The 936,097-nt window shown below is 34.6% G+C and overlaps 10 protein-coding genes and 7 long non-coding RNA genes across 57 annotated transcripts; 7 read left to right on the plus strand and 10 right to left on the minus strand.

Annotated features, from left to right (window-relative positions):
• Positions 1-39,117: 39,117 nt before the first annotated feature.
• LOC141446852 (uncharacterized) lies at positions 39,118-42,883 on the minus strand. The gene is made up of 3 exons (XR_012453939.1): positions 42,301-42,883; positions 41,604-41,730; positions 39,118-39,376 (listed from the first exon to the last, which is right to left on the minus strand). It is a non-coding gene; the product is annotated as an uncharacterized lncRNA (long non-coding RNA).
• A 2,937-nt stretch (positions 42,884-45,820) lies between these two features.
• LOC141446851 (rho guanine nucleotide exchange factor 10-like) lies at positions 45,821-564,123 on the minus strand. Of its 10 annotated transcripts, XM_074113736.1 has the most exons (20): positions 563,904-564,123; positions 352,493-352,514; positions 224,299-224,352; positions 97,340-97,807; positions 87,987-88,254; positions 60,927-61,032; positions 59,685-59,871; positions 57,350-57,508; positions 56,708-57,004; positions 56,391-56,483; positions 56,037-56,273; positions 54,880-55,038; positions 54,356-54,538; positions 52,176-52,368; positions 51,485-51,624; positions 51,252-51,281; positions 49,277-49,491; positions 48,891-49,173; positions 46,738-46,875; positions 45,821-46,633 (listed from the first exon to the last, which is right to left on the minus strand). In XM_074113736.1, the coding sequence occupies exons 4-20, from the start codon at positions 97,802-97,804 to the stop codon at positions 46,112-46,114; spliced, it is 3,675 nt and encodes a 1,224-aa protein (XP_073969837.1). In that variant the 5' UTR covers positions 97,805-97,807; positions 224,299-224,352; positions 352,493-352,514; positions 563,904-564,123; the 3' UTR covers positions 45,821-46,111. The 10 variants fall into 10 exon arrangements, with proteins under 10 accessions (XP_073969837.1, XP_073969840.1, XP_073969836.1 ...); XM_074113739.1 differs by lacking the exon at positions 352,493-352,514 and having other exon boundaries at positions 52,176-52,353; XM_074113735.1 differs by lacking the exon at positions 352,493-352,514.
• LOC141446581 (uncharacterized) lies at positions 417,085-417,777 on the plus strand. Its single transcript, XM_074113122.1, has one exon. The coding sequence runs from the start codon at positions 417,085-417,087 to the stop codon at positions 417,775-417,777; it is 693 nt and encodes a 230-aa protein (XP_073969223.1).
• Positions 564,124-567,961: 3,838 nt separating the features above from the next.
• On the minus strand, positions 567,962-579,502 carry LOC141446858 (protein RER1). 2 transcript variants are annotated; one of them, XM_074113763.1, is made up of 7 exons: positions 579,242-579,502; positions 578,695-578,810; positions 578,432-578,536; positions 576,198-576,297; positions 575,890-576,110; positions 573,987-574,061; positions 567,962-569,462 (listed from the first exon to the last, which is right to left on the minus strand). In XM_074113763.1, exons 2-7 carry the CDS (start codon positions 578,761-578,763, stop codon positions 569,394-569,396), a joined length of 639 nt encoding a protein of 212 aa, XP_073969864.1. In that variant the 5' UTR covers positions 578,764-578,810; positions 579,242-579,502; the 3' UTR covers positions 567,962-569,393. The 2 variants fall into 2 exon arrangements, with proteins under 2 accessions (XP_073969864.1, XP_073969865.1); XM_074113764.1 differs by lacking the exon at positions 579,242-579,502 and adding an exon at positions 578,995-579,136.
• A 1,165-nt stretch (positions 579,503-580,667) lies between these two features.
• Positions 580,668-587,363, minus strand: LOC141446856 (uncharacterized). Its single transcript, XM_074113759.1, has 6 exons — positions 586,953-587,363; positions 586,594-586,753; positions 585,219-585,419; positions 584,953-585,093; positions 584,429-584,581; positions 580,668-584,353 (listed from the first exon to the last, which is right to left on the minus strand). Exons 1-6 carry the CDS (start codon positions 587,324-587,326, stop codon positions 584,180-584,182), a joined length of 1,203 nt encoding a protein of 400 aa, XP_073969860.1. The 5' UTR covers positions 587,327-587,363; the 3' UTR covers positions 580,668-584,179.
• An 87-nt stretch (positions 587,364-587,450) lies between these two features.
• Positions 587,451-596,671, plus strand: LOC141446857 (NECAP-like protein CG9132). Of its 2 annotated transcripts, XM_074113761.1 has the most exons (6): positions 587,451-587,592; positions 587,671-587,787; positions 587,875-588,080; positions 588,296-588,486; positions 590,512-590,702; positions 591,877-596,671. In XM_074113761.1, exons 2-6 carry the CDS (start codon positions 587,702-587,704, stop codon positions 591,917-591,919), a joined length of 717 nt encoding a protein of 238 aa, XP_073969862.1. In that variant the 5' UTR covers positions 587,451-587,592; positions 587,671-587,701; the 3' UTR covers positions 591,920-596,671. The 2 variants fall into 2 exon arrangements, with proteins under 2 accessions (XP_073969862.1, XP_073969861.1); XM_074113760.1 differs by having other exon boundaries at positions 587,558-587,787.
• A 1,986-nt stretch (positions 596,672-598,657) lies between these two features.
• Positions 598,658-599,605, minus strand: mRpS18C (mitochondrial ribosomal protein S18C). The gene is made up of 4 exons (XM_074113765.1): positions 599,469-599,605; positions 599,312-599,397; positions 599,030-599,237; positions 598,658-598,960 (listed from the first exon to the last, which is right to left on the minus strand). The coding sequence occupies exons 1-4, from the start codon at positions 599,485-599,487 to the stop codon at positions 598,869-598,871; spliced, it is 405 nt and encodes a 134-aa protein (XP_073969866.1). The 5' UTR covers positions 599,488-599,605; the 3' UTR covers positions 598,658-598,868.
• Positions 599,606-599,729: 124 nt separating this feature from the next.
• LOC141446853 (RRP12-like protein) lies at positions 599,730-610,114 on the plus strand. The gene is made up of 22 exons (XM_074113748.1): positions 599,730-599,862; positions 599,935-600,103; positions 600,212-600,338; positions 600,420-600,605; positions 600,689-600,805; positions 600,897-601,091; positions 601,165-601,400; positions 601,599-601,866; positions 602,138-602,302; positions 602,394-602,515; positions 603,239-603,371; positions 603,878-604,114; positions 604,233-604,459; positions 604,543-604,666; positions 605,978-606,242; positions 607,112-607,269; positions 607,354-607,613; positions 607,915-608,081; positions 608,541-608,747; positions 609,406-609,528; positions 609,652-609,847; positions 609,940-610,114. The coding sequence occupies exons 1-22, from the start codon at positions 599,733-599,735 to the stop codon at positions 610,034-610,036; spliced, it is 3,909 nt and encodes a 1,302-aa protein (XP_073969849.1). The 5' UTR covers positions 599,730-599,732; the 3' UTR covers positions 610,037-610,114.
• A 2,416-nt stretch (positions 610,115-612,530) lies between these two features.
• On the plus strand, positions 612,531-702,323 carry RhoBTB (Rho-related BTB domain containing). Of its 8 annotated transcripts, XM_074113751.1 has the most exons (17): positions 612,531-612,797; positions 645,577-645,669; positions 676,559-676,765; positions 680,995-681,098; positions 684,394-684,591; positions 685,013-685,220; positions 686,948-687,093; positions 687,176-687,272; positions 687,674-687,753; positions 689,647-689,785; positions 690,114-690,260; positions 690,595-690,618; positions 691,603-691,716; positions 694,914-695,084; positions 696,105-696,362; positions 696,969-697,117; positions 697,695-702,323. In XM_074113751.1, exons 3-17 carry the CDS (start codon positions 676,589-676,591, stop codon positions 697,873-697,875), a joined length of 2,193 nt encoding a protein of 730 aa, XP_073969852.1. In that variant the 5' UTR covers positions 612,531-612,797; positions 645,577-645,669; positions 676,559-676,588; the 3' UTR covers positions 697,876-702,323. The 8 variants fall into 8 exon arrangements, with proteins under 8 accessions (XP_073969852.1, XP_073969857.1, XP_073969850.1 ...); XM_074113756.1 differs by lacking the exon at positions 690,595-690,618; XM_074113749.1 differs by lacking the exons at positions 612,531-612,797; positions 645,577-645,669 and adding an exon at positions 651,432-651,866 and having other exon boundaries at positions 676,610-676,765.
• A 1,645-nt stretch (positions 702,324-703,968) lies between these two features.
• LOC141446865 (uncharacterized) lies at positions 703,969-708,590 on the minus strand. The gene is made up of 2 exons (XR_012453949.1): positions 706,909-708,590; positions 703,969-706,696 (listed from the first exon to the last, which is right to left on the minus strand). It is a non-coding gene; the product is annotated as an uncharacterized lncRNA (long non-coding RNA).
• Positions 708,591-713,224: 4,634 nt separating this feature from the next.
• LOC141446863 (uncharacterized) lies at positions 713,225-722,146 on the plus strand. 3 transcript variants are annotated; one of them, XR_012453943.1, is made up of 5 exons: positions 713,225-714,086; positions 719,201-719,347; positions 719,868-720,989; positions 721,322-721,493; positions 721,846-722,146. It is a non-coding gene; the product is annotated as an uncharacterized lncRNA (long non-coding RNA). The 3 variants fall into 3 exon arrangements; XR_012453944.1 differs by having other exon boundaries at positions 719,209-719,347; XR_012453942.1 differs by lacking the exon at positions 713,225-714,086 and having other exon boundaries at positions 717,769-719,347.
• Positions 721,629-739,164, minus strand: LOC141446862 (uncharacterized). 2 transcript variants are annotated; one of them, XR_012453941.1, is made up of 11 exons: positions 739,023-739,164; positions 738,614-738,729; positions 738,004-738,176; positions 737,439-737,606; positions 731,706-731,882; positions 731,171-731,309; positions 729,486-729,692; positions 726,485-726,669; positions 726,310-726,371; positions 724,812-724,934; positions 721,629-721,874 (listed from the first exon to the last, which is right to left on the minus strand). It is a non-coding gene; the product is annotated as an uncharacterized lncRNA (long non-coding RNA). The 2 variants fall into 2 exon arrangements; XR_012453940.1 differs by having other exon boundaries at positions 721,631-721,874; positions 737,439-737,609; positions 739,023-739,163.
• LOC141446855 (probable cytochrome P450 6d5) lies at positions 725,550-731,842 on the plus strand. Its single transcript, XM_074113758.1, has 7 exons — positions 725,550-725,655; positions 728,272-728,636; positions 728,945-729,182; positions 729,254-729,486; positions 729,585-729,803; positions 730,162-730,404; positions 730,711-731,842. Exons 2-7 carry the CDS (start codon positions 728,273-728,275, stop codon positions 730,875-730,877), a joined length of 1,464 nt encoding a protein of 487 aa, XP_073969859.1. The 5' UTR covers positions 725,550-725,655; position 728,272; the 3' UTR covers positions 730,878-731,842.
• Positions 739,165-758,730: 19,566 nt separating the features above from the next.
• LOC141446864 (uncharacterized) lies at positions 758,731-771,736 on the minus strand. Of its 4 annotated transcripts, none has more exons than XR_012453945.1 (6): positions 771,682-771,736; positions 768,967-769,144; positions 765,229-765,325; positions 763,118-763,166; positions 761,525-761,648; positions 758,731-761,119 (listed from the first exon to the last, which is right to left on the minus strand). It is a non-coding gene; the product is annotated as an uncharacterized lncRNA (long non-coding RNA). The 4 variants fall into 4 exon arrangements; XR_012453946.1 differs by having other exon boundaries at positions 763,118-763,295; XR_012453947.1 differs by lacking the exon at positions 771,682-771,736 and adding an exon at positions 770,596-771,660.
• Positions 771,737-887,039: 115,303 nt separating this feature from the next.
• On the plus strand, positions 887,040-904,052 carry LOC141446867 (uncharacterized). 14 transcript variants are annotated; one of them, XR_012453953.1, is made up of 11 exons: positions 887,040-887,464; positions 892,894-893,015; positions 893,189-893,392; positions 893,570-893,834; positions 894,340-894,585; positions 895,029-895,222; positions 896,098-896,300; positions 901,159-901,263; positions 901,665-901,746; positions 901,854-902,251; positions 902,324-904,052. XR_012453953.1 is itself a non-coding variant. In XM_074113776.1 (11 exons), exons 9-11 carry the CDS (start codon positions 901,215-901,217, stop codon positions 902,523-902,525), a joined length of 357 nt encoding a protein of 118 aa, XP_073969877.1. In that variant the 5' UTR covers positions 887,040-887,257; positions 887,351-887,464; positions 892,894-893,015; positions 893,189-893,392; positions 893,570-893,834; positions 894,340-894,585; positions 895,029-895,222; positions 896,098-896,300; positions 901,159-901,214; the 3' UTR covers positions 902,526-904,052. The 14 variants fall into 14 exon arrangements, 10 of the variants coding, with proteins under 10 accessions (XP_073969877.1, XP_073969871.1, XP_073969869.1 ...); XM_074113776.1 differs by lacking the exon at positions 901,665-901,746 and having other exon boundaries at positions 887,040-887,257; positions 887,351-887,464; positions 902,146-902,251; XR_012453951.1 differs by having other exon boundaries at positions 901,665-902,251.
• On the minus strand, positions 888,679-891,823 carry LOC141446866 (uncharacterized). Its single transcript, XR_012453950.1, has 5 exons — positions 891,669-891,823; positions 890,625-890,683; positions 890,380-890,483; positions 889,882-889,961; positions 888,679-889,732 (listed from the first exon to the last, which is right to left on the minus strand). It is a non-coding gene; the product is annotated as an uncharacterized lncRNA (long non-coding RNA).
• Positions 904,053-907,895: 3,843 nt separating the features above from the next.
• LOC141446868 (uncharacterized) lies at positions 907,896-932,088 on the minus strand. 4 transcript variants are annotated; one of them, XR_012453957.1, is made up of 4 exons: positions 931,829-932,088; positions 931,552-931,691; positions 928,400-928,532; positions 907,896-908,140 (listed from the first exon to the last, which is right to left on the minus strand). It is a non-coding gene; the product is annotated as an uncharacterized lncRNA (long non-coding RNA). The 4 variants fall into 4 exon arrangements; XR_012453958.1 differs by lacking the exon at positions 907,896-908,140 and adding an exon at positions 928,043-928,302; XR_012453956.1 differs by lacking the exon at positions 907,896-908,140 and adding an exon at positions 928,043-928,307.
• Between the last annotated feature and the right edge of the window lie 4,009 nt (positions 932,089-936,097).

Genomic DNA, 936,097 nt, shown 5'->3' on the forward strand with positions numbered 1-936,097 from the left:
CCTCCAGACACTCGAAGGGGGGGACATTCCGGGTCCAGAGACCTGTAAGGTCTTCATCCCTAACGAGGGGGGCAAGCAGGTTGAGGCTGAAAGGGTGCTCGCTCGTTTAGAAGTGAGCAACCAGGGGCTGAACACCAAAATGTGGAGGGTCTGGGGATGCTTACCCGTTGAGGGTGGGCGTCTCTGGACTTTCTCAATAGACAGAGGGTCATTGGCGGAGCTTCAAAGGCTGAACATGTCCCCCTATTTTGGTTGGGGGCGGGTTACCTTTCGCCATAAGCTCCTGAAAAGTAAAGGCTCGGAGGAGGCCAAGGCGATGGAAGTGGAAGGAGATCAGCCACAGGCCGGGAGCTCAACGAAGGCGGACTCGCCAAAGGGGGGTCAGGGGGGCCTGGAAGGAGAGATGGCGGCGTTGCAGGCTGCCCTGGCCGTATTACCCGTAGGGGAGGGGCGGATAGAGGAGGGGGCGGACGGTAAGGCGGGGGTTCCGATGGGTGCGTCTCCTGGCGGAAGCGATGCCGGCTTGCTCCACAGGCCTCAAGGCCAGGAGCGGTTGCCGGCGGCTGCGGAAGCCGGGGGGCGACCCTTGGGACCCGGGGCTGACGTTCCGCCCCCCTCGGAGAACTAACATGGCGATCAGGATGGTGCAGGCGAACCTCCACCACGCAAAGGCCGCTTCGGCCGTGCTTAGTAGGAGGTTCGACAGGGAGGGGCTACATGTAGCCCTACTGCAGGAGCCGTGGTGCCATGGGAGGATCGTCCGAGGATTGAACCCGAAATTCGGGAAGGTGCTGTACAACAAGTCTGTAAGTAGACCTCGAGCATGTATAGTACATAGTAACAAGGTGAGCTGTAGATTAATACCGGAGCTGTGCTCCGCCGATTTCGTTACAGCTCTCCTAACTATTAACACCGAAGAGGGAGAAGAAAGGCTGGTCATTAGCTCTGCGTACTTCCCCGGTGATGAGGATCTCCCCCTCTGCCTACTGGAAAGAGTAATGGACTACTGCAGAGGTGGGAACTTGCAGCTGGTGCTGGGATGCGACGCCAATGCGCACAACATTGCCTGGGGGAGCACCGATATCAACCAAAGAGGTAAGTACCTTTATGAATTCATTACTGGTGAAGGGTTGCATGTAGCCAATGTAGGCTTGGAACCAACTTTCGTGACTGCAGCTAGGAGGGAGGTGTTGGATGTGACGCTAGCCTCGCGCTGTATGTTGAGCAAAATTGCTCATTGGCATGTATCAAGTGAGCCATCGTGCTCGGATCATAGGCACATAAGGTTCGATATATGCACTCCACCATTGGTCATTAGCAGGCTTCGAAGCCCGAGGGAGACCCACTGGGAGGGATTTGTTGGGAGTCTCAATGAGTCTCTCGGTGACTTTAAAGCGGATGTACGGACAATAGGAGGTCTGGGACGGGCAGTGGCACAGGTAACTGAGGCGATTTTGGACGCCTACCGGGAAAACTGTCCGGAGAGGGAAAGACCTAATAGGTCGAAGACGGTCTGGTGGAATGATCACCTCGAGAGAAGAAGGCGAGAGGTGAGGAGGCTGTTTAATAAAGCCAAAATCAACCAAGACTGGGCATCGTATAGAAGGGTACTGACGCAGTATAATGTCGAAATAAGGAAGGCCAAGCGCAAAGCCTGGCGGAGATTCTGTGAGGACGTAGCAGACACTTCGGAGTGCGCGAGAATCCACAGAATCCTAGCAAGAGAAGGTACTGCGGACAGGGTAGGGTTCCTGAAGAAAGATGACGGAACCTACACTAACTCGATAGAGGAGTCGCTGGAGTTGCTTATGAGCATACATTTTCCAGGGTCCTCTTATGGAGAGGCCCCTTTAGAGGTTGAGGGGCTGAGAAGGCCTGGTCGGGCGGATTGGAAAATCGCGAATCACGTCATACAGCCGAATAGGCTAAGATGGGCGATTGGAAGATTCAAACCCTATAAAGCACCAGGCGTGGATGGAATTTACCCCGTCTTCCTGCAGAAGGCGGTGGAGGTGCTGACACCACACCTATGTAGGATCTTTAGAGGCTGTTTGGCCTGGAGATTCATACCAAGAGAATGGCAACAGGTGAAGGTCGTATTCCTCCCGAAAGTAGGGAGAACGGTAGACCAAACGCCAAAGACGTTTAGGCCAATAAGCCTGTCCTCCTTTCTGTTGAAGTCGATGGAGAGGATGATCGACAGGTTTATAAGGGACGAGATTTTGAGTATTAATCTTCTTAATAATCGCCAATATGCCTATCAGGCAGGGAAGTCCGTAGACTTGGCTCTGGACGACCTAAATAGGCTACTCCAGAAGTCGCTTGACGACAAGGAAATCGCGGTAGCCACCTTTTTGGATATAGAGGGCGCCTTTAACAATGTGTCCTCAGAGTCTCTTGTTGGTGCACTGACAAGAAGGGGCACGCCCCCTACGATTAGTCAGTGGATAAGGACTAGTCTTTTGGGAAGGACTAATATAGCCACCATCGACAATTCATCTCTTGTGGCCAGGGTAAGTAGAGGCTGTCCGCAGGGAGGCGTTCTGTCGCCATTGCTGTGGACGTTATTAGCCGATGAAATCCTGACCAAATTAACCGCGGAAGGTTTTCATTGCCTTGGGTTCGCGGACGATCTGGCGATCGTGGCGAGGGGGCGGTTCGCGGCAACCGTCTCGGAGCGCACTCAGGGGGCGCTCAATATTGTGAACAAATGGTGTAGAACGGAGGGTCTCTCCATCAATCCCCACAAAACTCAAGTGGTTCCTTTTACAAGGAAGAGAAATTTACAAGGCTTACAACAGCCAATGCTCGGAGGGGTTGTGATCCCCTTTGCCATGGAAGCCAAATATTTGGGAGTTATTTTTGACCGAAGGCTGACATGGAATTCTCATATTAATGCTACCGCACACAAAGCCAGAATCGCCATGGGTAGGTGCAGGAGGCTATGCGGTAAAAGTTGGGGATTAAGCCCGAAGATGACCCTGTGGATTTATACCTGTGTCGTGAGACCAATGGTAACCCACGGGGTGGTGGCGTGGTGGACGAAGACCTTGCAGATGGGGGGGCCGGGAGCGCTCGGAAGTATTCAAAGGCTGGCCTGCTTGAGTACGACGGGTGCCATGATGACTACCCCCACTGCGGCCTTGGAGGTCCTGTTAAACCTTCCACCACTCCACATTCACGTCCAAGGCGTGGCAAGAGCAGTTGTGGCACGACTGCAACAGGGACAAGCGCCCATTTATCCCAGGCATACGGGGAAATATCAAGACCTATGGGAGGAGCTGGAGGCGGACCCGATTTTGGGCCTGCCTACGGACATAATGACTCCTAGGCATGACTTCCAAAAACCCTTCAAAGTCCTGATTTTAGACAGAGGGGCATGGAAGAATGGGCCGCCAATTACAGGCGAATCTATGTGGTACACGGACGGGTCTAAGATGGATGACGGAGTGGGAGCCGGCGTGTACGGGGCTCATCCGAGATGTAATATCTCGGTGAGTCTGGGAAGGCTAGCTACGGTCTTTCAGGCGGAGCTAGTCGCGATTACTATCTGCGCTACCGAAATAAGAAGGCGGGGAGTGTATAACTCCAGAGTTGTCATTTATTCGGACAGCCAGGCTGCTCTGCGGGCAATTGACTCGTGGGAGATCAGCTCAAGGCTGGTGTGGGACTGCCTAGGTGCACTGAAGGAAATCAGTAGCCATAATAAGGTCTTCCTGGTTTGGGTACCTGGGCACTCGGGTCACAGAGGCAATGAGGCGGCGGACCGCCTGGCCCGGGAGGGTTCAATGAGAGCGCTTATCGGGCCGGAGCCGTTCTGCGGTGTCTCAAGATGCCTCAGGAGCACATCCATTAAGCTATGGATGCGGGACCGATCAAGGGAATGGTGGGTCAAAACTCCAGGCCAGAGACAGGCGAAAAAGTTTATCCATAGCTACTCGCCCAAGCTAACTGCAGAACTACTCCAACTAGGCCGGGCGGCCATAAGGATAGCAGTTGGCATTCTCACTGGCCATTGTAGACTAAATAAGCACATGCATCGCATGGGCCTGGCAACGGATAGCCTGTGTAGGTTTTGTCAGGAAGAAGAGGAGACGGCACTGCATGTGGTATGTCAGTGCGAGGGGCTGGTCTGGCTAAGGTACCGCCTCTTTGGCAAAGAGAAGCTGGTGCCAACAAGCCTCAGCCAGGGCCCCCTCTCGGACCTATTAAGGCTTTTAAGGCAAGCAGAACTCGAGAGGGTGCTCTGATGGCAGGTGCTCTGATCGACCACCTGGGAGCCCCCCCCCCAATTCCACAGTTTGGTTAAGGACAGGATAGGGAGGGGGTCTTCAACTAGGGGGATGCCACAATAGATCCTTGGGGTGTCGCGGTGGCGTAGGCTGAATAGCCAATTCCCCCGATGGAATCTAATCTAATCTAATCTAAGGGTGCAATTCTTGATTTTTCCACTAATTTTTCCTTCTTCTTTTTCAAAATAGATCAACACCACATGTACTATCTACTCTTGACCTAATTATGAACTATCAAACACAAAAACAGCAGCATTGCTGAGAAATAAGGGGACAATTATGGATTTTTCCACTACCTTTTACTTCTTCTTTTCCAAAATAGATCGACCCATCATGTACTATCTACTCTTGACCTAATTATCAAGTACCAAATACAAAAACCGCAGCATTGCTGGGAAATAAAGGTACAATTCTGGATTTTTCCACTAGCTTTTACTTCTTCTTTTCCAAAATAGATCGACCCATCATGTACTATCTACTCTTGACGTAATTATGAAGTACCAAATACAAAAACAGCAGCATTGCTGGGAAATAAGGGTACAATTCTTGATTTTTCCACTAGCTTGTACTTCTTCTTTTCCAAAATAGATCGACCCAACATGTACTATCTACTCTTGGCCTAATTAAGAACTATCAAATACAAAAACAGCAGCATTGCTGGGAAATAAGGGTACAATTCTTGATTTTTCCACTAGCTTGTACTTCTTCTTTTCCAAAATAGATCGACCCAACATGTACTAACTACTCTTGACCTAATTATGAACTATCAAATACAAAAACAGCAGCATTGCTGGGAAATAAGGGTACAATTATGGATTTTTCCACTAGCTTTTACTTCTTCTTTTCCAAAATAGATCGACCCAACATGTACTAACTACCCTTGACCTAATTATAAACTATCAAATACAAAAACAGCAGCATAGCTGGGAAATAAGTGTACAATTATGGATTTTTCCATTAGCTTGTACTTCTTCTTTTCCAAAATAGATCAACACCACATGTACTATCTACTCTTGACCTAATTATGAAGTACCAAATACAAAAACAGCAGCATTGCTGGGAAATAAGGGTACAATTCTTGATTTTTCCACTAGCTTGTACTTCTTCTTTTCCAAAATAGATCGACCCAACATGTACTATCTACTGTTGGCCTAATTATGAACTATCAAATACAAAAACAGCAGCATTGCTGGGAAATAAGGGTACAATTCTTGATTTTTCCACTAGCTTGCACTTCTTCTTTTCCAAAATAGATCGACCCAACATGTACTAACTACTCTTGACCTAATTATGAACTATCAAATACAAAAACAGCAGCATTGCTGGGAAATAAGGGTACAATTATGGATTTTTCCACTAGCTTTTACTTCTTCTTTTCCAAAATAGATCGACACATCATGTACTATCTACTCTTGACCTAATTATGAAGTATCAAATACAAAAACAGCAGCATTGCTGGGAAATAAGGGTGCAATTCTGGATTTTTCCACTAGCTTTTACTTCTTCTTTTCCAAAATAGATCGACCCATCATGTACTATCTACTCTTGACCTAATTATGAACTATCAAATACAAAAACAGCAGCTTTGCTGGGAAATAAGGGTACAATTATGGATTTTTCCACTAGCTTTTACTTCTTCTTTTCCAAAATAGATCGACCCAACATGTACTATCTACTCTTGACTTAATTATGGACTATCAAATACAAAAACAGTAGTATAGCTGGGAAATAAGGGTACAATTCTCGATTTTTCCGCTAGCTTTTACTTGTTCTTTTCCAAAATAGATCGAACCAACATATTGTAAAGTTTTCCCAAAAAAAACTTTACTTACACAACTAGTGCCTGCCACTAGTTATTTTAATAATATGTGGATTTGTTTAAATAATAAAACTCGCTAAAGTTGTAAGTAATAACCTGATTTATTAACACGTTAACATTACTCACATTAACATTTACAAGCAACTAACGCTACTCATTACAGTCACCATTTACAACAGTCACAACAGTTTACTGTTACTTACTCACTTCGTAACGCCACAAAACTGTTCCCCGACTGAACACTGGTCCGCACTGCACCGAATTGCACTAGTCTCAGCTACACTAACACAGCTCTACTCATCAACTGACTAATTGCCCAACTAGATCGACCCAACATGTACCATCTACTATTGGCCTAATTATGAACTACCAAATACAAAAACAGAAGCATTGCTGGGAAATAAGGGTACAATTCTTGATTTTTCCACTTGTTTTTACTTGTTCTTTTCCAAAATAGATGAAACCAACATGTACTATCTACTATTGGCCTAATTATGAACTATCAAATACAAAAACAGCAGCATTGCTGGGAAATAAGGGTTCAATTCTTGATTTTTCCGCTAGCTTTTACTTGTTCTTTTCCAAAATAGATGAAACCAACATGTACTAGCTACTATTGGCCTAATTATGAACTACCAAATACAAAAACAGAAGCATTGCTGGGAAATAAGGGTACAATTATGGATTTTTCCACTTGTTTTTACTTGTTCTTTTCCAAAATAGATGAAACCAACATGTACTATCTACTATTGGCCTAATTATGAACTACCAAATACAAAAACAGAAGCATTGCTGGGAAATAAGGGTACAATTCTTGATTTTTCCACTTGTTTTTACTTGTTCTTTTCCAAAATAGATGAAACCAACATGTACTATCTACTATTGGCCTAATTATGAACTATCAAATACAAAAACAGCAGCATTGCTGGGAAATAAGGGTACAATTCTTGATTTTTCCGCTAGCTTTTACTTGTTCTTTTCCAATATAGATCGAACCAACATGTACTATCTACTATTGGCCTAATTATGAACTATCAAATACAAAAACAGTAGTATAGCTGGGAAATAAGGGTACAATTCTCGATTTTTCCGCTAGCTTTTACTTGTTCTTTTCCAATATAGATCGAACCAACATGTACTATCTACTATTGGCCTAATTATGAACTATCAAATACAAAAACAGTAGTATAGCTGGGAAATAAGGGTACAATTCTCGATTTTTCTACTAGCTTTTACTTGTTCTTTTACAAAATAGATCGACCCAACATGTACCATCTACTATTGGCCTAATTATGAACTACCAAATACAAAAACAGAAGCATTACTGGGAAATAAGGGTACAATTCTTGATTTTTCCACTTGTTTTTACTTGTTCTTTTCCAAAATAGATGAAACCAACATGTACTATCTACTATTGGCCTAATTATAAAGTATCAAATACATAAACAGCAGCATTGCTGGGAAATAAGGGTACAATTCTTGATTTGTCCACTAGTTTTTACTTCTTCTTTTCCAAAATAGATCGACCCAACATGTGCCATCTACTCTTGGCCATGATAGGAACTGTCACACACAAAAACAGCAGCATTGCTGGGAAATAAAGGTACCATTCTTGATTTTTCTACTAGCTTTTACTTGTTCTTTTCCAAAATAGATCGACCCAACATGTACCATCTACTCTTGGCCTTGATAGGAACTGTCACACACAAAAACAGCAGCATTGCTGGGAAATAAAGGAGCAATTCTTGATTTTTCCGCTAGCTTTTACTTGTTCTTTTCCAAAATAGATCGAACCAACATGTAATATTTACTATTGGCCTAATTATGAACTATCAAATACAAAAACAGCCGCATTGCTGGAAATAAGGGTACAATTCTTGATTTTTCCACTAGCTTTTACTTGTTCTTTTCGAAAATGGATCGACCTAAAATGTCAATCTAGTATTGGCCTTAATATTAACTATCAAATACAAAAACCATAGCATTATTGTTAAATTAGGAAATAATTCCGGCTTTTTCCAGTAGATTTTACTTCTACTTTTCCAAAATAGACAGACACAACGTGTAGTATCTACCCTTCGCATTATTATGAAGTATCAAATTCAAACTAGCAGCATTCCTGTGAAATTAGCGGACTATTTACTCTTTTTCTACTGGTTTTTACTTCTTGTTTTTGAAAATAGCCGCATTCCAGTGAAATTAGAGTACAATTCCGGCATTTTCCAGTAGTTTTTATTTCTCATTTTTCAAAATAGGGCGACCCAACTTGTACTATCTACACTTGGCTTTATTATGAAGTATTATACAGCAGAATTGCTGGAAAATAATGGTACAATTCTTGATTTTTCCACTAGCTTTTACTTGTTCTTTTCCAAAACAGATGGACCCAACATGTAACATCTACTCTTGGCCTTCACAGGAACTATCTCACACAAAAACAGCAGCATTGCTGGGAAATAAAGGTGCAATTCTTGATTTTTCCGCTAGCTTTTACTTGTTCTTTTCCAAAATAGATCGACCCAACATGTACCATCTACTCTTGGCCTTGATAGGAACTGTCACACACAAAAACAGCAGCATTGCTGGGAAATAATGGTACCATTCTTGATTTTTCTACTAGCTTTTATTTGTTCTTTTCCAAAATAGATTGACCCAACATGTACTATCTACACTTGGCCTTGATAGGAACTATCACACACGAAAACAGCAGCCTTGCTGGGAAATATAATAAGGGTACAATTCTTGATTTTTCCGCTAGCTTTTACTTGTTCTTTTCCAAAATAGATCGTTCCAACATGTACTATCTACTATTGGCGTTATTATGAACTATCAAATACAAAAACAGCAGCATTGCTGGGAAATAAGGATACAATTCTTGATTTTTCCACTAGCTTTTACTTGTTCTTTTCCAAAATAGATTGACCCAACATGTACCATCTACTCTTGGCCTAATTATGAACTATCAAATACAAAAACAACGGGATTGCTGGGATATATAATAAGGGTACAATTCTTGATTTTTCCACTAGCCTTTACTTGTTCTTTTCCAAAATAGATCGGCCCAACATGTACTATCTAGTATTGGCCTAATTATGAACTATCAAATACAAAAACAGCAGCATTGCTGGGAAATAAGAGTAAAATTCTTGATTTTTCCGCTAGCTTTTACTTGTTCTTTTCCAAAATTGATCGAACCAACATGTACTATCTACTATTGGCTTAATTATGAACTATCAAATACAAAAACAGCAGCATTGCTGGGAAATAAGGATACAATTCTTGATTTTTCCACTAGCTATTACTTGTTCTTTTCCAAAATAGATCGTTCCAACATGTACTACCTACTCTTGACCTAATTATGAACTATCAAATACAAAAACAGCAGCATTGCTGGGAAATAAGGGTACAATTCTTGATTTTTCCACTAGCTTTTACTTCTTCTTTTCCAAAATAGATCAACCCAACATGTACTATCTACTCTTGGCCTTGATAGGAACTGTCACACACAAAAACAGCAGCATTGCTGGGAAATAAAGGTACCATTCTTGATTTTTCTACTAGCTTTTATTTATTCTTTTCCAAAATAGATTGACCCAACATGTACCATCTACTCTTGGCCTAATTATGAACTATCAAATACAAAAACAACGGGATTGCTGGGATATATAATAAGGGTACAATTCTTGATTTTTCCGCTAGCTTTTACTTGTTCTTTTCCAAAATAGATCGTTCCAACATGTACTATCTACTATTGGCGTTATTATGAACTATCAAATACAAAAACAGCAGCATTGCTGGGAAATAAGGATACAATTCTTGATTTTTCCACTAGCTATTACTTGTTCTTTTCCAAAATAGATCGTTCCAACATGTACTATCTACTCTTGGCCTTGATAGGAACTGTCACACACAAAAACAGCAGCATTGCTGGGAAATAAGGATACAATTCTTGATTTTTCCACTAGCTATTACTTGTTCTTTTCCAAAATAGATCGTTCCAACATGTACTATCTACTCTTGGCCTTCATAGGAACTGTCACACACAAAAACAGCAGCATTGCTGGGAAATAAAGTTACCATTCTTGATTTTTCTACTAGCTTTTATTTATTCTTTTCCAAAATAGAATGACCCAACATGTACCATCTACTTTTGGCCTAATTATGAACTATCAAATACAAAAACAACGGGATTGCTGGGATATATAATAAGGGTACAATTCTTGATTTTTCCGCTAGCTTTTACTTGTTTTTTTCCAAAATAGATCGTTCCAAAATGTACTATCTATTATTGGCGTTATTATGAACTATCAAATACAAAAACATCAGCATTGCTGGGAAATAAGGGTACAATTCTTGATTTTTCCACTAGCCTTTACTTGTTCTTTTCCAAAATAGATCGGCCCAACATGTACTATCTAGTATTGGCCTAATTATGAACTATCAAATACAAAAACAGCAGCATTGCTGGGAAATAAGAGTACAATTCTTGATTTTTCCGCTAGCTTTTACTTGTTCTTTTCCAAAATTGATCGAACCAACATGTACTATCTACTATTGGCTTAATTATGAACTATCAAATACAAAAACAGCAGCATTGCTGGAAAATAAGGGTACAATTCTTGATTTTTCCACTAGCTTTTACTTCTTCTTTTCCAAAATAGATCGACCCAACATGTACCATCTACTCTTGGCCTAATTATGAACTATCAAATACAAAAACAGCAGCATTGCTGGGAAATAAGGGTGCAATTCTTGATTTTTCCACTAGCTTTTACTTGTTCTTTTCCAAAATAGATCGACCCAACATGTACTATCTACTATTGGCTTAATTATGAACTATCAAATACAAAAACAGCAGCATTGCTGGAAAATAAGGGTACAATTCTTGATTTTTCCACTAGCTTTTACTTCTTCTTTTCCAAAATAGATCAACCCAACATGTACCATCTACTCTTGGCCTAATTATGAACTATCAAATACAAAAACAGCAGCATTGCTGGGAAATAAGGGTACAATTCTTGATTTTTCCACTAGCCTTTACTTGTTCTTTTCCAAAATAGATCGGCCCAACATGTACTATCTAGTATTGGCCTAATTATGAACTATCAAATACAAAAACAGCAGCATTGCTGGGAAATAAGAGTACAATTCTTGATTTTTCCGCTAGCTTTTACTTGTTCTTTTCCAAAATTGATCGAACCAACATGTACTATCTACTATTGGCTTAATTATGAACTATCAAATACAAAAACAGCAGCATTGCTGGAAAATAAGGGTACAATTCTTGATTTTTCCACTAGCTTTTACTTCTTCTTTTCCAAAATAGATCAACCCAACATGTACCATCTACTCTTGGCCTAATTATGAACTATCAAATACAAAAACAGCAGCATTGCTCGGAAATAAGGGTGCAATTCTTGATTTTTCCACTAGCTTTTACTTGTTCTTTTCCAAAATAGATCGACCCAACATGTACTATCTACTATTGGCTTAATTATGAACTATCAAATACAAAAACAGCAGCATTGCTGGGAAATAAAGGTACCATTCTTGATTTTTCTACTAGCTTTTATTTATTCTTTTCCAAAATAGATTGACCCAACATGTACCATCTACTCTTGGCCTAATTATGAACTATCAAATACAAAAACAACGGGATTGCTGGGATATATAATAAGGGTACAATTCTTGATTTTTCCGCTAGCTTTTACTTGTTCTTTTCCAAAATAGATCGTTCCAACATGTACTATCTACTATTGGCGTTATTATGAACTATCAAATACAAAAACAGCAGCATTGCTGGGAAATAAGGATACAATTCTTGATTTTTCCACTAGCTATTACTTGTTCCTTTCCAAAATAGATCGTTCCAACATGTACTATCTACTCTTGGCCTTGATAGGAACTGTCACACACAAAAACAGCAGCATTGCTGGGAAATAAGGATACAATTCTTGATTTTTCCACTAGCTATTACTTGTTCTTTTCCAAAATAGATCGTTCCAACATGTACTATCTACTCTTGGCCTTGATAGGAACTGTCACACACAAAAACAGCAGCATTGCTGGGAAATAAAGTTACCATTCTTGATTTTTCTACTAGCTTTTATTTATTCTTTTCCAAAATAGATTGACCCAACATGTACCATCTACTTTTGGCCTAATTATGAACTATCAAATACAAAAACAACGGGATTGCTGGGATATATAATAAGGGTACAATTCTTGATTTTTCCGCTAGCTTTTACTTGTTTTTTTCCAAAATAGATCGTTCCAACATGTACTATCTACTATTGGCGTTATTATGAACTATCAAATACAAAAACATCAGCATTGCTGGGAAATAAGGGTACAATTCTTGATTTTTCCACTAGCCTTTACTTGTTCTTTTCCAAAATAGATCGGCCCAACATGTACTATCTAGTATTGGCCTAATTATGAACTATCAAATACAAAAACAGCAGCATTGCTGGGAAATAAGAGTACAATTCTTGATTTTTCCGCTAGCTTTTACTTGTTCTTTTCCAAAATTGATCGAACCAACATGTACTATCTACTATTGGCTTAATTATGAACTATCAAATACAAAAACAGCAGCATTGCTGGAAAATAAGGGTACAATTCTTGATTTTTCCACTAGCTTTTACTTCTTCTTTTCCAAAATAGATCGACCCAACATGTACCATCTACTCTTGGCCTAATTATGAACTATCAAATACAAAAACAGCAGCATTGCTGGGAAATAAGGGTGCAATTCTTGATTTTTCCACTAGCTTTTACTTGTTCTTTTCCAAAATAGATCGACCCAACATGTACTATCTACTATTGCCTTAATTATGAACTATCAAATACAAAAACAGCAGCATTGCTGGAAAATAAGGGTACAATTCTTGATTTTTCCACTAGCTTTTACTTCTTCTTTTCCAAAATAGATCAACCCAACATGTACCATCTACTCTTGGCCTAATTATGAACTATCAAATACAAAAACAGCAGCATTGCTGGGAAATAAGGGTACAATTCTTGATTTTTCCACTAGCCTTTACTTGTTCTTTTCCAAAATAGATCGGCCCAACATGTACTATCTAGTATTGGCCTAATTATGAACTATCAAATACAAAAACAGCAGCATTGCTGGGAAATAAGAGTACAATTCTTGATTTTTCCGCTAGCTTTTACTTGTTCTTTTCCAAAATTGATCGAACCAACATGTACTATCTACTATTGGCTTAATTATGAACTATCAAATACAAAAACAGCAGCATTGCTGGAAAATAAGGGTACAATTCTTGATTTTTCCACTAGCTTTTACTTCTTCTTTTCCAAAATAGATCAACCCAACATGTACCATCTACTCTTGGCCTAATTATGAACTATCAAATACAAAAACAGCAGCATTGCTGGGAAATAAGGGTGCAATTCTTGATTTTTCCACTAGCTTTTACTTGTTCTTTTCCAAAATAGATCGACCCAACATGTACTATCTACTATTGGCTTAATTATGAACTATCAAATACAAAAACAGCAGCATTGCTGGAAAATAAGGGTACAATTCTTGATTTTTCCACTAGCTTTTACTTGTTCTTTTCCAAAATTGATCGAACCAACATGTACTATCTACTATTGGCTTAATTATGAACTATCAAATACAAAAACAGCAGCATTGCTGGAAAATAAGGGTACAATTCTTGATTTTTCCACTAGCTTTTACTTCTTCTTTTCCAAAATAGATCGACCCAACATGTACCATCTACTCTTGGCCTAATTATGAACTATCAAATACAAAAACAGCAGCATTGCTGGGAAATAAGGGTGCAATTCTTGATTTTTCCACTAGCTTTTACTTGTTCTTTTCCAAAATAGATCGACCCAACATGTACTATCTACTATTGGCTTAATTATGAACTATCAAATACAAAAACAGCAGCATTGCTGGAAAATAAGGGTACAATTCTTGATTTTTCCACTAGCTTTTACTTCTTCTTTTCCAAAATAGATCAACCCAACATGTACCATCTACTCTTGGCCTAATTATGAACTATCAAATACAAAAACAGCAGCATTGCTGGGAAATAAGGGTACAATTCTTGATTTTTCCACTAGCCTTTACTTGTTCTTTTCCAAAATAGATCGGCCCAACATGTACTATCTAGTATTGGCCTAATTATGAACTATCAAATACAAAAACAGCAGCATTGCTGGGAAATAAGGGTACAATTCTTGATTTTTCCGCTAGCTTTTACTTGTTCTTTTCCAAAATTGATCGAACCAACATGTACTATCTACTATTGGCTTAATTATGAACTATCAAATACAAAAACAGCAGCATTGCTGGAAAATAAGGGTACAATTCTTGATTTTTCCACTAGCTTTTACTTCTTCTTTTCCAAAATAGATCAACCCAACATGTACCATCTACTCTTGGCCTAATTATGAACTATCAAATACAAAAACAGCAGCATTGCTGGGAAATAAGGGTACAATTCTTGATTTTTCCACTATCCTTTACTTGTTCTTTTCCAAAATAGATCGGCCCAACATGTACTATCTAGTATTGGCCTAATTATGAACTATCAAATACAAAAACAGCAGCATTGCTGGGAAATAAGGGTGCAATTCTTGATTTTTCCACTAGCTTTTACTTGTTCTTTTCCAAAATTGATCGAACCAACATGTACTATCTACTATTGGCTTAATTATGAACTATCAAATACAAAAACAGCAGCATTGCTGGGAAATAAGGGTGCAATTCTTGATTTTTCCACTAGCTTTTACTTGTTCTTTTCCAAAATTGATCGAACCAACATGTACTATCTACTATTGGCTTAATTATGAACTATCAAATACAAAAACAGCAGCATTGCTGGGAAATAAGGGTACAATTCTTGATTTTTCCACTAGCTTTTACTTGTTCTTTTCAAAAATTGATCGAACCAACATGTACTATCTACTATTGGCTTAATTATGAACTATCAAATACAAAAACAGCAGCATTGCTGGGAAATAAGGGTGCAATTCTTGATTTTTCCACTAGCTTTTACTTGTTCTTTTCCAAAATAGATCGACCCAACATGTACTACCTACTATTGGCTTAATTATGAACTATCAAATACAAAAACAGCAGCATTGCTGGGAAATAAGGGTGCAATTCTTGATTTTTCCACTAGATTTTACTTGTTCTTTTCCAAAATTGATCGAACCAACATGTACTATCTACTATTGGCTTAATTATGAACTATCAAATACAAAAACAGCAGCATTGCTGGGAAATAAGGGTGCAATTCTTGATTTTTCCACTAGCTTTTACTTGTTCTTTTCCAAAATAGATCGACCCAACATGTACTATCTACTATTGGCTTAATTATGAACTATCAAATACAAAAACAGCAGCATTGCTGGGAAATAAGGGTGCAATTCTTGATTTTTCCACTAGCTTTTACTTGTTCTTTTCCAAAATTGATCGAACCAACATGTACTATCTACTATTGGCTTAATTATGAACTATCAAATACAAAAACAGCAGCATTGCTGGGAAATAAGGGTACAATTCTTGATTTTTCCACTATCTTTTACTTGTTCTTTTCCAAAATAGATCGACCCAACATGTACTATCTACTATTGGCTTAATTATGAACTATCAAATACAAAAACAGCAGCATTGCTGGGAAATAAGGGTGCAATTCTTGATTTTTCCACTAGCTTTTACTTGTTCATTTCCAAAATAGATTGGCCCAACATGTACTATCTAGTATTGGCCTAATTATGAACTATCAAATACAAAAACAGCAGCATTGCTGGGAAATAAGAGTACAATTCTTGATTTTTCCGCTAGCTTTTACTTGTTCTTTTCCAAAATTGATCGAACCAACATGTACTATCTACTATTGGCTTAATTATGAACTATCAAATACAAAAACAGCAGCATTGCTGGAAAATAAGGGTACAATTCTTGATTTTTCCACTAGCTTTTACTTCTTCTTTTCCAAAATAGATCGACCCAACATGTACCATCTACTCTTGGCCTAATTATGAACTATCAAATACAAAAACAGCAGCATTGCTGGGAAATAAGGGTGCAATTCTTGATTTTTCCACTAGCTTTTACTTGTTCTTTTCCAAAATAGATCGACCCAACATGTACTATCTACTATTGGCCTAATTATGAACTATCAAATACAAAAACAGCAGCATTGCTGGAAAATAAGGGTACAATTCTTGATTTTTCCACTAGCTTTTACTTCTTCTTTTCCAAAATAGATCAACCCAACATGTACCATCTACTCTTGGCCTAATTATGAACTATCAAATACAAAAACAGCAGCATTGCTGGGAAATAAGGGTACAATTCTTGATTTTTCCACTAGCCTTTACTTGTTCTTTTCCAAAATAGATCGGCCCAACATGTACTATCTAGTATTGGCCTAATTATGAACTATCAAATACAAAAACAGCAGCATTGCTGGGAAATAAGAGTACAATTCTTGATTTTTCCGCTAGCTTTTACTTGTTCTTTTCCAAAATTGATCGAACCAACATGTACTATCTACTATTGGCTTAATTATGAACTATCAAATACAAAAACAGCAGCATTGCTGGAAAATAAGGGTACAATTCTTGATTTTTCCACTAGCTTTTACTTCTTCTTTTCCAAAATAGATCAACCCAACATGTACCATCTACTCTTGGCCTAATTATGAACTATCAAATACAAAAACAGCAGCATTGCTGGGAAATAAGGGTGCAATTCTTGATTTTTCCACTAGCTTTTACTTGTTCTTTTCCAAAATAGATCGACCCAACATGTACTATCTACTATTGGCTTAATTATGAACTATCAAATACAAAAACAGCAGCATTGCTGGAAAATAAGGGTACAATTCTTGATTTTTCCACTAGCTTTTACTTGTTCTTTTCCAAAATAGATCGACCCAACATGTACTATCTACTATTGGCTTAATTATGAACTATCAAATACAAAAACAGCAGCATTGCTGGGAAATAAGGGTGCAATTCTTGATTTTTCCACTAGCTTTTACTTGTTCTTTTCCAAAATTGATCGAACCAACATGTACTATCTACTATTGGCTTAATTATGAACTATCAAATACAAAAACAGCAGCATTGCTGGGAAATAAGGGTGCAATTCTTGATTTTTCCACTAGCTTTTACTTGTTCTTTTCCAAAATTGATCGAACCAACATGTACTATCTACTATTGGCTTAATTATGAACTATCAAATACAAAAACAGCAGCATTGCTGGGAAATAAGGGTGCAATTCTTGATTTTTCCACTAGCTTTTACTTGTTCTTTTCCAAAATTGATCGAACCAACATGTACTATCTACTATTGGCTTAATTATGAACTATCAAATACAAAAACAGCAGCATTGCTGGGAAATAAGGGTACAATTCTTGATTTTTCCACTAGCTTTTACTTGTTCTTTTCAAAAATTGATCGAACCAACATGTACTATCTACTATTGGCTTAATTATGAACTATCAAATACAAAAACAGCAGCATTGCTGGGAAATAAGGGTGCAATTCTTGATTTTTCCACTAGCTTTTACTTGTTCATTTCCAAAATAGATCGACCCAACATGTACTATCTACTATTGGCTTAATTATGAACTATCAAATACAAAAACAGCAGCATTGCTGGGAAATAAGGGTGCAATTCTTGATTTTTCCACTAGCTTTTACTTGTTCATTTCCAAAATAGATCGACCCAACATGTACTATCTACTATTGGCCTAATTATGAACTATCAAATACAAAACCAGCAGCATTGCTGGGAAATAAAGGTACAATTCTTGATTTTTCCACTAGCTTTTACTTCTTCTTTTCCAAAATAGATCGACCCTTCATGTACTATCTACTCTTGAACTAATTATAAAGTATCAAATACAAAAACAGCAGCATTGCTGGAAAATAAGGGTACAATTCTTGATTTTTCCGCTAACTTTTACTTGTTCTTTTCCAAAATAGATCGAACCAACATGTACGATCTACTATTGGCCTAATTATGAACTATCAAATACAAAAACAGCAGCATTGCTGGGAAATAAAGGTACAATTCTTGATTTTTCCGCTAACTTTTACTTGTTCTTTTCCAAAATAGATCGAACCAACATGTACTATCTACTATTGGCTTAATTATGAACTATCAAATACAAAAACAGCAGCATTGCTGGGAAATAAAGGTACAATTCTTGATTTTTCCACTAGCTTTTACTTCTTCTTTTCCAAAATAGATCGACCCAACATGTACCATCTACTCTTGGCCTAATTATGAACTATCAAATACAAAAACAGCAGCATTGCTGGAAAATAAGGGTACAATTCTTGATTTTTCCACTAGCTTTTACTTCTTCTTTTCCAAAATAGATCGACCCATCATGTACTATCTACTATTGGCTTAATTATGAACTATCAAATACAAAAACAGCAGCATTGCTGGAAAATAAGGGTACAATTCTTGATTTTTCCGCTAACTTTTACTTGTTCTTTTCCAAAATAGATCGAACCAACATGTACGATCTACTATTGGCCTAATTATGAACTATCAAATACAAAAACAGCAGCATTGCTGGGAAATAAAGGTACAATTCTTGATTTTTCCACTAGCTTTTACTTCTTCTTTTCCAAAATAGATCGACCCAACATGTACCATCTACTCTTGGCCTAATTATGAACTATCAAATACAAAAACAGCAGCATTGCTGGGAAATAAGGGTGCAATTCTTGATTTTTCCACTAGCTTTTACTTGTTCTTTTCCAAAATAGATCGAACCAACATGTACGATCTACTATTGGCCTAATTATGAACTATCAAATACAAAAACAGCAGCATTGCTGGGAAATAAAGGTACAATTCTTGATTTTTCCACTAGCTTTAACTTCTTCTTTTCCAAAATAGTTCGACCCATCATGTACTATCTACTCTTGAACTAATTATAAAGTATCAAATACAAAAACAGCAGCATTGCTGGGAAATAAGGGTGCAATTCTTGATTTTTCCACTAGCTTTTACTTGTTCTTTTCCAAAATTGATCGAACCAACATGTACTATCTACTATTGGCTTAATTAAGAACTATCAAATACAAAAACAGCAGCATTGCTGGGAAATAAAGGTACAATTCTTGATTTTTCCACTATCTTTTACTTCTTCTTTTCCAAAATAGATCGACCCAACATGTACCATCTACTCTTGGCCTAATTATGAACTATCAAATACAAAAACAGCAGCATTGCTGGAAAATAAGGGTACAATTCTTGATTTTTCCACTAGCTTTTACTTCTTCTTTTCCAAAATAGATCGACCCATCATGTACTATCTACTCTTGAACTAATTATAAAGTATCAAATACAAAAACAGCAGCATTGCTGGAAAATAAGGGTACAATTCTTGATTTTTCCACTAACTTTTACTTGTTCTTTTCCAAAATAGATCGAACCAACATGTACGATCTACTATTGGCCTAATTATGAACTATCAAATACAAAAACAGCAGCATTGCTGGGAAATAAAGGTACAATTCTTGATTTTTCCGCTAACTTTTACTTGTTCTTTTCCAAAATAGATCGAACCAACATGTACTATCTACTATTGGCTTAATTATGAACTATCAAATACAAAAACAGCAGCATTGCTGGGAAATAAAGGTACAATTCTTGATTTTTCCACTAGCTTTTACTTCTTCTTTTCCAAAATAGATCGACCCAACATGTACCATCTACTCTTGGCCTAATTATGAACTATCAAATACAAAAACAGCAGCATTGCTGGAAAATAAGGGTACAATTCTTGATTTTTCCACTAGCTTTTACTTCTTCTTTTCCAAAATAGATCGACCCATCATGTACTATCTACTCTTGAACTAATTATAAAGTATCAAATACAAAAACAGCAGCATTGCTGGAAAATAAGGGTACAATTCTTGATTTTTCCGCTAACTTTTACTTGTTCTTTTCCAAAATAGATCGAACCAACATGTACGATCTACTATTGGCCTAATTATGAACTATCAAATACAAAAACAGCAGCATTGCTGGGAAATAAAGGTACAATTCTTGATTTTTCCACTAGCTTTTACTTCTTCTTTTCCAAAATAGATCGACCCAACATGTACCATCTACTCTTGGCCTAATTATGAACTATCAAATACAAAAACAGCAGCATTGCTGGAAAATAAGGGTACAATTCTTGATTTTTCCACTAGCTTTTACTTCTTCTTTTCCAAAATAGATCGACCCATCATGTACTATCTACTCTTGAACTAATTATATAGTATCAAATACAAAAACAGCAGCATTGCTGGAAAATAAGGGTACAATTCTTGATTTTTCCGCTAACTTTTACTTGTTCTTTTCCAAAATAGATCGAACCAACATGTACGATCTACTATTGGCCTAATTATGAACTATCAAATACAAAAACAGCAGCATTGCTGGGAAATAAAGGTACAATTCTTGATTTTTCCACTAGCTTTTACTTCTTCTTTTCCAAAATAGATCGACCCAACATGTACCATCTACTCTTGGCCTAATTATGAACTATCAAATACAAAAACAGCAGCATTGCTGGGAAATAAGGGTGCAATTCTTGATTTTTCCACTAGCTTTTACTTGTTCTTTTCCAAAATAGATCGAACCAACATGTACGATCTACTATTGGCCTAATTATGAACTATCAAATACAAAAACAGCAGCATTGCTGCGAAATAAGGGTGCAATTCTTGATTTTTCCACTAGCTTTTACTTGTTCTTTTCCAAAATAGATCGACCCAACATGTACTATCTACTCTTGAACTAATTATAAAGTATCAAATACATAAACAGCATCATTGCTGGGAAATAAAGGTACAATTCTTGATTTTTCCCCTAGCTTTTACTTGTTCTTTTACAAAACAGATCGACCCAACATGTACTGTCTACACTTGGCCTCATTATGAACTATCAAATACAAAAACCACAAAATTTCGGTTAAATTACGAGACAATTCCGTCTTTTTCCAACAGATTTTTCTTGTTGTTTTTAATAATAGATCCCTCAATATGTACCTTTTAAAATTACCCTTATTATAAACTAACAAATAAAGAAACAACAGCATTCCTGTGAAATTAGGAGTATACATTGGCTTTTGCTAGTAGTTTTTACTTCTTCTGTTCCAAAATAGGCCGATGGTAAGTTTACTGTCTAGCATAGGCCGTTTTATTGAATTTCTAATAGTGGAACAGCAGCATTGCAGTGAAATTAGGAGACAATTTCCGACTTTTTCAGTAAGTTTTACTAGTTCTTTTTCGAAATAAATTGACTTAAGATCCATTATCCTGTATTGGCCTTACGTCATAGTTTTCGGTTTTGGTTTTTAATTTAAATTTTTTATTAAATATCCAATTTGCGTAAGGTCTGAAACTGGATAAGAAATATCTGAAAAGAGATTTTTCATGCATTCTTTTGGTGTTCTTTGTTACTAATAATGTTCCGTTCTTTTTTTTTATTCCGCTAGAATGCACGCATAATCGCCGTTTTATTGGTTTTATACTGTAATTTGGTAGGGAAATTACTGTTATCTTTGAATTTCTTAAAATTGAATTTTCTTTATTAATTTTTTTTTTTTTTTTTGAGTCTACTGTGTGATAGAAAATTAGTTCATAAAAGTAGCCAGTGTGTCTATGTACTATTTTTTTTACAAAATATCTTTTGAAAGCCTTGAGTGGGAGAGTTAAAACTGCTATTTTTCTTCTTCTATATAGCTGGTGTAAAACTTGTTTTTAAAAAACTGGGATTATGAATGTTTTTGGGAGAAAGTTGCTTGTAAGTTTCTTCAGAAAGTACCACATTAACATTATACCCGGTGTTAATTTTATGATAGATGCTTAAATGAGTTGCTGATTCAGAATTAAAGGTAAATACCAGTACTGAAAATACCAGTTTATTGAATGGATTTTTATTTCTCTTTGTCTTTTTTCGGCAATGTATCTTAAAATTTACGTCTTAAAATCACGTACACTTTATATTCAAAGTGGACTACCTTTATTTGTAGCATTTCCCTAGTAAATTGGTGGATAGGCAGGCAGTTTTTGGAGAAAGAGAGGTAGGCTAACTAGTTTTAAGTACTATTTCCAGTTTATGTTCTTTACGTTTTCTTATAATTAATAAAGGAAGGAATAAGTTCATTGCAAAATCAAATGTACATACATCCTTTAATATTTCTTTATATCGACAGGTTATACACTATTCGTTCCCTAAAATTAAGTCTATCCCAGTCAAAAGTGGATGAACTCAAAGATTTCAAAGTCACAAGATGGATTTATTGTTTTCTCTATGAATATGGACCTATAAACACAAAGGTAATTAAAACACGAATACTATTTTTTATTCTTATAGGAATATTATGCAAAATAAATAAAAAGTAGTCTGTACTTAATGTGATTAATAGTTAAACACTTAACTAATTAAAAAGCTAATCTATTTCTGGGACACTTTTAAAGTTACGAATAAATATTTGTTGCCAGTTGTAAATAAATCTTCAAATTTAAATCTTTAGTCAAGAGCTACGATATATTTTAAGGTAGATGATTCGATATAGGTGATGGAGACAGTTTCCCAATTTGAGGTTTAACCTTTGTCATACTATATCGGATGAATATGGGCGGATAGTCAGATTGCACTGAAGGTACTATTCTTATCATCTTCATCTTGCAAAAATGGTAAGGAATAGTTTTTTTAATAATATTTTCTATGAATTGGATTGCTCTAGAATGGGTTCAAGAACATTCTCGGATTATGGAAGTTCAGTTGGCTAAACAAAGGCAATTCTTTTTCTTTGTGATTGAATTGCTTATTGTAGTAATGTACTTTAATGGTGAAAACATGAAGTGGTAAGCCCATTACGTTGGATTAGACATTTGAATGGGATTAGACATAGTGGTTTTCAGAAGGCTGTTCATTACGTAATGGTAATTAAGTTGTTTATGCAGCAATGTCGGAGATGATCTTAAATTTTCTGCGAAGTGTTGGATTGAGTAGAGTTCTGAACAGGGTGTTGTGGAAGTTAAGACTAATTCCGCAAGGTTGACATCCAATTATTGTATTTTAACTTAGTTAAACCATACATCACTGCTTATTCTTCGTGTATACTCAAAAGTGCCGAATTAGTTTTAAGTTTTTTGTAAATCAATTGAGGTAATTTTCAACCACTTGAAAATAAACGTTTGTAAACGATAAACTGCAAGTTCCAGAACTTCGGTTTTTACCATTTGTCTTTCTACAGCGATAGCGTTGAATGATCTTCGTTCTGCCCTTAATTTACATCACAATGTCAAGTAACTTCGTTAATTAGTACCTCCTTTCGGCAACGCTACAGCCAGAATGCAATCTTTTTAGATAACCATACTGTTTGGAATTTGACTGAGGCATAATATCTCCCTCCAACGATAGAATTAAAGAGATTTACATTCTGCACAGCTAGTTTAAATAGTTCCTCTTCGTAGTTAAGTAGTGTTCGTATGCAATGGCAAGCAGATATTTTCCTATGGTTACTGTGAACCCCCAATTTAAAAATTTAGAGACCTGTGTGACTTCAATGTTTCCTTGTAAATGAATTAATTCTATCTTTAATTATGAAATTATGCCTCAGTCATTTTCCAAATAGTATGGTTATAAAAAAAAAAATGTATTCTGGTTATAGCTTTATCGCAAGAAAGAACTAGTGGCCTGGGTATGATAGTTTTCCTGTAATTACCCTAAACCCTTCTCAATTTTTCCGTAAATAATGCTTACAACTTAGTAATATTTCTTAATTTCAGTAGGTTAGTAATCAGCAATTTCGTAAAAGTCTTCTATCTTATGAGCATAATCGGGGAAAAATATATGGTTTATTGCCAGAGTTTTTTAAAACATTTACTGATAAGTGTGATAATTGCAGTATTTAGATTAGGTTTACCTTTTTTATTGTACGAAATATTAAGATTTTTATTTAAAAAAGATCAAAATTAGAATATATTGAAATTTGCTTTTATTTCATAAAATATTCAATTGGGTGATGATCTCCAACCACAAACGTTCAAAAAGTATATTCTCATGCTATCTAGCGGCAATCGAGAGAACTACTTGTATTAAGTAGTTCAAGTATACGCCGCTAGAAAGCATGCACAATCAGATGTTTTCTTTTCTTCGGTAACTAGGTAGGGAAATGACTGTTATAATTGAACTTTTCAAAACATGAATTTGCTCTAAGTATATTGGTTTTGGAATCTCCTGGGTGATAAAAATTATTTTAGAAAAGTTGTTAATATGTGTTTGTTTTCAAAATATCATTTAAAAGCGAAAAATTAAAGACTGCTAAAATTTCGATATATTTTTCGTATTCTATTCGTTTTTTAAATAAGCTAAGGTTATGGATACTTTTGGGGTAAAAAAAGAAAGTGGCTTGTAAGTTTCATCTAACAGTACCATTTTAACGTTATAAACAAACGGTGGTATGAGTTACGTTTTATGATAAACGCTTAAATGAGTTCCGATTGTAAAAGGAAATGCTACCACTGAAAATTGATTCTTACTCTCTTTCGCTTAGACTTTTTTCGACTACGTATCTTAAGATTTTCTTTTTAACCTGAGAAAAAGGTTATTCACATAATGGTCTACGTTTGTTTTCCTAGAAAATTGGATGATTGGCAGACAGTTTTGGGAGAAATTGGTAGGTTAGCTCGTCTTAACTACTGTTTCCAGTTTATGTTCACTTTTTCTTATCATTAATAAAGGAAGGAATATGCTCATCGCAAAATCAAATATTTATCCAATTAAATTTCTTAATTTGGACAGGTTTTCATTAACTGGAATTATTCACAGCCAAAAGAGGATGACCTCAAGGATTTCAAAATCACAAGATGGATTTATTGTATACTCTATGATTATGGATCTATAAATACGAAGGTAATAAAACAAGAATACTACTTTTCATTCTTATAGGAATATTACGCAAAATAAAAAAAAATAGTTTAGTTAAAAATTTAATTAATTTCTAGTCCACTTTTAGAGTTACGAATAAATATCTGTGGCTAATTATAAATAAATCTTCAAATTTAAAGCTTTAGTCAAGAGTTACAATGCATTTTAAGTTAGATGATTTGATATGATTGATGGAGACAGTTTCCCAATTTGAGGTTTAGACTTTGTCATACTATATCGGATGAACATGGACAGAATTCGAGTTTAAAAGCAATTTTATGAGTTCGAATAGCCTTATTGCACTTAAGGTACTATTCTTATCATCTTCATCTGTCAAAAATGGTAAGGTATTGTTTTTAAAGAATTATTTTCTGTTAATTGGATTGCTTTAGAATGGGTTAAGGATTATGGAACTTCAGTTGGCTAAACAGAGGCTATTCTTTTTCTTTGTGATTGAATTGCTTATTGTAGTAATGTACTTTAATGGTGAAAACATGAAGTGGTAAGCCCATTACGTTGGATTAGACATCTGAATGGGATTTGACATAGTGGTTTTCAGAAGGCTGTTCTTTACGTAATGGTAATTAAGTGGTTTATGCGGCAATGTCGGAGATGATCTTAAATTTTCTGCGAAGTGTGGATTGAGTAGAGTTCTGAACAGGGTATTGTGGAAGTTTAAGGCTGATTCCGCTATGTTGACATCCAATTATCTTAGCTCAATTAAACCATACATCACTGCTAATTCTTCGTGTATACTCTAGAAGTGCCGAATTTGTTTTGAGTTTGTTATAAATTAATTGACATAAGTTCGTAATGATTAGCAAGTACCATAATGTGATGAACCTATAATACAATACACAATGACCATAGCACAAGGCCGCTCATTGCCACCAATTGACGTAATTTTAAACCACTTGACAATAAACGATTTCTATTTAATTTAACTTTTAAAATTACCTAAATGTGTATACACAGACTTCCCATTTGTTTCTAATTCTTTCCTTGAAAACATTATTTATAAGAGGAATCCTAGGACTTGAACCTAAAAAGCATCTTTCAATCTAAGTGAACCTGCAAAGAAGGTAAACATGCTTTATAGCTTCTAATTAATTTGAAAACTCAAGCCATTTTTTCAGTCTTCGTTGTACAGTGCATTAGTTACTCATCTGAACTCCATCCTACTCGCCAAACAGTTCTTACTTCAATTTAACCTGTATTACTCTGTAAATAATTTGTTCTTCACCCTCAGCAAGTTCCAGAACTTCAGTTTTTACCATTTGTCTTTCTACAGCGACAGCGTTGCATGATCTTCGTTCTGCCCTTAATTTACGTCACAAGTCAAGTATCTTCTTTAATTAGTTCCTCCTTTCGGCAATGCTTCAGCCAGAATGCAATCTTTTTAGATATCCATACTGTTTGGAAATTGACTGAGGTACAATATCTCCATCAAATCAATAGAATCAAAGAGATTTACATTCTGCACAGCTAGTTTAAATAGTTCCTCTTCGTAGTTAAGCAATGGCAAGCAGATATTTTCCTATGGTCACTGTGAACCCCCAATTTAGAAATTTAGAGACCTGTGTGACTTCAATGTTTCCTTGTAATTGAATTATTACTACTTTTATTTTTAAGAAGAGGAGGAAACGGCCTCACACTTGTTATTTGCAATCGAGCGGCTGCTTCAAACTGAAAGTTAACTTCTTCAGTAAGTACACGCTTAAATAGATTAATTACACAATACGATGGCATTCGAAATGTTAAATTATGCATCCAATTTAAAGAGGTATTTTAGCTAAACGATAAGATGTGAATGCTAAAAAAAATCAAGAAAATTAAAATGATATTTTTGTAATTAAGTAAACAAGTAGTAATTAGTCCAAAAATTAAGTCGCTTAACATACACTTAAAAATTAATTTTGTATTGTATTTACTTTTTCGTTTAGATTAGAAGAAAAATATTGAATTCATTCTGAACAATTGAAGGAACTGTCTTACAGAAATTAAAGTAAGTATATTTATTACTTTTTTCTGGGTTGATGTGCGTTATATTAAAACATTGGTAAGACAATTGTATATGGGTTGATCGCCAGAAAGTGTACGAAAAAGCGTAAAGTTTAATTAAAACTTTGACCATTTTTATTCTGTAATAGATAAAATTTTGTACAACTACATACATAGGTTTCGAGAAAAAAAGTTGCAAAAACGGCCAGCGTGAGTCTGTGATATATAATAAATTCTAAACAATATTAATGAAAATTTATAGCAGTAAAATTGTTTAAGTGTAATATCGCAGAATTTTCTTATAATCAAAATGCAATTTAAGATATTTTTTGTTTTAAGAAAACATACCGATGAGACAATACATACATCCTACAGAAGACTGGTAACTCACAAGCCTGCGCATATATTACTTCTAGCGGTGAGAGAACTTTAAGCCTATTTAAAGGATAGACACCCGAAAGGCGAAAGTAAAGATCGCCCGAATGGTGACTGTAAAACATCAGACACCTCGGGCTCCACGTCCTACTTCCTGTGTGAGAAGTATTTTTGTATTTTTAATTCCACATATCCAAGTGGCCTTTCCAAATTAGTAATCTATCCAAAGTGACACTTAACAATCCGTCATTAGCTACGTAAAATTTATTGTTAAATCTGAAGTAGTTTTGTTTGACAGGTAGTCTCACTTAAAGCTATTACTTGGTCAGTGTACTGTTGTGTAATTAAATCGTTTACTTTCTGTCGTATAATACTTGAAGTGTTTCTGCATAGAAATGTAAGTATTACAAATATGCCATTCACAAAGCTTGAATATACCAGCATAGTGTATGTTCTGTGCAGATTAAAAGTTTTCCTTTAAAGATTTTACTAATTTACGCATTTTTTAAATGATTAGAAAGGTATATTCATTTATATTTTACTTATCAATAATTATTTCGCAGTGAAAATGTAACAATGTCCGTGTTTTAAACTTAAATTCTCGCGCCTCCCTCCTATAGAATACATTCCCAACTTTTCAGTTCTCAAAACATGCACAGAATTAAAAACGAAAAATTGAACAGAAGTTTTAAACAAATACTAGTTTTCAATAATTTTATTTCATAATTTTAACAAATGTTTGACAATTCATTAATATTTTGGATAACATCATGCAACCTCCCTTACTCAGTCTGCTCAATCAATAAGTGTAGCTGAAGTCTCTACATTAAGCTGGTAATCCCACCTCTGATAAAGATGAAAGTCCGACAACTTAAGTCTGTCTAAAATTAGAATAAAGTAATGGCAGAAGTTTGAATGCTTGCTGTTGATTAATGATTACAATGGATTAGCATGGCTGAGGAACAACGTTAGATTTGTAGACAACCTTTTACTCCACATTTTCAACTTCTACTTATAAAAATCGTAAGTTTTTATTGATTTACTTATGGAAATTTTAGTTACGTTACTTGTAAATCGTGAAATATCATTACATCTTATGGAGATTTATTTATTTATGTAGACGAAGATCTATATAAAAAGTAAAAAAAAAATTGTTAGAAATAATACTTACGTAGTAGGACACAGAATAAAATTAGAGGAACCTTCAATATAATAATTATGAAGTCTTACTGTAAACGTACTCCCTGAATCAGGTTTCAATGAATTTCTGCTTAAATTTGTTTACTTAAATCAAATTTATACTACCTAAATTTGGACTTGATAAAGTTCATAGCAAAGTAATTTAATTACACTAAGTAACATACATATTTGTTCAATTAAATAAAAAAAGAGAAGAATAGTGGGAAAATATGCGATCAACCTGTGAAAACTAGTATTAAAAATCAGAAAAACCACAGATGATCGATGAATCATTACGTACGACACAGCTTCTGAAAAGTGAGACAACCAACCTGAACGTGTACAAAGAATGTAATAACGAAGAGAAGTACGAGAATAGTTAGTTCTGCATTAAAGTGAACTAAAGAACGCGCCTTGCTGCGTGGACCATAATTTCGTTAAGCTTAACTCGCATCTACAACAAGTTTGGCGATGAAATTGACATTAGCAGTATAACTATTGTTGGGTCATTACATCAAAAGAAATAGATTGAACCTAATCTACCTACATTAAGTGACCTATGTAAGTATTACATTAATTATAATTACAATTATCATTTCTTTATATTTTTGTTATTGTTTATAATATTGCCAATGTAAGAAAAATAACAAGGTGACAATATGTATATATTATAAATTTTAGGGCTTGAAAAAGAAAAAAGAGTTGATATAAGGAAACTTTGGCATTTATACATGATGGTGATTGCGAGACTTCAGTTCAAGTATTGGATGGGTTCGTAGATAGATCTGATATGAAGTTACTAGTTCTGTATTTCGCTGCTAATAGTTTTTGTCTATATTACAAGAGGAATGAATAGGGTAGAAGTGCCAATGAGCAGGAGTAGAATGAGAATTACTTGCTGGAGCAAGTGTTATGTGAACAAGACCTTTCCCTTTTCGTCGGCTTCATAAGGTATTTTGCTTATCTGTGTCACTTGTCCCTTTTCTCATATTTACTTTAATATCCACCAAGCACTCGTTACAGTTCAATTAATTTTTCTTACACATAAGTAAATTTAGTTATCCAGTTTTCAAGGGACATATTTGTTTTCGATGAATGTTTTTACGAATCGGCAAGTGTGGTGTGCGATGAAAATCAATAATGAAAATTCATAGAAAGTTCAAATTTCTTTATTTAATGACGTACTTTCATCTAGAGGTTGTATTGAAATGTTTTTCTGTCGCATTCTGTTCGCTTCCTTGCTGAACTTTGTGATTGCCCTGGATATTACAAAGATGTCCGGCCGTGGAAAGATTAAGAAATCAGAGTTTGGGAAGTAAGGATCAAGGACAACTTTATCAAACATAGATTTGCCTAATCTTATACATTCCCTGTGCGAGCTGGCGTTCCTCATGGCTCAGTTCTCGGATCCCTTCTATTATTTTTATTCCACAATGCCCTAATGTAGGACTGTGGATCTTTGCAAACGTAAGAGCCATAATTTTGTTTTCCCTAATCAAAAATCTTTAGGATAATAGTAAATGCCTTTTATCCATTATCTAGCGAAATCCTGTTTTCTCGATTTTATGGTTTCCTACCATTTTATAATACTTAACATTTATAATAATATTGAAAAATTATTTCATATTTATACTAGTGAAAATAGTATATTTAAAGAAAATTTAATAAATACGTAAGTTGTGAAGAGAGAAATTTTTGAATGCTCTCACCAGAATTCGTTGGAGTATACTTATTAGTGCATCCACTAAACTAAATTTATTTCTGGTTATTGTATGGTAATCTCGAGCATATTTATTATTTCGCTGTAAATGCTGTTTTGTTTCAGTAATCCGATTGCAGTTATACTAGTCTTCAATAAGAGCAATGCTTCAAGAGCAGAAAAAAACAAAATTTAGTTCGGGAATTCTACTTTGCTTACTTTAATTACTACAGCTGGTTTTGATTGAATATTGGACACATTTAAAAAATAAATAAATGTAAAACGCTACGTTGAATAATCCAAAAGATAGGTTGAGACACTTTGTTCTAGAAAGGATTGCGAAGTCTTTCTGTGGTAATGGTAAGTCAAAATTAATGGTAAAACTTAAATTTTCGATATGGAGCTGAGTGAAGTTTTCAATAAGTAGTGATATTTTCATCCGATGAAAGTTTGACAGCAGGGCATTCAAGTACGAAGTCACCTTTGCGCCAATCTATTAATAATAATAAATGTCTTTATTAATTATAATTACATCTATAAACATCACAAAATTAATAAATCACCTACAAAAGAAAATAACTAAATATACTGCAATCATTTTATATTTTAACTAAAGACACACCTCTTGGTCTTTAGACCGTCAGAGTGGAGTCCTGTTACGATAACTAAATAAATGCTCTAATAAAAACAAAAGTAAAGTAGTAAAATACAAAACTGAAATTAAAGAAAAACAAAACAAGTTCCGACTTAAACATATAAAGAAAACCAATCTATAGAAATTATTTTAAATTATACTAAGTCCTAAGTTGATAGGCATGCTTACAATATTTCACTAAACATCTCCAATCTTTCCCGTTAATGAACTCAAGTATTTCGCTGGCGGCTAGAAAATATTTATTAAAACAGTCCTTCCTTATTTCGCACATTGCCGGACAAACAGCTAAAAAGTGAAATAAGTCCTCGTTTTCAGTGTAGCCACACATCTCACACTTGGTACCATCAATTTTAAAGTGTTTGTAGTTCAGATTCAATAAATCTCCTCTACATTTAAAGAGCCAACTAACACTATCTAATGACAATGAGCAATCATATAGGTAGTGGTTATTTAGTTTAAACTTTAGTTCTCTGTGCAGCGGAAAACTATTACAATTCATAATTTGTTGATAATATTGTTCTTTAAAGTCTTCTAAAATACGCTTACGGATATGATTGAGACTATCGCGCCATAATTCAACATTGTTACAATTAGCCAAACTTAATGAAATGTTTAAATTAAATTTTTCAATATAATGTTTAATCTCTCTGAACCAAGAAATATCTTTTTTAATTACTATTAAGGCTAGAATTTTTGGCAGTCTATTATCAGATAGAGACAAAACTTTAATTAAATAATCAAAATGAAGTTTGATGGTATAAACAAAAATGGGGTATAAATTTGTTTCTAAATAGAGAAAAGCGGAAGGAGTGTATTGAGGCAGTCTGAATAGTTTTTTAATGAAAAATCGCAACACTTTCTCAACTAATTATTATTACCAATCTATTATTACCTTCAATGTATTTTGATATTAGAATAAAGTAATGGCAGAAGATTGAATGCTTACTGTTGATTAATGGTTACATTGGATTAGCATGGCTGAGGGGAACAACGTTAGATTTGTAGACAATCTTTTACTTCACATCTTCAACTTCTACTTATAAAAATAGTTAGTTTTTATTGATTTACTTATGGAAATTTTAGTTACGTTACTTGTAAATCGTGAAATATCATTACATCTTATGGAGATTTATTAAAATTTGCCTCGTTTGTTTTTTTTTTTTGCCTTTTTTTTTGGCATTGGCTTCCGCCATACATCCAGCATCGTCTTTGTATACAGCCAGCATCGCCTAGGTGCTTATCACTAGAATATCACTCACTCTCCATTCTTGCTTAATACATTCATATTTCATTGCTAGCTATGTTTCGTTTGTCATAGCAATATTATTGTCCCATAATTATTAAAATACATTCATAAGATTGGTTGGTTCTGTTATATATAGCTTGTGAAAAGAGTGGAATTTATAAATATATTATTTTGGTATTTGCTCTATTTAAATCAAAGAATAAATCAGGAATTGAAGTCCTTATAATTAAAATATAGAAATTGGGCAACCTTATTAGAGATTCTATACATTCTGTTCTTAATTATAAAATTAGGAATGAAAAGAATAAGAGGTATTAAGAACATGTTAATGCTATCTAGCGGCAATAGCTTGAACTAGAAAGTTGTAAGTACATAGGAACTGGTTCCAGTGATCACCGCTAGGTAGCATTAACACGTACTTTGACGCGATTAAAATAAACATTAAATAGCCTCCTAACAAAACAATAGTGATGGGCAGAACGAGTCCGTCTTTGGACTCGTTGGATTTGAATCAGTTCCAGGGTTGGAATCGATTCCAACAACTCGTTCACCGATTCCGGTCTCTGTACTTACCCTATGCATTAGTAACATTGTCACGCAATTTATTAAAAAATATCATTAAATGTTAGCTTTCCCAGTTAATAACAAAACTATATTTCTTTAACACACATTGAGTACTATCCCTAATTTCCAATTGCACTGATAAATATAAAATTAACAACGTAACACAAAAATTAACATAAAAATAGACTAGTCAATTATAAAAATTAAAGCAATGCTGTTTAGTCATTATCTAGCTTGACCACTGGAAGACTGGAGTTAATGTGCTTCAAGAGGATCCAAGATAGAGAAACGGAAATGGGTAGGAAATTATTCCCATAAAAAAAAATCTAACCCTTCAAGCAAAATGATAATTACTCATAAATAAAGAAATATTTATTTACTAGGACTTGTATATCAAGCTTTAAAAATATTATCTCATTATCTTACGAAAAGAAAAAGCTGTGTGCTTAATCTTTAACATAGCGCTGGACACTCTTATTCTTATCTTCATTGGGTAAGTTTAACCGTGTACATGACCGTGAGACAGTCAAAGTAACACTGAGCCAAAATTTAGTATTACCTAATTGGTTTACTTACTGCAGTATCCCTCCCACTCTATCACCAATTTCACAAACATTCATCGATTGGAAATAATTTTTAGTTAAATATTCGTTTTATTTGAATACAAAAAACATTATAACGCTTTCTTAAGATGATTTTAATTTTTAAAATTTGTTTTTGTCCATTACTCTTATAAAATACGAAGAATTTCAAATAAAATATAATATACAAACACAATGATCTAGTGTGCAGGTGGAGTCAGTCCTCGTTACCATAGCAATGGAACCGTTAAACAACTCCGGTTCCAGCTCCAGCAATTTCTATTGGCTAGATTCAGTGAACGAAAAAATGGAACGAGTCCGGTTTCAAAAGGATTTAAATCACTCCGGATTCGACTCCACCAACTCCAGTGGATTTAACCAATGAAAATGCTAGAGCTGGGCCGGAGTCGTTTAACGGTTCCGTTGTCATGGTAACTACGACTGACTCCACCTGCACACTAGATCATTCTGTGTTTGTATATTATATTTTATTTGAAATTCTTCGTATTTTATAAGAGTAATGGACAAAAACAAATTTTAAAAATTCAAATCATCTTAAGAAAGCGTTATAATGTTTTTTGTATTCCAATGAAACGAATATTTAACTAAAAAATATTTTTAATCGATGAATGTTTGTGAAATAGGTGATAGAGTGGGAGGGATACTACACTAAGTAAACCAGTTAGGTAATACTAAATTTTGGCCCAGTTTTACTTTGACCGTCTAGCTGACATGTACACGTTCAAACTTACGCCAATGAAGATGAGAGTAAGTGTCCAGCGCTAAGTTTAAGATTAAGCACACAGCTTTTTCTTTTTGTAAAACAATAAGATAATATTTTAAAAGCTTGATATTCAATTCTTAGTAAATAAATATTATGAGTAATTATAATTTTGAAGAGTTAGAATTTTTATGGAATAATTTCCTACCCATTTCCGTTTCTCTACCTTGAATACTCTTGAAGTAAGTTAACTCCAGTCTTCTAGTGGTCAAGCTAGATAATGACAAAACTGCATTGCTTTAATTTATATTTGACTAGCCTATTTTTGTGTTAATATTTGTATTACGTTGTTAATTTTATATTTATCAGAGCAATTGGAAATTAGGGATAGTACTCAATGTGTGTTAAAGAAATATAGTTTTGTTATTAACTGGGAAAGCTAACATTTAATGATATAATAATATAATAAATTGCGTGACATTTGTTCTTATGTTTAATCGTTCCAAACCTTCTGCTGCCTCATTTTCATTTTTATTTGCCTAAATTTTTTGGGGCGGGGCGGAATCACTTTTTTTAAAAATAGGGATTTGAATCAACTCGTTCCACCATCGGACTCGTTCCAATGGAACGAGTCCGCTCAAATAGCCCATCACTACAAAACAACTGTCCGGTAAGACAGTGGGGTAAAAGCCAAATATTCTCTTTATCCTGTAGGAACAGTAACAATTTGCTTTATTTATTAAATATTCTTCATCCACGTTTAAAAAGAAGTTTTCCTCTAAAAAGACGTTCATGTTTAAAATTCACTGTTCACCACATAATTTGATGTTTTTTTGTATTTATGATTGATAGTTTTAAGTTGATGCTGCTGTAACAAAGTCTGTCCTCACTTTACATACCTTAGAAAACTGATTGTATTATCTATTAGCATTAAGCGATAACTTCCTAGGAAATTAAAAAACTTGTTTTTGCATCATTACTGCGTTAAGGACTTCTTGCAGGTAAGCAACATTTTTTGTGTATACCTTTATTTTTAATTAGGAGTTGATGTGATTAGAAGTGTTTATGAAATTGACATGTTTCCAAGACAGTTGATAGTAGATGCATTTTAAGTGTACGCATGTAATTTTAAAGTGTTGATTTTAGTCTTCATTATTTTGTTTCATAAAAATGTCTCAACGGTCATAAGTAGGTAGATTTAGTTCGTAACATGTTAATAATTTTTGGTCGTTCTTATTACTGTAAAAGTAAATTGCTAATTACGATTATGTATTTGGGAATAACAAACTTCCACGTAAATATTCACTATTCTCTGACTCGAAGAGGAGAGTAATCCATGAAATTTAAATTAATAATGTAAAGTTTAATTACGTCCTAGAATTATGGACCTTGGATATTGCAAGGTTGGCACCAGTAGTTTTAAATTCTAACTTATTGAAAATTGATGTTTTTCTAAATATTTGTAAATGACAATGAAAACAATTGTATAAATAATAGTTTATATAATTTTTATTTTTGTTCTCAGCGTTCTTTCGACATTCTAATGGTAATTTTGAACTAGTTCTATTCAGACAAATGGCTGAGTTGATGACATTCAAGACATTTTATCCAGTGTAACACATTTTAACTCCTAAAGTAACAGTAAGTACATGTTTTCTGCTTACAGCATGTTGTTTCTCAGTTAAGATATTAGTTTCTTAGTTAGATATTAGTTATATTAGTCTAAAGATAAATAATAAAGTATACAGTAATAGATTGGATACCTAGAAAGTGCAATGATTTTGATGCTTTTTGCAACAATTAATTCAAGTATTTCAAATAGGAAGATGGGTCGTTTTGTCTTCCGATAATTCATTATTTCACCCATTTCATTATTTTGAAGGATACTTCTAGGAAGTACGGCCGTATTTATGTGGTAATTCGCATCCATTCTATTTTGATGATAAGCTAAACTAGATACTCTAATTGTGGAACTGTTCTTGCTAGTATTCTTATCTATTATTTACCACGTTCAGAGTAGTACTACATAAACTAAAACTTTTTTCATATAAATTTTTATCTTTGTAGTTAATAAAGCTTTTAATTTTTGTAATTCTGTTATATTTTAAAATCACAACTGTTTCTATTCTGTATAAAAAAAATTAATTAAAAAATTAGAATATTAGTAGCAAGTTTGTTGTTGTATTGTTCAATCAGAGTAATCTTTTTCATGAAAAATAAGCATGTTTTTCGAAAATATATTTCATTTCCTTTGAAAGAAAGGGTTAGGTTGTTTAAAAAATGATTTAAACTTCCATATCAATGCTTAAGTTTTATTGCAGTCACATTTATTTAATTTTTATTAATACATAATCAATTATTATAAATGTTTTTTTATTCCTAGATCCTTAATTCAAGCTAAACTCAGTAAAAACTAATTATTTTAAGTACATAAATATTGTTGATTGTACATAATGTTGATTTTCAGATTAAATACCTCTGATACTGGAGTATTGCCTGCAAAACTGTTCATCAATAGAAGCGCAAGTGAAATGGACGTAAATCATCTATCCTAGGAATCTTTTTTGAAGAATCAATTAATAAAACTAGTGTTATGTTGTTACTATAGTAGGGTTTATAAATTTAATACTGATTCCCCTCGCCTGCTATGTGGGAACAATAAAGATGACCTAATTCATTTCCTAATTATCTGCCCGATGTTAGATGTCTTAAGATCCAAGTATTTACATAGCTTTTCTTCCTGTATACAACCTGAAATTTTGTTGGAGAAGCTGTTATGTTTCGACTCGGTAAGTAAAGTAAAATATATGTATTTTTTTGTAATTAATTCTATAATAATTAGAAATTTGTTTTCAATAATTTAAAAGGTTTTTTGTTTTATTTGTAAAAGTGAATAGTTGGGGATCGATCTTAGTAGTGTGTCATTTCCAGCGGAATCTATTGGATTTAAGTATATCTATTTAGTATATCTATTTAGTATATGATTATAATTTATCATAATTTGTGTGGAAAGGAATTGTTTTTAGAAGGCTGTATTGCTAGAAGGTCAACTATGCTGAGCTACCCGTTTTGGTATCTGTAGTGTTAAGACTATTAGTCAATAGTTTAGGTGGATTATTATTTTCTCCATTCTAATTTTTAACAAGACCTAAGGGTCGCCATTATTGTGTTGAAATGAAGGCCTTCACTTCAACTCTTCAGCTCTTTCTGTCTGTTTTTCATCTCTAGATTATCTATTTATTTCGGACTTCTCATTTTGTTTTTCTTGTATAAATAAGTAATTATCTGTAAGGTGAGATCTCTGATTTAGATTTATGAAAATCAATGATGAACGGTTTGCTGTTGACTTTCGTATCTTCTCCTTCACGCTGACACCTTTATTCACATTGAAGTTTCGTTATTTCGTAACTTTCCTTACAAGAACCCACCTGTTTCCTTTAGTATACGTACAAACTTTATAGAAATGGTGTTTATATTTCATTGATAATTGAAGTAATATTAAAATACTGTCCGCTATACACATCATTGGTCTAATTTGGTGGTAAAGCCTGAACTTCATTCATAATTTCGATATCAAAATTACATTAGAAAAGATTTCAATGAAATTCTTTTGTTCTTTAGCTGGAACCTTCGCCCAAGAACTGCCCTTTGTCGACTTGCTTGTTGCAGAGATGGCCTTTCATCACATCCAGCATGTAATTTGATATAATTCAAATCTATTTCTACGTTCCGTTAAATAAATCGATGACGAAATCTCCAAACTTACCATGTTATCTTATGGAGCTGTTCTTCATGTAATCGTATCCATTGTTTATTACATCTAAAGCATTTTAACATCAATTAAACTTTTATTCCAATAAATAAAATATTTTGCTTTGAATCTGAATAAAATTTGTAATTTCGTGCCAAAGAAGCTTTAAATTAGATCGAAAAAATAAGACGTCAAACATTCATATTTAATCTAACTATTTTTCTGCGGAACTAAACATTTTTAACTAATGAAACTTCTTTTCAAGAACTATCTATATTTTTCAACTCCTTAAGTTTAAATCCTCCATCCATTCTCGTAACACTAGATCTCGCTCATCTGATCTCTATAGTCCCTCTCACCATACCTCATCCTTTGACAAGTCCTTCCTAATACGTGCTACCTCTCTCTCTGGAACTCCTTGCCATCATCTGCCCGCCATGCTCCTATACCCTTTCTATCTTTAAATCCTATCTATTCAGTTATCTCCTTTCTATTCAGCTTCCTCCGAAATTCTAATTGTTTTAATTTATTTCCTTAATTTCTGCTGTTATTTTTATTTTCACCTTTTGTCAATACTTATTTATTTATTTATTTTCTTTTAAACACAGGCCAAACTGTTAAGCCCTCTATTATTCTTAGGGGACAATTGTCCCAGAATAATAAACTTCTTTTCTATTTCTATTTCTATCTGTAATTAATCCCATTGACAATGATGACATGTTAATTCATTGAAATTAAAATGATTTTAATTGATAAGTTCTTTAACAAATAGTTTAGATGTGTAGGTTTTTTCAACAGAAATTAAACCTTCTAACGAGTTACTTGCAGAAAGGTTTGATTTGTTACAGACTTAACTAAGATTTTATATGTAAAATGCTATCTTATTACAATAAGTGTGAATGAATTTCTATCATTTACTAAGGTTTTAATACATGAAAACTTTCAGCCCTTGGCCGACTCGCAGCCCAGTAAAACTGAGACATAATCGAAAATGATTACTTTTGAGGGCATTTCTTTGAATGCTGCAGCACTTCCGTAAATAAGAGGTGATTCCCATCCATCTCTATTCCTACAATATCCAAATAAGGAAATCTACCTACCACTCTGCGGTGTTATCTTCCAGGTAATACATTATTTATTAAAACTTGAGCTTTTTAACGTGATTAAACTTTTTTGTACATATCCTGTTGAATCGAAATGAGTAAAGATTCTGTGTTAAAGAAAGTTTAATTTGATTGGAAAATTGAAAGGTACAAGAACAAAAAATGACGAGTATTTATTTAAAAAATGTTTATTTCACTTAAAAGCTTACAGTAAACTACTATTTTGATAATGAATTAAGTTCATATAATTACTAACACAATGTTTTACTTTCTTGCGCTTTCTTCCTAAAGGTTGATCTAGTTTTATTTAAACCTATACAAATTAACATTGATTTCCAAGGAGGTTGAGTTTTATTTGTAGAACCATTCAGTAAACAATCTGTCTCATTGTACAATGTTATTTTTCAGAGTTGAAACAGGCGAAACTGGAGTGCTTCCTGCAAAGAATGTTCATCGAATTAAGCCAAAGTGAAAAAGACGTTGGAAAACATCTATCCAACTGCAGCTCTTCCAATTCTTTTATTATTTAGTCTATTATTTGTAAAAAAATATATTTGAAGTTTGAAAATGTAATGTAAATTTTAATTTTATAATGTAGATAATTTTAAGAATCATTACCTAAAAGATGTAATTGAATTTAAAATGTGTTTGTATTACGAAAGAAAAAAAATGTATAATTGGTAGCAAAATAAAGAATTATCTATAAATTATTAAAAATGTCATTATTTATTTTCTCTTTTCCCATAGTCTTGTTATTTTTATTATATTTGCAAAGTTAAAAAAGACTAAAAATGATAAGAGGTCAATAAAGTAATATAAAACTTAAAAATTCCGTTTACATTAAACAAAATAAATAAAATAAAGTAATAGTAGTACGAAAAAATAGCGTCAGAGAGCGTTAAAAAGCAGAAAAAGTAAAAAAAGTTGAAAAAATAGCATGAGAAAGACGTGAAAAAAAAAAAAGGAAAATTAGTTCACATATTTGCCACCAGGTAGCAGCACCTACTGGACTTGTTTACTATGTAAACAAAATTTAGTTCACATGTTTGCCACAAGGTAGCACTAACACTGTTTATATACTACGGTCAAACAAGATGTCTCCTCAGTACGACTACAGAGTCGTACTCGTGAGGAGGGGTCCATGTCGCTCGTCGCTCCAAAAATATCTAATCTAGTCAAAACACCTCTCTCCACATAAACAATCTTGATAATATGTCATTGGTAATGGTTAGGGAGATGCGTTCACCTCGACGGTCGGAAGGCAACTATTCGCCCCACCCGGCCCGGCCCGCGCCGCGAACTTTCTTATATACCCTCCAGATGGCGTCATATCACCATGACAACGGGCTCCCCCCCTACTTTTAGTTCCACCAGCTGTCACTAGATCGCTCGTGCTGTCTGTTTTACCTCTCGTATCCTTCCTTGCACACTCTCCAGACTTTGGCAGCCATTGTAACCTTGCTATCTTCTTACACACTCTCTAGACTACGGCGGCCATTGTTGTAACCTTGTTTAATGCTTCTTACACACTCTCACGACTCTGGCAGCCATTTTTAACCTTTTTTTTATATTTTATTTTAATTTCCACGCAATTTTTTCATTTTTTTTTATTAATTTTTCATATTATTCATAGATTAAAAGGGAAAATAAATACAATATTGTTATAATTAAATCGTTTATTATTTATTAATAATTATTTATACATTTTTTTTACAATAAATTTGTATTAAATCTTTACAACCTTAAACTCATATTTAACCACGTTGGAGACTCTCTAGACTTTTATAGGACTTCCTTTCACCCATGTTTAACCATGTTGGCGACTCGCAAGACTTATATAGGACTACCTTACACTCACATTTACTATGTTGATGACTCTGCAGACTTATATAGGACTACCTTACACTCTCATTTAACCATGTTGGTGACTCTCAAGACTTATACAGGACCTTTTTTCACTCACATTTACCATGTTGGTGACTCTCAGGACTTATAAAGGACCACCTTACAATCATATTTACCTTATTTTTAACCATGTAACCTGTATCTTATTTGTTAATTTTATGTCAATATATATTTAAAAAAATTAGAAATCATATTTTATCATTCAAAGCAAATACCTTGAAAAATGAATGTTAACAAAGGTTCCACTTTTTGTTTTTTATGTATTTTTAAATTCTAAAGGAACAGGTGACTGCTTCGAATGTAGAATACTTCCCATTTTTTTTTAATATATAGACTAACAAAAGTGAACAAATTAATAAATAGGTTACATGTGAAGCAGTAAAGAAATAAGCTAATAGGGAGTGTAAGATAGTCCCGTATAAGTCCAGTAAGTATGAGTGTAAGTTGAACTTTTATAAGTCTAGTGAGTTTCTAACATGGTTAAATGTGGGTGTAAGATAAACCTATATATGTAAACTTGGTTAAATGTGAGTGTAGGATAGTCCTGTGTAAGTCCAGTGTGTCGTAAGCATGGTTAAATGTGAGTGTTAGATAGTCCTGTATAAGTCTAGTGAATCTTCGTTATATGTGTGTGTAAGATAGACCTGTGTAAGTCCAGTGTGTCGTAAACTTGGTTAAATGTCAGTGTAAGATAGTCCTGTATAAGTCTAGTGAGTACTCAATGTATGCAGTCACAGTATTGTATTACAAAAAACTTACTTATCTCAGTTACGTTCAGAAATCCGATTTTCTCATATATGTAACAGCTTGCAAGAAAGTATGTGTGACGTTGCCAAGGGGTAAGATTCCAATTCAGGAAAATAGCTAGTAGCTTACGTTGTGTTTCCTGTAAAATAAAAAAATAACTCAATATGTGGTCTATACTTATTTATAAGGATCTACAATTGAATAATGATGCTTATATTATCAGATAGATTTCTCTTTTTGTTGCTTATTTACTCTTCCTTTAGTCCGAATCTTATAGAGATTAATAAACTTCTAGACTAAAGGGGATTTCGTTTCCTTTTGGCAATTAATTAATATTGATTAATTCAAGAAAATAAAGCAATTAAGACATTTAAATAAAAATTACTCTTCCTCATCGTTTAATAATCAATTTAATTCCTTTACTATAAAGTTGGCAAGTTCACAAACTATTAATTTTTTGTTTAAAGATTACACTATTTTGAACTCAATCAGGTAAATTAATGTTATGCTTTCTTCAAGTATATATGTATATGTAGTAAAAAACTGTTAGTACTATTTTATTACATTTGAAAAATGCTTTTTATCACAGGATTAAAATCTACTTAAAATATTAGTTGGAATCCCAGAAAAAAAAAAATCAACTTCAACTAAAGTGAACTAAGACGTTCACAGGATTTAAGTTTACAGTACGGTGATTAAAATAACTTACCTGGGAGCTTACTGCTTCTCAGCTGGGAATTGGCAACTTCAAAATTACTCTTTTTATAGGTATTGCTGAACAAACCGCAACATTTCTTAAATACGGACAGAACATTCAGGTTCTTCGATATTCATGATTGGTCAGGCTTTTAGATAATATCGTGTGGTTATTGGATACGGTAAAACATCTACTTGATGAAAAAAGAGAGCATGATGTGTTAAAAATCAAAGAAATAATACAAAATATATCCTTTGTCGTGAGGATGAGTTTTTGTGGCTTCTCTCCAGATATTATTTACTCCTTTTCTTAAACTACAGACTGCTGTCATCAAATCGTTTATTAGTACTTTTATTATTACTGATTATTTGTTATATAATTATTAGAGTTTTCATAAATTACTACATGCTGGTGTCCTCAAATCTTTTATTAGTACAATAAACCATTACCCATTGTTTACTATACAATTAATACAGTTTTCATAATGTATATAGTACGTACTTCTCGCAAAGAAAGATGTGTGAATGGAGATTAGGAAACATATCGAAAGATTAAATGTATTCGGATGCATTGTTTTAAACTTTTTATATACTAAACTTACATATTGAAGTCTGCCAAATGAGTTTGCATCATTGTCCTCCAAAAATAATTTAAATGTCGAATGACAAGGTTCACCATTTTTATAAGGAATAATATATAAAAATGAATAATTAGCTGCAGGTAAGGTGTGCAAATGGCTTGTTTACTTCAAAATTATGGACACAAATGACACTAGCCCAAAACCTATTGTTTCATAAAACGATAAGTGAAATCCGACAAATCTAAGGAAACAACTTTGTATCAAGTCTTGATTTTCTTATCCTGGAATAAGTTCTTCTTTCATTCTTAACTATGATATTCTTGTTTCTTCAACCTAAAGTCTGATCATTCAGGATTGAAGACTTCGCCTCTATTAATAACTGGAATAGTTATAATATGCTCATTTTCGCAAATAATTACTATAAGGAAATTATTTTCTTTTTTGTTTTTCATCAAACACGATACAATGTTAAAACACTGTGGTCAAAAATAATTTAGCTATTTTTTTAAGTAATACTAGACAAAAACACTAAAAATTTTCACGATTTTTAAAACCTATCATCTATTACTTAAGCATTCAGGAGGAAACTTCATATTACCAAAATTACTGTAATTCTAAAAAAAAAGTAATCAAAAAAATTGAGCTCTTAACCTTACTCTCCATAAGCAACGAATCCACAAAGAACGACCATTGTAACGTAACGAAGGTTATAATCAGGTTACATATAATACCGACACTATTTGAAAACAGATGTTATGAGTAAACAGCTGGTATTAAATACTAATTAAAACTAACAATTGATTTTCATTCCAAGAGAAACTGAGAAGCCTATATTCTGACGAGGGCATTCAAAATTACTTTATTGGCATGTAGATGGTGGATCTATATTGGGACAGTTTCTTGATTCCATCACTATGCTTACAGGGCACATCTTCTCTATTTTTAAGATTACAGAGCAAAATGTAGAATGTCATCTTAATCTCAACAATATTTAAAATCACTGTTGCGATCTTTTGAGCAACTATTTTTAAACAATATCGCAAATACGATCCTTTAGGTGAACATAACTTAATAACGTTGTCATCTGTAAAGCTGTAATGTTGCAACAATTCTGGAAAAAAGAGTTTGTTTATAGTTTCATAAAATCCAAGCACTTGCATCAATTAAGTATACTTAACTGAGGTATACTCTGGAACCTGGGGATGATGTTGGGGTAGCTAAGGTCTTGATCTTATTGTATTTCTAGAAAACTGCTGATTCCATAAAGACTCTTCCTAAGAAATGGGGAAAATATAATGGATATTAGGGTGTTATTACAGAAAAACGAGTACCACAGGCATTTTTAGAGGTGAGAAAGATGAGAATGCCAAATAACGTAAGCACTCCAAAGAAGAAATGGGTTGATCTACTATAGAAAGAGTTGAGAATGTTGTTTCCTGCCTAACCAGTAGATTGTATGATTTATTTTTGAAATTAAATAATATACTTTTTTTTCAACGAATGTTAAGATTAGTGTTAATAGCTATGCATATTAGATTACAACAAATATCAACATTGGACTAGAAAAGGTATGCCACAGACGCATCATAACCATTTTTTACATTGGTCGCCCCAAATGGTGTTTATGATAAGATCTATCAAACCACAAAAAAGAAGAGTCAGCTATTTAATAACATTTATGAATTTTGGCGTTCATGATAGTCTTTTTAATATGGCAGTTATTTTAAATTTAGTTAATCTGTAAATATATTCAATTATTAAAATAATATCTTGCATTTATCAAGTATCTTTGGAGAAAGCGGATGGTAATGAAGGCTGCCTTAGGTCGTATGTTGGAAAATCATGAGATCATTTTAAGTGTAAAAACTAAAAAACCTATTATCAATCCAAGACCATTTTTGGGAAGGCCAAAGAAAGAAGTTATTGTGAAATTAAAGAGAGTGTTGTTCCCACTGCAAGCTCTTTAATCCTCAAGAAGTTCAAAATCACTTTTTTATGACCGAATTGTAAAGGAACAATAAAAGTTTATGAAATAAATAAAACTATTGGCCATTGTCGAAAAAACAACCTTATGGCATTTTAGTTTTGATTACGCATCTGATAAGACCTGTTTTTCAAATTTAATAGTTTTTAATCGTGTAGGTAGATATCCTTTACTGTGGATTTATATTTGCACGGATTCGTCCCGTGACTGAATCCTGAGCGAATATAAATTCACAATATTTTATATTTAACAGTCACGAAGAAAAATACTGTTTCTAAAAATGTTTACCTTTACTTAAACTGTAACCAATGAAATGATTTTTTATTTTATTTTTTGGTTCATCCAAGAATATGAATATTATGTCCAAACTTCATGTTATGCCTCGATAAGCAGCAATAAGACAAAGACGTAGTACGCTGATGCTGTAAAATAATCCTTATCTGTATGAATTTTGCATAATAGTTATCATAGATCACATTACTACATAAAGACTAATACGCATTGAAATTCACAGATGATTTTTTTTTTTTGCTGGAAGCTGCATCCGAACTGGAGCTACTTTCTTAGCAACATTGTCATGCTGTGGATTGAGTAGGTGAAATGAGAAGTCCATATACATAATTTCGAAAAACTACTATAATAACGATAGGCTTCAAATACTTCTAGGCAATATTATGAGGCAGTCGCCTATGCAGGCCAAGCCTGACAGGAACTCCGCATCAAAGAATCGCTGCAATGAGAATCACAATGTGCATAGCCTTGAAGTAACTCATTTCTTATACAAAATCACGCTGAAGCAATTAAAAACAAAGTCTTTAATAAATACAAGCACCTCCTTAAACTTCGTACTTAAATTTTTTACATTTAAGTATTACTATTTCAAACTATAAATTATTTTTTTTGGGGATGAACGATGAATTTTTAAAATTAAATTTGGAAAATAGGTTGCATTTATTTTTTTAAAAATGTGACAGTTTTAAATTTTTTATTTGGAATCAGGTACAGTACAATTAGAGTAGACGAAATAGTACATTAATTTAGTGCCGTAAATATATTATTTACATTTACAACAATTTCTCCTTTTTCTTTTCTTTTTTTTTAATGGTAAATTATAAATATAAAATGACTATATTTACACACAAAACAAAAAATAAAAAACTCAAAATAATATGTACATCTCATGTACAGAAAACGGAAATAGCACCTAATAACTTTTTTTAGCAAATGAAAAAAATATCTTTAAAAAAATTAAATAAAAATTAAAGTTTCATTTCCCAAATGATAACATGTGGTAAGGAGGATGCGTTATTATAAGATGAATGTTGGTAATTGACATAAGAGTTACCGGCAGTAATGGTGACCAACGTATGATGGTATCTTGGATCACCGCTTGATGTCGGCGGACCGGAAGGTTCGCTAGTCGACGAAGGACATGACCAATCAGAATCAGATCTATCATCTTCATAATCTTTCACGTACATCAGTTGACCGTACAGACCGTAAACGTCCGAGGCAAGTGCTCTGGATGCTGGGCGCTTCAAAGTCGGTGGTGGATCGGTCAATGGTACCATCAAGGTCAGCGGGCCAGTATGACCATGCAGTGACACGTTCACTCTGCCGGAGATTATCGGTACACCTTCCAGCCGGGGTAGTGGTACTGTAAGGGCTACTCCAGCATCCGTGCCTACCCAAAGAAGACCTTTCACGGCCATTAAACTGGTCACTGTCACCGTTTTGTGGATACCAGTTACTCGTACCACATTACCAGCAACGTTGATGTCCTGTTTATATACATATTTTTTTTAAAAAATACGTTTTGAAACAGAGAAAAAATGAACTAACTAACTACTGAATATAAATTTTAAAAAGTACATCAAATAAATACCTGTAAATGAGTGAACGTTTCGGTATGGTACAGGCTGATTGTACAAGAATTGGCCAACGATAACCACAAACCAACACCTGAGTGTGCCATGTAACTAATATGTCCGCCAGAAACATCATTCTGTATTGTAAAAGACTTCTGTAAAGAAGATTTAAAATAATGTTAAAGACGAAGAAGTTCAATCGGGGAAAAAATTACCAAAACAATCAATAATTTAGGATTCAATTACACCAGTTGCTCTCATCGTCTTTTATTAGCGAGTAATTAAAACTATTGATATTTATTTCTTAAAAGTAGTAAGAATAAAATAGTTACAAATGAAATAGTGCATATAAGACTAAAATAATACACTTTAGCACTTTTATAAGTTACCTAAACATCCTTTGCATTGCATGTATTTTGTATTTTTATAAAAAGCAAATTTGAAGAATAAAAAAAAAAAGATTATAAAAAAGACACAAAACAATAAAGATGAATCTCTTGAAGAGAAAGTAAATAATACGACATCTAACAACCTGGAACAAAAAAAAGTTGACAACGCGCCAGGCAAGATGGAGGAAAAAAAATCGAGGTTATTCATTGCTATGATCATTCAAATTCATTACAATTACAAGAAAGTAACGGAAGATTCAATATAATAAAAAATTACATGATAAAGTACCGGAGGAGAATTAAAGCTAATAAAAGTTTATCTATTTTGAACATTCTGGGACTTTACGCGTCAAACCCTCGAATTATGGGCTAAAATTATTATTTTTGCATTAATTGAAACTCAAAACATGAATTTAATCAGGATTTTTCCAGTTGTACTAGTATTACTAGCCCGTACACTCCAAGTAATATATGAGCCGTTTGTTTTGAAAGTGGGGCAAGCCAATTTTTGAAAAAAATGAAGATAATGGTAATTATAGATAAAACTTAGTGTGAACTTTTTATCTGTAAACAATTTAGATTAAAAAAAAATTCAGAATCCTAATATTTGGGAGATGGAAGTTCAGCTCTTAACAATATTGTAAATATGTTTAATTTGAAAATGGTGCAAGTCCATCTTAGGTTGAAATTATTTAACCTTACAGCAAAATTTAACTCCGGTTGCTGTATGGTGAAGCAAATGTGATGGTTTAACATCATGTCTTATCTATCTATCTTTGATATTGGTAATCGGTGATTGTACAATATTTCATAAAATTTATTATTATTTAATAATAATAAGTACATCTTAATTTTGTGTTTCCATAATAACACCAACAACGGGAAATTTTAGTGCTATTGGCTCTGAAAAACTGTAAATTGTATAACATTCGACTTATATTATCGGCTGAAAAGTAAGTTGTGTTGTTTTGTGCTTGGGTACGAAAAAAGTTTCATTAATTGAAAATTAATAACGGATTGTGGTTTATTTTATAAAAAGAAAAAATGGCTGAAACCGATTACAACGGTAATTATAACTCTGATGCATCTAAAAGTGAATTTGGTAGGTAACAAAAATAAAATAAAAATACTTTTCTGGGTAATAACGCCATTTCAATAAAATTCTCATTTTTGCAAGTAATTTTATTAAGTTTGTAGAAATAAGACCCATGACAATCGGTGATAAAAGAAGAATCTTGGAATCAGAATCTGAATAAGAAGGCAATTCGGACCAAAATGATTCAAAAAGAAGAATAGTTGAACTATTGATTAGTATTTTGTTTTTATTGTTAAAAAAAGACTTGCTACGACTGAAATATCCATTTAAATCAACGATTACAACAATTCATTAATTTTGAAAGTGAGGCAAGTCCATTTAGTTATAATAAATCTTTATTTTTCTTAGCCAGCACTATAAACATTAATGGATTATAAACTTACATTATCTAACACCACAAAATACAAAAAATATGTCTATTAATATTTACCAATATTTTTAAGTTTATTGAAACGCAAAACCTTAAATATCTCGAAATAACAAAAAATGGACTTGCCCCACTTTCAAAATAAACGGCACATGTAATAGTAACTAAGTATTCAAATAAAGAAATATTCATTATGATTTCGGTAATGCAGTTTTTTTTTTTTCTTTGAATATATTTATCACTTAAGCTTGACGATTTTTTTTTGTCAAGTATCGAAAATTTGACAACATAGTTTTAAAACATTAAAATAATAATTACCTGTAGTTCACCGGTAATAGCACTCAAGACTGTAACAGTTTTCCCAGTGGCTGCAAAGAGTGAAAGATTAATTGGTAGAACAGCAGACACGGGTTCTGGTCCCAATACAAGTTCTTCGGGTTCTGTTAAACTGCAATGTCTTCTATACATTAACAGTCTACCAGTGGTTAAACTAACGAACACATTATCACAGTGCATCTTAATGTTGACTACTTCGCCAGTAACCGCTAAACTGTGCACTAGCTCAGGTCGTTCAACATCGCAAACTGAGTACACTAACAATCTGTAATAGTACCTTAGTTGTAGTAACAAATAAAATTGTACAGCTCAAAACAACCTGAATTTATTTTATTTTTTAACCTCTAAAAACCAATAATGAAACTAACCTATTATTAGTTGTACCAAGCCAAACAGTATCGGTTCCTCTTATATATTCAATAGCGGTAACCCTAAATCCAACAACCAACACTTGTGTGAGTGGTTTCAATGACGTCTGCCATGTTTGCGCAATAGACAACTGACTGTCAACTCCATCGAAAGTACATACCCACAAATACGCTGTTTTACCGCAGGTCGTACTGTAGTAACATCCACATGTTACCTAAAATGAAAAAATTGTTCAAATATTTATTCATAAAATACTTGTTAATATTTTTTGGATCTATGGATAATTCTAGAAAACATTGGGCTACTTCCAATAATGAATTGCTTCGAGGTATTCAAGTATTTATATTGTAATGCTTGAATCAAGCTAAAAGTTCAATGTTAATAAAAATTCAAATGAAAGGGAACTTTGAAATAAAATCTAACTTACAATAACTATCGAATCTTGCAAACGTAACTAAGATTACAACTAATCATGCAAATATTTCTTCAACATTCCGGAATTTCATTAATAATTTAATTTTTACTTCCACTCGAATTCTTAGCCAAATACTACTACTAATATTTTCTGATAGACGACACATTTAGTCTAATTTTCAAACTGATTGATTTCAACAATTCTTAATCTAAATTCACTTGACGATTTGATATTTTATAATACTAACTTCCCTAGATATCAACCACGAGCTTACCAGGGCGAGTAGACATTTTACAGTAACCTCAAGTTAACCTTTACTCCATGTTTCCATTCGCTGCCTCCTATATGTATAGAAGGCAGTGTTCCACTAACATGGAAAATTAGCCGCGAGAATTCAAAATGAGTACGATATTGTTTCAACGTAAAGTGCACAGATATTATTAAACAAGAAAATTTAAATCAAATCACAACTAAGCAACGTAATTTTATAAGTGCTGTTGAAATTAATTAAAGGAACTTTATAATTTAACAACTAAATTAAATAAATAATTTAAAAAACGTGGAATTTTATTATTCAAGAAAATTTGGCTCCTAAATTATAATCATTATTATTTATATGTTAAACTCTTAATTAGAATATTTTCGTTGGGAACACAAATTTCTGAAATTCGGCAAGACAACAAAAGAAAAATCGCAATACTTTTCTTACCTAGTAAAAGAAAATAAAAATGAAGTATTTATTTCAGTGTGTAAAGACATGCGAATTTCTTAGAAAGCGCCTTTTGTTACCCTTACCTCCTTTGCTTATTTTACAACCTATTGAGGCATCTACCAAATATTATTAATATTTTAGCATGTTTGTCTATAAAAAAAAAAGAAGGTATTTCTGAACAAAGATGCACCTATTTTGCGATTGCCCTACAATTTGGGAACCACTGCGTGCGCTACTGGATGAAGTTAGAAGTTACGACACCAATAATAGCGTATTGGTAAAATGTAGCTTATCCATCCAGTAGCATTGCGCAAGAAAACAGGAGAAGTAGAAGCAACGAGTTTCAAGGAGTTTAAAAGACTGATGAAGGCTTGCTTTAAGTTCAGTACAAGTTCCCAGAGGTTTACGGTGCTCATTTAAGCAAAAGCATTTTATGAAGAAGGTTGGTTTGAGAGTACTCTGATGTATTCAATTCAGCAAAGAATAGCTTTACTTTAATTAGCAACAACGGGTTCTCGTACTCTAGGCTAGTATTTTTGACAATTTTTTTTCACGATTATTTTTACCTAATTAAACAAATCGGGAAGGGGTAAAGGGTAAACAATATTTCTGAAACCATTTTAAAAATTTAATCAAAGAAACTGGAATAAAACATCTCAAATGATGTTGCTTGAAGGGTCACACTCAAAGGATAGTAATTATTCTTTTGTAGGTAACCAATTGAAAAAGTAAAAATAAACTAAAAGATGGCTCTCAATCATAAATTTGAATCCATGCAAATCTAATTATAGAAAAGGAAAAATTTTTGAAAATTAGGTTTCAAACGAAATATGGAAAACTTATTTACGGTATTTTCTTTCCTATAGGGTGTCCAGACCTAAATTAAGTAATTACAAAGTATATTATGTCATTTTTAAAGTTTTACAGTAAAAATACAGATAGTTGTTACTTTTTTTTTTGCAAACAGCGAATTTATCTTTAAGCAAATTGTTCGTAAAGATTTTTAACCTAATAAAAATTCAGTTACCTTAAACTTGACTGGTTAAATTCAAAAGCTAGAAAATATTTTAAACTATTTACCTCAGCATTTGGATCCGGTGTATAAACAGGATGTGCGGCAACAAATAAAGGCATTTTATTCGAAGGCCTAAGCTCTTGTTCTGGTACTTCCCATGCTGGTGAATTACTGGGATCTAATGCCAATCGAGCTAATCTCAGCTCTGTGGATAAAACATAATTAAATCATTATTATTATTATTGACATATTATTATTATTGTTGACGACTGTGGTCATTAGCGCCAATTAAATCCTTATTAAGAAATAAAACAAAATAAAATGAAATCTGGGGCGCAACAAACACATCTTTCTCTTACTGCCATTTCTGAACTTATTTCTCTCCAAGAACTTCTTAATCAAGGTTTTTTTTTTTCAATGAGAAATCGGCACATATATTGTCATGTTTTAAGGGAATTTGATTGTGTGTTTTCTGAGAAAATCGAAAGGGAAAATTCAGAAAATCGATACTTTAGGACTAGGGCTTTTTTTCAAGGACGGAATTTTATCAAATAATTATACGAGTGAAAACTAACACTCACCGTGACTTTTGTCTCACTGCAGTTTGCTATAATTAAACTTTCTTGAAAATTTGTACTAATGGTACGTTGATTTCAACATTATACATACCAGATATATCTTCATGTGATTAAAACAATTAATGAGCATTGGAAGTAAGAGAGAATAAATAAATATTTGAACCCTTTTAAAGATTACCTGTTATCCATTCTTTTCTGGCTTCTTGACTGTTCATTTGGAAAGTAAATGATTCCTCTTTTCCACGGATGGCTAATTGTAAACAGCATGAATCCAACCATGCCATTTGTTCATCTTTACGTTGTATTTCCCGTTGGATATTATCCAGAAGGCCCCTGGTAACGTCACCATTCACCTCCTGCTCTTGGCAATACTTCATTATAAACAATTGCGAAATAAGTATTATAATAACATCAATAGTATATCCATTTAAAATTACAATCCATGCACGAGTGCAAAAGCAAAGCTTATTTTTGTACATTATAAAATCTACTCAACTGTGAGAATTGTTTTGTAAACTTAATAAAATTAGTGGTCACGCACGAGTCTATTAATCGCACGTCATAGGCTCAGAAAAGGAGGCTCTCGCATGAATGTTACCATCTGAACTGATATTATGGTTTGATTACTCAGAATTATCTTAATTAGTGAACGAAACTTTAAACGATGATCACGAAACTGGTGAAAATTAAACAGGAATCCACTCCGATACGAAGTTGTAAAATACAAGCTCCACAAGTATGGTGGAAGAATAAATCCAGTTTATGTGTAAAAATAGGAAATGGAAACGCAAATAAGTATTTAACATCATAGTCAAGTTTAATATCATTTATTAGCGACAATTTTAATTGAAACATATATCAAAATATATATGTATGATTTTTACATTTACCCTTTGGCGAACCATAAATTCTACAACGCGATAACGGGTCCTTCTCAAAAGCAAATTCAATACTTAAAATAAATAAGAAATTTTCAATGTGAATTCTATAAAAATAATCCTTTTCCTCATTTATAAAAGAAATGAAATGGAATGATGAAATTTTAACTAAAAAATACAAATGTACGAAAACATTTAAACAATTGTAAGATGATGATAAATGTTTACAAAAATTACAAACATGCAATAAATGAAAAACACCGACAAAGCACACTAAAAAAATAAAATAACTATAAAAAATAAATAACTAAAATAAAATAATCGTGGAGGCGTGTAATTTTTATTTTTTTCTTCTTAAAACTAAATTAAAAAATTTTTCAGCAAAAATAAAATTATAATAAAATCATAATTATATAAATAAAGATGAAATAAAAACAAAACAAGCAGAATGTGTTGGCTATTGAAATTGTCGTTAGAATTTTTAGGCAATTATAACCAATGGAAAATTTACTGCAACATTTTATGTATAAAAAGATGTTCAGTGTGAATTAGGTAAGACAGAGTAAGTATACATTCTTTTAATCCTCGTAGCCATCCAGGTTTTCTTGCGAAATTTCAGGTATAACCAATGGGATTTCGCAAAACTGAGAATAAAACATATGAACATATCTGTTGTGTTTTCATAGACGACATTAATCTTCTACTATTCTGTATGTTAAAACTCACAAAAAAATAATCTTCAAGTTTCAAAGTTTTGGGTATTATTTCATCATTTTTCATCTTAGAAGGAATTTTACCCATCTTCTATCACACTCCCCTTCCTTAATCGAATTAACAGGAATATTTTTTCCAGTAGAAGTATCTTTAAACGGATATATCCGATGACACTCAAAATCGAACATCTTACTATAGTAAGAGTAAGTAACCAGTAAGCAGTACACAATTAAAGGGCCAATTCAAATCTAATCGCTTAGAACGTTAGGCTGGAAACATAGTGGAGCGGCGAGCAAAGCGGCGATGATAGCGAAGAGCGAAGCGGCGAAAACAAAAACTAGAAATAGATAGAGTTGCTCTATCTTCGCTTTGCTCGCCACTATGCGCGGTCCCATATGTTAACTTCTGTTTGATTTCGCCGCTTCGCTCTTCGCTATCATCGCCGCTTTGCTCGCCGCTCCACTATGTTTCCAGCCTTAAGCAATTCCTTAATCTGAGGATTCAGAAATAGCGGAACCCAATTGGTCTGCTTAGCATAGCCTTGTAGACTTATTTTTTAAATTCACTTTTGTTTTTTCCAAGCAGTACATATTACATTGGTTATAAAATTATCAAATAATCTTCAACATTTAGAATAGCAGATTTTTCGTAATATTTACAAAATTTAATAATAAATGATTTCTTCGGACTAACCAGGTTTTAATGTGTTGTGTTTTTGAAAAATAAACATAACCGAACCAAAAATAAAACAAAACTAATAGATCACCTGATACTGTCCCTTGAGTGTATGTGTAAGGTTGTGAATCCTGCTGATCACCTGATAATCGTGCATCAGTTGGCTCATTTCCATGCAAAGACTGTCCGTCGTGCCGGAGGAATTTGTAGACGCTAGACTTCCATTTGGTGTCAGTAATCGGCTTAAGGTTGGCGATCCACTGTTTTCTATCACCTAATCACAGATTCATTTATTATTCATACGGCTTTCTTACAATATGATCCTCAAGGTCCTCTTTATAAATTAATATTTTTTTTCTTTCGACTTTGTAATAACACGACTTTCTAGTAAAGCAGTACAGTCGTTGAAGGATTTTGAACAACAGGTTAAGAGACAACTCATATTGTGAGGCCAAAACGTAACATTTCTGGAATTTTTCGTTTTTGACATTAACACTTTTCTAAAAAAAATAGTTTGGGGGGTAATCAGGGGAGCTCGAAATGAGTATTTCGGGGGATAAATTCTATAGAAAATCAGACAGAAGTTATATTTATTTTTAATAAATAAAATTTTACCTGCACGTCTGTGATAGGACAGCTCCACTTGTATGTAAGTCTAGGTTGAGAATTAACATTTTCTTCTTTACTATTAAGAGCGACACATATCAATTGATCATTAAGCAATAAAAGCCGGCGATTCTTACACTTGCTAATAAGGCCACAAGAGTTCACCTCCTGCAAATGAGATTTAATATTTTATTAATACATTCATTAAAAAGTAATTGTTTAATTTGAATATGTCAGAGAGCTAGATCTATTAACAAATCTGAGTAATCACAAAAAAGCAACAACTTCTGCACGCTCTATCGTATTCTGCGAAGTGTTTGGAAACATACTAAATTTTAATAATAATTATTGCATTACGTCTTCGTTGGTGTTTCAAGCTGTCTTACAGAAGCTCTCTGTATACGCTGAAGATCTGAAGCGTGTCTTCAACCTTTTCACAACCGAAATACCAATAGAAAAATATATACACATATCTGTACAAAAGCTGCTGTTCTAACAGGAATTCGCAACAGCAGCCATTAAAGATGTTAACTGATTTACTTTGCTTACAATACATTTCTGTTTTTAACAGTTTTCAATTACTTTAAACAGTAAGAATACCTTCTTATAAAGCAAACAGTTTTCTCCAATTCCAATAAATGTTATCAAACAACATTTAAGTCACAAAGAACAAAGGGACTTTACCTACAGTCAAGAAATTTAAGAAAGTAACATTTTGTCTTCCAATTGCCAGATTTCCAGCTGGCTTTAACTTTCCTCAGTGTTCTTGTTCGGCTATTACTTCTAAAATCTAGCAGGCTACAACAGGTTGTTACAACAGGTTGTAACTAGGACTTCAAGCTGCGTTTCGTTTAATTTTTTGATGTAATACAATTAGAGTGACCACTTGTTTTTGTCATAGTTCAACAGGACAAATTTTTGTTTATTGATAACAAACTAATACACTTAATGCAAATAATCTACTCTCCCTAAAATTATTGAGTTAGATACTAATTCGCAGTTACAGAAAGATTTCAGATTAATTTCTAAAACCACTTTTTGCATCAAAAGTTTTTAAGAATGTTTTAATTTGATCTCTAATATTCAAATATTGTATAAACTACGATAAAAGACAACAACAAAAAAGTTTGCCTTGGTAATAAAAGATAAACATTAAAACTACTAACAAGTTGTGTGACATCATCATGTCTTATAAGGTATTTATCTTCTGGAGGACATCCAGCTGCAGTTGCCGCAGAAGCCATCTTCGAGGAAATTGATCTCATTACTTGTCTAAACGCTTGAGTCTGTTCTGATTCTCGTTTTCTTTCATTCAATAATTCAGCTAAAGATTCTAGCTGGGTAAGTGCCAACTGTAGGGCCATTCTTTCCGGATGTCCATGGCCTGTATTCTGCAGAAGATCCTGGGAGGAGGAAAAAAAAAAGAACTTGAAATAACTTCTTGCAGGGTACTATTTAAGTGAAGTATGGGTGAGAAATGAAGAACTATATTTCTAACCTTACTTCAGACAATCACTAACCTGCAGAAACAGTATGAACTGTGGAAACCTTTGAACTGGTTTCACCATAAGACCAAAGAAGGATAGTCTATCTGGGGACGTAGCTTGGCGAGCCTAGAATAATTACGCATATTTATTATTATAATATATAAACTTGACATTAACTGTTCGAATTCACTATCTTAAGAATAACTAATCAATATTTTTCAGTTACAATTCTATAGCTTACCTTCAAACAATCCAATACTTATTTTAACATAATTTTTTGTAAATAAAGTCATTAATACAAACTTTTACTTAATATAAGTCTAAATTAGAAGTAAAAAAATAAATTTTACCTTTAAAAATTCAGCCAAAGCTGGTTTCTTTTTAGATTCCGACCTTGCCAAGTCCATTGCAACCGAAAAATTGTTAATAAAATCACTGTATATATCTAAAACAACGGCTTTACTAAACGAAGCGACGAAAACATCACCAATACGATGTTCTTGGTCCCAATTGGCTACAGCTTGTGCTAATACAATACGAAACAGCCCATGGCACTGCCTGATTTCTGGTAGACGATGGAATAATGTTTGTATCTTTTTACTGGTTAATATCGGGGGATTGGCTTCCTCTAATGGTTTTTTATAATCCTAAAAAAAAAAGAAAGAAAAGAAAAGATTATTATGAAAATTCAATTCCTTGGTAGGTCCCACAAGATCTGCTTCTGGGGACATGTTTTACCAAGTTCAGAATAGGCTTCTCCACGACATTCTCTCTATTACTGATGATCTCAAGAGGTAATCTAAAATACTGATTAGATACGCTGCTTTGAGGAAATTAAGTTTTGGTCCGAATACAGATAGTTTAACCTTGGCTTGGATTTTTGTTCTCGAGCTTGTAATGTTGTTTTTTTGTGGAGAATTGAATTGGATGTTTATAACTACTTAAAAATTGAAAACTTGGCCAATAATGTTTGAAAAAAGCTAGTTACTCACGTAAATAAGTCTATGTAAAGTTGAAAGGTAAGAATTTTCCGATTGCACAATCGCTTCGATTATATGTCTCAGTTTCAATTCTTGGGAAGTGAGATTAGGCGGAGGTGGAGGAAGTGTCAATGCCATCATATGTCGTTGCGTCATTATACATTCTTCTTCCTAGAAGAAATTGAACAAATAAAATTCAAATATAAGAATTTACAGTTTCTTGTCAGAAAATTTCAAGTAAATAGAACTTCAAGACAAAGAAAAAAACAATAAGCAATTAAATATGCGTTCGAAAATTCTGATAGTCGCTACGAAGAAAACAAATTCCCAGGTATAGGTTTTAATCACTGCTGTTCTTTAAGGCTGGAAACATAGTGGAGCGGCGATGATAGCTGCTTCAAATCAAAGAGAGCGACGAGCAGCGAGCAAAGATTCGCATGCACATAGTGACGAGTTTAGTCGCGTTCTCCTTTTGACAAAACAAGATGGAGGAACTATTTTTATATGAAAATTCTTCGTTGAAACTTTGGTATTTGCAGCAGCTTAGTAGTAGGAACTGCAGTGTACATGACATAAATAAGTCTAGAAATGAACTTGGTGAATTCCATCACTTGTACCAACAACTTCGGGAGCATCCTGGCAAGTTTCATGCGTATTTTCGAATGTCTTATCAACATTTGATTACATACTAGCCCAGTGTAACCCCATTAATCAAAATCAAATTTTATTGTTTTTGAATAATACAACTCACAACAAAAGTTAGGCACAATATAGAAAAATTAACTAAATACAAATCTGTGTAACCCCATTAATCCTAGCAGTTACTTTAAGGTTAGAAAAGAATAAATAAAAACAAAATAGAAATATATGCAGATAAAAAGAAATTAGTCAATTAAAGAAAAACAATAATTTTATTAAATCACTTTATTATTACTAATAATTATTAAATCAGTCGTAAATTAATGTTATTCATCTGAAAAACTGGAGTAGTACGACGCTACAGAAGAAGGATTGGAGAATTCGTTCTGATCAGAAGTAGTAGGACGTGAAAATGTAATTTAATTTTGCCTAGTATTTAGATGAAAGTTAGCATTAGGGGATTGAGAACCAAATTAAATGTAAATTACCTGAATTCTCCCATTAACTACTAATTGTTAATTAATTTTAACGATTAATTATTAATTGTTAAAAACTGTTGTAGCTTCGCAAATATTATGGTCCCACAGAGGTTTCTTTAAACAAACTAAACCAATAAATGTATCAATATCCGTAACCTTTGTAAAATAACCTTTACAAATTGAGCGCGATGAGAGCGAAGAAATCAAACATGTCATAACGCTTTGCTCTACTCTCTATAGATAGCGTTGCTCTATCTTCGCTTTGCTCTCCACTATAAGAATTTACAGTTTCTTGTCAGAAAATATTCTTATAGTGGTATGTTTACTTGTGTTTGATTTCGCCGCTTCGCTCTTCGCTATCATCGCCGCTCCACTATGTTTCCAGCCTAAGGCGGAAGATGCAACTGTTTTCCAACTGGCTTCACAGTGCCGAGGAGTTATTAATAAAAATCTTAAGAAGAGATCTATCTTACTGAATCCGGATACTTTTAACTAAATCCAATTTATAAATATCCATAAGCTTGTCAACGTTTTGGAGTTCCTCAACTAGAAGCTTAATCCTCTAACTAGATTTATATCTTCTGCATCCAAGGAGTCCAACTCAGGTCACCACTTATCCTCTCATCCTTGAGAGAGTCTCCATTATTCTGCTTTCCATTTTTATTAATGGCAATGACCATCCGAGTTTTCCTTAATCTTCTCTTCAGCAGATTTCTTGAAACGCCATTTTTTTTTTTTTTTAAATCGATTCTTACTGTTAGCTTTGGACATTCAAGAGCAGTTTTTCTTTGCAAATCCATCTGAAAGATCCAAGTTTCTTAAGCGAAGAGTTAAATGACGTTTGTACCTAGATGTTTATCAATTACCTTTTTTGATTCTTTAACTTGTCGCATTCCTTATATGACAAATACCAAATATTTGACAGTTTAACTCTTTGGATTTTGTTGTCATCTATTATTAACTGTGTTCTGCTTTTTGTCGACATATATTAGATGCATTATGCATTTATTTATACACCAAATTTTTGTAAGACTATTACGTCGCGCATTCGTATGTTAACAAGTTCTCTTGATCGTAGACAGTTATTGAAGACTTGCAGATGTAGTTGAGTTATTATTGCACTAATCTGGTGGGTTCCAATTTTTTAAGGAATAATTGAAGGAACTGTGCATTCAGTGTTGATATTAATCGCATAAATTACATACTTTAGAGTAAATAAATAAACTAACCTCTCTTAATAGCGGCATCTTTCCTCGAGGTTCTTGTTGTTCCATGGAAGTCTGTTTCTTCATGGAGAACCACCTCAAGATTCTTCCTTGAGGAGAATCACCACCACCACCACCTCCTCCTGGTTCTGGCGAAGTTTTTCGCCATACAGAACGTTTAGAACCCATTCTTCCTTTACCGTCGATACATCTAAACATTAAAAATAAACTATAGATTCCTGCCCACCGATGTACGGACTTGATAAGAGAATTCAAAAAATTAATACATATAAATTATTACATGTATTGGCAAAAAATTATTTAATAAATAGCCCAAATCAATTAGACTAATGCCAAATTTGACATTTCGGGACACAAATAATTTTTGGCTTAAATAAAGGGCGTACAAATAGAAATAAAAAATTGAAACAATTTATTTACTGTTTAAGCTGCCAAAATAGTGGAAGAAGTCAATAACACGTTTACAATGTATTGATTGTAATTCAATGGTCCATTTAATACATCTTTAAACATCTTTCAATAGGATTCGTTGATACATTAATGGAGAAGATCATTGTTGAGAAGTAAAAGTAGGATTTTGAAGAATGTCTCCAAACTTATTAACAATTATTTGCGATTTTATTATAACCTGGTGGATTCAACGACTCGACGGTATTTTCTTAATTATTTATCGATTAACTCAGCCACAATTCAAAGATGAATAGCGGATTAGGTGGAGCATCACGGATTTTCAAGTCCCGACCAACATAAAAGTATGGTAGGTGCAACTCAAATCAAGTCTAAGTCTAAGAATCCAGACTCGGGCTTAATCCACCTAAAAGTTTTAACAGTCCAAACGATTCGGTCAGCATGAGCTCTTTCACAAAAATCACTTTGTTCCGACCAAAGAAATAGAACCAAATTTCTTCGCTCGCCAAACTTTCTATCAAAAGAAGAAAGCGCGTTTCTTATCACAAACCTGGTACGAGATCCATTACAAAAAAAACACATGCCTCCTTTAACCACGACACTTGACCTATAAGATAAAACTAGCAAGTCTATGGTAATGCTGATTGATTGACTTGATTCGACTTTTTAAGGATCGTTTCTAGTAGGATTTGTTCTAAAGCTTAAAAAATCCGGATGAAACAATATTGTAACCAGAGAAAAAAAAAAACAATTTTCTTTCCTGGTATCCCTCCACCCACACAGGACATGCATTGATAATCACTTCTAAAACTGGAAAATTACTTAGAACTCACTCACTTGTTTCCTTCATCTCCTGAAGAGAGATCCACATCTGAACAAGAGCTTCTTCTTGACTGTTCATGGGAACTTTCATCCCAGGAAGCTGAAGTACTTCGCTGTTCATCTGCAATCAAAATAATTATAAATAAAATAAACACCTAAATAAAGAAACCAAAAAAACAGAATGGATAAATAAAGGTTAAAAACATAAATAAGGTTAAAATAAGGTTACCTTGCCAAAACAAGAGAAAACTCAACCAATGCATAATTGTATTTTGCACAATCATATTAAGCAAATTTTGAATAGCAATATTTGTGCGTTGAGTTTCTCTAATTCGATTAACAATAACAAAAATTTAGAATCGGCGCGTTTTTTTTCGTTTTGTTTTTTAAAATTTAATTCGTAAACATCGTATTTAGTCGAAATGTTTTTACTGAATGATTCTGTGGCAAGCCGGGACTTCTTCTTATTCGCCGTTTGGCATTATGACAAATTTTTAAGGAATTCGGCCATGATGTGGATAATTCCCATTTTATGTATATAACGTTGAATCTTAAAATAAATATTCGTATGTAAGTTTTTGGGTGCAAGAGTGGGGGGCACCTTAGATTAATTTTTTTTTAAATTTAACATGTCAGTGAGGAGGGGAAAATAACATTAACAGGTTGTATTTTTGTGGGAATATAGATGCGAGTGCAGTCCTGTTAATATACTTGTTTCGAACTTGGAATTTTTACAATTTACTGTATTAATCTAATTGATAGTAAAGTAGCAACGAGTTATCTGTAACTCTCGATTCTTTGATCAATCAAAACACAAACGATTCCAATAACCACAATTGGAAACACTAAAAAGTAGGACCAACAGATGATAAAATAATTCACTTTGCCCAGGGTTGGTGATGCTGAGGAGGTAACATAACTGCATGGAAATGTTTGACGGCAACGAGGATTATTTAACCTTTTCATTGTGTAACATACTATTCGAAATGTAAACTCCTTAATAAACAACGTTTTATCAAATTAGTATGTATGCATTTATTTATTTTGTGTATTGGGCATGAACCTTGAAATAAATATCAGGCAATCTGAACGATGAAGAGGCGTGCATGTACACTGGGCCAAAAAAGTCTGTGAACACTAACCTAAATTTTATTACTTTTATTATTATCTTATTAGAAACTTCTTTTATTTTCAAATGAGATATACTATTCGATAGAGAGAAACCAGAGTTTTCATTTTATATTCAATCTTTTATTTTTGTTCAGCAGGAATATCACAATTAAATGTTTAACAAAACAACACCCCAAACGAATGCAAAAAAAGTCTGTGAACAGCTGTATAAATATGTAAAAACATTAAGATAACAAACAGAAAAACGATTGAATAAAGTTTCAAAGTTCTCTATTGTATTGTAGAAACCACTACAGTCAGTTTTGTGAATAAATAATCTAATTAGTTCATATTTAACCACTAATATGGAAGTTCCCAGACCAATTCGAGAACTTATTGTGACGTTGCGAAATGAAAGAAAAAGTATTCGAGAAATAGGGAAGATAGTTCAAAAAAACCCTTCAACGGTGCATAATATAATTAAAAAGTACGGAAATGTGATTAGTAGGCCACGCAGTGGACGGCCACCAAAACTTAATTCCTTTCATAAACGGCAAATTCTGAAGTCTGTTCGAGAAGAACCCAGGACAAGCGCTCAAAAAATCAGTCAAGAATTATCAAGTGGTTATGTGTAAGCGTAACACCACATACAATTAGAAATAAATTACATGAATACGATTATTGCGGTCGAGTCCCGAGGAAAAAACCTTTAATCAATAAAATAAATAGTAACCGCCGATTGGATTTCGCGAAAGAATATGTTTCTAAGCCTTCTAGTTTCTGGGAAACCGTAATCTTTTCAGATGAGTCGAAATTCAATGTATGTGGGTCTGATTGACGACAAAAAGTGTGGCAAAAAAGAAATGAAGCTATGAAAATGAAAAATATGAAGCCTACTTTTAAGCATGGGGGAGGCAACATTCTGGTGTGGGGTGCATGAGTGCTAAAGGAGTGGGCAAGTTAGATCTAATTAATGGTATGATGGACCAATATGTGTATGTGGATATATTAAGACGCAATTTAAAAGAAAATTCAAAAAAATTAGGGTTGGAGGGAACGTTTGTCTTCCAACAAGACAATGACCCGAAACATACCGCACCAAAAACTCGGGAATGGCTTTTAAATAATACACTCTGGCGCCTAAACACCCCTCCACAAATGCCAGACCTTAACCCAATAGAACATTTGTGGGATGAAATCAGCCGCGAAATAAATAAACGAGGAATAAGAAACCGTGAACAACTAAAAAACGCTATTTTAGAAGAGTGGGATAAAATTCCAACATTGACGACCACAAAATTATTAGGATCGATGAAAGCTCGTTTGTTGGAAGTGATTAGGAACATAGGAGGTCCTACAAGTTTTTAAAATTTATAATTCACGTACAATGTGTAACAATGATTTATTTCTGCAAAGTGTTCACAGACTTTTTTTGCATTCGTTTGGGGTGTTGTTTTGTTAAACATTTAATTGTGATATTCCTGCTGAACAAAAATAAAAGATTGAATATAAAATGAAAAACTCTGGTTTCTCTCTATCGAATAGTATATTTCATTTGAAAATAAAAGAAGTTTCTAATAAGATAATAATAAAAGTAATAAAATTTAGGTTAGTGTTCACAGACTTTTTTGGCCCAGTGTATGTGCAGTAATGTAACCTAGACAACGTGCTGTGATTAATCTTAGCCAAGATTTAAAAAAAAAAAAAAAAAATTAATGCAGAGTGCAAGGTGATGCACTATTCACGAAAACACACAAATCAACATTAGATTCACTACCAAATATGTTCTAATCTTACTTAAATAAATGCAATTCATTATTTTACCATGTGTAGCCATCGCTAGCTCTTTTTAAGGCGAAATAAAATTTCTTATCTGCTTGCTGTTCTAATAAACTTGGCATTATTACTTTAGGCGCGCTTAAAAGAGGATGTAGTCTGGAAAATTTCATCGAATTGACTCCAACATACGATTTCATGCGATTTGATTTCTTAAAATTGAAAGACTCTACACGCTAAGAATATTTTCTCACTAATAAAGAGAAAATTTATTGCATACAGCAAGAATGTTTTGAAATAAAGTGGAAATAAACTGACATTTTAGTAGAATAACACCAGCAGCGTGCAGCCTGCTCATCTTGAGAAGAGTATATTTCCATGGACTAAAGTCTGCGCAGCGGTTATACGCAGTTTAACATTTCATTTACTATTCAAACAAGCCACAGCTCTCCACTATATACTATTTATTTTGTGCAGAGAGCAATCTGATGGAGATATTGTACTACATTAAAATAAATTACAGTGGAACCACAATAGAAGAACAGAATAAACACAAAACTAAAAACACACACACACACAAAAATTAAATATACAACGCTGTGTTTTATGGAAGAGTAGATGATTACATCACATATGACTAATACTGGCTTCCTCTCTAAATACAGACACAAAAATGCAGGAGAAGCGCCGTCAGTGTGCATGAAGAGAACAGTGCAATGCTAAATGTTTGAAAAACTTTTATAATTCACGACATAAACCGCTCTGTAATACGTGACAGGTTTGTTATAATGTTAAGGATAAATTACGAGTTTAATCATGGCAAGAATTACTAATCGAATCTGATCCTAGAATGTATGAGGGTCTAAGGAAGAAAATGCTTTTTAGAATATTATTTACATCCTAGAATACTAACTCATATTATAATATTGTAGCATTCAGAAAAAATAGCATAAAGGGATTGAAAGAATTCTTAATAAACCAAACAGTGCTAAATTAGGTTTAAAGGAAAAAAAAAATTAGGCACTTCTTCTCGATAAAGGGTAACCCAGTTCAGGAAACACCTTTACAAGGACAAAACCTAGGGTTTTCTAGAAACTAGGGTTTCTGTCAGGTACAAAAACAAAAATCCTTCTTCTTTTTATGGCCTGTGTCTCTACCTGTGAATTTTGCGTCTTAAGAAGAACTTTAGCTATGGTCTTGTGGAAGACTCGTAGCTCAGCCTATTTCTCCAATCTATTCTACTCTGACTTTGGGATAAGGTTCAAATTGAGAGCAATACTCCGCAAAAGTGAAAAATTCCTTGGAAACAATACAATGATTTGCGAAAATCAACTTCCGTTCTGCTAAGTACTGCAAAACATCTTCCGTCATCAAATTAAGGTACACTTTTTCTCATACCTAATTCTAAAAAGAAAAAAAGGTTCTCTATTCAGTAAAAATTACAAGTCTGAAAGAAGAATGAAATAAGAATCTAGTTGTAAGCAAAAGATAACTGAGTTAGCGTTCACAATAGTTTATTTTTCTTCTAAGTAAAAGAAATATTACCTGATTTCCGCATTTCCTTTTATTTACAACTTGCAGAAAATAAATTTGGAATGTGCAACGGAAGACAAATGGCAGGCAACAAAACAGGATGTGCTTCTAATCAAAGAAATGGAAGGAAAATAAATGAACACAAACATTAAGCACAAACAAAACTCCTAAAGCCAGTGTTTGTGTTAGTTAATGATGAGTGTTATCAACAACAAATTGTCTGCCATCATATCTAGAACTCTCGAGAACACAGGAGGGCGCTTCGCCTTTGTGCGGCGGCGGAGAAGTTCTAGAGAGTCCTTGTAGACTGACCACCTTTCTACTAATCTACACATCACTCACTTACAACTACAAATTAACTACAGTGAAGCTAAAGTATACTAAAACTACATCGGTCTCATTACAAAGCTCTTTACAACAAGCAAGGGCATTAGCGTAGTTCTCTCTCTCAAGCTGCGCGCGGCCGCCAATCTTTTGTCAAAAACAACAGCAACAGCAACAAATCTTCCCAACTTCAACTTAACAACTCATATCAAACTGCTTCCCCTCTTAATTCTTCTTACAATGCTCTACATCTCCCACCTAAACGTTCATTCATTTTGATTAATTGTACAACTAAAGAAACACACATGCGTACTTCAATGAAAACTACACTTGCTTGTTTAATGAAAAACCGAAGCAATTAAAACAAGCAATTTCTGAAGTTTTTTAAAAAGAACTTGATTGAAAGTAATACTAGTAATGAAAGTAAGTGTTAAGTCCGAATATTGTACTAAATGGAAACCCCAACATAAATGTCCTTAATAGAATATTTTTATTTGAAATACGTTTTATAATTTCCTGTATCCTGAATACAAACATTAAAAACATAAAGAGCTTTTCTTCTGAGACATTTTGATGTAGGGGAGAGGGGCCACCTTTGAACAGTTTTTAATTTCTCGCCAAATATTTAAAACATTTATGATTGGTAATTTTCTCCATAGTTGTGGTGGTAGACCTGATGTATAATTGACAGAGTTTCCCCTTCGTTTTCATTGTTTGTAGAAGTCAGAATTGAGGAATGTTATATTTTGTAAGGTGGAAGTAAAATTTTTGTTGCAGAATTTGGAAGTGTATTGTGAAGATTGTAGTGGACAAGGTGTAAGTATTGTTAGTCCATATTAACATTTGGAATTCGTATTTTTAAATCTAATATTTACAAAAGTCTATTTGCTTGCAAAAAGTGTTGGATATTATATTTTCTTTTATGGAAGGAGAGGGAGGCACATCTCAACATCACCAGTTAAAATGTGCCACCCTACCAACCTGCAAGTTTGTGACTTTTTTTTTGGGGGGGGGGGTTTATTCGCAGAGAAGGGGAAAGTGGTTCAAACCTACATTAAGAAGCGCAACAAACCGAATATTTTGGTTCAAACTTCCTAAACCCATCACACTTCGGGAACTACGGTCCCTGAACTGAGTCATTCTTGATTTTTGAACTAGATTTCAGTGGTTTAAAAGAGAAAGTTATGTAGTGGTGAGAGAAATAACTGATAGAAGGTAGATTCAGAGTAAAGTAATATCATTTCTTTCTATTTTATATTGGGTTCAAAGCTACCCCACCAGTGGGGCAGATATTAACATTTGACACATTTTTAAATTTAAAAAATATAGACATGTATGTAAAATACCAACTGTTTATTGATATAGATCAGTTAAGACTTGAAAGTTGTAGAAAACAAAATAAAATGGTTCAATAATACGATTCTGTGCACTCTGTAACAGAAAATGTAAATTCTGTTCAAATGTGCCCCTTCTCCCCTAACATGCAATTGTTGATTAATGTTAGTTAAGAATTTAGTTAGAAGCTTGGGAATTTAGTTAGAGTGAGATCAAATTTTATATTTAAGATAAGAACCTTAGCGTAACAGTCTTTAATAGTTGCGTCATCACGCTTTTATTAACCAAGTTACTGGGAAAATCGATTTGTCTTCTACGTTCTCGATTTATCTCACTTTTATACACACAATTTGTCCCCCCTCCTGATGCTGTCCAACACAAAACTACCCCCACCCACTCAACAGAGAAAAGAAAAAGGAAAAACAAGTTCCCGAGTATTTCTTCATCATATCGCTCCCACTTAGTCTTTAAATGTCTCCGTGTAAAGAGGTTGTCGTTAAATGAGCGTGAAATTGAACCGAATTCTCCTCCCCCCCGTGGGCTCTGCTCTGTCCAGTGGACCGTGTCCCCCTAGCGATATGTCAAATCTAATCCGCTTGTATTAATGTCGCTGGTAGTATACACAGATCGATCGCTTATCCGTTTGGAAAAAAATAGAAATAAAAACTTCATCCAATGAACTCCCAGGGTGTACCTTTTCTTTTTCTACTTCATCTATCTGTATAATATCATTTCCTGCCCCGTACTTCTTCGTTTAGTACTTCAGCTGTGTACCATCAACTTGGCCAAATGGTTGTAGTTAGGTTTTCTAAACAACTTTATAGAAGTTTTCTACACTGTTACTATTATTAAAAGCTAAATGACTCAAAATAAAATAAAAACTACTATGACGTCAAACTGACGTAAATACTAGGCGCGCAATATCCCATAACCTATCCTTATTTCCTCCTCAAACTTTTAAAATAAAACTATCGATATAGAAAATTTCACCTAAAAAATATCCGCTTTAGTGGACACCTCTCTGAATTCGAAAAAAAGTTGCTTTTAGAAAATGAGTCAGAATGAATTGTAATATTTAAACGGAAGTACTATATCTACACGGATTTTCTTTAAAATTAGGTTCTCAATTGCATAAATTCGATTAAAGACGTTTCTGAAGTATCATTTAAAGCCTATGTACGATCTAAAATGAGATTGATACACGGAAATAGGAAAACCGGACGAAATCAGAAAAAGGGATGCGCACTACGACGGATATAATCATCGATGTTGCGCATGATCCTTTCAGTTTATGTGTATATATATATATATATAAACCGGAAACTATTTTTTTTTAAATGACACTTCTGATTGACAGTACATTAGAAGACACACTTTCGTCTTAAATGCCATTTAAGTGAACTGTGCGACCATACAATACTAACAGGAATTAAGTAAATAAACAAAATACCTATTGTGAAGAAAATCCGTGAAGTGAATCAAATAATTTTTTATGTAAACTGCAATAAAAGTTGGCAATAATTGAATATTAAGTTAGAACTTTAGAGGACTGAGATAAAAGCAGGTCGTGTGAGTGTTAGTGAACAGATCTTCCCCTTTCTTTCGAAGCCTTCAGCTGTTTTATTAAACTACAATAGCATTTATTATTATTATTATTATTTCAATAATGTAAAGAGTATGGGGGGGCTTAACTAAAAATAAGCTGCAGCAAAGAGTAATGCTTCTTGAAAAAAAAAAAAAATTATAAAGCAGACAAGGAGCTTTTTTTAAAAAAAAAGATCAGTTATTTTCCTAAGCCGGGGCCTCAGGGCATTATTTTGAAAAACTGCACATTGTTCAATCCTTCTTCTCTGAAAACTAGATCCTACTTTTACCTGTTAGCCTCTCCCACAGCTTGAGAAGTACTCAAAAAACTTTACTTTCTACTATTACCACAATAGGAACAGCTGTATACGCGCAGGTATAAGGTTAAACATATTAAATTTGAGACCATATTCACCGACACACTATACAAACTTGTATTGTTAAAGCTGTCATAACATAAAAAAGAACTCGAAGTTCTCTTTGAAATAAACAACAAAAAAGAATTGAAAATAATAATGGTTGTTATTGTTAGTATGAAATAATATTAACAAGAAAATTATTGAACAAATGGATTGGTTTATGAAACTTTAGTAAACATAATACGAGTGGAGAAACAAAATTATTATTTATTCATTTTACTTTCTCTAATTTGTCTAAAATTATTGCAAACGTGGGAAATTTTTACAAAAAAAAAAAAATCTAGAGTAAACAACCAAATGATTTGTCTTTCAATCTGCGGTCCATTGACCCAAACTAGGCCAAGTGCACATGTCCATGACTAAATCTGGCCTTATGTTTAATGTTAAAATGAACAGAGTGTTTCGAAGTAGATAGTTGATTGAGCCCATCCCTAGGGAGACTGTGATAGAAGAGACTTTAAACCCTGTATTGCAAAACCATAAACCAGAAGAAAAAAAAACAAAACCCAAAACCTTCTTCTTCTTCCATGGCGCTACAACCCAATGTGGGTCTCGGCCTCCTTCAACATTGTGCGCCAGTCCTCTCTATTTTGCGCTGCCAATTTCCAATTTCTTACTCCCAGCAGGGACCTCGCATCATTAGCCACACCATCTTATCCAACTCATTTTAGGCCTGCCTACTCTTCTCTTATCAAACATCTGTGCCTCAAGCACTTTTTTAGGGGTTTCGTCTCCGCCCATTCGGACGACATGACCAGCCCATCTAAGCCTGCCAATCTTAATAAATACTGAGCGAGGAGTCCGACAAGGCGACGGTCTGGGCATGTCTCTTATTCAATCTTGCACTGGACGGAGCAGTGCGCAGAGCAAATATCCAGCTTGAAGGCACTGTTTTCAATAAAAGCGTACAACTACTTGCGTACGCAGATGATATAGATTTGATAGGTAGATCCTTCAGTGCAGTCAAAGAAGCATTCATAAGTTTGGAGAAAGCTGCTCGTGATATAGGGACTGAGAGTTAATGAAGAAAAAACAAAATATATGTGTACCGAGACTGAGCTAGTTAATCAAATTACAGTAGCAGGACACACTTTTGAAGGAGTGGATAGTTTTGTGTATCTTGGAAGCCAGGTAGATCGCAACAATAACATCCAGTCCGAAATAAAAAGAAGAATTGTTGCGGCTAATAGGTGCTTTTTTTGGTTTACATAAATATATGAGTAGTAGGCTAATATCACGCACTTCCAAGATAAGGATATACAAGACACTTATCCGTCCTGTGTTGACCTATGCTTCGGAATGCTGGACTCTTACCAAAAGTGATGAGCAAAGTTTGCTAAGGTTCGAGAGAAAGATTCTCAGAAGGATCTTCGGGTTTGTTAAAGAGGGAGAGTCGTGGAGACTGCGATCAAATCAGGAGCTAAGCCTACTGTATAATGAGATGGACGTAGCACGATTTATTAAGATATTAAGATTAAGATTAAAACCCAAAACCGTTTTGGGCGAATTTAGGTCCAAAAAAAAAACAAACCTTTGCCCCTGAAACGTACAACAGTACCAAAAAAAACCTAAAGTTTACATTATCTTCGACTATTAATTCTTTAGATCACAATACTTCCACGTAAAGGAGTAAGAGAAAATTATTAATTTCACTTTTAATTATAGAGTTTCTTGAAAGTCAATGTTCTACACTAAATTATTTGGACTAAAAACAATGATATTTTAGACATCAAAAAAATTATTAAAAATAGAAAAAAATTCCTATCATAAAGTTAAGACACCGCCTGTCCACTAATTGCAGTCTAATTTAGATTAATTATTGCCTATTTCAGTTGCAGTAGTTTCTGTTTCAATAACAATACAGCTTATTCCCAACATTAATTCTAACTCTCACAATACAATGAACTGCTTAACAACTTAATATTCTTCTTCTTTACTAACATTTTTGAAAGAACATTTTTCATATACAGTTTTTTAGTAGCATAAAAAAAAAAATCATGCACATGGTTTTATTTTAACTTATGTTTAAGAAATACTTTTAAATATTTTGTTAAAAAGTAATTATGTGCGGTAAAAGTATGTGATTCTTCTCATTCAATAGATTTGGAATCTCTAATCCCAGAAGTATCTTATTAAGAAAAAGTACTTTAAAGCTCCACTGGGTCTAATAAAATAAATAATAACAGCACACAAATAAATACGTTTTCAAATAAATAATGAAAGCCAGTTTCAAATTTATGTATAAGCACATACAGAGTAAGCTATTGTACTGTTATGTTTATTTCAGTAACAGTACGTGCTTTTAAGAATCTTGTTCATTTAATATTCAGTGCTTATTACAGTAAGAACAATAACAATGGCCGATTAGTTTGTTGCTATTATTATGTATGAGAGTGTATATATAAAGTTACGGAGCTCTAGTATTTAAATTTATATATTATAAACTTATCTAAAATCTAAAAAAGTCCACTTTGTTTCCTTTCTGTCACACAGACAGATTTTCAGAATTTGTTCTGAAATACTATGTTTATTACCATCTTATTCCATTAAAGACATTGTAAAATGAAACTGAAGAAAAGTAAAGGTAATTTCTTTAAAAACAATAAATTTCAAAGATCAAAACTATTGGTAAATAGTTACTAAGAAAAAGTTGCAACTCAAAAAACATAGTTTTTCAAGAAATTCTTGTTACAAAAATAAATTTCACGTTTAACCTTTAATGATTTCAAGTAAATAATTTGACGAAATAAAGAATATAAACACAAAAGTGCATAAAGAACAAAGTTAAAATGAAAATAACACTATTTTTCCATAATAAAATTATTTAATAAGAATTGTTAATAAGAGTTGAGACTAAAAAAATCAAATAGTTACACGTTTACTCAACAGATGGCAGGCGTGTTCACTTTCTACAGTGTATAATTACAAGTTTAGACACCACATAATTTGCAATAACCTGGAATTTTAAAAGAAAATTAGGCCTTTTTTTTTGGTCATTAATTTTAACAAAAAGCTGTTGTCCTTATACTTGAAAGTATTTCTAAAATAAAGTGGAATAAAAGAAAATATTATTAATAATTTGTGACGAATAGACACTAGATGGGGCAAGAATTTAATAATTTAAATGCAAAAACGTATTTCATAATGACCTCATGCATGCACGTCATACTATAGATAAAAATAAACAAGGTAAACTGTTTCACATGCAACACAAACATTATTTAATCATAAATAAAAGCCTAACATATATAAAGAAATAAGCTTACTGTGAAAATTGGTAAAAGTAAGTTATTTTCAATCCTCAATTTCTAGAATTTCTATTCCTTGCAATGACATCAATTAGATTTTGCACATTTAAACATTTTCAATACTAAATACATTAGAATTTTTGTGAAAGAAAATGAATTTCAACCTTACAAAACGAATAAGCACGAACCGACCTAAAGTTCTCAACTAAGTGGAGAAGGTTACTACCAGCTGTTTTGATAACCATCGATACATGTACATCACTGCCAAAACAATCGATACAGATTTGATCAAAATTATGTTTTATTTTTTTTTTTACTGATAAGTTTTAACATTTTTACAATATACAAAATCTGTTGTGATCACTTAAAATAATTTTTTTTTACTTTTTTTTTTAAATAATTAAATTTTCTTGAGATTTTGAAATGTTTACTTAAAAAAAACCTGTTGATTTCAAAATTACGATAGTAAAATGATACTAATGAAGGAAGTATGGCGTCCTAGGTACCCAAAAACCACAATGAAAGTAATATTTCTTTAGAAAAAGTTAAGAACTTGAGGAATTAGCCCTACCTGCACATATCTTTTGATTTTATCCATTGTAGGATGCACATTTATTGTATCCTTGACCGGTTTCGGTATTTCAGCCATTCTCAGAGGCATCTTACTTAGAGATTTTGACTTCTCTAATGTTTCCGTCTCGCATGGATGGTGGATGTAAGTCCCCTAAACCGGTCAGCGATAAGCAAACGTATTGCAACGGATAAAATCAATGATATTAATCCAACATTGCTGAACAAACTATATTTCCAATAGAAACGTTCCAAAGATAACCTTGCAGGGGCTGTAAACTATTGCGATTACTGTTAGGATCACCGCAAGCGCATATTTTTCAGCAAAACTCCTTTGAATAAGAATTAGTTCATTAAGTGTGATGTAAGTAACAGATACTCGGTAAGTAGAACAAGGACAACTCTAGAGAGGGCGAATCCCATACTCTAATTGTAAATAATTAAATTAATATACCTTTAGAATGATTTAAATAATTTATTTCTTTTGACCAGGTAAGTTCAAAAGGGCAAGATAAAAAAAATAAATAGTTACAGTGGAAAAGAAAAGAAAAAGTAACTTCAGCTTTTTCAAGGTAAAAGCTGTTTGCTTTAAAAATTAAAAAAATAAATAAATTAAATTACAGCAAGTGGGAGGGAGGAGAGAGGCAGATGGAAGTTAAAGGAGAGAGGGAAATAAGAAAGTGGAATCAATCGTTTATTATAGTCCCGCCTAGTGAGGCGATTTGAGCCGTCTGAAAATTGATTTGTGATTGATTTTAGATTATAGACAAACGCGAGATGTTAAGGTTTTTAAAAGGCTGAACAGAGAGAGATAGATAAAAGAAGAGGATAGAAAAGATGGAAAGAGAGCGGTGGTCTTTAGATCGCCTAAGGGACTCTTCACCCGAGCCCAACAACGCCGCGTGTCTATTCACTAAAGGCGGGCAATATAATAATACGTTTGGTCACCCCGAACGGGCTGGAGTATGACCTTTGAAGGAGATATTACTTAGTGCACACCGACCGCTGGAGCCTCTGCAGATCGTTCCAGCAGGTCTTTGGTGTGTAAGTAACTAAAGCACACATTCTGTGTTAGCTGGTGCTTGGCTTATTCCATCATCCTGTCTGTACTAAATCATTTCGCTGGTTCTGCCATTTCACAGCAGATTTGTTCACTCCCCCTTTCATGATTTAAAACTCCCTTTTGGGTGTCCAAGAGGGGGTGTTCCGGTTTCTTTTTTTCGCAAATCTAAACCGGTTCATCGGAAGAGCCTGGTCTAGGGCTTTCAATTAAACATCTCCAGGTCATTGCCTCCTGAAGCTTTTGGGCAGTGTTCTCTCGTTACAGACAACTCTACCAAACACTGGACATTAAGGCTCCTGGAAAGAAGAAGAGCTCCCTGGAGTTCAAAACCAGCTAGTAGTCCTTAGATTAGATAGGAGCTTTTTACATCTCATGGACAATGTTATCTGTAACATGGGAACAATTTCCAGATGTTCAAGCGCCTAAATAAATAAACATACTTTGCTATCCCAGATTCTGAGGTTTTGCCAGATACTTTAAGGCTGGAAACATAGTGGAGTGGCAAGCAAAGCGAAGATAGAGCAACGCTATCTATAGAGAGAGTAGAGCAACGTGTTGTGACATGTTTGATTTCTTCGCTCGCATCGCGCTCAATTTTTAAAGGTTAAAATGGATATTGCTGCATTTATTGGTGTAGTTTTTTTAAAGAAACCTCCTGTGGGACCAATAGGATCCTCTACATCACAACCGATTTGTGTTGGATAAGGAATGGGACAGGATTAATGGGGTTAACATTGAAATTCGTCCTTTTCTTGATTAAAATGCCTTCATCACTGGTTAGTATGTAATCAAATGTTGGAATAGACATTCGAAAATATGTATGAAACTTGCCAGGATGCTCCCGAAGTTGTTTGGTACAAGTGATGGAATTCACCAAGTTCATGTCTAGTCCTGTTTATATCAAGGAACACTGCAGCCTCCTGCTACTAAGCTGCTGTAAATACCAAATTTTCAAGGAAGAATTTTCATATAGAAACAATTCCTCCATCTTGTTTCGTCGTAAGGAGAAACGTGACTAAACTCTTCACTATGTGCACGCGATTCTTTGCTCGTTGCTTGTCGGTCTCTTTGATTTGAAGCCAATATCATCTCGCCGCTTTGCTGGCCGTTCCACTAAGTTTCCAGCCTAATTTTGCAAGGATGCTGTTGAGTAAATGATCTCAAACAGCGTCATTGGAAGGGGAAGGGGGAATTGACCAGCGCTTTAACCTCCCCCAAAACAAGATGACGCAATCACAGATTAATATTAAAGTTTTGAAACTATTTCCACTAGTACGGGTGTTGTCCCGTCTCCTCTAGCCCTTTAGTTAAAAGGAAGGGATCTAACAATGACGGAATAGGGCCTCCTATAAATCATGAATATATTTCTACCAATTATGTAACAGTTTATTTATTTAAATTGCTTATTTCTTGTTACACGGATTCACCGCTTGTCCGGAAAGAAAAGGGACACTCCTAGATCATCTATGTAAATTTAAAATATAATCGACTAGTTCATTATGTTTCCTGTAAGTGGGGGAGGAGGTAAAAGATCGTCAATTTTTTTTTTAAAGTTTCTACCGGAAATAACAAAGAGGAAAATTTCAAAAGTACTTTTACTTAAATTTTCCAAACAGAAAGAAAAGTAGATCAGCGCCAAGTTTGCCAAGCAGTGAACTGTCTAATTAAACTCACTTTCCAGCTATTATTATTAGTTTATTAAACAGTTTGTTTTCCAAACAAGAATTGTTATTTCAACATGTTTACATTTACATTGCGCGTGGGAAAATATGTTATGCAGGTTTTGATTAGAGGAAAATCTTGGGTAATTAAAATGGGAAACCGGATATAGACGAAAAGGTTTCAAATTTGGAACTCATAAGGCTTCAAGAAAGTTAATATTCTAGTAGTATCCCTTTACTTTTCATAATTAACAATAATAAGACTTCCAATTACTTACACGAGTTTTGTAGTTTAATTAGCATTTTTTTTATTTCCCAAACGCCTGCAGGCACACTACACAGTCTAAAATCCTACAGGAAAATCCTGAATGCTCCATACTACATTTCTAACCTTACCATACACACTGACCTTCACATCCCTTTTGTAACCGATCTAATAAAGTCTCGCTACCGCAACTTTCACAGCCTCCTAGCTCTCTCCATCTTAATCCTCTTGTGCAACAACTCTCCTCTCCTAACCTTCCAAACAATCCTCCTCTTCGCTTGAAGCGGAAGTGGGCTAGGTACCTATTGATATGAGTGTAATATCCACCGAGAAAGAGTTCCATCAATGGGTTGTTGCTCTTATCACGACTTTCATGAGAACTTAATCCCAGTTTCATCAAATTTACTTGATGCAACATTTGTTGCAGTTGTTAATGTACTAATAAAGTGAAAAAAAAATAAAGAATTCGCATTTCTGTTTGATCGAATTCTTGTAATTTTTTTCAATCAAATTTATTATTATTTAAAATTGTGAGAAAAATGGCACAACTGTTCAACTCATTTTCTGGATATATTGCAAAGGTGAAAGGTGAAGGACTAGAATGAAACTACTCATTCTACTTGAAATCACATTTTAAAGGAAAACTACACCTATTCTTCCCTCAGAATCGACTAGAGAAGCTTTTCCAGATTATTATTTTATATACAATATATGTAACAGATCTACATCCGTACATTGAGCGAAAATTTAAAAAAACTGAGAATAATTAGGTAAACTGGAAAAGGTGAAAATTATCCAAAGAGTAAAATCTGAACAAAAAGCTTTTCTTATTTTCATAGTTAAAAAAAAAGAAAAAGTTATTTTGTCACAGTGGAGCCCAAAATGGATGAATTACTGCTGTAAAATCTTTAAAAAAATTTTTTTGGCTACAATCAGCGCGTTGGCGCTATAAGTAACAGTGATAACAGTAAGAACAAATAACAGAAGAATACGAGTGGAGAAGTTACCCAGCGGTAACACTCCAAAATAGGCTATTTAGTCGCTCTCTTCACTTGAGAGGAGATCACGAGGCCACACTGTCTCTTAAGGCGTCTTGTCCCCGGGTTATCAGAAAGAGTTCTAGAAGAAAGATTTTTGTGCTAGAGAATTTATATGAGATTGCAGGTTGAAGTGGAGTTTTCTGTATCGTGTTTTCAGCGACTTCGGCGATAAAAGGAATGGTTAAGGTCAGTGTGTATAGTCCTAGGTTGGGCGACATAAAATGGAGCGTTTACAATAGTTCCAAGTATTTTAGATTGTAGAGATTGAATCCTTTGGAGATTGGAGCGTTTGGTTGAACCCCACAGCTCTATTCCATACGCCCAGATGGGTTTTCAAAATAGAAGTATAAATCAGTCTTTTTGTTGTCCAGAGAGAGTTTTGATCTATCGTCTAAGAGTCTTTTAAATAGTCGATAGCGTCTGTTTAGTTCTGTTCTTTCAAGTCTAGTGTGGGGGTTCCAAGAAAGTCTTCGGGTCTAAGTAAAGCCCAAGGTTTTGAAAATTAAAAAAAAAAAAACGCAAAAAAAATTAGCGAAGCTATAAATCTAATCGTTGCAATCTTAAAATGATACTTCAATAAAATAAACCTGTGGAAGGTAATTTAATCTGAACTTCAATAAAACCTATTTTTAAGGAAGGTGGATTACAATAAAAAAAAAATAATAATAAAACATCAACGAAGCTGCCGCGATATCCGGTGAGTAGAAAACAAGATATTCTAATGTAATACGAGATGCTGCTATAAAAGAAAAGAGAGATTTCAGTGTTTATCTGGGCAGAAAATATTTGAGACAGCGAGAAACAAAAAGTTTCTACTAGAGCTGGTTATCTTAGTTTTTTTTGGGGGGAGGGGAGGGGTAAAGATATTATTTATAGCTTGAGACAATCCATAACTGCTCAGAGCTTTCATTTTGAATATTAATCTAATGCAGTCTTGTAGCCTAATCAGGCGGCTATAACACATTCACGGCGAAACACAAGCTCGCCGGCTTGTGACAACAGGTTGGCAAGTCTGCTTGTCTATAAAGCTATTTTCCGGTTCATTGCAGTAATGTCGGCCTTATGGTAAACGATGTAAATCTAAACTGGTTGCAATTTTTTGATAGCAGGCTTTCCTAATAATCAACTATGACAATCATAAATGCCAAATAATTTTTTGTAAAGGAAAAAATAATATGTTAAATCAATAACACAAATACTTCCACCGCATTGTTTAAAAGTAGTAAAGCTTAAGCTTCCAGAGGGCTAATCAATCTCCTAGGAATAATAGCCGCCTGGCTGAGAGTTGGCCATCAGGATTCATCATCAGAACATCTGGGAAGGATGATTAGGGGGAGGAAAGCTAGCATATGGTTCACCAAGATATCTCTTACAGTGGACATGTTGTACATATAAACAAGAAAGATGCTGCGTCAGACGGTTGTCTGAACTAAAAATGTTATCTCCGGAATTCTTACGCGTAACATGGCCAGAGCAACTTCTATTTAGAAAGAATGAGAGCAAAGTCGGGCTGTTCTTGTCTCAGGCCTGTTCTTGTTACAAAATATACTCCGGATATAATAAGATTAAGAGTTGAAACGATTCAAAGAGGAAGTCATATTCACAATAACCACTTAAATCGATCTCTGAACTTACGATGAAATCAGCCAAGAAGATCCGAGTCTGCCCAGTTAACTTATAAATCATTCTTGATTAGAGATTATAGAGCCGGAAGAGATAGCCATGAGACATTCGTCAACTTTACATTAAAGATCCATTAAAACGGAAGTACAAGACACTAACTAAACGTGCGTGTCCAATATTCAAAAGAAGCCCGTTAAATAGAATTGTACTTCACTAAGTGAACATCAACCACGCATGTCGTAATACAGTCAACTGTGACAATTGATCTAAAGAAATCGAAATCAACAAGATGATGTGTGTTTCTCAATACAATACTCAAAAAAAGGTTGAGCTCATAGATCATTATAAATTAAAATACAAAAACAAAATACAAAATAGATAAGTTATAATAAGGTAACGTCAGTATTTTATAATTTAAATTAGTTAAGTCAAACGCCAGACAACAGTATGTCCGAATCAGAGATGGAAGTTCCACCCACACAGTTCTAAAATAACAATAATAATAGTTAGTTATACAAAACTTAAGCTCTGCAGCTTGAAAAGCTTAGCTAATATCTTGAAACCTACTCAGGTAACATTGGTGTTGAGTGAGAAGTGGTTTTCATTAAAAACAACACTACAAAACTCTATTGTAGCAAAGAGAGTGGAGATTACATCATCTCAGAAACTATTTTGTATAACTTTTAAACTAGTGTCCAAACAAGATATTCTGTTATAATAAAAGAACTTTTAGGATTCATTTTAGATTTTGTAAACATTAAACCGTAAACTATGATATTAAAATTGTTTGATTTGGTGGTTATCGCCCACACGTAGAGTAGACTAATGTTCCAAAATAGTTGTGTTGACAGGTGATAGTTTAGAGAAAAAAAAGCAAAAACAAAAAAAAAAGACGTATCAAAGTTCTTGGCATTATAAAAACCGGATCTGAACTTTACAACATTCTACGCAATTATCAAAGGAAATTAGAATTTGCCCTAAAACAAAATAATGATACTATTGAAGGAAGTAGATTCTTCTCCCTACCCGCAGAACCCCACTATTCAAGTACAAATAACTTGGTGATTTCCGTATTGCATAATCATATTCTGGTTGACTGGATATCCCTTCCTTCCGCCAAAAAAAATTTGGTTAAACCGTTTAATATTTATAAAAATTTATGGTATTAAGAACTGTACTGTATCCTGAACAGGCACATTAGAGTAGAGCTAAATTTCAGCTCTCTCACTCTAAGAATCCCGAAAAGACAAAACTTTCCCTGAATGAACACTTCAAATAAGGGTAATTAGATATAAAGGTGTTTTTATGATAAACGCTATCAAAACAATCTATAAAAAGCTAAAGAATTTATTGAGTAAAGTGAGGCATTTCCGGTCTATCGACTTTAAATTAAGAATCTTACTTATTATGTATATCCTGTTTGTAATGTGCCCAGGTGATTATACTTAAAATTCATTTAGAAGGGAAGTTTTAACCCCCAGTCCACCCATAAAACTGCCATGGGACCTCTCAGAGCTGTTATTTCCGACCAAAAACTCTCAGAATTAACATCCGGTCCAACCTTTTTCTTGCGAGAATAAGAGAATGGAGCACAATATAACAGCTATTATTTTTATCATTAATTCAGTCCTAAAATAATTAGCTTGTATCCTGTTTTAATAACCTGGAAGTCTACTTATTTATAAAGGATTAAGGAAATTTTAAAGAAATTAGAAAACCTAATTAAGGAAAAACGAATATTGATCAGAATTTCCACTGAAAGCTTTCACAATAACATACCTAAGTTTTAAAAGCCTGGGGGTGAATATTGATAAAAGAGGGATGCAGTTCTGGAAGCGTCCGGAAGGGTGGGTCCCAATCCCAATTATCCTAAATAAGTGTTAAGTAGGATTATTTTAAATTTTCCAGGAATTTAAGAAAGAGGGTTCCTCTAATGGAATTGAGGCAATCACCTCTTCAGTCTAGACGCAGCACAAGAAGCAACATCCGCTTTTATGTCTTGATTCTTTATCTCAGGGGGCCATATTCAAATTTACGCAAATTGCGGGCCACCTGGAATGGTATTAATTCTTGAAACAAATTTAAGTATCCTAAATCTAGTCCCAAGAAGTGGCTAGTTGGAACTTACAAGCTTTTTCTTGCTTACCACTCATCAAGTAAAGTCTCCAAGAAAAGCTGACTCAAAAACAGGACGCCAGATTTTCCTGAATACCAAAGGAGGAGGAAAAACTATCAGAAAATTCAAGCATGACATTCCGGCTTACGCTGCATCTCCGCGATGATGAAAAGCTGCATTCGGATCAGCATTAGCCAATCGGAAGTGTTGCTCATTTGCACCGTTTTTCCTCCCACAAATGCCTTATAAATTACAGGTTGTTCTTTTTTCTAAACTTCATATAAATATCACCACTTTTCGGAGTGGGACTTCCACTTCTTCCGGTGCTCTTCTAAAATCCACTGATCTGACACCTAATTACCGTAATTGGACGTAAAGTCCCGCCTGAAAATATTCTATATTTTTTTACTTCCGTTTTTACACAGCCGGTAAGATTCGTTTTGAATACAAAGTTCCCTTCCGCGCAACCTTCCCAGGGAACCAGTAATCGAGACGGTATTCTCCAAATCACTCTGAAGACGACTACTATAAAGTGGATCTAGAGGCTTCCAATAAAGGGATGTTTCCCAAGGAAGTAGTCGGATCTGGGCAGGGCCAGCTCTACTTGCATTTCCGGTAGCATAAACTGGTGTAATGTTTAAAAGATTTCCTTCTCTAGAATCGAAATAACCTTTAACTGATTTTATCTAATAAAGATGTAACTTGAAGGCTTAGGCAACAAACAACAAATCTCAGACATCTTGTATGCTGGAGACAACTATTATCGCAACGTTCTCAAAAACCCAAAAATTAACAACGGAACAGCGAAGGACAGAGTAATACAATTTTAAAAATAAAAATTAATCGTATATTTTATAAAAACTAGGCAAAAATACCAATCGATTTATTGTTTTAGTTATTTATTGTGCACGAAAACGATGGTGATAAAACCAATCGCCCGCATGGTTTAATCATTTCGTTTCCGTTATGTAATGTTCACAGGATATCCTTTCCAGCAACCTCTCTGTGCGAGGTAAACCCATCTTTCACCCGCCAAATTGATAATGTTATCATTGTTATGGAAACTCAATTCTCTGGCAGCAATCACAGTAAATCTGGACGCCATTGTTTTGTATTATTGTATTTTGTAATGTCACTGGGATGACTGAGCGGGAATGAGGTAGGAAATAGTCTTTAGTATAAAATGACTATAATAAGACAAATGACTAATAGCTAGAACTGACATAGCAATTCCTTTTACTACAATAATTATTCACGATTCTTGTAAGATCATTTTCATCAAATTCCAAATATGAAACAAAAGTAACTTGCTAACATGCAGTATGATACTCTTCAACTTATGAAAAGAAAGCGTCCTCCATCCTACCCACAGAATTGATATCTGTATACTCCAGTTCTACCTAGCACTTCCTCAGAAGAATGCCAAGTATTCCTGATACAGTAGCCTAAATAATGGTACATCGTTTTCTCAACTTTCAAAGCATAATTGCTACAACCACTTTCTTATCTATTTTAAGTAGATAACAGACCCACCCTTTTATCAGCCAACCAACATTCCAAAATTCTTATTTGAATCCTACTATGCAAAAGAAAGGAGTTCTAGAGTTAGCTCTAAAATTGTAGCAATATTTCTGAGTTTGGTAGAATTGAGTTATGATGATGTGCAACATAATCAAGATACATTTCGTCATCAAGTGGTCTTTAAAAGAACAGGTGTTCTACGGGAGGATCAGGTGGAAAAGAGGAGTGGCTAAAAGTGAGGCGAAAATAAGAAGGAAAAAAGCCCCACTCATTGGCCAGTTGGATTAACTTGGACAAATAAAAAAGTGACCGTGGAATTTCCAGCCAATCAGAGAGAGCGAGACAGAGAACTAATCTAAGCACATATTCATGTATAAGAAGACGAAGAAGAAGAACAACTGGAAGGTTATTTAAAGGTTCATTATATAGGATAACCTTCAAAAACCCCTATTGAGCGAATCAAGTAAGCCCTTGGTTATCAAACATTTTTATCCTTTTAAAAGGAGAGGGTAAGATGGACGTGACATTGTCTCATCACTTTGACATAATTCCATGTAAAGATTGTGTGTCTGTCCGTCTATCGAACTGTCCATCTATCTATCTATCTATCGTTCATTCTCCTGTAAAACAAACTCTTCCAGACTTAGTCTATCGTTCAACCTTGATAAGAAATCTCTTCTCTATTATCTCAAGTTAAGTAACTGGTACAGCCGGGAGCTTGATGGATGTGTGACTATAATCAACAATGGAGAAAACTGTCCGTCTATCTGTACGCAGAACTTTACAATCAATAGTCTAAGAGAACAAGTTTTAACTCTGCATTTGATGTTTGGTATCCATTATAATGAACAGTTTTCAAAACTTGTTCTACCTATAACTAAGTATTATATTATGCCATCGCAATTTAAAGCAAAAATGGTTCTTTCAAAACCAGGTGGACACCCTTTGAATAGAAACAAGTGCTGCGCTCCCTATTCTATCACTCTACCAGAAATTGTTAATAAGGTAGAAGCCTGAGAAATAGATAAAAGAAAACGTCACCTCCCTGTGAAGGTTTTATAACCAGTATTATAACCTTCCTTAATTATGCCTACTAGATCCTCCGTTCAGCGAGAAAATTCTTACAAATTCTAGCACGCTACACTCAATACTGTTGCAGTAAATAATTACTTCAGCGACTTCATTTTCTGTGAAAAACTAAATTTTCCAATTAACGTAATAGACCAATGTTAATTTAGTGAACTAGTTTATGTATTTTGAGAGCTATAAGGTACTTGATTAATATATACTCGTATATATAATATCCTAATAACATATAAAAGCTAATAATGTGTAGCGGTTGCACAGTTTACGCTGGTGTAAGCGTTTTGCTCATGTGGCGTAGTGGCATAGTTTAAAGTTTCATAATTTAACAGGTAAACATCCGGTTACTGCCGGAATATACACAAATAATTATCTATTGTGTCCAAACTTGGTAACATCCATCACTTCACTTCAGTCCATTATTTTACGATATGTTGAAGCATCATTGTATTCAAGTTTTAGAACTTAAATTTTCAATGTAACAGTGAAACTTCGTGAAACTTTGAAGAAAACAAAATGTTTTGTGAGGAAACTGTGAAAGCTTTAATTATTTTCTCAAAAACCTATTTAGAAAACCTAAAGATAAGTTTATTCTTCTTCACGAGGCTTAACGTTCAATTTCCGATTAGGTGACGTGAACGGAAGTTCATAATTTACTATAGACAATTTTTTGTAACAAATAAAAAGTAGTCTTACGCGTAAAGGTTAGTTTCCACCCTTTACGGATTCCATTTATGGGGTATTGGACATTCAGGTCTCATATTCAGCTTTCGGGTATTGCTCGACAGATACTATAAAAAATGACCCAACATAATAGGTGGCCAAAAACCCACCGAGACTATGAATAAATCCATGAAGACGAATGCTGGGCAAAGCCGTCCATTACTAGAAGATGCCACACCCAGACTTGTGTCCTAAAGGAGAACAGCACGTAGAACGGAGCCTAACTAAATGGTACTAAATATCTCTAACCTAGGAGAACTAGGCTAAAAGTATCCTAGATGAAAGAGGGTTTCCTTTCTCCAAGTCTTCTGCAACAATCCAGCACCAACTTGGAACACACAGGAATTTAGCGCAAAAAGCACTGGTTTTCGGGAAAATAGAATGGCATTTAACTAGGGAGCATAATCATGCTCAATGAACTTCAATGGAGCCTTCTTCTTTTCACTAAAAGTAACTTTTAAAAATAAAAGATGTGGAAAACGTTTTTCTTCTTTGCTGTACAACCAAACTACCATCAAAACTGGGAGAAAACAACGCAGCCAAACAACACGGCCCACTAAATCCATAAACTTTCTCCTAACTAAATGTTATGGATACACTTTCTCTGCGTTATTCTGTTATTTCCTCTTAACTACGACCATCAAGTGATTTTCAAAAGGGGGGAAAAAGGAAAATCTTAAAAAGTTTTTCCAGATTTTTAGAATTGTTTTTCTATTTCCACAGACTTTTCTCCACTACTTCCCAACAAAGAACTGTACAAATGATGTAAATAATAAAAACTTTCCCAATACATATCCTGTTTGAGTGTAACTAGGCTAGACGAGATGGCGGCGAGAGAGAGCTACCTATTTCCTAGTAAGTCACAGAGGAGAAGCACGAAATCTATTACGTAAACGGCTAAATCTATTTCCAGTGCCACTCTAATAGAACACTCTAAACCGTCACTTTTCTACTTTCCTCGACTTCCGCTGATAAAAACCTACTTTAAATACACTTATACACAAACAGGGGTCTAAAGTAAAGATGGGAGTTCCTTATATAACATTTAGCAACACTCCAAATTGACTTTTACTTACTTCTATTATTATTATTCCATCTGTGGAGCTGGCGCCAATAAATATTGCGGTACAGTGTTTGATTTCCGGTCTAGGACTTGGATTTTATTTAATGGTTAATACAGGGGATACATTTAAGTATGTTTGCTAGTCGCCTCCAGTCCGCGACACCTAACTTGATAGTTGGACTTAAAGCTCGCCTGAAAAAATAGGCATTACTTGACGTACTCATCTGTGGGTAGGGAGTACCTTCCTCTGTGGCCATTGAGTTGCTACAAAGAGAAGTAACTGCAACACAGTGTTTACTACAAAACATTCTGATTTGTATTTGAGCCATTTAACAATGCATTAAGTCTTTGTATGCTGCCAAGATCTTCCGACTATAATGGGAGACCTACAAGTAACTGGGAACTTTAGTGACCAAAGTCCAAAATATCAGAGCCGAGAAGAGGCTAGCAGTTGTTGTTAAACCTAGAATAACTGTTAAGGGTTTATGTCCCCTTTTTGGATCTATAGACGAAACCTCCCCTACTAAAGAGGTTGAGGATTTTCCCAACTAGTTCTTTTTGCTCTACTATCTCCTTTGGTCTCAAAGATCCAAAGGTTTCGTAGCGCAACCACTCGATTGCCAACACAATCGAACAAGCGGAGAGACCGTTTCCTCCTCTTCCTGACACAATCTGCACACAATGGTTCCGAGTTCTAATAAGCCCCCCCCACCTTGTACCTGATAGCGTAAAGCTAAGTCAGTCAGGCACGTTTCAAGAAACTTGTTCTCCGTATTGTGATTTCCGCAACTAGTGGGAAATCTGAGAAAAATCCACATGGTCTACGAACTGATGTGGAAGAACAGTAGCGTGAAGTGGAGGACCTGACGGCTAGAATGAAGCTGGCAATCTTGAGATGGGGGATGTGGTCACCTGATAAGCCTAATTTAAACCTAAGCGAGTAACAACAGAGTTTCAGCAAACGACTTAACAGAGAGTACGAGATTGGCTCTAAAAACTTTAAGATTCCAAACATTCGAAGCAATTCTAATACTAATTCCTTTTGCTCTTCATTTTCCTGTCTCATAAACATCCTTTGAGTTTGCGATTAACTAAAAGTGGTATCAATAAACAATCCACAGGAGGGGGGAAGGAAGTCCATCAAGCCGAACATCCTGTTATCCTTTATTTTCATTCAAAGGTAAACTTGTTTTTCTGTTGCAGTTATTAGAGATAGAAAACTAGATAAGAGATGTGGTTCCCTCATATAAGGGCAACTTGAACTAAGGCATTTAAAAAAAAAGGGGCAATTGGAAGGGGAAACCACTTTAAAAGGGGTTTAATAAAGCTTATGAAAGTTCTTTTGAAAGCCACTTCAATCAACAACAATCTTCGTCTTTAAAATCAAGTTTTATTAATATAGATTAAACGATTTAGGCAAGCAAGTTGGAAAATCTAATAATAAGAATAAGGTTATTAATAAGCGGAATTTTGAAGGAAATGCATGAGTTAGTAGGGTCAGATTTTGAACTTAAGGGGATCTTTAAAAACGGATAGTACTTCCGATAAAGACTTTATTTCAAAGTAGACACGTTCACAGCATTTAAATGATTAAAAAAAAAAAATCCTCACGATATAACGAGATATATTCCCATATTTGGCAGCAATTTATTAGATTCATTCTTAAATATTGTCACAGACCAATTTCAGGTTTCAGGTTCTTGATAAACAGTGTGGATATTGCTGAAAGTGTATTTAAGCACAGTCCCAAATACACAATCAACGTGAATGTGTATATCTAATGGGAGTACACCCTGTAAACACAAACATGGCTGGTGGTCTAAACGTACGTAGAATGAAAATGCAAACTCACGGTTGAATAGATTTTGAACAAACAGTAAAATTGCTGAAGACTAAAAAAGTCATGTTCAATAACTTGAACATTTAAAACAATTACAATTAAAAGAGAAATTAAATTTTACAAAAAGTAACCTTTTTTTCCCCTTTTTTGGGGGGGCTGTTTGCTTCTCCCACTTTGCTAATTTTAATCAGGCCAACCAAAGTTAATTTAAAGTCCAACAAAGGGTACAGCTGGGAAACCACATGGTTAACTGGTGGGTAGAAGGGATTGGCAAGAGGAAACCCACAATGACACAGAGTTAGGAATAGACAGTGTTAACTCAGGTGGTGCGCGAATAACCGCAGTTATTCACCCATCAGTTCTGTAAAGAACTGAACTGAATATTCTCTACATTTTAGAATTTATTATTGAACTTAGAATTATGATTATTTACTGGTTTATGAATGACCTTCAACAAAAAAAACTAATTCAAAATATGAAAACAACCCATAAGTTTTCGAAAACGAACAAGAAATACGATCAAGTATGCACATCATTATATTGGACCCACAGACCCAGGCGCCACGGTAGCCGAGCGGTTAGAGGCGAGACCTGTAAAGTTAATATGGATTGTGGTACCTGGGTTCGATTCCCTGTCACTAGGCCTTGGATTTTATATAAAGTTTAATACAAGAAATTTACAGTAAAGTATGTTTGCTAGTTGCCTCCGTCAGCGACACCCTAATTGGTAGTTGGACGTAAAGCCCGCCTGAAAAAATAGACAATTACATACTTTACTTTTTGGTGTACCACAGACCAAGATCTAATCCGCAAGCTTCAGTGAATAATGTCTATCTCTTGAGCTTTGCTCTCCACCGACAAAAAACTCCCAGGAGCAAAAGGTCATCCTGAAAGTTAGCTACGTCACGAATGCAATCACGATTTTCTCCTTTCTTGAAAAGTCACCGGAATTTTCCAGTAAAGGAGAGTTTCCCAGCCGATCGCTCTTCGTCCAATTTATTCCTGTTAAGCGGAGACGAGCTTTCCTTAAAAACGGTGACGAAGTCATAATTCTAGTGCCGGTGCACAGCTCTTTCTTAGTCGCCCAATGTCCACAAAACTGATCTCGGAACGACTTCCTTGATTAAAAGACTACCATTTTAAGAAAAGAAAAAAAAGCAAGAAGAAAAAAAATCTACCTGAACCAGTTCTGACTAGGGTGGTTGATGAAGAGGAAGTGGCTCCAAGACCGGGCAACTTCTTCCAAAATGAATGCGGTGTTTTCTTTTTGGCAGATGAATGCGGCCGCCCCAGGCTGTTTGTGCCCGTTGAACTACTGGAGAATCCAGAATCCACTGAACAGGCGGCCGGTGACATTAACGCTTCAGTGGTGAGCTCAGACTGTTGGCCAGGTACTGGAGGTGGCATTAGCATCGCTTCCATTGAGAGATTCAGTTCACCAAGTACCTGCAAAAAAAAAAAAAAAAATACAAAGAAAATTAAAGGAAAAAACAAAACTAGGTTACAATTAAAGAATATCAAGATCTTTTTGACTTAATAAAGTAGAGGAGGTTACAGTAACAAGTTGGCCAACATCACTAAGTCATAAATAAATATAATGTACGTTTGATTTTTAAAAATACCGAATAGAATTTCCTATAAATGTGTTTGTAGTGAAAAATTAAAAATTAGGTAAGAATTAATTTCCAGCAAGTAAAAACCAGTAGGAAAAATGAGCGTATACAACTGACATTTCATTTACTAACTCTTAGATCGTGATGGTTACTAAATGGCTAGCTTAAAGCTACCATAGGTCAGGGCGTGGTCTATAATTCCCATATAAGTTAGTAGAAGGAAAGTTTTAAATATCACTAATTATCATTTAGGGCAGCGTTTCCCAACCAGTGGTACGCGAGTTGCTGGTTGGTATTATCGAAAAATAATCAATAAGGGCAGACTTAAAAAATTAAATCATAAAAGTACTACGAGGGTCGTTTGAAAAGTCCGTGCAAAGTCAGAGAGATAGCACCACTGGCGCGTATCGAGGTTATGTTTAGTTAGTAGCATCTCTTGGAAGAACACACACCAAGTTTCAGCCAGATCGGTCTATTTCTTTGTGTTTGGCATTCGTTTGAATCGAGGAAGTCGAGTGATTTTCAAAAATGGACGAAAAAGAATTTCGTGAGTTGATTAAACACTACTTTATGAAAGGCAAAACGCCTTCAGGAGACTAAAGAGAAGCTTGATAAACATTATGGTGACTCTGCACCTTCGATTAGAACAGTTTATAAGTGGTTTCAAAATTTTCGGAGTGGCCATATGGGCACAAGTGACGCTGAACGTTCTGGACGCCCTGTTGAGGTTACTACTCCAGAAATCATTGATAAAATCCATGATATGGTGATGGATGACAGAAGAGTGAAGGTGCGTGAGATTGCTAGGTGCTGTGTGCATCTCGAATGAACGGGTACATAATATTTTGCATCAACATTTGGACATGACAAAGCTATCCGCAAGATGGGTGCCGCGATTGCTCACGCTTGACCCAAAAACGAAATCGTGTGAAGTGTTGCAAGGACGGTTTGCAGCTGTTCCAGAAGAATCCGCAGGACTTTAAGCGTCGTTTCGTCATTGTGGATGAAACATGGATACATCACTACACTCCTGAGACCAAAGAACAATCTAAACAATGGGTTACCAAGGGGGAATCTGCGCCAAAAAAGGTGAAGACCGTTCCTTCGGCCGGAAAGATTATGGCGACTATCTTTTGGGATTCGCAAGGAATAATCCTCATCGACTATCTGGAAAAGGGTAAAACTATTACAGGTGCATATTATTCATCGTTATTGGACCGTTTGAAAACCGAGCTGCAAGAAAAACGCCCACGATTGGCCCACAAAAAAGTCCTTTTCCATCACGACAACGCACCAGCTCACACCTCAGCAGTTGTGGTCGCAAAATTAATGGAAATAGGGTTCCAACTCGTTTCACATCCCCCCTATTCTCCAGACTTGGCTCCCTCGGACTACTATTTGTTCCCCAATATGAAGAAATGGCTGGCGGGAAAAAGATTTTATTCAAACGAGGAGGTGATTGCAGAAACGAATGGCTATTTTTCAGACTTGGACAAATCCTATTATTCGGAAGGGATCAACAAACTAGAGCAGCGTTGGACGAAGTGTATAAGCCTAAAAGGAGACTATGTTGAAAAATAAAAAAGGTTTACCCCAAAAAATTAAATAGTTTTTATTTTTGCACGGAGTTTTCAAACGACCCTCGTATTACTTATATTACTTATTCTCTAACCTAGGTTAGTTTTGGAGCAAATCTACTGCAGATAACTTTCTTTTGCTCCAAACAGAAAAGATGACGCAATCAATCAAACATGATTTAACTCAGTTGTGAGGCGTGCGCTGCAGACAACAGAAGGTGTACGTATGTGCTTTTTCCCCCCTTTTCAAGACACAAAATGCCACTTAAAAGCTCAAAAACAAAAAATCTGTTCGACTAATGTACTTAATATGTACTCAAGTTTTACTGAAAATTATGATTTTGGTGCAAAAAAGAGTTAGCTGCAAAATAACCTTTTGCTTATAGCAAGCTTAAAAAAAATGCCCTATAAAGTTCAAATTGAGCCCCAAATGGCCCCATCACAATATATTAACTAATCCTTACAGCAGACACAACATAAGGAATACATCATAAAGCATATTTAGTTTTTTGTCCCTACTTAAAATTTAAAAAAAAACTGTAGATAACTCCTTTTTTGCACCAAGCTCTTCAATTAAAATTAGGAAAAGTTACAGGAGACCAGAACACGATACAAGGCAAGGAATCTCCAAAATTTCTACAAAAAAACAGGAAATACAACCTTACTGTAAGGATTTCAGGGGTTATTGAATGCATGTTAATGAATCCCTAACTTTTTTAAAGCACTTCTAGGGATTAAAATCAGGGATTGGGCTTCCCTTTTTAAGAGTCACTTAAGAGAAATCTGGAAGCTGTGACCAGTTCAGTTGATTTTCGATAAATCTCTACTTTATAATAATTAAATCTCAATAATTGTTATTAATAGTAACCGACTTATCCAATTATTACAACAGAAATTATAACTAAATATTAACTAAGAATTATTAAACACTAATTAAAGCAAATAAACTAATCCCGAATCCAGAATTGCAGGTTATGTAACCAACAATAAGGAGGTGGGAAATTAATTATATCGTATGATTTTATTAGTAAATTAATGTAAATAAACTGTTATTATTAATTAATAATATCATTTCAAATAGTTTTATCTAGCGTTAAGTTATGGTAGTAAAAGAAATGGTTTGAATTGGACTAAATTTTCTTTTACCCGCAGTTTACGTAATTAATTTACTTGAAACTAAAAAAAAAAAAAAAATTGTACACCATGACGTTAATGTTCCTGTTAAAGGAAACGAAACGTCGCAGTTTTCCGAGTTAAAAAAAAAAAACACTTAAGTTCCGGTACTCAGGAAAAATAAAAGAAGCTTTAAACCAAAACGATGAAACATAATACGTCTTTTACTTCTGCCGAGCTCGATATTTTTGAAATTCGGAATTAAGAAAATTTATAAAAAGTATTAATCTAAGTGGTAGAATTGTAAGAAAAATACTGAAATGGTATCGTAGAGGAGTAGCTGCTTAAGTAGTGCACCCCCAACTCTTTTAGAAAACCGCAACTACTTCATTTTTCATTACCAACATATCGGGGGCTTGATTGATTGCCTTCGTCTGGGCAAGTAAACCAAAAAATGGACTTACACACCAATAGACACGAGAACTTAACATGCTTGAAATGATAAACATTAAAGAAAATCCAAATCTATTAATTTCTTGAGTTGAGTGTAGCAACTTAAAAAAAATTCTCTAAATTTATAAAAAAAAATGGCAAAGATAAGAATCTTAAATGTACTTACATCTTACAACAATAAGAAATCACTAAATATTTGTACGCACTTCAAATTATTTTCTAAAAAAAAATCACCTATAAACGTTTTAGATGCACACATGAACTGGATCGACTGATAGATTTCAACTAAGTTTATTGGAGCTTGGAAGTTTTCGTTGTTTTGTTTAAAGTTCAAAGTCCTTATTTTGAAAACTTTACAGAACTGTATTTGTAATACATAAAATTACACAAGTGATGTATATTTTGATGTCATTGGGTAAACTAAAATTTGGTTATTTAATTTTATTACATCATTTATTTATCTATTTGATAGTTCTTCTTTTTTTTTATTTCACTTAAGGAAACTGCGTTCAATTCTATTTTTCAAGATTAGGCCAACATCCGTTAAAATATCCGTTTTGAGGTGCCTACGATTCCGAAAAACGGTTTTTGAGTGGTCCTTATGTTAGTGTGAAGAAAATTATTTGTTTAAAAGCAAAAAAAAAAAAACTAGCCGGAAGCTGAAACCGTATATTTTGATTGGATCTTACCAGAAATTAAGTTATCAAATCCCAAAACCGGAAATACCCCATTTTTTAAAATAGATTTTTGTTTACTTTTTCTCAAAAATGACTCCCAAAAATTTTCTTGTACATTTGGTAATACAGATTTAACTTATGATTGTTTATTTAAAAAGGTTCCCCTTTCAGGAAAATTCCATTTTGAGTTTAAAGGAAATTCCAACAAATTTCGGTACCCTCAAAGTATGATTTTCTTTTTTTTTGTGGATTCAAAATATTTATATGTAACTTAGCGTCACGATGAACACGAGTTTTGTTCGCTAATTCTTAATTAGTTGCATACATGAAACGAATGTTTGGAGTTGTGTTTATTATTTTTTTCTTTTGGTGTTGTTAGGCTGGCGGACAAACAAAAAGGTTGTGCATGTGGGAAAGAAAACTATTAAGAAGGATTTTCGTACCTGTAAGGACGCAGGATGGCTATAGAATCAGGACGAGTCGAGAAGTCTTTGGTACTGTTCGGTGAGCCTGATATAGTAGCCACTATAAAGTCTGGTAGACAACGATGGCTGGGATATTAGCACCGAATGGAGGAGACGAGAGAGGTCCCAGGAAAGCACTGAATGGACACCCTGATGGGAAAAGGACGAGAGGTAGGCCTCGACTTGGATGGTTGACCGACTTGCAGGAAGATTTGGAGACCATTGGTCAGCAGTGTTGGAGAACGTCGGCAAGAGATAGAGATAGGTGGCTGAGGCTCGGGTCCTTCATGGACCGTTATAGCCCTCGAGTAAGTAAGTAAGTTGTTAGGCTGGGGTACCCGCAGGAACGCCAAGATCCCCTCTCTTCATATTTCTGGAAGAGATGTTTTGATAACTATCAGATCTCATGGTATTACTCTCTGAACATAGTTTACAATTTTAAACAATCCTAACTAACTTACTATAATCGTTCTTGAAGACATACTTTTATATTTCTATAGATTTACTCAATCAAAATTGATAAAATAAAATTTAATTCCATTAATAATCCAAATGGGTTATAAATAAAATTGACTGTGTTAAATTTTATGAAGTCGGTAACTTGTAAACAGAAAGGTAATCAAAGGGATACGGAAGTACAGTTCGCCCCAAGGAAATAAAACAAGTTGGATGTTATTGAGTTTCTCTGTTTATACCCATTTCCTTTTTCCTGCGCAAATAATGCGAAAGGAAATTTAATTACACTCTCTATTTTATTACAGCGGATGTTTTCTGGTTATTTATTTTCATTCTAGTCATTTGAGAAAATTTTTGGAAAACTTATTTTATCCTTTTCTAACTGTAAGTTATTAGAATCGCTCTAATTTTCGAATTTCCGTTTTAACCCTCAAACCACAAGATGAATTTTCTTGATACGAACACTAAGGTAGGGGTCGGATCCGACCCGATACTATATTTTCTTGCTTACAGTGAAAAACTCAAATATAACTCAAAATAACACATTTATTTCTATATAAAATGTATAAATTTTTTAATAAATTGGGTAATTTTATGGCATTAGTCTATTTAGAATGGACTAATAAGTGAAGAAATGAACTTGAAAAAGGTACTTTGTCTCAATAAAAAGTAAAACAGTTTACAAAAAGGTTGAATGAAAATTAAAGTAAAATAGTGGTGTGGTAACAAAATTATCGCATTGTTAAGGAAAAAAATCATTTGATTGTTCGCCATTATCAGTGGGAACAAGTAGGACATATTTTCCAATCGTAAGGAGTAATTCCTTTGGAAAACGCTCGTTTTTCAGTCTTCTTTCTTCTAGAGGAAGCGTCAAGGCAAACGCAAGATTCTTGAGAAACGTCGAACGTGCATATCTCCAGAGTAACTTTCATCATTTTTGTCCCACTTGTGCAGGACAAAACGTATAACGTTAATACCAAGGTCGGGTCGGATCCGACCCAGAATCTGACTTACTGAAAGAAATACAAACCTAGAGAACGGAGAGAAGACCCTTACCGAATCGGCGGAAACAGTGTGGCCTCTTCCTAAGGACTCACAGAAAGGGTATACCAAATCTAATCGCTAAGAGTTAATTGTGGGGGGGAACAATGGAAATTTGTTTTCGCCTCGGGTCGGATCCGACCCGTATCTTGTGGTTTGAGGGTTAATCATAAAATTTTTAGTCATAATGATGAATGAGGGAGGATTTACTCATTTTTGCAATAAGAGGATCTACGTCACTAAAGTAATTATTTGATTTTTCCAGACAAATTTTTTGTTTTTACTTTAAGTAGATTTTTAGTGTGGATCACAAACCATGATGTATTCAGTTTTTCCAAACCAAATAACTTTTTTTAAAATGAATTCTGAGCATTAATTCTAATGAATGTCTAACTTACTATTAATACAACTTCTGCTTCCCTTTTTTAAGAGTTTCGAACTGTGTTGTTAGCTGCAGGTCCACGAACAAACTTGTTGTCTTTTTTTTTTTTTAATTTTTAATTACCAAATGTTTGGAAGGTCAGCTGTTAATGGTTGGAAAACGTACTTTGAGTGGAGGTTTCACTGTGTTAAGGTTAACATCACTGTGCAACAGCGATCTGCCATCTAGATCATGTTTCGAGTTTTTTTGATTATGTATTTCTTTTATGTTCTTTTATCTAAATTCCATTTAATGGATATTATTATTCAAAGATTTAAAAAACAGGAAATGAAGTTGAAAGAAACCATAACCTGAATCTATTACCTAAACTAGAACACCGAACTAAAGTGAGAAATATCCTTTTATGATTGGCTACTAAAATATTTCTTCCATTTTTTTTTTGTAAATACTTTTGTGTGTGTGTGTGTGTGTGTAAAGTGAAAAAAAAAGATAAAACGGAATTTTTGCCAAATAATTGGTAACTGGAGGTAGAGCTAGGGTATTTTTTTGTATAAGTAATGAGAGAGTTGACCTGCAGTTCAAAGGTTGTGAAGAGAGGTTCACTGCGCGGGCTGCAGACAAAGCCAGAGATTGGAAAGAGAGGGACTGACTGTCTCTCACTCTCACAACCGTGTTCTCTTGCCAATAAAAAAGAGACGGCGGAAAACAAATATAAGCACCAGGGAGCGTTTTAAAGCTTAAAGCACCAAAGAGAAAAACATTTTTTTTCTCTCTCTTAAAACTTGGAAAATTGGGCAAATAATTTTGAGTTAAGAGTTTTAGCCCCCCCCAAAAAATGTCACTTTCATCGACTAGTTAGATACAACTAGAGTAAACAAATCAACGGAACAGTAGACTGTGAAAACGAACACACTTTGATAATACAGTCGAACCTCGCTTAACGAGCATAATTCGTTCCAGAACCTTACTCGTTAAGCGAAATACTCGTTAAGCGAAACAATTTTTTCCATATAAATTAAAATAAAAGGGGATAATTGCTAGATCAGCCACACTTACACCATTTTCTCGTTTCTCAATGATTTTACGTTTCAATTCTAACGTTATTTTAATTCTTTTCGAAACCATTTTGTTAGAGGGATAACAAAATAAACACAATAATATTTAAACACAAATGTCACTATAAGAACTTCCCCTATACACCACTCATTCGGTGAAGTTCGGTTTCGACTGTATCAATGCATTAGATACGTGGAGAATATGAAACGCATATGCGTAAACAGGAATGACTAATCGAAGAATGCGCAGTTTTCGATGAGTCAGCGAAAACTGCGCAGTCAGCGAAATTTCATTAGAAAACTATCGTTATGCGAAACATCGCTCGCTATAAGAATCAATTTGTTTTACTCGTTATGCGAATTACTCGTTAAGAGAGGTGCTCGTTATGCGAGGTTCCACTGTAATTCCTTAACGTTCCAAGCTAATTTGTGGAGGACATAGCAATTTTAAGAAGGCGGCATCCTAAAGTTAAAGAATAGGTCATTTTTGGTATTTTTGAAAAAATATTAGGCTGGCTCCAAGGATGGAGCCAGCCTAAAGGGCGGTTACACCACTGAGGCAATAAGGGCAAGCCAAAATACCAAATTTAGAATAGAAAAAAAAAAAAAAAATTAGGTATTTCCTTTAAATAAAATATATATGTATATAAAAAGGAAATACAAATAGTTGATCACCAAGAGAGTCAAGACAGAGCCGGAAATACCCATCTACATTGATTTGCAGGAGAGATTCATCAACAAGAGCCCCCGCGATACAGCCAGCCAGTACTGTTTGCTGGTCTGGATTTTGTCCGGAAGGTGGTTCGGGCCCGAAACACGACGGTAGTATTGGGTATTGAACTAAATTAGATTTTGACCCTACCATATTGGAAATCTCCAAGGGAAATAGGAAAAGGACCCCCCCCCCGCCGCCAAACCCCTTTTCCCCCCGTATAGTTGTATACACATCGTTCTGTATGCATGTATGTACGTGCAATGTGGTCTCGACCTAAAACCCAATTCTATTCCGCCGCTGTGAGCCCTGTACGCACTCGTAGACACATGCTTGATGTTTCTCTCACCCTAATATGATGTCGTATTGACAAACATTATAATCAACGATCATTGTAATCGATTAAAAGTAATTTAATTAAATTATAACTTCCTATTATAATAAAGGGAATGGCAGGGAGTAAAAATAAAAAACCAAAAAAACTGTTTCAGGAACTCTGCTGACAATAGAAGAAATAAATTGTTGGTGACACTTAAATTTTTACCATTTCAAAATTCGGTACACACCGGAAGTACTCTGAAATTCTCGTGAGTCAAAAACATCCGCTATAAACCCTCAAAAAGTTGTTTTCTTACTTCAATTAGTGAACTACCAAAAAATAATGGTTTTGTTCCCCTAATTCAACGCGCAATTGGCTGTTTTCTTTAGAGGAACCGTTGTCTATTTATAGAAAGCTTATTGCCTGGAACGCAGTACTGAAATAAGCAGAATTAAGAGTCTGTTTTCTCGGGCAGAAGCCTGAACTATTTGATACCAAACGCGTTGTATGTTCGTGTAGAGAATTCGTTTCAAATTGAGAAACTTGCAAGAACAATGCAAGATCTTCGCACAAAATTCGTCAACATATACGCAAAGGGATAGAAGAGTGAGGGCTTTGTCCAGGTAGAACGAGCTGGTGAACCTTAATAGATGAAAACAGAGAACTTACCTGTAGATGCTTCGAGTGAACGTATCGAACTTCATCCTCCAATCGCATCTGACTTTGTATCTCCTCGTAGAGATTCTCCTGTGTACCATATCTTGTCATATAGGTATGCCTGGAAGAGCCTTTACACATACCAGACGGTCCTGGCACCGGTGATGCTCCGCCCGGCCGGCCGGAAGGTCCCGGCTGTGGAGAACCACTACTTCCTGCACCGGCCACCGCACTTCCTCCTGTACTTGCGCCGCTGCCGCTACCACCAGCAGCACCGCTTCCTCCAATCATTACCGTCCTTCCTAGAGTACTGTTACAGCCACCGCCTCCTCCTCCGCCGCCGGGTACGCCTCCGGCTACTTTACCCTCGTAGTAGGCGTAAGAGTATTCGTCCGGAGGAAATGGTGGCGGTGAGGGAAACCTGAGGAAGGCTTGACGTCTTGTTGTCCCTCCCACCAGGCAGCCCTCATTCTCCATTACCTGTAAACATACACACACACATACATCAGTTTAAGGGCCATTAGAAAGCATTACAATAAGGGTCCAATTAATAGCAGTAACAAGAAAGCTCAAGAACCTAAATTCCTCCAATATAAACCCAATAATTTAACAACTGCTAATTGAGTTGGCCTCCAAGCTTCCAACGCTTCAGCCAAAGTCTAGGATTTCCTGGGATGTGAGGAAATATCAAGCTGTACGATAAGAGGATTTCTGCGGAACTGAATTTGACGTTTTTTTTACATTTTTTTATTCATTTATTTTGCAACTGTATGTAGTACAATAAGCAAAAGAGATGAATGATAAGGGATGGCACAAATGCACATGCACGCATATATATATATATATATCCATCATGCATGTGCGCTAAGAGGCGTGATTGGAGTGAACGACGACCATCCAGTGATGGAAGCCGTTAGTTCGCCAGATTGGCAAGCTTACACAGCATCCATACTAGGAGGTCGGCGTTGTGTTGAGATGGTCGCGTGGCCACCGCCGCTTTAGTCTGCGTTGAGGATTAGAAGGAAGTGTTGTGGTAGACATGTTGTGGATCAGAGGGTTGTAGTGAATGTGTAGATTTGAATGGAGTTTTGTGTAGCGAGATTGTGCTATTTCAGAAACGAGAGGAATATTGAGTGTATAGTACGTATGATTGGAGACGTAGAAGAGAGCGTTAACTAATGTTCTGAGAATTTTAGACTGTAAGGTTTTGAAGTCGGTTGAGGTTCGATTTTTTGGCGCTTCCGTAGAGCTGTATTCCTTACGTCCATATTAGTAGAGCGGTATATAGTGTTCGTTTGTATGTCAGGGTCAGTTTTGATCGTTTGTCGAGTAGCCTTTTCAACATTTGATACCTCAGATTGAGTCTTGTGTGAGGGTTCCACGTCAGTCGTCTTCAGCTAAACTCTAGAATTTCCTGGGATGTGAGGAAATGTCAAGCTGTACGATAATTGAATTTGACGGAAGTAAAAAAATAATAATTGAAAAAGTATTTTTCAACTTATAAACAACAGGTTTTTTTTTGACTAATCATAGGTTTCGCTTAGGATTTTTGCTATCAAAATCTCTGCGCAGGATATGAGTGCAGAGGATAGCAGATCTACAGTTTTTTTTTGGGGGGGGGGATAATTCGTCTCAGGACAGTTATGAGCTGAAACAAGGATGGTGTTCAACGTCCCTTTTCTATGAAATGTCTGATTCAAGAAACAGAATAATGGGTAGACTAACAAGATTTTTTTTTTTTTTTTTTGGAATTCCAAGAGTAAATAAAACCAAAAATCGAGATTTAGAGGAAGAGAAAGTCGAGCGAGTGTACATCCGTTTATTTGTTTCTCCTTTCCGCTAATAAAATGTTCATGTTAAAGGGGGCGGGCCCCGGCCTACATAAATATCCAATTAGAGGTCGAGTAGAGAGACCAAGTTCCAGAGGTTTAGCAAGAGGTTATAATGAACCTTCTAAAAGATTTATGTACAAATATAATTTGTGAGGAACATAATAATAATAATAATAATAAAGGTTCATCTTATTTCATTATATATTAATACACTATATAACGAACTCCAAAATGAAGATTGTGGTCGGGGCCCTGCGGTTCTCAGCACTAGGGAGAGGGGAGCTGACAGATTAAAAAACAAAAAACAAACATGCATAGACATGCATTATTATATTATCCGTTCTGAAAATATTAAACCCTATTAACTTTTCTTTATTATGGCAGTTTGCTGGGTAGGTTTTTTTTTGGCATACCCATATCTTGTGGTTGATTGATTCCTTGAATCAAGTTCCTATCCAAAATATCGCTTCTTGATGGGTTTTGCATTATATAGGATAATGTATCAAAGTACTTATTTATTTTTTTTTTAGCTGACTCATGAACAATGTTCTTAATGTATACCAATCAGTTTCGTGGCGTCGAAACCTTCAGAAAAACAGTTTATTGTATCGCACCGCCTAACATACTTTACTACAAATTTCTCATATTAACCATTAAATAAAATCCAAGGCCTAGACCAGGGGAATCGAACCCACTAAAACAACAATACATCTTAGCTTTGCGGGTCTAGCCTATTACCGCCTAACATACTTTACTACAAATTTCTCATATTAACCATTAATTAAAATCAAGGCCTAGACCAGAGAATCGAACCCACTAAACCAACAATACATCTTAGCTTTGCGGGTCTATCCTATAACCGCTCGGCTACCTGAGCGGCGCCTGAGACGGCTTGTACTGAGTGTGAACCTACTTTAACTGGATTGATCAACGAATGGAGTTTAATAAAAAGTCGAATTCAGTGCGACCAAAAAGAATTATTGGTAATCGATAAAATGCTAGTGTTTGAGCCATAGAATATACGGTTTAATGGGGTAAGTGCGGGTGAGTTCGTGAGTTGATGATGAACTCTCGAGCCTTGCTAAGCTATACCCAATCGGGATTCCAGTCGCAGCATCCTCCCCCCCTGATGGATGAGCTCTTTCGAGCTGTGGTCAGGTCCAAAATGTTGATTCAGCGCTCGTTCTGGGTTTCTAAGTGAGATGGCAGTTTCTCGCGAACTGATCTCAGATTAGATCGCTTAGCCTCTTAAAATGAGTCTCAATTGTCTAATCATTATCGTAGTGTACAAGAAAACGGTAGATGAAATGCCCGTGTGTGGAGATTATTTTAGGTTCTTAAGAGAGTTTTAGGCTGCCTGGGTCGTTTGGATTTCAACTCGATATTAATCATTAAGATATAAGTAAAAACAATTCGATCTAAATAGAGCTAAAAAAAATCGAAAAAGTACGAGAAAATTTTATGACCACAGTAAGTAAGCGAAAAGATATTACCTAAAATTGTCCATAAATAAGAGAATGACGTATCTAAACATTTTACTCGTACAAACATATACCTCTATCTCAAGTTGTGTTACAAATCGATTTGAAACTAAATCACAATGAGAAAATAGGCGCTACATAGACCACAATAAATTCACCTAGTTGCTCCAATGCTGGTTTGATAATACTCTTAGCTTGGAGTGCTCAGAAGAATAAAACTAACAATACTCAACGATAAACACATCGGACCAACTATACCACACCACTGGCCAACAACACAACAGTCCATTTACGAAATTGGACTGGTGCAAATGGGATGCTGAACTAGCTAAAGAACACTCTATCAGTGAAAACCCTAAATACAGAACCTCACCAATCTTATGAGATCATATACCCTCACCCAAACTACCCGTTCCCCCACTCTAAGCAGTGAGCATGTGTAAACTATGGAGTTTAGTTCGATTAATCGAATTAAATGTTTAGTAAAAAAGGGATTCTTATTTAAAAGAGGAATAAAATGGGGAAGCGAGAAAAAGGAAGATTGATGAACGGGATGAACATGTGTGAGATCCTGGAATTAATGGGTATAAGCACCTCCTGGGTGGGTGCGATGGGTTCTCGCTTCTTCATCCATCAACCTACCACCCGTGGGTTCGGAAATTACTTACAATCTCTTCCCTAGCTGGATATCCCCCACACCACAATTTGGTGAATACTTGTAATGATATTTGCGTCTAGTTCTTCCCAAAAGCGGGGCTATAAAACATTCAACGCGGTTTTCCGGTTCTAAATTAGGCGACAGGTATGGGGGGGTCGGAGGAAATCCTTTCCGTTGGGGGTATTTTATAAACAAAAGAACTCTTCCTTGTAAAGAGGCTAATGAGCTCCTAAGTCCATAGGCAATCTGGGCCCCAATAGGACAATAAGAAGAAATCTTCTACGCTTTTTGGAATCATCCACCAACAATTGGTAAATACCCAGATTACCAAATACGAGTATTCTTTGAATGATGTCTTGGGGCAGACCTTTTTTTGAAAATATATTGATCCCTACCCAACCACAAATGCCTCAGAGAATCTGCAGGCACAGCTTTTTCGGGTTCCCCTTTCTCAGTCGACAACGCTCCATGAGAAAAATCTCAGACCAAAAGAAATGTACCACACGAGTTTTCCAGTAGTAAGCCTAGCAAAAAATGTTCACCTATCTACAGAACTGAGCTGGCTACTCCAAAGCTCAATTGTACTTCTCCTACAGGAGACCTGTCGTTTATAGAGTCTCCCGAAAAGGGAGTCATGTACTAACATTGCTTGTGAGGTAAAGCACAACTTATTTCTTTCCACGCTAACTCTTTCACGAAAGCTTTCAACTCTTACGAAACTTTACGAAAATTAGCACCTTCACGAAGACTTGAACAGGACCCACAACAAGTGATCTAGAGATCCCAAATATTTCCAGTCAAAGTTAAACAGGACAAAATCTTTCCTTAAGAAGCTAATTCCAAGCAAGCTTAAAGAAATGGGAATTTATTATTAAAGTCAATTTGTTATAATTTCATTAATTACGGCTTTCGAAAGAAGTCCTCCTTTTCACCAGACATTTTAAAATTTAAATATTATTATTACACCATATTTTTTTGATTATTATTAAAATGAGAAACAATTAAGAAAGAATTAACCTGCAGCAGCAGGTTAATTATAATCTTGAAAAGAAAAAAACAGTCTAGTGACGTATCACGCCCTTTTCTTAATTCTTTGTATTTTTTTTCTATTCCCTCCTTAGCTTCAAGTTAAGTTGAAAATCTCATTAATAGACATAATTAAAAAGTTTGCTAGCCTCAGGAGAGTTGTGAAGTTCAGGTGTTGTACTACGGCTGCTGTTGCTGTAGCTGAGGGGCTTTATCCCTCTACGCAAAAGTACAAGAGTAAACCTAAAGTACAAAAACCCTTTTGTAGCTGCCAGCCACCTACTAGTAAGCATAAAGTCCAAACTTATTAGTGTCAGGCTTCATTTGTGCTGTTGAAAGTTGTTAATGTTGATTCTTTTGTATACTTTATTCTCCATAACACTGTGTTTCCGTTTTCTTTCTTTTTTTTTTAAAAAAAAGGCTTTTTCATAAAAACATTTTATTTTAATCACACATAATTACTTTTACCAAAAAAAGTCCCGAATTCTGAAACTTATGGGATAATAGAACTATCCAACTTAGATGATTATCTGGCCAGGAATGGAGCTAACACTCCTTTCATCGGTCCAGAGCCTGTCCTGGGGATCACCAGGGGTTCGGTTCGTGCGGCTCTCAGAGATTGGATCTGGAGGGAGCATGAAAAGGACTGGGTGATGTGTCCTGGGGTTAAACACAGCAAGACCTTGATTCCTTGGCTGTGTAAGCAAAGATCCAAAAAGACCCTGTGTTTGGGCAGAAATCAGATTACTCTGATTACAGGCCTATTCACGGGGCACGGTAGGTTTAAAAAGCATCTGTGCAGGATGGGGCTTATCAGCTCGGAGCCGCTGTGCAGATTATGTCAGGAAGAGGAGGAAACGGCCTCTCACCTGTTGTTCGATTGCGTTGCAATCGAACGTTTGCGCTATGAAACCTTTGGAACGTTGAGGCCGAAGGAGATAGTAGCGCAAAAAGAACTAGTAGGGAAGGTCCTAAACCTCTTTAGGAGGGGAGGGTTCGCTTACTAGAACTAAGAAGGGGCTGGCACAATAAGTCTTTTGTGGCTGCAGTGCCATGGGGCATAGGTCCCGTCCCGTCTACCATCTTATCTTATCTTATCTTAGATGGTTACCTTTTTTTAAAAAAAAACTGGATCCATTAATGGAGCCATTATTTACAAAACCTGGACCCACAAAAGACAGTGAGAAACCTTAGGATAGAGAGAGCCACTTGCGTCAGTTTATTCCAAATAAAATTTCCCTCGAAAATCCCAAACTTAGGAGACCATACTCAATGATTACCAAAATATACTGTAAATAAAACTGTACATTACACTGAAATGAAAAAAAAAAAAAAAAAAAAAACTTACAGGAAAGCCTGATCACAGTCTCTCCACAAGGTACTAAGCACTTCTAAGGAGCTACTTTCAGGGAATACTCAAAAAGAAGGAAGTAAAGGGCGAATTTTCCGGAAGGGAAATTTTGCTCCGAACTTGAGGAATTTCAGCAATAATTTTAAATCCACCTTAATAATACTTGAAGAAGACACATAGGACCGTACATTACACTAAATTGGCCATTTTGTAGAAAACCATTTCCACTCTTTCAGGGGTGCCTTAAAATCGAATTTTGAAACTTTTTGATCTATTAATTCAAATATAAGGAAAATCGTAGAAGACGTTTTCGAGAAAATGTTTTTAAAAAACTAATTACAGTGGTACTTCCGGTTTTGACCCCATACTTTACTGTCGGTCGAAATAATTGCAAATTGCCGGTTTCAATGGATTTTCTAGCTCAAGAGACCTCACGGATATTTACGGTGTAATCTCAAAATCCAAAATCAGCACGTTAACAGAGAGACAAAGTAAAAGAAAAGGAGAGAGAAAATAAAGGAAATTGAAACGACTTTTAATTTCTTCCTTTCAAAAAGATGAGCGGAAGGAAATTGATTAAAAACTTGGGCACTTCCTGGTTGACGTGAAAAAAAAAACTTGTAAAAAAACCGGATGAAAACATTAATAAAAACAGCCACGAATTAGATGCTGAGCTCAAACACTAAACCAAAAATCTTTTCCGGTATTTCTCATTGCTTTCAAGACAGCTTCTTTTTTTTTTCCTTTTCGTTTTGTATAAATCCCCAAGATAAATGATAATGTTCATGTCACTGAATAGATCGCGGATGGTAGTGGAAGGCTAATTCATCATGGACGAGCCACTCTTACCGCGTCGACCCTCTTCTTCTTCTTCTTCTTTTGCTGTAGCAGAAGATGAGGAAGAAGGAAAACAGTGTCATCACCATCTAAGAAGAAGAAGAAGACATTCAACCCTGGCTCAGAAAAGAAACCTAGCATAAAAGAAGAAGGAAGTGATATCCTTCTTATTGACAGATGGGCCACACTTACCCCACCACTACACCTGCCTCTTCTCTCCACAAAAACTTAAAAAAGATCCCCTTTACACGTCAGCTCATCAAGAGGGTGTACTTTTCACCGTTTTCCTTGTGGACCACCGAACAAGAATGAACCTATATACTGCAATCTTTTCTCTCTCTTTTCAATGGTAAAGCTCTCGGGCGGTTATTAAGAGGCCGAGGAGGTTTCTTCTAAGAAGAGAAGAAGTTGCAATGAAATAAGACTTATCGCCACAGTGTTTCTACTAACTTGCCGCCTCCAACCACCATCATCAGGTCATCAAAGTACTTTCTAGCCCCAGTCATCTTGTCATTTACTTAATCATTCCATTTATCTTGTAGAACTCCACTTCTGCATTCATCCTGATACTCATTTATTCATAACTATCATGTTCATTTATTCATCCTACTTAAATGAATAAAACATCGAAACTTTATTTAAATAAATTACCTGTTAACTTCCTCTTTAAAGTGAAGAGGAAGTCTGGCAATATTGTCCAATTTACAAGAACTTCCGATTCCAAAAAAAGTTTTCAAGAAAAGAGCATGCGTGTAGCGCATAAACTAAGTCAGAATACCAAGCGCAGGAGGCCAAAACTTTATACTTAAGTACCCTCATAGGACCCGACAGGTAAATTAGCAATTTCAACAAGATCCCGGTCTTACGAACGACTTACATTCAGTATGGCCGTACGAATTGAACCACCAAAACGTTCCAATGTCCAGAGAACACAATCCCTTCAATCTGAGCAGTGGAAGCATTCCTCTCGCTGTTTCTTTTTGCCTGCTTCTTGGGACAGCTCTCCCTTCGAATGAGATTACTCCCAATTCATTATAATCACCCAAATTTGACAATTATTACAACAAGTCAGACCCACAGTTAAGATTTGTCTCCAATATAGTTTGAACAATTTACAAAACTTGCTATCATAAAAGGAAATAACCTAACTAAAACCCAGTAATATAGCTTACAGGAAACTACCTACCTGCCCCCACCCGCCCAAGGTGGTGTTCGTAAAATACCGGAAATTAAATTTTACACTTTCAACATTAAACACAATCAAAATACAAAGTTTATCAAAATGGCGACCAAGTAATAATTACAAAGTGGGGCAAAACTTTAACTGTAGAATTGATTATAACCAAAAGATAAACTGTGGTTGCCATTGTTTTCTCAGCTTCTGGACCATTGCCAAATTTATCGTAAACCTGGTTAGTAGGCAAGATTTTCTTTCAAGTAATAATTCCGTTTTCACTTTTTCCGTTTTCCCACAATGTAGTGGGGGCGTGGCAAAAAAAGTCTGGTCTTCAATATATCTTAAAAATAAATTCCATCTAATAATTTACGTAAAATATCATACTTAAGATAACCAAATTGTACGCTCGATCTCGAAACTTCACCGGAAGTATCCATTTTGGGTTCTTCTGAGCTCGAAAACATGGATTTTAGAAAAAAAAAGCCTTTTGAGTGAGTGTTTGAACAAAATATGTCAACACCAAAAAACCGCAAGAAGTTTGAAACTTAGACTGAGCCTTACCAGAGGACCTCACAGCAACCTGGAGATCAAAAGCCCTCCACCGGAAGTAACATTACCCCCTTCGATTTTCCCTTATTTGAATAAACTTTTGCTGGGAAAATTTTGTCGGCGCATTTTGAGATATAACTTAAAATGTTCCAAAAATAAATAAAAAATTATTTCTGGTTATCCAATTGGAAGCAGCTTCATGTCCAGGATTGGAGGATACGCACGCCTCCAATATTACAAGAGATCCATCCTGGCGGAAGTAAAGGAAGTGACAGAAAAAAAAGAAAAGACAGTTTGGTCACGGTATTCAATAATAAAAACTCGGATATCTAAGGTGGATAATAACAAGATGGACCCCATCCTGGGTGGCCCTAGAACTAGATTCAGGAGCCTCTATTGCTCGTCCTGGTTTACAGCCAATCCGCACCTAATCTACCAACACCAATAAAATTAGTCTCACTCTATTCATCCTGAGCGCCCTCCACTTCTATACAGTAACACTTTTTTCTCTTCTTAAAGACGCTCTCTTTACAATGTTCACGTCCGGACAGAATCACGTACAGCTTGTCATTTCTGTGTATGTACAAAACATTTGGTGAACAGTTCACGGTTATATTGTTTGATATAATTAAATTATTATTATTTATTTTTTTTAAATAAAATGACGCGAACAGAAAATAAAATTAGGCGTGAACGATTCTCACCCGGTTCTTAATTCAGCCAATGCAATCTTTTTAAGCGAAATAAAAATCCACAATCAAATAAAATTCGAATAGCGAATAATCAATACAAAGCAAACTGTATCTGTAGGTGCTTATCACTCACTCTCCATTCTTACTTATAAATACATTCGCTTCTCACATTCATCCCACTACTACGATATATACAACTATTTACATACTAACTTACAGCTAATGGATGGATCAGTACTCTATATTCCTGCTAACCTTATAGCTTAACCGAAATTAAAATCACGTAATCCTTCTCTAATCATTTTCTTACATTCAGTCTAATCGGCTATAACTTTTAAATACATTCATACGAGTATTTCATTGCTAGCTCTGCTATCGACTTAAGCACATAAATGTTGGTGGAGAATATAATGTCTTCGTAGCGAAATGGTGCATCTAAATACCTGTATAAGTCGTCAAACATTCGTTTCCTTTCTACTACGTAACATGGACATATCATTATTATATGTTTGAAATCCTCCTCCTCATTGCAATCTACGCAAAGAGGAGAGAGGACCTTTTGTTGATCCTGTGTAGATACGATCCGCACACCGCGTGGTTCGCGCTCTCAGCCTGCTTTTTGTCGTAACAACACATTTATTAGCTGAAGGGTTGATTAGAATAAAAGGTAAAATTACTGGCGAATAAAGCGCCCCGGTAGCCGAGTGGTTATAGATTAGACCAGCAATGCTGAGATGTATTGTTGGTTTAGTAGGTTCGATTCCCAGTCTCTGGGCCTTGGATTTTATTTAATGGTTAATATGAGAAATTTATAGTAAAGTATGTTAGACGGTTATAGGCTAGACCCGCAAAGCTAAGACGTATTGTTGGTTTAGTGGGTTCGATTCCCGGTGTCTAGGCCTCGGAATCTATTTAATGGTTAATATGAGAAATTTACATTAAAGTATGTTTGCTAGTCGCCTCCGTCCACGACACCTAATTTGGACGTAAAGGTGGCCTGAAAAAGTAGGCAATTACTTTACTTTTAAATGACGAATAGTTAAATGAATAACATGAACGCTAACTTAAGTCTAAGAGATAACTGCCATAACCATCTAGGGTACACTAAAATGCAAACTATTTCCCAAAGAGTTGGCTAAACGGAATGGTGAGTAGAGTAACATCGTGAACGCTGCCAGTAAAGTGAATGAGACGCTCAGAGATCTTTGGACAATTCTTCTAGTTCTCAGTCAACCTAGCTTTAACCCTTCAAACCTTTCACAGCCACTTTTTCTTCCATCTTTCTAAATTTACTAATTCTGTTGCACTAAACTCTATCTGAATTTAAAGATTTTTTTTATTTACTTAGAAGTATCTATATAGTTAGTTTGTCTAGCAAACCCTATGTATCTACACTTCTCTAGGTATAACACAGCTCTAGGATCTAAGAGTATACTGATTATAGCAAAGTTTAATGTTCATTTTAAGATCATGATAGCACAATTCAAGCGGAATCATCTGAAATTACCATTTTCAGCTGGTAATGATGAGGAATTATATCGAATATTACAGAATACATTATAAAAATTAAGGAAAAAAGAAATTTCTTTTACATTACCGTAAAAAAGAACAATTTTAAGCTAAAATTTTATTACGAAAACGTTTTTAAATAACAAAAGGATTTATTTTTTAAAAAAAGTGGATAAATAACTAATTTTAATAAATTAATTATTTTTGCCCTAGGTTATTAAAAGATTTTTTAATTTAATTTCGTTACGCGGGTCGAACAAAAATACTGCAATGGCGGCGGGTTGGCTCTCTCTAAAATAGTCGATTTTTATTTTATTTTATTTATTTTTTTATAAAATATTTTCTCTAATAAAAATTGCCTAAAAATTTAGGGCGAAGTCTATGCGGTTTTTTTCGTCGTTTAATTACGAAGAGTTTGTACACTTTTTGTCTTTTCCGACTCAGGAGGTTTGTTTCCGGTCAAATATCGATATGGAAAATTTGTCAAGTAATGCAATACTTCAATGTAGTATAATATCGAAGTAAACCAAGTTTTTGGATTTATGCAGTTTTTTATTTTAAATATTTAGTCCACAGGGAAGTGTCTTAGCTCCTCTTCTTTACAAAATCTACACTGCCGACTTACCTTCTAACCTTAATACCTCTATTTACACCTTCGCTGACGACACTGCCATTCTCTCCACACACTCTGACCCTATCCTCGCAGTACGCTCACTACAGTTCCACCTTCACTCAATAGAACCTTGGTTAGAAAACTGGCGAATAAAAATTAACCCAACTAAGTCTAAATAAATACTCGTAGTCTTCACACTCAAACGACAAACTCCACCACCTGTCTTCTTACATCATACACCTAACCCACCAGCCGACAATGTGCGGTACCTTGGAATGTACCTAGACTAAGAGACTTACCTGGAACCCCCATACGAGACTTAAACGTACCGAACTAAACAAACGATACAAACTTCTAGCCGGACTACTCGACAAACGCTCAAAACTCTCACTACAGAACAAACGACGACTCTATACAGCTCTTCTCACACCAATATGGACTTACGGACTCGAACTTTACGGAACAGCTAAAAAATCCAACATCAATAGACTGCAAACACTCCAATCCAAAATACTCCGCCGCATAGTAGACGCTCCATTCTACGAGGGTCGTTTGAAAAGTCCGTGCAAAAATAAAAACTACTTAATTTTTTGGGGTAAACCTTTTTTATTTTTCAACATAGTCTCCTTTTAGGCTTATACACTTCGTCCAACGCTGCTCTAGTTTGTTGATCCCTTCCGAATAATAGGATTTGTCCAAGTCTGAAAAATAGCCATTCTTTTCTGCAATCACCTCCTCGTTTGAATAAAATCTTTTTCCCGCCAGCCATTTCTTCATATTGGGGAACAAATAGTAGTCCGAGGGAGCCAAGTCTGGAGAATAGGGGGGATGTGAAACGAGTTGAAACCCTATTTCCATTAATTTTGCGACCACAACTGCTGAGGTGTGAGCTGGTGCGTTGTCGTGATGGACTTTTTTGTGGGCCAATCGTGGGCGATTTTCTTGCAGCTCGGTTTTCAAATGGTCCAATAACGATGAATAATATGCACCTGTAATAGTTTTACCCTTTTCCAGATAGTCGATGAGGATTATTCCTTGCGAATCCCAAAAGACAGTCGCCATAATCTTTCCGGCCGAAGGAACGGTCTTCGCCTTTTTTGGCGCAGATTCCCCCTTGGTAACCCATTGTTTAGATTGTTCTTTGGTCTCAGGAGTGTAGTGATGTATCCATGTTTCATCCACAGTGACGAAACGACGCTTAAAGTCCTGCGGATTCTTCTGGAACAGCTGCAAACCATCCTTGCGACACTTCACACGATTTCGTATGATCGTATGTTAGCAACCACACAATACATACAGATCTCCAAATTCCACTTATCTCCGAGAACTTGCCAAAATTCGATAAAAAAAATTTCATCAAAAACTCTAACTTCATCGCAACCCTTTAGCTGCAAACTTATCTTCAATTACGCTACCCACCAATCCTCGAAGACGGCTGAGGCGCCGTTGGCCCGGTGACCAACTGGGTGACTAATGGCGGACATCACTGGATGACCGTCATTCACGTCTGACACGCTATTTATTTATACCTATCACATTTACCTATTGTACCCTGTAGGTACAGGTGGAAATTGCAATAAAAGGATAAATAAATAAAAAAATTTAGTAAAAATTCGAGAACACACAAAAAAAAGTTAATTAAAACTTATTTTCTCGAACTCTCTCTCTCAAATTCAGTGCCCCTCATCAGAAAGGGTCATTTCCTGTTAAAACTTAATTCTTAACAGTTTGACAATAAAAGCAATACTTCCGCTTTATGGAACAGAGAAGTAAAAAAAAAGGCGGGGGTAAAATAAAAACTAACGCACCTTCTCTTTCCCGCGCACTGCAGGGATGCTGTGCTCTTTAAACGAGTTCACTTCATGCATACAAATCAGGGTATTTAAATCATTCGGCTAGCCATTGTTTTATTTAAATCTCTCCAACCCACTCTTAAGAAGGCCGTCTTCGTGTTTAATTTCAGCACAATAATCAGTAATTTTAACGGTAGTGCAAAAAGTCAACAACTTGTATGATTGTGTTGACGTGGGGATTTGATCTGTTGATATTTTGGGTTATATTATTTATAGATCAGCTGTAACTGTTAGGGCGGAATTTATAGTTTAAAATACCTAAATTTGAACTCACGGATTCAATAATTAAAACCTATTCCGGACACCCAGGCATTCAACTACTACCTAACGTTTCTACCTTCGGGCGACAAAATAATCCTTTCAATCCAAAATCCACCATATACAATCCGTTCATGCTTCCTTGCACTGATCCAATTTAAACCATCCTCAAAGAACTACTCTTTTTGGCATCTGTGTCGGCCGATTTCGTTAAAAGATATTTCATAAATCGCCGCGTATCCCTCTCTTAGTTCTTTAGTCCACCAACTCTCCTCTCCCTCTCATCCCAGATTTACCTTCCAGGCGATTAAAATGACATTGACCCGTTACTATATAATTGAATAAACAAATATGGAATTATGTAAACATTTTAATAAGGACACTATTATTATTACCATGATTACTATAATTATTATTACTATTATATTATTACTATTATATTATGACAATAGTCTCGCGTTTTCCCCTCTCGATTGATTAGGTCAATTACATAGCTCAGTGTATAGCAAATTTAATCACTGAGTGACTTCTCAATTCAAGTACGTGCATGAATCATGATTGATCATTACGAGTAAATAAAAATTCAACAATCAAGATTGACAAATTATTAAAGCATTAACATGGAAAGCATAAATAATAACCAGCTTTTTGTTAAATTTAAACGAAAAATATACTCGTACATACTATAATAAGTGTTTAAGGTAATTTGTTTAAATTCAATCAAGTAACTGACCTGAAAATGGTTAACTTGTACAATGTGCCGGTAACAAATAGTAATCAGCTATTCTTTTTTCTTCGAGGTGAGGCTTAACGTCCAACTACCAATCAGGTGTCGTGAACGGGGCGGAAGCTCATACTTTACTATAAACCCAATTTTTACTAACAAAGTAAAAAGTAGACATACGCGGGATTCGAACCGGGGATCTCCCACTTACACTTACAAAGCAATGCTCTTGAACCTCTAGACCAGTGATTCTCAACCTTTTTTTTGTCGCGGCGGCACACTTTTAACAATTTCAAAATTTGGGGCGGTACACTAACAATATAATAAGTTTAAAAGTATTTTACTTATCCCCATAATACTCTGCGTAAAATAGTTTATTTTATTTTCAATATAAAATAAAATAATATTGTACTACAAAAACAACAGTATATGTTTATCAAGGGATTAATTACAAGTTAATATTAAGAATACTTTTAAGGAGAAATTTGAGCTTGATGGTTTTTTTTGGATAATTACAGTTTATATTTGGTCGGTATATCGTCATAACGTCTTCTACATTTATTATATAATAATTTTTATTGTATGCATTTCTAACATTTGGCGGCACACTTCAAAGACTTTCGCGACATGCAAAAAGTGCCGCGGCTCAGTGGTTGAGAATCACTGGTCTAGACCAGCGGTTCTCAATCTTTTTTCATTAGTGTACCCCTTTACCTGATTGTTTCATTAGTGTGTACCCCTAATATATTATTAAAAAAATTAATAATCGTACTCTTGATTTTACGTATTGTAACTTTAAATTAACAGCAAAACTATCTGAATATAATGTGTCTTGTAAAGAACATATTACATATGATATGTTCCTATTAAAAAAATCATCTATGAATAGTAAACATTTCAAACCAATACCTATTGCAGGGGTCGTAAATTGAAACAGCAAAGCGTCAATAAAGGAGAAGTAAATTATATGCGCGCCATGTGTAATATTAGTCAAAGCTAAAGCAACGTTTTTTCGACATTTTCACATTTACTGCAGTATCGAATGAGTACTTAATTCTTGTCAATTTATATGTTATTCAGTTTTTTGACGTGAATACGTCTTTAAGTTTGAATCAAATGATGACAATGCAAAAAACCTAATGATAACAAAATCGGGGGATACAGTTTGGCATTATAGTTTCGAAACTATCGTGTACATCCAAAATCAAATTAGACCACTGGATAGCTAAAGGATCAAAGAATTCATTACGATAAGCGAGGACTGTGACGCATCGCGCGCGGTGGAGGGGGAAGCGCCGCCATTTTGAGATCATTTTGCTGCTTTTTCGAGATTTGCAATGAGTATAACTTTTGACTCGGAGAAGCTACGATGTTCGTTTAAGTTTTAATCGTCGGCTGTCGTCACAATCTATCAATTGCATATAAAACATTAGTGTAAAATAGTGACAGTGAATATAATGTGTTAGAATAAAAAAATATTATCAAAAATATATAATGTCGGCCTATACGCTTCGAAAAGCCAAAATGAAATACAGAGATCATATACGGTTGGAAAGGGCTTCTCAAGAACAATCGAATGGTAATAATAAAACACCATATGACCGAGTCAAGCTGTGCCGGGAACGTAAAAGAATGAATGCGGCCGAGCGGATCAACGATGGTGTCAGTACATCTGCAGCTGGGGCGGTTTGAAATTATGCAAGTGGATGATGAAATCGCTTCTACATCGACAACGGACTGTATAGGCATAGATTGTGTTCGATCGTCGACTATGAAGACACATTGTTTCATCCTAAATACATAAATAAAAATATTTTATATAAAAAATATAACCCGTTACGTAAACGTATTCACGTACAACACACGGCCGTCTCCATAACACAGCCACACGTTATTTTTATTATAATAATTTTGTAATTAAGTTGTAGGAATCATTTATAATATAATTTTTTTCTCATTACATATCTGTATAATTTTTATATCTTCCGCCATAATTATTTTATTTTATTTTTTTACCTGCCCCTAAACAATCTTTCGCGTACCCCAGGTTGGGAACCGCTGCTCTAGACCAACATCCGTTTCCGGTGACATTGTATATAGAACTGCGGTTCTTAACCGGTGTTCCGCGAATATGGTCCAAGTGTTCCGCGAAATTTCAATTTTAAATGTATTGAAATTTAGAAACTTAAGAAAGATGAGAAAACAAAAAATCGTTCCTTTTTTTTAAATTTGAATTTTCCACTACCAAAGCCGGCCTATCTTTTTAAGTCATAGTCTTTTACAGCATTTTCCCAGTGGAAGTGAAGTAGTGATAGGCAAAATCGTTCATTTCAATGAATGAGTCCTTCATTTTCAATGAACTAAGTAAAATGACTCGTTCGTTCGTTCATTTAAACATTTTCAATGCAACGTACTTTTATGTTCATTATTTGATTAATTTAATTTTCAGAATTTATTTTTTAAAACTATTTAATAATTTATCCTTTTTTTTTTTTTTTTTTTTTTTTTTTTTTTATCTTTTGTTTGAAATTTACACCTGCACTCGTACAGTACAATAAGTAAATATGCTGGGCGAACAATAAAAATGGCGTGGCAATCATGAATGATGATCATCCAGTGATGACCATCATTAGTCTACCAGTTGGTCACGGGGCCAACGGCGCCTCAGCCGTCTTTGGGGGTTGGAGGGAAGTGTGGTTGAGAATAGGTTTGCAGCTAAAGGATTAGGGTGAAATGATAGTTTTTGGTGGAATGTGTTGTAGCGGGTTTTGGCAAGTTCCGGTATAAATGGAATGTAGAGGTCTGTGTGTATGGAGTGGTTACTGACATAAAAGGGAGCGTTTACAATGCGGCGGAGTATTTTAGATTGGAGTGTTTGTAATCTGTTGATGTTAGATCGTTTAGCTGTCCCGTAAAGTTCAAGTCCGTAAGTCCATATTGGAGCAAGAAGGGAAGTGTACAGTCGACGCTTGTTCTGTAGTGTTAGTTTTGAGCGTTTGTCCAGTAGTCTAGCAAGGAGTTTGTATCGTTTGTGTAATTCAGCCCGTTTAAGTCTCGTATGAGGGTTCCAAGTTAGTCTTTTGTCTAGGTACAGTCCAAGGTACCGCACATGGTCGGCTGGTGGGATAGGAGTGTTATATAAGAAGACAGGTCCAAGAGTTGTTCGTTTGAGTGTGAAGACTATGTGTTTGGATTTGTTTGGGTTGATTTTTATTCGCCATTTTTGTAGCCAGGGTTCTAGTGAGTGAAGGTGAGATTGTAGAGAGCGGATAGCGAAGGCAGGATCAGTATGTGTGGAGAGAATGGCAGTGTCGTCAGCGAAGGTGTATATGGAGGTGTTGGGATTTGAAGGTAAGTCGGCTGTAAAGATTGTGTAGAGAAGAGGAGCTAAGACGCTACCTTTTGGTACACCAGCAAGGACAGGAAAAATAGATGATCGAGAAGAGCCTTGAGTTACTAGGAAGAATCGGTCAGAGAGATAGGATTTGAGTATAAGATAGTATGTGCTTGGTAGAATACCCTTAAGCTTCCATAGCAAACCCTTGTGCCATACTCGGTCAAAGGCCTGTGAGACATCCAAAAATATCCTTTTTAATTTTAATTAATACATATATCTTTTTAGAAAATTATATTCCATTTTTTATTATCCATTAATTTTATGTTCTTGCTAAATACCGAATTTCAAATTTAAGAGACAATCTTTCAAAGATTTTTAGCCAAATATCAGAAAAGCGTGAAAAAAAACTGGTTATTAAAGTGGTTAACATCCGGACTACGGATTATTACCAAAAACCCTTTGTACCCAAATTAATACCAAAACGGTATAACCAAGTTTTAGAATTCATTCGTCTTATACTTTGTCCAGATTTACTGCTTAAATTAATCTAAACCAACCAACATGTGGTAAAGAACTTCAGTTTTATTTATTTATTTTTATTTTTTGTTTATTTGTTGTCAACGAGACCTAAAAATTTGTATTTCCGGTCAAAAAATCAAAATTAGAAAATTTAGTACGATTGTAATACTTCCGCTTTATGCATCAGAGGAAGGAAAAAAAAAATAGAGTAATTTCCCCCCCATTTTACCTTTTTTTGGTTAAAATAATAATTTTAGTACAGATTAAGAAAGGAAATAAATAAAACAGGTGGAAAATAAAACCGGAAGAAGACTTTTTTGTCAAATCAAGATGTTGTCTTTATTATAAATTCTTCTCTTCTGTCGCAGTCATACTTTTCTAACCACAATAAGATATGGCAGCCACTTTGTAAAATAAAAGGAGTTGCAAAATCTTTTCTTTTTTTTTACTAAAAATAAAAGATAAACCAAATAAAGTTATACGTATGTAAATTTCGTCTAAATTAGCATAATTTGTTTTTTTGTTTTAGTCCCAAGTAGTTGTAAGCACGGACGGGGAGAGGGGCAATCTGGGAATCTTTTTTTACTGCTTTTGTTTTTTTAGTTCGTTCGTGGGATAAAGAGTTCTCTTCTCCAGCTCTTTACGTTTTTAATTTCTCTTGTCAAATTTATTATTTCACTTACCATTTTACCATTTAAAAGTGATATATAACGGCTACTTAATTAGAATAAAAATTTGGGGGGAGGGCTCATATTACGGCTAAAATTACATATGGAAATTGGCAAATTAGTTGTAATGGTAGTGAATAGGTACAGTCGACTCTCGATAAATCGAAATCCAAGGAACTTCAACAAAAATTCGAATTATCGAGACTTCGAATTATCAAGAAGAAGGGGGAAAAAAATTCGAATTAATAAGAGTTATTATTATTTATATATGTAGTATGTAGATACGTATATTGAAAATACGTATGAGCTTACCTAAGTTTTAGACATACGAGTATATAGCCTAAAGTAAAAAAGTAAGAATAATGAAAACGACAAAAAAGAATAAAAAAAATTACATATGTATTAACCTTTCAATAAATAATAATATACATACATATGTATCTAATTAAAAAAATGAAGAACAGTTTTTTGTTTCAATGTGGCTTGACTTAGTCAAGTGGCTTAGAATTGTAGAAAGCGTTGATGGTGGAATATTGAAAGTTTTGGCGATATCTTTTCTTTTCGAACCACTTTTCGCGGCCGCGATAATTTTTCGTCGGACACAGTAAGGGAGACGTACTTCCCCATCGTGACAAACTAAGAAAGAGAATTGGAAAGTTAAACTGGGCTGAAAGGTGGGAAACATTACGCAGGAAAGGGACAATAAGCGGAAAATGAGAAGTAAACATTACTAGGGAAAATTCTAATGATAAAGAGCGGAAAACGGCCTCGTTCGAAGTATAGAGCCTTCTCTCGCCCTGTTGTTAAGAAAAGAAGTTCGAGTTATCGAGCGTATCTAAAAATACACTGCATTTTTTCGATTTACCGAAGTTAACAGCTGTAGAGTTTGAATTATCGAAAAATTCGAATTATCGAGAGTCGACTGTAGTAGGAAATGAGAATATACAGAGTCTAGGAAATATACAATATACACATGCAGGGTGAACCAGTAAGTATTGTCCATAGGCCTACTGTGTGCAGTACATCTAAAGTGGAGTTCAATGACGTATTGGCCAACTTCATATTTTCCACCGTTCTTGAGTGACGTCACTTTATTTTATTTTTTTTTAAAATCATTACTTTTTTTTTCCAATAAAAAGGTTATTACGCAGAAAGTTTTAGTCCGAATTCGATTCTGATGACACGGTTAGAAAGACAGATAAATTTTCTAAAAAACTGACACCATTTCGAAGTATAAGTTATTCTCCAAACAGCCTCAATCTTCCTCCTGGATCCTGGAAAAATAAAAGTAATCGAAATTTTTGTAATCGAAAACTGGCACTTCCGGAATATTGAATTCGAATTAATATTTACCATTAGTTGAAATTTACTGTACACTAAAATGGAACGTTAGTGGCAAGTCTAAGCAAATTTTCCTGAAGTGACCTTAGTAGATTAAACCAAGTTTTCGAGAAAACCTTAGAAAACGTCAAAATAATTCCCGAATCATGAAAATTTTGGCACGATTTTGGGGGCACTTTCTCTTATGGGAGGAAGTGGAAGAGGAATTAAAAAGAGGAAACGGCAGATATAATTTAGATCTTTCAAAATTGTTCTCTCTATATGATGAACGCCAACCAGAGAGATGTTTAAATAAGACGAGACTAACATCCGGTGAAAATTAGACGAGCGTAAAACAAAACAAAAGCGAAAGGTCGGCAAACTTTCAAAACAAAGTATCATCCCCCTTATCTGTCTAGTTTGTCTTAGAAGTTGAAGGGCTCCCAAGTTTTCAAGGAGTCTTAAAAAGGGTGAGAAACATTTTTAAGGGGAGCTAAGCCATCCCCACTTCCGGCTTGTTCAGCCGGGTCCCATATGGTTTAAACTAGGAACCCCTTTTTTCAGCATCCACCTAAAACAAGAAGGTCCTGCCAATTTTCCGTTCAACCTGACAGTCAAATTCAATACCAGGGGATCTCACAACAGCATCACACTGAATTAATGCATCTTCACAAATGGGGGGGCACTTATGACGCATAAATTAATTTTCCATTCTTAGGGGAGCTTATTATTATTGTCCTGGGCACCCCAAATTCTGTATTTCTGAAGCAAGATTTCACAAAAAAACCGAAAATTATTTCTTCTTTCTTTCACAAAAATATATTTTTTTTTTTTGCCTTTTTTGGCTTTCTTTTGGCATTGGCTTTCTTTTGGCATTGGCTTTCGCCATACAGCCAGCCTGGTCTAGGTGCTTATCACTCACTCTCCATAAATACATGCGCTTCTCACATTCATCCCATTACTATATACAACTATTTACATATACCATACAACTAATGGATGGATCAGTACTCTATATTCCTGCCATCCTTACAGCTTAACAGAAATTAAAATCACCGTAATCCTTCTCTAATCATTTTCTTGCATTCATTCTAATCGGCTATAACTTTTAAATACATTCATATTTCTTTGCTAGCTCTGCTACAGATTTAAGCACATAGAGTTGGTGGAGAATATAATGTCTTCGTAGCGAAATGGTGCATCTAAATACCTGTATATGTCGTCAAACATTCGTTTCCTTTCTACCGCATAACGTGGTCATATCATGTTTGAAATCTACGCAAAGAGGAGAGGACCTTTTGTTGATACTGTGAAGATACGTTCCGCATACCGCGTGGTTCGCTCTCAGCCTGCTTATGGTCGTAACAACCCATTTATTAGTGACAGTTCCCTTAAACCATGGTTGTCTAGGTAACTGATCTACACATAGTTTTATAGAATCTCCCTTTATCACCATTATTGTAATCTGTCTGCCATTTTTGTAGTGCTGCTTTTGCAATTATACCCTTAATATCGGTGTGTGGTAATTTATAATTAGCCATTTCCCCCACTGTTGGTGGCTTCCTTTGCAAGTTTATCAACAATTTCCATTTTCTTTTATACCACACAATGACCCCCCTTAGCCACAAAAAAATTAATGCAGACCCCCTTCTCTTTAAAAATGGCTATAATTTCTACAATCTCTGAGATAATATGATTCATTCCTGCAGACTGGGTGTTTATATTCTGCATTTTAATTGTTATCTTTTTTTTTTTTGTTTTAATTTATCATTTCTTTCATAAACGTTGCGGGAAGTGATATCGATGAACAACCCCCCGCCCCAAACTCACTGTGTTTGTAACCTGGTGGTGGAAAATGTAAACTTGTTACTCCGGGGAAATCAACGAATTACTACAGAATCCACACACACACACACACACACAGTATACCAGCGGTAAGTACTGTGTGAGGTCACAGTGGTGACGAACTCTAGCCAATGTTTTCCACCTCAGCTGGGTAAACATAGCTCCGCAGTAACATTTTAATACAGCCCAGAAGGGAGGAGGGTCGACTTACAGATAGGGTGATGTACAGGAAGGGTGTGTGTGTGTGTGTCAGTACTCAGATAAACTAGAGGAACTCCCGCGTGGTTGTTCGCCAAAACCGAATTTAGTTTAACACGAAAAAGTACTTCCGTTTTTAAAAAAAAAAAAAAAAAAAAAAAAAAAAAAAAAAAAAAAAAAAAAAAAAAAAAAAAAAAAGAATCTGATTTGAACCCACACTTCATTTTCAGGTTACAATTCTAGAGCTCCTAAGGATACATTTCTTTCTAACTTCGAATTTTAGAACTTAATTCTCTCCCTCCATTAGGATGCCCACCAATCATTCAGAAGAAAGTAATGGATACAAATGAAATTAAAGGAAATCGTGGGAGCCATTTTCGAAAACGTCCCTGAAATATGATATCATTAAACTCAAAAATAAATCCATCCAAAGTAAGATTTACAGGACTTTGCTAGCTAAGTTGCGGTCGAATCGTTTAGAATCGAATCAAAATATAAAAATCTCGCAGCCTCCTGCAATTTGTTTTTGTTTAGTTTCCTAATACGAGTATTTTGTTCAAACACAAAAGATCATTTTTCAAAAATCTGCTTTTTCAGACTCACTTTCAGAGAATTTCTGACCACTTGCAAGTTACCCTGCTGCTGTGGCCAGCGTAGTTTCCAAGATATTGGTGTGAGAGAGAGATACTGTTTCTCCGAAGAGTTATGCTTCAGAGAGTATTATCCTCCAACATGCTTGAAGATTTATTTCCCTGAACGCACAGCCTGAATCCCTGGACGAATTTATAGCCCTTCAGAATATTAGAACGTGACGGTTAAGTGTGTCAGACACCAAGGGGTGCAGCATTAGCCCTGACTGCCCTGACTAGTCTCCCTTTCTGGGAGAGATCCTAGATCTTTCTAGGTTAAGTTAATTTAAACTCTAAAAGAACCATCTTCAGAGGCTGTAGATTAGATTAGATTAAATTAACTCCTGGGGTAAAGCTCACAGGCTGTAACGAGAGAATAAGGTAGTTGCACTGAAAATAGCATCTTAATATATTAATAATTTTTCTAAAAATTTATTTTGTTATTTACAATCTGTATAATACACTATACAATAAGTAAATAGGGAGATTGAAGTATAGAGGCGTGAAAGGCAGGAGGAAAGAAACTGCCCAGCGGCAGCACTTTCTACAGGATATGATTTTTAAGCCTTCAGACTGCGAGGAAGTCGCGGGACCACTGGCGATTCAGTTGGGCGAGGAGTATTAGGGATGACAGAGGAAGCGAGAGACTGTACTAGAGGATTAGAGCTAGTCGAGAGAGCAGTATGGAATTTTTGATATTTAGTCTTGGCGATTTGTTGTACGAAGGGGATGTTGAGGTCGGTGTGAAGAGTGAGGTTAGTCACCGTAGAAAGGAGCGTCACCTATCTGTCGACAGGAGTTTTGACTGAAATGTCTTGTACAGCCCGTATGTTTGTAGGTTTGGCTGAACCTCACAGCTCTAGTCCTGTATGTCCACATAGGTTTAAGAAAAGTGTTGTATATTAAGCGTTTGAGTTCAATGGGTAATTTGGAGCGTCGTCCAAGAAGTCTGTAAAGAAGTTTCGCACGTTTTGCCATTGCTTGTCTTTTAAGTCTAGTGTGTGGGTTCCACGTGAGATATTAATTATTAATATATTAATTAATTAATTATATTAAACCTTGAATCTAATATATGCAAGCGATCCTTTTTCAGGGTACAATGAAACAGAATTGTTTTGATTAATCTTGGCTGAAACTTATCAAAGAATATATAATCTTTTAACTAATCAATAATTCCTAATCAATCTAAAACATCTTAATTCATTTTTCTTTAGCGGAAACACCAAACAATAAATTCCAAAGTCAACTTAAACTTCCTGCACTAATTTTTGTGGATAAAAGAAAAAAATAAATGAATTTTTATAAAATACACCTCAAGTACACACGGAAGTCAAGCGCTGCCGGATATCGGACCAAAAAGAAAGCCTCCCTCTTATGAAAAGAAGTGTGGCCAGGACAAGATCCTCACGCAACTATATGTGATTATTATTTCAGTCCCTTATTAATCTTTATTCCATTTCCGGCTATGTTTTTTTTTCTCTTTCTTTCTTTTTAATATATTAACATTAGTAGAAAAAAGGGCTACTGTTTATCTCAGTGGTGAGATCACGAAGGCACGTGAATCACATCTGACGTCATCCTGTTCTTTTTTTTTTTTTTTGTTCCATTAGCACACCTTTAAGAACAAACACAAAAAATCCAGGGAGCGGTTTGTTTCCTTTTTTCTTTTTTAAATTAATTTTATTTTCATCCCTAGTTTTGATTCAAAAGCTGATATCATGACTACTACAACCATCTGGAAAGGAAAGACACAGTGACGGAAGAGGGACAGCAAAAAACAATAAATAAAAGAACAAAGAGGAAGTTGAATCTAAGATAAAAGAGGTCGTGCCGATCTTAAAGGAACTACTTAAGGAAGGAAAGGACACAGCTGGCCCTATAAATAAAAGAAAAGGTGGATCCTGGAACACCTCTGAGAATAGAAGTCATCGATAAAGAGACCTAAAAAGGAATTTTGCTGCGTGAAGCTCTTCGAGAAAAAAAAGAAAAAAGAAAACTGTTTCTCTTTAAACCGCTACGAACAGACAAATTTAGTACAACTATCGCTAATTAGTTATCTTTTATCATTATTATTTGGTAATTCTTAGTTCTGAAATCAATTTAATGAAATAAGCGAAATAGAACAGCAATAACGACGGAGGCGATGAAATTATGGACAGCATTGTAGCAGGTTATGGAAACATCTCCGTCATAATGAAAATATATTTATATATTTGGCCCCCTTTTTCCGAATAAACCATCAATTTTCAAGACTTATTATACTAATTATACTATTAATTCTTCCATTTTGGATATAATTCAATCAATTTCAGCCATAAAATTAGCATTAATAATTGTCATTAATAATGATTAAGTGAACTGCAAGATGCTGCTAGACTAGAGAGAGAAATCTGGGGCCAGCAGCTGATATTAGTTTTCTGAAATAATTTAATGAATAAAGCGAAAGAGAAACGCTAGGTCGGAGGTCGCCAAAGTGGTCTATATAGACCCCGAGGGGTCTATTTAACGAAAGTAGGGTGTCGATCTGAATAATTTCAAACCCACTATAGCGAACCTTGCAACACCAGGCACACCCCATCTCATTAATTAAGAAGCAATTCCTGTAGTTACTTTACTTATTTGTAATTACTTATTTAATAAATATTAAGGTATATTTATTAAGGTGGATCAGCAGACTCTGATATCCATCTAGCTCGAGCTGGTGTTCCTCAGGGCAGTGTCCTAGGTCCTCTTCTTTATTCCTTATATACAGCAGACATACCTCAACATCCAAATACCATCCTCTCTACCTTTGCTGACGATACTGCAAATCTTATCTCCTCATTCCGATCCTCTTATCGCTACACGAACCCTACAAACACACATCAACCACTTACAGAACTGGCTTACACAAATCGAGAATCAAAACTAACGTTACGAAATCCAAGTTTATAGTATTTACTCTCAGACGGAAAATCCTACCTTCCATCTTCATCAGCCAAACTCCTATACCAACTGTGGACAAAGTACATACGTTACCTTGGACTGCACCTAGACAAACGGTTAGACATGGAATCCCCTAGACTAGACTGAAAAGACAAGAAACTAACCAACGCTACTAAGCTTCTCGCCAGACTACTTGACGAACGTTCGAAACTTAACCTACATAACAAAAGACTCTTATATCTACTGTTACTGCGACCTATTTGGTCATACGGCCCATCGAAGTATGGGGATCGACTAAACCGTTCCAACTCACTACGCCTCCAGACATTACAGTCAAAAATACTTCGAAAACTTCTTAACGCTCCATTCTATGTATCTAACCTCACTATCCATAATGACCTCAAAATCCCTTTCATTACAGATCTTGCTAACACTCGTTTTCTCAAATTTCATTCCACTCTACAGCTGCTCATCCTAACCCTCTCATAGAACACCTATCTTCCTCCACATTACCAGGTAATCCTCTAAGGAGATTGAAGAAAAGATGATGGCCTCGTGATCTTCTCTTATCGTGAGAGCAAAGCAGGTTACTGGAGTGCCTTCTCCACTCATGATTTCCTTTTATTTCTTTTTTCTTTTACCATCTTTGCTTGTTGCTACAAATGTTGCAGTGGTAAATTACAATAAAAGATTAAAAAAAAGAAGATATTTTTCATAAAACTATTGTAGATTGTAGATTGTACAAGACGGGCGGTTCCACCAAAAAAAAAGGGGAAGGAACGCAGGCAATCCTGATGCCCATTGTTCCCCGCCCACCCCTCATCTCATGAGAGATACCGGGGTTTAAAAACAAATCCGGCTAAAAATTACCAGATGCTAATATAATAACCTAACAAAGTAGCAACAGGACACTAGGAAGCTTGACGACTCAATCGCCCAGTGCACTGAATAAACCTAGAAAGTTCATTAAGATTACCAGATGCTACAATCTCCGGTAGGGAGACATTTGACCTTCCGAAGACGAGGAATCTTGTTTTAGAATAAACTGGGCACACCTCAACAAAGTGCCTCCCAGTTTCATCGGACTCACCACAGCCAGCACAATTTGGCGACTATTGTTTCACAATGAAAAATTACTTTAATAAATGTTTAAAATCATAAAATAAATGTACACAGTACCTAATTTATAATAGTTTTATTTTAATTAACTGAAAATTGCTTTGATGGGGGAGGTCAATGGAGATTTCGAAAATTTATACAGGGGTCCATAATCAAAAAAGTTTGGCGACCCCTGCTCTAGGTAGCTCTTGTTTAAATTGGAGAGAGGAAGAAAAAGGAACTAACCACTGAGAGCTAATTCCTTCCCTTTATTATAATTACATTTATTGCAGCATTCTATTGGTAAATATATTTCCGGAAGAGAGAAATTGGAAAAAATAAATCAATAAATTAGTACTCCCTGTTGGAGGATTTTGAACGCTAATTTTCTGTCAAGTTCATTGAAGTACTGAAACGAAATATAAGGTATTAAGGGGCCACGTTATAAATAATAAACCTTAGGATGAATATCCGGTGGAAGCAGAATTTCCAAAACTTGACACGAATGCATTACTTCCTCTTTTCTAGCTGTACAGGAAAGAGATAGAGAGAATAACAAAATACTAAACAATGGACTGCTGTATTGAAGAGAGTGACCCACATTCTGGCAGTATCCTGCTGGGTCATAAAGATAGATTTATGGCAGGACCCCACAGTACTTGTACTAACAATTAAGCTAAAAAGAAATATTCCACGTGAGTTACACCATAGAAATTTTTTCCTAACACAATAATATACTCCAAAAAAAACTTACTGAAGTAAGGGAAAATGAAGTAGAAAGAAAAGAAAAATCCAAAAAGCAATAAAAAGCTCAGAAAGCTCAGAAAAGCAATAAATTTCCGCTAACTTTATACAATAGTAAAAAAAAAAGAAAACCCCAAGATTTAATGTTTATTTAATTCAAATGGCATGCGCAATTCTATAGAGTCAGCAATGGGTTTGAACAGCTGGTGAACAGCAGTACGCCATAATACACTCACTGGGGGTGAGGGGGGGGAGTCTGTTTACTTGATGAAAACCCAACTGAAAAAGGAAATGCGTCTCGAAGGTTTGTGGTGGCCTGTCTGTATGTACAAAGTGTACTACTACTGGAAGGCACTGGAATTATACTTACATACAAACATATATTATAAGTAACTGGTACAAGAAAAACCAAATAGAAAAGAATTTTCCTCAGTAATAGATTTTCCCCTTTACTGATGTCTGTGTGTTGTAAGAAACTAAAGTGTAAGTGTATTATCGACTGAATACAGTTAGATTATATATCACAAGGCTGTATATAAAGATTTATGCGATTCCAGTTTGATTCAATAATATTTAATGTAAAAAGAATCTATCAAATAACTGTCCAATAAATAAAAAAAAACCATATACTGTCCAAAAAAAAAATATTCGTTACATGCATTTACTATAGCTTTATAATGCATGCTTTTTTTGGTGGCGCCAAATTAGTTGGAAACACTTTAAGACTTGTTCAACACGTAAAATATATAATTTATTGAAAATATATAATGTAATCATTCTATCAAGCTGTTCGGAAATAGAAGGTTATCAGTAGTGATTAACATTGTAAAATAAAGCAACAATCGCATTATTGCAAACTTCTTACTATTAAGTTCAGAGAAACGGTAGCCCCTCTCCAAAAAAACATTTACAAGGAATTGTGGGATAATTTTTTTCTTTAAATACAAGAAAAAAAATAAAAAGTAACCTCCCAAATCAGAAACCCTTATAATTATTTAAGATTGCAATACAGGATTTCCTGGGAAGGCTCTGCGGGACACTTCGTTGGCCCAGAGCCCTGTTTTGGGATTTCAAAGTGTGTTAAGACTGTGGCCATTAATTTGTGGGTGCAGAGTAGGTCTTAGGAGTGGTGGCTTGCCACCACTGGGTAGAGACAGGCGAAGGAGTTCATCAGAGGCTATTTGCCGAGGCTGACCGCAGAATTAATCCGTCAAGGCCGCGTGGGGCTATTAGGATAATTGTAGGCCTATTAACTGGGCCACTGCAGGCTCAGAAAACACATGCATCGCATGGGGCCTGGCAGATGGATAGCCTTTTATAGGTTCTGTCAGGAAGAGGAGGAAGAAACGGCACTGCACGAGTTGTGTCAGTGTGAGAGGCTTGTCTGGGCTAAGGATGTTTTATTTCTCGGGGAGGAAAAACCAAGGCCTGAGAGCTTTACCCAGGAGTCGCTCTCCACAGAATTAAGAGTCTGATTAAAAGGACAGGTCTAGAGGGTGAGCTTTAGAGTGAGGGGAGCCACAATAGATCCAAAGGGGTTGCAGTGGCGTTGGCCTTGAGGGCCGCCCTAGTCTAATCTAATCTAATACAGGATTTCCGCTTTAAAAGGATCATTGCATTTTTTCGAGTTTAATGTCTTTCTTTGAACTTGAAAACAGTTCAAAGAAAGGTACCAAAGAATCAGGGCTAAATCACTAAAATACTGAAAAAAAAATTCAGTAAGAAGTGGGAACCAATCTGAGAATTCGTGACGCTATCACGAAATTATCTCATTATCGACGAGATCTGTCAGTGATTTTAAATGTTTATTACTAATAGCATGCAAGGAATATGTATGAATCATCTGAAGATTATATCTTTGTAGTTCAATGAATATAATGAATATTTAAAATTACTTATTTTTTTGGTCTACTTCTTAATGTTTGGAATTCTATTTCAGTGGAGGAGGGTAAGATGGTTCAGAAAATTCAGTTTCCATTCAGTAACGTTTTGGTGTCTGCATCAACGTCTGGAACGTTATGTCTTGAGCACCATGTGTGTGTGGAGGGGAGTATTACAATGTGGAGGTTATATTCTGTTGTGGTTACACTCAGGTGTTTTGCATCACATGCCCTCTTAATTGAGTTTTGTGTGGTTGTAAATTGGTTAAAAGTTATCTGAGAACTGGGGACTTTGTATTTAAGAGTTATAAAATTAATATTTTATTTTATAAAGTATAACTACTTAATTTTGAACCACCCTCAAAAAATTTAAAATAGTTATTGTGTTAAAAGTTTCAAGATAAACAAATTATAAAAATAAAATAAATCTTGAACTCACAGACTAACAGAAAAATTGTAGAATAGTAATAGAAACTAGCTGATAGACGTTAATGGAAACGAAAATTTTGAATGATTAAAAAGAAACTAGAGTTAATTCTACTCTCAATTTTGAAATATCACTTTAATTAGAAGTTAAACAGCTGATTACAAAAAATCGGTACATTATGTTGTGAAAAAGTATCATTTTATTCGGAAAATTATTACTTACGCGAGCCGAAACGGAAACTTACAGTAAAAAAAAAACTTAGAAACGAATTTCTTCACAATAAGGATCTTGAAAACAAGTATTTCCGGTGTTAATTTAGCCTCTACTACGATCGCAATACTTCCTTTTATGAAGAAATAAAAAGGGGAAATCCTAATATCTGAAGCTCAAAGCGGTTAAATACCAGGAGAGTCTACAGACGTAATGGTCCCAACAATAAGAAATGAACAGAGGATGGGCTATTTCTCTCGTTTATTATACGCGAGAACGTCTTTCACATACACTGGACAACATCCGGCCCACAAAGGCAAGGAGATATTCTCCTCCAGCACTTCCGCTCGCCCCCACCCCTATCGAATTTCCACAGTCACTGTATGTAAGACTTACGTTATAAGATCTGCCGAAGAAGAAGAAGAAGAAGAAGAAGAGATCAATACCATCACCCTTAGGGGGACTTTAATGTCTCAAGTACACACACTTCCAGCCGCATGTGTGTAAGTGTGTTTGAAGTAGGGTTTTAGGTGTGAGTCTTCATTTCGGATGATGGCACTTGAATGTGCCACGAAACTTCTGCTTGGCTTGCTATTGAAGTCAACTTATTAATCCCTAAAGTAAAGCCGAAAAGGTGGAGCCGGAAGTGCGGTTAGGGGTCTAGTTGGTGAATCCTCAATTAATCCTTCATATACTTGGTAACGCCTTCCATCTTTTTGGTATAATAACTTTATGTTTACAAATGATGTTTACGCTTACCCAAGAGGAGGAGGAGAACGATAAGTTTTTTACAAACAATACGAATTATTCTCGCATTGCGAGTCTCATTATTCTATAATAAAACTAACTTAGAATTTTTTAACGAAATATTGGCTTTATTATAAGGCCTCTTTATTAATAATAAATGCATTTTTGAGAGAAGAGTGACGAGTCAGCTTTAACATTTTTCTAAAAATAAAAAAATATTTCCGATTAACGAAGTAGGATAATCAAAACTGTTTAACAGATTCAGACTTCCGGTGAAGCGTCTTCCTTTTAGCTCCGAATGATTATAATACGTTTAATCCTAAATAATATTATGCATTGGTGTTGCATAATTGATTGAAATGGAACATAGAGAGAAACTTAATTGAACCGAACCCCCACTATTCAAAAACGACTTTAAAATTGAAGTTCTGTAAGAAATTGTTCCAAATAAAAGTGGATATACGAGGTGTGTTCAAAAAGTAACGGGAATTTTCGTTTTTTGAAAAAAATATTTATTTATTCATCTACATTAATATTGTCGCCTTCAAAGTAGTCCCCTTCGCATACAATACACTTGTGCCAGCGCTTTTTCCAATCCTCGAAACACTTCTGAAACTCGATCTTTGTGATAGCTTTCAGCTCTTTCAGCGATTCGCTTTTAATGTCATCTATGCTTGTAAAACGACGGCCTTTTAATGTTCTCTTTATGTTTGGAAATAGAAAAAAGTCACATGGAGCCATGTCTGGCGAATATGGAGGCTGGGGCATCGTTAAAGATTTGTTTTTGGCCAAAAATTCACGAACAAGCAATGAAGTGTGAGCAGGTGCATTATCGTGGTGCAAAATCCATGAATTGTTTTGCCACAAATCCGGGCGTTATTTTCGGATTGCTTCACGCAAACGTTGAACTTGTAGGTTTGATTGTTTGGCCTTGTGGCAAGAATTCATGATGCACTATGCCATTAAAATCGAAGAACACAGCATAACCTTGACATTCGACCGCACTTGTCGAGCCTTTTTCGGTCTTGGCGATCCAGAATGCCTCCACTGGGACGATTGAGCCTTAGTTTCGACATCATATCCGTAAACCCATGTTTCGTCACCTGTTATAACACGTTTCAGTAGATCCGCATCGTTGTCGACTTCATTGAGTGACTCTTGAGCAACTTCCATTCTCCGCTGTTTTTGTTCGAAATTCAACAATTTTGGAACAAATTTTGCTGCCACACGTTTCGTACCCAAAACATCCGAAAAAATTTCATGGAATGAGCCAATTGATATGGCAACATCATCAGCGACTTCTCTGATTGTGATTCGGCGATCGTTCATAACCATTTCTTTCACTTTTTTCACGTTTTCATCGGTTGTTGATGTGCTTGGACGTCCAGGTCGTTCGTCATCTTCAACGTTTTCGCGGCCATCTTGGAAACGCTTATACCACTCGTAAATCCTTGTTTTACTCATAGCAGACTCACCATATGCCTTTATTAACATTTCACACACTTTATTTCATTTTTTACGCAAAATTTAATACAAATTCTTTGATCCATTTTTTTTAACAAACAAAAATCGCCAAGCTCGAAAAACACGTCTAACCTTAACGGCTGCCACTTAAGAAGTAAACAATGAATATTACTGAAAATTTTATCGTACTTCAGGGGCATGTGTACCAACATAATAAAAAAAAAAATTTTACAATCAGACTCTCCAAACCCGCGAAATATAAAAATTCCCGTTACTTCTTGAACACACCTCGTATATCATACATAAGATGGCGTAATTTGCATACCTACCAAGAAAAGAAGGAAAAGTTTGCATTTTTCCTTAAGAACAATCTATGTGAAAATTAATGCGAATTTTTCTTACGATTTGTAGAAAGAAATTTTCTCTTTTCCTAAAATGGGAACTGTTGTTCATTCTTTTTGGTGACTGATTCATAGTTTCAATAGGATAAAAAAATAATTGCCATTTCAGTCGAGTAAAATTTATTCTGCCGAGCTTTCGACCTAGGGACTAGGTCATCTTCAGGGCTAGTTTACAAAGTAATATTTTTTACGTTACAGGGTTGGTGTGTCTTCTGTCTTGTTCTTGCCCTCTTCTTGAGATTCCATGAACAGACAAGACAGAAGACACACCAACCCTGTAATGTAAAAATATTACTTTGTAAACTAGCCCTGAAGATGACCTAGTCCCTAGGTCGAAAGCTCGACAGAATAAATTTATCACGACTGAAATGGCAATTATTTTTTCATCCTACTAAAATGGGAAGTTTTATTAATATTTAAGGAGCGTCCAACAAGCTGAGGTCATTGGCGCTAGGAGCTTCTTTTTTTTTTTTAGTGTACTGGACATGTTCTTGCGGTGAATGAGAAGGTGGCGCAACTATTCCCGAAGGCTAAACGACCATCCTCCTCCCACACAGTAGACCAAGGGGACTGACTCTACCATCGTCCCTGCTTTACCGCCACCACCACGACACCTTTCCTCAACTCGTGAACCTGGAGACAGGAACTCCAGCGGGCTGATTCACGATCCCGTGGGTACCATTTCATAGAGATTCTGTCTCCTATTTTAAGACCTAGAATGGTCACACTGGCCCAGCCATGCCCAGCTCATGACTTACGGTGTTTCTCTACACCCTCCTGGTGTAGCTTGGGCTTATTACTACACCATTCCAGGTGAGACGGTCTTCCGTACACGCCCCTTTTTAGTCGCTTCTTACGACAGGCAGGGGATACCGTGGGGACTATTCTCATCCGGTCCCACACGGAGTGCCGGCCTCTGGAGAGTGTTCTTTCGTTACAGAAAACACTAACCCATTCTAACCGAACTGTTAGCTATAAGAAGCTCCCTAGAAAGAGAAAAATCTAAGGACTAGCAGCTGGATTCGAACCCGAGATTATCCGTGTTGGAATCCCCAGTATACGCTAACCATTGTGCTTCCTTAAGTAGCCGGAAATTGGAGAAGATGAGAAATTTAATCATTGTAAATATTGTGAAAGTGTACAAAAATCCTATTGAAATCCTTTTTTAGAATGAAACAGAAAAAAAAGGTGACCCCCTGCAAATTCCATGGAACAAAAACAATCCCAACTTCTTCCCAGGAATAAATCAAACGTTTTGGAACATATCCTTCATAATCCAGATTAATGATTTAAATGTGAAAATCCGAGAAAGGAGTGTACACCAGTTGGGGAGTGAATATTTGAAAAGTTTGTGGAAACAAGCTACAACTGCTGCGGATTGAATCCGAAATGGGTTAATGTGCATACTAGATTCGAATTAGGTCATATATATATGCCGTAACCATGAAATTTTCATTTGAATGTATAACGAATATGGTTATTAGAAGCATTTAAATATTTAAAACTGTTTTGATGATTGTAACATGCAACTAGATAAAAAATATTTAAAAAAAAAATGCAGCAGTAAATTCATTTCTATGATAAAAACCAGGCTATTATTTTTTAAAATAAAATACAGGAAGTGGGAGATAAAGGTTAAGATTTATGGATGGGGGGTCACACGTTGGTAGATATATTGCCCCGTTCTTTGAATTTAAATAGCCAATCAAATGAGAACCAAACTCTCAAATTCCTTTAAAATTGGTTAAACCAAACATTCTGTAAAATTGCATTTCTGGTTTGTGCATTTTAACCAGAACCTCAAAATACTAGATATGTTTTTAATGTTCGCAAGATAGATGGGTTACAAAATAGTAGACCAATATCAATATACAGTAATACCTAAACTCTCTACCTTAGCCTTCCTAAGGTAAGTAGTATTCAAAATTTAAGGAGAACCGATTAAGTCAAATTGCATTTATATATATACACGCGCACATGCATGTGCGCCAAGAGACGTGAGTGGAGTGAAGGACGACCATCCAGTGATGGAAGCCGTTAGTTCGCCAGATTGGCAAGCTTACACAGCAAACATCCTAGGAGATCCGGCGTTAAGTGTTAAGATGGTCGCACAGGCCCACCGCCGCTTTAGTCTGCGATGTGTGGATTTGCAGGAAGTGCTTGTAGTAGACATGTTGTGGGATCAGAGGATTGTAATGACTGTGTCTAGATTTGAGTGGAGTTCTGTGTACCGAGATTGGGGCTATTTCAGAGACGAGAGGAATATTTAGATCAGAGTGTATATTAGTATGATTGGAGACGTTAACTATTGTCCTTAGAATTTTTGATCGTAAGGTTCGAAATCTGTTTATGTTCGATTTTTTGGCACTTCCGTTCAGCTGTATTCCGTACGTGCATATTGGGTCAAGTAGGGCAGTGTATAGTTTTCTTTTGTTCGTCTGGGTCAGTTTTGAACGTTTGTCCAGTAGTCTTTACAACATTTTATACCTCAGATTGAGGTCAGTTCGTTTGAGTCTCGTGTGGGGATTCCATGTTAGTCGTTTGTCAAGATCTAGTCCGAGATATCGTACTTGGTTTTCTATCTAATGGTAATATTTAGGAACTGAATACAAAAATAAAATAAGATTTAAAATGAATATAATAAGTCTTGTGAGTATTCAGATAATATATTTTTTGTGAATGCCCAATTTTGAAACTTTGATTCGAACATATGACCCCCCTCTTTAAAAAAGTAGAATGTAAAATAAAGGCTATTAATATTGTAGAATTATCAAAACATTTCAGATATAAATAAATTGGTTATGCTATTTGTGCAATACAGAGAAACATTGCTGACAAGTAGATGAGGAATGGCAATGATATTAAGGGGCCTGGCTGTCTAATCTACACAAGCAAGACAAGGTGATATTAAATCTAAAGTGTGTTTCTATGCAAGAATATTATTATGCAATGATTAATATGTATGAGAAATGCAAGGGAGTCAAAGGGTGGGAGAGAGAGAGGGGAACTGTTCGCTCAATAATGACCCTTTTTGGTAAAAGGGCATGCACAATCTAACCCTCAAGGCCCTTAGCTTCCCGAGCACCTGGTATTGCTTCTTTAACTTAAATGCCTTATACTTAAAATGATTAATGTAAACAAAAAAAATGTACTAGGTAAAAATATAAAGCATTTTGAGATTTAAAATTACTCTTAATTTATTTACCTGGGTGCCATTAAATAAACTGTGGGGGGAGGGGAAACCAACTGCTAAGAATACTCTCACGACTTCCTGTTATTACAGTTGGCACTACACGGATCCAATCCCGTGTAATATCAAGTTTAAACGAAGATGTTTTGTCAAAAAATCGCCAAAATGCTGTGGAATTTCGTTTGATTTTGACCAAACTTACTAAAATCTCTGATTAAAATTCGCAGTTGCAATTTCCTGTATATACTCGTACGTATGAGTACATCCGTTACAATAACCATTAAAGATGGAGTAATAAAAGGGAACAATTAAAAAAAACAACAAATGCAAGAACTGTAATTAAAAGTACATAAAATTAAGTAAAAGCAAAAAAGACAGAAAGGTTGGAATTTGCAACCTTTATTTTTGTATTTGTAAATTCCAATGAGTAGGAGGAACAGGTATTCTACAGGCTGGAATCGTGTAGTTTAGGATCCAGGGATTCTATAGCCGGCCGGACCCCAATAAGATCGGCACGCTAGGTATTCTAACACAGTTTAAAGTTAACTAATATCACCAGTTGGAAATTAGTTCCCCAAGTGGTAACTAGATTCCCCCTGCGTTTCCGGGGAGATAATGTTTTGCTGGGCAACATCAGAAGGCTGTGGATGTTACACTTTACTTACATTTATTTACTTCACTGGTTTTACGAACTGTTACTAAAAAAAAAAAGATTTTGATAACAAATGTTGCCTTGAAAAGGTGAGCTAGAGTCAGAAAATATCTCACTGATATTCCTTGGGCTACTGTACCGCCTAGCCTAGGACAAGAACCCAACTTCCTGCCTTGAAGCAGTTCTCTTCTTTACACCGTACACCAGGGAAACTATCCCTTAATCCTTCCTCTCCAGTTATTCTAGTCCTTTCTCAAGGACTTTGTCCATGCCTAGCCTCGTACCAGTTTTTTGCTTGACGAATGTTTTCTATTCGCATTTGGTGGCCGAACTAGCTAAGTGCTAAGTTTTCCCCATGTTTCTAGTAGCTCAATATTTGATGAATTAATAAAACTAAATGAGAGACAAAATTCTAAGTCGTAGACAATACTGTTTTTACTACATCTCAATTAAGTGGTGTTCGGGCTATTACTTATTTAGTCATAAGAATTAAGTACTTAGTCATAAGTAATTAAGTTGTTAGATATAAATAGTGTGAATCAGATTAATGAAATTTACAGTTTTATGTAACAAGCTCTGATGCTCAGAAGTTCTTTCCTCTTGGAGTGATAACTGTGGAGTAAATTATGTCTAACTAATTAAGTTATTTTTCACTTATGTAATTCAATGAGTTATGTTTTAGTTTTCCAATTTTATACTGATCATAAAGAATAACTTCATTTCCTTGATTTTAATACTGTATTAATTTTACTGTTTGTGCATTGTTGTTACAACTCGCAGCTAAAGGTATTTACCAATAAGCTTGTAAATAAAAAAAATAAATAAAAATAAGAATTAAGTACTTAGTCAAGTATCAATTAAGTCCAACTCAAAAAATATACTCATTATTCGCAAAAGTTAGAGCGATATCCCCCAGTTAGAACATTTCCTAAACCGGAACTTCCTTAAAATTAAAAATATATTCGAACGTACATAAAAAATTATTTACCTTAAAACTTTAATGATCATGGTAGGTTTAAAATCAATTCACTTACCTGAAACAGAAAACAAAAATTATAATTAATTTAAGAAGCTGAATAAATAACATAATAATACAGTCGAATAAAATTTTAAGGTTTTATTTTCACTAAAGTTAGAATTTGTGATAAAAATAAATGAATAAATAAATAACCCAAATCTAGTCACTTAAAATAAAAATGGGTATAGTTTAAAGGATTCTTGACGTCACAGCTTCCCAAAAATCTCATTAAAATCAATATTCCTGCTCTGAAACTAAAGTGATAGGCCTAAACTACAAGTGCAAAAGAAAACTCTTGTTACAAATGCAACTAGAACCAAAAACGTCTGCTTGTAAGTGGCGTAATTTAAAAAAAAAATCGTACACACACACACAATGAAGTTTTCCGGAAAAATTGATTCAATTGATTGATTGACAGTAATTATTACTGAAAGTCGGGAAGAAATGGGCGAAAAAAAAATTAGTAAAAACTAAAGAAATCAAATCAATTAAGCGCTACATCCGGTCGATCGCGTTTAATTGTTTTTTTGCCCCTCTACACTTAAATAGCCCTTCAGAGGTATGTCTAACCAATCCCTCTTCACCCAGACAGAAGGTACTCGCAACAGAATTTACCGGAAACCATGTTTCTAATGAAAGATGCTGTGGGGTTGTAATCAGAGTACTTAAATTTAAAGAAAAATCGAAGGAATCGTTTTCGAGAAAATTTAAAAAAAACGATAAAAATCATTACTTTGAAGTGGTACTTCTGGTTGATTGATTTTCGATAAAACATTTTTTTAGAATCACGTAAAGAATCAATTGATCAAAAATCGTTTTCTCGCACTCAGGGGTTCAAAAAGCCGTTCTTTCCGATAAAAACTCGTACAAATAATAATAAAAAATTGGAAATTATATCCATAAAAATTCATAAAAAATATAAGAGTACCTGTTCTGAACATTTTAAAACAAATCCCCCCACTCCTTATCACACAAATACGCACAAAATAATCCATTAAAAAATATTCTTAATTTGTAATTCAAATTAGCGTTAATTGGATGAAAAGGATTAATATTTAATAATCCGAACTACTAAATATTTCTTGCGCTTTTACTAGAAGACCAAAAATTAAAAAAAAAAAAAAATTTAAAGCATTTTTAAAGTGATGGGGGGGGAACCTCTCTTAATGACTAGTATTAAGTAATTATTAGGTAAGAACATCTAGAAATGACAGGTGAAAAGTAATAGTGATTGGGCTAGAAAAAAGGCATATCAAGGTCACAGATCATTAGTATAGTTTGGGTAGAGTTCAGTGGCCAGATGTCGTTAAACAGTTTTTTGTGTTTGATGGATGTTTTGGAGGCGGTGGAGGTGGTGGTAGTGTGTGAGTGAGAAAGAGAGAGATTTCCGGGAGCATGTAATTTGACCCGATATTTAATTTGATGAGAAGTATTCGGCTAATATTAAAGGTTGATTATTAACATGTTTGTTATGCTTCTAATGATCTAGTAAGCATATTAAAACGCATTCAATTTCATCGTCTCTTATTTGTTCATTGTCAGGGGGGGGGAACTTCCTGTTCTTTGTTTTGTACTAGTTCCTTCCTCAAACGGTGCGTCGTCATTTTTCCACCAGAGGAAGTTAAAACAGAAGTCTTTTAAACAAAGTTATAAACAAATTAGGATGAAAAAATAACTGCCAGTTTCAAGTCATGATATACGTGGTATTTGTATTATGCCGCGAGCTTTCGACCTAGGGACTTCCATCTTCAGGGCTATGGAACATACGATATTCACAGTGTATTAAGAAAATTATATTAAAATGAATATGTATAATGTAACGAAATTTACGAAATTATTTAACAAATTTGCAATGTAATATTTTTACATCATTAAAGGATTGGTGTGTGTGTGTGTTCTGTCTTGTCTGTTCATGGACTGAGTGTGATCGGTCGGTGTGTGATATGTGTTTGGTTGTGAGGAAGTCAGTGTTGCCCTAGGTCGAAAGCTCGGCATTAATAAAGTTTATCATGAATGAAACTGGCAGTTATTTTTGTTTCTTATTTTATTTTCTTTATTTTTGCGTTTATTGTGCTACAATCAGCACGTTAGCGCTATAAGTAACAATGATAACAGTGAACAGTAGAAGTAAATGAGTGGAGAAGTTACCCAGTCCAAAACATTATATGGTTAGTCACACTCTCTTCACTGGAGAGGAGATCACGAGACCACTGACTTTTAAGACGTCTTGTCGGGTTGTCAGGAAGAGTTCTAGAAGAAAGATTTTGAGCTAGAGGATTGTTGATATGACATTGCAGGTGGAAGTAGAGTTTTCTGTATCGTGTTTTCAGCGACTTGGGTGACAAAAGGAATGTTAAGGTCAGTGTGTATAGGTCCAGGTTGAGAGACATAAAATGGAGCGTTTACAATAGTTCGAAGTATTTTAGATACGTTTGGTTGAACTCCACAGCTCTATTCCATTTCATCTTATTGAAACTATGAATCAGTCACCAAAAATAATGAACAGTACAAAAAATTTGTAGTAACAAATATTTTTTCAAAAAACTGTTGGAAATATTGTCAAATCCGAAGTGCTAGATAATGCCGGGTGATTTTGGTATCCCTGATCGTTTCCGGTCAAACAACCATCATCGCAAGTTTGGTATAGAGAATACAAAATCAATTACAATTCCTAACTCACACTACACTCTTGGAGTAAGCAACTTTAGTATGGAGACGGAAACATAGTTAAAAATCAAATTCTCTACAACAAACAAATTGATCGTGGTCCAATGATGGATGAAGATCCGAAACCAGTTAGAAATACCCAAAACATGAAGGCTGTGATGGCTAAATTTAACGATAATTAAAAAAAAAAAAGAAAAAGAATGTTTACACGTACTCAAAGGATGATATGGGCACCCAGAACGCTAAGACACTGTTGTGGAAATGGTGACTTTTGATTCTAAACTGATGTACCGGGATGACAATGAAAGGATTCGAGTAGGGGAAGGAAGTATTTAAGGAGAGGTTTTTTTTTTAAGGATTTAGGCAAAAAAAAAGAAACCTTCGGTTTCGAACTTTATACAAACTGACAACAATTTCTTTTCCGGTGACTTAAGGAAGCAATTTCGCAAAATTTGGTACCATCACAAAACATTCAGAAGAAGGAAGAGAGAGAGAGAGAGAAACCTATTTTAGAAATGAAATTTGACGTCGTCAGTACTTTATCCCAAGTAATATTTTTTCCTTGTGAATATAACAACAAATATCTAGGAATGATATTTTCTGTCTGGGGATAAATGTATTTCTATTTGAAAGGAGATACAAAAAAAAAAAATATGGCCGTCCATCTGTGGGAAATGGTCAATATATTGGTCCAATGGCGCTTGCATTCCCCTGCCCTGTCCCCTTGTCCTTGCCATGTCGGGTTACTTTATGATAGAAATATATATTCCATCCTAAGACAAACGTTCTGAAGAATGAACATCATTTTCTCTTATTGTGCCTTTTCTCTTTATGTTTAGGCCAGCCAATGAGATGAGAGAGGATGTATTGTTTGCTTAGGTTAACATTTTTCTGTGTCGAAAAATGGTAGGTTTTTAGTTGAAGAGAAGAGTTCTAAACGCTACACTGATCAATCGAAAGATAAATTGATGGAGACAAACTTATTACTGAACTTAACGAAATGAACTCTATTAATTGCTTGAGATTAAGTTGCTCATAGTTAAAAGAGGAATTCTGTAAACGGGTTAAATTTTAGAAGATGAGTTCCTATCCCGTTTTTAAGGAAGGTCCTTTAATTTCTAGGATGATTGCAGGTTTTTCGCGTCGTACATCCTCTAGGAACGTACAACTAGCTGGGTAATTGTACATCTGTCTCTGAAACGGAGTAGATTGTAGATTGCATTAAAAGGGCGGTTCCACCAAAAAAGGGGAAGGAACGCAGCCAATCCAAAATGCCCATTGTTCCCCGCCCACCCCTCATGACATGAGAGCTACCGGGGCTTCAAGACCAATAAATCCGTCTTAAGAGTTTCCGGATAGCAGTACAATAAATTAATAAAATAGCCACAGGACACTAGGGAGCTTGGCGACTTAATCGCCCAGTGCACTGAATTAACCTCTAGTAAGTTCTGGTAAAGATTACCAGATGCTACAAATCTCCGGTAGGGAAACATTTAACCACCCGAAGGCGAGAAATCTAGTTTTAGAATAAACTGTACACACCTCTACAAAATGCCGCACAGTCTCATTGGTCTCCTCACCACAGCCGGTACAATTTTGACGACTGTGTAAGGCCACAATTCGAAAAGATGGTACGCTAAATTCGCATGTCCCCTCAACACCTGAACCCAACTGGCGGATCCGGGACCTTCTAAAGCCATACACAGCCGTTTACGACAGGCTAAGAATTTTGCTTAGCCTGACGGCAGTAGGGCTGTCTTTGGAATGGAAGCTGGTTTACTCCGATGGTAAAAGGTTTTACTCCACGGACAGCCATGCTGCCACCCAAAGCTCTGAGAGGTTTTCTAGTAAGAACCAATTTTCCGTTAATCTGATTTATGATGCAAGATTTTTAAAAGGCAGTCAACACAATTTTGATAATTTCCATTAGAGCCGTACGGATTTGTATGAGAGTACGCTGATTAGGAGGGCTTTACTGGTCACGCAAAGATCCCTAAAATCTGTTATTCCTGTAGCCTAATGGCGTTTTTAAAAGAAAAAAAAAAAAAAAAAATCAAGTACGAGTAGTGACTCTTAAAAAGAAGAGCGGAAGACGTGGAGCTAGACTGTCCGCTCCTTGGTCTGACTTAGAACGGACTCAGCTTAATTTTAGCAGGTCTTGGGTCAAATTTTTTTTTGGGGATCTTTTTTTGAGTATGCTGAATATTGATCTTAAAATTACCTGAAAAAATTTTCTTTAATTTTTAATCTCACAGCTGGCTACAAACAAATATTCTATCCTATAGGAAGCTTGACATATCCAAATCACCTCTTTCAGATCCGATAATGTTTCGATGATACACCCACGCATTACCTCAGGGTACCTCCTACAAGATGAAGAACTCCCCACTCAAACCATTTAAATTTCAACTTAAAGCTAACAATACTTTGCGTAAAAGTAGTAATAATCGATTTTGCCTAAAATCGACAGCAACAATCGAAACTTCTTTCATCTGATTGCCAGCAATTCTAAATGAAAGTTAAAACCAAATATCTCAAGGTAAATTAAATGGTATGCAAGCAGCGAGCATTGAGAGTATATACAAGACCACCCAGCTAGTTGTCAAACTTAAGTTTTATTATATATGATAGGTTCCCCCACTTAGACTTCCAATACGCTACCCCCCACCAGCTTCTTCTATTGTATACACTATATACAATATCTATGTATCGGTAAATTTCTAGGTAAATGGGTACTAGTGGGATAGTCACTCTCTACTTTTTAAGGAGAATGAAAGTGATGACGTAATACTTCACACACAAAAAAATAGGTTAACGTCATCATCTTTCGTCATCAACTTATTCATACCAACCACACGATTTCTTAAAAGAAGGGGGAAGACAAAGTTCCCCCGGCTTGGTCAGTGCTTTGTTATACGAAAAATGCACACATAAATCACAAAATACCCTTCTACGTAATAATAAATCAATGTGTCACAATCTTATTGTGTGTGGGGGGGGGACCCAATTTATGACGTCATCGAGCAATTTTTCAATCATTATAAAAGTGGTTTTCTTTGATCATTTTGTTGGTTATATTTATTTGATTATTTAAACTTTATAAATACTGAAGTACTACTATTTGGAAGTTATGAAGCTGCCTGGAAATGGTTTTTTTGGTTTTTGTTTTGATAGGCTGGGATTACCGAAGGGACGCCAAGATCTCTGCGCTTAAGAAAGGGAAAACAAGAATAAGATAACTTAAAATGCAATTATGAATATATAGGTTTCGTGACCGTAAATTGGTAATCTATGGATTCAAGATTGGCGAGGAATCGATCAAATAAAGAAACAAACTCGTCTTTTTGCCAACGTTTCGACAAATATATTGTCTTAATTAAGGGCCTGGTTATTTACACATACAAAACAATTTACAGAGTCAGTAACATAGAAAAGACAGTAAAAATCAGTAATACAAAAATAAAGAAATTATTGTATTTTACTGTTTATTTTTATATTACTGATTTTTACTGTTTTTTTCTATGTTACTTACTCTGTAAATTGTTTTGTATGTTTAAATAACCAGGCCCTTAATTAAGACAATATATTTGTCGAAACGTTGGCAAAAAGACGAGTTTGTTTATTCATTTGATCCATTCCTCGCCAATCTTGAATCCTAAGTTTAAAATGCAATTCTAATTTTTGTTTAAATTCTTCTGTAATCAAGACTCCTGGAATCATTTCCGGATGTACCAAATATTTCCGAATAATTAAGTATGAAATTGTGTTAAGCTGTTTCCGTATGAAAAATGATATAAAAAACCTTAGGAAAAATCCAAGAGTTTCAATAAGAACTATAACCTACAATTACATCACAACTATCACGTCAAGCCTCCCTCAACCGAATCATTTCGTTATCTTAAACAGGTATAATATTGGAATCAACCATATTTTTAGTAATAATTCCAAGTTTTTGAAAAATATTAATTACATAAATAGTCGTGTGAGTGTTCCGTACAATTTCTTTTTTCAATTTATTTAAATTACATTTCCTTTGACGTCTTTTAATTATTCTATTTAGAGAACTTTGAATATCAAAGGGTCTTGGTGATTAGTACTGAATAAAAAATAAAACCTTCAAAGGGATGGAAAAAACAGAACTCCCTTCAATTTTATCCTTATTTAATTTAAATTCTGTAAGAAAAAGGCAGTTGAAGTGATTTTAATTCAATTTTTTAAAGGATTTCGAAGGGAATAGTTAATTTAAACTCTCGAGACTAGAAAAGTAGATCTATTAAAAAATGTGGTAAATTATGTGCATAAATGACTATTGCAAGACTATATTGCAAAGACTATTTGTAGAAACTAAAAGAATCATGACAAAATCGATAAAAAGAACTTCTCGATTGTTCAATTTATCGATTTAACAAAATATATTCGCAGGTATAACAATAAATTAGTTTTATGCTCAATAAAAAGTTCTCAAGCAGGGCCGTTACCTGCACGAGGTTCTGGCGCCAGTTTCCATTTTGAGAAAACAAATGCCTCAAAAAAAAAATAAAAATGAACCTCAAGAAAGAGGTTCTCCGCCCCTCCGTTCACAACAGCATAGAATACAAAAAACATGCCCCAAACACGGCTAATTGATCTTGGAATTTGGTCATACTTCCGGTAACCATAACGGATTGTGGATTCAGAGCTATTGATTGCACAAAACTTGCTTACAATAATCAGTCGCCTGGCGTACAATTCCATCAATTGGACTTCCGATAGTTTAGTACTGCTTGTGATGATAGGTTGCACTAATTGATGTGGATACATCTCCCAAAAAGTATATTTTGCGTGTTTTTTTTTTGTAAGGAATTTATGAAAACATTGTTCCCAGGGGATGTTCAGGTACTCAGAAAGCCCCAATAGTAGGAAGAGAAATCAGTCCAGAAAAATGGGAGGAAAATTAGAAACAAATTTAAATAAAACACAATAGTCTTAACGATTCTAACTGGCTGAAATTATCAGCTGAAGTACGAATGAAATGTTGGGTACTTGCTGATTTGTCTAGCTTTTATCGTTTAGTGCAGTGGTCGGCAAACTTATTAGCCAAAAATGAACATTACAACAATTTTTTTAAAAAAAATGGGAGCCAAATCTGTTTGTTTAGTAAACTTTTATTACACTAAATAAGTAGTACACTAAATAATACTAAATTTCATACTTAATAAATATTTATTAATGCGAACAATGTGCTTGCATCTCCTTGGAAAGTTTGAGTAAGTCAGGTTTGTATGTTGTTGTTTTTAATTTAAGGCATGATTCCAAGTTCTCATCAATAAGACGACTTCTCAGTTTACTATTGATAATGCTCATGCTTGAAAAAGATTGTTCGCATATACATATATGTAGAACCGAAAAGGGAAAGAACAGCAAACGCGAGCTTTTTCAGCTGATCGTAAGAGTCAGGAATACTATTCCAAACGTTGAAAATGATCATGTCTTCCTTCACCAGGTCATTCAAAGCAGACCACTTGTGTTGTGAACTAAGATCACATTTTTTCTTCTCCAATATTTCCAATTCAACACAAAGACGTTCGAATTTAGAGCGCCATATCTCCTTGTTTTTTAAATCCAGCAATTGTATTTCAAAGCTACCAATGTCAATTTCAAAAGGAGAAAATTTCAATTCGGTTATCGTAGCATTAACAGGGTTTTTGACAAATGCTAAAGTTGCTCTGCTGTTTTTAAATTCCTGAAATCTGCTACAACATACGAACAATTTCAGCCGGTAGCTTGTACATGGTTTGTGTTTACGTTTACGAAAACTAATAAAATTAAACTCGATGTTCGTTACGTATTTTTACAACAATATAAAATTTTAATTACCTATCTATCTTTTAACTTAAACAAAAAATTATACATGTTCTCGATTTATAGAAGAATTTTAATTTATCAAAATAAGATGTAATTTTTTTTCTTACCAAGTTTTTTTTTAAATGAAAATATTATTGCGCCTTCCGTGGATATTTGTGCCAGAGCCGCACTTAAGGAGCCAAAGAGCCACATGCGGCTCTGGAGCCGCACTTTGCCGACCACTGGTTTAGTCAAACCTTATATTTATAGTGTGTTGGTTTTTTGATAAGGAATTAATCATCTAGATTAAAAATCTAGATCCCAGAAGTTGCTCAGGATTCATAATTACGCGAATCCTAATAATTCTCATTTCCGTTTCCGATAAAATGAAAAGATACTAACCAAAATATTTATTTTTACTGAATTCTTAATAAATAAATTATAAAAAAAAAATGTATTAAAATCTAGCTTCTCCTCGCCGACTGTGAATCGGCAGTGGCCCCGCAACTTCCTTACAGTCTGAAGAACTAAATCTCTCCTCTCTCCTACTCATATTCTCCTCCTCACATTCCCCTATCTCATCTGGAGAGTGCTACCGCTGGGTAGCTTCTCTCCTCCTGCTCTTCCCGCACCAGTTCATCTCATTCACCTCCTATTTACGGGGTGCTTATTGTAAATATTCGCTGGTATAACACTCGTACTTATTGTATATTTTTATACAGATAGTAAATTACAAAATTAACAAAAAAAAATCTAGCTTAAAAGCTCATCACTAACTTTAAAGCCCCAAAATTGAACCAGTTCTGGAAATATGTTACAAATAAAGTTGCTGTGTTCAATAAAAGAGACTAAAGTAAAAAGAAAACCGTCGGAACTAGTTCCTGCGGAACCGCTAAGAAATGAAAAACAAAAACTTTAGAACTTCCGATTGAGGAATTTACGGTCTCTAAATTAGTGTCTAGTTCGTTGTTGGCACCAAAATCGAAATATAAAGTCCAGTTTCTTGAGATTGTATTGTTTTAAAAGATATTTTTCAGCACGCGCCGACCATTTTCGATCTCAGAAAGATATCGAAAAGTTGATATGATCTTATTTAAATTTTTACATACATCGATTTTGCAATTAATTAAATTTCTCTACCTAGATGATCAGAGTTAATATGCAAATGAATTTCTGTTAAATAAAGAAAAAAGAAAAACCTATATAGTACATATATGTTACTTGAAAAAATTGTATTTCCTCTATTATATTCTCCCCAAGCGCTTTTAGACTGCCAATCATTGGAAAAACTGGTCGGAGGAGGGGTACTGGTAGGAAAATTTATGATACACTGGGGAAATTTACAATTTATTGTTTTATGTATATGCATGTAGGTGTGCATGTTTGATGTAAATTATGAACAACTGAAAATAACACTGAATAATGTTAACTTTATTAGTACTATAGAATTTTCTTTTTTGTATTTAAATACGACAATAAAAGAGCAATAAATTATTTGGAAAAAAGAAATTAAGAGTTTATAATAAGAGATTGGCAGCATTGTTTATTTGCGTACCTGAGCATTTCCGCTAAAACTACAAGTAATAGCCTTCAATGGTAGCGTTCTCTACATTAAGGCCATTCAATACAAGAACATGTTTACACGATTTTCTCGAATTACTACTATTCTCAAGTTTCTAACCATGTTCCAAGTTCTCTATGCATCGCCAAACATTTGGATGCAGTTTTATAAACCATAAAACAAAAAGAAAATGTCAGAAAAATGGCGAAAGATTGATGTCGATTACAGAAATAATTTCTGTTGTACATTTTATTGCCAAGTTTTTCGACCAAAGGACTAGGTCATCTTCAGGGATTATTCTTACAAGAATTATTATGAAAAGATCGATTTTAAAATGTTCTGGTTTAAAATCGACCACTCAGTACCTAAACTCTCAGACTCATGTCGTTCCATCCATATCCAAAAGCAGTTTAATAGTTCCCGTCACCTTTTTCCTCCAATTAAGACCCGGCAACTCCTAGTTTCCTCTCTTATATTCCCCCATTTCGACTGTGGTTGCTTAGTGTATAGCGCGGTCTTTCTGGTGATATTGAAGCTAAGCTCAAGCGCCTCATGAACTGCTTTATAAGATTTATTTTCAGCATTTCTAGAGACTCCCGCATTTCGCACTGCTACGATGAGTTGAAGTGGCTTTTTCCTGTATATCGCCGCCCAATATCTTTTGGCTTCTTTCCTTTTTCAAGTCATCCAGTCTCAAAGGCCTTCCTATATTTTTCAACTCCTTAATCTTCCATCCATTCCCGTAATACCAGATCTCGCTCATCTGATCTCTATATTCCCTTTCACCGTACCTCATCCTTTGCCAAATCCTTCCTAATACGTGCTACCTCTCTCTGGAACTCCTTGCTATCATTTGTCCGCCATGCACCTACCCTTTCTATCTTTAAATCCCGTCTATTCAGTTATCTCCTTTCTATTCAGCTTCCTCCAAAGTTTTAATTGTTTTAATTTATATCCTTAATTTTTATTGTTATTTTGATTTTCACTTTTCGTAAATACTTATTTATTTATTTTCTTTCAATCACAGGCCAAACTATTTAGGCCTCTATTTGTACCTGTGTTTATTCTTAGGGGACAATTGTCCCAGAATAATAAATTTCTTTTCTATTCTATTCTAAGCAGGCAACACAGAAGACATAACTGAAACTAGCAACAATCTTTCTTACCCTTAGATGAATGAGTCAGTCACCAAAATAAAATGAACAGTACTCAATAACGGAAAAGAAGACATTATAAGACTAGGTGTGATCAAAGAGATCAGCTGTAAAAGATTTCTGCGTTAAAAAGAAGGAGGTCAAGTGACAAACCCCGTAGTGATGATAATAGTAGTTGGGAATTGTGTATAGAATAGGTCCCGAAGTGTGACTCTCTCATACAGGAAACTAGAGAGAGAGTAGCAATGGAAAAGAACTCTTATCTCTTGAGATCATAGTTAACACCCGACAGGAATTTAATAAAGTGCTTCTACAAAGCGGAGGAAGATGACGACATCCTGGGTTGGTGATGGCAACTAGAGAACTTTTCCCTACATTCACAAGGATGTATGCTAGCTACACAGGACACACAGGAGCCATGTATGAGTGAACTGAAAGCTTTAGATTTATATGTTTGTGTTAGGATGCGGAAACACAAGGAATGGCTATGGTTCGTACGATCAAGAAATGTGTAGATGAAGGTGGACAAGAGGAAAAGATAAAAGCTAGCTCTAGGTCATCGATTACCCACACACCCACACACTCTTAAAACATCCAGAGATGGTTGATATTTGCTGAAGTAGAAGAAGCACCACCCAGGGCGGTCCAGTAGTAAGGGAGAAAGGAATAGTGTCTAAAGCCATTACCGCCTCTGACCAGTGTCTTGAATAAAGGCAGCAGAAAAGCAAGAAAGAAAGCAAAAGCAAAGAAAAGGAAGACAGAGGACAAGGGTCTAAATTATTTATCAGGGATTGCCTCAGTCAGTGGAGCTTTAGTAAGCTCAGGGGAGAGAAAAGCTTGTTCTTTATGCTATGTCATACAGCAAGGTACAAACTTAAATACCCCATAGCTTTACTATAAATTGCTCTACAGTTAAGCACAGCTTTACCGGGAAAATATGAATAAATTCTAAATTGAAACGTCATTTCTTTTTCAGCTTTAATTAACCCTGCACAACTTAATTAAGTTCCAATTGTATTGAACTAAAATTTAATTTTAATAATGGATCTTTAAACATTTACACACACAAAACAAAGAAAGCGTAAAAACAAACAAACTCACTTAAAAAAATACATAAATATATATTAATAAGTAAACAGGATGTCCAGCATAAGACTACCGTTACTTTGAGAGGTGATTCTGGGCATCATTTGCAAAAAAAAAATCTACATAAACTATGGCCGCCTTCAGGCTATGGAAATGAGATTCCTGAGAAAGATTAAGAGAAAAACAAGGAGAGACAGGTTTCCAAATACAACCATACGAACAGTGCTTAAAAGAAGAACCCCTCGTACTCAAGTAATTGGGAGAGGTCAGCTAAAGATGGTACCGGTCATGTGAACAGAATGTGGCTGACACCCGGATACCTAAAAGAATTATGGAAACAAGAGTGACGGGAAGAAGACCTCAAGCAGGAAGAAAAAGAGTTACCTGGATGGACGACATGGAAAGTGCCCTGAGAAATAGGGGATTGGAGATGTCTGTGGCCAAAAGAATAACTAAGGACCAGGAAAGCTGGCGCTCCTTGTGTAAAGCCTCTAGAGGTAAGATGGTAGATGAGGCAGCAAGTAAGTAAGTATAAATTATCGCTCGATTCTCCTCCGTTTTATAGATATTTTTAATTTCATGTTTTTTAAAAGTATTACAACTTTTTAGCCAACAGTTGTCTATATTTCTCAAACTACTAAAGCTAAAGCAATTTCAATAACCTCATTAGAAAGAAGGTTAAATTTCATTTTAAATAAGCTAATTTATATTTCAAAATAATAATATTAAGTATTTCACTTTGAGGCCCAAACATAGAAATAGCAAGTTTCTAATTTTTTTCCAAAAACATTGACTTCATTTTTCTCAAAAATATTATATAAGTTTAAAACGTACACTCCTCATGAAAAACATCTACATACAAACACCTTTCGAAAGGTATACCAAGAATAGTGGTTATTTTAGAAATTGATGCAGAAATTGCTTATTAATTGAAAAAAAGTAGGCTTCAAAACAGCGTGGGCATTATTGAAAAAAATTCACCTACCATAAGAATATAATTTATCAGAAACATCAAATCAAATACTATTTTTTCAAACGTAATATACATTATTATAACATTGAACATAATTCAAACATAATAAATAGAAAGATGTGTAGTTAATAGGTTGACAAAAAGTAGACTAATACATAAATAGGTTATTTAAGACGCGGAAAAAATAAGTTAAATTGGAGTGTAAATAGGTCTAGTAAATCAGTAACATGGTTAAATCTGAATATAAGATAGACCTATATAAGTCTAGTGAGTCGCCTACACAATTTAATGTGAATGTAAGATAGTCCTATATAGTAAGTCTTGTGAGCCGTCCACATGGATAAATGTGAGTGTAAGATAGTTATACATAGGTCTAGTGAGGCGTCCAAATGGTTAAATGTGAGTGTAAGATAGTTCTAATTGAGTCTAGTGAGTCGTCCACATGAGTTAAATGTGAGTGTAAGATATGTCTAATTGAGTCTAGTGAGTCGTCAACATAGTTAAGTGTGTGCGTAAGATAGTTGTAATTGAGTCATTCACATGGTTAATTGTGAGTGTAAGATAGATATACTTAGGTCTAGTGAGTCGTCCACATGGTTAAACGTGTGTATAAGATAGTTCTAATTGAGTCGTTCATATGGTTAATTGTGAGTGTAAGAGTTATACATAGGTCTAGTGAGTTGTCAACATGGTTAAATGTGTGCGTAAGATAGTTCTAATTGAGTCTAGTGAGTCGTCAACATGGATAAATGTGAGTGTAAGATAGTTCTAATTGAGTCTAGTGAGTCGTCCACATGAGTTAAATGTGTGCGTAAGATAGTTCTAATTGAGTCATTCACATGGTTAATTGTGAGTGTAAGATAGATATACTTAGGTCTAGTGAGTCGTCCACATGGTTAAACGTGTGTATAAGATAGTTCTAATTGAGTCGTTCATATGGTTAATTGTGAGTGTAAGAGTAATACATAGGTCCAGTGAGTTGTCAACATGGTTAAATGTAAAGTGTAGAAATTCCATTTATGTTTACAGAAATTGCCACAAGAGTTCTCCACCGGATGGAGTGTTAAGTAAGCTTACAGCCTATTTAATGGCGGCTCATAAGCCCATTTCTCTTACACCTATTTCACGATAAAACAATACAATTTCTCAACTTTTTTGTCTCTGTTAACGATAATTGTGTAAAACAGGAAGTATTATCCCAAAAAAAATATTATTTATCGTATTTTTAATGAGAATTTTTTTTTATTGTTTTAATCGATAGTTTATCAAATACCTATGGGAGAAATGTTGGAAAAACATTTTTAAATTAATTATTTCTATGCAATTATCACGTTTGAAGTAGTGGCCAATCACAGTGCAGTACGGTTGCAGGCTGTGGGCGGGTCACTCCCACCACTAGTGTAGTCACGCCCCGTCCAATGATAGCGAGTCTGGGCTGATCAAAGCGTACTTAACAATGGCGCTACAATACCTTTCACTTATTTTTCTAAATCTGTTATTATTTTCTCATATTTTATTAACTTTTTTTGATTATTTTAGTTATAATCTTAATGTTACGTAGATATTGAGAAAAAAAATGCGAAAAAATACATTCTCAATTTTCAAGGAATTTTTTATTAAGTTAAGATCGTTTTCGAATAGTTTTCGCCAATATTCGACAGTTTCACTTCACTATCTCAATTAATGAAATTCAAGAAAAGAATCTCGTAAGAACACTCACATAACTTTTTCTTACCATAAGATTCGAATATAATTGAAATTTCTTGTAACTTAGAATTGCATAATAAACATAAAAAAGAGATCAGTTAATTAATAATGCTGATAGAATGCGACACATTCCCTCTGAACCAAACTATTAATTAAGAAATAATTAGAAGTCAAACTGACATTTAAGCTTAAGTACGCCATTAAATCAGTTCTAAATGAATCCGTTTGGCAAATTCATAGTAAATTACAGAAAAAGCTCGTAACTATTATCCCGCAAGTAAACCTCTTCGTAACTGTTAACCCGCAAGTAAATCTCTTCGTAATTGTTATCCCGCAATAAGTTTCTTAACCTATAAGTTGCTTAAAGATAAGATTCACGTACAAATTATTCGGCTACAGATAAAAATTAAACTATAATAAATTTCACCATTCTTTAAACGCCTGATAAGTCTTTTTATTAAATTAGAACCAAATTGCAGCTGAACTGATGTTTGATTGGTTTTAAAGATGTTAAATTAAAAGAGCCAATGGTGGATTTTGAAAAGAACTTATTGCGCCATTTGTGGAAAGCTTTTAAAGAGAAAGGAAGATAAAAAAAAGAGAGAGCTCCATTAGTTAAGCAAATCAAATGAGGCGGCTTGAGTAATTGGAACTAATTTACAAACATTCGAGTGTGCCTAAACTCTTGTCAGAGCTTCGGCAACTGCTCTTGGTGATACACCAACGACAATTATAACTTGAGTACCTACCTAGACAGTACTAGTTGTACACACATACACTGCAAGGATGTGGCACAAGTCGGAAGAGTTTTATAGTGACGCGGGGAGGTTGCGCTGAAGTCGGAGGTGATTTGAAAGCGTCACCCCTCACACCCTCGACTCTTACTTCTGCCTCCACCGGCCGCAGAGTCCGTGTGTTAGTAGAGAGAGTGCTGTGTGCAAGTTCCATTAGAAACCTCCCCAGTTGGTTACTCTAACCGAATACCATCCAGGTCTGTCCTGGTGTGTACTAAACCGCATTGATTTACAAGTCCATTCTATGTAAAATAGACTAGCAAACCGAACAGACAAACCAGCTCTAGGGACCTCTCTAACTTGACTGGACTTGGCCAATTGTTGTACAGTAAACCCACAACAGTGTATAACAACCTGGCCAATGGGAACAGCTAAGCTCTGCGCAAAACTAAATAAATTAAGAAAAACCTTTCTTTATACAATAAAATAAGCCAATAGGAAAAGCTAGCTAAAAATGGCATTCATTAAAAAGGAAACTGCTGTTCACAGAAAGCAATTGCCTTCTCATTAATTAATTTTCTAATAAAAAATTCTTATCAAAACACGCAATCATTAATACTGGAGATAAACGGAGGCTGAGTCTGTGGGAGGCGTAATCTAACAAAAACTCTTTACAGACTCTGTAGTGCACATATTTATTAATACGCCATCGTTTCGCACCTATACTTTAACTACTAATTTAAAAAAAATGACATATCTAAGAGTTTACAATTAATAATGTCTTAGTCTTCATTGTAAATATCCAGATTTCTTGATTTTGTTTTGTAGATAGATAGATAGATTCTAGCAGGGTGGCCTTAAAGGCCTACGCCCCCATGGATCTATTGTGGCTCCCACTACTTTAGAGCTAACTCTCCGGACCCCCTGGTCCGTTTAACCAGTTAAGAGTGTATACACGTCAAACCAAATCTCTATTACGGTGCATTCGAAGTGTATACTCGTTGTGAAAAAATATAAAATTGCCATTAACTATAAAAACTCGAAATTTTAATAAAATACAATAAGAATATTATTTGGTTCCTCAGCCTCTCTCAATCTGCATCCACCCCCGCTACACACATTGTGTTTGCCATGTTAAATCCTCCGTTACAACAACAATAACAACACAATCTTCCCAATGTCTCCCTTTCAAGCAGCAGTAACTCCACCGCCAATCTAGAGAGAGACTGTTGTTCATTGCATTCTCTTTAATTATTATTTCATTATGTAGCAACACCAATGAAAGAATACTTTAATATACTTTCTAAAGGCATCATCATCAACACCATATTCCGTGCAATGTCCTCATCAGTTATCATCATGCTATCTGATTATAGAAATCAATATTATTCAATTAGCGATCTCCTTGTTAATTGATTTCTTTGTTTTCTTTTCATTATTATCGTTTATTCATTATTTTTAATTCATTTCCTAATCTATTAGGAAACGTGTATTATACTAGTATATGGTATATAGAGCAGGGGTCGGCAACCCGCGGCTCACAAGGCGCATGCGGCTCTTTTATCCAAATTTTGTGGCTCTTCAGTCTGTCCAAAATACGTATATTGTATATTTCAATTTTATTGAAACAAATGAAAATTTCATTTATTAAAGATATTTTTCAAAAAATAATTTTAAATGTTATAGGTTCGAAATTGAATAGAATTATACAATATTAAAATAAAGTACGTAATTATAATAAGACTGCCGCCTTTTCATTCAAACTCAGGTTTAGTTATTATTTATTTTATTTATTTACTTCGCAATATGTGAAAATAAGTATATACTCTTAAAACATTTAAATGTTACTGAATATCATAAAAATAAATTGCCAATACAGATGATCTACACTATCATCCTTTCGGCTCTTGGTAAGATTTATTAAAATTACTTAACCTGTTAAGAGTGTTTGACGTGTATACTTTCTCTAAATCTCTATTACGGTGCATTCGACGTGTATACTCGTTGTGAAAAAATATAAAATTGCCATTAACTATAAAAACTCGAAATTTTAATAAAATACAGTAAGAATATTATTTGGTGGGATGTTTCCCTTTATCTTACCAATAGAACTGCCAAGTATTTTATACGGAGAGGGTGTGGAGGGAGTCAGCCAAATGATAAGTGGTTGGTACATGTTTGGTCTCTGCATTAGAGATTGGGGAATTACGCACACAAATAGAAGCTCTCAACTCTTGTGCAATGCCGTTTTTACCTCAGACCTCAGTGTGAGCATGGTTTCATTTTGCACAGAATTCAAAAAGCTCTTTTTCTTCCTTGTAAAAGCTCTTGCGTCCCTAGTTAACTAGGAGCAATGCAAAGTAAAGCGGTGCAAGATTTTGAATGAGCACACAGAATGCTCTGTAATCTGTAAGCCCCCGAGAGAGATTGTATAAAAAGTCGCTTGCAGTGACTATTATGACTGTTGTAAACTTTTGGTTGTTTTTTGCCCTGCGTTCGGACGTGTATACCACCGTCATTGTCGTGATTTTAATTCCTCACACTGTGAGGTTTTTTTTTTTTAAACTAAATTCCACGCTTAACTGGTTAAAATATTCAATACATCAGAATTTTAATGACCACGTTCGAACACAAAATCGAAAATCTGTACGATTACAGCATATTATCGAATCTTCTGTGAACGAAGTATTTTCAGGACAGAACTCTAAGCAAGGCTAAGTAACGCTGATTCAGGACTGAAAAAAAAAAGAAGATATTCTAATAACAGGAACAACCACAAAGAGATATCCTGAAAAAGTGGACAGCCTCTTTAAAGGCATGATATATACGTGTAAATAACTTAAGATCCTTGGGGAGTCATCAGAGTGTAATCCTTCGGGAAAATGATTTGAGTAGGTCGAATTAAAGAGAAGAAAGATCAACCAGTTGAAATTAATTCGATTCCAACAAAAACAATCATCATTTAAATTTACACAACAGATACACCCACAGACAAAAGTAAAATAAAACATTTCCGGTTCAAAAAAGTTACTTATAAATGAAGTATTTAGTAAAGCATTAAATTTCTATGAAAATCTAAAAGAAAAGTTAATTCCAATTATGGAAAACGTTAATTAAAACAACTTTATTGGTAAGACTTTTGTGGTTATTTCATTACAAATGGAGCCTTCTTGACTGTCTTTTCCTCTTTTAGTATTTCCTTTTTCTTCTTCATTTTCCAGAAATGACTTTTAGGAATGGGGAAAAACAATTTTCTTCAAAAAAAAAAATAAAATAAAATAAAAGAGGAAACTTCCTTTCGATTTATTGCCAAAAAAGGAAACATAATTTCAAATTAAGACAATGGGAAAACTTTGCTACGAATTTTCATTTCCGCTTTAAATGTTTCCTTTTTTTTTAGGATATCAATTTTGCTTGTGTCTGCAGCCAATTAAAGTAACCAAATTTTGTTTAATTTAAAATTAGTAAAACAAAAGTAAATCTAAAATAATTGGAATCAGACCAGAGAAAGCCTTAAGCCTTTAAAGCCTCTTTAACTTTTCAGCCTTATAATAGGCTTTATTTTGATCCTTTTTTTTTTTTAATATTCATTGCAGCGTAAATTTCTTAACTTAGTATTTTCTATTAAAATATGCTCACAAGCCTATAATTTAAAATATTGTTACCGTATCTTCCAATCTAACATCGCAGAAAACTTCGTTTAAAGGGAACTCAAAATAAAGAAGATCATTCAATTTGAATGTAACTCAGTTTTCGTGTTTTCACTTAACACATTGCCGACCACTCGGGGAAATCTCTCCGTTTTGTAAAAATGTCAGTGCACGTCCGATCGGGGAAATCTCCCCGCGTTTGACAATGCAATGCACTGGAGTACCTGAATACATGGTTTTAAGTATATTAAGGTACTTATATATTTTGATGCTCGCTTCTCTTCGTTGATCGTTGTATATATTATCGCTATATTTTTTAAATAATAGAGAGTAAGAGAATTAGGAGATGAGAAAGAAAGAGATATTGCTAAAAATGATTCTGATAAACGGTTCATGAAATTTTCACAAAAAATACACGCCATATTGGATTACAGTTGATAGCATAGTCACATCTACAATTCCAGTCTTACAATTTTTATATTGAGCATAACAACTCCATATCTATTTTGTAATTTATCTTTATAATATAATAAAAGACCTTAATAAAATTTCCCCAGGAAACTGAAGATGCTTTCAATAAATTTCATCTTGATACTGGCATCAGAATGTTCAGAAGATAATTTTGATATCCATGATGGGGGACATTATCAAACCAGGAAATAGATCTACTCGTAGTAATTTGGATAGTGCTGCACGAGAAACGAGACAAATCTCGGTCTCGGTACCGAGACCGAGATCGAGACATGATATATATCTCGTCGAGAAATCTCGGTCTCGTCTCGGTTTTTCAAATATTAATTTTTAGCTACAAAATTATAAAATTGTGTTCTTTATTAATAAATAATCATTACGGGTATTGAATTAATTATTAAAAGATACGATTTTATTATATATGTTCAACATTACTACATCTATTTGACTTCGAATTACATAAGTAAACAAGGTTAAGTAATCGCCTATTTTTTCAGGTGGGGCTTCACGTCCAACTACCAATTAGGTGTCGCGGACGGAGGCGACTAGCAAACATACTTTACTGTAAATTTCTCATATTAACCATTAAATAAAATCCAAGGCCTAAGACCGGAAATCGAACCCAATAACACAATATACATTAGCTTCGCAGATCTCGCACCGCTCGGCTACCGTGGCGGCCCCCTTCGAATTACATAATTTTTACATAAATTCATTAAATTTCACTATTCATATCATTCATTCATTCAAATTCATAAATTTCACTATTAATAATCTAATACTTTGAACTTTGATATTATTTGAATTATATTTTAGAATTTAGGAATTAGTGAATTTGAAAAAAAAGACTATCTATGCACCTAAAAAATATTGCGACAAATTTTCGTTTTTAAGATACACTTTGCCCAAGCATTGATACATAAAAGAGCTTTTACTGAGTCAGAAGTTAAAGAAGATCTTCTATTGGTCATTATCATTGTAGCTTGCGAAAATAATCTTTCCGATGGCACTGAAGTTGCACAGATACTAAAAATATCTTTCGCCATTCTAGACAAATTTTTGAAGGAATTCTCAAGTGTTTTCCACCATTCTAAAATGTCAACGTCTACTGGTGCTTGGTCTAATTTGGTGTAATTAATTATTTCTGTCTTCCATGCTTCGGTGATATTTGCTGATTTTTGAGCAAATGGTGAAAAAATATTGATGCAGTCGTCGTCGTCGTCGTCGTCAAAAGGTGAATCATCAGATTCTTTATCTTCACCAACAGCCATAACTAATGGAGCGGGAAGTTTGTTGGGAGGTGTATTTTTTATTTCACGAATCGACTTGTTATAGCAGGCAGATATGTTATTTGGGTCTTTCATTTGGCGCGTTTTTAACATCTTTTTGAAATTATATAAAGATATATAACAGTAATAGTAATATATGATGCATTGAAGTGTAAGTAGTTGTCTTCTTTTACACACATTTTCATTACCAATATATAAATTAAAATAATTGTTAGAAAATAATAACATTTTTTGAAAAGATTATTAATAGCAAACCGCTTTTAATACTTAAACAAAAATTCAAAAAACCGAGACCGAGACCGAGATATCTCGACGAGACCGAGACTTGAGCGACCGAGACCGAGATCGAGACTGCATAAAGTCTCGCCTCGTCCCGGTCTCGTGCAGCACTAAATTTGGAAGATTCAGAAAGTGATTCAACTATATTCAGTTGCAACTCGTGCGCGGTCGGCAATGTGTTAATTAAAGTGGTTTATTTTATTTAAGTTAATTTTTGCTACACAAAGAAAAAAAAAATGTATCGATTTTCAGTGTCCAATAGCAAGTTGGTAATTCAATATCAAAAAGCTTGAAGACTATAGCCGACCACCGGAAACAAACCCATAGTAAAAATTGCATTTTAATGGTTGCACGCGTATTTTAAAGTAATGGTAATGTTAGTAATTTGATAGTAGCTTACGGTCATTTTTGAGCAAGCATTTGTTTTTCTATTTTTTTTTTTACTTTAAATTAATTTGGTTAATGATTGAGGGGTAATTTATTTAATTTCGAATTTTCTTTTTCTTTTCTTTGTGCCAAACAGAAAGAAACCTTAGAAAAACTATTTATGTTTAGGGAAATTAAAAGAGAAGGCCGATGACGTAACAGGAGTGATGGAGTACCGTACATGTGACTCACCCGGCTCGGCAATAATACTAATTCTCCTTAACATATACAGCGGCTCCCCCAGCGGGAGTCTTCTGTACCCAAATAAAAGAAAAGTAAAGAATTGTTTGCAACGTCACCTTGGAAATTTCCTGCTGTGCGTAGACCTGTTTTATTCTCTCTCTCTCTCTCGCTTCCTCACACGCACGTTCTCTACTTCGTTCTTTCTCCTTTTCTTTATTCGTCGTTATACCCTCTTCTTTTCAAAGTAATGAACAATATTGGTCATAGTAAATTTACTACGTCAGCTAATTTGGTGAGGTAGTAGGGGTAATGTGTTTTAGAGTGGGGTTATTTTTTTATTTTTTTTAAGGATATTGCTTTTTCTTTCATTTATTTTATTTATTTTTTGTACGTAACTTTATTATTGTTCTTTTTTTGTTATCGCTGGCCAAGAGTAATTCATTTTTCATTATCATTACTTCTAGCTCCTACAAGAGGCTTAAATAGAATTCCTCCCTCGGTAGAAGTTGAATTTTCATAGAACTATTTATGTGCTTGAACAAACAATCTCGAAAACTACAGAATCTAAGGCTCTCATATAATTTCAGCCTTACCTTAAAAAAGATGATGTTTAGGCGCTTAAATAAGGGTTCAATATGAACAAAGGTCGCCGTATTTATACCGGAAAAACGTTTGTAAACAAATTCAAAACTCGAAGCATTCAATGCTAATAGGTGTCCATAGTAGCCGAGCGGTTTTTAGATGCTAGACACGCAATGCTAAGATGTATTGCGGTACTAGTCTACATTCCCAATGGTTAATGTGACAAATTTATAGTAAACTATGTTAGGCGGTTATAGGCTAAACCCGCAATGCTAAGATGTACTGCGGTAATAGTCTAAGGCCCTTAGATTTTATTCAATAGTTAATAAAATATGAGTACTTCATAGTAAAAAGTATGTTTGGTAGTCGCCTAATTTGGTAGTTGGACGTAAAACCTGCCTTAAATAATAGGCATAAATATTATATATTATTAATTTCTATTAATTATTAATCCTCGAAAATCCCGTTTAGAAAGAGTTAGAAATTCGGTGATAAGAAAGACTCTGGAAGTAGAGAAGGACATCCTCCAAAGAATTACGGAGAAAAGGTTGGAGTGTGGCTCGGACATGTTTCAAGGGATGGAAGAGCAAAGGGACCCAGAGAGATGGAAGAAGGAGAAGAGGCAGGCCAGGCCGAAGCTGTCATGGCTGATGATGGCTAAGGAGGAGGATATGGCTGGATATGGCGTTTCAATTGAAGACGCAGAAAATAGAGAGATTTGGAGGAGAAAAATAAAAAATTAAATTAGTTTGGGCGAGGGAACCCTATTAGCTTTATTGCGATCGTAAAAATTGTATATTAAAGATTTAATTAGCGAGGGAATTGGTCCAGAACAAAAAACCACTTTTGCCAACGTTTCAGGCAAATTTATTGCCTTCCTCAGGGCAATAATAACAATTAAAACAATTTGAAACGTTGGCAAAAGACGGAGTGTTTTTGTTTTTTGTTCCGGACCAATTCCTGGCTAATTGAATCCTTAATATTATACATTATTATTCGGTTAAGCCGAAGAAACGCGCTATGAAACTTATTCTCACAATAAGTGCACCAAACAGTGTTAAACCCAAGTGCTACTCACTTCTTCTCTAAAATACCCAAATGCACAATATTCGCTTCTTCCTGTAACATAACAGGTCATGGGATCAAGAAGTCCTGGTAGGAAGTTTTGAAAACAAATGTTTACTATCATTTTCCAGCTGAACCCCTCAAGGCTGTTATTGTTGTGAATACAATCATTAATTTTCGACAAATTTAATTAACCGTTTGGCTCATGCTCTAGACCAGGAACCCCCTTGCGAAGAACCTGGGTATTTCCTCTAGCCCATTTCCAGGGTGTGGTGCGCGCTGCAACCCTCTCTTTCACTTTCCCTACATTAATGTTTACTATAGTGTTATATAAACAGTAGAACACAGGAGGCAGCAACCATAGGAGCGAGCAGCAAAGTGCAAGAGGCGGTGGAAATAGGAAGTCATGCAAGAAGGGGGCCGGCCCCGGGGGCGGCTAATACAGAGCTGTGGGTGTTTTCATAGCGCGTATGTAGGTGTAACAACAACATGGAATAGTTGGGCGCCTATCTTGGAGAAGCTTTAAGGTGGTATATATATATATTGTAGTCTTGGTACCACTCTCTTTAGTACCCACAAGATAAGAAGAGGGATTTGAAGGTTAACACTATGAGATGGGTGGTGTTCAGGTTATGCTACTGTCTGAAGAAGGAGGAACAACTGTCAGATGTTTATAATCTCCCTCTCTGTCTTTCTCCTTTGCACACACTCACCCGGCTCTATTTAGCTTTGGCTTTGGAGAAGTTTGTGTTGTTCCTCAAGAGGGTGCTTCTTAAAGTCAGACTAAACCATTCCCGGCCAACCAATCAACTAAACCTTCTTCACCAAGGATAATTTAATGCAAGTTCCCCCCTTCGGCGGACATAACCAGCTAGATACAGTTACTAAAACTGGACTCTCTGGATCTGGATTAAGCCCACAGGCTGGTTACAGAGAAATCCCAGTAACACCCACCGTTACCAAAAACTTCTCACCCATAATCAGGAAGTTTTTTTAAATTAAAAGAAATTTACTAAAAATTTGCTCCTACTCAAGAAATCTTTGAGAACACCCGCACGACTTCCTCTAACAACTCTAAATTCTCAACATTCTAACTCATTCTAATTTTATCCAACTGCGAAGTTAAAAGACCCTAAAACGAATTTATAAGTGCATCTTGCTTCCTTTCTAAGGTTATATCTTTTCCAAGAAAACATAGGTAAAGTAGTTGAACATTAAGCTGATAATGGATATCTTAAAATTTAGGAGTAGCCCTATACCTACTTCCGGAAGTGAATAAAATTTATTAATCAAAATTGGGCCAATTCTAATTGAATGGGAAAAATTATTTTTAGAACGTAGAGGTTGTTTTTTTTTAGTGATGATTTTAATGATGATCTCTGAACGGTTTTGGACTTAAATCCATCATCAGAGGGTCAGTTTCTCTTCAATTAAGTTGCCCTCTCACTCTACACTTACTGACTTGAGTGAGAGAAGTTAACATGGTATGTAACATATGAGTGTTCGTTAAAATCTTAATGAAACGGAAACGTAGTTCTCAAATCCTCAATAGAAACTGATTGATGGCCTTTATGATGTGGTCAGGGATATACAGAGGTGCTAGCTAGGACGGATGAAATCAGCGATATTATCCCAAAGGCTGAAGGGCCTAACCACATGTTCAACTAATGGAACAATCTAGAGTCTATAGATTAATGATACAATACAAATGTTTGTAAAATAAAAATTGTTGATATGCTACCTTGGACTGCACCTAGAATCAAACGGTTCACATGGAATCCCCCTAGACTAGACTGAAAAGACAAGAAACTAACCAACCCTACTTCTCGCCAGACTACTCGATAAACGATCGAAACTTAACCTACATAACAAAAGACTCTTATAACTGCTGTTACTGCGACCTATTTGGTCATCGAAGTATGGGGGATCGACTAAACCGTTCCAGCCTCCAGTCTTTACAGTCCAAAAATACTTCGAAAACTTCTTATCGCTCCATCGTTCTATGTACGTATCTAACCTCACCAACTATAATGACCTCAAAATCTCTTTCGTTAAAGATCTTGCTAAATCTAGTTTTCTTAAAATTTTTAATTCCTCTACAGCAGCTCATCCTAACCCTCTCAAAGGGGCACCTAACTTCCTCCACATTACCAGGTAATCCTCCAAGGAGATTGAAGAGAAGATGGCCCCGCGATCTACTCTCATCATAAGAGCAGTATAGCAAGTGCACGTTAATGGAGTGACACTACTGGGTGCCTTGTCCTATCCATATTCATGATCATAGTTATCTTATATCGCATTTTCTTTTTGCAACAGTTGTTGCAGTTGTGGATTTCAATAAAAGATTTATAAAAAAAATTCATTATTAATAAGAACGGATTTATTTTTCCTTTTTGGTGGACTCAAATATTAAATTTAAACGATAAAATTCTTTAAATTCTTTTCGAAAAATCTTCAGACCAACTGAATGCTAGAGTCTATAGATTCTTAAGAATATTACTTAAATAAACCCATTTCCAAATACTACCGCGGTGGCTATGTAGCCGTCTCATCCAGTGATAGCTAAAACAGATCCTAAATCCTAAGATATTTGTAGGAGCCTAGCATTGACAGGCGTACAGTACATCTCCTGTAGGAAATCACTACCTGGCTACGTTCCAATCCCCAAGGAGAATCCTATATTTTACAACCGCACACACAGTGTAATGAAAATGGAGCTACAATAAATACCTTGCAAACGAGATCGTTTAGTGTAAATTACGATGAGCCCTTTCATTTACAGCATTATACACTAAGTGTGAACACTAAGAAAAAACGAACGTTTGAATCGCTAAAAATAATGTTTTAATAATTTGAAGAAAAACTATTATAATAAGCTGTTAATAACACCATTAAATTATTTCCTAAGAAACTTTATAATTAATCAAGACATAATTAAGAAGTCTGCTTTTGCCCGAAGTGAAGCATGTCAATAATGACCTAAATGCCAGAGCCAGGTAGGTCAATTACTTAGTAAAAAAAAATGGCCGTTAAAGTTTATAATATCGTTAAACTAAACTTTAACTAAAGTTTACTTTTCATTAATATAATCTTGAAATTTGAAGAACCAGTTTCTGTTCATCGCAAATTCTTGAGATAAACAAATTTAGACAGACAAGGGTACTGCAATAAGAATTTCTAAGAATATCTAATATAAAAAGTTATTCATTAACTAACTCTAAGCACAATACGAATTCACTGAAGTATAAAAAAAATATATATATAGGTATATATAAAATATAAGTAAAGTATCGGGAAAAAATGCAATAAAATAATAATGTCGGTAAAAAAAATTGCCGAAATTTAAATAAGATCCGGTGCGTGATCATGATCACTATAAAGAGGACGACATCCCGTTGACAAATGGTTGGCAAGCTTAAGGAATGCTAACACCAAACATGATGCCGGCACAGTCCTGCATCCTGTTGTAAAAAAAAAAAAAAAAAAAAAAACTTGCAACACAAGAAGATGAAGATGAAGACGAAGAAGGAAGTAATAGAGAGAGAGAGAGAGTGATGGAGCGTACGAAAAGACAAGGACGTCCCAAACTGAAGGAAGAAGGGGCAGGTGCAAAAAGTAGAGTTCCTTTTAGTTGAGGACCAAACTCAGAATTTTGACAAGATATTTTGAACTCTACTTCGAAGATCTCTAAAAATAGGATAGTATATTACTCAAAAATAATATTTTAGAGGATGTACCCATTTCCTTCATCTGGGGGTAACCTTACTTGAATTTTCAGAGAATACAGTTTCGAATAAAAGCTGTTTGTGAAATCACTATACGATATTGAAATAAAATTGTATGAACTATAAACTGTAAACGCACTGCAATAAACGTAAAGAAAACTTTCGTGCAGTTAGATCAAAGGCGCCACGGTAGCCGAGCGGATATACGTAGGCTAGACCCGCAAAGCTAAGATGTATTGTTGGTTTAGTGCGTTCGATTCCCCTGGTCTAGGCCTTGGATTTTATTTAATGGTTAATATGAGAAATTTACAGTAAAGTATGTTAGGCGGTTATAGGCTAGACCCGCAAAGCTAAGATGTATTGTTGGTTTAGTGGGTTCGATTCCCCTGGTCTAGGCCTTGGATTTTATTTAATGGTTAATATGAGAAATTTACAGTAAAGTATGTTAGGCGGTTATAGGCTAGACCCGCAAAGCTAAGATGTATTGTTGGTTTAGTGCGTTCGATTCCCCTGGTCTAGGCCTTGGATTTTATTTAATGGTTAATATGAGAAATTTACAGTAAAGTATGTTAGGCGGTTATAGGCTAGACCCGCAAAGCTAAGATGTATTGTTGGTTTAGTGCGTTCGATTCCCCTGGTCTAGGCCTTGGATTTTATTTAATGGTTAATATGAGAAATTTACAGTAAAGTATGTTAGGCGGTTATAGGCTAGACCCGCAAAGCTAAGATGTATTGTTGGTTTAGTGGGTTCGATTCCCCTGGTCTAGGCCTTGGATTTTATTTAATGGTTAATATGAGAAATTTACAGTAAAGTATGTTAGGCGGTTATAGGCTAGACCCGCAAAGCTAAGATGTATTGTTGGTTTAGTGGGTTCGATTCCCCTGGTCTAGGCCTTGGATTTTATTTAATGGTTAATATGAGAAATTTACAGTAAAGTATGTTAGGCGGTTATAGGCTAGACCCGCAAAGCTAAGATGTATTGTTGGTTTAGTGGGTTCGATTCCCCTGGTCTAGGCCTTGGATTTTATTTAATGGTTAATATGAGAAATTTACAGTAAAGTATGTTAGGCGGTTATAGGCTAGACCCGCAAAGCTAAGATGTATTGTTGGTTTAGTGGGTTCGATTCCCCTGGTCTAGGCCTTGGATTTTATTTAATGGTTAATATGAGAAATTTACAGTAAAGTATGTTAGGCGGTTATAGGCTAGACCCGCAAAGCTAAGATGTATTGTTGGTTTAGTGGGTTCGATTCCCCTGGTCTAGGCCTTGGATTTTATTTAATGGTTAATATGAGAAATTTACAGTAAAGTATGTTAGGCGGTTATAGGCTAGACCCGCAAAGCTAAGATGTATTGTTGGTTTAGTGGGTTCGATTCCCCTGGTCTAGGCCTTGGATTTTATTTAATGGTTAATATGAGAAATTTACAGTAAAGTATGTTAGGCGGTTATAGGCTAGACCCGCAAAGCTAAGATGTATTGTTGGTTTAGTGGGTTCGATTCCCCTGGTCTAGGCCTTGGATTTTATTTAATGGTTAATATGAGAAATTTACAGTAAAGTATGTTAGGCGGTTATAGGCTAGACCCGCAAAGCTAAGATGTATTGTTGGTTTAGTGGGTTCGATTCCCCTGGTCTAGGCCTTGGATTTTATTTAATGGTTAATATGAGAAATTTACAGTAAAGTATGTTAGGCGGTTATAGGCTAGACCCGCAAAGCTAAGATGTATTGTTGGTTTAGTGGGTTCGATTCCCCTGGTCTAGGCCTTGGATTTTATTTAATGGTTAATATGAGAAATTTACAGTAAAGTATGTTAGGCGGTTATAGGCTAGACCCGCAAAGCTAAGATGTATTGTTGGTTTAGTGGGTTCGATTCCCCTGGTCTAGGCCTTGGATTTTATTTAATGGTTAATATGAGAAATTTACAGTAAAGTATGTTAGGCGGTTATAGGCTAGACCCGCAAAGCTAAGATGTATTGTTGGTTTAGTGGGTTCGATTCCTCTGGTCTAGGCCTTGGATTTTATTTAATGGTTAATATGAGAAATTTACAGTAAAGTATGTTAGGCGGTTATAGGCTAGACCCGCAAAGCTAAGATGTATTGTTGGTTTAGTGGGTTCGATTCCCCTGGTCTAGGCCTTGGATTTTATTTAATGGTTAATATGAGAAATTTACAGTAAAGTATGTTAGGCGGTTATAGGCTAGACCCGCAAAGCTAAGATGTATTGTTGGTTTAGTGGGTTCGATTCCCCTGGTCTAGGCCTTGGATTTTATTTAATGGTTAATATGAGAAATTTACAGTAAAGTATGTTAGGCGGTTATAGGCTAGACCCGCAAAGCTAAGATGTATTGTTGGTTTAGCGGGTTCGATTCCCCTGGTCTAGGCCTTGGATTTTATTTAATGGTTAATATGAGAAATTTACAGTAAAGTATGTTAGGCGGTTATAGGCTAGACCCGCAAAGCTAAGATGTATTGTTGGTTTAGTGGGTTCGATTCCCCTGGTCTAGGCCTTGGATTTTATTTAATGGTTAATATGAGAAATTTACAGTAAAGTATGTTAGGCGGTTATAGGCTAGACCCGCAAAGCTAAGATGTATTGTTGGTTTAGTGGGTTCGATTCCCCTGGTCTAGGCCTTGGATTTTATTTAATGGTTAATATGAGAAATTTACTGTAAAGTATGTTAGGCGGTTATAGGCTAGACCCGCAAAGCTAAGATGTATTGTTGGTTTAGTGGGTTCGATTCCCCTGGTCTAGGCCTTGGATTTTATTTAATGGTTAATATGAGAAATTTACAGTAAAGTATGTTAGGCGGTTATAGGCTAGACCCGCAAAGCTAAGATGTATTGTTGGTTTAGTGGGTTCGATTCCCCTGGTCTAGGCCTTGGATTTTATTTAATGGTTAATATGAGAAATTTACAGTAAAGTATGTTAGGCGGTTATAGGCTAGACCCGCAAAGCTAAGATGTATTGTTGGTTTAGTGGGTTCGATTCCCCTGGTCTAGGCCTTGGATTTTATTTAATGGTTAATATGAGAAATTTACAGTAAAGTATGTTAGGCGGTTATAGGCTAGACCCGCAAAGCTAAGATGTATTGTTGGTTTAGCGGGTTCGATTCCCCTGGTCTAGGCCTTGGATTTTATTTAATGGTTAATATGAGAAATTTACAGTAAAGTATGTTAGGCGGTTATAGGCTAGACCCGCAAAGCTAAGATGTATTGTTGGTTTAGTGGGTTCGATTCCCCTGGTCTAGGCCTTGGATTTTATTTAATGGTTAATATGAGAAATTTACAGTAAAGTATGTTAGGCGGTTATAGGCTAGACCCGCAAAGCTAAGATGTATTGTTGGTTTAGTGGGTTCGATTCCCCTGGTCTAGGCCTTGGATTTTATTTAATGGTTAATATGAGAAATTTACAGTAAAGTATGTTAGGCGGTTATAGGCTAGACCCGCAAAGCTAAGATGTATTGTTGGTTTAGTGGGTTCGATTCCCCTGGTCTAGGCCTTGGATTTTATTTAATGGTTAATATGAGAAATTTACAGTAAAGTATGTTAGGCGGTTATAGGCTAGACCCGCAAAGCTAAGATGTATTGTTGGTTTAGTGGGTTCGATTCCCCTGGTCTAGGCCTTGGATTTTATTTAATGGTTAATATGAGAAATTTACAGTAAAGTATGTTAGGCGGTTATAGGCTAGACCCGCAAAGCTAAGATGTATTGTTGGTTTAGTGGGTTCGATTCCCCTGGTCTAGGCCTTGGATTTTATTTAATGGTTAATATGAGAAATTTACAGTAATGTATGTTAGGCGGTTATAGGCTAGACCCGCAAAGCTAAGATGTATTGTTGGTTTAGTGGGTTCGATTCCCCTGGTCTAGGCCTTGGATTTTATTTAATGGTTAATATGAGAAATTTACAGTAAAGTATGTTAGGCGGTTATAGGCTAGACCCGCAAAGCTAAGATGTATTGTTGGTTTAGTGGGTTCGATTCCCCTGGTCTAGGCCTTGGATTTTATTTAATGGTTAATATGAGAAATTTACAGTAAAGTATGTTAGGCGGTTATAGGCTAGACCCGCAAAGCTAAGATGTATTGTTGGTTTAGTGGGTTCGATTCCCCTGGTCTAGGGCTTGGATTTTATTTAATGGTTAATATGAGAAATTTTCAGTAAAGTATGTTAGGAGGTTATAGGCTAGACCCGCAAAGCTAAGATGTATTGTTGGTTTAGTGGGTTCGATTCCCGGTCTTAGGCCTTGGATTTTATTTAATGGTTAATCAGAGAAATTTATAGTAAAGCATGTTATAGGCTAGACCTGCAATGCTAAGGTGTTTTGTTGGTTTAGTGGGTTCAATTCCCTATCTCTAGGTTTTGGATTTTAATTAATGGTTAATATGAGAAATTTATAGTAAAGTATGTTAGGCGGTTAAGAGGCTAGACCCGTAATGCTAAGATGTATTGTTGGTTAGTGGGTTCAATTCCCTGTCTCTAGGTCTTGGATTTGATTTAATGGTTAATATGAGAAATTTATAGTAAAGTATGTTAGGCGATTATATGCTAGACCAGCAAAGCTAAGAGGTATTGTTGGTTTAGCGGGTTCGATTCCCTATCTCTAAGTCTTGGATTTTATGTAATGGTTAATATGAGAATTAAATGTTTAAGGTTATACAAAACCCTCATACGACCAGTCCTGACGTACGGCGCCGAAACTTGGATCCATAATACTGCGTTGAGCAACAGTCTTAAGATATACGAACGGAAGATATTAAGGAAAATATTCGGTCCGGTTTATGATAATGAAACTGATAGTTGGTGAATACGAAGGAACTCCGAGCTCTATCAGTTTGTACAAAGACGTCCTGCGTAACGCACTTTATAAGAGCTAGGTCACGTGGAAAGAATGACTGCAAACAGAATGCCGCGCAGATTACTACTGTTTGGTATACTGTTTGGCAAGAAAAGAATTGGTAAGACCACGCAGGCATTGGCTCTAGGAGGTCGAGGAAGACTTGAAGATTGTTGGAGTGCATGACTGGAGGAAGGAATGCAAAAAATAGGGATATCTGGATTGAGGTTATTCGAGAGGCCAAGGCCCAACCCCCGGGCTGTAGAGCTACGAGAAGAAAAAGATGATGAGAATTAAATAGTAAAATATGTGTTTGTTAATCGCCTCCATTCATGACACCTAATTTGTAACTTGGATGTATAAATTCATCCTTAAAATATAAATAAATAAATGTAAACGTTTTCTTTTTTTTGAAAAATATTTTGAGATGAGTCGGCCTATTAGGTTTTATTAGGCGTTATATAATGATTTTTTGGCGCTCCAAAATTCTGTAAATTAGAAGCTCAAAGTTGAACGTCAAGATACTGGCAAAAACCACTTTTCCCAAAATAAATTAGAGGCGTTTAAAATTTATACTTCCGGTCAAATCTCGAAATTTGGTGATTCCGCGTGATTGCAAAACGTTCATTTTTGTTTGATACTGAAAGGGAGTAAATATATTATATAAACTGACCGCAACATATGAACTAGATAAATTACTGTAGTCAGACACTAACCTGTCATAACTTCCATAAAACACTTGGTTAGACCAGATAATCCCCTCAAGTAACTGAATAGCTCTCGTGTAGAAATCGACTGCGGAGCAAATTATTCCAAAAAAACAACAATTAATAACAAAAAAAGAAAAATTAGAACACGAGAAAGGAGTAAATTGTCTCCTCCTTTAAATATTTAAACCATTTTGATCGTTAATTTTACAACTGTGTTTATAAGCACAAGTCTATAACTATTGATCTATGTTCTAAGCTAGAAACCAAGCTAAAAACAAGAGCTCTTGTTCTACATGTATAGCTCGACCACCAACCCCTCTTTCCTAGCCAACATCGCGCAATACATCGCTTTTAGACCATAATTTTCTGATGTCAACCATTAATTATAGCACATAGGAAAGTTTGGAATTATTTACTGCACCTTTTGACGTCACAACTTTTCCAACTCTAGTTTGCTATTACTTTGTTGTTTTTTTTATAGAAAGGTAAATTATCGTGTTTTTACCTGGGAAATAATAAATTATATAATATAATGGATTAGGCTAGGGAATAAACTAAAAAGGAAACTGTAGTTATATTAAGAAAATTAGAAAATTATTGTTTACTTCCTTTATTCCAAATAGATGAAATTAAGTTCGTGAAAAATTTACAATATGACGTTTTTCACCAGAAATACATGTTTTAGCACCGCTAAATAGGAAGCAGTGGCGAGATTTTATCATTTTTTTAAAAGGAAAATAAGTAATTAGTACTTTTAGGGACGTACTAAGGAAGAGATTGGGCTCCAACGCGGAAATCCCGGGTTCGAATCCAGCTGCTGGCCCTTAGATTTTCCCTACCTAGGAGCTTCTTACAGATCACTGTATTAGTTCCTACCAGGTCAATTCAAGGCTGGTCTGTGACTGTCTGGCTGCCCTGAAGGAAATCAGTGACCACAATAAGGTCTTTCTAGTGTGGGTACCTGGTCATTCAGGATATAAGGGAAACGAAGTGGCAGACACTTCGTTGGCCCGCTGTCCTGTTTTGAGGTTTCGAAGTGTGTTAAGTCTGTGGCCATTAACGTATGGGTGTAGAGAGTAGGTCTCAAGAGTGGTGGCTTCAGGCGAAGAGTTCATTAGAGGCTATACGTCAAGGCCGCGGGGGCTATCCAGGATAATTGTATGCCTATTAACTAGGCCACTGCAGGCTCAGAAAACACATGCATCGCATGGGCCTGGCGGATGGCTAGCCTTCGTAGGTTCTGTCAGGTGGAGGAGGAATAAACGGGCCCTGCATGTGTTGTGTCAGTGTGAGGGGCTCGTGTGGCTGGCTAAGGATGTTATTTCTCGGGGAGGGAAAAACCCCAAGGCCTGTCCAGCTTTACCCAACAAGAGTCGCTCACCAGAATTAAGAGTCAGATCAAAAGGACGGGCCTGGAGGGTGAGCTTTAGAGTGAGGGGAGCCACAATAGATCTAAATGGGTCGCAGTGGCGTAAGCCTTGAGGCCGCCATAGCTGAATCTATGTCTACAGCTCACTGTCCGGTGATGGACAGTGCTGCTTGAAAGTCTGGCTCTGAAAAAAGCTCCTGGTGGCAATGATCTCAGATGTTCACGCGCCATAAATTTAAATAAATAAAAATAAGAGACAGTCATGAGAGTTAGTTTTTCCAAAAATAGTTTTTCGGTAGCTTTACGAAGTCCCTAGAAGCATTTCTTTTATTTGAAAAAAAAATGAAAATAAAATGGAGAAAACTTTATTTAAACAGAATTCTAATCTCAGGGGGGGCTCTCCTTAAAAAAAGGGCCAAAACTTTTTTGGACGAATTTTCTGAAATATAATCACACGCGCATTCAATGACTTAAATTTATAATTTAAATAATTGCGATATGATATAACATAGAACATATTAATAAAAATAATTATTTAAATCTAAAGTGAGTTTCACATGATTCAAATTAAAATTTAAAAATAATTATTTATGAGTCTCTCTCCCAGCATTTGTGGGGGCCTAATGTAGAGATCGCGTGTTCACCATCAATCGACAAAAGTTAAAAATAAAGGCAAAGGGTTTAGATCAAACTTAAGAAAAATAAACAAATTAGAAGAAAACAAATATATATATACGAGGGTCGTATGAAAAGTCCGTGCAAAGTCAGAGAGATAGCACTACTGGCGCGTATCGAGGTTATCTTTAGTTAGTAGCATCTCTTGGAAGAACACACACCAAGTTTCAGCCAGATCGGTCTATTTCTTTGTGTTTGGCATTCGTTTGAATCGAGGAAGTCGAGTGATTTTCAAAAAATGGACGAAAAAGAATTTCGTGTGTTGATTAAACACTACTTTATGAAAGGCAAAACGCCTCAGGAGACTAAAGAGAAGCTTGATAAACATTATGGTGACTCTGCACCTTCGATTAGAACAGTTTATAAGTGGTTTCAAAATTTTCGGAGTGGCCATATGGGCACAAGTGACGCTGAACGTTCTGGACGCCCTGTTGAGGTTACTACTCCAGAAATCATTGATAAAATCCAAGATATGGTGATGGATGACAGACGAGTGAAGGTGCGTGAGATTGCTAGTGCTGTGGGCATCTCGAATGAACGGGTACATAATATTTTGCATCAACATTGTGGACATGACAAAGCCATCCGCAAGATGGGTGCCGCGATTGCTCATGCTAGACCAAAAACGAAATCGTGTGAAGTGTTGCAAGGACGGTTTGCAGCTGTTCCAGAAGAATCCGCAGGACTTTAAGCGTCGTTTCGTCACTGTGGATGAAACATGGATACATCACTACACTCCTGAGACCAAAGAACAATCTAAACAATGGGTTACCAAGGGGGAATCTGCGCCAAAAAAGGCGAAGACCGTTTCTTCGGCCGGAAAGATTATGGCGACTGTCTTTTGGGATTCGCAAGGAATAATCCTCATCGACTATCTGGAAAAGGGTAAAACTATTACAGGTGCATATTATTCATCGTTATTGGACCGTTTGAAAACCGAGCTGCAAGAAAAACGCCCACGATTGGCCCTCAAAAAAGTCCTTTTCCATCACGACAACGCACAAGCTCACACCTCAGCAGTTGTGGTCGCAAAATTAATGGAAATAAGGTTCCAACTCGTTTCACATCCCCCCTATTCTCCAGACTTGGCTCCCTCGGACTACTATTTGTTCCCCAATATGAAGAAATGGCTGGCGGGAAAAAGATTTTATTCAAACGAGGAGGTGATTGCAGAAACGAATGGCTATTTTTGAGACTTGGACCAATCCTATTATTCGGAAGGGATCAACAAACTAGAGCAGCGTTGGACGAAGTGTATAAGCCTAAAAGGAGACTATGTTGAAAAATAAAAAAGGTTTACCCCACAAAATTAAGTAGTTTTTATTTTTGCACGGACTTTTCAAACGACCCTCGTATCTAATCCAAGCTGGACACAGTTTTGTAACATCGTTTATTCAAATTTTATGGCACCTACGCCGTTAACGAGCCTTCCTCTTTTAACTGATTGAGGCCCTCAAAAAAAACAAAAACAAATGTTCCCTAACTTTTTATTTAAGCTCACAGAAAGTAAGATTAGAACAAGTTAGAGTTGTCTAAAATTTTCACCTGAACACCCTGCTTTGAGAACCACTCAAAAAACAAAAACAAAACAAAAAACTGGTATTTAGAAAAAGATCTTTGAATTTGAGGTGCTAAACTGAAGCTCAAATTGGGTATCTTTTTTTTTTTTTAATTTATTTTGTAATTTACAATCTGTGTAGATGTATACCGATCAGTAAATATGATGAATATGATGAACTGGTGTGGGAAGAGCAGGAGGAGAGAAGCTACCCAGCGGTAGCACTCTCTATAGGAGAAGGATGACGTTTATGGTCTTCTGACTGCAAGGAAGTCGCGGGGACATTGGTGATTCAGTCGGCGAAGAGGAGTATTAGGATGTTAGAGGAGCCGAGAGACAGTACGAGAGGATTAGAGCTAGTCGAGAGAGTAGTATAGTACTGGCGATTCAGTCGGCGAGAAGAATTGTTAGGGATGTCAGAGGAGGCGAGAGACAGCAGTACTAGAGGATTAGAGCTAGTAGAGAGAGCTGTACGGAACTTTGGCGAGTTGGTCTACGAAGGGAATGTTGAGGTCGTTGTGAAGAGTGAGGTTAGTCACCGTAGAAAGGAGCGTCAGCTATCTGTTGGAGTAGTTTTGACTGAAATGTTTTGTACTGTCCGTATGTTTGTAGGTTTAGCTGAACCCCCATATAGCTCTAGTCCTGTATGTCCACAAAGGTTTGAGAAAATCGGCATCTGAAAATTTAAAAATGATCAACCAAATAAGCACACCGATCTTGCTTTTTTATAAACTCGTTAAGAGATTTTAGAAAAAAGATTTTGAATTTTTGGGAACTTGGCATAAACTGCCTAAATTAGGAGATTTTATGGGCATTAAATAAAAAAATTGCCACAGTTGTGAGTTCAGTTGGTGACGTTACTTTTTTTCTTTTTTTTTTGTAATATTTTCCCGATGAGATTCCTGGGATTCAAGCATGCATTCCAACTCCTCCAGTGTAGGATACTTCCGCTTGACAATACTCAGAAAAAGTTACAATTTATCCCCCTCCCACCACAAAAAAAAAAGGCTACAAAAAAGAAATGTCCATAACCCTACATCTTCAGGGACTCCTCTCCTCACTTACAATTCTCCCAAACAATCCTCCCAGGGAATACTAAAATGCCGCTGGTCTTGCGACCCATCTTCTTTATAAAAAGGGAAAACTTCAACCAACAATCTGAAGTTTTAATGGAGTTCCTCCACAGGGAGAGAAGGAAGTATCTTCCCCCACCCATAAGTTTTCGAAGACATGCATATTTCAACGTTTCACAGATTCACTTAAAATATACTTTTTCTTTTGTACAGTTGTGAACGTCTACATAAAAATGGGAGGGAGAAATCAAGAAAATGAGATTAAGAAAAAAAAAACCTTCTCTATCACCCACACATCGACTGGAGTGACGTAATAAGATGGGAAGAGTTTGGATAATTGTGATAATACAGGTAGTCCTCGACTTATGACGTCGATCCGTTCCTACGCGGCGTGATAACCGTTTTTTCGACGTAAGTCGGAACAGGAACATACGTAAACTGTACTATACGAGTATACAGTACAGTACAGTATTGTATTACCATAATAACAGTACAGTACTGTAAGCACTTAGCCTATCCTAACACAGTACCCTACATAATTATCAAAAAACGCATATAAAGTACTGTAAGTTTAATGATGAAATGAACCAGTAATAAAAAAAACAGTAGTGTACTTTACGATATCTAATTTCACTTCCACGGTGATGGCCTTCCCTTTTCTTCGATGCACTGCCATCAGAAGAGTCTGCCCTACGTTTGGGAGCCATAATGAAGGGCAAAAAGTGATCGTGACAACCATGTTAATGGCGTTCTGGGGATGCTGGTGACGCCGTCTTCCTCGGTCCCGAGCCGCTGCACAGCAAATCACGTACAGTAGTTCACGGGCTTTTCATAGTACTGTACAGTACTGCACACCAAAACACGTACAGTAGTTCGCGGGCTTTTCATAGTACATACTATACAGTACTGTACTGTAAATGGGAGTCATAACCACGAAACGTCGTAACTCGAGAGACCGTCGTAACCCGAGGACTACCAGTAATCTACTAGGGCTCCTCCAGCCTTTGCAAAGAGGCAAGCTATTGGGTGCCACACAGGACATTGGTGCCATCCCGGATTGAGTGGCCTCAGATTACAAGGAGAAAATGTTTTGGTGGCCAAGAAGTCCAGGTTCTGGGTGGGAGATGGGATGGTTCACTTCCGGCCGTCTTTAGTACCATTTTAAGGATAAAATTATCACTTATTTAAAATTTAAAAGGATTAAATGGTTCCCTTAAAATTCCTAGTTTTTAAAGAAAAGTTTTCATTCAAAAGTAGTACATCCTTTAAAAAAATCGATTTTTAATTCGAGTTTATAATTCGACTTTTCTTTTAGGAAAAATCTTTTTTTGTGGGGCTTTTCTGGGAAATGGAAGGGTTAAAAATGCTTCACCCTAAATTGTCATTTCCAGGAAGCATGGGAAAAGATTTCCCTTTAGTTGGGTGGCCCTATCCCTTGTCGTCCATACGTACTTCAAGAGTTATTCAATAATGTTCCCACTTCTGATTAAAAATTTCTATTAATATTGATTTCTTCTCTTGGCCACTTTTTTCTATCCCTATCCCTATAAGGACTGAATATAGGGTAACTGTAAAATCATAAACTGTAAATAACAGGTACAGTAAATTGTTAGGAAAGAAAAAATGAAAAGAAATTGCAAGACTTCGTGCGGCGAATATTCCACATTTCAAAATTGATTTTAATGTCAAAACTGTCTAAAACAAAAAAGATTGCTATTCGGGCTCACAAAAAAATTCCTAATTTAAATAAAAGTTCAATACAGAGTACAAACTGCATGCTGACGTTGTTTTAATGTCACGAATTTAAATAGTTAATTTTTTCTTTTCGTTATTTATGGCCAACTACAACAGTTTAAAATATCAAAACAGAGTTGCAACATTCTATCATGAAATTAAAAGTCTACAGAATCATATTAGCCAACTAAATTTAATTTAACTCCATAATTATAAAAGATAAGGTTAAGTTCCTATTTCTTTAATGGTGATTATAATTGTACATGATGGGAAGCTTTTTTTTTCATCCTGGCTTTCAAGATTCTTTTTAGAGCGGCTAGAAAGGTATCCAGAGTTGGAGGAGTAAATATTCTCTCCCAACTTCTCCATTTGTGATGCAACCTTCAGAATATCTGGGGAAAGGAACTACCAAGAAGTTTGTTTCCTCTAACTGCTCACTTTGCCTCTCTGATACTACTGTGAGGGTTTTTTCTTCTGAACAGCTCCATTTCCTTTAATTTGAAGAAGTCATGCACAGATTCTGGTTAACTTAATTTGGGATAGTTTTCTCCAGCATTACCAAAGAAGGGATTGATTAAGGATATAAGGAGTGCAAGGACACAAAGGAGCGTTTAACAATTAAACTGGAATTCTTAAAAATTACACAGACGGGACGATTAGATTGAAGTAACGAATGCTTCCAGAAAGATAAAGAGTGTATCTTAATTTGTATCCAGAACTTTTTGTTAACAACGCTGGATAAAATTATTTGAATAAATTAATTGAAATGTATCGAACAAATGATTTAAATAAATTGGCTTTAATTAAAACAAATGACTTAATAAAAATTGAGAATATCAAGATGGGGGGAATTAATTTAAAGATAGTGAAGGAATGATTCTTTTTTTTTTAAGTCTTTAATGAATACCATCGTTATCTATGGCATTTATTAAGGAAGTGAAGTGAGTAGATTGAAAGATGGAAACGTTCTAATTAAAAATGATTAAGAGTTAGCACAACGGAAATGAATGACAGGGTGACCAACTGAAACTTGAAAAAAAATTACTCTTATTATATTTTTAGGCAGAGAAAATTCCTATTTCTAACAGAGCAAATGCTACCTATATCATCGTTGTGGATTTCTTCAATCATTGATTAGTAAAGACTGTCAAGTAGGTAATTCGAAAAGTAATCAGGAATGTAAAAAAAAAAAAACAGGTTATGTATCCAGAAAGTTGCCCACTTAATTACAATCTTTACTAAAAAGAGCCCTCTTTCTTGAATAAGGTAAGTTCATACACAACTGTCGAAAATAAAACTTAAAAAATAAAAAAAAACTATTCAGTAAAAATAAGAACTTAAGAGGATCGATTTTGCTTCAAAATTTTGAACTTTACGATACGTACTTAGTAAAGTTAAGTCCAGCCTTTTAAGTGAAGGGCCCTTAAATGAAATTTAAGTTGTTAAAAAAAACAAAACAAAAAACTATATTTTGTGAACGAAAAATGATGGAACAAAATTTGAAAAATAGTTTTCGTAAAGTAGCACTTCCATTTCGCTGATTTTTCCACCACCCTCCCGGTTCTACGAGCTATTAGTTCCTACCAGATTAACTCAGAACTGGTTTGGGACTGTCTGGGTGCCCTGAAGGTAATTAGTGACCATAATAAGGTCTTTCTGGTTTGGATACCCGGGCACTCAGGTTATAAGGGAAACGTAAGCGGCAGATCTATTGGCCCGGGAAGGCTCTGCGGGACACTTCGTTGGCTCGGAGCCCTGTTTTGGGGTTCTGAAGTGTGTGAAGACTGCGGCCATTAACTGATAGGTGCAGAGTAGGTCTCAAGAGGCAGGCGATGGAGTTCATAACAGGCTATTCGCCAAGGCTGACTGCAGAATTAATCCGTCAAGGCCGCGTAGGGCTTATAAGGATGATTGTAGGCCTATTAACTGGGACACTGTAGGATCAGAAAACACATGCATCGCATGGTCCTGGTAGATGATAGCCTTTGCAGGTTCTGTCAGGTACAGGAGGAAACGGCACTGCACGTGTTGTATCAGTGCGAGGGGCTTGTATGGCTAAGGGTACGTTCACAACGGAGCTGTGAGCATAGATGATAGCGGAGATGATAGCAGTGATGCATCAGCGCTTATAGAATAACCTAGTACATTCTTATGTGAGCGTGCACAACGAAGCTTCGACTAGTGACTCATACTAGCTGCTATAAACGAGCATAGATGATAGAATTGAATTTTTCATTTTTCTGCTAGCTGAACTCCAGTATCGGAGCTTCAAAATGGACGTAGAAAAATTATTTAGTGCTGTCTTTACTCATTATTTTTGGTTATTATTTTATTATTTACTTTTAAACAATATTTTGTTTTTTAAATCGTGCTTACATTTATTTTCATGTGTATTTATTTGTTTTTTTTTTCAATAAAATCATTACTAACCTAAGAGTAATCACTAGTTTTCCTTCTATGGTTATAGGATTTCCATGACAATTTTTCCAATGTTTTCTTAATTTTGACCTTATTTTTTCTAAAATATAGTCGAATGTGGGTGGACCCATCCTCACATATTCAAAAAAAACGATCCGGATAATTTCTAAGTTCCTTATATAAATGGTGAAATTCACCCAAAGTGCTTCGTTTTTTATTTATGGGCTGTACATGATATTTTCTAAAGCGTTTTTTCTTTAAAATATACCATTTTGTTGCTGCTGAACATAAAAACTCTTCTTCACTACTCGGACATGTTGCATGTATCACAGCTCTGTTGTGCACACTAATCAGCGATTATATTTTACTCTATCAGCTATCATCTATACTCATAGCTCCGTTGTTAACGTACCCTAAGGATGTTACTTCTCGGGGGAGGAAAAACCAAGGCCTGAGAGCTTTACCCAGGAGCCACTCTCCAGAATTAAGAGTCTGATTAAGCGGACAGGTCTGGAGGGTGAGCTTTAGAGTGAGAGGAGCCACAATAGATCCAAAGGAGTCGCAGTGGCGTGGGCCTTGAGGCCGCCCTAGTTTAATCTAATCTAATCTAAAGTTAAGCCCAGCCTTCCTAAGTAAAGGGCCCTTAAATGAAATTTAAGTTGTTTCGTGAATAACATACAAAAAATTAAAAAAAAACTATATTTTGTGAAAAAAATGAAAAAAAAATTGAATAATAGTTTTCGTAAAGTAACACCCCTCCAAAGTCTCTTATCGGGGGTGGCCCCCCCATGGTGGCCATCTTAATTCAAAAATCAAATTTGAAATCTCTGCAATATTGGCATACTTTAATTAAACTAACATACAAACAGACAAAAAAACAGTCGACCAGAGAGAGCAGTTTTTTTATTTCTAGTGAAAACTTGAAAAGATGTGTAAGATCGCAATACATCCGGTTACAAGGAGCAGGGAAAAGTAAAAAAGAAAAAGAAAAAAAAAAGAGAAACACAACTAACAGTAGAAGACAAAATAACAACAGAAGATCCCCCAAAATAATGACGTTGCCTAGGTGAGAAGGACAGAGAGAGAAAAAAGAGATAACCAAACAGGAACACCTGTATTTATATAATTAACCGTACTGAATGGATATATTTATTTTTCAAAACATTTGGATAACCGTGTTACTCTCTAACGAACCGTTTTAAAGGAAACGGAAGGTACTGGGATGTAAAAGGGGATACTACATAACGAGAGAAGAGATGTGGTACATTTCAAGGATAAAGAAGTACAACACCACATTATACGTACACACAAAGATACACAGATATTCTTCTCACGTTCTTGTTAAAATAGTACGAGTATAGAACTTACTAGAAGAGATAATGTCTCCCAACTATTTACGTATGAACATAAATTATAAAAACAAGCACCATTAATTATTACGCGAGGCAAGCCTAAACCGTAAAATAACAAGGGAAGTATTCACTTTTGGGGATTTAGTTTACAACGGAAGTTCATAAATAGGTGTACTACTACTGTCTTCCTCAGGAAGTGCGAAAAAATATTTCGGTTTTGAACCAGGGTAAATACTGAGAATCTAATTAAAGATTTTAAATAAAAGTTCAAATTTTTATCATTACAATTATTATAGAGCCGAGGTGTAGGGGCAAATTTTTGTCTTAGAGCATAGTTTTCGAATTTCCTTAAGTAAGGCAGTGAACAGACTCAAAGGGGCCAATTTAAAGCTCAGATTCAATCTGTGGGTATTCTTCAAAAATCAAGCACAGGGCGAGAAAAGCACAGAAATGCACGTTAAAAAAAAAAATCAAAATTGAAAATCAAAGAGAACTCCTTAACAGAACTTTGTAGGAAAACAAGATCGAAAATATTTTAATTAAATGATAAGAAGCTTTTCAAATGACTGTCATAAAAAAATTTCATGTTTCAATCGATTTTTGAATTCTTATCGATTCTTGGATTGACTTTTTAGAAAACAAAGACAACGCTTTAGGAGCATTTGATTTGATTAACTCTAAAAAATAACAGCTTATTTACAGACTCATCAATGTCAACTTAGATTTTATTAAATAACAATAAAATTTGAAATTGAAAATCAATTTTATAAAAAAAAAAAGTAACAACGTACTATTAGGTCTCCTTAAATTCAGAAATATTTTTAGAAAAAGGTTCTAAGGCGCCACGGTAGCCGAGCGGTTAAATGCGAGACCCGCAAAGCTAAGATGTATTGTTGGTTTAGTGGGTTCGATTCCCGGTCTCTAAGTCTTGGATTTTATTTAATGGTTAATATGAGAAATTTATAGTAAAGTATGTTAGGCGGTTATAGGCTAGACCCGCAAAGCTAAGATGTATTGTTGGTTTAGTGGGTTCGATTCCCTATCTCTAGGTCTTGGATTTTGTTTAATGGTTAATATGAGAAATTTATAGTAAAGTATGTTTGTTAGTCACCTCCGTCCACGACACCTAATTTGGTATTTGGACGTAAAGCCCGCCTGTAAAAATAGCAATAGTAACAAGTAGAAATAACGGATCAAATCCAAAGGTGGGTGAAATTCGCAGAAGCCTAAAGGAGGAAAATAATGCGAACGACAGGGGGAAGAGCATCATGCAGATGAAGAATACAAAAGATTACCCGGGGACATCCTAGGATATTAAGCATTCTAATAAATAAACTCTCCAAATCTTGAATCTTTTGTTTTGGCTTAATGGCTACACAAATAATAATATAAACCACCAGAGCGTATCGTTTAATCTTAAGTTCAAGGGACCAAATTACCCGATCACTATCTCTTCGTGAAGATCCCTAGGAGAACGGCTCTTGGGACGGAACAGGGAGAAATGATCCATTCTTTAGGTGAGCTATTTCATCAGAGAATCTGCGAGCTCACATCTGGCACTAGCGAGAGATTCAATTAGATCTAAATAAATGATGTACCGCTCAATACCCTTTCATAATAAAATAGAAATCTTAAGTTTGATTGAAAGTTGTAATTATACACGAATATTGTCAAGGGTTTTATTAATAATCAAAGCGCCACGGTAGCCGAGCGGTTAAGAAGCGAGACCTGCAAGGCTAATATGTATTGTGGTACTGGGTTCGATTCCCCTGATCTAGGCCTTGGATTTTATTTAATGGTTAATAAAAGAGATTTACAGTAAAGTTTGTTTGTTAGTCGCCTTCGTCCACCGACACCTAATTTGGTAGTTGGACGTAAAGTCCGCCTGAAAAAAATAGGCAATTACTTTAGAAAAAGGTTCTGGATAATGCAGTGAAAAACTTGACAATTTCTGGATCAAAAATTATGGTGGGAAAGTACATTTTTCTTTTAATGAAGAAAATAAAAATAAAAATAAACAAATCGAATTTTGATGTCGAATAATGGTACAAATTTAGAAGCAATTCGATGAACAGTTACTGGTAAATTGTAGTCACAATTTTGAGGATTCAAGTACCTTCCAAATTAAGTTCCTCACATTTAAATTTTTTTCCCTGACTTTACCTTGCCAAAAACAATAAAATTTTTTATTCTAAATTATATTTTTGGTCCTGAACATATTAATAATCAATTCCTTAATTAGGTCAATAAATTTACGTTAATACTTTAATGACTCAACCTAATTTAACAGTTTTATGTTATGGACCGCATTAAAATAGGGAAACTTGATACAGCCTACAGAATCCGAACAGTAACATCACCAATTAAAAAAAAAAAAAAATGAACATTAAATAGTAAAAAAATCATCGGTTATTGTGTAAGCAAACAGTGAACTGCAATATTTTTCAAAGCGCTGACGGTCTTCGGACAATGTTCTCTCGTTTATTAACAATACTTGTCCGTTAAAAGAAGACTTACTTAAACTGTGATTCCTAATTTTGCAAGTGATTGTTCGTTAAAATTTGTTTACAATTTATATGGATAAACTTTTGCATAAACTTTTGGAAACTGTAAAAAAAAAAGAAGTCTTTAAATATGTGTTTTCTTCTTCAAAGATAAAATTGAATTAATGTATTTAGTAGAAATTATGTTTGGATGAGAGTAACCTGTAAGGCCACCCAGAAATAAGTATAAAAAAAACACGGATCGACAGATTCTTTTTCCAGATCTTATCATCTGGAACCTGCTGGAGATAACAGTGAACAAAAAAGAGGGACCTCCCCAATATAATTTGGACATTTTTTAAAAGTAATTAATTAGTATTAAGCAAAAAAAATATCAGCCATAAAAGAACTTTTTAAGCTCATCAATTTGACAGAAGTGTCCCTTCTCCCACCTCCAAAAAAAAGACCCTAGCCATTGACCCCACCCCGTTCTCACCCTTAAAAATCGTTAACCAAAAAAACCTGGAGTGTTCACACTTTTCTCTTCTCACCCTTTTTTTTCTGCCTTTCCATATTAAATAAACCCCCAAATGGTTTTGTGTGAAGTAGGATCACGAGGTACTTGAAAACAGATGTTCAATTGGGGGAACTTCAAAAATGTTGAATTAAAGTGGGGAGAGAACGCGTGCCAGAGCTTTTGAGTGAACTTTTTCTTTTTTCTTTTTTTGAAGTGATATTGATGTGGGTGACTTTAATAGTTGAAAAATGCTAAACTTTAATAAATAAGTCACTTTATTTGACAAGAGAAATGAAGCAAAGTGGAAGTATTATTGAAAATATGGTTTGGTCCACAGAGTTGGATAATACGAGGGTCGTTTGAAAAGTCCGTGCAAAGTCAGAGAGATAGCACCACTGGCGCGTATCGAGGTTATGTTTAGTTAGTAGCATCTCTTGGAAGAACACATACCAAGTTTCAGCCAGATCGGTCTATTTCTTTGTGTTTGGCATTCGTTTGAATCGAGGAAGTCGACTGATTTTCAAAAAATGGACGAAAAAGAATTTCGTGTGTTGATTAAACACTACTTTATGAAAGGCAAAACGCCTCAGGAGACTAAAGAGAAGCTTGATAAACATTATGGTGACTCTGCACCTTCGATTAGAACAGTTTATAAGTGGTTTCAAAATTTTCGGAGTGGCCATATGGGCACAAGTGACGCTGAACGTTCTGGACGCCCTGTTGAGGTTACTACTCCAGAAATTGATAAAATCCATGATATGGTGATGGATGACAGAAGAGTGAAGGTGCGTGAGATTGCTAGTGCTGAGGGCATCTCGAATGAACGGGTACATAATATTTTGCATCAACATTTGGACATGACAAAGCTATCCGCAAGATGGGTGCCGCGATTGCTCACGCTTGACCAAAAACGAAATCGTGTGAAGTGTTGCAAGGACGGTTTGCAGCTGTTCCAGAAGAATCCGCAGGACTTTAAGCGTCGTTTCGTCACTGTGGATGAAACATGGATACATCACTACACTCCTGAGACCAAAGAACAATCTAAACAATGGGTTACCAAGGGGGAATCTGCGCCAAAAAAGGCCAAGACCGTTTCTTCGGCCGGAAAGATTATGGCGACTGTCTTTTGGGATTCGCAAGGAATAATCCTCATCGACTATCTGGAAAAGGGTAAAACTATTACAGGTGCATATTATTCATCGTTATTGGACCGTTTGAAAACAGAGCTGCAAGAAAAACGCCCACGATTGGCCCACAAAAAAGTCCTTTTCCATCACGACAACGCACCAGCTCACACCTCAGCAGTTGTGGTCGCAAAATTAATGGAAATAGGGTTCCAACTCGTTTCACATCCCCCCTATTCTCCAGACTTGGCTCCCTCGGACTACTATTTGTTCCCCAATATGAAGAAATGGCTGACGGGAAAAAGATTTTATTCAAACGAGGAGGTGATTGCAGAAACGAATGGCTATTTTTCAGACTTGGACAAATTCGGAAGGGATGAACAAACTAGAGCAGCGTTGGACGAAGTGTATAAGCCTAAAAGGAGACTATGTTGAAAAATAAAACAGGTTTACCCCAAAAAATTAAGTAGTTTTTATTTTTTCACGGACTTTTCAAACGACCCTCGTATCTTGCGATTTTATTTGACGCAGCAGCAAGCACGTCTATGCCCAGATTGCGTTGGCATGACTGAGTGCCCATTCTGGAATCCTCGAACTGTGTAACTGGATGCTAGAAACAGGGATATTCTAGTGGAAACCTATTGAGGAGGCCAGGATCTACAGCACTGTGTTGTAGAGCCAGAAAAGAAGAAGAAGAAGAAGAAGAAGCTGTAAAGAAATTACGAAAGAAATGTTGGCTGATTCATTTACCATTGATTCAAATTAATAAAGATTGATTTCTACATTTTTTTTAAAATTTATTTTGTTATTTACAATCTGTATAATACACTATACAATAAGTAAATAGGGAGATTGAAGTATAGAGGCGTGAAAGGCAGGAGGAAAGAAACTGCTCAGCGGTAGCACTCTCTATAGGATATGATTTTTATGCCTTCAGACAGCGAGGAAGTCGTGGGGCCACTGGCGATTCAGTCGGCGAGGAGGATTATTAGGGATGTCAGAGGAAGCGAGAGTCAGTACAAGAGGATTAGAGCTAGTAGAGAGAGTAGTGTGGAATTTTTGGTATTTAGTCTTGGCGAGTTGGTCTATGAAGGGAATTTTGAGGTCGGTGTGAAGAGTGAGGTTAGTCACTGTAGAAAGGACCGTCAGCTATCTGTCGGCAGTAGTTTTGACTGAAATGTTTGTACAGTCCGTATGTTTGTAGGTTTGGCTGAACCCCACAGCTCTACTCCGTAAGTCCACATAGGTTTGAGAATAGTACTGTATATTAAGCGTTTGAGTTCAATGGGTAATTTGGAGCGTCGTCCAAGAAGTCTGTAGTGCTTGTCTTTTAAGTCTAGTGTGTGGGTTCCACGTGAGTCGCTTGTCTATGTAGAGCCCAAGGTAGCGCACCAGATCTGTACAAGGAAGAGGATTGCTCTTGAAGAGGACAGGTGGAGAGTAAACGTGGCATGCTGGCATTTCTGTGGGTTCAATTTAATCCGCCAATTCTTTGCCCAGGATTCTATCTTATGTAAGTGTGTCCTGTAACTTGTATGAAGCTGATGAAGGATATGTACTTGTGGCTAGTATGGCTGTGTCGTCTGCATATGTACAGAGTAGTGTAGAGGGTTGTATAGGTATGTCAGATGTGTATACTGTGTAGAGAACGGAGCCAAGTATACTTTTGTATTTTTACATAAATTCTGTGCATTGACTTAAGACCAGCGTCCAGACAATGGACTTACGGACTCATGAACGGTGGCCACATTGAACGATAACCCACCGTGTTACGGACGTTATGGACAGCTACTGTCTATTTAGACACCCATTGTCAAGGTTTCTAGATATTCGCCCTTATTCTTAACTTTTTTTTTTTAAATTAGATATTACTTAGATTTTGGAACTTAACAAGCATGTGAAAACACAAAACAACACATTTAAACAGATAGAAAATCCACTTTTCTTCTGAACACAGGACATTAAATGTAGTTTTCTAAACCCCATTTCGAAAGATAAAAGAAATCAAATATTTTCTCTTATGTAAAGAGGGAAAACAAAATAACCTAATATATGTATTTGCCCTGACTCACAACTTCAAAGCAAAGACTAAAGGTGAATTTAATAATTCACAGTGAACAGGAAATAAAATCTGTATCAGTACACGACTGTGTTTTACTTCCATACTTCCACAAAAAATTTCTTTTGTTGTAACTAAATAAATAAAAACCCAAATCCATGTACTGGGCTTCTTGAATTATTTAGCAAATAAACTATCCCAGCATTGCGGGTCCATTCGTCTATTCACATTTAATATTATAGTCGCATGAGGTATCTCAAGTAGCCATTACTCAACTCTCCAGTGACAAATAATCTTATAACTTTGGAATAACTAGTATATACTTAATCGTCCTTAATATTATGCGGATATGAGAACCCATTTATTATACTGAGAAATGCCATATTAAAAGAGAACAGCTCACAACAATTCAGCGCGTTTTTTTTTTTTTTAGCTGAAATGCAATTTCAGTGACAGTTTTACTCGTATTTCTGCAATATCAAGGATGCATTGCAAAAATTTTAAATTTTGTGACGTAAATTTTAACCCTTCTTTACTCCTTTAAAACACACTTCTGGTCATTGTACTGAAATGGTACACTACAGGAAAGCCTATCAGGCTACATTCATTTCCGCCGGAAATGCTATACACCGACTTTTATTGGAAAAGTGTTTCAAAAATAAAGTCATAAACTAATATGGATAAATTTAGTACACAAAATACGAAGAAAAATGGACTCATTTCCGTGGAAAATAAACAATAATTAAATTCGATAAAATGGTATTTCCGTTTGAGAAATTTTGAATGCTGGGGTTCATTGAGGGTCCAAAATAGAAAACTAAAGGTTCAGCTTTCTGTAATTTACGAGTGAAGTCAAGTAATTGCCTATTTCAGGCGGGCATTACGTCCAACTATCAATTAGGTGTCGCAGGCGGAGGCGACTAACAAACATACTTTACTGTTAAATTTCTCATATGAACCATTAAATAAAATGAAAGTCGCCTAGACCGGGAATCGAACCTAGTACCACAATAAATATTAGCTTTTTGGGTCTCGCCTCTAACCGCTCGGCTACCGTGGCACCTTGTTATTTAAGAGTATATAGAAGAAAAAGAACGTTGTCGAAATCCTAGGAGCCCTCAAATGGTAATTTCCGGTGGTATCTCGAAATCAAAACTTGAACACGATCCAATGCTTTCTCTCATCTAATAAGAAAAAGTATTTAAAAAAAAAAAAAAAAATCTAAGAAAATGAACTTATAATAATAATAATAATAATAATAATAATAATAATAATACTTTATTAAACACATAGGAAATACAAGCACATAGGAAAAAGTACCATACGGCACGGAAATTTATACTCATTAAGCAATTTAAAAGTATTATGCCCAATTATTTTTTTCTTAAAAAAAACTATAATTCCAAACTTTATGAAATAGCAGTTAGAGCTTAAAATTTGCTTAAACTCAAGTTCATTTGGCAGTCACAAATTTCAAGTGCACTTTGAACTTAATGAAGCAAAGTTCTTGGTGACTTCAAATTGAAGAGCTTCAAATATATGTACGATACTTCAAAACTATTAAGTTAATTTCATTAATTATACGTTTTAATCGATAATGAACTCTAGTTTTAAGTGTTTCCGTTTGGATAAGGTACTTTAATTATCTTAATTATTAAAACCCCACCTAGGAGAGCCCAAAGAGATGTTCCTTAAACCCTGAACTTGGAATAGTACTTACGGTTTGTATGAACCCATCTAAGGATAGACTTCTTCGTAATAAGCAAACCAATTTAAAATGGAAGGAAAACAATAAGTTGAAAGAACCGTGAAGCTTTTTTGAGGGCGCAAAAAAGAAGTCTAGATAAGCTGGACGATATCGGCCTACAGGAAATGCTTTTTAATGACTCAATTTTTCCCTGTATTTCCTATTTTTCTTAAAACTTTTTAAACTAAGTGCTCTAACTTCATTCCCATTTTACATTTTTCAAACAGGTCTTAATGTCGCAATTTATTTTTAATAGCAAATAAAAAGTAGCTATCTTTACCGTAGTAGTACCTTTTCACCGGAAGGAAACACTATATTTTCCACTATTTTTTGTGATTTTCTTGAAAATAGCTTTCACGATTGTTCGATTATATTTCATGAACGTAGATTTAGAACTTTTCAAGTTTTGGGGCTGCCCTGGGAAAGGCAATGGACATAGACTTCCCTCGCTCCTTGGTGTCATCTCATTGGATTGTACGAACTTACAAAACTAGTCACAAGTTGTGTAAATGTTTTTTTTAAGCTTCAAAATTTTGAATAAAAATATATTTTAGAACTTCTTGAATTTCCAGTAAAAGAAAGAAGCCGTGTGATTGTTTTAAAGAAAAAAAATTATACGCCATAAAACTGCAGGAAACATTAATCAGTATAGCCAACCGTTTACAAAAAAAAGAAAAGTCACACTTGGCGCCACAGACAAATAGTTTACACATTCTCTTGAATGTAATCACTGCCATATAGATGATTGTTTGTAATCAGTGCTAGGAGCGCGCCACGTGGCCAGAAGCGATAAAAAAAGAAGAAGGGTTTCTCCCTTGCGCATAAAAAGGAGAGGGTTTACATATTACCCTCATTTATTTAAGTAAATCATCTGGCAGATGTTGTTTACTGTCAGCTGTTATTTTGTTCTTTCTTTTATTATTGAACGCGTCTTCCTAAACTAAATATATATACCACTTGAAGGACTTCTGAAGGAAGATTTAATGCTTAGAGTGGGACACTTTAGCTTTACCAAGCTAAACTTAAAATATAAAACTTTCTCCATCAAAAATCCTCTGGATATATTGATCCGTTTTTGAAGATTATCTGATCGCTTAATTTTGGAGGCGATAAAGCAGTGCTTCAATTTCCATGAACCACTTTAACTATCTTGGTGGACCAAAAAACGGGTAAATGTCAGGAAAAACTCAAAATGACGTGGTAACTCCTTAACAATTGCAGATATAAACAGATTCATTGAAAGATTACTCAATTCACGTAACAGAAATAGAACACTAAAGAGTGAACTTAGATACTTAGGACAAAGAGGGGCTGAGAAGCAAAAGAGAGAGGAAATAAAACTCAGCGCATGCAAATTTATGCTCCATTAAAAGAATATATGTAGCGTATTAAAAGGAATCATGTTAAGAGTATGCAACGGAGTGCAGCTGCATAATAATACTGCTGACAGAATATAATTCTGACAACTGAAAATGGTACTGGCACTTTATTGTTGGCAATTATTGCACTTTCAATTGCTTATATAAGTTATAATTTCTCTGTCATTTCCCCTCCTTTACTATTGAATTTCATGGTTGCAACTTCTTGGAAGTCTCAACACAACGGGGTGGGGGTAAATTAAGTGCCCCTACTAAAAATTAATGTCCTGCTATAATTTATTTAAATTTGTTAAAGCAATAGTAGCTACTAAAATCGCTGCCTTGTATATAAAAATTAATAATAATTTATAAATATGAGGTGATAATGAATTGGGTGTGAAGAGGTGGAAAGCTATTAATGTTCCGGATATCCGAGACGGATGCCCCAAAGAGAATAGAGCAGAGAGAGAGACTATCATGGAACTTGTAGTATGAATCATCAGGCGTTTCCGTGATTAATCAGCTGGTAATATGTGAATGAATTCCAGCTGAGGATGACCTGTTAAAGAGTCCGAAACGTTTAAAAACAAAACAGAAAATTTGGAAATAACGAGACCAAGAATAGTTTATAAAATATGAAACCAAATTAATAAATTTGGAGATATCTAACAAATAGATGTGACTTAAAAAAAATTAAACTTACAAAAAATGAGACTAAGCACCAGATTAGACCAATTATGTACTTACCTGAAACAAAACAATGCAAAAAATTAATTAAAGCTTCAAATTCATCACATTAAATGTTAAATTGTAGAATTGCATTGTCCCCATTAGACAACACCAAGATTAGCAAGATGAGCTTTACAAGAAGGCAAAGCTAGTAGAAATAACGGATGAAACCCAAAGGTGGGTGAAATACGCAGTAGTCAAAGGGTGGAAATTAATGCGAACGACGGGGTGAAGAGCATCAAACAGACGAAGAATGCAAAAGATTATCCGGGGACATCCTAGGATATTAAGCATTCTAATAAATAAACTCTCAAAATCTTAAATCTTTTGTTTTGGGCTTAATGGCAGCACCAAAATTATAATAAACCTCCGGAGCGTATCATTTTTAATCTTTAAGTTCAAGGGACCAAATTACCCGATCACTATCTCTTCGTGAAGATCCCTGAGAGAACGGCTCTTGGGACGGAACAGGGAGAAATGATCCGTTCTTTAGGTGAGCTATTTCATCAGAGAATTTGCGAGCTCACTAGCGAGAGATCCAATTAGATCTAAATAAATGATGTACCGCTCAATACCCTTTCATAATAAAATAGAAATCTTAAGTTTGATTGAAAGTTGTAATTATACACGAATATTGTCAAGGGTTTTATTAAAAATCTAGGCGCCACGGTAGCCGAGCGGTTAAGAAGCGAGACCTGCAAGGCTAATATGCATTGTGGTACTGGGTTCGATTCCCCGATCTTAGGCCTTAGGTTAATAATAGTAAAGTATGTTTGCTAGTCGTCTCCGTCTACAACACCTAATTGGTAGCTAGACATTAAAGAATACTACCTTAAAAAAATATATTAATAAATCTCCTCGCATAATCTAAATCTTCACTTTTATCAAATACCATAAATATAAAAATACCACAAAATTGTTCTCCTGTTTCTTCATAATCAGTGAATACCACGTAAAAGCCACTGATGAGGAGGCATATCATTGTCAAAAACGTTTGGGAAAAAAAACGAGTTTTTAAAACGTGTACTCAACTAAAAACAACGTAGTTTCACTTTTAATTTAATGAAATACTTTAATGTACGTAATCAAAACAGATTGCTGTTATTAAGACTACAAAAAAGACAATTGAAAGTAGTCTTTAACTATTTTTTGTGAAACCCATTGTCTGGACAAAGAAGAAGTTGACCTTCCGTAAAGAATGATGGCTAGAAAGTAAGGCAACAGTAAATCTAAGGTCATTGGCGCCCGTAGCACTGCCAGCATTTGGACAGTATTCTCTCGTTACACTGTCCATCACCGGATAGGGAGGTGTAAGAAGGCTCCTAGGAAGAGAAAATCTAGGGGCCAGCAGCTGGATTCGAATGCCCGGGGATCTCGGTGTTGAAATCCAGTATACGCTAACCACTGATCTAATCTCTTCCCTTCATACTATATTAATATTATCATTATTAATATATAATATATAAAAAAGAAGACCAAAGACAGTTTGAATTGTTCTCCAACTTTTCATAATCCATTAGTGAGATCGGTCGACAGGGGTCTGATCTGATCTATTCAGCACCACCAAGATCTCCTCCAGTTTAAACTATTAACTAAGATGAGAGGTGAAGAAATAAAAAAAACCGTTTGATGCCATCAATTGTCGGTCTGTGAGATTTATACACAACAAAACTAGACAAGGATATCTACCTGGATGATGGTGGAGCCCTCTACTTCCTAAGCCGAAAGAAACCAGTGATAAATTGTTTTACTCCCAACAGCAGCTTCTATTGTGACAGCAAAGAGACAGTGTACTCCACGAGGGTCGGACGGCCGGGCGGGGCAGGGTCGTCGTCTATTTCTACCGAAAGAAATGCAGTATAGAAGAACCACTGTCTATTTCTCTCGTTGCTGGGTGAGAAAAGAAAAACTGGTCTATAAATCACCACCATGTCTGGTGAGGCGGTGTTGTGCGTCAGCATGAGTGTCGGTGGAGGCGGGGGAGGGGGAGGTTTTTAGTTACGTTTTGGTTAACAGAGAAGCGAACGGAGAGGGATGCCATCAGATAAAGACGGCCATTAGTGTGATTTATTGATACGATCATGCTGGAAAAACAAAAACTTCCACAGGAAGATGCTTTATTCTTCGATTAGGTTGCTTTTTTCCAACCTCTTCCGGTTTCATTTATATATATATATATATATATAAAACTTTTGTTTGCTATAATTCCGAACTTGAGATATTTCACACAAAGATGCGACTTCATTATCCCCGTTAGACCTGAATGGTATTTCACTTCCGATTACTTTAGAATTCGCGAACCCTATTTAGAAAACGACAAACAACACTTGGAACCCTATCAAGCAGGAATGAAGTAAAAAAAATCGATCCTAAAAAAAACGATTTAAATAAGATAAGATAAAAATTTATTTGATATGCGAGAATACATACTACATATATATTCATTGGAGTTATAAGTACTATAACCTCCAGAGCAAACATAAGTTTCAAAAATTGTACAAACAAATGAAAGTATATAATAAGGAGAAAAAGAAATGAAAACCCCCCAGCTAATAAGAAAGATTTCAATTCAGGGAGCCCTTAACTCTCCTGTGCCTGTGTACCGTTTGGTCCCCTATTTGTCTGCAGAGGTGGTTGTGACTTGATTCACACTTACTGAAGAAACCAGTAGCGAGGTACATACTTGATGTAGTGTTGTTCTACATAGTCCATGTTGGTGTTAGAGTGTAAGTCTATAATACGCGTGTAGCGGGCGGAAATTTGTTACAAGTCTGAGGAATTTATTTTGCATGATCTGCAGCGAGGCGATATTGGATCGACATGTCAAAACTCCAGGAGGGAAAGCATAAAGTAACATAGGCCTAACCAAACGATTTAAAACACTATCACTGTTAATTGGAAGATAAACAATCAGAACTACCTCTTATTTCACAATCGACTGGTGAACTTAAAATGGTCCTAGGCATTTGAACCAATACATTAATAGGATGAAAAAAATTAATGCCAGTTTCAGTCATTATAAACTTGATTATGCCAAGCTTTCGCGACCTAGGGACTAGGTCATCTTCATCGGTCACAGACCGATCACAGGCAAGTCAGAAGACACACCAACCCTCTAATGATGTAAAACAGTATATTGTAAATTAGCCCTGAAGATGACCTAGTCCCTAGGTCGAAAGAGCTCCGGCATAATAAAGTTTGTCATGACTGAAAATGGCATTAATTGTTTCATTCTATTCAGTCACCAAAAATAATGAACAGTTACTAATATGTTACATTAAACCAGTCCTTTTAATTCCAGTCGAATTCAGTCAGTCTCCTCACAATCCAAAACTCAATTTCGCTGGTTCATTCCTTAGACTATTTTTTTTTTTGGTGCTATTATTATTTATTTATTTATTAATTTCTTTGTGGCAATGAGCAACAAGAAAGTGAAAAGGAAAAACATTATTTTTCATCATTAAGTCATTTTTTTTAAAAAAAAAAGAACAAGAAAACCCCAAAAAATTAAAAAAAGATTTAATAATGGCGGAGGCAACAACCTAACGAATTAAGTGCTGCAAAGAAACAGTGGAGGGGGAGGTAGAGCAACGCGAGTTAGGATTAGGGTGGTAGGTAGAAAGACGAAGATGAAGATAGGTGAAGGAAAAGCGGACGGAAGTAAAAAATTAGCTGTAATTACAAGAGCGGCATTTGTGGAACAGAGCGAACATATGTAATTACTACTAATGTGTAAGTATGTGTGTGTGTTGGGGGTGGGAGAGCATGGGTAAGCACTCGGGGGAGAAGTCTACCACAGAGGGGAGAAAAGGTAGTGAAAAGAAAAGGATAAAGGTGGAAAAGCTAAAACCGCGGAGGCAAGATAATGGAAATTAAAGTTAGATAAAGGATTATAGCCAGTCCATTTTCTTTTTTTGTGGAGGGGAAAACCCCACACGAAATAATTGAAGCTTTTAAAAATGTACCTCTTTTTGTACCTAGAGAGGGAACCAGGCTCCCAAGTACCAGAACAAGGGAGAGTAACGCTGGTTGCGAAAGAAGGGCCTCTTCATTGCGAGCAAAGGTAGAAAAAAAACTACCTTTATGTAATACCTAAAGTGGATTTAGGATGAACTCTAGGGCTGTGGATGGCGGTGCTGGTGGAGAAAGGGAGTGTTAGCCGCGTTTTCATTTTTAGCCACTTCATATACCAAGATAATAATGGTGTTATAAAAATTATGAACCACTAGTGAGTTGGCTTAAAGCCCCAGTTTTATCGTGGAGGTTGTTGGAGATAGTAGGAGGAGCTTAAATTTACATCAAGTGTACTTTAATTGCATTTTCTAAAAAAAAAAAAAAAACTACAAATCTAGCGAGTGAAGTTTGTTCACAAGTTGGTTTCCCATTTTCCCCACATGAAAATTCACTGAAAATAACTGAAAATTTCAGGAAAAAGATGTTTCTTTTTGAGGTCATGTGATTACTGTGAAAAGTGGTTTTTATTAAACAACCTTAGTGATGAGGATGAATAAAATGTCTTAAAAGAAAATGAACAATCGAAGGGCAGCTCCCTTTATTATTAAATGCCCTAGAACAGGGGACGGTAACCTATTTTAAGTAGAGAGCCATTTCGCGGAATTTAGTTTAAAAGAAAACTCCCCCCCCCACTGTGTGCGGAATTAAAATCACGACAATGACATGGCTAAACGTCCGAACGCAGCAGGGAAAAACAACCAAAAAAGTTAACAACGTCGTTTAATAGCCACTGCAAGCGACTTTTTCTGCAATCTCTCTCTCGGGGGCTTACAGATAACCAGAGCATTCTGTGCTCATTCAAAAATCTTGCACCGCTTCACGTATGCATTGCTCTAGTTAAGTAGAGAGAGAGACGCAAGAGCCTTTTACAAGGAAGAAAAGAGCTTTGAATTCTGTGCAAAATGAAATCATGCTCGTACTGAGGTCTGAACCTCCTATTTTGGCATTGCACAAAGGTTGAGAGCTTCTATTTGTGTACGTAATTCCCTATCTCTTATGCGGAGACCAAACATGTACCATCCACTTATCATTTGGCTGGCTACCCACCGCAGTTCTATTGGTGGTAAAATAAAGGAAACATCCTACTATATAATATTCTTATTGTATTCTATAAGACCTGCGAAGCTAATATGTATTGTGGTACTGGGTTCGATTCCCGGTCTTTAGGCCTTGGATTTTATTTAATGGTTAATAAAAGAAATTTACAGTAAAGTATGTTTGCTAGTCGCCTCCGTCCACGACACCTAATTGGTAGATGGACGTTAAGCCCCGCCTGAAAAAATTGGCGATTACTTTACTTACTTTACTTACTATTGTATTCTATTAAAATTTCGAGTTTTTATAGTTAATGGCAATTTTATATTTTTCACAACGAGTATACACGTCGAATGCACCGTAATAGAGATTTAGAGAAAGTATATACGTCAAACACTCTTAACAGGTTAAGTAATTTTAATAAATCTTACCAAGAGCCGAAAGGATGATAGTGTAGATCATCTGTATTGGCAATTTATTTTTATGATATTCAGTAACATTTAAATGTTTTACGAGTATATACTTATTTTCACATATTGCGAAGTAAATAAATAAAATAAATAATAACTAAACCTGAGTTTGAATGAAAAGGCGGCAGTCTTATTATAATTACGTACTTTATTTTAATATTGTATAATTCTATTCAATTTCGAACCTATAACATTTAAAATTATTTTTTGAAAAATATCTTTAATAAATGAAATTTTCATTTGTTTCAATAAAATTGAAATATACAATATACGTATTTTGGACAGACTGAAGAGCCACAAAATTTGGATAAAAGAGCCGCATGCGCCTTGTGAGCCGCGGGTTGCCGACCCCTGCTCTATATACCATATACTAGTATAATACACGTTTCCTAATAGATTAGGAAATGAATTAAAAATAATGAATAAACGATAATAATGAAAAGAAAACAAAGAAATCAATTAACAAGGAGATCGCTAATTGAATAATATTGATTTCTATAATCAGATAGCATGATGATAACTGATGAGGACATTGCACGGAATATGGTGTTGATGATGATGATGCCTTTAGAAAGTATATTAAAGTATTCTTTCATTGGTGTTGCTACATAATGAAATAATAATTAAAGAGAATGCAATGAACAACAGTCTCTCTCTAGATTGGCGGTGGAGTTACTGCTGCTTGAAAGGGAGACATTGGGAAGATTGTGTTGTTATTGTTGTTGTAACGGAGGATTTAACATGGCAAACACAATGTGTGTAGCGGGGGTGGATGCAGATTGAGAGAGGCTGAGGAATGGGGACAATGGGGGACTGGTTAGACGCATTAAGATTTGGACGGGGAACGGCGGCTATGGCATTTTGCTAGAAGACTTACAAGCAGCTAGTGAGAAAGGACTTAGACCAAACTTAGGGCCGCAACAGGGACAAATCCCTTATTCCTTAAGCTCTGCCAGGACCTGCTTATGTAACAGATATCGTCAACAGTATTGTTGTCTCTATCAAAAACATGCCTTACACCCCTACTTATTCACGTTTATCTGCATTGTCATTCTTTTGTTGAGAAACAAAGAAGATAGGATTCTTTCATTTATTTTGGGACTCAGATTCAACCAGCTAGGAAGACTGTGGAAGGAGGAATAACAAGAATAATGTAATACATAAAAAATATAAACTGAATTAAACAGAGCGGTCCAATCATGAATTCAACAGCTATCGAATTTGTACCACAAATAGCAAAGCAATAAACTTGGCTAAAAGAGAAGGTAATAGATAAAACACTGTCTTAATCGAATGAATCACCATAGAAAGTACATTTTTGAGCATATCCGGTTCGAATCTAAGAGAATGGAAACTTGAACTTCCTAGAAAATTGGTTAAACCAACTCCAAGCCCTTCATTCTGCAGGCTCTGAATTCACATGCATTGTATGGGCCTGGCAGATTGCCTGGCCTTTGCAAGTTCTGTCTGGAGAGGCTTGTCTGGGGCTAAGGATGTTCACTTCTCGGGGAAGGAAAAACCACAAGGCCTTTAGAGCTTTACCCAGGAGTCGCTCTCCAGAATTAAAGGGTCGGGTCTGGAGGGCGAACTTTAGAGTGGGTGGGAGCCACGATAGATCCAAAGGGGTCGCAGTGGCGTAGGCCTTAAGGGCCGCCCTATTAGAATCTATCTATCTATATAGCCCTTCATTATGAGAACTTTCATCTAAAAAGATGCTTTAGAGAAACAATGCAGTTTTGAATGTTACTTATTACTTAATTTACAGCATGAATCAACTCTCCTTTAAACCAGGAGGCAGAGGCTAGAGCTAAGTGGGAAGACTGCTTTCTATGTTTGGAAAACGAAGGAGATTTAGACCAATTATTCAGCACCTATTACTGGGCTGATTCCAACTCTAGTCCTAGTAGCAGTTCTGACAAATAAGACACCCGTCTAAGGGACACTGTAGCTGAAGAAGACACTGAGCTGAAGAAGTAGCTAATCGAGTAAAGTCAGAATGAGATGTATGTACAATGTCCATCTAATTCGTCTCTGCTAGTCAAGAGAAATGGTACAACCCTTCGGGTTCTCGCAGGTAAATGAAACCTGGGCCAATATATTTATTCTGATTAGACTACCTACTTATTTTGTAAAAATCACAGTTCGGATATCCTGTTTTCAATAAACGTCACCGGCCAAAAACTTAGAATCGGAAACGACTGTAGTAGGACTAAAACAGAATATCAAGTTGCAAGATTTCTACAATTATTCGTTTTAGAAACAGTGAGAGAGCGAGAGAGAGGGAGAACGGCCAAAATACAACTTCCTGGAAGCGCACTGCCTCAACTTACAGGAAGAATGGTACACAATGGCCGGATATCGGCGACCACAGTGCCGCCACAATAGTATTTTTACATGGTGAACATGTTGTGGTACTTCTAATCTGGCCACTTTAACACAATGAATAAGTGCTGAAAGTAACCAGGAATTCAGAAACAGGTGGTTATACCTACACTGAGGAAAGAAATGGAAGAAATGGTATGGAAGTGTTGATAGTTACATCCACGCCCGTAGTAGTCGCGTGCTCTTAAGCGCAAGATTCCCGCACAGGTTCGATTCTAGCTGTCAGCCTTGAGCCTTACTTAGTCTTTTTTGTTGTCTTAGGAGCTTCTTACAGTTCATTGTCTCACTTCTGTGTGGGCAGTGAAGAGGCATGAAGCGCTGGATTACAACACGGAGATCATGGGTTCGATTCTAGCTGACAGCCTTGAGCCTTACTTAGTCTTTTTTGTTGTCTTAGGAGCTTCTTACAGTTCACTGTTTCACTTTTTGATAAAGAAAATTTACCATAATTGTAATAATTTGCTATTTATAAAGAACAAACAACTTCTTTACAATTAAGACATTTAATGAGTCACAAGTTGCGACTTTAACAGTTACTGAATGAAAAACTTCTCATTTACTCAAAGGAAAAGTAGGGAGGAGAATGACAGAAAAATAATTCTCAATCAAAGATAATTCATCCCAAACGGATAATAAAGAATGAAGTGGAGATACGGCAAGTTTGTAAAATAGATTAGAAAGGCATTGGAAGAGAATTGCAAAAGTAACGATTGTTCAGAAAGTGTTAAAGGATGGTCGGAAGTAAATAACTTAAGACTTCATGAACAACAATTTATAATGACGATTTTCTGAGAAGAGAGAATTCTCCCAAACAAGGCTATGGCTCTAAACGAACTAAACATAATCGGAGAAATGTCACCAGGGCCACAATTGAGGGTCATTAGCGTTTAGTATTCATTTAATTAGTATCACTGGAGTTGGCTGGAGTCAACTTGGACTTTAAGCAAACAGGATTGGAGTAGCGAACAAGGGTGATTAATCTAGAAATGATCTTTCTACTGGACATTGAAGGACCAACTCCTTCGGGAACAGCACAGTCAGTTATTGATCCATCATGAATCTTAGGCAAATCCTATATTTGGATCATTCTTTGTTAATAAATTTCGAAGAAAACTCATTTCCTGTAGGAAATAACGATTTTTCTTTTAAAAAATATCGAAAAAATGAAAGTAGTATTTTAGATTTAGAGAAATTGAAGCCTTACTGTTGATCTTTGTGCGCACACAATCAGGGCCTCATTCGATTTCATTTCATTGGCCGCAAATCAGATTAAGAAATTTTCTTAAAAATTAATTTGAGCGGAAAAATCGTTAAAAACTCCATTCACTTCCAAATCAATCGATTTTCAAAAAAAAAATTATGAATTTCACTTTCATATTAAATTTTGTTAATATTGTAATATTAATAAAGTAAATTAAATATTAATAACACTTTAGAGATAAGCTTAACTCCTCCTCTCCTCTGAAGTGCGTTAAGAAGCACTGTCCCAGGAAAATGCTTCAAAGAGAAGTGTTAGATCTACATGAGTTCAAAGAAGATTCAAAGTACGAAGCCATTTTTGATTAAACTCCAAAAAAAGCTGAACAACAATTCAGTAACGTGTTTAACAAGTGATCTTTGATGAAAGATCGAAAACTTCAAGCATTTACTTGGATAGCAAAGCCTCTAGACTCACTAGAGCATCCGAAGAAATCATCAACCATATTAGATCTGCAAGAGTTTTGACGAACTACTTAGTGTTAAAGGATGGTATATCCATTTTTTTTCAAAGGTAAGTAAACCAATGCTGGAATCGAGCTAGTAGAACGTTTGACCGAAGAGATTGCGGCCAGCCTTATTAAAATTACTTCCTGTAATAGGAAATCTCGTCACAAGAGTTGAAGGAATTGGAATCCCTTCCAATTACGAAGATGGGAAAACGGGATGGATAGCAATAGAACAATGGCCAAAATGACTGTAAGATGTTTTCCTGGACAGTAAGCAAAAAGGAGTGAATTAGGAAAGCTAGCCAGCTCCTATAAGTTTGAAACAAATTGAACTATCATGCAAGCATAAAGTCAAACTTGCATCCCTTCAAAAAGCCCAGCTTCTGCAAGAGGCACCAGGAGCAAAAAGAGCACAAAAACTGGTTGTTATCCACATTGATTCAATTCAAAAAGCTTAAACGCATGTCTAATAAAATCAATCTAATTCGTTATGCAAATCAGGCTGATTTCATTAAAAAAACCTAATATTATTTCTTTCATAACTAACGATGACAAGAAGCAGTTAATAGAATCACGAGGTCACATAAGCGAAAGCAATTTTATTTTTTTTAATCTGAATTAAATGAAAAATGATCAGTAAATGTATGACCACCCGTTGTGCTGATAGCAATGTAACAGCTGTACACCTTCCATGAAGGTAATTACTTAACTTCAATGGTTATCTTTTAAAATAACCTTTTTTTTTATCAAAGTATTCATTGAATTTTTAATTATACAGATATCTTAATAGCACATTGTTTAAATCAATAATCTATACCTGCAAGGGAGCCCTATTATGCAGCTAAGTATTATTTCATAAAATCGATGGTATGAATAATTTATTGATTGAATTGTTACATATATCGATAGATTATGTAAATACACTGTTATTCTGTACTATTATTATTATTATTATTTTTTTTTATGATTTAAGGCGCGTCAACATCTATGGTTATTGGCGCCCGGAGCTTTTTTCAGTGCACAACCGGCCTCCGGACAGTGTTCTCTCGTTACAGACAACACTGTCCATCACCGGACAGTGAGCTGTAAGAAGCTCCTAGGAAGAGAAAATCTAAGGGTCAGCAGCTGGATTCGAACCCGGGACCTCCGCGTGGGAATCGAGTACGCTAACCACATAGCAAATCCCTCCCCTTTTTTTTTTTGAAACAATATTAATTTTTTTTTTTTTTTTTATCTTTTATTTGAAATTTACACCTGCACTCGTACAGTACAATAAGTAAATATGCTGTGCGTACAATAAAAATGGCGTGGCAATCATGAATGATGATCATCCAGTGATGACCATCATTAGTCTACCAGTTGGTCACGGGGCCAACGGCGCCTCAGCCGTCTTCGGGGGTTGGAGGGAAGTGTGGTTGAGAATAGGTTTGCAGCTAAAGGATTAGGGTGAAATGATAGTTTTTGGTGGAATGTGTTGTAGCGGGTTTTGGCAAGTTCTGGTATAAATGGAATGTTGAGGTCTGTGTGTATGGAGTGGTTACTGACATAAAAGGGAGCGTTTACAATGCGGCGGAGTATTTTAGATTGGAGTGTTTGTAATCTGTTGATGTTAGATCGTTTAGCTGTCCCGTAGAGTTCAAGTCCGTAAGTCCATATTGGAGCAAGAAGGGAAGTGTACAGTCGACGCTTGTTCTGTAGTGTTAGTTTTGAGCGTTTGTCCAGTAGTCTAGCAAGGAGTTTGTATCGTTTGTGTAATTCAGCCTGTTTAAGTCTCGTATGAGGGTTCCAAGTTAGTCTTTTGTCTCGGTACAGTCCAAGGTACCGCACATGGTCGGCTGGTGGGATAGGAGTGTTATATAAGAAGACAGGTCCAAGAGTTGTTCGTTTGAGTGTGAAGACTATGTGTTTGGATTTGTTTGGGTTGATTTTTATTCGCCATTTTTGTAGCCAGGGTTCTAGTGAGTGAAGGTGAGATTGTAGAGAGCGGATAGCGAAGACAGGATCAGTATGTGTGGAGAGAATGGCAGTGTCGTCAGCGAAGGTGTATATGGAGGTGTTGGGATTTGAAGGTAAGTCGGCTGTAAAGATTGTGTAGAGAAGAGGAGCTAAGACGCTACCTTGTGGTACACCAGCAAGGACAGGAAAAATAGATGATCGAGAAGAGCCTTGAGTTACTAGGAAGAATCGGTCGGAGAGATAGGATTTGAGTATAAGATAGTATGTGCTTGGTAGAATACCCTTAAGCTTCCATAGCAAACCCTTGTGCCATACTCGGTCAAAGGCCTGTGAGACATCCAAGAATACTCCAGCGCAGAAATGTTTAAGCTCCAGTGATGTAGCGATGGTGTCCACAACGCGATGGGCCTGCTGGATTGTGGAGTGGCACTGCGAAAACCAAATTGATGATTTGGGATAATTTCAAGGCCATCAAAACTTTCTTGAAGGCGTGGTAGGAGGAGTCTCTCAAAAATTTTGCCTAGAATCGAAAGGAGGCTGATAGGGCGCGGTAAGAGGAAGGTAGATGCGTGAATTTAAATATTTTTTTTAGATCTTTCTTAATATTTGTCTGTTCAAAATGTAACTCTTTAGAAAATAAATTTATACAAAGATTTTTGTCTAATTCGGGAAATTTGAGACAGTGGCCCCTCCCCTCAAAAAATCCAAAAAGTGCCACCCAATTTTACATGCTTCAAGCGATAAATGAGGATGACAAACAATTAACTTGAATTTTATTGAATCATTTTGAAAATCATAATTAGTTCATGAGTACATCCTGTTCATAAACTGGGAACAAAAGGTAGGACTCCAAAATAATGCACTCATATTTCAGCCAATCAGTAATCACATTCCGTTAAGCAAAGAATCTGGAGTTCATAAGAATTTTGTATATATATTTTTTTAGATAGCTCTAGATAGAAATGATCATTTATTGATTCTGGGATTCACAGAAAAAAAACATTACGCTCTTTTCAAAAACAAAGAGTAGATATTCAAATATTATTTTGGTCGCGCACAACCACTATTCGATTGTAATTAGTATGTTGCGACATATGTTAACACGAAATCAATAGTCGATGTTCGTTAGGGACTCGAGAACTTTTATAGTTCAAAGTTCTCATTTATAGTTCGTTTGGTTTGGAATATTTCTCCATGGATGCTTCCTAATTGCCAAGCATTGAATTCAAATTAATAATAATAAAAATAAAGAACCATAACTCATCTAAGTTGTATTTAAGCGTCTTGAACTTCAGAACAGATAAAACGTTGAATTATACCAGCTTGATAAGAAAGAAATCTTTGTGGTAGCCCATCTGGAAAAGCTGCGAAGAGTTCCCCTGCGAAGAAAGAGTGCTTTGGAAAGAGGTCCATCGAGGACATCCCCCGGCGACAGAAGACATTTGGAGCGAGCAATCAAGGTTGCGGTGGCTGCTAGATGTTTGAGGCAGATTTGTTGAAGATACGGAGTTAGGCAGACTGAAAGGAAAGCCACGCTAAGAGAACATCTAAACGGGGCTAAGTCCCTCCTACATGCAAAGACTAATCGACTTCTTCTTGCCAAGGGTAATATACATTCACGTATAAAGGTATATTAATGACAATGTACAAATATGTAATAGTAAAAACAACAACTTGTTGAAATACGATGGCATTATTAACTGTTAATAAAGTTGTACAAAACAGGTATCAAATTAGTTGGATAATAGTAGTAAATTAGTGTTGCAGGAGAAAAACCGCAAGGAAATGAGGAAGTGACAGACAAAAAGAGGAAGTTAGCAGCGATAACAGGAAACCATACGTAAGAAGAGAACAATTGAAACATCTCCAATATAAGTACGAGACAATTGTGGCTAGGACAATTTTTCTTGCTTCAATAATAAGTAATATTTTAGAAGAAGGATATAATAAAATGATATGTTAATAATGACAATAATAAAGATATGTGCGTGTGAGAGAGACAGTGCGAGGAGGAGGAGAAGAGACAGGTGTACAGAAAATTAACTTTATCCAAAACTCGCAGTTAAGTTAACCCATGTGTTTAAAATACCCACAAAACTGAACATAAATATGAATGTAAATGACACGAGCGGAGGTAGTGGATATGACTTTAATAACTTGTTATATAACTTCCATAACATGTTATACATACTAACTTTATGGCTTGTTATTTAGTTATAATAACATTAATGCGTTTAGATTTTAGTTTTTTATGGCAAGTTATTTAATTGTGTAATTAATTTAAACTGTTTAAAGAGGAAGGAAATTCAAAATTTTGTAATAAAAATAAATGAATCCAGAAGGCTGTGCTTTAGATTTTCTTTTCCTAGGAGCTTCTTACTGCTTACTATTGCCCGGGGGATGGGCGGTGTTGTTTTAAACGAGAGAACATTGTAACGGAAGCAGGCAGTGCTCTGTAAAAAGCTACGGGTTCCAATAACCTCAAGCGTTACCGCGCTTAGAAAAATAAAATAAAATAAAAGGATCTATTTAATTTAAGTAAACTGTTTTTCCCGTTTTACACAATAAAATCATTGGTGCCCGTCTCCTAAAAATTAAAATATCTAAAAGCCTAGGAGCTGGATTTGAACCCGGCATCTCCGAGTGGGAATCCAACATGCTAAATTCACTGAGTTAATCCATTTCCTTTTAATCCTTATTGACAGTATACTCGTATAAAGAGAAGAGAGTAAACAATGGCCTGAACACCATTTTATAGACAGACACTTCTTTATTACCATCTCACAAATGTGCCCTAAATAATATCGAAAAAAATGATCTCAAAAGAAAAATGTAAATCTACACGAGAGCAATCAGAACTGGAAATGAAAAGAAAATCGTATGAAACATAGCATTTTCTACGTAGAGCTATATTTGTAGCAGTGGGTTCGATTCCCTATCTCTAAGTCTTGGATTTCATTTAAGGGTTAATATGAGAATTTTACAATAAAGTATGTTAGGCGATTACAGGCTAGACCCGCAAAGCTAAGATGTATTATTGGTTTAGTGGGATCGATTCCCCTGGTCTAGGTCTTGGATTTTATTTAATGGTTAATATGAGAAATTTACTATAGTAAAGTATGTTAGGAGGTTATAGGCTAGACCCGCAAAGCTAAGACGTATTGTTGGTTTAGTGGGTCCGATTCCAGGTCTAGGTCTTCGATTTTATTTAATGGTTAATATGAGAAAGGTACAGTAAAGTATGTTAGGCGGTTATAGGCTAGACCCGCAAAACTAAGATGTATTGTTGGTTTAGTGGGTTCGATTCCCCTGGTCTAGGTCTTGGATTTTATTTAATGGTTAATATGAGAAATTTACAGTAAAGTATGTTAGGAGATTATAGGCTAGACCCGCAAAGCTAAGATGTATTGTTGGTTTAGTGGGTTCGATTCCCCAGTCTTTAGGCCTTAGATTTTATTTAATGGTTAATATGAAAATTTTGTTGTAAAATAAGTTTGCTAGTCGTCTCCGTCCGCGACATCTAATTGGTAGTTGGACCAATTATAATGCCCGGCTGAAAAAATAGGCAATTACTCTACTTTTACTAAATAGATATTTCAAGAAAAGCTTAAAAAAAAAGGAAATAGGTTCTAACCCTCCAGTTTGTGACCAACAAATTTGACTTCCTGTTATTGAAACCCTGTACCAGTTCCGTAATAAACCATAATTTCAATCGCAACAAATTCCTCTTCCGGCAATATTTGCGGTTAAAAACAATCACTATATTATCTCAAATCACCATTATAAAAATTTTCCTATAGCTCATTTTTCCAGTTTAAAGACGACTAAAGTGAAATAAACTTCTGAAAATTCGATGAGAGAGAGATAGAGAAAAACGGAGTTATTCTAAGATAAATTCCCATTTAATCCTGTTTTTAGAAAATATAGTCCCACCCCCCCCCCCCCCCCAATTAGGGCAGGAATAAAGCCTTGGCTAAGTAGACGCAGGTGTTCCATTAAAACATGGCCGCCGCCGCTTCGATTTACATAAGAAGTTCACGAATTTAGAAAATAAAAATTAAAATAGTAGCGAGGAAGGGGGAAAGACTAGCTCGGTGTGTGTGTGGGGGGGGGAGATTATTAGCTGAGATAAATTAGCGTAATTGGCTAGAATTACACATCTTGGTAGTCGCGTAATGGTAATTACAGTGCCCATTACAGTGTCGTTATTTTCCTCTTAATCTAGTTAGAGGAATTCCTGTATCGTATAGATTTTCTAGTTTTTCATCGGATAATTTGAGCTCCCCGAGAATACCAATATATAAATGTATGTAGTAAAAGATAATTTAAAGATAATACATTTTTTTCTAAATAAATTGAATACTTTAGTAACATTATACATTTTATGGAAAGTACTTATACCGAAATAGGCATTAGCGAGAAGCATGCTCCAATAACATCTAAGAACTACCCTAGAGATGCTTTTCAAATCTTGCGCATGCTTAATAAATATAATAAGTTGATTGGAAAGACTAGAGTGCCTCCGAGGGTACCTGTATTTACTTAACAATTGCACCATTCAACTAATACTTATTCAACTGAATCGAAATAAGCAGACCAGTAAGATCTGCAAATCTTTACCATCAAGGATCTATCGATCTATCTATAAATAAAACGAAGGAAAAAGAAAGGAATCGCTCACCATAAAAGATAAACAGTACTCCACAAACTGGATAATGTTGTAAAGAATTGAATTTTTCTAAAAATTCCTAGACTGAACCACCAAATCCTTAGTAAGAAGAAATCTTGGAAAAGAATAGAAAGACAGCTTTTTTTGTGAGCATTATCTTCATAATGTGGTCTAACCTTATTTAGTTTAGATAATTATCTAGTAATTATAGACGAGAGAAGAAAAATCTAATAATCAATGCACTTGCATTAAAAGCAATTACATGATTCCTAAAATAATTCAGAGAATCATACAGGTATCTTATTTCAATTTCATCTTATCGTACTCAGTTCACATTAAATCCTGCTCTTTCCACCGTCATCGCCTTGGGCACAGATTAAAAAGCAATAGGCGCTTGTTAAAGTTCTTCTACTTCTTCTAAACAAGGGAAAAAATGCTTTGGCATTCTTCACGTAAAGAAGAAAATTGGAGCAACATCTCCCAGGGGTATGGTCTGTTCAGCTGACAGAGTGGAACAAGCTGAGGACCAGGAGAGATAGTGCTTTATAGCTCCCTGGAGGACTATAAAAGGAAAAAGAGGTCTCATATGTTGGGGAAAAGAAAAAGGATGAGGATGTTTGCCTACAAGAAGGAGGATTGCAAGATGATCCTGGTTGGAAGGAAATCTAAAAAAAATTGTACATTTTTTTTTTTTTGTTAACTTCAGGATTTTGAAAACCTTTGTCAAGTATTAAAATTTAATATTAAAAAGAATTGGACATATTGCGTAAGTCGCCTAGATTTTCTCTTCCTAGGAGCTTCTTACAGCTCACTGTCCGGTGATGGACAGTGTTGTCTGTAACGAGAGAACACTGTCCGGAGGCCGGCAGTGCACTGACAAAAGCTCCGGGCGCCAATAACCTTAGCGTCTCAAATAAAATACAAGTACGACCCTAAGGGACTAGACTGTCTTCCCTATTTTTCCCCATTCCGTCCTGTCGCGGGCTTTCCTACCCCAATTTTTGAAAACCCAATTCTATTATTATGCCCTCAATCCTTATCTATGCAACTTTTGTCTTCGGTGCTCTCTTCAATGTCTCTCTCTTCCGGTTTGCCTTCAAATTTCTTTTCTTTTTTTTCTGGGAATACGCTCATCAGGAATTTTGCCCTACCCAACACCTTATCTGGTTTTTTGAGACCAGAGTTACAGAGTCCTCGCGGAGTTCTTTGTTTTCCCTTATTTCTCTATACTCCTTCTTCACAGATTCCAATGATTAATAGCCGAAGAGAACTTATCCCTGAAATTATCTCATGAAATGCATACTAATAGATGGGAGGAAAAAAATATATGAATAAAAAGACACTTTAAGTCATTTAATGTGTTCGGGATTGTCTCGCGACGGTCACGCGAAGTTTCAATTTAAGACCGAGGGAATAACACCACCTTGATATGTCATCACATCAATATGTAAATTATTGTTTTAGTTAATATAATAAAACCTTCTTTTTGTTTTTATAATTACAGGTCTCTATTTTTATAAATGTCGGAGGCTTTCCGTCCCATTGATGGATATTGTGTTAAACATTCATCACTCTCCCTAATTAGGGTGAATTTAAGGGGCACTTGAAACAAATTGGTTTACTGGTTTCCAAAAATAGTTACTTGGTTTCAAAAAATCGGGAAGAGACTTTCCTTAAGGGAACAATTAAATGTACAATAAGGTTAAAAATACGCACAAAAGAAAAATTAAAAGTTATGCAATCAATCAACAAAATTACGGCAATCACCACTTTATTTTTTTTACCATCAATCATTAAGGAGTATGATGACGTGTGTTTGGGAAAATTTAGTGTTACCACTCACACGACTTCCTGTAACTACTGCAAATTTCCTTGCAAATCAGCTGCATGTACAGTTCGTAGGTTGTTGTGCAAAAAAATGCCAATTTCCTCAAAACTAGAAAAATAGAATTGCAGTTAGGGAAATTCCTGTATAGATTTTTCTCGTTTATTTTCTACTCTATTAGAAACTGGAAAGAAAATCGGGTCAATGGAAACTTTTCTTTCTTTTTTCCGCCCCTCCACAAGCACGGTGTGACATCAAAAGAATATAACAGGTTTGAGAGGTTTTCTTTTTAAAAAATAGATATTTGCTCCTTGATCGTAAGGATTTTTCATTGTTATCTGTAAAGAAGAATATCCACAAACGAGGGACAATGGACAATATCTTTTTGACACAGGGGAAAAAAAGGCCATGCCTCATTTTTCCAAATACATTATCTTGTTCTATACGTAGGCGATAGGTTTATTGATAGCGCAGGAAACAAAAAGGACAAAGGAATGTTTAAGTGTGTGAGGAGGGGTAGTAGAATCATGCTTTGGAGTGGGGATAAGGAGAAACTGGAGGAGAGGTATGCTGTGTAGTGGCCGTGTAAAGAGTTATCTATGGACATGTTTTTTTTTTTTTTTTTTTGGGTCGGTGTACACACATCGACACGTCATAGAGAAGACTTTGCAAGGCCTTCAAAGAAAGCAGAATATTGGCTAGCTGAAGATTCATAAGATTTCATTATAAGTTTTAAGTTGCCCCGAAATCCATTAGAATAGAATTCAGCTTCAGTACGGAAAAATACACATCATTTCGACTTTCTATATTCAAAAGCAAAAAATTTGGAATAATTTGTCTTCAACAAAACTGTATGGCCTTTTAAGCGAGTTCTCTAATTTTAAGGAATCTCTAATGGAGAAGTTTTGGCAAGAAAAAATGCCCTCAGATCTATTCAGAATAAAGCAGAGATGAGGCAGAAGTGGAGATGGGCTGACAGGGTAGTCGTAAGGCATCCAACACCAAGTTCTGGGCAATAATAGGGACGAGAGACAGCCCGCCATCTGAGATACCTTGGAGCTTTTAGGCTGTAGGTATCGTTACTTAGGATTAGCATCCAATTAGCCTCAAATGGTCTAGCCGACAAGCCGATAACTGGCCAAACTGTTCGTGACACTGTCACACCATTTCTTGACTGGCACGCCACCTTAATCTGACCTAATGCCGTTTTTTTTTTTTATACATAAGTCCAACTGGGTTGAAAATAAGAGCCTCAATAGTCCTTCAAACTGTAGGTAGGGCTGGTCCGTGTGCAGAATGTGGCATGAGGCGAAATAACGATTATGATAGCCTGTCAGCGATAACAGACAGATGTACTTGGAGACCAAATAAGCCTAAAAGATAACCATTGGGAAGGTTTCTCCACTCAGCACTACAAAGGAAAGCTTTAAAATATGCTTGTAGCTTTAAGTGAGTAAGGCCAATAAGGTTCCAATGTGGACTTAGAGACTAGAACTGTGAGGTTCAGTCAAACGTACAAGCATACGGAGTGTACAAGACATTTCAGTCAGAACTCCTCCGATAGATAGCTGACGCTCCTTTCTACAGGGACTAAACTCACCCTTCACTACGATCTCAACATTCCATTCGTACACCAACTCGCCAAGACTAAATACCAAAAATTCCACACTACTCTCTCGACTAGCTCTAATCCTCTTGTACTGTCTCTCGCCTCCTCTGACATCTCTAATACTGCTAGCCGACTGAATCGCCAGTGGCTCCGCGACTTCCTTGCAGTGTGTAGACCCAAAGATCATTATATCCTGTAAAGAGTGCTACCACTGGGTAGTTTCTCTCCTTCTGCCTTTCACGCATCCATTTATCTTTCATTTTTCCCATTTACTTATTGTATATATGTACGATATATACAGTTTGTAGATAACGAAATAAATTTGGAAAAAATATTTTTTTTTTAGGATAAAATTTTGAAATTGATGGCCGCCCAATTTGGATTGGAACACTATTTCTCAAGAAGATCATCAGAGTACTAAGAAGTTAGGAACATCTTAATCCACCATGAAACTCTTCTACATCAAAAGACTAGCTGCAAAAGCAAAAGAAGACCAAATTCAGCCAGTTGAGGAATGTTCCTTTGTTTTTTTTTTCTCCTTTTCTTCCGTTTTATGGTGAGTCGTGAGCCGAAACGAGAGAGAGAGAGAGACAGAAAGAGACAGAGACTTCCTATTGAGTATTCAAATGAGCCAACTACAAAACGCGTTCTATAACATGTACACTCATATCCAAGGTTATTTTGCGTATGTAAACGCACGAAACATGCCTGTGTATATATGTCCCCTTACCTGAGTAATTTATACACAAAGTTATGTTTGTTCCCGCCCAAGAGTGGTCCCGCCATAGTGGCTGCTAGAATTCCCTCCCTTTCCACATACATACATACATACATGCATACACAAGACGGAGCTTTTGTTCTTCTGCCATGTATGCACATATACACGAGTGGTATGCATTTTGCTTAGTTCCACCAACCAGTCTCGCTGATGAAACATTAACCTCTCTCTCACTCCTACGTCGCCGCTGAACACCTCCCACCCTAAACAAGCCTTATTAACACTAACTTAGTTACCAAGAGCACCCTGCCCCAGTGTCCTAAGTTGAAATATTAACATACTTAAGAACTTATAACTGCCCTTTATCACCCCCAAATTACGGCTTACCCCCACCATTATTTAAAATTTCTTAAATTTCATTTAATGAAAAATCTCAAAAAACAAATTAACTAATGTATTTCCGGTTGCTGGTTACAAAGTTTCAAGATGGAAACTAATTCTCGACCATTTCTTGAAAAGTTAAAGTTTACTGAGAAATCTTGAATTTGGGGTCAGTATTCGTAGGCTTACCATAATTACGAAGAGCGAAACCGGGACGCAGAGGAGGAAGAGGCTCATTTTCGTTTTGCTTTTCGCTTAATTTGTGTTTTTCATATTTGAAATGCAATCGGGGGAACGATCGGCCGGGGTGTCGGTGTTGTTCAAGTTTGACCGAGACGCCGGGTTAGGGATCTCAAACCGGGACCATCCCGGTCAAACCGAGACGTATGGTAAGCCTAAGTATACGCCAGCGTTTCGAACTATATTTTAGTACTTCTTCAAGAGCTACAAAACAAAAGCACTGCATGTATTGTTGTGTAAATGCGAAGGGCTTTTCTTGCTAAGGATTTTACTTCTCGGGGCCTGTCCGCGGCCCAAGAGTGGCTCTCTAGTTAAGCGTGGAATTTAGTTTTTTAAAAAGCCCCCCCACAGTGTGCGGAATTAAAATCAAACAATGACGTAGTATACACGTCGAACGCAGGGTAAAACAACCGAAAAAGTTTACAATAGTCGTAATAGTCACTTCAAGCGACTTTTTCTGCAATCTCTCTGGGGGGGGGGGCTTGAGATTACCAGAGCATTCTGTGTTCATTCAAAAATCTTGCACCGCCTTCTTCAACGTATGCATTGCTCCTAGTTAACTAGAGACGCAAGAGCTTTTTACAAGGAAGAAGAAAAGAGCTTTGAATTCTGTGCAAAATGAAATCATGCTCGTACTGAGATCTCAATTCTGAGGACTCGTAATTCCCGAATCTCTAATACGGAGACCAAACATGTAGCAACCACTTATCATTTGGCTGACTCCCACCAACCACTCCTTATAAAATACTTGGCAGTTCTGTTGGTTAAGATGAAGGAAACATCCCCACCAAATAATATTCTTATTGTATTTTATTAAAATTTCTAGTTTTTATGGTTAATGGCAATTTTATATTTTTCACAACGAGTATACACGTCGAACGCACCGTAATAGAGATTTGGTTTGACGTGTATACACTCTTAACTGGTTAAACGGACCAGGGGGTCCGGAGAGTGAGCTCTAAAGTAGTGGGAGCTACAATAGATCCATGGGGGCGTAGGCCTTTAAGGCCACCCTGCTAGAATCTATCTATCTATCTACAAAACAAAATCAAGAAATTTGGATATTTACAATGAAGACTAAGACATTATTAATTGTAAACTCTTAGATGTCATTTTTTTAAAATTAGTAGTTAAAGTATAGGTGCGAAACGATGGTGTATTTAAAAAAAATAAATAAAAAAAACTTTAACTGTCCAAAACTCTAAGATTCTTTCGGAAAAAATAAAGTAACAACTTTTGAGGGATTTTTGGTTTTGGGGTTTTTCAACAGTTTTTCGAGGAAAACAGACCTTAAAAAAAATTTGATTTTTCTTTCATCGGAGTGAAAATAAGTATTTATTTCTTAAATAAAACTTTTTCATTCATTTTTTCTTGCTAAAACATTTAAGAGAAAAGAATAATCTTTAATTTAATAATAATATTATTTGTATTAATAAATAAACCGGACGCCATTTGTGATGCTTTATTAATAATACATCATGTTACGTCATGGTGGAAATGTTAATGGCCAACACTGAAGGGTGCTGTCCCGGACGACACTTGGCACCACCAACTTGTCCTTAGGGTTTGGAACAAGTGCCCTGGACTAAGTGTTAGTTTAGTCACATCTGTTACTGCACAGTTACCACGTATACTTACTTCCAAGCAATTTATAATATTATATCAAAATTCAACCCCAATACCATTAATATTATTTGTTGTCCAAAGTTTATTGATTTATTGTACTAAGAGTCTTTGTTTTTTCTTCTTTCTAAAGTTATAATTTTGTTGTCAGCAAAATTGTGGGAGCTAGAATCCCCATAGTGGGGGGGGGATTACAGGAGTAATTTATTTTCTTAAAATTATTGGATCTTTCGTACAATTCTTAATTTTTGTCTTAATAAATTTTCAAAAATTTATTATCTGTCTTCAGGGCCTTTATTTGTCATTAAAATATTTATTTATTTTTTTAATGGAATATAACTTAAATTAAAACTGTCCGGTAGGACAGTTGTATAAGGGTTGATCGTCAAGAACTGCACGAAAAAGTGTAACGTTGAAAAACACCCAACTTTGACAATTTTTTTCTATTTTTCTATAAAAGATAAAATTCCCAAATTTTCTTTAAAATATGGGGCAAACCCTCCTTTATAGCTGTAATTTTTTTGCAACAACCCACATCTAATAGGTATCGAGAAAAAAGTTGCCAAAAATGAGCAAAAACGGCATTTTCAGAAAATGTTCTTGTTCTTGTTCTTCTTGTTGTTGTTGTTCTTGTTCTTCTTGTTACCTTTTTTGTAAACAACGTAGCGCCTAAACGCTGGAACCGATTTTCATGAATGAGGTGTCATTCGATTAGGAATTTCATGTAGATGTGCCTTTTGGTGGTCTCGACGCTGTACATTGAATTGGAGAGGAGTTAGTCCTCTTTATGTAAGGCCCCCTCCAAAATTATTATTACTAATAACTCTGTAAATCTTAACCCGATATTGATAAAATTTGGCTGGTTGAAATTAATACAGTGTTTCTTCGTGTGAATAAACACCGGCAATCGTCACCGGATATTAAAACTGTCTGGTAGGACAGTTGTATAATGGTTGATCGTCAAAAACTTCACGAAAAAGCGTAACGTTGAAAAACACCCAACTTTGACAATTTTTTTCTCGTTTTCTATAAAAGATAAAATTCCCAAATTTTCTTTAAAATAAAGGGCAAATCCTCCTTTATAGCTGTAATTTTTTTGCAACAACCCAGATCTAATAGGTTTCGAGAAAAAAGTTGTCGAAAATGAGCAAAAACGGCTTTTACAAAAAATGTTCTTGTTCTTGTTCTTCTTGTTGTTGTTGTTCTTGTTGTTACCTTTTTTGTAAACAACGTAGCGCCTAAACGCGTGAACCGATTTTCATGAATGAGGTGTCATTCGATTCAATATTTTATGTAGATGTGCCTTTTGGTGGTCTCGACGCTGTTAAAGTTTAAAGTTTATGGAATGAAGGTGCGAATTCGATGTTGAGTTACTTTTACTTCTATTCACCGGAAACAAAAGTTAGAGCAAGTCGTGTAAGGGTACTACGTTTACAACGGAGCTGTGAGTATAGATGACAGCAGAGATGATAGTTGATAGAGTAAAATATAATCGCTGATTAGTGTGCACAACGGAGCTGTGATACATGCAACATGTCCGAGTAGTGAAGAAGAGTTTTTATGTTCACCAGCAACCAAATGGTATATTTTAAAGAAAAAAAGATGTAGAAAATATCATGTACATACCATAAATAAAAAAACGAAGTACTTTGGGCGAATTTCACTATTTATATGAGGAACTTAGAAATTATCCGGATCGTTTTTTTGAATATGTGAGGATGGGTCCACCCACATTCGACTATATTTTAGAAAAAATAAGGTCAAAATTAAGAAAACTTTGGAAAAATTGTCATGGAAATCCTGTAGCCACAGAAGAAAAACTAGTGATTACTCTGGTAAGTAATGATTTTATTGAAAAAAAACAAACAAATAAATACGCATGAAAATAAATGTAAGCACGATTTAAAAAACAAAATATTGTTTAAAAGTAAATAATAAAATAATAACCAAAAATAATGAGTAAAGACAGCATTAAATAATTTTTAGACGTCCATTTTGAAGCTCCGATACTGGAGTTCAGCTAGCAGAAAAATGAAAAATTCAATTCTATCATCTATGCTCGTTTATAGCAGCGCGTATGAGTCACTAGTCGAAGCTTCGTTGTGCACGCTCACGTAAGAATGTACTAGGTTATTCTATAAGGCTGATGCATCACTGCTATCATCTCCGCTATCATCTATGCTCACAGCTCCGTTGAAAACGTACCCTAAGTGAGTCGTGTTACTAACACAGTATTCAGTTATAGCTGCTCACTACTTCCTCTTGAAATTAGGGGAAAAAAAGGTAATCTGATTCTGATATTGATTACGTAAAAAAAATGAAGATTATGTAACGAAACAAAATCCAGATATTATATAATTTAATTGCTATATAAAAACTTGGTTGGATTCAATAAAGAAACGGGAATAAAGCTCTATAGAATGTGATAACTGAGAAGAAAACAACATGGGAAATCGAAGAAAAGCTTATTTATAAAGAGAAACTACTAGGCCCACACACATAATTGGCTCCTGTTCATATACACAAAGAAAACCTAACAAGGAAGAAGCAGAGTGAAGTCTATGAGGTCTCCTATGAGAAGAGTGAGAGACAGACAGAATTCCCTCCTTTTTTTTTATGATAGGAAGTTAGTGAAGGAAGAAGAGGTTAGCAATGTGTGTATCTGTACCCGGACGGAGGGGGCCAGGAATAGTCCATTTCCAAGGGAACATCAGTAAGCAACCCCCCGCGCACAGGCTACCGACACACTGGGGGGGGGGGACACTCAGGATTATGGGACTTGTTATCCCTGTGGAAAAATCCATGGGACTTGCATTCTCTCGCACTGCACACGGATAAAGTCGCCAAGTATTGTTCAACAAGAATGGGAGGTTGAAGCCTACAAGTGGAGGTAGAGGTCCCTATTGGAAGGTACATATAAAAACCCTACTTTTATATATATATATCTGTACCTCGGAGGGAAAAGGCACCATGTCACAAAAAGTAAATTTTACAGGGGAGCCAAATGAAGATATTTTTCCAAATTCATTTTTTGTTCCACTTTTCCGGTTATACTCTTTCCTGTACTTCTCACCGTAATTATTACATTAGGTACGGCCACTTTAACTCCCATATTTTAAAATATTTTACTTTCATCTCCATTGTGAAAAAATTTATGCCCATGTAGTGCCTTTTACCCTTGAGTAATGAAGTATCATAGCGCTTTTTAAAAATACATAAATCGCTTAATAGTAAACATAGGTCATAGTGCTTTACACCTGTAGAAAGAGCAACAAAAAATTTGTTAAATGATGCCAAAATCTGAAAATCGAAAAAAATGGACATGGTGCCTTTTCCCTCCGAGGTACAGATATATATATGAGAATGGGAGCGAATAGTTGAACACAATCGTCACCTAACGAGGTCCCATCAAACCGAGGATCCATCCCGAAGAGAAAAGATTTTCTTCCTGTTTTTCCTCTCCCCACCACTTGCCCACTGCCCACTTCTTGCTATTTTTTTCAGAGGTTTTTCCTTCAGCGCCTTCGTCCATTTCTTCCACTCTTCCCCCTTACCAAATGGGATTCCTGCCTTATAAAAACAGGAACACACAACTAGTTGTGTTAAAAAAAGGAGAAAATTATTACATTTCCACAGACTTTTTCCAATTTTCTTTTCTTTTCTTTTTATAATTGACCATTCTTTTGTCGCTTTTCCATCAATTTTCTTTTTATTATTATTACAGATGAACTGTTAATCAATTGTAATCAATAATAACAGTAAAATTTCAAAGTAAGGCCACAAATATTCGCATTACTTATATACAGGATGAACCAGTAAGTATTGTCCATAGGCCTACTGTGTGTAGTACATCTAAAGTGGAGTTTAATGACGTATTGGCCAACTTCATATTTTCCATTGTTCTTGAGTGACGCCACTTTAATTTTTTTTTTCTAAAATCCTTACTTTTTCCCAATAAAAATGTTATTACTCAGAAAGTTTTAGTCCGAATTCGATTCTGATGACACGGTTAGTAAGACAGATAAAAAGACGAATGAATTTAAAGAAAATACAAACTACGAGTATATGAGTATTTGTTTAAAATATTTCCTAACATTTTCTCAAATATTTCAGAGAGTTTAGAAGTAATTTTTAGTGCAATTTCTAACTTTTGACTTCCTTATTTTAAGACAATCTACTTTAAAATTTTGACTACTGGTCCATCTAAAAGAGTTTTCAATGAATTAAACCACTTGATGAACTAACACTAGTGTGCTCGTGAACACGTTTTCTTGCAAAACAAAACGTAATTTCTCGTACGAAGATAAAAGGAATCCTGGAAAATGATATACCATTTTGAAAGCCGATTAAACAAGGAAACTTTTACTAAAAAGTGCCAGCACCTAACGTCGGATAAAAAAAAGTAAAGTAAAGTAATCGCCTATTTTTTCAGGCGGGGCTTAACGTCCAACTACCCAGGTGTCGTGGACGGAGGCGAATAGCAAACGTACTTTACTATTTCTCATTTAACCATTAAATAAAATCCAAGGCCAAGACCAGGAATCGAACCCAGTACCACAATGCATATTAGCTTTGCAGTCATATTATTGCTAGTTGAAAACTTTTACCTACGTCGGATAATGATCACATAAGGTCCTATTAAGTTTTCTTAAAAATTTCGATTACTTTTATTTTTCCAGTATCCAAGAGGTGAGGCAGTTTGGAGAATAACTTATGCTTTGAAATGGTGTGCATTTTTAGAAAATTTATCTATCTTTCTAACCGTGTTATCAGAATCGAATTCGGACTAAAACTTTCTGAGTAATAACATTTTTATTGGACAAAAGTAATGATTTTAGAAAAAAAAAATTAAAGTGGCGTCACTCAAGAACAGAGGAAAATATGAAGTTGGCCAATACGTCATTGAACTCCACTTTAGATGTACTACACACAGTAGGCCTATGGACAATAACTTCTGGTTTACCCTGTATAGAACAAAAACAGTTCAAATATAATTTTGAAATTAATACTGTGCGTTAGAATCAGACTTAATCTAGCAAAAAAAAATACGCCATTTCTTCGCTCAAGGATCTACTTTATGGTAAGCACGTCCCGTAACTTAGGTGAAGCTGATTCAGGGAGTTGTACCTAGAATGGCTTGGAAAGGGGGCCCAACATAAAAATGCAGAACAGGCTAGAGGAATTGCGCGGTTATGTCTGATATGCAACAAAGTGCAGAGGTCAGTGGACAACTATATTAACCTGAAAAGGATGCTCCCTTCCTTTTCGAAAAGTTTGAAGAAAAAAAAAAAGGATCTTTCTGGAAGATACTATTGCAGGATGAGGAAGTATGGAGATGCAAAATACTTCTTTTTTTTTAAGGACAAAATAAATATAAAAAAATCTTCATGTTTTGGAATGTGCGAGCTTTGAAACAAGAGCTTGATTTAAAATAAATAAATAAATCTAGATTTTGAAAAAAATAAATTTAAATTTAATGACAATAAATTGTCGACTGCAAAGACGACGATTGGTCGCAAGTTGATTTATTATTCCTTAATTTGAAAAAGATGGAAAAATGCGAAGAAAAAAAGAAGGAATTCTCTGGCGGTAAAGTTCATTTCTTTCTCTCTCCACTCCCAATCTATCTTCAAGACCACGAAAAAATTAATGAGATCAGATAGCACAAAGATAATTTTGCGGCCAACCGCAGATAGCCAGCCCCCTTAGGCTGCGTAATCAATTCTAAGGAAACTAACAAGATTCCAGAAATTCTTCTTATTATTTTTTTTTTTTTTTTAAATTCTTCCCTTTTTTTGGCGGGGTTCAAGTGGTTGTAGAAATAACAAAAAAGGGAAACAGCTGATAAACTCTCAAGACTTCCAATTACTGGAATATTTACGATGTTAATCGACTATTAGAAACTAATAATGAATTTTAAAGGATGCATTTAGTGGAATTCTGTTAATTAGCTTGGATATGCTTGCAATAAATTACATCCTACAGGCTTCCGGTAAGTGAATGTGTTTAGTTACACTACCCACTAACTACCTAGTCCTCCCACCTTCAAATTCGGAAGTAATGCTTTCAACTGTAACCCACCGTTTCGAAATTACCCACAAAATAAGTTTTTGTTTTTCTACCGAAAAATGTTTCAAAAATCAAAGCTATTTTTAACAATTGCTAATAAAACCGAAATCATGCCAAGTTGTATAAAAATTTTTGGGCATCTTTTAGAAAAAGTCTAAGTAGAGCTCAAAAAAAACGGATAGTCTGGCGAAAACTCAAAATAGTACAGGCTGCAGCAAGATTACTGTACCTTCTTTTATTTAGTAGAAGAAAAGGAAGTAATTGCTTATTTCTTCAGGCGGGGCTTAACGTCCAACTACCGAATTAGGTGACGTGGACGGAGGCGACTAGCAGACATACTTTATTGTAAATTTCTTCTATTAACCATAAAATCCAAGGCCTAAAGACCGGGGAATCGAACCCAGTTCAACAATACAAATTAGCTTTACAGGTCTCGCCTCTAACCACCGCTCGGCTACTGTGGCGCCTACTTTGTAGAAGAAAAGGAATTAAAGATCAATATTCTACTCAATAAAATCTTACTTCCGGTAAAACGATTTCCCGCCCCCCACAAATTTTGGAATTCTAGCAATTTTTTTTTTAAGTTCGTTGAAATTAATATTGATTTCGAAAATAGTACTTTGTTCTGAAATAAGAACGAGTTAAAATATCGAAGTTCTGCCTCTTCGAAATACTCCACAGGATCACAAGGGATAATATCCTCTTTGCAAGGATAACTTTCTTACTTACAAGGATAAAAGAAACTATAGAGAGAAATGTAAGGATTTTTTTCTCCTTCCTAATAACACCCCAAATCAATTTCAGTATTTCAGAATTTCAGTAGATCGTATCACTTCCGTTTTACAAAGAAACGGTTAAACTTGCATTTAAAAATGTTGTAGCTCTATAAAATTAGAATTATGCTGGCGATTTTTCTTGTATTTTATTTATTTTTTTTTTTTTTTTGCATAATTTGAGCTATGAATTTAAAAATTCTAGTTTTAAAAATTGTCTAGTTTCAAAAAAGATGATTTCCCTCTTTTACAGTAAACTTAGCGAAATAAGTACCCGATATACCCCTACTATTAGATTACAGTTAAAGCCGTAGGGTACTAATTAGTTTTGAAGACAGTAAACCAGGGTTTACTATGGAGTGGAACGTGCAGAAGCTAAGTAAGTGAGATAGAGGCTGGGTCGAGCAACGACGGAGGGGAACACCATTCTGGATCGTTTCACTGCACAGCATCCTCCTCTGCTGGACCGACCATCTTCTCCCCTCCCTCCTTCCTTCCTGAACGTCTCTCTCTCTCTCTCCTTTAAAACCAAATTCAACTCAAACCAATTAACCGCTTAGACAGGAGGAGATCTGTACGAGGAGTTATTGGCCTGCTCTGAAGGTTTCGAAATTTCATTAGTCACTTCCGGCTGTTTCGGTTCACTTCCTGTACACTCTTCTCATAAAAAAACCTTCTCATTTATTCAATCTTATACCATATCGATTTAAAAAAAAAAAAACTTGTAAAGAATAGAATATTATCTGGGCAGTTGTTGAAGAATAAGTTTGAGTACCCCCAAATACCTACCAAGAGCCAAAATCCATTGGAGGAAAGACATTTTTTGAAAAGCAGGGAAACCATAATGAAAACCACAGTGGCTATTATCGAGACATGCCGCCGAAAATTATGTCAACAATAGCCAGCACTGGTTATCGGATAAGAAATCTCTTACTGTTGCAAGAAAACTCTTCCCCATCCGTTTCCCCGAATTGTACCCTCACCCAAGTTGTGAAAATTCCCAAGCAGGTTCACCCTTAATGACCCCCCCAAAAAAACACTGAAAGACTGTGAAAGAAATGAAAATGACTGATCAAGTCATCACAGAAAATAGCAGAATGTTATGGGTTGAAAAGAAAATAATAAGCAGGTTGGTCACCCTGATGGAGGAGATAAAACAAAACAAAAAAATAATAATAATTAAAAAGGGAAAAAATTAATAACCAAAAATAATTAACAATGATTTTTAGATTTTTCTTTGAGGGGGGGGGTCAGTCATTTTTTTAGGCACCTCCTAATAAAGTGAATGTTATTTTGTTTATTTAAAAAAAAATTAGGCTTAGCAGTAGTGGGAAAAATGAAAGAATTAGAAGAGAAAACAAAAATAACTAAACAAAAGAAGAGAGAACATCAAGGATTGCAGCAGGCAGCGGAAGCTGGATAAATAAAATATAAAAAAAAAAAAAGCGTTAATATAGAAGAGTTGGTTCTGACGCTTGGAACGACACATGTATTGAAGGAAAAAAAATAATTTGGATTCTGGAATAGCTTGCGTTAACCACGCAGAATTAAGCAAGCTACAGCCAAGCAGAGACGCACAGAGCGAGAACCTGGTGTCTGACAAATTCGAAGTTCGCTGAAGGAGAGCGGTACGTGTGGCAGTGACCCCAGCGCTGGTGGAAAGCTAGGTAAAAGGAAATTGGACCGAGTGAGAAGTGAGCCAGTTTGGTTTTTGAACATTAGTTTTTTTTATTATTAATATTATTTATAATTGTTAGGAAACATGTTACATATTTTTGGCCAGCTGGATTTCAATGTAATTATCAGGTTTTTTGTGGTTAATATATTATTTCATAATCTATCTAAAATTTTCTTTTACTCTTCCGTTTTGGCTATCAATTGTATGAGGTCTTTTGCTGGTGCAACATAATTTGACTGATTGCCCCGTTAATTTAAACTAGATAAAATAAAATAATTATACTGCTTCTCCTTATTCCTTTCCTCCTTAGTGACTGTCTGCCTATAATTGAGGCATAGATCTTCCCTTTTCAGCACGACTTACTGTTTCAGGTATTGGGGGTTTTCGCTGTTGTTCCCCCAAGGACCCATTACTTCACCCATAAGCATCCTCTCTTCCTACTCCTTTGTTTATTCCTTTATTTACTTATTAATTTATTTATTTTATTTCCTTTTTTTTTTCCTGCATCCGATTCTTTGAACAACAGCGTGGCGCTCAAGGTAAGTATAAACCACCCTTCCCCACACCCTTCTTCACTGAGCTGGTGGCACTCCTTTACCTCCCCCATCTGAGGAGGGTAACAACCCTTCCGACTAATCCTACATATTTTTCTTGGATTCAACAATGGTGGCAAACAAAGAAATGGTGGAGAGGGGCTGAAAGCCAAATATTTGTGATCACGCACTCCAAAGTCTATTAAGTCCGGACCCTAGGAAGGGCTTACTGCAAAAAAAAAATCAACAACACACCAAAACACTAACTTGACAAAAACTTCACAGCCCTGTGACTGAGACCACTTTTGCCCACGATCAAAATCAGCTCATGTCTCAAAAAGAGCACAAACAAAAGGTGGTCAGTGAAATATTAACAAATACCAAGAAGTTAGGATGCCATGTTTCTTGTATACTTATAAAGAACAAGAACTAGAAGCATGTTTATTCAAATTACAAACAAGATACTCTCTGTCTTTTGCCTTGCCCTCTTATTTAAAGGAGAAATATTAATCTTTAAATTTATTATTAACATGTAATAAAACACACAGACTAGCCAGTTATGCACCTATTGTCCAAAATATAAACCTAATTCAATAGATCTCCCATATTGCCTACTGCTATATTATACAGTTAGATGTAGTAAACAATGGATTTTTATTTTTTTGTATTATATAGCACAACATATAAATTCCAGTCTTTGTTTTCATAAATATTTATTATACATGGAGAGTTGTCTTGTTGGACGAACAAAAAATATATTTTTAAATTTCAAATACTTTAAGAATTTATTCAAAACTAGAAACAGGAAGTCTAAAATTTACAATCTAGAATCAAAGGGGGGGGAAGGAACTCCCACGAAGTCCATTTACTTCCATCTTGATTCAACCAGGAAGTAGTGTAATCGCGTCAAATCTTATGATAATAAATTGACGTAAGAAATACAAGTTTTTAAGGATCCCTGAAAACGACAATTTTTTTTTTTTTTTTTGGCAATGAGCCATGAATTCACGAAAAACGGAAGACCCTTTATTATTATTAGGTCCGGAAAAGGGTCTGAGAATCAACAACTCCGGGGATCAAAAACTTCCTGATTAGCTTGGACAATCTTTAAGGTAATATTTTAGAATATCAGTGGATCTTTTATCTGACCGAATTCTTTCTTAATTATTATTGTCCTTCGTAAGGGATAGTACCCCATAAGGAAAACACAGTATCTTGTAATCCTCACTCGCACCATATCCAACAAAACTCTTAAATGCTTCTTTGCCAGATCCCAAAAAAAAAAAATTATCCACCAAATCCTTCTATACATCTTTCACTGTCACTTCCGCCCAGAGTCTCTCCAAATCCCTCATCTTCCAAATGGACAGAGCAGAAGCTGCGATGTAGCCAACAGAACAAAATTTCCTTTCTTCTACTTTTTTTTTTTATCGCGTGCTATTCCAAATTTACTGAACGGGTTAGAAAAAGTCCCTTATAAATGATTACAGAGGCTATTTTTCTGGAGGCAAACTTGAACCCATTCCCTTTCTACAGATTATAGACAACATAGCTTCCGCCATCAATTGAGGCCAACAAAACTTACTTCAGTTTGTGGTGATCCAATCCCAGGCAAGTACCATTTCATACCTATCACCCAGATCACACATATTTATGTAGCCTGTATAATATTTATAAGTTATTAAAGTCTAACTAATTGGTAAAGGTGTTATTTTGCGGGAAAACTGTGACGACAAACATTAAAGGAAGCCAATTTAATTACAATAATTACGACAACAGAGTGACGTAACTAATCATATTTTGTTTTTCTCGCAAATAATTTAATTTTCTCTAATAAATTTAATTTAATTTAGATACAAATAATATTAAAACAATATATTTTTATGAAAGAGTAAATCTTAAGAGTGAGATAGAAAGAGAGAAAAGCAGGATAAATATTTGCACGGAATTTCCATTATGAAAATTAATTATTATTATATTTGAACAGTTAAGTCAAATAAAACAACAGAAATACCGGATGTTTAAATATCCCTTTACGCACATTGTAATAAACCAAAAACAGCTGTGGAAATTTATAAATATAATGAACCAAAGTGTTGACTAATGACGCAAAAAAATATTATTCAATGGAATTGAATAAATTTTTCTTTTAATGAAAATGTTAATTAACTGGAAAATTCTAATAAAAATTAAAGAATTTATAAAAACATAATAACTGGATTAAAAATAGATTTCATTAGAATTTAAAACAAAAAATTTGTTAAAATTTAATTCAACTTTGTTTACATTTGTACAATATAGTGACGCACTGTTTGCACAGTTCTAATTGTTTGTACAAAACAAGTTGTGGTATTTATTTATGAGCAATCGATCATGGTGAAAAAAACATCAGCACAAATGATCTCGTTTTGAGCGCACGGGAAAAACAGAAAATCCTCCAAAAGTTCACCCACGCACAAAATACGTATTATCTACATACATAAATCCACAATCTGGATTGCAGGATATTTCTTCTTTAAATACAGATATTGTAACATAAATTCCATTGTATTTTGTTGCTGTTGTTATTTATCTGCGTTTCATCCAATAATAAGCAACGCACTCTGGTGTAAACGAACGGTACAATTCTCTTATTAAATACGTAATTCCTGTTTTTTACAGGAGGTATAGCAAAGACCAACCAAAAAACTGCCATTTCCTGGACCAATAAAAGTTAACTAAGCAAAAAGTATTCTTCCTTAGGAAAGTGCATCTAGTGCATCTCTATCTAGAACCATTTTACTTCTTAATCTGGGTAGATATCTTTGAAGTATTGGTGGTGGACGAAGAGGATTTGACATCAAGGAATTCTGTATTCCTAACCATTCCTGTCCACCCAGAGATTCCTGGGAAAGCCTGTTACCTTTAACTTGGAAAAGCGAACCTAAAAAAAAATGTATGGGGGGAAAGTGTTAGAGAAAGTTTGATGTGAGTTGTGTGGGGACATCCTTATTACCTGTCGACTCTTCTGTTCTATCTGGGATAGCCCTCATAAAGGGACAGGCTAGTACCTGGTGAATCGTCTGTCCCTAGTGGTACGATTTAATGGTTTCTTCTTAGGGGTAAACTAGGAAAGGGTTTGGAAGTTGTGTCACCCGGGGGGCTGTGACTATTCCTAAATGCAGGTTCCTTCTACTTGCTTTAGAGCAGTGATGGCAAACCTATCCGTTTGTGCAAGCTTTTTCACTGACCCATAATTGCTAGGCAACCATTTGTTTGTTTACGCGGGTTGATTTAGATTTTCTAATTGTGTGGATAATTTATATTTTACACTGTATTTTTTTCAATCACGCATTGGACACAAAAGCAATTAAAATGCTATATCTATTACCTTTAGTTTGATCATTACAGTTCTAAAACGCAAATGACGACAAATGCTTTTGTAGTATTTGATATAAAGCAAAAGTGTTTACAAAATATCAAATAAAATGTATAATTTTATACATATTTTGTTTGTTAAAAAAATCGACAACCCAAAGCAAATAACCATATTTAGATTTTCCTTCAGATAAAACACACTTTTGTAAGGTTTTGTTCAATTTATGTTTGTAAAAAGAGACTTCCATAGCCATTTGTTTCGTCCCGTTTTACCCTGTTAAGCCAACTGAATTTTAAAGATGTTTAGTTTTGAAAATATTCAGTTTAAAATTTTTAAAACTTAACTCTTGTGCAAATGAGCATTCGTGACCCATTAAGAGAGCTAGTACTGAAAAAAAATGAACAAAATTTGACCCACGTCTCAAAAAGGTTCGCCATTCCTGGTTTAGAGGATAGGTGGAATTATTGTTCCAGCACCTGGAAATATTATTTTTGTTCAAGATTAATTTTACATATCTTAATATAAATATCGACAACCAGCCAACCGGAAATGCATCTTGAGGAACTACTCAATAAGAGCTGCCAAGATTCAGCAACAAATAGAACTTAAAAGCTTTGTAGTTAAGATAAAAAGTAATGAGAGGAGTGGTTTACGTATAAAATCAAGTAACCTAACATCCAAGTACAACTTAGGTGTCGTGCACAGAGCCAGATAGCTAACATACTTTACCATAAATTCCTTTTATTAACCATAATATAAACTTAAAGGCAAGGCCGGGGAATCAAACCCAGACCACTAATACATCTTAAGCTTTGCGATTTGCGTGTCTAAGGCTCGATTATCGTGGGCGTTATGCTCCTCTATACAAATACCAACATATAAGAACCCATCATTTGCAACACACCTGTTCATTGGTTATAAAAAACGATTACCATATCCAATCATCACCATAAAAAGATAAAAAACCATAAATCTGTCTTAACTCACCACGAGCTGATACACGACTGCTCTGTTTTCTCAACAGTGCTCGATGAAGTCCGCCTGCAAACAAAGCAATGAAATTATTGTTATTAATAACTTATTAAGGCGCATCAATGTTTATTAATTAGCTATAATTAGCCCCTAAAGACTTTTTCAGTGAACTGCAAGAGGCATGCATCCGTACAGTGTTTGGTGCTTGTGTCAGATAAATATCGTGAGCAGTAAGAGGTTCCTATGGGGAGGAAATCTAAGGGCAGCCATTTAAACTCGAACCCGACCTTTCTGTGAGTGAACTCACCCATTTTGGCAATCGGTTTTTTTTAAAGAGATATTTTGATTGAGAAGGCAGGTTTTTCCACTTTCCTTTCATTCCCAGGGATCAGTATGTTATAATGATGAGCGAGCCAGCGTGAATCTTAATAATAGAAGATTAGGGAAGTTCATTTCAGAACCTATTATCGACAAGATGTTAAGTAGAAACGATTGCCTGCAGCCATGCAGCTGGCTGTGCGCAGCGAAATGATTCAAGTGGAAATAGGGGCCGTGGAAAAGTGATTCAGGGTGATTCATATGAGTGAGGATCGAGCCCGAAGATCATGACAATAGGGAGGATATTTTTGGGGGTATTTTCAATAAGGATGCAAGCTTGAAGGTGACTTTCCTGGAGGAGGCAAGTTAAGTGGAGGAATCGTTGAAATGACTGTGCCAAGGCTCTAGTGCATTCTTTTGCTGGACCAAAATAATTATCAGTTCATCCCCAAAAAGGTCTGTAAAGTGTGTTCTTCGAAGCAAGTGGCCAGGTGTTCGCCAGTAATACTGGATGCCCAATGACCACGCAAGGAAGTCCCTTCAACCATTTCATTCACTAAATTCAGGAATCAGACCTCCCAGACGAGATCCAGGTATTCTGGCTCCATTTCTTTGTGGTGTCTCACAAGGCAGATAGAGTGAGACTATCTACTTCTATCTACCTATGTTGAGATGATGGCATCATCAGAGTAATTTCAGCTACGATATCCTTGCTTTAATCCAGTACACATATCACAATCCAAATTCAACAGTATGACTTCTTGATCTCCCTTATAAGCAGGATTTCAATAATTCCAACATTAGCATTTATAATCCTGTTTAACATAACCCATCTAATACAATAAATACCAGAGTGAGATATGGATTTAATGGAATGTAAATCCTGTAAACATTGGGGAGACTCTTATCAGTTCAGGTTTTTAGTGATTAATTAAACGAAAGAATGTGACCAATGAGCGGCCAGAAGAGATGGAGATGGACTGTTAAGTTAGAGAACACAATCCTACAACACTGTGAGAACCAATAGACTAATTAGTAGATACCATTTGTAGAAGGTACAAGTTTCAGAGTTAGGCTTCTGATATCGAGAAACTAGATATTGCGTAGTTCGGCCTTATTATTGTATCGATACACAAAACGTACATACTGACAAACCAAACATAACACAACAACATTAGTTTGTCGGTGAGGGTTTGAATTACACAGTGATATGTTGCTTTTGGGGCTGTAGGTAAACTGATAAGGGCTATTGTGCGTCTAGTAATGTTGGCCAATAGTAAATAGAAACCTCACGTCAGCCTAGATATTTCGCATCCATTAATTCATTTAAACACACGCCCCACACAGGGATGGTTTCAAAAATGAACCCACCCATATTTAGTGGCATCACCGGAGTTTTAAAGAAAAAGTCCGCTACTGGCTTTTCAGGGAAAGTATTATTAAGCAGCGGTAAGAGTTTTGTTAGCTTCAATGAGCGCAGAAACCATAGACGATCACACACATCACACACTTATGTCCGAATGGATTGTTGACAAAAGTCGTAGTGAAACGTAAACTAGCTGCTGCCCAATGTGTCTTCATAATCGACGATCGGACACCATACTATGCCTATACAGTCCGTTGTCGATGTAGAAGCGATTTCATCATCCACTTGTATAATTTCAACCGCCCCAGCTGCAGATGTACTGACACCGTCGTTGATCCTCTCGGCCGCATTCATTCTTTTACGTTCCCGGCACAGCTTGACTCGGTTATATGGTGATTTATTATTACCATTCGATTGTTCTTGAGAAGCCCTTTCCAACCGTATACGACCTCTGTATTTGGTTTTGGCTATTCGAGGCTTATAGGCCGACATTATATATTTTTGATAATATTTTTTAATTCTAACACCTTATTATATTCACTGACACTATTTTACACTAATGTTTTATATACAAACGGTAGATTGTGACGACAGCTGACGATTAAAACTTGATCGAACATCGTAGCTTCGCCGAGTCAAAAGTTATACTTAATTGCAAATCTACGATACGCAGCAAAATGATCTCACAATTGCGGTGCTTCCCCCTCCACCGCGCGCGATGCGCCACAGTCCTCGCTTATAATGAATTCTTTGATCCTTTAGCTATCCAATGGTCTAATTTAATTTTGGATGTAGACGATAGATTCGAAACTATAATGCTAAACTGTATCCCCCGATTTTGTTATCATTAGGTTTTTTTGGTTTGATGATAGTAAATTAAAAGACGTATTCACGTCAAAAAGTCTGGTACCGATATCTCCACACAGTTCGAATTGTATCTGCCAATCTGACAAAAGTTTCAAACTAGAATATTAATCAGCTGGACTAGTCATAAATTACAAAGTAAACTATCAGCTACGCCACAGTCTAAGTTTTCAGTCTGAAATTGCATCCCAATAAAAAAGTCCAAATAAATCTGTTGCAAAAAAATGTTTTATAAGCAAAATTAATTGTTTATTACAAATTTTAGTATCGATGGAGTAATTGTCGATAAACATTTTCATGCGAAAAGTTTATTTGTTAAGTAGCATTTCCAATTAAAGAATTTTCTTTACATTTTATGCTTTTAATTTTACTAGATATTCTATCGGCGGCGAAACTCAATTTGTTCCTAAGCAACGTGCTTAATTAAAGTTGTGGTTCAGTAAGTAAACTAAGTTTACAGTAAATCTTGGGAGCTGTTTCCAAGGAGTCCAAAAAAAAAATAAGAATACAATTTTATAGTAAAGAGGAAGCGATTTCGGTTGGCCGATTCGGAACTAGAAGCTTATTTATTATTATCGGGCACTCTAATCTAAATGAAAAAATAATTTAGTTTGGAAAGAGGACAGGATTAAACAGGATGGAGAGATTATAGTTTAGTCTTAAGTGCTTTGTAGTTTAATATAAAGGGGGGGGAGTTACAGGATTGTGAGGGGAGGAGAGAGAGTGAAGTAAGTGAAAGAGAATAAATCCAAGGTATATGTGATGCTGCTAAGCTTCTTTCTCTTAAATTCAACACTCAGTTCCTGCACTAAGTTAATGAAAAGTTAATAATACGGAGCACACAATTCCAAGTCTGTCAGTCGGTCGGACAGACGCACAAAAGCGGGAAGTATAAGAAAATGAAGAGACTAGAATACTGTCAACTAGTTTTTACAATAATTTATCAAACGAACAATTACAGGAAGTAGTGAGGGAATAAGGAGAAGAAGTTGAAAATGAAGGACGAGTCCAGTTTCACAATTATCATCAAGCAGTGGGAGAGAGTGATGAGAGGAGATACTGGAAAAGAGTTGCACGGAAGAGAGAGAGAAATGGAGAAGCAGCAAGAGAGAACTGACAGGCGGACAGACAGACCAGTGGTAATGCGTTCTTGTTATTTAAGAAACAAGAACGACGAGAGAGTGCTGAAGAATAACGCCACTAACATAAGGCGGCCCTGGCGCACAAAACATAGTTTGGCCAGTTTATTAAAACTTCTTAATACGGCCCGTGTTCCTCCCTAAACTCACTTAGTACAGGCAAGAAGATGTTGACGCAACTTCAAACCGGGTCAGTCACTAACAGAGTGAGTTCTGTGACATCCATTTTCTTGGTTTAGTCTTCTTCTTCAGCTTTAAATACTCTCTTAGTTTATTTATTTTTGTTTTCTAACTCCTCATTAGAGTACTGCGAACGTCTTCAGTTGTTTCCGAAGAGGAATGAATGTTCACCGGGGAATACCATAAAGTAGGAGGTTTTTAGAATTGTGCTTAAAAAAAAAAAAGCTCAGCCACAGAAAGTTTAAACTTAAAGTTTCATTTGGAAACGGTCAAAGGACCCAGCAGCAGTTATGCGAATAAAATTCTTCGACCAACTGGTCCCTAATGAAAAGAAGTTGACCGAACAGAACTACAGTATCATCCATTGGTATCAGAAGAGAACACTCTCTGCAGGTGACAAAGCCAATTACCCAGTTTCTCCAGGTAATTCTCTGAGGAAGAGAGGTAGGAGCCGGCAATTAGGGATAACACTCATTGGGTGGAAAACAGTTCTTCCCCTTCAATATACTCTGAAGAAGACAAACACAAACGAAAAAAAAAAAGAAGAAGATTTTAGGCAGTATATATACCCATAATCAACTCCTGGACAATTGCCCAGGCTGTCCAGTAAAATCCTAGAAAGAGAAACAATAACGGTTACCGGGTGCAACTAGGACAGAACAGAACAGAATAGAAACTTCATTAATGCGAATAATTTGCATGTTATTAATAAGGGAGAAGAACCCACCTTCCACAACTCTGTTCGTAGGGAAGTGATCGACCTAATTTTGGGAATTAATTTTGTATCGACCCTTGTTAGGAACTGGCATGTGTCCGAGATCCCCTCACTTTCGGATCACATGTATGTACATTAGGTTCGACATAAGGTTTGACTGTAAGAAGGTGGTTACTTACAGAAATCCTAGGAGAACAGACGGGACTCGTTTAGACGGCCTACTGAGAGAATTGTGCGGAGACAGTGATGACATCTTATAGGAAAGTAGGTTGGTGGAATAACCAGCTGAAGGAGCTCCGTAGGAAAGTTAGGAAACTGTTCAATGTAGCCAATAAAAGGGGAACATGGAAGGAGTACCGTGAGTCCCTAACTTCTTGCAACATAGCCATAAGGAATGTTCCCTAGATGGTTCCCTAAAAAAATTAAGAGAACTAGTTCTCCAGAAAGATTCTAGGCAAGAGAAGAGCCAGTTGACAGGAATAACAAACTTCCTGATCCTCTTTAAAGGCTCCCCCCCATACCTCACAAGCACTCCGGAAATCCTCAGAACTTCCAATATCCTTTATTTTCATGGAAGAAAAAATAGGACTTGCTTACATTTCCCTCTAAAGTATCATTGATTCAAGTATCGACGAGCTTTAAATGCACCACTTCTATGATTCCCAATTCGGAGGAATTAATTTGTACAGTTAATTCAAAAAAGAGTTTTGGTTCTCAAGAGAGGTGAAAGGAAATTTGATTTATGGTTAACTTCCTGTAAAATACAAAAAAAAAGGGCATCTGTTAACTGCCAGAAGATAACTCCATTCAGGTCATCTTTCCATTGAAGGTAAAGGGAATCGTTCCCCATTCAACTGTCTATTCTAAGTAATATAAAATGAAACGTTTATTAAATAAACAGCAAGTCCATTCAGTGTTCCCAAAGGATTTTTTTTTTTTAAAGCAGCAGTTCACTTTTCCGTTTACACAAAATGTAAGAAAGAAAATTATCTAATTAAATCATTTAATGAAAAAGGAAAACGTAATATAAACAGTGGAAAGGAAGGAAGTAAGGAAATGAAGTCTCGTAAACATATTTTTTGAATCTGATACTGTGCGTTGTTTTTAGCGTGGTAACAAGCCAAAAGGGAAACAAAGTGGGGGTAATAAAGAAACAGCAGCAGAAGCAGCCACAGAACACAGAGAAGAGATAATATTATGGGTTCGGCCACCCAACGAGCCAACAAACAACAAGCGGTAATCTTTTAACTATCTAACTGCCGCAAGATCACACGACCACCACCACCAGTGGTGGAGAGAGAGGTAAGGTAGCCTAAGTAGTGAACCAGCTAGAGAGGGGAGACGATCTTTTATCTCTCTCTCACTCACTCTTTGGCAGCCTCACGCCATTCTACCAACACTGGCTGGGCTCCTCTTTCTTCTTCTTCTTCTTACTTACCTTCAGCAAGAAGAACAGCCGTTACGTTTAGCCACCGCTAGAGTGCACGATCTGCGCGGCGTCCCCCAACAGTCTAAGATTTGATTCTTAAGACACTGAGGAATAACAAGTATCTACTTCCTCCTCAACTAAACTCTGGACGCACGCACGCATACACCGATATCAGCTACAAGCAACAACAACAACACCAAAAAAAAAACTGTAGCCACTATCCACCACGACAGATAACAGACAGACACCTGTTATGTCTTTTCCGGAACAATAAATAATTCAAAGGAGTCTCTATTTTTGGGGAGCGTTCCTTTTTTGGGAGGGGGGCTGGAAAATTTAAATTCTTACCAATACTGTTCAGAATATAGATCTGAAAATTACACCGAAATTTTTACACTTTTAAATCTTTCAATTTTAAAATTATTGTTGGACATGTATACAGTGGTACCTCCGGTATCACTTCCGGAACGAATTGTGTTCGAGAACCAAAACAATTTATCCCATAAGAAATAATGTAAACTATGTCAGTTTATTTCGTTTCTAAGCCCCAGAAATATTAGGCCGTTTTACTAGAGCCTAATTTTTATATTTTATGTAAAAAAACAAGGCATCTAAACAAGAAATAAGATCTATCTAAGTGTAAATATAAAAACAATTCGGCTCATCTCGGTGGTGTTCCGAGTTCCAAATGTTTGTTCGGATTTCAGGACAATATTTTCTCGAATTTCTTGGTCGAATACTGATTGGTTCGAAAGTCAAGTCGTTCGAAAACCGAGGTACCACTGTATTTAGGTTTCGTCACCTTAAATTTTATTAAACTAAGGATTCAAAATTGGCGAGGTATTTGTCAAATAAAAACAATAACTCGTCTTTTTCCCAACGTTTCGACAAAAATATATTGTCTTCTTCAGGGCCTGGATATTACAAATACAAACAATTTAGAGAATCAGTAACATGGAAAATCAGTGAAAAATCAGAAATATAAATTTTTTTATCTTATTTATCCTTTTATTGAGATTTCCACCTGTACCTACAGGATACAATAAGTAAATGAGATAAGTGAATAAATAAATAACGTGGCAGGGCCGCCATTAGTCTCCCAGTTGGTCACGGGGCCAACGGCGCCTCAGCCGTCTTCGAGGATTGAAGGGTAGCGTAGTTGAAGACAAGTTTACAGCTAAAGGGTTGCGATGAAGTGAGAGTTTTTGATGAAAATTTTTATATCGAATTTTGGCAAAAGTTCGGAGATGAGTGGAATTTGGAGATCTGTATGGATATTGTGTGGTTGCTAACATAGAATGGAGCGTCTACTATTTTGGATTGGAGTGTTTGCAGTCTATTGATGTTGGATTTTTTAGCTGTTCCCTTAAAGTTCGAGTCCGTAAGTCCATATTGGTGGGAGAAGAGCTGTATAGAGTCGTCGTTTTATATATTTCATTTTTATATTACTGTTTTTTTTACTGATTTTCTATGTTACTGATTCTCTAAATTGTTTGTATTTTTGTATTTGTAATATCCAGGCCCTGAAGAAGACAATATATTTTTGTCGAAACGTTGGCAAAAAAGAAGAGTTGTTGTTTTTATTTGACCGATTCCTCGCCAATCTTGAATCCTTAGTTTAATTGTTGGATATTCCAGGACCTACTTCCCACTCATTTATTTTCAAGATATTGTCAGCCATGACAGTGGGGGGTGGGGGGGGGAAAATGATGACATTTCCGGTCCCAAGGGCAGTGGAGACTTGAATGTTAGGACTAAGAACAACTTCAAAATGGCAGTTGTACTGAACGACTGAAGAGAAGTGGGAAACCATAGAACACATCACAGCTGCCTAGGGGCTCTGAAATTTCTAAGCCATCTCTAACCATTCTTATTGTAAGTGCAAACACTGAGCCAATCCCCACTCATCAGTTCAAAAAAAGAAACGCGCCAAAAAAGACTGCCACAAGCGACTATATAAAACAAAATGATTAGGGCCAAAAGCAAAATTAATCAACCAAAAAAAATTAATCGTGTTTTCATTTAATTATACCAAATTTCCCAATTAATTTACATCCCCATTTTCCTCCTACGCAATATTTATAATCTCCTGTGGGCGTAAGTAAATAAAATAATATTTTCTTCCGTTTCTAGTTTTTTCTCTCTTTAATTATACATGTTTATTAGTGCGGCCCCCTCGAGGCAACATTAAGACAATATTTTTCTTTAGTCGGGGGGAGAGAAAAAAGTTAAGAACTTTGTTAATGAAATTTGAGAGATAACATATGAAGCTTTGTTGCTTTTATGCTAATCAGGATGAAGCTTCAAGCTGCGAGTGTGACAGAGAAAGAAAATTTATGGAGCTAATGTTAGTAGTATGTATCACTATATATAGAGTTATGTTTTTAGAATATGTTTATGTTAGAATTATGCTAATCAATGTGAACTAGTTATTACAAAGACTTGTTGATTTTGGTACCAATCAAATTATAATCTAGTTAAAAAAATTAAATAAAATGATCAATTTTAAAAAAAGAAACAGGGTGATCCATTTAAAACGCACCAATCGCTAATAACTTTTTAGGAAAGCGGAATTTCGAAAAAAAACCCCACGAAGTAAACTATATGTTTTTTTTTCGTCTAGTTTTCAAATTTTCCTCCCCCGATGCTGTACCTGTATTTTTTTGCGGAGTTACGGCTGAAAACCCGATTAAGGTTTCATAAGGACCACTAGTTTTGACAATGATTATGAAAACTGCATAAAAAACTGTGAATAAGGCCGTTGATCCCTGTTTCGATATCCCTAATATTTTTCGAGATATTTAATATCAAAGTTACAATTTTATCTATTCGTGATCGGTTTTCAATATTAATTTTCCACCAGAAATACAAGTTTTGGAAAGTCCTCTCATAGATATTCTGACCCTAATCATTAAAACTGTCCGGTAGGACAGTTGTATAAGGGTTGACCATCAAAAACTGCACGAAAAAGTGTAACGTTGAAAAACACCCAACTTTGACAATTTTTTTCTATTTTTCTATAAAAGATAAAATTCCCAAATTTTCTTTAAATCTTACTCCAAACCATCCTTTATAACTGTAATTTTTTTGCAACCACCCAGATCTAATAGGTTTCGAGAAAAAAGTTGCTAAAAATGAGCAAAAACGACTTTTTCAAAAAATGTTCTTGTTCTTGTTCTTCTTGTTCTTGTTACCTTTTTTGTAAACAACGTAGCGCCTAAAAGCGTGAACCGATTTTCATGAATGAGGTGTCATTCGATTCGGAATTTTATGTAGATGTGCCTTTTGGGGGTCTCGGCCCTGTACATCGAATGGGAGAGGAGTTAGCCCCCTTTATGTAAGGCCCCCTCCAAAATTATTATTACTAATTACTCTGTAAATCTTGGCCCGATTTTGATAAAATTTGGTAGGATGATAGGGTTAGGGCTCCCCTACCTAACAATAAAGCGACGATCTGCTCTTACACTTGTTAAGGGGAAGTATAGCAATCGTTTCAAATTATCGACACGTGAACCGATTTTTATGAATGAAGTGTCATTCGAATCGAAATTTTGTACAGATTTGTACTTTAAAAGTCTCGACGCTATGCCTCATAAGGAGGAAAGTTTGCCCCACCCAAATAAGGCCCTTTCTAAAACTATTATTACCAATATTTCTACAAAGCTTAGTCCGATTTTGATAAAATTTAGCACGAAGAAGTGATTAAAGCTCCTCTACGTGGCTGTGAAGTGCCATCATGCTCTTACACCTACTAAGAGGAAGTACTGCAATCGTTAAAATTATCAATGAGTGAACCGATTTACATCAATGAATTGTCGTTCGATTCAAAATCTTTGCCTTTTAGGGAGAAGTACTGTAATCGCAGTTTATTTTTCTTGCTCCTCTTAAAAGGAAGTACTGAAATCGCAGTTTAATTTTGCTATTTACGTACAAATACCTTCCTATTTTATTCAAAACGCTTTCTCAAAAAAATGGTTATTGAGGATGGTTTGGGGACCGCAACTATAACCATTCTTTAAAAAGATCTCTCCAGTGGTAGTTACGGTTCCGATTTAACACCTTATCAGGTTATAATGATAGAATAGCTTATTCCAAATTTTAAAAAAATCTGTAAAGCAGACGTAACTTTGCTAATAGACAAAAAGGAAAATCTATCCAAAAGGTACAAAAATCTCCTTAACAAAAACTTACAGTTTAAAAAGTTAAGTATAAGGGTTGATTAAACGCCAAAAGGTACACAAATCAGCAAGTACCCAACATTTCATTAATACTTCATTGATATTATTTAAGTAATTTTACCGCATTAATTTTCATTAATATTTTTTAAGAATTTATTAGATGTCACAGACCCTTATGCTGGCCAGTTCATTCATAATAGTTATAATTGTGATAAAATGTATATTATATCTTCGTATAAATAGGTACTTTATTTTAACTCTATTCCAAATTATTCTTCTGATTTCTCTTTAATGTGCCCTTTATTCTGAAGTTGTCACATATACATGCATGTTAAATTAGAAAAAGACAAATTTAGAGTCGGCTACTGTTTAAATTTGAATCACGGAGGATTTAAAACAATATTTCAGTCTTGAATTCGTCTTACCGAAATATTCGTGAGGACAAATAACACACAGTTAATAACAAGTAGATTATTCAACATTATTTATTCATTTCTCAATTGTAATTTAATTTAGTTCCCCTAATTTTACTTATAGTAAAATACTGGAATAATTAGCTGTCCTAAAAATATGCATATCTTATTTATTTTATATTACATATACACAACATTGTGGGAAGAACATCTAGATGGAGAATGTAATTGAAGAAAACTATATTATTTACGATAAAGCCAGATTGACTACTACATAAAATAACAATTGCTTTAATCGAAGAATGAACTTAAACCGACGATTTTTATTTAAAAATAAAAATAAATAAACAAAATCATTGATGTATGTTGGTGTAAGCAATTTTTAAAAAAGTTTATGAATTTTTTAGCCTCATATTTTTTTATTTTTTATAACGTTTTCTTTTTCACCTGTAATTAATAGTTTGATTATTATAGATAAATAGATATTACAGTCAATCTAAGTTAAATGGTGTGCTACTTGAACAAATATTTTGTAGATGAAAATGGCCAGCATAAGGGTATGTGACATCTAATAAATTCTTAAAAAATATTAATGAAAATTAATGCGGTAAAATTACTTAAATAATATCAATGAAGTATTAATGAAATGTTGGGTACTTGCTGATTTGTGTACCTTTTGGCGTTTAATCAACCCTTATACTTAACTTTTTAAACTGTAAGTTTTTGTTAAGGAGTAGGTCAAGAAGTCTTGCATACGGGGTACATTAAAATGATGTGTTGCTTGCTTTTATTTGATCTCCTTAACAAAAACTTACAGTTTAAAATGTTAAGTATAAGGGTTGATTAGACGCCAAAAGGTCCTACCAAATTTTATCAAAATCGGGCCAAGATTTACAGAGTAATTAGTAATAATAATTTTGGAGGGGGCCTTACATAAAGGGGGCTAACTCCTCTCCCATTCGATGTGCAGCGTCGAGACCCCCAAAAGGCACATCTACATAAATTCCTGAATCGAATGACACCTCATTCATGAAAATCGGTTCGCGCGTTTATGGGCTACGCAGTTTACAAAAAAGGTAACAACAAGAACAAGAACAAGACCAATTTTTGAAAAGGCCGTTTTTGCTCATTTTCAGCAACTTTTTTCTCAAAAACTATTAGATCTGGGTTGTTGCAAAAAAATTACATCTATAAAGGAGGGTTTGCCCTTTATTTTAAAGAAAATTTGGGAATTTTATCTTTTGTAGAAAAAGAGAAAAAAAATTGTCAAAGTTAGGTGTTTTTCAACGTTACGCTTTTTCGTGCACTTTTTGTCGATCAACCCTTATACAACTGTCCTACCGGACAGTTTTAATGATAAAACAAATTTATCCTGATTCTCCCATAACCATTACATTCTCTACATTCTTTAAAATCTTCTATTATTATTATTGTTCTTTGCGTCACAAGTAACATTTTTTGCATTCAGCGGACCTCCCAAAACGCGTATTTCTGGTGGGAAATTAATATTGAAAACCGTTCATCATTATCATTGTCAAAACCAGTGGTCCTTATGAAACCCCAATCAGGGTTTTGGCCGTAATTCCGTCAAAAATGAAGATACAGCATCGGAGGTGAAAAATTTGAAAACTAGACCAAAAAAAACATATAGTTTACTTTGTACGTTTTTTCGAAATTCCGCTTTACGTGCGATTTAAATGGATCACCCTGTATATAATTTTTTTAAAAACATTTACAGTTTTTAGGGGGGGCTCAGTGAGGGACATGACACCAATGTCCAGTTTTGAAACATACATGCAATTTATTCATAATGAAATTCAATTGGTTATCAAAAAAAAGGGCCCAAAATTTTATGTAAGGGCAAAAATAAATATCTGTGATTAATATCCGAAGTACATTCTCTTACCTTTAAGCGACTAAGTTCCCTTAAAGTACCAATTTGTAATAAAAAGTATATATTTCACGTTCAATATAAAGGAAATGTTAAAGGCAACTGTATGTTGTACGATCTATTGGTCCAATCGGAATTACTAGTTCCCTACTCCCAGTCCTGAGGAATTGGAATAATTTTTTATAAAGCTTGCCTTGTCAAGTTCCATCAAGCATATTTTAAGTGACATAAGTTTAGTTTTCCTATGAATAAAAAAAAAGTACATATATATGAAGTGTACTTATTTCAGTGACAACAATCGTATTAGATCAGTATATACAGTGTAAGGGTCCCCAAACTACGGCCCGCGGGCCACATGCGGCCCCCTGAGAACATTTATCCGGCCCTCGCCGCACTTCCGGAAGTACTCTTTCATTGGTGGTCAGTGAGAGGAGCACTCACTATATGTGGCGGTGCCGTAAAGCGCTGCGTCGGCTCATGTACAGTACTACTTCCGATGACGCGCGGGATGCACGCGTCACCGGCTCCGAAAACAGTGTAAAATACCAGCCAGAAGTAGGAAGAAAGGCAAAGCACTATAACTAAACCGGACATTGGACCATCTCATTAGCCAAAAGCAGGTCCATAATTCCCACCAGAAATACTGGGCAGTTTGTTGATTTAAATTTACTTGTTCTTTATTTGAAATATTCTATTTGTTCCCGTTTTGTTTTTTTTTTTACTTTAAAATAGTTTGTTTTATAGTCCGGCCCTCCAACGGTCTGAGGGACAGTGTAAAAAGTTTGAGGATCCCTGCTTTAAACAATACTGTAAAGTAAAAAGTAAAGTATTTTATCAGGCGAGCTTTACGTCCAACTACCAAATTAGGTGTGGTAGGACTTAGGCGACTAGCAAACATACTTTACTACAAATTTCTCATATTATCCAATAAATAAAATCCAAGGACTAGACACCGGGAATTGAAATAATCATTTACATCATAAAAAAAAAAAAAAAATTACATAGAAAGCCGACAATGTTCAATTATATACCACCTCTAATATAGAAAGATTTCGTAATCAAACCCCATACTTTTAAGGAGATTGCAACAAACAGGAGGGGAAATTTAGGTCACTTTGCTATAGAAGGTACACGAGCCAAGACGTCATTAACATTACCTAATATTTCTTTAAAGGCTACATCTACAACATCCATCAAAAGCAAGAACATTTCTAGCTGCTCTAAAATAATTGTTGTGAAGTAAAAATTTAAAACGAAAAAAACGTTTAAGACGATTTTCACTTACGTCTTGTTATTGAATAACTTTAATTAATTAATTGTTTATAGATTGAGGAGAGATAGGGAGAGAGCCTAGATCCAGTGGGATCTTCAAGTTCTAATTTAGATACCAGAAGTGGCAATGTTGTTCATAAGATGTACTAGGCGTCTGTGTGTCAATGAATGTGTGATGAGAGTGAGAGATGATGTTGATGATGAGCTAGAATCGGCCAAAAGGGCTTAACCTCCAAGATAGTTTGGCTCGCACTATCCTATTTGTTCTAGGATATACTGTGAGAGAATTGTAGAATGTTTGTGTGTTCTTCATCTAGGGTATCCTCTAGGACGCTAAGTTTTCTGAAGAAGTGGCTAATCCACTTCCGTTTAAAGGTTAATTTACGACTACGAATATAAAGGCACTAAACTAATCAAATATTAAAACAGGATAAAGGAAATACTGGATTCGGGCAAATTTTATTTTAATTATTTTTAGTTTTATCGGACGTACAGGTTTTTTGATGTTCCTTGAACACGAACCAAATGTTTTATTACGAACTATTGTTTGTCTGTCAGTCTCTAGTCAATTAAAAAAAAATTGCATATAGTTCAAATATAGATATTAAAGTTTAGATGCAACCAGATAGAAGTCAAAGAGGTATAATTTAGTTTTAAGTAAAAATATATAAACCGGAAATGCTCCTAACTATTTTACGTAGACTTTTCGTTAAATTTAATATAATGATTGCCTAAAAGTAAGTTATACAATTTTTATTTGAAAAATTTCACATACATAATACTGAGTAGCTAAAATTTTCGTGTTACAAGAAAATTGCAAATTAAAATATCTTCCGTTATCTCTAAAAAGGGATGTGAACACGTCAGGAGAGTGTTCAGAAGATTGATATTTAAGTGATTATAAATATTTGTTCAAATACCAATCATATTACGCATTAAATGAGAATATGGGACTATTTGAACTCCAGTTTTTCCCTCTCTCTCTGCTTCGAAGCCTTATTTTAAGTCTGATAAGCCTAGACTAGATTGTATCTATTTACACAGACGCAGCAAGTAAGTTTCAGAGTGAGGGTGGGAGGGGAGAAATGCCTTCAGGCAACCTATGAGAACGTTTTTCTCAAGATTGTGGTTGAAACAGTTTCCCCTTATTCTCTCTACTCTTATAGGAAGGGAAAAACTTTTCATTATATTTTCCTTCTATCCTACAATTTTCTCTCACACACTAAAAGTCCTCTCCACCAAAAAGAAAAAAGAAAAACTCTCACGGAAATATTAGGATATGCACTTTTCCCAAATATGGCCACAATTTCCATTTCTAACTCAATTTTCTTCTTTTAGAAAGTTTCTGTCTTCTGTCGTTTCCGCCATGTGTTTTGTGGCAGCTGTTTGAATTGGTAAAAACTATGTTATGTAAAATTACTAGGAAAAAATATTGGCCTCACAAATCGAATATACATATAATTCTGCTAATTTTCATTCATAATAATTAATAATTATTATTTGACGTAATTAATACGATTACGCTTTAGGAGGGGCGGTTGAATTCAAGTCAATTTCTGCCCCGCCAAGGATGCGGCTAAAGACTTGCCACACCCTTTGTGCCATCATTAACCTACTGAGATCATTTTACAGAAACTTATTCGTTCTTTCCATCTAGAACGAAGTAGTTTAGTTGCGCGAATATCAAGATTATGTAACGAACAGATTTACCATCCAACCAGGTGAGCCGATTCTAACATGTTCTACTCATGCTCCGTTGACAGGTATCTTGAGCCTGTCTTGTGCTAGCAACATCAAAAAAAAACTCCAGGAAACTACACAGAACAGATTTCTCAGACTCTCCATGACGCACTAAAAGTGATTCACTCCACGAGACTGCGTCCGTTATCCCTCCGTACACTCCTTTATCCAAAATCGTTTGCTGTCATCCTAATCCACTCTGACGCTGTCATAGCCTCCTACAGATCCTTCTATTCCCTACAGAAACACATCCTTCTTTAACTCTCTACACTAGCTACAGGTTTTTCCTTCCCTTTTCCCTGCATTCTTTTATTACACCTTAACCTTTCTTGTTATCCCCACTTGCTATGAAGGTTACAATGTTTTGTACATTGATAGTTCGTATATTAATTTTTTTTGTTCATATTTATTGTAATAAAGATTTATTCTATTCTAACATATTGTGATCGGCTAACCAACTTTTACGCCAACCGAGCATCAGACTCTCCACTAGGATGTAGCCCATAGTGGGGCTACCAGTATACTGCTAAGAAAATTGTGGCTGTGGAGCGCATAGTCCTCTACTACAAGTGATCGGTTGGAGCCGATACCTGATAAAGGCAGGATGTTAAAGACAGTGCGTACACGAATCGTAGAGGCTAACAAGCCAGATGTGCGGAAGGTGATGCTGAGGTCACCTGGGCCTCTAAAAGAATCGTCGCTTCCGTGCCAAAAAGGAAGACATATTCTTACTGTGCAGTGTGCTAAAAGTAGCCCGCATAATGAAATGGTTACTTATAAAGTAAGATACAAAGTTCAGCAAAGCGGATCATTTTGTTTTGGTTTTCTTTTTCATCCAGAAGGCTGCGCTGTCACTCCTAGCAATGTGAGGGAAAATCGGAGGTGCAATAATTAAACCCAAGAGTTCATCCCATTTCTCCTATTTCACGTACAATTACCCAGATCTTACCATCCCATTTATTAAATAAAATAAATCATTACTAGAACCAAGAATTATCAGTCACGCTTCCCAAACTACCCAAGTTTTAGTCAACTTGTAAATAATGACGCTGGAACATAGTGATTTCCACGAATGACTTAAAGTGGATAAGAGTATGTCACCGAAACACATCTTCATCTCCCCTGGGGGGGAGGACCTAATTAGGGAGTAGAGGCTAGCAAGAAGGACAAAATCTCTATTATTAACACACCCTTCCTTAATCCTTTTCCTGCTCCTGGCCCACGTCCAGATGGGCTTACCCCAGTGATCCTGGCCGAGACATTAATCTTCTCCCTTAAAGTGTCACCTTTAATGCATTACTCTTCTTGCCACCCAGGAGAGTATTAAGTAAAATTAAATGTGTTTTAGGGGAAAAGAAAAAGAAGAAAAACTGATTATATTTGGTGGAAATTCTTTTTCTACCTATTTTTAGAAATTGGGAAATTAAGTGAGAAAAATGGAGTGATTGTGTTCTTCTTTTGATATTTAATTTTCTCTCACAGCAGTAATTAAATCTGCCAGCGAATACTTAACACAACTTATAACACATACAAGTTTCTTCGTTTGAATCACGGTGTTTCATGGATCATCAATATTTTGTAAGAATATTTAATGAGATTCACTGAACGGAGTAATTTTAATATCTGGAGAAAAATTAAAGTGAAAAATTTTCAGTTCAACTTGATGAAGAACTTGTAAAGAAGTTGAAGAAAGATGTCACCACTAACATTTCTAAGTACGGAAGTGCTTAGATTAAAGTAAAGTAATTGCCTATTTTTTCAGGCGAGGTTTACGTCCAACTATAACAATTAGGTGTCCTAGACGGAGGCGACTAGCAAACACATTTTACTGTAAATTTCTCATATTAACCATTAAATAAAATCCAAGGCCTAGACCAGGGAATCGAACCCACTAAACCAACAATACAACTTAGCTTTGCGGGTCTAGCCTATAACAGCCTAATATACTTTACTATAAATTTCCCATATTAACCATTAAATAAAATCCAACTCCTAGACCAGGGGATTTGAACCCACCAAACCAACAATACATCTTAGTTTTGCGGGGCTAGCCTATAACCGCCTAACATACTTTACTATAAATTTCCCATATTAACCATTAAATAAAATCCAAGACTTAGAGATAGGGAATCGAACACACTAAACCAACAATACACCTTAGCTTTGAGGGTCTAGCCTATAACCGCCTAACATACTTTACTGTAAATTTCTCGTATTAACCATTAAATAAAATCCAAAACTTAGAGATAGGGAATCGAACTCACTAACCAACAATACATCTTAGCCGGGTTCAGTCTCTAGCCGCAGGAAGTGCTTAGATAAAAAACGGAATAACCCGTATAATTTATGGGTTTTACACTTTTTCTTTTTTCAAAAATCACGTCTAAATATTTGCATAACTTTTCGGGATATTTTCAGGTTTGTTAAAATGTTCGTAAAAGACAACTATTCGTGTGTTGTAATAAAAGTACAGTGGTGTTAGTAGTCACTTTAAAGCTTTAGTTAAGTACTTTTTCATTCACAAAGTTGTGTTCGTTACAAGATTTTTCTTTTTTCCGCGGACTTTTCTTTACAATCTGACCCAGTATAAAGGCCAAGAGAGAGAAAGTTTCCGTCATTTTTTCTCTCTCTCGTGAACTTTTTCATTTAATGGAATGAAGCATTTTACTTCTTCTTTTATCACAAACTTGAAGGGAGGAAACAACTAACTCAGCAAGTAAAAGAAATTTGATAATGGTATAAACTTCCTGCTTTCTTTTTATATTTCCCCTTCCCCCCCTCCCATTGGTTAAGTGTAAATACAGCAAGCAGAAATTGGTGGGGAATTCATGATTACGCACGGACATACATACAGACATAACTTTGTGATGAAAATGAAATGTGTTTGTCTCTTAATATAAGAAAAAGAAGTATCTTCGCCCAAAAGGAGTTCTTCTACGAGTATTTTTATGGATCGGGCAGATACAAGTAACTCTTCTGAGCCAGAAGGAATGTCCACTTTAAAGTCCTTAGTAACAGAACCTATGTTCGGATGGTAGCCATCAAAAAACTCTTTCTATTCTTCAGGTCTTCCAAAGCATCTCTTTGTTGCCAAGAGTAACCATCATCATCTTCAGCATTCCCTGGTAATTAATTTTTTTGTTTTCTTTTGAAAACATGGTTTGCTCCACCAGTGCTGTATAATATCCGTCATAGTGCGCAGATTACCTTCTGTTACAGGCGAATTTCTTTGGCCTATCTTCAGAAGTTGATTCATAAGTTTGGGCGTTAACGATTTTGACTTCTACTGATGGAAAAAAACTAATTAATGAGAATTGTACGCATTATTGTTGTCTCTTTTGCCCACCTTCCTGAAGTAAGTAAAAGTAAAGTAATCGCCTATTTTTTAAGGCGGGGCTTAACATCCAACTACCAATTAGGTGTCGTGGACAGAGGCTACTAGCAAACATATTTTACTGTTAAATTCCTCATATTAATAATTAAATAAAATCCAAGACTTAGAGATAGGGAATCGAACTCAGTACCACAATGCGTATTAGCTTTGCAGGTCTCGCCTCTTAACCCGCTCGGCTACCGTAGCGCCTCTATCAACTAACTATCTATGATCTGAAGCAATGATCTTCTAAGAGTCCTCTGAGAACAAGCTAATTCTTCCTGCCCGTGTTACTTAAGCTACCAAACATAGATAGCTCGAAATTACCTCAATTTCTAGCTTGAAAGATTGATAGAAAAACTATGACGTTGAAGCCGATACACTATTCAACGGTCAAGCGTCATCAATTCCCACGATTATCCTCGCATGGGTTAACATTAATTAGAAAAACGAGTGAAGATCTAATTTTAGGCGTTAATACGAATTAGGAAATGAGTATATTAGTTTAGTCACGAGACATTTTTTAAAAGAAACAAAATGAACAACATTTCCTGTAAAATGGCCAACTTCCTTGTATTCACTTTAACAAGCTCTAAACTGTATCATTAACAACGAGAAATTGCATAATATAAAAAAAATAAAAAAGTTCGTAGAAATAATATAAACCTAAAGAGGCCAAACTCAAATTGAATACTGCATCAAATAATTAGCAAATTAAATAATAATTCAACAGTTATGGACAACTTGTTTGGTTAGAACCGAAAATAATAACTGTACAAAAAGTAGAAGAGCCAATAAAAATTAATTAACCCATTTCAACGAACGCAAAGTAACTAAATATTAGTTTTAGGTTAATTAAATAAAGTATTATAAAATGAAAGAATACATATAACTGCATATAATTCAATTAAAAATATGATAAAATGTCAGAATGTCATGTGTGAATAATACAAAAGTAGAGAATAAAAAAAAAGTTTAAAATAAAATTTGCATATAAATTGTATTTTGGTTGGTTTGAGGAAGGAAAGGAGGAGAGAGGGCTTACGATGAGAACTGTGAGGGGGGCTTAAGATGAGAACTGTAAGCCGGGGCTTAAGATGAGAATTGTACGCGTTGAAGGGTATTATAACCTGTTACGCAATATGCAAATAATAATTATATTGACCTTTTCATTCTATATAATAAATGTTTTATAATTTCTTTTTGTAAGCTATTAAAAAGTAACTGTGTTATGTATCTACTAGTAAAGATACCTAGTATTAAAAAAGTAAGTATACTGAGAGCTCTGCTTTGGAAAGGTGAATTTGAAATTATCCTGGGAGATACGGCGTCTTGTACCCATGGATTGGTAGTACAATCGAGACATTGTGGCACCTCCTTCGGAGTAAGTGAACAAAATAGGGGACGTTTCCCCCAAAAAGCCTGAATAGTTACCTGGGGGAGAATGTTTGGGATAGAGGTGGTTTAGGCTTTAGGGAGGGATTCTATCCTTACTAGGACTTCAAGGAGGTTACCAGGATATACGAGGTTAAATAACGAGACTGATGCTGCTACAGAAGAACTATGCATGCGCCAAATCTTAACGACCGACAGCTGTGCAGGAGTAAAGCCTTCTCTTTCGATTGCAGCGTCTCACCTGTTTGTAGAGAAATCTGTCTGACCGGAACTGTCCGTTTGTGTAAGAGGTGTTAGTTTCGTTTTGCCGAAAACATGATACTACACATGTAGTAGAGCAACGAATTGTGAAATTTCACATGATACTTGGTAAAACCGATACTGAAACTTATCTTTTATTAAAAGAAGTTTATGGAGATGAATGTTAATCACGTGCGCGAGTTTTTGAGTGGTTCAAGCGTTTCCAAGATGGCCGAGAAGACGTCGGAGATGATGACCGCCCAGGTCGGAAATACCAATAAGAACTATACTTGTTTTATTTCAAACATGAAATACAAAAAAAAATGTTTTATAATAAAGGAATGCTATTCCAAGAAAGTCAAAAAAACTTAAATCTGGTGCCACGGTAGCCGAGCGGTTATAGGCTAGATCCGCAAAGCTAAGATGTATTGTTGGTTTAGTGGGTTCGATTCCCCTTTCTCTAAGTCTTGGATTTTATTTAATGGTTAATATGAGAAATTTATAGTAAAGTATGTTAAGGCGGTTGTAGGCTAGCCCCGCAAAGCTGAGATGTATTGTTGGTTTAGTGGGTTCGATTCTCGGGTCTCTAGGCCTTGGTTTTTATTTAATATGAGAATGTATTAAGTTAAAAGTATGTTCCTTTGGAGCCTCCGTAAATTTTAAATCAATTTACTGGTTTAGTTACACGTTTCTAAATTAGCCGAATGTTAACAAGCCGAAAATATTGCTTTGCACACAAAAAAAAAAAAAAAACTTCCACCATGTGCTACATGTTTAAGCATGTATAAAATGGTTTAAACTGGAGCCTAGCCCCATTATAGACATTCCAGACTATATGAGCCTGGGAGCCCTTAGCCCCGAGTAGACGTTCGAAAAATAGTAAAAATAAAATTTAGCACCACTCAAACCCTTAAAAGGTTTTAGTGCATTACGGGTAAGTTATACACAAGACTAGATTGAAGGGAGAGCCTACCAGCAATAAGGGGGAGAGCAGGGTTGCTTGCTCCCTTTTTTCAAGTGCCTAAGGACCTCCCAAGTGACTGGAACTGATTGTAGTTGGCAACCAGCTAACAGGCTGTCAGTCAGAGTGATTCGTTATGGGAATGCACCACCTTCTCTTCGCCAATAACAACTCTCCACCACCACCCACCCCCGGTCCCTTCGCATTCAACCTCTCTGTATCCATCCTTAGCTATTCTGTGCGCGCATGTTATATGTGTCTTGTATCCATGCATGTTGTGCAGACTGTTGTTGTTATTGTTGATGTTATGGGTTTTTTTATTTCATATTCTCCTAAGATGTTTTGTCTATGTATGAAAGTTTCTTGCACGAGTACTCATTGAAGTTTCTTTTAAGAAATCAAACATATGTTTTAGTAACTAAGGCGGGATTGTTAGTGTTGTTAGTGATTTTTTAAACCTTCTAGTAAGAGGAGATACTATATAATCGAGCCGATTTGAAATGATGATTTCGAAAGTAAAAAAAAAAAATGCTTTCCGGATCCCTGAGTTCGAAACCTTTGTTTTTTACAAACTGGCCTCTTTGTGTACTTATTAAAGATTTTGTACTTATTGCATAAAGGTCCAGGGGGGTTTAGATTAATCAATTTTGGTGTAGAGAATTGGACTTTACTTATATTTCCATTATACTTGTTGACTTAGTTTGATTTTTTTTTCTTTTTAATCTTTTATTATAATTTACCACTGCAACAGTTGTTGCAACAAGGAAATATGGTGAAAGAAAAAAGAAATAAAAGAAGATCATGAGTGGAGAAGGCACCCAGTGGTGTCACTCCAGTAACGTGCTTTGCTCTCACGATAAGAGAAGATCACGAGGCCATCTTATCTTCAATTTCCTTAGAGGATCACTCTGGTAATGGGGAGGAAGAAGATAGGTGTTCTATGAGAGGGTTAGGATGAGCTGCTGTAGAGAGGAATGAAATTTGAAGAAACGAGTGTTAGCAAGATCTGTAATGAAAGGGATTTTGAGGTCATTATGGACAGTGAGATTATGGATAATTTGTAGCGTTGGTTAGTTTGAAAATAAAATACGAGTATAAAAATGTAGTTTCAAGTCTCTACAACAAACTAATTGATCTACCCCGCTGATGATGTATCTAAGTCCGAAACTGGTCCAGGATACAATATGTGTAACGGATAAAATCAACGAAATAGACAGTCATTTGTTAGTCTTTTTTTTCGTTTTGGACAGATCTAAAATTTCAAGATTCGTGATTAACAGATGTAAAAATATCGTCTACAGGTGTTTTAAAAAAAAAGCACTGCTACAGTTATCGCAACAAAAATACCATAATTGCGCAACAATTTAAAGTTTTTATTTAACTGAATGTAGAGATAGAACAGTCGAAAGCATTTCCGGCGGGCGATAAGCAGCTGATCTTTGACCCAGCATCCTTGGCCTATGTAGTTCGGCTGGTGTCACAAAATAATCTCGATTTTTTTTTTTTTTTTTAGTAATAACTCGTAGATTATCAATTTCTTAAAAATTAAAGACGGAAATTTCTAACGTCTATTTTAAGGTGCTCTCGATTTCGAGAGAAAAAAAGAAATGGCACTTCCTTTTCTTTCATTTCTTCGAAAATGTCTTTCGCGGTTTTATTACCACTTTCCGGTGAGTTAGGGATTGATCGTCAAAAAAATTACACTAAAAACAAAATTTGTATTTCCTGCATTTCCTTCCCCCCCCCCACACACACACAGACAGACTGGTAAACAAACTAATCTGTAAAAAACCACTTTTCCGGACTCACTGGACCTCATAAAAGGGATATTTTCCGGTTGAAAACCCAAAATCGATAATCTGCAGCATTACAAATACCCTACTCATACTTAAGGAAAGAAAAAATAGAGATACAGAGGAAGGAAGTGACTCATTATTTCTAAATAATGTATTAAGTACAAGTGGAAGGGAAAAACGGAAATGATGTATTCACAGGTAAACAGCATTACCTTAAAAAAAAAACAAAAAAAACGGAAAGATTATTTGAATTATGTAAACAATTCTACTGATGCTGGACTAAATCATATCAACATCCCTTTTACTCCTGGAACTTTATTTATTTACGGCACAGTTTACAAGGGAAGAATATTTGTTGAAGCTAAACCCCGTAAAGCACCCTTCTTCCCGTAAATCTGCATTTTTTATACAGAGATGAATGCAACGCATTAAAAATAAATCATAATAACCCTAAATCACATCCGCTTTTCAAAACAGACACTAGCCATGTGATTAACTTTATACCTAAAGGATTTATCTACGGAAAATAGAGTGAACTGCAAAAATGTAAAAAAAAAAAAAAAATATTTTCCCTCTGAACCGGAAGTATGTACATATTTAGACGTTAAAAGACTCGTTGGGCAAGTAGAACTCCTAACAATAAGGCTTTTAATTTTTTTTTAAATTTTTTTTTTAAAGAAAGTTTTCATCAATATTGTGGTTAAATTTAGGGACAATGATGGGACGAGATGGTAAATAGAAACAGGAAGTAGTTATCCATGGACTCCTGGCTACCTAAAAAAAAAAACTCCCTGGAGAGACTGGGTAGTTTCACAGGAATTGGAAGAGGATATAGGTCTAACTATGGAGCTTTTTACGAGAGATTTGTTTTAACAGCAGGAAAATGGTTTTTCCCTTTTTCTATCGTTTGGATTTATAATTGTGCTATTTTTCTTCCTCCTAGAAAATTCAAGTTCTTGAAAAATGCTTTATTAAGGATTCTTAATACCCATTATGGGCTACGACAGGGAGATCCTCTATCACCTACTTTATTTAATCTCGTAATGGAGATGATAGTTAGAAGCGTAACAATCAACCCCGGAGGTAATATCTACAACCGGCTATGTCAGAACCTCGCCTATGCAGACGACGTCGTGCTGACGGCTCGTAACATTAACTCCTTAAAGGATTGCATGAAAGAGTTCGTGGATGCGGCTAAAGAAATGGGGCTCCATGTAAACGAACAGAAAACACAGTTTCTAGAGACAGCCAGGGAACATGGAGAGAGACAGGGCAGCCTGCAAGTAGAGGGCAAGGTCTATGATCGTGTGGAGGCCTTTAAGTATCTGGGTGCGGTACTGACTGCGGACAATAACGTCGGAGCCGACGTGAGGGCTAGAATAGCTGCGGCAAACCGATGTTATTTTGCCTTGCAAAAAATTTTCAAATCCCGCGATATTTCCAGAGAGGCCAAATTAATAATATATAAAACGGTCATTAGGCCTGTAGTGATGTACGCCTCCGAGACATGGTCTCTAACGAGTGCCGACCAACATTTGTTGGGGGTCTGGGAGAGGAGACTTCTACGCAGGATCTACGGACCAGTGTGTGAGAACGGCCAGTGGCGTATTCGCACCAATGCGGAGATTCAAATCCTTTTTGGCGAAGCGGACCTGGTAACAAGAGTGAAGCAAGCAAGATTAAGATGGGCTGGCCATCTAATGAGGATGGATCGCAGCCGCGGGCCAAGAATGGCGCTGGAGGGCAAGCCTGGGGGAAGGAGGCCCAGGGGCCGCCCACCAAATAGATGGATCGACCAGGTGGAGGAGGATCTGCGGGCGATGGGCGTAAGAAGGCGGAGGACGAGAGCCCAAGAAAGAGAGGAATGGCAGAGAATAGTGGTGGAGGCCTTGGTCCTTTTAAGGACTGTTGAGCCTTAGAGAAGAAGAAGAAGAATACCCATTTATATCGTAAAGTTTTGAAACCAAAATACTGATAATTTGAAATTAAAATAATTAATTAATAAAGGCTACTTGAATTTGAAGATCGGATGAGAACCGGTGTATTCAACATGGTTTGACCGTGGGGTTCAACTAAACGTACAAATCTCCAAAGGATTCAATCTCTTCAATCTAAAATACTTCGAACTATTGTACACTCTCCCACTTTATGTCTCCCAACCTGAACTATACACACTGCCCTTAAACATTCCTTTTATCGCCCAAGTCGCTGAAAACACGGCACAGAAAACACCACTTCAGCCTGCAATCACACACAAATCCTCTAGCTCAAAATTTTTCTTCTAGAACTCTTCTTGATAACCCGGGGACAGGACGCCTTAAGAGACAGTGTGGCCTCGAGATCTCCTCCTCAAGTGAAGAGAGTGGTACTAACAGCCAAAAGTTTTGGGCTGTTACTGCGGTAACTTCTCCACTCGTTTTCCTTATTTGTTACTCTGTTATCACTGTTACTTATAGCGCCAACGCGCTGATTGTAGCATAAATAAACGCCAAAAAAAAAAAAATTAAAGATTTATTCTAATAAAGGGCTTACAACAATTAGCCTCTTTGCTTTTAAGGTGGTTTGCTTAACTTAAATATATACCTTAGATTAGATTCTAGCAGGGTGGCCTTAAAAGCCTACGCCACCGTAACCCCAAGGATCTATTGTGGCTTCCACTACTCTAGAGAGCTCGCCCTCCAAACCCTTCCGGTTTAATCAGACTCCTAATTCTGGAGAGCGTCTCCTGGGTAAAACTCCTCAGGCCTTGCGAGTTTTTCCACCCCGAAGAGTGAGATACTCAGCCAGACAAACCCTGACACGACACGTGAAATAACGTTTCCTCCTCCACCTCCTGACAGAACCTACAAAGGCTATCATCTGTCTTAGATACCTTAGCGCACCCGTTCGGATTTTCTTGGTGATAAAAGAGAATGCTGAGAAAGAGATTTTTAAATGATTTTCCTTTCTCAAAAGTTCTGAATATATCTAATATTTAATTATTAGGGTCTTTCGAACATCATTTCTTGACAATTGATTCCTAGAGCGCTTCTAGGCATTCGTTGTCACTAACAAACATGTATCCGTCTTAGATTAAAGTTTTAATAAATTAGCTGGAGAGGAAATCGTGCCAGTGCCTGTTTTATATCATGGATTTTTATTCCTCCCTTTTAATTCCTTATCCAGTTGCGTCCATAATTCACCCTTTATCAACAGACAAAAATCCTTTTGGTCCCTCCACCCACACAGGGAACAACAACCAACCCCTAAATACTACCTCTACCTGCTATTAGCCGAGTAACGACATAACATTATTTATAAAAGCTACAGGAAGTTGTAGTTAATGTTTAATGATACATCAAGCCGGTGACGTCACTTTTCTCTCCCCCCGGTTCACTAAAGTTCCCCCTACCGCACCCCTCCTCACCGTTACTTACTGAGACTATCTTCCCACAAATTACTTCAAATTAATTTTCACTTGGGGGGCTAAAACCAAGCAGCAGCCAACCGCTCCGCGGCCCCCCAAACGAACGGCTTATTTACTTTGTAAATTCGCTGTGTCAACATCCCAGAGAAGCAGGCGCGTATCCTCCTAGCCAGCAACTTGAACCACAGTATGTCAAGAAGGACTACTACTTCTAATGAAGAAACTTGGGAAGGTAGTATATCATGTTGATGAGTCTGCTCCCATTAACGATTCTCTACTAATTATATACCCCAATGTTTATGATGATAACAATGGGTTTAAAAGAAAATATGGAAAAGCGATAAGATCAGTCAAAGTGGACCATTTCAGTTAGGAATAAATCACTTCTTCTCACCACCATTCTTTTAAAGAGCCACTTCTACAAATAATTAACATTCCTTCCAAGATGAAATGGCCACAAATACACTTTCAGAATTGCCTGTTACAGAAACTGATTCTGATTCAAAACAACTCCCACTCATTACTCTTTATAACTATTTTATTACAACAGATTTATAATTTCTCTCACTTTGCCAGTCAAAAGAAGGTCAACTTAGACCCTTTTTTATTGGGTAATCCGATTTTGAGTTAAACCGGAAACATCCGCTTCAAGATTAAATCCTACTGGCTCCAGTAAAACGTAGAAAATCAGCAGTTAGTTCGTATTTGATATTTCCAAATCGGTGCACCAATTAGAGATTTTAGACAAAAATCTAGCTTTAAACGGAGTTCCGCAAGGCAGCATACTAGGCCCCATTCTGTACAAGGATCCAGGTCCTTGCAGTCTAAAATTCTTCGCACTACAGTTAAACGCTCCTTTCTACGTCACCAATCAAACCATTCACACAGACTTGAACATTCCTTTCGTCACACAAGTGGCTGAAACACGATACAGAATACTCCATCTTAACATACAAACACATCACAATCCTCTTGTACAACATCTATCTTCAAGAACATTTCCAGACAACACTTCCTAGACGTCTTAAAAGACAGTGTGGCCTCGCGATCTCCTCTCTGATGAAGAAAGTCAGTAGGATTTAGAAGTTTTTTGGAGTGTTACCGCTGGGTAACTTCTCCACTCTGATTTGTGTGATATGTTATTTATTGTTATCATTGTTGCTTACATACAACGCAAAATGCGTTGATTGTAACTAAATAAATTTAAAAAAAAAAAAAAAACGGGCGTCAATTTTTATTAAACCAATTGTATAAAGTCTTTGGAGCTTTTTTACTCGACAACAGATTCAAAAATGTTCTTTGAACTTGAAAATACTTGCCGTGCCTAAGTTCAACCAACTTTTACTTGAAACGTCTTCTTCTTTTTTTTTAATGGTTGAATTCGATTAAGGGGTACTTCGGAGGGAGTGGGATGGCTGGGATTTATTTCAAAATCCCATTTTAGAGTGACTTACGGACATCAAGTATTCAATATTAATTAGAAATTAGAATCGCCACAGGAATAAATTATAATTATTTAGGAATAATTATTGTAGATTTTAGAGTTTTTTTCTTTTACCGAAATTAGTCCTTTAATATTATTTATAATATTGCAGCTGTATTATGTATAATAATACAGTTTAACGTAACTATTCAACTAGAGAAGAACAAACACAAACCACACAAAAATACTGTTTATTTTTGGTTGATAAAGAAAAGAAAAATGAAAAACAATAATAAAAATGTTTCCTCTGTATCAAACAGACATGGTGTGTGCAGAGTTTTCAAATGTTTTCTCTAAGAAAATGTGAGAAGAGGAAAAACAGAAAAGAAAAACAATAAAATGTGTTTATGTTTGCGCAGGTTAATGGCTAGAAAGTAATTATTATTTTAAGCCGGGAAATTACTTTGATGGGTATAAATGGAAAATAAACCATCTTTCTCTCTCTCTATTGATCTATCTATCTCACTCTCTCATATTACCAACAGTAACAAGGAAAAGGAAACCTAACTAGTCCAAGCAATGATGCGAGAAAACTGACGTGTTAAAAGAAAAAAAGGGAAAATATATTTCCCACTTATTTTTTTCCATAATTTTAAAAAGATGCTAACTGATGTTTTGGGCGATTTTCTTAATGCGGAAGAGCCGTACGCTAGCCGCTACCCACCATAATCGAGACAGTGGACGGAAGCCGGTTGGCTAAGCCACAATATTGGGCTGGAAGGTCATGTGGCCAATATTTCGAAGGATGCAAGAGAGATTTCCCGAAAAAAAAACTCTACCTGACAAATGCTACGAATGCTACAACTAGATGAACGAATATGAGACATCGTTACCAAAAAAAAGGTACTTTGGCAACGTGGTAACGTGGAACTTTGGTGTTCGAAGTTTTAAAGAGTTTATTATTTTAGTTAAGAATTCTACTGCGTCGGATGGAGTGAGGGAAGCGCTCCCTCGTTCATAGGATGTATAGAGTTGACTACAGGCTATGGTGTATTTTGTAACTGGTTGATTCTTTTTTTACTAAATATTATTAAATATAGGAATATTTCATCTCGTTGTTTAAACATTTGCGTCTTTTTTTCTTAATATACCATTTTTCTTAAAGCTGAACCGGCACAGCGGCAATACAGCCAAAAAGGACCGGCGGCGAGAAATACTTCAAGCCTCCTAGCTCCATTTAACTTCCACTTATTCCCGAAACAGAGAATTCATGATGAATAGAAGACTAGATTTCATGGCGTTCCAAGGATATTACAGTCATGAAGTTCGAGTATCCTGTTTTTCTTCTAATTTGCACGAAGATGGGGAGTTGGTGCGCCTTCCGGGTCACAGTTCCGCTAACTTCACACCGCTCACAACAACAACAACAACAACAACAATATCTCACGAAGAGAAGATACTTTTTTTTAGAGTTTGTATTCTAGCCTGGGATTGCAACTACCTCAAAAATTTGGGACTATCTATGGAGGTGGAGCGGCTCGAGAAAGCGAACACAACAATGTGGATTATCAGATCCAATCACTGGGTCCCACAAACTCGAAAACCTGGCAGCCATCGAGAATGGTACACACTTCTTCCTTGGCAGTTTCTGGGCTAGAAAAGAAAGTTACTAGATGGACCAGTATGAGACATACAAGGAGGAAACCTGGACAAGACAACTGACACACTTCTTTGCGGTTCTGCCATATAACAAGTCTTGGCTTGGATTCTATAATCACTTCCTCTGGAAACAAAATACCATGATCTTTCTGCGAGTTTCCGTTTTCAAGTTACGACTACTAACGCATTCAAATTTCTTAATTGAATTCGCCAAATAAGCAGAACAATGAAGTAAGAAACCATCATCTATTAATTCTTTTGTATCAATTAGACTTAAAATTGAGCCACAAAGAATTCATACTGACACAAAAGAAAAGCCAAGGGCTTGAGGAACAATTACTGATAAAAATAAAAGTAGAAGAAGACTTAAAAAAAATAGAAATAAAAAGCGAGAATTAGAATTATGAGAAACGTTTCAGACCATGCAGCCGCCAGCCTCTTAAAAGCTACAAAGTTAAGTAAAAAAAGAAAAAGGGGGTTAAAATAAGACGAGCTCTGTTGCCAGCATCCAACAGTTGGGACCTCAGCAGTGAAAAATATAATAATTTGTCTTATGACTGTTTTTTTTTTAGTCAGAGTTATAAAAGACGTCACAGAAGTATTTTTAAAGTTATTTCCGTATATGAATGCGTGTTACGTTTCCTTTTTCTTTGGTTATTGTGTGTATGTGTCCGTCCTGAAGTGCTTGTGTATTTGAATAACTGAGGATTGGTGTTGGTGTAGTCATTCTTTTTATTGTTAAATTAGAAGAGATGAAAGAAAAAAACTAATTTTTAATTTCTCACGTCAAGTTTCTTTCTTTACACCTCCCACAAACCGAAATTGAATGTGTCACGGTAGCTGAGCGGTTATATGCTAGGCCCGCAAAGTTAAGATGTATTGTTGGTTTAGTGGGTTCGATTCCCAAACCGTAGGCGTTACATTTTATTTAATTGGTTAATAAAAGAAATTTATAGTAGAGTATGTTAGGCGATAATAGGCTATACCCGCAAAGCTAAGATGTATTGTTAGTTTAGTGGTTCGATTCCCTATCTCTAAGTCTTGGATTTTATTTAATGTTTAAAATGAGAAATTAACAGTAAAGTATATTAGGCGATAATAGGCTAGACCCGCAAAGCTAAGATGTATTGTTGGTTTAGTAGGTTCGATTCCCTATCTCTAATTCTTGGATTTTGTTAATATGAGAAATTAACAGTAAAGTATGTTGGGCGGTTATAGACTAGACCCGCAAAGCTAAGATGTATTGTTGGTTTAGTGTGTTCGATTCCCAAACCGTAGGCGTTACATTTTATTTAATTGGTTAATAAAAGAAATTTATAGTAAAGTATGTTAGGCGATAATAGGCTAGCCCCTCAAAGCTAAGATGTATTGTTGGTTTAGTAGGTTCGATTCCCTATCTCTAATTCTTGGATTTTGTTAATATGAGAAATTAACAGTAAAGTATGTTGGGCGGTTATAGACTAGACCCGCAAAGCTAAGATGTATTGTTAGTTTAGTGGTTCGATTCCCTATCTCTAAGTCTTGGATTTTGTTAATAAGAGAAATTAACAGTAAAGTATGTTAGGCGGTTATAGACTAGACCCGCAAAGCTAAGATGTATTGTTAGTTTAGTGGTTCGATTCCCTATCTCTAAGTCTTGGATTTTGTTAATATGAGAAATTAACAGTAAAGTATGTTAGGCGATAATAGGCTAGACCCGCAAAGCTAAGATGTACTGTTGGTTTAGTAGGGTTCGATTCCCCCGGTCTGGGCGTTAGATTTTATTTAATGGTTAATATGCGGAATTTGTAGTAAAGTATGTTAGCCGCCTCTTTCCACGACACCTAATTTGGCAATTCGTCGTAAAGCCTGCCTTAAAAAAAATAGGCATTACTCCAACTTTTTTACTTTAAAAAAAGGATTTACAGCTTTTTTTGCATGCCTAAAAAATGAAATGATTTTTACATTCCTCAGTTTTCAAGTAATAAAGTGTGTACAAAACATGGTTTTAACTTGTCGCATTTACATCTTGACATTTACATAAACAGTAGGCATTTATTAGTGCATCCCCGTAGCCATGATGACATTTAGAAGATTTCTGTAGCTTAAAATAGGATTCTAGATTCACCTTTAGTCCCTACAGGCTGGATATATAGACAAAATATAAAATTTTAGCTGTTTTTTATTTACTTTATTGTTTAAATTGTGCTCACACTTTGTTTACAGATATACTTTACACAAACAAAAGATGGCGAAGTAAATGTGCAATTAATAAATAATAAATTCAGGCTATTCCAAATCATGCACTTCCTGTGTAAAAGAACAAAAAGATCGAAAAACTGCTAAACACGACTGGCATCACTTCCTCCAACTTGTTGAATAGCAGAGAAATGAAAAATTCTTGGAAAAAAAAAAAAATGAATATAAATCTTATACAAAGAATAAGTACAAAAAAAATTAACCAGATGTGTTAGTTTGGTTCAGAATAGAGAAACAAAAAGAAAGAGTCTGAAAGAGAAAGACCGTGAGAGAGGAGAGACAACAAAATGCTTACCAAGGAGTTCTTGACAAATGTGTTCAACGAGAAGTTTACACTTAAAAGAGAACTAGAGAGCGATATTGACGAAGTGAGTGAGAGTGAGATGAAAGCTATACAGAGCCCGAACACCGAACCAAAAAAAATAAAAATAAATAAATAAAGCTAATAAATTATAGAGAAAAATGGTGGAATAGTGCTCTCTGTCCGCAATCTAAAGAAACATTACTTCTCTCTTCTTTTTTGAGCATTCTAGTAATAAATTTTGAAATTCTTATGTGAACTAATAAATGTACAACAGACATGCGCAGTTCTCTTAGTGTTTCATTTTTTTCTTTTCTTTTGTTTTTTTAATTTAAGGCGCGTCAACAGCTGAGGTCATTGGCGCCACTGGACTTGTTTCAGTTACAGGACAGTAAAATTACCGGACAGTGAACTGTAAGAAGCTGCAAGAAATAGGCGATCTTAGGGACAGCAGCTGGATTTGAACCTAGGATCTTCGCGTTGGTATCCTCCATTAGATTTAGAAAGAGAAAGCCAGAAATAATGGTACATTCCATAACTTTTTTTCCCCCTCCACCTAGATTCCTTAAAAATTACGCGACAACCGGAAGTGAAATCAATTTGCTTAAAATTTTTTTAAAAATCTACAAACACAAACTGCCACTGAAGAAAGCAAACATTTATGCCACATGCACATATCTCTATGGCTAATTATTCAACCATTAAAATCTCATTCCGATCCTCGAATCATCTACACGGGCTCTTCAAACACACATCAACCACTTACAGGATTGGCTTAACAAATGGCGAATCAAAACTAACTTTACGAAATCAAAATATGTAGTATTTACTCTTAGACGGAAAATCCTACCTCCCATCATCTTGAACCAAACTTCTGTACCAACTGTGGATAAAAGTACGCTACCTTGGACTGTACGTTTCCATCTCACTCTACACTTGTTGACTTGAGTGAGAAGAGGTTACATGGTGTGTATGAGTGTGCCTTAAAATCTTAATGAAAAAGGAAACATAGTTCTCAAATTCTCAACAGAAACTGATTGATGGCCTTTATGATGCAGTTAAGGGTAAACCGTCTTTTTCCGAAAATAAGCCCTGGCGTGATTTTCGGGACTTTTTGGAAAATAAGCCCTCCCCCGTAAATATGTCCTAGTTAAAATAATGTGAAAAATATAATTCGTTAAAAAATGTTATTGTAAACTGTTGATTTTAGTAGGTATCTCTAGCTGCCCTAATATTCCCGGCAGGAATAACTGGCTACCTCCAGACACTTGACGTTTCGTTGCAATATACAAGCCATTCAAGGATCATTTGCGGATGGAAATCAATGAATATATTGAAAACATAATGGTGAGAAATCAACGAGGTGATTTTGTAAAGCCAGGCTTACAAGAAGTTGTGAATTGGGTAAAAAAATTCATGGGACAAAATAACGTGACAGTTGTGTATCCAATGCACTGCGAACAGGCTGCTTAGACAAGTACTCATTTAACGATAGCTATATTACAAGACATGAGAGATTCGAACCAATGACGAACACAGGAAATGGATTTGGAGGAAAATCAGAACGGAATTCAGAATTTGATAATTTATGACGATGTTCTAGAAGAAGATGACATGACTGTAATTGAATAAATTTAAATTTCTGTATATAAATAAATATTAAACAAAAAATATAAATCTACTTATTGTACTTGAAGCCCTCCGCCGAAAATAAGCCCTAGCACGTATTTCGCACCTAAAAAGAAAGTAAGACAGTGTCTTATTTTCGGAAAAAGACTGTACAGAGGTGCTTACTTGGGCGGTTAAAAATCAGCGATATTATCCCAAAGGCTGAATGGGCCTAACCACATGTTCAACTAATGGAACAATCTAGACAGTCTATAGATTAATGATACAAATTGTTTGTAAAATAAAAATTGTTTATACACTACCTTGAATTGTACCTAGAAGCAAACAGTTCACATAGAATCCCCTGATACTAGTCTCGAAAAGACTAGAAACTAACCAACGCTACAAAAACTTCTCGCCAGACTACTTGAGACAAACGATCTGGACTTAACCAACAGAACAAAAGACTCTTATACCTGCTGTTACTACGACCTATTTGGCCATACGGCCCATCGAAGTATGGGGGATCGACTAAACCGTTTCAACTCTCTACGCATCCAGACATTACAGTCCAAAAATACTTCGAAAACTATTTAACGCTCCATTCTAGATTTCTAACCTCAACCTTCCACAATGACTTCAAAATCCCTTTCATTAAAGATCTTACTAAAACTCGTTTTCTCAAATTCATCGTTCCTCTACAGCAGCTCATCCTAACCCCCTCGTAGAACACCTATCTTCCTCCACACTACCAGGTAATCCTCCAAGGAGATTGAAGAGAAGATATCCACGCGATCTACACTCATCATAAGAGCAGTATAGTAATATACACGTTAATGGAGTGACACTACTGGGTGTGTTCTCCGATCATATTCACGTTATTTTTATCTTAAATCGCATTTGCTTGTTGCAACAGTTGTTGCAGTTGTGAATTTCAATAAAAGATTTAAACAAATATAATTATCGATTTCTCAAAACTACAAAAAAACTATTTTTAAAATAAAGTTCATTAGGGCGGTACTTGACATTTGCGCGCGCTCAAAATTGAACTGTTGGAAATCCAAACTGAGGCTTAGCGACGCCATTATACGTAGTACCCTGTTGTATGGGGCCCAAGTGTGGGGACTGCGCTATGGCAATGAAATAGAGAAAGCGCATCTATGTTTTTTTAAGCGTCACCTACAGTTAGCGAAAAATACGCCCAACTATTTAATAAGATTAGAAACAGGATTGCCCCACATCAGCTGGTATATATTAAAGGTAACCTTGAATTATTTAGTAAAACTTGTCAAAATGAGCTCCACAAGATATCCCGAAATTTGTTTCACAAAATTGTTAGAGCGATCGCGAGCTAATACGGTCTCAAAATATAACTGGGTCTCTCAGCTGGTAGGTCTTTTGAGGTTGATTGGTTACGCGGATTTGCCAGAATCAGCAGATCATAAATATGTAAAGCAAAAAATTCCAATAATATTGAAAGAATATAAAGAATATTTAAAAAATAATGATGTGTGCAGCCTGCAAACTTCTAAATTTAATGCACATTATTACAAAGAAATTTACAACTGCTTGGAGGATACACAAAATTACCTCACGCAGAATATATCAATAACATTTATTAAACTGATTGCTCAACTTAGAACTGCAAGTAAATATCACATTAAAATAACAATAAACGCCATTTCTTATAAAATAGATCCGCAACAAGATTGTGCTCTATGTAAATCTAATTTAAAAGAGAATCTGCACCACATTATGTTTGTCTGTCCGGCTTTCACGCCATTTAGAGAACGCTACCTCGCTCATATAAACCCTGATTCCTCCTGGCCTGGTCTGGTTTTGAACCCCTCGTTGAAGAAAGATTATAAAAATATTTATTTTTTTTTTCATCAGCACTAAGTTTGAGATCCTTTATAGAATAAAGAAAAAAATAAAATTTAATAAATAAATAAAAAATGAAATAAAAAAATAAATAATAATAATAAATTTAGATAACATTTAAATAATTAAAAAAAAAAAAAATTGTATCTTTGCATTGTTTGTACTACATTTGTGATATTGTTCAGTATTTCTTTGTATATTTACTTGTATTGTCGCGCCAAACTTTTTTCTCCTTTTGTATGGAGCTAGACCCCAGATGCAAAGTATAATATATAAATGTAAAATGTATAATTTTAAATGTTCCAATAAAAATACTAATAATACTAATAAAGTTCATTAAATAATAGGATTTCTAATTAAATTCAAAATTTTAAACTCACAAATTTATGGAATGATTTCTACGTAAAATATTCAGTTAATCTAGAAAGAGAGAATATGAGGAAAAATAGATTTTTAAAAAAAGGAACAAAAAATAGAGAAACTGAAGTGATCAATCAACTTTGCAATCAATTTTTTTATCCCCCAACCCTCTTTTCCCATTTAACTAGAGAACAAAAACAAAACTGCATCCACAGTTTCAATTAATCAAATTAAGACAATCAAAATGGATTAAATAAAAGTCAAACAAATGGCACTTGGGAAAGCAATAATAAAAAAAATTGGGAACAGATTCATGTTCTAATATTTCTGGAATTGTTTTTTTTTATTCAGAGGAAATCAATCTTTTAAAAAATATTTCTCTGAGGCTTTCATCCTGTTTTATATATACTTGATATAATTCGGGACACAGGACGTTTGTACTATAAATAGAAGTCCTGGAAATTCGCAATACGAGCAGTATGTTAAATCTCCATAAGCTCCTTTACAAGATATTTGCATATTCCATTTGATTCAAAACTAATAGATTTTCCTAGAATGTTTGTTATCAGAAGAATTGACTTGCAATATATAACGCAGAGGATGTGGACTACTGTTGTCGTTATGTGTGTATTTGAATTATGAGGGATAGAGATTGAGGCAGATAGTGGAAGATGGAATGAAGAACAACTATCTGCCCAGTTTGTAACATATAAACCGCCCTCCCCAAGTCCTTGACACAACCAAAAAAGGGGTAGAATATAAGTCCTTGTGTACTGGAGAGTTAAATCCTTTTTGGGGACAGGCGGCCGCTCTGGGGGGCAAAGTGTAGGTAGAAGAGGGAAACAGTAGTAGCCCCCCCCCCAGCGGGTAGCCTCATACAGAAAATTCGTCGTCCACAAAACTTGCAAAAGATAATCCTATCATAAACAATTTGCCTTGTACAATCACAAAAACAGCCGGGTAGCGAACAGCCTGTCTGTCGTCTATCTTACAAATAAATAAATATATAGAGGACTAACGCATATACAAACAGATACCAATTGGGAGCACACCACCCAATCAAAACAAACAACTCACTTTTCCTGTCCTGCCCTACCCTCCACCAAGTGACTTTCATTCATTCCATATCCTGTCAATCCCCCCCACAAATTCATATCCGGATTCAATAAACAACAAACCAAAATCAAGTTTACAACTTGACTTACTCTTGGTTCCGGATATAACAAAATTCAAGTTAAACTCGAAGAATCATTTCCTGTCAATTATTTCATGTATTACCAGTGAAAAATTAGAATTATTCCTCCAGGTTTTTTGTTGGGGGGGTTTTAACCATTTCTTGGGATAAGTTGATTAATAATTCATTCATTTTTACACGAGATAACTGAGCGAGAACGAGAAAACACGATTTCTAGATTCTCAATTTTGAGAATAGAATGAATTTAGAGATTAATGCTGAAGCTAACCGGAAACCTTGGTAACATAAGTTCAATCGGGGATCTTACAAGCATGTGTGAAGTTATAAATAATGTTGCTAAGGCCGCGATCTGTGCCTCTAGAAAGAAAAGTTCCCTTTTTTGGGGGAAAATGGGAAAAAAAGAGACGCTAGTAGAATTCATTTGAAATCTTCCTGCAAGAAATAGGGATGAGGATAATAGAATCTGGTTGTAATACAGAAAAAAACGTAGTGAGGAAGTGAGGCGGCGGGGCTCCGTCCTTGAAAAGAAGAAGGAAAACTTCTTAAGATTTTTACAAGAAGTAACAGCTGGTAACGAAGATATGTAATACCAACAGATTTCTATTCCACAATAATTGGGGCTAATAAACTGGGCAGGCCAGATAAATAGATAATGGTTTGGGTGGGTATACCGAGAGTAATGACCTTCTTGTTCTGGAAGAGCACATCATTTATGAATGTACAAGCTATGTGGGAGGATCTTAGCATGAATCAACAATTAGCCCTTAGGGTAAACTTCTCCTTGAAGTGAACCCATACATTTTCCTAATAACTGGAAAATTTGAACCATGGGTGAAATACTTTTTTAAACCCTGTTTTTTGGGGGGGCTTTTCAAGTGAGTTTAAGGGTATTTTTCGCATAATATCTATGTTCGTGGTGCTACAACTCTTGGTGCAAGAAATCCAATGGGTTAACTCTTCTCAATTGGTTAACCTTTCCTGGTAGGGCCCAGCTCTTCTTCCCAAGTACTCCTCATCTTCTCCCTTCCATCCACAGGGATTTCCCAACTTAATCTGCTCAACCTAATCTTCTTCACTATATCAGCATCTCCGCACAGTTCATCTCCCTCTTCTCAATTTACATCAATGACCTTCCTCTTTCCATCTCTCATTCCCAGTATCACCTCTATGCTGATGATTTTCAGATTTACATATCCTTTTCCCCGTCGGATTTGTTTGAAGCTGTATTTAAACTTCAAGAAGACCTCAATAACATCTCAGCATGGGCCACGAACAATAAGCTTACCCTGAATGTAGAAAAGACCAAAGCTATAGTTATTGGCTCCAACCCACTCCTTAAATCATTGGCTCCTCTTCCTAATCTTTTCCTTTACAATACCCCAATAAAATATTGTTCCTCTGTGAAAAACCTTGGTATCACTTTCGATCAAAACCTATCCTGGAAAAACCATGTTTCCCAAATCTCTCGTCATTCCATCCATATCCTTAAGCATTTTAATAGTTCCCGTCACCTTTTTCCAATTAAGACCCGGCAACTCCTAGTTTCCTCTCTTATATTCCCCCATTTCGACTATGGTTGTTTAGTGTATGGCGGTCTATCTAGTGATATTGAAGCTAAGCTTAAGCGCCTCATGAACTGCTTCATAAGATTTATTTTCAGCATTTCCAGAGACTCTCGCATTTCGCACTGCTACGATGAGTTGAAGTGGCTTTTTCCTGTCTATCGCCGCCAATATTTTTTGGCTTCTTTCCTTTTTCAAGTCATCCAGTCTCAAAGGCCTTCCTATATTTTTCAACTCCTTAAGTTTAAATCCTCCATCCATTCCCGTAACACTAGATCTCGCTCATCTGATCTTTATATTCCCTCTCACCGTACCTCATCCTTTGACAAGTCCTTCCTCATACGTGCTACCTCTCTATGGAACTCCTTGCCTTCATCTGTCCGCCATGCTCCTACCCTATCCATCTTTAAATCCCGTCTATTCAGTTATCTCCTTTCTATTCAGCTTCCTCCGAAATTCTAATTGTTTTAATTTATTTCCTTAATTTCTGCTGTTTTATTATTTTATTTTTACTTTCATTTTCACTTATTATATTTTCACTTTTGTAAATATTTATTTATTTATTTAATTTCTGTATAATCACAGGCCAAACTATTAAGGCCTCTATTTGTACCTGTGTTTATTCTTAGGGGACAATTGTCCCAGAATAATAAATTTCTTTTCTATTTCTATTTCTATTTCTATTTCATATACGTACCTCCTTCTTTCACTTGACCAAATACATAATAAAGGTTTTTTTTTGTACCATCTTTAAAATGGTCCACTTCCGATAAGTGATGTAATTAAGACTGGTCTTAAAAACGTCTTGTAGACTCTAAAATCATACTTTCTAGAGATTAAGTTGCTTTTCATAATCAGCCTAAAGTAGCATCACCTTATCTAGCTGGGAAACCTGCAGGGACGACTAGAAAAGTGAACATTTTCAGTAGCTACACCTTTTAATGTTCGCAATACAGCCTCAAGAATATAATTTTAAGATTCTCTATTAAAGAAACATTAAGATCAACCACGAACGAATGAAATCTATTAGACAATAACTGCAAATGATCAAATTCTATTGTACGAAGCATAAATTACATACACAAAAAAACGTCCACATTGTAATATTTTTCTCGAATGATGGAAAATTTGGTGAAAATTTATTAAGACAGAATTCAAAAGAGTCCCAAACCAATAATCTAGAGAGAAAACCTTCAAATAAGAATTAAAATAAAGTAAAAACAATACCCCGGAAACGTGTATCATAACACAGCTGGTGGGTGTCCTTAACAGCCATTATATAGTACAGATGTCGCCAACAGGAAATTAACCTTCCAAAAACATTTGGTCCACTAAAATTTTGACAGCTGTATTCCTTCCGCAATCTTACAAGGGTAGTAAGGTTTAGGAAGAGGAAGAGGAAGAAGAAGAAGAAGATGAAGGATACATTGCTCAGGGCATATGTTTTAGTGTTATTCAAGAAACGAGTAAGAACTCAGGGGAATGGGCTCCCACAAATAATATTTCGTCTATCTAGGTGGAACTTAAAAAAAACGAGATCAAGAAGAAGGAACTTGATAATGTTCTCAAAAACTGGCAATCAAATCACAAAAAAAAAAATAATAATAATAGAAAAAATATTTGTAAAAAAAATTTAGGATAAACTCCTAAATGAAATTCTGCGCTACAATTATCCCCCCTCCCAGACTTGTAAAGCTAATATGCATTATGGTACTGGGTTCTATTCCCGGTCTTAGGCCTTGGATTTTATTTAGTGGTTAATATGAGAAATTTATAGTAAAGTGTGTTAGGCGGTAATAGGCTAAGATGTATGGTTGGTTTAGTGGGTTCTATTCCCAATCTCAAGGTCTTGGATTTTATTTAATGGTTAATTAAAGGAATTTATAGTAAAGTACGTTAGGCGATTATAGAGTAAACCCGCAAAGCTAAGATGTATTGTTGGTTTAGTGGGTTCAATTCCCTATCTCTAAGTCTTGGATTTTATTTAATGGTTAATATGAGAAATTTATAGTAAAGAATGTTAGGTGGTTATAGGCTAGACCCGCAAAACTAAGGTGTATTGTTGGTTTAGTGGGTTCAATTCCTCTGGTATAGGCCTTGGGCTTTATTTAATGGTTAATATGAGAAATTTATAGTAAAGAATGTTAGGCGGTTATAGAGTAAACCCGCAAAGCTAAGATGTATTGTTGGTTTAGTGGGTTCAATTCCCTATCTCTAAGTCTTGGATTTTATTTAATGGTTAATATGAGAAACTTATAGTAAAGAATGTTAGGCGGTTATAGGCTAGACCCGCAAAGCTAAGATGTACGAGGTGTGTTCAAAAAGTAACGGGAATTTTTAAATTTCGCGGGTTTGGAGAGTCTGATTGTAAATTTTTTTTTTTATTATGTTGGTACACATGCCCCTGAAGTACGATAAAATTTTCAGTAATATTCATTGTTTACTTTTTAAGTGGCAGCCGTTAAGATTAGACGTGTTTTTCGAGCTTGGCGATTTTAGTTTGTTAAAAAAAATGGATCAAAGAATTTGTATTAAATTTTGCGTAAAAAATGAAATAAAGTGTAATAAAGTGTGTGAAATGTTAATAAAGGCATATGGTGAGTCTGCTATGAGTAAAACAAGGATTTACGAGTGGTATAAGCGTTTCCAAGATGGCCGCGAAAACGTTGAAGATGACGAACGACCTGGACGTCCAAGCACATCAATAACCGATGAAAACGTGAAAAAAGTGAAAGAAATGGTTATGAACGATCGCCGAATCACAATCAGAGAAGTCGCTGATGATGTTGCCATATCAATTGGCTCATGCCATGAAATTTTTTCGGATGTTTTGGGTATGAAACGTGTGGCAGCAAAATTTGTTCCAAAATTGTTGAATTTCGAACAAAAACAGCGGAGAATGGAAGTTGCTCAAGAGTCACTCAATGAAGTCGACAACGATGCGGATCTACTGAAACGTGTTATAACAGGTGACGAAACATGGGTTTACGGATATGATGTCGAAACTAAGGCTCAATCGTCCCAGTGGAGGCATACTGGATCGCCAAGACCGAAAAAGGCTCGACAAGTGCGGTCGAATGTGAAGGTTATGCTCACTGTGTTCTTCGATTTTAATGGCATAGTGAATCATGAATTCTTGCCACAAGGTCAAACAATCAATAAGGAGTACTACCTACAAGTTCAACGCCGTTTGCGTGAAGCAATCCGAAAAAAACGCCCGGATTTGTGGCAAAACAATTCATGGATTTTGCACCACGATAATGCACCTGCTCACACTTCATTGCTTGTTCGTGAATTTTTGGCCAAAAACAAAACTTTAACGATGCCCCAGCCTCCATATTCGCCAGACATGGCTCCATGTGACTTTTTTCTATTTCCAAACATAAAGAGAACATTAAAAGGCCGTCGTTTTACAAGCATAGATGACATTAAAAGCGAATCGCTGAAAGAGCTGAAAGCTATCACAAAGATCGAGTTTCAGAAGTGTTTCGAGGATTGGAAAAAGCGCTGGCACAAGTGTATTGTATGCGAAGGGGACTACTTTGAAGGCGACAATATTAATGTAGATGAATAAATAAATATTTTTTTCAAAAAACGAAAATTCCCGTTACTTTTTGAACACACTTCGTATTGTTGATTTAGTGGGTGCCATTCCCCTGGTCTAGGCCTTGGATTTTATTTAATGGTTAATATGAGAAATTTACAGTAATGTAAGTTCGCTAGTCGCCTCCGTCCACGACACCTAAATTTTGGTGGTTGGACGTAAAGCACGCCTGAGAAAATAGGGGCATTATTATATCCCCCTCTTTCTGTAACGAGCTAAAACGAAGTTTTCTGGGAACAAGTACCAAAAAAAGTGCAGATCTCCACGTGTAAATTCATTTACTATTGGTTAAAAAAAACATTACTTTCCTCATCGCAGATTCCCTTGGTGGGTCCCAAAGGCATAAAAAATCGAATTGGAATTAGTTGTAATGTTCTAAAACATTTTTAAATGAAATGTACTATACAGAAAATTATTTATTTTTTTTGTATGTGCGAACGTGATTTAAAATTCGAGATTTTCAATGGGAAAATTGAAAATTTGAACAATTGCAATACTTCCCTTATTTCCACAGGTAACAGGAAGTAAAATAAATTCAAAGGAAACCATTAAGAAAAATTTAATATTTAATTTTAGATAGTTTTTTTCACAATTCAAAGAACTTTACAAGAAAATTGCAATTTTATTTAAACTTTTTAGACGAAATCTTTTTAATATTTTTTTAAAGAGATTACAAAAAAGCCTTGCCTTTGTCTAGCCATACAATAGAGGCTAGTAAAAGATGAATGAAAAACTTTCATTACAAAATGAAAAACCCGGGAAACTGGACCACCCAAAACGATCTCTAGGAATAACCATTCATCTTCTCTAGAAAATATAATATATATGTAATATAAATGTGAAAAGTTAATACACGAAAAAAGTAATAAAAGACTGAAAAGTTTTTTAATTAAATCCTATGAAAATTTTCTATTACCTGTCTTTTATTAATTTAATTTATTCAATTTTCATTAAATTTAGAAAATTTTTATTTTCATGAAAATATTTAAAGAAATTTAAAGTTATACCCCCACCCCCATCAAGATAAGTTTTTACCCCGCGGGGGGGAACAAAGTTATATACTTTTAATTTAAAAACTCTTTATCAAAAAAAAAAAGAAAACGAAGTAGAATAAAAAGAAGACTTAATAAAGTACAATTCAAAACCTAGGAGCTTTCTCTTCACAATTACCGGACCCTTTTAATAACAAAAGTCCACGTGTTTAACCCTTTTTTTTTTGAGTATTTCATTTTAAATTTTAATTTTTTTTTTTTTAATTCTAACGAATTGAAATTCTTGGGAAATGGGAAAAATCTGGAGGAAAACACTAATGTGATTTTTCTCTTATCGCCCCAACTTTAAGGTCTTACCTTATCAACCCTAAATAAATTAGTGGAGACTGATGAGGGTTGCTCATGTAGGGAAGCTGTAGCAGTAAGCCTGGCCTTGGTAACGTATGAAGATAAAAGTTACAGGTAATTTTTATATCATTTCCCTCCGCCGAATCCTATTTAATCCTCAATCGGAAGAACAATAAGTAGTTACCTGGTCTGCTGCACTACTTCCCATAATAGGGCTACCCCGCATGCGCAATCAATCAATATTATTATTCAGCTACCAATTTTCCAGAGAACGGTTTTCAAAGCAACGAAAACAGAGGCGGCACGGTAGCCGAGAGGTTATAGGCTAGACCCGCAAAGCTAAGATGTATTCAATAGGATGAAAAAATAATTGCTATTTCTGTCGCGATACATTTATTCTGCCGCGAGCTTTCGACCTTAGGGACTAGGTTATCTTCAGGGCTGTGGAACATATTTACAGTTTGTTAGCAATGATTCTATTGAAATGAATTTGTATAATGTAAGGAAATTTACAAAAATTATTTACCTAGTTTACAAAGTAATATTTTTACATTACAGGGTTGGTGTGTCTTCTGTCTTGTCTGTTCATGGAGTGAGCGTGATCGGTCTGTGTGTGATATGTGTTTGGTTGTGTGGAAGTCAGTGTTGCCAATTGACAAGTATTTTATAGTAAGTTTGCGTATATGTTGTTTAAATTGTTTTCTGTAACTCAACCAACCCGCATAGCCACGCCCTGAAGAGGACAATATATTTGTCGAAACGTTGGCAAAGAGAGGAGTTGTTTTATTTGAATGATTCCTCGCAAATCTTCCATCCTAAGTTTAACAATTTACGGTCACGAAACCAATATATTCATAGTTGTTTAAATTGTTGGTGACAGTTTTGAAATTTAGACTGTTTTCTGTCTTAGATATGTATATCATTTCTAGCACTTTCCTTTTTTTGTGTGTTGGTTTCTGATTTAAGTATCTTTGTGTTTGGGGAAATCGAAAGTGTGATGATTTTCTGTGCTGTGTACTGTCACAGCCCTGAAGATGACCTAGTCCCTAGGTCGAAAAGTTCGGCAGAATAAATGTATCACTACTGAAATGGCAATTATTTGTTCATCCTATTGAAACTATGAATCAGTCACCAGAAAGAATGAATAACAACTAAGATGTATTGTTGGTTTAGTGGGTTCGATCCTCTATCTCTATGTCTTAGATTTTATTTAAAGGTTAATATGAGAAAACAGTAAAGTATATTTGCTAGTCGCCTCTGTCCAAATTGGTAGTTGAACCTTCAAGCCTGCCTGAAAAAATAGGCAATTACTTTACTATACCCCCATAGTCGAACAGATTTTTTTGTGTTAGTTTCTATTTTTCACATTTTTCAGACCCCAATTTCAACCATAAGCACACCCAAAAAAAAATGACGTTGTTCATCGCACAGAGAGCAGAATAACTTAGAAATTGAAATAAGGAAAAAACTGTTCATCTTAAAAGTAACGAATAACCGGCAAACGGACAAAAACTTAAGAACCTCGCATCAATGAATATGGTAAACTAAAATAGAATATAATAAACATAAAATAAATTTAAAAAAAATAGTATTTTAAACTCAAAAAATAGAAAATGTATTCAGGTAACTGAAAATAATTTATTATTACAATAACAAAATAGACTGACAGCTGTTACTCCTTTTTTAAAACACTTTAACGAGCGGTGGGGAGGACAAAAAAAAAAATCGATTTAATTTAATACGATGGTTGGTTCTAGTTCGCATAATGTACGACACTTCACAGCAGCAGGTTTTAAATATTTATAACCATCTTTAGTGAACAACGAATGAAAAATGTATTGGGGGGGAATTTTGAATAATTTATTGAAGTGAAAACGCGACGACACTGGAACAATGATGGATCGCAGGAGGCTGTAAGGGTGGATATTCAGTTTTCTGGATAATGTAGCAACTTCACCGACACCTGAAGTGGTGGGTGTGGCTGTGTTATGGCAGTCTCATTTTTTTTTTCTATTATTCCCAGTTGGGAAAAAATTTCAAATTTTCTAGATTGATTTCCCACCGGAAGTATCTAAATTTTGAAGGGCTACCTCCAATATAAGCACGACACAATATCCTTATCCACAATATTCAAACAAAATTATGAAAGTTAATGTCCTTGATATTTATGAAAAGCAGTTTAACTTTTTTGCAGTCTAGCAAAGCTAATTTGTATTGCTGGTTTAGTGGGTTCGAGTCCCTATCTCTAAGTCTTGGATTTTACTTAATGGTAAATATGAGAATATTATAGTAAAGTATGTTAGGCGGTTATAGGCTAGACTCGCAAAGCTAAGATGTATTGTTGGTTTGGTGGGTTCGATTTCCGGTCTAGGTGTTGTATTTTATTTAATGGTAAATATGAGAATATTATAGTAAAGTATATTAGGCGGTTATAGGCTAGACCCGCAAAGCTAAGATGTATTGTTGGTTTAGTGGGTTCGATTCCCTATCTCTAAGTTTTGGATTTTATTTAATGGTAAATATGAGAATATTATAGTAAAGTATGTTAGGCGGTTATAGGCTAGACTCGCAAAGCTAAGATGTATTGTTGGTTTGGTGGGTTCGATTTCCGGTCTAGGTGTTGTATTTTATTTAATGGTAAATATGAGAATATTATAGTAAAGTATATTAGGTAGTTATAGGCTAGACCCGCAAAGCTAAGATGTATTGTTGGTTTAGTGGGTTCGATTCCCTATCTCTAAGTTTTGGATTTTATTTAATGGTTAATATGAGAAATTTACAGTAAAGTATGTTAGGCGGTTGTAGGCTAGACCCGCAATGCTAAGATGTATTGTTGGTTTGGTGGGTTCGATTTCCGGTCTAGGTGTTGTATTTTATTTAATGGTAAATATGAGAATATTATAGTAAAGTATATTAGGTAGTTATAGGCTAGACCCGCAAAGCTAAGATGTATTGTTGGTTTAGTGGGTTCGATACCCCCGGTCTAGTATTTTGTATTTTATTTAATGGTTAATATGAGAAATTTACAGTAAAGTATGTTGGCGATTATGGATAGGCTAGACCCGCAATGCTGAGATGAATTGTTGGTTAGTGGATTCGATTCCCCTAGTCTAGTTAATATGTGTTTATAGTAAAGTACGTTTGTTAGTCGCCTCACACTTTAAATTAATTGGTTGTTAATTGGTTTTTGGCCGCATAGTCCGCCTATAAGATACGTGCATTCCAAATAACGTACTAAAAAAAGAAAGTATTTTGATCGAAACTTTTGTTCAACTAATTGGGACATTTGCTCAACTTCCTGTTAGTGTAGCAGAAAATGAAATGATCTACAATGATAAATGTTGGCGACCCCAACATAAATTAACATTTATAAAAAAAGTAAAACATTGTACAAAACGACAACAGGACAAAATGAAGGCAATTTTTGCCGAAAAAGAAATAAGGACCTAAATTTGTTGCCTTGAAGAATTACTATTTTATTGTTTTTGTTTTGTAAGCCACATAAAAAGGGTTTAGTTTAATTTAATGCTACAGCATATTCTTCTTGTAGGTTTAATTTGTATGTGGGTGAACGGTGTGAGTGTCAGAGGGTTAGGAGGAAAAACTTTGTATTTTATTCTGTCTTCTATCTTGGAAAAACTTCGGCGTAAAAAGAAAAAAAAAACCCTGCAGAGAAAATAGTGAAAACAGATGTAAAGAAGATAGTAGCAAACAGGTCTAAACATGCGCTTAGAAACTGTCTCTGTGTACGTGGGTATGACGCGTTCAAATGATGGGCGTATGTAGAGAGGGGGCATGTTTCAAGAAATATGAAGCCTTGCTATACACCCCCTAGGGGTAGCTAGGCCAATATAAAAGGCAAGAGGACCTTTGCCGTCTGCAACAGGCAGAATATACTTTTTCCAGGATAGCTTTGGACATTTCCAAGATGTGGAATGGAATTTTATTTAGCTGGGTCTAGTTTTGAATTATAATAATAAAAAAAAAGCACTGTACAATTCAGATAAGACGTAATTCATATATTTAGCCTATTAAAGAACTTTTTATTTACTGAGTCCAATTTTAAACACAGAAAATGCCAAAAACTGCGAACAATCATTTAACATAATGAGGTGTTTGATCGCTTGGACTAATGGCGCTCATATCCAAACATCATTACTACTCTACTGGCAAATAAATCTTTCCAGGATGTGTCCTTTATGGGGGCGCCACTCAAACTCAAATCATCCCAAGAGTTGATAGAATTCAAGTTCATTCCACTGGACAGAGACAGGCGAAGGAATTCATCAGAGGCTATTTGCCGAGGCTGACTGCAGAATTAATCCGTCAAGGCCGCGTAGGGCTATAAGGATAATTGTAGGCTTATTAACTGGGCACTGCAGGCTCAGAAAACACATGCATCGCATGGGCCTGGCAGAGGACAGCCTTTGTAGGTTCTGCCAGGAAGAAGAGGAAACTGCACTGCTCGTATTGTGTCAGAGTGAGGGGCTTGTATGGCTAAGGATGTTACTTTTCGGGGAGGAAAAACCAAAGCCTGGAGAGCTTTACCCAGGAGTCACTCTCCAGAATTAAGTGTCTGATTAAACGGACGGGTCTGGAGGGTGAGCTCTAAAGTCGGGGAGCCACAATAGTTCCAAAGGGGTCGCAGTGGCGTAGGCCTTGAGGCCGCCCTAATTTCATCTAATCTAAAAGTTCATTCAAAGCATTGAGGTCCTGTCTGGGAGCTTTCAACTCCACTTCCACGAACTCACACTTCCGGTAGAGGCCCGTGATTTCGCTTTGGAAGTTAGGAGAAAAGCTTTTAGTTTCTCCTTTTTATTGTGGACAGGCTGGGTGGTCAAAATCCACCCAACTATTCGGAAAATTACAGAAAGAAAACTCCAATTTTAGTTGAGGTTTTCCACGACCTGTCGCACTTTTCTTCACCACTACATTCCTCCTTCCAAGATACTGCTGTTATTACTAACTTCAAACTATGGCACCCCATATCTACACCGATCTTTACCAATACGAACCAAACCTTCCTAATTCTGTAAATAATCACAATTTTCCTATCTACGCGATATTCAATAACTTCTATACGCGAGGTTCTAAAAATCAGGATGGTGTTGGGTGTTCAATACTATGATTCCCAAACTGACACCTGTCCTCAATTCAAAGTTCACATAGATTGGTAGGGATCAGCTGTGCAAGGCAATATTAAAGACCAACTGCCCACTTCCGGCCAACTTAAACACTATACTGACTTACCCAAACACTTACTCAGACATATCACCTACATAAGGTCAAATAAAACTAAAATATAATTCTCAAGCAACCACACGGACAGTGACTTTAAAACTATACATACATAAAAACAACCGCACACACTTTCTCTCTCCTCAGGGACCCTCCATTCACTATTGGAATGCATTTAAAGAGCCATCCTCAGCTAGCAAACAGGGATCGCAACACAATACCTACATCACAGAAGCCTCGTATTTTCCTCCCATGAACCCTCCGAAGCGCAAAAAAAGAGAAAAAACACCCAACTTATATGGGGCTTCACCTGTATCACAAATACACCCTTTGGATCGCGTAGCGCCATAGGGTCTTTCTGGCCAACCCTCATTCATTCTATCTAGGGCTTCATTTAGTCAATTAGGAAAGTACGAAGGGCTAGAATTGTTGGCGACTTGCTAACCAACAACAAAATATCGATGACGTTTTAATTTATAAAAAAAATGTGGTCGAAATGAGCTATTTTTATAATAACCCTTTTAAAAACACCTGTTGCCCGATTATTTGGGAAATGTTACTGGAATCTATTACATATATATGTGCATATTATTATTAATGAATAAAATTATCCTCTTATCTGTTCAGCGTACATTACTCTAACTTTTAGTCAAAATTTTAATATTCATGCACTACACAGGTTCAAGCATGTTTTACGTAAAATATTTAGTAGATTTTATTATTTTTGTTATTCAAAAAAGCATTGAACAATTCTCCACCCATTGAGGGATCCTTCCATCCAATGGTTGTTACTCTCCAGTTGAATATGTATTCAAAGTAACTTGTTACTTTCAAGTTGAGCTCAATATTTTTGTCTGCTCTTTTTTTGGGGTCTTCAAATTATGTTCAATTCATTCATCTGGCCAGCAGAGTGATCTCACTTTACCATTTAGCCATTACTTCAGTGAACTTATTATGAAATTCGTCACAATCACATTAGTTAACCCAGCTGTTCTAGGTGGCCATCTTTTATCACAATATTTCCACGACTCTTTTTTGTGGTCAGACCGGAACTCATGATGTGTACTTCACTCGAGTGTCTCAGATCAAATTTGAGACTCGGCTTGCTAGGTTGAATTTATTTGTTTATCCACAGCCTTATTGTATTGTACATTTTTATAATTTTTCCTCAAAAATTTAGTTGAAAACAAAGTTCTGGGTGAGCATATGCACAGCTTTCATCATCTGGCCAAGCAGCATCTTTGAGCTAAGTCAAGTGAAATGAAGAGTAGTGAGTTGAATCTGCCCTTTAACTGGACTTAGAATGGATTTTTTACTCCCTTATCTACTGCAGTAAAGGTACATCATCTTGTACTCCTTTAGAGAGCTTCAATCTTTAATTAATCACTTTTGACTTCTCTTTTTCGGTCTGGTTCTCTACATTTATTTATCTTCTTCTTCACAAGTTGCTTTCTGGAGTCCTTCACGGATTTATCCAATGAAGGCAGCAGCCACTCAGCACATTGGTTTTTCTTCGATAAATTTTTAAGGAACTGGTTTATCTTTTTTTTTTATTTCTACAACCGTCTTCGTTAAACATCTGCGAGAAATGTTAACGATAGTGAGAAAGGCGGCATTCTGTTATAATAATTTAAATTAATACAAGGAGAGTACTGGACAAAGAGATTCAAAGTAATACCAATAAAATCCAGTTTCAACTTTAACCTTAAAGAAACCTTCCCAACTGCAAAAGGTAAAACTACAGTATTTAGTCTTCCCAGCACGCTCGGTAACAACTATTAGAGTGAAAGAGATAGTGGTAGGAAGGGGGGAGAGATAGAGTGAGACAGAGACTATAATCCATGTGAAGACAAGTTTCTTGTTCCCGTTGCTAAACCCGACTTAAATCCAGTTTCCATTCTGGATAGTAACTGCGAGTTTGTAGTTCACAGTTGGAAGTTACTGTAACTTGAAAAAAAAAAACTCACACTTAACTTCTCTGACTACAAAATCTCAAAGTTCCTAACTTATCCATTTTCCTCAAAGTCTGAACTTCAAAAATAAAAATTAATCCTTTAACCCCCCAAAAAAAGCCAATGGTGTTACAGACAATTAAATGTTTCCCCTCATTTAGCCTCAAAACATTTCCCCATCATCATCATCATCAAGATCATCAACAACATTACCCTATACTATTTTTATTGCTGTTATAAAGTAACCCCCATTTTCTTCAATAGGCATACACACAAACGCATAATTATAGTAGGATTTATGTTTAATGAAGCGTACAAGATAATGACGTAATAAATGGAGTGAGGTAACAACGTGGAAACAATAACAAAGCCTACCTAGATTGTTTATTTGACATTATAGAGAGTTAACCGTGCATGGTTGGAAATTTCAACTAACTTCCTGTACGTTTGTTATATACTATTGTCCTGTCCTAAGATGCTTTACAAATTTCCGTTGACATTAAAAAAAAATGTATGTATATTATATAGATCGCGTTTTTTTTTTGTCTTTTAACTTTGAGCGTGGCTTGTCTTGTAACCGGAAGTGTAAGCACATCTCTAAATAAGCGGTAGAAAGGAATCGGGACTATTAAGGAGCTTAGGTAAACAATTGTGTAGAGATGTGTGTGTGTAATGTGTAGTTGAGCTCCTAGAAGCGTAAGAAATATTTGGGTTTAGGCCCAAAAGAGGCGTATCAGAATTGGATATCGGGTTAAGGGGAAGAGTGAAGGGTAATAATGCACCAAGTGCACTAGATGCGGATGAAGCGAAGTGCAAGCTATCAGCGGAAGTGAATCGCAGTAGGCTGAGATGCGGTAAGAAGTACACCAACTGGCAGACTCGAGTGACGGAAGTAGACAACGAAGAAGCTTGTACTTGAAGCGTACAGCTGGCCGGGGCGTAGGCTCACGAACTGGTAGAGCTGCGTTGACTCTCAGATGCGTTATAGGCACGGGGTACACCATAAGGTTTCCTTGGCAGCGCGTGATGAAGCGGTGCGCTATGATGCGGGGATGCAGCGTTCGCGAAGTATAACCAGAGCCGGACGTCCGACTACTATGAAGCGGTATATGCAGCGGGACACGTATTAGATATGAAACAGAGCACGGCCGGACGTCGATTGACTGACAAACGGATATAAGAACTCCGTTTAGAGAGAGAATAGTGGAGCGGAAGGGTTGGTGGATAGCGAGGGAACCTTAAAGAAATAAGCCTACCTACAAAAGAGTAGAAAAATTATATATTTAGCGGCGACGAGAAAGAAAAGGATTTAACGCGAAATAACGCATAGTGCGAGAAAGGGAAAAAATGAGAAAGAGACAGAAACAGAAAAAGGTGAGAGGGAAAAAAACGTCAAACGGTGCCCCGCCAAGCAAGGGCGGCACACGCCTTAACAGGAAGTACGAGGGTCGTTTGAAAAGTCCGTGCAAAAATAAAAACTACTTAATTTTTTGGGGTAAACCTTTTTTATTTATCAACATAGTCTCCTTTTAGGCTTATACACTTCGTCCAACGCTGCTCTAGTTTGTTGATCCCTTCCGAATAATAGGATTTGTCCAGGTCTGAAAAATAGCCATTCGTTTCTGCAATCACCTCCTCGTTTGAATAAAATCTTTTTCCAGCCAGCCATTTCTTCATATTGGGGAACAAATAGTAGTCCGAGGGAGCCAAGTCTGGAGAATAGAGGGGATGTGAAACGAGTTGGAACCCTATTTCCATTAATTTTGCGACCACAACTGCTGAGGTGTGAGCTGGTGCGTTGTCGTGATGGAAAAGGACTTTTTTGTGGGCCAATCGTGGGCGTTTTTCTTGCAGCTCGGTTTTCAAACGGTCCAATAACGATGAATAATATGCATCTGTAATAGTTTTACCCTTTTCCAGATAGTCGATGAGGATTATTCCTTGCGAATCCCAAAAGACAGTCGCCATAATCTTTCCGGCCGAAGGAACGGTCTTCGCCTTTTTTGGCGCAGATTCCCCCTTGGTAACCCATTGTTTAGATTGTTCTTTGGTCTCAGGAGTGTAGTGATGTAACCATGTTTCATCCACAGTGACGAAACGACGCTTAAAGTCCTGCGGATTCTTCTGGAACAGCTGCAAACAGTCCTTGCAACACTTCACACGATTTCGTTTTTGGTCAAACGTGAGCAATCGCGGCACCCATCTTGCGGATAGCTTTGTCATGTCCAAATGTTGATGCAAAATATTATGTACCCGTTCATTCGAGATGCCCACAGCACTAGCAATCTCACGCACCTTCACTCTTCTGTCATCCATCACCATATCATGGATTTTATCAATGATTTCTGGAGTAGTAACCTCAACAGGGCGTCCAGAACGTTCAGTGTCACTTGTGCCCATATGGCCACTCCGAAAATTTTGAAGCCACTTATAAACTGTTCTAATCGAAGGTGCAGAGTCACCATAATGTTTATCAAGCTTCTCTTTAGTCTCCTGAGGCGTTTTGCCTTTCATAAAGTAGTGTTTAATCAACACACGAAATTCTTTTTCGTCCATTTTTTGAAAATCACTCGACTTCCTCGATTCAAACGAATGCCAAACACAAAGAAATAGACCGATCTGGCTGAAACTTGGTGTGTGTTCTTCCAAGAGATGCTACTAACTAAACATAACCTCGATACGCGCCAGTGGTGCTATCTCTCTGACTTTGCACGGACTTTTCAAACGACCCTCGTATGTCCTGAATTTTCCTTAATCGGAAATATTGCCCACATATTGTCTTAACACTAAATATTACCCCCCCCAAAAAAAGTGACATCATTGCTGAAGTAGTTGGAAAAAAAAACAGGCTTAAAAAAATAAAATAGCATTTTTACTAAATAGTAAATCGTATTTCTTTCTTTCAACTACACCCACAATATCTAAATAGCCCTGAAAGCAAAAAAAAAAAAAAAAAAAAAAAGGATGCCTCCTAGAGCGTGAAGAGGGGAAAGGAAGCTTTTTAAAAAAGCCTAACGTGCTTTAATTTACATATTCTCGGTTTACCCAAAACTTGAATCGACAATAAGTACAAAAAAATAAAGAGGAAACCGTTTGGATAAAGGTCGCCGCCTCCTTCTTTTGAGTTGCTTTTTTTTCCTTTTTTGCAGCATCCCTAAAGTTTAAACAAGGATTTCAAATCAAAAAACCCCCACCAACACTTCACCCTTTCTGGATGGACCCGTGCCTTCCACAATTTCCCACCCAATGATAGTACAGGTCTTTCCAAACAGTCCCACAAATATTATTCTATTTTATCAGTAGAGGTTTTTTATTTTTTGTTTCCCCATTTTAAAAAATATATTTTACTAGTATGTTACAAAACAAAAAGTAGGATAAGGTAAAATTTACCTCTTTATTTTTTTGAAAATGGATGATCAATACGAATGTTATCTTATTTTTCTGCACTTTTTTTTTTTATCATGGACACGTGATACATAAAAAATAGATAAATAAATACATAAATTTAAATCCTCACGCTCTTTAAATACTTGTTATTTTTATTTCTAACTTCAACATCATATTCCTCTTCATTCCCTTTTTATAAAGGGAGGTTTAAAAGGCAAATTTTTAATCAGAAAAGGGCTCGGTTTGTTTAGGGAAAACCAATAACGATGATGATAGCAATCATATTCAATTTTCTTCTGATCGATAAAGAATAAAATAAAATAAAGTATCTGTTTAGATAAACAAATCTTCTAGAGAAAACTAGAAAATTTACTGTTATCACAGCAATAAGAAAAAAAAATATATAAATTAAAAATAAAGCTAGACTTGAACAAGTAAAATCATGAAATCATAAACTTAACTTGGTTAAGCTTTTCATATCACGTGATAATAAAGACTACGGCTTAGTCCATTACCACCCTGTATTTCCTGTAAGATTAGTTAACGTTCATCCTTTTTGTGCATGTAAGATGGAAATACTCAGGATTAGACAAGACTTAAGTTAAGCGATAGTTACATGCAAAGCTAATACTTAGGCGAAGCCCCTCCCAATACTAGAAACTTATTAGAATAAAATAAACATAAAACTAAAAAGATAATCCTAAACCAATAAAGGTACGCGGGAGGGGCTTTACAACAAAACATTTTCATAAATAAATTTTTGAACCAATATTTCTATACTCCTGAGTACGTGATCGTGACAATTTGGGATTTTCAACGGCAATACAAAATTTTAGAGTTCGATTATAGCTACTTCTAAAGTGAGAGATGTGGTTTGTGTAATAATTTTGGAGGGGGCCTCACATACATGGAGCTAACTCTTCTCCCATTCAATATACAGCGTCGAGACCCCCAAAAGCCAGATCTACATAAAATTCCAAATCGAATGACACCTTATTCATGAAAATCGGTTAACGCGTTTACAAAAAAAGGTAACAACAAGAAGAAGAACAAGAACAATTTCTAAAAATGCCTTTTTTGCCCATTTTCAGCAACGTATTACTCGAAATCTATTTAATCTATGTTGTTGCAATAAATTAACAGTTATAAAGGAGGATTTGATTTATATTTTAAAGAAAATTTGGGAATTTTATCTTTTATAGAAAAGAAAAGGCCTTATTGTCAGGAAAAACAAAGGAAAACTTGTACAAAACATTAATAAGAACTAGTCGTGACTTATACCTCCGAAACATGGACCCTATGTACGGTAACCATGAAAATGTTGAAAATCTTCCAAAGAAAAATGCTGAGGAAAATATATGGATCTGTATGTGAGGGAGGTGAATGGAGAATAAGAAAAAATATTGAGCTATATGAGCTGTGATACTGTTAAGTTTATTAAAGCTAGAAGAATAGAATGGTTAGGCCATATAATAAGAATGCCGGACGATAGAATATGCCGAAGAAAATCTTTTTATCCGCCATGCAAGGCAAAAGAGGAAGAGGACGTCCAAGAAGACGTTGGGCTGAGGATGTCGAAAACGACCTGGATATATTGGGCTTCACAAACTGGAAAAGGACAGCCGAATGCAGAGAGGAATGGCTTGATGTTGTTAAAGGAAGCCAAGGCCTAACCCGGGCTGTAGCGCTGTGTAGTAAGTATGAAAAAGATAAAAAAATTGTCAAAGTTGAGTTTTTGTCAACATTACGCTTTTTGCCGTTTTATGCCGTTCTATGCAGTTTTTGACGTTTTAACCCTTATACAACTGTCCAGTTTTTATATGTCCTGAAGATATTTCAAAGCTGATGCTGTGTGAATTATGGTTACCAGATAACCTAGAGTAGGTTGTTTTTGTTTCAATGTGAGGTTTTGGGGTTATTTTTTAGTACGAGATAGATGATTAGTACCAATCATTCCCCACGGTCAGATCAGCAGAGGTTCTCCAGTGTTATGGTCGTTCAAACACGCAAGTCTAAACTGGGTAGCGTTTATTGTGGTCTTTAATGTGACGATTCCCTCCTGAAAAGGTGGAGAAGGATTTGAACGTCAACATAACAAATAAGAGATACTCAGTTCTGATTGAGTCTCTTCCATTTCCTTAAATTCTCCCCATCCCTTCTCGGCAGCTCGATCTCGGGGGAAATTGTTTGAAAACAAGGAGGCGTAGTTCCAGCACCCCCCCATACAATACCCGTAACTACAGCCCCGGAGATATCCCATCCCCAGCTGTAAGTGTATTAAACGCTTCTAAAGAAGGCAACATTATCTCTTTCACACATACTATGTAAACAACACTACCACAACTCTCACACACATGCCTGGGAAACCCTTTTAAGCAAATCCACTTCAGGAACACTACTCCTCCATGAGCATCTATTTCCCAGATAGATCCCAGACAGATCTCCCCCTCCCCCTTCAATGTACATCCCTACTTAGTTTTTGTCGTCTTAGCTTGGGGACATTGTAGATTAAATGCCAGATACACCCGCATCCCTATTTCCTCTCATGGAATCACTGATTTATACTCAGGGAAAACCGTTTTACACGTCCAAAAATCCCACTTGAAAGATGTTTGACAAAGCACGAACGGAGAACAAAACCTTTTTCAGAGGAGGGAAAATAGAGAGAGAGAGATTTTCATTATCAGAGACAGCTATCAATCCTGCAAAGAACTCATTGCAGCCCAGCTCATCTTCTACTTCTACTAACAAACTGGAGAAGATAAACGATCTTGGTTAATGTTGGTTTAGTGTACAACTATAAGACCAACGAATTGCTCACAATTAAAATGGTTTAAAAACATGCACTTATCCAGTGTGAAAGGGCATTATTTTGCAGAGTAACGGGGGAGGAATCATGTCTAAATTAAATTCCTCTTTTAACATAAGACACGTATGTCTGTTCTATAGTCTATGGACATCAAAATAAGACTATCTTGTAAATGAACTGGTTCCAATTAAAATTCTTTAAACCATACCCCTATAAAAGTTTAAATAGGACCCTTCCCTATTTATCTTAATGAAAATATAGCTAGGCTTCTAATCCTAAATTTCTCGTTAAGGGACCATATGCCCTTTTCTGTTTTAGTCTTATCTAAACTATTTGATGTTAAGTGACAGCCTTTACAATTCTGGAGATAAAGTCAAAAGTTTAAGCTTATCGTATCTGTACTAAATATGTCATAACTTTACCAACAGTTATGGCAAGTTTAAACTTTTGATTTAGCTTTGCTCTTACTAAATTTTATATACAGATTAGTAAGCGTACTGTAAATGAATTTAGTAACGGGTAATAGCTACTTTAAATAATATAGATATCTTTGGGTTTTTTGCAGATTTTTTAGAAGGGCTGCTCTAATGGTTTCCTTTAAAAAATTGGGATATTATGTAGATACCTGTTAGGGGAAATGGTTCCATCCACTTCTCCAACTATTCTAGCAGCCCTAGGGATCCTCCAACTAGCCAAACAACGCAAACCACAAATATACAGTATGTTCCTGTGCGGAGGTAATTAGTGTGGGCATCTGTTTGGGTTTAACGAACCCATAGACTCGGCTGACCACTCAGGTTAAACCCAATATCAAGATGTCTGACTTGCAAGCCGTAAGATGGTTGGCAACAAGAGTGAGTCTCGAGCAAGGGACTCTCCGAGATTACTGAAGCCCCCTCGAACTAATAAGTTGCCTATCCAAATGGATTCTGCGTAGTATCTAAGCATGTAGGGTATGTAGTATTAGGGCACTAGGTATGATTATCATCTAATTGTCGGCTCTCTTACTGAAGCTAACCTAGACGCCTGAGTAGTTTATTACGGCTAGAGAGGGTGTTATAGAACATTCCCGAATTTCTTAATTTGGGTAATCATCTTTAATAAAATCTGCATTGGACATCAGAAGTGTGCTGTACCTGATCCTGTCTTTCTAGAACTTTCCTGAAAGCATGGATCCCTAAAAACTGAGAGAGGGAGCCCTTCTCAGGACATCTGGGGGAAGATGTGGTGCATTGCGTGGGTAGCACTGAATAGGGATTAAACCCAATTTCCCGCTGTACCAAAAAAAAAAAAAAAGCTACCCAGTTAGGTAACGAAAGTTACTAGGTTTAGAAGGGAAATAAATAGTACATTCTTGAATTTTTCCTAGAGATCTTGAGTGAGTTTATAGCTTAGTAGATATGCTGTGAAAGAGAGTAATCCCACCTAGCGACAGTAGGTCCAATAGATCTTAACTTCTAATGAAATTTCTTTAGCCTCATAGTTGCCCCATTTCAGAGGAAACTATCGGAGCTCCGTCTACTGGACAACATTAACAAAACGGAATACCCTCGCTTTGTAATGTAGCACCTTCCGGCCACTAATTTTCTTACAATTTTGAGTTCCAAGAACTTCCTGAACAACTAACAGTGATAGATTTAGTTACTTTAAGATATCTATCTCTATATAAACTATAGTAGGGACATTTTAAAAATATGTGAACGAGAGATTCCTCGCTTGCTCTGCATAATTTACAGGTTTCGGATAGTTCTACGCTATAACTTATCTTTTTTGCATAAATGGTACATTTTTTTGCGGATAAATCCTGAGTTGGCTATACACTCTGACAGCTTCCAAACCAATATTATAGAGCAAGTAATAATTATCGTATTTTGCATGTAGGATATCCTTATACAATGTGCTATACGAGGAAGAATGTGCTCTCTCTAGGTCATCTGAAATAGATTTCTGCCTCCAATCACCTAACAGTTTGTTTTTAAATTTTTTCATTAAGTCTGCCCGCTGGCTCTCCCACAGCCAGTCGTAGCCTAACGTTATAAAATAGCTTTTTATCTGTGAGACCCAGTTATATTTAATGAGATTACTACAAGAGCTATCCATAATTAATAATTTGTTGTAACAAATTTTAGGCAATCTATTGTTGGGCATATCTAACAATTTTATCAGCCAGTTCAAAGCTCTTTTTAAGACAATGTATTCTAATTTAACCTGACCAACTTCTAGTCTGACCATGTAACTGGCTGTGCAAGCAGGCCAGCAGAATAAAGATTTAAAAAATGGTACTTGTACAGTTTCTATATGTTCAACGTACCTCAAGGCCCAAAGTTCACCACCATAAAGTAGTGTGGAACAGACTATACTTTCAAATAACTTTAGTTTGCTCTCCCAAGAAGTCAGTTTGGATTTGACCATAATGGATCTCACCGCATTAGTAGCTGTTTGTGCCTGATTTATTCTTGATTTACTGGCCACATGAAAGAGTCCCGAGTTAGATAATAAAAGACCGAGGTAGTTAAAGGAAGTGACAGTTTCCAGGGGTTCTCGGCGGAAGTAGAACGCGTCTTTTGCAGCCTTTCCATGACTTCTTTTAAAAATTACTACTTTGGACTTTTGTATGTTTACGTCCAATCGGTTCATTTCGCAATAATAATCGAGGGCACGCAATTTCTTTTTAGCATCAATGGGAGTATTCGAGAGTAAGACTATATCATCAGCATATAAAAGAGATGAAATCCCATGGCTGTGATCAATCTGCACTAAATCACAATTGTTCTCTTTCAAACACTAAGTTTATAGCTTAGTAGATATGCTGTGAAAGAGAGTAATCCCACCTAGCGACAGTAGGTCCAATAGATCTTAACTTCTAATGAAATTTCTTTAGCCTCATAGTTGCCCCATTTCAGAGGAAACTATCGGAGCTCCGTCTACTGGACAACATTAACAAAACGGAATACCCTCGCTTTGTAATGTAACACCTTCCGGCCACTAATTTTCTTACAATTTTGAGTTCCAAGAACTTCCTGAACAACTAACAGTGATAGATTTAGTTACTTTGCTTTGACCGGAAGATTGGCTAAGCTTACGAAAAGCGGTGGGAAAATTAATTGAGGTGAAAATGTTTCATATTAAAGTAATATACGCTTCTACAAATGCCGCACATCGAATGAGAATATTTTTTAAAAAAGAAAAACAAACGTTGGGTGAAATTAGTCACAATACTAAAAATAAATATAAAAGAATTGTGTCACACGAAGTACAAATTGGGACCAAACTTTGCGTAATATTTGGTCAAAGGAAGTGAACACAGCGGGCGGTAACATTTACAAACCTACCACCCTCTCTGGTCAAAAATTGTTCAAACACCATCAATCCATCATTCTGTTGTCAAACATGTTTTCACTCAATAAAACTAAAAAAATATACACAGTATCGAATAAAGATAAATATATCTGAATAAACAATCGTGTATAGAAACGTTCCTACGTCATAGTTACGACATCATAATTCGTGTGTTTTATTTTATTTTATTTTTTTTTTACGTACCATTAAGTAGGTCTTGGCATGTGGTGTATATTTATTTGCAACATTGATGCATTTAACGTGATAGGCCTATTTCGTAATGACTAAGTATTACGTTGACATGGCCGCACATAAATTACGTATACTTACAGACAGAGAAGTAACTAGAACTAAAAACTGAATGCTGGACTCACCTGTAACAAAAAAAAAATTATTATCTTTTAAACAGCTGATCATTTTTTATTTATTTAGTAATTTACAATCTGTATAAATGTATACAATAAGTAAATGGGAAGAATGAAAGATAAATGGATGCGTGAAAGGCAGGAAGCGAGAAACCACCCAGTGGTACGCAGCACTCTCTACAGGATATAACGATCTTTAGGTGTTCAGATTGTAAGGAAGTCGCTGGGCCACTGGCGATTCAGTCGGCGAGGAGTATTAGGGATGTCAGAGGAAGCGAGAGACAGTACTACAGGATTAGAGCAAGTAGAGAGAGTAGTATGGAACTTTTGGTATTTAGTCTTGGGCGAGTTGGTCTACGAAGGGAATGTTGAGGTCGGTGTGAAGAGTGAGGTTAGTCACCGTAGAAAGGAGCGTCAGCTATCTGTCGACAGGAGTTTTTAATTGAAATGTTTGTACTGTCTATAGGAGAAGGATGACGTTTAGGTCTTCAGACTGCAAGGAAAAGGCCATTGGCGATTCAGTCGTCGAAGAGTATTGTTAGAAATGTCAGAGGAGGCGAGAGACAGTACTACAGGATTAGAGCAAGTAGAGAGAGCAGTATGGAACTTTTGATGTTTAGTCTTGGGCGAGTTGGTCTATGAAGGGAGTGTTGAGGTCGTTCTGAAAAGTGAGGTCAGTCGCCGTAGAAAGGAGCGTCAGCTATCTGTCGACAGGAGTTTTTAATTGAAATGTTTGTACTGTCTATAGGAGAAGGATGACGTTTAGGTCTTCAGACTGCAAGGAAAAGGCCATTGGCAATTCAGTAGTCGAAGAGTATTGTTAGGAATGTCAATGGAGGCGAGAGACAGTACTAGAGGATTAGAGCTAGTTGAGAGAGCAGTATGGAACTTTGGCGAGTTGGTCTATGAAGGGAGTGTTGAGATCGTTGTGAAGAGTGAGGTCAGTCACCGTAGAAAGGAGCGACAGCTATCTGTCGACAGGAGTTTTTAATTGAAATGTTTGTACTGTCTATAGGAGAAGGATGACGTTTAGGTCTTCAGACTGCAAGGAAAAGGCCATTGGCAATTCAGTAGTCGAAGAGTATTGTTAGGAATGTCAATGGAGGCGAGAGACAGTACTAGAGGATTAGAGCTAGTTGAGAGAGTAGTATGGAACTTTGGCGAGTTGGTCTAGTCCTTGTGAAGAGTGAGGTCAGTCACCGTAGAAAGGAGCGTCAGCTATCTGTCGACAGGAGTTTTTAATTGAAATGTTTGTACTGTCTATAGGAGAAGGATGACGTTTAGGTCTTCAGACTGCAAGGAAGAGGCCATTGGCGATTCAGTCGTCGAGGAGTATTGTTAGGAATGTCAGTGGAGGCGAGAGACAGTACTAGAGGATTAGAGCTAGTTGAGAGAGCAGTATGGAACTTTGGCGAGTTGGTCTATGAAGGGAATGTTGAGATCGTTGTGAAGAGTGAGGTCAGTCACCGTAGAAAGGAGCGTCAGCTATCTGTCGACAGGAGTTTTGACTGAAATGTCCTGTACAGTCCGTATATTTGTAGGTTTGGCTGAACCCCACAGCTCTGGTCCGTAAGTCCACATAGGTTTTGAGGATAGTGTTGCATATCAAACACAGTTGACAATAAACTTTTCTTTTTATTCTGGTGCCCAAAATAAAGTAGATGTCAGAACAGTTAACACTTTTACCACTTATTACGGCAATTATTAAAGATGTAAGAAGAAATTGAGGACACACTCCAACCTCTCCGCAAACTACTCGAGGGTACAGGCAAACTTAAACCTTGTCCTACAGCAAGGATTGGAAATAGTCCTTATACATACACCTTACAGCTAAAAGTGTAGACAAAGGGATCATTTGTGGAAGCTATTTGGAGAGATCAGGGGAGCATTCGACGCCAGAATTTCTCCCAGAGTACCTGGAAAGGCGGATTTCCCCATCTGGGGGGGGGGCGCCTAAAAAATGAGTAGTTTCACCTTGCGCCAGATTAGAGGGGAAGCACAATAGGTATATTTTTCTGTATTTTTAAATCGTAATGTGATACGATTCCATTAACTGGAGAAAACAAAACATTTCTAGTGTAAGTGTCTGTCCGTACGTTCCGATCACAGAAGGAATATGGTGGCTTGGTCCAGAGGGAGTCCTAAGAAACCTTTGTGGCCATACGGAATCCCTTAAGAAACCACCAAAGAATTGGTGCGCAACAAGTAACATTAAAATTAAATTTTAATGGCGTGATGATGACCACACCAGATTTTTTAGTTTTATTTTTTGGAGCTAAAATGGAGCAATAAAAATTTAAAAATGAATGAGGGTCTATTTTTAGAATTTAGCACAAGCAAATTTACTCCAAAATTTTGATTCTTCATTATTTCTCATCGTCATTTAATATATATATTGAGCATGAAGGCGCCACGGTAGCCAAGGGTTTGAGGCGAGACCTGCGAAGCTAAAATATGTATTGTAGTACTGGGTTCGATTCCCGGACTTAGGCCTTGCATTTTATTCAATGGTTAATGTGAGAACTTTACAGTAGAGTATGTTTGCTAGTCGCCTCCGTCCACGACACCTAATTTGATGGTTGGACGTAAAGTCCCGCCTGCAAAAAATAGGCGATTACTTTACTTTATATTATTTTGAGTGTGAATGTTGGATGTACTGTGTTTCGTTCCTGTAAAGCCCTAAAGTACAAACAAGAGAACGATCTTCCTGTTTAAAAACAAAACCCAAAAAAAAAATGAAACTATATGGGAACAAACTTTTCCCATATCTCGAACACAAACACACTTCAGATAAGTTGAAAGAGGTTTATGTTATTATTATTTATGGTGGTGCCACTTTTTTGGGAGGGGGGCCGGAAGAAGGTACTTCACAGAAAATGAAAAAGTTGTCCCTAATAAAATAGAGAAAACATACAGCATCCTATGTATACACGCCCTTCAAGTACTATAATAAATTTTGTAAACAATAATAATAATTGTTCAACAACAAACTTTTTAGGCATGGGTAGGCCTTTTTTTCAGTGCACAGCCGGCCTCCGGACAATGTTCTCATGTTAAGGGCAACACTGGTCTTATCGCTGGCGAGTGAGCTGTAAGAAGCTTCTTAGAAGAGAAAATCTAAGGGCCCAGCAGCTGGATTTGGACCCAGGAGCTCCAGAATTCAAGAAAGAAAATCTCGAGAGAAAACTTACACAATATTACGATAATTGGGTATGAATTTTGATAAAACATGGAGTTTTTAGAGCACTGGTTTAACTAGAAGAAGCTCCTCCTCTCTAACCAGTTTTCCTTTGATCATCACCATGATGTCACGAAGAGATAGCTCGGTCTAGTATTTAGTGAAGGTTTCTGGAATGCCTGGTACAAGGGCGCGATACTTTTTGAGGTTATTGTCAACGGTCTCTGGGCAGTGCTCTATCGTTACAGACAATGCTGCCCATCGCCGGAGATTGAGCAGCAAGCAGCTCCTACGAATAGAAGGACAGTGTTGGCTGTAACAAGACTACCGGAGGCCGGAAGTGCACTCAAAGAATAAAAATAAAGCTCCGGGCAACAATGAACTTAGATGCCTGACGCGTCTAAAAATTAATTCATTAATGAAATTTAATCAAATATATCAAACTAGCAACACATATCTTTTTAGTTTTCTTCTTTTTTTGCTAACTGATTTTTACAAAAATCTGAAAGGGATAAGGACAGGGAACAAGTCTACAAACAGGAATGACTTGCCTGAAGGGTGAAAACTAGTCCCTCTGTTATGTTAGCCTGATAGAAAGGGACCATAGGGTAAAGGGGACATCACCGCCAGGAGCTGATACTTCAAGGTCCTAGAGATAAGGTAATGCAATGCAGTTTCCCCCTTTTGCCCTGGCTATATCCTCGCCAAGTCTCTTCCCCCCCAAACTAGATGTATCTAACGTCCCTTCACACATACACAGACACAAAGCACACTCGCTATCAAATCGTTAAGCAAACTGGGCTCTGTATATAGCCTGAGATGCGCATTATTTAGTTCCCTTGGGATATTTTTTCTATAATTTTTGATCAGCTCATGGTTAATATTATTGCTAAGACAAAAAAGATAATCGGGTGCGTCACATGCGCCATCTTTTTCTCCTAGTTTTGAGCGATGAATTTCCTCCGGATTTTCCGCAAACCCGAAACAATAATATTATGTTAGTGACAATAATTTCCCTTTAGATGGTAATCCTCAACTATCTCCTACTGCAGTAAATATGCTTAATGCTGGACAAAATCTATGATATTATTTTTATTTATTTATTTATTAATGTTTATTAACAGGAATATTTTTACATAGGTGTATATATACAATAATTTAACATTATTATTGCTTTGGATATTATCCGTCAGCAGAGTTGCAAATGCGAAGTTAAAGAATCAATATAAATATAATAAATAAAAATAATAATAAAAAACAAGAAAAAACACTTATTAAAGGAAAAAAAACTCTGTTTTTTGATGAATATTAATTATAATTAAATTCTCTAACTAATAGAGATCTATAATATAATGCCTCTTTCAAAAATCCGACTAAGGCAGTCCAGTTTTGGCCGTTCAGAAGGTTTAGCAGCTCATTTTCTGATAAGGAATATTTATTAAAATATCTATATCTATATGGCTTCAATATGGGACAAATAGCGATCAAGTGCTTTACATTTTCTATTTCCCTGCAGTTACAGAGAGAACAAAGCTGACATTCTTCTGGCCTAAATGGTCTATAATTTAAATTTAACAGCTCACACCGAGCCTTCAATATTAGCTTAACCTCATTTAATGGCCAACAATCTATATAACTAGAACGATTATAATCTAACAAGGGGTATAATCCATGCGAAACACCTTGCCTTGCATTTACCTCCGCATTAGCTCTTTCTTCCCGGTTTATGTTACCAATTAGTTCACCTATACTGGATTCCCAAACTGTCACTATAGTGTCACCATCTGCCTCTGTATTAATATTATATTGATTACACAAATTTTTCCAAATTTGACACCAGTATAAATTTCTTTTAATTACTTCTGTCGCAACAATTCGTGGCAGTCTGCAATTAGGCAATTTTAAGACCTTTGCTACATAATTTAAATGAAGTTTCAAAGTATACAAGTACATACTGGAAATCTTCAATTCCAAATTTAAAATGTAATTTGGCGCATTGCTTGGAAGCGCAAATAATTTTTTAAAAAAGAATCTTTGTAGTTTTTCCACTTGTTCGTACCTATTATACCCCCAAACTTGAGCAGCATAACACATGACAGTCCTGGATACTGCATTGAATACCTTCACCTTGGAGGAAAGAGGTACCTTACTGTTACAAAACACATTCTGCCAAGTACAATTAATCCCGAGTTTCGCCGAAGAGAGCTTTTCTTTCAAGTGATAGTTAAGGGATAAAGTAGGAGTAAGATGAACCCCCAAGTACTTGTAATTGTTTACAAAAATCTATGATAACCTCGTCTAATCTTGTTCGTAGAGTCGCAAAGTACCCTTACTTCTATTCTGAAAGAAGTTACTGATAAAAGGCCATCAAATGGTAATAGAAACTTAAAGGAAAAATAAAGAAATTAGGCTTTAAAAAAAAAAAATTATTACTGCTGATAAAAGCCTGCTCATTATAATTTAAGACCAACTATTTTCCAACCACCTTTTGGTTCTATTTTGTAAGAAACCCTTTTCCAAAGGGTTTCCATTTAAAAAAATATAAGATATAGTCATATTTAATTGAAAAGAAAATACTTTTGAACTTAAAATAAAACAAAAAACCAAAGAACAAAGAATAATATGAAAGAAAAGAAGTCTTTATATAAACTTCAAAATTAAGTAACAAAATGAACAGGAAATGAAAGATAAAGTCTTCGGGGAAAAAAAGGTTTTTCCAGGAAAATTCAATGTTTAATTTCTCTTACTTCAATTTTTCCTCCTTTCAATGCGGATTAAAAAGGAAAAACTGGATGAACGGAAATAAAACAAAGATGAAGTAACTATTCACATTCAGAAAATAATATACGTACATAAGGATTTACGGACCGGATCTACGTCATCAATACTGTAGTTATTTGCGTAAAAGGAAAAAAAAAAATTCCATTACTTTTTTTTTTGTTCATGACAAAAACTCGCACTTGCTTTCCATTGTATTGATGGAAAATTTAAAATGAATTTTCTTCAATGCTATATGGATAGCGATGATTTTTATAGAGCTCAAACTCCGTAAGGTATGATTTATCAGGAACTGAGGATATCGATAAAGGTTCTTAACAACAAGTATAAAATAAATTCTAATGAAATGAATAATATATAACATATAAGAGTTATTTTTTTCTTTTGTTTAACAACCAAGATTGACTTTCTATCAGAGAAAAGATGGAACTTTGCTGGAAGAGAAGGAATCTATCTTTCAGGAGTTGGTGTGTCCATTTTGAAAATCATCTAAAGAGGGCTAACTTCAGGATGACGGAGGCGCCATCTACCCGATCCATAAGAATACTCGTAGAAGAACTCCTTTTGGGCGAAGTTAAAAAGAGGTACAATCCTGACTTCTAAGCATTTATACAGTTTTTAGCCTTGGTATAAATAAGGGTCCTATTCAAAGCTGTCAGTTTAGACTAAGGATGACTAATTGGGTCGTCATGGTAAAAAAACTATTTGTAAAAGACTAATATAAGAGTAAGGTAAGTCTCGTTTAATTTCGAGTTGGGAGAAAGTAGTCACGAGAATCTGGGAATATTGGTCACTGGACCAGGCCTATCTACTGCTCTCCAATGGGATAACATAGAAATAGAGCTTTAGAAGAAGCATGCCTCGATCTTGAAGCAGGGCGAATTGGGGTTGAAGAATTAACTTTGGTAAAACTAAGTACACTTTGTCAGGGCTTAATAACCCTCCAGTTTGTGCCTGTAACGACTGGAGCTTACATCTTCGATTAGATTCATCTACTCAGACTAGCCATGTGAACTCAAGCGATTACTTATCAGCTGAAGTCAGCAGTGCTTGTTTTGTAGCGGACTAAGCACAGCTCTTCATGATGAAACACTGAAACGTTCCAGCTGTTAAGTTATGGTTTCTAGACCTAGCCTAACTTAAAAGCCTATATAACAAACATAAAATGATGAAGTAAAATATCAAAATATCTATTTCCTAGTTCAGGTTGGACAAGAGTGGAGAAAAAAAGGTTTAAATATCTACGTTAAGTTGTCGAACCTGATCACTATTGTAAAATTCGAATACATAATTTTGACCAGACTGTAGTAACTTCCTCTTCAGAAAATGTGGCAAATGAAAATTATTAGCACATACTTTGAGGCTTTAAACAGCTTTAAAGTTATTTATGCATGCCCAAATTTGTAACCTCTATAAACGGTTTTATCATCTAAAAACCTACTTAAACAAAGTTTTCATCCAAAGCACTATCCCTAAAGCTAGACTGTCGCTTTCTACAACCACCGCCAGCAAGCACCCGGTAAAAAGCAAAAAAAAGGGGAATACTCCCACAGAGGGGATAGTTTTCATAAATAATAAGGGTCCAGAGTTCCTGTAGGTGAATAGTTTTGTTAGTTGGGAGGGTTGGACAGGAATAACTTGCGACTGTACTATAGTCGTTTTCTGTTGATTTCCCAGGTGGATTTTTGCTCTAACTTTTAGCATTTTAGAGAATGGTGTCACAATTTTTTAATGCCTCCAACAATGCAAAGAGGCTATTTACATAAAAGTTTATGGTTAATTAAATTCTCCCTCTCACTCACTCTCGCACAGCTTTAGGGAAGGGGTTGGACATTGACTCGGTGGCGTTAAGGCCAAATTTCAATCTGGCGAGGGAAAAAAAAAAATTAGAACGACTTCCTTCCTCATTAAGCATTTCTTCCTGTCATTAAATTATCTTTTTGATTAATTAAATTAATAAAGTAATAATTCTAAAGATAGGCTGAAAAAAAAACTTGTCAGTTTCAGTCACGATATTTTTTTTATTATGCAGAGCTTTCGACCTAGGGACTGGGTCCATGAGCAGACAAGACAGAAGACACAACCAACCCTTTAATGATGTAAATCCGTATATTGTAAATTAGCCCTAAAGATGGACCTAGTCTCTAGATCGAAAGCTCGGCATAATAGAAATATATCACGGCTGAAACTGGCAAGTTATTTTTTCATCCTATTGAAACTATGATTCAGTCACCAAAATAAATGAACAGTAATTCTAAAGATTCCTACAAAGACTCACGTGGAACCCACACACTAGACTTAAAAGACAAGCAATGACGAAACGTGCGAAACTGCTTTATAGGAGTACTTGGACGACGCTCCAAATTACCCATTGAACTCAAAAGCTTAATATACAACACTATCCTCAAACCTATGTGGACTTACGGACTAGAGCTGTGGGGTTCAGCCAAACCTACAAACATACGGACTGTATAAACATTTCAGTCAAAACTCCTGTCGACAGATAGCTGATGCTCCTTTCTACGGTGGCTAACCTCACTCTTTACACCGACCTCAACATTCCCTTCATAGACCAATTCGCCAAGACTAAATATCAAAAATTCCATACTACTCTCTCGACTAGCTCTAATCCTCTTGTACTGCCTCTCGCTTCCTCTGACATCCCTAATACTTCTCGCCGACTGAATCGCCAGTGGCCCCGCGACTTTCTTGCAGTCTGAAGACCTAAACGTCATTATTCTCTTATCTCTCCTCTCTCCTCACATTCCCCTCTCTCCTACAGAGGAGTGCTACCGCTGTGTAGCTTCTCTCCTACTGCTCTTCCCGCACCAGTTCATCTTATTCACCTCCTATTTACTTATTGTATATATTTATACAGATTGTAAATTACAAAATAAATTTTAAAAAAAACTCCTACAATTTGGAAAAATAAAAAAATCCGCTGGTTTTCTTTGGAGATGGATAAGAGATACTTGAAAGAAATAAACCAAAAATAAAGCCATTCCCCCACTAAATTAAAAAAAAAATAAGCAACCCCCCCACCAGAGCTTTAAACAATTTTGTAAAGAGCTTTTAAAAATAATCACCAAGTCTAAGAAGAATGAGCAAAGCGAAATAATACAACAACCAAAATAAAGAGTATAAATTTCCTTTGTGACCACCCCCTCAAATGAAGAGAAGCTTTCCGGCTCCTGTAGCTGCTGTCCCCCACACCACACCCCCCGCAGTTGCAGGGGGAATTACAAGTAGTTGTGCGAAGAAGTGATTGATCAGGGTCTCTTAAGTTTTTCACGCACAGTCATCACTCACCGAGTGAGATTGGAGAGGCTCCTGGCCAGTTTGGCCAGTCTAGACTCAGGAAGGGGCCCCCACAATGCTGACTTAATGGCCAGAGAATTAACAGTAGAACGTGTTGTATATATGTATATATATCTTCAACCTACACGCGTTCAAAGCTTTCTTGGAGGAGGGGGGAGGCCCCTGTCAGTTCCTTGAAAGAGAGGAAAAATGATGCTGCGAATACACATAATAATGTGTGCATGCGGGGCACACACACTCTCCCGCAATTTGGCGGCTACTCTCCCCGCACAAACCCAATGGGTTGGCTAGGAAGCACATCCAAAGCAGGAAAGCCTTAATGATCTTCAATATATGAAGAAGGCATGTCCTAACACGTGTCTAAAACTCGCCTGCTACATATTGCTGCTATCCATTAAAATAATTTCTCTTGACCAATAGAAATTATATTTAATATTAGAGAGTGAATGTTCCAGCCAATGGCGCCATTAGTAAACCATTTATCTTTTTTTTTCTCCAATTAAACTATTCGTTTTTTTAGTACAAGAAAAATGTGAGGTAATTTGGGCATCTCTTTTTACACCAATCTCATGTAAGTACACCAAATAAAAAATATAAATAAATAAGGAATTATAAGATATAAGAAAATTAACGCGATCTCTCACTCGACTTTCTCAGTAAAGAATCTTAGAAAATTTTCTTCCAGACTGAAAGGAAGTAATAATAATATAATAATAATAATAATATAATCGCCTATTTTTTCAGGCGGGCTTAACGTCCACCTACCAAATTAGGTGTCGTGGACGGAGGCGACCAGCAAACATACTTTACTATATTAACCATTAAATAAAATCCAAGGCCTAAGACCGGGAATCGAACCCAGTACCACAATGCATATTAGCTTTGCAGGTCTCGCCTCTAACCGCTCGGCTATCGTGGCGCCTCTGCAGACGTTGTGACTCTGCAGACTAGACTTGAAGAGAGTATCGTTGATTTTATTCAGCATGGTGGATCTAAGCATATTTTCAGCAGTATGAGGAGGTAGTTCAGGTTTACCATCTAAAGAGAAATGGGGCTAATGGATGCAGTCTCGTGGAGTGATTCAATTTTAGTGTGTCGAAGAGAGTTTGTCGTTAGTCTCAGTAATTTGTACTGTGTTGTGCTGGAGTTTCTTGATGTTGTTACTACAGGTCCAGGCGTAGAGCAACATCGGCCTAATGACCAAAAGGAGGAGTTTGTTAGTCACAGTCATTTTGGAGTCTTGTGAAAGTAGAGGAAATAATAGTGGTGTAGTCAGTTTGAGATTGAAAGGAAGTGTGCGTTGTGACTTTGCAGATTAGAAGAGGGTATCGAAAGATTTTTATCCAGCATTGCGGATCTAAGCATATTTACAGCAGTAGGAGGAGATAGTTCAGGTTTACCATCTAAAGGGAAATTATTGTCACTAACATAATATTATTGTTTCGGGTTTGCGGAAAATCCGGAGGAAATTCATCGCTCAAAACTAGGAGAAAAAGATGGCGCATGTGACGCACCCGATTATCTTTTTTGTCTTAGCAATAATAATAGCCATGAGCTGATCAAAAATTATAGAAAAAATATCCCAAGGGAACTAAATAATGCGCATCTCAGGCTAGATTCAGAGCCCAGTTTGCTTTGCGATTTGATAGCAAGTGTGCGTTTTCTGTGTGTGTATGAAGGGACGTTAGATATATCTAGTTTGGGGGGAGAGACTTGGCGAGGATATAGCCAGGGCAAAAGAGGAAAAAAGGGAAAAATGAACTTGATTCCAGAGAAAATAATGTTTAAAAACATTAGCGGCATTTCCTTCTATTTCCTTCAAATTTTACTTCCTCCTTGAATTTCAATTAGAAAATAAAGTAATTGCCTATTTTTCAGGCCGGGCTTAACATCCAACTTAGTGATATTATGAAGGTAATGGAAACGGTGCTTTACCCTTAAATGAAAACTTAAGAGGAAAGCTTAACCCTACTTTGCTTAAAAATGAAATTTTTCTGGAAAAAAAAATGCATAATTTTAGTTTACAGATTTACACGTTGTGCAATCAGCCTACAAAGATTAAAGGAACTCGTCTTTCTTCGAGAAAATCCCAATAAAACTCAATAATCGATTCTAGCCAATTGATCTAACGTTATTTTTGGTCTTAAAACTTATTACCAAGCCGCGGGCCACCACTGGATAGAGACAGGCGAAGGAGTTCATCAGAGGCTATTCGCCGAGGCTGACCGCAGAATTAATCCGTCAAGGCCTTGTGGGGCTATAAGGATAATTGTAGGTCTATTAACTGGGCCACTGCAGGCTCAGAAAACACATGCATCGCATGGGACTGGCAGATGATAGCCTTTATAGGTTCTTCTGTCAGGAAGAAGAGGAAACGGCACTGCACGTGTTGTGTCAGTGTGAGGGGCTTGTCTGGGCTAAGGATGTTTTACTTCTCGGGGAGGAAAAACCAAGGCCTTGAGAGCTTTACTCAAAAGCCACTCTTCAGAATTTAGAGTCTGATTAAACGGACGGGGTCTGGAGGGTGAGCTCTAAAGTCGGGGAGCCACAATAGATCCAATAGGGGTCGCGGTGGCGTTGACCTTGAGGCCGCCTTAATTTAATCTATTCTACCAAGCCGCGGGTTGACATCGATTAAGAATATTAAATCTTAATTTTGTTCTTCGAGTTATGCTTGACCCTTAATCACCTACCAATGGTCAAAAACTCCCATTTTCCCACTCAGGAGACCTGAAAAACAGGATCTTTTCAGTAAAAACTGAAATTCTAAGAAAAAGGGGCACGGTTTGGGTAGGGGATTAGCTATGTGGTTAGCGAAATGGATTCCCACAAAGAGATTTTCTTTTCCTAGGCGCTTCTAACAGCTCATTGTCTGGTGATGGACGAGAGAACACTATCTGGAGGCCAGCAGTGCACTGAAATAGCTCCGAGGGTCAATAACGTCAGATGTTGACTCAATTAAAAATAAAAAAATATTGTTGTAAACGATATGTAACAAACGAAGTCATATCAATTTGTACAGAATTTATACAATTTATTTATTTAGGCCGAAATTAAATTCATTAAAAAAAGACAAATTTATAAAATCTGGAATTTTTTTTTTAATAAAAGGGCATATGTTATTTAATTACAACAGACGGTTAAATCTTACAAATTAGAAATTTAAATTTTTAATAGTAGAGCTTTTGCGATCATATTTCAGGAGTGATTTAATTCAAATCAACCGGTTTTTAATTGAAATTGAACAATCAATTAAAATTTTGTGGTGAGATTGAATAAAATAATAAAGCAAACCAACAAAGAGAATAGAATAGAGAGAGAGAAGTTGATTGCAACAAACACCAGGGAGAGTTAGCGTTGATTACATTCAATGCACCACACACTTGCATCATATCAATCAGAATATCAGCATCAGCGAGCCAAATACCCATTGATATCCCCGGCTGTGTAGCCCCAATGTTTGATGTGTTCAATAATCAAAGAAGCACCAATGGTTATTCTCTGACCATCAGATCTCTTTTAAAAACCGTACGATGTAACGAACATCATTGACAGACACAACAAACTAACTTACAGCCAACTCACAAACATACATCCCCATAATATCCTCTTTTAGACATCAAACAGGAATTAACTCGGGAAAAACAAAACAAAAAAAAACGACATTTCCATCATACTTGCACAAAAACTCGTCGTCAATTTCTATCTCTATTTTCCAGTTAAAAATAGATAGATGCTGAGTTTGCTACTCTGATCGTAGGAAAAGCGCATGAGCCCTATTGTTCGCCAATGAAGTCCAATTGCTCAATTACAATTTCAATTTTATAAAATTACAATGTTGCAATTACAATTTTTAATGTTTTTTTTTTTGTATTGTGTGATTTTCTTCGATAAGTTACAATTTTTAATCGATAAGGTACAATTTCGATCGATAAGTTACAATCAAATCTAATGTGGTGAATAAATAAATTAGGTGACCCCCCACCCCCACCCAATACTACAAAAAAAAAGTCAAATTCTACAGCACCAATTAGTGTGACATCAATTGATGTATATAAAGTGACAATTCAATGATATAACAATACATATAACAACAGGAACACGTAATAATAAGACTGGATAATGTGATTTGGGTGCTTGTGACAAACATACCTGTATCTAGAGGTAATAGAAACGTTCAGTGTATATTATTGTACTTGATTTACCTAATATGACGTGTACATACCTTAAAACAGATGTACATACCAACCGACATACACAGACCCGTATATTAGACAAAAGGAGCTTCTTGATGAATGTGCGCGTGCGTCGTTGGCTTAAAGAGCCCATATATTCATTTTATATGCTCTTGAACCACCACAAGTACACAACATCTATATGCCATTATGTTATTACGTCCAGGATACTGTATACGAAATTATTGATTGATAAATAATTTTAAAGGGATATTAATTGTTACAAATTACAATTATAAATATGAAAATGTAGTCCAAACTCCTTAACGCGCATATAAAAAAAATCATTTGCGGAAATGGGCCATGGCCATTTTTTACTTTCACAGGAAATACTTGTCCTGAGAAAAACATGTAATGCGAACTCTTAAGACTCTTCGTGGAGTGCTCCAGTACAGCTGCTACTAGGAGCAGGCCATCAGAAACGGAAGTAGAACTTGTGGACAAATTGAGTCATCTTACAAGAATACTTATGGACGATTTTTTTTTTTTTTTTTATGATTTAAAGAGCTTTTTTCAGTGCACTACCGGCCTCCGGACAGTGTTCTCTCGATACAGACAACACTGTCCATCACCGGACAGTGAGCTGTAAGAAGCTCCTAGGAAGAGAAAATCTAAGGGTAAGCAGCTAGATTCGAACCCGGGGCCTCCGCGTGGGAGTCTAGTATGCTAACCTCATAGCTAATCCCTTCCCTATATGAACGATTTTTGAAGGGTAAAAGCTGGATGTTAGTTATTCCTGAATGTTGCTCCCATCTCTTTCAAGAACTTCTATAGCTCAATCCAATGACATCATGTGGACTCGTTGCGATGCTCAAATAAAGGAGTGACTGGTGTCGGAAAACTGAGTTTCCAAGAATAACAGGAGCTTTTCTTCTTGATTAACGAGATCCCAAAATGCTAGCAAATTCACCGGACGTAGAAAAAAAGATATAACCACTCTAGGTGGTTCTTAGATGACTGGAAAGGATACAACTTTCCTTAGGAGAGTTGCAAGATCCTGTGGCCTAGATCCCACACCTTAGGATATCCGCCTTGATAATAAATAATAATTGAACAACCGATAGATTTTTTAAGCCACTGAACAGTTGGCTTTATTCACACTTGTTGAAAAACTGAGCACTCTCTGGTACCACAAAATTAGCTCAAATCTGCGAAGAATGCCTTACTCGGGAAAACAATGGATGACCTCATAAAAAAAAAAAGAAGGGAAATCTTACAAATCACGACTACTTAAAATTGGATACATTAGGTAACTTGCAAAGTTAGTGGGGTCAAGTGAAAATTTATCTGTGTCCTGTAAAAGGCTGGATAAATTATGAAGTATTTGTGCCTGAAAGTTAGCTAACAAATGGATGGTAGTAAATACTACGTAGTATTTTCCCCTACGACACCAGTATCCTGTATAGGGTACAATATAACCAGTTCTTTACACAATCCTGGTAATTCCTATGGGATATCGCGTAGAAAATAGTAAAGGTGGAAAACCTTATAACCCTTCTGTGTTGTAGTACCACATTACCTATATAGGGTTTATCGCATTTTCAGCCATCAACAAAAGCGTAAGTTCTTTTAGTTTTAAAACCCTATTCAAATCAGAACAGTTTATCTTTAAATAAATTTCTCTTACATTATGCGTAGATAAAGTCAAAAAGAAAATTATTTAATTAAAAAAGTCATAAAAAGAAAACTGTTTCAAAGTGATGTCGCACTTTTCATATTTATTTTTTCACAAGCTTTCCTTACAGCTTAGATTTAAATTTTCTTTTTTTTTTAATAAAATGTTTAATCCAGTCTGCTGAATAAATTAAATGTTAAATTTTTAATATACACGAAGAAGGTTAAATATATAAGATAAGTATATACAAGAAAATGTGGATAAAATAAATAAATACATAAAAGATATAAGTTACAAAAAAAAAAGTGTAAAGCTACTTCATATAAAATGTAAATTATTTTAAGAAAAAGGATGAAGTATTTTTAGACTATACTCTAACGTGCCATTTCAGAGAATTGTCCTGTTTTACTAGCGAAATACTCATAATTGAGAAAAAAATAATATTTGGGGGGGGGGGAAGGGAGACGGACTTTAAAGAACTTCTCTTGACTGGAAGTACGTCATTCACTTTAATTGATGATCTTCTGGAAGATCTACAGCTTCAGTTTGAAATTCATTTGATGAAAATTAAATTTAGAAGACATCTTGTTTTGGAAGAAGTCATCAAATTGCAACAAATCTATCGATTTATTTTAATAAATCGAATATTTAGTAAAAAAATTCTATACTTAAAAAAAAAAAAAAAGAACTTCTTTGATAATTTGTCAGTTCATTTCCACCATGTTTTTGAAGAGAAAGTTTGCAGGTTTCAACAGGATAAATTCGACTAATAACTATTAGCTTTACACTTTTTCTTTTGTAACTTGTATCTTTTATGTAGTTGTTGTTCATTCTTTTTGGTGACTGATTTTTATAGTTTCAATAGGATGAAAAAATAAATGCCATTTCAGTCGAGTAAAATTTATTTTGCCGAGCTTTCGACTTTAGGGACTAGGTCATCTTCAGGGCTGTGGAACATATTTACAGTGTGGTAACAATGATTCTATTAAAATGTATATATGTATAATAAAACGAAATTTACAAAAATTATTTACCTAGTTTAAAAAGTAATACTTTTACATTTCAGGATTGGTGTGTCTGTTCATGGACTCAGTGTGATCACTAGGGAACGGATTCGTATGTATTTACATATTTTTTTCTAGGCAATTTACAGACGTTTTTCAACTAGAAGTATTCATACTGACACTTTTTAAGCCGTTTGAGTCTACTTTTATTTCACATATTTCCACATATTTGTATGTTATCGCATATTTTTACATATTTGATTAAAATAAATAAATATTTCTACATATTTAATCAAAATATGTACATATTTTTTCATATTTTTCATTTTGGGCATATTTTCATAATTGGGAGGTGTTTGACAGGAACTGTGAACCACAGACTGTAGGGCTGTGAATCACAGTGGGTACAATGGTTATTGTAATTTACACAGAATGCTGCTACTAAACAGTGACGGGCACTTGTTAGTTCTTTGAAGTTGTCTGTTCTTTCAGCTCGTTCGTTGAAGTGTCCAATTCATTTCGTTCGGTCACTTAGTGTATTCTTTTTTGGGTGAAATACCACGAACATCGGCCTCAAACAAACAACTGGTTGCTAAATATCTTCGCGAGTTTCCAGCAGTACTTTTTCGAAGTGATGGAGACCTTTTGTACTGCACAGCTTGTGACAAGCGCGTTTCTTGCTCTCAACGTTCCCAAGTCACCCAACATATTGCCACCGGATCGCACATAGAGAATAAAAACAGAAAGAAAGAGAGGACGTCCTATCAAGCCTTCCTTACATCTCTATCATCAAGTCTATTCTGAGTACAGATCTGTGTCGGGCTTTGGTTAGAGCAGATATCCCTTTCCACAAACTTAAAAATCCTCATTTCAAAGGATTCTTAGAGACCTATATTGGGAAAAAAATGCCTGACGAGAGCACTCTGCGGAAAAACTACCTGGAAGATATCTATAAAGATACACTAACCTAAATTCGAGAACATATCAAAGATGGACCGATTTGGGTGTCAATTGATTAAACCACTGACGTTGAGAGCAGGTATATTGCCAATGCAGTTATTGGAAAACTTGACAGTGATGCTGATGTGGATTCAAAGCCATTCCTTTTGAACTGTGAGGTTCTCGAAAAATGCAATCATTCCACCATTTCACGATTTTTCGATGCCTCAATGCATATCCTATGGCCCAGTGGAGTTTTGAACGAAAAAGTTCTTTTGTTTCTCTCTGATGCTGCCCCCAACATGGTCAAGGCTGGGCAATCTATTCAGGAATTTTATCCTAAGATAATTCATGTGACGTGTATTGCTCATGCCTTGCATCGAGTAGCAGAAAGTGTCCGATCTTTGTTCAGTGACGTAGATTCCTTAATCTCCTCGGTTAAAAAAGTGTTCTTAAAAGCACCAAGTCGCATTAAAATGCTCTTTGTAAAAATGTTCTTTTCTTGCATAAATAATTATAACTTGCCCCCCCCCCCCAAAAAAAAATCCATTTTACTTAAATATTCCAGAAAATATTTTAAGAAAATCACATATTTTCCACATAATTGACGAAAATAAATGCATATTTTAATTAAATATTTGGCATTTTTAAATACATAAAAATCCGTTCCCTAGTGATCACGGTCTATGTGAGATATGTGTTAGGTTGTGTGGAAGTCAGTGTTGCCAATTTTTGTAGTAAGTAGTATATATGTTGTTTAAATTGTTGGTGTCAGTTTTGAAATTTATACTGTTTTCTGCCTTAGATATGTACGTCATTTCCTAGCACTTTCCTTTTTTTGTGTGTTAGTATTTATTTATTTTATCCACAATTTTCTTGTATATATTTAACCTTCTTCGAGTAACCGACATAAGGCACCATTAAAATCAGTACATTTTTGTGAACAAGTCAATATATCCCGTAGGCATGTCCTCCAGGATTCAAGGAACTTCTGGTTCTCAGTGATAGGAGGGTAAGAAATTTGTAAAAGGGGAAATTGCAAAGAGATCTGGGGGAATACGGAGGTCGAAGGGGAACTCTGCACTTTTTCAAATTATTAAAATTTTTTTTTTTGGACTAAATCAAAAAATTGGGATAAAAATCAATTCTTAAAGCAATTTGGGGAGAAAACTTACTTAACTCTTTTAACTTAAATTTTCTTGAAACTTAAAGTTTGCACTTAAAAAAAAAAGGGTGAATTTTCTCAAGACAAATTTGTAATTTAAAAAAAAAACACTTTTTTGGACTCAGAAGACCGAAAAAGCTGGAAATAGAAATGTTGATGCGAGTAGTAAGAGAAAAACCCTCCTAAGTTGTGTTAACAAGGTGAAAAACATGATCATGTTTGCATTTCCGCCACTAACAGGAAGTAAATTTTGAAATATAAAGGACAATACGGAAAAGACGGGATATTGTTTGTTTTTCTCTGTACAATATTTTACTTCAAATGTCAAGATGGAAAAAAAAAAATTAATGAAAAATAAAAATGAAGCAACAATAAATGAAAAATTATAAATATAACGGAAAAAGAAAACAAAAGCCTAGAGAGAAATAGGAAGTTACAGGATAGAAAGGAGGCAGGGGCAGTGCTGCCACTGTCACTGTCATATCATGTGTTTCTAAATTGTTTATAAATGTGGGTTGGTAGTACTGGTATTTGTGACAGGGAAAGGAGAGCGCGATCTACTTATCTCTCTCTCTCACTCACGGAGAAAATGTTAGTTGACAGTTTTCCATGTAAAATCCCCCTTAACAGAGCTTTCACTGGTTTTCTTGTGGCTGACCTTTGTGTATAGTATAGAGAAACATTTACATACAATTTACAAATAAGTAGATATAAGAAAATTTTCAATTTACCAAATTGTATTCGCAAAAATTATATTTTTTTTGTTTGAGAAAGAAAATTTTTTGGAAAACAGATTTTTCAAAATGAAAATCGCTATTAAGGTGTGAGACATGTACCCTACAAATAGATCTCTCTCTTCCTAGATATTATCGTTTAAGATAACCGGAAATCTACGCCTTAAAATGCATTATGGGCCATCCCAAGAGTCCTTAAATCTTATTCCGCTCCTAATTTTCCACGATTCAGCACAATGCTTTAGAGCCGGGACAAAAGATGCGCTTTAGAAAAGAAAATTTCATGGTTTTTTTTTGTGAAAATTATTCAACTTTAATCGGAAAAATTGATTTCCTGTCAAATTCGGCACCTAAACCAATGTTTTTTTTTTTTTTAAGTACGCCATAATTTTGTACATTCCAAATTAAAAACCCTCTTTGATACCCCACATATATATAGAATCTGCAAGTTAATTCCTTAACCGTAATTTGTCATAGGATTAACTGCTAAAAACGTTAACATTTAAATCATCCAGATTTATTATATTATCTTTACAGAGTAACCACGTGCAGGCACGAGCTTGCATATAAGCTTTATTCATATCAGAATTACTTTTTTAAATTTCTCTCTCAAAAAAAAAAAGTTCTGACGCGATTACTAACGTCATTTCCTCTTGCATTTCACGTAATTATTATTTTTGTTTAATTTACAATTTCCTCTAAAGAATAAGTAAAAGTAAAGTAATCGCCTATTTTTTTCAGGCGTCGCTTAACGCCCAACTACCAATTAGGTGACAGTGTACGGAGGCGACTAGCAAACATACTTTACAGTAAATTTCTTTTATTAACCATTAAATAAAATCCAAGGCCTAAGACCGGGGGAATCGAACCCAGTACCACAATACACATTAGCTTCGCAGGTCCAAGCCTCTAACCGCTCGGCTACCGTGGCGCCTACTAAAGAATAGTTGGGTTCAATAACAATTTTCAATAAAATGGAAAAACAAAATTTATACATCCCTTTTTTTAAGAATTCTATTCCTGGAAGACAATCAGTTTATCAAGGATCTCATTTTTCCTTGTTATAAAATATATATATATATATATATATATGAATACAGATTAATTAAAATCATTCTACGTAGTTGTTGATTTTCAGGGTATCCCTTCCATATTATTATCATCAGTCATCATTCTAATCAGATTATCAACGCTTTTATCATCTCTCATCCTTTAAGAGATCATCTCCATTTTAGGTTCACAAAGAGCCGACCTTTTGTCTATATTCTATCCATTAATAATATTCCATTTCAATAATATTATAGCAGTGCGTTTCCAATTTTAGGTATAGAATTTTATTAAAACAATAATTCAGTAAGAGATAGCAATTATTAATAATTATTTTTCTGACTTTTTAGTTTCCCTAAAATGTGCCACTCGAGTCCAAAGTACAAAGAACTATCATTTGCACAATATTAAGCAAACTTTAAAAGTAATTTCTAGATTCCAAGTATGGTAAAGCTTAAACTGAATAACGGAAATACTTTTACAAAAATCCATTTTTTTCACCAAATTAATTTATTAATTGAGTCCATGAACAGACAAGACAGAAGACAAATTAACTCTCTAATGATGTAAAAAAACAGTATATTATAAATTAGCTCTGAAGATGACCTAGCCCCTAGGTCGAAAGCTCGGCAGAATAAAGTTTATAATGAGTGAGACTGGCATTAATTTTTTTCATCCTATTCAAACTATGATTCAGTCACCAAAAAATAATGAACAGTAATTAATTTATTACGTATATAACAAGCGTCAACAATATTTTCTGAATACAGCGATCATTGCAATCTAGATTAAGTTACAATAATGAGAAAGAAGGCAGAATAATTAGGAAAAAGAATATTGAGATTAATCAGACGGAAGTAGTAAGTATTGTGAGGCTTACAAGGCTCGCCTTTGTTTTTCGACATCCTAACCCTAAGCTAAAACTAAAAAAATGCGTAATACTTGAAAAAAAATAATAATGGATTCGTTATGTTACTTTATAATAAAGAAAAAAAGAAGCTAAGGTAAAAAGTAATTAAAGCAGCTCCCTACAAATAATTTAGTGAAACCACAAAGACAATGACGGACAACTGAAAAAAAACGGAACTCAGCAAATAACTGCAGTAATAACAATTATTAGGTGCAACTAAAAATCAAGTACAGACCCACCAAGAGACGCCACACGAAAGACACCGAAGTTAGGGATAAAGCAACCCCTTATTTCAAGTAACAGTACTATGTAGTTTTCATACCAATTATACGTACAATACTAAGTTTACAATAAAGGCATTGATAGAATTCCTAGATGGTGGAAGATCAGTTGACCGAAAATTAACACAATAGATTCCTTAACAATCACAATTCTGTAAATGTTTACTTCCGGCTCACTGATTTCCTACTGGAAACATTCAAACTATGCTTTAAATGTGAAATAGTTAGTACATTTCAACTTAATGGCGTGCCATTGGTGAAGGTATGTATGTAAGATGGTTTCCTAGCTGGTCAAAGGAATCTGACGGAGAATCTATATAACGGAAATGATGATCTGGTGTAGAGGTTCTCAAATCTATTTCGTCTAACCGCCCCATTCTGAGAATCAATTATTTTCTAGCGTCCCCGCCAAAAATTTTTAACTTTACCACATCTTAAAAATTATGATTGCTAGCATTAATTTATTTATGGCGTGCCTTATATGAGTCTTAATCCTGTTTCTGAGTTCAAATTTACATTTTAAATCAGACTGTTCTAATGAGAGCAATAAATAACGCAACTTTGTAGATAATATTTATAAAAACTTTTATTCAAATTAAAACAAACATTTCAATTTGAATTTTAAAACTAATCTAATGTGAAGGATGATTGAATTAAGATGATTTTTAACAAGTTTGGTTAATATCAGGCTCGAATTTACCCCCCAAAAAACAGGCGTAAGTCACCGCTTAGTTCGGGAACATGCAAACGATTTCTTTTTCTAGCGTAGCAGCGTTGCCACAGCACTAAATCCATGTTCACGACAAATACGATGATGGGAAGGCTATCAAAAAATCGTTGAATTCGACCACAATACAGGGTACAAATTGCGGGATTGGCTTTTGTAGCCCAAAATTAACGGAACAACGAATTAATCGATGTAGTGTTGTACGTAGGTTTTGATTTTAGTTTAAAACATTAGAAAAACACAAATCAGCCATCGCCTCCTCCCTAAACCGCTTCAACACCCCCCACCAATTTTCTCTAGCCCCTTTACCGCCTCCACACTGCAGGACCTCCAGCACCCACAGTGGGGCCGTTATCGCCCCCAGTTTGAGAAAGACTGACCTAGTAGTATTCAAAAGAAATCTGGAAGTTCTATGCGAATTTCCATTGTTATATTGAATAAATTCATTTTACGTTAAGTCAATAAGAAAAGGAAAAGAAAACATGGATACAAATGAATTTCAATTTTCATAGGGAAAACACAAATTAAGATTCTACGATTATGAAAAAGCATAAAAGAAAATTTATCCCTGTAATGAGCATTCTATCCATTTTCACCAAAACTGAAATAAGTCGTTAAAGTTCCAATTCAATATTTCACCAGATTGTGACATAGGAAAGCGATAAGATTTTTGGTCAATATTGATTGCAGATTTTTCCGGAAAAATGGCTCCAAGGATTTTCTTCAAAACTTCTGTTGCAAACATGTAGTAGAAGAGATCTTTCAATTTTAATTACAAAATTTTTCCGGAATTTTTCTTTTCTTTTCAGGACACTTCTAGGGGGATAATGAGTGACGTTAGGACTGAAGACCCCGTTTACGTTGGCTGGCTTTGCTGTGGAAGAAGAGGTTATTGGTTGCGAAGGCAGCTCTACAAGGACTACAGTGCCAACCAAGAAGAAGAAGAACAGTTGGAACTAATTATTATATTTGTTCATTTAAATAATGGGACTTCGTAAATGAAAGCACTTAGTCCAAGAACGGCTTCTTTAATATCAATTTTCATGTGGAAAGGAATCAAAAGTAAGTATCTAAAAAGAATATTTCCAAAGATGTACTCCTGGTCGTAATTTTGGCAATATATTATTTAATTCTCCATCTCTCTATTCTTTTCTTAGGTCATGGACGCCCGAGGCTATTTTTTTTTTTTTTTTTTAGTGTACACCAGACCCTTTAGAATTCTTTTGTTACAGACAACACTGTCCATCACCGGGTAAGTTGCCCATGGGTGTAGGAAAATCTAAGGGTAGACAGCTGTAACTTAAATTACCAGGACCTCCGTGTAGAGAAATCCAATGGCCTAAACTCATCCCAGTTTTTTTACTAAGTATAAATTAGTTAATTGACAAATAACATAGTGTAAAAAGTGCTTTATACAAGAACCTAATTACCAGGGCCGGATTTTCCTTTAGGGTAACTAGGCTTCAGCCTAGGGCCTCAAGATCAAGAGGGGGGCCTACATTAAAATTGTTAGCTAAATTAAAACTAGCACTATTCTAAAAACAGTACCAATAACAACATGTTTAACATATTGATATACGAGGTGTGTTCAAAAAGTAACGGGAATTTTCGTTTTTTGAAAAAAATATTTATTTATTCATCTACATTAATATTGTCGCCTTCAAAGTAGTCCCCTTCGCATACAATACACTTGTGCCAGCGCTTTTTCCAATCCTCGAAACACTTCTGAAACTCGATCTTTGTGATAGCTTTCAGCGATTCGCTTTTAATGTCATCTATGCTTGTAAAACGACGGCCTTTTAATGTTCTCTTTATGTTTGGAAATAGAAAAAAGTCTCATGGAGCCATGTCTGGCGAATATGGAGGCTGGGGCATCGTTAAAGTTTTGTTTTTGGCCAAAAATTCACGAACAAGCAATGAAGTGTGAGCAGGTGCATTATCGTGGTGCAAAATCCATGAATTGTTTTGCCACAAATCCGGGCGTTTTTTTCGGATTGCTTCACGCAAACGGCGTTGAACTTGTAGGTAGTACTCCTTATTGATTGTTTGACCTTGTGGCAAGAATTCATGATGCACTATGCCATTAAAATCGAAGAACACAGTGAGCATAACCTTCACATTCGACCGCACTTGTCGAGCCTTTTTCGGTCTTGGCGATCCAGAATGCCTCCACTGGGACGATTGAGCCTTAGTTTCGACATCATATCCGTAAACCCATGTTTCGTCACCTGTTATAACACGTTTCAGTAGATCCGCATCGTTGTCGACTTCATTGAGTGACTCTTGAGCAACTTCCATTCTCCGCTGTTTTTGTTCGAAATTCAACAATTTTGGAACAAATTTTGCTGCCACATGTTTCATACCCAAAACATCCGAAAAAATTTCATGGCATGAGCCAATTGATATGGCAACATCATCAGCGACTTCTCTGATTGTGATTCGGCGATCGTTCATAACCATTTCTTTCACTTTTTTCACGTTTTCATCGGTTGTTGATGTGCTTGGACGTCCAGGTCGTTCGTCATCTTCAACGTTTTCGCGGCCATCTTGGAAACGCTTATACCACTCGTAAATCCTTGTTTTACTCATAGCAGACTCACCATATGCCTTTATTAACATTTCACACACTTTATTTCATTTTTTACGCAAAATTTAATACAAATTCTTTGATCCATTTTTTTTTAACAAACAAAAATCGCCAAGCTCGAAAAACACGTCTAACCTTAACGGCTGCCACTTAAGAAGTAAACAATGAATATTACTGAAAATTTTATCGTACTTCAGGGGCATGTGTACCAACATAATAAAAAAAATAATTTTACAATCAGACTCTCCAAACCCGCGAAATTTAAAAATTCCCGTTACTTTTTGAACACACCTCGTACGTATATCGCAGTAGTGATGTATTTTATTATCTCTCATGTAAATTACAAACTTAAAAATGGGAGGTGAAAGGGCCTCCGTAAATTGAATAGCCTAGGGCCTCTTTTCATCTAAATCCGGCCCTGTTAATTACTATCCAACCCAGAAATAAAAGAATACTCCAGATACTTCCCAAGTTGTAGAATTTTAATTCCTAAGATTCTGGTTAGGGCGAAAATTAGCCAAAGAAAAGTGATCTTGATAAAATGTTGAGGTTTTTTATTTTAACAATAAATAAATAAATAAATCTAAAATAAACTAAAAAAGTACTTACAAGAAATTAAAAAAAAAAAGAGAGAATAATCCGTAAACCTTAGAAATCCATAAGTTTTTGTAAAAAGTACCACCAAAATTAATTCACTGAACTAATTATTTTTTAGGTTCCAAAAAACTTTTAAGCACAAAGATCAACCAGGAAATTCAACACTCAGAAAAAAAAAAATCACCAGAGAAACAAGAGAACTGACTGATTGGCTCAATTTGTTGGGTTAGAGAGAGCGAGAGGCTAACGGATACTCTCGCTGCACACAATCCGACGGTTAAACACCAACTGACTGACTGGAGTCCCCAAGAGACTTGTGAGACTAGTTTGACTACATAGCAGTTGCAACTAGAGTGCGCTATAAGTTCTGAAACTAGTTATCAGTGTGTTTAGTGTACGTATGTGGTTTGCTTTGTGGGGGTCGGTCTGTGTACGTGTGAAAATCTCGGAAGTGATCACTCACGACTTCCTGTATATCTCGTGGTGGAAAGTGTTACCACAAAATTATTTGTAAACTAATTTTCCGGATGTAAAGTGTTTACAAAAAAAAATGTATTTTCCAAAAAAAAACAATTTTTGGTTGTACCATAACATAACTTAACCTAACCATAACTTAAACAATGAAATTTTCTTGATAGAATTTGGGCACTTCCTGCAGTCAAAGCTGACTAGATATACTAGTTCGTTTCCGTGGAAATGTAAAAAATAAATAAAAAGTAATATGGGTCTTTTCTTTTTTGTAAAACTACTTTATCCAGAACTCAGATGACTTTATCTTAAGTAAAGTAATCGCCTATTTTTTTCAGGCGGGGCTTAACGTCCAACTACCAATTAGGTGTCGTGGACGGAGGCGACTATCAAACATACTTTACTGTAAATTTCTTTTTATTAACCATTAAATAAAATACAAGGCCTAGACCGGGGAATCGAACCCACTAAACCAACAATACATCTTAGCATTGCGGGTCTAGCCTATAACCGCCTGGCTACCGCAGCGCTCACTTCATATTAAGTATCTTAATAAAAAACCTTAACAAAAATTTACAGTTTAAAAAGTTAAGTATAAGGGTTGATTAAACGCCCAAAAGGTACACTAATCAGCTAGTCCCTAACATTTCATTTATACTTCCGCCCATAATTTCAACCATTTAGAAACATTCGAACAAGCATATTGTTATAATTGATATCATTTAAGTAATTTTACTGCATTAAATTTTCATTAATATTTTTTAGAATTTATTAGATGTCACAGACTCTTATGATGGCCAGTTTATTCATAAGGATTTTTTGTTAAAAATCTTAATGATAAATTGGCAAATGATTTTGATTCTATTCCAAACTATTGTTCAGGTGGATCTTTATTATCCCATTATTCTGGCGCACATTAAAATAAAAAAAGTCAAACTTAGTGTTGATTACTGTTGAAATTTGAATCACGGAGTTAAAGCAAAAATTTCAATCTTCAATTCGTCTTATAAAAGTAAAGAGCACAAATTACACATACGAGGGTCGTTTGAAAAGTGCGTGCAAAGTCAGAGAGATAGCACTACTGGCGCGTATCGAGGTTATGTTTAGTTAGTAGCATCTCTTGGAAGAACACACACCAAGTTTCAGCCAGATCGGTCTATTTCTTTGTGTTTGGCATTCGTTTGAATCGAGGAAGTCGAGTGATTTTCAAAAAATGGACGAAAAAGAATTTCGTGTGTTGATTAAACACTACTTTATGAAAGGCAAAACGCCTCAGGAGACTAAAGAGAAGCTTGATAAACATTATGGTGACTCTGCACCTTCGATTAGAACAGTTTATAAGTGGTTTCAAAATTTTCGGAGTGGCCATATGGGCACAAGTGACGCTGAACGTTCTGGACGCCCTGTTGAGGTTACTACTCCAGAAATCATTGATAAAATCCATGATATGGTGATGGATGACAGAAGAGTGAAGGTGCGTGAGATTGCTAGTGCTGTGGGCATCTCGAATGAACGGGTACATAATATTTTGCATCAACATTTGGACATGACAAAGCTATCCGCAAGATGGGTGCCGCGATTGCTCACGCTTGACCAAAAACGAAATCGTGTGAAGTGTTGCAAGGACGGTTTGCAGCTGTTCCAGAAGAATCCGCAGGACTTTAAGCGTCGTTTCGTCACTGTGGATGAAACATGGATACATCACTACACTCCTGAGACCAAAGAACAATCTAAACAATGGGATTCGCAAGGAATAATCCTCATCGACTATCTGGAAAAGGGTAAAACTATTACAGGTGCATATTATTCATCGTTATTGGACCGTTTGAAAACCGAGCTGCAAGAAAAACGCCCACGATTGGCCCACAAAAAAGTCCTTTTCCATTACGACAACGCACCAGCTCACACCTCAGCAGTTGTGGTCGCAAAATTAATGGAAACAGGGTTCTAACTCGTTTCACATCCCCCCTATTCTCCAGACTTGGCTCCCTCGGACTACTATTTGTTCCCCAATATGAAGAAATGGCTGGCGGGAAAAAGATTTTATTCAAACGAGGAGGTGATTGCAGAAACGAATGGCTATTTTTCAGACTTGGACAAATCCTATTATTCGGAAGGGATCAACAAACTAGAGCAGCGTTGGACGAAGTGTATAAGCCTAAAAGGAGACTATGTTGAAAAATAAAAAAGGTTTACCCCAAAAAATTAAGTAGTTTTTATTTTTGCACGGACTTTTCAAACGACCCTCGTAGTTAATTACAAATGGATTATTCAACAATAATTATTCATTTCTCATAATCATTTATTGTTGCCCCTTAAATTGAGCACTTGTAATAAAAATACATGAATAATCAGCTGCCCCAAAAATTTTTGATTAGCTCAATTTCAAAAGAAAATTATTTACTATACCAAACACCACGATAACAACCGGCCACTGCAGGCTCAGAAAACACATGCATCGCATAGGGCCTGGCAGATGATAGCCTATGTAGGTTCTGTCAGGAAGAAGAGGAGGAAACGGTACTGCACGTGTTGTGTCAGTGTGAGAGGCTCGTGTGGCTAAGGATGTTACTTCTCAGGGAGGGAAAAACCAAGGCCTGGTGTGCTTTACCCAAGAATCGCTCTCCAGAATTAGGGAGTCTGATTAAACGAACAGGTCTGGAGGGCGAGCTCCAAAAGTTGGGGAGCCACAATAGATCCAAAGGGGTCTCAGTGGCGTATGCCTTAAGGGACGCCCTATTAGAATCTAATCTAATCTAACACGATAATTAAAAAGTCTCTTGTTAAAGGATTTGACAATTTCTAGTCTTTTCAGACGTGCGTACATACAAACAAATATTAGACCATTTTTTATTTTTTTTTACCACATACTGCGTTGTTCAAATTAAAAGCACTTGACACCAGTTCTTTCAAATTTTTTACTTTCCGTTCTGAGTGCCTACATTGTGTGTAATCACTATTTCCACTAGCAGACAGAGAGAGACAGCGTCTATATCTCCCCTCTCTGTTTATCCTCCCTACCTCCCCCTCGAATAAGTACACGTAATTTTATGGAGGGAATATTTATATAACCAGAGTTTAGGAAACTTTAAAAAAGAAGAGGGGGGAGCGGATCACTTAAGAACACCGTCTAATATAACCTTTCAAAATGGCGGCATCTTTAAGCTGCATTATTTTTTGTTTTTTTAAGACTATTTTTTGTGCTCCTACCTTCTGTTTTTCTAGAGAAAAAAAAGGATGATTAACTTAAACAGGAACTATGTCAGTTGGGCATGAAGTTTACGACAAGCATGAAAGGACGTAAAACCGGAAATCATGGAAGTTGGAGCACCTAATGTGGGGGAAGGCGGGAGAATTCCATCAGACATCCATGCCTTGTGACAGAATGGATTGAAGTCACATCATTGGTGAAGGCCTACCAAAAAAAAAAGAAGGTAACGAGAAACGGATGTAACGACAGATGATTCATTAGAATCTTCTTTTTTTTTGGTATCATTATTAGAACTATTACTAACTAACACACTCGCTCTAGGTATGATTTATTCTTGGGAATTAATTATGTACGCTATCTAAACAACCAAATCTTGTTTATTCCCACCTCGTAGACAAAAGCAGAATAATCTGATATGAAATGCTCACAACATAATACTGACCGCCTTGCTAATTTACGAAATATCCTCAAGACCAAACTTAAAGTGTACTTCACATAAATTGCTTTTATTCTCTTTAAAAATTAAAAAGATCATATTTCCGCTTTGTATGAACGCATAAATAATTTTGTTTAATTTAACAATTTTTCTTTTCCCAGTTTTTTTGGAACCATGACGAAGATGATGATGGACATTTTTTAATGAAACCCTAAATACTAACGGATTCAGTACAGAAATTAATCAGATTTTTTGAGGAACCCAATTTATTTTCTGCCGCTTAGGGCTACAACTAAATCCCCTTTTCTATAGGTAACTTGGACATTATTAAATACGGTAAACACCTAAAATATTTAAGGGAATCTTAAGCTTCCCGTTTTGTGTACTACTGGACAGAATTATGGAGTCGATGTTCAGATCGGAATCTCTCCAACCGGCATAACAGTAATTAGAGAATTAGGCAGATTATTATTAATTAATTAGATTAATTAATATTAGAGCTGGTACTGGAGACAGCATACTCTGCATAGGGGCGAAGTCAAAGGCCATGCGCACCAGGCTGACTTCCTCGGGTAAGTAATGTGCTCCTTTGGCCAAGCATATGGAAATAATCCATAAGATTTAATTCTACTTTAAACGTGACTCTGTAGACTAAATTCTACAACGATACAGATTTTGGGCACGCATTTCAAGTGACTTTGAAAACTGAATGCCCTACAGCAGAGGTCGACAAAGTGGACCCCCCCGGGGTCTATTTAAATTTAGGGGTCGAAGGAAAAACAATTTCGAACCCAATATTGCGGAACCTTGCAAAAAAAAAAAAAAACCCAGGCGCACACCCATCTCATTAATTAAGAAACAATAACTGTAGTTACTTTACTTTTTATTTAATAAATATTAAGGTATTTAAATTTCAACATTAAGATATTTTTCATAAAACTATTGTTACACAATGTAAAGTTACTGTAATAAATGTTTAAAATCATAAAAGTAAATGTGCAAAGACAGTACCTAATAGATAGTATTATTTTAATTAACTTGAAATTATTTTTATGGGGGTCCGATGGAGATTTCGAAAAATTATATAGGGGGTCCATGATCAAAAAATTTATAGGAGAGTTAAACCATTTTAATCTAGTCCGAGTCTGAAATTTCGTTTACGTTAAATTTATATATTTTTTTTGCCCTAGCACATTATTAGAAAAATTGTATTTTTTTTAAAATTTTTATTATAAAGTTCAAAAAATTATAACTACAGCCATAATTTGCAAAGTGCAAAAGTAAATTGTAATTACACTTTATATTAATTGAAACAAACTAGAAGATATTTTCCGAGAATATCTCTAAGCGTAATACATGCAAATAGTTTGCTTATATCTATATTAATAATAGTTCTAGAACACTATTTAATAGTTAATTAATAAAAATGTATATCCACTGTTTTATTATCAAATAGAATTAGCAAAATCAATCTACAATGAGAACTATTATGATAAATGAATTCTATGATAAATACACTGGAAATGTTTGTTTGAAGATCATGAATACATGATTCAAATATTCAATATTAAATACTCAATATTAATTAATCAATAGTTTGATTAACTGCAGATTATATCGGGTATGGAAGCATCATTATCATGCACAAGTGAATTATATCAAAACACAGTGGAGAGTTGAGCTTGCTAACGATTAAAACTAAAGAGAATGATGCTGTGAGCGAGAGATGAAGTACCTACTTCTATGTTATCACAATCTACTAGAGTATTCAAACTGGACGTAACTGTATATTACGATTATCTAAAATAGGTATAATTAAATAGATTTATCTTGCTATGATGCTGTATATAAAGCTTTAATTATAAGCTTTATAAAATATAGTTCATTGTATTGAAATCAATTATAATCGCACAAAACTAGAGTTATGCCCAGTATAAAGCTTCTATTATGTTACCAGTAAAGCTCATATTTTTTTAATCAACACGCACAGCTTGGGCAGACAAAATATTATTATATAACTTGGGAGGGAATCAGAACTTTAACTCCTTCAGGTGTTCCCTGCCAACTGTAGGACTTTCCTCACTGCAGGTATTGAGGACATATTCAATCTCAAACCTCTGCAAAAGGGCTGAGTGATGGGCTAAGGAAGTTCTCCTCAGATTGGCGGAAGATGTTTAGGTAGAGAGGGAAGCAGACAGAGCCGCTGATCCCCTCTCTCTCTTCCCAGCTCTTTCTTAGCCTATCCCTAGCCCGTGACGAAGAAGCCCAACCCAGAAATGTTTCTTGAGAGTCGAGATGAAACCCCCTAATGGTTGGAATATTGTATATCTTCCCTAGAAAATTTCCAGGACTCATTTTGGCTATGCGAGAAAGAGTGTCCCAGGACATGTGAGAGATTATAGCTGTTCTCTCTGGCTAGAACTTCTCAGGAAAGGGTAGTTCTCTTTCTATTCGGGGAAACCCATCTTAAAACGTCTGAGGACGTTCCATGGATGGAAGACCACTTTCGTGTTCTGGAAAAACTGGATCAGCATCAGGTATTAACTAGAATCTCCTTTGGGGAGAATCTTTCTTCAGGACACTTAGGAAGGCAAATGGGGAATAGGATGAGCTGGCTCCCAGACTACCGTCTTCCATTTCTCCCTGTCGGACTTTTCCCTAAAGTACTCGCGTGAAATCGTCACTTGAGGAGGGATATAAGCGAAAAGACTTTATATTTGTTTGGAAACCTCCATTGACCCAGAAGTAAAGTTAGCGACCAAAAAACTTCAACCAGAAGCTGTCTCTAATCTTCTAACGGGATTTTTCATGTTTTTTTCTCGATTTTCTCGACACTGGATCAGACGATATTTCTCTAATCTTTATGCATAGATTATGTACACAGTTTTTAAGCAAATCACTCAAATTTATGGTCTTTTTTTTAATATACGAGGTGTGGCTATTAAATAACGAGACTGATGCTGCTACAGAAGAACTATGCGTGCGCCAAATCTTAACGACCGACAGCTGTGCAGCGTAAAGCCTTCTCTTTCGATTGCAGCGTCTCACATGTTTGTAGAGAAATCTGTCTGACCGAAACCGTCGTTTGTGTAAGAGGTGTTAGTTTCGTTTTGCCGAAAACATGATACTACACATATAGTACGTAGATCAACGAATTGGCGTGAAATTTCACATGAAACTTGGTAAAACCGCTACTGAAACCTATCTTTTATTATAAGAAGTTTATGGCGATGAATGGTGCGAGTTTTTGAATGGTTCAAGCGTTTCAAAGATGGCCGAGAAGACGTCGGCGGAGATGATGACCGCCCGGGTCGCCCTTCCACGTCTAAAACGGATGAAAATATCGATTATAATTAAATCAACATTACTATCGTGAGGTGCTTGCTCAACTCCGTGAAAAAGTAAGGAAAAAAACGGCCCGATTTGTGTTAGAACAAGTCCTCAGGGTTCTCCATCAAGACAACGCGCCGGCTCACACTGCATTGACTGTCAAGAACAGTTTCTAGCCAAGTACAACATTCCAGTTTATAAGGCCATCCGCCTTATTCGCCTGACCTGGCCCCATGTGACTTTAGATCGGTTCCCCAAAGTCAAATCTGCATTAAAAGGAACACGAGATTTCAGTCCGTTGAAGCTGTGAAAGAAAAAGCGGCACTCGTCATGCAGGAGCTTACAGAAAAAGACTTCCAGCACTGTTTCGAACAATGGTAAATTCGCATGGAGCGTTGTAAGGGATAGGGGAGCGGTGTATATTGAAGGTGATAATAACTAAATATGTTTAAATTTAAAATAAAATGTTTTACAGCAATAGTCTCGATATTTAAGAACCACACCTCGTAAAACTCGGAAAAATCCGAGGCCTTTCAACAGTTTAGTCCCTCCCTTAGTCGATTGTTCATTTCCTCCGCCTCAACAGCGTTCTTTTTTTTTTCTCTCTAAGTAATGGCAAGACAGATTATCTACATCTCCTAAGAAGTAACATCATCCGCTACTAGTAACTTCGTATTCAATAAGAAACTATCTAACTACCAATACACCCCTGCCGACAAGAACTTTCAGGATATAAGAGTTTACAAGGATAATTCAACCAAGAAATGCAAAGTAAAATGCATATCAAGATTTTTTTTCTTGATCATTGCACAAGAAGCAACCGAAACCACTTTACATATCAAATATCAAAGAGATTTATTTGTGATGATAATCTTACTACTTACTTAAAATAAAGGTGATTAAATAAAACCAGTTCCAGAATTCACTCACCTGTAACAAGCAAAGAGAAGATAGAATTAATAATTGCATTAAGGCAAATTAGATGAAAAATTCACTATAGAGAAGTGAAGTTTTTAATTTTCAGAAAATTAAAAAGTAACTTGGAAAAATGTAACCGTAATTCTCAGTTAATAGTGCCTGTAAAGTGCTCCTTCTGAATAATTTACAATTCTACCACCTGTATCAAGTCAAAGTAGTGATGGAATTCTACCTTTGAGGTTTTAACTTAGTAGGTTAACTTCAAGATGTTTTAAGTTTTTCAGCTAAATGGGTATGATCTTAGGGGGGGGGAAGAGGTTTATGACTCTGAACAAAAAAATGAAAGATACTTTAATAGGAGATAGTTATGTGTGTATGTTTGTATGTTCATAGTTCTTTCTGAAGTAACGGAGCTTAAATACTTTAATCCCTGGGGATCTACTCCTTAGATTAATCACAACAATTTCTACTTGGATGTTCCTATTTCGCTTTCTCTCTAAGTTCAGTTGTTTTATTGCCTACTTCAGTAACGGTCCAGAAATAATTTCTCCCATTATGTGATACATACATCCGTACGTAAATATAGGTGTCATTTAAACGGAGAATAAAAAAGATAAAAGCAGAACAAAATGTGCGTACGGTATGTAATAAGGAACAAAATGGGCAATAAAAAATGGTAGAAAGAGAACAAAAGGGGAGCTTAAAATGGGGAGCTCACCGCTGCATACCCAGTTTTAGTGGAACACATTTTGGTGTTTATTACTCCTGGGTTTGTGGATAACGTAATAAAAAACCCATGAATTGCTCCCCCCTCCAAAAAGAATACTGTCTCTTCAAATTATCAACTCATAAAGAAAAATTGGATCAATATTAAAGGGGGGGAAATAATAAAATGCCTCAATTTTTCAATACAGTTTTTCTCAATACAATCAACGAAAGAGAATGCATGGAAAAATTGGACCATACGAGGTGTGGCTATTAAATAACGAGACTATTGCTGTAAAATATTTTATTTTAAATTTATACATATTTAGTTATTATCACCTTCAATATACACCACTCCCCTATCCCCTACAACGCTCCATGCGAATTTACCATTGTTCGGAAACAGTGCTGGAAGTCTTTTTCTTTAAGCTCCTGCATGACACGTGCCACTTTTTCTTTCACAGCTTCAACGGACTGAAATCTCGTGGTTCCTTTTAATGCAGATTTGACTTTGAGGAACAGATCTAAAGTCACATGAGGCCAGCTCAGGCGAAAAAGGCGGATAAGGCCTATAACTGGGCTGTTGTACTTGGCTAGAAACTGTTCTTGACAGAGAATGCAGTGTGAGCCGGCGCGTTTGTCTTGATGGAGAACCCCGTCACTTGTTCTTCCACAAATCAGGTCGTTTTTTTCCTTACTCTTTCACGGAGTTAAGCAAGCACATCACGATAGTAATGTTGATTAATTATAATCGATATTTTCATCCGTTTTGGACGTGGAAGAGCGACCCGGGCGTTCATCATCTCCGAAGTCTTCTCGGCTATCTTGGACACGCTTGAACCACTCAAAAACTCGTGCACGTGATAAAAATTCATTGCCATAAACTTCTTTTAATAAAAGATAAGTTTTAGTAGTGGTTTTATCAAGTTTTGATGTGAAATTTCACGACAATTCGTTGCTCCACTACATGTGTAGTATCATGTTTTCGGCAAAACGAAACTAACACCTCTTACACAAACACGTCAGGTTCCGGTCAGACAGATTTCTCTACAAACACGTGAGGCGCGCTGCAATCGAAAGAGAAGGCGTTACGCTGCACAGCTGTCGGTCGTTAGGATTTTGGCGCATGCATACTTCTTCTGTAGTCTCGTTATTTAATGGCCATACCTCGTATGATAGATCAACGTTATCATTGAAATGAAAATAACTATCTTTAGAGACGTGTCATTATTCTCAACATCCCCGTCCCAAAACACACACACACAGGAACAATAAATACAGTAGATAATGGCCTGACGGTAAATGGACCAAAAGGTAAAATAATGTTTTGTGCAACAATTATTTCATAAATTGAATATAGACCCAGGAAGAGAATTTTGCAGTCTTCCTTTATATACCGGATACAGAAGAAGTTGTGGAGTCTGTATTTAATAAGAACAAAGTGTCTATATCCTGTGTTCCGTACTCTGGTTATGGCTATAACCCAAAAGAGATTGGAGATTAAAGCGGAAGTCTTGGGAAAACATTTTTCTTTTTTCTTTAGTTTTATACGTTGTTTTACCTTAAAGGAAAACTTCATAGTTTTATTAAATTTTCTAGTTGTATTAATATATACAGATAAGGAAGTTATTGGGTTTTCATTTTTCCTTAGGAGAAAATACAGGTATTCATGAAGTATTTTAGAATTTAAATTTTAACCAGAAGTTAGACTTGGACGTATTGAAGCCGTCTGGCTAGCACCAACTAATTTCAACTAATTTTTTTTTAAAACTTGTATCTCTCTTTTCAGATACATGAGCAAGGATTGAACAAGGATAAATCCTGAGGAGATTTTGGGTGATATATTGACATCATATTGTTATATCCCTTACTCATACTTCCATACCATGGAGTTTTATTAAAGAACTTAAGGTACTTACTACGGCAGGTTTGGTGTGTAACCCACCTTAGAACCCGATAAAATACTTAATTTGCGGGGTTATCTTCGAAATATCTCTGGGAAGAGAATTAATAGATGGTGCAATAGATTGACGGCCTTTTTTTGGAGGGCCAAGAACTTACCAGAAAGGGCTAGTTCCCATAATTTGGGAGACAGGTTTACAGTATATCTGGGAATATTAGGTAAAAGAGTAAGAGTATTAAAACTGTCCGGTAGGACAGTTGTATGAGGGTTGATCGTCAAAAACTGCACGAAAAAGCGTAACGTTGAAAAACACCCAACTTTGACAACTTTTTTCTCTTTTTCTACAAAAGATAAAATTCCCAAATTTTCTTTAAAATATGGGGCAAACCCTCCTTTATAGCTGTAATTTTTTTGCAACAACCCACATCTAATAGGTATCGAGAAATTGAATTTGAAGTAAGTGTAAATTTTCTACAAAAAAATGTTCCCGATTTTCACGCCCTATTTTCCCCCTTTTTTTGGGATGGGGAGAGGAACTTTTCACCTTATCCTGGTACAACATATAGGTTGAGGTTAAGGTTAGGTTACAACACTTAGGTAAGTTAATCCACCAATATGGCGAATCATTATAAAATTGATCACCAACAGGTTTCCAGGAAAAGATCAGGATTTAGACGTAGCTACATCCAGAGGAGGGGAATGAACGGTTTATGTAGCGAATTACGTAAATGTAAAGAGCTAACAACAGAAGGAGCAAAGATTATTGTAATATATATAGTATTCAAACAGAGCACACAATATATTTCCCGAAAACATCGGATAGTAAAGATCTAACATCCGGAACCCAATCCTAGCTATCCGACAGTACACATGGTTTATATCCTGCACTTGTAGAACAACAATTGTTGTTGTGGTTTACAATGTATAGAAACGGGATTGTGACAGTAACGATGTTGTTTAACCATCAAAGGGACCGGCAAAGCTCTAAATGCCACCAAAGGACCATGTACTTAATACTACTGACACACTTACAGACCAGACGTACAGCTCGCAACAACATTATGTTATATAGACACATTTTGTACATAATAATAATCTTTTAGCATATAACATCGGCTCCCGTTTCACCATTTTAATAACATGAACAAGTGATTTCTCCATTATTTTATCACAGTACAAATTTAAGAACTTTTTTTTTAATTTTTGGGCAGATGTTAAAGTATATGGGAAAACCATAAATTAGAAAGAAAAATTGCCTGAAAACTGTCGTGACTTTCCTCTTAAAGGTAAATCTCAAAGGTTCTAACTCACAAAATAAAAAAACCGGAAATCAATACGACTCCAAAATTAATATTTCGTTTAGTGATGACACAATAATAACCAGAATGAGTATGGGTTAACCACAAAAACCTGGTTTCAACAATTTCCTTGAAACCTGAATACATTTTTGGTTTAGATCCATGAGAACAGGTAGTTTTGCCAAGTGTTGGTTTATTTTTATTGCAAAAATTGAGGCATTTGAAGGCAACAGTGGCTGTGAATACCAATATGGCCGTCGTAGACAACAGATGGTTATTGTGCAAACACAATACAATAAATATTGAAGATAGATGAACCACTAAAACTTATATTAACCAGTTAACTGTTCGGACTTAGTAGGAAAATCTGTCCCCTACGTACGTCGTACAAAAATAAGCGATGACGAATATATTCGTCAAACCCAGAGTATGTTTGATATAAAAATTGGGTTGCTGCAATTATCCCGAGTAGGTCGCAACATTACAGACTGGTATTTATGCAAATGATGAATCCCTCTGACCAGATGATAAAAATACAAACAATTATGCAGGAAAATATCTTGGCAGATTAGTAGCCCACGATTCAGCAATTTGGATGATCGCTAAATCTTGAACCCCGCACATGAGCCAAAAGCTCCTCCGCCTCTTGAATACACAGGTAAATAGGGAACAAAAGGATCCTTCTACCCATTTTTTTTATTACCAGGCGCGCCAGTTACTGCATAGTCTAGCCCAGGGGTCGGCAACCTATTTTAAGTAGAGAGCCATTTTTACCAAAAGCCGCAAGGTTGATAGAGTGTAAAACAACTCTGAAGATCATTTGTATTCACAAATTATTATTTTATGATATTCAATAACATTTAAATGTTTTATGTATTTATTTTCACATATTGCAAAGTAAATAAACAAATAAATAATAACTAAACCTGGGTTTGAACGAAAATGGCGGCAGTCTTATATATTACGTACTGTATTTTAATATAATTCTATTCAATTTCAAACATTTAAAATTCTTATTGAAAAAATATCTTTACTTTAATAAATGAAATTTTCATTTGTTTCAATAAAATTGAAATATACAATTTATTTTGGACAGGCTGAAGAGCCACAAAATTTGGATAAAAGAGCCACATGCGGCTCTGGAGCCGCACTTTGCCGACCACTGGTCTAGCCTAACACAATATATGAATTCGTTATTTGATTCAGTGATGACTAGTAAAAGACGAAGAAATACATTTACGAAGACTAATTCATACTAAATCTATCTATTAGTTCTTTTTATTTCGATATGGTCTCAAAATATTCCAAACTACTTGCAGTTCATGAATATATTTTAGTTTTAACTAAAAATTGCAAAATTAATTGCCGATGGTCACTACTGATAACGCATGACGACGAATATACTTCGTCATAACACAAAATTTTATACTTTTTTCATGACGAATTTCTTCGTCATAAACCAGTTAACTGGTTAATATAAAAAATATCATTCCGCAATTTTTTTTTCGTCACCGAGTTAAACTGATGACACAATTACACAATAACACCGTTTTTTAATCTAAAGTGCGTCACAAAATTTAAGGTCATTGGTACCAGGAGCCTTTTTTTTCAGGGTACAGCAAGTTTCCGGGGCAGGATTCATTTCGTTACAAAGTACAGTAAAGTAATTGCCTATTTTTTCAGGGGGGCTTTACGTGCCAACTGCCAATTTAGGTGTCGTGGACGGAGGCGCCTAGCAAACATACTTTACTGTAAATTTCTCATATTAACCATTAAATAAAATCCAAGACTTAGAGATAGGGAATCGAACCCACTAAACCAACAATACACCTTAGCTTTGCGGGTCAAGCCTATAACCGCCTAACATACTTTACTGTAAATTTCTCATATTAAACATTAAATAAAATCCAAGGCCTAGACCGGGGAATAGAACCCACTAACCAACAATACATCTTAGCTTTGCGGGTCTAGCCTATAACCGCCTAACATACTTTACTGTTTTCTCATATTAACCATTAAATAAAATCCAAGACTTAGAGATAGGGAATCGAACCCACTAAACGAAAAATACATCTTAGCTTTGCGGGTCTAGCCTATAACCGCCTAACATACTTTACTGTAAATTTCTCATATTAACCATTAAATAAAATCCAAGGCTGAGAGATAGGGAATCGAACTACTAAACCAACAATACATCTAAGCTTTGCGGGTCTAGCCTATAACCGCCTAACATACTTTACTGTTTTCTCATATTAAACATTAAATAAAATCCAAGGCCTAGACCGGGGAATAGAACCCACTAACCAACAATACATCTTAGCTTTGAGGGTCTAGCCTATAACCGCCTAACATACTTTACTGTAAATTTCTCATATTAACCATTAAATAAAATCCAAGGCTTAGAGATAGGGAATCGAACCTACTAAACCAACAATACATCTAAGCTTTGCGGGTCTAGCCTATAACCGCCTAACATACTTTACTGTTTTCTCATATTAAACATTAAATAAAATCCAAGGCCTAGACCGGGGAATAGAACCCACTAACCAACAATACATCTTAGCTTTGCGGGTCTAGCCTATAACCGCCTAACATACTTTACTGTAAATTTCTCATATTAACCATTAAATAAAATCCAAGGCTTAGAGATAGGGAATCGAACCCACTAAACCAACAATACACCTTAGCTTTGCGGGTCTAGCCTATAACCGCCTAACATACTTTACTGTTTTCTCATATTAACCATTAAATAAAATCCAAGGCCTAGACCCCGAGAATCGAACCCACTAAACCAACAATACATCTTAGCTTTGCGGGTCTAGCCTATAATCGCCTAACTCACTTTACTGCAAATTTCTCATATTAAAAAATTCAATAAAATCCAAGGCCTAAGACCGTGAATCGAACCCAGTACCACAATACATATTAGCTTTACAGTCCTTTCGTTACAAGTCAACCCTGTTCATCACCGGACAGTTTCCTGTAAGAAGAAGAACTCCGCAATGAAATACAGTAAAGACGCTAACCACCGACGCTAATCCCATTCCTGGCCAGAACTATGAAGAGGGAATAAATAAAATGTACACAAATTACAAAATAAATTCTTGTAGATAACTAATTACTAACATTTATAAAGCTTATACAAACACAAGTTATACACGCATATATTTTGGGGGGCCTAAGTAATACGTTAAGGTGCACAAATCGTATGCAATAAATCTGCATTATTTAAATGCTAAATAATATTTTAGCTTTAATCCAATGATAAATTATGCATATGAAATTAACATGCAAGTTTTGCATATAAAGTCGAAAGCATTAGCAAAAAGGGATTTAGGCATGTTATGGGAATGGTTTTATTGATCTAATAAGATAATTTTCTAGTTTTTTGCTTAAATATCTGATTTGAATATCTCATAAGACTTTTACGAATTTTAAAAAACAAAAAAGTTAAGTTTATAAAGGTTAAAATTATTTACTCGCTAATAATTTCAACGTTACGCTTTGGGGGGGCAGTTTTTGACGATAAACTGTAACAGTAAACATTTAGTTGACAAAAAGAAGCAAAGTCGTCTAAAAAAGAAGACAGTTAGTCGATCAGACTGATTCTAAACTTGTAAACAAGAAGACAACTGAGTTCGTAATTCATTACAGGATAAACTACCTTTTTTTTTATTATTTTTATCAACACCCGCTGGGATGTATCAAATGTCGGTGATAATAAATTCAAATTCAATTGCTCAGGCTTCCAGCCAGAGCTCATCAAATTATCCTAAATAAAGGAGCTAACAAAAAAGAAAAGAAGGAAATTCCAGAAAAGAGAAGCTACCAATAAATTCCAGCAGTTTGTATGCAAATGAAGTGATTTTGTTTCTTTTTTGTATGTCTAGTCTCTTCAATTTTTTTTATTTATTTCTGGCTGGAGAAATAATAAATATTTTTCTAACAATACCATTTTCACCAGAGGAGGTCTTACAGGAAACATGGAAAATATAACATTAACATTAACTTAATGTGAAACGAGGTGATCATTTTATATAACAAAATGAAAATTTTATTTTGGAATTTAATGAATTTGGGTACATTAACGAAAAAGAAATAAGAAACTGACTCTGTAGAACGGTTGGTATCCGAAAGAGACTTGATACCTAAAATACTTTATTGTCAAAAGGGAGCCTTTAAGAGAAAGGATGAATGGTCCATTTGCATCACTTAGGAGGCTACCAACCTTTGCTGAATCTAACAAACAAGTAACACTCTTTTCAGATACGTGAGCAAGGATTGGAGAGAGAAATACATCCTGAGAAGATTTTGGGTGATACGTATATTGACATCATATCGTTATATCCCTTACTCATACTTCCAGGTTCTTCTTGGAGTTTTTGTAAATAACTTAGGTACTTACCACGGCTGGAGTGGTGTATAACCCACCTTAGAACCCGATAAAATACTTAATTTGCGGGGTTATCTTCGAAATGTCTCTAAGAAGAGAATTAATAGTTGGTGCAATAGATTGACAGCCTTTCCTTTTTTTTTTTTGGCCAAGAACTTCCCAGAAAGGACTAGTTCCCATAATCTGGGAATAGTAAGAAAAAGAGTATGTTGACAGGGAGAAGGGTTAAATATAAGTCTCAGTTTCTTGGGGAGACATTGATGAAAAAAAAAAAAAAAAAAGTGGGTAATTAAGTCGATATCCCAGAATGTCGGGAAGATTTTCTTGAGGTGAAACTTTAGGGAACTGCAGGATATGTGGGACTCATGTGTCACCAAAAAAATGGGACAAAATAGGTACCAATTTTGGTTACCTAGCATCACAACCCTTCTATTCAAGTGCAATGTATGATTCTTGTAAATAAAATACTTTAAATTACTTATTGAGATCTGTTAAACTTTGAATTTGAAGTAAGTGCAAATTTTCTGCAAAAAAAAAAAATGTTCCCAATTTTCACGCCCTTTTGTACCCCTTTTTTTTGGAGGGGGGGGGCAGGAACTTTTCACCTTATCCTGGTACAACACTAGGTTAAGGTTAAGGTTAGGTTACAACACACAGGTAAGTTAATCCACCACCAATATGGCGAATCATTATAAAATTGATCAACATCAGGTTTTCAGGAAAAGAACAGGATTTAGACGAAACTCGATCCAGAGAACGAAGCATAATAAGCCAGGAAAAGCTTTAAACTTTCACTGCTTTGGATAAAGACAAACGAAACTTTCATTGTAAAAACTTGTAGATTGTGAATTGTGCAAAATTTTAACAGATTTTTGTAAATATGAAATGACAAAACTGTTAACTAAAATAATTTTTCAGGAAAATCTCTCTTACTCAATGCACCAGAAAGACAGGCAATAAATCCAAGGAAAATGGTAAACTCAAGTTTAGAAATCTGCTCAAACATAGACACAATAGCTTTAATTAAACGGGGTTGGGGGTAACAAAAAAGAAGAAATACTAAAACACTAATTAGAAAGTAACTTGATAAAGTGGAAAATGGGAAAGCGTAGAAAATAATAAAAAAGGAAAAACTCTTTTCACTCTCACACAAATCTTAAAAACTTATAATCTATTTTGTAACTGCAAAAAAATAAAATAAGGCACTACTAAATTAAGACAAATTATGGGGTCCCACAAGGGAAAAAAGAAAAAGAAAAGAAGTTTTACCCAAACAGATTTAAGAAAATGTGGCGGGAAGGGGGAAGAAAAATAAAGAAAAAGCAAAAACACAAATATTTCCCTCAAAGAAAAAGCCCTGGCAAGAAAGAACAGCATGCTGGGTGCAGTGTTCTAATTTTCTAAACTAAGTGGTAAACATATTTTCCTTTCAGTGAAGCAAAATTCTTCGCTTTTCCTTTGATGTTAAAAAAAAAGATAAAGTGGAGGTTTTCTTGGCTAACAGAGAGGAAAAACCCAGACTCCACATTATTTATTAAATTAAGAAAATTATTTTTAGTACTTTAAAAATTTAATTTAAGTAATTTATTTGTACTTATTGAAATAATAAAGGGAAAACCCCATTTTTTTTTTTCAAGGACCGGGACTCACAACAGGAATCTGAGCCTAGGGAGTCCCTTATCCAAGCCCAAGGTGAAAATTCTGGTGTAAAGACTCACACGACTTCCTGATACTACTATTCCTTAGGTTCTATCTCACAAAATTTGCTCCAAACTTCGAATATTTGAGCTATGGTAAAGTCCAAATATTACAAGTTATGTCCAATACATTAATTAATAGGCACGAGTATACATACTACTAGGGTAAAGTCGGGTGAGATGGCCAATCGGGAGAGATGGCCAACAGCCGAAATTTAACCGAAATGTCATCCGACGGCGCTGCGTGACCTCTCCAGTGATGAACCTTCATGTCTGACTACAGTGAGCTTATTTTGGTCTGCGTCAAAGCGTTATTAATTAACTCAGAGAATAAAAACATTATCGCCTCAACAAAAATTTTTATGATAGTTGCATATTGCGTGCTGCAGCGAATGTATTTGTCGAAATGTTAGTGTCGTTTTTTACATATTAGGAAACTACAGTATACATTAATGAATCCTAACTTCTAAAACTGTCAAAAAGTACGCGTTGAGTTATGTTTATCATGTTGGCCATCTCTCTCTAGCATTCGGGACAGATGGCCATACCAACAGTAGGGATAGATGGCCAATTAATTTTACCTTTATTCTGTTACAGTTTGGCTCAGTTTCCAATTCACTGCAGAAAAATGCCAACTCAGCATAAAAACTAACCGCGGAAATTATACTGAAGAAAATTTGAGATCGTATTAATCCCACGTCCAAACTGTCGTCTCTGCAAGAAAACGACAACAAGTCTGTTGTCACTTTATTAACTTCTCTCGAGCACATTGCTGTTGTGAAAAACAGAGTAGCAAAGAAATCCAAACCAACAAGAAATACCATCCCCAAAGAGAAAATTCTGAAAGAAAGGATTGTCTGAAAAAGAAAACGCTCACCTTCCCCAAGTTCCGATGAAGAGGACGAAACAGGAATCGAATTTGAAGTGGAAAGTGATGCCATTTTAGAAATCGATGAAACTGAATGTACAGGATATGGAGAAAGCTACAACAAGACCAGGAAAAAAAAGATTGGTTGGAATGCATCATATGCCGGAAGTGGTTCCACGAAAATTGCTCTTCTTTTGCATACGCTTGCCAAAATTGTAGTAAAAGCGCATTTAAAAAGAAGAAGAATAAGTAAATATTAAGTAACCATTCATTTTTTTCTGTTATTTTTACGTTTTACTAGTGCAATTTCATTGACAATATGTGACCATCTCTTTCAAGTTACATTGGCCAACTCACCCAACCCAGTGGGGATAGATGGCCAATTGCTTTTCTTTCTTTTTTTTATGATTAAAAAAATGTTTTCCCTTAGCATTTTTTTCTGAATTTTTTTTCCTTATCTTATGTTTGTGAGCGTATGAGGTTTCCAAAAATAATAATAAAGTAAGCCTAGCCCTTACCAAAAATTTGCAGGCACCCTCCAAATAAAATGGTGGCCATCTCACCCTACTTTACCCTATATTTAATTCTTATCCAGAAATAAGTAATTTTCATACCCAGTTTTCCCCTTAAAACGGGTATTTCCGGAGAAATCTTAAAATCAAGGAACTGTGCGATTACAATGACTTCCTCTTACCGGTAGGAGGAAGTGTGTGTGTGTGTGTGTGAGAGAGAGAGAGAGAGAATGTCAACAGAAAGCACAAGCGTTTGTAAATAGAATATCTATATACATTTCTAGGGCGTACGATTTACCGCATTCTGAAATTCGCACCTATTTTCAGCCTTATTACAATATCTGCAACATAAATCTTACAAGCAAGAGCGCTTGTCGTCCGTCCCCCGCCCTGGAAGACTCCAGCCCGTCCTGTACAAGAAGAAGAAGAAGAAATAAGAAGCGCAAGGTCTCCTCGGCTAATACTTTCTTCTGGACCACTCACCTCTCCCCTTAACCCTACTCCTGTCAACCCTTTTCTCCTTCCAAACATATAGCATAAATCTGAAATAATACCCAAACTGCGCCTTAAAAAAAAAAAGAAAAATGTTTTTGGCTTTTCCGGCCGTTCTATTTAGGCTTTTCCTTTTTTTCTCTCTCTCTCTCTCTCTCTCTTACTTGGTAAAGTCTTGTTCGCTTACCAAAGCACCACTTTGGTGAAGAAAGGACTTATTTATATTTTCGTAGCATTCATCTATTGGTTCTACAAAAATAAATTATTTATTTCTTTAATATTAAGTAATGGGTTGGCAAATAAGTTCGTTCGGTTTTTATTTTGGTACAGATTCATTCTGATTTTCTTTTCTTATTTTCGGCGCAAGCGCACAACTCGATTGTTCATTTGAAAGATTCATGTTAAGCGCAACCTTTCTATGGATTTCGGTTTAACAAACATTATTATTGCGTTTGCTGCGTAGCTGTAAAGATGGAAGAAAATAAAAAGCATTTTCGTCATATTTTGCTCTATTATTTTTTTAAAAAAAAGGTAAACTAGCTGCAGAGGTTCATAAAAAGATATGTTGTGTTTATGGTGATGATGCCTTAGCAGAACGCGGGTGCCAAAAGTGGTTTGCCAAATTCCATTCTGGAGATTTTGACATTAATGATGACAAGGGCATAATCGATAAAGATCCATGCCAATCGGTGAGAGAGATAGCAACAGCACTTAATAAATTCCATACAAGCGCCGAAAATCATTGGCATCGGCTGGGATACGTTTCTCGGCTCAATGTTTGGGTACCGCATGAATTTAACCGAGGCCAACTTAGAAATAGAAATAGAAAAGAAATTTATTATTCTGGGACAATTGTCCCCTAAGAATAAATACAGGAACAAATAGAGGCCTTAACAGTTTGGCCTGTGATCATACAGAAATTAAATAAATAAATAAGTATTTACAAAAGTGAAAATATAATAAGTGAAAATGAAAGTAAAAATAAAATAATAAAACAGCAGAAATTAAGGAAATAAATTAAAACAATTAGAATTTCGGAGGAAGCTGAATAGAAAGTAGATAACTGAATAGACGGGATTTAAAGATGGATAGGGTAGGAGCATGGCGGACAGATGAAGGCAAGGAGTTCCAGAGAGAGGTAGCACGTATTAGGAAGGACTTGTCAAAGGATGAGGTACGGTGAGAGGGAATATAGAGATCAGATGAGCGAGATCTAGTGTTACGGGAATGGATGGAGGATTTAAACTTAAGGAGTTGAAAAATATAGGAAGGCCTTTGAGACTGGATGACTTGAAAAAGGAAAGAAGCCAAAAAATATTGGCGGCGATAGACAGGAAAAAGCCACTTCAACTCATCGTAGCAGTGCGAAATGCGAGAGTCTCTGGAAATGCTGAAAATAAATCTTATGAAGCAGTTCATGAGGCGCTTAAGCTTAGCTTCAATATCACCAGAAAGACCGCCATACACTAAACAACCATAGTCGAAATGGGGGAATATAAGAGAGGAAACTAGGAGTTGCCGGGTCTTAATTGGAAAAAGGTGACGGGAACTATTAAACTGCTTAAGGATATGGATGGAACGACGAGAGATTTGGGAAACATGGTTTTTCCAGGATAGGTTTTGATCGAAAGTGATACCAAGGTTTTTCACAGAGGAACAATATTTTATTGGGGTATTGTAAAGGAAAAGATTAGGAAGAGGAGCCAATGATTTAAGGAGTGGGTTGGAGCCAATAACTATAGCTTTGGTCTTTTCTACATTCAGGGTAAGCTTATTGTTCGTGGCCCATGCTGAGATGTTATTGAGGTCTTCTTGAAGTTTAAATACAGCTTCAAACAAATCCGACGGGGAAAAGGATAGGTAAATCTGAAAATCATCAGCATAGAGGTGATACTGGGAATGAGAGATGGAAAGAGGAAGGTCATTGATGTAAATTGAGAAGAGGGTGGGTGATAGGGAAGGTACTTGAGGTACACCGCGTGACAAAGGAAGAAGTGAAGAAGGATTACTATCGGGAGTGACAACGAATTGGGAACGATTAGACAGGAAGGATTGGAACCAAAGGAGGGTGCTATTGGAAAAAGAGAGGGATTGTAGTTTAGATAGCAGGATATGATGGTCAACTGTATCAAAGGCTTTGGAGAAGTCTAGGAGTATAAGGATGGTAAGTTTTTGGTCGTCAATAGCCGTCTGCAAGTCATGGGTAATTTTCAAGAGTGCAGATTGAGTGGAATAAGAAGGACGAAAGCCAGATTGGAGTGGATTAAGGAGATTGTTTTGTTCGAGGTAATTAGAAAGCTGGGATTGCACTAAACGTTCAAAGGGTTTGGAGAAATTTGATAAAATAGAGATGGGACGAAAATCAATAGGAGAGGTGGGATTTGAGATTTTATTTAGCGGACGGACTTAGCCATAAGCTCGAAGGCGGAATTGCATCTGAAGAAGATTATGCTCTCCGCATGGTGGGATTATAAAGGTACCATCTATTACGAGCTGTTACCTTCCGGCAAAACAATTGATTCAACCGTTTACAGTTTGCAGTTAAACAAATTGGACCATGCAATCCGCACAAAACGTCCAGAATTGGCAAATCACCACTGTCCGCATACGTCATTGACCACTCGTAATAAACTGCTGAGATGTTTAGCCTCATCCTCCGTATTCAGCGAACCTGGCCACCTTCTGATTATCATTTATTCTGATAGTTGCGCAACTCCATGAACGGAAAAACTTTCGATGATGAGAAGACTGTCAAAAAAAACATTTTGATTGGTTTTTCGACGATAAGCCACAGACGTTGTACGAACGTGGTATAATGAAGTTGGTGGAAAGATGGCAAGAAGTCATCAATAAGAATGGTCCAATATATAATTGATTAAAATTTATTCTGTGCATCAAAAAAATTGATATTTATTCCACTCTCAAAAACTGAACGAACTTATTTGCCAACCCATTACTTTTACTTGATCTCCTTAACAAAAACTTACAGTTTTAAAAGTTAAGTATAAGGGTTGATTAAACGCCAAAAGGTACACAAATCAGCAGTTCCCAACATTTCATTAATACTTCATTGATATAATTTAAGTAATTTTACTGCATTAACTTTTCCTTCACATTTTTTAGAATTTATTAGATGTCACAGACCCTTATGCTGGCCATTTTCGTCTACAAAATATTTACTCAAGTAGCACACCATTTAACTTAGATTGACTGTAATATCTATTTATCTATAATAATCAAACTATTAATCACAGGTGAAAAAGAAAACGTTATAAAAAATATAAAAAAAATAAGAGGCTAAAAAATTCATAAACTTTTTTTACATCAATAATTTTATGCATTTATTTTTATTTTTAAATAAAAATCATTGGTTTAAGTTCATTCTTCGATTAAAGTAATTGTTATTTTATGTTGTAGTCAAACGTTTGTAATAATAAGTAATAAATAATCTGGCTTTATCGCAAATAATATAGTTTTCTTCAATTACATTCTCAATCTAGGTGTTCTTCCCACAATGTTATATATATGTAATATAAAATAAAGAAAATAAAGATATGCATATTTTTAGGACAGCTAATTATTCCAGTATTTTACCATAAGTAAAATTAGGGGGACTAAATTAAATTACAATTGAGAAATGAGTAAATATTGTTGAATAATCTACTTGTTATTAAATGTATGTTATTTGTGCTCACGAATATTTCGGTAAGACGAATTTAAGACTGAAATATTGTTTTGAATCCTCCGTGATTGAAATTTAAAAAGTGGCCGACTCTAACTTTGTTTTTTTCTACTTTAACATGCATGTATATGTGACTACTCAGAATAATTCATCACTCATTTTATCATAATTATAATAAAAAAATATTATGAATGAACTGGCCAGCATAAGGGTCTGTGACATCTAATAAATTCTAAAAAATGTGAAGGAAAAGTTAATGCAGTAAAATTACTTAAATTATATCAATGAAGTATTAATGAAATGTTGGGAACTGCTGATTTGTGTACCTTTTGGCGTTTAATCAACCCTTATACTTAACTTTTAAAACTGTAAGTTTTTGTTAAGGAGATTTTTGTACCTTTTGGATAGATTTTCCTTTTTGTCTATTTGCAAAGTTACGTCTGCTTTACAGATTTTTTAAAATTTGGAATAAGGTATTCTATCATTATAACCTGATAAGGTGTTAAATCGGAACCGTAACTACCACTGGAGAGATCTTTTTAAAGAATGATTATAGTTACGGTCCCCAAACCATCCTCAATAACCATTTTTTTGAGAAAGCGTTTTGAATAAAATAGGAAGGTATTTGTACGTAAATAGCAAAATTAAACTGCGATTTCAGTACTTCCTTTTAAGAGGAGCAAGAAAAATAAACTGCGATTACAGTACTTCTCCCTAAAAGGCAAAGATTTTGAATCGAACGACAATTCATTGATGTAAATCGGTTCACTCATTGATAATTTTAACGATTGCAGTACTTCCTCTTAGTAGGTGTAAGAGCATGATGGCACTTCACAGCCACATAGAGGAGCTTTAATCACTTCTTCGTGCTAAATTTTATCAAAATCGGACTAAGCTTTGTAGAAATATTGGTAATAATAGTTTCAGAAAGGGCCTTATTTGGGTGGGGCGAACTCCCCTCCTTATGAGGCATAGCGTCGAGACTTTTAAAGTACAAATCTGTACAAAATTTCGATTCGAATGACACTTCATTCATGAAAATCGGTTCACGTGTCGATAATTTGAAACGATTGCTATACTTCCCCTTAACAAGTGTAAGAGCAGATCGTCGCTTTATTGTTAGGTAGGGGAGCCCTAACCCTATCATCCTACCAAATTTTATCAAAATCGGGCCAAGATTTACAGAGTAATTAGTAATAATAATTTTGGAGGGGGCCTTACATAAAGGGGGCTAACTCCTCTCCCATTCAATGTACAGGGCCGAGACCCCCAAAAGGCACATCTACATAAAATTCCGAATCGAATGACACCTCATTCATGAAAATCGGTTCACGCGTTTAGGCGCTACGTTGTTTACAAAAAAGGTAACAACAACAAGAAGAAGAAGAACAACAAGAACAAGAACAACAACAATTTTTGAAAAAGCCGTTTTTGCTCATTTTCAGCAACTTTTTTCTCAAAACCTATTAGATCTGGGTTGTTGCAAAAAATTACAGTCATAAAGGAGGATTTGCCCTTTATTTTAAAGAAAATTTGGGAATTTTATCTTTTATAGAAAAAGAGAAAAAAATTGTCAAAGTTGGGTGTTTTTCAACGTTACGCTTTTTCGTGCAGTTTTTGACCATCAACCCTTATACAACTGTCCTACCGGACAGTTTTAATCTTCTCTTATCGTAAAGAATTATTGCTCAAGCAGTAAACTCAAAATCGATTAATTGAAACGATTGCCTATACTTTTATCTCGATAAGATAAAATAAAATTTAAAAGAAAAACATAGTACTCAAATTTGATCTTATTTTAGTTACAACTGCCCCCAAAATACTCGTTTGTATCTAACATTCACTTCTATCTTCTTCTTATTTATAGCGCCAACGTACAAAATATTTCACAAATAATTTGAAAAGAAAAATAACCTCAGAGAAAAATTAACTAGTGAAAAGCGTTAACGTTTTCCAAGATTTTTGTACTTTAAAGAGAAAGTTTTCTTTTTTTTCCTCTTCATCCAGGCAAAATTTAATTTCCACACAAATTAGGGAGGAAAACAAGTTAGAAAACTAGGATCTGATGAGTTAGGAATGAAAGATTAGAGAAAGAGGAGTTAAATTATAGAATACTTTACTAAGTAATTAATAAATTATAACATTTAGCGGTTATGAAAACAACAACACTCGGGAAAGTTGAGAAAATTGAAGAAGATAAACAAGGGCAGCACTTGGGTGAAAAATAAGAGAAAACTCCCAACTCATTCTACTTTTCTCATTTCTCATATTGTTTTTCATCCATTTAATTTTTATAAAGTTATTCTCGGTGTTTTTCTTTGAAAGAAATAAATTTTAGAAAAGAGTTTTTAATGGAAAGTGAGTTACGAGTAAGATTTGAGCAAAAGTTACGTTTAAATGAGTAAATAAATAAAATTTGAAAAATATTTTCATTACTAATTTAATGTCTACCATGATGAAAAGAAGAATTGTTCCCTTTTTTATTTAATATTAATTTTTTGCAAAGGAAGTTAATTTTAAAAAGGGAGGATATGACGTCAACTTTTCTTCAAAGGACCTTTTATTAAGAGTTCCTTTTTTTTAAAATCATTTTCCAGGGAGTGGCCTAAAACTGAATGTAATGATTATTAGGAATTCTATTTAAATAAAGGAGTATTGATTTTAGTAGGGCATTTAGGATAGAATCCGGTCTCTTGCTACCCATGAACGGCTTCCTGGATCGCTCTTGAAGTTGGCCAATACAGACTGTATGCGGGAACTTGGTACCATAGCCGGGGATTGAGCTATGCCTCAATTTCACACCTTTCTATCAAGCCGAAGAGCGGGCAAATGGAATCTCATTCTCAGGACAAGTTTAGGAGAAAAGAAGGAAGCTTACTCCGTGGTAAAGAGCAAAATTCTGTATAAACTGCTGTTCCCCTTTCTTCCCTAGATTGTTTCCCTTAGTCGTACCCAAGGGCGTCTAGCAGCTCGGGCCGTAGAGAGGATTACCCAGGAATTTATTCTTAGGAAAGAATTGGGCTACTTTCAAAGTTCATTTGATCTCCTAAGAAAACCTTGACTTTTTTTTTTGTGGAGAGCTGGTCCACCGTGCAACCTTAATAAAAGTGGATTCCTTGGATTTGGAGGGGACTCCTCCAGATAGGTAGGTAGCCTAGGGGTCACCGCTGAAAGAAGTGAGAGGATCGGATGTGGATGATGAAGGCACGAGCTCAGCAGTAAGAGTACTGCATCCGGTGCCGCGGAATGGAGTAATTACTAAGGAAAACTAAAAAAAAAAAAAGGATTTTCTATTTAAATTGTAGATGGAATTCTCCCAAATGGGACATGGACTACCACACGATCTGTGAAGGAAGAGGAAATGAATTATTGGAGACGTGTTTTCAGAAAAACATTAGGTTTAGGGTAAGGAATGAAAATGTAAAGTGGGAGATGGGAGACTAGGAAACAATAACGGAAAAATTGGCAAAGTAAAAAAAGCATGTACACCTTAGGAGGATGTACCTCGGTAGTTAGCCATAGGAAGCCTGGCGGATGATAGCCTTTGTAGGTTCTGTCAGGAAGAGGAGGAGGAAACGTCACTGCAAGTGTTGTGTCAGTGTGAGGGGCTTGTCTGGCTAAGGATGTTACTTCTCGGGGAGGAAAAACCAAGGCCTGTAAGCTTTACCCAAGAGTCGCTCTCCAGCATTAAGAGTCTGATTAAACGGAAGGGTGTAGAGCGGAAGCTTTAGAGTGAGGGGAGCCACAATAGATCATAAGGGGTCGCAGTGGCTTAGGCCTATTAGAATCTTATCTTATCTTAGCCATAGGAAGTATGGAAGAGAACGGAAGGAGGAAATTTGTCCTAGAAATCGACGAGCAGATGACGGGACGAAGTCTGCGAGAGAGTGACTGATGGAATACAGAGTTTTGGAGACAGGAAGTGACCTGACCACAAAATCTATACAGGAAAAATTCGGATAATGTAAGTAAAAAGTAAAGAAAAATTGAGATAGACGCATAAATTTTCCAGCTCGTCCATCCAGGAAATTCTAGGTATCCCGCCAAGTCTAGCCACAATTTTTTTTTATTCTAGGTATCCCGCCAATTCCAGGATATGGTTTAAGAACTAATTTTCCTCATAAACTTAAAAGTGCTGGAAGGGGGGCCTCAAATTTTTGGTTTGCTCAAGGCGCTAATTTTCACTTCGCATGGTCCTTGAATAAAAGAAAGTAAAAAAAAATTTCAACGTAATTAAGTCTCCCATCTTTATGTCAACAGAACACAAATAGAACTTTTCAAGTCTTTATACTAAAAGTCGAACTTGCAAGCACCAACTAATTAAGTTGTAACGGAACAAAAAAAAAAAAAAAGGGAGAACAAAGAAGACGACTGAAACTTTCAACAAGAACAACAAATACAATAAACGCTTTCAACGGATAAGAAAAAAAAAGAACAAGAATAAAGTTCCATATAAAACCCAATATCGCCTTGGGATGAGGCAAGACAGAAGAGTTATACAATTGAAAGTAAGAAATCTTTTAAGTTTTGCTGGAGGCAGAAGAAGTAGAAGAAGGAGTAGAAGAGGATGGAAGTAATGTAGAAAAGGAAAGAAAAGGAAGAAAAGCTCTCTCTCTTTCCTTTACTTGTGAGCTATATGTCCTAGAATTTATGAGACAATCAGCGGCACCTGGTGTTACTCCAGGAGGTAGAGAGTAAGACGTACTTGCTGGAGAATATATGATATTCAAAGACAAATTGATCAATATGGCCTAGTATAATTTAAATTCTTTTATTAATGTAATTTCTTCAAACTTTAGATTTTTTCCAAATGCACAATATGTGCATGAAATCATCGCTTAGGGATATTTCTTCAACATGTTGACTACCAACTACGAGATGTCTATACGAGATTAATATAATATGATTAAATAAAATTGGCCTCTTAGACCGGAATCTGGAAAAGTTCAATGGCAGTCAACATTTTAATAAAACACACACTGTTACCTCCCTCAGTGCTCGTCAGAGGAAACATTACGATCGTTTCAAAGCCACTAAATTGAGCCTACATCGGAAGTATATTGTTTGACGTCCTCTGAATATATTCGTAAAGGTAAAAGGAAAAAAAAAATTTTTTTAAACTTAAACCAACGCTAGCAGCTTCATTAGTAACAATGACAATAATATTGTCACTGCAACATCTCTCACTAATTGAGGGCAGAAGTTACACAGTACTTACAACAATAAGTAATCTCAGTAATCTAAGTAACTACTCTCTTCACCAGAAAAACAAGAGACCAGTGGCGTTTTTAATCGTTTAAGGCGGATTATCTGGAATATGGAGGAGACGATCAAAATGGTGATAAAGAGGATTGGAAAAAAGTTTTTAAAAAAGCGAGTTCGAGCAACTACCAGAATTTACAAAACGGAAATTTCTAAGTCTGTGCGAATGATTAGATTTCAAAACATAAAATCGAAAGCTCTAACGATGGTTAAAACGGAGAATTTTCGGCTGAAGAGTTTTTGAATTCTGTGCATATTGGGTCGATTGAAGATGCTCAGTTGAAGCCCACAGTTCAATACTGTACATCCAGGTGGGTTTCAGTAAAAAAAAGTGTATATCAGTCGCTTGTTGTAAAAAGAATGATTACATCTAGAGTAGTCTTTTGAGTAGTCGCTAGCGCCGGTCAACTTCAAGAGTTCGTTCAAGCCATTTTTTGCTGGTTTCAAGTCCAAATACAGCCCAAGATAACGGACAACATTGGTAACGGAAAAGAGCCAAATTTGATTCACATAAACAGGGTGCCAAACTTCAAGAGTTCGTTCAAATCATTTTTGCTGGTTTCAAGTCCAAATACAGCCCAAGATAACGAACAACATTGGCAACGAAGAAAAAGAGCCAAATTTGATTCATATGAACAGGATGTTAACTTCAAGAGTTCGTTCAAGCCATTTCTTGCTGGTTTCAAGTCCAAATACAGCCCAAGATAACGAACAACATTGGCAACGAAGAAAAAGAGCCAAATTTGATTCACATAAACAGGATGTTAACTTCAAGAGTTCGTTCAAGTCATTTTTTGCTGGTTACAAGTCCAAATACAGCCCAAGATAACGGACAACTTTGGCAACGAAGAAAAAGAGCCAAATTTGATTCACATAAACAGAATGTTAACTTCAAGAGTTCGTTCAAATCATTTTTGCTGGTTTCAAGTCCAAATACAGCCCAAGATAACGGACAACATTGGCAACGAAGAAAAAGAGCCAAATTTGTTTCATATGAACAGGATGTTAACTTCAAGAGTTCGTTCAAGCCATTTTTTGCTGGTTTCAAGTCCAAATACAGCCCAAGATAACGAACGACATTGGCAACGAAGAAAAAGAGCCAAATTTGATTCACATAAACAGGATGTTAACTTCAAGAGTTCGTTCAAATCATTTTTGCTGGTTTCAAGTCCAAATACAGCCCAAGATAACGGACAACATTGGCAACGAAGAAAAAGAGCCAAATTTGATTCACATAAACAGGATGTTAACTTCAAGAGTTCGTTCAAGTCATTTTTTGCTGGTTACAAGTCCAAATACAGCCCAAGATAACGGACAACATTGGCAACGAAGAAAAAGAGCCAAATTTGTTTCATATGAACAGGATGTTAACTTCAAGAGTTCGTTCAAGCCATTTTTTGCTGGTTTCAAGTCCAAATACAGCCCAAGTTAACTAACAACATTGGCAACGAAGAAAAAGAGCCAAATTTGATTCACATAAACAGGGATGTTTATTTTTGGAATGTAATCGATACGAAAATCAATTTAATTCTGTCATTCTTTAAGAATTCCAATAAAGTAAATTGTCCTTAGGAAAAATCGTAAGAGTGTTTACATCCAAATTTTTCCCTCACATTATAAGTATTGCTGGAGAAAAATTCACTTTAAAAATTTATAAATAATAATTGACGTTTTCATTCACACATATTAATATATGTATATGCAAAGCAGTGTATATACGACATAATTAATGACTCGTTAAAAGCAAATTCCGGCGGACAGATAATCGATACAGGAACTAACTATTCTATAGGCTTAACTCATACCACTACCATTAACTAATTTTTTTTTTCTTCTTTTTTGTGCTAGTAACATTAGTTAGCTGTGTTCCTCTGGCAGGGGTCTGAACACCCCTAGTGCGCAGTCCCATCCATAACCTGACTCAGTCACGATGATGAGTGAAGAAGGTTTTATATGGATGGGTTTTCTTTGTTGTTCAAACTTGGAAAGTTAACACTAAATCACCACCATCAACCACTCCATGGTAGAACAAGAAAAGCTAGCGTCGTCCCTGAAGCCCCCCCTTTACCCCTCCTCACCACGATATCCTATCCCCCCCCAGAAATCGTGGCCTATTCTTTACCCCTTTATTCTATATCGATATGCCCATAATGAAACCTATTGTTCCTTTATATTGTCGGTGTGTCAGTGTTTGTTTGTGGGTGAATAATATCAGACACACATACACCACTGTTAACACGATGGTGTTTGAAATGCTATTTACTATGGGGGGGTTAGCCCCCCCCCGACAAATACTTTGGGTTAAGGGGGAGTGACATTTTCTATTAGGGTTCCCCCACTACTCCTCTTTGGCCACTCTAAGAGCACCGGTACCACTGCATAGTATGAAGTGATTCAATTAACTACGAGTTATATATATATTTCAAGAAGTAATTTATATCAATCACATCGCGCGCCATATGCGGGCATCCCAGGCGCGTTCAATTTACAAGCTGCTAATATATACACACACTTAAACACCTAGCGTACAGGACTCTTTTTCTGAGATTCTACTGAGTTTCGAGCACATACTGAGAGGGTAATGACGTTGCAGGATATATGTTGGCTAAACTGTCTTCCCAGGATCTTGAAACTTGAAAATTTTTGCAGTAAATTGCCTCAAATTGCTTGTCAAAATCCGTTCTTACTTGAGGAGAGACTTGCTGGCAAACTGATTGGTCTGTTAGTGGATCATTACACCAAAGAAGATACAAAAATTTATTATATCTTCGAATAAAATGCCAGCCAATACCGGGATCCAGAATTCTGTACCATTCATTCTTAGCTTTGCAGTCTGAATACATTCTAACCTCTTGTTTCTAGTGATGTACAAGATCTAGAAGTGGTCGGACAAATTAAGTCTCTTCTAGTGGAGGGAATCCAAGAGTCATCCCAATCAAAATCCATTAAGTGAACATTATTAATGGAACTAGGAGGGTTTTTTCCGACAGTAAATATTAAGAAGAGGTGCTCTTACTTGCCTCAAAAATCGATAGAGATCTGTCCAACGGAATACCAAAAAAGAAGGCGACGGAAATGGAAGTTATTAAAGAAGGATGCTTGAGCGAAAACCTTGCAAGAAGCAATCTTTAAGATTTAAGAGCAACTTCTTATCATTTAGATACAAAAAAGAGCTGAAACTTAATCAGTATAAAAGGAGATGAATTGAATTTTTATCTTATTAGACGCATATCAAGCAAGAGTATAAACATTTAATGGTTTTAGTCTGCAGAGAATTAAGACAAGAAAGTTAGACCAGGTGGGAAATTATTTCCTAATGAAATTAACCAGACGGGAAAAACAAAATAATTGAGAAAATAGGGCGGAAGTCCTATTCCTCTTCAGTTGAACAGGAAAGGCGGCTAAAAACTCTTTATCAGGGTAATAAAGCAAAAAAAGGGAAGCAGCTCTAATCGGCGATTTAATGAACTGTTGGAAGAGCTACTAATCAATAAGTACAAAGAGGAAAACTCTCTTAGCGATGTAAGGGGAAAGACAGCAAGAGGTGGCAAAAAGGAAAAACATCTTATCAATGAGATGAAGTTGTGAAGGAAGCATTTTCTAGTTATCAATTGACATAATCTGGAAGAAGAGATTCTTATCATTAGGATAAGTGAGGCTTGGGGGGAGGAGATTGATGCCAGGGGAAGAATTCTTTAAGGAAAAACTGGATGTACTATGCTCCCTGAGGTATCAAGAGGGGAAATACTTTGAATGTTCAGCATTTTCCTTCAAAGTTTTGGTGAGAAAAAGGTAAGAGACTAATTTCTGTAAACATCCTTCTAAGAAACAAGGAGAAAACTTCAAAACAGGGATCGATGATACCAGTAACAGCAGGAAAAAAAGGGGACCAAAACAAATATATAAATTTTAAATTTAACTTAAAAATATAGTCCCTACTAAACACTAACCCTTTCAACCTGCCAAATTTTTGTCAAGATCAGGCTAAAATTTACAGAGTAATAATAGTTTTAGGGAAGGGAGTAGCCCTGATTTTTTTTAATTTCTTTTAATTTATTTGTTAAGTTACACCAGCGCTAGATAAGCTATAAGTAACAATGACAATAACCGACACCACTACGAGAACTCACTAACTGAGAGGAGAAGTTACCCCAAAGTTAACACTACCTAAGTCGTCTCTAGGATTAACAGCTACTCTCTTCAGAAGAGAGAAAATCGTGAGGCCACTGGTCGTATTTTTAATCGTCTGGGAGGATGGATCTGGAAGGTGATGATGAGATGGATAAATGGCGGACAAGAGGATTGGAATGAGACTGATGAAGTTCTGATGAAAACTTTTGTAGCGAGTTCGAGGCAAACTGGACCTATAAACGGAATTTCCAGTTCTCCGTGGATGGTTAGATTTGAAACGTAAAATGGAGCCTTTAACGATAGTGCGCAGAATTTTGAGACCGAAGCGATTGAATTCATTGAAGATTGAAGCGTTTCGTTGAACCCTACAGTTCAATACAGTACGTCCAGGCGGGTTTTACTATAAAATTGTAAAAACCCTAATTAAATTCATTAAATTAATTTTATTCCAACAATTATTAATTATTTCATGAAATAATAAGCGTTAAAAATTGTTTTTCAACGATGACAACTGGACCAATGCTTATTACTTGTGAAAATTCGGTTAGGTTATAATCATAAATCGAGCTTATCATGTTATTTATTCCTATTTCAGTAGGTGTTGCGTATAATTAGATATTTTGTATTTGTTAATCATGAGGGGGAGGTGTATACTTTGGAAATGCAATATTTATTTTGGAGGGGTTGGCCTGCCTGCTTTGATGATCTCTGCTTCCTTCATTAATGTAAACCTTTTCATCATTTCCCACCGCCCTGCATTCCCTACAACACAGCATCCCCATTCTATCTCATTAATTATGGATAAGATGATTTGAAATAGAAGAATCAACAAAAAAAAACAGTTTCCATAGTTTATTTGGTCCATTTAAAACTACTTATCTCAGAAGACCGGAAACAAAACAGAAAGACAAATTGTTTTCATTTCATGAAAGAAAAAGGAAGTGGAAAAAAAAACAAAACGGAAAACTCTAATTTCCTTGCACGTGTTTTGATGTACTTATTTGGGTGTAATAAATCTTCAGAATCGTTAAACAGTTTACCAACATTGGCGGAAATAAGATTTTACGATATTTGTAAAGTCTATCTGTAAATCTGAGACAGGAAGTTTGTTTCTTTTGTTGTTTACGAGTCACCAAAAAAAAATCTTAGAATTTGTTATCATCAGTAAATACCGCTTAGCCTCCCTTTTGTAGCTAAATATTATAGTACTATGTACAGATCTACCATAAATGCCTTTTTTTATTTTTAAATTTACAAAATATAAATAAATATTTAGAAAAATAGATTTAACCAGTTAGCTATGAGGTTAGCATGCTGGACTCCCACGCGGAGGTCCCGGGTTCGAATCCAGCAGCTGACCCTTCGATTTCTCTTCCTAGGAGCTTCTTACAGCTCACTGTCCGGTGATGGACAGTGTTGTCTGTAACGAGAGAACACTGTCCGGAGGCCGGCAGTGCACTGGAAAAAGCTCCGGGCGCTAATAACCTCAGCTGTTGATGAGCAAAAAAAAAAAACAGTTAAGCGTGTTTGACGTGTATACACAAATCTCTATTACGGTACGTTCGACGTGTATACTCGTTGTGAAAAATATAAGATTGCCATTAACTATAAAAACTCGAAATTTTAATAAAATACAATAAGAATATTATTTGGTGGGGATGTTTCCTTTATCTTAGCCAATAGAACTGCCAAGTATTTTATACGGAGTGGGTGGAGAGAGCCAGCCAAATGATAAGTGGTTGGTATATGTTTGTTCTCCGCATTAGAGATTGGGGAATTACCGCACACAAATAGAAGCTCTCAACTCTTGTGCAATGCCCGTTTTTACTTTAGTTAGAGGTTCAGACCTCAGTAAGAGCATGATTTCATTTTAAACAGAATTCAGAGCTCTTTTCTACCTTGCGTCCCTAGTTAACTAAAGCCATGCATACTTGAAGCGGTGCAAGATTTTTGAATGAGCACAGAATGCTCTGGTAATCTGTAAGCCCCCAGAGAGATTGCAGAAAAAGTCTCTTGCAGTGACTATTAAGACTATTGTAAACTTTTGGTTGTTTTGCCCATGCTTTCGACTGAGTATACACTTCATTGTCGAGATTTTAATTCCGCACATTGGGGGGGGGGGGGGGTCCACGCTTAACTGGTAAAAGGAGGAAATGCTATCATTCCTTATTTAGCCAAAATTGCTACAAACCAATATCACAAACGTACAGATCAGTTATTCCCCTGGAATTGAGAAGCTGGAAAGAAAAAAAAATGAATTGGATCCCTTTCAAACTTGATTCATAGTAAGAAAGATACGTGGTACGGTGAGCAAAGAAGGAAATATCGTCCCGAATGAAACGGAATGATTTCTTGGCTATGGAAGATGGTTAGAAAAACAAGAGTGGGGAGCCGAGAAAGAGAGAGAGGCGGTGTTAATTAAAGGTATGACAAACTAGGTATATAGTACGTATATATGCTGGTATTAACATGCTGTATTAGGTACACAGCGCGCTGAAAAACAAGATGGCCGTGTGCTCGCATGGAGCCTTATGAATCATGGTAGTTCGCACTTAAGGAGATGTAGGGCAATAAGGTGGAGTTCTTTTTTCTTTCACTTCCTGACTCCCTTTTTTTTTAATCCCAAAGGGGTTTTCTCTCTCTGTCTCTCTCTCTCAGAGGAAGTGTAAGAGGTGCAACTAGGAAACTGAAAGAAGGGGTATATATGGGATATACTCTGAGGTATATATGGACGTAGGGGAACAACCAACCCTTTGATGTGTATGTGTGAGATATGTAAGAGAACATGCTTAGTGCATATACCCATGCTTTAGCATACAATCCAAGCACTTCTTCCGGCAAGCCTGTGACTTAAAAAGGAGTGGGAGTGAGGTTCATTGTATGTACCTTATACGCCCTATTGTCTGCTACCTAGTAAAGGTTCCTTTCCCTACTCACTCTCTCTCTCTTTCTACTCTGTCCCCTATATCATCCCCCTTTTCAAATTGGCACTAAGGGCTTCTCTACGGCCCTTCTCTGTCCTGCAGGAGGGCCTTTTACTTCCCTCCCCCCCAACCAGTGAACGACCCTTCAATAGTATATAAGGCACACACACACTTCCCTCTCTCGTCGTGCCTTTAACACAACAACATCATACGTACAGAGGGGATGGAGACTATGTACCATCCAGTAGTGCTGACAACGTCATTTCCCTTCAAACATTCATAAGGGTTTATATAGGGAGCTGCTAGCTAGCTGTGATGTACGAGTATGTATATACTACTACCGCACTTTGCCATTACGCAGCTCTCGCATGTATTCTCAAACAAATACACGTAAGAAACGAGTACTGGAGGCGGGTGGTACTGCTTGGAGGCGGCGGTTCTCTAAGTATTACTTAACAAACACATACGAAGAAGTTGAGGCTAATTAGTATAGTGCTTCACTACTTCTTCTATTGCTACTTACTACTGTTCTTTCTTCAAAAATCTTATTTTGTTCTACCCTCCTAAGTACTTGATTCCTCAAGAAGTAGGTAAAAGAATAGGTACACACTTCTATAAGGAAATGATAGTTCACACAATGAGGTATTCTAATTTCGAATATTTGAAATATTTCCCTCCCATAAATAATGGCAGTCTTTATGGCGATGGAAAATTCCAGGTGAAGAAAAGTCTCAGATTTACCCGGCGCCTCATTGGCAGAGTTTCTCGCGGTTTTACAATAAAGGAGTTTATGGAACTTTTATATACCAAATAATACTCCAAAAGAGTATAACATAAGTTTTTAAGCTCTGAGGGGGGCCAATCCGATAACTATATCTTCGAGGAAGCCCATTATCTTCAACAGAAACAGTATGAGGAGTTGTCCCTAGGCATTAATCGAGAGTAAGGCCTGGGATGTCATGATCAGAACATTTGGAAAGGTGTTAGTGAGAGAGAAAAGCTTTGATGCTGGAAATGTTCACTCAAATTTAAGCTATAAAAACTTGTACTGAAGATTAACTGAGGAAAAAGCTTAAAGATAAAAGAAATGCTAATTTTCTCAGACTCTCAGACTGTGATAAAAGCACTAGCAGCTTGTAAAAACATCCTCATTTCCCAATTGGAAATATAGGGGAGTCCCTGAAGTGATTGCGCTAGTATCAGGGGTAAAAAGAAGTTGCTGACCCCTGCTGGACACGGAATTTCCATAACATTCATTGGTCCAGAATCCATTCTTGGTATTACCGAAAAACTCCTAAAGCGATTGGCCTTGAAGAGAGAATGAAATATTCTGAAACGATGTTCTAGTAATAAAATTTCTTATAGGCTTAAGACAGATCTATGAAAAATCTGGATATACTCAAGGTTTCGTAGGTACCAGATTATTCTGGTAAATGGTCCCCTTCAAAATTGGGAGTTTTTCTTAAACCCTAGAAAAGTCCAAATACAGGAGGAAATGTGTTCTTATATCATCCTTTATTGCAATGCCATAAAGAGGTTGCGGTATGAGATGGTGCGGCCAGAGAAGATCATATCGGTACGAAGAGTGTTAGGAAAGAAACTCCTGATATGAGGATGAGGAGGATTTACCAACCAGACTATCTAGGGGATGGTACAATAAGCCTCTTTGCGAACCAAGATCTACTCCTTTGATCCAACAATAACATTGACAAGCTAGCAAAACGGAACAAATTTGATGAACTACTTGAGTTCAAGTAAACTCCTAAAACCGTTCAGAATGGAAATTATGTTCAACAAGAAAGTACCAAGACCTGGGCGAAAATAAAAATAATAACAATCAGTGATGCAAGTATTCCTCGTTCAAGGAAACTAGGCAAAGTTCAAGTCAAGAAGAAGCACAGCTACTAGGACGTCATAAGAACTCGTTAAGACTTGAGAAAGAATGCTCACCAAGCATATACATCACTTTTCGGCACTCTACGGGTGAAGAACGTTTGGCGAAGAGAGAGAAAACTAGTGCTACCAACTTAAAACTGCAGTATAAACAGGGAATTAACAAAGCTTTTTTTCCATAATAATAATAAACATACAAAAACTAAGCCTGGAATATAAGAAGTAAACGGAAGAACTATTATCTAACGCTTCCTTGTAGGACAACGAATTGTTTTTTCACAAGTTAACAGCAAAGAAAAGAAAAAGATCTACTTAAAATGTTACTCACGCAGGCAGGTGCAAGTTATTGTACCCTAACAGGACAAAAAGATCTCTAAACAGCTGAAACTAATTCACCATTATTGATATTTGAAACCTTCTAACCTAACAGCACGGCAGAAACTGGCAATTTACTGGAATTCAATCCATCTAACAACAAAATGGTCGACAAAAAATGTTTATATTATATTTTTTTAACAAATACTGAAAACATAACAATGCAATTTATATTTTGCAACCATAATATTTATTTATATAAATAGATAAAAATCTATATAGATTGTTCTACAGAATATGCAAATTGGAAAATTCAAATCAGTTCTATTTAATAAAGAGATAATCTTAACATTGTATGAAATCTCATAGTATAGTTCTGTGGCTTGGTGCAAGAAGTGGCAATGTCAGATTTTGGTAAAAATGAGTAAAAAATCTGTTTTGTTATATTAACCATCCAAATTTTTCTTGCAAGGAGTGCCGAAGTCAAGTTCAAAGTAGTAACTGAGTTACTAAAACGTACTAGTGCCAGTGTCAAAATTTAGCATCAATATTTCCCCCTCTCCAGGTAAACCAAAGAGGAGGTACACTCGTAATCCTTTTTTTGACACTGGCACTTCTTGCACCAAGCCACAGAGTTATATTGGATAAAAAGGGTTATACAAAGAATCTTTACGGAAAAATTATCCTGAAAGAAATTGGGGATGAATTAAAGAAGAAAAGGAAGACGCCGACAAGAAGAAATATTCTGTTGGAGAAGCTGAAGTGGACATTGGAGAAATAGAAATAACTGAAAATAAAGAACAAGATAAGACAAACCGTATAAAACAAGAACAATCCAGAAAACAGATGTAAGAAGAAAATTGGTGAATGAAGTCCATTTGGAAGAAGAGGGAAATAAAACCAAAAAAGTTGGAAAATCAAGAAAAATATAGATTGTGCGTCTTCGAGCCGTGTGAGTTGGCAAGGAAATGTAATGCATCAGGCATCATCAGCGAACTGTTGATGGAAACAAAGGAAAACAATAGAGGAGATGATGGAAAAGAAGAAATGAAATTGTATTTTAAAAAAATCTAATTAGAAGTAGCATGAACAACAACTCTGGAAACTTGGGTCAAGGGTTTGGAAAAACCTAGTTCCTTGCTATTGCTGAATACAGAATAAAACTGCATTGAAAATGCAGTTTTAAGATATCCAATAGAGCTGCAGGAGCTACAAATTTTGTAAGAAATAAGATAAAAAGAGGCTGCCATTAGCTAATTTTAGATTTAAGAGGTCATTCATTATCAATTCATGCTACAGTTCAAACAAATAATTGAAAATTCAACAAAATGGCAATTAAAAAAATCTTCAATAATCAATGAATTCAATTTACAAAACAACAAGAAAACCTCAATTTCACATCCAGACAAATTGTGCACACTTAATTAAACATATAAATTGGGAATTCGATGGAAATGAATCTTTAATTTTCTATGAGTTTTTTTTTTTTTTAGAATAAGAGAGAAAAACCATAAATTTTCATGAAAACCATTTTTAGGGTTAAGTACAGGGCATGTAGGGACTCGGTTTTATACGTACATATCGTTGGGTTGTACGTAATAGAACATTAGAAACACATAATTGTGATTATCAGTGAAATTACTTATTCAGTTTTCTTGTGAAAACTTCGCAGAAGATGCACAAAAACTATAAACTTGAAGGAAAACCAAAATTTGGGTCATTAAGTTAATTAGTTTTGAAGGTAGGCTTTAAGTTGTACTTAATCGTTTAGAAATAAATAAAAGTAATTAGGGTTATGATGTAAAAGCTTCTTAGAAGATGTACGAACCATAGCTTTGAAGGAAACCCCCAGATTACAGAGGCTATGGGTTTGAATTACCAGTTTTTCTATTTGTAAGTTAGAGATAAAATTGAAAATACAGAGAAAATTGAAGTTAAGTCGTCGAAAGGAATCTTCTAAAAAGGATAAGGGTACAAATTTGTGAAACAAAAATGAGTTAAACAACCCTCTAGCTGATCTGACTTAGAACGGCATGCTGATAATAAGAAATCTGAATCAAATCCATGGAAAATGTTATTTTAAAAAGGAGTAAAAGTCTGCTATATTCAAGTAAATACAATCAGAATAAAGATGAAACCAAAAAATTTCTTTGAAAAACCAATTTTAAGACCGAAGGACCTGGTTCTGTAACCCATTCTCCAGTGAATCTTTAAATTTTCTCTAAAAGTACATTTAAGAATGTATTTAGGACCAAAAAATATGTAAGAAAACCAAATTTGGGGCCTACAATGAGCTTGGTAGCTGCATTCAGTTCAAGATTATTGATATTAAACTGTAAATTTTGAAGATTATTGATACTCTTTAAAGATTAAACGAAGCAGCAGATTTGCTGGCTCATGAAGGCGCTGCGGGACTCTTAGTTGACCCCTATTTTGGGATCTCCAAGTGTCTTAAGACTGAGGCCATTAAATTATAGGTGCAGACTAGGTCTCAAGAGTGGTGGTTGGCCACCAGTACTGGACAGAGACAGGCGAAGAAGTTCATCACGGGCTATTCGGCCAAGGCTGACTGCAGAATTAATCCGTCAAGGCCATGTGGGGGATATAAGGATAATTGTAGGCCTATTAACTGGGCCACTGCAGGTTCAGAAAACATATACATCGCATGGGCGGCCGGGCAGATGATAGCCTTTGTAGGTTCTGTGCAGGAGGAGGAGGAAACGGCACTACATTTGAGGGGCTGGTCTGGCTAAGGATGTTACCTCCTCGGGGAGGAAAAACCAAGGCCAGAGAGCTTTACCCAAGAGTCGCTCTCCAAAATGAAGAGTCTGAATTAAACGGACAGGTCTGGAGAGTGAGTTCTAGAGTAGTGGGAACCACAATAGATCCATGGGGTCGCGGTGGCGTAGGCCTTTAAGGCCGCCTTGCTAGAATCTATCTAAAGATGTAGAATATATAAAAATATCTATCGTATATCTATCTAAAGTTATATACAATGAAATCTTCATCTTAAAAATCACAAAATGTTTAAAATGATACAATCTTAGAGAGAAAAAGCAACAGTAAATTTGTAAGAAAACCAAAATCAGGGGCACCCATTATGAATTTTCATTATTTTACACCAAAATTTGAAACACACAAATAATTTTACCAAATCATACCTTAAAAGTTTTCAATTCCAAAAGATATCTGAACGAATGTAATGGAAACCATAGATTTTGTAAGCCACAATGGTTTATATCATAAATAATTGGGAAATAAATCATAATAAGGCTATAAAAAGAAGAAAATGTTACAATAATCATACTTAAAATTACATTGAATTCAAGAAAAATAATTCTTTAAGAAGCACCAGATGAAAAATTCAATTTAATTCTAAGACCAATTACTAATACTATTAATATTACATAGTTTTTCCGAAAATTGGACGAAAAAATTCGGAAAATAGATAATCATTTATGAATGAATGAAAAGAATTAAGTAAGAAAAGAATGCTTAACAACTTAAAAAAAACTTCATTTTTAAGTAACTGATCTGCCCCGTTCAAGGCCATTCAACATAATACTTAAAAATATGTAAAGCAAGGCTACAAAAATCATCATAATTCTTAATAATATGTAAAAACTGACTCACTCAAAATCACTTAGTAGTTTGAAAATTACGTTAACATTAAAATGATGTATTTAAATATATGTAAAATATGAAGAAGATTCACATACCATTTGAGAAGATGCTGGGGACCTGTGGAAAAGAAAGAGAACAAACAAAATTTAGTTCAATCGATTCTGAAATTGATTTCTTATAATTATTTATTAATTAATTAACAATATTGATTAGTTTTTAAAAAGTAAAACTACATAAAAATGCCGAAAAAAATGATTTATACACTCACCATCTTTCAGCTTCTGTACCAGAAATTTTCAAAGTCAAATCACACAGCACTACACTATTTTACACAAGAAAAGCATTATTAGTTACTTAAATTAAACTTAACTTGTAATTCTTTTCACAACTATAATCACTAATCACATAATAATTACTTAAAAATCAAATAATCAAAGATCAAACGGCACAAAAAAAAATGGGGCAAATATGGCGATTTCAGAAAAGAGACGAAGAAAAGGCAAGTGACGTCACGTAATACATAGATATAATATACAAATTAATGTATGCAAATATATATATTTTGCATTAAAAACCATTAATTTTTATTAAAATATATTAATTTTTAATTATTACAATTTTTATTCAACATCCAATGATAATTTTATTGATTTTCAATTTTATGGCAATATCTTGAATTTTTCTTTTTTCTTATTATTTCTTACAAACTAATGCATGAAAAATAATAATTTAATTTAATTAATAAAAGATTAAAAAATAATTAAGATTTAATGAGTTTTAATGAATTTTCTAGATTAACATATATGGTCCACAGCTAGTTGCTCTCTACAGTCTCCATTGTGTCCGAGAGAAGATCGTTCAGTGATGACGTAAGTCAAATTTTTTATTAATTAATAATTAAGGTTAAATTAATATTTAGATATTGTTTTATGGCCAAATTACTTAAACAAGTTATAAGCTTTAAAATTATGTAAAATTTATCACTTTTCATGGTGGATTGATCATTAAAATCAATAACTTAAAAATCCCCCTTGGCAGGCAATTAAGACCAATATGGCGAGTATTAAAAAAAGAAGATATATATTTAAGATTTAACCATAATTTTTGTTAATCCTTTAACAGTTTAACAATGAAAATTAGTATTACTACAATCTATAATTATTTGTCATAATGGATGGCGTGGATTTATTGGATTTTGAAAGCTGGATTAACTCTCTTTTTCTACAAGCTGTAGTAAAGTTCAAATCAAAATGGCTACGCTTAAAAAACAATTTAAATCCCAACTAATTAAAGCTTAGCACTTGTTACTTTTTAATGGACTTGAATCATTTATTTCTTCTTAAAAGTTGTAATTCCTTATATTTTATCGCAATTATGCTAAGTGTAGTGCATACGGTAAGGAATTTAAATTATTAGAATCTATTAATATTGTAAAACATATGTTATCATATTTAAATTTCTCAATTTGCTTTTATAAAGGTTTTTTCTGCCAACTTAGAATTAAGATTTGAAATTTTTTTAATTTTATTTTGATATTAAAACAGTTAAGAACAAGTATTTTCTAGTTACCAATTTTATAAGGGTAGCTACATGAATTAAACTAGAAATAATCTATGCCCTTTTCTACCCATTATTAGAAATGGAGCTATAGATTATAATTAGACATTCTAAAATTAATATTCATAATAATAAAAAAGAATTTTAAATTTACCTTTTATTCACAATTATTCATTCAATTGTTTGTAGCTTATCCTTGGTCTTCAACTAGGATATTATCCCTTTAAGTAGTTTAAGCTACTCCAGAATATTTAGCTTATCTGAATGCACTGGCACTAGCTTAACTGAAAACCAAAATAAACTTTTAAGTGAAACTTTTATTCATTTTTTAAGCACTTTCATTTCACTTAGCACACCAAAAAAAAACAGAAAACTTAATTAAGCATCTTGTAAAGTAGATTGAAGTTAAAATAGATGGTAAAATTCCATTTTCTTTTGGTTTCCAAAAATGTATGCTCCTAAATTTCCAAATTAAAATTCCTTCTTTATAAATAATACTATTTTAAAATTGCAGGTGCTTTATATAAATTCGGGTGTGATCTTGTGATCGTGTTATTTGTTGTGCTGTGAAAAAGACTGTTCCTGGAATGCTGGATAGGTGTTCTTCCAGGACTATAATAAGGTAATTCAGAAAATTCTAGCCTTAAATTTTCCATTTTTACCATCTCTGGATTACTTTACAGCTTATCATGCTCAAGTGTATCTGAATGATCATGGAGTAAACTGGAGGAATTCATATATAACAGTTCCAGAGCATGTTTTTTTTCCAGAGAGAGAGAGAGAGAGAATGATCTGCTCTTATAGAAACTAGAGAGCTTGCAATTACTTAAATAAATCAATAAATGTTAAACAGAGTCCAGCTTTTTCTTGCTTGCAACATTGAAGGGTATAGGATGAAAAAATAATTGCCATTTCAGTCGTGATACATTTATTCTGTCGAGCTTTCGACCTAGGTACTATCTTGACTGTTCATGGACTGAAGACAGAAGACACACCAACCCTGTAATGTAAAAATATTACTTAGTAAACTAGCCCTGAAGATGACCTAGTCCCTAGGTCGAAAGCAATTATTTTTTCATCCTATTAAAACAATGAATCAGTCACCAAAAAGAATGAACAACAATTGACGGGTTCCCTTAAGTATTTGGCTGGCTCCCACAGTAAAACGAGGGGAGATCCTCTGCTGAATCTTGCACAAATAAGCTGCACAACAATGGTTTTCAGTCTGCTTTGAGTTGTGACTTAAAATTTGCTGATTGCCAGTCCCTTATCTATGTCTTTTCCTAAACTTAGGTCCATTAATGATAAATTCTCTCTACATAGAAAATTAATTTCATTTTACTCACAATTGTTTAAAAGAATGTCTTCTAAAGTTGATGAACTCCAGCAAAGAAGCATCAAAATGTATTAATCTTCATATCTTCAGAAACTATTCACCCAGCAAAAACTATGGCGTTACCAATCTTTTCTTGCTTCAAAAACTACTCCTTATTTTTAATACCATTTCTATACAAACATAGTAATCACTTTAATGCCACCATAATTTGAAAATTAATTTTGTCAATTACTAAAATGAAAAACTAGTTACTGGAAACTGGAAAATAAATATAACAAAGTTCACTTCTCTTAAAAGTAAAACACATTTTAATAACAAACTTAACCTCAAAGTAACTTTCTAGTGTGATTTACTAGAAATACTATTGGCTGGAACTCCCCACCACTACGTATATATATCGAAGTTTGTATTTTAATTCAATTTGTTTGGAACGAACAACATGCTTTGTTGTTTTCTTTGATACTAATTTCTTCTTAGAAGCATGCTGCTTCTTAGTTGTTGTATTCCTTTATTAAAAAACCTCTCTCATAACTATTTCTGTACCCCCGAACATTGCAATTTAGTAAAATATTTAACTGTGATTACTTTATTTAATCACAAGAGATTTACTTTATGTAAATTAATGAGATTTCTTTATGTACATAATGCTAGAGAGGTCTAGCAAACAAAGTAGGGGCCTAAAGTATTGCTTAATCATGATCACTTTCCATAGTCTAAAGCTCTAGTAACAAAGTTTGGGAGACAAATTCACAAAAAAAGCACCACAGCATTGTCAGCTTTTTGTGCTTCTTTCTTGACCTCTTATTGCTCCTATTCGCAGTATATTTTCTGATTTGGTCGTTCTCAATGTGTTTTGGGGCTTTATTAGCTTTTTGCACTTCTTTCTTGGAACACTTATTGCTCCTATTCGCAGTATATTTTCTGTTTTGGTCGATCTCAATGTGTTTTGGGGCTTTATTAGCTTTTTGTGCTTTTTTCTTGGAACACTTATTGCTCCTATTCGCAGTATATTTTCTGTTTTGGTCGATCTCAATGTGTTTTGAGGTTTTATTAGCTAGATATCGAAATATCTTTCTGAAGATTTATTAAGAGATCCAAATATAGACCAGAAGCTGGTCCAGAATGTCTGTTGTTCGATCAGAAACTTCAAGGAGAACAAATGAGGGATCTTCTTAAGCTGCTGGGGAAAAATCCCCCTTCTGATTTAGCGTAAGGGTTCCAGATGCTCCTACAGCCCAAATCAGATTCCATGACGTTAGAGTTGAAGGGTTACCTTGGAGAATATCTGGGACAGTTTGCTCAATCGCTGTAGAAATGACGTGATCTAAAGTCCATAGTCTCTAGACGGATGTAGGGCAACTGTATGTGCACGCTCTGTCGAACTTGTCTGTCGCAATTACTTCTAGACGTGAACGCTTTTTAAAAATTGAAGATATATTTTTTCTCCAGTGATAAGAGGAATCTTTCTCTCTCTCCAGCATTTCCTTTTCCAACTTTTGGAGAAACGGCTCCTTCGCAGTCAAACTATAAAAAACTTGCCGAAAACCATTATCCATTCTAGACTCAGTAGACTCAAGTTGTTCACTGATTTGACCGCAATGAAAGTTCGAAACGCTGAAGCATCACTGCTCGCCTCTTTTAGCTTGCTTTTGTGAAGTTACCATTCTTTCTATCGAATTCCTTCGCTAGAAGCTTCTTCTTACTTTCAGTTTCCCTATTTTAGATTTTTGAGTCAAATATTTGCTCTGCGGTCACTTAAGTTCGAAAAAGAGAGTTTCAAATGATTAAATAAACATTATTTTTCTCAAAATAAATTTTAGGAACCTTTTAAAAGGGCCCCAAAGATAACTTTGTAACCGTGTCAACAGGCAGCACACTCTATTAGTGAATGCTAGAAGTTTTTTTTAGCAATTTCGCACTATTTTGTATCAATTTGGCAACAACCTTTTTTTAAATTAATTATTTTAACTAACCACATACTGCAGAAAAGTTAGTAACATTTTATCATACTGAATTATTTCTTTAGAAATATATTTTGGAGTCATATAAGAACAATTAAATTGGGTTTTCCATTATTGAGGTTTAATAATCTGAGTCACCAACATTTATTTATCTATTATGTACTAAGTTTTACATAATTATTGCATATTTAGATCATAAATTTATCCAAAAATAGAATTACCGGAATGGCTAAATAATCTATTCTTGTACGATATGTTAGTTCTTGTAATTTCTAGAGCTTTGAGCACGTAGAGGTCTTCCATTATTTCTTCTAAAACTACGTTTTATTTAGAAAATTTTTTCCTTAATTTGAGTTTTGAGTTAATTTGAGTAAAGTACAGCTTAATCTTAGATTTTCAGCTAAATTTACTGAAATAGTTACTTCATTAAACCTGTTACAGCTATCTCACTCCTCATCTGAATGTTCATTTTATTATCTCATGTTCTTTATAAAAAGTGCTAATTCCGGAAGGAGATTGAATGTACAATCGAAACGTTAAGTTACTCATTATTTGATTGGAAGATCAATTTTTTAAGATTCAAAATTTTAAATTTTTAAGTGTCCCATTTGGGTGTTAGGAATAGAGCTGTGGGGTTCCACAGAACGTACCAATCTACAAAGAGTTCTTTGGTCCATAGCAAACGTTTCTTTTTACATCTCTAACCGAAGTATACTTCCAGATCTTAACAATCCTTTAAATCGCGAAAATCATATTTCAACCCATCAAATCTTCTAGTTCAAAATCTTTTTTCCAGAACTCTCTTTAATACATCTCTAACCGTAGAGATTGTTCCAGATCTTAACAATACTTTAAATCGCCAAAACCCACAAATCTTCTAGTTCAAAATCTTTTTTCCAGAACTCTCTTTAATACATCTCTAACCGTAGTATACTTCCAGATCTTAACAATACTTTAAATCGCCAAAACCCACAAATCTTCTAGTTCAAAAATCTTTCTTCCAGTACTCTGCCTGACAACGCCATCTAAAGTAAAATCAGATAAAACACTGTAGAAGACCTATTTTTACAAGAGTTTCTATTTTACCTATTTCTTCCAAATAACTCCATCTTTGTTTAATAAACTTGGAATGTTATTTGTTTATGAAATAGAAGAATATTTTGTACAACGGGGCTGGAATATACTGGCGTAGCCTTAACTTCACCGCAGTGTGCTCGCTGTTTTACATAATATCAAATATTTACGTAAATATTAGCTTTCCTTGGGGATATATCAGATTTTAATTATACATTAAAACAATGTTTTTATTGTGAACCCCTTCAGGTTATTTGTTCATTTTGTAAGTTGAATGTTCCTGTTGGATCTTCACCATGTAATCTTATTCTTTCTCGTCAATGTATCCTTCAGGAATCCCTAAATCCTATTTTCTAAGTACCAAACCAAATGAGTCGTAAAATTTTTAATTTTCTTTACTATGTGTACGGGGAAGCTGTGAACTTTTCTTTTGTTTGTGGTTTTATCTTCAAAGTGAACTAATCAAAAGCCCTTCCTTTAAACATATTAATCATTCAACGTCTGGCAGATTGTGGCACACTTTAGAAACTTTGCGTGTGGCCGGCCGCCAATCAGGCCATCAGCAAAAGTGCACGCTTCAAAGCTTTTCTTACTTCTTTTTTAAGACCTCCTTAAAGCTGTACGCTTTGTGTATGAGTTCATCTTTCTTAGTAAAGCCCCCGGAGACTTTAGAAGACTTTTTTCCTTTTTTTTTTGTCTCCCCCAAATAATAGAGGGTGCAGGTGGACTTTTTTTCTTTGGAGGTGGTCACCAACTGAGGGTTTTTCTTTGCCAACAGCTGGAGACGGCCACCTTCCACCCACCTTGGCTACCATTTAAAACTATTTCTTTTTCATTCCTGGGTACGGGCGCAAACTGTACCACCCGCCGCCAATAATAAACTTGAAAAGAAGTTACCGACCCTTGTTCTTCTCTTGACATATGCCATCAGTAGTTGTTGTTATATTTTGACAATAGATTTCCATCCGTAAACTTAAATATTTAGGTAAGTCTTTGGCACATACCTACCTGTCTGTGTACACGTTAAAGCCTCTCCATTGAGTTAGTAAAGTACTTACCGTTTCTAGCATGAAATTCTTTTAAAAGCAACGAAGAAATTTCTCTTTAAAATATTTTTTCATGCGAAAAAAATCAACTTCTAAAATAATTTTGTCGGCTAACTACATTCTTTGACTTGCAAAATAATACTTCTTCTAATCAAAGAAGATACCATTGATGTAAGCAAGTCAATTTTGTTACCTTTTGACAGCTCTTATTTATTTAACAAAGAAAATGATACATGCTATTTTTTAGAAGCTTCTACATTTCTCTCATACACTATTCAAATATTTACCCTATATTATACATACACATATACAGATTATATAATTCAAAATTGATGAAACTGCATATCATTGAATGTAGCAATAGCCATTCTATAATGTATGTCCCTTAAAATTTAACAACTGGTGCTCCAGCTGGTCGTCTAAGATTTCCAGGGTTAATGACGGGAGTTTTTAGCTGCACAATAAGAAAATTTGTAACGCGAAAGGATATAGGTCTTTGGATTAAGGAATATTGAGGCCAGTGTGGAGGACTGAAATGGGCTGGATTCTTTTTTTGAAATTTCAACGTTTTTGGTTGAGCCAACTCCGTTAAATCCAGATAGATCTAGTTATATCTGATGCTCTCGTATATTCGCAATTTACTGATTTTTTTTTTGATCGACCATCCAGTAGGCTTTAAAAATTTGTGAATCTTTTCAGTTTGTTTACTTATCTGTTTAGTTTGGTATGTATTTTAGTTTGGGGATCTTTTTTTCTAAGTATAATCCAAAGTATAGGGTGTACATTCCAAATACTTAGCGGTAAAATTGTGATTGGGTTCACAGTGCTTGGGTAATATGGTTTGTTTTGTATTCGTTGAAGCACTTATGCTTTCTATATAATTCTGATTGGTTTCTGATTATTCATCCATCATTAGAGATTGGTTCAGTTTAAATAAGATAATTTAAATAGGATGAAAAAAGTAATTGCCATTTCAGTCGTGATACATTTATTCTGCCGAGCTTTTGACCTAGGGACTAGGTCATCTTCAGGGCTAGTTTACAATATACTGTCCATGAACAGAAAAGAGAGAAGACACACCAACCCTGTAATGTAAAATATTACTTTGTAAACTAGCCCTGAAGATGACCTAGTCTCTGGGTCGGAAAGCTCGGCAGAATAAATGTTTCACGACTGAAATGGCAATTATTATATTTTTTCCATCCTATTGAAACTATAAATCAGTCACCAAAAATAATGAATAAGATAATTTCTATTGGAAGGGAAGGGATTAGCTATGAGGTTAGCTTACTGGACTCCAACGCGGTGGTCCCGGGTTCAAATCCAGCTGCTGACCCTTAGATTTACTCTTCCTAGGGAGCTTCTTACAGCTCACTGTCCGGTGATGGACAGTGTTGTCTGTAACGAGAGAACACTGTCCGGACGCAGGGTAGTGCACTGGAAAAAGCTCCGGGCGCCAATAACCTTAGATGTTGACGCGCCTTAAATCATTTAAAAAAAAAAATTCTATTGGATAAGACTTTCGCATCACATTACACTAGCACACTAGCTGATCGTTGTTAGTTAAGTTATAGAATTTCTTTTGGAATGTCCTGCACGGACCTGAAACAATTTCAAAGAATAATGCCCTATGCACTTTGAAAAAAAAAAAATGTATAAGTTAGGATTTTCAGATGAGGAATTAGGTCATAGGGAGATTGAGTTTATAAAAACAAAATCTTAAAGGGTTTGTTTGATACTTGTGTTCTTTAGTCATTAATGTGACCCTTCAATGTGATCAGTATTTCTTAGGATGTGCAGCCTAAAATTGCATTTTCTTGGGACCCTCAATTTAGCAAACTTTGTTTTCCAATTCTTTTTGTAATTATTTCCCTCACGTAAACAGAAAAAGTATAATAAAATTAAATGAATAAAAATAAAAGGTAAAATCTGTCTTATGCAAACACAAATGTGAAGTGTTATTCATTATTAAAGCGAAATTGTATTTGAAAAAAAGAAAAGATAAATGAAATTAAAGGAGGCCTAAATGATCATTATAATTTAAATTGTAAATTTGCTCATATTTAAATACATGGAAAATTTAATGCAAATTACTTTTTAAAAGGTTTGAATACTAAATTAACAGTAACCGTGTGGAAGGTTTTTTTTAAAAAAAAGAGATAATTAATGAAATTGTTTGGATTTTAATGATTTATTCTAATAATTGACTTTCTCAAAGCCATTTTGAAATTGGAAAAAAAACTGGCGTGACTACTCATTCGACTTTCTCTTTCTCCTACTTTCTCAAAGTTTTAACTCAGAAATTGTCTTCGAACTCTGAACATTTTGTGTTGCATTTAATTCTAATCACTTTAGAGGGAACCTCACTCACTCCCTCTCAAAGGAGAATCCCTTAATGGAATTCCCTGGAATTGTCCAGTAAATTTTGTGGATTTATGTTTTTTCTGGTTATCATCTGTAGAAAGTTGAATTTTTTTCCCCCCCCCTGTGTGAGGTCCCGTCAAACTATCTCCAACAATGACTCCAGAACAGTCACTCTCTCTCTCTCTCTCTCTCTCTCTCTCTCTCTCTCTCAGATCTGCCATCTGCTCCACGATATCCTCCTCCCATTCCCTTTGCTGGTCTTCCTCTTTCTCTGTTCTTCGAAGTGCTCCACTTCCTCACTTCCTATGGACATCCTCCTGAGATGTCCATATCATCACCTTAAGCTTTCTCTTAATCAATTTTTCCATTATTGTTTTCTGGTCTCCGATTTCCCACGTTACATCCCTCTGGCCTTTTATACCATCCGCAATAATTCATTTCCAGCGTGGTAGCCCCTGTTTCTGTCCCGTTTGTGGGAATCCCATCTACAATTTAATAGAAAATCCTTTCTTTTCTTTTTTTCTAGTTTTCCTTAGTAATTACTCCATTCCGCAGCACTGGATACAGTAATCTCACTGCTGAGCTCATACCTTTATATTGTCATCCGATCCTCTCAGTATCATATAATTTCAAGGTTCCCTAAACAGAAACACCGATTTGGTTGTTGACCTCAACTTTAGTACAACCTAATCTAATCACTCTGGTCCTAAAAACTGAAACATGAACTTTTTGAAGAATTTATAGCACTACATAACGGCGCTACAACTCCCGGTGAGTCTTGGCCTCCCTAATGAGCATCCGCCATCCTGCTCTATCCTGTGCGGCTGCTTTCCAGTTGGGAATGCTCAAAAGAGCTCTAGCGTCAGCCGCCCACTCCTTCTATCCACCTCAGTCTCGGCTTTCCAGCCCTTCTTATTCGGTTAACAGCCTCTTCTAACACCTTCCTTGGGATCTCAGATTGTTCCATCCTAGCTAGTGGCCTGCCCAGCTCAGCCTGCCTGTCTTAACATCTTTAACAATATCCGCTTCGGCGTACAAGTCGTTCAGCTCCCTATTCTTTCGTATTCTCTAGACTTCTCCCTCTTTTACAGGGGCCAAAAATTCTCCGAATAGCATAAAACGGTAATAATGAATTAAGGCACGTCAACATCTGCGGTTATTGGCGCTCGGAGCTTTTTACAGTACACTGCCCGCCTCCGGACAGTGTACTCTCGTTACAGACACCACTAACCCATCCCAACTAAACTGTGACCTGTAAGAGAAACTTCTAGGAAGCATAAAACGTTATTTAATAATATGTATAAATATGAAAAATCTGCATAAATTAATTGAAATTTCAACATCTAATAATAATGATCATCAGTTTGTTTTTTAATAACAATTAATCAAAGTCAAAAACTGTAATTATCTAAAAAAATAACAACTTCTAAAATTTATTGCATAACTTGAGAAATAAATTAGTCTGTTGAACAAACAATATAGGTGGCTGTGCATAGGGAAAAAAGGGCGGTGGCGGGTAAGTGGAAAAAAAAGAAAAGGCGGGCATTACTTGTTGGCAATTTTCCCATAAAAGGGTTGAATCAAATAGCTGGGCTCACTTTTCATTCTAATTAACACGCAATTACGTGATTTATTTAGTTTTTGCACGATATTATTTTAGCAATTTTCGTTTTTAAACAAAATTTTTTTTGCCGAGACCGAGACCGAGACGAGACTTGAGCAACCGAGACCGAGACCGAGATCGAGACATGATATATATCTCGTCGAGAAATCTCGGTCTCGTCTCGGTTTTTCAAATATTAATTTTTAGCTACAAAATTATAAAATTGTGTTCTTTATTAATAAATAATCATTACGGGTATTGAATTAATTATTAAAAGATACGACTTTATTATATATGTTCAATATTACTAGATCTATTTGACTTCGAATTACATAAGTAAAGTAAGCAAAGTAAAGTAATCGCCTATTTTTTCAGGCGGGGCTTTAAATTAGGTGTCTTGGACGGAGGCGACTAGCAAACAAACTTTACTGTGAATTTCTTTTATTAACCATTAAATAAAATCCAAGGCCTAAGACCGGGAATCGAATCCAGCACCACAATGCACATTAGCTTCGCAGGTCTCGCACCGCTCGGCTACCCTAGCGCCCCCTTCGAATTACCTAATTTTTACATAAATTCACTAAATTTCACTATTCATATCATTCATTCATTCAATTTCATAAATTTCACTATTAATTATCTAATACTTTGAACTTTGTTATTATTTGAATTATATTTTAGAATTTTGGAATTAGTGAATTTGAAAAAAAAGACTACGCATCTAAAAAATATTGCCACAAATTTTCGTTTTTAAGATACTCTTTGCCCAAGCATTGATACATAAAAGAGCTTTTACTGAGTCAGAAGTTAGAGAAGATCTTCTATTGGTCATTATCATCGCAGCTTGCGAAAATAATCTTTCCGATGGCACTGAAGTTGCACAGCACAGATACTAAAAATATCTTTTGCCATTCTAGACAAATTTTTGAAGGAATTCTCAAGTGTTTTCCACCATTCTAAAATGTCAACGTCTACTGGTGCTTGGTCTAATTTGGTGTAATTAATTATTTCTGTCTTCCATGCTTCGGTGATATTTGTTGATTTTTGAGCAAATGGTGCAAAAATATTGATGCAGTCGTCGTCGTCGTCAAAAGGTGAATCATCAGATTCTTTATCTTCACCAACAGCCATAACTAATAGAGCGGGAAGTTTGTTGGGAGGTGTATTTTTTATTTCACGAATCGACTTGTTATAGGAGGCAGATATGTTATTTGGGTCTTTCATTTGGCGCGTTTTTAACATCTTTTTGAAATTATATAAAGATATATAACAGTAATACTAGTAACATATGATGCATTGAAGTGTAAGCAGTTGTCTTCTTTTACAACATTTTTTTTTCTTTATATCAATAACAATATTCTTATAAATTAAAATAATTATTATAAAATAATAACATTTTTTGAAAAGATTATTAATAGCAAACCATTTTTAATACTTAAACAAAAATTCAAAAAACCGAGATATATCGATTAGTCCGAGACCGAGACCGAGATATCTCGACGAGACCGAGACCGAGATTTAAGCGGCCGAGACCGAGACCGAGATGGAGACTGCATAAAGTCTCGCCTACTCTCGAGAGTCCGAAAGATGGGAAAATGGCAAATCGTGGATAGTTAAAAGTATTTTCTTGGTTTACAACTTTTGGAAAAACTCTCGACAACTCTGGAAGTTTGTTTTTCCTTTTTTCAAGTCTTAGCATTGCAAGTTTGGCCCTTTCAGTGGCTTTTACTTGTGCGAAAAGCGTTTTCCGGCCAAGTAAAAGATTCCCTTAATTCCTGGCACTTGGCTGAAATCACTGCAGGAGAACCTAGAACAAGGTGGAGAACTTTCGACTCCTCCTGAGCGGTGTTAGGTGGACATGTCCAGTCAGCAATCCTAAATCTTAACAATGCATTCGCATTGTCTTCAATATTCAACATTCTACTTGGGCAATCGTTCTGAAGATTCCCTTAGGCTCTACCAGTTTTATCCTCTATCGCTTTTTCGGCTAAAGTCGGTCGTGAATTGAGCTCTAAATGATTCTTTTAGCTACGCTGTAATGGGAGCTATGTCTGTAGCTCCAAAGAACCTACATCCTAAGGAACATAACCTGGAAAATCTATCCCAACATAATTTCAGAACAGGTTCTATAAAGTTGTTAATAGCACCTTTGTGTTTTGAATACATCGCTGGTTCCAGCTATTCACTAGCGGAACAGATTGAAGACCCAATTTGTTAACTGCGAGGTCTCAGAAGAATACAATTCTTCTGTCTCTTCCTTCTTTAAAGACCCCCAAAAGAGGGCCCTCAGCTCCCCCCATTGAAGTAAGCCTTTTTTTGCCTGAAATTTTGCCTAACAGGAAAATACCAATTTGCTTATTTTAGTTTTTCCATTTTGAGGAAGGGATTTTCTCGGTTACAATTGCAACGACTTCCCTTTAATGTGATGCACTCGTTGCATTCAAATGAATCTACAAACAAACAATTTTCCTGTAAAATCTTTTTTAAGGCTGTTCTAGGGACGAGATTAAGCTTTTTCCTGAAGTGCCATTGATGAGGAATCGGAATTGGGAATTGACAAAATTTGACCCAAATACGGAGTAAATGAAAATGATGAAAATGAGAAAACATTTTGAACAAAAGTCGCTTCCGGAAATAAAGATTACGTACTTGAATGAATTATACGTCTATACATAACATTCTGAAAGAAATTTATACGATCAGATTAAGCATGTGGAAATGTGGTTTGGAAAAACAGATTTAGTTTTCCCGGTCTCAGACAAATAATTTAATAAGAGCAGATGAAAGATATTGGATCAATCGCTGTTTTTCTCTCTCTATATTCTTGGACAATCTTTTGTACTACCTACATTTAGAGACAAAAAGTTCCCATTTCCTATTTCCTGGAAAATCTTTCTTCTCTTTCCTTCTAAAGGCTCCTAATTTATTTCCTACCTTCCTTCTTTCATTCTTAATTGGATGAACTAATTGAGGAAAGTATTTTATCTATTAGTAAGGAAATGTTCGTCCTTTCTTCTACACTGGAACGAGAGACAGGGAGAAAAGGCGTTAAGGGATAGAAAGGGAAATTGATTAATTTATTTGATTGACGTGTTTGAACCTGTTTAATGAAAAGTTTTATCTTCTAATTACTTTCTTTTCTTTTATTCATTAAGAAGAAAAAATGCTTTAAAAATACTTCATTCAAAATAATGTTCGTATTAATTTTAAAGGTATTATAGCATAAAGGCTTGAGCATACAGAAAGCGGTCTGTCGCGGCGGTCTGCGATATGAGGACGTCACACAGGAGCGGTCCAGTTTGGTCGCTTTTTTCTTGAGAAGTAGTAGTGCGTTTTCTTGTTCTTTGTTTTAATTTTTATATATTGAGTATGAGCTCGCAAGAAGACCAACTCCTTCTGCTATTAGCTTTGCAAAGCAAAAAGAAGAAAAGACGAAGTTGGGTGCATGAAATCAATAAGAAGAGAGAACAATTACGGGAATACCATCACTTATGTATTGAACTGGAGTCACATGAAGATAGGGTTTTTTAAACATTTTTATAATGTTCATGTGAATTATAAACAGAAATCTGTATTTGCGCACATTTTCTATAAAAATTTCAATTTCTTCGCTCATTCGATGAAAGGTGGTACTACCAGGTTTTGTACTACCAGATCGCTTGTCGTCGCGCCAAAGACAAGCCCGCGGCTGTAGACCGCGTTCTGTTTGACAGAGATGATGGCAACATTGTATAATACAACTAGACCGCCTGACCGCTGGTTCCTTCTTTAAAGTAGGAAGAAACAGAAGAATTGTATTCTTCTGAGAGCTCGCAATTAGCAAATTGGGTCTTCAACCTTTCCCATAGTGAATAGCTGGAACCAGCGATGTATTCAAAACACAAAGGCGTCATTAATAGCTTTCTGTTCTGAAATTGTGTTGAAATAGATATTCCAGGTCATGTTCCAAGGAATGTAGGTTCTTTGGAGCTACAGACATAGCTACCATTACCGCATAGCTAAAAGAATCATTTAGAGCTCAATTCACGACCATCTTTAGCCGAAAAAGCGGCTTGGATTAAACTGGGAGATTCTAAGGGAAAACAATAAACCGCTTGGTACAGAGAAATTAAAATAATTATTATTAAATTAAAAAAATTAAATGACAGATAAACAGAAATATTTAAAATGTGGTTAGGTCCAAAGTACCTGGATTAATACCTCTAGCATAAACGCATTTTTATTGAATCACTGACCCGGTTTTTGGACTTCCGTCCATCATCAGGGGGATTTTAATAAAATATTTTTAAAAAAACAACAAATATCCTTTAATTCTGTGTGAATTCTATATGCATTGTGTTCTCATCGCTCTGCTGTTTTCTTTTTTTTTTTTTAAATCATATTTCTACAAAAATGGGATCAAGAAGGTTCTGGGAGAGTGTTATAGCTAGGGTTCCCCACTGAAGTACCATTTCCTGTGGGATAAATATGCAGCAAAGGTGCCATGTTTGCTGAAAATTCTTCTTTAATGAATTTTCTTTTTTGTTTTTTTCTTTTCACTTCATGAAATTTTCCATTTTCATCAAATCCTATAATCATTGTGCTTAAACTTTCGGCTATAAATTCAAGTCCTTAAAGTTTAGCTTCTTAGCTTCCTTATTAATGAAATGAACATATTTAAAATTTGTTATTAAAGTTTTGTTCTTTTTCTCTGTTACAGGTGAGTGCATAATCCAACTTATTTACAACTTCAATATTATCTGTAAGTACCAAGTTTTTCTTTATTTAATATATAAGCCAACATTTAAGTTCGCGTTATACAGACTGAATCTGAAATTATTCAGCCAAGAACAAAGGAAATTTTGATTATAAGTAAATTCCACGCTTTCCATTACAATCCTCTTTCATCCAGAACACTACCCAATAACCCTGCTCGCACACTCCAAGTGTCTATCGTCACTTAGGTTAGCTGCCATGTTTACCAGTTTACAGCTGCTAACTAATGGATTAAATGGATTATATTTTATCGGAAGTTGGAACGTTTGGGTTGAAACTTCCCCCTTTTTTTTTCTTGGACTAATTTCCGGTAAGAGAAATATTAGCCTAGAAGAGAAAGCTAAACAGCCAATCAGTAAACGTAGAAAATGAAGGTTGTTTCTTTAAGGGCGAGAAAAAAAAAAGAATAACGCTCCTTAGCTTTTTTTCAAGATGCATCTGAAAGCTTAAAACATTAAAGGCAAGATATTCCATTGTTTGTCTGTACGTAGAATAAAAGCTAAGCTTTTTTTGTACTTTTGCATTAACCTTTTGACACTGCATCTTCTTGTTCCATAGTCTTTCTTCTTCTTTTAAGAAAGGTCTTTATAACCCCTTCCTTTCTTACTTCAAGCGTAAAAAAAAAGAAGAGTCGTCTAAGAAGAAGCTCGCTTCAAAGAAGTAGTGTATGGTGGGGGAAAGCTCCAACCTAATTCATTTTTGAAAATGGCCAATTCAGTATTCAGAACGTCTTCGACCATCTTCCGCTTCTTCTCATGTCTAACTTTTTCTTTTCTTCACCCATTAATGTCAAACATAATGCGTTCTTTTGTGTCATCTATGGTGTGTCCACATACGTCTTCTTTTTCTTTTTTTTTCTTATAAATGTATAACACAACAGCTCTGATTGGTTTGTAAGGAGCAGAAAGGAGAAAAAAAAGGAGTCCCTTTTATAGTCCTGTGTGGGCATTGTGGGTAATTATGAAGGTCCTCTTTAATACAATAGGGAATTTTCTTTCACTAAAAAGGATTTGTTTTGTTCTTTCTGCCTTCACGAATTAGAATGCATCTTGCTCTTCCCCGCTCCTACGGGGCTGGTTGCTAAGAAACAGCATCACATATTGTGCGAACCTATTGTACTCCCCTTTCTTGAACACTTAATATGCCTACTCAACAGTCTGTTTGTTCGTGTGAGTGTGTGTGTGACTGAATGAAGGTTCTCACCTTTAAGGTGTGTTTTCATCGCTTAGTTTAATTCGATTTTTCTTTAAATTCATTGGGTTAATTAAGGTTAATTTAATTATAATTGAGAATAATACCTCTGATAATGGATAAAATTCCGAAATCGGGTCCAGGGGATACAATGTACTTGCTTGCTGCAACAATTGGTTAAATAAAATTCCCAACCGAAACTAACAATTTTCTAGAATGGATTTTTCCCACTTTGCTGGGACTTTTCTTGGCAATTTCCTCCTAAGATTTGTTTTTTCCCCATAATCTTCGTGTGACAGGTAGATCTATACATATATATTTTCTAGGAAATAATTCGCTTTATTGCTTTCCGAAAGAGTAAAGGAAATTAGATTAAAATGTGTCTTTTGCGTGTGATTTACAGTTTTACCATCTAGATTGAATTTAGATATAGTTCAATATTTTTTTATCTGTATTTTTTACATCAAAATAATCCAATAGCAATTGTTAAATCAATTTATGATTCAAATTCTACTCGTCTTTTGTTTCTTTTTCGATCATAAAGTCAGGGATAAGTTGAGTTTTAACAGAGAACATAATTTTTTCATATTATAAACATATGCAGGGTGTTCAGCATAAGACTACCGTAATTTCGGGAGGCGATTCTGGGCATCATTTGCAACAAAACATTTCATATAAACTATGGCTCGATTCGGTGAATTCCTTTCATAAAGCCGACTCTGTTTTGAGGCCTACTTTTTTTGCAATTAATACAGATTTCTGCATCAATTTTTAAAATAACCCCTAATTATTGTATACCTTTCGAAAGGTGATTGTATGTAGATGTTTTTCCTGAGTAGTGCACGGTTTTTTCATATAAAATGTTTTTGAGAAAAATGAAGTCTAAAGTTTTTTAAAAAAAAATTAGAAACTTGCTATTCCTTATGTTTGGGCCACAAAGTAAAATACTTAATATTATTATTTTGGAATATAAATTAGCTTATTTAAAAGGAAATTTAACCTTCTTTCTAATGAGCTTATTGGAATTGCTGCAGCTATAATAGTTGGAGAAATATAGACAACTGTTGCTAAAAAGTAGCAGTACCTTGAAAAAATATAAAATTAAAAATATCTATACGAGGGTCGTTTGAAAAGTCCGTGCAAAAATAAAAACTACTTAATTTTTTGGGGTAAACCTTTTCTATTTTTCAACATAGTCTCCTTTTAGGCTTATACACTTCGTCCAACGCTGCTCTAGTTTGTTGATCCCTTCCGAATAATAGGATTTGTCCAAGTCTGAAAAATAGCCATTCGTTTCTGCAATCACCTCCTCGTTTGAATAAAATCTTTTTCCAGCCAGCCATTTCTTCATATTGGGGAACAAATAGTAGTCCGAGGGAGCCAAGTCTGGAGAATAGGGGGGATGTGAAACGAGTTGGAACCCTATTTTCATTAATTTTGCGACCACAACTGCTGAGGTGTGAGCTGGTGCGTTGTCGTGATGGAAAAGGACTTTTTTGTGGGCCAATCGTGGGCGTTTTCCTTGCAGCTCGGTTTTCAAACGGTCCAATAACGATGAATAATATGCACCTGTAATAGTTTTACCCTTTTCCAGATAGTCGATAAGGATTATTCCTTGCGAATCCCAAAAGACAGTCGCCATAATCTTTCCGGCCGAAGTAACGGTCTTCGCCTTTTTTGGCGCAGATTCCCCCTTGGTAACCCATTGTTTAGATTGTTTTTTGGTCTCAGGAGTGTAGTGATGTATCCATGTTTCATCCACAGTGACGAAACGACGCTTAAAGTCCTGCGGATTCTTCTGGAACAGCTGCAAACCGTCCTTGCAACACTTCACACGATTTCGTTTTTGGTCAAGCGTGAGCAATCGCGGCACCCATCTTGCGGATAGCTTTGTCATGTCCAAATGTTGATGCAAAATATTATTGTACCCGTTCATTCGAGATGCCCACAGCACTAGCAATCTCACGCACCTTCACTCTTCTGTCATCCATCACCATATCATGGATTTTATCAATGATTTCTGGAGTAGTAACCTCAACAGGGGCGTCCAGAACGTTCAGCGTCACTTGTGCCCATATGGCCACTCCGAAAATTTTGAAACCACTTATAAACTGTTCTAATCGAAGGTGCAGAGTCACCATAATGTTTATCAAGCTTCTTTTTAGTCTCCTGAGGCGTTTTGCCTTTCATAAAGTAGTGTTTAATCAACACACGAAATTCTTTTTCGTCCATTTTTTTGAAAATCACTCGACTTCCTCGACTCAAATGAATGCCAAACACAAAGAAATAGACCGATCTGGCTGAAACTTGGTGTGTGTTCTTCCAAGAGATGCTACTAACTAAACATAACCTCGATACGCGCCAGTAGTGCTATCTCTCTGACTTTGCACGGACTTTTCAAACGACCCTCTAAAACGGAGCCGAATCGAGCCATAATTTATATGGAATTTTTCGTTGCAAATGATGCCCAGAATCGCCTCCCGAAGTTACCGTAGTCTTATGTCGAACACCCTGTATAAGTAGAAAAAAAAAGAGGTCACAATTTTTTAACCATTAGTTACAATTTTGTCAACGAAGGATAATATAAGGTTACCTTAATGAGAAACTAGATCAGATGTTTTGTTATTATTATTTTTTTGGACCTAATTTAAGTCAATAATTAAGTAGGCCGTTGCTAAGATGAAAGTTTGCATGCTGGGTAAAATATTTATTTATTTTTTTTGAGAGGGGAGGAATCAACGCTTAAATTAGACCCCCTCCTATGTAGTACCCCTCTCATTCTTAAAAATATATTATAATCTACCTGTTTGCTTTCTCGTTAACCATCTGGTGCTTTGTGTTCACCAGAAATTTCGCTCACAAAAAAAAGAAACACAAAATTGAACCAATCATTTTCTCTCTCTCTCTCTCTCATATTCCACGATGAAAGACTAAAGGAAATTAAGTTGACCATTAACCACGCTAGGGGATTTTCTCATTTAGAAAAAAAATTGAGGTGGCGCATTCTACCGTAAAATTAAAAAAAAATTAAGGAGAGCGAAGTTTTTTTAATAAAGATAAATATGTTGGTTAATATTAAATCCACTCTCTCACTCTCTATCTCTCTCTTACTAAGAGAAAGTGGAAGTATTTTTATCGTGTCAAATTTTAAAAATTGCCTCTAAAACCGGAAATTCATGATTAATCATGATTTAATCCTTCTAAAGTTCGAAAAAGTAGTTTTTTTAAAAAATTAGTATGCATTATCCTGAGACCCTGTCCGCTTATCCTATTGTCTTCTACGACCAGGAGACCAGAAGGTGTATCTATTGAATAGGGTTGTTCACTATTTTTCTTTTTTTTTAAAGAACAGGATATTCTTAGGAAGCTCCTAGAACACCCGGAAAAACTAGTTCAATTTTTTCGTGCTCGATTTAGTACGGAATAGAAGATTCAACAATGTGGAAACTCAACTAGAAATAGTTTTTTCTTAAATTTTATTATCTGAAAATACTTATTTTCCACTGGTGATAAATTTTTGTTTTATTACATAAAAGAAAATTGCAATAGTTTTTCCACCTGTTTACTTTTATTTAAATTTTATATATTTTTTTTTTGGTGAACGAAAAAAATTCCACTATGAGCCATACCGGATATAAATATTAACGATTCGAAGCATACAAAGTTTTACCAGTAGTAATAACATCCGGTTAAATCGTTTGAGATAAATTTTTATGTAATAAAAGATCGCTGCATGGTATTTTCAACCGTTTAAATTGATTATTTTTTTTTAATTTTTAATTTTTATTTTAAATATTTGTAGTATTGTTTTTATTACTTGTATCGTTATTAATATAGACGCTGTGGGAATTTATGGAATGTTCAATTTTATTATTAGATTTTGTTTTTAAATTCAATAATTAATTTCAATTCTTTTGAAACGATTTTGATTTTGAAATACCTCAGAAATAATTTTTACAGATTTTTAGTTGCTATTTTGATCTACGTTGTTGCTTAACTTACGAGGGTCGTTTGAAAAGTCCGTGCAAAAATAAAAACTACTTAATTTTTTGGGGTAAACCTTTTTTATTTTTCAACATAGTCTCCTTTTAGGCTTATACACTTCGTCCAACACTGCTCTAGTTTGTTGATCCCTTCCGAATAATAGGATTTGTCCAAGTCTGAAAAATAGCCATTCGTTTCTGCAATCACCTCCTCGTTTGAATAAAATCTTTTTCCCGCCAGCCATTTCTTCATATTGGGGAACAAATAGTAGTCCGAGGGTGCCAAGTCTGGAGAATAGGGGGGGATGAGAAACGAGTTGGAACCCTATTTCCATTAATTTTGCGACCACAACTGCTGAGGTGTGAGCTGGTGCGTTGTCGTGATGGAAAAGGACTTTTTTGTGGGCCAATCGTGGGCGTTTTTCTTGCAGCTCGGTTTTCAAACGGTCCAATAACGATGAATAATATGCACCTGTAATAGTTTTACCCTTTTCCAGATAGTCGATAAGGATTATTCCTTGCGAATCCCAAAAGACAGTAATTACGAAAAGAGAAAACAAAAATTGTCAAAATTTAGTGTTTTTCAACAATTTACTGTAAAATTATTAGATTTACAGACCAAAAAAATATTAAATTAAAATAATAAATTGGAATATTAGAATATAAATTAATTAATTATATCAATATTAAATTAATTACAACAATATTAAATTAGACTGTATCAACAGAGCAACAATAGAAGTGCCAGCTGGCTATTATGGTCGCCAGTGTACCTGTACAAACAGCTAATGAGAAATGATAAACCATTATTCTGCATGATTAATCATTCGTTTCTATTTAGTTCCATATATGGGGTACAATAACTTATCAATTATTGATTTGATAATTGATAATTGTAATATAAAATATTGCACACAACTTTCACTTAAAATAATTATGAAAATGGTTTTTAAATTACCGCATTCTGTAATATTATATTACAGAGTAATGTCCGTAGGCCTACTGTGTGTAGTACATCTAAAGTGGAGTTCAATGACGTATTGGAGAACTTCATATCTTCCACTGTTCTTGAGTGACGTCAAATTTTTTTTAAAATCATTACTTTTTTTCCAATAAAAATGTTATTACTCAGAAAGTTTTAGTCCGAATTCGATTCTGATGACACGGTTAGAAAGACAGATAAATTTTCCAAAAAACTGATACCGTTTCGAAGCATAAGTTATTCTCCAAACAGCCTCAATCTTCCTCCTGGATACTGGGAAAAATAAAAGTAATCGAAATTTTTGAAGAAAACTCATTAGGCCCTTATGTGATCATTATCAGGACCTAGGTGCTGGCACTTTTTAGTAAAAGTTTCCTTGCTTAATGGGCTTTCAAACGGTATATCATTTTCCAAGATTCCCTTTAACTTCGTTTGAGAAATTACGTTTGTTTTGCTAGAAAACGTGTTCACGAGCACTCAACTGTGTTAGTTATCAAGTTGTTTAATTCATTGGAAAGTCTTTTAGATGGACCCAGTAGTCAAAATTTTAAAGTAGATTGTCTTAAAATAAAAGGAAGTCAAAAGTTACAAATTGCACTTAAAAATTTCGATTACTTTTATTTTACCAGTATTCGGAGGGAAGATTGAGGCTGTCTGGAGAATAAATTATGCTTCGAAATGGTATCAATTTTTAGAAAATTTATCTGTCTTTCTAATTGTGTCATCAGAATCGAATTCGGACTAAAACTTTCTAAGTAATAAGATTTTTATTGCAAAAAAGTAATGATTTTAGAAAACAATTTGACGTCACTCAAGAACAGTGGAAGATATGAAGTTGTCTAATACGTCATTGAACTCCACTTTAGATGTACTGCACACAGTAGGCCTATGGACATTACTTACTGGTTCACCCTGTATAATATTAAAATTTTGAATAATACAAATACACAACATATAATCTCCGACAATCAGTAAGAATGTATCGAAAATCTCTTCACCAAACTTATTATTTTGATAATGAATGTAAGTCCGAAATCTATGAAAGAATTGTTTTTGTGACTTATTTCGTGACTTTCTTTCTCTTTTTATTACGATCACGTAATTCTCATTATAGTCTAGGATTGGTTTACTTTAAAAAATAAATAAATAAATAAAATAAAGGTTAATTAAAAATATAAGAAGGTTAAATGTAAAGTTTTGGACGTAAATGTCCAAAACTACGCGATTTTTTTTTTCAAAGTGAATAATAATATGTTATACCATTCTATAGTTAGACAATAATCGTGATATTTGACGATTAGTTCTGCAAAATAACACTGCAATAACCAAGAGAAGATTAAAGATAAGTGCGGTTAAAGATTAAAAAAAAAATAAAATAGAAATACTTGAAAACCATAAAGAATATAACAGTTTACTGACTGGTTCTGGGAAGATTTTATGTTCAGCGATTTACTAAGTGAAAGGCGTCTCTCCAGTATCAAAAAAAGGAAGGATGGGATTTTCGGTTTTTAAAAAAAAGAAGCTGAAAAGTATAAGCAAGATTTATCAGTTAGGAAGTAAGAGTTAGGGTGGTATTCCTGGGCTTGGTTGTTGTTGTTGTTTTTTTTATTTAAGTTGGTAGAACTTGTATGCAAATGTCATCCCCAGTATACACACACCAATCAGTGTACTCATTCAGGCGCTAGCCTGAACACATTGTACAGACAAACGAAACGCATAAAGACCGGCAAATATAGCGTTTGATCGTAAAATATAATTTGTCAAATTGGATTTAGGCTTCTTTGTGTGTGTATGTTTTCTCTCTTTTTTTTTACCTCGCTGTTCCCGTCTATCCTTGTTTTGGTGAGCTGTAGAGCAGGATTATTCGAAAGCTAAATCCATAAGCGGGTGGAGAGAGGAAGTAGTGGAAGGAGAAAAAGGGGAAACAGTTCACATGGGTTGGGATTTTTTAGTGGGATTAAGGATTTTATGGTGTAGTAATAATGCAACAGGTTTCTTTTTTCTTCATCTTACAAAAAATAAATAAATAAAAAAATAAAAATAAACGTGGAATTTAATGTGTAAGGCTTACGTCATGCACAAGAGAGAGGGAAATGGAATGAGGAAGAGACAGAGACAGAGATCTCTCTAATGCACCATTTCAGTGAGATGTCAGTAGTTAATACAGATTAACCTGTGATATCGTCCACTCCCTTGGACTGACCACCGATAAAAGGCTAACCTGGTACCCTTAACAGTCCAACTTGAGCGACCAGATATGATACTCACGATACAGACACCTCAAAAGACTATCAGGGAACAGATCCAGACTATGACTAGAGGGCAAAACTCTCCTGCACAACAGTTTACTTAAACCAGGGATGGCGAACCTTTTTTAGACGTGGGTCATTTTTTTTTTGTAGTACTAGCTCTTGGGCCACTAAAAGCCCATTTTCACAAGAGTTAAGTTTAAAAATTTTAAACTGAATATTTTCAAAACTAAACATCTTTAAAATTCAGTTGGCTTAACGGGGTAAAACGGGACGAAACAAATGGCTATGGAAGTCTCTTTTTACAAACATAACTGAGCAAAACCTGAAAAAAAGTGTGTTTTATCTGAGGAAAAATCTAAATATGGTTATTTGCTTTGGGTTGTCGATTTTTTTTTTAACAAACAAAATATGAGTAAAATTATACATTTTATTTGATATTTTGTAAACACTTTTGCTTTATTTCAAATATACTACAAAAGCATTTACCGTCATTTGCGTTTTTTAGAACTGTAATGATCAAACTAAAATTTAAATTGCTTTTGTGTTCAATGCGTGATTTAAAAAATACAGATAGAATATAAATTATCCACATCAATTAGAAATATCTCAATCAACCAGCGCAAAACAAACAAATGGTTGCCTAGCAATTGTGGGTCAGTGAAAAAGCTTGCGCGGGTCCAGTGGCTCACCGGACTTAAACCAATGTGAACATACAGGTTCGGATAGGTGGCGTACTGCCAATAGGTTCTACCTCCTTAAAATCTAAATCTTCATAATCACAAAATTCTACGCACAATCCCCTATGCTCTGTTCTATGAATCCAACGAAAACCATTCATAAACGACCTCCTGGCCGAAGTAGCCTCAATTTGGATATAAGAAATTCCTCAACACCTTATCTGCACATCAGAATCCTGTAGGTCTGTCGCCTAAGTGATCTCACTTAGATTAATTGTTCGTATTCATAGGATTTTTTTTGAGCATAACTTCCGTCTAAAACTTTAAATCTTGAAAAACTGACACCTACTTCCTCTTACTTACGAGAGTAAGAAAAAGTAATTCATTCAAATATTCAAGGAATAAATGTACAGTTTAATAAAGACAGCCGTTTAAAATACAGAATCCAGATTTGATTAGAATCATTTCCGTTATTTTATCTTTTTTTTTTGGACCAAATAAACATTTCCGGTCAAATAAACCCAAAAAGGGGGGAAGTTAACAGCCGGCTAAATAAAAATGAAACCAATATTTCTTCTACTTTTCCTTTCTATACGCCCCCACCACTCCACACTCTATGTTTTTAGACGAGTATTTTTACTTCTCTTTCATAAACTCTGGTTTTCCCTCCACCCCGACCCCATAGTGCGTCTACATCCTCACTTTCCCTTTCTACTCTGAAGGGAAAGGGATTGAGCTTTCTTTTTTAGCCTCCGATGTCCTACAAAATAAACCTCCCTAAAGGCTTTCTCCACGTTCCTATTTCCTCTGTGGCCGGTAGTAATAACAGTCACAGCTTTTAGCCTTCTTTGGTTTTGCGCCCTACGAGTAAGCTAGAGTTCTTGGATCCTATATGTCTTCTTTTTTTTTGGTTTGGGATGCTGTGGAGCGGAGTGGCCGGCTTTAGAAAGGCGGCCAGCTATATATATATATATATCAGGATGTAAGGGGCTAAAAACCAAAGTCTGGCCATCCAAAGTTATGGTAGTTAGAAGGAGCAAATGCTGGACAAGGGTTACTAGTGGTTACTAGGAAAACAATTTTCAATTACTCTACTTGCAGGGTTAACCCCTGTGCATATTGCCTTCAATACCACGTGTCCCCCCATCAATTGGATAAATGGTCTAAGGAAATATATATTCCTCCCCCTCCAGCTCAAAAAAAGTATACGTGGGTGGCGGGGGGGGTAAAGGTTATTATTAGAAGCATAACAGAGAACGCAAGCGCAATAAGCTAGACTCTTGTTTTTACATGTGGACAGATGTGTACATCTGTCACTTTCACGGTGACAAATTTCCTCATATAATTTCTTGTCACTTCCTTCAATTTTTTTGGAAAAAACAGGAAGTATTGCCTTGGTGACAGATTTACAACTTCCCTTCTATTCTACCCAAACATTTAACCCACACAATCAGAAAAAAAAAAGGGGAATCCTTATATAAAAATACAGGAAAACAACTTCTTCCTCTTTTTACTGTTTCGTCACCTGAGTTTCCGGTTTTGATATATATGAGAGATCTTGAGACGTGTAAAATATTGTTGATTTTCTCGGTGGCCGATTTTTTTTTTATCTCTTTCTTTCAAGGTGAGGACGCGTTATGCCCCTCCTTCTAATTTTTTTGGATTCGTTGATATGAGTTTGATCGTATAGCCGAGCGGTTAAGAGGGCTAGACCCGCAAAGCTAAGATGTATTGTTGGTTTAGTGGGTTCGATTCCCTATCTCTAAGTCTTGGATTTTATTTAATGGTTAATATGAGAAATTTTTAGTAAGTATGTTAGGTGGTTATAGGCTAGACCTGCAAAGCTAAGATGTATTGTTGGTTTAGTGGGTTCGATTCCCTATCTCTAAGTCTTGGATTTTATTTAATGGTTAATATGAGAAATTTTTAGTAAGTATGTTAGGTGGTTATAGGCTAGACCCGCAAAGCTAAGATGTATTGTTGGTTTAGTGGGTTCGATTCCCTATCTCTAAGTCTTGGATTTTATTTAATGGTTAATATGAGAAATTTTTAGTAAGTATGTTAGGCGGTTAGAGGCTAGACCCGCAAAGCTAAGATGTATTGTTGGTTTAGTGGGTTCGATTCCCTATCTCTAAGTCTTGGATTTTATTTAATGGTTAATATGAGAAATTTTTAGTAAAGTATGTTAGGCGGTTGTAGTCTAGACCCGCAAAGCTAAGATGTATTGTTGGTTTAGTGGGTTCGATTCCCAATCTCTAAGTCTTGGGGTTTTATTTAATGGTTAATATGAGAAATTTATAGTAAAGTATGTTAGGCGGTTGTAGTCTAGACCTGCAAAGCTAAGATGTATTGTTGGTTTAGTGGGGTTCGATTCCCCTGTTCTAGGTCTTGAATTTTATTTAAAAGGCGCCTCCGCCCATGACACCTAATTTGTTAGTTGGACGTAAAACCCGTTCGAAAAAAAATAGGCATAACTTTACTTTATATAGTAAAAAAAAACAGCCTGTTAAGATAGAAAAAACAAAAAAATACACCACAAACGAACAGAGAGACAAACATGCCTCCATCATGGAAGGTTGATGAAGTTTGTTAGCCTACCCTGGTGGTACTTTGTGACAATTAGATTGCCATTAGTGTAAGGCCCCCAAGACAAACTTCACGGACACGCACACATGAAAACTGATAAGGTGAAAAACTGTGGTGGTTATGCAGGTGGTTATATAAACACGCTTGCGCACTTTAGACAATCGAACGATGGAAGATTGGTGTTTTAGAGGGGGGGAAAAACAAATTAAAAAGCGTTAACATCTGCATGTAATGGTAATTAGAGAAGCCGTAAGTACTGACAATGGACTAACTTGAGGTAATTTAAAGCGGTCAGATAATTGGTAATGGGACCCCTCATTCCCGTGCTTTGCGCTGGCTGTCCAGTCTAGCTTTAAGTTAAATATGTACTCAGCGTGCTCTCATATCTTCTGTTTGTGCTTAAATCGAGAATAAACTTCGTATTTTTTTTTTTTTTTTATTGTACAAATACGCAATAACAATGACGTAATGGCCATTTTGATGAATTCAACTGCTACAGAACTAATATCATGCTTTTTATAAATTAGTAAAGAAAAGATCATGACCAATTTTTAATTTCGAGTTTGTTTTTTTACGGTTATAGGCTAGACCCGCAAAGCTAAGGTGTATTGTTGGTTTAGTGGGATCAGTTCCCCCGGTCTGTATCTTATATTTTATTTAATGGTTTTAATATGAGAAATTTAAACTAAAGTAAAGCATGTTCGGCGGTTATAGACTAGACCCGCAATGCTAAGATGTATTGTTGGTTAGTGGGTTCCATACCGCCGGTATAGGTCTTGGTTTTTATTTAATGATTAATATGAGAAATTTACAGTAAAGTATGTTAGGCGATTATAGGCTAGACCCGCAATGCTAAGATGTATTGTTGGTTTAGTGGGTTCTATTTCCCCTAGAAGTGTTAGGGCTAAATTTTATTTGTTGATTAATATGAGAAATTTAAACTAAAGTAAAGCATGTTCGGCGGTTATAGACTAGACCCGCAATGCTAAGATGTATTGTTGGTTTAGTGGGTTCTATTTCCCCAGGTCTAGGTCTTGGGGCTTAATTTTATTTGTTGATTAATATGAGAATTTTAAACTAAAGTAAGGCATGTTCGGCGGTTATAGGCTAGACCCGCAAAGCTAAGGTGTATTGTAAAGTACTGCGCTCGTGTTAAATTTTGGAAATTACTTTTTTCCCGGAAATATTTGATTTAAGTCCGGTGATTTCAAAAATTAATGTTTAAAAAACTGATCAGTACATATTAACTTAAACATTAGTGTAACTAAAATAAGGTACAAGGGAAGGGATTAGCTCATTGATTTGGGTATACTGGATTTAGTATGGGTAGATATCAGGTTCAAATCCAGCTACCGCCCTCTTAGATTTCCTCTTCTCCTAGCGAAGCTCCTAGCACAGTTTCTCTGCCCGGTGATGTGAAAGTGTAATGAGAGAATAGTGGTCTGGTAGGGCAATGAGAACAGCTCTAGGTGCCAACGACCTCCAGATGTTAACGTGACTTAAATTTAAAAAAAAATAAATAAATAAAAAAAATATAACCAAAAAAAGAAAAAAAAACCTTCGTGCAGTACCTCCAAGTTGACAGCAACCCATTTAAAAGATCGGTCATCTAGATCTCCCTGTCGTGGTTGGACAAAAAAAAAGCTGGCGGAAAACATGGAAAAGCTTGTGAATGAGATAGTGTGGCTTTATTTTCTTCTTTTTTTTTAAAGAAAAATGTGGAATAAATGATAGTGGGACTGGAGGAAAAAAAGGGGGGAAGCCCCCCTGAAATTTATAAATAGCTCGGAACATTCGGGTGAAACAGAAATCTAGGGCAGAGGCGCTCTTGGCAGGGAGTCGGGGGGACGGTGACACTTCTCCCTCTCTCTCTCTCTCTCTCTCTCTCTCAAGGGACATAAATCTAAGGTGAATTAAAAAGATCTCTAGATGGGTAATTACTCTGGGAGCCCTCTGGAATGGGAGGAATTACTTTCAGTAGTAAAGTGTCGGGCAACTACTCCTCCTCCTCCAGTATGTCCCAGGTCTCACCCATCCTCCCAGCAAGAGCAATGTCTATTTACCTCTCAACCTGACAGTATTACTAATGACCTACACTATCAAACCAAAGGACACCTTATTCCCGCTGAAATGGGGACATTTTTTTTAAACTAAAGTAACAGAGATAGAGAATAGTACTACTAAGACCTCCCAAAGTCTAGAAGTTGGAGTGAAAGTAACATCTATTTTGTTAAGTCTTCCCTAAAGATGTCCCCTCCTGAAGATTAAAAATAATCCAGTGATTTTTAAAGGAATTTTATCTTAACAATCAATTGTGATAAAGAATACATGATCTTTTTTTTAAAAAAAAGAAAGGCTTTAAAAGAAAGACAGAATAATCACTTAAAGCACTCTTATTTTCATCTTTTAAAAGATTGATCCTATTTTTAGAACAAAAATACTCAAGACGATAACGGAACACACACTTAAATTTCACTTTGTAAAGTCTAGGGGGATGGACGTATTTGCGATTGTTATTGAATTGGAAATAGGGTTACCAGAGTCCTTCCGGACCTGCTCCTAAATTCTTCGTGTTCACCTCCAATGGTTATCATAGTTATCTTGGTTTAAACCTTCGTTTAAATCTAATTTTGCGACTTCGATCAAATTCTTGCAATGCAGAGTACGATTTGAGCACATCATCTTGTTATCGAGTCTCTATAGTGTCTCCAGAATTTGTGTTTTATATTCTTTGCTGGTCATTTTGTAGCAGAAAATTTTATAAGAGGATTCCCAGTCTTAAAATTCCAGAAAAGAGTAATTAGTATCTTAGGAAATGGTGTAAGAAGTATTGTCTATTGTTCTTAAGATTTGATGGTTTAAAATCGATTAATTTTAGATTTTATTTTTCTTTTTATTTTGAAACGCTTCTACAGTTATATTCCAAGACCATATCGGAGTAGAAACGCATTTAGAATTCTATACATTGTTTCTAAGTCAATTTAAAACGATCGTTGTGTCTTACTTGGCATTTCTAGCTTTGTTGAAATTGGCACGATTGTGTCTCACAATGAAAATTAAATAACTCCACAAGGCGCTGTGGCCGGAGAACTCAGTATTAATACACGCATTACACAATTGTTATGCGGTGAGCATATCTAAAGTACTCTTGCTATTTTGAGTTAAAGAATATGTTAATATTAATACGCTATTTCCGTACAAGAAAAAAAAAAGGGTTTTAAGTAGCAATGACAGGCCCTTAAAAAATAGCACCTTAGACGAAACCCTTAATTTGAATTTTTGTGAAATCGCTGTAGCCATTTTTGAGACAATTTTAAGGGAAATATCGATTTTCAGTTTTCTGTAATCATTCATTTTTAAGTTTAAGCTGACTGAGGTTATTTCCTGTCCGGGAGGGACCTTGAGACGTGTACTTCCGGTGTAAACCCAAAATTGATTTTATGCACCATTAAAATCAATTAATTTATCCATAAATTTAATTTTTCTCACTTAAAACCAAATTAACTAAAAAGACATGATAAATTACCCTTAAGCTTATTTTGAAAAGTATTTTTTCTCTTTTTCCGACCAACAAAAGCTTGCAATGTTTTGACAATTTTGTGCAATTAATTTCACCCCTCAAAACAAGGATAGGTTAGTTATTTACCTTTAACCAAACCGCCCATAAAACTTCCATGTCTACAAAAAAAAATAGGCGGCGGTTAAGGGACAAAAAAAAAATCACTTTTCTTCGTAACCACCTTTTTACCTGTTTTGCAGCTTGCCACCTTAACGACATCAGGTATACCTGTTATGACCGGGCAAAATTGTATCTTCCGTACGGAGGAGACTAATTGAATTCTACTTTCATTCTTCCAACAGGTAGTAAAACATTGAGGGAGGGGATAAAACTAAGTTTCCCTCCAATATGACCATTTTCTTTTAGTAGTTGGGTAAGGAAAAGAATTCTGATCATGACCGATTTTTAATTTCGAGTTTGTTTTTTACGGTTATAGGCTAGACCCGCAAAGCTAAGGTTGGTTTAGTGGGTTCAATTCCCCCGGTCTAGGCGTTGGGTTTTTATTTAATGGTTAATATGAGAAATTTATAGTAAAGTATGTTAGGCGATCATAGGCTAGACCCGCAAAGCTAAGATGTATTGTTGGTTTAGTGGGTTCAATTCCCCCGGTCTAGGCGTTGGGTTTTTATTTAATGGTTAATATGAGTTTATAGTTAGGCTAGACCCGCAAAACTAAGATGCATTGTTGGTTTAGTGGGTTCGATTCCCCCGGTCTAGTTAAAATGAGAAATTTACAGTAAAGTATGTTAAGTGGTTATAGGCTAGACCCGCAAAGCTAAGGTGTATTGTTGGTTTAGTGGGTTCGATTCCTCCGGTCTAGGCGTTGGATTTTTATTTAATGGTTAATATGAGAAATTTATAGTAAAGTATGTTAGGCGATCATAGGCTAGACCCGCAAAGCTAAGATGTATTGTTGGTTTAGTGGGTTCAATTCCCTCGGTCTAGGCGTTGGGTTTTTATTTAATGGTTAATATGAGAAATTTATAGTTAGGCTAGACCCGCAAAACTAAGATGTATTGTTGGTTTAGTAGGTTCGATTCCCCCGGTCTAGTTAATATGAGAAATTTGTAGTAAAGTATGTTTGTTAGTCGCCTCCATCCACGACACCTAATTCAGCAGGACGTAAAGGGATACCTGAAAAAGCAGAATTACTTTTCTTTTCATGTTTTACTTTAGCTAACGTTTACTTAACCGGTAAAGTCAAAAATTCTCAGATACTTTCAAATCATTTATGGCCGTCCTTGGTACAGCACGCTTATTACACTGAAGAGGTTCTAATAACCTTATTACCATAATGAAATCCCACCATAATTTGAATATAACTTTATTAAATTTTAATAAATAAATTGTATCATGTAATAATTCAGCCAGTAAATTATTTGTATCTCATTAAGGTTAAGCCATGTTTATTAATAACAACAGATCGTTAGCCTGATCGCATGTTTAGTGATATCAGTTACGAATTAATTTCGGTTAATATGAGCTTGAGATAGAAAGGGACAGAGGGTCGGCTGACTGGGAGAAGGGCATCTTTCTGGGTAGTTCATTAGGCTGCTTCAAGGTATTTACATTGTGAGGTAATTAGTGGTTAGCGACTACACACACATATATATACATATAGTCTCAATAATGCTAAATTAAGTTGTTCATATGTTTGATGATGTCATAGAATATTCGTCATATGAAGGTCCATATTTTCTGGTTATTTACCATTAATTGCAGCTTTATTTTCTTTTCTTTTAATTTTCTCTTACCATTTATAAGGGGAAGGATCGCAATTACCCAGAGTTTCGTAATATTCGTTTTGAGATGATTTTAACAAGTAAAAGTGATTTTCCAAATTGGTGTGTGTGTTTGTTTTAGTGTTACTCAAAAAAGAAAAGTACTAATTAAGTTATTTTGCCCAGTTATGCAAAAATAACAGTCCCAGAAATAACATTTATAGTTTTGATTAAAGTAAAATTTAAAAAAAAAAATTAATATTAACGGATTCAAATATTGAAGGTTCTATACAAATAATTTTCAAAATAACTTCTGAAATTTTCCTGTAAAATCGATAGTCATCACTAATACTACAACAGTTGGTTTTACATTTCACTTCCATTTTTCTTTTTTCCTTTAAAAAAAAAAGAGTAGTAGCAGTATCCAATATTAAATTATCGATGATTAATCTCCTATCGAAACAATATTCACACCAATATTTCAGACAACTATAATCGATAGAAATCGATCGATTAAACCGTGTTAAGTAAAAAATATTATAATTGAGAAAACATTGTATTAGATAAGGCCCTTTATTTATTCACTACCACAATTGACTGTAGTTGAGATCAATTTTATCAATTATGATCAATTTAAGGCTCTAGTTCGAATTAGATCGTTTATATAAGGGTGAGCTAAATTTAGGCAATTAGGAGAAAGTTGTTCATTCTTTTGTTTTGAAAAATTTTCGTTTCTTACGTAAGAGAAAATACTGCGATGGTGTTTTAATTTTTCATTTTTTTGGGAAAAATCCAAAGCATCATTTTGGTATGAATTCATTGTGGTCCCCACTCGTTTGCCACTTCGTGGACACCGAAGTTATCCTAATGATTCCTAGTCCTCTTCGGATCTTTAAATTATTTTATAAATTGTTTACATCCCCTCCAAATTATATAATTTCCATTTAGAAAATGGTAAAAGCAAGAAAATAAATACAGAGTTCTTGTTTAGTAATAATTTGGATTGATAATAATTTTTACTTTACTCCATGGCTCTACAGCCCTTGTAGGGCCTTGGCCTCCTTCAACAATTCACTCCAAGCCGTTCTATCACTCGCTTTCCTTCTCCATCCTCCCGCATTTAACTTGGAGAGGTCCTCCTCCACCTTGTTCAACCATCTTAGTCTTGGCCTCCCCCTAGGCCTTCTGCCTCCGGGATGCCCTTCATAGGCGATGCGAGGTGCTCTACCTTGGTCCATTCTGTGGAGGTGCCCCAACTAGCGTAGTCTTCCCAGCTTAATGCTCTTTACAATGTTCGTCTCCTTAAAAAGCTCCCTCAGAGGAGTTTTTCCTACATCTATAAGTACCATTCTCCACCACCGGGCCATAAATCCTTCTCAATACCTTCCTCTCCCAGCAGTTCAGCGTACTTTCATCCGATGAGGTTAGCGTCCATGTTTCTGAGCCATATACGAGCCATATCGAGCCATATCTGAGCGATATCGTAAAAGGACTGGTTTGATTCAGGGTCTTGTAAATGGTGAGTTTGGCATTTCTCGAGATGTCCCTTTTTCAGAGGATCAGGCTTAATGTTCATAGGCACCTATTTGCAGCTGCAATCCGACTGGTTATGTCCTCCTTAACCTCGTTTCTTGAAGTAAGGGTGGCACCCAAATATTTAAAGTTATTTACAAATAATTATTGATTTAAAAAATAACAAAAGACCACTTTCCGGTCTTAAATTAAATAATAAATGGATATTAGGAAGTTACGAGGCCATTCTGTAGCTACCTAAAGCCCCAATAGAAACATAAAGCCTGGGATAACGAAAAGGATTCTTTAGGAGATTCAAGGAACCAATGGTAGAATGTGCAATTTTACACGTACCAAGAACCTTGAACGCTGCCGGAAATTAAAATAAAGTGTTCCCACCAGCAATTAGTTTAAACATATTTTTTAAAACAGATTACTGACTCATTCATTGGTAGAATTCCCCAACTTGGTTGGTGATCTGGAATGCTTACTCATAAACTAGTCTAGTGTGGAATATTTTCACAATTACGCCATTATATCGTATTAGCAATTACAAACACGTTAGCGAAATTGGTTCACACGGTTTGAATACAATAAACTATTCGTTTAAACTATAACTATAGTTAGAATATAAATAATTTATACTTTCTTATTCATTCTTTTTGCATGATTATTCTCAATTAAACAAATTGGCAAATAGTTGATATAAGCAATAGTGAAAGAGGTACGATAATTAAAAATTCTGATTCCACTCACACGAATCTTTTTAAAATAAAATCCCAAGCTTCCGTTTCTTCCAACCATAAATTTAATGATTTCCCAGTAAACTGAGTAAACTCATACAATATACAACCAGTTAATCCGTGGAATTCAGTTTTAGTGTGCGGAATTAAAATCTCGACAATGACGTAGTATACACGACGTCGAACGCAGGGCAAAACAACCAAAAAAGTTTACAATAGTCGTAATAGTCACTGCAAGCGACTTTTTCTGCAATCTCTCTGGGGCTTACAGATTACCAGAGCATTCTGTGTGCTCATTCAAAAACTCTTGCACCTCTTTACGTATGTATTGACTAGTTAACTAGTGACGCAAGAGCTTTTTATTCTAGGCAAAATGAAGTCATGTTCGTACTGAGGTCTGAACCTCTACCTAAGGTAAAAACGGCATTGCACAAGGGGTTGAGTGCTTCTATTTGTGTGCGTAATTCCCCAATCTCTAATGCGGAGACCAAACATGTACCAACCACTTATCATTTGGCTGACTCCCTCCACCTCCCTCCGTATAAAATACTTGGCATTTCTATTGGTAAGATAAAAGGGAAACATCCCACCAAATAATATTCTTATTGTATTTTATTAAAAATTTCGAGTTTTTATAGTTAATGGGCAATTTTATATTTTTCACAACAACGAGCATACACGTCGAACGTACCGTAATAGAGATTTGGTTTGATGTGTACAAAGGCGTCACAGTATATACAGTTAGCTTTTTTTTTTAAGCATTAGCTTTTTGGCCATAATATTCACAGCTCTTGACGATTCCCATCCATACCTCCATTAACTCACTGGGGTTCTGACGTTAACTTTATTGACTCTGATTGGTTATTTTTAAACTAAATTGAATATTAAGCTCTTGAGTACCCACTTGTTCTCCCACTATTCTAAATTCAAGTGCAATTTTCAAACTGTATCCATATAAAATTATTTGGTATTAAAAATAAATAAATAAATGAAAATTTATTACTTAAGATATCTGCGGAGGACATCTTTTAAACTCCGATAGCATACGTCTCTAAACTTTTAACATTCTGATTGAATTTCAATAATCTATAGTTATCACAAATAAAAATTTATAAATAAATAAATAAATAACTTGTTCGGGTCAGAGACCTTCCTAAATTGTAATTTATGATGAAGAAGAAGAAGAAGAAGAAGTGAAGAAAAAAGAGAAAGAATCTTCGACTTTATAATTTAAAAATCGCTATCATAAATTCTTCCCTTCTTTGAGATTTTTAATTTTCTATTTCAAGAATTTTGTTCTTCTTTTTTTTTCGCTTAATTAATTTAAAGTTCTTTGATTTATTTATTTATTTTTTTAAAGTTTAATATTATGTTAATTACACTTTATTTATTTCTATGCATTTTAATAAAACATCTTTTTAAATTTATATTAAATAAATTTTGTGTAGAATACAGCAACAATTTCTGGGGTAATTTGTTTGTTAATTCTGTTTCCTTGCAGTAAAATTTAATAAATTCTTGGTCCAGAATTGCGGCGTAGGATGAACGACGACTTTCTGAAGTAATTTTAAAATAATTCACATAAATAAGATTTAAATCAGAAAGATTGTTGCCCTCCCAATTTTGTAAATATGGCCAATTTTATTGGGAAAATAACGGTGAACGTTTGAAATTGATAATTTGATATAACGCAATATTTTTTTCTCTTATCTAATCGGAGAAAGTAAATGAGAAAATGAATCATTTAAGCGCTATTTTCAAGTCCACTAGATGCTTAAGACTGGAAACATAGTGGAGCGGCGAGCAAAGCGGCGATGATAGCGAAGAGCAAAGCGGCGAAAACAAACACACAAGTTAACATATGGGACCGCGCATAGTGGCGAGCAAAGCGAAGATAGAGCAACGCTATCTATAGAGAGTAGAGCGAAGCGTTATGACATGTTTGATTTCTTCGCTCTCATCGCGCTCAAAGTAAAGTAGTAAAGTAAAGTAATCGCCTATTTTTTCAGGCGGGGCTTAACGTCCAACTACCATTTACTAGGTGTCGTGGACGGAGGCGAATAGCAAACGTACTTTACTATTTCTCATTAAGCATTAAATAAAATCCAAGGCCAAGACCGGGAATCGAACCCAGTACCACAATGCATGTTAGCTTTGCAGGTCTCGCCTCTTAACCCGCTCGGCTACCGTGGCGCCTCTGCAGACGTTGTGACTCTGCAGACTAGACTTGAAGAGAGTATCGTTGATTTTATTCAGCATGGTGGATCTAAGCATATTTTCAGCAGTATGAGGAGGTAGTTCAGGTTTACCATCTAAAGAGAAATGGGGCTAATTCATCGCGCTCAATTTGTAAAGGTTATTTTTCAAAGGTTATGGATATTGATACATTATTGGTTTAGTTTGTTTAAAGAAACCTCTGTGGGGCCATAGTATTTGTGAAGCTACAATAGTTTTTAACAATTAATAATAGTTTAAATTAATTAACAATTAGTAGTTAATGGAGAATTCAGGTAATTTTTGCTACATTTAATTGGTTCTCAATCCCTTAATGCTAACTTTCATCTAAATACTAGGCAAAATTAAATTACATTTTCACGTCCTACTACTTCTGATCAGAACGAATTCTCCAATCCTTCTGTAGCGTCGTACTACTCCAGTTTTTCAGATGAACAACATTAATTTACGACAAATCATGAAGTAGTGATTTAATAAAATTATTGTGTTTTTTTTAATTGACTAATTTCTTTTTATCTGTATATATTTCTATTTTTTTATTTATTTTTTTCTAACCTTAAAGGGACTGCTAGGATTAATGGGGTTACACAGATTTGTATTTAGTTAATTTTTCTATATTGTGCCTAACTTTTGTTGTGAGCTGTATTATTCAAAAACAATAAAATTTGATTTTGATTAATGGTGTTACACTGGGCTAGTATGTAATCAAGTGTTGATAAGACATTCGAAAATACGAATTAAACTTGCCAGGATGTTCCCGAAGTTGTTGGTACAAGTGATGAAATTTACCAAGTTCATTTCTAGACTCATTTATGTCATGTACACTGCAGCTCCTACTACTAAGCTGCTGCAAATACCAAAGTTTCAACGAAGAATTTTCATATAAAAATAGTTCCTCCATCTTGTTTTGTCAAAAGGAGAACGCGACTAAGCTCGTCACTATGTGCATGCGAATCTTTGCTCGCTGCTCGTCGCTCTCTTTGATCTGAAACGCTACCAAGAGAGGGAGTAGAGCAACGCGTTGTGACATGTTTGATTTCTTCGCTCTCATCGCGCTCGATTTTCAAAGCTTAAAATGGATATTGCTGCATTTATTGGTGCAGTTTTTTTTTTTTTAAAGAAACCTCTGTGGGAACAAAAGGATATTCTACATTGGATAAGGAATGGGACAGGAATGGGAGTGTTAGATAAGAAATGGGACAGGATTAATGGGGTTATCATTGAAATTGCGTCCTTTTCTTGATTAACATGCCTTCAACACTGGTTATAATCAAATATTGAAATAGACATTCGAAAATACGCATGAAACTTGCCAGGATGCTCTCGAAGTTGTTTGGTACAAGTGATGGAATTCACCAAGGCCCATGTCTAGTCCTGTTTATATCATGAACACTACTAAGCTGCTGTAAATACCAAATTTTCAAGGAAGAATTTTCGTATAGAAATAATTCCTCCATTAGGTCTCGTCGAAAGGAGAAACGCGACTAAACTCGGTCACTATGTGCATGTGACTCTTTGCTCGCTGCTCGTCGGTCTCCTTGATTTGAAGCAACTATCATCGCCGCTTTGCTCGCCGCTCCAGTATGTTTCTAGCCTAAGTGATTTACAGGGAACAAAAGCAGCTGTAAGGCGCAATGTAAAGATCGTGTTTATTTTATTTATTTTTTTAAATTTAAAGGAACGAATCACCTGTTTTTGGTGAAATTGAATAGTTCAATGAAGAAATAAATCTTACCCGACTTTCTATGGACGCCAATTTAGGGTATTACATTTTCTCTAAAAACTTGGTATTTTTACTAGAAAAAAAAAGTTCGGTAATATAATTAACCAGGTTAAAAAATATTTTAAAAAACTATTCAGTAAGCTGTGGCTCATATATTTCCGCCCAACAATTTCTGTATTTGTATTATCGGTTCACATAAAAAAAAATACACCATCTGTCTTCTGATAACCTTTTAGCGTTTTTAAAAAATACCTAATTTTTCATTGCAGTTAATTATTTAAATTATTGCAATTAAATAATCAATACTTGCATGACGACAACACCATTGTCCCATCTTACCTGAAAAAAAACAATTAATTATAATTAGTAAAATTATAATTATAGTTATCACAGAAACTTACTATTCTATATTAATTAAGCGAAATTATTCAATCTAAATATACTTTTCGATAAACAAACAATTGATCGAAACTTAAACTTAACTTAAACTTGCCAAGTTTACAATGTGGGTTTACTTCAAGTTAATAAGTATTGGCAAAAATGTTTATAAAAATTATTATTAAAATTGATTAGCGCTATCGCTATCCATTGAAAATGGATTTTATAGGTATCCTTCTTTGGACCTCCCAAGTTTCCTCTTAATTTAAAGGAATCACCCACAGAATATCTAGGAATAGTTGGGAGACAAAGGGATGTATTGGCAGAAAATGTGGATAGTATTCCTGACTGCCTAGTTATCCCACTTATCCTGGAACGTCTCCAGATGTTAAGAGTAGTGCATTAGCCGGAGGGAGTGGCTAGCTCCGACTCCAGGCTCCCTGTAAATAACATTCTACTTGATAGGAAAATGCTTGATTGGGAATTATGGGCTTCGTTTTCTCTCCCTGATTTTTAGATAGACTTAAAGCCCTGAATAAAAAAAAAAATAGGGGGGTCATACTTTCGAAAACATTTAAACAACCAAAGTGTTCCAAGATTCTTGCTCAGAATATCTCAGGGGTCGAGTCAAGAGTTTTTTTGGAAAAAGGGGCGATTATCCTACCCACTGCCATTGCCCAATCTTCCTGAAGGCTTCATGAACAGTCAGTCTTCATGGCTAGAACACCATGGGTGGCTTATTGTCCCAGAAAGATGGCTATCCCAGAATGTCGGCTCTGCCCTTCTTTACAGAGCCTGTCTGGTGTTAGCAGTACCAGCCCAGATTGCTTGCAAAAATATTTGTTTAAATTTCCTAGAATTTACCTTCTCCATAGTTCTATAGATAATAAGAACTAAATTAGCATCATCAATTTTCTTTTTAGCTAAGAAATATGAACTCACGATGAATGTAGATATCACATCATCAAATTGCGTGCGCTAGACAATATCTTTTATTCTGTTTAGTTCAGCACCAGAGTTCTCCAATGGAATGTAGAACAATAGACGTGTTTAGTTACTTCTATAGTTGCAATGTTTGTGATCAGTATGTTCGTAGAATTGGAAGACTGAATCAATCAAGTGAGCTAAATTAGATGAGAGAACTTCAGGCAAAACAAACTGTCGCGATGAAATCATATTTTCTTTTACTAACACTCTCATAATCGTGAGAAAATGTGCACCTTAATTTCCTTTTTCTGTTTTTCTTGAAAATGGTTCTTATTTTCCTTAACAAAGAGTGAAAGATTTGAAATTTGTTTGATTCCTTTTAAGAAAAAATCAAGTATTTCTCAATATTTATTTCGATTAGGATCGATATATTTGGTTGCTTTACAATCACCATTGGTTCCAATCGCTTTTAACGCCATCAGCGTGTAGGAGGACTGTATAACCTTAACAGTAGATTGAATGTCATATAAGTGTAGATTAAAGAGTAATGGACCCTAAACAGAATCTGATTCTGATTTAGCTTCAAGATAAGTTTGCTTTGATCATCAAAATTGTTCAGCTATTGAAGAATTTTAAAGCTTCAAAAAACCGAGCTGGAAAAATTTTGTAAACTGAACAGGAAATCAGAGATGGTGGAAATTGTGGGGATAAGTGTTCTTTTTTTTTTAGAAAAAGGGGAAAATTTTGGGATTCTGCGTAATTAAATTTAATGGTGGAATTGTGGGAAGTTGGATGGGCTGAGAAAGAAGGGATTCAGCCCTGGCTAATGCTAAAATACGAAGGAATACAGGAGTAGACACGGAGATGAAGATGTGGGGGTCCAAGATGTGCTGCTGCAGGGCACATCTCCCTCATCTCTTTTTCTTTGGCGGCGGCGCGGCGGAGGGGAAGAACTCACAGATCTGGGGGAGCAATACTAAGTAAAGTAACACACGGGAGAGACTACGTAGTAAGCAAAGTTGACTCAGAGCTTCCCTCCTTCCGCTTATTCCTTCGCAGGCCCCCCCCTAGAATACTTTACTGTCACTTGTAATTGGAAATATAACTGCAAGGAAATAGAATCCACGAGCGCCGGAAGTAATAAATTGGCCAGGAAATGGAAGAAGAAGATATTGGAAGAACCTTGGTTTACCTCACCTTGGCTTTTTTTTTTCTTCTTCTTTTTTCTGGTTATCACCTTGGAGGGGAACCCCCTTCTCAATATTTCTGCATTTGTGTTAACCAATAAGGGAGTTGCACTTTTTTAAAAAAAAGGAAAATGAACTTACCAAATCATTTTACTGGCTTAACATACAACCAATTAAAATAAGCAGAGATAGAATACCTATAATTTATCCTCTTCAACAGCAGTCCTCTTCCTTGGTACAGATCTGGTGCGCTATTTTGGGCTCTACATAGACAAACGACTCACGTGGAACCCACACACTAGACTTAAAAGACAAGCAATGACAAAACGTACGAAACTACTTTACAGACTTCTTGGACGACGCTCCAAATTACCCATTGATCTCAAACGATTAATATACAGTACTATTCTCAAACCTATGTGGACATACAGGACTAGAGCTGTGAGGTTCAGCCAAACCTACAAACATACGGACTGTACAAGACATTTCAGTCAAAACTACTGTCGACAGATAACTGACGCTTCTTTCTACGGTGGCTAACCTCACTCTTCACAACGACCTCAACATTCCCTTTATAGACCAACTCGCCAAGACTAAATATCAAAAGTTCCATACTGCTCTCTCCACTTGCTCCAATCCTCTTGTTCTGTCTCTCGCCTTCTCTCTGACAATTCTCCTAGCAATCCACCTCGCAGACTGAATCGCCAGTGGCCCCGCGACTTCCTTAAGGTCTGATATCCTGTAGAGAGTGCTACCACTGGGTAGTTTCTCTCCTCCTGCTCTTCACGTACCAATTAATCTTGTACTTCCTGATTTACTTATTGTATATAGTATGTATATACAGATTGTAGATATCTTAATAAATTTAAAAAAAAAATGTCGATTCATTAAATACAAATAATTATTTCGAGTTTTGAAGAGATATACATTAAGTCAGAGCCTGTTTCCCCAAAATCAATTTTTCTCTTAAAATATGTAAGTTTTTTGAGATTCTATTGAGTCCAAGATGAATGATCGATTAAAGGGTTGAAAAAAAAAAAAATTTCGTTTGCGTGACTAAGGGATTGCGGAAGTAACTTAGCTGTTCAAATGTATGGAAGTACCCGTCTTTACCCGTCCAGACAGTGCAATGCCAGCCTCGCTACAGAGAATAATGTCTGTCTCTCGGGATAGCGAGCTGAAAGAGGCTCCTAAACAGGGAGCATCTAAGGACAGTCATGAATTGAACCCAGAATCCTCGCGGCAGCCTAACTGAACTGCCGTCATTTAATCTTGCGACTGTGCCAATAATTTGGTAATTTGTTTCAATTAATGTAAAGCGAATATCTTCAAAAACAGGAAGCGGCAGGAACCCTTAAACTTGGTATTCATTTCCGTCCTACTATTTCGGTACAGAATCTGCCCCTACTAAACCGTTACCCCGTCTTCAAACCAAATCTTCCGAGAATATTTTTAAAAAATATATATAAAATCACTCTTTGGAAGCGAAGTTATTGTATCTTAAATTTGAAATTCCAGTAATTCACTTGGGAATTATCTAGCTCACAATACAATAACTAAAGAAAAAGTAGTACACTTCCGGTTTACGAAGTCCCGCTAAAATTTTAATGTCTGACGCGAAGATAGAAACAAAACTTTTGTACCAAACTTTAACTTCCGGTGATTTTTTTAAGTTATTGAGTTATTTTATTCAAATTATAATTAATAAACAAAATGTCCATCAAAATTCAATTTTAAATCAATTTAGTTTTTTTTAAACTTTTTTAAGACTAACGTTGAGGAAATGACAAAATTACGCGATCTTATCAAAGTATAATTATATATTCATTCGTTTGCCTGCAGACCGTCTAAAACATTAAAAACATGGTAGTCATTAGTCGTTTGGTATAGACTTGATGTAGGACCAGCTGTTAAGCGAGGTAGTCTGACATTGAAAATTAGAGCAAAAGGTGGAAGCCGCCAATCATTTTAATCTGAATTATCTCTTTGGCCAAAAAGAAAGTAAATATAAATTAAATTCAATCAAAATTTCAATTTAAAAATTAAAAAAAAAAGACACTTCTTTATTTTTTTTTTGCCATAATTTGATGAACAATTATGAAATTAAGGTTGAGTGAATATTTTATTGCAGAACGTCAAAAAAAAAAAAAAAAAAAAAAATGAACTCTAAAATATGTCGACTTAAAATTTTAGCCATAATTTTATCGGCCTAAAAAAATAAAATAAAAGTTTGTGATGTGGTTAGCGTATACTGGACGGATCCTAGGTTCGAATCCAGCTGCTGGCACTTAGATTTTCTCTTTCTTGGTCGCTTCTTACATCTCACTGTCTGGTGGTAGACAGTGTTGTCTGTAATAGGGGAACACTGACCAGAGGCCGGCAATGCACTGAAAAAAAGAGATATAAGTCCGGAACCGGTTTAGGAATACGATAAACATGCGTGCTACGACGGAAATCTAGGAAAAAGAAAACGTTTCCTTATAATTCGTTAACATATGCATTCAATAGCGGCCATTTTTCTAGATATACAAGATGGTGGCTATTAAATAACGAGACTGATGCTGCTACAGAAGAACTATGCATGCGCCAAATCCTAACGACCGACACAGCTGTGCAGCGGTAAAGCCTTCTCTCTTTCGATTGCAGCGTCTCACGTGTTTGTAGAGAAATCTGACTGACCGGAACCGTCCGTTTGGGTAAGAGGCGTTAGTTTCCGTTTTGCCGAAAACATGATACTACACATAGTGGTAGAGCAACGAATTGTCTTGAAATTTCACATCAAAACTTGATAAAAACCGCTACTGAAACTTATCTTTTATTAAAAGAATGATTTATGGCGATGAATATTAATCAAGTGCGCGAATTTTTGAGTGGTTCAAGCGATTCCAAGATGGCCGAGAAGACGTCGGAGATGATGACCGCCCAGGACGCCCTTCCACGTCCAAAACGGATGAAAATATCGATTATAATTAATCAACATTACTACCGTGAGGTGCTTGCTCAACTCCGTGAAAGAGTAAGGGAAAAAATGACCCGATTTGTGGAAGAATAAGTCATGGGTTCTCCATCAAGACGGCCTTATTCGCCAGACCTGGTCCCATGAGACTTTTATCTGTTTCCCAAAGTCAAATCTGCATTAAAAGGAACACGATTTCGGTCCGTTGAAGCTGTGAAAGAACAAACGGCACGCGTCATGCAGAAGCTGACAGAAAAAGACTTCCAGCACTGTTTCAAACAATGGTAAATTCGCATGGAACGTTATAGTGATAGGGGAGGGGTGTATATTGAAGGTGATAATAACTAAATATATATAAATTTATAATAAAATGTTTTACAGCAATAGTCTCGTTATTTAATAGCCACACCTAGTATAATAATTGCGAGTAGCATTTTGAATTTATTACTGTTTATTTAATTTTATACTCTACGGTAGATTACAAAATATACACCATGGTGCGTATATAATTGAAAGGCGGAAGTAGAGAAAGGCTTTTAGAATTGTATAAACGTATATAAATATTGTTTTGGGTGGGAGAAAAATTAGGTGAATACGAATGAATACTGGGAGATGGCGGCTTAAGCTAGGGGTGTAAAAGAGAAGCAGGCGTCAGAGATATTTGAAAGAAGCTGTGAAAAGGAGCTGCTCCAGGGTTCTCAGAAAGGAGGCAGTGCGAGAAAGAGAGGGTGAGTAAGAGAGGATATTCTCTCTCTCTCTCTTGCTCTCATTTCAAGTGAGGATCAAAGGCTCCACTCTGCCGCCACTAAATGGGTATTTAAACAGGATACATATACACCACACATTCGCACGCTGACCAACTTTTCAAACCAAAAATTATTCAAAGAGACTTTAAATAGTCTATCCTCTAATAACTGCAAAGTCTTATTAACGTCATTAACGTTGACAATAATTAGTGTCCCGTTAAATATTAACTTCAATCTCATGTGGAATATTCAATACAACTTTTGGGCAAGAACTGTCCCAAAATAGAATTAAGGGGGGTAAATGATTGACATAAAAGTTATAGTGCTTTGAATATAATTTACGAAATTAAAAACCAAAATTTCTTCGTGTAAACATCCGGTTGTGATATTTATTATAACTTAGAATTTTAATGAAAGATATCCGGTAGGGCAGTTGTATAGAGGGTTGATCTTCAAAAACTGCACGTAAAAGCATAACGTTGAAAAACACCCAAATTTGACAATTTTTTTCTGTTTTTCTATAAAAGATAAAATCCCTAAATTTTCTTTACAATGTAGGGCAAATCCTCCTTTATAACTGTAATTTGGGGGGGGGGGGGGTAACAACCCAGATTCGAGAAAAAAAGTTACCAAAAATGAGCAAAAAATGCGTTTCCAAAAAATTGATCTCGTTAATTTTTTTATTTTGTAAACAACGTGGCGCCTAAACGCGTGAACCGATTTTCATGAATGAGGTGTCATTCGATTCAGACTTTTCATGTAGATGTACCTTCTGGTGGGGGGGGGGGTCTGGATGTTGTAATTTCTATTGGAAAGACGTTAATCTCATTAATGTAAGGCTCCCCTCTTAACCCCTTAACGTGCACGCTCGAGTTAACTCGAGCGCGCTAAACTGGCCAAACTGTTCACACTCGAGATAATTCGAGCGGCGTTGCACTTTATGCTACTATAATTTTTTACTCTCGAATATAATCGAGAATTGAAAATAATGTGAAAGCAAAGAAAAGCAATCGTTTTATAGATATTTATCATTTACATGGGATTGTAAGCTAAAACACTTACTTATTCAAATATAAAATATAGCGGTTTTTTTCAAAAAAAACTGTGCATTAAGGGGTTAAACTATTATTACTAATAACTCTAAATTTATATAAACTTTTGGTGACCGTAAAAATATTTTATTAAGGGATTCAAATTGGCGAGCAATCGGGTCCAGAAATTAAAAAAAAAAAACAAACATCTCGTCTTTTTTGTCAACGTTTCGGGCAATTATATTGCCTTCTTCAAGGGCGTAGCTATGCGGGCTGGTTGAGTTACAGAAAACTGTTGTAGAGTTACTGAAGAAGACCACAATATATCTGTCGAAATGTTGGCCAAAAAAAGAAGAGTTGTTTGTTTTTTTTATTTCTGGACCCGATTCCTGGACCAATTTGAATCCTTAAACTAATAACTGTAAATCTTAGCTCGATGTTGATAGTTTTACTTAATACGATCGTATATATGTATCGTATATTCTCAATGTGATAATTTTCACACTGAATATACGTTTTAATGTGAATATGATGTGTGCATGTCTGTCTAATTGAATCTGTGATCAGCTTTCAATTCAAAATCTTGTTCAAATTTTAATATTTGGTTTTAAACGCCACTATATGACTTAAAGCTTTAAGAAATAGCCCATCAGAATTTTTTTCTTGATAAATTTTTTAGTATCATTTTTCTGTAGGAAAGATTTCTTTTTAAAATGCTTTTTAAGTGTGATAAACGATTTTATTTTAATGAAATCATTTAAAAATATTTTTATTATGCCCAAGGGAAAACAAAAAATTTTTTTAATTACATTTATGAAAAAGAAAAACCAAAAATGTATCCGCTCTTGGTTACGTAAGATATTTTATTATTATATTTTTTTTTTTCTAAGCGTCCCCCTCAGTGAAAAAAAAAGAAAAAGTGAACACATATTTTTATATCAAGAAAAATGTTTTTGCACAAACCGGAAATTACTAGCGCGCTGCCATTCTCGCAGTTTTGTTGTCTCACTCGTTACCTCCGTTTCTCTCTCTCTCTCTCTCTCTCTCTCTCTTGCACTTCCTGTAAGAATAAATTTAGCTAATCTTCTTCATTCCTCATACCCTCCTCCGCTTTCTCATACTTTTTTTGCTCTAATATTATATTTAAATAAAAATAAGTATGAATACCATATTTCCAGAAAAGGGATGCTATATTTATATCCTATAATAATGCCAGGCTAAAAAAAGGAAATTAACTTTTCATGCCTGTCATGGTTTGAACATAAATTAGGGGAATGAAAATATCTCCATCCTAATTTTGTAAGGTTAAAATCGTCAAGATGACTGTTGGAGGCCAACACAATGGTTCTGGATTTGATTTCCGCTATAAACAAAAAAGGAAGTCTGAAGGAATTAGGTTTAGAAAAGGAGCTGTACGATTGGGTAGATTAGAGAATGGATAGACCCTATCCCCCCCAAAAGACTGCAACCAAAAGTGGCTTATAACCAACCACTTGTAGATTCAGTCACTTTTTTTCTTTTACGAGTCCAGGGTTATCGCTTGAGTCGTTTTTTGCCTATGAATATCCTAATCCACTAATCCTCCAAGAATTAGCGATACGGGATGTCCTGCACTGCATCCAAAAAAAAAATCCTTTGTGCCTTCTACTCGATGCTCGAGGTAAGGCCACTCCACAGGCCTTGTAGGAGATGAAAATCCTTGGAAAATTGTAGGAAGCCGCCAGGTATAACTCCCTGACTGGTGCCAACCCTCTCGCTAGATATCCCTGACTTAAGTCTTCTGTAAATTGTAGGGAATGAAGATTTTTAGATTGTGAAAGATTTTTTTTTTTTTTTCATGAAAATTTCCTTTTTTGGGGATATGAACTGGGAAAATGCAACCTTGTTTTCCTCAAAAAAAAAAAGGTCGCTTCAGCACAATGTATGTTTCTATCCTATTTACAGAATTAAGATAATTTTAAAGCGATTTTTGTGTTTTTTTTTGTTTTTTTCTATTCTGAGCTTTGACCGAGAATCGGAAATCACTCTGAAGACACTTCCTCTTACGAGCTTGAGCTTGATTAAGAGCTTGCAACAACCCGTACATGATTTAGTTTGCACTTCTCTTCCTATATAACCTGTTTAATGGTCCAAATTATTAGGCGCCACGGTTGTAGCGGTTAGAGGCGAGGCCAGTAAAGCCTAATTATGTGTATTGTGGTACTGGGTTCGATTCCCCGGTCTTAGGGCCTTGGTTTTTATTTAATGGTTAATAAAAGAAATTTATAGTAAAGTATGTTAGGTGGTTATAGGCTAGACCCGCAAAGCTAAGATGTATTGTTGGTTTAGTGGGTTCGATTCCCCCGGTCTCTAGGCCTTGGATTTTATTTAATGGTTAATATGAGAAATTTATAGTAAAGTATGTTAGGTGGTTATAGACTAGACCCGCAAAGCTAAGATGTATTGTTGGTTTAGTGGGTTCGATTCCCCCGGTCTAGGTCTTGGGTTTTATTTAATGGTTAATATGAGAAATTTATAGTAAAGTACATATGTTAGGTGGTTATAGACTAGACCCGCAAAGCTAAAATGTATTGTTGGTTTAGTGGGTTCGATTCCCAGTGCCTAGGCCTTGGTTTTTATTTAATGGTTAATAAAAGAAATTTGTAGTAAAGTATGTTAGGTGGTTATAGACTAGACCCGCAAAGCTAAGATGTATTGTTGGTTTAGTGGGTTCGATTCCCCCGGTCTCTAGGCCTTGGATTTTATTTAATGGTTAATATGAGAAATTTATAGTAAAGTACATATGTTAGGAGGTTATATGCTAGACCCGCAAAGCTAAGATGTATTGTTGGTTTAGTGGGTTCGATTCCCTATCTCTAAGTCTTGGATTTTATTTAATGGTTAATAAAAGAAATTTGTAGTAAAGTATGTTAGGTGGTTATAGACTAGACCCGCAAAGCTAAGATGTATTGTTGGTTTAGTGGGTTCGATTCCCTATCTCTAAGTCTTGGATTTTATTTAATGGTTAATAAAAGAAATTTGTAGTAAAGTATGTTAGGAGGTTATAGACTAGACCCGCAAAGCTAAGATGTATTGTTGGTTTAGTGGGTTCGATTCCCAATGCCTAGGCCTTGGTTTTTATTTAATGGTTAATAAAAGAAATTTACAGTAAAGTATGTTTGCTAGTAGTCGCCTCCGTCCACGATACCTAATTAGGTAGTTGGACGTTAGGCCCCGCCTGAAAAAATAGGCAATTACTTTACTTGTTGGTCCAAATTATGAAAAAAATGAGCAACTTGTTGAGGCAGTTCCGCTTAAAAAAAAAAAAAAAAGATGTGACAGTTTAGGCAACATTTGTTTGTAAGTTGCTGCACGGTGGTATTCGGGCGACAGGCACCTGTCAGACTGGGAAGTCTTGTCCTGAACACACAGGGGCAGACTAGTCTATAAGATTTGCATACAGGAAGATTTACTTTCTTCAAGGTGGACAGTTTGAGATGCCATCTCTTTTTTTAGTTTGTGGTCAACTAAGGAAGGAGGTTGCTGCAGCTGATGCTGGCCAAGTGGGCGGGGTGAGGGGTAGAGCGGAATAAGAGAAAACTTTGACATTTAAATGGTTCCTGCTCTTCCCGCAGCCCCTCTCTTCATCCTTCGTCCTCTCCCTTACTCCTTCTATTTAGATTGGGACATTCACTTCAAATGCAGGCAATGTAAAGGAGCATAGGGAAACCTTGGCCGTATACACATTAAAAGAATAGAAAAATAAAATATTCCGAGTTAAAAATAAACTTCTTTTTTGATTACTCCAAAAGATAAAGATATAAAATAAAAGAGAATAACAATTAGAAAAGGAAGAAAAAGGAATCCCTAATAAAGATAACTAGTATATTAACGTTTTAAGCTTTAATTTGAGCTTTAACGTGGAGTTGTTCCGTTTTATCTTCAGTATTTACAAGGCACAATCACTTTAATTTGACTAAAATATATTTTTTATTGCGTCATCATTAAAGCTTTTAAACTGATGGTTGTGTAGAACTTAGAAATAGAAGGCACTGGTCATAAAACAATAAAATCCCCCCACCCCCAAGGTATGTTGGCCTCAAATGTTCCACTAGACTTCCTCGGTTTGATTTCCGCTTTTTTTTAAAAAGATTAAAATGAATTATTTTCTAACCTAAAACAAATCTAACTTATACCAGTTCACATAATTGTTATTCTAAATGGTCACGATTTCTTCAATTATGCTAAATATTTCAGAAATATCTTTGATTTTATCCATCCCATGTTTTATTGTATCGCTGACCTGTTTCGTACTTTCACCCATCACCAGAAGTAGAAAAGAGATTTCGACTTCACTGATGTTTCTGTCTCGCACTGCACTTGCTGACTGAGTGAGGTTACATTGTATGTATGCGTCTTATTCAAAATGTTCTCATCAATCTTAAAACCTTTTGTAAAAAAAATATTGTAAATTAAAATTAAATTTTATTTTATACGAACTACTCATACACAACAGAGAAATACACAGTCGACTTACATGGAACCCACACACTAGACTGAAAAGACAAGAACTCAATAGACGATACGGACAACTACAAAGACTGGCAAAGGGCGGAGATCAGCCATGAACGTACAGAACAAACTGACTCTATACAAGACACTACTAAGACCCATCAGGATCTACGGAGCTGAGCTGTGGGGCTCTGCGAAACCTTCCAACATCCAAAGAATCCAATCCTTTCAATCTAAAGTCCTTCGGCATATCGCCAACGCTCCTTATCCAATTTAACCCTCCACACAGACCTCAATATCCCCTTTTGTCAATGACCTAATCCATTCTCGGCTTCCTTAATTTCCATAATAGCCTAACCATGCAACCTAATCCCACAGCACAAGCCTTATCCACAACAACCCATCCCGACAGTCCTCCGCGACGCCTAAAACGACGTTGGCCCCCGTGACCTTTTACTAATTTCCTAAACTTCCTTCCAACCTCTAAAGAGTTCCAGCATTGGCTGGCCTTCTCAGCATGCCTTCCCGATTGTGGCGCTGGGATCCTCCAAGATTCAGCCTACAATCTGTGCATAACTCAAGAACACATTTACTTGATGTATATGTATATGTACAGGTTGTAAATAAATAAATATACAGGGTGTTCATTTTAAGACGGCTCAAATGCATTTCATGCTTAAACGGTTGATCTGAGCAAAAAATGGTAGAGGAAAAATTTGTTGCCCGTCACCTTTAGTTTCAGAATATGTGACTTGACTTTAGATTCCTGCCCGCATACGTGGCTGACGCGCGACCAAAAGTGAGAGTTTGCAGTTGACACCCATTTTCATATACACAGTTTTAAAGAGTATAAAAAGTTATGAAAGAAACCGGAAACCGCAATTCGATATCTTCAAAATTAAGGGTGCTAGGCCATTTCAAAATCTGGTATTGATTAATCATATTTCAATTTTTTTAACTTGTTATCAAAGAGAAAGAAGAGCACGCGATAGGTCATTTTTATGTATTTTTTCATCACCTTTCTACTAAAAATATTGCCAAGGCCGTAAAGCTAGTATTTTTCTTAATATCGGGAGATAAGTCGTTTTCCGAGTAATTTTTCTAAGAAAAATAAAAATGTTAAGAGCTCAAAATGTGTATGTTCTCAAGCATACACAAAATGGCTAAAAATTAATTTTACATCTGTTACAAACAAGAAGGTTTAATAATTATTTGGTAATTTTGGGAGAGTTGCGTTTAATTACCAGAAAAATTGGAAACCTCCTGCCACATATTTAAGTGATCAGTATCTTTCATGTAAAGGATCAAACTTATTGCTTAATTTATCAAATAATGCACTTTACTCAACTTGTGAAGCATGTACTGTGCTTTCAAAGGTGCCTCCTCAGGTACAGTGAGCAGTTGATAACCTCCAGGCTAACCTGGCTTGCGAGCCAGAGGAGGCACTTTGAAGGAATATAAAAATTTATACGATGGGAGTAGGCAGTACGCGAATTCAAGCACAAAAACTGGTTCCAGAATTAACAGAACGTGTAAAATGTTGGATAGTCTAAATACGAGAGTTTCAAAACAAATTTGTGAGACTAGTAAGGTGGCGTCGAGGAGTGATTTTCTGGTCCAATTTTTCACGTACCCAGGGTTTAAAAAACTATTAACCATTTCCTGAACAGGTAATGGTTGAAAAAATAAAATAAAATAAAGAAAAACTCACAGATGCGTAAAAAAAGAAATGGCTTTTCTTAAAGCAAAGATTACAAAAAAAAAAAATTAGCTGCCAAAAACGTTCCGCCTTAATTTCCCTGGTAAAAACCACTGGAAACCACCTCCACATACAGACAAACTGGCGGACAGACTCACACTTGAATTGCCCCTTATCTCACTGCATGGGTCACTAAGAGAAATCCATGTCTTTACGAGTTTTCTACATGGCCGAAAACCGTGTGTCTGTCTGTCTGTCTATCTCCACTCACTTGTGGTGGGTTTTGTGTAATAAAGATTGGCTGTGGCAGAATTCTCTCTCTCTCTCTAGTCTCTGAGATAGCGTCTTAACTGTCTGCGAGAGAGAGAGAGAGAGAGAGAGTAGCTTCCCGTCTGCTTTACTTATCTCTTGGCTGCACAATAAATGATCCTAACACTGGCTTCGTTTGGAACTGCTGAATCGTGACGCAGTTTGTTTTGCTCAACTGAACAAAGACAAGAACCTGAAGAAGAAGAAGAAGAAAAATAAAAAGACAAGGGCCGATAAACTAACAAGCTTTAAGGAACTGATCTGATTGGCTGAGCTAACCAACTTTACCATTATTATGGTAAACATATTCCGGAAAAAATTCTACTGCGATCACTTGCTCGATATTCAATGCTTACTAAATTCATAAAATCGATTTTTAAAAACCTTGTGGAAATTTTTAGTAACGACTTTTATAACTTCCCACAGAACCAAGATTAGATTAGAACTGAGGCTTAGACCTGGGGAACAATTCCTTATAGTTCCAGTAAGAGAATTCTCTCGTTTTATGCATTGCATGGGCCTGGCAGATGATAACCTCAGTAGGTTCTGTCAGGAAGAGGAGGAGGAAACGGCACTACACGTGTTGTGTCAGTGTGAGGGGCTTGCCTGGCTAAGGCTGTTACATCTCGGGGAGAGAGACCTGCGAAGCTAAGATGTATTGTGGTTCGATTCCCGGTCTTAGGCCTTGGAGTTTATTTAATGGTTAAAAAAAGAAATTTACAGTAAAATATGTTAGGCGATTATAGGCTAGACCCGCAAAGCAAAGATGTATTGTTGGTTTAGTGGGTTCGATTCCCCTGGTCGAGGCGTTGGATTTTATTTAATGGTTAATATGAGAATTTTACAGTAAAGTATGTTAGGCGATTATAGGCTAGACCCGCAATGCTAAGATGTATTGTTGGTTTAGTGGGTTCGATTCCCCTGGTCTAGGCCTTGGATTTTATTTGATGTTTAATAAAAGAAATTTACAATAAAATATGTTAGGCGATTATAGGCTAGACCCGCAAAGCTAAGATGTATTGTTGGTTTAGTGGGTTCGATTCCCGGTCTTAGACCTTGGATTTTATTTAATGGTTAATAAAAGAAATTTACGGTAAAGTATGTTTTGCTAGTCGCCTTTGTCCACGACACCTAATTGGTAGTTGGACGTTAAACCCAGCCTGAAAAAAATAGGCAATTACTTTACTTCTCGGGGAGGAAAAACCAAGGCCGGTTAGAGCTTTACCCAGGGAGCCGCTCTCCAGAATTAAGAGTCTGATTAAAAGGACAGGTCTGGAGGGCGAACTTTAGAGAAGGGGGAGTCACAATAGATCCAAAGGAGTCGCAGTGGCGTAGGCCTTTTGAGGCCGCCCTCTTAGAATCTTATCTTATTCTCACGTTTTAACAAAGTCCAGAGTTCTTTGCTAGCTGTATTTGTGAAATATCCAACCCTTTTTGGTCGGCAATTCCATTATTACGAAATAAGACAAGAATTCAAGAGAACATATTTCTGATTCCTGCAGGAATTTTCATGCACATAGGGAGATAAAGAGAGAAAAAAACAGAGAAACTGAAAATTTTTCATGATCATGTAGTTCCTTAAGGAAGCTTTACGAAGAAAGTAAAAGATAATAACTTAAATGAATATTAAGAACGCAAATATCTCTAGTTGGTCCATTATAAAAAATCAAAAAAAAAGAAGGAACTATGTTTGACTGCAATGTCCGTGACCTGTTGCAACACTATCTGTACATGTATATATATCTAATGGGATATGAAGAGAGAGAGAAACCAGTTTGCCATAATCCCGCTACTCCAGCAGGATAGCCTGGTCCAGGTGAGATGTGTGTGGCCCGCGATATTAGCGAATACTTTCTCCTTTTAGCCTTTACTTTAAGTCTTCCACAGGCGCTTAATAAATATTTAACAGGCAAAATCAAAATAATGTTCTTCATCAATTGAAATTATCTCAAATTAATTTGGGGGGGTTTGCCTCTCTCTCTCTCTCTCTCTGTGTCTCTTTCAGACGAATTCTCTTTCACTCATGACATTTAAATGGCATAAATTAATTTACAAAAAAAAAAAAATTAAAATGATGTTTCAACTGTTTAATAAATCATTAATATTAATTAGACGAAAAAGATCAAAACTTTTTTGGTTCTCTGCTATTTTTTTTCTTTGGGACTTTACTGCAATCGTGCACAACTTTGATTTGATTTTTGTTTGAACCGGAAGTACACGATTAAAGTCACCTGAACACGTAGGTGTTTCATGTTTCTTTTTTGTTTCAATGAATCCGTGTGTATGAGGGCATCAAAGTTACAGCCAGCATCGTATAAGTGCTTATCACTAGAATATCACTCACTCTCCATTCTTACTTATAAATACATTCGCTTCATACATTCATCCCTCTACTACTATATACAAACTATTTACATACAAACTTAAAACGAATGGGTGGATCAGTACTATATATTCCAGCCATCCTTATAGCTTAACCAAAAATTAAAATCACCGTAATCCTTCTCTAATCATTTTCTTCCATTCATTCTAATCGGCTATAACTTTTAAATACATTCCATATTTCTTTGCTAGCTCTGCTACAGATTTAAGCACATAGATGTTGCTGGAGAATATTATGTCTTCACAGCGAAATGTTGCATCTAAACACCTGCATAAGTCGTCAAACATTCGTTTCCTTTCTACTATACATAACGTGGAAATATCATTATTATATGTCCTAAAAATTCTCCTCCACATTGCAATCTACGCAGAGAGGAGAGAGGACCTTTTTGTTGATCCTGGTGAAGATACGATCTACACACCGCGTGGTTCGCTCTCAGCCTGCTTATTGTCGTAACAACCCATTTATTGGTGACAATTTTTTTTATACCGTTTAGCTATATTCTCTTAGTCTAAAAATTTCATTAGCTATTTCCCTAATTTAGTTATTGTAACTATTTAGGGTTTAGGAAAATATTTTGTCTTCCGATGTAACATAAAAAGTAGGCGTGACAGCAACTCTTTTATACCTGATTTTCTTGAAGGGTCATTATGTATGTAAAAACCCAAAATATGGTGCAATTAGTACTGAATTTCTTGGGATTTACCATTGTCTTACAAAAGACCGTATGGGATTTACGTGTCGTAAATGGTTGATTTTTTCAACTTCACGGTTATATGTAATATTTTTAGTGGATAATTACCGGCATTATTTTAATCTTCCCAGAGGAGCAGCCTAATCTCAAGCTAGTCTTCAGTGTTAATCAGTTCCGGCCTACAGAAAACATCTTTCGTTTGCCCCCTTTCGGTCGAATTTCTATTTCACTTACGCAATACATACATACTTGTATACATATGTACATTCATAGGTACAAATGTACTATGTAATACTGTGTATGCGGTATAACCGGGATTTCAGTTTTCCGGAGTGGGTATAGCCGGGAAGTCAGCCCGGTTAATCGAGGTTGTACTGTACTTACAAATTGTAACTAACTCAGGTTATTATGTTGTTCATTCTTTTTGGTGACTGATTTATAGTTTAACAGAAAACTGATAATTCTTTCCCCACTACTAATCTATTTGGCATTCCATCTTATCTTGTTTTGTCTTGATAAACAAAAACATACAAAAAAAAATTATCATAATAACCTGATGAAAAAATAATTGCCATTTCAGTCGAGCTTAAAATTTATTTTGCCGAACTTTCGACCTTAGGGACTAGGTCATCTTCAGGGCTGTGGAACATATTTACAATTAGTTAACAATGATTCTATTAAAATGAATATGTATAATAAAAACGAAATTTACAAAAATTATTTATCTAGTTTAAAAAGTGTTCAGGGTTGGTGTGTCTTCTGTCATGTCTGTTCATGGACTGAGTGTGATCGGTCTATTACTCGACTGAAATGGCAATTATTTTTTCATCAGGTTATTATGATAATTTTTTTTTGTATGTTTTTGTTTATCAAGACAAAACAAGATAAGATGGAATGCCAAATAGATTAGTAGTGGGGAAAGAATTATCAGTTTTCTGTTAAAGAAAAAGCAAAAAAGGACCTACTTTTATCTTTTTTTGTGTGTATAATGCCAGGTAAAGTTTTAAGGACAAAGTGCAATGGCTTAAAAAATTGTAAATGCAACTCAGCCACTGCAGTTTTGTTCTGAAGAACTGAAGTATTTCCGCTCCATTACACCATTTCTGTAACGTAACACCTTGTACAGTCCCCATTCTAGGTCTATCCCTAGACTAGTGTCTTCTCCTCACACTCTAAAAGGAACTCTCTCCTTTTTTTTTTTTTTGTTCCTCCTACTCCTTAGCCCAGAATCTTTTATTCCTCAATGTCGTGTGGAAAAGTAGGGAACAAGAAAAGAACTTAAGTAATATAAAAAAAAAAAAGAATACAACTAAATTGGTCTAGTAAAAGGAAAATTGGAGCAGTTCAGCTCCCTTTAAGTCTGGAATCTTTCTATCCTTCTATTCTTTTCCTTCTCAACATTCCCTATCTCTATCTCTCTCCCTCTCTGTTCAAAACCCAACTTTATCTCCTTGTAAACCCTTGTTAGTAATGTGTCGAAGTTTTTTTTTTTTTCTGAACTTGTGAAGTAAGACAATTTTTTTCTTTCTTTACCGACCAATCTCTTTTATGTAGTTTAAGTACTTCAAGAGAGTACTACATGTTATTTTAGAAAAAAATACTTGGTCTATCTATTGGTCTGGTCTATTTCACAGACGTAATAAATTAAGTATGTGAGTCTGTAGTAAGATCCGCTGTTTGTTTTTTGTTTTTTTTTAAACGTCCATCTTGGAAGTCGTCGTAAGTTGAGAATCCCTGATGTCTCAGATTTTTGTACCATTTAATGAGTTCTGTTCCCATAAATAATGAAAATGATTTGTGGCAGCTAATGTTACAAAATAGGGAGAACAAAATTTATGTGATTTCTGGGTATGTGTGGGGGGAGAGGAACAAAATTGTTATCTGAACCAAAATCAAGTAGCTGCAAAAAGCCTAGTTAGCATGCCGCCAAATGTTGTTGAACAACATGAACAACTCTAGAACAGTGGTCGATTTGTTTTAAGTTAAGTCTTACTCATGCTGAAAATGTGGTTAGGCTGGCCTTAGTGCTGTCTCGTATCTTTGATTTTATCTGTGTTGCAGCATCCAGGTATCTATTTTTCTATCATCAGCAGAGTTAGATTCATCAGTTTGGCTGTAGAGTTTTCGTTCTTCATTTCTGTTTCCGTCTCACACTATACTGGCTGACTGAATGAGAGAGGTTACATGGTGTTTATATGTATTATTTAATACTCAAAATGTTAATGAATTGAACCACATTTTGTCAAAATGATGAAACAACCATTAATGAAACCTAGTACTTGTTAAGGATTATGTATTTGGTGCATGTTTTAGAACTGTATTTTATATGAAGGGGGCGCGAATTTATTCAGCGTTAACTGCTTTATTTAACTTTAACTCACGATGGACTGATATTTTTACTTAATACCAGTTAAGCATTTTTATTTTAAATATTAAACAATATTTAGGATTCAATTTAGCGAGGAATCGGTCAAATAAAAAACAAACAACTCGTCTTTTTGCCAACGTTTCGGGCAAATATATTGCCTTCTTCAGGGCGTGGCTATACGGGTTGGTTGAGTTACAGAAAACTGATTCCTCGCCAATTTGAATCCTTAATATAAAGTAAAGTAATCGCCTATTTTTTCAGGCGGGCTTTACGTCCAACTACCAATTAGGACGAAGGCGGCTGACAAACATACTATAAACTATAAATTTCTCATATTTACCATTAAATAAAATCCGAGACCTAGAAATAGGGAATCGAACCCACTAAACCAACAATATATCTTAGCTTTGCGGGTCTAGCCTCTTAACCGCTCGGCTACCTTGGCGCCTGAATCCTGTATATAATATTTTTACGTTCATTAAAAAAAACGATACATAAATTCAAATTAAACAATGTTACCTCCTGGTTATAAGCAGAAAGAATAATGAAAGAAAATAAGTGAAGTAGAAATTTCTACACCAAATTGGTTAATCAACCACTGACAATGGATGAAAATCCGAAACAGGTCTAGGATACAATAAACATGGCGGATACTGCAACGGATAGAATAAAAGAGATAATGTCTTAAGTTCTTATTGGTGACTAAACAGTGTTTGGGAGTCTCTGATTCAGACTATACTTTAAAAAAAAAGAAAAAATAAGAATTGTGTAAAGCTTTACATTTACTACACCAAGATGCGCAAGTGTGGGGGTTTTTGCGTATAGAGGCAACAGAAAAATTGTTTACCTTTTTTATAAAAAAGCTCTTCTCACTTTATAGGTCAACACCAAATTATGTAATATATTTGGAGACTGGAATTGACCCGCCCTTCATATCTACTCTCCAACTGCATTTGAAATATATTCAAAAAGTGTTGCTTCTGCCTAATAATAGAATCCCAAAAATTTTGGCAAGGGAAATAATCAGTAAAAAACTATTTTGGTATAAGGAATTTCTAGCAATTTGTGAAAAGTATAGCTGGGAAAACAGCTACTATTTCATTAATGAGACTAAACAATGTTTTGAAGGTTTACTGGGGAATATTAGAAATGATTTTAAGAACAATTTAATCGTAAAAGCTCAAAACTCCCAGTATCACCGTTTGTATAGTGAATTAAATTTAAGTTTAGGTAATAATCATTATATTTCTGACGATGTTAATTTCAATTTTATGAAAACAATAATAAAGTTAAGAGGTCAATTGTTAAATTTAAATTACAATATAACACGGAGAGAGGAGATTCAGTTATGTACAATGTGTAATTGTAAGGCCATAGAAAATACTTTCCACTATTTAGCAGTATGCCCGGTGTTGGGTGAGTTCAGGGTAAGGTGGTTCGGTAAGAAATATTTGTCTAAAGAAGAATGTATCAGCTATTTGAATGGTCAGAATTGGGCAGCTTTATATAATTACCACGTTAATGCTTGGAAATACAGGAGTTTTTTAATTGAAAATTATAATACTTAATTACCATTAAAATAACTAAAAATATAATATAATTTTATTTGTTTTATATATTTTAAAGAATCTGGAAGTATTACTGCTTATTTTCTATTTAGTTTTGGTTTTATTTTTCTGTTTATATCAAGAGTGATTATTATTTTGTTATAAATATATACATATATGTATGAAAATTAAAGAACTATTACGACGCAACTCAGCAGATGGACTATTGTCCATGCTTTGTATAAATCCGTTTATTTGTAAATAGTAGCTTTTGTAATTGATTAATAATAAATACATTATTATTATTATTATTATTATTATTACTACACCAAGATTAGTCTTACGTTGATTTTGGGAGAGGTGGAGGGGTGGAAACGTTTCAGAGAGAAGTTATAGATGTGTGTGCGTGTGGAGATTAAAGAAAATTTAAACTCGGTGAAGTGATTCTTCTGGGTCCAAAATCTTTCTGTCGCCGAATCAGTTGAATTGAAAGATTTTTCTTTTTTGTAAAGAGGGTTATACTTTTTTTGGTTAACATAATTTTGAGCAAGTAATTTTCCAGTTCACTTATTGAGGCGAAATATCAGATTTGAAGTATTCTTTAATAATCTGTATTTTGAATTATGCTGCACAAACAACGTTCAGATCGCTTTTAATGAAACAAAAACAGACGCAGTACATTAGTAACAATAGCACTAATTAAAATTTCTGTGAAACAACCACCCATTGGCTGTAATTATTTTGTCCAAAGTCCACAATGGTTATTAATCATTCCCACTCCACACCCTCCCACGGGAGACCCATAATTGTTATCAGCAGCTTGTTGTCACAAAGGTTAGGACCTTTATGTTGATGATAGCCAGCCCGCAAAGTTTACAAAATAGCGGGGGGGGAGGAAGAAAATAATAGTTTCCGTTATTGTGACAAGTTTTTGGGGAAAATTACCATAGTGAATATCCCGGACTGACTGCTGTGGAGATCCGGAGAATGGTTTTCCTTAGGACGTGTGTATGGAAAAGTTTTCTTATTAAACGTGGTAAGACGATAGGTAGAGTCGAGTCTAGGATTTCTAGGGTGGATCGGTGGTGAACGTAAAAACACACACCGCCTCGTAGCACAAATATGATTCTCCTTTACTGTAAGAGATATCTTGATGCACTTATATGCATATATAATGCAACACAGAGTTGATTACTTAACTTTAATTATAAACTAAAATAGGTTAACTTTTACTTCCATTTTGTACACTTTTGTTTAGGTTATTTAATCTCAAGGGAACTTCATTGTAAATAGCTATTGTTTAATCAATTTAATAATACAGGTAGTCCTCGACTTACGACGTTGATGCGTTCCTACGGGGCGTCGTAAACAGTTTTTTCGACGTAAGTCGGAACATACGTAAACTGAACCATACACGAGGGTCGTTTGAAAAGTCCGTGCAAAAATAAAAACTACTTAATTTTTTGGGGTAAACCTTTTTTATTTTTCAACATAGTCTCCTTTTAGGCTTATACACTTCGTCCAACGCTGCTCTAGTTTGTTGATCCCTTCCGAATAATAGGATTTGTCCAAGTCTGAAAAATAGCCATTCGTTTCTGCAATCACCTCCTCGTTTGAATAAAATCTTTTTCCCGCCAGCCATTTCTTCATATTGGGGAACAAATAGTAGTCCGAGGGAGCCAAGTCTGGAGAATAGGGGGGATGTGAAACGAGTTGGAACCCTATTTTCATTAATTTTGCGACCACAACTGCTGAGGTGTGAGCTGGTGCGTTGTCGTGATGGAAAAGGACTTTTTTGTGGGCCAATCGTGGGCGTTTTCCTTGCAGCTCGGTTTTCAAACGGTCCAATAACGATGAATAATATGCACCTGTAATAGTTTTACCATTTTCCAGATAGTCGATGAGGATTATTCCATGCGAATCCCAAAAGACAGTCGCCATAATCTTTCCGGCCGAAGGAACGGTCTTCGCCTTTTTTGGCGCAGATTCCCCCTTGGTAACACATTGTTTAGATTGTTCTTTGGTCTCAGAAGTGTAGTGATGTATCCATGTTTCATCCACAGTGACGAAACGACACTTAAAGTCCTGCAAATTCTTCTGGAACAGCTGCAAACCGTCCTTGCAACACTTCACACGATTTCGTGTTTGGTCAAGCGTGAGCAATCGCGGCACCCATCTTGCGGATAGCTTTGTCATGTCCAAATGTTGATGCAAAATATTATGTACCCGTTCATTCGAGATGCCCACAGCACTAGCAATCTCACGCACCTTCACTCTTCTGTCATCCATCACCATATCATGGATTTTATCAATGATTTCTGGAGTAGTAACCTCAACAGGGCGTCCAGAACGTTCAGCGTCACTTGTGCCCATATGGCCACTCCGAAAATTTTGAAACCACTTATAAACTGTTCTAATCGAAGGTGCCGAGTCACCATAATGTTTATCAAGCTTCTCTTTAGTCTCCTGAGGCGTTTTGCCTTTCATAAAGTAGTGTTTAATCAACACACGAAATTCTTTTTCGTCCATTTTTTGAAAATCACTCGACTTCCTCGATTCAAACGAATGCCAAACACAAAGAAATAGACCGATCTGGCTGAAACTTGGTGGGTGTTCTTCCAAGAGATGCTACTAACTAAACATAACCTCGATACGCGCCAGTAGTGCTATCTCTCTGCCTTTGCACGAACTTTTCAAACGACCCTCGTACAGTACAGTATTGTATTACCATAATAACAGTACAGTACTGTAAGCACTTAGCCTATCCTAACACATTACCCTACATAATTATCAAAAAACACATATAAAATACTGTACAGTATGTTTAATAATGAAGGCCCTCAGAAGAGACTGCCTTACGTTTGGGAGTCATAATGAAGGGCAAAAAGTGACAATGATGTTAATGGCGTACTGGGATGCTGGTGACGCCGTCTTCCTCGGTCCCGTGGCCGCTGCACACCAAATCACGTACAGTAGTTCGCGGGCTTTTCATGCTCCTGTACAGTACTGTACACCAAAACACGTACAGTAGTTCGCGGGCTTTTCATAGTACATACTGTACAGTACTGTACTGTAAATGGGAGTCGTAACCCGAGGACTACCTGTTAAAAAAATTAGTGTCCTACGTAAGAGGAAGTAATTCGAACCTGTCAAATTTTAAACGGAAATACACAAATACGGAAAGTGGTCCTGTAAAACTTCATTCCTCTACAGCAGCTCATCCTAATCGATTAATCGAACACCTACCTTCTTCCGCAATACCAGGTAATCCTCAAAGGAGTTCGCGAGAGTAGTGTAGTATATGTTCAGGATAACGGAGTGGACACCACTGGATGGGTGGCTTTTCCACACAAATAATCCGGGATATTTTTGGTAATCGTGTAACACATTTAGTTGGTGCAACTGTTCCACTTTTCAATTTCCGCTTAAAACGACAAAACAATTAAAGCATGCCAAACAAAAAATTAAATTTACTAAAAATTCTATACGCCAACACCTGTTAGAAAATATGATTTATTGAAAAAGCGCCCTTTAGAAATAAAAGACAAAGAAGCCGGTTAACACGAGCGTGCTAAAAATGCACGGAAGTGCACACAACTGACGTTTCCTACGTTAATAAAGAACTAAACTGCAGAGAACAGAGACCAGCTGTGCAACATTCTGCTAAGCAATCTTTGTAATTATTTCTAAACTGAATACGCTTTTCAGTATTCCTATTATTACGAGTATACTCTCAGCTGTTGTATTTAAATATTGAGATGCCATTAATTTTGTTTAAATTATTAATGAAATAAGAACAACAAAATTACAGTTTCCTTTTTTCCGGAAGTTGATTGAACCAATATTTCATAGAACATCTGGATAAGAGTTTCCCGACGTGGAAATTGTAAGAAGTTTGCCCCTTTTACTAAAGACTAAAAGCTAGTACTAAATTGTGAAAATTTCTAAGCCTAAAGTTTAGTTTAAAGGCATCTAAAGTGTTTACTAGAAAACAAGTTTCCGCTTCCCTTTAAGTTTTTTCATAAAACAAGAATTTACCATGGGAAATATTAGAAATTTTCCTCAAGAAAGGTTGTGAACCCTTCAAAAGTGAGAAGGGCAAAATTATTGTAACAAGAATTACGATTAGAAAGTGTAGTTTGTCATGATGATTTAAACGGAAGTCCCGTACTATGTCTTAATGCATTTCTAAGCTAAGTTTAGTAGCTCCTAAAACTTTGGATCCCTTGGTTCTTTAAACATCTCAATTCCGTTATTGAGCTTTCTAATACAATTTGTTGTGTTGGGGCTCTTTTCTCAGATACAGAAACTCAATTAAAGTTAGATTCTCTATATCAAACTGTACAATCAATTGAAAAGTCAGAAATCAATCAGGTGATAAAAAGAACGCGCGAACTACGTAATGGATAAAATTATACAGTCATACATTTAGTTAATTCAATGGTTAATCTTTACGATTTGTACTCAGTAATTCTTATTCTGCTGCAGTTCTCTGAGCTAGTGCATCGAAACTCCACGGAAACTGCCTGCCTCTCCTATGTATCTTCAACTTATACACATACGAACGTCTTTTTCTATGAAAAATCTGTCACGATCTACTTATCAAAAATCTTGATATTCAATACTTACAAACTTGTACTAAGTAATAATTGGGAGAAAGTGTATTATATCGAAATAATATCTTATTAATAATATTCATTAGTTGAGAAGTAGCTGCAGGAAAAATATAGATTTTTATATTTTACTGTTCATTATTTTCGGTGACTGATTCATAGTCTCAATAGGATGAAAAAATAACTGCCATTTCAGTCATGATATTCATTTATTATGCCGCGAGCTTTCGGCCTTGAGGACTAGGTGTTCTTCAGGGCTAATTTACAATGTAATATTTTTACATCATTAAAGAGTTGGTGGGTCTTCTGTCTTGTCTGTTCATGGACTCTTAACAGAAGATCACACCAACCCCTTTAATGATTGTAAATTAGCCCTGAAGAACACCTAGTCCTCAAGGCCGAAAGCTCGCGGCATAATAAATGAATATCATTACTGAAAACTGGTAGTTATTTTTTTCATCCTATTGATTTAAATTTTATTTTACTGTTTTATCACTAATGGTAATAGCCGAGTATTCCAGATGGGGACTAAGCGTTAGCAAAAAGAAAACTGAATACAAGGTGTTCAATGCTCCTCCCGTTCCGGTAGAGATAGACGGCTGGATGCTATACCCAAGTAAGGAATTTAAATATCTTGGGTACTGGCTGTCATCTACAGGAACAAGTGAGACAGACATTGAACACAAAGTAAATAATGGCAAGAAAATTATGAATGCATTAAACGCGACCCTCTGGAGCAAGGAAATAGGAATAAAAACAAAAAGGAAAATTTACCACTCATTTGTGGAAAGTGTAGCCACATACGCAGCAGAAAACTGGACGTTGTCCAGAAGAGCTGAAGGTAGCCTGTTAGCCCTAGAAATGGACTTTTGGAGGAGAAGTTCTGGTGTATCCAGGCTCCAGCGAGTTCCCAACTCCGAAATTAGGGAGAAAGCCAAAGTCGAAAAGACCATTCTCTATACAATAGAGACCAAAAGACTGAAATGGTATGGCCACCTAATGCGGATGGATGAAGATCGCTGGCCCAGGAGAATCCACAGCTTCACTCCACAGGAAAGGAGGAAACGGGGCCGACCTAGGAAGCGGTGGATGGAGGGTGTGGAACAGGCGATGGCAGCGAAGGGATTGAGAGAGGGAGACTGGGAAGATAGAGAGCGCTGGCTATTGGGTGTCGGGGATATGATCGCATAGGTTGTAAACTACCCGTTATAAAAAAAAAAAAAAAATCATTAATGATTAGCCCGTGCGCGCGTGTTTCGAACCCAATTTGGGGAGCTATAACCTAAGACTAAGGAATCTTCAGCATTCTTCCCCCAGTCGTTCTGCCCCTCAGAACTTACAGTGCATCAGTCGACACAGCTTTGAATGCACTAACCTATTTGTTCTCTAGATATTTCCAGCAAAAATAAGCAGGATTTTTTCTTGAAAAACAAGATATCTGGACGTTCCCAGACGCTATTAGCTCAAGATCGCCTTATCTTTTATCTAAATACTAGCACCAGTTATTCATTATTTGATAGTAGGGATTAATGTTCAATTCCAGATATTTTGATTCATTTCACCTAAAGGATAAAGACGCTGAATCCATCATCCCCATTGAACATCACTTCTACGATTTCTACGAGTGGGAAATAACCAACTAAATTCAGCCCAAAAAAATAAGGAAACGTGTATGCTTCTTATTTTTTTAAGTCGGACTTTGTTGGTAATGGATAAAGTCACATTGCGTGCTTTTCACAATTCAAAAAAAAAAGTTCTCATCTTGAAGTTAAAAAGGGAATTCTTTAGATTATAGTCGGCAATTTGTAACTGAAATTATCTAGTTCCATTATTAAATTAAAAAAACAATTAAAATAAAATCAATTATACGAGTCCCACCTGCTGCTATCTAGTTGTAAATTATTCCAATTAGTTGATATAAAAATTGAATAACGTAGGTATACTACTTTTTCCCCCCAATTTTAAGCACGATATTTATCAGCTGTATTCAACAATAATTACAATCCGTATACTATAGTATTATATACAATATTAAATAAAACCGATGTATTATATTCTTAATATTATGCAAACAAGATTTTGATTGTAATGTCTAATTAATAAACATACAAAGCCAACATAAATATATGTTTATATGCAAAATTGGCGTGGGCTCCTATTTTGCTAAAACAAACATTGATTTCCATTTTATCATCATGTGGATTCATATGTAAACGTTGGGAAGTAAATAACCAAATGAGAATATTATAATACAGATATGCGAATTTATAATACTAGCTTTAGCAATCACCATATGGTTTTAACCTTTAACAATAAGTGTTAGAGAAACGAGATTGGGCATAATAAACATGAATTAACGGGTAACTAATTGTGGTAACATGATTATTTAATGGGTAACCTAACAAAAACTCTTCCAGAGATTGTGGCAAAGCTGTACGAATTTTTAATGCCTTCTTCCTGGCACCAGACAAGTCCCTACAGAACCACCTCTAATCCTAATTGTCCCGAGGAAATCCCAGGCTCTAAGTTGAGTCCCGCTGGGAGGATGTGTGCTTTTTCAAGTTTCCCAGTTGTTTGAATCTTCCTTTGGACAATGGTTTCATAGTCAGTTAAGAGTTTGGTGTAAAAAAACTGTTAGTGCCATCATGATATAGCCCCCAGCTTCATCAGGTGTTCACTGAGTCGACGACAATGGTGCTGATCTTATTATTAAAAAAACATATAGTGTTTACCACTTCATTTATTAAACTATTTTTGTTTGTTTGTGCAGGTTGAACAATTTTGGACCATTTTCCGGGAGTGTTAATAAAACGGAAGTGGGTTAAAGTCGGTTGTGCCTTTTTTTAATTTTGGTTATAAACAAATGTGATCTATTTTTTAACCAGTGCGTTTTTTCTACAAAAAAATGATTCGGGTATTCAAAATTCCGTTATAAATTAGTAATAATGCGTTTTTTTGCGTTGCATATATAACTTTTTAAACTGTGTCAAGTGTCCAGTGGTGGAGCAGAGAAAGTGACCCCATCTTGGGATGTGTAACTGCAGTCATTACAAGGTAGGCCTTTATTGTAGTAATTGTAATTGTTGATCATATTTGTATGATCGGATATGTACCAAATTCTGTACGTACACCAAATTTCCTGACAAAATACTCGTATACCTCTTTGTCCGTTCGTAACTTTGTCCCCCTTAAATGCAGATTATTTTTTCTTTCATCTTTATTCAAAAACAAGCTTTACATTTATTATTATTATTTTATTAATAATTATTTTAAATAAACAATCGTATGGCCAACCTTATTGGAGATTTCCTGACTTTGTAAAACAGAGGCGGGTGAGTGTATCAATTTGAACCTGTTACAAAAATGTTTGAAGTCATGAAAAGTAGCCAGTAAACTTCGTGAAATTTATGAGGTAAATATGGACTTGTATGTGACGTGAAAGTATGAAAGCACTCGTGAACAGCGGCTACCAAGAGATGACAGACGTAATATACATTAAAACATAGTTGGAGAGCCTTTGCCTCTTTGGTCAGCTATTTACAGACGTGTAGATGGTCGTACGGACAACGTAGCCTCAAAAGTCTTGACGGGAAAAGTGGGAATAGTGTGGGTTGATAGACATTGAAACGTAGTGGAGTGCAGCTGCCTCTCTGGACAGCTGTCGTCTGGCGTGTAGATGGTCGTACGGACAACGAAGCCTCAAAAGTCTTAGCGGGTTAGTGGGAATAGTGTGAGTTGAAAAGGAAGGGCTTAGAATGAGGAGCTAATTTGGGATAGAAATTCAGGTAACCAATGAGACTAGGTACGTAAAAGGGAGCATTGACTATGTAGGATTTTGGATTGTAGGGATTGAATGTTTTTTCTGTTAGGCATCCCGCGAAGTTCTGGGTTCGTACGTCGAACATATGGAGGCTAGGATATACACAGTTTTTTGTAGCTATGCAATATATGCATCGCATGGGCCTGGCAGATGATAGCCTTTGCAGGTTCCGTCAGGAAGAGGAGGAGGAAACGGCACTGCACGTATTGTGTCAGCGTGAGGGGCTTGTCTGGCTAAGGATGTTTTACTTCTCGGGGAGGAAAAACCAAGGCCTGTGAGCTTTACCCAAGAATCGCTCTCCAGCATTTTGAGTCTGATCAAAAGGACGGGTCTGGAGGGCAAGCTCTAGAGTGGTGGGAGCCCCAAATAGATCCAAAGGGCTCGCGGTGGCGTGGGCCTTGAGGCCGCCCTAGTTTAATCTATCTATCTATCTATCTATCTAGTTATGCAATGTAAGTTTTGGAGCTTTTGTCTAAACGTCTTTTGAACATCCTTCGTTTAAGTCGAGTATGATAACGAGAATTTCCCTTATTAATGGTCTGTCTAGATGGAGTCCTAGGTATCGGAATTGAATGATTGTTGTTAGAAAATACTGCTGATAGTGGGAAGGATTTTTTGTTTTGTTTAAGATGAAGTCCAGGTGCTAGGATTTGTTTTGATCCACCTTTGTACTTCCCTTCCGGTGTTAGGGTTCTAGGAGATTAAAGTGAAATTGAAAATGGCTCGTAGCAGCTTTTCTTTGTGTGGCAAAATTCTTTTAAGCAGTATTTTGAGAATGGATTTACGTGTCTCCTAAAAAGACATTTTTATTTATTTTTTATATTTATTTTTTTTTAAAAAAAAAGCTCGCACAAACAAATGTGCCGACTAAAATTATTATTTTTATTTACATACGGGGAGAAATGAGAAAAATAAAGTGCGGCTATTTACACTGAAACTGAAATAATAATAGATTTAAAGTTGAAATCTTGAAAATAAACCTGTCCAGACATGATTGATGTAGTCGCTTTGAACATAACGCCCAGGTAATGTGAGAGCCGCCAGTGTATTTACGTCAGTGTCTGTCCAAATATTAGCCAGGTATAAGCTTGTGGGCCCCCAGTACTAACCATATTGGTGATATACCGCTTATTATGGTATACTGTGGACTGGCTAGCTGACTGGGTAACCTGATTCTCCAATCCTACGCAGTTGTTTCCATCTATCAGTTATTGTGCAATAATTCTACCATATAGAGTTATAGCTATATTAATTTTACAAATCGCACGATATTTAATGGAAACCTCGATTAATATTATCAATAAATTAAAACTGGTCCAGTAGGACAGTTGTATAAGGGTTGATCGTCAAAAACTGCTCCGAAAAAGCTGTAACGTCGAAAAACACCCAACTTTGACAAATTTTTTTTCTCTTTTTTCTATAAAAGATAAAATTCCCAAATTTTCTTTAAAATATAGGGCAAATCCTCCTTTATAACTGTAATTTTGTTGCAACAACCCAGATCTAATAGATTTCGAGTAATATGTTGCTGAAAATGAGCAAAAACGGCATTTTCAGAAATTGTTGTTGTTCTTGTTACCTTTTTTGTAAGCTGCGTAGCGCCTAAACTCGTTAACCGATTTTCACGAATGAGGTATCATTCGATTCGGAATTTTATGTAGATGTGCCTTTTGGGGGGGGTCTCAACGCTGCATCTCGAATGGTAAACTAATAAAAATGGCCGTAATATTTATCACGAGTGTTTTGGAATTACACTAGGAATATGATGATAATTTATAAATGGGAATTTCGAGCATCCTAATGATGAATCAATTCATCAATTGAATCCACATTCATTTGAAAAGCTTTTCCAATTTTGAACTTTCACCGGAAATACCCATTTTGAGTTCCTATGATTTATTTTGAGTCCCAAAATTTACGTTTTAGGACTCAAAATCGGATCAAAAATTACCACTTTACTGAACAGATATTTGTTTTTACCTTTCCCCCCCACCCGTAAAAATGATTTCCGTTTGAGGAAACTTATTTTATATTGAAGTCAACTTCCTATTTTGAATAATTACAAAAAAAAAAAGGAAGTCTATCAGTGCTCACTCGTGATAAACATTTATTTTTATACAACAAAAGAGAGAATCAAAACAAAGAAGTACAACATGTTTGTAAAAAAATAAATGTTTTTACTTCAATAAAAAATAAATAAATAGATGAATGTGAAAAAAAAGAACATCAAGATACGATAAATAATCATACATAGTCTTTTTGTTTCGCTTTATTTGTCTGTTCGTGTGTATTTTGTTTTTTTTTTTTGTATAGGTTGGGATGGGGGCTACATTTGGATTGATATACTATCTGTTGCCATTTTTATTCAATCGAGATTTTTTTTTTTTGTATAGGTTGGTAAAATTGTATAACTTCTTTTTTCCGTTTCAGTTATTACATTCGTTTTTCCAGGTATTTTTTTTTTACAAGCCTGTCAGTTTCCTTCCTGTAATAGTCGAAACTTTTGACTTTAATTTCTGGCTATTAATATTGACTTTTATTTTACCATAAGCCCGCGCCATAACAGGAAGTGTTGTAATGGCGCAGATTATCGATTTTTATGTTTTCAAATGGAAGTATTTTTTCTTTTGCTGAGGAACGACTTAGATCGCTTCCTAGAGGGATAGATCGTCTCCTCTGCTTTGTAAGCTTTACCTGGAAACACCTGTCGCCTAAAGAGATCTACTCCAGTCTCCCGTGGGAGTGCATTATACTAACGAATTTAGAACTATCTTTCTAAGTAGACAGAGCTATCTGCCTCTATTGCCTTACCACAAAGCCTACGCCGAGGCTAACTGCCTAGCCCCTACAACGAGAGAATGCCAATGTTCATCATCAAACCAAACTAAAGAAGGATTGTCCTTACTTCAGTAAATCGATACTGAAGTACAGGTAGTCCACGGGTTAAGACGGTCTCGAGTTATGACGTTTCGTGGTTACGACTCCCATTTACAGTAGTATGAAAAGCCCGCAAACTACTGTACGCCATTTGCTGTGCAGCGGCCACGGGACTGAGGAAGACGACGTCACCAGCATCCCCAGAACGCCATTAACATCGTTGTCACGATCACGTTTTGCCCTTCATTATGGCACCCAAACGTAAGGCAGCCTCTTCTGATGGCAGTGCATCGAAGAAAAGGAAGGCCATCACCGTGGAATTGAAATTAGATATCGTAAAGTACACTACTGTTTTTTATTACTGTTTCATTTCATTATTAAACGAACTATACAGTACTTTATACGCGTTTTTTAATAATTATGTTTTAAGAGGAATCGTTTTAAAAGATCTAAAGATTTAAATCGGTATGGATATACCCAGATCTCAGAACTGTTAAATAATAATTTTGTTCAGAATAATGTTTGAAATAAATAGGTTTATGACAGAGAAGTCTAAAATAAACAACAGACTAAAGGGTTTTTTTTTAAGAGTATGCTTATTTTTTTCGAAAAATAAGTTTAAAAAAGCACTCACACAAAACAAATAGGGTGAAGGGACCGGTCCAATTTAGAGCTTAAGAAAAAATTCGAGTTTCGTTTAGAATATCTTCCGTTATTTTGGCTCCAGGTGTTGGTTGGTACAATTGTGCCGCTCCTTTAGACTGTATTATGTATTCAGTAAATTCGATTTTTATGTCAACCAAAAATTATTACTTTTGTAAAAGTATTTCAATGGCCCGTGATTGACATACCGAATTTTCGGTGGTACCAGTGTTTGACATGGGGTGGGACCCGTGATTGACAACAAGTATACTCCTGAAACGACCTAAAAATTTCAAAATACCTAAATCACTGTTCCACTTAGATTTTTAACAAAAAAATCAGTCTTATTCATAATTAATAACAATCGGTTTTTAAATTGGCATACCTAAACCATGTAATATTTTTCAACATTACGCTTTTTCATGCAGTTATTGACGATCAACCCTTATACAACTATCCAACCGGAGAGTTTTAATTTCGTTCAAACCTTCTAGGGCATCTGCGTCATTCAATTATCGAGAAACTTCATTATACAAAACTTTGAAACTAGTATTGGTTACTTTGGCTCAAGAAACAGTTCGCTTATCCTTCTTGCAATGATAGGATGACGGTTCCGGAATGCTTTCTACCAAGATTTACCTGGTAGGTTATTATTGAAAGGGTTCGGTATATCTAGTTTAATAATAAGTTGCCACACACTCATCAGTAGAAAGCTTTTAGTGATGGGAAACACAGCTCTGGCAACGGACGTGATCCACAAAACTAAAAAAAATCTTCTTCCGCTGTACTGTACAAGGCTCCATTCGTCTGCTGACTGTAGATTTACCTTTAGCTTTGTACAGTACGGTAACTCGAGCGACTGGGTGCTTTATAGCAGCTTTACTAATTGATGTTCCTTGACCTACAACTACCTCCTGCAGTTAACAATACATTATATTGGCATGAAATTTTGTTCACTTATATACTACACTTTACTGAGTTATAAGTTATATGCTGCAGTTTCCTTGGGTACAGATCCATAAGTTGAGAGTTGAAATTTTTTCGGGTCATGGTTTTGCTGTGAAGTAGGGCCCTTATAACTCCCACAGCAAAACCATGACCCAAAAATATTTCAACTCTCAATATCTTCTCAACTAATGGATCTGTACTCAAGAAAATTATAGCATACTATTCAGTAAAACCGAGTGTGTAAGAACACAAAATTTCATACGAATAATCTGTTGTTTAGTGTGGGAGTTATAAGGGCCCCATTTCACAGCAAAACCATGACCCAAAAAATTTTTAACTCTCTTTATCTTCTCAACTATTGGATCTGTACTCAACAAAACTACAGCATATAACTTATAACTCAGTAAAGTGTAGTATATAAGTGAACAAAATTTCATGCCAATAATGTGTTGTTAACTGCGGGAGGTAGTTGTAGGTCAAGGAACATCAATTAGTAAAGCTGCTAAAAAGCACCCAGTCGCTCGAGTTACCCTACTGTACAAAGTGAAAGGTAAATCTACAGTCAGCAGACGAATGGAGCCATTCATGGAACAGTACTCTCCTCTGCGAAAGAGGATTTTTTTTTAGTTTTGTGGATCACGTCCGTTGCCAGAGCTGGGTTCCCATCACTAAAAGCCTTCCACTGATGAGTGTGTGGCAACTTATTAAAAAACTAGATATAGCGAACCCTTTCAATAATAACCTACCAGGTAGATCTTGGTAGAGAGCATTCCGGAACCGTCATCCTATCATTGCAAGAAGGATAAGCGAACTGTTTCTTGAGCCAAAGTAACCAATACTAGTTTGAAAGTTTTGTATAATGAAGTTTCTCGATAATTGAATGACGCAGATGCCCTAGAAGGTTTGAACGAAATTAAAACTCTCCGGTTGGATAGTTGTATAAGGGTTGATCGTCAATAACTGCATGGAAAAGCGTAATGTTGAAAAATATTACATTATTTAGGTAGGCCAATTTTTTTTTTATATCTTTTATTTGAAATTTACACCTGCACTCGTGCAGTACAATAAGTAAATATGCTGTGCGTACAATAAAAATGGCGTGGCAATCATGAATGATGATCATCCAGTGATGACCATCATTAGTCTACCAGTTGGTCACGGGGCCAACGGCGCCTCAGCCGTCTTCGTGGGTTGGAGGGAAGTGTGGTTGAGAATAGGTTTGCAGCTAAAGGATTAGGGTGAAATGATAGTTTTTGGTGGAATGTGTTGTAGCGGGTTTTGGCAAGTTCTGGTATAAATGGAATGTTGAGGTCTGTGTGTATGGAGTGGTTACTGACATAAAAGGGAGCGTTTACAATGCGGCGGAGTATTTTAGATTGGAGTGTTTGTAATCAAATGATGTTAGATCGTTTAGCTGTCCCGTAAAGTTCAAGTCCGTAAGTCCATATTGGAGCAAGAAGGGAAGTGTACAGTCGACGCTTGTTCTGTAGTGTTAGTTTTGAGCGTTTGTCCAGTAGTCTAGCAAGGAGTTTGTATCGTTTGTGTAATTCAGCCCGTTTAAGTCTCGTATGAGGGTTCCAAGATAGTCTTTTGTCTAGGTACAGTCCAAGGTACCGCACATGGTCGGCTGGTGGGATAGGAGTGTTATATAAGAAGACAGGTCCAAGAGTTGTTCGTTTGAGTGTGAAGACTATGTGTTTGGATTTGTTTGGGTTGATTTTTATTCGCCATTTTTGTAGCCAGGGTCCTAGTGAGTGAAGGTGAGATTGTAGAGAGCGGATAGCGAAGACAGGATCAGTATGTGTGGAGAGAATGGCAGTGTCGTCAGCGAAGGTGTATATGGAGGTGTTGGGATTTGAAGGTAAGTCGGCTGTAAAGATTGTGTAGAGAAGAGGAGCTAAGACGCTACCTTGTGGTACACCAGCAAGAACAGGAAAGGCCAATTTAAAAACCGATTGTTATTAATTATGAATGAGACTGATTTTCTTGTTAAAAATCTAAGTGGAACAGTGATTTAGGTATTTTGAATTTTTTAGGTCGTTTCAGGAATATACTTGTTGTCAATCACTGGTCCCACCCCATGTCAAACACTGGTACCACCGAAAATTCGGTATGTCAATCACCGGGTCATTGAAATACTTTAAAAAAAAGTAATAATTTTTGGTTGACATAAAAATCGAATTTACTGAATACATAATACAATCTAAAGGAGCGGCACAATTGTACCAACCAACAGCTGGAGCCAAAATAACGGAAGATATTCTAAACGAAACTCGAATTTTTTCTTAAGCTCTAAATTACCGGTCCCTTCACCCTATTTGTTTTGTGTGAGTGCTTTTTTAAACTTATTTTTCGAAAAAAATAAGCATACTCTTAAAAAAAAACCCTTTAGTCTGTTGTTTATTTTAGACTTCTCTGTCATAAACCTATTTATTTCAAACATTATTCTGAACAAAATTATTATTTAACAGTTCTGAGATCTGGGTATATCTATACCGATTTAAATCTTTAGATCTTTTAAAACGATTCCTCTTTTTTTTTGTGATGGTGCGGATTTCAGCCTCGTCAAATTCGATGATAGGTGGGGGTAGAATGGTGCTGATGGGTATGGCTTACAGCTTCGTTGAACTCGATGATTACCCGGTCAGATTTGGAGGTGTTTGGATCTGGCACATTTTAGGTTGCGCCAGAACCCCCATTTCCCTACTACTACTAGTTATATTTATGGACAATAAAATTGTATTTTAGATCCACAAATCATACCCCCCAATATGGGAGGGTATCTTTTCTATTGTTATATTGAAAAGAATATACGTATATTGCATTGCTAGACGATAACTGCTTGCATGAGTTGATCACATTAGTAACTGAGAGAATGGGATGCTGTATACAACAGCATCATGATCATGAGCAATGATAGTGCGTATGTGAGTTATATCTGTTGTCATCACCCTCTTCACCATCATGCACTTATTGTTCCCATTGCACTCTATGTGGTGTGGCGTGCACCATACGGTCACGATAAAATACACACTCATCTAATCAACAATGCACTACCTAAAATCCCATTGATAGTATAGAATAAATGGGACGGCCCGGGAGTGTAGGGATGAAGAGTTCTTTCATTCACTCACTCTTCCCCACGTTGAGGGAATAAAGACTTGGAAACTCTGGCCATTTATAGAGGGATGTACAAGAGTGCATTTCAATTGGTTCGTTGCGTTCAAAATGCAGCAGATATATCTTCTTCTATTTTCTGGTTTAGTGAAACAGCATCACAGTTTAGAAACTGTTTTTCCTCCCTCAACTTTTCGGTAATGTTATGTGGTTACAGCGGTGTAAGGGAGAATAATGTTCTTAAAAAAACGCAGCATGTTGTAAGAATCGTATAATAATTCCCATTGGAGTTCAATAAAATCAATAAAATATTAAATATAATAGAAATTAAATAAATTATCACTATAAAATTATGAGTAAAATGTTATTTATATTCGAATTTTCGAAGAAAATCGTGAAAAACCCCACTCGTCTTTCTCTTACTTATCAAAATTCTAACTCAAAAAATTGTCTCTAGATTCCGAACACTTGAGAAATATTAAATTCTTACCAACAATATACATTATTGTAAAACCTTTAATTGTACCAAAATTCACTAGAGAAGTCTATCCGAACCTGTCTCTCAAATTGGCTATTTGATTTAATTGCCTATTTTTTCAGGCGGGGCTTAACGTCCAACTACCAATTAGGTGTCGTGGACGGAGGCGACTAGCAAACATACTTTACTATAAATTTCTCCATATTAACCATTAAATAAAATCCAAGACCTAGAGATAGGGAATCGAACCCACTAAACCAACAATACATCTTAGCTTTGCGGGTCTAGCCTATAACCGCCTGAAATACTTTGCTATAAAGTTCTCATATTAACTAGACCAGGGGAATCGAATCCACTAACCAACAATACACCTCAGCTTTGCGGGTTTAGCCTAACATACTTTACTGTAAATTTCATGTATTAACCTTTAAATAAAATCCAAGGCCTAAGTCCGGGAATCGAACCCAGTACCACAATACATATTAGCTTCGCAGGTATTTGATTTAATAACTAAGCAATGAAAAACTCTCAACAGGAAAACACTATTTTCTTCCAAAAATTATCTTAGAGATTCTCTGGAAAAGTAGGGTTTTCTTTAATTTTGTTGTACTAAGATTTTTCCTTGGTAAATTCGAATAGCATTTCCGGGGAAGGGATAATGTTTAAGGTTTTCTTTTAAAGGACCGTTTAAGTATAAAGTAAGGCCCTTTCTCATTCAGATTATTAAAGGGAGTCTTTCTCTCTCTCTCTTAATATTTAGAAAATTCTAAGGCTAAAGAAAATTCTTTGACACTTTGCGTTATCATTTTTCATAGATTTTTTCTTTAAAAATTTATATCAAAGATTTACTATAAACATTCGCATTAATATATTCCTTCCATTTTAAGATTTAGCATAGACGCAGTCTTATGATGTTTCAGAATGTCGTTAGCAAGATTTCTTTTTTGTTTTTTTTGTATCAGACAGTTGTATAAGGGATGATCGTCAAAAACTGCATGAAAAAGCTGTAACGTTGAAAAACACCCAACTTTGACAATTTTTTTTTCTTTTTCTATAAAAGATAAAATTCCCAAATTTTCTTTAAAATATAGGGCAAACCCTACTTTATAACTAACTTTTTTGCAACAACATAGATTAAATAGATTTCGAGAAATACGTTGCTGAAAATGGGCAAAAACGGCATTTTCAGAAAATGTTCTTGTTGTTGTTGTTCTTGTTACCTTTTTTTGTAAACAACGTAGCGCCTAAACGCGTGAACCGATTTTCATGCATTATAAAATACGTTTCTTAATTAATGAACGTAGAACAAGATGACATGAGAGACATTTGAAGAAGATACCCCGTGGTATCACTTCTTGGAGATGGAATCAGTGAAGATGATAACCATGTTTACTGGCGCTTCAGTCTTCTACTTCTAAATAGGGTATTTGTTAAGACTGACAACTGTTGTAAAAGAGAATCGTGATGATAGTAGATAAGGAGTTATGGAATCTTTGATAGTGGACACGAAGGGAGGATAGATCATTACGTAGGGTTTTATTGGGAGACATGATAAGTAGCATTCGTAGGATCTTTGGATTATAAGAATTGGATTTGGTAAGAAATGGAATCCCTTTCCCTTTTGATCCCTTTTGATATTACTAATCAAAAGATCAATCAAAATTGTTGTAAAAATACTGATTGTGATAAAATTTCGTCAATTTAAACAAAAGTTAAAATTGTTAAAAGGATAGTGAAAAAAAAGGTGTGGTCGGTCCAATGCCCTTTCAGTTTACATTCAATGAGCCTTCAACCATGAAACCCTTTCTGCAAAATTATATTTAGGGTCGCATTCAATTTTTTTTTTTTAGTAAACAATGCGCTCTTCCTGAAAAACAAAAAAAATTCCAGTTTTTTTGTACATTAAAAACATTACGTACTAAATTGAAATATTGTAAGGGATTTTTGTGCTTTACAAAAAATGATGGTGGTACTGGGTAGCTGGATTTTTTTTTTTTTTTTTTTTTTTTTTTTTTTTTTTTTTTTTTTTTTTTTTTTTTTTTTTAGGTTTAGGGCCTTTCCAGTATTATAGGGAATAGGAAAAATTTGCACAGCCCTTCAGGGTTGCTACAGGCAGATATAGCCGTCTGTTATTCAATGCATATAAATGGATTCAGTACCGTTATCTTGAATATATATATAGTTATTTTTTTTTTTTTTTGTTTAACCTAAGCCCTACACGTAGGGCGAAATTCCCGGCCCCGCCCCCCCGTTCTGCCTTTATTCTTGAAGCAGGATGACACATATTACTTTACAAAAAATGAATAAATAAATTATTTTTCAAATAAAGAGAGATCAAATTTATTCAATTTTTATTACGTAATTTTATTGAAACTAATCTAGAAGGCACTTGTTCTTTGATTTGTAGAAAACAGCTGATGAAAAATTAGTAAACAGAACGGGTTTTGAAATTTTTGTTGTTGATTCAGTAAAAATGAATGAAACAATTTTTTTTAGCCTAAAATACAGTGTATTGTAATGAAAAAATGAGACTATAGGAACCTACATTCCCTCTGACCTCAGAATTCCTTTTAAAAAATGTCCCAGGGATATTGATCTAAGCGTATTTATTGCTAAAAAAGGGAGTACAGAGAAAATTTAAAGTGGTGTCAGCGCGTGAACGTTGACACCCCAAAGCGTAGCGTTAATCGGGGCGCTATGCGCCAGCGGATAAAACCGGAAGTGACGAAGCGGGTCACAATAATCGTGAATAGGTCACACCTGAATACCTGCAAATATATATATATTTAGAGTAGAGCAGAGGTAGGAATGAGTAACACTTACCCTTGCGGCCGGATGTGAAGCTCCTGAAGCGCAGTGCTAGAAGTATAAGGGCGAATGCCAGGACAGCGGATATGGTAGAGGTATAAGCGTCTCTAAGGAAAGCGGAAATAGTACATGTATATGCGTCTAGAAGGAAAGCGGAAATAGTAACTGTATATACTTGTCTGAGGGTTAAGCGTAGCGTGGAGGAAGTGGGAAATCTCAGGAAAGGCGTAAGGAGAGGACGAACCTTGCACCGGAAGCGGGTCCACGGAGTGGCCCGCGAAGCGTAGAATTATTGGGGTGATGTCCCTGGATGTCAATCGAGTGCTGGTACGTGTATACCACCAAGGCGGAAGCGAAGCGTAGCAGCGTAGAGAAGCGGTAAGAAGCACAGTAAAACCAGCAGGCTCAAAGGCACATACAGCAGACCAAGCACCGTACAGGACGCTGGTCAGTAGCGGACTCTCTCAATAGATAAGGAGGTGACCCTATGGTCTAAGAGAAGGTAGAGGGGGTAGTTGGGCAGCGTGAGAATGGCATAGAATAACATCGAAAATAAGTTAAAATATATACAAAGCTGAAAGTCCAACCAGCGGAGGCGAACGTCAGTACGCGCGCGGGCGATGGGCCGACCAGCGCGAAGTCATAGCCAGCCGAACTGGCCGAACGTCTCCGATAGCGACCGAACAAGTGGAAATTTCAGAAAAACTCTCAGAACAGTAGAAAATTCGTTCAGTAAGTCGTTTACTTGGGGATTATGGGACATTTTAAACTCGAAATTTAAACAATAAATGTATCCCTCTTTTATTTATTATTCTTAAAATATTATTGAGATTGCTCTGGGGAATCAATCGTCAATAGTTTCATCCAAATTTCCTCTGATTCTCAAATAATTCATCCAAATTTCTCGTACCAAATTCGCTACACTTTCGTTAATTATATATTTAACAAAAAACTGCATGTATTATCAAACGGTAAAGAAGAAGAGGAAAAAACTTGTAAATGAAATTAAAATTATAATAAATTATGAACATGAAAGAATAAATAATTTATCTTAATACACGTGTGTTTGTCAGTTACAAAACCCGCCATTACATTTACCAGAGGTGAGACGGATGTTAGTGGCGCCATCATGCGGGAAATATTTACCTGTTCATTAATTGGGAGGGAAAAAAAAACACACCTAAAACACATTGCCTGGCACTCTTTAACAGAAATATTAATGAAGCCACATTCTGGACTTAATATGGCTGTGCATGGTTAATGTGGATTATAAAATGAACCATATATATTTTAATAACGTCACATTTTTTTTAAAAAAATAATTTAGATTATCTTTCATTATGATTGTTTAATAATTTCTCTCGTTTTTAATGTTGATTTTATTTTTCAATTGATTGTTTTTAATAAGAGACAAAATCAATCAGGTTTTGAGCATAGATACCATTATTCTAACTTACAAAATTTCTTTAAATAACATTTAAGTTTATCTTTCATTTTTACCAGCAATATTAAGTTACACTGAAACGTAACATTACAGGGAACTTTAATCAAACATATCGTCGAAAACTAAGCCGATAATACGAGACGTTGAATTTCAAGGAAACTGAAATACCCTCTAAATTAAAACCCTTATAAACTGCTCCACAAAAAAAGTGGCGCACTTTGAAAAAAGCGTTTATTTTTTGTTTTATCACATTTTGGGCAAAGATTATTAGTTTTAATTGTTTTCATAAACTGTCAGGGAACAATTAATCGAATCAAGGTCCTAAGTTTCACGTAAATAGAGAAGCAATTCCTCGTTTAATCCCCTACGGTCTTTTTGTGTAAACAACAACATGAACATCACCTCAACAGTAAATAAATTTATTGACCTCTACAGTTGCGTTTCGGCTTTTTTCAAGCTGAAAGCATTGCAAATTCTTAGAAAATGGTGATTACTGCAGAGCAAGTGGCCTGTATTATTGCATTAGTTGAGGATGGACGGAGTCAGCGGTACGCAGCACGAACGTTAGGGTTGCCTGAGACCACCGTCAGTAGAGTCATCCATCGTTACCGGGAGACAGATCTCTGCACTCGCAGGCAAGGTTCGGGTCGACCAAGAGCCACAGAAGCACTTGATGACCGATTTATTAGAATTCACATTCTAAGAAATCGTACATCAACTGCTTCTGAAACAGCTCAAACACTGCTTACTGTTCGTGGAGCTTCAGTCAGTGCCGAAACTTTACGAAGAAGGCTCGCTGAAATGAATTTACGCCCTAGGAAGCAAGCCACAGGACCATTGCTCACCGTAGACCATCAGAGAGCCCGTCTAGAGTTCGCTAGGGAACACCGCAACTGGTCTGAGAACGATTGGGGAAACGTTCTCTTTTCAGACAAGTCCCGTTTTGCTCTCTACGCACCTGATGGGAGGCGACGAGTTTACCGAAAGCCTGGGGAGCGCTACGCTCCGTGCAATATTTCTGGTAGACTACCATTCGGAGGTGGTTCAGTGATGGTCTGGGCTGGGATTTCTATGGGGGCTTAGACTGAGCTCCACGTGTTCAACAGGGCAATCTTGAATGCAGATTTGTATGTGAGGGAAATTTTGCAGCAATATGTGATACACTAAGCACCATTTATTGGGGAAAATTTTATTTTTATGCAAGATAATGCCCTACCACACACTGCCGCCTGTGTTGTTCAATATCTACAGGATACTGGCATTCGTGTTTGAGGTGGCCAGCACGCAGCCCGGATTTAAATCCAATCGAACATCTTTGGGATGAGCTGGGTAGGCGATTAAGATGGAGAAATAATCCTCCCAGGAGCTTAGAAGAGTTGCGAGGTGCTCTGGTGGAGATGTGGGAGGAATTAACACAAGATTTCGTGAGAAACTTAATAAGGTGTATGCCGAGGAGATTGGATGCAGTAATGCGAGCAATTCACGTTACTAAAATTCTCTTTCTCTTTTTTAATCGGAAGAAATACATTTTTTTTAAACTCATTTTTTGCCGAGAAGTACTTTTTTGTTAAATTAAAGGTTTTCATTTCTTTTAGATCATTTTTTTATGTTATTTTAGCCTTCCCGTAACTTTATACTTCTTATATTTGCTAACTAAAATGAAATGTAGAATAAAAAAGTTACAGAGAAAAAAAAATAACGCATTTTTAAAGTGCGCCACTTTTTTTCTGGAGCAGTGTATCTCAGTTTCTAATGATACAGAACCATTGAGATTATAGCTAATTTTAGATAACTCTAGTTTCTACATTTGAGTGAAATATCATCTATGTAGGCCTACAAAAACCAGTATTATGGTTATGGGACGGTGAATTTCATGGAGATTGAAATACCCACCAAATTCAAAACCTTATATATTCTAATGATCTGAAAACTCCCACATCTAAATCTACATGAAATTCTGAATCGAATGACTCATTCTTGAAAATCGGTTCCACGTTTAGGCGCTATGTTGTTTACAAAAATGGTAAGAAGGACAAGAACTATTATTTTTTGGCATCGTTTTTCTCAAAGACTAAAAAATTTACGTTATTGCAAAAAAAATTACAATTATAAAGGAGGATTTGTCCCTTTATTTTAAAGAAAATTTGGAAATTCTATCTTTTTATAGAAAAAAAGGGAAAAAAATTGTCAAATTTGGGTGTTTTTCAACGTTACGCTTTTTCGTGCAGTTTTTTTGCCGATCAACCCTTATACAACTGTCCTACCTGGACAGTTTTAATATCGTCGAAAACTGTTCTGAAAAAGAGTTTCATGAAGAGGTCAATAAAAATAAAATTTGGGGAGCCCTCGCCGTGAAAATCACAATAAGTGGACAATATTTTATCCTATTCCGGTTTAGTTATTTCCTACAACTTCCGATTTTAGGTACACCTTTAATACTCCTTAACAACACCTAATAATATACAGTCAGCTGATATTAAAGAAAATCACTGCTGTTATTTCCACGTGAATTACTCGAACTAGCACTTCCGGCTGAATATAGAGTCCGTCATTGGAAACCTAAACTAAATAAATTTTTTTTGAAGTTTCTGTGATTTTTTGGTATTGTTTTTGATTTATACTCTTCACAGACTCACTTATTTGGACTCAGGGGAACTAAAAAAAAAAGGGGGAATTTATTTTTGATGAAAACTCTATTTTGGGAATTCTGTACGATCGTAATATTTCCTGTTTCCTGTTCTAAAAAGAAAGTCTCAAAATCTGGTGTGTAATAGTCAAATTAGTTCCTTTTATAGCAAAATTAAAATTTTTTCTTAAAACGTTGTTTGGACCACATAAATTATTATAATTATTATTTTGTTTTAAGTTTAAAAATTCTCTATTTTCTCGTAAATGGGTTACGTTTTCTCTCTTACCTAAAATATTCTCTAAGTTATGCATTCAAGCCAACAGCATCACTACAGAAAACCATCTCTCTAGGAACATGTTTCTACCATACACTAGGGAATTTAAAACAAGCATATTTCAAGATAAAACATGAAAATAAGTTACAAACCTAATTAGAGCAAGAAAATAAATTTAGAAGAACAAGACAGCTTAAAATTTAAATTTGAATTTTATGTACATAAATTATTTTAAATATTAAATAATAATAAATGATGACTAGACTAGAAAAAAGGAAAATACATTGTGAACAGTCGCAATAAATTTTAAATTTAAACCTAAATTTAAAATTTGCAATGCAATACTTAATTAAGACGGAGTCATTGCAATTTTCACATCATCAGAAATTGTTTGGTACATTAGATTCTATAATGGATTCGATTATTGGTAAATTCGGAGAAGTGGAAGTTCCAGAAAAGAGATGTGATTCACCCCTAGCAACGGCGTCTGTGTCCACTAACGAGGGCTGAAGGTCCTTCAATCTCCAACAAGATTATCTCTTGATCATGGCTATGCTTTGTCCGATCCGTTCAAAAATACTACTCTTGCAGAATTTTTTTTTTTTTTTTTTTTAGCCCTTTTTGTGTCTTCGTAGTAGTTTTGCTCGGCCCTTTCCGCCAATATTGGGCCTTTGTATTGGAACTGTAGTAGCTTCTCTATAGCAACATCCCGCGTATACATTTATCGAACGAGAACAGTTAGATGTTCTTCCACCAATTCCGATCTTTACTCTCGATTCTCCTTTCGATTGTTCTTCTCCAGCATTCATTCTCTTCTCTGTCCTCGATGATTACTTCTCTGTGAAATGTTTGAACTGTTCGGTTATATGGCTTGTGCCATAATGAAAGTCCTGAAGAACTGATTGTTTTCCTTTTGGCTGTTTGTGTGTAAGTGAGTCTGTCTCGCACGTGACCTGCAGCTCATTACATTGGCTCTCCTCGGGTCTGGTCCGATTTCTCTGAGACTCTTTTTTATTCATTTACACTTTTTATTATTCTTTTTTTTATTTATTTTTATTTTGTTTATTCTTAAATATTCGGAATTTAGGCTCTTAATAAATAATTGTGAATATTCCATGGTATTTCAGATGCAATTTCGTAAAAGAACTAATAAGTTTTAGTTTATTTCATTGTACAAATTTGCCCTTAAGCCCTTAGGAGAAGGGGTTGAGAACAAAGAAATTTATATATATATGTATAAAATATATACAGGGTAACCATGGTTACAGGCTCCACCCACTTTTTTTTTAAACGGCGGGAAATTTTGAAAAAAGAAAAACACGTATTTAATCATTTTTAGTCTAGTTTATTTTCAGAGATTGAACCATTTTTTGAAACCCCTGTATCTCGAGATACAGCATCCAACTTTTGTTTTTCAAATGGAACGTTATATTTTTTGTTGCATATTTTTATATTATTTGAGCTCCTAAAAAAAACAAAAAAAAATTTTTGAAATCGGTTAGGTTTTTCAAAAGTTATGGTAACTTAAAATATGAAAAACAAATTTCAGTTTACTGTCAAAATTACTTTATTTATTTAAAAGAATCTGTTCAAACTGGGCACAACCAACGGATAGGCAAGCCAAAACTCTGGGCTCCCACGCTTTGCTTGTAGCAGCACTTATGGTGGCGAAGTCAAGATCTTGGGAGGCTAGAAGTATTTGACGTTCAGGTTGTTTTTTCTACAAACGTTTGGTGTGGAGTTTTAGGAAATCAACTAATCGGCCCATACTTCTACAGAGAGAACTTAACGGGTGCAAGGTATCTAACTTTTTTTAAGAGACATTTTGCCAGTTCTGCTTGAAACTGTTCCTCTACAACGTCGGCTAGATATTTATTTTCAACAAGATGGTTGCCCGGCACATAATGCGAGAGTGGTTCGAGGTTACATGGACAGAAATTTTCATGAAAAGTGCTTAGGGACTCATTGTCCCATCCAATGGCCATCTCGATCTCCGGACTTAACCCAAATGGACTATTTTTTGTGGGGATACCTAAAAAAATAAAGTGTAAAGTATCCTTAATCCCGTGGCTTCAGTCGCTGATCTGAAACGTCGAATAACTCTAGCCTCCCAAGATCTTGACTTCGCCACCATAAGTGCTGCTACAAGCAAAGCGTGGGAGTTCAGAGTTTTGGCTTGCCTATCCGTTGACTGTACCCAGTTTGAACAGATTCTTTTAAAAAAAATAACGTAATTTTGACAGTAAACTGAAAATTGTTTTTCATATTTTAAATTACGATAACTTTTGAAAAACCTAACCGATTTCAAAAAAAATTTTTTTTGTTGTTTTTAGGAGCTCAAATACTACAAAAATATGCAACAAAAAATTTAACGTTCCATTTGAAAAACAAAAGTTGGATGCTGTATCTCGAGATACAGGGGTTTCAAAAAATGGTTCAATCTCTGAAAATAAACTAGACTAAAAATGATTAAATACGCGTTTTTTTTTTTCAAAATTTCCGGCCGTTTAAAAAAAAGTGGGTGGAGCATATAACTCTGGTCACCCTGTATATTTTTCAATTGTTCAATATACATTTTTAGGCGCCACGGTAGCCAAGCGGTTAGAGGCGAGGCCCGCAAAACAAAGTTGTATTGCGGTATAGTAGGTTCGATTCCCCGTCTGGTCTTGGATTTTATTTAATGTTTAATAAAGGAGATTTGCAGTAAAGTATGTAGGCGATTATAGATAGGCTAGACCCGCAAAGCTAAGGTGTATTATTGGTTTAGTGGGTTCGATTCCAACGGTCTAAGTCTTGGATTTTATTTAATGGTTAATATGAGAAATTTACAGTAAAGTATGTTTGCAAGTCGCCTCCGTCCACGACACCTAATTTGGTAGTTGGACGTAAAGCTCGCCTGAAAAAAAAATAGGCATTACAGCCCACGCAGGGCCTTAGCCTTCTCAATTTTCAAATTGAGGTTACAAAACGTATTAAAGCTTTTGCGGGATAGGGTTTTCGGCTATACGTCCAACTCACGAAACAAGCGGGGACCTTGGATCAAATGGGTTTACCCCTATTTGCCGACGCTATCTCCAAGCGAGGGTAGCCCTTGGGTTTATTAGTGTTTGTGCCTTGGTGTGCTTGAATTTAGTAAGTGAATTGTATCCCCTATTGTGCAGCGAAAGTGCATGGAGTACTGTGCTAGGTACCCGTGGGATTGCAACATCCAGAAAGCTGCCTCCTGTGGGAAGATATTATTTTACTTTTATATATTTTTAATAAACTGAACGGCAGAGAATTCGGCTGCCTTTTACCACGTTATTGATTACCAATTTATTGCTCATTACACTTATATTCCCTTTTACTTTAATTGAACATAAAATAACAAAATTGAAGATATTAATAACGCCTATTTCTACCTCTTGTTTTTATGGCTGCTTGAAGCTGAATCATTCTATATGGTCAAAATCTTGGTTGGTTCCCTAGAGTTTATATTTTCAAGACAAGGTTATTTCATGATTGTGGTTACACCATTAACTACAGGTAGCAACGTGTTGTTTTATTTTTCTTCTTCTCTTTTTTGGCGGCCATCATTGGCAAAGGGAAAACATACTAGCTGGGCGAAGGAGAAGGCTTTTAGGGGGTAGGGGTATTATATCAAGGTAAAAAGATTGGTCCAGCGTCTTGTGTATGACCCTGGGGGACCATGGAAACGGGCGGGGGCCGAGATGGTATTTCTCTTCTCTCTCTCTGTCACACACCACACACACACACACACACACACACACTCCGTCGTCTTGTGGCTAAAGTGTGGGTTCCCCTACCTTCGAACTCTTCCCAACGAACAACTTAATGATGGGTTCTAGGTCGCCTTGGAGTTGTGCATCAACACCTAAATTACACACCTCTCTTTCTATAATAGCAACAAGCAGCACAGCAGAGCCGTCATAGATGCCTTCTAGACAATCTACAATAATATTCTACACAGTTGGGTTTAGTGTTGTTGTGGCACCATCTTTGTTTTGGGATATAGGCACCACTTCTACTAGATACAGAAAACAATGTACGGAGAGCGGCTTCAATCTCCTTTATTGTTACTCCACCACTACCTCCTCCTCCTCCTCCACCTTGATCTCTAACTCCCCTTCCTCCTCATAGCACCATCTCTCTCGGCTGGTTTCTTATTCCAAAATGGCCGATTACTAAGTGATATCCCGTCGTGTAATTGTGTTCCCTTCTCCACCACAAAAAGAAAAAGGAGAAGAATTTTGTTTTATCTTATTTTCTTAAACTCATTCCTTCGCATTCCCTCCATAACTTTCCATAAGTATACATTCTTTCTTTATAATTTGCTTCATACTGCGAAAATTTTAAAACGTGAAACTCTGAACATAACAAGTCTATCCCAAACTCCTACCCGAAACTACACTGAAACGATTCAAATATAAATTTTAGGTTCACAAACAATGTTCAAAGTTCAGAGAAAATCGATGGGACCTGTTGCGGGGAAATCTTAAAAAAAAAAAAAAAATGGAAAATACATTCAGTAAACGTGCTTACTTCCGGTTAAATTGACTCACTCCAAGACTGTAACCATTATCCTCATTTCCCTTTAGATGGTAAACCTGAACTACCTCCTCCTACTGCTGAAAATATTCTTAGATCCGCAATGCTGGATAAAAATCTTTCGATACCCTCTTCTAATCTAGTCTGCAGACTCACAACGTACACTTCCTTTCAATCTCAAACTATTATTTCCTTTACTTTCACGAGACTCCAAAATGACTTGTGACCAAACAAACTCCTCCTTTAGAAAGTGGTCCTTAGGCCGATGTTGCTCTACGCCTGGACTTGTAGTAAGCAACATCAAGAAACTCCAGGACTACACAGAACAAATTTCTGAGACTCGCAATAGACTCTCCACGACGCACTATAATTGACTCACTCCACGAGACTGCGTCCATTACTCCCGTACACTCCTTTATCCAAAATCATCTGCTGAAACTCCTTTCCATCCTGGACTGTCATCCTAATCCACTGTCATAGCCTCCTACAGATCCTTCTATACTCTACAGGCACAAAAGAATCAAACACATACTCCTCTAATTTTCTACACTAGCTGCAGGTTTTTCCTTCCTTTTTTCCCTGCATTCTGTTTCCTTCAAATCTTAAGCTCTCCACATACCTACCACTGTTATGAAGGTTATAAAGTGTTATACTTTCGCACTACATGTCTGTATTTATTATACATATTTTTAATAAAGATTTATCTATCTATCTTGCGGTAGAGAAATTTTTTTTAAAGTCAAAATTTTAGCAAATCAAAGAAAAGCTATGGCGATAGAATCGCACTTATCGCTGAAATACCATTTTAGTGGTTAACGTCCCAGCATTTCCTCTCTTCCAAAAGTGTCTTAAATAGAATTTTCCCTGGAAAAATGTTTTAAAGGAAAAAGTTCTGGTTCTATAGTAAAGTAAAGTAGTAAAGTAATCGCCTATTTTTTTCAGGCGGGCCTTAACGTCCAACTACCAATTAGGTGTTGTGGACAGAGGCGACCAGCGAACATACTTTTCTGTAAATTTCTCATATTAACCATTAAATAAAATCCAAGGCCTAGACTGGGGGAATCGAACCCACTAAACCAACAATACATCTTAGCTTTGCGGGTCTAGCCTATAAACTCCTAACATACTTTACTATAAATTTCTCATATTAACCATTAAATAAAATCCAAGGCCTAAGACCGGGGGAATCGAACCCACTAAACCAACAATACATCTTAGCTTTGCGGGTCTAGTCTATAACCGCCTAACACACTTTACTATAAATTTCTCATATTAACCATTAAATAAAATCCAAGACCTAGACCAGGGTAATCGAACCTACTAAACCAACAATACATCTTAGCTTTGCGGGTCTAGTCTATAACCGCCTAACACACTTTACTATAAATTTCTCATATTAACCATTAAATAAAATCCAAGCCCTAGACTGAGGGAATCGAACCCACTAAACCAACAATACATCTTAGCTTTGCGGGTCTAGTCTATAACCGCCTAACATACTTTACTATAAATTTCTCATATTAACCATTAAATAAAATCCAAGCCCTAGACTGGGGGAATCGAACCCACTAAACCAACAATACATCTTAGCTTTGCAGGTCTAGTCTATAACCGCCTGACATACTTTACTGTAAATTTCTCATATTAACCATTAAATAAAATCCAAGGCCTAAGACCGGGGGAATCGAACCCACTAAACCAACAATACATAATAGCTTTACTGGTCTCTCCTCTAACCGCTCGGCTACCTTTCTGGTTCTATACTTAGGCGGATAAAGAGTTAAAAAGAAAATCTGGGATACCATTTTCGAGAAAAACTCGAAACAGTAATTAAAGAATTTCCCCCCCCCAAAAAAAACTTCCTTTTACAATTTTTAGAACCCTTTTTTGGGGGTAGAAAGTTGGGAAAAGAGGGATAATTGTAATATAAAGATTAATCTCATCATCCATTTTTAATTGTTTTTTTTCCGTAATTTATTCGACTTCTGTGCCATTTTCATAAAATATTAATATGAATTTAAAATATGGTAATTAAAATTTCTAATTTTAACCTTTCAACCTAATTACTTAGTGAATTTTCTCTTTTTAGAAACTTTTCTTTATAATTTCCTTGAAAATGGTTACAACTTTTATATGAATAGTAATTCTAGGAGCCGGAAGTGGTAGCGTTCCCTCTAAAGAACCATTTCATTGTATTGCCCGATTTCACAAAACTCTAGAATGTACTTTTTTTTCAAATTAGGAGTTATTAAGAAAATGTAAATGTAATTGGGGGGGGGGGGATTGTAGTATGAAAAATTCATGAGAATGACATAAACAGATTTACTTTTCTTTTTTTTCTTTTTATAGTTTTCATCATTCTTGTTTATAGAAACTATTACTATTCTGTAGTATAACTTTATAGTTTTTTTTGTTTTGTTAGAGAACATTAAAAAAAGTATTCCACCGCTTCCTCTCTCTCCCTTACACCCTCTCTTTTTTACATCCTCATTCGCTCTCACTTCAAACTTTAGAGCTCGAAAAAGTATTAAAAATTTCATTATTCAACTTACAGGAAACAGCGCGACTTGTACCAACCGACACTTTTCTGTAATTCTCTATTACGCCATCTATATTTTTATGTTATTCTTTTTAAACAATGTTTTTATTAGCAACCATTTTTTATGGACTTCATTTATTGCCCTTTCTACTTTAATGTCCTTCATTATTACTTTTATTTTTATTATTTTCTCTTACTAGGTAATTTTTATTAGTAATTATTATTAATACCATTGAAACAAAATTATTATTGAGCTTAAGACAAAAAAAAAATTGTACAAAAGATATTGTATTGTTTTTAATAAAGCAATAGTTCGATTTATTGATCGATTTTTAATGGTGGAACATCAATTTTTAATGATATCTGGGTTAAATTTTGTTGCCATTTTCAAGCACCAAAAATATCTGGTGCGAAATTCAGACACAGTATCTTACAAGTAGTACCACGTTCTAACTTATGCAATTTTTTTTTTCTAAGTACCAATTTTAAAACATAACTTTTTATTTAATAATATTCAGTAAAGTAATAGTTTCTGTGACTGAATAATATTGCATATTAATACGGTATCGATTCTTTCATATGATACAAGAATGTAGGTTGATTGGTTCATTTTTAAAATGTTGCAAATTTAATGCTTATATTATATATAAACATATTTAATTGTAGATAAGTCCTTAAATTACTCTGATGACACTTTAGAGAAATTATCCAGAATAATCGAATTTTCTTTGTGCAAAAAATAGATTAAAATAATACAGTCGACTCTCGATAAATCGAAATCCAAGGGACTACAAGAAAAATTCGAATTATCGAGACTTCGAATTATCAAGAAGTTTGAATTATCAAGAAGGGGAAAAAAAATTCGAATTATTAAGAGTTTTTATTATGTATATTGCTCTGTCCGTTGGCAATTTTAATGTGGTTGGTTTCTTGGATCAATAAGAAAACTACAATTCGAAAATTACAAAATACAAGATTTATTAATTTTACATATAATTATAATTATTATAAAAGTTACTCAAATAAGAATAGAACAAATCAAACTTAATTTTACCTTAAAATTAATTAGTTATTCATCTGGGTGCACCCTTGTACTTAGCATCTCATTCACTATACACACCTAGCCCGACTCACCCTGCGTTAGTCAGCTCACTCCCCACTCCTTGTTCTATTGGAACTTTGTCACTTCTTCACCAGACATCACTACATATCAATATATATATGTACATACGTATATTGAAAATACGTATGAGCTTACCTAAGTTTTAGACATATATAGCCTCAAGTAAAAAAGTGAAAATAATGAAATCGACAAAAAAGAACAAAAAAATTACATATGTATTAACATTTCAATAAATAATAATATACATATGTACCTAATTAAAAAAATGAAGAACAGTTTTTTGTTACAATGTGGCTTGACTTAGTCAAGTGACTTAGAATTGTAGAAAGCGTTGATGGTGGAATATTGAGAGTTTTGGCGATATCTTCTTTTTTTCGAACCACTTTCCCACGGCCGCGATAATTTTTCTTTTTTGTGGGACACAGTAAGGGAGAAGTACTTCCCATCGTGACAAACTAAGAAAGAGAATCGGGAAGTTAAACTGGGCTGAAAGGTGGGAAACATTACGCAGGAAATGGACAATAAGCGGAAAATGAGAAGAAAAACATTACTAGGGAAAATTCGAATTATAAAGAGGGGAAGCGGCCTCGTTCGAATTGTAGAGCGTTCTCACTCCCTGTTGTTAAGAAAAGGATTTCGAGTTATTGAGCGTAACTAAATACACAGAATTTTTTCGATTTACCAAATTTAGCAGCTGTAGAGTTTGAATTATCGAAAAATTCGAAACTTTTTTACACTAAGTAGGCCAAGTTAAATCAAAAACTGAGCCGTTTTAGCGGTAAAGTCTCAAATAGCTGGAAAAAATTGTTTTAGTGAAATGGTACATATATCCGGTTGAATGAGGAATTTCAAAAAGTTTAAACTACGTGATTACACGGCGATTGATTTTCTTAATTTTGATCAAAAAATTCTAAGCATTGAACTGGTCTTCTCCAATTTAATTAATTTTTATCCTAAAATGTGTGGTTGGACATCCTGTATTCTAATCAAAATCACATCCTATTGAGTTATACTGAATTTTATTAATATTCTCCAAAACGGGCGATTTGATTACGTTCATTTATACAAAAGGTAGCTTTGTAAAAGTTGTTTCTACCGAAACTGTATTTCGTAATAAACTCATAGAAACCTGTAATTCTGGTGAATATTGTGCCAAATATCTGCGAATAATTTGCAATATGTTCTTTCTAAAAAAAAATAAATAATAAAGTGAAAAAAAAAGAGTAGTATATGATTCTATTAAGGTTTTATAATAAAAGAAAAGTCATATAAGCATATATCTTTTATTTTTTTAAGTCAATTTAAATGATAAATGACTATCTGGTATTAGATGTGACAAAAGACAAGACTGAATGATTTAACGGTTTTAATTTATGCCGAAGGCAGCTTTATAGCCGGCCAACATCACATATGCTTCAGCTAGGCAGTTAGAAATCTGGCCTGGTGCCCACACGTCGGGAGAACAAAAATTAATATATCGCTGAGAATTGACAGTTAAGGAGACAAACATGAGACGTTTCTATTTGGAAGGGGGAGACTTTATCTCTAACTTTATGAAATAACTTTCATTTTTTTCTTTTAATGTTCGTCTGCTTCGTGTTCAAGACATTTCTTAGACTAACTGGCACTGGTCTAGTATTAAGACGATTGCGAGTGTTGTTATCTTGATAGTTTTATGTTGTTCTTTGAAATGGCGCTGCGCCAATCCTATTGATTGGTAAAATTGAATTTGGAGGAAAACTCTTTGACCGGAAGGACCCATTTTCTCATTGGTTCATTTCCTCGAGGTTATAGGGTTTTTCTCTAATCTTCACACTGGTTGGGCTAAACTTTTTTTTTTTTTTTGTAAAGTTCCACATTTCGATCTGTTTGTAGAATTATAATCGTAAATAGATGTGAGATTAGCCTCAGCTGGAATAAAGATAAATTCCGGAAACTGATGGGTTTTATTTTCGCCTGGTAATATCAACTCCTGAAGAAGACAACTAAAGGAAGTTAGGTTCTTGTAGATTCTATTGGAAGATGGAGGAAACTCTAAAATATATTATCTCCAAACTGTAAGCGTCTGCCATTATTCAAGGAAGATTCAAACACCTGGGTAATTTACTGGCTGGAAATGCTCTCCTTAACCAGTTAAGCGTGTTCGACGTGTATACACGTCAAACCAAATCTCTCTTCTAAGTGTATACTCGTTGTGAAAAATATAAAATTGCCATTAACTAAAAAAACTCGAAATTTTAATAAAATACAATAAGAATATTATTTGGTGGGATGTTTCCTTTATCTTACCCAATAGAACTGCGGTGGGAGTCAGCCAAATGATCAAGTGTTTGGTACATGTTTGGTCTCTGCATTAGAGATTGGGGAATTAGGCACACAAATAGAAGCTCTCAACTCTTGTGCAATGCCGTTTTTACCTTAGATAGAGATTCAGACCTCAGTACGAGCATGATTTCATTTTGCACAGAATTCAGAGCTCTTTCCTTCCTTGGTAAAAACTCTTGCGTCCCTAGTTACCTAGCCACTGCATTTGTAAAGTAGTGGAAGATTTTGAATGAGCACAGAATGCTCTGTAATCTCAAGCCCCAGAAATTGCAGGAAAAGTGCTTGCAATGTGACTATTATGACGTAAACTTTTGGTTGTTTTGCCCTGCGTTCGACGTGTATACACGTCATTGTCTGATTTTAATTCCGCACACTGTTTTTTTTTTTTAAAAAAAAACTACATTCCACGCTTAACTGGTTAAAACGCTCTCAGATTCTAGGATCTATCGGTCATATGGAAGTTAGAGGTGATGCTGTAAGGATTCACCTGAGATACCATTTAACAAACAAGTATACTTTCGTCGTAAACCTGAATTTCACAAAATTTGACCCACCCACGAAATGAAATTTCATCTAAGACGAGTAAAAGAAAGAAACACTTTACTTAAAAGTTATGATCAGTTTTTATTTGACTTGTTTGCTCCAAGGAAACTGATGAAAAAATAGAAGAAAATAACGAAAAATAGATAACATAGAAAAAAATTCTTTATCTGCAGAATTCAGTGGTGTTATTTATTCTAAGTCTGAATAGAAAAAAAAAAAAATACTTTAAAAAAATGCTGATATCTTTAGAATGAAAAATAAATTAAGTTAAATTCCTCATATTAACCATTAAATAAAAATCCAACCGGGGGAATCGAACCCACTAAACCAACAATACATCTTAGCTTTGCGGGTCTAGCCTATAACCTCCTAACATACTTTACTGTAAATTTCTCATATTAACCATTAAATAAAATCCAAGACCTAGACCAGGGGAATCGAACCCACTAAACCAACAATACACCTTAGCTTTGCGGGTCTAGCCTACAATCGTCTATCAAACATTCTTTACTGTATATTTCTCATATTAACCATTAAATAACACCCAACGCCTGGACCTGTGGAATCGAATCCACTAAACCAACAATACATCTTTGTTTTGCGGGTCTAGCCTATAACCGCTTGGGAGCCTACCATATGATAGTATCTATTAAGGTGTTTTGTAGTGTGTTTAAGCTGCAGTAGCTTCAGGAACTGCTTTAGGTTGCTTCAATAAAGAATTTATGTGGGGAATAAGTATTATTAGCAACATCACTCTATCGTATCTACAATATCACTCTATCTACAATATATTTATTCCTTATTCCATTTCATAACATGCAGTAAATCCACCTAACCTTTAAATTAAATAGTGCTCTGTTAGCAAACCTAGGATATTCGAATTTTCGAGAATCTTCTATGTTAATAACACCCAGTAAAGTGTGTCCGTCTAAATATATTAAATTTGGTTTTACGGGAATTTGGGAAAATGTAATGATAGTTATGTTTTGTTGGCGAACATTTTTTAACCAAAATCTTTTTTCTTTTTAACCAAAGTTTATCGTGCAGAAATTAATTCTTTTTTATTTTTTTGTCTTTTATTTTATTTTCACTCGGCTGGAAATAGAATTTAAAATGATCACTCTTGGCTGGATTCCCAAAATGTAGCCAGATAGCCTTCATTCATAGACTATTACAAGCTCTGAATAGTTTAAAGCAAACAAAAAAATATATTTATTCGTAGAAAAATGTATTTATTTTAAACTTTACTTCAGTGGATTAGATTTAGACAAAGAGAAGAAATACGTGCTGAAGTGGAGAGAGTAACAGATTTACTACCTTCCTGGGCAATTCCCCCGGGGACTAAGAGGTTAAAAATTCTGATCTGAGCAGTTGAAGCAGTAGTCTCCTGGTGTTGTCCCTAAGGTCAACTGCCATGTCGAGCCATACCCTCTATCACAAACCATTTTCTTGGGCTTTATATTTCCCTCTCTCCCTCACTAAAAATCTGGAGTTAACCTGCCTTTTTCTCAGCTTCTCCCAGAGTAGCAAGGGAATCAAATTTTCTAGAGGAATTTTACCCCAAAGATTTAATTACTAAATTAGACACTGGTTAATGAGAAGAATTAATACTGTTTGGGTTACCCAGGTCCCGGAAGAAGTCTTCTTCCTACTTTTGGGTTTTTGGTTTCAATCAATAGAACTTGAAGATCATAATTAATTTTTTCAGGCAGGCAATTTGACTTCTAAATTTTCAATTTTAGGTTATCCAATATATTCATTAAGCAATCAGAATAAATTGTTGCTACAGATAGAGAGAATAACAAACAAATTGCACTGACTAGAAAAACATAACAAATTTTAGCCAACTATGATTTGTATACCCATTTTTAAGGTACAATAGTAAAGCTAAAGCAATGTGCATGGTAAATGTACACAAATTAAAGTCCATTGTTATATTAGGTACACAAACTGTAGTCTTTTCTGTACATAGCTTAATGTGCTCTTTTTAAACTAAATGACCTGAACTAATTGAAGTAGTTTTGTAGTCTTCCAAAGCTAATAAAAAACAACAAAATAGTTTGTTTTTTTTTTTTACAGTAAATAGTCTTTTTTATTACGTTTCTGAAAAGAATTTAATAATGATAGTATTTACAAATTACCTACCGCTTCAGCAATAATTAATTTAGAATTATATCTAAAAAGAGAAAAGATAAAGATTTGTAGATAAAGAATGTATGAGATAATTACATCTTTTTGTGATGTTCATTTGCAACGAAAATGTAGTTCAATCCCTTTTTTTTCTTTGCTTTACCTCAATTATCGCGCTGGGAACGGCAAACGGGCCGCTGGTGAGAAAGCAGCAATTCTGCCCAAGTCCAAGGCACCCATTTTTAGATAAAATTCAAGTCCAAGTGGCTGGAAGTTGCTCGCGTTATGTGGGGTTCAAGGGAGAACGAAATAGCCGATCAGCTGGCCTGTAACGGAGCTAAAACTCCTTTCATTGTCTCGGAACCTGTTCTGTGGATAACCAAGGGTGCAGTTCGTGCGGCTTTCTCTGATATTGAATCTGGAGAGAGAGAGTGAGAGCTGGAAAAGAAGTGGGTGATGTGTCCTGGGGTCAAACACAGTAAGAGTAAACAAAGAACCGAAGAGACTCTGTGCTTGGACAGGAATCAGATTACTCTGATCACAGGCCTATTCGCAGGAGCATTGGTAGGTTCAGGAAGCAGTTCTGTACAAGGTGGAGACTTATTACCTCGCAACCGTTGTGTGCAGATTGTGACAGGAAGAGGAGGAAATGGCTTCTCACTTGCTGTTGAGTGGTTGCGCTATGAAACCATTGGATCTTTGAGACCAAAGGAGATAGTAGGGCAATAAGAACTAGTAGGGAAAGTCCTCTTAGTATAGGGGATCCAAAAGAGGAGAACACAATAAGCCTCTTGAGGCTGCAGTGCCTTGGGTCACAGGACCCGTCCTGCTTTCTAATCTATCTCTATTTCTAACACGTCACGGAAAATTTTCTACTTTCGCTAAATATTTCAATTTGAAAAACTGCACACCTGCGAAAATGCCTCTTGAAAATGGAAGAAGACTTTTCTAAAAAAAAAAAAAAAATAATAATCCCTAATAGAAATAAGCCTAACAAAATATGCATAACAGCTGAAAACAGGAAGATAGGTAACGAAGGTCATGTCAAGCACAAGAGAGGCTTTGCAGCTTACAGTTCTGCTTCCTGCAATCTTTATTACTTCCCGGAGGTTCTACCACACTATCGAAAGCAATTATCTAAGGATTTTAGATAGTGTAGGAGCGGACGTAGAAAATGAAAATAATAAGACGTTTGCTTAATATCTTCTTTGCAATTTAACTGGAGCGTGAAATAGTTTCTATACAATTTAAATGTCTAATATAGTGTATAATATAGGGGCAAACGCGTTATGATTAAGTAGGCTAGCTTTTTCTTTTCTACTTTTTTATTATAAAGTCTTTAATAGCTAATTAATTTTTCTTAATATCCCATTGGCGGAACGTTTAGAGGCGTGCCTTATCTTCTTCCCACATTTCGTGCTTACATGCTTTCCTTGCAAATATGCAATATTATGTATAATTATAAATTTGTGATATTGATCTGAAATTCTCAGCAATTTACATTAAATAATTTCAGCATTTAATCTCACTATTTCTGGTTCCTTAGTACCACTTGGAAGTGGCAATTTTACGAAAATTCCATTTTTACCGGAAATACACACGTTTTGAATTTCCCTAAACCCAACTGTGGGTTGCGAAAACTTTTAATTAAATTTTATTAAATTGAAATTCTCACTACCTTCACTCAATAGAACCTTGGTTAGAAAACTGGCGTATAAAAAATTAACCCAACTAAGTCGAAATATAAATAGTCTTCACACCCAAACGTCAAACTCCACCACCTGTCTTCTTACATCAATACACCTATCCCACCAGCCGACCATGTGCGGTACCTTGGAATGTACCTAGACAAGAGACTTACCTGGAACCTCCATACGAGACTTAAACGTACCGAACTAAACAAACGATACAAACTTCTAGCCAGACTACTCGCTCAAAACGCTCAAAACTCTCACTACAGAACAAACGACGTTTCTATACAGCTCTTCTCACACCAATATGGACCTTACGGACTCGAACTTTACGGAACAGCTGAAAAATCCAACATCAATAGACTGCAAACACTCCAATCCAAAATAGTAGACGCTCCATACTACGTTAGCAACCACACAATCCATACAGATCTCCAAATTCCACTCGATCTCCGAACTTGCCAAAATTCGATATAAAAATTTTCACCAAAAACTCTCACTTCATCCCAATCCTTTAGCTGCAAACTTGTCTGAAGCGCCGTTGGCCCCGTGACCAACTGGGTGACTAATGGCGGCCATCACTGGATGACCGTCATTCACGTCTGCCATGCTATTTATTTATATACTTCTCACATTTACCTATTGTACTCTGTAGGTACAGGTGTAAATTACAATAAAAGGATAAATATAAAAAATAAAATAAATTGAAATTCTCAATAATTACATACTTTTATATAAAGGGTTTGAGATTCGTTTTCTTTCATTTCTTTAAGTTCTGAAAAGACCAACTTATCGACATATCAGCTGATTAAGCAGGTCACTGAAAAAAGAACTTCAGACGCCAATAACCTCAGATGTTGACGCACCTTAATTTAAAAACAAAAATAATAATAAAATAATCCTAATAATGAAATAATTTTTTAAAATCTTTTATTGTAATTTACCACTGCAACAGTTGTTGCAACAAGCAAAGATGGTAAAAGAAAAAAGAAATAAAAGAAAATGACGAGTGGAGAAGGCACTCCAGTAACCTGCTTTGCTCTCACGATAAGAGAAGATCACGAGAGGCCATCTTCTCTTCAATCTCCTTAGAGGATTACCTTGGTAATGTGGAGGAAGATAGGTGTTCTATGAGAGGGTTAGAATGAGCTGCTGTAGAGTGGAATGAAATTTGAAGAAACGAGTGTTAGCAAGAACTTGTAATGAAATGAATTTTGGAGGTCATTATGGATAGTGTGAGGTTAGATACATAGAATGGAGCGTTAAGAAGTTTTTGTAGTATTTTTCGTCTGTAAAGTCTGGAGGCGTAGTGAGTTGGAACGCTTAGTCGATCTCCCATACTTCGATGGGCCGTATGACCAAATAGTTCGCAGTAACAGTTAGTGCTGCACGAGAAACGAGACAAATCTTGGTCTCCGAGACAATCTTGGAGACCGAGACGAGACTTGAGCAACCGAGACCGAGACCGAGATCGAGACATGATATATATCTCGTCGAGAAATCTCGGTCTCGTCTCGGTTTTTCAAATATTAATTTTTAGCTACAAAATTATAAAATTGTGTTCTTTATTAATAAATAATCATTACGGGTATTAAATTAATTATTAAAAGATACGATTTTATTATATATGTTCAATATTACTACTTCTATTTGACTTAGTACAAATGTACAAACAGAAATCCAATTCGCCAAAACACTATGAATGACCAAATTAACCTATAACTCTGACACACTATTTAAAGTCATTCCATAACACAAACACAGCTTAGTAGCAAACCTCAATCAAAACACTACAGTATAACGAACACAAAAGTGCGTGATCTGTACTAAGTAAAGTAAGCAAAGTAAAGTAATCGCCTATTTTTTCAGGCGGGGCTTTACGTCCAACTACCAGTTAGGTGTCGCGGACGGAGGCGACTAGCAAACATACCTTACTGTAAATTTCTCATATTAACCATTAAATGAGGCCTAAGACCGGGAATCGAACCCAGTACCACTATACACATTAGCTTCGCAGGTCTCGCACCGCTCGGCTACCGTGGCGGCCCCCTTCGAATTACATAATTTTTACATAAATTCACTAAATTTCACTATTCATATCATTCATTCATTCAATTTCATAAATTTCACTATTAATTATCTAATACTTTGAACTTTGTTATTATTTGAATTATATTTTAGAATTTTGGAATTAGTGAATTTGAAAAAAAAAAGACTATCTATGCACCTAAAAAATATTGCCACAAATTTTCGTTTTTAAGATACACTTTGCACAAGCATTTATACATAAAAGAGCTTTTACTGAGTCAGAAGTTAGAGAAGATCTTCTATTGGTCATTATCATCGCAGCTTGCGAAAATAATCTTTCCGATGGCACTGAAGTTGCACAGATACTAAAAATATCTTTCGCCATTCTAGACAAATTTTTGAAGGAATTCTCAAGTGTTTTCCACCATTCTAAAATGTCAACGTCTACTGGTGCTTGGTCTAATTTGGTGTAATTAATTATTTCTGTCTTCCATGCTTCGGTGATATTTGCTGATTTTTGAGGGTGCAAAAATATTGATGCAGTCGTCGTCGTCGTCAAAAGGTGAATCATCAGATTCTTTATCTTCACCAACAGCCATAACTAATAGAGCGGGAAGTTTGTTGGGAGGTGTATTTTTTATTTCACGAATCAACTTGTTATAGCAGGCAGATATGTTATTTGGGTCTTTCATTTGGCGCGTTTTTAACATCTTTTTGAAATTATATAAAGATATATAACAGTAATAGTAACATATGATGCATTGAAGTGTAAGTAGTTGTCTTCTTTTACACACATTTTCATTACCAATATATAAATTAAAATAATTATTAGAAAATAATAACATTTTTTGAAAAGATTATTAATAGCAAACCGCTTTTAATACTTAAACAAAAATTCAAAAAACCGAGACCGAGACTTGAGCGACCGAGACCGAGACCAAGATCGAGACTGCATAAAGTCTCGCCTTGTCTCGGTCTCGTGCAGCACTAGTAACAGTAGATATAAGAGTCTTGTTATGTAGGTTAAGTTTCGAACGTTTGTCAAGTAGTCTGGCGAGAAGTTTTGTAGCGTTGGTTAGTTTCTTGTAATAATATTTGAAAAATAATTTTTTTTTCTTAAATTCATCTATTTCTTAAAAAGCGGAAATACAATTTTAAGTTTTGTGCTTCGATTTGTTGGATTCATATCTTAAAAAAAACAAAACACTAATGCCAAAACTTTCGGCACACGTGTGTGGTAGTATGTGCTACATGATTGGTGAATAATTCATGTACCACAAATAGGAAGTGGTACCTTGCCAGATGCCTGTTTACTTTAACGGAACTTTTAACCTTTACTTTCCGGGTCTCTGAACACTAGCACCAAAAAACTAAATATCAAATTTGAAAATTATATAACTGAACATAACGGGAAACATTTTTTTTTGATAAAACCACTTTCTCAGGGGGAATTCAAAACATTGAACTTCCGGGTGGATAAAAAAAAAATCGAAAATTTGATCGATGTCAATGGCAATTATAAAATTAATTGAAACTATTTCTTATCTGAACTTAAAGATAATAGATAATTAATTAATTATCAAATGATCTAGAATCTGGTTCTTCACAATATTATCTACTTCAATTACTATTCATTTTTAATTGAATTGAACTCAATAGAAGCATTCCTTTGATCCTTATAACTCGTAGAATGGAATGTAAGTTTATTTCAATCCTTGTGGTAGAGTTAGAAGACATCCTGGAGTTATAATGCATAGAACAATTCTTCGATCGGATTTAATTTACTAATGGAACCACAATGCACCGCTTTAAAGTTTCTGTATTTTCTCGGGGGCCCCACTCCACCAACCGCAACAGCATTTTTTCTTTTTGGTCTCTTCATTTTAGTTTTATAAATCTATCTACATATCTACTGAGTCGTAATTTTCTTGCTTGGTTTCTCCAATCCATTCATCCAGACTCTCTGGTGTTGACATTTTTCTTTGTCTTTCTCGCCGTTTCTCCATGTTCTTTTTTAACGGTTCAGCAGTCTTTTATTTGTTTTACTTTTTCCTCTTTTTTTTCTCCCCCTGGATTCCATTACATTGATTTGTCAACCTTCAGGATAAAATATAGCTTACAAAATATATTTTAAAGGGTGGTGATTTATTAGGTTTCAATTTCTCAAATCTTCCATCTTCCATTTTGCAGAGATTTTGCCTATTTTTTTGGAAAATTAATTTCTTTATTGGTTCTTACTTTTCGCCTTACAAGAAAAAGTTTTTCCGTTTGAGATTACAATTGTAATGTTTGAAATTTTGTGAATTTTATAAATTCTTTTTTTAATTTTATTTTTGTAATTTACAATCTGTATACACTGTATGCAATCAGTAAATATGGAGAGAGTGATGAACTGGTGCGGGAGGAGAGCAGGAGGAGAGAAACTACCCAGCGGTAGCACTCTCTATAGGCGAGAGGAGAATATGAGGAGATAGGAGAGTAATGGCGTTTAGGTCTTCAGCCTATAGTAGTAGTAATAAGGTTTATTTAAATGAAAAAAAAACAAAATACAAGGTACAATATTTTTGAAACAGAACAAAAACGGCATGGTTTCTACCGTCTGCCGAAGTTTGAAACATATATTATTTACACAATTAGGAAAAAAAAAAGTTGAAATCAATAATTTTACGTAAATAGAAACACTTTATGATATCTTCAAGTTTTTTTTGCTTTTCTTTGTTTTGGCCTTGGCTTTCGCCATACAGCCAGCATCGTCTTGGTGCTTATCACTAGAATATCACTAACTCTACATTCTTACTTATAAATACGTTCGCTTCACACATTCATCCCTCTACTATATACAACTATTTACATAAACTACAGCTAATGGATGGAGCAGTACTCTGTGCTCTTGCCATCCTTATAGCTTAACCGAAAATTAAAATCACGTAATCCTTCTCTAATCATTTTCTTGCATTCATTCTATAACTTTTAAATACATTCATATTTCATTGCTAGCTCCGCTACAGGTTTAAGCACATAGATGTTGGTGGAGAATATTATGCCTTCGTAGCCGAAATGGTGCATCTAAATACCTGTATATGTCGTCAAACATTCGTTTCCTTTCTACTACATAACGTGGACATAACATTATTATATGTTTGAAATCCTCCTCCTCATTGCTATCTACGCAAAGAGGGAGAGGACCTTTTTGTTGATCCTGGTGAAGATACGATCCGCGCACAGCGTGGTTCGCTCTCAGTCTGCTTATTGTCCGTAACAACCCATTTATTAGTGACCAGTTCCCTTAAACCATGGTTGTCTAGGTAACTGATCTACACATAGTTTTATAGAATCTCCCTTTATTACCATTACTGTAATCTGTCTGCCATTTTTGTAGTGCTGTTTTTGCAATTGTACACTTCATATCGGTGTGTGTGGTAATTTATAATTAGCCATTTCCCCCACTATTGGTGGGCTTCCTTTGCAAGTTTACCCACAATTTCATTTTCATCTTCATGTTAAATCTTCTCTTAGTTTCCTGTTTAAGGGATCCTAACTTCCTCTCCTGGATGTTGACAGAATTCTGGAATTCCCTCGCAGAGTTCCTTCCGCTGGAAACATTTTTGATTTCTTTAAAAAAAAAAGAAGTTTTTCCCACCGTTATCTCGTATCACGCGCGAGATTATAAAATTATTGTATCAGCAAAATGTTGTACGTACAGTGTTTTGATTCGCTCTATGATTTTCTAGATTCCTGTTACGACTTTGACTTCCTCTTACACTTGGCCATTCAAATAATCTTTCATCAGTGCCAAACAGATCGATCTTTCTCCCCATCACCCACCATGTTTTCAATAAGAATAAATGATAATCAATCATTTAGAATAAATCGATAAATTTTACAAAAAGATATACGTACACTCCATAGGTAGGGGGGGGGGCAACAGGGAATTACATCACACACTTTGCTTGCACACATCTTGTTTACACTAAGGCTATACCCCCTCACTTCTTAACGGTGAAAGTGATCCGCACTTGAACAGCTGTGGGCCGCCTCAGCATTTCTATAAAATCCGGAGCTCTTTTCCAACTCTTGATAAAATATTTACTGAGTCGCGACAGTGATCGATTTTACTACTAGCTATATTCGTATTTGGCATTGGATTGCTGTAATGTTTTTTTGAGCTTATAAGTTTCACATCCTATTTTTTTACCTAATACTACCTAATTTTCAGGTAATGAAGCTTCCATCTTGTCCAAAATAAGGCATGTGATTACTCAATAAAAGCTTCCAGGTTTTTGAACCTAAATTCCGTAGCTTCTCCAGTTAAAGATCTTAAGACAGCATTTTTTACGAATTCTTTATTATTATTTTTTTTTTTTTAATTCAAAATCTCCCCACATAGACTTAAAAGAATAGAACTAAACAGACGCTATCGACTACTTAAAAGACTCTTAGACGATAGATCTAAACTCTCTCTGGGCAACAAAAGACTTATTTTTACTTCTATTTTATTATTATTATTATTTATTTACAAGCTTATTGGTAAATACCTTCAGCTGGGAGTTGTAACAACAATGCACAAACAGTAAAATTAATACAGTATTCAAATAAAGGAAATTCTTTATGATCAGTATAAAAGTGGAAAACTAAAACATAACTCATTGAATTACATAAGTGAAAAATAACTTAATTAGTTAGACATAAATTACTCAACAGTTATCAGGTTATCACTCTGAGAGCAGAGAACTTCTGTGCTTCAAAGCTTGGTGCATGAAACTGTAAATATCATTAATCTGATTCACACTATTTATATCTAACAACCTGAGAAACTTATCATTTAAAGAATCATTTGAAGACTGATAGTATTTAAGAAAATGACTTCTATTTTGAAACCCATCTGGGCGTATAGAATAGAGCTGTGGGGTTCAACCAAACGCTCCAATCTCCAAAGGATTCAGTCCCTTCAATCTAAAATACTTCGAACTATTGTAAACGCTCCTTTTTATGTCTCCCAACCTAGGACTATACACACTGCCCTTAACCATTCCTTTTATCGAAACAGTCGCTAAACTCCACTTCAGCCTGCAATCTCATATAGCTCTAAAATCTTTCTTCTAGAACTCTTTCTGACAACCCGGGACAAGACGCCTTAAGAGACAGTCTGGCCTCGTGATCTCCTCTCTAGTGAAGAGAGTGGTACTAATAGTCTAATGTTTTGGAGTGTTACCACTTCGGTAACTTCTCCACTCGTATACTTCTACCTGCAATCATACGCAAATCCTCTAGCTACAAAATCTTTCTTCAAGAACTCTTCCTGATAACCCGGACAAGACGTCTTAAAAGACAGTGTGGCCTCGTGATCTCCTCTCAGGTGAAGAGAGTGGTACTAACAGTCTAATATTTTGGATTGTTACCACTGCGGTAACTTCTCCACTCGTTTACCTCTGTAATTCATAGTTCTGTTATCACTGTTACTTATAGCGCCATCGCGCTGATTGAGGCAAAAATAAACGCCAAAAAAAAAAATCAAAATGGTATTTTTGATTACTTCATTTCCTTCCTGCGAGAGGAAGTTCAATATTAACGTATTTTGGTTTTTAAAGGGCTGTTTCCCTTAAGGTTTATTTTTAGTAAAGCACTCCAATTAGAGTACTTAATTTTAGTAAAATAAAAAGGTTACTTTATTTAATTTATTTTGAAAACGTAAGTAAATAAATAAGGAATAATAATTTGAGTAAGTAAATGTTCCGGTTTCTATAACTAGAAACAGACTCCAGCTTTATTCAAAGAATTCTTAAAATACTTCGTAATTGCTTTCAACTTTTTTTTCTTATTTCTAATTCCTCCTTAAAAAAGAGCCAATTTAGTAGATGAGTAAATTAGAAACTGGGCAGACAAATTAGTGAACCAAAGATTTATGTCTTGGACATCATAAAGTGACATAACAGTTACGGCTCGTCTAATTTCTTTAAGAAATTTTTCCAAGGTATTTCCTGTATTCATTTCTAGTCTATTTAAATGTTAAGTGGTGGTAGAAGTTAGAGGGGGAGGGGGGGGTGCTCAAGATGTGGTTTCTTTTTTTATAAGTGTTAGACTCCAACGTGATTTGGACTATCTCCAAGTGTAACGGACAAACTAACTTAAGACTATATCGTGTTTTTTAAAGTATTTTTTTAGTTGTTCATTAGTACCAAACGTATATTTTATTTATAATGCTTATATTTAGGTACTTTAGCGCGTCATTTATTCAATTATTTATTTATTTATTTTTGTGTTTATCTTAAAAATGTCATTTTATGATGATTGGTGTAAAGTAATTATTGCCAAAGAGAAAAGTGCATTTTTATTCGTCTTCCTTTATAGTTATTTAATTAAATTTTTTACTTAACCTGTAATTTTTACTTAAAAAAATTAAAGTTGACTCATTTTTAAACATGTAATAAAAATGATTCTATTTGTAATAAAGTTTTATGTCACAGAAAAGACGGAAAATTGACAAATCCACTCCAAAAAGTATATTATGGACTTCCGATTAAGTCTTGACAAAACGTACTTTAAACTTCCTGTTTGTTCATTTTCTTCTTTTTTTGAGAAATTTCGTTCAAACTCAGATTATTTTTCTAAAAAACATTTTTTTTTTCCCCGGACTAATTTTCCCAGCTATAAAACGATGAAAAATCAAAATCAAATAATAGAAAATAAATATTTAATTATTAACTACTTCTTGATAATAAAATATTTGCCATTCTTATATAGATACGAGATTACCAAGAAACATTAATATAAGATATAATCAATCAGTGGGCTATCAGCTGGAAAAAGTGATACAAGCAATGCGATCAAATGATGGGAAAATGTCAAAATGATAGCTACGAAAGGTCGTACTCATCAACTTATTTTTTTTCTTATCAGTTCTTCTTGGTAAAAGATAAGAAAAGATAATTTACGCCTCACGATTAACCAACTAACAACATGGTGTGCGTGTGAAAATAGATAATAGATAAATAACTGTATCTAATAATTCTTAATTCTTTCAAGAAGGAAAAGTTTATTTTCTATATTTTTGAATTGAAAAAGATTATATTCTCTGCTAGGCAGGAAAAATTAATTGTGCTCTATTTTCTTTTCATTGTATTTTGTTTTTCCATTCTTTCTCTCTTTTAACAGCTTTTCATTGTTACCTTTTGTTTTTACCAGGAAGAAAAGTTGTTCCTTTGGGAAAACAAATTTCCTTTCGCAATTTACCCCCATTTTTGTTTTTTTTTTACTATTGTTTCTTTGCTATTTCACTAAGACAATGTTGTACATTTTCTTTTGTTGTTTTGTGGAAAAACATATTACTTTTCACTCGCTGATTTTAAGAGTTTCATTTTAAGAGGTTCGCTTCTTTTTCTGTCAGATTTGGGAAATACAATTTTTTGTATTAAAAAAGTAAAGTAAAGTAATTGCCTATTTTTTCAGGCGGGCTTTACGTTCAACTACCAAATTAGGTGTCGTGGACGGAGGCGATTAGCAATAGCAAACATAATTTACTGTAAATTTCTTTTATTAACCAATAAATAAAATCCAAGGCCTAAGACTGGGAATCGAATCCAGTACCACCATGCATCTTAGCTTTTCAGGTTTAGTCTATAACCGCCTAACATACTTGATTGTGAATTTCTCATATTAAAATCATTAAATAAAATCCAACCTCTAGAGAGTCTAAGAATCGAACCCACTAAACCAACAATACATCTTAGCATTGCGGGTCTAGCCTATACCGCTTATCTATACTTTACTATAAATTTCTCATATTAACCATTAAATAAAATCCAAGGTCTAGACCGAGGGAATCGAACCCACTAAACCAACAATACATCTTAGCATTGCGGGTCTAGCCTATAGCGCTTATCATACTTTACTATAAATTTCTCATATTAACCATTAAATAAAATCCAAGACCTAGACTGGGGGAATCGAACCCACTAAACCAACAATACATCTTAGCTTTGCGGGTCTAGCCTATAACCGCCTAACATACTTTACTGTAAATTTCTCATATTAAACATTAAATAAAATCCAAGACCTAGAGATAGGAAATCGAACCCACTAAACCAACAATACATCTTAGCTTTGCGGGTCTAGCCTATAACCGCTAGGCTATCGTGGCGCCTCAATTTTTGTATTATATTACATGGACTGTATCTAAAAACTTTGTTGTATCATAACCTAACTTGTTCCTGCCATGTATTCAATATATATGTGACCGTACAATAGACTGATTCAATGATATCACAAAAAATCTGTTAGAAATAACATGTTCCAAGTGTGGAAGGTACCTTATTCAGTGGCTCAGATCTTTTTTTAAATCTTAATCTATATTATTCTAACAAATTTTTACTTTTTCTTGTTACAGGTGAGTTGCTGTTGTCAAGTAAACTGAGAAAATGTGAGTTTTATTGCCTTAAATAAATATTTTCCACTTTAAAATTTAAGCAACACTGCCCTACAATAACCAATTTTTTCTATTTTGAAACTCCTAGAGCTTAGGGCTCCTTTCTGATTGAAAGGATTGCTTCCTTAAGCCCTTTTTATATCCTTAAGAAAAATTCGCACCTCTAATGTTACCAACAGCACGAATATCCAACCAAATCTAGTCGCGTTTTTAGCGTTTTTTGGTACCTATTTGTTTTTTCCTTCTTAAAATTTATTGCAATATTGCAGCAGAATTTTCATTTTTAGTTTGTTTTCCGGAAATACCTGGGTTTAGAGAAAATTAAGTAAAGAAAAATTAGTTTTCTAAAAATTGGGGTGTGTGTGTGTGTGTGTGTGTGTGTGTGTGTGTGTGTGTGTGTGTGTGTTCATAATTCAAAAACAGGGATATAGCCAAAAAACAAATGTTATATTTAGTTTAAATACCAAACAAAATCGGCGAACCGGATTTACCATTTTTACATGTATCGATTTTTTCAGGTTTTGATATTAATTTGGAACCTTCCAAAGATTTAGGTAGCACTGTTTATTTTATTTATTCAATATTTTCAAGATTTATAGTTCAGCTGTACTCTAGAAAGCCATTTCACTATCACACTGAAATATCCGGTTTTTTTTTTACCGGAAGTATGACTTCGCTGAACTTTCTAGGCAGAAAATGAAAAAAAAGTTTCGTTTCTAGTTAAAATTTAAAGATCACGTATGCTAGTCCCATCACTTATATTCGAAACTAGTCCTCGGAGATAACTGATTTTTAAATACGTAGATTCTAGGCATCTGTGACGGAAGTGACGCGATTCCTTCTACAGTCCACGTAACCGGTAGTGAATATTTACGTATATTGTATCTAATTTTCGTTTTTTGGACAAATAAGTTAAAAAGATCAATTTTCTCATGTAAATTGGCGTAAAAGAAAAAAAAGGAAATTACGAATTTTTCCTTTTTTTGTAATTTTTTCCTATAAAATAAAATATACTTGGAAAAACTTTTTAACTTTATACATACGCCGACAACATTTGGTAGACATTTCCCGCCAACCTGCTACCACCCACCCCACCTATCACCAAAAAATAAAGTTTGCAACTATATTCTAAAAGTTTTCTTCTTCTTTTTTTTTTTTTTTGTTTTGATAACGTCTTAGAAAAACCATGGTAATTCTGAAAAGAGAAGGTTGTGAGCGGAAAATGCAAAAATATGAAAGGAAAAGTTATTCCCTGGCGCCTCGTTTTTATTTTTCATTTTTTTTTGCTTTTTTTATTCTCAAGGTTTTGGTATTTTTTTTTTTAAAAACTTTGATAAACATTTCTGTACTTAAGGGTGTAAAAAAAAAAAAAACAAATAAGGGAAACTTCAACCTTTATAAGGTTTTAAAATGAGGTGTGTAATTAAGATTGAAACATTTAGTATGCAATACGGTTACTTCTGATGGTAATTAGGTCTCTCTGAACTTTAGAAGCTCGCCGAGTAAAGTCTCAAGGATGTCCGACATTGATTTCTAAGTTACCAACCTATCAAACTTCACCACAACTACTTGTATATACTTGACTCTAATTAAGCTTTACAGGGGGAAAAAAAAAGAAAAAGTTTTTAGTTGAAGGTAGTAATAAAATTAAAGCTAAAACATTTTTCGATGTCGAATTTTAACAGGAAATATTTTCTTGAGGTCCCATGAGTTTGAAAAAAAAGATGGAAAAATCCATTTGTATTTCGATTTTGGTCCACCGGAAGTACCTGAAATGCTTGAGGGATGGATTTCTCTTGAATTTCTCCCAGAAAACTGGTTGGTTTCTTCATGGATATTGTGGTTTAACCAGTTCAACTGTTTCTACCTTGTTGGAAAATGTGTCCCCCCTACGTGCGTCCTACAAAAATAAGCGATGATGAATATATTCGCCAAACCCCAGAGTACGTTTTTTTTTATGAAATTGGGTTGCTGCAATTATCCCGAGTAGGTCGCCGCAACATTACAGTCTGGTTCATTTATGCAAATGAATCCCTCTGACCAGGTGATAATATAAAAACAGGGAAATATTTTGGCAGGTTAGTAGCCCTCGACGCAATTTGGATGATTGCTAAGCCCTTTGAATCCCGCACATGAGCCAAAAAAAAGAGCTCCGCCTCTTGAATACAGGTAAATAGGGAACAAAGGGATCCTCATCCCGTTTTTTATTACCAGACGCGCCACTTACTGCTGTAGTCTAGACCAGTGGTCGGCAAACTTATTAGCCAAAGAGCCAAATATGAACATTACAACAATTTAAAAAAAAATGGGAGCCAAATCTGCTTGTTTAGTAAACTTTTATTACACTAAATAAGTAGTACATTAAATAATACTAAATTTCATACTTAATAAATATTTATTAATGCGAACAATGTGCTTGCATCTCCTTGGAAAGTTTGAGTAAGTCAGGTTTGTATGTTGTTGTTTTTAATTTTAGGCATGATTCCAAGTTCTCATCAATAAGACCACTTCTCAGTTTACTCTTGATAATGTTCATGCTTGAAAAAGATTGTTCGCATATATATGTAGAACCGAAAAGGGAAAGAACAGCAAACGCGAGCTTTTTCAGTAAGAGTCAGGAATACTATTCCAAACGTTGAAAATGATCATGTCTTCCTTCTCCAGGTCATTCAAAGCAGACCACTTGTGTTGTAAACTAAGATCACATTTTTTTCTTCTCCAATATTTCCAATTCAACACAAAGACGTTCGAATTTAGAGCGCCATATCTCCTTGTTTTTTAAATCCAGCAATTGTATTTCAAAGCTACCAATGTCAATTTCAAAAGGAGAAAATTTCAACTCGGTTATCGTAGCCATTAAGAGGATTTTTGACAAATGCTAAAGTTGCTCTGCTGTTTTTAAATTCCTGAAACCTGCTATAACATACGAACAATTTCAGCCGGTAGCTTGTCCATGGTTTGTGTTTACGTTTACGAAAACTAATAAAATTAAACTCGATGTTCGTTACGTATTTTTACAACAATATAAAATTTTAATTACCTATCTACTTTTTAACTTTAAACAAAAAATTATACATGTTCTCGATTTATAGAAGAATTTTAATTTATCAAAATAAGATGTAATTTTTTTTCTTACCAAGTTTTTTTTTAAATGAAAATATTATTGCGCCTTCCGTGGATATTTGTGCCAGAGCCGCACTTAAGGAGCCAAAGAGCCACATGCGGCTCTGGAGCCGCACTTTGCCGACCACTGGTCTAGCCTAACACAATATATGAATTCGTTATTTGATTCAATGATGACTAATAAAAGACAAGGATACATTTACGAAGACTAATTCATGCTATATCTATCTATTAGTTCTTTTTATTTCGACATGGTCTCAAAATATTCCAAACTTTTTGCAGTTTACGTGTATATTTTAGTTTTAACTAAAAATTGCAAAATTAACTGCCGATTCTAACTACTGAAAACGCAAGACGTATATACTCGTCATAACACAAAATTTTACACTTTTTTTCATGACGAATATCTTCGTCATAAACTAGTTAACTGGTTAAGATTTATCCGAAGTGTTTTGTACAAAATAGAGCTTATACTGGAATTCTTTCTGTAGATGTAGAGTTGTGAAACCACCTCATTTCATGATGGATTATTTTGTGATGTGAGAAGGCTAGGTTTAGGATCTTTGGATGGATGTAGTCTGACGGTGCAACAACTTAGGCTGTTTTTCCTGTTGATTTATTTGGATAGTAGAGATTCTTAAAAAGACTCCGGCCTGGGACAGGATTTTCATCTGGGACTCGTTTAGTTGCTGTTTAGGAGACGACAACTATAAGGGCCCAAAGGTGTTGAGGCATAGTTAAGGGATTCTCTTTCCATTGATAAGAAGAGATTTTGATTTACAAGAAAAATATTCTTCGACATTTGAAAGTAATATTTGCTTAAGGGGCACCAATAAAAAAAAGCCAACAGCAACGTTTTTTTTCATCATCTTACAAGAGATATGGTCATCAAAAGAAATGGTCTAGAAAAACAAGACTTCCTGTGCTCTAAATAAAAAAAAAAAAGTGTCGAACTGAAATATTAGGACTCTGAACGGAAACGACTGATGAACGATTATTGCGCTGTACTTCGTTTAAAGGAAATAAAAAATATCTGATGGCTTACCACAAACACACTTTGAACTGAACACGCCAATTCAGCCAATCGATTGAACGTAAACTTTAACGATTAACTGGGCAGAACATAGTTTTAGTTGAACGTGTCGATATTCCACTTATTGTATGTTAATATTACGTAAACTTAACTATTAGTATTTTGGAAGTTTAGTGGCTACTTAGTAAATAACTATAGTAACGCACAAATAGTTGGAAGGTTGTTGATAACTGGTTAACTCATCAAGCCGTTTACATCAAAAGAGCCTTACATACAAAGAACTGTTTATATTTTGTACATACAACTCAACACCAATAAATCTTGCTCAAGTGTAAATTGTTTATAAACTAACTAACGTTAGGGCTTAGTTAAAATAGTTTACTGAAACTATTTGTTTCAATGTGTCCATTAATCATTTCGTGTTTTTAAGTTAAGTCATTACATGTAGCGAGTAACAGCAACTCGACGACGGCGTTACGCGTTAAGTATACTTACAAACTGGGTCGAAGTACATTAATTTACATTCTTTGTTGGAAGCATAGAGTGTTTACTTAGTTAATGATTACTTGGATGTCCAAAATTATGAACCTTTAAAAAAGTTCTTCAATAAAGAAAAGATCAAATTCTTATCAACATTAAGTGGAGGAATTTGGATAGTCTTATGTCAAATATTCGCTTGATAGCTAAAGTCAGTGATTTGGGAGGAATACGTGGACATTATTCAGATCAGCATTAGACAAGTTATAGATTATAGTGCTCTTGAAGAAGAAAAAGAGTTTAACATTAACCACATCTAGACCACGAACTAAGGTTAAGATAGTTACAGCTTTCTTTTTAACGTAAAGTAAAGTAATGCCTATTTTTTCAGGCAAGCTTTACTGGTCAGCTACCAAATTAGGTGCCGTGGACGGAGGCAACTAACAAAGATACTTTACAACAAAGTTCACATATTAACCATTAAATAAAATCTAAGACTACATTAATATCCCGTCTATTCAGTTATCTCCTTTCTATTCAGCTTCCTCCGAAATTCTAATTGTTTTAATTTATTTCCTTAATTTCTGCTGTCATTTTTATTTTCACCTTTTGTAAACACTTATTTATTTATTTATTTTCTGTTTAATCACAGGCCAAACTATTAAGGCCTCTATTTGTATCTGTATTTATTCTTAGGGGACAATTGTCCCAGAATAATAAATTTCTTTTCTATTCTATTCTATTCTAATATAAAACTACAGTAATAAAATGTTTGAGATAGGGAATCGAACCCACTAAACCAACAATACATCTTAGCTTTGCGGGTCTAGCCTATAACCACCTAACATACTTTACTGTAAATTTCTCTTATTAACCATTAAATAAAATCCAAGACTTAGAGATAGGGAATCGAACCCACTAAACCAACAATACATCTTAGCTTTGCGGGTCTAGCCTATAACCGCTCGGCTATCGTGGCGTCTGACAGTTCTGTTTTTTTTTGTTTCTCTTTGAAGGATGGAGTTTTTACTTCCTAGAATTAAATTTTTGAAATAAGGTATTTTCCGGAAATAATCATTTAAGGTCCTTCAGTGAAAGTGGTTTTTCTCAAATTAGTCTGGAGAGTACGGGTCAAACGCTACAAATAAAGCAACTAATATCAACACAGACTGGAAAACACATTGAGTTGTTTGTAGTTAATTTTGACCATGCAACACCACCCAAAAAAGGGGTGGGGGTAAATTATCATTAGTAACAATAAACCCATACATACATTCGAGTACGTACATACGAACATAAAACTTGCACCATATGTTTTGTCTGTGGGTTGTGTTTATGTAGGGTTAACAATGGTTGACATTGATGTATTACTGTTTGTTATTTGAAATACGATTATTTAATGTATTTATGAATACATTATATATTTTTTTTGTTGGAGTTTTAGAGTCCCTACATTTGACACATTAGGAGGAATTATTACAATAAGTTGAAATAGTATCCTGTCCCAGAGTTTGTGTGTTTATTGTAACAAACTGGAGATAACAAATGTAAAGAAGAGGTTTCATAACTTTATTTAATGTTATTATAATATTTATGACGATGATTAACTTGATATAGCCGAGGGTAGTCTAAGAAAAATAGTATGTATCTTTTAGTATTCCACACATATTTAACTTCATCCAAAGTTGATTAGCTGCGAGAACTTCTCGAAAGATTAAATGACTTTGGAGAAATTAGCGTGATCGGAAAAGCGAATTTCCGGAATGGTTCCTGCAAGTTTTCAGCGTTTTTCTCGATAACCAATACAGCTGTTTTCTTTAAAAATTAGTACGTTTGCTAGAGTTATAAGCTTACAAACATATTTAGTGAAGGCAAAGCTTAGTGCAGGGAATTTGAAATGGCTTCTAGCTCGCTAACCACCGTAATCGAGGTCATCCGCTAAGAACTTGTACTTCACTGGAAAGAATGGTATTTGAAAATCGATAAATGTTGGCAGTCAAGGAAATGGAGTCTCTAGTTTTTCTCAGTCGTGAATTTCAGTTCGTAAAACCTGAAAAAAACGTCAAGATTTTGGTATATGCACTTTAAATGGAAAGCGGATGTATATGGACGTAAAAACCTCTTATGCACACGATACTTTACTGCATACTCTCAAAACTTCCTGTAAGCACAAAAAACAAAAAATGGCGTTCAACTAAAAGAGGAAATATAGAGTGGCCACATCCTAAGAACAAACATACAGCCTGCTGTGCGACGGCGGTAGTTACATTTACATTAAGAAGTTGTCAAGGAGAGAAGAGCATATGCTTTCAAGCAAGTGTTTTTGGCCGTAGAAAACTCTTTGGAGTTTTGTGGGTGTGGCGGGAGGTAAAAAATGAAACAGGAAATACTACTGTAAAAAACAAAAAAAATGTAGTCAACCAGGAAATGGGTTTTCTACACCCCCTCTTTTGACGATATATATTTTTTTGTTTTGTTTTTTTCAACTTTTAACTTTAGTTTATTCAAGTCATTTTCTTCCATTCTCGTACTTCCGGTTTAGTAAAGTCACTAGAAATTTGTTAAAACTACGAGTCAATCGTTGGTTTCAAATCAGTAAACTGATCTTTTAAACATTCGAACAAATATTATGGGTGAAAAAACAAATGGGACTAAAATTGTAGAAACGTTTGTAAGAGAAGTTTTAAACCTGATATAAATGCAAATCTCACTTGGAACAGGAAGTAGCTAAACGGAAGAGAGAGAGAGAGAATTTCGCTCTCTTCTTCTGTCTTCATTGTTCAATTTTGCAACATATTTCTTAGCCAAAACCAGCCATTTTAAGTAGCTAAAGTACCCATTTAAAAGTTGATGATACTTTTCTCTCTATTGTGTTATTAATGCAAAGAATTGTTGCTAGGGGGGGTTTAGAATTGTTGGGGGGGGGGTCGAGGTAGACAGAGCCATGGACAAAGTTGAAGAAATACTGTTTATTCTCTCACAACTACTGCCATCTTCCAGAAGAACGGAGAACAGCATTACCACTCTCTCTTTCCATCCATGGAAATTTGATATAAATGGTTCATTGACTGGTGTGGCGGCGGGTGTTGAAAATGAAAATGATAAATTGGAAAACATTTCATTTGTAAATGGAGGGGGGGGCCTACAATGGGACAGGTCTTGAAAGTTCGCTTAACTCACAGCGCGTAGCCCATCCACAATCGTTAATATCTTCTTCTTTTTTGTAGAAGACCGTTCTTTGTTTCGTGGAGCGCGCTGTAAAGAACATTGTCCTTGTTTTCATTTCTTTATTTTCATCTCCTTAACAATGGGGATAACCAAAGAAAAGGGAATGCGATAAAAGTATAATATTATTATTTATGGCTTTCTCCTTTTTTTGTCTTTATGAAGTTAATCACTTTTTGGAGGACTTCCTTCGGATAAACCAAAAGAATTGAGCACAAGAAGAACCTTGAAGGAAACAATACTGTCTGTAATTGTTCCCCTAAATAATTTATTCTGGCGGATGTAACTTCTGACCAAAAATTAAGTTGAAAAAATTCCCCTGAAATGTTCTAGAACTACACCCATCTGACCGAGATCTACACTTTTCTAAATACTTCAGAGCTTATAAATAGATCTTTAAGATTTTAAAAATCTGATGTGACTGTAGATTAGATTTACACGGCGGGACGGGACCCATGCCCCACGGCACTGCAGCCACAAGAGGCTTATTGTGCCTTCCCCTTTAGATCTAGGTGAAACCTCCCCTTCTAAGAAGGTTGAGGGCTTTCCCAACCAGTTCCTTCTGCCCTACAATCTCCTCTAGTCTCAAGGTAGTATCGTAGCGCAGTCTCTCGATTGCAAAGCAATCGAATAACAAGTGAAAGGCCGTCTCCTCCTCTTCCTGACACAATCTGCACATCGGTTCCGAGCTTGTGCAGGTGCTTCCTGAACCTTCCGTGCCCTGTGTATAGGGCCTGTAATCAGAGTGATCTGATTCCTGCCCAAACCTTTGAGTCACTTTGGTTCTTTGTTTGCACAACAAGGGCCATAACCCTCTTGCTGTGTTTGACCCCAGGAAACATTACCCAGTACTTTTCATGTTCTCTCCAGATCCAATCTTACCGCTGTAAATTAGATTTGTAATAAAGACAAAATTCTAATATAGGCATTCATTCTCTTTACTAAATTCTCATGGTTTTAAAGTTAGAATTCTCATGAAAACATAATTCATTCTAACAAATGTTACAACAGTTTGTAAAACCGGGCATTACACTAAGATGGCACTTTTGAATTAAGTGTTTCAAAACTTCCTTTTCTTTGTAAAGGGATACTTCCGGTTATACAATTTTCATTTCTTAAGATTTTCGTTATATTCAACAATAAAGTTTGAGGCTTCTTGGGACTTCAAGGTAGAGTGTTCATTTACATGTACATAAAGACGAACCATTTTCTTAACCAGTTAAGCGTGTTTAACGTGTATACATGTCAAACCAAATCTCTATTACGGTGCGTTCTCACGTGTGTACTCGTTGTGAAAAATATAAGATTGCCATTAACTATAAAAACTAGAAATTTTAATAAAATACAATAAGAATATTATTATTTGGTGGGATGTTTCCTTTATCTTACCCAATAGAACAGCGGTGGGAGTCAGCCAAATGACCAAGTGGTTGGTACACTTGTTTGGTCTCCGCATTAGAGATTGGTGATTTACCTACACAAATAGAAGCTCGCAACCCTTGGTGCAATGCCGTTTTTTACCTTAGATAGAGATTCAGACCTCAGTACGAGCATGATTTCATTTTGTACAGAATTCAAAGCTCTTTTCTCTTCCTTGTAAAAGCTCTTGCTTCCTCCCTAGTTAACTAGAGACAATGCTTGCAGTGAAAGCGGTGCAAGATTTTTTTTGAATGAGCACAGAATGCTCTGGTAATCTGTAAGCCCCCGAGAGAGAGATTGCAGAAAAAGTCGCTTGCAGTGACTATTATGACGTTGAAAACTTTTTTGATTGTTTTGCCCTGCGCTCGGACATGTGTACACGTCATTGTCGTGATTTTAATTCCGCACACTGTGAGGGTTTATTTTTTTTTAAAAAAAAACACTTTTTCAAAATCACTGGCTCTCATATTTCCGGTTTAAATACAAAATCGTAAATTTTTCATAATCACAGATATACCCCTGGGGTAGATACTTTGGGGATACCACAGGTGCGAATCCCTCCATAGTAGTCCCGGAAAATGGGACTTCGCCACCCATAAGGTGTTTGATTTTTGTTTTTATTTATTTCATTTTATTTATTTATTTATTGTTTAAAGGCGCGTCAATATCTAAGATCATTGATTTTTTTGCTACAGACCTACACTGTTCACCATCCAACAGTTAGTTGTAAGAAGGCTCCTCTAGGTAGAGAAAATCTAAGAACCAGCAACTGGGTTTTTAACTCAGGATCTCCACGTTTGAGATCCAGTATACGCTAACCACTGATCTAATTCCCCCCTACAGTTTTTTTTTTTTTTTTTTTTTTTTTTTTTTTGGCATTGGCTTCCGCCATACAGCCAGCATCGTCTAGGTGCTTATCACTAGAATATCACTCACTCTCCATTCTTACCTACAAATATATTCGCTTCACACATTCATCATTCTACTATATACTGCTATTTACATAAACTACTGCTAATGGATGGAGCAGCACTCTGTGCTCCTGCCATCCTTATAGCTTAACCAAAATTAAAATCACGTAATCCTTCTCTAAGCATTTTCTTCCATTCATTCTAATTCGGCTATAGCTTTTAAATACATTCATATTTCATTGCTAGCTCTGCTATCGACTTAAGCACATAAATGTTGGTGGAGAATATAATGTCTTCGTAGCGAAATGGTGCATCTAAATACCTGTATATATCGTCAAACATTCGTTTCCTTTCTACCACATAACGTGGACATATCATTATTACATGTTTGAAATCCTCCTCCTCATTGCAATCTACGCAAAGAGGAGAGGACCTTACACTGTGTTTGATATCAAAATAATCTACTAAAAAAATCTGTTAACTAGAATCCAACCATTCCACTCGTATTTATCAACTTATTTTTTATTTATATCTCAGTAAACCAGCTGTTATGAGTTAGGATTCCGTGCAATTAACCTGTTACGACTTGCACGATAACAAAAAAAAAAGTACTGCTCGGCAATATGTCGACGATCTAAACAGGATAAAACAAAAACAAAACAAAAAAAACAAACTTATAGACTGACAAACAAGCGGACAGACATATAATTCTTCCAATTATTTGTTTTATTGGCTTCACGCACGCTTCAAGTGGATAAAAAAAACATTAAAGAATAAAACAAAAAAATCATATTTTATTGAATTAGAATCGCGTGAATTTTTCTGTTAAAAAAAAATAAAATATATAATAAAATACAAGAAAATAAGAAGAAGAATTGAAAATAAATAAAAAAAATAATTATAGGATATGTCAGGTAAAGGTTATGATACTATAACCGCCAAGACTACTTTTCTACACATTAATTGAAATTATACCTGTTGCTTTCGTGTTGTTATCTTTTTTCATTTTTATTTTACCGTTTCTTTTACGTTGCTATTAACTCTTCCTAGTCTTTTACTTTGTCTGTTTTATTTTATTAAAATAATTTTAATATAATTCTATCTATTATAATATGTCTGTTTCTCTTAGTAAATACACGTGCGTGTATTTGGTACATTCAATGAAAAAAAATAAGATAACAAGAATAATAAATTCAAAATGACGAGGGAAGAATTATAATTTACTTTAGAACATAAAAATTTAATATCTACATTCTATAAATATTAATATACAAAATAAGTATAAAGATAGCAGTGAAAGTTTTCTTGGAAAATAATTGGAAACTTTGAAACATTGGCCCCCCCGACAAAAAAAAAATTTGATTAAGGGCTCTTTTCCGGTAGAAGGAGTCGTCGGTTGGCATCCTTCTAAAATATACCATTCCAGGATAAAAAGAACGCTCCTGTATATAAAGAAGGGTTACATGTGTTGCGCAGTTGAATTAAAATGAAACAACTCGTAAAGTACAGTGGTGAAAATAATATATTTCCTTCCGCTAACTCCAGCGGTAAAGTGGAAAAGTGAATTAAGACAGTCGATTAGTACTTTAGACCGAACTCCAGCTGGGTCACAACCTATTTTCTCGTCTCAGATTAACTTAAAAGGGAATTTAATTTAGTCTTAAAAGTTTTTCAACTATACAGTTAACAATTTCCAAAGGCTGTAAAGACAATGTAGTGAAAATGTAAATAATGGTATTCCAAAGTGAATTAGTTTTTTGCGGAAAATTTATAGCTTTCCGAATTTTCTCCATTTTTTTTTTTTTTTTTTAATATAATTAGAATGAGGTAGTATGTTGAGAGAAGATGCTTTTTTAGTTTGAGTTTTAGTTTCAGATAGGTTCTTTCAAGTTAGCACTGGCTCAGCAATCTCTACTTTCTCCACAGTTTGGGCGGGAGTACCGCAGGGGAGTATACTTGGCCCCGTTCTCTACACAGTATACACATCCGAAATACCTATACAACCCTCTACACTATTCTGTACTTATGCAGACGATACAGCCATACTAGCTACAAATACACATCCTTCATCAGCTTCATACAATTTACAGGACACACTTACATAAAATAGAATCCTGGGCCAAGAAGTGGCGGATTTAAAATGGAACCCACAGAAATGCCAAATTACTCTCCGGCGGGGCTCCTGTCCACCTGTCCACTTCAACAGCATTCCTTATACAGATCTGGTGCGCTACCTTGGGCTCTACAAAGACAAACTACTCACGGTGGAACCCACACACTAGACTTAAAAGACAAGCAATGACAAAACGTGCGAAACTGCTTTACAGACTACTTGGACGACGCTCCAAATTACTCACTGAACTCAAACGATTAATGTACAGTACTATTCTCTCAAACCTATGTGGACATACAGGACTAAAGCTGTGGGGTTCAGCCTAACCTACAAACATACGGGCTGTACAAGACATTTCAGTCAAAACTCCTCCGACAGATAGCTGACGCTCCTTTCTACGGTGACTAACGTAACGTAACGTAACTCTTCACAACGACTTTACCATCCCATTCGTACACCAACTCGTCAAAAATTCCACACTATTCTCTCTCCACTTGCTCCAATCCTCTTGTACTGTCTCTCGCCTCCTCTGAATCGCCAGTGGCCCCGCGACTTCCTTACAGTCTAAAGAATTAAATCTCTACTCTCTCCTACTCATATTCTCCTCTTCACATTCCCCTCTCTCATATAGAGAGTGCTACCGCTGGGTAGCTTCTCTCCTCCTGCTCTCCTCTCGCACCAGTTCATCTCAATCGCCTCCTATTTACTTATTGTATATATTTATACAGATTGTTAATTACAAAATAAATTAATAAATAAAAATAATAATAATAATAATAATAATTAGATGATATTAATAATTTAGGGTGCAATATTTGTTACATCTGAGGAAGGAAGTCGTTGGAAACCAGTCTATCGACTTCCTGTCTTCTTAGAAATTTCCTAGAATACCTGTTTCCCTTAAATTGAAGGAAGCTCCCTCTCAGATAGCCCCAAATTCTCCCAACATTCTGCAGGTGCATGCGAAGTACCTGCAGTTGATTGAGAGAGAGCAACTGCTTAGGTTAAAAGGCGACTTAACATCTCAATACATCCTTTAAAGACATTAACAATATTTATGTATTATTAACATTATATTTAATTACAACTACAAAAAAAAAAAAATATATCTGTTACGTAAAAAGCGTTAAATAAAAGAATGGGTGTTTTCTCAGGTCAGGGTTAGGGTGAGAAATTAAAATTGAATGAATATAAAGAGAAAAAGCGACACTTTTTCTCATAAATTCAGTTTGAGAAAGCGATAAATAAATAAATATTTAATTTTTATTTTATATTCTTCCCCTGGAGTGCTTTCCATTGGAAGTCCTCTTTATTTTATCTTCCGTTATCTTCTCCTTAGATTCCCCAGCGTTGTTTTTCCCATATAAAGCAGTCCTTCTCACAGATCGGGGGCGGTAGATATAAAACTCCCTCTCCTCCTGCCCCTAGCTATCACTTCCTCCTCCCTCTATCGTCTGCAGATCACCACCAGCCGCCCCCAAAACATTTCTTTCTGTTCACAAGAGAGTGCTGCTGCTGCTATCCAAGCCGCCGCCTCCACCGAACTTGTAAATCATAGCTAGAGGCAATCAATCGTCCTTGTTGGCCGTCCTCTACAGTAGTGAGTGAGTAATGCGGGTGCCAGTGTCTGCGAACAACAACAAGGATGCCGCTTCTTCCAGTTAGACAGGGGAGTTTCCAGCATCCCCCTTGGGTTTTTCCTTATTATTATATGGTGTGCCTCTACACTTCTTTTCAAGGAAATCTTTTCCCAAGCATTTACCACTTTTCTCTCTCTCTCTATCTATCTATTTTTTCCTCATCGTCTCCTTTTTTCTGCTAAGAATATATCAAGATTACAAATGGTCAAAAAAGAAAAAGATTTCTACGAGGCGATTTCCCTGCTCCGGTGAATAGTAATACATCTTTTCCCATCTTGCAAAGGAAAAATACAAAAAAAGTAGAATAAAATAGTAAATAATATACTGTATGTTTCAACAAATAATTCAGCAAAATAAAGTCTGATGAAGTTTGAATCTGATATGAACGCAAAAACCAATTGGTAAGAACCAAGGTAAGGGCTTAGCTCAGTGGTCACATTACTGGGGTGTCCCTCGCGGGTATCATGGGTTCAAAGCCAGCTGCTGGGCTCTTTAGATTTTCTCTTCCTAGGATAGGGGTCGGCAACCCGCGGCTCGCGAGCCGCATGCGGCTCTTTTATCCAAATTGTGTGGCTCTTCAGCCTGCCCAAAATATATTGTATATTTTAATTTTATTGAAACGAAGGTAAATTCCATTTATTAAAGGTATTTTTTCAAAAATAATTTTAAATGCGATAGGTTCGAAATTGAATGGAATTATACATCAAAATAAAGTACTTGATTTATATTGTACGTATTGTACTCGTAAGACTGCCGCCTTTTCATTCGTTAAGTTATTATTTATTTTTTTATTTACTTTGCAACGTGTAAAAATAAATATATAAAACATTTAAATATTACTGAATATCATAAAATAATAATTTGTGAATAGAAATGATCGACAGAGTTGTTTACACTATCCATTCTTGCGGCTCTTGGTAAGATTTATTAAAATTCTTTAAGGAAAAATGGCTCTCTACTTAAAATAGATTGCCGACACCTGTCCTAGGAGCTTCTTAAACTCACTGTCCCGTTGATAGACAACGTTGTCTATAACAACTGATAAAACTGTTCGGAGGCCGGCAGTGCGCTGAAAAAAAAAAAAAGCAAGGAAGTGAGAACCTTTTTTCTAACACTTAAAGCAGCTCACTTCCGGATGAAAACTCGAAGTACGCTATCTGCAAAAATTTAAGTACCCACCGGAATTTGGTAATAAACAAAAATTGTTTTACCTAATTAGGAATTTACAAAACTTTTACAAAAACTTTTAAATAAAGTTGTAGGAACTTTTTCTTGAATAATCAGCAAAAAAAAAAGAAGCTTCTATTTCTTTCTAGCTTTCTACGTAACTTTATTGCTAACAGCTTCCAAAGCTTAATATTTTCCTTTTCGTCCTTGTTATCTTAAATTACGAAAAACAAGACCAAAGCGAAAGCTTATTAAAGTTTGATATAGCATACACACAAAAAGGCAAAAAAAAAATCATTTTTAAAGAAAAGGGACAATGATAATAATTGCAATAACAGTAAAGACGATGTACTTTGTTAAAAAGAAATGATGTCTCTTAAAGCTTGTTATAGAATAAAGATGAACAATCAATATGTCTGAAGGTTTTTTTTCTTTATCTCTTTTGATAAAGGAAAAGTTACTTCTTGTCAAAGAAAATAAGTGGAAGGGCTTTCCTTTTTATTTTTATTTTTCCCTGATTTTTCTTTTACTCATGGCATCAAGCTAAGCTGGTTCACGTAATAATATTCACCGACAAAGAGAATTATTGTTCAATTATTATATTTTATTAAGGCTAATTCAGAATCGTAATTTATTTTATTATTTTTTTAAATTTAAGGGCACGACAATTTCTAAGGTCTCATTGGTGCCTGAGGGGGAGGAGCTTTTTCCGGTGCACTGTCGATCTCCAAAGCCAAAGTGACTCATTGCCTCCTTGATTCACAGATCTCAGTCAAACCAAACGGGTCAAATATTTTGATTTTGATTCATTGCTAGACTTTTTTTAAAAATATTTAACTCCTTTAAAAGAATTAAATTTGTCCATTGCGTAATTCTTGCCTATTAGGGGGTAGTTTTGGAGAGCGTAGGGTCAGGAGCCTTCTTCTACTAAGAGTAAAGTAAAGTAATTGCCTATTCTTTTTGGTGACTGATTCATAGTTTCAATAGGATGAAAAAATAATTGCCATTTTAGTCGTGATACATTTATTCTGCCGAGCTTTCAACCTAGGGACTAGGTCATCTTCAGGGAAAGTTTACTAAGTAATATTTTTACATTACAGGGTTGGTGTGTCTTACTTTTGAGCTGTAAGAGAAAAAAAAATCTCTAAGAAAATAGAAACAAACTCTAAGGGGCCAACAGCTGGATTTTGTACCCGGGATCCTTGCAGGGGGGCTCCAGTATTTCACGCTAAACACTCAGACAAATCCCCCTTCCATAGAATATTTATTTATCACTTCAACCAAACAGACGAGATCCCTGACTTTCTATAGAAAAAAAAAAAATTGAAGATGTGGGAAATAGAATCAGTGGTAACACTAAATGGGGAAATTTTGGTAAACAGAAAAATAGCCACAAAGTGTTCAAATAGACAAATTGTTCTACTTTATTTAGTAAATAGATTAATGACATCAGGAGGGGCGGGCAAGTTGAACGTACTCATTTGTCATTCTTCCACTTCCAGAAATGTGTATTTATTTGTAAAATATGTTCAGGAGGGGGAACCTAAGAGAGAGGGAGCAATAGGGAGCTGTTTTCTCCATAAAAAAAAGAAAAAGAAATACTAAATTACATCATCAAGAGAAAATTTATTTGAAATCCACTTCTCTGTAATATTGTTCTAGCGTGTAATGCTGCCATTAAAATTGGCCAGCGGGAGATAGAGAGTGAGGCAGCATGAGGAAAAATGCGGGAGCGGGAATATTAAAAAAAAAAAAAAGAAAAAGCACAGCTGATTTAATATACTTTTTCTCTACCAACCTAGACAATGAATAAAACGAAGATTTGCTTCTAACTGTGGACAAGAATTATTTTTATTTCCCATATTTATTTGTATTTTATTAAAATAAATAGTGGAATTAATCAAATGTAAAAAATAAATAAAATAATGCCAATTTTATTAGGAGGGCTTTACGTCTAAATTAGGCGTCCTGGACGGAGGCGACTGATAAACATACTTTACTGCTAAGTTCTCAAGTTAACCATTAAATAAAATCCAGTCCTAGACCGGGGGAATCGAACCCACTAAACCAACAATACATCTTAGCATTGTGGGTCTAGCCTATAACCCCCTAACATACTTTACTATAAATTCCTCATATTAACCATTAAATAAAATCCAAGGCCCCTAGGCCAGGGGAATCGAACCCACTAAACCAACAATACATCTTAGCATTGCGGGTCTAGCCTATAACCCCCTAACATACTTTACTATAAATTCCTCATATTAACCATTAAATAAAATCCAAGGCCCCTAGGCCAGGGGAATCGAACCCACTAAACCAACAATACATCTTAGCATTGCGGGTCTAGCCTATAACCGCCCAACATACTTTACTACAAAATTCCTCATATTAACCATTAAATAAAATCCAAGACTTAGAGATAGGGAATCGAACCCAATAAACCAACAATACACCTCAGCTTTGCGGGTCTAGCTTATAATCGCTCGGCTACCGTGGCATCCAGCGTTATTATTTATCTTCTATGTTTAAAATTTTCTTTTTTCCTTTCTACGTCACCAGTCAAAACCATTCACACAGACTTACAACCAACTTCCTTTCTTTGCACACATGTTACTCGTTATTGAAAATTCCAAATTAACATACAGACAATACCTATCTTCCAAATTACACTCCTAGATGTCTTAAATGACAGTGGACTCTCTGAAAATCAGAGTCAATAGAAGTGAGAATCAATAATTGGAGGGTTACCACTGTGATAGATGATCTAGTAGAGACGTTATCCAACTACAGATATTCCAAAATTAGCGTTTATCGTGGTGTTATCCAAAATATCGTACTTGGTTAGTTACGGGAACGGTTCATAACGCTATTTATATTTTGTTTTCAGAAAAGAGAAGTTACTATCCCAAACATTTATACATTAGCTATTAGATATTTCGAAATGTTGAGCAAAATTCTAGTTGAAAGAAACAAAAAATCGATCAAATTGATCGATAAAATGGCCCTTTTGAAATGAGCCTTTTCAATTGCCATCTAAATTGTGATAAGATTTGAAGTTTCGTGAATTACTATATGAATGCCAAGATTGATGGAATTTCTTTAAAGAGGCAGTGGAAAAAAAAAGGAACAAAGCCCGTCACAGACAGACATACAGCCACTTCCTGATATACTTCTTGACTTCGCCAAAGAAAAAAATAGATAAATGGATAAATATTGCTTTAGACGAAGGTTTTTCTTAGAAAAGAGAAATTCGAGAGCTAAACATTATTGATATCGTTGAAAATATATTAAAAAGATATACGTGAATAGAGTTATTGATAAGCGTAATCTTAGCCAGTTCTAAACCAGTTTAATAAGACGGGCCCATGATTAATATGCTGTAGATGCAAACAAGATCTCTCTCCAATCTGATCTACATCCATAATATTCATTACAGATGAGAATGCAACATTATCCATCGATATAAACCATTAAATCTCACTGCTGTTAGCGAACAGGAGGTTAAGGGACTTTAATCGATTATAATTAATTACCCACTTCCGTTTTTTTATAGAATAGTGATTTATTTTCACCACTTGTCTCTTCTAATTCGATTTGCGGAAACCAAGGTTGATTTGTAATAAACCAGTTGAGTTTATAAATGTGACTTCCGCTGTGATTATGTACGCCATTGCTGTCCACATCTTTGGGATTGGTTCGGCTGCAAATCCCCTTGACCAATAGGCATTTGGTCTCAAGCATTCCACCTTTCATGCACCTGTGAAAAGGCTGGCCGCCTGAACTTTGATGGACAGGTGACCGTCTGTAGGCTCGCTTGTAGTGACTTAATTTAAATCTAGAAAAAATTAGAATCTTTATTGGTTTAAAAAAAGTGGAAATAACACCTGGTAAGGATGCAGGCATTCCGCTACACAGTCGTAGTCCTCCAGTGCCATTCTTCCTTCGGCACAAGTCGAATGATCGACTTAGCTTGGACTAGGGAAGTTCTAGAAAGAGATGGTAGCACAATTCCCCTAGGTATATGTGCTGCCTTTTCCCTTCTTCACAAATATCTTATCCAGACATTTAGAGGATGACTCCGTTTGTCCATCACCCAGTAAGGATAGAGAGGATGATTTCAATCGCAGCTATCCTCAGACCATCCGTTGTTAGCATGCTCCTAGAAGCAGTTGTCCATGGCAGGGTGCTCCCAAGGAAGTTAGAGATTGGCGTTTGCCTCAATACACTTCTTCTTCTTCTTCGTTCCTCAATCCTAAAATTATTTATGAACAGTCTAAGACCACTGTTTCCGTAGTAACTCTTTCTGCTTTCAGCTTAACTCTGCTTCCCTTAGTCTAATATAGTCTTTACAAAAGTTTGTAAGTAGTCCATTCTTTGATGTCATTAATTAAAACATATTGCTAATTCTAGAAATTTCCATAATTACTTATACTTCTAACTTAATTCCCTTGAAACATACCGTCTTATTCTAACTTATAAACATATTAAAGAAATAACACCCATTAATTAGGGAAAACATGTCACATTAATTAAGAAAGATGAATGGAAAACTTTTTAATGAAAGATCTAAATTAATCAAAAGACATAAAACTCTTAAATTATATACGATATGTATATCATGTCGTATAAATTTGAATTGATCAAAGTATTATTAGTATAGATAGACAGACGGCCGTATGTAATCATAGGTACAGATTTACTGACTGTAATTACTTTAATATAAGTTTTGAAATTATATTGAAAGGTTCGATGTAATAACTAAGTATCTAGTAATTGGTAAATGTTCACATTTCAAACCTCTACAAATATTTGAAACTAAATCTAGTTAATTACATTAAATGAAAAACATTATAGTTAGAATTTATCCTACACCTGAAAGAGAAAATATAATCTGAATTTACAATGTTAACATTTTGCAAATCAAAGGCTCCCTTAAATAACAAAAGATATGCTCTCAATTCTGAATGTAGAGAGCGCTTGAGCGGGATGACTATGTCCTGTAAATCCAAAGATCTATTGTATTCTTCCGCTTACTGGTGCCAGGCGAATCCCTACCTTCTTCCAGCACAAGATGTAGGATATAAATCCCAGAAACTGTAAGGTTTCTCAGCACCCAAGCACTCAGGTGTATGAATTTTCCTTCAATAATGCGGTCGCAGTCAGTTTGGAGGTCGTATATTGCAGTTTCCTCCATCTCTCCTGCTCCCCCCAGATCCCCTCAATTTAAGGAAGTCAATTTGTTTATAAGGGCTAAGAAACTAATTCCTCACTTCCATTAGGTTAACGTAGAAAATTTAATACTATACTGGAGAGAATGCATGAAGAAAACACATTTTTTGAGGGATGAGCTTAGGGTAAAGAACTATGCGCTTAAAGCTTTGTTAGGTGACTTGAAACTATACTCCTCCGCACTGGGTGGGTTTTGACGATTTTTTTTAAAGTTGATAGATAGATAAAGTGGTTAGCGAGTTGAAGGATAGGTTGGGATGTAATGGGAGTTAAGGCATGTACACTGTAAAAGAGGAGAGTCTTGCCTAGCATGGGAAATACAGGAAGAAAAGGAAATGCTCTTAGGCAACTAGGAAACGCGGCTGATCAAGGGCAGAAGCAATGATATTTCTACACTTCCTCTTATCAGATGTAATTCAAACATATACTTCCGCTTTGATGTAAATCGATTGAAATTCTCGATCGAGTCTTACCCTAATAATGAGAATATTCTAATGCATTCTTAATTACAACTAATTTTTCAGTTTTCTATCATTGACCCTAGCCATTCTTTGTCTTCCCAATCAAATCAATTGAGGAAGTCAGGGCCCCCACCCACAAAAAAACTATCACTTCCCCTCCGAACTGCATCTGATTTCAATTAAACCCAATCAACTAGTCATATTGACTCCAATTGAAACCCAAGTTAAACATTGCATTCATAATCTACAATACACATACAATGGAAACCACATACTATAATACTGCTGTTATTCAACTTTACATCGTACATTTATTTGTAGTAATTTACGCAATGAATAGGAACGAAATGAAGCCAAATTAGAGTTAATTAGAATTTACTTTTTAAACTGAAATAATATATTTAAAAAAAAGCTATGACATCATTGGGGCGTTAATTAAGAGATATGTACGTATGTTAGTAAGCCAATCAAATAAAGCATTCGTAAGGGCTAATTATTATGCAAGAGCATTAGAAGCGGCTCGGTATTGGCTTGGTTTGATTTTTCAATATTTCTTTATTTGGCTCTCCAAAGGATTCAATCTCTTTCAATCTTGAAATAGTTCGAACTATCGTAAACGCTCCATTTTATGTCTCCCAACCTGGACTATACACCCTGTAACCTTAACATTCCTTTTATCACCGAAGTCGCTGAAAACACGATACAGAAAACTCCACTTCAGCCTGCAATCTCATATAAATCCTCTAGCTCCGAATCTTTCTTCAATAACTCTTCCTGATAACCCGGACAAGACGCCATAAGAGACAGTGGCCTTGTGATCTCCTCCTCAAGTGAAGAGAGCGACTAATAGCCTAATGTTTTGGAGTGTTACCACTGGGTAACTTCTCCACTCGTATACTTCTACGTGCAATCTCATATAAATCCTCTAGCTAAAAATCTTTCTTCTAGAACTCTTCCTAACAATCCGACAAGACGCCTTAAGAGACACTGTGGCCTCGTGATCTCCTCTCAAGTGAAGAGAGCGACTAATAGCCTGATGTTCTTTATTTTGGGGGGAAAACAATAAAAATTGTTACTTAAGTAAGTTAATGTTTCTTTTAAATTAAAGTACTATAAAGGGATAAATGTGGTTTTTTTTGGGGTAAATCTTTTACTTTTTCCGCTTCTTTGCGGATGAAACTGGGCACTGTAACCTTAAGATCTACTCGGTCCTTTTAATGGAGCCAGACGAGTCCCTACACAGCAGTCTCAGATTTGATCCATGGAGGATATTATATCCTCCACCAGTACCAACTTATTCCTGAGATGTCTCGATATCTTGGATAAGAAAGTGTAATAATTCTTCAGACACAGCCAGTTTAGAAGTTTCTACTGGAATTTCCTCCATCTTCCCCCACAAAATCTGCACGTGCTTTTTCACGTTCTAAACCCAGCTATTCTTCAGGTGCCCCTTCCTCCGAAGTCTTGTTGCTGGAAACCTATCAATTTGCGCAATTTATTTTATTTTTTTACTGAAGCTGAGACAAACTTCAGATTAGTTGGTTATAATTAATTCCTTCTCCTGATTCCCTCAGATCAAGGAAGGCAAAGTTGTACCACTGCACAACCGTTCAATTCCTCACGAAGTAAACTCTCGTCTAATCCACAAAAGGGTTTCAGGTCCCTTGTCGAGTATTTAATGGTGCCTTGTCTTGCCAGGGTACTATAATTTCATAACAACCACGCTAATATGAAATTAAGCGTATAAAAATCTTTCGACTTATAGAATAAACTTTAATTATCTTCAATATTCAACTATTTAAAGATTAAATGTAAGGAATATTATCCTAGGATGCATTCCCATCAAACATGTAGAAAAATATATGAGGAGTTAAAAGAAAAACGCGTACTTAGCTTTAAGTTTCTCCTCTTCTTGAATTTTCCAGACTTTTTTTTATAAACGGTGACTTTATTATCAGGATTCATTTATCATGAAAATGTGTCAGTATGATCCAAAGTACTTACTTACGTGTTACTTACTTTACTCAAGTGTTAAACTTGGAACGCTAACTGCTAAAGAATATTATTCTTTTTTTACGTTATTTAATCCTTTAACCTTTAGAAGCTGATAAAAGAAGTCTGCACGAAAAAAGGACTGTTCTCTTTTATGAAATGTTCAAAAGAAAAAGTAAAAAACTGCAATAAATCTTAAAGAACTAGTGTGAAGTAATAAAAAAAAAAAAAAAAAAGAAGTTCAGTTCATAAAGAACTATCTAAGAATAAAATCAACTAGATTAATGGCTGTAATAAAATAAATAATGTTAAAGTAGACAGCTTTATTTCTTCTTTTAGTTTAACATTTCATTGTCAAGTTTTCTTTTTAAAATAATAAAAACTTATACCATAAAAACTATTAACAACATTATTACGTTTAGTTCAATAAAAACATAAGAAAGTAACCTTTTTCACATTCCTTGTAAACGGGTAAAAAAAGGGTTACGAAATTACTTCCGTTTTCGAAAACGCTTACACCGATTATTTTTAAAATAGCTAAGTACGTAGGGGATGAACTTGGAGTATTCAAATTTTTTCAGGCAACTTTATTTAGGAGGAGTTAAATAGGGGTTTTCTAAACTTACGTTTTAGATATTGTAAAGTTTTTCTTGTCCTTTTACTAAGAAAGAACTTTACTTACACAACTAGTGCCTGCCACTAGTTATTAAATAATATGTGGGTTTGATAAATAATAAAACTCGCTAAAGTTGTAAGTAATAACCTGATTTATTAACACATTACCTTTACTCACATTAACATTTACTAGCAACTAACGCTATTCATTACAGTCACCATTTACAACAGTCACAACAGTTTTCTGTTACTTACTCACTACGTAACGCCACAAAACTGTTCCCCGACTGACCACTGGTCCGCACTGCACCGAATTGCACTAGTCTCTGCTACACAAACAAAGCTCTACTCATCAACTGACTAACCGCCTGATTAGCTACCACTTTGAAGCACTCCGCAACACTGACTCTCTCCAAACTAACTCATAAACTTGACTGATAACTCTAAACTCTAATAACTCTTTAAAACTGATTAACAACTCATTAAGAAACTCTAAAAAAACTCTAAAAACTGACTTCTCCAGCTGTGTCTGCCTCCTTTTAACTGCGTGCCTCCCTCCAACTGGGACTGCCCTCCTCCAACTCTCTGAGCATAAGTTTCCACGCCCTCCTGACGTTCATTGGCTGGAGAAAACATACTGCCACCACCTCAGCTGTGAGCCGCCTCCTCCCATTCTCTGTCTCTCTCTCTCTCCAACTCCGTCTGTCTCACTCTCACCTGTCAATCACTGGCTGGGAAACACATATGCCACCACCCCAACTGCGGCCTTTCTCTTGGCTGGCTTTTACACAGGTCACTAACTCCTTGAACAATCTAGCCCTTTCCTTTCTAGTTCAGGTAGAGACCGGCCCTTTTGTCTACACAGTGGTGGCCTGTTACCGGCTTTGGTCGCTTAACCCCTAGAAGAATTTAGGCCTTTCTTTTCTCCTCAGGTAGAGACCGCCCTTTTGTCTACACAGTGGCGGCCTGTTACCGACTTTGGTCGCTCAACCCCTAGAACAATCTAGGCCTTTCTTCTCTGCCCAGGTCAACTTCGTTACAATATTTTAAGGTTTTTACTACCTCCAAGTATTTGATTATTCAATTTCTAACCAACCTTCTAAGTAGAAAGAAAAGCAATACAGCGGAAGTGCAATTTTAAAGAAAGGCTTTTCCTGTAATTTACTATGAATTAGCCAAACGGATTCCTTTGAAGCTGATCTAATGGCGTACTTTAAGATTAAACGTTAGTTTGGCCAGTTTCTCAATTGATAGTTTGGTTCCAGGGGTAATGTGTCCGCATTCTATCAACATTATTATCAAATTGATCTCTTTTTCATTCTTTCTTTTTTTTTATGCAATTCTAAGTTATTAGAAAATTCAATTCAATTCGTAAATTATGGTAAGAAAAAGTCATGTGAGTCATCCTACGAGATTCTTTTCATAAGAAAGTAAAATAACACTGTCGAAAACTATTCCAAAAACGATATTAACTTATGAACCATTTCTTGAAAATTGAATTTTTTTTTTTCGAATAATTTTTTAGCATTTATTCTAAATATCTACGTAACATTAATATTATTTCTCAAATAACCAAAAAAAGTTAATACAAAATGAGAAAATAATAAAAGATTTAAAAAAAATAAATGAAAAGTATTGAAGCACCATTGCTAGAGTACGCTGTGATCAGCCATTACTCGCTATCATTGGACGGGGCGTGTCTACACTAGTAGTGGGAGTGACCCGCCCACAGCCTGCAACCGTACTGCATTGTGATTGGCTAATGCTTAGAAATTAGTGAAATAATTAATTTAAAAATGTTTTTCCAACATTTCTCCCATAGGTATTTGATAAACTTTTGATTAAAACAATAAAAAAAATTTCCCTTTAAAAATACGATAAATAATATTTCTTTTGGGATAATACTTCCTGTTTTACACAATTATCGTTAACAGAGACAAAAAAGTTGAGAATTTGTATTGTTTTATCGTGAAATAGATAAAAGAGAAATAGGCTTGTGAGCCGCCATTAAATAGGCTGTAAGCTTACTTTACACTCCATTCGGTGGAGAACTCTAGCGGCAATTTTTGTAAACATAAATGCAGATTCTACAGCTTGGCTATTTCTTGATATTTTCCTCAGTATTTTTCAAGGTTATAAGTTGAATTTGCCCGGAACGTTATTTTTTTCTATTTCAGTTCATGAAATAGTTCTTCAACCATCTTGGTGACTCACAAGATTTATATAGGACCTCCTTTCACTCACACTTAACTATGTAGACGACTTACTAGACTTATATAGGACTATCTTTCACTCATATTTAACCATGTTGGTGACTCACTAGACTTATATAGGACCATCTTACACTCACATTTAACAAGACGACTCACTAGACTTATACAGGACTATCTTTAATTCACACTTAACCAAGTAGACGACTCACTAGACGTATATAGGACTATCTTTCGTTCATGTATACATGAGAAGTATAAAACTGAAAATATAATGCCGGAATAATCTCTTCTTTTGGCGTTTTACGACATTAATTTTTTTATTGCACAATTCGATAATTCATCAAATATCTACGAAAGAAAATTAATAATAAAAAAAAAATTTAAATAGTATTATTCAACAGCTTTACAAATTAAAATGGGCATTATTATTTATTTTCAACAAATTTGATGCTTCAACAAAAATATTTAAAAAAAAAATAAAATGCTGATAATATAAAAAATATCTATTTTATTATTTTTCTTTGCTATTTCCTTTAGTTTAGTTTTGCACTACATATCTAGCAATAATACGGTTTAGCTCACATATATAATCCCATTTGTATATTCATGGCTAAATATGTACCTTGTACATACCACATTGAAGTATATACCAGGCAGGTTTTGTCGCAGGTTCAGGGAGTGAATGGAAAAAGAAAATTCACATAAATCTATATATATATATATATATATATATATATATATATATATATATATACAATATTGGAACCAATCGCAATATCATTTTTACCAAATCCAATTTCCCTTTTTTTTTGCCCAAGAGTACGATTTTCCCTCGCACTCTATATCCTGTTTATATAAATGAAGGTAATTTTATTTTCATTTTTCGCTAACATTTTCCTTTTTCTCTTTTTTTGCGAAAATTATTTTTATTGGTGAAGGAAGTTAGGGGAGGGGGAGGGAAACGGAAGAAAAAGAAAAGTCGTAGTAAATTAATAGAGTGAGGAAAATGTATTTTCTTTTACTTTTCTTTTTTTTTTTTATTCGTCATATCACGTTAAGTTTTTCATGCTTATTTTTTTTAACCAATTACGGACTTTTCATTCATTTAATAGTTTTGAGTAGACTGCTTTTGTCAACAATGTACACATTAACAAATATTTAAAAATTATAGTGATAAATTCATAGCTGATTTTATCCTATTTTGCCTATTTTTTCAGGCAGGCTTTACGTCCAACTACCAATTAATTGGGTGGTTTCGTGGACGGAAGTGACTAGCTAACTGTACTTTTCTGTAAATTTCTTTTATTAACCATTAAATAAAATCCAAGGCCTAGACGGGGGGAATCAAACCCACTAAACCAACAATACATCCTAGCTTTGCAGGTCTAGCCTTTAACCGCCTAACATACTTTACTATAAATTTCTCATATTAACCGTTAAATAAATTCAAGACCTAGACACCGGGAATCAAACCCACTAAACCAACAATACATCCTAGCTTTGCAGGTCTAGCCTTTAACCGCCTAAGATACTTTACTATAAATTTCTCATATTAACCGTTAAATAAATTCAAGGCCTAGACACCGGGAATCGAACCCACTAAACCAACAATACATCCTAGCTTTGCGGGTCTAGCCTATAACCGCCGAACATACTTTTCTATAAATTTCTCATATTAACCATTAAATAAAATATATGGCACTAAGACCGGGAATCGAACCCAGTACCACAATACATATTAGCTTTACCGCTCGGCTGCTGTGGCGCCTGATTTTTATCATATTAAAACCACTTTATCGCTCTTTTAGGTTCTTAAAAAACGGATGTTGAAAGTCAATTTCGAAAAATTAGGCATAATTGCAGCAATACTTTCCTTAAATAGTAAAAGATCGTAAAATAGCTAGTTCGTAAATAACTCCTTAAAAAAAAAAAAACGTCATCAATATTTGTTAATTACACACAAATTTGTTAAGTCCTAAAAAAGAAGAAGCCCTAAAAAAGTAAATTTCTCTAAAAAATATTCACCCTCCATGAAATAATTATGCTTACGTCTTATAAGAGAGATCAAATTGCGTAATTTAATTATATGAGTTAGCCTAAAAAAAAAAACTGTTAAGTTCATATACGAGAATCAGTAGCATTAATTACCGGAAGTAACCCACCTAACCACCCCTCCCCCTTCAAACTCACCTCTGGAATGCCCAAGAAATCGTGCAAAAACTTAGGGACCCCCATAAAAGTGTATGCACATTTTTTTTTGCCGGACATGAATCGTCATGCAACCGACCAATAAATTACACTTTTAGGATAACTTTATTGTTTTTCTTTATAATTAAATTTTTTTTCAAGCCTAATTATTCGTTGCAAAACCTACACCATCTAATCTACAAAGAAAGCGTGTTTAATTTTATCACGAAATGTAAATAATAATTTAAAAAAAAGTAAGTTATTAAAAAATTTTACTCAACACAAATACTACTTAGAATAATCCCAAGTTTTGAAATTAATTAATTAATTAATCCCAAGTTTTGAAATAATTTAATTATTAATTAATTAATAAAAATGAAAAATGTTTTCATTGTAATATTAATTACATTCAGAGTTACTATAAATGTAAATGTGACTTAAATAAATATTTCATGGACCATTTCTTCTTTTAAAAAAATCATTAATAATTAATACTGAGCCATAAAAAATGTGATAAATTTTTAATATTAAATTTAAGCTAAATTCATTTTTGACGTCACCTTTCAGAATTAACTTTTTACTTCTTAAAAATTTAATGAAGAAAATACTGTAATTATGAGAGAGAGTCTTTAGTCCTGAATACCAGCTTTCAGGTCTTCTGAATTCGTATTGATTAATCGGAAGGAAGTGTATAAGCACAGTGCAGCCATAAATTCTCACAATTAATTTAATTTAGTCGCAGTTCTTTTTTTTTCTCTCTCTCTCTCCTGTAAAGATGGGGGTTGGTACACATTAGTGTAAATTCTGTAAGTTGTCCCAGAGGGCGCTGCTCTCTAGCTTGTGACACTAAATAATAGTTGGCCATTGTTTTTCACCAACTACTATGTACTTGTGTTTTCATGATTACTACGTATAACAATTTAGTAATGGAAACGAAATGAAACGGGGGGAAAATAAGAAAAATAACAATCGACTAATGTGACATTGTTTCTGGTAAGTGTCTCCGGAGTTACATTTATCGTACGAGTGCGGTGGACTGGAGCTGGAAATTTATTATCGTCATTATAAATGAAATTATTTTGTTCGTCCCCTCTATTTTTCTTGAAGGTCGAGAATTTGACACAATAATTTTTCTTTTAATCATTTATTTTTCATTAACTAAAAATCTAAAGCTAATTACAAGTTATGTCCAATACATTAATGTAGGCACGAGTATATATACTAGGGTAAACTCGGGTGAGATGGCCAATCGGGAGAGATGGCCAACACCAGAAATTTAACCGAAATGTCGTCCGACGGCGCTGCGTGACCTCTCAAGTGATGAACATTCATGTCTGACTACAGTGAGCTTAATTTGGTCTGCGTCAAAGCGTTATTAATTAACTCAGAGAATAAAAACATTATCGTCTCAACAAAAATTTTTATGATAGTTACATTACTGCGTGCTGCAGCGAATGCATTGGTCGAAATTTTAGTGTCGTTTTTTACATATTAGGAAAGTACAGTATACATTAATGAATCCTAACTTCTAAAACTGTCAAAAAGTACGCGTAGAGTTATGTTTATCATGTTGGCCATCTCTCTCTAGCATTCGGGACAGATGGCCATCAAACAGTAGGGATAGATGGCCAATTATTTTTACTTTTTTATTTTTATTTTTTTGAATATATTGGTTTCGTGACACCGTAAATGACTAAATTAAGGATTTAGAATTGGTGAGGAATCGGTCAAATAAAAACAAGAACTCGTCTTTTTCGCCAACGTTTCGACAAATATATTGCCTTCTTCAGGGCCTGGATATTACAAAATACAAAAATACAAAACAATTTAGAGAATCAGTAACATAGAAAAATCAGTTAACAAAATTAACAGTTAACAAAAACGTTAAACACATCTGGCCAACTCATCCAACCCAGTGGGGATAGATGGCCAATTGCTACTTTTTTTTTTGGTAAGAATAAAAAAATGTTTCCCTTAGCATTTTTTCTGAAATTTTTACCTTATCTTAATGTTTGCGAGCGTATGAGGTTTCCAAAAATAATAATAAAGTAAGCCTAGCCCTTACCAAAAATTTGCAGGCACCCTCCAAAAAAAAATGGTGGCCATCTCACCCTACTTTACCCTAATAAATTAGCATGTCTGTGCACGTCAACACATTCTAATCGATATATTTTCTAGCCTACCCAAGGTGCTGCTGGTCTTTTTCCTCTTTCAAGAGCTTCCCTAGAGAATTTTAGGGCACAAGCAATATTCTCCCCGAAGGGATTGGGAATTTGAGGTTTTTTGGTCCTGGCATCAGGTTGGCTCCTGGGTTCCATGAGGATAACTAGTTAAGTTACCAGGTTTGGTTTTGGTTGTATAACTGGCTTTAGCTTAGAATAATTCCCAATTAGCGGGTTACCTTTATTTGGGAGAATAACCTGGGAATAACTGGGGAGCTTTGGAAGGGATTTATGGGTATCTGTTTGGAGTATTTTATCACTAACTGCCGACTTCCCTTTTTATCTGGGGCTTACTGAAGTGAGTTTGGGTTTTCATCTCCTGAAGGAGATATTCACCGGACACCAGTGAGGGGGACGATAGATTTAAATAAAGGATCGCAGTGCAGAATATACCCAGACATGGGTAATTGCAATATAAGAGAAGAACGTATGAGTGACCCACACCCAGTATTTATTGATATGTTTACGACTCCCATGGGTTACAAATAAGCGTAACAATCAAATCTACAGCAGGGGAATGGGTTATAAGGAAGGCAGACTTGTTTTAGTATATATGTCTATATCTATACAGATTGGCTGGTTGCCCACAATGAGCATGTTATCTTGTTCCCAGAACATGCCATCACCCACATTCTTGTTGGCACTCTACTAGAAGATCGGCGACGACGTTTACCCACCCACACCCGCCCAAACCGTATCTCCCCTTTCAAGAGCCTAGGGAGTGTTTACGGCCATAAAGCTTCAATGTGGAGGCTGTGGTTGATAGGGTTGTGTAAGTGGGGGGTCTCTGGGTAGTATCGTGACGATGATGATTAGAGTGGGCGGAAGGAAACCCATGAACACTTCTCACAGAGGACAATAATTCCTAATAAAGGAAGTGAATGACAGCCACGTGGGCCGCACGCTGAACAATAAACCCAGGACGTTTTGTTTACCATTTCATGTAACAAGGGCTTACCAAATTACCAAACAAAACGGATTTGTACTATACAATTACGTAATTAGTTAATTTTTTTTAATTTCTTTTCTAATTAAGACAGTTTTGTGTTCCTGCCACATTTGGGAAATTTTGTTTTCCACAAAAATTGATGTTTTAAGACCTGTTGAATACAAAAAAAAAAAGAAAAAAGAAAAATAAGTTTGTTCTTTTTCAGTTCGGAACCATCTCTTTCCGGTGTATTTTCTTTTTATTTTTCTTCTCTTTACATTCTCTTACTACTGTAAGTTTTGCGATCATTGCGCCAAATTTACGAATGTTAGCAATCAGATTCAAACAACTGAAAATTACCACTATTTCTATTTTCTTTACTTTTTACTTTATTTTTTATTTTTCACGAAAATGTTGCCTACAATACATAAACGCGGGCATTATCCTAACGAATTTTCTGAGATATACAATTAAACTAAAATTAAACCCTTTTAAACAATAAATTAAGCTAGGCGCCACGGTAGACGAGCGGTTATAGGCTAGACCCGCAAAGCTAAGATGTATTGTTGGTTTAGTGGGTTCGATTCTTAGACTCTCTAGGGGTTGGATTTTATTTAATGGTTAATAAAAGAAATTTACAGTAAAGTATGTTAGGCGGTTATAGGCTAGACCCGCAAAGCTAAGATGTATTGTTGGTTTAGTGGGTTCGATTCTTTGACTCTCTAGGGGTTGGATTTTATTTAATGGTTAATAAAAGAAATTTACAGTAAAGTATGTTAGGCGGTTATAGGCTAAACCCGCAAAGCTAAGATGTATTGTTGGTTTAGTGGGTTCGATTCTTTGACTCCCTAGGGGTTGGATTTTATTTAATGGTTAATAAAAGAAATTTACAGTAAAGTATGTTAGGCGGTTATAGGCTAGACCCGCAAAGCTAAGATGTATTGTTGGTTAGTGGGTTCGATTCCCTATCTCTAAGCCTTGGATTTTATTTAATGTTTAATATGAGAAATTTACAGTAAAGTATGTTAGGCGGTTATAGGCTAGACCCGCAATGCTGAGATGTATTTTTGGTTAAAGGGTTCGATTCCCTATCTCTAAGTCTTGGATTTTATTTAATGTTTAATATGAGAAATTTACAGTAAAGTATGTTAGGCGGTTATAGGCTAGACCCGCAATGCTGAGATGTATTGTTGGTTTAGTGGATTCCATTCCCTCGGTCTAGGACTTGAATTTTATTTAATGGTTAATATGAGAAATTTACAGTAAAGTATGTTAGGCGGTTATAGGCTAGACCCGCAAAACTAAGATGTATTGTTGGATTAGTGGGTGCAGTCCCCTGGTCTAGGCCTTGAATTTTATTTAATGGTTAATATGAGAAATTTATAGTAAAGTATGTTAGGCGTTTATAGGCTAGACCCGCAATGCTGAGATGTATTGTTGGTTTAGTGGATTCCATTCCCTCGGTCTAGGTCTTGTATTTTATTTAATGGTTAATATGAGAAATTTACTGTAAAGTATGTTTGCTAGTCGCCTCCGTCCACGATTCCTAATTTGGTACTTGGACGCAAAGTCTGCCTGAAAAAATAGACATTACTTTACTTTCGTTTTATTTTTACAATAAATTAAGCTATTTACCCGGAAATAGGACAGAACAGTGATTTCAAGATTATACAAACAAATTTTACACTTTTTACGAACATATCAGTTCAAAGAAGATAAGTTACTATTTCTAGTAAGATCTGGATGATTTACTGTGTGTGGGGGCGGTGCCAAACTATTGAAACGGAAGTTGTTTAAGAGTAGAAAGAAGCTGGGCCATAAAATCCCAATGTTTACTATACAAAGAAGATGAGTGGTAATAATAGAATTTTGTTTACGATTGGTGCAAAATATTTGGATAAGGAGAGTGGGTTAATCATGGCAGCCAATAAAGGAACTTAAAATAAAGTGGTACTTTTGGTTTATGGCATTCAGTTTTGAAACTCTTTCAACATAAATTTTTAGCTCTCAGAAACAACTACTAAATTGGAATCTTGGCCATAAATATGGCGAATCAACAACACTGTTGTCATTATTATTGGGAGCGAATGAGTGACGCGATTTCTGAGCCGAATTGGGACTCATATCTTCCAACGTCCAAGCTATCTAAGGGCTATTGCTCAAAAGTAATCTAACTCAGGAATTTCTGTACTCAATCAATTCTTTCATTGTTCAAATCTTTCAGTTGCACCTTTCTTAGAAAGAAAATGAACTTCTCGTCCTCTAACAGATCCTTTTAATGAACCTTTAGCCCAGAGCCACCCTGAAGTGAGTGTCCTTTGCTTCATCAACCCTTTCATCCTCCAATACTGAGTCACCCTGTTAAAACAGTGACCACCAACTGATTCATAATCACAGAACTATTTCTAGAATCCCAATTTAAATTAAAAAAAAAAAAAAAAAATTGTCAAGAACGCAATACTTTTCTTTACTTGAAGGGTTAAAATAAAAATTCTATTTAGAAAAGTCCACTTCCGGTTTAAGGATTTTGGCGGTAAATTCAGTTATAGAAAAAAAGGAAGTTGGCATCCAAAGTGGAATTGAAATTTGGGGTGCTGGTAATTTTTTTATATTACATACAAATGTCTTTTGTTAAATACATGTTTTAAGTTCCGGAAATACCATCCCCTCCCCTACAAAAAACCTCGTCAGTTTTTACAAGATCGCTAAGTAAACAAGCAATAGTTACAATATGTATTGTAACATCTGTGCAAAACCATAATGAAGATTGTGTTTATCACTTTTAATCTGTAGATGGTGTTAAACAGCACCCTGGGGAAATATACTTAGATACTGGTGGGTGTGGGCTATTTTGGACCAAACACTAATGAACGTTGGTCGGAAGAACAGCCAAAGGGACCAGCTGTTGAGGAGAAGGAGGAGGAGGAAAATTATGGATAAAATGGAGAATAATGGGTGTAAAAGACATTATTATTACACGCTATGACACTCGGACAAACTCTGCAAGCCCGCCTCCAGCAGAATGGCTCTGGAAATGGAAAAGCGCCTCTTTGAAGGCCATCGCCGCCTCCGACGGGAGCAAACAGTCTAAGAAAGTGCCGTCTGCAGGGAAGAAAGTGGTAATAAAGTGGGCCTTTGGGAACAATGATGATTCCATTGTTAATATGGGGTAATTATGTGGCTACTGCTGTTGTTGTTGTTGTTGCTAATGATGATGCTCACGAACTTTATGGAAGTAACTCTGATTAACTTTACTGGACTTGAGATAAGTTCAATGTGAACAAGTCTGGAGGCGATGATAATAATTTGGGATTTTGAATTAAGACAATTTCATATAAGGATGCTCCTTATTTTACTCCTTAAATTACCAGATGATAAATTTTTACGTCACCCTGTTACAGGAAGTACTAAGACTTTGTAAAGGAAATAAGTTTTTTTTCTTAACGACTTTTCGTTTTGCTTTACATTCTCAAAGTTCAAAATTCACAGAATTTCTTCGAACTCATAACATTTGACCTAGACTTAATTTTGAACTTTGAATTCTACATTTTGAACCTTTCATTACACTGTTACACAATATATATTTACGATATAATCGTACAAGGTTAAGTACCTCCAAGATCTGTCCCAAAACAAATGCCTAGACAAATTTAAAAGAAAAAATAAAACTATACATTTTTGTGTAGGCAGATTATTTAGATCAATTCCTGGCACTCAAAACATTAATATCTCAAAATATGCACTTACCTGAAGAAATCTGATTAAAAAACTGCTGAAACTCACCTGCAACAAATGAGAAAAACTTCTTAAAACATAAATTTTTGGAAAATTAATAATTAGTTGCTAATAAAAAATAAATTTAATAATTTAAACGTCAGACTCCACCACCTGTCTTCTTACATCATACACCTATCCCACCAGCCGACCATGTGCGGTACCTTGGAATGTACCTAGACAAGAGACTTACCTGGAACCCCAATACGAGACTTAAACGTACCGAACTAAACAAACGATACAAACTTCTAGCCAGACTACTTGACAAACGCTCAAAACTCTCACTCTATACAGCTCTTCTCACACCAATATGGACCTTACGGACTCGGAACTTTACGGAACAGGTAAAAGATCAAACATCAATAGACTGCAAACACTACAAACCAAAATACTCCGCCGCATAGTAGACGCTCCATTCTATGTTAGCAACCACACACAATACATACAGATCTCCAAATTCCACTCGATCTCCGAACTTGCCAAAATTCGATATAAAAATTTTCATCAAAAACTCTCACTTCATCCCAATCCTTTAGCTGTAAACTTGTCTTCAACTACGCTACCCTCCAATCCTCGAAGACGGCTGAGGCGCAGTTGGTCCCGTGACCAACTGGGCGACTAATGGCGGCCATCACTGGATGACCGTCATTCACGCTTGCTACGCTATTTATTTATACACTTCTCACATTTACTTATTGTAGGTACCCTGTAGGTACAGGTGTAAATTACAATAAAAGGATAAATAAATCATAAGAATACGAATTATTTATCGTAATTAATTTTTTAAAAAACAAAAGAAATCCGTAGATTAATTTTAAAATTAAGTTCAGGAAAGATTCGTTCTAGGCTAAGGGATGCTGTGACACCACAAAACGGTTTCCACATCGTGCAAGAAAAGTACAGTATCCTTCCAGGCTAAGCGATCTATACTGCTTCATTGCCTATTATAAACCATTCCCGGGTACTTAGCCCGTTCTGGATATCCTATTCTCGTCAGATAGGTCACGTTTTCCATCCCGTCTCTCTCTCTCTCTGCAGTTCATTTTTCTTAAGTTGATCAACAGTACAATTTGGTCCATTGTCGTAAAAATAGTTCGTAAATCTTGGGAAGATTCGTGCCAATTATCTAAACCATATTTAGTCACCATTATGAAAGGGCCAAGACTTTTGGATTACATTACATTATCCCTACCTGGATTTATTAAGAATTTGATTAAGAGTTTGACCATTCAAAAGATTACGCGATATTTGAAGTATTTCTTTTTTGGGGAAATATTAATTACTGGTCGTCCGTCACTTCCGCTCGAGCGTTTTTTATATCCATTTATTTCTAACTTCCTCCCACAATCGTGTAAACAGTTTTCCTGATCATGTTATCTTGATCGTGATAAGTGAGCATACTGATTTGAACAGAATGAAAGAAAAGTCAGCAAAATGATCTCTCATTTGATTCACGATAAATGGAGCTCCTAAAAAAAAAGCCAATATTGCTATTATTTCAAAACAAGTGATAACAAAAAATAAATAAATAAACTCTATATAACTAAAAAAAATGTAATAACAATAGAATAGAAAAATAAAAAAGTAAAGAAATCAACAAAACAAAATAACAAGATATTCTTCTTCTACATTTTGATGACATGATGAGGAAATAGGGGAAGGCATGATGAGCACAAACTTTTTCTTAGAAAGAGAGATATGTTAGAACACATTTGATGACATAATCACAAACTGATGAGAAAATGTATCCAAAAATAACTCAATATATATATATAATATATTGACATGAGGCAAATTGTCAAACCAGGATGTAAACACATAAATTTCTACGAGTGGAAAAACTGCAAACAAACAAAAATGGCGTCAGACTCTGGGTGAATACATAATCGATAATGTATTTTCTTTCTTTTTTTATTATTTTTATTTTATTTATTTATTTTTTTTTTAAACGGAACATTATTTGGTGTTTTTTGTTGACGAGGTTTGTGGGAGGGGGTTGCTGAACGAATAAATTGTTTTCAGCTATTTGCTGACTGAATTTTATTATCTCTCTGTCTCTCTCCCTCTTCCTAATCCAAGCTCTGGCTGTCTCTCTCTCTCTCTTCTATGGTGAGAATAATGGAAATGTATGAAAAATTCTCTTTAAAAATCTATGGAGGTTTTTTTTAACGTAATTTAAAATGTGAGATTTAAATTCCTTAAAATAAACGTCCCCTTACCAAAAAATACTTTAAAATTAATGACGTAAAAATTAGTTTACCAAATTTTGGTAATGTAAAGTGTCTACAGTTATCCGGTGTCCGCTAGTTATTATTATTATTGTGTTCTTTTTAAAGGTGCTCAACATCTAAGGTCCTTCGCACCTGACAATGTTGCTGAATGACACTGTACTAGCTCATTCTAAACTAAAACAATCATTCTAGTAAAAAACACTCATGCATATAAATACATTCATCCAAATAAATACAATCACACACATTCAATCTAATCGCGATTTGTGATGGAGTACTCGATATTCCTCGCATCACATTAATAACCTAATCTAAGATAAAAACATATTTACATACTTTCATAATTAGGGACTAGCATAGTGTCATATGAGACTATATAAATCTATATCTTTAAGGTATTGCAAGGCTTTCCTTGCATTGTCTTCATTATCGTCCAGGATCTCTTTCATGCTATTACCCATGTTTAACTTCCGCCTAGCCCATGTATATCTGGTACATTCTACGAAAATATGATGGACGGATAGTATTACATTGCAGGTTCCACATATGGGTTGCTGCTCACCTCTAAAGATATAGCCATGGGTTAACATCGTATGGCCTATTCTTAGTCTTGCAAGTATGACTTCTTCGTGGCGGGACTGTCTACTTGAAGTCATCCATTTCAATGGTGTGGATTTAATATTTCTCAGCTTATACAATTAATGGAAGTGTTTCCCATTCCCGTTTCCATAGCAATAAGGCTTGGGTGCGCAGATAAGTGTCCGCTAGTGATTTGTAAGACAAAGTGTTGCAATCGTGTTGATATTCGATTTTTAAGATTTCTTCCAGAAAAACAACAAGTGTCAGCAGCCCTTAAATAACTTCTAAATCTTGGCACGAAGTATTCAAAATTAATATTTCGTTTTGATACTACCTAGTGAACGCCTCAATAAAAAGTTTGGTCAAAATTTGAACAACCAAAACTACCACTAAACGGAAACAATTTTTCAGTTTAATTGTCCCCAAAATTACTTTTTATTTTAATTTTATTATTTTTTATTTGTTTATTTATTTTGCAATTGTATCCTGGTACAATAGACAAAAGTGATGAGAGATAAGGGTTGGCGTAAATACACGTGCACGCATGTGCGCTAAGAGGCGTGAGTGGAGTGAACGACGACCATCCAGTGATGGAAGCCGTTAGTTCCCCCAGGTTGGGGCAAGCTTACGCAGCAAACATCCTAGGAGATTCGGTGTTATGTGTTGAGATGGTCGCACAGGCCCATCGCCGCTTTAGTCTGCGCTGTGTGGATTTGAAGGAAGTGCTTGTAGTAGACCATGTTATGGGATCAGAGGGTTGTCATGACTGTGTCTAGATTTGAGTAGAGTTTCGTGTAGCGAGATTTGGGCTATTTCACGAGACGAGAGGAATATTTAGATCAGAGTGTATTGTGTTGATTGGAGACGTAGAAGGGAGCGTTAACTATTGTTCTTAGAATTTTAGATTGCAAGGTTTGAATTCGGATTGATGTGCGATTTTTTAGCGCTTCCGTAGAGTTGCATTCCGTAGGTCCATATAAACTCATTATAAACTTACAACTTATTTTCGTGCTCAATAACTACATAATACTTTCAGTGGCGTAACTTCCTATTATTGGCTATTTTCAGAAAAACATGTAAACACAAATTTTAACTTTTTCCGTTTAGCCATTTTTCTAGTAAAATAGTTACACATTTAATCTTTATTGTTTAGATAGATGGTAACTCCTAACATTTCACTAAATTGACACCTTACAGGGATGCTAAACAATCCCTAATGCTCAGACTTTTGTTCACAATCGAACATTTCCCGAAAGAGGCACCCTTAAGGGTATTTTTTTCTGTTTGGAGCTGGTTAGGGATATTGTCTCGGGATAGCCCCAGCTATTTCCGGCGCCCGTAAAAGATTCCGTCCCTGAGAGAGAGGAATCGAAAGGGATCTCTCCCTCCTCTCCCCGTTGCCGATCACAAGTTTAACCCTTGCAGAAAAAAAACGTTTAAATTGAAAATCTTTGGGATGTTTTTTTCCCCCAGAAAATCAAGGACATAATTGGACAAACAAATAGACTAGACAATAATCGCAAAATATTTATTTAATGAAATCAAGTAATAAATAAATAATATTAGAGAAGAAATGTTTACGACTTAAACAGGCGACACAGAGACGAGGAAGTCCCTGGTTTGGTATCATCATTACGTAAGCACGAAATATAGTCATGTACAGACAGAGAGAGCTATGTACACCAATAGACGGAATGAATCATCCAAACCGCATGCTCACAGACTCACTGAGAGCAATAAATGTATTTTTTGAAAACTCATAAAACTCTCCGTGCTGTCGGCTTGGCGAGTTAGAGCCGTAGCATTCTCACTCTATCTCTCTCTCGCCCTCCCCTCACCGCCACTCTCACTAATTCTCTCTTCTCTCACAAGATCAACTTCCTGGCAGACAATACCATAACAGCTCTTTCTTCCTCACCAACCACCGCCATGATGCTCTTTCCACCATTTTTACAAGTGTTCTATGTCGTAATTTTGAACTTTATGAGCCACTCAGACAGATTACACGCCAACTTGGCTGAACACAGAGGGCTAGGAGAAACGGTCTAGCGGCGGCGACAGGCACAATGGTAGAAACTTCTACTCGGCTGCAAACATCAGTTAAATGTTGTTTTTGTTTGGTCGAAGGCGCCGAAAAGCGTTTTATTTAAGGTTTAGAGGGAATTTATGCCATTAAAAGATTATGACCCAAAAGTGTTTTATATAACACTTAAATCTGATAATAATCTTTTCTAGTCGCTTTACTTGACCTATTTAGTAAAAATGATATTAAATTGTTAGGGCTTTTTACGCGTAATTTTTACGATTCCTCCTAGCCAATATTGTTTATTACAAAGGATTTTATTTAAATATACAGGATGTTTATTTTAAGACGGCTCAGATGCATTTCATTCTTTAAACGGTTAATCTGAGCAAAAGAAAAAATGGTAGAAGAAAAATTTGTTGTCATGGACGCGCATAAACCTTATCTCTTTTAAATACTCTCCATCAGGCGTCTCTGTCACGAGATCAGATGAGGAGAAGAATATCTGAGGTCTGCGGAGTCTTTCCACCAGATCAGATATGGAGAGCCATTTGAGAATGTGCATACGTGCTTGCAAGCCAGCGGAGACACCTTTGAAGGCACAGTACTTGCTGCACAAGCTGCGTAAAGTAAATTTGATCAATTAAGGAATAAGTTTGATCCTTTACATGAAAGATACTGATCACTTAAATATGTGGCAGGAGGTTTCCAATTTTTTTTTTGGCAATTAAACGCAACTCTCCCCAGAATTACCAAATAATTATTAAACCTTCTTGTTTGTAACAGATGTAAAATAAATTTTTAGCCATTTTGTGTATGCTTGAGAACATCTAAAGCTCTTAACATTTGATTTTTCTTAGAAAAATCACTCGGAAAACGACTTATTTCCCGATATTAAGAAAAATACTAGCTTTACTGCCTTGGCAATATTTTCAGTAGAAAGGGCATGAATGAATACATAAAAATGATCTATCACGTGCTCTTCTTTCTCTTTGATAACAAGTTAAAAAATTGAAATATGATTAAAAATGCCAAATTTTGAAATGGCCTAAACACCTTTAATTTTAAAGATATCGAATTACGGCTTCCGGTCTCTTTCACAACTTTTTATACTCTTTAAAACTATGTATATGAAAATGGGGTCAACTGCAAACCCTCACTTTTAGACGCGCATCTGCCGCTTATGCGGACAGGAATCTAAAATCAAGTCACATATTCTGAAACTAGAGGTGACGGACAACAAATTTTTCCTCTACCATTTTTCGCTCAGATCAACCGTTTAAGCATGCAAATGCATTTGAGCCGTCTTAAAATGAACATCCTGCAGGATATGTATACTGCATTTTATATATCGTAACATAACAAAAACTTGATGGCTTGATTACAATAGTTATGTTCTAATTAAGCATGAACAAGTTCCCTATTTCTATTCCTGTAAAGTTAGATTTGAAACAGGGATGCTCCTAGCAAGAATTATTTAGTATGGGCGCCGCCTAAGGGGATAAGACTTTTTTATTACTCTAAATGACTAACTAGAAGAAAAAAAAATCAAAATTTTGGCGGCTAAATATGGGAAGCCAAATAAACAAGACACTAGTCTTATCACACACTTTACGCACCGGAAACTAGTAAATAATTTAGACTGAAAGATATCAGCTACGAACTACTTGTACGTATTGGCATCGCCAATCATCTTGAGAGATTCATATACGCGAACAAATCTAGAGCACCTACTTTTCATTATGAAACGTCATTTCCGTTAGTATACTAGGGTTAAATAATGTGGCAGGAAACAAATTTATAGCATTAATTTTATTTGTGAACAAAAAAAAAAAATATATATATATTTTTGAGGAACGGGATATAAGTAGTTAGTGGTAGTTAGTAGAACTATATTGAGAGACTTGCCACCCACGGAGTGAAGTGCGCCAAACGGTTGGAAGCCGAGCAAGAGGTGGTAAAAGGTAATAAAAATAAACCGGACCAGTAGCGGCGGCGAACGAACCGCCGAACTAAGTAGTTGGCGTGCGCACTCCCCCAGGCCTAAGAACATCTACGAGGTGCTGGCACCTGCTGGTACCTTATCACACTACGGACCGCGCAGAGAGAGCATTTCACTTCTTCTTCTATTTCCAATCTCGGTTTATTCCATTCCATCATTTATTTCTTGAAGCACTCTTAGCATTTATCAGATTCACTCAAGGCATTAATTTCTTTAATTAATCAACAAAAAGAATTATTACTCCTACAACAAGAATTATTTATCCCTAAGGTTGTAATCAAGAGATATATTTTCCATTAATAATTTACTGCAGGATTTACAAAGAAAAAGCTCACAGATAAATCCTTAATCTCGTTGGAGGAATTGGGTTATAGCCACTTCTTCAGCTTCCCTGGGGACTGGGATGGTTTCCCTATGAAGTTGAGGGAAAACTTCTTTTTTTTTTTTTCTTTAAACGGCTAATTGACGTTTACTTTAATAGTTTCAGTAAGGTAGCCGAGCGGTTAAGAGGCTAGAACCGCAAAGCTAAGATGTATTGTTGGTTTAGTGTGTTCGATTCCCTATCTCTAAGTCTTGGATTTTATTTAATGGTTAATATGAGAAATTTACAGTAAAGTATGTTGGGCGGTAATAGGCTAGACCCGCAAAGCTAAGATGAATTGTTGGTTTAGTGGGTTCAATTCTCTATCTCTAGGTCTTGGATTTTATTTAATATGAGTTTCCAGTAAAGTATGTCAGGCGGTTATATGCTAGACCCGCATAGCTAAGATGTATTGTTGGTTTAGTGCCTTGGATTTTATTTAATAGTTAATATGAGAAAATTACAGTAAAGTATGTTTGCTAGTCGCCTCCGTCCACGACTCCTAATTGGACGTAAAGCCCGCCTGAAAAAGTAGGCAATTACTTTACTTTCAGTATAAGAAAAGTAAAGTAATCGCCTACTTTTTCAGGCGGGGCTTAACGTCCAACTACCATTTACTAGGTGTCCTGGACGGAGGCGACTAGCAAACGTACTTTACTATTTCTCATTTAACCATTAAATAAAATCCAAGGCCAAGACCGGGAATCGAACCCAGTACCACAATGCATATTAGCTTTGCAGGTCTCGCCTCTTAACCCGCCCGGCTACCGTGGCGCCTTACTAGTTTCAGTAATAATTCAATGAACGGCATCAAGACTTGTGATTACGTCACACCAAGAAAATCAGGAAATTTTAAAAAGAGTTGATGAGATGATAGTTGGACCTGGAGGCCCCGGGTCAAACTGTTGTTAGTGTTCTATGGAGCTGGTCTAAAACTCTTCTCCCTCCCTCTCCCGTATATGCTGTTGTCATTATTCGATTTCCCAAAATTAAAACAGGTTCCCTCTGGAGGTAGTAAACAGTTTGCACGCACGTTAGCGCTTTCTTTTGAGAGGCTGTAAGTTAAATGGATGTGGCTCGTACGTAAAGTCTATATCCTCGTTCTCTCTCACTTGCTTCGTTCTTTCTGTCTCTCTCCCTCCCAACACAGCGCACGCACCTGAGTGTTTTCTTATTTCTTTTTTAGTGCCTTTTTTATTTTCAATTATCCCAGATGTTTTTTTAATTAGCACAGCGCCTCGTCTATTTCTTCGTCGACTATCTAGATTCGTTCCATCTTAAAATAATATAGCCAACTATCTTTTATTAGATGTAAGTGCAAACCACCAGCGTCTGTCTAACTTTCTACACAATTATTTCGTTTATGGAGAGCCACCATTTACTTCAATTTTCTCCCGGATTCTTTACAATTATAAAATTATTACTCCCAGTTATTTCTTGCAATGGAAAATCTTATGCCGTAGATTTTCTTTCCTTTTTTGGCTCCTTTTTGGCATTGGCTTTCGCCGTACAGCCAGCATCGTCTAGGTGCTTATCACTAGAATATCACTCACTCTCCATTCTTACTTATAAATACATTCGCTTCACACATTCATCCCTCTACTATATACAACTATTTACATAAACTACAACTAATGGATGGATCAGTACTCTATATTCCTGCCATCCTTACAGCTTATCCGAAATTAAAATCACCGTAATCCTTCTCTAATCATTTTCTTCCATTCATTCTAATCGGCTATAATTTTTAAATAAACTACTCAAAAGTTGCTAAGGAATTTATAAATAACATCAAATGTAATTAACTTGCACAATGTTTTGATGTTTATCTCGTTATTTTGGCATTCAATATTTGTATATATTAAGGAATTAATGCACTTGTTAGTCGTACAAAGGTTAATTCATTTTGATAAACGACAAAAACAAACATTGCTAATTTTGTCCTTTAAAATGATTCAGTATTCTAATGCATTTGAAAGTGAATTAACCTTTTTTCCTCTTCTCAATTCTAATTTTTCATCATGGAAAGAAGACCTCTAAGTGATGAAAGGGCAGATTTAATTGTCCAGTTCTCAGCTTGAAATTACTAATGCTTTTAACATTGCGCCAAGTGTTGTTTGCCGAGCATTGCAAAGATACCGCGAGTTTGGAACTGCACAAAAACGCCATGGCGGTGGGAATTTTCGAAGAACCACTGAAAGAGAAGACCGCCTAGTGAGGATGAATGCCCGCAGAAACCCTTTTTTGACCGCCCGACAGTTATAAAATCGTCTTTTTGAATCCTCTGGGACTCCAAGTATCTGATCAAACGATTAGAAATCGATTGAGAGAGGTTGGTTTGCGTTCGTATCGCCCAGTTAGAAGGCCTTCTTTGGATACTCGGCACAGAAGAGCAAGATTGGAATGGGTAAACTCTAGGTTGAGGGAGAACCAAAACTGGGAATTTGTATTGTTTCGTGACGAGTCAAGATTCTGTTTATCGAGTGATAGCAGACGTTTGCGAGTGTGGAGAAGGCCAAACTCTCGTTTTGAGCCACAATTCATCCAACCGGTAACAGCACACCGCGGTGGCGGTGTCATGGTGTGGGGTGGAATTACTCTCAACAATCGTACTGAACTACACATCATTCAGGGCACTTTAAATGGGATCAGATACAGAGATGACATTATTCGGGGGTTTGTCTCAGACTTCCGAGACAATATTGGGCAACAATTTGTTTTTCTCGACGACAATGCCCGCTCTCACCGCGCCAGATGTGTTCTTGAAGAAATTCGTCGTCTCGGCATTACCCACTTAACACTGCCAGCACTATCACCAGACCTAAACCCAATAGAGCACATTTGGGACAATTTACAAAGACGACTAAATAACCATCAGCCCCAACCCAGGAACACCGGAGAGCTTGCTAACGTTTTAACGTTACTATGGGGAAGAAATTCCGCAAGAAGAAATAGCTGCCGTTATTTTGAGTATGGCAAACCGTTGTTCAGCTGTTCAGAGAGTAAGAGGAGGCTACACCAGGTACTGAAAAACTATTAATTGGATAACCAAAATAAAAATTGTGGAAAAACCAGTGGAGATGTTTTCCACAATTTGGTTAGGCGACACTCACGGCTTTTGTTAAATCCTGTTTTATCTTTGTTTTTAAAAATTTTATTTGTTAAAGATAATGTGATATTAAAAGACGAAGCAACTTTTATTTAAAAGAAAATATAACTCTTTCTGTCTTTTTTTGATCTTTTTATTGCAATTCCTTAGCAACTTTTGAGTAGTTTACATTCATATTTCTTTGCTAGCTCTGCTACAGATTTATGCACTGGAGAATATAGTTGCTGGAGAATATTATGTCTTCGTAGCGAAATGGTGCATCTAAATAACTACATATGTCGTCAAACATTCGTTTCCTTTCTAGTACATAACGTGGAGTTTTCACTGAAAAGAAAAACTTTTTCTGGGCAAATTTGGTAATTCTGCATAGGCACCACCAGTCATAATAGAATTTCCGGTAAAAAACAATCGACCGGTAAGTGCTTCTGAAACGAACGCTTCCGATAACTCCTGACAGGAGGAAGTGACCATGCCCAGACAGTGGTTGTGTCGTTTTTATTTTTGTAATTCATCTGAGGGCGAACAGTTTTTTGTCGGTCACTGATTGAGCTGTGAAAAATTCTTCAGTAGTTTTCCCTTTATATCGTATTTTTCCAGATTTTTGTCGCCAGACTTTGGACACTTCCTCTCTGGATATTCTTGTCAATGTGTATTCCATAGAAACTTCAGATAATTTGACCAAGTTTTGGTGGGAAAATCAGTCAACCAAAAGTCTCAAATTAGAAAGGCGATTTTTCCAGTTTTTAACTTTTCCTCACAAAAAAAAAGGCTCAAATTATTTTCTTTTAAAACTTGATGTACTAATTATAATGTAAATTTTCTTTTTGAAACATTTTCCCCTCAAACTTCTACTAGTGAGTTATCTAATTTACAAAATGAACAATAATTATTTAGAATGTGAAACGCATTTTTCATTTATTCAAAGAAACTGATGTCCGTAAATGCAATATGGCGGCGGGTGTTTTTAGTGTGTCAGTTTTTATGGCTCAAGACCTAAACGTGCGGACAGATCCTCCATAGAAGACCTTGGACGAGGTACGTTACGTCTGCGTACGGGTAAATACTAAGTAATGTACTCTTACTTGTAAAACCATAAACGTAATAAACCTGCATGTACACCGTATAGTGGCTGTTAAAAATAAATATGTACTTATGTAGGACCTTTCCATTACACAGCACAGTGTGAATTTATTATGTAAATGCCCTTATATAAGTACTATTTACATGGCATTGTGGTAATGCAATCTTAAGTTATTAACAATTAACTACGTTGTTGCTAAGCAACGGTGGAAGGGAAAAAAATCAGCTGATTGCCTTCAAATTTGGAATTAACTAACATATTTTCTAGATAGTAAGCACGTACGTACATCATACTGAAATGATACTTTAGTAGCTCCTCTATTTTTTCGCCCAAAACTGAGGAACACGTAGCAAATTTTCTGGAAATAATTGTTTTAAATAAAAGCTGTTGAACAATTCGAGTGCCATATTCGCTCCCAGTATCGAATCAGTATGTATTAAAGTATCAAAAACATTGATTAAAGTAAAATATGTAAAATCGATTCAAAATAGAGGTACTTCCGGTTACTTTATCTAAAAATATTGTCGCCCCCCCTGATGTCATCGAAGTGAAAAATCAAAATTTCGAACTGTCTTCGATTTTAGTTTATTTTTTTTTTAATCAAAATGAGGGAACCACCTATACGCACAAACGTCACTTTGTATCAAAACTGTTTCGTAATCAAAAGAAATGGATATTTCCGGAGCGTTTATCCCCCCCTCCACCATAACGAGCAATATCTGAGAGTAAATAAACTGTACACTTAATAAATGATATTTAGTAGAAACCTTTGATTAACCTGATGTACTGCTCAGAACGTATGTGTGGTTAGTTTACGTGGTCTGTTTTGAAAGGGCAGAGATGAGGGCGAAGGTAAATTGTTTGTTACATGTTCAACTGCAGGTAAAAGAGAGAGAGAGAGAAAGAGATATATCTCTCTGTTTGGGTGTTGTACTACGTCAGAGCGTACAATTAACCAAGTGAAAACCTGCCACTATAATTGACAGTAGCAATTAGTTACAATATCGATATGATATATCGGACATACTCATATGTTGTCTAAAGAAAGGAGAGTCTACCTATATTCTGGGTAACCGTATTTATGATAATTTATATTTTTAACTAGATCACTGCAATTAGTTTAGTGTGAGAAAGACTCACACGACTTCCTTTTAATGACGTCATTAGATAATTTTAATTGGTACATTTTTTTTTTTTGCGTACAACTCTAGAAGTTTTATAATTCGAGGGTAGGGTTCACATTTACTGGTTTAGTAACCCATGATCGGTAGCGAAACTATCATTTGTCTTCATCAACAATGTTAAGCATGGCTCTTCACCTGCTATCCAAGAAGGCAGCATCAACAGAACATTAAAATCATTTGATTGTACTGAGTATAACCTCCTCCTAACGCGTTTTGCGAGCCCCCCCCCCAGAATCATACTATAACCACTGATGACAGCACACATCCCAGCCGAAGCGTTCGGCAAATAGTCTAGTTTTACAAAGAACTATATATGAGGGTCGTTTGAAAAGTCCGTGCAAAAATAAAAACTACTTAATTTTTTGGGGTAAACCTTTTCTATTTTTCAACATAGTCTCCTTTTAGGCTTATACACTTCGTCCAACGCTGCTCTAGTTTGTTGATCCCTTCCGAATAATAGGATTTGTCCAAGTCTGAAAAATAGCCATTCGTTTCTGCAATCACCTCCTCGTTTGAATAAAATCTTTTTCCCGCCAGCCATTTCTTCATATTGGGGAACAAATAGTAGTCCGAGGGAGCCAAGTCTGGAGAATAGGGGGATGTGAAACGAGTTGGAACCCTATTTCCATTAATTTTGCGACCACAACTGCTGAGGTGTGAGCTGGTGCGTTGTCGTGATGGAAAAGGACTTTTTTGTGGGCCAATCGTGGGCGTTTTTCTTGCAGCTCGGTTTTCAAACGGTCCAATAACGATGAATAATATGCACCTGTAATAGTTTTACCCTTTTCCAGATAGTCGATGAGGATTATTCCTTGCGAATCCCAAAAGACAGTCGCCATAATCTTTCCGGCCGAAGGAACGGTCTTCGCCTTTTTTGGCGCAGATTCCCCCTTGGTAACCCATTGTTTAGATTGTTCTTTGGTCTCAGGAGTGTAGTGCTGTATCCATGTTTCATCCACAGTGACGAAACGACGCTTAAAGTCCTGCAGATTCTTCTGGAACAGCTGCAAACCGTCCTTGCAACACTTCACACGATTTCGTTTTTGGTCAAGCGTGAGCAATCGCGGCACCCATCTTGCGGATAGCTTTGTCATGTCCAAATGTTGATGCAAAATATTATGTACCCGTTCATTCGAGATGCCCACAGCACTAGCAATCTCACGCACCTTCACTCTTCTGTCATCCATCACCATATCATGGATTTTATCAATGATTTCTGGAGTAGTAACCTCAACAGGGCGTCCAGAACGTTCAGCGTCACTTGTGCCCATATGGCCACTCCGAAAATTTTGAAACCACTTATAAACTGTTCTAATCGAAGGTGCAGAGTCATAATAATGTTTATCAAGCTTCTCTTTAGTCTCCTCAGGCGTTTTGCCTTTCATAAAGTAGTGTTTAATCAACACACGAAATTCTTTTTCGTCCATTTTTTTGAAAATCACTCGACTTCCTCGATTCAAACGAATGCCAAACACAATGAAATAGACCGATCTGGCTGAAACTTGGCGTGTGTTCTTCCAAGAGATGCTACTAACTAAACATAACCTCGATACGCGCCAGTTGTGCTATCTCTCTGACTTTGCACGGACTTTTCAAACGACCCTCGTATATATCATCTCGTTAAGTTACATACATTACTAAATATTTATGTATTCCTCACTTGAATATATTATATTCCAATTAGTATTCACACGGTCACAAACACACATACCTGTACTTATAAAACATATTTTCTACACACGTACATGCATACATACATATGCGGCCGGCATAACGTTAGAGTAAGCCAAAAAATACTTTTGAATCTTTTTTATTATTTTTTTTAAACTCTCCTGATTCGATAGTTTGTACGAAACATTTGGCTTTGTCCACGTTGTGGTGTAGACTGTAAAGTATTATATTGTTCTCGTTCTTTTCTTTTTACAAGAAGACTTTAAAAAAGTTTCTCAGCGTTTAGAAATAACAGTCAGGTTCTTTCTCAGTCGACCGTTGGCCATTTTAGAATTGTTTGCAAAATACGTGTAATTCTTTTCTTGCACTATTTGTTCATTCTTCTTTGTTTTCGTCTTGTTGGCTTCTACTTTGTTATTTTTTGCCACAAAAATTTTTTTTTTGCTGCCACAATGGATATTTAAACAATCTTCACGAATTATTAGTGCTGCACGAGACCGAGACGAGGCGAGACTTTATGCAGTCTCGATCTCTGTCTCGGTCGCTCAAGTCTCGGTCTCGGTCTCGGTTTTTTGAATTTTTGTTTAAGTATTAAAAGCGGTTTGCTATTAATAATCTTTTCAAAAAATGTTATTATTTTCTAATAATTATTTTAATTTATATATTGGTAATGAAAATGTGTGTAAAAGAAGACAACTACTTACACTTCAAAGCATCATATATTACTATTACTGTAATATATCTTTATATAATTTCAAAAAGATGTTAAAAACGCGCCAAATGAAAGACCCAAATAACATATGTATCTGCCTCCTATAACAAGTCGATTCGTGAAATAAAAAATACACCTCCCAACAAACTTCCCGCTCCATTAGTTATGGCTGTTGGGGAAGATAAAGAATCTGATGATTCACCTTTTGTCGACGACGACGACTGCATCAATATTTTTGCACCATTTGCTCAAAAATCAGCAAATATCACCGAAGCATGGAAGACAGAAATAATTAATTACACCAAATTAGACCAAGCACCAGTAGACGTTGACATTTTAGAATGGTGGAAAACACTTGAGAATTCCTTCAAAAATTTGTCTAGAATGGCAAAAGATATTTTTAGTATCTGTGCAACTTCAGTGCCATCGGAAAGTTGATAATGACCAATAGAAGATCTTCTCTAACTTCTGACTCAGTAAAAGCTCTTTTATGTATCAATGCTTGGGCAAAGTGTATCTTAAAAACGAAAATTTGTGGCAATATTTTTTAGGTGCATAGATAGTCTTTTTTTTCAAATTCACTAATTCCAAAATTCTAAAATATAATTCAAATAATAACAAAGTTCATAGTATTAGATTATTAATAGTGAAATTTATGAAACTGAATGAATGAATGATATGAATAGTGAAATTTAGTGAATTTATGTAAAAATTATGTGATTCGAAGGGGGACGCCACGGTAGCCGAGCGGTGCGAGACCTGCGAAGCTAATATGTATTGTGGTACTGGGTTTGATTCCCGGTCTTAGGCCTTGGATTTTATTTAATGGTTAATATGAGCAATTTACAGTAAAGTATGTTTGCTAGTCGCCTCCGTCCGCGACACCTAATTGGTAGTTGGACGTAAAGCCCCGCCTGAAAAAATAGGCGATTACTTTACTTTGCTTACTTTACTTATGTAATTCGAAGTCAAATTGATGTAGTAATATTGAACATATATAATAAAATCGCATCTTTTTAATAATTAATTCAATACCTGTAATGATTATTTATTAATAAAGAACACAATTTTATAATTTTGTAGCTAAAAATTAATATTTGAAAAACCGAGACGAGACCGAGATTTCTCGACGAGATATATATCATGTCTCGATCTCGGTCTCGGTCTCGGTTGCTCAAGTCTCGTCTCGGTCTCGGTCTCGATCTCGGTTGCTCAAGTCTCGTCTCGGTCTCGGTCTCGATCTCGAAGAACTTCCCCCAACCCCTTCAACCTAATGATAAAAATGAAGCAGTTTAGGAGAGACTACCAACATAATTTTATTAAAATTCCCTTAAAATAAAATACAAAAAAAAAAATATCAGCAATGCCACACATGTTTTCAAGAAATTGCTCAAACAGTTTACTTCCGGGCGATTTAAAAAAAAAATAATTTTTTTTTGATTATGAATGCACACGATGAAGGTTGCCTAGTTGCGACACTAGCCCGGTATCTAGTTGAAATTCAGTTGGCAAAACTGTATAGCATTTTTTTTTTTTGCCTTTTCCTGTTACTTCATACCTTTCTAGAATGAGCAAATACTTTTCTATTTTTCTGCTCTTTCTAGCTTTTTTTCTTTTAATGAATTGAGAAGGAGCTAACATTTTTTTTGCAACAAAGAATATGTTTTTATTTGTGTAATACGTATGCCATTTGGTGAAAATATAACATAGGGTGTTCATTTTAAGACGGCTCAAATGCATTTGCATGCTTAAACGGTTGATCTGAGCAAAAAATGGTAGAGGAAAAATTCTGTTGCCCGTCACCTCTAGTTTCAGAATATGTGACTTGATTTTAGATTACTGCCCGCATACGCGGCTGACGCGCGTCCAAAAGTGAGGGTTCGCTGTTGACCCCCATTTTCATATAAACAGTTTTAAAGAGTATCAAAAGTTATGAAAGAAACCGGAAAACCGCAATTCGATATCTTTAAAATTAAAGGTGCAAAATCTGGATATTTATTAAATCATATTTCAATTTTTTTAACTGGTTACCAAAGAGAAAGAAGAGCACGTGATAGGTAATTTTTATGTATTTTTTCATCCCCTTTCTACTGAAAATATTACCAAGGCAGTAAAGCTAGTATTTTTCTTAATATCGGGAAATAAGTAGTTTTCCGAGTGATTTTCTAAGGAATAGAGCTTTAACTAGATGAGCATAGACAAAATGGCTAAAAAATAAAAAAATTTCTGTTACAAATAAGAAGGTTTAATACTTTTTTGGTACTTTTGGGAGAGTTGCATTTAACTGCCAAAAAAAATTGGGCAGAGATATTGGGCAATAGAGGATGAAAAATTAAAATGGTCATTTTCCTGACCTAATTTTCATGCCGTGCAACCTCACGTTCATTCACATTAGGGAAGGGAAAAATAAATAAGTAAATAACCGAGGCTAACACTCTGGAAAATAAATAAGAAAAAGGGCCCAAAAATTGATTCAGCTCAAAGCGCAAGGCATAATTTAGGCTTCGGGTGTTTTCAGTATCCTTCCAATTTTTGGTTCCTGTCGACAAGTAATCCCAAAAATGAGAAACGGGAAATATTGATGCTCATCAAATAGTAAAATTAATCTCAAATATTATCATCAAGAACTAATCAAATAACATGAAACAAAATATATATATATATATATATATATATATATATATCAAATAAGGAACATAAAAACGTTAGCTATATTATATATCTATCTATATAAGATTATTACTCTACATATAAGTTACAATTTGAGTAGTATTTTGCGTGATTACGAATATACATAGAAATTTGTAAGCAATCTGTATAATGCACTGAGGAAGCCAGGCCCTTTGTGGTTCTCCCCTCTAATGTCCAGGAAAGCCAAACTTTAATAACCGGATATTACATAAATACATTTATTATATTCTCGTAGAGCTTTTTTGAGGAAATATGAGCTTTAGATGGTAATCATTGCATCAGATTTATAAAACTGGAGCTTCAATCGACTGGGGAAGCTTATCCCACAATACGAGAACTTGTTACCCACGGTCCAGAACTTATTAAGGGGGTCTCACACTCGGCTGGAATTAAACTGTCTTTCACTGGCATCTCTCTCTCTCTCTCTCTCTCTCTCTCTCTCTCTCTCTCTCTCTCTCAAGTAGTTGTAAAAGACATCGCAACGTTATAAGAAGGCTTCTACCAGACTTCTTTCTTTTTGTAGAATTTGTGAGTTGAAGGCGATATTCCATAGACTAATTGTGGTGTGTGTGGAGAGATTAAAATGAGGAACTACGCTAGGAACAAGAAATTATCGAGTAGGATAGTCTAAGGACGGAAGCTGCAGAGATATCCTCCGGCATCCAACCTTTTTTTGCGGCATTTCGTGAAAAAAAAAAAAACTGCCAGTGGGTTTGAAAAATGGCACACACGTAAGCATAATCTCTACTGAAGGCACAACAGGACCCTCCTGGAGAGCTTCTTACAGCTGACTGCCCTTGATGGACATTATTGTTGCCATAAAATAGTTACGAACGCCAATGAACTCACGATACTGACGCATCCAAAAATAAATACAGGTTTAGATAAAACGAGAACTGCCAAACATCCGAAATACATTCGCTTCACTCATTTATCCCACTACTATATACAACTATTTACATACAAACTTACAACTAATGGATGGATCAGTACTCTATATTCCTGTCATCCTTACAGCTTAACCGAAATTAAAATCACCGTAATCCTTCTCTAATCATTTTCTTCCATTCATTCTAATCGGCTATAATTTTTAAATACATTCATATTTCTTTGCTAGCTCTGCTACAGATTTATGCACTGGAGAATATAGTTGCTGGAGAATATTATGTCTTCGTAGCGAAATGGTGCATCTAAATAACTGCATATGTCGTCAAACATTCGTTTCCTTTCTAGTACATAACGTGGAGTTTTCACTGAAAAGAAAAACTTTTTCTGGGAAATTTGGTAATTCTGCATAGGCACCACCAGTCATAATAGAATTTCCGGTAAAAAACAATCGACCGGTAAATGCTTCTTAAACGAACGCTTCCGATAACTCCTGACAGGAGGAAGTGACCATGCCCAGACAGTGGTTGTGTCGTTTTTATTTTTGTAATTCATCTGAGGGCGAGCAGTTTTTTGTCGGTCACTGATTGAGCTGTGAAAAATTCTTCAGTAGTTTTCCCTTTATATCGTATTTTTCCAGATTTTTGTCGCCAGACTTTGGACACTTCCTCTCTGGATATTCTTGTCAATGTATATTCCATAGAAACTTCAGATAATTTGACCAAGTTTTGGTGGGAAAATCAGTCAACCAAAAGTCTCAAATTAGAAAGGCGTTTTTTTTTTTTTTTTCCAGTTTTTAACTTTTCCTCTAAACGTCCAGAACGTTCAGCGTCACTTGTGCCCATATGGCCACTCCGAAAATTTTGAAACCACTTATAAACTATTCTAATCGAAGGTGCAGAATCACCATAATGTTTATCAAGCTTCTCTTTAGTCTCCTGAGGCGTTTTGCCTTTCATAAAGTAGTGTTTAATCAACACACGAAATTCTTTTTCGTCCATTTTTTGAAAATCACTCGACTTCCTCGATTCAAACGAATGCCAAACACAAAGAAATAGACCGATCTGGCTGAAACTTGATGTGTGGGTTCTTCCAAGAGATGCTACTAACTAAACATAACCTCGATACGCGCCAGTGGTGCTGTCTCTCTGACTTTGCACGGACTTTTCAAACGACCCTCGTATAAACAAAATAGAAACTAATAATAAAATTAAGTCAGATAACTGTTAAAATGTTAATTCCTAACAAATATTATTCTATTAATTTGTCTCCCCTAATAAAGTCAATAAAATGGACTTTTAAAATAAAAAAAAAAAAAAAAAAAAAACGGTTCTATATTAGCAGCGATCCCCTACTCCAAATAACCACTTGAGGGCATGTTTAAACAAGCAACTTCCCCACTCCTACGTTCCAAAAGCTTTTTGCTTTAATAAATTCAAGAATTTCTTTCCCTCCTTTTCTGTTTTTAATTTTTAATTTGCTTCTGCATGCTGTTCGCTCAGTCTATCTTGCTCTTCTTCAAAAATATTTATTTAAAAAAAAAAAAATTATTATTTCAAATAACGCATTTTAGTTTAAGGCCAGTTACATAAATATTTATAAGAACATATTCAAAACTCTTTAACAGATTGAAAACTAGATCGGACAAAAAATAAAACTCCTACAGTTTTATAAGATTCAAAAAATAAATAAATAAATACAAATAAACGAAAAGAAGCCTACGGCATTTCTTTTTTTATCAATTTTAAATAGCTCCCCATGTTCTGATTTAGGCACCATTAGAATAATAATAATAAAATAAAATAATAATAGCAGCTTCCGCTTTTTGTCACTATTTATTAGGACTATATAGGCTATTAAGACTATAATAGGCTATTAGTTGATATCACGGAAATATTAATTTTTGTTTTTTCAACCTACATAGTCTTAATCTTTTATTAGTTTTCTTTCATTTTTATATTTATTACCTGCCGCTGGTTCTTTTAAGAAAGGTAATAAAGAGTTTTAGAAATCATGCTTTAATGAAAACTAAGAAGAGAATCGTGACATTAGAAAATCCAAACAAAATGGTTGCTACGATTTTCTTTGTTGTAATATTATTTTCTTAGAAAACTTGAAAATTTTCAGGGGTGTAGTTAAGCTCTCCTCTAGTGTACGAGGTGTGGCTATTAAAAAACGAGACTATTGCTATAAAACATTTTATTTTAAATTTATACATATTTAGTTATTAGCAATATACACCTCTCCCCTATCCCTACAACGCTCCATGCGAATTTACCATTGTTCAGAAACAGTGCTGGAAGTCCTTTTTCTGTGAGCTCCTGCATGGCACGTACCGCTTTTTCTTTCACAGTTTCAACGGACCGAAATCTCGTGTTCCTTTTAATGCAGATTTGACTTTGGGGAACAGGATCTAAAGTCACATGGAGAGCCTGGTCAGGCCTAAAAAACCTGGGATGTTGTACTTGGCTAGAAACTGTTCTTGACAGACAATGCTGTGTGAGTCGGCGCATTGTCTTGAGGAGAACCCCCGTGACTTGTTCTTTCACAAATCGGGCCGTTTTTTTCTTTGCTGTTTCACGGAGTTGAGCAAGCACCTCACGGTAGTAATATTAATTAATTATAATCGATATTTTCATCCGTTTTGGATGTGGAAGGGCGACCTGGGCGCGGTCATCATCTCCGACGTCTTCTCGGCCATCTTTGAAACGCTTGAACGACTCAAAAAACTCGCGCAAGTGATTAACATTCATCACCATAAACTTCTTTTAATAAAAGATAAGTTCAAGTAACGGTTTTACCCAGTTTCATGTGAAATTTCACGACAATTCGTTGCTCTACTACATATGTAGTATCCATGTTTTCGGCAAAACGAAACTAACACCTCTTACACAAACGGTTCCGGTCAGACACAGATTTCTCTACAAACACGTGAGACGCTGCAATCGAAAGAGAAGGCTTTACGCTGCACAGCTGTCGGTCGTTAGGATTTAGCGCATGCATATAGTTCTTCTGTAGCAGCATCAGTCTCTTTATTTAATAGCCACACCTCGTATGTAGTTTAGATATTGTACGGATCTAACATCTGTATAATATATGGTTATAATAAAATTACTAAACTCTGGACATCGCAAATAAAACTTTACAGACAAAAGAAAATTCCTCGATGTTTTTCAAGAAAGTTCTAGTCAGTTGCCGACGGCTTTTCTGTTTGCACGTGGACAAAACGTGTATTAGGGAAATTTCTCCCCCGCTCCCCTTTGAGAAGTTTACTTTGTGAGTGGGGGGGAGGGAGGATTTGGAAGCCTAATTGTACTATTCTTTTTTTTAGTGAAGAGAGACCGGAAACAACAATGAGTAGATAAATAAGATCAATTTTTTTTGGATAATTGTGACGTCCGCCCAAAAAATATGACTGCAGAGTGAATGATGAAAAGGTTTTTGAAGTCAAAGCCTTAGGGTACGCCTGCCTGTACAGAGAATCTAGGATTAGTACTAGGCTAGTCCATAATCCGCATGAAAAAACAAAAAAATTGACGCGGATGATTTATCACTTTTAATATTTTAAAAAAAGCTTTTGAACTTGGATAAACGCATTAATTAATGCTTCAACTAAAACATATTTAAGCACATCCTGTTAAGCCGATTTAAACTTAGCTTTTTTTTCTTTCTTTTTTTAATTGCTCAAAATCCTGAAAAGCTACAAATCTCCCCTCCTGACTCAATTAAAATGAAACTTGCGCTACCCTTTTGGGGCTTTTCCAGAGATTTAATTGCAATAATTCACCCTATGAAAATTGAACAATATGAATCTTCTTTTATGCAAATGTGCTGCTTTGGAAATATTTTTTAGTTTTATTGTTTAATTAGGGATGTTTTTTTTATTAAATGAATAAAACCAAATTAAGTTTTAAACTGACTTTTGATCTGAAACTAGACAAACAATTAGGAACAATTAGAGCGAGCTAAGTCCCGAAACAGGAAGTATGATATCTCCATTCTGTCTGTTCATACTCCAGCTGTATCGTCTTGATAATTTGCTCTGCTTCCAGTCGGCATTCATGCTCTTCAACTTCAAGAAGAGTATTGTAGTGCAAAAGAATCACACCAGATTCACAACTCTTACACGAAATTTCACAATGAAAATCATTGATGAAATTCCTTTCAAATTTAACACGGAAATAAACTTGCGCTTGGGAAAAATCTGCAAATGAATCTTAGAAATAGGGAGATTTGCATTTTTTCGGACAGTCAAGCGGCACTGAAGGCTCTCTTTTCCTTCAGAACTACCTCTTCCCTGGGTTGCAAATGTAAAAAGGCCCTAGATCAACTGGCTCGGCACAATAAAGTCCGATTGGAATGGGTGCCGGGCCATGTGGGGACTAAGGAGAATGAAATAGCTGATCAGTTGGCCAGGAATGGAGCTGTTAGTACTCCTTTCAGTTGGCCCGGAACCAGTCCTGGGGATCACTAGGGGTGCAGTTCGTGAGGCTCTCAAGAGATTGGATCTGGAGAGAGAGAGCATGAAAAGTATTGGGTGATGCTTCCTGGGGTCAAACCCAGCAAGTGGGTTATGCCTTTGTTGTGGAAACAAAGAACCAAAGTGACTCTGGGTCTGGGCAGGAATCAGATCACTCTGATTACAGGCCTATTCATAGGGCACGAAAGGTTCAGAAAGCACCCTGCACAAGATAGGGCTTATAAGAGACTACGATATCTTTGGTACCTTGAGACCAAAGGAGATTGTAGCGCAGAAGGAACTAGTAGGGAAAGCCCTCAACCTCTTTAGAAGGGGAGGTTTCATCTACCAGAGTTCTTTAACTTGAGGGCTTTCCCTACCAGTTCCTTCTGCGCTACAATCTCCTTTGGTCTCAAGGTACCAAAGATATCGTAGCGCAGTCTCTTATAAGCCCTATCTTGTGCAGGGTGCTTTCTGAACCTTCCGTGCCCTATGAATAGGCCTGTAATCAGAGTGATCTGATTCCTGCCCAGACCCAGAGTCTCTAAAGGTTCTTTGTTTCCACAACAAAGGCATAACCCAGCAGGGTTTGACCCCAGGAAGCATCACCCAGTACTTTTCATGCTCTCTCTCCAGATCCAATCTCTGATTGGAAAGGCACAATAAGCCTCTTGGTGGCTGTGTTGCCGTGGGGCTTGGGTCCCGTCCCGCCGATCAAATCTAATCTAATCTAACACGAAAATTTCCATTGAAACCATTGCTTTACTGGAAATTAACGCAAGGATTAAGGCACGCCAAGTTCTTCCTGGGGAATTTCTAGAAAGAAAGACTTGCCCAACGTATCTCCACGGCAGAACAAAAGTGGCGTTCTTAAGGAGGAGATCACAGAGCATTTCTTTCAAAGCAAAGTATTTTAGCTTCTTTTCTCTTTTTTAGCAACGAAATGTTTTATTTTTAGAGCTGTTCTATTTCTATGGTTTTCACCGCCCCTTTTAATTTTCAATACGGTCCCTCATTGATTGAGGCTACCCACCGCCTCTCTGAATCGTTTCATCCTTCCCTCTCCACCGAGGGAGCGATATCACCCTCAATTAGGGAACCTATGCGAGACTAAATTCACAATATAACATTTTCACATTTTTCATTTCTATTTAAATTATTAATAAATTTTCTTTTTTTTTTTTTGTTTCAGGAAGTGCGGGAGTGTGTAACTTCCGGAAGTGATTTGAATTCGGGAGTGTTTTTTCCTTGTATTAGTAACAGAAGATTTATTTTTTAACCAGTGCGTTTTACTAAGTGATTCGGTTATTCCAAATTCCGTTTTAAAACTTAAATATTTAATGCGAGTTCCATTGTTTTGACGTAAAATTTTTTTAAATTGTGTCAAGTGTCCAGTGCAGAGGGTGCAGCAGTTGCAGCGGCCCTTCGATGGATATGCAACTGCAAGAGAATGGTTGCATATCCCCAACCTACAGCAATATGCAGGTAGGGCGAGGAATTATGGTGGTCCATGTTTATGAACGGCTATTTAGTCTTACTAAGTTTAATCTTTTAAGTAACCCTTCTACGTCAATAATCGACGTATAATAATCGATTCTATCGAAGTATAATAATAATTCCATCTTGCATGTTGTTTTTCTTTTTCTATTTTGATAATAATTTGTTCAATTTAATGGAATTATAATTATAAACAATGCATTTATATGGGCACCGTAATATCCTTCTTCGGAACTTCCAGTCCAAGTAGAGGAGGCAAGGTTAGTGGATTTATTGCAAGTTTATTATTATGTATTTATGTAATGTATTTAACTATCTTAGCGGTGTCGTAAATAATTTTTGGAATATGCAGGTGTCACATTACAGATTTCGAATTCCACTTGGTTTCTAATTCTGCAGTTGGTTTGGTTACAGGATTCTGTGGTTGAGTCTTCTTGTTTGGTTGTTGAGCAGGTGGTCGATTTCGATTCTTTATTTACTGAACTTGTTGTAGATGATTCACCTTGTCCTAGTCGTTTATTCGATCATGATATTCACGTTCGTTTTTTTCCCCCCAAATCTCTTTTGCCAAATGGGGTCCATCTAAAGATAAATTCACAAGATGGGGACTGTCCTGCTTCCGCCTTACCTGCCTAAAGCCCATAGCCCCGTACTAAACCGGGTCACTTCCCACGCGAAGTATCTCAACCTCTGCTTGTTCCCCCTAACCCTCTTTAATTCACAGGTTTATGCAAGTTCATTTGTTATGGAATTTGCAACCGTGCCTGTTAGTTTGAGGGATCCTATACGAGTAGAGATTTTTAGAAAGGCAGGAGGGTATATTTCAAAATATCAATTTTTTTGGGGGGGCAAAAATCTGAGCTCTACCTCCTCGAGGTGCCCCCCGGACAACTGCTCCTCGGAGCAGGCTAACAGAGCCAGTACCATCTTCTCTCCAAGCAGTCAGATATGTACTTTCTCTGAGTGCTGAGACTTGGAATTTTGATGCAGTGAGGAGGCCGGAAAGCTTTAGCGAGGCCTTCCTCGGCATTTGCATCATTTCCGCCCGTTCCACAGACTTTTCACATTTCGTCCATAAACTAGATTCCTTCTAGAGTATTTCCTGTAGCCTTTAGATCGTCCTAACCTTCTTCAGCTAATCATCTCAGCATCTGTTTCTTTGTTGATCTCTTTTAAACTGGCCATATTTCGGTAGATCTCGAATTTGAGTTGTAACCAGAGATTTTTATTGCCCTAAAGGCAAAAATTGTAATCACTAAGCAAGACAGATCGCCTAATCTACTCGGAATCAGGCAATCTTCCCTACTTGAAGACAAAATTCCCCTTGATATCCCAGTCAATCCCTGAAGTTCATTCTCACACAGGTTAACGAATTTTAGATTTTCTCACCCGATAAGGACCTACACGTTTATTTCTCAAGGTTTTCAGCATATAAACAGACTTTAACACACCTCTAACGTGTTACATCAGTAAAATGTACGGTTTCACCTCGCATATTTCATAGAGGCGTTAAAAGCGCATTGTTTGAATCTTAAATTTGAATCTTTTAACCAAAGTTGATTTTATTTTATTATTTTTTGGCTGTCACAATTGGTTTTTTTAATTTTTTTTTTTATTATTTGACGAGTTTGTTTTATAAATAATAACTTTTATTTGAAACATTTCCTCTCTGTGGTGGGGGGGCAAGAGAATTTAGATTTTAGATGCGATTTATGTATTCTGAAATTGATGGCGCAGCTTATCTACACATTTAGTTTATTGAAGTGTAATCCTTGTCAATCATATAAATCATATTTGATTGGATGAATTAGTACGTTCAGTAAAATTTAGAACTAGTTGAAAATGTTATTGATTAAAAATTGCAATTGTTAATCGATTAAAAATTGCAATTGTGAATCGATCAAAACTTTTGACTTTCTCTTTTCAGGTAATATAAGTATTGCATCAAATTTTCAAATTGACAAATTTTCGTGTAAAATCTGATAAACCTACGTACGTATGTATATCCGGTCAGTCAATTTTATTCAAATTTAGCATTTTCCTTATCATAACCTTATTAATTTAACTCTTATTAACATTTAATGTGTAAGTTAATTAAAAATTATAATAAAACAAAATTAATGATGTACATACATACGAACAAACAATTATGGCTAATATAATAAAGGGAGAGAAATAGACGCGCAGATCTGGATGGCATTCTGTGGCGTTGGATCGAGTTCCCACGCTGCGGAGAATGAGAATAAAGAGCCGAGGCACTTCTCTCTCTCCTCTCCCAGAATCTCTTCACCGCTTTTAAGTTCTACTTTTAGTTGTTCACTCTCTGTTCGTATGATTTATAGTAACGTGCAAGCATCTTAGATCTTACGTAGAACATTTTCTGTATTATAAGGATAGACCAAGAAGGCCCCCCCTTAGCTGGCTGGCAACCTAGAACACGCACCTTAGTCCTTTTTTTTTTTAAGAAGTTGAGAACTTTTGCTCCTAAGTATATCGTGCTTTTAACGCACATATCATGTGATCTGTGTGTTCTATTTAGGGGTGATGAGATTTGCTTTTTTGTATGTATATATACACATTCGTTTTCCATACAGTATTGTTAGACGGGTGGGTATTAGTTTTAGAGGTTATGAAACGTTAGTTTGTGACTGGTAGATCACCAGTTCGAATCCTGTTAACAGCTATATTTTTTGTTTATCTATCAAGGAAAATGTTATTAGTAAAGTAAATGCTTCTACCACCTTCCACGTCACCCAATTGGTCTGCAAACTTTATAATAAATATTTTCATATAAAGTCAGTGCTTCTTAAACTTTTGACAAACTGCGACCACCTTTTTAAAGTAAAAAAAAAAAATTCTTGCCGGCCTTATGATAAGCTTATATATGAATATATTAGCTTATATATGAATATATTAGCTTATATACGAGTATATGAAAACATCAGGCTATAACACCGCTAAATTTATCCTCGATTTTTTTTTTTTAATCGCATATTAATTTTAGGCTTATATATTAAGAAAAATATTGATCATTAATAATAATAATGATGATTGTCTTTATTAATTATATTTACCTTTATATTCATAAACATCACAAAATTAAAAAATCACCTACAAAAGAAAATAACTAATTGATTTACTACAATCATTTTATATTTTAACTGAAGACATACCTCTTGGTCTTTCTTGGACCGTCAGAGTGGAGTCCTGTTACGATAACTAAATAAATACTCTTAAGAAAACAACAGTAAAGGAACAAAATACAAATAAATATTACAAAACCGAAATTAAAGAAAAACAAAACAAGTTCCGACTTAAACATATACTGAAAAAATTAGAAGTCTTTGTTCAAAGGAGACCAATCTATTGACATTATTTTAAATTATACTAAATCCTAAGTTGATAGGCATGCTTACTAAACATCTCCAATCTTTCCCGTTAATATACTCAAATATCTCACTGGCGGCTAGAAAAGATTTATTAAAGCAGTCCTTTCTTATTTCGCATAATGCTGGACAGACAGCTAAAAAAGTGAAATAAGTCCTCGTTTTCAATGTAGCCACACATCTCACATTTAGTACCATCAATCTTAAAATGTTTATAGTTCAGATTCAATAAATCTCCTCTACATTTAAAGATCCAACTAATACTATCTTAATGACAATGAGCAATCATGTAGGTATTGATTATTTAATTTAAACTTTAGTTCTCTATATTGATAATTATAAAAGCAATTAAAACATTAAACCAATAACAACACTTAGGGAGGTAGGGGTAGACCAAGCTCAATTGCACGCCCAAATACCACTTTTACGTTCCACCATTAAGTTTTTTTAGGCTAATTATTCTTATCAAAAATGTAATTTTTTTTGGCTTTTTTTTCCTCCATAGAGAATAATACAAAAGAATTTTTGAAACTTAAAATATGGCTTTACTAGATACAAGTTAGAAATTGTTGTACTTACTTTATTAAAGAGAAAGTTTATGTATTTCTCATACAATTTTTCTTCTCTCAATCTCTCTCCCCCCTCTATTTCTCTTGATTTTTTCATTTATTTATAAACAATGAGTTATTTCTCACATTTTTCTCATAGTTCGGCATCAGTGTATGGGGAGAAAATAGAAATAAATAAGAGAAGAATTATCCAGTTTTTAAGAGTGGGTGGAAAAAAAGGGTTTCCTGAGTTAGCTAAGGCCCACTCGTTTGCGAGCTGATATTGCTTACGCCCATTTGAACAACAATATTCCCATTATCTTGCCTCATTTACACAAAATATAATACTAAAACCCTTATTTATTATACATTCAATAGTGCTCTATTGACTTTTTTATTTTCTTTACTTCCGTTCTATTTTTCTACCAATGGAAAACTGGAGAACTTCCTTCGTTTCTTTTTTGCAAATATGTTAGCTTTTCCATTGACAAACGATGGAAAAACGTTTTCGGTTGTTCATTGTTGAAATAACAACTGTTGATTACTGACTGATATAGTGAAAATTTAATTAAAGCCATTATCATCAAATTGAAGATTTTTAAAAATTTATTTGTTAAGTTACACCAGCGCTAGATACACTATTAGTAACAATGACAATTAACTGACATCACTACGAACTCACTAATTGAGGGGAGAAGTTACCGAGTGATAACACTCCCTAAGTCGTCTCCCAGGATTAGCCACTCTCTTCAGAAGAGGGAGAAAATCGCGAGGCCACTGGGAGGATGGATCTGGAAGGTGAAGTGAGATGATCAAAATGGCGGACAAGAGGATTGGAATGAGACTGTAAGTTCTGATGAGCGAGTTCCAGCAACCAGGATTTACAAACGGAATTTCTGTGCGAATGGTTAGATTTGAAACAGAAAAATGGAGCCGTTAACGATAGTGCGGTGAATTTTCGACTGAAGTGGTTGAATTCTGTGAAGATTGGAGCGTTTCGTTGAACACCACTGTTCAATACCGTACGTCCAGATGGATTTTAATACAGAATTGTAAATCAGTCGTTTGTTATTAAATGAAAGATTTGAACGCTGGTCTTGTAGTCCTTCAAGTAGTCGATAACGCCTGTTAACTTCAGTTCCTTTAAGTCGTGTGTGTCCGGGTTCCAAGTCCAGTCTTTTGTCTAAATAAAGCCCAAGATAACGGGGACACAATATTAGCAGGAGAAATTGGAATTGAGTCAGAAGATGGGAGGAAGAGTGATGCGGCGGAAAGTAAAAGTACATTCAGGAAATAAAATAACTAATAATGAGAGTAATAATTTTTTGTTTATATTGCCTATTTTTTAAGGCGGCGCTTAAGGGCCAACTACCAATTAGGTGTCGTGGACAGAGGCGGCTAGCATACATACTTAACTGTAAATTTCTCATATTAACCATTAAATAAAATCCAAGGCCTAGTGACCAGGGGAATCGAACCCACTAAACCAACAATACATCTTAGCATTGCGGGTCTAGCCTATAACCGCCTAACATTCTTTACTATAAATTTCTCATATTAACCATTAAATAAAATCCAAGGTCTAGACCAGGGGGATCGAACCCACTAAACCAACAATACATCTTAGCATTGCGGGTCTAGCCTATAACCACCTAACATACTTTACTCTGAATTTCTTTTATTAACCCATCAAATAAAATCCAAGGACCTAAGACCGGGGAATCGAACCCAGTACCACAATACATCTTAGCTATACAGGCCTCGCCTCTAACCGATCGTCTACCGTGGCGCCTAGTAATAATTAAATAATAATAATGAGAGTAATTTTAAGAAGGTTAACTTAAGATTTCCACAGTTTTCCTGTAGTTTTTCCAGCAGAAATTGTTTTCCAGACAATTTTCAGATTTAGTTTCAAAATCTAATACAACCATTCTTCAGTTCAAAAAATGGTTTTGTTTTTATTTAGAATAATAGAAGATGATCTTTTATTGAAAATGTAATTGGGTCCTTAGTGCTGGATAATACGAGAGTCGTTTGAAAAGTCCGTGCAAAGTCAGAGAGATAGCACTACTGGCGCGTATCGAGGTTATGTTTAGTTAGTAGCATCTCTTGGAAGAACACACACCAAGTTTCAGCCAGATCGGTCCATTTCTTTGTGTTTGGCATTCGTTTGAATCGAGAAAGTCGAGTGATTTTCAAAAAATGGACGAAAAAGAATTTCGTATGTTGATTAAACACTACTTTATGAAAGGCAAAACGCCTCGGGAGACTAAAGAGAAGCTTGATAAACATTATGGTGACTCTGCACCTTCGATTAGAACAGTTTATAAGTGGTTTCAAAATTTTCGGAGTTGCCATGTGGGCACAAGTGACGCTGAACGTTCTGGACGCTCTGTTGAGGTTACTACTCCAGAAATCATTGATAAAATCCATGATATGGTGATGGATGACAGAAGAGTGAAGGTGCGTGAGATTGCTAGTGCTGTGGGCATCTCGAATGAACGGGTACATAATATTTTGCATCAACATTTGGACATGACAAAGCTATCCGCAAGATGGGTGCCGCGATTGCTCACGCTTGACCAAAAACGAAATCGTGTTAAGTGTCGCAAGGACGGTTTGCAGCTGTTCTAGAAGAATCCGCAGGACATTAAGCGTCGTTTCGTCACTGTGGATGAAACATGGATACATCACTACACTCCTGAGACCAAAGAACAATCTAAACAATGGGTTACCAAGGGGGAATCTGCGCCAAAAAAAAGGCGAAGACCGTTCCTTCGGCCGGAAAGATTATGGCGACTGTCTTTTGGGATTCGCAAGGAATAATCCTCATCGACTATCTGGAAAAGGGTAAAACTATTACAGGTGCATATTATTCATCGTTATTGGACCGTTTGAAAACCGAGCTGCAAGAAAAACGCCCACAATTGGCCCACAAAAAAAGTCCTTTTCCATCACGACAACGCACCAGCTCACACCTCAGCAGTTGTGGTCGCAAAATTAATGGAAATTGGGTTCCAACTCGTTTCACATCCCCCCCTATTCTCCAGACTTGGCTCCCTCGGACTACTATTTGTTCCCCCAATATGAAGAAATGGCTGGCGGGAAAAAGATTTTATTCAAACGAGGAGGTGATTGCAGAAACGAATGGCTATTTTTCAGACTTGGACAAATCCTATTATTCGGAAGGGATCAACAAACTAGAGCAGCGTTGGACGAAGTGTATAAGCCTAAAAGGTTTACCCCAAAAAATTAAGTAGTTTTTATTTTTGCACGGACTTTTCAAACGACCCTCGTATCTATCCTAATTTCTGACCAGTTTCGCAACTATATCCATCATCAGAGGTTTAATTCATCAACAGTTGTACAGTTTTATTGATCATAATCTAGATTTTCCGACTAGCCACCTTATTACGTCATAGAGAAGCAAATTAACAATTAGTATAAAATTCAGTGTTAGAAAACAAAAACCTTCAGAATTATGATTTCACTGAACGTTATGTGACGATTCGCGTGAGTTTTTTTTTATTAAAATTTAATTTTATAAAAAGTACGATAATTACGTCATCAAAAAAAGTCCCCAGCGATAAATTAATAAAGACAGTAATTATAACAATTTTAATTTAAATAAATAAAAAGTGTATTTTTTTAAATTAAAAAAACAACTTTTCTTTAATTAAACATAAACATCAAGGTAGAATATTATTAAGTCCTTGCCTGTGTGGGGACTTAATTTTATTAAATACTCATTAAGAAATGTAAACTTTTCGCGCTAACTATATTTTTTTGGTACTAATTACTTCAAGTATTTTTTTTGCTGTTTTTTTTTTAAATGTTAAAGGGACATCTTATTTCCTGTGATGTAACGGAAACATTGGGTTTTTTTTTTTTTTTTACTACACGGAAGTTCCGGCTGAGTTCTTAAGATATCTAGTCTTAATTTCATTCAGTAGGACATTGCGGCTCTGGGTGGGGGTAACTTTATTAACCAATTACTATCAACGGTAACTATTAAATAACTCTAAATTAATTTTCACCCTCTTGTATTTTTAATATCTTTAACTACGTATTCCTTAATTATCTCCTTCAGGACGCAAAATCGTTAAAAATGAGATCACGTTTCTTGAAAATTGATAATTTCTGAGTAAACCTTAAATGTGTAAACAACAAAACCTACAAAAAAAAAAAAAAAGTAGAACTTTTACGTAAATCTAGCTTGAGAGAAAATAAGAACTAGCGGAAATTAATAGTTTAAACAAAACTTTAGTATTTTCTAGAATCGGCATCATAGGTACACACAGATTATGTAACTATTTCTAGTTTTTTTTAAAAAAAAAACGTTTTACGACCACTAACCATAAAAAAAAGGGAGAGTATAAACTATTGTTACAACATGTAGAACAAGGTAAGCACTTTTGAGATACGGGAAGTTAAAAAAATAAAAAATAAAGTAACCAATCTTATCTTAAGCTGATACTGTGGCGATATCGCTCCCAATCTACTAACATAGGATATCCCTAACGTAAACACGATTAAGCGGCGAAGTTAGATAGTAAAAGTAGTGACAATCCTTTTTGAGTGTTAAAAATATATAACTAAGCTTCTTTAAATAAGTTATTTAAGGGTAAACAGCGTTTAAACTAAAAAATAAGAGTAAAAGAAAAATCGTTGAAAGCTTAAACTTTATATCAAAGATGTAAAAAAAAAGGTTTAAGTCAACATAGATTAAAAAAAAGGTCGATTATTTTTACTTTCATTTTAGAGGAAGTTGCCTAATTTTTTTTTTTTTTTTAATTTCGAATTTTTACCGTAAATAACATTTTGAGGGTACTCTGAAATCTGTGTTAGTTTAATAATATCTCAAAAAGTGTAAGCCTGTGGAAGGCACATATTCTTTACTTGCATTAAGGTGCCCCTCGACTTAAATTTATCCTCTATTTGAAAGCCACAAAACAAAGTTCTCCTCGCGAGTAACAATCGAGCATACAATCGATTTTTTTTTTGTACTTGTTTTTGACTTAACTTTCATTAAAACTGTCCGGAAGGAGTGTTGTATAAAGAGGTCGTCAAAAACTGCACGAAAAAGTGTAACATTGAAAAAACATCCAACTTTGACAATTTTCCCCTCATTTCCTATAAAAGATAAAATTCCCCAATTTTTCTTTTAAATATAGAGCATATCCTCGTTTATAAGCGTGATTTTTTGTAACTACGTACATCAAATAGATTATGAGGAAAACTTTGCTAAAAAAATGATTATTATAGATTTTTGGCAATTTCCCAAATTAAATTGTACTGAGATGATATAGATAGGGTTTTTCATTAGTGTATAGTAACAATTTCGATTAAAACAGTCTCAATAGACTAATGGATTATAGAATTAAAGCACTATTGTTTATATTTATATACTGTTATTGTTGAATGTTCATATATATTGTGCGTTATACTTATTCAAATTATAATCTAAACTAATTGGTACAATCTAGAAATGGGAGCTCGCCTGAGGCTATTGTGTTTGTTGCCATTACTTTATAATTTATATTATAATTTATATTCAATTGGATAAATAAATAAATTAAATAAATAAAAACCTTTTCATATATTTGGAAGGCAACGTTTATTATATGAAAATAGTTTCGCCTAGGCAAATAGGTTTGTATAGTTTCCGCTTTAATATTGGCTGTTTCACTAGACAAATAGTATCTGATAAAGCTGTTGTAAAGGTACCGTAAACTATGCGGACCCTAATAATAATAATAATAATAAAAAGGTTACAGAATCTAGGGACAGGTTATAATCTTAGCCCTTTGACTGTTGGTATGCCGAGCGGTTACAGGCTAGACCCGCAAAGCTAAGATGTATTGCTGGTTTAGTGGGTTTGATTCCCGGTCTAAGGCCTTGGATTTTATTTATTGGTTAATATGAGGAAATTATAGTAAAGTATGTTAGGCGGTTAGAGACTAGACCCGCAAAGCTAAGATGTATTGTTGGTTTAGTGGGTTCGATTCCGCCGGTCTAGGCCTTGGCTTTTATTTAATGGTTAATATGTGGAATTTATAGTAAAGTATGTTAGGCGGTTAGAGACTAGACCCGCAAAGCTAAGATGTATTGTTGGTTTAGTGGGTTCGATTCCGCCGGTCTAGGCCTTGGCTTTTATTTAATGGTTAATATGTGGAATTTATAGTAAAGTATGTTAGGCGGTTAGAGACTAGACCCGCAAAGCTAAGATGTATTGCTGGTTTAGTGGGTTTGATTCCGCCGGTCTAGGCCTTGGCTTTTATTTAATGGTTAATATGTGGAATTTATAGTAAAGTATGTTAGGCGGTTATAGGCTAGACCCGCAAAGCTAAGATGTATTGCTGGTTTAGTGGGTTTGATTCCCGGTCTAAGGCCCTTGGATTTTATTTATTGGTTAATATGAGGAAATTATAGTAAAGTATGTTAGGCGGTTATAGGCTAGACCCGCATAGCTAAGATGTATTGTTGGTTTAGTGGGTTCGATTCCCTATCTCTAGGTCTTGGATTTTATTTAATGGTTAATATGAGGAAATTATAGTAAAGTATGTTAGGCGGTTAGAGACTAGACCCGCAAAGCTAAGATGTATTGCTGGTTTAGTGGGTTTGATTCCCGGTCTAAGGCCCTTGGATTTTATTTATTGGTTAATATGAGGAAATTATAGTAAAGTATGTCAGGCGGTTATAGGCTAGACCCGCATAGCTAAGGTGCATTGTTGGTTTAGTGGGTTCGATTCCCCCGGTCTAGGCGTTGGATTTTATTTAAAGGTTAATATGTGAAATTTATAGTAAAGTATATTTGTCGCGTTCGTCCACGACACCTAATTTGGTAGTTGGATGTAAAGCCCTCCTCTGAAAAAAATAGGCATTGCTTTTTACTTTATTTATTTTATTTTTTTACTCTCGTTAAGGGAAAATTATTTGTTCACGCTAGAAAACAGTTTAGCCAGTTAAGCGCGTTCGTCGTATGTACACGGTCAAACCAAATCTCTATTACGGTGCGCGTTCGACGTGTATACTCGTTGTGAAAAAAAAAGAATATTATTTGGTGGGATGTTTCCTTTATCTTACCAATAGAACTGCCAAGTATTTTACACGGAGGGGAGTGGTGAGAGTCAGCCAAATGATAAGTGGTTGGTACATGTTTGGTCTCCGCATTAGAGATTGGGGAATTACGCACACAAATAGAAGCTCTCAACCCTTGTGCAATGCCGTTTTTTTACCTTAGATAGAGGTTCAGACCTCCAGTACGAGCATGATTTCATTTTGCACAGAATTCAAAGCTCTTTTCCTTTCTTTGTAAAAGCTCTTGCGTCCTCCCTAGTTAACTAGAGCAATGCACACGTGAAGCGGTGCAAGATTTTGTATGATTTTGAATGCTCTGTAATCTCAAGCCCCAGAGATTGCAGAAAAAGTCGCTTGCAGTGACTATTATGAGACGTTGTAAACTTTTGGTTGTTTTGCCCTGCGTTCGGACGTGTATACACGTCATTGTCTGATTTTAATTCCGCACACTGTGGGTTTTTTTTTTTAAACTAAATTCCACGCTTAACTGGTTAAATTGGGAAATTTGAATTCATTTACAACAAATCAAAATTAATTTCCAATCTCACTTTATTAACCCATTTTCTAAGAAAGACTGAGAAAAACACAATTTACGGGGTTCTAAAAGAAAAAGTTGCCCTCTCGACTAACAAGAAATATTATTATGATAATGATGTAATTTATAATAATGAGTGGGTTGTTGCAAGTATTCAATGATAAAGAAAATTCTAGAAAATAAAATAATAAAGAATGAGATTTCAAAAAATAACGAAAAAGATCTTGAATGAACCTTCTTTTACCGGAACTCAACTCCAACCCCTACTTGGAAATTGCGCAACGATTTTTTCCAATAAATTACGATTAAAGGAAAATTAGTATGAATGCAAATATTATTTTTCATTTGATGCACTGTAAGTGGGAGTTCAGGGAAAATCTAGTGAACCAACTATGTGAAAATCTAAAAAAAAAATAAAATAAAATGTAAAATCCTTTTGAGTGAAGACGTACTTCCGGTATATAGATATTTTCTTTCAACTCGAAAACTTGGCAATATATTCTACGTTGCTTGGTACAGTCGAGCCTCTCAATAACGGGCACTGGCGGAGGAAAGCAAAGTGGCCGCTGTTTGGAGGTGGTCGTTAGAAGGAGGTAGGCAAGTTTCATAATGAAAAAATATGGGTTTTGTTCCAAACATCTATTTAAAAATTGTTTATTATTAATAGATTTAAAAACGTATATAATTGAATAATTATTGCAGCTATATGATATGCATCAAATCTTTCTTTATTATCCAAAAAAATTATCAAAAAACTACTTATAATAATCATCACATTTATTCATAACAATAATAATTTATGGTAAAATTATCATCATACTATCATCTATTATTAGAAAAATAGAACAAACCTTTCGGCAAGTTGATGATGGCTCGATTTGGTTTTTGCAAAATCTTCCCAACACATTTATTTTTCTCTTCTAGGGTTAACCACTTTCGTTTGGGAAGACATATCGGAAAAAAGTAATATTGTTCGTCCAAAGTTATATTGAAAAATTATTTAAATGGTACAAAATGTATGGAGCTTATATGGGAAACTTTAGGAAAAAACAGAAAAAAAAAAAAAAAAACTTGAGAGGGGGATAATTATTTTTATCACCGCGTCAAACGAACTTTTAGTAATAAGGTGGTCTCATTGGTGGGAGGTGAAACATTTAATCCGTTCCCCCAAAATCTCAATGTCTGCCGGTCGCTATGTAGAGTGTCCGTTTTAGGCGGAGGTTCTTTTATATAGAAAGTGTATTTTAGGGGTAAAACGGGGAAATCCAAAAACTGTCCCGTAAATGGAGGTGGCCGCTAGTGAGAGGGTCTTTTTGTAGGAGGCTCGACTGTTCATAGAAATGGTTCAGCGCATTATAAAAAAATGGTATTTTAGAGTGACCAAATCGGAAGTCAATTTAGCACGATCGCAATATACACGGTGCGGCGCCAAAATCCGGATAAAATACAAATTGTGATTCCCGCCTTTTTATACCACTGGTTGATGTCGCGATTAGCGTTCATATATCTTGACGCATTTACTAAACTATCATAACCTCTAAACAGTCACAATGTTGAAACCATATGCAGAGTATAACCGTAAAGACGCGATTATCGTAAGTGTTCGCGCTGGGCGTTCGGCGACAGAAATAATTCGGTTCTTCGGGTAGCCGAAATCGACTGTGAATGAAGTCATCGCAAAGTATAATAATACGGAGAAGTCCAACGAAGGTTTTTGCAACACCGGCGAGAAAAGCACACCCGAAGGAGCGCGTTGTCAGCACGCCCGACATCATTCAACGGGCTCAGGAGCTGATTTTTGAAGATCCAGGGCAGTTTGATCCGAAAAATGTCGTCGGTTATTGATGTGAGCGAAAAAACTATGCGTCGAATTGTCGAGGATGACATCCGCTATAAGTCTTACACAATTAAAGTGAAACAGATGCTTAGAGAAGGAGCCAGGACAAAGCGAGATGAACGCTGCAATCTACTTTTGTGTTCTTTAAGAAACAATGCTGCCGGACGACGCAGGTTTTTTTCTGACGAGAAAATGTTTACTGTGGATGCGAAAATCAATCAAAGGGATGACCGCTGGCTCGCCCACGACCCCGAAGATGTCCTCATTGTTGCAAGAACGAAATTTCCCACGAATGTTCACGTGCTAGGAGTTGTGCCCAGTGAGGGTGATGTCATGCCTCCGCATTTCTTTAACAACGGGGGAAAATGTCACAAAAGAAGTTTATTTGCGTGTTCTGACAAATGTAGTGAAGCTGTAGATGAAGACTGTGTCGTCGTATGACGCCAATACAAGTCATTTGGTGCAAAATTGGTTGTCGGACAACGTCGACATGTTTTGGTCGAAAGAATACTGACCTGCCGACAGCCCAGATTTTGAATCCTTTGGACTACTACGTATGTAGCGTAGTTGAAAGGGTCACTAACAAGTCCAGACATCCAAACGTCGCATCCTTGAGAGCCGCTATTGAAGCGGCATTCGCCGATAAGGACTGTGACACATTAAAGCGCGCCTGCACATGCTTCAGACCGAGAATGGTGGCGGTCATTCAAGGTAGCGGGTGATCTATTGAGTAAATGTGTTCTTCATGACCTTACAAACAATGTGGATAAACAATTTTTTGTAAATCTTTTCGTTTTTGCAATCTAAAATATGTTTGGAAAAAATTTATATTTTGTCCGGATTTTGGTGACGCACCCTGTAGATTCCTTAAATTGTAAGAGATCGTAAAATAAAAATACTATTCTTTGAGAGAGAGAGAGAGAGAGAGAGAAAGAGAAGAAAAACAATAATGGTTTGCTGAATCAATCCAGCATTAAGGAAGGCCCCATTCATTTTAAGGGAAAAACGATTTGTTATTGTTAGGAACCCTTTAGAGAGAGAGATCGTCCATCTGTATAATGAAGTCGTTATTTTTTTCATTTCTAAAAACGTCTTTTTTCTTTCTTTTTTTGTAAAAAAAACAACGGTTATATAAAACAACAATTATATAAAACAACAATTATATAAAATTTCTTGTTCCACAAAAAAACAAAATGAGTGTCTCTACCATTTTATATAATTATATGAACCAAGTTAAAAGGACCGACCCTTGTCTACAATTGTTCTTTTTATTTACGCTAAACTGGCCCAGTTACATTGTTATGTTAAAAAAAAAAAAGAAAAAAAATCTGGGTTTAAAGTGTGTTAGTTTGAACAAAAATTTAAGTTAATATATTTTAGATCTCCTTAACAAAAACTTACCAGTTTAAAATGTTAAGTATAAGGGTTGATTAAACGCCAAAAGGTACACAAAGAGCATGATGGCACTTTGATGTCACGTAAGAAAGCTTCAACTAATAATAATAGTTTTACAGTGGCCCTTACGCGCGTGGGGCGAACTCCCCTCCCAAAGATGCACAGGTCGAGGCCTCTAAAATTCAAATCTACACAAAATTTGGAATTAAATGACACGTCATTCACGAAAATCGGTCCTATAGCGACGATCGTTTAAAACGATTGCAAACCTTCCCCTTAGTAGGCGTAAGAGCAGAACGTCGCTTTAGTGGTACGTAGGGGAGCCCTAATCCTGTCACCCTGCCAATTTTTATCAAAATCGGGCCAAGATTTACAGAGTTATGAACAATAATAATTTTGGAGGGGGCCTTACATAAATGGGGTTAACTCCTCTCCCATTCGATGTACAGCGTCGAGACCCCCAAAAGGCTACATCTACAAAAAAATTCCAAATCGAATGACACTTCACTCATGAAAATCGGTCTGCGCGTTTAGGCGCTACTTTGTTTACAAAAAAGGTAACAACAAGAACAATTTTTGAAAATATTGTTTTTGCTTATTTTCGGCAACTTTTTTCTCGTAATATATTAAATCTGGGTTTTGACAAAAAAATGGCACTTATAAAGGAGGGTTTGCTCTGTAATTTAAAGAAAATTTGAGAATTTTATCTTTTATAGAAAAAGAGAAAAAAAATGTCAGAGTTGGGTGTTTTTTCAACGTTACAGCTTTTTCGTGCATTTTTTGACGATCAACCCTTATACAACTGTCCTACCGGACAGTTTTAATAAATTACAACATAATTATTTATCAAAGAGGCAGTGCAGCAAAAATTTTATACATCATTTTAAAAAATAATAATCACCGCTACTACACGTATTCCACTTCTCCCCGGAAGTAGTATAAGGAAACCTCGCGAGGAAAAAATTCTTATATTTGTATCTGCAGCCCTTCAACGCTTCATTTGTTTCGGAAAAGTCGTCTGAATAAAGAAAAATACAAAATAAAGAAAACGTGTGGCTGTGTCATGGACACGGCCGTGTGTTGTACGTGAATACGTTTACGTAACGGGTTATATTTTTTATATAAAATATTTTTATTTATGTATTTAGGATGAAATCAAGGAAACAAATAATTACTGTGTTACAATATAACTTTATTAATTATAGGTCTGTGATACGAAAAGTACGACACAAATGGCATACAAGATACATCGAGATTTCTGGTAAACGTTAAATCAATATAGGTATTACCTAACGTTGTTGGAGAAGTTTCAATATAAGACAAATTGAACTCGCTGAGCATGAAGTCGGGCAATGAGCGGTTTTGTGAGACATCAACATTAAAGTCTCCAACTGTCATAATTGGTGTAGTAAGATCAGGCTCGTAATCGGGTATAATTTTAGCCATGTTTTTGGAATATTTTAACAACGATCGTAACATAAAGAGTTTAATTTCTGCTAACGCTGTGCCCGGATGGATATACACACACCCGAGTACGAATTTGAAGATGCCATTGGCCTTTTTCGTTTACTAGACAGACATCACCAGCTTTTGCGTCTTTCATTTCCAAATAAATTTCCGAAATGTCAATGTTAACTCTATTACAATCAGTGAAGCTATTGATATTGCGATATATGGCGACTCCACCGGCTTTGCGACTTTTACCATTCGATTGTTCTTGAGAAGCCCTTTCCAACCGTGTATGATCTCTGTATTTGGTTTTTTGTCTTTTCGACGCGTATAGGCCGACATTATATATTTTTGATAATATTTTTTTTATTCTAACACCTTATTATATTCACTGCCACTATTTTACACTAATGTTTTATATACAATCGATAGATTGTGACGACAGCTGACGATTAAAACTTAAACGAACATCGCTAGCTTCTCCGAGTCAAAAGTATATATACTAATTGCAAATCTCGATACGCAGCAAAATGATCTCAAAATGGCGGCGCTTCCCCCTCCACCTGTGAGGTCACAGACCTCGCTTATCGTAATGAATTCTTTGATCCTTTAGCTTTCCAGTGGTCTAATTTAATTTTGGATTTAGACAATAGATTTGAAACTATAATGCCAAACTGTATCCCCCCGAATTTGTTATCATTAGATTTTTTGGATTGCCTCCATATGATAGCAAATTTAAAGACGTAATCACGTCAAAAAACGAAAGGGCTACGCTCAAAACTTGGTACTCCATTTTTTGGTACCATTTTCCCTTTTTTTGAACTATGAAATCGGCCAAAATGTACCGGAAATACGACTTTATTGTAGACGTATTTTTATTTTAAAATGAATTGCCACCAAACTTTGGTTATATTATGGATTTTTAAATAAAAACTGTACCATTTTTATTGAAAACAATTTACATTAATATTTAAAGAAATTAAGTTAGCTCGCCCCCATGATATTTTTAGCTGATATAATTAAAGACATATTATAACTCATATTAATTGAATAAAAAATTATTTAAAAATAAAATAAAAGCGATCCCAGTTAATTGTACGTTAGCATCAACGACTAACTTCTACAAATCATTTACTCGTCCAATATTTTATAGAAAACTAATACTTCCAAGGTAATTGAAGTAGTAATTGAATTTTGAACAGTGTATAAAATAATAATATTAATAATTATGGTAATAAACAAAAAAAGATCCTATGAATAAATATATATTGAATAAAACAATAACTGAATACTGCTGTCTTTGTATTAAAAAGCAGGTCTAATATAAAAGCAATTAGACTCTCCTTTTTTCTTTTTTCAATGTTTGGTAGGGGTACCCTCACTCTCTAAGAATTTTTTTTTTTACTTCCTTCAAACTTTGATCTGGATATCCTGCTCTATCTCTGAAAATAATTAGGTAGTTCGTACACCTAATTTTACGAGGGTCGTTTGAATAGTCCGTGCAAAAATAAAAACTACTTAATTTTTTGGGGTAAACCTTTTTTATTTTTCAACATAGTCTCCTTTTAGGCTTATACACTTCGTCCAACGCTGCTCTAGTTTGTTGATCCCTTCCGAATAATAGGATTTGTCCAATTCTGAAAAATAGCCATTCGTTTCTGCAATCACCTCCTCGTTTGAATAAAATCTTTTTCCCGCCAGCCATTTCTTCATATTGGGGAACAAATAGTAGTCCGAGGGAGCCAAGTCTGGAGAATAGGGGGGGGGGATGTGAAACGAGTTGGAACCCTATTTCAATTAATTTTGCGACCACAACTGCTGAGGTGTGAGCTGGTGCGTTGTCGTGATGGAAAAGGACTTTTTTGTGGGCCAATCGTGGGCGTTTTTCTTGCAGCTCGGTTTTTAAACGGTCCAATAACGATGAATAATATGCACCTGTAATAGTTTTACCCTTTTCCAGATAGTCGATGAGGATTATTCCTTGCGAATCCCAAAAGGCAGTCGCCATAATCTTTCCGGCCGAAGGAACGGTCTTCGCCTTTTTTTTGGCGCAGATTCCCCCTTGGTAACCCATTGTTTAGATTGTTCTTTGGTCTCAGGAGTGTAGTGATGTATCCATGTTTCATCCACAGTGACGAAACGATCTTGCGGATAGCTTTGTCATGTCCAAATGTTGATGCAAAATATTATGTACCCGTTCATTCGAGATGCCCACAGCACTAGCAATCTCACGCACCTTCACTCTTCTGTCATCCATCACCATATCATGGATTTTATCAATGATTTCTGGATTAGTAACCTCAACAGGGCGTCCAGAACGTTCAGCGTCACTTGTGCCCATATGGCCACTCCGAAAATTTTGAAACCACTTATAAACTGTTCTAATCGAAGGTGCAGAGTCACCATAATGTTTATCAAGCTTCTCTTTAGTCTCCTGAGGCGTTTTGCCTTTCATAAAGTAGTGTTTAATCAACACACGAAATTCTTTTTCGTCCATTTTTTGAAAATCACTCGACTTCCTCGATTCAAACGAACGCCAAACACAAAGAAATAGACCGATCTGGCTGAAACTTGGTGTGTGTTCTTCCAAGAGATGCTACTAACTAAACATAACCTCGATACGCGCCAGTGGTGCTATCTCTCTGACTTTGCATGGACTTTTCAAACGACCCTCGTATACGTGAGTATGTAAGAATGTCTCAAAAACTTTCAACTTTGACAATTTTTCTTTTTTTCTATTATTTCTTTAACCAGTTAAGCGTGGAATTTAGTTAAAAAAAAAAAAAAAAAAAAAAAAACCTCAGTGTGCGGAATTAAAATCACGACAATGACGTGGTATACACGTGTCGAACGCAGGGGGCAAAATAACCAAAAAAGTTTACAATAGTCGTAATAGTCACTGCAAGCGACTTTTTCTGCAATCTCTGGGGCTTACAGATTACCAGAGCATTTCTGTGCTCATTCAAAAAAATCTTGCACCGCTTTCACCGTATGCATTGCTCTAGTTAACTAGGGACGCACAAGAGCTTTTACAAGGAAGAAAAGAGCTTTTTGAATTCTGTGCAAAATGAGATCATGCTCGTACTGGAGGTCTGAACCTCTATCTAAGGTAAAAAAACGGGCATTGCACAAGGGTTGAGAGCTTCTATTTGTGTGCCTAATTCCCCAATCTTTAATGCGGAGACCAAACATGTACCAACCACTTATCATTTGGCTGACTCCCTCCACCACCCTCCGTATAAAATACTTGGCATTTCTATTGGTAGGAAACATCCCACCAAATAATATTCTTATTGTATTTTATTAAACTTTCAACTTTTTATAGTTAATGGCAATTTTATAATTTTCACAACGAGTATACACGTCGAACGCACCGTAACAAGAGATTTGGTTTGACGTGTATACACGTCAAATCACTCTTAACTGGTTAAAGACGCGTCAAACGTCATTAGATCATTGGCGCCCTGAGCTTTTTTTCAGTTGCTCTGCTGTGGACAGTGTTCTCTCGTTAAACACAAAATTTGCCATCACACGAAGAGAAAATCTAAGGTCCAGCAGCTGGATGAGCATTCAATGAGTTTGAATCTAGTAATATACGGTAAACACTGAGCCTTAATAGAATTTTTGATTTTTTAAATAGATTGTGGTTGTGTCTATTAGTGAAAATAAAATCAAATAATATAATAATAATAAAAAAAAGAAAGTTAAAACCGGTAGATGATCTATTTAGTTAGCCAGCACTTCCGCTTAACAAATTCTGTCTAAAAGCAATTACTAGGGTCCTTTTGGTTGTATCTAAATTCAAATATTAAACTTTATCCATCATTTTTCAGTTTTAAATTAGAGTTCCAGACAGATTGATGTACTAACTTTTAGAAACAATTTTTACGAACCTTATAACATTCTAACTTCCGGTAAAAAATCAAAGCATAGAAAATAGTAAACATTTCGATATGTAGGTTCGATATTTAAAATATTAAGTCACTTTTATCGATATCACTTGTTCTTCAGTTCATGAAAAAACTATTCCACAAAAATCTAATGACCTGGAAAAGAAAATACGACATTAAACTGGAACGCAGTGAATCTAATGGTACGCAGATGTTTACGACTGGAGCTAAAAATAATCTTTTATCTGTTCTTGTTCCTTCACTATTGGAGCAGATGTTTCTAAAAAAAAAAAAAAACATTCGAATATAATTTAAAGTAAATAGAAAATGAAATATCGGGGAGTAGAAGGAGAAACAAAAGGGGGGGGCCAAATAAAATCTGCAAAAACGAGGGAAGAGGAAGAGAAGAGGAGAATTTACCATAACTTTTGGGCAAAACAATGGTTTTTCTTGGATAGGAGGGGAGGAATTTTTTGTGATTCTTGAAGGAAAGTGGGGATGGTGGATTTTCTCAGATCATTTCCTGTTCAAATTGTTAGACCGTTCATCCTTTAAGGGGGGTGTCATCAATCCTGAAGGAACTTTTTTTTTTTTTTTTTTATTTTGGAAATTGAAGGACAAATTGTACGTACGAAGATTCTTGGCTTAAGATTGAACAAAATTTAGGGGCTCCTTTTTCCCAAGCTGGACTCTCTCACTGAAGCCCTTATTTTGCACATTTTTAATTTTCGGATTTTCTAAAAAAACATGGAATTTATACTAAATTTATAGCAAAGTACGGTCTAAGTAATCCTTAAGTAATGAGACTGATTTTTTTAAAATTTTTTTATTCAAAAAGAATTACGATTCTATATTGTCACCTTCAAAATAACTTCCTTCTGAAGCCACACAGCGCTGGAGACGTTTCATCCACTCCTCATAGCAGTGCTCGAACTCTGATACTGGAATAGCCTTCAGCTGTGGTCGGTTACAGCCTTTTGAATGTTATCGACTGTCCCAAAATGAGTTCCCTTGAGGTGATTTTTCAACTTCAGGAAGAGAAAAAAGCCACAAGGACTGAAAGTCAGACGAATAAGGAGGCTGAGAGGAGCCACAGGAATGTTTTTACTGGCCAAAAACTCTGGTTTATTGAAATTACTGTGTGACAAGGAGCATTATCGTGATGCAACACACCCACTTGTTCTTGATGTTTGGTCTCACCCGAATTACCTTTTTTGGCCAGTAAAAACATTCCTGTGGCTCCTCAGCCTCCTTATTCCAGCCTGACTTTCAGTCCTTGTGACTTTTTTCTCTTCCTGAAGTTGAAAAATCACCCACAAGGGAACTCATTTTGGGACAGTCGAAAACATTCAAACGGCTGTAACCGACCAGCTGAAGGCTATTCCAGTAACGGAGTTCGAGCACTGCTATGAGGAGTGGAAGAAACGTCTCCAGCGCTGTGTGGCTTCAGAAGCAAGTTATTTTGAAGGTGACAATATAGAATTGTAATTCTTTTTGAATAAAAAAATCAGTCTCATTACTTAATTTACAGACCTCCCAGAGGAATAGGGGAAAACATTTTTCTAAGAGTATGCAACAGAATTTTTTTTTTTGTATTTACAGGAAGAACCCGTTCTGGAATGAACAGAGAAGTACCCGACGGGCATTCACTATTGGATTTGTATGACTTTATTCTGCTTCGTTCAAATTCCCAATATTTGCATAGTGAAGAAGTTATTCTCTACCCAAAAACGTCGTTAAATCAGAATTTTCATAGGGCAAAAAATGTCTCCCTGCTTATTAGTATCAATTTTTCCTCTAATTCATTTCTTAATTACCAACATTAAATTAAATTTAAACCACAAATCTAATTTCAAAGTTATTGTAATAATCCAAAGGCTTGCCCTCTCTCTAGCTTGTAATCTAATTTCATTTAATTGGTGTATTGTATAAGCCAATCCAAAACAAGTAAGCAACTGTAATTAGGGGCTTAATGGACTTACATTGTGCTACCTGTCACATTTACCTTCCACATTGTGCTATCTGTCACATTTACCTTATCAGGCACACTCTGAAACGGTTGTTTTTTTAGACTTATCGGTTGCTAATCAGAACAGACGCATATCTACGCGAGAAAATTAAGACATTCTAGCAAACAAGAACATCACTTTAAGTTGTCTTGTACAATAAATTATAGCATGTATTCTGCAGGTACAAGACAATACACTGCCTAATGTAGCTCGTGAATTAAATACGTTTTATCTGGTTGATTACATCTGTGAGTCCATACATCCAAGCTGTGGTAATTTATTGTTTTTATGGGAAAACTTCAGTCCTGGGTTTTAAAAGAAAAGTTTTGTGGGTTATGGAAAAATGTTCATTTAAAATTAAATTACTCCACTAATACTCAATTCAATTTGATCAAACTGCGAGACATCTAATGGCCGAGCGCCAATGATGTATGGCATTAGAAAAAAAAAAAAAAAATTGATCAAAATAAGCACTATTAACGTCAGCACAAATTAAATCTTAGGGATAGGGAGGTTCGCATCTTTTCGGACAGCCAGGCCGCGCTGAAGGCCATTGTCTCCTTCAGAATTACCTCTTCCCTGGTCTGGGAATGCAGAACGACCCTGGAACTACTGGCTCGGCACAATAAAGTTCGGCTGGAATGGCTGCCGGGTCATGTGGGGATTAAGGGGAATGAGGTAGCTGATCTACTGGCCAGGAATGGAGCCAACACTCCTTTCACCACGGGTGCAGTTCGTGAGGCTCTCAGAGACTGGCTCAGGTGAGAACATGAAAAGAACTGGGTGATGCTTCCTGGGGTTAAACACAGCAAGAGTGTCATCAGCCCTTGGCTGTGTAAACAAAGAACTAAAGAGACTCTGGGCTTAGACAGGAAATCAGATTATTCTGATTACAGACCTATTCACGGGACTTATTAAGGTGGGTGGGGCTTATTAGCTTGGAACCGTTGTGCAATCTGTGTCAGGAAGAGGAGGAGATGGCCTATCACCTGTTGTTCCATTGTGTTGCAATCGAGAGACTGCGCTACGACATCTTTGGTACCTTGAGACCAGAGGAGGTTATAGAGCAGAAGGAACTGGTAGGGAAAGTCCTCAACCTTCTTAGAAGGGGAGGTTTCACCTACTAGACTTAGAGGGAAGGCACAATAAGCCTCTTGTGGCTGCGGTGCCGTGTGGTATAGGTCCCGTCCCGCCCGTTAAATCTTAATCTTAACGTCAGCACATCTTTGCCAATAAGAAACAAGTCGATTTATCCCGTAAGTTTAAAAATTGAGCCCTCAGGATTCATGGGGGATTCGACTAAAGCCAATTTTTGCCTTTAACAGTGAAGATTCTAACAACAAAATAAGCTATCCAGTTGCTTGGAAAAGGTGGATAACCCGTTGACTTAATAATGTCTCGTGAGTATTATGGTTTTGGACAAAGTTATTCAATTTTTCTGGACAGTGATTAGTAAAACATGTGGGCCAAGAGTTGTCAGGCAATAGGTTTGTAGCGTTTCAGCAGTTAATTGCCGGTAAAATTCGCTCGATTTCTTGACAATACCTCTCTCTCTGTAATTGACAGATTTCAGCGGTTTGGGGGGGGGGGAATGTAATGGATGACATCTACTACAATAATGTATTAGTCTTTTTTTAAGGAAAACGTTATAGCATAATAATTTTTCGTCCCGTCTTAACAGTATTTTGTTTTAGTTTGAACTGATAAATGAAAAATCGCCCAAAATTGCTTTTTCAACATGTCGCATTGGTTTTGAAAAAGTAAACATGTCTAAACTTGCAAATCTTTTCATCCAACCTAGACTTTTTTCGTAGCGTAAAAATAGTTTTCTGGATTTTTTTTTAAATTAAATAGCAACTTTGATACAAACGTAAAGCAATTTCTAATAGCCGGCATGATTTGGCACAAATGAAGAATTCATCGAAGTATAAAGGTATTTGCTTTACCTCTAATCATCATTATCTTCAATTTCGAATAAGAAAAAAAAAGAGAGAAATTGAAAACAACTTGTGAGTCCCATCTTTAAAAAAGGTTTCATCACTTCTAAATAGTTCATTAAAATATCGCGTGTTTATCTCGTGAAGATCCTGAAGACAGCGCGGGGAACCTAGAACCAAGATGAAGGATTGCGTGCAATTGTAAATTGGTCGTGTCGATAACCTATCAAGCTGGTGAATATACTCGTAACAAGCGACTGGGAAAGTGCCCCCAAAGAGGATATCTATTTATATGTCTACCAAGGCTGAAGGAAACTTTTACAGCTTTAGACATATGTAGTTTTTCCAAACGATTTACTGGAAGATGTGTTAGCTGGTGGTTAGACTGTCTTATAGCAAATTTTCTTCTCTTTTTTTTTTTTTTTTTTTAAGAATGGCCGGTTGCGTTTTACTGTTTTTTTTTTTTCCTATTTTGTTTGGAACCGTTGAGTAATGTCTTGGAAATCTATTTTGGTCGATAGCCTTTTATGAGTTCAAATTAGGTCAAAGAGCTGTTAAAATGAGTCGAAAAATTAATGCTGCTTGAGGCACCAATTGTAAGTACTGGGCGTTGATAGTTCCAGAAATTTTTGTAGAACAGCGGTTCCCAATCTTTTTTCATTAGTGTACCCCTTTACCTGACTGTTTCCCTAGTGTGTACCCCTAACATATATATATATAACATATGTTATATATAATATATAAATAAAAAAAATAAATAATCGTATCCTTGACTTTACGTATTGTAACTTTAAATTAACAGCAAAACAATCTGAATATAATGTGTCTTGTAAAGAACATATTACATATGATATGTTCCTATTAAAAAAATCATCTATGAATAGGTAAACATTTCAAACCAATAACTATTGCAGGGGTCGTAAATTGGAACAGCAAAGCGTTAATAGAGGAGAAGTAAATTATATGCGGGCCATGTGTAATATTAGTCAAAACTAAAGCAACATTTTTTCGACATTTTTGCATTTTCAAGAAATCATTCAATAATTTTTGATATACAAATATATTTACTTTAAAAAAAAATACTGCAGTATCGAATGAGTACTTAATTCTTGTCAATTTATAAGTTATTCAGTTTTATTATAATAATTTTGTAATTAAGTTGTAGGAATCATTTATTATATAATTTTTTTCTCATTAATAATATATCTTGTATAATTTTTATATCTTCCGCCATAATAACTTTTTTTTTGCGTACCCCAGGTTGGGAACCGCTGTTCTAGAGGTTTCGATCTGCGATAGTCAATAAAACTATAGGATCTTTAAGGATTTCAATTAAACTAAAATTAATCAATATAATATTCGATTTAACAGTTATTCAATTATTTCTTAAAATAAATTATAAAATACTATCGATTAAAATTTGATAAATCTGATAATTTATTACTTTAATTACATTCTGCTTATTTTAATAGCCTCTGAGAGGAAATAGTAATAAAGATAACCCGAAGATAATTACTAAATACTTCTGGACACTGGGAATAAAAAAGAGAGCATATCTGCCATTATCGTGAAACCAGATTGCTGATACGAGTTCTAGAAATGATGTCTAGCCAGATAACTCTTTAAGCAAACACAACATTCGTGTGAAATTCTCATTTCCTTTTCCGGGGGCTGGAATAAATGAAAACCTAATTTATGAAACATAAACTTTATTTCCAGAACCCAGAAGACTGGGGAAAAATAGCTCTTAATTTCATGAATACTTCGCATTTAAAACTTAAATCTGAGTTAATATTAGCCTTTTTTTTTTTTTAAGCAGGGAGAGAAAACGCTTAGTTTAAAGCCGTTTCAGATCACTGTTATTGGGAAAATGGGCTATTTCAGGATGTTATGCGGATAAGATCTCTTGTAATATCCAGGATAATTTAATAAATGATATTGAATCATCAGGGAAGCGATCATTTCAGTGGTTAATGTATACTGGAATCCAATTGGTTCGAATCCAGCTGCAGGCCCTTAGATTTTCTCTTCCTAGCTGCTATCAGGGGATGGACAGTGTTTTCTTTAAGAAGCTTCGGGCACCGATAACCTCAGATTTTGACGCGACTTAAATGAAAAATATATATCAATTATTCATAAATATTTTTGATTAAAAAATTAATTAAGTTAGCTCGGTATTTGTATTTATATATCTAGGATAGGGCATCCTTGATCTTCAGCATGGAAGATATTACACCCCTTCCGAAAACCCCACTTAAATCAAATCACCACAAAACAATTCTTTAAAAAAAATCTTTGAAAACTTGAAAATGGTATTTCCACGGTTGATCGCTTTTCTTCCTAATTAAAAACTTAAATTAATAATTTTCAATAGAATAAAAAAATTAATGCTAGTTTCAGTCATTATAAGCTGTATTATGCCGAGCTTTCGCCCTAGGGGACTAGGTCATCTTCAGGGCTAATTTACAATATACTGTTTTACATTATTAGAGGGTTGGTGTGTCTTCTGTCTTGTCTGTTCATGGACAGTATATTGTAAATTAGCCCTGAAGAAGATGACCTAGTCCCTAGGTCGAAAGCTCGGCATAATAAAGTTTATAATGACTGAAAATGGCATTAATTTTTCATCCTATTGAAACTATGATTCAGTCACCAAAAATAATGAACAGTAATTAATAATTTTCATGGAAGTAAATGGTGATGAGACCGTAGTTTATACTGATGGCTCCTCAAGTAGCCCCCTTTAAAAGTAAGCTTAAATGAATTTTGCTGGAAAAAATGCTTTAAGTTAAAGTTACAGCACAATCAGGATCTGATAGTGGTCCTTTCAGGTTCATTGATTCATTCCAAAAAGGTCCTTTTTTGGATCACGTAGTGGCGCCTAAACTAAAGACCAAACCAGAACGTTTCTATTACCCTTTTACCGTTTTGAGTTGTAGTAGAAACCAACTTCCTGTAAAAAAAACCATTTAGGTGTCTGTGTGTGTAACAGAGAACCTCCGAACTCCTAAGGGAAACTTTTAAGCAGTACTTCCGCCTACAACAAGGATAAAGACAAAAGTGAAATGATCAACGGCAACCCCTTGCAATAAAATTACAAATATTATCACATATCCGTAAGGTATAGCCAAAGAATTTACCTATCGCCCGGTGGCAGCAACAGCTATTTACCATCTCCCATTCTCCAGATGATAGATCAGTGCCTCCCTGTCACGTGACCCCAGTATAACGAGCCTAGACTGTTCCCACCACCACCACCACCACCACCGCCGCAGCAGGAGCAGCAGGCAGAACTCTCTTTCGCTCTGGGTCTATGTAATTATAATTCAATTGCCAGCTCGTGACTACAGACACCTGTCCGGACATGCATCTCTTATTTTTCCACGTCACTATTTTTTTTTAATATAAATACATATTTTATTTTGTTTTATTCTACGTCTAACACTTGCATATCTACTTCCAATTTCATTTCTTGTAGATTTGTTCATTCTAGACAAAAAAATACGCCTACACATAAAAATTCTACAAAATTTAATTAAAGAATTATCTACACAAACAAAATTAATTTGGATTTGATGGATTTATGGATTAAATTAATGGTTTGATCCATAATTAGTTCAATTTCTTTTTTCTTTTTTCTTTTTTGAGCTTAAATGACCGTCCAGCCCTTTCGACACCTGACCTTTTTGATTCGTAATATTTTGTTACTTCCTGTCTAACTAATCAGTTCAGCCAGCTAATTGGGTCAAAATTTACTTTATTTTCCTCGGAAATATGACTTCTTTTAAATATATAAAAAGGTCTGGTCTGCGTGCGTGGTTAGATATGGGAAAATACTCTAGCTCAGAATTCTGCGACCATCTACACAGTAATCCACCTGGCCAGAGAGTGGTCAGAAGTAGAAGGGACCTCTTTTGATGGGACCTCCGAAACTACAGGCTATATGCCCTTACTCAATATGCTTTTGGTCTTTTTTTTTTTTTTGCTGAAGTACTAAGCTTCCAGTAACTGATCTATAGTTTTCAGTTTAATTATGTGGGGATAGGCGGGAAGAAGCCCAGGTCCTTCTTGTATAAGGGCAAAAAAAGGGCACAAAAATATACAAAAAATTTATTTATTCCTTTGCACTATTTCATCATGAAAGCAAGAACATAGAAAAATGCACAAAAGTATTTGTTGTAAAGAGGAAAGGACAGAAAATAAAATACAAAAAATCCCGGCTTTATCTCCTCTCTTTTTTAGGGTTTAAAGGGAAGAAAATAATCAAGAAAAAAAGAAATGCAACCTCTGCATCTAATACCCTGAAAGGTTTGGTAATCTCCCTACAAGTAGGGCTTACTTTAGAATTAAAAGCCCTCTTGATATTTCTCCCTGATTGTTCGCCTGTCTATCTGAGTTTAATTATATATGTTAACATTTCCTGTAAGGAAACAGTTCTGTCAACCTCTTTCTTTACACAATAACATAACCTTCTGCTCAGTCACAATGAGGTTACAAAAATTTGTGAAAATACATTTCATGAAACCAAAAACTAAAATGCGAAACCATATTTTATTTTTGAGAAAAAGCAAGGGAATCATTAAAGGAAAACAAAAATACTAATTACAATAGGATGAAAAACTTATTGCCAGTTTCAGTCATTATAAACTTTATTATGCCGCGAGCTTTCTGCCTAGGGACTAGGGTCATCTTCACGGCTGTGGAACATATTATACAGTGTGTTAACAATAATTATATTACAATGAATATGTATAATGTTACGAAAAAAAGGTTCTACCAACACTCTTACGAGACTAAACTAAAAAAGAACACCACAGCACTTTTCCTTGCATAGCACACAGAAAATCATCACACTTTCGATTTTCCAAACACAAAGATACTTAAATCAGAAACCAACACACAAAAAAGGAAAGTACTAGAAATGATAAACACATCTAAGACAGAAAACAGTGTAAATTTCAAAACTGATACCAACAATTTAAACAACATATATACGCCAACTTACTACAAAAATACTTGACAATTGGCAACACTGACTTCCTTACAACCAAACACATATCACACACAGACCGATCACATTCAGTCCATGAACAGAGAAGACAGAAGACATACCAACCCTCTAATGATGTAAAACAGTATATTGCAAATTAGGTAAATATTTTTGTAAATTTTCGTTACATTATACATATTCATTATAATATAATGTTAACACACTGTAAATATGTTCCACAGCCCTGAAGATGGACCTAGTCCCTAGGCAGAAAGCTTGGCATAATAAAGTTTATAATGACTGAAACTGGCAGTTATTTTTCCATCCTATTGAAACTATGATTCAGTCACCAAAAATAATGAACAGTAATTACTAGGAACAACTTTATCTGTTGGTAATTCCAGGAAAAAGTTCTAAAGGTAAAAAAATATAAACCACCTAAATCAGAGGTAGAGGTTTAGCTGACAGGTTACTGTACGAGAGTTATGAATGTGCCACAGGACTTGACAGGTAGCAAGGATAGAAAGGAATCACCTAAATCTCACCTTTACGGCAATCAAACAAACCAATTCCTCTGTGGCCCGAGCAAATCTCCAAAAAAAATAGAACATCTAGGGAATAGTTTCGAATAAAAATAATAGCTGGGTATTTGGGCAATCATTTATCCTTCAAGGTTTAGGGATAATCAATGCAGCTTGGTTTGAAATAAGTTCCTGTATCTTTCTTTCCCAATAAAAAAGCGAAAGGACAGCTTCAGGCCGGCTTGAGCGTTGAGTCTGGTCCGCGAACAGCACAGAAATATCAAGATGGTTTGTGGAACAGCCCCTAGGTCACTGGATATGAGTGCATTCCTCGACCATACATACAGGAGGCCACCCTTTCCACACCATCCCGTCCCATAATCGGGAACCAGGCTCCCGCACACTAGAAGGCTAACCTGGACCCTGCTGGAATTGCTCTGATGTAATACGTACGCAATAGGAGTGTAAAAAATAAATTAGTTAAACTTCCTTAATTACAAAAAAAAAATTATCAATTAGAATTGTGATAGTAGTGGTAAGAGAGAACTGTGTGAACGTTTCACACGATTCACTTACCACCCTCAACAGAAAATAGGATAGGAGGGATCCCATTAAAAGTGGCATGGGAACTTCTCTTAAACATGCCTTGCATGTAAACTTGGATATAATCCTGTTTTCATGGAAAACATTATAAAGGATCAAAGGATTACGGGTGGGGGGGAAGCCTGTGTTAGTTTTTATAACATTTTGTCCCCTTTCCAGGATCTAAAGAGGACTTTTGTTTCTCTCTGTTGGCTGCAAATGGAGGTCCTGTCCTCTCCCCCCACAGTAACAGCCAATTGTAACCACTGATATAAACACACTAGAACCTTTTCTACACTTCATAGGTACAGTAGATCGGGGAAGGTCACCCTCGCCCTCCAGGATAAGATGGCTGGTAATAACAGTGGGGAAGTAATATAAACACTTTCAATAAGTACTCATTAGAATTGAGTGCAGGACAATAATAGCAGCCTCTACCCTTCAAAAGGTACGAGACAGAATCCTTCCAATAACCACCACTTCCGGACAAGAATTTCCTTTCCAACAACTTCTACTTCCTGTGGAAAACAAAAAGTAGTCACCATTTTGCGTAGAACGTCTTAGGAATATAAGTGCATCCAATCGTCATTCTCTCATTCCCCTCTGCTCTCTCATTTTCAGTTCACCGCACACTTCTCACTAGAAAGATAATCCAGCTCAAAGTTGGGGCCCCCCCCAAGCTGAACAACTAAGTTTCATCGCCCCCCCCCCCACGAACTACGGGGTAAAACTAGACTCCTCTCTCAAAGACCGTACCGGCACAGGGGTCCAATAAAAGTTAATGGCTGCTAACATTAAGAAGATGAGATCTCAAAAACAGTCCATTAAGCATCACGCTGTACCAATAATTATAAGGGCTAGGGAAAAACTGGTGAAGGAAAAGCAATCTTGAACAAAAAGTCTTCTATTAAGTAGTTCGAGGGTGGACCTCGATGACTTTCTTTTTTCTTTTTTTTTGGTTCTGGGATTAACTGGAGTTGTGCGATAAGCTTCAACTAGTGTACCGATGAAATTAACAGTAGCCACTGTAGTTCCCCGTGATGATGTCATCACGTTAAGCATTAGAAAGCATGGGACGGCTTACTTTCTTCCCATCACAAAGAAAGTCTAAAAGAGAATCAATACATTACTCATTGCTTCAAGTCCAAGTAATAAATGACTTTGTCGCGCTGAGGGGGGGCTTTGTATCGCGCTTAGATTCATCCTCGGCCTGTTCGTAAATCTATTCGGCAATATCTTTCTGATAGTATTGTACATCCGGCTACCCAAATCGCGTACAAGTTTTTCCTCTTCTATTTTTTTTTTTTTTTTTTTGTGATTTCGTTGTCACATTTAAGTTGATTAGTTTTTAAACTTGGTTTTTCTGGCTAAAATTTTAATTTTGTGCAGGGCCTCTTTGGCGTGAAATTGGGCATCCACCTACTACTATGTGTGATTCCAAGTCTTTAGAATCAAGAGGTCAAAATCCTGATGGATATTCCGAGAGGCTATCGGTTCCTTTAAGGCCCTTGGAGCTTTTGGGTTGGAGAGGCAACTTTAAAGTCCTTTTCACTAACCTCAAAACTTTTCTGAGCGAAGCACTTTTTGAGCACGTTTTCTCAAAATCAAAGTAACTTGCTGTTTATTTAATATTTATTACCGTAACGATTTTTGTTGACACTGAAGTAGATAAATAAAAATTCAAATGAAATATTTTTTATCAAAACCATCATGTCTTAAATCCCAGTCGTTAAAAGTACTTCCCTTAGGAGCTCACTCTTAAATCGGGACTGCAAACAATTCCTGGTGTATTCTTTTACCTTGGTATTCAGTTCCGTTTTCACTTGGAATTTCATAAACTGTTCCAAATCTTCGCCCACTCATCTTAATTTTCAAATTAAAGGGAAAGAAAGAAGTTCCATAGAACTTCGGAGAAGGGCAGAGGTCATCTTATTATAGCCGAAGTGGTTTACGTAAATTATCATGAGTGAAGTATCTAGACGTTATTGCGGGGGAAAAAAGATCATCTTTGGTGACGTAATATTACTATAGGCTTGCCGAACTTTTTTTGAGGGGGGCCAAAGGGAAGTAGGGCTCCTCTAATTTCCCAAGGGTACTGTACTGAAGGTTATAGCATAAGATCCAGGAAAGACGAAACAGTTTTTAAAAAGTGTATTTCCAAAAATATTGGATAACGTTTCTATCAAACACATTAATTTCCTTTTTAATTTGATGATCTCAAGTCAGTGAAGGATCAATTTAAAAAAATAAAATAAAGCACAGAAGCATTTCCGCTTAGAAGGCCATGAAAACGGAAACTTCAATTCGACGACACTTATAAGGGCAATAAATTTTAATGATAAAATATGACAGCAGCGAAAGATATGCTAGCGTAAGACAACTGGGTCTCAGAAATTAAGGTTGGGATAGGTGGCGAGGAGCTTTTAGTGTGACCCTTAGCATCCTCTTTTGGACCTAAACTAGGACAGGGGGAAAGACAATTCAGCTGGCCGGTGCTTGTTAGTGAAGTTCTGGGACAGGTGAAGTGAGGATATCGGGGACCAATATACTCCAGAAAGTCAACCGTCAAGCACTTCCCCAAGGAGTTCCAACTTAATAAGTCCTTTTCAACTCAAAGAATAATAATAAAAAAGAAGGAATCAAACCTAATTTTATCTGTATAATTGGATAGAAAAGATTCAGGAAGTTATTTGCAAGGTTATGTTTCCGGGCACATTATGATAATAACCAGTTATTGGCATTAGAGTAACTCAAAACATTCATTTTTACTTGAGTATTAATATAAAGTCTTCCAGAGATTGTTTCCTTATGTTGAGGGGATATTAGGTCGATACCAGTGTGGCTTCAGAAAGGGTAAATCGACCATTGACCAGATATTCAACTTGAGGATGATCCTGGAAAAGGGAAGAGAATACCAGCTTAGCACATACCACCTATTCATAGATTTTAAAGCCGCTTACGACAGTGTAAATAGGTGCGAGCTGTATAAGGCTATGAGTGAAATGAATATACCGATTAAGTTGGTACGCCTTGTTGCGATGAGTATGTCGAATGTTCACTGCGTTGTGCGGATACAGTCGAACATCTCCTCTCAATTCCAATCGAGAAACGGATTAAGGCAAGGTGGTGCATTAGCCTGCTTGCTTTTTAGCCTGGCTCTCGAAAGGGTGATCAGAGAGTCGGAAATCCAAACCTCGGGAACCATTTCCCATAAATCTGTGCAGCTCTTAGCCTATGCAGATGACATAGACGTTGTATGGATAGAATAGTCGATGCTGTAAAGAATGCTTTCCTGAGAATTGAAGCCAACGGCAGGAGATTGGGTTTGGAGGTTAATGAGGAAAAAACAAAATTCCTCTCCACCGACCCAACACAAAAAGACCCACTCCGCATACGGGACTACGCATTTGAAAATGTAGCTGAGTTTGTTAACCTTGGATCTCTTGTGTCAGCCGACAATGACGTCTCCCAAGAAATAGGAAGGAGGTTGCTGTCGGCTAACAGGTGCTATTATGGCCTAAATAAACACCTTAAAAGTAAATTGCTGACAAGAGGCACCAAACTTAGGCTGTACAATACCCTCATTCGGCCTGTCTTGGCATATGCCTCAGAGACCTGGACCATCTCAAAGACAGACGAACACCGTTTGCAGGTGTTCGAGAGGAAACTACTGCGCAAAATCTACGGCCCAGTACCAGTGAAGGCAAGACCTGGCGACGTAGGAAGAATAGAGAGTTATATGAGATCTAATGAAGGAACCCCCAGTAGTAGCCTGGATTAAATTAAACCGGCTGAAATGGGCCAGGCCATGTGGCGAGGCTGAGTGCCGATGAGATTCCCTCCAAACTGCTGCGCGAGACCGCGGATAGGAGACGGAATGTAGGGAGACCTAGTCTGCGTTGGACTGATGGAGTTGCCCAGGACGCGAGGAATATCCTCGGACTGCGTAACTGGATGGCGGCCTCTAGAGATAGAGACGACTGGTGGAAGCATATTGAGGAGGCCAAGACCCAGGTTGTAGAGCCAGGAAAGAAGAAGAAGATTAATATAAAGTTTATCAATTAGATAAGTAATTTTTATAATAAGGGAAGTCTCTTGAATGTTTTATTTATTTAGGCCAGCAGCCGGATTCGAACCCGTGATCTCCGCGTTGGAAACCTAAAATTCTCTAACCACCCAGCTAATCTCTTCCCTCTCTCCTGTTCAGAGCAGATTTTTATTCCTGTTGAGCACAAAACTTGGGGGGAAAAAACTAGTATAATTCGACACGTTCAAGATACTACTTATAGAGGTAGGAACAAGTAGAATATACGCTCCTATAATCTTGAAACATCACCTTTCAAATTATATCCATATCTTATCTAACATAATGGTCACATAAAGGACTTATCGGGGATGACCTGCTCTAACAATACGTATGGTATCTTTAGCCCATTATTCTTCCTTTTATATCCTAATGAAACACTGTATCCTTTAAAAAGATCTGGAGGAAACAAAGAGGAGAGATAGAGAAAAGGAATAAAAAAAAAGGATGTGAAGAAATATCTTCAGAAAGAAAAAGAAGGACTTTACCCTGACTTGGACTGGGAAGAGAAGAAAGGAAGTAAGGGCCACACAATCCCTTTATATGTAAATATGGAAATTTACATACAGTAAAGAACCCTAATAGAGGAGAATAGAGAGACAGACTCACACACACACACACACGGAGGTTTCGATGTCGCTATTGATGTCTGTGGTGGTGGGAAAAAATGGCGGATAGGTGACGTATTGGTACTGAAGAAGAACGCGGAAGTAATAGCGCGTAAGATTCGTCTTTAAGGGTGTTATCTTGGAAGGTGGTGTCTTTTTGTAAAGTCACTTAGGTGGTACCTAGGGCTGGCATTCTTTCAACGTCGGCTAGCCAAAGACTTCTTCAGAAAGTGAACGAGGATAAAGCATCCTGTAAAATGTGGAAAACAAGGGAAAAAGAATTCCCAAAAACGAATACCCTTTAATTAGCCCATAATGTTGTTTAATTTACAAAATCTCCTTCAAAAGGGCCAGAGTGGTATTAAGTATTGAAAACTTTTTGGGGATAGGTTAAGGATGGGTTGCACAAGAGTGTGGTTATCCCTGTCCGCTCCTCTGGAATTTCCCTATAGAGCATGGTTGAGTTCCAGGGTTGGAGGAGTGTGTAATCCCCCCTCACTTGAACCTGAAATAGTTACAATAACTAAATTAGGGAACTAACTAATGAAATTTTTAGACTAAGAGAATATGTCTAAACGGTATAAAAAAAAATGGTCACCAATAAATGGGTTGTTACGACAATAAGCAGGCTGAGAGCGAACCACGCGCGGTGTGCTGATCGTATCTTCACAGGATCAATAAAAGGTCCTCTCCTCTTTGCCTAAGATTGCAGTGAGGAGGAGGATTTCAGGACATATAATAATGATATGTTATGTAGTAGAAAGGAATCAGGATGTTTGACGACATATACAGGTATTTTAGATGCACCATTTCGCTATAAAGGCATAATATTATCCACCAGCATCTATGTGCTTAAAGAGCTAGCAAAGAAATATGAATGTATTTAATAGTTATAGCCGATTAGAATGAATGGAAGAAAATGATTAGAGAAGGATTACGGTGAATTTAATTCAGGTTAAGCTATAAGGATGGCAGGAATATAGAGTACTGATCCATCCATTAGCTGTAAGTTTGTATGTAAATAGTTGTATATAGTAGAGGGATGAATGTGAGAAGCGAATGTATTTATAAGTGATATTCTAGACGATGCTGGGCTCTATGGCGGAAGCCAATGCCACAAAAAAATAAATAAATAAAATTCTCAACTCGTAATTATTGATCATATTAGGCGCTCTAAAGTAGAATGTCCTGTAGGATGGGGGAGTCCCTTTTTTTTAAAAGGGTTACGAGAGAAACAGCGCGAACTTAAGTCACTTTGGTCTTTTTTTTCTATCATTTTTTTCAATATTTATAAATTCTATTTCTATGCTTTTCCTAACTTTACACTTAATTTGATTTAAACTTAATACGCTAAGTGCCACAATTAGGTGGCTTCTAACTTCCGTCCCCGCGATAAAAAAAAAAAAGTTTCCGGTTTTTTAACTCTTAAATAGGATGGTTAAGCTAGCGCGTGAAAACCATCTACGGCCAGACAACCAATTAGTTTTAATCCCACAGTTGGATAATTATATTTAATAAGCAGATCTTGAAGCAGCAAAAGTAAAAGAGAAATGTTTAAGTCGAAGCCATTAAGTTTTTTGTTTAAAAATAAAATAAAAGAAAAGAAATAAAAAAACGGAACAAAAACAAAAGCAGACATTAAAGTTCGCCTCGGGTCACAACCTTAACTTCCTCTCCAAGATTTTCTTAATACCATTCTACTTCCTCCAAAGAGCATAATGTTCCACGTTTTTGGAGAAGTTATTAAAAACGAAAACAATTTTAATGGGAAAGATATTTATTTTTTTTTTAACTTAAAGCTGAATTTAAAGTTAGCTCTCAAGTTTGCCGCGTTTTAAAGTAAACAATATGGGGGGGGGGACGTGTTTCAGGGATTGAAATATTTTGTCTGAAAATTCGTGTCAGAATAGTTCTTGAAGGTCGGAGGTTTGATGTAGACCTCTTGATTTGGTGTTGATGTACGGTTACTCAAACTGAAACTGAAAAAACAAATTCCGCCTATAGTTACTCTTTATTTGTTAGAAAAAAATTGTTTATAGTAAAGTATGGAGCTTCCGCCCTTGTCCTGGTAGTGAGACATTAAGTCCCTGCCTGGAAAAAAAAATGGACCGATTACTTTACATTTACTTCATTAAGACGAAAGAAAATCTTTGGTACCGTTTTCAGGAAAACTCTAAAAAAAAAACCTCTAGACCAATTTTAGAGACCCAAAACTTTATTGTAGCGACCTCTGTTAGCGCCGAACGAAATTTCAAATTCCAAATTCCTGTGATTTCTAGTTTTTGAGTTTTTTTTTTGGCATTGGCTTCCGTCATACAGCCAGCATCGTCTATGTATACAGCCAGCATCGTCTAGGTGCTTATCACTAGAATATCACTCACTCTCCATTCTTACTTATAAATACATTCGCTTCACACATTTTCATCCCTCTACTAAACAGGGTGTATACGGAGGAGTGGTCAAAACTTCGGGAGATGATTCAGCAGCTCAAATGCAACAAAAAATATTCTATTCACTTTGGCCCACTTCTCAATAGTGTCTAAGATATTTGCATTATTAACTTCTTAATTTTTGACTTCCGTTTTTATTAAATAATAATTGTTAAAAACTAAAATGGTTACATTTCTTTTTGTTCCTTCTCCAAAAATTTGACATTTCAATAAATTAGTAGTGAAAAGTCGGTTACGCAAAATCCCAGTTTTCTGCATTTACACCCCTCTGTTCGGGGTAGGGTTTTATTAAAAACAAAAAAAAAATCCATATGATCTTGAAGCTCAATAAATGCGCAACTCTTTCTGAAATTATGTGACTCCTTGATTCATTAATCATTGAGAAAATACAGTTGAAAATTTTAACAAAAATCATCGCGAACGAATTTTTTAGACATTAAAGTAAAACTTTCATAGTTTATAAAAAACGTTTTGAGGCTCTGTATTGAGCCAAATTTATAGGAAATTTAATGCTCTTTCGTTTGGAATAACCAGATTTGTTTTAGGATAAAGGATAAAAAAGTTATGGCCGTTTTTATGGGTGAAAATCGCGAACATCGACGGAAAAGTTAAAAAATGTAAATATCTTGGACACTATTGAAAATTGGGCCAAAGTGAAGAGAATATTTTTTGTAGCATTTGAGCTGCTGAATCACCTCCCGAAGTTTCGCGACCTCTCCTCCGCATTACACCCTGGTATACCACTATTTACATAAACCTTACAACTAATGGAAGGATCAGTACTCCTATATTCCTGCCATCCTTATAGCTTAACCGAAATTAGATAGATAAACTTCTGTATTTGATGTTATTAACATATTACAGGGGTTCTGAAAAGTACAATAATTTTAAATAACCACTGTTATATAGTAATAAAATAATTAAACAAAATTAAACTTTTCTTTGTAAACAAAAAATAAAAAATAATAATAATCATACTGATATAACATTTTTAGCTGCAATAAATTCTATTTCTATTTCTTTATTCATCCTTCACAAATGATCTCAGCCTTAAAGACTCTATTATATAATAGTAGATCTGATTTAGGCGGTCATATGTGTTTATTTTTAGAATGTTTATTAGCTGGGACTCTTTTTGAAGAAGAAACTCTCCCAGGTAGTGTCTTCTCATCGGTGAATTCAGCGGACAGATAAGGAGAAAGTGCTCCAGGGTTTCATTTCTATTTAAATTGCACATTGTACAGATTGAGTTGGTGTCTATGTGGTAATAACCATTTCTAGATCTGATTCTCAATGCCTTGCAACTCGATACTCGAATCTGGCTCACCACTCTGAGTTTGTCTAAAGCGCAAGTATAGTAAATATAATCCTCATTTAGACCTAATAAACTTATATCTCTATACAAGCGACTATAGCCAGAATGAACAGCCCTATCGACATCGAGCGAAAGAACATGGTTAGTCCACTTTTCGATCAAATCTGGTACCCTCTGTTTTAAGCACCTCTCATTATCACAAAGAACGAAGTCAGATTCGCCAATAACAGCAAGCCATTGCTGCAATTGGGAGAACCAATTCCACTCAACTTTGTTACCCGCTTGTTGACTCAAACCCCTCATTCTACATAACGCAAGTTTAGGCAATCGGTTGTCACTCATGTTCATGATGCGCAACCAGTAACCCAGGATCCTCTTAAACACCTATACACTTGATGCCAACCTGCCAGATTCAAGCCTCACCATCCAGTCTGGAATGTGCTTAACCGAAATTAAAATCACGTAAAATCCTTCTCTAATCATTTTCTTCCTGTAGTCTCGAGTTAAGCGATATAAAGTGAAAGTGCAGTTCTACGTCTAATTATTGCCATGGGAAACGCTACTCTACTATCATCCCATAATGTTTACTTTTTATTTCTGCAAAAGAAATTATTGTAACAAAAGAAAATGTTCATCCTGAACGCAAGACCAGGTCAAAGGTAATAAGGGTGTTGAAATCTCTGTGCGGCTGTCCTCTATTTTTACTATTTTCTCTGTCTTCTTATTTCCTCGGCTTTTAAGACTGGGCGGGGGGTGGAAGGACAAAAAAAGAAAATGCCCATAGCTGTGTGGCCGGTAGAGGTTTCCAAGTTATTAGAGTAGAGCTTAGTACGGGGCCGTGTCACGTAGGTCCCCCCTATCCTTTACTCTGCTGCTATCTGATGGTCTGCTCTTAAAATATATGACAGCCACCTTCCACCAGCTACCAGGCCAGTAAAGGGCTTTAGCTCCAACTTGGTCCTACTCTTCCCATACTCAGCAGTAGATTCTAGTTTTTCTTGCTCTCTTTTGCTTTTTATCTTCTTCGCTTGGCGGCCTCGTGCTTTACTACTTTATTCTTATGGACAATATTACCTTCTTCTTCTTGCATTAAACTCTCTTAAAACAATTTATGACGGCGTATTGTATTTTAATTTAATGTGCCTTCCCGCTGGATCACCTTTCAACACTCTTAATAAATTTTTAATTTTTTTTCTTTGTCTGAATGTCACTTGAAGAGCAGTCTATTGACAGGAATTAGCTACCCACTTCTTATCCAAGTTTCTTCCCTTTAAGAACCGATGAAGGAGATCGCCTCTTGGGTGGTCTTAGGGTAACCCAACCCTGGAGTGAATACATTTACTCCAAATCCAGGACAGAAATGACCCAGTGGTAACACCCAGGTGTAAGCCAGTCCTATATCCAGGACGGTGCATACAAAGGTTTTTGGACAAGGTTCCACAAAAACTTCCGGATTTCCGGTGAATATACAAATATTATTAGTAATCCGCAATTTTTGTTTTCATCTCTCTCTCTCTCTCTCGCAAAGAAACTGGCAGAAGTTTATCCATTCTGTTCGGGTATACAGAATTAATTCGGTTTGACTCATTACTCTCATCCAATCAAATAAATCTATTAGCGCCTGTCTATACATGTTTGGACTCGTTTACAAATAGACTCTACCGTCAGCTGGTTGTACCCGGATTAGTTTTAATTATAATTTTATTTATATTTTTTTTAATCTTCATCCCCATATAATGATCGTATTGATTTTGTGCCCAGTCCAATGTATGGAAATCATTTTGAAAAGGCTTTAATATTCCACCAGTTAATCCAACATGTTCCTCGAGGATAAATTTAGTAACTGTGGCTGGATTATTTGATTTTATGCATTAATATAAAAATACAAAATAAAATATAAATAATTTATAAAAACTGAGAGATTAAATGGGTGAAAATTATTTTTTTTTAAAAAAAAACTTATGTTAGTACAGAAAAAAAAATATCGCAACATGGCCAAATTTTTTCAGTACGGAAATGTCAAGTTTTAAATTTGGTGACAACAAATATGATTTATTTTTATTTTCTGCAGACAGTGACGTACATACAGACCAATTTTAGAAAAAATTTTTTGTTGTTTTCTTTTGAGTGGAAAGCTAAAAGCGGCCATTTTCAGTGAATAATATCGAAAATTGCATTCGATTGCTGTATTTCTTCCTGGTATAAATCTGGAATGAACAACTAACGTAAGTTTTGCAATTTACGTCTTGATCAATTTTCTTGTACAAGGGTCGTTTGAAAAGTCCGTGCAAAAATAAAAACTACTTAATTTTTTGGGGTAAACCTTTTCTATTTTTCAACATAGTCTCCTTTTAGGCTTATACACTTCGTCCAAAGCTGCTCTAGTTTGTTGATCCCTTCCGAATAATAGGATTTGTCCAAGTCTGAAAAATAGCCATTCGTTTCTGCAATCACCTCCTCGTTTGAATAAAATCTTTTTCCCGCCAGCCATTTCTTCATATTGGAGAACAAATAGTAGTCCGAGGGAGCCAAGTCTGGAGAATAGGGGGGGGATGTGAAACGAGTTGGAACCCTATTTCCATTAATTTTGCGACCACAACTGCTGAGGTGTGAGCTGGTGCGTTGTCGTGATGGAAAAGGACTTTTTTTGTGGGCCAATCGTGGGCGTTTTTCTTGCAGCTCGGTTTTCAAACGGTCCAATAATGATGAATAATATGCACCTGTAATAGTTTTACCCTTTTCCAAATAGTCGATGTGGATTATTCCTTGCGAATCCCAAAAGACAGTCGCCATAATCTTTCCGGCCGAAGGAACGGTCTTCGCCTTTTTTGGTGCAGATTCCCCCTTGGTAACCCATTGTATAGATTGCTCTTTGGTCTCAGGAGTGTAGTGGTGTATCCATGTTTCATCCACAGTGACGAAACGACGCTTAAAGTCCTGCTGATTCTTCTGGAACAGCTGCAAACCGTCCTTGCAACACTTCACACGATTTCGTTTTTGGTCAAGCGTGAGCAATCGCGGCACCCATCTTGCGGATAGCTTTGTCATGTCCAAATGTTGATGCAAAATATTATGTACCCGTTCATTCGAGATGCCCACAGCACTAGCAATCTCACGCACCTTCACTCTTCTGTCATCCATCACTATATCATGGATTTTATCAATGATTTCTGGAGTAGTAATCTCAACAGGACGTCCAGAACGTTCAGCGTCACTTGTGCCCATATGGCCACTCCGAAAATTTTGAAACCACTTATAAACTGTTCTAATCGAAGGTGCAGAGTCACCATAATGTTTATCAAGCTTCTCTTTAGTCTCCTGAGGCGTTTTGCCTTTCATAAAGTAGTGTTTAATCAACACACGAAATTCTTTTTCGTCCATTTTTTGAAAATCACTCGACTTCCTCGATTCAAACGAATGCCAAATACAAAGAAATAGACCGATCTGGCTGAAACTTGGTGTGTGTTCTTCCAAGAGATGCTACTAACTAAACATAACATCGATACGCGCCAGTATTGCTATCTCTCTGACTTTGCACGGACTTTTCAAACGACCCTCGCAAGTAACGATTAGTCTTGAGAGGAAGTCTTACAGTAAAACGTAACCAAAATTAGTTCAATTCAAGTTCAATTGAGAAATCTGTTGAAGATGGTCTAGAAAATTATAGAAAAGTTTTTTCTTTTGTGTGCAGATGAACTTAAAACTTCTGGAAATCTGACTCTATTCGAATTTTAGTTAGATTTTCTTGCTAAACACTGGAGTTAAAACCATACAATATGATAAAAAAAGTACCTTATCTGAGATAGTTTAACTTCAGCTTTCCGTGATGAAAACCCTTGCAGTTTTCCCGTTAAATGTTACAAATAAAAAGATAAATATTTTTTTCTATATAGAATTGATGTCCGAATCTTGAAGAAAATTATTGGAACCATTTGGGGTGAAAAACTTTCTTTTTTTTTTTTTTTTTAAATCTAGTCTAACTAAATCCATCAACATAATTTTATAAAATTCAAAATTTTAATACTTAAAATTATAACATTATACAGAACCATACATTATACTATATTGGCCACTTTAGAGCTAAACCTAGTCACCCTTTCCCTCCCCCCCCCCAAATGCATTCCCATCCTAGAAAAATGATGCAAATAAAAAGTTGCAGCTCGAAATATGAGCAATTCATAAATTACGCTTTAAAGAAAATTGAAACAATTTTCAAGGAAAATCTAAATAAATTTGAAAATCTTTGAAGTAAATTTGGGTACTTCCGGTGGCCGCTATTTTTATCGTACACCTTATTTGTATCGTCCTATAAATATTTGTAAATTAATCGTAAATTTTAATTTGGGCATTTTTTTGATAATTCCGCTTTTTAGGTGTGGAAAATAAAGTACAATTTCTTTTCTTTGAGACGTTAAACAATAATGCCTATTTTCAGATCAGTTTTACGTACAACTTAACGATCAAGCATCGAGAACGGAAGCGGTAAAGATAACATACTTTACTATTAATTTCTCTCTATAATAAACACCATTAAATAAAAGTAATGTCAAGTCCCGACAAATAGTACCCAAATAGTTTCACAATACATCTTAGTTATTACGGTCAAAAGCAGTTCAAGAATTGTGGGGGCCGAAAATCTGTTTACCATTAAAAAAAATATCTGGTAAAATTAAATGAATTTTGGGAATTTGAAGGTAAAAAAAAAAAAAGGAAAAAATAATATTAATATTATTAAGTTAATGAAGTGAATTTTTTGAATAATCTATGTTTCATGAACAAAATTACATTCAGAATATAATAATTGAAAAATAATTCATGTTAAATTGTAAAAATCTAAACATCCAAAAATATAGAAAAAGGCGAACAAGCAAAAATAGAATAAAGCAAAATTGTTTAGAAAATTAATGACAAACAAAAATTCTGATAATATTCGATTAATTATTATAAATTTTGATGAGCTATTTTTAATTTAATTGCGGCAAAAACAAATTAAAATAAAAAATATATGATGCAACAATTTATAAAAAAAAAAAAAAAAATTATAGCGAAAATAAATAAAAACCAAAATAATTTATTTTATTTATTTTTTTTTAAATACCTTATAAAATAACGTCGAACTCTAATTTCAAATTCATATACATCCAATTCGAACAAAATTAAATGGACACATGTCACCAATTTTTTAATTATCTTTGAAAGATAAAAAAAATACACGATTTATTTCTTTCGTGACGAGCAAAAAAAAAAATAACGGAAAAGATATCTTTTCTTTTTAAGGCTCTAGCTAGGTACTTTGCGTAACAAAGTCAAGTTTGTTACTGGCCAAATTACAAAGGCTACATTCTTTGAAGGGTGCACTAACTCCCCCACTTGGTTTTGTTTAGTTCCAGCTATGGACTGTAGTTAGCGCCACCAGTCGTACAGAACTTTACATTATTCAAAATCAATTGCTTTTTCTTTATTTTTGAGTGAGGGGGGGTTTTCTATTTCTTTTTCTTAAAAGTTTTACGTCGTGTCTATTTATTTATTTTTTTTTTTTTTTTTTTTTGGAAATTGCGTTTTTTTCCGGCAATTTAAGGAGCTCTCAATTCGAATAAAATATTTTTACAGCGCTGTAAACTTCTTCGTGTATTAGTATTACAAATATCCCCTTTGAGGTATCTAGAATTAGAAAAAGCTTTTTTACAAAAAAAATTTAAGACTGCACGAGGGTCGTTTGAAAAGTCCGTGCAAAGTCAGAGAGTTAGCACCACTGGCGTGTATCGAGGTTGTTTAGTTAGTAGCATCTCTTGGAAGTACACTCACCAAGTTTCAGCCAGATCGGTCTATTTCTTTGTGTTTGGCATTCGTTTGAATCGAGGAAGTCGAGTGATTTTCAAAAAAAAATGGACGAAAAAGAATTTCGAAGTGTTGATTAAACACTACTTTATGAAAGGCAAAACGCCTCAGGAGACTAAAGAGAAGCTTGATAAACATTATGGTGACTCTGCACCTTCGATTAGAACAGTTTCATAAGTGGTTTCAAAATTTTTAGAGTGGCCATATATGGGCACAAGTGACGCTGAACGTTCTGGACGCCCTGTTGAGGTTACTACTCCAGAAATCATTGATAAAATCCATGATATAGTGATGGATGACAGAAGAGTGAAGGTGCGTGAGATTGCTAGTGCTGTGGGCATCTCGAATGAACGGGTACATAATATTTTGCATCAACATTTGGACATGACAAAGCTATTCGCAAGATGGGTGCCGCGATTGCTCACGCTTGACCAAAAACGAAATCGTGTGAAGTGTTGCAAGGACGGTTTGCAGCTGTTCCAGAAGAATCCGCAGGACTTTAAGCGTCGTTTCGTCACTGTGGATGAAACATGGATACATCACTACACTCCTGAGACCAAAGAACAATCTAAACAATGGGTTACCAAGGGGGAATCTGCGCCAAAAAAGGCGAAGACCGTTCCTTCGGCCGGAAAGATTATGGCGACTGTCTTTTGGGATTCGCAAGGAATAATCCTCATCGACTATCTGGAAAAGGGTAAAACTATTACAGGTGCATATCATTCATCGTTATTGGACCGTTTGAAAACCGAGCTGCAAGAAAAACGCCCACGATTGGCCCACAAAAAAAGTCCTTTTCCATCACGACAACGCACCAGCTCACACCTCAGCAGTTGTGGTCGCAAAATTAATGGAAATAGGGTTCCAACTCGTTTCACATCCCCCCTATTCTCCAGACTTAGCTCCCTCGGACTACTATTTGTTCCCCAATATGAAGAAATGGCTGGCGGGAAAAAGATTTTATTCAAACGAGGAGGTGATTGCAGAAACGAATGGCTATTTTTCAGACTTGGACAAATCCTGTTATTCGGAAGGGATCAACAAACTAGAGCAGCGTTGGACGAAGTGTATAAACCTAAAAGGAGACTACGTTGAAAAATAGAAAAGGTTTACCCCAAAAAATTAAGTATTTTTTATTTTTGCGCGGACTTTTCAAACGACCCTCGTATTTGCGTATGACGGTGAATACGAGTTTCCCTCCAAATTGTCATTTTTTTTTTGTATAAGGTATGTGGTGCCATCTCTTGTGCGTTATTTTAAGGTGGATTAAAATGTTGTTCGTAAATAAACTTTCCTCAAGGTAAAAAAAAAATACTGTAAATAATCTAGTGTGATATATCTTGGTCTATAACAAATTTGGCATTAATTGTGTAAATTTGGATTATCCCCGACAGTAAAGTATTTTAGTGCAAAAAATACTTTTAAGTTGTTTCGTTATTATCTTCACACGTAGTGATAAAAGTCTATAACAGAACAGAAATAAAGAGTAACAAAGAACAAGATGAATTAGCATATGACTGCTATCTGTTGTCAAGAAATCGTACTAAAACTGTGGAATATAACTGAACCAATGGAAAATAATAGTAAATAAAAGGAGTTTCAATACTTTTTTAAAATTTATTTAGTTCTTTTCAATTTGTATATATATATATAAACAATAAGTAAAAAGGAATATATACAATAAATGGATGCGTGAAAGGGAGGAGAGAAACTACCCAGGGGTAGCACCTACAGGATATGAATGACAATGATAGTGATCTTCAGACTGCAAGAAAGTCGCGGGGCCATCGGCGATTCAGTCGGCGTGGAGTATTAGGGATGTCAGAGGAGGCGAGAGACGGTGCAAGAGGATTACAGCAAGTAGAGAGAGCAGTATGGAACATGTTTCCAACATCAATTCTCAAAAATCACATACCGAGATATCTCATGATTTATGTTAATAACGCCTGGTAATTTTTACAAACCAAAGACCTTTTAGCTAACTGAGAGTATACAAAAATAAAACTTGGATGAGAATACTTTAAAAACAAAAAAAAAAACGAGAAAATATTAGAAACTTTACAATTTTAGATTATTAAATTTCACCATTTGGGTAAAATGCCAGCATTAAATTTATTGCATTTACAGAACAAAGTTGAACATGCAGTAAGCTGATTTTGTCTGAATCAAATGGACGTAAATGTCAATTTTTGAAGATCTTTGAATCAGGAAGATTGTCAAGAAAATGATCTGGTTTTTTTGTTTACAAAGTATCTTAAAAAACGAAAAATTGCAGAAAACTTATCTTTGTATTTCTATTTGCTCCCTCCAAGAAAATCGATTGTAAATTGCGATCAAAATATCTCATACAAAAATTAAGCTAGAGTGGATTAAACGCGTAATTCGAGCTTGAAGGGAATCCCATAGCTGGGAGGTACCCTCTTTCTCTGAATGAACTTTTCACTTTTCTAAGCTTTTCTCGATTTTCTCTGATGTTTTTTGCGTACATTAAATGTATGAGGGAAGGGATTAGCTATGAGGTTAGCATACTGGACTCCCACGCGGAGGTCCCGGGTTCGAATCCAGCAGCTGACCCTTAGATTTTCTCTTCCTAGGAGCTTCTTACAGCTCACTGTCCGGTGATGGACAGTGTTGTCTGTAACGAGAGAACACTGTCCGGAGGCCGGCAGTGCACTGGAAAAAGCTCCGGGCGCTAATGACCTCAGCTGTTGATGCGCCAAAAAAAAAAAAAAAAAAATGTATGTAGATCAATAAATTGTATTTCAATTATTTTTGAAGCAAATTTCTGTACATTTCTGGGACCCCTTAAAACTGTCAATTCAGAGTATGAACTGTTTTATTTTATGATCTAAAATAATTTAAGTATCACATAAGTATATCTTTAAAAGTCACGATAGCAATTTTGTGAGAGAAAGATCAAAATCAATACCAGAGGTTTCTGCTTCATTTTTTAAGTAAATCATCAGTTGGAGGAATTATTCAGATGCCACAATCCATTCTGTTGCTTCAACTTTAGGAGACGTTTTTTTCTAAGCACTGTCATTATCATCAACAGACCTCAAAAAAGTAGTAGATGACAAACCCAAACTTTCATCGATGGGTTCATTTGATACGGCATCTATTTGGGTTAAGCGAACTACCAAATATCTCAACATTTACTCACAGATCTTCGTTCTTACAACTCGATTCCTTCTTTAGACGATTACATTCTATGAAAACCCAGTGTTTACTCAAAGAATACCCGAGTAGATTTTTCTTAAATAGATGGCAGTGATTTTGAATTTTCTTTATTTATTCAAAAGAACAAAAAATCACACACAGGCTGATAAACCTTTATTTTCTACACAAAGCCAAACACAACATACACCAAAAATAAAGTCCAAAAAACTTTTTATTCTTCAAAATATCTTCATAAAATACAAAAATTGTACAATTAGGGTTTTATGTTTTCTTTTTTTTAATTAATATGTATAATTATCTATAAACAAAAAACTAAAAATAAGACTAAAAAAACAAAAACAAAAATGCTTTAAAAAACAAAACAAAGTCAATTTGTTTATAAGCTTGTCGGTTATGTGAATTTTCTTTAAAAATGTTTACAATTAAAATTACAACAAAAAAATTCAAAATTTTGAAGTTTATTCTTTTATATAATAATAATTTTATTTATAGAATTTTAGATTCACAATATAAATAAGTACTTATTACTGACTCTTCAATATGAACAGAAAATTTTTGTTTTAAATTTTTAATACAGTTTCTAGCTTAGAAAATACCGTTAAATCTTTATAAAATACACATTTTTTTAACCATTTTTTTTTGGGTGAATTCAGGAAATTGAGGATTTTGTTTGTTTGTTCGAATACGAGGAGTAAATTACAGTGGATGCACAGTGATGAATAACCCAGTTGAAGGCATTGTACAGAGTGAAGCTTGAGACCATCTTGCGGACTGATCAATATATGGCCAAGCTCTTTGATTTCCATACTCTCGTTTGGTGCTCCGACAGCCCAAGAAAGTGAGGAATGGCAGAGGATAGTGGTGGGAGGCCTTGGTCCTTTTAAGTGAAAGAGAGTTGGTGCCGCAATAGAGCCATTGGCTAGGATAGGCTATCACTTTAAATTTTGTCAAGGCAGGGGAACACATGTTGACATGTTAGGGCTACGGACCTAAGTGCCATTTAATGGTACAAAAATGATGTCTATAGAGAGCAAAATATGATCTCTTACCTTACCTACTCATTGGGGACTCCTAGAACTATTGGAGGCATGCTCCTTCTAGAACTAATTGTAATTGGTTCACAATTAAGATTGAGATAATCCATTTAATCTTACATCTCTTTGGGTTATAGGTGGGCAAAAAAAAAAGAGCCTACCATAGAATATCTATCACTTTGGCACTAAGTGATTCCTGATTGTCGACTTTCCCGCTCCACCCAAGAAGGCCAGGGCTAGGTTCAGGGCTGCTGAGGGACCCAATAGGCTGGCTGTTCGTGATAGTTTTAAGCCGCTCCAAAAAGACAATCATGCTTTGCCCTGTACAATGTTTTTACCCAACAACAACAATGTGTCTGTACATTGGAATAATCAACCACCCCCGCGTAAATGTTCAAGGACGATAATAGTCACAAAAAAAATAATATAAATAAAATTTTGAAATAATTTTCTTTTCTTTTTTTGTGTTCAAAAAAAACTTCTTTTTTCTTAATTTATTTATTTTAATTTTTGTTTTTCTTTTTAATATACAGGATTTATAAATTATTTTCCTCAGTGACTGGTGGCGGTGCAGGATTAGGGACTATTAGTGGCACCCCTTCAGCCTAAAACAAATTTGAAATTATCATTAATATTTGGAATTTTTGAATTCTTTAATCCATCAAAAAAAACTTTTATTTTTTTTTAACAACAAATGCAAGGCTGAACAGTTAGTGCCAAGGACTTAGGAACTTTTGACTAAAAATAAATTTAAAAAAAAATACTAACCGGATTTTTAAATCAATTAAAAACAAAAAGGATTAAAAAGAAATCCTTGAGACAAAAGGGAGGTTATCGCTATTATTACTTCTTTTTTTTATTAATAACACTTAATTTTTTAAATTATTAATTTAAATTTATTTACTTATTTTAATAACTTAAATCCGTGCTATAAGTTATTACTGTTAAAAGTATATACATAATAATATAATTACCTATACAAAAAACCAAAATATAATCATAACATCACTTTATTACACAAACAAGGAGTGCCTTTTTTAAATTTTACAATTCTTCTAACTAAAGAATAAAATAAAAAGATCAAAAATGGGAAATAATAAATGAGAAGTTCTCATGTTTTTAATGTTTAATATATATGTTAATTAATCATATATTATATATTTGAACCACTCTAATACTCTCTCTTACGGCAAATCTTTTATTAAAAATAAATATTTACTAAATGTAAAAATATACAAAATTTTTTTTTTTTTTTAAATTAGAGATGTCTAAAAGACCCATTCTGCATACGGAACTACGCATTTGAAAATGTAGCTGCGTTTGTTTACCTGGGATCTCTTGTGACAGCGGATAATGACGTCTCCCAAGAAATAGGAAGGAGGTTGATGTCGGCTAACAGGTGCTATTACGGCCTAAATAAGCACATTAAAAGTAAATTGCTGACAAGAGGCAGCAAACTTAGGCTGTACAAGACCCTCATTCGGCCTGTCTTGGCATATGCCTCAGAGACCTGGACCATCTCAAAGACAGACGAACATCGTTTGCATCCAAAAATCTACGGCCCAGTACCAGTGAAGGCACGACCTGGCGACGTAGGAAGAATAGAGAGCTATATGATCTAATGAAGGAACCTCCAGTATTAGCCTGGATTAAACTAAACCGGCTGAGAGGGGCAGGCCATGTAGCGAGGCTGAGTGCCGATGAGATTCCCTCCAAACTGCTGCTCCGGGACCCCGGATAAGAGACGGAGGGTAGGTAAGACCTAGACTGCGTTGGAATGATGGAGTTGCCCAGGACGCGAGGAATATCCTCGGATTGCGGTAACTGGATGGCGGCCGCTAGAGATAGAGACGACTGGCGGAAGCATGTTGAGGAGGCCAAGACCCACATCACTGGGTTGTAGAGCCAGGAAAGAAGAAGAAGAAAAGATGTCTAAATTTAGTCGCGATTTAAGAGGGTAACAAATCATCCAGCGCAGAGCAATTATAAGGCCATCAAAATGGCTGTACAGAGGGAAATTGCGTTTAAGTTCGCTTCTCCCTGTATCTGGGCTGGAAAGATGGTTCTTTTTTTTTAAGACCAGCATACGATATATTCAAAATTCATACCTATTGGGCAACTGACCTGCGTCTGCATATTGTAATAATTTGCAAAAACGGCTGATCGGGAAAAAAACTCTGAGCATAGTTAAAAGAAGAGGTGTCTTCTACAGAACTACAAGAGCACCTTAAACCTCTTATGGATGCAGTAGAAAAGCAGAATCTAATTTAGTACAATACGCCGATGATAGTATCCTGAAAACTTTTCGTTTACCTAGGTATTTAATGATTTAAAAACGTAAAAGAGCCCACTGAGAAAGTACATAATTTGAAATATTATGAATTTTTACAAAGAACATTATGGAGGGATCAATTTATAGAGTAGTTACAAAGTAATCATTATTAAGATCTAAATGAACTTTGCAGTAAGAGAAAGAAATAAAACATATACCAAAAACATTATACACAAAATACACAATTAATGCAAACTTCCGACGATTTCACAATACATTACTCATTCACTATTCAATTCAACAATTGAATTAAGCTTTAATTATTTATTTAAAAAAGTTTGGGATTAATTTTGGTTTCAAAAAAACTTTACTAGAAACATTTAAGTTTCTTGAGAATAATTTTTAAGAATTTATTTTGATCTCATATTAAATTGAACGATATTACAAAATAATGACGAAAAAAAATTAATAATATAAAATTAAAATTAAAGATAATAATATATGATACAACGAAATCCGAATAAACTTACAAAAATTAAAATGAATAAGCTTCGAAAAAGGCACAATGAATTCCTTTTATTTGTTAATTTGATTTCAAAAGACAATTTGTCCTAATTTATTTATTTCAAAATTGGAAAGAATGAATAAAGAAAATAAATAATAATTTATAAAAAATAAAGTAAATGAAATTGGTAAGGAAAGGCTTTTTTTCGATATTATTTTTTTAAAAGAATAATAGATCGTCCTACAGACGGCCTAATAACTTAAAAGCGATGTTTTATGACTGCTCTTGGTAACTTTTATTGTTTATTCGTTTCTTTTAACTTAAAAATAATTATTAGAAAGGAGATATAATAAACTTAGGTATGAAAAACAATTTTTGGAGGGGATAAAACATCTCAAAACGCAAAAAAGGAAAAATATATATATATAATTCCTTAAGGGTAGGTAAGCTCTGTAGGGAGAAGTGACTAGCCACTTCTTGACTAGGGCCCTTGGTGTATCCCAGCCAATAATACAAACAACACTTCAAAAAACGTTGCGACAATAAAACAAAAGAGGCTGCAGAAGGATTTTGACAAAGGTTTGGGTTTACCGAAAACAAAGAAAACTCAAAATCTAGCTCATTATCTGCCGAGAAGCTCCTACTAGGACTCCCTTGCTTCTTTTTTTTTTTTTTGGACCAATTAAATTTAATTTAATTGTCACGATTTATTGTTTAATTCAGATCATGGAAATAAATAATTTTTGAGAAATTAAAAAGCAAAACAAATGAAATTATCTCGTAAGGCTTATTTTGTTGCAAATGAGTTTGTTACTAGCCTAGTGATCATTACTTGAGGATATCCTGTTTTGAAAGCAGACGAGCTGCCTAAGGGTAGGATATTAAGTTCTGTGCTTGTAACTCGTGCGATCGTACGATGGAAGATTAGGAATTTTCAAAAAATAATCTGGAGGAAATGAAAAATCTGATCTTATATCCTCATAATTAAGCACACATCATGGAAGAAATCTGTAGCAAAATGTATCCAGCCACCACGAAGTCAACGACACCCATAACTTTCTTCTTTACACTAAGTACCCTCTCTAACATCCAATTAGCACCGATTTAAAGTCCGACACCATTCCAAGTGAAAAATATTTGATGGAGAAAATAAAGTAAACAATTTACAAAAAAGAAGAATTTAATACAAAACAGAATTTATTTTTAAATTTTTAAAGCCATAGGGGTAAAAAGTTACTACAGAAGAATAAAAAAAATGTACCAGTTGGTGCAATCTTTTAAGATACATTATGTACTACTATGCTTAAAACTTCCAAAATACCATTAATTACTATAACCATCTATTCAATGATATCTTCAAGCTGTAGAAAGCTTAAAGTTATGCAGTGGCGTACCCTGAACTTTGAACCAAAGCATGGCAATAAATAGTAAGCAAAATGGTTGGTTAAGTTTCTAGTATTCCAAGTTTTTAATTACATCACGATTCTCACTTATTTTAATGACTCGTTTTCTTCATCAACTAAACAACTTTCAATTTTGCTGGCGATCTATTTGCTATAATGTTTTCTGATTGCATTTTTCAAATCGAATTAATTTGCGTTGACCTTGTGTAAAAAAAAAAAAGAAAAAGTTTTTCCACTTTTAAACTTCCGCAGATCGAAAGAAACAGGGAGACCATTTTTAAATCAAAGATAAAGTTTTCTTAGGTAGAAAATGACTTTTCAGAAAATGATTGCGGTTCTTGGAAAGAGGTTTTATCCTTGCACGTATTTCTAATTGCTTCCTTTTATGCTATAGCCTACTTTCTCCTGAAAGGGCAAAATTTGATCATCAAAAGCATACCAATGCTCAGTTTATATTCATAAAGAATACGCCACTGATATTCCGAAATCTTAAGTGGTTTTCGTTTTTAAAACTACTCCAAAAGATGACTAAAAATCCATTTGACTACAATCCTAACTTAGATACAAAAATCACTAGCCCAATGAGAAATCCATTTAATAAAAAAAATTCACCCTCAGTTAGTAACCAAATTTTTAACTTCCTTTGGAATATTTATTTAATTAAAAAAAAAAAAAAAAAAATGAAAGTAGAAAATAATAAATCAGTGCACAAAATAAATAATTTAAAAAATTATTCTTTATTTTAATTTTTTGTTTTATGTTCACCAAGTTTTTATTCTGCAATTAACAATTAAAGCACCACTTGTTTATGAAAAATTGATAATTTCTCTTTTTAAGTCAAAAAAAAATCTAGGAAAACTGGAGAGGAAGGAAAAGCCAATTTAAAGAATAGTGCTTTAAAATAATAATAAAAGAAACAAAAATACAGTTGTCACTTTGAGTTAATCACCTTGCCAGTGTCATTAAGTCCTGCGTATTTTGGTTTTCCATGGGTAAATGGCAGGTACCTGTATTTGATCATGTGCTGAAACAAAAATCAAAGAATATCCATCAGTAAATTTCCAAAATATATGTTTATAATTACATAAAAAGAACATTAAGCTAGCAATCTATATTAATTAAGATAAAGCGAAGATTCATGTCGTAATTTACTGTTGGATAAAACTGAAAACGATTAAACATCTCTATTTCACAGAAAATCTTTCCAAGCCTTTCACAGTATTCTGCATACTTATTTGAAAGGGGGTTCAGTTTTCGAGAAAAAATCGTGGAAAATAAAAAAAAATAAAATAAATCAGAAAATTCGCATTTCTGGAAATGCCATTTGTTTGGAGTTCATAATTTTAGCATCTCAATGAATCCTCTTTAATATTACATAAGAACTGAAGAGATAAGCTCTTAGAAAAAAAAAAGTAAATAAATAAATAAAAAATATGGCCTTAATACTATGGAAAAATTCATTAACACTGATTGCATCTAGATGTATTGCTAGAGACATGATGTTTACAGAAAATCTTTTCTTGAAAGACTATCGTGATTTTCGGAGACTTTTTTTTCGAGAAAATCTATTTTTTTTTGTTTGGTAATTTCGGTTGAGGTGTATTTATTACTTTCACATAGGGAAGGGATTAGCTATGAGGTTAGCATAATGGACTCCCACGCGGAGGTCCCGGGTTCGAATCCAGCTGCTGACCCTTAGATTTTCTCTACCTAGGAGCTTCTTACAGCTCGGCAGATTTATTGGCCCGGGAAGGCTCTGCGAGATACTTCGTTGGCCCGGAGCCCTGTTTTGGGGTTCCGAAGTGTGTTAAGACTGCGACCATTAATCTATGGGTGCAGAGTAGGTCTCAGGAGTGGTGGCTTGCCACCACTGGGCAGAGACAGGCGAAGGAGTTTATTAAAGGCTATTCGCCGAGGCTGACTGCAGAATTAATCCGTCAAGGCCGTGGGGCTATCAGGATGATTGTAGGCCTATTAACTGGCCACTGCAGACTCAGAAAACACATGCATCGCATGGGCCTGGCAGATGATAGCCTCTGTAGGTTCTGTCAGGAAGAGGAGGAAACGGCACTACATGTGTTGTGTCAGTGTGAGGGGCTCGTGTGGCTAAGGATGTTACTTCTCGGGGAGGAAAAACCAAGGCCTGTGAGCTTTACCCAAGAGTCGCTCTCCAGCATTAAGAGTCTAATTAAAAGGACAGGTCTGGAGGGTGAGCTTTAAAGTTAGGGGAGCCACAATAGACCCAAAGGGGTCGCAGTGGCGTAGGCCCTGAGGCCGCCCTAGTCTAATCTAATCTAATCTACAGCTCACTGTCCGGTGATGGACAGTGTTGTCTGTAACGAGAGAACACTGTCCGGAGGCCGGCAGTGCACTGAAAAAAGCTCCGGGCGCCAATAACCTTAGATGTTGACGCGCCTTAAATCATTAAAAAAAAAAAAATTACTTTCACTTTCCATAGACATACACAATGGAAAGATTAAGTTTATGCTTTTTGTGATTTTTCATTTTTTTTTTTTTAGTAAGAATAATCACGCATAAAATCTTGTTCATACAGATTTTGATAAAAATCATATTTTGGGATTCTGGTAACCTCAAAAGGTGTATTTCTGGAGTAAATATAACATCGAAAATGTGACACAAGAAATAAGTAAAAGAATCTAAAGAAGGGTCTTAGTTAATTATTTTTAATCATGTTGGAAGTTATCATATTTACTTTGAATTTCGAATAGGGTTTATCAATTTTTCGAGATTATGTACAACATAAGTTTACAAAGGTCATATGAATGCAAAATCCATTAGGAGTAAACATTAATATTAATACATTTTTTATTTATCTAAAATTTATTTCTTACCTTAATTTGCCTCTTCATGGTGATGGCAACAAGTGTAAAAAAATACATAACAAGTATAGGCCAAAAGACCGGTATATTAAATAGTTCGAAGAATGTACAAATAAAAGCAATTGTTGTTGACTTGGCAACCGAATACCAAAATTTAAATTCTGGCAAACGCCTTATGAACGGTCGAAATTCTTCATTCGCATGCGTTGGTAATTCAGGACCTCCATCCTCGCCTGTAAAGATTAATTAATAATTTTTAAATGCTTTTTGAAGAAACTAAGAATACATTTAAATGAAAATCCAAATCAAACTATACTTACCATCGAACATGGAGAGTGCAGGGTCAATTTTTGGTGTGAGGAATGCAATGAATAAATTTAAATGATATATGCCCAATGCATACGCGACTATGTACCACCCCTGTAAAAATAATAAATTAGAATGAATACCATTTTGGTCTCCTTTTTAAATTAATTATTTTGAAAATGTTTTTCCGTCAGAATCTGTCATTGTTCTGCTCTCCGACAGAATATCTTTTAAGTAGAGCATCAGCGAACCTTTCAAAGTAGTACTTGTTCTGGACAGGGGCTTGGAAAAATTGACCACCATTATCCGTACTGTACTCAGACAATACCAAGATAGAAGAAGTAAGGTCAGCCAGGGTGCTAAACCAAGTATATAAACTAAGCACAGCTACATTGCAATTTTATTCTGTGCTGCTGAAAATCATAAGGCACGGGACAATTACTTCCAGTAATGATTCTTCTCTCGAAATCAGGCGATTTTCACTTTCTCTACATCATGTCAGTTCCATATCCAAATCAGTAAATTATATCCGTTCGAAAACTAAAATTTTGAATGGTAACTTTCAATACTTCTTTTAGCATTTAAATGTACTTTCGAAATTTTGATTTGATATGAAATTTACATGGAAAAACGTTTTGTTTCTAAACGTGTAAAACTACTTTCAATTAAATACATTTCTCGTCCTCGTCATCAATATTAAACAGTTCAAAAGTTCATCACTTTGCTTTCCTGCTATTTTCACTTTTATTCATCAATGATTTTCATTTTATAACTGCTTATTCTAAATAGTGTTTATCTAAAACCCAACATTTCCATAACTGAAGGATTTTTTTCTTTTTTTAAGTTTTGTGCACTACCATTTTGAATATAAATAACCCACGTCTGTTATGGATTAAAAAATGTCCGGGCTATAATTAGCACGCGAAGTAACACAAGGAAATGGCCCATAATTTGGAAAAGATAAACGAGAAAGGCAATAACTCTAACGAAACTACAAATTTATCTCCTGAGATAGGACGAACTAATTTGAGGTCATTGACTACTGTTTTCGGCCGAACTCAAGTAATGATGTCTTGATAAAAATTATAATAAAACCAAATTGCTCAAAGTTTACATGTAGTCTCAAATAAATCCAAAACAATTAAAAGAACAAAATCAATTAAGTTCTCACCAGTGTAAATCTAAAAGAGTCAATCATTAATTTAATCAGTTCATCAATGCTATAATAAACAAGAAATAAAAATCTGGGCAAAAATTGATATGACTTTCTTACACTACCGTTTTCGAAGTTCCATTTTTTAAATTCATAAATTCTGAACAAATGTATTTTATACTACGAGTAACTGTAACATTACAAAAATTATTCATCGTACATTCCTCGTAGGTGGAAGTGGACTAACCACTTCTTCAGGGATCTTGGTAACCCTGTGGGTACCCTAGACACTACCACAACTCAAACCGAAAGTCACGCTCATCATCAAACACAAACACATCAGATGCCTACGACTTGTGCACAATCACTGACACATCTTTTTGACTTTACAACCTCTCCTAAACAAATTTAATCAAGTATAATAATTATAAATTGCACTGAAATTTAACTTAAAGGGGACCTTACAAACTCTGACAAATTGTAATGAGTATCGGGATACTAATGAAAACTTACAGTATGTATAGCCGTTGACTAAAAAACCTAAAGCAAAGATGAAAAATAAAATAAAATAATTCTGAAGCAGCACTTTCGGTTGAGAGATTTTCTACGATAAATTAGTTTCTAGTACCACTTTAGTGAATCAATGTTTCCGTTGTTTTTCTAATTTTTCTCGGGAACGGCTCGGACTATTTTCTTTAAGCTTGGTTAATGGTTGTATAAATACAGACCTATGACTTTTACTTGAAACATTTTTCCAGAAAAAATCGATCAAAGACTCTGTGGGAGAGCGGGACGGTAAGGCTTCCCTCTAAAGCACCGTTAATGTTTACTGTACTGTATTGCCACCCGAATAATAATTATTAGAATCAAATATGGGACTGAATTTCTTAATTTGAAGATACTTGGCTGACAGATAGTACCACTTAAACAATAATTAAACAGAAGAAATTATTATTTATTTATTTTTTTGTGCGCTTGACAAGTCATCTTATTACATTGTTTACACTGTCCCCCCTTGAGTTTGATATACATATATTAGGTATTCATAGCAGATTTAACTTTTTTTTTAAAGAAAACAAAAAGAAATGTAAATACCTGCATTAGAAATATACGAGCTAAAAATGCTACCGTTAGGAGCCCCGCTCCAACCCATCTGCCTACCGTGAATGGGGTTATATCATCTAGACATTTCTGGTATCTCTGTAAAAAAAATGAAAGTAATTGAGCAAAAAAAATGAATTAACTAATACATAAAAAAAAACTTTTTTTACCATAAAAAATTCACACGTTTCCAAAAACTTCTTTAAACGTACAACTGTTAAAAACAATGCAATTACATAATTTTATTTTCTACGTACTTGATGTAAATGCGACCTAGTTTGTGAAACAAAATTACTAGACGACGGTTCTGTGTCTATAGTCTCCATAATTAATTATCCTAGCAGATTAATATCCAGGCTCGTGTAAAGAAGTGCTGTAACAAAGATTATTTTGAATATTTGCATTAGAAATTAAATAATTTAATGAGTAAAAAATCATTTCAGATTATTTTAATATAGTATTGGAAAATTAATTTAACTAATTAGTTCAACAATTTAAATACATTGACCAGAAAACTAAGTATCAGCTAATTAAATTTTTGAACTGTTATTTGTTACCACTCAATCGTGTTCCACGATTTACTTGTGTGAAGTAATATCTCTAAACTTCATTTTAATTTCGTTCTATCAATTATTGAATATTTAAACTAAAAAGATGTATAAAAGTTCATAACACCATCATTAAACCGCATTAACCTATTAAATACTAATAAGCACATATTGATAAACACTTAGAATAATAAAGAATTTAAAAGGATCACACGCAGAATTTTGTAGGTTAACAAAAAAACACTTTACTACTTACGAATATCCAATAGATTCTAATTAATTGCTTATTTGTATTAAAGAATGCCCATTTTACAAAAACCTACGGTCTCCACGTAGATATTAGAAATCATAAGGGTGACGTCAAAGCTTGTGTCTTGCCTCTTCACTGCACTCAAACTCACAGTCTATTTAGTAGATAATACTCATTTCTACTTATTGATTATGCTTTCATTCCAGTAAAAAAACATTAGATATGTTTTGAAATACTCAACATTTCCATTAGGCAGCTAAGTTGGTGATAAACTCAAGTGAATTCTCAACAATTACTAGTAAATATATCGATGCTGTGAATTATCGAAAGTGCATTATGTATAGATTTGGTGATAACCTTCTCTTCTAACAGAAGGCTAAATGAGTAACTGTTATAGTCAAGTCAATGGAAGTTGCGTTAGTTTATTTTATAGACGAGTAACGGTTATTTAAAGATGGTCGTACCATCATGAGTTTTTATTTATTTCATTATATACATTGTTCAAATTTCTAAATTCTTGTGAGTTGTTTTATTTTATTTTATTAAAATAAGTGAACGAAAACTGAGCATAAAATAAATAAGAAAAAAATGTGGTCTCAAGTAATTCTGTTTGTATTTAATTACAGTTAATTTTCAGTTAATAAAATATAGTTAATAAACTTTTCTTCTCAATTGCGTAAAACCAAGACATTTCATATTACCCTTCTTTATGTAACTACTTTCTCTTATTTTTAACTTCGATTTTGACTGTCATTTTCATTTTTTGAGTTTAGACGAGCAAATAAGATAAAAGTACTAGTTCTAGAATCGTCTACATTACTTTTTAGTTTTAATATCAAATGCTTTTTCCGGATTCAAACCTAGCCAATTTTCTTATTTTAACCTTCCCTTAACACTGGGGGGGTCTTTTCATTTCAAAATACCTTTCATATCAAATTTTGTTTTTTAAAATAATTTCAATATGATTTCTGTTTCAGTAATATTAAAATAAGTTGTAATTATGTTACTTACTTAGTAAAAAACGAGGTATATTATTTGGCGATTCCTTGGCTAACCCTGTTTTTGTTACTGGTGATAACTATCAACGGTCCGTAGAGCTTTTGTATTGAATAGGTTTATATACCGTTTGCATGCGATGTTTATTTCCATTAACCTTTTTTAATCCTTATAATTAGAAGTCAAATTACTCAAATCTGAGGTACCAATTTTTGATATTGGGCGAGTATCATAAAGTAAGAACTATGGAAAATCTGATCAGAATGAAAGAAAAAAACCAATACGATCTAAGAGAAAGTAATAAAAAATTATAACTTTTCTTTTTGAAACTAAAATTTGAATTAGGTTCGGCTCTGAAAATTCTAACTAGCAGAGTCCTGGTTTAAAAACAATGCAGCTTAGGAAATTCGGGCGTTAGAACAAAGAAAAAAAAGTCTTTTTTTTTTGCTTTGACAATAATTTACAATTTATTACACACATTTTTTGTTTTCAATTTTTTTACTTTTTGGTACAGTCCATTGTTTGGAAGATGGGGCTCAACTAGCTACAATCTCTGTGTCTTACCTCAACAAAAAATTTTTCTTGAACTTCCCTTCTCCTTACATTTTTCTCCAAAAAAAACAAAATAAAAATAAATAAGAAGAAACTTATCAATTGCAAAAAATATTAAGTACAATTATTTGACAATCAAATTCATGGAAAGAAATATACATATAGCACCCTAGAGCTTAAGTGTAACTTGAGGTAATAATCAAAAGTTAAGTTTCTGATTGTCCTTAATCACCTCCAAACATCACTAGATAGTAATTTTAAAAAAAACAAACAATAAATTGAACAAAACAAAGCAAAAAAAATACCAGATAAATAAAATTTAAACAAAAAAATGTATTTTTTGTTGAGATTCTAATCAACAGTACACAATACCATTTTAAGACCAGAGTTTTTTGTTTTTGTTATTAAAATAATACTTTTTGCAGCTCTAAAACATTGATTGTGCTTTGTAATATTCCCTTTATTTTATAAAAGTTCAAAAAAAAGTCTTACTAAATTTACACATGATCAATTTCAAACTTAAATTTAAAAATAAAAAGGGATGCTCTGTCCTTCTATTCAGTTTTTGCTATAATAGTAAAAATAAAAATATTAATAAAATTAAAATAAATAAAATTGTAGCTCCAGTTAGTACACAATTAATTACGTATATACATAAAAATAACTAAAAAGAAGTAGTAACATTTTTTATTTTATTTTGTACATAATACAGAAGTTTAAAAATCACAAATTAGGAACTAAATACAAATCGATTGTATTTTTAATTATTTTTAAAAAAAGTTGGTAACCACCGGAATATTTAGAGATTTATGTGTTTCATTTAATTACAATTAAAGACTAGAATTGTTATCAGTTTAATGACAACAAGTAAACTTACAACTCTAGGTTTTTATTGTGCTAGTTTTACGAGTGGTACAAATAGTATTAAAAATTACAATTTCAAAATAAAAATAAATAAAATATTGAAATTTTTGTTATGGACAACAATCAAAAATTTAAGAAGCTTAAAAAAATTAATTTAGTTTCTTATTAGCTAAAATACATAATTATAAATACATTACGTTTTACAAGCTGATTTATAAAATAAAACACAACCAACAATAAATATTGAAATTTTGGTTAAAATTCAGTCTATAAAAAGAGCAGTCTCATAATAAATATATTTTTTTTAATTATTTGGGTGACATGAATAATATAATTGAGTTTACAATAATTTATATTAGAATTTATACCGCCGGTGGGCAAAAGCCCCCACCCCAGGGGAATATTATTCGACCCGCCGCATAAATAAATAATAATCCGTTTCAAGTTCCAAATTCACGAAATTCTAGTAATATAGAAACGAAAAATAAAAAGAACAATAAAATTTATCAATAAAAAATGGTTGATACCTATGAGAAAACTCATTACAGCTTATAAATTATTGTATTTGACTCGCAACTAAATGTTGCTATGATAAATGAAGACGCGGTGAGGTTTTAGAATTTCATCAGTTAAAAAGAATATTAATATAGCCCATTTTATTTTAACAATGACATATCCGTCTCATGGACTTTGTATCTCCGTTAATGCGGGCATTTGTTCATTTTCAACAATAAGAGTATACTAAATGAATTTAGGCGAAGTAAATACCTAACGTGTGTGAAAATATATTAACAAAATATGTACTGTAACTACCACATTGGGATACCCATGATAATTTAGCCTTCTGCCATGCTGAGATGACTCGTCTACTCCCACTAGCAGGAACTAATGGAAATGGATCTCAAAAACTTATGGCAGTGGAGTTCTCATAAAACACTACAGAATACTCCCAATTAATGCATTGAACAACCTGCGACGTCAGTTCTTTCTTACATGCTCGGGAGAAAACCTTGGTGGTGCGGACCAGATCACGAGCTTGCAAGGAATACCGATCAATTAATCACAAAAGGAAGGTTAAAGAGAGAAAGGATTATGTTAAGACAAACTGTTCCGATCTTTCGCCACAATATAATCTCAAAAATGTTGGTCTTTGCCTGAATATCATCTATGGAGTAATTCATTTAAATATAGACATGACACCGAGAGGGCCAGTCTGTTGCATTTGTCGTGAGAAATTATGAATACGGAAATTTTTGAATTGAGGAAAGACTTAATCGATATATCCATTGCTAATGCTATCTCCAGACGACAATGCCTCTTACTAAAAAGAAATGCCACATCCAGATGAGTTCTCGGGGTCTTATAAATGCTATCTAAAAATGGACTAAGGCATCAATTTTTTTTTTTTTTTTCTTAATACAAATTATGTTTTATACACCAAGAAAATGAATAAAAAATAAATTATGAATACGGCTTATAAGCTTGATCGAGTTTTGTTATGACAGTTTTTTAGTAGAATAAAAAGAACGATTGTATCCATGAGAAGAACGTTCAGAATCTAGGTGATGGCTTCGAGTATGGTTTCAGTTTTGAAATTTTGCGAGGGATATTTATTCATCTACTGATCCTACAAGAGCCCGGTGTTCAGAAATTTATGAATATTTCCTTTATTAGCTGAGACTTCTTTCAAAGGTGGGCTCGCGAAGTGTAATTAAGATGGATCACGAATATTATTAAGATATGTTTTACTTTATCATAATTATTCTCAACGTCCTCGGACGCAGGCACTACTGAAATAAAACATGCTTTTCCATTGGGCACCATAGTTTTATTATTATTCCCCGCATATTTATTATTTTTCTGAATTTCCTCAACAGATTAATAATTACAATGAATTATGGTTTTCATTTGAATCACCACCATATTTAGCTAGGGAAAACATAGCCAACGATTGCTAAAACTTAAAAAACAAAAATTATCTGATTATTTTTATAATCATGAGAAGCAACTAAGGATTCAGAAATAATGAAAGTAAATAATTTCAAAAATCTTAAATCATTAATTATTTTCGGACGTAATACTGTTAATAAGATTGTAATCCATAACAAAAACTTCAATTCACTCTGTTTTTCATGTAAAAACAAATAAAAAAAAAAAAAAAATTCGACTTCTATTAACCTAAGAAACTTTATAAGCTATCAGAGCACCCCCTCAGCATAATGTGAGAGGTTAAAGAATTTTTAAAAACTTTTAATTTTTTTTATTGCAATAATTAATTTAAGATCTTTAAATATAATTAAGTATTTCTTCCAATAATGCATTTGTGATTTTAATTATTATTATTACTTTTTGTCGTAAATTTATTTATTCCATGCGCGCTTATTCAGAATATCAATTATTCGCTTTTTTTAATTATTAAATTTGAGAGAAAGAAAGAGAAATATATTGTATACATACGTAAATAGAGAGATTTGTGTTTTTTATTCTTTGTTAAAGAAGTAAAATATACTGACCAATATATCTTTCATTATATCAACCGCAAGTTCCGCTGTAACGTTTTGAGCGTAAAGCTCTCGGCGAGATGCCCATTTTTAGTGATCTCATGGCCATTGCTCTATTAAAATGACGTTGGCCTTTCACTTCTGGATATTCACTTTCAAGATTTGAGTCCATAGATGATATTATCACTAGAAGGACTCCAAGCACCTGAAATCAAATATTTTAATTTTTGTAGCTGGTAAAATGAAAAAAATTATTTTTGTAATTTTTATGTTTACTTACCAAGCAAACAATTATAAGAAGTGTGTATATGTGTATATTGTTGTCTGGAGTTGCTTCGAGATCTTTGAGAGCGGAAACCGCTGGATCAAAACCTGGTCTCAGGTGAAGACAGTGGCGCATGTGTAGCGAAGCTTCTTGATAGTGACCATAAGCCTTAACAAAAATAAATCTAGGCTGAAGCACCCAAAGGAATGCACGGACCTTGATTGATTAAAACCCGGTGTGAGTCTTGCAAAGAAATCGCACCAAAAAAAAATACTTATTGTGCCATTCCCTTGACGGTATGGGTCTCAAATATAAGTATATCTTTCAATAGTTCTTCCTAACAAAATTGTACTCAGTACGTGATACAGAAAGGTTATCAGGATGTTTTAAGAACTTGTGATTACAAAAGTCAACTCGCACAAATAAAGAAAATCAAAATTTTATTGGCAGTTGAATAAATGAAGAAGAATGTTAAGAGAAATTAAGCTATAAGAATAGAGAAATCGTACCTAATTGCAGTATAAGAAAAACGGTCTTACTTTGAAAATTTCCCCGAGCGTGAAATATTGCTGCCAGGCACTCTTATCTGGCGGCTGCACTTCGAGGGATCTCCTGGTTAAATAAATGGCATCATCCAGATATTGCAAAGTGAACAACACTCTTGCCAAGTTCAATAGTACCTGAAAATTTTATGAAATTGTGAAACTGTAGTATCAGCTTTAATCTGAAAATTAAACTACAAAATTAAAACAAAACAAAAAATGGAAACTTGAAACGTCATTTAAATTAGGTCAATTTCACTTACTTCCGCGTTATGTGGTGAAACAGCAAGAGCCCTTCTAAAACATTCTATTGACTTATAAGTATCACCCTTAAGTCTCCAGAAATTTCCAATTTGATTGTACAATTGTACAGACTTTGGCTTCTCACGTTTGGCTTTCTTTAGCTTCCTTTCTAAAGCAGCCACATCAATGTCGGTGCTCTTTTTCTTAAATATTAACCCTACCTGGAAAATAAAATAAATATGGGTAAAACCAAAATTAAAAGTAACTATGCAATTTCTAGTATCTTGTAAACAAGATTTCAAGCCTACCCTTAAACAGCTATCAGAAATTCTGAGGTACTTCAGAGAAGAAGGTACTTCAACGATTTGACCAAAATCATCAGCTAGATTCGAAGTAAATGGATGTAGGACCACTTCTACAGAAGAACCCTACATTGCATCAAGGATTAGCTAAATGCTTAATATTTTAGTATGCCTCATTAGCACATCAGATGTACAAATAAAGCTTTGAGAGTAATAACAGTTACCACTAAGTCTACCTCTGCAGCATTATGGAAATTCAAAACATCTCTTTCTTACAGTACGAAGAGAAATGACAGAAATGAAGCTGTTGGAGCGATTAGAGAAGAAGGTGTTGGTTGAGCATTGAAGTAACCAGGAAATAAATGACCATCGACTGTATACCCGACAGACTATCTCAAAAGGAAAAGTTATAAAAAAGCACTCGAATAATCTAACTGAAAGTAGAGTATCGACTCGAACCACGTGTGACCAAAGCTTGGCTTAATATAATATTCTTATCATAAGCAGCAATCACCTGAGTTGAAACCTTTAGCCGCGATATATAGAAATGACTCCACATTTATACTTGCTTAGTTGGTCAATAGTACGGATGGCAGAAGTGTAAACTCGCGGATTTTCCCTTTTGGCTCCTGCAGGTATTAATTACTTGTACAGTAACTTGCGAATGAACCTGCTGGGTCTTATGTAACCAACTATCTATCCAACTCAAAAGCTAGAAGAACCAAAGGTGGCAGGGATATCCCCTGAAACAGCCAGTCTTCGAAACGGGTCAGTCAGAAAAAGTCAAATGCTGAAACAAGATGTCCGACAACCGACCAAAAAACATTTCTCCTAGACTAGCCAGGAATTGGTTCTGAAGTTTGGATGTGGGGTCCCACTTTATTTCACTGTACCTTAAATGCTTAAATAAAAATGACTGATGGAGTTTCATATTTCACCAGAATCAGGTTCATTATTGATCTTCTATAGAAACAAGTGTGTTCTAAATGCGACGTTTGCTATGGTTTCGCAAAGAAATAGGTAGGCATGTGCACCTTAAATTTGGGGACTTCATGATATTTAGTCAAGGTTACTTATTTATTATTTTAAGTACCTGTGGCTCAGGAACATTTGGATGAGAAAGCCTATTGGCTACTCCAACTAAGTTATCATAGTACGTAAAATTTACTGGTTTTCCACAATCCAAGACTTCATCATCTTCAGGATTTTTTGTATTGTTCGTTACTTCCTGAGGCAATAATACTGTCTCACGTCTAGAAACAAAAGCAAAAATACAATTGACCTCAGTGTTACAGAACTTGATACAAACTAACCAAATTGGGCACTTAAATTATTCCTTTAAATTTCATTAACTTAAAGTAGTGACACTAAAAAGAATTTTGACTTAGTAAATAATATAAATTAGTATATGAAGACTTCCATTAAACTCAAAAAGGAATAAATTGTACTTACTTTTCATAAGATGCACTAACATTTTGACAATCAGTACAGTAATTAGTGTCTACACTTCTTTTTGTCCAAGACTTTCCATAATGGACGGTTGAAGTGATTATATTAAATATAGGATCATCAATTATATCTTCAGGATGGTAAGGTAATTTTTGAAAATTACCAGCTTCAATAATATTACCATCCATGCTTAATTTCCATAGATTAGAAGTGCGTGAATTTGTATGTATTATCTGTACAACAATTATGTACAGAAATACAAACGTAATACACTTTACACTAGTCATTTTGATTTTAGAAAGTAAATGAAAAACGTTTACATAATCGGCCACAATTATTTCACTGTTAAAACAACACCAGCAGATGAATGAAGACATATAACATCTGAGACTTTCTTCTTTATGGTTGAAGAAGCAGTGTGCTCCACAAGAAATGATAAAATAATCCTGATAAATTACAAAAAAAAAATTAGTGTAAAAGAAGGAATTTACATTTAAATGTCTATGCTATTCTTTAAAACTTATTTAATTAAGTGAATAATGTTATTTTACGTAATACCAAATATGAAGTATAATGAAATAATGATTAGTATGATATAAGTTGGCATTATTGACTCGCTGGACTGGTGGTGGAATTACTGGAGGTGAGGACAGAGGAGTGTGTTCTTGTTGAAGTTGAAGTATAAGTGAATAAATAGTGAATTTGTTAAATTCTGTTCCAGCTTGATTATCAATACATTTTGTTTGGAAAAGATGGATACTTATGAGAGTGTGTTGTTGGTTAAGAATGAGGTTTTCGTATTTAAAGTGCCACCATTGACTACGAACAGAGGACATAAGTAATATTTTTAGGTCGTTTGGAAAAAAAAAAAAATAGTAATCACTTTTTTGTTCTCTCTTTTCATTTAACTGTAACTACCTTTCAGAGCTGCCGACTGGAACTTAAACGAGCCTCAATGGACTGGACGTATGAGGCTTGTTTCCAAAGATAAGGAAGTTTATCTGAAATTGGAAGATAAAACAACTGGTGAATTATTCGCTAAATGTCCAGTTGATAAGTATCCTGGCATTGCTATTCAACCAGTTTCTGATTCCTCTCGATATTTTGTTCTTAGGATTCAAGATGACAATGGTGAGTAAAAGAGTATTAATTTAATAAGTTTAATTTAGCACAAAACGATGACATTGTCCTCGTTGGAAATATCCATATTGTGCTTAAAATTATATATTAAATGAGCACTTTTTAACATGGAAAACTTTCTGGAAGCTGTTTAAAAATAGTATAAATATTATTGAAATTTATGAAGACTAGTAACTCTTTATTCACTCATTTATTTATTTATTCAGGGAGAACAGCATTTATAGGTGTGGGATTTTCCGACAGATCTGATAGTTTTGATCTTAACGTAGCTTTGCAAGATCATTTCAATTGGCTAAAAAAATCTGAAGAAATTGAGAAGGAAAAAGATGTTCCTAAGCCTGAATTGGATTTGAGATTTAAGGATGGTGAAACGATCAAAATAAATATGAAGATAACAGTCAGTTCATTTTGTTTTTTCAGTCTGATAATTGTGAATTTAAAATTTTTATTTTTTGTTTAAATAATATTCACGAACATTTTCCTGGTATTAAATTATGAATACTTAATAATGTGATGCAATAATTGTTTTTCGGTGATTCACAACTTTATCATTAGAAAGATAAATTGTTAAAATCTCTCCCGGATGTATAAAATTTGTTTAACCGTCGTAGAATGCAATGTATTCCTGACCAGTTTAGTGCTTTCATCCATCAACAGAGTTAGATTGTTCAGTTAGGTGTAGAGATTTCGACTGCTAGTAATACCTCAATTAATTAACAGCCCCTACAGACAGCAACTGCAAAAATAAACTACTTTGTCCACACGGGCCAGAAATCTAACCAAACTGGAGAAAAATCAAAGTCCGATATAAATAACCATATACATTATTAAGGAACAAAAATACTCTTGAACCAATATATCAACACAGACTCAACTTACTCAAATACAGTCTCCAACCGGACAGTATCTACAACACAATGGCGCTGTAACATAGAATGAGTTAGGAAAGAATGACAGGTATCTTCACATAAAATACAAGTCTAAAATATTACATATGCACTAAACAATTACTAGCTTTCATTATTTTTACAAAATGTTTTACGATTTATAAACATTTTGAATGAACACTTTCATATACACCCTGTAACGTCCCTTATTCAGCAAGTGTAGAGCGAGATGGTAACTTACTTGAAGTGGAAATATCTACACGAAACTGATGAAATAAACGTGCATGCTACGAATTTGACTTTCGAACGAAACGTTCTTACATTTTATTTTTCTAGGGTGGGTAAAAACGACTTTTTTTTACTGAAGTTTTATTGTTTTATATTAAAAAACAAAATATTAGATATTGATAATGAGCCATCTCATTCTTTAGTGGTTTGTCGTCTTTGGGGTGGTATAAGAATACAAGCCGATACCATTTCTTAGGTTTATAAGAAAAACTTTCTTGTTCTGTGACGTTAAATGAAATGTCGATCAGGGCAAATGATTATTATAAATGTGCCAGATCTAATTAGGTATCAGCTTTTAAATTTTCTAATGGGTCAGTGTCAATGCACATGGTTAGTGGTTTATGTTGGTATGTTGTTTAATCATATGTAGGAAGAATTGTCGTTTTCGTTTGGCTAAAGTCAAATATTTTTGAGCCAAAGCTAGTACTTATCTAGTACGTATTTTTTTTAAATAACGGTTACCTTGTCCTATTCTTTTCTACACATTATGTTCTTATTCTCCATTGTAGTAAATAGGTATTGACATTTTTCTTTCATTTGTTCATGCGTGATATCGTTCATACAACTCGTTAAAGGATTTAAATATTGAGATATCTGCTAGCCATAAATAAAGCATTCAATGCGAGAAACATCTTCGATGTGATCTTCATTTTTAATTGTTTCCCCAGGAAGATGTTTGTATGCCATCTTCTTGTTTACTTTATTTCAGTTACTATTCTGTCACATATGACACTATTTAATGAATTTTAATTTATTTCATTACAAATCCGTATTCTAAAAAATAATTGAATCAAGACAATACTATTCATTATCGTAAAATAATTTTAAAAAAGTTTATATTATTTAAGTTCATTGTGGAACCATAATACCATCAGCAGTGTTCATCAGCAACTCTAATGATTCTTTACTCTTCAACTTCACGAATTTTTCTGTTTGCTTTTGCTGCAGAACATTTCCTTTGCTGCCAATGGAACTCAGAATCGCAAAAATTCACTTCCATCGTCAGATTCGTATATCTGGTCAATAAAAATGATAAAACTATTTTATTTTTCCCACCTTCATAATAGGAATTATGTTTTATATATTATTATTACATTATACATGAGTATCAACATTTTTTTTCTCTTATATTAATGGTGATTAAAGATTACTTAATTTTGAAAATTAATATATAAATTTATCTTAATATAAGTATATAAATTATCTTAGCAAAAACATTGTGTAAACCCCATAATTAATAATTGCAGAAAAAAGATGGATCTGAAGCGACGAGTAAGCCCAAAGCTAGAACGAGTGGCGGTGGTCTTCTACCTCCACCTCCGGGTGGTGTTAAGATTGCACCTCCACCTGCTCCTTCAGTAAATTCATCGCCATCGCATGCTGCACCAAACACTAAACCGGAATCTTGGGGTGAATTCGCTTCGGCACCTAGCCCAGGGTGAGTATGCGTTTTTTGGGGGGCTTGGAGAGGGAGTAGTTTTTGATGATCGACTAATTGGCGTGATTCAAGTGCCTTTATTGGTACTTTTGCCAAAATCATGTTTGGTTTGTTGCTTTACAGTTTTTAATAAGCGAGAAAGTATATATATCAACGTATGTTAAATATAATGTAGACTGGGGCTACTAAGAAACGATTTTTGTTTTTTAATATTGCGTGACTCTCATGGAGTTTCTGCTGGGCAGTCAATATCATGTAATATAATTATTCCCCTACACCTGGATTTCTATCTTTTTCTTTTTTTCCATTGCAGTTCAAAATTGCATGTAGCGTTGCAATTATGCTATTAAATATTTAATGTAAATTAACTTTATGTATTAAGGGAAACGTTGAATATACAAAAATATTTCTTATTCATTTTCTTTCTATTTACTTACAAGGAAAAGTATAATTGTATCCCATTTTCGTTATTTTTCACTAGAATTACTATTAGTGTGTTCTTTTGAGTCTTTCTGAGATAGAAAGGTTATCTTTAAGGTAGTAAATATATTTCTCTGGCTAAAATGGGTAAATCAGTGAAAATTCAATTGGTGTACGATTTTGATGCTTATTCTAACAAGAATAGCTGAAAGTAAAGAGCATATATTCATCTTGGCAGACACCTAGGCAACGATTTTTCACGTACCAGCGAATTTATTTTTTTGCTTAAACATTTGAATGATTAGTTAAATGGTGGGAAGGTTGAACGGATATGGTCATCAATAGATTCAAGCTGTTGTCCAATTGATGATAGCAAGCGTTCCATTTGTGACACCAAGAAAAACAGAAGGAATCATTTGAGGTGGACCTATAACTTTTCTCTTCCATTTAAAACTCAAAGCATCAAAGAATGGAACAATAAAAAAAAAAAAAATTGAAGGTGGAACAGAAAAATTTCAGAGAGAAGTGACTTCAGAATAAGCTATCTAGGACTGTTTCCAATATTGGAAATTTCAAGTTCATTTGTTGGGAAGGTGACTAAAGAGAATAGACCAGTAACTTATAGATAATGCACGTAATTTTTAGCAAATTCAGTTAACTAACATTTTGATGAGTAAACTCTATGTATACCCCTCCCATAGAACTTATCTTTTTTTAAATTTCCTTCGTTTATTATTATTTTCTATTGTTTTAGCACTGCCACAACTCCGAGCAATCCTAATTGGGTGCAGTTCTAATACAATTTATTTTTTAAAAAAATAAATAATAAAAATGACTGTTAAATAATATTATATATTTACTTTTTCCTTACTGTTAAACATGTTTATTTTTAATAACTTTAAAAAAAAAAAAAAATATAGTAGTATTCTATTTTGTGAATATTTATAAATATTAATAGATATTTTATTCACTATTTTGAGAAAAAATAATAATAACAAAGTTATTATAAATTTATGTGGCGCTAAATTTACTTCCCGAACTTTGTGCATGTCCAACAGCCAAATTTTTCATCTTTTTTTTTTCAGAGAATATGGTAACTTCATTAAATTTTTTTCAGGATTTTTTGGCTTTAATATTAACTTCTCTGAAGAAAAAAAAATCATATTATTTGGCAAATTTATTATTTTAAGAAAGTCTTGTTCGCAAAAATTTTGATTGATCTGTTTTCCTTTGTTGAAAGTAGAAGTTAAATGTGTTTTCTTTGATAGTTTTTTTTCTCTATTAAAGAACAAATAATGTATTATTATTTTAATATGTACTTTATATTTAGGTTATAATACTGTAATTATAATGGTAGTAGAAACAATGAAGGAAATCCTTTCTGTCATAAAATAATGGGTATTTGTCTCCAAAAATATAAATATTTGTTTTGTATTTCAATTGTTTTCAATTCAAAGAATTCATCGTAAGCTTTGGTTTAGATCATGTGATACCTCGAAAGGTATTATTTTTCTAGGCTATATTGTTTACTTAGCTTTTCTTTGTGGATTTACTCTTTTAAGTACTTTTTGATTATTCGCTTTCATCTAGCCCATGATTGATTTATTTGTATTAATAAAAAGCGAAAGACTGTACCCAGTGCCACAAATGTGATTGTTTTGGTAGTTTCTTCTGGTGTGATTTTAAGAGTGCTATTTAAAATTTTCAGATATTATCCCATTTACAGACATACTAATTGCTTCCTGCAACTAAAACTTGTGAAAATATGGAAACCAATAGCTTAATATTATTTTATTAAAGAAAAAAAATATCTTTTCTGATTTCATTGGCAGTTAAGTTAAGCTTACTGCTTTTTTAATTAAGATCCTGCTTTTCTTAATAAGAAATGAAACTGTTAAAAAAAAAAAAAAAAAAAATCAGCTCAATTAGATGTCCAACAATTTATTTTTTTCTTCTGTGTGTATAAGTTCTTCTTTAAGTGTGAGTCTGTTAATGGTGAGCGTTAATCTAGTTGGCACGTTGAATTGTTGAACTGTTTTCAATTTCTCAATGGAAAATTATTGTACAGCTAAATTGATTATGGTTGGTCGATTGACCTTGAATTAATATTATTATTATCGGCGAAGGCCCGTGAAAGTCTTTATGAAGCCCAATTTCTTAATTATTTCTCGCAAGTTTCGGACACTATTTGTATATTATGGTTTTTACTATTTTAAAAAGAAAAGTTTTTTTTATTTGTAAACAAGATGAAGAGCTGTTTAAAAAGTTAAATTTCATAGTACAATCAAATATCCATGCGGCAAATGTCCACGTCAATATTTACGGTCAAGAATGTACCAAGAATGCATCCACACTATGAACAGAGAATATAAATCGAGATAAAACAAGATGGGTGGCACACCAGACACTCCAACCACACCGAAGCACTGCTCATTTACTCATCTTTCATACCCCCTCATATTAAACGCCGACAGACTGTTTGATCATCTTTAACAATCCGATCAACATGCTAGCATTACTCGAAAATACTGTGTCTTCAAAACGGAAAGGGGCCTCTCCATACGTTCTGTGCTCACTATGCTGAAAATTTTTGTTTCTTTCATCTTCATATTTCGGGCATTCCAACACTGTGTCTAAAAATTATCATTCTTATTGCATTAATTACAATTTGCCATCTGTTTGACGCCAATTTTGTACAGATATGCTCCGCAGGCAGCCTCATAAGAGGGCTACGATAATCCGAAAGGCCGTCCATGGTCAAAGTATTTTGTAAGTATTGACTTATTCTGAAGATGTATTCTTTAGCGGTGATACAACTACTTTTTGCAGGGTCTGGATATCTTCCATTTAACTCCGCCAGTCATTTCTGTCAATTGCTCCACCGTTTTCTAGTTAACGGTAGTAGGGTTCCAGCTTCTTTTATAAACCATCCACTGATCTTAAACTGTGGCTTGTGCACACTCTTTTTTTATATCTGAGCTTATCATTTAACGGCATCCTGGCGACGTGTATTGTTTACGTGAGCCTAATTATTTTTGGTGAGACTTGCGACTCTCACCGTTCAGATCATTTATCTCCAAAGCAGTTAAGTTATCTTTGAATCTCTTCAATGACAGCCAGCCATTTTCCCCAGACTCTTTTCGAGAACCTATAGAATCTACTCGTCATTCATGGATATCGTACACAGGTATTAAACCTGTGACTTTTTTTTTATGAACATGTTTGCTTTCTTTTTTGTAAACTAGTATACAAATATAGATTTACTTAAATTGTTTAAGTTAATGGTTTTTAATGAGAAAATTAATTTAACAACAAAAAAAAATTATTAAAACCTAACTAAAAAAGATAAGGTATTGTATAAAAATATAAAAAAAGTGTTGGTCCCTTTTGTGTAAAAAATAATTATAGAAATAGTAAACACCATAAATTTTTAGCTATTTACTAAATTTAAAATTTAAAAGAATACCAGCATAAAAAATATTCATTTATATAGTGAATGTTTTTATTTTTAAATTGATAAAACTAATATCTTTTGTATTTTAATTTCGGAAAAAATATTTATTTCTAGAAGTAAATTTGATAACATACAATATTAATAAAGAATACAATGTTTGACCAGACTTAGATGTGATAGAAATTCCAAAATGATAATTTTTTTCTTCTTTCGTTTCTTTCTTTATAGTTTATTTTTTGAGTTATTATTCATTTCCTTTTTTTAAGTGTTCATAATGTTAAGATTAAAAAACAAAAATAATATAATTATGTTTTTGTGTTTTGTACGTTCCGAATAGATAATTGCGCCACTCAGAAGGAGTAAAATAAAGTTAGGAACTTTCACATTTAGTTTAATAAAACTAGATGTAGGAAATGATTTTAAAGAAAAACTATTTTTCGTTTAATAATGCGTTACAATCCCATGGAATAATGAAGTTTACGATCTATACTGGTGGCTATTCATTTATTTTTATTTAACCATTTAATGTAATTGTTTACTAAAAGTACATGAGAGTTGAGTTCAACATTACTTTCACATTTTTTACCGTAAGACTAAGTAACGCAAAGCTTAAAGTAAAAAACTAGGTAAGGACCAGATAAATACAGCGAGCTTCTTTTTTTTTTTTTTATAGACAACTGACTAAAATTTAAAATTATATTAAGCATAACTAAGTTATTGTCTTTCGTTGTGTCTTATTTTTTTTCCAAGAGATAGTTGGGTACTGGATTGTTTCTTCTTCTTCTGGGGCGCTACAGTCCTGAAAAGACCCGTGCCTCTTCAACCAGCCTCCTCCATTCCTCTCGATCGTGGTGGAGTGCCATATACAGCATCTTTCTGAGCAAGCGCTCTGGTTCCATCCGTTCCACATGATCCAACCACCTAAGGCGTACTTGTTTCTTTGGATTCTTTAATGATCACAATTACCTGGTTTATAAAGAGAAAATACTATTTTTTGATAATTTAATGTATACATATTAAATGAAACTTAGACTCAATAATTTTCACCATTTAATTGTCTATTTGAAAACAATAAGGTTACTTTTACCTTATTTTAAGTAACGTTTCTTTACCCATTTTCCAATCTTATCAAGGCGCAATCTTCGCTTTGCTTTGATCACTCCTGCCTCAAGGATAGACTGGAAGAAGCACGGAAGATATTGGTTTTCGCCCAACCTATTGCGATTTTTGAAAAGAGAAACCTGTTTCATCATATTGATGATCTCTTCTTTTGGAGACGTTTAATCGAGTTGTTACACAATTCTTGCCCAAGGTACTTCACTGCTCTACTTTCCCATAAAATACCAGACATAATTGATTAATCTATTAAATAAAACCTTCACATAAACTTGATTTGTTTTTTCAAGCAGATCAATTTCTTCTTTATTCGTCATTTTTTCTCAGTTGAAATCATTTACTACTTAGCTTGATGTAAAATAAACTGGGAAAGTTTCAAACGTGTTACTTTACTTCTTCTAAGATGTTGCAATTTTTTTTTGTTCGTATTTTATTTCTTCGAAGGTTTAAATCAATTTCGTGTTGTTTTAATTATTACTGCCTTAATAAGATAGATAATATACAACTTTAGTGTAAAAAAAAAAAAGCAAGAGAAGAAAACCCAAACCTTACAATTTACTTTCACAATATTTTATTTTTAAAAAATAAACCAAAGAAAAATGTTGGCAATATATTACATAAATATATATATATTGAGAATATTGATGTTTTATATTATATATAAATTTATATATATATTGAAAAAAGTAAAATAAAAGTATATATGAGAAAATAAAGAAAACGAAACTATGTATCTATAATTTTTTTGAAAAAAGAGAATAAATAAAATACAACAAAGCTGTTAAAGAAAATATAGTAATTGTAATAACATTTAACAATAATCATTCCATAAAAAAGTAATATTTTAAAAATAATGATCCATTCTATAAAAAAAAATGTTATAATATTTAGTACCTATGTTATATAATATATACATATTAAATATTGAACACATTTGTGATATCTCACAAGATAATAAAAATAACTTGCATAGCTGTTAGTTTATGTTCTGTTATTCTATGCGTTTAATTTTCATTTTGATTATTTTTAAGTCCTTGCTTTTTCTCACGTAGTAGTTTGTATTTACTTTATTAAGCTTGATCTGAAATAATCAAATAGTTTAGGAGATCTATAGAATATTCCACATTATGCGCGGATCTTAAAAATGTCGTAAGTCGCCAAAGCTGCGTTCAAAATCAAAAATTGTGTATTATTTCCGCTTAAATATGGGAAAGCAGCATCTACTCCACTTTATTTAGGTGGACCCTTTTGATTGGGAAAATTTCTACCTCTACTTGTAGAAAGTTGTGATAAATGCTTACAACATGGGGTCGAATTTGCATTGTTTTAAGTTGTTTGTCTAATTAATTCTATTAATTCTGATGAACAGTTGAATTACTCTGTAATTAGGGAACTGTTTGTAGATTGTTAGCATGAAACTTCGCCAAAACGCCCGAAGTTCATGGGCAGTTCATGGGTCTCTTTGTAGCAATCCCATTTTTTTTGTAATGGACTTCAAAATTATTAAAGACTACCATGGCGTGGTGAGACTTAGATACCAAAATTGTCCCTTCGTAATCGTTCAAACCAATAGCAAACTGTTCCTCGGAAAAACAGCATCGTGTCTTTAGCAAAACATGAATTTGTCGAGTAGTCTCTGCTGAGAACACTTAGTTAACTGCACTTATTATCTTAGATCCGCTAAAAAAGTCGCCAAGCAGATCAGCTCGAATGCTGAATGTGGTTTGACGAAATATTAAGAAAAGAGTTTTAACAAAAATAGCTTTAGTGAAATTTTCAAAAGAATATATATTTTTTAATTTGTTTGTTTTTTTTTTTTTCAACGAATTCGAACTATTAGATTGAAGGATGCCAGCTTAGAATAGAAACCACTACATTTAATTCGACCTAACTCATAATGACCTACATATATTACAATTTTATTTTAAAGCCAACCCCTTGAGATAGTTATTTCTGTTTAGATCCCTTTTGCAGCAACTCACAGAAAAGAAATCAGAGAGCTCCTGAGAAAATAGTAATGGGCTTATTATAATTATCCAACGGATTCTTGATCATATTTATGTTGGAAGGAAATAATCAGTTTTTCATGAATCCGTTCGAGGAGTCACCCCTTTGCAAAACAAATAGATATGCTTAGCTGAAAACGCTCTTAAATGAAAAATATATTGAAGAAGAACCCGTTTTTGGACTGGCAGTATGATTCTCTAATTATTGCTTCGATCTAATATTTTGTTTAATACTCATAAGTTAAGGCGTTTGTGTTCATTTCCAATCCTTCATTTCAACTCTCTTTCTTTGTCTTTCAGCCTGGCATAAACTGATCCACTGTTTTTGTCGACCAACACATTTATCAAATGGATGGTAGAAATCATGAACCCTTCTCTCACGTATTTTAATGCGGTTTACTGCATCAGCCGGAGAGGGTTAAAGCCTTCTACGAGTTATTAATTCCTGTAGGGATTTGGCATATCAGATTCAATTATTTTAATTAGAAACCAACTCGACGTTTGAGAAGGCTTCTAAGAAAAAAAAAAAACGTATTTTTTCCGTAAGTAAACTGTATTCGTAATTTCCGTTTCACGTCAATATTGGAAAATCGTCTTAATCGCTCATATAATGAAGCATACAATTCTCATTTCCACTATAGGAATTAGTGTTGCGACTGGCCAAACAACCAGTAAATTTTTTTTTTTATCAATTTTATTTGATATTAATTAAACCTTAATGTGTGTTAAATGTAAATAATAGTCGCTGATATTATTTTATATAAGATTCCAATTTCTTGATCTTATTCTTTAAAAGTATTCTTAAAACAAATAAAAAAAATTGAAACATTTTACTGTCTTATGAATTTTCCCCTTTTGGTGCCCTTTCTGAGTTTATCGCCAGTTTTAGAACTACAGTAGAGAGATTTCACTCTATTGTTATTAAGAACGTATGGGGGAGAAAAAAAATGTATAGTTCATTACATTTTCCAGCCACATATATTATAAATATAAATACAACTAGATTTCACAGTTATTTATAATCTCCAACACGAAAAAAAAAATCACATCTGCTGAATTCTTTATTAATGCTAAGTTCACATATGTACAAAGATCGATTTCAAATATCTCTCTTAAATACAAAAAAACATCTAATAATCATTATATAATTTCAAAGCATTTAAAAGATTTTTAGAAATCATGAGGTCTCAGTGGCTTTTCTGGATTAAAAAGTTTAGGATCTTCTAAATATTCTGGTACTTTATTGTAATATGGCATAAAGCCTGAAAAATAAATAAAACATCAAAAATTTATTCCCTATTTTCAGATAGCTTTTAAGAGAATCAACTTACCTGCTCCTTGTGCTTTAACAATTTCTTTAACAACTTGTTCCTGTTTCATTTTACAAAGTCCAGTTATATAACGTCCATAAATTCGCCCAGTATATGGTGAAACGAATTGTGATAATAGTTTTGTATTTTTATAATCTGGTGTAATTTTCAATTTACAAAGTATACACTGAGTTCTTTCCTTTTTAAAGGGATTTTCCATTTCCACTGGCTATAAATTTAAAAGTTCATAAGTTTTTAATTCATAAACACTAATCAGTGCCTACAATATTTAGTAATTCTTACCATATCATCATTGCTATCACTATGCTTGCGTATAGTAGTCTGCGTGCGTCTTAAAGTAAGAAACCATTTACTCTTCACAAAATTACCTGTAAAAATACTTTTATACAGAATTTATGTTTTGAAAACAAGTAACAGAGTTATTGTATAAGTTGTATACCGGTTACACTGATCGCCATAACAATGTGTTTGTCACTTGCTTAGTTTAGCTGAGGAGGAGGTTCCATCCAATACTTGCTATTGATACCAACTTCGATACTTTTCTTTTAAATAGCTGGTATTGAACTCTACATCAATCGATTCGTAAGCTTTGTTGTGTGTGGTAGGTTATAAGTTGAAGGTTAGTAGTAATGGTGGACCTGGGCTTGCACGTGTGTAGATTGTGCTAAGCTCTGCGCAGTATTTGTATAAAATCAAGTCGAAAATGGCTAAATTTCGAAAACGGGTTAATACTAAAGGTAAAAGATGGAAAAAAGGACAAAGTTCTAGTTCAAATCCCAGCATTCAAAAGTATAGAGAGGCTGCACAATCTAGGTTCTTTGGACCAGTTGAAGGTATGATTTAATATTTTATTTTTTGTTTATAAAATTGATTTTTTTTTATAAAAATAAAAGTTATTTATTCAGGAGAATCTAATCTTACTCAGGATGCTCTACAGAAGCACAATGCTTTTGTTGGAGGTGAAATTGAGGAAAATAATGATGTTGAACTTGAATCTTTTGGAAGTAAAACTTATAAAACGTTTGATACTTTTGCTAGTGACTGGAGTTGTGTCAGTAATCAGTCATTTAGCAGGTATGTCCAGTTATTTAGTTAGGTGCAATTTGAATTACAATCTACATCATCTGGCCTGTTACTAGAAATTTGTTTATTTACGGTGCCCTTAATTTTTTTTTTTGTTAGTTTAATTAGAAAATTTCGCTCTGATTCGGACATGCACAAAAGTATGCTGGCAGTATTAGCAGCAATCACAGAAATTATTAAAGAAAAAGGTGGTACTGAGTCATCGACTGAATATTTTGCAGCTTTGGTGAGCTTTAATTTCACTACAGTTTTAAGTATTTTTTTAATCTTCTGGTACTTGTTGAACATTATTTTCTGAATTTTCTAGATGACCTCCTTGAATTCTTCAGAAAATGATAATGATTCAATTGCAGCAATTTTGAATCTTTTAAGTATGTGCATTAAAAGTACACCACAGTCCGTGTTGCAGATAAAATTTGCAGATACATCTTCCATATTAATAAATCTTTTGGCTAAATATTCACAATCTGAAAAAGTTCCCATCATTAGATCTGTTAGTAAAGAAAAAAAAACAAACACCTAATTTCATTTATATTATTACTATTAATAATTGTTTTAATTTGTTTTACTTTATAGCTTTTGGGTTGTTTGTCAGTGCTACTAAGAGCCCAAGAAGCAGCAGTATGGAATGTATCTTCAACATTGCAAATTTTAGATTCAATTCTTACTTTTATAATATTTTCAAAGCCAAAGGTATGGAAAATTTCAGTTGTTTTTGCTGTAAAAGTGGAAGAAAAATAAATCAGTACGTTGTTACACAAATAACTAGGTTTTCCCGTTTTAGATTAGAAAAGCTGCACAATATGGTATTGCAGTGATCGTTAAAAATAGCAAAATCACTCCAAATGCCTTGGGTCATATTGCTAAACATTGCATTAGGCTTGTGGAATCAGTAACTACTGGTGGAGTAACGACAACCCTTCATGTTTTAACCTTGTTGAAAGAGATAATGCACAAATTTCCTAAGAATGAAATGAAAGTAAGTTTTTACAAGATTTATAACAGAAAATATTTCTCAGTTTAAAATCTGTGATAATATATTTTTTTTAAAGGAATGTTGTGAAAGTGTACTTAAAGTTATGACAATGAAGAACATTTTATTAACTTCCTGTGGGATGCAAGCACTTCATGGTATGTTAGAAAATCGGCCAGCACCGAACTGTTTACCAGCACACCGTAATGCCAGGCTGATTAGTGCTTTATATAATTATCAACCTCCATCGGATGATATACAACCTATGCAAGCTTGGCTTGTAACCATGCAACAAGCTTACATTAATCTCGCTAGGTGAATGCAATTGTGTATTTAATTAGGTATTCTTTGTTGTTAGAACTGCTCTTTCTAACCTGCGTTAAGTTTTCAAGAACTATGGATGTTTAGGGACTTGCATATCTTTGAAAATATGTATAAGTCCTAACGATTAAAATATTTATGATTATCTACATAAAATTTTACTGCCACTTATAAATAAATCCATTTTTACAGGACTGACATTAGCTTGTGTATGGCGAACATTGTAAAACTGTTTCGCCAACTAACCGAACTCTATCATGGCCAACGTCCTGACATAATGACTGCGGTAACGTATTGTTTACAAGCAATCATGACTGAATGTGTCGCCCCAGCGGCCCATGCAAAACCAAAATTCAATCAACCAATATCTGAAATAGCGTGCATTTTAGAAGATCTACTATCGCATAAAGTTGGTACAGCGTTGCCTCACATATTACATCTTCTCTCAGCATTTTTTAAGGTATGTTGGACTATTGCATCAAACAGATATCGTGTTGTTTTATGATGTTTTGTAGCCCTGAAGATTTGAAACTTTGGCGTAAATATTTTTTTGATTTATGAACTGACCAAAACCTAAGTTTCCTCAGAAGTAATATTGTTTGAACACTGATCAAGAACTGCTACAATTTATGTTGTTTTATTTCCTATTCATGTTTTATCTCCCAAAAGAGTTAAAACACCTTCCCTCAATGAAAAAAAAGGTCTTTTTACTGTTATTTGTTTAATTGAAGGAATGTGGAGAGCATTGTGCTGAACTTTTAACCCCCTGTTTGAAGTCAGTAGCGGAACTAAGAGATAATACTGAATTCACTTATAAAAGTGAATTAGAAAATACTGTTGGCAGTGCAATCAGAACAATGGGTCCTCAAATTGTTATCGATACTGTTCCATTTAAGGTATGATTTTTGTTTTTTAATTAAAAAAATGTATAAGAAAAAGTTAGTATTCACTTACGATTATTAAGCTGGAAAAATATTATTATTGCAGATTACTCCTGGAGATCGGCAATTTAAAAGAAGTTGGTTGTTACCAGTTTTCAAAGATAATATCAAAAATGCAACACTTAAATGTTTTGTAGATAGATTTTTGCCTCTTGCTGCTGTTTGCAGGTATGTTTCTTCTTTCTTTTCTCCTTTTCAACTTCATGAGAGAAAATTTGTGCGATCATCCTAGATTAGATTTCCTATTTTGTGTATCTCTAAATACAGTTTTCAGAAATCAGTTTTCAAACAGCACATGTGCGTGTTTGTAGTCAGTATAACTTAAAAATGGAAAAGCACAATAACTTTAACTTCTATATTTTGTTCAAGTGCTATTTTTGTTTCTAAATTGATATTTACATCGACAAAATCAGCCAACCGATAGTGCTATATTTTTTTTTTAGAATCGATTTTCCAGTTTTTGGAATTTTTCGTGAAATATGTCAAACGATTTCCTTTAATCTTATTGTTATTGCATAAATTTTTTGTTTATAACCTTTATTTGAAACCTTCCTCTTGAAAAATTCGTTTTCGAGTATTATTCTGGGAGCGGGGGTTAGTCTTTTCTTTAATGTACCACTTTTGTTTGATGTACTTTCACTACGGAAGTTGTGATATTCCGTTTACAGTCTAAGTGAATTAGAATAATTTTTGAAAGGCAACTGTCTTTTTCTTACGAATTATAAGTTTAAAGAAAAAATTGTTAATGATGGTAAGTGAATGTTGTGTGAGAGAGAGACCCGACTTCATTTTTTACTTTCATTACAAAATAGGAAAGTGAGAAATTAAATTCATGATCCATTTACATTTAATGATTGTTAAATTGTACTTATAAAATTTTGGTTCATCCAGAAATGAAGGAGATAGACTAAAAAAAGTGAATGATCAAATTGGTGCCGTAAGTTATGATCTATTGCAGTCACAAATTTGGGCACTGTTGCCAAGCTTTTCGGCACATCCAACAGATATTAGTACTTCATTTGGAGTAAGTATTAAATTTTATACTTTATATTTTACTGACTGAATAAATGCTTTCATAAAATTTTAACTGCTTCAATCATAGTGAACTTAGCGAGTTTTTATTGATCTTGGTATTAGTGTTCTAATCAATAGGAACTAAACTTACACCGACATATGCAACACCTTAACAAAACTATCTTGGGATTGGCAGAGTTGGTCATTTCCAATGTTTAGTACGGTTTTTACAAACTGTAAATTCTTTGTAAGAATTAAATTGTTGCCAAAAGGTCGGAGACTAAGGAAAATGAATTAGCACTTTTAAAATAGTTATATGTAGAAAAAATTGGATTGATTGGTTAGTACAACGATCCTAACTTATTTTGGAATTTCCACGGACAGAAACATGTTTAAAGATCCACAGAATATGATAAAAAGGGAGTACATATGGCTTTCATTTGTGATTTATTTCACAATCTTGAAAATGCTTTCGAGAAATTGAACGCACACTAATGGAAATTTCTAATTTTCCAGTCATTGGCAAAAACACTTGGTGGACTGCTCAATTCAAGAAAAGATCTACGATTAATAATACTATCGACACTTAGAAAATTGATAACACATTCACTGGAAACTGATAATAAAGGTGATATTGCCACAATGGGTAAATATGCTAAAAATTATTTACCCATATTATTTAATATTTACATGACCAAAGTTACCGGAAGTGATGAAGAAGGAGCAAGATTAGCAACATTAGAAACTATTAAGGTATTTTATTTTTTCACAATTTTATGCATTAATTTGATTCTGTTTTTCTTCTTGAAGTAATTTTAAGTTAGTTATCGTAATTTCTATATATTTTTAAATTTTTTATTTTATCTTTAAGGTATATCTTAAAATCTCTGAAAAAGTGTTGACCAAAGAATTATTTGATCGAGCTTTAGAGAAAGTACAGAATAAAGAATCAGAAGAATTTATTAAAGAAAATGTAATGGATTTACTGAAAGCGTTGTTACCATACCAACAAGATCAAGATATTGCTAAGTTATACAATGAAGTTATTGCAAAAATTAAGGAGACGGATAACCATAAAGAACAAAAGAAATATTATAGGTAAAATCTATAAAGTATAAATGATATTTCAATATTTTAATTACTATTGAATCCTTTAAATTTATTATAGATTTCTGTTTTAGATTATTGGAAGAGATATTAATAGCAGATTCAGAAAGTTGTGTACAGTTTTTAAATGCAAATATTGACCAAATAAATGAACTGGTTTTAGGATCACTAAATAAATCTGCAACTAACAGCAAAGGGGTATGGTTGTTATTTTGAGTATTTCATAATGTAGTTGGCCGATTTCTCATTCAACATATTTTTAATTATTGTTTTATTTCCAATTTCCTGGTTCTCCTGAATTAGGGAAGTATAGCAATCGTGCAGATTTTCTAAGGCTTGATATAAAGTAAAGTTACGCCTATTTTTTCAAGCGTGCTTTACGCCCAGCTACTAAATTAGGTGTCAAAGACCGTAAGACTTGATTTTTTGCCACCAAAACTTTCTGAATGGCTGTTGCGATCTGATGTACTTTAAAGTGGGTGAATACTTACTAAATTTCACTCTCTTTCTTTTACTTTTTAGCAGCTCCTCAATACTCCAACCTCAACCAACTTTCCTTTTTAATTTCAGGAAACTACTGTATCTATTCCGAATGATATCCTTTCTTCTCTCATTTCGTAACCTTGGCGACTTTCTTGTATGCCATTTAGCTAACCACCTATTCCTTGAGTCTGCCGTTTTCTTCTTCTTTCTTCGGCTTACCAGTCTAGGATTTCTTTTAGCCATTCTTCCATCATCCAATCATTACCTAGGTCGTATGGTCCTATTTAGATTGGGTCCAATCAGAGGACCTAACGCTAACCTAGCGATCAAAATTCCTTAACCTAAAGTACCTATGTATTAAATTAATTTTTCTCTTTTTTTAGAATTTTCATTCGTTTAACTTTCATTTAATTTTCATGAACTGATAATTTTATTTGAGAATTTTCTCAAGAATAATTCGATTATTCGATTGTTGGGATAAGGAGGGAATATTCTTTCTCTAATGTACAATTTTAGTACAATGGGTGATTCTACGTGTTTAAATCACAAAGGGATATTGTCCCTTTGTTCATTTAAGACTCCAAAAGTACAAGTAGTATCACATAACTGATTGGATCTTTCACTTTTGTGAGACGATTTCGAAAATTTCTCCAAAATTGTCTTTAAACTACGTATTTGGATCAAAAGTTGATTATTTGAATACTTTTTCTGGGAATTTTGAGCATTTTGAGGCTTAAAATGTTTCTGTAAGTCAATATGAGTATTGCTGTAATAAAAAAGCCGTGTGTGTGTGTTCACAACAGATTATTATTAATTATTTTGTTTTTTCTTATCAACTCTTAAAGGTCAAAACTCGATTAAATTATTTATATGCTGAAAAATTAATGTCAAGTAATTATTATTACTAATTAGCCAAAGTGCAATATCATTGCTATGTTTATGCTATGTTTATAAAATAGTTCATGTAACTAAAAAAGGAACAAAAAACTATAACTTTACTGAACTACTTTTTTTTATTTATTTCAGGCTCGTTTAAGATGTTTGTTTGAACTTTTAAAAAGGACTGAAAATCCTATCTCTCTCCTAGACACAGTGCTACCGGAAGCGATTTTATGTGTGAAAGATATAAACAATCGTTGCAGGGAAACTGCCTTTCAAATATTAGGGCATATTGCTAAAAATGTGGATTACAAAGATTATATAAATATATTAATTGCCGGCTTAGCTGGAAATCCAACAATGACCAGCTGTTCACTTTTAGCTCTTGCGGCCATTGTTTATTATATTAAAGGTTTGTTTATTGCAAAATTATAAATTCTTCTAGAAGTAATTTATTTGCCATTAATTTGTGAAGTTTTTTGGTGTTTGATTAGTAAATCTTAGGGAGAAAAAGATTATTGCTAATTTCAGTTATAATTTTGTTTAGTTTCGACCTAGGGTATAGGTCATTTATGTTATAGGGTTATGGAACATATTTATTGAAACAATTCACAATAATTTCCTCGCTGAAAAGCACGTAGACGATACATTGTGAAGCATCATTGCCACAAAAACACACGCAATACTGATACTTTTCTTTAAATATCACTCCTGCATATAATTCAGTATAAAAGGAGAAACAAACTAACAAATTAATTTTTTGACATCATCTTCATAAGAATCATTAGATCAGACAGTGGACAGATGAACACAAATGATGTGAGCAATATGTATATACATTTGACATTAAATACATTTTTTTATTATTATTATTACAACAAAGAAAACAATTTAAATTTCAAAACGAATACGAACAATATAAACAAATATGTCAGCTTACTACAATACACGTAAAAAACTTTTGACAATGGGTGGTCTGACTTTTCACAATCAAGATTATTTTAAAACCGACCACTTAGTTCCTTAAACACCTAATTACGCATAATGTAAAATATATTAGAAATTTTCTTAAAATTAAGGTAAACAATTGTTGAAAACTATTTCTTATATCACCTACAATTAATGTAAATTGTAATCTGTTTCTGTAAATATGTGAAGATGAGCTATTCCCTAGATCGATCGAAAGCTTAGCATTAATACAAATTGGAAAATTATGACTGAAATTGGAAATAATCGTTTTTGTTTTTGGATTTTTCTGTTAATTGATGTTAATTTTTATAGATTCTCTGGATCCTGTTATTGAAGAACAACTTTTGTACAATGTTGGCCTGTTGGCTGTTTGTAATACTAGAGAAATTGCCTCTACAGCCTTGTCATTCATTAAAGTTTATTTATCAACGTTTTCTCGAGAAAAAGTCTTCAAATATTTACCTCAGTTGGTTAGTAATTCATACTAAATATTACCTATTGAATATAATGAATGTACTATACTTACTAGTAATGCATTGCTACTTAATTAATAGATAAAAGTATTGAGCAATATGGCCGAAGACTGTAAACGTCACAGCCGGACTAAAACCAGAGATATATTGGCCCGATTAGTTCGATGGTTTGGTGGTGAATCTCTTCTGAAATTAGTACCAAATAAGGATGAAACTCTAAGGACAAGAATCCGAAATCTAGCCAAAATACAGATTCGACATCAAAAGAAACGAGAAAGTGATCGTCAATCTAAAGCGACAACTGATATTTCAACGTTTACTATTGGCAACAAACAGAAAAGGTAAGAACGTCAACTAGATCTGAGAAATCTTGCTAAAGCTATAATAAAAGGCAATTCCTGTTGTGAATGGAATGACTTATACTTAAGTTCCTTTGGGTATATTTGGATCCTGATAAAATTATGCTTGATTACCTGTTAAGTTATATTATTTTTTTGTTATTATTTCTCATTAAAATTCTATGGCGAACTTTATACTATTTAAGCTACCTCTTAATCACAAATTTAACTGAGTATAATCTAAAAATATATGATCTAAAAAATAGTATCTCTAGAAGGGTTTATCAGTTTGAATTGATTTCAGTATTGAAGAAATTTTGAATGAATCAGACTCAGATTTACCTTTAGATGATGATGAAGTAGAAGAAAATGAAAGACCAAGAAAGAAGAATAAACAGAAAACATGGATCGCTGAAAATGCTGATGAAATTGTCGATTTTACAGACATTAGAGCCTCACATAAAATTACTGGTTTGTATTCATTTTTACTTAATTCTTACTCAGTTTTAGTAATGCAAACTTATTTTCTATTTTGTGTTTTTATGATTCACTTACAAAGAAAAAAAATTGTCTTTACAAATCGATTGTAATGTCTTTCTTGCTGTACTTTAATGACGTTTGTTGGGTCTAACTGTTTGGGTAGAAATATCTTTTTTAGAGAGTATTATACTTCAGAGGGTGCTCTGGGGAAACTGTGGCGCCATAATTGATGCGAACAATATTTTATGCACAAATTTGAAGATTAAAGAATTCTTTACACCTTACGAAGTATCATAATCCTACAGTCATATTCCGTGATACCAAGTACCCATTTCGCTTCGCCTCTTCAATCCTATTCTATCAGTTCTTTCCCAACAGTCCTCCAGCTCTGGTTTTGAAATATATTGTAATTTAGTTTTCAGGTTTGCTAAGGTATTTTTTTTTTCTTAGGGACAAAACCTGGTTCAAATCTAGCAATCCCTACTCTCAAGAAAGCCAAACCTAAATCTGATTTCAAGACAGCTCCTGATGGTCGACTAATAATAATGGATGATAAAGCTCAAGATATGGAAGAGGATGATGACGACGATGATATAGATTTCTCTAACAGGAAGAAGAAAAAGAAAAAACAGGTTATTCCTGGATTTGAGGATTCTGGTGAGTATACTTAGTACAATTTGAATCCGACAAAGTATTCTTCTTCTTATCCTTAATTACTACCAACTGTCCATTAACAAGGTACATCAAAAAACAGTCTTGTATAAAGAGTTCCCACTTTTCAGTTTTTTCAAGTGTCCTAGTAATAGAAAGTTATGTTGTACTGTGAATGTTCTCTCTAGATTATTGCTTTTTTTCTTTCTTTCTTTTAATCTGCTTTCTTTTAATTCGATGAACCATATAATATACGTAGAAAAGTGCACATGGACCGCTCTGATCCACGATAGCCGAGCGGTTAGAGTTGAGGTTCCTGCTAAGCTAAGATGAATTGTTGGTTAGTGGGGTTCGATGCTGCCGGTCTAGGCCTTGGATTTTATTTTATGTTTTATTACGAGAACAGTAAAGTATGTTCGCTAGTTGCCTCCTTCCATGACACTTAATTTGTTGTTTGGACTTAAAGCCTGTCTGAGAAGGTAGGCATTACTTAACTTTTTTGTCTTTGATGTTTTCTACTTTATTTTTACTTATTTGTATTCAGTAATAATTAGTACATTATCCATCTCTCCTGTACAGACCCCCTTTTAATGTACCATTTTTAGGACTTACATTTTTTATGTGACTATTTTATTATTTTCTTATCTATATTTTCACCAAACAGATGATGATTACGAACCATCCGACGATGATGTTCTTACAAAGACCACAGCAGCTGGATTGGGTCTTAAAAGAGCACTCAGTGTCAGTACATTAAACTCATCTACGAATACTAATAAATATCGAGGTGATAAAAAATATATTTTTGAAATTTAATGTATTTTTTTAATTTTTTTTTTTTTTTTTTTTAATTCTCTCATTTTATTTACTAATTCAAACAAATGATGTTTTATGTAAAAAATCGTTACAGCTGGTGGTACAGGAATCCATAGGCCAATTAAGAAAGCGGTTAACAAAAAAGAAAAGCGAAAGAAAGGCGGTGGAAATTTTCCAGTTAATACAGGCGCTGAATATAAGGCAATTAAAGCTAAAGGTGATATTAAAAGGAAAGGTAAACCAGACCCTTATGCTTATCTACCCCTTAGAAGGGATGCTTTAAATAAGAGGTAAGCTGTGCAAATTAGTTTGAAGGAAGTAAAGTTTTGTTGTTATTTGTTTTTCAAGTATAATAATGTTCTCAATGTTTTCTCAAAAACAGGAAACGCATGAAAAATATGGCACAAGTGAAAAATATTTTAAAAGCTGCAAAAACTGGTGCAAATATTGGCAGGAAATTTAAGATGAAAAAGAAATAGATGGGCTGATCTCAATGTTTTATAGAAAAAGTATGATTGATTTGTTATATATTTATGTAATAAAAATGTAAATAGGTACTTTTTATTTGTCTCTCTCGTTTCTGTACAGAAAGACATTGCAAGAAGTAAGATTTGCGGCAGTGGTCCTTGAAATTCTTTTTTTACAAAATCTTTTTATTGGTGCTCAATGTTTCGTGTAACATTGGTGCTCTTCAACAGGTGCTTATCGAAATTTATGATATATTTTTATATACATAAGTACTAGAGATATGAGGTAATCTAAACAAAAGAGAAAAAATACGAAATACCCACCCAAAAAAAGACTAAATGGCGACAGATTCATTTAGAATGCATAGTCGAAGATAATAATTGCAGCATTAAAATTTAAGTCAATGTATATAATCTAATATAAATTACTTTTTGTTTATTAAATTGCCACATATCTTCAGTATTTCTATAAATTCTGTTGTAAACTTCCTGAAGCTCCTGATGAAGAATACCAATGGCGTCTATCTCAGAACACTATTAAAAATATTTATGTTAAGGAGCGTTCACACCAAGCAAACGCGAACATATCTTCTAACCCCACCACAAGCTGAAGCTTCTAGTTCTTGGTGTTAATCATTATTGTCCATTGATATTGAAGTAACTCCTGCAGATACACTTTCGTGAACTCATTCAATTTTATTTCATAAAGTTTGTCATTAAGTTCGTCTTTTTATTATTATTATTATTAAGAAAGATGTGCGACTGAGCTTTATCTTGATTGTTTGAGCTTGATTAATGTTTTGATGAAACTGGGCCATATTTTGATATGTTTTATTAATGGGAGGAATCATAAAAAGCTCATCAGAAAGGGGAACCTATATACTTTTAAGGGAAACCCATGATACTGACTTTTCCAATGTGACCCTGGCCAATCAGAAATACTATTTGACCGTGTTTCAAACTGTAATAATTCGTTCCTAAAAGATGTTAACATGACTCCCATGAGAGAGTGGGTTAGGGTGTAAGTTCTTTGCAAGTGGTCGCCTGCAAAATATGTTTTATTTTTATAAGGTATGCTCCCAGTTGGCAACATTCCTTAGATGCTGGTGGTATAAAGGAAATCAAAAGATTTTTTAAAAAAAAGCTGCAAGAAACCACTTCGGTGAACATATTTTGCAGGATTATCATGGAAGGTGAACTAACAATATAATCAATCAACAAACGGAAGACCGAGTTCGTCTCATGTTGCAGAAGAGGAACAATAGCGATTGTTTGATAATTTTACCAATATAGATATTTTAGATCAGGTAATTGATAAGGTACAACATGAGGAACACCATCTCAGCCATGCTGCCTTCTTCATAACTTCATAAGGAACGAGTCACAAGATAATTGTCAACGTTATTTATCCTTTTAATATTTTAGTCTTAGAAAAATTGATATCTTAGGGAATTTTAAAGAAACCAAAACAATATGGAACTTTCTAAAATGCCACTTTAATGTAATGTTGTTTCAACACACGTATAATTTTACAAAAGCACGCTAGAATGCCAAATTTGATGAAAATCTTTTTAACAAGGAAATACGACTTTACAGTTTAACATTCTGTTGTTCAATTTTCATTTAAATTGGTGTGCTAACTGCTTGAGTATAAGAAAAAAAAAGTATGTATATATATTTTTAGGTTTATGGAGGCGATGGATATAACTTAGAATGCTGAGCTCTGAATTTGAAGAGGCGCATTGCAAGATGGTGGTTAGTTCAATTCTATTGTATTCATTAATAACAATGCGATCATGCTAAAGCTTCCAGTTTCTCCGGAAATTGTAAGTTTTTATTGAAGGAACTTTGTCGAGGAGTGCCTGTTTTGTGTGTGCCCTTATAAAATATTATTTTAAAGGGGAAAAAAAGCACACGAAACTGAAACTTTATATTTTCGACTTGATCCCACCGAAGTACCTGGCAGTAACATAGCGATCAAAATTCCACATTCGGAAGGATTACTTTTAATGGATGGACTTTTCCGAGATATTTTTTTGGAAAACGCCCACCTCGTATATAGATTATAAAATTTGTAGATGAACTTTTATTTTAATAATTATTTTAGGTAATTTTTTTGGGGGGGCTGGCATCTGAGAACAGATGGGCGGTAGCGTGCACCTAATCTTAGTAATAATAAAATATTTTTTTCAATCGGATGTTTCGAGAAAAAGATACTGAATGTTTTAACGAGATGAATTGTAATAAATTTTAGGCGTATAAGCAATTATTATAAATGATAAAAATACATATTTTACGCTAATTAATTATAATATGGCAGATTCATTCGCAATACTATTATTATTATTATATCAACTTTATTAAGAAATATTACGCAGGAGAATATGTGTTTGCTATTGAGAGCGCCACCATCTGTGCAATAAATAATAATAAAAAAAAGGCACAACAAACCTGCTCTGACGGTCAATTGGTGAAACACCGTCTCAGTCCTGGAAAGTTGAGTAACTGGGAAGGTTATGTTAAACAACTTTTCTGCAATTTCGCCTTCATTGTTGGTTCGTCTGGGTTATTCATATCATTAACAAGAAAAAAAAAAAAAAACTAGATTGTTCTTTTTTCCTAGTTTTTACGGAATCTTTTGTAAACCAATTTCTTTCGGAAAAAATAATTAAAATCTTTACTTTTCTTTTTTGGAGGGGTCTAAAAACAAAGAGACAATCAGCTGAGAGATTTGCAAAGTGTTTTTATTTTACACTCTTTTTAAAAGATTAAGGTAGGTTATGTACTTCTTTCTTTTTTCTTAGACTTATCATTCCCAAGTGTCTTTATCAAGTTTTATTTGTACCATTGGTCTTAGTTTGTCTATTCTTTTTTAAGACTCTCATTACAAGTTTCTTATAAACGATTTGAATTCAATTAATTTACTAGAAATACTTTTGTGTTTTCTGTGGCACTATCAACAAGATTTAAAATTAAAAGCTGTTCTTATTCTATGCAATGAAATTGAAGTCTTTTGAAGTTGTTTTTTTTTTTTTGTAATAAATATTTATTTTTTTTAATCGGAACTGACCAATTGAAAGGGTTGTAGGATCAACTGTAGTTGATAATGGGGACAATTGAGGTCGTGTGAGTTCAAGGCCTATGTACAAATTTGTTTACTCACAGATATACTAAGTTAAATCTTGTAGTTTATTTATTTTTTGGTTATTACTATTTACATATTCAGGTTTTTTTTTTTTGAGAAGATAAATTATATGTTCCAATATAAAACCCTGGAGTCTTTTCTGATACCTTTTAGGGCTTAAATAATTTACTCCCTTGTAGTACTTTAGGTTTTTTTTTTTTTTTTTTTTAACTGCATTACGCAACTCGAACCCTGTTTGATTAAAAGTAAATCCAACAATATTGCGTATCAATTTTTTTAAAGGCGTCTTAAAATATAGAGGAAGATTTTTGCCTTATTATTTTTGATTTTGAAGCATAATTAACAAGTTTAAAGTACTTTTTAGTTTTTATAAAAGAACATTCTCAATTTTTGTTTTATTTTTTAATGAAACACACCTTGCAGTAGTTTCCTTAAAATGAGATGTTATTTTGATTAGTTCAAAAAAAAGGAATTACCTAATTTATTTTATAAATTGACATTCCTTTAAATTATTATTATTCTTTAATTTTTGCCAATTCGTATGTTTTTTTTATTAGAATTGATTTTTATATATTTTTTAAAATTTTATACTTGCCCCAATTACAAAAAACAAAAATATTGTATTATTATTATTTTTTTTGAATGAAGACGAGACGAAACAGAGACGTATCTCGACAGCATTGATTTTATACCTACTGACGTCAGAGACCCCGGATAGTGTGAGTTAGGTTTAGGAAGGGCATGATGTGCAATGCTTCCATCCCCCCGTACAAAGAGGGAAGGTATCCAACCTGATAAGGTTCATTGAAGTTGTTTTTATTAATATTATTATTATTATTATTTAATTTTCTATTTATTTAGAAATATTATTAGTAACTAATTCAAGCCTTTAACAGCTGATCTATAAAATACGTATTCCATTCTAAAACAGCTGGTTGGTTTGGGCTTTTATTTAATTTTTTTTTATTTTTTTGGCGCATTGAATTTATTATTATTATTTTATCACTTGATTAAATATTTTTGCAAGAAATTTTTTATCTTAATTTATCTTTTTATTGCTTATTTACATTGGCTAGGAATCTCGTTATTTTGTTCTGTCTGGGGTTATATAACGGTTAGTTAATAAAATATGAGATTTAAATTGTAAGTTATGTTTTCTTCATAGTGTTTTGCACATGTATAGTATATTATAAAATTATCATGTGCGTGACTGTGTACAGAAAAAAGACAGCGAAAAGTATATCTTACAAAATAAGAAATAATTTACAAAAATCGTAGGACAAAATTTGAAACATGGTACTTCAACTGTTGTTTAGGGGCACTGTTACTTTGATTTGATGGCTTCTGCCTGACTTTAAATTTACTTTTTTTTAAGTTTTTATAGCGCTCGATGAATTTTTTTTTTAAAAAATTTATTTTGAATCTAAAGTAGTACTACTTTTATTTTAAAGTTTTCCGAAGAATATTGATTCTTCAAAGAGACTCTCAGGGAATTGACTGTAACGTTAAGCGTCCAGCAAAGGGAGGAGTCAGTACAAATTTGACTCTATCCACTTCTATGATTGTTCTTTTGAAAATTATTTGTATTTGTCATTTATTTTTGGCACATCGATTGCTCAACGTGAGCAGTTATTGTTGTTTTTAATTAATAAGCGGTATTCTCTTGTTACTGGCATATCACTGGACGGTGAATTGTACGGGGCTCTAGGAAGTGAGAAGACTTCTTCTCGTGATCTCCGCCTGAAGGTCCAGCTCTCCATCCTATCAGCTAACCTCTTCCATAGCGATGACCATATTAATTATTGTTATTATTATCATTATTAGTTAATTTTAATTTAAGTCTTGTCAACATCTAAGGTTATTGGCAAGTTACGGGTCCAGTGTTATCTCTTGTGTACTGATAGGGAGTTCTACAGGAAGTACGGCTCTAGTTAACGGACTTGCCAACTTATTTTTTGATTATCTCGAAAATGGATCTTCGGATTTTCTGTAAACTTCATATTACATTACATTTATTACAATTATCTACACATAGATAGATTTATCATTTCTAGAATAATTCATTTTAGGATGTCGGGGTCGAATTACATTTTTTTTTTTTTTTTTTTAATGCAATGTATAGCTTTCAATAACGTTTCGCAATACGCAAAAATTCAAATTTTGGGTTAAATTTAAGAGTTAGAATTTTTTGAGAGAAGTAAAAGAAAGTGTGCAATTGTTCATATTTAAGTAACCCATTATTTTTTTATTATAAATTTTATTTTTCGATAAAATTTAATTAATTCAATTTATGTTCGCGACATTGGAAAATTAAGTTATAATTTGTAATATAAATCGTTGTATCCTTCTATACTATCTGAAGTTAGCGGTTCGTAATATTTATATTGGTTGCTTAGCAACAGCTAATATAAGGAACTACCTGATCTAATGTAATTTGTAACTAATTTAATGATGTAATCGCAGAATTTATTTAGTGTGGCGTTAATCGATAGATTGCCTATATTGTATTTGTGGGTGGGGGTATATTTGATATTTTCTTTCAACTAATTTCAAGTTTTCTCAGAATTAGAGAATGTAGTTTATCGATTGGTTTTCGAGTTATGAATTTGATCTGTAAGCGGATGTGTTTTTATTAAAAGTATCTTAAAAAGAAAGAAGCGGGAAATACCTTTAAGTTTAGGTTTAGGCTGCAACCTCTAAGTAGAGTACAACTGCACCTATCTTTAGACGTCTCTTGAGGAGCATACCAAGTTATCGAGAGTATTTCTTCTCGACAAGGCCATCATTATCGGAATAATGATGTAGTGTGCATTTAGGCAAGCATAATGTATGATAATATGACGAGTTAATCAAAGGAAACATATAGTCTTTCTGAAACAAAAAAATATGTCGAGAAACTAAAAAAAAACAAAAAAAAATTGTATTTCTCATAATGGGAAGAGGGGTTAGTGGCCCCTCTCAATTTTTTTTTTTTTTTTTTTTTGAAAAATTTGCAGCTTAGCCCTTAAGGTTAGAAAAGAAAATTCGCGTAAATGTTGGTTTAAAGTTGTAATAATTTACTGAGTACTATCATACGTTCTTATGACCAATTTTATCCTAAGTAGCATCCATTTCTATGGAATACTTAACCGCTTTTCGAAATTTCCGTCACCGCACTGTACTTGCTGATTGAATGCTAGATGGAAACGGAAGTGAAATCGAAGTCTACACACCAAACTGATTAATCTACTCCTCCCCTAATGATGGATGAAGGTCCGAAAACTGTTCCAAGACAGAACACGCTTGCTAAGACATTTTTTAAATTTAAATTGAACAACTCCTCTTTAGAGCAATGGTTCAAGAAATGGGCTATAAAGCTTAATGAAACTAAGTCGCAAAACCTTCTTTCTTCGTCGCATTACTCTTCCTCCAGTCTTCTATAATCTAACACCTCTACCAGTAGTGAACGTTGCGACGCTACCTTGGCCTTTACTTAGACCGAAGACTTTCTTGGAACCCCCACACTAGACTTAAAAGAACAGAACTAAACAGACGCTATCGACTACTTAAAAGACTTTTAGACGATAGATCAAAACTCTCTCTGGACAACAAAAGACTGATTTATTCCTCTATTTTGAAACCCATCTGGGCGTATGGAATAGAGCTGTGGGGTTCAACCAAACGCTCCAATCTCCAAAGGATTCAATCTCTACAATCTTGAAATACTTCGAACTATTGTACACGCTCCATTTTATGTCTCCCAACCTGCACTATACACACTGCCCTTAACCATTCCTTTTATCGCCCAAGTCGCTGAAAACACGATACAGAAAACTCCACTTCAATCTGCAATCTCATATAAATCCTCTAGCTAAAACTCTTTTTTCTAGAACTCTTCCTGACAACCCGACAAGACGCCTTAAAAGACAGTGGCCTCGTGATCTCCTCTCCAGTGAAGAGAGTGACTCTTATCATTTATTGCTCCATTGTATCATTGTTACTTATAGCGCTGACGCGCTGATTGTAGCACAATAAACGCAAAACAAAAAAAAATTGAACAACATTTTGTAGATTAAATCTAAATTTAAGTAGATTTCCTTTAAAGTAAATCAATTTTAAGCAATGTTTATTAAGCTGTGTATACTAAACCCGCATAACCTGTGTGTCATTAGAGAATTCACTTTTGCCTAACTGCAGAGAACGTTGGCTTGTTTTATTTTTCTGTATGTTGTGTTTTTTTTGATTGATTGATTGATTGCAAAAATACAAATTTTTGGGATTCAAATTTACCTCAAATTGGTATCTTCATTGATTTGTTTCAAGAGCCTATCTTTTGATAAGAATTAAATGAATTAATAATTTATTACTGACGTTAAGAACCATGAAGGAAGTTAACTGTCCCCGGAAGTGCAACCAACTGTTTAATTGATTTTTCTTGAGAAAATTTTTCCTTTTGGGGGGGTCTGCATAAAAAAAAGTTTCCTTTTTTTTTTTCTTTCCTCAAGATTTAAGAGGGTCGTTTGAAAAGTGCGAGCAAAAATAAAAACAACTTAATTTTGTGGGGTAAACCTTCTTTATTTTTCAACATAGTCTCCTTTTAGGCTTATACACTTCGTCCAACGCTGCTCTAGTTTGTTGATCCCTTCCGAATAATAGGATTTGTCCAAGTCTGAAAAATAGCCATTCGTTTCTGCAATCACCTCCTCGTTTGAATAAAATCTTTTTCCCGCCAGCCATTTCTTCATATTGGGGAACAAATAGTAGTCCGAGGGAGCCAAGTCTGGAGAATAGGGGAGGATGTGAAACGAGTTGGAACCCTGTTTCCATTAATTTTGCGACCACAACTGCTGAGGTGTGAGCTGGTGCGTTGTCGTGATGGAAAAGGACTTTTTTGTGGGCCAATCGTGGGCGTTTTTCTTGCAGCTCGGTTTTCAAACGGTCCAATAACGATGAATAATATGCACCTGTAATAGTTTTACCCTTTTCCAGATAGTCGATGAGGATTATTACTTGCGAATCCCAAAAGACAGTTGCCATAATCTTTCCGGCCGAAGGAACGGTCTTCGCCTTTTTTGGCGCAGATTCCCCCTTGGTAACCAATTGTTTAGATTGTTCTTTGGTCTCAAGAGTGTAGTGATGTATCCATGTTTCATCCACAGTGACGAAACGACGCTTAAAGTCCTGCGGATTCTTCTGGAACAGCTGCAAACCGTCCTTGCAACACTTCACACGATTTCGTTTTTGGTCAAGCGTGAGCAATCGCGGCACCCATCTTGCGGATAGCTTTGTCATGTCCGAAATGTTGATGCAAAATATTATGTACCCGTTCATTCGAGATGCCCACAGCACTAGCAATCTCACGCACCTTCACTCTTCTGTCATCCATCACCATATCATGGATTTTATCAATGATTTCTGGAGTAGTAACCTCAACAGGGCGTCTAGAACGTTCTCAGCGTCACTTGTGCCCTTATGGCCACTCCGAAAATTTTGAAACCACCTATAAACTGTTCTAATCGAAGGTGTAGAGTCACCATAATGTTTATCAAGCTTCTCTTTAGTCTCCTGAGGCGTTTTGCCTTTCATAAAGTAGTGTTTAATCAACACACGAAATTCTTATTCGTCCATTTTTTGAAAATCACTCGACTTCCTCGATTCAAACGAATGCCAAACCCAAAGAAATTGATCGATCTGGCTGAAACTTGGTGTGTGTCCTTCCAAGAGATGCTACTAACTAAACATAAACTCGATACGCGCCAGTAGTGCTATCTCTCTGACTTTGCACGGACTTTTCAAACGACCCTCGTATTGTTGTGTTTTAATGAAAAAGTTTAAACTTTACGTTACAAAAAACAACCAATTATTTTAAACGAAAAGTAATACAAAAAAAAATATCTTAACTGCAGTAAGATCGATTTTATTTTTTATTTTATTTATTTTCTTCCTCCCTAAGTTAGGATTCATAATAAAGTTTATAGTTGCAAGAAGAGTTTATTGTTTCTTCTTTATAAATTGTTTAAATTTTCTTGTTTCGCCCATAATTAAGTCTTCATCGAACTTTAAGCTTAACATGCAATCTCCCTTTAATTGAACTTCTCTCATTGTTATCTAAAAGTTTATTGCACTAGACCAAGGTGAGTTTATATTTTCTTTTTTTTTTTTTTTTTAAAGTTAAGTCTCATTTATTTATTAGTTAATTTATAAATACGCTTAAAGGGAAGTCAAACTTCGAATTTAAAATTTGGTTCACCATTTGATTTTTCTTCTTTTTTTTTTAGTTACGGCGGACACCCACACTTTTAAGAATCGAAAATTGCATCCATTATAATACTATTTTTTCTTACTAGTGCAGAAAAAATAAAAAAAAAAAAGATGTTATTCAGTTGGACTGCAAGATGGTGGTGTGAATAAAAGGTCGTAGCTGGCAGATTTACTGTCGGCGCTTCATTGTTAAAGAGGTTGACAATGGGCAGATAATGGCTGGCGAGTGTATCCTACCAAACAGAGTTACTATTGTCGGATTGATGCCACTTGAGGCCTACTATTATTAACTGTACATACATCTGTCTGTCCACTCAGACGGCGCTGTTTTTATACCTATATACATATATAACATATTTCCTTGTATCCACTTAATTCTCAGCGTATTTATTTCAGAGATATTCTCGATTTGTTGTCGTTTAATTTTTCTTTTGCGCTGTTTAGTAAAAAAATCCGTGATGTTTTCCGGTTTTATTTTCCAGTTTTGTTATCTCTTGGGTTTTTATTGTGTTGTGCGCATCAAGCGTGTTCAGTCTTGCAACAGTTTTTGGACCTTCATCCATTGTTAGAGGGGTTGATTAATCAGGTGTATAGATTTCGACTTCACTTCCGTTTCCGTCCAGCATTTAATCAGCAAGTACAGTGCGGTAACGGAAACATACGTATGTGAAGTCAAAAATCTATGCAACAAACTGAATTAATCTAACCCCACCCTCCTAGTGATGGATGAAATTATGAAAAGCGGTCAAGTATTCCATAGAATGCATACCCGGCACAAATGTTGAAAGATCAAAGGAATTTCGATTTAAAAGCCCATAAAGGCAATAACGTGGCCTCCAGCCAAGATAGTTGAGAGAAATCTGGAGGGTGTACTCATGAGATATCAGCGCCACGGTAGCTGAGCGGTTATAGGCTAGACCCGCAAAGCTAAGATGTATTGTTGGTTTAGTGGGTTCGATTCCCTATCTCTTAAGTCTTGGATTTTATTTAATGGTTAATATGAGGAATTTATAGTAAATTATGTTTGGCGATAATAGGTTAGACCCGCAATGCTAAGTTGTATTGTTGGTTTGGTGGGTTCCATTCCCTATCTCTTAGGTCTTGGATTTTATTTAATGGTTATGAAAAATTTATTGTAAAGTATGTTTGGCGGTTATAGGCTAGACCCGCAAAGCTAAGATGTATTGTTGGTTTAGTGGGTTCGATTCCCTGTCTCTAAGTCTTGGATTTTATTTAATGGTTAATAAGAGAAATTTATAGTAAAGTATGTTAGGCGGTTATAGGCTAGACCCGCAAAGCTAAGGTGTATTGTTGGTTTAGTGGGTTCGATTCCCTATCTCTTAAGTCTTGGATTTTATTTAATGGTTAATATGAGGAATTTATAGTAAATTATGTTTGGCGATAATAGGTTAGACCCGCAATGCTAAGTTGTATTGTTGGTTTGGTGGGTTCCATTCCCTATCTCTTAAGTCTTGGATTTTATTTAATGGTTATGAAAAATTTATTGTAAAGTATGTTTGGCGGTTATAGGCTAGACCCGCAAAGCTAAGATGTATTGTTGGTTTAGTGGGTTCGATTCCCTGTCTCTAAGTCTTGGATTTTATTTAATGGTTAATAAGAGAAATTTATAGTAAAGTATGTTAGGCGGTTATAGGCTAGACCCGCAAAGCTAAGGTGTATTGTTGGTTTAGTGGGTTCGATTCCCTATCTCTTAAGTCTTGGATTTTATTTAATGGTTAATATGAGGAATTTATAGTAAATTATGTTTGGCGATAATAGGTTAGACCCGCAATGCTAAGTTGTATTGTTGGTTTGGTGGGTTCCATTCCCTATCTCTTAAGTCTTGGATTTTATTTAATGGTTATGAAAAATTTATTGTAAAGTATGTTTGGCGGTTATAGGCTAGACCCGCAAAGCTAAGATGTATTGTTGGTTTAGTGGGTTCGATTCCCTGTCTCTAAGTCTTGGATTTTATTTAATGGTTAATAAGAGAAATTTATAGTAAAGTATGTTAGGCGGTTATAGGCTAGACCCGCAAAGCTAAGGTGTATTGTTGGTTTAGTGGGTTCGATTCCCTATCTCTTAAGTCTTGGATTTTATTTAATGGTTAATATGAGGAATTTATAGTAAATTATGTTTGGCGATAATAGGTTAGACCCGCAATGCTAAGTTGTATTGTTGGTTTGGTGGGTTCCATTCCCTATCTCTTAAGTCTTGGATTTTATTTAATGGTTATGAAAAATTTATTGTAAAGTATGTTTGGCGGTTATAGGCTAGACCCGCAAAGCTAAGATGTATTGTTGGTTTAGTGGGTTCGATTCCCTATCTCTTAGTCTTGAATTTTATTTAATGGTTAATAAGAGAAATTTATAGTAAAGTATGTTAGGCGGTTATAGGCTAGACCCGCAAAGCTAAGGTGTATTGTTGGTTTAGTGGGTTCGATTCCCTATCTCTAAGTCTTGAATTTTATTTAATGGTTAATAAGAGAAATTTATAGTAAAGTATGTTAGGCGGTTATAGGCTAGACCCGCAAAGCTAAGGTGTATTGTTGGTTTGGTGGGTTCCATTCCCTATCTCTTAAGTCTTGGATTTTATTTAATGGTTATGAAAAATTTATTGTAAAGTATGTTTGGCGGTTATAGGCTAGACCCGCAAAGCTAAGATGTATTGTTGGTTTAGTGGGTTCGATTCCCTATCTCTTAGTCTTGAATTTTATTTAATGGTTAATAAGAGAAATTTATAGTAAAGTATGTTAGGCGGTTATAGGCTAGACCCGCAAAGCTAAGATGTATTGTTGGTTTAGTGGGTTCGATTCCCTATCTCTTAGTCTTGAATTTTATTTAATGGTTAATAAGAGAAATTTATAGTAAAGTATGTTAGGCGGTTATAGGCTAGACCCGCAAAGCTAAGGTGTATTGTTGGTTTAGTGGGTTCGATTCCATATCTCTTAAGTCTAGGATGCTACATATGCTAAAATTGATCATAAGAACGCATGATAGTACTCAGTAAATTATTACAACTTAAAACCAGCACTTACGCGAACTTCTTTTTTTAACCCTAAGGGCTAAGCTGCAAATTTTTCAAAAAATAAAATAAAATTGAGAGGGGCCACTAACCCCTTTTTCCATTATGAAAAACATAATTTTTTTTTGTTTAGTTTCTCGAAATATTTTTTCAGAAAGACTATAATGTTTCCTTTGATTAACTCGTCATATTATTATACATTATGCTTGCCTAAATGCACTACACCATTAGCCTCAGTAAGATTTTTTTTGTAATTGTTTGGGCTTTCCTGTAAGGTTATATTTCAGTGAAATGGTACCGGTTACAAACTATATAGTGGTGGTAAGAATTAAATATTACTCGAATAGACTCTTCAGAAGTCATGTCTGTATTCACATCAGATGTTTTTTTTTTTTTTTACTCGAGTTATGATTCATTCCACAAAATTTCGCCCTAAAAATTTCCAAAATTCTTTTACGTAAAGCGAGTAAATGATTTTTGTAATTCATCCATTTTTCTCAATTTTTTTTTTATTACATATTATTTTTTTGTTATTTATTTAACTACTCAGTGTAGGTGTAGTTAAAGTTAGCGTAATTTCGCTAATAACACTTACATCTCTTACGTATATTAGTGTCTTATTAGAAATGTTGAGTTTGTGCGCATGTGTAGGTGAGGTAACAATGCTGTTATACTTTCTAATCCTATTCTTGTATGGTAACAGCTGTTTTTGAATAATTTATTGAGCCTTACTCAAGGTATTTCTTACGTTTTAATATTAGATGTGATGACATGGCAGCCAGTAAGTTTTTTTAAACTTATTTTTGGTTAATAATACTTACGACAGCTCCGTCGGGTTAGTACTTGTATTATGTTTTAAGGATATTTCCTTTTTCATTTCATATGCTGGTCCATTCCTGTTTACTAGTATGATGATTGTTTAATTTGCTCCTAGTTCTCCTGTTAGAGTAAAATTACTGTAAAATCTGTTTACATGAATTAATCTAAACTGTGTTCCTCTAAATAAGGGGCAATTTGAAAAACAATGCTAAGTAACTTAGATACTTGACTAGTTACTTTTTTCTAAAGAGAAAAATATCGGTTCAGTTATATTCAGAATTCATGGAGAAATATCTTAGAATTGTGATAAGTACTTTAAGCGAAAGATTGGTGTGTAAAGTAATTGCCTAGTTTTTCAGACGGGGCTTAACGTCCAACTACCAAATTAGGTGTCGTGGACGGAGGCGACTAACAAACACCTTACTGGTAAATTCCTCATATTAATCATTAAATGAAATGAAACGCCTACAGCGAGAATCAAACCTACTAAACCAGCAATACATCTAAGTTTTGCGGGTCTAGCCTACAACCGCCTAACATACTTTTCTACAAATTTCTCATATTAACCATTAAATAAAATCCAAGACTTAGAGATGGGGAATCGAACCCACTAAACCAACAATACATCTAAGTTTTGCGGGTCTAGCCTACAACCGCCTGACATACTTTTCTACAAATTTCTCATATTAACCATTAAATAAAATCCAAGATCTAGAGATGGGGAATCGAACCCACTAAACCAACAATACATCTAAGTTTTGCGGGTCTAGCCTACAACCGCCTGACATACTTTTCTACAAATTTCTCATATTAACCATTAAATAAAATCCAAGATCTAGAGATAGGGAATCGAACCCACTAAACCAGCAATACATCTAAGTTTTGCGGGTCTAGCCTACAACCGCCTGACATACTTTTCTACAAATTTCTCATATTAACCATTAAATAAAATCCAAGATCTAGAGATAGGGAATCGAACCCACTAAACCAACAATACATTACGAGTCTAGCCTATAACCGTTCTGCTACCGTGGCGCCGATATCACATGAGTATACCCGCCAGATTTCTCTAAACTATCTGCTAGAGGCCAAGTTATTGCCCTTATGGGCTTTTAGATCGAAATCCCTTTGATCTTTTAACATTTGTGCCGGGTATGTATTATCCATTCTGGTTGTCTTAGTGTAAAAGGGGACAATATCTTCCAAGCCTGTCAAGGTAGTAGTTAATAGCAAAAGGGGGCTTTGTTATGTACACGGTGACTGGTATTTCATCAAGGATTGGGGATTTGGAGAGTGACTGACAGAGATAGTGGTGTTGGGGAGGGAACGGCTTGTTGGAGGGGGGAGGCACGTGTGACGCGTGTATTTTCTTCACCTTCTCAGACTTGTGTTTTCCTCTTGACGTCACTGTAAGTGTGTTTGTGTGTGTGTATATAATATGGCAGCGCCCAAGTGTGACGTCTATATATATGTATATACACCATGTAAACTTGTCCATATTATCACACTAGTGTTGCAGTTTTCCAACTGACTTGGCACGCGATTTCTCATTGCTTTTTCCTCGTCTCCAGTAAATGTCATCATCCCATCAATGGAAGAAGCAAATGCCACAGAAATCTTTCTAATACTTATAGCTTTATTCTTGTAGTTACTCTTAATGTCTTCCGGTATCTCATATTCTTACTAGAGTTTCGAATTTTTATCAACTTAAGTTTGTTTTGTCTGTCAGTTCTTTTGTAAAATGCAAGGCCATTCAAAAATGGAATATCGCAGACTGTACTAATTCTGTGTTTAATTTTGGTACTTCATTCTCCGCACTATCTTTAACGCTCCATTTTACTTTTCAAATCTAACTATCCACACAGACTTGCAAATTCCGTTTGTAGGTCAGTTTGCCTTGAACTCGCTACAAAAGTTTTCATCAGAACTTGCACTCTCATTCCAACCCTCTTGTCCGCCATTTATCATCTCATCACCATTCAGATCATCCTTCCAGATGATTAAAACGCCAATGGCCTCGCGATTTTCTCTCTTCTGAAGAGAGTAGCTAATCCTAGAGACGACTTAGGGAGTGTTAACCTCTGGGGTAACTTCTCCTCTCAATTAGTAAGTTCGTAGTGGTCAGTTATTGTCATTGTTACTAATAGTGTATCTACCGCTGATGATTTAATTTAAAAAAAATAAATAATTTTGGTACTTCAATGAGATCTAACAATAAGTTCTTTCAACAGCATTGGTCCACCGGAAGTACACTCTGTACTGATTCTATTTTTCTAGTTTTCCCAACTTTTCGAACCACAAAAACTCAAAATCGAAAATCTTCACGATTACGATACCTAGAAATGTGAGAAAAATGTGTTTAAAAAAAAGTTTAAATTATGTAATTTCATTGGTAGATATTTAAAAATTCTCTACAATCCATAAATCTCCTCTGAATAATATATTTTTTCCAACGTGAGATGATGTACATATTGTCTGTTTGTCTGTCAATTAGGTGCCCATAATATAGGCAGTTTTCTATTTTTATGCATAATTAATTTCACGACGGTTATCTACGTTTCTGGTTGTTGCCAACTGTAATAGTTATTTATTTAACAAGTGTGGAAAGTAGTACTTTTTTTCACACGAGGCAGGGTTTGCACGCACGAGCGAGCGAAGCGAGGCAAGTGCAAGTGCAAATTGCCGAGTGTGAGGAAAATACTTTACACTCGAGTTAAATATTATATTTTTTCTGCAACCATTAGGGTTATTAACTAAAAAAAAAAACTAAACAGGAATCACTAGAATCCATTTTAAATTTCTATAAGGTAACACTATAACCTTTTTAACTGTTATAATTAAAAATATCTAATTATTTATTAAAGTATTATTTTTATTTCTATATTCCTTTCAATTTTTATTTTATTTTTTAATATTCGTTTTTTAATTATTTAGTTACGTTAAATAAGCTTATTAAAGTTTTATAGAAAATATTTATGTTAATAACAAAACTTCTTATATCAAGGAAGCACAATAAAGTTTTTCCACTCACTAGCGAGGAAAGTGACACTAATGGGAATTTTCCCCTCTAGTGAGGTAAAGTTGGGCATTACACAGTTGATTTTAATTGAGTAATGAGAACATTCCTACATGGTTGCAGAAAAAATCTATTTATCCCATGGACTTTCTCACCAGTAGCAAATACGGAGAAAGTTTAATTATATAAAATAGCTTCAGAATTTTGGGGAATTTTCCCCGTAAGGGAATTTTCTTGGAGAATTTAATTAAATTGAATGGATTTCCTTTTTCCTTTTGGCTGATTTTTTTTTAATTTAATAAAAAATCTGTAGCTTTGAACTGGAAAACGGAAAATTGTTTTCTCTTAGTTCTAGTGAAAACTCAATTATTAAAAAGGAAATAAATAATATCTTGATATACTTTCACTTTCACGTGTAGCTTAGTAAATGTTTATAATTTACTCGCTTTTCTGTTGTTTATGTCGTCAGTTAAAAGTTGTCTAAGAAATAACAGTAAGTTGGTTAAACGTAGTTAGTTTTGTTTAGATTTCAGCTAAAGGAAATTGTTTAAGTAAAATGCATTAGAGCATTTTCTTAGTTTGTGAAGTGGGAAATTAAATTGTACCATCTGCTCCGTCTACCTAGTTTCGAGCTACAGTTTTACTACTTTTGGCCTACTACATATTACTTAGTAGTTGTTTGGACGTAATCATGATTAAATTGCTCTAAGTGTAAGTGAGTCTCTGTCAGTATGTATATATTTCTTTTCTTTTTTCTTAAACCCTTTTATTAACTCATCCAGCTGATTTAAACAAATTGAATGTGGCGCAATTTCTAAATTTGCGCTCTTAGTCTCATATTTCTTCCGCTCTGAGAGAACTGTGCGTGTCAGAGAGGAGAGAAAGAGAGCTCTCTTGTGCGAACAACTGCAAGGAACAATAAGTTTGTAATTCTAGCAGTAATGTTCTCTCTCCTATATTAACTCGCTGAACTTCTTTGTTCTTACGTATTTTGTAATTTTAACCTTATTAAACTGTTTTCACATTCAGTGTTTTACTAAATATTTTGTTTACTATTTACTAACTTTACATTGTAAAATTATAGAACATTACTTTTTTTTTACGTATCTTTTACACAATGATGACGATCCACCTGAACTCTGCCTCCTCATACCCCTATCCAATCGCAGCAGGCGTTTCCCAAGGTTCCATCCTAGGTCCTATCCTAGGATTATCACCTACATAAATCCTCTACCCATACCTCCTCATGTCAACCTAGCCTTGTACGCTGATGACGTGGTCTTTTACACGTCATTTTGGAGACGTGGCCTTACTCTTGCTATAGACTTACTTACTCACTTACTCCATGGTTCTACAGCCCTTGTAGGGCCTTGGCCTCCTTCAGCAATTCACTCCAAGCCGTTCTATCACTCGCTTTCCTTTTTCATCCTCCCGCATTTAACTTGGAGAGGTCCTCCTCCAACTTGTTCAACCATCTTAGTCTTGGCCTCCCTCTAGGCCTCCTGCCTCCGGGATGCCCTTCATAGGCGATGCGAGGTGCTCTACCTTGGTCCATTCTGTGGAGGTGCCCCAACCAGCGTAGTCTTGCCAGCTTAATGCTCTTTACAATGTTCGCCTCCTTAAAAAGCTCCCTCAGAGGAGTTTTTCCTACATCTATAAGTACCATTCTCCACCACCGGGCCATATATCCTTCTCAATACCTTTCTCTCCCAGCAGTTCAGCGTACTTTCATCCGCTGAGGTTAGCGTCCATGTTTCTGAGCCATATAATAGGACTGGTTTAATAAGGGTCTTGTAAATGGTGAGTTTGCCATTTCTCGAAATGTCCCTTTTTCGTAGGATCGGGCTTAATGTCCATAGGCACCTTAATGCAATAGACAGACTTACAAAATTCTGCAGCAAATGGAAAAGATTAAAATTAACCACGACAAGACAAACGCTATACTCTTCACCAAACGCAGACCCACCTTTAACTGTTGACAAATCAGATGTAACAACACTCTCATCCCGTGATCTTAACTCACGTGAAGTACTTAGGGCTAACTTTAGACAACAAACTGACCTTCACTACGCACGTTCAGGACAAAGTAAACTCAGGCGAACTGGACTACAAGACTATTATTTCCTCTTCTCTCACGTGACTCCAAAATGACTGTGACTAACAAACTACTCCTTTACAAAGTAGTCCGATTGTTGCTCTACGCCTGCTCCGTCTGGAGCCTCTGACTTGTAGTAGCAACATCAAGAAACTTCAGATAACCCAGAACAAATTTCTCAGACTCGTAACAGACTCTCCACGACGCACACTAGAATTGACTCACTCCACGGAGACTGCGTCCATTATCCCCCCTGTACACTCCTATGATCCAAAATCATCTGCTCAAACTCCTTTCCATCCTAGACTGTCCATCCTAATCCACTCTGCTACGACATAGCCTCCTACAGATCCTTCTACAACATACAGGACACGGAAGACTAAAACATATCCTACTCTAACTCTCTCTACACTAGCTGCAGGTTTTTCCTCTCCTTTTTCCCCTGCATTCCAATCCTTCTCACCTAACTTTTCTCTCTGTTACTCAGTTAAGAAGGTTGAAATGTATTATACATTTATACTTCTTTAATATTTATTCTATGTATATTTCTATTATAATAAATATTTATTCTTATTCAATGATGACGTCAAAAATTTGACGCAACAATCCGATAATTAAGTCTTCCTAGCTGACCTATTCAAGTAACCAAGTTAAGCTCGCCAAGTTAAAACTTGTTTCGTGTCCAGTTTCAGCTGTTCATCAGTTTCTTTGGTTGCATTTCCGGTAGAATGTGTTCGCAAATTTTCAAAAAAATGAAACGGAACTGAAATCAATTAAGAGGTGAGAGAAATTAAAAGATAATTATGCGTTATTTGTGACATTATTTCGTGCGTTTTTTTTACAACTTATTACAGTCATGTTTATTTGGTAGAACTGCCTATTTACAAAAATACGAATAAAATATTCTGTCGTCTGACAGACGGACTGGCGGTCGTCTATTAAAATTTCTATTTATGTAGATGATTTGTTGCTAAGGTAACCATTAAAAAATATATATAGTTTTCAGTGTTGTTTGTTTTAGTTGTTCAGATATAGATATAATGATCCTAATTAACAGTACCATTCGCCGGCTTCAAGGTCTTCTTTGTTATCTTGTTCGCTATTACAGTTGTTTTTAAAGTTATTCTTTTTCTTTTAAATTAATTTATTTTTTTTAAAATACCAAATTAGCTCTATTTATGAAGTGCTAAAAATATTGTTTTCAAACTATCAATTTTTTGTACGTCCTCTATTAAAGGAAATTATTACAATTGTGCACAGCCATTACCGGAAATAGTGATCTCACGTAATAGGTAAACTCATTTTCCCCTAAAATTATAATTTCACTGAAAATGGCGATCCAGTATAGTTAATTTTTTTGACGTGAATACGTCTTTAAATTTGAATCATATGGAGGCAATACAAAAAACCTAATGATAACAAAATCGGGGGATACAGTTTGGCATTATAGTTTCGAATCTATCGTCTACATCCAAAATTAAATTAGACCACTGGATAGCCAAAGGATCAAAGAATTCATTACGATAAGCGAGGACTGTGACGCATCGCGCGCGATGGAGGGGGAAGCGCCGCCATTTTGAGATCATTTTGCTGCGTATCGAGATTTGCAATTAGTATAACTTTTGACTCGGAGAAGCTACGATGTTCGTTTAAGTTTTAATCGTCAGCTGTCGTTACAATCTATCGATTGCATATAAAACATTAGTGTAAAATAGTAACAGTGAATATAATAAGGTGTTAGAATAAAAAAATATTATCAAAAATATATAATGTCGGCCTATACGCTTCGAAAAGCCAAAATTAAATACAGAGATCATATACGGTTGGAAAGGGTTTCTCAAGAACAATCGAATGGTAATAATAAAACAGCATATGACCCGAGTCAAGCTGTGCCTAAGAACGTAAAAGAATGAATGCGGCCGAGCGGATCAACGACGGTGACAGTACATCTGCAGCTGGGGCGGTTGAAATTATACAAGTGGATGATGAAATCGCTTCTACATCGACAACGGACTGTATAGGCATAGATTGTGTTCGATCGTCGATTAGTTTCCTTGATTTCATCCTAAATACATAAATAAAAATATTTTATATAAAAAATATAACCCGTTACGTAAACGTATTCACATACAACACCCGGCCGTGTCCATGACGCAGCCACACGTTTTTTTGGCTAAAATTATGATTCTGAAAAGAAAATCCCTCTACAGAAAATGCCATTTTCCCAAGATTTTCTTGAAAATGGTTTCTAGTATTTTCGTTAATTTTTGTTTTTTTTGGTTTATTCTTTAAATAAATTTCATAAATTTTGTGTGGAGGGGGGTGTTTTAAAATGTATAGAAAAGTAATCCTTAAAACAAGTACCTAATTATATGTTTAGACATAACTTCTTCATGTATGCATCTTGATAAATCGGTTTGTCTCTAGAAACGTTCAAAACAAGTACGAACTTAGTTGTAACTCATTAAAACTTTTAAATAATTAATTTGTTGTAGATATAACAACCTCCTTATATCTACACAATAACTACCAACTACCAAGAAAACTCTTTATGTTATTGTTTTATACTTATAAATAAAGTTTGGTTGGTTAAAGTTATTGGGTCTGCGCCGGAAAGGTTTTGTAAAGGCATCCTGTGTTTGTACTTTGTCCACCGGCGTCGTTCGTTCAGGTGTAATAACACCATAAGGATCTGGTTCAAGAGCATCCAAAAAAAAAACCTCTGGTACATTAATCAATTACTTCAACTTAATGACTTTGTAAAGTGATCAAAGTAATATATTGAGAAAATTTAATATCTAGAAAGTTTTACGCAAAAGTGCTGTTTATTGAGGGACTTAACAAAGTAGTAAATGTACGAGTTTATCTAAGTGTATTTGTTTAAAATAATATCCATTTTTTACCAATTTCTCCTTAACCAGTTAAGCGTGGAATCCGAAAATGACGTGTATACACGTCCGAACGCAGGGCAAAACAACAAAAAAGTTTTCAACGTCATAATAGTCACTGCAAGCGACTTTTTCTGCAATCTCTCTGGGGACTTACAGATTACCAGAGCATTCTGTGCTCATTCAAAAAATCTTGCACCGCTTCACGTTATGCATTGCTCCTAGTTAACTAGGGAGGGGACGCAAGAGCCTTTTACAAGGAAGAAAAGAGCTTTGAATTCTGTGCAAAATGAGATCATGCTCGTACTGAGATCTGAACCTCGTATCTAAGGTAAAAACGGGCATTGCACAAGGGTTGAGAGCTTCTATTTGTGTGCGTAATTCCCCAATCTCTAATGCGGAGACCAAACATGTACCAACCACTTATCATTTGGCTGGCTCCCTCCACCCCCCACCGTATAAAATACTTGGCAGTTCTATTGGTAAGATAAAGGAAACATCCCACCAAATAATATTCTTATTGTATTTTATTGAAATTTTGAGTTTTTTTTGTAGTTAATGGCAATTTTATATTTTTCACAACGAGTAACAGAGATTTGGTTTGACGTGTAAACACGTCGAACACGCTTAACTGGTTAATAAAGTAAAGTAAAGTAAAGGTAAAGTAATCGCCTATTTTTTCAGGCGGGGCTTAACGTCCAACTACCAATTAGGTGTCGTAGACGGAGGCGACTAGCAAACATACTTTACTGTAAATTTCTTTTATTAATCATTAAATAAAATCCAAGGCCAAGACCGGGAATCGAACCCACTAAACCAACAATACATCTTAGCTTCGTAGGTCTCGCCTCTAACCGCTCGGCTGCCGTGGCGCCCTTTAACTGTTTAATATTCAACTGCGATGAGACCATACATTGTCCCTTTTGGAGGAAACCTGCCTAAAACAGGTATTTCCGGCAAAAACCCAATATTTAAAATTTGATACATTCGCAGCACTTCCTGTTTACCGGAAAGTGAAAAAAAAAAACCAAACTAATGATTAACACACTTGTAAACAGTATACTTATAGATGGACTGTTAAAAAAGTAAAAATAACGAGAAAATCTTCCAGTCTGCGATTGAGCTAAGACTGGCTCTTAAGACTGCTCGCTTAAGACGACTGCTAAATGTAGGAGTCGAACCCACTCAGTACAGATCCAGTAATTGCCTTGTGACTCATAACACACATAATGGTACGGTGCACGAACTCTAGCGGAGGCTAGAAGATTCAATGCTGCTATTACATAATAATAGAGAGAATGGGTAAAAAAAAGCTCACATTTGTCTTTACAGTTTTGTGGGGGTAAAGAGGGGGGGCAATTTCAACTCAGAATACTGGACTAATACCATTAGATAGCGCCACTTACTGACAGCAATTGCCACTGCACTGGTCACGCGATGTGACCAGCCAGCTCTAAGTGGACTGGAAAAACTTACGACTCCAGAACTGAGGATGCACTTTATAAGTAAATATGTGTATAATCTAATAACTTGTAATGAGATTAGTTAAATAATAAAAACCTTCGAAGCAGGAAATGTAGGAATCAAAGCTGGGCCGGAAGTATGAATCGATTTATTTTTATTGAATTTAAGGCGTATCAATATTTATGGTTATTGGCGCCCGGGGCTTTTCCCAGTGCACTGACGGCCTCCGTACAGTGTTCTCACTGACTTATACCGGTGAATTAAGCTCTAAAAAGCTCCTAGAAAGAGAAAATTTAAAGAGCTGTAGCTGAATTCGAACCCAGAATCTCTGGGACTTGGAATATCGGTTCCCAATGCTTTTTCGGTTTCTGTACGTTGTTCTCGCAAACACCAATTTTGGTTAATACTTTCTATTTCCGTTCCATGCAATGTAGAACCTCTTCTTCTTCTTTTTTTTTTAAACCATATTTCCAGTTCGTCAGAATTCTCATAATTTGTTTTACAATATAACTTAAAACTGTATAGGTAAGAATAATTGCACATCGATTAAAATGCATGCTACTTTTAGATGGTTTCTTGTACATGTGTATATGCTATGCCAATTTCATTATATTATATTTTTTGCGATCCACCTATGTGAACGTTACAGTATTTTTAAGCCTCTTATACTGGTATTATACAGTCTTGGTTCCATTTGAATCAAAATTATTCCTTTTCTTAAGTTGAAGCACGCTTTTATTTGAATTGGTTTATGCTAACGATACTAGCTAGACAATTCAATTTTATTTGTAGCCTACAATAGAGGCGAATCAGCTGATAAAAAATGTACATATGATTTCAGCAACAATAAAAACAGCTGTAACTTTATGTAACGCGTGAGTGACTATAAAGACGTCTCTGGTGGGTTAATGTAGATCTCTTTATTTGGTGGAATTACATTTCTTAGATTTACTTACGTAAAAACGTTATTTAAAAAAACACCAGAAACGATTAAAAATTAAAGCAAAACATAACCAATTGGTTTATAAAATCATCCATTTTCTCTTTAGTTTGATTTTTATTTATTAAACGAGAGTATTAAAGGCTATAATAAATATTTATTTTTAATAAATTACCTAACGGCCTGGAATAAATTCTTAGGCAATAAAAAAATAAATAAAAATGACGCTAGAAAAATAGTTAAAGTAAAATTAATAAACGTAACTGTTTGAATACGCCGTTTCCTTTTAGGTCACGCAGACCTGCAATACAGATGTATTATGCTTGTTTGTCTAATTCACACGATTGTGGCGCTTTAACCAGTTCTTTACTTTTTTACATTTAATTTTTATAACTTTATTTTTATTAACATTTTATATTTATTTTATTTTTTAATTGAAATATGCTTTATTTTATTTTTTAAATCAACTAATCTCAAAAAGTTTTAAACTCTATTTTCGTTTTAGTTGTTAATAATCGTCCAATCTCTTCTTAGCTGTCCAAATCTCATTCGGGCCCTTACAAGCTACCTCGAAGGATAACTATCGCTTTTGAGCCGTAGTTAAGAATCTGAACAATAAATTACCTTTACTGGGGTCTTTGCTCTTAACCTTCGAAACAGGAAATGTGAATCTCGCTGGAACGGAAGTACGAATTAGAATTTATTTTAAATTTTTTGAGAATGGATTACAGTTCTTCTTTCACCGCTGTAGGTCCGGCGTTTAGAAATAGGGCCTGCTCCTGTCCAGGATGTCGTAAGAGGCGACTAAAGGATTTGGATGAGCTGTGGTGGAGTTCTCACGTTCATCTCCTAAGAGACCCTATAGCCGGTGGGTTTATTTCACTATCCCTCAGATGGTGGTAGCAAATAAAGCATCCTCCCCTTATTAAAAAGATTCAGAAGAGGATGAGAGGAGGTTTAATCTTTCTCCCTAAATTGGCCGTGATGAACAAAAAAATATCCTTGGCTTATTTTTCTTCCCCAGGGTGTCTTGTTTGGGAAGATAACCTGTCGCAAAGGTCAGTGGAAGTTCAGGCATGAAATCAAAGATCTCAATTAACTAGAGACCAGTAAAAGTATGTTCTTTTAGTTTGACGTAAAGCTCGCTAGAAAAATTAGGCATTATTTTACTTTTCTGGTACCCACGTCTTTATTTTTTATTTTTGTAAACCCAACAATACCTTGAATAAACTCCCGAACATGGCTATTCCCAACTAGAATTGATTAATAATAATAACAAAACAAACTTTACTGTCTTGATGTGGGTTCTATTAAAATTAATGGGTAATCTGGTTTTTATGGGCTCCCAGGGAGCTAGTTGTGGGCGTGCTAGTTCCCAAACAACAAGTTAATATTAAACACTGCCCACAGAATCAATGATACAGCGTGGGGTCAGATGAGGTTCTACTTTTCTGGGTATACATCATACCTATCTAAATTTAGCCAACACTGTATACCATATTCATTTTCAGTTGTACTATAACTTGGGTTTTTTTGTACGAATTATTCAAGTATTTTTGGTTACATTTTATTATTTTATTGAATAAATAACATATGAATATACCTATGAGGTGAAGTCCAATAAAATTTGTTAAAGTAATTCTAAACTTGTAGCTGGATATATTTTCAGTGCACATTCTTTATTAGGGTGTGCAGATTTTAGAAGGACTACCTTGGCACACATTTTTCTGGCTTTTTATCTCGATTTATCTAATGTGAACAGTTAGAATCGTCTTATCGTTCAGCCTTAACATCGTGAGTAATCTTAATAGAAATTAATTATTATTATTATTTTTTTTTGCAAAAAAGCAAGGACCTACTTCCGTTATCAGTCGCAAATTCTAATCGAGCAAGACCTTTGCAAATTTCTGGTTTGAACTTGGAGAGAACCACTTGTTGGGTTACACGGCTACGGTCTTACAGGCCTGGATTTGTTTTTTGGAATAATTTTCTATTGTGTATTCGGGGTGGAGTTATTAGGGTGAATATAAAGTGATGGGAATACCTCCCAGATCCCTGATCGGTCAGGCTGCGCTCAGAGCATTGTCCCTTCCCCCCACAAGTCTTGTTGAAGCTCCAAATTTGTGGCAGGAAATACCGATTATTCAGAGGACTCAGATGCAAGCCCCTCTACTGCGTTGCTGGCTTAGCCTGGAAAGGTGATTCGTAATATAGATTTTTTTACGACCATTTCCTGTTTTTCTAAAATAGTTTTGTATCCGGTTAATTAAAGGAATCTAACAGAGCGATTTACAATATTTATTTACTGATAACAGATTATCAGTAAATAAATACAAAATTCATTTTCAATTATTTACTTCCATAAAATTATTATTGTTGCACAATATTTGAAAGCAATTAAAGATTCATGATTTTTATTATGACAAAATAATTGAATAACACCAGTTTCCTCCAGCTAAATCTAGTTTTAGATTTTTTTATCCCCACCAATCTGGGTGGGTTTTTCTTGTTCATGAACTTGTTCTTAAATTAGAAATGATACATCAGTTAGATCATGGATATAGGCAAGAGGATCTGTCTCAGAAAATCAACAAATGTGCCCAAAAATTTTTAACAAAAATCCCTGGGAATACACGACCCTGATTCAAGTAATGATTTTTCTTGTATGGAACAGAATTAGTGCTTAAAAAAAAAACGAAACCCAGTATATATAAGTAGCATCAACATCTGAGCTTTCTTCAGTGCATTGCATAGTTCTCTCCGTTTCAGACAGTACTGTCGATCACTGGCAGTGAGCTGTAAGAAGCTTTAATTAAGCGAGATTTTATATATTTAAAAATGTGGTTATGACCCGTAGAGCTTTATGATATCGTTGATTTCATCTATTTATTGTATCCCTGATCGTTTTCAGTCATACAGCTATCATCAGTGTGTAGATTATTCTGGTTAGTGAAGTTTCCGTCTCGCGCTACACTTGCTGGCTATAAACATGCTTGCTACGGCGTATAAAAGCAAAAGATATTTAGTGCATGTTAATCGGTTTTTCGTACAGTTGTATATTTGTGGAATACCAAACGTGTTGCCATATTCCGTATTAAATAAGAGCAGCTCTTTTTTTTTTTCTGTTTCTGGTAATTTTCTAGGCAGTCTCTAAAATGCTTTAAATAACATAAGGTACCGGAACATAAGGTACCACATTATTTGAAACTTCTCGGGGGTTGAGGGAAGCTGAGGACTATCAATCTCATCTTATAACCATGATGCTAACTTACTTCGCTACCCTGGGATGTTGTACATCGACAAGCGACTAACGTGGAACCCGCACGATATACTAAAAAAAAGACATGAACTTTAACCGACGGAACAAATTACTGTTGTGAATAATTGACGGACAATCAAAGCTACCACTGGAACATGAACGACTAAAATACAGCAGCCTACTCTGCTGTATAAGATCTGGACTTAACTGACTTGAACTGTGAGGGTTCAGCCAAACATTCCAATTCAAAAAAAAGGATACAGTCCTTTAAATCCAATATACTCCGTCAGATTACGAATTCTCCATTTTATGTCTCATAACTCCACCCTCCATAACGACCTCAAGATCTCATACGTAACTTGACGAATCCAAATCTAAATATAGCAAATTCTTTGGACTCTCTTCTCATTCTGTACAAATCTTCTTGTTCAAAACCTTGTCTCCACAACGTTTTCAGATCGTCCTCCATGACGACTGAAACGCTGTTGACCTCGCGACCATCTTCAGTAATGTACGAAACTCCAGCGAGAGTGTTGCCGCTGGGGGCAGCTTCTCTCCTCAAGCTGATCCAGTCATGACGTCTTCTATCATATTCACTGATTGCATTTTATACTTTTTGTGGATTGTGAACAGCTAATATATTTATATATTACTTTTTTACTTCTATTACTTTTTTGATTACAATTTTTTGGGAGGGAGAAGCCTAAAATTGTTCAGTCACTATTTTAGCCTTATCTTCTAGTCAAGAATTCCTATTTAAAGTAAACCATCCCCTCCAGGTTATTTCTTCGACTTCATTAATAAAAACAAGTTATTTTATCATACAGTGCATTCCAGTTTTTATGTAGTTCTCAATTAATTTCTATTATTTTTTAATTTAAAAATTTTATTACTTATTTTAGTCGAAAATATTTTTTAGTTCATGAATTATTATATCAATTATTTTTTAATATTTTTTTATTATTCTTATCAGAAATATCGGAATACTGAAGGTGCCATTAAAATTTTATATTTCTCCCACTCCTCTATTAATCAGTAATTACTTCTTAGTCATTAATTTATTACGCAGCAATTAATGTTTTTATTTCGCAGAATAGTTTTACGCTTTTTTTTTTAATTATATTTTATTGGTTTATTGGATGTATGACTTGAAAAAAAAGAAGAAGTTTAGTCTAATTAATAAAAACATTTCAGCAAAGATGTATGTACTTACTTAGTGGCTCTGATATGATTTGGAGGCTATACTTTGTTGGCTTTCCGTGAAATTTTGGTTGTGAGCTCCTGTGGGCCTTAGCAAGCTCCTATTTCTAGATCCAGCGTACCTCCCTACTCAGTTCAGGTCTTTTTCTCCATAAAAATCCTTCAGCTTCTGATTATACAAGAATTCCCAAGAAAATTAAACCCAATCATCTTACATTATTTTGGACAATATGCGGATCTAAGATCAGTCAATAATTTATTAATAGAAGAGTTTAAAGTTAACCTATTTTCTGTTGTTGGGAAAATGTACTGGACAAAAAGTGACTTACATTTTTTATGATGCTGAATAGGTAAATATGTATGTGTGTACCATGTATTGTGTATCTATATATATTTAATGAAGAATTGATCGATCTTGGCTATTGGAGCAGGGGGAAGAGTTGGGTTAAGTCAGCTCACAGTGACAGTTTAAATTAATGATCTATTAAACTGCATTACAAATGCAATAGCCCCATGCAGTTCTATAGTTTGCAATTGCATTCCAAACATAGTGCCATTTATTCTTGCCATCTTTGTATTTATATCTGTCTGTTTCTTTTTGTTTTCTACTTTTATTGCTGGTAAATTGCCAGTGCAGTTTAATTACCGTTGCAGTTTAATTACCAAAATGCAGTTAATATCCAACAATATTCACCTAAACTTTTTATAAATAATAAGTAACATATAGATTTATGACAGTCCCTTAGCTCCTTCTAAAGCCTCTTCAATTCGCCATTCTCTTACTAATTCCTCCCCTCTTGGCATTGCCAAACAAACTATTTTTCCCTGAACTCTGCTATCTTTGGTGACTTCAGCTTTCTCTTACTCCTGTTGGGATTTAGCTAGTGTAAGCACTAGCTGCTTGACTATCAGAGATGATTCTTATCTCCATACTATGGTTCTGGATTTCTACAGCGTCTTGTAGCATGCCATGTAACTCCAAAAAAAAACTAAACTAATTTCTATCCAAACTAGTACATTTACAAAGGAAGGCGCCACGGTAGCCGAGCGGTTATAGGCTAGACCCGCAAAGCTAAGGTGTATTGTTGGTTTAGTAGGTTCGATTCCCTATCTCTAAGTCTTGGATTTTATTTAATGGTTAATATGAGAAATTTACAGTAAAGTATGTTAGGCGATTATAGGCTAGACCCGCAAAGCTAAGGTGTATTGTTGGTTTAGTGGGTTCGATTCCCTATCTCTAGGTCTTGGATTTTATTTAATGGTTAATATGAGAAATTTACAGTAAAGTATGTTAGGCGATTATAGGCTAGACCCGCAAAGCTAAGATGTATTGTTGGTTTAGTGGGTTCGATTCCCTATCTCTAGGTCTTGGATTTTATTTAATGTTTAATATGAGAAATTTATAGTAAAGTATGTTAGGTGGTATATGCTAGACCCGCAAAGCTAAGATGTATTGTTGGTTTAGTGGGTTCGATTCCCTATCTCTAGGCCTTGGATTTTAATTAATAGTTAATATGAGAGTTTAAATAGTAAAGCATGTTTGCTAGTCGCCTCCGTCCACGACACCTAATTTGGTATTTAGATGTAAAGCCCACCCCTGAAAAAAAATAGGCATTAATTTACTTTACATTTAGAAAGAACCTCTTTATTTTCTTCTGTGACGTCAGTTCCTTAGAATCCCTTCAAAATTTTTTAACTCTTCTACGCTGGCACTTCTTTCTATGCTTACAAAACAAAGAGACAATTAAATATTAGTCATATTAATAATGACAGTAATTTTGTAAATATCATATTTCATGTTAAATATAGTTAATGTTGTTAAGCATTCCATAGTTAGTAAAAGCCATTGTCCGGTTAATTATATTTAACGAGAATCATTGGCTAACTTCCAAAGTTTTCTGCTTTAAATATTTAAACATCATCTTGGGGATTTAAAAAAAAGATGCTGTTTTAATTTTTCTTTTTTTCTTTCTTCTTAATTCAATTAACGTCTAGCAGTGTTTAATTTAAACTTTACTTCTGCGCTTAGTTATTGTTTAAGGAGGACAATGAACTCTTTAATTTGATGTGTTTTTATAATTAATTAACTGAGCGGTTAATATCTAGGGGCAGCAGTTTAGGACTGTTGACCTTTTAGTTCTTCCACAGCATGTCTTGGATTCAACTATCCCTTAATGATTCTGAAATTCCAGGGTCCTTATAATAATAACTTGGATTCCAAAGCGGAGATCCCGAGTTCGAATCCAGTGATTGGACCTTAGATTTTTGCTCTTGCTAAGAGTTTTTTTTATAGCTCACTTTCTCAATCGTCATGTAGTGCGTATCCACAGTAGGAGAAAACAGGTGTCATAAAAAAAAACTGACGTACATATTATCTGTAATTCTCACTAACAAATGCGAACACTAGAACAACCATCATTAAACTATGTCGAAACGATTTTGACGGGGTAAAATCAATAAAACAAGTGAAGCCTATATCCAATTAGGGGCACCTTTCACGTGGATTGCACGTGAAATGTAGATGACATGAGTTGAGACAGCGGAAATTTTGTTTAGATGTGATTATACAGACGTTTTAGTCCCATCCTTAGTTGTGAGAGATTGTTCTAAAAGTTTTGATTGAGTCATCAAAGTTGTTGTGTATTCGAGTCCAACCGTGAATGGAATACAAAGAGAGATTGAGAGAGAGAGTAGTGACCCGGTAATGGTTGTAATAGTTGAAACGGAATTAAAGGGACGGGGGACTGATTGATTGAATCAATCAGCATCAGATCTACTGATATATCGGGGAAAATCATTTGAAGTGAGTGGTTAGAGTGCTGAATGAAAAATCAATGGTGTTCTTTATAAAATAAATAAATATATATAGTTCAGAGACGTATTTTTAGTTATCAATGAACTGCAGATAGTGTTGTAAAAACTCCATGTTAAAAAAAAAAGCAAAACGAAGGTTTACACTATTGAAAGACCACAAACCAGTTTATGTTATTTCCATATCTTGATAATTACTGATTAGTTGTGTAGCAACGAAACGATATGTTAGAAAGGTCTCATGTTTGCCAATTGTAAACTAACACCCATTCATGGGGTAACTGATAGTAATGCATCACAGTATTTGTGTTGGCAGTACTGGACGACCACCGGTGAGGGAACTCTCTGTTTATAGATAACCTCGTCAAGAGTTTTGATATGTTCCGGAAAACAAGTGATAGACCTTATGTGAGAATGGTTTCTGGGTACCATCCAGTCGAAAATAATGGTCTGGGTTTTGATTTGGCACCCAGTATCCAGTTGTAATGAATGGTACGCTGGCTGACATATACTATTTCTAGTTCTGACATAGCCTAGCTTTTACCCTATGAAATAGTTGGGTGGCTAGGGAGAATGGACTTTTCTACTTAGGTTTCTATAGTAACTGGCAGGGGGCCAGTTAACAGGACGTTTCGGACAGAGCGAGTTCGTGCGACTGTTGGGTATTTTCACATGCAAAGGACGTGAGGTAGCTCTGTTGTCTGTGTTGTCAACATCCGGTCCAGCCATGATGTTGTAAAGGAGAATGCATGCGACCTTTATCTTTCTGCAACTCATGCAATACATGCGCTTTTATATTAGTAGTTATATCAACAATTTGCAGCAAATATTTCTGGTGTTGCGAAAAACAAAAATTTCTTTTTATTTATTTATTTTTTTTAAATTTATTTCAAAATTGATTATTCACAAAAATCGTTATCGATTAGGAGAATAAACCAGTATTATTCTGCATAATATATCTCATTATAGAGATGACGTGTAGTTTAAATAGTATATGCTACACCTGGAATACATTAGTGCTATGCATGGATTGCCTACTCTGAATTAAAAGGTAGGGGCAAATTATGCTTACTAACCTACAATTTTTAATAAAAGAAGCATTTTATTATCTAATAACAGATTATACTCTATAATTTTCAAAACTGCATTTTTACTATAAAATTGGCTACCATTCTACTCGTATATTATTAAATGCAAGTGTTATTTCTATGCAAGCAAATTTCACGCCAGATTTGTTATTTGAAAGCGTGAGATCATAAAATATTTTGTCACATTGACTAATAGCTCTCCAATTTTTTTGATTTTATGAATGTAAAAGATATAAGGAAAATTTTTTAAAAAAAATTGCTATTCAATTATTATTTTGAGGGGGATTAAATTTTGTAATAAGAATTGTCATATAAAAGTGGTTTTTATATTTATTCCAAGGTGGAGTAGTCATTAAATTCAATGAGACAACCTTTTTTTTAATTACCTTTTTTTATTGGATTCATTTATAATATAATTAATCTAAATTTAATCTGAACGCAAACAGCTGCACAAAGTGTTATCACTGCTGTTTTATCTTATCTGCGTGTAAATAATGAGATATATATATATTTCTTAGGAAGTAGTTTTAATATTCTTGTTTATATTTACAAATTAAATTTTATCATTAATAATATATTATTACAATAGGTTGGATTAATCTCTTGATTAAACTACGTCGTACTAAATCTGGGCACATTTTAAAACTAGTAAAAACAGTATTCAAGTTAAGTAAGACCGTACATTACACTAAATTGTAACCTTTCTAGGAAGCCTACCCGAGACCCTGGTCCGAGAACTGCCCTAAAATGAATTTTATTAAAAAAAAAAAAAAAAAAATGATACAAGAAAACATTATAATGCTGGAAACTATGTAAAAGTGTGTCTATTATGTTAAAAACGTATTTCCGGAAAATGATTTTCCTTTAAACTCAATTTCCGGTACATATTAAACTCTGCGCAATAGAGAAAAGATCTAAAATTAAAGAAAAATAATAATAATAATAATGGCATTTAAAGGGAATCTAATCAGTTCGCTTTTCCCAGAAGTTTTTCTTAATCGAATTTTCTGGAGACAAAATTGTAACCAATAAAGTTATAAACAGATCTACATACAGTGGAGTCTCGGTTATCCGTCATGACCGGGACCGGACACGTGACGGACAGTCGAATAGACGGATAATGGTAAAAAAACAGGAAAATTTCCAGATTCTTAGTGTTTAATGCAGTGGTTCTTAATCGGTGTTCCGCGAATATGATCCAAGTGTTCCGCGAAATTTCAATTTTTAATGTATTGAAATTTAGAAACTTCGGAAAGATAAGAAAACAAAAAATCGTTCCTTTTTTTAAATTTGAAGTTTCTACTACCAAAGCTGGCCGATCTTTTTAAGTCATAGTCTTTTACAGCATTTGTTATTCTCTAGCAACGTACTTTTATGTTCATTATTTGATTAATTTAATTTTCAGAATTTATTTTTTAAAACTATGTAATAATTTATCTTTTTTAATTTTAATTAATACACCTAGGTATATCTTTTTTGAAAATTATATTCGATTTTTTATTATCCATTAATTTTAAGTTCTTGCTAAATGCCGAATTTCAAATTTTTTAATGTTAGTGTTCCGCAAGAAAAATATATACATAATTGTGTTCCGCGTCTTGGAAAAGGTTAAGAACCACTGGTTTAACGTGTATAAAACTTTGTATTAACTGGTATACATATTTTATACGTTTGTACGCTTAAGCCTTAAAGGTCAGGTATCTTTCATTATTCAATTCATTCTATTGTGTATAAAAATTAATGAATACAATGTCTGCGACGACATCTAATCGGTTTTGTGGGCGGTTTTGTTTGTGGTTGATCTTTTTAGGGGAAAACCCCCACAAACTGTCGAATGATGGACACGAGTATGTACCTAAAAGACAAAGGAAAAGATCTCAAAAGAAAGTTTTCTTTTTAAAATAATTTTTTGGGTTTTTTTTTTAATTTTTAAATACTGAGGAGAGTGACGGCGGTTAATTGGAATAGACGGATAAAAGGGTGACGACGGATAACCGAGACTCCACTGTATATTCAAATATTAAACCATTTTTAAAGAAAATTGTAGAAACCGTTTTTCGAGTACAAAAGAAAAATCGATTTTAAAGTCGCATTTTATCTAAATTTTGATTGCAGTTTACTCACATAAAAGGAAGTACTCGTAAAATATTTTTTTGTTACCACTTCTGCTAAGTCACCATTGCTCTCGGCAAAAAGACGTCATAAAAATGTTCCTCTACAATTTTCTATTGTTTATTGTCAAGTTGTACTTCAAAATAATAGCTTATTCTTTTTTTTTAAAAAAAAAAAAAAAAAAAGGGGATACGTTAGTCACTTCAGTTGCATCATTCTTTGTTTCCTTGTCCTTGTAGATGCACTTAAGGTGTCAGTATATCGATTTCAATTTCGATGTCGCCTCTTCTTATTTCTTTTTTTTTTTTTAATTATAACTAACTGTCTCGGATCTTAATTGAATTTGCAATGCTTGGTATAATCTGCTATCGATGTTTCGTGTTAGTTTTATGTGTCTCAATGTATTTATGAGATGTTTTTGTTTATTTTACAATTAGGTAAAATTCAATCCACCGGAAATGACAATTATTTGAAACGTTTATTTATTTATTTTGTTGGTTGCGATACTCTCGATAAAAAAAAAACATTCTTATCGATATTCTTTAAAAACTTGGCATCATGATTCTAATTCTAATAATGGCAAACATTTATAACAAAACCACAATTTCTTTGGTGAGGGTCAAAATAATGTAAGAGATGATTCGCATAAATCAAAAAAATCTTTCCTTAATTTAACCAAATATATAACTACATAATCAAACTCAATCAAGAAGGCAGTGGCAAGATTTCACCTTTGCAGAAAATAACCATAACGGAGGTTGATGTTCTTCAACACTTCAAATCGTGTAGAACCCATAATTAAGCATAAAATTACTACTACCATAAAGACATGTAACTAATTATCAAAATCAATCTGATTGTGATACTTCATATGTTAATATGGATGAATTCCAGAATAACTGAGAGGTCCTGTTTTTAAGACAGCGTAGCTTTTTGGAGACATCACAGGGTTGGGGGGGGGGGCGGAATGGAATGGACAGCTCTGTCCTCTTAGTCTGCTGAGGTCTTTGCTGTATTTTTTTGTTGGATTTTGGGTACTTAACGGGATTTTTTGGGGATTTTTATCACCTTGGATTTATTTGCAGGCTTCGTTGAAGCTTTTCGGGATTCTTATGTCTTCAAATTGGAATCATTGACTGCAGGAAGTTTAAGGGCGTTCTTCTGGCTTGGGGTATAGTTTATTTAGATATTTTCTGGAAATGAGGAAGTTGATTGATTACTATTGAGACTATTCATTGACATAAAAGTAATTTCATTTTACATTACCGCCGAGCCGTTGCATAAAATGCATACTCCTTATCCAAACTTTAGATAATTAAATTTAAACAAGACCTATAACTAACAAAATAAGGAAAAGAAAACTGCCCTAGAAATATTCCCTATTAATATTAAATCGATTGATTGGCAAAATACAATTTCTAATTATTTTCATTTTTTTTTTCTTTTTGTAGATCACTGTCCCAAAAAAAAGTCATCTTAAGTGGAAGAAATTAAGTTATAATTCGATTTTACCTCAAGGAAAGATCTGAAGTTGAAAACTACAGGCAAGTAATTTGTTTTTCTTCTATTTTTGTACACCTAATTGTCGTAAACTAATTTTGGTAACTGTGGAGGACCTATATATAGTTATATATATATATTTAATTAGAGGTAATTAGAAGTTAAACGTAATTAATGTGGGCTACGTAATTGCATAATTGGTGTTTTGTGACGTGAGATTGGGTTCGTCCCCTTTAAAGTTATTTTATCGCTGCTTGGGTTATCCTAGGGATAAAATATCTATTGTTTACAGGATATTTTTATTTTTATTTTTTAGTAAGGAAAGAAGAATTGTAATTACAGTAATTTTGGAGTAAATTTTCTATCCTGAAATTTTACTCTAAAGCAATGAAATCGATATTATGTGCTTTTGCAATTAATTACGAGGGTCCTTTGAAAAGTCCGTGCAAAAATAAAAACTACTTAATTTTTTGGGGTAAACCTTTTTTATTTTTCAACATAGTCTCCTTTTAGGCTTATACACTTCGTCCAACGCTGCTCTAGTTTGTTGATCCCTTCCGAATAATAGGATTTGTCCAAGTCTGAAAAATAGCCATTCGTTTCTGCAATCACCTCCTCGTTTGAATAAAATCTTTTTCCCGCCAGCCATTTCTTCATATTGGGGAACAAATAGTAGTCCGAGGGAGCCAAGTCTGGAGAATAGGGGGGATGTGAAACGAGTTGGAACCCTATTTCCATTAATTTTGCGACCACAACTGCTGAGGTGTGAGCTGGTGCGCTGTCGTGATGGAAAAGGACTTTTTTGTAATCGTGGGCGTTTTTCTTGCAGCTCGGTTTTCAAACGGTCCAATAACGATGAATAATATGCACCTGTAATAGTTTTACCCTTTTCCAGATAGTCGATGAGGATTATTCCTTGCGAATCCCAAAAGACAGTCGCCATAATCTTTCCGGCCGAAGGAACGGTCTTCGCCTTTTTTGGCGCAGATTCCCCTTTGGTAACCCATTGTTTAGATTGTTCTTTGGTCTCAGGAGTGTAGTGATGTATCCATGTTTCACCCACAGTGACGAAACGACGCTTAAAGTCCTGCGGATTCTTCTGGAACAGCTGCAAACCGTCCTTGCAACACTTCACACGATTTCGTTTTTGGTCAAGCGTGAGCAATCGCGGCACCCATCTTGCGGATAGCTTTGTCATATCCAAATGTTGATGCAAAATATTATGTACCCGTTCATTCGAGATGCCCACAGCACTAGCAATCTCACGCACCTTCACTCTTCTGTCATCCATCACCATATCATGGATTTTATCAATGATTTCTGGAGTAGTAACCTCAACAGGGCGTCCAGAACGTTCAGCGTCACTTGTGCCCATATGGCCACTCTGAAAATTTTGAAACCACTTATAAACTGTTCTAATGGAAGGTGCAGAGTCACCATAATGTTTATCAAGCTTCTCTTTAGTCTCCTGAGGCGTTTTGCCTTTCATAAAGTAGTGTTTAATCAACACACAAAATTCTTTTTCGTCCATTTTTTGAAAATCACTCGACTTCCTCGATTCAAACGAATGCCAAACACAAAGAAATAGACCGATCTGGCTGAAACTTGGTGTGTGTTCTTCCAAGAGATGCTACTAACTAAACATAACCTCGATACGCGCCAGTAGTGCTATCTCTCTGACTTTGCACGCACTTTTCAAACGATCCTCGTATATTGCGGAAAAAGGAAGTTGTGGTTTATGGCATTTTCGTTTTTTTTAGAAAACTTTTTCCCGAGTCTAAAATTTTCATAATCAAGATTTCTTTTAAGCAGTTTCCCTTTCTTGGTTATTGCATTTTTAAATATTATCATTAGTAATTCCTTTTTTTGCTTGAAATTCGCTTCTATCTCTGATGAAATTAAAAATTTGTTAACTTCGAATAATTTAATAGTTTATATAAGATTTATTGCAATGAAGTCTTGTCTTTTGATCTTGGCTTAAAACAATTGTAAATTCATCTCCCTATCAACTGGAAGATATTAAAATATATTATTTATACTAATATTAAATTCTAAAAATAAAAATAAGTAAATAATTTAATTACATAATAAAAATTTACGTATTATTTAAACCCTAAAAATAGAGAAGAGTTTATTTTTGTTTTATTTACGTAAAAAAAAAATATGTCAACAAAACGGAACACGAAGCTAAAAATAACTTCCATGTTTTCTTTTTGTGTGGGAAACCGGTTTGTAGTGGTGTTTTTTATGATTATTTATAATTGTCGAGCTTATTTATCTGTTTTTCCCGTCTTTTTATTTTTTATTACGACAGTCCAGAATGTATGAGCTTGGCGAGATCGATTATCGCACTTATCTTTGTTTTGTCATGATCGAGTTGACAGCTAGTCTTTTTTTTTTTTTTTTTTTTTCAAATTAAAGTGCAAAGTATCGAAAGTTTGTGACAAAGTGGACCATAACTAAATAATTGAAACTGGGCCCCCCCCCCAAAAAAAAAAAATTCTCACAGGATCTATTGTATTTTCCATGTTCATAGAAAAAACGTGCATAATGTACACAACATTGTAAGAGTAAAAAAAGAGTTGCATTATTGAGGAAAAATGTTTTTATTGTTATTTTCTTTAATTTAATTTACAACTGTTTGCCAATTAGAGTACATAAAATTTGATTGCGTACAATATAAAGTAAAGTAAGTAAATGCCTATTTTTTAAGGCGAGCTTTACGTCCAACTACCAAATTAGTTGTCGTGGACGGAGGCGACTAGCTAACATACTTTACTGTAAATTTCTCATATTATCTATTAAATTAAATCCAAAACCTAGAGATAGGGAATCGAACCCACTATTAAACCAACAATACAACTTAGCTTTGCGGGTCTAGCCTAGCCCCGCCTAACATACTTTACTGTAAATTTCTCTCATTAACCATTAAATAAAATCCAAGACATAGACAGGGGGAATCGAACCCACTAAACCAACAATACATCTTAGCTTTGCGGGTCTAGCCTATAACCGCCTAACACACTTTACTATAAAATTCTCATATTAACCATTAAATAAAATCCAAGGCCTAGACACCAGGAATCGAACCCACTAAACCAACAATACAACTTAGCTTTGCGGGTCTAGCCTAGCCCCGCCTAACATACTTTACTGTAAATTTCTCATATTATCTATTAAATTAAATCCAAGACTTAAGAGATAGGGAATCGAACCCACTATTAAACCAACAATACAACTTAGCTTTGCGGGTCTAGCCTAGCCCCGCCTAACATACTTTACTGTAAATTTCTCTCATTAACCATTAAATAAAATCCAAGACATAGACAGGGGGAATCGAACCCACTAAACCAACAATACATCTTAGCTTTGCGGGTCTAGCCTATAACCGCCTAACACACTTTACTATAAAATTCTCATATTAACCATTAAATAAAATCCAAGGCCTAGACACCAGGAATCGAACCCACTAAACCAACAATACATCTTAGCTTTGCGGGTCTAGTCTATAACCACCTAACATACTTTACTGTAAATTTTTCATTAACCATTAAATAAAATCCAAGACTTAGAGATAGGGAATCGAACCCACTACTAAACCAACAATCCACCCTACCTTTGCGGGTCTAGCCACTTAACCTCTCGGCTACCGTGGCGCCTTACTGAAACTATTAAAGTAAAGGGTTATTAGACCTTTAAAGAAAAAAAAAAAAAAAGAAGTTTTCCCTCAACTTCATGGGGAAACCATCCCAGTCCTCAGGGACGCTGAGATCCCTGAAGTAGTGGCTATAATCCAATTCCTCCAACGAGATTAAGGTACTCGCTTCGGCGGTACATATACTAAAATTGGATTGCGTACAATATATTATTAGGATTGAATGAGGGCTCATCCTAAAGGTGGCCATCATGAGTTGGCTAACTCCAGGTATACCTACGTGCAAACTCGTAGCTTACCTCAAATATTTAAATTTATTGATTAACTTTAAAGAAACCTGTAAAAATGAACACAGTCTCTTAAGGGAGCCACCATCTTGCTTGGCAGTCATTTCTCCAACTTATTTAATGGTGCCCCCCCCCAAAAGGTAACGATCAGAAATTGTTGCTAATCTCTGCTCTAAATGTTGAAAGTTTATTTAAGCTAAAGATGAGTCTGTTAAGATGATGTTGATGAAGGTGGAGAACAGAAAGTTAGGTAGTTGTTGGGGGGGGGCTAACTTGAATGTTTAACTAAGAAAATCTATCAGAAACATTATAAAATCCTTGATAGAAAATTACTAGAAATAGCCAGATCTATTTGCAGACTGGTTAATTTTTTTTTTTTTTTTTACTATACAGTGCGCTGTTTACCCACAGTGAACTCTGGTGGTGATGCAGCAGTACTAACAGTAGGCGGACTGTCAGCAGGTGGGTATTGATAAAACGAACACAAAGACAATACAACGTCATTTTGTCGTGCCCAACTGTAATCATGTCCAAAGATACCATTCTCAGCCTTTTCCATTCATTAGCACAAAGCGTTTTCATTCAAACTTCATCTTTATCTTTTATCTACTTAAACCTTTCAAAATACGAAATATGCCCTGAAGTCCAACCCTCCCAAAATTACCAAATAATTATTAAACCTTCTTGTTTGTAACAGATGTAAAATTAATTTTTAGCCTTTTTGTGTATGCTTGAGAACATCTAAAGCTCTTAACATTTGATTTTTCTTGGAAAAATCACTCGGAAAACGACTTATTTCCCGATATTAAGAAAAATACCCTCACTTTTGGTCGCGCGTCAGCCGCGTATGCGGGCAAGAATCTAAAATCAAGTCACATATTCTGAAACTAGAAGTGACAGGCAACAAATTTTTCCTCTACCATTTTTTGCTCAGATCAACCGTTTAAGCATGAAATGCATTTGAGCCGTCTTAAAATGAACACCCTGTATAATATAATAGATGGTAATTACTTACATTACACTGAAACGAGACTGTAGAGGCCTATCTACCACCTCCCTTACCCCGTAATAGAATCTTTCTAGGGCAGTGTTTCAAATCCATGTTTTAGAACACTTGTGAGCAATTAGTGTTTCAACTTTCGTTTTAGAGAAAAAATATCACGAAAACATCAGTAATGGAGTTTCTGGTTTAAACGAAAACGCGTGATTGGCAGCCGAAGCTTTTTTAGCCAGTGTACTGCCTGCCGGCCTCCGGACAGTGCAGTCTCTGTTGTGTGGCAACACTGTCTATCACTGGGTCAGTGAGCTGTAGGAAGCCCTCTCCTTGTAAGGAGGGTAAATCCAAAAGGGTTTGCATCTGGATTGGAACCCGGGACCCCTGTGTAGGACTCCAGTCGGCTAACCCTACGGGGTCTTTGGATAATACTGTAGCTAATTTCAGATTTAAACTTCAGCGATTTTGTTCCTGGCAAGGGTGAGAGCGGAAACCATTTTTTGGAAACCATCATTTTGAACTCAGGGTATTTCCGATAAAGGCTGAAAAATCTAACATCGGCACGATTACAGTGTACTCTTACTTAGAATAAGAGAAAGTAAAATAAGATCTACACGTGGAATCAATTGAAGCAAGTGAGGCCCTATGTGCTATTTATATATTTCTTCTTAAATTAATTTAAAATACAAGATTACAAATAATCTCCGCAAACGGTCCACTGAGTGCAGTCACCATTGTCCCCCCCCACCACGTTTCTCTGGTATCGTCAAGTCATATCTTGGAACGTTAGGCGCTTAGTCCCGGACGTCAGAGTAGGGGAACTAACGGTGGGTGGGCGGGTGAGGAGCTGTTTACTAGTGTTTACGAGCCGGTATAATCAGTACTAAAACAGTCTACTGTTCGCACTGGCGACGAACGTCTGTATTAGTGCTCGTTTGGTTTCGAAATCTGTTCTCTTCCCTCCAGTTATTTCGGAACGAATCACTGCCGAGTTTTTAATCGAAATAGTTTCTTGTATAATATTAATATTAAAATAATTATTCGTGTACTTAAATAGCGGAATAGTTTAACGGGTAATAATAAATGTTCGGTGTTCATAGTGCGACGTTTTCTTTAAACATTTAATTTAAAAGAAAAGAAAAAGTAAAATAACAAATTTTCTTTGAATAAATTTTAATTTTACTCGGATGTGAATCGATGACATACAGAGTGCATCTCAATTATTCAAGAGAGGGTTACCATGACAACGAAAAAGGTGGAGCATCTTCATCAGTTTTTCCCCTGCTTACTCTGTACACTTTTAAAGTTATTTAATATTATTAACTTTTAATTAATAATATTGGTATACATAATGTTTTTTTATTATGTTAACCGTAAAAAGGGAAATTTTGGTATTTGTGCTGAACAGATCATCCATTTTGAATGTTCACGTGAAATTGGTCACGTAAATACGTACGTACATCTTAACTCAAAAACACAAAAAAAAAAAACAAAATCGCTGAGAATTCTAATACGAAAAATCTATTAATCGAAAGTTTATATCATTTTCCTGATTCGATTTTTACAGTTTTTCAATTTTTAGATTTTTCTCGAGGAAAAATAAAAGGGTTTCCCCAGATTTTCTTGATTTTTTTTTTTGTTTAAAACTCAGGGAAATTTGTTTTAAGTGTACATCTGCAAAAGGTTTGGTGGGGTTAGATTTCTTTTTAAAGATTGCATTTCCGTTTAATATAAGAGCCTATCATCTAATTATGACCAAATGTTTTATTAAAATAAACCGAAAATTATATCAGTAACCCGGAGATCGTACAACACTAAGTCCATTTTTTCAAAATTAATTTTTTTAATCTTTCTAAAACAATATTTCTTGTTTTAATTACCTAACCATCACTTATGGTGTATCTGGTAAAGTAAAGTAATCGCCTATTTTTTCAGGCAGGGCTTAACGTCCAACTACCAAATTAGGTGTCGTGGACGGAGGCGACTAGCAAACATTCTTTACTATAAATTTCTTTTATTAACCATTAAATAAAATCCAAGGCCTAGAGATAGGGAATCGAACCCACTAAACCAACAATACATCTTAGCTTTGCGGGTCTAGCCTATAACCGCCTAACATACTTTACTGTAAATTTCTCATATTAACCATTAAATAAAATCCAAGGCCTAGACCAGGGGAATCGAACCCACTAACCATCAATACATCTTAGCATTGCGGGTTTATGGTGCAACTATGTTACTTATTAACCACCAAAGATTTAAGCAAAATAACTCCCGTGGGCTTATAAGTAAGAAAATAACCACGAAAAAACTCTTTCATTTGCTCTCTTGTAAAACAATTTAAAATTGGACATTGTGTTGTGTACTTCCGGGATACTGATATATACAATATATATTATATACCTCGGAGGTACACAACACTATGTCCAATTTTAAATTGTTTTACAAGAGAGCAAATGAAAGAGTTTTTTCGTGGTTATTTTCTTACTTATAAGCCCAAGGGAGTTATTTTGCTTAAATCTTTGGTGGTTAATAAGTAACATGGATGCACCATAAGTGATGGTTGGGTAATATTGTATTAGAAAGATTAAAAAAAAGAAATTTTGAAAAATGGACTTACAATGTTGTATACCTCCGGAGGTATATTATATAAAAGAACTTCGTAAAAATATGAACGTCAAAACAGTATAGTTAGGTAAAAAAATGAAATTATTACTTTTTCCTTATATTCATGGGGCTCCGGAAAGTTTGTTTATAACCTTTACATGAACTGTTTCCTATCATCCAGCCCTCGGAGAAAGGCACAAATCCATGACGATACACCGGAAATACTGTCTTATTCTTCCTCTGATCCCTTTTTTTTTTTTCTCTCTCAAGACCTATCCAGAACAAAAAGCTGAAAATTCTAAAATAGAAACTATTTATCAACCCCTTTTTTATCATTCTAATTATTCTCGCCAAGAAAATCCTTTTAGAAAATTCATTCATTTACGCCCATAAACCCACCTGTTGAACGCTTTAAAGAAGAAGAAGAAGTAGAAGATACAAACTGTTTACAATTCGAATAAAGAATGGAAAACAAAACGATTAACATTGAACTAAGTTCACTGACCAAATTATACGAAATGAAGCGTTTTAATTAAATGGGGTAATATTTATTTACTGTATTATTAATTACGTAATGGGTTGGAAGTTATTAGCTGTGTTTTTACAAGGATACGTATCTCCCAAGAATATAAATTCCCTTAACTGCTCTGTTGTCCTTTTTTTTTTTCTTCTTTTGTTGTGGGAATTATGGGGGAAAAAAAAAATACTAGATACGATAACCTTAATTCTTAAAATGTAAACATAATTCTTTACATCTTCATTTAAAAAATGGTTCACTCGATTTTATTCAGACGTTTTATATCAGTTGAATTGCCGAAGATAATGTGTAAAGTGACTTCTTATTTTGTTACATCTTTGTAATAATTCTCTTTTTTTCTGGTGGAAAAATTGGTTTCGAAGCCGAGAAGGATGTTCTGCAAAAAAAAACAGAGAATCTTTTTGTAAAAGAGAAAGTATTGTAATTATGCAGATTTCAACTTTGTCCACTGCTCTTTTATTCATTACCTTGTCCATGATTGGTCAGTTACAAGATGCTGCTAGGAAGAGGAAAAAACATCTAAAGAGGCAACAGCTAGATTCGAACCTGTGTTCTTCGTGTAGAAATCGCAATACCTACTGTGCTAATATCTCTTTCCATTTCATTATTATTATTATGCCGGTAATAAGGGCACACACTGTACACCGATGACACTCTAGAGCAGCGGTTCCCAATCTTTTTTCATTAGTGTACCCCTTTATCTGATTGTTTCCTTAGTGTGTACCCCTAACATATATAACATATAATATAAATAAGAAAAATAAATTATCGTATTCTTGATTTTACGTATTGTAACTTTAAATTAACAGCAAAACAATCTGAATATAATGTGTCTTGTAAAGAACATATCCATATGATATGTTCCTATTAAAAAAATCATCTATGAATAGTTAAACATTTCAAACCAATAACTATTGCAGGGGTCGTAAATTGAAACAGCAAAGCGTTAATAAAGGAGAAGTAAATTATATGCGGGCCATGTCTAATATTAGTCCAAACTAAAGCAGCATTTTCTCAAATTTTTACATTTTCCGCCATAATAACTTCTTTTTTTGCGTACCCCTAAGGGTACGCGTAGCCCAGGTTGGGAACCGATGCTCTAGAGGTATTATAAACATATCTTTCCAAGAAAAACTGGCTTAGGAAGGGATTTTCTTTAGCAGTATTATTTTCGCGTTCACTTGTTGATACCTAATATCAATTTTATTGCTACTTTCCCTCGATTTTCCTCGTTTTTAAATTATACTGACCCACGCATGTCAATATGACATTGTTCTGGATTCAGGAGTTCTCATATAGGATTAGGTACTAGTAGGCGCAAGGGAAAACAACATTGAAGACAAACTAGACTATCAATATAAAACAGAAAAACAAACAGCAGTGCTGTTGAACGCGCAGTAAAGGGCATATCTTCAGTATAGATAACAGCAGTCGACAGTGTTGGATTAGTACAGGTAGGGCTCTGGCTGTCGGATAATAATTTGTTAATGGATGTTTTATTGCCGACCACCATAGCTCATGTCTCTGGGTGTTAAAAGTCAATTACATTGAAGAAGGCACCATCCAGATGGATTCAAGGGATCATTGAACCCAATAGCACAAACATCCATTATCTCTCACTAAAGGTCGGCTTATATTGGAAACGGAACTTTAATAAAATGGATTTTATCAATGATTTCTGGAGTAGTAACCTCAACAGGGCGTCCAGAACGTTCAGCGTCACTTGAGCCCATATGGCCACTCCGAAAATTTTGAAACCACTTATAAACTGTTCTAATCGAAGGTGCAGAGTCACCATAATGTTTATCAAGCTTCTCTTTAGTCTCCTGAGGCGTTTTGCCTTTCATAAAGTAATGTTTAATCAACACACGAAATTCTTTTTCGTCCATTTTTTGAAAATCACTCGACTTCCTCGATTCAAACGAATGCCAAACACAAAGAAATAGACCGATCTGGCTGAAACTTGGTGTGTGTTCTTCCAAGAGATGCTACTAACTAAACATAACTTCAATACGCGCCAGTAGTGCTAGTGCTATCTCTCTGACTTTGCACGGACTTTTCAAACGACCCTCGTATTTGTTTTTTAGTTGGCTGTCTGATGACAAGTTTTTTCCACAAAAAAATCATCCAATCAGAAAGGCCGCTTTATTTGAATCATTTTATTAGAAATTTTCTTGAACAACCGACTCAAAACTATTTGCTATAAAACTTAGTATACTAATTGCAATCGTAGTTCTGTAACTTTTTTTGTTTTGGAACTATTTTCTCGTTTTAGTCCCGAACTTTGTAAAGTCTTCTTTACAATTTTTACTCATAATTAGGGATTACTTAAATTTTAAATAAAGATGTACTTTTTTTTTGCGAAATATTTGCCCACTTCCTCCGTAATTCACAAAATTTTTATTAATTATTAATTTTTTGAATATCTTGGTCCGAAATTCATTGGTTTTTTTTTTTTTTTTGGTAAGGACTGGGTCGCAGATTGATGGGCACGATGTGCGGCAAACCCAAGCTAAACCCATTCGTGGGTAGCCCGAATACTAGAAAGCATTTCCTTAATAACTAAATAAAAATATGTAAACAATATTCATGAGGATTTAATGAATTATTTGAAATTCAAATTTTAATTATTGTCCCAGAATTGTCAATTTTTCTCTGCTTTTCACGATTTTCTTTCCACAATCTACCCGATATCTTTAAATTTGCTTGTACTGTCTATTCATTTAAAGGTCCATGAGTTTTTTACTCAAAATGATTGACTGAGTATTCCAAGAGTTCCGGGAGAGAGAGAGCATTCAGGACTTACTTGCCTCTAAAGTGCCAATTCAATGTATTCTACTGTTTCTACGTACCTCCCATTCAATGTTAGATTTGATCAGATTAGATTAGATTCTTTAGGGCTTGGCTAGTCCAGCTTAGGATGCTGCGAACCAATGGGGCTTTATTGTGACACCCACTACTGAACCAGCTCATCTTCCTTTCTTGTATGTTCAATAAATCTTAAGAATCTGCCGAGAACATACTGGACAAAGTAGGAGAACCTGAGTTTTTTTCTTCTAGTCATTCCATCTTAGTATGTAAGGACTTAAAAATTATTTTAAACAGTCTTTAGTAATTGAATGAAAATGAGCGGTGTTCAGCGTTGAAAAGTTTAAACTTAATGCGCTTAAAAACGCTTTGCACACTTTTATTTTAAAAAACCTGTTCCACAGAATTAAGCTTAAATGCCTTAGCTGGTGCACCTTAACCGTTGATTAAGGATAACTAAAACGGAGTTGGGGGGGGGGGAGTTTAATTTGTCAGTTGAAAAAACGTTGAATTCCAGAAGCCAGATAAATTAAAAAAATACCATCAATAAAGATTGGCGTCTGGAGCTCATTTTTCTTATCGACAAGACGGTGGGTAACAACAACAACAACAATCTTAGCAAAATGAGATTACCAACTTACGTAAGGCTGTCTCTGTAAGAGGATTTATGTGTGAACCGTTACTGATTACTTGGCGCGTGCGTACACACAAAGACATTGTATTGTATAGCTTTAATGTGTAGCTTATAATCAGCTGTTAGGCTGAATTTTTAGAACAAATAAATGATTGTTGTCCAATAAGTTTTAGCGAATTTGGAACTGTTTTGGCTAAATTAAAGGGGCTTAATTTGAACATGATATATCTGGTCATTTTGAATGTTCCCTTGGGTTGAAACCAATTGGATGGTCATTGCAACCATATTTGATGTGAAACAGTGGCCATATTCCCATTCCCTATGGGAGCCTACATATCGTGGCCATTATGGTGAAACCAGAGCTAGATTATTTAGTCTTTCTACTCCAGAAGCAAAGCAATATTGCGCTGCATCTCTCGCAAAATATACCCATTTTTTGGGCAATCATTATTTTGTTAGGTAAGTGATTACTTAAGTGTATAATGGATTCCCAGTTTCGAACCCAGCTGCTACCCTTTCTTGGCTCTTTGCATCATCCTTCAGTTGCGTGTGCACCCTAAATTAGGATCTAACTTTTAAGATCTAGTCTCTGCTACCCCTTTTGCGCTTGCTGATGATTAGATAGCAGAACATGTCGCTTGAGTTACTGAATCGATTTTTTGCGTGCAATTTTATCGAAAATGAAGCGTTACTCTTTTAATCATGCATATCGATCTATATAATATTTAACTATAAAACATGTTTTGTTTTAAGTTTAACGTAAAAAATTCTTTTTTTTATAAAAAAAAAATGGCGATTTCAACTCCATGTTTTTCAATTCAATTTCCTGTTTAATATTAATTATCATAAAAGTTTTGGCTATAATTTCGAATTTAAATCAATTGGCCGTAATTGTGACTTTGTGAAAACGCTTCCTACAGGCTTACCACCTATATTAAAAAAAAAAAAACAAAAAAAATCCCTCGCAAATAAAAATTGTATACTAAGTATTTATAAATTCCCTCATACATAAATTACAAAATCATTACATTAGTGTGTTCAGTAATGCAAATTAATAAATTAGTATACTGTGTCAGTAAGTATAATTTAATGTGTGCTTCAGCGTATTTGGTATCTCGAGATAAGTGTTCTCGTGTTTCATTTACAGCGTATTTGTTTTTGACCAAGTCGATATCACCGTAATTATGGGAAAATTTTAATTGTTCTATTTTTATTCTATTAGAATTTATTTTTTTAATAATCTTTAACCATTCTAAATTACTACTGAGATATCTATAAAAGTCCGTCATGACTTCCGCTCTTATAATTTAGATAAATAGATGCCGTGATTTTTTCTTTAATTTAAGGCGCGTCTGACATCTGAGGTCATTGGCGCCCGGAGCCTCTTTTTTTGGGAGTACTGCCGTCCTCCGGACTGTGTTCTCTCGTTACAGACAGTTTTTTTTTTCCATCGCCGGAACAATGAGCTGTAAGCAGCTCCCTAGGAAGAGAAAAATCTATGGGTCTGTAGCTGGATTCGAACCCGGGATCTCCGCCTTAGAATCCACTGTAAGCTAATTCCTTCCTTGGGTATACAGTTGTAAGAACAATAGAAGCGGAAAACTGATAGAAAATCTATTATTGGTTTTTCTTCTACCCTGTTATGGAATTTTCACCCACCATCTGTAATTAATCCATCCATTTTTTTTTTTCTTTAAAAATTGAATTTTCCTTCAAATTGATGCTGAATATGCGCCAATCGATCTGCATAATCTGCAACGTATTAAAAAAAAAATCGATCAGAATTTGTTTTATGGTTGTTGATTCCCACAAAGTTGATTGACCTGGACGTCTGTTCAGTATAGTTTTTGAGAAAAAAAAGAAATCCTTAATGATCTGTTTCCATTACGGAAAAGAAATATAAAAACTAAACTTGAGGATTGATAGATATAGTAAGCAGTGAAGGGCATGAGAAACGGAAGGAAACGGTTTGTTTGTGAAAAATGCTATGGTAAAGTTTCTTTACAGAGATCAATGCTCGCTTAATAACGGAGAAATTATATAAAAAAACAAAAAAACAACTATCGATTACACATTTTATGCGTTCTGCAATAACTAATCGATAAAAATAAATGAATTAATTTAATGCAAATCTAATTCTAAAGTTTCATGAACTTGATGATTTTCGCTAATTGCTTTTACATCGTTCGCTTCGTCACATCTCAAAAGTTATCTTCCTAATATTTATCAATCCCAGTTCTCGTATTCTTTATCGTATTTTCCGGCCTTAGCTTCTGCATCGTAAACTTCAGACTCTTTATTTCCCTGTACAAGAACTACATGATTCTATTATCTTTGATTTATTATCCATCGAACGTACGCATGTTTATTGTGTATCTGACCAGTTACGGACTTTAATCGGAAGTAGATTAATCAGTAATTTAAAAAAAATAAAAAAAGAAATTAGTGAAGAGATTTTAACTTCATTTATGTTTCCGTCTTACTACATGATTGGCAGCAATGCAAATTGACCTTTAAGTACCCTTAAAATCACGAAAAGAACTGGAAAAACTCATGATTTCCTGTGAAAACGTTTTTAATGTTGTTACTATGCGCCTTTTTCCAAGTTATTTCAAATAAAAATTAAAAAAAGCTGCTGTACAGATTTTACAGCACTCAAATTTGAATATTTAAAAGCTAAGCTATCCCCCATCTAAAGCATGTCTTCAGAATACAATTTATGTTCTTAAGAAATAAAGCTACTTTATTATGATGTAATCCACCTTGAAGTTTGTTTAAAAAAACAAACCAATCGACATTAACAGAACAAGTTCCCGAGTTATTTGTTCAAAATATAAATCGTAACTTTTACTTACAAGGCTTTATATAGAACCAGAATTTTATTCAGTAAAAACTTAGGTTACCTATTTTGTTACAAGGAAATGTTACACTCAAGATAGTTCTTACGTTAAGGATTCAAAATTGGCGAAGAATCGGTCAAAATAAAAACAACAACTCGTTCTTTTTGCATAAAAGCAAAAAGAACGAGTTGTTGTTTTTTATTTGGACCGATTCTTCGCCAATTTTGAATCCTTAATTTAATAATTTACTGTCACGAATCCAATATTTATATTCACATTTGTAAGGCAAAAAGACACGAGTTGTTGTTTTTATTTGGACCGATTCTTCGCCAATTTTGAATCCTTAATTTAATAATTTACTGTCAAGAAACCAATATTTATATTCACATTTGTAAGGCAAAAAGACATGAGTTGTTTTTATTTGAACCGATTCTTCGCCAATTTTGAATCCTTAATTTAATAATTTACTGTCGCGAAACCAATATTTATATTCACATTTGTAAGGCAAAAAGACACGAGTTGTTGTTTTTTATTTGGACCGATTCTTCGCCAATTTTGAATCCTTAATTTAATAATTTACAGTCGCGAAACCAATATTTATATTCACATTTGTAAGGCAAAAAGATACGAGTTGTTGTTTTTATTTGGACCGATTCTTCGCCAATTTTGAATCCTTAATTTAATAATTTACTGTCACGAATCCAAGATTTATATTCACATTTGTAAGGAAAAAAAGACACGAGTTGTTGTTTTTATTTGGACCGATTCTTCGCCATTTTTGAATCCTTAATTTAATCATTTACTGTCACGAATCCAATATTTATATTCACATTTGTAAGGCAAAAAGACACGAGTTGTTGTTTTTTATTTGGACCGATTCTTCGCCAATTTTGAATCCTTAATTTAATAATTTACTGTCACGAATCCAATATTTATATTCACATTTGTAAGGTAAAAAAGACACGAGTTGTTGTTTTTTATTTGGACCGATTCTTCGCCAATTTTGAATCCTTAATTTAATAATTTACTGTCACGAATCCAATATTATATTCGTAGTTCTTACGTTAAAATGATCGATATATTATATCGTGTCCTCAAAGGAAAACTTGTAAAATAAATAGAAAAATTTGTTGACAAAAAATATGTCAAACAAAGATATATGATAGGAAAATTTAGTCTGACAATTTTTTACAAAAAAAAGAAGAAGATAATTTTCATTTAATGGAAAAGTTAAGCAATAATGGCGGAATTCTGTTTATTAATATTCTGAGAAAGTGTCTAGTATTTTTGCTTATTAGAATTCTATCAGGTTTCCGGTCGGCTATTTGACCTGAAAAATATTGGTTCGGTGGCCTCCCCCCCCAGTTTGTGGGTGGTGTGCTTTTATCGACCATATGTTTCTTTCATTTTGGACTATAATTTGTTTAAATTTGGATCTTTTAAAAGTAAATAAAGGTAAAGTTTGGTGAAGTGGAAGGGATTAAGCTCAGTGTTTAGATTTCGACTGCGGAGATCTCAGTTTTTGAATCCAGGCTGCTAGTCCTAAGATTTTCTCTTTCTAAAAAGCTTATTTGCAGCTCACTGTCCGGTTATCTGTGACGAGAAAGCCGGCAGTGTGCCCATGACCGCAGATGTTGACGTGCCTTAAATTAAAAATGATAAAATGGAGGAACCAGTAAATTACTGATGTTTATTGTAGTCTTTAGATTTATTTGAGAAACAAAAAGAGTTTACTGTATTTTCGATTTAATTTTTCTCGAAAAACAAAACAAAAAACACGCAATTGGCTTAGATATTTCGTTTATTTGACCAATCGCCAATCAGCCTTAGTTCAATCTAGGCTTGCCAATGCTGATGACCAATTTGGCTCGGGTAGTGTAATCGTTGGATGGGCGCCATTTATCATTGAAATGCCATTAATAACGCATTAAACTTGTTTCCCCCCACCCACCCAATCCCAGATTAAATATTCAATAAACAATTATCGTGGATTATCTTGTCGCTACATCTTCCTGAACGTGGGTTTTATTGTTTCGCGTCAACTAACAGACAGACATACTCAGTTTCCATTGTCGGTCTTTAACCAATATTTCTGTCACTTAAGGTCAGTTTTTTTTCCCCCATGCCTATCTATCATCATCATCATCATAATCATTCCCCCCCCCCCAGTTTACCGCCTAAGCAGTGTTGGGAGTTTTTTGTAGAGTGCGGTCCAACTCTGTCTGTCCCCCGCCAGCTGCTTTCTCTTCTGCCAATCTATTCCTCTCCTCTGACAGGCCTCTCTAACACCTTCCTCCCATTTCCATCTGGGTCTACCTCTCTCTCTTTTCCCTTCCACCTGTGTGCCGTATGCAATCTTTGCTACTCGGCTAGGATCCATGCGTAGCAGGTGTCCCAGCCATCTTAACCTGTTTTCTTCTGTCTTTTCTACAGCTGGTTTGGTTTCAAGCTTTGCCCTGATCGTTGTGTTGCGGATCCTGTCTCTTCTCGTTTTACCTTCCACTTTCCTCAAGAACCTCATTTCGGCGGCTTGAATTTTTGATTTATTTTTAGAGGTTAAGGTCCAGGACTCTCGCTCGAGTATGTTAGGATAGGAAGGAATGATGCTTTATAAACAGCCATTTTTGTAGCCTTAGTCACCTCTCCGTGATTCAGGAAGCCTCTCTTGGTCGCCTCGAACATCCTGCTTGCCGCGCTGACTCTTTCGGTTATTTCCCGATCAAAAAAGCCATTCTCCTGCAGGTGTGCGCCTAGATATTTGAAAGTCTCCACTCTCTCAATCACCTTTCCATTTAATCTGATGACAGGCAAAAAATCCGGGAAACCAATGAGGGTCATCAGATGCCTATCTATTAAAAATTAAATGCATTACTTCAAATTAAGGAGGGACACCTCCCCCAAAAGTTGTGCCCAAAATCTGTAAATTTTATTTTATCACCAGTATACATTTAAGTCCGTTTTTCTTCTTTTTTTTTTGGAGTAGTTCATTGGATCTTTTTTTACAAGAATAAAATTGAATATTTACCCCCACACACACCTCCACCCCTTGTAAGCTCACCCAAATGAAATATCCCTTGGCTATTGTGCAGAAATTCTACCCAAAAATTTTACACCCAATTCCAAATAATTCCCCGTCAATTGCTGCTGGATAAAAATAGAAATACTGATGGAACTTTTAGTAACTGAGCAGTCAAGAGTGCGCATAACATTGCTCCTCCTCCTCCACCTCCCTGGAGGCCAGACTAGGAGTATTATGACGCCGCCGGCCTCTCTGCATATACGCTAACTACGTCATCGTTGGAAATCCAGTACGAACCAGTTGGCGAGTTCCACCACACCAGTTTTTTTTAGACGAAACGAGTATTTTTTTTTGTCTTTTGTCTTTTTATTCTGTACTCACACTAAAAAAACAGACAATTCCCTTCTTCTTATTTACAGGTTTCAATAAATAAATAATCTGCGGTTTTTGTGTGTGTGTGTGTGTGCGGCCTTAGACGTAGTCTTTATCAGACTATCTCCCTTGCCTTAATTCTCTTCCAGACGTCTATCTGACTGCGAGTACCCTCCCAATCGATAGACTTGCACTGTGGCCAACACTTCTTTGTTCTACGTTTGTTTTTAAATGCGCGCTATTTATAGCAACTGTCAGTGCAACCTTGCATTTTTTTAAACGCCTCTTGATTTGAATTGTCTAATTAATTTTATGCACTTTTGAATGTTTTTCTTTATATATATACGAGGTGTGTTCAAAAAGTAACGGGAATTTTCGTTTTTTGAAAAAAATATTTATTTATTCATCTACATTAATATTGTCGCCTTCAAAGTAGTCCCCTTCGTATACAATACACTTGTGCCAGCGCTTTTTCCAATCCTCGAAACACTTCTGAAACTCGATCTTTGTGATAGCTTTCAGCTCTTTCAGCGATTCGCTTTTAATGTCATCTATGCTTGTAAAACGATGGCCTTTTAATGTTCTCTTTATGTTTGGAAATAGAAAAAAGTCACATGGAGCCATGTCTGGCGAATATGGAGGCTGGGGCATCGTTAAAGTTTTGTTTTTGGCCAAAAATTCACGAACAAGCAATGAAGTGTGAGCAGGTGCATTATCGTGGTGCAAAATCCATGAATTGTTTTGCCACAAATCCGGGCGTTTTTTTCGGATTGCTTCACGCAAACGGCGTTGAACTTGTAGGTAGTACTCCTTATTGATTGTTTGACCTTGTGGCAAGAATTCATGATGCACTATGCCATTAAAATCGAAGAACATAGTGAGCATAACCTTCACATTCGACCGCACTTGTCGAGCCTTTTTCGGTCTTGGCGATCCAGTATGCCTCCACTGGGACGATTGAGCCTTAGTTTCGACATCATATCCGTAAACCCATGTTTCGTCACCTATTATAACACGTTTCAGTAGATCCGCATCGTTGTCGACTTCATTGAGTGACTCTTGAGCAACTTCCATTCTCCGCTGTTTTTGTTCGAAATTCAACAATTTTGGAACAAATTTTGCTGCCACACGTTTCATACCCAAAACATCCGAAAAAATTTCATGGCATGAGCCAATTGATATGGCAACATCATCAGCGACTTCTCTGATTGTGATTCGGCGATCGTTCATAACCATTTCTTTCACTTTTTTCACGTTTTCATCGGTTGTTGATGTGCTTGGACGTCCAGGTCGTTCGTCATCTTCAACGTTTTCGCGGCCATCTTGGAAACGCTTATACCACTCGTAAATCCTTGTTTTACTCATAGCAGACTCACCATATGCCTTTATTAACATTTCACACACTTTATTTCATTTTTTACGCAAAATTTAATACAAATTCTTTGATCCATTTTTTTTAACAAACAAAAATCGCCAAGCTCGAAAAACACGTCTAACCTTAACGGCTGCCACTTAAGAAGTAAACAATGAATATTACTGAAAATTTTATCGTACTTCAGGGGCATGTGTACCAACATAATAAAAAAAAAAAAAATTACAGACTCTCCAAACCCGCGAAATTTAAAAATTCCCGTTACTTTTTGAACACACCTCGTATATATATAATTGTTTTTCTCTTTTCCTGCTATATTAAAAGTAATAATAAAATATAGTTAAGGTCAGGAAGTTTAGTGCGAGACGGTAACGGAAGTGAAGTCGAAATCTCTACACCAAACTGATTAATCTAACTCTGAGTATGGATGAAATTCCGAAACCGACCGGATGTACACTAAACAAGCATGCTGCGACAGGATAAAATAAAAAAAATATTATAACCTTTTGTTTTACAATGTTTACGGTCTTTGGTTAAAAAAAAAAAAAATCAAGGCACGTTAACATCAAAGGTCTTTGGTGCTCGGAGCTTTTTTCAGCTCACTGCTGAAGGGTATGAAAGGTATATAGTTAGCTATTTCGCGGCAGAATTCGGCTAGGATGACAGTCTAGAATAAAGGTTTTTGGTTAAAGACGTGTACGGGGGATTATGGAAGGCTAACACACATGGAGGGATATCCTATTCTAGTGTATCGTGTAGAGGAATTCGTTCGGAGTAGTTTTACTATTACAGAAGGGTTCAGGTTTCAGGCGGAGCAGACGTAGAGTAACATCCACCTTAAGGCCACTTTGTAGAGGAACAGTTAGTTCTGTATACAGTCATCTGAGGATGAAGGAAAAAGGTGGTGTTGTAAGTCAGTCCAGTTTACCGGAAATGACTTTGTGCTGCACATAAAGGTCAGTTTCTTGTCAAAGTCAAGACGTGATTAGTTCTAATGTTTAGTCGCTACAGTAGTTGCGCTAAGTTAATGGCGGAACTAGAAGATGGTAACAAAATATGACGTATCAATGATGATACAAAAAAAAAATGGGCGGTAGGCTATAGGCTATAAAAAGGTTTGATCAATTCTAATCAACATCATCATTAGTGGTGAACCAAGTCGGATGATTTGTAGTTTTAGTGAAAATCGTGTATTATCATATCCAAACGTATTTTCAGGCTGTCTAGTAAATTCAGAATAATTAAAGATTTAAATTTAACAGTCTAACACAACTGTGAAAACAAAACTCACGTCTAATCGATTTACTCACAACATTTCATGTGCGCATAAACTACATGAAAATATTTCATTGCGCTTAAAAAAAAGAAGTGGAAATCTTCGAACCACAACTACGCATCTACCCTCTCCCCAAAACTAGAGCGTTTCGAAGGTTAAAAGATTTTAAAATTGTACAAAATAAAAAAGGAAATGTTACTGTCAGTTCCTGTTGCTCTCTCGTATTATTTATTAATATTATTAAGCCTTTGTTCACATGTTTAACCTTCAATTTTCGAAGGCCAGTCACATGTTTACGTTCTTATATTTTATTCCTGTTTCTTCTTTAACATATTAATCGCTAAGTAGAGTTATTTGTATTTTATATTTATAATTTATTTACATTAAACTATAATAAAAATAATAATACACAATATTCCGCAATCATATTCTAAACACCTGCAATAAAAAAGGTAGTTCCGGTATTATAATCGCAAATGATCGAGAAATCGATGCGCTCCAACCTCGCCCCCTCACAAAAAAATTAATCAATTTTTAATTTAGCTTCACAACATATATGTTATTTAATGGCACCATTTTGTAATAAATAATTATGGTACTTTCGGTCAGTTTATTTTTTTTTTAAATTTGAATTTACGGATAGATACGTAATCCTTGTTTAATTAAAACTGTCCGGTAGGACAGTTGTATAAGGGTTGACCATCAAAAACTGCACGAAAAAGCGTAACGTTGAAAAACACCCAACTTTGACAATTTTTTTCTATTTTTCTATAAAAGATAAAATTCCCAAATTTTCTTTAAAATAGAGGGGAAAACCTCCTTTATAACTGTAATTTTTTTGCAACAACCCAGATCTAATAGGTTTCGAGAAAAAAGTTGCTAAAAATGAGCAAAATATTTAATAGGTCTTAGACTTTCTCTTTTATAATTATGTTATAGATTTAACACTAAACCTACCGACATTTATGCAATAACTATTCCTATCGTGAGCGGTCAGATGACCGGACTTTAAATTAATTTAAATTTCTTATTTTACAATAAAGATAATAATTATTTAACAATAAAAAAAAGCGTAGTTTCTTTTGTTTAAAAATAAATATCGTAGATTTTACTCTTTATTGCATCATTTTTGATAATTATAGGCTTCTCAATTGCACATTTCCCGTATACGTATTTTTTACAGTTTATGCTGCATTTTTTAGTCTAATTGCCTTTTTCAGTATCTTATTTGGCTATTTTCCGACCAATTGTTCGTGTACTAATATTTGCCATGCTTTTGCAAATGGTAACACAAATTTTGCCTTTGTGGTAATTTCACTTCCGGTAGTTTTTGATACAAAATCCATGCATTTATCCCTGCTAAGTCTAGGATATTGAAAACTATTTGTTGAGGCGATCTCCGAGATTTTCCACGGTTACATTTCTTCCACGAGCTGTATACATTTCGGCTAATTTCAGAGCGACATACTCCCCTAGCGGAACTATAGGTTCTCTGCTTTCACGTATTCCCCCCAAAAAAATGGAAAGCCCTTTTATTAATTACATCGTACGCTAGCCACAAGATTTGATACCAAATTTGTCCGGTTCATTTGGGCATGTACTGAGTTGAATTTGTTGGGAACAAATGTCCTTTGGAAGAGATATATGCTCTTGGTTAGAAACAGTTTTGACTCTACTCTACGAATTTGTTCCAAAATTTAGAAATCAAAGCAAATTTATCGATTTGTAAAGCGATGATTTCTTTGATCATCTCGAATAAAGCTCAAAATTTCTACTCGTCTACAAATTTCTGCTCACGGTGTTTGAGAAGAATGCTCGTCCCTATTTTTTGTTCCATAGAAAAAGGCAATATCGTACATTTTTTGCCCCTTATGCACCACATTCAAACAATAATCCGCTAAATGCATTATCAAATTGAGTTTTTGAGAGAATTCTGTTACAAAAATAAATAAATAAATAAAATAAAATATTAAATCATAAGTAAATAAAATGAAAATATTCAGCCGGTCAAATGACCGGTCGTGGTAGGTTTAGTGTTAAGAAAAATTAGTCAACATTTTCTCTGTACCGGAAAGACGAAGAGATTACAATTCTTCATGTTGAGTGCTTACCAGAAATACTTGTTTTTAATTCTCCCAAAAGTAAAAAATTATAAAATTAGTATCTTTTCTTATCGAATTTATATTAAACCTAACCTTAAAATGAATCATAAGAACAATTGAATTGGAAAGATAACAGCTTTTAAAGACGAGTGCTCTATTGTTTGTCAGCTGTCGACACCCATATTTTGTGAAGCTATAACAGTCATTATTATGAATCACAGTGTTTGCGTTGGTGTTGACAGATGGATATGGGAATCTACTAGTATTCTACTTCATAGCGTTCATAAATTGTGAAAAATGTATTTCCCAAATTATGTTTTTCTTTTTCTTTTTTCTTTGATTTCCGTGAGACACTTAAGGGGATGTTACGTCAGTACTTCGTGACAGAATTAGCCCTTAAGCTGTAAAGTCTCTTAAGCTATAATCTCGTCTTTGTTGCTTTCTCTTATTGGCTAAAGTTTCACTACTTCGTGATTTTTGACAGAATTAACCCTTAAGCTTTAAAGTCTCTTAAGCTATAATCTCGTCTTTGTTGCTTTCTCTTATAGGCTTAAGTTCCACTGCTTCGTATCAGGCAATTGGACATTTTACCTCTTTAAAAAAAATCTTGAAATCTGAACCAAAAAATAGAATTGAAATTCAAAAGTTTTCAGATTATTATGGCAATCTTTGTGGAGGTAGACTCTGAAATTTTTGGGCAGTTAACCTCCCCCTTTTAGAAAAATTTAGTAATCAGTAACAGTGAAAACGGAAATGCCTTACAAAATTGTTTTTTAAAAAAAGCTACCCAATTACAATAAAATGATGACGTAATACTTTAAAGGTCACCAACCTTAAGCAGTATTTCCTTTGATTAAGGGTCAACAACAAAGAAAATTCATATGATCTAGATAGCCAAAGCTATTACAATGCTTGTGGCTTGCATGCGATTAAGTTCAAGGAATTGAAAATGAGATTTTAGCATGTGCAAACACAATACTTATGTTTGTGCATATATAATATATATTCTAATCGATTTAATCTTAGCATAAATTTATACAAACTTTTTATTATATTTTGAAAGAAATTAGTGGGATAATTCTTGTTAATTCTGGTACCCAATTCTCTTTTCTTTGAAAGGTGTCTTCATTCTAGTAATTTTATTAAATATTAAATTTTGATATTTAGTAGCGTTTATTTGGTTTTAAGTTTCTTCAATAATTAATGTTAACAGCTATCTCGATATTTGGTATTACCTTTAGATATCAACTAACAACATCTTACGATATAAAGATTTCCATTAACCTGCGAGTTCTCTTACTAAGAGGCGGACAAATTGTTAAGAAGGGGCACGCACTCTAAGGAGATCATTTTTGGTTGAAACAGTTTTCTGAGAAAAAATTTTCAAATAAATGTGGGATATGCTATTTGATGGATTAATTGTAGCCAATTGGAATCTACCAATTAGATTCCCTTGCGGAAATCCAGGGTTCGAATCCCAGCTACCGGCTCTTAGATTTTCTTTTCCTAGTTTAGATTTTCTTTACAGCTCACTGTCAGATGATGATGATGGCACATAAACAGGCTTGTTCCTTTTTTCAAAAATACATTTTACCTATTATCATTAATTTTAGGGGGATTTTTTTGTAGTGATAGGTGAAGTTGGGGTTAGGTCAGATGAGCGGGATGGAACCTGTGCCCCAAAAGAGACTTATTGTGCCAGCTACCCTTTTTTGGATCTAGAAAGACGAAATCTCTCCTGCTAAAGAGGTTGAGGACTTTCCCTACTAGTTCTTTTTGCGCTAATATCTCCTTTCGCTCTTTGAGACCAAAGGTAGCGCAACCATTCGATTGCAACGCAATGGAACAACAGGTGAGAGGCCATTTCCTCCTCTTCCTGACACAAGCTGCACACATCGGTTCCTTTGCTAATAAGCCTCCATCTTGTACAGATGGGTGAAGTTAAGTTCTTCTTTAAAATGGCGTGACAGTATAGGGTAAACTGTTCTAAAATCAGTAAAATATCTTACTATCTGTCTCGTAATATGAAATATCTAAACCAAAACTTCTAAGTAGAGGATCAATTTTTCATTTTTTATTTTGATTTTCTGTGTGAAAAACGTGTTTTCAGAGTTTTCAAAATCTCCCCCTTTAATTGACTCTTTTTTTTTTTCAAGCACCCAGAAGAAAAGATTATGAAAACTTATTGTCGAGATTTTTCTTGTTTTTCTCCCCTCCCACCAATTTTCCGGTACACTCTTTAGTTTAGCTTTCCTGTTGTCGTCACCCTCAATTTGATGTAAATGATGCTCAACTGTTGATCTCGGCCCACCTGTAGATCCAGTATAGACCTTTGCCGAGTTGGTTGACAAGGGGCTGTGTCTGCTATATACACTGGCCGCTATTGGACGTCATCAACTACCGCGCAACTCCTCCACCATTCTCTTCACCGACAAGAGCCTTCCTTCCTTCCCCCTCCCATTCTCTCTCTCACTCTCTCTGCCCCCCGAAAATTCCCTGAACACTGATGAGAGTTATTTATTGATGCATTTTTTTCTTTGTGACATATTTTGTCAATAGTATTTTGTATAACCTCTGAACATTTATTACGTAGTTTACATTTCGGATAATCATTAGCGTATCGTAACTATTGCGGTCACAGTTTCGCTTAGACTTCTTTTAAAAAAATATCAAAACATGATTCTTGGTTGTCGTGTTAGAACAAAACATGTTTACGAGTCAATCGAAACATGTTAGAACGAAACATATATAGTCAATATATAGTCAATATAGTCAATCTAGACTATCGTAGAGCTTGTTTTACATTCTTGAATAGTGGGCGCCATTTAAATAAAATAAATAAAAATAATATTCAAAAAATTAAAAATAACATTAAATTTTTAAATGAAGAAAATTTATAAAACGTGTTCCCAAGTTAAAAATAAAAACTTTTAAACAAACAGATGGGCTATAAATATAACATAAAGTCGACGGACTGTAACCTTGGCAACGTTTTCTTTTATGTATAATTATTTTTAATTGTTTAATAATTATTATTTATAGAATATAATAGCATTTAGTGGGTAAATTCATCGCATTTATCTGCAATTATGGGGGTCCTACGCATTACTTACTTACACTTTATTTCTCTAATGTAAGTGGAAGCTTAGCGTATTTTTTGCCAATCAGAATTAACCAAATAGTCTTTACGTGTTTGTTCTCATGAACAAACTTCAAATCTATGTTTGTTTGCGTATTATTAGAGAATTAGAGCGTATTTATTACCATGAGTCATGTTAGTATTGTAAATTGCAAAGTTACTGTCTTGTTTTTTCTCTTTACCGAAGTAAACTTTATGTTGTTTGATGTCAAATCAGTATATACAGGGTGAACCAGTAAGTATTGTCCATAGGCCTACTGTGTATAGTACATCTAAAGTGAAGTACAAAGACGTATTGGCGTATCTTTTCCTCTGCTCTTGAGTGACGTCAATTTAAAGGTTTTTTTCTAAAATCATTACTTTTTTTCCAATAAAAATGTTATTACTCAATAAGTTTTAGTCCGAATTCGATTCTGATGACACGGTTAGAAAGACAGATAAATTTTCTAAAAATTGATACCATTTTGAAGCATAAGTTATTCTCCAAACAGCCTCAATCTCTCTCCGAATGCTGGAAAAATAAAAGTTATCGAAATTTTCAAGAAAACTCATTCGGCTCTTATGTGATCATTATCAGACCCAGGTGCTAGCACTTTTTATAAAAGTTTCCTTGTTTAGTGGGCTTTCAAACGGTATATCATTTTCCAGGATTCCTTTTATCTTCGTATGAGAAATTACTTTTGTTTTATAAGAAAACGTGTTCACGAGCACTCAACAGTGTTAGTTATCAAGTTGTTTAATTCATTAAAAACTCTTTTAGATGGACCAGTAGTCAATTATTAAAGTAGATTGTCTTTAAATAAAGAAGTCAAAGGTTACAAATTGCAATAAAAAGAAAGAAAAATAAATAAATAAATATATCTAAACTCTGAAATATTTGAGAAAATGTTAGGAAATATTTTAAACAAGTACTACTTTTATAAAAAAAAATTCATATAGTTTGTATTTAATCCAAATTACAATTTCGCACACAACTACCCTGTTGAAAAAGAAAAAAAAGTGAATAAGTCTTAACAACCCTTTGAACCCACTAACAGATAATCGTTCTATCTGAATTAGGTATTAACCAATTCAACAAGGTGTCTTACAAATAAACTTCCCTTATCCGTTAGACTTGGTTTCAAAATTTACTATTGTACCATAACACTGTTGAGTACTCGTGAACACGTTTTCTGGTAAAACAAACGTAATTTCTCATACGAAGATAAAAGGAATCCTGGAAAATGATATACCGTTTGAAAGCCCATTAAACAAGGAAACTTTTATAAAAAGTGCCACCACCTAGGTCTGATAATGATCACGTAAGGGCTGAATGAGTTTTCTTGAAAATTTCGATTACAATTATTTTCCCAGTATCCAGGAGGAAGATTGAGGCTGTTTGGAGAATAGCATATGCTTCAAAATGGAATCAATTTTTAAAAAATTTATCTGTCTTTCTAACCGTGTCATCAGACTCGAATTCGGACTAAAACTTTTTGAGTAATAACATTTTTATTGGAAAAAAGTAATGATTTAGAAAAAAACTTTAAAGTGACGTCACTCAAGAACAGAGGAAAATATGAAGTTGGCCAATACGTCATTGAACTCCACACTGGTTCACCCTGTATATTTTGTAATGAAATGATTACTGATTTATTATCAAATTCTAGTAGACAATTTTTATTTTTAAATAAAATGTTTACATTCAGCCTAGTTAAACCGGATGTTCAGTTAAAACGAGCGGTGTTCTTGGCCAAGAAATTTCAGACTTTAGTCGTAGATGTTGCGTATTTCTCTTTAAAAGTGTGGATAAGTTATTTTTATGACCTGATATATTGTCTTAGCGAAACTTCTCTATCCGACTAAGGCAACTGTCCTTTGAAATCGAAAATTTTTTGAGAAGAGCACAGAAGCCGACAATTTAGGTGGATACCTTCTACTCTTTCACCGAGTTCTCCTTGAACAATACTCCCATCCAAATAAAAACATCCTCCAGTAAAAATGATTGATCATTTCCAGTTTATCGGACTAAGATCCAAAACATTATCGTCTAGTTTCCTTTAATACTTTTTATTTCATAACTCTGATACGATCATAGCTCTTTCTGATATTACTTTTTACAGAAATTTTTATAATTTCTTGTAATAATTCTCAATCCTCTATTAATCGGGAGGATACAATAATTTTTATGGATATTTATCTAATGATAATAAATATAATCAATCGCCTGTACTTTAACCTCTACTATCGCGTTCTGTTTGTCTATGTGTCTGTATCCGTTCGTTTACTTTTTGATAACGAATTTTTCATGTTTAATTATTAATAATTATGTTTTTATTCTCTCTCTCTCTCTCTCTCTCTCTCTCTCTCTCTCTCTCTAAATGCATCTATCCATTTTAATAAAATTGAAAATAATAATACAAAAATTTATTTTAACATAAAAGGATAAAACATATAAAATACTTCAACGCTTAAATGACTCTAATTCACTTAAGGCGCTAAGGTAGCTGAGCAGTTGTAGGCTAGACCCGCAAAGCTAAGATGTATTGTTGGTTTAGTAGGTTCGATTCCCTATCTCTTAGTCTTGGATTTTATTTAATGGTTAATATGAGAAATTTATAGTAAAGTATGTTAGGCGGTTATAGGCTAGACCCGCAAAGCTAAGATGTATTGTTGGTTTAGTGGGTTCGATTCCCTATCTCTAGGTCTTGGTTTTTATTTAATGGTTAATTTGAGAAATTTACAGTAAAGTATGTTAGGCGGTTATAGGCTAGACCCGCAAAGCTAAGATGTATTGTTGGTTTAGTGGGTTCGATTCCCTGTCTCTAAGTCTTGGATTTTATTTAATGGTTAATATGAGAAATTTACAGTAAAGTATGTTAGGCGGTTATAGGCTAGACCCGCAAAGCTAAGATATATTGCGGCACTAGGCTACATTCCCGGTCGAGAACTTTAATGTTTAATAAAAAAAATTAAAATAATTAATATAAATTAATTTAAGTAATTATATAAATTAATTGGTAGTTGGTCGTTAAGCCCTTACTTAGTTCTAATTGAGCAATTTTCTTTTCATCGTTCTGATTGGTACACTAACGTTCTGGGAAATGCCATTCAAAATTGGATTTGGATTAAAAATAATCCACAGTGATCCTACAGAATTCCTTTTATCCATAAATCCATGCTTTTCTGATCATTTCCTTTAAAATATCATCTCTCATTTTTACACGATCACCCAGGCGATTAAAACGCCATTAGTTTCGTGATTTCTTTTCTTTAAGTGATTTATTTATTTTATTTATTTATTTAAGTGATGAAAGCCAATTTAGCTTCTCCGATTGGTGTGTTTATGAGGCGCGATTTCAAGCATTCATTAAATAAATTAAATTATCACTCATAAAGCAATAAAGTAGGTGTAATAATTGCAATTTCAAAAAAAATGACTGCAATTATTTATTAATTATCACATTTTAATACTTTTTACGGTTACATTTATTTATTTATTATTTTTACAAATTTTACTTTTTTATTACTTTATTTTTAAACAAAGTAAGCAGGGGCGACACCACCCTATATTTAGGTAAGACTTAGTTTTATTTTATTTTTATTTTTTACTTTTGCTTGAATGTTTATTTATAGCTAATAAAAGGTTCATGTATTTATTAATTACAATTTATCTAGAATTCTCGTCTTCCATCCGTTTCTTGTAGAAGTGGGTGAGATCGTGATGGGAAGTGGCAAAGATCGTGGACGTTATTAAGAGGGGGAGGATTGCCACTGGACCATAAAGGGGATGATGGTACCTTGGAGATACCAGAACTCTCACCCAGTTGTTTGTTTTATCGTTGAATGACGTCAAACTTCCCACAAAAGCTATTTCAAAGTTTCTTACATTTTCCCCTAAAACTTATAACAAAATTTAGCGTTAAAATGCAAAATTTGTAGATAATTAACCCAATTGTTTTTTCATTTTTAGAAAATTTCAAATTCTAGCTTATCTGTAAAAAGCAATACCACAACAACAACAACAACAACAGAAAAAAATACACGTGATTTTTATTATTGTTGTTTATATACCCAATATTGCAACATAATTATGATCGATTCGTCATTTTAATAATAAATAGGAAACATAAACAGAAGATTCCATTTGTAGTTTTCTCTTCTATTTCTAGTTTCTAGATGAGCTGTAAAAATGGAATATTTGATCAACAGGTACCAGCGTTTAAATAATGATGTATTTATGTGATTGTGCTCGACATTAGTTGATCAATTTTTGCAAACACGATTTACAAAAACTACTAGTTTGTGACAATAATCGATCTATTTAGTACTTTATCTCTATTATTTTTTTTTTTTTCGAATTTTTGGCTCGATTCCCAGCTTGCTTTTCTTAGGAGCCTCTAACAGCTCACTGGATAACCTGGCCTGTAACGAGAAATCACCTCACCGGTGGCTGACAATGCACTGATAAGGGCTCCAAGTGCCCTTTTTATCGTTTGATGTTGGTGCGCTTTAAATGTCTGCGAAAATGCTGATTGGATTGTCCGATAATTTTTTAAAGATTAATAATGGGAGAAAAAAAAGAGGGATGTGGACTAGACACTTCAGGGATCTTGGCGAACCTCAGGATATGCCAGCCTTACCCTGACATCCCTCGAGAAATTTTTTCGAACATAATCCCAATTTTAAACATTTAAAGAATTATTGAGTATTTATATTATAATATTTAGTAAAGACTTTACTAATTCAATTAAATATATAATTGACAAAAATAACTTCTAAGTAAGTAAGTAATAACTTATAAATGAGTATTAAAGTAAAATAAATAACAATATAATTAAAATCAATTTTAAAAAAACCGCCATAGTTTGCTGCCGTTAGAGTAACCTGTTATAACCTCTACACAGATAGCTGAGTATAACCTTACCTCAATACAGTCGGTTGAACATTAGCTCTACACCAACCTTATCTAATTGCGTTAGAACTTTTGGCCAATGATCGTGCATTATCTTTTGTCAATAGTATAAATACCCAACTTTAATTAAGGGTATTTATTACAAAAAAGAAAAGTGTAAAGTTAGTAAGTGAAATTGCCTGACTTAAGTAGCATGGACTTTGAAAGTTCAATAAAATTGAAGTACACAAAGAAACTGTTGGAACTTAAAAGAATAATGGTAACACAAATGGCTAAAGAAAGTCTTACACCTTTTTACATAACAGGTTTATTTGGTTTAACAATACTTCTATTCCTTGCCATTTTCTCTACATTCAAGATGAATAAGAAACCTTATTGAATTGCTATTGTTAATAGGTGGTGCCGCCCTAGGAATGTCTGTGAATAATGGATAACGAACATCACCAGGAATTGGTGAAATGCGTGGTCGTGGGAGACACTGCTGTTGGTAAGACAAGACTGATCTGCGCCCGAGCTTGCAACAAACAACTCTCGCTGTCGCAACTACTGACTACTCACGTACCTACGGTGTGGGCCATCGACCAGTACAGGATCTATAAAGATGTAAGTGAAGATGTCAAGTTTATTGACTTATAAAAGTAAGTAGAGTTGTAGATTGATCTTCCAGTTGTTGAAACTATAGTTGTTGACAAATTGGTCTTTACTCTATGATATTTTGAACGGACAACCTGATTCTATCCTCAGTCGGTAGAACAACAAATTGTGTACCAATAATGGGAGTCGAAATTTAAAAAAAAAAAAAAACAATTTAAACTTTACTGAACTGGAAAAAGTACTTGTAATGAAGTGATTAGGGAATATTCATGAATCAGAAAAAAGATTTAGTCAGTTAATGACAGTGCGGATCAATCATGACTAACTGCTCAATTCTTGTTGTTTGATTCCCTTTGATGGAAGTTATTCTGACACTTCTTGTTTTTATGGTGATTGCTTTACAAATCCCTTTTTAATTTTCTCTTGGGAGTTTAAAGGGATGTTGTAGATCAGTAATGTTTGTTTTAAGTGTTGTTTTGTTGGCGAAAAAGTGGTTTTAATGAGTCTGAAAATATATATATCTACAACTCAATACTGGAAAATTGCAGGATGCTGCGATTTTTATTTGGATTAGATTTATCCGGTTTTCCTTAATCTAGGGCTATAATGGTCCATGAAGGACCCGAGCCTCAGCCACTACTGCTCTCAGCCACCTATCTCTATCTCTTGCCGACGTTCTCCATCTCTGCTGACCAAAGGCTTCCAAATCTTCCTGCACGTCGGTCAACCATCCAAGTCGAGGCCTACCCCTCGTCCTTTTCCCATCAGGGTGTCCATACAGCGCTATCCTGGGACCTCTCTCGTCTCCTCCATTCTGTGCAAATATCCCAGCCATCGTAGTCTACCAGACTTTATAGTGGCTACTATATCTGGCTCACCGAACTGTTCAACTACTTCTCGATTCGCCTTGATTCTATAGCCATCCTGCGTCCTTACAGGTACGAAAATCCTTCTCAATACTTTCGTTTCCCACCTGCACAAACCTTGTGTTTGTCCGCTTTGGTTAATACCATGCACCGTTGGTAAACGATTGTCCGCTTTATCGTCTGATAAATTCTTATCTTTGTAGCTTTGGACAAGCATTTAATTTTGAAAACTGGCTGCAGCACCTAGTTTTTCCTGGGGGGAAAGTTTTCCAGAATGACTCGGACGATTTTCTTTAAATTTTTCTTATCATTTGCATGTATTAACTTTTATTTTTTACATTTTCATAGAGAAATTATTTTAAAGGCAATTTTGAGAAAAGAATTAGGCCATTTTCCAACGCAGTGAAATGATCGACTACATAACCATAGTAAATAACAGCTTTAATTAATTATTTAACTAAAATACCAAATTTGGAGTTCAAAGTGCTTTTTTTGCTAAATATATTTTTTACATTTTAGTGTTTTTCGAAACTTTTAGTGATGTTTAAGCAGCTAAATCGCTTGCATACTGTTATATGAAAGGTTGTTCCAGAAAATATGATTTGAGTGGTAATGGGGATTGTTGTTGAATCATTTCCTTGAGGATTTTCCTTCTCAGTATTGTGAATGGTTCATTAAACGGATGATATTTGTGGATATCAAATTTCTAACCATAATTATGAGTTTTAAAAATATCATTTCCAAATTTCTGACTGTGGAAATTTAGCTTTTTCAAATTTTCTGTATTTTTCTAGACAATTGCCAAAGTGGTTTAGTTTCAACTTGGGCAAAACCCATGTTAGATCCGTCTTATCGGACCGTATTTGTATACTTTCTCTCAGGAAATTTTGACATTTCCAGCGAGATTCTGGAAGAGCTTTGGCCTCAGTCTTTATTGTACACTGTGTAACGTTTTAGTCAACACTATAATATTGAATTCAATTATTTTTTTTAGTACAAAATTTCTTGTTTCAAATAAATGTAATTTGTAGGAATGATGCAAATTGTTTGTAAGTGAAGGTTAGCCATTACTACCTTCCTTTCCATAAGTGCCACCTACGCTTTTAATTTAATCATGCTGACCTTAAAACAAGGTATCGATAAAAGAAAGTAATGATACCAAATCCATTGTGTAATTCCAGAGCTCATTGCTAGTATTCCTGAGATTGGATCCTAGTCACTGTAGACTTTGCTAATTTCATGAATGAAAATAAAACGTGATTTATCGTTGAATATTGTCCATCGTTTTTTTTTTTGCTGGATTCATTCATTAATCCAAAAGAAAGAAAGACTACCACTGATTGATTTAATTTTGTTTCTGTTCAATAAGACTTGTATGTGACTATGAGAGGCTTAATATTTTTTTAATGAAATTAAATATAAAATTGGTTTACTGTTGAAATTCAAGTTGATAACCTATGTTTGGGCAGGTAGCATTGATTTTCCAAAATGTTATACGGCTTCAAATATTTTTTAAAAATAATTATTTTATATTATATAATCTCTAAAAAGAAAAACAAAAATAACTATTAAGTTTCGCCCATAAATTTTCAAATCTTGTTTAAAAAATATTTGTAGATAAGTTTTTTAAAATTTTGTTTTAATCCAAAGAGATAATTTATTCAAGGTTTACTTCTTGGTATATTATTAACCTTATTCATTTTTGTGAGTTCCTCATTCCATCCTGTTTGCAAAGTTGTTTTATTAATTTCGTTGTTTATTTTTACTTCTTTTTCCAAGCGTAAGCGTAAATGAAGTCGATCAATTACTACCACTCTCAGATGACTTAAAGAAAAAAACAAAAGAAACATCATTTTCAGTACATCTTTTAATTTGATAATCTAATCGATGAATCGGATGTTTTCTTCTTTTATCTTCTTTTGTAGTTATTAAGAAATTCCTTGAAATCGATAACTACTGTGTGAGAGAGGGAGAATCAATTGTACCATCATGTGTGATTATTTATTTAAGGCTGACTCAAATGGTGATGACAATTTTTAATTCGAAATTGTTTTTTCTTAGTACCATTATATGATAGTCTTTATTATTGCTATTCATTTTATTAATTACTGTGAATAGAAATTGCAGAAAAAAAGAAATAAATCTCTTTCATTATTAATATTCTTAATTTTTTAATGTTTATTTGCAAATTGGTTTAAATGTGTGTAACTCAAAAAAATCGAATAACCACTGAAGTTCAAATTTGATATTGATCAAGGTGGCCACAATGTTTTTGGTCCAAATCAATCAACTGCGAGACGACACTCAGTCTTATTTGTAAAGAATATTTTTCTGTTTTGAACTTATGATATCCAAAAGCTAAAATCAGCACAGTAGTGTCACTGGTTAAGGTTGCTGTTAATAGGTTGAACATATTTCTTTTATATTCTATCGTAAATAATACCCTATACCGATCTAACCTATTGTCCATATTGTTTGGTTTTATTGTTAATAGTGTCGTCAAAAGTCAGTAATGTTGACTCATCTTCAATATTATCGTCAATACTTTTTAATATCTTAGCGCTCCCACGTTTACCATCCCTAGCTCATCCCCCCCCTATTTGGAGGGTGGTAGATTCCGCCTCCAAGATGCAAGCAATTTTTTGGGGGTTTTTGTTTTAAGTGCTCTTCTTTTTTTTTTTTCTAAAACTACTTTGATGCAAATTCTCTCTTTAAATCATTATTAAAAATTTGTTTAAACTTAAAGCAGCATAGAAATAGACTAACCAACATTACTTAATTGTTATTCCAGATTGACTAACTCATTTATTCTAATACAAATTATCTTTGTATTTCTTTCAGTTTTTATACAGTTATTCATAATTTTTTTTCCATTGACAGTGATCCTTGAAGAAATCATTTATCAATTTCAAAACTTCGACTACATCTTTTTTGTCATCTGCACGTTTAACTGCCAGTAATCGTGACCTTGGTCCAAGCTGAACGGTTATATTTCTACTATTTGAGTTTTATGAATATCTTATACATCAACTATTTGCAAAAAATTAGCAAATTTCCAGATTTAACTTTTGTGAAAACTTTTAGAACTAATTGATGAAAGAGCTTTGTACAAAGAAAACTTCTTTCTTCTTGCATAGAAGTTTGCATTGATTTGGAACGATTTACGTCATAAATCGATTTTTGCGGCCATAAATAAAAAGTGTTCTAGCAAGATAAACTGTTCTTTCGATAATTATGCACTTCAAAATATATATATATATTATTTGTAAAAATTAAAAGTTGCAACAACTTTTCTAAATTTTGACCTAATCTTTTTTTTTTTCTACTCTTCTATCAATTAATTTAAATATTTGTATTTATTTATATTTTCAGGTATTAGAGAGATCCTGGGAAGTAGTAGATGGCGTCAATGTTTCACTTCGATTGTGGGATACATTCGGAGATCATGAGAAAGATCGAAGATTTGCTTACGGCAGGTTAGTGAACTATTTCAAACATTTCTTGAGAGTAGTACTAACTACGCTGCTCTGTCTCATATTCAGTCTGCCATTGATTACTCAGAAGCAGTTTATTCTAGAATACCCAATTTACCACGTGAATACTGTGCTGGAGTTTATCCCTTAACGATGTTTTTCCTATTTAAATTTCTGATCAGTTTCGTATTTTCATCCATTTTCAGAGTACCTATGTTCATCAGGGACTGGCGAAGTTTTATGTTATTGTACTGTAATAATTTTAGTTAATTTTTGAAGCCCAGTGAGACCCTCCAAAGAGGGTGGAAAAAATTGATTATACGTGTGAGAAATTCACAAAATTATTATTAGTGCTTGTCACGTAGCAATTTTGAATAATTTAATTGTCCACATGTCGAGGTCACCTTTGTTTTTTGTTTGGTTTCTTCCTTCCCCCTCTCCTCCAAAAGCTTCTCTAATCTAATCTCTCATTAAGTATGGAACGAACACCTAACCGCTTAAAATTAATGAATTAGGTCGACCAATTATTTAATTTAAAAGGTGACTTTTGAATTAAAAAAAAAAAAAATGGAAGATTAGAAAACTATTAAAAAGTCATCTTTTAAAAAATAGTCAAAAGAAGCCTTTTAAAATATTACGTAAAAATTATTTTAAGTATAACGTAAGTTTTTGTATTTTGAATTTTTTCAAAAATTATTGTTTAAATAAATTTTGCGTATTATTTATTTATTTATTTGTGTTTTTGATACTTTAATGATTTTGAAACTGAAAATCATTCGGTAATATCGAAACTAAAAAGGCGTCTTATATCCTGTTTGATTGCATAGATGTTTAGCGCTGTGCAGCCAGATGAGATCCATATTACTTCAAAAACTAGTGAGTAAGATCCTGGGACCAGTAAGAAGGGCGATTTACCTACTTACCATAGATTACCTAGGGAATGATATAATAAGCCTTTTGGCTGCGATGCTTTGGGGAACAGGAAACGCCACTTGACTCACTAGTGAGTAAGATCCTGGACCAGCGAGAAAGGGAGGATTTAACCTACTCAGATTACCAAGGGAATGATATAATAAGCCTTTTGGCTGCGATGCTTTGGGAAACAGAAAACGCCACTTGACTCACTAGTGAGTAAGATCCTGGACCAGCGAGAAAGGGAGGATTTACCTACTTAGATTACCTAGGGATGATACAATAAGCCTTTTGGCTGCAATGCTTTGGGAAATAGAAAACGCCACTTGACTCACTAGTGAGTATGATCCTGGACCATGGAGAAAGGGAGGATTTAACCTACTTAGATTACCTAGGGATGATACATTAAGCCTTTTGGCTGCGATGCTTTGGGAAACAGAAAACGCCACTTGACTCACTAGAGAGTAAGATCCAGGACCAGGGAGAAAGGGAGGATTTAACCTACTTAGATTACCTAGGGAAGATACATTAAGCCTTTTGGCTGCGATGCTTTGGGAAACAGAAAACGCCACTTGACTCACTAGAGAGTAAGATCCAGGACCAGTAAGAACGGGAGGACTTGACCTACTTAGATTACCTAGGGGATGGTACAATAAGCCCTTTTGGCTGCGATGCCTTGGGGGACAGGAAACGCCACTTGACTCACTAGTAAGATCCTGGGACCAATAAGAACGGGAGGATTTAACCTACTTAGATTACCTAGGGGATAGTGCAATAAGCCTTTTGGCTGCGATGCCTTGGGGAACTGGAAACGCCACTTGCTCTTACAATGGTAATATAGTTGATATACTGGCAATCTCCGTGTTAATTTTTTGATTATTCTTGGCGTAAAATTCTATTTCCGTATTTCCGTCGACTTACTGAGATTCAAACGTTTAGATATAGGAGTCTTGCATAGATTTTCTGAAAACCCTTTTTCTGACCCTAATTCCTACGTGATGGACCATTCACTACAGAAAATCTGCACCATTTCATCTCATTCACTTATCAGTTACAAGAGAAAGTAAAAAGTTAGTCGAAAGATATTTTTGTTCTTTTCAACATTTTAAAGAATTTATTACTGAGTATTCAGTGTAGATAAGAAGCTTTTATAAATAGTATAAAGTCTTTTTTGTTTGATCAAAACTAAAATAAGATAACTTTTTTTTTTGTTGTTATCTAATTATAAAAATTTAATTCTTTGGATTTGCCGGTATCAGTAAATTTTGGTTTTAATCTATTATATTTAAAAAAATATATATCGTCCTTTATAAATGTCAGAGATTTGTTTTTATTGTAGCTATTGATCGTTTATTATTTGTATTTATTTATTTATTTTTTTATTTTAACTCGTTTACATCGATCATTCGCGTCCGAAGCTTTATCCAGTGTAGTGCTGGCCTCCGCACAGTAATCTTTCTTTAAAGCATCCTTTACTGACCGTCACTGGACAGTAAACTGTGAGAAACTGTCAGAAAGAGAGAAAAAAAGAGGACCAAGGAGCTGGATTCGAACCCTGGGATCTTTGCTATGAATCCAGAGCATTAAACAGAGTTACGATTCCAGAAGACTGATTCTTTAATCAGTTACGAGTATATCAGTTCCAAGGGCATATCACTCTACAGAAATCATTTTTTTCTCCAAACTTTTCCCTAATTTTAGGGCGACGCTACAGCTTTTTGATTTGAACCAGCTACAAGTTGGGTCCTTCACTTTGATTTGCAACCCTTTTTTCTTTTTTTTACAAGAATCTTGATTTCAAATATGATGAACAAAAATCTTATTTAATTTAGAGCAATTGCCAGCTGTCTCAGATAAAATAGTCTATAAAAAAACAAGCAAAATAAAAGGTTTAAAACCGAGTGTTAAAAAAGAGAGAATGTCTGATGATTAGTGAAGAAGGAAATGGAGGACACAAATTTAAGGAAATACTAAAACGAAAAAAAAGATAAAAAGAAATGTTTTGAAATGAAGTATAGTGAAGGAGAAAAAGACATTTTCAAAGATTCTCTGTTCCCTACCTTTGTATTATTCCATCGTGTTTCATTCTGCCAAGTAAAATGTAAAAAAGCGGATTGTTATTTGTTAAAACTTATTTAGGTTGTGATTGCATTTTTTGGGGGGGTTAAAATGTTTTGTGAATTGAACAATAGAAACTCATTTATTTTTCTTTGTTTACATTTCATTGCCTAGTTAGGCCCAGATGTTCTTTTAATCAATTAGTTGTAATGAACGTTATTTATACTTGATTACTTGTGATTGTTCGTCATTGCTATAGTTTGTTAAGATCTTATTGAACTAATACTTGTTTTTTTTATTTTATTTTCCTCCTCAATCTTTATTACAGATCAGATGTGGTATTGCTGTGCTTTTCATTGGCGTCACCAAATTCACTACGTAATTGCAAGGTGATGTGGTATCCAGAGATTAGAAAGTTCTGTCCTCATACGCCTGTGATACTTGTCGGTTGCAAAAATGATCTCAGGTTTATGTACAGAGATGAAGCGTATTTGGATTTTTTCAGAGAAAGGAGTCCATTTTTAAGGTGAATCTTTGTTTTTACTGTGATTAGTTTATTATCGTAAAATTATTATTTTTATTTTTTAAATGAAATAGAACAGTGAGAACTTCAAACGGTAACATTTTTGAGGTAAACTTCACTTCTTTTTTCTTTTTATGAAGATACTCAATTCTTTTAATCTACTTCAAAATTGATCGAGGAATGATATAAAAGGATTATTTCGTACTTCCTTCTAATAAGGGATTTAACGTGATGAAAATCGGCTTGTCCACTTCTATTTCTTTTTTGAAAAAAAACCCTCAATTACAGAAAATAAAGAGAAATCTCACATCAAATCTGAAATCTTAATTGAAAAAGTTTTATAGATTTTAGCATAGATTTGTGTCAATGGAACGTTCACAGATTAAAAAAAAAATACACATTCTTAATTTTGTAATCATTTCAGAGCTATAAGAAAATCGGATTTAGTAATGCCAGATCAGGCTAGAAGTATTGCCCGTGAACTTGGCGTTACATACTACGAGACCAGCGTTCTCACTTACTACGGTGTGAACGAAGTATTTGAAAATGCCATCAGATCTGCACTTATAGCTAGACGACAACAAAGGTTTTGGATGACTAATTTAAAAAAAGTTCAAAGACCGTTGTTACAAGTAAGTATCGTGTAATTATAGTAAAAAAATATTTGTTGAGGGTGTGTATAATTTTAGACTTAGGTGGCTGATTTTTCTTGCTATGGATAACTTTGGCCTGAAAAATCGTTTTAATCGTTCAATCGGCTGACTTAGCAAAACGTTGAAAAAATATTCAATTGAGAACTCTCAGTAGCATCTTCCTCTTAATGTGATTGGCTTTTTTGGAGAACAATTTTAACTTTTAATTTTCTTTTAGAGATATTACCGAGCATTGGTTGAAAAATCGTTTTAATCGTTCAATCGGCTGACTTAGCAAAAAGGTTAAAAAAAATATCCAATTGAGAACTCTCAGTAGCATCTTCCTCTTAATGTGATTGGCTTTTTTGGAGAACAATTTTAACTTTTAATTTTCTTTTAGAGATATTACCGAGCATTGGTTGAAAAATCGTTTTAATCGTTCAATCGGCTGACTTAGCAAAAAGGTTAAAAAAAATATCCAATTGAGAACTCTCAGTAGCATCTTCCTCTTAATGTGATTGGCTTTTTTGGAGAACAATTTTAACTTTTAATTTTCTTTTAGAGATATTACCGAGCATTGGTTGAAAAATCGTTTTAATCGTTCAATCGGCTGACTTAGCAAAAAGGTTAAAAAAAATATCCAATTGAGAACTCTCAGTAGCATCTTCCTCTTAATGTGATTGGCTTTTTTGGAGAACAATTTTAACTTTTAATTTTCTTTTAGAGATATTACCGAGCATTGGTTGAAAAATCGTTTTAATCGTTCAATCGGCTGACTTAGCAAAAAGGTTAAAAAAAATATCCAATTGAGAACTCTCAGTAGCATCTTCCTCTTAATGTGATTGGCTTTTTTGGAGAACAATTTTAACTTTTAATTTTCTTTTAGAGATATTACCGAGCATTGGTTGAAAAATCGTTTTAATCGTTCAATCGGCTGACTTAGCAAAAAGGTTAAAAAAAATATCCAATTGAGAACTCTCAGTAGCATCTTCCTCTTAATGTGATTGGCTTTTTTGGAGAACAATTTTAACTTTTAATTTTCTTTTAGAGATATTACCGAGCATTGGTTGAAAAATCGTTTTAATCGTTCAATCGGCTGACTTAGCAAAAAGGTTAAAAAAAATATCCAATTGAGAACTCTCAGTAGCATCTTCCTCTTAATGTGATTGGCTTTTTTGGAGAACAATTTTAACTTTTAATTTTCTTTTAGAGATATTACCGAGCATTGGTTGAAAAATCGTTTTAATCGTTCAATCGGCTGACTTAGCAAAACGTTAAAAAAATATTCAATTGAGAACTCTCAGTAGTATCTTCCTCTTTAAGTGATTGGCTTTCTTGGAGAACAATTTTAACTTTTAATTTTCTTTTAGAGATATAACCGAGCATTGGTTGAAGAATCGTTTTAATCGTTCAATTGGCCGACTGAGCAAAACGTTAAAAAAATATTCAATTGGGAACTCTCAGTAGCATCTTCCTCTTTAAGTGATTGACTTTCTTGGAGAACAATTTTAACTTTTAACTTTCTTTTAGAGATATTACCGAGCATTAGTCCTAAGATTTATTTCTTATTTTGAACTCTTTGAACTCGGTATCTATAGCTGAATTATGGGCTTAACCTGAAACCATCTTTCTGTAAAATCTATTGGATATGATTGAACAATGTTTCTTTGATTGGTTTATAAACTCTAAAAATTCTAAACTTCTTTTTGTATAATATTTCACAACAGGCACCATATTGTCCTCCAAAACCTGTAGCAAGACCAGTACAAGTTTGTGCATCAACTTTTGATGATTCACTAAGATGGTTACTTAACAATCTACCGCATACAGATGTAGTCTTTGTAGCTGGTTCTGTTTGCTTACCTGCGCACAGGTTTGTCTTGTTATCATTATCACATTATTTGTATTAATTTGGAATTTTAAAAGTTATTTTTACCAAAATCTTTTGTTTTTAGGTTCATGCTTTCATCCGCTTCTCCATCGCTGCAAAGGCTTCTGTGCACAGATTTAACTGGAGAATTAAGCACCAGGAGTGCTAGTGAGTCTAGCATGGTAAATATTCTATTGATTTTATTGAGGTATTTCTTTCTTTTTTTTTTACAAATAACTTAGAAAAAATTGAATCTTAAGTTCTCTTTTTAAGTATTATTCAGTTATTCTAGACCATAAGATATTTTGCATTCTAGAGCGATCAGAAAAATCATCTAAATTCTCATTTTCCAATCAAGTCATGTTCAATTTCTCTTACTTTAACTTTTCTTTAAAAAAAAAAAAATCATTTGAAGTATTACGAATTTTACTTTTTATTAAAAAGGGTAACAAATATTTAAAACTTTTTACTTCTTCAATTTCCTGCCAATTTTAATTAATTAATTTATTTTCAAATTTAAATATGCTCATTTATTTTTTAACAATCTTATTTTGGATTCTTTAATTGTGAATTATCATTGTAGGTATCTTCATTCGGCGAAGCCACATCAGGTGACTTCAACGAAGACACAGAGTTCCTTATTCGTGTTGAAAAACCTTCTAGGTAAACTGTTATTGAGAATTTTTAAAAAAACAAAACCATAAATGAAATTGAATGGAGAAGAAATGCTTCTCCTTTATTTCCCCGCCTAAAATTATTAAATTAATTAATTCAACCTTCTGATTTGTTTTTAAAGTTAAGCTTTAAATTTTAAATGAGGTTTTTAGGAACTTATTCTGAAATAGGGTAAAATTAGATTTATTTTATTCCCTATGTTATACTTTGAATTATGGAATGAAACAATAATAAATAACTCAGTTTTCGTGCTTACTTTTTAAAGTGGTTTATTTAGATATTTATCTTTTACATTACTACAAACAATAAAAATAAATACATTTTTCCATTTTAATTGAAATTTGTTAATTATATTCAAAATATAGCCTCGGGATGGATGGGTTCCTTCCCTTTTTTGGGTTGCTTTCTGTTAGCTGTTGGATTGAATACAAAAAAAAATGCACTCTAGTTTCAACTTTGGTGAAATTACTAAATTTTCGCCCATAAAGAAAGTGTTCTGAAGGAAATCGTAGCTGGATGGAGCTAAAGTTTGGACTGTAGAGTGAAGTTTGTTATTATTTTTGTTCATTAGTTTGGCGGAAGTCGGTTGGTGAAGAGTTTTCTTGCTGGAACGAAACTTCTTTAAGATTCCACAAGGGAAACGAAGTGGCAGATTTATTGGCCCGGGAAGGCTCTGCGGGACAGTTTGTTGGCCCAGAGCCTTGCTTTGGGGTTTCGAAATGTTTTAAGTCTGCGGCCATTAACTGGTGGCTTGCCACCACTTGGCAGAGACAGGCGAAGGACTTCATTAGAGACTATTCGCCGAGGCTGACCTGGAGAATTAATCAGTCAAGGCCGTGGGTCTGTAATGATAATTGTAGGCCTATTAACTGGCCACTGCAGGCTCAGAAAACACATGCATCGCATGGGCCTGGCAGATGATAGCCTTTGTAAGTTCTGTCAGGAAGAAGAGGAAACGGCTTCTGTACATGTTGTGTCAGTGTGAGGGGCTTGTATGGCTAAGGATGTTACTTCTCGGGGAGGAATAACCAAGGCCTGAAAGCTTTACCCAGGAGCTACTCTCCAGAATTAAGAGTCTGATTAAGCGTACAGGTCTGGAGGGTAAACTCTAAAGTCGGGGAGCCACAATAGATCCACAGGGGTCGCGGTGGCGTAGGCCTTGAGGCCGCCCTAATTTAATCTATTCTATTCTATTCTTTAAGATTCATCACCAGATGGTTAACAAATTCTTGCCTCAATTAAATTTCACATTTCTAGAAAACGTAACAACTTTGTAAAAAAGTGTTGCCTCTTGTGTTCCCAGAAAATACTATTTTCTAGCTAAGAATTGACCATCTGTCCGTGGATTTCGCCACAGCAAATCCAAATTGTCTTTCATTATCACATGTAGAAGTGATTGTTAGATGGATTCTTGATTAGAAGTTGGCAAATATCCATTTAGTTGGTGGTGACTGCTTTGCAGCAAGCTTATTCTAGATCTCTTTTTAATAGTATGGTTTAATTTCAGAGATGTCCGTCTTTAAGGCCTTCTTAAACCATGCAGAGTATAGCTGTCAGCAACATTTCTTCATACATTTGACGTGGAACTCAATTCGCATCATACATAGAGTTTGTAGTTGCATCGGGTAATCGAAAGACATGCTCATAGTTATAGAAAGAATCCCAAAATTGAACTTCTAAGGGGGGCATGCTGTGCAATAAAACTCTCTTTTAAGAACAGGTCGATAAGTACGGACGGTTTTACAAGTCCACTTGTCTTCTTCAGTTAAAAGAACTGTACTTTATTTTTTAAATAAAACCATACTTTTCGTAATTTAGTTCAGCTTAATGCTTGTTTTCCAAAATTCGAAAATAATAAAATTCTTTACCCAACTTTTCCAGAGGAGGTGTTTGGGACCAACTGAAAAGGCGTTCTAGTTGTCAAGTATTAACCACAGCTTGTAACAACAGTCCTAGTCAAAGAGTATGCATCAATAGAGAATTGAATCATCCAGCTTTCACTAGTATTAGAGTTCAACAGGTTGGTCTGCTTTAGAATACTTCATTAATATTGTTGATGTTTAAAAATCTCATGTAAATTAGTTAATTACCGTTTGATGTTCGGTTCTTGTTTTACATTGTAGAGTATTTTTTATCTTTTTTTTTTTTTTATGACTGATTCATTAATCCGAAAGGTAGGGAAAGATTATGGATATTATGACTGTAGTAGGCAATAATCTCTCTTTCTTTTGGTGAGCGATACTCGACAATGAATGCTTATTTTTTACCAGTTCGTTAATTAGTTTAACGACTCCGTTACAGTGCAGTCTATTTAGGATTAGATGAATTGAAACTTCTTTCAATTTCAGGTTGAAGATATTAACCAACAAGGAAAGCTGACAACATCGTTACAAACGGTGATCACACTTAGTAAATTAGTGACTGCCCAAGCTATGCAGCAATGTTTACAGTTCCTATACACCGGCACTATCGATTCACGATTCACACAATTACAGGTGATCTAATTTAATTCTTCAAAACCAAAACAATAACATATATTTTCGTCGTTGTTGTTGTTGTTGTTGTTGTTGTTGTTGTTGTTGTTGTTGATTTTTGTTCTTTTTGATTTATTAAGTTTTAAATGAAGAATAGGCTTTTTGAACTGGTTTAAACAGAATACAAAAAATAAATAAATTAACTCTTTTTTACTATCTCTCTCAAAATACAAAAATCTTCCAAAGAAATCTAGTGAACCAATGAAAAACAAAAAAAATTAGACATTTTTTTTTTTGTAGGAGTTTGAACTAGAAATTATCTAGGTAATATAGTAAAGAAACTGCTTTGTTCCAGACCTCCTCAGTTGGACTATTGCTGGTAATAATTAAGTAGCTCTCTTTAATATTTGGCTCCATTAAAACGTTGTGTTCACACTAGTCATTCAGTTTTATTTAGTCATTATTTTTTATTTGTTTGATTTCTATTAATTAATTTTATTTTAATTATTAGATTGGAACGTTTTTTTATTTTAATAATCCGTAAAAAAACGCTTTTAACAAATAATGCATAGCAAAGCATATTATGTTTTTGTTTTTTTTTTTCTTTCTTTGTCGTGTTAAAATTGATAATTACAGTACGATCGCAAGAAGCTAAACATTACAGTCTCATAGTATTGGCCTATTAAAGTTCGTTTTATTTTAAAAACGTTTCGAACTTGACAGTAAGTTCATCTTCAGTCTAAAATTAAAAAAGTATACAAGATAAATGATAGTACAAATACGGATATCTGAAAAAGATTTAAACATTCCATTCAATAATTTTATTTATTACAAACAAAAATTTAATTTACAAATTACAAAAAAAAGATATATTGAGTAAACAAATCTATAAAAATTAAATAATTATTTTCACTTCAACAGGTAGAACTCGTTTTGTACTCGCTTCGGCGGTACATTTACTAGAACTCGTCTCACTAGCCTTGACCAAAGAATGTTAGGTAAAACTTGTCCCTAGCTTATAGTTATGGAATGATGGGTAGATTAACTTGAAGGTATTTTCTTAATTCAATTAGAAGATTTAGCTATCGTGGCCATATAATGGGGTGTTTGTTATCTGAAAGATTTGATAGTGTATTTTAAATTTTTTTGTGTTTAAGATACAGTTTTAGTAAATAAAAACAATAATTTAAGAATTAACTACTTTGAGAACGGTTTCTTAAAAAGGAGAATCTTGTAATTTTTGGAAAATGAGACTGTTATTTTTGGCTTCTTGTGGATCATAACATATTATCAACAGACTACACACTTAACATCATTAGAATTGATTACTGAATTTGTTTTTTTGTTTAAATTTCTATTGTAGGAAGTATGGCAAGCTGCTGAATTTATGGAACTTCCAGAATTATTGGTTTATGTAGCGAACATTCAAGCGCATGCTGAATTTTTAAATCCTGAACTAAAACAACGTTATAAGCAGGTGAAAATTAGATTTTGTTTTTCAGTCTTCTTACAATACAATTAAAAACATAAAAGATAAATTGCGTGATAAAAAAAAAATTAAAGTACAGAGGAATATGTAAGAAACAGATGTACTGTAAATGTAAAAAAGGACGATGTGTAAATCGACAACCTAATCAATTTCCATTAAATAAAACCCAATAATTTTTCTACCTCTTCAAATTGAGAACCTGAATTGATAATCCTATTGACGGTTTCAAAGACTTGTCAGGCTTTAATATTATATATACGAGGTGTGGCTATTAAATAACGAGACTAGTGCTGTAAAACACTTTATTTTAAATTTATACATACGAGGGTCGTTTGAAAAGTCCGTGCAAAAATAAAAACTACTTAATTTTTTGGGGTAAACCTTTTTTATTTTTCAACATAGTCTCCTTTTAGGCTTATACACTTCGTCCAACGCTGCTCTAGTTTGTTGATCCCTTCCGAATAATAGGATTTGTCCAAGTCTGAAAAATAGCCATTCGTTTCTGCAATCACCTCCTCGTTTGAATAAAATCTTTTTCCCGCCAGCCATTTCTTCATATTGGGGAACAAATAGTAGTCCGAGGGAGCCAAGTCTGGAGAATAGGGGGGGATGTGAAACGAGTTGGAACCCTATTTCCATTAATTTTGCGACCACAACTGCTGAGGTGTAAGCTGGTGCGTTGTCGTGATGGAAAAGGACTTTTTTGTGGGCCAATCGTGGCCGTTTTTCTTGCAGCTCGGTTTTCAAACGGTCCAATAACGATGAATAATATGCACCTGTAATAGTTTTACCCTTTTCCAGATAGTCGATGAGGATTATTTCTTGCGAATCCCAAAAGACAGTCGCCATAATCTTTCCGGCCGAAGGAACGGTCTTCGTCCTTTTTTGGCGCAGATTCCCCCTTGGTAACCCATTGTTTAGATTGTTCTTTGGTCTCAGGAGTGTAGTGATGTATCCATGTTTCATCCACAGTGACGAAACGACGCTTAAAGTCCTGCGGATTCTTCTGGAACAGCTGCAAACCGTCCTTGCAACACTTCACACGATTTCGTTTTAGGTCAAGCGTGAGCAATCGCGGCACCCATCTTGCGGATAGCTTTCTCATGTCCAAATGTTGATGCAAAATATTATGTACCCGTTCATTCGAGATGCCCACAGCACTAGCAATCGCACGCACCTTCACTCTTCTGTCATCCATCACCATATCATGGATTTTATCAATGATTTCTGGAGTAGTATCCTCAACAGGGCGTCCAGAACGTTCAGCGTCACTTGTGCCCATATGGCCACTCCGAAAATTTTGAAACCACTTATAAACTGTTCTAATCGAAGGTGCAGAGTCACCATAATGTTTATCAAGCTTCTCTTTAGTCTCCTGAGGCGTTTTGCCTTTCATAAAGTAGTGTTTAATCAACACACGAAATTCTTTTTCGTCCATTTTTTGAATATCACTCGACTTCCTCGATTCAAACGAATACCAAACACAAAGAAATAGACCGTTCTGGCTGAAACTTGGTGTGTGTTCTTCCAAGAGATGCTACTAACTAAACATAACCTCGATACGCGCCAGTGGTGCTATCTCTCTGACTTTGCACGGACTTTTCAAACGACCCTCGTATTTAGTTATTATCACCTTCAATATACACCCCTCCCCTATCCCTAAAACGCTCCATGCGAATTTACCATTGTTCGAAACAGTGCTGGAAGTCTTTTTCAGTGAGCTCCTGCATGACGTGTGCCGCTTTTCCTTTAACAGCTTCAACGGACTGAAATCGTGTTCCTTTTAATGCTGATTTGACTTTGGGGGAACAGATAAAAGTCACATGGGGGCCAGGTCAGGCGAATGAGGCGGATGGCCCAAAAACTGGGATGTTGTACTTGGCTAGAAACGTCGCCTTGACAGACAATGCAGTGTGAGCCGGCGCCGTTTGTCTTGATGGAGAACTCGTGAATTGTTCTTCCACAAATCGGGTCGTTTTTTCCTTACTCTTTCACGAAGTTGAGCAAGCACCTCACGGTAGTAATGTTGATTAATTATAATCGAAATTTTCATCCGTGGAAGGGCGACCTGGGCGGTCATCATCTCCGAAGTCTTCTCGGCCATCTTGGAAACACTTGAACCAGTCAAAAACTTGCGCACGTGATTAACATTCATCGCCATAAATTTCTTTTAATAAAAGATAAGTTTCAGTAGCTGTTTTACGAAGTTACATGTGAAATTTGACGACAATTCGTTGCTCTACTACATGTGTAGTATCATGTTTTCGGCAATACGAAACTAACACCTCTTACATAAACGAAGGTTCCGGTAAGACAGATTTCTCTACAAATACGTGAGACGCTGCAATCGAAAGAGAAGGCTTTACGCTGCACAGCTGTCGGTCTTTAGGATTTGGCACATGCATAGTTCTTCTGTAGCAGCATCAGTCTCGTTAATAGCCACACCTCGTATTGCTTAGATCGCATATAAACGAGCATTTTCAGGAGGGGGAAGCCAAACGTCAAATCTATCCAAGAAATCACGTTCATGATTTTCATCTGTGATGGATTCAATATGACAGTTTTGGTGGAGCGCTTTCTACAAAATTTGTCTTCAGATTGTTAGATACTCACAATAGGTGCATTCATAGCGTGTACGGGATGATCGTTATTGCTTTGTTTATTGTAGAAATGGAGTATGAGTTAGTAATACGTCATGATTCTCACGAAAAATACTTAATTACTTGAACGTTTGCAGCATAATATTGTATCGAATACCCAGGCCAGTTTCGAGAAATTATCGATTAAGTAAAAAAATGAAAGCATTAAGTAAAGGGCATCGTCTCTTTTTAGGAATTTTGTTTTCGTTATTTTAGCAATAGTTTTATATTTTGGGATAGCCCAAACAACCCGCACATTCCAGAATTGCTCTTACGACTAATTTTCTTGGTAAACTATTTTAAGCACAAGTTGTACCACAGCTATGAAATTACAAAATTTAAAGAAACTAGTTTTTTACTCCATGGACCTCGAACGGATATTTCTCATGAAACGGAAAATCGAAAAATTTGAACGTAATAATGGTTTTGAATTTTCAGCTAACTTGATTTATTTATTTTATTTTATTGGTTCATTTTTTGTTTTTAATTTTAGAAGTCTTGCAGCTGTAAAATAAAATTTCAAAACTTTTTTTTAATATCTTTCAGGCAGTACGAGTAAGACTGAGCGATCTATGTCTTAATCAAGGTCTATTTGCGGATGTAATGTTCCAGTTAGACGATGGTTGTCTGCCAGCGCATAAACCTTTATTAATGGCCAGGTGTGATATGATGAGAGCCATGTTCTCGGGTGATTTTCGAGAAGGCTCTGCTAAAGTTGTGAGTATTCTGATGTGAAAGATTCACACAAGTTTTGCTTACTATTTTATTGTATTATTGCCACAAATATTGTTAAACTGATTGTGTCTCTAAATTTCTGAATGGTTACAATAAGTTCTTTCTGCTTGAACTGATTTTGGCAAAATTGCAAAATTCCAGCATTTCATTCCATAATTCGTATGAATTTCTTTGAAAGTACATTGATTAAATTGTACTTTGATTTTACAAAAATAATTGCAATGATTTTAAGTAAAATGATTTACATAAATTGTACAAATTAATTACGATGTGAAGTTTCATAAAAATTGTTAAGAATTGAAGATCGTGAAATAGATTAAAAATTATAATATTAACCTTAAAATTAATCATGTTTGAATTTTGACTGAAATCTTTCATGACGGAAAATGTTTAAACTTATTTGAGCAAACTATGAGCTTATACTTTATTATTGGACATTTCGAATGATAATTATTGCCATTAACCTTCCTAAAACTGCTTCAAAACGACTTCTCTCGACAAACAGACAGACCCGGTGTAGGTGCAGCAGATTGAAGCATCCTTTTTAGGCGCCACGGTAGCCGAGCGGTTAGGGGCGAGACCAGTAAAGCTAATATGTATTGTGGTACTGGGTTTGATACCCAGTCTTAGGCCTTGGATTTTATTTAATAGTTAATAAAAGAAATTTATAGTAAAGTATGCTTGCTAGTTGCCTCCATCCACCACACCTAATTGGAGTTGGACGTTAAGCCCTGCCTAAAAAAAATAGGCGATTACTTTACTTTACTTTCCTTTAAGCATCCTTTCTTAGCCAACTGATCTTCTATATCATTACCTTGTATTCTCATTGGCTAGGACCTATAAGTGGTAACCCATCCTTCACAGATTGGTTCCCTAACAGATTTCTTTGTTTCTTCATTTAATCCTCACAAATCGAGCGTGAGTTATTGATGCAGGATTTTATCTTTAAAATTAAAATTATTCAGTATGTTTTTTCACAAATTCTTTTATTTTATTTTACAGATACTATTTCCTGGTGTAAAATGTGACAGTTTTCGAGTATTATTATGTTATCTATATTCAGACAATGTTGGCCAATTGTCGCCTGCACGTTGTGTAGATCTATTGGAATTAGCAAATAGACTGTGTCTGCCACGATTAATACATCTGGTTGAAAAACGTGTAGTAGAAGAATTAGTTAGAATGTGCGGATCAAATGGTGAGACCAACGTTAGCAACGATGTTGTAGAAACTTGTTTAAAACTGCTTGAACCGTGCAAGGTAACATATATCACTTCTTGGTAGTGAAATATATTAAGAGATATTTAAAAAAGCTTGCATGGATGTACTAACTAGTATGTTGCCCGTACTTTACTATTGAAAGTTTGGGTTTTAAGGTTTTCCTTATCTACGCATTACTTTTTAAATGATAGAAATACACATTCTTCTAATATATTTAATTTAACAATCATTATTTCCAAATTCAAATGAACTAGATATAATTCAGGGTTATTTGCATTTCCCCCTCCCCTCAAAATTAAAATACAACTCGTAACTTAATTTCAATACATTATCTATACAAAAACATTAAAAATATACTAGATTTCATTAATTTATCTCAGTCTTTATTATACTAATATTTTACGATTTAGTAACCCTTTGAATAACACCCATACACATCGTGTAACCTTCTCACTCAGTCAGCAAGTGCAGTGCGAGACGAAAACATCAGTGAAGGTGAATTCTCCAACACGAAACTGATTTATCTATCTCTGATGATGGGTAAAAGAATGAAAAGGATCAGTGATATGGCTATCATCCTTTTAAAATATCTTTTTTTAAATATAATTTTTTTTTTTTTTATTCAACTTCATAATTTCTTTGCAGTTACACAATGCGGACCAATTAGCAGATTGGTGTATGAACCATCTGTGCACCAATTATAATAAATTATGCAAAATGTCACCAAAACTTCTTAGAAGTTTACATCCAGATAATCAAGAATATTTAACTGAACACAGATGGCCTCCAGTGTGGTAAGTTTATGAAAATCTATTTACTTTTCTTTAATGTTTCGGTGAAAAAGAATCGCCAAATGATTGCTTGGCCAGCTTGAGCCTTTGTATCATATTTGATTCAGAACTAGGCTACTTGCATTGTATCCACTCGTATCATTACAAAAGATTAAAGTATGAAAATAGTATCTAGATTAAAAAAAAGCACTTTATCTACAAATGGATACACCAATTTAACAATGTGGGTAGCGTCCAACACTACCACTGTGCCCGCTTCAGGATACTTGTAGCCCATCACTAAACTCTGTAATTATATTAAAATTGATTGCATTTTTCTTCTAGAATGAACAGTTTTTCACTGTCAAGGACCGAGATTGTCTTAGTTTAATGATGGGTAATATATTTGTGCCAGAGTTTACGGGAATTATATCGAAAAATAGTTCTATAAAGACGCCTATGACTTTTAAGAAAAAAGCCGAAGTCGATACCTATTATAACTGACTATTATTATTAGTTATAATTATTAGTTACTACAAATAAAGAAAAAGTTAGGACTAGAAAGAATAGGTTCTAATTTTATTTTCTGTGTCCGATACAGGTATCTGAAGGACTTCGACTATTATGATAAGTGTTGTAGTGAAAGAGAACGAGAAGAACGTATGGTATTCAAACGTGGTTCGGCCAGTTCTGGTTGTCTATGTTTTGGCGGACGTGGTAACAATGCCAGTGGTAATTCAACTGGAGGCTCAGAACCATTGGTTGGTGGAACGCCTGCGTGACCCTGGCTGATACCTTTTTTGGTCGCTCTTACCGCAATCTCCCTGCTGCTGGCCGCGTTAATCGTCGTACTCTTCATATGAAAACAATGGAGTATTATTAACAAAAAATAATTGGCCACAATTTTGTTTTAAAACAGGTTAAAAGACAGGTTTATTATATATTTTTTAGTTTAATATTTTAATTGATTATAATTTAAGAATGACCATTTCAATTTTCATTTCCAATAGCCACAAATTATTTTTTTGGTTGTCTGTTCTTCATTCTTTTCTAAAAAATCTTCTTGTTCTACCAGTATTCCTCCTAAACTCTCGCCCCTCCCAAAAAAAAAAAAAAAAAAAAAAATCCAAAAAAGGTATAAATGTAAAATATAATTCAAGCGGTAATTTTCCTCAGGTGTGCAAGATAAAACAATGTTTTCCCACTTTCCAAATGTTTCGTAAACCGGTTTTTCCGTGTGAAACAAAAAAATTAGGTAATTGAAAAATTTTGTAAATAGCTGTGATTAGAAAATAACATATTTAAAACCTGGTATTTTGTAAATAAATAAAGATATTCTAAAAAAGAATTAATAATTACAAAAAATAAAAAAAAAAATTACCAAAATAAAAAAAATAAAATATTTCTCCACAGCAATAATTATATTAATAAATTTTGCAAAAAAATTAATTTAATAATTTACTTTATAAAAGACGTCGTTTACCCAATTTTCAATATTTATTATTCAAAAATTAATTTAAAAAATAAAATAAATTTTGCACAATTTTGCTCACGTCTTTTTTATATTAAATACTAAAAAAAAAAAAAATCATAAAAATGCATTTAACAAAAAAAAAAAAAAAAATTATATAGATACAATGTTTAAAAAATTCACTTAAACTGTCAATTGTCACAGTGTATTCAATTAAAACAAAACCAAAAATCTTTAAAATAAATTAGATTTTTGTTGAAGCACAGATAATCTGCCCTTCCTATATCAGTTCTCTTAAGTACAAGATAATCTGAACGTATAATTTTTATTGATTTATGGATTCCCTATTGATTTTTATCAGTGGTTATAATAATGGATAAAGTATCGATTGATATTCACCAATATTGTTTTTTGGTTTTTTTTTCATTTAACTAGCAAAATTTTATTTAATCCTTTATATTTATATTTTAGTAGATTAACTAGTAATGCATATTCGTTCCCTTTCGGTGGCATTTTGGGGGAGGAATATTTCTACTTTAGTAGTAAACATCTTTCAAAACTCTTGTTGAGGACAAGCGCTGATGGTTTCTTTTGTAAAAATTTTCTGGTCATTTTAGTTTATACAATTTTCTCTTTTATTTATTTTTTTTTTTTTTGCGTTTATTCGTGCTACAATCAGCGCGTTAGCGCAATAAGTAATAGTGATAACCGAATAACAAACGATAAGTAACGAGAGGAGAAGTTAACCAGTGGTTAACACTCCCAAATATTAGTTGGTTAGTCCCAATCTTTTCACTAGAGAGGAGATCACTGTCTTTTAAGACGTCTTGACGGGTTGTCAAGAAGAGTTCTAGAAGAAAAAATTTGAGCAAGAGGATCTACTTATAAGACATTGCCGGCTGAAGTGTGGTTTTCTGTATGTGTTTTAGCAACTTGGGTGACAAAAAGGAATGTTAAGGGTCAGTGTGTATAGGAGACATAAAATGGAGCGTTTACGATATTTAGAAGTATTTTAGATTGTAGCGATTGAATCCTTTGGAGATTGGAGCGTTTGGTTGAACTCCCACAGCTCTATTCCATACGCCCAGATGGGTTTCAAAATAGAAGTATAAATCCATTCTTTTGTTGTCCAGAGAGAGTTTTGATCTATCATCTAAGAGTCTTTTAAGTAGTCGATACCGTCTGTTTAGTTCTGTTCTTTTAAGTCTAGTGTGGGGGTTCCAATTCTTCTACATATATATTCGTACAATATTTAAAATGTCAATCTTTCGTTAAAATTATGTTTCGAGATACCTATCTTTTAACCAGTTAACTGGTTAAGATGATAAAAACGATAAATCACTCTTGATTCTACTAGAAAACGGAAATTTTTTAAAAATTCCAGCTGAATGGTACTTCCAAATCTAATCCATACAAATTAATACGATTAATTCAATTTTGATTTGATTACAAACAAGAAATTTTAAGCTTACTGTTCATTTACAGTAGTATTATGTCTAAAAATTATTGAGTTAATTTCTATTCTGGCTTAACTCACGAAAAAAGAAATCGTGGCTCCTAGTATCAGTATCTTATTGGAGGTAACCAGGCTACTGCAGTCGGACCTTCCAACTTGACTCCACTAAGTAATACCTCCAAGAGTGGACTCTCTAGTGAAGATACTGAGACCTTGTCCTGTATATTCAGACAAATCTTCCATATGTGTAGAACTATCCTTAACCGTCAGCTGGAGGCGCGCCGCTTAACAGTCTCAATTCTACTTGATGCGTCTTTTTTTTTTAATGTTTTCGATGATGAACATATTTTCCACTCATTTTTATATATATATATACGGATTATCTTGTACTTTATAATATTAAACAGAACAAAATATTAATACAGCCTTTTAGTGCTTGATGAAATGCTAATGTCAATTGATTATAAAATAACTTTAATATTATTATTACTATGTGGACATCAGTTTCTTATTATTTTTAATAAAAAAAATAATTTTAAACATCGACTGTCTACTCGGTTTTCACTAGAGTATAACGTCGGTTTAAAAACAAATATATTATTGAAGAGAACCTAAAAATCAATATTAATTTTAATCCTTTCTTTCCTCATTAAAAATAGTAATAGTTATTTTCGTAAACAAAAAATTAGCGGCAAAAATCTTTTCATAAATTGTTTTGGGAAATAAAATTAATAATATTAATTATATATATATTATAAATATGAAATATATATAATATATTTCTTCACTGTGATACAAAGTCTAACGTATGACATTTTTTATAAAATCTGTGATTCACTGACGTCCAATAAAAAGAAAATTTTTGTTTTTCTTTTTTTTTTTTGAAATGAAAAGTTTTTCCATTGACAGTGGCCAAGGAAAGTCTTTACTTCTCTAAGGCATTGCATATAAAAACAGACATCATAATTTAAGACCTGACAATTCACCATTTTTTTTTTTGTTTTTCTTAAATAATTTTGGAAAAGATAACTTAAATTTCGTATATTTCTTTTTTTGCTTTGTTGTTTTTGCTTCGTTTTTAATCAGCATAAATACGTGATTCTATTCTGATAGCATGTACGAGATGAAAATGAACTCTATATAGAATTATTCGTGATATCTTTTCTTTAAATCTTCAGAGTTTCGCCGAACTTTATGAGATTCCTTCATCAGGTTGATGGAGAGAATTGGATCTTGGCTTTTATGGCTCTAAACGCTAATAACATTTGTAATCGATCTTCAACGGCGTCATTCTCTTCACCCAACTGATGGATGATCACTATTTCTACTCAAATCTTGTAAGTTCGATAAAGTTTCCACCTATAATATTTTTGGATAAATCTCAGATAGATGTCTAATAATCACATCTTCGAAACTTAATTATTTCATCTCTCTGCTTGGCATCTTTTAGTCTGGGCGCACACTTCCTTGCCTCTTCAACGCTTTCATAATTCTTTTTCTTATCCTCCAGAGTTCTAAACTCCCTATTACGAACTTACTCTCCCACTTGTGAATTAAGTGAATGGATAGTAAGGATATAATTAACTTGTAATATTTTACTCTAAACTTAATATCGAAACCAAATCTTTAACAATAGAGTTCATTCACATCTTCATGTATTGGAAAAAGTATAAATTTCCATTAATATAGAATCACATTGCCTCTCATAAATATTAAACATACAAAAAACAAATAAAACAAAATAAATATTGCAAAAATAAATTAATAAATCTATATATTTATACGAATAACTGAGTAAAATTTTATTAAGCACTATTAAAAAAATTGATTTTACAATTTTGTTTTAATTACCTGAAAGAAAAGCTTTTCTTTTTTTTTTTTGCGCACTTAATAGACAATGCCTTTAATTATTTTATAAAAACAGAAAACAAAAGAATCACGTAAAAATTAAACAAAAATGTATTTAACCAAAACAAAAATGGTAGGTAAAATTAAATCATTAAAAAAAAAAAAAAAAAAAATCACCATCTTATTGTACGAATATTAATAAATTATTCATTCTCCATTAAATGTTTTATTACATCTTTAAAAAATAAATAAATTTACAAAATTTTGGGTCATTTCATTGAAATGTTCACCTTTTTGTTGATACAACAAAAAATGAAATCTTGAAATGAAAATTTTGTAATTTTAAATGCAATTACTAGCAAATTTGTTCTTCTGCAAGGGGAGTTAAATTTATAAATATATATATACATATAATATATTCAGTAAATTTATAAATATTATAAAAAAAAAAAAAAGCTTAAAAGTGTAATTAAGTAATTTGGTAGCTTTTATACTAAAATGTTTTAAAGAAAAGATTTTTAGGCCTTTTTTCTATTTAAAAATTAAAAGAAAAAAGAAATTTAAACAAAAAACATATGTCCATAATCTGCACCTTTTTTAATAATGCTATATTTTTTTATGGATATTCGAATAGTTAAGGTAATACAATGAACTTGAATTGATTCCAATTATGCCTCTTTAAAAATTGCCTCCCTCTTATAAGCTGGGTAAAAACAATTACTTGAAAGGCCCTCAATTATAAAATGAAAATTAAAAAAATTAAGCCCCAATTAGAATGAAAATATGATTTTAAAATATTGGTGTGTAACATTTGCACGACTTTTTTTTGACCCAAAAAAATTTCAAATCCATTACACTAAATCTGCTGAGAATCTGTTGGTTGGTACGATTCTCGATTTGAAGACTTATCCGAAAGTCTTAAGTGTTTTAATTTCAGAATATAGATGGCTTTGGTTTTGGATCGGTTTTACTAGGAATTTCATTTTGGGAAACTCTTTTTCTTATTACAGTCCATTAGGATCTTAGCCTTTTGTTTTTTGGCATTCATGCCAATCGCCTGCTATTGATCTCTTTATATTTTTTTGTTTTTTTTTACAAGTTTACAGAGACCACCCTCGACATTCTTTGACGATTTTTTTTTTCATTATACAGTGCGGTGGCATACAGTGGTTGACGTAAATTATTTTGTTAGGGATTTATCTCTTTTGCTCGATGAGTTCTTCGTTATAAATTTGGTAGTCATTCACATCAAGATGGTTATCAACAATATTTTCAAATTTTAGTGATCTTGATCAATCGAGTACTAGCAAGTCGTGAAAGTTTTCACACCAGCAATTTTCAGTTTTTCAAATTTGCTGATTGCTTCCTCTAGAAAATCAGAAACCCACCACTGTAAGAATACTTCAGTATTTTGTTTTGAACTTATTTTTAAGCCCCACTCCCTAATAAAGTATTTTACTGCCACGCAATTAAAAATTATTATTATTATTTTCAGAGGCCTTCAATTCCTCTTTCTTTATTTTATTAATTACACTAAATGGACAATCTATATTAATTAAAAAACAAAAAATTATATATAAAAAATAAACCTATAAATATATAAATACAGATTATATATATATATATATATATATATATATATATATATATAAAGTAGTCTAGTTATTTATATTTAGACATTGTACATTAAATGTATTAAAAATATATTCAAAGAGAGAAATATTATTGCAAAAAATTAAATAAATTAAAACTATACATAATATATAAATAATGTTTCTTTTTTCTTTTTGTTTTATATATAATATATATAAAATTATAAATTTATAAATACAGTTATAAAAAAGTATATATAAACTGTATAATGTAGGCACTTTTTATACACGAAATTTTTATTAATTAGCTATTAGGTATTCTTTCAATGTTATTAAGATATATTCTATTCTTAGATATAATTATTTTTTTAGACTTTGTAATTAATTTTATTATCAATTATTTAGTTGTTTTGTTTTATTTTTTGTCAAAGCCACAGGGTTTACTTTTGTTCTTTCGTAATTTTCAATTTCTGTTTTATTTTTGTTTTAGGATTGTAAAAAAATAAAATGTAAAAATATAGGTATATAACAAAACGGAAATTGGTTTAGTAAAAAATAGGAAGGCTGAATTAGGGTGAATATTGTTTTAATTGAAGAAATGTCGTAGTATATATTTTAGGCAAGTGTGAAAACTGCATTTGAAATTTAATGCTCAGATTTGAGAAGTTTCTGGTCTATTTTTCTATTTGCACCATTAGAAGACAAAATATAAAGGACCTTGATTATGCAGAATTATTGAAAAATGATAATTAAGGATCGATTTGATTTTATCCGTCTTAAAAATATTTTTAAGCTGGGTTTTCTCTAGATAAGCGGTTTTGTGAGACAATGAAAGTAGGCCTTTATACATGCAAATTAATAGCCACATGTAGAATCTTACGGTGTAGGACAACACTTAATATAGAAATATTCAGCTCGCTACTTTGTGAGATTTGTTGTTCTTAGAAATAATTAAATATCCGTCGGATTTGAAGGCAATTTTAAGGATTCATCCGATAATTCGGTGCGAAATCTTTTCTACACTCCGTAATCTTTCTCTCTCTCTCTCTCTCTCTCTCTCTCTCTCTCTCTCTCTCTCTCTATTTCTATTTTTAGGACGTGGACGAGAGTAGGAACGACATAGCGTGATAACGACTCTGTTATTTGCAGTATTCAAAATTGTGGACCAAACAGTCGTTATAGAAAATTTATGTAGAAACTTTTCCGAATTCGCCACTTGGATGAAAAAATTAACTTGTTAAAAAATTAATATCATCGTTTTCCATTGTTGGAAGGAAAGTTTTGCGGGTTTCTAAAGTGTATGCTTTAAAATTGTGTGAATCAACTAATACTCGTTTACTTTAATTGATTATTTTGTTTAATCGAATTATTTGCATCATCTTATCTTTGCTAATAATAACAATTCGATTTGGTGAAGGTTGTACCAGTAAGACAGTAATCTAGTTGCTTGAATAGGTGCTAATCAGTTGACGAGAGAATTGGGGGAATATGATGGGTAAGGAAGAATTGATCTTCCATATCATGAAATAGATAAAACCTTTCTATTGAGCTATGCCAACTAATGATGGTATTAAGTTCAGAATATTTTGTTTATTTCTTGGCAATATCTTTTTGCAATGATGGTTTATGCCGGTTTTCAAGAATGTTCTGTAGTATGCATCTCTGCCGATCAACATGCAGCAACCATGGCTTGGTCTATGGTTTTGGCCTTAAGAAAATGTTTCGGGTTCTTTCTTATCCAAGCTCCAATCAGATCTTTTCAAGATCTTTCATTTTTCCAATGCTCTTTAAACCATCCTTAACAGGAATATGACTACGTCCAGTACCTCTCGACCTCCCCAAATCGTCAGCCAGTTTCCACTATTCTCCTTAAAAACATAATCGTCAGCATAACTGGTACGCTGGGCCACCTTCGAGGTCAGAATCTTTATCATTCAGAAAAAAACGCGCTAAAAAGTACTCATGTCAAAGCCCGCAAAACTACCCTCCTCTACCTAATAGTTTTTTGATCATGCACAGAAAGAATCTTTAAAATATGTGTCAGTAATTAAGTCTTGTCTATAGTTGATGTAATTAAAATTAATGTAAAAGAGTTAAAACTTGATTAGCAAACAGTTCGAATAAGAAAACGGATGTTAATTGAATGCCTTGGATCAAGAGCCAAGAAATGCTTTCACTATCTGCCATTTACTCCAATAATTATGTGACTGGAAGGACACGTATAGCCGGAAAATGCCTAAGCATAGAAAAAAAAAAGAAAAGAAAGATTTTCGTTTTCACGAAAGTTCCGTTAAGAAATTAAGGAGTTAATGGAAATAGAAACAAATTAGGGAATTTTTTTTATAATTCCTGCTCTGTTATAACGCTCTCAGAATCAATTAACAATCTTCATTGAAGAACTTTTACTTTAAGTAAGTGAATTAATTAGTAATAGAATTGGCCATAAAAAATATTACGTAATCTGTGTATATCATTTAACTCTGCTTATGATTTTTGTTACGATCTCATTGTATTTTGTTCTTCGCATTTTATTTTTATTTTTCAAATATAATCCTTTTTTTATAACAGCTGTGGAATCAATCATCCATTTGCTTAATCAGCTGTTTAAGTTAAAGTTGCCATTATTACTGTAAGCATGTTAAGTGTTAGGTTGTTTCAGTAAGTTAAACAAGTTTTTCTTCAAAATGTTTCGACTTCCGTTTTGTATTTTTTAAAGATTTGGGCCGTTTAAACCTGCTTAGTTTACTCGTAAATTTCACTTGTGGATTAATAATATTCTGGTTCCAGATTAGTAGAAAACTTCAATTTCCCTACAATCCAGGAATTGGTTTTAAGAAAAATTTGGGATGGATTGGTTGTAAAATGAGCTGGATACAATACTAGATCAGGTAGAAAATAATCTTTTTGTACGTAAATAATAGAAAACCTTTTACTTCATATTTTTATTTTTAGTTTCATTTCATGTTTAGTTTGTAATAATATAATAGTAATAAAAGCAGAGAGTAAAAAGATAGTCGAAACTAAACAGAATCTTTGTGTGGTGGAAAAGTTATTAAACTCACAGCATGTTAGATATTTGTTTTAGGATTGTTTGTATAGACCTTGAAGTTGGGTAAAAACACCTGGTCTGTATTTCATATTATTACCTAACTTTTCATTGAATATGCCTACCAGAAAATATTCCATATTATTTCTTTTATGTTTTTTAATGTTTGAGCATGTTTTACTCAGAGTGACTTAGGCTGGAAACATAGTGGAGCGGCGAGCAAAGCGGCGATGATAGCGAAGAGCGAAGCGGCGAAATCAAACAGAAGTTAACATATGGGACCGCGCATAGTGGCGAGCAAAGCGAAGATAGAGCAACTCTATCTATTTCTAGTTTTTGTTTTTGCCGCTTCGCTCTTCGCTGTCATCGCCGCTTTGCTCGCCGCTCCACTATGTTTCCAGCCTAAGGCAGAGAATAGTCGATAAGTACTACCCAAAAACGGCTCTTCGCTTTAAAAGCAAAGATGTTTTGCGCCTTTAAAGGAGGTAAAACGTATAATAGAACTAACTTGTTTAAGTGTAATTCGAAAATTTTATGCACAATTACGTGTACTCAATCATAGATAACTCTTATTAATCTAAAAAACTATTCTAATTGTTTGTAGATCCCTTCTGCCATTTTATGCCAAGCAAACAGATTGTGACGAATCAGTCTGGAACCGCTTCCGAGACATGGCAGACATGGTAATTGGAAGTAGATTCTGTTCCTGACCATCCGTAAGTTTGTATTAAACTCCTGTTTAATATGGATTCTTTTGAATTATATCATCAGATGGATTTTCTATGTCTTGATTCATAATAAGTTCTGTTTTCCACCGTACTTGGCTTTCAAAACTTTGTTTCTAATATTGTCAAAAGGTCCAGTACGTCCGTAAAATTATACTTGAGTGCCGTGAATTGCTTTCAGTCAACGAATGAAGGTATGAGACTTCTTCGTCTAGAAGCTTAAGTCCAAGCCCTTTTCTTCTTCTCTGATAGAGATCTGTTCAGGGCTATCCCTTGTCAGGCAGTAAGGGTATCAGTGCATGCGTTTTGGTGTGTTCTTACAACAACTACAGGAGCTGTCACTTTTACATGGCCAAACGAGTTTTTTGTTTTTCATAATTGTGCTTATACTTACTTTTTCCAATTTTCTGCTGTATGATTGAGGTTTGTGAAGAAAACTCAGAAGTTTGCCAGCTTTTACTCGCATAAAAGGCGGTTCGTCGGTTTTCTGACACCATTTCTATACTGATCTTGTTGTCACCAACCAGTATCGTATGAATTCAGTTGCAAATCATTTATTGCAAACAAAATTTCTTTATTCAGTGTCACAAGTAAACTATCGACAACAAATTTGATTAAAGTTTAGGGCTAATATATACCAACACTTAAGGATAGTGGTTAACGGCTTAAAAAAAAAAACTTACAAAATTGTCCTCTTCATGCATCGGGGCATATAAGGGCTTGTTGAAGGGGTAAGTTTTTATTAGTATTTTTTTTTCCTTAAAATGTCTCCTGCTTTGTAATTTTGGAGTTAAATTTCTACTAGGAGTTGTTTGGAGGATGTTTGTTTTGGATTTTTGGTTCAGTATTGAAGGGTTGCTTATAATTTCATTTTATTATTTTGTTTACAAAAGTTTCCTTTACTAAGTAGCTTTTAAATTTTAATTAAGCCAGTAAATATAAAACTTATTGAGTAGCAAAAATCACTGCCTTTCTTAATTGCCAAGATAGTTTTCAATATATATTTTAAACGAATTAAAAAAAATTTAAATAAAACATATAATTTGCATCTTTATTGTAATCCTTTATTAGAATGTTTGTAAAAATTTAAGTAAATAAGGACCACACAAAAAAGAATGAAAATCGAGCAAATATGTGATTCCCTTTTCGTGATTTTCTTCTTAGAAGCTCAAGAAAAAAAAAAAAATAAGTAAATAAATTAATGAAAATGAAAGAAATCGCAGCGGAAATTTTTTTATTCTGCTATTTTCTGATCTACGTATCTTATAAGCTTTTCCCCGTGAAAAAGAAAAGTCTTTGAAATTTTGTATCAGTCTTCCTTCAAAGTAAAAAAAATAAAATAAATGAATAATGTAAAAAACGTATTTGATAAAGTAATCAATAATTTAAGTTTATGTTTTTCCTTTATACTTGTTTATTTTGTGTAATTTGGTTTTATATGTAAACCAAAATTTATAAATATTTTATATAAAGTTTTTTGTCTTTGTAAAAATATTATTATACTTGGTGTATTCAAGTATTTGAAAAATTATATTCAACTTTGTGAAAAAAATCAATTTGCATTTTATATTGAAGGAAAAAAATTGATAAATTTAAATTTATCTTATTAAAGATAAGATTTAATGGCTTGCATTAAAAGAATAAACTTATTGTAAAATACTAATAATTATGAATTAAACTTATTATGATGTGGTTTTAAGAAAGGTAAAAGTACTATTAACGCAATTTTGAAGCAAAGTTTGTTGATTGTATGCAGTTTAATTAATCTGAGCTAAATTTAATCAGTCTGTTAGATCTGTCCGTCTAAACGCCTTCTTTAAACGTATCTGTTTCCATCATTCCTATTCTTGCCGTATTTTCTGGAATGGTAGTCCAGGTTAAGTGTTTTATAGAAGGATCCTTCCCGTTTTAGTTAATGCTTTAGCAATAATCTGTATTCCTTAACTCCAGGTGAACTATCCATATCGCTTGTCTTGATTGTATATTCCATCCATTTGAATTCAAATAAGAACCAAATAAATAAATCCATTCATTTTCAAAAAACTTCTTTTTATGGAATCCATTAAAAATTCGGCATTAGTGATCTATAAAATTAATGGAACTTTCATATTTCATTATCTTTGTGAAGATTTTGGCTAATTTATTCAAAATAGATGCTTTCCAATTGGATCAGTTGCATAATGTTTGGATTTGTGTGTAAGTGGAGATAAATCATGGAGATAGTAAGAAACTCGGGTCATTCTGTAAACGTCCTACGACCTCCGAAAGGATCCTTTCAATTCAACCAGCTGTTGAATGTTTCCAATTCCAATATATATGTTCTCTTTTCAGTAAAAAAAAATTCAGCGTAAGTCTCCTTCCAATTCTTTTCCAGTACTTTTCTAGTTGTATTGAAATTCTCATTGAACGACATTGTTAATAGTTGCTGCCTACACTTTTCCCCCATTTTATAATTGTCTCATTTCTGTAGCTGGATTTTGAGTTTCATGACACTTTTGTCATTATCGGAAATGCACAGGATTTAACGGTAACTATTCAAATATATTGTGATCAATTCTGATTTACAATTTGCCTTCTCAATATGTCTTTGAAAAATAAATGAATAATCTTAAAGCAAACCCTTTTCCTGAAAACTCCGGGCTTAGCAAATCATAAATACTTAACTTTCAATTGTGTCTCCCGCAACATTTAAAAGGTATGTGCAAAAATAAAAATTTGGGAAACAAAGTAGATTAAATCAATAAAAATACAGTAAAATAACAGAAAAATTTTATTAATTTTTTTAATAACATTTTTAAGGAGACTTAGTTTATAATTATAGATTGCATATGTATAGTATATTGAGGCACACAGATTTATATTCATATGTATTACATATAATGTATAATACATTAACATTAGGTCGATTATTAAATACTATATGACTCTTCTGTGTACTTAATATATAGGCAGAATTTTTTGTTTGTTTGAGATAAGACCTTCTAATTTTCCTTGAACAGAAACTTCATTCCAAAACAAAATGAATTAACAATTCAATTGTTACCCAAATTTATTTTATGTATATTTTATATGTACATACATATAAATAGGTGCTTTTTTTCTCAGTGTGTACTTTTACCCTAATCAAAACAAATAAAATTAATTTTTTATTAAAAAAAAACAAAACAAATGAGTTATGAAATTCTGTATTGCATGCAATTTTTAAGAAACAACATGAAATTAATAAATTATAAATTTTTGTGTGGCTTGGTCGATGTAATGGTTAAAAGATTATTCCTTTAAAAAAAGAAATTATATTTTTTTAAATTTTGCTTTGAGATATCCAGGAATATTACCAGATTGCAATGCTTTCTACGCTATTTAAAATTTCTGGGAGAAAAGCTAATTTAAACAAAAAACAAAACGAAAAAAATAAGAAAAGGTGAATTTAAGAAAATGCGAGATACAAATAAAAATCTATTGAGTAAGTATATGGGTTGATTGAAAACATAATATCGAATTTTATTGATTATTTATGTACAAAATTGGGGAAGATTACATTTAAAAAAGTAATGTAATGAGCTTGAAACTTCACCGGTCATTTACATTAACATAAGTCGCAAATGATTTAAATTTGGGGAAGATAATGACAAATACAGAATTTTGCAGCGGTTTTAATTGGTAATCACATGAAGGAACTTGAAATTCATAATTTAGAAATAATAATAAAGATTTTTGTCTGGGACTAGATCTTTACGTCCCAGTCTGTCTTTAGCTGTCTTCTTCATTTGGGAAGGTGCGTGGGTCGAGTTCTTCCTCATTTAAATAGATGACTGATTTTTTTGTTTTTATTGCTATAAGTGGCTCACCTTCTTCAGAAAGACCTGTCACTAATTGTTTTGAATTGCGGGTGTTGAGCGAGAAGCCGGTTGTAAGCTGCAATCTTATACCACTTGCCATCTTGAGATATGACCACAAACTGGGAAATCACACTACTTCTCATCAACTACATTTACCTCCCACTACTCTTTCTTGGAACAGCTCATTTAATTCTTTATTAATGCGGTGGGCTAAAGAAGCAATCTTTGAACAAGCACATGTATCAGGCAGGGCCGTCTTTTTGTTTTGGATTTGACCAAGCACAATTTTTATAATGTTTATTAGCTGACATAGCAGTATATTCTTTAGAATACCGTTCTAAAGATTTTAAGTCACTGTAAAGATTGATATAAATTAGCACTAAATCCAAATCGGTCAGCGTGATGGTTGGGTATGTTGAAACAAACCTAATATAATTATCACTCGCTGAAATGTCTTTCCACTCTAACGCCATTTTACTAACTGAGCTTCTTTAAAAGTGGTACAATTTTATGTAGCGCTAATACCAGTTTCAAACCTCTCTTACATATTGTTCGATGAAAAGGTTTCACATTGTTACGAGACATTTAATTAATTGCATCCAAATATAAATTTCTAGAGTGTGTCTAAGTAATACATAGAAAAAAATGAAAACATTTATTGAATCTGAATTCAATTAAACATTTATATTTTTATTAAGACTGCAATAATAGAAGGAATAATAGAAGTTTGAATTGTTATGTGTCCAGTCAGAGCCGACGCTAAACAGAGGAGATGGCTGGACTTAATTTTTGAAAAGTGGCCCAGAACGTACAACCATACTAAATGATTTGGACTTAGTTTTTGAAAAGTGGCCTAGAACGTACAACCATACTAAATGATTTGGACTTAGTTTTTGAAAAGTGGCCTAGAACGTACAACTTCCTACTACTGCCTTGCATAGTTTATAGTCCTCCTAACGAATGTTTATGATATATAAAGGTTATTTCGTTATTCTGACTTGCACGAAGGGCTCCATTGACCCATTGTGGGTCCGAGCGGTCCTTGTGCCATTGTCTTCGTGTATAATATTATGATTCATCACATTGTGGTATTACTGATTATTACGATATTACCATGTTTATGATATATAAAGGTTATTTCGTCCTCCTAACGAATATCAAAAGTTTTTTATAGTGAAAAAAAGAAAAATATTTCAGAATTTTATTTGGTTAGGTGGTAAAAAAAAAACCTCTTGTACCTTTAGATTATTACACTTTGTAGATTTTACTTTTACTTCTGTCAGCCCTTCACCTTTGAAACTAAATAATAAATTGAAATTTATTCAAATTAAAACTGAAATATTGTTTTCTGGGGGTTACTAAATACATAATTAGTAAATTTAAGGCACAAGTCCGTTGATCTCCGTACTTTCTCAGTGTACTGTCAGTTCTGTGCTGTGTTTTGTCACTACAGAAAACAGCTCCTAGTTATTTATATAGAATAATGAAACACATAGAAAACAATTATTAACAAATTCGAAAAAAAAAACAATCTAAGGCCCTATTTTTTTTTAAAATACAAAACATAGAAAGAAGTTTCAAGTTTAAAGATGTCTAGTTACGATTCTTGAGTTTCTACATTGGGCTGTACGTATTAATTGAGGAAGGACATCTAAGAATGAAGTATGATAGAGAATAGTCAAAAGCTTGCTGAGGAGCCCAGTTAAAGAATTAAAGGTAAGAGTTTATATGGTAAAAAATGTCTACTCTCCAAAAGAGATGTGAAGATACGAAGTTAGAGTTTGACGTTTGGGAGAGGATAAAAAGAAAATAGGTCTGAATGGTGCTGGAGGTTGGATACAAGTTTGGACAAAGGGAAGGCTACAGCTGGTCGAGGTACTTCAATTTGATGAACGACATCGTTGGTATAATTGAATTCAGCCGCTTCCCGGGAGCATGGTGATCATAAAGTGCTGAGGATACGCTGTATATAGATAGCTGTCTCAAGAGTTAATACAGGCTGAGTTAGGTGTTTCTAATTAGTGGCGAGATGGAGCAGGAGACTCATCTCTCTGTTCAAAAGAGAAACACTTCTATCCAGCTCCGATATGCTTGGCAGAGTAGATGGTATTCATAAAAATGCGTAAGTGTTTGGAATTTTGTTTTATATTTTAATGCTACGTTCCTGTACATTTTAAACTAGTAATGCCTATTTTAATCAGGCGGGCTTAATGTCCAATAATAGATTGATCACTTATTATGGATGTAACCAAATACATGGAAAACGCACTTTACTTAAGTTTGTCTTAATTACAATATAAAATCCAAGAATCGAGTCCAGTACATTTTAGCTTAGCAAGCCGTGACTCTAACCGCTCGTCCAGGTTTCGCTCCTGTACAAAATTACTCTAAAATTTAATAAAATAAATTGAAAAATTAATTAATAGCTGGCTTTGAGACAAGATCTCTTAAACGATCAGTTCGTAAAATATTGGTAGTCTCTGCATTTCTGCTAGTTGGGTTAGTGTGTCGATTCAATGTCTTTGAATTTATCGTTGATTTTGTCCGTCGTAGCACGCATGTATTTATCTTCCCTAACTAGTTATGGAGTTTCATCCTTCATCTCCAGAAAAACAGTAAGTTTATTGTAGGGAATTTCACTTCACTTATGTTTCCTTCTCACAAACTGGGAGGTAGGAGGTTACATGGTGTTTGTGTGAGTGAATTTACGCATTTTATTTACATTTATTTAATATAAATTCTTTATTTTTGAAAGATAAATAGCTTCAATTTAGATGTAATCAGGAATTAAGTTTTATGAAACTGAAACTACATATGTAAATTTACATTAATGCTTTTCTATTCAATTGTGCAAGTTTGATTTTGAATTCTTTATTGAATATCTCCAATTGTTAGAGATTATTTTACTAAAACAATAACTACTGAACCATTGTTATTCAAAATTTACTACTGGATGAGCTTAACTTCATACTTTTACGTCCAGAAGAGCTAAAGATGAAGACTATCTTAGTAAACAGTAAGTTTTGAAACAATTTTAAATTATATTTGTAGAAAATACTAATAGTTACAAACATGAACTTCAGGATAGAACATGTACATTGAACTAAAACTTTATTTACTTTCCTTAACTGCTTAGTTTACTGTAATGGTAAAATATATCCCACTGGATACTACTCAGGCTGGTAAATATCTCTCTTTGGTTAATTAAAAAAAGGGGTCTCGTTAACAAGAGATCGCGATGATCGTCAGGAAGATCAAAAGTTGAAGCTTCTTACATTGTGTCAGCTTAGGCTCCTAACGAAATAAGGTTTCAGTGCAAACAAACAAATTAATTGTATAAATTAGGACAATAACTGTAACTTTCTTCGAAAAGAAATACATTGGTAGAATTACTAGGTTTAATTCATGTTGATGTGATTGCTGATTGTAGACTCTAACTGCTGATTCTACGTACTCCTTTTTTTTGGGGGGCTGGATAATATCCGTCTTTGGTTAATTGAAAAAGGGTTTCCCCTGTTAAGAGAACGCAGTGATCGTCAGAAATATGTATGTATTTGAAGTTAAAGTATCTCTTTTCTTCATCTTTAAGCCCAGACCTGATACCATTTGTTTTTCCTACCACCCATTTCCAAGAGGTGAGAAATAAATATTGGAAGGTTTTTTTACTATCTTCTAATATGCAAAATGTTTAAAAGTTATAATTATAACCTTCCAGTTTCCAATAAGTTTGAGATAACTCTATTAGTTTCCAAGATATAACCCCGTACGGAAAGGAGTTCGAATTGCCGGCTCATAATTGGGATAAAGTTTAATCAAAGAAAAGTGATGGGCTAAATTTCCATCAACAAGCTTTATATGTAAGTAACCCGTCAACGGTAGGTGCAATTTATAGAGATTTTCTTTCGTTGTAGCTTTTTCTTGCTTTCTCTTCTCTATACTTATTAATTATATTTTCGTAATAATTGATTGCTTTTAAAGTGACTGCTCCTTTTCTTCCTATGTTAGAATGTTTTAATAATTTCTGTTAAAATTGCAGTTAGTTTCAGCAGGTGCTGTATCTAATTAAGTTCTTAAGCAAACAACCGAATCGGGATAAGATTTTCTTTAAGATACACTTTAAAGACTCAACGTAAAGGTAAAGGTGGATTTGACGTATAAATAACTCACTTCACTATCTACAATCTTACTTCGCCTTTTCTTTGAAAAATAAAGTTCTTGTTAGTTTATTCCACCTTTGTTTTTTATTTGTTTCTTTAATTATCATTTTTTGAAAGCTCCATTCTTTATTAAGTCAATGTCTTTAATTTTTCTTGTTTGATGTTTGCAGCAAAGTAAAATTTTGCCTTCGCGTATCCTTTAATTAATTATTGATTTTTGTATTTTTATTAATTTTGATACATTTATTTATAATGTAATGAATTAAAACTGTCCGGTAGGACAGTTGTATAAGGGTTGATGGTCAAAAACTGCACGAAAAAGCGTAACGTTGAAAAACACCCAACTTTGACAATTTTTTTCTCTTTTTCTATAAAAGATAAAATTCCCAAATTTTCTTTAAAATAAAGGGCAAATCCTCCTTTATGACTGTAATTTTTTGCAACAACCCAGATCTAATAGGTTTTGAGAAAAAAGTTGCTGAAAATGAGCAAAAACGGCTTTTTCAAAAATTGTTGTTGTTCTTGTTCTTGTTGTTCTTCTTCTTCTTCTTGTTGTTGTTACCTTTTTTGTAAACAACGTAGCGCCTAAACGCGTGAACCGATTTTCATGAATGAGGTGTCATTCGATTCGGAATTTTATGTAGATGTGCCTTTTGGGGGTCTCGGCCCTGTACATTGAATGGGAGAGGAGTTAGCCCCCTTTATGTAAGGCCCCCTCCAAAATTATTATTACTAATTACTCTGTAAATCTTGGCCCGATTTTGATAAAATTTGGTAGGATGATAGGGTTAGGGCTCCCCTACCTAACAATAAAGCGACGATCTGCTCTTACACTTGTTAAGGGGAAGTATAGCAATCGTTTCAAATTATCGACACGTGAACCGATTTTCATGAATGAAGTGTCATTCGAATCGAAATTTTGTACAGATTTGTACTTTAAAAGTCTCGACGCTATGCCTCATAAGGAGGGGAGTTCGCCCCACCCAAATAAGGCCCTTTCTGAAACTATTATTACCAATATTTCTACAAAGCTTAGTCCGATTTTGATAAAATTTAGCACGAAGAAGTGATTAAAGCTCCTCTATGTGGCTGTGAAGTGCCATCATGCTCTTACACCTACTAAGAGGAAGTACTGCAATCGTTAAAATTATCAATGAGTGAACCGATTTACATCAATGAATTGTCGTTCGATTCAAAATCTTTGCCTTTTAGGGAGAAGTACTGTAATCGCAGTTTATTTTTCTTGCTCCTCTTAAAAGGAAGTACTGAAATCGCAGTTTAATTTTGCTATTTACGTACAAATACCTTCCTATTTTATTCAAAACGCTTTCTCAAAAAAATGGTTATTGAGGATGGTTTGGGGACCGTAACTATAATCATTCTTTAAAAAGATCTCTCCAGTGGTAGTTACGGTTCCGATTTAACACCTTATCAGGTTATAATGATAGAATACCTTATTCCAAATTTTAAAAAATCTGTAAAGCAGACGTAACTTTGCAAATAGACAAAAAGGAAAATCTATCCAAAAGGTACAAAAATCTCCTTAACAAAAACTTACAGTTTTAAAAGTTAAGTATAAGGGTTGATTAAACGCCAAAAGGTACACAAATCAGCAGTTCCCAACATTTCATTAATACTTCATTGATATAATTTAAGTAATTTTACTGCATTAACTTTTCCTTCACATTTTTTAGAATTTATTAGATGTCACAGACCCTTATGCTGGCCAGTTCATTCATAATATTTTTTTATTATAATTATGATAAAATGAGTGATGAATTATTCTGAGTAGTCACATATACATGCATGTTAAAGTAGAAAAAAACAAAGTTAGAGTCGGCCACTTTTTAAATTTCAATCACGGAGGATTCAAAACAATATTTCAGTCTTAAATTCGTCTTACCGAAATATTCGTGAGCACAAATAACATACATTTAATAACAAGTAGATTATTCAACAATATTTACTCATTTCTCAATTGTAATTTAATTTAGTCCCCCTAATTTTACTTATGGTAAAATACTGGAATAATTAGCTGTCCTAAAAATATGCATATCTTTATTTTCTTTATTTTATATTACATATATATAACATTGTGGGAAGAACACCTAGATTGAGAATGTAATTGAAGAAAACTATATTATTTGCGATAAAGCCAGATTATTTATTACTTATTATTACAAACGTTTGACTACAACATAAAATAACAATTACTTTAATCGAAGAATGAACTTAAACCAATGATTTTTATTTAAAAATAAAAATAAATGCATAAAATTATTGATGTAAAAAAAGTTTATGAATTTTTTAGCCTCTTATTTTTTTTATATTTTTTATAACGTTTTCTTTTTCACCTGTGATTAATAGTTTGATTATTATAGATAAATAGATATTACAGTCAATCTAAGTTAAATGGTGTGCTACTTGAGTAAATATTTTGTAGACGAAAATGGCCAGCATAAGGGTCTGTGACATCTAATAAATTCTAAAAAATGTGAAGGAAAAGTTAATGCAGTAAAATTACTTAAATTATATCAATGAAGTATTAATGAAATGTTGGGAACTGCTGATTTGTGTACCTTTTGGCGTTTAATCAACCCTTATACTTAACTTTTAAAACTGTAAGTTTTTGTTAAGGATAGTTATTATGTTACGTTTTGAATTGATCTTTTCCGCAACTTAACTTTCACCCCAACCATCGACCCAAAAGCTATTGATTGTTCGAATATTAAAATTACTAACCGTACTTTAGGAGCTAGTTTTCTATTTTATTTATTTTTTGCTTTTGAGTGTTGATAAGATTTAATTTATTTCGAACCATTGGGGGAACGGTCTTTTAGAAATTAAATATGTGCATACATTTACATTACTTTTGTTCTGGCTGCGTACATTACTTCAAACTTGTGACTTAATTTTTAATTAATATAAACTACAAGTTTTATGATGATGCTCATTCAATTTAAATCACATATATTGCTGCAATTCTTAACTATCTAGTGATTAGCTGTTCTTCAATTAGTATTGATATTTCAGTTTCAATCGAAATACGATATAATAATTTTTTTTTTTCTTGAAATGTGTGACATACATTAATATGAACTGGTTTTAAGACATGCCTCCTCAGTAACCTTAACAATAGTTTCATTATCAAAATTATATCCCAAAACACTTCAAAATTAAATTGCAAGGCCTATTTATGTAGTAATACGCTTAAAATGACTTTTATGTGCAACAGTTTTCTTCTTTTTGTATAAGGCAATTGTATTGTATAGACAATTGTATAAGGGTTGATCGCCAGAAAGTGCACGAAAAAGCGAAAAGTTTAATTAAAGATACCCAACTTTGACCATTTTTATTCTATAAAAGATGTAAACTTTATGTAAAATACAAGGTAAAGAGTTGGTTCTATTATAATACATAGCTTGTGAAGAGAGTGGAATTTATAAATATATTATTTTGGTATTTGCTGTAATTAAATAAAAAGAATAAATCAGGAATTGAAGTCCTTATATTTAAATTAAAGAAATTGGGCAACCTTATTAGAAATTCTATACATTCTGTTCTTAATTTAAAATTAGGAATGGAAAAAAAAATAGACAAGATCATGCCAATGCTATCTAGCGGCAATAGCTTAAACTAGAAAGATGTAATTACATAGAAATAGTTCCAGTGATTACCGCTAGGTAGCATGAACATGTACTTTGACACTATTAAAGTAAACATTAAATAACCTAACTAAACAACTGTCTGGCAAAGCAATGGGGTTAAAAGGTTACATTCGGTTTTGTCCAAATATTCCCTTTATCATGTTGTAACAGTAATAATTTGCTTTATGTATAAAATGTTCTTCACCTACGTTGATAAACATTATATATCATGTGTTTTAAAAAGGAGTTTTCCTCTAAAAAAATTTCCATGTTTAAAATTCACTGTTTACCTCATAATTTGATGTTTTTTTATTTATGATTATTAGTTTTCTAGTTGATGCTGTTGTAACTAAGTCAGTGAGAACTTTACATACCTTAGAAAATTGTATTGTCAATTTGCATTTAGCGATAATTTCCTAGGAAATTAAAAAAAGTTGCTTTTGCATCATTATTGCGTTAAGGACTTCTTACAGGTAAGCTACATTTTTTGTGTATACTTTTATTTTTAATTACGAGTTGATGTGATTAGAAGTGTTTATGAAATTGACATGTTTCCACAAGACAGTTGATAGTAGATGCATTTTAAGTGTAGGCATACAATTTTAAAATGTTGATTTTAGTCTTCATGATTTCGTTTAATAAAAATGTTTCAACGGTTATAAGTAGGTAGATTTAGTTCGTAACATGTTAATAATTTTATTACTGTAAAAGTAAATAGCTAATTAAGATTATGTATTTGGGAATTATGAACTTCCATGTAAATATTTACATTTCCCTCATTTAAAAGGGAGTGTAATCTGCGTGAAATGTAAATTAATAATGTAAAGTTTAATAAAGTCCTAGAATTATGGACCTTGGATTTTGCAAGGTTCGCACCAGTAGTTTTAAATTCTAACTTATTGAAAATTGATTTTTTTTTCTAAATATTTGTAAATTACAATGAAAACAATGGTATAAATAAGAGTTTATATAATTTTTACTTTTTGTTCTCAGCGTTCTTTCGACATTCTAATGGTACTTCTCAACTAGTTCAATTCAGCAAATGGCTGGGTTGATGACATTCATGATATTTTATCCAGTGTAACACATTTTATCTCCTACAGCAACTGTAAGTACATGTTTGCAGCTTACAGCATGTTGTTTCTCAGTTAAGATATGTCGTATTATCAAAAGATAAATAATAAAGTATACAGTAATATATTAGATACCTAGAAAGTGCAATGATTTGCCTAAATTCAAACTATCCAGAAGGTATATGAACTTAGATTTAAGTGAAAAAAAAAAGTGCTTGTCCTTACACTTTAAATGATTCTCTATCATCTTAAGGCTTTTTGGATCAAATTGGTCATCTGAAGTGAATTATTAAGTAATAAATATTAGTGTTGTACAGATTGCACATTCAGAATATTTAATTATATAATTTTGTTGGTCTCTTTTCTTCTTCAAAACTGAACTTTTCGCGACAATTAAGTCAAGTATTTTAAATAGGGAGATGGGGCGTTTTGTCTTCCGATAATTCATTATTTCAACCATTTCATTATTTTGAAGGATCCTTCTATACTTCCAGCAAGTCCGGCCGTATTTATGAGGTAATTCGCATCCATTCTATTTTGGTGATAAACTAAACTAGATTCTCTAATTGTGGAACTGTTCTCGCAAGTATTCTTATCTATTATTTACTACGTTCAGAGTAGTACTACATAATCTAAAACTTTTTTCATATAAATTTTTATCTTTGCAGCTGAAAAATAGTTTTTATTTGATTGAAATTCTGCTATATTTTACAATCACAGAACTGTTTCTATTCTGTATAAAAAAAAACATTAAAAAATTAGAATATTAGTAGCATGTTTGTTGTTGTATTGTTCAGTCGTACAAACTTTTTAGAAATGGTATTTTTATTTAATTGATAATTGAAGTAATATTAAAATACTGTACGCTATACACATTATTGGTCTAATATAGTGGCAAAGCCTCAACTTCATTCATAATTTCAAAATTGCATTAGAAAAGGTTTCAATGAAATTCTTTTGTTCTTTAGCTGGAACCTTCGCCCAAGAACTGTCCTTTGTCGACTTGCTTGTTACAGAGATGGCCTTTCATCACATCCAGCATGTAAGTTGAGATAATTCGTATCTATTTCTACATTCCATTAAATAAATCAATGATGAAATCTCCGTACCTACCATGTTATCTTATGGAGCTGTTCTTCATGTAATTTTATCCATTGTTTATTACAGCTTAAGCATCTTAACATCAATTAAACATAATTAAATGTCTAGCTTTTTTCAAGGCAAATTAAACCTTTTTCCGAGTTAGTTGCAGAATGGTTTAATTTGTTGGAAACAGACTAAACTAAGATTTTGTTTGTAAAATGCTACCGTATTGCAATACGTGCAAGTGAATTTCTATCATTTACTAAGGTTTTAATATATGAAAACTTTCAGCCCTTGGCCGACTCGCAGCCCAGTAAAGCTGAGACATAATCTAAAATGATTACTTTTGAGGGAATTTCTTTGAATGCTGCAGCACTTCCGTAAATAAGAGGTGATTCCCATCCATCTCTATTCCTACAATATCCAAATAAGGAAATCTACCTACAACTCTGTTGTCTTCCAGGTAATCTTATCCATTATTTATTAAAACTTAACCATTTTAACGTGATTAAACCTTTTTGTTAAAGAAAGTTTTAATTTGATTGGAAAATTGAAAGGTACGAGAAAAAAAAGTCGAGTGTTTATTTATAAAATGTTTATTTCACTTAAAAGAGTACAGTAAACTGCTATTTTGATAATGAATTAAGTCCATATAATCACTAACAATGTTTTGCTTTCTTGCGCTTTCATTATAAAAGATTGATCTAGTTTTATTTAAACCTATACAAATTAACATTGATTTCCAAGGAGGTTTAGTTTTATTTGTAGACTCATTCAGGAAACAGTCTATCTCATTGTGTAATGTTATTTTTCAGAGTTGAAACAGGCGAAACTGGAGTGCTTCCTGCAAAGAATGTTCATCGAATTAAGCCAAAGTGAAAAAGACGTTGGAAAACATCTATCCAACTGCAACTCTTCCAATTCTTTTATTATTTAGTCTATTATTTGTAAAAAAATATATTTGAAGTTTGAAAATGTAATGTAAATTTTATAATGTAGATAATTTTAAGAATCATTACCTAAAACATGTAATTGAATTTAAAATGTGTTTGTATTACGAAAGAAAAAAAATGTATAATTGGTAGCAAAATAAAGAATTATCTATAAATTATTAAAAATGTCATTATTTATTTTCTCTTTTCCCATAGTCTTGTTATTTTTATTATATTTGCAAAATTACAACTAAAAACAAAGTTGAAAAAGACTAAAAATGATAAGAGGTCAATAAAGTAATGTAAAACTAAAAATTCCGTTTACATTAAACAAAAAAAATAAAATAAAATAATAGTAGTATGAAAAAATGGCGTGAGAGAGCGTTAAAAAGCAGAAAAAGTAAAAAAAGTTGAAAAAATAGCATGAGAAAGACGTGAAACAAAAAAAAAGGAAAATTAGTTCACATATTTGCCACCAGGTAGCAGCACCTACTGGTCTTGCTTACATGTAAACAAAGTTTAGTTTATATGTTTGCCACCAGGTAGCAGCACTAACGCTGTTTATATACTACTGTCAAACAAGATGTCTCCTCAGTACGACTACAGTGTCGTACTCGTGAGGAGGGGGCTATGTCGCTCGTCGCTCCAAAAATATCTAATTCTAGTCAAAACACCTCTCTCCACATAAACAATCTTGATAATATGTCATGTGTTAATGGTTAGGGAGATGCGTTCACCTCGACGGTCGGAAGGCAACTATTCGCCCCACCCGGCCCGGCCCGCGCGCCGAACTTTCTTATATACCCTCTAGATGGCGTCATATCACCATGACAACGGGCTCCCCCCCTACTTTTAGTTCCACCAGCTGTCACTAGATCGCTCGTGCTGTCTGTTTTACCTCTCGTAGCCTTCTTTGCACACTCTCAAGACTTTGGCAGCCATTGTTGTAACCTTGCTATCTTCTTACACACTCTCTAGACTTTGGCAGCCATTGTTGTAACCTTGCTTAATGCTTCTTACACACTCACATGACTTTGGCAGCCTTTGTGTAACCTTGCTATCTTCTTACACACTCTTTAGACTTTGGCGGCCATTGTAGTAATTTGCTTAATGCTTCTTACACACTCCCAAGACTCTGGCAGCCATTTTTAATCTTATTTTTATATATATTCTTTAAATTTCTACGCAATTTTTTCATTTTTTTTTCAATTTTTCATATTATTGAGAGATTAAAAGGGAAAATAAATACAATATTGTTATAATTAAATCGTTTATTATTTAGTACTGTACAATTTTTTTACAATAAATTTTTATAAAATCTTAACAACCTTAAACTCATATTTAACCACATTGGCGACTCACAAGACTTGTATACGACTTCCTTACACACAGTTCTAACCAAGTTGGTGACTCACATGACATAAAGGACCACCTTACACACATTTTTAACCAAGTGGGTGACTCTCAAGACTTATAAAGGACTTCCTTACACACAGTTCTAACCAAGTTGGTGACACACATGACAAAGGACCACCTTACACACACTTTTAACCAAGTGGGTGACTCACAAGTCTTATATAGGACCACTTTACACTCACTTAAAACCAAGTTGGTGACACAAGACTTATATAGGACCGCTTTACACCCACTTTTAACCAAGTTGGTGACTCACAAGACTTATAAAGCACCACCTTACACTCACTTAAAACCAAGTTGGTGACTCACAAGACTTATATAGGACCGCTTTACACCCACTTTTAACCAAGTTGGTGACTCACAAGACTTATAAAGCACCACCTTACACCAACTTTTGACCAAGTTGTTGACTAACATGACTTATAAAGGACCACATAACAATCATATTTGTCTTATTTTTTTACCATGTAACTTGTATCCTATTTGTTAACTTTGTCAATATATATTTAAAAAAATTAGAAACCATATTTTATCATTCAAAGCGAAAACCTCGAAAAAATTAATATGTAAACTTAGCAAAGGTTCCACTTTTTGTTTTTTAAGTATTTTTTAAATTCTACAGGAACCGGTAATTGCTTGGAACGTAGAATACTTTCCATTTTTTTGTATATATAAATTGACAAAAGTGAACAAATGAATAAATAGGTTACATGTGAAGCGGTAAAAAAATAAGCCAATAGCGAGTGTAAGATAGTCCTGTATAAGTCTAGTAAGACGCAAACAGGGTTAAATATGAGTGTAAGTTGAACTTATATAAGTCTAGTGAGTTTCTAACGTGGTTAAATGTGAGTATATGATAAACCTATAAAAGTCCAGTGAGTCGTCAACATTTTTAAATGTGAGTGTAAATTGTTCTATATAAGCCTTGTGAGTCGTCAACTTGGTTAAATGTGAAAGTAGAATTGTTCTACATAGGCCTAGTGAGTCGTGAACTTGATTAAATGTGAATGTAAAATTGTCCTATTTAAGTCTAGTGAGTTTTGGTTAAATGTGAGAGTAAGATAGTCCTGTATAAGTCTAGTAGGTCGTCAACTTGGTTAAATGTAAGTGTAAAATAGTCCTGTATAAGTCCAGTGTGTCGTCAGCATGGTTAAATGTGTGGTTAAGATAGTGCTGTATAAGTCTAATGAGTCGTCAACATGATTGAATGTTAGTGTAAGGATAAGTCTTGTGAGTCGCCAACATGGTTAAATGTGGGTGTAACATTGTCGTATAAAATTCTACTTTGTCATCAACAAGATTAAATGTTAGTGTATGGTAGTTCTTTGTCTTGTGAGTCGTAAGCATGGTTAAATGTTAGTGTAAGATAGTCCAATATACGTCTAGTGAGTACTCAATGTATGCAGTCACTGTATGTATAACAAAAAACTTACTTATCCCAGTTACGTTCGGAAATCCGATGTTCTCTAAGCAGATTGCAGGAAAGTACTATATCGTTGCCAGGGGGTGAGATCCCACCAATTCAGGAAAATAGCCAGTAGCTGAAGCAGTGTTTCCTGTAAAATAAAAAAATAACTCAATATGTGGGTTGCACTTATTTATTTATAGGGATGTATAGTTGTGTTTTTGTTATCAAGATTACACTATTTTGAACCTATTCAAGTAAATATAATTTGATATCATGCTTTTCTTTTAGTATATATATAGCAAAAACCTGCTTTTACTGTTCTATTTCATTACATTCGAAAAATACTTTTTACTACAGGATTAAAATCTATCTAAAATATTAGTTGGAATCCCAGAAAAAAAAGAGTTCAAGTTTACAAGATTTCAAGTTTACAGTACGGCTGTTTGAAGAATTGAAATAACTTCAATATACTCGTAATAACAAGCAGAGAAATGGTAGCTTCAAAATTATGGTTTTTATAGGTAATGCTGAACAAACCGTAACATTTCTTAAATACGGAAGGGACATTCAGGTTCTTCGATACTTATGATTGGTCAGGCTCTTAGATAATATCGTATGGTTATTGGATATGGTAAAACATCTACTGGATGAATTTTTTATCTTTTCTTATTATTACCCGTGAGATTTTTTGGGTCCACTTCAAATGATTGCGGTCATTTTCCCTCTCTATGACCTCATTAATCTTGAACGATAAATGTATAATCTGTAATGAAACTAATAGTCTCATGTGTTGTATCAATTTCTGTTTTAAATTTACAGCATTGAACAGTGTAGGCAATACAGTTTTTGTTTATTAAAAAAATACATGCGTAAGCTCTTTTTCTTATTCTCATTTAATTATATTTATATTTATTACTCACTTGTAAATGCATGTAACAGGAGATTGAATGCAAATGGGGTAAATTTATACAAGTGTTTCAAGTAAACATACCAAGCTTAAACTAATTGCAACTCGTTACTTACGAATGTGGTCTTAACAATTTATTGAAATTACAAATTTTGTAATTTTTATTATATATTACTTGGGAAACTTGTTCATAAGATCAAACGCAAACCATATGTCTTGGATTGTGGCAAATACTTTTCATTTAATTCAAATTTTAACTAAAAATGTCCATGTTTGAAAAAAAAAATTTCTAACAATTGATTTTTTTAAGTTTAAAAAAACACAAACCAATAAAACCGAAAATGTTGCGTTAAATAAATATTAATAAATGTTTAGGAAAAAGAAACTGATCTAGATTAAATTTCAATTGCTCTTTTTATGTATATACTTAAAATGACATTTCTTAAAATAAAAAAAAGAAATGAAAAAGGGCGGATCACGAAAGATACATAACCTACAGTTAATTTATTTGTTTTAGTAGTAATAAATGTCAAATTTCTATTTTCACAGTTCTTCACAAAAAAAAAGGGCTGTTTTTTATTTAAAGTTTAAGAAGATACAAAGCAAATGTACTTACACATACTCAAAAATCGAATTATCTTCATTCTTTTCTTTTGTCCATTTAGTTCATGGAATTATCTATACCAAAGACATTAAATTAGAAAAAATTCCAGTTTTACTGTCACACTTTACAGCAAATTGCTTTATGCACATATCACATATATCTAATAGTTTTATGTGCTGAGAATTACCTCTTGCTTACAAAACTCTAACTGATCTTGCAGTGAGAAATTCAATACTAAATTTAAAACCCGTAATGAATGTATTGTGTTATCCTGGAACAAGTTCTTCTTTCATCATTCTTAACTAAGATATTCTTGCTTCTTCAACCAAAAGCATGATTATTAAGGATTAAAGACTTCACTGCTATTAATAACTGAAATATTGATAATATGCTCATTTTTCAAATAATTACTGTAAGGAAAACTCTATTTCCTTTTAATGTTGGTCATCAAACACGTTACAATTCTTAACATTGTTGTAAGAAATAATTCAGGTATATTTTTTTAAGTACCACAAGACAAAAACACTGGAAATAATCGTGATTTTTAAAACCTATCAACTATTACTCTTAAGCATTCAGAAGGAAACTTCATATAACGGTAGCGCTAAAAAAAAAAGAAAGAAATCAAAACAACTAAGCTAATGTTACAAATCACCTGTTGTTAACAGAAATAAAGGTTATAATCAGGTTACATAACCTACACTGAAAACAGATGTTTTAAGAAAACATCAAAAATTTAAATAAAAATTGGAATCAAAATTATAATAAGAACATTTTCCTCAAAATAAGTTAATATATTGCAGATGTGTAAATCTATGGAATTTGAGACTAAATCGATTTTTTTTTCAAAACACTTGTTTAATCTCTCAACTACATTTCTAATGTAGATAACCCGACCTAAATTCATTTCCACAATGTTTGAATATACTAATGTAATTCAACGTGTCAATGGTTGTTCTACTTTCCAAAGGCGGTCTCGATTTACGATCCCCGGGTTATCTGTTCTTAACTGATAATCGTGAAGGGGCTCTTAGTATTGATAGTAAAATTACTCAATTTCACCAGCAAAAAAATTCTACTTCTTTTTAACAATAGGACCTACTTCTCTAATTTGAGAAACGTTCTTAATGGCTATCGGTTTATAATTGATTTTGTATTTTTTGAAAAAAGGATGCACAATGTGAATTTTCTATCTTCTTAAGTTTCTTTATTGCTAATAATTGTCGTGTTTTATTTAGAAAGCAAAGATTTAATATTTTTCCCAAAACGAGAGAGTACTGAGAGATTAAAACAGCTTGTCATTCTCCTACGGTTCTATTCTGTCAGCAAAGGAAAACGTCCTTACAAGCTCTTAAAAATAATGCATTTTTTTTCGCACAAAAAGCCATTTCAAGAAAAACTGTAGGCCTAAAGCCTTTATTCTGACGAGGACATTCAAAATTTACGTACATCTATATTTCTTGTAGGCATCACTTTACTTACAGGGTACAATAAAGATTAAAGAGCAAAATGAAGAATGTCACATCTTAATGTCAACGAAATTTAAAATCTTTAAAAACATTGTTGCGATCTTTTGAGCAAGTGTTTTTAAACAATATCGCAAATACGATCCTTTAGGTGAACATAACTTAATAACGTTGTCATCTGTAAAGTCGTAATGTTGCAAGTATTGTGGAAAGAAGAGTCTGTTTGTAGTTCCATCAAATCCATGGATTATTGATTGATCTTATTGTACTGTAAAGACTCCTCCTAAGAAATAGGGAAGATATTATGGATTTTAGGGTATTATTACAGAAAAGTGTAAAGTATTTTTTAGGAGAAAGAGATGAAAATTCCAAACAAAGTAAGCACTCTTACTTTGAAATGGGTTGCTCCACGTCAGAAAGAGTTGTGGTGAATGTTGTTTCCTCCCTAACCAATAGATTAAATGATTTATTTTTGTAATTAAACAATATACTTTTTTTTTTTTAACAGAATGTTATTTACATTGGTGATAATAGCTCTGGCACTACTCTTCATATTAGATTACAATAAACGCCAATATTGGACTAGAAAAGGTGTGCTACAGACGCCATCATTACCATTCGTTGGCCATTTTTTACCATTGGTTACACAACAGAACACTCCAAATGGGGTTTATGATAAGATCTATCAAATCACAAAAAAGAACAGTCAACCATATATTGGTATTTATGAATTTTGGCGTCCAACATTAATTATAAAAGATTTATCACTTGTTGAGAAAATATTGATAAAAGATTTCTCCAGTTTTTTGGATCATCCCAGATGGGTTTTTGATAAGAAATCCATGTTACATGATAGCCTATTTAATATGACAGGTACTTTAATTTTAGTGAATCTTTAATTATATTCAATTATTTAAAAATATTAAAATAATATCTAGCATTTATCAAGTATCTTTGGAGAAAGGGGATTTCCATAAATGAAATGACAACTAAGAAAGATCTGAATACAAAATAAGATTCTAATAGAAACAGTTTTACTGTCGCGGAAGAAGGGCTTCATCATTCATTACCTGCAATTTCTACCATTAAACATGTTTTAATTTCTACTGTAAATTCGAGTGACTTTCTTAGTATCATATAAAATTTAAAGCTCTCATAAAAGATAAATTTTCTTTGCCAAGGCGACCGATGGCGAGCAATGAGATATCAGATGATACCTTGGTTCACAACAGGTAGAATGAGATCTCTGTTTCCACATTTAATCAACTGTATCACCATACCTGATGGAGAATTTGAAGCAATGAGTGTCTTCCGAATAATAGCAGCCGACACTATTGCTACATTTCTTGGCGTAAAAATTGATGATAAAAAGGAATTCCAAGATAAGAATAAAGATTTGCATGATGTCTCCATTATGAGGTAAATTACTTCGTCTAAATGAATGTTTTTTGTTACTTTTGATGAAAATTTATTAATAATTTTGATTTCAGATACTATAAATTGCTATTAGTAGAACATTTTGAAAATTTTGCTGAATCTTTGGGATTAGCATTTCTAGATAGTTCTACTGAAAATTATTTCATCAATTTCACCAAAACTGTACTTTTAAATAAAGATCATTCGTTAGTACAACGTTTACAAAAATTATTAGTAGGTAGAAAGGTGTGCATGAGGAAGAATGATCTTTACAAGAAATCTGCAGATAATGAAATCTATACTTACGGTAAAATAATATTTTTATTTCAAGTTCTACTGCCCGTAAATAAAGACAGATTTTTTTTTTTATTACAATTAATTACGTGGATGTCCATCTTCTTGTAGAAGTCACTGAAGAATTGATAGAGAACGTGGTAGCACAACTTCTACTGGGAGGTTTAGATGTAACATCAAATACTATGACATGGTTCTTGATTGATTTAGCATTGCATCCTGATGTGCAAAAAAAAGCTCGTGATGAAATCAGAAATGTTCTAAAAACTCATGGTGGTTGGTCTTATGAATCGGTTCAGGAAATGAAATATGTTGCAAATTGTTTGAAAGGTAGAAAACAAATCTGGTTTTAACATGCATTCTAATTCTTACCTTTTTAAAATAAATTTTCGCTTAAATAATCCAAGTGGATAAAATCTAAAAATTTTATAGACTTAGCACTAATGGAAATGAAAGTGTTTTCCAATTAACACATTTTTGTCTGCAGGAATGTATTGCATTTCTATTCGATAACTAACAAAATTTAGTTACAATGTTAACAGTAGTTGAGCTGTTACCACAAATTAACAGAAATATAGAAAGGTCGAGAGTGTAATAATAGTTACCCATATTTTCAGATTATTATTCATTCAGAAATATTTCGCTTACCTTTTATTTTGTACCTGTTTCTCCATTTTTATTTCTTTAGAATCTATGAGAAGAAACGCAACATTTCCATTTATTTTTCGTCTGTGTACCTCAAATTACAAAACCCCGGATGGCATAAAAATTGAGAAAGGTACTAAGATTATCATACCAGCCACAAGCAACCAAATGAATCCATCCTTTTATTCAGAACCGGAACTTTACAAGCCAGAAAGGTTTGGACAGGAGCAAAAGCAAACTGATCTTCTTTGGTTACCATTTGGAGAAGGACCTCGAAAATGTACTGGTAAATATTTGTGGGTTTGTATGTGTTAACGTAATATATAATATAAAACGGTTGCATTTCGCCTTGTCTCTTGGTTGAAGCACAGTTTGAAAGACAAACCGATGTTCTTTTAGTGATTTGAATGAGTGGATACTGAAGACTACATTTTTGTACCTTCATCTCGAAACAGATGATGGAATGTTCACTGAACTTCGTGGATAGGTTGGACAAAATTAGCTGCTTCTTTTCACTTTATTTCTATAAAAAGGGATGAATAGTTCCTATTTAAGCAACAAAAATATTTGTTCACCTCTTTTCCGTTTTCAGGGATAAGATTCTCACAGATGGTAATGAAGACTGCCTTGGGTCGTATGTTGGAAAATCATGAGATCATTTTAAGTGAAAAAACCAAACAACCTATTGTTGTCAATCCAAGAGCATTTTTGGGAAGGCCAAAGAAAGAAATTATTGTTAAATTGAAGAAAGTGCAATGAAATAAATTTACACTTTTCTTTAAAGGTTGTGTATATTTTCAATTACGTTTATCACAAAAAATGCAGAGACAATCTTAAATAAAAGTATCTAACGAGTGTAAATAAACCAAGTTCACTTCTTTTAAGCATATACTTTTAACTCTTAAAAGGCTAAGAAAGCTCTGTAAAAATTTTTATTTTACACTGTCTTAAAATTTTACTAAGCTGTACTTCTTATTGCAATAATATTAATGACTTTTCCCCACATTCATTTAAGATTGTCAACATTTTTATGAATAAAATTGTTTACCTACATTAATTATTTCCATTGACTTCGGCCGGTTCGTTCAGTTGCACGAGAAATGTAATATAATCCTCTTCTTGAAAGTTACTAGAACCTTTTAGAACACAATTTCCACTTTTTATAACTTCTTTAACATCCTCTTCAAACTTCTGTAGATAAACAAATTGTTAGGTTAGATTAGAAACTAATTCGCAGCTACTGAAGATTTCAGAACGATTTCTGCAACCGAAGTTTAACCACTCTTAAATCACTTTTTGCATTAAAAGGTTTTTAAAAATGTTTAACTTTGATTTTTTTTAGTGATTTATTCGCTTAAAAATATAAATTTTTATAAAAGCAGGAGCTCAGCGCGTGAAACTAATACAAAAAGATATCTTTTTTTCATATTACATGAACATAAACGAAACACAAAATAAACATACACAAACACTTTGATCTCTAATTTCTTGCAAATATTAGCTCAACTAAATTGCAAAGCTATTCAATAATATAAACAAAAAAAAAGGTTGCCTTGTTAATAAAAGATAAACATTAAAACCACTTACAAGTTGTGTGACATCATCATGTCTTGTAAGGTATATATTTATCTTCTGGAGGACATCCAGCTGCAGTTGCCATCTTCGAGGAAATTGATTTCATTACCTGACTAAACGCTTCTGTCGATTCGAAGTTTTTCGCCATACTGAACGTTTAGAACCCATTCGTCCTTTACGTCGATACATCTAAACATTTAAAAAAAAAAAGACTCTTGATAGACCTATGATACTAAGATATTCATAATAAGAGAATATGAAAACTAATAGAAACCTGAAATTTAAGATTAGAAATGCAATTAAGATTCTAGGAGCTTGTAACTTTGAACGAAATGTTTTCAGGTTATTTAAAATGTAAATAAAACTGTCAGTGTCCAGAATTCACTTGTAGTTAAAATGGTTAATCAAACACAGGTGATGTTTAATGTAAAGTAATTTAAATAGGAACTTTATTGGCTAAAATTACTTATTTAAGTTTACAAAGAAGGAAAGGAAATCCATACTTTCACTTCGATATTAGGCCACACCTCCGGATAACTTATCTTGAATTTTACCCTTAATCCTTTTTTACATTGTAATTTAAGTAAATCAACAACTAAAAATAAAATACTAAAAAGTACTGTTGGTTCTTCATAGTTCTTGGAAAGTACATTGACCATAGCCAATTGGTTTTTAAGCCAGCATTTAGTTAGATTTAGAAGTTCAAATCCTACTCTAGGAAGACAATATTAAGGAAGAGTCACCAGTTTTAGGCTGGATGAATACACAAACTAAAATAACTTACTAACTACAACTGTGTACAATACATATAGATAGCTAAGTAGGATGGAAATGAAACAAAAAGCACAACACACTGCAGTATCGTAACTTGGAACTAGACCCAATAAATATAATAAAATATAGCAGTGAGCATAGAGCAATGAATGATTGAAATTTTACGATTAATGAAATAAATTTTTAAGAAGTAACACATCATTTTAGGTTCTTTTTCTTGCTAATTTCGTTAGAGATTTTTTATTAAAAAATTAACAAAAAGGGAAACTAGAAACTATAATAAACGCAAGCCTTTTAAGTGAATCTCACCACATTTGTTTTATACGCAAGAAAGGACAGCAAAAGAAACACTTTTTAGCTTAACGATTCTACAATTATTATAAAGAACTGTAGTGATTTATAATCATTATTTCATAATTTGTTCTTGGGGTACACCTTTTAAAAACATGAATAAAACTTCTTTTAAAACACAATTAATCTCATAATTAAACTATAACATAATTGATAAAATAAAATAAAATTATACATACATCAAAAATAAAACTTCCACAAGAAATTTTATGGTTACTATGATTATTCTTGCAAGATAATTAAGAAGAACTGTTTATAACCTTATCGCAGTTCACTCAACTCACTTAGAAAGGTTTTTTCTTCTGTAATAATTGTTTGTATATCATAATAAAGTATTGTAATTTATAGTATCAGTACTTGCATATTGTTTAAATCAAGTGTTAGTGTCTTTGAGATTTATGTAAGTTTTCATTATGTGTTAATGTCCTTCATCAGAGAAGGATTTATAAAAGAAAAAAACAGAAGTTAAGTGAAACAGATGTTCTAAATTTTACCCTCTGCATTTGCTACCCTGGTGTATTTATTATTGTTATTTTCAAAAGATAATTTGATGGAAAACTTGAAAGCCTCATAGTAAAAAGACTTGTTAAGTTTATAAAAGGTTGGTCTAGTTCAATGTTAGCCCCGATAGACGTACTAATACTAAGAGCTTTGATTTTATTGTACGAAAGAGTTATTTAGCAGGATGTAATAAACTGACATATTATTTATGGAATTTTACATATACAATAAAAAGTGATTGTAATTTATTTTATGAATTTGAATGTGATCATTTTCCAATAAAATGTTTTTGAGTTGGCAAGTCAAGTAATTTGAGAGTATTCACAGATCCCAATATTTGAAACTTCTTTACAAGTTTAAAATCAGGTGAGATAGTCCATTCGCAAAAGTTTTCTTTTACTGCATTTATTACATTACATACATATATTCAATCATTCTTAAAACTTAGAACTGTTGGCGTTTAAAATATTTATAAATGTAGGCATTAGAATATTTTAAGGATGGTTTATAAGTATAAATTAGATATTAAGCCAATCGTAAGCATAAATTGGTGATTTTAGGTTTTCCGATTTTCTTAAAGTTTAGACATTTTATCAAATACTTTATTTCTGGAAGTTTTAGTTTTATTAAATATATTATTTAATTTTTTACTTTAACGGAATCTGTCAAATCAGTGAAAACCGAAGTAAACCATGTCCTACGTCATGTTTTAGGGTAAAATAATGTTTAGGAATTGTTTTATAAGTTTCAGCCTTATATTATATGATAAAATAGGTACTCGAATTTGTTTTTAAAGTTATTATGTAACCTAAAATAGAATTGATTGAAGCAATTTACAGTAAATAATTTACGATATGTTTCTGGAAGAATTGATAATCTTTTTTAAGCAAAAACTATCTTGAAAATGATCATATTGTTCGTTTCATTGGTGTATATCCTTTAAATTCATACTAAAAGTTTGATTTTGATGATCAGGATCTATTGATACAGCAAAAAAAAAAAATAATAGAAGAAATTATGTTTGGAATCGTATTTGTTGATTTAATGGAAGATTTTGAATCGAAAGTCTAGTACAATGTGATCCAGTTTGGTGGTAAGGGTAAAATATAATTGAAAGTATCAGTACTTTTGTTTGCTGTTAGCGTTCTCCAAAAATTATCTGGTAATGGGATAACTGGAATCTACAAGAAGTTATACGTCACTTTTCTTAACTTTTTTTTAAATCGATTTCTTTTTGGAATGCTGTACACCCTACAGATAGATAGATAACTAGATTTGTATTTATTCGCTTGCTTTTGTTACTATTGTAGCGGGTGGGATACTAAATAAATTTTACAAGCTTTATTGAGAAATATTTTGAGAGATGAATCGTCTTGCTCCAATGCTGTGAGAAATTGGATCTATGCAGACTCTAAGAAATGAAATAAACTGGGTTTCTAAATTGAGAAATCTTTTGATTAACTTAGGTTTCTCTCAAAGGTGGGTTAAGAATGATGCATTAACAGTAATGATAAGTTTACAAAAACGAAGTCTTATTTTAATTTATCATGATCTGTTTACCGTTTTATAACCCCTAATTAGTCTGTGAGAACTTTGTCTAAGATTGAATGTAAAAGAGAATGAAGAAAAGAAGTCTCTCTAAAACTGGGTCTTCAGGGAAAACGGCGGTTCCCAAACGTTCGAGTAGGTTCTGTCTGTTTCGATATCGTCGTGACGCTTCAAATAATTACGAATACGATCACTGTCGTTTTTTTCCATATCAAACGCAAGCGCGTCGCTCGTATATTGCAATAAAAAGTTAAGGCAGCCTGCAACGAAACCGTTTTACTCCGTTCTGCGACGTTCCGTTCCGTATTCCGCGTATGTTCGTGTTCTTATAGACCTAGCGTAAGAAGGCATTATAGGGAATTATGCTGTTAAGTTTTTATTCAAAAGAATTGGTACATGCTTTCGTCTGATTGTGATTATCGATTTTAGCTTTTAAATGTAAAATGAAGATCAATCCAACTATTCTTATGTTAGATTGGCCCTTTTACTCAGTCTGTAGAAATTTCTACATATTCTAACTGAAAGTCTCTACTCGCAAGACAATCTGCTTCAGAAATTAGCAATTCGTAATTCTTGTGTTTTCTTGAAGTGTACATAATTTAATTATGTGATTTGGTTTGGAATTTGAGTTTATATAGACTATTTACCCTTATAGTTTCTGTATTGCTTGCATTTATTGTGAAAGTTCCTATTTTGTTCTACATAAAGATAGCTTTAATAATGCCCAAATTGAAGGCTGCAGATTTACATCCCTGTTAGCTAAATATTGCTCTCTAACTGCGTTTTATGTAGGGATAATCGTTTCACATTTCAATGATTTGTCACTTTTAGTAAGCCTGCTAATGAAGTGTACAATGATTAGGGGTTAGTGGGTATTAGAGATATATTTGGGAGTTCATAGACAAAACTCAGTGCAATTGTTGAAGCGATACTTTGTTTGGAATTTTTTTCAATGCATATGGACTGGATTTGAGGGATAGATTAGCTGGATTAAAGGGATTGATGACCTGGGTGATTAGGGGGAGGGGATTGATGACCTGGATTAGAGGGATAGATTAGCTGGATTAAAGGGATTGATGACCTGGATTAGAGGGATAGATTAGCTGGATTAAAGGGATTGATGACCTGGATTAGAGGGATAGATTAGCTGGATTAAAGGGATTGATGACCTGGGTGATTAGGGGGAGGGGATTGATGACCTGGATTAGAGGGATAGATGAATTCTATTGTAAAAACGATTGTTTCAAATATCTACTTATATTATGTATGTAAATATTTTTAACTTTTCAGGGGTTGTTTTATTCGTTTGTTGTTTTGTCTTTTCAGTGGTTTGTTAGTTGTATTCTTAGTTGTTGTTGCCCTCCCTTTCTATAAATTCCCTTATTCCGCCATTCATGCCAAAATCCCTTCAATAATTTCTCGGTTAATCGTATTCCTTAATCGCTGGTTTTCACCCTGACCCTTCGCAGGTAATGCGTCTGTCACAATGTTGACATCTGCTACCCTGCATTATACAGGGTCAAAACTTGCTGGAATACGGTTAGGCAAGAATGGTTTATTTTTTTGGGGGGCAGAAATCTGAGCTCTACCTCCTCGTGGTGCCCCCCGGCAAACTGCTCTTATAAGCAGGCTAACAGAGCCAGTACTAAAACTACCTCAAATTTCAGCATTTGCAGCCTTTGGATCTGGAAACAGTCCAATGGTTTGTGATGCTCTGAGGAGTTGATACCTTTTAGTATTTAAGATCTCCTCAATCAGCAGGGGGTTTAGCTGCGTTTAGGCAGATTGTCAAAATTATCCCCCAGAATTTGTATAACATATGTAAAACTACCTTCTCTAATCTTTTCTGTTAGTATCTATATTTAAATTATATCTAAAATTGGAATTATAGGCCTGTGTATAATTTTTTATTTGATAATAAGGGCTATTATTATAGCACATAAGTAAATTATATTAACTTTATAAGTAAATTTCCTACATCCTGCATCCTCAAATTATCCGGCATGTTCTCTTGTTTTCATTCTAAATTCATAATCAAATGACGGTTGGAAAAAGTAAGGAAAAATTATGGTGTTGACTAAGAAAGTCTGTTACTTGTCGCGTGGTTAGCTAGAATGCGCCTCAATGCATGTATAAAGTATATTTTAACGAACTCTGCAGGAAGAAAGGTTTAACACACGAATATAAACATGTCACAGTCGTTGGGTGAAGCCATATTGGGGCCATGCAACAAGTGGATGCTGTCGGCTTCTGATAATCTGATACGTCTTAGTGATACTAAAGTGTCACTACAAGTGTAGGTTTTTATTACGTGTGATTTTGGTTTTTCTGTGCTTGAAAATAAAAAAAACTTTAGTGTAAATGTGATGTACATGATTACTACTTAACCTAGAATGTGTTTTTTATGGAATACAAATATAGTAGGTAATATTGGACTTTTATTTGTTGTTTTTTTAACTGGAGTGGTTCAAGTAGTGAAATTGTTAGGAACTCCCGCAAGCCCTTTCTCTTACTGCAATTATTAAAATGCCCTTAAAACATTGAATCTTACTAACACAGTCACTTACTTACCATTCATGATTAGATCGTGCAGTAGGCCAATAATAACACGGTGTACAAAAGTGAAGTATGTACTCTTGTTTTAGTATTACAACATCACGTGCCGCGCTCATTTCAACCCGGAAAATATGGTTTAAATTTTGGAGTTTAAGACCTTTCTGGACACCCCTTCATCCGGTTCTTCTGGAAGAATATTTAATATAGAAGAAACTAATTGTTATTTAATGAGATTGTTTTGTTTTTGAGTTGCTGTTTACTCATTATCTGTAGACAGATACTGACTGAATTGGAGGGAAAAAAAACTTCTTTGGTACAGGGTTCCTCAGATCGCTGGAAACTCAAAATCGAAAATTGCACGAATGCATAGGGAAAATGAAAATGAATCTTAATTAGTAATAAATAATCCATCTTATGCTTCAATTTATCACATGAATTTTTTCACAACATTGAGTCACAATTTTGTAGGTATCCAGTTGAGAACTCCGCATTAAAAACAACATTTGTTTAAAATAAATATAAATAACTCAGTAAAATAAATTAATCACAATTAATAATATGTGAGAGAAAATAAACTAACTTTTTCTCAGAGAGATATTATCCTCTTCTGCTTCTTTTTTTTCTTAGTCAAATAGAATCTTCAAAAAGCTCGTTGTAGTCTCGAACTCGTGTCAAAAGTCCTCATGTTTTTCTATTTCATCTTTTTTGATCATAAATTTAAACAGAAACGTTGGCACAACACGCCGAGGACACCTGGAAAAAATTATCTTAGATTAGTATAATACCATGATTAATTTTATTTAGCATTAGAAATATTTTTTGTAATTTTAAAGTAAATTATTTAAATTATTAGGTTTTAGGCTGAAATTAACTCATCCAGTTCGTACAGATGAAGTATAGAACATTCATAAAATCTCAGTTGGGTTTAAAAGAATTTTGAACTGGCTGCTACCACAAAATTTTCACTTAATTTTGAATTTCAACTTGTTTTTCAAACTGGAATGATTTCCCGTTTCATAACTGGCAATTAAAAGTGTCTTATAAAATAGTCATAAAATTAAAACATTTAATACTGTAATTTATTTTTAAAATTACCAATAAAAGTAAAATTGGATAAACAGTAACAATTTTAAATATCAATTAAATCACAAGATTCACATTCCTAATTAATTTTACATTTTCTAACTTACCTTATCCTAATCAAAGGTTATTTAAATTAAGAGCACTGTCAACAAAATTGAAGAAATTTACAATTCAATTACGGATGACGTCCTTTTCACAGGTGGCTGTGACCTCATCATTTGACCTTTGGAAATAGTTAAAATATTAAGTTATTAAAAATGCACTTAATAAGGAAACAATTTTAATGAGTTTATTTTTATTATTGCCAATAAACACCCAGTAAAGTAATGATTGCTATCATAACTAATGTAAAAATGCTTAAATTAAATACGAGAGCTGATCCTAACACCCTACTGTGTCTGACCTAAAGGCAAAATTTTGAAGTAATTAGAATTCTTTGAAGTACATTAATTATATTACATGAACATAAAAAAAAATTTTATTAAATGGGAATTAATATTGACAAAAATAACTTACCTCATAAGTCAGAGTACATACTTCTTACTCGTCATCTTTAATCACAACTAACATATGCATATGCTAACTAGATTATTTTGGAATAACCAAAAACAAAATATTCTTACTAATTAGTGGTTATTTTAAACTGTTTTATTTGTAAATAATTCCATTTTTATTGCTTTCATATTAAAAATTAATCAAATGGAAAAATAAAAAATAAAAGCTTAATTTTAAAGAAGTAAAAACCAATGAATTGAAATCACTTTATTCTTCTCAAATACTCATAACCAAAGACGAGAAAACATTAAAATAATTATATTTAAAAATTATTATAACAAAAACATAGCCAATAGTTGAACCGGGATCACGAAAATCCACCTTCATTCTGCCAACCTCGTGCCTCAACACAATCAATATCAATTTTCATAAAAACTACTCCTTCATTCTTCAAATAAAACCAAAGGAAATTTCTCCTTTTCCGTTGCTAGTACTTTCAAAACAGGCCAACCACGAATGTACTAGCTACCTGTGCCCTCGTAATAGAATACAGGTGAAAGAACATTCACTATTCTTGGCCAAAGTAAGAGATTTTTCCTATTTAAATTTTTTTCTGCTGCTAGTACTTTCAAAACAGGCCATTCACGAATGTACTAGCTACCTGTGCCCTCGTAATAGAATACAGGTGAAAGAACATTCACTATTCTTGGCCAAAGTAAGAGATTTTTCCTATTTAAATTTTTTTCTGCTGCTAGTACTTTCAAAACAGGCCAACCACGAATGTACTAGCTACCTGTGCCCTCGTAATAGAGAACAGGTGAAAGAACATTCACTATTCTTGGCCAAAGTAAGAGATTTTTCCTATTTAATTTTTTTTCTGCTGCTAGTACTAACAAAACAGGCCAACCACGAATGTACTAGCTACCTGTGCCCTCGCAATAGAGAACAGGTGAAAGAACATTCACTATTCTTGGCCAAAGTAAGAGATTTTTCCTATTTAATTTTTTTTCTGCTGCTAGTACTTTCAAAACAGGCCAACCACGAATGTACTAGCTACCTGTGCCCTCGCAATAGAGAACAGGTGAAAGAACATTCACTATTCTTGGCAAAGTAAGAGATTTTTCCTATTTAATTTTTTTTCTGCTGCTAGTACTTTCAAAAACAGGCCATTCACGAATGTACTAGCTACCTGTGCCCTCGTAATAGAATACAGGTGAAAGAACATTCACTATTCTTGGCCAAAGTAAGAGATTTTTTCTATTTAATTTTTTTTCTGCTGCTAGTACTTTCAAAACAGGCCATTCACGAATGTACTAGCTACCTGTGCCCTCGTAATAGAATACAGGTGAAAGAACATTCACTATTCTTGGCCAAAGTAAGAGATTTTTCCTATTTAATTTTTTTTCTGCTGCTAGTACTTTCAAAACAGGCCAACCACGAATGTACTAGCTACCTGTGCCCTCGCAATAGAATAGAGGTGAAAGAACATTCACTATTCTTGGCCAAAGTAAGAGATTTTTCCTATTTAATTTTTTTTCTGCTGCTAGTACTTTCAAAACAGGCCATTCACGAATGTACTAGCTACCTGTGCCCTCGCAATAGAATAGAGGTGAAAGAACATTCACTATTCTTGGCCAAAGTAAGAGATTTTTCCTATTTAAATTTTTTTCTGCTGCTAGTACTTTCAAAACAGGCCAACCACGAATGTACTAGCTACCTGTGCCCTCGCAATAGAATAGAGGTGAAAGAACATTCACTATTCTTGGCCAAAGAAAGAGATTTTTCCTATTTAATTTTTTTTCTGCTGCTAGTACTATCAAAACAGGCCATTCACGAATGTACTAGCTACCTGTGCCCTCGCAATAGAGAACAGGTGAAAGAACATTCACTATTCTTGGCCAAAGTAAGAGATTTTTCCTATTTAATTTTTTTTCTGCTGCTAGTACTTTCAAAACAGGCCATTCACAAATGTACTAGCTACCTGTGCCCTCGTAATAGAATACAGGTGAAAGAACATTCACTATTCTTGGCCAAAGTAAGAGATTTTTCCTATTTAATTTTTTTTCTGCTGCTAGTACTTTCAAAACAGGCCATTCACGAATGTACTAGCTACCTGTGCCCTCGTAATAGAATAGAGGTGAAAGAACATTCACTATTCTTGGCCAAAGTAAGAGATTTTTCCTATTTAAATTTTTTTCTGCTGCTAGTACTTTCAAAACAGGCCAACCACGAATGTACTAGCTACCTGTGCCCTCGCAATAGAGAACAGGTGAAAGAACATTCACTATTCTTGGCCAAAGTAAGAGATTTTTCCTATTTAAATTTTTTTCTGCTGCTAGTACTTTCAAAACAGGCCAACCACGAATGTACTAGCTACCTGTGCCCTCGCAATAGAATAGAGGTGAAAGAACATTCACTATTCTTGGCCAAAGTAAGAGATTTTTCCTATTTAATTTTTTTTCTGCTGCTAGTACTTTCAAAACAGGCCATTCACGAATGTACTAGCTACCTGTGCCCTCGCAATAGAATAGAGGTGAAAGAACATTCACTATTCTTGGCCAAAGTAAGAGATTTTTCCTATTTAAATTTTTTTCTGCTGCTAGTACTTTCAAAACAGGCCAACCACGAATGTACTAGCTACCTGTGCCCTCGCAATAGAATAGAGGTGAAAGAACATTCACTATTCTTGGCCAAAGTAAGAGATTTTTCCTATTTAAATTTTTTTCTGCTGCTAGTACTTTCAAAACAGGCCATTCACGAATGTACTAGCTACCTGTGCCCTCGCAATAGAATAGAGGTGAAAGAACATTCACTATTCTTGGCCAAAGTAAGAGATTTTTCCTATTTAATTTTTTTTCTGCTGCTAGTACTTTCAAAACAGGCCATTCACGAATGTACTAGCTACCTGTGCCCTCGCAATAGAGAACAGGTGAAAGAACATTCACTATTCTTGGCCAAAGTAAGAGATTTTTCCTATTTAATTTTTTTTCTGCTGCTAGTACTTTCAAAACAGGCCAACCACGAATGTACTAGCTACCTGTGCCCTCGCAATAGAGAACAGGTGAAAGAACATTCACTATTCTTGGCCAAAGTAAGAGATTTTTCCTATTTAATTTTTTTTCTGCTGCTAGTACTTTCAAAACAGGCCATTCACGAATGTACTAGCTACCTGTGCCCTCGTAATAGAATACAGGTGAAAGAACATTCACTATTCTTGGCCAAAGTAAGAGATTTTTCCTATTTAATTTTTTTTCTGCTGCTAGTACTTTCAAAACAGGCCATTCACGAATGTACTAGCTACCTGTGCCCTCGTAATAGAATACAGGTGAAAGAACATTCACTATTCTTGGCCAAAGTAAGAGATTTTTCCTATTTAATTTTTTTTCTGCTGCTAGTACTTTCAAAACAGGCCAACCACGAATGTACTAGCTACCTGTGCCCTCGCAATAGAGAAAAGGTGAAAGAACATTCACTATTCTTGGCCAAAGTAAGAGATTTTTCCTATTTAATTTTTTTTCTGCTGCTAGTACTTTCAAAACAGGCCATTCACGAATGTACTAGCTACCTGTGCCCTCGTAATAGAATACAGGTGAAAGAACATTCACTATTCTTGGCCAAAGTAAGAGATTTTTCCTATTTAATTTTTTTTCTGCTGCTAGTACTTTCAAAACAGGCCATTCACGAATGTACTAGCTACCTGTGCCCTCGTAATAGAATACAGGTGAATGAACATTCACTATTCTTGGCCAAAGTAAGAGATTTTTCCTATTTAAATTTTTTTCTGCTGCTAGTACTTTCAAAACAGGCCATTCACGAATGTACTAGCTACCTGTGCCCTCGTAATAGAATACAGGTGAAAGAACATTCACTATTCTTGGCCAAAGTAAGAGATTTTTCCTATTTAAATTTTTTTCTGCTGCTAGTACTTTCAAAACAGGCCATTCACGAATGTACTAGCTACCTGTGCCCTCGTAATAGAATAGAGGTGAAAGAACATTCACTATTCTTGGCCAAAGTAAGAGATTTTTCCTATTTAATTTTTTTTCTGCTGCTAGTACTTTCAAAACAGGCCATTCACGAATGTACTAGCTACCTGTGCCCTCGCAATAGAATACAGGTGAAAGAACATTCACTATTCTTGGCCAAAGTAAGAGATTTTTCCTATTTAATTTTTTTTCTGCTGCTAGTACTTTCAAAACAGGCCATTCACGAATGTACTAGCTACCTGTGCCCTCGTAATAGAATACAGGTGAAAGAACATTCACTATTCTTGGCCAAAGTAAGAGATTTTTCCTATTTAATTTTTTTTCTGCTGCTAGTACTTTCAAAACAGGCCATTCACGAATGTACTAGCTACCTGTGCCCTCGTAATAGAATACAGGTGAAAGAACATTCACTATTCTTGGCCAAAGTAAGAGATTTTTCCTATTTAAATTTTTTTCTGCTGCTAGTACTTTCAAAACAGGCCAACCACGAATGTACTAGCTACCTGTGCCCTCGTAATAGAGAACAGGTGAAAGAACATTCACTATTCTTGGCCAAAGTAAGAGATTTTTCCTAGTTAAATTTTTTTCTGCTGCTAGTACTTTCAAAACAGGCCATTCACGAATGTACTAGCTACCTGTGCCCTCGTAATAGAATACAGGTGAAAGAACATTCACTATTCTTGGCCAAAGTAAGAGATTTTTCCTATTTAAATTTTTTTCTGCTGCTAGTACTTTCAAAACAGGCCATTCACGAATGTACTAGCTACCTGTGCCCTCGCAATAGAATAGATGTGAAAGAACATTCACTATTCTTGGCCAAAGTAAGAGATTTTTCCTATTTAAATTTTTTTCTGCTGCTAGTAATTTCAAAACAGGCCATTCACGAATGTACTAGCTACCTGTGCCCTCGTAATAGAATACAGGTGAAAGAACATTCACTATTCTAGGCCAAAGTAAGAGATTTTTCCTATTTAAATTTTTTTCTGCTGCTAGTACTTTCAAAACAGGCCATTCACGAATGTACTAGCTACCTGTGCCCTCGTAATAGAATACAGGTGAAAGAACATTCACTATTCTTGGCCAAAGTAAGAGATTTTTCCTATTTAAATTTTTTTCTGCTGCTAGTACTTTCAAAACAGGCCATTCACGAATGTACTAGCTACCTGTGCCCTCGTAATAGAATACAGGTGAAAGAACATTCACTATTCTTGGCCAAAGTAAGAGATTTTTCCTATTTAAATTTTTTTCTGCTGCTAGTACTTTCAAAACAGGCCATTCACGAATGTACTAGCTACCTGTGCCCTCGCAATAGAATAGAGGTGAAAGAACATTCACTATTCTAGGCCAAAGTAAGAGATTTTTCCTATTTAAATTTTTTTCTGCTGCTAGTACTTTCAAAACAGGCCATTCACGAATGTACTAGCTACCTGTGCCCTCGTAATAGAATACAGGTGAAAGAACATTCACTATTCTTGGCCAAAGTAAGAGATTTTTCCTATTTAATTTTTTTTCTGCTGCTAGTACTTTCAAAACAGGCCATTCACGAATGTACTAGCTACCTGTGCCCTCGTAATAGAATACAGGTGAAAGAACATTCACTATTCTTGGCCAAAGTAAGAGATTTTTCCTATTTAAATTTTTTTCTGCTGCTAGTACTTTCAAAACAGGCCAACCACGAATGTACTAGCTACCTGTGCCCTCGTAATAGAGAACAGGTGAAAGAACATTCACTATTCTTGGCCAAAGTAAGAGATTTTTCCTAGTTAAATTTTTTTCTGCTGCTAGTACTTTCAAAACAGGCCATTCACGAATGTACTAGCTACCTGTGCCCTCGTAATAGAATACAGGTGAAAGAACATTCACTATTCTTGGCCAAAGTAAGAGATTTTTCCTATTTAAATTTTTTTCTGCTGCTAGTACTTTCAAAACAGGCCATTCACGAATGTACTAGCTACCTGTGCCCTCGTAATAGAATACAGGTGAAAGAACATTCACTATTCTTGGCCAAAGTAAGAGATTTTTCCTATTTAAATTTTTTTCTGCTGCTAGTACTTTCAAAACAGGCCAACCACGAATGTACTAGCTACCTGTGCCCTCGCAATAGAGAACAGGTGAAAGAACATTCACTATTCTTGGCCAAAGTAAGAGATTTTTCCTATTTAAATTTTTTTCTGCTGCTAGTACTTTCAAAACAGGCCAACCACGAATGTACTAGCTACCTGTGCCCTCGTAGTAGAATACAGGTGAAAGAACATTCACTATTCTTGGCCAAAGTAAGAGATTCTTCCTATTTAAACTCTTCTTCTGCTGCTAGTACTTTCAAAACAGGCCAACTTCGAGTGTACCAGCTACCTGTGCCCTCGTAATAGAATACAGGTGAAAGAACATTCACTATTCTTGGCCAAAGTAAGAGATTTTTCCTATTTAAATTTTTTTCTGCTGCTAGTACTTTCAAAACAGGCCAACTTCGAGTGTACCAGCTACCTGTGCCCTCGTAATAGAATACAGGTGAAAGAACATTCACTATTCTTGGCCAAAGTAAGAGATTTTTCCTATTTAAACTCTTCTTCTGCTGCTAGTACTTTCAAAACAGGCCAACTTCGAGTGTACCAGCTACCTGTGCCCTCGTAATAGAATACAGGTGAAAGAACATTCACTATTCTAGGCCAAAGTAAGAGATTTTTCCTATTTAAATTTTTTTCTGCTGCTAGTACTTTCAAAACAGGCCATTCACGAATGTACTAGCTACCTGTGCTCTCGTAGTAGAATACAGGTGAAAGAACATTCACTATTCTTGGCCAAAGTAAGAGATTCTTCCTATTTAATTTTTTTTCTGCTGCTAGTACTTTCAAAACAGGCCATTCACGAATGTACTAGCTACCTGTGCCCTCGTAATAGAATACAGGTGAAAGAACATTCACTATTCTTGGCCAAAGTAAGAGATTTTTCCTATTTAATTTTTTTTCTGCTGCTAGTACTTTCAAAACAGGCCATTCACGAATGTACTAGCTACCTGTGCCCTCGTAATAGAATACAGGTGAATGAACATTCACTATTCTTGGCCAAAGTAAGAGATTTTTCCTATTTAAATTTTTTTCTGCTGCTAGTACTTTCAAAACAGGCCATTCACGAATGTACTAGCTACCTGTGCCCTCGTAATAGAATACAGGTGAAAGAACATTCACTATTCTTGGCCAAAGTAAGAGATTTTTCCTATTTAAATTTTTTTCTGCTGCTAGTACTTTCAAAACAGGCCATTCACGAATGTACTAGCTACCTGTGCCCTCGTAATAGAATACAGGTGAAAGAACATTCACTATTCTTGGCCAAAGTAAGAGATTTTTCCTATTTAAACTCTTCTTCTGCTGCTAGTACTTTCAAAACAGGCCAACTTCGAGTGTACCAGCTACCTGTGCCCTCGTAATAGAATACAGGTGAAAGAACATTCACTATTCTTGGCCAAAGTAAGAGATTTTTCCTATTTAAATTTTTTTCTGCTGCTAGTACTTTCAAAACAGGCCATTCACGAATGTACTAGCTACCTGTGCCCTCGTAATAGAATACAGGTGAAAGAACATTCACTATTCTTGGCCAAAGTAAGAGATTTTTCCTATTTAAATTTTTTTCTGCTGCTAGTACTTTCAAAACAGGCCAACCACGAATGTACTAGCTACCTGTGCCCTCGCAATAGAGAACAGGTGAAAGAACATTCACTATTCTTGGCCAAAGTAAGAGATTTTTCCTATTTAAATTTTTTTCTGCTGCTAGTACTTTCAAAACAGGCCAACCACGAATGTACTAGCTACCTGTGCCCTCGTAGTAGAATACAGGTGAAAGAACATTCACTATTCTTGGCCAAAGTAAGAGATTCTTCCTATTTAATTTTTTTTCTGCTGCTAGTACTTTCAAAACAGGCCATTCACGAATGTACTAGCTACCTGTGCCCTCGTAATAGAATACAGGTGAAAGAACATTCACTATTCTTGGCCAAAGTAAGAGATTTTTCCTATTTAATTTTTTTTCTGCTGCTAGTACTTTCAAAACAGGCCAACCACGAATGTACTAGCTACCTGTGCCCTCGCAATAGAGAACAGGTGAAAGAACATTCACTATTCTTGGCCAAAGTAAGAGATTTTTCCTATTTAATTTTTTTTCTGCAGCTAGTACTTTCAAAACAGGCCATTCACGAATGTACTAGCTACCTGTGCCCTCGTAATAGAATACAGGTGAAAGAACATTCACTATTCTTGGCCAAAGTAAGAGATTTTTCCTATTTAATTTTTTTTCTGCTGCTAGTACTTTCAAAACAGGCCATTCACGAATGTACTAGCTACCTGTGCCCTCGTAATAGAATACAGGTGAAAGAACATTCACTATTCTTGGCCAAAGTAAGAGATTTTTCCTATTTAATTTTTTTTCTGCTGCTAGTACTTTCAAAACAGGCCATTCACGAATGTACTAGCTACCTGTGCCCTCGTAATAGAATACAGGTGAAAGAACATTCACTATTCTTGGCCAAAGTAAGAGATTTTTCCTATTTAATTTTTTTTCTGCTGCTAGTACTTTCAAAACAGGCCATTCACGAATGTACTAGCTACCTGTGCCCTCGTAATAGAATACAGGTGAAAGAACATTCACTATTCTTGGCCAAAGTAAGAGATTTTTCCTATTTAAATTTTTTTCTGCTGCTAGTACTTTCAAAACAGGCCAACCACGAATGTACTAGCTACCTGTGCCCTCGTAATAGAGAACAGGTGAAAGAACATTCACTATTCTTGGCCAAAGTAAGAGATTTTTCCTAGTTAAATTTTTTTCTGCTGCTAGTACTTTCAAAACAGGCCATTCACGAATGTACTAGCTACCTGTGCCCTCGTAATAGAATACAGGTGAAAGAACATTCACTATTCTTGGCCAATGTAAGAGATTTTTCCTATTTAAATTTTTTTCTGATGCTAGTACTTTCAAAACAGGCCATTCACGAATGTACTAGCTACCTGTGCCCTCGTAATAGAATAGAGGTGAAAGAACATTCACTATTCTTGGCCAAAGTAAGAGATTTTTCCTATTTAAATTTTTTTCTGCTGCTAGTAATTTCAAAACAGGCCATTCACGAATGTACTAGCTACCTGTGCCCTCGTAATAGAATACAGGTGAAAGAACATTCACTATTCTTGGCCAAAGTAAGAGATTTTTCCTATTTAAATTTTTTTCTGCTGCTAGTACTTTCAAAACAGGCCATTCACGAATGTACTAGCTACCTGTGCCCTCGTAATAGAATACAGGTGAAAGAACATTCACTATTCTTGGCCAAAGTAAGAGATTTTTCCTATTTAAATTTTTTTCTGCTGCTAGTACTTTCAAAACAGGCCATTCACGAATGTACTAGCTACCTGTGCCCTCGTAATAGAATACAGGTGAAAGAACATTCACTATTCTTGGCCAAAGTAAGAGATTTTTCCTATTTAAATTTTTTTCTGCTGCTAGTACTTTCAAAACAGGCCAACCACGAATGTACTAGCTACCTGTGCCCTCGCAATAGAGAACAGGTGAAAGAACATTCACTATTCTTGGCCAAAGTAAGAGATTTTTCCTAGTTAAATTTTTTTCTGCTGCTAGTACTTTCAAAACAGGCCATTCACGAATGTACTAGCTACCTGTGCCCTCGTAATAGAATACAGGTGAAAGAACATTCACTATTCTTGGCCAAAGTAAGAGATTTTTCCTAGTTAAATTTTTTTCTGCTGCTAGTACTTTCAAAACAGGCCATTCACGAATGTACTAGCTACCTGTGCCCTCGTAATAGAATACAGGTGAAAGAACATTCACTATTCTTGGCCAAAGTAAGAGATTTTTCCTATTTAAATTTTTTTCTGCTGCTAGTACTTTCAAAACAGGCCATTCACGAATGTACTAGCTACCTGTGCCCTCGTAATAGAATACAGGTGAATGAACATTCACTATTCTTGGCCAAAGTAAGAGATTTTTCCTATTTAAATTTTTTTCTGCTGCTAGTACTTTCAAAACAGGCCATTCACGAATGTACTAGCTACCTGTGCCCTCGTAATAGAATACAGGTGAAAGAACATTCACTATTCTTGGCCAAAGTAAGAGATTTTTCCTATTTAAATTTTTTTCTGCTGCTAGTACTTTCAAAACAGGCCATTCACGAATGTACTAGCTACCTGTGCCCTCGTAATAGAATACAGGTGAAAGAACATTCACTATTCTTGGCCAAAGTAAGAGATTTTTCCTATTTAAATTTTTTTCTGCTGCTAGTACTTTCAAAACAGGCCATTCACGAATGTACTAGCTACCTGTGCCCTCGTAATAGAATACAGGTGAAAGAACATTCACTATTCTTGGCCAAAGTAAGAGATTTTTCCTATTTAAATTTTTTTCTGCTGCTAGTACTTTCAAAACAGGCCAACTTCGAGTGTACCAGCTACCTGTGCCCTCGTAATAGAATACAGGTGAAAGAACATTCACTATTCTTGGCCAAAGTAAGAGATTTTTCCTATTTAAATTTTTTTCTGCTGCTAGTACTTTCAAAACAGGCCATTCACGAATGTACTAGCTACCTGTGCCCTCGTAATAGAATACAGGTGAAAGAACATTCACTATTCTTGGCCAAAGTAAGAGATTTTTCCTATTTAAATTTTTTTCTGCTGCTAGTACTTTCAAAACAGGCCAACCACGAATGTACTAGCTACCTGTGCCCTCGCAATAGAGAACAGGTGAAAGAACATTCACTATTCTTGGCCAAAGTAAGAGATTCTTCCTATTTAAACTCTTCTTCTGCTGCTAGTACTTTCAAAACAGGCCAACTTCGAGTGTACCAGCTACCTGTGCCCTCGCAATAGAGAACAGGTGAAAGAACATTCACTATTCTTGGCCAAAGTAAGAGATTTTTCCTATTTAAATTTTTTTCTGCTGCTAGTACTTTCAAAACAGGCCATTCACGAATGTACTAGCTACCTGTGCCCTCGTAATAGAATACAGGTGAAAGAACATTCACTATTCTTGGCCAAAGTAAGAGATTTTTCCTATTTAAATTTTTTTCTGCTGCTAGTACTTTCAAAACAGGCCAACCACGAATGTACTAGCTACCTGTGCCCTCGTAGTAGAATACAGGTGAAAGAACATTCACTATTCTTGGCCAAAGTAAGAGATTCTTCCTATTTAAACTCTTCTTCTGCTGCTAGTACTTTCAAAACAGGCCAACTTCGAGTGTACCAGCTACCTGTGCATTTTTTAAAAGTTGTCTTCCAAACTCTTAAGATACTTTCCTTTTCTATAAGTTTAGATTACAGAGAAGAGAACGTTCTCCATTCTCCGGTCTATCTATAAAATGTATCCTATTTTTAACTCTTTTTTTTTATTGATACTTCCAAAATCGTTGAACGACAATTCTATGATACACTCGTGAGCTAAAAATAGAATGTCTGAGATAAGTTATTAACTATTTCTATTTAATCGAAGGATATATTTTATTTTAAACTTATTTCTTTTTCTTCTGGTTTTCCGAATTTAGCCTATCATACTTGCTCGATATACCCGTATGCTAGAAGTAGAGTAGAGAATATCGAATGTTCGCTATTCTTTGCTAATGTTAGTGAAGTTTCTTTTTTTTAAACAGTTTCTTTTACTGCTACTACCCTATGCTGGCTAACTAGAATTTTACTATCCATGGCCTGGGAACATATTGTAGAATGGTTATCATTCGAGGTTCTTGGCCAATTTGAAGGAAGTTTCTAATTTTAAACCCTTGTATCTCTACAGGTAGGTCCGAAATTGGCCAACTACACTTGTACGATATACTTGTGGCTTAGAAATACAATGCAAGATAATAAACATTAACTATTCTTGGCCAAGTAAACTAAGTTTCCTTTTTTAAATCCTTATTCTTTACTGGTGCTTCCAAATCTGGCCGATTACACTTGCTCTAACTATCTGTGGCCTAAAAATATGTTGTCTTCAAGCTACAAGTTAGAACATTCTGTAATCTTGGCCAAACGATAGAAAGTTTTGGTGCTTTTAACCTTTTTTAACTTTTGTTTGTTATTGAGCTAGATTCAAGAGGCTTCCATTTATGTAACCTGCATAATAACCTACTTTTGATGTACTTGTTGGGATGTTGGGAATGAGTGGTCAGAGATAATAAACAGATCTTAATAATATGTATAGCTATTTAGATTGATATTTACTATTGTGTTAATCAAATGCATTATCTTGAGGTTTTGAAATAAATTTAAGCGTTGTTTTAGACTGTCGTCAAATTGTGCATTTTTTGGAATCTTTTTATCACAGGTAAGATCTCTTTTAAAAAAAAGGTAGTACTTTTCTTTTATTAATTAGATTTGAAGTTTGAATTGCATTTTTTGTTCTAGAGTTATTATAAAATGATCAAAGCCTTGCTATTAATCAGCACAACTTTGAAGGTATAAAGCAGTATATAGGTGAATCCGATAGTGTAGCAAAGTTATGGTGATTCTTCATCTTTAAATCGGTGTAAGATTAGTGCTTCCAGGTTTTATGTCTTTTAAAATTCTATCTTATTTTATATTCCCTTTTTCTTAGAAAAAATATTTTGGGCGTGTAAAGTTTTCTCCGGGTAGGTTGATTTCTGTGAGGTCCCCTGATTATGGATAATTTTTTTTTAGTTTTTTAGTCAGTGTGTGTACCTGGCACAAATAGTATCTTGCAGTGAAACACAGACATGAAAATTTTTGACTCTCACTGAACTTTTTTATTATTTTTTTCAATTGTCTTATTTGTTATTTTATTAGAAGTTTATTTTCATGTTATATCTATCGTAATTTCGAAAGTTTGACGCGTTCGCAATGTTTTCCTTAATAGTTAATAAGAGAAAGTAAACTGAGCTTAAAGTTTTATGTATTTCGTTTTGGTAATCAGCTCACCTTCTGTCACTAAGTTTTGGTGAAAATCCACATTTCTGGGAAGTACGATTTTAATACAACAATTTTGCAGTTTCTTACAATTTACTAATAGCTCCAAACATTAAATCATTTTCATACAGTATGATGCTAATAAATTTCCTGATATTTATAATATTTTCCTCGAAAAATTGATTTTAAGGAGGAATCTCAGGTAATTTTTGTTCCATGTTTTTATCTTTTAGGAGGAAATGCACTTGCCATTTCTTCAACAATTTTGGCCTCCTAACAACATTATACTTACACTCCGCAATGCATTAAGCACTCATTGCATATGTATTTTTTTTTCTTTTCTCTTTGAAGAGAAGTATTGCCCTCGTGCGAATTTTCGATTTTGAAGTTTCGTCGCAAATAATAAACTTTCATATGGTTCTCATGTAAGAAAAAAAAGTACTTTTTAAAGTTTGTGTTATGCGCAAGTGTGTTAAACATAAGTCATAGACGAAGAATCGCAGAAAATGTTGTAATTCGATGATACCGTCTGAAAACCTGGTGATACAGTTTTAGTCGAAATCGTTCAATCGAAATCGCCAGTTTTCTGAATCAATTATTTGGTTTTTTTACTTTTTTGCTTGGTGAGAGTTTCACTTTAGTGGGATTAAGTGGTTATCAGGCTCTTCTCAAACGGTCCATTATAACATATTATGGATCCAATTCTTGTATTTTGATTCCGTTTCTATATTTTTGTTGAAAAACACTCCAAAAGTTTCTCGAAACTTTTATATTTATATTTTAATGATAGCAACACATATTTATGCCAGTTAGATAAATACTTATCAAGCTAAGGAAAACTACATTTCTTTTTAAGGTCCCTTAATAATTCTAAATCTTTGTCCTCATTATAGGACACGAACATTTTTGGACTGACAAAAGCCCTGCCATTAGAGCGTTTAACCCACTTTTTCCCTGAATACCCTTAATTTCTTCATTCCTGCCCAAGGAAAGGGATACAAGTTCTGATATTTTGCCACCCATTTCTTTCTATTGGTTTTTTCCTTGATCTTCTGACGCTCATTGCCGCTGCACCGCGAGTTGCATAAAAAAAAAATATTTTGCAGTTTCTTTCTTTGGTCATCCTTCGAAAGAAATCCGCATTTATAACGTTATAAAAATAAATAAAGTTAGCAATAGATTAAATATTTTGCAAAACTTAAAGTTTGAAATAGTTTAATTAGAGTTTAAGCCAGATTATTTTTTTTTAAATTATTTCTTTAACTATAATTTATTTCTGACATTTACTCCTTGAATTTATGACCTTTGCAGGTAATCTGTGGCGAGCAAAGATGACACCGTCATTTACCTTCAGACGTTTGAGAACTTTATTTCCAAATTTAATGGAATCCATAACTTTACCTACAGAACAAGAATATGAAGCTGAACGAATATTCTGGCATTTATTGGGGTCTAAATTTCCAATTAGATCAGATCAATCTTTCGAATGATGTATCTAATTTTTGGGTGAGTAATGTTAAATTTGATAGATAAAATTTGATGGCAGTTTATTAGAAGCATACATTCATGGCGCTTTAGATACAAGGCCGATTTTCTCAGAGTGTATCCACTCATTCTCTTCTAAAATCTAACCATACGAAGCATTAAAAAGACTTTTTAATACTAAGATTTAAATATTGACAGAAAAAATGAAGACTTTTATTAAAACTGTCCAGTAGGACAGTCGAATGAGGGTTTAAAAATGTTTATTGAAATTTGTGGAAGGGAAGATTTTAATAAAATAACCACTTCTAGGGGATCTTAAAGTCCTTATGAGTGTCTTAGACTAACATCGCTATACCACTGACTATAGAGACATTGTACTTGGTTACTGAGAGAAGAATAATTGACATCTACAACTTCGCGGTTTTCGTTTCCCTCTAGTAAACTCTAGCTTGATTACCTTACCCAGACATTCACTTTTACTAATTGTACATTTTCAAAATCAACTACTGCCTACATTCAAGACTTTAAAAAAATTAAGTAAAATCCAAAAAATAATTGAAACTTTTCAGTTTCTCAAGTTGGCTACCCTGTTTCTTAGTTCATCGTGTAACCTCACATTACTTAACCATGCTTGTCATGCTTATTTTTAACGTGTCAAGCTTACTACGTGGACTCGAATTGTAGACGAAAGTGTTCAGTTTCTTTTGAGTTTTAAGGGAATGAATACTGTTAAAATTTACTCGCAATTTGGTATAGGTTGTAAATATCAAGCGGACATTTCCAAATAGGCTGATTGATTCAAATAGTGACTTAATAAGCGTGCATGTTTTTGAAACTTGAGAAACAATCGCTACTCCGCTTCATGTTTTATTTAAAAACAGAGATGCTTAAAAAATGCAAAACTGTGTGACTCTAAAAACCTGTTGAGGAAAGATATAGATTTAATTCAGGACAACGTACTTTAACAAATGTTAAATTTTGAACAACTGAAACTGTTGGAAAGTGAGGTTGTGAAGTCGTGACATATGAAATCCGCAATAACGTAAGAAGGGAAAAAATGTTTACTTAACTGGCTTACATTTCGAGAAAATGAAGTTATGTTTTAATCAATAGACTGGACGTATAAATTAATAATTTAATTTGGAGTTTAATGAATTTAATTATTTTTATTATTGTCAGACGTAAATGATATGCTTATAGACGGACAAGTGGGCATGTTTTTATTGGCTGGTATTGATGTGAACGTAAACTGTTTGATATGGTTGGTCTATGAACTGGCGCAGAAATATAAATTAATAATTTAATTTGGAGTTTAATGAATTTAATTATTTTTATTATTGTCAGACGTAAGTGATATGCTTATAGACGGACAAGTGGGCATGTTTTTATTGGCTGGTATTGATGTGAACGTAAACTGTTTGATATGGTTGGTCTATGAACTGGCGCAGAAATATAAATTAATAATTTAATTTGGAGTTTAATGAATTTAATTATTTTTATTATTGTCAGACGTAAGTGATATGCTTATAGACGGACAAGTGGGCATGTTTTTATTGGCTGGTATTGATGTGAACGTAAACTGTTTGATATGGTTGGTCTATGAACTGGCGCAGAAATATAAATTAATAATTTAATTTGGAGTTTAATGAATTTAATTATTTTTATTATTGTCAGACGTAAGTGATATGCTTATAGACGGACAAGTGGGCATGTTTTTATTGGCTGGTATTGATGTGAACGTAAACTGTTTGATATGGTTGGTCTATGAACTGGCGCAGAAATATAAATTAATAATTTAATTTGGAGTTTAATGAATTTAATTATTTTTATTATTGTCAGACGTAAGTGATATGCTTATAGACGGACAAGTGGGCATGTTTTTATTGGCTGGTATTGATGTGAACGTAAACTGTTTGATATGGTTGGTCTATGAACTGGCGCAGAAATATAAATTCATAATTTAATTTGGAGTTTAATGAATTTAATTATTTTTATTATTGTCAGACGTAAATGATATGCTTATAGACGGACAAGTGGGCATGTTTTTATTGGCTGGTATTGATGTGAACGTAAACTGTTTGATTTGGTTGGTCTATGAACTGGCGCAGAAACTGGATGTTCAAAGCAAAACCAGGGAAGAGATATGTAAGACGAGTGCTGAAACAACATGAAGACGTCTTTTATCTGGCGGTTCAAGATATGAAATATATCGTCCAGTGTTATCTTGGTTAGTAGAATCTGTTATTGCTTGAGTTAGAAATGAAGGAGTTCTTTCATGACCCTCCAAAGCTTCTCAAACTTCTAAGTCTCTGTCATGGCAACCATTGGCTTTTAATCTCACCTTAGCCAATTCGCCACTCCTACTTGCTTCTCTCCTAGCATGACCTTTCGCAGAAGGTAAAATTTTAAATTTTCCAGAAAGTCTTAGGCTCCATTCCTATGTTTGTCCTGAACTGGTATAACCACTTACACAACTTCTGACGGATTAACCGTACCAGAAAGCTCTAAACTCATAGTACTAACTCTCTCAATACTTATGGATCCAAAGTTTTATCTAGAATCTGAGATTTTCAGCCTAGAAAGATTAGATCCAGATGAATCGTTTAAAAAGTTCACGTGGAAACCATTGGTGAAGGGCCGAGGAAATGTTTGGGTAAGTTATAGAAGTTTCGGGTTATAATTGTGTACAATAAAAATTTGAAAAATATAATTACATTAAACTGTTTCAGGTATGAGACTTACACAACTTTTGCTAAAAACAACGACGAGTGGAATTTTAGAGAATCATGAAATATCACAGAATGGAAAAAAAACGTAAGTTTTTTTGTAAAGAATGATATGAAATCATTTTTGGGTACTTAAAAATTATTTTCAAAACCAGTTATCTTCTATAAATCTTTCTTATATACATATGTAAAATTGAAAAAATGAAATTATTGAAGATAATCCGAGATTTATGTGAAAAAGGTGTGATTTAGGCCTTTTTACTCGCATTTGCAATGATTTGTTCAGAATTCTTTTGGGGATAGATTGAAGTGTATGTTACTTATATGACTGGCCAAGGAAGTGTTCTCATCTCAATCGAAGAACTTTTCTTTCAGTTTTAAAGAAGGTAAGTGCTTCATCAAGTATGCTTCACGTGCGATCCGTAGTGATAACATTCTAAATTTAAGTGTATTTTCATCGATTAATAGAAGTAGTAACTAGCATTTTACCTTTTTGTTTATGTGTGTAAGTTGAGTTTATTTTAAGGCACAAATTGAAAGAATTGCAATTTAATGTTATTATTTTTCATTGCTATTTGTAGAATTTGCTTAGAAAAGCAAAGCTTTATGGTAGATTTTCGTTCGATTGGAATCTTCGCTATTAACGTAGGGCTTTCTGGAATAGTTGGGGGTCAATTTTAGTAATGTGTCATTTCCAACGGAATCTATTGAAGTATATCTAATAATAGCTGACTATAATTTATCATAATTTGTATGGAAAGGAATTATTGAGCAACATGTTTTAGTATCTGTAGTGTTGATTATTACTCAATAGTTTAGGTGGATGATAATTTTCTCCTTTCTAATTTTTAAGAAAGATTTAGGTGTAACAATGTTTGTGTTGAAATGAAGGCCTTCAACGCTTCAGCTCTTTCTGTTGGTTTTTCATCTCAAGATAATCTATTTATTTCTGACTTCTCATTTTTGTATAAATAAGTAATTATCTGTAAGGTGAGATCTCTGTTTTAGATTTATGAAAATCAAGGATGAACGGTTTGCTCTTGACTTTCGTATCTTCTCCTTCATGCTATCATCTTTATTTATTCACATAAAAGTTTCGTTATTTCGTAACTCCTTGAAATGGTATTTTTATTTCATTGATAATTGAAGTAATATTAAAATACTGTACGCTATACACATCATTAGTCTAATTTAGTGGCAAAGCTTGAACTTCATTCATAATTTCGATATCAAAATTGCATTAAAACAGATTTTAATGTTATTATTTTGTTCTTCAGATGGAACCTTCGCCCAAGAACTGTCCTTTGTCGACTTGCTTGTTGCAGAGATGGCCTTTCATCACATCCAGCATGTAAGTTGAGATAATTCGTATCTATTTCTACATTCCATTAAATAAATCAATGATGAAATCTCCGTACCTACCATGTTATCTTATGGAGCTGTTCTTCATGTAATTTTATCCATTGTTTATTACATCTTAAGCATCTTAACATCAATTAAACCTTTATTCCGATAAATTAAATATTTTCCTTTGAATCTGAATAAGAAGTTGTAATTTCGTGCAATAGAATCTTTAAATTAGATTGAAAAAATAAGACGTCAAACATTCATATTAATCTAAACTATTTTTCTGTGGTACTAAACATTTTTAACTAATGAAACTTGTTTTCAAGAACTATCTGTAATTAACCCCATTGCCAATGAAAACATATTGATTCATCGAAATTAAACTTATTTTTATTGATAAGTTCTTTAAAAAATAGTTTAAATGTCTAGCTTTTTTCAAGGCAAATTAAACTTCAACTGGTTTAATTTGTTGGAAACAGACTAAACTAAGATTTTGTTTGTAAAATGCTACCGTATTGCAATAAGTGCAAGTGAATTTCTATCATTTACTAAGGTTTTAATATATGAAAACTTTCAGCCCTTGGCCGACTCGCAGCCCAGTAAAACTGAGACATAATCTAAAATGATTACTTTTGAGGGAATTTCTTTGAATCTTGCAGCACTTCCGTAAATAAGAGGTGATTCCCATCCATCTCTATTCCTACAATATCCAAATAAGGAAATCTACCTACCACTCTGTTGTCTTCCAGGTAATCTTATCCATTATTTATTAAAACTTAACCATTTTAACGTGATTAAACCTTTTTGTTAAAGAAAGTTTTAATTTGATTGGAAAATTGAAAGGTACGAGAAAAAAAAGTCGAGTGTTTATTTATAAAATGTTTATTTCACTTAAAAGACTACAGTAAACTGCTATTTTGATAATGAATTAAGTCCATATAATTACTAACAATGTTTTGCTTTCTTGCGCTTTCATTATTAAAGATTGATCTAGTTTTATTTAAACCTATACAAATTAACATTGATTTCCAAGGAGGTTGAGTTTTATTTGTAGACTCATTCAGGAAACAGTCTATCTCATTGTGTAATGTTATTTTTCAGAGTTGAAACAGGCGAAACTGGAGTGCTTCCTGCAAAGAATGTTCATGGAATCAAGCCAAAGTGAAAAAGAAGTTGGAAAACATCTATCCAACTGCAACTCTTCCAATTCTTTTATTATTTAGTCTATTATTTGTAAAAAAAATATATTTTAAGTTTGAAAATGTAATTTAAATTTAAATTTTATAATGTAGATAATTTTAAGAATCATTACCTAAAAGATGTAATTGAATTTAAAATGTGTTTGTATTACGAAAGCAAAAAAATGTATAATTGGTACCAAAATAAAGAATTATCTATAAATTATTAAAAATGTCATTATTTATTTTCTCTTTTCCCATAGTCTTGTTATTTTTATTATATTTGCAAAGTTACAACTAAAAACAAAGTTAAAAAAGACTAAAAATGATAAGAGGTCAATAAAGTAATGTAAAACTAAAAATTCCGTTTATATTAAACAGAAAAAATAAAATAAAATAATAGTAGTATGAAAAAATGGCGTGAGAGAGCGTTAAAAAGCAGAAAAAGTAAAAAAAGTTGAAAAAATAGCATGAGAAAGACGTGAAACAAAAAAAAGGATAATTAGTTCACATATTTGCCACCAGGTAGCAGAACCTACTGGACTTGCATGCTTAGTAAACAAAATTTAGTTCATATGTTTGCCACCAGGTAGCAGCACTAACACTGTTTATATACTACTGTCAAACAAGATGTCTCCTCAGTACGACTACAGAGTCGTACTCGTGAGGAGGGGGTCATGTCGCTCGTCGCTCCAAAAATATCTAATCTAGTCAAAACAACTTTCTCCACATAAACAATCTTGATAATATGTCATGTGTAATGGTTAGGGAGATGTGTTCACCTCGACGGTCGGAAGGCAACTATTCGCCCCACCCGGCCCGGCCCGCGCTGCGAACTTTCTTATATACCCTCTAGATGGCGTCAATATCACCATGACAACGGGCTCCCCCCCTACTTTTAGTTCCACCAGCTGTCACTAGATCGCTCGCGCTGTCTGTTTTACCTCTCGTAGCCTTGCTTGCACACTCTCAAGACTTTAGCAGCCATTGTTGTAACCTTGCTATCTTCTTACACACTCTCTAGACTTTTGCAGCCATTGTTGTAACCTTGCTTAGTGCTTCTTACACACTCTCACGACTATGGCAGCCATTGTTGTAACCTTGCTATCTTCTTACACACTCTCTAGACTTCGGCGGCCATTTTTATAACGACCCTGGCAGCCATTTTTTACCTTTTTTTATATTTTCTTTTAATTTCTACGCAATTTTTTCATTTTTTTTTTAATTTTTCATATTATTGAGAGATTAAAAGGGAAAATAAATACAATATTTTTATAATTAAATCGTTTATTATTTATTAATTATTTATACATTTTTTACAATAAATTTTTATAAAATCTTTACAACCTTAAACTCATATTTAACCACGTTGGTGACTCTCTAGACTTTTATACGTCTTCCTTTCACCCAAATTTTACCATGTTGCCGACTCACAAGGCTTATAAAGGACCACCTTACACCCACTTTTAACCACATTGGCGACTCACAAAACTTATATAGGACAACCTTACTCATACTTTTAACCATGTTGGTGACTCACAAGACTTATATTATTATAGGACAAGAATATATTATATTATAGGACTACCTTAAGCCCACTTTAAACCATATTGGTGACTCACAAGACTTATGTAAGATTACTTAACACACAATTTTAACCAAGTTGGTGACTTTTAAGACTTATATTGGATTACTTTACAGACACTTCTAATTGAATTAGTGATATTTATGACTTATAAAGAACCACCTTACATAAACTTTTAACCATATAGGTGGATCACAAGACTTATATAGAACCACCATGCAGTCACCAACATGGTTCAATGTGTAAGGTGGTCTTATATAAGTCTTGTGAGTCACCAACATGGTTAAATGTGGGTGTAAGAAAAGGAGGGCCTATATAATTCTTGTGAGTCATCAACATGGTTATATGTGAATGTAAGATGGTCTAATACAAGTCTTGACAGTCACTAACATGATTAAATGTGAGTTTAAAGTGGTCATAGTTATAAGTCGTGTGAGTCGCCAACATGATTAAATGTGAGAGTAAGGTAGTCCTATATAAGTCCTGTGATTCCCCAACATGGATAAATGTGGCTGTAAGATAGTTCTATATAAGTCTAGTGAGTCATCATGGTTAAATGTGAGTGTAAGAAGGTACCATATAAGTCTTGTGAGCCGTTAACATGTTTACATTTAAGTGTGCTGCATAAGACTAGTGAGTTGCCAATATGGTTAAATGTGAGTGTAAGAAGGTCCTATATGTCTTGTGAGTCGTCAAAATGGTTAAATGTTAGAGTAAGATAGTCCTGTATAAGTCTAGTGATTACTTAGTGTGTTCATTATGTATAACAAAAAACTCACATACTTCAGTTACGTTCAGAAATCCGATGTTCTCTAAGCAGATTCCAGGAAAGTATCTATGTCTTTGATGGAGGTTGAGAACCCATCCATTTCAGGAAGATATCTTAGGTGCTGACGTAGTGTTTCCTGTAAAATAAAAAATAGCTCAATTTGTGGTTTGCACTTATTTATGGGGATGTACAGTTGGTTAATAATGCTTACATTGTCAGATAAGAGTTTTTTTTCCTCTTACTTCAGTTCGAATTTGTGGGGACTGATAAATTTCTGGACTTAAAGGGATTCCGTTTTTCTTAAGCAATAAATTCATGATCAATTCAAGAAAATAAAACAATGGAGGACAATTTAAAAAATTGTACTCTCCCTCTTCGTTTAATAATCAATTTAATTTCATACTAAAGTTGGCAAGTTCTCAAACTACTTTTTTTTATTATTACACTATTTTGAAACTATTCACTCCTTATTCATGAAAATAAATTATATATCACGCATTCTTTAAGAATAATATATACACATATATTGCAAAAAACTTACATATTAATGTTTTGTTCAGAAATCCGATCTCTGTACAGCCCAATATATAGCACTGCAGGAAAATATGACGATACCAGAGGTTTCAACCAATTCCGGAAGATAACTAGTATTTGATGAGGTGCTCCTTGAAGAAAGAAAAAATAAATGGCTTAATATTCAATGTAAAATTATTACTTAGAAGAATTTGCAATTCAAAAAGTAATGTTTATATCTGTAGATCAACTTAATTAAGTAAATAAAGAGGAATTTAGAAATTATCTGAGTTTTGATTCTTCCCTTAGTTCGAATAGTGTAGAGAATGGCAAACTAATACTTAAAGGGATTACTTTTCCCTTAGGCAATAAACAAATATTAAATGATTAACTCAAGTGAATACAGTTTTGAGAACAAATTGAAGAAATTGTACTTTTTCGTGTAATAATCATTTGAGGTTCACAAACTACTTACGTTAATTTGAATTCATTTCATGTTTTCAAAACATAATCACAATGTTTTATACAAATATGTAGTTTGGAGATTTAATAAAATATTTCCAAACCAACGGCTCTAATTTACTAATGTCTAACTTTCCTACCATGATCAACAAATGGAGTACAATAAATAAGTAGCATTGTCTGTAATCGTAGCAGTTTCAAAATCTATATAAATTTGTATAAATTTTGTATTCTCAACTAAGTTTAAATTGTCAATATTTTCAATGATTGGTCGATAAAACTGAATATTCAATTTCTCATTAAACTTGTTTTCAATCAAATTACCGGTACACCTAAAAAAGATAACTGAAGATACTGATAACAGTCTCAAGTTTTCGTTTTTACATGTTTGTTACTTCAAAGTAACAGGAAACGTTACGAAACGAAACAACATTCATTTAGATGAAGTAAAAAATTTAATGGGCCTTAGATTTGAACAAATTCCAAATGAAATCTGGATAGATCGAAAAGATTATATTGAAAAAATTATCAAGTAAATTTAATATGGGTGTAAACCCAGAAAACTCAGATTACGAAGAACTTAAAAATAGTATCAACAATCACTATTAACTAAAATTGCCATTACAAGAATGAATAGGAAGCTTAATGTTATTGGTTGCAATACTGGCAGAGGACTGATCAAGAACAAAGAATAATTATATAGAAAAACTTGCTAATTCATACATGAATTCAATAGTAAATATTCCACCTGAGAAACAGGAGAGGGTAGAGGTACAAATTTGGCAATAAACTGCTCTCTTACACGAGTGGAAAAGCTCAATAAACTAGAAAATGCTGAATATAATGTTTATAGTTATGTGGATAGTGATTGGCTTATATCTATAGATTGCACGTTTCCGAAATAGCATGGGAAACTTCATGCATAATGGCATGGTAGGTAATATTGATTATATTACCATGATGTGAAGATAAAGTTTAGTGCAACCTAGTGTACTATATCCCTATAATTGACATTAAATTTGGAATGAATAAAAGTCTTTGAGTTTGACTTTTCAAATAAGAGATGTTATTATTACTTATATTAAGTAATATAAATATATAATATATTAGAAACAGTATAACAATATAAACAAGGAAATAGAAACTAGGCTTTACTAACTTTTCCTCCATTATGTTCGCTCAATCTTCACTCCTCCACAGGTATCACACTAGAGATTAATAAAAAGAAGAAATTATTTCTTTGTCATCATTTCAGTTTGGAAATGTCCTAACTGGATCCCTAATCTCCACTTAAGAATGTCGACAACTGAGCTCGCGAAGCCATCCATTCCTTAAAGCTATACAGACATAGGAAAAAATGCTTAACAATATTAAATCTGAATATTAACTTTACTTTCTGTAAGAAAGAAAGAGGCACGTATAAAAACGAAGTTTACTATTTACATGAGAATTCATTTCTATGTGTTTCTTAATAATTATTTCGTTTTTGCCTCAGAATTTTCTACTATGTTTAAATTTAATTCATAAAATATTGTTTATTTTGATTTAAGTACTTTCTACCAAAATAAATTTGGTATTTTTATTAACTAAAAACGAATAATAATTGAGAACTTTGATTTTACTCGCCGCAGCACACATTTTAATTCTATCCCTGACAAGTTTCGGGCTTTAAACCATCCTTAGAAATGGACTAATCAGAACAGATAACACACAACCTCTTTGCCACGTTACTATCTCGCCCACCACTGGTTGACTGAATGAGGGAGGTTACCTGGTGTTTATATGTATTATTTAAGACTCCAAATGTTAATGAATTGAACCACAATTTGTCAAAATGATGAAACAATAATTAATGAAACCTAGTACTTGTTAAGGGTTATATATTTAGTACATATTTTAGAACGTAAAGTTGGAATTTTATTTTACATGGGGGGCGCGAATTTAATTTATGAAAAAGCGGAATTAAACTAATTTCATTTGAACAAGGAAACAATTGTTGCTAAAATATTGATGAATATAATGTTTTTGAGATTGACTCTTACGTTTTGCAAATTACTATTCTTTCTAAGATGTCCATCCGTTTCCTCTTCTTTCTTTTATGTAACAGCGTCATTGTGTTATTGATACCGTCATCCTTACTCGAGGTTTTCAGGACTAGTTACTTGAAAAGGTTGCTTAGTTTGTATGTATTGTTTCCAATGAAAGTAATAGTGGCGAAAATGTTGGAATAGGCTGGACATATAACCCTTATATTTGGCTATTTGCACGTAGTGAGTTACAGGGTCAGTAGGCTCTATGTTTATTCCGAATTGTAAGTTGTTGTCTCTTCTTGGAAGTGGGATAACCAGCAAGTTAATAGTAAAAATGAAAAATAAATAATATAAAATAAGAATAAATGTATTTTCGATAGCACAAAATTGGAAGTACAGAAACTACTTACGTTCTATCATTCAACATTTTCAACACTTAAATGTTCCATACTTACATGTAGCCCTAGAATTTGAATTAAATATTTCCGAACTATTGGAACTAATGTGCAAATTTTTATACTCGGACAACATTCAAAACAAAATAAGCATTATTGCCTTTTGTCAAAGCAGTTTGACAATTGATTCTACAATTCTTTTGTTTGCTTTTTTTAAATTAATAATGTCTTTGAATTTGCTATTTTTAAAATTTGGCGAACGATATGTTTACATAGTTAGAATCTTTTGGAGGATAAAATAAATTTTGAAAACATTTCAGTTGAATTTTTTGATCTGTTGGACATAAAGTAGCGCCCAAGCAACAGTACTAACTTACAGAGTAACAAATTTTTTGAAGACTTACGTTGACTTTAAACTCGACAGAATATTTACTTAACGATCTAACCAAATTAGTGAGCAATTCATTTAAAGTATTGGGAAAAAGAAACAATAATAATAATAATAGTAAAGCAAAATTTATTTATCTATTTTATAGAAAGGTAAAATAATTGCTTTCATAGTAAAAATACGATGAGTTAGGGGAAACATTTATGTAATTCTGAGTCAGTAATGTGTCTTATTAAAAAAAATCCTTGAATATTATTAGTTTATCAATTTATATTGAATATTATTTATATTATCAATTTATAAACAATTTTTGCTATTACAAATTAGAATTACAGACATTGTCACCCTGTATATAATTAAATAATTTTGTTATACTGACATATCAGTTATTTACTGTAGCTATCAACATGAATAATAAAAATGTCTTGTATGAAATTAAAGTATGAATTCAACATACCATTGCGATTTAGTGGAAATCCAGTTATCGATCTTGCTGAGACAGGCTTTAGATTGAAATTTTTTCTGCATTTTAAACTGTTTAGAGTTTAATATCCCTGCAATTAAACGTTCCATTAATGTATTTTGTTCGTGTTGTTTTTTCTAACTGCAAAGGAGTGCGTTACTGAGGGATTTAGCTATAAATCAATACAAAATATATTTTCCAAAATTAATAATAAAATTTGCTTGTTTGTTTTTCTATTTGGTTCTATTCTACGAATTTTTATTTTAATAACACAAAATTAAAATATAAAGTGTCCTATTTTGCTGGCGGGTTATAACGTCTAACTACCAATTAGATATCGTGAACACACATACTTAACTATTATTATATTCCCTGACAAATAAAAAGTAGTTATTCTCGGGATTCGAACTGGGGATCTCCCACTTACAAAGCCACACTTCATAACCACTAGACCAATATCTGTCCTTGAATTAATAATACAAATTTAGAATTTTAGCAATGCCCCTTAATAGTAAACAACTGGTGAAACCGTACATTCTGCTGAAAAGGCACATTAGAAAGGTGCTCAAGATTCAATTCCTTAAGAACAACTTAAAATTATTTTTTCAGGGAACAATCTTCAAACCAAATTGGAAAGCATTTAGAGAGGGAAATCTAGAAAGTTTAAAGGCAAGCAACATGGTGTTATTTTTTAGAAAATCTGGAAAAACTATCAGTTTATTCAACTTTTTGTTGTCTGTTGTCAGCCAAAATGTTTACAACGGATGTAACAGTAGAATCAAAACGGAATACGAGTATCTAGTTTAGGTTCTTTTCTACACACTTTTGATTTATGAGATTCTATTTAACGCCCACTATAGATTATTTATGTGTTAAAAGAAACGACGCACCAAATCAAGTCTTTAAAGGCTAACAATTTATTCTTGTGACTTAATTTCAAGTAAAGCAAGATTAGAGGTATCCAAAAACAAAGGTTAATAGGTTATTTTCATTCGGATTGTCACTTTACAACTCACTCTCATATATTGAAATATAACATTACGAGTAAACGTTATTATTATTATTTAAATGAATACAGTACAATTCCTTGCAATCTACGAGTATGGCTTAGATATCTTTAATCAAATATTAATTAAGATAATGTCTGAGAAGAAGCCTCAACTCTATACCCTCGGTAGGGTTTATAAATTTAATACTGATTCCCCCTGCCCGTTATGTGGAAAAAATAAAGATGATCTAATTCATTCCTTAATTATCTGCTCGATATTAGATGTCTTAAAGCTATGTCCACACTTGAATACAAAGTCGAGCGATTGTCTATAGGCATGTATGGGGACTGTCTATAGACATGTGTTCAGACTATATATATATATATATATAGACAGTATAGAGACTTTGTCGCGTGTACACACTTGAATGCCTTGTTCTTCATTAGTTGCTAAATATGACTGACCTTGTTGGGATCGCTGCTTGCGCAGTTATAATTTTGGATAATGAAGAAAAACGGAAGAGACGTTGGTGGAGGCGTGTGAAATTTTTGCGGAGGGACCTCGTTTCGGTTGCAATTTACTTTCAACCCTAAAAATAGAAGACAGCATGGGTTTACGAAACTTTACCCGTTTGACCCCAAGTGATTTCGAAGATTACTCCAGCATTTAGGCAGAACTATTGAGAAAAGAGAAAGCAGATGTAGAGAAACCATTCCACCATCTCTGAGATTGGCAGTGGCGCTGCGTTTTCTGGCAAGTGGAAAATCGTTCACCAGCCTCATGTACACTTTCTTTTAGCTTTCTTTTTTTACTACGATTTTTATAATCGGGGTTAGTCACTTCCCACAAACAAGCAGCCAAGTGGAAATCTTCTAGACGTTGCCTATATACAGAAATCGCTCGACTTTGTATCCAAGTGTGGACAAGGCATAAGATCCAAGTATCTACATATGCATAACATTAATTTTTCTTCCTGTATTCAACATTAATTTTTCTTCCTGTATTCAACCTAAAATTGTGTTGGAGAGTCTCATATGTTTCGACTCGGTGAAATAATTAAAATATATGTACTTTTTTATAATTAGCTCTATAAAATTTAGAAATTTGTTTTCGTTAATTTAATAGCTCTTTTTCTTTTTTATTTTATTGGCAAAAGTGAATTTATTTTTGTTTTTGTTCTCTTTCTTTTTTCATGTATTTTATCTTTTGAATTTTATCCGTGTAAAGGCACGGGTCAACCCCTTGCTACAATTGTATATTATAAGCAAGTTACAATAAATAAATAATTAAGGGCGTGCAATAAAAGTGGGCACACTCGTACATAGAAACAGCACACCCTTCAAATGTAATGTCATAAATCGGACTTTACCTTTTATTAGATACTTATTTTGGACTAAAAATACATTTTCCATGAAAATCTAATATTGGAAATTAAATTCATTCATACTACATTTCTAAGTAAAATACTATTTGATAATTTTATTCAATAAAAAGAAAGAATTGAAATTTCTTACAATACTATATTTAAACTATTTGGGAATAGTTGCTATTGATTTCTCTAAGTATGAAAAAGAAGTTACTGCATAAAGAAAACTTAAATATTTGATTAAGAGAAAGAGAAAAAATACATCAAACGAATTATTCATTCTTCACCTAAATTTGTTTATTCCTTTCATTAGACTATTAAAATTACCCTTATTGGTAATTTGCATATTATAATAACCCAGCGATCTTATACGAGTATATGAAGCAGATAAATTTCTTTCATTTTATAGTGCATGAAAACTTTATGTAAATGAATCAACATGGGTCAAAGTTATTTATGTATTTATTATGCTGACTAATGCATTGATTTCTATAAAAGTTGCAGCCTATTTTATTTTACCTAATAAAGAAGAGGATAATTGCAAAAATATGGAGATACTTACAAAACAAGTAATTACTACCTACTACTTGTCTCATAAATGTACCGCTCTAATTACAACTAAGGAAATGTTTCAAGATTTTAATACAGATCTAGGAACCAGTTTTATGCAGATAACTCCTCAAGAGAAGTGTGATCAAGGATTGGTGGATATTATTGCTGAGGGCTTTAAACAAAACTGCGACGGGTAATTGTAAAAACAAAAACAAAATCATTTAGAATACAAAATAATATAAATTAACGGAAATAACCACTTGCTGTAATGTATTATATAGACTAATAAATATTTGACCCATTTTTACACTTACATTGTACAAGTAAAAGACCCTTTGTGTTTTCTTAAAATATGGCATACATCACTTTAAACGACCTTCCACAGGCTTAATCCCAAATTTTTCTTTTTATCCGATTGTAAAAACAAACGAAATCATGCTATGGAAATACTTTCTGCTCAAGAATCAGATATTACAGTAAATATCGTTGTAGCTGAAATAGACTTCAACGACACTAATACGTCTAAGTTTGGACTAAATCATCATGAAGGTGCAATAAGATTAAATTAATTGGAACTTTGAATCAATTACTTGTATTTATTTTTACATATTCCAAAATTTCAGACTGGCCAATAACATTATGGACGAATGACTTTAGCAAACTCGCTAGTTCACCAAGGCGAACAATAGTTATTTATTTAACAAGTGTGGAAAGTAGTACTTTTCCTCACGCGAGGCAGGGTTTGCACGCACGAGCGAGCGAAGCGAGCACAAACGATTGTGCATTCTCTTTTAGTAAAAGGACAAAAACTTTACAATATATTACCTTCTACACTTCAACGCAGCTAGGGTTTATCACCAACATCCATTACACCCACGATTTAATTAGTTGAATTGGTCCTGAGTCTGGTAGTCCAGATTTTCTCCTCTTAGAAGCCCCACCAGCACATGTATATTCTGCCACTGAGAACACTGGTCCAGATGTAGGCAGTGAATTCTTGGATCTAATGACAGAAGATAATGGTACGCCAAAATACAAATAATTTGGTGTGATCATTCACACGAATTAATCATGCTAAATTCTATAGTAAAAAACGCTTATAATTGTGCATTCTCTTAAAAGTTATACTTCACAATGTTAAAAGAAATGCAAGTGCCATCATCAAAAAATAATATCCGCGCAACAATGTTGTACATCCGGCCGATAAAATTTCTTTAAACTTAAAATTTTGACACCGAGTTTAACCCCTTCTTAAACAGTCACAACTTTTTTAACAGCATGACAAGAATCGATAAAATTGGGATATATATGGAAGAAAGTAATTAACGCCACAATTACCAATATTCTGGTATTATTACATCTATACAGAGCCTCACAAAAGTTTTCATACACCCTAATATACCCTATATACCTCACAAAAGTTATACATTGATCTATCAATATTTTATTTTAAAATGTATGATATCTTCACATAAACAAGTCAATTTTGAATCTTAACCTAATGAAAGGCAAACGTTAAAACAAGTAAATATTGGCAAAAATATTTGCTCAGTAGCTTTACTTAAATACCCAAATAAAGATGAATCTGTGTGGTAAAAACGTCTCCGTCGAAGTAAGAAAATTCGTAATTTAACGCTGGGAAAAATTGAAAGTTACCGAAAGAACAATGAAATAGTCAATGCGCTGTTTTCAGAACTGCAATCCATAATCTAAAATTTTAAATTCCCGTTATACAAAATTATAGAACAGAAAATTGAGCTAAACCCTCATATTAGTGCCCCTAAAATACGGTTAGAGATTAAACAGATTCAGAGAACTGAATTAAACATGATAGTGCAGAAACTGTGAGGAGGGTTCTGCGAAATGTAGGATACAGTGCTAGAGTATACCGCAAACAAGCAAGCAAATTTATATTTGGCAAAGGATTAAAAATGGGATGAAGTGGTTTTCAGTGACGAAAGCAAATTTAATCTTTTTAGGTCTGACAGGTTTGGAGAAGAGTGAATAAGGAGCTCGAGACGAACAATATTAGAACAACCGTCAAGCATGGTGTTGGATCAGTTTTGGTCTGGGGTTGTATGTCGTCCTCTGCTCCTGATAACCTGTATTTTATGGTTGGGCTCATGGATCAGTGTGTGTATGCTGACATTTTAAAAAAGTATTTAAGGAAACAGCTAATCAAAATCACTTCAATACTGATCATTTTATTTTAAGTAGACTAGATAACAACCTTTAATTTTAATGCATTCCGCAAACCAGTTGTCACGCAAAACTTGGGTTGAGATACATGATTCATTACAATTATTATAAGGAAGAAAAACAAAAATAATTTGTCTTAATCATGGCAATCCCTATCATTAAGCTTGTACACTTCAATTACTCTCTACAGGAATTCAACACACATCACTCTGCAAACGTCGCTTCACAAAAATTTCAGTTAAATCAATAACACACCTGTAACAGCTCCTTTCAAATCAAGAACCCTTACGCGCACTTCTTCTGACATGAAGTCGAATAAACTCGACACAGCCATTCACAGCTCAACTATTATCGTACGGCTTTGTTTTATCAATTTTATTTCCCTTTCACTATACTGCACTGTGCATACGCTCAAAATAAATACCTACGGCCTGTAGTCTAAAGAATAACCAACACAAATAGAAAAACGGTGAGTGAAAACCTCAAAGGCGAAAAACCTCATTATGCTAAGATTAGTAGATAGCATCCAAACAAAATATAAATTTGAACTTTCGATTTTTCGTTTTTGAGCTCTCTAGTTTCACCACACTGAACATTTTCAAAAAACAATTTTTGGGACTTAGGGGACCTCAAAACGAATATACATAGAATAATTCTATTTCGTTAATTTGTCTCGATTACAATATGCTTACTTAGCCTACAGTAAGTGAACGAAAAAGTTATTGTTTCATTATAATCAAAACTAATTAATTAGTTAAAAAACAAACATACTACTACATTCTTCTACTAAAGAAAATAGTACATCAGTAAGACTCTAAAACAAATAGATATAATAACTAAGACTATTTTGCACCAATCACGAATTTTCTTTCATGAAAGAGTAGATGTAGACTCCAAACTTCTGTCTGCAATTGCCAGAAATATTGGAAAATTATAGCCAGTTGGACAGAAAGATGTGGAGATAAAAACAACTATTAAGGCCGGGGATCGATGATTCAATTAGGGTACACCCAACAAAGGATATTTTGGAGAGAAGATAACCAGTATTACGGCGGGGTGGATGATAAAAATGGAATTGACCTTATTTTTATATACAATAAAAAAAATGAAGGAAAATTTGGAATTTTATAGCTAATTAGGGCAGAAAAAAAAAGATTTTAAAGAGATTACTACTCCTAATAAGACCGGGATAGATAGTATACTGGGTCGGACCCAATTTTGACCACAAAAAAAAACGAACAATGCACTTTGTATTCAATCAGAACATAGGTAAGCACTAAAATAATGTAAATAAACTAGACACGATTACGATTACAAAATAAAGTAAAACATGAAACTTACTGCTCGATGTCACGGTAGATGCAACCTTGTGCTACCTTCTTTTCCCCGACTCAGTGTTGCCACTCGGTTACTAGCTTATTATTTTTTTTAACTCAGAGATGGGTACTGATTAAAAATACAATATAATATAAATTTACTTAATTAATTTTTTTAAATTTTAATCAGAATTTAATTGTTGAAATTAATCGTACTTTTGATCATTTGACAGTTAGATTAGATTATGGGAGGTGGGGCCTATGCCTCACGGCAGCGCAGCCAAAAGAGGCTTATTGTGCCATCCCCTTTTGATGTAGTAGATAAAACCTCCCCTACTAAAGAGGTGGAGGACTTTCCCTACTAGTTCTTTTTGCGCTACTATCTACTTTGGTCTCAAAGATCCAAAGGTTTCAAAGCGCAATTACTCGATTGCAACGCAATCGTACAGCCAGTGAGAGGCCGTTTCCTCCTCATTCTGACAAAATCTGCACAACGGCTCCGAACTAATAAGCCCTGTACTATGATGACTATGTCCTATGTGTTCTGTGTAAATGTATTGGAGGGGAGAAGTTACAGTATATTTTGCTCATGTTCATGTTGTAAGGCTGGGATATCCGCAGGGACGCCAAGTACCCTGAAGAAGTGGCTAATCCACTTCCCCCTAAGGTTCATTTGATAGTTTGTGAACTAAATTTCTAATTCAATCGTTAATAAAAAAACAACAACATTATTTTAATCGTTAATCAAACTGATTTAAGCCCTCACTAAATGACTTTTCAAAATGGTTTGTACCACGTTTTGGCGATGCCACCTTTCTGAGTATCTCCTTCAAAAACTTTTCGATTAATTATTTTAGACTTGGACTTCACAAGCATACGATTCACTAAACCAAGATAGGTCCATCCTTACACATATTTAACAGTGTAGGTGACTCACTAGACATATGTAGGACCACCTTATACTCTCATTTTACGAGAGTTAAATAAGGTTTTCTAAAATTCTATTTAGATATTTTAATGATTTCGTACCTCTAAGTATTTGCTTATTAAATTTCTAACCAAACTTCCGAGTAGAAAGAAAATCAATACACCGAAAGTACAGTTATAAAGAAAGTCTTTCTCTGTAATTTACTATGAATTCGCCAAACGGATTATTTGGAACTGATTTAATGGCGTACTTAAGCATAAATGTCAGTTTGACTTGGATTTTTTTCTCTATTAATACATTGGTTCAGGGGGAATGTGTCGCATTCTATCAACATTATTATTCATTTGATCACTCTTTTATTTTTAATATGCAATTCTAAGTCACAATTCTAGAAAATTCAATTCATTTCGTAAATTACGGTAAGAAAAAGTCATGTGAGTGTTCTTACGAGATTCTTTTCTTGAGAAAGTAAAGTGAAACTGTCGAATATTGGCGAAAACTATTCGAAAACGATCTTAACTTAATAAAAAATTTCCTTGAAAATTGAGAATGATTCTTTTTCAAATATTAAAATTTTGTTAGCATTTATTCTCAACATCTACGTAAGATTAATATTACTTCTATATTAAGCAAAAAAAGATCATAAAAGATTAAGAAAAATAAGTGAGAGGTATTGAAGTACCATTGTTAAGCACGCTTTCAGCAGCCGTGACTCGCTATCATTGGGCGGGGCGTATCTACACTTGTGGTGGGGGTATAGTAATACCACCAATAGCGTGACCTGCCCAACGTCTGCAACCGTACTGCAATGTGATTGGCCACTACTTCAAACGTGATAATTGCATAGAAATAATTAATTTAAATTTTTTTTTCCAACATTTCTCCCATAGGTATTTGATAAACTTTCGATTTAAACAAGAAAAAAATAATCCTTTAAAAATAAGATAAATAATATTTCTTTTGGGATAATAATTTATATTTTACCCAATTATCGTTAACAGAAACAAAAAAGTTGAGAATTTATATTGTTTAATCGTGAAATAGATTAAAGAGAAATGGGCTTAAGAGCCGCCATTAAGCTTACTTTACGCTCCATCCGGTGGAGAACTCTAGCGGCAATTTCTGTAAACATAAATGCAGTTTCTACATACATATTTACCCATGTTGACGACTCACTAGACTTATATAGGATCTCGTTACACTCATATTTAACCATGTTGGAGAATTCCTACACTTACAGATCACCTTACACTCGTATTTAACCTTGTAGGTGACTCTGAAAACTTAAATAGGACTACCTTACACTTACATTTATCCATGTTGATGATCCACTAGACTTATACAGAGTATCTTGCACGCATATTTAACCATATTGACGACTCACTAGACTTATATAGTACTATCTTACACCCACATTTAACCATGTTGGTGACTCACAACACTTATATAGGTCCACCTTGCATTCACATTTAATCATGTTGGAGGGTCACTAGACTTAATAAGACCACCTTACACATATAACGATGCTGGTGATCTATATAGGACTATGACAGTTAGACTTATATTTTTTCTTAAATAACAGTTTAGTCCTTGGGAAATGTGTCGCATTCCATCAACATCATTATTAAATTGATCTCTTTTTTTTTTTATGCAATTCTAGGATACAAGAAAATTCAATTATATTATCAGTACCACTGATATAAAGTTTATTTGGGTGTCCCAATCTATGGATCTGTTACAATATGCGGGTTTCTCCAACCTAGTTGACTTTGATCGCTTGGCTTCCTTAACAAGATATTCGTCGGGCTATTAGGTCGGCGGAGTTCAGCTAATGATCTGGACCTCCTTTCCCGATTTACATTCAGTGATTTTTATAGAGCTTCAATTCTGACCGAAGACCCATAGAATAAGCATGACTCGTCTGTACGCTCGGTTGGGGTTGGCTCAGAGACACATAGTTAAATTTACGTTAAAGGGAAATAAGCATATTATTATGTGTGACAGACAGGGTTATCCTTATTTATTAGTAGAAGTAAAAATACAATGGGATAACGTAGAAATACTAGCCTAGTTGTTATTATTACAAGGTAACATCCGTCTCTTGTCCCAAAACAAGACCAATGTTACATTGTATACGTACAATCTCACTTCGTTGAACGTAGAATAGGAAATACAATTAGTATAATTGGGAAATCAGACCTATTTAGTATGATAAAACGGAAAAGCCCTAAGTCTAAAGTCCCAAAACAAGACCAGTGTTAGAATGTACAGACAGGGTCGTCCTTAATTATTAGTAGATTTGAAAAAACAATGGGAAAACAGAAATTCTAGCCTGGTTACTGTGACTGTATGAATAAAACGCTGGTTCAATAGAAATGAAATCAGGTGATTAATCTGCAAACAACATGAACGCACTACAGCAACCACCGTCCTGTTGGTAGCGCTAGTGCCGATCATCACAAATTAAAAATATAAATACACAAATCAAAATATATAAACAAATCAAAATACTATTCAATAGAGCCTCATGCACACAATTTTTGTCTTAATAAAAATTATATCTAAACGCGTAACACTGGCAGTAAAAATGTTTTGTGTTGGGTGCATGGTGTACTGAGCTGTGGTGCATCAGCCGCTCCATGCGGGGAAATTTTAGAAGTGTTTTAAGAAATAGAAGTAGCCTTAAATTAGGAAAGAAAGTCACTTTCTTCGAAAAAAGTATGAAGCAGTATTTGAGCGAATGATAAGAGTGTCACACCAACGTAAAGTCTTGGAATATAACCTGACTGACGGTTAGTTATCACTCAGGTCCCTAGACAAAATAATTTTAATAATCCTGAGCTATAGATGTGTTCTAGTTCTGAATATTGCACAATCCTAACGAAGCTACTTGAACGTATATACGAATTTAGCTGAGAACATCTGACAGATCGCCGTAGATGGAACCACCTCGAATTGCTGTAGAAATTGAAAACATCAACACCTTTAATAAACGACAAAATCGTAAAGACTTTTTCACAAACCTACGTAATAAAGTTTTGGGTTGGAGGACGACCTTAAGGAGATGACGAGAAATGGTAAGTGGGATACTTATCTACTGGGAAGTACACGCAGCTAGTTCAACACGGCTGAAGGTTTCTTGCGGTGCCATAGAGTCTCAGAAATGGTGTGCGCAGTCAGACTTGCGAAGCTGCCAGAATACTCTCTAATCTATTGGACTACTGCTAACCTGAGTCTTCATTCTCAACAAATGTCCACTCAGAATACTTAATGGAAGTGGTACTGGCTCTGTTAGCCTGCTCCGGGGAGCAGTTGTCCGGGGGGCACCTCGTGGAGGTAGAGCTCAGATTTTTGCCCCCCAAAATGCCATCCTGCCTTTAATATCGTATTCCAACTGGTTTTCATCCTCTATTAAGCAGGCGTAGTAGCAAATCTCATTAACAATTGAGATGCATTACCTGCGATGTACAGAGGGGGAGAGAGAAAACCAGCTTTGGACCCGTTAAGGAATACGAATGTACAAAGTTTGGGTAGGGTAATGGACTAATAGCAGGAATGGCAGAATTCAGGATACGCTATTTGTGAAGAACCGCGCTGGGGGAGAAAAGCTTTTGAAATAAACTTGGGCTCGTTCAAGCAATAGACAGTAAACCAGGCGATAAATAGGAAAGAGCAAAGAAAATATGAATCCTGTATAAAATGAAAAATGTAGTATCAACCTGATGGAGTTAACCTAAGATTAAATATGACGCTCATCCTATATATTAACGGAAAAGTGTTTTATCTACCTCAAGGTGAAACACGAATATACCAAAAAAGAAATACTCTAAATAAAGTAAAATAGATAACTTATCTTGGAAGAAACCGAACAAACAAGGTGATACCAAAACTAGCTGGTTAGCTAGGGAGTTAAACAGAGCCACGACGAGAACGATTGAGGGCCCTTACTCATGAATTGCCTCGGAAAGTGACCTGTTAAATCTGGTGCTGGACAAATCTAGTAGTTACGTCTCTTAGTGAAATATTAGAGTATTAATGCTCCATTCATGTGCACTAAAGTTCAACTAGTTTCCACTTATGTTACAATTAGTGTGTCTTCTAATCGTCTAATCTTCATCAATGTGCACTACACTTCCACTAATGTGCACTAGTATTCTACTAATATGCACTTATGTTACTATAATGTGCACTAATGATCTCTTAAAGAGCAGGTATGTACTACTAAGGTGCACTGAAATTTCACTAATAATACATTAATGTTCAACTCAACTACCCAAATAGTCATTAATGTGCTCTAATATGCACCAGTACACTACTAACATGCACTAATGTTACAAAAATGTGCACTAATGATATCTTAAAAAGCAGGAATCTTCCATTAATGTACACTGAAATTTCGTAATATGCATTTATGTTCAACTTTACAACTCTAAAATCATTAATGTGCACTATAGTTCCACTAGCGTGCACTAGAATTTTACTAAGATGCACTAATGCTCCAGTAATGTGCACTAAAGATCACGAAAAGAGCACCTATGTTTCATTAATGTGCACTAATATTCTACATATTAGCACTAGTATTATCTAAGGTGCACTAGTGTTACACTAATATGCAATAATGTTCCACTGTAAGATAAAAGAGAATTTAATTACTCTACAAAAAATCACAATGTTCCAAAATTAATAAAAAATTTATTATACATATAGATGCTTTTTTTGATTCATTAACATAAAGCTAATCGATTCAACAGAGTCCAGCAGCAATATTAACACAACTCATTCGTGGGTAATTCATCAGCCAATCCAAACGGAAAAGTGTGTATCAACCTGACGGTGATAACCTAATCCTAATAAGTAAACACGTATTAGCCAGCAACAGAAAACTGTTGTATCAATTTCAGGGTGTTACCATAATCTTAATAACTAAATGCGTATTAGCCAGTAACAGAAAACACTTGTACGAATCAAATTGTGATACCCTAATCTTAATACCCAAACGCGTCATATACAATAACAGAAATGTGTGTATCAATCTGACGGTGATACTTTAGTGTTGATAACTAAATGTGTATTCGCCAGCAACATAAAAATGTTGTATCAACCTGACGGTGATATATTAATCTTAATAACAAATTGCGTAAAGTTCAATAACGGAAATCTTAATATCTAAACGCGTTATATTTAATAATGGTAAATTGTTGTATCTACCTGACGGTGATACCCTAATCCTAATTATTAAATGAATAATAGCCAGCAACAGAAAAATGTATCAATCTGATGGTGATACCTAATCTTAATATCTAAACGCGTTATATTTAATAATGGTAAATTGTTGTATCTACCTGACGGTGATACCCTAATCCTAATTATTAAATGAATAATAGCCAGCAACAGAAAAATGTATCAATCTGATGGTGATACCTAATCTTAATATCTAAACGCGTTATATTTAATAATGGTAAATTGTTGTATCTACTTGACGGTGATACCCTAATCCTAATTATTAAATGAATAATAGCCAGCAACAGAAAAATGTATCAATCTGATGGTGATACCTAATCTTAATATCTAAACGCGTTATATTTAATAATGGTAAATTGTTGTATCTACCTGACGGTGATACCCTAATCCTAATTACTAAATGCATAATAGCCAGCAACAGAACAATGTATCAATCTGATGGTGATACCTAATCTTAATATCTAGACGCGTAATATTTAATAACGGTAACGTTTTCTATCAACCTGACGGTGATACCCTAAAGTTAATTACTAAATGCATAATAGCCAGTAACAAAAAAAAGGATCAACATGATGGTGATACTTAATCTTAATATCTAAACGCGTTATATTTAATAATGGTAAATTGTTGTATCTACCTGACGGTGATACCCTAATCCTAATTATTAAATGAATAATAGCCAGCAACAGAAAAATGTATCAATTTGATGGTGATACCTAATCTTAATATCTAGACGCGTAATATTTAATAACGGTAACGTTTTCTATCAACCTGACGGTGATACCCTAAAGTTAATTACTAAATGCATAATAGCCAGTAACAAAAAAAAGGATCAACATGATGGTGATACTTAATCTTAATATCTAAACGCGTTATATTTAATAATGGTAAATTGTTGTATCTACCTGACGGTGATACCCCAATCCTAATTATTAAATGAATAATAGCCAGCAACAGAACAATGTATCAATCTGATGGTGATACCTAATCTTAATATCTAGACGCGTAATATTTAATAACGGTAACGTTTTCTATCAACCTGACGGTGATACCCTAAAGTTAATTACTAAATGCATAATAGCCAGCAACAGAACAATGTATCAATCTGATGGTGATACCTAATCTTAATATCTAGACGCGTAATATTTAATAACGGTAACGTTTTCTATCAACCTGACGGTGATACCCTAAAGTTAATTACTAAATGCATAATAGCCAGTAGCAAAAAAAAGATCAACATGATGGTGATACTTAATCTTAATATCTAAACGCGTTATATTTAATAATGGTAAATTGTTGTATCTACCTGACGGTGATACCCTAAAGTTAATTACTAAATGCATAATAGCCAGCAACAGAACAATGTATCAATTTGATGGTGATACCTAATCGTAATATCTAGACGCGTAATATTTAATAATGGTAAATTGTTGGATCTACCTGACGGTGATACCCTACTCCTAATTATTAAATGAATAATAGCCAGCAACAGAACAATGTATCAATCTGATGGTGATACCTAATCTTAATATCTAGACGCGTTATATTTAATAACGGTAACGTTTATTATCAACCTGACGGTGATACCCTAAAATTAATTACTAAATGCATAATAGCCAGCAACAGAACAATGTATCAATCTGATGGTGATACCTAATCTTAATATCTAGACGCGTAATATTTAATAACGGTAACGTTTTCTATAAACCTGACGGTGATCCCCTAAAGTTAATTACTAATTGCATAATAGCCAGTAAGAAAAAAAAGGATCAACATGATGGTGATACTTAATCTTAATATCTAAACGCGTTATATTTAATAACGGTAACGTTTTCTATCAACCTGACGGTGATACCCTAAAGTTAATTACTAAATGCATAATAGCCAGTAGCAAAAAAAAGATCAACATGATGGTGATACTTAATCTTAATATCTAAACGCGTTATATTCAATAATGGTAAATTGTTGTATCTACCTGACGGTGATACCCTAATCCTAATTATTAAATGAATAATAGCCAGCAACAGAACAATGTATCAATCTGATGGTGATACCTAATCTTAATATCTAGACGCGTAATATTTAATAACGGTAACGATTTCTATCAACCTGACGGTGATTCCCTAAAGTTAACTACTAATTGCATAATAGCCAGTAGCAAAAAAAAGGATCAACATGATGGTGATACTTAATCTTAATATCTAAACGCGTTATATTTAATAATGGTAAATTGTTGTATCTACCTGACGGTGATACCCTAATCCTAATTATTAAATGAATAATAGCCAGCAACAGAACAATGTATCAATCTGATGGTGATACCTAATCTTAATATCTAGACGCGTAATATTTAATAACGGTAACGTTTTCTATCAACCTGACGGTGATACCCTAAAGTTAACTACTAATTGCATAATAGCCAGCAACAGAAAAATGTATCAATCTGATGGTGATACCTAATCTTAATATCTAAACGCGTTATATTTAATAATGGTAAATGGTTGTATCTACCTGACGGTGATACCCTAATCCTAATTATTAAATGAATAATAGCCAGCAACAGAAAAATGTATCAATCTGATGGTGATACCTAATCTTAATATCTAGACGCGTAATATTTAATAACGGTAACGTTTTCTATCAACCTGACGGTGATACCCTAAAGTTAATTACTAATTGCATAATAGCGAGCAACAGAAAAATGTATCAATCTGATGGTGATACCTAATCTTAATATATAAACGCGTTATATTTAATAATGGTAAATTGTTGTATCTACCTGACGGTGATACCCTAATCCTAATTATTAAATGAATAATAGCCAGCAACAGAAAAATGTATCAATCTGATGGTGATACATAATCTTAATATCTAGACGCGTAATATTTAATAACGGTAACGTTTTCTATCAACCTGACGGTGATACCCTAAAGTTAATTACTAATTGCATAATAGCCAGCAAATGAAAAATGTATCAATCTGATGGTGATACCTAATCTTAATATCTAAACGCGTTATATTTAATAATGGTAAATTGTTGTATCTACCTGACGGTGATACCCTAATCCTAATTATTAAATGAATAATAGCCAGCAACAGAAAAATGTATCAATCTGATGGTGATACATAATCTTAATATCTAGACGCGTAATATTTAATAACGGTAACGTTTTCTATCAACCTGACGGTGATACCCTAAAGTTAATTACTAATTGCATAATAGCCAGTAGCAAAAAAAAGGATCAACATGATGGTGATACTTAATCTTAATATCTAAACGCGTTATATTTAATAATGGTAAATTGTTGTATCTACCTGACGGTGATACCCTAATCCTAATTATTAAATGAATAATAGCCAGCAACAGAAAAATGTATCAATCTGATGGTGATACATAATCTTAATATCTAGACGCGTAATATTTAATAACGGTAACGTTTTCTATCAACCTGACGGTGATACCCTAAAGTTAATTACTAAATGCATAATAGCCAGCAACAGAACAATGTATCAATCTGATGGTGATACCTAATCTTAATATCTAGACGCGTAATATTTAATAACGGTAACGTTTTCTATCAACCTGACGGTGATACCCTAAAGTTAATTACTAAATGCATAATAGCCAGCAACAGAACAATGTATCAATTTGATGGTGATACCTAATCTTAATATCTAGACGCGTAATATTTAATAACGGTAACGTTTTCTATCAACCAGACGGTGATACCCTAAATTTAATTACCAAATGCATAATAGCCAGCAACAGAACTATGTATCAATCTGATGGTGATACCTAATCTTAATATCTAGACGCGTAATATTTAATAACGGTAACGTTTTCTATCAACCTGACGGTGATACCCTAAAGTTAATTACTAAATGCATAATAGCCAGCAACAGAAAAATGTATCAATCTGATGGTGATACCTAATCTTAATATCCAGGCTCGTAATATTTAATAACGGTAACGTTTTCTATCAACCTGACGGTGATACCCTAAAGTTAATTACTATATGCATAATAGCCAGCAACAGAAAAATGTATCAATCTGATGGTGATACCTAATCTTAATATCTAGACGCGTAATATTTAATAACGGTAACGTTTTCTATCAACCTGACGGTGATAACCTAAAGTTAATTACTAAATGCATAATAGCCAGCAATAGAAAAATGTATCAATTTGATGGTGATACCTAATCTTAATATCTAGACTCGTAATATTTAATAACGGTAACGTTTTCTATCAACCTGACGGTGATACCCTAAAGTTAATTACTATATGCATAATACCCCGGAACAGAAAAATGTATCAATCTGATGGTGATACTTAATCTTAATATCTAGACGCGTAATATTTAATAACGGTAACGTTTTCTATCAACCTGACGGTGATACCCTAAAGTTAATTACTATATGCATAATAGCCAGCAACAGAAAAATGTATCAATCTGATGGTGATACCTAATCTTAATATCTAGACGCCTAATATTTAATAACGGTAACGTTTTCTATCAACCTGACGGTGATACCCTAAAGTTAATTACTATATGCATAATAGCCAGCAACAGAAAAATGTATCAATCTGATGGTGATACCTAATCTTAATATCTAGACGCGTAATATTTAATAACGGTATCGTTTTCTATCAACCTGACGGTGATACCCTAAAGTTAATTACTATATGCATAATACCCCGGAACAGAAAAATGTATCAATCTGATGGTGATACTTAATCTTAATATCTAGACGCCTAATATTTAATAACGGTAACGTTTTCTATCAACCTGACGGTGATACCCTAAAGTTAATTACTATATGCATAATAGCCAGCAACAGAAAAATGTATCAATCTGATGGTGATACCTAATCTTAATATCTAGACGCGTAATATTCAATAACGGTAACGTTTTCTATCAACCTGACGTTGATACCCTAAAGTTAATTACTAATTGCATAATAGCCAGTAGCAAAAAAAAGGATCAACATGATGGTGATACTTAATCTTAATATCTAATAGCGTTATATTTAATAATGGTAAATTGTTGTATCAACCTGACGGTGATACCCTAATCCTAATTATTAAATGAATAATAGCCAGTAACAGAAAAATGTAAAATAAATAACAATAATTGGCAATAAATTTGCCAATAAAATAATAAACATGGGCAATGAGTTGGCCATAAAATAGGTTTTCAGTTTTAGAGTTCAACGATCAGCTGGTTCGCTATTGTTCGCGTCAGTGTGTTTAATTTTTGCTCTTTAAACTATTAATTATTTTGAAGTGTTTTAAGTGACTAATTAATGTTAAATTGTTTTTGTTTTATTTACTGTTATTGGATCTTTTGTTTGACATTGAAGTGAGATGAAAATTTGACAATTTTGTAAATAGTTTAGCTTTAATTAATTTACTTTTTTCTTAGGTTAGGTAAGTTATTTTGAATTTAAAAAAAAAAAAAAATTTTTTTGTTAAACACCTACTCTTGCAGAAGAGGGAAAGAAAGTGATTACAGTAGAGCTTAGACTATGGGTCTAAGTGATACTGATATGACAGGGTTTTCTACCTCAGGAGACGAATCCACCGCTTCCTCTCTTAATAAAACTAAAAGATCGTCACAAATGGCGAATTTATCTCCTGGGAAAGGTAAATCAAAAAAGCAGGGTAAGAAGAGCTCTCTAGTAGCTTCAACAGCTCAAACTCGTCTGCGAAGCTCACACCCCTCTCAGGCTTCAACTTCGCAGCAACAATTAGTACCACCACAACAAGAACAACATCTTCAGTTACAGCATCAGCACCAACAGGTTCAGCAACAACAAAGCCCCCTACAACATCAACAAAAAGGCCAGCCCCAACCACAGGAAGTAGAATTTGTCTCCGATTTCGCTACCCATAATAAGTTCAGTGTTTTGCCTCAGGTTGGTGACTCATCTATGAGTGACCACAAGCCACCGCCCTTATATATCTATAAAATCAATAATTATATTGGTCTGAACAACGACCTCAGAAACCTAATAGGTTCTGACAATTACTCTTGCAAATCGAGGCTTGAAAACATTTTGGTATCGACAAATACATCTGAAGCTTACAGGGCAGTTGTTCACTATCTGAACCAAAATAACATAGAATATCACACCTACCAATTAAAGAAAGACAAAGCATTCAGAGTAGTCCTGCGACATATTCACCATTCTGTTCCCCCACAGGAAATTCAACAAGAACTACAATACATAGGATTTAAGGTTAGGAACATCACCAACGTTCGTCACCCCTTAAATAAAAATCCATTACCTTTATTCTTTGTTGACTTGGAGCCAGACTCCAACAACAAAAATATATTTAATGTCACCAGGCTGCTCAACACCGTGGTTAAAGTAGAAGAACCGCACAAAACGAAGGAGATAGTACAATGCAAAAGGTGCCAGCAGTACGGGCACACGCGGGCTTACTGCCATGTGGCGCCCAGATGCGTTAAGTGTGCAGGACCTCACCTCTGGGATCAATGCAACAAGCCACCAGATACTGCTCCAACATGCGCTCTCTGCTTTGGGCCGCACTCCGCTAGCTTTCGTGGTTGTGAGGTACACAAAGAACTCCAACGAATCCAGCGAGAAAGGCAGATTGCTCGTGGCCAAAGGACTCCCTCAAGGGCACCTGCTCCGATCTCGAAAATACCAACACAAAGGGATTTTCCTACACTCCAGCAGACTACAGTGCAAGGGCCACCCCTACAACAACAACTACCTCAGCAGCGCCGTTCTTACCAACCTACTACTCGAGGACTACCCTACTCGGAGGTCGTGAGGTCACATCCTTCACATCAACATTCACTTCATACTCATCAAAATTCACTTCCTTCTCAACTTCCAAACTCACAGCCTGACAACATAACAACAGTGCTAAACTCATTTTTCCAAAGATTTGAATCACTTCTTACTCCTCTAGTTAGCTTACTAAACACTCTTATAACTCAACTTCTACCATGCCTCAAACCTTAAATATCCTTTCTCAACATTCATTAACTATTCTTCTCTGGAACGCCAATGGCTTGAACTCCCACAGAGACGAACTAGACACTCTACTACACGACAAACGTATTGACATAGCTTTACTCACAGAAACTCACTTCACTAGTAGATCTCACTTTTACATCACTGACTACAAAACGTACAGGACTGACCATCCGGACGACACAGCCCACGGAGGTGCGGCGATCCTAATTCGCAACAGCCTTTCACACTATAGCCTTCCTTCAACAGCAACTGACTACCTCCAGTCCTCTGTAATTTCCTTAACTGCTCTTCCATACAAGTTCAGTATTGCAGCTGTATACTGCCCACCAAACAAATCAATATCCCGAGAGCAATTTGTTTCCTATTTTGGCACCATCGGTCCAAGGTTCCTCTCCGGGGGAGATTACAATGCAAAGCACCAGCAGTGGGGATGTCGCACTACGAATCCAAGAGGTCAAGTACTTCTTAATGTCCTATTATCCAAAAACTACAGCAGCATCTCACCTAATCAACCTACATATTGGCCGACATCTTTATCTAAACTTCCTGATATTCTCGATTTCTTCGTAATTTCTCACATATCTCATCACTTTGACATCTCTACACTTACTGAACTCTCCTCAGACCACAGTCCTGTTCTTCTTACACTTGACATAAGGCCATTTCCTACCATACCTAAACCTTCTCTTATATGTGGACAAGTAAATTGGGAGCAATTCCAATCAAAACTGGAAGACAAGTTGAACTTACGGATTTCTCTTAAAACGGCTGAAGAGTTGGACAATGCAGTAGAACATTTAACCACTTCTATACAGACTTCTGTCTGGGAATCCTCGACTCATTCTGTAGCACAACGAACTCACATGACTAACATACCATTATACATTCGGACACTCATCACGGATAAAAGGCGTGCGAGAGCGAAATGGCAACGCACCCGCTATCCATCTGACAAACGAGAATTCAACAGACTGACTCACCTACTTAGAAACCAACTTAGACAACTAAAAGAAGAACGCTTTGAAGAATACACTTCATCTCTATCGACTGAAGACAAGTCTCTATGGACAGCCACAAAAAGGATCCTTTCATACAAGTCAGTAGCATCTCCACTTCGTCGTGATGACGGCTCGTGGGCCTCCTCTGACGAAGATAAAGCTTCCCTATTTGCATCTTATCTAACTTCTGTCTTTACTCCTCACTCTGAATTAGTCAATCCTCAGTTCCAAGAATCGCTCTTAAAAGATCTTGATACTCCTCTTCCTCTCTCGCTTCCTCCAAAGCCATTCACCCCTTCAGAGGTTAAACATATTATTAGATACCTTCCTTTAAAAAAAGCACCCGGTTTTGATCTCGTTACTCCAACCATCCTTCGAAAACTTCCTAAAAAAGCTCTAGTTTTACTCACCTCAATCTACAACGCCACTCTCCGCACCACCTACTTTCCGCTACTATGGAAATTTTCCATTATACTTCCGATACCTAAGCCAAATAAACCTTCACAACTCCCGACGTCACATCGTCCCATTAGCTTACTGTCAGGGCTAGGAAAAATTCTTGAAAAACTCCTGCTAAAACGTATTCTTCCAATAATTGAATCTAATGACATTCTCCCGGATCACCAATTTGGATTCAGGCGACAGCACTCCACCATACAGCAGTGCCATCGAGTTGTAGATGTAATCTCCACCTCCCTTGAGAAGAAGGAGTGTTGTTCTGGGGTGTTCCTTGATGTGAAGCAGGCTTTCGATCGGGTGTGGCACACTGGACTTCTCTGGAAGCTCAAGACCATCCTTCCAGCCACCTATTTCCTCATTTTGAAATCTTACTTGACTGACAGACATTTTAGAGTGAAGGTAGGAACTATTCTTTCTCCATTCAGCCATGCTGACGCTGGAGTTCCGCAAGGCAGCATACTAGGCCCCATTCTGTACACAATCTACTCCTCAGACATACCTACTCATCCTCAAACTACTCTTCTCACCTATGCTGACGATACTGCCATCTTATCTACTGACAAAGACCCAATAATAGCTCATAGAAACCTTCAGACTCACCTCACCTCCTTAGAAAATTGGTTCAAAAAATGGGCTGTCAAACTGAACGAAACTAAATCTCAAAATATCACCTTCACTCTTCGACGCATCACTCTTCCTCCTGTCTTTTACAATCTTATTCCTTTACCTGCTGTCAACGTAGTCCGCTACCTTGGGCTTTACCTTGACAGAAGACTCACATGGAACCCTCATACTCGACTTAAGAGAACAGAACTTAACAGACGCTTCCGACAACTGAAAAGACTACTCGACAACAGATCAAAACTCACTCTGGACAACAAAAGACTAATATATGTAAGTATACTAAAGCCAGTCTGGGCTTACGGCATCGAACTGTGGGGTTCAACCAAACGCTCAAATCTGCAAAGGATCCAGTCCTTGCAATCTAAAATTCTTCGCTCTATAGTAAACGCTCCTTTCTACGTCACCAATCAAACCATTCACACAGACTTGAACATTCCTTTCGTCACACAAGTTGCAAAAACACGATACAGAAAATTCCATCTTAACATTCAAACACATCACAATCCACTGGTACAACGTCTATCTTCAAGAACATTTCCAGACAACACTTCCAGACGTCTTAAAAGACAGTGGCCTCGCGATCTCCTCTCTGATGAAGAGAGTCAGTAGAAAGTAAATTGTTTTTTGGAGTGTTACCGCTGGGTAACTTCTCCACTCTTTTATTCTGTTATTTATAGTTATCATTGTTGCTTATAACGCAAAATGCGTTGATTGTAACTAAATAAATGATTAAAAAAAAAAAAAAAAAAAAAGAGTTCAACAGGGTATTGACGCGAACGATTGAGGGCCCTTACCCATGAATCGCCTCAGAAAGTGACCTGTTCAATTTGTTGCTGGGTAAATTTTAGACAAATCTTACATATCTTAGTGAAATATTTGGGTGGTAATGCACCACTGATGTGCACTAAAGTTCCACTAGGTTGCACTAATGTTACTATTCACTACTCTAATGTTCATTAATGTGTACTAAAGTTCCATTATTGTGCATTAACCTACTAGTAAGATGCACTAATGTTACGATAAAGTGCACTAATGATCTCGTAAAGAGCAAATATATACCATTTATGTGCAATGAAATTTCATTAATATGCACTAGTTTTACATTTAATTACCATTACAATCATTAAAGAGCACTAAAGTTCGATTAATGTGCAACAGTACTATACTAAGATGCACTAATGTTACAATAATGTGCACTAATGATCTCTTGAAGAGTTCGAATGTTCCATTAATGTGCAACAGTACTATACTAAGATGCACTAATGTTACAATAATGTGCACTAATGATCTCTTAAAGAGTTCGAATGTTCCATTAATGTGCAACAGAGCTACACTATGAAGCACTAATGTTACAATAATGTGCACTAATGATCTCTTAAAGAGTTCGAATGTTCCATTAATGTGCAACAGAGCTACACTATGAAGCACTAATGTTACAATAATGTGCACTAATGATCTCTTAAAGAGTTCGAATGTTCCATTAATGTGCAACAGAGCTACACTATGAAGCACTAATGTTACAATAATGTGCACTAACGATCTCTTAAAGAGTTCGAATGTTCCATTAATGTGCAATGAAATTTCATGAATATGCACTACTGTTACATTTAATTACCCTTACAAACATTAAAGAGCACTAAAGTTCCAATAATGTGCAACAGTACTATACTATGATGCACTAAGGTTACAATTATGTGCACTAATGATCCCTTAAGTGTTCGAATGTTCCATTAATGTACAATGAAATTTCATTAATATGCACTAATGTTTCAGTTAATTACCGTTACAATCAATAAAGAGCACTAAAGTTACATTAATGTGCAATAGTACTATACTAAGATGCACTAATGTTACAATAATGTGCATTAATGATCTCTTAAAGAGAAGATACGTTCCACTTATGTGCACTGAAATTCCACTAATTGCATTACTGCACCGCCGAGTGGAACATTTCCTCCCCAATCAAGGGCTACAAAAATTAATAAATAATAACATATAAATTTCTAAACAATATTAGATACTTCCATGATTCTTAACCCTAAAGCTAAACGGTTTAACAGAGTCCAGCAGCAATATTATAAGTACTCATTCAGAGGCAATCCATGAGCCAATCGTCCTCGTCACGACGATTTCACACCAAAACTAACCACACAGTTAAAGGCGAAAATAAAAACTAACATTATATCTAAACTCGCGAAAAGAAATGGTTGCATCAACCTGCTAATAACACACCAACATTATATCTAAACGAGTAACGCTGGCATAAATAGGGAGTGGTATCAGCATTCTTGTTACACCCTAATAATATCTAAACTCGTCTTAAGAAATGGTTGTATCAACCTGTTGGTGATACACTAACATTATATCTAAACGCGTAACGCTGGCATAAATACAGAGTGGTATCAGCCTTCTGGTGACACCCTAATAATATCTAAACTCGAATTAAGAAATGGTTGTATCAACTTGCAGGTGATACGCTAACATTATATCTAAACGCGTAACGCTGGCATAAGTAGAGAGTGGTATCAGTTTTCTGGTGACACCTTAATAATATCTAAACTCGCCTTAAGAAATGGTTGTATCAACCTGCTGCTGATACACTAACAATATATCTAAACGCGTAACGCTGTCATAAATAGAGAGGGGTATCAGCCTTCTGGTGACACCCTAATAATATCTAAACTCACAAAAAGAAATGGTTGCATCAACCTGCTGGTGATACACTAACATTATATCTAAACTCGTAACGCTGGCATAAATAGAAAGTGGTATCAGCTTTCTGGTGACACCCTAATAATATCTAAATTCGCTAAAAGAAATGGTTGTATCAACCTGCTGGTGATACACTAACATTATATCTAAACTCGTAACGCTGGCATAAATAGAGAGGGGTATCAGCTTTCTGGTGACACCCTAATAATATCTAAATTCGCTAAAAGAAATGGTTGCATCAACCTGCTGGTGATACACTAACATTATATCTAAACTCGTAACGCTGGCATAAATAGAGAGGGGTATCAGCTTTCTGGTGACACCCTAATAATATCTAAATTCGCTAAAAGAAATGGTTGTATCAACCTGCTGGTGATACACCAACATTATATCTAAACTCGTAACGCTGGCATAAATAGAGAGGGGTATCAGCTTTCTGGTGACACCCTAATAATATCTAAATTCGCTAAAAGAAATGGTTGTATCAACCTGCTGGTGATACACTAACATTATATCTAAACTCGTAACGCTGGCATAAATAGAGAGGGGTATCAGCTTTCTGGTGACACCCTAATAATATCTAAATTCGCTAAAAGAAATGGTTGCATCAACCTGCTGGTGATACACTAACATTATATCTAAACTCGTAACGCTGGCATAAATAGAGAGGGGTATCAGCTTTCTGGTGACACCCTAATAATATCTAAATTCGCTAAAAGAAATGGTTGTATCAACCTGCTGGTGATACACTAACATTATATCTAAACTCGTAACGCTGGCATAAATAGAGAGGGGTATCAGCTTTCTGGTGACACCCTAATAATATCTAAATTCGATAAAAGAAATGGTTGCATCAACCTGCTGGTGATACACTAACATTATATCTAAACTCGTAACGCTGGCATAAATAGAGAGGGGTATCAGCTTTCTGGTGACACCCTAATAATATCTAAATTCGCTAAAAGAAATGGTTGTATCAACCTGCTGGTGATACACTAACATTATATCTAAACTCGTAACGCTGGCATAAATAGAGAGTGGTATCACCCTACTGGTGACACCCTAATAATATCTAAACTCGCTAAAAGAAATGGTTGTATCAACCTGCTGGTGATACACTAACATTATATCTAAACTCGTAACGCTGGCATAAATAGAGAGGGGTATCAGCTTTCTGGTGACACCCTAATAATATCTAAATTCGCTAAAAGAAATGGTTGTATCAACCTGCTGGTGATACACTAACATTATATCTAAACTCGTAACGCTGGCATAAATAGAGAGTTGTATCACCCTACTGGTGACACCCTAATAATATCTAAACTCGCTAAAAGAAATGGTTGTATCAACCTGCTGGTGATACACTAACATTATATCTAAACTCGTAACGCTGGCATAAATAGAGAGGGGTATCAGCTTTCTGGTGACACCCTAATAATATCTAAATTCGCTAAAAGAAATGGTTGTATCAACCTGCTGGTGATACACTAACATTATATCTAAACTCGTAACGCTGGCATAAATAGAGAGTGGTATCACCCTACTGGTGACACCCTAATAATATCTAAACTCACTAAAAGAAATGGTTGTATCAACCTGCTGGTGATACACTAACATTATATCTAAACTCGTAACGCTGGCATAAATAGAGAGGGGTATCAGCTTTCTGGTGACACCCTAATAATATCTAAATTCGCTAAAAGAAAAGGTTGTATCAACCTGCTGGTGATACACTAACATTATATCTAAACGCGTAACGCTGGCATAAATAAGGAGTGGTATCAGCCTTCTGGTGACACCCTAATAATATCTAAATTCGCTAAAAGAAATGGTTGTATCAACCTGCTGGTGATACACTAACATTATATCTAAACTCGTAACGCTGGCATAAATAGAGAGGGGTATCAGCTTTCTGGTGACACCCTAATAATATCTAAATTCGCTAAAAGAAATGGTTGTATCAACCTGCTGGTGATACACTAACATTATATCTAAATTCGTAGCGCTGGCATAAATACAAAGTGGTATCAGCCTTCTGGTGACACCCTAAAAATATCTAATCTCGCAAAAAGAAATGGTTGCATCAACCTGCTGGTGATACACTAAAATTATATCTAAACGCGTAACGCTGGCATAAATAGGGAGTGGTATCAGAATTCTCGTTACACCCTAATAATATCTAAACTCGTCTTAAGAAATGGTTGTATCTACCTGCTGGTGATACACGAAAATTATATCTAAACGTATAACGCTAGCATAAATAGAATGTGGTATGAACCTGCTGGTGACACCGTAATAATATCTAAACTCGTCTTAAGAAATGGTTGTATCTACCTGCTGGTGATACACTAACATTATACTTAAACGCGTAACGCTGGCATAAATAGTGAGTGGTATCAGCCTTCTGGTGACACCTTAATAATATCTAAAATCGCCTTAAGAAATGGTTGTATAAACCTGCTGGTGATACACTAACATTATATCTAAACGCGTAACGCTGTCATAAATAGAAAGGGGTATCACCCTACTGGTGACACCCTAATAATATCTTAACTCGAATTAACAAATGGTTGTATCAACCTGCTGGTGATACACTAACATTATATCTAAACGCGTAACGCTGTCATAAATAGAAAGGGGTATCACCCTTCTGGTGACACCCTAATAATATCTAATGTCGCAAAAAGAAATGGTTGCATGAACCAGCTGGTGATACACTAACATTATATCTAAACGCGTAACACTGGCATAAATAGAGAGTGGTATCAGCCTTCTGGTGACACCCTAATAATATCTAAACTCGCAATAAGAAATGGTTGTCTGAACGTGCTGGTGATACACTAACATTAAATCTAAACGCGTAATGCTGGCATAAATTGAGAGTGGTATCAGCCTACTGGTGACATCCTAATAATATCTAAACTTGAATTAAGAAATGGTTGTATCAACCTGCAGGTGATACACTAACATTATATTTGTAAACGCGTAACGCTGTCATAAATAGAGTGGGGTATCAGCCTTCTGGTGACACCCTAATAATATCTAAACTCACAAAAAGAAATGGTTGCATCAACCTACTAGTAATACACCAACATTATATCTAAACGCGTAACGCTGGCATAAATAGGGAGTGGTATCAGCATTCTCGTTACACCCTAATAATATCTGAACTCGTCTTAAGAAATGGTTGTATCTACCTGCTGGTGATACACTAAAATTATATCTAAACGCGTAACGCTGGCATAAATAGGGAGTGGTATCAGCATTCTCGTTACACCCTAATAATATCTAAACTCGTCTTAAGAAATGGTTGTATCTACCTGCTGGTGATACACTAAAATTATATCTAAACGCGTAACGCTGGCATAAATAAGGAGTGGTATCAGCCTTCTGGTGACACCCTAATAATATCTAAACTCGCAAAAAGAAATAGTTGCATCAACCTGCTGGTGATACTCTAACATTATACTTAAACGCGTAACTCTGGCATAAATAGAGAGTGGTATCATCCTGATGGTGCCACCCAAATAATATCTAATCTCGCAATAAAAAATGGTAGTATCAACCTGCTGGTGATACACTAACATTATATCTAAACGTGTAACACTGGCATAAATAGAGAGTGGTATCATCCTGATGGTGCCACCCAAATAATATCTAATCTCGCAATAAAAAATGGTTGTATCAACCTGCTGGTGATACACTAACATTATATCTAAACGTGTAACACTGGCATAAATAGAGAGTGGTATCATCCTGATGGTGACACATTAATAATAACTAATCTCGCAATAAAAAATGGCAGTATCAACCTGCTTGTGATGCACTAACATTATATTTAAACGCGTAACGCTAGCATAAATAGAGAGTTGTATCATCCTGATGGTGCCACCCAAATAATATCTAATCTCGCAGTAAAAAATGGTAGTATCAACCTGCTGGTGATACACTAACATTATATCTAAACGTGTAACACTGGCATAAATAGAGAGTGGTATCATCCCGATGGTGCCACCCAAATAATATCTAATCTCGCAATAAAAAATGGTTGTATGAACCTGCTGGTGATACACTAACATTATATCTAAACGTGTAACACTGGCATAAATGGAGAGTGGTATCATCCTGATGGTGACACATTAATAATAACTAATCTCGCAATAAAAAATGGTAGTCTCAACCTGCTGTTGATACACTAACATTATATCTAAACGCGAAACGCTGGCATAGAGAGTAGTATCATCCTGATGGTGATACCGTAATAATATTTAATCTCGCAATTAAAAGTGGTTGTATCAACCTGCAGGTGGTACACTAATATTATATCTAAACGCGTAACGCTGGCATCAATAGAGCGTGGTATCATCGTAATGGAGAGATCCTAATAATATCCAATCTCGCAATAAAAAATGGTTGTATCAACCTGCTGGTGATACACTAACATTATATCTAAACGTGTAACACTGGCATAAATAGTGAGTGGTATCAGCCTTCTGGTGACACCTTAATAATATCTAAAATCGCCTTAAGAAATGGTTGTATAAACCTGCTGGTGATACACTAACATTATATCTAAACGCGTAACGCTGTCATAAATAGAAAGGGGTATCACCCTTCTGGTGACACCCTAATAATATCTAATGTCGCAAAAAGAAATGGTTGCATGAACCAGCTGGTGATACACTAACATTATATCTAAACGCGTAACACTGGCATAAATAGAGAGTGGTATCAGCCTTCTGGTGACACCCTAATAATATCTAAACTCGCAATAAGAAATGGTTGTCTGAACGTGCTGGTGATACACTAACATTAAATCTAAACGCGTAATGCTGGCATAAATTGAGAGTGGTATCAGCCTACTGGTGACATCCTAATAATATCTAAACTTGAATTAAGAAATGGTTGTATCAACCTGCAGGTGATACACTAACATTATATTTGTAAACGCGTAACGCTGTCATAAATAGAGTGGGGTATCAGCCTTCTGGTGACACCCTAATAATATCTAAACTCACAAAAAGAAATGGTTGCATCAACCTACTAGTAATACACCAACATTATATCTAAACGCGTAACGCTGGCAAAAATAGGGAGTGGTATCAGCATTCTCGTTACACCCTAATAATATCTGAACTCGTCTTAAGAAATGGTTGTATCTACCTGCTGGTGATACACTAAAATTATATCTAAACGCGTAACGCTGGCATAAATAGGGAGTGGTATCAGCATTCTCGTTACACCCTAATAATATCTAAACTCGTCTTAAGAAATGGTTGTATCTACCTGCTGGTGATACACTAAAATTATATCTAAACGCGTAACGCTGGCATAAATAAGGAGTGGTATCAGCCTTCTGGTGACACCCTAATAATATCTAAACTCGCAAAAAGAAATAGTTGCATCAACCTGCTGGTGATACTCTAACATTATACTTAAACGCGTAACTCTGGCATAAATAGAGAGTGGTATCATCCTGATGGTGCCACCCAAATAATATCTAATCTCGCAATAAAAAATGGTAGTATCAACCTGCTGGTGATACACTAACATTATATCTAAACGTGTAACACTGGCATAAATAGAGAGTGGTATCATCCTGATGGTGCCACCCAAATAATATCTAATCTCGCAATAAAAAATGGTTGTATCAACCTGCTGGTGATACACTAACATTATATCTAAACGTGTAACACTGGCATAAATAGAGAGTGGTATCATCCTGATGGTGACACATTAATAATAACTAATCTCGCAATAAAAAATGGCAGTATCAACCTGCTTGTGATGCACTAACATTATATTTAAACGCGTAACGCTAGCATAAATAGAGAGTTGTATCATCCTGATGGTGCCACCCAAATAATAACTAATCTCGCAGTAAAAAATGGTAGTCTCAACCTGCTGTTGATACACTAACATTATATCTAAACGCGAAACGCTGGCATAGAGAGTAGTATCATCCTGATGGTGATACCGTAATAATATGTAATCTCGCAATTAAAAATGGTTGTATCAACCTGCAGGTGGTACACTAATATTATATCTAAACGCGTAACGCTGGCATCAATAGAGCGTGGTATCATCGTAATGGAGAGATCCTAATAATATCCAATCTCGCAATAAAAAATGGTTGTATCAACCTGCTGGTGATACACTAACATTATATCTAAACGTGTAACACTGGCATAAATAGTGAGTGGTATCAGCCTTCTGGTGACACCTTAATAATATCTAAAATCGCCTTAAGAAATGGTTGTATAAACCTGCTGGTGATACACTAACATTATATCTAAACGCGTAACGCTGTCATAAATAGAAAGGGGTATCACCCTACTGGTGACACCCTAATAATATCTTAACTCGAATTAACAAATGGTTGTATCAACCTGCTGGTGATACACTAACATTATATCTAAACGCGTAACGCTGTCATAAATAGAAAGGGGTATCACCCTTCTGGTGACACCCTAATAATATCTAATGTCGCAAAAAGAAATGGTTGCATGAACCAGCTGGTGATACACTAACATTATATCTAAACGCGTAACACTGGCATAAATAGAGAGTGGTACCAGCCTTCTGGTGACACCCTAATAATATCTAAACTCGCAATAAGAAATGGTTGTCTGAACGTGCTGGTGATACACTAACATTAAATCTAAACGCGTAATGCTGGCATAAATTGAGAGTGGTATCAGCCTACTGGTGACATCCTAATAATATCTAAACTTGAATTAAGAAATGGTTGTATCAACCTGCAGGTGATACACTAACATTATATTTGTAAACGCGTAACGCTGTCATAAATAGAGTGGGGTATCAGCCTTCTGGTGACACCCTAATAATATCTAAACTCACAAAAAGAAATGGTTGCATCAACCTACTAGTAATACACCAACATTATATCTAAACGCGTAACGCTGGCATAAATAGGGAGTGGTATCAGCATTCTCGTTACACCCTAATAATATCTGAACTCGTCTTAAGAAATGGTTGTATCTACCTGCTGGTGATACACTAAAATTATATCTAAACGCGTAACGCTGGCATAAATAGGGAGTGGTATCAGCATTCTCGTTACACCCTAATAATATCTAAACTCGTCTTAAGAAATGGTTGTAATTACCTGCTGGTGATACACTAAAATTATATCTAAACGCGTAACGCTGGCATAAATAAGGAGTGGTATCAGCCTTCTGGTGACACCCTAATAATATCTAAATTCGCTAAAAGAAATGGTTGTATCAACCTGCTGGTGATACACTAACATTATATCTAAATTCGTAGCGCTGGCATAAATACAAAGTGGTATCAGCCTTCTGGTGACACCCTAAAAATATCTAATCTCGCAAAAAGAAATGGTTGCATCAACCTGCTGGTGATACACTAAAATTATATCTAAACGCGTAACGCTGGCATAAATAGGGAGTGGTATCAGAATTCTCGTTACACCCTAATAATATCTAAACTCGTCTTAAGAAATGGTTGTATCTACCTGCTGGTGATACACGAAAATTATATCTAAACGTATAACGCTAGCATAAATAGAATGTGGTATGAACCTGCTGGTGACACCGTAATAATATCTAAACTCGTCTTAAGAAATGGTTGTATCTACCTGCTGGTGATACACTAACATTATACTTAAACGCGTAACGCTGGCATAAATAGTGAGTGGTATCAGCCTTCTGGTGACACCTTAATAATATCTAAAATCGCCTTAAGAAATGGTTGTATAAACCTGCTGGTGATACACTAACATTATATCTAAACGCGTAACGCTGTCATAAATAGAAAGGGGTATCACCCTACTGGTGACACCCTAATAATATCTTAACTCGAATTAACAAATGGTTGTATCAACCTGCTGGTGATACACTAACATTATATCTAAACGCGTAACGCTGTCATAAATAGAAAGGGGTATCACCCTTCTGGTGACACCCTAATAATATCTAATGTCGCAAAAAGAAATGGTTGCATGAACCAGCTGGTGATACACTAACATTATATCTAAACGCGTAACACTGGCATAAATAGAGAGTGGTATCAGCCTTCTGGTGACACCCTAATAATATCTAAACTCGCAATAAGAAATGGTTGTCTGAACGTGCTGGTGATACACTAACATTAAATCTAAACGCGTAATGCTGGCATAAATTGAGAGTGGTATCAGCCTACTGGTGACATCCTAATAATATCTAAACTTGAATTAAGAAATGGTTGTATCAACCTGCAGGTGATACACTAACATTATATTTGTAAACGCGTAACGCTGTCATAAATAGAGTGGGGTATCAGCCTTCTGGTGACACCCTAATAATATCTAAACTCACAAAAAGAAATGGTTGCATCAACCTACTAGTAATACACCAACATTATATCTAAACGCGTAACGCTGGCATAAATAGGGAGTGGTATCAGCATTCTCGTTACACCCTAATAATATCTGAACTCGTCTTAAGAAATGGTTGTATCTACCTGCTGGTGATACACTAAAATTATATCTAAACGCGTAACGCTGGCATAAATAGGGAGTGGTATCAGCATTCTCGTTACACCCTAATAATATCTAAACTCGTCTTAAGAAATGGTTGTATCTACCTGCTGGTGATACACTAAAATTATATCTAAACGCGTAACGCTGGCATAAATAAGGAGTAGTATCCGCCTTCTGGTGACACCCTAATAATATCTAAACTCGCAAAAAGAAATAGTTGCATCAACCTGCTGGTGATACTCTAACATTATACTTAAACGCGTAACTCTGGCATAAATAGAGAGTGGTATCATCCTGATGGTGCCACCCAAATAATATCTAATCTCGCAATAAAAAATGGTAGTATCAACCTGCTGGTGATACACTAACATTATATCTAAACGTGTAACACTGGCATAAATAGAGAGTGGTATCATCCTGATGGTGCCACCCAAATAATATCTAATCTCGCAATAAAAAATGGTTGTATCAACCTGCTGGTGATACACTAACATTATATCTAAACGTGTAACACTGGCATAAATAGAGAGTGGTATCATCCTGATGGTGACACATTAATAATAACTAATCTCGCAATAAAAAATGGCAGTATCAACCTGCTTGTGATGCACTAACATTATATTTAAACGCGTAACGCTAGCATAAATAGAGAGTTGTATCATCCTGATGGTGCCACCCAAATAATATCTAATCTCGCAGTAAAAAATGGTAGTATCAACCTGCTGGTGATACACTAACATTATATCTAAACGTGTAACACTGGCATAAATAGAGAGTGGTATCATCCCGATGGTGCCACCCAAATAATATCTAATCTCGCAATAAAAAATGGTTGTATCAACCTGCTGGTGATACACTAACATTATATCTAAACGTGTAACACTGGCATAAATGGAGAGTGGTATCATCCTGATGGTGACACATTAATAATAACTAATCTCGCAATAAAAAATGGTAGTCTCAACCTGCTGTTGATACACTAACATTATATCTAAACGCGTAACGCTGGCATAGAGAGTAGTATCATCCTGATGGTGATACCGTAATAATATTTAATCTCGCAATTAAAAATGGTTGTATCAACCTGCAGGTGGTACACTAATATTATATCTAAACGCGTAACGCTGGCATCAATAGAGCGTGGTATCATCGTAATGGAGAGATCCTAATTATATCCAATCTCGCAATAAAAAATGGTTGTATCAACCTGCTGGTGATACACTAACATTATATCTAAACGTGTAACACTGGCATAAATAGAGAGTGGTATCATCCTGATGGTGCCACCCAAATAATATCTAATCTCGCAATAAAAAATGGTAGTATCAACCTGCTGTTGATACACTAACATTATATCTAAACGCGTAACGCTGGCATAGAGAGTAGTATCATCCTGATGGTGACACCTTAATAATATCTAATATCGCAATAAAAAATGGCAGTATCAACCTGCTTGTGATGCACTAACATTATATTTAAACGCGTAACGCTAGCATAAATAGACAGTGGTATCATCCTGATGGTGACACATTAATAATAACTAATCTCGCAATAAAAAATGGTAGTATCAACCTGCTGTTGATACACTAACATTATATCTAAACGCGTAACGCTGGCATAGAGAGTAGTATCATCCTGATGGTGACACCTTAATAATATCTAATATCGCAATAAAAAATGGCAGTATCAACCTGCTTGTGATGCACTAACATTATATTTAAACGCGTAACGCTAGCATAAATAGAGAGTTGTATCATCCTGATGGTGACACCGAAATAATATTTAATGTCGCAATAAAAAATGGTTTTATCAACCTGCTGGTGATACACTAACATTACATCTAAACGCGTAACGCTTGCTTCAATAGAGCGTGGTATCATCCTAATGGTAAGATCCTAATAATATCCAATCTCGCAATACAAAATGGTTGTATCAACCTGCGGGTGATACACTAACATTAAACCGAAACGCGAAACGCTGGCTTAAATAGAGAGTGGTATCATCGTTATGGTGATACCGTAATAATATTTAATCTCGCAATTAAAAATAGTTGTATCAACCTGCAGGTGGTACACTAATATTATATCTAAACGCGTAACGCTGGCATCAATAGAGCGTGGTATCATCGTAATGGAGAGATCCTAATAATATCCAATCTCGCAGTAAAAAATGGTTGTATCAACCTGCTGGTGATACACTAACATTATATCTAAACGCGTAACTCTGGCATAAATAGAGAGTGGTATCATCCTGATGGTGCCACCCAAATAATATCTAATCTCGCAATAAAAAATGGTTGTATCAACCTGCTGGTGATACACTAACATTATATCTAAACGTGTAACACTGGCATAAATAGAGAGTTGTATCATCCTGATGGTGCCACCCAAATAATATCTAATCTCGCAGTAAAAAATAGTAGTATCAACCTGCTGGTGATACACTAACATTATATCTAAACGTGTAACACTGGCATAAATAGAGAGTGGTATCATCCTGATGGTGCCACCCAAATAATATCTAATCTCGCAATAAAAAATGGTTGTATCAACCTGCTGGTGATACACTAACATTATATCTAAACGTGTAACACTGGCATAAATAGAGAGTGGTGTCATCCTGATGGTGACACATTAATAATAACTAATCTCGCAATAAAAAATGGTTGTATCAACCTGCTGGTGATACACTAACATTATATCTAAACGTGTAACACTGGCATAAATAGAGAGTGGTATCATCCTGATGGTGACACATTAATAATAACTAATCTCGCAATAAAAAATGGTAGTATCAACCTGCTTGTGATGCACTAACATTATATTTAAACGCGTAACGCTAGCATAAATAGAGAGTTGTATCATCCTGATGGTGACACCGAAATAATATTTAATGTCGCAATAAAAAATGGTTTTATCAACCTGCTGGTGATACACTAACATTACATCTAAACGCGTAACGCTTGCTTCAATAGAGCGTGGTATCATCCTAATGGTAAGATCCTAATAATATCCAATCTCGCAATACAAAATGGTTGTATCAACCTGCGGGTGATACACTAACATTAAACCGAAACGCGAAACGCTGGCTTAAATAGAGAGTGGTATCATCGTTATAGTGATACCGTAATAATATTTAATCTCGCAATTAAAAATGGTTGTATCAACCTGCAGGTGGTACACTAATATTATATCGAAACGCGTGACGCTGGCATATATAGAGAACGGTATCATCCTGATGGTGACACCCAAATAATCTCTAATCTCGCAATAAAAAATGGTTATGTCAACCTGCTGGTGATACACTAACATTATATCTAAACGCGGAACGCTGGCAGAAATAAAGATTGGTATCATCTTGATGGTTGCTCCTTAATAATATAAAAATTCGCTTTAAGAAATGTTTGTATCAACCTACTGGTGATACACTAACATTATATCTAAACGCGTCACTCTAGCATAAATCGAGAGTGGTATAATCCAGATGGTGACACCCAAATAATATCTAATCTTGAAATAAAAATTGGTTGTATCAACCTGCTGGTGATACACTAACATTATATCTAAACGCGTAACGCTGGCATAAATAGAGAGTGGTATCATCCTGATGGTGACATCGTAATAATATCTCATCACGCAATAATAAATGGGTGTATCAACCTGCTGGTGATACACTAATATTATATCTAAACGCGGAACGCTGGCATAAATAAAGAGTGGTATCATCCTGATGGTGACATCGTAATAATATCTCATCACGCAATAATAAATGGGTGTATCAACCTGCTGGTGATACACTAATATTATATCTAAACGCGGAACGCTGGCATAAATAAAGAGTGGTATCATCCTGATGGTGACATCGTAATAATATCTAATTTCGCAATTAAAAATGGTTGTATCAACTTGCTGGTGATACACTAACATTATATCTAAACGTGCAACGCTAACATGGTATCATCCTGATGGTGACACCCAAATAATATCTAATCTGGGTATAAAAACTGATTGTATCAACCTGCTGGTGATACACTAACATTATATCTAAACGCGTAACGCTGGCATAAATAAAGAGTGGTATCATCCTGATGGTGACATCGTAATAATATCTCATCACGCAATAATAAATGGGTGTATCAACCTGCTGGTGATACACTAATATTATATCTAAACGCGGAACGCTGGCATAAATAAAGAGTGGTATCATCCTGATGGTGACATCGTAATAATATCTAATTTCGCAATTAAAAATGATTGTATCAACCTGCTGGTGATACACTAACATTATTTCTAAACGCGTAACGCTGCCATAAATAGGGAGTGGTGTCAGCCTGCTGGCGACACCATAATAATATCTAAACTCGCAAAAAGAAAAGGTTATATCAACCTGCTGCTAATACACCAACATTATATCTAAACGCCTAACACCGGCAGTAAAAATGTTTTTTGTTTGGTGCATGGTGTACTGAGCTGTGGTACCCGTGGGGTCGCTACTCCCCAAAGCGACTGCATGCATCAGCCGCTCCATGCGGGGTAATTTTGGAAGTGTTTTAAGAAATAGAAACATGCTGAAATTAGGAAAGAAAATTACTTTTTCGAAAAAAGTTAGAAGCAGTACTTGAGCGAGAGAATAAGTTGGTCGCTCTAATGTAGAGTCTTGGAATATAACCTGACTGACGGTTAGTTATCACGCAGTTCCCTAGACAAAATAATTTTAATAATCCAGTAGATGATGATGATAATGTGTAACACTGAGCTATAGATGTTTTCTGGTTCTGAATATACTATAATCCTAGCGAAGTTACTTGATCGTAAATACGAATTTAGCTGAGAACTTCTGACAGATCGCAGTAGATGGAACCATCTCGAATTGCTGTAGGAATTGAAAACTTCAACTACTTTAATAAACGATAAAATCGTAAAGACTTTTTCACAAACCTACCTAATAAAGATTTGGATTGGAGGACAACCTTAAGAAAATGACGAGAAATGGTAACTGGGATACCTATCTACTGGGAAGTACACGTGGCTAGTTCAACACAGCTGAAGGTTCTTGAGGTGCCATAGAGTCTCAGAAATGGTGTGCGCAGTCTGGCTGGCGCAGCTGCCAGAATACTCTCTAATCTATTGGACTACTGCTAACCTGAGTCTTCATTCTCAACAAATGTCCACTCAGAATACTTAAAGGAAGTGGTACTGGCTCTGTTAGCCTGCTCCGGGGAGCAGTTGTCCGGGGGGCACCTCGTGGAGGTAGAGCTCAGATTTTTGCCCCCCAAAATGCCATCCTGCCTTTAATATCGTATTTTAACTGGTTTTCATCCTCTATTAAGCAGGCGTAGTAGCAAATCTCATTAACAATGGAGATGCATTACCTGCGATGTACAGAGGGGGAGAGAGAAAACCAGGTTTGGACCCGTTAAGGAATACGATTATACGGAGTTTGGGTAGGGTAATGGACAAATAGCAGGAATGACAGAATTCAGGATACGCTATTTATGAAGAACCGCGTTTGGGAAGAAGAGATTTACGGGTAAACTTAGACTCGTTTAAGCAATAGACAATGAATTAAGCGATAAATAGGAAAGAGCAAAGAAAATATGAATCCTGTATAAACTGAAAAATGTAGTATCAACCTGATGGAGTTAACCTAAGATTAAATATGACACTCATCCTTAACGGAAAAGTGTTTTATCTACCACAAGGTGAACACGAATATACCAACATAGAAATACTCTAAATAAAGTAAAATAGATAACTTATCTTGGAAGAAACCGATCAAACAATGTGATACCTAAACTAGCTGGTTAGCTAGGGAGTTAAACAGAGCCACGACGCGAACGATTGAGGGCCCTTACTCATGAATTGCCTCGGAAAGTGACCTGTTAAATCTGGTGCTGGACAAATCTAGTAGTTACATCTCATAGTGAAATATTAGAGTATTAATGCTCCACTCATGTGCACTAAAGTTCAACTAGTTGTCACTTATGTTACAATTAGTGTGCCTTCTAATCGTCTAATCTTCACCAATGTGCACCACACTTCCACTAATGTGCACTAGTATTCTACTAATATGCACTAATGTTACTATAATGTGCACTAATGATGTCTTAAAGCGCAGGTATGTACTACAAATGTGCACTGAAATTTCACTAATTATACATTAATGTTCAACTCAACTACCCAAATAATCATTAATGTCCTCTAATGTGCACCAGTACACTACTAACATGCACTAATGTTACAAAAATGTGCACTAATGATCTCTTAAAAAGCAGGAATCTTCCATTAATGTGCACTGAAATTTCGCAATATGCATTTATGTTCAACTTTACAACTCTAAAATCATTAATGTGCACTATAGTTCCACTAGTGTGCACTAGAATTTTCAAGATGCACTAATGCTCCAGTAATGTGCACTAAAGATCTCGAAAAGAGCACCTATGTTTCACTAATATGCTACATACTCGTATTAGCACTAGTATTATCTAAGGTGCACTAGTGTTACACTAATATGCAATAATATCCCACTGTAAGATAAAAGAGAATTTAATTACTCTACAAAAAATCACAATGTTCCAAAATTAATAAAAAATTTATTATACATATAGATGCTTTTTTTGATTCATAAACGTGAAGCTAATCGTTTCAACAGAGTCCAGCAGCAATATAAACACAACTCATTCCTGGGTAATTCATCAGCCAATCGTCTTCATCACGGCACTGTTTCACTCCAAAACTAACCAGACAGTTTATGGACCTCCCAAGTACTTTAGGTAGCTAATAAGATATAATATCCGTTTATTGCATCTATCAACTTTCAACGTATTTATTAAAAGAACTTAAAGTTCTTATTTAATGAACTTTTAAAGAACTCTGCTTTATTAATGAAGCCAGTATTAGATTGTCCTCCAGAATCGGAATGTAACCACCATAATATTAGGGAGCAAATTACAAGTAAAATACCATTAATGCAGAAATTACTGTGATCCGGATTTAATATACCCTGTAAACTCTATGTTACATAGCTAACACAGCAACACAAAAAATTGTAAAAACATTATAACCACCACCTAAAATTATTACTCGCATTACTAACAATAAGAAAAAATTATATGATCACAATAGTGAAATTACCAACTAAATAATTCATAGCCAGCAACAAAAAAATATTGAATGAATCTAAATGAGATACCCTAATAATTAAAACTAAATGGGTAACAAACAGAAACTGAAAAAGGTAGTATAAACCTGATAGTCATTCCATAATCTTGCCTACTAAATCTGTAACAACAAGTAAAAGAAAAGAGATTCATCAACCAGATTGAGATAACTAATATTAAATACTAAACGGGTCTTAATTCTCCTCGGAACCTGACCGCGGAAGTCCAACCTTAATAACAATCATCGTAATAGCCTGCAACAGAAAAATGCTGTGTAAACCTGAAAGTGATACCCTATACTTAATAACTAAAAGCGTATTAGCCGGCAACAGTAAACTGTTGTATCAACCTTGTGGTGATACCCTAAACTTATTAACTAAATGCTTATTAGCCAGCAACAGAAAACTGTTGTATCAACCTTGCGGTGATGCCCTTAACTTAATAACTAAAGGCGTATTAGCCAACAACCGAAAACTAATGTATCAACGTTCCGGCGATACCCTAAACTTAATAACTAAAAATTTATTAGCCACTAACAGAAAACTGTTGTATCAACCTGTCGGTGATACCCTAGACTTAATAACTATAAGCGTATTAGCCAGCAAAAGAAAACTAATGTATCAACCTTGCGGTGATACCCTAAACTTAATAACTAAAAATTTAATAGCCACTAACAGAAAACTGTTGTATCAACCTGTCGGTGATACCCTAAACTTAATAACTATAAGCGTATTAGCCAGCAACAGTAAACTAATGTATCAACCTTGCGGTGATGCCCTTAACTTAATAACTAAAAGCGTATTAGCTAGCAACAGAAAACTAATGTATCAACGTTCCGGCGATACCCTAAACTTAATAACTAAAAATTTATTAGCCAGCAACAGTAAACTAATGTATCAACCTTGCGGTGATGCCCTTAACTTAATAACTAAAAGCGTATTAGCCAGCAAAAGAAAACTAATGTATCAACCTTGCGGTGATACCCTAAACTTAATAACTAAAAGCGTATTAGCTAGCAACAGAAAAATAATGTATCAACGTTCCGGCGATACCATAAACTTAATAACTAAAAGCGTATTAGCTAGCAACAGAAAAATAATGTATCAACCTTGCGGTGATACCCTAAACATAATAACTAAAAGCGTATTAGCTAGCAACAGAAAACTAATGAATCAACGTTCCGGCGATACCCTAAACTTAATAACTAAAAATTTACTAGCCACTAACAGAAAACTGTTGTATCAACCTGTCGGTGATACCCTAGACTTAATAACTATAAGCGTATTAGCCAGCAAAAGAAAACTAATGTATCAACCTTGCGGTGATACCCTAAACTTAATAACTAAAAATTTAATAGCCACTAACAGAAAACTGTTGTATCAACCTGTCGGTGATACCCTAAACTTAATAACTATAAGCGTATTAGCCAGCAAAAGAAAACTAATGTATCAACCTTGCGGTGATACCCTAAACTTAATAACTAAAAGCGTATTAGCTAGCAACAGAAAAATAATGTATCAACGTTCCGGCGATACCCTAAACTTAATAACTAAAAATTTATTAGCCAGCAACAGTAAACTAATGTATCAACCTTGCGGTGATGCCCTTAACTTAATAACTAAAAGCGTATTAACCAACAACAGAAAACTAATGTATCAACGTTCAGCCGCCACCCTAAACTTAATAACTAAAAGCGTATTAGCTAGCAACAGAAAACTAATGTATCAACGTTCCGGCGATACCCTAAACTTAATAACTAAAAATTTATCAGCAACTAACAGAAAATTGTTGTATCAACCTTACAATGATACCCTAAATTTAATAACTAAAAGCGTCATAGCCAGCAAAAGAAAACCATTGTATCAACGTTCCGGCGATACCCTAAATTAAATAACTAAAAATTTGTTAGCCAGGTTGTATCAACCTGTCGGTGATACCCTATACAGAATAACTAAAAGCATATTAGCCAGCAACAGAAAACTGTTATATCAACCTTGCGGTGATACTCTAAACAAAATAACTAAAAGCATATTAGCCAGCAACAGTAAACTGTTGTATCAACCTGACGGTAATAACCTAAACTTAATAACTAAAAGCGTATTAGCCAGCAACAGTAAACTGTTGTATCAACCTGACGGTGATACCCTAAACTTATTAACTAAAAGCGTATTAGCCAGCAACAGAAAACGGTTGTATCAATCTTGCGGTGATACCCTAAACATAATAACTAAAAGCATATTAGCCAGCAACCGAAAACCAATATATCAAAATTCCGGCGAAACCCAAAACTTAATAACTAAAAATTTACTAGCCAGCAACAGAAAACTGTTGTATCAACCTGTCAGTGATACCCTAAACTTAATAACTAAAAGCGTATTAGCCAGCAACAGAAAACTGTTGAATCAAACTTGCGGTGATACCTTAAACTCAATAACGAAAAGCGTATTAGGTGGCAAAAGAAAACTATTGTATCAACGTTCCGGCGATACTCTAAATTTAATAACTAAAAATTTATTAACCAGCAACCGAAAACTGTTGTATCAACCTGACGGGATACCCTGAACATAATAACTAAAAGCATATTAGCCAGCAACAGAAAACCAATATATCAAAGTTCCGGCGAAACCCAAAACTTAATAACTAAAAATTTACTAGCCAGCAACAGAAAACTGTTGTATCAACGTTCCGGCGATACTCTAAATTTAATAACTAAAAATTTATTAACCAGCAACCGAAAACTGTTGTATCAACCTGACGGTGATACTCTGAACATAATAACTAAAAGCATATTAGCCAGCAACCGAAAACCAATATATCAAAATTCCGGCGAAACCCAAAACTTAATAACTAAAAATTTACTAGCCAGCAACAGAAAACTGTTGTATCAACCTGTCAGTGATACCCTAAACTTAATAACTAAAAGCGTATTAGCCAGCAACAGAAAACTGTTGAATCAAACTTGCGGTGATACCTTAAACTCAATAACGAAAAGCGTATTAGGTGGCAAAAGAAAACTATTGTATCAACGTTCCGGCGATACTCTAAATTTAATAACTAAAAATTTATTAGCCAGCAACAGAAAACCAATATATCAAAATTCCGGCGAAACCCAAAACTTAATAACTAAAAATTTACTAGCCAGCAAAAGAAAACTGTTGAATCAAACTTGCGGTGATACCCTAAACTTAATAACGAAAAGCGTATTAGGTAGCAAAATAAAACTATTGTATCAACGTTCCGGCGATACTCTAAATTTAATAACTAAAAATTTATTAACCAGCAACCGAAAACTGTTGTATCAACCTGACGGGATACCCTGAACATAATAACTAAAAGCATATTAGCCAGCAACAGAAAACCAATATATCAAAGTTCCGGCGAAACCCAAAACTTAATAACTAAAAATTTACTAGCCAGCAACAGAAAACTGTTGTATCAACGTTCCGGCGATACTCTAAATTTAATAACTAAAAATTTATTAACCAGCAACCGAAAACTGTTGTATCAACCTGACGGTGATACTCTGAACATAATAACTAAAAGCATATTAGCCAGCAACCGAAAACCAATATATCAAAATTCCGGCGAAACCCAAAACTTAATAACTAAAAATTTACTAGCCAGCAACAGAAAACTGTTGTATCAACCTGTCAGTGATACCCTAAACTTAATAACTAAAAGCGTATTAGCCAGCAACAGAAAACTGTTGAATCAAACTTGCGGTGATACCTTAAACTCAATAACGAAAAGCGTATTAGGTGGCAAAAGAAAACTATTGTATCAACGTTCCGGCGATACTCTAAATTTAATAACTAAAAATTTATTAGCCAGCAACAGAAAACCAATATATCAAAATTCCGGCGAAACCCAAAACTTAATAACTAAAAATTTACTAGCCAGCAAAAGAAAACTGTTGAATCAAACTTGCGGTGATACCCTAAACTTAATAACGAAAAGCGTATTAGGTAGCAAAATAAAACTATTGTATCAACGTTCCGGCGATACTCTAAATTTAATAACTAAAAATTTATTAACCAGCAACCGAAAACTGTTGTATCAACCTGACGGGATACCCTGAACATAATAACTAAAAGCATATTAGCCAGCAACAGAAAACCAATATATCAAAGTTCCGGCGAAACCCAAAACTTAATAACTAAAAATTTACTAGCCAGCAACAGAAAACTGTTGTATCAACGTTCCGGCGATACTCTAAATTTAATAACTAAAAATTTATTAACCAGCAACCGAAAACTGTTGTATCAACCTGACGGTGATACTCTGAACATAATAACTAAAAGCATATTAGCCAGCAACAGAAAACCAATATATCAAAGTTCCGGCGAAACCCAAAACTTAATAACTAAAAGCGTATTAGCCAGCAACAGAAAACGGTTGTATCAACCTTTCGGTGATTCCCTAAACTTAATAACTAATAACGTATTAGCCAGCAAAAGAAAACTAATGTATCAACCTTGCGGTGATGCCCTTAACTTAATAACTAAAAGAGTATTAGCGAACAACAGAAAACTAATGTATCATCGTTCCGCCGATACCCTAAACTTAATCAATAAAAATTTATTATCCAGCATCCAAAAACTGTTGCATCAACCTTGCGGTGATACCCTAATCTTAATACCTAATCACGTATTAGCCAGAAACAGAAAACCAATATATTAACGTTCCGGCGAAACCCTAAACTTAATAAATAAAAATTTACTAGCCAGCAACATTAAACTGTTATGTCTGCCTAACAGTGAACCCTAACCATAAAAACTAAACGCGTTATGTTCAATAAGTGAATAGTGTGTATCAACCTTGCGGTGATACCCTAATCTTAATACCTAATCACGTATTAGCCAGAAACAGAAAACCAATATATTAACGTTCCGGCGAAACCCTAAACTTAATAAATAAAAATTTACTAGCCAGCAACATTAAACAGTTGTATCTGCCTAATAGTGAACCCTAACCATAAAAACTAAACGCGTTATTTTCAATAAGTGAATAGTGTGTATCAACCTTGCGGTGATACCCTAATCTTAATACCTAATCACGTATTAGCCAGAAACAGAAAACCAATATATTAACGTTCCGGCGAAACCCTAAACTTAATAAATAAAAATTTACTAGCCAGCAACATTAAACAGTTGTATCTGCCTAATAGTGAACCCTAACCATAAAAACTAAACGCGTTATTTTCAATAAGTGAATAGTGTGTATCAACCTTGCGGTGATACCCTAATCTTAATACCTAATCACGTATTAGCCAGAAACAGAAAACCAATATATTAACGTTCCGGCGAAACCCTAAACTTAATAAATAAAAATTTACTAGCCAGCAACATTAAACTGTTGTATCTGCCTAACAGTGAACCCTAACCATAAAAACTAAACGCGTTATGTTCAATAAGTGAATAGTGTGTATCAACCTGACGGTGATACCCTAATCTTAATACCTAATCGCGTATTAGCCAGCAACAGAAAACCAATATATTAACGTTCCGGTGAACCTTAAACTTAATAAATAAAAATTTACTATCCAGCAACATGAAACTGTTGTATCAGCCTAACAGTGAACCCTAACCATAAAAACTAAACGCGCTATGTTCAATAAGGGAATAGTGTGTATCAACCTGACGGTGATACCCTAATCTTAATACCTAATCGCGTATTAGCCAGAAACAGAAAACCAATATATTAACGTTCCGGCGAAACCCTAAACTTAATAAATAAAAATTTACTAGCCAGCAACATTAAACTGTTGTATCAGCCTAACAGTGGACCTTAACCATAAAAACTAAACGCGCTATGTTCAATAAGGGAATAGTGTGTATCAACCTGACGGTGATACCCTAATCTTAATACCTAATCGCGTATTAGCCAGCTACAGAAAACCAATATATTAACGTTCCGGCGAAACCCTAAACTTAATAAATTAAACTTTACTAGCCAGCAACATTAAACTGTTGTATCAGCCTAACAGTGAACCTTAACCATAAAAACTAAACGCGCTATGTTCAATAAGGGAATAGTGTGTATCAACCTGACGGTGATACCCTAATCTTAATACCTAAACACGTCATATAAAAAAACTTATAATTGTGTATCAACCTGACAGAGATTCCCTAATCTTAATAACTATACGTGTCATATTTAATAACGGTATTGAGTTCTATTAACTTTTCGGTGACATCCTAATCTTAATAAATATACTGGTCTGAATTATGAAATGTAAAATGTGGTATGATGCTTACGGTGATACTCTAATTTTAATCACGGAATGTTTAATAAATAGCTACACTAAATGTTTTATCAACTAATGGAGATACCTAATCTTAATTATTATTCGCGAGTTACTTATGGACCGACAAATGTATGCTAATAATTTCGTTGGCTAAACGCTCATTTAGTGGAATTGACCACTGTGTAAATCTGGCAACCCATTTATCTATCATCGAACTTTTTCGGAAAATATATTTATAATTAAAAAAAATTATTAAACTAACTTTAGAGTTGAATATAAAACTGGTTTTTAGTTTCGGAGATTCACACGGCAATGATGCAAACGATTGAGGGCCCTTACTCATAGATTGCTTCGGAAAAAGCAGTGTATAATTTGGTGCGGGAAGAAATTTAATTTAATAGTTTCATCCCATAGTGAAATATTATGGCAATAATGCTTTACTGATGTGCATTAAAGTTCAACTAGTGTGCACTAATGTTCCGATGAATTACCCTAATAATCATTAAAGAGCACTAATGTTCCATTAATGTGCACTAGTATTTTGCTAAGATGCACTAATGTTACAATAAAGTGCACTAATGATCACTTTGAAAGTAAGTATGGTCCATTAATGTGCACTGAAATTTCATTAATATGCACTAATGTTCCATTTAAATACCTTAATAATCATTAAAGAGCACTAATGTTCCATTAATGTGCACTAGTATTTTACTAAGGTGCACTAATATTACAATAAAGTGCACTAATGCACACTTAGAAAGTAAGTATGGTCCATTAATGTGCACTGAAATTTCATTAATATGCACTAATGTTCCATTTAAATACCCTAATAATCATTAAAGAGCACTAAAGTTCCATTAATGTGCAACAGTACTAGACTAAGATGAACTAATGTTACAATAAAGTTCAATAATGATCTCTTAAAAGTAAGTATGGTCCATTAATGTGCCCTAAGATGCCACTTATTTGGCACCAGTATTTTCTTAAGTACAATAATGTTCCACTGTAAGATCGTAGAAAATTCATTTATATTGTAAGAAACACGATGATCCAAAACTTTAAAAACTCGAAACAATGAATAAACGCTTTCATGATTCATAACTATAAAGATAATCGATTCAACAAAGTCCAGCAGCAATATTAACAGACCTCATTCAGAGGCAATCCATAAGCCAATCGTCCACATCAGGACACTGTTACACTCCAAAATTAACCAGAGAAATTATCTAGGTAGCTAATAAGAAATTACATCCGCTTATAGCCAATTTCCGAACATTGCCGATCAAAATTGCTGAAAAAATTTTAATGAAATAACTTAAATTGTTCCTCCATAATTCATTCAAGGAAATTGGTAATATCCGGATGGTGACACACTAATAATATCTATACTCGTAATTTGAAAAAGTTATATCAACCTGCTGGTTACTAACAATTTATCAAAACAATACATCAAAACGCGCAAAGCAGCATAAATAGAGAGTGGTATCATCCTGATGGTGACACCGTAATAATATCTAATCTCGCAATAAAAAATGGTTGTATCAACCTGCTGGTGATACACTAACATTATATCTAAACGCGTAAAACTGGCATAAATAGAGAGTGGTATCATCCTGATGTTGACCCTAATAATATCTAATCTAGCAATAAAAAAATTGCTGTATCAACCTGCTGGTGAAACACTAATATTATATCTAAACGCGTGACGCTGGCATAAATAGAGAGTGGTATCATCCTGATGGTGGCACCAAAATAATATCTAATCTTGCAACAAAAAATTGCTGTATCAACCTGCTGGTGATACACTAATATTATATCTAAACGCGTAACGCTGGCATAAATAGAGAGTGGTATCATCCTGATGGTGGCACCAAAATAATATCTAATCTCGCAATAAAAAATGGTTCTAGCAACCTGCTGGTTATACATTAACATTATATCTAAACGCGTGACGCTGGCATATATAAAGAGAGGTATCATCCTGATGGTGGCAACCTAATAATATTTAATCTCGCAATAAAAAAAGGTTGTATCAACCTGCTGGTGATGCACTAACATTATATCTAAGCGCGTAACTCTGGCATAAATAGAGAGTGGTATTATCCTGATGGTGACACCTTAATAATATCTAATCTCGCAATAAAAAATGGTTGTATCAACCTGCTGGTGGTACAGTAACATTATATCTAAACGCGTAACGCTGGCTTCAATAGAGCGTGGTATCATCCTAATGGTGACATCCTAATAATATCCAATCTCGCAGTAAAAAATGGTTGTATCAACCTGCTGGTGATACACTAACATTATATCTAAACGCGCAACGCTGGCAGAAATAAAGATTAGTATCATCTTGATGGTTGCTCCTTAATAATATAAAAACTCGCTTTAAGAAATGTTTGTATCAACCTGTTGGTGATACACTAACATTATATCTAAACGCGTAAATCTAGCATAAATAGAGAGTGTTATAATCCTGATGGTGACACCAAATAATATCTAATGTACCAATAAAAAAAGGTTGTATCAACCTGCTGGTGATACATTAACATTATATCTAAACGCGTGACGCTGGCATAAATAAAGAGTGGTATCATCCAGATGATGACACCCTAATAATATTTATTCTCGCAATAAAAAAAGGTTGTATCAACCTGTTGGTGAAACACTAATATTATATCTAAACGCGTGACGCTGGCATAAATAGAGAGTGGTATCATCCTGATGGTGGCACCAAAATAATATCTAATCTTGCAACAAAAAATTGCTGTATCAACCTGCTGGTGATACACTAATATTATATCTAAACGCGTAACGCTGGCATAAATAAAGAGTGGTATCATCCTGATGGTGGCACCAAAATAATATTTAATCTCGCAATAAAAAAAGGTTGTATCAACCTGCTGGTGATACACTAACATTATATCTAAACGCGTAACGCTGGTATAAATAGAGAGTGGTATCATCCTGATGGTGGCACCAAAATAATATCTAATCTTGAAACAAAAAATTGCTGTATCAACCTGCTGGTGATACACTAATATTATATCTAAACGCGTAACGCTGGCATAAATAGAGAGTGGTATCATCCTGATGGTGGCACCAAAATAATATTTAATCTCGCAATAAAAAAAGGTTGTATCAACCTGCTGGTGATACACTAACATTATATCTAAACGCGTGACGCTGGCATAAATAGAGAGTGGTATCATCCTGATGGTGGCACCAAAATAATATCTAATCTTGCAACAAAAAATTGCTGTATCAACCTGCTGGTGATACACTAATATTATATCTAAACGCGTAACGCTGGCATAAATAGAGAGTGGTATCATCCTGATGGTGGCACCAAAATAATATTTAATCTCGCAATAAAAAAAGGTTGTATCAACCTGCTGGTGATACACTAACATTATATCTAAACGCGCAACTCTGGCATAAATAGAGAGTGGTATTATCCTGATGGTGACACCTTAATAATATCTAATCTTGCAATAAAAAATGGTTGTATCAACCTGCTGGTGGTACACTAACATTATATCTAAACGCGTAACGCTGGCTTCAATAGAGTGTGGTATGATCCAGACGGTGACAGCCCAATAATATCTAAACTCGCAATAAACAATAGTTGTATCAACCTGCTGGTGATACACTAACATTATATCTAAACGCGCAACGCTGGCAGAAATAAAGATTGGTATCATCTTGATGGTTGCTCCTTAATAATATAAAAACTCGCTTTAAGAAATGTTTGTATCAACCTGTTGGTGATACACTAACATTATATCTAAACGCGTAAATCTAGCATAAATAGAGAGTGTTATAATCCTGATGGTGACACCAAATAATATCTAATGTACCAATAAAAAAAGGTTGTATCAACCTGCTGGTGATACATTAACATTATATCTAAACGCGTGACGCTGGCATAAATAAAGTGTGGTATCATCCAGATGATGACACCCTAATAATATTTATTCTCGCAATAAAAAAAGGTTGTATCAACCTGTTGGTGAAACACTAATATTATATCTAAACGCGTGACGCTGGCATAAATAGAGAGTGGTATCATCCTGATGGTGGCACCAAAATAATATCTAATCTTGCAACAAAAAATTGCTGTATCAACCTGCTGGTGATACACTAATATTATATCTAAACGCGTAACGCTGGCATAAATAGAGAGTGGTATCATCCTGATGGTGGCACCAAAATAATATTTAATCTCGCAATAAAAAAAGGTTGTATCAACCTGCTGGTGATACACTAACATTATATCTAAACGCGTAACGCTGGTATAAATAGAGAGTGGTATCATCCTGATGGTGGCACCAAAATAATATCTAATCTTGCAACAAAAAATTGCTGTATCAACCTGCTGGTGATACACTAATATTATATCTAAACGCGTAACGCTGGCATAAATAGAGAGTGGTATCATCCTGATGGTGGCACCAAAATAATATTTAATCTCGCAATAAAAAAAGGTTGTATCAACCTGCTGGTGATACACTAACATTATATCTAAACGCGTGACGCTGGCATAAATAGAGAGTGGTATCATCCTGATGGTGGCACCAAAATAATATCTAATCTTGCAACAAAAAATTGCTGTATCAACCTGCTGGTGATACACTAATATTATATCTAAACGCGTAACGCTGGCATAAATAGAGAGTGGTATCATCCTGATGGTGGCACCAAAATAATATTTAATCTCGCAATAAAAAAAGGTTGTATCAACCTGCTGGTGATACACTAACATTATATCTAAACGCGCAACTCTGGCAGAAATAAAGATTGGTATCATCTTGATGGTTGCTCCTTAATAATATAAAAACTCGCTTTAAGAAATGTTTGTATCAACCTGTTGGTGATACACTAACATTATATCTAAACGCGTAAATCTAGCATAAATAGAGATTGTTATAATCCGGATGGTGACACACTAATAATATCTATACTCGTAATTTGAAAAAGTTATATCAACCTGCTGGTTACTAACAATTTATCAAAACAATACATCAAAACGCGCAAAGCAGCATAAATAGAGAGTGGTATCATCCTGATGGTGACACCGTAATAATATCTAATCTCGCAATAAAAAATGGTTGTATCAACCTGCTGGTGAAACACTAATATTATATCTAAACGCGTGACGCTGGCATAAATAGAGAGTGGTATCATCCTGATGGTGGCACCAAAATAATATCTAATCTCGCAATAAAAAATGGTTCTAGCAACCTGCTGGTTATACATTAACATTATATCTAAACGCGTGACGCTGGCATATATAAAGAGAGGTATCATCCTGATGGTGACAACCTAATAATATTTAATCTCGCAATAAAAAAAGGTTGTATCAACCTGCTGGTGATGCACTAACATTATATCTAAGCGCGTAACTCTGGCATAAATAGAGAGTGGTATTATCCTGATGGTGACAGCTTAATAATATCTAATCTCGCAATAAAAAATGGTTGTATCAACCTGCTGGTGGTACAGTAACATTATATCTAAACGCGTAACGCTGGCTTCAATAGAGCGTGGTATCATCCTAATGGTGACATCCTAATAATATCCAATCTCGCAGTAAAAAATGGTTGTATCAACCTGCTGGTGATACACTAACATTATATCTAAACGCGCAACGCTGGCAGAAATAAAGATTGGTATCATCTTGATGGTTGCTCCTTAATAATATAAAAACTCGCTTTAAGAAATGTTTGTATCAACCTGTTGGTGATACACTAACATTATATCTAAACGCGTAAATCTAGCATAAATAGAGAGTGTTATAATCCTGATGGTGACACCAAATAATATCTAATGTACCAATAAAAAAAGGTTGTATCAACCTGCTGGTTATACATTAACATTATATCTAAACGCGTGACGCTGGCATAAATAAAGAGTGGTATCATCCAGATGATGACACCCTAATAATATTTATTCTCGCAATAAAAAAAGGTTGTATCAACCTGTTGGTGAAACACTAATATTATATCTAAACGCGTGACGCTGGCATAAATAGAGAGTGGTATCATCCTGATGGTGGCACCAAAATAATATCTAATCTTGCAACAAAAAATTGCTGTATCAACCTGCTGGTGATACACTAATATTATATCTAAACGCGTAACGCTAGCATAAATAGAGAGTGGTATCATCCTGATGGTGGCACCAAAATAATATTTAATCTCGCAATAAAAAAAGGTTGTATCAACCTGCTGGTGATACACTAACATTATATCTAAACGCGTAACGCTGGTATAAATAGAGAGTGGTATCATCCTGATGGTGGCACCAAAATAATATCTAATCTTGCAACAAAAAATTGCTGTATCAACCTGCTGGTGATACACTAATATTATATCTAAACGCGTAACGCTGGCATAAATAGAGAGTGGTATCATCCTGATGGTGGCACCAAAATAATATTTAATCTCGCAATAAAAAAAGGTTGTATCAACCTGCTGGTGATACACTAACATTATATCTAAACGCGCAACTCTGGCATAAATAGAGAGTGGTATTATCCTGATGGTGACACCTTAATAATATCTAATCTTGCAATAAAAAATGGTTGTATCAACCTGCTGGTGGTACACTAACATTATATCTAAACGCGTAACGCTGGCATAAATATAGAGTGGTATGATCCAGACGGTGACAGCCCAATAATATCTAAACTCGCAATAAACAATAGTTGTATCAACCTGCTGGTGATACACTAACATTATATCTAAACGCGCAACGCTGGCAGAAATAAAGATTGGTATCATCTTGATGGTTGCTCCTTAATAATATAAAAACTCGCTTTAAGAAATGTTTGTATCAACCTGTTGGTGATACACTAACATTATATCTAAACGCGTAAATCTAGCATAAATAGAGATTGTTATAATCCTGATGGTGACACCAAATAATATCTAATGTACCAATAAAAAATGGTTGTATCAACAAGCTGGTGATACATTAACATTATATCTAAACGCGTGACGCTGGCATAAATAAAGAGTGGTATCATCTTGATGGTTGCTCCTTAATAATATAAAAACTCGCTTTAAGAAATGTTTGTATCAACCTGTTGGCGATACACTAACATTATATCTAAACGCGTAAATCTAGCATAAATAGAGAGTGTTATAATCCTGATGGTGACACCAAATAATATCTAATCTCGCAATAAAAAAAGGTTGTATCAACCTGCTGGTGATACACTAACATTATATCTAAACGCGCAACGCTGGCAGAAATAAAGATTGGTATCATCTTGATGGTTGCTCCTTAATAATATCTAATCTCGCAATAAAAAAAGGTTGTATCAACCTGCTGGTTGTACACTAACATTATATCTAAGCGCGTAACTCTGGCATAAATAGAGAGTGTTATTATCCTGATGGTGACACCTTAATAATATCTAATCTCGCAATAAAAAATGGTTGTATCAACCTGCTGGTGATACACTAACATTCTATCTAAACGCGTAACGCTGGCTTCAATAGAGCGTGGTATCATCCTAATGGTGAGATCCTAATAATATCCAATCTCGCAATACAATATGGTTGTATCAACCTGCTGGTGATACACTAACATTAAACCGAAACGCGTAACGCTGGTATAAATAGAGAGTGGTATCATCCTGATGGTGACACCCTAATAATATCTAATCTCGCAATAAAAAATGGTTATATCAACCTGCTGGTGATACACTAACATTATATCTAAACGCGTAACGCTGGCATAAATAAAGAGTGGTATCATCCTGATGGTGACATCGTAATAATATCTAATCTCGCAATTAAAAATAGTTGTATTAACCTGCTGGTGATACACTAACATTATATCTAAACGCGTAACGCTGGCATAAATAAAGAGTGGTATCATCCTGATGGTGACATCGTAATAATATCTAATCTCGCAATAAAAAATGGTTGTATCAACCTGCTGGTGAAACACTAACATTATATCTAAACGCGTAACGCTGGCATAAATAAAGAGTGGTATCATCCTGATGGTGACATCGTAATAATATCTAAACTCGCAAAATGTTGTATCAACCTGCTGGTGATACACTAACATTACATCTAAACGCGTAACGCTGGCATAAATAGAGAGTGGTATCATCCTGATGGTGACATCGTAATAATATCTAAACTCGCAAAATGTTGTATCAACCTGCTGGTGATACACTAACATTATATCTAAACGCGTAACGCTGGCATAAATAAAGAGTGGTATCATCCTGATGGTGACATCGTAATAATATCTAATCTCGCAATAAAAAATGGTTGTATCAACCTGCTGGTGAAACACTAACATTATATCTAAACGCGTAACGCTGGCATAAATAAAGAGTGGTATCATCCTGATGGTGACATCGTAATAATATCTAAAGTCGCAAAATGTTGTATCAACTTGCTGGTGATACACTAACATTATATCTAAACGCGTAACGCTGGCATAGAGAGTGGTATCATCCTGATGGTGACATCGTAATAATATCTAAACTCGCAAAATGTTGTATCAACCTGCTGGTGATACACTAACATTACATCTAAACGCGTAACGCTGGCATAAATAGAGAGTGGTATCATCCTGATCGTAATAATATCTAATCTCGCAATTAAAAATAGTTGTATTAACCTGCTGGTGATACACTAACATTATATCTAAACGCGTAACGCTGGCATGAATAAAGAGTGGTATCATCCTGATGGTGACATCGTAATAATATCTAATCTCGCAATAAAAAATGGTTGTATCAACCTGCTGGTGAAACACTAACATTATATCTAAACGCGTAACTCTGGCATAAATAGAGAGTGGTATCAACCTGCTGGTGACACCTTAATAATATTTAATCTCGCAATAAAAAATGGTTGTATCAACCTGCTGGTGAAACACTAACATTATATCTAAACGCGTAACCCTGGCATAAATAAGGAGTGGTATCATCCTGATGGTGACATCGTAATAATATCTAATCTCGCAATTAAAAATAGTTGTATTAACCTGCTGGTGATACACTAACATTATATCTAAACGCCTAACGCTGGCATAAATAGGGAGTGGTGTCAACCTGCTGGCGACACCCTAATAATATCTAAACTCGCAATAAAAAATGGTTGTATCAACCTGCTTGTGATACACCAACATTATATCTAAACGCGTAACCATGGCAGTAAATATGTTTTGTGTTGAGTGCATGGTGTACTGAGCTGTGGTACCCGTGGGGTCGCTATCCCCCAAAGCGACTGCATGCATTAGCCGCTCCATGCGGGGTAATTTTGGAAGTGTTTTAAGAAATAGAAACATGCTGAAATTTGGAAAGAAAATTACTTTCTTCGAAAAAAGTTAGAAGCAGTACTTGAGCGAGAGAATAAGTGGGTCGCTCTAATGTAGAGTCTTGGAATATAACCTGACTGACGGTTAGTTATCACGCAGTTCCCTAGACAAAATAATTTTAATAATCCAGTAGATGATGATGATAATGTGTAACACTGAGCTATAGATGTTTTCTGGTTCGGAATATACTATAATCCTAACGACGTTACTTGATCGTATATACGAATTAAGCTGAGAACATCTGACAGATCGCAGTAGATGGAACCATCTCGAATTGCTGTAGGAATTGAAAACTTAAACTACTTTAATAAACGATAAAATCGTAAAGACTTTTTCACAAACCTACCTAATAAAGATTTGGGTTGGAGGACAACCTTAAGAAGATGACGATGACGAGAAATGGTAACTGGGATACCTATCTACTGGGAAGTACACGTGGCTAGTTCAACACGGGTGAAGGTTCTTGAGGTGCCATAGAGTCTCAGAAATGGTGTGCGCAGTCAGGCTGGCGCAGCTGCCAGAATACTCTCTAATCTATTGGACTACTGCTAACCTGAGTCTTCATTCTCAACAAATGTCCACTCAGATTGCTTAAAGGAAGTGGTACTGGCTCTGTTAGCCTGCTCCGGGGAGCAGTTGTCCGGGGGGCACCTCGTGGAGGTAGAGCTCAGATTTTTGCCCCCCAAAATGCCATCCTGCCTTTAATATCGTATTCCAACTGGTTTTCATCCTCTATTAAGCAGGCGTAGTAGCAAATCTCATTAACAATGGAGATGCATTACCTGTGATGTACAGAGGGGGAGAGAGAAAACCAGGTTTGGACCCGTTAAGGAATACGATTATACGGAGTTTGGGTAGGGTAATGGACAAATAGCAGGAATGGCAGAATACAGGATACGCTTTTTATGAAGAACCGCGTTTGGGAAGAAGAGATTTACCGGGAAACTTGGACTTGTTCAAGCAATAGACAATAAACCAAGTGATAAATAGGAAATAGCAAAGAAAATATGAATCCTGTATAATGAAGGAAGTCGCAACTGAGAAAAGAACCAATTTGAGGAAACAACAGCAGAATGAATAACGACAACAATAGAAATAAGAATCATCGTTGAATACGAACACGAAGTTGAATACAAAACTTGCCCTAAAACCATAAAAAGAAATATCCTGTAGACATAAAAATATACATTTTGAATTAATATAAATTATTTAAAAAGAAAAAAAACATGCAGGAAATAATTGTCCTACCTTTCTCTGCTTAACTTGGACTAGAAGTTCCGAAGAAGGATATTAACAGTGGCCATATAGATATTTTAAATAATTATAATTCCGTTTATTTTTCTAAAATGACAAGTGTCATTTTTTTTCATGCAAGCAAAATAATTGGAACTATAATTATTGTAGATAAAGTTTAGAGGACAGATTTGTAGCAGAAGTGGTGAGCCATTCCGAAGAAGGCCACCTAAAAAAGAGTTGAGAGTCATAAATATGGACCACATAGTTAATTCCTCGCCCTACCTGATTTAGCTGTCGGCTGGGATATGCACCAATCACTTGCAGTAACATATCCATCGATGTCTTCTGCAGCTCGTCAACACTGGACACTGGACACAGTTTAAAAGATTTCAACGGAAATGAAACTGTGACGTATTTACTGTCTTGTGACGGAATTTTGAAAATACCCGAAGAATTTTTTTTTTTTTCAATTTTTAAGCGCACAGGTTAAAAGCAATCACTTCCAACTTAATAAAAGGTAATCAAGCACTCCCGATGCAAGCACTCCCGGGGATTTTAACACTCCCGCACTCCCGGGGATTTTAACGATCCCGCACTCCCTGTAACAAAAAACAAAATAGTATTACTTTTCGATAAATACTGCACAATATTATTAATTTTTTAAATTAACTGTGGTTCTGTGTATAATAATAATTTTTATATACATTTTATTTATATTTCCCTACATTGCTCATGTGATTTCCAACATAGAAAGTTAATGTGCTCATAGTTAGAGTAAGAGTAATATGATAAAAGAAATACTTTTTATATAGAACTCATAAGTTAATAGTACGATGTACTTTAGAATAGTTTTCTTCTAAAAAAGAAAATCTAAAAGGGGATCTCAAAAGGGATATTTCTAGGAAAAGTTTAATTTTGAAAATGCAATAAATACTTCCTGTGACATAATAAGAGAAACCACTAATAGCCAATATCCGACCTTTATTTGGGCACAAGTACAAGCATGCTCAAAAGGTCAAGTTTTTAATGCTTCGTCAGTGGTTGGAACCAAACATATGATTGTGCTTTAGAAATGGCAAAATTCTAGTACCCAGAAAAATGTGCCATACAAATATTCTTCAGAAAAGCAATAAGAAGACAAAGATAGAGCTATATGGAGAAGAAAGTCAGTGGGAACGGAATAAGTTAGGAATATTAAAAGGATAAGATGTAACCAATGTATTTGCGAGAAGAGATAAGGAATATTTTATCTGTTTCTCCGTAGGGAACCCTATGTCTTGGTCGACAGCCTTTTGTGCGAATCTTTTTAAATAAAAAGCATTTCTACATATTGCACTTCTGAATTCCCGGAAGTATTTTCATTTTTTTTTTTCTTCCCCTTACTTCGCACAATTTCTTAAAAGAAGAAAAACCAAAATTTTCTAAAATTTCTCTTCATTCTGTTCGCCGTTTGAAAAGAAAAACTGTCAGAAAAGAATGACTAGTTAGATACGTCACCTTTAAAACGCTTTTCAATGCCAGTACTGCCAAAAAGAAAAACAGAAAAAAAAAGTGTCTGTCAGAAAATTAAACTTCATGAAAAGTAAAAACATGGTGCTGTTATCTCTTTTACTACACGGGGAAATTTAGTTTTCCCCAGTAAAATCCTTCCGTTTTAAGATCTCCCTGAGGAGCCCCCAGAAAAAGTGGTTTTTGTATTTCTCATTTAAATTTCAAATTCTATAATTTGAGAGATATTTTAGAGTTTGAAGGGGGGGGGGCTTCCCTTTAAAGTATCCGTTTTAATCAAACTGGTCAATTTTAATTTTCCAGTTTACAGTGAACCCTGCAGTTGTAACCATGGTCACCACGAGATATCTGGGCATCTTAAATCTCTTCTCATATTAGACACTCTGATGTTGGCTACAAATGTCCGGTATCTAGCTCCGGCCAAAGACACGGATTACCCCCCAGTGAAGCTGGATTTCCTAATTAGCTGATTTTCATAGGAAAACAGGGGGATCCTCTTTTTCACTGGAGAAGATCGTTTTCGTGGCTGTTCCAAACACTTTTGAAATGTTTTCACGCTAAGTGGGGAAATGACTTTTAATAGCCAGCTTAAGCCTGCCGTCGCATAACCTACATTTTTTATTTTATTTTAATTTTTTATTAATGCATTATGTTAATGTTTATATTAATCACAATAAAACGTGGATTATTAAGTTTGTTATGTTCACAGCCTGTGGAAATCTTCTAAAAAAACCGCCAAAATAGCTATGAAGACGTCTTCCTTCTCCTTCCGCGTAATGTGGCGGGTAAGTTGATAATTTATTATTTATTTTTTAAATAAATAAATTCATTTTATGAATACATTTAGTTTGGAGTTGATTGGATTGTAAAACATTTTTCTTATTATAATTATTTAGATTTTCCACTTATCACTTGTTTTTCCCTTTTCCATATTCTTTCAGTTCCCAAATAATAATAAAAAAACAAAATCCTGAGCCACTCCTGAATCCCGAACTTTATCCCGAACAAAAAAAGAATTAATTTTGCCCACAGGGTAGCGGAAATTAGTATTACAAATAGAAAACTTTTTCTCTCAAGCTACAACTCACTATCTACAATTCTATTGAAGGCTTTCCCACTACCTTTAGGTGGGAAATTCTTCTTTTTCACTCTCTCTCTCTCTTTACACAGTGGAAGTTAGCAACAAGTCTGCACAATCTGAAGAGAAAACTTATCAAACAAAGTTTTCATAACATCCTGATTTTCATCATTGGAAATAATTTGTTAGAAAGTTCACTTCAAGAATACTTACTCTACAGTATAATAGAACTGTAGAAGTACAATAATATACAACTGAAATTGTTCAAGTTGTGAAATAAGTTTACACTCGGTTAAACAATGATATGTACGGATTTTATTATTATTTTATTCACAATGCCAAAAGGGGGCAGCACTTACTGAACGACACCGGCATAGGCCTCGCATTCTATGGGGTTTTTACTAGAACTAAGGCTTGATTATTCTTCACGGCACAAGAGAGCGTTCCAAAAAGTTCCTATTTATTTTCTTCTTTTTCCGCTATTTTGGAAGTTTAACTGCCGTATTAGACTATTAATGTCAATTTTTCTACGTAAATACGAATTTTGAAGTCTCCTGAGTCCAAATAGTAATTTTTCGAAAAATGTGAGTGTGATAAATATATTCATTTTTTATTTTTATTTAGTTATTTATATTTAATCTTTCAATGTCACTTCCGGAGCTTGTTTGAGCTCATCCCGGCCGGAAGACTAACCAACATAGTAACGGAAATTAGTGTACATAATAGGTGTGCGTAAAAGGTGGGCGGGTTTGGTGTAGTGGGCTAGTAGTTGGGAAAGCCTCAGTTTGAGTCTTGCGTTTAGCTACTTCTTATTTTATTGGTAAAATGTTAAGTATGTGCTTCCACCCTCCAGATCACGCCTCCATACTTGGTAATTGGACGCAGGACCCTTCAGGAAAATACGCAATTACTTGTATTTTATATATACATATATATATGTATATATTTATATATATCAACAAAGACAAAAACGAATAAATCACCGGAACTTACAACATTATATTTCTTTGGAGTAACCATGGAAACGGCCAAAAGTTTAACAAGGAAAATACGCCATAAGGGAAAGACCACTTTAATGAAGAAATTTTGTATAAATATATTAATAAAAAAATAAAATCCCTCCCTCCCCTGGTAATAGTTTCCAAAGTTTTGACTACTTTTTCAAAAAAAAAAACTAATGATGTGCGGCAATTCTTTTCGAAAAATTGGTAGCACAACTTCAACAGGGTCCTAATTAGTGTAATTCCAAAAGTATCAGGCAAATAGTTTAGGAAAAATGGGTTTTCTATGGATTATTATTATTATTATTTATTGGTGACATCAGGTATCAGCAAATTTATATAGATTTACAGATTATTACTCTTTCTACTAATTGGGAAAAGCAACTTAAAAAAAATAAATAATAATAACTAAAAGCGGTTTTAATTAAAACCAAATGATCGATTAATTTTTAGCATGAATGTTGAAAGTGAACCAGATAAAAGATTAATTATTTGCTAACGAGAGAGTGATTATGTACAGACCGTAAATAAACTTGATTAGCTAGCCAATGAATGTTTTCAAAGAAGTGTATAATACATAATTCAAATCAAAGTTTACATAGTTTTCCACTTAGAAGTGTGATCGACTTAGGGCTTCAGAGCAGTCTAAACTGATCCAGCCTAATGAAGGAACAAGTGAAAAGTAAAACCATGATAGAAAGAGACTCAACGACATAGAGTGATCGCCACGAGCTTACTCAAACATCAGAGGCGCAAAGACCATAGAGAATTCACCGAAAGAAAAACGCTTTACCATAGAAAAGGATGGATAGCAACAACAAAGTGGCTTTAAGGCCATGGTTAAGGTTATGTTCAGTAAGAAGTAACAGAGAACCGGAAAATTTAACAGCGAAAGAAATCACATTGCATTATAACATGATACGAACTAATGTTTGCGATTTAAACTATCGTATATAAACCATTGTAACTATTGTAATAGTACTATAGTATAGCAACTTATTGAGCAAAAACTATATACATGGAGTAATTCACTCACCGGACACGCTATTCAAAGACGCCTTTAATCTCCACCTCATCATGACACTTGACACTTGACACAATTCAAAAAGAGATATAACGCTAAAAAATAAATGTGACGCAATAAATTGACGATTTTCATAAAAAACACAAAACAAAAATCCTGCTTAACGCATAATTAGTCAAATATATTGTTTTAAAAAACTTAAACCACTCGGGTAAGAACAATCGCGGAAGTTTAACACTCCCGAAAGTTTAACACTCCCGGAAATTTAACACTCCCGAAAATTTAACACTCCCAAAAGAACTGAAAATAAAAAAAAATCAGAATTAGATAATCGTATATTCAAAGGTTACAAAGATTATGTAATGTTTATGTGAATACCGTACTTAAAATTAAAAATGTGAGAGAATAATGAAAATGTGGATGGTGCATGGAGTACACTGAGCTGTGGAACCAGCGAGGTCTCTACACAGAAGACAAAACTATCGATACTAATACGATAATCTTAATAACTAAAGGCGAATTAGCCAGTAATAGAAAAGTGTAGTATCAACCTGACGGTGATACCCTAATCTTAATAACTAAAGGCGAATTAGCCAGTAACAGAAAAGTGTTGTATCAACCTGACGGTGATACCCTAATCCTACAAAATAAGTGCGTAATAGCCAGTAATGGAAAAGTGTTGTATCAACTTGACGGTGATACCCTAATCTTAATAACTAAAAGCGTAATAGCCAGTAATAGAAAAGTGTAGTATCAACTTGACGGTGATACCCTAATCTTAATAACTAAATGCGTAATAGCGAGTAATTGAAAAGTGTAGTATCAACCTGACGGTGATACCCTAATCTTACAAACTAAGTGCGTAATAGCCAGTAACAGAAAAGTGTTGTATCAACCTGACGGTGATACCCTAATCTTAAAAAATTAATGCGTATTAGCCAGTAACAGAAAAGTGTTGTATCAACCTGACGGTGATACCCTAATCTTAAAAACTAAATGCGTATTAGCCAGCAACAGAAAAGTGTTGTATCAACCTGACGGTGACACCCTAATCTTAAAAACCAAATGCGTATTAGCCAGTAACAGAAAAGTGTTGTATCAACCTGACGGTGACACCCTAATCTTACAAACAAAATGCGTAATAGCCAGTAACAGAAAAGTGTTGTATCAGCCTGACATTGATACCCTAATCTTAAAAACTAAATGCGTATTAGCCAGTAACAGAAAAGTGTTGTATCAACCTGACGGTGACACCCTTGCCTAATAGCCATTAACAGAAAAGTGTTGTATCAACCTGACGGTGATACTCCAATCTCAATAACTAAATGCGTATTAGCCAGTAATAGAAAAGTGTTGTATCAACCTGACGGTGACACCCTAATCTTAATATCTAAAGGCGTATTAGCCAGTAACAGAAAAGTGTTGTATCAACCTGACTGTGATCCCCTAATCTTCCAAACTAAGTGCTTATTAGCCAGTAATAAAAAAGTGTTGTATCAACCTGACGGTGATACCCTAATCTTAAAAACTAAATGCGTATTAGGCAGTAACAGAAAAGTGTTGTATCAACCTGACGGTGACACCCTAATCTTACAAACTAAATGCGTAATATCCATTAACAGAAAAGTGTTGTATCAACCTGACGGTGATACCCTAATCTCAATAACTAAATGCGAATTAGCCAGTAACAGAAAAGTGTTGTATCAACCTGACGGTGATACCCTGATCTTAAAAACTAAATGTGTATTAGCCAGTAACAGAAAAGTGTTGTATCAACCTGACGGTGATACCCTAATCTTAAAAACTAAATGCGTAATAGCCAGTAACAGAAAAGTGTTGTATCAACCTGACGGTGACACCCTAATCTTACAAACTAAATGCGTAATATCCATTAACAGAAAAGTGTTGTATCAACCTGACGGTGATACCCTAATCTCAATAACTAAATGCGAATTAGCCAGTAACAGAAAAGTGTAGTATCAACCTGACGGTGAAACCCTAATCTTACAAACTAAGTGCGTATTAGCCAGTAATAGAAAAGTGTTGTATCAACCTGACGGTGATACCCTAATCTTAATAACCAAATGCGTATTAGCCAGTAATAGAAAAGTGTAGTATCAACTTGACGGTGATGACCTAATCTTAATAACTAAATGCGTAATAGCGAGTAATTGAAAAGTGTAGTATCAACCTGACGGTGATACCCTAGTCTTACAAACTAAGTGCGTAATAGCCAGTAACAGAAAAGTGTTGTATCAACCTGACGGTGATACCCTAATCTTAAAAACTAAATGCGTATTAGCCAGTAACAGAAAAGTGTTGTATCAACCTGACGGTGATACCCTAATTTTAAAAACTAAATGCGTATTAGCCAGCAACAGAAAAGTGTTGTATCAACCTGACTGTGATCCCCTAATCTTACAAACTAAGTGCTTATTAGCCAGTAATAAAAAAGTGTTGTATCAACCTGACGGTGATACCCTAATCTTAAAAACTAAATGCGTATTAGGCAGTAACAGAAAAGTGTTGTATCAACCTGACGGTGACACCCTAATCTTACAAACTAAATGCGTAATATCCATTAACAGAAAAGTGTTGTATCAACCTGACGGTGATACCCTAATCTCAATAACTAAATGCGAATTAGCCAGTAACAGAAAAGTGTTGTATCAACCTGACGGTGATACCCTGATCTTAAAAACTAAATGTGTATTAGCCAGTAACAGAAAAGTGTTGTATCAACCTGACGGTGATACCCTAATCTTAAAAACTAAATGCGTAATAGCCAGTAACAGAAAAGTGTTGTATCAACCTAACGGTGACACCCTAATCTTACAAACTAAATGCGTAATATCCATTAATAGAAAAGTGGTGTATCAACCTGACGGTGATACCCTAATCTCAATAACTAAATGCGAATTAGCCAGTAACAGAAAAGTGTAGTATCAACCTGACGGTGAAACCCTAATCTTACAAACTAAGTGCGTATTAGCCAGTAATAGAAAAGTGTTGTATCAACCTGACGGCGATACCCTAATCTTAATAACCAAATGCGTATTAGCCAGTAACAGAAAAGTGTTGTATCAACCTGACGGTGACACCCTTGCCTAATAGCCATTAACAGAAAAGTGTTGTATCAACCTGACGGTGATACTCCAATCTCAATAACTAAATGCGTATTAGCCAGTAATAGAAAAGTGTTGTATCAACCTGACGGTGACACCCTAATCTTAATATCTAAAGGCGTATTAGCCAGTAACAGAAAAGTGTTGTATCAACCTGACTGTGATCCCCTAATCTTCCAAACTAAGTGCTTATTAGCCAGTAATAAAAAAGTGTTGTATCAACCTGACGGTGATACCCTAGTCTTAAAAACTAAATGCGTATTAGGCAGTAACAGAAAAGTGTTGTATCAACCTGACGGTGACACCCTAATCTTACAAACTAAATGCGTAATATCCATTAACAGAAAAGTGTTGTATCAACCTGACGGTGATACCCTAATCTCAATAACTAAATGCGAATTAGCCAGTAACAGAAAAGTGTTGTATCAACCTGACGGTGATACCCTGATCTTAAAAACTAAATGTGTATTAGCCAGTAACAGAAAAGTGTTGTATCAACCTGACGGTGATACCCTAATCTTAAAAACTAAATGCGTAATAGCCAGTAACAGAAAAGTGTTGTATCAACCTGACGGTGACACCCTAATCTTACAAACTAAATGCGTAATATCCATTAACAGAAAAGTGTTGTATCAACCTGACGGTGATACCCTAATCTCAATAACTAAATGCGAATTAGCCAGTAACAGAAAAGTGTAGTATCAACCTGACGGTGAAACCCTAATCTTACAAACTAAGTGCGTATTAGCCAGTAATAGAAAAGTGTTGTATCAACCTGATGGTGATACCCTAATCTTAATAACCAAATGCGTATTAGCCAGTAATAGAAAAGTGTAGTATCAACTTGACGGTGATGACCTAATCTTAATAACTAAATGCGTAATAGCGAGTAATTGAAAAGTGTAGTATCAACCTGACGGTGATACCCTAGTCTTACAAACTAAGTGCGTAATAGCCAGTAACAGAAAAGTGTTGTATCAACCTGACGGTGATACCCTAATCTTAAAAACTAAATGCGTATTAGCCAGTAACAGAAAAGTGTTGTATCAACCTGACGGTGATACCCTAATTTTAAAAACTAAATGCGTATTAGCCAGCAACAGAAAAGTGTTGTATCAACCTGACGGTGACACCCTAATCTTAAAAACTAAATGCGTATTAGCCAGTAACAGAAAAGTGTTGTATCAACCTGACGGTGATACCCTAATCTTAATAACTAAATGCGTAATAGCCAGTAAGAGAAAAGTGTTGTATCAACCTGACGGTGACACCCTAATCTTAAAAACTAAAGGCGTATTAGCCAGTAACAGAAAAGTGTTGTATCAACCTGACGGTGATACCCTAATCTTAATAACTAAATGCGTAATAGCCAGTAATAGAAAAGTGTAGTATCAACCTGACGGTGATACCCTAATCTTAATAAGTAAATGCGTAATAGCCATTAACAGAAAATTGTTGTATCAACTTGACGAAGGTACCCTAATCTTAAAAAATAAATGCGTATTATGCAGTAACAGAAAAGTGTTGTATCAACCTGACGGTGACACCCTAATCTTACAAACTAAATGCGTAATATCCATTAACAGAAAAGTGTTGTATCAACCTGACGGTGATACCCTAATCTCAATAACTAAATGCGAATTAGCCAGTAACAGAAAAGTGTTGTATCAACATGACGGTGATACCCTAATCCTACAAACTAAGTGCGTAATAGCCAGTAATAGAAAAGTGTTGTATCAACCTGACGGTGACACCCTAATCTTAATAACTAAACACGTCATGTTTAATAACGGTATAGTGTTGTATCTACTCTAATCTATTATTATACTAGTAATCTAGTTTTCTTTTTGTTCGGAATAGTTAAATTAGCTAGTAGTTAGATATACTTATCGGGAGGAACTAACTAGTTGATTAGGTCATAAAGATGCTGGTTAGCTAGGGAGTTAAGCAGAGCCCTGGCGAGCAAGATTGCGGGCCCTTACTCATGAATTGCCTCTGAAAATGCCCTGAATACTATATTGCTGGAAGAAATGCCTATTACAAAGCAAATAACAGTATTTTTGGGATTTAAGCTTTCATCGAATATGGTAATAGAGCTAATAAATTTATTATTCCATTGATTTTTATGTTTCTTATCTGATTGTTTTTATATGAAATATTTAAGTACCGATATTGAAAATGAAAACAGGTAAATTAATTATTTTACTAATGACCTGTGGAAATAATTTGTGATTAAAAGAAGTTAAAATTGAAGTCAGCATGTTGTATGACTATCAGTGCAAGAAAAATCATGAAGTTACACTTCATAGTGAAATATTACTGCATTAATGTTCCACTAATATGCACTAATGTTCCATTTAATTACCCTTATAATCATTAAAGAGCACTAAAGTTCCATTAATGTGCAACAGTCTACTAAGATACACTAATGTTACATTAATGTGCACTAATGATCTCTTAAAGAGCAAATATGTACCATTTATGTGCAATGAAATTTCATTAATATGCACTAATGTTCCATTTAATTACCCTAATAATCATTAAAGAGCACTAAAGTTCCATTAATGTGCAACAGTACTATACTAAGATGCACTAATGTTACAATAATGTGCACTAATGATTTCTTATAGAGCAAATATGTACCATTTATGTGCAAAGAAATTACATTAATATGCACTAATGTTCTATTTAATTACCCTAATAATCATTAAAGAGCACTAATGTTCCATTAATGTGAAACAGTACTATACTAAGATGCACTAATGTTACAATAATGTGCACTAATGATCTCTTAAAGAGCAAATATGTACCATTTATGTGCAATGAAATTTCATTAATATGCACTAATGTTCCATTTAATTACCCTAATAATCATTAAAGAGCACTAAAGTTCCATTAATGTGCAACAGTACTATACTAAGATGCACTAATGTTACAATAATGTGCACTAATGATCTCTTAAAGAGCAAATATGTACCATTAATGTGCAATGAAATTTCACTAATATGCACTAATGTCCCACAAATATACGCAGTAATGTTTCACAGTGAGATGTAACTCTTCAATTAATCTTTTACTGATCTCTGGCTCATCTAATATGACTAACATTATTAGCAATTGTACCGTGGATGAACTAGTAGACCACAGAAACAAAAATTATAAGAAAAAGAATGATTTTTAATATTTTTAAATAAAAAGAAAACACATACTATACTGCAAACAATAAGAATTTATAAAGACTAATAAAATAGAACTTATATAACTCTAAACTATTATTGCAAGCTTTCTAAAATCGTAACAATAAAGCTTCTCGTTTCCAAAAGTTCCACACCTCCCACAACAAATACGTCATTCGGGTACAATTCAAGAGCCAATCGATGTTGTCAAGATACCGTTTCACTCCAAAAAGGACTCGCAGAATCATATGATACCCCGATCTTTATTACTAAACACTTTCAAGACATACCTCAAAATTTGAATGCATGTGCTGGTGATACCCTAACATTATATCTAAACGCGTATGTCTGGCAGTAAAGAAGAGTTGTATCAACCTGCTGGTGATACACTAACATTATATTTAAACGCGTAATACTGGCAGTAAAGAAGAGTTGTATCAACCTGCTAGTGATACCCTAACATTATATCTAAACGCGTAACACTGGAAGTAAAGAAGAGTAGTATCAACGTGCTGGTGATACCCTAACATTATATCTAAACGCGTAATTCTGGCAGTAAAGAAGAGTTGTATCAACCTGCTGGTGATACACTAACATCATATCTAAATGCGTAAAACTGGCAGTAAAGAAGAGTTGTATCAACCTGCTGGTGATACATTAACATTATATCTAAACGCGTAATACTGGAAGTAAAGAAGAGTAGTATCAACGTGCTGGTGATACCCTAAAATTATATCTAAACGCGTAATTCTGGCATTAAAGAAGAGTTGTATCAACCTGCTGGTGATACACTAACATCATATCTAAATGCGTAAAACTGGCAGTAAAGAAGAGTTGTATCAACCTGCTGGTGATACACTAACATCATATCTAAATGCGTAAAACTGGCAGTAAAGAAGAGTTGTATCAACCTGCTGGTGATACATTAACATTATATCTAAACGCGTAACACTGGAAGTAAAGAAGAGTAGTATCAACGTGCTGGTGATACCCTAAAATTATATCTAAACGCGTAATTCTGGCAGTAAAGAAGAGTTGTATCAACCTGCTGGTGATACACTAACATCATATCTAAATGCGTAAAACTGGCAGTAAAGAAGAGTTGTATCAAACTGCTTGTGATACCCTAACATTATATCTAAACGCGTAACACTGGAAGTAAAGAAGAGTAGTATCAACGTTCTGGTGATACCCTAAAATTATATCTAAACGCGTAATTCTGGCATTAAAGAAGAGTTGTATCAACCTGCTGGTGAAACATTAACATCATATCTAAACGCGTAATACTGGCAGTAAAGAAGACTTGTATCAACCTGCTGGTGATACACTAACATTATATCTAAACGCGTGATACTGGCAGTAAAGAAGAGTTGTATCAACCTGCTGGTGATACCCTAACATTATATCTAAACGCGTAGTACTGGCAGTAAAGAAGAGTTGTATCAACCTGCTGGTGATACACTAACATTATATCTAAACGAGTAATAGTGGCAGTAAAGAAGAGTTGTATCAACCTGCTGGTGATACATTAACATCATATCTAAACGCGTAACACTGGCAGTAAAGATGAGTTGTATCAACCTGCTGGTGATACATTAACATCATATCTAAACGCGTAATACTGGCAGTAAAGAAGAGTTGTATAAACCTGCTGGTGATACCCTAACATTATATCTAAACGCGTAATTCTGGCAGTAATGAAGAGTTGTATCAACCTGCTGGTGATACCCTAACATTATATCTAACCCAGTAATTCAGGCAGTAAAGAAGATTTGTATCAACCTGCTGGTGATACATTAACATCATATCTAAACGCGTAATACTGGCAGTAAAGAAGAGTTGTATAAACCTGCTGGTGATACCCTAACATTATATCTAAACGCGTAATTCTGGCAGTAATGAAGAGTTGTATCAACCTGCTGGTGATACCCTAACATTATATCTAAACCAGTAATTCTGGCAGTAAAGAAGATTTGTATCAACCTGCTGGTGATACATTAACATTATATCTAAACGCGTAATTCTGGCAGTAATGAAGAGTTGTATCAACCTGCTGGTGATACCCTAACATTATATCTAACCCAGTAATTCTGGCAGTAAAGAAGATTTGTATCAACCTGCTGGTGATACATTAACATCATATCTAAACGCGTAATACTGGCAGTAAAGAAGAGTTGTATAAACCTGCTGGTGATACCCTAAAATTATATCTAAACGCGTAATTCTGGCAGTAATGAAGAGTTGTATCAACCTGCTGGTGATACCCTAACATTATATCTAACCCAGTAATTCAGGCAGTAAAGAAGATTTGTATCAACCTGCTGGTGATACATTAACATCATATCTAAACGCGTAATACTGGCAGTAAAGAAGAGTTGTATAAACCTGCTGGTGATACCCTAACATTATATCTAAACGCGTATGTCTGGCAGTAAAGAAGAGTTGTATCAACCTGCTGGTGATACACTAACATTATATTTAAACGCGTAATACTGGCAGTAAAAAAGAGTTGTATCAACCTGCTGGTGATACCCTAACATTATATCTAAACGCGTAACACTGGAAGTAAAGAAGAGTAGTATCAACGTGCTGGTGATACCCTAACATTATATCTAAACGCGTAATTCTGGCAGCAAAGAAGAGTTGTATCAACCTGCTGGTGATACACTAACATCATATCTAAATGCGTAAAACTGGCAGTAAAGAAGAGTTGTATCAACCTGCTGGTGATACATTAACATTATATCTAAACGCGTAACACTGGAAGTAAAGAAGAGTAGTATCAACGTGCTGGTGATACCCTAAAATTATATCTAAACGCGTAATTCTGGCATTAAAGAAGAGTTGTATCAACCTGCTGGTGATACACTAACATCATATCTAAATGCGTAAAACTGGCAGTAAAGAAGAGTTGTATCAACCTGCTAGTGATACCCTAACATTATATCTAAACGCGTAACACTGGAAGTAAAGAAGAGTAGTATCAACGTGCTGGTGATACCCTAACATTATATCTAAACGCGTAATTCTGGCAGTAAAGAAGAGTTGTATCAACCTGCTGGTGATACACTAACATCATATCTAAATGCGTAAAACTGGCAGTAAAGAAGAGTTGTATCAACCTGCTGGTGATACATTAACATTATATCTAAACGCGTAATACTGGAAGTAAAGAAGAGTAGTATCAACGTGCTGGTGATACCCTAAAATTATATCTAAACGCGTAATTCTGGCATTAAAGAAGAGTTGTATCAACCTGCTGGTGATACACTAACATCATATCTAAATGCGTAAAACTGGCAGTAAAGAAGAGTTGTATCAACCTGCTGGTGATACACTAACATCATATCTAAATGCGTAAAACTGGCAGTAAAGAAGAGTTGTATCAACCTGCTGGTGATACATTAACATTATATCTAAACGCGTAACACTGGAAGTAAAGAAGAGTAGTATCAACGTGCTGGTGATACCCTAAAATTATATCTAAACGCGTAATTCTGGCAGTAAAGAAGAGTTGTATCAACCTGCTGGTGATACACTAACATCATATCTAAATGCGTAAAACTGGCAGTAAAGAAGAGTTGTATCAAACTGCTTGTGATACCCTAACATTATATCTAAACGCGTAACACTGGAAGTAAAGAAGAGTAGTATCAACGTTCTGGTGATACCCTAAAATTATATCTAAACGCGTAATTCTGGCATTAAAGAAGAGTTGTATCAACCTGCTGGTGAAACATTAACATCATATCTAAACGCGTAATACTGGCAGTAAAGAAGACTTGTATCAACCTGCTGGTGATACACTAACATTATATCTAAACGCGTGATACTGGCAGTAAAGAAGAGTTGTATCAACCTGCTGGTGATACCCTAACATTATATCTAAACGCGTAGTACTGGCAGTAAAGAAGAGTTGTATCAACCTGCTGGTGATACACTAACATTATATCTAAACGAGTAATAGTGGCAGTAAAGAAGAGTTGTATCAACCTGCTGGTGATACATTAACATCATATCTAAACGCGTAACACTGGCAGTAAAGATGAGTTGTATCAACCTGCTGGTGATACATTAACATCATATCTAAACGCGTAATACTGGCAGTAAAGAAGAGTTGTATAAACCTGCTGGTGATACCCTAACATTATATCTAAACGCGTAATTCTGGCAGTAATGAAGAGTTGTATCAACCTGCTGGTGATACCCTAACATTATATCTAAACCAGTAATTCTGGCAGTAAAGAAGATTTGTATCAACCTGCTGGTGATACATTAACATTATATCTAAACGCGTAATTCTGGCAGTAATGAAGAGTTGTATCAACCTGCTGGTGATACCCTAACATTATATCTAACCCAGTAATTCTGGCAGTAAAGAAGATTTGTATCAACCTGCTGGTGATACATTAACATCATATCTAAACGCGTAATACTGGCAGTAAAGAGGAGTTGTATAAACCGGCTGGTGATACCCTAAAATTATATCTAAACGCGTAATTCTGGCAGTAATGAAGAGTTGTATCAACCTGCTGGTGATACCCTAACATTATATCTAACCCAGTAATTCAGGCAGTAAAGAAGATTTGTATCAACCTGCTGGTGATACATTAACATCATATCTAAACGCGTAATACTGGCAGTAAAGAAGAGTTGTATAAACCTGCTGGTGATGCCCTAACATTATATCTAAACGCGTATGTCTGGCAGTAAAGAAGAGTTGTATCAACCTGCTGGTGATACACTAACATTATATTTAAACGCGTAATACTGGCAGTAAAAAAGAGTTGTATCAACCTGCTGGTGATACCCTAACATTATATCTAAACGCGTAACACTGGAAGTAAAGAAGAGTAGTATCAACGTGCTGGTGATACCCTAACATTATATCTAAACGCGTAATTCTGGCATTAAAGAAGAGTTGTATCAACCTGCTGGTGATACACTAACATCATATCTAAATGCGTAAAACTGGCAGTAAAGAAGAGTTGTATCAACCTGCTGGTGATACATTAACATTATATCTAAACGCGTAACACTGGAAGTAAAGAAGAGTAGTATCAACGTGCTGGTGATACCCTAAAATTATATCTAAACGCGTAATTCTGGCATTAAAGAAGAGTTGTATCAACCTGCTGGTGATACACTAACATCATATCTAAATGCGTAAAACTGGCAGTAAAGAAGAGTTGTATCAAACTGCTTGTGATACCCTAACATTATATCTAAACGCGTAACACTGGAAGTAAAGAAGAGTAGTATCAACGTGCTGGTGATACCCTAAAATTATATCTAAACGCGTAATTCTGGCAGTAAAGAAGAGTTGTATCAACCTGCTGGTGATACACTAACATCATATCTAAATGCGTAAAACTGGCAGTAAAGAAGAGTTGTATCAAACTGCTTGTGATACCCTAACATTATATCTAAACGCGTAACACTGGAAGTAAAGAAGAGTAGTATCAACGTGCTGGTGATACCCTAAAATTATATCTAAACGCGTAATTCTGGCATTAAAGAAGAGTTGTATCAACCTGCTGGTGAAACATTAACACCATATCTAAACGCGTAATACTGGCAGTAAAGAAGAGTTGTATAAACCTGCTGGTGATACCCTAACATTATATCTAAACGCGTAATTCTGGCAGTAATGAAGAGTTGTATCAACCTGCTGGTGATACCCTAACATTATATCTAACCCAGTAATTCAGGCAGTAAAGAAGATTTGTATCAACCTGCTGGTGATACATTAACATCATATCTAAACGCGTAATACTGGCAGTAAAGAAGAGTTGTATAAACCTGCTGGTGATACCCTAACATTATATCTAAACGCGTAATTCTGGCAGTAATGAAGAGTTGTATCAACCTGCTGGTGATACCCTAACATTATATCTAAACCAGTAATTCTGGCAGTAAAGAAGATTTGTATCAACCTGCTGGTGATACATTAACATTATATCTAAACGCGTAATTCTGGCAGTAATGAAGAGTTGTATCAACCTGCTGGTGATACCCTAACATTATATCTAACCCAGTAATTCTGGCAGTAAAGAAGATTTGTATCAACCTGCTGGTGATACATTAACATCATATCTAAACGCGTAATACTGGCAGTAAAGAAGAGTTGTATAAACCTGCTGGTGATACCCTAACATTATATCTAAACGCGTAATTCTGGCAGTAATGAAGAGTTGTATCAACCTGCTGGTGATACCCTAACATTATATTTAAACCAGTAATTCTGGCAGTAAAGAAGATTTGTATCAACCTGCTGGTGATACATTAACATCATATCTAATCGCGTAATACTGGCAGTAAAGAAGAGTTGTATAAACCTGCTGGTGATACCCTAACATTATATCTAAACGCGTAATTCTGGCAGTAAGGAAAAGTTGTATCAACCTGCTGGTGATACATTAGCATCATATCTAAACGCGTAATACTTGGCAGTAAAGGAGAGTTGTATCAACCTGCTGGTGATACACTAACATTACATCTAAACGCGTAAAACTGGCAGTAAAGAAGAGTTGTATCAACCTGCTGGTGATACACTAACATTCTATCTAACCGCGTAATACTGGCTGTAAAGAAGAGTTAGATCAACCTGCTGGTGATACATTAACATCATATCTAAACGCGTAATACTTGGAAGTAAAGAAGAGTTGTATCAACCTGCTGGTGATACATTAACATCATATCTAAACGCGTAATACTTGGCAGTAAAGAAGAGTTGTATAAACCTGCTGGTGATACCCTAACATTATATCTAAACGCGTAATTCTGGCAGTAATGAAGAGTTGTATCAACCTGCTGGTGATACCCTAACATTATATCTAAACCAGTAATTCTGGCAGTAAAGAAGATTTGTATCAACCTGCTGGTGATACATTAACATCATATCTAAACGCGTAATACTGGCAGTAAAGAAGAGTTGTATCAACCTGCTGGTGATACACTAACATTCTATCTAACCGCGTAATACTGGCAGTAAAGAAGAGTTAGATCAACCTGCTGGTGATACATTAACATCATATCTAAACGCGTAATACTTGGAAGTAAAGAAGAGTTGTATCAACCTGCTGGTGATACATTAACATCATATCTAAACGCGTAATACTTGGCAGTAAAGGAAAGTTGTATCAACCTGCTGGTGATACATTAACATCATATCTAAACGCGTAATACTGGCAGTAAAGAAGAGTTGTATAAACCTGCTGGTGATACCCTAACATTATATCTAAACGCGTAATTCTGGCAGTAATGAAGAGTTGTATCAACCTGCTGGTGATACCCTAACATTATATCTAAACCAGTAATTCTGGCAGTAAAGAAGATTTGTATCAACCTGCTGGTGATACATTAACATTATATCTAAACGCGTAATTCTGGCAGTAATGAATAGTTGTATCAACCTGCTGGTGATACCCTAACATTATATCTAACCCAGTAATTCTGGCAGTAAAGAAGATTTGTATCAACCTGCTGGTGATACATTAACATCATATCAAAACGCGTAATACTGGCAGTAAAGAAGAGTTGTATAAACCTGCTGGTGATACCCTAACATTATATCTAAACGCGTAATTCTGGCAGTAATGAAGAGTTGTATCAACCTGCTGGTGATACCCTAACATTATATTTAAACCAGTAATTCTGGCAGTAAAGAAGATTTGTATCAACCTGCTGGTGATACATTAACATCATATCTAATCGCGTAATACTGGCAGTAAAGAAGAGTTGTATAAACCTGCTGGTGATACCCTAACATTATATCTAAACGCGTAATTCTGGCAGTAAGGAAAAGTTGTATCAACCTGCTGGTGATACATTAGCATCATATCTAAACGCGTAATACTTGGCAGTAAAGGAGAGTTGTATCAACCTGCTGGTGATACACTAACATTACATCTAAACGCGTAAAACTGGCAGTAAAGAAGAGTTGTATCAACCTGCTGGTGATACACTAACATTCTATCTAACCGCGTAATACTGGCAGTAAAGAAGAGTTAGATCAACCTGCTGGTGATACATTAACATCATATCTAAACGCGTAATACTTGGAAGTAAAGAAGAGTTGTATCAACCTGCTGGTGATACATTAACATCATATCTAAACGCGTAATACTTGGCAGTAAAGAAGAGTTGTATAAACCTGCTGGTGATACCCTAACATTATATCTAAACGCGTAATTCTGGCAGTAATGAAGAGTTGTATCAACCTGCTGGTGATACCCTAACATTATATCTAAACCAGTAATTCTGGCAGTAAAGAAGATTTGTATCAACCTGCTGGTGATACATTAACATCATATCTAAACGCGTAATACTGGCAGTAAAGAAGAGTTGTATAAACCTGCTGGTGATACCCTAACATTATATCTAAACGCGTAATTCTGGCAGTAAGGAAAAGTTGTATCAACCTGCTGGTGATACATTAGCATCATATCTAAACGCGTAATACTTGGCAGTAAAGGAGAGTTGTATCAACCTGCTGGTGATACACTAACATTACATCTAAACGCGTAAAACTGGCAGTAAAGAAGAGTTGTATCAACCTGCTGGTGATACACTAACATTCTATCTAACCGCGTAATACTGGCAGTAAAGAAGAGTTAGATCAACCTGCTGGTGATACATTAACATCATATCTAAACGCGTAATACTTGAAAGTAAAGAAGAGTTGTATCAACCTGCTGGTGATACATTAACATCATATCTAAACGCGTAATACTTGGCAGTAAAGGAAAGTTGTATCAACCTGCTGGTGATACACTAACATTACATCTAAACGCGTAAAACTGGCAGTAAAGAAGAGTTGTATCAACCTGCTGGTGATACACTAACATTCTATCTAAACGCGTAATACTGGCAGTAATGAAGAGTTGTATCAACCTGCTGGTGATACACTAACATTCTATCTAACCGCGTAATACTGGCAGTAAAGAAGAGTTAGATCAACCTGCTGGTGATACATTAACATCATATCTAAACGCGTAATACTTGGAAGTAAAGAAGAGTTGTATCAACCTGCTGGTGATACATTAGCATCATATCTAAACGCGTAATACTTGGCAGTAAAGGAGAGTTGTATCAACCTGCTGGTGATACACTAACATTACATCTAAACGCGTAAAACTGGCAGTAAAGAAGAGTTGTATCAACCTGCTGGTGATACACTAACATTCTATCTAACCGCGTAATACTGGCAGTAAAGAAGAGTTAGATCAACCTGCTGGTGATACATTAACATCATATCTAAACGCGTAATACTTGGAAGTAAAGAAGAGTTGTATCAACCTGCTCGTGATACACTAACATTACATCTAACCGCGTAATACTGGCAGTAAAGAAGAGTTAGATCAACCTGCTGGTGATACATTAACATCATATCTAAACGCGTAATACTTGGAAGTAAAGAAGAGTTGTATCAACCTGCTGGTGATACATTAACATCATATCTAAACGCGTAATACTTGGCAGTAAAGGAAAGTTGTATCAACCTGCTGGTGATACACTAACATTACATCTAAACGCGTAAAACTGGTAGTAAAGAAGAGTTGTATCAACCTGCTGGTGATACACTAACATTCTATCTAACCGCGTAATACTGGCAGTAATGAAGAGTTGTATCAACCTGCTGGTGATACACTAACATTCTATCTAACCGCGTAATACTGGCAGTAAAGAAGAGTTAGATCAACCTGCTGGTGATACATTAACATCATATCTAAACGCGTAATACTTGGAAGTAAAGAAGAGTTGTATCAACCTGCTGGTGATACATTAACATCATATCTAAACGCGTAATACTTGGCAGTAAAGAAGAGTTGTATAAACCTGCTGGTGATACCCTAACATTATATCTAAACGCGTAATTCTGGCATTAAAGAAGAGTTGTATCAACCTGCTGGTGATACACTAACATCATATCTAAATGCGTAAAACTGGCAGTAAAGAAGAGTTGTATCAACCTGCTGGTGATACACTAACATCATATCTAAATGCGTAAAACTGGCAGTAAAGAAGAGTTGTATCAACCTGCTGGTGATACATTAACATTATATCTAAACGCGTAACACTGGAAGTAAAGAAGAGTAGTATCAACGTGCTGGTGATACCCTAAAATTATATCTAAACGCGTAATTCTGGCAGTAAAGAAGAGTTGTATCAACCTGCTGGTGATACACTAACATCATATCTAAATGCGTAAAACTGGCAGTAAAGAAGAGTTGTATCAAACTGCTTGTGATACCCTAACATTATATCTAAACGCGTAACACTGGAAGTAAAGAAGAGTAGTATCAACGTTCTGGTGATACCCTAAAATTATATCTAAACGCGTAATTCTGGCATTAAAGAAGAGTTGTATCAACCTGCTGGTGAAACATTAACATCATATCTAAACGCGTAATACTGGCAGTAAAGAAGACTTGTATCAACCTGCTGGTGATACACTAACATTATATCTAAACGCGTGATACTGGCAGTAAAGAAGAGTTGTATCAACCTGCTGGTGATACCCTAACATTATATCTAAACGCGTAGTACTGGCAGTAAAGAAGAGTTGTATCAACCTGCTGGTGATACACTAACATTATATCTAAACGAGTAATAGTGGCAGTAAAGAAGAGTTGTATCAACCTGCTGGTGATACATTAACATCATATCTAAACGCGTAACACTGGCAGTAAAGATGAGTTGTATCAACCTGCTGGTGATACATTAACATCATATCTAAACGCGTAATACTGGCAGTAAAGAAGAGTTGTATAAACCTGCTGGTGATACCCTAACATTATATCTAAACGCGTAATTCTGGCAGTAATGAAGAGTTGTATCAACCTGCTGGTGATACCCTAACATTATATCTAACCCAGTAATTCAGGCAGTAAAGAAGATTTGTATCAACCTGCTGGTGATACATTAACATCATATCTAAACGCGTAATACTTGGCAGTAAAGAAGAGTTGTATAAACCTGCTGGTGATACCCTAACATTATATCTAAACGCGTAATTCTGGCATTAAAGAAGAGTTGTATCAACCTGCTGGTGATACACTAACATCATATCTAAATGCGTAAAACTGGCAGTAAAGAAGAGTTGTATCAACCTGCTGGTGATACACTAACATCATATCTAAATGCGTAAAACTGGCAGTAAAGAAGAGTTGTATCAACCTGCTGGTGATACATTAACATTATATCTAAACGCGTAACACTGGAAGTAAAGAAGAGTAGTATCAACGTGCTGGTGATACCCTAAAATTATATCTAAACGCGTAATTCTGGCAGTAAAGAAGAGTTGTATCAACCTGCTGGTGATACACTAACATCATATCTAAATGCGTAAAACTGGCAGTAAAGAAGAGTTGTATCAAACTGCTTGTGATACCCTAACATTATATCTAAACGCGTAACACTGGAAGTAAAGAAGAGTAGTATCAACGTTCTGGTGATACCCTAAAATTATATCTAAACGCGTAATTCTGGCATTAAAGAAGAGTTGTATCAACCTGCTGGTGAAACATTAACATCATATCTAAACGCGTAATACTGGCAGTAAAGAAGACTTGTATCAACCTGCTGGTGATACACTAACATTATATCTAAACGCGTGATACTGGCAGTAAAGAAGAGTTGTATCAACCTGCTGGTGATACCCTAACATTATATCTAAACGCGTAGTACTGGCAGTAAAGAAGAGTTGTATCAACCTGCTGGTGATACACTAACATTATATCTAAACGAGTAATAGTGGCAGTAAAGAAGAGTTGTATCAACCTGCTGGTGATACATTAACATCATATCTAAACGCGTAACACTGGCAGTAAAGATGAGTTGTATCAACCTGCTGGTGATACATTAACATCATATCTAAACGCGTAATACTGGCAGTAAAGAAGAGTTGTATAAACCTGCTGGTGATACCCTAACATTATATCTAAACGCGTAATTCTGGCAGTAATGAAGAGTTGTATCAACCTGCTGGTGATACCCTAACATTATATCTAACCCAGTAATTCAGGCAGTAAAGAAGATTTGTATCAACCTGCTGGTGATACATTAACATCATATCTAAACGCGTAATACTGGCAGTAAAGAAGAGTTGTATAAACCTGCTGGTGATACCCTAACATTATATCTAAACGCGTAATTCTGGCAGTAATGAAGAGTTGTATCAACCTGCTGGTGATACCCTAACATTATATCTAAACCAGTAATTCTGGCAGTAAAGAAGATTTGTATCAACCTGCTGGTGATACATTAACATTATATCTAAACGCGTAATTCTGGCAGTAATGAAGAGTTGTATCAACCTGCTGGTGATACCCTAACATTATATCTAACCCAGTAATTCTGGCAGTAAAGAAGATTTGTATCAACCTGCTGGTGATACATTAACATCATATCTAAACGCGTAATACTGGCAGTAAAGAAGAGTTGTATAAACCTGCTGGTGATACCCTAAAATTATATCTAAACGCGTAATTCTGGCAGTAATGAAGAGTTGTATCAACCTGCTGGTGATACCCTAACATTATATCTAACCCAGTAATTCAGGCAGTAAAGAAGATTTGTATCAACCTGCTGGTGATACATTAACATCATATCTAAACGCGTAATACTGGCAGTAAAGAAGAGTTGTATAAACCTGCTGGTGATACCCTAACATTATATCTAAACGCGTATGTCTGGCAGTAAAGAAGAGTTGTATCAACCTGCTGGTGATACACTAACATTATATTTAAACGCGTAATACTGGCAGTAAAAAAGAGTTGTATCAACCTGCTGGTGATACCCTAACATTATATCTAAACGCGTAACACTGGAAGTAAAGAAGAGTAGTATCAACGTGCTGGTGATACCCTAACATTATATCTAAACGCGTAATTCTGGCAGCAAAGAAGAGTTGTATCAACCTGCTGGTGATACACTAACATCATATCTAAATGCGTAAAACTGGCAGTAAAGAAGAGTTGTATCAACCTGCTGGTGATACATTAACATTATATCTAAACGCGTAACACTGGAAGTAAAGAAGAGTAGTATCAACGTGCTGGTGATACCCTAAAATTATATCTAAACGCGTAATTCTGGCATTAAAGAAGAGTTGTATCAACCTGCTGGTGATACACTAACATCATATCTAAATGCGTAAACTGGCAGTAAAGAAGAGTTGTATCAACCTGCTAGTGATACCCTAACATTATATCTAAACGCGTAACACTGGAAGTAAAGAAGAGTAGTATCAACGTGCTGGTGATACCCTAACATTATATCTAAACGCGTAATTCTGGCAGTAAAGAAGAGTTGTATCAACCTGCTGGTGATACACTAACATCATATCTAAATGCGTAAAACTGGCAGTAAAGAAGAGTTGTATCAACCTGCTGGTGATACATTAACATTATATCTAAACGCGTAATACTGGAAGTAAAGAAGAGTAGTATCAACGTGCTGGTGATACCCTAAAATTATATCTAAACGCGTAATTCTGGCATTAAAGAAGAGTTGTATCAACCTGCTGGTGATACACTAACATCATATCTAAATGCGTAAAACTGGCAGTAAAGAAGAGTTGTATCAACCTGCTGGTGATACACTAACATCATATCTAAATGCGTAAAACTGGCAGTAAAGAAGAGTTGTATCAACCTGCTGGTGATACATTAACATTATATCTAAACGCGTAACACTGGAAGTAAAGAAGAGTAGTATCAACGTGCTGGTGATACCCTAAAATTATATCTAAACGCGTAATTCTGGCAGTAAAGAAGAGTTGTATCAACCTGCTGGTGATACACTAACATCATATCTAAATGCGTAAAACTGGCAGTAAAGAAGAGTTGTATCAAACTGCTTGTGATACCCTAACATTATATCTAAACGCGTAACACTGGAAGTAAAGAAGAGTAGTATCAACGTTCTGGTGATACCCTAAAATTATATCTAAACGCGTAATTCTGGCATTAAAGAAGAGTTGTATCAACCTGCTGGTGAAACATTAACATCATATCTAAACGCGTAATACTGGCAGTAAAGAAGACTTGTATCAACCTGCTGGTGATACACTAACATTATATCTAAACGCGTGATACTGGCAGTAAAGAAGAGTTGTATCAACCTGCTGGTGATACCCTAACATTATATCTAAACGCGTAGTACTGGCAGTAATGAAGAGTTGTATCAACCTGCTGGTGATACCCTAACATTATATCTAAACCAGTAATTCTGGCAGTAAAGAAGATTTGTATCAACCTGCTGGTGATACATTAACATTATATCTAAACGCGTAATTCTGGCAGTAATGAAGAGTTGTATCAACCTGCTGGTGATACCCTAACATTATATCTAACCCAGTAATTCTGGCAGTAAAGAAGATTTGTATCAACCTGCTGGTGATACATTAACATCATATCTAAACGCGTAATACTGGCAGTAAAGAGGAGTTGTATAAACTTGCTGGTGATACCCTAAAATTATATCTAAACGCGTAATTCTGGCAGTAATGAAGAGTTGTATCAACCTGCTGGTGATACCCTAACATTATATCTAACCCAGTAATTCAGGCAGTAAAGAAGATTTGTATCAACCTGCTGGTGATACATTAACATCATATCTAAACGCGTAATACTGGCAGTAAAGAAGAGTTGTATAAACCTGCTGGTGATACCCTAACATTATATCTAAACGCGTATGTCTGGCAGTAAAGAAGAGTTGTATCAACCTGCTGGTGATACACTAACATTATATTTAAACGCGTAATACTGGTAGTAAAAAAGAGTTGTATCAACCTGCTGGTGATACCCTAACATTATATCTAAACGCGTAACACTGGAAGTAAAGAAGAGTAGTATCAACGTGCTGGTGATACCCTAACATTATATCTAAACGCGTAATTCTGGCATTAAAGAAGAGTTGTATCAACCTGCTGGTGATACACTAAAATCATATCTAAATGCGTAAAACTGGCAGTAAAGAAGAGTTGTATCAACCTGCTGGTGATACATTAACATTATATCTAAACGCGTAACACTGGAAGTAAAGAAGAGTAGTATCAACGTGCTGGTGATACCCTAAAATTATATCTAAACGCGTAATTCTGACATTAAAGAAGAGTTGTATCAACCTGCTGGTGATACACTAACATCATATCTAAATGCGTAAAACTGGCAGTAAAGAAGAGTTGTATCAAACTGCTTGTGATACCCTAACATTATATCTAAACGCGTAACACTGGAAGTAAAGAAGAGTAGTATCAACGTGCTGGTGATACCCTAAAATTATATCTAAACGCGTAATTCTGGCAGTAAAGAAGAGTTGTATCAACCTGCTGGTGATACACTAACATCATATCTAAATGCGTAAAACTGGCAGTAAAGAAGAGTTGTATCAAACTGCTTGTGATACCCTAACATTATATCTAAACGCGTAACACTGGAAGTAAAGAAGAGTAGTATCAACGTGCTGGTGATACCCTAAAATTATATCTAAACGCGTAATTCTGGCATTAAAGAAGAGTTGTATCAACCTGCTGGTGAAACATTAACACCATATCTAAACGCGTAATACTGGCAGTAAAGAAGAGTTGTATAAACCTGCTGTTGATACCCTAACATTATATCTAAACGCGTAATTCTGGCAGTAATGAAGAGTTGTATCAACCTGCTGGTGATACCCTAACATTATATGTAACCCAGTAATTCAGGCAGTAAAGAAGATTTGTATCAACCTGCTGGTGATACATTAACATCATATCTAAACGCGTAATACTGGCAGTAAAGAAGAGTTGTATAAACCTGCTGGTGATACCCTAACATTATATCTAAACGCGTAATTCTGGCAGTAATGAAGAGTTGTATCAACCTGCTGGTGATACCCTAACATTATATCTAAACCAGTAATTCTGGCAGTAAAGAAGATTTGTATCAACCTGCTGGTGATACATTAACATTATATCTAAACGCGTAATTCTGGCAGTAATGAAGAGTTGTATCAACCTGCTGGTGATACCCTAACATTATATCTAACCCAGTAATTCTGGCAGTAAAGAAGATTTGTATCAACCTGCTGGTGATACATTAACATCATATCTAAACGCGTAATACTGGCAGTAAAGAAGAGTTGTATAAACCTGCTGGTGATACCCTAACATTATATCTAAACGCGTAATTCTGGCAGTAATGAAGAGTTGTATCAACCTGCTGGTGATACCCTAACATTATATTTAAACCAGTAATTCTGGCAGTAAAGAAGATTTGTATCAACCTGCTGGTGATACATTAACATCATATCTAATCGCGTAATACTGGCAGTAAAGAAGAGTTGTATAAACCTGCTGGTGATACCCTAACATTATATCTAAACGCGTAATTCTGGCAGTAAGGAAAAGTTGTATCAACCTGCTGGTGATACATTAGCATCATATCTAAACGCGTAATACTTGGCAGTAAAGGAGAGTTGTATCAACCTGCTGGTGATACACTAACATTACATCTAAACGCGTAAAACTGGCAGTAAAGAAGAGTTGTATCAACCTGCTGGTGATACACTAACATTCTATCTAACCGCGTAATACTGGCTGTAAAGAAGAGTTAGATCAACCTGCTGGTGATACATTAACATCATATCTAAACGCGTAATACTTGGAAGTAAAGAAGAGTTGTATCAACCTGCTGGTGATACATTAACATCATATCTAAACGCGTAATACTTGGCAGTAAAGAAGAGTTGTATAAACCTGCTGGTGATACCCTAACATTATATCTAAACGCGTAATTCTGGCAGTAATGAAGAGTTGTATCAACCTGCTGGTGATACCCTAACATTATATCTAAACCAGTAATTCTGGCAGTAAAGAAGATTTGTATCAACCTGCTGGTGATACATTAACATCATATCTAAACGCGTAATACTGGCAGTAAAGAAGAGTTGTATCAACCTGCTGGTGATACACTAACATTCTATCTAACCGCGTAATACTGGCAGTAAAGAAGAGTTAGATCAACCTGCTGGTGATACATTAACATCATATCTAAACGCGTAATACTTGGAAGTAAAGAAGAGTTGTATCAACCTGCTGGTGATACATTAACATCATATCTAAACGCGTAATACTTGGCAGTAAAGGAAAGTTGTATCAACCTGCTGGTGATACATTAACATCATATCTAAACGCGTAATACTGGCAGTAAAGAAGAGTTGTATAAACCTGCTGGTGATACCCTAACATTATATCTAAACGCGTAATTCTGGCAGTAATGAAGAGTTGTATCAACCTGCTGGTGATACCCTAACATTATATCTAAACCAGTAATTCTGGCAGTAAAGAAGATTTGTATCAACCTGCTGGTGATACATTAACATTATATCTAAACGCGTAATTCTGGCAGTAATGAATAGTTGTATCAACCTGCTGGTGATACAATAACATTATATCTAACCCAGTAATTCTGGCAGTAAAGAAGATTTGTATCAACCTGCTGGTGATACATTAACATCATATCTAAACGCGTAATACTGGCAGTAAAGAAGAGTTGTATAAACCTGCTGGTGATACCCTAACATTATATCTAAACGCGTAATTCTGGCAGTAATGAAGAGTTGTATCAACCTGCTGGTGATACCCTAACATTATATTTAAACCAGTAATTCTGGCAGTAAAGAAGATTTGTATCAACCTGCTGGTGATACATTAACATCATATCTAATCGCGTAATACTGGCAGTAAAGAAGAGTTGTATAAACCTGCTGGTGATACCCTAACATTATATCTAAACGCGTAATTCTGGCAGTAAGGAAAAGTTGTATCAACCTGCTGGTGATACATTATCATCATATCTAAACGCGTAATACTTGGCAGTAAAGGAGAGTTGTATCAACCTGCTGGTGATACACTAACATTACATCTAAACGCGTAAAACTGGCAGTAAAGAAGAGTTGTATCAACCTGCTGGTGATACACTAACATTCTATCTAACCGCGTAATACTGGCAGTAAAGAAGAGTTAGATCAACCTGCTGGTGATACATTAACATCATATCTAAACGCGTAATACTTGGAAGTAAAGAAGAGTTGTATCAACCTGCTGGTGATACATTAACATCATATCTAAACGCGTAATACTTGGCAGTAAAGAAGAGTTGTATAAACCTGCTGGTGATACCCTAACATTATATCTAAACGCGTAATTCTGGCAGTAATGAAGAGTTGTATCAACCTGCTGGTGATACCCTAACATTATATCTAAACCAGTAATTCTGGCAGTAAAGAAGATTTGTATCAACCTGCTGGTGATACATTAACATCATATCTAAACGCGTAATACTGGCAGTAAAGAAGAGTTGTATAAACCTGCTGGTGATACCCTAACATTATATCTAAACGCGTAATTCTGGCAGTAAGGAAAAGTTGTATCAACCTGCTGGTGATACATTAGCATCATATCTAAACGCGTAATACTTGGCAGTAAAGGAGAGTTGTATCAACCTGCTGGTGATACACTAACATTACATCTAAACGCGTAAAACTGGCAGTAAAGAAGAGTTGTATCAACCTGCTGGTGATACACTAACATTCTATCTAACCGCGTAATACTGGCAGTAAAGAAGAGTTAGATCAACCTGCTGGTGATACATTAACATCATATCTAAACGCGTAATACTTGAAAGTAAAGAAGAGTTGTATCAACCTGCTGGTGATACATTAACATCATATCTAAACGCGTAATACTTGGCAGTAAAGGAAAGTTGTATCAACCTGCTGGTGATACACTAACATTACATCTAAACGCGTAAAACTGGCAGTAAAGAAGAGTTGTATCAACCTGCTGGTGATACACTAACATTCTATCTAAACGCGTAATACTGGCAGTAATGAAGAGTTGTATCAACCTGCTGGTGATACACTAACATTCTATCTAACCGCGTAATACTGGCAGTAAAGAAGAGTTAGATCAACCTGCTGGTGATACATTAACATCATATCTAAACGCGTAATACTTGGAAGTAAAGAAGAGTTGTATCAACCTGCTGGTGATACATTAGCATCATATCTAAACGCGTAATACTTGGCAGTAAAGGAGAGTTGTATCAACCTGCTGGTGATACACTAACATTACATCTAAACGCGTAAAACTGGCAGTAAAGAAGAGTTGTATCAACCTGCTGGTGATACACTAACATTCTATCTAACCGCGTAATACTGGCAGTAAAGAAGAGTTAGATCAACCTGCTGGTGATACATTAACATCATATCTAAACGCGTAATACTTGGAAGTAAAGAAGAGTTGTATCAACCTGCTGGTGATACACTAACATTACATCTAACCGCGTAATACTGGCAGTAAAGAAGAGTTAGATCAACCTGCTGGTGATACATTAACATCATATCTAAACGCGTAATACTTGGAAGTAAAGAAGAGTTGTATCAACCTGCTGGTGATACATTAACATCATATCTAAACGCGTAATACTTGGCAGTAAAGGAAAGTTGTATCAACCTGCTGGTGATACACTAACATCATATCTAAATGCGTAAAACTGGCAGTAAAGAAGAGTTGTATCAACCTGCTGGTGATACATTAACATTATATCTAAACGCGTAATACTGGAAGTAAAGAAGAGTAGTATCAACGTGCTGGTGATACCCTAAAATTATATCTAAACGCGTAATTCTGGCATTAAAGAAGAGTTGTATCAACCTGCTGGTGATACACTAACATCATATCTAAATGCGTAAAACTGGCAGTAAAGAAGAGTTGTATCAACCTGCTGGTGATACACTAACATCATATCTAAATGCGTAAAACTGGCAGTAAAGAAGAGTTGTATCAACCTGCTGGTGATACATTAACATTATATCTAAACGCGTAACACTGGAAGTAAAGAAGAGTAGTATCAACGTGCTGGTGATACCCTAAAATTATATCTAAACGCGTAATTCTGGCAGTAAAGAAGAGTTGTATCAACCTGCTGGTGATACACTAACATCATATCTAAATGCGTAAAACTGGCAGTAAAGAAGAGTTGTATCAAACTGCTTGTGATACCCTAACATTATATCTAAACGCGTAACACTGGAAGTAAAGAAGAGTAGTATCAACGTTCTGGTGATACCCTAAAATTATATCTAAACGCGTAATTCTGGCATTAAAGAAGAGTTGTATCAACCTGCTGGTGAAACATTAACATCATATCTAAACGCGTAATACTGGCAGTAAAGAAGACTTGTATCAACCTGCTGGTGATACACTAACATTATATCTAAACGCGTGATACTGGCAGTAAAGAAGAGTTGTATCAACCTGCTGGTGATACCCTAACATTATATCTAAACGCGTAGTACTGGCAGTAATGAAGAGTTGTATCAACCTGCTGGTGATACCCTAACATTATATCTAAACCAGTAATTCTGGCAGTAAAGAAGATTTGTATCAACCTGCTGGTGATACATTAACATTATATCTAAACGCGTAATTCTGGCAGTAATGAAGAGTTGTATCAACCTGCTGGTGATACCCTAACATTATATCTAACCCAGTAATTCTGGCAGTAAAGAAGATTTGTATCAACCTGCTGGTGATACATTAACATCATATCTAAACGCGTAATACTGGCAGTAAAGAGGAGTTGTATAAACTTGCTGGTGATACCCTAAAATTATATCTAAACGCGTAATTCTGGCAGTAATGAAGAGTTGTATCAACCTGCTGGTGATACCCTAACATTATATCTAACCCAGTAATTCAGGCAGTAAAGAAGATTTGTATCAACCTGCTGGTGATACATTAACATCATATCTAAACGCGTAATACTGGCAGTAAAGAAGAGTTGTATAAACCTGCTGGTGATACCCTAACATTATATCTAAACGCGTATGTCTGGCAGTAAAGAAGAGTTGTATCAACCTGCTGGTGATACACTAACATTATATTTAAACGCGTAATACTGGCAGTAAAAAAGAGTTGTATCAACCTGCTGGTGATACCCTAACATTATATCTAAACGCGTAACACTGGAAGTAAAGAAGAGTAGTATCAACGTGCTGGTGATACCCTAACATTATATCTAAACGCGTAATTCTGGCATTAAAGAAGAGTTGTATCAACCTGCTGGTGATACACTAACATCATATCTAAATGCGTAAAACTGGCAGTAAAGAAGAGTTGTATCAACCTGCTGGTGATACATTAACATTATATCTAAACGCGTAACACTGGAAGTAAAGAAGAGTAGTATCAACGTGCTGGTGATACCCTAAAATTATATCTAAACGCGTAATTCTGGCATTAAAGAAGAGTTGTATCAACCTGCTGGTGATACACTAACATCATATCTAAATGCGTAAAACTGGCAGTAAAGAAGAATTGTATCAAACTGCTTGTGATACCCTAACATTATATCTAAACGCGTAACACTGGAAGTAAAGAAGAGTAGTATCAACGTGCTGGTGATACCCTAAAATTATATCTAAACGCGTAATTCTGGCAGTAAAGAAGAGTTGTATCAACCTGCTGGTGATACACTAACATCATATCTAAATGCGTAAAACTGGCAGTAAAGAAGAGTTGTATCAAACTGCTTGTGATACCCTAACATTATATCTAAACGCGTAACACTGGAAGTAAAGAAGAGTAGTATCAACGTGCTGGTGATACCCTAAAATTATATCTAAACGCGTAATTCTGGCATTAAAGAAGAGTTGTATCAACCTGCTGGTGAAACATTAACACCATATCTAAACGCGTAATACTGGCAGTAAAGAAGAGTTGTATAAACCTGCTGTTGATACCCTAACATTATATCTAAACGCGTAATTCTGGCAGTAATGAAGAGTTGTATCAACCTGCTGGTGATACCCTAACATTATATGTAACCCAGTAATTCAGGCAGTAAAGAAGATTTGTATCAACCTGCTGGTGATACATTAACATCATATCTAAACGCGTAATACTGGCAGTAAAGAAGAGTTGTATAAACCTGCTGGTGATACCCTAACATTATATCTAAACGCGTAATTCTGGCAGTAATGAAGAGTTGTATCAACCTGCTGGTGATACCCTAACATTATATCTAAACCAGTAATTCTGGCAGTAAAGAAGATTTGTATCAACCTGCTGGTGATACATTAACATTATATCTAAACGCGTAATTCTGGCAGTAATGAAGAGTTGTATCAACCTGCTGGTGATACCCTAACATTATATCTAACCCAGTAATTCTGGCAGTAAAGAAGATTTGTATCAACCTGCTGGTGATACATTAACATCATATCTAAACGCGTAATACTGGCAGTAAAGAAGAGTTGTATAAACCTGCTGGTGATACCCTAACATTATATCTAAACGCGTAATTCTGGCAGTAATGAAGAGTTGTATCAACCTGCTGGTGATACCCTAACATTATATTTAAACCAGTAATTCTGGCAGTAAAGAAGATTTGTATCAACCTGCTGGTGATACATTAACATCATATCTAATCGCGTAATACTGGCAGTAAAGAAGAGTTGTATAAACCTGCTGGTGATACCCTAACATTATATCTAAACGCGTAATTCTGGCAGTAAGGAAAAGTTGTATCAACCTGCTGGTGATACATTAGCATCATATCTAAACGCGTAATACTTGGCAGTAAAGGAGAGTTGTATCAACCTGCTGGTGATACACTAACATTACATCTAAACGCGTAAAACTGGCAGTAAAGAAGAGTTGTATCAACCTGCTGGTGATACACTAACATTCTATCTAACCGCGTAATACTGGCTGTAAAGAAGAGTTAGATCAACCTGCTGGTGATACATTAACATCATATCTAAACGCGTAATACTTGGAAGTAAAGAAGAGTTGTATCAACCTGCTGGTGATACATTAACATCATATCTAAACGCGTAATACTTGGCAGTAAAGAAGAGTTGTATAAACCTGCTGGTGATACCCTAACATTATATCTAAACGCGTAATTCTGGCAGTAATGAAGAGTTGTATCAACCTGCTGGTGATACCCTAACATTATATCTAAACCAGTAATTCTGGCAGTAAAGAAGATTTGTATCAACCTGCTGGTGATACATTAACATCATATCTAAACGCGTAATACTGGCAGTAAAGAAGAGTTGTATCAACCTGCTGGTGATACACTAACATTCTATCTAACCGCGTAATACTGGCAGTAAAGAAGAGTTAGATCAACCTGCTGGTGATACATTAACATCATATCTAAACGCGTAATACTTGGAAGTAAAGAAGAGTTGTATCAACCTGCTGGTGATACATTAACATCATATCTAAACGCGTAATACTTGGCAGTAAAGGAAAGTTGTATCAACCTGCTGGTGATACATTAACATCATATCTAAACGCGTAATACTGGCAGTAAAGAAGAGTTGTATAAACCTGCTGGTGATACCCTAACATTATATCTAAACGCGTAATTCTGGCAGTAATGAAGAGTTGTATCAACCTGCTGGTGATACCCTAACATTATATCTAAACCAGTAATTCTGGCAGTAAAGAAGATTTGTATCAACCTGCTGGTGATACATTAACATTATATCTAAACGCGTAATTCTGGCAGTAATGAATAGTTGTATCAACCTGCTGGTGATACAATAACATTATATCTAACCCAGTAATTCTGGCAGTAAAGAAGATTTGTATCAACCTGCTGGTGATACATTAACATCATATCTAAACGCGTAATACTGGCAGTAAAGAAGAGTTGTATAAACCTGCTGGTGATACCCTAACATTATATCTAAACGCGTAATTCTGGCAGTAATGAAGAGTTGTATCAACCTGCTGGTGATACCCTAACATTATATTTAAACCAGTAATTCTGGCAGTAAAGAAGATTTGTATCAACCTGCTGGTGATACATTAACATCATATCTAATCGCGTAATACTGGCAGTAAAGAAGAGTTGTATAAACCTGCTGGTGATACCCTAACATTATATCTAAACGCGTAATTCTGGCAGTAAGGAAAAGTTGTATCAACCTGCTGGTGATACATTATCATCATATCTAAACGCGTAATACTTGGCAGTAAAGGAGAGTTGTATCAACCTGCTGGTGATACACTAACATTACATCTAAACGCGTAAAACTGGCAGTAAAGAAGAGTTGTATCAACCTGCTGGTGATACACTAACATTCTATCTAACCGCGTAATACTGGCAGTAAAGAAGAGTTAGATCAACCTGCTGGTGATACATTAACATCATATCTAAACGCGTAATACTTGGAAGTAAAGAAGAGTTGTATCAACCTGCTGGTGATACATTAACATCATATCTAAACGCGTAATACTTGGCAGTAAAGAAGAGTTGTATAAACCTGCTGGTGATACCCTAACATTATATCTAAACGCGTAATTCTGGCAGTAATGAAGAGTTGTATCAACCTGCTGGTGATACCCTAACATTATATCTAAACCAGTAATTCTGGCAGTAAAGAAGATTTGTATCAACCTGCTGGTGATACATTAACATCATATCTAAACGCGTAATACTGGCAGTAAAGAAGAGTTGTATAAACCTGCTGGTGATACCCTAACATTATATCTAAACGCGTAATTCTGGCAGTAAGGAAAAGTTGTATCAACCTGCTGGTGATACATTAGCATCATATCTAAACGCGTAATACTTGGCAGTAAAGGAGAGTTGTATCAACCTGCTGGTGATACACTAACATTACATCTAAACGCGTAAAACTGGCAGTAAAGAAGAGTTGTATCAACCTGCTGGTGATACACTAACATTCTATCTAACCGCGTAATACTGGCAGTAAAGAAGAGTTAGATCAACCTGCTGGTGATACATTAACATCATATCTAAACGCGTAATACTTGAAAGTAAAGAAGAGTTGTATCAACCTGCTGGTGATACATTAACATCATATCTAAACGCGTAATACTTGGCAGTAAAGGAAAGTTGTATCAACCTGCTGGTGATACACTAACATTACATCTAAACGCGTAAAACTGGCAGTAAAGAAGAGTTGTATCAACCTGCTGGTGATACACTAACATTCTATCTAAACGCGTAATACTGGCAGTAATGAAGAGTTGTATCAACCTGCTGGTGATACACTAACATTCTATCTAACCGCGTAATACTGGCAGTAAAGAAGAGTTAGATCAACCTGCTGGTGATACATTAACATCATATCTAAACGCGTAATACTTGGAAGTAAAGAAGAGTTGTATCAACCTGCTGGTGATACATTAGCATCATATCTAAACGCGTAATACTTGGCAGTAAAGGAGAGTTGTATCAACCTGCTGGTGATACACTAACATTACATCTAAACGCGTAAAACTGGCAGTAAAGAAGAGTTGTATCAACCTGCTGGTGATACACTAACATTCTATCTAACCGCGTAATACTGGCAGTAAAGAAGAGTTAGATCAACCTGCTGGTGATACATTAACATCATATCTAAACGCGTAATACTTGGAAGTAAAGAAGAGTTGTATCAACCTGCTGGTGATACACTAACATTACATCTAACCGCGTAATACTGGCAGTAAAGAAGAGTTAGATCAACCTGCTGGTGATACATTAACATCATATCTAAACGCGTAATACTTGGAAGTAAAGAAGAGTTGTATCAACCTGCTGGTGATACATTAACATCATATCTAAACGCGTAATACTTGGCAGTAAAGGAAAGTTGTATCAACCTGCTGGTGATACACTAACATTACATCTAAACGCGTAAAACTGGTAGTAAAGAAGAGTTGTATCAACCTGCTGGTGATACACTAACATTCTATCTAACCGCGTAATACTGGCAGTAATGAAGAGTTGTATCAACCTGCTGGTGATACACTAACATTCTATCTAACCGCGTAATACTGGCAGTAAAGAAGAGTTAGATCAACCTGCTGGTGATACATTAACATCATATCTAAACGCGTAATACTTGGAAGTAAAGAAGAGTTGTATCAACCTGCTGGTGATACATTAACATCATATCTAAACGCGTAATACTTGGCAGTAAAGAAGAGTTGTATAAACCTGCTGGTGATACCCTAACATTATATCTAAACGCGTAATTCTGGCAGTAATGAAGAGTTGTATCAACCTGCTGGTGATACCCTAACATTATATCTAAACCAGTAATTCTGGCAGTAAAGAAGATTTGTATCAACCTGCTGGTGATACATTAACATCATATCTAAACGCGTAATACTGGCAGTAAAGAAGAGTTGTATCAACCTGCTGGTGATACACTAACATTCTATCTAACCGCGTAATACTGGCAGTAAAGAAGAGTTAGATCAACCTGCTGGTGATACATTAACATCATATCTAAACGCGTAATACTTGGAAGTAAAGAAGAGTTGTATCAACCTGCTGGTGATACATTAACATCATATCTAAACGCGTAATACTTGGCAGTAAAGGAAAGTTGTATCAACCTGCTGGTGATACATTAACATCATATCTAAACGCGTAATACTGGCAGTAAAGAAGAGTTGTATAAACCTGCTGGTGATACCCTAACATTATATCTAAACGCGTAATTCTGGCAGTAATGAAGAGTTGTATCAACCTGCTGGTGATACCCTAACATTATATCTAAACCAGTAATTCTGGCAGTAAAGAAGATTTGTATCAACCTGCTGGTGATACATTAACATTATATCTAAACGCGTAATTCTGGCAGTAATGAAGAGTTGTATCAACCTGCTGGTGATACCCTAACATTATATCTAACCCAGTAATTCTGGCAGTAAAGAAGATTTGTATCAACCTGCTGGTGATACATTAACATCATATCTAAACGCGTAATACTGGCAGTAAAGAAGAGTTGTATAAACCTGCTGGTGATACCCTAACATTATATCTAAACGCGTAATTCTGGCAGTAATGAAGAGTTGTATCAACCTGCTGGTGATACCCTAACATTATATTTAAACCAGTAATTCTGGCAGTAAAGAAGATTTGTATCAACCTGCTGGTGATACATTAACATCATATCTAATCGCGTAATACTGGCAGTAAAGAAGAGTTGTATAAACCTGCTGGTGATACCCTAACATTATATCTAAACGCGTAATTCTGGCAGTAAGGAAAAGTTGTATCAACCTGCTGGTGATACATTAGCATCATATCTAAACGCGTAATACTTGGCAGTAAAGGAGAGTTGTATCAACCTGCTGGTGATACACTAACATTACATCTAAACGCGTAAAACTGGCAGTAAAGAAGAGTTGTATCAACCTGCTGGTGATACACTAACATTCTATCTAACCGCGTAATACTGGCAGTAAAGAAGAGTTAGATCAACCTGCTGGTGATACATTAACATCATATCTAAACGCGTAATACTTGGAAGTAAAGAAGAGTTGTATCAACCTGCTGGTGATACATTAACATCATATCTAAACGCGTAATACTTGGCAGTAAAGAAGAGTTGTATAAACCTGCTGGTGATACCCTAACATTATATCTAAACGCGTAATTCTGGCAGTAATGAAGAGTTGTATCAACCTGCTGGTGATACCCTAACATTATATCTAAACCAGTAATTCTGGCAGTAAAGAAGATTTGTATCAACCTGCTGGTGATACATTAACATCATATCTAAACGCGTAATACTGGCAGTAAAGAAGAGTTGTATACACCTGCTGGTGATACCCTAACATTATATCTAAACGCGTAATTCTGGCAGTAAGGAAAAGTTGTATCAACCTGCTGGTGATACATTAGCATCATATCTAAACGCGTAATACTTGGCAGTAAAGGAGAGTTGTATCAACCTGCTGGTGATACACTAACATTACATCTAAACGCGTAAAACTGGCAGTAAAGAAGAGTTGTATCAACCTGCTGGTGATACACTAACATTCTATCTAACCGCGTAATACTGGCAGTAAAGAAGAGTTAGATCAACCTGCTGGTGATACATTAACATCATATCTAAACGCGTAATACTTGAAAGTAAAGAAGAGTTGTATCAACCTGCTGGTGATACATTAACATCATATCTAAACGCGTAATACTTGGCAGTAAAGGAAAGTTGTATCAACCTGCTGGTGATACACTAACATTACATCTAAACGCGTAAAACTGGCAGTAAAGAAGAGTTGTATCAACCTGCTGGTGATACACTAACATTCTATCTAAACGCGTAATACTGGCAGTAATGAAGAGTTGTATCAACCTGCTGGTGATACACTAACATTCTATCTAACCGCGTAATACTGGCAGTAAAGAAGAGTTAGATCAACCTGCTGGTGATACATTAACATCATATCTAAACGCGTAATACTTGGAAGTAAAGAAGAGTTGTATCAACCTGCTGGTGATACATTAGCATCATATCTAAACGCGTAATACTTGGCAGTAAAGGAGAGTTGTATCAACCTGCTGGTGATACACTAACATTCTATCTAACCGCGTAATACTGGCAGTAAAGAAGAGTTAGATCAACCTGCTGGTGATACATTAACATCATATCTAAACGCGTAATACTTGGAAGTAAAGAAGAGTTGTATCAACCTGCTGGTGATACACTAACATTACATCTAACCGCGTAATACTGGCAGTAAAGAAGAGTTAGATCAACCTGCTGGTGATACATTAACATCATATCTAAACGCGTAATACTTGGAAGTAAAGAAGAGTTGTATCAACCTGCTGGTGATACATTAACATCATATCTAAACGCGTAATACTTGGCAGTAAAGGAAAGTTGTATCAACCTGCTGGTGATACACTAACATTACATCTAAACGCGTAAAACTGGTAGTAAAGAAGAGTTGTATCAACCTGCTGGTGATACACTAACATTCTATCTAACCGCGTAATACTGGCAGTAATGAAGATTTGTATCAACCTGCTGGTGATACACTAACATTCTATCTAACCGCGTAATACTGGCAGTAAAGAAGAGTTAGATCAACCTGCTGGTGATACATTAACATCATATCTAAACGCGTAATACTTGGAAGTAAAGAAGAGTTGTATCAACCTGCTGGTGATACATTAACATCATATCTAAACGCGTAATACTTGGCAGTAAAGGAAAGTTGTATCAACCTGCTGGTGATACACTAACATTACATCTAAACGCGTAAAACTGGCAGTAAAGAAGAGTTGTATCAACCTGCTGGTGATACACTAACATTCTATCTAACCGCGTAATACTGGCAGTAAAGAAGAGTTAGATCAACCTGCTGGTGATACATTAACATCATATCTAAACGCGTAATATTTGGAAGTAAAGAAGAGTTGTATCAACCTGCTGGTGATACATTAACATCATATCTAAACGCGTAATACTTGGCAGTAAAGAAGAGTTGTATAAACCTGCTGGTGATACCCTAACATTATATCTAAACGCGTAATTCTGGCAGTAAGGAAAAGTTGTATCAACCTGCTGGTGATACATTAGCATCATATCTAAACGCGTAATACTGGCACTAAAGAAGAGTTAGATCAACCTGCTGGTGATACATTAACATCATATCTAAACGCGTAATACTTGGAAGTAAAGAAGAGTTGTATCAACCTGCTGGTGATACACTAACATTACATCTAACCGCGTAATACTGGCAGTAAAGAAGAGTTAGATCAACCTGCTGGTGAAACATTAACATCATATCTAAACGCGTAATACTTGGAAGTAAAGAAGAGTTGTATCAACCTGCTGGTGATACATTAACATCATATCTAAACGCGTAATACTTGGCAGTAAAGGAAAGTTGTATCAACCTGCTGGTGATACACTAACATTACATCTAAACGCGTAAAACTGGTAGTAAAGAAGAGTTGTATCAACCTGCTGGTGATACACTAACATTCTATCTAACCGCGTAATACTGGCAGTAATGAAGAGTTGTATCAACCTGCTGGTGATACACTAACATTCTATCTAACCGCGTAATACTGGCAGTAAAGAAGAGTTAGATCAACCTGCTGGTGATACATTAACATCATATCTAAACGCGTAATACTTGGAAGTAAAGAAGAGTTGTATCAACCTGCTGGTGATACATTAACATCATATCTAAACGCGTAATACTTGGCAGTAAAGGAAAGTTGTATCAACCTGCTGGTGATACACTAACATTACATCTAAACGCGTAAAACTGGCAGTAAAGAAGAGTTGTATCAACCTGCTGGTGATACACTAACATTCTATCTAACCGCGTAATACTGGCAGTAAAGAAGAGTTAGATCAACCTGCTGGTGATACATTAACATCATATCTAAACGCGTAATATTTGGAAGTAAAGAAGAGTTGTATCAACCTGCTGGTGATACATTAACATCATATCTAAACGCGTAATACTTGGCAGTAAAGAAGAGTTGTATAAACCTGCTGGTGATACCCTAACATTATATCTAAACGCGTAATTCTGGCAGTAAGGAAAAGTTGTATCAACCTGCTGGTGATACATTAGCATCATATCTAAACGCGTAATACTTGGCAGTAAAGGAGAGTTGTATCAACCTGCTGGTGATACACTAACATTACATCTAAACGCGTAAAACTGGCAGTAAAGAAGAGTTAGATCAACCTGCTGGTGATACATTAACATCATATCTAAACGCGTAATACTGGCAGTAAAGAAGAGTTGTATAAACCAGCTGGTGATACCCTAACATTATATCTAAACGCGTAATTCTGGCAGTAAGGAAAAGTTGTATCAACCTGCTGGTGATACATTAGCATCATATCTAAACGCGTAATACTTGGCAGTAAAGGAGAGTTGTATCAACCTGCTGGTGATACACTAACATTACATCTAAACGCGTAAAACTGGCAGTAAAGAAGAGTTGTATCAACCTGCTGGTGATACACTAACATTCTATCTAACCGCGTAATACTGGCAGTAAAGAAAAGTTAGATCAACCTGCTGGTGATACATTAACATCATATCTAAACGCGTAATATTTGGAAGTAAAGAAGAGTTGTATCAACCTGCTGGTGATACATTAACATCATATCTAAACGCGTAATACTTGGCAGTAAAGAAGAGTTGTATAAACCTGCTGGTGATACCCTAACATTATATCTAAACGCGTAATTCTGGCAGTAAGGAAAAGTTGTATCAACCTGCTGGTGATACATTAGCATCATATCTAAACGCGTAATACTTGGCAGTAAAGGAGAGTTGTATCAACCTGCTGGTGATACACTAACATTACATCTAAACGCGTAAAACTGGCAGTAAAGAAGAGTTGTATCAACCTGCTGGTGATACACTGACATTCTATCTAACCGCGTAATACTGGCAGTAAAGAAGAGTTAGATCAACCTGCTGGTGATACATTAACATCATATCTAAACGCGTAATACTTGGCAGTAAAGAAGAGTTGTATAAACCTGCTGGTGATACCCTAACATTATATCTAAACGCGTAATTCTGGCAGTAATGAAGAGTTGTATCAACCTGCTGGTGATACCCTAACATTATATCTAAACCAGTAATTCTGGCAGTAAAGAAGATTTGTATCAACCTGCTGGTGATACATTAACATCATATCTAAACGCGTAATACTGGCAGTAAAGAAGAGTTGTATAAACCTGCTGGTGATACCCTAACATTATATCTAAACGCGTAATTCTGGCAGTAAGGAAAAGTTGTATCAACCTGCTGGTGATACATTAGCATCTTATCTAAACGCGTAATACTTGGCAGTAAAGGAGAGTTGTATTAACCTGCTGGTGATACACTAACATTACATCTAAACGCGTAAAACTGGCAGTAAAGAAGAGTTGTATCAACCTGCTGGTGATACAGTAACATTCTATCTAACCGCGTAATACTGGCAGTAAAGAAGAGTTAGATCAACCTGCTGGTGATACATTAACATCATATCTAAACGCGTAATACTGGCAGTAAAGAAGAGTTGTATAAACCAGCTGGTGATACCCTAACATTATATCTAAACGCGTAATTCTGGCAGTAAGGAAAAGTTGTATCAACCTGCTGGTGATACATTAGCATCATATCTAAACGCGTAATACTTGGCAGTAAAGGAGAGTTGTATCAACCTGCTGGTGATACACTAACATTACATCTAAACGCGTAAAACTGGCAGTAAAGAAGAGTTGTATCAACCTGCTGGTGATACACTAACATTCTATCTAACCGCGTAATACTGGCAGTAAAGAAGAGTTAGATCAACCTGCTGGTGATACATTAACATCATATCTAAACGCGTAATATTTGGAAGTAAAGAAGAGTTGTATCAACCTGCTGGTGATACATTAACATCATATCTAAACGCGTAATACTTGGCAGTAAAGAAGAGTTGTATAAACCTGCTGGTGATACCCTAACATTATATCTAAACGCGTAATTCTGGCAGTAAGGAAAAGTTGTATCAACCTGCTGGTGATACATTAGCATCATATCTAAACGCGTAATACTTGGCAGTAAAGGAGAGTTGTATCAACCTGCTGGTGATACACTAACATTACATCTAAACGCGTAAAACTGGCAGTAAAGAAGAGTTGTATCAACCTGCTGGTGATACACTAACATTCTATCTAACCGCGTAATACTGGCAGTAAAGAAGAGTTAGATCAACCTGCTGGTGATACATTAACATCATATCTAAACGCGTAATACATGGCAGTAAAGAAGAGTTGTATAAACCTGCTGGTGATACCCTAACATTATATCTAAACGCGTAATTCTGGCAGTAATGAAGAGTTGTATCAACCTGCTGGTGATACCCTAACATTATATCTAAACCAGTAATTCTGGCAGTAAAGAAGATTTGTATCAACCTGCTGGTGATACATTAACATCATATCTAAACGCGTAATACTGGCAGTAAAGAAGAGTTGTATAAACCTGCTGGTGATACCCTAACATTATATCTAAACGCGTAATTCTGGCAGTAAGGAAAAGTTGTATCAACCTGCTGGTGATACATTAGCATCTTATCTAAACGCGTAATACTTGGCAGTAAAGGAGAGTTGTATTAACCTGCTGGTGATACACTAACATTACATCTAAACGCGTAAAACTGGCAGTAAAGAAGAGTTGTATCAACCTGCTGGTGATACACTAACATTCTATCTAACGGCGTAATACTGGCAGTAAAGAAGAGTTAGATCAACCTGCTGGTGATACATTAACATCATATCTAAACGCGTAATACTTGGAAGTAAAGAAGAGTTGTATCAACCTGCTGGTGATACACTAACATTCTATCTAACCGCGTAATACTGGCAGTAAAGAAGAGTTAGATCAACCTGCTGGTGATACATTAACATCATATCTAAACGCGTAATACTTGGAAGTAAAGAAGAGTTGTATCAACCTGCTGGTGATACATTAACATCATATCTAAACGCGTAATACTGGCAGTAAAGAAGAGTTGTATAAACCTGCTGGTGATACCCTAACATTATATCTAAACGCGTAATTCTGGCAGTAAGGAAAAGTTGTATCAACCTGCTGGTGATACATTAGCATCATATCTAAACGCGTAATACTTGGCAGTAAAGGAGAGTTGTATCAACCTGCTGGTGATGCACTAACATTACATCTAAACGCGTAAAACTGGCAGTAAAGAAGAGTTGTATCAACCTGCTGGTGATACACTAACATTCTATCTAACCGCGTAATACTGGCAGTAAAGAAGAGTTAGATCAACCTGCTGGTGATACATTAACATCATATCTAAACGCGTAATACTTGGAAGTAAAGAAGAGTTGTATCAACCTGCTGGTGATACATTAACATCATATCTAAACGCGTAATACTTGGCAGTAAAGAAGAGTTGTATAAACCTGCTGGTGATACCCTAACATTATATCTAAACGCGTAATTCTGGCAGTAAGGAAAAGTTGTATCAACCTGCTGGTGATACATTAGCATCATATCTAAACGCGTAATACTTGGCAGTAAAGGAGAGTTGTATCAACCTGCAGGTGATACACTAACATTACATCTAAACGCGTAAAACTGGCAGTAAAGAAGAGTTGTATCAACCTGCTGGTGATACACTAACATTCTATCTAACCGCGTAATACTGGCAGTAAAGAAGAGTTAGATCAACCTGCTGGTGATACATTAACATCATATCTAAACGCGTAATACTTGGCAGTAAAGAAGAGTTGTATCAACCTGCTCGTTCCACTACTCTAGTGATACAGCTATAACCATCATAATTCAACCTTGTCACTCGAGGATTCTGTATTGTTAGTTCTGTTTTTTATTTTTCATCCCACAGAAAATGAATATTCTCACCCTGTTCTATGCAATCAATGTTATGTTGTTTTTAAATTTAGAATATGTTGTGATAGTATTGTACTTGTGTTAGGTGCATGGTGTACTGAGCTGTGGTACCCGTGGGGTCGCTACTCCCCAAACGACTGCATGCATCAGTCGCTCCATGCGGGGTAATTTAATATTTTTAAAACTGGTACCGACCTTCAATCATAACATTAAAAAGTAAGAAGAAGGACTGGCGGGAATAAATATAATTCAGCTAGAGAAATAAACTGTCCGCTAAACATTAATCTTAACTGACTATTAGTTACAAGAACCAATCATTAATGGATCCGAATATTCAATTCTAAAGAAAGACCAATCATTAAAAAAACTACTGATCATACGATGATACGTAAAAGAGAAAAAATTAACATAACCTGATAGATATGCCAGAATCTTACAAACCAATATCGTGTCATCCAGGAAGAAAAAAATTTCGTATCAACCAGATTTTGATAACTTAATATTAATTACCAAACGCGTATTAGCCGTAGAAAATAAAACTTTATCAACCAGACGGAGATACCCTAATCTTAATTACTAAATGTATAATAGCCAGCAACAGAAAAACGTATCAACCTACTGGTGATACCCTAATCTTAATAACTAAATGCATAATAGCCAGCAACAGAAAAGCGTATCAAGCTGATGGTGACACCTAATCATATTAACTAAACCCGTAATATTTAATAACGATAAAGTGTTGTATCAACCTGACGGTGATACCCCAATCTTAATTACTAAATGCATAATAACCAGCAACAGAAAAACGTATCAAGCTGATGGTGACACCTAATCATATTAACTAAACCCGCAATATTTAATAACGATAAAGTGTTGTATCAACCTAACGGTGATGCCCTAATCTTAATAACTAAATGCATAACAGCCAGCAACAGAAAAACGTATCAAGCTGATGGTGACACCTAATCATATTAACTAAACCCGTAATATTTAATAACGATAAAGTGTTGTATCAACCTGACGGTGATACCCTAATCTTAATTACTAAATGCATAATAGCCAGCAACAGTAAAACGTATCAAGCTGATGGTGACACCTAATCATATTAACTAAACCCGTAATATTTAATAACGATAAAGTGTTGTATCAACCTGACGGTGATACCCTAATCTTAATTACTAAATGCATAATAGCCAGCAACAGAAAAACGTATCAAGCTGATGGTGACAATTAATCATATTAACTAAACCCGTAATATTTAATAAAGATAAAGTGTTGTATCAACCTGACGGTGATACCCTAATCTTAATTACTAAATGCATAATAGCCAGCAACAGAAAAACGTATCAAGCTGATGGTGACACCTAATCATATTAACTAAACCCGTAATATTTAAAAACGATAAAGTGTTGTATCAACCTGACGGTGATACCCTAATCTTAATTACTAAATGCATAATAGCCAGCAACAGAAAAACGTATCAAGCTGATGGTGACACCTAATCATATTAACTAAACCCGTAATATTTAATAACGATAAAGTGTTGTATCAACCTGACGGTGATACCCTAATCTTAATTACTAAATGCATAATAGCCAGCAACAGAAAAACGTATCAAGCTGATGGTGACACCTAATCATATTAACTAAACCCGTAATATTTAATAACGATAAAGTGTTGTATCAACCTGACGGTGATACCCTAATCTTAATTACTAAATGCATAATAGCCAGCAACAGAAAAACGTATCAAGCTGATGGTGACACCTAATCATATTAACTAAACCCGTAATATTTAATAACGATAAAGTGTTCTATCAACCTGACTGTGATACCCTAATCTTAATTACTAAATGCATAATAGCCAGCAACAGAAAAACGCATCAAGCTGATGGTGACACCTAATCATATTAACTAAACCCGTAATATTTAATAACGATAAAGTGTTGTATCAACCTGACGGTGGTACCCTAATCTTAATATATAAATGCATAATAGCCAGCAACAGAAAATTGTATCAACCTAATGGTGATACCTTAATCTTTATAACTAAACGCATAATATTTAATAACGATAAAATGTATCAACCCGACGAAGATGCCCTAATCTTAATAACTAAATGCATAATACCCCGGAACTGAAAAATGTATCAACCTAATGGTGATACCCTAATTTTAATTACTAAATGTATAATAGCCAGCAACAGAAAAATGTATCTACCTGATGGCGATTCATAATCTTAATAACTAAACGCTTAATATTTAATAGCGTTACTGTTTTTTGTCAACCTTACGGTGATACCCTAATCATAATAACTAAATGCATAATAGCCAGCAACAGAAAAATGTATCAACCTGATGGTAATACATAATCTTATTAACTAAACGCGTAATATTTAATAATGGTAAATTGTTGTATCTACCTGATGGTGATACCCTAATTTTAATTACTAAATGTATAATAGCCAGCAACAGAAAAATGTATCTACCTGATGGCGATTCATAATCTTAATAACTAAACGCTTAATATTTAATAGCGTTACTGTTTTTTATCAACCTTACGGTGATACCATAATCATAATAACTAAATGCATAATAGCCAGCAACAGAAAAATGTATCAACCTGATGGTGATACATAATCTTATTAACTAAACGCGTAATATTTAATAACGATAAAGTGTTGTATCAACCCGACGGAGATACCCTAATCTCAATAACTAAATGCACAATACCCCGGAACAGAAAAATGTATCAACCTACTGGTTATACCCTAATCTTATTAACTAAACCCGTAATATTTAATAAAGATAAAGTGTTGTATCAACCTGACGGAGATACCCTAATCTCAATAACTAAATGCACAATACCTCGGAACAGAAAAATGTATCAACCTACAGGTGATACCCTAATTTTAATTACTAAATTTTTTTGTATTGGGTTTTTTGTCCTTTTTCCCAAAATATAAAAAGAAAAATTTTTTTAAGTATGAAGAAGTTTAACTTATTTTTGTCAGAGGAAAAGAACTGGTTCTGGTACTCCAATGTTTATATAAAGTAAAAACTATTGTATTATTTGGACAATAAAAACATTTTATTATTATTATTAATTACTAAATGCATAATAGGCAGCAACAGAAAAATGTATTAACCTGATGGCGATTCATAATCTTAATAACTAAACGCTTAATATTTAATAGCGTTACAGTTTTTTATCAACCTTACGGAGATAGCCTAATCTTAATAACTAAATGCATAATAGCCAGCAACAGAAAAATGTATCAAGCTGATGGTGATACCTAATCTTATTACCTAAACGCGTAATATTTAATAACGATAAAGTGTAGTATCGTCCTGACAGTGATACCCTAATCTTAATAAATAAATTCATAATAGCCAGAAATTGAAAAATGTATCAACCTAATAATGGTGATACCCTAATTTTAATTTCTAAATGCATAATAGCCAGCAACAGAAAAATGTATCTACGTTATGGTGATACATAATCTTAATAACTAAACGCTTAATATTTAATAGCGTTACAGTTTTTTATCAACCTTACGGAGATACCCTAATCTTAATTACTAAATGCCTAATAGCCAGAAACTTAAAAATGTATCAACCTAATGGTGATATTCTAATCTTTATAACTAAACGCGTAATATTTAATAACGATAAAGTGTAGTATCCTCCTGACGGTGATACCCTAATCTTAATTACTAAATGCATAATAGCCAGAAATTGAAAAATGTATCAACCTAATAATGGTGATACCCTAATTTTAATAACTAAATGCATAATAGCCAGCATCACAAAAATGTATCAACCTGATGGTGATACATAATCTTAATAACTAAACGCGTAATATTTAATAACGTTACAGTTTTGTATCAACCTTACGGTGATACCCTAATCTTAATAACTAAATGCATAAAAACCAGAAACTGAATAATGCATCTACCCGATGGCTATACATAATCTTAATAACTAAACGCATAATATTTAATAAAGTTACAGTTTTGTATCAACCTTACGGAGATACCCTAATCTTAATAACTAAATGCATAATAGCCAGCAACAGAAAAATGTATCAAGCTGATGGTGATACCTAATCTTATTACCTAAACGCGTAATATTTAATAACGATAAAGTGTAGTATCGTCCTGACAGTGATACCCTAATCTTAATAAATAAATTCATAATAGCCAGAAATTGAAAAATGTATCAACCTAATAATGGTGATACCCTAATTTTAATAACTAAATGCATAATAGCCAGCATCACAAAAATGTATCAACCTGATGGTGATACATAATCTTAATAACTAAACGCGTAATATTTAATAACGTTACAGTTTTGTATCAACCTTACGGTGATACCCTAATCTTAATAACTAAATGCATAAAAACCAGAAACTGAATAATGCATCTACCCGATGGCTATACATAATCTTAATAACTAAACGCATAATATTTAATAACGTTACAGTTTTGTATCAACCTTACGGAGATACCCTAATCTTAATTACTAAATGCCTAATAGCCAGAAACTTAAAAATGTATCAACCTAATGGTGATATTCTAATCTTTATAACTAAACGCGTAATATTTAATAACGATAAAGTGTAGTATCCTCCTGACGGTGATACCCTAATCTTAATTACTAAATGCATAATAGCCAGAAATTGAAAAATGTATCAACCTAATAATGGTGATACCCTAATTTTAATAACTAAATGCATAATAGCCAGCATCACAAAAATGTATCAACCTGATGGTGATACATAATCTTAATAACTAAACGCGTAATATTTAATAACGTTACAGTTTTGTATCAACCTTACGGTGATACCCTAATCTTAATAACTAAATGCATAAAAACCAGAAACTGAATAATGCATCTACCCGATGGCTATACATAATCTTAATAACTAAACGCATAATATTTAATAAAGTTACAGTTTTGTATCAACCTTACGGAGATACCCTAATCTTAATAACTAAATGCATAATAGCCAGCAACAGAAAAATGTATCAAGCTGATGGTGATACCTAATCTTATTACCTAAACGCGTAATATTTAATAACGATAAAGTGTAGTATCGTCCTGACAGTGATACCCTAATCTTAATAAATAAATTCATAATAGCCAGAAATTGAAAAATGTATCAACCTAATAATGGTGATACCCTAATTTTAATAACTAAATGCATAATAGCCAGCATCACAAAAATGTATCAACCTGATGGTGATACATAATCTTAATAACTAAACGCGTAATATTTAATAACGTTACAGTTTTGTATCAACCTTACGGTGATACCCTAATCTTAATAACTAAATGCATAAAAACCAGAAACTGAATAATGCATCTACCCGATGGCTATACATAATCTTAATAACTAAACGCATAATATTTAATAACGTTACAGTTTTGTATCAACCTTACGGTGATACCCTAATCTTAATAACTAAGTGCATAATAGCCAGCAACAGAAAAATGTATCTACCTGATGGCGATACATAATCTTAATAACTAAACGCGTAATATTTAATAACGATAAAGTGTTGTATCAACCTGACAGTGATACCCTAATCTTAAATACTAAATGCATAATAGCCAGCAACAGAAAAACGCATCAAGCTGATGGTGATACCCTAATTTTAATAACTAAATGCATAATAGCCAGCATCACAAAAATGTATCAACCTGATGGTGATACATAATCTTAATAACTAAACGCGTAATATTTAATAACGTTACAGTTTTGTATCAACCTTACGGTGATACCCTAATCTGAATAACTAAATTTATAGTAGCCAGCGGCAGAAAAATGTATCAACCTGATGGTGATACATAATCTTTATAACTATACGCATAATATTTAATAAAGTTACAGTTTTGTATCAACCTTACGGAGATACCCTAATCTTAATAACTAAATGCATAATAGCCAGCAACAGAAAAATGTATCAAGCTGATGGTGATACCTAATCTTATTACCCAAACGCGTAATATTTAATAACGATAAAGTGTAGTATCGTCCTGACAGTGATACCCTAATCTTAATAAATAAATTCATAATAGCCAGAAATTGAAAAATGTATCAACCTAATAATGGTGATACCCTAATTTTAATAACTAAATGCATAATAGCCAGCATCACAAAAATGTATCAACCTGATGGTGATACATAATCTTAATAACTAAACGCGTAATATTTAATAATGTTACAGTTTTGTATCAACCTTACGGTGATACCCTAATCTTAATAACTAAATGCATAAAAACCAGAAACTGAATAATGCATCTACCCGATGGCTATACATAATCTTAATAACTAAACGCATAATATTTAATAACGTTACAGTTTTGTATCAACCTTACGGTGATACCCTAATCTTAATAACTAAGTGCATAATAGCCAGCAACAGAAAAATGTATCTACCTGATGGCGATACATAATCTTAATAACTAAACGCGTAATATTTAATAACGATAAAGTGTTGTATCAACCTGACAGTGATACCCTAATCTTAAATACTAAATGCATAATAGCCAGCATCACAAAAATGTATCAACCTGATGGTGATACATAATCTTAATAACTAAACGCGTAATATTTAATAACGTTACAGTTTTGTATCAACCTTACGGTGATACCCTAATTTTAATAACTAAATGCATAATAGCCAGCATCACAAAAATGTATCAACCTGATGGTGATACATAATCTTAATAACTAAACGCGTAATATTTAATAACGTTACAGTTTTGTATCAACCTTACGGTGATACCCTAATCTTAATAACTAAATGCATAAAAACCAGAAACTGAATAATGCATCTACCCGATGGCTATACATAATCTTAATAACTAAACGCATAATATTTAATAACGTTACAGTTTTGTATCAACCTTACGGTGATACCCTAATCTTAATAACTAAGTGCATAATAGCCAGCAACAGAAAAATGTATCTACCTGATGGCGATACATAATCTTAATAACTAAACGCGTAATATTTAATAACGATAAAGTGTTGTATCAACCTGACAGTGATACCCTAATCTTAAATACTAAATGCATAATAGCCAGCAACAGAAAAACGCATCAAGCTGATGGTGATACCCTAATTTTAATAACTAAATGCATAATAGCCAGCATCACAAAAATGTATCAACCTGATGGTGATACATAATCTTAATAACTAAACGCGTAATATTTAATAACGTTACAGTTTTGTATCAACCTTACGGTGATACCCTAATCTGAATAACTAAATTTATAGTAGCCAGCGGCAGAAAAATGTATCAACCTGATGGTGATACATAATCTTTATAACTATACGCGTAATATTTAATAACGTTACAGTTTTGTGTCAATCTGACGGTGATACCCTAATTTTAATTACTAAATGCATGATAGCCAGCAACAGAAAAATGTATCTAGCTGATGGTGATACCTAATCTTAATATCTAAACGCGTCATATTTAATAAAGGTAAAGTGTTGTATCAGCCTTACTGTGATAGCAATATCTTAATAACTGAACGCACGTGTAATGGAAGATACGACTGTATTAATGTGGAATCACACTAATCTATTTTCGAGATTTCAATCTCTTTTTATTATATATAAACTTTGGAGTTGTGCATAAAATAGGTGTTCAGTTTTAGAGTTCAACAGGGCTGTGACGCGAACGATTGAGGGCCCTTACCCATGAATTGCCTCGGAAAGAGACCTGTTAAATCTCGTGCTGGAAGAATTTAAGACAAATCTAGTAGTTATATATCTTAGTGAAATATGCACCACTGATGTGCACTAAAGTTCAACTAGGATGCACTGATGTTACAATAATGTGAACTAATGATCCCTTAAAGAGCGGGTATGTTCCATTAATGTGCAATGAAATTTCATTATTATGCACTAATGTTACATTTAATTACCTTAATAATCATTAAAGTGCACTAAAGTTCCATTAATGTGCAACCGTAATCTACTAGATGCACTAATGTTTCAATAATGTGCACTAATGATCTCTTAAAGAGCAAATATGTACCATTTATGTACAATGAAATTTCATTAATATGCACTAATGTTCCATTTAATTACCCTAATAATCATTAAAGAGCACTAAAGTTCCATTAATGTGCAACAATACTGTACTAAGATGCACTAATGTTACAATAATGTGCACTAATGATCTCTTAAAGAGCAGGTATGTCCCTATAATGTGCAGTGAAATTCCACTAATTAACACTAGGATTCTCGGAACTGCACCGCCGCACCTCATTTCCTCTCCAATCACGATCTACAAAAATTTATAAATAATAACTCACAAATTTCTAAACAACATTAGATATTTATACATTATTCATAACACTAAAGTTAATCTGTTCAACAGAGTCCAGCTGCAATATTATAAGTACTCATTCAGAGGCAACCCATGAGCCAATCGTCCTCATCACGGCACTGTTTCACTCCAAAACTAACCAGATATACTATATAGGTTGCTAATAAGATATAACATCCGTATATAGCCAATTTCCGAATATTGCCAATCAAAAATTGCAGAAAGAATTTTAATGAAATAACTTAAATTGTTCCACCATAAAGCATTTAAGAGAAATGGTAATAGTGAAACACTAACATTATATCTAAACGCGTAACGCTGGCATAAAGAGAGAGTTGTATCAACCTGCTAGTTACACCTTAATAATATCTAAACTCGCAATAAAAATTGGTTATATCAAACTGCTTGTGATACACTAACATTATATCTAAACGCGTAACGCTGGCATAAAAAGAAAGTGGTATCAACCTGCTGGCGACAACCTTATAATGTCTAAACTCGGAATTAAAAATGGTTGTATCAACCTGCTGGTGATACACTAACATTAACTAACACTATATCTAAACGCGTAACGCTCGCATAAAAAGAAAGTGGTATCAAACTGCTGGTGACACCCTTATTATGTCTAAACTCGCCATAAAAATTGGTTATATCAAACTGCTTGTGATACACTAACATTATATCTAAACGCGTAACGCTGGCATAAAGAGAGAGTTGTATCAACCTGCTAGTTACACCTTAATAATATCTAAACGCGTAATGCTGGCATAAAAAGTGAGTGGTATCAACCTGCTGGTGACACCCTTATAATGTCTAAACTCGGAATTAAAAATGGTTGTATCAACCTGCTGGTGATACAATAACATTATATCTAAACGCGTAACGCTGGCATAAAGAGAGAGTTGTATCAACCTGCTAGTTACACCTTAATAATATCTAAACGCGTAATGCTGGCATAAAAAGAAAGTGGTATCAACCTGCTAGCGACAACCTTATAATGTCTAAACTCGGAATTAAAAATGGTTGTATCAACCTGCTGGTGATACACTAACATTAACTAACACTATATCTAAACGCGTAACGCTGGCATAAAAAGAGAGTGGTATCAACCTGCTGGTGACACCCTTATAATGTCTAAACTCGCAATATGAAATGGTTGTATCAACCTGCTGGTGATACACTAACATAAACTAACACTATATCTAAACGCGTAACGCTGGCATAAAAAGAAAGTGGTATCAACCTGCTGGTGACACCCTTATAATGTCTAAACTCGCAATATGAAATGGTTGTATCAACCTGCTGGTGATACACTAACATAAACTAACACTATATCTAAACGCGTAACGCTGGCATAAAAAGAAAGTGGTATCAACCTGCTGGTGACACCTTAATAATATCTAAACTCGCAATATGAAATGGTTGTATCAACCTGCTGGTGATACACTAACATAAACTAACATTATATCTAAACGCGTAACGCTGGCATAAAAAGAAAGTGGTATCAACCTGCTGGTGACACCTTAATAATATCTAAACTCGCAATAAGAAATGGTTGCATCAACCTGCTGGTGATACACTAACATAAACTAACACTATATCTAAACGCGTAACGCTGGCATAAAAAGAAAGTGGTATCAACCTGCTGGTGACACCCTTATAATGTCTAAACTCGCAATATGAAATGGTTGTATCAACCTGCTGGAGATACACTAACATAAACTAACACTATATCTAAACGCGTAACGTTGGCATAAAAAGAAAGTGGTATCAACCTGCTGGTGACACCCTTATAATGTCTAAACTCGCAATATGAAATGGTTGTATCAACCTGCTGGTGATACACTAACATAAACTAACACTATATCTAAACGCGTAACGCTGGCATAAAAAGAAAGTGGTATCAACTTGCTGGTGACACCCTTATAATGTCTAAACTCGCAATATGAAATGGTTGTATCAACCTGCTGGTGATACACTAACATAAACTAACACTATATCTAAACGCGTAACGCTGGCATAAAAAGAAAGTGGTATCAACCTGCTGGTGACACCTTAATAATATCTAAACTCGCAATATGAAATGGTTGTATCAACCTGCTGGTGATACACTAACATAAACTAACACTATATCTAAACACGTAACGCTGGCATAAAAAGAAAGTGGTATCAACCTGCTGGTGACACCTTAATAATATCTAAACTCGCAATATGAAATGGTTGTATCAACCTGCTGGTGATACGCTAACATAAACTAACACTATAACTAAACGCGTAACGCTGGCATAAAAAGAAAGTGGTATCAACCTGCTGGTGACACCCTTATAATGTCTAAACTCGCAATACGAAATGGTTGTATCAACCTGCTGGTGATACACTAACATAAACTAACACTATATCTAAACGCGTAACGCTGGCATAAAAAGAAAGTGGTATCAACCTGCTGGTGACACCTTAATAATATCTAAACTCGCAATATGAAATGGTTGTATCAACCTGCTGGTGATACACTAACATAAACTAACATTATATCTAAACGCGTAACGCTGGCATAAAAAGAAAGTGGTATCAACCTGCTGGTGACACCTTAATAATATCTAAACTCGCAATAAGAAATGGTTGCATCAACCTGCTGGTGATACACTAACATAAACTAACACTATATCTAAACGCGTAACGCTGGCATAAAAAGAAAGTGGTATCAACCTGCTGGTGACACCCTTATAATGTCTAAACTCGCAATATGAAATGGTTGTATCAACCTGCTGGTGATACACTAACATAAACTAACACTATATCTAAACGCGTAACGCTGGCATAAAAAGAAAGTGGTATCAACCTGCTGGTGACACCCTTATAATGTCTAAACTCGCAATATGAAATGGTTGTATCAACCTGCTGGTGATACACTAACATAAACTAACACTATATCTAAACGCGTAACGCTGGCATAAAAAGAAAGTGGTATCAACCTGCTGGTGACACCCTTATAATGTCTAAACTCGCAATATGAAATGGTTGTATCAACCTGCTGGTGATACACTAACATAAACTAACACTATATCTAAACGCGTAACGCTGGCATAAAAAGAAAGTGGTATCAACCTGCTGGTGACACCCTTATAATGTCTAAACTCGCAATATGAAATGGTTGTATCAACCTGCTGGTGATACACTAACATAAACTAACACTATATCTAAACGCGTAACGCTGGCATAAAAAGAAAGTGGTATCAACCTGCTGGTGACACCTTTATAATGTCTAGACTCGCAATATGAAATGGTTGTATCAACCTGCTGGTGATACACTAACATAAACTAACACTATATCTAAACGCGTAACGCTGGCATAAAAAGAAAGTGGTATCAACCTGCTGGTGACACCTTAATAATATCTAAACTCGCAATATGAAATGGTTGTATCAACCTGCTGGTGATACACTAACATAAACTAACACTATATCTAAACGCGTAACGCTGGCATAAAATGAAAGTGGTATCAACCTGCTGGTGACACCATAATAATATCTAAACTCGCAATATGAAATGGTTGTATCAACCTGCTGGTGACACCTTAATAATATCTAAACTCGCAATATGAAATGGTTGTATCAACCTGCTGGTGATACACTAACATAAACTAACATTATATCTAAACGCGTAACGCTGGCATAAAAAGAAAGTGGTATCAACCTGCTGGTGACACCTTAATAATATCTAAACTCGCAATAAGAAATGGTTGCATCAACCTGCTGGTGATACACTAACATAAACTAACACTATATCTAAACGCGTAACGCTGGCATAAAAAGAAAGTGGTATCAACCTGCTGGTGACACCCTTATAATGTCTAAACTCGCAATATGAAATGGTTGTATCAACCTGCTGGTGATACACTAACATAAACTAACACTATATCTAAACGCGTAACGCTGGCATAAAAAGAAAGTGGTATCAACCTGCTGGTGACACCCTTATAATGTCTAAACTCGCAATATGAAATGGTTGTATCAACCTGCTGGTGATACACTAACATAAACTAACACTATATCTAAACGCGTAACGCTGGCATAAAAAGAAAGTGGTATCAACCTGCTGGTGACACCCTTATAATGTCTAAACTCGCAATATGAAATGGTTGTATCAACCTGCTGGTGATACACTAACATAAACTAACACTATATCTAAACGCGTAACGCTGGCATAAAAAGAAAGTGGTATCAACCTGCTGGTGACACCTTTATAATGTCTAGACTCGCAATATGAAATGGTTGTATCAACCTGCTGGTGATACACTAACATAAACTAACACTATATCTAAACGCGTAACGCTGGCATAAAAAGAAAGTGGTATCAACCTGCTGGTGACACCTTAATAATATCTAAACTCGCAATATGAAATGGTTGTATCAACCTGCTGGTGATACACTAACATAAACTAACACTATATCTAAACGCGTAACGCTGGCATAAAAAGAAAGTGGTATCAACCTGCTGGTGACACCATAATAATATCTAAACTCGCAATATGAAATGGTTGTATCAACCTGCTGGTGATACACTAACATAAACTAACACTATATCTAAACGCGTAACGCTGGCATAAAAAGAAAGTGGTATCAACCTGCTGGTGACACCCTTATAATGTCTAAACTCGCAATATAAAATGGTTGTATCAACCTGCTGGTGATACACTAACATAAACTAACACTATATCTAAACGCGTAACGCTGGCATAAAAAGAAAGTGGTATCAACCTGCTGGTGACACCCTTATAATGTCTAAACTCGCAATATGAAATGGTTGTATCAACCTGCTGGTGATACACTAACATAAACTAACACTATATCTAAACGCGTAACGCTGGCATAAAAAGAAAGTGGTATCAACCTGCTGGTGACACCCTTATAATGTCTAGACTCGCAATATGAAATGGTTGTATCAACCTGCTGGTGATACACTAACATAAACTAACACTATATCTAAACGCGTAACGCTGGCATAAAAAGAAAGTAGTATTAACCTGCTGGTGACACCTTAATAATATCTAAACTCGCAATATGAAATGGTTGTATCAACCTGCTGGTGATACACTAACATAAACTAACACTATATCTAAACGCGTAACGCTGGCATAAAAAGAAAGTGGTATCAACCTGCTGGTGACACCATAATAATATCTAAACTCGCAATATGAAATGGTTGTATCAACCTGCTGGTGATACACTAACATAAACTAACACTATATCTAAACGCGTAACGCTGGCATAAAAAGAAAGTGGTATCAACCTGCTGGTGACACCTTAATAATATCTAAACTCGCAATATGAAATGGTTGTATCAACCTGCTGGTGATACACTAACATTAACTAACACTATATCTAAACGCGTAACGCTGGCATAAAAAGAAAGTGGTATCAGCCTGCTGGTGACACCCTTATAATGTCTAAACTCCCAATAAAAAAATGGTTGTATCAACCTGCTGGTGTTGCACTAACATTATATCTAAACGCGTAACGCTGTCATAATTAGAGAGTAGTGTCAACCTGTTGGTGACACCCTAATAATATCTAAACTCGCAATAAGAATTGGTTGTATCAACCTGCTGGAGACACCTTAATAATATCTAAACGGGTAACGCTGGCATAAAAGAAAGTGGTATCAACCTGCTGGTGACACCTTTATAATGTCTAAACTCGCAATTAAAAATGGTTGTATCAACCTGCTGGTGATTCACTTACTTAATTAACACTATATCTAAACGCGTAACGCTGGCATAAAAAGAGAGTGGTATGAACCTGCTGGTGACACTCTTATAATTTCTAAACTCGCTATAAAAAATGGTTGAATCAACCTGCTGGTGATACACTAACATTAACTAACACTATATCTAAACGCGTAACGCTGGCATAAAAAGAGAGTGGTATCAACCTGCTGTTGACTCCCTTATAATGTCTAAACTCGCAATAAAAATTGGTTATATCAAACTGCTTGTGATACACTAACATTATATCTAAACGCCGAATGCTGGCCTAAAAATTGAGTGGTATCAACCTGCTGGTGACCCCCTTATAATGTCTAAACTCGCAATAAGAAATGGTTGTATCAACCCTCTGGTGATACACTAACATTATATCTAAACGCGTAGCGCTGGCAAAAAATAGAGAGTTGTATCAACCTGCTGGTGACACCTTAATAATATTTAAACGCGTAAAAAAGCTGGCATTAAAATTGAGTGGTATCAACCTGCTGGTGACACCCTTATAATGTCTAAACTCGCAATAAAAAATGGTCATATCAATTTGCTGGTGATACACTAACATTAACCAACACTATATCTAATCGCGTAACGCTGGCATAAATAGAGAGTTGTATCAACCTGCTGGTGACACCTTAATAATATCTAAACGCGTAACGCTAGCAAAAAAGAAAGTGGTATCAACCTGCTGGAGACACTCTTATAATATCTAAACTCGCAATAAAAAATGGTTGTATCAACCTGCTGGTGATACACTAACATTATATCTAAACGCGTAACGCTGGCATAAATAGAGAGTTGTGTCAACCTGCTGTAGACACCTTAATAATATCTAAACGGGTAACGCTGGCATAAAAAGAAAGTGGTATCAACCTGCTGGTGACACCTTTATAATGTCTAAACTCGCAATTAAAAATGGTTGTAGCAACCTGCTGGTGATACACTTACTTAACTAACACTATATCTAAACGCGTAACGCTGGCATAAAAAGAGAGTGGTATCAACCTGCTGGTGACACCCTTATAATGTCTAAACTCGCTATAAAAAATGGTTGAATCAACCTGATGGTGATACACTAACATTAACTAACACTATATCTAAACGCGTAACGCTGGCATAAAAAGAGTGTGGAATCAACCTGCTGGTGACACCCTTATAATGTTTAAACTCGCTATAAAAAATGGTTGAATCAACCTGCTGGTGATACACTAACATTAACTAACACTATATCTAAACGCGTAACGCTGGCATAAAAAGAGAGTGGTATCAACCTGCTGGTGACACCCTTATAATGTCTAAACTCGCTATAAAAAATGGTTGTATCAACCTGTTGGTGATACACTTACTTAACTAACACTATATCTAAACGCGTAACGCTGGCATAAAAAGAAAGTGGTATCAACCTGCTGGTGACACCCTTATAATGTCTAAACTCGCTATAAAAAATGGTTGAATCAACCTGCTGGTGATACACTAACATTAACTAACACTATATCTAAACGCGTAACGCTGGCATAAAAAGAGTGTGGTATCAACCTTCTGTGGACACCCTTATAATGTCTAAACTCGCAATAAAAATTGGTTATATCAAACTGCTTGTGATACACTAACATTATATCTAAACGCGTAACGCTGGCATAAAAAGAGAGTGGTATCAACCTGCTGGTGACACCCTTATAATGTCTAAACTCGCAATAAAAAATGGTTGTATCAACCAGCTGGTAACACCCTTTTAATGTCTAAACTCGCAATATGAAATGGTTGTATCAACCTGCTGGTGATGCACTAACATTAACTACCACTACATCTAAACGCGTAACGCTGGCATAGAAAGAGAGTGGTATCTCCCTGCTGGTCACACCTTAGTAATAAGCAAACTCGCAATAAAAAATGGTTGTATCAACCTGCTGGTGAAACACTAACACTATATCTAAACGCGTAACGCTGGCATAAAAATTGAGTGGTATCAACCTGCTGGTGACCCCCTTATAATGTCTAAACTCGTAATAAGAAATGGTTGAATCAACCTGCTGGTGATACACTAATATTATATCTAAACGCGTAACGCTGGCATAGAAAGAGAGTGGTATCTCCCTGCTGGTCACACCCTAGTAATAAGCAAACTCGCAATAAAAAATGGTTGTATCAACCTGCTGGTGAAACACTAACACTATATCTAAACGCGTAACGCTGGCATAAAAATTGAGTGGTATCAACCTGCTGGTGACCCCCTTATAATGTCTAAACTCGTAATAAGAAATGGTTGAATCAACCTGCTGGTGATACACTAACATTATATCTAAACGCGTAACGCTGGCATAAATAGAGAGTTGTATCAACCTGCTGGTGATACACTAACATTATATCTAAACGCGTAACGCTGGCAAAAAATAGAGAGTTGTATCAACCTGCTGGTGACACCTTAATAATATCTAAACGCGTAACAACGTTGGCATAAAATGTGAGTGGTATCAACCTGCTGGTGACACCCTTATAATATTAACGAATTGTTATTGAAACTGAAGTTTTATCCAACAATATTGTTTTAATTATTTCCTATTTTATGTAAGCTGGTACTTGGTTTCTTCTCAGTTATTCTTTAACATAGAACGGTACTAAGGTCCTAGTTCTCGAAGTGATTAGGTTTTATGATTCGGATGGTAGTATATTAGTAATGTATAGCCATTTCATTACCGTTTTGGACCGTATTAATGTGGCGGTGTTACTTTAATTTAGAATCACACAAGTAGAATATTGGTCCTAACACAGAATCATTCTAGTGAGTAATCTCGATTTGGAAGTTTCGATCACGTTTCTGTTTGGAGTAAGTAACATGATTCAAAATCGTACTGTTCTCTTTTTACAATTGAATCTACCGATATGTTGATTGTACGCTAATTTTAAATCAAAATTATTTGTTTAGAAGTATTATGAACAAATTTTTTTGTCTTTCTAATTGTACGTTTGCGAACTGCTTTTGTTGTTATGTGGGTGTAAATCATTAAACTGGACATTTATGTAATTGTGCGTACAATATTTTAAAAAGCAAATAATATACATATAAGAAACATAAATAAATAAAACACTGATTATTTGTTTCCGGTTTGTCCTCTGAGTTTTTTGTGTACGTAAATAGGGTACTATTCATTTACTAAAATCGCCTTTTTTGTCACATCTAAATTTGTGACATTTATGGTAAAGTGGGTGGTTGCGGTGGTTGTGGGAGGGGTCGCCTTCACAAAATGAGTGTAGAGAGAACCCCTCGAAAAGTCTATGGAGGACACCCAGGAGGAGGAAGACCTAAAGGTCGGCCAAGGTTACGGTTGGCTGTAGGATTTGAAGGCGGATCTGCAGATGATGGGTGGTCAGACAGTAGAGTAGCAAATCTACGGGCAGAGATGATTGAGACTTCCTGCTAAAGGAGGCAAAGGCCCTGCAAGGGCTGTAGCGCCAAAGGAAGAAATAGAGGAAGAAGATGGCCAAGACAAACAGACCGTTATTGCACAAAATTGTGTTTAACAGGTCTCCTGAGGGTGTGGATGTAATTCCTATTCCTAGGGGAATGATGGGGCAAAACTGTGGTCCCCACTTTGGTGAAATTTCCATGCAAAGGGTAAAAAAGGGAAAAGAAAAAACAAATGCAATTTGAAGTACGAATTATTTGTATATTTCATTCCCCTGTTCCTAAATGTGATGACATTTTTGGGAATCGCAGACTCAGAGGACCTTTTACATTCTCTTGAATATACTATCCTAATTTGCCTGCTTATTATTAACAAAATAAACAAATAAAATTAAGAAAGAAACACTTATCTTTTACTTGTTCTGCTTCACTCGAACTTGAAGTTCCGAAGAAGGATGTTAATAGTGGCCATATAAATGTATAAATTTAAATAATTATAATTCCAAAAAAAAAAAATATTATAAATAATTAATAAAAATTATCATGCACATAGAAATTAATATATTCTTACGGACTATAGATAAATTTATTGATTGTTTAGTTGATTTTTATTGGTAATGGTCGATTAAGAAATTCTCGAAAGCCGTTAAAAGTATAAATGATATTTGATTCAAAACGATGCCCAGCTGCTCTCAAAAATAATAATTTATATTAAAAATATTATATAACATAAAACGTTAAAAGCCTGCGGAATAAAATATATTAAACAAACAAATAAATAAAGCGTATTGGAATTATAATTTTTGTAGTATTTTTACTTTATTATATATATTTATTTTTTTAATATCTCATTTAAGAGAACTGCCACATATATATGGAACCACTATCAACTCCTCCTGTTGAATGCTGGAATGTCAGGTTACTGGATTGATGTCTTCATATCGTCATCATTGCTGGACACTTGACACAGTTTAAAAAGATATATGAACGCAAAAATACTGTAACGCTTTTCTTTTCTTTTTGTGACGGAATTTTGAAAAACCGAAATACTTTCTTTTGTTTACTATTACTTTTATGAACGCACTATTTAAAAAAAATTATTTGTTAAAACCAGAAAATAGTCTCGTGGCAATCACTTCCGAAAATTTAACACTACCGCACTTGCTGAAATTAAAAACAAATATATATATGTAATAAAATGCATAATTAAATTGCTTTACAGAAATAATTAAATATTTTAAATAAATTTTGCTAAAAAAGAAATTATTTTTTAATTTTGGGTAGAAGATTAGCAGTGGTCCTAACATGAACATTTAATTTCAACACAAGCATTTGAAAAATAAAAATAAAATGCCCTCATAAATTTTTATATTTAAAATGTCTAGCCCAACGAGTTCTAAAAAAGTTTTACATTTATCATAAGATCATCCTACATGGCGGAGGGATTTGCTAAGTGATCAGCGTTGTTGGGATTCCCATGCAGAGTTCCCGGTATTCGGTGGCTCTTAGGTTTTCACTTTCTAGGATTTCTAACAGCTCATTGTCTCACACACAAACTCAGACAAATGGTGATTGAAATTTGACGCCAACACAATCCTCCCCTTACTAGGGATGTAAGAGGGGATAAAAAACAGAATTATTGGCAGAAAAAGATTTTTTTCCCTCTAAATTTTCATGAATTTATATTAATTTATTTTTCTCTGCTAATTTAGAGTTTCACTCACGGAAAATTAATATTCGCGAATCTATAAGAGAAAGAGAGAACGAGAGTAGAAGGAGAATATTAGAGTGGTTTTTCTGTGAGTTTAGATTTAGGTTTTCAGCACATTTTTGATCTAATTATAATAGTCTAATCTCATCATAATAGCAGTAAAGTTAAATGTTCACGATAATAAATCACATAATAATACTGACATAATACTGATCAAGTACCAAACATACTTGCAACAATTGTTGCAGTTGTAAATTTAAATAAAAGATTACAAAAATAAATCAAATAAAAGTTATTGATCTGAATGTAAATTATAACTTCAGAGTAGGAGGTATTTTCCAAAATTAAACATAGAAAAGTTAGAAGGTTGAATTAGACCTGCAGACAGTATGTATTTTCTTAATTTTATTACAAAGTCTGTAGTTCCCTTATTTCTTATTGCTAACAGAAAGGATGTCATTAATTTGAAGGTTTACTAAGAAGGACTTACATAGGTCATAAGATGGAGAAATAAACATGTTTTTAACCAATGGCATACGACTAAAACACTTTATGACTGCTTGGAGTGGGGATATTATTTTCGCCGTTATTTTTCTGATTTCTTACGTAGGTGAGTATTGTGAAGTCCATGTTAAAAGTTTGTTGCAATGGCAAGTTTTTAAATTCTGGATGTTATTTTTTAAAAAATGATTCGCTTTTATTGTGATTATTATCAATAATGGTGGAATTCAGCCTTTTTACTATCCAAAGCCTTGAGAGGGCTTTTTTACTAGTGTGATACTGGTGAGGTTATGCAAATAAGTGTGTTCAGTGAATTAGTGATTTCAAATTGCAGTTCTAGTGTTTTTTAAAAATTTTGATGCACGAATTGTTTAGTTTTATTCAAAATGAATGGATAATACGATTTATGTTATTGGCTGTGGAATCAACACATTCAAAATTTATTATAATTCAACGATTTGGAAATAGCCACAAAGGAAAATAATTCATGTAAGTTTATTTCGTTTTTATTTATATTTTCTATATTGAGTTTTCACCCGAAATACACATTTTTAGGGTTTTCTGGGTCGGAAAAGTTGATTAAAAAAAAAAATTAAACTTCAGAAACTCGCATAATTGGAAGTACACTTGCGGTAGATGTAATACATGGTATTCAACTTGAAATAAGTGTAATTGGAAGTGAAAGTCGCCCTGTAATTATTCTTACTGCAATTATGATTAGTATTATCCTACATAATTTTAATTTAAAAATTGTTGATAACTAATTACGTATAAAAAAGTACACCATCTACAAATATAAATGGCTGCATGCGTCATAGACATATTAATAATAAAATCCCCTAAATCAATGAAAAGTGGAAGCAATTCAGATTCTGTAGTTTTCCAGTTTTGCTCTGTCATTCCATCAGCAGCTGTCTGTACAAAGTTCTTCATTTTTCCTATTAATTTTTTGGAAAATAGGGGGCTTGTTGGAGGATTTTTATTTTAGGCCACCCTTTCACATTATCCTTAATTTCTATTTTGTTAAATCAATTTATTTCTATATTTATTAAATGTGGAAAAGAACAATATTTAAAAAAAAAAGAAAATCAAGTAATTCGTCATTTATCTAACGTAGTTAACGTTCTTAATCCTGTTTTTCTATATAATTTTCCTTATTATTTGAGAATAGAAATTCCTTAACTGTACTATTCGATAATCCTTTTCTGTAGTATCCCTTTTTCTTTTGATTCTTTTTATTGCACAGAGTTTTTTTAATGAATTTCCCTTCATGGAAAAGATATTCCCACTAGTGCTTTCCAGCTTGTTTTTTTTCCACTTGAGTCTTGGTTGTTTTAATCCATTTTTTTAAGGTATGATTCATTCCCATAGAAGATTAAATCAACTCAGACTTCGGAAGGGGGAAAAAATGAAAATAACTTCGAATATTGGGCATAAATGGGACGCTCCTTACCATGTAGGGTACTAATACAGAATAGAAAACTCTATACATTAAAAAGTGACAAAAAAAGAAAAAAATATTGTACAAAAGGATTTTCAGAGGAGAAGATCCATCTTAAAAAATAAGGAAAGTTATTGTAGAAAAATACGACTAAAAAATTAACTTTGCTTGAAAAAAGGCATTAAATCTAAGTTACGTTGTTCCAAGTAGGTCGAAATATTGCAAATTCAAGTATAATTAGATAAGAAAAAAGACAAAAAAATAATTGTGTACTCATAATTTTTTTTATATTTATTTAATAAAAAAAAAAATCTGTAAAATAAATAAAAACCATTTTTAAAAATAAACTATAATTCCAGACTCTTGGCGAGTATTTCCGATGGTTCCGGTCGCATCACTCTACCCCCCCCCCCATTATCATGAAATAAATTTATTTGCTAACGACAGATCTTGACCATCTGGGCTGCCTAAGTTCAGATTGCTCTGGATAAATCCGTACATTATTCCAGAACAATCCTGTGTGAATGAATGGCTATCTTTGGGAAAAGTAGATGTTGGGAGGTCCAGGTAACCACAAAATGTATTTTAAAAAAAAGTAGGTACATAGTAATGAAAGAGATCTTGATGAGGATCAGCCAATAAGAAAAAAGAAAGGATATTTCTTTATGTTACCAACGTTTCAACAACAAAGTGTTGTCCTGTCTTTGTGGTAAAAGTTATGGAAAACTTTCCACTTAAAATGAGTTGGTAATATATTTTGGTTTTTCCAATTTGAAAATGAAAATATATTACTAACTCTATTTTCGCTTAACTTCAGGGAAATTTGTTCTTGAAACAATAGAATTAAGGAACACAAAAAATATTCTTCTTTTTACAGATTCTTGGCAAGTCAGATTTTGACTAATTGATATAAATATTTTATTATTTCTATTTTTTTTTTCTTATTTCTTTATATATCCATTTTCAAAATTAATGATTGATTTTTAAGTTTACAAAAATTGATCTTATTTTAGGCCGTAACAGTTAGGAATTGAACTTAACAATCAATCCTAACATTATGTTCAGACCTAAAATTTCTAATTATTGCAATACTAACAGACAATCTAAGGGTCTGAGGAAGAAAAACGTTTTAATTTTGAAAATACTATATAAAGAAAATATTTTTTAAAAAAATAGAAAAATCATAAATTTATCAAATAGTTTTTTCCTCTTACTTTGATACATTTTTTTTGAGACCATTTTGTGGGATGAATCAGGATCATATTCTCCATGTTGAATCAATTAACCAAAGTGTTGCAATAGAAAAATTCTCCCACCTGAAATTAGAATTAAATATTAATAAAAAATGCAAAATATATATAGGTAATTATTTATTTTTTTATTATTATGCTGAAATGTATTAAATATTTTAAAAAATTTAAATTTTCTAAAAATACGTAAAAAGGGCATTACTTTTTTATCTTACCTTCGGTTATTCTTTTTAAAGAAATACTTAATTTTTGTTCTTTTCTCGAACTCTTATCTTTTCTCGAACTCTTATCTTTTCTGAAAAAATAAAAATAATTAGAAAACACTTGAAATTATTGAAAAGATTGAGTACTTACACATTTTAGTTGGATTATTGTAGAATAGTGAGACAAAATAAAATTTAAAAAAAACTTTATATCACGGAAATTAACGTGAGGGGACCTATTTTAGATTTTGGAATAAAAAATTAATAATTGTAGCAAATTATAGTAAAATATTAATAAAAAAGTGAATTATAAACATTTAAAATTTGGATTTTTTAAGAATTAGTTAGACAAAATCGAAACTTAACAATTTTAAGATGGACAGACCTAAGATTTCAATTATTGCAATACTATCAGACAATGTAAGGATCTAAAAAATTAACACTTTAATTCTGAAAATTCAAAAAATAAAAATAAATAGAAAAACAAATTTATAGTTATTTTCCACTTACATTGATACTTTTTATTTTGGTGACCATTTTGAGGGATGAATCAGGATCATATTCTCCATGTCGAATAAATTAACCAAAGTGTTGCAATAGAAAAATGCTCCCATCTGAAATTAGAATTAAATATTAATAAAAACTGCATCAATTTAATATATGTATATAAAAATTCTTAATTTATTAAACACTGCAAAAAATTTAAATTTTTAAAAACTACATAAAAAGTGAAATTACTTTATGTTGGATCTTACCTTTGGGCTTTTCTTCTTAGGAAATTTGTTTTATTTTTTTTCCTGCTCCTAATTTTTTTCTGAAATAATTTTAGACATTTTATATTAATAAAAAGAATTTTCTAGTTGGATTTTTAAATAATTAGTGAGACAGAATTAAATAAAAGAAATTCTTTATATCACGGAAATTAGCGTGAGGGGACCTATTTTAGATTTTGGTATGAAACATTAATAATTCTACAAAATTATAGTAAAATATTAATAGGAGAATAAAGGATTAACACTTTTTAGTTGGATTTTTAAGAAAAAAGAATAAATAAATTATTTAAAAAAAATATATATTTTACGGAAAATTGCGTGAGGGGTCCGATTTTCTTTTTGTAATGAAAATTGAATAAATCCATTAAATTATTGCAAAAAATTTATAAAAGGATAAAGTATGAACATTTTTTAGTTGGATTATTAAAGAATTTGCAAAGGAAAATGGGGAAAAAATTAAAAATCACGGAAGATTGCGCAATAGGTCCGATTTTCACTTTTTTAAATAAAAGAAGAAAATTAATAAAAAAATAATTTAAATAGTTAATATTGAGTGGATTAAACATTTTGGGAAAGTTTTTGAGTTTGGAAGTTGTGAAAACAAGCCTAAAAAGCAATTTAAAAAAAAATGAAAATCAATTCCATTTGGCTGGCCATATTGGATTCTCTCTCAGTCAAATTGGAATTTTCTTTAAACACATTTTTCTAATATCAATCAATGGGAAAATATGGAAAATTATATATCACTTTGAAGCTTATAACACAATAAACAAGTTTTAAGTAAAATTAGCTGGGAATTGGAAAAATTTTCCTATTAATTAATTTATTCAATTTGGCTGGCCATATTGGATTCTCTCTCAGTCAAATTGAATTTTCTTTAAACACATTTTTCTAATATCAATCAATGGTAAAATGTGCAAAATTATATATCACTTTGTAGCTTATAACACAATAAACAAGTTTTAAGTAAAATTAGATGGAAATTGGGAAATTTTTCCTATTAATTAATTTAAAAAAACGACTTACAGCAGGGCTGATCTTCACAGGTCCAGAGCAGGCAGGAGAAGGGGGCTTTCCACTTGCTACGACAGCCTCTTGTCTTAGCTTCAATTTAAAAAAAAATTGTTTTTAAACGAGAAAATTTATACATATTCTATTGTAAAAAAATGAAAAAGAATTTCTGATATGGTCTTTTTTAAAAATTATACATTAATAAACTCAATATTCAGGGATTATTTTTTTGTATTGTCACTTGATGTTGAAGTTTTATGTGTATGAATATTACATACATACGTGGACCAATCAGAATTGATCTTTTATTTGGGAAGTATTTAGCAAAGGAAGCTTTTAGATTTATTTTGTGACGTAATAGATTTATAAAGGCTGTGTTTTTTTCTTAAGTACAAGTAAATGGAAAAATAAATGGCTGACCTAAAACTTGAATTTTAAATAATAATTTAATTATGTGTTTTTTCTAAAGATGAAAGAAATGATTTTCTATTATTCAAATTGGATCTAATTTATGCATTATTTAAAAAGTAGAAAAATATTAATTATTATCTTATTATCTAATTATTAGTTATAATTATTAAAAAAAATGAAATTATTAAATATAATTATGTAAGTAAATATTTTATTTCACTTCTTTTTTTTAAATAAAACCCCAATTTATTCTTAATTTCTCATCTATTTTTAAAATTTTACGAAATTATTGGGTTAGTGAGGGGAAGCTTGAATTAAAAAAAAAGAATCATTAAATGGAGGCTGAGCAAATTATATATATATTATATATTTTGCAACGATAAATTAATATTTTTCAGTAATAAATTGAAATAAGATAATGGTATCAGTATAAAGTAATTATTATTAATTCTAGAGCTGTGCTTGGCTCACCCATTTAATTTTTTTTGTCCAAAAGAGACATTTTTTTTAATGTGACTTTTTACTATGCAACCATTTATTTAGGTAGATATTGAAATGAAAATTTAACATCCTACAAAGATGAAGATACGTATCTTATTTCATTATAATTTTCTTTAATAATTATTTCAAGTTATTTTGGAGATTTTTTTAATTAATAAAGAGTGGTGGGGATAGAAATTATTGGAAATTTGGTTCTAGTAGAGTGTAATTCCAGTGGAAACTCTATTTGTGAAAATTTAAATTAAGAGTAAAACGTAAATTGAATGAAAATTTGAATATAATTAATTAATGCTAATTAAAAATTCAATTTTTTGTTTTAAAAATCAAGGTTGTATGGAGATTTGCTGATTCACATTTCAAAGGGAAACTGCTATTTCATCACAGCTAATTGGTTTCTAATTACTATTTTATCTATTAAATTAATTTTTGGAACAATTTCATTAAGAAAAGGTATTCATTTTTGGATATAGTTTTAATAGTATCTATTTATAAAATCGTCGAGAAATGCATGCCCTAGATTGTGAATGAATTTTTTAGTTTGTACACGTCGAGCACCTTGCATTTTGGTGCAGTATCAAACAAAAATATGAATAATAATAATAATAAAGTAATTTAATTTCCAGCAGCTGACTTTTGGAGCACAGACTCAGCTCGGTAAGACCATAGCCTGGAATTTTTAGTTTCAAGCTGTGAAGAAGAATGATCCTGTATAAAATTGATTCTGCATGGATTGAAGGTACCTCTACCTTGCAATTGGTTTATCTGTTGACCTGAATATAAGTCTTTTGGGGTACACAAAAGAACCGGATATCTATAAACTAATTGAGGTAGTTTCCTTTTTAGCACCTCGGATTTATTTTTATTTTTTAACAGAATGAGGAACGAGAAATTTAATATTGTCTTTGATTAAATTAATTTCTATTCATTATTACTAGTGAATTTCAATTTGAGCAATGGGAGCATTTTTGTTCCTATTAGCTCCTCAAATGCAATTCTGTTGCTAGGCAGTTGGCTTTTGGACCCTGCTTTGGGTACAGTATCTTGGAATGATGAGATCTAATTGTAGAGACTGACCCTGTGAACCAGTAAGCTGTGTGTGATAGGGGTATTTGGGAACCAGTTCAACCCAGCCCTGGAAATTGACCCTTTGGAGCATACTGCAGGACTTCAGCACAGTGGAGTTCCTTTTACAAGTCTGATCCGTGAACTACAGAGAAAATTTCTTGTTAGTCAACGGAAGGAAGCTTGATTGATTTAAAAGAAAAAAAAGTGAGAAATTTAAAATTGTTACTGTTTATTTAAATAAATTTCTATTTGTAATTGTTGATTTATCTTGACTAAAGCAGGAATCCTGTTACCAGAAATTTGCTTTTGGACTAATATTACAGCTTGGGATTGGTTTGCCAGTCCTGAAGATTGGCCTTTTGGGTTTTGCTACTGAACAGTAGACAGCGCAGCCCAGGTCATTGAACTATTAGGATTCGGGTTAAACCACGGATTCTTGCAAAGCTTTGGTAGTGAGAAAAGCAAATATCTTCATCAATTGTTTAGGAATGAGTTTTAAATTAGATTTATGGTTGCATTTCTATTGCAGTCAATAATTTTTTTGTTCTTACCTAGTTTGTCAGTATTTATTTCACATTCTACCCAGATAAGAATAATTTTTCCATTCTTTTAGTTCAAAATAAGTTAAGGAAGCTGTACGTTTGTAGTGCAGAAAACCAAACATCGTTCCTATTTAGTCCAGAAAAATAATACTTACTCCATTCTGTAGGATTGGGAAACAATTATTTGGCGAAGCAGACGTAGTTGTCCAGATGTTTGGATTTGAAAGTGTAGAGAACGCCGTTGGATAGGATCGCAAAAAAGATGTGCTAGCTGAATAACCCGGAATGGATGGATCAGCAAGGTGACCACAAGGAAGATCTTGCGGCGTAGGTGTAAGGATGGAAAGCTGAAGAAGGAGACGAATTTAGGGAAAACTAGGAGTTCTGCAATTAACGACTATTGTCTTAGTTCAGTTAAGTAAAAAGAAATATAAGTTCTTAAAACTATTGTAGGATATGATCAGAATCTTTTCTTACACTTATTAGAATAATTCAGCAATTACAATAATCAATAATGGGCATAAAGATTATGATGTTTATCTATAAATATTAAAATTATCGTCTAATTTACAGCAAAACCATCTCTACTAAAAGAACTTTATCAAAAACGGAAACTAACAAAGCAGAAGTCAGCAGAAATGTTACAGAACTTTTGCTTTTTAAGTTGCATAAATTTATTAACCATTAATTCTAAAAATATGTTAACATTATAATTTTCTTAGAACTAAAATGAATCATAAAAAATATATAATTAGAAATACGTAATATTTTTTATACTATTTAATATTTGATTCTGGAGAATGATGCAATTTCTCAAGTCTTTTTGCACAATTTTCATGCAAATTTATTAAAATAGGAATTTGATGAGCTGTAATGAGGCGAGATGGAGTGCAGAATGGATGCTGGAGAGGTTTTTTTATTGTTTCTTCACTTCTTGGTGAAGCATGGACGATCTCACATCACAGACTGCTTTTCGATTTATGCTGAAATCTCAGGGTCATTTTTGGTCATCACTCTATAGCCGGAGATTATTTCAGTTTAAATTTCGATGTAAGTAACATATATTTTTTTCTATTGATGTGACAATTGCTCTTAAGTTCCAAAAAAAAAAAAAAATTGGTCTTTCTATTGTCTAAATGAAAGAACCTAGGCTTAGATTATGAGTGTGGTGACAAGTAAACCTATGCCACCGTAAATCTCTCTAACTTCTGTAATAATAGATTTGTGTAATCCAGTCTTGGCAGATTTGGAATCAGAAAAAGAAATATCTTGATAATTTAGGTACTTATTTCAGAGATTGAAAACAAATCGTGCATGTACCGCAATATTGAGCACATATAACATGTTGAGTTCATGGTTTCAAATTTAATTTCACCATGGCTTCAAAAAGGAACCAACAGTTTCACATATCATACTCTATGGACATAGTGTAAGATTCAGGCGTTTTTGTGTGGTATGTTGCTTGTATAGTTAAGCTGGCATATCCGAAGGTACCACCAAGTAGCCTGAATCTTGTTCCAGTGGAGCGGTTTATATGGTATAGCTTACAATTTTATGGTTAGCAAAGAAATTATTTTTTATTGAATTTAAAACAAACATTCAAATACAGAAAGGTATTCAATGATTAAGTACTTAAATGCTGTTCAGAATTAGCCTTAAGTAGCCCTAATCTGCTTAAAATAATCCCTACAAGAAAGGAAAATCGTTGCAGGTACACGCACCTTTTTATGTTTTGTTCTACCTGTAAGTTAACTACTAATTAAAACAAATTCTCCCTAAATTTATTGTTATTTTAATATACTTGAGAGAGAAAATATACCGATTAGTGATGAAATCGATTCTGGCTTGGTTATATCCATTAACAGCTTTTTAGCTTACTTGATTATTTATTTAACTATTTAACATAAGTTTATTTGATTATTTAGATTATCTAGAGCTGCTGATTAAGGAGAGGCTATTGTCGAGTTATCATTTAACGAGTGCTCTTTTTAACGGAGGGGATGAGAAGATGGTGCATCTCTAAGCTGAAGCTACTTAGAGGAAGTAAGGAGATTGTGAACAGTGACCAGGCATTTTGACATCCATGAGCTTTTTCAGACAACACTGGATATTGGAAAAGTAGTTAATTGTAAGGCTGATTTAACTGCGTACTTAAAAACTAAAAAAGTTTTCAAATTTGAAAAAAATTTGTGCTTCATGGCCAGCAAAGAATATAATTGCTGATGATTGCTGTTATGATCGTTCTGCCTGTCCTGACGAATTTATTGATCTTTCCATTATTTATTCAAATATGCAATTGATGTTTATAATTGCATATGATACTTCATCCTTTTTTTTAACGGGTCTTTTCTTATTATTTCTTCCTTTTAGATGTAGAGGATTTTTAGAAGGGCAATTTTTTTTAATCATTTTGTGTGAAGTTCTTAAGTATATTACGTAAAGTGCAACTTTTCGTTTCTATGACATAATTTTTGACAATGGTGTCAGCTGATACTTTTGTATTTTAAGACAATCCACTAGATTGACGAAAAGACTTATATTTAGATACGACACTATTATTCCGATTGACAATCTTGTCGAGATAGAAGTTCGGATTTCAAAAATTCTTGGTCTGTACGTCAGTACGAATCACAGCATAACGTAGCCTTTAAGTTTTATATTATCCGATGTTAATCTTCTAATGAACATAAAAAGAGAAACACTATTATATTTTTTAATTTTTACGAGTAATGGTTCCACCAAATACAGTGTTTAGCAGACACACAATATTAAAGCTTTGTTGAAAGCATCTTAAATTAGATTGTCTCACCTTCGCCGTTGTTTGGGGGCGCTGGTACACGATTCCCGTCTCTCTGGGTTTAATTTTCTTTTTCTCAATCTCTTTGCTCGGCATTCATTACCAATTCTGTATACACTGATCAAATATTATTTTTAAATAAATTTTAGATTTATATTTCCATTAAATTCATTAATAAAATGACTTATAATAGCTTCTTATTCACTTGAAAGTTATTCCTCTTTAAAAAAAAATTAAAAGTGCACCTTATTGAAAATTTTAAATTTGTTTTTCAATTCTGGAGGCCTGTTCTTGTTATGAGCTTTTTAAGTCGAAGATAACATCTCTGTAGCATTAAAGGTTTTTCTCTTTCCTAATTTTTTTAGAATTTCTTTCCTGGAGATTTTCCATAGCTGAATTGCTGTCCAATCATTCTCTTTTCTCGTGTTCAACGCTTCCATATTCTTCCTCGTAGACCAAAGGCACAATAAGTCTCTTGTGGCCGCGGTGCCGTGGGGCATAGGTCTCGTCCCTCCTTTTCTAATCTATCTTCGTGGACCATGCTCAGTTATGATCTTCTTAGCAAGGTTACCTCTTTTTATTTTCGAGAAAAGCAGAATAATTGACTGTGAGTTTTGAAATTTCAGATTATTTTTTAAAAAAAGGAACTTGTCAGGGAAATCATTTTAAGTAAATAAAAAAGTTATAATAAACTTAACTCCTACTTCGATCAATTACTGAACAGTTCAAAACTGATTATAGTTTTACCATTCATGTCTAATTATAAATTTTTACTAAAATAAATTCTGAACTAATCAAAGTAGATAATAAAAAATAAAATAAGTTTCTTTTTTGTTTTTCTTATTATTATTTCATTTATTAATTTGTGAATTCTATAATTTATCCCTATTTTAGAAATTAATGTTATGGATCTTTTGAATTGAATAAAGACTTCTTTCTTTCTTATCAATGTTTTCCAAAGTTCTAGACCTTTTTCGGTCAATTGGACTGTCGGGGCTCAATTTACGAGAGAGAGGTTATCAAAAGCTAGCATAACTATAATCTATGGTCTACAATAAAACCACTTGCCTTGGAATAGTGGCGCTTTCTACGTTACTTTAAATTTTAACACCAAGATTAGCAACTTATTACCAAGTATACTCAATCAGTATTTATAGATGGTTGCGTGGAATAATATAAGATTTAAACCAAGTAAGTAATAAATCAAACTTTAGTTGTTGTTGTTTACATTACTTTGTTGAAAGCTTTAGCTATATCCTATTTTGAAACAGTCGAATTCTAATTTGTCTTATAAGTTATCTGTTGTTTGTGTGTTTCAAGTTTAGCCTCTTTTCTCATGTTTTTTCTGCTATACGCATTAATCGTATAAGTTTATTAGTAGTTCATATTGCTGGTAATAGAGTAGGAAGTGCTCTGACGTCTCTTCTTGTGTTAAGTTGTTAATCTTTTTGTATTAATTATATTGTTTATTTTCAAAATAAATGCTAAGTCTTATTTCTCTTAGACAGTCTAAATTGGCCGGAAACGGCACACCAATTAATTTGGACAGGATTTAAAGTTTAAGCCTAATTTTTTGTATCGCTTAAAATACTTTGCTGAACAATGAAATTTCGCTTAGTCCTACAATCAGTTCCTTTTAAAATTCACAAAATTAATTAAATTACTATTTTTCCCTGAATTTTTGGCCTTAGATTAAGAAAATGGTGCCCACTTTTGGCAAGATACCTTGCCTAGTGCTTAGTCAAGCGAAGTACTATTTCAGTCCATGATGTAATTATTGCACGAACATTTAAGGTAAATTCTATAGATCTTGTTGCGTTCTAACTACAATTGTAACTTTTGTTGAAGAATAGTAAGTATTGATCTACTCATTTCGTGTGCTGCATTTCAAATACATTCATTTCTATCCATGAGATATTTGCAAGTTTAGTTCTGTCTTAGTTTGACGCTGTGTGGAAATTTAATTGAATGTTTGCCATCTTTTCATTCAGTTCTTTGTAGCAAATCTTGTGACAAAGAATCACTGTCGATTTTTTAATTTTTACAAATATAATATATAATGAATACGTTGACAGTCTATTCTGTTAGACCATTGGAGGCAATTTAGTTATGGGAAGTTTCTAAATCCTAAATGAGAAATTGCCTTGTTTTTAAAAGAAACTTTTTTGTCAAGAACTTGTTTTTGCGCGCACGAAACAAGTCATCAGCATATCATGGTTTGGTTCAAGTGTTAACTGTTTCTAAACTGAGTTCTAGTCCTTAACTTCCTCCTCTTAATCGATTTTGTACTACTAATCCCATCGCCTTAATACATTTACGATTACTTAAATAATAAATTAATAAAATTTAACGTATTATTATCGATATGACAATGTTTTATTAAAATATTAACCAAAATTATCGTTTATAAGGTAAATCAGTCACAATACATGGTGGTTTGATTAGTGGAATGAATTCATTCGTATTTATTCCTCTGCCTTTCAGTTTTCAAATTAATATTTTTCTGTCAAACATGAGAAATAATCATAGTGAGGTTCCTGTTGGAAAGATTACGATCTTCACGTTCCACCAAATGAGAAATCGCCAAGAGATTTTGACTTTAAGACTTTTTTTAAAGTGTAGAATGGTCAGGCATTTGTAATTAATTGAATAGCGATGGTTGTTTAAAATAAGAGGATAGTTACTCTCTTTTAATTATAATCCTCTTTATATTCCTGAGGTTTAGTTGTTTTCTTTCTGTAACTTAACTTTCGGGACCAATTCCGACTCTCGGGTAAGACTTTAAGAACCGAAGCTCGAAACTATCTCAGAAATACGTGGTGGGTACTTTTTTAGGTAAGTCAAAGAAGTATTTCAGTTTCACCGAGGACCCATTAATGGTTTCGCGTCATAGTTTTATCGAAAATATTCATTTATTGTTTTTCATTTATGTTTATTTCAGTTAAGAATTTATTTATCAATTACTTTTGTATTTTCTCAAATTATTATTAATTTGCTTCGCTGATTACTTTTATTTTACTTAGTTTTTCACTTTACTTGTATATTCTTTTTTTATTTTTTTCATTATTTAACATAATTTTAAACAATTTATGGAAACTGATTCCAAATAGAAAATTTTTCGTCACAATTAATTTTAGACGTATTCTCAAAGGCTATTATAGAAAAGTCTTTTTTGTTAAGTTCAGTTATTAAGGCGGGGGAAAAGAGAATTCAAGAATTCAGAACTGATTCAAGAAACTTATCAATTTCAAAATTTGAGAAGCTGTACCATTTTATTATATTTAATCGTGCAGCGGAAGAGAAAAAAATTACATCCAAATTAAGTGTATTTTTAAAGAGTACTTATTAAAATGACTTTAAATGGTCAACTTCGTAAATTATCTAATTGAATAACCAATAAAAAAAAAATCAGTGGTTGATTAAACGGTCACGAAGTTAAAAAGAAAGAGAAAACTCTCGGCAAGGTAGGTAAAATGAAGACGACAGCGTAATTACCTGACCTGCGGCTAGGGGATCGTTAAAACAGTTTTTTACTTTCTATTACCGCTATAATGGAAAGTATTTGATTTCATTGTTGATGTCCAATATGGCGTTTTCACTGGAAAATGTAGTTTAGTGGTTTACGATGATGCTGAAAATGGCAGCGTCTGTGCAATAGTCATCTGTTATTATTAGAATTAAATTGTATGCACTTCCTTTGAACTGCTACCTTCCTGCGTGTCCTTCTCTATGGGGAGCTCCTTGCTCCTAGATGATCGACACAGGCTGTAGCTGTAGTTTTAATCACAGGAGAAAAATGAACTAAGCGAGAAAATACTAATTAATTATTTAAAATTCTTTATTTGGTAGAAATAATAACAGAATATTAAATTTTCTTATTATAAAGATATAGCTTGGCTTAAGCCGTCTGCAGGAGTTGTTGCATGTTTTACAATTAGTTAAAAATGAATTTTAATAATAATATTAATAAAATAAATAATACCGATCTTTTAAATGAACCAGTAGTAGCATGTTTAAATTATTAATAATACAAATTTTAAAAAACGTCTGCCAGCTGAAGCACCAAAACAAAAATATGGTTTAGCTTTAGAGCGACTGCCAGCTGGTATATTATTATTGTGATTCATACTGTGCTGAATCAATATCGTTTTTTTGTACTATTACTAACACAATATTTTGTTTGATAAAGGACACTTTGCTGAACAGAGTCATTTTACTGATGAAGTAATTAGTAATTCTCATGTCATGAAAGAAAATCTTTTTGGATCTCTGCTCATTTTCGCTCTGCGTAAAGGTTTGTTAGATTGACTATTTTAAATGAGGTTACATCCTCTTTAATATCTGGACGAACTAATTTGTGCCATCAAATTTTTGACTAAATATTGGAATATTGAACAATATTGGAATTTCGAAAGAACAATTGTAAAACGGATATGACATTTATTTACTGGTTGAGCTAACTGTAAATTATTTTTTAAAATTGTTAGAAGACTGAAGTATACAATTTTTTAACGTATGAGTTACAGAAGTATCCATTATTGAACTTTTACACTGAATAGACCTACTTTTCGATAAAAACAGCAGTAATTTCTCTTCAATTCTTTGATTACAGTTTTTAAAGTTTTCTTGGTTTGACTTTTTAACTAAAACACTTCACGCTAATATCTTTTAAATGTTGATAAATACATTCAACAGGATTCAAATCGGTTACTGTGCTGTGTTTGGATCATTTTTGGACCATTGCAGAGCTAGCATTTCTTTAACGGCAGGCTGTTCGGTAAGTTTCTTATATTTATAAGATGCCAAATTGGTTCTCTCTTTGTCTTAAATTTCAAATTATTATTGCCAAACTAAAAGCAGCATCAATTTCTTATCCCATGCAAGACCGGCCACTGCAGGGATAGTGCATTGCATGGGCCTGGCAGATGATAGCCTTTGTAGGTTCTGTCAGGAGGAGGAGGAAACGGCAGTGCACATATTGCGAGGGGCTTGTATGGTGGCTAAGGATGTTACTCCTCGGGAATTGTTCATCCAAACCATTAATTATTATAGCACGGTATAACATACTCGTATATTATAATCAGTTAGTTCGGGTATTAAAGATACTGTAAATGTAGACGAAGGGGAAAACAGGGCCAATGAATGCAGTGTTGTACTAATTACTAGTAACCTTTAGGTTCCCCATTTACCTACCGGTTAAACAAATTAGTGAATATACTTCTTAGTTCAGGAATAATGTACTATTGGGAAGGTGCGGTGTCCAGGAAGTTCTTAAACACCAGGTATTTAAATAGTATATTTTTTTATTTTCTGTCTGTTTACCTGGGAAAATAGTTTATGGGTTTGGATTGTAGGAAGCAAATGGCTCTAATGGAGGCAAGAAATGCTCACAGTGAAACTGGACCAATTATCCTCAAGCTGTCTCACGTACAAGGAGCGTTTATTATTTACGGAATAGGATTGTTATTGGCAATTTGCACTATTGCAGTGGAAATATTTCTATCTAAGAAATACAACACACCAATCACAATTAGAATATATCCGTATACGTACTAGAATCACTTCAATACTATCTGCAATAAAATTAGACCGAAATTCCATTTATTTGTACACATGATTTATATTATATATTTAGCTAGGTGCTGTTCCCAATATTGTAATCACGTGTCTGGTACTGAAACTTTATATGAAGATTTTCAGTGATAGGTTAGAGGTTAACATTGCGAACTCTGCACTCACTTGTAATCTAGAAATTGTAAAAGTGCTTTTACATTACCTTTTTCTTCTTATCTAAAAATTGTATCTTTTATTTTAATTGTTTCTGTCATTATTTGTAGTAAACGGTTAATAAAATGTTTATTATACACCAAGTTAACAAAATGAGAGTGATGGATGAGAGAAGTATTCCTCCAGATAAATCTCTGTTTCTTCAAACAAAAGTAATAGAAACTGAATCAATATAAATAACTTCACAAATGTAAATACTGAGGATCATTCTAATTGTGAACAAAATGAAGATAGTAGTAACAGCTATAATCAACACGAAAATGTAAAAGAAAGAAATCAAGAAGTCAATATGACGAGGGAAAAGGAGTTTCAGGTTACATCCAATAACTATTGACATAATTAATGAAAAAAACATAATATGGGGAGCAACAGCATGACAAGAATCGATAAAATTGGGATATATAAGGAAGAAAGTAATTAACACCACAATTACCAATATTCTGGTATTATTACATCTATCAGTGCCTCACAAAAGTTTTTATACACCCTGGTAAGCAGAATTAATATAATTAATTTGGAAATTAATAAATTGAAAAAAATGTAATTTTAACATTCTCGATCAGCAAATATAATTGGAATAAGTAGAAACTCTACCTTAGATAGTAGATCAGAAGGTAATTTCCTCCACTAATGTGCCAAACCAGACCAGAGTTAGAATGTATACTTACAATCTCCCTTAGTTGAAAGTAGAAGAGGAATTAAATTAGGAATAATTGGGAAATCAAACTTATTTAGTACGATAAAAAGGAAAAGAGACAATGAAAATAAGTAGAAATTAAAGCTTAGTTGGTGAGATTAAAACGAAATTACAGCCTTCAAAGTCCCAGAACAAGACCAGAGTTAGAATGAACAAACAGGGTTGCTCTTATTCGACGGTAGAAGAGCATAAACAATAGGAAAAAGTGGAAATTGTATTTATTTACTTTACAGTATTAATAGTATAAATTGTCTCATATATTCAGTAATGCAGTAGCTAGTAGTTGGTAGTGGTAATGGTGGACCATTTAATTACTGTTTATAGTGGATGTTCTTAAGGCATAATGACCACAGCAGTTAAAGTGGCTATATTAAAGTAAAATCCTATCCTTTTTATTGTATACTAATGTACAAGACAGGGATCTTACTAGAGTGTAGGAAGGAGAAAATAAGAGGGCAAGAAGTACGGATTGAATTTGAGGAAACATTAGCTTTTAGTAATTTTGTTAATTGGTTTCGGTTGAATATGTATTCAGCACAATATACGTGATGGTTGCGTCAGAGTTTATTACCTACTACGAATAAGTAATCTCCTTAACAAAAACTTACAGTTTAAAATGTTATTAAGTATAAGGGTTGATTAAACGCTAAAAGGTACATAAATCAGCTAGTACCCAACATTTCATTCATGCTTAGTTGATATAATTTAAGTAATTTTGCTGCATTAACTCTTCCTTCATATTTTTTAGAATTTATTAGATGTCACAGACCCTTATGCTGGCCATTTTCATCTACAAAATATTTGTTCAAGTAGCTCTGTAGATTGACTTTAATATCTATTTATCTATAATAATCAAACTATTAATTACAAGTTAAAAAGAAAACGTTACAAAAAATAAAAAAATTATGAGGCTAAAAACTTCAAAAACTTTTTTAAAAAAATGCTTACATCAACATATATCAATGATTTTGTTTATTTTATTTTCGTCTGTTTAAGTTCATTCTTCGATTAAAGGAGTTGTTATTTTATGTAGTAGTCAAACGTTTGTAATAATAGGTATTAATTAATCTGGCTTTATCACAAATAATATAGTTTTCTTCAATTACATTCTCAATCTATGTAGGTCTTCTTCCCATAATGTTGTATATATGTAAGATATGCATATTTGTAGGACAGCTAATTATTCCAGTATTTTACTATAAGTAAAATTAGGGGGACTAAATTAAATTACAATTGAGAAATGAATAATTGTTGTTGAATAATCTACTGTGTGTTATTTGTGCTCATATTTCGGTAAGACAAATTTAAGACTGAAATATTCTTTTAAATCCGTGATTCAAATTTAAACAGTAGCCGACTCTAACTTTGTCTTTTTCTACTTTAACATGCAGTATATGTGACTACTCAGAATAAAGGACATATTAAAGATAAACCCGAAGAATAATTTGGAATAGAGTTAAAATAAAGTACCTAAATAAAAACTAAGATATAATATACATTTTATCCTAATTATACCAAAAAAATATTATGAATGAACTGGCCAGCATAAAGGTCTGTGACATCTAATAAATTCTAAAAAATGTGAAGGAAGAGTTAATGCAGCAAAATTACTTAAATTATATCAACTAAGCATGAATGAAATGTTGGGTACTAGCTGATTTGTGTACCTTTTGGCGTTTAATCAACCCTTATACTTAACATTTTAAACTGTAAGTTCTTGTTAAAGAGATTTTTGTACCTTTTGGATAGATTTTCCTTTTTGTCTATTTTGCAAAGTTACATATCTCCTTTACTGATTTTTTTAAAATTTGGAATAAGCAATTCTATCATTATAACCTGATAAGGTGTTAAGTCGGAACCGTAACTACTATTGGAGAGATCTTTTTAAAGAATGATTATAGTTGCCATCCTCAATAACAATTTTTTTGAGAAAGCGTTTTGAATAAAATAGGAATGTATTTGTACGTAAAAAGCAAAATTAAACTGCGATTTCAGTACTTCCTTTTACGAGGAGTAAGAAAAATAAACTGCGATTACAGTACTTCTCCCTAAAAGGCGAAGAGGCAAAAGATTTTAAATCGAACGACACTTCATTAATGTAAATAGGTTCACCCATTGATAATTTTAACAATGTGTAAATCTGTTCAAAATTTCGATTCGAATGACATTTCATTTATGAAAATCGGTTCACTTGTCGATAATTTGAAACGATTGCTAAACTACCCCTTAACTAGTGTAAGAGCAGATCGTCGCTTTAATGTTAAGTAGGGTAGCCCTAACCCTAACATCCTACCAAATTTTATCAAAATCGGGCCAAGATTTACAGAGTAATTAGTAATAATAATTTTGGAGGGGGCCTTACATAAAGGGGGCTAACTCCTCTCCCATTCGATGTACAGCGTCCAGACTCCCAAAAGGCACATCTACATAAAATTCCGAATCGAATGACACCTCATTCATGAAAATCGGCCTACGCGTTTAGGCGCTACGTTGTTTACAAAAAAGTTAACAACAAGAACAAGACCAATTCTTGAAAATGCGTTTTTGCTCATTTTCAGCAACTTTTTCTCGTAATATACGTATTAAATCTGGGTTTTGACAAAAAAAATTACAGTTATAAAGGAGGGTTTGCCCTATATTTTAAAGGAAATTTGGGAATTTTATCTTTTATAGAAAAAGAGAAAAAAATTGTCAAAGTTGGGTGTTTTTCAACGTTACGCTTTTTCGTGCAGTTTTTGACGATCAACCCATATACAACTGTCCTACCGGACAGTTTTAATAATAACACGTAGAATGATAGGTTAGAGAACGTGGTTTCGAATCCATCTGCCTGTCCTTGGATTTTTTTTCTTCCTAGCAACTTCCTTAAGGTTGTAAATTCTGTTCCGAGAAAACACTGTCTGAATGCTGGTATGAAGACAGTGGTTCAGTGAACTCCGATGTACGTACAAAGATGGAGTAAGATTGCATGCATTTTAATTTTTTCATTTGTAATTAGTTCAGATCTAAGATCTATTAAATTTTTTACTTTTTCTATGAGAATGTTGATTCGTTTCGTAAGGTTTCTTGTTACTTTCAAGTAACAAATATGTAAGAACGAAAACTTGACGAGACTGTTATCAGTATACTCATCCATCTTTTTTAGGTGTACCGGTAATTTGATTGAAATACAAGTTTAAAATCGATAATTTAAATACAGTTGAAACATTTTTAATTTTATAGAAATGAAAAAGTTTTTTTTTTAAAAAAAATTAAACCAATATACATGTTGGTATCAATTTTTCAACTGCTACGATTACAGGCATTGTGCTTCGATGTTTGTCAAGGTAGATAATAAATGTGCACATTAAAGCCGTTGGGTAGGAAATATCTTATTAAATCCTGGGACTACATATTTGTATAAAACATTATTATGTTTTGAAAACATGAACAACAATCAATGTAAGATGTTTGTGAATTTCCAATGATTATTATTAAACGAAAAGACAGTACAATTTTTTCAATAACTTTATTCGCTTGTGTTAATCAATTAATATTTGTTTATTGCCTAAGGGAACCAGATTCCCTTTAGTATAGAAGTTTATCACTCATTTCTATCTTACACTCACATTTAACCATATTAACGACTTATAGACTTATTTAGGACTATCTTACACTCAAATTTAACCATTTTGATGACTCACTAGGCTTAAAAAAGTCCTGTGGTAAATCTTGTGATTCGCCAAAATGGTTAAATGTGAGGGCAAGGAAGCCCTACATATGTCTAGAGAGTCGCCAACATGGTTAAATGTAAGTTTAAGGAGGCCCTATATAAGTCTAGAGAGTCGTCAACATGGTTAAATGTAAGTGTAAGGTGGTACCTTTTAAGTCTTGCGAGTCGGCAACATGGGTAAATGTGAATGTAAATACGTAGGTCCTGTATAAGTCTAATGTGTTCTCAATATGGTTCAATATGCGTGTAAGGTACTCCTGTATAATTCTAGTGGATCGTCAACATGGTTATATGTGAGTGTAAGGAGGCCATACAAGTCCAGAGAGTCGTCAACATGGGTAAATGTGAATGTAAGGAGGTCCTATAAAGTCTAGAAAGTCGTCTACTTTACGGTAGTAACAAATATAGAGCATAAAGCAATAGTAAAGCTGTAATTATAACTTTTAGTTGTTTCAGACTGCAACCTTTTATTTGCCATTCTCAACTACTATAATGATTGGAAAGGCTTATAATAAAAAGTTATATTTAAACACGCAATTTATCATGAATAAAATACATTTCTTACAATAATATACAGAACACTCTCCGAGTTTATGTACATGGAGAAAAGTGATAAGAAAATGTAATTACATTGTAAAATTAATAATGAAAGATTCATTAAATCAAATCACTCTAAAGTTTAGAGTCTAAAATAAGGATATCTATAAAGTAAGTAAATAAACATCACAAATATGAGTTAACAAAGATTTTTATTATTAATATTTCTACATGAATGTCACAATAAAATTGTTTTAAAATAAATCCCGTGCCGTCTCTTAGATGTCTCAATTCGTAATTTTATTATAAAGTGGTTAGTTCCTGAATAGGTTTTCTCTATTGTAGAGGTGAATAATTGTAGAATAACACTTTTTCTTTAGGTTTGATAGCTCGTTCCATATTAACGTTCTTGTAACGTTAAAACTGTCTCATTCGTATCTGAAAATGATAAAAATAATTTATTGTAACTTGCTTAATAAATATTAATAAACATCTTGATTATACTCTTATCCTGTCTATAGATGGCTGTTTTTTAGCCAAATTAAAAAAACTTAAAAAATTTTTACTTTATGAATTAATTTTATTTTATAAAATTTACTTCTATCAATCTTTTTTACTTTTACCACTTTAACCAATTTTGTTTTTAAACAGGCGGGCATTTATAAATGCTTTTTTTTAATGCTAGTAATGTTTGTTTATGGACTCAATATCACTCATTCACTTTCAACAGAAGATAATTCTCTGTAGACTATCACCAGAATAATCCTGAAATACAATAATCCTTCTCGACCTCTCACGTACTGAACATCACCAAAGTACTAGATCTTCCTACATTCCACCTCCACTTTCTCTTTCTCCCAACATTGTACCCTTCAGAAAACTGAACTTACGAATGATACTTAGCGAAGGGGACAGGAAAAAAAATCAATCAAACGTTTGGATTAGCGCCCCCACGAGCCTTTAATTCTAAGGAGTTTCAAAGTTGTGCAGGAATAACAAATTTTAGAGATGTATTCTTAAAAAGAGGAAGGGAGCATACATGCTGCTCATTACTTAGTAATTTTAAATATATAAATGTAATAAATAAAATGCTAAATAAATGTAATACAATTAGAGGATGAAATTAAGAAGAAAAAAAATAGTTTTTAGTTAGAAAAGTTTTTTCCTAATTCCCTAAAATACCATAACTTTGACAAAATCCACACTTTTTACAATACAACATACTATCATGGAAAATTTTACCAGTAATAACACCAAGTATAGATGTAAGAACACATCGTATCAGATAATATTTTCATGGAAATTTCCAATTTTTATGAAAAGAATTATATAACTAACTACCTTTACCAAGGAAAATCTGGAAGAAAAAATTACTATACAAAAATAATAAATAGATACTACCTCTTGAAAATGGTTATCTCAAACCAGATTTGTTTTTCTCTCAAGAAAAATTAACATGAACTTTGAACTTTTCATTTAAAGAAAAGCCTTTTTCATCCCAATTGTGACGAATCTTTTCAATGTTGTAAAAGAAGTCTTGGAAAGTGATTTCCAAATTATTTTATTCTCTAATAGTAACAAAGGAACCTTTTAATAAACTAAGAAGTTCCATTAATATACAATATTTTCATAGAAATTATTGCTTAACATGCACTGGATGATTCCTAAACTCTATAAAAAAATGTATTAGAAAATAGAGCCTAGGAGAGAGCTTACTTCGTGCACTTTTCATAATTGTAGTAATTAAAACAGAGAAACAAAAATAATTAAATCAGATTTTTGGTTTATTAAACATTAGCCGGCCTTAAAATTACTTGTAAATGCAAATTTAAACTGATGATTGCCCAAAATTTTATTTAAGGGCAACCTGAATCCATTAAAGTCCACTAACAACTTCCACTTTATTAACATAAAGTACCATTTATCAGCAATTACTCCAAAAACATGGAAGTAGGTTGTCCTTAATCTAACTATTAAAAAAGAAGGCGGAAAGTAGCCTAAATTGAACGTTATAACTTCAGTATGATTGGCTAAAATCTTCGAAAACCACTTCCTCTTACTACAATTCCCAAAATCATAATTGGACCAATCTTCTTGATAACTCAGTAAAACTTGATTGCTCTTAAACCAACTATAATTAAAGAAGGTGACAATATACTGGTAAACTGAAAGTGTTTCAGAACATTTGGATCAATCTGAATTCATTTTTCATTTCTAATATTATATTTTGGGACGTGACAAAACTCCACATATTAAAGTAACAGAAGATTTTATTATATTCAAGTATTTTATCAAATATAACATTCATTTTTACTGAAAACATTAGAGAATTGATTTTTAAAGCGTACGTACATAGAATTTAATAATCATAAATATAACAGAATCATAAATAAATCATAAATCATAACGGAGGAAGTTTTTAATTACGAAAACAGAGTTCTATTTAACATCCTTTCATAGAAATTACTGGGAAATACAGCGTAAGAGAGAGCTTACTTCGTGCACATTTCATAATTTTGGTAATTTAAAGAAAATCTAAAAGAAATAAATCAGATTATTGGTTTAATTTACATTAGATGGCGTTAAAATTACTTGAAAATGCATTCTTGGGCTTATTATTAATGCAGAATTTTGAATTAATGCAGGACAAACAACCAACATTCATTGCAGTACCCTAAAAAGTTCTACATTATTCACAATTTGCCAGCAATTTTTCTAAAAACTAGCTCTGAGAAAAGATTAAATTTGATTGTACATTAAGTAAATTTTAAATCAAATAGGTGAAATACAGTTAAAATTGAACGTTTCAAGTTTAGTATGAGCAACTTAAAATCATCCAAAACCACTTTCTCTTACTACAATTATTATAATTATAATTGGACAAATCTTCTTGATAACTCAGAATGTTTATTAAAGCTTTGGTTGCTCTTAAAATATCAATAAATAAAGAAGGTGGTATAATATTGTTAAATGAATGTGTTTTAGAACATTTGGATCTATCTGAATTATTAGTATTTAGGGCCTATGACTATTTATTGTAGTAGTAAATTGCACCTATTTTATCTAATAAAACATTCATTTTTATTGGAAACGTTTAGAGAGTTGATTTTTGAGGTATAACTCATACATAGAATTAAATAAATCTATATTTCTTCAAAATTCGTGGTTAGTTTTTAAATTTTGCTGCCTTCTAGAACTTACTATAAGAAGATTTTGGTAAACCATACAATTTGTAGATATTTTTTAATAAAAAGAAATGCCTGTGATTCAATGTTCGAAGAATATTAGCTATTTTACTATTATTACAAATATAATTCACAAATTTATCTTTGCTTTTAAGCTTAGTTTGATCTTATTTGTTGGTAAACTCTATTTCTTGGCTAATGTGGGTAAGAAGATTATACAGAAATTGAACTGTAATAAACTATTGTCTATTTTACAGCAACTTTTTACAAGTATGATAAAATTTAACTAATTTACAAAGATTTCTATAGAATTCACATAGAATAACTTTGTTTTTTAATAAACTGCTGTATGTTCACGTAGGTGATGGCAAATCACATAATTGAAGGCATTTTGAACGAAATAAGATACCAGATTCAAATAATTTGTAGGTATCATAATCTTTAGGATTTTTTTATTATTAAAATACATTAATTTGATCTAAAATTGTTATTTTGATAAATATTGATCAATCAGAAACGTAAATATTGTATTAATATGTTGAGTATTGATTGGTTTTTGAGCTACTTTGGTGAACTGAACGTCACATCTAGGGTCTAAACGGCCCTTAAGTATAACTTGTTTAAAGCAGGCACATCACATAAACAGAAGTTAAAGTTTATTATTATTTTTTTTAATATTAACCAATAGAAAGGAAATTTATTGAGTGCACTTACGGGAAAAAGGAAGATTGGGTAAAGGCTGATTTAAGTTATTTATAAAATGGCTCAAAGGTAAAACTTCTCACCTACACTTAACTATTATTATTAAATATGATATAAAATTCAATTATAATGCGTAAATGAACAGTTAATGCGAGCTAAAATTTCAATATGAATGAATATTGACTTAACTAGGGTTTCTTCCACTCTAAGGCTTACATATGAAACAATTCAACACAAGATTAAGATCTTACCACTAATGTAGAACTATAGGCAATGAAGATTTTGCAAAATTATTAACTTAAAAGAGAAAATTATCGCTTAGGTTCGTGGAAATTCGCCACGTATAAGGGTAGGTAATAGGTTAACTTGTTTTTACGGATTTTCTTAAAAACAACTTCAAAGATTTTGTTTAAAATTTGTGTACTTTTTATTTAAGCCGTATTACATAAATTTTACTGAAAACCGTTCTCTGTAAACTTATTTTGAGATCACTTTCACAGTACAACTTCAGCACTAGGTCACACTCGTAAACTAGCATTTAAATGAAATTTTAAGTTTTACCATTAATTTATTATTAAACATTACCTATTATTAAATAAAAATTCCAAATTTGAAGAAAATCTATCGAGTAGATTTTCAAGAATTAGCCAAAGAAGGGCTGAAGTACAGGTGCTCATTTTTTCTTTAAAAAACTATTTCTAATGGAAAATAAATTTTTAACTAATTAATTCAACTTGATAATTTAATATTCTTTCATTTTTTAAAAGAAAAACATTAGTATTATTAATTTTCAATTGGAACTACATTTGTATTCTTCCGCAAAACTATCTGCTTTTGAGTGACGTCATAAAGTAGTCCCAAAATATTTATTAAAAAAAAGACTTTAAAACTATTAATAGTGAGGGAAAAACATTTTTTTCATCTAAATTAACTTGTTATTAATCCATTTTAAATAGAATTATGCTTAAATTTGATTTTATAAAAAATCCAAGTTCAAATATGGCGACTAACGGATTTTTGCAGTCAGTTGCCATTGGGCTCCCGACCAGTCAACATCTATGCTGTTCACGTAAGTAAGATTTTATTATTTATTTAAAGAAATTCAATTAAATTTTTATTAAAATTAATAAAGTGATACAACTACATTAAATTTACGGGGTTTTAAATATTTTTTAACTAAAAAAATGAATTAGCACGAGGTCGACCAATGAATCTTGCATGTCTGGACAAGCAATGATTCGTATTTCTTTAATTATTTTTCTATTCCACTTTATTAATTTTTACATTTTAACTTGAAATTAATTTTTATTATTATTTTAAATATTTTTTTACTAAAAAATTAAAAAAATTGAATTAGCACGTGGTCGACCAATGAATCTTGCATATCTGGACAAGCAATGATTCGTATTTCTTTAATTATTTTTCTATTCCACTTTATTAATTTTTACATTTTAACTTGAAATTAATTTTTATTATTATTTTAAATATTTTTTTACTAAAAAATTAAAAAAATTGAATTAGCACGTGGTCGACCAATGAATCTTGCATATCTGGACAAGCAATGATTCGTATTTCTTTAATTATTTTTCTATTCCACTTTATTAATTTTTACATTTTAACTTGAAATTAATTTTTATTATTTATTTATTTTTATAATCTGTGGCAATTTCTAAAATTCATTTCAGATACTTAAGTACATTTAAATTAATATTTTTGAATTTATTTTTTGTAACTGCACTCTTGAAATAGCTTTTTATCTTGGGACATTTCTTAACCACTTCACTAAAACAATCAATAATCCAAATTGTGAAGCAAGTCACCCCGAACAGGCGATGTCTTTACCTACCTTGAACTGAATACTCAGGAATTAAGTAATTTTTGGTAAAAAACAAGTAAGTAATATTTATTATTTTATTCAATAAGAACTGCAATTAAAAATTTTTAATAGACATTCAAATAGTTTAAAAATAAATGAATTAATGAAATCAATTAAGGATTCAAATGAAACATGCTACAATCTACAATTGATTGGATTTTGAAATTATTTTAAAGCGCACAATATGAAAGACAACCTTCACTTTGGAGTTAGGCAATGATTAAAAAAAAAGATATAAAAATCTTTGATTTAAAATACTTAATTTTTAAGTGAAAATATAATATTTTTTTGAAGAATGGGTAAGTTAATTACTTCCAAAAGTTGATCTAAAGCAATCATCTTTAAATTAATTGTTTAAAAACAATATCGAAATTTTCAGTTAGTACATAGAATTAATAAGAAAAGTTATTCCAATAACTTATTGTTATTGCGAAATTCGGTAGACAAAGGCTTTTGGGGAGCGAAATCTGATCTCTACCTCCTCGAGGTGCTCCCTGGGCAACTACTCCCGGGAGTAGGCTAACAGAGACAGTACACTTTTCCAATATATTAAATTAAACTTTTTTCCAAATTTAACTAAAAGTTGTAGAATATAAAAGTGTTATCTGGTGCAGTATCATGAACGTTTGAGAAATCTATAACAAAACTATACAAAATAAATACTAGGGTATTCTTTTATTAACAAACTCTCATCCATGTAAAAAAAATAGTTTTAAGAATTGACTCTATCATAAGTGGCTATAAAAACTAGATTTTACTAGTAACTAGTGGCACTAGTTTTAGTTACAGTATTAGTTGTAGTTTAGTTTAAGTAATGCATTACTTTTAGAGTAGATAAAGAATTATTTGTAGAAATGGGTATAGTTTTAAGAATTAAATATAGAAGTAGGTATAGTTTTAAGAATTAGTTATAAAAGTAGGTAGTTTTAAGAATTAGTTATCCTAAAGAATTAGATATAGAAGAAGGTATAGTTTTAAGAACTAGTTATAAAAGTAGGTAGTTTTAAGTATTAGTTATAAAAATAGGTATAGTTTTAAGAATTAATTATAAAAGTAGGTAGTTTTAAGAATTAGTTATGGAAGTAGGTATAGTTTTAAGAATTAGATATAGAAGTAGGTAGTTTTAAGAATTAGTTGTAAAAATAGGTATAGATTTAAGTATTAGATATAAAAATAGGTAGTTTTAAGTATTAGTTATAAAAAAGGCATAGTTTTAAGAATTAGTTATAAAGGTAGATAGATTTAAGAATTAGTTATCCTAAAGAATTAGATATAGAAGAAAGTATAGTTTTAAGAACTAGTTATAAAAGTAGGTAGTTTTAAGTATTAGTTATAAAAATAGGTATAGTTTTAAGAATTAATTATAAAAGTAGGTAGTTTTAAGAATTAGTTATGGAAATAGGTATAGTTTTAAGAATTAGATATAGAAGTAGGTAGTTTTAAGAATTAGTTATAAAAATAGTTATAGATTTAAGTATTAGATATAAAAATAGGTAGTTTTAAGTATTAGTTATAAAAATAGGCATAGTTTTAAGAATTAATTATAAAGGTAGATAGATTTAAAAATTAGTTATCCTTAAGAATTAGATATAGAAGTAGGTATAGTTTTAAGAATTAGTTATAAAAATAGGTATAGATTTAAGTATTAGATATAAAAATAGGTAGTTTTAAGTATTAAATATAAAAATAGGTAGTTTTAAGTATTAGTTATAAAAATAGGCATAGTTTTAAGAATTAATTATAAAGGTAGATAGATTTAAAAATTAGTTATCCTTAAAAATTAGATATAGAAGTAGGTATAGTTTTAAGAATTAGTTATAAAAATAGGTATAGATTTAAGTATTAGATATAAAAATAGGTAGTTTTAAGTATTAGATATAAAAATAGGTAGTTTTAAGTATTAGTTATAAAAATAGGCATAGTTTTAAGAATTAGTTATAAAGGTAGATAGATTTAAGAATTAGTTATCCTTCAGAATTAGATATAGAAGAAAGTATAGTTTTAAGAACTAGTTATAAGAGTAGGTAGTTTTAAGTATTAGTTATAAAAATAGGTATAGTTTTAAGAATTAATTATAAAAGTAGGTAGTTTTAAGAATTAGTTATGGAAATAGGAATAGTTTTAAGAATTAGATATAGAAGTAGGTAGTTTTAAGAATTAGTTGTAGAAATAGGTATAGTTTTAAGACTTAGTTGTAAAAAATAGGTATAGTTTTAAGAATTAGATATAAAAACAGGTAATTTTAAACAGTTATAAAAATAGGCATAGTTTTAAGAATTAGTTATAAAAGTAGGTAGATTTAAGAATTAGATATAGATGTAGGTATAGTTTTCAGAATTAGTTATAAAATTGTTAGTTTTAAGAATTAGTATACAAGTAGGTAGTTTTAAGAATTAGTTATAAAAATAGGCATAGTTTTAAGAATTAGTTATAAAAATAGGCATAGTTTTAAGAATTAGTTACAAAAGTAGGTAGATTTAAGAATTATTTATCCTTAAGAATTAGATATAGAAGTAGGTATAGTTTTAAGAATTAGTTAAAAAGTAGGTAGTTTTAAGTATTAGTTATAAAAATAGGCATAGTTTTAAGAATTAGTTATAAAGGTAGATTGATTTAGGAATTGGTTATCCCTAAGAATTAGATATAGAAGTAGATTCAAGTTATAAGAAGAAACCATTTATGAGGAATTTCAATGGATGGCTAAAGTATCTAGTTTGTAAGTTAGGTTAAGCTTAGTTGTAAGTTGCGCAAGCGTGCCCCTGCCATATAAGAAGAAACCATATATGAGGAATTTCAATGGATGACCAAATTATCTAGTTTATAAGTTAGGTTAAGCTTAGTTGTAAATTGAACAAGTGGTGCCCATGCCATATAAGAAGAAACCATATTTGAGGAATTTCAATGGATGACTAATCTATCTAGTTTATAAGTTAGGTTAAGCTTAGTTGTAAGTTGGGCAAGTGTGCCCCTGCCATATAAGAAGAAACCATATATGAGGAATTTCAATGGATGACCAAATTATCTAGTTTATAAGTTAGGTTAAGCATATTTGTAAGTTGGGCAAGTGTGCCCCTGCCATATAAGAAGAAACCATATATGAGGAATTTCAATGGATTGCTAAAGTATCTAGTTTGTAAGTTAGGTTAAGCTTAGTTGTAAGTTGAACAAGTGGTGCCCCTGCCACATAAGAAGTAACCATATTTGAGGAATTTCAATGGATAGCTACAGTATCTAGTTTATAAGTTACGTTAAGCTTAGTTGTAAGTTGGGCAAGTGTGCCCCTGCCTTCTAATAAGAAGCCTTATATGAAGAATTTCAATGGATGGCTAAAGTATCTAGTTTATAATTTAGGTTAAGCTTAGTTGTAAGTTGGGCAAGTGTGTCCCTGCCATATAAGAAGAAACCATATTTGAGTAATTTCAATGGATGACCAAATTATCTAGTTTATAAGTTAGGTTAAGCTTAGTTGTAAGTTGGGCAAGTGTGCCCCTGCTATATAAGAAGAAACCATATATGAGGAATTTCAATGGATGGCTAAAGTATCTAGTTTATAATTTAGGTTAAGCTTAGTTGTAAGTTGGGCAAGTGGTGCCTCTGCCATATAAGAAGAAACCCTTTATGAGGAATTTCAATGGATGACCAAATTATCTAGTTTATAAGTTAGGTTAAGCTTAGTTATAAGCTGGGCAAGTGTGTCCCTGCCATATAAGAAGAAACCCAATATGAGGAATTTCAATGGATGACACCAAATTATCTAGTTTATAAGTTAAGTTAAGCTTAGTTGTAAGTTGGGCAAGTGTGCCTCTGCCATATAAGAAGAAACCATATTTGAGGAATTTCAATGGATGACCAAATTATCTAGTTTATAAGTTAGGTTAAGCTTAGTTATAAGCTGGGCAAGTGTGTCCCTGCCATATAAGAAGAAACCCAATATGAGGAATTTCAATGGATGACACCAAATTATCTAGTTTATAAGTTAAGTTAAGCTTAGTTGTAAGTTGGGCAAGTGTGCCTCTGCCATATAAGAAGAAACCATATTTGAGGAATTTCAATGGATGGCTAATGTATCTAGTTTATAAGTTAGGTTAAGCTTAGTTGTAAGTTGGGCAAGTGCACCGCTGCTATATTAGAAGAAACCATATATGAGGAATTTCAATGGATGGCTAAAGTATCTAGTTTGTAAGTTAGGTTAAGCTTAGTTGTAAGCTGGGCAAGTGTGCCCCTGCTATATAAGAAGAAACCATATATGACGAATTTTAATGGATGGCTAAAGTGTTTAGTATGTAAGTTAGGTTTAGCTTAGTTGTAAGTTCGGCAAGTGTGCCCCTGCCATATATGAAGAAGCCATATATGAGGAATTTCAATGGATGGCTAAAGTATCTAGTTTATAAGTTAGGTTAAGCTTAGTTGTAAGTTGGGCAAGTGTACCGCTGCTATATTAGAAGAAACCATATATGAGGAATTTCAATGGATGGCTAAAGTATCTAGTTTGTAAGTTAGGTTAAGTTTAGTTGTAAGCTGGGCAAGTGTGCCTCTGCCATATAAGAAGAAACCATATTTGATGAATTTCAATGGATGGCTAAAGTATCTAGTTTGTAAGTTAGGTTAAGCTTAGTTGTAAGTTGGGCAAGTGTGCCCCTGCCATATAAGAAGAAACCATATATGAGGAATTTCAATGGATGACCAAATTATCTAGTTTATAAGTTAGGTTAAGCATATTTGTAAGTTGGGCAAGTGTGCCCCTGCCATATAAGAAGAAACCATATATGAGGAATTTCAATGGATTGCTAAAGTATCTAGTTTGTAAGTTAGGTTAAGCTTAGTTGTAAGTTGAACAAGTGGTGCCCCTGCCACATAAGAAGTAACCATATTTGAGGAATTTCAATGGATAGCTACAGTATCTAGTTTATAAGTTACGTTAAGCTTAGTTGTAAGTTGGGCAAGTGTGCCTCTGCCATATAAGAAGAAACCATATTTGAGGAATTTCAATGGATGACCAAATTATCTAGTTTATAAGTTAGGTTAAGCTTAGTTATAAGCTGGGCAAGTGTGTCCCTGCCATATAAGAAGAAACCCAATATGAGGAATTTCAATGGATGACACCAAATTATCTAGTTTATAAGTTAAGTTAAGCTTAGTTGTAAGTTGGGCAAGTGTGCCTCTGCCATATAAGAAGAAACCATATTTGAGGAATTTCAATGGATGGCTAATGTATCTAGTTTATAAGTTAGGTTAAGCTTAGTTGTAAGTTGGGCAAGTGCACCGCTGCTATATTAGAAGAAACCATATATGAGGAATTTCAATGGATGGCTAAAGTATCTAGTTTGTAAGTTAGGTTAAGCTTAGTTGTAAGCTGGGCAAGTGTGCCCCTGCTATATAAGAAGAAACCATATATGACGAATTTTAATGGATGGCTAAAGTGTTTAGTATGTAAGTTAGGTTTAGCTTAGTTGTAAGTTCGGCAAGTGTGCCCCTGCCATATATGAAGAAGCCATATATGAGGAATTTCAATGGATGGCTAAAGTATCTAGTTTATAAGTTAGGTTAAGCTTAGTTGTAAGTTGGGCAAGTGTACCGCTGCTATATTAGAAGAAACCATATATGAGGAATTTCAATGGATGGCTAAAGTATCTAGTTTGTAAGTTAGGTTAAGTTTAGTTGTAAGCTGGGCAAGTGTGCCTCTGCCATATAAGAAGAAACCATATTTGATGAATTTCAATGGATGGCTAAAGTATCTAGTTTGTAAGTTAGGTTAAGCTTAGTTGTAAGTTGGGCAAGTGTGCCCCTGCCATATAAGAAGAAACCATATATGAGGAATTTCAATGGATGACCAAATTATCTAGTTTATAAGTTAGGTTAAGCATATTTGTAAGTTGGGCAAGTGTGCCCCTGCCATATAAGAAGAAACCATATATGAGGAATTTCAATGGATTGCTAAAGTATCTAGTTTGTAAGTTAGGTTAAGCTTAGTTGTAAGTTGAACAAGTGGTGCCCCTGCCACATAAGAAGTAACCATATTTGAGGAATTTCAATGGATAGCTACAGTATCTAGTTTATAAGTTACGTTAAGCTTAGTTGTAAGTTGGGCAAGTGTGCCCCTGCCTTCTAATAAGAAGCCTTATATGAAGAATTTCAATGGATGGCTAAAGTATCTAGTTTATAATTTAGGTTAAGCTTAGTTGTAAGTTGGGCAAGTGTGTCCCTGCCATATAAGAAGAAACCATATTTGAGTAATTTCAATGGATGACCAAATAAAGGTCAGCTTTACCAAATTTAGGTAAAGCTTAGTTGTAAGTTGGGCAAGTGTGCCCCTGCTATATAAGAAGAAACCATATATGAGGAATTTCAATGGATGGCTAAAGTATCTAGTTTATAATTTAGGTTAAGCTTAGTTGTAAGTTGGGCAAGTGTGTCCCTGCCATATAAGAAGAAACCCAATATGAGGAATTTCAATGGATGACACCAAATTATCTAGTTTATAAGTTAAGTTAAGCTTAGTTGTAAGTTGGGCAAGTGTGCCTCTGCCATATAAGAAGAAACCATATTTGAGGAATTTCAATGGATGGCTAATGTATCTAGTTTGTAAGTTAGGTTAAGCTTAGTTGTAAGCTGGGCAAGTGTGTCCCTGCCATATAAGAAGAAACCATATATGACGAATTTCAATGGATGGCTAAAGTATCTAGTTTATAAGTTAGGTTAAGCTTAGTTGTAAGTTGGGCAAGTGTACTGCTGCTATATTAGAAGAAACCATATATGAGGAATTTCAATGGATGGCTAAAGTATCTAGTTTGTAAGTTAGGTTAAGCTTAGTTGTAAGCTGGGCAAGTGTGCCCCTGATATATAAGAAGAAACCATATATGACGAATTTTAATGGATGGCTAAAGTGTTTAGTATGTAAGTTAGGTTTAGCTTAGTTGTAAGTTCGGCAAGTGTGCCCCTGCCATATATGAAGAAGCCATATATGAGGAATTTCAATGGATGGCTAAAGTATCTAGTTTATAAGTTAGGTTAAGCTTAGTTGTAAGTTGGGCAAGTGTACCGCTGCTATATTAGAAGAAACCATATATGAGGAATTTCAATGGATGGCTAAAGTATCTAGTTTGTAAGTTAGGTTAAGCTTAGTTGTAAGCTGGGCAAGTGTGCCTCTGCCATATAAGAAGAAACCATATTTGATGAATTTCAATGGATGGCTAAAGTATCTAGTTTGTAAGTTAGGTTAAGCTTAGTTGTAAGCTGGGCAAGTGTGTCCTTGCCATATAAGAAGAAACCCTATATGAGGAATTTCAATGGATGACTAAATTATCTAGTTTATAAGTTAGGTTAAGCTTAGTTGTAAGTTGGGCAAGTGTACCCCTGCCATATAAGAAGAAACCCTATATGAGGAATTTCAATGGATGACCAAATTATCTAGTTTATAAGTTAGGTTAAGCTTAGTTGTAAGTTGGGCAATTGTACCGCTGCTATATTAGAAGAAACCATATATGAGGAATTTCAATGGATGGCTAAAGTATCTAGTTTGTAAGTTAGGTTAAGCTTAGTTGTAAGCTGGGCAAGTGTGTCCCTGCCATATAAGAAGAAACCCTTTATGAGGAATTTCAATGGATGACCAAATTATCTAGTTTATAAGTTAAGTTAAGCTTAGTTGTAAGCTGGGCAAGTGTGTCCCTGCCATATAAGAAGAAACCCAATATGAGGAATTTCAATGGATGACCAAAGTATCTAGGTTATAAGTTAGGTTAAGCTTAGTTGTAAGTTGGGCAAGTGTACCGCTGCTATATTAGAAGAAACCATATACGAGGAATTTCAATGGATGGCTAAAGTATCTAATTTGTAAGTTAGGTTAAGCTTAGTTGTAAGCTGGGCAAGTGTGTCCCTGCCATATAAGAAGAAACCCTATATGAGGAATTTCAATGGATGACCAAATTATCTAGTTTATAAGTTAGGTTAAGCTTAGTTGTAAGTTGGGCAAGTGTGCCTCTGCCATATAAGAAGAAACCATATTTGAGGAATTTCATTGGATGGCTAATGTATCTAGTTTGTAAGTTAGGTTAAGCTTAGTTGTAAGCTGGGCAAGTGTGTCCCTGCCATATAAGAAGAAACCATATATGACGAATTTCAATGGATGGCTAAAGTGTTTAGTTTGTAAGTTAGGTTTAGCTTAGTTGTAAGTTCGGCAAGTGTGCCACTGCCATATATGAAGAAGCCATATATGAGGAATTTCAATGGATGGATAAAGTATCTAGTTTATAAGTTAGGTTAAGCTCAGTTGTAAGTTGGGCAAGTGTACCGCTGCTATATTAGAAGAAACCATATATGAGGAATTTCAATGGATGGCTAAAGTATCTAGTTTGTAAGTTAGGTTTAGCTTAGTTGTAAGCTGGGCAAGTGTGCCCCTGCTATATAAGAAGAAACCATATATGACGAAGTTCAATGGATGGATAAAGTGTTTAGTTTGTAAGTTAGGTTTAGCTTAGTTGTAAGTTCGGCAAGTGTGCCCCTGCCATATATGAAGAAGCCATATATGAGGAATTTCAATGGATGGCTAAAGTATCTAGTTTATAAGTTAGGTTAAGCTTAGTTGTAAGTTGGGCAAGTGTACCGCTGCTATATTAGAAGAAACCATATATGAGGAATTTCAATGGATGGCTAAAGTATCTAGTTTGTAAGTTAGGTTAAGCTTAGTTGTAAGCTGGGCAAGTGTGCCTCTGCCATATAAGAAGAAACCATATTTGATGAATTTCAATGGTTGGCTAAAGTATCTAGTTTGTAAGTTAGGTTAAGCTTAGTTGTAAGCTGGGCAAGTGTGTCCCTGCCATATAAGAAGAAACCCTATATGAAGAATTTCAATGGATGACCAAATTATCTAGTTTATAAGTTAGGTTAAGCTTAATTGTAAGTTGGGCAAGTGTACCCCTGCCATATAAGAAGAAACCCTATATGAGGAATTTCAATGGATGGCTAAAGTATCTAGTTTGTAAGTTAGGTTAAGCTTAGTTGTAAGCTGGGCAAGTGTGTCCCTGCCATATAAGAAGAAACCCTTTATGAGGAATTTCAATGGATGACCAAATTATCTAGTTTATAAGTTAAGTTAAGCTTAGTTGTAAGCTGGGCAAGTGTGTCCCTGCCATATAAGAAGAAACCCAATATGAGGAATTTCAATGGATGACCAAAGTATCTAGGTTATAAGTTAGGTTAAGCTTAGTTGTAAGTTGGGCAAGTGTACCGCTGCTATATTAGAAGAAACCATATACGAGGAATTTCAATGGATGGCTAAAGTACCTAGTTTGTAAGTTAGGTTAAGCTTAGTTGTAAGCTGGGCAAGTGTGTCCCTGCCATATAAGAAGAAACCCTATATGTGGAATTTCAATGGATGACCAAATTATCTAGTTTATAAGTTAGGTTAAGCTTAGTTGTAAGTTGGGCAAGTGGTGCCCCTGCCATATAAGAAGAAACCATATTTGAGGAATTTCAATGGATGAGTATTCTATCTAGTTTGTAAGTTAGGTTTTGCTTAGTTGTAAGTTGGGCAAGTGTGCCCCTGCCATATAAGAAGAAGCCATATATGAGGAATTTCAATGGATGCCTGATTTAATGATGTGTCATCCTTCAGCTCAAAAGAAAACCATATTTTTGGAATCTTAGTGTTGGATCTCAAAGTAGTTGATAAGTAGTATTTTAAGGATATTGTTTGGGACAAATAGTTTATTTAGTTACGTTCTGACTATAAAAGTAATTTCACCTTCAACTTAAACTAATTTAAGTAAACTATTCCATTTTGTTTTGTAGACTGTTGAGGTGCTCTTGAAGTATTGGTATATGTTTAAATTTCAGTTGTATTTGTTTTTGTTCACTTAGCATTATTGGTGTATTTAAGGGACTTCGTTTCTCTTGGAACATATAGAGTATATTTCCTGGCAATTTATTTTTATTAATTAATCTACGTTTTAATCCTAAAAAGAAGAATGTATTTAGGTAAAAGAGTGACATTGATTGGAAGAAGAAAACGGTTGAACAGGTTGATTGCGTACGCTGGTTACTGGTAAACTTGTCCAGATGGTTTCATTTCAAATTCGTCTAAGGGTAGATGATCTTTTCTAGTTATTATTGATAGCATTCTCAAAGCAGTCTTATTCTTTCTACATTAATAGCTTTGCAGTCAGTCGAAAATCTTTAGGAGTTCTTTTATTAATAATTGAAGCACTTAGTTTTACAAATTATCTATCATAATCTTTTGCTTCAATGTTAATTATAATTCCACTTATTTTACATTTTCATATTTAATTAATATGGTGTAACTAATAGCATGATAATAATGCATGAAAAAATTAAATCATTTCACTAATTGCATGTTCACTACTCATCTAAATGAATACTTGGAATTATAATTATTTAAAACATTTTAGTGGCCACTAAGAATGTTTTTACTCGGTTTTTTAAGTCTAAATGTGAATCAAATATACCCACTAATTAATTATTGTGTTAGATTTATGTCGGCTACACATCCTGCACAACACTTCGTGACAAAAAACACTATCTCCGATTTTACACATTACAAGTTTCATTGTTTTAAAATCTTTTGTTTCTTGGTTGATTTGTTTTATTTCAGGCTGGGGTTTCAGTTGTTAATCGTCTTCTGGTTGTTTCTTGAATTTCGTTTTTTTTGTTGGTTTTGCAGACTTTGTTTTCTTCAAGTCTGTATCTTTTTGTGAGCCCAATTACCCACCAGTCCAAAAACCCTTTTTTTCCGAACGCCTTTCGAATAATCCCCCTATTTCCCTAATTGCCCCATCCTATACATATCCTAGAAATCTAGGTTTAACTCATTCTAGAAATTGGTCTATGCAGACAGATCTCCCTGTATATCCCTCAATCACTAAACGATATTCTTACCCTATTCCTTTTTCCTCCAATTTTATCCCAATCCAATTTTACAAACTCCATTGTATGGAGTTCTACGTATCCCTATGCCTGCTTAAATGACCAACTAGAATGCGGATGTGGGTGGAAAGGCGTTCTTTGGGGAGCGAAAACTGATCTCTACCTCCTCGAGGTGCTCCCCGGGCAACTACTCCCGGGAGTAGGCTAACAGAGACAGTACACTTTTTAAAGATTAAAAAAAGCTTCAATTTAAATTTTTTCCAAATTTAATTAAACTTTATAAATACAAAGATTTTCATTAACGATAAGCGAAATGATAAATTAGAACTGTTTTAATATGAAAGTGTTATCTCGTGCAGTTTCGCCAAAGTTTGAGATATATATGAAAAATTGCTTAAAAAAAATATACCTCAAATGCTCCAGTTTGAACTTGAAATAAAACTAATAAGATCTTGTCAAGTTATTTCTTCCTCTGCTGGAAGCGTGTTAAATTTTTTTCAACTTTTTTCTGTATTGATGTCTTCTTTTCACTTAAGTTTGCCTTTTTCCTTTTATGATCAAAACTTAAATTAACTAGCGAAAACTTTATTGACAGCTAAATATACAATTTCTGTACTAATATAAGAATCAGGGTTCTTTTTAAATCAATAATGGTTTATTTACAAAAACTAGTAAAAGAGATAAACAGAAAAATATATACATAGCGATACTTCATAGCAGAATAAACATTCTGGCCTGACAGAATTAAAGAAGGCTTTTCGTTAGTTTAAGTGTAGTTTATTTATTGACGTTACACTGAAATAACATTCTAGTTTACCTAACAAATTAAACTATTCATGTTCCAAACAATTAGTTTTAAGTATAGTTAAGATAATAATTAAGATCAAGGATAATGAAGAACGTCAATGATAACGAAGATGTGAAACGAAGCTTTGAAGTGAAAACCAAAAAATTGAAATGCTACTTAGTTATAAGTTAGTTTTAAGTTACGCCAATTCCATGCTGTGATGAGGAAAACCAACATCATTTAGTTAAGTTAGTTTTAAGAGACTTTAAGTTTGTATATTGCATTAAAAAAAAAAGAAAAGATATCTCTTACTATTTTTCTCCCTAATCCTCTTAATATTAAACCCCAGTATGACATTATATTGTACGACCAAGGGCAAAGCAGTTATGATATGGAAGCCAAAAATGGTTAATACGAATTAAATAAATAAGAAGCTTTAGAATTGAGCCAAACCCTGACACTCAGTTATATGGAAGTCAAACATAGTTTTAAATTAATTAATTTAGTAAATTTATAGCTATAACTGTGATGCAGTGATGTGAAAAGAAAAATATTTTGTTAACATAAATTAGTTTTAGAAAAAAGCTTAAATTATTCTGGGGACATATTATTGTTTAACAGTTAGTTTTATAAGATAGTTATAATCTTCATGAGATGATGTGAACACCAAAATATCTTTCAAACGTCGTTATATTAGTTAGTTTACTAACTCTTAAGTAAGTATAATCCAGAAGCTGTGATGTGAAAACGGTGTAATATAATAAGAAGTTATATAATTCGCACATGTACCAACTTAGATGTCAAACATGAGATGGATAAATAGAAAAAGGAATCTAACTCTACAATATTTTTACATATGGGACATATGTTTTTAACATTCTCATCCAGGTAAAAAAAAAAACTTAGTTTTAAGAATTAGTTTTAATGAGGTTGGGATGACGTTATGAAAGAGCAAAGTGGATATAGATGAAGGAATGGAATGGAAGTCCTATAAATATTTCGGATGTAATGTTAGATGGCTTAACAGACAATGGAGAAAAGAATATGTTCTAATCAATTTGGTGTTTGATGAAATTGGTCCTCTCGTTGTTGCAAAATATTAGTTTTTTATGTTTTTTTTATTGGAAATATTGATTGGATCTTTTTTGTAGTTTGTATAATATCGCATTTGCTTTGAGTGCTAGTAGTTGAAACGATACTCCAAAAAATGATTCACATAGACTTTATAAAAACAATTCTTTCCTAGTGTCCCATACCATCGATTATTAATCTCGATTGAATTATAATCACTGCTGCTCATCACTGAATATTTTGGGAAGCAGATTTGTAAACTCTGTTCTTATTTGTATTGACCCTCAATATTTATCATTAGCATTTATGTATTTTATTATTTTTCTCCTGGCAAAGACTTGATTATTTAGGCATTTATTCCTCCTGAAACTCATCAGTATTGACACACGTTGGAATTTCGTAAAGTTACAAGTTGATACTTGATTAAACTTTTCTTAGTGAATCTTTCTCTTATGTATTAGGAAGTAAGAATTGAAACTGACTATATCATAAGTGACAATAAAAACTGATAGATGGCACTAGTTTTAGTTACATTTTTAGTTGTAGTTTAGTTTAAGTAAAGCATTAGTTTTAGAGTAGCGATAGAATTAAATATTAGTTATAAAAGTAGGTACAGTTTTAAGAATTAGTTATAGAAGTAGGAATAGTTTTAAGAATTATTTATAGAAGTAGGTATAGTTTTAAGAACTAGTTATAGAAGTAGGTATAGTTTTAAGAATCAGTTATAGAAGTAGGTATAGGTATTTACGAATTAGTTATAGAAGTAGGTATAGTTTTAAGCATATTTAAAGGCCATCGTATCAGTTTACATTCATTGAAAAAGTTCAGGTGTTGTGAGATGCAGTTATAATAGATAACTAACCTAATTTGTTTAAAATTCTTACTCCTCTTATATTATGTTACTAACCTGTATAAAACTAGCTCCTACTCTAACTTAGCATAAAAGATGAGCGAATTTGATGCTAATTTCCAGACATGCAATTTTACTCTTTTATTCCTCTAAAACTATCTGCACCTCACGCTCCTTTGCACGTTAATAAAAAAATAATTGCTAGCTTAAATGCGACACTTAATTCTTCTAGAGTTCACTACTAATACGAAATATTTTAAAAGTATGGTACCATACTACTAATATCCGGGCTAATATAAAATAAAACGGTTCGCGTTCTGATCATATTTGTATTAGCGGGTCTTCTAGGGAACGATAAAATCGGATATCCGGGAATTAAGATAATCCGTGAACGTCAAAACATAAAACATTCGGTAGGAAATATCCACCGTCCGAGTTACTATTTTATTTTAAATAGCTTAAAAGATTATTCGGCGTGAAGCGTGTTCCGGAAGTAATTCGGTGTGGCAAACGGAACTAAATCGGTTACCGCTGTATTTCGATAGTATGTGATCTCTAGAACAACTATAAACGACATAATGTCGCCGAACAATTTATTTACCGTTATTAATGTGCTAAGCAGAACTGGGCGCAGAGCATGTATGAGTTCTAATTTAGTGAAATTGCTTGTCTTGCTTCGAATTCGGTTACCTACACATTCTGACACAGATAGTTGCTAAACATGTTGCCTTGATGAGACAATTCTTATGTAAAAAAAATCATGACTGCTACTAATTTTTTAGTGCCTCAGTCTCAAACAGTCTATTTGTACGGATTTATGAGTATATTAGGATTTTGGTTAAACATTTATGTAGAATTGACATTCTATATAATTTCAAAAAAATAAATGTCCTTTTATTTATTACGTTAAACGTTTTGATTTAATATTTTTGGATAGTTTTTCTTTCTGTTCGAGAGCTTAATGTTCATGGACTTGTTTTCGCTGCAGTAGATTAACAATCTATAGGGGTTAATCTCTCAACAGATGAAATCCTATTTTTAGATTCGAAACGTTTGAAGTTAAATAAAAGTTTTTCTGTTTTTATGGTTTATGTAAATTTTAAATGTGTTATTAATCAAATATTTAGAAGCTCATGTACTTCTTTTCTTTTTGTGTTTACTTTGATCTTGATCTGCGAAATCTGAGAAGATTGTTAGGCGAACACAGAGCTTCGTTTTGTTTGGTTTGTGTTCTTTGTGAATTCTTGATAGCTGTTCTTCAGACAAAAATGGTCCATTGTAAATTAATTGTATCTTTAAAGGCAGTTACTTTTGTTATGTAGATAGTAAATGGAAGTAAACCTGATACCTCTTTTTTATGATTCTTTGATGTTCGTTGGTTCATAGATTCTTTGTAGGCTGTTATTTCTGCTATGCAGCTATAACATGGAACTAATCCAAACCACCGTATTACGTAAATCTACGTCTTTTAAAACTCCAGCCTAGCAAAAATTATAATAGAATAATCATTAGTTTTTAAGTTTACATAGTAATAAGTTGAGGAAATTTTACCTATCATGACAGAAGAAAGTGATTGGAATCTCAATGGGTGCCAACTGAAATCAGTTCTAAGTTAACTTGGCTAAAAGGCTTGGAGAAAAGTAACCTTTATGTCAGGTGAACCTAATATCATTTAAATCGAAAAGGTTGCGACAGGTGTTTAGTTTATAAAGTAATGGATTAGATTAAGCTTTCAAAGTTCGCATTTATATTTTAAGACTTCTCATATTGGTGTTCACATCACTTGCAAGTAATTACGAGTAAGTAATTAAGGAGTAAACCATATGTACCCTCAAATTCTGACGAAAGAGAAATCTTAGGAATCTCAACGTGTCCCAACGTGATTAGTTAGTAAGTTAAGTTAGCTTAAGTTGGAACAAATACACCCTCCATGTTAGACGAAACCTATATCTTAGGAATATCAACGTATGCTGAACGTGATTAGTAAATAAGTTAAGTTAGCTGTAAGTTAAACGAAACCCATATTTTTGGACTATTAGTAAAACCCTCACGTGATTAGTTTTTATGGGAATAGGATAATTAAAGCTTATACTCTAGTACGCGATATTTGTTCAATGAATTCTTTTTTTTTATTCACATCATCTGCAATTAGCTTACTTAGATAGATAGTATGTAGTTTTTAGTTAGCTTATAAGTTGGGCAGTATGCCACCGACATGTTAGAAGAACCATATCTTAGGAATCTCAATCAAATGCATTAAGTAATTAGTTTAGCAGTGTGCACCTGACATATAAGAAGAACCATATCCCAGGGATCTGAATGGATGCCTTTAGTAATTAGTTGCGTACTATGCACCGGCCACATAAGAAGAGACCATATCTTAGGAATCTTAATGGATCGCTTAAGTATCTAGTTTATAAGTTAACTTAGTTGTAAGTTGGGCAGTATGCCCCTGCCATATAAGAAGAAACCATATCTTAGGAATATCAGTGGATGCCTTAAGTAATTAATTTATAAGTTAGCTTAGTTGTAAGTTGGTGCAGTGCCCATCCTACAGCTCAGAAGAAAACCATATCTTTGGAATCTCAATAGTGGATCTGACATTAGTTCATAAGTAGTTTTTTAGGTAAATTGTTCGCAACAAATAGTTTATTTAGTTACATACCGTCTATAATAGTAATTTCAGTGCACGTCATCTAATAGAAACACATCCTAAACTAATTTAAGTGAACACTTCAATTGTGTTTTGCAGACTGTTGAAGTGTTCTTGAAGTATTGGTATATGTTTAAATTTCACTTGTATTTGTTTTTGTTCACTTAGCATTATTGGAGTATTTAAGAGACTTCGTTTCTCTTGGAACAGATAGAGTATATTTCCTGGCAATATATTTTTATTAATTAATCAACGTTTTAATCGTAAAAAGGTTGTATTTAGGTAAAAGAGTGACATTGATTAGAAGAAGAAAATGGTTGAACAGGTTGTTTGCGTACGCTTGTTACTGGGAAACTTGCCCAGATGGTTTCATTTCAAATTCGTCCAAGGGTAGATGATCTTTTCTAGTTATTATTGATAGCATTCTCAAAGAAGTCTTATTCTTTCTACATTTATAGCTTTGCAGTTTGTCGAAAATATTTAAGAGTTTTATTATATACAATTGAAACCCTTCTACAAATTTTGTATCATAATTTTTCGTTTCAATAATAATTATAATTCCACTTATTTTTTCATTTTCTTATTCCATTAATATGGTGTAACTAATAGCATGATAATAATAATGCATGAAAAATTAAATCATTTCACTAATTGCATGTTCACTAATCACCTAAATGAATATTTGGAATTATAATTATTTTAAACATTTCAGTGGCCACTATGAATGTTTTTCTTCGGCTTTTTCAACACTAACTCTGAATCAGTTATACAGACTAATCAATTATTGTATTAGATTTTTTTCGGATACACATTCTGCACAACACTTCGTGACAAAAAACACTAGCTCCGATTTTACACATTACAAGTTTCAGTTTTTTCAATTTGTTGTTTCTTGGTTGATTTGTTTAATTTCAGGATGGGGTTTTAGTTGTTACTTGTCTTCTTCTTGTTTCTTCAATTTCGTTTTCTTTATTGGTTTTGCAGACTTGAATTTCATCAAGTCTGTATCTTTTTATAATGCCAGTTACCCACCAGACCAAAAACCCTTTTCTTTCCGAACGCCTTTCTCATTATCCCTCCCTATTGCCCGAATTACCCTATCCCATACATAACCTAGAAATCTAGGTTTACGTCATTCTAGTCTCTGGTATATGCAGCTAGATCTCCCTGTATTTCCCTTTATCTCTAAACGATTTATTTACCCTATTACCTTAACCTCCAATTTTCTCCAGATCCATTTTTATAAACTCCATTGTATGGAGTTCTATATAACCCTATGCCTGCTTAAAAGACCAACTAGAATGCGGATGTGGGTGGAAAGGCGTTCTTTGGGGAGCGAAAACTGATCTCTACCTCCTCGAGGTGCTCCCCGGGCAACTACTCCCGGGAGTAGGCTAACAGAGACAGTACACTTTTTAAAGATTAAAAAAAGCTTCAATTTAAATTTTTTCCAAATTTAATTAAACTTTATAAATACAAAGATTTTCATTAACGATAAAACCTCCCGTAAGGGGGAAGTGGACTAGCCACTTCTTTGGGGACCTTGGCGTCACTGCGGGTTCCCTAGCATAACAACACGAACAATACATGTTCACTAAAATCTAGCGCGCCACATTCTACATAAATAAGTATGTAAGTATGTATGTTGCGGTCAATTTGTTTAAGTAGTAACACAGGTAAATTTCAATGATGTCCTGAAGGAAGGCGGCCTTCTATTATACGTATATTGCACATAGCAGTACTTCATGGCAGAATAAACTTCTGGCCTGACAGAATAAAAAAAAAGCCTTTTGTCAAGCTTCATCAAGGCAAAACTAACTAAACATAAATATTAAGTAGATTTTTACCTCTTTTGAAAATGGTTATCTCACATCACATTTGTTTTTTCCTCAAGAAAAATTGACATGAACTGGCATTTTTCGTTTCAAGAAAAACATTTTTCGTCTATCCCAATAGTGACGAATCCTCTCAATATTATAATAAAACCCTGGAAAGAGATTATCAACAATGTAATTATTTTATTTCATAATCATAACAGTGGAAGTCTTTAATAAGGAAAACAGAGTTCTATTTAATATCCTTTCATATAAATTACTGCAAACTAGAGCGTAAGAGAGAGCTTACTTCGTGCACTTTTCACAATTTTGGTAACTGGTAATTCCAACTGAAACAGTCTGCAGTCTTGTATACCTCTTGGCTGCATTTCTATTGAAATTAAATATATTTATTCCACACAAAGCCACACAAAACCAAATCACCATATAAAGAACCAAAGTATTCCACTTTTGTTCTCTATTACCTACAATCACAATATACCAAAAGAAATGTTTAGTACAAATGGAGGGAAACTACTAGAAACATGTGTCCTCACTTTTACAATAAGACAGTGTAGCAATTATATATTTAATATTCACCAATATGAATATTATTAATAATTAATTGAAAGTATTTTAAAATTTTGAATATAAGATTATTTTTATAAAACCTTCTGACAATTAGTTATAATAATGTTTGAAATAATTTCTTATTTCTTTATACTGTTCCTGAGAATGAATCAAGATAACAAATTTACTTCGTTTCACTTGAGTTTGATTCAGTGACTTTTATCTAAATCACCACTATTCCTCTTTCAAGTTCTATTACGAAAGAGAAAACAATTCGAGAGAACTATCACACGATTTTCTCGTTCTATAATAATTGTCAAGGTTCTTCCATTACACATCGATACTGCAAATCTTAAAACTTCTTAATTTTTAAAAACAATATTTTAAGTTTGTATATTGCATTAATAAGAAGAGATATCCTCATACATTGTTGTTATTCCGATAATCGGTAGATAATTTTTGGGGAGCGAAATCTGATCTCTACCTCCTCGAGGTGCTCCCTGGGCAACTACTCCCGTGAGTAGGCTAACAGAAAAAGTACACACTTCAAAGCTTAAATGTAGTTTCAAATAAACATTTTTCCAAATCTAATTAAACATTAAAAATACAACGATGTTCATTAACGATAAGCGAAATGTCTACAAACTATAAATTACGACAGCTTTAAACGGGTTGTAGAACATTAAAGTGTTTTCTGATGCTGTATCGCGAAAGTTTGAGATATATATATAAAAAAAAAAATATACCTCAACTGCTCCAGTTCGAACTTGAAATAAAACTAATAAGATCTCGTCAAGTTTTTTTCTTCCCCTCCAGCAAGCGTGCTTAATTTTCTTCAACTATTTTCTGTATTGATGTCTTCGTTTCACTTAAATTTGTCTTTTACCTTTTATGATCAAAACTTAAATTAACTAGCGAAAACTTTATTGACAGCTAAATATACAATTTCTGGACTAATCTAGGAATCAGGGTTCTTTTTAAATCAATAATGGTTTATTTACAAACACTAGTAAAAGAGATAAACAGAAAAATATATACATAGCGATACTTCAGGGCAGAATAAACATTCTGACCTGACAGAATTAAAGAAGGCTTTTCGTTAGTTTAAGTGTAGTTTATTCATTGACGTTTCACTGAAATAACTTTATAGTTTACATAACAAATTAAACTATTCATGTGCCAAACAATTAGTTTTAAGTATAGTTAAGATAATAATTAAGATCAAGGATAATGAAGAACGTCAATGATAACGAAGATGTGAAACAAAGCTTTGAAGTGAAAACCAAAAAATTGAAATGCTACTTAGTTATGTTAGTTTTAAGTTACGCTAATTCCATGCTGTGATGAGGAAAACCAACATCATTTAGTTAAGTTAGTTTTAAGAGACTTTAAGTTTGTATATTGCATTAGAAAAAAAAAAAAATATATCTCTTACTATTTTTCTCCCTAATCCTCTTAATATTAAACCCCAGTATGACATTATATTGTACGACCAAGGGCAAAGCAACTATGATATGGAAGCCAAAAATGGTTAATACGAATTAAGTAAATAAGAAGCTATAGAATTGAGCCAAATCCTGACACTCAGTTATATGGAAGTCAAACATAGTTTTAAATTAATTAATTCAGTAAATTTATAGCTATAACTGTGATGCAGTGATGTGAAAACAACAAAACTTTTATTAACAAATTAGTTTTAGAAAAAAGCTTAAATATTCTGGGAACCTGTTATTGTTTAGATGATAATTAGTTATAAGATAGTTTAAGGAAACGCTAGAGCTAAGCTGGGATGAGGAAAAAACTCATAATCTAATCGTTAGTTAGTTATAAGGTAGTTTTAAGAAAACAGAAACGCTAATGCTGTGATGAGGAAACCAAACATCGTTCAATAATTAAGTTCGCTAGTTTTAAATAATAGTTATAATTCTTATGCAGTGATGTGGAAACCAATATTTTTTCAAATGTAATTTAGTTAATTAGTTTTATAAGAGAGTTATAATCTTCATGAGATGATGTGAATACCAAATTATTTTTCAAACGTTCGTTAAGTTAGTTAGTTTCCTAACTCTTATGTAAGTATAAGCCAGAAGCTGTGATGTGAAAACTGGGTATTATAAGAAGTTATATGATTCGCACCTGCACCAACTTTGATGTCACACATGACATGGATAAATAGACAAAGGAATCTACTTTTATTCTACAATATTTTACTTATGGGAAAATAAATACAAGGTTTTTTGAAATTTAACATTCTCTTTCAGGTAAAAGAAAATTTAGTTTTAAGAATTAGTTTTAATGAGGCCGGGATGACGTTATGGATGGGCAAAGTGGTTATCGATGAAGAAGTGGATTTTTAATAGTCCTACAAATGTTTTGGGTTTAATAGTAGATTGCTTAGCGGACAATGGAGAAAATAATTTATTCTAGACAATTTGGTGTTTGTTGAAATTGGTCGTTTGGTTGTTACAAAATCTGTTGTTTTTTCCTATTTTTTTGTTTACGAAAATGTTGATTGGATTTATTGCAGTTTGTGTATTCTCGCATTTCCTTTGAGAGAATTGATATTTCAAAACATGATTCACATGGACCTTATAAAAACAATTCTTTTCTTGGGTCACAGACCCAGTCGATTATTAATCTCCATTGAATTATAATCACTGCTGCTCATCATTGAATATTGTGGGAAGAAGATTTGTGAACTCTGTGCTTATCTTTACTTGACCCTCTATATTTATCATTAGCATTTCTATATTTTACTATTTGTCTCCTGACAGAGACTTTGTTAGTTATTTGGGCATTTATTCCCCCTGAATCTCATCAGTATTAACACCCTCTAATTCTAACATCATTATGTTTTTTTATTACCAATTATCACGTGTTGGAATTTCGTAAAGTTAAGCTATGATTTTAGATTAGCAATTTTATGCCAAGCGTATATTATACTCATTAGGTCAGTTAGTTTTGTGTATATTGTTTCAAGAAAAACGGGAAAAATATTTAAATCGTTATCTTTATACGGATTTCCGGGTTTTCCGTTTCTAACAATATATTTTTATGCCTGTTGTAAATTTTCCTCGTTAAACTTGCTAGTTTTGGATGTGAAAATGGAAAACTGAATAATTTTCATTACTTTTACTGGTATTTCTATGTTTTATGTTTACTTAATGGTTTTGGTTTTGCCAATCGTATATTATACAAGTTAGATCGGCTATTTTTGGATTTGGAGATTCTGAAAATAGGGAATAATGCATAATCTTTATTACTTTTACATCAATTTCCTTTGGTCGGTTTCTAAAATTGTACATTTATGCCAAACGCATATTATACACATTAGTTCGACCAATTTTGGATGTTGTGTTTCATAAAGAAAGAATAATGGCACAATCTTCATTACTTTTTCATGAATTTCGTTATTTTGATTGAATATTGGACACATTTAAAATATAATAAATGAAAAACGCTATATTGAATAATCTAGAAAATAGGTTGAGACGCTTTGTTCAAGAAAGGATTGTGAAGTTTTCCTGTGGTAATAGTTAGACAAAATTAATAGTAAAACTTAAATTTTCGGTATCGAGCTGAGTGAAGTTTTTAGTAAGCAGTAAGTGATATTTCTATCCGATAAAAGTTTGACAGTAGTGCATTTAAGTACGAAGTCACCTCTGGGCCAATCTATTATCACCTTCAATGTATTTTCATATTAGCATAAAGTAACTGCAGAAGATTGAAGTCTTATTGTTGATTGATGGATACAATGGATTAGCATGGCTGAGGAACAAGTTAGATTTGTAGACTACCTTTTACTCCACTTCTTCAACTTCTTATAAAAATCGTTAGTTATTATTGATTTACTTATGGAAATTTTAGTTACATTACTTGTAAATCGTGAAATATTAGTACATCTCATGGAGATTTATTAAGAATTTTCCTCGTTTGTTATACCAATAATATTGTCCTATAATTATTAAAATAGTTTCATAAGATTGGTTGGTTCTATTTTACTTAGCTT

This window comes from Rhodnius prolixus, unplaced genomic scaffold (assembly GCF_049639745.1).
Source record: "Rhodnius prolixus isolate KJV_2025 unplaced genomic scaffold, Rpr scaffold_7, whole genome shotgun sequence".
Taxonomy (NCBI): Eukaryota; Metazoa; Arthropoda; class Insecta; order Hemiptera; family Reduviidae; genus Rhodnius; species Rhodnius prolixus.

Excerpts from the sequence above, each read along its gene's own strand:
- mRpS18C (XM_074113765.1), bottom strand. Across the intron at positions 599,238-599,311 it reads GTGATAGCAATGATGATATG|CCAGTGGAAATGGAAAATCC; the intron begins GTAAGAATTACT and ends TTAAATTTATAG. Across the intron at positions 598,961-599,029 it reads TGTTAAAGCACAAGGAGCAG|GCTTTATGCCATATTACAAT; the intron begins GTAAGTTGATTC and ends TTTATTTTTCAG.
- LOC141446855 (XM_074113758.1), top strand. The coding sequence starts at position 728,273 with ATGTTATTTACATTGGTGATAATAGCTCTGGCACTACTCTTCATATTA. Across the intron at positions 728,637-728,944 it reads TAGCCTATTTAATATGACAG|GCGACCGATGGCGAGCAATG; the intron begins GTACTTTAATTT and ends TTCTTTGCCAAG. Across the intron at positions 729,804-730,161 it reads TGTTGCAAATTGTTTGAAAG|AATCTATGAGAAGAAACGCA; the intron begins GTAGAAAACAAA and ends TTATTTCTTTAG.
- RhoBTB (XM_074113749.1), top strand. The coding sequence starts at position 651,759 with ATGACATACAGAGTGCATCTCAATTATTCAAGAGAGGGTTACCATGAC. Across the intron at positions 690,261-690,594 it reads CACGATTCACACAATTACAG|ACCTCCTCAGTTGGACTATT; the intron begins GTGATCTAATTT and ends GCTTTGTTCCAG. Across the intron at positions 690,619-691,602 it reads CCTCAGTTGGACTATTGCTG|GAAGTATGGCAAGCTGCTGA; the intron begins GTAATAATTAAG and ends TTTCTATTGTAG.
- LOC141446581 (XM_074113122.1), top strand. The coding sequence starts at position 417,085 with ATGGTAATAGCCGAGTATTCCAGATGGGGACTAAGCGTTAGCAAAAAG.
- LOC141446857 (XM_074113761.1), top strand. The coding sequence starts at position 587,702 with ATGGATACTTATGAGAGTGTGTTGTTGGTTAAGAATGAGGTTTTCGTA. Across the intron at positions 587,788-587,874 it reads ACTACGAACAGAGGACATAA|AGCTGCCGACTGGAACTTAA; the intron begins GTAATATTTTTA and ends ACTACCTTTCAG. Across the intron at positions 590,703-591,876 it reads GCTTCGGCACCTAGCCCAGG|CACTGCCACAACTCCGAGCA; the intron begins GTGAGTATGCGT and ends CTATTGTTTTAG.
- LOC141446856 (XM_074113759.1), bottom strand. The coding sequence starts at position 587,326 with ATGTCTTCATTCATCTGCTGGTGTTGTTTTAACAGTGAAATAATTGTG. Across the intron at positions 584,582-584,952 it reads CGCTCGGGGAAATTTTCAAA|GCTTATGGTCACTATCAAGA; the intron begins GTAAGACCGTTT and ends ATTTTTGTTAAG. Across the intron at positions 584,354-584,428 it reads TTCTTATAATTGTTTGCTTG|GTGCTTGGAGTCCTTCTAGT; the intron begins GTAAGTAAACAT and ends ATTTGATTTCAG.
- LOC141446867 (XM_074113770.1), top strand. The coding sequence starts at position 901,215 with ATGAAAGAAAATCTTTTTGGATCTCTGCTCATTTTCGCTCTGCGTAAA. Across the intron at positions 901,264-902,145 it reads CATTTTCGCTCTGCGTAAAG|GTTCCCCATTTACCTACCGG; the intron begins GTTTGTTAGATT and ends AGTAACCTTTAG. Across the intron at positions 902,252-902,323 it reads AGGAAGTTCTTAAACACCAG|GAAGCAAATGGCTCTAATGG; the intron begins GTATTTAAATAG and ends TTTGGATTGTAG.
- LOC141446853 (XM_074113748.1), top strand. The coding sequence starts at position 599,733 with ATGGCTAAATTTCGAAAACGGGTTAATACTAAAGGTAAAAGATGGAAA. Across the intron at positions 603,372-603,877 it reads ATATTAGTACTTCATTTGGA|TCATTGGCAAAAACACTTGG; the intron begins GTAAGTATTAAA and ends CTAATTTTCCAG. Across the intron at positions 604,460-604,542 it reads GAACAAAAGAAATATTATAG|ATTATTGGAAGAGATATTAA; the intron begins GTAAAATCTATA and ends TTTCTGTTTTAG.
- LOC141446858 (XM_074113763.1), bottom strand. The coding sequence starts at position 578,763 with ATGGAGACTATAGACACAGAACCGTCGTCTAGTAATTTTGTTTCACAA. Across the intron at positions 576,298-578,431 it reads CTCGTATATTTCTAATGCAG|GGGTGGTACATAGTCGCGTA; the intron begins GTATTTACATTT and ends TTATTTTTACAG. Across the intron at positions 576,111-576,197 it reads TGCACTCTCCATGTTCGATG|GCGAGGATGGAGGTCCTGAA; the intron begins GTAAGTATAGTT and ends TAATCTTTACAG.
- LOC141446851 (XM_074113735.1), bottom strand. The coding sequence starts at position 97,804 with ATGGAGAATGAGGGCTGCCTGGTGGGAGGGACAACAAGACGTCAAGCC. Across the intron at positions 51,282-51,484 it reads CACCGGATCCAAATGCTGAG|GTCTGGACACCCTATAGGAA; the intron begins GTAAATAGTTTA and ends TACTTAATTTAG. Across the intron at positions 46,634-46,737 it reads AAACGTTCACTCATTTACAG|GACATCAACGTTGCTGGTAA; the intron begins GTATTTATTTGA and ends GTATATAAACAG.